The 1,153,433-nt window shown below is 45.0% G+C and overlaps 2 protein-coding genes across 6 annotated transcripts in view; both read left to right on the top strand.

The window, feature by feature from the left end:
* Window positions 1-129,403, top strand: part of chchd3a (coiled-coil-helix-coiled-coil-helix domain containing 3a) — a 331,631-nt gene extending 202,228 nt beyond the window's left edge. The window contains exons 5-8 of the mRNA XM_078553053.1: window positions 60,858-60,941; window positions 94,265-94,335; window positions 125,255-125,390; window positions 129,018-129,403. Coding sequence (XP_078409179.1) covers window positions 60,858-60,941; window positions 94,265-94,335; window positions 125,255-125,390; window positions 129,018-129,041 — 315 coding nt within the window. The 3' untranslated portion in view covers window positions 129,042-129,403. The remainder of the gene's footprint in view (window positions 1-60,857; window positions 60,942-94,264; window positions 94,336-125,254; window positions 125,391-129,017) is intronic.
* An 87,542-nt stretch (window positions 129,404-216,945) lies between these two features.
* Window positions 216,946-891,970, top strand: plxna4 (plexin A4). Of its 5 annotated transcripts, none has more exons than XM_078553048.1 (32): window positions 216,946-217,553; window positions 227,073-228,406; window positions 244,265-244,447; window positions 502,714-502,845; window positions 553,405-553,505; window positions 680,634-680,757; window positions 685,237-685,390; window positions 713,393-713,492; window positions 718,888-719,002; window positions 744,753-744,953; window positions 754,745-754,841; window positions 756,692-756,882; window positions 769,889-770,040; window positions 772,882-772,999; window positions 777,655-777,791; window positions 778,432-778,596; window positions 782,840-782,933; window positions 795,006-795,245; window positions 796,126-796,272; window positions 798,177-798,411; window positions 801,996-802,138; window positions 819,572-819,840; window positions 831,429-831,495; window positions 835,235-835,381; window positions 849,265-849,424; window positions 852,253-852,356; window positions 855,745-855,844; window positions 857,216-857,406; window positions 871,388-871,557; window positions 883,128-883,340; window positions 887,333-887,483; window positions 890,942-891,970. In XM_078553048.1, the coding sequence occupies exons 2-32, from the start codon at window positions 227,228-227,230 to the stop codon at window positions 891,035-891,037; spliced, it is 5,676 nt and encodes a 1,891-aa protein (XP_078409174.1). In that variant the 5' UTR covers window positions 216,946-217,553; window positions 227,073-227,227; the 3' UTR covers window positions 891,038-891,970. The 5 variants fall into 5 exon arrangements, with proteins under 5 accessions (XP_078409174.1, XP_078409173.1, XP_078409172.1 ...); XM_078553047.1 differs by lacking the exon at window positions 216,946-217,553 and adding an exon at window positions 219,021-219,130; XM_078553046.1 differs by lacking the exon at window positions 216,946-217,553 and adding an exon at window positions 220,808-221,069.
* Window positions 891,971-1,153,433: the final 261,463 nt, after the last annotated feature.

Genomic DNA, 1,153,433 nt, shown 5'->3' with positions numbered 1-1,153,433 from the left:
TTATGTCTCTATTTATGAAGGCAGCATTGCACATGCCTTTTTAACAGCCTTGTCAACTTCCTGCTGCCACCTTCAAAGGCCAGTGTCCCTACATCCCAAGGTCTCTCTACCTGCACCCCCTTCAAAATTGGACCATTTGGCCATGTTGCCTATCCTCGTGCTTCTGACTAAAATTAACCACCTCATAGTTCTCTACATTAAATTTCATCTGCCTTATGCCTTCCCATTTCACTGGCTTATGTTAAGTGTCATTTAATAACTTCTGAATTGTGTCAACTGCAAATTTTTTTTAATTATACACTGTACATCCAAATCCAGGTCATGAATTTGCCTCAAAGAGCAGTGGTCATAACACCTCGCCTTGATGGAACAGTACTGCGCACTTGTCTCCAATCTAAAAAAAACAACCATTCGCCACTATTCACCCGTTTTTTACCCCTTAGCCAATTTCGTATCTATGGCCCCTTTATTCCATGGGCTTCAATTTTGCTAACAAGTCACTTCATCAAAGATCTCAATTAAGTTAGTCAAGGATGATTTGCCTTTAGCAAATCATACTGGCTTTCATTTATTGACCCATACTTTTTCAAGCGCCAACTAATTTTGTCTTGGATTATTGTCTCAAAGTTTCCACCTCCATACGGCTGACTGGTCCACCATTGCCAGATTTATCCCTCTGTCCTTTTTTGAGCAGGAGTATAACATTTACATTCTTCTGGCCTCTGACAACACTCCTATATCTAAGGAGAATTGAAAGATTGTGTCCATCCCATACGGCCAGGTGATTTCTTTTGTTTGAGCACTGACAACCTTTTAAGTTCCTCCTCTTAGCTACTTTTATGCTATGTCATTTCCCTCCCAGCCCCTCCATTACTGTGACGTGCAGCATTCTATTCTTCAGTGACCTCAACTGAGTTCTCTGCCTGCACAAGAAGATCTCTTCTTTTGTTCCCTAATTAGCCTCAGCCTTCCTTTGACTACCTTTACACTACTTATAATTTTGAGTCGCCTTGTATGTTACCCTCTAATCTGTTCTTATCCACTCGCTTTTCCCCGCATTTCCTTTTCCCGTTCTCCTCTGTGCTTTTTTTGTTCACCTTGGTCACCTACTCAATTATAAGCCTGATATTTATCATAAGCCTCGTTTTTCTGTTTCATTTCAATCTCTATATCTTCAGCCATTCAGAGATCTCAAGTTTTAGATGCTCTTCCTTTTTCCCCCTTATGGAAATATGGCCACTCTGTGCCCAAAGCCGTTTGCTCTTTGAAGGCCTCCTATTGCTCGTTTGCTGCTTTATCTTCCAGCCTTTAATTCCAATCCGCCTGGATCCAGGTTCCTTTTCAGGTCTCTCATCGCCCTTTTCCGTAACTACTCTAAATTTAATGATACTGTTTCCCAAATGTTCCCCAATTGGAATGTGCTCTGCTTGCCACACTGGATTCCCTAGAACTAGCTCAAGCACTGCTTTCCTTGTTGGGCTGGAAGCAGCTTGGTACACATGGCAAGAATTCTTCCCCCTCTCTGCCCTTCGCCACTATTCGTTTCCGAGTCTACATTAGGATGACTTGAGTACGCCATTATTGTTGCAATTTCCCTAAAACTTTGCTCCTGTGCCGCCTCCTCACTATTTGGTGGCGTATCTGTCAAATTCACATCCAGGAGCCTAAAACATTCCAATTGGAGTTCCAACGAATTTGGAATTGGCTCCAGTCATTTTTGAGCAAATCCTTGCTTAAGGCAAGTTATGGACGATTGGATCCAAATATTTTTTTGCGTTAAGGCTTAAATGCCAAGAAGGTCTTTTATGAGGCCTAAATCAACCTTTAATTTCGTATGAATTTGAAGTAAAAAGATTGTGTACCAGACCATTTATTCAGTTGACTCAAAGAATCAGACTGTGTTTATGAATTGAAGCCACTGCAGTTGCTATGGGAACCCTGTCTTTGCGACATTCTAACATTTCCTCATTTCTTGTGCACTCTTCCTTTTCTCACGTACTGATTTCTCGACAAGACGTATCATCGCTTTTCATTCATAAGTGGAAGTGTTTATGTCAAACATAAATATTTACATAACATCCAATTTTGTTTTTGATGTCATTCCAATTTAAGCAAAACTGAGCAGCAGACTAGGTCCTATTCTGCAAATATCTAACATTGACTGTTGTACATTACAGTGTTAACAAAATATACGGGGTCTTTAAACATCACTTCAATTGCTGCATCTCCAAACAAAAACATTTTTTAATGCGTAGATCTTCTGTGGTACTACTCATAGTTAGTCAAAGGGGATATTTATGCCATGTTGGGGATAGCATCAGGCCAACTGATTTACAGTGAATTAAATAAGATTAATTCAATTTTTATTAAATGTCATTGTGGGATTCTTATGGATGCTTTGGAATTAAATTCCGCAGCACTTTTGTTCAGAACCATTTCTGGTATATTACTGTTTGCTTTGGAACTCTAAATTGATGGAAGCAAGTGGAGGTGTGATTTTTGGAAGAGATTAATGCCTCTGTTTCCTGATGGTATCTGGGGCTGTAGACTACTTCAGTTAGGAAATTAAAATTTGAAGTGAAGAGACTTTTCCATGGATTGCTGGGGCAGTCCAGTTTTTGTTACGATGATGGACAGGAGAGAAAAGAGCAAAAAATTGCATTTCCTCTCATCAACTATTTTGAATTTTCATTGATCTGTTTTGCAAGGAATACACTTGGAGCTGTTTTTCTTCTTGTGCATGAAGGCTGTTTAAGCAAGTAAAATTCTCCAGAGTATTTATGGATGGGACTCCTGTATTTTAGCTGTGTCCTGTCGAAATGTAATTCTAAGCAGTGACCATGAGGCAGCACTGTGGCCTGACATACTGAGCAAAGTCATCTAACTTAGTTGCCATTTTGTTTTTGTCTTTGTCTCCACTCTCCCTGCTGGTTACAAAATAAAAATTTTAATAAGGTTCCTCAGTTGGCTTTCAGCCCCAGTGATTCAGTTCCACCATCGGACATTCAACATCTGCCCCACCTTGGTGGCTCTGCATTACGCAAGGCTTCGCATGCACCTGCTGCCATTATCCTCTTGGGTGCCAGAGATCGCAGTTTGCAATGTGCTTTTGAAGGCGTTGCTGCAATACATCTTGTAAATGGTACACACTATGCCACTGTGCGCTAGTGATAGAGGGAGTGAATGTTTAAGGTGGTGGATGGAGTATTTGTCCTGGATGGTGCTGAGTTTTTATGAGTGTCCCTGAGGCTGCATTTATTCAGGCAAGTAGAGTGTATTCCATCACAATGCTGCCTTGTGCTTTGTAGATGGTGGACAGGTTTTGGGGAGTCGAGAGGTGCATTACTCACTGCAGAATTCCTAGCCTCTGATGGAGAAGTGAGCCTGCAAGACTTAACCAAGGAGTTTCATTACTCTCTAAGGTCCTCACCCTGTACTTGGGTATTAACAAGACAAAACAAACTATGGGTACAATTTCCACTTTATGCAGAAAACCTTTATTAACCCACTAAGCAATAGTATATACTTAGGTCTCCAGTTGCTTAGTAAGACCCGCATGCAGGAGCTCGTCTCTGGGTGGTCGGTCCACTGAACGGAATTTTTCCACACGACTTCCAGTGATAGCCCAAATCACACTTGCTGGTTGCAGCCCCAATACCCTTGAGAGCTGTGGCTTTATACCCATTTCTGACCCTGGTCTCGTGGCATATAAGGTAATGCCTTAAACTGAGTCATCCAATTGGATTATCAACCCCATCCTGGCCTTGCAAAGAATACCTGCATGTGGTCATTTCCTGCTCTCAGAAGGGGGTGTCTCCAGGTACCTGCCAGCAATGAATGTGATTTCCATATCTTGGTAAGGCAGGCAGAAAGCCATTCACACACATCCGAGAGGCCATTGTCTAGGTCAGTTTCAGTAATCAGGGTGTCCGGTGGTTAGCCATCGCCCCAGTGGCATGTCCTGACGTGTGTGTCTTTTTTTTTAAAGCTCCATATAAGCTTCAGTGTTGATATCATTGGTTAGAAATTTTCATCCGATGTCCTCTGCACTCCACGTTCCTACCACCCGGCTCGAAGCTCAAGACGTTGATCCACCTCACAGCTGGTTACATTTTGACACAAGTATAAAGATGATACATCACAAAAAGAAACAAAGGAGGATCTTAGGACATCACAGAAATACACAAAATATCAAAATGCATTACAGCCATACATAAAGCAACAGCAAAGCAAAACACAGATTGTGCAGCAGTTAACCACAAACTTGAGAAGGATGTAGGCAAGCAATGGCAGCCATAAACCAAATTGGAAAGTGAGGGGTTTGGGAGAAGCCAAAAGCATTATGTACACAAAGGGAGCATGGGATGTGAGCAATCCGGACAGGTGAGTGATGCAAAATAGCTATTGAGCACTACAGGCTGCATTTTCTTCATACCCTCTGTCATGAAGAGATATTAATGTCTATAATGTTGTTGGAAATTATTTTTTAAAATAGAGTTCTAGTGGGATCTGTGTCTATGTGTGGATCTTAATTGGATTAAAGCCGGCTAGCCTGGGTGCTTTGATGTGTAGTGGTTTTGAGATGTTAATTAGGTTAGCGTAAGAAGGTTAGAAGGTAAAGTGTAAATTTGCAGTTGTTAAAATAAGCCGTTCAAGACTGTGGGTGAAATCTTACATCCTGGCTAGAAGACGCCAAGCAATGTGTTTATTTGTTTCAGCTTACTAATAAAATTGGTTGGATGAAAGGATGTTATTGTTAGAAGAGGGAAAGTTAAAAGCCTAGTGGTACAATGGAAAATTTACGTTCAAAGAGCAAGATATGTATAAAGGGGAAAGGATATTGTATGTAAGGTAAAAGCATTTTTAAGATCCAACAAATGTGAGAAGCCTCCGGACTGTAAGCCCAGAGCTGCTGTTTGCAAGGACCCAGAGCTGAAAGAAACTCATTTTGAATGCGACTGTCCAGGGTGTGCTTTGCCAGGTGTCTCTTTAAATCCATGAGATTTACTGTTGCCTTAACAGGGGTGTAACTAGAGTCAGATTAATTAGGGGATTTTTGTAGTTATTATAGTAATAATTTTGTAGATGTGTTTCTGTGTTTACAATCTTTCTTGCATTAATAAATGTTTAGTTTAGTTTTATAAAAAACCCCTTGGGACTCGGTCTTACTACTACTGAATTCAAAGCCTGCATCTAGAAACATACAAATTGCAAAAATGGGCTATGACAGTTGTTTCACGTTTTCCTCTGGGATTTGAACAACTCCGCCTTTACCATCAGCTGTGTCTTAATACCCACCAACAGAAATGATGGACTTCAGCCATCGGTTCCTTTCCATGTCATGCTGCTCCACCGTCTGCCTCAAAGAAAAGAAGCAAAAGACACGCTAACAAGTGGAAGGAACCTGGAGTGCAAACAAAACAAGAAGTTGGGGAAAGGGAACCACAATAATAAAGCAACAAAGGTAGAAGTGGAACTACAGGGGAAGGCGAAAATAAAAATGCCACATCTTCTGACATAGCATCTGTAGCAATATGGGAGATTCAAAAATTTGCTTTACAATGGTGCCTCCAAGGTACACAACAATGTGACATTTCATACAGTTAAATGCACTCCATTGACTAGATGACCGTAAAGCAGGACCCATCAGGAGTGCTAAGTGCGGCATCATTTATTAGCTAAAGGTCACTGGCAGACTCAGCAGCGAGCTCTTAAAAAAGAAAAACATTGCCCCCAGCCCAGTTCTGTTTGTGCAAACTATGCTGCATTCAGGGGCTCTGCGGGAATTAATGTTTTGTTACACTTGGTAAAGAACTTGTCACAAAAACAATAATAATGAAAAGAAGTTTTTTTTAAAAAATCAATAGACCTCAGAGGTGGAGAGCAGGATAATGCAATAATAGTGTCTGCCACTAGTTTGCTACAGCCTAAATTTCAAATTGTTATCAGAGAGCAAAAAAGAAAGACCAGTTACCACATCTTGTATGTTAATGTTCTATGTACTCTGTAGCAGGAATGTCTGACCTATAGGAATGTGTGTCAAGAATGAGTGGCCAAATATTGTACAAAATATATTACAAGACTTTACAAGCTGAACAGTTTGAGTCTGCAGGTAGCAAAGATGTGTCTGAGTGTTTCAGCAATCATGTGGATAAGGTATTGGCAAATAAGCAACAAGAGAAATAGACAGTCTTGGTGGTGGATAGGATGTGAGTTTGAAATTAAACTAATGTAGCGTACTAAGATAAAAGCAAAATACAGCAGATGCTGGAAACCTGAAATAAAAACAGTAAGTGCTGAAAAAACTCAGGAGGTCTGGCAGCATCTGTGGAGAGAGGAACAGAGTTAACATTTCGAGTCCGTATGACTCAGAGCTCTGAAGAAGAGTCATACGGACTTGAAACGTTATCTCTCTTTCTCTCTCCACAGATGCTGCCAGACCTCCTGAGTTTTTCCAGCATTTTCTGTTCTTTACATTATATATTATTGATGTCGCATACTTATGTGTTCAGTCTGAATGGGAGCTACTCTTATAAACCGATGGGCAAACATATCACCTTTAATTACCCTAAGCTATGCATTCACATATGGAAGGTCCCAGGTTTGCTTGATGCTTTCCCTTATTGGCTGACCTTAGCAGGGACAGCATTTGAGAGTACAATTAACTTCACTGTCTCTGGGCTAGGGGGAGGGAATAAAATCAGCCATATTTCTTGCACGTGACTGTCATTCAGTGCCCCCTGCTGGTAAACGTATGTATTTGATTTCAGGTGGGTATGGGTTGTAATTTGGTTTTGATGTTCCTCATAATCACAAGCTTACCAGTGTTTGTTGTGCATGCTCGCATGTGAAGAATGGCCATTTGAGGAAGGTACTCTAGAGCTGCCAATGAAACACTTGAACAAACCCAAGTGCCTTCTGCAGAGGAGCAGAAAAAAATTAAAAGGTTGGAATGGGACCTGTATTCTTCAGCATCTAGAAATTAGTATTGATTACATTATATACTGGCTGTCTTCATTTGAATTTCCTGTGCAGAAGTATTCTCCTCTAATAATAAAAAGAAAACACTTGGGAGCTCAGAGTTTAAATGTGTAGGTATATCATGGTTCGTTCAGGATCCCGCCAATGCACACCATGGACTGGATTTTCACTGAGTTGCGAAGACTTGGTGGGCCTTTAAAAATGGTGGCAGGACTCGGATGCAGAAATCTCACCCATTTCCAACAGATGTAGTTTTTGCAGGTGGGTGAAAGGGGGCAGGACATAATTCACAAAGACAGGAAACCCCAAAATCAGCAGGAACATTTGAACTCAGTGCTCAGTTCAAAGGAACCTAATTTTGGCTGCTGCAAGGGCCTTAACTGATAGTGTGAGACACACAAATTTATGCAGTAGGTGTAAACGGTCTTGAAAGGTGGAAAAGGCCTATATAACTGTTATGATCTGAAGTTTTTAAAATCCCTGTTCTTTAAACTTAAAAAGGCTGCAGCTGTCACTGACAATTTTTTAAAAAGCCTCTGCTTAACTGCTTTGATTGGCAGGCCATCTACCGCAGGGTTAGAAAAGACAGTAGCATCTGGTTGTGCAGTTTCAGTGGAGCTTTTTGCTGACATTTCCCTAAGAGCTATCATTATGTCATTATGAATGTTTGGCTAAGTTTCAAAAGCTACAATTATGTCAGCCAGGGTTCCAAGTTCACAATCTGACAGTTTAGGAGGCTATTATATATTATATTTATATTATATCTGATTAAATGTCTTTGATGTGGGGTCTGAACAGAAGCTTTTGTTTTTGAGAGGTTAACTACTTGAGATTTAAAAGCTTTGAATGGGTCTTATTAATGGGAGTTTTTTTCACAGTCAAGTGTGTAGGAGTGAAAGCTGTTTAGATTGTTTGTTTGAAGTTGATTTTTCATCTCTACATGGCTCTTGAGGTCCACCCATGGTGGATACTGGGTAAGTAGTTATGGAGGTGGCATAGAGGGTAAGAGGGGCAATGGAGGACAGTGGGTGGGGAGCATGAGCTGTTATTGAATTGGCACAGTGTGTGTGAAGGACCATACGGAGTCGGGCTTGTGGAAAGGGGGTGTGAGCTAGATGGCCTAAAAACTTCTAAAACAACTGGGACAAAGTCCTGGACAACCGAGGTGAGTCTTCTAACCAGCCCACCCTGGCACTTGGCACCCCACCTCCACCACCACGGCTGCCGCTACTCTGCTTCGATACTTCCAGGGTTGCGGGCCCAACCCCTGTCCCCTCCCCTTTTACCTCCCCAGCTTGCAGAGTAACAATCACATATTTTGGGGTACTTTTCAACCAAGGCAGGTCCACTGAATCAGGAAATTCCCTGACTCAAGCTACCTGCCAAAATCATGAGTCAAAAATGAATTAAAATAGTTTGCTTAACATAGTTACACATCGTGTATAGGCTCAAGGCTAATGGCATTTCTGCATGGACCCTTGGATTGCTGTACATTGCACCAAATTTTAATTCAACTTGGATTTGAAAATGATAGGGTTCAGACCTTTGAAAGAATCAATGTGTTCTATTCCTTCAGTAATAACTCTGGTGCCCACTGCAGAAGGCCTCTTTGATCTGTCAGGGAAAGAAAATTAACATAATGGGACTGCATCTTGTCAGTTGTCAGTCACTTTCCTTGAGATTGCTTTATATGCCCACTGCTTAGCATCAGCACTGCAACCTAAAAGCCTAAGCTACATCAGTAGGAAGGTCCAGGTGGTCCTGTAATTGCCTGATACTAAATGTAACAGCTAAGGTTTGGTTTCTAGATGCTCTAATTGGCACAGCAGAAGGCCAAGTTGCTGTGAAAAGTTGAGGAACTGATTGATGAGCTGACCCTGTTTTTAACACTGTGGGGTTAGCACATTCAGTTGACGAATATACTTGCAGATTTCAGGTTGGTGACAGTGTGTTGCTGCTTTTCTTTAATGATTGTCAAAAAAACCAAACCAGTATTAAGAACTGTAGGTAATCTTCATTTTAAATGAAAAAATTGAGCTGTTTTTTATTTTGAGCCATCATTGCAGGACACACATTTAAAATAGTCTGATAACACACTATGCCCAAGGTTGAATAATTTGCATTGTTTTGAAAATGTAGATTTCAGAACTATGCAAGTTACCATTTTTACCCTCCATCCTTTTTTTTTTGTACTAATGTTTTCACTCCCCTTTATTGATTTAAGGCATTGACTCCCTGAAGAGGTTTGGTTTCACGGGGATTGGCATCCTTCGTCCTCACTTGCGTGGCAGATCTTCACATGCAAGCCTAAAATGCCAGTTTCAGCTGGTTTCCAATCACAGCCAAACAAGATTCTATCAGCAGGGGTCAGTGGATAGTGAGCGCAGGAGTCCTGAAGCCGGTTGTTGTGCTGTCCCTATTGATACCTGAAAAGACAGCAGAGAGAGGCGATTAAAATCTGGATTTGCCTGGCTCGAATGACTCAGTTACCGACTGCCTTCATCAGCTAAACTGTTGGGCAGCCCAAAGCTTGGTCTTTGCATTTTTATGGGCTTTAGTATAATTAAATTAATGCCTCACTGCACCATTCCTCCCCTTTTTCCCACCATCACCATTTGATACTTGGCTGTTTGTCAAATCTAAAATGTGCCTTTTGGCCCACTTTGTTGTAATATCACATGCACTCCCACACAAGATTAATTAACTCTCAGTTTTACCTGTATTGACAATGCTATCAATGGAACATAAAAAATTAATGACAATCCAGTAAATCAGAGGTAGCATTATTGGGAGTGAGATACTCCTTGCCTTGATGGAACATTGCTTGAAGTTTGTGTGGATCATTCAGTGCTCATTAGTTTTGAAAACAAAGCAATTATTGGTGTATTCTGCTACTTAGCTTCCTGAGGCAAAAGCTATCCTACTATCCATGGCTGTTGCGACCTTCCTATTTAAGCAGTATTCCTAAATCAGGTGTTAAGGACTGCTATGCACTATTTAAATTTCATTCTGCCATTATAAAAATATAAGAATGATACAAAGTGCAGTCACTTCAGATAAGTAAATATGACAAAGTTTATGCATAGCAAAACCCCACAAACGGAATGATGTGAATAATTAATTTATTTAATAGGGGTTGAAGCAGGAATGATGACCATAGTTCTGAGAGAAGTCACTGATCTTCAAATCTTAATTCTTAATCTTAAAATTTTCTTAATCTTCAGTTTCTACCTAAACCACTGGAATAGGCAAATAGGATCTTGATTTAAGATATGATCCAAAGGATTGCATCTCCTGAAATGGAATTTAAATCAACGACTTTCCCACTAGGCTGAGAGTGCAACTAATTGAGACAAGCTGATATCATTGATGAATGCCCTTTTGCAGCATATCAGGTGAGATGCCAATTTGGATGATGAGCTTTTTCAAAGATAACAAACCCTTAAATGGTTGTCAGCTGTGGCTCAGTTCATAGCACCCTCGCCTTTGAATCAGAGGGTTGTGGGTTCATGTCCCACTCCCGGAAAACCAAGAACTGTGATTGTACTCGAAAGAGTTGCAATCTGTGACTGTTGATAACTCGAAAGAGTTTCCTTGCTCTTTGGAAGAGGTGTCAGCTGTGGCTCAGTTCATAGCACCCTCGCCTTTGAATCAGAGGGTTGTGGGTTCATGTCCCACTCCCGGAAAAACCAAGAACTGTGATTGTACTCGAAAGAGTTGCAATCTGTGACTGTTGATAACTCGAAAGAGTTTCCCAAAACTCACACTGAGTGCCCTTCAGGATATTGCATTTGGCACCATTTTTCCTTGGCTTTGGTGGCCTGGTAAATATCATTATAAGCAGTAATTTTTTTTCTTGATGGCACCAACTTTAGGAGGTAGTTAAATCATGATTTGAAACACAAGTGACAACCAAACCACTTCATGCACACATGTACAAATAGAAAATGGTGAACAAACGAAAACCTCTTGTTACTGAAAAGATCAAATCTGCAACAGTCACCAAAAAAAGATTGACGGTGATGTTGCTGACTGTAGTATGGAACTGTTCTGAAAAGCCCCTCAGTATTGGTAAGGCTCAAGTCAAGAGTGTGATGAAATATGTAACACTTGCCTGGATAGTTTAAGCTGCAGCAACAATTAAAAGCTCAACATCACCCTAGATTGAGGAGTCCACTTCATCAAAGCCCCTGCTTTAAACTTAAATTAAACCCCCTTCACTCTGGCTGCAGCATGTTTTAGCTATAGGACGAATTGCAGTAACTCACCAAGGGTACTTCGACAGCAGCATCTAACTTGGCAAAAAAGGATATATGGAATAAGTATAGGGCAGCACCATCATCTCCAAGTCATATGCCAACATGATGTGGGCATATATCACTTTACTTCATTCTTTGGTTAAAATCCTCAAAATCCCTACCCAATACCATTTCCAGATCACCATCAATAAAAGCCCTACCACCACCTTCTCAAAGGCAATGAGGGATGCGTAATAAAATGTGTCCTCATCAAAGTTGTTTATATCCTGAGATCACAATTAGAATTAGTTACACATTTTCACCTTGGTGATCATGTCTGATCTCAACTGGGACATGTAACTGGATGAGATGGAAAAGATATGGTATCCCAGTCCAATTGAGAAAAAGAAAAGCAGAATAATCAGAACCTAAAATTCTGAGCATCCACAACTTTAGTCTTCGCCCAAGTCAATTGCCTCCAAATGATGATACCTTGCTCACGAAGTTAGTCTAATCCAGTTTGTATGAAGGAGGAGTGTGCTTCATTCCATTGAACAGGACTGTACTGAGGTGCTATGTTTAATCATGAACGTGGTCAGACATCTGCAGAGCACCCAGCGGCAAGAAGATTTGGGTATTTAACATTTTTCCCATAAAGATATTTAAAATAGATTATTTTTAAAGTACATTTTGCACTGATGGAGGAATTATCATGGACTTAGCCAACCCAAAGCCATCTAGAGCTGTGAACTCCATATTTTAACTTGTTTTCTTTAATTTGTTTTCTTCAACTGCAACAGGCCATTGTATTTGATGGAATATTATTCAACCATAACCCCATCTGTGCTGTTTAAAACCATTTGTAATGTCATATTTATGTGAAATCCAAAGCAGGGCAGACCTTTGTCATCCTTCATATCTATCCATTAAAAATGTCTGCAAACTGTAAGGTAGATTCTGACCAGACTTAAAATCTGAAGTTTAAAATAATCTTGTCCTATTTTGCCAAATTGTCTGCCTCACTCAGTAGAAAAGTGTGTTTTGAATTGTCTAAGTGATGAAATTTTGCCGGTATCATGAGCAGAGAATTCTCCACTCAATCACCTGTGAATTTAACTGAAGTGAAGGAGTACGGTCATAGAGTTGAAGATTTGTGCAGGTGAATGCATGTCATGAAAATATAATAATTCTCATATTATTGTGATTTATTGTGAAGATAGGTTGATAATGGGGTTTGGATAGTTTCTCTGTATGTGTGTAGGGATAGGATTTAATTGAATTGGAGACAGCTGATCTGGAGGCTTTGAGTTATCAAAAAGAAACTAGGTTTGAAATGCTAAATACATAAACATGACTGAAGTTTTAGAATGTGAGCTGTGAGGAAAATTTGCAATTTCAGATAAATTAGGTTAGTTTAAATTTCAAAGAAATGCTAGGATGTTACACCTAAGCCAAACAGTGTGTTTATTTTTCCCAAAGGTTACTGATTATACAAATCTTTTCATAGTACTAATTTTACGTGAGTTAAAGTTTCAAAGACATATCGGAACAATGGAATTTGCATTAAAAAGGGAAAACATGTATAAAAGGAGAGAGGGCTGTGTGTCAGAGGAGAAGGCATTCCAAGATAGAACACATGTGGAAAGCCTCCAGCATCTGTGCTGTCTACAGGAACCGAAGCTGAGAAAAAAATTGTTTTGAATATCACTGTCCAGGGTATCGTGTTGTTTTGCCTGGGCCTGTTTAAATCTATTTGTTTTTCTACTGTTGCCTTAATGGAGGTGTAACTGGGAGCCAGATTAGTTAGGGGCTTTAGGAGTTATTATAGTAGTAATTTGTAGACCTATGTATGTGCTTAAAATCTTTTCTTTTGATAATAAATGTTTAATTTAGTTTTCTAAAAGCCTATGAAGTCGTGGTCGTCTTATTACTTCTGAATTCAGGGCACGCACCTCGAAAAAAAATACAAATTGCAAAACAGTTGTGACCACGTGATCAAGTTTCCCTCATGGAAACATCATCTGCCATGTCATAACAATGCACTGCATTGAAAACGTCAACCAATTGTGGCGGGTTTTTTTTACAAATTCCGTTTTTATGTATTTCTGTTAATGTGAAAGTAAAATCTTCCAACCAAAGTTTTTTGCTGATATTCTTCAAAATGAACTTTGTTGTTTGTAACTTTCTGCCATGTATTTTGGAGGGCACACTGAAACATTCAGTGCCCAAAAGTTGAAGGATTCCTTTGCCCCTTATTACCTAGGTTTAATCCACTTTCGGTGAGTGAAAGGAAAACTCAGAGAAGCTAGTTGGATGAGGCAAAAGTTTGTATTTTTCATTACCAGGCTTGCTTTATTCTCAGTTAGCTCCATACGTTGGCTGCTGTAATTCAAACCAGAAAAGGTGAAACATAGCTGCCACTTCCATCCATTATAAATGATTTTCATTTGAACACGTCAAATTGCTTTTCTGTTACAATGAAGATCAAAGGCCACTTTCGCCACCGCCGCACACAGAGTATTTCAGTTTCTCCCTTTTAAATAATAGGAACAGGATTAATTTACTACAGTTGTGTATCTCTCTTAGATCTCTGTCATTGCATGTGGCATTTGGATGACTGTTTGTTGCAAGCTGAGTGGATTTCTGACAAGAGATGTTTGCTTATTTAAGGCAGGCAGGTGTTTCAGATATTTTACAGATTATAAGATTCTAGCCTTTCCAAATCTTAAGTGTCATTGCTTTCTGCTGATGTGGTTCACATTGTGTAAGGGGGCACACAGGAACTGCATCACTTATAATACCTATGGTAAAATTTGTAGCACTGCATTATCATGACTTTGTGTTGATCCACATCAGAACCAGTTAATTTCCTGATAATCTGTTGAAAATTGCACCTTTTTTTTTAGAAGTTAGGATTTTCTTTAAAAGCCAATTTAAAATTTATATATGAAGAAAGTGTGAAGTAACAATGATTTCCAGATCGTCAAGTATGTCCAATACAGAGAGACAATTCAAAGGGCACAAATTACCCATTTTCTCCCATTATGTAGAAGCCCTGAGTTAATTATTCCATTACTTGGAAAGTAAAATGTGTTCATCAGGTTTTTAACCACATCATGTTCCTCAGATCATATATTGTAAGGAAGTTTGCTGTAATGATCCAATTTTTATTGGTTGGACTCCAATAATGTTCCAGTCGCTTTTTCAGTTTGGTGTGAAAATGCTTGCTGTGGGACTTTTTCTTTGCTTTTTATTTGAATCCTTAAAAGTTATCATTAACTTTCAAGATTTCCTGGTTTTATCAGAATATTATTTCACAGACATATTATTTTATCACAGTCTGTCCAGATTTCTACTTTGCTGCTTGTTTTGGATTTTTCTTTGAATACCATATGTGAAAGGCTGAGTCCCACTTTGCAGGATAACACCAAGGCTGAAAAGCACAGGAATCGAGATGAAATAAAGAACTTGGTGATGCCAGGCATGTGTTTTAAAAGCCTGTAGATCACTGGAAGAAGGGAAGACTGACAGAAATATCAAGTTGCATTGCTTTGAGATCATGTGAGGGAATGAGTGGCAAGCTTTGGCTCCATGGGGGCTACTCAGCTCCAGAATTCATTTACAGTTTTGGTCTGTTACGAAAGTATAATAATTTTCATAATATTATTTTCATTTATTGAAAGGTAGGTTTATGGATGTGAGTGTAGATGGTTTGGTCCATGTGATTTAGTTACCTTGGAGTCAGGTAGACTGCAAGCTTGAAATTATCAAAAGAAGTTATGTACAAAAATGTACTTCAAATGCTAATGAGTAAACATGGATGGGGTCTTAGCATAAAAAGTGTAAAGGAAATTTGCATTTTAAATAAGGGAAGGAGTTGTTTGGATTTCAAAGGGATGTTAGGATGTTTACAACACGCCAGATAAGCAAGGCTAAGCAGTGTGTTTATTTTTCCCAAACGTTACTGACAATATTGGCAACATTTTTATATTGTGGGTGATAAAGTTCCAAAGACATATGGAACAATGGAATTTACATATTAAAGAGAGATAAACATATCTAAAGGAAGATGAAAGGCTATGTTAGGGGGGCAAGGCAATATTCAACCAAGTGTGGTACCAAAGAGCCATCATAAAACTGAAGTCAATGCCCACTTGTAGCAAGACCAGCTTTGGGCTGACAAGTGGCAAGTGACATTCGCCAGACAATGACAATCTTCAACAAGAGAGCGCCTCACCACCTTCATTTGACATTCAATGGTATCAACATCACCACATACTCCTCCACCATCCTGGGGTCACCATTGACCAGAAACTGACTAGAGTAGATGAAAGGCACTGAGTATTCTGCAGTGAATTACTCCCCTCCGAACTCTCCTACAAGGCACATCAAAAGTGTGATGGGATACTTTGCACTTGCTACAACAGTTAAGCTCAACATCATCCAGAACAAAACAGTCTGCAGGATCAGCACCTTATCCACTATCTTTAATGGTGGCTGCAGTGTGTACCACAAGATGCACTGCAGCAACTTAACAAGGCATTTTCAACAATATCTTCAACACCTCTGACCTCCACCAGCTGGAAGTCCCTAGCTCTACCCAATAATATTGTCAGTGTCTTCACCACACAGACAGACTTCACCACACAGTAGTTGAGGAAGAACGATCACCATTGCTTTCTCAGCACAACTAAGGGTATGATCAGTGGCATCTGCACCCTGAGAAATTTTTAAAAGTGAGCAAACCAGAAACCTTGCCTAACAATTTTGAGGTATGCTGGTGGACGGTTTTGAAATTCGTGTACTTTTCCCACCCATTATATAACGGCAAACAATGACAAAAATATCCTACAAGAAAGGTGGATTAGAAATTTACTGTTACATTACAGCCCTGGTAAGGCCTATAATTTGGAAGCTCTCATGTGGATGAATCTTTACTGATATCAATTTTGAAAGTGCTTGCTCCATATTATGCTGTAATTCTGTAGTGAATATTGGAATTAGTTAGATGTCCTCTTGAAGGTGCCAGTGCTAGCAAGAGTGTGTCCACCAAGTACTGCTGTGTATCAATAATGTTTCTCAACCCGCTGCTGATGGTGAGTTCTCAACAGAGCCACACCTCTGGTAGACATCAACAGAATAACTCTTTCTCATGAGCAGAGATCTGAAATGATAGTTTTGTTAGGGGCTGATCAACTGAGATCAAATTTAGAATACCTACCAAATAGGTGAATTTAAAACCAAATTTTTAGTACTTCACTGGAAAGAGTACTTCATATTGAAGGCATTTCCTTTTCCAATGAACATTTGCATAACTTGCTGAGAACCCCTGCCCTGACTGTACCCCTCAAATAACAACAGCAGCTACACACAACGTCCTTGAGCAACTTGTATTGGTTCAGTAGGGCTGTTCTTCCATGCCATATGAGTTTTTTGCTGCTGGTCCTGGAACAAAGAGCAAGAGCTGTATTTCAATGTCTGTCAATTGACAGATAGGAAGCTACAGATTTATGTGTGCACATATCCAAAAAGATTTAGCCTATATTATGTAAAGTATATCAAGTTAATTTGTGACAGGCTTTAGCTGTTTCTTTAGTCATGATCAATATTTGGTGATTGTGTAGAGCATAAAAATACAATGGAAATACCCTATTCAAAGTAGCCCTGTAGGCATCAGAGATTAAACTGTGCAACGATGAAAAGATTTATCCTGGTACTTTAGTTTTCAGTGCAAAATCCATCAAGCAACCATTAATTTTTTTATCTTCTCACAATGGTGGTGTTAGAATTCTGGGCCCTTCTGGGTGTAGAATCATTTAGTTCACAATGAGTGCTATGCTATTGAGATTTCATAGTAGTACAAATTGCCAATTTTTAATTGTGGCACAAGTTCACAGAATCAAAGAATTGTTACAGTACGGAAGGGGGCCATTTGGCCCATTGTGTTTGCACCAGCTCCCTAAATGAGCAATTCACCTAGCGCCATTCCCTGCCTTCTTCCCTAACCCTGAATATTAGAGAACTAAATAATGCTTTATCATCTTCATTCCAGAAAGCTGTGCATTGATGTTGACAACTCTTTGCAAGTGGAACTGCTGTTAGTATTTGTCAGATAGTTTTGTTAAGGAGGGGAAATCTGTCATCCATTATTTTTGACAAGTAGCGCAGTGGCTCATTGACAGCAAAGAAAGGGTGATTGTTGATGAATTTTTTTTTGTGACTGGAGGGCTGTTTCTAGCGGGGTTCCACAGGGCTCAGTACAGATAATACAAAGATTGGCTGCGCGGTTCATTGCAGGAGGATTGCTGTAAACTGCAGGAAGATAACATTGGACTGGTCAGGATGGCAGAAGAGTGGAAAATGGAATTTGACCCAGAGAAGTGTGAGGCGATACATTAAAGGAGGTCAAACAAGGCAAAGGATTACACAATAAATGGGAGGATACTGAGTGATGTAGAGGAAGTGAAGGACCTTGGAGTAAATGTCCACAGATCCCTGAAAGTAGCAGAACAGGTTGATAAGGTGGTTAAGAAGGCATATGGAATCCTTTCATTTATTTGCCAAGGCAAAGAATAAAAGAGCAGGGAGGTTTTGCTGGAACTACATAAAACCTTAATAAAGATACACCTTGAGCACTGTGTGCAGTTCTGGTCACCTTATTGCAAAAAGGATGTAATTGCATTGGAGAGGGTACAGGATTGAAAAATTGCAGCTATGAGGAAAGATTGGATAGACTGGGGTTGTCCTTCTTGGAACAGGAGAGGCTGGGGTTTGATTGAGCTGTACAAAATTATGAAGGGCTTGGGTATAGTGGATGGGAAGGGCCTATTTACTTGAGCAAAGAGGTCACTGACCAGGGGGCATAGATTTAAAGTGATTGGTAGAACCCCCAGAGGGTTGTGGGGGTCTGGAAATCACTGCCTGAGTAGAGGCAGAAGCTCATACCTCATTTAAAAGGTGCCTGGAGATGAGCTCTGGTGCTGTAACCTGCAGGGCTACAGACCAAATATTGGAAAGGCTGGGTGGCTCGTTTCTCGGCTGGTGCAGACACTGGTCAAGTAGCCTCTTTCTGTGCCATAAACTTTCTATGATTGTATGGTCTGTTTTAGTATGTAGCATGTCCTTGCATTGTTCCTAAACAAAAAAAATGCAGTCAATAGTATGTCACTGGCTGTGAAACATTTTGGGATGTCCTGAGGTCAGGAGTAATGTTATGTACTTTATTTTATTTTCTTTCTTTCTCGCACTCTCTTGCTTTCTTTCTTTTATGTATGTAAATGCACATGTATTTACCTGTGTTTGCAAAGCTACTAATCCTCGAGTAGAATTGAAAGACACATGGAGCAAAATTTTTAATATTTTCAAAGTTCAGTTGAATTTTTCCCTGTTCACTTCTTTCTTCCACACAACCCATTGAACATCAAATGTTTCCAAGTCTCGAGTTGTAGACCCAGAGGCAGAAAGTTTCTCTCTGCCTATCTCTCAGAGTTCATAATCATTAGTTCCTTGAAGATGCTATCCTTTTGATTGTGCATTGATCTTTCAGAATCGGTAGAAGCTGTCATGGAGCCCCTGACATAGGCAGCAACGAACATGATCTCTCTCAAATGTAAAATCTTACCTCACAGATTGATTTTTTTTTTCTTTGCCTCAGATGTTATCTCAGATCTTCCTCTTTCCTCAATTACAGCTGCCTTGCATTGTCCCTATCTATGCAGCAATAGAACCAGTGAACATTTTCATTAAAGGATACAAATGCTTGTGTCAAAAATTTATTTAAGCTAGGCTTTATTAACTTGAAACTGCAGAAGCTTTCCCACTTGCAGGTTTTCAGACTTGGCTCAGTTGATTTTATCTGTTTCTTTAGCTCTAACTTTTTTAAAATTTCCTCATTAGCCATTTTGTTTTCTTGTTATCTTTCTGTTCCAGTTGTTTGCCTGTTATCATACACCCAATTTATAGCCACTTATGCACTCTTGACATGCTTTCCCTATTAGATCTTTCACACTAAGCTTATGCATATATTTAGCATTCTTTGTCTTCATTTTCCTCTTAAGCTGAAGCTAAAGATGAAGACACCTGTCAGTTGAGTTTCTGTAAAAATGGCTCTGTAAGCTTCTCTACAGACAACAATTGTGATGTGGGAATAGGTGAGCTCTTTGTAAAGGGGAAAAAAAGAATATTTGATTTATGTACTAATTATCATATCAATGCATCTCACAGTGTTTCACATTTGCATTACTTTTGCAATGAATGTAATAATGTAGACCCAAATGACAGACATTCTATACCAACACTGCCCCATGAATGGTACTGAGCTGAATAAGCAGGTAATCCTTTACTGGTTAAGGAAGGAAAGTCAGCCAGAACATGTATTCTTTTGGCTATTGCCATGGGATTTTCTTTTTACTTTAGGAGGAGAATGAGAAAAGGAGTGCATCAGGTAGTAGTGAAAATGGTAGAGTGAAGAGAGTGGATTGGAAACATAAACAGAAAATGCTGGCAATATTCAGTAGATCAGGCAGCATCTGTGGATAGAGAAACAGTTAATGTTTCAGGTTCAGTGACCTTGATCAATCTTCAGTATCATACCTGTCAATGTAGCTCCCAGTTACGACTGTGTGATTATGCACAATTGCTAGTGTGGGCCTCAAACCTTCTGTACAGATAAGCCAAAAGCCAGACTCAGCACTAAGAGCTACTTCTCCACAAAGAAAATACGTAGTGGAGTAAAACTGTTATTTTTGATTAACTTGTATCGTAAAATACATTTCGAAACTATTCTGATGTATTTTGAGATCGTAAAAGGAGAGTGTTGATGAGTGTTGTGCAGTTAATATTGAGTATACAGACTTTCAAAAGGTATTTAACAAAGTACAATGTATTTAGAAAATTTAAAGCCAATATGATTAAAGGGACAGTGGCAGCCTGGACCCACAATTAAGTTAAGGGACAGAAAGCAGGTTATCGTGGTGAATGGTTATTTCTCTGACTGGAAGGAAGTATACAGTTGTGTTCTCCAGGGTTCGTATGAGGACCACTGTTCTTTATGATATACTATTAACTTGGACTTGGCTAGATGGGATATAATTTCAAACTTTGCAAATGGTACAGAACTAGGAAATACAGTGAACAATGAGGTAGATGGTAACAGACTTCAGAAGGACATAGACCGATTAATGGGCAGACACATGGCAGAGGACAGAGTTTGCTGGAAGAAATGGGGAGAGACCATATGATCGAGATGACACAGTTTTAAAGGGAGTGCAAGAATAGAGACACCTGGAGGTGCATGAGTACAGATCTTTGAAGGTGAGAGAACAAGATAAGATTGTTTTTAAAAATTACATGGGATCCTGGGCTGTATTAATAGAGGCATAAAGCACAAAATACATGAAGTAATGCTAGACCCTTATAAATCACTGATTAGGCCTTAGGGTATTGTGTTTAATTTTGGGACCACACTTTCAGAAGTATGTCAAGGCCTTGGAGAAGATTGCAGAAGAAATGTACTAGATTGATACATGGAAAGAGGAATTTAGGTTACCCGGAGAAGCTGGGGCTGTTGCCCTCTGAGCGGAGATGATTAAGGATAGATTGGATGGAGGTATTCAAAATCATCAATGTTTTTGATAGAGTATGACGAGACATGCCTGGATGCACTATGGGATTACCCAGGCTTGGCCAAGTTGCGGATATAAGTTTTAAAAGTGTTTGCAGGAAAGAAAACTAGAATGAGTATGACTTTCTGGCGAGGCCAGGAAGTTGATGAATGGCTTATGAGATATACTGTAATAAACTGATAGCTTCGGGCTCAAGATATGCAGAATGCTAAGCCCTGCAGTGAAACGCCAGGATAAATAAGCAAAGTACATGTTTTGGAACATCGTTTGTGCCGACAATCGGGTCGTTCCATGATTGTTTTACAAATTCCTCCGGAACAGCAGAGGTGGTGAGCAGGCCATTCTGTGCTTATATTGTAAAATGTATTTGTAATTAAGGATGTAACAATTAGATATATGAGATAACATGGTGAGTTACCCCAAAAGATGGTATTTTTAACCGACAGACTTCAAATTGCCTTTTAGAGCATTCTGAAAGGACATTTCCCAGGTGTGCAAACTTGTATTAAATAAAGACCTGCTGCTGAATCTACCTACAGTCGACTCTGTGCCGAGTGTCTTTTAGAAACTCCACAACAATTGACGCTGCAAGCAGAGTCTCCACCAGCAACTGCAGAACCGATTGATTGGACGCACCAGGCGGCTGAATACTTCTACTTTACCACCCATGGTTAGGGTATAAGTTCAGCGATCGTGTGACACAATTCACAGAGATCCAAACCTGAGAGTTGGCTGAAGGTGAGGAAACAGGAGCTGCGCAGTTAGCTGCAAGCCGCCAGCCAGTGGGCCAGAACCGTCTCTAGGTGACAGGCCTGGAAGAGCCGCACCAGGAGACAGGGATGTCGGAACCATTCCTTGGCGATGGGCCAGCTACAGCCGCACCAGGAGACAGGCAGATCAGGACTGCCATAATGCAGGCCAGAGGCAAGGTACCATGTAACATGTCTGGACTGGATGAGAATGAGTGGGGACGAATATCCTAATAGAGAAAATGAAAAAGAAAGGATGGGATCCAGAGGTACCCCCTGGCTAAGCAGAAGGGGTGGTTGGATGCTAAGGACAAGGAAGAGAAAGATATGGTTATCGTTATCAGTAGCTACTTAGGACTCAGTAAACATGTAAAAAATGAGATTGAGAAAAAACAAACAAATGTGATACAGGCGCCAGGACCGAGACTTAGATCCCCAGGCAACACTGACGACATTGACTGAGAAAACAGGCTGCAGAATGTGACAGCCAAGACGATGACTGGAAGCAGCCACTGGAGTAAATGTCGTGGCTGCAGCTCCACCTGAGACAGGAGACCAAAGGGCCAGTGGCCATAGACCCCATTGTACACTAGCAACAGCGAGTCATTCAGGGGAACACCCAAACAACTGTGAAATATATCCCTTTCACCCTGGCTAAGAGACAAATGCTGACTAGGAACCTACCTACCCCGAGACAAAACCATGCAAATACTGATTTGTGGAGCAAGTTGGAGGAAATAATCGATATCCACTCACCCCACCCAGAGGACATACAAGTCCGAGTAAGATCTAAAGTGCCCTGCCAGATTTGACTACAGATGAAAAATTTGGTTACTAGCGAGAGATGGATGAACACCCGGGGTCTAACGGAGGCAGGTGGATATAATCGATTCAACAGACTGGTGAGGAAGGATTGGGAAATGCCCGATGCAACTGGTCAGCGGTCGTAGGCATGACACAAAACAAAGGTGAAAGTGCCTATGTACATGCCGAAAGAAAATACAATGTGTATAAGATAAAAATTTTAGAAACAAATGATGTTAATTTAAACTGCTGTGAGTTTCTGTTTAAAAAGAATTCAAACTGTACTAGCGTAGAACTGTGAAGGCCAGTTTGTTCTCAAAATTTAAAGTTAAAACTGGAGTCTTGAAGAAGTTTGGCAGCAATTCAATTTGAACTTTACAAAACAGATCAAAATTTTTAAATAAATCTCCACAAAGCAATCCCTGTCATTACTGGAATGCCCCAGCGTGTAACCGCAATCGAATGTACTACCTGGTCTGTAAAGGTTAGTGAGTTGTGATGACCGGAGAGGTAGATTAAAGACCATCTCAGACAGCTGGAGAGCTACATGGGAAGCATAGAGTTCACTGGACCATTGCTCCCAGCCAAGGTAAGATGTACTGCTTAGTTGTAATAGACCAGTTCACCCGGTGGTTAGAAGCATTCACGATGAGAGATTATTCTGCTAATAACTGTCGCGAGAATTTTCGCTGAAGAGATTATACCTCTGCAGATTGTCTCAGATCAGGGAACACATTTTACAGGTCAAATTAATAAACAGGCATGTACCTAGTAAGTTCAATATACCATACCACCCACACCCTACATCCTTGGATGTAGTGGAAAGGATGAGTAGAACCCTCATAGCATTAGTCTCCAAGGCCATTGCCGAAACCAGCAAGGGCTGGGCCGATCTGCCCAGTATCCTGATGAGACTGCGGACGACTCCTAACCAAATGACTGGACTACAGTCATTGGAACTAATGACTAGACGAGCCAAGAGGCTGCCCAAGGGCACTTGTACAGGCAGTGAGGATGTAAGGCCAGCTCGGGAAAGGGTTAAACGATTCATCAAATAGTCATGTAAGCAATTGTATGACCTGAAAAATAGAAAAGAGGTGAAATATAAGCTGGTTTAAGGGAGCGTGGGACAGGTAGAGCTGGATAGAGGGCCAGTGATAGGTGGAGATTGCCAGTCCTTGGCCTGCTGCAATGTTCCAGTGAAGCTCAACTCAAGCTGGAGGAACAGCACCTCATCTTCCGACTAGGCACTTTACAGCCTTCCGGACTGAATATTGAGTTCAACAACTTTAGATCATAAACTCTCTCCTCCATCCCCACCCCCTTTCTGATCCCCCCTTTTCCAATAATTTAGATATATTTTTTTTTTCCCACCTATTTCCATTATTTTTAAATGTATTTCCATCCATTGTTTTATCTCTACTTTTAGCCTATTTCGACCCCTTCCCCCCCACCCCACCCCCACTAGGGCTATCTGTACCTTGCTCATCCTGCCTTCTACCCTTAATGTCACCATTAGCACATTTCTTAGCTAATATCACCACCGTGAACACCTCTTTGAAGAGTCATACGGACTCGAAACGTTAACTATGCTCCTCTCCGCAGATGCTGTCAGACCTGCTGAGTTTTTCCAGGTATTTTTGCTTTTGTCTTAACTATTCTAATCCCATTTTCCAGCACTAGGCCCATAGCCTTGTATGCCATGGCATCGCAAGTGCACATCCAAATACTTCTTAAATGTTATGAGGGCTTCTACCTCTACCACCCTTCCAGGCAAAGAGTTCCAGATTCCCACCACCCTCTGAGTGAAAAAATGCTTCCTCACATCCTCTCTAAACCTCCTTCCCCTTACCTTAAATCGGTGTGTCCCCGAAATGGTGCAAGGGAGTTTTGGAGGGAGTATGGCAGGTGAAGGGTGTGCCTGAGAGATCCTCCCACAATTACAACTACTCACATGACCCCAGTAACATCAACCTTTAGGACTGTAATTTCAACCACCAGGGAGCCTTGAAAGTGCCCACAAGTGTGCGCTGGACCCCAGAGTTGACTTATGGTGCGGAACTCCGGAGCAAATCTTTTTTAGGGCATAGGTCATGAGATAGTTTTGGTTGCACTTACTAAGTCAGATGGAACTACCAGAGTGGAGCGAGGCATAGACAAGGTCTTTCTATCAATGACTCCTCTATGACAGTCCGATGCCTTCTGAGCATCCAGGGTGCGCGCATGATGGAATGAGCCCAGCCATAAACGATGCCTAATTAATGACGCGGCCACTTTGTATGGCACAGGGATGTCCACTATTAGCTCCCCGGACATAGCGGGGATAGATGACAAAGTTAATCACCTGACCCCCATATTGGCTCTTAACTTAAGTTCCCTCAACGAATTAGAAAGACAGCAGAGGCAGACGGGAGAAAGCCTGGCCGGAACCTTATTAGGATCAGTGCAGTTTCTAGAAGACCATGCCCACACCATTAACTAGCTGTCAATATCCCTACATCGGGCCCCCATACGCTGGCAGGGACTGTGCATGTGCAACCTAAGGCACATGGTTGGTGGCAGAAGTCTGACCCAATCTGGCCCAACTCCACAGTGGATATGTGCCGGACTGGATCATGGAGAACACATTAGAGACCTGGGCACCCAAAGGTGGAAATTGCTCCTTTTGCATCCTGAGAGGACTGATAAGAGCATACCTTAAAGCCAAACACTGTGTCTCCACATGCTTGCGACTAGTAGGAATGTTCCTGGCCATGCCTAATTTATAGGAAGAGGGATCCAGACCTCTCCATGAGGTAGAAAATATTGGATCATAAGAGATGGCAATTGGCTAAAGTACTAACCCCATATCTAAATATGCAACCCAGAGAAGAGCGCTCTTTGCAGGAATCTTGCTGGTTGGGTGTAGGGACAAAGGAAATAATGTTGTCTGCCCACAACCCATACGGATGGGGACAAGAGCTACATGTGTTTTTAACACCACCCTAAACTGTACCCTTGAAACCTTTAGTGCCTGCCACGAACCAACGCAGGTGGGGAGGGGGAATACTGCGCAACCACCAATGAGCCTCAAACCAGTACAGTAATGTGTACTGCCCAGTGATCAACTCAAGTTTCTGTTTCCACCCCAGGCCCCAGCAACAATCGGACAATTGGCAATAACCCACCTCTGACCTTCTAACAAGGAGTGGGTGAATATAACCGATTATTTAAATGAGGACTTACTGAGATACCTGCTTCCCAATTGAAAGGGAATCCCGAAGCTGCCAGAACATTTACTAGAGTTGCAGAAAGAGGTCCAGGCAGCAATGAAGTAGTATCACAGGATCCAACAAGACGTCGAGCAACTGGAAAAGGATGTGAAAACCAAACTGGAGCACATATTGTGGTGGCAGGCGATTTGGGGCTCAGATATTAGGGTGGATATTTATCCTTGGATCAGAATTAACTCTCTCATACTGCTGGTGGTACAACTACTAATTGCTCTCAGACTTATCGAATGTGGTACGTGGTGCCGGAACCAAGCCATTGCTAAAGTCGTAACCAAAGCACTGCACAAACCTGGGGAGAAAGAGTATACTAGATGTAGTTTAGAAAATATGACCATGTGAATCCATCCACTTGCCTGGCCAGCTGTGATGGGGCAAGGAGCACGGGATAGTTAAGCCTTAGTTGGCCATCTTGGGGGTTAGTAGCCAAGGGCCAAAAGGGGGGACTGAAGAGGCATATCAGGATGCATCATGGGATGAGGCGTGGCCAAGTTGCTGGTATAAGTTTTAAAAACGTTTGCAGGAAAAAAAAACTAGAATAAATATGACCTCTGGCTCGGCCAGGAAGTTGATGAATGGTCTGAGAGTTATACTGTAATAAACTGATAGCTTGACCTCAGACTCAAGATATGCAGAATGCTCAGCACTGCAGTGAAACACCAGGATAGATAAGCAAAGTACATGTTTTGGAGCATCATTTGTGCTGATGGTCAGGTCTTTCCATGAATGTTTTACAAATTCCTCCGGAACTGTGGAGGTGGTGAACAGGTCATTCTGTGTTTATGTTGTAAATTCATTTGTAATTAAGGATGTAACAATTATACAGACAAGATGAGAAGATCGTGAGTTAATGATGAGTTACCCAAAAGATCGTATATATAACCGACAGAAACTGTAACTTTGAATTGCCTTTTAGAGCATTATGAAAGAGCATTTCCCAGGTGTGCACACTTGTACTAAATAAAGAATTGCTGCTGAATCTACCTACAGTCGACTCTGTGTCAAGTGTCTTTTAGATAGTCCACAACAGAGCATTTATTACCAGTGGCAGAAAGGTTGGTCACTTGAGAATACAGATTTAAGGTGACAGACATAAGAATCAGAAGCTTCATCAAGAAACCCATTTTTGCACAAATGAATGTGACCTGGAATGCATTACCCGAACAGTTGGTGGAAATAGATTCACTAGTTCAGTTCAAAATAGAATTGGATAAATACTCCCTCCTTCTCCAGATACCATGCCCTAAGAGGGCACTGGCGACTTCCATTGGATTAGTCCTTGATTATGATTGGCAAAGTACTTCAGTGGTTTGCGGTTGCCTTCTACAGTATGGCTAACCAGGAAACCCTCCTACTCTTACTGTCTATGATCAGGCATACTGGAAGGATTTACAAGGCTGATGATCAACCTGTTTGGCCACATTATGAATACAGCTTCAGTGGCCATCAAATCCTGGTGTGCGACTTGTACCCTGAGATTCTGGCCCAGAGATAGGGTCACTACCCTCTGTGCCATAAAACCCTTGGATAAATACTTGAAGGACAAAAATTTGCAGGGCTTATGGGGAAACAGCAGGGGACTGGGATCAGTTGGATAATTCAACGAAAGAGCCAGCACAGGCATAATGGGCCTGCTCTTGTGTCATTTTCTATGTTGCAGGGCAATTTTGGGAATCTCAATATTTTGAATTCTTAAAGACCATTCTGGTCCCACCCCCATGTTCAATCACTCCGTCATCTGTACGCACTCAACAGTCAAAACCAAGCTGTCCCATCTAATGCATCTTTTCAATTACTTTTCTTCCCATTGTTCAAGAAACAGATCAAGTGTTGATTTGGAGTCTTAGCAAGTAAATCTCTTATGTAAGCAACCCAATGGACCGTTTCAGTAAGCTGTGCTGCATGTTGTAGAATGATTGTTGGTCTAATACATTGTTGCTAAGAACAATCAACAAACTTTGTTATAATTACATTTTACTTCAAATACAGAGGTAATATACTGAGAAATCATCAGGGAATGTTTTTAATATAGAAATGATCAATCACAGGTTTCTGGCAGAATTTATTCATACTCTATTTCCTATTCTTGGTGCCAGAGTAAATTACTTCTCATTAGTTGATCTCTAAGGAAGAATTTTACTATCAAGCAATAAGAAATGCTTTTATTGTACCTGTTCAAAGGCATAATGTGAGTTTCTATATTGGCAGCCTGATGGCTTGGTAGAAAGATCCATTACATGGTATATTACTGGTACTGAGCAAAACAGAGAAAGAAAGACCAAATTTTATTCTAGTTTTTGGCAATATTAATGTGGACGGCACTTCAGAAGCTACAATTGGCCTTAGCAGCCTTGGATAATGAAGGACAAATATCAGCCAGGTTTCTTCCTCTTGATCCACTGTCTGGCAACCCTTTTTGGAATGTACACTCCTGTGAAAATTAGTTGAGGATAGAATCTGCTTTGGCTGTGTTGCTAAGATGATGATTAGATGTTTATTTTTGTATTGCATTTGAAGTTTGAAATGAAGTTTAAAGAGGCATGGAGGCAAAAGACAGGGAGTTGGGATTTGAGTCGATAGCTCCAGGTGAAGGACACAAACTAGCGCCAATGTAAGCAAAATGCATTGAGATATCAATGCATCATTGAGAAGCAGTCATGACCAGATGTTACAAAGATAACAAAAAGACAAAACTGAAGGCTCTCTATCTGAATGCACATAGCATTCATCATAAAGTAAATCAATTGATGGCCCACATTTAAGTAAATAAATATGATCTGATAGCAATTACAGAGACATGGCTGCAGGATGACAAAGATTGGGCCTTTAATTTTCAGGGGTTCATGACATTCAAGAAAAATAGGAAGCTAGGTAAATGTGGAGGGGTGGCACTGTTAATTAAAGAGGGCATTGGTACAATAGCTAGGGATGACCTTGGTTCAGGAGATCAGGATATAGAATGGGTTTGGGTGGAGATGAGGAATAGTAGGGGAAATAAGTCATTAATGGGAGTGGTCTGCAGGCCTTCTAACAGTAGCCACAGTATAGGAAAAAGTATTCAAGAGAAAATATTGTGTGCTTGTGATAAAGGGACGGCAGTAATCATGGGTGATCTTAATCTGCACACAAACTGGAAAAATCAGATTGGCAGTAGTAGCCTGGATGAGTTCTCAGAATGCTTTCAAGGTAGTTTCTTACAGCAGCATGTTATGGAACCAACCAGAGAGAAGGTTATATTAGACTTGGCATTGTGCAGCGTGAAAGGATTAATTAATGACTTTAGAGTAAAGGCAGCAGCGACCACAATATGATTGAATTTTACATCCAATTTGAAAGGGAGGAGAGCGGGTCTAAGACTAGTATCTTAAACTTAAATAAGGGCAACTATGTGGGGATGAAAGCTGAGCTAGCTGAAGTGAACTGGGAAACTAGGCTAGAGGATAGGTCAATAGAGAAGTAGTGGCAGACATTTAAGAGGATATTTGAGTATTCAGAATAAGTACATTCCTACTATAAAGAAAAACTCTAAGGGGAGGACCCACCATCCGCGATTAACTAAACAAGTTAAGGAAAGCATCAAACGTGGAAAAAAGCCTACAACTCCGCAAAGATGAGTGGCAGGACAGATGATTGGACAAAATATAAAGAACGGCAGAGAATGACTAAAAGGTTAATCAGGAGAAAGAAATTAGAGAGTGAGAGGAAGCTGGCTAGAAATGTAATAACAGATAGCAAGAGTTTCCACAGGTATTTAAAACGGAAAAGAGTAAGTAAAGTGAGTGTTAGTCTTCTAGAGAGTGACGTGGGGAGTTAATAGTAGATAATAAGGAAATGGCGGAAGAAATTAACAAATATTTTGTTTCTGTGTTCACTATAGAGGATACAAAAAACATTCCAGTAATAGCTGCAAATCAGGAGGTGAACAGGGTAAAGGAACTTGGTGAAATTGAAATCACTAGGGAAATGGTACTGAGCAAATGGATGGAGCCAGAGGCTGGCAAGTCTTCAGGTCCCGACGGACTAAGTCGTAGGGTCTTAAAAGAGGTGGCTAATGAGGTACTCGATGTGCTGGTGTAAATTCTCCAAAATTCGCTAGGTTCTGGAAAGGTTCCATCAGATTGAAAAGTAGCAAATATAACCCTAGCAAGTGTCGAAAATATATTCAAGAAGGGAGGGAGGCAGAAAACAGGAAACTATAGGCCAGTTAGCTTGACGTCTGTCATGAGGAATTTATTAGAATTGATCATTAAGGAGGTTATAGCTGGGCACTTAGAAGAGCTCAAGGCAATCGGGAAGAGTCAGCATGGTTTTGTGAAAGGAAAATCATATTTAATCAATTTATTGGAGTTTTTTAAGGAAGTAACATGCGCAGTGGATAAAAGGGAGCCTGTAGATATACTGTACTTAGATTTCCAGAAGGCATTTGATAAGGTGCCACATCAAAGATTATTATAGAAAATAAAAACTCATGGTGTAGGGGGTAACATATTAGCATGGATAGAAGATTGACTGGTTGGCAGAAAACAGAGTATGCATAAATGGGTCTTTTTCTTATTGGCAGGATGTGACGAGTGGAGTTCCACAAAGGTCTGTACTGGGGCCTCAATTTTTAACGATTTACATCAATGACTTAGATGAGGAAAGTGAAGACATGGTAGCTAAATTTGCAGATGGCATAAAGATAGGTAGGAAAGTATGTTGTGAAGAGGACATGAGGTTGCAGATGGTTATAGACAGGTTGAGTGAGTGGGCAAAGATCTGGCAAATGGAGTTAAATGTGGGAAAATGAGAAGTTGTTCACTTTGGCAGGAAGTGCAAAAAAGCAGAGTATTACTTAAATGGAGAACGGCTGGATAATTCTGAGGTGCAGCGGGATCTAGGTGTTCTAGCACATGAATCACAAAACGTTAATATGCAGGTACGGCAAGTAATTAAGAAGGCTAATGGAATGCTATCGTTTATTACGAGAGGGATTGAACATAAAAGTAAGAATGTTATGCTTCAGTTATACAGGGCATTGGTGAGACCGCACCTCAAATACTGTGTGCAGTTTTGGTCTCCTTATTTAAGGAAGGATATAAATGCATTGGAGGCAGTTCAAAGGAGATTTACTAGATTGATACCTGAAATGAGTGGGTTGTCTTATGAGGAAAGGTTAGACAGACTGGGCTTGTTTTTACTGGAGTTTAGAAAAGTGAGGGATGATTAGATTGAAATATGCAAGATCCTGAACGGCCTTGACAAGGTAGACATTGAAAGGATGTTTCCTCTTGTGAGTGAGTCCAGAACTAGGGGGCGCTGTTTTTAAAATTAGGGGTCGCTCTTCTCGAACAGAGATGAGGAGAAATTTTTTCTCTGAGGGTTGTGCAACTTTGGAATTCTCTGCCTCAGAAGGTGGTGGAGGCGGGGTCATTGAATATTTTTAAGGCAGAGGCAGATAGATTCTTGTTAGGCAAGGGAATCAAAGGTTATCGGGGTTAGATGGGAATGTGGAAATGGAAACACAAGAAGCTTAGCCATGATCTTACTGAATGGCGGAGCAGGCTCAAGGGCCCGCATGATCTACTCCTGTTCCTATTTCTTATGTTCTTATGACCTTATATTTTATCTCACCAAAAGAAACAGAAATGGGATCGCTGTGACACAGAATATCAAACTAACCAACAACAGGAATCTGATTAACAGCTATAACCAGAACCAACAACAGAAAAATGTCAAATAATGCATCTCAAAGAAGACCAAACAGCATGGCTTAACAATCATAGGCTTTGATTCAGGAAGAACCTTAGGCAGTATGATTAGATTTCCTACCAATTTTGCTGCAGCTGAAAGGTGCAAGATACCAGGTCTAAATTTTTAAATTGGGAATGCAACAACTTGGTACTGTAAGTAGGAGGACACAACACTTGAAATTCTGAAAATGAATGCAACAACATCATATCAGAGGGGTTAAAATTTATCATGCTTAGTTTTTGCATGTAATTTTAGCTGAAGAAATGTAAGGTATGTTAATGTGCTGACATGGGGATGCTAAAGACAATGACCTTCATCCATTGCAGTTTTCAACTCTGGTGGTAGAAATGGGACAAGAAAACAGGAGGTCAGGATCACTATGTAGCGCTTCCATCATTAGTTATTTAAGGAGATGTTAACCAGAATGGACAACTTTCATGGGTTTTCATAGAATAGTGTGATGGTAAATCAAAATGATAGTCAGCACTGACGAGAAGTAAAAGAGCCTTATAAAACTGATAAAAAAATCTCATCATCTATTAGCTGAACAAAGGAAGTGGCTAAAAAGAATGCCAGAAAAAGTGGTGAGCCTGAGGATTAGGAGCAATTTAGAAGCCAGCAAAGGAGGACCAAGAAACTGATTAAGGAAGGGAAAAGAAAATATGAATGCAAACCAGCGAGGAATATGAAGGCGGACTGTAAAACCTTCTTTAGGTATGTGAAAAGGAAGAGATTAGCTGGGACAAATGTGGGCCCATTACAGGTGGAGACAGGAGAATTTATGGTGGAGAACAGGGAATTGGAAGAGAAACAGAAGTGCCAAATGGATGATCCATCTCGGTCTCCTCCGGAGGTCCCCAGCATCATGGATGCCAGTCTTTAGCCAATTCGATTCACTCCATGTGATATCAAGAAATGGCTGAAGGCACTGGATACTGCAAAGGCAACGGGCCCTGACAAAATTCTGCCAAAAGTACTGAAGACGTGTGCTCCAGAACTTGCTGCGCCCCTAGCCAAGCTGTTCAAGTACAACTACAACACCAGCGTCTACCTGGCAATGTGGAAAATTGCCCAGGTATGTCTTGTACACAAAAAGCAGGACAAATCCAACCCAGCCAATTACCGCCCCATCAGTCCACTCTTGATCATCAGTAAAGTGATGGAGGAGGTCATTAAGCGGCACTTGCTTAGCAATAATCTGCTCACTGATGCTCAGTTTGGGTTCCGCCAGGGTCACTAAGCTCCTGACTTCATTACAGCCTTAGTTCAAACATGGACAAAAGAGCTGAATTTCAAGTTGGGGTGAGAGTAACTACCCTTGACATCAAGGCAGCATTTGACTGAAGGTGGCATCAAGGAGCCCCAGCAGAACTGGAGCCAATGGGAATCCGGTTGTTTGGGGGGTGGAGGGAGGGAGCTCTCTGCTGTTTGGAGTTGTACCTAGCACGAAGGAAGATGGTTGTAGTTGTTGGAGGTCAATCATCTCAGTTCCAGGACATCACTGGAGGAGTTCCTCAGGCTAGTGTCCTCAGCCCAACCATCTTCAGCTGCTTCCAACATAAGGTCAGAAGTGGGGATATTCGGTGATAATTGCACACTGTTCAGCACCATTCGCAACTCCTCAGATACTGAAGCAGTCCATGTTCAAATGCAGCAAGAACTGGACAGTATCGAGGCTTGGGCTAACAAGTGGCACGCAACATTCATGCCACACAAGTGCCAGGGAATGATCATCTCCAACAACAGAGAATCCAACCACCACCTTTTGACATTCAATGGCGTTACGATCGCTGAATCCCCCACTATCATCATCCTGGGGGTTACGATTGACCAGAAACTGAACTGGACTAGCTATATAAATACTGTGACTACAATAGCGGGTCAGAGACTAGGAATCCTGTAGTGAGTAGCTCACCTCTTGACTCCCCAAATCCTGTCCACCATCTACAAGGCACAAGCCAGGAGTGTGATGGAATACTCCCACTTGCCTGGATGAGGGCAGCTCCAACAACACTTGAGAAGCTTGACACCATCCAGGACAAAGCCCGTTTGATTGGCACCCCATCCACAAACATCCACTCCCTCCACTACCGATGCACAGTGGCAGCAGTGCATACTGTCTACAAGATGCACCACAGGAACTCACCGAGGCTTCTTAGGCAGCACCTTCCAAACCCATGAATTACCACCTAGAAGGACAAGGACAGCAGATGCATTGGAACACCTCCACCTGGAAGTTGCCCTCCAAGCCACACACCATCTTTACTTGGAAATATATTCCCGTTCCTTCACAGTTGCAGGGTCAAAATCCTGGAACTCCCTCCTAACAGCACTGTGGGCGTACCTATGTCACATGGACTGCAGCAGTTCAAGAAGGCAGTTCTCCACCACCTTCTGAAGGGCATTTAGGGATGGGCAATAATAAATGTTGGCCTAGCTTGCGATGCCCACATCCTCTGAGTGAATAAAAACAAAACTAAACAGTTACTCTACATCTGTCTTCACAGAAGAAGATACAGAAAATCTCCCAGAGATACAAGGCAACCAAAGGACTTGTGAAACTGAGGAACTAAAAGAAATTAGTCTTTGCAAAGAGGTAGCACTTGAAAGGATAACTGGATTGAAGACTGATAAATCCCCTTGTCCAGATGAGCTTCATCCCAAAGCGTTGAAGGAGGTGGTTAGAAAGATAGCGGATGCATTGGTGGTTATCTTTAAAAATTCTATGGATTCTGGAAACTTAGAAACATGGAAAATAGGAGCAGGAGTAAGTCATTCGGCCCTTTGAGCTTGCTTCGCCATTCAATATGATCATGGCTCATCCCCTATCCCAATGCCGTACTCGTGCACTCTCCCCATTCCCCTTGACGCCTTTAGAATCCAGAAATCTATCTATTTCCTCATTAAATATATTCAGTGACTTAGCCTCCACAGCCTTCTGTGGTAGAGAATTCCATAGGTTCACCACCCTGAGTGAAGAAGTTTCTCCTCATCTCAGGTCTTAAATGGCCTACCCCATATCCTAAGACTGTGACCCTTTGTTCTAACCCCCCCACCCAAACCCCAGCCAGAGGAAATATCATCTCTGCATCCATGGGAATTGGGGGTAATATATTGACGTGGATTGAGAATTGGTCAGAAGGGAATAAATGGGTCTTGTCCATTCCTGTCAGAATTTTATGTTTCAATGAGATCTCCTCTCATTCTTCTAAACTCCAGTAAATACAGACCTTAGTCAGCCTAATCTTGACTCATACGACAATCCTGCCATCCCAGGACTCAGTCTGGTGAACCTTCGCTGCACTCCCTCTATGGCAAGTATATCCTTTCTTGGGTAAGGAGACCACAACTGCACACACTACTCCAGGTGTGGTCTCAGCAAGGCCCTGTATAGCTGCAGTAAGACATCCTCGGTCCTGTACTCAAATCCTCTCGCAATGAAGGCTAACATACCATTTGCCTTCTTAACTGCTGCTGCACCTGCGTGCTTGCTTTCAGTGATTGGTGTACAAGGGCACACAGGTCCCTTTGTACATCAACATTTCCCAATCTATCACCATTTACATAATACTCTGCCATTTTGTTTTTCCGACCAAAGTGGATAACTTCACACTTATCCATGTTGTACTGCATCTGCCATGTACTTGCTCACTTACTCAACCTGTCTAAATTACCTTGAAGCCTCTAAACATCCTCCTCATTGCTCACAATCCCACCAAGTTTTGTGTCATCAGCAAACTTGGAAATATTACATTTGGTTCCCTTATGTAAATCATTGATATATATTGTGTATAGCTGGGGCCTAAGCAATGATCCCTGCGGTACCCCACTAGTCACTGCCTGCCGTTCTGAAAAAAACCCATTTATTTCTTCTCTGTTTCCTGTTCTGCTAACCAATTCTCAATCCAAGTCAATATATTACCCCCAATCCCATGTGCTTTAATTTTACACACGACCCTCTTATGTGGGACTTCATCAAAAGCTTTCTGAAAATCCAAATACACCACATCCACTGGTTCTCCCTCATCTATTCTGCTAGTTATGTCCTCAAAGAACTCCAGTAGATTTGTCAAACATGATTTCCTTTTCATAAATCCATGTTGACTTTGTCTAATCCCGTTGATATTTTCTAAGTGTCTTCTTATCGCATCATTTATAATAGACTCTATAGCATTTTCCTGATTACTGGTGTTAGGCTAATCGGTCTGTAATTCACTGTTTTCTCCCTCCTTTTTTTAAATAGTGGGATTACATTTGCTACCCTCCAACCTACCGGGACTGTTCCAGAATCTACAGAATTTTGGAAGATGACAACCAATGCATCCACTATTTCCATGGTCACCTCCTTTAGTCCCCTGGGGTGTAGATTATCGGACCCTGGGCATTTATCGACTTTCAGTCCCATTAATTTCTCCAGCACTATTGTTTTAGTAATACTAATTTCCTTCAATCCCTCCTCCTCGATAGACCCATGGTTTCCTAGTATTTCTGGGACGTTATTTGTGTCTTCCTCCGTGAAGACAAAACTAAAATAGTTGTTTAATTGCTCTGCTATTTCCTTTGTTTTCCCTTATAAATTCTCCCATTTCAGACTGAAAGGTTCCTACATTTGTCTTCACTAATCCTTTTCTTTTTACAAACTTATAAAAGCTTTTGCAATCTGCCCTTATGTTCCATGCAAGTTTACTGTCATGCTCTATTTTTCCCCTCTTTATCAACCTCTTGGTACTCCTTTGCTGAATTCTAAACTGCTCCCAAACCTCAGGCTTGATACTTTTTCTAGCAATTTAATATTATCCTTAATTTCTTTTGTTAGCCATGGTTAGGCCACTTTTCGTGTTGTATTTTTGCACTAGAAAGGAACGTATGACTGTTACAATGCCTACGTTCATTCCTTAAATATTGTCATTGCCATCCACCACCATGCCTTTTAATGAAGTTCCCCAATCTTTCTTAGCCAACTGACTCCTCATACCTTTGTAGTTTCCTTGAAGATTTAGGACCCTAGTTTCCGATTGGACTACTTCACTTTCCAACCTAATGAAGAATTCTGTCATATTATGGTCACTGTTCCCTAAAGGAGCCCGTACAAGAAGATTATTAATTAAACCCTTCTCATTGCACAATACCAAATCACGGATAACATGTTCCCCAGTCAATTCCTCGACATACTAGCCTAAAAAACTATCGCGTATGCACTCCAGGAATTCATTCGTCACAGTATTATTGCTAATTTGGTTTGCCCAGTCTAGATGTAGAATAAAGTCAGCCATGATTACTGTAGCACCCTTGTTAAACACATCTCTAATTTCCTGTTTAATGCCAGCCCTTATCTTATCACTACTGTTTGGAAGCCTATAGACAACCCCCACTAATGTTTTCTGCCCTTTGTTGCTTCTTAGCTCCACCCAGACTGATGCTACATCTAAATTTTTTGAGCCAATATCCCCTCTCACTATCACACTGATTTCATAATGCCATGCCACCTCCTTTTCCTTTTTGCCTGTCTGTCCTAAATATCAAGTACCTTTGGATATTCAGTTCCCAGCCTTGGTCACCCTGCAGCCATGTCTCCGTAATCGCAATCATATTGTACCCGTTTACATCTGTTTGCACTGTTAATTCATCTACCTTACTGTAAATGCTCCATACATTCAGATACAATGCCTTTAGACTTGTTTTTTTAACATTGTAACGCATCTTTCTTTGTACTATGGCCCTATTTGCTGCTAGCCCTTGTTTCCTCTGCCTTCCGCTTTTGCTTTCTTCTTTTCTGTCTTTCATTCCTATCTTTATTTCCCTGTCCTGTGTCTTCCCGCTCAGGTTCCCATCCCCCTCCCAATCTAGTTTATACACTCCCCCACAGTACTAGTGAATATCCCTGTGAGGATATTGGTCCCAATCCTACTGGGGTGCAACCCACACAGCTTGTACAGGTCCCATCTTCACTAGAATTGGTCCCGATACCTCAGGAATCTAAATCCCTCCCTTCTACACCATCTCTCCAGCCACACATTCATCTGGTCTATTCTCCTATTCCTGATCTCGCTAGCATGTGACACTGGGAATAATCCTGAGATTACAAGCTTTGAGGTCCTGCTTTTTAATTTATTTCCTAGGTCCCTTCATTCTGCTTTCAGGACCTCGCCTCATTTTTTACCTATGTCATTGGTACTGATATGGACCATGACCTCTGGCTGTTCACCCTCCCCCATCAGACTATCCTGCAGCCATTCAGTGACATCCTTGACCCTTGCACCAGGGAGGCAACATACCATCCTGGTGTCATGCCTGCGGCCGCAGAAACGTCTATCTGTTCCCCTTACGATAGAATCCCCTATCACTATTGCTTTCCCACTCTTCTTTCCCCCCTTCTGTGCAGCTGAGCCACTCGTGGTGCCACTCTTGCTGCATTCCCCTGAGAAACCACCTACCCCAGCAGTATCCAAAACAGAAAATCTTTTGGAGAGGGAGATGGACCCAGGGGACTCCTGCTCTACCTGCCTTTACTCTGTCTGGTGGTCACCCATTCCCTTTCTGCCTGTGCACTGTTTACTTGTGGTGTGGCTACCTCACCGTAAGCGCTATCCATGAAGATCTCATCTTTGCAGGTGCTCCACAGTGACTCCAGGCGCAGCTCTAGCTCCGAAACACGGATTTAGAGTAGCTGCAGCTGAAGACACTTGCTTCACACATGGCCGCCCTGGACACTGGAAGTGTCCCTGACTTCCCACATCGCACAGGAGGAGATTCCATTTGGCCGAGCTGCCCTGTCATGACTTACCCTTAAATTACTGGGTTTACTTTTACTTCCTCGAGTTTGGAGAATATTAAGCACAGAAGAAATATTTACCAGGTCCTCCTTACCAAGGCCACCGTTCTTCTTACTGAGGAAAGATAGAAAATGAAAGGATCCCTTCCTCCGTCTGTCCAAACTTCCATACAGGAGGTTAGTTAATAAAATTAGAGCTTATGGGATTGGGGGAAATATAGTAGAATGGATTGAGATTTGGTTAACGGACAGAAAACAGAGTAGGGATAAACGGATCATTCTCAGGGCGGCAGGCTGTTACTCGTGGGTAATACAAGGATCAGTGCTTGGTACACCACCAAATCAAGGGCAATTAGGATTGGCAATAAATGCTGGCCTACCTAATGAAGTCCACATCCCTTGAATGAATTTAAAAAATCAGCTGTTCACAATCTATGCAAATAATTTTTTTCCCTTCATTCATGGCCTTCGCTTGGTGAAGGCTTGGTGAATTCCTGCAGTGCATCTTGTAGATGGTACACACTGCTGCTACTGTGTGTCGTTGGTGGAGAGAGAGAATGTTTGTAGATGTGGTGCCAATCAAGTGGGCTGCTTTGCCCTGGACGGGGTCAAGTTTCTTGAGTGTCATTGGAGCTACACTCATCCAAGCAAGTGTAGAGTATTCCATCACACTCCTGACTTGTGCCTTGTAGATGGTAGACAAGCTTTGGGGAGTCAGACAGTGATTTACTCGTTGCAGGATTCCTAACCTCTTGTAGCCACAGTGGCTAGTCCAGTTCAGTTTCTGGTCAATGGTAACCCTCAGGATGTTGATGGTGGGGGATTCAGTGATGGTGATGCCATCGAATGTCATGGGGTGATGGTTATATTCTCTCTTGTTAGAGATGTTCATTTCCTGGCATTTGTGTGGCATGACTGTTATTTTCAACAGATCTTGCAACATTTAGACTGCTTCAGAGATGTTTCCCCTGGCTGATGAGCCTAAAAACAGGGGACATCATGTAAGTTTAAGGGGTAGCCCATTTAAGACAGGGATGAGGAGGAATTTCTTTGCTCAGACAGCAGTGATTCTTTGGAATTCTATACCCAAGAGGGCTATGGAAGTTCATTCATTGAGCATGTTCAAAACAGAAATCGATAGATTTCTGGAGACTAATGGCATCAAAGGATATGGAGATAAGAGTGGGAAAATGGCATTGAGGTCGATGTCAAGAAGGTAAAATAATGTTGTTGGAATTTATTGTAAAAAAAGTGGTATCTCTGTCTATGTGTGTGTATGAGACTTAATTGAATTAAAGGCAGCTGGTCTGAAGGCTTTGATGTGTTACAAGATAAACTAGGCTTGATATGTTAAGTAGATAAACATGGGTGTCAAGGGAACATTTGCATTTTTAAATAAACTAGATTGGATTGTTTTCAAAGGAGGGGTGCAATATGTCACTTTGCCCGGTGAAGTTCGAAACACTGTGTTTATTTTTCCAAAAGGTTACTGGCAAAATTAGCACTGAGACATTTTTATTACAAGAAATGTAAAGTCCAAAGACAGAGTGAAACAATGGGAATTTGCAATCAAAGGGTAAAATATGTATAAAGGAGCGAAGGCTGTGTGTAAGGGTAGGCATTTTAGGATCTAACAAGTGTGAAAAGCCTTCAGCATCTATGCCTCAAGCTGCTGTCTACAACGAACAGAACTTAAGGAAGGCACTTTGAATTGGATTGTTCAAGATATCATGTTTCTTTGCCTGGGTCTTTTAAAATATATGTGTCTTACTGTTGCCTTAACGAAAGTGTAACTGGGGGTTAGATTAGGGGATTTATGGTAGTAATTTGTAGAAATATGTATGTGCTAAAAAACCATTCTTCTTGTTAACAAGCGTTGAACCTAGTTTTGTAATAACCTCGAAGACTTGGTGGCCTTATTACTACTGAATTCAAGGCACGTGTCTTGAAATTTATACAAATTGCAAAACAAGTTGGGGCAGTTGTTTCAAGTTTGCCTTTGGGATTTGAATAGCTTAGCATTTACCATTGGCTGTGCCATAACATCAGCCATGATCTAATTGAATGGTGAAGCAGGTTCGATGGGCTGACTCCTGTTCCTATTTCCCTATATCTTCAATTTCTATTACACACAATGAAGCGGATATAAAAAAGGAGCAAGAAACCTGTATAACACCTCTTAATTGTGGATGCTTGAAATTTTAAAGTTCCATGTCTATTATATAGTCACCACCTAAACCTCCATCTCCAACACAAAGAAGAACAAGAGCAACAGATGCACTGGAACATAATCACCTGCAAGCCCTCCAAGTGCTACAATAGTGACCACACTTAAAACAACAACAACTTGTGTTTATGTAGTGCCTTTAACATAAATGGTCTCAAGACACTTCCCAGGAGCATTATTAAATAAAATTAGATAGTGAGCCACATGAGGAGATATTAGGACGGATGTCCAAAAGTTTGGTTGAAGGGGTTTTAGGAGTATCTGAAAAGAGCTGGGGGTGCCAAAAGGTTTCATGAAGTAATTTCAGAGTTTTGGACCAAGGTAGCTGAAGGTACGGCTAGCAATGGTGGAACAATTGTGACTCATCACAATCTTCTGAAGTGCCATTAGGGATGGGCAACAAATGATGGCCTTGCCTGTGACTCTCAGATTCCATGAAAGAATTAAAAAAAAAAGTTTATGTTACGGATACTTAGAGGCCAGAATTAGATGGGTGCACATATCTCGGGGCTTTGAGGGAATGAAGGCGATTATGAAGGTAGGGAAAGGCAACGCCCTGGAAGGACTTAAAGCAGGGATGAGAATTTTTAAATCCAAGTGTTGCTTGACTGGGAGCCAGTGTCGGTCAGCAAGCACAGGGTTGATACATGAACTGTATTTGATGTAAGGACAGGTGCAGCAGAGTTTTGAATGACTTGAAGCCTACAGAGTATAGAATTTGAATTACTTCATTGGCTGTATCATTTTAGGACGTTCTGAGGTTGTGAAAGGCACAATATTGAAACAATTTGTCTTTTCTTCCCTTCCCATTCACATACCACCCTGACTTGGACATTTATTGCTCTTTCTTCTTTGTCACTGGGTCAAATTCCTGGAACTCCCTACCTAATAACATTGTGAGGAGCACCTTCATCACATGGAATGCAGCTTTTCAAGAAGGTGACCTTACACTGCCTTCTCAAGGTGAACTAACAATGAACAAATGCTGGCCTTGCTAGTTGCATCCATATCCTGATGATGACCAAGAATGGTCCAGTTGCTTTTTATGGTTACCAAGGGCAGGTTGTGTGTGTAAGAGACATGCAAGAAGAGAGCCAAGTGGTAGTTAACTAAGGGGCAAGAGAGCAAGTTAAAGCCGTGCCTCAAACACCCCATTCAAGACTTTATCAAGAACTGGGAAGGATAATCCAACAAGCTAAATATGTTCACCATGACAGTAAGGTTGTCTTTCCAGTAGTGTTTAAAGGACTCTCCTCAGTTCAATTCAGTTGTTACCCTTGAAGGTAGTTTTCCATCCCCCATGACAACAATCCTGCCCTTTGGTTCCCTCATCTTTGCTATTATGCAAATTGGACTTCATCTTTTGTCTTCATAATGGCTAAAGAGTAAGATAATGAAATTTAAGTTGATCCAGTGTTAAGCCAGTACTGGCAGACACAACAGGCTGAAAGATTTCCTTCTGTGTTGAAATTGCTGTGATCATCAAGAGGATAATCCTGTTGAATTTCTAAGAAGTTGCAAATGGTAGTGTTGACTTTATAAATGTAAAACAATGAATATAAAATTGTGCTGAAGATAGATTGCAGTAGAAATAAACGAAAATCTCATGAGAAGGTGCCACCAGTTCACAAACCACAGCGTCCTCTCATAACTTTTTTAAGAAAATGGATTTGTGGCAGCATTAAGAAGTCCCTAAAATGAACAGTTTGAAAATCACTGGTCTAATGAGTGTGAAACATGGAAGCTTTTGCTTTCATATTTGATCATATTGTTCAGCTAGTAGAATATCAAAAGGAAAACCAAAGTGCAGTGAAATTGAATCTCAGAGCTCAACCTTTAGCTTTAGAGTGTGGTGAAATAAACCATATCTTCAATATCTTTTTATTATTACTTTTGCTTTGGAGCACTTCTCATTCCTAATAGGAATTTCACTCTATTCCCTTTTACTCTGGCTCATTGGTAGCATTGTTCTTCCTGAGTCAGGCGGTTGTGCAGGTGATGGGTGCAATTTCTAGGCTAGGCTAACATTCTTTGTTTACGGTCAGAGGCTCCATCCTTCAGATGAGACATGAAACCAAGGCCTTGCCTTATCTATTCTGCTGGTACAGATGGACAGGACACAATTCAAAGAATAATGAGTTTGCCCAATCAATGAGTGTCATGCACATTTTGCCTACAGACTACAAATTGTGCTCCAGTTTAGACCTTCTAATTGAGAGTTATGTCTATGTAGACTTGGAGAATTTATCTTGTGGTTATAGACACGCACTTAAGGTGATCATTTCAGAATTTCTACTGCATGTATATTTTTTAATACATGGTTATTCCATATGAAGAATATCTGGATCATCAGATATCTTTGCTGTATGTTCACTGGTTACTGGGCCTTAATTAGAACCTTAAGTGTCTTCGCACTGAGCACAACATAGTCTAATATGTTCAATATAAAACAGAAAATATTGGAAACGCTCAGTCGGCCGGGCAGCATTTGTGGAGAGAGTAACAGAGTTAATGTTTCAGGTTGATGAACTTTCATCAGACAGTTTTCCTTTCTGTTTTAATTTGATTTCCAGCATCTGCAGTATTTTCCTTTAAAGTTAGCCAGTTGTTGCATCCACTGTGAGATGTTCCTTTTTGTAAGCAGTTTTTGTAAACAGGTGTTCTGTTTCTGAAGTGGAACACATCAGCACACAGCATGATGTCACAGCCTTTTAGGTGCCACGTCCTCCCATTTGCCACAGGGGATAATAACATTACCCAAGGTTGTTCACCACCATATCTTCACAGCTGATCCTGCCCGCTACAGGAGTTTACACAGCATGAACCTCAAGCCAGGCGGCTTGAGAAGCGCAGAATAATAGATAATATAATATAATAATATCAATGACCATCGGATATACAGTACTTTTTTGCTTAGTTTTGCAATGGTCACATGTCCTACCAATATGTACACGAACCATCTGTTGTAATAACTGAGTACTTGAACATTTTGTGTAATTGGAGAATTAAGTTATATATTTAATATTGAGGAAAAAGAAATATATAGGTGCCTTTCGCAATCATTTACAAACGCCTCCATGTATGGCTCTTATCTACGTGGGTAGTTCCTTTTTATTGTAGCATGAGGGTTGCCACTACCAAGTGCGCAATAAATAGTAATTTTCTACAACTCAAATACAGTTGACATTCTATTGTTGCTATTATTACTGCATGCCAAAATATCTGGGACTGGATTTTACAGGGAGCCACAGTCCCTGTACCACCCCCTCTCTGCCCCACCCCCACGATCCCAACAGTGCCCTCCAAAAATTTAATTGCTTCAAGACAAGACTTTCACTTTCTTAGGAAGAAGTCCTGCCTTGGAGAGCTGCTATCCAATCAGATTTGCCGGCAGCCCTGTAGCCCCAGCAGCGCCAACCAGGAGTGGTGGCCACAGCTAGAACAACAGGCAGTCCCACCATGTCGAGGACCCCAGTTAATCGGGTCAGGGGTCTCAGCAAGAACGAGTGGGGCCCGAGTTCAAGGGGCTTGGGGGGAGGCTTAGAGGGGGGATGACCTTGAGGGTTGGTGTCGGGGGGAAGGGGGGTGCTGTGGGGCAGGTGCCTCCGATGGGTGGGGTTGCCTCCTCCCCATCCAGCTAAAGCTGCCAGGCTTCCTCCATGGCAGTGGGCCTCCCAAACGTCCACCCACCCTACCTCCCCTCCCGCCCCCCCACCAAAATAAACTGTAGCGGGAGTGGAATGAGGCCCTAAAATGTCCATTAATTGGCCACTTAAGAGCCTCAGTAGGACCAAGGGCCCCCCCCACTTCCAACATCCCAGCTAGGGAGCATAAAATCCAGCTGTTCTTAGACTACCTGCGTGTTAAGTCAAAAAGGCAGCAAATTTATATGAATATAATTTGCAGAAGATACAGGTGTTTAATGTGAATTTTGCTGTTGCAAATGCTTTTATAGCATGAGAATAAACAAAACTTTTCTTTTAATCAGATTTGGGGGGCAGCTTCATAGGACATTGAAGGCAACATGTCAGGTGAATAAGCTTTGACGAAAAAAGCTAATGGAATTCGAGGGTTTATCATGAAGAATAAAATATGAAACTCAAGCAGTAATCATCAGCCTTAATTGTTTAAAAAAATCATAAAACAACCGCATGTTATCTGCCTATAAATATCCTACATCTTTTAATAATAAATGCCCTGAGTCCTCTGTGTTTTGAATGTTTATACAGTTAATGAGAATTTGAGTTTCATTTGTTAATGTTCTGTGCTTTTTATGGAATGTTGTGGAGCTATCTGTGATCCCTTCCACCCCATAAAAAGAGAGATAACAATGAATGAGCTAAGAGTGCCCCACATGCTTTGGCATATAAGAGGAGACGATGGCGTAGTGGTATTGTCGCTGGACTAGTAATCCAGAGACCCAGGGTAATGCTCTGGGGACCCAGGTTCAGAACCCGTCACGGCAGATGGTGGAATTTGAATTCAATAAATATCTGGAATTAAAAGTCTTAACGATGACCATGAAACCATTATCGACTGTTGTAAAAAGACATCTGGTTCACTAATGGTTCACTGTTCACATGGCTAACTGGCCTACATGTGGTTGACTCTTAAATGCCCCCTGACCAAGGGCAATTAGGGGTGAGCAATAAATGCTGGCCTAGCCAGCGATGCCCACACCCAATGAATAATAAAAAAGAAATCTAAGAACTTGGGAGTTCTAAATATAGATGGAGAATGTGAAGGTTGTCTCTGGACAATTACTGTTGATTTTTAGGTATATACTGCGAAGTGAATGGTATACCGAAATGAACTTAAACATGTGGCTGGCTATGCACCATGATGATTTTTGTTATGCAATTTGTGCTTTAAGAAAGTTGCAATAGAGTACGCCAATGTAACTGCTCACCTGGTGAGAGGAAAAATCCAGGAGACTTAAGATGAAAAAAAGTAAATAAATCTTTGCAATTTCTTGTAGAAGTACACTTTTGCAAACGCACAGAAAAATGTAATACAGCGAAGCAGCTTACGGGAGGAGTAGTTTTCAGTGTGAAGTGTGTTCCCCACTAGTTGGATAAAAAAAAAACTCTAAATTACTTTGCCCCTTGGAGAGATTCAGATAACGCAGTTCTGATGTTTGAATTCATTTGTCTGTAATTTCTCTTGGATATTTTAGTAACAATGTCAACCTGTTCAATTAAAATCAACAGAGAGCAAACTGGCTTAAAAATAATAAATGGTGAGAAGGGAGAAAATGTAGACCATGAGTTAAAAGCGGTTTTCGACTAGTCGAAGTGGATAGTGGTGTCCCACAGGGTTCAATTTTGGGACCACTTCTGTTCACTGTTTCAATATTGATCTCAAGGGAGTGGTGCCAAAGTTTGCAGATGATACCAAAATAAGAGGCGTAGTTTTTTTTTTCAAAGACTAAAGGCAGCCACAAAGTGTTATTGATGAGGTAGCAGGAGATGGGCTTAAAAAGTGACAGATGGAAGCCACTATTAGTGAGTGCGAGGTGATACATTTTCATAAGAGAAACAGTCGTTATATCCAGGTGCTGTGTAGGGGCTGAAAGATTTGGGGGACAGTTCACAGGACATTGGAAGCAGCATGTTAGGTTGAGGTTGGAAAAAATAGCTAATGGAATTCTAGGATTTATCATGAAGAATAGAATATGAAAGCCAAGCAGCAATAATAGGTCTATACAAAACATTAATAAGACCTCATTTCAAGTACTGTGTGTAGTATTGGTCAGCACACTATAGGAAGGATATTGAGGCCGCTTAGAAGTTACAGCACAAGAATACTGCCTGATTTAAGGAAATTAAAATATGATGAGAGACCTGAAAAAATTGGGTATTTTTTTCATTAGAGCAATGCAGATTACAGGGTGATATGAGAGAACGGCTTAAAATTATGATAAGATTGGTTAAGGTCAATAGAAGTAGAATATTTCCAGTACTTGAGAAGTCTGAAATGATGGGTCGTAGATGTAAGATTCATGTATGAGATTAAAAAACAGAAAGCAAGAGAAACTTCTTGATGCAGAAAGTAGGGAGACCGTGGGATTCACTTCTAGGATTGGCGGATGAGGCAAAAACTGTCAACATGCGAAATTGCTTTTGACAAGTAGATGAAGTAAAAGGAGGTGAAGAATTCAGGGAAAAGAGCAGATAAGTATGATTGGAACTGTTTGATCACGAGGAGGTTAAATGCTGGCTAGTTGGGCCGAATATCTTGTCTCCACCTGTAATTTCTTTGTATTTCATATATTAGCATCGCGTGTTATAATATCATGCCACGAGTAATCATCATTATTCTCAGAATCTCTAAGAAAATAAAATCATAAATGCCAAACCAATAGGAAAAGACAAGAAAAAAAGTGAGAAATTGAAGTTGTATTCCCAGCTACATCGCAATGATCGTTTGAGGCATTGAATGAAAACAATGGGCGCTTCTCTGTATTCAGCCAGTCAGTCTTCTACAGGTGACTTCTCCTGCTCGTGAGCAGAGCCACATTAAGTATTTGTGGGTCCCTGGGCCACACTATCTGATCAAAATGCATCAAGAATTTACACACTGAATTAATTATAAAACAGGTGATATAACAATATACTCTGCAAAAATTAAATTTAAGTACAGAGTATTGTGATACGATTTAAGTTTAACATATTTGCAAAGGGTCCTTGAGGCCATTCATTTAAAAAACTGTCATAATTGTGCTTTCAAGGTTCAAAGTAAGTGTATTTTTCAATAAATTATGGGGATGCAATAAATAATATATGCATTATCTATTGGAGATGTAATCTTGTGAAGTCCCAAGTATGCAAAAAAACAATTGGAAGGACTTTCCTGTCAGTTAACTGATCAAATCTTCAATCACCCAATTTACAAGTGGGCACTAGGGCATGGATAATCCATCAACTACTGAACTGTACTGTTCCCTAATTTAAAATAAAAGCAAAATACTGCGGATGCTGGAAATCTAGAACAAAAACAAAAATACCTGGAAAAACTCAGCAGGTCTGACAGCATCTGCGGAGAGGAACACAGTTAACGTTTCGAGTCCGTATGACTCTTCATCAGTTCCCTAATTTGACTGAAACAGAATTTTAAATTTGCAACATTTGTAATGCAGTGAAAAAGTAAGGATTATTTAATTTCTGAAGAAGAGTCAAATGGACTCGGAACATTAACTCTGTTTTTCTCTCCACAGAGGCTGTTAGACATGCTGAGTTTTTCCAGCGCTTTCTGTTTTTGTTTCAGATTTCCAGCATCCACAGTATTTTGCTTTTATTTAATTTCTCATCTACAGATGCTCTTTTTTTGCTGGAGTTTATTTTCATTGGTTCCAGCAACTTTCTAGGTACCTTTCCTGGAGACCACTCTTCATTTGTGATCCCAGTTAGTGAATGTCAAAGAGCCACACAGCTATATCCAATCTTATTTTTACCCAACATCTAATTTCCCACGAGAATCGGTGGATAATGATAAGGAGCAGGACCCTGGAAGATCTTTTTTGTTCTCTCCCAAGTTCAGGCAAGCCAATTATACTTTTTACTGCTCCACCTTAGGCTGACATTAGTGAACTCAGCACAGGCTGGGAATTGGAGTCCAGCATCTTGTCTGTACAGCTCAGTGTTAATAAAAAAAGATTTCATTTTTGAACAATTGGAGTTCCAAAAAGGAACCAGTGACAGATAAACTGGTGCGAGAATTATTTAGCCAAATAACCATCCCTGAATGTATGCATAGGAGGTAAATGCAGATCAATGGAGTTGTCTCCTATCATTGCAGCCTGAATTTGTTGCTGCTTAATCTATATGGCCTGAATTTTTAGCTCATTGGGCAAGCGCAATTGGCAGGTCCGGAAGCGGATGTGAAATCTGCTCCCACCCACGATTGGCACCCGAGAGCAACCACACGCTGGCTGGCTAATTAACAGCAAACCAGAGCAAAACTCGCATGGAGAGAAGGCCAGCGCTGGTGGGGTGGGTGGTGGTGGGGGGTGGTGGGGGAGAGAGATGTGGGGGGTAGGGGTGTGCGCAGGATGAGGGCAGGTGCCCGAATCTGTTCAGCTGCAGGTGGGGGGTTTAAAAATGGATGTTTGAGGTCATGTATCTGAGGAGGAACTGTGGGAGAGAGTGGTGTGCAATTTTTAGGAGTCAGTTTAAATGGAAATCGGAAAGTGTGCCCAGAAGATACGCGATTCCTGCCTGCCTGCTTCGCCCATGCACCAAGCGTAAAAATGAACAGGCCATTCAAAATTGGAGTCAGTTGGCCCTTTAATTGCCCTAATGGGCCCTTTAATTGACGCCAGGTGTGCTTCTGACATTCGCACCACCCGCCTAGCATAACCTCGCAATGCAGGGTGATGACGTCGGGAAACCATCCCGCCGTCACAACACTACGTTGGGACTGCCGGGCGCTTGCACAGGCCACAAGAAGTTCTGGCCTGTGTACCAGATATCGAAATTGGATTAGTGTAGCAGCATGTGGAGCCTGGAAGTGCTGGAATATTGGGGTCACAGCTACAATCCTCCACTCATCTCAGTAACATTGCTGTGAGGCAAGCAATGTGCAGGTAAAGAGGGGAGAAGCCAAAAGGACATGTGTGACGTGCACACCTCCAAGTCCCTAACTCAGCAACAGGCCATGGTCTCGGCTACAGTTCATGCATAGCCTGTGAAATCTGGATATTGGAGGGAAGAATAAAGGCTAGATTTTAAAAAAATAGAATTAGGTTGCACCTTGCGATTTAAGTGTCATTTTATAAGTGCAAAATCTACAGCTTTACATCATAAACCTGGTTAGTGGACTAAGCAGAATTGATTGCTAAATGAAAGTCTTCCAGCAGAATCCAGCTAGGAAGATTTTTTTTTAACCCTTTGAGTATTCAGTCTATGTTTGTTTCGAGGATTTCAATAAAGCGTGCATGTGAAATATTCCTGCAGCAACACTGCCGCCACATTTTTACCAGGATTTCAGTGAAGTGTAATGTTTGGTGTGTGTTGAACTGTGGGCAGCTCACTGCAGTCCATTATAGACTCTGTCCTTTCAAACGTGAATTTTGTTCGGAGAGAACATTTTGAGGTGCATAAATCAAAGATAAAGTGCTGCTGTTTACAGATCTGTCACGGATGGTTGTTGCAATGGGAGCAAATTCAGATGGTGAATTAGGGCTAGGTTCCAAGCAAAGTCTTGCACAACATTAAAGCATATTGATTTGGCTTAAGTGGGATTTTTTTTTTCCGAATTGTACATTGCTTCCAGTACATAAATATTCTTGGTGATAATACAACCAATGTTTTGTGGACTTGGACAGAGTAGAAATAAAACGGAAAATGGTGGAACTACTCAGCAGGTCTGGCAGCATCTGTAGAAAGAAAAACAAAGTTAACATTTCAGGTTGTGATCTTTCATCTGATGTTGCCAGACCAGCTGAGTACTTCCAGTTTTTCGGTTTTTATTTCCGGTTTCTAGCATCCGTAGTATTTTGCTTTTGCAGAAAAGAAATCCAGATCATATATTGTAACTAAAATGAAAAAAATGACTAGCGAGTACTGCAGAAAGGCAAAGGCAAGATCCTTGCAAAGTCCTACTCCTGTGGTCATCCATCACTGCTGTGGCTAAATGAAGTAAAATATGTCACTTTACCTGACTTCCATATTTCTCAAAGCCATTGCGTTCCAAATCAGCATGTGTTTCAGTCCCATTAGTGTACAGCTGTTACATGGTCTATCAGTGACAAGAATGACATTTGTGAAATGAAGTTAGTTAAAGTTTAGTCAAAGCAATAATTTTTATGGGCTTGCATTTACGGTGCTGTCACTCAACAGTTGTTATGTTATCCATGCCAACGGAATATTTCAATTTTGTCTCTTGCTGAAAATTCAGGAATCCAGCAATGTCGTAATGAACACTGAGCTCAGGCTTTTACTGACCATTACCATGCATACTTGGAAAGCGAACCTGCTTCATACTTGAACATTGGCAGTGGGTACAAGAGATCTTCAACGGTCAACTGAATTAATTTGCTCCTGTAGCACTTGACTCCTGGGCCTGAAGCAATTCTGAGATATCTGTGTCCCTTATTGTACTTCCAACTGTGAAACATGCTTTCCTCAAAGTGAGAATAAAAATTGTGGAAAGCTATGTTCCTCTGTATAAGACTGGCAGGTACAACCTCTGGAAAGACTAAATACTTTTTCAAACGTTCATGCTTGTACTTGTTTGGGACGGGTAAAGCTTTTTTCCAAATTGCATGTGTAGTTTCCTGTCTGTGCTCACAGAAATAGGGGGGGAGAAGCCATTTGGCACATCAAATTCATTCTTTTTAATGAAATGTATCCCCTTCACCCTGCCCAACTAACAGAAGCCAACATCTGGAGTGATCTGAGTTTTTACAAAAATACAACTGATATCGCGTCTTTAATGCAATGAAGGATCCCAAGGGTGTTAGAGAACCATGTATTAAACCGAGCCATGTAAGGAGATATTAGTCAGATGACCAAAAGCTGAGTCAGTGATCGGCTTTAAGAGGGTCTTAAAGGAGGATAGAGAGGTGGTGAGGCACCAAGACTTAGGGAAGGAGTTCCAGAATTTAGGCCATAGGCAGTTGAAGGCACAGCCACCAATGGTGGTGTGATTAAAAATCAGGGAAGCACAACAGGCCAGAATAGAAAAACGCAGATATTTCGAAGGGTTGGAGAGCTAGGAGACTTTACAGAGATGAGGAAGAGGCGAAGCCATGAAGGGATTTCTAAGCAAGGATGAGAATTTTAAAATCAAAATATTGCTTGACCGGGAGCCAATGTAGGTTAGCGAGCAAAAGAGTGATAAGAGAACGGGACTTGCTGTGAGGTAAGGCATGGCAGCAGAGTTTTGGATGACCTCAAGTTTACAGAGGGTAGAATGTGGGAGACCTGCCAGGAGTGCCTTGGAGTTGTCGAGTCTAGAGGTAACAAAGGCATGAATAAGGGTTTCAGCAACAGATGAGCTGACACGAGCAAAGTTGGCCGATGTTATGGGGGTGATCTTAGTGATGGCACAAATATGAGGTTGGAAGCTCATCTTAGGATCAAATGTGATACCAAGTTGTGCACAGACTGGCTTATTCTCAGGCTGTTGCCAAGAAGAGGGATGGTGTCAGTAGTGAGAGAACTGAGTTTGGAATGGGGACCAAAACAATGGCTTCAGTCTTTCCAATATTTAATTGGAGGAAATTTCTGCTCATCCAGTACTGAATATCGGAGAGGAAGCCTGGTAATTTATCAAAAGTGGAGGAGTTGAGAGAGGTGATGGTGAGGGAGAGCTGGGTGTTGGCGGCGTACATGTGAAAATGAATGCTGTACTTTCGGGTGATGTCGCCAAGGGGCCGCATGTCAATATGAAAGAAGAAGAGGCCAAGGATAGAATCTTGGGAGATACCAGAGATGTTTTAGCACCAGTTCTGAAGACCATTTCAAGCTATAGAATTTGGAAATTGCTGATTACCTTGGAGGACCTAGTCATCATGTCCTAATTTGATCATTGTGCTTGAGCAATATTTCATCTATCAACAATTTTCAGCTGTAAGTAGTCATGAGATTGTTGCTTTGTGGCTAAATGAAGTATTATCAGAGTGTAGTTTCCACAAGACCAAATCTGGATAACAATCAAAAGGACATTCACTGTAAAGTGCACTGAGACGTCCTGTGGTCACAAATAGTGCTATCTAAATGCGAGCCTTTTTTGATATTAGATAATGTCCCTTGTGAAAAATTAAGATGAACGTCTTAATTTTTCTGCGCCTTGTTAATTTTATTTTACATATATTTTGTTTTAACAATGAATGCTGTTGGAAACAACTATGCAATGGTTTTGAATTTTCAAGGTAGGGTTCAGTGCTGCTACATGATAGCGCTCATAAAGAGGAGGGAAAAAAATCAATAAATGAGAGCGATCCCTACTGTTTCTAATTCATAATGACTGCTTGCAGACTGCAATTAAGAGACCTCTTGGAATGAAGTCATCAATTCTCCTTAGTCAGGGAATTCCTGCACATTACTGGGACATTAAGAGGTGGAAAGGAGAAAAAAACCAAAATGAACTTTCTCCCTAAATGGGAAAAAGTCAATTCACAATCGGGCAACAGCAGCTTGCCTTTAATGTACGTGAACAAGCCAAGGCCTTCACACAGACAGAAGGAAGAAAAAATATCAGAACAATGTCAATCGATTTGTTAGGTGCATTAATTTAAACAGAGCTTTGAATTAAGTTAAATCCTTACCACAAATAAAATACTCAACATATACAAACAGTCCTTCCTAACAGTTCACTGTTTTTCAAGGTTCACCACCACTGTCTCTAGAAGGCAACTAGCAATGGGCAACAAATGCTGACCTTGCCAGTAATGCTATATGCCAAAAAATAAATTTTAAAAATCATATGTTGCCTCACATTTACTGCATAGACCTGTTATACTGCACGCATGATGTATAAATGGAACAGTTCTTTCCCAGATTCAGCCGGAGGTCCACATCAACTACATTTCCCAGGATGAATAGTACTTGCTTCAGCCCAGTGTCGTACACAAGTAGCTGAGCAATCCTGCTGTAAAATTACAAAATGAAGATATTACATGGTATTATCTTTATGATAAAACTTTTTTCTTTTAGTGTTTCAAATTAATTTATTTCCCAACACGTAGCAAAGCAAAACATTCCTGTTTAATAGTGTAATTTAGGCCATTTCGTTGCTTTGAGACACAATCACCCTGTAAATGGGAGGGCAGATTGCAAGCCTTGCTATGCTTTCACCATGCTTGTTCAATCACATCACAAAAGGTAATGTAAATTTTTTTTTTGAATTATGATTGGTTCTTCCTGTAGTATTTAAACCTTACTGCAAGTTTCATGCTCACAATTGAAGTGCCAGACTCAGATCATTCAACTGTCAGCATTAGCTAATTATTTTCTTAAGTAATATTCAAATTCAGGGAAAATGTGATCAAACTAGAATTTTTCATCAAATTGACAATTTTAAGAGCGACGTTTTGTGTTAAATGTATGGTGAAGCAAAACCAACTGCAAATTTTTATTTTTAATAAGTTTAGTATATTTTATCTTCAATCTTAGACAGAAACTTGGATTTTGCTGAGTAGATTCACCTATGATGCTGAGCTGTTCAGTACAGAGGTCCAAGTTTTGCTCCCTGCTGAGTTAGCCAGCACAGTCTTAGGAAATACCTCATTGGGCTTCCTGCCACTGGGCTAGAGAGGGGAATAGTCAGGGTTCCCATTTCTGCTCAGTAACTAATGACTGATGCTGGGAAACGTGCTTATATGCGTCTGTCAGGTGGGAACAGGATCAGGTTCATCTGATTTCTGCCGCACTGTACAGTTGATTAGTCTGTCACATGCACTCTCGAGGCTCACAAATGAAGTAGAGCCATTTGAGTGAAGTGGTTCCAAACTGGAAAATTTAATCAACAATGCTCCTAATTACCATCTTTCCTATGCCTTCATATGGTCCATCTCCAACTCTTCCCTTCAAAAATAAACAAGCCTCAGAATTGGTGCTTTCAGGGGAGAAAAACAACAGATACAAGGGGAACAAAATATGTTTTTGCTTCTTGCTTATATCCGTCTGCTACTGTTTGGATTATCATTGTTCCAGAATTGGATTTAAAGTGATGGGTCTTGGAAACACTTTTTGAAATACTTTTTGAAATATATAGTTTACAACCAGTTTCAAACTTTGAATGTTTTTTATGACCTTTCAGAAAATAATGTAAAGGTGATTGTTCCTTCTTTTCATGCATCAGGATGTTGAAACCAAGGTGAGACTTTAGTACATTATCAATTCCTTTCTTGTGTTTCATTCTGGATTTATGCAATGGTTCAATAAATAGCAAGATTTAAATAGCTGTAGTGTCACCCAGGCAGATCTCATGTTTGTTGTTAAGACAGTTACATTGGTTGAAATGGAATTGCCTGTTAGTGGAGTGAATGGGTCTATTTAAATAGCTTACACCTGTGCCAGTCTCTAGTAAAGTTTGGTCCAGAAACAAATGACATGTGCCAGTCTCTTCACAAGGATTTCAGTGTAATGGAGTTTAAATTAAATGTTATTTCTGCCCAGACAGAAAAATGTTAATTCTATTGCCTCTGCTCCACTTTCCATAAACTCTGATGCGCTTATTATGGCAAGATTGTTCCCTGCAGCAAGTCTTTCCCAATTTAATTCAGCTTTATGCTGCTGTCCCAAAGGTCATGAATTTTACTGCCTTTGCTTTTCAGAACTTTTTACTTACAGAAAGCCCTGCTTCAATGACATTAAACTGGAAACACGAATAATAATTCTAATAAAACCAAAATTTGAAATGGGTTATAAAAGACTTGTCACTGTGCCTTATCACATCTCTATATTCTCACTCATATCTCTATACTCTCTCATATCTTGGTATATCCTGAAGGAAACCTGTTGTCCTTACCTCGTCTGGGTCTATATGTGTCAGCCATGTGGTTGACTCTTAACTGCCCTCTGAAATGGCTCAGCAAGCCACTCGCTTCAAGGGCAATCAGAGATGGGCAACAAATGCTGGCCTTGCCAGCAATGCCAACATTCCATGTAAGAACTAAAAAAAGGAAGGAAAAAAGTATAAAAGCAAAATGCTGCAGCTGCTGTAAATCTGATATAAAAACTAAAAATACTCAACAGGTCTGGCAGTATCTTTGATGAAAGAAACAATTAACATTTCAATTTGGAGTCCTCCTGCAAGAAAAAGAGGAATGCAATGCTGGTGTTGAATACCTCATGAGTGTCACAACAAACTGTTACTGACTGTGGCTAAAACAACCTGTAAATGGACTGAGCGTAGATAAGATTTCAGTCAATATATATAGATGTATGTATATTAGCCACATCAAGGAAGTCTGTCCAAAATAAGCCTGAAATAATTTTAAAATGTAAGCCATTTGAACTGAGCTGGGGAATTCTTTGCCCAGTCTTTCACCTTCCTTAAATTCTGCAACTGAAGACTAGTCAATTCCAATGGAAACTTTATACCTATTTATGCTATTATAAAAATAACAATTTTCGTTTATATAACTCCTTTAACATAGTAAAATGTCCCAAGGCACTTCTCAGGGGTGCAATCAAACAAATTTGACGCGAAGGCACAGGGGAGATACTAGGGAACAAAAACTTGGTCAATATATATGTTTTAAGGAGCAACCTGAAGAGAAAAGTAAGGTAGAGAGGAGGAGAGGTTTAGGGAGGGAATTCCAGAGCTTGAGTCCTTGGCAACTAAACCAACAGTAGTGGAGCGATTAAAATCGGGATGCTCGAGATCAGAATTCAAGAAATGTAGATATTTCAAAGGCTTGTAGGGGTGGAAGAGATGAGACATAGGATGAGACGAAGCCCTGGAGGGACTTAAAAACAAGAATGAGAATTTTAAAAGCAAGGCATTGCTTAACTGGGAGCCATTGCAAGTCAGTGAGCACAGGCCTTGGTTAGACAATAGAAATCGGCAGTTGATTGACATGCAACTTACTGCCGTTGAAAGGCCCAACCCAAATCTTCAACCACATTTAAAGTGGCGCCCAGAATTAATAAGCACGAGCTAATGCCGATCCCCATTCTGAGAGGGTTGAGTTTGGGATTCACAGATTATCCAAAAGGGGGGTTGAGCTCATGAGTGATTTTAAAGTAATTTATTAAGAAGCAATAATTTAAACATAATGCATGTATTAAGTAGAGAAGAAATGCCACCTGTGAAATGAGAGTGGTTTACCTATCACGAAGGACGAACAGACAGGTAATGCAGAGCAAGTGTTGGTTTCTGTAACTGATGGCTGGTGGTCACAGCCCCTTCTGCTTCTTAACTAAAGTGTTTGGAAGTTGTTCTCCAGTCGTCTTCCATCAAAAAAGGCTTCCCAGCATGGATCACTTTGAACAACTCTTTCCTGGTCGAAGTGTTTTCTTTCCTCACTCGAGAGCCTGTTATTAACCTTTTCTCAGACAGATGGCTTATCTGTGTCATGAGATCCAATCTCATCAGAAATGTCTGTGCTAGAGACAAGTTCTTGGCAGAGATAACAGGTGTGTGTTTATCAACCAGCAAGCTGCTGTGCAGGAGCTTTTTTCTTAAGATTTCTATAATATTCAATTTTTTTTAAGGTTTTGCAAAGCAATTTCTTACAGTTTCAACCTGACCAAAGCTAAAGAATCCTGTGCTGACCCTTTTTGTTTGATGTGGATTTTGAATGACCCAGCAAATTATTCAGCCTGATGGAAGCTAATTCAACTTGAACATGAGAGTTTCGTTAAAATGTGTTTGGGTCCTGACGAGAAGTTGCAGCACAGCATTTGAAAAGCACTCTGTATCCCCAGCCCCTGTGATGGATTATCACAATGCGGATGGTATAAGTGTAGATAATTGGGCTCTACTGTATACACATTGGAATTTACTTGAGATTTTTGAGAGTGTTTCTGACAGATTGTTGTATTTATTTCAAATGTTATGTGTTTAAAAGGTTTCATTCTCAATTAGTTCCTAGTGTGCATCTTACCTTTTATTCATTTTAATGCTTTCCAGACTATTCTGGGCTTACATCTGTGTTCCTTTCTCCATTTCCAGTTTTTCTCATCTGCTTCTGGTTTGTGTGCTCCATTTTCAACCCCATTATCCTCTGCACATTCCTGACAAGTATTAACACCTTGTTCCATTCCCAGTGTATCTCTGTCCCTTAGCTATTCGATTTGTTATTCATTGTTCCTGACTGTAGGCCTTCGCTTTTATCATCACTCCATTTTAATGTAATTCAACTTTGCTAAGGTTGCTGTTTCTCAGCAACAATTCCTGCCAACTTAACTTTCTTATCAATCTAGCTGCCTTTCAATGACTTTGCTTTTCATTACTTCCTTCCTTCAGTTTCTTTTTCTGTGTCAGCATCATCCAGTTTTAATTCTGTTGGGTTTAAAACGAGAGGAAAAGGCACCAGTAAGAGCAACTCCACAGGTGTCTTTGCAAAAGAATGGGGGAATAAATTGCACAGACAGTGCTTAGGGTTTAGTGAATCCCCAGTTACTTTCATCTGCTAATGCCAGATCTCTACAAGAAAATTTAAGGGATTAATTGGCGTCCAGTGAGCAGGAATATCCTCCCTAGGATAGCATTGGAACCAGGCAACTAGGACAAATTGTTCAGTGATTCAGATAGAGGCCCAAGTGATTTTGAAGGATTTTCAACGTGAAGTGTTGTAGTTATTCTTTAAGTATTTGCATTGGATGAAATGTGTATAGTTTGTAATGTTATAAAATGAATAAGTATTAGATAATTAATATGAATTCTTTAGTGTTGTTGGTTTTGACTTCATTTCTTTGCAACATTCAATTTTTGGATCTCACTTGGGCCCAAATCAAGCAAGCATGTCAGCCTCTCGAAAACATTACTCATGTAAAAGTCGGCCCCATAACTTGTGGCCTAAAAATTGGTGTCTCAAATTTAGCTTTACAGGTGTATATCCAGTAAATTTGATACACCTTGGCATGTCAACTACTGTGTAGAAACGGCTTCTATTGATGGTTTAAGGGCCTTTAGAGAAGTGGCCTTTCTAGTTTCAGTGGAGTTCCAAGTGGACGGAGGTGCACAGTGCAAGATTGGCTGCAAACATGTTTATGCTGTTTACAGGGCAAATTGATGTGAGCATTTCAAATGATTCTGCATTTTTGGAGATTGTTGTTTTGCAATTTTGAATAATCTAAAATCATAAATATGCCAAAGAGAAAGCTTTATGGAATGGATGAGTACACAGTCTCCCGCAATAGCAAAAGCATTGGGCTAGATTTCTCTGCCTGTACACATTGCTTTGGAGTGCTTATAGTAAAATGCAATTAAGCAAAACAAGCACATGTACCCTGCTAAAAATCAATTGGTTGAGGCAGTTGTTCAATTCTACACTAGTTGGGCACTGTTAATAAATTTACAATAAAACTAATTCAGCAAGCTTTTGTATGAAGGCTTTTGGTCTGTGTTTCACCCCTCCATGACACTTCCTTTCTCTGGCCCTTCCTTATGGACCTCTCCCAGTGCTGCTATAAACTGGCTTCCAGGAGGTGTTCAAGAGCTTTTTGGGCTTCTCCTATTTTTCCCTGCTTACCTGTGTAGAATCACATGACCTCTGTGCTCAGCTCCTAAATTGATTTAGCCTTGGTGCTAAATCATCCTACTCTCTGTTATTAAACAGGAATTGATTGCATTCCCTCCAGCCTTTTCTGACCCACTGGGTGATCAATATTGATAACTTTTATGGTCACGCATAGTGTAATAAAGCTGCACATACAGTCAGAATATAAAAAACATGGTTGTAAATGTACAGCATACTTTTAACAGGCATGATATCACAAAGGTCTATGTTGGCGCTCAATGCGCACATCAAATCATGGAGAATTAGCCATCCTTCCAATTTAAACTGCTCCTTCCCACCCCTTGGTGACTTGCAACTAGAATGGAAGCTCCATTATCCACATAATTAGCAAGACATTGCCAGTAGATAATGTGCATTGGCAGATAATAGGTCCATAAAATTTTGTCTTGTACATCTAATGCAATAATACCCTTTTCATGGGAATTAAGACAAGTGCAATATAAATAACCAAAGAAACGTCGTATAGTTTCAATATCAACTGTCCAGTCTTCTGGCAGATAGTCAGGAAGGCCAGTAATTAGTGTGGTATTAATGAGATTCTGTCAGGCTGATGTGCAGAACTTTGCTGTACTTCCACTGTCCTGTGTCACAAATAAGCAACTAAGAGGAAAATGACTTGGGCTTACATAATCATAGATGGCAGTTTCCAGCATCATGCGATAAAGTGGAAGCTTTTCGGTCATAATGCTTTATTGCATTGTGACCAGGACAGGCTTGATAAACCTAATTATTTCTTATGTTCAGCTACAGGAATAGTCGTTTTATTTTTTTAGTGTCTCTGAGAACAATCGCTCGACTTAAGATAAATAAAAACTTCGTCCGTTGGCAATTTTTCATGTGTGAGACTACACAGTGTGCATTGGATGACTGTACGATTATAGGGAAATGCTATCATAGTTGAGCTGATAGTATGCAATCCACAAACATGCAGGTGTCAATTGGTTGAGGTCATGCACGTAAATAGTGGAATTTCTTTCTTCCTCTATATCCTGCAAACAAGGCGAGTTAAAATCTTGGGTGATTGGGGTATGTGAAATTAAATTACGTGGATTTTCATTCTTTGAAATGACAAACTAGTGAAACAAAAATCAGCATTTATTATCTTCAAGCACACAAAACATGAAACAAAAGCAGATGGAGTTAAAAAATCATAATACAGGTTTGCATAAGAACACCCTTCCCCCTCCCCACCAAGGCTGGTCAAAATCACTGAGAGCTTAAATATCTCTGAAAACAAGAAGACTAGAGTAAATGAGGGAGATAATTCTACCTCTAGTTTTCCTTTGTCATTTTCTGCACAAAAATCTGTGTGTCAGGATTGTTCAATATAGAAGGCATTACTTCAGAACGTTACCAGGGTATCTATATTCTGTGCAACAGCCACTTCATAAAGGATTCATCAAAAGATACTCAGGCTCTTGCCAAAGTCATTAAAGCGCCTTGAAGGACGATGGAAGCAAAAGTACGGAACAATACAATTTCAGGATATTTTGCCACAAGCATCTTATTTGTAAAATAAAAATAAAATAGTTGCTTACAAAACATTGAGGGATATATTTTCCTCCATTTTTGGTTTTGGAATATTTTTGTCAAAAAATGCATGTAAGCATTTAGCGAAATTAGCTGGCAGGCGTTACTGTGCTCAACAATATTTAAAGCAGCTGAATTAACAAGCACACTATTGAAATAAAATTATCACTGAAGTTATCCAGATTAATGGCTGTATATATACTGATGTTAACTCACCTGTGTTGCATTGTCAGGCTCAGTCATTCCTCCAATTCAATTTCTCCAATTGTGTTGTAGGCACTTGATGCTGAACAAAGAGATTTTTTAAAATCTGACAATTGAACGTAAATGTTTCTCTTTTGTGATTCTTTTGTACATGATTTTAATGGGTTTTGACTGTACAATTCTTTCTTTTGATGCTGCAGTTCCCCTGTAGGTGCTGTCTGGCACTTGTGCCAGTGCAAGCATTACAGCATTAAGTTAACATTTCCTGCTCTCTTCTCAGTGGTTTCTGACTGTCAGTGAAATCCTAATCTTACAAAAGAGCTTCTTTTCTGACACAAGCAATTTCAGGGTGGTCAGACCAACAAGCTGTGAAACTTTGCAGTATAGCAGATAGCTATGTGTATCTGCACCATAAGCAAATACATGTAAGCTATATCTTAATTTTAAAAATACAAGTTTTTCGCCATACAATGTAGTGATGACATTATTTACTGTCTAAATTACACATGTCTTGCTTCTTTCCACTTTCAGACCAAACAGTTGGAAGAAAAAGAGAAAGAGCTGCAGAAACTCAATGCCTATTACAAGGAGCAGGTGACCAGACTGGAAGATAGGGTAAGAAAGGCTTTTTAAAAAGATGCTTGTTTCATTGAAATTATAAGGAAAGAAAAAATAAACACAGTAAATGGTAAAAGAAATAAACTGCGCCTAAGCATATTATAACGTTCTGTCATTTTCAGTAAATTGCCTATGTTTCATGAAATTGCCTAAAACCTAATCGAAAATAAACTTTCTAATCTTCTCACTTCCACTGATTGAAGTGAGAAGAGGTGAATAACTTTAGCAATTTTAAAAAGTAGCATTGACCAAACTTCACTGAATGTCCTCTTGATCAGATCTCTGTTTCTTCGGATGTAATTTCCTTCTCTCCTCTGCGTTCCTACCAAAATGACACGCTCTGCATGATACATGCATAAGACATTATTCGTAATCCCCTTCTAGTCAAGCACTAGCTTATTGTTTGAGAAAAACCTGGCTCTCAGATCTCGCATTATCAGGGTTGCACTGTGCAAGGTTAGCATATAAGCATTTCACTTGTTTTCATTAAATTACATTGTCTGATAATTAAGCAAACTGTTAACCCTTAAACAAGTTCTTGTTAAAGATTGGATAAAGTCATTTGATCTTGCACATCTCACTGCAGTTCTGCTGTGGTTATTATGTTGCTTTGAAGCATAAAGCACCTTGCAGCGTTCCAAGTTGCACAATGTAACTGCACGGTAAGCAGTTCAGAGATGAATATTTACACTGTATAATTTCTAGGACTTAAATTATTTGTTGCTAGGCAGCCTAAAATCTCTGCTGTTTGCATTTTCTGTACCAACTTGAGACTTCAGGAAGTTAGACATTATTTTAGCCAAACTTTTCATTGATTTCCCTTCACCAGACATTAGAGGGGCAATCCTCCGCTGTCAGTGGGGAGAAGCACTTGCAGGGAACATATCCCTGAACCACAGGCAGCATTTCTGATCTTTTCTGATAGAGCCAGATTGCAGTCACCTCTTCAATTTGTTCTTAAAAATAGTAACAATAGTTCCTGAAATACGGATGTGAGAAAAGAGGAGAAGAGTAGGCAATTGGCCCTTCAAAGCTGCTTCACCATTCATTAATATATTGGTTGATCTTCCATTTCAACTTCACCTTCCCACACTATCCCCACGCCCCTTGATTCCATTTCTATTTGAACATCTACTGATCTCAGCCTTTAAAATACTTAACAACTGAACATTCAATGGCCCTCTGGAGTAGAGAGTTCCAAAACTTTGCAACCCTTTGAGTGAAGAAATTTCTCCTCACCTGAGTCCTAAATGACCAACCCCCTTGCTCTGAGACGAGAACCCATAGATCTAGACTTCACAAGCCAGACGAAACATCTTCCTAGCATTTATTCTGTCAAGCCCCTTAAGAATTTCATATGTTTCAATGAGATGACCTCTTATTCCTCTAAATTCTGGGGAATATAGGCCTAGTTTGCTCAATATTTTCTTATAGGCCAACCTCCCCAATCCTGAGAATCAGCCCAGTGAACCCTCTTTGCATTCCCTGTAAGGCAAATATTTCCTTCTTTAGGTAAGGAGACCAGAACTGTACACTGTTCTCCAGGAGTTATCTCCGCAAGACCCTATATAATTGCAGTAGGACTTCTTGGAATAAAAGCTAACATGCCATTTGTTTTCCAAGTTACTTTCTGAACCTGCATTTTAACTTGTGATTTGTGTACCAGGACACCGTGTCTCACCATTTGAAAAAAATACCTTTCATAGATAATGGATATATACAATAAAATATTGGCAATTGTTTAATGCTTATTGCAATTGGATGACTCAAAGTGTTCAAATATATGACATGGCTAGGATATCCTGATCCCAAAAAACAGGTTAAAGTGACATGGTTTGCTGTGTTTACTTTCCTCCCTTGAAGTTTTGGCTGCTTTGTTAATGATATAGTCAGCCCTAACTTTCACGGGGCGGGGAGCATTGAGCAGTGCTCATAAACTCATGTAAGTGCATCCTCCAGGAAGAACCATGATTTGATTTCCATCCACAATGTTGTCATTGTCAACTGTATACTGAAGGTCATTCTGTAACCACTAGTTTAAGCTGTACCAATTTGCATGGTTCAGAGAAAAGGCCATAAAATGTTTTTAAATGCCATGCTACATTGCAGAGCCTCTATTTCCAGCTCACTTTCTTTGCCCCTCCCCTCCCACACCCAGAGGAATCATGCTTGGAGAGTTATGCTGGAGGGGCTCTCATCCAGCATAGAGAGGCATTTGGAGTTTCGATCAAAACATTGATTCCTGGAGCAGCACGATGTGCTGTGATTTTTAGGTCGGTCTTTGGAGACATGGCCTCCAAGTGTTGCACAAAAGACCTGCATAGCTTTTCAAATTACACAACTTAGATGTAAATATTTTAAAACAAAGGTTCCAGAAGATTTGCAGAAGTGCCTCAATTGACTGTCCCTCAAACCCCATTTCAGCCTTTTCTCTAGAACCGGAGAAATATGTGTATTGTTTCCACACACTGCCTTTTTTAGCACCATGTAATGTTCATGTTTGTCAAGGTTTTTAACAATTACTATACAAACTTGAATGTACCTCATGCACACCCTATTTGTGAGGGATCATAATACTGTGTACTCAGGGACAGCTTAATTACCTGTACTATCAGTGATGCCTCAAGTATTGTCAAGCAGAGGCTATGCTGTTAAGGAATAAAGATAATGTGAAGTTGTACATGTTTGTTGCTGAAGAGTGATATTAGTTAAAAGACAAGGGTGGAGACAACACTAAGTTTGTGCCGTGCAGAAAAACAAGTTTTGCTTTCATGCTTGCACAATAGTACTGCCTGTAACAAAAGAAAAGTTACATTTTGAGCATCTTCTTACATCTCAAAGCTCTTCATCTATGATGTGCAACAGCATCTTCAACCTTTGTCAGGTATGAACAAAAAAAGGAATCCAGATGGCCATTGACAACTTGCGTTTCGCTAATGATTGCACACTATTCAACTACAGTCTTGAGGATATTCAGCTGCTATAATTAACTTACTGAAATAATGGACCAGCCCATACCTGGTCATCCAGTCACATCCCTTTGTGCTTAAGATCAGCAATGTAGCACTTCAGATTACAGGCAAGGAAAGCTGGGGCAGGAACAGTGGGTGAATCTGCCAGCAGAAGTTACTACAAAGCAAGCAGTTGTCCTTCACCATCATGTGGACTGGAGATGTGGATCTGCCACCAATGTCACAAGAAATTACATAACCATTTCCAGTTGCTCTGTGTACAACATGCTGCTCACACCAAGAGACAGAGGGTGCCTGATGCTGATTATCTCAAACACTAATATAACTGGAATTTAGACCACCATCAAAAAGGGATGGTGTGTTGGTCTGAACATGTTGTTCAAATGCTTGATTATAAATATCCTCAAGCCATTTTCCACAGCTGCAGTCCAGATATGGTAACAGAGGTGGGCAGACAAAACATAAGGCAGTGCACAAAAGATTACCTTCAAATTTTGCAATATTAATCCCACATAGACACTGACTGCAATGGCAGCATGTCTGCCAAGTTGGTTTGAATTAATTTGTGGCTGGAAGATTGCAGACACTGGCTGGCATGTCAGGCAACTTATCCATCTGGCTCTCCATGCATTGTGCATGAAGATCAAGCTCTTCTATTAGTTCACTTTTAACAACCGAGTGTCGATTCAATAGGAAACTCCATGGAGGGATCTATTATATAGGCAAATGTACAAACATTCAAAAATGGCAGAGAGGAAAAGAAAAGTTAGTCCATCCAGCCTGTCCCCACCACAATGGCTGAGCCATCAAGGCTGCACACTCTCCTCTCTCTCTCTCTCTCTCTCTCTCCCCCCCCCCAGCAACCATGTAATCTCTTGGGAGAAGCAAACAGAACAGGCCAATAAGAGAAAAGAGAAAAAGCACTCTGCCTTTTTGAGTAGGAGAGGAATTTTACAATTAGAACCAGTCCAGGAGATAACATAGATCAGGTATGATCTATGAAGACATTTACATTCTATATGAAGTGATCTCTACCCCAGTCCAGAACCAGCCCAGCTCTCTCTAAAAGATATGCAGAGAATCCGCACCCATCACACCAGCTGACAAATGTCATCCAGAGGCTTACAATTCTCTATTAAAAAGAATCACCCCAATACCTAGTCTGTTCCCAACCTTAATAGTTAAAACTAATGTCCCTTGTTCCTCTCCAAAACTAAGCACTCTAGATGCATTCTGACCAGTGACCTGTACAAGATCAAAATCGTGTTCTTTGATTTCAACTGAATGATTCTATCCCTACAACCCAATAACTTCTGAGCTTTGGCTACAGTTTCTCTATATTGGGCATGAGCCTTCAGTGATTTGTACACAATAACACCAAGATTATTTTCTCTCTCTTCACTGTTGTTCCATTCATATGATATGTATATTCTGTGTTGGCTCTGCCATTTATTCTTGTGTGTCCTACTCCCTAAACTCCTCTAAATCTTTTTGGGTTTATCACACTGATAATGCATGATGACTGATGCATCACACTGATGCATTGGTCATCTGCCCCACATTATTTACCACATTTGTAATACAGCTGTCAAAGTCATTAATGAAGAGCATGAAGACTAATGGCTAGGATTAATAACCGGGCAACACCACTTGTACCATTTCTCCAAGCTGAATCACATCTGTTAAGTACAACATTTTGGCAGCGAGATGGGAGCCAATTCCCAATCCGGCTTTTCCAATTTTAACTGATGCCACAGGATCCAAGCTATGAAGTAACACAGCGTAAGGTATTTTATCAAAGGCTTTCTGAAACTCCAGGTTGTGATGGAATCCAAAGTTTTAAAACTTGTACTTTTAGAGACAGATCCTAATTGAAAAGGGAAACTGAGAAAGAAACTGACCCTTCAAGATTCTAAGGAAACTAAGACTGAAACTAAGGGCAGAATGTTGTGCTCTTGCTGGTGGCAATCTTTGAGCTGGGAGAGGCATATACTTAGGCGGGGTGAACCCCGCCACCTTTATTCCTCCATCAGAATTAAATTCTGGGTGGGAATGCCCATGGTCAACCTTCCCGCCCTGCTGCCTACTGAGGCCCTTGAGTGGCCAGTTAATGACCACTACAGGGCCTTAACATGCTGCTGCTGGGATGCACCCAGCAGCAAGCAGGCCTACCGCCAGCCCTGACAGGTGAACCTGTGTGGGCCTGTCGTCACCTCTGAGGGTTTCAATCAAAGACACTCAGTGCCTGATTGAGAGATTGGACATCGTGAAGGGGGAGCCCACTGAGAACACTCTCTGCCCTTGCTTCCGACCTCCCTGACAAGCTGGCACACAACAAAAGAAAGAGGTCACAGACTGCTGGAGGAATGCCCGACATCAAGGTCCTCTCAGACTTTGAAAATAGAGCCATCAAGCTGGCTGGCGACGAGCTGGACCGTTCCTGTACTGATTGTGAGGTTGGCAGTGCTCAACCAAGTGAGGATCCAGCAGTGCAACATCCATCAGACAACAGTGCTGTGAGTGAGTTCCCCTGTTCCGCAGTACCCTGTCATGCACTAATTATCTCTCATACTTCCAAAGGCATATCTGGGAAGCCACCAAGGGGGCCCATGAGCCAAGTCCTCGAATCAAGCCCCAGGGACACCTCGGAAGAAAAATCTGCAGAAAATAAAATGAAAGCTCATGGCAAAGGGGGTATTGGCATGGAAAGAAGATTGGCTAGCTAACAGGAATCAGAGTTGGCATAAATGGGTCTTTTTCTGGTTGGCAAGATGCGACGAGAGGTGTGCCACAGGGATCAGTGCTGGGCCCTCAACTTTATACAATATATATAAATGACTTGGATGAAGGGACCGAATGAATGGTTGCTAACTTTGTTGATGACACAAAGATATTGTGAAGAGGACGTAAGGAGGCTACAAAAAGATATAGGTTAAGTGAGTGGGAAAAGATCTGGCAAATGGAGTAGAATGTGGGCAAATGAAAAACCGTTCATTTTGGCAGGAAAAGTAAAAAAGAAGCTTATTATCTAAGTGGTGAGAGATTGCCGAGCTCTGAGACTCAGAGAATCTGGATGCCTAGTGCATGAATCACAAAAGGTGATACCGGGAATGGGCAGGTTGTCTTACGAGGAAAGGCTGGACAGGTTAGGCTTGTATCCAGTGGAATTTAGGAAAGTAAGAGGCAACTTAATTGAAACCTTTAAGATTCTGAGGGTTCTTGACAGGGTGGATGGGGAGAGGATGTTTCCTCTTGTGGCAGAAATCTAGAACTAGGGGTCACTGTTTAAAAGTAAGGGGTTGCTCATTTAAGACAGAAACTAGGAGAAATTCTTTCTGAGAGTTGAGAGTCTTTGGAACCCTCTTCCTCAAAAGGCGGTGGAAACAGTCTTTGAATATTTTTAAGGCAGAGCTAGATAGATCCTTGATTAACAAGGGGGTGAAAGGTTGTCAGGGGTAGGCAGGAATGTGGGGTCAAGGTTACATTCAGATCAGCCATGATCTTTTTGAATGGTGGAGCAGACTGAAGAAGATGGAGGTTGGACCCAGAAGCTGAGAATAGGAAAACATTCAGTTGCTGCAGCTATTTCTATTACTTGACGATAACATTGATGAACCTATGCCATCCAGACTTTCATAAGCAGAGTTGAGGAGATTCTGCAGATCTGTGTTATATTTGGTGAAGACCATGCTCATGGTACTCTGGTTGTGCGCTGTTGTTGGCTGGGGATCAGGCTAAATCCTATAAGAGGAGGAGCTGAAATTCCTTTTCAGGAAGACAAGGATTTTGAAGGCAAAAACAAAAATACCTGGAAACACTCAGCAGGTCTGGCAGCATCTGTGGAGAGGAGCACAGTTAACGTTTCGAGTCCGAATGACCCAACTTATATTTCACCTCTTTTCTATATTTATTTAGTTCTGTTGAAGAGTCATTCGGACTCGAAATGTTTACTGTGCTCCTCTCCACAGATGCTGCCAGACCTGCTGAGTGTTTCCAGGTATTTTTGTTTTTGTTTTGGATTTCCAGCATCCGCAGTTTTTTCTTTTATCTAAGGGTTTTGAAGGACTTTGTGACTGAGATTGACATATGTGTTGACAGGACTGCCAAGCCAATTTGTAAGATATGTCTTAGTTGTGTCTGCCATTTAATATGTAATTTATAGTTTATAATCGATCGTAATTTGCCTGTTGAATTATGTTGATTCTGGATTTTGGAGTGTAGGTAGTTACCCAAGATAGGATTTAGTGTTTGCTTTCTTTGACTTTTGTATAGTAAAAAAGTTATTTTGCTTTAAATGGTTGACTTTTTCGGCTTCATTCTTTCGGTAAATAACTATGATTTTGGATTTCTTTTTTTTAAAAGTTACTGCTCTTGACTGAGATCATAACAAGGCAGACAATGTCGATCAGATTTTCCTGATCCACTGCCTTAGTGAAAAAATTAAATTTAATTTGTTCGTTGTAACCTATCTTTCCAAAATCTTGTGAATTTCTGATATCCGCTTCCCTGCCCCATTGTTTTTAAGGGCATCTCATATGATCCCTTCTAGCAACTTCTCAGTAATAATGTCAGATCGAGAGGCCTGTTCTGTTTTGTCTCTTTTTTTAAAATAGAGACGACATGAGCTAACTTCCAGGTGAAGGAACGATCCCTGATTCTATTGAACTATTTTTAAAAATTCATTCGTGGGATGTGGGCTTCGCTGGCTGGGCCAGCATTTATTGCCCATCCTTAGTTGGCCTTGAAGGTGGTGGTGAGCAGCCTTCTTGAACCGCTGCAGTCCATGTGGTGTCCACCCACAGTGCTGTTAGGAAGGGAGTTTCAGGATTTTGACCCAGCGACAGTGAAAGAACAGTGATATATTTCCAAGTCAGGATTGGAGGTGAGTGACTTGGAGGGGAACTTCCAGGTGGTGATGTTCCCATCTATCTGCTGCCCTAGTCCTTCCAGATGGTAGTGGTTGTGGGTTTGGAAGGTGCTGTGGAAGGAGCCTTGGTGAATTCCTGCAGTGCATCTTGTAGATGGTACACACTGCTGCTACTATGCGTTGGTGGTGGAGGGAGTTAATGTTTGTGCATGTGGTGCCAATCAAGCGGGCTGCTTTATCCTGAGCGGTGTCAAGCTTCTTGAAGGCCGATGGAGCTGCACTCATCCAGGCAAATGAGGAGTATTCCGTCACACTCCTGATTTGTATATGGTGGATAGGCTTTGGGGAGTCAGGAGGTGAGTTACTCGTCTCAGGATTCCTAGCTTCTGAACTGCCCTTGTAGCCACAGTACTTATATGTAAGTTCAGTTTCTGGTCAATGGTAATCCCCAGGCTGTTGATAGTGGCGGATTCAGTGATAGTCATGCTATTGAACATCAAGGGGTGATGGTTAGATTCTCTCTTGTTGGAGATGGTCATTGCCTGACACTTGTGTGGCGCGAATGTTACTTGCCACTTGTCAGCCCAAGCCTGGATATTGTTTAGGTCTTGCTGCATTTAGGCATGGGCTGCTTCAGTATCTGAGGAGTCGCGAATGGTGTTAAACATTATGCAATTATCAGCGAACACCCCCACTGCTGACCTTATGATAGAAGGAAGGTCATTGATGAAGCGGCTGAAGATGATTGGGCCGAGGACACTACCCTGGGGAACTCCTGCAGTGATGCCCTGGAGCAGAGATGACTGACCTCCAACCACCACATGCATTTTCCTTTGTGCTAGGTATGACCCCGAGGTATGTGTTGAAGGTACAGGTATGGGGATCATGGAGAACCTGTCCCATCTCTTTTATGATCCTTAAATGGATGTTTTTGGCCCTGCTGCTCTTCTAATTTTGTGCTTCCCTAAATTATCCAAGATGATATGACAATCTATTTTGATGATAATGCTATTCTATACTGAGCACACTCATCTGGAACATAAGCAGCATTTACAGGTATTATTGACTGACATGAAATAATAGCTCAGCAGCTCTGCCAAAACCCAAGAGTCAGTTTGAATCTGCCCTGCAGTGCCTTTGGCTCCATATGATTCTTCTTAGTCTTTTGCTTTCTGATATAACTTTAAAAACAAAAGTTAACTGATTACACAGTGGCCATTTTGAACACACAAAATCCCTCAGATGGCAATGAACCGAAAGACCAGATAATCTGTATTTGGGGATGTTGAATGAAGCAGGATTATTGGCCAGGAAACTGGAACATGTCCTTGTCCGCCTTCAAATATTGCTGTTAAGGAGCCTTGGTGAATTCCTGCAGTGCATCTTGTAGATGGTACACACTGCTGCTACTGTGCATTGGCAGTGGAGGGAGTGAATGTTTGTGGATGTGCGATCTTAACTGTTCACCTGAACCACTCAAATACAGACTACTACTAATTTGAAGTTTTATTTACACTGAAAATGACTTACCCAATAATCTGAATTAAGACACATAAGGAACATAGGAAGATTACATACAAACATAGGAATTAGGAGCAGGAGTAGGCCGTTTAGCTCCTCGAGCCTGCTCTGCCATTTGATAAGATCATGGCTGATCTGATTGTGACGTCAACTCCACTTTCCTGTCTATTCAGTATACCCTTTTGACTCCCTTGTTAGTCAAGAATCTATTTGATGACCCTGGGGAAGATAATTCCATAGGCTCACGACCCCTCATCTCCATTTAAATAGGAGACCCGTTATTTTTAAGGTGTGTCCCTTAGGTCTAGTCTCTCCCACAAGGGGAAACATCCTTTCATCATCCACCCTGTCAAGTCCCCTCAGGATCTTATATGTTTCAGTAAGATCACTTCTCGTTCTTCTAAACTCCAATGGATACAGGCCCAACCTGTCCAACCTTTTCTCATAAGACAACCCCCTCATCCCAGGAATCAATCAAGTGAACCTTCTCTGAACTGCTTCTAATGTAATTATGTCCTCCTTTAAATAAGGAGACCAAAACTGTACACAGTACAAATTGAAACTTAGTGTTTAAAAAATTGAATTGTCAGATCATGTGAATTAATTGCATTTGAATAACCAGTAGATGGAGGTAGATTAAGCATTGGCTTAATGTTGCATCCCAAGAATGACTCCTTTGGTAATGCACTAATCTCTTCGCACTTCACAGAAGTCTCAACCCATAGTGTGTGCTCAAATACTGCTCTGGGACTTGAACCTGATAACCCAAATGTGAGAATACTATCAACTAAGCCAAACAAACACAATGGAGATGATGGATCAAAACAAGACAGATTACAGGCTAGGATTTCCACACTCATTACCAGCACTTAGTTGACTAACACAGAAAATACAAATTCTACTACATGTTTTGTGCTGAATGTTGAACCTTATTCTCTTTACAGATATTATTAAGTAACACAGATATCTCAAACATTTAATTATCTTTGGATCTCCTGTTCTGAGTTGAATCGCATAGAAATAAGAACAAGCATTGAATATTTTTGGATTTGTTGAATGAGCCGTGAAAATTTTCTGGTGCAAAATTTACATTCTCATCTGCAGGTTTAAGGCTACTTTAATTTCAGTAAATGCTGGGTGGTGTGACTGCGCAGACAAACAAGTGACAGTTGCAATACCTCTTCAGCTGAGAGAACTTATTTCAGTCAAAACATAGGAGGGGGTGGTGTATTTGATCCTGGCATTTAATGGAAAAAAATTAATCAAAGTTACTACTTGTGAATGATATCCAGCAACCCCTGCGAGCAGTGTGGATGTTTGGTTAGGCCCTTGGTTATGATCAGGCAAGTGATTTGAAGTGCGCCAATACTATCTAGGCTGCATTATGAAACTAAATCATTGACTGTCAGGCTTCAAACATTAATGTTTGTCATATCACAAAGTATCCAATAATATGGCAAGAAGCCCAAGATGATCTCCCACATGTGCACCAATAACACATTTGCAAACCCACCACTGATAGTATAGGTGTGGTAGTACTATCTGGCTGCCCCTCCTACACGAAGTCCTGGATGAGCTGAAACTTCCACCTTGCTGATGCTGAACAGTTGAAAGTTACTTAACCATTGCCTGTCTTCTCTAGCATATTACCCACAAACTCCCTACTTTGCCCTCACTGCTGCTAAGACTCCTATCTCCTCCTTTTACATTTCAATCTGTGAATTACCTGCCTTGCTGCTCTCCCTATTTACACTCAATACAAACTTCAACTAATTTAGAGGTCTCCAAGTTCTGTACTGCATGTCTATCATCCCAAATTCCCCATGCAACAGTGAATTAATCTTCTTGTTCTCTCTTTTTTCAAATCTATCATAGCCTCACTTCACCCTGTCTGGAAAATTGCCTTCAACACTGCATCCCTGTTCACATCCCCTTGGTCCACTGTCTCTGAATTACTCCTTCCCACTCCTTAAGGCTCCACCATCAGAACCTGATCTTTCAGGCATTACACCCCTGCCCTCTTTTTTAAAAAAATCCTTGCGTAACAGCTTCTACATGTTGTTGCTCTCTGTGCCTTTCAAAATTCTCAATAATATTTCCTTGATCGTGGCATGAATCTCTCTTTCCTTCCTCCTTCATTTCTTGCTAATGACCCACCCTCTGCCCTTGTGACATGCTCTGAGGCATTCATGTTCATTGGGAATGATATAAGTGTAATTTGCTACTGGTATATATGGATGTCAATAGATGACACCCTTTTATTCATAAAATCGATTCTTATTTTGGGAATATTTTCTATTTTCCCTTGATAATAATCCCAAGATTATTTAAACCTGAAGACTTTCAAGGGAAGAGACAAATTGATTAACTATGTTTCAGTCCGGTAGGAGACAAGAGCCTGTGGCTTTGATTGATTGGCTTTGTAATCTGCGATTTATGTGAAGTATTCTATTAGTTTTAGAACATGAGGTACACTATTCTGCAGTTCATCATTGATAAGCAAGATGTTCTTTCCATAAAGATACATTTTGTATTCTAATCCATCACAGCCACTCATCAGAACATTGGCTGACAAGATTGTGCAAAGTGGTTCAATTGCAAGCTAAAAAGCAGCAAAGATACAACACAGCCATGTGTAATCTCCCAGCCCAAGCTGAAGCAAGTCTGATGCAAAACCAGTTCAGGCGAAGTCAGTCTTTCACTTGAAACATGAAAGTGAATCATTGTCTAAAACTAAACAATGATGACGTTTGTAGTCATCCCACTACTCTTTGGCAATAATTTTTGGAGCATTTTTGACTAAAATAGCGACTGCAATTTGAGATCCGTCTCATGTTGAAATAAAACGTTACCAAAAAAATGTCCTTAATAAGTAGGCCTTCCCAGTAGTCCATATGGTAAGGGCCCTGTCAAGTGTAGCAGTATGCTGGGGTGTCCCAAGTTTCTCTTTTTGTTTTTGTGATACATGTAGCTGCATACTGATGCCCCCTCTAATTTCCTTTTCATTGCGCACAACCTCATCGTTTCAGTGTATAATAACCTTTAAAATTTTTTTGCCTGGCTATGCACATGTGGTATCTTCAAGGGGATAGCTTGTTAGTGACCTTCAAGGTTACTTCCTGGTTGTTGCACAACCATGCGCATGCACTACTTAACAGGGCACTTGTGCATCTTTTGGACCCCCCACCCTATTGTAGGACTTAAATACCTATTCCAGTCAGACAATTAAGTATGATACCAAGGAAATGCAGTATTTTAAATGTGATGTTAAACTAAAGCCCTACATGACCAGATGTGCAGTGAAAGTTGTATATCGCTATTCAACCTCAAGCATGGAGTCCTACTAATGTCTTGGCCAATACAGTATGTATCTCTCAACCAATGCCACGAAAACACGTTTAATCGTCATTTAAATCATTGTTGTTTGTGGGACCTTTCTGTGTGCAAATTGGTTGCTGGGTTTTCTTAATTAACAGCAGCAAATACACTTTAAATGTATCTCATTGGTTCTGAAGAGCTTTGTGAGGCCCTGAAGATGTGAAAGATGCAATATAAATATAAGCAAGGTCTATGGATAAAGCCCTAAATCCATGTTCCCACTAATTTGCATTGATCTCAAGCTGCTGAGATTAGTGAGTTTGGATGTTCTGATTTAGAAAATATCTACCAATAAATCAGCCACACCAGAAGAAGCCATTTCAAGCCGGTAGGTTAGTGGAATGCCCACAGTTCTAAGTAGCAAATAAGAAATATAGGCGCAAATAGGTTTGGGTTAATTTCCATACAATACTTCAAACCATAAAATAAGTTACTGTTCAAAACTTAACTGCATTAATTTGTAGTGTGGGCACCCTATTGCATTGTAAACTTGAGGCCAGAAACCCAGGCTTTCGGAGTTGGATGTGACTTTAGTTTGACTTTACCAACAATAAGTCATAGGAGCCGGAAAGTTCTCAGATTATCATTAAAAGCAATTTTTGTATCAATTTTGTATCATGACTTATTTTTCACATCATCTTGTCATTTATCAGAATTGGTCATTCCACTATGGAATGGGACAGTCTTACAGCCAAAACATGGCTAAATTATGGTAAATTTTTGTTTTTAATTGGGCTGAAATTCTAGCTTGGCTCAATGTTGGTGGTCCATTCCCAGTTTGTCTGAGCTTTGTCGTCGACAGTGTTATCAAGTGGCACTTAGTCAGAGATAAACTGCTCACTGACACTCAGTTTGGGTTCCGCCATGGTCACTCAGTTTCTGACCTCATTACAGCCTTAATCGAAACAAGGACAAAAGAGCTGAACTCCAGAGGTGAGGTGAGAGTGACTGTCCCTGACCTCAAGGCAACATTTGACCAAGTGTGGTATCGAGGAGCCCTAGCAAAACTGATATCATTGAGAATCAGGGGGGATACTCTCCAAACTGGTTGGAATCATAACTAGCGCAAAAGAAGATGATTGTGGTTGTTGAAGGTCAGTCATCTCGGTCCCGGGATCTAGCAGCAGGAGTTCCTCAGGGTAGCCTCCTGGGCCCAATCATCTTCAGCTGCTTCAGCAATGACCTTCGCTCCATCATAAGGTCAGAAGTAGGGATGTTCGCTGATGATTGCACAATGTTCAGCACCATTCACGGCTCCTCAGATACTGAAGCAGTCCGTGTCCAAATGCAGCAAGACCTGGACAACATTTGGGCTTGGGCTGATTGTCAAGAAGATATAATAATTCTCATAATGTTATTGGAATTTATTGTAGAATAGAGTAATAATGAGACGTGTCTATATGTGTGTGTGTGTGTGATTTAATTGAGTTAGAGGGAGCTAATCTGGGTGCTTTGATCTAAGAACAGAGGCTAGGTTTGAAATGTTAATTAGATAAACATGGGGAAGTTTAGAAATGTAGGTGTCAAGGAAACATTTGCATTTTGAAATAAACCAGACTGGATTGTTTTCAAAGGAGGGGTGAAATGTATCACCTAGCCATGTGAAGTTTAGAAACGGTGTGTTTATTTTTCTCAAAGATTACTGTTAAAACTTAGTGTTATGAGAGAGTTTTATTATCAGGGAGGTAAAGTCCAAAGACATAGTGAAACAAGGGATATTTTCATTCAAAGAGGAAGATATGTATAAAGAAGGAGCAAGGGTGGGGTGTTAGCAAAGGCATTTTTAAGATCTTACAAGTATGAAAAGCCTTCAGCACTTATGCCTCAAGCTGCTGTTTTCAAAGGACTGAAGTGAAGAAAACTCACTTGAAAAGCCACTTGTTCAGGGTATCATGTTTCTTTGCCGGGGTCTTTTGAAATCTATGTGTCTTACTGTTGCCTTAACAAAAGTGTAACTGGGAATTAGATTGATTAGGGGATTTAGAAATTATCATAGCAACTTGTAGATATATGTATGTATTTAAAGTCATTTCTTCTATTAATAAATGTTTAATCTAGTTTTATAAAAACCCTATAAGACTTGGTGGTGTTATTACTACTGAATTGAGGGCACGCAGCTCACAATTTCTACAAATTGCGAAACAAGTTGTGACAGTTGTTTCAAGTTTCCCTTTGGGATTTGAACAACTCAGCATTTACCATCGGCTGTGCCATAACACTGATAAGTGGCAAGTAACATTTGTGCCACACAAGTGCTAGGCAATGACCATCTCCAAAGAGACAAAATCTAATCATCTCCCCTTGATATTCAATAGCATTACCCTCACTGAATTGCCCTCTAGCAACATCCTGGGGGTTACCATTGACCAGAAACTGAACTGGACAGCCATATACTGTGGCTACAAGAGCAAGTCGGAGGCTGAGAATTCTGTGGCAAGTAACTTACCACCTGACTCCCCAAAAACTCAAGTCAGGAGTGTGATGGAATACTCTCCACCTGTCCAGATGAGAGCGGCACCAACAACATTCGAAGCTTGACACCGTCCAGGAAAAAGCAGCCCACTTGACTAGTACCCCATCCACCACCTTAAACATTCACTCCCTCCACCACCAACACACGGTGGCAGCAGTGTGTACCATCTACAAGATGTACTTCAACTCACCAAGGCTCCTTCAACAAGACCTACCAAACCCATGACCTCTACAACCTTGAAGGATATGGGCAGCATGGGATATAAGATACATGGGAACACCACCACCTGCAAGTTCCCTTCCAAGCTGCTAAACATTCTGACTTAGAACTATATCGGTGTTCCTTCACTGTCGCTGGGTCAGAATCCTGGAACACCCTTCTCAACAGTACTATTGGTGTTCCTACAACATACGGACTGCAGCGGTTCAAGAAGGTGGCTCACCACACCACCTTCTCAAGGGCAATTCGAGAAAGGCAATAAATTCTGGCCTAGCTAGCAAAGCCCACATCCCATGAAAGAATAAATTTTAAAAAAACCTCCTTGAAATATCTCAAAGATCAATAATTATACTGTTTACAAATTAATTAGTTTAGGCTGATATTTAACACACACACACACAAGATTCAGTTAAATGGTTCCATACAGCATGTTTCTGTTACTGAGATTGGCCAATAAGGTCACTGTTTTTTTCTCTTGGTTGTAATTTATGTAATATGTAAGAGGACCAAAAAATTCACGATCATTCATTGTAGCTGAGCATCCTGACTGATGAGGTGGTGTATAGAAAAATTCATTAATGTATTCAGTTTTAAATCTTGGGAACTCTATTCTCATCTTCAGTGCAGATTACAACATTAAGCCAGCTCAATCTTTTACAGTTGCCACCCCAACAAATCCTGACCTGTCTCTGTATTCATGAAAGCTAGCTTTTGTCCTGTGCAATGCAAATTTAGGACAGAGCGTCATCAAAAAGTTCACTTTGTAATTCAAATTGATCTTTTTATAGAATTTGCTGATGACCAGCACATTTTACAGGAGAATCTTTTGAAAGTCCGATACAGAGTTTTGAAAGCATCTTCCACTGGAATTGTGAGATCCCGTGGAACAAAATGAGTTTTTTCCCCTGGACTAATTTGCTTTTTCTTCATTCAGTCAAAGGATGGGGATTCTGTCAAAGCCAGCATTAATTGCCCTTCAGGAGGTGGTGATGAGCTGCAGCCTAAGGTACACCCTTAGTGCTCTCGGGGAGGGAGTTCCAGCATTCTTCGATCCAGCGATGATTATTGAACAGCAAAATATTTCAAGTCAGGATGTGACTTGGGGAAGTTGGAGGTGGTGGTGTTCCCCTGTGTCTGCTTGCCTTGTCCCTCTAGGTGATAGAGGTTGCAGGTTTGGGCTTGAAAAAAAGAAGGCTGAGGGGGGACATAATAGAGGTCTTTAAAATAATGAAAGGTTTTGATAGGGTGCATACAGAGAGAATGCTTTCTCTTCTGGGAAAGAGTATAGCTAGAGACCATCAACATAAGCTAGTCACCAAGAAATCCAATAGGAAATTGAAAAGAAATTTCTCTACCCAAAGACTGGTGAGAATGTGGAACTTGTTACCACACAGTAGTTGAACTAAATAGTATTGATGCATTTATGGAAAGGGTCGATAACCTTTTGAGGGAGAAGGGAGTAGAAGGTTACAGTGGTACATTTAGATGTAGAAAGATAGGAGGAAGCTCGAGTGGGGCATAAACACTGGCATTGACTGGACCTTTTTCTGTGACATATATCCTGTGTAATCCTATGTTTGGGAGGCGCTGTTCAAGAATCCTTGATGAGTTGCTGCAGTGCATCTTGTAAATGGAACACACAACATCAATATGTAGGTGGTGGAGTGAGTGAATGTTTAAGATGGTGGATGGGTTGCCAGTCAAGCATATTGTTTTGTCCTGGAAGATACAAACTTCTTGAGTGTTGTTGGAGCTGCGCTCATCCAGGAAAGTATTCCATCACAGTCGTGACTTGTGCTTTTTGGATGATGGAAAGTCTTTGATGATAAATTGTTGATGATTTTATTCGTCCTGTCTAAAAATTTCCATCAACTTAAGTTTGTACATGACTTTTATCTTGACCACAGTTGAGGTTTGGGGGCGGGTTTGCAGTGGATATGCAGGAACAAGCTAATGAAAATCATTAAAGAAGGTCTAGCTGCATTCAATTTTGGCTACCGCCACATGGTAAGCTGGTGACGTAATGGTAATGTCACAGGACTGGTAATCCAGAGGTCCAGGCTAATGCCCTTGGGGGATGGGTTCAAATGGGTTTAAATTCAAATAATAAAATCTGGAATTGAAAGTTAGTCTCAGAAATGGTGCCCTGAAACCACCATCGATTGTTGTAAAAACCCATCCAGTTCACTAATGCCCTTTAGGGAAGGAAATCTGCCGCCCTTACCTGATCTGGCCTATATGTGACTCCAGACCCACAGCAAAGTGATTGACTCTTAACTGACCTCTGAAGTGGCCTAGTAAGTTACTCAGTAGTTCAAGGGAAATTCGGGATGGGCAACAAATGCTGGCCTTGCCAGTGATGCCCACATCCCATCAAAGAATATATATAGAATGTCATTCTGATAATGGAGTTGTTAGGCAATCGGCAATCATGAATATCCTTAGCGAAAAATGAAAACAAAAACGTTGCAAGTTCTCAATTGTAGTGAAGCCACGGTGAGGTATGGAACAGTAGCTCTGCACTTTCGCATAATTATTTTGATTAGTGAATTTGGAATGAGTCAACTCGGACTGTCCTTGGTTTATTTCAGTTACAGGTTAACACGACCACAGGCAAGCTTAAGGGGGTGTTTTGAGGGGGGAGCTGGGGATGGGGGGCAGGTCAATGATCTGTTCTTGTATTTGTTTGCCAAAGAATGTTTTTACAACACTGCAGAAGTTCAATATTGACTGTTAGCATAACTAGTTGAAACACTTCAAGACATTATTAAGCCTTTAGGTAAAGGAGCCACTTTTCCCAACATATAAAGATGTACAAGAAATCCCAGAAAGACAGGAGAGAGGGCCCAGTGTTTGGTCTACTAATCTGGAAATGAAGTAACAGATCATGCTTCTCTTGGAAAATACTAATGCTTTGACAGGTCAGAATAATAGATACAAAGAATTACATCAATGATAAATAAATGTGATATCCTACAAATCAGAAGTATTAAAATTAGATAAAGGGGAAAAGCCACAAATGCAGGAAATCTATAATAAAAATACAAATTCCTAGGAATACAATGCAGGTCTGTCAACAATTACAAAGATATGTTCATGTTTAGACTGAAACCTTTAATCAGAACTGAAATCTGGGAGATTTACAAGCCCTTTAATAGGGCTGAACCGAATAAAGAGAGGAAAGGAGGACAACGGGTAAAAGTCAGGATTTAGAAATGCCAATTAGTGTCAGAAACAATAGGTTTAATTGCCTGTGAGTAATTTCTTTTAAAAAGCTGGACAGAAATGAAACATAATATTTGATCATATTGAAAACAAGTTCACCTGACTAAAATGATAAATTCTACGCCATTTGAAACTAAATCTTTTCATGAGGTGGATGTTGACGCTTTCATCCCTGTTCCAGCATACAGAAGGCCAGGGAATCTATATCAGTGAGCACAGTTCATAAAAGTATCCCATTGAGCTTAATATTGAATCACACTCGAGTTTTCAGGGTCTTGTCATGATTGGAATCTTTTTGTAAACCACTGCTCATCAGCGTGTATTCTATTGCTGATGATATATACAAGACATTCAATATCGCAAGAACAAGCACAACAAAAAAAACCCTTGTCTCATTCTCACATGATGGATGTCTCACTGTGATCGGTTGTATAATAGTTGCAGTAGAGGCAAGCCTGAACAGAAAACCATTTCTGCAGTGGCAACCAATCCAAACCCAAATAGCAGGTGACATTTTAATGTTGGCAAATTTCTGTCTGCTCCTGGAGTCTCTTGACACTTGTAGGGTAAAGGTTTTCAGTTACCAGAAGCCCTGTGGTATCTCACATGAATGACCATGCTCTTGTCTAAAATTTGTGTAACCATCAAGGGCATTGTGCGTGCCCTCAGTCCTGTCCTCTTTTGACATGCATGTTTGCAGCCCACGTGTAGCGTTGCTGAGATCATCGTAGCACCTAACTGCTGTCCCACCTTAGATGAGTCGCTCAGCACAAACTGGGAACTGAGCAAGGGCTTGGTGTCCAGTGAGTGATCCCTTTACGCATTGTGTTGCATAAATTCTGAACATTGTCTTATGTAAGCAGTGTATTACAAGGTGGTATCGAAAACTTAAGTGTAAATTTTATAGACTTTTCTTTGCGCTTGAGCCTTCTGGCACACTCCAGGTGGTTCACAGTGTTTGGTATGTTAACAGAAAAACATTCTCTGTATTTAATAATCCACTTAAAATGCACGCACACACATACAAAGCTCCATTTCATGTTGCCTTTATGTATAAAATGCCTCAAAATTGTACAAGACAGAAGGTTTTGCATTTCAATGAATACTATCTTGCTTAGAAACCCACATAAATATCTTTTGTGTGACCTATCTCTCGCTATAATAGGCTTTTAGTTTAACTCTCAATGACATTATAGAGATGTTGTTTACTGCATCAATGATATAGAATATTCAATAAACGTGCCAACACGATTAGAGCCCTATGTCGCACAAAGCAGGATTTAATCTTTTTAGGAACCGATCTGAAGGTTTATTTGGAGGAATCCCAATTAAAAGTCAAAATGTACACTGTTCCCAATAAATTTTCTAACTTTTGTTAATTTAAAAAAAAACTGTAATAGAAGAATGTCAATCTTTAAACACCATTGGATTAAATGCATCTTATTGGCGTCATCTATTTAATTTGCAAATTTCATGGGACTAACACAATGTTCCCAAAACAGAACTGAAATATCACAGGATCACAGAATTGTTACGGTGCAGAAGGAGGCCATTCGGCCCATCGTGTCTGCACCAGCTCTCCGAATGAGCGTAATGACTCCATGCCATTCTCCTGCCTTTTCCCTGTAACCCTGCACATTGTTCCTATTTAAATAATCATCTATTGCCCCCTTGAATGCCTCAATTGAACCTGCCTCCACTCTTCCAGGCAGTGCATTCCAGACCCGAACCACTCACTGTGTGAAAAAGTTTTTTTTCACATCGCATTTGCTTCTTTTGCAATCACTTTAAATCTGTGCTCTCTCGCTCTTGATCCGCTTACGAGTGAGAACAGTTTCTCCCTATCTATTCTGTCCAGCCCCCTCATGATTTTGAACACCTCTATCAAATCTCCTCTTAGCCTTCTCCTCTCCAAGGAGAACAGTCCCAACTTCTCCAATCTATCTTCATAACTCAAGTTTCTCATCCCTGGAACCATTTTTGTAAACCTCTTCTGTACTCTCTCCAATGCGTTCAGATCCTTCCTAAAGCATGGCACCCAGAACTGTACACAGTACTCAAGCTGAGGTCTAAACAGTGTCTTATACAAGTTCAGCATAACCAACTTGTACTCTTATGTCCCTATTAATAAACCTAGGATATGGTATGCTTTATTAACTGCTCTCTCCAACTGTCCCGCCACTTTTAATGATTTATGCACTCTTCTGCTCCTGCACACCCGTTAAGGTTGTACCCCTTATTTTATATTGCCTCTCCATGTTCTACCTACCAAAATGAGTCACCTCACACTTCTCTGCATTGAACTTCATCTGCCAGCTATCTGCCCACTTCACAAACTTGTCTATGTCCCTTTGAAGTTTTACACTGTCCTCCTCCCAGTTTACAATGCTTCCAAGTTTTGTATCATCCGCAAACTTTGAAATTTTCCCCTGCACACCAAGATCTAGATCATTAATAAGGAAAAGCAAGGGTCCCAATACTGGGGAACTCCACTACAAACTTTCCTCCAGCCTAAAAATATTCATTAACCATTACTCACTGTTTCCTGTTACTCAGCCAATTTTGTATCCACGTTGCTACTGTCCCTTTTATTCCATGAGCTATAACTTTTCTCACAAGTCTGTTGTGTGACACTGTATGGAATGCCTTTTGAAAGTTCATAAACACCACAGCAACAGCATTACCCTCATCAACCTTCTCTGTTACCTCCTCAAAAAACTCCAAGTTAGTTGAACACAATTTTCGCTTAAGAAATCCATACTGGCTCTTCCTAATTGATCCACATTTTTCCATGTGACTATTAGCTTTATCCCGAAGAATTGTTTCTAGAAGCTTCCCCACCACCAAAGTTAAATTGACTGATCTGTAATTGCTGGGCTTATCTTTACAACCATTTTTGAACAAGGGTGTGATGTTTGCAATTCTCCAGTCCTCTGGCACCTCCCACGAGTCTAAGGATGACTGAAAGGTTATGGCCAGTGCCCCTGCAATTTCTACTCTCACTTCCTTGAATATCCATAGATGCATTTCATCTGGTCCCAGTACCTTGTCAACTTTAAGTACCAACAGTTTATCTAATATCTTTTTCTTATCAATTTTTTGAACCCTTCCATTGACAGAGTTTCCTCCTGTGTCACTGTGGCCTGGGTAGCATCTGCTAGTATTCATTTGACACTACAGCCATGCCAGCCACCTGTAGCACATCATAAGAAAATTGTATGCAAGTAATTTGATCTCAGTAGTTTGTGATGCTGTCTAAACCCTCGATTTAGTTCTTGCTTTGTGCCCTACCACTAGCTATCTGTTGTCCCAGAAGTTACCAAACTACAACCTGTGAATCCTACAAATCTTTCCCATAAGCTCTGGCAAATTACTTCTATTTTCACTTCAATTTCTTACTCACTCTCCAATTTGGCTCCTGTGAACCTCGAAGCTTTAGCACCATTGTCTCATTGATGAATAAGTCCTGAGTTTTAACACCAAAACCAACCATTTTAATGAGGCCCAATAGTCTCCACGATCTCCCTTGGACAACCTTGTACCATCCTATGAATAATATATGTGGCAGATTACTGAGAAGCAACTTACTTGCTATTTCAAAGGCAATTTGTAATGTTATCGCTCCATACGTCTTCAGATTCTATAGACCTATCTTACTTATAACACCTTGCCACCCCTAAAATGCTTGGCATGTAGCATAATGAGTAAAGAGTGTTAATTTTCTTAAAAAAATACCATAAAGCAAATAGCTGACAGATTAGAGGGGCTTTGGCAGGTGTCTATAAAGAAATTGTCCCATCAGCCACAGTTTGTGTTTGGTTTAGAGAGAATAGGATGAAAAAAACACTTTTTTAAATACTAAATGTATCTCACTTAGCAAAAGCAAACTGCATATATATTAATGTAAGCAAAATAGAGGTTGATCTCAAAGAACTTAGCGTCTAAATGACCTGTTAACTAGCCATATTCATATACTGACTGAACTGAATGAATTAATGCTAATTTCACATTTTGAAAGAGACTCCACACTAGTTATAATTAAGGATTATAAAAGCGATCGCACACTTCTGTATGTATTTGGTGCTAAGATTTATCTAAATAGACTCCAGAAACACACGCTCTTTTTTTAAAAAAAAGTGATTTACAGTCAGTTAAATAGCAGCTGATCCTGGCCAATTTTCCCCATGCCGTTTAAAACAGAAGGCAACATTCTTGAAGCTGGACTAAGTATAACATTTTTGACTTAGTTGAATTTAAAATAGATAATGAATGTGGGCAACGGAGTTGAGCATCAGATAGCAGCCTGAATTTTCACAATGATGGAGAGCCTCTCCATCGTTGCAGAAATGGCAGAAGAAGCTAAAATCTGGAAGCCCTACCCCCAAACACGGCATCTACTATTTTGGCGGGGACAGGGCCGGGTCAGGATTTGCACGTGCACATTTCATGGAGGCAGCTGCCACCAGTCATGTTTGATTTATGTTGGCCAGGCATGGGAAATACTACTGGTGCAGATTATACCTGGTAGGAGCAGGTCTAAACTTTGCAGAGTCATTCAAAGAGGTAGGGTATCCCTTTGGATATGGTCGGGACACCTTTGGGAGCGCTAAGGTGCCCTTTGGGGAGTGGTAAGCTGCCCTTGGGGATTGTTAAAAGTGGACATTAATGTGTGTAAAAAGTACATAAACTCATTCGAACTATCAAGAGGAACTGTCAAGTATCAAGTGTCATAAACAGCTGTCAAGAGGAACTGTCAAAAGCAGCTGTCAAGGCATTTATAAGTCCTGCCCTTTAAATCTTTGAGGAAAAAAAAGTGAAGTTTAAAAAAAATCATTACTTGTTATTTCACTCTGTCTGACATAAGACTAGGGGCTATCATCACTGGAATGATGCTGCTTGACTAATTTCACAACCTTCCATTATCACAGTGGGGTACCTTCCGTGTCTGTTTGATTGACAGCTCCAATTGGTTATAGACCCTTTGAAGTGGGGCTATAAATTGCGATGTTTGCTTTTGTAAGAAATTAAGCACTTGAATGAAATGTTTGTCCTTATATGGGATTATGCAGTTGAAGGAATGTAAATGTAGTGAATGGGTATTTATGAATGACAATTTTTTAAAAATAAAGTCTGCAAATGACATTCAGAACTTTGTTTTATTTTATCTCAGCATGACTCCCGATCTGCACATGGCGGATACTGGATGAGTTGGCATGATAGGTGGGGGGCATGAGTTAACATTAAGTTGGCAAAGTGGCTGTAGAGGGGCACAGGTTGGCACAGAGGGTATGAAGGGGCATATGGGTGGGTAGCACATAGCTTGTCGTGGAGGACATGAGGGGCCATGGGGGTGGGTAGAGGGCATGGGATGACATGCATGGGCATGGATGGGACATGGGCGGTGTGTAGTGGTGTGAGGGCTGTTTTTTGTTTCTTGTTTTTACAGAGTGCCAGTGCACCAAGGCAGACCTTCCACCCAGCCAGGCTCTGTATCCAGCAGCCTCCAGACTTGTTCGGGGTCACCCGGCCCAACTACCAGAAAACCCCACTACCCAAAACAAAAATCCCAACTTCCGGGGCACTTTCTCCTGGATGCAGTTTGCAGAGCTAGGAAATGTCCCGACTCCTCCTCAGGCCAACATGCAAGAGTGGGTTTCTCGTCCTATTGACCATAATTTCACAAGATCAGAAAATCACACACAAGGTTTGGTGCAAAAGACCAACTGCACCATCTTGCGCTTACAGCATCGAACTGCTTCTTAAATTAATCTTGTGTCCTGGAGTTAATTATACTTCCTAGCATACCGTTCCAGCTGTTGAGCATAGTTTATGCAAACTGAGCACCTGTCCTAGAGCATCTGTCCTAAACTCTCACTTCACAACCCTGAACCTATACCTTCTTTGGCCGTTTGAGTATCTCTGAAAATGTTGTTCAAATTTGCTTGTTTCGTTCCTTGAAATTTGTACAGTACCAAAATCAATGTTCCTTCTGAGATGTCTCTCTCCAAAGCTGGTTTATCAAGTTGTTCCTCATCACTGATCCTCTGACACGAGTGATGAGGAACTAGATGCAGTCCACTGCACAGCTTTTAGGACCTGAACTGCCCACACTGTCAGCAATCTATCAGTACTCAGGGCATTATTGGATTTGCACATCATTATGCTCTGCAAATACAGCATATGCCTATTCCCTGAGCTTTGCCAAATACTGTTATGTTATGGACTTGCGTGATTAGAAGTTGGGCCAAGCCATGCTTATCATAGCTCTTAAGATCACTGACAAGGCCAACATTTATTGCCCATCCCTAATTGCTCTCACAAAGTTAGTGGAGAGCTGCCTTCTTGAATTGCTTCAGTCCATGTTGTGAATGTACTCCCACAGTGCTATTAGATAAGAAGTGTGTCATGCACGTTAAAATGCCACAGCAGATTTACTGAGCAAAAATCTGATTTATTACTGGGAAATCTTTAGTCAGGCCTGCATTTTGTGATATTAGTAATCTTTCAACTTGAGTTTGTCAGCTTAGTTCAGTTGGCAGCATGCTCACGTCTGCATCAGAACATTGTGGCTTCAAACCCCCATTCTAGTACTTGAGCACATAACACTAACATGATACTTCAGTGCAGTGCTGAGGTAGTGTTGCATTGTTGAAGGTGGGACCATTCAGATGAGATGTTAAAACAAGGCCTTGTCTTCCTTTTGATGGGTGTGGTAGATCCAATGATATGTTTTAAAGAAGAGCACGGAGTCTTCTGCTGCCCTTGTCAACATTTAACCTTCAGATTTAGTGATCATAAAGCTGCTCTTCCCACTCTCTTCTACATAAAAAATCTGTTACGCTGTTAGCAGTTGAATGAATTTTGTTTTCTCATTTTTTTGAACTCATTCAGTTTCAAACTGGTCCCCTCAGTTCTGCCAGGTGGTGGAGAAGAAACTATTAAGTGGCATGCAATGAATTTTTTTTGATAATTTATTGAGTAACCCAAGCATATGCACTACTTTACAACAAAAGAAATTGACGCATAGTAAAAACAAAGTGTGATTGTGCAATTTTTTAGTGAGATAAAGTTCCTATCTTAAAGACCTGCAAAAGCAGTGAGGGAGTTCATAATAAATATTATCTCTTCTCACCATGTTTTGGTTTCCTGTTATTCCGAATTAGCTTAACAATGATGGACAGTAAAACTCATAAATGGGAATTGTTGATTTAAAGGAATTTATCAAATGCATCATAGTAGAAGTGTCACATAAATTGTGAACCTGTCTAAATTAAATGATTATTTGCTATTGTCACCATTAATAGGTGACACTTTTTCCCTTCCCACGTCTTCCAAGATCTTGGTCGTGCTGGCCTTCATCTGTGTGATTAATTGGCTTCCTGATTGTTTCAGTATCTACTGTGTTAGGACTTTCATTTTCTGCTCTGTCTTTTGGTGATCGAGTAAACACACAAATCAACTTTGTGTTAAGGTCATTGACTCATGGGATTAGTGGCAGCTCAATATGCTCTTTATGAAGAAAGATTATTACAAACATCTCCTGTCAGATGATATTTTAATAATTTAATGCACAGACTGCAGTTTTTTTTTACCCATCCATGTCTCTCCACTCCCACGAGGGGGAGAGCCAAGATTGCAAGGTACAGGCATGATTCTGTAGCACAGACAACAAGCGAACCTTTTAGAATGCAATGCCATTCTATTCAACCTTCCTGCTGTGGAAAACTGGATTTTAGCATTACTGTATGTTAGGGTTTAACAGAAATCCAATTTGCCAGAAATTAAATTCTGTCTGAACTATGGAGAAGCAACATGGAGTAAACCTGCTTCAGTCCTAATCGCATTGGGCAATTTTTTTTGGACTAGTCCAGCTGTGGAGAAATAGTTTAATAGATTTTTGTCATTTCCATTTTCCTTTTTACCTCTCGCCCCCCCCCACCCCCACCCACCTCGCCCCCATTTTTCCCTTTCTTTTGCACCTTGAATAGATTACAATGTTATGGAGTGATAGCCCAGGCTCTCTAAGAGGAATTAACATTCTATTCAGCTTTGCACTTGTATCTTTGATGCACAAAGGTGTTACAGTGTCACCACAGCAGCTCCTGTTATGGAAGATTTTAACATTTAAAATTCCACTGATTTCAATCCAGAATTTTGTTGTTTATACCTATGAAAAGTGCATTGAAATATTACCACTACATTCTGAGAGACTAGACACACATGCACATGATACTATCGAGATATATATTATGAAAATTAGTTCATCGCCAGTTAGTTTTTAAACATAAGTTATAAATAAACTGCATATTATACCACTGCTTGTAATTCTTGTCCTCGGGGAAATCGTGCAAGAGGTCTGACCCAATGCCACTGCGGTTTATCAAGAGGATAGTTCATGCTATCGCTGCTTTAATGAGAAACCACTGGCATTTGATTCAAGACTACCGTATCTCAGGGAGGAGCTCACTTGACACTTGACACTGGCTCCCTCCACAGTTACTTACTCGGGCTGATCAGAACTTGGGAAAACTTGATATCCTGTTCAACGCAGAACTGTGGTTCTAATTCCAAAACACATCCGCTGCCAAAGTCTGCCAGCTTCCATTTCTGCAGCATCTGTCTGCACCTCACTTCCTGCTGCATTGAAGATCTTATCCACGTTTTCATTGCCTTGATTTAATTTCTTCAGTGCCCTTTTTGCCAGTCTCCCAAACTGCGCCTCATATAAACAACCTGTCCAAAAATCAGCTGCCCATTTCCTGCTCTGCACAAAGGCCCATTCATCACTGATCTACACTTCCTCCCAGTTCCCCAATGCACTAAACTTAAAATCAGTTTCCTCATCTTCAAATCTTTTATGATTTTACCTCATATGAACTGTGCACCTTCCTGCAACTGTCCATCCCCTCCTGCACTCTCCGTTTCCCTGACTTTTGCCCAATTATTGGTGGTTGACCCTTTAGGCACTTTAGCATTACTCTATGGCACTATTCTCCTGAACTCATTTGCTCTTCACTTTCTCTTTCTGCCTCCAAAAGCCTTTTTTGAAGCCCACCTTTTTAACAAAGTTTCCTGTCACCTCCCCTATTCTCTGCCAAAATGTTCCATCAGTCAATTCCTTTTTCACCCCTGTAAAGAACCTTAGGATTTTTGTTCCACCTCAAAGATACTATATAAACTGCAAGTTATAAGGAACAATGACATACTTGTTATGTTATTGGACTAATATTCCAGAGGCCTACGTTTATCATCCAGAGACAGGAATTCAAATCCCACAACTGCACCTGGGATATTTAGATTCAGTTAATTAAATTAACCTGGAATAAAACTCTATAATCAGGAATGGTGACCCTAAAACTACCCAATTGTCATTAAAACCCATCGGGTTCACTAATTTCCTTCAGGAAAATAAATCTGCTGCCCTTACCCAGTCTGGCCAAAAATGACTCCAGACCCACAACAGTGTGGTTGACTCTTAACTCCCCTCTGAAATGGTCTAGTTAAGGGCAGTTAGGGATGGTCAATAAATACTGGCCTTGCCAGAGATGCAAACATCCTGACAATGAACCAAAAAACCGTTGTTCACGTTCTTCACTGAGCTTAAACCACCAGAGCCGGTTTTCTTTTAGAAAGACGCGGTGGATTTTGTCAGCTGGGGACTAAATTGTGACAGATGCACTTCATTTCATTTATGATCCAGAAATATCACTGGACCAGAGAAACGTTAGAGGTGGATGTATTTGATAAATTACATAAGATGAGGATTGCTACCTTATTAAATTGAAGGGACCTTTAGACCTCTGGGCTAGTTGATAATTTTGCACACAAAAATAAGAAGCAGCGTTGAGTTCTTTATCAGCAGTATTTCAAGATAGTGAAACAGTGCAGTTGTGCTGATAATTTGATGCAAAATCCATGTTTGTGTGTGTGTGGAGGTTGTATTGGGGGTGGTGGTAATGAGGGGGTGGTATACAATCAGCGACATGATCCATTACTACTTATGGGATGCAAATTATTTCTACTGTAAATCCATTAAACACTAGAATTAGGTTTGCCATCTCCTGCACTGGTGGGAGTTTCATGCAGGAGATCGCCGTTTCCCACCCTTCTATCAAGAATACCATGCTGGTGATTCCTGGTATTTCTCTGGCTGTAATAAGATTGCTACTAAGGATGCCTACCTAAAAAGTGTGCAGATCGAGGTGAGGAGAAGATCAACCTTGGCTTTGTACCCCACACTCTGTTCATCTGCCACCACTCATGGTCCATATTAGCATTTGAGGAATGACCATGTGGACAAGGTACTTAAGGGTTCCTAACCCCTGTACAGTTGTACTCCAGCAGAATCAGTGACCTCAGAAGCTTTGATTTGTTTAAGGTATTTAACCTTAATATTCGATTTATTTCGATATAATAAATTAAGAGAAACTGTTTCTAATGATTGAAGAGTTGATAACCAGGGAGCACAGATTTAAGGTGATGGGTAAAGGATCCAGAGACAACATGTAGTAAAGCTTTTTTCACTCAACAAGCGATTAGGATTTGAACTGAGAAGATGGCGAATACAAATTCAGTAGTAGCCTTCAAAAGGGAATTCGATGAATTCTTGAAGGAGAGAAGATTGCAGGTTTATGGGGAAAGAGCTAGAGAATGGGACCAACTGGATTGCTCTTAGAAAGGAGGGCTCAGACACGATGGGTTGAATGGCCTCCATCAGTGCTGTACTGTTCTATAATTCTATAAGAGGGAAGAAATAGTGACAGCGAGGAAACTGAAATGAGTGAAGAAGAAAAAAAATGATATGCTGAATGAACAACAAGTGTTCAAAGGTGCAGCATCAGTAAAAAAAAACTTGCAGCTGTAAGCTTCTAAGAGGCATGTTTCTAATTTCACGCTTGTAGCTGTTTCACTGGCTAAACCTTAGTGGTTGATTATCTCACATGACTTCTGTTTGGACCTACTCATTTTTTTTCTTGGAGAATGCTCCTTCACAAATAAGTATTTTCTGGCAGGCTGTTTGCTTGTGAAAAATGTGCCATACTGATGAGCATAGGGCCTGCTGCAGTATACAGGCTGCACCACAAACTTGAGCCTTTATAGAGGAGAAGGATGCCCATAATCGACACAGGCTACACCTTCACCTCAAGTAGATTTTGTTGCCTTTTAGATCACTTTAGTTTTTAAAATGTGCATCACTATGATATTTCACCCCGACCCTTCCATTGTAGCAACTCTGAAATATCCAAGTGAGTTCAGTTCAAAACCATATTGCATGTGACATTTGATGCATAAATCTTCTAAAATGTTTACTTCAGCAATCTGCTGCAGAACTTCTTTTGCTTGTGCTTAAAGTAAAAAAAACTTGATTCTGGAGGAAACATTTGGAAAGTACCATTTGCTGAGATTTCTGAGTGGAGACCACAAACAAATCTGTGCAGGTCTGCAACTTTGGACTGATCGGAGAGACTGTGATTGGGTTCCTGATGTGTGTCACTGAGTCCAAGATTCCACGTGCCTGCCATTTGTTTTTTGGAGGGAAGGGAATCCAAGCCAGCAGAAAGGATTCAAATTTTTTTCTCTCTTCATGGTCATTTACTCATTATACAGCAAGCCCTAATGTTTGAAACTATTTGCTATCCATTTTTATTGTGACGGAACGGAGAAATACAGAATGTATGTTTAATACCACCTGCCTTTATAAAGAGTATGCAACTGGGCAACAGAATTTAATAGCAGGAGCTAGCTTCTTCGGAAAGTAATAACTAATGATGGGCCTTTCATGATCTTCTCTCAGCACTTGTTTTTCATAAAGCCTCAATGTTGGCATAACAGGAGGCTACTTCGGACATTGTGTCCGCTTTCTGATGGGATAACTCCAATATGTAGCAATTGAAGCACTTTTTGATTTGTCCCATGTGATAATGAAATAGATTTCAGCCAATGCAGCAGCTAAAATTTGGTGGTCTTCCTCCTCGGAGTCATTAACGGCACAGAAGGAAGCCATTCAGCCCATTGAGACCATGCCAGCTCTCTGTAGCGCTAACCAATCAGTTCCATTCCCCCGCACCATCCCCATAGCTGTACAAGTTTATTTCCTTCGCGTCCATCCAATTTTCTTTTGAAATCATTGATCATCTCTGCTTCCACCACCTTCATGGGCAGCAAGTTTCAGATCATTTTCACTCACTACGTAATAAAGTTCTTCCTCACATCCCCACTGCATCTCTTGCCAAAAACTTATATCTGTGTCCCCTGGTCCTTGTACCATCAGGTAATGAGAACAGTTATTCCTTGTCTACCTTACCAAAACTGTCATAATCTTGTACATCTTTATCAAATCTCCCTGCAATCTCCTTTGATCTAAGGAGAACAACCCCAGTTCATCCAACCTAACCTTGTAACTAAAATCCCCCATCACTGGAGCCATTCTGGTAAATCTCCTCTACACCTTCTCAAGGACGCCTACATCTTTCCTAAAACGTGGTGATCAAAACGAGATGCAATGCCCTTGTGTATTATGACACAGCCGATTATAAAGGCTGAGTTGTTCAAATCCCAGAGGAAAACTTAAAACAACTGTCATAACCCATTTTTGCAATTGGTAATTTCGAGATGCAGACTTTCAATTCTTATTTGAATAAGACCACTGAGTCTCATGGTTTTTATATAAACCTAAATTAAACATTAATTAATTTAACAAAAAATGAAACATATACACATGGCTACAAATTACTACTATAATAACTTTTTAACAAATCCCCAAATTAATCGCTACCAGGTAAATCTCCACTGAGGCAACAGTAACCCATAGACTTTAAATAGACACCAGGCAAAGCACATTTGACCTTACGAATTCCAAATGAGGTGCCTTTGCAAGTTGGTTAGAGGTGTACAGGCTGGTTAGGTCTTAAATGCCTTGACCTTACACACACACACTCCTTTTTATACCTAGTTTTCCCTTTGAATGTAAATTTTCCATTGTATCACTAGGTCTTGTGAACTTCAGCTCTTCTAACAATAAAACCCCTTTCATAGCACCAATTTTATTAGTAAGCTGAAAAGATAAACACATTGTTTGGCTTCTGGCTAGGTGCAAGATTTTACCCGCAGTCTTGAATGGTTTATTCGAGAAATGCAAATGAACAATTTACCTTGCTGTTCTCCTTACTGTTCACCCAATTAACATCTCAAAACCACAATAAATCAAAGCACCCAGACTAGCTGATTTTAATCCAATTAAAATACGTGTATACATACACACACACACACACACACAAGAATTCTATTTTAAAGAATAATTTACAATAACATTATACACATTAATATCTCTTCATGACATGGCCTAATCGGAGCTTATCCATCACCCTAATTTCCTGTAGTTATCTCCCTGTCTTTCCCCTTCCCATGTACCCACATGAGTAACTCCATTCGGCAGCTGTCGTTCATTGCCGTTTGTTTGTTGATTGATCCACACATGAGAGAGTGTACATTAAAGGAAATGAAGATTTTCATTTATATAATTTATTTCTCCTCAATGTCACAAAACAATTCAAAGGCAGCAAATTACTATGAAATACAAAATGATGTACCGTGTGGGCAAATGTGGCAGCCATTTTGCAGACAACAGGATCCCACAAACTTCATTTGGTGAATAATCAGATCATTTTGTATTGGTTGGGGCACAGCACTTCTCTACAGATAACTTTTGTAACAATGTTAAGATTCAACCTCTGGGGAAACAGAGTTAGCATTTGTACATTTTTACAAGGTTGCTTTGTCTTTTAACCCAAATTCTGAATGACGGTTTTTATCCTGTGCAAATATGTTTGTGAAATTATGCTGCGAAACTAGGCCTCATTGGTAATAAAGCTTAGCTTGCAAAAAAAAAAATCAGCATGATGCATTCACTTCTGAAATGATTGTTTGAGCTGAACTGTGCCCAGTATGACGGATTTGGAACACTGTCGCTTGCTCTTTTGAAGCAGATAAATTACGCAGGAGCACGCCTGCCTGAGGGACTCCGTGTCTAGTTCTGTATTTCCCCTTTCTATCACAATAAAAGCAGGTGGTAATAAATGTCTTCAAACATCAGGGCTGGGAGTATAATGAGTAAATGATGGTGGAAGAGGAATACAAGAAACAAATGATGAATCCTATCTCTGCTGACAAATGACTTTTTGATAAGTTGGCCTGCAATCAAATTAGAAAAGCCTTTCTTTATATTGAAACCCCAACTGAGCCGTTGAACAGCAATCAAAACAGCAAATAAACTACTCAAACTATCGTGCCTAAACAAAAATGAGCCTTCAAGCTGAAACAATCAAAAATTGCTATTGATTTTTACAGCTGTTGTGTTCATCTTTATTGATCCAGTAAAGAAAGGTAAATCTGGTCCCAAATGAGATTACTGTACGTCAGTGCGTCAGACAACGAGACCGATTTTGAGCCATTCATCACCACGCGCAATGACCCATGCACTCAAACCAGTTGTGCTCCTGTCTAATCACATTGCCATCGATTTGTATCTAATACAACAGACCTGGTGTCTGAAAATCATTTGCATCCTCAAACTGCTCACTGCTGTGATGTTGGAGGGGGTGGGGGAGCTGACATGCACCTTGATGTAATTTTTATCTTCTTTATTTCCCCCCCCCCTCCCCCCCAGAGTGCCCAATTCTACAAACTGACCACTGAACAATACCAGAAGGCTGTTGGTGAAGTGGAGTCCAAGTTCAAGTAAGATCTAATATTACAGCTCATGTTCTTTTGAAAACTCTCTTTAAAAAAAACAAAAGAAATCTAATGGTGCCTTTAAATGTTATCTGTACACTTCAGTTCATCCAGCAATCATCAAGATACTTGCATCATTTCTCATTATATTGATCATTTTCATTTGAAATGAAGCAGCTCAGTTCGCAGCATGGGAGTGTGTACTGCTGCTGAAACTCGCTGCTCATGCTGTAGAGCTACGCGGAGGTAATGAGGTAGAACTTGCCCAGCACCCGATCATTTTATTTCCTTTTCCAAATGATGATTCGGAAAAAACAATCCTTAAAGTTCTGAGGGTAAACAGAAAATGCTGGAAACACGCATCAGATCAGTCAGCACCTGAAACAGAAAAATTCTAATAGAACTCTTCATCGGTGTGAGGGACTTGTTCCCAGTCATTAGGAATGAGCCCTGGTGGATGGTTCCAAACAAGATATCGAACTGTCTTTTTCTTTTCTGTCCTGGCTGACATGCTGTGTATTTCCAGCAATTTCTGCTTTGATTTCAGACATCCAGCATTCACTTCTGCTCTTAAAATTTTGCACCAGTTTACCCAAGTAAACAAGCATCATAGTTCAGCTGTGATGCTGTTAATGTAACAATATTCTTAGTTAAAGCCAAAATTAATTCGATTAAAACGGACTGATGTCTGTGTTCCTTCTCAGAGAACTGAAATTCCATTGATAGTTTATACATTGTCTACTGTGATTGGCTTTTCTGTACAATTTAAATCTTTCATATGCTATAGAATTACATGGAATCTACAGCATAGAAACTGGCCATTCAGCCGAAATAGCTCATGCTAGTGTTTATGCTCCACATGAGCCACCTCCCATTCTTCTTTTCGTCCAATCAATTTCTATTCCCTCGTGTGTATCCAGCTTCTCCTTAAATACATCGCACAGATGGAAAAATGAAGCAACTCCTGTTCACCTCTTTGTTCTTAATATCTGCAGCAAGGGAGAAAAATGAACACGCGGATTAAACATGTCTGTGGACACAGTAAATGTGGGTTGGGAATGGTACAGGCCAGTAATTCAATCAAATAGTTCTAATGATGCGCTGATTTGTGAGAGCAAAACTGAAGCCATCTGCGAACATCAGCATGATCCCAAGATTAAGCTATTGATTTACAAACTACCTGGCACTGAGTTTATTTGTTAAAATGTTAAGTCTATTATTTATATACATATATGTGAAGAATCAAGGCCCATAGTGCAGGACGCGTCCAAGATTGAAAAATGTAGGAGAGACGATGAGTTAAATCAAGTAGCAGTTTGGGTTTTAAAAGCTTGTGGATTGGAAGAGGAAGGAGAGACTGAAGAAGGTGCGGAGCTCCACATCTTTGAGGTTCTAGGAAAGAGTGAGTTAGAGACAGTGCAATGGATCTTGATTTTAACACAATGAGCATATGGGAGGACAAAGAACATGTCGGGTGGTGTATTTGAAGCTTAGGAGAAGCCAGAGAGGAAAGAAAATTTCCCAAAATACACAACTGGTAACACTGTTCTCATGCGCCATGAATGTGGTGCTACTGTCTTTTTCCTCCACTGAAATGAATAATTTTGTGCAATATCTTGTATGTTCATGCCATATTTGTATAAAAAGAAAGGTTGTATCATGTATCCAGAGAGCTAGACTTAATCATTAAACACAATCTACACTGACAGGATTTGATGTAATGTAAATCATAGCTGGGAAGAATGTGCATGTTAATCTCATAGTCAGACCTCCAGAAACAAGTGGGTCATTCTTGTGCACATAAAAACATTTCCATCATATAAAGGGTCAATTAGCTGTCTGGACCATCTGTCTGAACCTGACTCCTTAATGTAAATCCATCTTATTTAGTACCATTCAGGCTTCTGCTTTATGAGATAATATGTACAGTTGTAATTCTTTGAATAATAAAAGCACCATTAGGAATTTTGATATTTGTTATTCATCAGGGTTTCCTCAGATGTTCCTGAGGCAATCCTAGTCATTTTCATAGAAATAGCAATACGTGAAGAGCAATCTTTGTCCATTGTAGCATTGGATGATAGCTCTACAAAATAAACAGTGTACAGAAGAGAACTGTATAAATTAAAAGTTACATTAAACAAGGCAGCTATTTAGAATGAACCCAAATATACTGAATATCTGTTGATTCTCTTTCAAATGTTATTGTAAATTTCTAGAGTATTTTGTGAAATTTAATTGTGAAAATTGTATATATTGCATTTTTATATTGATTGTACTGTGCCATGCACTGTTAGGTACAGTTTTCCATTTATGCCAAATCCCTACTTCTATTGCAGAAATTGCAGAGTAAAGGTTGGGTAATTAGAGGGAAAGGGAGAGTCAGACATGCACACAACAATCTTAAACATGTGCATTGCTTGAGATAGACACTGAATCCTGATGTCGAAGAACCAGTAGAGCGAGAAAAGATCATTGAAGAGCCCAGACTGCTCTCTCCACAGACACTACATGATCTGCTCAGTGTTCCCAGCATTTTCTATTTCAGACATCCAGCATCTGCAGGATTTTTAAATTTTTTTTTTTTGTAATTATTTTTACGTGAGCCACAAAACCTTTTCATATATTATTTTCTTTACAGATTGTGTTTTGTTTTAGATATGGCTATTACAAACCCTCAAAATAAAAGGTTGGTTCAGAAGGTAGAATGTGTGGGTTAGGCAGTTGATTTTGAAGGTATTTCCCGAACAGCTATACATATCAGGAAATTCCCCAGAAGCATTGGCCTGCAAAACAGATGTGTCTACCAGATACATTAACAAGTAGCAGTTTGTCTGGAAATGAGCGAACATTCATATATGTTCGGATGACAACAAAGGTTTTGATCTGCTGTTTGCTTATGCGTGTGGCAGATTACGCTGAAGAATTAAATATTTTTCTTCATTTTATCTTATTTGATTCCAGCACCATTGGGGTATACGGAGAGAATGATCCCAGAATGATTCCTGATGTTCACAATCTTGTATTTTTTCCTTTGTTTAATCTTCTCTTTTGAAATGCTTTCTAAAAACAAAAAGAAACGCGTTGATAAATTTCTTAATTTCCATGAATTTTTGTCTTCAAAGAGTAGCGGAATATACAGTGGATGGCCAATTGCCCCTTGTGTAAAACTGGCAACATGCTTCTACCCATATGAAAATCTTTGTGTCCGTAGGAGTACAGCATTCCCACTTATTCTCTTAGCATGGTATTACCAATCAGATGCAAGAATAATATCCACAACAAATACCATTATAGTCCATACCAAAAGCTGATATTGGAAGTTTGAATACATTAAACCACTTGAATACATCTAACTTCCTATGTGCTAATGATTTATGTAACTTAAAATAATTATACTCATTTCAAAATGGAAGTTCCAAGTAAAATTTTAACTCATTTAACATTAAGTCAAATTAGGGAGTCAAATTATGAGCAAATCCGGTCAGAGGCATCAACCACCGCGGCTTATTCAATTCTATTTTATAAATAATGTTGTCTCGAAGCAATGTCAAGAGGTCAGCTAAATGTTTATAAGTTAAGAGTGCACTTTTTCCCCTAATTTTCTATTTTTTCCCTGTTTTCCCAATACAATACAGACATTGAAAATTCAAATTATTATTTGAACTCAGCATTTAAATATTGTGAATAATGACAGGAAAATATTTTAAAAGGTGTTGGATTAGTATGTTGCCTTCAATTTCCTAAACAATTCATTGTTTAATTATCATCATCCAATTCCTTTTTTAAAAAAAAATCAAGTGGTAAGAAAATGATTATGTATGCAGTTCAAATATCCAGCTTAATCCTGGTATTCTTTGAGCTAGGGTTCTGCATGCTAAAAATGCTGTACCTCTGAAGTCAAATGACTGAAAAGCATTAGCTTGACATTAAAATCTGATTTTCTTTTTTCCTTTTTTAACAATTCTTGGTCTGGTTTATGCAATAAAGATTGAAGAAATTATCTGAAGTATTAGGCTTTCAGATGGTTATTAAGGCAATTTTAGGGACTAAATTTTCATCAGGGGCTTGCTGTGTATTGCCTTCAATACATTCAATCTGTAACAAGCAAAGTGGATTTCTCAGTAGTTTGATTTGGAATTTCTCATGTATGGTGATGACATTCTGCGCATGTCAAATTCACAACTAACTGAAAATAAATGGCTCCAACTTAGAAACACTGCTAAACCAATGCCTCTGATAACAGCACACTATTTTAATAACAGTCAAAATAAATTTAAACAGTCAGAATAAAAGGATAATTTTTTTGTAGCTTTTCAATTTTTTTTTTGTAAAAGGCTTCAGATGAGTCTACCTGAAAAGCAAAGTGTATTCTACGACCATTTATTAGAGTCCTTTATTAAAATTTGATGCATGCATGAGATTCTGGGCTATTTAAAAATGAACTGAAATCGATAGAAAATCTGGATAGGTTTTTAAAAATGACCCCGTGCAGTACGGCAGTGAAAATCCCCAGCTTTCAGCAGGAAGCTTAATGAAGAAGAAAGCCCATCAAATCTGAGAGTAGATGCAAAGTGTGCTGGATCCCGGCATTCGAATCCTGAGAGAGCTGTTATTGCGCACAGGCCATTGTGATTTCATTTCCTGCACTTTATTGCTCTATTTTATAGGGGAATAAAATAGTCAAGTGTGATGTGTTTCAAATGCTGTGAATGATGGAGTGCCAAGGTGTATTATAATTAGCAGCATTGCCCAAACTGCAGCAGCATTAAGCAATAGATAAAGAATAATGCATACCTGGGACTCATTGTGAGGCAATGAATTACGCCGCAAACTGCAAAAAGTAACTGGAGCTCCTCATAATAAAAATCTTCCCAATGATGTTACATTACAGGCTTGGAAGCACTCTCTGGTATCCATGCATATTTTACTGACTTTTTCAATGTAATTTTATTTTTGTTTTCATCCAAGCTCGTACATTTTTTAATTTACTTCAGCTTTCGGAGGCAGGTTCAATCGAGCCATTTCAAAAGGGAACTAGACTATCATCTGAAAAGGAAGAATGTGCAGGGTTACGGGGAGAAGGTAGGGAAATGGCACGAGGTGAATTGCTCATTCGGAGAGCCAGTGCAGCCACAGTGGCCTCCTACGCCATAACGATTCTGTGAGGTAAAGCATGGATGTGATTTTTTTTTTTTTTTTGTAAAAATATACTTTATTCATAAAAAATCTTCAATCACATTCAAAACCATTTCAAAAACAACATTACAAGGGTACAATCCAGGTTAAACTTTTACAAAATGTATCACCAGGTGCATCAGTACAAACAATATTACAATCATTTACAGCCTTTCATTTTGATCTGTACAGCCCAAGGGGCTCTAAACAGTTCCCAGTCTCTCGGTGCGCTGTGGTAGAAAGGTCTTAGACAGCGACCCTTCCCCATTGCGCCTTTGCGGCAGCTGCCCCAAGCTTTAGTGCGTCCCTCAGCACGTAGTCCTGGACTTTGGATTGTGCCAGTCCGCAACAATCGGTCGGGGACAACTCTTTGTGCTGGAAGACCAACAAGTTTCGGGCAGACCAAAGCGCGTCTTTCACCGAGTTGATGATCCTCCAGCTGCAGTCGATGTTTGTCTCGGTGTGTGTCCCTGGGAACAGCCCGTAGAGCACAGAGTCCTGTGTCACAGAACTGCTCGGGATGAACCTCGACAGCAACCACTGCATCTCTCTCCAGACTTTCTTTGCAAAGGCACAATCCACAAGGAGGTGAACAACGGTCTCTTCCCCACCACAGCCACCTCGAGGGCAACGTGCAGAGGGGGTGAGACTCCTGGCGTGTAGGAAGGATCTGACGGGGAGGGCCTTTCTCACCACCAGCCAAGCTACGTCTTGGTGCTTGTTGGAAAGTTCTGGCGATGAGGCATTCTGCCAAATGACTTTGACAGTCTGCTCGGGGAACCATCCCACAGGGTCCACCCTCTCCTTTTCCCTCAGGGCCTCTAGGACGTTACGTGCTGACCACTGCCTGATGGACTTGTGGTCAAAGGTGTTTTTCTGCATAAATTTTTCCACCAGGGACAGGTGGTACGGCACGGTCCAACTACTTGGAGCGTTCCGCGGCAGCGTGGCCAGACCCATCCTTCGCAACACCGGGGACAGGTAGAACCTCAGCACGTAGTGACACTTGGTGTTTGCGTACTGAGGGTCTACGCACCGCTTGATGCAGCCACACACAAAGGTGGCCATCAGTATGAGGGCGATGTTGGGCACGTTTTTTCCCCCTTTATCTAGAGGCTTGTACATCGCGTCCCTGCAGACACGATCCATTTTCGACCTCCAGACAAAGCGGAAGATGGCTCGAGTGATCGCCATCGCGCAGGAGTGTGGAATGGGCCAGACCTGCGCCACGTACAGCAACAGCGAGAGTACCTCACACCTGATGACCAGGTTCTTACCCGCAATGGAGAGGGAGCGTCGCTCCCACATGCCCAGTTTCCTTTTCACCATAGCCACTCGCTCCTTCCAGTTTCTAACGCATGCCCCGGTCCCTCCGAACCATATCCCCAGCACCTTCAGGCCGTCAGCCCTGACAGTGAAGGGGACAAAGGATCGGTCAGCCCAGTTCCCAAAGAACATGGCCTCGCTCTTCCCACGATTTACCTTGGCTCCCGAGGCATGGATGTGATACTGCAGTAAAAGACTAGGTATTAAGTGATTGAGTAAATTTTTGAATTCTGTGCTGTGGTAGCCTGAAAGTTGTTTTGCATATTTAAGTCAAGGTGTTTAAGGTTTAAAAAATAAATATTCTGATGACAAATTGTGGGACAAGCACTTTTTGCTCAACTCATCTCCTGAAGGCACTGGCAACCTCACAGTGCCCCAAGTAAGTTGCTATTCTTCTTTTGAGAGTTGAGGCACTGAATGTCAACAGGTTATTCAACCATGTGGCAGCACCGCAATTGTGCCTGTTCCTGTCCTCAGCCAATTTTGCTTTCCAGTGATCGCTGCGAGATGCAGTAATCAGAAGCAGAAATCCTATCCAATTGTACCATCCTGCCGCAGTGTTTATCGAGATCTGCATGGCTCAGCTCATCACTTCTTTATCCAACTGGCCAATTGATCGAATCCCAACTAGGTTGTTTCTGAGAATAACTGCAGTACGCACACATTCTACTTTGTTGTCAGCCTTTTCAAACAATTTGTTAATACTTGTCTGTCTTTAAAAAAAAACACGCTTCTTTTACTCCTGCTACATTTGCGCCTTGCTTTTCTTCTTCTCTTCGACAGGCCCTCTTTGCTGCTTGTGCATGACCCCTTGCAGCCATGGGGCAAGGAAGGCCATCTGCTTTGAGGCTTTTGACAGTGGCATTGGTAGAAAGCACCAGAAGGCAGTTACAAGTTTCCCTGTTCCTGAACCTCTGATTAGCGCTTCCTGAGATTGATAATTCAGCATAAGGAGAGTGAATGAGGCATTCCACCATGTGTGACTGCTCCACTGTATAATCTATGCATTTTCCGTTTTTTAAAGAGTTCATTGGTTTCAGCCAATATATGGTAAACTAACAGGTTCTGTTTTTTTTCTCTCTGAACGTAAACATTATTATGATATTATTTTGACACGCTACAGCAGCAATGCACAGATTAGATTCCCCATAGTTAGATTAAGAGCAGAAACGTTTGATTGAAATAGTCACATTTCCTAAATGGATCCAAAAGTCTGCACAGAATGCTTGATAAAACGTGATAGTGCAGAAGAATGGCCAGCCTGGGTGCCGGTTTCAGCTTTTAGTGATTGATTAGATTCAAGGTTCTTGACCTCTTTTCCTTGTGTAATTGGTGAAATGGCTACTACAAGAAAGGAAGGCTGATTTAGAGGTTTTGTCACACCCTAGACCTTAGCAACATCCTGATAATTGCATTTCAGACAGAACCTGTTTAATGCAATTAAGCTTCTGATGCCTTTTTTTTAAAGTTCCTACTGCCAATCAAATTATAGACGTTACAACAAGCTTTGTTTAACTGTAGTTTCCATCAGGGGACGAATATGATTTCTGAGGGATGCCAATTGTGTTCAAATGATGAAATAATTTAGTCTGAGATTTTTTTTCTATTTTTTACTCAGACTTTTCGTGGGTATGTACTCTTCCAATAACTATGCCTTAGTAGCTACTTAATCCAATTTAATCCAAAAAAAATTAACAGATTTGTATTTATGGACAGGCTGTAATTCTAAATGAAAAAAATAAAAATATTACTCTCCATATTTTAAGTGGTTGAGAAACCGTTTCTCTTGGATGGGGTGAGCACACAATTTCACAGCTGCCTCTGATCCTGCAAACAGGGGCACAGTTTCCAGTAAGAACCATTGGATCATGAGTGAGGAGTACCTGTAATTTTTAAAAATAGAGCCCAGGAACATTGAAGCCACTCATTGTGTCCTAGCTACTATCAGAGTACAGAATGAAACTGAAACCATCCTGATCTTTTTGGGTAATTAATAACAGCTTGTTTGAGCACAATGTCTTCATGAAGCTTTCCGTGGAACTGTGATACATCTGCACACTTGTAAAACAGGAATTGGAGACAAAGCTACAAAATCTCTGCATGATTCTTACTGCATGGTGCCTTGATATCTTGGAGGGAGATATTCTTTTATTTTAGTATTCCAATCCTTTTGAACCTAGTCTGCATGACAAGAACAGTATGGTAAAATATTGATTGGTGCTATCCACTGCATTCTTGAGATGTTCACTGCTGGAGTTGAAGTTGCCCCGACCTCTCAGTAGCACGGTAATGAACGCATTCCACTCACAAAATCATCAGCCCCCCAACCCCTGTCTCGTCCCACACAAGCTGCAGTTCTACCCCAAGATAAAATTGGGGATGTAGATTGTAAATAAATACTAAACTTTTAATGAACTGAAGTAAAATTGATGCACCAAGTACTTTCATTAAATTAAAGGCAAAATACTGCAGATGCTGGAAATGTGAAACAAAAACAAAAAACGCTGGAAAAACTCAGCAGGTCTGACAGCATCTGTGGAGAGAAAAACAGAGTCAACGTTTCGAGTCCATATGACTGTTCTTCGGATCCTACTTTCATTAAATGCTGGGTTCATTTTGAAAATTGTCACTGAGCTATAAAAATAAAAACACAGCGCTGCTTCTGTCGATCAGCAGCTGCAGGGGAAGAAACACAAGTTAACAGCTCATGCGGAGTCTTCATCAGAACATACCCAAACCTCTCAATATTGCATAGAATTCACAACACAGGAACAGAGCATTCAGCTCAACTGATCAATGCCGATGGTCCAGATCAGCCTCCTCCCACCCCATGTCATGTAACCAAATTCTTCTATTCCATGCGCCTTGTGTTTATCTAGCGTCCCTTCAAATGCATCTTTGCTATTCACCTCAGCGACTCCTGTTAGCAAGTTCCACGTTCTAAACACACTATAGGTAAAGAAGTTTCTCTTGAATTCCTTACTGGATCATGAACCTTAATTTTCTCTTCTCAGATGATGATGGATGTGTTGTGTACTACCAACATTTTCTGTTCTAACTTCATCTTCCAGCATTTTTTGTTTTTTTTCTTTTTATTATTAGGGGTACAGCAATAAATCTTCCATGCAAGAGAAATAAAACTGATAACAGTGATGATAGCAGTAAAGTATGAATGCTAAAAATGTGATATAGGAAAAACAGGTGTTGTAAATACGCACAGCAGCATCACTGCATCTGAAATGTACAAGACAGGTGAATATTTTTTCCCCACAGATTTAGCTAAAAACATTAGCTGTGTTTTCTTTGCTGTGCTTTTCTTATTTTTTTTTCTAAATTGGTAAGTCAGGTCCTGCATATGATTCAGTGCACCTTCAGGCAATACATTGTGAAGTTGGTGAAACCCTTTGTCACACACATGTCTGCCTTCAAAATCAACAGCACGTGTATTCATTGAGTACCTTTAACATAATAAGGTGTCCCAAGCCGCTTCGTGAGAATATTATACCACAAGACTTGACATCAGTCCACCTTAAGGAGATATTAGAGTAAATGCCTTTAATGCCTCTTTAAGACCTACCACTTTGACAAAGCTTTTAGCCAAAGAGGCATTAAAGGAGGCAAGAGATTAAGAAAGCTGGAGAGGTTTGGGGCAGAATTCCAGATTTCATGGCAACTGAAGGCACAGTTGTCACTGGTGGACCAGCTAAAATCGGCATTGCTAAAGACGTAAGAGGCCATGGAGGGATTTTAAAACAAGGATGAGAATTTTAACATTGAGGTATTGCTTCAACTGGAAACCAGTTTAGGTCAGGGAACATGGTGGTGATGGGTGAGTGGGATGTGGTGTGAGTTAGGACAGGGCAGCAGAGTGTTGGATGACTTCAAATTTACGGACAATAGAATGTGGGTGGTTGTTTAGGAATCTGTCAAAGTGGTCAGGTTTAGAGTTAACAGAGACATGGATGAGGATTTTAGCAGCAGATTATCTGAGGCAAGGGCAGATTGGATGATGTTATGGAGGTGGAAATAGGCAGTTTGAGAGAGGCCATGGCTATATGGTCAGATGCTCATCTTGGCGGTTAAGTGCACAAAGGTTGTGAAAACTCGGCTTCAGCCTCGGATGGTTGCAGGGAGAGAGGTGGAGTTGGTGGCTAGGGAACAGAATTTGCGGCAGGAACCAAAGACAATAGCATTAGTTCTCTCAATATTTAGTTAGAGAAAATTTCTGCTCACCCAGTACTGGGTGTTGGGCCAGCAGTCTGAATTTAGAGGCAGTGCAGAGGCCAAAAGAGGCAATGGCGAGACAGAACTGGATGTCGTCAGCATACATTTTCTGGATGATTTCGCTGAGGGGCAGCATGTTGATGAGAAATCTGAGGTGGCCAATATAGATCTTGTAGGGACACCAGAGGTAATGATGCAGGAAGAGAAGTCATCACAGTTTAATCCCTCCACATTGTCACGACCCACTGCGGATAGTGCGCTGTAATATCAAGCCCCACCGGGGATGGTGCGCTGTAATATCAAGCCCCACTGCACCCCAAGCCATGACAAATGTGAAAAAGTTTGATCAAAACACCAGACTGCCCCAATTCTACCTAACTGTTTAATTTAGGTTAACAGAATACGAGCACCAGGTTTGTAAACTTAATAAGTAAATAACTGTTTATTGAACAAACTGCTGCTAACCAGTGGCAAAATAAATGTGAACTGCTAATTTCTAATTCTATGACCTAAACTCTACCCCTTCTTAAATCCCTATACACACACATACAAGATGCACAAAAACATGGATTTTAAGGGTGGGATAAAACAGTTCAATAGCACCAATTCCAGAGTACAGGATTTGATGGGTTGTTTTTGTTCGATGTCTTCCAAATTCCTTTCGGTTTTTGTTGATTACACGAGGTGGTCTTCCAGCATTTTCAGTATTTAGTTCACTGATTGAGCACTTGCCTTTCAATGTCTCTAACAGTGATTTTCCCCTTTGCCTCTTTACAGGGGTTTTCACAGAGAGAGTAGGTTATAGAGATACGAGGAGTGAAAAACAGTTAGCTATTATTGTGGAATCACTGGAATCTTACACAGGAAAGAGGCTTTAGGTCTTTTTCCTTTCAGGCTATGAGCTATTCTGCACTGCTCTCACACAAAACCTGGTCATGAGCCAATTACAACGTCGTTGCCATGCAGCTCCCTTGGTCCAGGACTCCTTTCTGGCACCATCCTGTCTTTCATGGCACGCCTCTGTTCCAAGACTGCAACATTGTATATATTGCTCATCCTATTCCAGTGGACATGTCTTTCAAGCTGCAGCCATTGTAATTTTAATCCACAGTCCAACAGAAATAAAAGATATGTTCCTTACAATGTCAAAGAAAAGGACAGTTGCAACCATCAGGGATAAATACTATTTGAAAGGTTAAGTTCATTATTTTGCATTGACTGTGCGTGTGCCATGCATTTTACCCGTCACACTGAGACAAGAGTTAATGAACCAAGGTGGATAGATGGAGTCAAGACACAGATCAGCCATGACCCAATTGAATGCTTGGATATGTTTGAGGAGCTCAGGGGTCTATTAACTGCAAATAAAATAAGCTTAGTCAATATACAGATGTTTGAAAATACCACTGCTACAGATGCAAAAGACATTTTTTTGAAAGGAAAAACTATTAGTCAATTCTGGATATTTATGATTTAGAGCCTGAAACTAATGCCCTTTTTCCTTTTCTCACAGCTCCTTCTTCAAACAATTGAACTCTGAATGAACTGAGACTCTGTTAATTTATCAATTAAGATTGTGGCCTTAATTGAAAATAGTTGCACCTCAGCATTAGCAGCATGCATTGTGCATAACATCCTGGCTTCATAATGAATCCTATCAGTTGGTTTACAGTAAGCATTGCCTCAGGAGGTTTACTAGTGAATTATAAATGATCTGCTTTATGGAGGGGGGGTTGTAGCAAGTGTGTGTAGTAATAATAAGTGTATTAAGTGTGTAGCAAGTTTCAGTTGCACTCAGTACTCAATGGAAATAGCCGAACTGCTAGTAGGTGATGCTCAGATTACAAGGTTTCAATTGGTGGACTAGGAGATCTCCTTTGTCATTGCTAACAAGGAGCAGAGGCAATAGGATACTATAGCAATGTCATCATGAGTGTCCATGTGTGGAAAGTTGTTGAAGAGCGCCATCAGATTGGAAAAGTTGACATGCTTGTGAAGTGAAATGGGCATCTTGGAACTGACGATAACTAGAGCCCATCATCTGGAATAGTGGAAGGCAACAGTGAGGGCCGTATATACAGAAGGGGATGCTCAATGGGGACAGAGAGACTCAAAAGGGAGAGGATAAAGTTATCGTAGGGTCACAAGTCTAGTGTAGCATTGAACGCCGAGAAGAATAGGGGCTCCAGGAACAGAGGCAAGAAAGAGGAGGCGTATAGGGACACGGGTTAGTGAATGGGTGATTGTTGGATCCTGGTCATTAGTTTAGTTGGACTAATGGATCTGGGTTGCTCGCTTGTTTTGGGATGGCCGAGTTGGTACCAAAGGCAGAGTAGATCAGCAGACAGTTCTTATGTAGAATATATTCTATTTATTTACAAAGGAACTCAGCAGCTACACTCGTGTGCTTACAACTCAAACCCTGTCTCTACATTACAGACCCTAACTCTGGACTACTCACTACTGACTACTCAGGTAGCCCGTGCTACTCTGCTATTGGATACTAAGATCATGTGATCTTCCATTGTAACATTCTTCTTAAAGATATATTACACATCAGATTACCAGAGTGGTAAAATATAATGAATAGCTGTATTATTCAGTTTGTATTTGTTTTCCAGAATTAACTGTGTGAGTTTATTCTGTGGGAGCAGTTTTGGAGGGTGACGAAACAATATGGCTGCCTGTAACACCTCTTCCTGTCTGTATTGATCAAAATCATATGGTTTTATGAACCGAGCAGATAAGTGACCGTTCTTTTCTGTGCTGCAGCCACATTGAAACATCAGCATAATATGAACCATATTAACTTACTTTGTGTCTCAGTACAAATGTTGCCATGTGAGAGGTCTCATGAAGATTGTTATTGAGTTGATCACCCTGCAGCTATACACGACAAGGCTCCAATGGCTACGCATTTCTTGTACTATGGCATAGTCCTATTCGCTACTGGCTCTCAACCACTGTTGCAGCATCCCAACCTGACCCTGATACCACCAGACAACATAGCCACCACATTGTCACTGCAGCGAAGTAGGGGCCAGTGAGTGCACAGCAGCTATGCTTTCCTCAGGCAAATGGGTAAATGTTGGGGCCAATTTATTTTCACTTGTAAGGCGTGTAAGATTAATCAAACTTGGGGGTTTCAATTAGTGCATATGGTCGGGAATACGGTACTTTTTTTTTAACCTAACAACATCAAACATGTTGTTAGAACCATTATAGCAAGAGAATTCCCTGATGGCTTTTCAACAGGCTCGAAAGCACCATGTTCATCTTTTAAGTCCATGATTGCAGTCATTAATTCCTAAACACCTTAATTGACAGTAGGTGCATCATGGCCTGCAAAGGTGCTGGGGAATACTAAAACCAAAGTACGTAGGAAGCAAGTACTACACCACTATCACCAGTGGGAGGGGTATAATTATAATGTGACAAGTTTAAGAGGAATCCAATGGAAAAAAGTTGAAGCAAAAAATCTGATAAATTAACTGGTACCAACAGGTAAAGCACATGGGCATAAGATTTTCAGTGGGTTATAAGTATGAAGATTGATAGCAATCAATTGTTCTGTTGCTAAAACTTAACCATTTAATAAGAACATAAGAAATAGGAGTTGGTCCCCCCGAACCAGTAAGGTCATGGCTCATCTGATTTTGTTTTTTAATGTCTGTTTTTGAAATTGAATTTCACAGAACGTGGACGTAGGTTTAACACAGATTTATTACTGGAAATGTCAATGGAGAGGCACAAATTTCTCCTGGCCTGGCAATCCTGGTGCTTTATTATTCAGAACACCAGATAACGGGTGCCAGAACTGCCTGGAAGGTTTGCTGAAGTCAATAAAAGTAACACGAGCAAGAGAATATTTGCTGTTGATATTTTGAGCTGCCTTTTAAAAGGTCAGGACGCAGGTAAACCAATTTACACGGTGTCATTTAAACCCCTAAATTGGGGTTTGTTAAATTCACAAAGTGGCAAATAACACTTGCACCAAGCTGTGACCATCTCCAACAAGAGAGAATTCAACCATCACCCCTTGACATTCAATGGCATTACCATCATTGAATCCACCCCCCACCACTCCACTATCAATATCCTGGGGGTTACTATTGAACAGAAACTGAACTGGACCAGCCATATAAATACTGTGGCTACAAGAGCAGGTCAGAGGCTAGGAATCCTGTGGCGAGACTTGCCTCCTGACTCCCCAAAGCCTGTTGACCATCTACAAGACATAAGTCAAGAGTGTGATGAGATACTGTCTACTTACCTGGATGAATGCAGCTCCAACAACACTCAAGAAGCTTGACACCATCCAGGGCAAAGCAGCCCGCTTGATTAACACCCCATCTACAAACATCCACTCCCTCTACCACCAGCGCACTGGTAGCGGTATGTACCATCTGCGAGATGCACCGCAGGAACTCACCAAGGCTCCTTAGGCAGCACCTTCCAAACCCATGACCGCTACCATCTAGAAGGACAAGGGCAGCAGACACATGGGAACACCATAACCTGGAAGTTCGCCTCCAAGCCACTCACCATCCTGACTTAGAAATATATCGCCGTTCCCTCACTGTCAATGGGTCAAAATCTTGGAACTCCCTTCCTAACAACACTGTGGGTGTACCTACACCACATGGACTGCAGCGGTTCAAGAAGGCAGCTCACCACCACCTACTCAAGGGCAATTAGGAATGGCCAATAAATGCTTGCCAGCGACACCTACATCCCATGAATGAATATTAAAAAAATTCACTTACAAGTAACCATTAGCTATATCTGCTGGGAACCATACTTGCCTGTTTATGCTCATGTTGGAAACCACTGGCAAGCTTGAGGGGCATAAAGCTAAAAGCCATCTCGTTTCCACCTTTGAGGAGGTGTTTGTGAAGTACATTTCCGTTTCTTCATCGCAGAACTCTGGTTTAAGTCTCTAACCCTGTGTTTTTGTGCGATTGCTGCATACAATTCCTGACAGGGGTAGGTTTGTTTTGTTGAACAGAGATGTACACAACATAAGGTCATCTTTCATTTTCTCAATCTTAATAAGGTGAAGTTGTCCCTTAATAGTTTTTGCAATGTAATCCTTTGAGAGCTAGAAACACAGCCTGAACAAGGTGCCATTCTGTGCAAATTTGAAGTATATAGCATTACTCTTTTTTCTCGTATCCAGCAAAGTGTAGAGTGTTTCTTTCTGGCTATAACCAATGAACTTGTCAGGGAAACATCAGATTCAATACATTTGCAAGCCAGCATTGTGACAAAAAATAAAAAAAATCCTGCATAAATCAGCTCTCACTGATTCTCCCCCGAGGACTTTCAAGACATGGTAAATGGGCAGTACAAAAGGAAAAGGGGCCTTTATCGTGATAACAGACTTGACCTCACTCTGTGAGATGCATCACAAAATAGCGGAGCCAAACACTAAGTATCTTAATAGTTGGTGTCGAAACATTAGCAAATCCTTTGGGAGAAGGTCATTCCACCAGCCCCAGGTTTTCCCAGCAGACTACTATAGATGATGAAACGATCAAAGCAGGATGCCAGTACATCATCAGAACCTCATTACACACCATTGTGCATACACAGCTGCTGCAGCAGCATTAGAAAACTTGGATTTAAATTCGTCAGGGCTCCCATTTGACTTTCCTTTCTTTTCGGCCTCCTCCTCATTGCTGAAAGAATGCTAGCGCACGCAGCCCTGTTTCCAGCCATCCCCTCCTCCCTCTGCTGGTTATAATGCCATCCATTTAACAGACCATTTGAAAAGCCTCATCAAGCCACCAGGGTCAGTCCTTTGGTGTGCATTAGGGGCTGACATGCTGTAATGTTGAGCTAGTTGTGATTTCATGGACATGTTTATGAAGATTGATACAGCTAAGGTTCAGTGTTAACTTTTTACTGTCACTGTCTGCATTAGAATGCTTGTGTATTGGTTTTAGCATTGATTTACGAAATGGCTGCTCCATGGCAGAATTATCATACCAGCCCTGTTGCTGCTTTCTGCAGAAATTATACAACAGCCATAAGAGTATCAAGCAATAACTATAATCATGTTCCTAATCATCCTCTTCCTGGGCTCCCCATTGATTTGCTGTGTCTTCAGAAATTGCAAGAAAATACTTGCGACAATGAGCCTCTCCGGCGATTTTTCATTGAAGGCAATTGGTCAGAGGGTTGCCACTAATACTAATAATGTTTGTCACACATTCATACTGCATTCCTCAGCCAGATACCGAGAATTCTGAAGCTCTATTAAATTGTAGATGAAGTGATTTGGAATTGAGAACGAGTGAGACAAGCAGTGAGCAAGCTGAGAAATATATATATACAACTGGCTGATACTTGAATTTTGAATAGGATCTCTCTCTCTCTCCCCCTCCCCCCCCCCCCCCCACCCCCTGCACTCCACCTACCCACTTTACGGCTGTTGAAATGGTAACTTAATTCTGTGAGTGTTATTGATGTTTTCGCAGCCCAAAGAAATGATGGCTAATGATAGAGAAAATAAAAATCATGCCTGTGTGTTATTGCTTGGTGCCCATTGGCGCATGGTATATTTTTAAAGAACCCTCCTGTATTAGATGGAACATCACCACCCAAATTTTAGCCAGCCATGAAAATAACTTATTAATCACTTTTAATTTTTTTTTGGACGTGATGCATGGTATCTTGCGAATTCAATTCGTAATATTACAGCCATTGCTGCTGTGATGTTTGTCTATTGAGTAAAGAGTTCAAGTGCACCTGCTTTTAGGGCCACTCATACCCCTCCCCATTCATTAAAATGACATTATGATTGCCACTAGAATTTAACTCCTGTACTCTACAGGTCCCACTAAAATGTTCTGATTTCACTTTTGCTCCTACCTTTTTTAATTGTTCTCTCTGCTCAATATTTACTTATTTGGATGAAGTGATGTCCTGCTGCTTGCTTCGGGATGTTAATTGTCCATTAATTGTGTTTAATTCTAAGTAGGTGGTGGCCATTAACTTGTGATTTACTTGTGTCCCTATAAATGTGCACAGGAGGTGTCAGCTGTGGCTCAGTTCATAGCACCCTCGCCTTTGAATCAGAAGGTTGTGGGTTCATGTCCCACTCCCGGAAACCAAGAACTGTGAATGTACTCGAAAGAGTTACATGCGATCTGTTGATAACTCAAAAGAGTTAAATGTGCACAGACTGCAACTGTGGTTGTTGGATTTGCAGGTACTTGCTTGTAATCTGTAACTGTGTCAATAAACACTGATAAAAGTGTTTTACTCAATTTCACTCCATTTATTTGCTTCACCAGCTGGCTTTCTGGAGTATAGCATGGGAGCAGAGGACGGTTGTACAAAGGTGAAGGTTGGAAGCTAACAAAAAAATTTTCAGACAGAAAGCTACTTATCCTCGTAGCCATTGTGGAAAATAGCAGAAAGCAAGTGTAAATTGTCAGGGTATGATTACCTTCCAGTGTTCTCGGAGTCAGACTCATATGATCAGTGTAAGAATTAAAACAATATGTGGACGTGGGTTATGTCCCCACCAAAGGGAAAACAAGGTTTGGCCTTGGTGTTGCCGCTTCCAACAAGGCGTAAAATCAGAAGTATTTTGTGAACTGAATGCCAGTCAGTAGGATAGTGGTGAGGATTTTGACCTACTATTATGAGGCATGGCCAGAATTTGAGAGATTTTGGAAAACAGATGGTCATTCCATGGAGGAATATATCATGGACTTGAACAGATTGTGTAATTCAATTTGGGGATTCACCTATGCCCCTATAAATGTGCACAGACTGGCCTTTGTATTGCTGGATTGTGTTGCTATGTCTCATATGTTATACTTGTTTTAACTAGTGTTTGGTTCTCAAGATGGAGATCCTGTTGGATCAGATGTCTGCTGCCTTGAAAAAATTCCTGGGGAAAGTAATTTCCTTCAGCTATTGTGGAACAAATGGGACATTCTGCAGTAAAATAAAGAATAGAGAACTCGATGTCTTATGCCCAACTATCTTCAGCTGCTTCATCAATAACTGTACCTCCATCATAAGACCAGAAGTGGGGAGATTGATAGATGACTTGCAGAGTGTTCAGTACCATTCCCAACTCCCCAGATACTGAAGCAGTCCATGCCCACATGCAGCAAGACGTGGACAACATTCAGTCTTGGGCTGATACGTGGCAAGTAACATTCATGCCATTTGAGTGCCAGGCAATGACTAAGTGAAATTTTAGCCATCTCCTTTTGACATTCAGCAGCATTACCATCACTGAATCTCCCAACAAACAACATCCTGTGAATTACCATTGACCAGAAACTTAACTGGGCTAGCCATATAAATACTGTGGCTACAAGAGCAGGTTTCAGAGACTTAACTCACCTCTGGACTCTCCAAAGCCTGTCCACTACCCACATGGCACAAGTCAGAAGCGTGATGGAATACTCTCCACTTAACTGGATGAATGGAGCTACAACAACACTCAAGAAACTCAACGCCACTCAGGACAAAGCAGCATGTTTGATTGGCATCCCATCCACCAACTTAAACAGTCATGTACTCCACCATCAATATACAGTGGCAGCAGAGTGTACCATATACAAGATGCACTGCAGCAACTTGTCAAGCCTCCTTCAACAGCACTTTCCAAACCCATGAAGGATAAGGGCAGCAGGCACATGGGAACACTGCAACCTGCAGGTTTCCTTCTGAGCCACGTAATATCCTGATTTGGAACTATATCACCATTCCTTCAGTGTATCTGAGACAGTTCCTGGAAATCCGTTCCCAACAACACTGTGGGTCTGCCTATACGACGTGGACTGTCGTGCTTAATGAAAGCAACTATCAACCACTTTCTCGAGCATGGGCAAAAAATGTTGGTTTTGCCAGAGATGGCTAAAATTTCACTTGGTCATTGCCTGGCACTCAAATGGCATGAATGTTACTTGCCACGTATCAGCCCAAGACTGAATGCTGTTCATATCCCATGGATGAATAAAAGAAAAGATTGCCAGATTTCAAAAGTGGTCCAGATGCTAGATGCAGGTGTCAATACAATGGAAGGATTAAAGAATGGCAGAATGAGGATGAAAGCACCTTTAGCAGACCTGGCTATTAAAGCAGAATTGAAACAGCAGTGATACACAAATGAATCCCAAGAACACCATAGAAACAGTTAATGGATGCGTCAAGCATGATTCAAATTATCATTATTTGGAAAACAGCCCAAGGACAAGAGGCAAGGACTTTGAAATGACAAATGAAGAAGAAAATTTTGAGGAAGAGGGTGAAGATAATGATGAATCTGAATGAATTGTATTGGTCACAAGGATTGCATTCCTGTGGTGATTGTGTTGGTTGTAGACTCCTTTAACTATGCAGTTCTGAATAGTGCTTCTGCTTCCAGAGTTTGTGGACAGATGGGCTAAAATGTTATCTTGATTCACTTAAGTATTGGGGATTGATGCAAGGTTAGGGAATATAAAAGTACTACTTTCTTTATGTTTGGTGATGCCAACATATTGAGATCACTAAAGAGAATTGTAATTCCACATAAAATAGCTGGTGCAAACCATTTTATAAGTTCTGATATAGTCTCTAGCGACATCTATGCTGCTGAGTAAATCTATGAAATGGCACAAATGAAACTTGACATGGGGCATAAGGGTTAGATGATAGCGTATCCCTAGTTTTCCCAGAACCCAGAATTTATGCATTGCATTAAAGGTCCTGTCAATAGCACAGGGTCTTGGAATATTAGGTCCACTACCTTGTGGTTTGTTATAAAATTCCATTGATGCTTCTAACTCACCCAAGCGAGTATTTTTATTGTGTGTGCTTTGGGTACTGAATTATTGTAGTCTATGCAATCATGCAAAAGCATCAGAGCTGAGGCCAATCCCAACCAGTGAACAGCCAAATACAAGCATGTTCTAGCAGTTGATATCGGTGATGAGAGGAAGAACCCTGGTTTGACTATTTAATTCCCAAACCCAGGGGGAAGGAGGCCATTGTTGAGCTACTGCTAATGCCCAGCTCAAATCACCCAACTTGTCATGTATCCCGGATCAGCCTGTGACTTTCTTGATCCAAGTAGCTCCATGCAACACCAAGCAGTATTTTTATCCGCAAGCCATCCAAAAAGCTGTAATAATTTTGATTTGATTTTTAAACATTTTCTTCCTGCTAAGGAAGTGAAACTGTGTCTGCACCACTGACATGCAACCAGCCAGCATCTGCAGTGAACTTGTGCATCACAGCATTAATAACTACATACAGCATTACATTTTAAATGCAACACTTAGTGCTGTTCTGCAAATCCCACTAATCTTATTAAGAAACTAGCAGGACAAATGGTTTTCGGGGGCTTTTTGTAAACAATCCATTTTCGTTCTGTATGACTTAATTTATTTAACATTATAAATACTAATACCAGAGTCACGCAGATTAGATTTCCTGTTTTCTTTCCTGAACTGCTGCTGTATGTAATTTATGTTAACTCATGAGAAATGTTGTTAGGAACTGGCACTCTTATTTTTTTGGTGTGGTGGTTCACAATACCTCCTGGACCTTGAGAAAGATGCAGGAAAAAACTGCCCAGTATTCGGCAGTAGCCAGGGATTACCTCCTTAGAATGTGCATCCAAGAGGACAGAACTTCTCAAAATAACCTGATTTGTACTCTGATCGTTTCACCAAATAGTTTACTTTCTCTTTTCCCCCACCACCACCTGCCCCCTCAAATTTTCCCCCTCCTCTCCTTCGAGGGCTGACTCATGCTGAAATGTAGTTCCACAAGCGTCCATCACCTGCGTTTATTACATTGCGCTACATAACATTTACAGCACAGAAATGTGCCATTTGGCCCAACTGGTCCTTGCTGTGTTGATGCTCCATACAAGCCTGCACTCATCCTCCTTTGTCTAATCCAATCAACTTCTATCCCTTCGTCCCTCACGTATTTATCTTGATTCTCTTACAAGCAGCTATGACTCCATGCAACTGCAAATTCCACATTCTAACCATTCTCGGCAAAAGGTTTCTCTTGAATACTTTATTGGATTTATTCCTGGCTATCTTGTATTTATAGCACCTAGCGTTGGGTTCTCCCACAAAGGAAAAATATCTCCTGTATGTCGACCCGACCAAACCACTTCATAACTTTGAAGGCCTCAATTAGGTCACTCCTCAGTGTCTTTTTTTCTAAAAAAAAAACAGAGCCCAGCTTGTCCAGTCTTTCCTGATAGTTATAACCCCTCAGTCCTGGTATTATCCTTGGAAATCTTTTTTGTATCTTTTTTAGTGACTCAGTATTCTCTTTTATAATATGCAGATCAGAACTATGCAAAGTCTAAGTTTGGTCTAGCCAAGGTTCACTACATGCTTTTCAATTCTATTCCTCTAGTAATGAACCCCTCTAATTAAGGAGCTTGGCTTTTTGGTCTCAAGAAGAATCGGGGAGAGACTGGGCATTTTTGCAAAGTAGATGACAGCTGAGCAGCAGCCTTTCTAGAGGTTTGGGAGCAGATCAAAAGACTACATTTTCAGAACTGCGGAGCACCTAACAGGGTAACTGACAGGTAACTTAGGGTTTTGATCACAGTTCACTAACCTAATTTTACTTTTTAAGGTTAAGTATTGTCTGTGGCAACCCAAGAAATTGCATTTAACCTGTACATTTGAAAGGTCAATTGCAGTTTGGTAAATAGTTTGTAAATGTTAGACGTTGGGGAAAAAGTACCTGGCTATCCAATTCTATTTTCTTGAAGCTTGTTTTGCATCAGTGATTAAAGTTTGATGTCCAGAGTGTGATTCATGCACAGTAAATGCAAGACTTCTTTCGAGGCAAGACACTGCGAGAGAGGCAGGAGCTAAAATAATACACAGAACCAAGGTAGACTGGGATTGAGACTGAAAAGAGGTGCCATTCTGCACATATTTTCAATTCATACTGCTGTGACAGCCATAATGTTCTACTTTTGTAAATCTGTGCTGCCAAAGAGGTCCAGAGCTATTGATCATTGCAAATCCTGTACAAGATGCATCATTTCTTTATAATTTTGTTTTAAAACTAAAAAGTAATTTTGAGAACTAAATTCTGCTGTGAATCATGTAACAATTATTATGTAGATACAATAATAATAATTACAATAATACAATCACTACTGTGCTTAGATATTAAACTGCTAAGTCCTAGACCTGAAAGCATATTGAACTAACTTTTAAGCTTATAGGGAGTATATTGTTTTATTTTTATTTCTTCCCCCCCCAACCACCCCACCACCCCCCTGCTCCTCTGATCTAAGCACTGACCCTTGCTATGCTCCTGTTCCTTGGGCTCCACTCCAGTATCTTGCCCAAATGAGTGTCGTTCGCACATGAGCCCTGATACTATGTGTAAGCAATGCCATTCAACCACAAAAGGCATCAGAGCTGAGCCTGATTCTGTCCACCCCCAACAATCGCGCACTTACTTCCTAGTGAGGATTCATTGTTCAGGAGTAACTAATTATTTCTTCACCTCCTTACGAGCATAGCAATCCACTTTGTTTTTCCTTTAAATCACAGATGCTCCTCAGTGAGCACAAGGGCTGTAATTCAATCTCTGGATTCAGATGATGCTGTAATCAACTACTGCCTTATTCATGCCATTTTTGACATGTGAATTTCCCAATTAAATTACAGCCTTGTTACATGCTTCTAAACCATCAATTATATCCTTGCAAATCTTTCAGCATTTGAAGTGTTCGTTGATATGTTTGAAATGAAAGGATTAATCTCAGTGATCAACAAGCAAGCCAAGCTATATTGTCCACATTCTATTATTTTTGTTAAAATTTAATTTGTTGCGAATTTATCTGCACCTCATATAAATAAAAGTAACTTAACTTTGAGTCACAGAACTTTAAAGGCTGCCTGTTGATGTGTGCTGCAGCATCTGAAACGATCCTGGGTCCCACATTGCTGTTTTGTATTCTGGTTCTTTTCCTTTGACTTTTGTTGATACTGAAGTAAAGGTTAATGCCTTTCAAATGGTGTACAGTGTATGCTGTATCGCGAGTGCCAATGCAATCAGATCTGATCTTGTCTAATGATTCATACAAACAAAAACATTGGAGTTGCTTTGCATGGAATTGCTGCATGCCTTTTTCTGTTTGCAAAAGAAAACCAAGGGTAAGAACATGCCGCTTGTTTATTGAAATGGGCGTCTTAGCAGAAATACCCTCTTTCATTTTCCTGCGAGTAAGCCTGTGCATTATGACTTGGATAGCAAGTGGATGAGATCAATACCTTCTGCACTCCTTGTACAGTTCTTCTGAATAATGGAGGAGTTTGCTGGAAGGAGGTGTAGAATGAGCAATTTTCATGACTGTTTTACCAATGATTGGTTTGAGTTTGAATGTGGGATGTGGTTATGGACTCTTAGTATTAAGTGGTTAAATCATGTCCAATGGGAATGCACGAATCATTAAATGGCTCCTGGTTTCTGGAAGCCACTTTTCACAGCACTGAGTTCTGGTTAATGTCCGGTTTCAATAAGCTTTTAATTTTCTAGGAATGTTTAACTGATTTGGAAGGATTCAGCGAGTGCAAGCTGGTGATGTGTTCTTTGTTCATCAAGTGCAGCTGTAAAACATGGTTGACTGTGAATGTGAGAAACAGTCCTACTTCAAGCCTAAATGTATGGATAACTTGTCCTGGAGTCATTTAGTTTAAACATCCTTGATGTTTGTTTGTTTGAAGAAAATTAACTGATATTAGCAATTAGCTTTCTACCAACTACTGCTGTTCATGCCTCTTTTGCAAATATAAAAATCAAACTATCACAAAGAGTTATACAATAAAGTAGAAAAACACAAGCATTGTGTGAGCTAAACCACTTCCCTGTTGACTCAACCCACCGCTTAGGTTTGATTACTGTTCATTCAGCACCTTCTGGCTCAGTCCTAGTCCGTTCTCTGATTGTGCTTTCAGCGCTTGATGTTTAAAACAATCAGTATTTCAATATTTTCCTTCTCCTACCATCTATATGCTTCATTCAGAACCAAACTTGATGTCATTTAACGACCACTTCTTCTTGAATTACCTAAAATCCATTCAACTTCGGGGTCCTGCGCAATGCACCATTTACCTTCACCCAGGATTCACCAATGAAAACAAAGACCCCTCCTTGCCCCCCTCCCCAGAAGCCCTGGCAAGTTACCTAAGAACTAGCTGAGCCTAACAGACCAGCAAGATCCCACCTGCAATCCTTAGTCAGTGCTGATTTCTTCCTGGGTGCCAGTTGAGGAGGTGCAAAACTGGCCAAGTTTCCCGCTCCTGATCACTGATTCAGCAAAGCCCACTGGAAGTGCCCTTGTGTGGGCATCTGATGAGGTCAGGATTCATCTCAGTTGTGAAGACCCCAGCAACAAAGTAGCCTGCTGATGTCCATTTCCTGGGCTCATGGGTGAAGACTAGGTTATTAGGAGAGAACCCCTGAGAGCAACTGACAGAAGTGGAACGAGAAAAAGAATATTTAAAATGAAGGGAGATAGCAGATAACGAACAATGTTTATGATCAACCTTTTTAGCTCATTTTGAAAGTGTGCTGGCAAGCACTTTGCTGGCAATAGATAAAATATTTATTAACTGGGCAATTAACTCCTATATAGAGCTATGACACTGACATTTACTTAATGATTTAGAATTCTGCCCAATTACGTCTTATCCAAAGAACAGAATAAATCTAACCTACCCAAGGAATGGAAGGAGTCATCAGTTGTACTATCAATTGATACTTAGTACTGGTAAGAAAACAATTGCTCAGTTCAGCTATCGCCAAAAACATTTGGCTCCAAACCTCATCACAGCCTCGATCCAGAGATGGGTGCAGAAGCAGAACGCCAGAGGAGAGGTGTCAGTGGCTGCCCTTGCCATCAGGGTGACAGTTGACAGTCTGACACTGAGGGGTGCTGGAAAACTCAGAAAATGTGGGTCAAAGGGAAAATCTTCAGTGGCTAGAGTCAAATCATCCTTTACACAAAAGAAGGTGGCTGTGGTTGGTAGTGCCTCAGGATGGCGCTACAGAGTTCCTAAGGAAGGTATTGTTGGCCCAATATTTTCAATTCCTTCATCATCATTCCCTCAGTCATATGGTCAGGAGTTGGGTCTGTACACTGATAATTTCATAGTGTTCATCTCCATTCACTGCTTCAGATAATGAAACAATCCATTCCAGCCTACCACACAATGTGAATGAAATTATGGTAAGTGGCAGGTATCTTGGGCACCTTATAAATGCCAGGTAATGTTGATATCGAGCTGTAGATGGTCCTCAGATCATCACCCCCAACCTTCAATGGCACCACCATAGCCTATCGGCCCACCATTGACCAGAAGCTGAACTGGATCGACTATATCAACACTGGCTACAACAGCAGGACAGGTGCCAAATACCCAGTGATGAGCTGACCTTGACCTGTCAAAGCCTCCCTACCATCTACAAGGCTGGAATTGGAATTGTTATAAAGAACCTCACTCCTTGCCTGGATGCGTGCAGCCACAATAACACTTCAGCTCAGCACCATCCACAACAAAGCAGTTTACTTGATTCGCCCCTCTGCCACTGTCTGAATATCCAATCCCTCCACCGCTAGCAGAGCATGGCTTCAAGATGTACAATCACAGAATGAGGTGCAACAACTCTCTGAGATTACTTCAACAGTTACTCCCACCCCTACAATACAAAGAAGGACAAGGAATAGTAATGTAATGAGAGTGCAATCACCTCCACGTTTCCCTCACTTTGCACACCACTCTGACTTGGATATCTATATATCGATACCCTGTATACTTTATAGCTGTTTCATGGTACAGAACTTCAGTATTGCTGAAAAAAGACATTTTGTCAAAGCTTTTCATCTTGCACAGAAGACAATTCACAAGAATACCAATGTAAGGGAAAACAACAAATTTATACTGCATTAGTGTGCTGATTAGTTGGCAAGTTGACTGGCAGAGGCATTGCCATAGAGAATGTACCAGTTGATGGTGACTGACTGTTACCTGCCAAACATTGTTGCAATTTAAACCAGGCAGCTTGACTCTGATTGGTCAAGGCATTGCCCTGAGGAATGAACCAACGAATGGTTGTCACTTATTTTGTTTAGCTGAAACAGGCACAATGTGTTCTTTCTGTCCTCAAAGAATAGGACCCTGTGTGTTAACATATGTAGCTTCCAGTACACGCAAAAGCGCCACACTGCGAGCCCAACTTACCATGTTAAATTGGTTGTCAGCGTAATTCTCAGCACACTGAGGATTATTTAGCACATGTCCAATTGCAGAATCACATCTAATGTTGGACACTGTGTTTTGAGTTTTACAAGCACGGGCTGGTTGGGTAGACTCTGTACCTTGCCATTGTGAACAGTCGAAGGGACATGCTATCCGCCAGTCTTTGGGACGTATGGTCTATATTTGCGTGATAGGCTGAATGATGTGGTGTATGAATTCCAGTGCCAGTGTGATGCTAGGTATGTAGGCTGTCCAAATTCCATTTGGAATAATGGCCAACATTAGATGTGAATCTGCGATTGGACAATGTTTGCTAAATAAACCTCAATGTGTTAAGAATTACACTGACATCTGTCATGGGGAAATGTTAGAAGCTATTATTAAGAAGCTATGGCAGGGAACTTGGATAAGTTCAAAGTAACCAGGGAATCAACATGGTTTTGTGAAATGGAAATTATGTTTATCCAACTTATTGGAGTTCTTTGAGGAAGCACCAGGTGCTGTGGATAAAGGGGAACCGGTGGATGTACTGTCCTTAGATTTCCAGAAGGCACTTGATAAGGTGCCACATCAAAGGTTATTGCGGAAAATAAAATCTCATGGTGTAGGGGGTAACATATTGACAAGGATAGAAGATTGGCTGGCTAATTGGAAGCAGAGAGTAGGCATAAATGGGTCTTTTTCAGGTTGGCAAGGTGTAATGAGTGTGTGCCACATGGATCAGTGCTGGGACCTCAACTGTTTACAATTTATATAAATGACTTGGATGAAGGGATGGATGGGATGTTTGCCAAATTTGCTGATGACACAAAGATAGGTAGAAAAGTAAGTTGTGAAGAGGACAAAAGGAGGCTACAAAAAGATATAGATAGGTTCAGTAAGCGAGCAAAGATCTGGAAAATGGACTATTATGTAGGAAAATGTGAAATTGTCCCATTTTGACAGGAAGAATAAAAGAGAAGCATAGTATCTGAATGGTGAGAGATTGCAGAGCTCAGATGCTTGAGGGATCTGGGTGTCTTAGTGCATGAATCACAAAAGGCTAGTATGCAGGTACAACAAGTAATTAGGAAAGCTAATAGAATGTTATCATTTATTGCAAGGGGAATTGAATACAAAAGTAGGAAGATTATGCTTCAGTTGTACAGGACATTCGTGAGACCACATTTGCAGTACTGTGTACAGTATTGGCCACATTATTTAAGGAAGGATGTAAACATGTTGGAAGCAGTTCAAAGAAGGTTTACCATCTAATACATGGAATGGGTGGGTTGCCTTATGAGGAAAGATTGAAAGGCTAGGCTTGTATCCTCTGGAGTTTAGAAGAGTAACATATAAGATCCTGAGGGGGCTTGACAGGGGATGTGGAGAGGATGTTTCCTCTTATAGGAAAATCTAGAACGAGGGGTCACTGTTTAAAAATAAGGAGTCGCCCATTTAAAACAGATGAGTTGAAATTTTTTCCTCAGTGTTGAGAGTCTTTGGAACTCTCTTCCTGAAAAAGCGGTGGAAGCAGAGTCTTTGAATATATTTAAGGCAGAGGTGGATAGATTCTTGGTAAGCAAGGGGGTGATAGGTTATCGGGGGGTAGGCAGGATGAAGATTTGAGGTTAATATCAGATCAGCCATGATCCTATTAAATGGTTGGGCAGGCTCGAGGAGCTGAATGGCCTTCTCCTGCTCCTTGTTCCTGTGTTCAACCACTTCACTGCCTGGCTCGGCCATGCTGTATTGGAAGCCGTGAGTGGGAGTTCGATATTTCCCGACAAGTGATTGGGGGAGTAGGGGGCTGAGGCGTATTGTAGAATAAGCAAATGAATTGCAACAGATTCCTTGCTGTGCCTTTGGCTGCAATTAACACTTGACATTCCGGGCCAAGTAACAGGCAGAGGAAAAGGTATCTGCTTTCACCTTAGTGCTAAATGGGAATTGAAATTCAGTCCACCCTAAATACCATCAATGTTGTTATCAGCAGCAGCCTCTTTACATTGCTGATCTTTCAAGCTAATTGTTCATCCAGACCTTTTTTTCTTTGTTTCCTTCCAATGCTGCCAAAACTGTTCACACTATGCGAACACATGGCTTTCAGATGGTCATTATCTAAACCTTCAAGTTGCTCAGGGATTTTCCTGGCCGCCGCCCTCCTGAGCAAGGACCCACATTTCTCAAATTAATTTTGGTTCTTGCCATGTCTTTTGCTTTCAATCTCCTCGCCTTGCATCCCCTCCTGGGCCTTTTCCAGAGCGTGCAGGACCTGCAATATAAGACAGCCCCCACTACCTAGATTGTCGAGCAGCTCAGAATAAATTTTCACCTTTCCCTCTCCAAATATGTATCCCGCTTCCCTTTTTAAATGTAATGTGGATTCTGCTTTTGATGGAGCATTCAATCTCCTTAACATAAAATTAATCTTCCTAATCTTTCTCCCTTCCCCATTCAACTCGTAATTTCAAATGAGCTTTCAGCGGTTGTCAGTAGCTGAAAAAATTAAATCTGTAACACGCATTGTTTAAATTTTTCAAGGACACCAACTGAATAGAAATTAAAAAGGATTATGATGTAACAGTTTTAAGGATGCTGATGATCACTCTCCTTAATGGTATTTTTTTAGAATGGGAATTATAGAAATATAGTTTTTCAAAGTGCCTCTGAAGTGCTGTGTCCCAGCAGCAGTTTATTAACATGAGTAAAAATTGACTGGGTCCATTTGCTTGTTGCTTTGTTACTTCCGAATATTGGAAAACAGCTGATAACTATAAGTGGCTCGTGCATGCGTGTAGTTCACGTCCGCCTGGGATTGAACTGACTCCATCTCTGGTGCTCCTGGACGTTTGCTCTGATTGCTGGATTGAACTGGTTTCCATGTGTGGACAAACAGATGGAACTATTTATCATTAAGCGTCACAGTGGGAATTCAGGCGTCTTGTGCCTAATACCCCGTTTAAACTGGAGCTGTAAATTCACATTTGTGCTGAAATTGCAGCTTAATGGCAATAACTAGGGAAGTATGAAGAGTGGGAGAGCCATGCTCCCTGCCTGGGTTAAAATCTCCAACCTTTTTTTTTCTTCCCTGGGGCCCCACAGCAGGCAATTGGCATTGGACTGATATAATTAGCTTTGCCTGGTAGAGCACCCAATTCTAATCTGCAGATACCAACTATAAATGAAAAAAATAGGTCTTTGTAGGTTGCTTATACTTAAGTAAAGGATACTTGAGAGTGATTACAAAGTGGTAACTTGTCCGATGGGTTCAAATGATTTTATGTACAAATGAATTGAAATCCAGGTGATGAAATCATAGAAACAAATAATGAGGCTTCAGCATTTTGTAGCCGACTTGTGTATTCCTCAGTGAGATTACTGATCTATAATCGCTTGGATATCAGATCACATTACATGCGCGTGTGCATGCTTTACTTCTTGAAATCCTGAGCATGAGCAATGATTAATTTTCCCTTCCCTGCCCTCCTCTCCCTGACTAGCCCTGCCTTAAGCTAATTGCTTCACCACAGCTGAGGTCAACAAGCTTAGAACAGGCTAGTGATCAAACTTGGTACTTTCAAAATGCTGTCACATGGTAATTACTTGTTGCGGCCTGGACAATCAGAGAATCGGTACATATTTAGTTTTAAGATTTTGACTTCATGAGCTGACTTGGTGCAACACTTCAGATCAGTATGGCCTCAGCAGATCATGTTTTCACGGCATTGAGTTTGTAAATGGCACTAGTTATTTACTGAATGCCCAAATGCAATGTTTGGTGTGTGCGCACTGCATTGGTACTGGCCTCTGTTTAGGGAATGTCATGTCTTTACGTGAAAGGTGTTAGCTTGTATGAAACCTTTGTATGATCTAATATTCCATCACTTGTGCTAATTCTTTTGTTCACTCTAATCTAATCTTTCTTGCACTCCATTTCTTTTCCCCAGGAGGTACGAGTCACAACCCATCTGTGCTGAGCTGCAAGAGGATGTCCTCCGTTGCTACCAGAAGAACCAAGATCAGACTCTCAGCTGCTCTGCTTTGGCCAAGCAGTACATTCACTGCATTAACTATGCCAAACAGGTGAGCACAATATTGTCGGTCACAAAGCTGGACATGGGCAGGGAGGAATTGGGCCAGAGGAGAGGAGGGACTGGTACTTGTGGACCTTAATGAACTGAGCTTCTGCTCTGAGCCCTTTTTATAACCAGTTACCTGTAAAACTGGAGACCTTTTTAGCTTTATCACTTCCCCATCAAAACACACTTTTTCTTTTTAGCTTTTTATATGCCTAAACTCGCAAAAAAGGTCAACATGTAATCTTTCCCTGATGACTCACTTTATAAATTGACAGGATAAGATCTGGTGTGGCTGTACTGCCTTCCATGGTGAGAAAAGGCTTTGCTAATACTCACTTTCGAATTTCACCATGAAGGATGGCCATTTGGACAGAGTACCAAAGGACTGTCTTTTCTATTGGAGCTGTACAACAGTAAGAATCAAGTCAGTGCCTTCCTGACAGGGGATGACTCAAGAAAGTGTTTTTATATAGAATTTACAGGATAGCAACAGACCATTTGGGCCAAATGGTCTGGGCTGGTGATTGTGCTCTACACAAGTCTCCTCGCATCTTATTTCACCTAACCCAAGCAACATCCTGCTCTTCCTTTCTCCTGGTACAACCCCGTCCTCTCCCAGTGCTGGTGCCAGTATATTTAATATCTATCTCAGTGAAAACGTGGTCCTTCAAGTGATAGTAGAGCTCTGCTTCTTGTAAACGCTTGCAGGACAAAGATTTTCAATTACTGTATTAAACTAATTTTCAGCAGTGTTATTTTAGCACTACTCAATGTCTCTCGTTGCACTGAGTACGATGGAGTTGAAATGATCTAAGTGAGGGAAGCATAGAACTGATTGTGACCTAAGTAACTGAATGTGTCATCATGTAATTACTGTGGGGAACTGGAAGAAGCAGTTTACTGAGAAATAAAGTCATGCATTACTTGAATAAAAGAAGAGAGTCAGAAAATGTATAGCACATTTGTCTTCATTTGTAAAGAATGTGTACCTTTTATCAGTCAGAGACACTTTTTTTCCTCCTGGACAAGTGTCCAATATATTTTTCAAAACAGAAGGGGAAGAAAAACAAATGTGTGGTTAAGTATCTTATTGGCCAGCATCTTGCAGTAAAAATAACGGTGAGGTTGATTCGGACTTTGTGTCTCTCAGGAAGGACTCCTCAATCTCATTGGTTAAGGAGATGCAGCATTACGTGCCTCGTTCCTACAGGTCCAGGAACCCATGTAGAGGGACCATGATGTTTTGAAATTCAAATAACGACAAAAGCTGTTATAAGTGCAAAAGCCCACAGAAAGTTTGTGAAAGTGTAATGAACATAAGAGCGCCATTTATTCATTGCTGATCACAAGATCCAGTCGGTTATTGAATTTTGGCTTTGTCCCAGCCTGTATCCCAGCCCTGGTAGGAAAATAGGAAATGATTCAAAACAGGGTAATCTGTTGAATATCTGACTGCTTACAAGTAGACTTAAATGCAGCAGTACTTCAGCAAATGTTCATTGTGTATTGGCATTGATTATTGGAAAAAGAACTCTTTCATAAGAGTAAATAGAATTAGCAAATTGTTACTGAAAGAAACAATGATTCTTACATGGGAACTGATGTATTTTTGACTATTTGGTACATCAGATCTGCTCTACCATTTTCTTGCCATGGCACCTCATTTTATATCAGTCCTCCTTATTTTCTCTTCTCTACACCTCTTACAACTTTTACTTTCAGATAAGATTGTAGTCCGAGGTCTCACCTGTCTGCTCAGTTCCATGCCAATTTCCCATTCAAGTTCGAGAAGGAAATCTCCTGGTGTTGTGTTCAACTTTCCTCCCTCAAACCGACACCGCCAAACATAACCGCTCATTGAGTCATTTATTTCCTGTTTGTGGTATCTTTACTAGCTGTCTCAGTTGCCTGTTTTACAGCAGTGAACACTTCAAAAGTAATTCATTTGCTTAAAGCAGTTTGGGCAGTCATAAGTAAGAGAAAGTGACCGTATAAATCAAAGTTATTTCCTTACTGCCTAAGTGCTTACCTATTTTTTTAAGTATCTCAATTGATAAATGTGCTATGTTGGTGTGTTCACGTCTGTGCAACCATTTGTGTTTGTTTTTTTGATTCGTTTATGGGATGCAGGTATCGCTGGCAGGGTCAGCATTTATTGCCCATCCCTAATTGCCTTTGAAAAGATGGTGCAGTCTTTGTGGTGTAGGTATACCAATGGTGCTCTTAGGAAGGGAGTTCCAGGATTTTCACCAGCACTGGTGAAGAAACAGCAATATAATGCCAACCTGGGATCATGTGACTTGAAGTGAAACTTGCAGTTGATGGAGTTCCCGTGCACCTACTGCCCTTGTCCTTCTAGGTGGTAGAGGTCGCAGGTTTCGACGGTGCTGTCAAAGAAGCCTTGGCGACTTGCTGCAATGCATCTCGTAGATGGTGTACACAGTTGCCACTGTGTGTCAGTGGTGCAGGGAGTGAATGTTTAAGATAGTGGGTGGGATGCCAATCAAGTGGGCCCTTTAGATGGTCTCAAACTTCTTGAGTGTTGTTGGAGCTATGACCTTTCAAGCAAGTGTGTGAAGTAATTTCTGAAAATTCTTTTAACCAACTTAACCCCTTGTTCAGGATTCCTTAACTAGAGAGGAGAGTTGCTCCTAATGTACCTTTCAATCCCTCTTGTTTTAAACATCTCAGTCAATTAACCTCTTAACCTCCTCATTACAAGGAAATATTACTCGAATTTACCAAGTTCTTATCACTACATTACTGATGATATACTGGTGAATCATCACCAGATTTTGTTCAAAGCCAGGAAGCCTTTCCCAAAAGAAAACATAATATTCCACAATTTTTGTTTAATATTTCTGCTATTTTAGGGCAAATGATTTGGCACAGCATGATGACAAATGGCTTGCCCTTGTTAGTTTTTATTTCCTGCTCATTTTTTTTTTCAGTTTACTTGCATAATACACCATTCCCTACATAAAGTATAAAAAAACAGAAGAAAACATGAAATGAGAAAAAAAACCATTCCACCCGACAAGCCTGCAGCTTGCACAGACCAATTGCAATCTACCCTTCCTCCAACAGCTACAGACATTCAGACTAAGAGAATTGGCAGGCAAACTGTGGCTAATAATGCTCTGTAACGAGCAGCAGCATCATATACCAGGGTGATAGGTGGCTTCCATTTGTCCCCCACCTCTGCTTTGATCATGTAGCAAACGCAAGACAAGTTGGGGATAAGAAGTGATCGGTTGGCCCAATCTGGGTCACCCCCCTTTTAAAACATCATCTCTACCATCATAGTACGCAAATTAATTTTACATTTACTTTGCACCATATTCCACTTATGTTCTCCTTTTCATTCTAAAGCACAAAAGCAAGTCTTTTTTTTTTCCTGCAGCAGGATGTATACATTGCCAATCGGCTTAATGAGAACTATAAAAGGTTTATTAGGTGAATGTATTACATTTATTAAGATCGATTATCTTAATGGAAACAGGGAGAGTGCAATAGGCTGCAAGAGAGTACATTCCTGAAAAATCAAACAATTGGTTGAAAACGACATGGAAACCTTTGATAGTCTATTCTTTTGCTCTTTTTATAATCCTGTTTTCCTTCCTCACTTTAGAGCCTACTGGGTAAAGGAGGTTAAAACAACCTGCCACCACATCAAAAAGCCCTCATCGTCCATTTCAACAACGGAATATCTTTCAGGAGCAGCCAAAGAAGCTCAGCTAAGCATCAGGACAATATGGGAAAGAGGAAACAAAAGGCCATTGTCACCACGGCAACAGCAAGCACCCTAATTTAATCAGTGGGGATATGTTCAGCCAGGTTGTAAATGCCTTAACAACCTGTCAGGCTTATAGTCCTACCAGAAAAATGTTCAGCTTTTCTGTAATTGTTCTGTCCTATGACATTAAATTGAATATTTTTGTTTTGTTTCGTATGAGGCCTTTGAAACATTCTAACAATAAAATGCAATTAAATCTGTCTTTCAAAGAACAAAATGCAGCATGCTTGTCCTAAGCTTTGTGGTTCTGGTAATGGTGTCTGGGTATTTGATATACAAAATGCCTTCAGTTATTTTGTGTGTACATAATTTCACAGTCTAGTTCAATAGATTTTTGTTTCTAAAGCCTTTTGGTGATCAGCATAGCAGACAGTGTTTGGACATTGTGATTTTGTTGAACTGAACTAGCATAACTCCATTATATCTCGAGCCACATCTGAGCTGCTAAAATCACAATTCAAATCAAGAATACCCTTTGCTGTGTATGGGCCTGGATCTTGTGAAAAGAAGTAACCAACTAACCTGGTCCAGAATCACCACCAGTAGTCTATTGATCATCCTAATGGTGAATACAAATTTAACATCTATAAAAAGTTGCTTTGGCCTCAGTCTGACATTAAATTTGTGGATAGTAAATTGGGAATTATGGCCCAAGCTGACTGCAAAGAGAAATGGAAAAACTCGGCTTCCTCCAGGGAACCTTGCCTTGCTCTGGTGGCACATTGAAGACTGAAAATAGGTCGAGGAGGATGATGAGTGGCATTTTACCACAATTGCAATATCACAGGTTATTATTGTATCTTTGCTAACCTTCTGACTCAGATCTACTCCCAACAGAGCCACAGCTGACACTGTATGGTGCTTAACAGATTTGGAAAATGTGGAGGGACCTGTAAAACTGGGTCTCTACCCCTAACGTGCATGATATTGGTTTCCCAGGGACGAGTGATGAAAGTTCCTGCCTGGAACATTCTAATATGCAAACAATACAGGTGAGGCATTATAGCACATTCTCCATTTCTATCTGACCTTTTTGCCCGGCTCACGTTATTCTGAAAAGATGCCCATCTAAGTGGGTGAATAGAGTTGCTAGATGCTAAGCAGTGGAGAGTCATTGAAGAGTCGTTTGTGATCGCTTGTCTTTTTTCTGCTGCCGTCTAAGTTCTCACAAGCCTTTGGACCCATAGTCTTCATTTGTTTGCATTTTTTTTGCACCAGTGCCAGGAATGTTGTTTTTGGGGGCGGGGGGGTGAAGGGGGGGTGGGTTTCCTCTTGGAGATCCCCATATCTGACATACTTAAAAAATGTGAAGACGGATGACAGGCAGGTCAAGCTGCACGTGATCTGCCTTGTGTGCACCTACTTTCACCAGACCAGTGAACATGATTGCTGCATACTCTGGTGGTACATGCAGGCCCCTTGGCCCATAGACATAACTAATTACTATGCTGAATGGCTCTTCAGCAGCACCCCAATCCCAGCATGATACTGCATGAAAGAAGGCATGCAGGGGTGATCATCAGGCAGCGAAGCCTAATTAACTGCATTCCCCTCCACTATTGCCTATCTTTTCAAACATTGTCACAGCTACCTGGCAACAGATAATGGAAGGTCGCTTGGTCACGTTCACCATGGAGTTTGCAAGGTAGTCACTATACCAAGTCAACTACAGATTCAAGTGTGTTCCTAATCCTTTCCACGCATGTTGCAATACACATTTATGGGACTGGTGCTTTGGAATGCCACAGGATGGAATCTTCTTTGTAACCTCCGAATGCTACACCACCAAACAGGTGATTCGATGCTGGGCTACTCAAAGTCGCCTACAGTCTTGGGGGTTTCCTTTACATTTATTGTTGTTAATCATTTCTTAAGGCCCAGGCCTTTTTGCCTTGCCAAAGACCACTAACGAGTTGAGAGATGCATTTCTGTACCTTCCCGAAGGGTTTCATTGTTCCTGTCACCCTATTGTCACACTTGATTTTAATTGCCCGCTTTACTTCAAAACTTTCGCTTACAGTTGCGCTCAGGTTTCTGCTCTCACCTACCTTCGCAAACTTACAAATAATTATACAAATGGACTGACCCAGGAAATTTAATTACTATTCGCACTTCATCATTCCGACAGACCAGCCCCAGTTTGTAACAATCTAGACTTATTTACACTTGTAAACAAACATCGGGCCCATTTATTCTCTGCCGTTTGTACTCTATGATTATGGGTGGATTCCTTGACCTGCGCTCTTGGCACCTCTTACAACTTTCTCTTTATAAAAAGTTGTTAACGTATCTGTACTCTTGCCCTCTATCTGTTGTCTGCTGCTGACCCACTTTATAGTTTGTCCGTTCAGTCCTTCAAGCCTGTTAAGGACAATGCAGTTCATTCATCGCTGATCTGGATCTTAACTGCCATTTCCCCACTTTGGATTTATGTCGCTTAATACCCATCCCAACAAAAAAAAACATCAGTCTGAGTTTTGAAATGTTTATTTGACCTGGCTTCTACAGATTTTACGGTGCTATGAAGGAAACTGGCCTATCTATATATTTTTATCAGTTCTGGCGAAGAGTCTAATACAAAACAATGGTCTGTGATTATTCAGTTTGGATCTGTGCACCAGCTTTGCCAAAACCGGTTTCCTTAACCTAAAATCGGGGAACCCCAAAAATATGGGTGCACAATTCTACCACTGGAATAAGAAAAGCTTAATGACTATAGGTAAGCCCAACTGTACATTTTCTGTGTTTTCTATCAGAATTTCAGGTTTGCACTCTTTTATCTCAGTTCTCATTTCCGATGTGAACAGCAAAAAGTTATTCTCACGGCTAACGACGAAATACAAGCACACTGAAATAAAGCGTTAAAAAATGGGGGTGAAATCAATTAATCCCAATCGTCTACCACCACTGCTCGCAACACTCCTGACCTAAAACGTGTTAAAATGTTAGAGTTTGGGTGTGGCCGCACAGTTTTCCATAGAACCGGAAAATCATAAATCACAGCTTTTGATGGATTGGGAAGTTTTACAGATCATTGTTACTTTTCCCAATTCAAAGAGGTCATTTGAGAAGTGTTTGGCCAGTGTGGGGGTGAGGGAGAGAATAAAAAGAGGATGGCAGGAGTGGAGGGGCTATTGAAGCCAGCCAGGCTATTGAAGTAACCAAGGACGTTATGCCGGCCAGAGCCTCTGTCTTTGTTTCCTCATGGTTTGATCTACAGCACCTATACAATCACTTTGGGCTAAACCTATGTATTCATTACAAATCATGTTAATTTCTTAGACTTAACGCTGCAGTTAATTTAAAAAGCACTACTTTTTTGATATGAATTCGTGACCAGACTACCATGTTGGCGCCCATTCAAGATGTTAATTTGATAAACCTTGATCAAGTTCCTGAATGGAAGCTGTTGTCATGGTCAAAAACACATCACACATGGGATTTTAATGTGCTTTAAAATTACAGTGTCACAAATAAGCATTCTAAGTGCAGTATCACATTCAAACACCCTATTGCGAATAGAAATTAGATTCAACCTCGATAAACCAGCACATTTAAAATCACTACCCTTTTAGGCTAAAACGTAAGTTTTCAGCCTGAGGACATTGTGGTTTTGATATATTTTTGGATAAGGATTCAATTTTTTTTCCCTATCTGGTTGGCTTCAATAGCCCCTCCACTCCTGCCATCCTCTTTTTTTTTCTCCCCCTCACCCCCACACTGGCCAAACACTTCTCAAATTACCTCTTTGAATTGGGAAAAATAACAATGATCCGTAAAACTTCCCAAAAATAAAAGCAAAAAACTGCGGAAGCTGGAAATCCAAAATAAAAAGAAAAATACCTGGAGAAACTCAGCAGGTCTGACAGCATCTGCGGAGAGGAACACAGTTAACGTCTCGAGTCCGTATGACTCTTCAACAGAACTAAGGAAAAATAGAAGAGAGGTGAAATATAAGCTGGTTTGGGGGGGGGGGGGGGGGGGGGTGTCGGTGGTGGGACAGGTAGAGTTGGATAGAGGGCCTGTGATAGGTGGAGATAACCAAAAGATGTCGTAGACAAAACGACAAAGAGGTGTTGAAGGTGGTGATTATCTAACGAATGTGATAATAGGTGACATTAAGGGTAGAAAGCAGGACGAGCAAGGTACAGATAGCCCTAGTGGGGGTGGGGTGGGGTGTAAAACTTCCCAATCCATCAAAAGCTGCATGATTTTCCAGTTCAATGGAAAACCGCGTGGCCACACCCAAACTCTAACATTTTAACACGTTTTAGGTCAGGAGCTTTGTCCTGCTAAGCATTACCAGCCTTTTCTAATTTTCTTTCAGATTTCTAGCTTTTTATCTAACTTTCTGGTTAGCTAGAGTCATCTTTATTTCTATTGCATGAGTGTCAGCCATGGCTCAGTTGATAGCACTCCGTCACAAGGTTCTGGCTTCAAGCCTCACTCGAGGGCTTAAGTACAAAAACTAAAGCTGACCGTCTGGTGCGGCATGGTCAGAGGTGCTGTCTTTTGGGTGAGACGTTAAACCAAGGCCCCATTTGCCCGCTTGAGTGGATGTAAGAGGTCCGATGGCACTATTTTGAAGAAGACCAGGGGTGGTGCTACTGGTACCCTGGCCAATAATTATCCCTTCGATCAACATCACAAAAAAAACTAAATATGGTCATTATTCCATTGCTATTCATGGGGGTTTGCTGTGTACATATTGGCTGCTGTGTTTCCTGCATTACATACATGCACTTCAAAAAGTACTTCATTGGCTGTAAAGCACTTTGAGCCATCTGGTGGCCGTGAGAAGTGCTATATAAATCCAAGTCTTTCTTTCTGTAACCAGTTGCTGGTTCGTGGACAGCCTAACCTCAATCCCAGCCAATTACTGGATCTCGGCAGGATAAAGCAAAGTCAACTTTAACTGAAATTAAATGTGTTTCTTTTTAAGGGTAGAAGCTCAATACTCATTTCCATTCACCACCCAGTGTTGTGTCATCAGCCGTCGCTCGATTCGAGAATGACGCCCACTCAGGATCACAAGCTCTGCCACGGGCCTTCATGTAACTGAACAGGCCGATTCTCGACCCGCAGATCTTTCAGTACATGGAGCAGGATGCCCCACGAGATAGTGGGATCCGGAGTGCAGGATTTGCTTCCTTTCATTTCCATCTCTGCCACTGCTCCGCCTCACCATTTAGGCTCAAGACATGATGCAGCTCGAAAGACAAGTTGCTGCCATTTTGAACGATTGGTGGCAAACTCCTCCCAGTTAATTAATGTCAATGCCACTCCACTTCAAGGGGAGCTTCAAAATGGCTTTGTAGCATTTTCTTTGTCCTCTCCGGAACACTGGCCATTTAAGAGTTGAGAACGCAGGACCTGACGGGGATGATACCTCTCAGCCATCTGGAAACGGTGTCCAGTCCAGCGTAGGTGAATTTGCAGGAGTTTTGCCTGAATGCTTGTGGACCTAGTTTCTATAAGGACACTCACATTTGTTCAACGGTCCTCCTGTTGAGTCTGGAGGATGTGGCGAGGACATTGCTGATGGAATTTCTCTAGCACATTTGCACAGTCCAGGTCTCGCTGCAGTGCAGGAGTGTGGTAACGGCAACTACTCTGTATGCCAGGAATTTTGTGGACTTGCAGAAGGCTTTGTTGTCAAACCTCGTTGACATAGTTTGTAGAAAGTTGAGCTGGCGCAACTGATCCGGTTTTGGATCTCCATCAGTGGTGGCCTTTTGAGAGAGATGGCTGCCAAGGTGTGGGAACTGCACGGCGTGTTCCAGAGTGTCTCCAACATAAATGGGAGGTGGAATATTTGACTGACCAGGTCTCAGTTGATTTGAGTTTTGCTTTGGCAACATTCAAGGACAGGCTGAGTCTCTCACATGCATAATTGAAGAGATCGAGAGTGGCTTGCAAATCTGGCGCAGAGTGGGCAACGACACTGCAGTCATACGCAAACTATAAATCTTGTATGTCTACGGTGGTCAATTTAGTTTTGGCACGGAGGCGACTGAGATTGAAGCATTTTCCATCTAGGCGATATTTAATACTGACACCAGAGGGCAGTTGATCTTTGAGGTAAATTACCACTGTCAGATTGTAAATTGTATGGGGGTTTTCACACAGCCTTGCTTGACCCTGGTTTGGATTTTGAAGTCATCTGTTTCAGATCTCCTAATCAATCCAGCTGTAGTCATATCACCATGAATCAGTTGCAGGATTGTGATAGTTTTTTGGACACCCAAATCTCTGGAGCACAATACACAGAGCCTCATGATTTACTGAGTCAAATTAGCAATGCATACATAATACAGCCCTCCATGGATTGCCGCCTTGACATGGTGGAGAGGCTTGTGTACTCTGATGATCCTTTGAGTGTTGCTGTAGGGAGCTCCTTGCTCCTGATAGGGGCACCCATGGCGGAAAGATCAGGAAGAGGTGCCTGACAAAATGCAGTCCAAAAAGTCCTAAACGACAGAACAGGTGAAGGAAGACTGTGCATCCCACAGGCTGCAGCGGTGAAGTGGGCCTGGTTTTTTGTGGTTCAACACATCACCAAAATCTGATCACCAACCTGTAAAGATCATGTGAACAATGGCGGCTCCCCAAGATCCCCACGTTAAACAAAGTCACGTGCAGGCTCCCACCAGGGTTCATTTGCCAAGTCCTGTGGCAATGAAGAATTGGTGACAGGGACAGGGCTTTGAACCTGGAAGACTCTAATGAAGAATCTGCACACAGATTCTGACAAATGCATAAAGGTTGTTGGACACCTGTATTGGAACAGAGGTGTCTTTGGGCAGCAGCATCTGTGACTGAGCAGCCATCTTTAGCATACCATCTGTTCACCCCAAATAGGGAAGGAGCTAGAAAAGGTGCCCTAAAATAGGCTGTCCCATGTTCTCCTGGCTGGGGAACCACACCCTGCAGGATCACCATTTTTGTGGTCAAAGAAAGAAAACTCTCAATTTTGCAATTTGGAATGTTAGACCATTCATGGATAATCTCAAGAGTGACCGTCCAGAAAAATGACTGCAATCGTATCATGTGAGCTATCAAGACCGCAAATTGACATCGCTGCCCTCAGTGAGATCCGCTCTCCTGGGGAGGGGCAGCTCAAAAAAATAAGCGGGGGATACATCTTCTACTAGAAAGGAAAGGCTGACAGAGTTTGTTTTGCCATCTGGAATAGGATCTTGAATGCACCGTCAAAACTCCCCAACTGTAGAAATGAAAGGCTCATGACACTTCACCCACAGCTCAGCCATAATCAATAGGCCACCGTCATCACTTATGCCCTGACCGTTGACTCTGATGAAGATGTTAAGGAAAGGTTCTACTCTGACCTTGATGAAGTCCTCACTGCCATCCCAAAAGAAGAAAAGACCATCCTTCTGGGGGATTTTAATGCCAGAGTTGGCCTTGACTCTGATGTCTGGAGAGGAGCAGTTGGGAAAAACAGTGTAGGAAAAGCCAATGTAAATGGTGCCATCCTGCTGACAAAGTGTGCTCAGCAAGGCCTCATTATAACACCTTCTGACAGAAGGACAAATACGAAACCTCAAAGCGTTGGCACCTCCTGAATTGTGTCATTGTTCGGGTCAAAGATATAAGTGATGTCTGTATCACTCGGCTGGGGGACTGATGCTTGCTGGACAGACCATCAACTTGTTTGATCGGTGATGAACTTCCACCAATGCAAGATATCACAAGAACCAAAGGTCAAAGAGAAGAAGATTAACGTCTCAGCCCTAAAACAGTTCAACCGAATACAGGAATTCACAATCGACGTGGAAAATCTTCACACATCCAACTTAGTTTTGGAAAGTCAACTGTACTAGACTCCTGTATCCAGACCATTGGGTTCAAGCATTGTTGTCAATGGGGCTGGTTCGAGGGAAACTATGCAGAAATACGTGGCTTCCCGGAACAAAAACGAACAGCCTTCATTGCCTGGCCGAACAACCTAAGGTCACAAGTCAGGAAGGCAGCATTCCAACAGCTCAAGGCTGACACCCAAACACAAATCCAGAAGATAAAAGACAAGCAGTGGGAAGAGAAAACCCAAGTGATCCAACAATATGCTGACCGTCATGATATGCAAAGCCTTTTTGAAGCCACCAGGGCCATCTATAGACCAGGATCAAATGGACAATGAGGATGCCACGCCATTCGTCAGTGCTGGGAAGAACATTTCCAACAACTGTGAATTCACAGTGGCAGCTGATACTCTCCAGGCTACACCCCAGTACCTTGTGATAGAATCCATGGGTGAAGCACAATCGATGGGAGAGGTGCAATAAGCAATCCAGCGGATGATAAACAACAAAGCCTGTGACCCTGATGGTATTCCAGCTGAGGTCTTCAAAGCTGGGTGGACTGTAGCTCACATCCTAGACTCCATGCACTCATCCTTTCGGATTTGGGAGGAAAAAGAATTACCCCCCACCCCTAATTCCAACTTCATCAATGTGACAATTGTATCTTCAAAAGGGAGATAAATCAGGCTGTGGAAGCTATATAAGTATTCCCCTCTTGTCCACAGCAGGGAAAATCCTGACACGCATTCTCCTGCATCGCCTACTTCCTGTGGCTGAGGAAATCCTCCCAGAGACACAGTGTGGCTTTAGGCCTTCCAGAGGAACCTCTGACATGGTCTTTGTGCCAGGCAATTTCAAGAAAAACGTCAAGAACAGCAGAGTCACATATGCATTGCTAATTTGAAATAACTGTACTTAAATTCACTTGTCAGTCTGTTTTCACTAAAAAATATTTGACACTGAAACATTGGAGGAAGCTGGAGGACTAATCCCTTGGTGTCAGATGTCTGAACAATGATGAAAGACTGAAGAAACTTGGACTTCTCAGGTTTGAAGGATTTCTATATAAGTAGATTTGAGGGTCCTATATAAGTATAAAAGTTCGTCAATTCTATGGATAGTATAAGTCCAGACAATTGCATTAACTTAAATTATGAGACTAGGCAAAGAAACATGGGCTCAAACAAATGAAATTTAGGGCTGACACCAGTAAGACCTATTTGCACAAAAACAAAGAATAGACTTCCTGAATAGAGCCGTGAAGATTAAAACTTTGAAATCTTCTGGGAACCATTAGATGCAGTATTAATAATTTCAGGGTCATTCTAGGTGGATGAATTAAGATGGGACGAATAGTCTCCCTCATCCATAACTGACTTCTGACTTGTTTATGAATCATGGTGCTATGTTGTCCCTGAACCATTCCAAGTACATACACTTTATAAGAATGCCATTGATTTGGGGTACACTTAAACCGCAGAATTATAGATAGCCATTCACAGAATGTGCTTTATGAGAGGTGTTCCTCCTTTGCAATTATCTAATGAACTGTCTACTTGCTCCAATAGTTCAGTGCTGTGTGCCAGGAAGGTACAATCCCTGCTCTGTTTTGAGTTGACCAGACTAGACAAAGTATCAGCACCGTTGCTACCACCGATCTCTAACCAGACCCTCTCCCACACTTCATAGTATGTATATGTGGTTGCCATGTGATTGCAGATCTGACTCAGCAATTACTTAACTTGCCCCCTGCCTGCCCCCACACACATTTGCAAAGGCATACTAACACACATTAGCAAAAGTAACTGGAAAAACTCAGCAGGTCTGACAGCATCTGCGGAGAGGAACACAGTAGACGTTTCAAGTCCGTATGACTCTTCATCAGAACTGATGAAGAGTCATACGGACTCGAAATGTCTACTGTGTTCCTCTCCACAGATGCTGTCAGACCTGCTGAGTTTTTCCAGCTATTTTTGTTTTTGTTTCAGATTTCCAGCGTCTGCAGTATTTTGCTTTTATCTAACACACATTAGGTTAATGCAAGATGAATAACCACTTGGGAGTGGTATTGGGAGGCTACTGAAGGCAATTTTACATTTGAACATTGCAAACAGCCCTGACTTGTTTCAGCTGCAGTAGGATCAGCTTTTTCATGGTCTCCAGCTGCTTCTGCCTAGCAACTAATGGAAAACAGCGCTGGGTGTAAACACAAGTAAGATGAAATCCACAGGTTGCAAACTCTTTCCTGCAATAGCTTTGGAATTCAAAGCCGATATTTTTTGAGACAGTCCCTAACTGAAAAATATACCAAAACTTCAGCTTTCTGTGTAAGAGTGGGTGTAACCCAGGAGTCCTGGCTGTGACACCAGATTTCTGGGATATCAGCCTGTGACCTTAGTTTGTTAGGGAAACGGAAGCTGATTGAAAGCCTTGTGTCTGTTTTTTTCCCTTCGAAATCAGATTTCAGCAGGGGTCAGAGCAGAAGAGACTGGTGTGAAGATCTGTATGAGTGAGGCAGCTAAAATAGAATGAAAAATGAAGTTTGGCAGCAGGAATAGTGAAATAAAGTTACTGCCGCTGCTTCAGTTTTTACCAAAGTGGGCCATACTGGGATGTTATTGAGTGGTTGGATGAAGGTGAATCTGGGGAGTCTCTGCCATATGGACTGTTGTGAACCGAGCTGAGGAGGTTCTGCAGAAGCAATCCCTTTTTGGCGATAATCATATCTGAGGAACTCAGATGGAGTAAAGCTATTGTCGTAAACAACTTGAGGAGCAAATCCTGAGTGATAAAAAAAGAGTTGAACTCCACCAGAGGAAGATAGAGTTGTGAAGGACTTTGGGACTGCATGTGGTGCCACTTGTGTGCTAAGAGGACTGCCCCCCATAAATCCGTGAAATGTATCATTGTTGTATCAGCTATTTACAGTGTAATTTGTAGCTTCTATTGCATACAATTTGCTCGTTAATTTATGTTTCATTCTTGTTGATTTTGGTTTACTTGTTATTAAAGTAAATGTTATAAAAGTGAAATCTTGTCCTTTGGTTTCTTCCGGTGGGGTCATATGCTAAGTTTGGTGCTATTGGTCTCCACAGGGACCATAATGCAAGTGAAGAGCGTTGTTCTCCTGAGCTAACGGTGCTGTACAAGAACAAGGTAATTCCATCCCATGGAATTGTGCTCCAGCATGAGTCACTGCTTTTCAGAGCAGGAGGAGGCAAAATTGGCAATTTAAAAGAAAACAAAAGATACCTGCTTTTTATGTAAAAAAAAAGACCCCTCCATTCGAAAGTTGGGAGATTTGCTCTTAATTTTTTTGCTGGTTTGTCCTTGTGAAAGCAATTCAAGGTTTCTCACCTTGTGTTGGCTGGCATGAATGGTGGCTGGAAGGCTGATGAAGAAACAATTACATTTGGATCCTTCCTCCATTTCAAAGTGTCTGTCAGGAATCCAAATCAGGATCTCAATATAGTGAAATGTTTGTGCAATAAATCTACTATGGTGCAACATGACTCTTTTGGGCAGTACTCTTGAAGCTTTGTGTTGTCAGACCATTTTAAAGGGAGATGGTGGTGCAGTGATAATCAAAAGGCCCAGACTAATGCTCTGGAAACATGGGTTCAGGATTCACCATGGCAGCCGGTGGAATTTAAATCCAATTGATCAGTAAATCTGGAATAGTCTCAGTAATCGTGACCACGGAGCTATCATCGATCGTTGTAAAAACCCATTTGGTTCACTAACGTCCTCTGGGAAAGAAAGCTGCCGTCCTTACCTGGTCTGGCCTACATGTGACTTCAGAACCACAGCAAAGTGGTTGACTCTTAACTGTCCTTTGAAATGGCCCAGCACGGTTCAGTTCAAGGGCAATTAAGGATGGCAACAACCGTTGACCTTGTCAGCGACGCCCACATCCCATGAAAGAATCATTTTTGAGCCTCTGTCTTCAATCTGCAACATAACTGAACTAAATGCCATAGAAAAGAAATAAACTTCAACACCATTGCCGATCAGCTATTGTTATACCACATGTACCAGTTTGGGCTTGGTACCTCCCTGGAGTGGCAGCATAGCAGGCATGATCGATTGTTGTAACTCCTGCATCTGCCCTGGACCAAGGAAAATTGCAGCTCACACATGTGCAAATGTCACTCACTAATTGGTTAAACGTTTCAAGTTAACAAAGACAACCGAGACTTTGCTAAATTTGAAAAGAAAAAAAGTTAAGTTTGATCTTGCATCAATTGTCTCTGTTTTATTTGGAAAACTTTCACATCTAGTTATATTATTACAGCCTGTGTCAAAATTGCTTCGTGTCAACAGGAAACAAGTGATCCAATATGAACACAGGGATAGTGAATAGACACTCCCAGACTTCCTCCACTGATCCCCAATGATAAGTCAGGTAATTTGCTGTGTTGTGAAGACCATCATATAACATGAAATAATTCAGCTGCTAAAACAAAGCTGTGATCTTTTAGTGACACGAAGTCTAATTAACACTAAGTAAACATTAGGCATTGTGAGGGTGTAATTGTTTTTCAGGTTTTCAGTTCACAACCTTTTTTTTTAAACTGTTTTAGCAAGGTCACTCAGTAGCTACAGATAATCTGATTCCTCTGTCAAATTACGACCTGTGGTTCTTAAAACTTCTCTTTTTGAAGTGTGACTGAAATTTGAACGTGCCACTTGCAAAATGACAATCAGAAAGTGCGTTTTTATATTGTATATCAAATGTATAAAGCATGTTTTATTGCATTGAAAATTGTATACTATGAGTTGAATATAGTATTGAGTTGACTCAGCTGCTAAAACCTTAACTCTTGCTCCACAGGCTGTGGGATCAAGGCCCACACCAGGAATTGAGCACATAGTCTAGGCTGATATTCCAGTCCAGGACTGACACAGGTGCTGTCCTTCAGATATAAAACTGATGTCCCGGTCAGATGGAGCTAAAAAGACATGTTATGTAATGTAATGTGTTATGAAAATATATCTGGGTTGATATACTAGAAAGACTGAGATATTAATAGGCCAAAGCACCTTCTTCATTTGAACATACCTTCTGATCTCAGTTTTGTCATCAATGCTGTGTGGGTGAGGGAAATATTTTTAAATTGTATGCACTTGTGTAGTTTGAATGTGGACCCATTAGAAAGTGGATTGATGATGCCCAACTTGCACCTCACTTAAGACCCTTGCAGCTGACGTGATGAAGAAACTTCCAACCCATCAGTGTAGGCTGGATTCAAATCCAAATTCCAGAGTTTAAAATACCACATGCAAATTTATCATGCCACTCAAACCTTTAATGTTTGACATTTCTATTGCTAGCGTGCCAAACATTTTTAAGAGCTAATACTTTAGAACTCTAAATGCCTTCATAATTACTGTACATGATGCACACAGCTTTAATCTGCAGAATTTTAATCACCTAAATTAAGAATTGTAATTAACAGCTCCAACACTCCCCTGGAAAAGAGCCATGGTGCAAGTTCCACAACATCTAAATATATTAACTACTGAGTTCCTCATTAATTACTGTATGTAAATTATGAGTTCTCCATTTTCATGGTTTGTCTGTCATGACATCTGTGCTACAAATATAACTTTGTACCTTTTAAGGTAGGAAAACATCCCAAGTCACTTCACAGGAACATAATAAGTTCACACCAAGTCAAAGAAGGAGATGTTAGGATAGGTGACCACAGTGTTAAGTTTTACGAAAAGTCTTAAATGAGGAGAAATGGATGAAGAGAGATGGAAAGGTTTTGGGAGGAAATTTGGAAATTTGTAGCCTTGACGGCAAATGATTGCCAATGATAAGTTGAAGGAAGTGGGGACGCACAGGATAAAGAGATGGAGGAACGCAGAATTTTTGGAGGGTTGCAGGATAGGAGGAGAGATAGGGAAGGGTGAGGCCATGTAAGATTTTAAACACAAGGATAAGAATTTTAAAATTGAAGTGTTGGAGGACCAGGAACAAGTATAGATCAGCAAACACCGGTGAGACAGGTGATCAGGACTTAGAATATGGGCAACATAGTTTTGGAATAGCACAGGTTTATGTAGGGAGGGAGATGGGAGGGTATCCAGGAGAACATCATCAACAGGATTCATATCTGGAGGCAACTAAATCATGGACGAGGTTTTCAGTAATAGATAAGCTGAGGCAGGGGCAGAGATGAGCGATGTACGGAGGTGAAAGTAGTCGATCTTTGTGATTCAGAGGATATGGGATTGGAAGCTCAGCTCAGGGTCAGAGAGGATGACAAGGTTGTGAATAGTCAAGTTCAACCTAAGACAATGGCCAAAGAAGGGTTGGAATCAGTGCAAGGGAACAGAATTTGTGGCAGGGGCTGAAGATAACGACTTTGGTCTTGCCAATGTTTAATTGGAGTAAATTACAGCTCAACCAGAATGGGATGTTGGACAAGTAATCTTATAAAACAGAGGCAGTAGAGGCTTCGAGAGAGATGGTTGTGAAGTAGAACTGGGTGTCATCAGTGCACATGTGAAACCTAATGTCATGACTTCAAAGATATTGCCGAAGGGCAGCATGTCAGTGAGGAACAGGAGCAGGATAAAAATAGATCCTTTCAGGAGTCCAGGTGAAGCAGTGCAGGACAGTAAGAGGAGCCATTTCAGGAGATTCTCTGGCTATGACTGGATAATTAAGAGTGGAATGAAGCAAAGGCAGTCCCACTCAATGGGACAATGGAGGAGAGGCTTTGGAAGTGGATAGTGTGGTCAACCAAATCAAATGCCGCAGAGAGTTCAGAAATATGCACCCTGGTTGCAGTCACAGAGGAAGTCATTTGTGACTTTGATTAGAGTAATTTTCAGTACTGTAGCAGGGGCAAAAACCTGATAATTGAAGAGATAATTGATAATTCCTGTGGGAAGGATGGGCTCAGATTTTGGAGGCAACACAGTCAAGGACCTTTGGAAAAGGAGACTAGAGATGGGAGAGTAGGGTGCAAGGAGAGAGGGGGTCCAGGGTAGGCCTTTGAGGAGGGGGTTGTTGATGGAAAATTTTGAAGTGAGGGGGGACAGCTCCTGAGGAGAGGGAAGAATTCCAAATCAGCTATCATAGGTCCCAGGAAAGGATGTTGGATGCGAAGGATTTTGAACTTTTTGAACACAGACTTTTTGGTGCCTGTCCATAAGGAGGACTAAGTAAGGCTTATGGGCCAGTGACTGTCAGAGTTATAGGGAACAATTCTTCCTTCCAGCAGAGAAATCCAGTGTACAGGGATATAATAAAATTAGGAAGTGACTCCAGGAATAATTATTACACGTTAAGAATAGTGAGGATGTGGCATGCACGTAAGGCCATAGATTCAGAATCAACTGAGGTGTTTAAAAGTACAGATAGATACTTGAAAATAAGGGAGTTAAAAGCTTGAAGAAAAGATAGAAAATTGGGTCTAAGTAGCTAAAATGGATAAAGCTTTAAAAAAAATTAGCAGGGACAGTTTGCCGGATAAATGACCTATACCTGTTCCTATATGAGTTAGTTGATTAATTTCTTACCTTATTGTCAAGCCTCTTGGAACATCGCATACTGCAATTTGCATGATTATAGGATTGGTCTCTGAGGTGCAAAAACTCACTGATAATCTCCCAGTGGACTTGGCATTAATTTGAGAAAAGCAAATAGATGGCATTGTGCACTCTGTAAAGCTATCGCAGCAGAATATACAGGATTCAATGTGGGCAAGGTCCAACAAAAACATCCTTCCAACAGTGAAGTGAAGAACAAACCACCCTTCCAAAACTCGCTTGTAGCAAGTCACCTAATGGTTGAAAAAACATATTGAAGGGAGATTATAGGTCAGAATTTTTTAAGATGGAGGAATTTGATGCAGGGATGAAAATGTTCAAATTGAGGCATTGTTAATCAAAGCAACCAATGTAGGTCAGTGAGCATATTGGAGTGAGGGAGGGTGGGGGTGGGTGGAGACAGGGCAATGATGGGTGAAAGTGACTTGGTGCAATTTAGGGTACAGGCGACAGAAATTTAGAAGAGCTCAAGTTTGTGCAGGGTGGAAGTTTGGAGGCTGACCAGGAGAGCATTGGATTTGTCAAGTCCAGAGGTAACAAAAGTATGGATGAGCACCAGATAAGATGTTGTAGGGGGCAGAGTTATACAAAGTTATAGAGGTGGAAGCCGGCTTTCTTGCTGATAGAGTGGATATGTAGTCAGAAGTTTATCTTGGTGTCAAATACAATACCAACATTATGAACTGTTCTCAGAGAGTCATCAAGGAGAGTGTTAGATCCAATAGCTAGGGCACAGAGTTTGTGGCAGAGACTGAAGAAAATGGCTTCAGTCTTCCCAATACTTAGTTGGAGGAAACCTCTGCTCATCCAGTACCGGATGTCAGATAAGCAGTCTGACAAAACAGTGGAGGAGTCGAGAGATGGTGATGAGGTAGAACTGGGTGTTGTCAGCATACACGAAGCTGACATGTTTTTAGATGATGTTGTCAAGGGGCTGTATGTAGATAAGAAATAGGAGGGTGTCAATAATAGTTTCTTGGGGATTTCAGAGGTAGCTGTGCTTGAGCAGGAAGAGAAACCATTGTGTGTGGTTCTCTGGTTATGGCTGGATAGATAAACATGGATCCAGCTAAGTGCATTCCCACTCAACTGGATGACACAGGAAAGGCATTGGAGGAGGATAGTGTGGTCCACTCAGCTCGGAGAAGGCAGGAAAGCAGCAAAGGCAGCTGAATAGATGCCCTCAGTCTCATTAACAAGTTCTCAGTAATAAAGAAGTCCATGAACTCCACGCACTTGTTGGAAGTGAGTTTGGAGGAGGTGGGGGAGTGGAGTTATTAATGGAGAAGAGAAGCCCAAAGTCATCTTTGTATTCCAGAATGACCCTGGAACAGTGAACAGTTTTGGCAGAGGATATCAGGATCTGATTGTGCTTTATGTGGTTCAGCCAGATCTGCACTGAATGGCAAAACCAGTGGTCAACACTCATGTCTGCATCCCTTGAATTTAAGGAAGTAGAGATGAGGGCCACACCAGGCTAATGACTAGGGCGGGAGAGTATAATGGCTTTAATAAGGACAAGGGCATCAAAGGCAAAAGTGAAGATGTGATTGAGCAGATTGGTAACTGGAGAAATGGTCACAATGATTGGAGAGACAAAAGCTAGACACAGCTTATTTTAAAGTGCAGTTGTAAATCACTTGGGGAAGAGTTTGTCCCCTGGACAGACACAGAAGGAAGTAGGAGGGGGTTGTGAGGGGGTTGTCAGCTAATCATTCATGTTAAAAAAAATCATAAATAAGGGAGGTTATAGATCGTGAGTTTTTAAAAGTGGGACATTACACAAGTGTTTGCAAATTGACTGTGTGTGAGGAAACCCAGGTTTTCTAACCACTGTCTAACCTCCAAGGAAGGTCACAATTTGTAGGCCTCGACTGAACATCTCATCTGAAAGATGGCAGCTTCCCTCAGAAATATGTTTTGGGAACTACTTTATCCTTCTTACTCAAGATATTTTCATTTCATATTTTAGTCTGCTCTCATAGATGAGTCCTAGTCCCTAGTGGCATAAAGAATTTCTGCACTGGCTTTGATATCTACATAAGTTTTGATAGCATGTCTGCGGTAATGAGCAGAAAACCTTTCTTCAGATTTTGTTGGCTAGTGGACTTGTCCTGTGCCTCCATTAGATGTGTCTCATATCATCTGAGAAACAGTAAAATTTCCCAACAACAGTCCAACTTTAGCTGACAAATAAATGTAATAGAAATGAGGTTACAGGTAAATAAATAGCAGCAATATAATATTTATAATAGAATATGTTAACTCTTCAAAATAAGGAAGATAATAAATGGTTTTTAACTTTGTATCAAACAATATTTCATCATTACTATTTTATTTGGGTAGTTTTTTTTTAATATTCCTAACATCTGTTGAAGCTAACTGGATTAGTTGCTTTGAAAGTTGAGAGTAAAGAAACTGATTATCTGGTCATTATCGCATTGCTGTTTATGGGAACTTGCTGTTTACAAATTGGCTGCTGTGTTTTCTACATTACAACAGTGACTACACCTGAAATCAAGAGCTGTGGGACACACTGAGGTTATAAAAGGTGCTATATGAATTCATTAACCATTCTGACTAGTTTCTTTGAAATTTGCACACTGATCCAACCTGTTGAACAGTTACTGGGGACATGGGTTTGAATATCTGTCCACTAAATTCTGTTACGGCTGGGATGGGAGGAGTGCGCAGCTTATTTAGCCCTACTACGCCACAGAATTAGTTTAAATGGTTAATTCACTCACCAAAATGGCCAATTAATTATCTTCACTACTGTTAGACCCAGAATAAATGAAACTTTAAGCAGGCTTCTTTCAATAAACTCAGAATGATTGATTTATTATAAAACAAAGCTTCTTTTTTTGAAACAGGTTGCAAGAACTGGTTAACACACAATTTGTAACCCGTAAGTGTAACCATCCATCCCTCTTAAAATTCCCTAGCGCACGCACGCATGCACACACACACACACACACACACACAAAGAGACAAACAAATAGGATCTCTGCAGAGATGGCAGTTGAAGAAAAAACTTTATAAAAAGGATGAAGTTCGTGATGGTTTGATGCTGTCGATCTGGTGCTCCCTCATGTGACAATGGGTCACTAGGCCCTGTAGATGCCTGGAAGCTCTCACCAATGGAGCTTCAGCATGGTGGAGAGTAGGGCCGGATCAGTCCTTCTTGCCTCAGCCTCTCAGGTTTCCAAATACAGACTAGTTCCCCTGAGATTAGGATACCTAGCTGGATACTGATACCCACAGAGATAAAAACAAAAAACTACTGCGGATGTTGGAAATCCAAAACAAAAATAGAATTACCTGGAAAAACTCAGCAGGTCTGGCAGCATCGGTGGAGAAGAAAAGAGTTGACGTTTTGAGTCCTCATGACCCTTCCGCAGAACTTCCAGCTCTGCGGAAGAGTCATGAGGACTCAAAATGTCAACTCTTTTCTTCTCCACCGATGCTGCCAGACCTGCTGAGTTTTTCCAGGTAATTCTATTTTTGTTTTGTACTGATACCCACACTATTTCAAGCAAGGCAAGGAGAGTGTGAGTTGGGCAGCTTTCCCCCTTTTTAGTTCATTCCCAACGGAGTTCAAAACAACAAGTTCAAAACATAAATCTCCTCTATCTGGTGATTTCCAGTAAATCACCAGGCCTTTGCCCTTAAAACGTTTTTTTTTCCCATTAATTAAAGTGATTGCAGTTCAAATAAACAAATAGCTCTCCTCCACAATTGCCAGGCATGCTTGGTCCATTCCAAGATGAATTTATGACCTTTTTTTTAAGAAAAATCCAAGTCAGCTCCCAAGTCCAAATAATGTAATGTTCTTCCAAATTTTAAAAGAAAATATAGTTCTTGCAGATATGGTTCTCACAATTCAAATAGGAGCTGCTACTCGTGCACATAATTGAACAAATCTCACAATATGTTTAGTTTTTATTTTTAATTGAATGTGCTTCTTTCTCAGAAAAAAAGAACCCAAAGCAAACTGCACTCACACCTTCGGTATAATTTTAGGTCAGGAACATGATAATAAACATAGCTGAGTTTTAACTTCCTATTCATTGTCACTTTTACTCTTCATCTAGTTTCAGCTTGGCAGTGGCTTCACTTTTGTCTCTGTAACCTTTTCAGGAACTGTGCATCTTGTTGCAAAGTTTTCACTATAATCACACACAGCCTGTGATTTTCTCAGTAATGCCAGGTCACACATGACAGCTAGTAGTAAGAGATCTGTTCAAATGGATAGGGTGTAATTACTTATGAGAGACTACTTTTCAAGATTTGTTGAAACTGTAAAGTCATCACCTAGAGACTGCAACTGTTTTGCTAGCTTTGATTGTATGGTGTAGTGGTTTATCGGTGGGTGTCGCCTGTTCAGTTGATGTGAGAAGCCTAATGTAGCACCCGAGGCAGTAATTTCCTTGTGTGAATGTGTGCTATCAGTTGGGGAGGTTGAGGGTGGTCTCTGGTAATTGCCTGGTTTCTTCTACTTCCCCGCTCTCTCCATTTTGAATGTGGGAAAATTATTTTAATATGAAATAAAAGACGCAAGACTTGCATTTGTATGGTGCCTTTCGTGATTCCAGGACATCCCAAGGCACGTTTTTTAAAAGTTATTCTTGCATGGAATGTAGGCAGGGCCAGCAATTATTGCCCATCTCTAATTGCCCTTGAGAAGGTGGTGGTGAGTTGCCTACTTGAACCACTTCAGTCCATGTAGTGTAGGTACACCCACAGTGCAATTAGGGAGGCAGTTCCAGGATTTTGACCCAGTGACGGTGAAGGAATGATGATGTAGTTCCAAGTCAGGATAGTGTGTGACTAAGGGGGGAACTTCCAGGCGATGGCATTCCCATGCATCTGCTGCCCTCATCCTTCTAGATGGTAGACATCACGGGATTTGGAGGTGCTGCCAAGGAGCCTTAGCAAGTTGCAGTGCATCTTGTAGATTGTACACACTGCTGCAATTGTGCGTCGGTGGTGGAGGGGGGCGAATGTTTAAGGTGGTGGATGGGGTGCTAATCATGGAGGCTGCTTTGTCCTGGATGATGTCGAGCTTCTCGAGTGTTTTTGGAGCTGCACTCATCCAGGCAAGTGGAGAGTATTCCATCACACTCCTGACTTGTGCCTTGTAGATGGTGGACGGGCTTTGGGGGGATCCAGAGGTGAGTTACTTGCAGAATTCCCAGCCTCTGACCTGCTCTTGTAGCCACAGTATTTATATGGCTAGTCCAGTTCAGTTTCTGGTCAATGGTAACTCCCAGGATGTTGATAGTGATACTTCACGGACAATGAAGTATTTCTAAAGTATAGTTGCTATTGCTACCTAGGAAATGTCACTGCCAATTTTCCCTTGAACAGTAATGTGATAATCTTTTCTTTAGTAATATTGATTGAAGGATAACATTGGCCAGGACACCCCTCTTCTTCTTCTTCAAGATAATGCTGTGGAGCTTTTTACATCTAAAAGGCAGAGCCCTCTCCATATACTGGAGAATTCAACCTAGATTTTTGTGCTCAATTATCTGGAATAGGACTTGAACCCACAACCTTCTAACTTAGAGACAAGAGTGCAACCAACTCAGCCACAGCTAGTGGCAGTTTTGGACCTGAAGAAATGCATAGGTTTTGAAGCCGAGGAAAAGACCTGAAGCCTGACAGCTCCCAAAGGAGGAAATTAGTCAACAGTGCTTGAAGGTACACATTATAAATGTAATAGCTCCATCCTTAGCATCATAGTAGTTTATTACAGTAGCATTGATATCATTGCACAAGCTGAAGTGACAAACTAAGGTGCACTGAATTATGTGTAGCTGCTGGCACTATAAGAGTTAACATTTTGTTATGCATCCTCTGCCAGAGTACGACAACGATAGGAAGCCGGACTGCCACTGAGACAAATGATTAAAATATAGTGTTCCCACAGCATAAGCAGGGGATTTTCTGGGGACTGGAGTAGGATATTAGCTCCCAGCTCCTGGTCCTGAATAAATCATGCAAACAAGAAGCTGTTCAATAGCAGGAAGGAATGCAATGGTCTCTGTCTTCACGCAAATGGAATAAATGATAAATGTTTCTACTGGTGGGACTGGCCATGTGTCATTCACAGCTTTGTCAGTGCGCACTCATCAGGTCGGACTCACTGTGGAGATATTTATCAAGTGTCACAAATGTCCTTGACATTCATTCATTCATTCATTCATTCATTCATTCATAAATTCATCAATTTTGTTGACTCATTCTTTCTCACTCTCTGTGTCTATGTGTATTTGTAGATGTAAATTTGTCCCCACTGAAAGTCATACATTTTTTCCTTATTTCTACATAACCCTTTGGCTACATAACTATAAATTATAATTAAAAATAAATCTATGGCAATTTGGGACCAGAGTGGTAGAGTTGGTTGCAGCAGAGAAATCTGCAGTACAGGCTGAGGAGGTGGGAGCTGCCACACTGGAGTACTAAAGTGCCACCACTGGCGGGAGGGTGTAAGTGCGGTGTGACAAGTTTACATTTGGAAATTTCTATTATAAATGTGCATATTAGAATTTCTATTGAAAAAGATGATGATAGGAAGCGTGTGCAGATGTAGAATTGTTCATACGTTATGGGTATGAACTGTTTGTCCACAGATCTGTGGCAGTGCCTATTGTAAGTCAGAAGAAATACTTTTTTTTAATAGCAACGGGCGTGTAATGAACAAACTGTGATGGAAAATGGTAGTGAGGAAGTGTTATTGTTAACACATAAGATATTTACAGAATGCATGTTTCCTACATTGCAACAGTGACTATACTACAGAAGTACTTCATTGCTGTAAGCATTTTAGGATGTAATGTGATCTTGAAAATACCATGTAAATGTTATATAATTTCTTATTTATATCTAGATCTATATAAATATATATTGCCTATGCACAGAGCTAGATTTTTTCAAATTTAATTCAGTGTGTATTTTGTATCCATAAAGCAGCAGTACCTTATTATTATAAGTTAGGTACTTCCAATCTCATGCATTTTGAGCGTCGTAGACTCCTAGGTCAGGTAATGCACAGGTAGCTACAGTGCTCACATTTATTTTATGGGTTTAGAGTTGTGGATTATATATTCAGAGTTCCAATTAGAAGTTTCAACTGCAGCAAAAATGTTGTTGCCTGAATGGAATCCTTTTTCTTAATTCTTGTTATTAATGTCCCTTTTCTTAAAGGAATCAGTAATCTGGGAGACTGCAGTGGCACACAGAATTAGGGTAGCCTATGCTCAGTCGATCAGGAATGTATGAATTTTGGAAGAGAAGCACAGATTAACCAAATCATGTTCTATCCTTAGTTTTTGGATTTTTCTGCAATGGCGATTGGGTCACTAACTCTGGTTGGATGTATTCCTGGAGGTTTCATAACACAAATTCCTTGTCTTTAACCCGCTCTGCCCCCACCATTGGTCTCCCAACATAACCAACACCCTTCCATGTCAACTGGATGGCAAACTGGCTCTCACTCAACAGGTTTGGGTTATCCTTGACTGTCAGTCAAACTGCCTCTTTAACGCATCTGCAATATTTTTACAACTAAGAAACGAAAGTGTTCAAAGAAAATTAAATTAGATTTTTTTTTTAATGTCCCTATGTTCAGCATCTTTAATTCTTGGGGATTCCAGGACAGCCCTGGAGAGTTAGCAAATGGGGACCCTTGCAAATATTCACACATTCCCAGGAAGGGGCCTTTATCGTAGATAGTGAAAGGCAAGGCTAATTAACTAAGGGACTTTGTCACTGTGACAGAAACCATTTATTTTTTTGTGTACAGCAATAGAAATAAGTCAACAAATATAGAAATCTGAGTACTTTGTAGATCTACTGGCATCTGGGAGTATAAAAACATATGCCTTACTACAATAGGAGCCCTGATGAAAGGGCATCGACTTGAAACATTAACTCTTGTTTCTCTCTTCACAGATGCTGCCTGGCCTGCTGGAGATCTCCAGCATTTTCTGATTTTATTTCAGTTTTCAGCATTTTGCTTTTGGGTTAATTTGGATTGCCCGGAGTCTCCAGGAATTCAAGACGCTGCTGCGAGCAGCCCAGGAAAGAATTATACAGGCAACAATCATTTTTTATTTCCTCTGAGCCGTCCTGTCTATTTGTTATAAAGATAGCAGGTATGGAGTGCAGGGCTGCTTGACCGACAGTCTAGAATCATCCAATCAGGTAAGAAAGAGTCCAACTCACTTTCCAATTGGAGTAAGGGACCATGAGGTTTGACATGTTAGGTAAGCAATGATGGGAACGCTGGGGGAGGGCCAATCAATTAATGGCACCTCCAGGATTATGTCCAGCCAGAATTGGTACCTTACAATGATAGTAATTAATATTATATCATGTCTAAATCATTTTAATACATGCAAACTATACCATGTACAAAGAATGGCTCAAAAAAAGCAAAATTTTGGCAGATTTGTCAGAACATTCCAGAAAGTGAATTTGCAGGACGCAACTGGCAGGACCATTTCCTCAACTTTTATAAATTTCAATTTCAATTAGTAACTTGCTTGCCAGTATCTGCAAAATGCATGAGAACTTAGAAGTGGTTGTGGCAATCCATCCATGGGTCGCATAACTGGAGAACGCAAATACGCAAGAGGTTAAGGACACAAAATTGAAACCTTGTTGAACGAGTTGTTCATTCAAATAGAAAACCATAGCTGGCTGCTAATTTGCACATTTGTAAACATATATAGACATGTTTATATCTACTACATTTATCTACTACCTCTTGCAGGAAGCTAGAAATACACTCACACACGTTAAGTATTTAGCTTGTAAGGAGATAAGCGTAAAAATTACTGTGAACATTGTTATCTCTCAGCACTTATGTGATTGTATTAAATTCCTCTTTGCCTATTTTAAATGAGTTAATGTACCCTCTAAAAGCAGACAGAGAAATTTAATATGAGTGCTCCAAGCGTTCATGTACTTAGATCACTCACTGTAATTTTCAGACTCCAACCAACAATGCCTTCGTTAAAAAGTAGAGTGCAGTTTGTTTGTGGTATTGGGTCAAATAGATCATAAAATCCACATTTGATCCACAGAGTGCCTCAGAAGGAGCACCACAATTGGCCTCAGCACCCCTGAGGTATGGAGGTCAAACTAAAATCATTCAGGGTCCCCCCTCATGATCACTGTGGAAGGGCCGTACATTTGTAGAACTTTCTCCCAGCAAGAGTCAGCATTAGTAGGAGAGTCAAATTGGGAAAAAACATGAAAATAGTTACTCTGCTCTCTAAGCACTAAAATAACATTTGAATGTTGGAATTACAACAGTGCTAGTCAAGACTTGATAGAAGTTTATGAAAGATTCATTGGTTCATCATCATAAAACATGCATCGCTTTTATGCAAATATTGTTAAAATTGCTTAAATTGACCACAAAAACCATTGTGAGACTTGGGAGCAAGCAATACATTTAACAGGGGTGACAGAAAGTGCTTTGAGATGGTCATTGTAAGTCGCTGTATTTCCTGAATCCAAGGCCTGAGTGCCAATGTCAAGAATGTTACACAAGGGAAAATACACCAGGATGGGGATGGAGAAGAATAAGCATATTGTACACTATCTGTGAAGATAGACGGGCTTTCTCTTGATCTCACCTTGTCAGGCTTGGCCTGTAATAATGACTAGTCAATAATTGCTTTATCACATAGTGCTTTTCATTTTGTTCAAATTCTTCTTGAATAATTTTGTTTCATTGTCATTTTTATTTTCTGATGGCAAGTGGGTCAATAATCAGAGGTCATTGATGTAAAACAATTGGCAAATGATCTAGAGGGGAGATGAGAAGGAATGTTTCCACTCGGAGAGTTGTCGAGGTCTGGAAGGCTCTACCTGAAAAGGTGGTGGAAGCTGATTCCATAACTAATTTTAAAAGGGAGTTGGGCAGGTACTTGAGGGCGAGGAACTTACAGAGTTACGGACGTAAAGCAGGGACGTGGGACTAATCATGACTATTCTTTCAAAGAGCCAGCACGGTCATGACAGACCAAATGGCCTCCTTCTGTGTGGTAAGTTTCTACAATTCTATATTAGAGAAGGGAATGTGCAGCCTCTGTGAAGAGGTGTGAATGCTTACATCCAGGAAATGTAGAAATAAATCATCTTTTTCATGAAATAAAATTTGAGCAATGCTGTGGCACAAGTCTATTTATTTTTAACATTTGCTTCCTCTCGTTTAAGCACCTCCATAAAACCCATTTCTTTTACCTTTACCTCATGTCTCTGTGAAGCCAATTGAAATGTTTTTTCTACGTTATAGGCATTATATAAATGCAGGCTGTTAAACAGTGGTCAGAGGAAATATGAACATATTAAAGTTCTGTCCTCAAATACTACCTGCAGTAATTTGTGTTTTTAATTCTTTCAATTTCTTTGTAACATACTTCCCGGATAGCTACATTGTAGATTGATGAGTTATGTTGGCTGGGTCACGAATTTAAAAGTATCCTAGGAAGAGATAAAGTTTGCCAGTCCCAACACAGCTGTCCTTTTTCATAGATCAACCCCACCAACTGCGTGAACAAATAATGTGGAAATTGATCACAATCTTGATTTGTGGAGACAGTTGTGATGAACTTGTTTAATGCATCAATCATTTCCTGATCCTCTTTAATATTTTCCCCAACTTATCCTTTAAGTGGCCCATCTGGTCTTTAGCACCCGGTCTATCGCTCATTTAGCTAACAGAGCAGCTCCTTGGATCGCTTTTGCTGCTGACTGCAAGTGACGTTGATACTAGCCTCTTAACCTCTCTTTTTATTGACATATCTATGATGCCCAGTGCTCGACTTTTTGTTTCTTCTTACCTTTTAAACCTTTGCATTTTGGGCTTCAGGTTCGTTTTGGCTATTGCTCCTAGTTCTGCTGTCTTTCTCTATTTTTACTGAAGCCAAATGTATTTTCTTTGCATGTCCCTAAGGAAATGAAAGTAGGCAGGAAAGCGTTTTTTGGTCACTCTCAAACACTGGTTCAAGAGTGAAAATGGCGGAGACCTCACAGCAGAGGACATGCCTGCTTCCCTGAGCAGAAGATGGCACACGACATTTGGGGAAGTGAAATTAACAGGGAAAAAAACTGAAGAAAGTACTTTTGAAATGGGGAGTGGAGTAGGGGGAACAGTGTAAGGAACAGATGGTTGCAAACATTCCTGGCTGCTAAGCTGTCATGGATAAATGGTAGAGCCAACATTAGTGACCAGATGGTGAGACAAAAGCAACATGGAAGGTGTCTGGGTAGTTGCGGTTTTGAAGGAAATCTCACGTCAATGCCAAAAATGTACAAGAGGAAAATCTCGCCTTTGAAAAAGAAATCTAGAATATATGGATTCTTGATGAAGCGTTTGTCAGATGAATTTTAAAGAAAAGACTCTGCTCTTTGTAGGGGCATGTGAATGGATCCAGCATCTGTCACCCGTTACAATGGGAGATACCAAATCCTTTGCCTTCTTGGATTTTAAAACCTACCTCTTTGACTAAGCTTTTGGTCATCTGTCCTCATTGTCCACAGTGTGGCTCATTGTCAACTTTTGTTTGATAATTGCTCCTGTTAAGTGTCCAGGAGCATTTTACTAAGGTAAAGGTGCTATATAAATGCAGGTTGTTATTGGGTTGAAATGTTGGTATTGGTCCGATTCACGGTATTGTACATAGGCAGATCTTGGTTAGCTCGGATGGCTGGTTTGTGATGCAGAGTGATACCAACAGCGTGGGTTCAATTCCCGTACTGGCTGAAGCCATCTATGAAGGCCCCGCATTCTCAGTCTCACCCCTCGCCTGTGGTGTGGTGAACCCCAGGTTAAACTCACCACCAGTCGTCTGCCTCTCTAATGAGAGAGCAGCCTATGGCCCTCTGGGACTAGGGTGACTTTCAGGCAGATCTACAAGCTCTCTCTGAAATTGGATGATGGTAAACTTACCAGTGGAGGTGGATGCAGATCATTGTGTCCATGAACTCTGTCTTCAGTGTTGCCCTCACAAGGTCAGAGCATTAACATACTTCCAGTCAGGCACCTTGGTCAGATGGTCACCTTGGCTCAGGTGGAGAGGGCTTACCAAATGCAGGGGGTGGATATCCATCAAAACAACAGCTTTTACATGAAGGGGACTCCATTGATTATCAACAATGTCTGTGTGACTCGTTCTAACAGTGTCGACCGCCAATGCAGATCCATTCATTTCAGGATCTGCAGAAGTTAGTATTGGGTAAATTAAAGAGCATGGGCAGAATTTTATGGCACCGGGACCAACGGAGGTTCAGGGTGATACAGGGACTAAATGGCCATGGTACCAAATCAAGTTCTCCTTTTAGTTGGTAAGCATAGGGATTGGAACCTTGTGGCAACAGCATAAAAATGAAGTCTGATATCCATGTATCACAGTTTTACATAGTCATTGAGACTGTGCCACACACCCCGCAGAGTGGCAGGCAAAACAGGCATTTTCTTTAAAGAGAGAGCATCATTCAGAGAGAAAGGGGGTGAAAGTGGTCGATGCCAACAGAGCGAAATGAGCTGTTAGCGAGTCGACAGCCAATTTGTCGCTGTGCACAATCTTCCTTCCACTGAAGTTCACAAATGATAATTCAGACGCTTTTTGGAGACTCATTTCCATATCTCTCAATCACTTCCACTTGGTCTGAAGTTGGAAACCTTGGCAATATTTTCCAAGTCAATTGAAAATTAAAACTGATGTGGTGAAAAATCTTTTCCAGATTTGATATGAGCCAATTTCGCATTGCTGGGGTGGACCAGCTTCACCACTAGACAGTCACCATGGCTCCTTGACAGAGGCCCAGGAGCAGTTCCCTATTTTTTTATTTCAGTCAGTGCATGACCCAAAGAGGCACAAATGAGCAAGAAGTGAACTCATTTTTGAGTTTTGATGTAGAGGACAACCGAAAACAATAAGCTGCCTTTCTCTTTCATACATTGACTGACCTGCTGTGCATCTCCATCACTTTCTCTTCAGTTGTAAGGGTGGCCGAGTTGCTACTATTAATGCAAGAGTTGATCTGCAGCCACTTCTTGGGTGGAAACAGCAAGTTTATTTACAATATACTCAGCAGCAACTACACGTGCACTTTCAACTCCAAATCCATCTCTACACTGACTGTTGAGTTAGCCCACGTTACTGACCTATTGGTTACTACCAATCATGTGATCTTTCCTTACATCTATTACTCTTAAAGGTACATTACCACTAAATAAAACCATAATTATGACATTCCTCCCCCTTTAACTCGGCTATACATACTATATTTACGAGTACATATTTTTCAAGACAACATAATATTTACACTGGGTAAGGAATTTACAAGTTCAATCTTTCAGGTGGTTTCCTGGTACATGTGGAACTCCACAACTTCAGATTCTTTGTCAGGTACCCCCTTTTCCGGAGTTGCCTGAACATCAGGTGCTTCGGTGGGCAATTACAGCTCTGTATCCTCAACTCTTACAGGAACATCAAACATGTCAGTCCTGGGTTGAGTATCCTCAGCAGGAAATATAGACCCGGTCATGATCACTGGTGGAAACAAATCTTGGTGATTTGACTCTCCCTTCCTTAAATGGTCCATATGTTTCCAGATGATCCGGCCTTCCACCTCCACGTGGTAAGATAGAGGTTCAGTCACCGCACTTATTTCACCCGGTAACCGCTTGGGTCAATCCCTGAAGTTCTTTACATATATCATCTCCCACACAGTAAGATTCCTCTTGTGACTATGCCAGTCATGTCATTTCCTAGCTTCCCTGACTCTTTTCCACCTTCCCCTCTAAATTCGGCATTATTAAAGGCAATTTCGTCCTGAGATGGTGTTTCAACAATAACTCGGCAGGTGTGACACCTGTTGTTGTGTGAGGGGTAGTCCTGTAATGAAAAAGAAAGCATGCTTACTTGGTTGCCAAGGAATCACCAGTTAGCTTTTTCATGCCTGTCTTGAATGTTTGAACCGCCCTTTTGGCCAGTCCGCTTGAGGAAGGGTGATATGGTACAGTTTTCACATGAGTGATATCATTGAGGCTGAAACTCAGCACTCATAAATGCTGTGCTGTTATCGGAAACGACTACTCCTGGTAGTCTGTGAAACTCTGACGTAGTTTCTCAATTGTAGCGGCCAAAGTTGGTGACTTCACCTCATATAACTCCAACCGTTTTGAATGGGCATTGATAATAAGCAGAAACATTGTTCCCAGGAAAGGCCCAATGTAGTCAATGTGAAACCGCACCCAGGGTCTACCTGGCTACTCCCGTTGGTGTAATGGAGCCATCACTGACAACTTTTTCGGTTGCTGACATAACATGCAGTTCTTTACTAAACTCTCTATTTCACCATCCATCCCAGGTTACAATAGATAGCTGCGTGCTATGGCCTCCATTCGGGAAATTCCTGGATGGGCACTGTGCAGTTCAATTAAAAGTGGCTCCCTTCCATTTGGAGGAGTTATCACTCATGCTCCCCACAATAAGATGCCATCCTGGCTGGTTATTTCATGTATTCTGTTGAAGTACGGTTTCATTTCGTCAGTTACAGGCTCCTGTGACCAACCATGCAACACTTATTCTCATACTTGAGGTAGGACTGGGTCCCGACTTGTGTAGTCACTGATCTGTTGATCACATACAGGCGAGTAATCTAAGAAATTTAACAGTAAAACAGGTTCCTGTGGAACTGGGACATGCTCATCATTTTCCTGTAAAGGCAAACGACTAAGGGCATCGGTGTTTGCAATTTGATTGCCTGGGCCATGTACGAAGGTGTATTTATATGCTGCCAGAGTTAAAGCCCATTGTGGTATTCTTGCTGAGGCTATGGTTGGTATAGACTTGTCCTCAATAAACAATCCTAGCAATGGTTTGTGGTCTGAAGCGATTGTAAAATGGCAGCCATGTACGTACTGGTGAAATTTCTTGACACCAAAGATGATGAATAGGCTGCCTTTTTCTATCTGTGAATATCCCTTTTCCACTGTGCTGAGTGTTCTTGATATGTAACCTATTGGCCGTTCCGTGCCATCATCCATCTGATGAGAGAGCACTGCTCCCGCTCCTTAGGGAGGTGCGTCACATGTTAGCACCAATTTTTTCGTCTGGTCATAATGCAGTAATAGATTGGATGAGTGCAACAATTGCTTCACCTTTATGAAAGCTTCTTTCTGGGGTGCCTCCCAAGACCAACGTTGGTTCTTTTGGAGTAGAGAATGCAGGGGACCAGCACTGTAGACAAACTGGGTAAGAACCGCCCATAATAATTGATAATTCCTAGGAATGATTTGAGCTCTGAGGTGTTCTTTGGCGCAGGTGCCTCTCTTATGCCTCTCACTTTCTCCTCAACTAGGTGGAGGCCCTGTCATTCTACCCAGTGACCCAAAAAGATTATCTCCCTCGCTTGGAACGTGCACTTTTCTTTTTTTAAACGCACTCCAGCTTGCAAGAAACATTTTAAGACTTCTTCTAAGTTTGCCAAATGCTCTTTTTCAGTGAATCCTGTCACCAATACATCGTCTAAATAGACTACAACCTGGGCAGTCCATGCTGTAAGCTTTCCAATGTTCTCTGAAAGATGGCACAAGTGGAGGACACACCAAAAGGCAATTGTGTATATTGGCACAATCCTTTGTGGGTATGAATTGTGACAAATTCCTGGGAGGTATTATCCAACTCTAGTTGTTGATAAGCATGACTAATATCAAGCTTTGTGTACGTTGTCCCTCCTGGCAGCTTGCTATACAGCTCTTTGATTTTTGGAATGGGGTGCCTGTCTAGCTTAGCTACTTAATTAAGCATCAGTTTGTAGTCTCCACAAATCCAGACGCTTTGGTCGGATTTAAGGATAGGGACTGTGGGTGCTACCCATTCTGAGAACTGAACAGGTTGTATAATGCTCAGTTTCTCTAGTCTGTTCAGTGCAATGTTGACTTTTCCTCACAGGGCATATGGCACCGGTCTTGCCTTCATGAAGCGAGGGGTTGCTTTTGGATCCACATGAACCTTGGCCTGCAGGCCTTGGATTTTCCCCAGCTCATCCTTAAAGACAGTGACATACTTTCTAAGTAGCTCTGGTAGCCCACTTGCTCTCAACTGGAAAATTTCAGCCCATTCTAACTTAATTTCCTTTAAACAATTTCACCCCAGGAGGCTTGGCCCTTCACCTGCTACCATCATCAAGGGTAGCTTTTCCGATTGGCTTCCATAATGGACAGTTACTCTGCTCATGCCTTTACTTGAATGTATTCAAGTACCCATATATGTTTTTAGGTTGGCAGTTGTTTCTTCTAAACTTAACTGATGTTCACCATTATTCAAATGCCTGAAGGTATGTTCCCCAGTTACTGTAGTGGAAGTTGCTGTGTCCACTTCCATTCTAACAGGTTTGCCAATTACCTTCACTGTGACAAATATTGGTTCTGTCTTTCCAACTTTCAGATTAAACAATGAGTAAATATCTGAATTTATTGTTTGAGGCTCTTCTACATTGTAGATTTCATTGGGCTTCTTCTTTTATTTACAAGCTTGCTTGAATCTTTCCTTGCATTGCCTCATCATATGCCCATTTCTGTGACAATAATAGCATTCAATTTTTTTAAACTGCCAATCGCTAAAAGACTGCTTGTTTCCACCTCTATTAAAATTATTCTTCGATTTCACTGCTAAGTTATTTTTCTTTATTCTTCAGCTAGCGGGGGCTGTTTCTTGTTTTTCGGCAATGTCTTGCATTTTTCACACCCTTTTTGGCTGGGGTTTCCCGCCCGATGTGGAGGACAGCACCATTTTGCGCACCCTGTATTGCTTGTGAATCTCTTACTGTGCTTTCCATGGCCAGCGCTATCTCTAGCGCCTTCTTGAAATCCAGATTCACTTTGGACAATTATCTTTTCTGAATAGTGTCTTCTTTCACACCACACACTAAACGATCTCTGGCATGTCGCTTAGAGTCGTAACGAACTCACAATGCCCTGTCAGCTGCTTCAAATTTGCCACATAGCATGCAATTGTCTCACTCAGAGCCCTATTTCGCAAATTAAACCTAAGCCTCTGCACCGTGATTGAGGGCTTTGTTTGAAAATGACCCTTCAAGAGGTCCACCAATTCTTCACAATTTTTCGAATCTGGGGCACTGGGTGCCATCAAACTTTGAATCATACTGTAGGTTTTGCTCCCACAAGCACTCAAGAGGATTGCTCTCCTCTTCATTTCCCCCATAACCTCGCTCGCTTAAAAAAAGCACATGAGGTGTTCTATATAATGAGACCAATCGTCTTTGGCTGGCTCAAAAGGATCAATTCTCCAAAATTGTGGAATTTTGAGAGACAATAACTTCTTCAATTCTAATGGCGATTGCTACTTACAATCGCTGCGCAAGGTACAGTGCCGATTTTTTTCTAACTTGATTTCTTCTGTTCAATCCTGTTTTATCCTCCTCGCCAGTTTGTTGTAAGGGTAGCCGAGTTGCTACTATTAATGATAGAGTTGATCTGTGGACACTTCTTGGGTGGAAACATTAAGTTTATTTACAATATACTCAGCAGCAACTACACATGTGCTTTCAACTCCAACTGTATCTCTACACTGGCTACTGAGGTAACCCGCGCTGCTCTCCTATTGGTTGCTACAGATCATGTGATCTTTCCATACAAATATTATTCTTAAAGATTCATTACACACGAAATAAAACCATAATTACTATATCTTCTTATTTTGAAATTTCATCATTTCTGGTTTTCCTTTTATCTGCACATTTTACACTGTTTGATTAGTGGGACTGAGAAGATGAAGAGAACAGTTGGGCAAAGGATATGAGTGTTGCCATTAACAGGAAAAGTTATTCTACTGTAATATCTATTTATGTATTTAAAGCTGTCAGACAAATCAAGTTTCCAGAGGGATTTTGAGTCATAAGAGATCAATCTTTACCGAATGAACCCCACTCCATCCCAAGGCAGTACCGCATATTGATTCTACTTACTGTGTTATTGCCCGCTATATCATTGACACTCTGTGTGGCTCTACCTGCAGGCTGTTTCTCAGGCTTTATATGATTTCTTTGACATGACCTCATTCGTTTTTGTTTCTAACATTGAGTTTGTGGCATTTTGGAAGCAAGGAATATGTTGTTGATGAGATTATGTTCAGGGAAGAAACTTTTGAAGGATGCTGAAGGTGATGGAACAGTGCAAGAAAGTGGCACTGTGGTGCTCAATGCATCAATTGGTGTCTATAGCATTGAATTTGCAGGGTTGATGGCATTACCATATTAGGGAAGAGTGATGGTACTGCTGTGTAATACGGGAGTGATTGCATTACCATAATATACACAAGTGATGGCACTGCTGTGATATACCAGACTGATGGTACTGCCGTTTTGAAAAAGAGTATTGGCTCTAGCATATGGTATAGGAGTGATGCTTCCAGCTTATTTTATAGGAGTGTTGAATCCACCCTATTGTGACAGAGTGGATGGAGAAAGAACTGGTGGGGAAGAACATAACTGGAGGCCATCTATATAAGATAGTTACCAAGAAATCCAATAGGGAATTTGGAAGAAACTTCATTACTCAAACAATGGTGGGAATATGGAAGTTGCTGCTGAAGGGAGAGGCTGAAGCAAATAGTATAGATGCATTTAAGGGGAAGCTAGTCAAGCATATAAGAGAGAAGGGAATAGAGGGTTACACAATAGATTTAGGTGTGGATAGATGAGAGGAACCTAGAGTGGAGCATAAACACTGGCATAGACTAGCTGGGGCCAAATGGCCTGTTTCTGTGCCACTTATCCTATGTATGTAATCCTATGCATAGGAGTGATGTTAGCATCATATGATTAATGCTATTATCATATAGTACAAGAGTAATCACACTGCAATGTTGCTTTTGCTTTAGTTAACCTCTGACTTAGTTCTTCTTGGGGAGGAGGAGGAATTTCTTCCCTTAGATGGTGGCAAACCTTTGGAATTCTCTACCCCAGAGGGCTGTGGAGGGTCAGTTGTTGAGTACATTCAAGGCAGAGATCAATAGATTTCTAGATATTAAAGATATCAAGGAATATGTGGGGAAAATGGCATTGAAGTAGAAGATCAGCTATGATCTAGTTGAATGGCGGACCAGGTTTGATGGGCCAAATGGCCTACTCCTGTTCCTATTTCCTATCTTCCCTATGTTCAAAAAGAGAAAATAACATATCAGGTTGCCTCCCCTACTTATCCCTGTCTCCAAATGATCTTGCCAGAGGTAACTGGTGGTGTTGGGAAAACCACCACCTGTAAGTTCCCCTCCAAGCCACTCACCATCCCGACTTGGAAATATATCGCCGTTCCTTCACTGTCACTGGGTCAAAATCCTGGAACTCCCTTCCTAACAGCACTGTGGGTGTACCTAGACCGCATGGTCTGCAGTGGTTCGAGAAGGCAGCACACCACCACCTTCTCAAGGGCAACTCGGGATGAGCAATAAATGCTGACCTAAACAGCAATACCCACTTCCCATGAATGAATAAAACAAAGGTCAAACTGGGACAAGTTATCTGCCTGGCAGTAGTGGGTAATCACTTAGGATCATTGCATCCACGTGTGCAAATTGGGATTGTCCTGTCCTCCTGGGGCTGCTGGCTGACTGTGGTGCCAGAAAGGTATGGCAATAATCAGAGGAGATTTTAATCTATGTAGAGACTGGGAGAATCAGATGGGCAAAGGTAACCTAGATGAGGAGTTCATAGAATGTTTTTGGAATAGTCTCTTAGAACAGCATGTTCTGGAGCCAACCAGAGAGCAGGCTATACTAGATCTGGTATTGTGCAATGAAATAGGATTAATTGATAACCTGATAGTGAAGGCACCCCTAAGTAGCAGAAATCATAATATGATTGAATTTTACATTCAGTTTGAGGGGACAAAGAGTGGATCCAAGACTAGTATTTTAAACTTAAATAAGGGCAATTATGTGTGAATGAAAACAGAGCCAGGTAAAGTGAACTGGCAAATGGGGTTAAGGGATAGGTCAATAGAGATGCAGTGGTTGACATTTAAAGGGATATTTCAGAAAACAGAATAGGTTCCAACAGGAAAGAAAAATTCCAAGGGGAGGACCCTCCATCTGTGGTTAACTAAAAAAGTTAAAGATAGTGCCAAACTTAAAGAAAAAGCACATAATTGTGCAAAGATGGGTGGCACATCAGAAGATTGGACAGAATATAAAGAACAGCAAAGAAAACCCAAAAGGTTACTAAGGAGGGGAAAATTAGAATACAAGAGAAAGCTAGCTAGAAATATAAAGATGGATAGTAAGTTTCTATAGATACTTAAATAAGAAAAGAGTTAACAAAATGAGCATTGGTCCTATAGAAAGTGAGTCTGGGGAATTAATAATGGAAAATAAAGAGATGGCAGATGAATTGAACAGGTGTTTTGCATCGGGCTTCATTATCGAGGATACAAGTAACATCCCAGAAATAGCTGTAAATCAGGAAGTGGAAGGGAGGGAGGAACTCAGGAAAATTACAGTCACCAAGGAAGTGGTACTTAGCAAATTGTTGGAGCTGTGAGCTTACAAGTCCCTGGGTCCTGATGGACTTCATCCTAGGGTCTTGAAAAAAGTGGCTACTGAAATAGTTGGTGTGTTGTTTTCATTTTTAAAAAATTCCCTGGATTCAGGGAAGGTGCCAGTAAATTGGAAAATAGCAAATGTAACTCCTTTATTCAAAAAGGGAGGGAAACAGAAAGCAGAAGCTATAGGCCAGTTAGCTTAACATCTGTCAGAGGGAAAATGTTGGAAGCGATTATTAAAGATGTAATGGCAGGGCACTTGGAAAAATTCAAAGCAATCAGGTAGAGTCAACATGGTTTTGTGAAAGGGAAATCATGTTTAACCAATATATTGGAGTTCTTTGAAGGAATCACATGTGCTGTGGATAAAGGGGAACCAGTGGATGTACTGTACTTAGATTTCCGGAAGGCATTTGATAAGGTGCCGGATCAAAAGTTATTGCAGAAAATAAAAGCTCATGGTGTAGGGGGTAACACATTGGCATGGATAGAAGATTGGCTAGCTAACAGGAAGCAGAAGATAGCCATAAATGGGTCCTTTTCTGGTTAGCGGGATGTAATGAATGGTGTGCCACAAGGACCAGTATTGGAGCCTCAACCTTTTTCAATTTATATAAATGACTTGGATGAAGGGACAAAGGTATGGTTGCTAAATTTGCTGATGATACAAAGATAGGAAAGTTAGCTGCGAAGAGAACCTAAGGAGGCTACAAGGGGACATAGATAGGTTAAGCGAGTGGGCAAAGATTTGGCAAATGGAGTATAATGTGGGAAAATGTGAAATTGCCCATTTTGGCAGGATGAATGAAAAAGAAGCATATTATTTAAATGGTGAGAGATTGCAGAGCTCTGAGATGCAGAGGGATCTGGGTGTCCTAGTGTATGAATCGAAAGGCTAGTATGCAGGTATAGCAAGTAATTAGGAAAGCTAATAGAATGTTATTGTTTATTATGAGGGGAATTGAATACAAAATTAGGGAGGTTGTGCTTCAGTTGTACGGGACACTGGTGAGACCACATCTGGAGTACTGTGTACAGTATTGGTCTCCTTATTTAAGGAAAGATGGAAATACATTAGAAGCAGTTCAGAGAAGGTTTACTAAACTAAAAGCAGGAATGGGCGGGTTGTCTTATGAAGAAAGATTGGACAGGCTAGGCTTGTATCCACTGGAGCTTAGAAGAGGAAGAGGCGACTTGATTGAAACCTTTAAGAACCTGAGGGGTCTTGACAAGGTGGATGTGGAAAGAATGTTTCCTCTTGTGGAAGAATCTAGAACTAGGGGTCACTGTTTAAAAATAGGAGGTCATCCATTTAAGAGGTTAGTGAGCCTTTGGAACTCCTTTCCTTAAATGGCAGTGGAAACAGAGTCTTTGAATGTTTTCAAGGCAGAGCTAGGTAGATTCTTGATAAAAAAGGGGGGTGAAGCGTTATCAGGGCTAGGTGGGAGGTTATAGTCAGATCAGCCATGATCTTATTGAATGGCAGAGCAGGCTCGAAGGGCCGAGTGACCTACTCCTGCTCCTAACTCACATGTTCATATGTATGTGTGGCCCTATGTTCTCAACTGGACAGTGAACTTAGAAGTGGGCAATTCAGGAGGCTGCCTCCTGGCAGGTTTCACCAGCAAGTGCCCTGATGAGATGAATGGGCTCAGGGCCCCCATAACATCCTCACACTGGGGTCCTGAAACCCCCTCCTGGAAAATTCGGCCCTACCAGTACAGTTCAGATGTAGATTAAAGCTCTATCTCAAAAATGGCTCTTCACCCTGCTCTCAGACCTACTCCAATAGACCATTGCAACATTTTCCAATTCCCACACCAGACCTGCAGGCCTCTGATTTAGATCCTGATTAAGTGCCAATCAGGCAGTATTACACTTTCAACCTGTTGAAAAGCCAAGGGCAGCTTCCAGTTCACAAAGAGGATTCTACAATGAAACAAACAATGCCCAGCTTCATAGCCATGAGTTTACGTGTCTGCTTGACTCAGTTGATTGTACCAGGGCTTGAAGGCATAATGATGCTGACACTATCGTGCAGTACTGAGGGAATGCTTGGATGAGACCGTACAAGGGAGCATTCACCCCTCTGGTAGTTTATGTGGATTTTATGCACCTTGTTGCACTATTCAAAGTTCAAGGGAGTTCTTTCAGGCTCCTGCAGCATCCCTGAACCCTGCTACCACTAAAAATGGAGAGTAAACAGTTATTCATCTCATTGTGAGAGTTTGCTGTGGGCCACACAAATACTGTGGCTACGAGAGCAGATCAGAGGCTGGGAATTCTGCATCGAGTAATTCAGCTCCTGACTCCCCAAAGCCTGTCCACAAGGCACATGTCAGGAGTGTGATGGAATACTCTCCACTTGAGGAGTGCAGCTCCAACAATACTCAAGAAGCTTGACACCATCCAGGACAAAGCAGCCCTTTTGATTGGCACCATATCCACAAACACTCACTCCGTCCACCACTGATGCACAGCAGCAGCACTGTGTACCATCTACAAGATGCACTGCAGGAATTCACCAAGGCTCCTTAGATAGCACCTTCCAAACCCACGACCACTACCATCTAGAAGGACAAGGGCAGCACATAGATGGGAGCACCACCACCTGGAAATTTCCCTCCAAGTCACTCACCATCCTAACTTGGAAATATATCGTTCCTTCACTGTCACTGGGTCAAAATCCTGGAACTCCCTTCCTAACAGCACTGTGGGTGTAGCTACACCACATGGACTGCAACGGTTCAAGAAGGCAGCTCACCACCACCTTCTCAAGGGCAATTCGGGATGGGCAATAAATGCTGACCCAGCCAGCGAAGCCCACATCCCGTAAATGAATAAAAGAAGCCCTGTGTTTCCCGCTGTAATGTAGACAGGGAATTTTCGTGGAGCTGTTCCCGTTGCTCCACCGTAACTTGGTCGTAAACGTGGCTGAAAAGTGTGTAAAGAGGGTTTCTGGTGAAGTTACGGGGACAGAGCGGGAGGGGCTCTGAGGAAATTCCTGGTCACCATCGCTGCTTTCTAAAAGTACTTCATTGTGGGAAGCGGTTTGACCTGAATGCAATAAAGTGTGACACAGTTGCAAATGTTATTGAATGGATTTTCATAAGATTATAATTTCATTGGATTGCCTCTGACATAAACACAACCGTGTTCAAGCATAGTATTGCCTGGCATTTTCCAGGGTCCAGATACTGCAATATTGAGGAATGCAAACAGCTGGTGTAGTAGCAGATGAATTAAAAAGATTATTGTGTAGACTGATCTGATGACACTCTCCATTGAACTCATCCCTTTGCACAAAACAGCTCAGCTTTGATCTTGAAACATTCCTCAGGCATAAACATCAATACAGACTCATTGATACAATAATTGATATCCTGCACATTTCTTCCAGCTGGGTGCTGAAGGTGACTCTACAGTAACAGTGTGAATGGAAATAAGACGTTCAATTCCTCCCTTCATCTCTTTGATGTTGGTTGTAATTGCTCTTCAGAGCGATGCTGGATGGACAAAATGGATTGGTTACAAACGGCTGCTTATCAACACTTACAGAATGGGAAGGGAAGATTGATCAAACAGCTCAATGTGAGCCCCGGATCAGAAGCCAAGATCCATGGGATCAAAGACAAAAATGGGACACTTTTATTAAAAGATTTGTCACATAACCATGTTACAAGAAAAAAGAAAGACTGGCCTTCATATATAACCAAATACTACCAGTGATACGGCAGTTCACACGTAACTTATCATCAGAATGGTAAAAGCACTATATAAATGCCATTTATTTTCTTTAATTATTGAACACTGCATTTATTTAGCAGTTATGCAACTCGCCACATATTTTTTAGACAAATACCTCAATTTTCTACCTATCTCTGTTGAAAGTGTAGGCTTGTGCCAGGGTACGCTTTCAGAGGTGTCTACCAGTAGGTAACTCACCTGAGTGAGGTTACTTCATATCTGGATCAGGACAACGAGGCATTGAATGTAGATGAGCTATTCAACCATAGATTTCATCATAGCCTCGCCTGATCCTGTCTTGGAGATCAGGAATCCTAATTGATTATTCTCATCCACCACCAATGTTGCCTCCAATTTCTCTTTGCTATGCCCAGTTGGCCTGTTGCACTGCACAGACCCTTGAACACTGAGGTACAGCCACGTATGTGCGCATTTAAAGGAGTTGCTGCTTGTGCGCGACCTGTTTCCTCCATGTGGCACATTCCCATTGGCTGCGTGGCTGTGCACCCGTGCAGCTTAGAGGGACAACTGCCTCATGCACCATTCCCTAGCCCAGATCACACTGAATCATAGGGCAGTCTTTAATGTCACCCTGGTGGGAGGTTTGGAGGAGGGAGTACTTTTAATTAGGTGGGAGGGTGTGTGGTGGGAACTCCACCTCCTACTCACCTTCCCACCTCCATTTGATTAAGTCCAGGGCAAGAAGACTTGTGGATATTAATTGAGGCCCTTAAGTGGTGTAATAAACTTAGAATGAACGATAGGTTCCTTGTAAGAAACAGTAAACTTTATTTACAGAGCTCCTAATGACACCAAATGCTGGAACCAAGACCAAGGCTAGAATGCTCCGCCCCTAAGATTACCCAGTTTAGGGCTGATTCTTCTGTACAGTCACATGATTCCTATAACAGCATGAAAGGTTTAACTTATAATTACTACATTTCTCCCCCTTTAAATTTTTTTTTACCATTCTTATTTACAAAGATATCTTAACCCTTATCATTTACAAATATATACAGTTCATGCAATTATAGATTGTCTTTGAGGTGGTTTTCTGATTCGGGTAGAGCGGCACAACTCTACGACTTGAGTTTCTTCCATTGGATCGACTTGATCAGGAACTGCGGCATCGGGAACACCCTTAGACAATGGCAGTTCAGAATGATTTACTTCAACAGAGACATCAGGTATGTCTATTCTTTGTTGACCTGGCACCTCAGGGATCAAAGGCTCGACTTCAATTTCAGTTGCAGTAACTGGTTGTTGGAGTGTGTCTCGATTTCTGATTTGATCCACATGTTTCCTAACAATCCTATTTTCCACTTCCACTTGATATGACAAAGGTCCTGTTACAGAGACTATTATACCAGGAACCTACCTCGGTCCAGTTGCAAAATTCTGCACTAAAACTGTCTCTCCCACAGTAAACTTTCGGTCTTTACTGCGAACATCATGATTCACTTTCTGACTACTCGGGTTCTTCTCAACCTTCCCCTCTAAATTAGGGAATACTAGACTCAATCTGGTACGAAGGCGGCATTTCATTAGCAATTCCGATGGTGTTGAACCTGTGGTTATATGAGGAACCGTGCGATAGTTGAAAATAAATCTTGAAATTCATATTTCTAACATTCCTTCGGATGGTTTCTTCATGCCTGTTTTAAAGGTTTGTACTGCTTTTTCTACTAGCCCATTGGATGAGGGATGATGCAGTGCTGTTCTGACATAGTAATCTCATTTATGTTCATGAATCTCTGAATTCCATACTAGTGAAAGCAGCACCATTATCTGACACAATAACTTCTGGTAGGCCATGTAGACTAAAACATTGGCACAGCTTTTCAATAGTTGCACACGATGTAGGTGCTCTCACTTCACACACATCCATCCACTTTGAATGTGTGTCGCTGATCATTAAAAACATGGTACCTAGAAGTGGACTAAAAGCTTCTTGAATTTTATGAAGGCTTCCTTTTTGCTGTGCCTTCCAAGACCATCTGTGGTTCTTCTTCAATAAGTTTAAAGGGGTTAACACTGTAGATAGATTAGGCAACAAGCGACCGTAACAATTTATCATGCCCAAAAATGACTTGAGCTCCGTGACGTTGACAGGAGAGGGTGCTTCCTTGATTGCCCTGACTTCCTCCTCTAATGGATGCAATCTTTGGGCATCCACTCGATGACCCAAACATGTGACTTGAGTTGCTTGGAAAGTACACTTCTCTTTCTTTAACATTCGACAGCCTCCAAAAATCTCTTCAGAACCTCTTCTAGGTTGGCCAAGTGTTCTGCTCCCATTGACCCTGTAATCAGGACATCGTCCAGGTACACTATAACTCGGGGAAGTCCTTGTAATAGGCTTTCCATGGTTCTTTGGAAAATCACACAGGCAGATGACACACCAAAGGGTAGGCATGTATATTGGTACAGGCTCTTGTCTGTGTTTCTGGTGACATACCCTCTTGATGTGTTGTTCAGCTCTAGCTGTTGGTATGCATGGCTCATGTCCAGCTTAGTGTAGGATCTTCCTCCTGCAAGTTTAGTGTACAGATCTCCAATCTTTGGGATTGGATATTTGTCTAATTTAGCAGCCTTGTTTACAGTTAATTTGCACTCTCTGCAGATGCAGATAGTTTGATCTGGTTTCATCACAGGCGCTGCCCATTCTGAAAATTGGACTGGCTGGATTATTCCAAAAGGCACAATTCCGCATCCACTTTCTCCTTTAAGGCATAAGGCACAGGTCTGGCCTTAAAGAACTGGGGTGTTGCTTCAAAATCCACGTATATTTTAGTTTGTAGACCTTTTATTTTTCCCAACTCATCTTGGAATACGCTGTCATATGTTTTTTTAAATGACTCAGGAATTCCTCTTGTTCTGACTTGAAAAATTTCTGACCACTTAAATTTAATTTCTTTCAACTAATCACAGCCCAGAAGGCTAGGTCCGTCACTTGTTACAACAATCACTGGCAGCTGGGCTGTCTGTTGCCTGTAGGATACAGGCACAGAGGCAGTGCCTTTCACCTATATTGCCTCTCCAGTGTATGTTCTTAGCTGGGCCGTGGTTTGGTCCAAACTTCAATGGCTGGGAACCTTCTCTGAGGTACTTTAAGATGTGTTCTCCCACCACTGTGGGCAATGCTCCTGTGTCATCCTCCATGACTAGAGGCTTTTCATTTACTCGAAGGATAATGGTGATTGGTTCCATTTTTCTGTCCTTAAGATTGTATAGAGAATAGATTTCAGCATCAGCATGGTTCATCTATATTGTGCACTTCATTCATCTTGGCCTCCTGTCCAAATTGCTGTCTTGATATAGCCCTGCACGGTTTTACAACATGCCCCTTTTTGTGACAGTAGTGGCATTCTGCCTCTTTAAATCTGCAGGTTTCCGGTACACCCACATCGGTAACACTTTAACTTCTGAATTACTGGTGCGGTGCTTCCACTATTTCTTATTGTTTTCAAAATGGTGGGGACTGTGCCCCGCTTCACCGTTGCCTCCCTGGTCTTCGTGCCACAACCGGTGATGGGTTCCCGCCCTAACTGCAGAATGGCACCACGTTGCACACTCAGCAAAGCCTGCGAGTCCCTCTCAGCACTCTCCATTGCTAGTGCTATCTTCATGGCGTGCTTCAGGTCTATATTAACTTCTGCAAACAAACGGCTCTGAATGGCATCTTCGTGTATGCCACAAACAAAACGATCTCGCAACATGCTGTTTAAAGTTGCAGCGCTCCGTTAACCCTTTTTACTTTGCGATGTGCATTGCGATCGACTCACTGGGGGCCCTTACTCTAGAGTTGAACTTGAACCTTGACATGATCACCGATGGTTTAGGATGAAAACGTGCCTTCATGAGGCCTATTAGCTCGGTGAAGGATCAGGAATTTGGCACGTTCGGAGCTGTCAGACTATGGATTAGGTTATACATTTTGCTCCTGCAGACACTGAGGAGAATTGCCTTCTGTTCCTCCTCCACCATTATTTCATTCTCCACTAGGTAGAAACCTAGGCGCTCTATGTACTGATTCCAGTCATCGATGGATGAGTTGTACAGGTCAATTCTGCCAAAGAGTGGCATTGATGGTGAGTATACTTTTCTTTCTTCCCTTAAGAATCGAAATACTCACATTCATGAGGTGAGGTGCAGCGTTGGAACTATTTATCCTTGTCTCCAACTGCAATAAACTTGGAGTACAGGGCAGGTTTCTTGTAAGAAACAGTAAACTTTACTTACAGAGCTCCTGTTGAAGCTACATGCTTGTGCCGAGACCAAGACTGGAAAGCTCCACTCCTTAGATTACCTGCGCTTAGGGCTGATTTGTCTGTATGGTCACGTGATCCCCATAACACTGTGATAGATTTAACTTACAATTACTATGCGGATAATTAATGCCCACTTAAGGGCCTCGCTCTGCTGCCGTTGGTATTCAACCAGCGGCAGGCAGGCGGGGGAGTCGCCACTCAGGGAGCCTGAAAAGCAAAACTCTGTTGGGTTTTCTTGCAGACTCCCTGGGAGGGGGTGGGGGTGGGTGGGGGGGGTGGGGGGGGGGGGGGGTGGTGAGTGACCCTAGTTCAGAGGCATTCGGTGCCTGCTCAAGGGATCAGACATCGGGAACTGCTAAGAGGCACCCCTTGCCCTTGCTTTCGACAGCCCCCTGTACCCCCAACAACCCACGGCCCCGATTAAGATTTTCTTTTCCTTAGGCACCGCATGACGTTTGAGGCCCCTATGTTCCACCTGAAGTGGCCATTAAAATATAACATTTCAAATGTTGTCATTGTTCAATTTTTATGTAAGCACTCAGGAGAGGGGGTGAAAAATAAGCATTGGAAATCCTCTGCCATTGCTTCAGTTCTGAAGGGGAGAGCTTATCAAAAGGGCTTTAACCTGACATACTGGGTATCACAATTGACAGAAATATTTGAAATATGGGCCCAGGTCGGGATCGGAAACCCTATTTCTGACCCTGACCAGACAAAAAAAAAATGTACATTTACCTTCCTCTTGACTGAGAATGCAGGAGCACAGAATCAATCATAAAGGCTCTTTAACCTGATTTGTTCTCCTGTTCTCCTGGGTAACAGTGAAATTCGGGAATGTCAGAATGTCTGTTAAAATATCCTCCAGATTTGGGAAGAATTTCATAATATTGTCCCATAACCTTGTTATACTTTTGCTTATTGTGATTATATGTAACTGAGAGATGATTTATTTCCATCATGGACTTCTTAGTAATACTGGTGCAAGGGATGAGATTGAGTTTCTGGTGCGCAATGTATCTAAAGGCCTTGAGGGTTGGACCAATTTTATTCTTGGAAACCAATGATTTTTAAAACTTTTATGCCTCCCTTCTATTGCCAAAAGGGACAAGAACGGCAGTAAAAAAAGAAAACCATTTCTTCCAAATTCCCCTCCAAGTCACAAACCATCCTGACTTGACCAGATATCAACATTCCTTCATTATCGCTGGCTTAATATTCTGGAATTTACTACCAATCTCCATCATGGGCGTATCATCAGCAGAAGGAATTTTTAAAAATTATTCATTCAGGGGCTGTGGGATTCGCTGGCAGGGTCAGCGTTTATTGCACATCCCTAGTTGCCCTTGAGAAGGTGGTTGTGAGCTGCCTTCTTGAACTGCTGCAGTCCATGTGGTGTAGCTACACCCACAGTAATATTAGGAAGGGAGTTCCAGGATTTTGACCCAGTGACAGTAAAGGAACGGCGATATATTTCCAAGTCAGGGTGGTGAGTGACTTGGAGGGGAACTTCCAGGTGGTGGTGTTCCCATCTATGTGCTGCCCTTGTCCTTCTAGGTGGTAGTGGTCGTGGGTTTGGAAGGTGATGTCTAAGCAGCCTTGGTGAATTCCTGCAGTGCATCTTGTAGATGGTACACACTGCTGCTACAGTGCATCGGTGGTGGAGGGAGTGAATGTTTGTGGCTGGGGTGCCAATCAAGTGGGCTGCTTTGTCCTGGATGATGTCAAGCTTCTTGAGTGTTGTAGGAGCTGCACTCATCCAGGCAAGTGGGAAGTATTTCATCACACTCCTGACCTGTGCCTCGTAGATGCTGGACAGGCTTTGGGGAGTCAGAAGGTGAATTACTCATCGCAGGATTCCTAGCCTCTGACCTGCTCTTGTAGCCACAGTATTTATATGGCTAGTCTATTCTGGTCAATGGTAACCCACAGGACGTTGGTAATGGGGGATTCAGTGATGATAATGCCTTTCAACTCACGGGGTGATGGTTGGATTTTCTCTTGTTGGAGATGGTCATTGCCTGACACTTGTGTAGCACGAATGTTACTTGCCACTTGTCAGCCCAAGCCTGGATATTGTCCAGGTCTTGTTGCATTTGGACATGGACTGCTTCAGTATCGGAGGAGTTGCAAATGGTGCTCAACATCATGTAATAATCAGCAAACACCCCCACTTCTGACCCTATGATGGAAGGAAGGTCATTAATGAAGCAGCTGAAGATGGTTGGACTGAGGACACTACCCTGAGGAACTCCTGCAGTGATGTCCTGGAGCTGAGATGACTGACCTCCAAAAACCACAACCATCTTCCTTTGTGCTAGGTATGACTCCAACCAGCAGAGAGTTTTCCCCCTGATTCCCATATACTCCAGTTTTGCTAGGGCTCCTTGATGCCACACTCAGTCAAATGCGGCCTTGAATGCAGTGGTTCCTACCATTAGCGCTTCAGGGCAACTAAATGTGGCCTTGCCAGCATCAACACGTTTTGAAAATAATTTTTAAAAAAATTCCCTGGATCATTGGGGCCCACTTTACTTCAGCAGTTCCCCATCCTGACCTGGTCATGTGTCCGGGGAATGGCTTCTATATCCATAAATGGCTTCTATATCCACCCCAAATATTTAATTAGGATGATTACGTGAGGTGGCTCAGGATTAGAGACACAGCCAATGGTCAGCATGAAATCCCACCAATGGAGGAGCTGTTGCATTTACAATGGACAGAAAATTCAGGGCCTCATTATCCAAAGGCCTGGCCAGGTTCATGAACAAATATTTTGTGAGTCCTGTTGCCTACTTTCAGCAAGTCTGGTATTGCCTGACTTTCATAATGATCCTAGTTTTCCTGCACAGACTGAACAAAGTCAAGAATGCAGTTGTACAATTTGACAACACTCCCAATGTCAAACTTCACCTTCTGTAAAATAATTGAATCTTTTCACCTGTGTCCCAATTACATCAGGTTCCAACTTCTCTCTTTCAAGGAAAGTATTTTTTAGTTACCTAGATTTGCTGCAACTCATGTCAAAGGGCCTTGGCAGCATCTTCTTGAGCTGACCAATGAGTTGCTGACAAATTCCTTACCGTCAAACCTCTAGCTTTAGCCCCATCAAAACCATTATCACCTCTCCAGATGCACTGTCAGAATCTCTCAAGGATATGTCAATTTCAGAAGAATGCTATAGAACAAATTGAAAGAAGCATTGTGCAGCAAGAGTGATGCACAGAGCATACCCACAGCAACCACATCCTCTTCTATTAAAAAAATCAAAATGATGAACCTTTGTTGCAAATATGCCGTCAATACTATTTTTGTTACTGCGTTAAACACAATTGTCTCTATATCTGATAATATCCCAGAAATTTTATGTTATTCTTATCACAATTTTTAACCCATGCTTTTATTCTCAACATCAGAAGCCGACATTTATGATGGGAATTTCATACCTAGCAACAATGAGCTGTTGTGATTCAGGCCTCCATCCAGAAGATGGCACCTGCTCTGTTCATCTCCAACCATCTTGGGATGCAGCAACACCTGTAAATTTGCTCTCTCCCATTGCAGCCTTTCCCTCAGAAGATTAGGAATATTGTCAATCTTTAAAACATGTTTCATACTTCTTGTGAATTATTTTTAACATTATACATAAAATATACATATATTCATTTGTGTCCTTCATCTCCACGTTCATTTTCACGTGGGGCTTGGGTCTCTACTCCTTCGCTGCAGTGGCAATTCCACAAGAAATTTCCGACAATGTACCAAACACCTAACAGTGTGTAAGTGCCACGCCCACTTTCAGTGACACTTTCACCATCACCCTTTCTCACCACACCTTATTCATGACAGCCCTATTGTTATAAAATAGCATAGGCCTAACTCATTGAACAATGCTATTGAGACGACTGGTACCTATCTATACCTGTGATATATTAAAATCCTGGCCTAGAAATTCAGACTGTGTTCCTTTTTCCAGACACCAACCAGGCCCAAGCCGCCAAAATGGTGGGCTGGAAATGTGCCATCCATTATATTGGTGAAGAAGAAAAAGTAGGCATCCAGGGTCCAGGCTAATCCCTTTGCATGTACAAAATCGAGGCCTAAAACTTGAGGCCCTCATTGGTTTTCTCTGAGGTCGCCCGCACCTATTGCACTCAGTAAAACAGACCACGTGCTACTGAAAAGGTGAGTTTTTGATATTTACTTACCTGAATGTGGAGCCAGGAGGAGCAGCGGGACTTTTCCTGACCCCACATTTAAAGAATGTGGGGTCTCCCATTCTTACAGATCACTGGCATTTCCATCCTGAGATGGCCTCTGACCTACCCTGTGGCCTGATATCTCCCCCATGCCTAGGCCTTCGATTCAGTTACTCGCCCAAACCCTGCAGCTTCTTATTTCTCATCAACGCAACCCCCCCCCACCCACCCCCCCACCTTCTCACTTACCCAAGAGTCCAGTCTTGGTTTTACTCTTCACTGGTTGGCTCCATTGTGATGAGGCCCTGTTGGCTTCTGATATAGGGTGATCAACCTGACACGTCAACTCTCCTCCCTCCACAAATGCTGCCTGACCAGCTGGGTGGGGTTTTATGGCCCCATCGCAGCAGGGGCGAGGTTGTATAGTGCGGCGAGCCATTCAAAAGTCCATTGACTTCGCCAGGACCAGTAAAATTCCACTGACGTAAAATTCGGCCCGCTGAGTATTTCTGTTTTTACTCGTCAGCCTCTACATGTGCCAATGAGCCAGGGAGAAGAAAAAAATTAAAAATCAGTCCGGGTCCTGCTCCTGAAGCCTATTCAGTGATTCTTTACTGGAAAGTGTGAGCATTGGGCATAGTAACACTGACAGTCCAGGCTCATCCATACTATAGGCACCAGGGGGGCTGCTGGTGCCTGTGCACCTCTCTGTCTGCACTCTCAAGGGGAGAGGTACGTAGGAAAAGGAAGGAAACTGAAACAAAAAGGAAATGTAATGCGGCAAAATCTGATGCTTTGAATCCACACTCTTTTAATATATAAAGGACCATCGCTTCCAGACTCCACACTTTCGTCCAGAGGGAGTCACTAAACAAACAAGAGATGTTTTGGATCACTGTGTTAAACCCTGAACCGCAATTGCTTAGAACACGATGCCTGAAAATCTTCATGTCAAACTGAGACAACAAATTTGAATGCCAGCGTTTCAGCCTCTGCGTAAAATTAGCAGAGCTAAAATGCCTCTGTACCTAATTAAATACCTAAAACAGCTAAGTGTCCTTATTAATTTTTAGGTTGATTAATGATATCTGACTCTTGCTAAGTGAATCATATGCAGTGTCTGTAATATAATTAATTAATTGTCCTCCCTGTTTAAATTGCTCTATAAATAGAGAATGCTACCCTCTGGGCATTTGGGACAAGGGTATAACCTGCCTTTAAAATTATACGTTGGGATTCGAGTAAGAACTTAAGGGACGGTGCCTAAACAGGACACCTCCCGTTTTTCCCTGCTCTGTATTTGCAGCCTGTCAATCTCTGTATTTACAATGTGTAAATACAGGAACGATGTTCCACAAATGCATATTTCTATTTCCGCCTTGTTGACATGGTGGGAAAACTTTGTAAGGTGGCATGTCATTTTCTCAGAGATGCTAATTGGCAGCCATTTTACCGCAATGCTTTAATTTTGGATCAAACATGAAAGGGATGCAGCAAGTGAGATTAAAATTGAAGTAATGGCAAGGAATGAAAGGAAAAATACAGAAAAAATGCAGAGAGGAGTGAGGGGGAAAAGATGAGTGAAATTAAAAAGATAGGGTTGCCAGGTATAACGCAATGCAAGTGCGCAGGCTGAACTGATAACTCCAGTTCCTGTTTTCCTGAGGGCAGGGAGGAGAGTGACGAAGACAGAATAAGTTAACTCTTTTGGTATTATTCATTCATGGGATGCGAACATCTCTGGTAAGGCCAACATTTATTGCTCATCGCTAACTGTCCTCAAGGAGGTGGTGGTGAGTCACCTTCTTGAACCTCTGCGGTCCATGTAGTATAGAATGCCTACAGCTCTGTTGGGAAGGGAGTTCCAGGATTTTGATCCAGTGGCAGCGAAGAAACAGTGATTTGCTCTAAGGCGGGTTGATGTGTGACTTAGCTCTTTGTAAAACAGCAATCTATCCAAGACTTGAACACTGGCAGGTTGCTTTTCCCAACACCTCTCTCATACTTCTCGACAAAATACAAGGAAGAGCTGGTCACCTGACTGGTAAGCCAAAGAAAAAATATTTCAAATACTCTAAATCTGAAATAAAGATTAAAAAAAATGCTGGAAATACTCAGCAGATCTGGCTGCGTTTGCGGAGAGAGAGAGTTAACGTTTCAGCTTCGTGACTTTTCATCAAGGAAACGTAGGTCACCCCAATCCCAGCTCCAAAGCTTGAGGATTGTAGGAGATAAAGAATAGCTCAGATCAGTGGAAAAGTTTTTGATTCTCCATAGACTGCCTTCATGGTGACATTACTTCCTAGCATCATACAGTCCAAGTTGGCTTGGCACAGTTACTTGAGCAGGTTGGCTCTGTCATCTATCATCTGCTGATTACACTAGTCAGCCACCTGCCACCCTCTGCACAACTCAAATATCTTGCCAATCAAACCTTCCTAAAGTCTTCTGGAGCCAGCGTGACATTGTTATTGAGAAAACCATCATGGCTGCTCTCCTCTCGAAAAATTCCAAAGAAAATCATTGCAATGAAGATTCCTTCTGAAGACCAACTTCAAATAGTGCTTTACATTTTCTACCAGTGGAGATGATAGTAACCACAGACCTTTTATTTCTGTTTGTAAAAATATAAATATTATTTACTTAGCTTTTTGGAGAAGTAAAAAAAAAACACAGTACTTTTATTTGTGTCTGTGTCCAAGCCTTTTACCCTGAAAGAAAAGGAAGCACATGACAGAGGAGAAGCTATGAAGAGGTTCCTTACCCCTCACTTTTATATTTTGTAATGTCCGAGCAGGCTTTACCCTCATTTCCTTACCAATGAAGAAAGTGGCCTATCTTTTAGATGGCAACATGAAAATAATCGGGCATGTTGGCCCTGGGTTTGGGAAATGGTGAAACTGTGTTGGGGTTAGGTGGCTAACAAAAAACGGTTGGGTTTAACCTGTTCACCTGCGTTACCTAACCAGTAATTACAGGCAATTAGGGATGGGCAATAAATGCTGATCTTGCCAGCAATGCTCACAACCCAGGAGGGAATAATCAGCTCACCATTGCATCAAGAGTATCATTAATGCTCACCCCATGAGGACTGAACAGTTTTTTTCCTCTCCAATGGAGGCAGGGAAGGAGTGAGAGAGAACTGTCCAGTCAATTGCCTAGCTGGCATTCCACAGCTGCAGATAGCAATTGATGGAACTCATGCCACTCACAGCCCCCAGTGAAGGCCCTGTCCGTTTCATGAACAGAAAGGGCTTCCATCAGTGTGAAAAGCTCATCACCTGATCCTAAAAACATGCATTTTCATGTGACAACACATCATTGGAAGCCTCCAGGCCATTTATCAAGGTGATTTATTGGAGACCAGGGCTACCCCTCCTCCATACATGGTTGATGACTTTAGTGAGTTTTTCACAGGTGGTTGGAAAAAACTGACAAAACGAGGCCCATGAAACCATAAGAAGTGTCAAAGAACCCACCACAAGCAGTGTGTCACCTTGTTTTATCTGATAAACCTAGTAGAGATCCACGGTATTGTCCATTTGAGGTTTCGAGGATATTCGTAGCACTGTTGAGTACTTCACAACATTGCCACCAAGAAAAACGTAGCTTCTGGAACCTGAAGACAAGGACGATGATGATTATGGTGAGGGGCAGGAAGCACTGACAGCATGAACGGAGGATGCAGGTCAGAGAGGAAGTGGACCAGGAGAGCCAGCAATTAGAGCTGGGAACCGAGAGCCCAATTCCTAAAAAAAAACACAGACTGATTCACCAAATACATTCCCTTCATTGGTCCTCTCTTCTCCCTTTTCCCCACATCCAGATACCCATTCTCACTAAGGCTCAGGGTTTCACCTGATGACAACTCTTCAGCTCACTAAATGACACCTCGTGAATGGGTGCATCTATGCTGGCACTTGTGCAGGTAAGATACCATGATAGAGGAGGTGATAGGAATGGCAGATCTGAGAGTGGCAGTGGCTGTCTCTCTATAGGTGCTACTCTGGTTGTTGTCAGAGGGGAGATGTACTGAATCTCTTACCTTTGCACCTTTGTGAAGTCTTTAAACATTTTTTGGCATTTTGTGGCTGTTCTCAGAGGAGATGGAGTTGGCACTGACTGTCTCTGCCAGTTCCTTCCTATGGCATCCTCTTTTAGAGCTTTCCTCCCTTAATGCCCATAATATTCTGTAGATTCTGGACTGTGTCTGCATTCTATAGGTCCCAGACTCTCTGCCTATATTCTGTCGATCCCCTTTACCCTGACTCCTGCCAAATGAACTTAATTTACTTTACTTTTTTTGTTATAGCCAATATGGAGACCAGAGCCCTTTGCTCCATTAGCTTAGGCTGGATTACACTCACACTCAGAGATGAAAGTAGAGCATTTAGCACATCGCATGCCTGCAAGAAGCAAGAAAGACTCAGTAAGTCTGGATATTCTGTGGTGAGCAATTTACCTCCCGACTCCCCAAAGCTTGTCCACCATCTACAAGGCACAAGTCAGGATGAGTGCAGCTCCAACAACACTCATGGAGCTCAACACCATCCAGGACAAAGTAACACGCTTGATCAGCACCCCATATACCACCTTCAACATTCATTCCTCCCACTACCGGCATACAGTGGCAATAGTGTGTACCATGTTCAAGATGCACTGCACCAACTCACCAGGGTTTATTTGACAGCACCTCTTAAACCCGTGATTTCTAACACCTAGAAGATCAAGGGCAGCAGATGCAGAGGAACACTACCATCCACAAGTTCCCCTCTGTATTAAATATCATCCTGATTTGGAACTATGTCACCGTTCCTTCACTGTTGCTGGATCAAAATCCTGGAACTCCCTCCCTAACACTGTGGTTGTACCTACACCACATGGACTGCAACGGTTTGAGAGGATGGCTCACCACCACCTTCTCAAGGGCAATTAGGAATGGGCTATAAATACTGGCCTTGCCAGGATGCCCACATCCCGTGGATGAGTAAAAAAATGAAGCTTTTCCAAATCTATTAAAATTAATAAGTGCCACACTAGCCATATTGGAGAGAGTGTGGGTTGTATTCGACATCTGGCGTCTCAGTCACTGAAATCCGTGGGACATGACTTTAACTTCTGCAGGAGGTTTCATGGTCATAAACAAGAATGGGACAATTATGAGAAGGCAATCTGGAACAATGAGCCTTTTGTGGATTTTAAATAACCATAACCTGTGAAGGAGCCAGGGATGTTTTTACGTGTGAAAGAGAAATGTTTGCCTTGAGCAAGAAGCAGGAGATATCATCCTAACCAATGCCTGAGCTCATCCATCCAAACAGTGTGTTATCTGTCCCTTTATACTTTTACAGTCAATTTACCCAGGATATCTCCAGACAATCTTCTACCTCAGACGTAACCAAGTGAGGGGCTTCATGCTGGAATCATCCTTTACGATGTGATTAGAATGGCATTGTGCACCTTGCCAACAACTAGAATGAGCCAAAATCAGGGCAGGATAATGTCCAAATGAACAACAGGGACTTTCTCTTCCCTCTTTCACCTTGTGCTTCAATTTCCTTTATTCCAAGAGACTGCACTCCCTTACAGTGTTCTATTTGTCAATTTCAGACCTGGATCATAAATTTAGATTCAATCACACAGCTGTCTTCATCCTGGGGGCTAAGGTTGCAGACAGGCCTGGTCAGTGAATACTAACTATACTGACCAGAATACAATGAAGCAAGTTATACAACAAAGGAAAGTTGTATATTTTTGATTTTGTTTAGATGGAAGAGAGAGGAATGGAGATTTTTGTTTCCATTCATTTACAGGATGTGGGCTTCGCTGGCTGGGCCAGCATTTATTGCCCATCCCTAGTTGCCCTTGAGAAGGTGGTGGTGAGCTGCCTTCTCAATGATAATTAGCAAATGGGTCAATGAATATGATGTGTAAATCTTCATGTTAATCAGATGCTGTCGTTAGGAAGTGAGGATTTAAAAGCGCATATGACACAGAGAAGAGAGGCTTGGTGATGCAGTCCAATCGTGTTCAACCCAGAGACCTGGTTGAGATCCAGTTGGTTAAACCTTAAGTGAGCTACTACTCCAGCTTTGCTTGAGTAAAGGAGTTGGAGGGGTGATCTGTCTGAGGTGTTTAAAACAATGAAAGAATGTGGTCCGGTGGGGCAAGAGAAACTATTTCCTCTGATGGGGAAATACAAAGCAAGAGGACATAATCTTAAAATTAGAGCCAAGCCTTTCAGCAGTGAAATCAGGATGCGCTTCTCCACACAATGCTTAATGGAAATCTGGATGTCGATTTTAACTCTCTAAGAATTAAGTGAGCTAAACCGCCTCCCCCTCCCCCGGGTTTACTCTCTCAAAAGGCTCTGGGTGCTGGGTCAATTGAAATTTTCAAGACTGGCATTAAAAGGTTTTGTTAAGGGACATGGAGTTAAGGCTAATGGGGTTGAGATCCAGATCAGCCATGGCCTAATTGAATAGCACTGCAGGTTTGAGGGGGCTGAATGCCCTCCTCCTGTCACGATGGTCCAAGCAATTCATCCTTACGAAGATTTAACCAGACGCCAGTGGGAAAGATTTCCCCTGGTCACTATTGCTTGGACATTTCCTCTGGGCTTCCGCTGAAGTCATGTCAGCAGAACGGGAAAAGACCCAAGGCGATTCCAGATGTGCTGACTGTATCTTCACGGGAAGCTTTCCCATCACTGCTATTTCTACTTAAATGGCCAATTCAATCTTTTAGATTGTTTTTCTGGCTTTGCCATGAATAGTGGCCAAAGTAAATGCAAGACTTCGGCAGACCTGGTGAAGCACCCGTCAGGGAATTAGGACGAGGGTACAGTAACCCCATCTCCAACCTGTGCTTCCTTCCAGTACAGAAGATCCCTTCCTTCCAAAAGTTTATTTTCGAAAAAGAAATTCTATTTACTTCTACTTTCTGTGTTTCATGACATGGAACATTTAATTATTAAGACTATTAAATGTTATGATGCACTTTTATCAGCAATAAAGAAAATGGCTGGAAGCTATGATTTCATAACCTGTCCTGCCCCCTCAGGTTTTGCAATTGATACGGTGTCATTTCATCCAGGGAATCTCTTTGGAAGTCCGATGCAAACCGCTGGAACAAAAGTCACCTTGTTGTGCCAGTTTTGCAGCTCTGGGAGTGCGTGAGTTTTAAATTTATCCTCTGCCACTATTTTTAATCCACACTTACGGGCAATGTCAACCCAGTTCTGAATGGTTGTGGACGCATCGCACAGCAGTGTTCCTACCTGGGAATCTCACTTGTTTGGGAAGTGTCATACTGCTGTGCAAGGGCACAGTTATCCAGGATGGGACTGAAGTGCAATCCTGGGACAAGGTTGAAGGACCTTTGCTTCACACCTGATTTGAGCTAAATCTGACCCAGAAACAATGGCTGTTGATACTGGCTCCAAAAATAACAAACATTTTCATGTATGTCGCACTCTTAAGGTTGGGAAATATCTCAAGACGTTTCACAGGAGTATAATCAGACCAAAAAAAAAATGACCCTGAACCAAGGGCAGTTTAAAGAGGTAGGTTTTCAAGATTTTTTGAAAGGACAGAGAGGGTCAGAGGGGCTTAGAGAGGAAATTTGGAGCTTAGGGATGAGGCAGCTGAAGGCACAGCCGCCCATGATGTGGTGAAGGAAATTGGGGTTGCCCAAGAGACCTAAATTTGAGGAATGCAGAGATCTTGGGGAGTTGTAGGGCTGGAGGAGATTACAGAGTTAGGGAGGGGTGCGGCTCTGGAGGGATTTGAAAACAAGGGTGAGAATTTTAATATCGAAGTGTCCAGGGACCAGGAACCAATGAAGGTCAATGAGCAAGTCTTCCATGCCCGAGGGCTAACAACATTTGCCTTAATGACTGGAGGAAAATGAACCCCTGCTTCTAACATGAGACACAGGGCTGAATTTTGCTGTCGGTGAGATGGGGGCTGGGTCCGCTTGCTGATGCGCAAAATGACGCGGGATGATGTCGGAGGGAACCCCCGACGTCATCCCGCCCCATTTAAATCTTGAGGGAGGCGGGGGCACAGCCAAGTCAGCTGTCTGCCCGCCGACCTGTCAATGGCCAATTGAGGCCATTGACAGAATAATTAAAACAATTAAAGGACCTGCCCGTCCAACCTTAAGTCTGGCGGGCAGGCCAGGAGCCCCGGCGGGCTTCTGAAAAAACATGAAACCTCATCCACCCATCTAGGGTTTAAAAAAGTTTATTGAAGTTTCAATGAAATTTATTAACATGTCCCATCTCGTGTGACATTGTCACATGAGGGGGACATGTTAAGGATTTTTAAATTTTTCTATTTTTGAAGTTTATACAAGTGTAAGCGACCTCCCTGAGGCAGCACTTAGCCTCAGGAAGATGTGCGCACGCGCGAAAAAGCGAACTCTCGCATTTGGGGAATCCCCCCCCCCCACCCCAGCCCTCACAGTAAGCGCATAGCGCTTCCCGCCGGGCGTCACGTTTGGGCTGGCCTTAATTGGCCCGCCCAGTTAAAATGGTGGCGGGGCCCGCTTCTCCGATGGGGATCGGCTCCCTGCCTGCCGGAGATTGGGTTGGGCCCGCCCACCCGACAGGCAGAAAGTTCTGCCCACAGTGTGTGCCTGATTTCAGCCGGGCTGTCTGAGGGAGTTACTCCAGCTTAGCAGTTCCTCACACGCAGGAGCAGCAAGAAGAACAGACTGGGGTTGACTTTGAGTCTGAGATGACACTTCTGAGGGACAGCATCACCCAGTCACCAAGCACCCGTTGTCAAGAGATTTTGAGACACTGGCATCATTCCACTCTAGGCTGACGAGCTGGCAAGACACCAGACGAGGATCCTGATGCAACTCTCTGGATTAACGCTGGCCTGTTCTGTGTCGGTCTGGTCACCATAACGTAGAAATAATATAAAGGCAGGGACAGGGTGCAAAAGAAGGTTTACAAGGGTGATATCAGAACTGGAAGGTTATACCGAACACGACAGGATGAACAGGCTGGGTCTCTTTTCTCTCGAAAAGAGAAGATCGAGGGATGACCTAACAGAGGCCCTTAAAATTCTGAATGCTTTTGATAGAGTGGGCCCAGACAGGATGTTTCCATTTGTGAGGGAGAGTAAAACTAGAGGGCATCAATATAAAATAGCCACCAGGAAATTTAAGCAAGAATTCAGAAGAAATTACTCAGAAAGTAGTGATAAAATAGAACTCACTACCAGGTGTAGCTGAGGTGAATAAGATACTTGAATTCAAGGGGAAGATACAAATGCACATGAGGAAGACAGGGAAGCAAAATTTATGCCGATAGAGTTAAATGACGAAGGATGGGAGGAGGCTCAAGTGGAGCCTAAACCAGCTGGCATGGACTGGTTGGGCCAAATGGCCTATTTCTGTGCTGTATATTCAACGTTATATTAAGCCCCCATCAAGGAATACGGTAGGGGTACAATCATTGTGTGTTGGGCGGCTGCGGTTCAGATTATTTTTGTAGGGCTTAGAGCATCAGACCTGCTTCTTCAGATCCCACAAAGGTAATATTGAACTTATCGTGGTTGGGCCTCTTGGGCTCTGCCACCTGTGAAGATGCATGGAGTGTGTATGGTGCAGGCTCTGACCACTTCCAACCTGTTATAGTCCTTAGGGCCTGATTCACATTAGGGCCTCCTGCCTAAAATATTCTGAACCATGGTCATGTGCAGCCTCATGGGTCAGATACACCGGAGCAAAGATAACCTGGAGAACAAGCAGATACCTGACCTGCTGTGTACTTGTTCAGATTTCCAGCACTTTTTTTTTCCCTTTTTACCACTGCCATATTGCCTGTCCTGAATGTTTTGCCCTGTGCCCACCATAAGCTCTTGTGTCCTGGCCTTCATCATTTTAAATCTTCCAAAAGAAGTGGCAGATGAAGTCAGCAGCACAACGAACATTATATCGCATCATGTCACTGACCAAATCTTCTGCTCCAAATCCCATAAAATTCACAACAAAACAGGTTACCACAGATATAGCTGCACTCTTTTAAATTGTCCAATTAATGGAAACAGTCCGAATCACAGTTGTCAGCTTTCAGCTTTTCTAATTGTGCACTTTTGAGATTCAATTACTTCAAGTCATTTTCTATCAATTGATCTTTATCTATCTGTCTGTCTAATCTTGCTTTAGACATGCACATTATATCCATCTGGTCTCAAACTATTTTATCAAGATCTCTTTATCTACCTACAACAAATTTCTGCCTCTTGCTTCAAAGGGAATTTATTCAATTAATCTCCTTATATGTAAAATTCTGAATCTCACACTTCTTTAAATTTGGATTAATTAATTTCTTAGCTTAAATCTGTCCTAATTTTTGTGAGGAATTCTCCCAGGTTCATTTGACTCACTTCCTCAACTCTTCGTTGGTTTTCAGTAAATCCCCTGGTTCAGGCTCCACTGATGGCCTATAGGGCCTAGACTTAATGGATGATAGCATTGATATTAGGCCAAGCCAAAGGCAGAAGATCTTAGCTACATGCACCTTTGTCCACGCTGAGTTAGATGATCTGAACTGGGGCCGCAGTTGGGATACTACAATCGACTATAGTATTTTGCAACTTGAATATGGGAAATAAAAACAGAAAATGCTGCAAACACTCAGCAGGTCAGGACGTTGGCTTGTCGTCAGAACAGTTCTGATGAATGGTCATCGACCTGAAACGTTGGCCAGGGTTTTCCATGCCTGCTGGGCATGTTCGGTGGCGTGAGCGGACAATATGGCCCGATCGGTTTCGCGATGGCGTGAAACCAGTTTGCGATCGTCCGCTCAGCCCGCCAATGGTGGGCCGCATTTCCCGCCATCGGACGTCGGGACCCTCATGGTGATACATCTGCGTATCATTATTAGGCCAGCCTGCCGGAATTGACCCCCCCAATGCTGGATCATCCGCCCACGTCGGTGGGAAAACATACTGACGTGTTTCACAGCAACGGGCATCTGACAGGCTGCACGTCGCTCGTACCCTCAAGGTTTGTTTGCCTAACTTGCTTCGGGCAGCACTCGCCAGTCATCAGTGCCAGGCTTCACAGACAGCACCACATCACTTTTAGGGGGGCTCAGAGCAGGTCTCTGCCTACCAGATCAGCCATATGTAGGTGGCTTTTCAATGGCTGCGGAGCTAGGGCTTGCTTGGCAAAGGGGAAGAAGTGGCCTCAGGCAAAGGAAGAGGCTGCAGGGTGAGGGCTGTACTGGAGAAGGAGGGTATCCCAGGGTGTGTGTGGGGGCACATGTTGATCTGTGCAAGTGGCCTCAAGATGGTGAGGGCTGAGGAGGCAGTCTCCAGAGGAGATGAGGCCAGATGGACATGTAAGGTTTGAGTGTGAGAATAGATGGTGATGCCCCTTGAGCTGGCAGTGAGTGAAGTGCCAGTGAATGTGTGATGAGCTTGAGCGTGAGTTTAGAGTGCTGAGATGGTTGCCATACCCTGGCAGCATGGATGAGATCATTCATCCTCTTTCTGCATTGGATGGCCAACCTCTTCTGTGCAGCATTGGCACTGATCACCATTGCCACCACCTCCCAAGCCTGGTTGGTCACACTGCTGCCCATCCTGTGGCCAGAGTGGGGCTAGAGGACATCACAGCAGGCCTCCGCGGCATCCAAAAAGTGTTCCAGTGATGCATCATTAAACCTGGGGGCTGCAGTCTTTTTGCCTTTTGTAGACATCTTCCCTGCAGTAGTCCTGGCCTGGAAGCACTGAGATACGTGCGCGCGGGGCTGGGCTTTATATATGGTGCCTGGCCGTGATGAAGCGGTGAGGTTATGGCTTTGCGGGCGAATGAGAGCCCACCCACCATCGAAACGGTGTGTTTCCCGGGAATGCATAACTAACGTGGTGGGTTTGGGGGCGATACGGCGTGGAAACCCACCATTGCGGCCAGCGGATAAAACATAGTTGTGCCTGCCCGCTCCTACACTTAGTGCAAATCCGGGATGATTCCGCCCATTAACTCTGTTTCTCTCCTCACACATGCTGCCTGACCTGCCGAGTATCACCAATATTCTGTGTTTTTATTTCAGATTTCCAGCACCTGCAGTATTTAGCTTTTGTGTCAGGAATATAGGAGCCTGATTGATAATGCTGGAAATGGTTTGGGCTCAGTAATGGATGCCTTTGGTGTCCAGGTCAACATTGATCCCTCAACCAATATTATTGAAAATGATTATCAAAAAAAAGGGCTTGCAGTTATATAGTGTCCCTGCCTCTGAGCCAGGAGCTCCAGGTTCGAATCCCACTCCAGGACTTGATGGCCAAGGAAGGTGCATTCATAACATGGACAAACAGGTCGAGTGTCAACTTGTCAATCCTTCCAGCATTCGCCAATGGCAGGTGGGTAAGAGTGGGAGAGATTCCTGGTCAGCCATGTGATGGAAAGGAAATTCAAGCCTCAACCATCACTATCCATAGCTCCAGGCTACAACATGCATGTATGTTGTCACAGCAACTTAAACACCTTTTGGGGCTGGTTGGCTAGACGGCCAGTGTGGATCAGATTGGTTCCAATGGCACGGGGTCCAATTCCTATTCTGGCTGGGTTGGATTGGGGACCAGCCTCCTTGCCCTACCCGTGGTGGAGGTCGCAGCACTGTGGGTCGGACCTGCCTTTGGGCAGAGAACTGAAGAAGGTTTATATAGCGCCTTTCACAACCACAGGACATCCCAAAGCATTCTACAGTCAATGAAGTATTTTTGAAATGTAAGGAAGGAAACAAAGAACCCCATTTGTGCACAGCAACCTCCCACAAACAGCAATGTGACAATGACCAGATAATCTGTCTTAGTGATGTTGATTGAGGGATAAATATTGGTCAGGGCACAAGGCCCAACTGCCCTGCTTTTCTTCAAAATAGTGCCACAGGATTTTTTACATCCAGACAGAGCCTTGGATAAATATCTCACCTGAAAGACATATGAACATAAGAACAAGGAGCAGGAGTCGGCCATTTGGCCCCTTGAGCCTGCTCCACCATTTAATAAGATCATAATAGTAACCTCAAATCTGCATCCCGCCTACCCCTGATAACCTACCATCTCTTTGCTTACCAAGAATCTATCCACCTCTGCCTTAAATATATTCAAAGACTTTGCTTCCACCGCCTTTTCAGGAAGAGTTCCAAAGGCACACTGACCCTCTGAGAGAAACAATTTCGCCTCATCTCCGTTTTAAATGCGTGACCCTTTATTTTTAAACAGTGACCCCTTCTTCTAGATTTTCTCACAGGAGGAAACATCCTCTCCACATCCACCCTGTCAAGACCCCTAAGGGTCTTACATGTTTCAATCAAGTCACCTCTTACTCTTCTAAACTCCAGCGGATACAAGCCTAGCCTGTCCAACCTTTCCAACTTGCCCATTCCAGGTATTAGTCTGGTAAACCGTCTCCGAACTGGTTCCAATGCACTTACGTCCTACCTTAAATAAGGTGACCAATACTGTACACTATACTCCAGTTGTAGTCTCACCAGTGCTCTGTATAATTGAAGCATAACCTCCCTACTTTTGTATTCAATTCCCTTCACAATAAATGATAACATTCTATTAGTTTTCCTAATTACTTGCTATGCCTGCATACTAACCTTTTACGATTCACTAAGGCACCCAGATCCCTCTGTATCTCAGAGCCATGCAATCTCTCACCATTTAGATAATATGTCTCTCTTTTATTCTTCTTACTAAAATGGACAATTTCACATTTTCCCACATTATACTTGTTAGGAAATAAAGATAGTTTAAGCAAGTTATATTGGTATTTGTGGGTGTTAGGAAGGCGTTTTGGCTTTGAAGTTTAAGTTTGATTTGTAGTTCTGTCTGTGTATTAAGAAAGGTCAAATGGAATTTTAGTTTCACTTTAAAAAGGGGGCTTTCTAATGGGGAGTTTTATGACCTCTAAGAGGAAGTTAAACAAACACAACAGTAGAAAACTGGCTGTTGCCTACCAACAGGGGGCCAGAGAGGCAGGTCCCTCCCACAGACACACGCACACAGAAGAAGAGAAGTTTTGGAAGCTGTTTGAGTGCAGTTGGTTCTGAAAGTTACTGCAGGAGAGACTGGAGCAAAGACAGTCAGTCTCAAGCTAAAGAAAAACCCCAAAAAATCCAGGGGAGTGGAAGAGGGGAAAGTCCAAAGAAGACCTTCTAGTCAAAGGAAGGACAGGAACCTGGAAAGTGAAGTTAAGAGTGAGGGGCAGAGAGAGAGGCTCCAAGCTTCAGATTTAAAGAGACAAAAGCTGCAGAAAGCAGATTTAAAGAGAAAACAGTTTGCAAGAGGCAAGAAAGTCCAAAGAGACAACTGAAGCTCTGTAACACATTGCGATGGGCATGTGAAGCAGTGATGTACTGTTGACAGCTGAGTCAGAGAGAGCGTGTATGGAAGACAGCTTGAATACATGTGGTGATCCAGGGAAGAGGAACATCAGGAGAGTTTGAAACCCTGGAGGTGAACCCTGATGGAAGACATCTGCGAGAAAGCATTGATTTGGGAGAAGATTCCAAGGCGAGGTCTTGGAGAGTGGAGATTGGAAACCCTCATGTGAAGGAGGGAATTCAGTGAGACTGGTTGGCTCACGATGTGACAAGTGTCTGGGGGTAGTTAAGGAGAGATCCAAAGCATCCGTTTGATGTTGCATCTGTCACTTGGTTTCAGAGTGTGCTGTGTCTGACCACAGGGTGCCATTGGTTTACATGGACTGTGTACTTACTGTGTACATTAGAGTATAAGGTAGCTTTTGTAACTTGTGTTATCCTTACAAATCTGTATACATCTGTAAAGGTATAGTTGTGGATGAAGGAGTATTGTAATATAGTTCATCTTTTCTTGTTGAATAAATGTTTTATTCTTTTGTTAAAAGTTCATCAGCTGACTCCTGTGACACTGTTCAGTAGCTACTCTCCACGTCTCTAAACAAACAAATAAAAATTAGGATCTTTCAAGTTGGGTTGCACTCTGGGATCAGGATTGTCCAGGGGTAACCTCAACTGGGGATCATAACATACTCCATTTGCCAGATCTTTGCCCACTCACTTAGCCTATCGATATCTTTTTGCAGCCTCCTTACGTCCTCTTCACAAATTACTTTTCTATCTATCTTTGCGTCATCTGCAAATTTGGCAACCATCCATTCAATCCCTTCATCCAATTTATTTATATAAATTGTAAACAGCTGAGGTCCCAGCATTGATCCCTGTGGCACACCTCTCGTTGCACATCTTGCCAACCTGAAAAAGATCCATTTGTGCCTACTCTCTGCTTCCTGCTAGCCAGCCAATATTTTATCCATGTCAATATATTAAACCCTACATGAACTTTTATTTTCTGCAATAACCTTTGATGAGACTCTTTATCAAATGCCTTCTGGAAACCTAAGTACTGTACATCCACCGGTTCCCCTTTATCCACAGCACGGTACATTCTCAAAGAACTCCAACAAGTTGGCTAAACATGATTTCCCTTTCACAAAACCATGTTGACTCTGCCTAATTACCTTGAACTTATCCAAGTGCCCTGGTATAGCATCTTTAATAATAGCTTCTAACTTATTCTGTATGGCAGATGTTAAGCTAACTGGCTTATAGTTTCCCTCTTTCTGTCTCCTTCCCTTTTTGTATAATGGAGTTACATTTGTTATCTTCCAATCTAATGGAGCCTTTCCCAAATATAAGGAGTTTCAGAAAATTAAAACCAATGCATCAACCATCTCATTAGCCGCACCTTTTAATACCTTAGGATGAAGTCCATAAGGACCTGGACACTTGTCAGCCCACAGCTCCAACAATTTACTCAGTACCACTTCAATGATGATTATAATTTTCCTGAGTTCCTCCCTCTCTTCCATTTCCAGATTCATAGCTACTTCTGGGATGTTACTTGTATACTCTATAGTGAAGACTGAAGTAAAATACCTGTTCAATTCATTTGCCATTTCCTTGTTTTCCATTATCAATTTTCCAGACTCACTTTCTATAGGGCTCACTTTGTTAATTTGTTTCTTTTTAAAATATTTATGGACACTCTTATTATCTGTTTTTATATTTCTGTCTAGCTTTCTCTTGCACTCTAATTTTTCCCTCCTTATTAAACTTTAGTAGTCATCCTTTGCTGTTCCTTATATTCTGTCCAATCCTCTGGCCTTCCACCTATCTTTGCACAATGATATGCTTTTTCTTTAAGTTTGATACTATCATTAACCTTTCTAGTTAACCATAGGTAGTGTGTCCGTCCCTTGGGCTTTTTCTTACTCGTTGGAATGTATCTATTCTGTGTATTCTGAAATATCCCCTTAAATGTTTGCCACTGCATCTCTATTGACCTATCCCTTAACCTAATTTGTCAATTCACTTTAGCCAGCTCCGCTTTCATGGCCTCATAATTGCCCTTATTAAAGTTTAAAAACATAGTATCGGACCCACTCCTCTCCCCCTCAAACTGAATGTAAAATTCAAACATATTATGGTCACTGCTATCTAGGGGTGCCTTCACTATGAGGTCATTAATTAATCCCATCTCATTGCACAATATCAAGTCTAGTATAGCCTGCTGTCTGGTTGGCTCCAGCACATGCTAAGAAACTATTCCGGAACCATTCTATGATCTCGTCATTTAGGCTACTTTGCCCACCTGATTATTGTCGTGCCTTTTTTACAAGCTCCCTATGTTTCTTCCTTTATGCTACATTCAATCATGTGGTTACTGTTAGGGGGCCTGTACAGGACTCCCACAAGTGACTTCTCGCCTTTACCATTTCTCATCTCTACCCAAACCGTTTCCACATCCTGGGTTCCTGAGCTTAGGTCATCCCTCTTTATTGTGCTAATACCATCATTAACTAATAGGGCTACCCCTCCACCTTTTCCTCGCTTCTTGTCCTTCCTAAATGTCCTGTACCCTTTAATATTCAGATCACAATCCATGTCTTCCTGCAGCCATGTCTCTGTAATGGCTATCAAATCATACTTATTTATTTCTATGTGCACTCTCAGTTCATCTGTTTTGTTTCAAATGCTTCATGGATTCAGATACAGAGCCTTTAGTTTTATTATTTTATTCTTTTTATAACCTCTAGCCTGATCTGTTGATTTACTGTTAGATTTGTACTCTCTATTCCTTTCTGTCATGGCCTGTTTTTCATTTCCCATAATAATACCTTTCTCTTTTGCCTTGTCTCTACTCTTTGATTTACCACATCTTCACAAATTTGTGCCCTTGCCCTCACTACTTCCCTAGTTATGCGGCTTGCAAGAACTCCGATCCCAGCACAGTTCAGGTGTAGACTGTCCCTACGGTACAGATCCCACTTTCCCCAGTATTGGTGCCAGTGCCCCATGAACTGGAACCCACTTCTCCCACACCAGGTGTTAAGCCACACATTCATCTCCCTTATCTGATTTGTCCTATGCCAATTTGCACGTGGCTTAGGTAATAATCTAGAGATTATGACCTTTGAGGTTCGGTTTCTTAATTTGGTGCCAAGTTCCTCATACTGACTATGCAGAACATCATTCTTTGTCCTGCCTATGTCATTGGGACACCACGACTGGGTCCTCCTCCTCCCAGTGTAAGTTCCTCTCCAGCCTTGAGCAGATGTCATGAACTCTGGCCCCGGGCAGGCAACATCCGTCTGGACTCAAGCTCTTTGCTGCAGAGAACAGTGTCAATCCCTCTGACTATACTGTCCTCTACTACCACTACATTCCTTGTAACTCCCTCCCTCTTGAGTGCCATGGCCAGTCAGCTCATCCACCCTGCAGCCCCCATTCTCATCCAAACAAGCTGAATGAACCTCAAACCTATTGGACAATTGCAAGGGCTGAGGATCCTGCACTCCTGCCCTCTGGGTTCCCCCACCTGCCTCACTTACAGTCACGCCCTCCTGTGCCTGACCACTGAACAAATCAGAAGACTCCATCTGAAGTGGTGTGACCACCTCCTGGAATAAAGTGTCCAGGTATCTTTCCCCTCCTTGATATGCCGCAGTGTCTGCAGCTCGGCCTCCTGCAGGTTACCCTGGGAGCTCTCATGATGCTTATACCCTGAGACACTCCCAGGTGCTGAGGCTCTTCAGTGCTCCAGCTCGGCTGGATGAATGGCTGCTGGGTGAGAAGGGCTATCCGTTGAAAAGGTGGCTTATGACGCTTTTCTGCCACTCAGAGGCAGAGCAGCGTTACAATACAAGTCATGCCTCCATAAGGGTGGTGATAAAGAGGACCATTGGTCTTCTCAAGATGCCTTTCCAATGCCTGGACCATTCAGGGGGCGCACTCCAATACCCCCCAGAGTGAATGTTACTGATAGTGGTCGCACACTGCACTCTCCACAATCTGGTACTGGCAAGGGGGACCCACTGGAGGAAGAGGATCCTGATGCAGCTCCACAGGCCACAGATGATGAATCCAATAGTGAGTCAGAAGAAGAGTACAGTGAGGAGAATGCTGAGGGCATGGAGCCAGACCTCAGTAACCTCCAGGGAGGGAGGGGCAACAGGGACGCCTTGATCGAATGCTCCTTCAGCTAGGCTACCAAGGATCAGCTTCAACTTCACGCCAGGGCTGCTTCCTCCATCCCGGATGTCTGAAATGACCCTTTCATTTGCACCCAAAGTCCACTCAATGCCTGTGCAATAAAGTATCCAGCCACTCATGTCCAGCATTACATACTGGTATACCCTGCACCAGAAAGAAAAAATGTGAAGCATACTCAGGCCATCAGAACCAAAGCAAATTTAATGTTTTTGTCACATTGAAATCATTATAACATTACATTTACTGGTGTTCATGTCCACACCAGCAGACATATAAACCAAACATAAATGAACAGAAAATCACCCGTGAACTGTCCCTCTCGAGCTTGTGGTACCTTAAACTTATGTTTTGCGAGTGCTGCATCTTGGTGCCCCCCCAGCCCCCTCGCTGGCACCGGCATTGGAGCCAGCCCGCTGACTCTGCTGTCCTGTTGGCCTTGATGACCTTGGCTGTCGTCCTCTGGCCAGTGGAGCCTGTGCTGGATCCGCCTGGGAGGGAGTGGCTAGTGCCATGGCTGGCATCTCCCCAGTCGCCGCAGCCTCATCAGATGCCACTGTCACTGGCAGAGGGACAGAGGAGCTGCTCCCAACATCCAGAGCGCCCTGAGAGGAGCCACAGAGACAGCTCGTGCACCAACGTGAGGTCGCTGTGGACCTCCCTGCTCACCATTGGTGGACGGGCACATAGCTGGGATACTGGGTGCCTCATCCATCTCCCACACTGGCACTGACCACTTGAGGTCATTGCCTGTGTGAGGACTTGCAGGTCCGAGCGCAATCCCAGGAACCCTTCATTCTGTTCCTGGAGCTGCCTCTCCATGAGAGTTGCCACTCTCTCAATGGAGGAGGCAGTGCACTCGGCCGTGAGGGGCAACGCAGTGCTCACGCTCCGCATGGACTCTTCCACAACCGAGACCATGGCACGCATACCCTCCTGGATCTCCACCAGATCCTCCCGCACATCCTGCTGGACGTCCAGCATCTGCTGCCTAATGGACGACTCCATAGGCTCATCATCTGCCTTTGACTGAGCATTGCCATGGTCTCCAGCAGTCCTCAGACTGCTGGCGCCCTGGGTGCTCTCTGCTTCTGCCTGCACCTCAAACAAGTTTGAAGTGCCCTCTTCATGCCCAGTTGCACGTGGAGTGTGCCAGCTCTTGAGCGCTAGGGTGTCCTGCTCAAACCTGCTGAGCAGCAGCAGGTTGGACAGGCCTCTCTGCTTGGTCATGGCTTGTCTTCTCCTGAAAGGACAGGGGAGCATTGATTAGTCCACTCTCTATCTGCAGCACCATTGCAGCCTGGCCAACCCCAGCTGAGGAACGCCTCGCAGGGCATATCTGAGTCGTGGACCTTGAGCCACTAGACACTCAGTCCAAGCAGCCAGGCCTCACCCCCTTGGCCAGCTCCGGCGTCATTGACAATTTGCACTCAGACTCTAGCAACCTGAGTTCCACAGGGGGACGGCCACAGCTTAACACTTCTGCACACTGACCCATGCCAACACGACACTCACTCTTCCTGAGCGCAGCAGGTCATTGTACCTCCTCTGGCAATGCACCCATGTGCGCTGCACCTTTTCATGGCTGCTCACCAGTGTTGCCACCTCCTTCCATGCCCTTTTTCTGAGGTATGGTAGCCCCCTCCCTCCTGGCAGCCACCTCCTCCAGCAGGACCGCGAGGCACTCATCCAAAAAGCGGGGGGTTGAGTGCCCACCCAACCTACCCTCCTGCCTGGCGTCTCAAGCCACACTCAACTCCATCAAGACAACACAGAACAGACGTCCTTCTTGGCAGGCTATCTAGGGCTGCCTGAGCCGTTTTTAGACCAGCCGCCCGGTCCCCATTGGACCCGGCAGCCAACAGGCCCCTGCCTCTGCTCAGCCCTTCCCGACCAGTGAAGAGCCGCGTTTCATGCTGGGCGGGCCTTAACTAGTCCGCCAGCATGAAATCGCGGTCAGGGGCCAATCGCGGGCTGCAGGCCATTTCCCAGCTGCTCCCAGTCCCACCCACCACGCCTGCCCACCGACCCCAAAATTCAGCCCATGAGGTTGTGAAAGGAGCTCTACAAGTACATGAGGCTTTCTACCTTACTTTCTGCTGACACCCATGGTTTCAGTGTACACAAGAATAAAGAACATTTGGGTCAGGTAATGGAGAGAGGACTCACAGCAAGTGCTGGAAGAGGAAGGGGGGAAAAGTGAGTACATTATGTCATCCTAATTGACTTCCATTTTCCAACAATGATTTTGCATCACAAAGTGTTCATTTCGGAAGCAAATCATTGAACAGCATGAGGCTTCTGCTGAGCTGGGAACTGGCTGTACTGCTGGTGGTCCTTACACCAGCTGAGTACCCATCGGGAAATTGGAGCATCTGTGCCTGTTTTAACACCAAGTTATGTTCTGCAATTTGTGTTTAGCACAGTGTTTCTGTTGGTGAGAGGAAAACAGCAAGCCAGCCAATTATTAGTGGGTTGGATCCAATCAGCTCAAGTCTGGAGCTCATTGTGGATTATTACCAAGAAAAAAACTCTTTGCGGAAAAACTGCAGCTAGGACCAACTCTTGAAAGCACAATGAAGGTGGATTATAGATCCCTGCTCAAAAACACCGCCAAGATGGCGGAATGGCCGTTCCACCCATCCAAAGCTAGTTAATTGTATTTTAAAAGAGTGCCTGGGTGAGGGTTGTCAGTTATGTGGGGAAGCTATGGAATCTGGAGCTTATTCTCCTCAGAGGAGAGTAGGTTAATGGGGAAATTAATAGAGGTGTTCAGAATCATGAAGGATTTTGATGCGGTAAATAAGGAGGTATTTTATGCTCTCCCCCATGGAGTTTGGAGGCAGGAGAGTGGTGGGTGGGGACAGAGACACCTTCCCACCTCCAGCCCAATTAAGCCTAGGGCGGGAAGACCCATGGACGGCCTTCACGCCTTGCCGCCAATCGAGGCCCTTAAGTGGGGATTTATTGCTCACTTAAGGGAGAAATTAGTTCCCACCTAAGGGCCTCATTTTGCTGTCACTGCTATTGACCCAGCAGCAGGCGGGCCTGTCACCATGCCGGAACCATGACAACCAAACCTGTGTGGTCTCCTGGTGGGGGGGGTCCCTCGTTCAAAGCCACCCAGTGCCTGATCGAGTGACATGGCATCAGGAAGGAGAGGGGCTGCTGAGAGCCACACTCATGCCCTTGCTGCCGACCCTGTAAACTCCTTCCCCTGCGACCCCCCCACACAGCCACTGCCTCCCCAGTGGCACTGCTGAGCAAAAGGGCTGCCAGCCTCTGATTGGCCGGCAGCTCTCAGCAGGTGGGATTTTCCACCTGGAGCTGGAGAATCCAGATCCTGTGGAGGATCCGCGGGTGGCCTGTTAATTGCCTGACTGGCTGGTATTTCCCCCAAAGGAGGCAACATGTGTCCCTCACTGGCTCTTCAGCCAGTGACCGAGAACCCTGTTGCCTCCATAAAATTCCCCCCCACTGTTTCCAGTGGCACAATGGTTGGGAACCAGAGGGCACAGATTTAAGCTAATTGGTAAAAGAAGCAGAGAGGAGATTGGGAGAATTTCCTTTTACAGCCAATGGTTATGATCTGGGATGCACTGTCTAAAAGGGTGGCAGAAGGATATTCAAAATAACTTTCAAAAGAGAATTGGATGAATACTCGAAGGGCAACAATTTTCAGGGCTGTGGAGAGAATGCAGGTGAATGGGGCTAATTGGATAACTATTTTAAAGAACAGCATAGACATGGTATGCCAAATTTGACCTTCCGTTCTGTATCATTTTATGATTAGATAACTGGAGATCCAAACAATTTCTGGCTTGGGCCTTATATGCCAGCCACTGGTGAAATTTGGATACCAAGCAGATGCACCCCACTGTGGTTAACCAGTTGTGGGACGGCAAGAAAACCAGCTGGGGAAAGCTCAAAGACGACAGAAAAGGGCAATTGGGACTCCAAAGTTGAATTGTTAAAAGTAGCAACGCTCTTAACCCAATCTATAACAATCAGCAATGGGGCTAACTTTTCTTTTATTCGTTCAAAGGATATGAGCATCGCTAGAAAGGTTAGTATTTATTGCCCAAGCTTAATTGCCCTGAGAAGATGGTGGTGATTTGCCTTCTGGAACCACTGCAGACCATTTGGTGAAGGTAAGCCCACAGTGCTGTCCGGGGGCGTTCCAGGATTTTGAACCAGTAACAATGAAGGAACAGCGATGTAGTTCCAAATCAGGATGGTGTGTGGCCAGGAGGGGAACTTGCCGGTGGTGGTATTCCCATGTGTCTGCTGCCTTTGTCCATTCTAGGTGGTGGAGGTCCTGAATTTGGGAAGTGCTGTCGAAGGAGCCTTGGTGAATTGCTGGTACACACTGCTGCCACTGTGCGTCAATGGTGGCAGAGTTAACATTTAAGGTGGTGGATGGGATGTCAATTAAGCCACTTTTTCCTGGGTGGTGTCGAGCTTCTTGAGTGGTGTTGGAGCTGCACCCATCCAGCCATCCAGTATTCCATCACACTTCCGACTTATGCCTTGTAAATGGTGGACAGGCTTTGGGAAGTCAGGAGGTGAGTTACTCGTTGCAGAATTCCCAGCCTTTGATTTGCTCTTGTAGCCACAGTGGCTGGTTCAGTTATATTTCTGATCAACATTCACTATTGAATGTCAAGGGAGATGGTTAGACTCTCTTTTCTTGGAAATCATTATTGCCTTGGACCTACGTGGTGCGAATGTTATTTGACCTGTTATTCAGGTCTTGCTGCATGTGGGCAGGGGCTTTTCAGAATCTGAGGTGTTGTTAATGACATTGGACAATGTGCACTTCTCAGCGAACATCCCCACTTCTGACCTTATGTTGGAGGGAAGGTCATTGATGAAGCAGCTTAAGATGGTTGAGCCTAGGACACTACCCTGAGAAACTCCTGCAGTGATTGGTCTCCAACAACCACAACCATCTTCCTTTGTGATAGGTATGGCACCAACCAGTTGAGAGTCTTCTCACTGATTTCCATTGCCTTGAATTTTACTGAGGTTCCTTGGTGCCATACATGGTCAATCCTGCCCTGATGTCAAGGGCAGTCATTCTCACCTCACCTCTTGAATTTAGCTCTTTTGTCCAGGCTTGGACCAAGGAGGTCAGGAGCTGAGTGGTCCTGGTGGGACCCAAATTGAGCATCGGTGAGTGGCTCTTTGTTGAGTAAGTGCTGCTTGATAAAACGGTCGATGACACCTTCCATCGCTCCGCTGATGATTGAGACCTGGCTGATGGGCCAGTAATTGACTAGATTGTATTTTTCCTGCTTTTTGCAGACAGGACATACCTGGGAAATTTTCCAAATTGTAGGGTAGGTTCCAGTGTTGTAGTTCTGACAGAATAGCTTGTCTCGAGGCCAGTTCTGGAGCACAATTCTACAAAATGGCAGCCGTGATGTCGTCGAGATCTATAGCATTTGCTGTATCCGGTGCACTCAGCTGTTTCTTGATGCCTCATGGTTTGAATCGAATTGGCTCAAGACTGGCATCTGTGATGTTAACGACCTCAGGAGGAGGCCGAGATGGATCATCCTTTTGGCACTTCTGGCTGATGACACTTGCAAATGCCTCAGCCTTGTCTTTAGTTTGTCTTTCTAGTCAAGTCATCGGCCAACACACGGTCAAATGTAAATAGTGCGTCCATCATTGAGGCTGGCATAACGCCCTTGATACAGGCAGGTGATCTTCAGATATCTCAATGTACTCATTCTTCCATCTTTATGGTGCAGACCAGCTTGAAGACATAAAGGAATGATAGATGCCCAAAGTAATCAGAAGGCAATAATGTCACTTGAGTGTGGATGATCACCATAAACTAGGAGTCTGAAGCTATATATACTGTAGAGTTGGTGGACAGTTTTATCTTGTTTTCACCTCTTTTTAGTGGTTCAGTCATAAAAGTAGGACTTGATACACAGTTACTTGATTGAACTACTCCAGACAATAAATTACATACATAGGATAACACACACAGCATGGACTGTGTTTCAATCTAATAGCACATTCAAGGCTTGAGAGAAGGTCATAAACAACTAGGACCAAACTTGAGTTGTTCATCATCTTCATTCCAGCTCTGAAATGTGCTGCTTGGAGCATTCTCAAGTGCACATATTGATTGTTTCTGGTGTTTGCAAAGCGCTGCATTCTTTCCCCTTTCTGAATCTGGTGCATTGATTGGGGGGTGTGGCGTGCAGTTTGAAATGTGTGGCCTTTGGTAAATCTCCCTTAAACCTTTCTACCTCTCTTTCCTCCCACACAACGCTGCTTAAAACCTACCCCTTTGACCTGCTCTAATATCTCTTTATGAAGCACGGTGTTCAATTTTATCTGATAACTCTCCTGCGAAGTGCCTTGGGTCATTTGACTCTGTTAAAGGTGCTATATAAAAGCAAGATATTGTTGTCGTTGCTGTGAAACAGTCAACCTTTATAGAAGCAAAATACTGCGGATCTGGAAATATGAAATTAAGACAGAAAATGCTGGAAAAACTCAGCAAGTCTGACAGCATCTGTGGAGAGAGAGAAACGAGAGTTAACGTTTCGAGTCCTTATGACTGAAGAAGAAGCTCTGAAGAAGAGTCATATGCCCTCGAAATGTTAACTCTGTTTCTCTCTCTACAGATGCTGTCAGACCTGTTGAGTTTTTCCAGCATTTTCTTTTTTTATAAGACCATAAGACATAGGAGTAGAAGTAGGCCATTCGGCCCATTGAGTCTACTCTGCCATTCACTGAGATCATGGCTGATCTGATAATCCTCAACTCCACTTTCCTGCCTTTTCTCCATAACCCTTGATTGCCTTACTGATTAAAAATCAGTCTATCTCAGCATTGAATATACTTAACAACCCTGCCTCTGCAGCTCTCTGTTGTAAAGAACTCCACAGATTGACTACTCTCTGAGAGAAGAAATTCCTCCTCATCTCTGTTTTAAGTGGGCTCCTCCTTACCCTGAGATTAAGTCCTCTGGTCCTAGACACTCCCACAAGTGGAAAGAACATCTCAGCATCTACTCTGTCAAACTCCGTAAGAATCTTATATGTTTCAATAAGGTTGCCTATCATTCTTCTAACCTCTAATGAGTACAGGCCGACTCAACCTCTCCTCATAAGAAAATCCCTCCACCCCTGGGATCAACCTAGTGAACCTTCTCTAGACTGTGTCCAATGCCAGTATATCTTTCCTTAGATAAGGAGACCAAAACTGTTCACAGTATATTAGGTGTGGTCTAACTAGTACCTTGTATAGTTTTAGCATGACTTCCCTATTTTTATACTCCTTTCCCTTTGAAATAAAGGCCAAAATTCCATTTGCCTTACCTATTCCTGCTGAACTTGTATGCTGGCTTTTTGGGATTCATGCACGACGACCCCCAAATCCCTCAGTACTGCAGCTTTCTGCAGTCTTTCTCCATTTAACTAATATTCAGCTCCTCTATTCTTCCTGCCAAAGTGCATAACCTCACACTTTGCCACATTATATTCCATCTGCCATGTTTTTGCCCACTCACTTAATCTGTCTATATCCCTCTGTAGACTCTTTGTGTCATCCTCACTACTTGCCTGCCCACCTATTTTTGTGTCATCTACAAACTTAGCGATAGTACATTCATTTCCCTCATCCAACATTTATATAGAATCTGCTCGATTTTCATTTCCATTGTAGCTGCTGTATCCATTGATCCACAACACCGGTTTTATACCCTGCCAGAGAATTGAGTCATCCCACTGAGTTTCATTCTGCTTTGCGTTTTTCTTAAATTTATGATTGTACTAACTAGTCAAAAATATTTATTTGAAGTTTGTTTTCTGGCTTTTTACTTAAGCCCAAGCTTCGGGAGAAGTTAAATCACTTTGCGATACTGCTTATGGGAGAAGAAGAGCAGGAACGCTCCCCGCCACCCCCCCTTTAACCGCTTGCTTTTGATCAAACCCCCATTCCCCCACCTCCACATCAGACAATCCCCAACAAAAAGACTTCCCAGGAACGGGAAGCAGACCCCGGGGGGTTGGGGGATCAGATCCCACCGGGAGTCAGGGATCTAACCCCATCCAAAGTCAGGGATTGGACATCACCACCACCAGCCTGTCCTAGAGTTCTCCCTGCCTGACTGGGAAGCAAAGTCCGTCAATCAAGTTGACTTAGGTTTTCCAAATGGGGATCCTGTGAAAAGTAAAGTTGCACGCTACAAAGTTAAAACTCTACAGCAAGCGGGGAAAACTGGATCTCTCAGTTTCCCAGCTGAAAACCTCACCCTGCCCTTATGCCTCTGTCAATATCAGAGCCCATATGTCTGCCCCCCTACACTTCCTCTATAAATTAGGTGATCAACAGTCGTTGATAAAGGTAGGGTTGTGTACTTCCGTAACCAGGAAGCAAGGCGGACCTTTACCGATTTAGCGCTTTAGCACATCTCAAACAGTTCACGTACAAGGAATCCTTTTGAAGTGCAGTGGCAATTCTTACGCAGGCAAATGTGTGTGCATCGAAAATGATTCTGCAAACAGGGACAAGGTGAAGTGAAAGCTTGAGAGAGAAAGAGATGCCTCGAGATGTTTAACCCCAACCCAGTGTAAGTCAGGGTCTCAGTCATCTCAAGGACAGCATCCACAAGAGGCATTATTCAGTACTACAATGCCACATCAGCCTAGAATTTGCAGTAAAGTTCTGCAGTGAGGTATGAAGCCGCATTCTTGGGACCTGGAGGAAAAGCATGTTACTAACCTGACACAATAACAGGCTAGAATATGCTGCAGCAAAACATCTCATGGCATCCCCTATGAGTTGGAATATTTTCCTCACAGTTCAGCTCAAACATTTTCTGTGCCACAAATTGCTAAAAACATGAGCTGGTAACACTGCAGCGAGGCGCCTGGGATGTTAGTTAATGACACAATCAACAGTCCATCTCCTTCACCAATTACATTTAAGGATAGAAATAGCGAACAACAGAGAAGGAAATACACTGAATTAAAACCAAATCAGATACAAAAGTGAATAAAGAGATGGAGAGTAAGGTTACGTCAAGTAATAAAAAAGACAGGAAGGAAAAATTAAAACAAACATTAAAATTTAAAAAAAAACTTCTAGGAACAATTTATTGCCCGCAATAATGAGACTCGAAAGTTTCAATTGTTCCCTTTCTGCGCCTCCGGGAGTCAGTAGCATCGCAGGAACATAAATCTCATTATTAACAGGGTTCTTCCACGGTGAAATACCAGCCCTAACTTTCTGCGGTGAGTTTAACTTTTATTGATAGCGCAAATCCAACAATTTGTTGAAATTTATGGAGAGGCTGATGTGGGCTCCCATTTCTATGAGGCTCACAACAAAATGGCACAGACGGGTAATTGTCCAGCATTTTGTGGCGATTAGCAACTCATTGCAAATTATTTCTTGCATGCCACCAATTATTGGGACTTTGCGCAGATATACTGGTCTGTGCCTTTAACTTGCTGTTGCTCAGCCAACACATTCTGGCCCAATATTAGTACCATGGGTGAAAATACATATAAGGAAATTCAGTGTATTAGGATCTCTGTGGAAACAAATAACTTTTAGAAAGAGATGGATTTCCCAATGACTGATGGGGAAAAAAACAAAGAACACAACAAGATTTCACTTTTTAAGACTTTTACTGAAACAACAAACTAAAATCAACATTGATCAAACATCAATTAACAGGCGACTCACAGGTCAAACTCACAAAAAAGGTAGCTTTCACGTTAGCAAACACAACTGAAATATGCCTTATGAAACCGTTTTACTGGGCACCACATTTCTGGCAGATATGTAGCATTAAAGGAGCAGTCCCACAGTCACTCCCAGCTCTCCAGCGGAGGTTTACTTCTCCCCACCACTCCAGGTCAAAACTTCCTGTATCCTTTGACAATTGTTCCACCCCCCCAAGTTTTCCTGGGTATGACTATCACCAGCAAAGCACAACTTGACAACTTCCCATCCCTTAAATCTTCAACAACTCCATCTGTTCTGTTCCCTTTCTTTTGAACAGAAATGGAACTCTCAAAAGCATTCGGCTTGGTCACTAACACCATAACAGTTTTCCCTGACTTTGTACAGCAGGAGTTTTGTTTCCTTCCAACTCAATCAGCAGTTATTCTTTATTCACTGAGACAATGTGAAAGTTGTTAGAACTGCCACCCCACCTCAAAGGGTTTCTATTTCAGTTCCTCTCCCCATGGGAGTATGGGCATTTTTTCAAACTGATGTGTTTAGCGGGAATTCACCCTTCCCCTTTTCAGAACGTTCTGTTATACCTTAATTTAAAGGGGATATTTTCAAACATAACTATCTTGTCAAATTCAGCGCTTATAACAAGTATGATTTCCCTTTAAGTAAATATCAGCCTTTTTTTCTTGATTTTCATTGAGAGCCATTTCAAAATTACCCAACGATATTTCTGCATAGGACACCTCCTCGCACTCTCCAAGCTCTCAGCGAAAAGAGAAACAGATATAAAAATATCAATGTAATCCTGTCATAAAATGTAGTTAAAAGTCCCAAGGTAAATATTTTGAAAATACTTTCTTCAAAGCAGCTTAGTTTTGCAGTGTAACCATCATGAGTGCAACTTGATAATGCCCAATTATATCCGTGGGGCTGGATCTGAACAAAATATAATAGGTTTAATCTGCAAATTTCCATTATTCTGTTGGCTAAACAAAAATTACTTAGATGTGTTACTAATGCACAGAACAATTGAATTTAAAATGACTGTGTTTGCAGTCATTATACATTCTGCAGATCTTCCATACTATTGTAAAAAAGTGTTGATTTGATTGTTGAGAGTAAAAAAATGATTTAGGCTCAGGGTGTGGTCCATGTGCTAGTTATTGATAATTATTTTTTTCCCTGATGAAGGGGTTAGCATATATGCAAATACATATGGTATTAAACAATGGAAATATATACAGTAATGACAGAGCAAAATATATTTTGGATTATGCCTGCTTCATATGAAAAGAAGGTTAGGAAGAAATTTAATAGAGACGTTCAAAATTGTGAGGTGTTTTGATAATTAGCTAGAGAACATTGTTTCCACTGGCAGAGGCACTGGTAACCCAAGGACACAGGTTTAAGATAATTGTCAAAGCTAGATGAAGGTGACTTTAAAAAATAATTACACAGTGAGGTGTTATGATCTGGAATGTGCTGTCTGAAAGGGCGGTGGAAGTAGATTTAATAGTAACTTTCAAAAAGGAATTGAAAAAATATAGTAATTGAAAAGGAAAAATTGCAGGGCTGTGGGACATGGCACTAATTGGGTAACTCTTTGAAAGAGCTGGCACAGGCACAATTGGCCAAATGGCCTTCTTCTGTGTTGTATCATTCTATGATATAGCACCTTCTATGACGTCAGGATGGCCCAAAGCATGTTTTACTTTATGTAGAGCGCAAGAAGAAATGTTTCCATTCATAGAACCTCACGGTATGCACACAGTGCACGACAGCTTGGCGTGACTTGTCATTGGTAAGCCTCTATGTAACCAGTATTTTGTTTCACTTTAAATTAGTGGTCTGTGGCACTATGCTTGGCCTATCTCAGATCATTAGAAGCACTTACTCTTGTCCATTAGCTGCAAGAAACCAATTTTACAAAGCAGCCATTGTCATGTGGGGTCTGTGAAAAGGAGCAAGTATTTACTTAGTCCAGTCACAACTTCTCCTTAAAGCCTATTTTCTTTCCACCCAATTCAGCTGTGCTCAAATTTAGGTTATTATGAAAGGGGAGTTGAAATGGATTTAGTGCCACATACAAATAGGATAAGTGATTTTTTTGCTCATCCCCACCCAAAAAGGAGCAAATCTCTAATTAGCAAGAAGAGAGAAGTTAGGATTCTTTAAAACCCAGTGCTTTACCTCTGTCATGATGGAGTTTAATTATATTTGGAATAATGCATTTTTTTTACCTCTATTATTAATACATCACAGAATTATGATACAGAATTAATCTGTTCAGTATTGTATGACTGGCTCAGTATAGTATCACTTGTAGTATAATCCTCTGTCAGACTCTATCACAAACTTAATATGAACTTCAGCATAGAATTATACTGTCTCTGAAATAACTCCATCTCTGTAGTATTACTTTGCCAATGATACAGTGTTAGCTTTGTTCTGTCAGTATAGTGTGGATTAATCTGTAATGGAGTCTAATATTGCATGGCAAGATGATTTTCACATTAAGGTGAATATCACTCAACAGAACTCTCCTTGTGGACATTTTGTTCAATTCGTTCTTCAATTCTGCATACAAGGAACTTGACCTATTCTTGAATGTTGCCAAAACAAAACACATATATCAACCCACAACTGGTTAGCCAAATATTCCACCTCCCACACATGTTGAAGGAGGGGCCCGGGAATATGTTGAGCACATCCCACACCTTGGCAGCCACCTCTCTCAAAAGGCCATTGACGAGGAGATTCAACAACGCATCAGCTGCGTCAGCTCAGCCTTCTTCAAAGAATAATATTGAGTGTGTGACAACAAAGGCCTCTGCAAGTCAACAGAAGTCCTAGGGCTGGATTGTCAGCTCGGCGTGCGGGTGTGCGCCCGACACGCACGAGTCTGAAATAGCGCGTGATGACGTCGGGCGGTTGTCCCGGTGTCACCGCGCACTTGCCTGATATTTTGGTCGGCGGGCGTGCGTGGTAGTCGGCAGTGCTCCCGCTGACAATTAAGAGGGCTGTTAAGCTATTCATAAATTAATTAAAGTGAATGTTTCCCTGCCCGTCCAACCTTACAGTTGGTGGGCGGGCAAAAAGGCCAAGCGGCCTTTGGATTTTTGAGGAAACCTCATCCGTGGGCAGGATGTGGTTTCCGATGTTAATTAAAAATAAAATAAAAATGTTTAAACCTCATTTTTAACACGTCCCTGCTCATGTGACAGAGTCGCATGAGGGGCATGTTTACCTTAATTTTAAAATCTTTATTCTTAATGTTAGAAATCTTCAGCTCCCTGAGGCAGCTCTGTGCCTTCAGGGAGATTTCACTGAGTACACCCGCGTGCATGTGCTGACTGCCACGCTCGCCCTCCTCCCCCCGTCCCCCCCCCAGGCAGCGCTGAGCATTTCAACGTGTGATTCACGCTGGCTGGCCGTTAGTTTGCCAGCCAGTGTGAAATCGCAGCTGGGGCACGATCACAGCTGGGGTGGACTGTTGCGCGGCCGCTCCCGAGCCTGCCTGCCACACCTACCCAACAAAAGGAAAATCCTCCCCCTGGTGTACAGAGCAGCTGTTGTCACCACACTCCTATACTGCAGTGAGACCTGGACTGTGTATCAACGACACAGAAGAGCGCCAGAGAACTCCCATCAGCAATGTTTCTGCTTCATCTTCTGCATTCAATCAGGGGTCTGTTGAATAAATGCTAGTGTCCTTCCTGAAGCCAACCCCACAAATGTTCAGGCAAAACTCCTGAAAATTAACGTTGATGGACTGGACTCTGTGTTTGGATGGTCGAAAAGAGTCTTCCCTGCCAGATCCTGCTTTCGCAGCTTTCAAATGGCCAACATTCCAGTGCAGGTCAAAAAACACAATTTAAAAACACTCTGAAGCTCCCCTTGAAACATGGCAGCATTGACACTAATGACAGTGAGGAGCTTGCTACTTGTCGATCAAGCTGCATCTCACTTTGAGTCACAATGTCTTCATGGTGAGGCAAAATGGCGCAGAAGAGTAAAAGGAAAGGAAGAAAATCCTGGATTCTGGATCCCAGTGCCTCGTGGGACATCCTGCCCCATGTGGGTTGGATTTGGCCTGTTCAGTCACATGAAGACCCATGGCAGAAACTCACAATCCTGAGTAGATGTCATCATCGAATTGAGGGACGGCCAATGACAATGGTACACTATAGCATAACTCTATGGGGGGTAGTATTGTACTCCTTTTGAATCATGCCTCTTTGGGTTCTTCAAAATACCTATCTTGTGTGCAAACTGTTTGGTAACAGTTTCTCCTACAACCTGAATATGTGCCCTCATGTCTGCACATTAAGTTTCACAGTATATTACAGGACAACTATTTCAGTATAACCCATTGAATATACATACAATAACTCTCACTATTTTTCATAAAACATCAGTATAATTCTCTTCATACAGTACATCACAGCATTATTCTTTCCAATTGACACGATTGTTCTCATTATTGCTCTTCCAGTTATCCTTTTAGCAATATTCTCTCTGTATAATACGGTTTTATTCCCAATATCATACCGTAACATTCTCAGTTTAACTTATCCTCTCGATATTACAATGTTTTCTCTTAATATAGCAGGAGATTATTCTCTCTTCAATTCTGTAAATTTAATACATTGCTCATGCAGTTAGTAATAGTATTCCTCAGAGTGATATTTTACCCGTCGGCTTTGTACTACAAGCCTCATACTATGCCACCAATATCATGAGAAGTTAAGTAATACTACTGTATGAGAAAATGATAGAGATACTAATATCATGATATACAGGTATTGAATGATTACTATTGTACTATATGATAAAGATTAATGCTATGATATACAGAGTGTATGAGTGAATGTTGTACTGTTTGAAAGAGTAACATAAAGATAGTAATAATATTAGAGGAATAATGTAAGCTATGATTCATACAGCAATATTGCTACCGTGAATACTGGGATATTGTACAGAATGAGTCATATTAATACATTAATACTTCTGTATATAGATAGAATAGCATAGTGAACAGTGAATCAATTGAAATTTTCAAGATTGAGGTCAATAAAATTTAGTCGGTAGTGGTACAAAGATGAATAAATAAGTTGAGATGTGATCAGTCATGGTCTCATGGAATGGCAAAATAATCATGAGAAGTTGGATGGCCTACTCCTGTTTCCATGTATTGTACAGTGATAGTTGGTTTGTGTAAATGAAAGGCTAATGCTGTATACTGATGGATTACATAGAAATTACAACATAGAAATAGGCCATTCAGCCCAACCAGCCTATACTGGTGATTATCCTCCTCACAAGTAACAATCCCAGTCCCATGTGCACATTCTTCTTCCATATCCCCCCTTTCCTTTGGCCACCTAACGTTGGTCTGGAGGTGTGGGGTGTGAAGGCCAGGTGGGTAACTAACAACTTCAGCAGTGCCAGAAAGCTGGCAATTTTGGAAGATGACCTGTTATACATCCCACTCTATTATCCTTTCCACTGACTTCAGTGGAAATAAAAATTGGGCCGAAAATGTAACGGGCAATTGGCCCAATAACAATGGTTTGAATCCATTCAAGTGAATCCCCGATGATCTCTGTTTCAATCACTAACTCCTGTAACACAGTCTCACAAACCTGTGAACAAAAAGGTTTCTCTTGTTCTCAATCCTAAATCTCTTACGTTTTAACTTATAACTATGGTTTCTCATTCTACCCCCCTCAAGCACTGGAAACAATCTGTTTTTATCTAACATGTCCATTTTCTTTATCATTATGAACGCCAAGTCACCCAGTGAGTTCCTATGTGTTCTATTCCAGAAAGCCAGTAGGTGAAGGGTAAAACTGGAGCCAATCTTTCCACACTTTTATAGTTATTTACAGAGTTACACATTACAAGGTTACACCTCCTAATCCATCAACAACACTTTTAATAGGCTTCTATTTATGGGCTCAAGTGAATCTCCAATTAATGCCCATTATCTGCATACAATTAAACAATTAATTAACAGTTAACATTGTTCCAATGAAAATGTTGCCAATTTCAAATTTTTCTATGTATTTGTATTTCCTCATACTTGACAATGCCCTAGTCAACCTGTGCTCCAAGTTCTTGATTATCTCAACATCTTTCCTATTGTGCGGAACAAAAACTGATCTCCAGTGATGGTCTACCTAAGGTTTAATGCAGATTCACTATTACATCTTGACTTTTATAGTCCATATCTCCCCATAAAATCCTACATTCCATTAACTGTTCATTCATGGTATTATCTACTTGAGGGGTTACTTTTAAGAGTTTAAGAACATAAGGAACAGGAGCAGGAGTAAGCCATTTGCACCCTCAAGCCTGTTCCACCAGTCAATAAGATCATGAGTGATCCAATTGTGGTCTTAACTCCACTTTTTTTCCTGCCCCCCCCATAACCTTTGACTCACTCGTAGACCAAAAATTTAACTCAGTTTTGAATATATTCATTGACTCAGCCTCCGCTGCTCTCTGTGGAAGAGAATTCCAAAGACAAATGATCCCCTGAGATAAGAAATTCCTCCTCATCTCGGTCTTAAATGGGAGGCTGCTTACTTTAAACTGTGCCCTGTGGTTCTAGGTTTCCATATGAGGAGAAACATCATCTCAGCATTTACCCTATCTAATCCCTCTCAGGATCTTATCTGTTTCAATAAATCTCTAATTCTTCTAAACTCTAATGCATAAAGGCCCAACCTGCTCAAACTTTTGTCATGAGACAACTCCTTTATCCCAGGAATCAGCCTTGTGAGCCTTCTCTGAACCGTTTTCAATGCAAGTATATCCCTTCTTAAGTAAGGAGACCAAAACTACATTGGTCTGACCAATGCCCTGTACAGCTGTAGCAAGACTTGCCTAATTTTATACTCCATCCTTTTTGCAATAAAGGCCAACACTCCACGTTCCTTCCTAATTACTTGTACCCACATGCTAAATTTTTGTGATTCATGTACCAGGACATCCAGGTCCCTCTGTACTGTAGCATTCTGCAGTCTCTCTCCATTTAAATAATATTCAGCTTTTCTATTCTTCTTGCCAAAGTAGACAACCTCACATTTTCCCACATTATATTCCATTTGTCAATTTTTTGCCCACTCACTTAACTTATTATGTCTCTTGCTTTCCTACTTATTTTTGTATCATCAGAAAATTTGCCCACAATTCTGTCACTCACTTCATGTAAGTCATTACTGTGGATCTTAAATAGTTGAGGCCACAGCACTGATCCCTGTGGTGTTAATTTGATCCCTAGCAAGTTGAAGTACAAAACTAGACACTAATTTTCTTGATAATAGGTTTATTTACAGAATGCAGCATTACATATGTCTGCTTCCTACCTACTAACCCCAGTGCCCCAGCAGTCTCTCTTTATAAGTGTTCTAGGTACTTAATTAAACAAAACCTGTGTGTCTTAACAATGTAACTAACATATCATTAACATGTGATACTCCAATAGTCACATGTTTGCCAAGTTGCCAAGTTTTAATGTCTTATTAAAATAATCCCATTCTCCACTCCAACAAACACCTCTGGTCTTCCACATTACTCAACCTCTCCCTATTCAAAATATCATTACTGGGTTACTCTTACTTTTTAACTAAAAGTTGCCACCAAGCATTTACTGATGTTGACATCCATTTACCACTTTCTTTAATCATTTCACCATTTTATCAATCGTTCCTTGTCGCTGCCCATTCTGCCTCCCAATGTTATTAACAAATGGAAATTTGGACACCACTCCCCCTGGTCCTATATCCATGGGATTATTTACCCACAATGAACACAGAAGTAGTTCCAAGACTAAGTCCTGCGAGACACTGCTACCCACTTCCAACCACTCATGAAAACCTCTCTTAATTCCTACTCTCTGTTCCTTTCTTCTGCCCAGCCTTAAATCCAAATTTGCTACCATACCCCTGAACCTATTAAAGGTTTCTGAGAGTCCATGTACAAATCATCCACATATTTCCCCATCCACCATATCAGATACCTTTTCAAAAATCTCGAAGGATTACTATTGCACTGCATGAGAGTAATATTACAGTGTGAGAAAGTATTGCAGCTGTCCAGTGTGCCATTCATGTATCAATTGGTAATTCTCTTGCCTTTGACCCAGAAGGTTTTGAGTTGAAGTCCGACTCCAGAACTGGAGCACCAAAATCATTCCAGTGTTCCACTTACAGCTGCACCGTCGTTGGTACTGCTGCTTGAATAAGATGTTAAGCAGAGGTTTTCCCTACCTTCTCAAGTGAATGTAAAGAAATCCCCTATTCTTCTGAAGAAGAGCAGGGGAGTTACAATATTTCCAGTGTTTTGGCCAATATTTATCCCTCAAACAACATCATTATCACATTGCTGTCTGTGGGAGCTTGCTGTCTGCAAATTGGCTGCTGCTGCATTTCCTACAACAGTGACCACACTTCATTGGCTGAAAAGAGCTTTGGGACATCGGATGGGCATGAAAGGCGTTATATAAATGCAAGTCTTTTCGACACGAATACTGCACTTGACAAAGGGAGCAATGGTTGTAAGAATAATAGTGTGCATTGAGAGAAACACTGTGATAGAAAGATACTAAATATCAATTATACTAAGAAAGTTGCCATTGGGAATAATATTGAAAGAATAACCCTGTCATCTATAAAGCAAATTAAGAGTGGAGGAACATTATTGCTGCATCATGCTGAGTTAAACACTCAAGTCTGTCATAGGTCCATTTTGTCAGCGGCACTATCTCAGAGAGTATAATAGTCACACAGACTCTAAACGTTAACTCTGTCTTTCTCTCCACAGATGCTGTCAGACCTGCTGAGTTTTTCCAGCAATTTTTGCTTTTTCTTTCAGACTGCCAGCATCCCCAGTATTTTGCTTTTATTATAATATAATAAAATTAGTTTAATTCTGTGGGGCCGCAGAGATGAAACGAACTGTGAGCGATGAAAGTCTGAATTATAAACAAAAAAAAAATGCTGGAAATGTACAGGCGCCTGTCAGCTGGAAATCCAAAAGACAAATTAACATCTCAACATCCCTTCCCTACCTCCTTACCCTACCCCTCAAACCCATCTCTCTCTCTCTCTCGAAACGCTTCCCCCTCTTTTCAATGAGGCGCACACATCAAACACCCCAAATGAAACCGAAGCAAGTTATCAAATCAATCCATTATCAAATTAATCCGTGTCCACTGTGCCCTCCAGTGAAGAACACGTTTGTCTCCTTAATCCTATCACATTCCACTTCAATTGCCCCCCACCTCGGTAACTTATCCCCCAAAAACTCCCATCTCCTTTGGGTGAGCAAATTCTCTTTCTAATTCCCAACCTGTGTCCCGGGGGGGGCATTTGAATTCGTGACCAAATATCCGGGGTACGTGGTTAGGAGTCTGGCTGATTCAAACTCCAGAACTGCAATTCCATTTATTTCGGGGATGCATTTGAACGGCCAAACTGTCTGTGCCGCTACTGTGAGACAAAATGCAGTCCAGTTATACCGCGATATCTCTCTGCGCCTATCACTCGGCCTCGGGTTGCGAAATATTTCTCGTTCGGTTCCAGGAACCCTTATGGACCTCTGCTGGGGAGAGGGTGGGTGGGGAGAGTGGTGGGAGCCTGATCCCAGGCTCTGTGGTGTTGTTGTGTTTTGTGTTGTTGCATCGCTGGTAAAAGTGTCATCTTCCTCAAGATTGTATAGGTGGACCTATAATGCACAGATGTAATTTACACATGTTTTAACACACATTGAGTGGAGATGGAATATCGCCCCTATATGTTAAATGTGCGCCTTTAACACTGGGGAACCGCGCCTGTGGCATTACGCTGCGCTTTGAACTGGGTTAACCCTGGTGGTCATTTTCCTGTCTGAGGCGGTGCAGGGTATCAGAAAGACCACAGAAGGGGTGGGGGAGGGTGGGGAGAAACAGCCCGCTGTCCTTGATAGCCAGTAGTCAAAGCCTAAAACGCAGGGGGTGCACAGCGTTGGAGCTTGTGTCGGGAGGACCACCTCTGGGCCAGCCAGCCCTCCCAGTGGGCAGCCGGCCGTTCTAATTCTAGTTCTGAACCTGAAGCCTGAGAGAATGACCGAAGTGGGGGGGTACCCGGTGGCATTTCTGCTGAGTTCGCGAGCTGTGTCTCACCTGTAGGTGTCGTTGCAATGCAGGGATTCAGCCTCCTCCCCCTATAACACACACTCAATGTGGACCCTTCTCCAGGGCACCGCCACCCCAACGCTACATTCTCCCGCGTGCAATTGTTGCATTTATTTATGTGTATTTTTAAAATGCATTTTCGCCTCCGGGGGACCTCCTTAAAATGTGCTCGCAGGGAGCCACCGTGCGTTTTATTAATAGCAGGGACGGCATTTAAAAGTTGAGGAAGGACGTTTAGGACCGTTAGAATGTACCAAAGTTGTTGCAAGTGTCCAGGAACCTTCTCTCAGGCTATGGGTTTGGGTTCAATTGGGAGCTCAACAGGCTGCAAGTGCTTACTTTAACTATATTTTCCCTGAAAGTAGTGGCATGGCTGCTGGCTGTGTAAGGGGAGCAGAACCCGCAGTGTAGGAGCACAGCACTGAATCGCCCCAACTCACCCCCGAGTCTTGTAGCTCCTCAAAAAGGACTGTGTCCATCTTTTGGTGTCTTGAAGTGGCACCAATCTAACGTTCGCACATATTGGAGAAGATAGGTTGTGGTTTACTCAAAAAAAAAGAAACCACACTCACAGATACACAAATCAGGAATTTAGCTCAAATTGAAAATAGTTGAAGGGGATTTATTTTTGCAAGAAAAGGGCAGGACTCCTTCAAAGAGCCAGCACAGGCAACTATGGGCCGAGTGGCCTTCCACTGCCCTGTATCAGTCTGTGCTTCTATTACAGCTTAACTTCCCATCAAACCGAAAGTTAATTTTAGACCTTGAAAATCTCATTGTTTACTCTTTAAAAATATAGAGTGATTATAATGTGAGGAACGGACGAGGGAGTGGCCAAGAACGTTTTTTTATATATATATAAACCAAGGAAACTAAATATTGGAATTCGGCAATCTTAATCCCAGAGTCTTTCCCTCTTTTCCCCTCGTTCAAAGGTTGCTGGAATTGCAAGGAATTTGATTTGGGAATGCAAGGCACGGGATCATTAATAATTGTAGATACTATTTCTGATCATCACAGTTGTATTTGTCCGCTGTGAAATAGAACTGGAAATAGCAAAATTAACACAATAACTGGTGGTAACTGTACGTCACTGTAGTGTAACAGCGGTACCGGACTGTGTAGAATTGGACCGTTACTCACTTCCTCGTTTCGCCTTGGCAATGGTTAAATGCAAATGGGCTCCACACTTGTACACTCGGCTTTACATATTCAAGACAAAGTTGGCGTCTGCATTTTTTTTCCCCATTCTTCGGGGCACCAGTGTGATCCTGCGACAGGAGCCCAGAGGAATATTTTCGCTCTGTCCCTGTCCCTCTAAAATGTGAAGCGGCCGCCGCAGCCGCCACCGACACCACCGCCGCTGCTGCTGCTGGTTTTACCGATCGAAAAGGCTGAAGAGCAGGGGGAAGAGAGAGAGAGAGAGAGGGGGCAGAGGAGAGGGGAAACGGGGCTTGAAGGAGGGAAGAGCTACCTGGCAAGAGACGATCAGGAAGCCTTGACTACACTCATTCACCACCACCTCCCCCCCCCCAACCGCCTTTACACCCACACCCCCCCCCTCAAAATGCACTGAAGTGTACGAGTGTTTTAATGGCACTGCCGAGCGAAGCACCGGGATCATAGAGGGAGCAATAGGAGCTGATGGTATTCTACCTTCGCTTATTCTCGTCATTTCGGTCTGCTTTAAGTAGATGAAGATCAAAAAAGGTTTCTCTCTATGCTTTTTGTTTGGGGGGTGGGGGGGGAGTGGGAGGGAGGAGGTGGGGGTGGGTGTGCGGGAGATATTCCTGAAGTGTTGCCCATGCAGGAATCAGTTGCGATACCTCTCTCTGTCTTTGCAGTATGTGTGTGTGTGTGTGTGTGTGTCAATGCGGCGGTGTACTGATGCAAACCAGGCGGCAACCGGGGTAAGTGAACCGTTGCAGGCCGGTAAGGGGGGAGTACGAATGCACCAGTAGTGTCAGTTTCAAGCTCATGTGAAATACTAACATTAACAACCCACCCCCCCATTAAAAAAAAATTGGCACTGAAATGTAAACGCTGTCGGATTCACCAAGACTTTGGCAATCTAGACGGGTCGACCTGTTTTATCGTGGATAGCTGGTAAGGTGTATTTTGCAGCACCCCCCACCTCCTCCCCACCACCATTAAAAAAATCTTGCCGTTCCAGTGGTAGTCGATCTGAGGATAGAGATTCTGTGAAGCGTTTGTTGCCAGTACCTTGCTGCAGGTGGCAATGTAGATTCGGTGTGTTTTAACCTCGCTCCCTCATCCATAAACCCACTCTCGGCTTCCCACTCAAGGGGAGACTTCCCTGTTTATTAACTGTCACTACTTCCCGGGATATTTCTGTCCCGCGGGGGTTATTTAAAAAAAAAATAGAATAAAGCTGAAAGGAGCCGCGACGCGATGTTGTCAGTGTGATAATGTGTCGGTGTGTGTGTGTGTGTGTGTGTTTATAGATGTGTGTCTCTCGTGCAAATGACTACACCAGTATCCCTGGATATATAGTCTGCGAGTATTGTGGCTGTGTAGACATGAGTGCAGTATATGTGTCCGTATACCTCCGTGTACCTGTTTGATCTCGCTGTGTTCCTTGCTGTCTGCCAGACGTGGGATTTCCGTCTTGGTTACAGGGTCAAGCGCCGTACCCTGCCACCCAGACAGGGGGAGAGAGTTCTCCGCAGCCTCCTAAAGCCCGCCGAATTCTTTTTTTTTTATATAGGGGGGACCATAATTTAGGAGATAAAATGGGGAGGGGAAGATTTCGTTCCCCCACCAGAACGAAACTGAATCTCCCGATGAGCAAGTCTGGGGGCAGGGACCTGATGCGAAAAACGGAACTGTACATTGTAGATGTTCACGTTTCCTTCCTGGGCTATAATATTCCTCGCTGATTCAATCAGTTTACAGCCTGAACTCTCAAACCCAGGTGAAGGCGGAGTTGTTCCCTTTCCCACCGACCTGTCTATTCGCTCAGCTGTCATACACGCTGTCCGCAAGCTAGCGACACTCTTGTGTCGTTCGGCTCTGGGTGTCCCTGTTCAGTCAGCGAACGATCGGACTTTAATGGTACAGCCCGGCTAGTGACTCCCCAATGCAGCTCTAATTCATTCGAACGGGTGCAGCACTTTGGACTGTGGTACGCGCTACCCAAGTCCCTGGCCACACACTCTTCGCGATGATATTTGTTGTTGTCAGTCACATGGCGACTGTAAACAAGGTGGGAAGCGGGTGAAACGACATGTAAAGGAAAGGTGCGTTGGATCACGCGAGTGAGGCAGGTAAGTGTATTGTGTCGTTAAATGGGAAAAAGGGCAGTGAGGAAGGGCTGGTGAAAGTCTTAATCTGTAAAGAAGGAACCCTCGCTATCAATAACGTGAAGAACAGTGGATTCACTTAAGGGTGAAGGGGGGGGAAAAAAGGAGCAATGCCTCACCAATTATTGGCGCAATGTGTCCATGAGTAGATTTAATTTAGTGATGGCCATTGATATGTGTGTATGTGCGTATGTATGAGTGAGAGAGAGAGAGAGAGAGAGAGAGAAATGATCAGGTAGATCTGTGATTTCCCGGTCAGACCAGTGTCTGAAGTCATTCAGAAGGAGTGGGACATTAACAGACCCTCTTCGTTCCTCATTAAAGCACGTTCACCTGGAATAATTTCATTCCCTTCACTCTCCCGGCGATAAAGGTTAACGTTTCATCGCCGTCTGTAGGAAACCTGTAACAGTTTTACATGCAGTGGATTACTTTGGAATTGCAGTGCTTTTTTTTTTACACCAAGTAACAGAAACTCTAACTCGTTTCTGGGAGATGACAGTATGGACAGCACCCTCTTTATTCACGTGGTCTCTTCATGACAGCAGTAAAATAAACCAATTTCTTTACTTGGCCAACCGCGGCGGAGCGAGAGGGAAAATGCCGATAAACAAGTCTCGGTAATGAAATTAAAGGCCAATTTTCCATATTAATGTGATTAGGACGATTAATGATAATGAGGAAAATATATACTCCAGTCCTATCTTAGTTTAATAGATCATTAGCTTTGCAACTTTAATTGACTTTTAATAATATTTTCGGATAAGGAGGGCAGATTTCGCTTTATGATCTCTCAGGTTGACTGAAGCGGTTCTGTTTATTGGTACCAATAGGCACGGGGCCCTTGACATAGGGACTCGTTCCATATTCGGATGGAAACAACCACTTCACCGCTGGCTACAGGAGTAGAGGGCCGAGGAGTGGATGGCAACTTTAGCGTCTAATTTCCTATGTGTTTTTTTTAGCACGTTCTTCTGAGAGAGGAAGTACTTTTAATGAAGTGTTTCCACTGATGACACTTGGGCAATCCAGTGTCTCTTTAAGTGTTGACATGACTGGAAGCAGCAGCCAAAGGGGCTGATAATCGGTGTAATCAGGTTGGGTGGGCGGCACTCAGATAGACTGCATGTGTGAGAATGAGAGGGAGGGTGATCACAGCCGCGGAGCCTTTGTGATTTGGGGGGTGGGGGGGGGGGTCTTCCTACACAATTGACGCTTGTGGTCTTGTTGGATGACCCTACAGTTCCTCAGTGCAGTGTGAGGAAGTGGCGTTAACCTTTCAGTATCAACCCTAACCCTAACCCTGGCCACGATCCCAGATTGGCTGCACGGGGCTGTGAAGTGGCTGGCCCCCCTTCACTTCAACTATCACCTCCGACAAAGTCCGACGTGGCTGGGAGGTCTGGAGAGGTTTACGTAACGATGATGGATTGTGAAGGGCACGGCTCGTTTTAGTATTTCGAAATGGCATTGGATCGCGGTGCGTCGGGTACGAGAGTTCTACCATTTTGTATTTAAGATTTCGACATGGAAGGGATGAGTACAATTTCATCACGTCGCGTGCTCTGCCAACTAAAAAAATTCATTCAGTATTTGGAATGAATGATCTATTGGGATCGGCGCTAGGACCCCGAGGCGTTCTTTTCCCCCCCGGCCCTGCCGCAGCACGAAGCAGTCTCCCAGTCTGTGTGCTTTCTCTGCCAATTGAACTTGTTACATTTGGATGTGGCTGCAGAAATGCTCCGCCTTGGCCAGGGTACCAGTGAATGGCGGCGCTGACAGGCTCTGGGTTTCCCCCAATCCCCCCATCGTGGGAGTCCTGCCTGAGTGCAGTGGGCGCTGCCGGATCACTTTAGCAGCAGCAGCAGCAACAACAGCAACAGCAGCACTTTAAGCAGATTTGGTGAGTTCCAAGTCCCCTTAATCTTCCCTGCGCCGAGTGTGCCTTCTGCTGGGTCTTAGTGTCCTGGCATCAGGATGCGCGAAACCGGAGGCGGGTTTAATTTTCTGGCAAGTTCCGTTGATAAACGGCGAAATTTGAAAACAAAGCAGTTTTTTTTAGACAGTCTGTCCAAAGTCAAGAGTTCCCACCTGAAGTTGCTAAACGGGCCACTGTGTCAACGTTGGCAAAATAAATCCTTCAACAGTTGAAGTAATTTTTTTTTATTATTATTCAGTGGGGTTTGGTCAAAACTTTTACTGGTTTTGGAACCGTTCCTCTAATTGGCAGGTAACTGAAGGTGACTAGGCTGCTGACAACAAGTTGAAACTACTTCAGCTGCGATGGCTGGAGCCAGGAGACGAACCCTCTCTAAAAGATGCTGTTAGTCGCGGGCCTCATTATTTAAGAGGTGCAGCAGTTTTGAAGCTTGATGTTCACAACTAAACAATATACATCGCCGACATTAGTCACTGCCCAGAAGGACCTGTGTCCTGATACCTGGAGCCCTTTTCCCCCCATCTCGCTTCCTCTTTTTAAGCCTGCCTCCTTGACCAGTCCTTTGGTCACCTGAAGTAACATCGCCTGTGGCTCCTTGTCATCTGCTGTTTGATGACACTCCTGCGACACGAAAGGCGCTATATAAATATAAGTTGACACGTTGAAAATCGAGGCGATGTTTCATTGCAATTCTCTCATACTGTAAGTTATAGATGGCAATTGTAATAACATTTAAGGAGCGTGCTATTGATCTAGATTTGATCCATTCTGGAATTTCACTGGGAGATGGAGAAAGAAACTGGTCCGTTTTGAATCTTCCCTTCCTTCCTCATGCAATTGATCCTGGCGTTCACGGTCTGCAAAAAAAAAAGAGCAAAATGCTTGTCCTATCATCCCCTTAATGTGCAGGTTACTTTTTATTTTTGAAATTTATTTTCCGCGTGGTGACTTCTATAGACAACAGGAAAGAAGGAAATCTTTCGCGAATAAGAGACAGACAAATGGGACCGTTTGCGTGGCTTTTTGACAGTACGCCTTTAATGTCCAGATCCTCACTTAAAATTTGTCACAACTCTTGGCTCTTGTTTCAAAAATGATTTCAATTGATTTGAGAAAGCGGGAGAAAGTGCTTGGATTGATTTAGAATGGGAAGATGGGTAACTAACATCCAATTTGTTTAATTACTTAATCGGCAATTAAAGTACCTCCAACTCAATTAGTTGAAATTCCAATTATAAGCAACTCTTTCCCCGTGAGATAAAGAGCCGACAGCGCCAATAGAGAGACAGCCAGTCTATAAGAAGCAAAGTCTAAAAAAGCCTGTCTCCCCCCCCAACCCCCTTAAACCAGCTTATATTTTACCTCTTTTCTATTTTTCCTTAGTTCTGTTGAAGAGGTCACACGGACTCGAAACGTTAACTGTGTCCCTCTCCGCAGATGCTGTCAGACCTGCTGAGTTTTTCCAGCTATTTTTGTTTTTGTTTTGGATTTCCAGCATCCGCAGTTTTTTCCTTTTATCTATAGAAGCAAAATACTGCCGATGCTGCAAATCTGAAATAAAAACAGAAAATGCTGGGGGGGGGGAAACTCAGCAGATCTGACAACATCTATGGAGAGAGAGAGAAAGAGTTAACGTTTCGAGTCCGTATATGACTCTTCAGAGATATAGCCAGTAACTGGTGATCCTTCAGGGGGTGGAGAGTTCATTATTGTTGCTTTTATGTGCCTTGGTGTGGTACGACCCAAGGTATATGGTAATATTTAGTCAGTAATTAACCGTCCACAAAGCGCATCTCTATTAGAGAGGTAATTAGTTATAAATAGCTTGAGGGATACCCCTACCCACTAAAGTGGATAGAGCGGATTCATGGGTGCATACACAATGCTCTGCACAACTCTATATTGGACAGAGCTTGGCAAAGGGACTCAGCTGAAGCGCCGAGGAGTGTTTGGGTCAGTTGAAGCACTGGGGTTTTGGGTGGGAGGGAGGGTATTGGGCAGGTTGCGCGGCGCGACGGTGCATCGATGGGCGAGCACTGTGTTCTGGTCGCCTGTGCGCTGATGGCGGGACAGTTGTGTCGGGAAGTGAATCAAGTGGGGCTTTACCAGATTTTATCCTGCAATGTTGTTTTTTTTTAAAATTTGGATCTGTATTGGCCACCGGGGTGTGACAGGGATCCTGGCAGAAACCCCCAACAGAGCTAACCGAATCACGGGTGATCCAAGCTGGTTGTGGCGGGGCGTTCCAACTTGGGTTTAAGGAGACTCTTACCCGCCTCAGTCATCGATTTTTTTTTCCAAGTATGACTCTTAATTTTAATGGGAATCGTCCATTTAAAGAGCTCCGTCTTCTACGATGACTGGAGTCTCTGAAACGCCTTACTGCCGACTTTGCTTCACCTCGCGGTAAAACCCATCGGATTATAGGAAGCCCTCCTTTTAAATAAAAACAGAACATGCTGAAAAAAAACAGCAGGTCGGGCAGCAGGTATGGAGAGAAACAGAGTTAATGTTGGGAGTCCATATGACTCTCTTCAGAGCTAGAGTAGAAATGTAATGGGTTTTACATTGTGTAAAGAGAGGGGGGTGGAGCAAAAATAGGTCAGCGATAGGTGGGAGCTCAGGAGAGATTGACAAAGATGTCATGGACACAAGACCAAGGGAGTGTGAATGGTGGGTGGCGTTAAAGGTGCTGAAAGCGGCGTAAGGGTAAGATGGCAGAATGTATTAATAGCAGAACAAGGGTCAGCACTCTGTGAAAGAACATAGAAATAAGTGACCGATGGCCCTGTGGGGGCTGAGGGGGAAAAGGATAGAAAGAGAAATAAATAGAAATACCTTCTCTCTCTCCCCCCCGCCTAAAGGAAGCCCTCTTTTCCCCCATTGTGTAGTTTTTGGGCAAGGAGGTGACAATTCGTCCCTGAAGACGATGAAGATATATCTTCTGTCCAATAGGTTTTTTGTTGGTTAATATTGAGAAACAGCGAGTTCTAAACTCGGTAGGAGTGTTGAATGTCTAAACATATTCGGATTGATTCAGTTGAAGGACAAGCCCCAATTTAACAGCACAAATGTAGGCTGCATCTCGCGTTTATAATTACTCCTCCCAATGAGAGTGACCAGCTCGCCGCTAAATGCCGGTGCGATGCGAGAGGGGGGAACGAGTTTTGATATAAATCGAAGCAAGTTCTCACGTCAGAATGCGAAGGGGAGTGAAATGGAGGGGAAAAGCCGGCAATATTCAGCAGGTCGGGTAGGAGCTGCGAGGAGGTGGATCAAGTGATCCTCAGACGCTGGCTGACCTGTGTATTTCCAGCGTTTTCTGTTTTTGATCTCGGATTTACAGCGTCGGCGATATTTTTCTTCTGTAAGGAGTGTGACAAAGCTCAAAGGGGCCGCGAAGCCAATGGTTTCTTTTCCCAGAGAGATGTTGATAAAGGGCCACAAATATCTTCGGTAGTTCGATCTCAGTGAGGTGGGGATGGTGTCCTCAACAAACCGGTCACTAAAGAGTCTTTTCTGGCTGACGGGGTGGGTGGGGGAGTTTTATGACGTTTGGTTTCAGGTCTCCCCTTATCAATGGCTGGGGGAGGGAGGGGAGGGGGGAGCAGACATTGTGGGTCAGATCTATTCCTACTTTGCCTTCCTGAACTTCAGACAAACGGAACAGACAGGAGGCAGGAGTTAGCCTCCGACTGGCTGACCGCCCTCCCTGGGGAGGGAGGTGGACTTGGCCAGTCACTGTGACGCTAAAAATACCGAGCCCCGGGTCCAAGTGTATTCTTTCATCCAAAGGATCAGTGTGGCTCCCAACAATCTGTCAGCGCAGCCCAGAGTGTTCGAGAAGCTCTCAAGTGACCTTCAGATGCTGCCGCTTGAAACTGGCTCAAAAGTCCAGAGGCGCTTGGATACCTCCAATTGGAATCCAGTTTTCCAACCACCTAAAATGCCAGTCACTGTGCATCGAATCGAAACACTCAGCAGTACAGAAATACAATAGGCATTGCCAAGGTTTTCATGAAACGATATAATTAACGCCACTTTAAATCTGAAATGAAATATCGCGCGTCCCGCTGAGAAGTTATGGGTTCGGTTCTTTCAGAGATAATGAAAAGTTTTTTTTTTAATATGTTTGACGGTTGCGCAGTAAAAACCCTCTTCACCTCGACTTCAGGGAGCGAGCTTGGCTTATCCAACCACCCTGTGTAGGGAGAAGGGGGTGGCCAAGGGGTGGGGGTGTGGGTGGGGTGGCTTAGGGGAGGGGGCTGGGGGTGGGGTGGCCTGGGGTTGGGGGGGGGGAGGTGGGTGGGGGGAGGGAGTGCCCCCTCACTTTGGGCCAAGTTAAAGAGGGAGTTCTCATCTAGGATCCTGCTGACAGTTAGCATAGCTTCAGCAGTTCTCTGTTCACTGATTTCGGGGGGTGGGTGGGGGGGGTGCGGGGGTGACCCCATGCACCGCGAATCATCCTCACAAGGGAGCGGGACTCCGATGAGAGCGGCTGTTGGTGAAATATTCAACCCCGTGCTTTCTCGCAGTTGTCCCCGGTTTAGCCCCGGACCCGATCCACAGCGGATGGGTCCAGAAGGCGCCCGTTGTTTGAAATGGGATTAGCAAGGGGGTTGTCTCCCCGGGGAAGATAAGAGACGGTTGGTCTAAGTGTGAGTGGGGACACTTTGAGAGAGTCGCGCCTCTGAATCATGAACCAGGACAGTGAATCTGAGCAGCAGCGATATACAGCAGTGAGATTATATTCTCAGCATCCTCTTGTTATCAATTAAATGGAGGTGTTTTCAGATTGCACTTGCTGCATCAAAGTTTCCTGTGCTTTTATAGAAAGGCCCTCTAGATCGAAATAAGTCTTAATAGCCTCTCTGCGGTAAACGGTGTAATTTTAGTTTATTGAAGTACTGATTGGAAATATTGAGCTGCAACATTGATACATCGCTCTGTCAATTGGGAGTGACGGATTGTTTGATGAAACCCTGAATTGAACCGCTAATCTGCTCCTTGCCCCTTTTTAAAAACTAGAAGGCTCTGTTTGAGGAGCCGAGCCCCATATTCTGATGGGTATTACGGGCGACCAACGAGCGCTGAGATTGGGGTTAACTCCCCGCCCCCTCCTAATAAGGCGATCAGCAAATCAGAGCTCGGTGTGGGCGGTGACCTCAGCCTAGCGACCGAGTTCTTAAAGCGAACGCTCCGGCGGAGTGACATTGAGGAAGGGTGTGGAGCAGAGTCTGTCACTTACAGGTGTTTGTGCAGAAGGACACTGCACCCCAGGTTGGCCCTGACCCAGGCAGATTTCAGGCGGTTACTTGGCTTTTTTCTTTCTAAAAAAAAATAAGATCTTTTTAAATGGGTTAAAATCTAAATAAGCACCTGAGTTTGCTCTGTGTTTTTATCTCTGAGTTTGAACACACTGTCCTAATTAGTATTCAGTGTTTTTAGTAATTTTACAGTTTACTCCAGTATTGTTTAAACATGGGTTTGAAAAATATGCAAGGCCCCTAAACGAGATTTTCTATTTAATGTGTGAAGCGCCATGTAATGAATTGCTGACATTTTAATTCATTTACTACTCGAGCTGACACAGGGCGGGGGGCTCTCTGCTCTTGGACAAGTTGCCCGTTGACGTTAGGCTGCCGGGCTCCTCATGGTCACCTGTGGAGTGAAGCAGCAGCTAGAAACGGACAAGAAGACTTGGTTGAAGGGAGTGACTCGGGAGTGAATGAACATATCGGGGAGGGAGGTCACAGTAGATGGGCAGGGCAGGGAGGGAGACACAGGCTTGAGGGCAGGGCAGTGAGGGAGACACAGGCTGGAGGGCAGGGCAGGGAGCTAAGAAGCCTCCTCTCAGCCCCCGAATCAGCCCAGCTGGCTGGGCAAGCAGTGAGGGACTCTGTCTAAGAATCAACTTGGATATTCACTGTCTCTCTCTCTGTCTCTCTCTCTCTTGTTTCCCTTCAGGTTTACGATGCTGAGGATCGGATGTGTGGACGTGGGTCCATTTTAGGCGAATTAATTGGGATTTAAAAAGAGAGAGCAGCCAGCCAGAATCAAGACCAACAACTGGCAACCCCCACCAACCACCAACACCCCCCACCCCCCCCAAAATAAAAACAATGGCGACAATCAGGTGGAACCGGAGTTGTCTCATCTTCCATTTGCTCCTGATCTCCTCCCCCTCCTCCTCCTCCTCCGGACGGGTGCTGATTAACCAGGAGTATAACACTTTCAAATCTGACCACCCAGACTGGGTCTTCAACCACTTGGTGGTGGACCAGAGGACGGGCAGCGTGTACCTGGGGGCGGTGAACAGGATCTACAAGTTGTCCAGCGACCTGCAGCCCCTGGTCACCCACCAGACTGGGCCGGACGAGGATAACCCGGACTGTTACCCTCCCCGCATGGTGCAGCCCTGCAACGAGCCGCTGCGGCTGACCGACAACGTCAACAAGATGCTGCTGATCGACCAGGGGGAGCGGCGCCTGATCGCCTGCGGCAGCCTGTACCAGGGCATCTGCAAGCTGCTCCGGCTGGACGACCTCTTCAAGCTGGGCGAGCCCTTCCACAAGAAGGAGCACTACCTGTCCAGGGTCAACGACAGCGGCTCCGTCTTCGGGGTCATCGTCTCGGACCAGGGCTCGGACGCCAAGCTCTTCGTGGCCACGGCGGTGGATGGGAAGCCGGAGTATTTCCCCACCATCTCCAGCCGCCTGCTGGCCAGCAACCCCGAGGCGGACGAGATGTTCTCCTTTGTCTTCCAGGACGAGTTCCTGGCCTCCCTCATCAAGATCCCGTCCGACACCTTCACCGTCATCCCCGACTTTGACATCTACTACATCTACGGCTTCAGCAGCTCGGCTTTCGTCTACTTCCTCACCTTGCAGCCCGAGCTGGTCAACGCTGGACCCGGCTCCAGCCGCCAGCAGGTTTACACCTCCAAACTGGTCCGCCTGTGCCAGGCTGACACCACCTTCAACTCCTACGTGGAGATGCCTATCGGCTGCCTCAAAGACGGCGTGGAGTACCGCTTGCTGCAAGCCGCTCACCTGTCCAAAGCCGGCCCGGTCCTGGCCAGGTCCCTGGGGATCCACCCTGACCAGGACGACGTGCTGTTCGCCGTCTTCTCCAAGGGGCAGAAGAGGCGCAGCAAAGCCCCCGACGAGTCCGTCCTCTGCATGTTCGTGCTGAGCTCCATCAACGAGCGCATCAAGGACCGGCTGCAGTCCTGCTACAGGGGAGAGGGCTTCCTGGACCTCGCCTGGCTTAAAGTGAAGGACATCCCGTGTGTTCCCGCGGTAAGGCTCTGGGTGTTTGCAGAGAGAGAGAGAGAGAGAGAGTGTGTGCTCCCAGCTCCCCTAACCGTTTCACATGAATATACATCATCTACTCCAGGCAGGGAAAGGTGTCAAGTGTGTGTGTGTGTGTGTGTGTGCGGCTATTGTGTGGTGTGTGTAGTCAGAGCTTGGTGTATTGTGCAGACGCTGAGTAGATTTCAAACTCTTCCCGGTACGAATCACCTGTAAATATTCAGATCATTCCAGTAATCCCTTGTATTCGAAGAAGCCACTCGGATCAGAGGTGTATATTAAATGAGTGCCCCAGTGTACAGTAACAGCGAAATACACTTCAAAATCAACAAGTGGAGAAAAGCTTAGAGATCTGATCAGCCTGTGTGTACTCCCTCTTGAACCAAGTGTAGATTAGGGTCCAGGGCAAAAACAGAATTACCTGGAAAAACTCAGCAGGTCTGGCAGCATCGGTGGAGAAGAAAAGGTAATTCTTAAAAGGTAATTTCCAGGTAATTCTGTTTTTGTTTTGGATTTCCAGCATCCGCAGTAGCTTTTAGCTTTTTGTTTTTATCTATTAGGGTCCAGGGACCCAGTTTGGATTTAACCTAAGAATCAGTTATTCCCTTTGGGTTTGGGAGTGATGGATAAATATCTGTAATTACAATCGCTGGAATACATTGTTTAGTGGCTTTTAGCATGTGTTTTGCCTTTGCTAAACCAGTGATAAATTGGGAAATGGTAAATGCCAGTATAAACTGCACAGTGCTGCAGGGCTTTGGAACTCTCTGCGTGAGTAGGAAAACTGCAATACCTTAAATTGCACATCAGGAAACTGCAAAATGTTTGTGACTTGTGTCAACTTCCCTTGTGGTTTAACCTTGCAGAATGGGTCAAAATCCTGGAACTCCTTGGTCACAGCACTGTGGGCGTGCCTATACCACCATGGATGGCAGCGGTTCAAGAAGGCAGCTCACCACCACCTTCTCAACGGCAATTATGGATAGGCAACAAATGCTGGCCTAGCCAGCAATACCCACATGCCATGAGGCTTTATACAGATGAGGGGAAACTACTTCACTCAGAGGGTGGTGAACCTGTGGAATTCTCTACCACAGAGGGCTGTGGAGGCCAAGTCACTGAATATATTTAAGGAGGAAATCGATAGGTTTCTAGACTCTAAAGGTGTCAAGGGGTATGGGGAGAGAGTGGGAATACGGTGTTGAGATAGAGGATCAGCCATGATATTGAATGGTGGAGCAGGTTCGAAGGGTCGATTGACCTACTCCTATTTTCTATGTTTCTATGTAACAGTGTGAACAGGGTTGAAACTATCTGATGCCTTATTCAGTAGGTTACAGATTCAGACTGTTCAGTACATTGGTGGTTCAGCTTGGATTGAATAACAGTTCATCTGGAAGTTGCCACTCAGCAACCCCCCTCCCCCTCAGCCATGAGTCTCAGCTCATTGTCACATTGGAGATGTTGCATAATATGGAGTAATTATGGTTGGGTCACAAAGAATAGCAGGAAACACAAGAGGAATAGAGAGGGAGCAAGAAGCAGGCATAGGAAGAGAAATGTTCCAACAGTGGCACATGACCTCCATACCCCACTGCCCAGTGACCCTCGCACATGGGAGATCAATTATACAAGTGTGGCAGGCTTCCACAACAAGTACTCCAAACATTTCCAAGGAAGACAAGGGGTCTTGTTGGCACACAGCCTGGTGGTGCAGTATCTGTTCTAACTCCACCTTGTCGTGGAGAGTTAAAGCATAGGCTACTCATTGTGTGCTCAGATTTTGTCAAGTTCCTGATGCCAGCAGTTGCATTGTAAGCGGTGCCAAGAGTATGGCTTGGAACTTACCCTTTGTGAGGGGAAAGGGTTAGAGGTCCCTCAACTCAACGCCCCTTTTTTTTTCCTTTGAAGTGAACTAAATTCCAAACTTGACAGGTGAACCCCAGCCTTCTATTCATTGCCAAATCAAATCTCGACTCTAACGTGGTCTAGATAATCCATTCAATTGTCATTCTTGTTTCCAAATTCTTCCATGGCTGCTCCCTTCCCTATCTTTGTAACCACTCGCAGCTGTACAGAATTCTATGATCTCTTTGCCCTGGTCTCTTGCATAGGCACAATTTTAATTGTTCCAGTATTGGTGGCTGTGCTTTCAGCTGACTAGGCTCTAAACTGTGGAATATTCTCTCTCAACTCTTTGTTTCACCACCAGTCTTACATCCTTTTAGGATGCTTCTAAAAGCCCTCCTCTTTGACCAAGTTTTTAGTCATCTCTCCTCATCTATCCTAATACTTCCTTATGGAGCTTGGTGTCAAATTTTAATGCCATTAACACTCCTGTTTTATTACATTAAAGGTGCTACATACACAAGGTGCTATATGCACAAGTTGCTATAACTATGTGCAGTTGCTGGAGTAATTAAAGTGCTACGTCCAAAAATGCTGTGGGAAGGGAGAGAAATATAAAAATCAGAAGCTAATCTTTCAACCTCCTTCCTGCCCACCCTGTTCCCCAACCTGGCACTTTGGGAGTGTAGCGTGGAACTTAGCATACGGGACTGAGTTGGCCACTCTCTTTTGCAATCTGGGCACTTGAATCTTTCCAGCCACGTTTCCCTCTTCTGACCGCCAATGTAATGAGCCCTTTTTGTAGGTGTCCATGAGACTGAGGATCGCGTCAGACAATTGCAGAGTCTACCAACATTTGCTTTCTAGGAATGTGCATGAAGGACATTCATTTGGATGAAGCATTGGATCATTGGTGCTTGTGAAACTGAACACACAGCTTCAATCCTTGGAGAGAAATTGAAAGCTCTTAAAACAAAAATGCAACTCCTACCTAAGTTAATTAACATATTTACTTAGGACACCCTCTTGTGCAATGAGTTTCTTTTTGTTTGCTTGAAGCATATTTGATGCTTTTTCATTGCTTAAAATCAATCCTTTTCCACCCATCACCAGCAATACATGAATGACCAGTTAGCCTATGTTTGGTGTGTGTTAAGAGAGAGAGAGAGGCATATTGGCCAGGAAGACTCCCTGCTCCTCTTCTTCAAATAGTTCTTTTCAGGCGGCAGATGGGGCAATGGTTTAACACTTCATTCAAAGGGTTTTTACAAAGAATTGTAAATAAATTATAGCAGGGCCTTCAGACCCAATTTGGTCCATTCCAGTGTTTATGTTCCATGAGCATCCCCTCACCCTACCCTCTTTCAGCCTACCAACATATCCTTTTTATTCCTTTTGGTCCGCATGCACTTATCTAGTTTTCCCCTTAAATACATCATTGGGAAGTAGTGGATTAGTACTTCACTGATGTGTTGACTTCGGTTAACTCCTCACTTGAGGCTTGAACCCACAAGCTTCTGAGGCCAGCTGGCTGTGAAGAGTGTGCAGTAAATTCTTCATATGATGGCCAAGTGCTCATTTGCAGTGATGTGACCTAATTTGTGCAGCGACAAAACAGTACAGCTATCTTTTAATAGCCACTTGGTATTTACTAATTCATTTTTCTGGTTTGTGAGGAAATCAGAAACGTTATTAATTTTATCATGTTTGAAACTTGAGTGGGAGAAATCGCCTGTGAATTAAGTGTTCTTTTTAAAATCTCTACCTGCGAGGCTGAAGGTGATTCATTTCGTGACTTTAGGGCCTTTGAGTTATACTCTTGGTATCAGGTGTGGAAATTAAACTGGGATGCTGGGATGGCTCGAGTTTTGTGGGGTGTGGGGAATGGTAAATGAACCCAGTGGTGGAAAGTTTGAGTCAATAGATCTGGAAGAGTGACTGCAAATCTCTTGTCTTGAGCTAAGTTAGCACACCCGCCTAGTTTTATTTGATTACTTCCAATTAACTCTGCTCCCATTTTGTTTAATGCTCTAACTACTCTATTTCATTGTCTTCGCAAAGATGTGTATTGGTTACCACACTAGGCCTAAGGGCATGTGTCTTTCTATTTGTCTCGGTCTTATTTGGCGTACTTGCCTTCCCCTCCTCACTCTAACTGCACCATGCACTTGCTAATGTTCCACATTGTGGCATTACTCCACCAATTGAAATCTATCCTGCCATCACCCTTGGTGTTCAACTTAAAGATAGTCTCTTTCTTTGTCCCATCCTGTCTGCTATCCATCACGTTCACTCTGATAATGCTGTTAACGTTGAGCTGCTTTGCGCTCCTTTCCTGGCACCCAGTTGACTCACCCAATTGTCTTCCTTACACTTTTCATGCTCTCCGCTCCTTCAGATTCTGAATGGTGGATCAATGCTACTGCTTCACCAAAGCCATCTTTGTGCCTAAGCCAGATATCACGGAATCTCAGAATTTTAACAGCACAGAAGGAGGCCATTTGGCTCATCATGTTTGCACTGGCTCTCCAAATGAGCATTATGACCTAGTGGCATTGCCCTGCCTTTTCCCCATACTCCTTCACATTGTTTCGATTCAAATAATTATGTAATGCCCTCTTGAATGCCTCGATTGAACCTGCCTCCACCACATTTCCAGGCAGTACATTCCAGACTCGAACCACTCTTTGTGTGTGAAAATTTTTTCTCACGTCACATTTGATTCGTCTGTAAATCACTTTAAATCTGTGCCCTTTCATTCTTGACTCCTTTACGAATGGGAACAGCTTCTCCCTATCTACCCTGTCCAGCCCCCTCTTAACTTTGAGCATCTCCATCAAATCTCCCCTCAGCCACCTTCTCTCCAAAGGAGAATAGTCCCAACCTCTCCTCATAGCTGAAGTTTCTCATCCCTGGAACCATTCTTGTAAACCTCTTCTGCACTCTCTCCAATGTATTCACATCCATCCTATAATGTGGCACCCAGAACTGTGTACAATACTCCAGCTAAGGTCTAATGAGTGTCTTCCGTAAATTCAGCAAAACCTCCCTGCACTTGAACTCTATGCCCCTATTAATAAAGCCCAGGATACTGTATGCTTTAATAACTGCTCTCTCCACCTGTCCTGCCACCTTCAATGATCTATGCACATATACACCCAGGTCTTTTTGCTCCTGCACCCCCTTCACCCCTTATTTTATATTGTCTGTTCATGTTCTCCCTACCAAAATGCATCACCTTACACTTCTCCACATTGAACTTCATCTGCCACCTATCTGCCCACTCCACCAATTTGTCTCCGTCCTCTTGAAGTTCCACATCATCCCCTCACAGTTCACAGCATTCCGAAGCTTCATATCATCTGTAAACTTTGAAATTGTCCTGTGCACACTAAGATCTAGATCGTTAATATATATCAGGAAAAACAAGGGTCCCAATACAGACCCCTGGGGAACTCCACTACAAACTTTCCTCCAGCCTGAAAAATATCCATTGACCATTACTATCTGCTTCCTAATTTTCAGCCAATTTTGTATCCATGTTGCTACTGTCCCTTCTATTCCATGAGTAATAACTTCTCTTACAAAGGTTTGTTTTGTGGCACTGTATCAAATGCCTTTTGGAAGTCCACATACACCACATCAACAGCATTACGCTCATCGACCTTTTCTGTTATCGCTACAAAAAAATTCCAAGTTAGTTAAACTTGATTTCCTCTTAAGAAAGAGCCAGCATGGATTTCTAATCAGCCCATGTGACTACTTCTATCCCGAATAATTGTTTCTAGAATTTTGCCCACCACTGATGTCAAACTGACTGGTCTATAATTGCTAGGCTTATCCTTAAAACCTTTTTTTTTGAACAAGGGTGTAATGTTTGGAATTCTCCAGTCCTCTGGCAGCACCCCTGAATCTAGAGAAGACTGAAAGATTATGGCTAGTGCCCCTGCATTTTCTACTGCCTCTTCGTTCAATATCCTTGGATGCATCTCGTCTGGTGCCAGTGCCTTGTCAACTTTAAGTACCGACAGTCTATTCAACACTTCCTCCTTATCAGTCTTGAACCCTTTTAGTGTCAGAATTTCTTCATTTGTCGCCATGGCCTGGGCAGCATCTACCTCCTTGGTAAGGATGATGCAAAGTATTCATTTAACACCTCAGCCATGGCCCCTTCGTCCATGTGAAAATCCCCTTTTAGGTCTCTAATCGGCCCTAATCTTCCTTTTACCACCCTTTTACTATTTATGTCTACAGAAGACTTAGGGATTCCCCTTTATGTTGGCTGCCAGTCTTTTCTCATAAACCTTCTTTGCTTCTCTAATATGCTTTTTCACATCTTCTCTGAACCTTCTGTATTTCTCTTGGTTCTCAATTGTATTTTCTACCTGACACCTGTCATTAGTGCACTTTCTTCTTTACCTTAATTTCTATCTCATTTTTCATCCAGGGAGCTCTGGATTTGTTTGCCCTACCTTTCCCTTTTGATGGAATATACCTTGACTGTGCCCGAACCAATTCTTTTTTGAAGTTAGCTCATTATTCAACTATTGCAGGTTTCCCCACCAATCTTTCATTCCAGTCTATCTGGACCAGCTCCGCTCTTGCCCCATCGAAGTCAGCTCTCGTCCAATTAATTTTTCTTACTCTGGATTGCCTATCAGCCTTTCTTATCATCATCCTAAAACATACAATACAATGATCACTGTCTCCTAAATGTTCCCCACTGACACTTGATCTACCTGGTCCACCTCATTTCCAAGAACCAGGTTGGATTGGGCACATACTGCTGTAGAAAATTCTCCTGAACACAATCGAGGAACTTTTGCCCCTCTTCGCCTTTACACTACCACTGTCCCAGTCTACATTCGGGTAATTATCCGCCCTTTGCACTACCACTGTCCCAGTCTACATTCGGGTAATTAAAGTCCCCCATTATAAATATTCTAATATGCCTGCATCTCTCTGTAATTTCCCAGCAGATTTGTTCCTCTACCTCCTTCCCACTAGTTGGCGGTCCATAGACTATACCGAGCAATGTAATTGCACCCTTTTTGTTCCTTAGCTCTAGCCAAATTGATTCTGTCCTTGAACCCTCTGGAGTATCCTCTTTCACCAGCACTGCAATGCTCTCCTTAACCAATACCACCACCCCTTCTCCTTTCCTTTCTTTCCTATCTCTTCTGAACACCTTGTACCCGGGAATATTTAACACCCAGTTCTGCCCTTCCTTGAGCCAGGTCTCTGTTATCACCGCAACATCATATTTCCACATGGCAATCTGCAGCTGTAACTCCCCAATCTTAGTTACTCTTGTGCATTGACATACATGCATAGTAACCCTGATTTAGATTTTGTTACTTTCTCCCTTACCCTGACTTTACCTATTAACTTACTATTCTCTATACTAATGCTATCTGCCCCTCCCAGTATTTTGTGCAGTGTGGTATTCCTCTCTAATATTTTCTCTTGGTTCCCACACCCCTGTCGAGTTAGTTTAAAGCCCTCCCAACAGCACTTGCAAAACACCCCACAAGGAACCCAGTCCCACTTCTGTTCAGGTGCAACCCGCCTGGCTTGTACAGGTGCCATCTCCCCCAGAGCCTGTCCCAGCGTCCCAGGAATCTAAAGCCCTACCTCCTGCATCATCTTTCCAGCCACACATTCATCTGCTTTATCCTCCTGTTTCTGTACTCACTGGCACATGGCACTGGGAGTAATCCAGAAATTGCTACATTTGAGCTCCTGCTTGCTAATTTTTGAGCTAGCTCCCTAAATTCTGATTGCAGGACTGCATCCCTCTTCCTACCTAAGTCATTGGTACCAATATGGACCACGACCTCTGGCTGTTCACCTTCTCCCAGAAGAACAGCCGCTCTGTGACATCCTTGACACTGGCACCAAGGAGGTAATATACCATCCTGGACTCATGTCTACAGCCACAAACGCCTGTCTGTTCCCCTAACCAATGAATCCCCAATCACAATTGCTCGCTCTTTTTTACTTCCTCCCCTCCTGTACAGCTGAGCTACTCATGGTGCCACAAACTTGGCTCTGGCTGCGCACCTCTGAAGAACCAGCGCCCTCACCAGCTTCCAAAACGGAAAACCGATTTGTGAGCAGGGTCTGAGGGGACTCCTGCTCTACCTGCCTACTCCTCCTGTGCTGTCAGGTGGTCACCCATTCTCTCTCTGTCTCCAGGCCCTTAAGCTGCGGCATGACCGCCTCTCTGAACATGCTATCCATGTAGCTCTCAGCCTCATGGATGCGCCACAGTGACTCCAACTGCCGCTCGAGCTCTGAAACCCAGAGCTCAAGGGCAGAATTTTGCCCTTGATGGGTGGGTGGGCAGCCGATCGCTACTGCCGAAACGGGCCCCGCCGCCATTTTAAGTGGCCGGGCCGCCCGCTTCCTGTGCGGGCGGGGGGATTCTCAACTGCCAGAGTGTGCTCTTTTGTGCATACGTGCAAAAGAGCGCACATCTCCCTGAGGCTAAGTGCTGCCTCAGGGAGATCGCTGAAAGTTTTTGAAAGTGTAAAATTAGAAAAATAAAAAAATCATTAATATGTCCCCCTCATGTCACAATGTCACATGAGACGGGACATGTTAATAAATATCACAGAAACTTTATTAAAGATTTTTAAAACCGACATGAAATCTCATCCCTCAATTGGCCATTGACAGGTCGGTGGGCGGACAGCTGATCGCGCTGTGCCCCCCCCCCGCCTTCCTGAATATTTAAATGGGGCGCGGTGACATCGGGGGTTCCGCCCGACGTTATCCCGCGTCATTTTCGCGTCGGCGAGCGGGCCCCGCCCCCAGCTCGCTGACGGAAAAATTCTGCCCCAAGTTTCTGCAGCTGGCTGCACTTCCTGCACGTGTGGTCGTCTGGGACACTGGTAGCGTCCATGACTTTGAACATATTACAGGACATGCATTCCACTCAACTGAGCTGCCCTGCCATGCCTGAACTCTACTTCCCTCACGTTAACTCCATTTCACTTTGGATTATTTATATTACTTTATTATACTGGCCTTAAATCTCCCTTATTCCTGGTGCTTCTCAGTCAAATCCAAGCATCGCTACTTGTTTTAAAATATTACACTTTTCTAATTGGCTCACCAAGGCCACTGATCTTCTTTCTGAAGAAAGGTAGGAAAGGAAAGGAGCACCTCCTCCCTCCTGACCGAACTCCCTCAGTCACCTCTACTTTGCCAGCTCCTTTTGAACTCTTGGCCCCCTTTGTGCTCCTTTTCAACTCAATTGGACTTGTATGTGGTGCGCAGGTGGCCTAGTTTGACTACTTCAACCAGATGTGTGTCTTGTTTTCCATGGCAACATCTGGTTCTACTGAAGGACAAGGACAGTCACAGATTTCTCTTTGTCATGCTTTCACTCTTCCTTTCTCGTTGATGATTTTACATAACAGTAGCTCATGGAATTCTTTATTTTCCAAATCAAGGCCATCAACTTGGGTGTCTCTGCTTCCTTCAGTTTCCTTGCTAAGCTGCCTGCCTCCACTTTTCAAGGTGTTGGAGGTAGTATATTAACATGGATACAGGATTGGCTAACTAATAGAAGACGGAGTTGGGTTAAGGGGGGTATTTTCAGGATGACAACCTGTAACTAGTGGAGTGCCACAGGGATCAGTGCTGGGGCCACAATTATTTACAATATATATTAATGACTTGGATAAGGGAAATGAATGTACTATTGCCTAGTTTGAGGATGACACAAAAGTAGATGGGAAGGCAAGTGGTGATGATGATAGCCTACAGAGGTGTATAGACAGGTTAAGTAAGTGGGCAACAACTTGGCAGATGGAATATAATGTGGGAAAATGTGAGGTTATGCACTTTGGCAGGAAGAATAGAGGAGCTGGATAATATTTAAATGGAGAAAGATTGCAGAAAGCTGCAGCACAAAGGGATTTGGGGGTCCTCATGCGTGAATCCCAAAAAGCTAGCAACAAGTTGAACAGGAAATAGGGAAGGCTTGCTAAAACTATACAAGGGACTAGTTAGACCATGCCTAGAATACTGTGAACAGTTTTGGTCCCCTTATCTAAGGAAATATATACTGGCATTGGAGGCAGTCCAGAGAAGGTTCACTAGGTTGATCCCAGGTTTGGAGGGATTTTCTTATGAGGAGAGGTCGAGTAGGTTGGACCTGTACTCATTGGAGTTTAGAAGAATGAAAGGGACCCTTATTGAAACATATAAGATTCTTAGGGGGCTTGACAAGGTAGATGCTGAGAGGTTGTTTCCCATTGTGGGAGAGTCTAGGACCAGGAGGCATAATTGCAGAGTAAGGGGCACCATTTAAGACAGAGATGAGGAGGAATTTCTTCTCTCAGAGGGTAGTTAATCTGTGGAATTCTTTGCCACAGTGGGCTGTAGAGGCTGGGTCATTTAGTATATTCAAGGCTGAGGTGGACAGATCTATAATCAGTATGGGAATCAAGGGTCATGGGGAAAAGGCAGGAAAGTGGAGTTGAGGATCATCATATCAGCCATGATCTCATTGAATGATGGAGCAGACTCGATGAACAGAATGGCCTATCTCTGCTCCTATGTCTTATGGTCTGAAAACTCTACCAAACCCATGACTTTGCAGCCTGTATGCACCCCACACCTAATATTCTTGACAGTACCCTTCACTTTCTAAAAATTCATTTACGGGATGTAGTCATCACTGGCTAGGACAGCATTTATTGCCCTTGAGAAGGTGGTGGCAAGCTGCCTTCTTGAACCTCTGCAGTCCATGTGGTTTAGATACACCCACAGTGCTGTTAGGGAGGGAGTTCCAGGATTTTGACTCAATGACAGTGAAGGAACTGAGATATATTTCCAAGTCAGGATGGTGAGTGGCTTGGATGGGAGCTTCCAGGTGGTGCTGCTCCCATCTGTCTGCTGTCCTTGACCTTCTAGATGGTGTTATGGCACAGCTGATGGTAAATGCTGAGTTGCTCAAATCCCAGAGGGAAACTTAAAACAACTGCCACAAGTTGTTTTGCAATTTGTATACATTTTGAGATGTGTGCCCTAAATTCAGTCGTAATAAGACCACCAAGTCTTATAGGTTTTAACAAAACTAGATTAAACATTTATTAATAGAAGAAATGACTTTAAATACATACATAGATCTTCAAATTACTGCTATGATAATTTCTAAATTCCCTAATCAATCTAACTCCACTTTCATTCAGTCAACAGTAGGACACATAGATTTTAAAAGTCCCAGGCAAAGAAGCATGATACCCTGAACAAGTTGACTTCCAAGTGAGTTTTCTTAACTTCAGTCCTGGGAAGACAACAGCCTGAGGCACGAATGCTGAAGGCTTTTTCTCACACTTGTAAAATCTTAAAAATGCTTTCCTTTACACACAGCCCTTTTTCCTTTTATACATATTTTTCCCTTTGAATGCAAATGCCCATTATTTCACTGTGCCTTTGGACTTTATCTCCCTGATAATAAAACCCTTTCATAGCACTAAGTTTTACCAGTAATCTTTGGGAAAAATAAACACACCCTTTCTAAACTTCACCTGGCTAGGTGACACATTTCACCCCTCCTTTGAAAACAATCTAGTCGGTTTATTTCAAAATGCAGATGTTCCCTTGACACCTACATTTCTAAACTTCCCCATGTTTATCTACTTAACATATCAAACCTAAGCTCTCTTCTTAGATCAAAACATTCAGACTAGCTGCCTCTAATTCAACTAAATTGCTCTCTCTCCCTCTCTCTCTCACACATATCCCACTATTACTTCATTTTGCAATAAATCCCAATAACATTGAGAACTATTATATCATCTTAACAATGGTAGTGGTTGTGGGTTTGGAAGGTGCTGCCAAAGGAGCCATGGTGAGTTTCTGTGTTGCATCTTGTAGATGGTATACACTGCTGTCAATGTTTATTGGTGTTGGAGGGATGAATGTTTGTGGAAGGGGTGCTAATCAAGCAGGCTGCTTTGTCCTGGATGGTGTCAAGCTTCTAGAGTGTTGTGGGAGCTTCACTCACCCAGGCAAGTAGGGAGTGTTGCATCACACTCCTGACTTGTGCCTTGTAGATGGTGGACAAGCTTTGGGGATTCAGGAGGTGAGTTACTCACCAGAGGATTCCTAGTGATGGTTAGATTCTCTGTTGTTGGAGATGGTCATTGCCCAACACTTGTGTGGTGTGAATGATACTTGCCACTCATCAGCCCAAGTTGGCTATTGTCCAGGTCTTGCTGCATTTGGACATGGACTGCTTCAGTATCTGAGGAGTCGCGAATGGTGCCGAACATTGTGCAATCATCAGCGAACATTCCCATTTCTGACCTTTATGATGGAAGGAAGGTCATTGATGAAGCAGCTGAAGTTGGTTGGGCCTTGGACACTACCCTGAGGAACTCCTGCAGTGATGTACTGGAACTGAGATGATTGACCTCCAACGACCACAACCCATCTTCCTTTGTACTGTGTATGACTCCAACAAGTGGAGAGTTTTCCCCCTGATTCCCATTGACCCCAGTTTTGCTAGGGCTCCTTGATGCCACACGCGGTCAATGGATTGACTTCAATGCCTGTGTCCTGATTTTCAAGTCCTGCACAGTCTCACGTATCTCTTTTTGGGTAATTGCTTGTTGTTGTATGTCACAGGTGTATTCCTGTCATGCTGAGAGTTATAATTTATTTGTTTGTGCTTTTTTTATCACTATTCCTGTTCAGTTGCAGACTTATTTCCCCCGTGAAGTACTCAGACTTTTTTTTAGGTCAGAATGATGCATAAATATAAGTTGTTATGGCCGATAGCGGCTGGGACACTAAATTAGCTTCAGTATCTGGGTTTGGAGAGGAACTATAAAGGAGTGTCCTGCAGTTGATCATGAACCAGCGCCACTGGTGTGTGTGTGCATGGCAAATGTTGCATTAGGACTGGACTTGGGTTAGTTTTGATCTTCACATAATGAAATAGTTTGCCAACACTTGTCTGCTCATCCCAGAGAGAATGCAAGGGGGCTTCTGGTGGCCATGAAATCATAAACTCCATTGAATTTTAGGGAAGAAAATTGTTTGAACAGAAGCAAAATTTCGCAGTGCATCAACGAACTTCTACTGAAGCTTCAGGGTGAAGCTTTCTTATTTCTAATATAGCATTGGCCTGAGGTGGAGGTTAAATTTATAATCTGCCAACACCTCAAACTCGTAAGAGCTCTTGAAGAGAAAATGTAAATGTTTCCATTTCTCCTCAGGCATTCTGATGGCCTCAGTTGTCCAATGGGTTTGTCCGCACCTGGTGGGGTTAAGTTTGTCCATATCAATGCTGTCTAGGAACCTAGACAACATTCCGCCCCAGTTGGATTTAAACTTGGTTATCTGAGGTGATGTGTGTGTGTGTGCCAACCACTCCTATCTCAGTGAGATCTGTCACTGCTTCTTTTATTGGTGTGAATTATAGGAAGCCTAATTTGTTCTGTTCGCACTTGGCGTTCTTTGAGAGATTGACCTTGAAGGGAAAAGAAAACTTTGGCAACTATCATTTGATTTTCCTTTTTTATCAATTTTATTTTCGTTCTTTCCCAGGATATTTCTGACATTTAAGACATTCTATAAATGTAAGTTGTTTTGTTTTCATTTTTGTCAGGAAAAACAATAGAGCTTCTACTAGTTGCTAACCTTGTTGTGCCCTTCGTCGGTATTAGTCTGGCCCTGTGTGCATTCATCGCAGTCTAAATAAAGGCAGTACAGACATAAATGGAAGTGAAAAAATCAATCACTGTGGGCAGCAGGTGTTGGGCAGTGCCTTTCAATTGGCCGATGAGCAGCACATAGTTCAATTAAGATTTAGAATCATACCAGTGTTCCTCTTTGGGGATAAAATAGTTCTTAAGCTGTGAAAAGAATCCTGTTTTTTGTTCCAGTGGGATCATGGTGCTCTTCAATCGAGCTGCTCCATGCTTTGTAATTGCCAAGTGCTGTATTTTGGAAGGGAAACTTGACCATTCCTCACCCAGCACAGATAACAACGACCATGGCAATGGAAAGGATCCAGACCCAATTTTTTTTCTTCTTTGGGGAGTTGTCTGGTAGAAACCAGCTAGTTTAGCATTGGCTACGATGTAAAAAAAAAGTTTACCTTGGGACAACGCAAAGCACCTTGGAGCCAATGAAGTGCTTTTGAAATGCAGTCACTGTTTGTAATGTAGGGAACATGGCAGTCATTTTGCAAATGACAAGACTCCCCAGAAAGCAATATGACAATGACCAAATAATCTGGTTTTGACATGTTGGTTGAGGGGTGAATATTGGTTAGAGCTCACCTGCTCTTCATAATAGTGCCATAATATTTAATGCCTACCTGAGGGTAAACTGGGCATCATTTTGATGGCACCTCTGATAGTGCAGCACTCCCTCAGTACCGCACCGGTCTGTCGACCTAGATTTTTTTTTGTGCTCCAGTCTCTGGAGTGCAACTTGATTCCACCACTGAACCACAGCTAGAGGAGGGTTATTGTCTAAAATGATGCCAGGTTTCAAATGTTGTCTCATACTCCTTTTTCCCTCTAGTTATCTGACATTAGGATAGAATACTTTTTTTTAAAGAGAGAGATCTTCCTATTGCATGGTGGTGATGTCACACCTCAAGCACACTGAAACAGATAAGCCTATTAGAGCTATTGATTAGTATTGTAAATTAAAATTGAAGGCCCTTCCCTAAATACACATGGTTTCAAATTGCAGTATGAGCCAATAATCTATTTATAACCTCCAATACTTTAGTTTTGGAACCACTACAGCTTAGGCGCTGCTGAAAAAAATATGTTTGGAAGGTTGACACTTCAGTACAGTATTGAGAGAGTGCTGCACTGTCAGAGGTGCCATCTTTCATCTAAGACATTAAACTGAGCCCCCATATGCACTCTGGTGAACCCCATGATCCCAGAGCACTATTTCAGAGTTTGGGGAGTTCTTCCTAATGTACTGGTCAATATTTATCCCTCAATCAACATCGCTTTTAAAAAAACAACCCAAGATAATTGTAACCAGCACAAGGGCTGGTGTAAAGCTGCTTTGACCTCTGGACGGTATACCCTGGAGTGCATTGTGCTGTCATACTTTGAATTCCAAGGGGAAAGTTCAAGCGTGTCTGAGGGGAAAAATAACCAAGTCCCAGTATCAATGGTTTTTGGCTGCACCAAAACAGAATTCTGACTACTTCATACCAAATGGTAATAGATTTGAGGGGTAGAATGAAGGGACTTATTGCGCGGTGGGGTAGAATGAGGGGATTTATCGTGTGGCTGGGTGGAATGAAGGTATTTATCGTGCGGCGGGGTGGAATGAAGGGACTTATCGTGCGGCGGGGTGGAATGAAGGGACTTATCGTGCGGTGGGGTGGAATGAAGGGACTTATCGTGCGGTGGGTGGAATGAAGGGACTTATCGTGCGGTGGGGTGGAATGAAGGGACTTATCGTGCGGTGGGTGGAATGAAGGGACTTATCGTGCGGCGGGGTGGAATGAAGGGACTTATCGTGCGGCGGGGTGGAATGAAGGGACTTATCGTGCGGCGGGGTGGAATGAGGGGATTTATCATGCGGCGGGGTAGAATGAGGGGATTTATTGTGTGGCGGGGTGGAATGAAGGGATTTATTGTGCGGCGGGGTGGAATGAAGGGACTTATCGCGCGGCGGGGTAGAATGAGGGGATTTATCATGCGGCGGGGTAGAATGAGGGGATTTATCATGTGCACACAATGCTCATTGCCCAACAGGGCAAAAAAAATTCATGGCTCATCTATAATTTCTTTTTTTTTGGTTGAGCCCTGCTTGGATTTATATCAGTGGAGCAAAATTCCCTCTGGAAGCAGATTTTGTTCCAGCACTGGTCTCCATGAGATGGGGTCAAATCATCATCCAATCCATTTTCATGACTGATAATAAACAGACATTAATGCGTTTGATTGTTACTGAGTAACCTTTAACCACTGTCCCTCCTTATCTTCCTTGCAGCCTGTTCCCATAGACGACAGCTTTTGTGGACTGGACATTAATGCTCCATTAGGTGGCTCCACTCTCATGCAAGGCATCCCGCTGTTCTCCGAGGACCGAGACCGAATGAGCTCAGTGATTTCATACGTTTACAACGACCATTCCCTGGTGTTTGTGGGAACTAAGAGCGGAAAGCTTAAAAAGGTAGGGAGAGCTGGTTTTCCTCAGGTTGGGGTTGTTGATGTGTGAAGTGGCGTTTGCAACGCCTCGCGTTTGGTGCTGGAAGTCTAGTTGTTAAAGTGCATTGAGTACTGAGTGTGGATACGCTTTCAGGCTGTATTCCATGGCATAAACATCATCTTCTGGGACCAACAACTGTGCCTAGAATTTACGTCAACGTCAGTGCTGCGGGACTGGGGAAGGGATTTCACTCTCTGTTGAAATGAAAACAAACCTTGAGGCAGGATTCAGATTCTTGGGTTTGTGCAGTTCTGCATTTATGTCCTTTTTGGGGGTGCAGGGAGTTAGTGACCAAGGGCTCGAGCGTAAACTTATCAGTGATGCTTCTTGTTAAAATTTAACTTCTTGGAAAAGTTTCCCTTCCAACAAAGAAGATGGAAGGAAGCCCAGCTGAATGGACAATTCCTTGGGTGGATTTGTTTGACCGTGCCAGCTTGTTTTGGCTAAAGTTGGCACCACAGCTTGCTAATTGCTAGACTGGGAAAGGGATTTCTCTCGCTGTTGAAATGAAAGCATATTGTTGAGGCAAGATTCAGACTCTTAGGTCTATGTAGTTCTAAACGAACTAAACAGCAAGATTGGTGGGCATGCTCATGCCTGGCTGCTGACAGTTGCATTTGCAAACAGGTTGCTGAGATATGTTGAGTCTGTGGTCCAAGGTTTCAAACGACCAAATCCCAAGGACTGCTGCCACTCAGCGCTCTCACCTGGCCCCACTCCACAAATGCTAACTTAGACTGCGATTATATGTATTTTGCAGAGTAACACGTGCTGTGTACAGTGATACCTTTATAGATGTAAAGCAATTTGATTCTTTCACCAAGGCCATATGTGGTCCCTGGTACATGTACATGTATCTTGGTGAGCAGGTAACCCGGACTCCAAGGACAAAGGATTAGCGTGTCCCAGTTTGAATGACTGTTGATACATGGTGTGGAAGAGGCAATAAGGACTGATGAACCTGTCTATATCTTGGAGAAATGAAATCTCTACTGCGTTTGGGATTTTAAATGTTTTTATGCTGCAGTCCAGTTAATGTATGACCCTGTTCTGCTTTCAGATAGTTGCACATGTGAAAAGCATCCTTGAGATAAGACCCTGGGTTAGAGTGCTCAAAATGTAATTTCTCAATATTGTGTGCGTGGAAAACTCAGAGGCACAAAACCAATACTGTAATAAGACAAGTTGTGGTTATCAGCATAACCGGTAACCAAGCATGGTTTAGATAGAACTGCAAACAGATACCCAAGTGAGCAGATCACTGCTAAAGTCAGCGTTTTGCATTTTTCTCGTACAATTTTTCTTTTAGTGATTTTTTTTCTTTGAAAAAGAGGACTTTTCCTCCTTGTCTCTCTTGAGCGGCCAGGGGATGTGCAAGACCCAAACCCTTCCCCCGAGAGGCTGGAAACTGGCAGACAGTGGGATTGCACCTCTGCCCCATGATTGGATGGTGATGCCTGTTTGCATCATGGCAGGCTGCACCCTCACAGTGAGGGAACTTCGTGCCAATCTGCAGCAGCCGCCAGAGATCTCGCCAGTTAATCATTATGTCCTGGGATGTTTCATTACATCAAAGGCACTATATAAATAGAAGTTATTTTGTACCGCTTCAGTGGTCCGGTTTCATTGTAACGATTCAATAATAACCATTCACAAAAAAAAATTCCACAATCCTTTTTGCAAGGTAAGAGTGCAGAAAGTCAATCAGCCTGGATCCAATATGGAACTTCGTTTAGCGAGCAATAATTTTCAGAATAATTTAAAAAAAATTTTGGAACAGTTTTAATTAGAAATTGCTGAAAATAATTGTCACTGAAATTGCATCATTTGACATTATCCTAGATTCTCAGAGCAGCATGTGTAATTGGGAGTTAACAACTGATGATTCAGAAGGTTGAGGTAGATTGTACATCCTCGATGCTGCTTCCAGTTTTTTGTGCTGCCCCACCACAGCCTATCCCTCCTGGTTTGAGAGCCCACCTATGCCTGAAGCCACAGTTGCTGCAGAAGTTTGCTCAATACCAGCATTAGGTTATGAGATTTCCGGAAAGCAAAATTAACATGCAATTTTAATGTGGAGAATTGGATTAATCTTCAGGAGATCGGAACCATATTTGACTTGACTGCAAAGAGGGGATGTTATTCTAAAAGGTTTATATGCTTAATAATTGGAACACAATGGTAAATTAATCCCTCCATTTTATTCCCTCTTTGATTACTGAGTGATATCTAGATTCTGCTTCTCAAGTCAAGTAACAAATATTTAATTCTGAGCTAATTTTAATGACTCTCGAGTGTCAGGATTAATTGTGTTTTGAGATTTTGATGACAGTTTCTCTCTCTCTTTTTGTGGTGATTAATGTCTGGAGATTTCTATTATTTGATTTACATATTAAATAGAGGCTCATAAAACAGGATTGCGAGAGCAGCACGTGTACTCTTCAGCTCTGAGATTGGCCATTTTGGCTTCAGCTGGAAGGAGTTCTCTCTCTGTTGAGGCCTTTTGGTTTGAGAAAAGGATGGCACGAAGTTAGAGGAATCATTGTGGAGTGTACCACAACGTTGATGGTGTGGTGAGATTTAACTTCACAAAATATATGTGGGAGAAAGCCACCTCTGCTCTGCAGAGCATCTCCACCTCCCTGCCTTGTACTCTGAGGATTATCTTCATAAATGTTTTCCTTGACCCTTGCGAGTGAACACGTGGACCACACAGATGTAAGTGGGGCATAGTTGTGCTAAGGCAAAAATTGCAGGGCTTTAGGAAAAGAGTAGTGGAAGGGGGAAAATTAAATACCTCTTTAAAAGAGTTCACATGGACACAATGTGCCAAATGGCCTTTTTCTGTTTACATGATTCTACCAAAGGCACAGGCGCACGTACTCCTCTGTTCACCCTCTAACCCCATTCCTGGGAACTACCATCACTCCTCCACAACATAACTTGCAGGCTGCTCCAAACATAACACTGTAGTTTTTAAATGCACTTCCCATATCTCCCTCAACATTTCAGTAACTCCTTTAGATGCTGCTAATCGGAGCTAGTGATTAGCATGGTTTGTAAATTTAAAAATAATGTTTTGTGGGAGTGCAATAAAACCTTCCTGAAAATAATACAACAGGAACACCGCTCAGTTTTGCACGTGGTGTTTCAGTAAATAAGCCATCCATGGTAACTGTTTACATGGTACATATCACAAGCCTGACAGTGTATGCTGGTTGATTTCAAAATTAATCGAGTATTTGTACAGGTGCTTGATTTGATAAGTTTAACTCTGCTTTCAAGACTTGTAACTGCCCCGAATGGAACAAATAGAAATTCAAACACCTTTTTCAAATATTTATATTAACAGGCCAGCTATCAGTTTTACAACAAATTTCAAATGGGCTTTGTTTCTTTGCCTTCACTTCCCCTTCTCGCCTGATGGCTTCTCTCTTGGTGACAGCTTTTGAGTCTTGTAGGGGGGGTTCAGTTTGGGGCATGAGGGATCCATCTCTCTTCTCTCTGCCTCGATGGCTGACTCTCCACATTGCACTTCTGGTGCCAAGTACTCACGTCATTGTGGTTGGCTTTGAAAGCAGCTCATGGTGTCAAGCTGAAACCTGCAAGTTCTAGCTGGCTGTTGTTCCAGAGTTCTCTGGTAGCCTTTTAACCAGAGATTCTTCATGCCTCTGTTTAGTTCATGAGACTAGTTAACAGGCGGGTTTGGGGCGGGTGTAGTTGAGCCTCATTGTGTTAGCCCTCCTCTTCTCCCAGCAGCAGTTCGTCAGTGATTTTTGGGCCTGTCCTGACTGATGTCTGCTAACCTGGGACCTTTATATCATAGTACCAAACTGAGTCTGGTTTTACTAAAAGCAAAATACTGTGGTTTTCTGAAATAAAAACAAAGTGCTGGAAAATCTCAGGCCTGGCAGCATCTGTGGAGGGGGAAATAGAGTTCATGCTTTGAGTCCAACATACCTCTTCAGAGTCTTGCCTTATGTTGCTGCTTGGAGTCCCTTGCTGGAAAGGCTAAGTTCCATATTTTGGGTGAGAATGGGGGTCAAATAGCTTGTTGGCACTTGAGGTTTGAGCTCCCACTTAAAGAATGCACAACACAATGTATTTATCTTTTGAAGGCTAACAAACAAATAGAATGCAATGGTTCGGTTGGTGAGTCTGGTGCACTTGGCTTAGCAAGTGAATAAAATGACCAGTTCACTTTGGGAGGGTGGGAATGAGAAGCGCTGCTGATGGCTGCTTGTTTTCGGGAATGGACATTTTGTTTTCTCGATGCAAAACCGCTATTGCCCTTCCCTGGATGGAACTCATGGGGCTCTTGAAGCAGGAAGGAGGAGCAGATTAACTGTCGATGTTTACTTGGGCACAAAAAAAACTCGATATCTGGACTTCCTAATTTTGAAAAGAGGTGACCTTAAGCGGCACACAAGGTAATAAACTTGATAGAAAAGGAAGGGTCTGGAGCAGTGTTCAAATTGACAGTAAGTCTGGGGGTTGCAGGAACAAGCTACAAAATGTTCACCACCATGTTCTAGTGGACAATTGGAGAGAGGCAACAAATGCTGGCCTTGCTGGCAATGCCAAAACCCATGATAGAATATACTTTTAAAAGATTGAAGAGGTTTTTTCAGTGTTACATTCTGTAGTTAACCGCATTATGAAATTACATGTACTGTTAACAAGCTCTGAAAGTCACAATGATAGCATATTCATTTTTTTAAATGCTTGGTATTGAACAGTTGTTGAACAACATGATTGCAATTTGATTAAAGGACAATGGTAGTGGGAGTGTGTTTATGGGTTGCCATTAACCTCCCTTCGTATAAAACAAAGCAAAAATAGCCTGGAACTGATCGCATTTTCCTGATTCCTAACAAGATCATCTATGCAAACCTATGTGCTCACAAGATGGGCAGGGCTGTTATTTGTATGTTAATTATATTGTTAAGATACACATGTGAAGGGCACTGTTTGAGTACTTGGAGTACTTGTAAACAGAGCCTGCTGGGACACGGGTTAGTAGGTAGGAAGCAGGCATATGTTATACTGCATGCTGTAAATAAACCTATTATCAAGAAAAGTATTAATGTCTAGTTTCATACTCAACTGGATTGGGATCAAATTAACAAGGACTGCCCCATCTATCTAACCTCCTGCACCTAGAAAGAACATATGGTCTTTCCATTACAGGATGTTTATTAACTTTCTTAAAGATTTCTGTCTCTGTGACCCTATCTGAAGCTCTGCCCCAGTGTTTATCACTCGTTTTGTGTAAACAAGTGCTTCCTGAGAGCTTATGGCAAACTTGGGCTGATTGAACTTGCCCTTTCTTTTAATAGTTTAAAGTGTCAGTTCCACAGACACATACCAGCAGAGCCTCCCTTGCCAAACTCCCACTGACTCGAATTATGCTGGGAGCTGGCAAAGCCCGAGAGAAGAGTCAGTCTGTGTGTCAATGGTCCATTCAATAAGTAGAACCACTAATGTCCCAGGTTTAGTTTTTGCCATGCTGTTTGGCAACTTATCTCCTGACCCCCCCCACCTCTTTCAAGGTCAGAAAAGCCAATTTTTTCCCCCCACCCTCATGATTTCAAGGGACACTAGGAATCATGTTCAGCACCTCCTCCAATGGTGAAGAACCTGTTGTTCTGATCATAGTACTCTCTGTACTCTTCTGCATTTGTGTCGGTTCCTCAAGTTTTATTTTATTGCTGAGAAACCTCAGGGCAAGGCCAGAATTCCAGGTTGGAACCTTGAGAACTAAAAATAAAACAAGGTGAGAGTGATTCAGGCACTGTAGTGGGAGAACACCCGTATTCCCTGATGCTTGCTTTAGGAGTTTGAGGCCCCATGATGGGGGCATGTGCTAGAAATTGGCCTTTATAGGTGTGAGGCACAATACTACTTAAATCCAATATTTAATAATGGTAGACGTCATGGCTTTGGAGGCCTTCAACAGGAGAAGGTTGAGTTGGGGGTATGTTCTAGACTTGCTTGCAAATCTCGTGTGGTTCCCCCCACCCCTCCACCCCACTGCCCCCTTCCCCCTGCCCCAACCATCCAGCCAAGTTTTCCAAACTTAGCCTCACTGACAGTCTTGTGCACATCAGAGCACCTAGCCTTGAACAGTGCCTGTGGATGTTCTTGATGACCAGGTTCACTGCCAATTACTGTACCTGGTCATACACAGCAGCAAGGCCTGAGGCTTGATCTATATCTTCTACTATGTTAACTGTTCTAATTTGGGTCATAATTGATGCATTCCCATTGGCCCAGGGAGGGAGGAATTGAATACAAGAGTAGGGAGGTTATGCTTCAGTTGTACAGGGCATTGGTCAGACCGCATCTGGGGTACTGTGTACAATATTGGTCTCCTTATTTAAAGGAAGATGTAAATGTGTTAGAAGCGGTTCAGAGAAGGTTGACTAGGCTAATACCAGAAATGGGGGGCTTGCCTTATGAGCAAAGGTTGGACTGGTCAGGCTTGTATCCGCCGGAGTTGTAAAAAGCGACTTGATTGAAGCATATAAGATCCTGAGCGGTCTTGACAGAGTGGATGTGGAGAGGATGTTTCCACTTGTGGGAGAGTCTAGAACTAGGAGTCATGGTTTAAAAATAAGGGGGTCGCTCATTTCAGATGAGAGTTTTTTTCTCTGAGGGTCAATCTTTTGGAACTCTCTTCCTGAAAAGGTGGTGGAAGCAGAGTATTTGAACGTTTTTAAGGCAGAGCGAGGTAGATTCTTGATAAACAAGGGGTGAAAGGATATTGGGACGTGGTGGGGGAGGTGTTATGATCAGATCAACCATGATCTTATTGAGTGGCGGAACAGGCTTGAGGGGCCGAGTGGCCTAATCCTGCTCCATGTCCTTATAAGTGATCCAGCCTTGCCCATTTCACTTACTTGAACCATAATTGTATATGCCTGAACTGGTTGTTATAATCCTCCTTACGATTTGAATGGACTATTGGTACTTTGGGTGATCTTCCTCTGAGGATTTGCCAGCTTCTGGCACAATCTGTGAGGGTAAGAGTGGTGAGTAGGTGCTATCCTGCTGGAATTCACCATGGGAACTGACAGAAGGCATATAATATGCTCAAAATGCCAACAGCTAGCATTCTCAATCCCCTTTAATCTAAGCTGATAAAACACTCTAAGGCTCTTCAGAGTACCAATTATCAAACCATATTTGATACCGAACATTAGGACAGGTGACCAATAATAAATTTGACCAAAGAGGTCCATTTTAAGAAGCATCTTTAAGGTGGAGAGAGATGTAGAGAGGCAGCACTCCTAGCCTAGTTAAAAGATCTTTTTCTATTTTATCAAACAGAGAAATAAAGAAGAACTTGGGTTTATATTGTGCCTTTCATGACCTCAGTAAATTGACAGTGAAGTGCTATTGAAGTCCAGTCACTGTTGGAATATGGACAGACATTAGGGATGAATTTTCATCCTTGGGGCGGGTAGTGGGAGTTGGGAAAATTCTCGGCTTGACCTGCCACCTCAAGAGAAAGTGCTCACAAGGACGGGATTTTCATTGTGGGGTGTGGACTGCAGTAGGGCCAGCCGACCTGGCAAAAGGACCCCTTAGGGGCTGCCAGGTGTGGAGGTGGGCTGTTTAAAAGGCCTGTCTTGGTGCTGCCGGACTTCATCCCAGTTATCATAAAAACAAGCCCTCCAGCCCTCGCCCCTCATGACCGACACACTCCCTTGGCAAGCTTTACCCCTCAAACAATCTCTATGGTCCTCAATGCCCCCCCACCATCCCCCCCTCCCCACACCCCCCATGCAAAGGTATGCCTCCCCACCCACTCCTATGGCCCCTTGTATCCTCCATGTTAAGCTATGGCATTTCCATGCCCATTCAGCCACTATATACTGTATAGAAACAATGAACCCTATAGTGACAGTAGGATGTGAAGAAAAAAATGCTTTGAAAAGATAGTCATTCATAACTTTCTAAAAAATAACTCCTTTTTACCAGCCCAATAAAAATGGCAATCATCCAGACATATCAGAGTATCAATAGCTGAAACTGTCTTGATAAACATTGTGAAATTGACAGCATAGATCAGAGAGCCAGAGGCATCAGTCAAGCTCCCTGGGGCTCAGGTGTTTCAACAGGTTAATGCATGTTTGGGCTCTCAGCCAAGCCTTGTAGATAGCGGACAGGTTTTGGGGAGTCACGAAATGAGTTATTCGCCACAGAATTCCCAGCGTCTGACCTGCTCTTGTAGTCATAATATTTATATGGCTCATGCAGTTCATATTCCGATCAATGGTAACCCCCAGGATGTTGATAGTGGAGGATTTAGCATTAGTAATGCCATTGAATGTCAAGAGGGGATGGTTGGATTCTCTCTTGTTGGAGATGGTCACTGCCTGGCACTTGTGTGGTACAAATTGGGAATGTGGGTTGAGGAGCATAACTTGGCATGGGGAGAACCTTTTGAACCTTTCAAGAGGTTCCCTCATGTAGACTATAGTTCACAACCCTTCTGAGGTGCCGTGAGCCATGACTCTTTGAAAAGCTGGTTCAACTCCCATAAAAGCTGCGGAGGACCAGGATGTGCCTATCCCTGCAATGCAGCTGACCAGGCTGGAAGTGCAGGGCACAGGCTCACAACCCAAACCAGCCCGCACCCTTGAAAGGCACTCTCAAAATAAAATCAGAAACCCTGGGCATGGGGTTAGGAATCCTGGAATTGGGACCTGCCTACCACTTTTAAAGGGCTCCTGAGCCATCCTGACTTGATTAAAGTCCAGCCCAAATGGAGGCAATTCCAGAACTTGGGACCTGGGAAATCAGTGGTCTAGATTCCCACGTAAGGACTGGCCAGTTGGATGAGGTACCAGAGAGTGGGTAGCCACCCTGGAACCATACATAAGAATGGAATCCATGTCTTCAGGAGAAAAGGTGGAGAGGGTTCATGTGAGGAAACATCTTTCACTCTAATGGGCTGTGGATGCTCTGGGTGAATTGAAATTTTCGAGATCGCGGCTGATAGATTTTTACGTTTGGGCATCAAGGAGATAAAGACGGGTGAGTAAAACTGAATCTAATTGAATGGCAGGCAGGCTTGAGGGGCCGAAGGGCCAATTCCTGTTATGTTCTTGGCTGTTGTGGTCACATTGTTTAGGGTGGTGATGAGCCCAGAGTGGAGGGTTTTCATACTCTCTTTAAAAAAAAACATGATAATTGATATACCTGAAGCAGTGATGGAGAGTGTAATAGTGGACAGTAAAGTTATGACAATATATTCCTGACTTCAGACTTTGAGACTTGGCTTGTAGCTTTGATGGTAAGCGTACAGAACAATTTTTAGCAGAGTTCACCAGAATAGTTCCAATTTAAACAGCCTGATCACCAGTTATAACCCAGAGTAGAAAGTGGGAAAACAGCATTCGGACAAGGGGCCTAATAAATTATTTAAGTGCAGCAACAGGAACAATTTTTTTCTAAGGCTTTGCAGCATAGATAAGCAAGAAGAAAGTCTTTTCTAGTTGTGGGGTTGACCTGACTGCCCAAATTTAGAGAAATGTTGGATTTCCTAAAGCCAAATTCATCAAGATTGGTTTGGGAGAGCCTTGGTTCCCTGCTGAGAGGGAAGTGCAGAAGTACAGGTCTGCCTGGACAGGTAGTCATTATCTCATCTCCATAAACTTCCACATTCACAGCAACGAATAGGTTTGTGGGCAGGCTGTAGAAAAATGTTGATCCTTCAGCACTTGAGAGGTGATCTTGTACTAAGGGGATTAGGGCAAGTAAAACCTGAGCCTATTTTCCAAATTGAGCTTTGACTTCTAAACTAAAAGATATAGATGCTGATTGATGAAAGGCATGCTACTTGCTGGCATTGCTTGGACAGAGAGGATGGTGGCTTTAGCTTGAGCCATTCAGTAGGATGGTACCAGAATTGAGCGAATATCCTTGTCAGGAAAATCAGAACAAAGTGGGGCTCTCTTTCTTCTAGATAAGAGAGGACTGTGACATGTTCTAGTAAAGGTTTTTGGGATAATTGAAGTATTTGATAGAGCATGCTTCCACTTGTGGATGAGACCAGAACTAGGGCCCAAAATATAAGATGGTAGCTAATAAATCCAATAGGGGATTCAGGAGAATAATGTCGGGTAAGTTAGTAGAGGCTGGAATGGGTCACGATTAGCCTGCTAAGGAAGTGTGGGTGAGATGGGTTGAATGGTTTTCCTTAACTCTACTAACCTTGAAGGGCAATGACACAGCATGAATTTTGCTAATCAAAAGATGCTATTGGAAAATGTCTACCTTTTTGAATGTTAGATCAATATTGGGTCAGGCGTGGCCCTGATGTAGTGTGCTATTGAATGGCAGATTTCCTGTTCCTGATTGATGTCTTTTGATTTTGGGTGAAAACTGTACTAACCCTCAGTTAGCTTGTTTTCTCAGGGTGAGCCAACTGCTTATCCGCCCTGGAACTGCCAGCCTGGGAGGACATTATTTGGATAATACCAACTACTCTGGTATTAGCTCTTGAGCTCCAGCTGTGTGCTGAAATCCTATTTCTGTATTCTTTTCCAACGTCTTTTTTTTTTACATTGTTTGCTTTCAAATTCTTTTTCAGTTCTCTTTCAAATGATTTTTAATCTCTGCCTCAGTAGTCACTTCTGCTGAAGCTTCATGTCCTGGCAGCCCTCTGTATGTGAAATTTACGTGCAACTTTCCCCTTAATATCAACTAATAGAAACTACCTTCTACCTACTTATTTTCTCAAGATTCCTCTTGACATCTAGGCATCAGGTGCTAATAAACCAAAGATTTCCCATCAGAGTGAGATACCAGAGGGTGACTAGTGCCCTGTGGATTTAAACAAAAGAGAGAGCTTGTATCTGGTTGGTAACCAGAGGATGCAGATCTAAGGTGATTGGCAAAGGGAGCAGAGAAGAGATGAGAATTTTCTTTTTTGATAGTGAGTCATGTTCCAAAAGGGTGGTGGAAGCAAATTCAAGAATCATCAAAGGGGAATTGAGTGTAGACTTGAAATGAAAAATTTGCATGGCTATTGGGGAAAAAAGAAGTGGGACGAATTGCATAGCTCATTCAAAGTGCCAGCATAAGCATGATGGGCTGAATCACCTCCTGTTCTGTAAGATTCTCTGAAGAATGTTTTATCAATATTACAGTTCATTTTCTACTTAAAAATGGTATTTTAAGAAAAATTGCAAAGACTGGGGATTGCCATTGACCTTTCAATCTAGCACCTCGGTCCAACCTCGGGTTGATCGGATGAAACTCTTTATCCTTTGGTTGTAAGGATTCGGTCTAATCCTTAGTGTTTCCAGGGCCCACAGGGGTTGGTCATTTAGCCCCTCAAGTCTGTTCCGCCATTCAATTAAATCGTGATTGATCTGCAACCTAACTGCACGTATGCTCCATCTTTGCCCCATATCCCTTAATACCCGAGGTTATTAAAATCTATCTATCTCTGAAATTAACAATCGGCTCAGTGTCGGTTGTTGCTTGTGGAAGAGAGATTTGAACTTCTACCTTTTGTATGTATAAGTGTTTCCTGGCTTCACTCTGGTAAGGACTGGCTTTATTGTTTTTAGATTATATGGCCCCTTGTCCTAGATTTCCCAACCAGTGCAAACAGTTTCCCTCTATCCTATCTGTTCCCCATAAAATTGTAAAATCTTTGACCAAATCACCCCTTAATCTAAATTTCAGGGAATGCCACCCTAGTTTGTCTAATCTCTCTTCATAATTTAACCCTTGGAGTCCAACACCCATATATCCTACCTAAGTGTGCCTAGAACTGCTCAGTGTACTTCAGGTCTGATTTTAACCATGGCTTTGTACAGCTGTAGGAAAATTTCTACCTCCTAGATATGAAGGTCAGTATTCCATTAGCCTTTCTGATCATTTTTGGACCTGTTCATGACATTTTAATGATTTATGCACCTGGGCCTTTTCACCATTTAGAAAGTACTCTGACCAATGCTTTTGAGGTCCAAAGTGGCCCTTATATTTGACCATATTGAAATCCATTTGCCACAGTTTTGCACATTTGCTTAATTTATTAAAAATTCTTTGTAATCTTAAGCTTCTATCTACTCTGCATTGGAAAACTTGCTTATGTGGTTTTCTGGCATCGGTCTTCGGAATTGTTAATAAATGCAATGAATAGTTAAAGCCCCAACACAGATCTCTGCAGGACACCACTAGTCACATCCTGCCAATTAGCATACCTGCCCATTCTACCTACTCTCTGTCCTTGCCCACTCAATTTCCTAACCGAACCAGTCTCTTATGAGGGACTTTATCAAATGCCATCTGAAAGTGCATATAAATAATATTCCCTTATCCACTACTTTAGTCACCTTTTTAAAAAAAAATTCAATCAGGTTTGTCAGGCACGACTTACCCATTTGTTACAAATCTGCTGGCTTCCTCTGATCAGTGGAAAATTTTCAATGTGTTCAGTCATTCAATCCTTAATTATAGACTCCGGTAATTTCCTGACAGGAGATGTTACGCTATCTGTCTATAATTCCCTGGTTTCCCACACCCCCACCCCTCCCTTGGCTTTCTGAAATAGTGGAGTGAAGTGCAATTCTTTAATCTAAAAGCAGTTCCTGAATCGAAAGAACTCTGGAACATTATATAGTTGGAGAATCTGCAATATTGTCCGCGCCTTCCTTTAAAATTCTGGGATGGAAACCATCTGGTCTTGGGGACCTGTCACCCTTTAGTGGCATTATTTTGCTTACATTAATTTTGGTGAGTTTCTGTCCCTGGTTTTTAGTTTCTTTGGGATGCCTGGCACACCATCTCCTTCGTCTAATGTGAATATTGATGCAAAGAAATTATTTAACATGTCAACCATTTCCCTATTTTCATTTACAATATCGCTATTGTCTGCTTTCAGGGGGCACATATTACTCCTCAGCACCCTCCTTCTTCCCCATATGCTACATTTTTCATTCAGATTTTGATGCCTTTCAAGTGTCTTTTCTTGCTCTCTTTGTAACTCTTGCTATCTGTTTGGTCACCTTTATGCTGTTGTATCTCTGTCACCAGGATCTGTTAGTTTCATATTTTTGTATGCTTTTATTTTGTCCCTTCGTGTGTTTAGTTGCCCATGGCTTTTTCTTCAGCAAGTAGAGCAGTTGTCTCTTAAGAACATAAACTGGTTCTGTATCAGAAGTTGTTTTGCAAACACCTCTGGCCATTAGGTAAATGTTCACACACTCTGTTGGGCTGTTAGCTGAATCTGGCTCGTTAGTGTGCCTGATGTGGCCTTTCTTGGCCATATGGTTGCAGAAAACTATCCTGCACACAGACAAAAAGTTCAATGCATGAGATTATCCCAAACTACATGAAAGTTAAAATCCCCCATTAAAATCACTCTGCTTTTGCTTCATGTTTGTCTAATCTCTGCACTTACATTCTACCACTTCACAGCTGCCTTATAGGGAGCTTCTACGCAACTCTCCTTACAGTCTTGAATTCTTTTCTATTTCTTAATTCTACTCACGAAGGCTCCATTGCTTGCTTACCTCGCGTTATGTCATCTATAATGCTCTGTTGGACTGGAAATACCTTCTCAGGTAAACCTGGTACATAGATTAGTGATGGGAGAAATGCAAAAAACACACTGTGGGATTCTGAAGAGCAAGTCTATGAAATTTTTTTTTGTTGCTGTTGTACAGGCCCTTAGTTAGACTGCATCTGGAATCCTGTGCACAGTTTTGATCTCCTTACTTTAGGAAAGGATATAATTACATTAGAAGCAATTCAGAGAAAGTTCATTTGACTGATTCCTGGGATGAAGGAATTATCTTATGAGGAAAGGTTGGGCCTATACCCATTGGAATTTAGAAGAATGAGAGGTGACCTTATTGAAACATAGAGGGCGGAATTTTATGCCGTTGGGATTTATGGTTTTCCACCCGCCCCTGGCCCCCACCCCACCCCGCAACCAAGTTAATGGACCTTTGAACGGCCTCACCCCTGCCATGGTGGGTTGTAAAATTCCATCTGTAAGATCCTGAGAGGACTTGACCGGGTGGAGGCTGAGAGGATGCCCCCCCCCCCCCCAGCTTATGGGGGTGTCTAATAACTAGGGGGCACAGTTCAAAACTTAGGGGTCTCGCATTTAAGACTCAGATGAGGAGAAACTTTTCCTAAAGGTCATTAGTGTGTGGAATTCTCTACCCCAGAGAGCAGTGGGAGGCTGGGTCATTGAATATATTCAAGGCTGAGTTAGATTTTTGATAGGCAAGGGAGTAAAGGGTTATGGGAGAATGGGCCGGGAAATGGAGTTGAGGCCACAATCAGATCTTATTGAATGGTGGAGCAGGTTCGAGGGGCCGAATAGCCTACTCCTGCTCCTAATTCTTGTGTTCTTCCGGCAATGTGAAGGAAAATTTTGCTACGTTCGCTGTACCACACTTTGGACCCAGGAGAATTGAATGTTGACAAAAAGGTGGTAGGGAGAGGGGATGAAATTCTGTTCTCTCACATGGACGACCCTTACCTTAATGACCACGAGAGCCACCCCCCTGTCTCCAAAACAGAAAATGAAAAATTGGAATTGAAATCTCTTTTTAAGTTGGCAGATTATTGCTGTAGATGCCAGTACAACCTTATGCCTTGGGGGACCTGCAATGTTCCCCCGTGTTTACTGTTTAAGGCAGGAACATTGAGGTTATGAAACTGAATGCATGATGACATTACCCTTTTAAAACACAATTTTTCTTTATTAATCAACTTCAAAGTGTAGACTGTTGTAGAAACCCCTGCTGACAGACTAGCTTCTGTTCCGTCGCATGTTTTCAATTTTTTTTTGTACAGATGCCCTGGCTTTCATTTAAATCCACAGTTCTGGGAGTTAACCCTTTCTCTCCCAGTGGATGGAATCCTTCCTTCCATCTCCCTTCCCAGTGAACTGGCCACATTGCCTCTTGCTCCGTCACTGCAGTATCCAAGGTAGCAAGCAAAGCTCTAAGTGGATAAAAAAATGCTTGCTGCTTCTCAGAGGTTTAAATGTTTGACCTCAACCCTTGACCCCATCCTTAAGGCAATTCTGACTTCCTGCCATGTGCGATGGACAATAGAGAATTTTGAGTCTCGGGGGCAAACAGCAAAGTCACTCGTACTGCATCTTGTGGTGAGTTATTGTAGTCTTTGACTAGTTGAGTAATGTAAACCGAGTGTGAAATGGAGCAGGAGTAGGCCATTCGGCCCCTCAAACTGGCTCCGTCACTCAATAAGATCATGGCTGATCTGACTGTGGCCTCAACTCCATTCTCCGGCAGCAAATAGGACACCGCTTCAGAGTGTCACACCAAAGCTTGATCTCTTTGCAACCTTCCAAAAATTCAGGTCAACTCGTTAAAGTGATCAAAAGATCAACTGGCCCGATTGGCGCTTTGTTGCTGCTGGGCATCAGCTGTGGCTCAGTGTGAAGCACCTCTGAGTCAGAAAGTTCTGGGTTCAGGTCCCACTCCAGCCATTTGAGCACATAATCCGGGCTGAAACTCCAGTGTAGCACTGAGGGAATACTGCACTGCCAGAAGTGCTGTCCTTCAGATGAGATATTCAACCAGTGTCCTGGCTGTCTTCTCAGTAATTCCCACTGTCCTGGCCAATATTTATAACTGACATAATTCAAAGAAGCCTCACTGATTATATGGTCATTATCTCGTCGCTATTTGTGATGCATTGCTATGTACAAATTGGTTGCTGCATTTTTCAAAATTAGCGCGGTGTTAATTTTTAGTGTTGCTCTGTTGACTGGGAGACCTGTAAGGGGTGTTCCATCGTCATTTCAATGACATTAGTTATGGATTTGAGAGTTCAAGAATCCACTTGACAGGGTGGTCCGTAACTCTGGTCTTTGTGACAGCTGAGTCCAGTTTCTCCCCCAGTATGGGCTTCAAGTCATCACCCCAAACTCATTGACACACAGCTCCACTCAGTAATGAAGATAATCTCTGGAACTCCTGAGATCAACTCCTGTTCAGTGATTGGCAGCCCTCTCAAATATCGCCCCTCCCTGCTATTCGACAGCACGCAGAGAAATAACTCATAGCAGCAAGCTGGACCTCCCCGCCCCTAGAGACCTTCAGGACCTCTCCAACTCACCACATGGCCCTACGAAACCCCAACCGAACTTCTCCAGCTGCATAATACTGAAACCTGGAGGAAAGCTTGGGCAGAAACCACCCTTCCAAATAAAAACATTGTGTCTGACCCAACATCTCAACAACCAGGCTTCAATCTCCCCTGGAGCACGTGGACAACCCTCAGTCGATTACAGACTGGACATGTCCGATGGAGCCACCTGATGTACAAGTGGCACCTCTAAACCTTGCCTGGCTACCACTGTGGAAACTCCAACCTAACCATGGAGAACATAATAACATCTTTCCACCCCCCACCACCGCCTCCCCCCCCCTCCCCCCCCCTCCCCCCACCCTCCCCCCCCCTCCCCCCACCCCTCCCCCCACCCCTCCCCCCACCCTCCCCCACCCCTCCCCCACCCCTCCCCCCACCCCTCCCCCCACCCCTCCCCCCACCCCTCCCCCCCCTCCCCCCCCTCCCCCCACCCCTCCCTCCCCCCTCCCCCCACCACCGCCTCCCCCCCTCCCCCCCCTCCCCCCCCTCCCCCCCCCTCCCCCCACCCCTCCCCCCACCCCTCCCCCCACCCCTCCCCCCACCCCTCCCCCCACCCCTCCCCCCCCCTCCCCCCACCCCTCCCCCCACCCCTCCCCCCACCCCTCCCCCCACCCCTCCCCCCCTCCCCCCCCCTCCCCCCACCCCTCCCCCCACCCCGACGACTCAATTTGAGGGCGACATCCTGGAGTTACACTTGCTCTCCAGCAGGGCATTGGACCGGTTAGCGAACTTGACATTAAAACTGTGACGACAGCTCCTGCTCCTAATGCCATACAAAAGAAAGTAAGTGTCCATCAGTTGCTGTAAAGCACTTGGGGACATCCTGAGGTTCTGGAAGGCACTATAGGAATGCAAGTCTCCCAGAGTAATAATGGAAAGGGCAAGAAAAAGTTACTGAAGAGTTTACAAGATTTACATCTACCTTATCAAATCCTCTTCTTAATTTTTAAAGACTGCTATAGGTCACCCCCTCGGCATTCTCTCTTGCATGGAAAGGAGTTCCACCCTGTTAAACCTTTCCTGATAATTATATCCTTTCAGACTTGGTATCATTCTTTCTTGCACTTTCCACAGTACCTCTATACTTCTTACAGCATCTCCTCTTAAGTATGGTTGATACAAGGTTAACATGACTTCTCTATTTAAAAAATAAAAGTCGATCTTTTTATTCTTCTTGTGTGCTTGGTGTATTTTTTTTATGGTCTTAATCGGTGTTGCTACCTTTAAGTGAATTGTGTATCAGCTTTTCCTGATAACCTCTCAGTTCTGATATCTTCCTTGTAAAGGTAGTAGCTATTACTGGGATTACATTCCTTGCAGATCACTGTGATGTGATTGTGTCCTCTTTCTATGGGTTGTCTGTCGGTCCTCTTGTGATGTGTGCACAGTTTTGTGGCGTGACTAAAATGAGAGGCCCTGCTCAGGATGCGATGGGACCCTGGCACTGAATGGACCACTGTTGAAACACATGGCTTCAGTGATGCAATTAAAAACTGTAACTGTAACAAAAACTTTTTTGTGATCTTGTGAGCTGAGGCTCCCCGGAGGCCTAAATACTTTGTCAGTGACATCGCGGAGGGAGAGAGTTTGGGGTCAGTGGAGGGATCAGGCCTGACACGGGCCAAAGGTCAAGGGGCATTTTGGGACAGGATCAGCATGATGTCATCCAGGCTGTTGGCACGTTTGAAACCAAGGACAGCTGGTGGGTCCCAAACGGTGGTTAATAGCATAAATGCTGTTCAAGGGGTCCATTGTGAGGTTAATGATTATCCATTACCTCGAGTGCTTGATCTCTTATTGACTTCCTTCCACTCCCAAACCTCCCTCAGGTCTCATTTCTTGTGTCCTATGAAGTATGGCACAGAACGTGTCTGCCTAAATATCAAAAATTTGATCCCCTGCTCCCAGCCTACTCTGCCATTTGTATTAGCAAGATGAGTTGAGTGGGGGCAGGGGAGGGTGATGATCTCCCTCTTGCTGAAGCTTTTGGGTTTGAATCATTTCTCTTCCATCTGTGAAGTCTGCAAGAAACTGTAAGACTTTGGGATTTCTCTAAGGAAATGAAGGATTCAAGGGAAAAAGGTTTTGCTTTCTCCCCCTCTTTCTCTCCTGATGCTGCTGATTCATGCTGAGGCACCACTTCTTTGGCCAAGCAGTCACTCTATGCACTCGCCCACCCCTCTCCTCTGCATCTCACCAAGTGGGCATTTTTGTTTTGTACGTGATAGGAGATGGTGAGTCTAGACAAGCCGCATGTTCATGGGGTGGGGTGGTGGGGGAGTCTGAGGGGAGATGGACAACCTACCCATTCCCATTTGGTGTCTCTGGGGAGAGAATAGGCAGGACTTTGATATCTCCTGTGGAGGAATAGCCCTCTGCCATCCATGAACAGTGATTATTTGGGTGATGGAACAGCACCTTGGTAGGAAAGGAGCTATGTATCAGGGAGGGTGGTAGTGATAAACTATCAAAGCGGGGGTATTGGGGTGGGGTGAAGTTGAGTGCATTTTCTTAAAAAAAGAATTTCATGTGACATGGGTATTGCTGGCTAGGCCAGCATCTTTATTGACCATCCCTAGTTGCCCTTGAGAAGACATCTTCTTGAACTGCAGCAGTCCATGTGGTGTAAGCACTGTTAGAATGATATCTCTCAAGACTGTAATTTTTTTACAAAATGGAAGGACCTGGCATGATTTGGACATGTGGATGCTAATCTGGGATTTTATCTTTCAGGAAGGTCATAAATTCACCTTGGAATTGTGAACAAGCAGGCCTCTTCCAAGAGATCACTTGACCTATATGGTACTTGAGTTGTTTTTGTGCTGAACTGCAAAGCACTTTAACGAAAAGGTGGGAGACAAAAGGAAGCCACAGGGCAGAGGGGGGAAAAAAATCTTTTGTGCACCTGCTAGTTTGGAAGGCAGCCTTGTTAGAGAAAAAGCTGAGGAAAGAAGACTACCTTGACGGGCTCCCTCCTCTCTACCTTGCCTAAAATTATGTGGGGCTATCAACCTGTAGCCAGAGAATCCTCATCTGAGTGTAACTGGTCTGCATTTGGACCTGCAAAGCTGAGAGTTGGTGAGACCTTTCAGTCATCCACCAGGACGAGCATCGAAATCCTGCGGACTTTATCCTCTATTTTATAATGCCCATGCTCCAGAGCCCATCTCTGCAGAGAGACTCTACCTGTTTGTCCTCTGTTTGTCTGTGTATGTGTCTGTCTGTGTGCTGGGGGGAATTCTTTAGGAAGAGATAGTTATACTTCCTGATTACAATTGTGTGTTAACCAGTACTTGCAATTTGTTAAAAGAAATTTATCTCAATTTAAGATAAATTAATTATTCTGAGTTTTTTGAAATAAACCTGGTTAGAGTCCCTCTTCTGGGTACTAGAAGTATAGGTACACAATTGGCCATTTCGGTGAGAAAATTAAACATTTAAGTGAATGGTACAGCCTGCAGAGTAGTAGGGCTTGAAAATTCACGCACTCCTCCCATCCCAGTCATTAGAGTAGACCCACAGTGCTGTTAGGGAGGGAGTTCCAGGATTTTGACCTAGCGACAGTGAAGGAATGACAACATTAGTTCCAAGTCAGGATGGTGTGTGGCTTGGAGGGGAGCTTCCAGGTTGTGGTGTTCCTGTGCATCTGCTGCCCTTGGTATAGGTCGTGGGTTTGGAAGGTGCTGTCAAAGGAGCCTTGGCGAGTTGCTGCAGTGCATCTTGTAGATGGTACACGCTGCTGCCACTGTGCATTGGTGGTGGAGGGAGTAGATGTTGAAGGTGGTGGATGGGGTGCCAATCAAGTGGGCTGCTTTGCCCTGGATGGTGTCGAACTTCTTAAGTGTTGTTGGAGCTGCACTCATCCAGGCAAGTAGAGAGTATTCCATCACATTCCTGACCTGTGCCTTCTAGATGATGGACAGGCTTTGGGGAGAGTCAGGGGGTGAGTTACACTCCACACAATTCCTAGCCTCTGACCTGCTTTTGTGGCCGCAGCATTTATATGGCTGGGCCAGTTCAGTTTCTGGTCAATGGTAAACCCCAGGATGTTGGTAGTGGCAATTCAGTTATGGTAATGCCATTGAATGTCAAGGGGAGATGGTCAGATTCTCCCTTGTTGGAGATAGTCATTGCTTGGCACTTGTATGGCGCAAATATTGCTTGCTACTTGTCAGCCCAAGTCTGAAAGTTGTCCAGGCCTTGATGCATATGAGCGCGGACTGCTTCAGTATCTGAGGAGTCGCAAAAGGTGTTGAACATTGCGTGATCGCTAATGAACATTTCCACTTCTGACCTTATGATGGAAGGAAGGTCATTGATGAAGCAGCTGAAGATGGTTGGGCCTAAGACACTACCCTGAGGAACTCCCACAGTGATGTCCTAGAACTGAGTTGATTGACCTCCATAGACCACAACCATCTTCCTTTGTGCTAGGTATGATTCTAACCAGTGGAGAGTTTTCCCCCTAATTCCCATTGACTCCAGTTTTGCTAGGGCTCCTTGATGCCACACCTGGTCAAATACTGCCTTGCTGTCAAGGGCAGTTACTCTCACCTTGCTTCAGAAGTTCAGTTCCATTGTCCATGTTTGGACTAGGACTGTAATGAGGTCAGAAACTTAGTGGCCCTGGTGGAACCCAAACAGAGTGTCAGTGAGCAGGTTATTGCAGAGTAAATGGTGAGTAAGAGCTTGATAGCACTGCCTCTAATTCCTCCAGCACTTTGCTAATGACCGAGAGTAAACTGGTGGTGTGGTAATTAGCTGGGTTGGATTTGTCCTGCTTTTTGTGGACAGGATATACCTGTGCAGTTTTCCACATTACCAGCTAGCTGCCAGTGTTGTAACTCTTTCTGGTCACAAACAAATAAACTAAATTAGCAAAATGAGGGACAAAGTGAAAGGCAGCCCCTCCAAAAGACAAAATTTAAAGGAAACTTACAACCCATTAAACCAAATGTGATTAAAGGGGTCGATAAAACACCTCAGTCCCTGCGGTGCCCACCAAGCACAGAAGGCCTCAATGGCGCTGGCGGACACCGTGTGCTCCCTCTCCAGGGACACCCAGCCGCAAACATAGCCGCGGAAGAGGGGCAGACCCCCTCAGTCGCCTGCTGCCTGGACCTGTTAATGGTCAACTTGGCCAGGCCCAGGAGTAGGTTCATGAGGAGGTCCTCCTCCCTCCCTGCCCCTCTCTGCACTGTAGATCAAGAGCGTGGGAGCCAGTGTTGTAGCTGTACTGGAGCAGCTTGGCTAAGGGCACAGCTAGTTCTGGAGCACAAGTTCTTCAGTATTATTGCTGGAATATTGTCAGGGAAAATAGCCTTTGCTGTATCCAGTGCCTTCAGCCATTTCTTGATATCACGCGGAATGAATCGAATTGGCTGAAGACTGGCATCTGTGATGCTGGGGACCCCTGGAGGAGGCTGATATGGATCATCCACTTGGCAATTCTGGCTGAAGATTGTTGCAAATGCTTCAGCCTTATCTTTTGCACCAATATGCTGGGCTCCCCATCATTTGAGGATGGGGATATTTGTGGTGCCTCCTCCATCATGAGTTGTTTAATTGTCCACCATTCATGACTAGATGTTGGCAGGACTCCAGAGCTTAGTTCTGATCCATTGGCTGTGGGGTCGCTTAGCTCTGCCTATTGCATGCTGCCTCTGTTGTTTGGCACGTGAGTAGCTCTGTGTTGTAGCTTCACCAGGTTGACACCTCATTTTTAGGTATACCTGGTTGTTGCTCCTGGCTTGCCCTCCTGCACTCTTCTTTGAGCCAGGATTGATCCCCTGTTTTGGTGATAATGGTAGAGTGGGGGATATAACAGGCCATGAGGTGACAGATTGTGTAAAGTAACAGAAATTAAGTAGTTGAATCTATGAAGTACTTTGTGCAGTTGATGTTCTGGAATTTTCATTACTAGCAGAATAAACCTATTGGGAATAAATTATTACAGGAAATAAGAAACTTCTTACAATTCTCCACACCAGAAAGAACCCACCCACAGAACAAGTTTATTTTATTAAAAACTTAACTCAGCATTTAGTCCGACATTTTTTCCGTTCATCAAGTTGAGAAGTTCGTTCATTGCCCCCAGCTTATTCCTTTTGTAATCTTTGCCTGTGACTGAAGTGAATGTGCACATTAATGAGGTTTAACATTGGCTTGCTTCATGCAAGAAGGGTCAAAGAGCAACAGGCGTTAAAAAAGGCTGCAGGTAGTACTTATGTGGTGATGGGAAACATTTTACAATGGTGCACTGAAACTCAGCAAATCAGCACCCAGTCGAACAAGGCACTGCAGAAATAGATTGGCAGCTAAATAACTACTTTAATGTCGAATGTGGCCAGTGCAGTTATATCATCCAATGCTAATGTTGTTTTTGCTTAACAACCTAAGGTCAGTATGTTTGCTCTCAGAAGTATATTGCAATCAACTGGCTAGCATTGGCGGATTGCAGTACGGCCTCATTAATGCTTCCCATTTTTTCATTGTCACATAAACTAGCTGCGTCCTTAGCCAACCTCTTCCAGTACACCTTCAGCCCATTGAATCCATGTGGGCTCTGCATTGAGCAATCCAATCAGTCCCATTTCCCCGTTCGAATCCCCATAACCCTGCAAGCTTATTTCCCTCAAATCCCCATCCAATTTTCTTTTGAAATCACTGTCTCCCGTCCAGCACCCTTGCAGGCGGAGAGTCCCAAGTCTTTCTAAAGTGCTCAGGCCTTTTCCTTCCCCGAACATAACCAGTCACACTTGGTTATGGAGAGACTGCCTGGATTCTGAGTGCTTTTAGAGGTGTTATTTGTACAGTCCTTGATGGTGCAAGTTAGGATACTGCTGAAATTCACCAATCCCCCTACACCCATCACCCCCATGCTCATTGCACTGCGTTGGCTTCTGGTCTGGCAATGCCTCGACTTTTAAAATTCTCGGCCTTGTGTTCAGATCCCTCAAGGGCCTTACCCATCCTTGCCTTCCTCCAGCTTTACAACCTCCTGAGATCTCTGCACTTCTCCAATTCTGGCCTCTTTCGTATCCCTGTTTTACTTGCATTGCTCCACCATTGGTGCCTTCAGCTACCAAAGCCCTAAACTTTGCAATTCCCTCCCTAATCCTCTGTCTCTCTCACTCTCCCTCCTCCTCTTAAGACGTTTCATCTTAAAACCTACCCCTTTGACTAAGCTTTCAGTCAATTTCCAAATATCTCCTTATATGGTGTCAAATTTTATTTGATGCACTCTTGTGCAATATTGTGGACCATTTTACCATGTTAAAGACACTATACACAAATGCAAGTTGTTGCCTTTGGGGCATCCATAAGCTGCCTTGAGATCAGGAGTCTGGCACTTTGAATGCACTCACAAAATGAACTGGATTTTTTTAAACTTTCTGAAGAGAAGTATTGTTTATCCCTTAGGCTGGCTTGTGCCTGTGTGAGACAGGATAAGCTCAGATGAATCTGAATAAATGTGCAGCCCTTTTGCAAACTGGATTTGACGCTGAAATCAGGACCTTTTGATTGGTGCTTATTTTTCTAAAAAAAATATTTTGGAGCATCGGTATCGTGTTAAGTAACTAATGACAGATTGGTAAAATCTGGGGAGGCAGTGGCGAATTGGTAAAAGTAATCCAGAGGCCCAGGCTGTTGCTGTGGACACAGGGGTTCAAATCCCATCATGGCAGCTGGTGGAAATTCAATTAATAAATTCAATTAAAATCTCAGTAAAGGTGACCATGAAACTATCATCAATTGTTGTAAAAACCCATCTGGTTCACTAATGCCCTTTAGGGGATGAAATCTGCTGTCCTTACCCAGTCTGGCCTACATGTGACTTCAGACCCACAGCAATATGGTTGATTCTTAACTGCCCTCTGAAATGGCCATTCACTTCAAGGACAATTAGGGATGGGGGCAACAAATGCTGGCCTTGCCACCACTGCCCACATCCTGTGAAAGAACAAAGAAAACCATGACTTTGAGTGCAGAAGACAGTTGAGCAGAGTAGGAGAGATCAAATTAATCAAGAAGTAGTGATGATCTGAGCACTTTAAAAGCCTGCAGCATGTAGATTGAGAACAGGAATTGCACTTAAGATGAGTTCTGTGAAACTGCCGAGCATTACCTAGTTCCTTCGCTGCTGAAACCCTTATTCCTATTAGTTCTAGACTTGACTATTCCAACACCCACCCAGCCACACGCTAAACGTCCACCTTGCATGAACTGGAATCATCCAAAATTCTGCCACCGGATCCCAACTTGCACCAAGTTCTGCTCACCCATCACCCCTGTGCTCCCCGATCTACAGAGACTCTTGCTTCACTTTGTAAAAGTAAAATCCTCTTTTGGGTTTGCTGGCATTTTATTATTGTTGGGGATCTTCAAATCTCTCGCTGAGAGCTCTAATTTTTTTTTGATTTTTTTTTTCTCTTGACTCCCTTGTTGGTGTAGTTGGCTGGAAAGAAGGTCACCATCTCAGCAATGATTACTGCACTGTCAGAGATTCTATCAGTAACTGGATTAATCACAGCCCTCTGGGCAGCTGGCAGTTTCTGGAGGCCACTGCACTCATCTTGTGACTGTGTTTCGTGTGCACCTTGCTGATCGAATTAGAAATTACTCACAGGCTCCGCTTAAATGGGACCCATTCAGTACCAGGATTGACGCTGTCAGCTCGAATGCGAAAGGGGAGCCTAACGCTTAGTGATGAATGTCGAAGACGTATATGTGCCAAGATTGGTGTATTTCCTGATACAAGATCAAGTCGATTAGTAAACTGATCATGCCATGGTGGGAACTTGTATTGTTGGCCTCTGAATTGCAGTGAGATCACGTTTACTCCTTTATCTTCAAGAATATAAACAAAATTGGGTTGTCATCTCACAGTCTCACCCAGCTAGTTTGAGTAACAATGGAATCCCATCCTTGCTGCCCTCCACTGACCTCCAATTTTACTATCCCCTTGACAGATAATGAAATCAGCTGGGATGTAAAAATAGCATTGGCCCAATCCTACCAGTCTTCCGACCGGCAGGGTAAGTTAAAATTTACCCCCTGAATCTAATTGTGTAAACAGCAGAAACTGGCTTATGCACTTCAGCCTCCCATATTTGGAATTAAAACCCTGGCATTGTAAAAGTGACTGTTTTCCAAAGAATACCAGATTGATTCCCGAGATGAGAGCGTTGTCCTGCGTGGAAAGATTGAGTAGAGTGGGCCGATGTTCTTTGGAGTTTAGGATCGTGAGAGGTGATCTCGCTGAAATTACTAAAATTATTAGAGGGCTTGCCAGGGTAAATGCTGCAAAAAAAAAAGGTTTGTCCAGGTTGGTGAATTTAGAATTAGAGGTCACAGTCTCAGGATAAGGGGTTGGCCATTTAGGACTGAGATGAGGAGAAATTTCTTCCTTCAAACAGTTGTGAATCTTTGGAATTCCCTATCCCAGGGAGCTGTGGATGCTCCATTGTTGAATATATTCAAGACAGAGGTTGATTGATTTTTGGAAGGGAATTGAGCGATTTGGGGATTTGACACTAACGGAATTGAACGATTTGGGGGTCGGGAAGGAAAGTAGTTGTGAAAGTTCAGCCATGATCTTAAATGGTGGAGCAAGCTTTTGAAGGTCATGCTTTACAGTTAAACCTATGAAAGACTTTGATCGTAGAGGAAGGGTGTGTGCTGCTGCTCTTGCCCTCCATTGCTGCTATTTACATGATCCCAGAGGCAAGGAAGATCCAAGATGTCTAGAGAAGAACAGGGAGACTGAGGCAGGTGAAGATCTCTGTAGTCTTCGTTTGGGTTCAAGCCTCCTGCTGATGCTGGCTGATCCCAACCTTGAAGGGACTTCGGAGGTGATTCTGTGACTCAGCTACTCTGAGATATTGCCAGGCAGTGCTGCTTGTGAAACTGTGGACCTATGGTTCTGAGAGATGGGGATGTGCACCTACAGTTTGCTGAGATTCTTCCGGCAAGCACCAGTCCCCACTGGGAGTGCTGGATCACGGTATCGTTCCTTTTCGTTTAATTTTACTTGGTCTATCAGTGATATAATTGCCTCATTCCACCATTGGTGGCTGTGCGTTCAGTTGGCCAGAGCCTAAACTTTGACATTCCCTCCCAGAACCTCTAAATCTCTCTATTTTCCTCCTCTTCCTTGAATCCCACCTTTTTTGTTGACCAAGCTTTTGGTCACCCTAAATGTCTCAATGTGGTTGGTGTAAATCAGGCAAAATCTGACTTACCTGCCTGTGAAATGCCTTGGGAGGTCTTGCTTTGTTTAAAGGTGCTATATAAATTCAAGTTGTTGTAAGACGTTGATTGGTGATCGATGCAAATGAAAATCTTTTTTTTGCCAATTCATATTCATTCATTCAGTCTGCATGCTGTTTTTCTTTTTAAATGATTCCAGGTATCCTTTTTTTTTGTGTGAACAAAAATCAACTAAGGGGTGTGGGGCTTGGCTGAAGATCGGCTGGGGTCTCCATGAATGGCAGAACAGGCTTGAGGAGCTAAGTGGCTGCCTTCTGTTCCAATACTTCCTGGCTGTTCGGAGTTGAAACTGCTTGATATCTTCTCAAAGGGATGAGGATGTGACGTTAGCTTCTACAGGGAGAAGCTAATTTGGCCAAGTGGAAGAGTGACCCTAGTTTTGCACACACCCCCCACCCCCGCAACTTCCAATTAAATGGCATGCATCGCTGCTGAAATACCCCATGCGCCAAACACCAAATCGGCTATTTAATACAAAAACTGAACAGCTTGAAAGGAAAATCAAAGCTGTACTGCTCCATTTATTGACTTTGAGCAACAACACACTAGTGTTGAGATCGTAGAACGTAAATTAAATCTGGAGGCTTGCTACTGAATTTCAGTCTAGACTTGTGCTGCTGCACATCTGTGTGAGCCCGAACAGTAATGGCTAAACCCAATGAGGTAATAAAAGATCATAACGTCTGCATTTTAACCTTGTGCCCTCGATGTATCTAAAATGATCTGTTCAGTATGAAGGGAAGACAGTTTTAAGCTGAATTGTCCCTTTGTCTTTTGCATGATGTACTTTGATGACTGTAGATGTAGCGTGTTTATCATTTTAACTTTTTTTCTATTTGTATATAACCATCAAAGTTTTGTGTGTCTATGCCCCCTGGCTTTGGTCTCCTCTAAATCCACCCTATTGAATCCTTTCATAATTTTGAAGACTCCTATCAGGCCGCCCTCAGTCTTTCTGTCCTAAAAATATTTACTTATTTTGTGTACTGCATGTGGTGTGTGCGTGCATTACACATATTCCACATAGGCCTGTCCATTGTACTCCCTGAACGGAAGCGCACAACTGATTCTGTTCCGTCTGTGTAGTATTAAATAAGTTGATGGATTTGATAAAAGCATTTCTTAACAGTATGCCCTGATTTCAATGCAGGGAGGTGATGGCAGGGTATAGGACAGTGCTTAGCAGAAGCTAGTCACGTGATATTTAAAAACCGGTATCTGAGTTACTGAAGAATGAAGAAGGTTTCATTGCTGGTGGTGATTGTGGTACTAGAGGGGTTGTGTCCTTTTTCGTCTTGTGCTTTGAGACAGGCTGGACCAGCCACTTTCAGAAATACTTCAAGTTGGCCTGGAGGGGAATATTGGTGCTGCACCAGCTGTGTTGGACCCAGTTTGGACTCTACACAGTGATGCTGGCTTTTGTTTCCCTTTTTTATGTCTTGAGTCTATGAGTTCACTAGTCGAGTAAGCTCGAATTGCACGCCTTCATATACATTTGCTAGTTGGCGCTCGCTATCAATAATGGAGAGAGACTGACATAAGGACAAGCTGTGATTGTTTATTGCAACAGAAGGCAGAGTACTAAATCCTTGCATGCTCCCACAACCATCTCCAGTTCTAGACTTCCAGTTAACCAGTACCCAGTGCTGTACGGTGATTGGTCAGTGCTGTCACATGGTTAGCCCACTTGCATTCTCTTAAAGGTACTCCACTTTACCACACCCTCTTTCCCTTCTCTTCCATTGTCCCTATTCCCAGGTGATGTAGACTTGATGCTGATGAGTCAGGGTTCACCATGTTTAGACACGTTGTCATGGTGGTTCCACCATTTCAAAGTCTTTTAAAAATGCTGCTTACGATTTAAAAAAATAAAGTCACAAGTTGATTTGATCTGCCTGCCATGGCTGCATCAACAGTCAAGACACACAGCGGTAACTCGAAGGGTATGGGCAGCGGAGTTGAAATTCATGGCCTCTTGCGGTGCTGTTGCTGTGGAAGAGGGGAGAGATACCTCCATCTTGTTGCTGTGCCCTTTTCAGCTCTGTTTGATTCGTGGGACTGCCAACCCTCCAGAACTGCCCTAGAGTCTCCAGAAATTAAAGATTAATCAACGAGGTGCTGCTGCAAACAACCCAGTGTCAAGATGCATTCCCTTAAACATGAACTGCCGTAGAAGCCCATTGTTAAAAACGGGCATTTGGCAACCTTTTACACCCACTCAGCCCTGTTTCCCCCTTCCCAAGGGAGTCTATATTATTTCACGTAATGCCAAGCTGAGTGCTGTTCAAGCATGGCTCAGGCCTCCATCACTGTGAAATGCTTTCAAAATAATGGACCGCCCCCTCATCTAATTGAGTTGCGGTTGCAGGGTCCCTGAGCTGAAAAGGTCAAGATTCATACTGTGGGATAAAACCAAGCCAGGGGAACCTAGGAACAGAGGAGATGAATTTAAAAAGTAGGGTTGTGGAAAACATAGGCTAGTAAAGGCCGCATTTAATGCACAACTTGAGTGTCCCTGAGAAAATGCTGGTCGGTCTCTTTGAGCCATTGCAATCCTTGTGCTGATGGTGCTCTGACAATGGTGAATGCAGGAGAGTTTGTGTCTACTCCTTACAGCCTGGACTCTTGAACATAGAATGGTCATTTGGTTCTGACAGATACTATAATCATGGTGAAAGCACCTGGACTTTAGGACAGCAGGAGTTTTTAGAACAGATTCAGAACCAGAAGCATAATAGCTGCTTAAAAAATTCAGCAAATCCAGTTAAGATTTGGGTTTTAGACTCTCTTATATTTGCAGCTCCAAATCAGTGCTTTGGAAATCCGTGTTTAGATTCTGGGGTCATCTATCTTTTTTTCGACTTCCGTAAGCAAGTTATCATCCATTGTATTAACACTCGTCTTCTGTGACTTCCTGGAATCTTCTAATCGCACCTTGTGCAGCTGTAGTTTATACACCCCAGAAGTTGCAGGTTACTGACCGTGCTGAAAAGCCTCTCAGTCTTGCCCTCTCCAAATTTCTCCTCCTCCTTAAAACCTACCACCTTGGCAAAGCTTTTGGTCACCTGTTCTAATATCTCCTTACTCAGATGTTGCTCCTGTTAAGCACCTTGGAACATCTTGCTGCATTAAAAGTGATGTATACATGTATGTTGTTGGTGTTTGCAGGGCTACTTGAGGAACTGTGGGTTTGAGCTTGCACATTTGTAATTTCAATAGAAAGATCCCGTGTACAGCTGATTTGATCTTCTGTTTGCGATGCGGGCTTGCTAATCCTACCAGCAACCCCCTGCCACTCTGAAGTGAGACCACTGAGTGTCTGAGTGCTGTTGTGGGATAGTTCCCTGTCCTTTCGCTGAGACCCTGTTCTGTAATTAGCGCAGGCTGATGGGATGGCAGTGTGTCTTTGTGGATAAGGTTGTATGTGGAACAAATTTGGACCAACCAACCCAGAAGATGGGAGTCCACAGCATGTCATTCAGCAGCAATTGGCTCTCAGTCCTAGAATTATTGACTGGTGTGGTATAAACCATGTTTCTATGAGTGTGTTGGGATCTTCCCAAACTAATTTGAGATTAAAGCACAATGCTGGTGTAATGCGGAGGGAACTTCATCAGTTCTGACAGAAGCCAAGTGTAAGATAGATTCTTGGTGTTGACAGATTGTGTTACATTCTCTCTCCTCCTCTGAAGTGAGAGATGGGAGTCATTCTTTTAATATTGGAAACTACCACTGGCCCTCCAATTGGTTAAGGACCTAGACCAGGATCTTGCAACTTTGACCCCTGCTTTCTGTTTCTCAGTTTGCTGCACCACAGGCGTGTATTGGGGCAAGGAAGGCGTACTGAAATACACAAACATCAGTAACTCCGCTTTAGCTGGGAGATTCATTCCAGAGCATAGTCCTCTGGGAATAATTGGTCTGGCTTTGCTTTCTTTGTTCCTATTGCCCTTGACCCGATTTCCTCTTCCTTCTGGTCTACGTGCCGGCAGCCCAGATATCCATTCTGTGTGAGCCAGGCAGTGGGTTACACCGCGGATGGCACAAGACCCAATTCTTTTGTGTTTGTAGCTTAGGGGTCTCACACCCCCCCGCACACATTTTAATTGTGGAAGCCCTATTTAATATTATTCTTCCCCTGTAGATACTGGTTTTGACGTGGCAGGATGCCTCCCCAGCTGAGACCAGCTAATGTAAACCGTGACTGGGCATCAGACATGGCTGCATTCTTAGTTGGTACAGGTACGTGCCACAGCAGCTGGTCAACTCGGCCACTGAGCCATTGCTGGGTGGTTTTCGCCATGACCTTTTCACCCTACCTCCAGCCTCTTCCACTGTTATAAGAGACCGAGAAGATAATTACATGCTGCATATGACTTGAACATAAGCATATTAAAGAGATATATCAGCTTGGTACTTTGCATAACTCTATTAAATGAGACAAAGATTAGTTGTTCTAACAGTTGTCACTGTTTCTTGCACATGTCAGAAGCCAAAGCCATCCACAAATTAAGCTGTTTGAGTTCCAGTAAAAATGTTATTACAGAGAAAGTATCAGCTGACTGATGGGAGGGAATTTAATTAAAGAACATTGGAGGAATTTACCCGAGACACACTTAGGGAGGCTGAAATGTTTGAACAGACCTCAGAGTAAAATCAATTTGTCACAGTGTTGTGATTTTTATCGATGGGTAGTTTCTCCTCCTCTTCCCAAGAGGGTTCGGAGTGGTGCGAGTGTTTCCTTTAAATAAGTTATTAGAAATTAGGAACTGAAACCCAATCTGTTTACATGACTGATTTACCTGGAGCTGTGGGTCTTGATTCCAATATCCAATGCCCTGGTCCATCCCCAGTGACATTAGCAGGTCACTTACACTTGTTCTGTATAAGTTGTGTTGGAACCGTGTTTTGACATTGCATTGAGTGGGGAAATAGTTCAACCACCGCATGAACAATCTAACATGGATGAACGTCCTGCATTCTCCTCTTCCTCATTCTGTTGTTTTGCAGCCTTTGTCACCTGCTTGTTGCTTTCTCCCTCCTCAATGTCTCAATCAACTCCTTTAGTCTTTGCATTCCCTCCCTTTTTGACCGTACGCAGGCTGTTAAACTCCTAGCTTCTTGTTATCTATTGACGACTGCACTCTCCCCACGACTTGCCAATAAATGGGCTGCATCATGTGTTTGTAAGCCATGCGGACCAAGATGATTCCTTGTTTGAGCTCTGGTACGTATAATTAACTGATCTCTGCCAGGGAACTGGTCTAATCTGGAACTCTTCAAGGAAAGGGGTGGGATTTGAGCCATGGTTGTGGGGAGGATGGAAATAGCTACGGGGCTAATTACCAAAAGCTGAAGTCTCATCAGGTTTTACGTCAGTGGGTGCTAAGGTGAATAAATTGGTATGGGCTTTGTGTAAAATGTTGGTGAGACCATTTGGGAGTACTGTGCCATTTTACATGCAGTACCAATGAATGTTTCGAGAGGTGATGGAAAGGGTTAAAATAAAAGGCAACAAGGACTTAATCGACCCATCGGTGGTTGATATGAGAAAAGCTGAACTTGTTCCCAATGTTGGCGGGTGGGGAGAATATAAACTGGAATAGAAGTTCCTACTCAAGCTATTTAAATCACTTCCATAGATGACAGCAAAGTTCTTGCGTAGAACCTAGTGAGATTTTAAGGATTGCGATTATCAGCTCAGGAAATTTTCTTATCATCTTAAAGGAGCATTATCACCAAAGTGAAAGAGTGCTTTTCAAGACCTATGTTTGTGCAATGATGTAACAGCTAAGATGTTAACTTAGCCTGGCCTGACCACACTTTGGATATTATGTCTAATTCTGGTCACCGTGCCACCTAAAGTTTAGATGAGCATTGGAGAGGAGCAAGAATGATCCCATGTTTAAAGAACGAAGGCAGTCCCTGGCACAACATTGCAGCTAGGAGGAGGTTAAAGGGAAACTTCACTTGAGATGCATTTCCTTCAGGGCACTGTGATCATCAGATGTAATGTGCCCTGCATTGTGTATCGAGCACAATTCCCAAGGCAACACAGTACCATATGATTTCAGTGTGGTCTCACATGTGCTGGAGTTGGTTTTAATAAAAGCTTCAGATATATCATTCACTCTGATCATTGCAATCTCCAAGTTACTAATTTACGGAACAGGCTGGCTCCTAGAGGGGTGACTGTGGATGCATTCAAAAGAAAAATGGGCAATGCTCCTTTTAGATCCTAAGGAAATTGTAAGTCTGTAATGTTTGAAGCTTTTTTTTTGGCTCCATCAACTTGGACACTTGCGAGATCACAATGGAATCACAGGGTACAGTGTAGCCTTGGGAATTGTGCTCAATACAAGCTCACTGTGCAATGTGAGGCACATTACATCTGATGATCACAATAGCCTGAAGGAAATACTGCCATTTAGAGAAGGAAAACTAAAATTATCAATTACTATGTCTAAGGGATTATGCACAGATTAACAATGCACCGACAATCTTTCGGACAAAAATTTAGTTCCGTTTAGGCTAATAATTAATGTTTCATTGCAGAGATTGTTCCTGATTGCTGTTTGAAAGCTTTGTTAGGCATCTGAATGTTGATTACTGCATCTAGAAGATGGTAATCTGTACACAATGTAGAGCTGAGCATTGAGGCGTAGCACAGTTTAAAAGAGAAGTGATGGAGCGGCATTAGGGGGAAGAAGGCCTAGCTAGAATTTGGGGGTGTCAATCAGATGAAATTGGGGTGGCGGAATTGGGCAGGGAATCCAGCTGGAATTGGGGAAGAGTTGAGGATTGCCTTCAGTTGGAATTGGGGGAAAGTTAGGTGAGATGGAAGAGGCACATGTTGAGGCTTTTGAAGCTGGGGCGAAAAAGAAAACAAAAGACTTGTGTTTGTAAACTCATCGTGGCCGCCGGATATCCTCAAAGCACTTCACAGCTGATGAAGCACTTTCAAAGTGTAGTCATTGTTATAATGTAGGAAACACAGCAACCAATTTGCACCCAGCAAACTCCATGAACTGCAATGTGCTAATGACTGGATAATTTTGTTTTTTTTTGTGTGATGCTAAGTGAGGGATAATTATTGGCCAGGACACTAGGCAGAACTCCCCAGCTCTTCTTCGAAATTGGTGCTAAATCCTGGCCACGTCCAAGGCCAGCACATGCCACGGTCATCACAAAGCTCTTGTTTAAACTGAATTTCAAGGTGGTTCCCCTGGTATTTGACTTGAGTGTTTACTGTATATGAAAAATGAAGAGTAGTGAGCATAAAATCAGCTACAATGTCTAATGAGAGTGCTGCTTTTTATTTTCATATTATGTATGAGAGCCCAACTCACCTGTAAAATCAAGCAGATGTCATGTTTCTCACTAGAGAGGTAATGTTAAGAGCATATGGGGGTTGCTATTGGCAGTGAAATAGAAGGATCACCTGGCGATCAATCATCAGCAGAGACACAAGGTGTCAGCCATGATTCAGTTGATAACTGAGTTCTCATCTCCGAATAGGTTGAGCCATCAAGTCCAACTCCAGAGATTTAAGTACATAATCCAGCCCAGCACTCCAAGGCAGTACTGAAGGAGTGCTGTGCTGTGAGGAGGTGCTGTCTGTCAGAAAAGACGTTAAACCGAGGCCCTCTTGCGTGGATGTAAATGATCCCATGGCACTATTTTGAGGAAGAGCAGGGGAGTTATCCCTGGTCGTCTTGCCCAATAGCTATTCCTCAACCAACATCACCAAAATCAGATTAACTGGTCATTATCATATTGCTGTTTGCGGGAGCTTGCTGTGTGCAAATTGGCTGAGGCATTTCCTACCTTACAGCAGTGGCTAAATTTTAAAAGTGGTTCATTGGCTGTAAAGCACTTTGGGATGCCCTAAGGCTGTGAAAGGTATTATATGGAGGAAGTTCCAAGCAGATGCCAGGTTTCTCTCCCAAGTGGTGAAGTTAAGAATGCCAACATGGGGACGGCTATCATACCCATCACTTTGCAATCGTTGTACTATTGGCCAAGACCTGGGAACGGGTTGTCCAATTGCTGCCTTCAGCTGGGACATCTTTGAAATGTCTCAAAGTGCTTTGCACAGTGAATTATGTTCTGGAGCCCTCAATGTAAGCAATTGTTGAAACTCAAGGTTAAATTTTCAATCGTCTTTATTTTTCATATACAGTAAACACTTGAGTCAAATCCAAGGAGAACGACCTTGAAATTTGGTTTAAATAGAGCTTTGTGATAACTGTGGATCTCTCTCTCGGTACAGTGTCTTGTCCTTGAGAAAGACGGGGTGGTTTGCCTTGATAGAGGTTGGGATTTAGAACTGGAAAAAGTCCGTTATCAATTTCTGCTTGCGTGATATAGTCCGCCATGTCATCAATGCAGTTGAACATTTTTTTTAGCGTCTTTGTGCTTGTAGCGCAAAGTCCTGGAGCATCTCCAAGGCCTTTGCAGCATAGGCCTAGGAGACAGGCAAGCGGGTGGGTGGCCTTAACTTTCTCTCAGGTTTCACCATTCTTGTATACTTTGCACGTCACTTCACAGAGGAATCTTGATGTGAGATGATAGCTTGTCCAGTGCCCACTTAGGTCTAATCACTCTGCTCTGGTTGGCACAGTAACATGACCATTGGCAGAAGAGGCCAACTTGCTTGTGCCATGGAAGCATCTTTTTGCATATATGAACATAAGAAATAGGAGCATGAGTAGGCCATTCGGCCCCTTGAGCCTGCTCCAACATTCAGTAAGATCATGGCTTATCCGTTTGTTTTGAATTCCATATTCCCATCTACTGCCGATAACCTTAGATTCTTGTTAGGCAAGGGAGTCAAATATTCAATGACCCCACATCCACTGCCTTCAGAGGCAGAGAGTTCCAAAGTTGCACAACCCGCACAAAAAAAAATTCTCCTCATCTCTGCCCTAAAAGGGCAACCTCTAATTTTAAAACAGTGCCCCTTAGTTCTGGACTCACCCACAAGAGGCAACATCCTTTCCATGTCCACCTTGTCAATACCGTTCACGATCTTCTACCTCAATCAAGTCACCCCTCACTCTTCTAAACTCCAGTGGAAATGAGCCCAGTCTGTCTAACCCACTCATTCCAGGTATCGAAGTAAACCAACGCTGAACTGCCTCCAAAGCATTTACATCCTCCCTTAATTAAGGAGCTCAAAACTGCACACATTATTCGAGATGTGGTCTCACCAATGCTCTGTATAACTGAAGCAGAATATCCTTACTTTTATGTTCAATTCCTCTCGTAATAAAGGATAGCATTCCATTAGCCTTCTTAATTACTTGCTGTACCTGCATACTAACTTTTTGTGACTCATGCACTAGAACATCTAGATCTCGCTGCACCTTGGAATTCTGCAGCCATTCTCCATTTAAGTAATAGGTTGCTTTTTTATTCCTCCTGCCAAAGTGAACAGCTTCACACTTTCCCACATTATGCTCCATCTTCCAGATTTTTGCCCACTCACTCAACCTACCTAAATCTGTCTGCAACCTGCTTATGTCCTCTTCACAATATACTTTCCTACCTGTCTTTGCGTCGTCTGCAAACTTAGCTATCATGCCTTCACTCCTCTCATTCTAAGTCATTGATATAAATTGTAAAAAGTTGAGGCCCCAGCACAGAGCCCTGCAGGACTCCACTCCTCACATCCTGCCAGTCAGACAAAGACCATTTATGCATACTTCCTGTTTTCTGCCAGCCAGCTGATCTTCTATCCACGCTGGTATGTTACCCCCTATACCATGAGCTTTTATTTTCCCCAATAAGCTTTGATGTGGCACCTTATGCAATGATTTCTGGAAATCCAAGGACAGCACGTCTACAGGCTCCCCTTTATCCACAGCGCACGTTACTCCTTTACTCCTTCAAAGAGCTCCATGATTTCCGTTTCACAAACCCCTTTACCTCGAGTTCCTTTAAGTGCCCAGCCATAACCACCTTAATGATCAATTCTAACACCTTCCCCACGATGCAACTGAGGTCAGTCACTGCACAGTTGTGACCGTAACTCGCCAAAGAAGGGGCACCAACCCTGGGGACATTCCAAGTCTTGGCGTCTCAGCCACTCGACCCAGGTAGCCTTCACAATGTTTAACTACCCTCGCCCGCTCACTGAAGCCACCCTTCCAGCTGCCGTTAGATTCACCGGCACAGACCAACAATCTGCAGCAATTATGCCCAATCTTCTGCGAAACTAAGGTTGGCTTGTTGATTTGAAAATAGCAACTGGCAGACAAAGTCCTGGGTAGCACTCCCAAAGGGTCTTTGACAAGCTAACTGGCCTATAGATTCCTATTTTCTGCCTCCCTTTGTGGTGCGAAGGGTTTTGGCGTTAATTTTCTTGCCGGTGCCAAACGGTAATTCAGCTAAACCGATTGACCACTGTGGAATTCCTGCTGACCCTTGGCATTGTTCTGTGACTTTTCCTATTCTGCTGGTGGGAATGTTTGATGATGTCGACACGAGCGGAGCTTTGTGTCATCTGAGTTTGACTGATGGAGATTTCACTGCATTACATGTTGAGACTCTAATGGAGAAACTTGCACAATATGACTGAGGAGGCTGGTAGTCATTAATCTAAGTAGATTCTCTCTTCCAGCCTGGACTGGAACAGAAATAATCAATTTTGAACGTAATCAAGTAAATATAAATTGATTTGTTCCACTGCTGTTTTGGGCACAAAAAAGAAATCAAATCGGAACCTTGAAATTGTTCTCCAGTATTACATTACGTTTATCAAAAAGACCCTTTGGGACTGCTACCCAGGAGTTTGCCTGCCAGTTGCTATTTTCAAATCAACAAGCCAACCTTATTTTCGCAGAAGATTGGGCCTAATTGCTGCAGATTGTTGGCCTGTGCCGGTGAATCTAACAGCAGCTGAAAGGGTGGCTTCAGTGAGCGGGCGAGGGTAGTTAAACATTGTGAAGGCTACCTGGGTCGTGTGGCCGAGACGTCAAGGCTTGGAATGTCCCCCAGGGTTGGTGCCCCTTCTTTGGCGAGTTACGGTCACAATTGCGCAGTGACTGACCTCAGTGCATCAGCGGCTCAGGCCGGTGAAGGTTTGGCTGGAGATCTAGTGCCTCCATCTTCCAGCCCTCCCTGTGGAGGAATGGCACGAGAGTGGATATTGAGTCCTTTGGTGAGTTTATCCTGAGCCTGCACTGACACAGTACTTTTCAAAGCCTGGCTGTCCCAAAGCACTTCACGGTCAATGGAATATACATTTTTTTTTTGAAGTTTAGTCACTGTTGGGATGTAGGGACACGGCAACTGATTTTTTTTTTTCTCTCTGTACACATGAGCTCTCAAAAAGCAGCATTGTGATGAATGACCAGATCATCTGCTTTTAATGACAAGGGATAAATGTTGGCCAGGACACCAGACAGCACGCTGCCCGTCTCATGGTGTGACGCTCGACGTGAATAATGGGCTACGTGGATGAGGCGCTGGTGGGGTCCATAGGTCAGGAATGTGTCAGCTTCTGCAGGCGAAGCAAGGGAAGAGGGATGGAAAGTACAGATGTTCAAAAAAAAAAATCTCCCTGCGGAAAGGGCGCTGGGTTAACGTAAATGAAGAAGCTTCACTAATTTGTATTCAACTATATATTTGTTGCTGCCGAATAGCTGAGAAAGAGGTTATGGTTTTATGCTCTAGTTTAAAGGGGAAGAATGTTGCTGTACCTGTTTGGGCCATGCTTTGAGATTCCTTGCCTGTGCTGTGTAGTCCGGGTTTGGGAGTCACTGAAGTTGATCTTTTTCCCCCCAACTTCCCAGCTACAGACTGGCTGCAGTTGCGCGCGGCCCCCGCTTACCAATGAGATTAGGGTCCTTCAGTCATGCTAAGACCCCGATTTGCAGGGCCCCTGCCTGATTTAGGCCGATATCGTGCCTGCCTGCAGGTTAACGTGGGAGGAATGGCGGGAAAGGATCAATTTTGGAGCGGGAAAGCGGCCCTCTTGTTTTTAAACTGCCCGCCCGCCCGTTTTCTGCCAAGTGAGCCAGGATGGAGATCCATTGAACGGTTAAGATTTATCTAAAAATAAAAATGTTTAACCAAGCTCGGCTGTTGCTTATTGTTCATAATTTCAGGCTCCTTCCTTTTGGCAAGTGGTGTGAAATAGTGGGATGGATTCATTGTCTGATTTAACAGATCCAGCAGCCACAACGTGAATACTCTTTCCTTGGCCCTACCCACCTGTATAGCAGTCAATAGGAGCTTAGTCCTATACAGAGGCTGGGTTGTAGGGAGGGGGGGTTTTTAGAGCACATTTCCATCCACTAGATGAGTGTCCCACTGGACGCCAACCCAGAATTCAGAACCATTACTCAGGATTTCTTGAGGTACAGGTTCGAACCCAGTACTTTCTGACTCTGAAAGAGGGAATGCAGGCACCATCACTAACAACAACTTTCATTTATCTAGCACCATTTTAACGTAGTAAAGCCTCCCCAGGCACTCCACAGGAGTGTGGTCAGGAAAAAAAAAAATCTCACACCGAGCCACGTAGAGGCTTGGTCAAAGAGGCCGTTTTTAAGGAGCCTCTTCTAGGAGGAGAGGGAGGTGGAAAGGCTTAAGGAGCTCGGGTAGCTGAAAGCACAGTACTAATGGTGGACCAAAAGAAATTGGTGATGCCCAGGGGGTCAGAATTGGAGACTTTTACAGAGATCTGGGAGGGCTGGAGACAGTGAAAGATCTGGGGAGTAAACCACCGTGGTTGCTGTTGCAATGAGAGACACTATCTGACATCTCTGTTCCGGTAAAAAGAGCCCGAATATAGATCACTCGTTTCAAAAGAAGCATAGCTGCAATCTGGCCTATTTGGCTGAAGTTACATTTTAGAATGAGGGGTACCTTTCATATACCCCTTCCCCCCTGCGGCTGGTATGAGGAGATGGGATGTATCACCTGGGGTGTACCCTCCCCATTCCTGGTATAGCATTAATTCCAAACTGATCCATTTATCCTGTCTGCTGCTCAATATTCCTGGGATCTGAACCTTGCCTTGCTCACTGCCTCTCAGCTGAGGCACATGAGGGGCATGGTGACATCTCGCTCCAACACCCCCCACCAGCCCAGGGAACAGTGCAGCACCAAGCTTCTCAAAGCATGAACAGGCCTCTTGCCATCAAACGCTGATTGTTTTCCTGTGTTTCAGCTTGCTGCAGATGGTGACTTTTTGGTTTTTGCTAAGCTGAGCTTGATTGATGGATAATCACCATTAATGCAGAGACAGACCATTGCTACATATTTAATTGGACAGTGTCAATGAGCTGCCCATGTTAAACTAACCAGTTATTAGAGATGTTAATTTTCAGTTAACTATAACGCTGGCTTTGACATGGCAATTAGTCAACATTTAACGCAATGGGAATGCTATTAACTTTTTTTAAAGCATTGTCTTGCCTTTCCTCCTCTTTTTTATTTTAAAAACGAGATAACAATTAGAAAAGCTTTTTGCTTTCCATTAGAATTTACTAACTGGTTGTACTGATTAAAGCAGCTAACAGAGTTTTCTGTCACTCAGGGTGCTGCTTTTTTTTATAAACATGAGGATTGTTTCAAACGAAAGACTTGCATCTATGTAGTGCCTTACCTGATTTCAACACGTCTTTACAGCCAATGAGCACGCCTCACATATACTTCAATGTTGTGATGTAGAAACACACTGGGATGAGTCAAAAGCAAAAATACTGTGGATGCTGGAAATCTGAAACGAAAACCGAAAATATGGGCCAGGCAGCATCTGTGGGGTGAAACAGAGTTAGCTTTTCAGGTCTGTGGCCTCTATCGGAGAATGAATGCTCTTTCCAAGTACTGATGTGGTTGGACCACATGGTCATGCCCAGCAAACTGCCACAGACTGGGGTGGGGAGGTTCTGTTGCAGAGCGGATAACTGGGGATCTAGGAAAGGAGATTGGGCTATGATGACTTTGGAGCATTCATCATCTTTGGGAACTTAAAGTTTTATCTAACTTTATGAATTCACCCAACGTGCCCAGATAAAACCTGGTCTATGAACCATGCAGTTTGGATCCATTGAGCTTGCCTGCATTGCATATGGCTTTTGCATCAATGGAAGGGCTGGAGAACGTTCATTTGTGAAATGGGGCATTTGTTTTGGATTGCCCTTCCACCCTGCGTGTATCTCTCTTCCCGCCAAATTGTACGTCTCTGCCTCCCCCATCTGAAGATGGTGAATCGCCAAGGACCATGGTTACATTGTGAACTTGTATGCCTTGTCTAAGCAACTATTCTTCACGTGTGAAGCCTGGGAAAATTTTAATGCGTTATTTGACAGTGGGAGGCAACGCACAAGTCCAAACCTGTTCTTGCCTGATGTCTGTATGGATTGCTTCAATGCCGGGTTTGAAATTTAGCATTTGTGCCTGGCTTTTCGGTGTGTAATCCCTCTCGTTCTTTCTTTGTGTGATTGCATGTAGCGGGAACATTGGTGCACTTGTTATTTGTGCTCTCACTCGCATTTTATCTTTCTCGTTACTTTTTTTCTGTTTTTTTTTCTCTTCCTCCTTGCTCTTTCTCTCCTTCTACCTATTTTTCCTCTTTCATTTTCTTTCTCTGGTTACTTTTTTCCCCTCTTTTTTTTCTCTAACACTTTTTTTTTTCTCTTTGCGTATGTTTTCCTTGTCTCTCTCTCTCTAACAAGCTACGTTGTACCCAATCCTGTCCCTGACATCTAGCTCAACATGGAACAGGGATCCGAGCTCGCGCTTAATTGCTTCATGTAAGATGTATTTACTCAACTGAGCCACTGGGGGAGCCTCAACACTGAGTGTTGAAGCTATCAGCTTCCGTCCTGTAGGCCATTCTGCTGAGAGGTCTGAAGCCCTTTAGAACCTGCTGTTAGTAACCAGAAGGGCATTATTGGTCAGTGCAGTGTGGTGGGGCTGGGGTAGTGGGCCAGGGAGGTCCATTATAAGCCTCCTGATGGGAGAGGCTCAGAACAATAAATGCCCCAGGAATGCACAGCTTGAAAACTCTTGTCTACTTTTAAAAATGGGAAAAATTGGGGTAAAACAGTTTGAAACCACTCAAAGCATGTCTTTCCTCGGGTTATAACATCATTTTCCAAATGATTTCAAAAGAGGGGGAGAGTATGTATGATTTTTTTTTTAAACCTGCTCTTTATAATGTTTCATTCTAAAGGGGAAAAAAATATTTACAGCCCTTCCAAACTTGCACTGAGGAGAATGAAAGGTTTGCCATATTTCTTCGTCCTTTTTTTTAGTTTCAATAAGATTTAACTGCCCCGAACCTCTTGCTGTTCTTGGTGTTACTGTGAGTCATCTGTGTTATTCATATTCCAATCTTATTGATTACCCGTGAATGTCTAACGTGTTGCAATCTGTACACTGAGACCCTGGGTACAATGAAAATAGGAAGTGCACATGTGCTTTTTTTTTATAAACAAAAGCTTATTACACGGTGTTCCATATCTCCGAACCACAGAAAGATGCAGCACAGTAGAAGGTCATTCAGCCCATTGTGCTTGTGCGGGCTCCTTGAAAGAGCTATTCAATTAGTCCCCCCCCACCCGCCCGCTGATCTTTCCCCATAGCCCTGCACATTTCTCCCACTCAAGAACTTACCTAATTCCCTTTTTAGAAATTACCATTGAATCTCTTTCTCCCCCACCCTTTTCAGGCAGAGCATTCCCGATCATGACATGAACACAAGAACATAGAAGCAGGAGTAGACCGTACAGCCCATCGAGCCTGCTCTGCCATTCAATATGATCATGCCTGGTCTTTGGCTTCAGCTCCACTTTCCTGCCCACTCCCCACATGACTCTTATTTTTTTTAAAAAAAAAGCAAAACTCCTCATTTCTCCTCTGGCCCTTTTTCCCAATGACCTTAGATATGCAGAGCAGGTCTAAAATGAAGAGAGAAGCTGTTGTTCTAATGCTGCGTCACTCGAAATCAATATTTTACGAAAAAAACAACAACTGAACTCTGGTTAGTCTAAAACCTGTTTGCTTAATGATTAGATTTTGTGGCCTTGAGACAGAGGCAGAAATTTAGTCTCGACTGCAACTTTATTAAACCCTGTAACATTTTCAAGAATGCAGAGCAATTATACTGTATAGCCTTAAAGGCACCTGCAAATCCACTTGAGCAGCTGAATAATACTTCTTTGCATTACATGATAGAATTTTCCTGCCCCTGCAAAACAGCACTTGTAAAAAAAAATATTACTGGGCAATTTAGCCAAAAGCATGAAAGTGAACAAATTTAGTCTTTCACAACACGGTTCCTGTGTCATTCATTTTGATTGGTTTAGGTTTCATATTATTGAAACGTCAGCTAACTGAGCCATGAAGTAAATGAATCAACAGTGAGAAGAGAGCTCGTACACAATAGATCAGTCGGGCAAAAAAAACTACAATCCATCCCGGCTGACTGAAATATCTAATTGTCAAATTACATATTTCACAATTGTATGATCAAATCTAGCTATGGAATTCTCAGGTTAACTTTATTTAGAGACTGTCCTTATGCCAATTTTTTTTTTTCCTTCTCAGTTTCAAGCCAATAACCACAGTCGCTTGTATTGGGTATAGGCCTGTGGCCACCAGCTAACTTCCCTTCATTTGTGAGTAAATACAGCCTGTGTCAGCCAGCTATTCGGCCGCATGCACGATCACAGCAGAACCAACTTGTGTCATGTTTAACTGGCCACCGACATGGGCTGCTGGAAGGAGTCACCAGAGACATCTTTGTTCCGTCTCCCTAGTCCAGAGAGACTGAGGTTCCCATGTCAGTCGCCCAGCTGAGATCAGACAGACTGGTGAATGAGTTCACGTGACCTCATTCGTGACTGAATGGGCACGCGGAGACTGATGGCGGAGACTGGATATTTCCCTGGTTTATAGGTGTAGCTACTATTTAAGCCATTGTGGGGAATTCTGGCTTTTTGGCTTCTCACACCACCATTACTGTACCTCACTAAGTGTCAGCCACAGTTCTTGTATCAAATTTCCTGTGGCTCTTGAATTGGACCTTTCTCATAACAGTTTCATGTGTGAAGAAGAGTGAAGTTTGTCAGATTGCATTGCCCCCTTAGATACATGCAGTAAGTCGACAGGAAGAATGAATTTGCATTTATATAGCATCTTTCATGACCACTGGATGTCCCAAAGCATTTCACTTCCAATGGAGTACTTTTGAAGCACATTCACCGCTGTAATGTTGGGAAATGTTACTGCTAATTTGTGTACAGCAAGTTCCCACAAACAACAATGATTTTTTTTAAACAAAAACAGATATAGCTGGAAAAGCTCAGCAGGTCTGACAGCATCTGCGAGGAGGAACACAGTTAACGTTTCGAGCCTGCATCATCAGAACTAAGGGAAAATAGAAATGAGGTGAAATATAAATTCATATACTCAACGTTAACTGTGCTCCTCTCCGCAGACGCTGTCAGACCTGCTGAGTTTTTCCACCTATTTTTGTTTTAGATTTCCAGCGTCCGCAGTATTTTGCGGATCTTAATGATTTTTTTAAAATTTTGATTGAGGGATAAATTTTGGTCAGGACATTCTTCTTCAAAGTAGTGCTATGGGATCTTTTATGCCCACATGAGGAGGCCAACAGGACCTCAACTGAAAGGCTGCACATCTGACACTGCAGCAACCTCTCAGTGCTGCACTGAATTGTCAGCCTCGATATTTTTGTCCTTGGGCCTCTGGAGTGGGACTACGAACCGATGAACTCCTGACTCAGAGGCGAGAGTGTTAGCCGCTGGGTCACAGTTGATTAATGAAGTTGTGTCATGCCTGTCCAGTATTTAGCTGCTGATGGGAGGAGCTGGTGGCTGCAAGCCCACTTGGCCTACTCTTGTGACAGTTTGCTACTACCTCACTCACTTAATTAATTTAATGGATTCGGTTAGTCTAGGGCAAGTAATTGATGTTGTTCATTGTGTGCTCCCCAAAATGCTGTCAGAGTGCAGCATTTAATTGATAATTTCACCTCAACGATTTTTTTTGTTTCTTTAAAGAAAAGCTGTCATTCTAAATGTGCCTCTAATTTATTTATGAGTGAGGTTCACAAACATTAATGGGTAGGCATGAGTCGATGCCATTTTCTTAAACTGCCTTGCCTCGCCAGCTGTCTTTGTTTAGACCAGTTCATTGTTGCGGAAATGATGTGCCTGTTGTCCCTGATTAGGAGCGCGCCAGGTACTAAAATCTTAGCCTTGAATTCCAAATTTTCTTTCCGAGGCAGTGGAATAATTCTGTGAAGTGGCAACCAGGGTTGGCCGAGCATCAAAGGTTTTGTTGTTGTGGTTGTTCCCAGTTTTGTGCCCGTCGACGGTTGGGATAGTTTGACGACACTCCGCGTGCGCTCTCGCTTGCTCGTGCCCTCGTTCGCCCTCGCCCTCTTGCGCTCACCTGCAATTGCAGCAGGGCTGGGGATAGTGAGGGGAGGGGGGGGCTGCCTTGGTAGAGAGGGACCTTGCGGTTGTTGGGTGGTTTGCTTTGTGGAGCTTTAGGAGGGGTTTGTTTGCTAGCTGTGGATTTGACCCACCACTCTTGACACTAAATCTAATCCTACCTGTGCCCGATGTCCGCCTGTCACCCTCTCACTGCCTCACCCCATAAACTCAAACCTCCCTGACAAACAGTTGGAGTAACAACTGAGGTTGAGAGTTCAAATCACAGCACTTTTTTTACTATCTCAATATGACCTAAAGCACTTCGCAGCCAATGAAGTATAGTCACTGCTGTATGTAACAAACCTGACAGCCAAACGAGGACAACAAGCTCCGATTAGTTTTATAATAAATCAACCATTCTGAGTTTCTTGAAAGAGGCCTGGTTAAAATCTCTTTTTATCCTGGGTCTGATAGTGGTGAAGGGAAAACAATTGGCCATTTTGGTAAGCGAATTAAAAATTTACACTAGGAATGAAACCGGACGGACCACCCGGCATCGACCTAGGTACCGGAAGCGACAATGGCAAACCCAGCTCTGTCGACCCTGCAAAGTCCTCCTGACGAACATCTGAGGGCTTGTGCCGCGATTGGGAGAGCTGTCTCATGGACTGCAGTGGTGGAGAAGGCAGCTCGCCACCAGCACCTCAAGGGCAACTAGGGGAGTCCTGGCCGTCACCCCGTGAAATGAATTTTAAAAAACTAATGGTACGACCTGTGAAATAGTGGGGTCAGATAAACTGCGCACTCCTCCTACCCTGGCCGTAACATTAGATTTTGCACTCTACTTTCTGGGAGGAACTAGAGCCTGCAACCTCCTAACTCTGAGATGTGACCGGTGAGCCAAGGCTGACAGATCCCAGCATAACAAATTACCAAATTTAATTCAGTGAATCTGGTGACCTCTGGGCTGGCACCAGAAAATGAAAGCCGCTGGAATGTCATAAAAACCCCATTTGTCCATTTGTGCCTGTCTTGGAATGGACCTCTTGCTCCCACCTAATCTGGTCTCTCTCCCCGTGTCTCGAAACGTAGTTGATTTTTAATTCCCTCAGTTATGTAGAATGGGCAATAAATACCGGCTTGCCAGTCTTGCCCATATCTCCGGAATAAAGATGTTTTAGAAGAATAACCCATATCAATTTGACTTGTTGGAGGCGGAGAACTTGTTAATACGACTTCCTGACTCTCCGCTAAGGCCAGCAGGAGTGCTTTCCACTTGGCTGCTTTTTTGTGAATGGATTAAAAATTCAGAAGGCAACGATGAGCTTGCTCATGATTTTAATGTTTTGGAAATACCAGATTTCGGAATCCCTCTGCAAAATGGAATTCCCCATCTGTGCTAGATTGGAGAGTGCACCAATAAAGCCTGAGGCACCTTCCAGATTCATTCTGGAACTCGATTGTATGGCCTGTTGAGAAGGTTTGCCTGTTTCAATGTTGCTCTTCATTATCGATGGGGAAATTTGAAAGTTTCATCCTTGCAGGTAAATGGAAGAGGTGGGGTGCATGAGCTTGCACTTAGCCCTGGCTAGTGTCACTCTAACCAGCTGCCAGTTATCAAACCCGAACCTGGTGCCCAGTACACCTCACACCAGCTCCCACTGTGACATCCGTCCTCATGGGGACATGACTTTGGTGATTTGGGTTCTGTTGTCATTGACCATGATTGCAGAAGGTTGTTGGAACGCAGTGTCCTGTTGATCCCTATTGACCCGTGATCCAGGGTGTTTTTGTTGGATCTAAATATAAAATGATAATTTAGAGTGTTAATTCCAAGAGCACTTGCATTTCAGAATCATTCCACTTCCAGTCCTGTTTTGTAAGGTGTCGCACAAAGATTTATAGATTAGCACCTTTTGCAGATGTTGTGATGAAAGCTCTTATCTTTTGAAAAGTGTGAAGGGCATTCATTACTCAGAGGACTCCTTGCTACTGCTCTGTATCTATAGCAACCATCTCTTACTTTCTTCTGGTTTCTCATCCCACTCTAGTCATCTGACATAACTCTTTCAGTGCCAAGGGCCTCGGCCACACATTATCCTCTCTCTCTCTCTCTCTCTCTCTCTCTCATGCTCCCTCTTTCTTTTTCTCATGCTCTCTCTCCTCTCTCTCTTTCTTGTTCTCTCTCTCTCATTCTCTCTCCTCTCTCTCTCGTTCTCTCTCTCTCATCTCTCTCTCGCTCTCTCTCTCTCCTCTCTCGTTCTCTCCCTCTCTCCTCTCTCTCCCTCGTTCTCTCTCTCTCCTCTCTCTCTCTCCTCTCTCTCTCTCATTCTCTCTCTCTCGTTCTCTTGTTCTCTCTCTCTCATTTTCTCGTTCTCTCTCTCGTTCTCTCTCTCTCATTCTCTCGTTCTCTCTCTCATTCTCTCGTTCTCTCTCTCTCTCGTGCTCTTCTTCTCTCTCTCTCTCTCTTTCTCTCTTGTGCTCTCTCACTCCTCTCTCCCCTCTCGTTCATGCTCGCACTCCCCCATCTCGCTCTCTCCACCACTGTCTCAAGGGCAATTAGGGATGGGCAATAAACGCTGGCCCAGCCAGTGAAGCCCACATCCTGTGAATGAATAATAAAAAAAATCAGCTAACATTTTACTGCGCAGGCTGTTCCACTAATGGGCAGGAGGGAGGGAGGTATAGGGTTCACAGGTCCGGCTGGTGAGGGAAGAGATAATCAACTGATGTGGTAAGTCTCAAGCTGAGCCTTAGGACCTATGTGAGCTAGGCTGTCAAGTTACTCGCTGTCCCTTCCATCCTCAGTGTTTGAGTGTAGATCCTTTCCAATGGACCACAGGTGAGATGCCATCTTTTGGGCAACACTTACTTTAAGTAGGCAAGTGATACCTTGTTGGCATTGGCACAAAGCAATCTTGGCTTTGCACTGAGCAAACCATGAAGTGCAAGGTCAGTTGGGAGTTGAAATTGAGCGCTGTGAGGAAACTGGTGTGAGGACTGGTCCAGGAGTTGGCCATCTGTGCACCAGCTCTGCTGGCAATAGGGTGGAATTAATGGCACAATGATAATCTGACTTGAGTGTAGCTCAATATAGACAGGTTCCAACCCTGAACCAATAGTGCAACACCACTATTATGGGGACAATAGCATAACTATTGGTTGTGGAATAGAGATTGGCATCAAATGAGCCACTTAAAAGGAGAATTTGGTCTGAAGACTACCGTCGTTTGACTAGGTTGGTCCTTGTTGGAGAAGGTCCCATGTTCAATTAATTTGCATGTGCAAACTACCTGTTGATCTGTTTGTCATACTGCTTGTGTATGTGTGTTTGTGTGCATTAGATATGACTGAATGGAAATCTTTTAAAATAATGGAAGTTTTTGATAGAGTGGTGAAAGTGCATTTCTACTTGAGGTAAAACGCAACAGGAGGCCACCGATATAAGATAGTCAGCACAAAATCTAATTGGAAATTCAGAAAAAGTTTCTTCAAACAGAGAGTGATGAAAATTTTGAACTCGCTACCACCACAGCGAGTGGTCAAAGTGAACAGTATCATCTTTAGACCTAAACGGAGTTGGTTATTTGGTGATGGCTTTGGTGCCTTCGGAGACGGTGTGTTTGGCTAGTTCCCCTGGCAGCATGAGGTGGACGGCGCTTTGGATCTCCCTGGCCAAGATGGTGCGGCGCTTGTTGTAGCTAATGAGGTACGAAGCCTTGGAGGTGATGCGCTCGAAAATGTGGACAGCGAAGGAATTCATAACTCTTATGGCCTTGGATGAGATCCTGGTGGAAGCAGGTCAGTACCCTGTAAGCGGAATAGCTCAGCTTGTGAGATTTCCTTCGCTTCTTGATTACTTTAGTCAGCGACCGCTTCGATGCCTTGCGTCCCTCACCACCCTTAGCCACTGCCACCACCTCGGGCATTCCACTCGACTTGGCCCAACTCAAGTCAAGTGGAGGATGGCTAATCATGAGCGGGAAAGGAGTCACAGGTTATGCTGGTAGATGAGGAAGAATGGGATGAAGTCCCAGTGGAGCATTAATGCCGGTATGGGCTGGTTAGGCTGAGTTGCCTGTTTCTATGCTGTAAATCCAATGTATAAAACACATCCCTGTTTTCCACTGTATTTTTACACTGATTTTAAATAGTGGATTTATTAAACTTTCATTAGGGAATGATTCCAGGATTTGAAGGGCTCTGACGCCCATTGGTATCATCTCCCTGACCCTGCAGGTGTCATTCTTAATGATCACATAATGTAACTTGCAGAGCTGATGCACACAACTGGTATTTTAATAGCCTGTCACTTCAGATTGACTTGCACGTTAACTAAATGAGCTGCTGCTTGAATGCGGCAATTATCATTATTTGGAGGCAGAGACTTGAATCCTGCTTCGATTGGCATTTTTCTCTCGAGGTGCGATTCCTGAGAGGGAGCAGAGGGGGGCACACACTCTGGGTGAACCCATAACTTGTTACCTTGTCCTTATTTGGGTTATTCCAACTTTGCGTGCTCCAGGATGTCGACCTCAAAGGTCCCTAACTTCTAATTTCCTTCGTGGCCTCGGCTCACCTTTACACCCAGGAGATTCAAGGTCACACAGGAACCTTCTCCTGCTCCAGGGTTATCCTTCATCTTGGTCAAATATCAATGAATTATATAGGACTACAAAGGATACAAGGTACAGAAACAGGCCATTCAGCCCAACCAGGTCATGTTGATGTTTCTGCTCCACTTGAGCATTGTCCCATTTTTTTTCCTCATCTAAATTTACCTTCATAACCCCCTCCTCCTCCCTCCATATACCTGTCTAGCTTCCCTTTAAATGCATCTATACTATTTGCCTCAACCACTACTCTGTGGTAGTGAGTTCCACATTCTTGTCACTCTCTCTGGGTAAAGGTGTTTCTTCTGAATTCCCAGTTGGATTTCTTGGTGACCATCTTATGCTGATGGCCTCTAGCTATGCTCTTCCCCACAAGGGGAAGCATTCTCTCTGTATCCACTCCATCAAAACCTTTCATAATTTTGCAGACCTCTTCAGTCACTCCTCAGCCTTTTTTCTCCCCAAGAGAAGAGATCCAGCCTGCCTGCCTTTCCTTGATATGTGTGTACACACATTTCTGCAATCTTCCTTGTAATCCTTCTTTACAACCCCTGCAGTGCCTCTATATTCTTTTTATAATGATGAACAGAACTGCATGTAGTACTCTTCAGTGTGGCCTAATCAAGGTTTGATTTACATTTAGCAAAACTTCCCTACTTAAGGAGCCTCCTCCGGACCCATTCCCTGCTCTCCTGGAGTGTGCTCCTTGCACATCTCAACCTCGCCAACTCGCACTGCAGTTGCCAGCTTTGGTTGGATGTCTTCCTGGAGGTTTCTTCATGTGACATCGGACCTCTGACAGCCCTGCCCTACACCCCGCCCCCATCCTCGCCATTGGGAGTCAATACATCCAACATTGTTGCACATTGCCATTCTGAGCAAATTGTAAATGGACAGGTTCTTCTTCACCCAGCTTGTCGATTCTAAACTTTTAGTTGAACAGCCTTTACTCACCATCTCCCTTCCTAACAGCACTGTGGGTGTACATACACCACACAGACTGCAGTGGTTCAAGGAGGTGACTCACCACCACCTTCTCAAGGGCAGTTAGGGATGGGCAACAAATGCTGACCTTGTCAGTGATACCAACATTCTCTGAAAGAATAAATAAACTCTATTTTTATAACTGATTAATGAAAGTATTCTAAATTCCTGGAGACTCCAGAACAGTTCTGCAGGGTTAGCAATCATAACTCAGTCCAGTTTTTAAAAGCCATCTTTTTTTCAGCTCCCCTGCTTCCTTATCCTCCATATTTTAATTTTTACCCCTTTACTCTCTCCTCAGCAACTACAACTTTTGTTGCCTAAAGTACTGAGATGTACCTTTTGACAAGATGACCCCTGCAATGGAAGTTCTTGAACGCAAGGTTTCAGAAAGATCCCCACAGTCTCTCTGGCTAACGCCTAAAGATTCCCACCTCCAATATTTTTTTGTATTTATCTTAGCTACCTCTATCTGACCACCTCTCTATCCCCTCCTGATGAACCTCTCCATAGTGGCTGTTGGGCACACAGTGGCCTATGGTGTTTGGCTGGTCTGAAGCTGAGGAGAAGATGGTTTTGTGGTGGAGGGGGTACGCGGGTAGGTTGTCATTACGGGTGGTGGAGTTGTGGGGGAGCGTCTGGTGTCATGTGATTTAAGGATTGGGTGTACAGAGTCTGAGTTTGGTGTGGGTCACTTGTACTATATGCACTTTGCTGAATTCAGGGAACTGGTGGAATCTGCAATATGATCTAAACTGTTTCTGAACCTTATCACAATCCTGACCATTTGGAATTGGACGTGCCACATGCATGAACACAATATCTTGACAATGCCATATATTCTTTGATAGTTGTGGTGTGCTATTTCTGTTACAGCAGATCAATTAAAAATAGCCTGCAATGTTGTAGAAGAGCTCTTGAATTTAATGCTTTCATTAAACCTTTAGTTTAGGTCGTAGCTTTAGAGCCCAATCGATTGGTTTAAATTGTTTTCCTGTCAAGAATTTTTGCCTGTTGGGAACCAGATATCAGGACATCACACCCGTTCCACCAATTTCCCATCGGGGCCACAAGAGTCGCATAGAAACGCCACGACCTGCAAGTTCCCCTCCAAGCCACACAGTATCCTGACCAAGAGAAATATCTCAGTTCCTTTCCTGTCACCGGGTCAAAATCCTGGAACACCCTCCCTAACAGCACTGTGGGTGTGCCTATACCCGTGGACCTCAGCGGTTCAAGAAGGCAGCTCACCACCACCTCCTCAAGGGCAATTACGGATGGGCAATAAATGTTAGCCTTGACAGTGATGCTTACATCCCACAAATGAACGTTTAAAAAAACAAAGACAAAAGTCCACAGCAGGCAGGCAGGCACCATGATGCAGTGGCTCACCTTGGGGAATTAGAAGCAGTTGGCAAGAGTAGAATAAGAAGTGGAAAGAAAGAGGGTTATTTTTCCCAGGACTGTCATCTCTCCTATTAATAAGTGTGCACACAGACAAAAAAGAACAGGTTTTATTCACTCAGCTGAAATGTGCTCATCAGCTATTCTCTCAGTCAATCGACTGTTTGGTGTAACAAACCCAGGGGCTCTCTGCTTCTGTTTGTAAAAATAGGAATGGCAGCTATTATTGGGCTCTGTGGACTCTCTGGTGTTGCTTGGATTTTAAAAAAAAAAAATTGATGTTCAGACACAATGGCTGGTCAGGTGCAAGTCAGCCTCGGGCACCTTAGCCAGTTTTCTCTATTCCACCATCCCCAGGGTTACCAACACTTCAGAACTGTCCCAGAGTCCCAAGGAATTAAAGATTAATCTCCAGGACATTGCTGCGAACAAAACCATGGTGGAGTTGTGCTTTTTTTCCCCCATTTTGAGCGTCAGCCATGGCCCCAGTTGGTCGCACACTCGCCTTTTTGAGTCACAAGGTTCCAGATTCATGTCCCTTCTCCTCTTTTCCCCACCTAACCACTCCTCCTGGGGTAGTGCACAGAGACATCAAGTGCCCCCCCGCCGCCACTATTGGTGAGTCTCCGATCTACTGATGGCTCTTGATTGCCTTTTCCAAGCTTGGGTTCAAGTGAAGAACAAAAGGTCAAATTTCTTTGGTTGAAGAGTGTTAAATTATGGGGGCTGGTGGTATAGTCTTGACTTGGATCCCTTTGAATGTAGGAGTTTGAGGAGTGATCTGATCAAGTCATTTAAAATGTTTGAAGGATTTGTTAGGGTAGTTGTGGAGATAGTATCCCCTCTAGTGGGGGAATCAAGACCAAGGGGATGTAACCTTTAAATTGGAGATACGCTGTTTGGGAGCTCAATGAGGAGTCAATTTTTTTTACATAAAGCGTAGTGAAAATCTGAACAAAGGCAAAACACTGCAGATCCTGAAAATCTGAAATAAAAAGATAAAATGCTGGAACGCTCAGCAGGTCAGGCAGCAACTGTGGAGAGAGAAACAGAGTTAATGTTTCAGGTCTGTGGCCTTTCAGCAGGACTCTGACCTGAAATGTTAACTCTGTTTCTCCGTCCACAGATGCTGCCAGACCTGCCCAGTCTCTCCAGAATTTTCTGTTTTTATTATAGCAGTAATCTGGAACGCTCTCTACTACTTCCACACTCCAGGCTGTGAGTGCTGCAAAAAGTTGAAACTTCCAAGACTGGGATTGCTAGATTTTTAATTGATAATGTGATGAAGTGACGGCGGGAAAATGGAGTGAAGGTGAAGATCGGACGTGATCTAATTGAATGGCGAAGTAGGCCCCAGGGCCTGAATCTCCTGTCCCTAATGCACCTGGGGTTCTAATCCCCGTCACGGATGTACCCTTGTAGTTTGTCATTCCCTGCCCCAGCACAGTCAGGCATCCAGTTTTTGTCAACATTTCAGCTTCATGCATTTTCCTTCAGAAATGTTTGGATTGAAATGGAGCAACAGTGGTGCAGTCGTGGTAATCCATTGAGAGTGGAGCATCAGGGCAGACTTGAATTGATTGACCGTCTGGTTTTTCAATGTGGCTTTAGAGTGGGAGATTTTGCTTGACCAGTCTGCTAGAGTTCTTTGAAGATTTAACCTAGCTATGGGGGACTCAGTAGACTTAATATACTTACACTTCAGCAAAGCCTCTCTGAGAAGATCACATTGGAGATTGCAAGTAGAAGGGTATAGAATAGAGGCAAGCCTCAAAATGGGATAACCTGTTGGTTGAGTCAGGATATTTAGAGACTGGCATCATTGTGAAAAGATTGAAATAAGAGTAGGACATCAAGCTCCTTGAGCCTGTTCCATCATTCAGTTAGATCATGGCTGACCTGTAACTTAACTTCCTCTACTTTAATACCCACGTCAGCAAAAACCTGTTCCTTTCTGTTTTGAAATCCCAAGCCTTGACAGATTTCTGGGGAGAGAGTTCCAGGTTTCCAATACCCATTGTGTGAAGAAGTGTTTCCTGGCATCATTCCTGAATATTCAAATTTCCAAGTCGTGCCCCCTTGTTCTAGACGCGCCACACCAGAGTTGCTCTCTCTGCCTTGTCAAATCATCGTAAATACCTAGGTTACTCCTTAGTCCCTATCCTTAAGGGAATAGAAGCCTAACCTATGCGACCTGTCCTCATAATTTTAAACCTTTCAGCATCAATATCATTCCAGTGATCCTGCGCTGCACCCATTCATCACCCCACCCCACCCCACCCTGACCCCTACAGCAGCCCTCAACAGAAGCCAATATATTCTTCCTGAGGTGCTATGACCAGAATTAAATGCAGTGCTCTAAAAGGGTTTTAACCATGTGGCATACCACAGGGATTGGGGCTAATTTTTAAAATATATTTGTTCATGGGACTTGGGTGTCACTGGCTAGGCCCTTTAAGAGTCATCCACATTGCTGTGGGTCTGGAGTCACATGTAGGCCAGACCAGGTAAGGACAGCAGATTTCCTCCCCTAAAGTACATTAGTGAACCGGATAGTTTTTTTTTAATGACAATTGGCAATGGTTTCATGGTCATCATCAGACTTTATTGAATTCAAATATCACCATCTGCCATTAATGCTCTGGGGACCAGGGATTCAAACCCCAGTCCCCGGAGTATTAACTGGGTCTCTGGAATACTAGTCCAGTAACAATACTGCATGTCACCACCCCCTGTTACTGATGTGTGTTAATGATTTGGAAGAAGGGATGGTTATAAATTCGAAGAAGAGGTTCACCAATTATACCAAATTGGGAGGAGGACATAAGCAGTCAAAGGAATGAATAGCTTGCTGGACAATTTGAAATCAGTGGGACAAGGTTGGATGGGCACCTGATCCATTCTGTCCCATGAACACTTGGCCAGCGAAGGTGGAAATGACTCCGCCCCCACCCCACCCCCCGAAAACAATGGTTTCTTGGAGTTTGTCTGATTAATTAAGAAAGTTGGAAAGAATTTCCTGAAATTGACTGCATGTATTTTTCCTTGTGAGGTTTTGGAAACATGGCTGGGGAAGGAGGAACAAGGAAGAGGATGGGGGCATGGAAAGGAGTAATTATCTAATGTAACAACACTTTGCATTTGTGAAGTTGAGGTAGAAGAAAAATTACAAAGTGCTTCAGAATGGTATGTTGTGAGGTGGGGGCAGTGGACAGAGAACCAAAGAGGGAGTGTAGACCAATGACTAAATACTTGGTTAAAGAGATGGATTTTAAGGACACCATCCATGACAAGATCCTGAATTAACATAGTGCCTTTAATGTAAGAAAATGGCTTTCCACATTCTCCACCCCAACTGTCACTCTCCCTCGTCCTCACTTTCCCCTCACTCTGCCCCCATCGGTCTAGCTGCCCTTCTATCTTTTTTTGTATTCATTGCCCATCCCTAATTACCCCTGTCCAGAAGCCTTTTTTTTAAAAGCATTAACCACATTGCGCTGGGTCTGGAGTCACATGTAGGCCAGACCAGGTAAAGACATCAGATTTCCTTCCCTAAAGGACATTAGTGAACCAGATGGGTTTTTTTTTTATGATAATTGACAATGGTTTCATGGTTATCATCAGACTTTTAATCCCAGATTTTTATTGGATTCAAATTTCACCATTTGGGATTTGAACCCAGGTCCCCAGAGACTTACCCTGGGTCTCTGGAATACTAGTCCAGTGATAATATCACTACGCCATCACCTCCCCCTATCTTTCTCTAACCAGCTGAACAATTGTATAAAATGAGCTTACATCAGCTCAGCTGGAAAGACATTTTATGAATGAAACCAAGCCGAAAGTGGGCCAATAGCTAAAGTGGCCAATTATGGGAAAAGTCTGACAGGCAAAGGAATTGAGCAGCTCAGGTAGAGGCTGAGGTACCCTTGCACGTGCCACATCATCATATAACTGACCTACAAACTGAGTGCGGAAAAGGCAGTGTGTGCTGAGCTTGGAGATTGGCAGCTCCTGGTCTCTGCTGTGTTGCTGTGGAGGCAGCAGTGGCGAGCAGCCATGTACTGCCCTTGCTTGGAGGCTTGGACAGTGTTCTCGCATCACTTCCTGTGATTGTGAAATAAAGATTTGATTGAACCACTGTTTAGTAGTTAAAGAAGTTTACTATAACAAACGGTACAAAAGTAGAGGATATTAACTCCCTCATACGCTTGCCCTGCATTGTCTCGGCAACCTCCTCCAGCCTTGCAACTCTCTTGAATCACTGTTTTTCAAATTCAGGCCTCTTGCTTATCCCTGATTTTAATTGCCCCACCATGAAGGCTGTACCTTCAGTTGCCTAGTTCATACCTAAACCCCTCCAGCTTGCTACTCTCTCTCTCTCTCCCTTTTTGATTAAGCCTTTGATAACCTGTCTTTGTCTCACCTTTGGTGGCTGTGTGTTCAATTTAGTTTGATAATGCTCCTATGAAGCATCTTGGGGGGTGGGTGTGTGGTTTACTCTGTTAACGAAGCACCATAAATGCGAGTTATTGTGTAAGCTCCATCACTAAATAAGGCACTTAACAATCCATGCAGTTTGCACATTTCTCAGGGAAGGCATCTCGGGTTTCACCCAGACCGACACAAGTTCACAAGGAAGTTGTGTTTGTTGTTGAGGTGGCAGCTAACAGTGCGAGCTTGGTTGTTAATGGTCCCTATACCAGATTAGCAAAGTCAGAGGTTGTTAGTTTGAATTTCAACGTGGCGAGACCTCAGAACTGACTTCAATCAATCTGCTCATGTGTGGGCTGCTATCTGGAAACGGATGGACTGTGAAAGCTGTCGGATTGCAGGGAAACACCTCCCTGGAAGGGAAGAGAATTTAGTCGCTTTATGCTCTGTCTGAACTGCGTTGCTTAGTTGACCCTCGGTTCTGTCAGAAATAACTAATCAAACCAGTCACTTGTTTAAAAACATTTGCTGCATTTGGGAGCCCTCACCCATCCCCCCACCCGTCCACCCACCCATCCACCCATTCCCCCACCCATCCCCCTCACCCATCCACCCACCGACACGGCTCTCAAGATCGTCAATAAATGCAGCCTCTCCAGACACACCTGAGAACATACACAAAATAAAACCTGCTCTTAGGCTGAGGTTATTACAAGACCAATAGAACATTGACTCATAGAAAGAGGCTATTTGGCCCATCAGGCCTATGCTGGTTCTTTAAAAGTCCTATTTCCCCGCTCTTTCCCATCGCCTGTGAAGAAGCAGATTTAAAACAACAAAATTCAGAAGCCGAGGAGGAATCTCATGATGTCCCAATCCTGCACGCCTCCCCGTTCACCCATCTTCATAGCCGTGTCACTTTGTACCTGTGAAATCTCTGAGCAGAATCGGCTCCCTGGATAGATCATGTACAATTATACAAGATAAAAGCAAAGTACCGTGGATGCTGATACCGAAATCTGAAACAAAAACAGAAAATGCTGGCAAAACTCAGCGGGTCTGGCAGCGTCTGTGGAGAGAGAAACAGATTTAGCGATTCAAGTCCGTATGACTTTTCTTCAGAGCTGAAGAGAAGTGGAAATGTAATGAAATTTATACTGTTTAAGCGGGGTGGGGCAGGTGGAGCTGGATACAAGGTCAGCTACCAACTACTTAACACTGCCAACTATCAGCACCTTTTTTAGCCCTTAGCGCTACCATTAACACTCCCTTTGTCCTTTAGTTCATGACATCTTTGTCAATGTCTCCTTTGCCCCCACCTATCGCTGGCCTTCTATTCGGCTCCCCTAAAACAGTATAAATGGATGGACTGCAACAGTATAAACTTAATCACATTTCCACCTCTCTACAGCTGTGAAGAAGGATCATACGGACTCAACGTTAACTCTGTTTCTCTCCGCAGATGCTGCCAGACCTGCTGAGTTTTTCCCAGCATTTTCTGTTTTTGCTTCACGTACGTACGTCATGTGCGGTGGTGCTAAGGTCAAGTCTGACGAGGAGGTACCAGATTCCGATCCTAGGCTGTGCCCCACTGCTTCAGCGCGCAATTTGTCTAGGCTAGGAAGGAGGGGAGGGGGGTGCGGTGTTGGCGTGGTGAGGGTTTGAATTGTCCTGGGGTTACTGTTCCTAATAATGATCCAGTTCCCTTTTCCCACTGCCAAGCAGGAAACTGGCAGCATGTGGATGTCAGATGATGACAATATTGGTGATGCCCTCCCTGGTTTGGCAGCCAGGATAAGAAAGCGTTGATTTCATTTCTCCAGACTGCATCTGCACAAAGTAAAACCATTAAGGGTATTAATATTCTGTCGGTGTGTGCTGAGAGTTGTTTGTGAGCTTGACAGCAAAGACTTGCTGAGTAGTTACTTAATATGAGTGTAATATGAAATGTGTAATTTGCAGCCTGTTAATGGTGATCCGCGACAGACCAATGAACTGTGATTGATTAGGCAGCTTCCTCCTGAGGAAAGGAAAGGCTCACATCATTAGACCTGACCTGCCGAAAGGAAGCAGTATCAACTCGCTTTAATAACTTCTGCATATACATGCAAAAAAAAAAAGCAGTTTATTACCCACTTGTCATTAAAGGATGTGAGCAGTGCATAATTTTTATTTGACAAATAATTTATGAAGGAGCACATTTGGATCATGGTTGCTATCTGCTCCTGGCGGAACTGATGAGTGTTTGGTCACAGTCTCTAGAAGTTGGTCAGAACTTAAGAGCCAGTGTCTAGTCCAATGCTCATCATTGGAAAGTGCAGCCACTTTTTGTAATGTCAGAAATGCAGCAGCAGCCAACTTGTGCACAGCAAGGTCCCACAAACAGCGATGAGGTAATTGATGAGATCAATCGCTCTATGAGGTTGGTTGATGAATAAGTATTGGTCCTGATACTGAGGGGAGTTCCTCTGCTCTTCCTGGATTGTACCATGGATATCCAGACTCGGTTTAACCTCCTTTATATTAAGACTGCTTCTCCAACAGTGCAGAACTCCCTCTGTACTGACGCTGGGAGTGTCAGCCTAGATTCTGTGCTTAAGTCTCTGGAGTGGGGCTTGAAACTGTGACCTTCTGACTCAGCGGCGAGAGCGCTTGAACCATAGCTAATGGCCTAGTGCCGCAGGCTGCTTGCCACAAGTGGAAGGGGATTGAGAGTGGCTCGGGCGGAGAGCTGGCAGCCCGCCAGTACAAGCAGGATCTGAGTGTCAAGTGCTAATTGAGCCGTCATTCTAATGAGCGCTTGGTGTAAACAAGGCATCGCAGTTCTCCTGTGCACCTCTGTCACTTCTTTCTTCTGGATTGTTTACATAGAAATATGACGTTCTTGGGCAGCCTCGGGCTAAACTCATCTAGCGACTGGTTTAACAGACAGTGGCAGAGCAGTTGGGCATTTGATGCAACCTGGGTATGATGGCAACTGTTGCCTGCCTGTGTGATGCAGTGAAGTAATGAGTACTGTAGCGAGGAAAGACTGAGAGGGTGGGGGGGGGCTCTGTCTGCCTTGCATCACAATGAACTCTCAGCAAGAACTGGAGGGTATGAGGGGAAAGCAGAGATTCCCAGCATCAAGCTGTTTGGTTGTGTGAAAGCCAATTTGAGACGGCGTTGGGCTTTGGAGCAGAGCAAAGTATTGGGAATGAATGTTTAATAGCTGTGGCGGCTGGAGCCAAATACCATTTAAACCTGCAAACTCCAAGCGTCCCCCTGCAGCAGAGAGGAGAGAGGGGGCGGGGGGGATTATTAAGAGTTGTCAAGATTGTAAGAGAAGGATTATTCCAGCAGGGTTAAATCTCAATTTAAATAAAAATTGACAAATGATGCTCAGTAAATCAGTGATTCCTAGGCATGTTTCTTTTTTTTATTTGTTTTAACACTACAGTTGGAATTGAATTTTCTACCACCCACTTCATTTTGGAGAAAATTGATAAAAAATGTAGTATTCCTGGATAATGTGTTGCGAAGGTGAATTGCAAAGTTAAAGCAATTATGAACTAACTTGGATATAGCCTCTTGGAACAGAGCCATCTAGTGTACAGGCTGAACAATTAAGTGTGTGCGTCTGTGTGTATGAATGTGTGTCTGCCTGAGTGTGTGTGGGGTGCCTGCTTCTCTGCTCTCTCAATATGTGCACGTAGAACCCAGCCTGCCTTTTACTATGGTCAATGACTAATGTGCTTATTTACAATTCAGCTTTGAGCAGTGTGGGCCTGGTAGCTCAGGGGCAGGTGGGCTGGGTGAGAATGAAGATTCATCCACAGGCCAATCTCCTACAACCTTTGGGGATGGTTGCAATGCAGTCTACATCAATGCAAATTTATCTTTCAGTGGAGCAAGCAGCTTGCCTGTTGTCTGTCAGCAATGGCATGTGGATCAGGGAGAGCCAATTCGCCACTGGGAGTAGAAAGGGATGGTTTGTGCCCCAAAGTGCTTCACCTACAAGAATTGTAATCACTGTTAATATCAGAAAATGTGACAGCCATTTTGTGCACAGCAGGATCTCAAAAGCATTAAATAATATCAGTGACTGGTTAATCTGATTTTTTTTTCTAAAAGAACATTGCCTGGGACATTAGGAAAACTCTCTAATCTGACAGAGGGAAATAGAACATCTCAACTTTCATTGCAATAGGGAATGAGGAACCCTGGTTAACATCTCATCCAAAAGGCAGCACCTCTGACAATGTGGCACTCAGGAGTGTGGGTTGGGCCTCTGAACCTTCAGACTGATTGAGGGTTCGATGTTAGCAGTTGAGACACTGTAGAAGTGAACAGAAAAAAATATTTTTGTTGAAAAAAGGGCTGTTGCTCTTTCCAATAATTTAGGTGGAATAAAAGCAAAGGCATACGTTGAAAAATTCGAATCCTGTGAATATTACAGTGGTCGCAGATGGTCCCCATGGTTACTTCACAAAATGGGAGCTGTGGAGTTTTCATCTTCGGGGACACTGATCTGCCATGTTGTCTGTGTGCTTGGCAGTGGCTTTGAAGTGTGAATCTTTTGAATTTATCCCTGAGCCAATGAAGGGCTGCATTCAATCTCTAGATCAAGTGGAAAAAATAATCACATTTTTAACTCGGGCTTGCTTTCAATTCTGCTGAGGAGGAAGATGGTGGTGGTAACTCCTCGCACCCCCATCTTCACGCCCTGATGCGCACCGTTCAAAGAACTAATTAGAGAAGTTGAAGAGGCTGTGTGGTGATGAGACAGATTCCTGTCTTAGTCATTACACAAACAGCAGCGGCAGTGACCCTGGTTGATCCCCTCTCCCCACCTACATTAGGTAGGGGTGCTGAGGCTAAGGCTCCCTTGCCTGGATCACAACATGCGCACAGGACTGAACTTGCAAACTTTCCTGCTCCATATTCATTTGTTGTTCATTTTATAAGCTTGTGGAGGGGGTGGAATCTGACTTACAATTTTGGGAATTTTGAGGCAAGTGTTTGGTGGGGGAGGTAATGGGAAGAGGAGAATGAAGAGGAATGCAACTTCGTGTTTACATCTGCACCCAGACTTTCAACAGCTGCAAATTGGGGTAGAATGAGAGTTGCCACTCACTCTAGCCAGTGAATGGGCTCCATGTCATACTGTGTTCTTTTTTTCATTCTGTCATGGGGATGTAGGTGTTGTGGCAAGGCTGGCATTTGTTACCCATCCGAATTGCCCTTGGGAAGGTTGTGGTGGGCCACAGCCTTGAACCACTGCAGCCCATCTTATGTAGGTGCACCACAGTGCTGTTCGGGAGGGAATTCCAGGATTTTGACGCAGTGACAGTGAAGGAACGGTGATACAGATCCAAGTCAGGATGGTGTGCGGCTTGGAGGGGAACTTGCAGGTGCTGGTGTTCTCATCTATCAGCTGCCCTTGTTCTTCTAGAGGGTAGAGGTCATGGGTTTGGAAGGTGCTATTGAAGGAGCCTTGGTGAGTTCCTATAGTGCATCTTGTAGATGATACACACTGCTGCCAAGATGCGTCGGTGGTGGAGGGAGCGAATGTTGAAGGTGGTGGACGGGGTGCCAATCAAGCGGGCTGCTTTGTCCTGGGTTGTGTCAAGCTTCTTGAGTGTTATTGGAGCTCCACACATCCAGGTAAGTGGGGAGAGCATTCCATCACAATCCTGACTTGTACCTTGCAGATGGTGGACAAGCTTTGGGGAGTCAGGAGGTGAGTTACTTGCCTCAGTCTTCCCAGTTTCTGACCTTGTCTTGTAGCCAAAGTATTTATATGACTGTGTTCCAGTTCAGTTTCTGGTCAATGGCAACACCTACGATGTTGATAGAGTAATACCATTGAATGTTGAGGAAAGATAGTTAGACTGTCTTTTGTTGGCGATGGTCACTGCCTGGCACTTGTGTGGCCCAAGTTTTACTTGACACTTAACCCAAGCCTGAATGTTGTCCAGTCTTGCTGCATATGGGCACAGACTTCTTCAGTATCTGAAGAGTCTCAAATGGTGCTGAACATTGTGCGATCATCAGTAAAACTATCTATTTCTGACCATATGATGGAGGGAAAGTCATTGAAGCAGCTGAAGATAGTTTGATCTAGGACACTACCCTGAGGAACTCCTGCAGCAATGACCTGGGACTGAGATGACTGGCCTCCGACAACCACAACCATCTTCCTTTGTGCTAGGTATAACTCCAACCAGTGATGAGTACCCCTCCCCACCGCCATCGCCCCACCCATTCCCAATGACTTCAATTTTGCTAGGGCTCATTGACGCCACACTCTGTCAAATGCTGTCTTGATGTCAAGGGCAGTCACTGTCACCTCACCTCTGGAGTTTAGCTCTTTTATCCATGCTTGAACCAAGGCTATAATGAGGTCAAGAGATGAGTGGCCCTGGCAGAGCCCAAACTGAGCATTAATGAGCAGGTTATTGATGTTCGCTGAGGAGTTGGGTGCCCAACCTTCCAGGGTTGCAGTAGAACTTCAGGAATTCAAGTTTAATCTCCAGAATATTGCTGCATGCAACCCTAAAGAAGAAAAATGCAGCAAAAGTAGGAAATGTGTTTTTAAAATAAATCTTCCAATACTTTGATTATTAGTGATAAACATTTCTGAAATGGCATCCAAAAGGCTGCTTGACCAATGATCAAAAAAAATCATGCAATTGAGTAATGGGCCTTTCTGGCTGGGAGCTGCCAGTAGGGACGTGTTGGGCAACCAATGGCGGGAGCTTGGGGGAGGGGCAATTGGAGACAGGTGGTCATGTGATATCTCCAGGAATATGCCCAACCAAAGTTGGCAACCTTACTGGGAGATGATGTTTTATTTTTCACTGGGGAAACTGTCTTTGCAGTTGCAATAGGAACCTCAGCACTCATACAGAATAAGCATGAATTAATGCTTTGGGTGCAGGCACCTTTTTCAGGATGGAATTTGCTTTTACCTTGGAGTCCAGCACGCTTTTAATGTCCCACTATCAGAGCCTGGGAAATAATACCGAAGTATTGAATTAAATTGCGGGCTACGTTATAGATTCATAGTTCATTTTGAGCCTCCCTATGTGATAGATCAATTAGAATTACATCCACACCTTCCATCTGCCCACTATCCTCAGCTTTGAGAGCTTTTGATAAATAGGGGCGTGTTTTTCTTTTCAGCCTTTAACTGACTGAAAAGCCAACACAAGGCATTGAAGTGTGAAATCTTAGTGGCATTTGACCTAAACAATCCCTAACAACAGCCCCAGTGTGAAATCATGGCATTTTAAAAAATAATGCTGGATTGGAGTGTTTGCCCACAAGGTCCCCTGACTGGTCATTATGACATGATTTTGCAGGAGCCTCAAATATCACTGGTATTTTTGTTTCCCATTGACAAGTGCATCTAAGACCCAAAGAGACCTTATTAGAGGTGATTGGCCCTGAAAGGATTTATTTGAGCTTCTGGGATTTGTTTTTTTTTGCTGTCATGGTGTGGATATACAATGCTGCCTGCCCATCACTTCAGCTCATCACTTTATTAAACGTGGCTCTGATCAGCTCAGCAACATCCTCTTCCCACTGTCTTTAGCAGGACCTTTAAACCTTCAAGTAATGAATTTCCTGACGTTTGACTCGCTGGAGAGAATTCTCTTTTGGCTTCCTCTCATCATGGAACAGTTCTGGATGCTTTTATGTGGCTGGTTTCTACGTACATGGTGTTTCTACGTATGTGGTGTATGTTTTCCACCATCACCCATCTCCTGCCTCACTTTTTTTTTCACAATCCTCTCCCGATTTTAAGCTGGAGCTGGGGCTGGGTCTGTACATTTTGAGAGCCTTTTGATAGCTCCCCAAGTGGCCAATTATCAGACACGGTCTAGCCAGTGAGTTGTCAACTGGGAACATGGGCTTGATCTAGACTCGTTCCGTTTCCATGCTCGTTCACTCTTGCATGCTCCTTTCTTACTTGTTTACGCCCACACTCTCTCTTGCGCTCACTCACATGTGCGCTCTCTCTTTTGCATTTGTATTTTCTCTTGTGTGCTCTCTCTCTCTCTTTCTTTCTGTTACTCACTCACTCACATGCTCTCTTTCTCTTAACAATTTCCAGCAGAGAGGCAGCTGAGTTACAGTTTTGCTGAAGTCCTTATGGGATGTTTTGCAGTTTCTGGTGCATGGGTCTGGAGGTTCTGGGAATCTAGTACCCTACAGCTCGAGAAACCAGCATGCTGCAGTGGGCAGTTCTTGATATTCTTTCCTCAGCCTAGCATGCTTAAGAGTGAGGTGAGGAACATTTATTTGTTTTGATTTTAATTTTGCCCTTTGGGACTCTGAGTTGAGATGAACTGTCTGAATGAGTGTGCTGTCAAGATTCCGAAACAGTTCCATTGCCCAACATCCTAGCTGTGATCTTATTGAACAACAATGCAGCATTATTTCAAGTAATGTTTGACGGGCACACTTCCCTCATTTGCCGGCGGCCAAATTCAGGAGCAATAAAAACAAGGCCGTACTTTATTTTGAGTTTATTTATAGATAACTGTCACATTCAGCTACATTATTATCCCTCCTCCCAACCTGTTAGTCCTCCTGTATTATGCATTCAAACTAACGCAGGAGGACAAGAACAGGATTAGACCATGCTGCATTGTCAAAGGTGCCATCCTTCAAATAGTAAGTTAAACTTGTCGTATTTGTAAGGGTTAGTGTACAGAACTGTGTAAATAGCACCTCCTATAATGATGAGGTAAGAGAACACATGACTAGGAGAGGAGAATGTTCATGGCTTCAGCAGTGTAACTTCTGGTCATGGATAGCTGTACATAGTTCAAGTTGTGTAGAATAAACCAGTTATTGTTTGGACATTACCTATGTCCCAAAGTAGGGTGGTCTGCTGCAGATGAATAGTAAGGATCTTGCAGCACCAAAGAGAAGAAATAAGCTTTCCTCAGTCTTGGTCAATATTCCTCTCCCAAACAATGCACCCAAAGCTGAAATAAAAACAGGAACTTATTAGAAATATCTGCGGAGAGAGGAACAGAGTTAACGTTTCAGATTGATGACCTTGCATCAGAACTTCATCCAATGCTACCAATTCCTCTCATGATGCGTTTTTAAAAAAAAAGATGTTTCCAGGAGAGAGAGCGCGGTGAAAATTCTTTTGACAGTGTTTGCTTTGTTGTTGCGGTCTGCTTAAACTTTATTTTTTTTAAAAGCAAAGCGATTGAGAAGATTTCATTTTTAATCATCTGTGGGAGGCTCGTGGAAGTCGTTCCACTTGACCACTCACCAAGGACAAGAGGTACAGTTAGAAGAACTGGGCTTTCAGGGGCTGTTCCAGGCCCTCAAAGCTTCTAGTTGTTTAAAAAAATAATTTGTTTGTTCTTGAAAGGAACAGCCGGTCCTTCAACATTTAGGGCCATAGGAACACGAGGGGGTCCAGTCTCTCGAGTCTGACGTTCGGCTATATTATGACTGATCTGTCCTCCAAGGCTCTGTAAATCTTAACATCCTTGCCTAACAAAAATCTAAATAAGCTGCTTTGAAATTTTCATTGACTGCCCCCATCCCCCAAAGCTCTTTGTGGGTGGAGAATGTTCCACCCTTTATGTGAAGAAGTGCTTCCTGACATCATCCCAGAATAGCCTAGCATTAATTTCTGTAAGTGAAAAATTGAGGTCTAAACACCCTCCCTGTCAAATGTTATAATGATATGAAGGCACCAATCACTCAAGGGATTGTGCAGACATGTTGTGGGTTCATTTAATTAAACTAGGCACATGAGAACAGATATACATGGATAGAAAGCTTGAAGATATCAGCAGCAGAGCTGCGTGCGCTGTGTTCTGTTCACAGACCAAAGTGAGACTGAGACTGGATCACATGACACACTTCTAGTGCTGTCATGCTGCTTTCCCTTAGAGGCATATTACAACACTACCTTCCCCTCTCTGCACTCTCCACCTCCCCCTCAAGTTTGCTTCCTACCCTCCACTTGCTCCCTCCTTACCCCACTCACCACCTCCTCACTCCTGCTGTCTTCCCCCTCACTCGCCCTCCCTCGCTCATCTGTCTTTTTCTCCCCCTTGCTCTTTTTTTTTCCTTTCACTCTCTTGCTTTCTCTCCTCCCTCACTCACGGTGGGTTTAGCCCGTCAGCCTCTCTCTGTCTCATACGTTTTCCCTGGTAAGGAGGGGAGAGAGAGAGAGAGAGTTTTGACACGAGACAGCCAATAACCCAGAGGGAGGGAGGTTGAGCTTTTAGTGCGCTGTTGACGTGTATCGAGCCCTTTTTGTACCCAATGATGATAATGTGAGAAGTGACACCTAGTTAGCCTTGTAAGGTCTTCACCTCTACCTAAGCGATTGCATGCAAAGGAGGAGAGTGACAGACAGCAAGGTCAGACTCCAATGCTTTCCTGCCCTCTCGCTCCTCTTCCTGCTTGTTTACCAGTTCAGCAGGTCTTCTGAGCATTGGGCAGACACCAGGGGAGTTATCTCAATTTCCATATCCACCTTTAACAACATGCATGGGCAAGAGGAGCTTTCTCACACATCCTATCAGGAGGAAAAGCCCCAGCTAGACTGGAAATTTAAGAATGCAATTTATTCTTGTTACTTGCATCAACGTATAGATAGCCAAGGCAATCTCTTTTTTTAAAAAAAACGATATTCTGTCTGTCTTCATTGTTGTGAATCTGTGGTGTGATTTTACCCTGTGCAACATGGTACAACTGTACAGACTAGTTTAACTTTTCGTAAGCAACAATCAGATGTTAGTTTGATTTTCACTAAAAGCCCTTTGCTATATTCCCCCTTTCCTCACTTGCTGTGCCTTTAGCTGCCTAGGCTTTAACCTCTGGGATTCCCTCTTCAACCTCTCTCCCCTTTTAAGATGCTATTTAAAAACGACCTCTTTTTTTTTGGCCATCTGTTCTAATGTCTCCTTTTGTGGCTTGGAGTAATATTTTGTTTTATAACTTTTTTCATTAATTTATGGGATGTGGGCTTTGCTGGCTAGGCCAGCATTTATTGCCCATCCCTAATTGCCCATGAGAAGGTGGCGGTGAGCTGCCTTCTTGAACTGCTGTAGTCCATGTGGTGTAGGTACAACCACAGAACTGTTAGGGAGGGAATTCCAGGATTTTGACCCAGTGATAGTGAAGGAACGGCCGATATATTTCCAAGTCAGGATGGTGAGTGGCTTGGAGGGGAACTTCCAGGTGGTGGTGTTCCCATGTATCTGCTGCCCTTGTCCTTCTAGATGGTAGCGGTCATGGGTTTGGAAGGTGCTGCCAAAGGAATCTTGGTGAATTCTTGCAGTGCATCTTGTAGATGGTACACACTGCTGCTGCTGTTTGTCGGTGGTGGAGGGAGTGAATGTTTGTGGATGTGGTGTCAATCAAGTGGGCTGCTTTCTCCTGGATGGTGTCAAGCTTCTTGAGTGTTGTGGGAGCTACACTCATCCAGGCAGGTGGAGAGTATTCCATCACACTCTTGACTTGTGTCTTGTAGATGGTGGACAAGCTTTGCGGGGTCAGGAGGTGAGTTACTCGCTGCAGGATTCCCAGCCTCTGACCTGCTCTTGTATTATTTATATGGCTGGTCCAGTTCAGTTTCTGAGGTGCCTTGGGATTTTTTATTTTGCTAAAGGTGTTATATAAATACAAATTGTTGATGTTCCTTCTGCCTCTTGTATATATCACCTTTTTTTTTTAAAAAAAGCCCAAACTAAGGACCTCATGTCTTTCAATGTTTAAGGTATTGTGCGGGAATCTGCCACCTTTGAGCTCTACCTTAATAACTGGAACGTCAGAAGTCCCATCTCGGGGGAATCATAAGCCGCCCCAGAAAAGGTAGAGCCTGTTTCCGAAAGGGTAGGACATCTGGTGGTAACTGTGTTGTGTGTGTGTTGTGTGTGTGTTGTGTGTGTGTGTGTGTGCGTGTGTGTGCGTGTGTGTGCGTGTTGTGTGTGTGTGTTCATGCGAGATATTACTTCCCACTGCCTCCAATTGAGCTTCTGTTTAATTGCCTTTCTCTTGTGTCTCCAAGGGGACATGGCTGCCATTGCTTCATTAACTACAGTTTACCTTGCCATCTTTCCCACTCTTTTTGATCTCAGTGGTGCACTGACACCAGGGGGTTGCTCAAACAAGATGTACAGAGAAGTAAATGCAGGCGGTGAAGGGCTAATACATTGAACAGAAAAAAAACACTTTTAAACCAGCACCATTTTCCATAAAGTGACTCCTGAATAGAGGAAAATAGAATGGTGTGATACGGTCAGAAGGAAGAAGTGAGGAAGACCATTTGACCCATCCAGAAAGATTTTAATTACCAAACATTTTTTTGGATGTGGATGTTTCTGTCAAGGCCAGCATTTATTGCACTTCCCTAATTGCCCTTGAGAAGGCGGTGGTGTGCTGCCCTCTTGAACAGTCTGTGCCATGCAGGTACACCCATAGTGCTGTTAGGAAGGGACGTCCAGATTTTTGACCCAGCGACGATGAAGAAACGGTGATATATTTCCAAGTCTGAATGGTGTGTGACTTGGAGGGGATGGTGTTCCCAGGCACCTCCTGTCTGTTGTCTGCCTGTTAGTCCAGGGTTTTTACCTCCTTTAGCAACTCCTGATAATCCATTTCATGTGTCAATCACTCCTTGTGTGCAAAAATGATCAGACTCGTCTTAAATTTGCCTTTTACTAGTTTGAACCCTTGTTTTCCTTTTACAATCCAGCTTGAAATAATGTTCCACATTTACCCTTTCCTGTTTGCTGCATTTGGGTGATTACCTCTCTTGCCTCCTTTCCTCCTTTCAAGGTTGAAAAGCACTTTGAGAAAGCAGATGATGCTGCCTGCACTGTCAAAACATGAATAATTCAGACTCAACAGTCTACACATACCCAGTGCTTCCAGGCAGGTGGAGTGTGAGGCACAGCCCATAATATAATTAGCTGTGTTTTGCTTTTTATAGGTTCTCGTCTCTGAGCTGTAGCGGGGTATAACTACAGCCTAAAAGGTAGCGTAGAGGGTGTTGCCATTATAGGTACCATCTCATGGCTATTATCCCACCTAATGTAATATAAAGATCATTAAAGAAATGCAAATAATAAACTACTGTACCCAAGCACCAAGTATGTTATTATCTATTGTATTAGTACATTTTTGTAATGGTCTGCATTTGAAAACTCGTTGAGTCAAGATGAGCAACACCCTTCGTGAGCAGAACATAATATTTAGTACATGGGTGGATTTCAGGCCAAAAAAATCCACTGTTGTTAATTGTGGCACTTCACTCTTTGGTAGTGGCAACTCCAGTGCTGCAATGTCACTGTTGGCTATGAATAAAGGATTTCCTTGAAGCCCAGAGAGATGCCAAGCCTTGCCTCCCTTCTTGGCACCTATGGTGACCACATGCAACCCAATGACCAAGAAACCTTTGAGGAGCCATTGCTGCCCATTCCCAGACCAAACTCTGGGTGCACACCGACACTGCCAATCAGTAATTCCATTCAATTATACAGCTACGTGGCATCTTTGCTGTGTCAGCTATGGCTCAGCTGGTAGCACACTCGCCTCCTGAGTTAAGAGGGCTGTAGGTTCAAGTCCCAGTCTAGAGATTTGATCACAAAATCTAACCTGACACTCCAATGCAGCACTGAGGGAGGGCTGCAACGTTGTGCATAGTCCTTAGGAACTCCAATATATATCAACCTGCCAGGGTATCTATCCTTGGGTGCCTTGTAGCTTGGCAATGAAAATAGGATTGGCATTATGCCTGGTAGATGCCTACATCTAACATCTCTCTCTCACACACTCCCTCTCTCTCTCACATTGTTGAAGGACTGGCACTTTGTATCTTTAAGTGTTGATTATTAACATTAAACAGCCTAGATATTATTGGCGATCCCAGTGTTGGAACAATATTGGAAGCTGAAACCTCACATGCAAATGACCACAATCACTTCAATGATGATCAATTAAGAGTGTGGGCACTGGCCCTTGATATCCAATTCACTGAATCCTGACTATTTCAGCTGTTTTCAGTCCCTGCAGCTATGATCAATCATGCATTGAAGCATGATTATCCCTTTCCTCGCTGTCTACTTGTCGCTTTTGGTTCAATTTCGTCAATTCACCAACTATTCAGTAATCTCTTTGTGCTGATGTAGACTGTGAAAATCATTGTTAAATGCATCATGATACCATATGGGAATTTAAAGCTGCATCATTCACAGTTGCCTTGAAGCCACATTTTTCTTTTTAAAAAAAAATTAACCCCAAAACAGTTCAAGTCTATTCAAATCTTGAATCCTGCTCCAAAATCTTGGGGTTCTAGCCCTTTTGTCTCAGGCCTGGACAGGACAGAACAAAATTCTTCTCATTTGTTGAGTCTCAAATACAGCTACAAATCCTTCACCGTCCATCACCGGCCTTTTGTTTTTGGCCTTTATCTTACTGTTCCTTTTGAACTTCCATCTCTTGTTCCTTCTAATCCAAAATACACTGTCCTACATACACTCCCTCCCCACTTGACTGTTTGACCTGGCTACTGTTAACTAGCTGAGCACTGATGAAGAGTAAAACCTGAAACCTCCCAACATAAACTTGAGTTGTTGGAGAATCTCCTGTGACCATTTTTATTTCAATTTTGATGTAATATAGCTGCTTGATTTCAACCCTCTGATGACCTCTGTCCTTCCACACTGAAGGTTTAATGATTATCACGTAACCACTTGCACCCTCCGTAATGAGCTTATTCAAAACTCTACTGCCTGTACCCTAACTTTGCACCAGGTCTGGTTCACCTGTCACCCCTGTGTTACGTTGGGCCCTGGCCCAACAAAGCCTTTGTTTTTAACATTCTCATCCTTGTGTTGAAATCCTTTCCCTGCCTTCACACCCTCCTCTGCAACCTCCTCCAGCCCTGCAACCCTCCCAGATCTTTGTGAGTAGTTAGGGTAAAGCTGGCAGGAGGATTGATGACCAGCAATTGCAGATTTATAAGATGCTTGTCAAATGAACCAGGGGGGAGATGGGAAGGTGACAGATGTGTGGAGACCAAATGAGAAAATGTCAAGAGAAACCGCAACAATGAGACTTGATAGACCAGGCAGACCCCAGGTTTAGATGGTAGTCTATATAGGCTGGCGTGCACAGAGTTGACGTGGATTTGATGGGCAGAATGGTACTTCTGTGCCATAATGTCTCCAAACTGTTGATCTCAGTCAGGATTGTGGTGGACACTGAAATTGACACTGAAACCTACGAACAGAATAATTTAAAAACAAACTAGGACATACCACAATCCAAAAATCACCTTCTGTAATAACACACAGACTGCAGCCCCTCAACAAGGAAGAAAATAAAATCAAGTTACTGAAGGCTACACAAACTCTATCCAGCAAAGGTGCAGGTATTGTGCAAGGACAAGATCAAATTTGGCAGTTGTAATTATTGTCCATCGGCTCGCTCAACCATATTCTTGTTCACTTGTTAATGGATGGCCATTGATGTGAGAGAGCACAAAGTGGAAAGTGTTCATAGACCCCCCGCACGCTCCATCATCAACACCTCTGGGAGAAAAAGAAGATAGAAAAGGTGAGCATGTTTATAAGAAGAGGGAATGCAATCATTTCTCCTGCAAAAGAAAGTCACTCGATGCAGCAAAATTGCAAAACTCTTTCCTTTCAAATGCCTCTTGCAGCCATCCTATAATTCCTGCACTTACTTCATTATCACTGATTCCAATCATCCTGACAAGAATGATAATTTAATGTTGAAGCATTATAGACTCTGTGCCTTCTCAATTAACAGATGGGGCACCAACCAACTATCGGAGATGAACTAGCAAGTGGAATTGTGACCAGCTTAATTGTACGTTCTTTTTTTTTAATAACCTTGGAATTATACTTCATGTTTGCATCAGCTAATTAGGAAAGCAGTATTTTCATATGCTGATACACAGACACATAAATAGACGAGTACACGTACTCAAATGTGTGCAAAATCATATTTTAATTGCAGCCTTTTCCCAATAGGAAATAATGAGGGATGTCAGCTGTTGCTCAGTTGGTAACACTCTTGCTTCTGAATCAGTAGGTTGTGGGTTCAAGTCCCCTCTCCAGCACTTGAGTGCAAAGTGAAGGCTGACACTTGGGTGCAGCACTGATTGGAGATGCTGCCTTTCTGATGAAATATTAAATTGAGGCTCCATCTGCCCTCTCTGGTGGATGCAAAAGATCCTGTGGCATTCTTTGGCCAGAAGAGCAGGGGAGTTACTCCTGTTGTCCTAGCCTATAATTATCACGTTGTTTGTGGGAGCTTGCTGTGCACAAATTGGCTGCCACGTTTCCTGCATTACCACAGTGACTACACTTCAAGTACTCCATAAGGGTTGCCAACTGTGATTAAATGTATTCCTGAAGATTTCATCACATGAATTGCCCCCACAATCCAGCCATTAGTTGGCCAACACATCCATCCTTGTGATGCACTGCCTTCCTATGCCAATTGGAAAGTGAAAAGACTCATTGCTCAATTGGATGATGCTTGACTGTCAGCCAAACAACCTTTTTTCTCCCTGTTTTCACTATTTTGGAATATTGATAAAGAGAGCATTGGAATATTGGTAAAGAGAAATGTTCAAAGAAAATGACAAATAAATCTTTCTCCTGTTCTGATGATTTTTCTCCAGGATTGCATTGCCCACAGCAGTGTCCTGCAGATTGATCTTCAATTCCTGGATACTCCAGGCCAATCCTGGAGGGATGGCAACCCTGTACTTCATTAGCTGTGAAGGACTTTGGGGTGTGCTGAGGTAGACACCACACAATTGCAAACTTTTTTTTTTCAAAAGAGAACTTTTCTTTGGCATGGCCCGATTTAAAAGAAAATTATATTTGTATCTGTGGGCGACAGATGTATTGCCCATCCTTGGCTGGGCTGATGGACTAAGGATGAGCCACACCCTGTGGGACTGGAGCCACATGTAGGCCGGGTGGTGTATCGGTGGTAGTTTGCGAAGGAAGTTGCTGGCTATGTAGACTTTTTTTTAAGTGACTGTCCAGCAGTGTTTTTTCCACAATCGTTTTCCTGGTGCCAGCCCACAAGCTGCCAGGCTTGATTGTGTTCCATTTAGCAATTTGGCCCTCATGGGATTTGACCTTGTGGCTCCTGGGTTACCAGTGAAGTCCCATAACTGTGAGGCTGCTGGACTCTGATGCGGAGACTATCCCCAGCTATTGACAGCTAGGACAGGTACTCTGGTCAGTCGGTTGAGAAAGGTGCTTCAATTGTCTCCCAGGTCCAAACTGCAGCAGGTTAAATGATCAGATCTAGCTCTATTTGATATAATTATGGAATTAAGCAAAACAAAGTGAAGACAGTTTCAACCCAATTCTTAGTGCAAACTAACCCAAAATTGTCCATAATTTAGCGTGGTACTGAGGGGGACAGAGGCCGAGAAAGGCCTACCTTTCCTGACAAATACCATTGAAAAAAACCCTTGTGCATAAAAGAAGCCCAGGTATTTCCATTTATGTATTTTATCCAAAGGTTAAGGGCACAAAAGTACAGCGGTTCAAGAGAATGTTAAAATTGGGAGAATTAGGTGCCTTGAGGGGTATGATGATGAGATGGATAGGTAATTGTTTGGGATTGATTTTAAAAAGTGGACCTCCCTGATGAGCCTGGTGGCCATTTTTTTGCCATTGTACATTATTCTAGCACTGTTCAAGGCCACGAGTTCCCTTAGCCTGAGAGGACGAAGTTATATAGAATTAGGTAGAACGTAAGGCACAGAAACAACTGCTCTACGCTCCGTATGAGCATCTCACCACCTCTTCATCTAACCTTATCAGCATAATCTTCAATTCCTTTCTCCCTCGTGAGTTTATCCAGCTTCCCCTTAAATGTAGCTATGCCATCCATTTCAAATGCTCCTTTTATTGTGGCCGTGGGTGACACATCCCCACCACTCTTTAGGTAAAGAAGTTGGATAAAGAATTCCCTATTTGATTTTAAAGTGACCATCTTAAATTTATGGCCCCTTAGTTTTGGACTTACCCCCCACCACCCCCCACAAGTGGAAACACCGCCGCTACCCTATCGAACCCTTTCATCATCTTAAAGACCTGTCTCTGGTCATGCCTCGGCCTTCTCCTTTCTGGAGAGAAGAGCCCCAGCCCGCTCAGCCTCCCGTGATGGGTTTTAAACCCAGCCACATTAAAGCTCTTTTTAGATCGGCTCTCTGGTTCTGGTCACGGTTTTTTAAAAAAAAATTGAATTTAGAACCGTAGAAAAGTTACAGCGCAGGAAGAGGCCGATTGGTCCATCGTATCTGCGCCGGCCGTAAAAAGAGGGAGAAGAAGCCCTAGGCACAGGCGAGTAAAGTAAGATTGGGTGAAGTGTCTCTTTAAGACCACAGGTTGTTTCTTGGACCTTTGGCTGAGCTTTTGCAGAGGCCGCGTCACTCCAGTGGCAGGAAGCTCAGTTGCTGCCAGTTTGCTTTGCTTGGAGGGTAATTCATGGGACTGTTTTGGTTAAGCAGGGCCAGTATAAATATAGATTGTTTGTCAGTGTTTTGGCAGCTCCTGATTCCTTCCACTTGTGAGGTGCAGTTATTGATTGCATTCACACTGCTCTAATGCAGCCTGGGGAATTGAGTGTGGAATCATGAGGGCGGGAGGGGGAAGACTGATTACTTCAGTCACGCTAAGGAATAGAGAGGGCCGGAACGTGAGAATTCTGAGGAATATGTTCCAGGAGAAAGCTTTTGGTTCGTCATAACTCAAGATAACAGACTAGTCCGTAAAAGCTGCAGCGGTTACAACACTTCCTTATCAAGCAAACAATGCTTAAATGGTGCAGGAATAAAGACCCGTGGACGTAGGGAATCTGCAAAGGGAAGAAAAATGCCATGAATGCACATCCCATTGATCATCATCCAGAAGATTAACGTCTGCGATCCTCCAATTCTGGCCCTTAATGCACCCCTGACTTCCTTTGCTCCACCATTGGCAACCGATGTGCATTCCACTGCCTAGATCTGAAGCTCTGGAATTCCTTCCCTAAACCTTTTCTCCTCCCTAACCCTCTCCTCCTCCCTCACCCCCTCTCCTCAAAGGCACTCCTTAAAATCTATCTCTTTGACCAAGCTTTTTTTCACCTGTCCAAATATCTCCTTATGTGGTTCAGTGTCGGATTTTGTCTGTGTTGAGTCTTGGGATGTTTTACTATACAGCAAGGGTTATATAAACATTGCTTAAAACTTATGAAGGGATGGGACAAAATAGACAGAAACAGTGGTCCCAGTGATTGAGGCGTCTCGAATCAGGGGATACACAATGAAAGTTCGGAAATTTAGGAACGTGAACAGGAATAGGATTTTTTTTTACACAGACTGTTATGAGACTGGGGAATGCAGGGGAATGTTGACTTAAAGAAGCAATAAAAAGGTGGATGATGTACAAAGGGAATTAAGTATATGGAGAAGGGGTGGGAATGAGATTCGGGCGGCTGTCATGTGCATCCCTGTTTCCCTGTTGTAATCTGGCTGTAAATTTATGTGTAATAGACATAACTCTGCACCTCTCCACAGAAAGGAAGAATGGGCCCTTTGAGTTAACAGTTGAGCAGATAGAGGAAATGACCCTGGTTGGTTGATGAAATCTAACCTTGCTGCCACTGCCAGCCACTTTGATGCAAGTCAGCTCATTATTTGAATAGTCTGGGTAGATAAACATGTCATAAAGGGAGGAGTTTGCTGAGCTCCTGTTGAGGTTCCATTAGAAGCCAAACCTGTGGGTGCCAGGGTTAAGGTTGGGCAAATTTTGGCAGCCCTGTGGAAACAACCATGTGAAAAACACCTCTTTGGTGGGGAGAGATGAGCCAGGTATTTTGGTCATAAAACCAGAAAATGCTGGGAGTACTTGGCCTTTCTGGCAGCATCTGTGGGTAGGGAAACAAGAGTTCACGTTTCAGGCCTGTGAATCCTTTGGCTGAAGTTTCTGCCTCCTTATTGGAGTGTAGTTACATGGCTGACCTTCATAGCCACTGAGACACTAGTGAGTAAGAACTTATATAGTGCCTGTCACAACCTCCAGACTTCCTAACGTGCTTTACAGCCAATGAAATACTAATGTAGGGAATGTGGCAGTCGAATTGTGCATAGCAAGGTTCCATAAACCCTAGTATAACCTCAAGTAACCTGTTTTAGTGAAATTGGTTGAGAAATAAACATTGGCCAGGATACCAGAGAAGACACCAGAGAGAATCCCAGAGAGAGCTCCTCAAAATAGTGCCATGAAATCTTCTACCTAAGAGAGCAAACAGGGCCTTGGTTTAACTTAGCATCCAAAATGCAACATCTCGGACAGTGCAGCACTCCACTAGACAGTCGGGCTAGACTTTGTGTTCTAGTCTCTGGGTTTTGGAACTCTCAACCTCCTGAAAGAGGAGAGTGTTGCCTATTGAACCACAGCTGGCACCTCGTCATGTGACTGGACATCATGTCCAACTGGGAAAGGTTTAGCTTTCCCCCATCAAAGGTTAGCACCTGTCAGAGAGGAGGAGAGTTCTAAGGGAGATAAAGAGAAAGATACATTTGCCTCTGTGCAGATGTTCTTCTGACTGTTAATGTCTAAAATGTTACAGATGTTAAACATCTGGTTCTGTGTTTCTCAGGAGCATCTGCAAATGCTTTCTGACATTTGATTGCAAGAAGTGGAAATGGCAACAGTGTGTTGGATCTGGAAGGTTCCAGTAGTGCTTGGTTGATCACTGGTGAGAGAAGTAATCACTCCTGGTCCTCATTTTCCAGCTCAGCATGCTGCCTGAAAGCCAGTGTAGGTTTTGGACCAATGAAGCACTATTAACGACGCTTGTTAGTTCAGGTTCCCTTTGTCTCTGGTTACAAGGCTGGACTCTGTCAAGCGAGATTCATTTTCTGTCCTGTGCTGGGGTGTCTAGTTTCTCATGTTCACCTTTTGTGAGTGGCTTTTAACCTTTTGGTGTCAAGGCAATTGGCATTGTTTAAAGGTGAGCGTGTTGTGTGTGTGTGTGTGTGTGTGTGAGGTCAGGACCTTGTTGCCCACATTCCTAATGGTGCTTTTGAAAAGCTGAAGTTAATTCTGCTGTTAAAATCTTTCTATTCTTTTCTCTTCACACAAAAGCTATCTCTTCACACAGGCTGGTGGAATAGTCTGGAAAACATTGCTCCAAAATGTTGTGGAGGATGAGGGTTGATTGAAAGTTTCAAAACTGAGATTGATGGATTTTTATCAGGCAAGCTGATTAAGGGTTACAGAACCAAGGTGGGTATGATGGAGTTGAAATACAGATCAATCATGATCTAATTGAATGGTGGTATAGGCTCAAAGGACTCAAAGGATGGGTCTCCTCCCATCCCTATGTGTCACTCTCCCTATACCAAAAATGCATCTTTTTATTGTCTTTTTGTGCCCTTTACTCTTCACATCCAGGCAATGTTTTCTGGTTTAAATACCCATCAGACACTAACGATCTCCAACATCTTCACCAATGTGATTTTAGTGATAACGTGGAAGTGATGAAATTAGCCAGCACTCAGTGCATGAGGAGAAGCTCCATGACTTTGCTCCATGTTGGTCTCCAAGAACATACAATCTGTCAGCAAAAGTCAGAAAACCTTTTACTAACCTACTTTCCAAAAGCAGATTAAATTTGGGGGGGAAAAAAAAATCATTTGTAGCCTCTTGTGGCATTTTCCTTATAATCCCTGCAAGCCCTTCTGCACACTGACTCCTTCATGAAGCTCTTAGTAACTAACCAAACTCAGAATTGTTCTAGCACAGGGAGAGGCCATTTGGCCCATTGCATCTGAACCGCTCTCCGAATGAGCAACCCACCCAGTTCCATTCTCCAACCTTCTCCCTGTAACCCTGCACATTCTTTCTTTGCAAATGAGAGTCTAATTCGCTTTACAATACTTCAATTGAATCTGCCTCCACAATCTTGGATCATTCCAGACCCAAATTGCTCACTGCATGAAAAACATATTTCCTCAAATCACTATTGCTTCCTTGACTAATTACTTTAAATCTGTGCCCTCTCGTTCTCAATTCTTTCACGAGTGGGAACGGTTTCTCCCTATCTACTCTGTCCAGACCCCTCAAGACTATGAATACCTCTATCAAATCTCCCCTGGGCCTCCTTTTCTCTAAGGAAAACAGCCCTAAGTTCTCCAGTCTATTTACATAACTGAAGTTTCTCATCCCTGGAACCATTCTCATTAATCTTTTCTGTACTCTTCCCAATGCCTTCACATCCGTCCTAAAGTGTGGTCCCCAGAACTGGGCGCAATACTCCAGCTGAGGCTGAAATAGTGACTTATACAAGTTCAACATAACGTCCTTGCTCTAATATTCTGTGGCCCTACTAATAAAGCCCAGAATACTGTACATTTTATTAACCGCTCTCTCAACCTGTCCTGCCACCTTAGTGGCTTATGCACATATACACTGTCTCTCTATGTTCTTTCTACCAAAATGAATCACTTCAGGTTTCTTTGCATTGAACTTCATTGAACTCCCTAAGATAAAAGCAAAATACTGCGGATGCTGGAAATCCCTACGATAGGAAGGAGACTCTGAAGAAGAGTCATAAGGACTCGAAATGTTAGCTCTTTTCTCTCTCTCCACAGATGCTGTTAGACCTGCTGAGCTTTTCCAGCATTTACTGTTTTTGTTTCATTGAACTCCTGGCTGTTTTCGAACCCTCTCTCCCACCAGCTTGGTTCTCCTCTTCCTCTCATTGTCAACCTGCCCAAAATTTGCAACTCAAATGAGTATGACATAGAATCTACAGTACAGAAGCTGGGCATTTGACCAAACTGGTGCACTGGTGTTTATGTGCCACATGAGACTCCTCTACTCTAATTCATCAAACCTGATCAACAGGGCTTTCTAATCCTTTCTCCCTCATGTACTTTTCTAGCTCCCCCTTAAATGCAGCTATGCTACACCCCTCAACTAATTAATGTGGTAATGCGTTTCACAGTTCAACCACATTTTGGGCCAGGAAATTCCTCCTGAATTTCCTATTGTTTGTTTTATATTCATGGCCCTGAGCACCGGTCTCCCTGCAGGTATAAACATCTTCCACATGTCTATCCTTTCAAACCCTGTCATAATTTAAACAACCTCTATTAGGTTTCTCCACGGCCTTCTCTCTTCCAGTGAAAAGGGCCCCAGCCTGCGCAGCTCTTCCTGATAAAAGTACTTGTACTGCAATCCTTGATTCAAATCATGCTGCTGGAGTGGGGCAGTACCTTTGGACGCTTATTGCAAAGGTTGTCCTCCATATATCATCTGAACCATCTCTAATCGGATTTACAGACCTGGCACCCACTCCATAATGACAAGCTCTGGAGAGAAAAGGGTTTCCACGATATGCTGAGTAAGTAGGTGGGTGTTAAGGGAATGACTTACTTTCATGATGTATCATATCACATCTCTGAAAGTGCTTCACTGAGAATCAATTACTTTGAATCAATTACTTCATGTGCAACTGAGTATAGAAATAGGAGGATAAAGCAGATAAATGCATGGCTGGAAAAGTGGTGCAGGAGGGAGGGTTTTAGATTCTTGTGTCACGGACGCTTTAAAAGGTGTTTCCCCAAGGTCATGTGTGTGTGTGTGTCTGTGTGTGTGTGTGTGTGTGTCTGTGTGTGCGTGTGTGTGTATCTGTGCGTGTCTGAGCTGCGCAGTGAGAAATTCAATTTAAAATAACACAGTAGCAAACCTTTACTTTCAGGAAAAAGGTGAGTTTACTTTGCACTGTTTCTTAAGAAAAGATTGTTATTAACACACACACACACACACACACATTAGTTACAGATGAAGATAAAATGATGCTTATAAATGTGAATTGAGTTTGGTCTGTGTTGTTTGGTGCAGTCCTGATATGTTTTGAAGTCAATGTTGCATTGCCTGTGAAGTGAAGGTTTTGAGTTTGTAGAATTGTCTCTGCAGCTGTGATGGCTTCCACAGTTGAGCTTCTGGAGGTTGTTTTAACAGGTAAGCTTGGTAGCTTAGTATGATAGGGAGGAGAGTAGGCTCCTTACTTCTGTTCTGCAGGCAAGGCACTTTTGGCTGCCTAGTTACTTTACAGCAGACTTAAGTAGCTGTTTTTAGATGCCTTTCCTTGTTTCTCCTTGTGTTGAAGCGTTTTCAAGATGGTTCTTTGTGGATCTGCCACTTGCTGCTATTTTCAGTGCTTTTTTTTGACAGATAAGGCAGGATGGCCACCATTATCTTGTGACCTGTACCAGAATGCTGAGTCACTTTCCAAGTAAGGCAAGTGGTAATTCCATTGCAGTTCTGTTGAAGGGTCATGAGGACTCGAAACGTCAACTTTATTCTTCTCTTATTCTTCTCTGCCGATGCTGCCAGACCTGCTGAGTTTTTCCAGGTAATTCTGTTTTTGTTTTATAGTTATCAGAGGTCTGCTTACCCCCTGCACTGATGAAAAGGTTCAAGGTTGTTCACACCTTAGAGTCGCTTATCAGTTAGTACCTTTGCATTTGGAGGAAAAGCTATCAAGTCAATGAGTTTCTGCTTATTCTTTTGGAATACTCATTGAATTTTCAATGTATATATCTGAGATGGTACCTCTACAGGCCGGATGGGTTGTACCAAAATAGAGCCGGGACTGAGTTTCTTGTGGGATGTTTTGCTGGTGCTATTGGGGAGGGCTTAAACAAACTTAAAATAAAAAATACCTGGAAAAACTCAGCAGGTCTGGCAGCATCGACGGAGAAGAGTACAGTTGACGTTTCGAGTCCTCATGACCCTTCAACAGAACTAAGTAAAAATAGGAGAGGGGTGAAATATAAGCTGGTTTAAGGGGGGGGCGGGGAGAGAGAGAGAGAGAAGTGGGGAAGTGGGGGGTGGCTGTTGGGACAAGCAAGCAGTGATAGAAGGAGGTAACCAAAAGATGCCACAGACAAAAGAACGAAGAGGTGTTGAAGGTGGTGATATTATCTAAAAGAATGTGCTAATTAAGAATGGATAGCAGGACAAGCAAGGTACCTATCCATTCTTAATTAGCACATTCTTTTAGATAATATCACCACCTTCAACACCTCTTTGTTCTTTTGTCTGTGACATCTTTTGGTTATCTCCTTCCATCACTGCTTGCTTGTCCCAACAACCACCCCCCACTTCTCTCTCTTCCCCCCTCTGCCCCCACCCCTTAAACCAGCTTATATTTCACCCCTCTCCTATTTTTACTTAGTTCTGTTGAAGGGTCATGAGGACTCAAAACGTCAACTGTACTCTTCTCCGCCGATGCTGCCAGACCTGCTGAGTTTTTCCAGGTATTTTTTATTTTTTGTTTCGGATTTCCAGCATCTGCAGTTTTTTTGTTTTTAAACAAACTTGGCAGGGATGTGGGATCCAGGAGATGATATCAGAGAGGAATGCCAAGGCGCACAGAATACGGGCAGTGATAGATAGCCCTAGATTAGGGAATAGTAAATTAATAAGTGGGGTGAGAGTAAGGAAGAAAGTCATAAAGTCTAAATCAGGATTACTGTGTATGTATGTGAATGCATGGAGTGTGGCAAATAAGATTAGTGAGTTACAGGCACCGATTGTCATGTGGAAATACAATGTTGTAGGGATGACAGAGACCTGGCTCAAAGAAGGGAGCAGGACTAGATGTTAAATATCCCTGAAAACCATGAAAGGAAGATAAGTGGGAAGTGTGGCGGCATTGATTAAGGATGGAATTTGGAGAAAGAGGATATCCCAGAGGGGTCGAGGACAGAATCTATTTGGCTAGAGCTAAGGAACCAGAAAGGCGCAATTACATTGCTTGGTGTAGTCTATAGGCCATCAACTAGTGGGAAGGATGTAGAGGAACAAGGAAATTACAGAGAAGTACAAGAATTATACATTAGCTATAATTGGGCATTTTAATTATCCAAATATATTGGCTGGGATAGTAGTAGTGTAAGGAACAGAAAGGGGCAAGAGTTCTGAGAGTGTGCTCAGGAATATCTTCTACAGCAGTATGTTTCCAGTCCAATGAGAAGGGAGTCTCTGCAGGACCTTGGGACAAGTGTTAGTAGGAGAACATTAAGGGGACAGTGGTCATTGTATGACAAGGTTCAGGTTGGCTATGGAAAAGGACAAAGAAAAATCCAAGGTAAGAGTAATTAACTGGGGGAAAGCCAACTTCAATGGCGTAAGAACAGATCTGGGCCAAATAAATTGGAATCAAAGGTTGGCAGAAAAAAATGGTAGATGAGCAATGGGCTACTTCAAAGAAAAGAGAGTTAGGGCACAGTCAGGGAATATTCCCTCAAAGGGAAAAAGTAGATCAAACAAATCCAAAGCTCCCTGGATGAGAAAAGAGAGAGAAGTTAAGATAAAGAAGAAAAAGTGTACTTGACAGATGGCAGGTAAAAAAATACGACTGAAAACCAGGTTGAATATACAAGGTTCACAGGGGAGGTGAAAAAGCGAATAAGAAAAACAAAGAGGGAACATGAATAGAGACTGGCAGCCAACATAAAATGGAATCCCAAAGTCTTCTATAGGCATATCAATAGTAAAAGGGTGGTAAGAGGAGGAGTAGGGCTGAATAGGTACCAAAAGGGGTCTGTACTCATGGAGGAAGAGGGCATAGCTGAGGTATTAAATGAATACTTTGCATCTGTCTTTACCAAGGAAGAATATGCTACCCAGGCCATTTTATGAAAGAGGAGGTAATTTGGACGCTAAGATTATTAAGGCAGGGGGATTGGATGGGCTGCCTGTAAATGTGAATAGGCACCAGGATTGGATGAGATGCATCCAAGGATACTGAGGGAAGTGGAAATTGCAGAGGAACTGGCCATAATTTTTCAGTCATCTTTGGACGTGGTGTGGTTCCAGAGGGCTGGAGAATTGCAAACGTTGCATCCTTGTCGAAAAAAAGATGTGAAGATAAATCCAGCAACTACAGACTGGTCAGTTTAACTTCGGTAGTGGGGAAACTTCTAGGAACAATAATTCGGGACAAAATTAATAGTCACATGGACAAATGCAGGTTAATTAAGGAAAGCCAGCATGGATTTTCTGAGGGAAAATAATGTTTAACTAACTTGATTGAATTTTTTGATGAAGAAACCGAGAGGGAGCAATGCTGTTCATGTGGTTTACATGGACTTCTAAAAGGCATTTGATACAGTACTGCACAACAGACTAGTGAACAAAGTCAGAGCTCATGGAATAAGAAGGATGGTGGCAACATGGATACAAATTTGGCTGAGGGACAGGAGACAGAGTTGTGGTTAATGGATGTTTTTCGGCCTAGAGGAAGATTTGTAGTGGAGTTCCCTAAGGGTCACCGTTGGGACCTTTGTGTTTCCTGATATATATTAATGACCTAGACCTTGGTGTACAGGGCACAATTTCAAAGTTTGCAGATGATACAAACCTTGGAAGCGTTGTGAACTGAGGTGGATAGTGTAGAACTTCAAAAGGACATGGACGAGTTGGTAGATCACTATGGAAAAATGTGAGGTGATTTATTTCTGTAGAAAGGACATGGAGAGACAATATGAAATAATGGGTACAATTCCAAAGGGGGCGCAGGAGCAGAGGGACCTGGGTATATATAGGCATAGTCATTAAAGGCGGCAGGGCAGTTTGAGAGAACAGTTAATAAAGCCTCGGATACTGTATGCTTTATTAATAGGGACATAGAGTACAAGGAGGTTATGTTGAACTTGTATGAGACACCGGTTTAGCTTCAGTTGGAATATTGCATCCAGATTTGGGCAGCACACTTCAGTGTCAATGTATCAGTAATTACATTGTCGAGGTCCAATCTGACCTTCTTCTTGCTGACTATAATTACATTATATAACAATTCCATTGTTACGGCAACTGCTTGTTAAAACAGGCGATGGGCATTGGTTCACCTATAAATGGGTAGAGCTGTAACACTGCAGTGCGGAAGGGATTGGGAGAGTCTACTACACTGTAGAGAATGTACTTGAAAGAGTTACTACACTGTAGAACTGTCTTGCGAATAAACCTGCTTGAGGTAAAAGACTAGCTTTGGACTCATTCTTCCACAGCAAGCAGTTATTGTGAGTAACATTTAGGAAGGATGTGAAGGCATTGGAGAGAGTGCAGAAAAGATTCATGACAATGGTTCCAGGGATGAGGAACTAAGACTGTTTTCCTTGGAGAAAAGAAGGCTGAGAGGAGATTTGATAGAGATGTTCAAAATCATGAGGGCCTGGACAGAGTAGATGGGGAGAAACTGCTCCCACTCATGGATCAAGAAGGATTGGGAACAAAAGGACGCAGGTTTAAAGTAATTGCCAAAAATGATATGAGAAAAAACATTCCAAACCCTAACACAGTGAGTGGTTAGGGTTTGGAATGCACTGCCTGTGTATGTGTTGGAGGCAGGTTCAACTGAAATGTTCATAAGGGAATTAGACTGTTATCTGAAAAGGAAGAATGCATGAGGTTACGGAAAGAAAGCAGGAGAATGGTATTAAGTGAAATCACTCATTCGCAAGCTGGTGCAGACTTGAGGGGCTGAATGGCCTCCTTTGTGCTGTAACAATTCTGAAATTGAGTGCAGTAACTATATATAGGGAAATGGCCAAGACAGTTGAAGAAGGAACTTTTGCCAGGAGAGCTCCTTTTGCGCTCTCCCTCTCCCTCTCCCTCTCTCTCTCTCCCTCCCTCCCTCTCTCCCTCTCTCTCTTGCTCTCTCTCGCTCTGTCTCGCTCTCCTTTAAATAGTGCTACGGAATCGTTGATATCTACCTAAACAGGTTGATGCTTTAAAGCCTTGTGAAGCATGGGATCCTGTTATTTCAATGAAGATGTTAAAAACAGCAGCCTGCATTTATATAACATCTTTAACATTGAAGTATGAACCAAGGCACTTAATAGAAGCTGAAGAGAAGTGGATATCGAGTCATGGAAGAAGAGATTGGAGAGACCATATCATGTTGAAAGATGTGGGTTTTAAGAAGGTTTTAAAGCTGGAGAAGGGAGATGAGAAAACAAACTCTAGAGAGTAGGATCTAGACAGCTGAAAGCATGGCTGCTAATGTTATTGGGGGTTGGTGATGGATCGAGCAAGGGAAGTCCATCAGAGACTAGAGTCAGAGCAATGAAGGGTTTGGGAGGGTTGTACGACTGGAAGAGATGACCGAGCTGGGAAAAATTTGAAGACTAGGATGACTAATTGTATATTTGAGACATTGGCAGGGCATGGGCAGGGGAAAGTAAGTGCCATTGTGGGTCTGTGAATGGCAGCCAAGGAGGTGGTGGAGTCAGATAAAATATAAAGTGGCAGCAGAGCTTTGGAGAAGGGAAGAAGTGAGGCTAGATAACAGAGAACTTTGGAATAATGGAGTGGGAAGGTGGCGAAAGCATGAATAAGGGTTTTAGCGGAAAAGGGAATGAGGTAAGGACAGAGGGAGGGGCCATTGTTAAAGAGGCAAGCCTGGGTTATATATTTAACACCTGACTTGTCCTTGAACAAATGCCTTTTTGACTTGGAGGCAAGGGTCCCACCAGTGGGGCAAACTTCACACTTGAAAACAAGAGACAGACTTGTTGGCCTAATGGCCTTTTCACAGCACTTTATAAAGTCTTGTGTTCTAAATATATTACTTTGTTTTGGGAAACTCTCAGTTTTCGTTGCCACAGGAGGTTATATTTCCCAATAATCTTGTGTTTCTATGTAACAGAAAGCGAAGGACTGCACCCAGAGGGATTCAGGACCAGCAATAAACAAAACTCTGCAGTTGATTTGAATTATTAAAAATAATCCCACTTTCCATACAGTAGCAAATTAGATCTAGATCAGTGAGGCGGAAACTAAACACAGCAGGTTTATGTAAAGTGTTAATTAGAAATGGTCCCTGCTAATTACATTGGCAGTGCCTTCTCCTCCCTTCATTGACTGTTTTGCGATAAAACAGACCTGAGGCTTTACCCATTTTATACATACATCAACATTTTTTTGAATTATTGACAGTCTAAAGAGAACACAGTCATGTGGAGTTGATATTCCTGTGTGGGATTAAATGTCCCATACACATAGTTAATCTAAATCCCTTTGATTAAGATGACTAAAATAGTTGATAGGGTAGATGGAGAGAAACTATTTCCTTTGATTGGTGAGCCCAGAACAAAGGGTAATAAACTTCAAGTTAAAGCTAGGCTGTTCAGGGGTGATGTCAGGAAGCACTTCACCATACACCGGATTGTGGAAATCTGGAGCTCTCATCCCCAAAGATCTGTTGAGATGATGGGTGAATTGAAAGTATCTAAGCTGATATTGATAGATTTTTGTTAGGTAAGAGTATTAAGGGATATGGAACCAAGATGAGTCGATGGAATTAAGATACAGAACAGCCATGATCTAACTGAATGGCAGAACAGGTTCAAGGGGCTGAATGGCCTCCTCTGGTTCCTATGCAGTTGTTATCCATATGTAGATCTAGGTGAGAGTTTATGTTACTGTGCTTTGTAAATCAGGTGGCAGTGCTTTCTCTGGAAGCTCTGAAGCCCACCTTGTGTTTTGTTGTCCCTAGCATCTTAGAAGAGCAAACGGTTCTCTCAGTGATCTGAGGAAGAGTTATACGGGCTCGAAACATTATCTCTCTCTCGCTCTCTCCACAGATGCTGTCAGACCTGCTGAGTTTTTCCAGCATTTTTTGTTTTCGGTTCTCCCAGTGCCCTGGCCAACCATTCCGGCCTCAACCAGCACCACCAAAAACTGATTATCTGGTCTTTCATCTCACGGCTATGCACCCATTGGCAGTCACATTTGCCTGTCAGTGCCCAGGAAGTATTTCAAGCCATTTAAGGGGAAGCTGGATATTCGTGAGTGAGGGACTAATGGAAGGTTACACTGTTGGGGTGGGGTGAGGTGAGATGAAGAGAGGTATGAGGAGGCTGATGCAAAGCACAAAGCACCAGCATAGAGCAGTATAGTTGAATGGCCTGTTTCTGTGCTGTGCATTCTATATCATTTCTAAGAGATACAGTGTGCTGCACAAGTGGACATTATATGTTTTCCATCCCTAGATCAATCTAGGTTTAGAACCGAACTTGGACAGCTTGGTGTTGCAACATGAACCATCTCAATGGGTCATTTTGGATGGTAGCTCTTGATGACATTGATGAATGGCGAAGGTACACAGCAGGATAGGGAGAGGAAAAGATGAGTCTTGTGGTTTTTCTATAATTAGAAGTGTAAATAATTACTGATTTTAAAATTACTTCCAGTGCTAAAGTAATCACCAATTGTAAAAATTAGAATGATTATGTTGGACTTTAATCATTTCTATTTTTTGTCCAACTGCCAACTTGGCACAAATCCCAACATTTATGTTATGTTGTAATCTCTGGAGTTTGTATTAAAACATTGACTGACAGCTGGAGGTAGTTGAATAGTGTTGCGGGCATTGAAAAAAAGATAGCAGATCCTGAAACAATAGCTGGATGACTTTGTGAGCTAGATGGGCTGAATGGCCATTTCTAATTCCTGAGTTTTTTGCAGTATTGATTGAAATTTATTTTTTAATTTCATTTATCTATCTGTTTACTACAATGTTAGGTTTCTGGACCCAACTGTTTTAATGTGGTGCCTTCGGCCATGCTTAACATGTTGATGGTCAGTAATTACTGGTCTATAAAGTGTTATGAGCTGCCTTTAAGGTTACGATAAAATGCTCAGCAAGAAATCTTATTTTGTCTCATGTTTTAATGGGATGACTGATGTAAGTCTATGATTGACTGCCATGGGCACTTTGAGAGGCCAAAGGTCACGCCTTCCAATTTTCCCTCTTGCCACTCCTGGCCACAGGGCGTGTAACTGCTGCAGTGAGGCAGTCTGTGAAAAGAGCCGATCACATTGAAAGGTTAGGCAGCATCTGTAGAGACAGAAACAGAGTTTCAGGTGGTTGACTTTTTGTCAGAAATTTCGCCTACTTGGATCTTTGCCTGGAAAGCACCGCTGACGCAGTTTGACAAAACATCCGTAGTCAAAAAAATTATGGTCGGTTCATACAATGAATAGCCTATTGAGCCTTAGCTCAGACCTGTGAGTCAGAAGGCCATGGGTTCAATTTTGCTTCGGGAAATGAATGATAGATTGGACACTTGTGAACTACCCACTGAGCGTGCACATGGAAATAAATAAGTACGATTTGATAGCCATTACAGAGACATGGCTGCGGGAGGGCATGGACTGGGACCTGAATATTAAAGGGCTTAGGACATTTTAGGAAGGACAGGAAGTGAGGGAAAGGTGGAGGGGTGGCTCTGTTAATTAATGATGGTATCGGCACAATAGAGAGGGATGACCTAAGTTCAGGAGCCCAGGATGTTGGAATGGTTTGGGTAGAGTTGAGAAATGCTGAAGGCAAGAAGTCACTTGTGGGAGTAGTGTACAGGCACCGAATAGTAACCACATGGTAGGATGGAAGAAATAATGGGAGTTTGTCAGGCACAGCGATGATCATGGGAGATTTAATCTGCATATAGACTGGAAAAGTCAGATGGACAAAGGTAGTCTAGATAAGGAGTTCTTAGAATATTCCGGGATAGTTTCTTAGAACAGCATGTTCTGGAGCCAACCAGAGAACAGACTATACTCGACCTGGTATTATGTAACAAAATGGGATTAATTAATGATCTCATAGTGAAGGCGCCCCTAGGTAGCAGCGACCATAATATGATTGAATTTTGCATTCAGTTTGAGGGAGAGAGGAGTGGGTCTGAGACTATGTTTTTAAACTTAAACAAGGGCAATTATGAGGGCATGAAAGCAGAGCTGGCCAAAGTGAATTGGCAAGTTAGGTTAAGGGATAAGTCAACAGAGATGCAATGGCAAACATTTAAGGGGATACTTCAGAATACATAGAATAGATACACACTAATGAGTAAGAAAAAGTCCAAGGGATGGACTACCTGTGGTTAACTAGAAAGGCTAAAGATAGTATCAAACTTAAAGAAAAGGTATATCATTGTGCAAAGGTAGGTGGAAGGCCAGAAGATTGGACAGAATATAAGGAACAGCAAAGGATGACTAAGAGATAAATAAGGAGGGAAAAATTAGAGAATGAGAGAAAGCTATCCAGAAATATAAAGATAGATAGTAAGAAACGAGTTAACAAAGTGGATGTTGGTCCTATAGAAAGTGAGTCTGGAGAATTAGTAATGGAAAACAAAGAAATGGCAGATGAATTGAACAGGTATTTTGCTTCAGTCTTCACTATACAGCATACAAGTAACATCCCAGAAGCAGCTATAAATCAGGAAATGGAAGGGAGGGAGGAACTCAGGAGAATTACAATCACCCAAGAAGTGGTACTGAGTAAATTGTTGGACCTGTGGGCTGACCAAGTGCCCGGGTCCTGATGGACTTCATCCTAGGGTCTTTAAAGAAGTGGCTAGTGAGATGGTTGATACATTGGTTTTAATTTTCCGAAACTCCCTAGATTCGGGAAAGGTTCCATTTGATTGGAAGATAGTAAATGTAATTCCATTATTTAAAAATGGAGGGAGACAGAAAGCGGGAAACTGCAGGTCAGTTAGCTTGACATCTACATAGGGAAAATGTTAGAAGCTGTTATTAAAGAAGCTATAGCAGGGCACTTGGATAAATACAAGGTATTTTGCAGAGTCAACATGGTTTTGTGAAAGGGAAAATATGTTTAACCCACTTATTGGAGTCCTTTGAGGAAGTAATATGTGCTGTGGATAAAGGGGAGCCTGTAGGCGTACTGTACTTGGGTTTCCAGAAGGCATTTGATAATGTGCCACATCAAAGGTTATTGCGGAAAATAAAAGCTCATGATATAGGGGGTAGAAGATTGGCTGGCTAACAGGAAGCAGAGAGTAGGCATAAATGGATCTACTTCAGGTTGGCAAGGTGTAATGAATGGTGTGCCACGGATTAGTGCTGGGACCTTGACTGTTTACAATTTGTATAAGTGACTTAGATGAAGGGATGGATGGGATGGTTGTCAAACTTGCTGATGATCAAAAGATAGGTAGGAATGTAATTTGTGAATAGGAAGCATGGAGGCTACAAAAAGATATAGAAAGCTTAAGTGAGTGGGCAAAGATCTGGCAAATGGAGTATAATGTGGGAAAATGTGAAATTGTCCATTTTGGCATGAAGAATAAAAGAGAAGCATATTATCTAAACGGTGAGAGATTGCGGAGCTCTGAGGTGCAGAGGGATTTGGGTGTCCTAGTGCATGAATCGCAAAAGGCTAATAGAGTAAGTAATTAGGAAAGTTAATAGAGTGTTATCATTTATTGCAAGGGGAATTGAATACAAAAGTAGGGAGGTTATGCTTCAGTTATACTGAGCACTAGTGAGACCACATCTGGAGTACAGTGGACAGTATTACTCACCTTATTTAAGGAAGGATATAAATGTGTTGGAAGCAGTTCAGAGAAGGTTTATCAGACTAATACCTGGGATGGGTGGGTTGTCTTATGAGGAAAGGTTGGACAGACTAGGCTTGTATCCGTTGGAGCTTAGAAAAGTAAGGGGTGATATGATTGAAACATACATGATCCTGAGGTGTCTTGACATGGTGGATGTGGAGACGATGTTTCCTCTGGTGGGAGAATCTAGAACTCGGGGTCACTGTTTAAAAATAAAGGGTTGCCCATTTAAAATGGAGATGAGCTGAAATTTTTTTCAGAGGGTTGTGAGTCTTTGGAACTCTCTTCCTGAAAATATGGTGGAAGCAGAATCTTTGAATATTTTTAAGGCAGAGGTGGATAGATTCTTGGTAAGCAAGGGGGTGGTAGGTTATCAGGGTAGGCAGGATGCAGATTTGAGGTTGCTATCAGATCAGCCATGACCATAGAAGAGCAGGCTTGAGGGGCCGAATAGCCTACTCCTGCTCCTTATTCGTATGTCCATATGTTCGTATGCCCTGCAAGGGAATTTGACTTCTTCCTCAAAGAACAGTGTCTATAATGATGCAGCCCACTCTCAGTCCTCAACACGGAGTCAGCCCTGGTTATGTGCTCAAGTCAGGGTTCCAATACACAACCTTCCCCCACCCCGCCCCCCGACTCAACTGAGCCAAACTAACAGCTGCTCTTATTGCTGAGGTGAAGGTAAGCCCCATGTAGTGGAACGCTTTGAGAACCATCGATCCTAAGTCACCTGCTCCTCCCAATCGCGTTGCACTTACCACATATCAGTCTCACATTACTCAAATATTATATCTCAAAATATAATTTTCTGAAAGAGATCTATCTCATTTGCATTTGAATCAATCAATAGTAACTGTTTCCACCATCTCCCTGGGGAGCCACACTCACCCGCTGGAATATTGTTTCCGCAGGTTAATTTGAATCTACCCTCGCTCTGAGCACAGGCTGTTGTTTTGGTTCTGCTGCTCTGAGTATGTTGAAATAGCTTGTCATTGTCTATATTATCTAGCCCATTCGAATCTGAAAGCAGCAATCCTGACACCTCTCAACCTTCTTTGTTCCAGCGACAGCATGCATGCCCAGTTTAGACTTGGAGAAATTATCCTGGCCACTGCCAGAGGAGAGAGTTCTCAAAGAGTGGAAAATGCTTCAACTCTGGCTCAGAAAGGTCAACTCTCTATTTAAATTGCTTTGCACAGGTGACAAAGCAATCCATAGGCAGGGAAATTCTATATATTCTGGAAAGGTTCCTGCAGATTGGAAAGTAGCAAATGTATTTAAGAAGGGAGGAAAGAGGGGGAATGGAGAACTGCAGACCTGTTAGTTTGATGTCAGTCGTCAGGAAAATGTTAGAATCTATTCTCAAGTATGCGACAGCTGGACATTTAGAAAAGAGTGGTGAAATTGGGCAGAGTCAACATGGATTTATAAAAGGGAAATCATGTTTGAAAAAACTCCAACAAGTTTGTCAGGATATTACTTGTAGCACAGATAAAGGAGAACCAGTGGGTGTGGTGTATTTGGATTTTCAAAAGGCTTTTGATAAGGTCCCACACAGGAGGTTAGTAAATACAATTAGAGCGCACGGGATTGGGGGATATATACTAGTATGGATTGAGAATTGGTTAACAGGCAGAAAGCAGAGAGTAAGAATAAATGGATCCTTCTCAGGATGGCAGGCTGTTACTAGTGGGGTACTGCAAGGATCAGTGCTAGGTCCAGGTCTTTTCACAATCTATATAAATGATTTGGATGTGGAGACCAATTGCAATATTTCCATATTTGCTGATGATACCAAACTGGGTGGGAATGTAAGGTGTGAGGAGGATGCAAGGAATCTTCAATAGGACATGGACAGGCTAAATGAATGGGCTAGAACGTGGCAGATGGAATATAATTGAATAAGTGTGAAGTTATTCACTTCTGTAGAAAAAACAGCCAGAATATTTCTTAAATGGTGAGAGGTTGGGAAGTGCGGGTGACCAAAGGGACCTGGGTGTCCTTGTTCATGAGTCACTAAAAGTTAGCAGGCAGGTGCAGCATGCAATTAGGAAGGCGAATGATATGTTGGCCTTCATCAGGAGGGGATTTGAGTGCAGGAGTAAAGATGTCTTGCCGCAGTTGTATAGACCCTTGGTGAGACCTCACCTGGAGGACTGTGTACAGTTTTGGTCCCCTTACCTAAGGAGGATATACTTGCCATCGAGGGAGTGCAACAGAGGTTCACCAGAGATGGTGGGATTGTCTTATGAGGAGAGATTGAGGAGACTGGGTCTGTATTCCAATGAGTTTTGAAGAACGAAGGGTGACCTAATTGAAACTTAGAAAATTCTTACAGGGCGTGACGGGGTGGATATAGAGAAGATGTTTCCCCTGGCTGGTGGGTCTAAAGCCAGGGGACATAACTCGGGATAAGGGGTGTGCCATTTAAGACAGATAAGGAATTTCTTCACTGAAGGTGGTGAATCTTTGGAGTTCTCTACCCCAGGGGGCTGTGGACGCTCGATCATTCAGCACGTTCAAAACAAAAAACAATAGGTTTCTGCAGATCAATGACATCAAGGGATATGGAAATCATGCAGGAAAGTGGTATTGAGGTAGATGATCAGCCATGATCTAATAGAATGGCAGAGCAGGCTCGATGGGCTGCATGGCCTACTCCTGTTCCTACGTCTCCTCTACCCACCAATAGCATTGTGATCCAGAAGCGGCAACAAGCCAATTAGAGATAAAAATATCTGGAAAAATTCCTCTCTAATATCCTGAGGTGATCAGAACAAATCCAAGTCTGACGATGCTTATATTACTTGGTCTTTCTTAAATGTGATCTCTACCACAGCTAGGAATTGGTGCAGCATTATTTTGGCCTGCAGAGTTAGCACTTTCCTTAGCTGCCTTAGGTCTACTACACTCTGCGGGAAGACTGGCCTAACATCTAACCTAGCCCCTCATCCCAGCGTAACATATACACCGCATCTCTAGTCTTCCTCTAATCAATTAGTAGGAGCACAGTCTAGCCCTTTAACTGTTTTCTATACTGCTATCAAATCAGCCCAAGGTGGGGGTGTGAGAAACCAAAAAAATAAATCAACAAATTTGAGAACTTCCAAATCTTCATTCAAAGTTCATTGAACAGGACCACAGGTAAACTCAACAGATCAAACCCTCAAATGAAGCCCAAAACCTGCAGACACTGGCAGTCTGAAACAAGAACAGAAAAAAGTGCTGGTGACATGCAGTAAGGTAATCAGTATCTGTGGGCTGAGTGGGCAAGTTAAGGTTTTGGACATACGCTCGTCCTCATCCAGACTGAAAAAGTGGAGGAAAAGCTTCCAGTAGGGGATTTAGGAACTATATTGCCATGTAGATGTATACATGTGTATCCACTACTGTGCTACAGTCAGCACACCAAAACCACGATGTGTCATTCCGCAGCAGATATTGAGATCTGAAAAACTAGGCTCAATGAAAATCTCTAGCATCTCTGGGAATCTCAGGCTATATTGGGAGCAAAAGCAGAGCAATGGGGGTGGGGAAGGGGGATGCGTGGGTCGAGAGGAACAAAACACTGGGGAGCGATTGGCGCACCAACCTGGTTCTGCTTAAAAGTAGAAGAAAAAAGGCAATGCCACATATCCCAGGAAAGTAGAAGACTAGATTTGTGGAGTTAATTGATCTGTGATATATCTGTAAGATATTTTATTGCGCAAAGTTTAAACAGCACATCGCTCATGCAGTAGAAGAAGCAGAAGGTTAATTATTTAAGTGGGTGCCGACTTAATTAAGTTGATAAAGTTGGTCAATTGCCCTCATTTCTGGTTCGCAGTAATGGACACGTGCACCCATTAAACTACATTAGTTCCTCCTTTCCCTAATGCAGAAAGGTGTCACCTCTCTTAATGCCATTTGCTGCAGTTAGGACCTGAACCGTCTTATTCCTTGCAACTGAAGTCTGTCCAATTGATTCAATATGTAATTCCTGCCCCTTCACGAATATTACTCACAGGCAACTGTGCTGTACTTTGGATGGCAGACAGCAGTAATGATACTGTGATTATTATTAACTGTTCTGCCAATTAAAAGCCTTAGAATGGTGGGTATAATTCAAGAATTTCAGGCTTATTTTATACATACTGATTTATAGTAATTACTTTGACTTGCTAATCCTACTTTTGTGTCATCCTTGAAAATATGCCACATTGTGAATGTGTGGGTAAATTAAGCTTGTAAATTCAGCTGGCAGATTCAAACCTCTACTCGCTCGTGGCAAAATGTGGCACGATTGCTTAATCACTGTGGTTTTTAACTCGTGTCTCCCCTCTCCCGAGGGCATTAAATTTTCTTGGGGTGTTGGCAGGTTTCCAATTTCTCAGCCGCCCTTCGTGTTTGAGCCTTAGGTGGTGGTTACTGATGAGCTATTCAACTATGGGCGTTGCAAGCATGCACTTTCTCGTTTTAGATGTTTTACTTTTATATTTTCTGAGGCCCAAGTTTGGTGGCAGCTTTCCTGGATCAGTTTCCTCAATCTCAAACAGATTTCCCCAGAACTTGGATGGAAAGCCACCTTTAAAAGCGTGCAGATTATACTGACTCTCTAACCTGAGGAATAGGACTGCATCCCCATTCCTCTGTGTTTACAGTGGGTTTATATTCCAACCGTGGCAATTTATAGAGGAGGGAAGGATAGGGTACACCTGTAATCTAATGGCTTATTGGTCATTGTTGGATTTGTGTGCGTGTCATGAAGAGGGAAGGGGAGATTTGGGGCAGATTTCCCCTTTTCTGTACCTGGGCTTAAAGGATTGGCTGGACGTGCCACTGAGGGGAATCTCTTGAAGGAGGATCAGATGCCAATATGGAAGCCTGCCCAATTTTATATCCATTTATTTAAATGGATGGAAAATCGAACAAAGCTCCATTTCTCGCAAATCAACCTGTCTGTCTCTGATTTTTCCTCCCATCTCTGACTCGAATTCATTCTTTCCCTGAGAGTCAAGTGAGGGAATTCCCTACCTGTCTCTGTCTGCCCTTCCACCTGTTCCTGCAGGTTTTAAAGCTTGCTATTACCTTCTCTTTCCCACTTGGTGAGTGAGGCCTGTTTTCCATGGGCCTTGGAGAGATTTTTGAGGCCCCTGCCTCTCCCTTCATATGTTTGGTGTCGCTGGAGTCAATACCCAAAGGAACTAATGACATTTATCTTGAGTATAGTTACCTTTTATCCCACCCAGTCGCTATCCTTGGCCAGTGCTGAGTTAACTGATATCAGCTGATATGTCTGGGCCCTGTCCAGCCTGTGCCAAGTTGCACTTCAAATTCATTGCTGGATTTTGTGTGTTGTGTAACTTGTTTCCTATGTTAAAAGCAGTGACTGTACTTCAAAGTAATGCATAGACTCTAAGTTGGTTTGGGGCATCCTGAGGATGTGAAAGGCCCCAGTGAGAGATTGATTGATTAATCAACAGCTGAGGCAGAACGTTATGGGTTCAAGTCCCACTCCAGAGACTTGAACACAAAAATCTAGGCTGCTGCGTCGGAGGTGAGACGTTAAACGGATGCTCTGCCTGCTTTCCCAGTTGGATGTAAAATATCCCATGGCACTATTTGGAAGAGGAGCAGGGGAGTCATCCCTGGTGTCCCGGCCCTTATTGATGCCCCAATCTGCTTCACCATCACACATCTGTTCATTATAACATTGCTGCTTTTGGATCTTGCTATGCACAAATTGGCTCCACCTTTGCTGTGTGGCAGCAGCAACTACACTTTTAAAAAGTATAATAATTAAGCACTTCAGGGCATCCTGAGGCCATGAAAGGTGCTATGTAAATGCAAAGTCTTTTTCCAAAGAATCTAATTGAATTTGCCGTGGGGGTACTTGGATGAGCAAAGAGGAGCAGTGTGATGGATGACACTTGAGGTTAATCAGTTGTATGGGGAGGGGCGGAGGAATGAAGATTTAGTTCCGTGCGTGTTGAGTTTGAGACTTGGGTGTGATCATCCATTTAAACGCTGTCAACTTAGGAGCTGCCTGAACATTATTCGGAAATGTGCTGTACAAAACTGCATGAATAAATGGCGCATATAAATCATCATAAACAACATGAACTTTTTGTTGTGATTATTGAATTATGCTGATTTCACACCACACTCTATCTCACAGTGTGACATGGATCAAGGCCCCATTGATTTCACCCAGAATGTGAGTGAGAAAGAGAGATTAGAAAGCCTGGAAATCAGGAATAATGCTGTCCGTAAACAGATTTTGATTGGACTTGAAGCATGTTGCAAATAACTCCAAACTCCTGCTCTGCTTCCCATTCATTGACTCCTGCAGGAATACGTGTGTCCACTTCAGCTTCGTGGTTGAATATCCATCCACGGCTCATTGTCCTTACTGTCGGAGATCGCTTCCTTTCGTTTTTCCTGACCTAAGAAAGAGAGCCTCGCAATCATGTAGCACCTTCCACGACCTCACAATATCCCCAAGTGCTTTACAAGCAACGTGTGAGGTGTTGTCACATCATAATGTAGGGAATCCAGCAGCCAGTTTGCGCACAGCAAGCTCCCACAAACAGCAGTATGACCGGTGACCAGATTATCTGGTTCAGATGCAAATTTTGGCCAGGACACGATGGAACCCCCCCAGCTCCTCTTTGAATGGTGCTTTGGGATGTTTCATATTGAACTTGAGAGGGCAGGCAAGGCTTTGTTTGGACGTCTCATCTGAAAGGCTGCACTACCTCAGTCCTGTATTCAAGTGCCAGGCTATATTATGTGCCCTCTGGACCTGCCTATTGCTCACACAGTAACACTGCTTTGATTGGAACCTCAGCCATGAACCTAGCCCCATTGTTCCTGTCGTGTGCGAGTTTGACTAATATTGTAGTGGATACCATTGTTTCATATTACCTAACCCTCTTTCACAGCGTTGTGTGGCCAGTTACAGACTGGCACTGGCCAAGACTTGGGAGCAGGTTGTTGGGCCACCCTTTATTTCCACCCCCCCCACCCCCTTTGATCTTGCTACGTCACCCATTGGTTCACTCTCTGGACCAAACCGAGTGGGTTTGCGGAGATCCACAGCATGAAGAGAGGGCAAAATGTAAATACAGAGCTTCCTCGGGTCACCATTAACCAGGAACTGAACCTGACCCAGCCACATAAATGCTTGGCTACTGGTTCAGGTCAGCAGCTGGGTATTCTGCAGTGTGTTGACTTTCCTTAAGACTCACTAAAGCCCAAGGAAGGATAGTGGTAGGATATTCTGTACTTGCCTGGATGTGTGCAGCTGTAACAACGCTCAAGATGCGTGACACCATCTCTGCACAAAGCAGTCTGCTTGGTCAGCAGTCCAAACACCACCTTAAATGCCCACTGGTGCACCATAGCCAAAGTTGCACTGTAGCAGCTCACCATAGCTTCTTCAACAGCATTTCCTAAACTGTCAAACTCCTCCACTACCACCTTGAATGTCAAGAGCAGTAGGAGCATGAGACCACGAGTGGCTCCAAGTTCCCTTCCATGACACAATCCACCCTGAATTGGACATGTATTGAACATTCCTTTATTGTCACTGGATCAAGTTTCTAGAACTCCCTGCTTTACAGGACATGGCCTTCACCACTTGGGCATTCAAGCAGAAGGTCCATCACCACCTTTCTGAGAGCAACCAGGGATTGGCAATAAATGCCAGCCTTGCCAATGATGCCCATATCCCAAAAATGAGAAATGAAATGAACTTTGGAACAAAATCCCCAGATGAGAAAGGAAAGGATCAGAGCTATATTTTCTGGGTTCAGTGATCTTAGAGGCAGACAAGAGTCATATTTTGCAAACAAAGTGCTGCATTGTGTGTTCCCATTCTTCAAGCAATTTTTAATTCCCCCCCTGCCTCAAAAGAAAATCCATTCAGGTGTCGTTATTATTGATCTTGTTGTGTTCAGTCATGCAGGTGGTCTCTGGGCCTTTTGATATTCAATGAGTGAAGCTAATTATGTTCACCCAGATAGTTTAATCAGTGCATATTCAGGCACAACACATTACAGCCCATTGATCTGCTGAAATAGCAAAGCACACATTGAATTATAATTAAGAAAGCTTGCAAATAATATTCAGTGAAGCTTCCTCCATAAAGAAATGAAATTCAGTTCAGTTCTTGCATCTGCTTCACTGTCTTGTACCCCCTGCAACTTGGATTTACTTTCATACGCTGTCTTCCATCTCCCTGTATCCTCATTCTCTTAAGACCCATCGCACCATCTCCTGCTCAAATTCATTCTTTCACATAACTACAAATCTATGGAACTTTTGAGCTCCTTCAGGCTTCTCTTCCTTCTACAATGAACCTTGATGAATTCATCTTGTCTCAGCTGTGGCTCAGCCGGTAGCACTCCTGCCTCTTGAGTCACAAAGTTTTTTTTATTTATTCACGGGGTGTGGGCTCCGCTGGCTGGGCCAGCATTTATTGCCCATCCTAAGTTGCCCTTGAGAAGGTGGTGGTGAGCTGCCACCTTAAACCACTGCAGTCCATATGGTTTAGGTACACCCACAGTGCTGTTAGGAAGGGTGTTCCAGGATTTTGACCCAATGACAGTGAAGGAATGGTGATATATTTCCAAGTCAGGATGGTGAGTGACCTGGAGGGGAACTTCCAGGTAGTGGTGTGCACATCTATCTGCTGCCCTTGTCCTTGTGAATGGTAGCGGTCGTGGGTTTGGAAGGTGGTGTCTAAGGAGCCTTGGTGAATTCTAAGTTTTGGGTTCAAGTCCCAGGGCATGAGCACAAAAATGAAGGCTGATGCTCCAGTGCAGTTTGGGGGAGTGCTGCAATGTTGGAGGTGCTGTGTTTTGCATGAGATGTTAAACCAAGATCCCATCTGCCTGTTTGGGTGGATGTAAATGATTCCACGGGACTATTTTGAAGAAGAGCAGGGAAGTTATCCTGGTGTCCTGGGCAATATATATCCCTCAATCAACATCACAATAATAGATTATTTGGTCATTATCAAACTGCTGTTTACCGGAGGTTGCTGTGTGCAAATTGGTTTTTGCATTTCCTACATTGCAACAGTGACTATATTGGCTGCAAAGTGTTTTGAGACGCGCCCCTGGTTGTCAAAGGCACTATCTCTTTCCTTTTCTATTGCTCTTTTCAATCCGTTGTGCTCAATTGTGGCACTGACTCTCACTCTGTTTTATACTTTCCACTAGCTGTTAATCCAGTAAAGAACTTTGATTACCCGGTGCCTCACACCCTTAGGATGGTCCTTCACTGTCAATTGATTACTTTCAGGAGCGCAGTCGCTTATGGTATATAGACAAATGTGGCAGCCAATTTATGCACAGCAAGGCCCCACTAAAAGCAAATGAGATGCATGACGAGTTTGTTGATATTAGGGGATGTTGGTTGAGGGATACGTATTGGTCATCATCTGGGGAGAGCACCCATCCTCCTCTTCAAATAGCGCTGAGTGATTTTTGCATCCACCTGAAGGGGAAATGGGGCCTTGAGTAACACCTTATTTGAAAGGCACCACCTCCGGCCATCGTTCCTGCCCAGCTGAGCCACGATGGAGCTGACTGGAAGATACCGCACGTGGCTCGGTGATATATAACACAATTGCGTACCTGTGCGGAAAAAATTTAAAGGGGCCATTGCGTCCGGCAGCGCTCCCTCACTTATGGCATTGAGTTGTCAGCCTGGATTATGTGCTCAAATTCCTGGAAAGAGACTTGAACTTCCTGACTTGGTGTGCTACCAACTGAGCCAAGGCTGAAGCTTTTAAGAGTTGTAATAAAAAAAGAATTGCTCATGACTGGGACTCGACTGCAATTTTGTTACATATAAAATATATGGAGCACGTTCCAGTGCAACTTAAAATAAGCTTTTTTAAAAAAAATAGGGGTGTGCTGCATCTTTAATCCAACATATATCTCGGAATGTGTGAGTGCGAATGTTTTGGGGTATCCATACTCTCACTGCAGCTGCAAGGAAAATGAATAATTCTAGCACTTAAGGTAGTTGCTAATATCTGGCATATTTTTAGCAGTGATCCAATTAAAACAGTGCAGTATACATATTTATCACTGAAGCTGTAAGCTTCCATTAATCATTCAGACATGCTAAATCATCGTTCCTGTTTTTCCTCTCTCTCTCTCTCTCTCTCTCTCACACTCGCTTTACCCCTTCCTTTGTCTTCAGCTGGCTCCTGCCTGACTGGATGCCGACAGTTGTGGTAAAATATGTGATACTTCGTTTAATTGAAAAGCACTGTTTCAACCCAGGGGCTGCCAGCATAATTAAACAGTAAATAACACTACCAGGCCCGAGGCCAGGGGTCAAGTTTCCGCAGGTTGTCTACTGCTCCGCTGGTTAGGCGGTGACCCCTGCAGTGTCTGGGTCACTTGTGATCTGTTGATCCTTCAGCCTGTCACTGTAGGAGTGATACCAGAGCTGAGAGGTGGTGCTTATCTGGAATGACATTCGGGCCTGCAGGTTCATTTCTCCAGGAAAGAGAAGGTTGCGAAATGAGAGGTCTTTAAAATGATGAAGGGTCAAGATAAAGAAGAACTTTTTCACTTCTGGGGGGAGTCCAAATCTCGGGGTCATTAACGTAGGGTAGTCAGTAATAAATCCAATAAGGAATTTAAGCAAAAGCCCTTTCCCTTCGGGTGATTAGAATATGGAGCGTGTTACCTTAAGGAGTACATGAGGTGAATAACAGAAATGCATTTAAAGGGAACCTGGATAATTACATGAGGGAGAAAGAAATAAAAGGATATTCTAATAGGTTTAGGTGCAGTGGATGGGAGGAGGCTCATGTGGAAGGTAAACATCAGCACAGACTAGTTGGGTTGAATGGCATGTTTCTGCGCTGTTTATTCGCTGTTTAATTCTGTGTGGCTGGTTGACCATTATAAAGGGAGGGGGAATCTCTGAATCTGTGTTTGAGTGGCTTGCTCTGTTTGATTATTGGAATAATGGATATCTCTGATATTGCCACTAACACAAGGTTGTTTAACCGCTGTAGTAGGTTGTTACTGCAGTCATAAAGCTGCTTAATATTGAAAGCTCTACTTCTGTATCACAATGTCCTGTTATGAGCCTTAAAAATGATAGACTGTCAAAGGCGGACAAGAGAGCAAAGGAAGAAGAAAGATATAAAATGACTCAGAGATAAATTTTTTTTTCAAAAAAGAGACGTGTGAATGAGATGGGTACAGTCACAGAGTAAGAGAGATGTAACAAACTGGAGGAAGCAGTGAGAGAGATGGATCTCGTGACAAGGGAATGAAAAGGAGAAATTGAAAAACTGATTGTGAACATTTGTGTGGAGGGTGGCGAGATCAAGGGAAATAAGCTTAATGAAATTGGAAATTTATGTAACTGTCTCGGTTGCTAGGCAAAACCAAGGTGCTGCTCGATTGGGAGGGCCAGAATGTGGGAAATAGCATGACCCCCATCTCACACCTCTGACTTCAGTGCCTTGGGTCAGGATCACCTTTTTTTTTAATTCTTTCGTGGCACATGGGTGTCACTGGCAAGGCCAGCATTTGTTGCCCACCCCTAAATGCCCTTGAACCGAATGGCTTGCCACACCATTTCAGAAGGCAGTTAAGAGTCAACCACATTGCTGCTACTGTGGGTCCAGGTTTCAACCCCAATTGGACATTTTTCTAGGAAGCCAAACTGTCAATCCTAGTCTCTTTTTTAAACCAGTACTTGTATTGCAATTTGCCTTGTCTTTCAGTTTGATCAGATCACAGAAGAATTCGACCCCTTAAGGGTGGTTATCCAAAGGTGGTTGCAGGTTTGATCCCCAGTCTGTTTTGACGTTGGCTGGAGTATCCATAGAAGGCACTATGTATTTGGCTACATTGATCTTGTGGTGGGGAGTTGGAGGTAAATATCGGACAGCATTCCCACTCCTGGTTGCCAGCTAGTGTCCTCTGGCTTTAAAGAAGACGTTTCCCTGGGATGAGGATAGAATGGGCTTGTTTCAATTAGCTCCATTGTCAGGTGCAGTAGCATGTTGTTATGTTCTAGCATTGCACGTTAAGTATGGTCATGTGGTGAGTGTGTTTTAAATGTCATTTCTTTCTTGGAACCATTGAAAGTTGCCTCATTTGACTCATGACGTCTGTGCTGATGTTTTTGTCCACATGGGCACCTACCCTGATCCCACTCTTCTATTCGCTCCCCATACCCTTTAATGTTTATGTTTTCAAAGCAGCTATCTAATTCCCTTTCAGAATAATTTATGGGCTCTGCTTCAGTATGTGTCTGTGGTGGAGGATTCCACAGTCTCTAACCAATTTCTATATGAATACTTTTTTTATTTGCACCTTCACTTTTATTCTTTCTCTGAGTTAACGCTCATCTCGCTTGACTGGTGGACAATCCAGCACTATTTATTACATCATAACCGTCTTTAAAACCACGAAGGTTATCATGTTAGCTCTTGTCTTTCTCTGCCCCGGGGTTGTGAATCTATGCTGCACGTTTACAGATTGGCAGCGTTTCCAGTTTTCGTCTTTTTGCTTTTGATTCGGGGCTTTTAACTGTTTTTGAGGGTCGAGTTCTCCATTTAGATTCATTTCCCCACCTAATTCATAGTCCAATGGTGTTGCCTGTCTTCCCAACGAACAAACAAAAAATTGGCATTTACATAGCCTCTTTAAAAACCTCGGGATGTTTCAAAGCGCTTCACAGCCAGTGACATATCTTTTAGTATTGTTACTGTTTAAAAAGTAGGGGAAACATGGCAGTCAGTCTGTGCAAGCTAGTTTCCGCAAACAGCGACGAGATAAATGACCAATTTAAACCAGCTTCACCTGTTGCTGATTTGAGGGCTAGCTGCTGGCTCTGGGAGATCCCAGCTTGCTAAGCTTTGGTGTATCAAATCATTTCTGCATAAACTGATTGCAGCCCTTTCACCTTGAGCACAGGTGTAGAAGCTAGATGTGGAATTGGGAATGTGCTCTTCCACATACTGCCTGCACTACCATCCAGCAATTGCTGGAAGCTCATTTACTGAGGACGATTGAAGCTGGGGGAGGGGGAAGATATGATGCGAGGTTGTATTTTCTGATCCATTGACAGGGTATTGCTCTAGGTGCCTGATGCCACAGCTGGGAAAAACTAAACCAAAATGATTCCGATCTCATTTAGCAAAAGAGCATGACATTAACACCAAGGCAGTCAGCCATGACTGTGCGAGGCACTGAATGCAACAAATGGGTGGTCCCGTGACTACCTTAAAAAAAAACTAGGAGTTATAAATATAAGATGCTCAATAATAAATACAATAAAGAATTGAGGAGAAATCCCTTTAACCAGAGTACAGGTTAGATTATGAAACCTGCTACCAAAAGGCGTTGCTGTGGCAAATAGTATAGATGCGTTTTAAGGAAAGATGAATGAAGAGGCAAGGGAGGAAAGAATAGGAAAGGATATACACATAGGTTTAGAATGAGGAAGGCTGGGAGGAAATGTAAACACTGTGACAGACCAGTTGGCCAAAATGGAGTCTCTTCCTTCTCCCTTTGCTGCTCTTTTGCACTCCCACTGCCCCAGCTACTCCTGCTGTGGGGTAAGCTGAGCTTGAAAGACTGGGATCCATAGAGATGTATTTGGCTGGATGAGGCAGAGCTGTTAAGTAGAAACTATACATGAACTTTTCCCTATATAAATGTGTGTGGAAATTGCTGAATCTGCCAAGTAGAACTGATCCAGAAAGTGGCTGATAAATTTAATGCTTGCCATGATTAATGGAGCAGTATATTTTTATGAGCCTGTGTCCAACGTTTTTACAATCCATTAACACCATTTTCCATAAACTTTTTTAAAAAGTACAGATTTGGCAAAATCCAACAGCAAGCATTCATATATCCTCATTTGTGCCATTCAATTGGGATTTTTGACGAGTTGTTCATGACTTGCATTCAAAAGGATCACTTTGGTTACAATGGGAATTTCCTGAAGTCTTAGCAAACAGAATATGTTATTCATTGAGAGATTTGCTTCAAGGATCTTTAATTTTTGCTCCTATTTTGTGGTGCGCTTCTGTGTGTGCTTGAGACTGGATTGTGTCCCGAGGTGATGGGTTACTTATTCAGCAGGCATGAGGTCTAAGGCTCGGGCCGCTCCTCTCCCAGTGTCAGATGCAGTTTGTGAGGCACCAGAGCTTATTTAATGGTTCCTCAAGGAGAGTCGAGCGAGCATGTGCTAAGGGTCCAAGGCTGGTGAATGCCAGTTGGACAGAGCAAGGCCATACAGGATGTTTTGGAGATGAAGATGAGGGTTTTTGAAATGGTCACACTGAAGGAAGTGACTTTGTCCTGGACGGTGTCAAGCTTCTTGAGTGTTGCTGGACCTGCACTCATCCAGGCAAGTGGAGGGTGTTCCATCACACTCCTTACTTGTGCCTTGTAGATGGTGGGCAGGCTTTGGGGAGGCAGGAGGTGAGTTATTCACTGCAGGATTCCTAGCCTTTGACCTGCCCTTGTAGCCACAGTATTTATATGACTAGCCCAGTTCAGTTTCTGGACAAAATGGTAACCTCCAGGATGTTGATAGTGGGGGACTCAGTGATGGTAATGCCATGGGGCAATGGTTAGATTCTCTCTTGTTGGAAATGGTCATTGCCTGGCCCTTGTGTGATGTGAATGTTACTTGCCACCCTTCAGCCCAAGCCTGGATATTGTTCAGGACTTGCTGCATTTGGACATGGACTGCTTCAGTATCTGAGTTGTCGTGAATGGTGCTGAACATTGCTGGAGGCCAACAACCCGGGGTGATTGGAATGCAGGATCCCATATGGGGTAGGCCCCAGAGTTCTGGATGAGTTTTTAGTGAGGCAGCAAACCCCCTTTCACTTCACAAACCTACATTTTCTTGAATTGAGTGAGTCGCCTGAAATAAATTAGAATAAAATAAGCAGCAAACCGTGAAGTAAATTCCTCGGGAGGAGGGCATGGAGGCAGGAGCGGGTGTGGTAGGGGGCGGTTGGCAGTGCCTGGGGGAAGAGAACAAGATCAGCAGCGGCCGCACAGAGTCAGGAAAATGTAATCCTCGTCTGAACCCATGGATTTTTATTTATTTAATAAGACCTCTGAAACTGTTGTGAACCCAGAAGAAATTACAGAGGAACTGAATCAATGAACATTCAACTTTCATCTAATAATAGAAAATGGATTGATGGGCTGTTCTAGTAAAGTCATCTTGGCAGTTAATTTTGTTGTTGCAAAAAAAAACATCAATACTACTCTCTGCTGATCAGTAGACATAGCATTTGTACGGACATTAGGTGCAAGCGATCCCATTAGTGAGGCCTGTGATGGAGAAGGTGGATACTGAAAGCAGACTTACTGAAGATGCAGTGGAGACGATGGAAAGCTGCTTAAACCCTGACATGTAGAATGCAGCTACTCCTAATTGTGCTCTTAGTCGCAAACAAATGAACCTCTCCGAAAGAAAGGAGGAGAGAGGCATTTTCACAAACACAGGACATCTCCAAGCACTTCGCAGCCAAATATATTCACTGTTGTAATGTCAAAAACACAGTAGCCAATTTGTGCCCAGCAAGGTCCAATGAACAGCATTATCACAATGATCAGGTAATCTGTTTTAGTGGTGTTTGTTGAGGGATAAATATTAGGGCAAGCTCCCCTGTACTTCTGTGAAATAGTGTCGAGATCTCTTACATCTACCTGAGAGTCCTCGGTTTAATGTCTCACCTGAAAGATGGCACCATCGACAGTGCAGTGCTCTGTCAGCCTGGATTTCTCAAATCTCCGGAATGGGGCTTGAAACTCACCTTCTAACTCCCGTGACAGGGCTACAGACCAGTGAGTCACAGCTGACAAATCAAACTGTGCCACTGTTGACCTGCTTGCTCATTAAAACACGGGAGGGAGAGGACATATTTCATACCTGTAAGCTTTATTTATTTTCGTCTGTTTTGGCATGACGGTGCTTTATATTTTTTAATTCATTCAGGGGATGTGGGCGTCGCTGGCTAGGCCAGAATTTATTGCCCATCCCTAGTTGCCCTTGAGAAGGTGGTGGTGAGCTGCCTTCTTGAACCGCTGCAGTCCATGTGGTGTAGGGTGAGGACACTACCCTGAGGAACTCCTGCAGTGATGTCCTGGAGCTGAGATGATTGACTTCCAACAACCACAACCATCTTCCTTTGTGCTGGGTATGAGTCCAATCAGCAGAGTGGTCCCCCCCTGATTCCCATTGAATCCTGTTTTGTTCGGGGTCCTTGATGCCACACTCAGTCAAATGCTACCTTGACGACAAGAGTCGTCATTCTCACCTCACCTTGGGAGTTCAGCTCTTTTGTCCATGTTTGAACCAAGGCTGGAATGAGGTTAGGAGCTGAGTGACTTTGGCGGATCCCAAACTAAGCGAGCGTCAGTGAGAAGGTTATTGCTAAGCAAGTGCTGCTTGATAGCACTGTGGATGACCCCTTCCATCACTTTGCTGATGATTGAGGGTGGACAAATTGTGTGGTAATTGGCTGGATTGGATTTGTCCTGCTTTTTTGTGTGCAATTTTCCACATTACTGGGTAGGTGTCAGTGTTTCAGTTGTCCTGGAACAGTTGACTAGGGGCGCGGCAAGTTCTGGAGCCCAAGTCTTCTGCACTATAACTAGAATATAGTCAGGGCCCATAGCTTTTGCTATATCCAGTGCCTTTAGCTGTACGGTGGTCACTCCTACTGATACTGTCGTGGACAGATGCATCTGTAGCAGACAGGTTGGTGAGGATGAGGTCAAGTATGTTTTTCCCTCTTGTTGGTTCCCTCACCACCTGCCGCAGACCCAATCTAGCAGCTATGTCCTTTAGTATTCGGCTAGCTCAGTCTGTTGTGGTGCAACTACAGCCCTCTTAGTGGTGAAGTCCCCCACCCAGAGTACATTCTGTGCCCTTGCTACCCTCAGTGCTTCCTCCAAGTGGCGTTCAACATGGAGGAGCACTGATTCATCAGCTGAGTGGGGCGGAGTGGGGGGTGTTGTGTAGTAATCAGCAGGAGGTTTCCTTGCCCGTGTTTGATCTGATGCCATGAGACTTCTTTGGGTCCGGAGTTGACGTTGAGGACTCCCAAGGCAACTCCCTCCCGACTGTATACCACTGTGCCGCCACCTCTGCTGTCCCTGTCCTGTCGGAGGGATACCCATACCCAGGGATGCTGATACTGGTGTCTGGGACATTATATGTAAGGTATGGTTCCATGAATATGACCATGTCAAGCTGTTGCTTGTGAGACAGCTCCCAGGTGTTAATCAGGAGGACGTTGCAGGGTTGATAGGGCTGAGTTTGTCATTGACGTTCCTTGTGCCTAGATTGATGCCGGGTGGTCTGTCTGGTTTCATTCCGTATCCAATTTTCTGTGGCGGTTTAATATAACTGAGTGTCTTGCTTGGGCATTTAAGAGCATCACCCTGGGTCTTGGGATCACTAGTCCAGTGACAATACCACAACGCCACAACCTCTCCAATAAGGTCAAGGTAAGGTTTCACCCAATAATCTGCAGCATTTTATGACCCAAGCTTGAGGTGCATGACACTATTTATTTTACCTTCTCTCTTTCTCTTTGTTGTTATAGAATGATAGTGAAGAAGGTGGCCATTATGCCCATCATGTCTTTGCCAGCTCTTTGGAGGAACTTTCTAATTAAACGCACTTCTCTGCTCTTTCCCTTTAGCCCTGCAAAATGTTCCCCTTCAGGTATTCATCCAATTCCTTTCTTTGAAAGTTGTTGAATCTGTTTCCACTATCCTCTTAGGCAATGCATTCCAGGTCCTAACAACTTAGCTGCATTAAAAAATGCTCCTCATCTCCTCTCTGGTTCTTTTGCCAGTTATCTTAAGTCTCTGGTTATTGACCCTCCTCCCAACGGAAGCCATTTATTCTTCTTTACGCTATCAAAACACGAGTGTTCTGCACTGTGGGTCTCATTTCCTGAATTCTTATGGAGTTGAGGCAGTGAATGATTGCTCATGCACCATTCATAACATGGAGCATGGTGAGGGAGGCACTGAATGAAGACATCAGTTTACACGTCGGCCTCTCATTATGGAGACCTAAGTTCAAAACCTTCCTGTACTGATAGAACGCAAGTTCTCCTTTGTCTCCTTGCTATCGTGCTTCTGAGTATTGAGTATAGTCCGGTTCCTGCTTATTATTGGTACAGAACTTTTTCCAACTTGTAACTGTTTCATTTCCTTGGTTAAACCAGTGAATATAAAATCTTTCCTTTACCCTTGCAATCTAGGAAGATCTTGAATGAAGTGCAGGGGGTTGTGCCATTGAGTAACAAATGTTTTGAATTCAGTACCTTCTTCCCAGAAAGAGAAAAACAGTAAATACTGGGAATACTGCTCCGAACTCTTTTTTTCCCTTCTGGGTTAGAATGAGGGGACTGGTGGCAGGCTGAAGTTCTATTGTTGGCTCTGCATTACTCGATGACAAGGGGAAATGGAACATTGCTCATTTGTGGCATCGAGCATGCCCAGAGCTCCTGTCACCGGCATCTGAGTACTGGTTAAATTTTAATGGTAACAAAAAGCTTGACTGTCTTGTTAACACTGAAGATTCAAAATGAAGATTTAATGGAATGCCTGTGAACTTGATACCAGTCACACTTATGCTGCTGTGCATGTGAAGCCAAAGAAATGTGAGACCAGCTCTTGGTCCTGTTACACTTCAAGCAATTTACATAGAATTACACAGAATGATGGTTGGTACAGAGTGAGGCCATTCAGTCCAACTGATTCGTGATGGTGTTTATACTTCACACCAGTTTCCTCCTACCCCTCTTCATCTAGCCCTATCAACATAACTTTCCATTTATTTCTCCCTTCTGTGTTTATCTAACTTCCCCATAGATGTATCTGCTATTTGCCTTAACTGCTCAATGTGGTATCGAGTTCCACATTGTAACTACTCTGGGTAAAGATGTTCCCCCTGAATTCGTTATTGAATTTATTATTGACTACCTTTGTTGGATCCTGTTTGCATGCTTGTTGTAAGGGGTGGCTGATTTGGTACTAATTATGTTGAGTTGAGTAGCAGACTCTTCAATAAGTAGAAACTCTGTTTATTTACAAACGTACTCAGCAGCAACTAAACACGCGCTAACACTTCAAACTCTATCTCTACACTACTCAACTACCAACTGCTGACTACAGACTACTAACCACAGGGGTAGCCTGCGCTACTCTGTTGTTAGATACTAAGATCACGTGATCTTCCATTATAACATTCTTCTTAAAGGTATATTACACATCAGATTACCACAATCTTGTAGTTCTGGTCCTGGTTTTAGATTCTTTCTTCAAGTGGAAACATCTGATCTACTCAGTCACCGCTTTCATAATTTAAAAAAATATCTATCAGGTCACCCCTCAGCCTTCTCTTTTTCAGAACAAAGAGCCCCAGATTGTTCAGTTGTTCCTTCTAGGTATAACCTCCCAGTTCTGGGATTATCCTGGTAAACCTTCCTTGCATCTTCTCCGGTGCCTCTTTGGGGCTAAATAAGGTTCTAGCTTGGGCAGAAGACGATCAAAAACTGTCAAGTAGAACTGGCCTGCATGAATGTCAACAATTTAACATCCTTAGGTGATTTTCTTCTTGATCTGGAGAGACCAGAGATGGGATTGTTCTCTTCAGAGCAGAGATTAAGGGGAGGTAATTAATTAATTAAGATTCATGGAGGTGCTCAGAATTATGAGGTGCTTGGCGAGAGTAAATGGGGAGAAACTGTTTCCACTGGTTGGAGGGCCAGTGGCCAGAGCACACCTATTTAAGGCATTGGGTATAAGAATTAGAGAGGGGGTGAGAAATATTTTTAACAGCGAGTTATGATGATCTGGGATGCATTGCTTGAAAAGGAGGTAGAAGCAGATTCATTAATTTTCGAAAGGGCATTGGATATACATACACCAGGGACAGAAAAATTTATCTGGCTGTGGTGAAAGAGTTGGGGGCTGGGACTAAGTAGGTCACTCAAAGAGCCAGTACAGGACATGATGGTCTGAATCACCAATTCCTGTGCGGTATGACTATTATTCAATTCCTCCTCCTCCACCTATCTTTGACCCTGGGTCATGAATTAAAGTCCTTTAAAGTACCTCTGTCCTTCAAAGAGGAAGTTGTTACGATCAGTTTGAGACCCCCACCCTCTTTCTATCAGCCTTTTCTACCTGACTGAACTGGGAACCATTTCACTTGAGATTGAGGTTGGTCTGAAGGAATAATGGTAAATTCTGCCCAGAGCACTAAACATGAGGCATTTTCATTCCAACTTGGGTTCCAGCTCTTAATTGTATATCAATTGTGTTTAATTATATGCAGGTGGAGGGCATTAATTGCGGTTTCTCTTGAGTACATAAGAAGATACACTTAGTGAAACTGTGGTGTGGTTGAGTTAGGAGGTGTATGCTTGTAATGCTTCACTCTGTAAACAAATGTTAGATTGAGTGAAGATTGGCTCCAGTGTCATCCTTCACCAACAGACTTTCCAGAATATAACATCAGCCCTGCTTGCCAACCCTCCATAATTGCCCTGGAGTCTTCACAAAATTCAAGATTAATCTCCCAGACAATGCAATGAGCAACCCGGGAGAAAAATCATCGAGACATTAAGAAAAGCATTAAGATATATTGTTTTTAATTTTCTCTGAAGACCTTTGTTTATTAGTTATAAACATATTGGAGTTGGCAGGCGAAAACAAACTGATTGACTGGGGTGTGTGATCATCTGATGAAACCTCCAGGAAAACATCTAATCAGAGTTGGCAACCCAACCTGTTGCACAGGGGGAGATGCATGGAATTGGGAGCCTCCAAAGGAAGCTGCAAGTATTTTGCTGAATCAGCTGTTTACCATCTTTTTCTATTTATTTCCAAGACCATTAATCACCCCAGGAGAAGTAATGGGCTCCAACACTCCTATTTTCTAGCAATGAGTTCTTCATTCCTTCTGGTCAGAAGTAAGTCAGAAGGCAAAATCCCATTTCAGCTCTTACACGTTTAATAGACATACCAAGAATGTATGGAATTCTGCAACTTTGCACCTGATTTACTGTTTGCTATTTATTAAAAGGGCTTTGGTTTGATTCATGTTACTCATGTGAGAATCAGAAGTGTTGCAAATCACCCTCAGTGCCCAATTACCTGATAGGGCTCCTGTCAAGTAAAACCTCTGTGTGATGTGCTTGCCCTTGGAAAATTGAACCTATATGGTGCCAGCCATAGGCTAGTGGGTAAGACTCTCTGCTCCGAGGGTTCAATTCCCATTTTGAATCCTTGAGGAGTGTCAGAGTTGTTGTCTTTCAGATGAGGCATTAAACTGTGGCCATCTGTGCTTTCAGGAGGATGTAAAAGATCTCACAGCATTAGTCAAAGAAGAGTAGGGGAGTTCTCTTTCGATCCTCTCTAATATTTGTCCCTCAACTAGCAGCTGAATGAGATGATCTGGTCTTTATCATGTTGCTGTTTGTGGGACCTTGTTGTGTGCAAATTGGCTGCTGAATTTCCCCACATGGCAACAGGGAAAATCTCTCTCTCTTCAGGTACCATACCCTAAGAGCACATTGGTGACCACAGTTTTGGTTTGTGTTGCTCCCTGATTATGCTTGGCGAGGTACTGCAGTGGTTTGCCATTGCCTCCTGTAGTATGGCCAACAAGGAAACTCTCCTCTTACTGCCTGCCATCAGGTGTATTGGAAGGATTTGCAGGTTGATAATCAACCTGTTTGGCCATGTTGTGAACACACCTGTGGCCATCAAGTACTGGAGTGGGACTTGAACCTGGAGTGGCTCAGAGGCAGGGATGCTACTGACAGCACCACAAGACCTCCTGGTGGGGAATTCACTTCAAAATTGCTCAGTTGGATGTAATGAGCATTGGGATGTCCTGAGGTTGTGGAATGTAAATGCGGCCTTCCTTTCTTTACATTGGCTTTGACTTTGAAAAAGAAATTGGTTTAGCAAATTGTCAATATTAATAACTTTAATTCAGGAGGTCCCTAGCTCAGATCCTGCTCTGTGCCAAGACAGCTGTGGCTAACAGCTGCATCATGAAATGAAATGTCTTGCTTTTTTCATTTAGGTGAACTTTGAACATTGCAGGGCACCATCAAAGGAAGATTTAGGACTTCTCCTGGCCAACACTCCTCCCCCCAACCATGAGCTGGCACAAAAAGAAAGCCAGACTCCCATTTCTTTCACGATCTCAAGATGCTGTTAAATGCTTTACAGCCAATGAAGTACATTTGAAGTCTAGTCACTATTGCAATGCAGGGAAATGAGACAACCAATTTATGCACAGCGATGACCCACAAACAGCTGCGTGGAAATGACCAGATAATCTGTTTGAGTGATAAATATTGGCCGGATACCAAAGAAAGCTCACTTGTCCCTCTCTAAATAAAAACAAAGATATTCAATGAGGCACTAACTGTGAGAGGGAAAATCAGCTGGCCTTAGCAGGCCTGATTGCAAAATGGGGCACGTGGGATAAGAAGAGAACAGGACTTGACTATGATGCACTGCAAACAGAACCCCCATACCCAACTACTATTGAATAGCCTTCGATGTTATACTCCCGATCGCCATTTGGTGAAGAATGAAGCAGGAGCCAACCTTTACTCATTTTACATTTATTCACAGAGTGAAACATTACAAGTATATAGCTCCGAACTCAACCCTACCACAGAATCACTAAGTGCCTCTTTATAGGTACTCAAATAACAATCCAATCAATGGCCTTCACCTATAGATAGTTAACCACAATTGATGTACAATTAGCATCTGACGGGTGGTACCCGGTTATAATTAACAAATGATCTCTTGGGCAACTCCTGCTGCCCATGGAATTGTACCCGAGTAAGAGTTAATGTCTTCAGGAGTAATATGGTGCAAGAACAGTCTTCCTGTTCTCGCCAGGACATGTTTAGTAATCGGTTTCCTTTTGTTTTCCATGCTGCTGTTGAATCCTGATAACCTCGTAATTGAGTTTGACAAGACATTTTCAAGATTTTTATAAACTGCAGATAAAAATGATCAATTGGCAAATCCTTACAGTGCAGCCCATTTAATCATCCGTTTTCAATGCTTTCAGTCTGAGCACAAACACCATAAAACACAAAAGCATATTTTGCAAAGCACTGATTAGACTTTGAAAATGTGCTGCTCTCTGAATGGCGTGGGATAGATTGCAGTCAATGTGCTGAGCATTCAAAAGGCACATAATTGGGAAATATTTTTCATTTTGGATTTAGGCACTGAATACAATGGGAGTTGAAGAGGAGAAGGGGGTTTAGTCTGCTGATTGCACACAGTGGAAGTGAAGGATAAGGGACTTGGTGTGTTGGGATTCTGTTTAACAGAAGCAGATAGAGTGTGTTTTGGTCCATTGTGACTCCATGCAGTAGGAGTGAATGGGAACTGATTTGCAATTGTATATTACATGAGGGAATGGGAATGCACTAGATGCCTTGTAATTCCATGCAAGGGTTGAATGGGTAAGTGTTTGGTTCATAGCAATTCAATATGATGGGAATGTGTGGGGTTTGATCTATTGAAATCAGATCCGCAGTTATCTGGGGTTGACTACTGTGTCTTAGGAAATTAATTGAAGATTGAGGGGATTTGAACTTATTTGAAATGAATCTTTGTGCTGTAAGTGAGCACTGCTTCTCAAGACAGGAGCAATAACAGTGGATGGAATAAAATTGGCAAGGGGTAAAAACAGGCGGGGGGCGTGCAACTTACTTTTGCTTTGCAATTTGTTTCACCATCCTTTTCTCAAACTGCAGAAACCATGCTGCAAACACCTCGAGATGTGACAGCTATCGCACTGCCAGCATCAAACATGTTGCTTTTAGATGTAGTCTGGAGGTTATGTCCACGAACTTGTGCTATGATGAAAGCAAAAAGCCATGCCTTTGAACATCCGTGATGGGAGGTTGACATTTGAAGTATGTTGTAGTTGGAAGCTAACATGGTGGCACACTGGGAGCCACCTGCTTTCATGTTAATTGTAAAGAAATATTAGACAAGGGCTACTTTTGATCTTTGGTTTGAGTGTGGGCATTTGGGAGTGTTTCTGCGACTGTGCTTCGAATAATGTGGCTTTATTGATTGCGGTGAGGAAAATGGATAAACTTGGGATGTAAAATTGATTTCAAAATAAATTTCCTTCCTGATCAATGAGCTATTAGCAGAATTGTGGGAAAACGTTGCTTTAAGGAGGGGGACCTATGAGAAGGCGATTCTGTCGGTGCCTATTTCGTTACACCTAGGCAATCTCTCGCTTATTCTGCTAGGGAATTTTACCCCTCTGTTGTTTTTGGTCTCTTGTGAATGTTCTGGAACTATGTTATTCAAGATGCTTTGTATCAATTTTCCAGGTAAAGGTCTAGCCATGGTGAGGGACTGTTTCGAGCACTTTGGGGCATTTGTGCAATTCAGCTCCAAGCATCTCAATTGCATCCCATAATGGCTAACCTCAGTCACATCGCTAAGGTTGCCAACTTGGTTGGACATACTTCCTGGAGGATGATCTCCAATATCCAATTACTCCACCCAATCAAAACATCCTTTTATAGCCATTTAAAAAATAACACAAACAGCAGTGTTCAAAGATAATGGAAAAACATATGTAATTCTTTTAGAGATACTAAATGAGTACTTCTCATCAGCATTCACCAAAGAGAAGGACTTAGCGGTCGATTTGTCTAGGGAAGAGTGTGTAGATTGCCTGGATCATGTTGAGATCAAAAAAGAGGAGGTGTTAGGCGTCTTGAAGAATATTAAGGTGGATAAGTCCCCAGGGCCAGATGGGATCTACCCAGAGTACTGAGGGAGGCAAGGGAGGAGATTGCTGGGGCCTTGACAGAAATCTTTGTATCCTCACTGGCTACGGGTGAGGTCCCAGAGGACTGGAGAATGGCCAATGTTGTTCCATTGTTTAAGAAGGGTAGCAGGGATAATCCAGGAAATTACAGGCCGGTGAGCCTTACGTCAGTGGTAGGGAAATTATTGGAGAAGATTCTTCGTGACAGGATTTACTACCATTTGTAAGCAAATGGGCGTATTAGTGAGAGGCAGCATGGTTTTGTGAAGGGGAGGTCGTGTCTCACTAACTTGATCAAGTTTTTCGAGGAAGTGACAAAGATGATTGACGATGGAAGGGCAGTGGATGTTATCTACATGGATTTCAGTAAGGCCTTTGACAAGGTCCCTCATGGCAGACTAGTACAGAAGGTAAAGTCGCATGGGATCAGAGGTGAGCTGGCAAGATGGATACAGAATTGGCTTGGTCATAGAAGACAGAGGGTAGCAGTGGAAGGGTGCTTTTCTGAATGGAGAGCTGTGACTAGTGGTGTTCTGCAGGGATCAGTGCTGGGACCTTTGCTGTTTGTAGTATATGTAAATGATTTGGAGGAAAATGTAACTGGGCTAATTAGTTAGTTTGCAGAAGACACTAAGATTGGAGGAGTTGCTGATAGTGAAGAGGGTTGTCAAAAGATACAACGGGATATAGATCGGTTGGAGACTTGGGCGGAGAAATGGCAGATGGAGTTTAATCCAGACAAATGCGAGGTAAAGCATTTTGAAAGGTCTAATACAGGTAGGAATTATATAGTAAATGGCAGAACCCTTAAGTGCATCGACGGGCAGAGGGATCTGGGTGTACAGGTCCACAGGTCACTGAAAGTGGCAATGCAGGTGGATAAGGTAGTCAGGAAGGCATATGGCATGTTTGCCTTCATTGGCAGGGGTATTGAGTATAAAAGCTGGGAAGTCATGCTGCAGCTGTATAGAACCTTGGTTAGGCCACACTTGGAATATTGCGTGCAATTCTGGTCGCCACATTACCAGAAGGATATGGAGGCGTTGGAGGTTGGGTGCAGAGGAGGTTTACCAGGATGCTGCCTGGTCTGGAGGATTTAGCTATGAGGAGAGGTTGGAGAAACTCGGATTGTTCTCACTAGAGCGACAGAGATTGAGGGGCGACTTGATAGACATTTACAAGATTATGAGTGGCATGGACAGAGTAGATAGTCAGAAGCTTTTTCCCAGGGTGGAAGAGTCAATTACTAGGGGACATAGATTAAAGGTGACAGGAGAAAACTTTAAAGGAGATGTGCGGGGCAAGTTTTTTATGCAGAGGGTAGTGAGTGTCTGGAATTCGCTGCCAGAAGAGGTGGTGGAAGCAAGTACGACAGTGGTGTTTAAGAGGCAGCTTGACAAATACATGAAAAGGATGGGAATAGAGGGATTCGGACCCTGGAAGTGCAAAATGTTTTAGTTTGACAGGCAATATGATCGGCGCAGGCTTGGAGGGCCGAAGGGTCTGTTCCTGTGCTGTACTTTTCTTTGTTCTTTGTATTTGTTGAAATCCAGTGATGTTCCTAATTGGCTGCTTGCAGCAATGTCCATGAGATTAATCATTGATTCTTGGAAACCCTAGGACAGTCCTGGAAGCTTAGTAACCTTACACTGTGTCGATGGAGACTAGGCAGAGCTTGTGGCTCAGTCCCAGCAAGGACTTTGTCTTCCTGGATTTTTAGGGGCCCAGTGTTTCCACTCTGACCCTGCATTGCCATTATATCGGGATGCCTACAGAATCTTATAAGAGAAGACATCCGACACATTGCTTTCAAAGTTAGTGTTTCACCGATACGATAGGCAAAAGCTGCTTGCATCTTATCTTTTATTGATACTCCAAATGATCATACAGGGATTGACACCAGCGAATGGAAAAGAACTGGTTATACGGAGAGAAGCTGTAATAAGTAGAATATTATTTCAATAGTGAGAGACTGCAGAATGCTCTGGTACAGAGGGATCTAGGCGTCCTCGTACATAAATCACAAGAAGTTAGTATGCAGATGCAGCAAGTATTTAGGAAGGCAAATGGAACGTTAGCCTTTATTGCAAAGGGGATGGAGTATAAATGTAAGGAAGTTTTGAGCATTGGTGAGACCACACCTGGAGGATTATGTACAGGTTTGGTTAACCAACTTAAGGAGGTATATGCTTGCATTGAAAGCAGTTCAGAGAAGGTTCACTAGGTTGATCCTTGGGGTGAAGGGGTTGTCTTATGAGGAAAGGTAGAGTCAGTTGGGCCTTTCTGCAATGGAGTTTGGAAGGATGAGAGGTGATCTTATTGAAACGTAAGGTTCGGAGGGGGCTTGACAAGCTGGCTGTTGAGAGGATGTTCCCGCTCATGGAGGTATCTAGAACTGGGGACACAATTTCAGAATAAGGGGTCCCTCATTTAAGAGAGAAATGAGGTGGAATTTCTTCTCTTGGAGAGTTGTTAATCTTTGGAGTTCTCTACCACAATGAACAGTGGCAGCTAGGTCATTGGAAGTATTCAAGTTGAGTTAGACAGATTTTTGATCTACAAGTGCATCAAGGTTTACTGGGCAGGGTGCAGGTAGGAAAGTGGAGTTAAGGCCACAATCAGATCAACCATCATCTTATTGATTGGGGAGCAGGCCCGAGAGGCCAAATTACCTACACTCCTGTTCCTATTTCTTACGTTCTGATAAAAATTGTTTCTGGGATTATATCTTTTGGAGGATAAAGCCCCGGATCCCCCGGCTTCCAGTTATCTATAACCATCTGCTCAGGATGCTTTTTTCCACACCTGCTGGTGATTCATCACTGAACAGAGAAGGGACAGTTCCAGCACCAGCTCCTCGCTCCTCAGCTAGCTCCCGATCTCAATAACTATAAATAAACATTCCATTGCAGAAGTTTCTGTACTCATTCAAAAAGCCTTTTCCTGGGATAATCTTGGACAGCATCATCATTCCTTGGCAGAGTGAAATATTCTTAACTCGGTGGGATGTCTAAGACCAGCAGCTGGATCTGTCAGTGAATGAGTGATAATGTTGGGTCGGGAGTGTTCTTTTAAAACGCATTCTCAGGATGTGTTTAGCACTGGCAAGGCCGGAATTTATTGCCCTCGAAGGTGACGATGGACTGCCTTCTTGGGTGGCAGCAGTTAGGCACAAGATCCAGGACAATGACCCAGCAAATTATAATGGAACACTGACGTGTGTCCAAGTTGGGATCATGTGTGACTTGGAAAGGAGTCCTGGGGTGATGTTGTCCTCATGCACCTGCGGCCCTTGTCCTTTTTCAATGGTGGAGTCCCAGGTTCGGCAGGTGTTGTCAAAGGAGTCGTCTTGGTGTTGTGGCGTATCCATAGTATGTACTGCAGCCGTGATGCAGGGTAGTGAATGTTTAATGGGTGAGGTGCTGGTCTGTTGAATGAAGGATAACCATGAGCAGTGTTACAATATGAGAAAGTTGCAAGAATGACTTTGTATGGGGTAAGCGGGGAGGGTTACATATAGTTCATATAAAATGTTGCATCTATGATGGTGGATAGCCAGGGTTCTTAGATACGCAGCATTCAGTGGAAACCTCAGACTTACACGATTGCTGTAGAATCCAGACCTCTCACATGCACGCATTGAGGCCACCATCTAGGCATTGGTCTTGGATTCTGTTACTTGTGAGTGAGAGAAGGTAAGAGACTGTCAATAAAGTGGGGATTATCCCAGCATCTGAGTGACAGTAAAGGGCCTCTTCTAAAATAAAATAGGCCGTGTGGTTTTAATAGAGATTTTGCTGCTGCATTGGATGCATAGCACAGCTATGGTAGAAAAGTAACAGCACAGATAAATAGAGACTTTGAATCATGCTGTTATGATTTATTCATATTCTTGAAAAACAATTCTGTGCAAAAATGTAAGAAACTGGTCCTCATTTTCCAGAGATAGATGGGAACAGCAAAGTCTAATTTTACACAGCTGCAACCTTTCCCTGAGGATGCCTGAAGTATACGCAACATTGGCTTTGGGTTATGTTCAGGGGTCCTGGGCAGCCACAGGCACTAGTCTCCTTGAATATGTTAATTGGAGCCTAGCATCTGTTCTAAGGCCTTTCAGTGAAATTGATTGGCGCTGAGCAGAGCAGGTAATGGGTTCGTTTGGAGCCGAGGTTATGGAGGAGGGCACGGGGTGGGGGCAGTCAGGATGGGGAACAGGAGTGCTCCTCCCGTTTCCACATTATTCCTGAGCACCCCTGCCATCTGCAATTGTACCAATCCCCCCACACCAAATTCCAGGACCTACCTGATCATTGCTGCCAGGGAGATAAGTCCAACTTCAACCTCGTAGAACCTGTGAGGCCTGAGGCCCAATTTTGGGTGAGCATCTGGCACAAGCTCCCAGCATACTGCCTGTTTCAGGCCTGAAAATGGGCCTGGCTGAGTTAGTGTGAGTTAAAAGCTTGGGGACATTTTATTATATTAAAGTCATTGCATAAAATACAAGTTACTGTTGTTGTTGAATCCACATTCTTCAGCATTGCTTTAATGCAATGACTGTCAAACTGGGTAGCTCGTGGATTGGATCCTGACCCATGCAAAGGTGTTTGGCATTATCTAGAGTGGCAGCAGGATCACTACAATTAGCCTCAAGGTCTTTGGACCACGGAGCAGTGGGGGGAGTCTGTGTTTCTCAGGCTGATCACTTGACTATCGACTACCATTGAAAAGTGCGTGTGTACATGACCTGGCTCACCTGACTTGTCGCACTCCCTTGTTGATCAAATAGGCAGCTCATGTTGACTTTCTTGGCACAAGCATGAAGTACGACAGACTTTTAAGAAACAGTGAAAGAAAATCCTTGCATTTATACGGTGCCTCAGGAGGTGCCAAAGCATTTTGCAGCTAATGGAATAGTCCTGGAGTGTAGATACTGATGTAATGGAGGACGCAAGACAGCCAATTTGTGCACAGCAAGCTCCCAGCAACAGCAACGAAATAAGTGACCGGGTGATCTATTGTAGTCATGTTGGATGAGGGAAGAGTATTGGCCAAGACACTGGGGAAACCTCCCTGCTTTTCTTTGAACAGTATCATAGGATCTTTTCCAGCTGAGTGGACTGCCAGCGCCTTGACTTAACATTGTGTGTGAAAGATGGCACCTCTGACATTACAGCACTTCCTCAGTAATAATAATGCCAGCCCAAACTTCTGCACTCGGGCCTCTGGGATGGGGCTTGAACCCGCACCCTCAGGCTGGAGGTGGCCAGAAATAATGAGACCCGAGCTGGGCATCTGTAGAATAATGTTCCAGCAAGAGTCAGCGTCTTTAGGGACAAGAAACTTGCAGTGAGCACAGCGCAAGGATGATGTGAGTTATGAGACTGCGAACAAGGAGAATCAGGTTGTCGGTCTTGTCTCCTGGGACATTTATCCTTTCGGTGTAACTGTAACAGCAAATGAAGTAGCTAAAGCAATGCCAGTGTTGGGACGTGGCACCCGCCCCTGAAAGGAGACACAATACAACAGGGAGGATAATTGCGGTGGTGGGGCTGGGTATTCTGTCAGGGCAGCTGAAATCTAATCTCTGCGTTCACGGAAGCACCGTCAGACACAGGGAAGGCTCATTGGCACACCTCTTAGGAACCAGAGCCGCCAAGTGAGCTTCCAATCAGGGCTGTCATCTGCAGGCTGCCTGCGTGGTAAAAGTTGTATCGTTTCTGGACACAGTGACTGAGGCCCCGAGTCAGGGTGTGGCAGGGTGGTTCAGCTCCTTTCACAGGGCACTTGTGACCAATGTGCCGTGAAATTGTCTGCACTCATCGGCGGATGTAGACTTCCCAGGAATTTGCGTTGGAATCTCATATTGCCCGGCGGTGACTTGTGTTAGGGAGGCGAATCTCGCAGTTTTATGTGCTGTAATAATTGAAACAGGAAAGCGTTCCCAGGGTGCAGGTTGCGAGCGTGTCCCCCAGGTGGCCGGGTTAGTCAACAGACCCCATACCTGCTGTGGCTACAGGAATGGACTAAAAGGAATAGCAGGGCTCAGAGGACAGCACTCTATGGTGTGTGTGTGTGTGAGAGGGGGGTGGTGGTGGGTGTTGGGAGCTCAGCACGTGGTGTGTGTGTGTGTGTGTGTGTGAACAGCATAGGACTATGCGCTCATGTGCGTGCGTGTACAGCAAAACAGAACACACAAGCCAGAAGCAATAAAGCTCGACAGTGAGGCACAATATAGGACTTTGTCGTTCAACAATGTATAAATTACTCTACACAGCGTTGTGTTAAAGAAACAACAAAGCGCTAGAAATACTCAGCAGGTCTGGCAGCACCCGTGAAGAGAGGAACAGAGTTAACGTTTCAAGTTGGGTATGACTCGTCTTCAGAACTCTGTTAGATAACTCCTACTAACATGGTGGCATAGAATGATGTGTGACTGTACAGCGAAGCAAGTGTTATAACAGCACAAAACTGCTCACAGTTCAGTGCCAGCTGGAGTCCATTCCTGCGGGCCCTGACAGTATGATGGATGTGGTTGACTCGGTATTGACACGTGCTTCTCTTTGCTTGCCCTGCTGAAACAGCACTTGCTCATTAATTAGTTTTTGTCTGCCTGCCCTTGGCAATGCAGCTTCCTTAGAGTTCCGTTAGGTTTAAAAGCAGTAGGAGCAGAGTGAAAATTGCACTTGAGGTGCTGAGTAATTAGGAGCCCCAGCCTTGATTGTGGCAATGGATTGAGTTTTAATGAGACTGCTCCCTGCAATGCTGGCCCATTGTGTGCCCACCTTAGCTGCTGCACTCTGTTGGAAATACATTCTCTCCACTCCAGGACTTGAGTATACCTTTACCGATTCTCTCGCTCTTTCTACAACACTGTCCCATGGCCACCTTCTCCCTATGGAATTTTTCTTTGTGTTATCCATGTGGAATTCTTTTCTTTTCCTCCTCCTAATTTATGCCAAAGCCTTTGCTACGTCAGCCATGCCAATAAGATGTTGCTGTGGCTCAGTGGGTAGCACCTTCATACCTTGAGTCAGAAGATTGTTGGTTTACAACCCACTCCAGAGACTTGAGCCCAAAATTTTGGCTGACACTTCCAGTGCAGTACTGAGGGAGTGCTGCACTGCCTGAGGTGCCATCTTTTTGACGTGACATTAAACGAAGGCCCCATCTTACCTCTCGGGTGACTGTAAAGCTCAAACTATTTTGAAGACTGGGGGAGTTCTGTACAGTGCCCTGGTCAATGTTGTGAGGGAATGTATATTTTTTCAATTTAATTTGTATGTTACCTCAAAGTAGAAACTGAATGGATAAAGAAACTGAAAGGGAAGCAGATAAGGGAAACACAGAAATGAAACTGGACTTTTCAGTTTCTAAGGGAACCAAAAAACAAACCAAGGTTGGGAAATAGAAACTGAAACCTTGTTGAAAGATATAAAAGGACACCGATCAGTCCAAACTCAGTAGTAGCAGTTATTGAGACTACTGGAGCAGAATGGACTAGCTGAAGAAGGCTCCAGAAGAAGAGGCTGGGTCCAGATCATGAGAATAAGCAACAAAAAAAAAAAATTGCTACAGCAGTTTCTGTTGCTCGAAGATGCTACGAACATACGAACAAGGAGCAGGTGTAGGCCATTCAGCCTCTCGAGTCTGCCCCGCCATTTAATAAGATCATGGCTGATCTGATAGTAACCTCAAATCTGCATCTCACCTACCCCCAATAACCTATCACCCCCTTGCTTACCAAGAATCTATCCACCTCTGCCTTAAAAGTATTCAAACACTCTGCTTCAGCCACCGTTTCAGGAAGAGAGTTCCAAAGACTCTCAAAGCCTCGAGAGAAAAAATGTTGCCTCATCTCTGTTTTAAATGGGCGACCCCTTATTTTTAAACAGTGACCCGTGGTTTTCGATTCTTCCGCAAGAGGAAACATCCTCTCCACATCCACCCCGTCAAGACCCCTCAGGATCTTGTGTGTTTCAATCAGGTCGCCTCTTAGTCTTCTAAACTCCAGCGGACACAAGCCTAGTCTGTCCAAAACTGGTGGATCTTTGTCACCCAGAATGAGTTGAGGAGATTCTGCAGACATGTGTGATTTGTGGTGAAGGCTGTGCTGGTGGAACTGTGTGCTGGAGATCAGACTAGCTCCTAGAAGGCAGAGCTGAAATTTCTCATGAGGAAAACACAGTTTGAAGGACTTTGTGACTGAGTACATTCACTACAATCTGAATGGACTGCTGATCCAACTCGCAAGACCTGCCTTTGTTGTATCTGCCATTTCTTCTTCTTGAGTTTTCTGCCCAAAAGCAGGTCTGACCCACAGTGCCATGATCTCCAAGGGGCAGGTCCCAAATCCACCCCAGTCAGAACGGGGATCAAACTTATGCTATTGACACCAATGTGATCCACACCGGCCGCCTAGACAACTGAGCCAATCAGTCTCCGCAAGGAGCCTGAATTGCTGTGGAACATACACTTTTACATGCATGTTGTAGCCTGGAACCATGGATAGTGATGGTAGAGGCTCCAATTTTCTTTCCATCGCATGGCTGACCAGGAATCTCTCCTGCTCTTACTGCCTGCCATTGGTGTATGTTGGAAAGGTTTACAAGTTGATACTGAACCTACTTGTCCACATTATCCCATCAAGTCCTGGGGTGGGATTTGAATCTGGAGCTTCTGGCTGAGAGGCAGAGGCACTAACACTATCCCACAAGACCTCCCTATTTGCCATTTACTGTGCAATTTGTTGTTTATGTTCCACCACAATTTGCCTGTTAATTCATGCTTACCTTATGTTAATTCCCGAAGTTAGATAATAGGATAGATAGTATTTGCTTTGTTGACTCTTGTATAATAAAAATCCTTCTGTTTTAAACTGTGTAATCTTGTGGCTTTATTTTCTCAGTAAATAACTGGAATTTCAAATTTTATTTGCTTTTAAAAAAGTTGTCATTCTCTACCAAGGTTTATCCCTAACCCAACATCACAGAAACAGATGATCTGGCCACTATCTCATTGCTGTTTGTGGGAGCCTCCTGTGCATAAATTGGCTGTCATAACCCCTACATTACACTTGGGTGTAAAGTGCCATGAGATTTTCTGAGGAGCAATTCACCTACTTCCCTTCCTGGCCTCCTCGCCCCCATAGCCCTGCACATCCTTCCTTTTCAGATAATAATCCAATTCCCTCTTAAATGCTTTGATTAGATCTACCTTCACAACACTGTTAGGCAGTGCATTCCGGATCCCAGCCACTCACTGGTTTTTTTTCCTCCTGTTTCCATTGTTCCTATAGCCAATTACCTGAAATCTGTGCCCTCTTGTTGTTGATCCTTCTACCACTGGGAGCAGTTTTTGCCTATCTGCTCTGATGAGACACCTCAGGATTTTGTATACCTCTATTAAATCTATAGAGCGAAAATAAAATATTGTCCCTATGATTTTTCTCCCAGTATTTGCTCAAGACAGTGTCCAAGAGATTATAAATTCAGGAGGATTGGCAACAGTGTGGCCTTAAGCAGCTCCACTGGTTCCAATGTGCACTGGGAACTGATCCACCCAAATTCCAGGAAAAAGTTTCCTCTTGGCTGTCGATCACCGTCAACTGAACAATACTCCCGGTGAATCGATCTTGGAGAAGGAAGCTGAATCTTGACCCTGTTCCCTTTCCCATGGCCCCACCACCTCAACACACTGATCCCATGAGGCTCTTCTGAATGAGTAAAGCATCTTTCTCAAATCAGGACAGAAATAACATTTTTTTTTACACAATTCCATATGGACATATTGACATATTAGCAGTGAAGATCAATGGCTGCATTGGTTACTTCTGTACACTCACAGCAGAGGCCTTTAGCTCTTCTGTAAACTTACAAGATTGACCTCTAATACAGAGGGGCAAGTGATCAATTCTGTAAGTATACAATGTGCACTCACTAAAATGACCTTTGCCCTTCTTTAGACTCACAGTATACTCTGTATTTTACTTAGTTCACAACTAGAGCTTGGGTCAAAGAGCAGAGATCAGTGGCACAAAATGTACAAACTGACCCCTAAAATACTGGGTGGGTTTTGTCTGGTTTAAATTGCCTCTAGTCTGTACATTTGCTGGCGGCCTACCCCATTCTTTTATCCTGGGATATTCATCAGAACCCCTGAATTCCACCTTTTCGATTTAGTGCTGATGGCATTCTTGAAATGTGGAATGGGGCCAATAAACTTTTATGGAACAATCCCTCTCCCCACAGCAACCACCTCCCCCCACCCCCACCCCCCACCGACCCACATCAGAAACTGGCAATGGCACAATCTTAAACTGTCTATTGATGGTGATTTTTATTCATTTTTACAATGTGGGCATTGTTGGCAAAGCCAGCATTTGTTGCACCTCCCCAATTTGTCTGAATAGCTGGCAAGAACAGGTCAGAGGCAGTTTGAGAGTCAATCACATTGGTGTGGGATTAGAGTGGCATATCGGCCAGACCGGGTAATGATGGCAGATTTCCTTCCCTGCAAGATGTGAGTGATGACAATCCAACAACTTCATGGTCTCCTCACTGTCGCCAGCTTTTTATTTCCAGGTTTTTTTTTAAACTGAATTTGAATTTGCAAACTGCCTCAATGAGATTTGAACCTTGCGGGGTGTTTACATAGAAACTAGGAGCTGGAGTAGGTCATTTGGCCCTTCGAGCCTGCTCTGTCATTCAATATGATCATGACTGATCCTCTATCTCAACACCATATTCCCGCTTTCTCTCCATACCCCTTGATGCCCCTAATGTCCAAAAAATTATCGATTTCTTTCTTGAATGTACTCAGTGACCCGGTCTCCACAGCCTCTGTGATAGAGAATTCCACAGGTTGACCACCCTCTGAGTGAAGAAATTTTTCCTCATCTCAGTCACAAATGGTCTGCCCGGTATCCTGAGACTCTGGCCTCTGGCTCTAGACTCCCCAGCCATGGGAAACATCCTCCCTGCATCTTGTCTGTCTGGTCCTGTTAGAATTTTATACGTTTCAATCAGACCTCCTCTCATTCTTCTAAACGCTAGTGAATACAAGACCAGTCAAACCAATCTCTCCTAATACAACAGTCCTGCCATCCTCAGTATCAGCCTATTGAACATTAGCTGCACTCCCTCTATGGCAAGTATATCCTTTCTTAGGTAGAGAGACCAAAACTGCACGTAATATTCCAGGTGTGGTCTCACCAAGGCCCTGTATAACTGCAGTAAGACATCCCTACTTCTGAACTCAAATCGTCTTGCAATGAAGGCCAACATACCATTTGCCTTTCTAATTGCTTGCTGCATCTGCCTATTTACTTTGATTGACTGGTGTACAACGACACCCAGATCCCTTTTGTACATTCACATTTCCCAATATATCATTATTTAAATAATACTCTGCCTTTCTGTTTTTCACACCGAAGCGTATAACTTCACATTTATCCACGTTGTACTGCATCTGCCATGTGTTTGCCCACACACACACAACTTGTCTAAATCACCCTGAAGCCTCCTTGTATCCTTCTCACAATTCACAACCCCGCCTAGTTTTGTGTCATCAGCAAACTTGGAAATATTGCATTTGGTTTCCTCATCCAAGTCATTTATATAAATGGACATATATCCAGACTCCTGCAAATCAGTAAGATTAATACCCCAATGATGGCTCACTGGGGTATATGCACCTTTCGGCGGAGACACAGCAGTCAGCAAGATCCCATGCTTAATCTTGAATTTGTATCAAGTTTGCTGATCACAGCTGCATAAGCGAGGGACGAGGAAAAGAAACTGTAGCAGCCACGGTTCCTGCTCCTAATGGTTGTCCTGTGACTATTGCATTGGGAAGTGTGGATCCCCAGGGGGAGGTGTTAGATTCCTCTAACACTGAGTCTTTGGGAAAAAGATGTAGTGCAAATATAGACTGGCAATTCCCATGTTGACCTTTCCTTTATAATTACCAAAGGAAATATTTCAACGGCTGGGAAAGGAGGGAAGTGGGATGTCAACCCTCATTGAGCTCTCGTGAGGAGGAGGGGAGGTAGGGCGAATAAAGAGAATTTGCATTGATATAATGACCTCACGAAGTCCCAAAGCACTTTATAACCAATTGACAATACTTTTGAAGTTGTCATGGAGACGATGTGGCAGTGAATCTGCACACAGCAAGATCCCACATATAGTAATGTGTTAATGACTGGCTGGTCCGTTTTACAAATGTTGGTTGATGAATAAATATTGGCCAGGACACTGGGGAGCCCTTTACTTCTGTCGTTTGAAATAGTGCCATTGGATCTTGTACTTCCACTTGAGAGGGGGGGGTGGGGCCTCGGATTAACCTCTCATCTGAAAGAAGTCACATCTGACAGTGCAGCACTCCCTCGACCCCGCATCAGAGTATTAGTCTAGGTTTTGTCTTTGGCATGGGATTTGAACCTGACTCTAGAGGCGAGATTGCATCTCTCTGTGTTATCTCTGTCGAGATGAAAACCAACTGCAGCTGCCAATGAAGGAATATGTGACCAGGAATGTCAAAAAAAAACCCTAAAAATTTTTTTAAAATGTTTGTGATTTTAATTGTGATGTATGATCTGAAAAATTAATGAGGAAAATTTGGTGCATTGAACTTTTTAAATGCTGGTTTCCTGTTGTATGTGTGATGGATTGCACTGATTTATCATATCTGATGATACACCTAGCAGAACAGATTTCTGCTAAACAGTGACCTTCCCTCAGTCCTCATGTGAGCCCTGTGCAGGTGCAATCAGTCTGTTGTTACTGCATTTCAGGTGAAGTGCACATCTGTAACAAGCAGACTCGAATTCCTCGAGTGCAGTGCAGGGATCTGTAGAACATCAATCAGCACCTGTCAGTTATGCGACTAATGGAACTGGGGAGGAGGGGGCGGAGGTGGGTGAGTGTGCACAGAAAGCATCGACTAATCTGGGTCAGCTTCAACCAGCAATGAAACATTTATTTTTGGGCTTAACTGTTTGGCGGGTACTTTGCCAGGGGAGACATTCGAATGCCTTTTCTCCCCCTTTCCGATTTTCTTCCTCCTTTCTCTCAGTTCAGGCTGGGGTGAACTTTGCGGTTATCCACTGCTTTCTCCAACCTTATCTGAGCTCTAAACGGACTAGAGTGGAGTCCACTACTAACTATGCACTTTGAACAGGTCGGCAGTATGTCGCAAATCCATGACAACCACCACCACCTAGAAGAATAAGGCCAGCAGCTGTGTGGGGACACAAGGACCTCTCCAGGTTACACACCATCCTGACTTGGAAATATATTGCTGTTCCTTCACTGTTGCCAGGCCACTATCCTGGAACTCCCTCCCCAACAGCACTGAGGAGGACTGTCATCACATGGACTGCAGCCACTTGATAAGGTGGCTCACCACCAATCCTTGAGGGCAACTAGGGATGGGCAATAAATGTTGGCCTTGCTAGTGAAGACCATATCCCGTGACTGAATATAAAATACCTCCCCACTCTCCTTGCTCCTTGTCAATCGAACTAATAACAGTTTTTTGTAAAAAAGTGTCTGTGTTTTGACAATTTCAAATTTTGCGGATGATATGAAGCTTGGGAGTGTTGTGAACTGCGAGGAGGATGGTGTGGAACTTCAAAAAGACGTAGACAAGTTGGTGGAGTGGGCAGATAGGTGGCAGATGAAGCTCATTCTGGAGAAGTGTGAGGTGATGCATTTTGGTGGGAAAAACATGGACAGACAATATAAAATAAGGGGTGAAATTTTGAAAGGGGTACAGGAGCAGAAAGACCTGGGTGTATATGTGCATAGATCATTAAAGGTGGCAGGACAGGTGGAGAGAGCAGTTAATAAAGCATACAGTATCCTGGGCTTTATTAATAGGGGCATAGAGTTCAAGTGCAGGGAGGTTATGCTGAATTTATATAAGACATTCGTTAGACCTCAGCTGGAGTATTGTGTACAGCTCTGGGCGCCATATTATAGGAAGAATGTGAACACGTTGCAGAAGAGGTTTATAAGAATGATTTCAGGGGTGAGAAACTTCAGCTATGAGGATAGGTTGGAGAGGTTGGGACTGTTCTCCTTGGAGAGAAGAAGGCTAAGAGGAGATTTGATCGAGATGTTCAAAATCATGAGGGGGCTGGACAGAGTAGATAGGGAGAAACTGTTCCCGCTTGTGAAAGGATCAAGAACGAGAGGGCACAGATCTAAAGTGATTTGCAAAAGAAGCAAACGTGATGTGAGGAAAAACATTTTCACGTAATAGGTGGTTCGGGTCTGGAATGCACTGCCTGGGAGTGTGCTGGAGGCAGGTTCAATCGAGGCATTCAAGAGGGCATGAGATGATTATTTGAATATAAACAATGGGCAGGGGTACGGGGAAAAGGCAGGGCAATGGCACTAAGGTCATGTACGCACACGTACCCACACACACCAGGTGTACATGTACAGACGTACACACAGTTACACATACTACTGGATGCAGTCAACATGACAAGGCTCGCAAATGTTTTGGATGTGAAGGGTTTGAGGGAAGCAAAAATACTGCCTGAAGGAAACACCTGGTGCTGACATTGCATGAACACTTACCTCCGAGCATTAATGTGTTTCAGTGAGGCTGGGATGAGACTCTCTCTCTCTCTCTCTTGGCTGCTTGCATTGTTTTCTCAGAGATTGAGCCCAACAATCTGTCTGCTTTTGTTTTTATTTTAAGTTCTTTAGTCGCTGGGTACTGCCAATTTTGCCGCAACACCACTCTTCTTCCGTTGAGTTGAACGTTGTAATTTTTTGGACTGAGCTCCTGTTTGTTTCTGATGACCTCAAACGTAAAATGAAAAGGTTAAGATTTCAGACATGTGGAGGTGTGCGTCTGCACGTCAGTTTATTCAGCAGTGCCTGCGCATTTTCTGTGTGAAAAATCAGGGAAACCTTATTTCCTGAAAAAGTCAGGAATCATTATGTTACAGGGGGGTCAGTTAGCTCAGTTGGCTGGATGGCCGGTTTGTGATGCAGAGTGACACCAACAGCGCGGGGTCAATTCCCGAACCGGCTGAGGTCATCCATGAAGGCCCCGCCTTCTCAACCTCACCCCTCGCCTGAGGTGTGGTGACCCTCAGGCTAAACTCACCACCAGTCGTCTCTCTCTGATGAGAGAGCAGCCTATGAACCTCTGGGACTGTGGCGACTTTCATTTTCATTCATGATATGTGACTTGCAATGCTTTCTAATTTTTTTGCCTTCAGCATTTCCAGGTCCCCTGGTGTGGCACTGGTTATGTCCACAGGACAAAACTCTCTCTATCCAACAAGCTGCCTGAAGCCCCATCTTTGAATTAATCTGCGAGACACTCACTTCACACCAACCAACTTCCTGTGCGGCACATCAGAGTAGATTATACTGAGTTAGCACTAAATGTGCTGAGTTATGGCTGGACTGAAATTGCTAAACCACCTTCCATGTTGCGGACTTATTGGAACTCCACGAACCCAATCCTGTTCTCAGTCACTGTCCAAATATGCACCCCCATCAGTGGTCATGGCTGTCAATAGGTCAGCGGTCAATAGGAACCCTTTGTCCTACCCACTGCCCTCCCACCCCCCCACCGCCACCCTTCCCCTTGCCTGGGTGCACTGAGACTGATTTTAATACCCATTTTGTGTCTGGTTTGATCGGCTAAACAGTGTGTACCAGGTATTGAGTGTACTTAGTTTTGTGAAACATCACATCAGTTCGATATAGAACTGATGGAGACAATCCACCTGATGGGGAACAGAACAACCTGGGGAAAGCAATTAGCAAAACCCAAATGAGGGCCAAGCACTCTTAGATATTTTTAATGTTTAAGGATGGGCTTTAATGTGCACAAAAGCCAGCTGCACACCAATAGCAAGAGAGGGGATAGGGTTCTGATTTAAGTGTTGTCAATGGCCGGGTTCATTAATGTTCCTCAGCCTCCTCAAATGCTGACTCATAGTTTGATTACCGGGCCTGGCGCTCATTAGCAGTCTCCAGCTCCCAGAACCAGGTGCTGCCAGCCAGCCAGATGTTAGGGAGTCTTTGGGGTTTGCAGGATGTGACGTCACTGCCCAGGTGAGAGCAGCCAAGCAGGTCCTGTCAGGTTAAGGTTGCAGATGTTCGAGTGCTGGCCCTTGTCACTGCTGACTGGCTCCTACTTGCTGCCGAGCAGCCCTTGTAGGCAAAATCAAACCTTTTCAGGAGGGAGTTGCGGTTAAATGTTGTTGATATTCAGGAATTAAGGAATGATCATGTTTTCTGTTGCCAGGGTTACTGATGGTGCGGCTGAGCCTGCTTGTAGAATCGTGGTGTGAATAATGACACACTAGGGGGGTTGCATTCATTGCGACTTGACTTATCAGTTGGAATTTTAAAAATACATAAATACGTGACAGCAGAGGTTAAGACACTCGTGTTGTTCTGTACTATTACCTTATCTGTCTCTTACTGCTGAGGTAAGCAAGTATTAAGCAATTTATTCAGACCAGGCAGCACCTTCTGTGATGTATTTAACCTCAGTGCATGAATACAGGTTGTGCTGGGGGCTGATGTATGGCTTCCCCTTTTATTTGGTACAAGATGTTGATGTATTGCTTTCTTTACGTGTCCTGTAAGATCCAAACAGATATACAGCAATGAAGAACATGAGCTGCAGTACACACAAATGTAGCCAGGCTGCTCCCTGTTGGTGCTTGTAGGATTAAACTCGTCGCTAACATAGCATGTGCAGCCATTCAGCCCATCTGGTCCTGCTGCTGTTCATGGTCCACATGATGACCTTCCCAACTATCGTTCATTTATGGGGTATGGTGCTAACCGTTTATTTCAAGTACCATTGTCACCATCTATTAGCTAGCCAAACGAATACTCGTTTATGAGTCTTAATTGCGATTCAAGGAGGGCATCACAGCAGAAGTGGCAACGTAGTCTTGCGGGGAGTCACTGGACAGTGATCAGAGATGACTATTTTCCTGTCTGGAGTATATTGTTGTGATAGTCTAGCGGCTACGGTACTGGACTTACAACCCAAAGGCTGTGAGTTCATATCGCAATTCATGTTGTGAAATTGAATTGAATAAATCTAGTTATTTGTTGTCCAACCGCATTCAATAAGCATTTGAACTTCCAGATGATGGTTTTCAAAATAAGGGTTCACTTTTGTCCTTCAGGGAAGGAACCCGCCAATCCGAGATATTGGCCCTGCATGTAACTCCAGCCCTGGGTTATGTGCTTGATGTTTAATGGCCTCTGAAGTGACCAAGCCAGCTACCCAGCTGTAAAATATTCATCACCATGGATGTGTCAGTGCTCCCTCGTTTTTAGCAGCACCTTCAGGAAGCACTAGGGGAAATGAGATCTCAGAATCTAATAACTGGGGGATGTCAATGCCCACCACCAAGAGTGGCTTGGCAGTGCCACCACTAGCTCAACAGCCTGAATCCTGAAGGACATGGCTGTCAGACTGGGCCTGAATCAAGAGATGAGTCATGAGGCGGTAACTCCCTTGACCTTATCCTCACCAACCTATCTGTCACACAAGTCTGTGCATAATACGTTGACAGAAGTGACTGCGACACAGTCCTTGTGAAAGCAGCATCATGTCTCGACTATGAGGCCATCCTCCATCTTGCCGTGTGCCACTACTACTCTGCCAAGTGGGACAGACTAAGGGCTTCCAGATCTGTCCAGATCTGGCAGTGGGGCATCAGAAGCAGAATTGTATACTACCACGTGCTGGGCCATGAGTTTACAGATCGTCTGTCACTCCTTCATCACCAGCAAATATCGGGGAGATGAACTCTGGTTCAATGTAGTGTGCAGAAGGGTGTGCTTGGAAAAGCACCAGGCATACCTTAGAATGATGCATGAACCTAGCGAAGCTAATAGACAGGGCAACCTGCATACTGAGCACATGGTGCAATAGTTTTTTCAAGTACACTGACTATTATTATGCAACATTTTTACATCAGCAATATCCCGTGAGACAAATGACAACTTGATCTTTTTTTGGCTGAAAGAAAGAAATAGACTTGAATTTACAAAGTACCTTACAAACATTTCGAACCGCTTGTGTCAGCTGTAGCATAGTTGGTAACACTCTCACCTCTGAGTCAGAAGGTTGAGTCAGAAAGTTCTGCTCCAGGACTATAGCCAACAATCTAGCTTGACACTCCAGTGCAGTACCGAGGGAGGACTGTACTGCCAGAGGTGCCGGATAAGCCATTAAATCAAGATCCCACAGCACTACTTCAAAGAAGAGCAGGGAGGTTCTCCCTGGTGTACTGGCCAATATTTATCCTTCAAGGAACGTCGCAATACCAGATTATCTGGCCATTTTCACATTGCTGTTTGTGGGAACTTGAATTGGTGGCTGTGTTTCCTCCATTACAACAGTGAGTACAATTTTGAAAGTACTTAATTGTCTGTACAGCGCTTTGTGATGCCTGGTGGTTGTGAAAGGCACTATATAAATGAAAATCTTTCATTCTTCATATTCAAGGATATACTTTGAAGCAAAGTAACTGGTATGTAAGCAGTCAGTTTGCACAATGTAGGTCTGCATAATGTCAGTGTGATGAAACGAAGGTTAATTAGTTTGCTGGTTTTGAATATGAGGGTAATGTTGGCTAGGCTATTGGGATAACTCCCTCTGCTTTTATAAACAGTGCTGTAGGATCATCAATACCAACCTGAGCAGGCAAATAGGGGGCTTGGTTTAGTTTTTCAGTGGAAGGACGTTCAGACAATGTAGTTCTCCATCAGAACTGAACTGGAGTTATCAAGCTAGTTTTGCTCACCTTGAATAAAGCACTGGGTACATCGCAGCTGGAGTGTTGAGTTCAATTGCTGGCCTCTCACTTTGGAAAAGATGATAAGAACAGAGGGTGCAGAGAAGGTTTCCCAGGATGGTACAAGGGATGAGGGGCTTTTGTAACCTGGAGAGCCCAGAGAAGCTAGAATTGTCCTCCTCAAAGTAGCAAAGATATAACAGAAGTAAGAAGGCATATGGGATATTTGCCTTTATTAGCCGAGGCATAGAATATAAGAGCAGGAAGGTTATGCTGGAACTGTATGAAACGCTGGTTAGGCCACAGCTAGAGTATTGCGTGCAGTTCTGCATTATAGGAAGGATGTGATTGTACTAGGGAGAGTGCAGAGGAGATTTACCAGGATGTTGCCTGGGCTGGAGAGTTTTAGTTTTGAGGAGATATTGGATAAACTGGGGTTATTTTCCCTGGAGCAGAGGAGAATGAGGGGGAACATGATTGAGGTGTATAAAATTGTGAGGGACATAGATAGGGTAGACAGGAAGGAACTTTTCCCCTGGGTGGAGGGATCAATAACCAGGGGGCATAGATTTAAGGTAAGGGGCAGGAGGTTTAGAGGGGATGTGAGAAAGAATTTTTTCACCCAGAGGGTGGTGTGAAACTGGAACTAACTGCCTGCAAGGGTGGTAGAGGCAGAAACCCTCATAACATTTAATAAGTATTTGGATGTGCACTTGCAATGCCATGGCATACAAGGCTATGGGCCTAGTGCTGGAAAATGGGATTAGAATAGTTAGGTACTTGGTTGACCAGCACAAACTCGATGGGCCAAATGGCCTTTTTCTGTGCTGTAGGCCTCTGTGACTCTAAGTGTTCAAAACTAGGAGGGATTTCACAGAATAAATAAGGAAAAATTGTTTCTACTGGCAGGAGGATTGACAACCAGAGAACACAGATTTAGACAATTGGCAAAAAAAAGCTGGATGTTGGGTGGGGAGATTGTTTCTTTTAAATGCAGTGAGTTATGATCTGGAACGAGCTGTCTGAATGGGTGTTGGAAGCAGATTGAATAGTAACTTTCAAAAGGGAATTGGATATAAACTTGAAAAGGAAACATTTTCAGGCCTATTGAGAAAGAGAAGGGAGTGAGACTAATTGGAAGAGCTGGTACAGGCACAATAGGCTGAATGGCCTCTGTAATGACTCAATAAGGTGGATAGGTTTCAACAAGAAACAGAAACTTTATTACAGAGAGCTTTTAAGGTGCTACATGCTTGATCAGGACTCCTGTCAGGAAGCCCCACCCCCCTGGATTGCCCATGCTCAGGGCTCATTGGTCAGAGCCTCCCGGAACATCACGTGACTCCTGATAGACAGCTGGAGAAGCTATACCCTCAGTTACTACATTTCCTCCCCCTTTAGTTTTTTTACAATTTCTATTTACAGGGAAACATTTGAATATCCAACAACATATACATATGTACAACTTCAGATGATTGAAGATCAGGGCTCTGAGGTGTTCTCCTAATACAGCTAGAGCGGTGTAGTTCTACCACTTGAGGTTCCTCAACAGGGTCGACAGGATCTGGAACCGTAGCATCATCATTAGAAAGTGGCAGTGCTAGGTTTGGCAACTCTACAGAGACATCGGGCGTGTCTATTCTAGGTAGATCTGTCACCTCAGGAATTGACGGTTCGATGTTAATCACAGCTGGAATAGATGGTTGTTGGAAGGAGTCTCTAGCACGAATATGATCTATGTGCTTACGAACGATTCTATCTTTCACTTGTACTTGGAAAGATAACGGACCAGTCTCTGAGACAATGGTTCCAGGAACCCAACGAGGTCCGAAGTTCTGAAATTTCGCACGAGTACTATGTCACCTACACTGTGAATATCATGGTTAAACACCTCCATTATTAGTGGCTTCTCATTAACATGGACTATGACAGTGTTGGTTCAGTTTTTACAGCGATGATGTTATACAGGGATAAATGTCGGTATCAGCAGCTTCAGGTGCTGCTGTATTTTTAAACTCAGTCATGTTGGTTTGCTGCTTTACGGGCTGTTTCAACTTTGCCCTGCATTGCCTTACTACGTGACCTTTCTTATGGCAGTAATAGCCTCTTTGAATTTACAGGTGTCCGGTCTGCGGTCACCTCCACATCTATAACAACTTAATCTTGGGAGTCGCTGCTGAAGTGTTTCTACTCAGCCTTCCCACATTTTCTCACAGCAGACATTACATCGCGCTTCGATGCTGTGGGTCTGGTTTTCGCGCCATGCTTGGCGATAGGCTCCCGCCCCACATGAAGACCGGCGCCCTGCTGTATGCGTTGCAAAGCCTGCGAGTCTCTCGCAGCACTTTCCACGGCAAGGGGGATTTCTAGGGTGCACTTAAAGTCGAGGTCGGTGAGTAAACGGCGCTGTGTGGCATCGTCCTGAACCCCACAAACTAATCAGCCCCGTGGCAAATCATTTAATGTGTCCCCGGAGTCGCAGTGTTCTGTCAACTGCTTAAGGTGCGCTATGTAGGTTGCAGCGGACTCTCCCAGGGCCCTAACTCTGGAATTAAATTTAAAGTGCTGCATTATTACGGATGGCTTCGGCTGGAAGTGAGCTTTCACTCGGGTTTAAAATTGGGCATGCTCGGGGCTGTCAGGTTACCTATGAGATTGTACGTCTCAAAAGGATGGCTTTCCCTTTTCCCTTTCCCTCCGCGGTAATATTGTTTGCGACGAAATAAAAACCCTACATACTGGCTCCAGTCCTCCATAGTCACGTCATAAAGACCGAATCTGCCAAAGAGTGGCAGCATGGCTGGTTAGTCGTCTTTCCCTTTTTTTTAAGATTTGATGTACCCGTGGTACAGCGTCAGAGCGATCCCGTCCTTGTCACCAAATGTAATGACTTGGCGGAGCGGACAGGTTTCAACAAGAAACAGGTAAACTTTATTACAGAGAGCTATTCAGGTACCATATGCTCGATCAGGCCTCTTGTCAGGAAACCACCCTGCACCTCCCACCCCCCACCAGATTTCCCGCGCTCAAGGCTCACTGTTCGGAGCCTTGTGGAACATCAGCTGACCCCGATACAGGGCAGACGAGGCTATACCCTCAGTTACTACAGCCTCCTTCTACTTGACTCAGTAACTGCTGGACCCCACAACCTATTGACTCAGGGATCAGAGATGGCTATCAGGTGATCTGAACTGCTGAGCTCGCAATGTTGCTACTGCTTCCCCTCCTTGTCTTAATTTTGGTTTCAATCTCCAGAAATGGGAATCGACGCAGAGCTGACTGTTGCATAGCTGTGGTTTTGATTCTGGTTACTAAGTGGATTAGACCCAAGTCTGTTTGATTGAGAAGCACCTCCGAGAACAGTTAGAGATGTCAAAGTGGAGAGCTGGAAGTTTGGACTGTTCAGGGGGGGAGATTTATTTTCAGACGCAGCAAAAGTGAACTTGGCCCTTTGCTGGACCTGCTGTCATCAACTCCTGCATTTATAATGCTACCAGCTCACTGTTGCCAAGACCTGGGGGACATGATCGCTCATGGAGAAATCTTCCAGGCAGAACCTTGTATATTAATGAGGCACGGAGCTGAGGACAATAGTTTGACTGCTGATTTTACTACCTTGGTATGTTCTCTACGCCGCACAGCAGAAGAATGCTTCTGTTTAACAAAATCTCGCTTTTGTCCCTCCTCCCTATTATTATAGAAAAAAACTTAATAAGCAAGAATCAGCACTCCCGCCCAGCCCCTGTTCATTAAGCAAAGAGCAATTAATATTTCTGACATTGCAGTTGCAAATGTGCACTCTAACAGTGAGTGCATCCACTGTTTAAATGTTCATAGACTACATTCCTTTTTAGTTTAAGGTACCCTCATCAGAACGGGACAGTGAGAAAGGGAAACTTTTCTGGGTGAAGGGGGAGGGACACAGAGAGAGAGAGTAGGCTGGAAGAAGTAGGGGGAGCCCAGGCAGGGTTATGATGTTGGGATCAGAAAGGTCCAACCCAGAAGGGAAAAAAAACCCAGTTCAGACCCAGTACTCATATTTCCCAGTTTTTACTGTTTTTTTCCCTTCTGGGAATTAAACTGAGGGAAAAGCACGAGTCTGGCTTGTGGTGCAGGGACAGGCAGAAGTAAAGTGGGTCAGTTTTGTAATGGGAGAAAGAGCAGCCATTTGTATCAGCAACATTCGGTACCAGATGGCAAGATACCCATTAGTGAAGCATGTGACAATGGCACCCCAACTTGGCATATTGCAATGTGTGTGGATGATAGTGATGGTAAAGAAAGAAATCTTTTGTTTATATAGCACCTTCCATGACCTCAGTGTCTCAAAGTGCTTTATAGACTATGTAGTCACTGTTGTAATGTTAGGAAACGTGGCAGCAATTAGTGCACAGCAAGCTTCTGCAAACAGTAATGTGTTAATCACCATATAATCTATGTTTGGGTGCTGGTGAGGGATAAATACTTGCCGGGATTCTGTGGAGCGCTCCCACAGTACTGTACTGGGAGTATCAGCCTTGATTTCAACTCCCTGGAGTGGCAATGGTAGGAGCCATTTAATGAACCTAACATTATAACTAACAGCCTGGACTTGGTCAAGTGTGTCCAGATCAGGTGAGCACACTAAATCCTAACCCTATCTCACTTTTACTTGTTACCTCCCTGATATGGTTTCCTTTCCTATCATGTGTGGGATTCGATACAAGCCCAAGACCTGCCAACTTTATTCCCATCAACATTGCGATCTCCCTGATGAATTAAATCTGCTTGCGTTTGTCTCTGCTAGATATTGCCTGCCAATGAAACCCACCACAGGACTGATATTGTGTTTTAGGTTTTTTTTTTTTTGGCCTGGTTTTGGTCCATTGATGCCCATGTCACTTGACTTGCCCTTTCTTCCCAGCTGGACTATTGAGAAGGCAGCCTGTGAGTTATTGTTGAGCTGGAATGCTTCCTCTCAAAAGTCCTGTATTTTGCACCTCCTTTGTCTGGTTCCTTTCCTTGTGTGTAGATGTTGACACCAATTTAATGAGCAGCCAAGGAAGGAGTTTGCACAGAGCTCAGCTGTGAATGAGCTGGCATTGATTTGAAATGATAAAGAAGGCATTCAACAACACAGGCCTATTCACTATGCTGATCCAGGGCACTGCATCTGAGACTAAAGATACTGTTTTTAAAAACCAATAAGATCAGATGTGGGGACTCAAGAAACATTTTGGACTTTGCCACCTTCTGGTGTGGATTACGTATTGTGCCTGGTCTTACCAGATTTAATTTTTTTTCATATTTGTTCTTGGGATGTGAGCATCGCTGGCAAGGCTAGAATTTATTACTCATCCCTAATTGTCCTTGAGCAGGCGGTGGTGAGCCGCCTACAACTGAGTGGCTTGCTCAGCCATTTCAGAGGGGAGTAAAGAGTCAGCCACAGTGCTGTGGGTCTGGAGTCATGTACAGGCCACACTGGGTAAGGACGGCAGATCCCCTCCCCTGAAGGGCATGAGATGTGTTTTCATGACAATCCGGTAGGTTCATGATCATTATTAATGAGACTAGCAATTTATTCCAGATTTATTAATGAATTGAATTGAAGTTGATCAGCTGCCTTGGTAGGATTTGAACCGGTGTCTCCAGAGTATTCGTTCAAGCTAGTGCAGTAACATTAGGTTATCATCCCCCTAAATGATGCCTAAAAACAACTGGATATTTAGCTTGTGTCATGGAAGGTTCCCCAAAGATTGACTTAATGAGACATTATGATGATGGCAACCAACTGGCAGGACTTTGAACTGCTAAAAATCTGCTCATTTGCCATTTTTACATTATGGAAACATTAGTTGCTGAAGGTTGGACAGGCAGCCATCATTAAACTTACTTTGAAACTTGTAGTTTTGCATTTAAAGGTGTTATGTTTTAAGTTGTTTTGTTCCTTTCTGGTGAGTATTTTACTTTCAAGCAATAAGCTCAGGACATCTTAAAGTGCTTTGTGTTGTATGTTGTCTCATGACGAGGTCTAGAGGGTTGTATGATTGAGCAATAACCATTTATTGCTAACACAAAACTATATACAGGATACATTCCTAAGTCCCATCTTCATGCCTACTTCTACCAGACTCCCCACTGGACTCCACTGCTCCCATGTGACATGCTACATCATAATGTTTCCCCAGTTCCACATTAGGCCTTAGGGTCCCGAACAGCTGAATGCAACACTTTACAGGCAGTTAAGTACTTTTGCAGTGCAGACACTGCTGTAGTATAGGAAACATGGCAGCCAATTTGCGCACAGTAAAGGCTATTGACCAGATAATGTTGGCTCAGGGATTAACGTTGGCTGAAACTCAAAATAGCACAATGAGAACTTTTACATCAGGCAGGCTCTAGGTTTAACATCTCACCTGGAAAGGTAGCGTTATTAGTCATGCCTGGAAGTATCAGTGTAGGTTATTTGCTCATGTCTCTGGAGTGGGATTTGAACCAATGGATTTTCTGAAACAGGATGAGAATGTTACTCCCTGAGCCAAAGCTGTGACATTCTAAGCAGCTGTGCTATTGGGGCTGCTGGTTGACCTGCGATCTCTCCTATAATTTCCCTCGTGTGCTGCCAGTCCTCTGGTGGACAGGAAATAGTAGTCACACTTGTTTTTCTATGCCCATGACCTTTTGCTTGTGAACTACAAGAACGATCGGGTTGTTGGCATATTTTTGCCCGAATTTTCTTGGTGTTTCTCCCGATTTTTTTTTTAAAACCTTTATGCTTCAAGGATGTGGACATCACTGACTAGACCAGCATTCGCTGCCCATCCCTAATTGCTCTTGAGGAGGCGGTGATGAGCCATATTCTTGAACCACTGCAGTGCACCTGGTGTAGATACACCCATAGTGCTGCTAGGGAGGGATTTCCAGGAACTTGTCCCGGTGAAAGTGAAGGAACAGCGATATATTTCCAAGTCAGGATGGTGTGCATACCATAACTTTGGTGGAAACCCCCTTTAGAAGAGGATAGCAAGGATTTGCATTTACATAGCGCCTTTCATGACCTCAAGACATTCCAAAGCACTTTACAGCTAATGAAATGCTGTTGTAATGTAGGAAACGTGGCAGCCAACTTGTGCACAGCAAAGTCCCAGAACAGCAAAGTCCAGGTGAATAAGCGGGCTGTTATTGTTGTGACTTCAGCAGAGTGGAGGAAGCCTTGATGGAATTCACTTACCTAAATTTTGTTGCGAGAGTACAAGTGGAGTTCGTCTGACTCGATTAGTCGCACTGAGTTAGCAGGTTATCGGTCCTTGACGGTAAAGTCTAAGCTGACATTTGAGTGCAGTATATCCAGGTGAGGTTTTCAAGGTGTTTGCCTGAACCATCCCATGACTGTATCATTTGAATAGGAGAGTCCTCTCCTGGTGTCTTGGCCAACATTCACCCTTCAACCAATAGCCTAGGAACCGATTAGCTGGCTCTTTAATTCAGCAAATGTTGGAATTATGGGGCAGGAGGAGAAAAAAGCCCTTCCTGTCATCAGAAGTGATGACTACAGGAATTTGAGGAGACATTCATGTGTGCGTATGTAATAAATATTTGTCTCCAATTATCAGCACTCGATATAGAAGTGATGGGATCTCCGTTTCCAATCGGGGAAATGTGTGAAGCCTCAGTGTGCAAAGCTAATAATTTATTATTGGCTGCCGAATTTAAATGACTGAATATATTTAAATTAAAAGCTATTAAACTAACAGGCCATTCTTTGCTACAGATACTTGGTACCATTTCAGTAAAGCTTGTAGCATTTTGGATTGGGGGAAGTGTTTCGGTGAAGAAACTGTTACGTGCTCTCTCCAGCTTAAAATGTTTTCTGAAATTACAGATGTGTGTCAGAGCAACATGTCCTGAATGTATCACTTCAGTGGCAAGTGGAGCCGTTTCTTCACCATGGTAATTACGGGCAGGAGAGAGAGAGAGACAAACTGAACTTCTTTACCCTTTCACCATCTGCCCATGAGCAGGGGTGTTTTTAATTATTTTAAAGCTAGGCTGTGGCGGGTTTTCCCAAACCCTCAGTTTGTGTGGTCCAATTTAATAAGTAACTTGCAACAAACTCTCTTTATCATGAACGCAGGGGGCTAGTTTATTCAACATTCACATCTGCCGGGCTTGGGGAAATGATCATACTCTCTCGCACTCGCTCTCTCATGCTCGCTTGCTCACTCGTTTGCACTCGCTCACTCCCTCACACTCATTCGCTCGCACTCATTGGCTTGCACTCATTCGCTCGCTCGGCATGCACTCATTCGCTCGCTCACACTCATTCGCTCGTCCGCACTCACTCATTCGCTCGCTTGCAGGTGAATTCTGTCAAAAGGTTACAAGTTAGTGGTTCAAGGGAAAGGGATAAATGGTGGAGTACTTGAAATGACGTCCAGGTTACATGGTTGGTTTCTCAGCACTGGTCTGGGAAACAATTGATGACTCTTGCAACAGACAGACTTTGAGGAAAACTTGCAGTCAGTCTATTTCAGAATGTACAGTGACTTTGGAGCAACTTTCATTCACTTTTTGCTTTGGACTGGGTCTGGAGCTTCAGGAGCTGTTGTCGTCTTTACCCAGGCAATTGAACCTCCTTGCTTCCCTCAAAGCAAAAATGGCTGCCGGCTTTTAAACACAGTTTTCCAAAGCGTGTTTCCAAAGCCCATAAACCACCATGTGACCCTTTTGTAAACAGTCCACCGGGGTCAGGAAGTTTCCAGCTTTTTAAAACTGCTTAATTACCTTTTCTTGTGACATGCTGTTTTTTCCAGGAACAGCAGCAACCAGAGTCCTTGCATTAACCCTTCAAGGGACAGCGTCTTTAAAAAACACACATTCTTCCAGAATGTTCTTAGCCCATGAAGGTGTACCATTTCCTGTGATTATAGCAGTTAGGGCAACATAGGCTGCACGGCAGGCAATGGTCAGATGCTTTTAAGATAAAGCAGACTTCGAGGGTTTGAGAGATGGTGTTGCTGGTTGCTTGGTCAGCCTGGAACCCTGCTGCTGTCCCTTTCATGTGGGAGGTTATCAGAGGAACTGCTTGTTTCTCAGTTCTCAACTGAACACAGAGATTTCAAAATGCACCCGCCGCCCCCTGTCGTGTCCACAATGATTTCAAAAGGGATGTTTATCTGGTGTCTTGGCCTGTCTTTTGTTATCTGGTTTATAATATCCCAGTCACTAGCCTCTGAAAAAGTCACCATCCATGCTGAGGATCTTGTTTTGGGGGGAACCGCTGTCTGGGCAAACCATGTGACTCCGCTAGAGGGGTAAGCTCATCAAGGTGCAAATGACATCCATCTTCCTCTCAATGGTCCCCTTTTGAAATGGACCCGCACAATCCCAGGAGTGAGAGCTATTAATACCTCTTCAGGAAGAGCGAGTTTCGATCTCTGCGAGTCCCCTAGTTTTGTGATTATGACGTTCTTACAATGGGGTGTGAGATTCCACAAGGATGAGAGGGGAACTCTTTTTTTTTGTTCTTGTAACTCCAGTTGGAAGCTTCCAGGACAGCTGGCCAATCCTGAGGTGCGTGTGCTTCCAATTAATCCAGGCCTGATTCAAGCCTTCCGTTCCACTTGATGGCGGTAACCCTGTCAGGTTGAGGCTGATGGAGTTCAAGGCCCAGGGCTGTGTGCTGGGGGGGGGGGAGGTGCACAAGCCACCCACAGAGGCTCAGTGGGGGCAGGCCACTGCCTAAGGCCTTTAAGCCGTAGCACACAAGAGGGACTGGAAACTGTGTAGAACTCCTCAGGGCTGTGTGCCCGACATGGAATGTATGTTGTAAATATCAAGAGCGTTGAAATTGTATTGAGGCACCTCAGAGTGGAAGATGCTGCATGGAGAAAAGTTAAGTTTCTCTAATGCTCAGTTTGAAATGTTTTGGAATGTACCTTTACAAATTTTATGAATGAGGTATATTCTTGGAAGGAGAAAGCTCAGCCAAACCAGTGCAAAATACTGCAGGTAGCTGGAATCTGAATTAAAAATGGAAGATGCTGGAAAACACTCAGCAGTTCAGGTAGCAGCTGTGGAGGGAGAAACAAAGTTGACGTTTCAGGTTTATGGCCTTTCGTTGGAACTTTTTAGACCCTTTCCATACTCGAAGGGTTAATCATTGCAGCGGAAGACAAATCTACTTGGGAAAGACATCATCACCGAGAAGAATAAAATCCCTTATCGGTGTGGGAAGAAACTGCAGATAGGGAGTTTGTCAGTTTAACAAATACTACTTATTAAAAGTGTGGCGTGAGGGGAAAGAAAATAATAATGTGGCTGGGTGGAAACTATTCATTCCACTGCACTTCCAATCAGAAAGATGATATCGTTCTGAAGATGAATAGTTGATGTTTCGCTCTGCCTTTTGTACTCTGAAGCTTCTTGAAGAATTTTGACGATAAGGGATTGAATATCATAATAATTTCCCTTCCTATCCCCTCATTTTACAAAAAAATGTATTTTGATTAGTTCAGAATGTCAGCTAGGTGAGTGGTGTCGGGTCTCTTAAGGGGTATCCAGACCTCCTGCCTTTCTAGCCATATGGGTGCATAGCGGGTAACCAGAGGGTATAATACTTAAATCCCACATTCCTGTTAATTTACATAATTAGTTACCCATGAGGCAGCAGGTGCGGCAAGAGATCTTTTTTCAAGCCTCCAATCCCACAATAATCAAACAACAAATATAAACAATTATGAGAGCAAATATATATGAGTTGTTTCAAGAGCCAGATTGTCAAAGCTGGGTTGTTAGGGCTGAATTCTGACCTGGGAGTTTGCAGAGTCGATGCCCCTGAGCTAGATTGTACTTTTCTTCCCATTGCTCTGGTAGAAGCTCTCAAAATTCATCAGAGGTTTTGCTGAAGCGAGTAGAGAAAAGAAATATGTTCACTGGTTAGTGAGTTGACAACTAAATTGAAGGTTCTACTAACCGAACAAAATGATGGTCAGCACTCCAGCCACCTGCTTTAGAACATCTGACTTGGCATTAAAAATGCGATTGTATCTTGCAGTACCACATTGTTGAATCCCAGCTATTCCGATGATCTTTCTTCGTGTTGTGAGACTAACTTTTGTATTTTGAAGTATACACACGCGATTACAACAATCACTGTTAGTTTTCCTGTGTGTCGCTGGAAGGAACAGTTGAATGCAATAGAACCTCACATCCTTCTCCCAGGGGAGTGTGTACAAGGAATGTTTTACAAAAATGTACTAACAACCTGAAGAGTCCCTAAGTCTCTTTCCTTCTTCAAGATGCTCATTAAAACCAAACATAATCTCCTCCTTTGGCTCAGAGTCAATTTTTTGTCTGATTATGCTTCTATGAAACTCCTACATTACAAGCTCTATATAAATGCAAGTTGCTGAATACTAGAAGTAGGCTTTTCTAGGTAGTTGGTCCACAATCAGTCGAATGGCTTTCTCATCCAAATTCATCTTATTACTGGAGAGGTTCAATTGAATGTCTTTAATAAATGTCTAAACCCTTGCGCATGGTCGACATTGACCTACATACAGAATTAATGATTCCACCATTAGTTTAAGATGGTGTAGTGACGTTGCCATTGATGAATCACTGCAATCCAGCCTTAATTTCCTTCTGTAGTATTTCTTTTGTGGTCTGTTACTGTGAGCCAGCCACTCTTTCCGGTGAACCCAGGTGCAGATATTTGGTGAGCAGAGGACTGGCTTTGCTTGTCTTACACAAACCCACCCCACTACTCAAGTCGAGCAGGGTGTGCTGACGAGTCGGTGTTAAAGTAGTTGCACAACTGAGGTACATAAAGGTCAGCCAAATCCCCATGGAACCCCTTCCCCAAGGCAAGCTGCGCAGGAATATTGTGAGTGTCCGAGCATGAAACTGAGCCTTTGGTGTCTAGTTTCACCTGGGTGTCTTCAGTACCTCTACCAGAGAGATGACAGATGGTTGAGCATTGTTAGTGAAAAAAAGAACTTCCATTGATGTCACGCCTTTCATGACCTCAGGATTGGTACTAGGGAGAAAAATACAAAATGGAGGACTTAGTTCATGGTCTGAAGTTGTTGAACTCGATGTTAAGTCCAGAAGGCTGTAAAATGCCTTATCAGAAGATGAGGTGCTATTCCTTGCTTTTTCCCCTAGTGCCAATCTGTACCTTGTTCTCATGTTTTACTTTCAGACTTTTATCTGCTATTAACACATTCTGCTATTTTGTTTCCAGACAGTGCTGACCTTTATTATACCATTAACACCTACTCTGGACCAATGCTTTGTTCCTTTACTACTGCCATTCCCACTACATTTTTGTAATTTAATCTCCCCCACCCTTTAATCTATCCCTGACCTTCTCTTTTGTTCCAGTTGCTGGTCCTGCTCCTCCTCCTTTCCCAATAGCATAAAAAACAATCACATTTCTGCCTCTCTTCAGTCCTGAAGACGAGTCATAGGGACTCAAAGTGTTATCTCTGTTTCTCTCTCCATAGATGCTACCAGACCTGTGCAGAGTTTTTTCCAGCACTTTCTCTTTTTATTTCCTATCTCCAGCATCTGCAGTATTTTGCTTTTATTTGTGGAAAATTAAAAGATGCATCAACCATAGAGTCATAGAAGTTTACAGCACAGAGAAAGGCCCTTCGGCCCACCGAGTCTGCGCTGGTCAAACAAGTACCTAATTATTCTAATCCCATTTTCCAGCACTAGGCCCATAGCCTTGTATGCCAGGGCATCGCAAGTGCACATCCAGATATTTCTTAAATGTTATGAGGGTTTCTGCCTCTACCACCCTTCCAGGCAGTGAGTTCCAGGTGACTCAGTCTTCCTGCCCAAGGGGAATGTTTGTTGGGTAGTTGGTGATTTGTAATTTCTGCATTAAGGATACAGTCCTAGAATGCAATGCGTTTGTCATGAGAATTTTATTTTCCCCTTGAAGCTGATAAACAGGAAGTGCACTCATGAAAGGACAGCAATGAACAACCTTACTTTGCCGAATTGATTCTCTTCTCCTCTGATGGTTTAATTAACAAATTTGCATGGCTGGTTGTGATCAATGATTGCCATCTTACAATCTTGTTAAAGGTTTTTCTGCCCCCTGCCCCCAACAATTGTCCAATGCGTTTTTATAAAAACATCTTCACACCAACCACAGGCCCAAATTAATTATTAGTCAACGCATCAAATAATTCTTCATATTAAGGCTATCCCATAGAATTCACAGGCCCCCCCTTCACTTTCCCCTCTCACATTGACTTGGGATGAGGAATGGTTCCATGCTAACTAGTCGAACTCCAATAGCCATTTAGTGGTGTGAATTTTAGGAAGTAAATGCTTGCAGGATATTCGACTATGTAAGGAACCTCAGCAGAACTCAGTCTTGTTCTTGACCCTACACATACACGCATACTCACACTCTCACTCTCTGTCTCTCTCTCTCTCTCTGTCACTCTCTCTCTCTCTGTCACTCTCTCTGTCTCTGTCACTCTCTCTTGCTGTCTCTCTCACGCTGTATCTCTCACGCTGTATCTCTCTCGCTGTCTGCCTCGCTGCCTCTCTGTCTTGCTGTCTCGCTGTCCCTCTCTCTCTCTCTGTCCCTCTCTCTCTCTCTCTCTCTCTGTCCCTCTCTCTCTCTCTCTCTCTGTCCCTCTCTCTCTCTCTGTCCCTCTCTCTCTCTCTCTCTCTCTCTCTCTGTCCCTCTCTCTCTCTCTCTCTCTCTCTTACAGTCATCATCCACAGTAAGATTTCTTGGCTGAGTTACCAGAAATTTGTATGTAAATGCCCAGGTGACAACCTTTTGCTAGTTTTTTACGTGATAACAAATCATTTGCACAGCTAACAGGAAATTGGCATTAATGTTGTCTTAATTAATCATGCAGGGGATAGGCAATAAAGCACTCTATTCAAGTGCAAGATTGAAGGTCATAAGGATGATAATTGATTCATAATAATCAGATAGTCCTGGGCTGTGGTGAGTCATCTATTGAACATGGATGTTCAGAAGTTGCCAGTGGGGGTTATAAGGTTGGGTTCATATGAGGCAAACTCTATTGCTGCACCTTTGAAAGTGAGGGATGAATTTAATCCAATGTCTCTTGCAGATTCACTTGTTTCTTCCTCCAGGACTGGATTCCTTCAGGTCACTAACTCAAATAGGTCAAGGACAAATTAAGGACCTGACATCAGGAAATTCATAATCGCAGAAAGAGACAGAAACATAGAATAGTTAAAGCTGGTTGCTGTGATTTGTGGCATCAATTGCCTTTTAATCAGCCTGTAGGTGATGGCGTAATGGTATTGTTGCTGGGCTAGTAATCCAGAGACCCAGGGTAATGCTCTGGGGATTTGGGTTCAAATCCCACCACGCCAGATGGTGGAATTTGAATTCAATAAAAAACCTGCAATTAAGAGTCTAATGATGACCATGAAACCATTGTTGTAAAAACCCACCTGGTTCACTGAAATCTGCTGCCCTTACCTGGTCTGGCCTAGGTGTGACTCTTAACTGCCCTCTGAACAAGGGCAATTAGGGATGGGTAATAAATGCTGGCCCACATCCATGGAAATGAGTAAAAAAAAAATTCAGACTCCTGAAGGATGAAAAGATAGAAGTGACTCCCCAACAAGATCACCTTCTGTGCAATCTCCCCATTGGCCTCTGACTGTAATGTGGTTTTAAAAAAGTAACATTGTACAAATTCAATGGCTTGATGCTATTCTTGATCAATACGCTCAATAATTCCCCCTTGTAAGGATATGTAGTACCTTGTGTGAAAATGCAGCAGCCTTGCACAATCTTGGCCCAGGACGCTGGGGAGAATTCCCCTATTCTTTTTCAAATGAATGCCATAGGCAGTGGTGGATTTACAGTGGGTGGGGCCCTGCGCTCAGCTTCAGTTTTGGGGCACCCAACCCTCCCGGTCCCCCAGATACTACCCAAAACTACGGCGCATTATTATTTCACTGGCCTTTTCACAGTTGGGTAACTATTTCTGCACACTATCATATAACCTCAGTTCTTGCCACTCAATCGAAAAACTTAGTGCCTCTAACGAGATGATACAACTTCAAACGTGTATGCAAATGAGCGCTGCTTTGCTCTGGCGCTGCAGTTGGTTAGCACGTGGTACGCTAATGGCAGGATTGAGGCGTCTGCAATGCCGAGGTTGTGAGTTCAAGCCATACCCAGGGGAACCTCTGTTGAGCAGCTCCTGTTGCGAAAACCATGAGCTTCCGGCCAGCTGCGGAACGGGACACAGTGCATTCACGAGCTATAAAATAATTTAATGGGGAGGGACCAATTTCTGTAGATTGAGGACAGATCTGTACCGGTTAGATGTCTCAAGCATCCACATAAATGCTGCAAACACTCAGCAGGTGAAGCAGCTTCTGTGGAGAGAGAAACAAGGGCGATGATTCTGCTGATAAAAGCAAAATGCTGCGGATGCTACCAGGTCTCTTCAGCCCTGAAGAAGGGTCATGCAGACTCGAAATGTTAACTCTGTTTCTCTCTCCACAGATGCTGCCAGACCCGCTGAGTTTTTCCAGCATTTCCTGTTTTTGTTGCGATGACCCTTCTGATATTGCTGCCCCTTCCATGTGTGTTTCATGTCGGTATTGACTCCTTAGCCCGTTTCATGTTGTTCAATTTGTTGCCAATTTCTCGGTCGCCAAAGGTTGCAGCGATGATTACTATAATCTAAACCATCCGATGTTTGTCGGTAATATAAGATGTTATGAATAGGTTAAACATTCAGGGTGGAGATTAAAGTCCGTGGTTAAGCTGAATCTTATAAAACAGTTGACTTATACCCAAACTCACCTCACAGCTTAGTTATTGCCCTTGAAAATGTATCAGTATATGAAGTAGGCAATAGAATTCTCGAAGAACGTTATGTGGTGTGGGCGGGAGGGGGACTCATCAGGACTAGCGGTCTCCAGGTTAATGTAACCTGTGACGCTCTTCGATCTCTCTCCCCATCTTTACGCTGGAGTTTTTAAAAGAAAGACTGTAATGGAATAACGGTGGTCGTGAACAATGACAAGACAGCTAATGAAGTACTGTTGAGTTGCAGTCAACTGTTGCACACAGGAAGCTCCCACAAACAACATGTGACCTTTACTGGTTAACCTGCTTTTGTGATGCTGGCTGTTGGATAACTGATGGGAAAATTCCCCTGCCCTTCTGGAAAAAAAACAGTGCCTGCAGATTTTCTGTTTACAGCCGAGCAGACAGTTTAATGTCTCAGCTGAAAGACGGCCCTCACAACAGCTCGGCACGCACTCATCATTTTGGGGCACTCCTGCTTTTTGGGGGCCCCGTGTCACGGCACGAGGTGTTCCATTGTAAACCTGCCCTTGGCCAAGAGGATGCCTGAGAGGCTGGATGGGATCTCAGCCTTAACCTCTGATTCAAAAGGCAGAACCTCTGACAATGCAGCACTCCCTCATTACTGCACTGGGCCAAGCTCTCAGTCAGCACTGGCACTGAAGTGTTGGCCCTGGCGACGTGCTCAAGCATCTGAAGTGGGAGTTCGAACCGACAGCCTCCTGACCCAGAAGTGAGTGCGCTACAGCTGAGCCAAGCCTATAGGGATTGAACCTGCAACGCGACACTGCGTTCCTCTACCACGGTGCCAGCCGTCCTGCTTTCTGATCTTCACAATTATTAGCAATGATTGGATTTTTCTGTTGGGGGTGAAGAGAGTTATCTGCCATGGCTTGGCAATAGCACACTGGCCTCTTGAGTTGAAAGGCTATGGGTTGAAGTCTCACTCCAGACTGTTTCGGATGGCCCTTGAGCGTTGCACTGTTGGAGGAGTTGTCTTTTGTATGAACGTTAAGCCAAGGCCCTGCCTACCGCAAATATCCCACAGCCACTATTATGAAGAGCAGGGGAGTTCCCCCCGGTATCCTAATGTATATTTATCCCTCGACCAATATCACTTTTTAAAAAAAAAAAAGAATATTCGGTCATTATCACACTGCTGTGTGTCAGGCCTTGATCTCCGCAAATTATCCATTGTATTTCTGAGTGAAGCCTACTTCACGAGTACCTCATTGGCTGTTCAGTGTTTTGGGACATTCTGAGATCTTGACAGTGTTATACAAGTGCAAGCGTTGCCTTTCTTAAACTAGATGATTTAGAAACATGCAACTTTACAAAGTACTGACAGGGTTAAGGTTTAAGGAACGCATTGCCAGCTTCTCAAATCTTTAGTTATTTCACTCATATCGTTTTTAGTGAATCGTGGAAAAGACTCAGTAATATAACCACCTCATCCATCTCTCTGGAGCAGAGATTGATAACAGTTAGCAATATGTCACCCAAACGGATGAAATCTGGCCGAGTATGAAAGTATGGTAGAAGCAATTCAGTATTAAAAGCATTGCAGCATCGACATGGGGAGCTTCACATTAGTACAAGTTCTGGGCTGTTAACCATCAGCTGCCACACTTTGGGGACAGATCTGAAGTGAGTGGCCTGTTGGAGTTGACACGAGCCCTGTGGACTGAGACGTACAGAAACCATCACTCCAGCCTTGCTATCCAGCTTCTCGGGATTGTACCCATTGGTTGACATACACATGACAACTGATCGAACCCAAATTCTGGATTGGCGAGACGGGGGTGGGGAAGGAGGTGTTTGAAAAGCAATCGAGGGTCATTGTGAGAGGTATTAAAAGGTGAAACACTGCAATAGTCAGATTATAGACTGTAACAAGAAGAATTAAATGAATTACCTTTCAGTTAGCAGTGGTGATGGAATGATACAGTTACCACTCAGCCCAGCGTGCCTATACCAGATCTTTGGAAGAGCTATCCAATTAGTCCCACCCCTCACTGCTCTTCTATTAGGACTGATGATGAAAATAGAAAATGCTCAAAATACTCAGCAGGTCAGACTGCACCTATGGAAAGAGAAACAAGAGTTAATATTTTAGGCTGATGACCTTTTGCCACTAATGGTGAGTGACTCCCACTGCCTTAACATGCTGGAGTATCAGGCTAACATGCCAACCTTTCCGTGCATCCCTGGCCAATTGTATTTCGTGGAAGGCACAGTCCCAGTATCACAGGAGCCAATGTGCACCATGATGCCTTTGAGCACTGCCTATTTTTATCCTTCATTATGAGCCAGTGTGTGGATTAGTTTTCCCTTCTATATTTCTTTATCTTCCTATACAGCAGAAATTGAAGTGTCATGAACGCTATTGGGCTACTGGTCACATCATGACCAGGATATAAGGTAACCATATATTGCCCAGTGGGCAATCCTGTTCTTGTTTCAAGTCTCAACTCCTCTCACTCACCATCTTTTTGGACTTGGCCTATGTTAACATGATGGCCATAACTCTTGACCTTCTGAACTGTGAACTTCTGAACTGTAACCCTTGAACTGCCCTCTCCTGCTCCTAAACTCCAAAGATGCTACATTTCCCACATTTTTTGCACTGAGATCTAGGCTTATCTCTCCTAATATTTAACTCATTCTTTCCCAGAAGTTCTAAGCAGTGGAAATCCTCACCTCCCTCCCAACCACCCAACAGCGAGCCACAAAATCCCACATTACCACCCACTGGAACACCATTTCCTGATTTTGCATACATACGTACAAACACAAGAATTAGGAGCAGGAATAGGCCACTTGGCCCCTCAAGCCTGTTCTGCCATTTAATAAAATCACGGCTGACCCAATTGTAACCTGCACTCCACATCCCTGCCTACCCCGACAATCTTTCACCCTCTTGTTTATCAAGAATCTATCTAGCTCTGCCTTAAAAATATTCAAAGACTCTGCTTCCACCGCCTTTTGAGGAAACGAGTTCCAAAGGCTCACAACCCTCAGAGAGAAATTTTCTCCTCACCTCTGTCTTAAATGAGTGACCCCCTTATTTTTAAACCATGACCCCTGGTCCTAGATTCTCCCACAAGAGGAAACATCCTCTCCACATCCACTCTGTCAAGACCCCTCAGGATCTTATATGCTTCAATCAAGTCACCCTTTACTCTTCTAAACTCCAGTAAATACAAGCCTAACCTGTCCAACCTTTCCTCATTAGGCAACCTGCCCATTCCTGGTATTCGCCTCGTAAACCTTCTCTGAACTACTGCTAACGCCTTTACATCCTTCCTTAGATAAGGAGACCAATACTGTACACTGTGCTCCAGATGTGGTTTCACCAATGCCCTGTACCACTGAAGCATAACCTCCCTACTTTTGTAATCAATTCCCCTCACAATAAACGATAGCATTCTATTAGCTTTCCTAATTATTTGCTGTACCTACCTTTTATGATTCATGCACTAGGATACCCAGATCCCTCTGAACCTGAGAACTCTTCAAGATTTTGCCATTTAGATAATATGTTCCTCATCTTTCTAAGGGGACCCCTTCACCTTTTTAAGTCTGATGGTGCCCTGTATTGTGATCCTTGGGCATCTGCCAATTAAAGGGAAAGATAAAGTCCAGAGGCATCTGAACAGCGAAACTTTACCCATTCCTTTCAATTAGTCTCCCATTAAAAAAAACAAGTTCACACACGTTGTACCATCCTCGGGAATAGAACAAAACCATTGTTTGCCCGTTCGAGAATGAAACCTCACTGCTAATGATGGGGATTTTTTTTTTGTTGCATGTGTGAGGGTTAATGGAGGAAGGACTTTCCTCCACCTCCCCTAGTTAGAAATGCAGGCCCTGTGGAAAGCTGCAGGGTTCTGAAAGGTATCCCAGGGATTTCAGTCCCCCTGCCAAATAATTCTGGCTGTTGCCCAGATTTAACCTTTTCTGAGGCATATTGACTGATTACTGCTCTGCTCATGCTATTAGACACAGAGGCCTGGTTAAATGTGGCAATCAAAAGCTGACAGCCATAAGATTTATACCAACAATAGTTTAAAATTATTTGAGGCTTTTAATAGACTCTGGTTTTATTGTGCCCCCACCAGCCACTGTTTTTCTGTTGCTATTCTTTGTTCCTTCCAAATTGTGCTGTGTTTTTGGCTCTGCTTTTCCACCAGACTGGGTGCTATCCGATGACGGCTAGGATTTTGCAATCAGCCGCAAATGCTCACTGTTCATCATGCTTACCGTTGCCCACAGGGGTTTTGAGCAACAACTTGTGGCATTTAGGGATTGTTGCCCATGCAGCACCTTGTCTCGGAGATCTGTGGAGTTTGTGAGCAGGGCAAGCAACAGTCAGATTGAAGAATCCTCACTGAGACATGCCAGAGTCTAAACCAGGGATATAAATTAGAACATTTAATTCGTAAAAGCATGTACTGAAAGAGGAATAGAAGGACGGAAAGGTGGGATTTAAAAAGTCAAAGAATTACTTTAATACAAAAGCAAGATACTGTGGATGCTGGAAATCTGACATCATAGTAGGAAATGCTGGAAAAACCCAGAGGGGCAGGCAACATATGTGGGGAGAAACAGATTTAACCTTTCAAGGCAATGATGTTTCATCACTTTTGGTGAAAAGCTAACTCTGCTTCTTTCCACAGATGCAGCCTGAGCTGCTGAGGTTTTCCAGCATTTTGTGTTCTTATAACAAAGAGTTTACTTTTAAAGAAAATCTCCAAAATTACATTTTGAAGGAATGAGAGTCCACACTTGTAAAACTTAATTTTCAGGGCCAGGGAGGCTGTTTTGGCAGCAATTAAGACCTATCTCTCAAATATTCACTTCCACTTGAATACATCAGCTCTAACTTTTTATGGAGTGTTCAATGGGTAAGTGCTGCAAATTCATGTCCTTCATGCGTTTTAATGCTGAATCTCTCAGTGAGGTACCAATGTTACAAAGCTGGGAGGGCAGGACAAATCGGACAGCAAATTCCTGGTTTCCACCTTTAACTGCATATATGTGGCTGCCAGGCATTGTGGTCCAATTTACATCCTAACAGTGAGACCTGATAGGCTCAATATTTTTCCTATTGCTTAATCAGGCCATTAGATGTAGGTTTTAGGGAATTGAGGAACATTGCAGCACTGGAGCACTAGTCATGTGTGCAACTGAGTTTCAATGAAATTGAAGAGAAGCCATTCTTAGTAAGATGTGTTCTCAAATTATTGATCTCTACATCTCGCCAGGACACTTAGCAAATGAAATAATAACCTCCAGCTCTTGGTCTGCTCTGCTGGATGCAAATACAACGACACCATGACTCCGATTACACTAAAATATTCTACAACGTCTGGTAAGTTTCGATGTGTGGTAGTTTTAATGAACTGATAACCAGATTTGCAAGCAATGCCTCTGTGAATTCATTAAAGCTCGCTACCATGCTTCCAGGTCCTTTCACCCTTTTCACACAGAATTTGGAGGGAAAAAAACAGTTTGAAATGTTGCATTTTTAAAAAACTGAATGTATTCACACAAGTTTAATAAAGGCACTGAGACAATGAATGGCTAAAATATTAATGAGCCAAGATTTAATACTCTTTCTTGATGGGCTGTAAATAATAAGCAATTCCTCAACCTGTCTTGGCAATCGATAAATACCTCGAGCCTCTGGACCTTTCTGGCTGGGAGATGCTAAACAGAGATGTAGTCAGTTTGGTCTATAGCAGTAAGTTGTGTGGACGGGCTCAAGGAGAATCCAGGGGCCTGTTTAAGTCAAATATGACAACCCAGTGAAGTGAGAAATTGTAACATATCTATTATTTTATATTATTTGATGAGGACAAGTCGTAATGATGGAACTAAGTGCGCCTTATTCTAATGTGTTCTTTTGGGTACTCGTTGGCTGCAATAATAGAACAGCTCAATGGTTCCTCTCTGTCTTAGCCTTAGGAAATACTTGCTCAGTCAGTCTTCTGAAAAATCGAGCAACCCCACTCGATTTTACTCCCCATTGACTTCAATTGATCCACGCTTCAAGAAAATTGAGTGGAATGGCCTGATATTCTCTGGAGTTTAAAAGAATGAGAGGCGATCTCGTGAAACATAAAAAGAAATTCTCAGACGTCTTGACAGGGTGGCCTTTTGGAGAGGTGGTTTCCCCCTGGCTGGAGGGTCTAGAACTTTGGAATGCAGCCTTGGTATAAGGGGTCAGCCTTTTAGGATTGAGATGAGGAGAAATTTCTTCATTTAGTGGGCTTGTGGATCTTTGGAATTCTCTATTCCAGAGGCCTGTGGATGCTGAGGCATTGAGAATTTACACAACTGAGATCAATAGATTTTTGGATACTAAGGGAATGGAGGAATATGGGGATTGGGTGGGAAAAAGGAGTTGCGGTGAAGATCAACCATGACCTTATTGAAGTGTGGATTCAGCTCGAAGGGCTGAATGGTCCACTCCTACTTATATTTCTTCTGTCTCTATGCAATCCCATAGAACAGATTGGTTGACATTTTAATGAGACAGAGGGGAGCAGATTAATGTCATTACAGAACACTTCCGAGCAGGCATAGCCCAACAGGAGGAATGGCTAAAGAGAGGAGGAGGTGGAGAGGAGGGATGGGTGGGAAGGAAGAGAGGAGAATGCTAGGTCAAGCTTGAATCTGAGTTTTAAACTGTCCGGAAGTATAATTGAAAGTTGCAACCCTGAATCTGACCTGAATCAAGTTTCAAGCCATAAAAATGGAAAAAGCTATGGGTTGTTATTGCGTAAATGTTGATTCACTTTGGAACACATGGGCAAGATGGGAGATTCAATCAAGTTGAAATGTAAGACTAGTGAATCCGTGTCACTGAAATGCATGCAGCACTTACTACAAAGTGATAATAGCAATCTTGGGAAATGTTCTGAGAGTTTCTGAGGGTGCACTCACACTGTGCACAGTGATCAATCAGTCACTTGCTGCAGGTTTAGAGCACTGATTTACAATGACCCTTCCAAATGCAATCTATCTTCCTGCACCTGAAATTCCCTTCCAGGCTTTGTGATGTTCTGATCTAGTCATCCCTCAAGACTGCCACAAGGAGACTTTAGAACTCAAACTGCTGAAGACGATGATTATTCTGCAGCCAGGGACCTGTAGCCTGGCTCTGAATCTCTCAGCTGCTGAGGGTTTTGCTTTAGCCAGTTCTAGATGTGACAGGGAATTGGATTCTGTATTTGACTTGGTGTTAATGTTCCAACTTGAGTGCCATCGTTAGACTGAAGCTGTTTAGTCACAAAAGCTAAAGTTGGTGTTGAAAGAACAGATACACTTGTGGGGTATATGAGGAATTTGTTAAGTATTGTGTGCTTGGGAAGAACAGGGTGACTTTGGATCCAAGACTCTCCACAAGTGGACTTTTCCTCATGTCGGTAACAACACCAATAAATTTGCATGTTTGTGCAATGCTGCTCTCTCAGCAAAGTTCGCATGGAAGCGGAGATGAAAGGAAGAGAGGGGACTTGCATTTATACGGCAGCTCTCGTGACATCAGGACGTCCCAGTGCACAGCAAGACCCCACGGACAGCAATATGATGATGGCCACATAAATCTGTTTTTAGTGATGCTGGTTGAGGGATAAATATTGGTCAGAACATGCGGGAAACTCCCTTACTCTTCTTTGAAATATTGAATTGGGGTCTTTTTTCTTCCACCTGAGAGGGTAGCAGGGCCACGGTTTAACGTCTCAACTGAAAGGGGGGATGATTTTGTATGGGGTTGGGGGAGGGGCGCAGCTGGGCGGGATATTAGAGGTCAAAAGCAAACCGGATTGCATAAAGGAATCTTTCTCCTTGTCCCTGTTTGGAAGAGGTGATCCCACCATTAGAAATAAAACAGATTAGTGTTTTTATCTAAATTAAATATTTTCTTTTAATTGAGAAATTTGTAAAGGCCCATGAGGGAGGAAAAACGGATGTAGATTTTCTGTGTCTCCAGCAAAAATCAGCAGGTTTGAGCACTGGAGTAGAAAAACCATTTCTTCAAATGAAACAGCTGTGAGGGTGAGATTAAAAGCACTAAGTACAGATAAAGGTAGGAGCTTAAAGTAAGAATTTGTTTCAATCCTGCCATTTATTTCGAAGACCTGAACTTGTGTAATTTTCTTGCTGTTGGCTATATTTTTTGCTGGTTTTGAATGAGAGCCTGTTCTCCTGACTGTTCGATGTTGTATGTATAACAGTTGTCACAGTGAGCTCTACTGGGAATGTGGGGAAGCAGTGAGGGGTGGGGCAGGGGGGGTGGTGGTGGGCATTGCTTCAGTAAACTCGTGAACTGCAAGAGTTGACTTGTGAGTACCTCTCCACGCTGACGGGCATTGGCTGGATTTCACCCAATATTTGGCCCAACCCATGATGACTTCAGTCCAGGGTTGCCAACTTTGGGTCCTGGAGCTTTCATCGCATGACCTCCTCCAAGCATTCCTCTTGCTTAGACTGCCTTTATTTCCCATCTCCCAGTGGTTTGGTCACCACAGTGTCCAGTATATTAATTTTTAATTCTTGGCAATTCCAGGGCGATCCTTGAGGGTTGACAACCCAACTGAAGCCACCAACCTCAACACCTCTGAACCAGGATTCCTTCTACCCCATGACTGGAAACACCTGTTGTGTGTCTTCTTTTGGTTAACTCAAAGCATCAAAGCCAGTTGGTGATGCTGTTCTTACCTGCTGATGCCACCATTGGCCATTGGGAGGTGCATTGAGTGGTGCTCAGAGTCTCTCTGGATTTTCTCCATCAGCCCTATATGCCATTTCCCCATTATTTAGAGGTGCATGTGTAGTGTATCTATTGTATGTAAGCTATCAGTAATTGGCCACCGGGTGGCTTACCTATCTGTGGTTGAACTCTCCTCCTCAGCTACACATAGCTGTCTGGTTTATAGACATAACTCTTGACAGCAGTAAACCGCCACTGAGAGGGCCAATTTTTTTTCTGTTTTGTTGTGTTTTTTCTTCCCTCTCCTCACTGGGACTGAAAAGAATTTTATTGTTTTGTGTTTCTAGAGAGACAGGAGTTTCAAAGCAAATGGCTTCATTAATGGACAGTTAGAGCTTTCTTAATTAATCACCGTGTCTCTCCCTCTGTGTGCACTGTGCTAAGCCTTGAATGTGTCTGTACTCGACCGCGGACAAAAGAAGCATCATCTCAAGCTAATTTGAATGGAAAGTTATTTGAAAACACACAGATGCCTTTTTTTTAAATTGAGAAATGGAGCTGATGGGTCAAATCTTGCCAGCAAGCTTAGATTTAAAAGCTTGTAGATTGGAGGAGGAACCCGGGAAGTATTTAGCATAGAATCAGATACCATTTTTGAAGGACCTTTAAAGTGACATGGGTTGGGTGGCCCTCTGAATTATCATTTCATTGTGATGATAATTATGAGCATGAGCCCTGGTGAATGTCTTCCTTCCCAGGTGTGGATGCGCTGGTCTGGGATTCACTCTGGGATCTTCTGTCCTGAAAGGCTAGCAGATCATTTATCCGCTAAGCCATCAGGGGTACTGGGCATTCATAGAAATCACTGAACGACTATCACACGGAAGGAAGCCATTCACGCTGTTGTGTCCGTGCTAGCTGTCTGCAAAAGCAATTTAGCTCGTCTCACTCCCCAGCCCTTCCCCCGTTGCCTTGAAAATTCTTGTCTCTTCAGGTTATTGCCCAATTCTCTATTGGAAGCTGCAATTGAATCTAACTCCACCACACTCTCTGGCGGTGCATTCCAGATCCTAACCACTCCCTGTGTAAATAAAAAAAAAACTTTTCCTCATATCACCTTTGGTTCCTTTGCCAATCACTGTGCCCTCTGGTTCTTGACCCTTCTGACAATGGGAATAATTTATTTCGATCTACTCTGTCTAGATTCCTCATGATTTTGAATACCTCCATCGAATCTTTCAGCCTTCCCTGAGGTGAACAACCCCAACTTCTCTAATCCATTCACATAACTGAAGTCCCCCATCCTTGGAACTATTCTTGTAAATCTATTCTGCGTCCTTTCTAAAGTCTTCACCTCTGTCCTAAAGTGTGATGCCCACAATTGGTCACAATACTCCAGTTGAGGCTGAATCATACTTTTATAAAGGTTTCATCAAAACCTCCTTGCTCTTGTACTCTATGCCTATAGACTCCAGGATTTTTTTTTTGACCACATTCTCAACCTGCTCTACAACCTTCAACAATTTGGGCATATATGTCGCCAGATCCCTCTCTTCTTTCGCCCCTTTGAAACTTTATTGCCTCCCCTAATTCTTCCTACCAAAACATATCACTTCACAATTCTCTGCATCAAATTTGATCTGCCACTTGCCTGCCCATTCCACTAGCCAGTTTATGTTAGAATGGCTCCCTTTCCACACTCATCTCAAGAAAAAGGAAGGCCCATTTACTCCTTTCTTGCAACAATGCCTTGCCAGTTGATGTAAGAATATGAATGAATATTTCAGGACTTGCCAGTTGACCATCTTAGTGTCACTTCTTTCTTCCATTTTCAGATCAACTCATAACCACCCTTACTTCAGAAAGAATTAAAACCTTGTGATTGTTTTAAAAAGAAGTGATTTCTTGATGCCTACAAACATTGATCAAGGACCAAAAACAAAAATACCTAGAAAAACTCAGCAGGTCTGGACAGCATCTGCGGAGAGGAATACAGTTAACGTTTTGAGTCCGAATGACTCTTCATCATTGATCAAGAACCCATCACTTTAGAATGGCAGCCATTTTGAGAATTAGCTTCTTTTTTCCCCCCACCCCCATCTTCTCTTTGGTGCCGGGTAGGCATGAGGTAGCCCAATTGTTTCCATGTCGAGGTCTCCTCTTTTTTGTATTTGGACGTTCCCGCTAGCCTGACTCTCAGCCTACCTGGAGAACAGGCTGGATTGTGTGGGGAAGAACCCCCATGCCACTCCCACTGGATGTGAGCACCTCACAGGGTGCCAACCCAATGTGCCAACGAGGGACCTGCACCCAGTTTGCTACAAGCTGAAATTACGGTTGGACCTTGTTTTTACTTTTTGTTGTATGTGCCTCGGGCTGTAGAGCGTTTTGACGGTGGCTCTCTTCCAGCTTGTGTGGCAATACATCTGCCTTTACAGCGAGGAAACATTCGCCCTCACCCAAACCAGGGTCTCGAAGCAAGGGGCAAGGATGGCAACACTAATTTTCTACTTGGGGGATAAAAAAAAGCACAGCAGAACTTTGCACACAGTTAAGTGGTCAGAACACTGGCCAGTTTTGGTTGTTCTTTTCTCCCCTGCACCGTGAAGGATTTTTGAAATGGTTTTTAAAAGATTAAAAACGTGACGAGGAAAGCTCTGTGGCCCTTGTGCAATCCGTTTGCCTGTCTCGCTGTGCCGAAGGTCTGGAAGAGCTGAAGTTGCAGAAACTGCTGAAACGTCAAGTTCTCACCTGAACGGTAAATATTGTCTCGGCTGGAAGAGGGAATAGAAAATATAATGAAAAAACCATGCAGCATTGCTGAATATAGGGGTTTTGTCACCAGCCTCCTGAAGAGTGATAGGGGGCTGTGGACAAGCTGTGGATTGAAATCACTGAGAATATATTACGCGTTGGAAAAATGTGATTTAAAATGGGCCTATATTGATTTTATTCATATTTTGAAATGTCAGTGGTTTGTTTGGGGAAGCGGCATGGTTGATTTTCAAGGTTCTAGGAATATGCATTTCAAAGCTTTTGGAGCTTATATTTTTTATAAAAGCCCAAATACTTTACAAAAAAAAAATCCTTTCAATTATTCTTTTTGAACAGTGGAGCTGATATTCATTTTCATGTGTGTGTGTGTGTGTGTGTGTAGTGTAGATATATTTGGGAGGGAGTAGGATTGCCAATTCTGGCTGGGTGTAGTCCTAGAGGTTAAATGACATGACCTCCCACCTTGACCCATTCCCTTCACATCATTGGTCCATTCTCCGGTTGTGCTACCTTTCCACAGCCAATTGGAAAGGGAGCAGAATCTTTCTTAACCAATTGAATTACTAATGACAGTACGCCTTTTCCCTTTGTCGCCAATAGTTTTCTCCCCCAAAAAAATGAAAGTGTTTAAAGAACATGAAAATTGCGCTATTTATTTTATTCTTTCATGGGATGTGGGTGTCACTGGCAGGGCCAAGCATGTGTTGCCTATCCCTATTGCCCTTGGACTGAGTGGGTTGCTGGGCCATTTTGTCAACCACATTGCTGTGGAACTGGAGTCATGTGTAAGCCAGACCGGGTGAGGGTGGCAGATTTCCTACCTTATAGGATATTAGATTTGAACCCATGTCTCCAGGGCATTAGCCTGGAATACTAGTCCAGTGACATTCCTGCTATGCCGCCATCTCCTGATGTTAATGCTTCTCTGATAGTTCTTCTGGATGCTGCTTGAACCAACGTCCATTACCCTTTAATTCCTGGAGACCACAGGATCAGCCTGGAGAGTTGGCAACCCTATGAGGAAGGGAGATCAGAAAGAAACCTATTAGCTTTTGAATATGGTGCTGTACCTATTCATGCTGGCACACTTATCAACCAGTGCTCTTCAAATTAATCATTTCTCCCTAGTCTTTAACAGCACCTGCAGCATTTTGGTTTGAGCAGACATAGAAGGCGATCAGCCCTGTTTACACTGACCATTGAGTCCTGGTTTACCAAAACCTTGATTTTTAAAAATTCTCCTTGTTTTCATTTCCTTCCATGTCCTCATCCCTCCCTTTCGCTGCAACGTCCTCCAGCCCTACTCCAGCCTGAGATCTCTGAGCTTCTCCAGTACTAGCCTCTTGTGTTTCCCAGTTTTCTTTGGTTTCCCATTGGCTGAACGCTGAAATTGCCCCTTCAAACCTCTCTGCCTCTGCACCTCACTCTCACCCTTTAAGACGCTCCTTAAAACCAAGCTTCCGAGTATCTCCTTATAGAGCTTGGTGTCAATTTTCTTTTTCTTTTTGCTAATGCTCTTACAAAATGCCTCAGGATGTTTTACTGTGTCACGGTGTTATATAAATGCAAGCTGGTCTGATTGACGATGACCTCGACCTGGGGCTCCTTCAGCACTCTGACCTGGCCAGGGTTGTAAAATTGTGGATAAATTTCATTCGTCATCTGAATGAGGAGTGATTCAGAGCATCACTTGTTTATTTGGCATTTTATCTAGAGGATTGCTCGTGACACAAGCAGCAGGGCAGACTGTGACAAATGGTGAAGTTGAGAAACTGATTAAGTTTGTACAAAGATCTTATCGCAAATCCATATTTTAAAAGCCAGTTTAAAATTCATGGGGTGTTAGAGGATTTTCCACAAATGCCTGTGTTTAATGATGAGAAATTAGGGTTCGACTCCAACACAACAGAACTACAAGGAAATTTCACTCTACCAACTTCCAGAATATCATTCACGTTGCATAATTCCAATGGAGAAGGCCATTCAGCCCCTCAAGCCAGTTTTGCTGCCATTCAGTGAGATGATAGGAGTAAATGAGCACAGTGGTGTCACCAGACCTGTATTCCAGAAACCTGGACTAATAATTCAGAGTCGTGTGTTCAAATCTCATCCTGGCAGCCGGGGAATTTAAATTCAATTAATTAAATAGAACTTGGAATTAAAAGCTAGCATCGGTAATGGTGACCATGTGACTACTTGATTGTAAAATCAGCAAATAGCTTACTAATGTCCTATCTGAAATAAATCTGCCACCCTTACCCTTTCTGCTCTGTATGTGACTCCAGACCCACATGTGGCTGACTCTTAACTCCCCTCTGAAATGGCCAAGTTATTAAGTTGTATTCAAATAGGCGGCTCACCACTGCTTTCTCAAGGGCGGTGAGGATGGGCTCTAAATGCAGGCCTTGCCAGCAACACCCACATCCCGTGAATGAATGAAAAAGAAAGGTGCTCTGTGATCTAACTCTATATGCCTTTCATTCCTTTATATCCCTTAACATCTTCGGTTAATAGAAATCAAATCTTATGTTACCAATTAATCCAGAATCAGCTGTTCATTGTGGGAGAGAGTTCCAAACGTCTGCCATGTAGAAATATTTCCCAGCTTCACTCAATACCCCCTAGTCCTAGACTCCTCAATGAGCAGAAATATTCTCTCTGACAACAGAAATAGTTTCTCTCTCTTTAACCAGTTAGTTCCCCTTGATACCTTGAAAACTTTTGATCAAACTCTAAATTCCAGGGAATGCAACATTACTTTCTGTCACCTCTCCTCATAGTTTAATATTTGGAACCCAGGTACCATTTTAGTAAATCTATGTTGTCCAGCCTCCAAGCCAGCTCATCATTCCATGGAAGGAAACAAAAACGGAGAATTTGAAAAATCGAAGTTTTGGTAAACCAGGAGCTAATCTCTATCGGTGCACACAGGGCTGATGGGCTTTTATATCTCCAAGACCTCATTGCATTATATCCCGGCCTAGCTTACTTCAGTTAAACAAATGCCACAGGGCTGTTAAAGGCTGGAGAGAAATGACTAGAATTTGAAAAACACTGGTTGTTAAATATTCCAGCACGGACAGGTACAATATCTCATTCAACAGCCAATAGATTTAATTGTCTGGTAGCGACGTTGTAAATATACCTTCCATATGTTTACCATGGTGCTGCACCTAACAACCAGAGGAAGTTTTTCATTCCCCCATACCCCCTGCTCACCACCCCACCAGATTCTAATATTGACCTTGGCTCTGCCTTAACATGCAACAGTTATAAAATCAATTCTCTTCACACGTAGTGACTGAGAGGTGACCTGGCAGAGGCCAGTAAGATATTAGTTAGTGTGGAAAAGGGGGATCCTGAAGATTGTTTCCTATTAAAACCATGATAGTAAGGAATCGAAGTTTTGGAGATTATGAAGGCGTTTGATGGGATAAACTTGGCGAAGATAGGAGGCGGTGGGAGTTCAAAACTCGGAGACATAGATAAAGGATAGTCACTAATAAATTCGATAGGATTTGGGGGGAAAGTTCTTCACGTGGACTGTCTATAATGTGAAGCTTACAACTGCATGGAGTGGTTGAAATGAATAGCATAGTAACATTTAAAAGGAAGCTAGACTAACAAATGAGGGAGAAAGGAATAAAAGGTTACGCTGATGGGGTTAGCTGAAGAAGGGTGGAAAGATGTTCATGTGGAACATAAACACCAGCATAGGCCAATTGGAGAGACAATGTAAAATAAAGGATACAGCTCTACATGGGGTGCAAAAGCAGAGGGACCTGGGTGTGTATGTGCATATGTCATTGAAGGTGATAGGATAGGTTGAGAGAGCGGCTAATAAAGCATAAAGTATCCTACGCTTTGTAAATAGGGGCATAGAGTACAAGAGCAAGGAGGTTATGTTGAAGTAGTATAGGACATTGGTTTGATCTCAGCTGGAATATTGCACCCAGTCCTGGGCACTGCACTTTAGGAAGGATGTGAAGGCATTTGAGAGAGTGCCGAAAAGATTCCAGGGATGAGGATCTTCAGGTACGAAGATAGATTGAAGAAGTTAGGACTGTTTTACCTGGAGACGAGAAGGCTGAGAGCAGATTTGATAGAGATATTCAAAATCATGAGGGGTCTTAGGTAGGGAGAAGTGGTTCCCACTCGTCAAAGGATTGAGGGCGTGAGGGCACAAATTGTAAGTAATTTTCAAAAAAAGATGAGAAAAATAATTTTCATGCAGTGAGTGGTTAAGATCTGGAATGCAGTGCCTGAGACTGTGGTGGAGGCAGGCTCAATTGAGTTTTTAAAAGAGAAATAGACAGTTATCATAAAAGGAAGAATGTGCAGGGCTATGGGGAGAAGGCGGGGGAGTGGCACTAAGTGAATTACTCATTTGGAGACCAGGTGAAGACACGAGGGGCCGAATGATGACCTCGTGCGCTGTAACAATTCTGAAATCCTGTGAATTGGATCGAAGGACCTGCTTCTATGCTGGATATTCTATTTTAGAGGCATTAGCTTGAAAATACAAGTTTAGTACTTTTAATCATGCAATCATGGAAAATAGTAGAGGAGGAATCGCTAAAGGGACAATGGGATACTGTGGTGGGGGCAGTAGAGTCTCTGAATGGATGACCCAAGTTAACCAGTATGGCTTTCCTCAAGGTTACCTATTGTGCGATCTACTATAAATTTATAGATTGACTGGTGATTAAATAATTTGAAATTTTGATTATGACATACAACTTCTTTATGGAATATAGAAGCAGAAAAGGTTAATTTTATTGAACAGTCAACACTGCACCAACAGCCAAGCACAGAACCGACAATTCTGCCAAAATGTAAATTTATGACCAACCTTGTATTCAGTTATTGCTCCCACTCTGTGAAATAAATGGCACATGTTTTATTACAGTGCATAAAGGAGTCTTGCTCGAGACACTTTGTATATAATAAAGAAGGATCAGTTTCACCTTGTAGTACCCACTGGTCTGTTTGTCAAGCACTTACAGTATTCATTACCTTACTCATTGTACTGCCATTGCAACTTGTATTAAATTGTTAGTTGCTGCTGGAATGTTGAGATTATTCAGCACTTGAGTATATATACAGCAGGAAATGAGCAGATTGGAGCATGGATGTACAGAAGAGATTGCTTGCTTGATCAGTTGGCTTTGCTGAAACTGTGCTAAGGCTGCAACATTATGGGTTTCTGCCACATACCATTAGTGTTACAGTGTCATGTGAGAAGAGGACTCAAGTTTGGTAGTAACAGCTTGCATTTGTATGGCACCTGTAATGTAGTAAAGGGGCTTCACTGAAATGTTATCAAGTAAGGTTTGACACCAAGCCGCCTGTAATGTTAAAACGGGTGAAGATCAAAGAGGTCGGTTTTAAGGGGCATCTTAAAGGAGGAGAGTGAGATAGAGAGGTGGAGAGGTTTAGGGAGAAGGGAATTCAGAGAGCTTAGGGCCATGACAGCTGAAAGCTTGGCTGTCAGTGCTGTGACAATGAAAAATAGTGACACGCAAGAGGCAGAATTGAAGGAGCACAGAGATCTCTGAGGGCTCACATTGCAGTCACTTGGAGTTAGAAAATCCATCCAATTCATTTTTACCATTGACTTCCTCCAATACCATCATTACTACCAGTTCATCCCCCTACTTTAAGGAACACTAGGTCGTGTCCGCTTACTCCCCAAAAAAGAGCACCGTGCTCTTATTATCCCTATAACCCTTTACCCCTTCAATGTATAGCAGTAGCTCCCTTTTAAAGATCTTAATTAATTTCAAATCAACCCACTTTATCATGCTGGGCTTTAATCATAATCATTTCACCTTTGGAACCTGAATTTGAGTCTAATCTAGATTTAGGAAACAGAAGTTCCTTGCCAAATCAAACAGGTATCTCCAAGACCTTGGACAGGAGCCTTCAAATATCAGACTTCATCCATTGGAAGTAATTCAGTGATAGGTCATGAGAAGTTGAAGTAATAGGGATGCTGCCTTGAATTGGGTTAATGCTACTTATTCAGGTTTGGAAACAGTGCCTCTGAACTCCAGCTAACAGTAATCCTCGTTATAAGTGATGAGAGAGACAGGATTGTCTCCTGTTGATGCTGTCTACCAAGCAGGATACTTCCTCCGTCATCTATCACTTTGGCTCATTTTAGGTTTCATCAGATCAGACGCGTAAATACCTGGAGCAAACCTGTTCACCCTCGACCAATCTCTTGTGTTAACTTATTTAACACAGCAGCAATGCAGAAACTCAGTATGAAAAAGAAAGGCTTGCATTTAAATAGTGACTTACGTGATCTCAGGATGTCCCAAAGTGCTTTGCAAGCAATGAAGTACTTTTGCAGTGCAGTCACTGCTGCAACTTAGGAAACATGGTAGCCAGTTTGTGCACAGCAAGCTATCGCATTCAACAATGACCAAGTTATCTGTTTTCAAAATTTAGGATTATATGTTGACCATGGCATTGAGGGGACTCCTCTATGCTCTTGAAATGCCTTTGTTTAACATTTCGTTTGAAAGATGGCACCTCTGATAGTTCAGTGCCCCCTTCAACCTGCATGGGAAGTGCCAACCTAGATTTTGTGCTCAATGTTCTGGAATGGGACTTGAACTCACAACCTATGGAGTCAGAGGCAAGAGTGCTACCTACTGAGTTGTAGCAGTATTACCCTAGACTACCAACTTGGTACAAATGCCCAGCCCAGTTAATAGTCAGACTACTGTACCATGGGGGCAAGGGTTGCCAGATCCCAACTGAATGGCTTGATTTGTGTTACTTTGGTATCTGCTTCAAGAAAACTGAATAATTGGCACCACCAGGCCACTCACCCAGAAGTTAAGTCACAAAAAGGCATTGATGGCATTGTGGAGATGGAGGCAGTTTGACTGTCACCACCTAGCCGCTAGCTTGTTTCCCCTGTCTTGGATGCAGCCGCGCTTAATTCATTACAAGTCCGGAGAAGACCAAGCCCTGCACAATCCAACTCTTTCCCCGGCCAAGTCTGAGAAGCTAGCAGGGGGCAGAGATTGAGGGGGAGATGGAAAGCTGAGACGAAGGCGGGAGCAGGGGTATGCGTCCAACGCTTGCACATTTTCCGCCTGCAATAACTGGGATAATTTCACGGCTCAGGCTCACTCTAACTTATCTGGTTCACATCCAATCAGTGAAGTGGAACACACCAGAGAGACATGCTTAATGCTGCAATTACTATAGCATTATGCCAATGCGGAGGCAATGAATATTCAATTTGCAAGTCCTTTACACGGCGCTAATGTGTGAAGGGCATTGTGGCAAGTACTTTTTTTTTACACTTTAAGGAAAATAGATACACTTTTTTCTTACAATTCATAGGTTGTGGCTGACCCCTGATTTGGTGACATTCCCAGGAGTTGCTAACCTGTAAACCATTATAGGAGGCGAGGGGTTAACAGCCTGGTGCCCTTGTTTCTGGGGGGGATTAAAATTATTCCACATCATAACTAACCTTAAATGCCACATGACTTCAAGTCATTCCAGAATCTTGCCCAATCCCATTTGTGAAATTGTTATTATATTTAGATAATACGCTTAATTATGCACAGCGGTGCAGAATGATAAGTTCAAGATCTCAAGGTTCTTGTGCATGTATGTCTCCCTAACCATCATTGTGCAGTCAAATTAAAAAAAAAAATCATTAATTCGGTACAAATATTTCCTCACTGAGCATGTGCATTATACCTATATATATATATATGGAAAACGTCATGGAATAGAGGTTTGTTGCAGCATTATTGTTCCCAGTGTGGCATTAAAGAGAACAGGAGACCTGGGCAGGAACCTGGCAGGCCCCCCCTCTCTCTATTCAAGAGGATTCCGCTAAACCAACAAAAAAAAACCTCAGGGAATTAGCAGTGGTGGGCATTTTAATTGGGATGTAATGTGGCCATTTTCCTTTCAACCAAATTAAAGGTTTGCATTATGTCTGCTATAATTTGTCAAATTTAATATACATTAATAAGGTCATGGATTGCACCACTGGTGAGCTGTTTCATTTCCCCTTTTTCCTGCATGAATGCATTAAGCTGCGGCTCAGCTGGTACCGGGCTGGCCTCTGAGTCAGAGATTACGGGTTCAAGCCTACCTCAGAGACTTGAGCGCAATGGCTCCAGTGTAGTATTGTCGGAGGTGCCGTCTTTGAGACGAGACGTGAAACCAAAACCCCCATCCGCTCTCTCGGGTGGATGTGAATGATCCCATGGCACTATTTCAATGAAGAATAGGGAATGTCTCCCCCAGTATCAAGCTGGCCGCTAAATGAGGTTCACCCAAGTGCAACTTTGTGATTTTCAAGCAGGGTAACTGGGTCTGCCTCCATTTGAAGTATAACATTCACACCACACAAGTGCCAGGCAGTGACCATCTTCAGCAAAAGAGATGAAGAGAATCTAACCATATCCCCTTGACATTATCATCACTGAATCCCCACCATCAACATCCTGGGAAGTTGCCATTGGTCAGAAATTCTGTAAGTACTATTGGCTACAAGAGCAGGTCAGAGGCTGGGAGTTGTGCAGTGAGTAACTCACTTCCTGTCTGCTCAATATCTGTCCACCGTCTATAAGGCACAAGTCAAGAGTGTGATGGAATATTCGCCACTTGCCTGAATGAATGCGGCTCCACCAACACGCGACACCATCCAGATCAAAGTTGCCCCTATGACCGGCGCCCCAACCATCACCTTTCTCCAACACCAATGCACAGTACCATTTAAGTTACATTGCAGCAACTTGTCAAGCCTCTTTAACAGCACCTTTCAAATCCACGACCTCTACCATCTGGAAGGACAAGGGCAGCACACGTATAGGAACACTAACGCCTGCAATTTCCCCACTAAGCCTCTCGGCATCCTAACTTGGAACTAAATCGCTGTTCATTCACTGCCTCTGGATCAAAATCCTGGAACTCCCTTTCTAACAGCACTGTGGGTACCTAGACCACATGGACTGCAGCGGTTCAAGAAGGCAGCTCACCACTGTTATGCTCTTCTTCTGTTTGACCTAAACGTATCAATCATGCACAAGGATTGGTGAAACGATAACGTGGTTTCTTTATTTGAAGATAAGACTATTTGCAGCTAACATCCACTGGGAGACTGTGAGGCACGTGCCTGACCTTGACCTCTGCTGCTTTCAGACTGACTACAAGTCATGGGGCTAATACATCACATCCTGTCGAAGTAATAGCGATTGACGGTAGCTTAAGATATATGTCGTTTAAGATAAATAAAAAGGTGCATGTCATCATATCATAACAACCACCACCTTCTCAAGGGCAATTAGGGATGGGCAACAAATGCTGAGTTTGCCAACGAAGCCCATATCTCATGAAAGAATTAAAAAAAAATCTAAAAGGGGATCTAATTGAGGTGTTTACCTTAATGGATCGTTTTATCATTTTAGATACAGCAAGACTATTTTCTGTGGTGGGGGGGGGCGGATTCCAGAACAAGGATGCCTAATGTTAAAATTCGAGCTTGGCCATTCAGGAGGGAAATCAGGAAGCATCTTTTCCCACAATAGGCTGTGGAAATCTGGCATTCTATCTCCCGGAAAGGCTGTGGATGCTGGGGGGATTTTCAGGACCGAGATCAAAAGATTTTTGCTAGGATATCAAGGAACGAAAGCAGCTAAACAGAGGTGACGCACAGACCCAGCCATGAACCAGCTGATGACAGCGGGGCTCCGAGGGCTGAAGGGTCTCCGTTTCTACACCAAGCATTTCAAACAGTTTTAACTGATTCCCATGTAAAAGCTCCTAACAAAAGTCACATATCACGGCGATACAACCGTAGGAGGTGGATGCTGTCGTGTACCTAGGCAGATCCAATTTTCAATCAAGCACATACCTTACACTGTCCCTTCTGTTCAGCAGCCATTTTCTCTGTAACATGCCTATCCAGCGCCCCCTTGAATCCTGTGACACCATCTGCCTTCCCTTCTCCCCAAGCAGTCTGTCCCACGCCTTCCATATTAGCCAGCTAACTCCTGGCACTCTTCAACTCCTTTGAGTCTGCAGCGCTCAGTCAGCTCATCATACTCAATAATATTATGGCCTGTCCGGAATGTGAAGTGTCTTTGTGTCACTTTCCAATGGAATCTAAACTCCATTCTTTGCTCCTTTTGCCCAATGCCCTGACCAGGGTGGCACTAAACCTGTTGGGTACCCAAGTAACTGAAATAGCTATTTATCCTTGCTGAACAATGAAGGTTTCCAACCATCCAGGGTTATCCTGGAGTCTCCGGGAATTAAAGGCTGATCTCCAACACGGTTACTAGCACCCCAGAAGAAAAATCATAGGGGCATTAAAAAAAATTGTGCATTTGGTTCACGTTTTCTTTGGACATTTATTAGCTATAAAGCATTGGAGATGGGATAGAAAGGCAATTTGACTGACAGTCAAGCATCACCCAAGCAGGTCAGGAACGAGACACTTGCTTTCGAATAGGTGTTGGAAGGCTGGGCACTGCCAGAGTAGACATGTTGAGTGACCAATGACGTGGCGATGGGACGCTTGGAGGCAGGAGGTCATGTGATGAAACCTCCAGGAATGTGGTCAATCGGAGTGGCAAACCCTCCGAACAACAGAAAACTAGTATAATAAAAACAGAAGGTGCTGGAACTATTCAGCAGCATCTATGGAGAGAGAAACAGAGCTAACGTTTTGAGTCAATTTTTAATTTTATTTATTCGCTCATGGGATGAGAGCGTCACTGGCTCAGCCAGCGTTTATCGCCCATCCCTAATTACCCTTGTTCAGAGGGCATTTAATTCAACCACATTGCTGTGGGCCTGGAGTCACATATAGGCTAGACCAGGCAGATTTCCTTCCCTAAAGGGGCATTAGCGAACCAGATGGTTTTTCACAACAATCGATTCATGATCATCATTAGACTTTCAATTCTAGTTTTTTTTTATTGAATTCTAATTCCACCATCTGCATTGGTGGGATTTCTACCTGGGTCCTCAGAGCATTACCCTGGGTCTCTGGATTACCAGGCCAGTGACCATACCACTACTCTACCACCTCCCCAACTCTTATGATTCTTCTTCTAGTATGTGGCATACTCTTGTGAAGTCATTTTCCGCATGTGTTTAACAGTAACTTGTCAAGAGCCTTAAGCTATTTTCAGTTATTATGAAGGAAATCCATGGTTGATGAACCTTCTTTGTCCAGAGTAGGATTGTTAAGTGTGAGGTGGTTTACCTGCATGTCTTTGTTCTTTCCGTGCTGTAGGTCCACTGAGGGAATAGACTGCAACAAAAAATGGGTTGATTTATTGATCACAGTTGGGAAGAGTGATTGAAGATTTTGAAAATAACATTGCTTATTTTGGGAATGGAACTCGAGATCAGTGGATAGTGGGGGAATGGTTAGTAATCCATGACCCAGTGGGCTTGATGGGCCGAACAGCCCTATTGACACTGAAGACTTTTTGGTTCTTATCTTCCTGTCTTTTGCTGCTGTTAGTCTACGACAAAGGCAAGCGAATAAGTTCAAGAGTTCAGTCAGATAATTTAAGGACAAAAAGTCAGTGTGTGGGTGCAGTTTCTTTTGTTATTAGTCCTGCAGGCTCAGTCTTTGTATAGTGTCAGCGGAAGGAACTATCCCACGAGTGCACGCCGGCCAACTTTGGGTTGCATTAGGAGTAAGGTTGCCAACTTCGGTCAAGACCACAATGAGATGCAGATGGGAGAGCGGTAGAACAGGGTGGAACCACTGCTGGAATTCCCAGCTTTGCTGATGACAAAAATCCATTCAGCTGGGCAGAGTTAAAATGGACTATGTTTTAAAGAAAAATGTTTGGTAGTCTGGTTGATATCTTGGAAATTCTCGACCATTTCAACCCCAAAATCAAATGGATGCCCAATCTGATTTTAAGCTGTGGTGTGGGACAGCCATAACTTGAACCAGGGAATTGTGCAATGTTTGTTGTCTGAATGTTTAGCCGCTACTAAGCCGGACTCGGCCCTTTTGGACCCATTTTCCCTGTTCCCTTTCCACTCTGATGATGCTGGCCTATGAAGTGCAGTTCCGGGGAGGTGGAGGGTGGTCAAGTTCCTTACCCAAGTGACTTGAGTGTCAAGGGGCAGTCCTTGACAGGGGATGAGCCCTATCCTATCATTCCCTAACATGCACTGGAGCCTTGACTGATGTCCCTGTGCCCCAACTTTTAAGGCACTGATGTTGATTTGAGCACCTCTGTGGTTTAGGGTTGCCAACTCTGGTTAGCCATGTTCCTGGAGGTTTCATCACATGACCTCCCGCCTAGAATTGCCCAGTTCTGTCTTAGTCATTCACCCAATATTTCCATCCTGGCGATGCACCTCCTCGTTACAGCAGTCTGAAAGCAAGCGGACCCTTGACCACTCAATTGGATGGTTCACGACAGTCCATCAAACAACACCTGTCCCCATGTCTGATACGTTTATAACTCAAACCATTGTGTTCAAAGGAATACTTTAATAGATAGCAATTTTTTTATTGCCCCTCAAAGTTTTTTTCTTGAGTTGCTCACAGCAGTGGCCTGGAGATTAATCTTTAATTCCTAGAGACTCCAGGCCAATTCTGGAGGTTTGGCAACCCTCATAGGGCCAGTTAATTCAGCATGGATTAGAGGAGTTCAACCTGGAACCTTCCTGCCCTGTGCGCTCTTGTCTCTCACTGATAAACTCCGAGATTGTTGAACAAGCTCCTCTAAATCAACTAAACTGGCTCAGATTAGGTTGCGCAATATTGAATTTGACTATATTTGATTCCTGTCGGCATTGGACCGAATCAAAGTAACCTACCGTTACTTGCAATCCTTTTACTTCAGACCTATCCAGTACGCTTATGGCTTTTTACAGTGTGGTTGCACATTCAAATCCACCCAGTTGTTAATGTGTTAAATGGAGTTTGTTTACAGATTGGAAAGCACACCATTTGATCCTTTGAATATTTACTCTCATTCACCGGGAAGCTGCTCCTTATAAAATTGATTGTTACGCTTTCTTAAACATCTGCTTTGGATGCTTTTCATGTGGCATCAATGATAATTTTTACCAGGCCACCCCAATTTTCTTTTCTTAAAAGGACCTCTTGATTTGAAAGGTTTCTTGAGCAGTAAGTGGAGCTCGTTGCATGGAGACTGCATTTGTTCATCTATTCTATTAAAGCTTGGGGCACAGTGTGGTAAAGCTTACCAGATGCTTTTCCCTTTGTCACATTAATTGTTTTCCCATGTTCATAAGAGTAGGACAAGCAGATGGAGAGGGAAGGCAATCAAACTATTGGCCAGAAGTTTACTGTATCGGTGGACAAATGCCTGGTTTGCCTGCATCTGTCCACTGCTTTACAGGGTGGTTAAACTTATAATCAAAAGAAAGGACTTGCTCTTATTTATATCCTGGAACCTCAGGCTGTCCCCAACAGCTTTATTTTTGAAACGCAATTGCTGTTGTCAAGTAGGAATCACGGCAGCCAGTTTGCACACATGATAAGGACTAGACAACCTGTTAGTGATTAAAATGCTGGATAAACACAGCAGGTCTGGCAGCATCTGTGGAGAAAGGAACAGACTTAACGTTTTGGAGTTTTTCTGAGCTTTTCCAGCATTTCTTGTTTTTATCTTGGATTTCCAGCATCCGCAGTATTTTGCTTTTATTAACCTGTTAGTGATGTTGGTCGTGTGTTAAGTGTTGACTACAACACCAGAGAGAACTTCTCTACTCTTTTTTGAAATATTGCTTTTACGTTCATCCGAGAGTTTAGACAGACAGTTCTTGGGTTTAACAAAGGATGGCACCTCTGACAGTGCAGCACTCCCTCAGTACTGCACTGAAGTGCCAGCCTTGATTTTATGCTCAAGTCTCTTGGACCCATGAGCTTCTGACTCAGCTGAGTGCTACCGCTGTGCCAATAGGCCTAATGAAAGTGGCCAAAAGAATCTGACATTATAAAAATTCTTTTCATGGGATGTGGGTTTCGCTTTCAAGGCCAGCATTTGTTGCTCATCTCTAATTGCCCTTGAACTGAGTGGCTTGCTTGGCTATTTTAGATGGGCAGTTCAGAGTCAACCACATTGCTGTGGATCTGGTGTCACATGTAGGCCAGACCAGGTAAGGACAGCAGATTTCCTTCCCTTAAGGACTTTAGTGAACCTGATGGGTTTTAATGACAATCAATGATAGTTTCGTGACACCATTACTGAGACTAGCTTCCAATTCCAGATTGTATTAATTATTTGCATCTAAATTCCACCAGCTGCCATTGTGGGAATTTAAAACATGTCCCAAGATTATTAGCCTGGGGCTCTGGCTTACTAGTCCAGTGACATTATTACTACGTGACTATCTACTGCATGAGCCCATTCTGAGTTTACCCTTTGTAAATAGTTCTGGCATTTGGATGGGAGATTACTTCACTACAGAAAGAACCTATTCCTTCCACATCAGGTTTAGAGGATTGCATTTCATATGTGCCTGTCATGGGTATAATTTTTTTTTTAAATCAGCGCAATCACTGAAGCGTTCAGTGAAAAGAGATCTGACCTCATTCCACCCCCCCCTCAGTCTTTTGATTGAAAATGTAGGAGTCAATGGCCAGTGAGATTGGAAAACTGCTGTGCTCCCAAAATAAGAACATCTGATGGGCTGGAGTTGGCTCTCCAGTGGTGTAAATGTGGACATTTGTCTCTGTCGCCCTGGGTATATTGTTCAGCGTAGCAGAGAAGAGTGGACTTTGACGCTCAGATTGTTTGGCGTTCGGTTCCAATTATATCAGGCTTTCGAAAACTGATTATGCATCACTCCTTTGTGATGAAGGATTCACATACGGCAAAGCAGCATTGTCATAGATTCATGAAATGACACATCATTCTGTCCATCGTAGCCAGTGGCTGCTTTTTAAAAGAGAGATCCAATTAGTCCCACATCCCTGCTCTTTCTCCATAACCCTGCAGATTTTTCCACTTCAAGTATTTGTCCAATACCCTTTTGAATGCTATTTTTGAACCTGCCTTTCAGGCAGTACGTTCTTGATCACAACAACTCACTGCATTAAAAGAATTCTCATCTTGCCTCTGGCTCCTTTACCTTAAATCTGTATCCTCTGGTTCCTGACCTTTCTGCCACTTGAAACAGATTCTTCTTGTTTTTGGTATTAAAACTCTTCACGATTTTGAACATCTTTATTCAATCTCCCCTTAACTTTCTCTTCTTTAAAACCATTTGAACCCTATCAGTGTTACATGAAACCAGATGAACATATTGCTACTGGCCATTTTTTCATTTCAAGCCTATTCTGTAGGCTTCAGGTTTTGACTTTTTACAATGCAAGGATAGCCCCAGTTTCTCCTGTGTCTCCACGTAACTGAAGTCTTGTACCCCTGGTACCATTCTAGTAAAATTCCTCTGTACCATCTCCAAGGCCTTGATGCCCTTTCTGAAGAGTTGATCGCAATACTTCTGTTGGGGCCTAACCAATGCTTTCTAAGGGCATAGCATAACATTTTTGCTTTTGTACTTTGTGCCTCTATTTGCAAAGCCAAGGATCCCAGTCGCCTTTAAAACAGGCCTGTCAACTTGTCCTGCCACCTTCAAAGAAGTGGGTACATACAGCTCCAGGTTTCTCTGTTCCTGCCCTTCCACTATAATTGTACCCCTTAGCTTATATTGTCTCTCTTCAATTTTCCTCCCAAAATGCTCAGCTTCACACTTTTCTGCATTAAATTGCATCTGCCACCTGTCTGCCTATTTCACCAGTCTATTTGTCATCCTGAAGTCTGTTACTACCTTACTGTACCTCACTGTTACTATCTTACAGTGTACCTCACTATTGCCTTTTATGAGTTTCATGTCATCTGCTAACATTGAAATAATGCCCTGTATTCCAAGTCCAGGAAATTAGTAGATATTAAAGGAAGCGATGGTCCTAAGAATAACCTCTGGAGAGCATAATTGTATATTTTTCTCCAGTTTGAAAAACAACCATTCACCACTACTCTTTGCTTTCTATCCCTGAGCCAATTTCACATCCACACTGTCACTGTTGCTTTAATCTCATGTACTTCAATTTTTCTAACAAGTATACATGTGGTATTTGATCAAACTCCCAAGTCCATATACATAACATCAACTGCACTACCCTTATCATCCCTCCCTGCTACTTCATCAATGGGGGTGCTCCCAGTTTTTAGTTTGCTGTATGTGCAACTTTGAGAGTTATATGTGGTGCATCTGTGTGTTATAATGCAAAGCCAATAATAGCTGTCTTCATTCTCCTCGCCCTCAGGGGATAATTGAAGTTGCTCGATGATCGCATTTTGCTCTCGAGTGTCTGATACAGCAAACTCCTAAGGCATGGGCAGGAGGTCAAGCAAGATACCGGTGACATGAGCTAAGCTTAACCTTTCTTGAGGTTTGAAGTTGATTTATACAGCAGAGATTAGCTTTGTGGGCTGTGCAATGAGGTGCCTTACACAAGTTTTGATAGATAATCAGAAAGGTAGGTTGTGGGATACTGGAGGTTTCAGAACATATTTATGTGCATGTAGATATGTTTGTATTTATTTATTTTGGATTCCCTCTCTTTCTTCCTGCCTTTTCAAGGAATTGACTTGTGTTCTAACACAGCTCCCTTTGGTATTTTCATTCCCAGGGTTTGGACATCGCTGGCAAGGCCAGTATTTGTTGCTCGTCTCTAGAGACCCTTGAGAATGTGGTGGCAAATGGACTATCTTCTTGAACTGCTGCAGTCTGTGTTTTGAAGGCGCTCTCGCAGTGCTGTTAGGGAGGGAGTTCCAGGATTTTGGCCCAACAACAATGACAAAATGTTAAATGTACCTGTCAAGTTGGGATGGTGTGTGCATGTGGAGGGGAACTTGGAAGTGATAGCCTTCCCAGCGTAGCTGCCGTCCTTGCCCTTTGAGCTGGTGGACGTGGCAGGTTTCGGGGGGTTTTGCCAGTGTGTAGCTGAGATTGTCTCCCGAGGATGATTCACTGAGAGGTCGATGTGAAATTGGGCAGGCTAACACATGTAAATGGAAGGAAATACACAGAATGACACTAGAATCTTTCCATTCGGTGACCTCTGCTGCCCATCCCATAGCTGCTTGTTGCTTACAGTCACTCAAATCCGCAAAAGGACTTTTCATAAGGAACTAAAATGGAAGTGTTGCAGCAGCTCTATTTAATACATTTCCTGACGTGCTTCGGCCTTGTCTGTAATGATGCCATCAATGTTTGCCTACCGCAGATTCATGCCTCTCAATGCTTTCTGCCATATTTCAGCCCACAGAATCTTTGTAATTGTTTATTTATAGTACAAATAAACTACTTGGAGATTAATGAGGTTTTTCTTTTGAACTAAAAGCATTCGGTCTCCTTGTGTCAAAGCATGGCTCTGAGTTAAAAGCACACAGCCTGTTGGGGAAAAACAGGGTGGGTTTGAATCCCTGTCACTTGAATGTTTGGGAACTTGCAGCAATTAATCCTGCGCTTCACTTTGATTCGAAGTTAGAAAGCCAGACGCCGAAGGATAGGACACTGGAGCCTAGGCTTCAATTGCTTCCAAGCTTTTATTTGTAGAAGCACGTGTTGCATATTGTGCATCTCCCACCAACCCTCTTTTAGCCAGCCCCTTTATATATGAACACAGGTGACTCCCCAGTTCATAGTCACCACTTGAATATAATTAGCATTCAACTGATCCATACAATGAATAACTTCTTCTGACTCATCGGCCCTGTGTCTAACTGGAATTAAAATTCACTTCACAAAAAAAACCTCGAAAGATTTTGCTGGATTTGCTCGCAAGAATGTGCAGAAGGTTTACCCATTCAATATTTAGAGCTCTTTTTGAATGAAAGGAAGCAATAAATTGAAAGTATAGTTGAAGAGAATTGTATATTTGAGATACATTTTGCTTCAGGAGTTTTAAAAAAAAAAATCACTTCTGTTCTTGCAATGGAGTTGCCAACTCTGGTTGGACATATTTCTGGAGGTTGCACCATGACTGCCTGACTCCAACGCCCCCACCCCCACCTCCACACTCCTGCTATTGGTTGTCCATCCCCAAGATGCCCTACCTTCAATTAAAAAGCTGAGAGAGTCTGCATCACCCAACTTTTTTTTAATTCATTCATGGGATGTGGGCTTCGCTGGCTAGGCCAGCATTTATTGCCCATCCCTAATTGCCCTTGAGAAGGTGGTGGTGAGCTGCCTTCTTGAACTATTGCAGACCATGTGGTGTAGGTACAACCACAGTGCTGTTAAAGAGGGAGTTCCAAGATTTTGACCCAGTGACAGTGAAGGAATGGTGATATATTTCCAAGTCAGGATGGTAAATAACTTGGAGGGGAACTTCCAGGCAGTGGCATTCCCATGTATCTGCTGTCCATGGTAGTGGTTGCGGGTTTGGAAGGTGCTGACTAAGGAGCCTTGGTGAATTCCTGCAGTGCATCTTGTAGATGGTACACACTGTGCGTCAGTTGTGGAGGGAGTGAATGTTTGTGGCTGGGGTGCCAATCAAGCGGGCTGCTTTGTCCTGGAACTCACTGACTCTTGACTGTCAGTTGAACTGTCAAATATGTTTTATTACTATTAGACAGGGCTTTCAAAGACCCACTTTGTAACGCTTCTATGTTTCTACTCCTGGGGTGTGCTTGCAGTAGTGTTCTGGAGATTAGCCCCTGGGGGCTGCAGGGCAATCCTAGAAGGTTGGCAACCCTTCTTCCCCGCTCCTCCTGAAAATACTCGCTCTTGTTGAGGTAGGGGGGCTTTGGCCCTGTCCAGTATTGCATTCAAACCATTGTAATCCTTCAACAGTATAGCAGAGTTTAATTCCATGCTCTGCTTGTAGCCCACACCCATAGTGGTTATGGTACTGGAGTATTCCCGACAACGTGAGTTTTAAAAATTTTATACATGAAAGGTGGGCATTGCTGACGAGGGGGGCTTTCATTGCCCATCCCTGATTGCCCTGGAGAAAGTGGTGCTGAGCGCCTACCTGAATACAGCCAAGTGGCTTGGCTCAGCCATTTCAGAGGGCATTTAAGAGTCAACCATATTGCTGTGGACCGGGAGTCACATAAAGGCCAGATTGGGTAAGGACAGCAGAGTTACCTCCCTAAGAGACATGAGTGAATCAGGCGGATTTTTACAGCAATCTGGTAGTTTCATGGTCATCGTTACCAATACTAGGTTTTTTATTCCAGATTTATTGATTAACTGGGTTTAGTTTCCCATTTGCTATGGTGGAAACTCATGCCTCTGGAACATTGGCCCAGGCCTCTGCAATGACTAGTCGAGTAATGTAGCTACTATAATACTTAAAATAAAGTGGAAACTTCAATTAAATGTGACTTCCTTCAGACTCAGGTGATTCCAGGAGCCCGTGTTGCCTCTGATTGGCCCAGGGGACCCATAGGAGGCACTGCAGGGGGCCCGACACCTGTCCGCACAGCTAAGGCTCCTGAGCTTTCAGCATGGCATGGACCACCTCTCCCCCCGCCCCACATCCTGCCGCAGGTAAAACACTGCTGATGGCAGAATGAGGCCCTTAAGCAGCCATTAATTGGCTGCCCAAGGCTCTTCTGCACCCATTCCCACTGCCCCCCCACCACTGTAAAATTTCAGACAGGTCAGGGGCAACCCAACTGACCAGTGGGTGTAACAACCAGCTCCAAGTGTCACAGTTTGTTTCAGAAATAAGCAATCTTAAAATTGAAACTAAGTAGTGATCTGAAGATTGAAATGTTCAGGCAGTTTACCAATTTGAAATGGTCTGGAGTTACAAGGAGAACTTGACCATTAAGTTCCCTGACAGGTTTGATCAGAAAGCAGATACTATAACTGCTCAACACCCTTGAACACCCATGAGCAATCACCAAGGAGGGTCCTTGGTATGTTTGATGAAAAGATAGCCTTTGGATGGAGGAGCATTTTGCTTTGGTAAAAAATGCCCATTAACCGTTTTTCTTCTGAATGGGGGAGTGATATTTGCTGAAAGGATCACTTAATCTATTTGTCATGCACACAAAGGATGTAATGGCACCTTTCACAGGAACAGGACTAGGCTATTCAGCTCCCTGAGCCTGCCCTGCTATTCAACTGAGTAATGGCTGGTCTGTACCTCAACTCCATTCATCCACCTTTGACCACTACCTCTTGGATGGCCTTACCGAACCAAAGCATCTATCAACCTTAATCTCTCAAATTTCAAACTGATCCAGCCTTTTAGGGGAGAGGTTTCCATGACCCTTGCTGGGGAAATGAAGAGCTTCCTGAGTTCATCCCTGAACAGCCGAGCTCTAGTTTAAGATAATATCCACACACTCTAGATTTCCCCCATCAGAGGTAAGAGCTTCTCTTTATCTGCTCTATTATATCCCTTAATTACTATGATTAGGTCACCTTCCCAGACTTTTGCACTCAGTGGGTTACAAATTTGTACAACCTTTTCCTCACAATTGAACCCTCTAAGTGCGACTTTTGTACAATTTATGGATTTATGGTGCAGAGCTGACTTGTTGGCTGCATGGGAGGCACTCATGCCTTTGGGGCTCAAATTCCATCCCTGACGCTTGAGCAACTAGGCTGACGCTCATAGTAAAGCATGCAAGGGGTGCTGCACTGTCAGATGTGCCATCTCTCAGGTGAGACATTAAAACTGAGGCCCTGTCCTCCCAGGTGCATGTAAAAGATCCCACGGCACTATTTCGAAGAAGAGGGTGGTTATACCTGGTGTCCTGGCTAATATTTACCCATCGTCACTATTTGGTCGTCATCACGTTGCTGTTTGTAGGAGTTTGCCGTGCGCACATTGGCTGCCACGTTTCCAAATTACAGCAGCTGGAAAATGGCTGTGAAGCGCTTTGGGATGTCCTGATGTTGTGAAAGGTTCCATTTCATGCAAATCTTTAATTAAAGATGAAAATCAGCTCATCTGTCCCTTTCGATCTTCAACTGTTTTTTTAAAAAACTTGTATTTACATGTCAAAAAGAATTGTAAGCAAACAGTTCAGACCAAGTCCAAACTGCAGCTTTAGATGGTTTCTCAATGCAGTAGGCACTTGGTGGCCTGCCCAGCTTGGGGCCCAGCCCAGTTGGTCTGGGTTATTTATCTCAATCAGATCTGGCTGGTGTCCACACTCCTCTGTTATCTTGTGAAGCTCTGGTCTTTGTCAGTGCAGGCGTTTTTTTTTGCTGCTCATTTGAGAGAATGTACATGTGGATTTAAAGGTACAAAAAATTCGGCTTCTTGACGATCGCCCGATCAGTTAAACAAGACAGCAGTGTCCGTCCATAATATTCAGTTCAAGAAATGTTGAAACCCTTATCGGGGGTGGGGTGTGAGAACAACGGTAACTGTGAGACAAGTGCTTCCATAAATCTGTAACTTCCCTTCTCCCCTTAAAGAACTGACTCATGTTGGGCTATGGCTGCTGCTTGTACCTAACCCAAATTGTCATTTGGCATGTCTGAAACTGGAGGATAGCTGCTTGGAGTCTGTTTCACCATGAGGTACCTTAATGAATCCTGTCCTGTCCTTTCTGGGATTGTGGATATGAACCCACACGCGTGCACATGTTCTGTTGGTTTGATTTTGATATCTTGGAAAAGAACCTGTGTCAGCTATCCGTCTGGAATCTACAACCATCATTACGGCCTGTAAGAAAACATCTTGTGCTGAAGAATATTTATAGCATTTCTGTAGCACCTTCAGTATGGTAAAATGATCCAGTGGGGCAGGAAACTGAATGTTAATTGACCTGTTGCATGACCTTAGGGCATCCCACAGCACCCATGAAGTACCCCTGAAGTGTAGTCAGTATTCTAATGCAGGAAACATGGCAGTAAATTTGCACACAGTAAGCTCCCACAAACAGCCATATGATAATGACGAGATAACCTGTGTTTTGTTTATGCTGGTTGCAGGACCAGGACACATTTCTCAGGATGCCAGAGATAACTTACTTGCCCTTCTTCAAAATAGTGCTGCATGTGGTGGGGTGGGGACAAAGCTTCAGTTTAACACCCTATCCAAAAACTGCACCTCTGATGATGTAGCACTGGAAGTGCCAGCCTGGATTCTGTACGTGTGCTGGACCCCTTATCTGGTGTCCCAAAATCCAGAGGGACCCGAAAACTGGCTACAGTCAAAGCTGGCACCCTGGGTAGCAATTTGAGTAAAAACCCTTTTATCCTTCATTTTTCTTACTTTATTTTGCACATTATAAGCACATGCTAGGTCCAGGACCCAAAATCTGTAAAACCCCCAAATCTGGCACAGGCCCGGTCCTGAGCTACCTGGATATGGGGTCTGGTACCTGTACTCGGATCCCTGGAATTGTATTTGAACCCATGACCTACTGACTCAGGCAAGAGAGTTACCACTAAGCCGCAACTGACACCTAAATAACAGAACAGCGAACATGCCAAGAGATGGTGAGGGCCCGACATTTGGCTGTTAGTGTTTCTGCACCAGCACATAAAGAGTTTCTGTATTCACTCTGACCAGGAGAATGGTCTAGTGTCTAGCCGTGTAACTACAGTATGTGATTTAAAGAGAGTCCGCACTATTAATAGAGGGAGCGCTCTTTTCGAGCAGCATCAAACGTTTCCCTTCATTGGCAATCAGGTCAGTTGCGAGCCTTATATCTCTGCAAAGCTTACGGGTGACAGACTCAAGTCGACGTCCTGAGCCAGAAATGGATGTCGGCAAAGGGTAAATTGGAACCAGAGCCCCTGAAGATTTTTTAACAATTAAAAGACTGAGCAATCATAATTGCATAAATGGGATTAACCAGCAATGTGTGAGCGCATCCTCTTTTTTTTTTCCAATTCCCTCATTCTCTCCTAAGGTAGAAACCTCTTGAATAAACATGATCCTTTTGGACTTATTAAAGCAGACACGGTTCTGCATTTCCTTTTTTAGAAGATCTGTATGGGAGCACACTTATTAAAATGTTAAGCTCCTGTTCCCTGTCTGCCCGCCAGGCATGTTGACGCTTGCCTTAATGAATATTCGTGTTTTAATTTATTACCGGAATATAATGGAGCATCTGAGCTGCAGTTTTGTCTGTTGCTTTTCGCTTTTGTGGGTGAAACCACACCCGGTTAAGTCACGGACACCAGAGAGGCAAAGCATCACCATTATGTTGTAGTTAGAAGGTTTGAAGTGCTTTTATTTCCTAATTTCTGGCTTTCTATATTCTCCTCAACATTTCAGTACACGGACAGTAATCTGTCTGTTATTTCATGGAAAAATGCTCCATGGTTTTCAATTAGTGCAACTTTAATTACCCGGAATCCATTGGGAAATGTCTTGTAATTATTCAAAAGAATATTTATAGCAAGAAGACAACTTGCATTTCTGTAGCACCGTTCATCATTGTAAACCATCCCCAAGGCATTTTGCGGGAGTATTATGGAACAGAAATTTGACTCTGAGCTGCAGAAAGAGACGGTGGTCAAAGAGGTAGGTTTTAAGAGGAGGTTTTCAGGAGCAGAGAGAGGTGGAGACCTTTAGGGAGGGAATTCCAGAGCTTGGAGCCTAGACAGCTGAAAGCTTGGCCACCAGTGGTGGAGCGATGAAATTCAGGTCTACGCGAGAGGCCCGAACAACTGTTCCCTCTAGACCTCAATCTGCTGACTAACAATATAGCAGATAAAATATAGAGTCTCCAATGTCCGTTTACCCAATTGTCCATCAGAATCTTGATGAGATGTCAGGTCCTTGCCCAACCAGCTAACACTGACATAAATCATCCCAGCTGAAGTGGGATTAAGTTATTTCTATCATGCTGGAGTTAATGTTGTGTTAACAATAACTCGCATTTATATAGGCATTTGAGTAAAAACATCCCAAGGGTTTCATGGAAAGGTATTTGAGAAAATGAGTGCTGAACCAAATGAGATGCTAATAAGGAAGAGAGTATCTGCATTTATCTCGCATACTCCATGATCCCAACTGGCCCCAAAGTGCTTCCCAGCTAACCAGATACTTTGGAATGGTGGGTGACCAAAAATTTGGTCAAAGTTGTGGGTTTTAAGGGGGAGAGGGAGATGCAAAGGTGGAGGAGTTTAGAGAGACGATTAGAGTGTGAGGCACAGGCAGCTGAAGACATGGCTGCCAATGGTTGGGGGGAGGGAAAGAGAAAGCACAGGAGGGCACAGTCAGCAGAACTGAGAGGCAGTGGAGGAAGGGGTTGTGGGGCTGTTATAAACCTGACTTGGGGTGGCGTGGTGGTGTTTGGTGTGGGGAAAGATCTTCTTTCACTGCTCTTCTGCTTTTTTTTTTACAACAAAATTGTAAATGTGATTTTGGATGGCTTTTTGCTGGGAATAGCAGCCAGTGAAATGCTGCTTGCCATGTTTGTCACGTTGCCCACGCATGGCAACCGGGGGCGGGGGGGGGGGGGGGAGCGGGAAATCCTCCCCGACCGACCGCACCCAACCCCATCTGATCTTGCACAACACTCTCAGCAGCCAGTGTTAAAACACACCAGCCAGCCCCGAACAGCAGGTTTGTTATTGGCCCCATCCATCAAGCTGGAGCTCTGTAGACCTACAGCCTACAGGTAGGCCTGTTACTCAGAGATAGGCTGTGAATCACTGGCTGGGAAGTAATGAGCACTGTCCCCCTCCTCTCTCCTCACCCTCCCCGAAGACCCGAGTCAACGGCTCTGCCATCTTCATTCTCCTCATTTAAAAAAAAATATATAAATTGGTGCCAGCGAAATGCCAGTGAATCAGCTGAACTGAGCTTCATTTCCCTGGGACCCTGACATTCCATCTGTGTGGATATAAGGACCTCTCAATCACAACACAAGGAATGGGTAACAAAATGCAACACACTCAATGAAACAAGACAGCTGATATTTGTTGAGGGCTTTTTTTAAAATACAATTTTTCATTAAATTAAACTCTGACCGTTTAGTTCAATTAATTAATAAGGTTTCCACTGCATAGAAATACTGAAAACGAAGGCGTTTCCTGAGTAGACAGGCTGCAAGCATTGTGAGGCCATGAACAGAGGAATACCGTGGCTCCTCGCAGGGCAGACCAGTTTTTTTTTCATTGCTTGATTGCCGGACCTCCACTGAGTTCCTGACTTTCACCTGTGGTTGAAGGGAGGGAGTATTGGAAGCAGAGTTGCTGCTGTTCACTTCTTGGTGGCTCATTTAAGATTAGCAATAGCCGGGAACACGGCTGCCCATCTGTCGTGATAGCTACAACCTCTTCGCCCCACTACCTTTCTTTCCTTTAAGTTGCTCCTTAAAAAGTATAGAGTCTTTTTTATAAACAGTATAGTGGAGGCCATTCAGCCCATTGAGGCCATGCTGGTTCCTCGCAGAGCAATCCAGTCAGTCCCACTCCCCCTGTTCAATCCCAGTTTATTTCCTTCAAGTTCCCGTCCACTTTCCTTTTGAAATCATTGATTGTTTCGACTTCAACCATACTCATGGATAGTGAGATCCAAGTCATTGCCGCTCGCTGCATAAAAAAGTTATTCCTCACATTCCTCCCTTAGCCAAAATCTGAAATCTGTGTCCCCTAGACCTTGTGCCATCGGCCAATTGGAAGAGATTTTCCTACTCTACCTTTTCTAAGCCTGTTATAATCTTGTACCAAATTTCCCCTCAATCTCATTTGCTCCAAGGAGAACAACCCCAGCTTGTATCTAAACCTTGTAACTAAAACTCCGTCATCCCGAGAATCATTCTGGTAGATCTCCTCTGCAGCCTGTCGAAAATCTTCACACCTTTCCTAAAATGTGGTGACCAGATCTGGATACGATACTCTATTTGGGGCCTAACCAGAGTTTTACAAAGGCTCAGCATAACTCCCCTGCTTTTGTACTCAGTGCCTCTATTTCAGTTTACAGGGGAAAGGTTGGGCCAAGCTGAGATGACATAGTTGGATGCCCATGTGGAGAATTTGTTGAGCAAAGCAGAAAGCACAAAGCCATGGAAAATGAAGTGCATTCTGAGGAGCGGGCGATTGCGAGGGCAGTGCAGATCGGTTACGTGCAACAAAGGGATTTCCTATTTTAAAAAAATTGTCAGGTCACTCATGCTTCACAACAGCTCGATGGATGGAGTCACTGCCAAACTGTAGATGGGGAGAGGACAAAAGAGAATAAAGCGAGCGGTGTATTGGATTGTTTTGCAGTCCATGGGAAGCAGCATGACACTGACTGTCCATCGGATGAGACATTTAAGATCTCACAACGCTGTTCTGAAGAACAGTAGAGGAGGTCTCTTGGCTAATATTTAATCCTCACACAACATCACACAATTTAAAATAAAAACAGATGATCTGGCTGCTATCACATTGGTGCTTATGCTGTGCATAAGTTGCCGGCTGCATTTCCGGCAATACAAAAGAAGCACTTCATTGGCTGTAAAGCGCTTTGGAATGTCCCATGGTCGTGAAAGGCACTATATTAAATGCAAGTCTTTCTTTTTAGAATTGAACGGTTACCAGTATTAGACTGACTGGGTAGCGAGCGTTGGTTGTGGTTCATACACAGGGGAACAACACGACTCGTTGTTTGATTCTTTCTCTGTTGTACAGTCTGTGATTTTTTTTTTTAAGCTAGCTGCCAAAGGAGGATTCTCACAGCACAATGCTGCCAATGTTTCAGCTGGCATTGGGGGTGTAGGGAACATGGAGTCAATGTCTGACACTTGGAGTGTATAAATTTACTGAATCATCTCAAAGAGATCGGGTTGGCTTCTTAAAAAAAAAACAATCTGGGTGACATTTTTTTTTTAAAACCTCTTCTGTTCCATCCAGTCTGATTTTTTTTTTTTGCTTTTGTCCTTCATTTCAAAAGTGCTTTTGGCCGGAGGCGGGGTGATGATCTTGGCGACGTTGACCCCCTCAGTATTTTAAAGACCGGTGGTGTGAGGGAGTGAAATCATTGTTCACAGATGATGTCGAATCAATCTGCAGCTCCTGACTCAAACCTGCAACAAGACCTTTAATCCTGTCAACGCGTGAATGCTGTAAACCCAATGATGAGAAGTTTGGAGTGAAATGTTCAACACAGAAGGAGGCCTTTCAGCCCTTCACTCCTGTGTTGACTCTTAGGAAAAGTGACCCAATTAGTCCCCAGTCCTCTGTTGCTTTTCCCCCATAGCCCAGCCCAGCACATATTTCTTTTTCGAGTCTTTATCCAATTGCCTTTTGGAAGTCACAATTGAATCTGCTTTCACCACACTTTCAGGCCTTTAATACATGTTGGGATAGTTAAACTAACACTCAGAGACGCAGCAACATTTGCGATTTTGTAGTGTCCTGTTGGTTTGGAGCTGTTTTGTGAAGCTTTTACTTCACTTCTGAAATGCAGTGATTTTTTTTCTTTTCCCCTCTTCCAGCTTTTTATTATCATTTTCAGGATGTGGGTGTCACTGGCATGGTCAACATTTAGGATTGCCGGAACGGAGTAATGCATTCAGCCCCTTCAGCCTGTTTCACCATTCAGTTAGATTACGGGTCATCTGCATCACAGCTCCATCTACCTGCCTTGTTTCCACGTCCCTTAATATTGTTGTCTCACAAAAGTCTATTGATAAAAGCAAAATACCGCGGATGCTGGGAATCTGAAACAAAAACAAAAATACCTGGAAAAACTCAGCAGGTCTGAGAGCATCTGCGGAGAGGAACACAGTTGACGTTTCGAGTCCGTATGACTCTTCATCAGAACTAAGGAAATAGAGAAATTAGGTAAAATATAGGCTGGTAGAGGGGGGTGGGACAGGTAGAGCTGGATAGGGGGCCAGTGATAGGTGGAGGCAAAGAAGAGATTGCCAAAGATGTCATAGACAAAAGGACAAAGGGCAAAGGGGTGTTGACAGTGGTGATATTATCTAAGGAATGTGCTAATGGGGACATTAAGGGTAGCAAGCAGGACAAGCTAGTGGCAGATGGCCCTAGTGGGGGTGGGGTAGGGGGAAGTGATATAAATGGGCTAAATGGTGGAGATAAAATAATAGATTGAAATAAATTTAAAAATACGTGGGAAAAGAAAAATATATTTTTTCAAAAATTATTAAATTAATTAAAAAACTACGGAAGAAAAAGCTACCTCGACTACAGCTCCTCACACCCTGCTACCTGTAAGGACTTCATCCCATTCTCTCAGTTCCTTCGCCTCCGTCGCATCTGTTCTGATGATGCCACTTTACAAAACAGTTCCTCTGACATGTCCTCCTTCTTCCTTAACCGAGGTTTTCCACCCACGGTGGTTGACAGGGCCCTCAACCGTGTCCAGCCCATCTCCCGCGCATCCGCCCTCACACCTTCCTCTCCCTCCCAGAACCATGATAGGATCCCCCTTGTCCTCACTTATCATCCCACCAGCCTCTGCGTTCAAAGGATCATCCTCCACCATTTCCGCCAACTCCAGCATGATGCCACCACCAAACACATCTTACTTTCACCCCCACTGGCGGCATTCCGCAGGGATCGTTCCCTCCGGGACACCCTGGTCTACTCCTCCATCACCCCCTACACCTCAACCCCCTCCCACGGCACCTTCCCATGCAACCGCAGAAGGTGCAACGCCTGCCCCTTTACTTACCCCCTCCTCACCGTCCAAGGGCCCAAACACTCCTTTCAAGTGAAGCAGCATTTCACTTGCACTTCCCTCAATTTAGTCTACTGCATTCGCTACTCCCAATGCGGTTTCCTCTACATTGGAGAGACCAAACGCAGACTGGGTGATCGCTTTGTGGAACACCTTCGGTCTGTCCACAAGCATGTCCCAGATCTCCCTGTCGCTTGCCATTTCAACACTCCGCCCTGCTCTCATGCCCACATGTCCGTCCTTGGCCTGCTGCATTATTCCAGTGAAGCTCAACGCAAACTGGAGGAACAGCACCTCATCTTCTGACTAGGCACTTTGCAGCCTTCCGGACTTAATATTGAGTTCAACAATTTCAGATCGTGAACTCTCTCCTCCCACCCCATCCCGATCCCCCTTTTTCCAATAATTTATAATTTAAAAAATATATATATTTTTCTTTTCCCACCTATTTTTAAATTTATTTCAATCTTTTGTTTTATCTTCACCTTTTAGCCCATTTCAATCCCTTCCCCCCACCCCACCCCCACTAGGGCCATCTGCCACTAGCTTGTCCTGCTTGCTAACCTTAATGTTCCCATTAGCACATTCCTTAGATAATATCACCACCGTCAACACCCCTTTGTCCTTTTGTCTATGACATGTTTGGCAATCTCTGCCTCCACCTATCACTGGCCCTCTATCCAGCTCTACCTGTCCCACCCCCCTCAACCAGCTTATATTTCACCTCATTTCTATATTTCCTTAGTTCTGATGAAGAGTCATACGGACTCGAAACGTTAACTGTGTTCCTCTCCGCAGATGCTGTCAGACCTGCTGAGTTTTTCCAGGTATTTTTGTTTTTGCTTCAAAAGTCTATTGATCTCAACTTTGAAATTTTCAATTGACCCCCAGTCTCATCAGCGTTTTGTAGGAAAGCGTTCCAGATCCCAGTGTCCTTTGTGTGAAGAAACGCTTCCTGATGAATGGCCTGGCTCTGATTCTGGACTCCATCACCAAAAAAGCGAAGGAATCTATTAAATACTTCAAACATAACCTCGTCAATGAGGTCATGCCTTAATCTTCTATATCCAGGGGAATACCAGCTTAGTCTATGCAATCTGTCTTCATAATTTAACACTTTTTGTTGTCTATCCCTTACTGCTCTTGAGAAGGTGATGGTGAGCTGCCTTCTTGAACCACTGCAGTCAGCATGGTGAAGGTACCCTCACAGTACTGTTGGTGAGGGAGTTCCAGAATTCTGACTCAGGGACGCTGAAGCAATTATGAGCCTTGCAGACTACACGCAAATGTTGTGAAACATGTGACTCAATTGATTGCGGGACATGCCGCTATAAATTCCTGCACTTAATTTAACTAACCACTCCCCCAACGTTACCGTTGTGATGCTGATAAACAAATGAAAGAATGGTTATTGCTGAAGAAAGACACAGAGTGTTGAAGCTCTTTGTCTTGCACTCATCAGGACAATTCGCAAGGATACCAAATATGAAGGGAACAACAATTTATACTTCATGAGAGGAGAGTGCTGATTGGTTGGAAAAGTATAAATTTTTGTTCCCTTTCCATTTGGTATTCTCGTGAATTGTCCTGATCAGTGCAAGATGAAAAGCTTCAACAATGTGTGTCTTCCTTCAGCAATACTCAAGTTCTGCGCTACCACATGACTAAAGGAATGTTTGTACTGATCATAATCTTTTGTAACCTTTCCCAATTTAAAGTAGGACTGGGTGTTAACGAAGCCTGTTTAGTTAACTTTTAGTTAGTTCTAGGCATCTGAATCAAATACTTGGCTTTCCAGATGTGAACTATTGTATAATTGGTGGGGGGGAGGGGGGGTTACAAACATTTTGTGTGAGGGGAGTTTAGTGCATTTGGTACTTGCATGTGACAAATTGAATATTGCACATGGCGCACTGCATCGCTTACAACAGCTGATGTAGACCATCTCTGGAGAAGCTACACCTGTTCCAGAATCTTCTGTGAACTACCCATTTACTAATTTGGCAGGTGGGGGTAAAAAGGTGGCTAAATTGGGGGAAGAATGGCTGCTGACTGTCCAGTGGTCCTGTTGGTTTATCTTGACCATTTCCGTGGGCAGGTTTGATTAGCGTAAGGACCTTGTGCTAGTTTATGTAGTGAACACAACGTTTTCTTGTTGTAAGATTTCCCCAATTGTTGTCCCTTTTCTCCTTTCTCAAAGGTGGTCCCTCGTGTGGGGGGTTCACCGCTCTACAGGTGTCAGCTCCAGTTGCCTTTCTCCGGGTGTGAGCTGCTGCTGAGAGTGACAGCGGGGATATCCATCCTACTTAATTAGGGAAACCACAAGTTAAAGTGCAGTGGAGACAGGACCAGGGAGTTGATAAAGTGACAGTTCCGTCTTGTTAAGCTTGTTTTTTAAAAAAAAAGAAACTTGTGTGTCGCAGGAGAAAGGGAAGAGAGAGAATCAAAGTAAGAAACAATCTTGGTGAAGCTTTAAGGTGATGAGCAAGAGGGTAGAACTCTAACCTGTTGATTGGATCATGAGAGATGGTGGGGGGGTGGTAGAGTTGGCAGGCAACTGCTCAGCACTGTTGCTGTATTAAGTAAAATGTACATACAATATCACTGCATTAAACTGCTCAAGGAGCTAAGATACTCCTGTGGCCTTTACTTTCCATTTGACATTTATCCTCTCTGTGCAGACATATACACTTTGTAAATAGGGCTTTATGTATTATTCAGACAAGTGGTATATATCAAAGAGCACTGAATTTCTCTGGGCGCACCTGAGCTTTATGAAGTGTGCACCACCAATTCTCCTCCTTAAACCACTTCACATTTAGTCCCTGCATAGATCCAGTTGCCCGGCACCCACCAGCCACTCATTGACTAAGATGATTTACAGGAAGGAGCAGTGTTGACATTTCAGAGAATTAAACAGTCGAGAAATATCACAATGCTCTTTATCAAATGGCTTGGTTACAGCAGTCCTGGGTTTATCTTGTGTGGGAGCTGGAGATGTGAAACATTTTGGCTCTCACTTTTGCTGGAATGAGGCACCTCACAGTGTGGTCCATTAATTGAACTTATCGGCGCAAGTTTAGGTTTTAAAAAGGTTTTAGTCAGCGTTGCTGGGAGTGTGAGCTGAGCATGGCAGGGCGAAGGGACCTGGGGAACAAAGGGACCAACAATCTATTCCTTAGCCAATAAGATTTAACGATAGGGAAAGAAACAGAGGAAGGACTGAGAAGTGTTCAACATCAAGTCAGGTGCAGAAAGAGAAACTACTTGAAGGAATGAGACTGTTAAATGGATCCCAAGCCAGATGGTGAAGTATAAATCTAGACACACGTCCTTTTCTTGATTGTTGGTTTATTTACAGAATGCAGCATTACATATCTCTGTCTCCTACCCACCCACCAACCCAGTGTCCCAGCAGTCCCTTTTTATACTCTTTTGAGCAATCAAATAAAACAAACTAATCAGTAAATTAACAGCTCCTTAAAGGGCATTGTAAATAGTACCGTGGGATCTTGTACCTCCAACAGAGCAGACAGATGGGGCCTCAGTTTTAAAGTCCAATCTGAAAGATGGCACCTCCGATAGTGCAGCACTGTGTCAGTACTGCGCTGGAATCTCAGCTTGAATCTTTGTGCTCAGGTCCTGCAGTGGGAGTTGGACCTGGAGCTTTGGGACTCGGAGGCAGGAGTGCTAGCAACTGAGCCATGGACGACACACAGTAAAAGGCACTGTAGTCAGAATCCACCTGCTTGTCTGCCCCAGGTGCTTTTTACAACAGCTGGGACAATGAGCACCTTGGTTCCACCAAAATTTAAACTCGGATTTGTGAATTCAAAGTTCGGAGTGCTCACCATTACACCATATGCTCTTTCACTGATTTATGGTTTCATTTTAAGATGAACTAATAGAAGGGGTGTCAGCCCTTGATGGGGCAAGTCTCTTTTTATGGCCTCTTGCGAATAAAGCAAATGATCAATAAATCAAACTAATAAAAAAAGGCGGGGGTTGGGGGTTATGCAGCCCCTGATGGCGTACTGTAACTAAAATAAAGCCTCTTTTTATATGTGATCAGGATACTTAATCACCTGTTTATCCTTAACCTTAACAATACAATCAACACAACATTAACACAGACTCCATACCTTCATTCACTTACTGCGTCAGAGACGCTGCACGACAGTCATTAACAATGATCATGCCATTCATTAGAAGAGTACTTATACTGTTAATTACTAGACTTGACTTTCTGTGGCCACTTTGATATGCAAATGCAGCAATATCATGACAATTACGGGTTGCCAGTTTCGGGGAGCTAGCAGCAGTTTGGCTGAATGGACCAACAACTTGTAGCTATTTGTAATCCAAAGGGCATTTCCTTCCTCGCTGCAAGTTTCTGGTCGGTTTCAACATTATTATTTTTCAATCTGGCCCACTGTGTTAACATTTTGTAGCAGGTTCAGTAGCCAGAGGACGCAGGTTTTAAGACGATTGGCTAAAGAACCAGAGGGGAGGGGACATAAAACTCTTTTTGTAACCCAGCGAGTTACTGTGAGCTGGAATGCGCTCCTGAAAGGGACGACAGAAGCAGATTCAGTGGTAACATTTGAAAGGAAATTAGATATTGACTGAAAAGAGAAAAAAGAACGTCCGAGCTGTGGGAAAGGACCAGATTGGGACTGTTTGGATGGCTCTTCCAAAAAGCCAGCATGATGGGCCGAATGGCCTCTTTCTGTGCTGAAAGAATCTATGATTCTAACCGGCGGGTTGTGTTTTGGCTTCTGGCTAAGGGGATTAGATGAAATGCTGTAGTGTGTACGAGGTGGGCTTTGGAATTGAAGTCGTCGGTTTGCGGGAGGTAAGGAAAACCCGAGGAAGGAAGGTTTTACTCAAATTTTGGGGCGCTTGGTCCAGTTAGGGTCAGGAGCAATGGAGAAAAGCTAGCAAGAACTCGGTAACAAAAGGAGGAAACAAAAGGCCTACTGCCTTATCACACCTCTCAAATGTCCCAAAGTGCTCCAAGCAACATGTGCTACTTTGACGTGCAGTTATTGTTGGGTGAGTAATGTGGCAGCCATTTTGCGCACAGCAAAGTACAACGAACCTTGAAAGATGAATAACCAGTTAATGCGTTTTTTTTTCTGGGGTGCTTGAGGGAGGGATGTTGCCCGTGACGAGGAATATGGTAGCAAAGAAGCTATGTTACTAAACTACCAATCCAGAGGGCCGGACTAATGCTCTGGAGACACAAGTTCAAATCCCATCAAGGCAGCTGAGGGATTTAAATTCAATGAATTAAGTAAATCTGGAATAAAAAGCTAGTCTCAGTAATGATGACTTTCAAACTACTGAATTGTGGTAAGTGTCCTTTAGGGAAGGAAATGCTGTCTGGTTTGACCTACATGTGACTCCAGATGCACAGCAATGTGGTGATTCTTAACAGCTGTCTGAAATGGCCTAGCAAGCCACTCAGTTGTATTCACAAAGACAACTCATCACCACTTTCTTGAGGGCAATTAGGGATAAGCATTATATGCTGAGTCAGCAATGCCCAAATCCCTTGAATGAATCAACAAAAAAAACAATCAGTCATCTTGGGCAGGGTGTTGACTGTACAAAGGAACCTGTTTATTGGTGTGCTACTTATAGTCCATAATTGCTGAAAGATGACTTGCCTTAGTGGGTAATAACACTGGGCCATACAGACCAGCAAGGCCCTGGGTATTATCTTTGGAGGCTGTGGTTTGGATACAACAACTGGCTTCAACCACGAAGAACCATTGGGAGGAGATAAAATCAGCCAGGAAGTTTGATCTTAGTGGTGATTCGTTGGATCGTTCCCCAACATCAACCTGGACAGAGGTGGGATCAGACTTGGTGGCGAGGTCTTCCACAGTTGAATAGACAGCCTGGGCTCATGCCAAAATAGCAAGTTGGGATAACTGAGTGCAGCCAGTGCCCTTGGAGCTATAATCCAGCATCTTCAGGGTGGGGGACGGAGAAAACCAGAGAGCCATGGACTGAATCTTTTGGATGGTGAGGGTTGGTGGGGATCACATTCCCACTGATTCAGAGAGCTCCACAGCCATTTCACGCTCGAATGAGCGTCAATTAGCTGCAGGAGGAACTCCCGCCCCTCATTAGGGAGCAAGTCCCGCCTTAGAGTGTTGCCAGCCAATCTGATTGGCTGGCGGCTCTCTCGTCCCTGCAGAGACCGGAGCTGAAGTGGACAGAAGAGGAACTTCAGGAAGATGCCTGAGCCTAAGTCCCGGGACTGGAGGACAAGGCCAGTTAAAGGGGTCCCAGGGCAGGGAGGGTAGGGAAGGCCTGACAGGGGAGATGGGGGAGATGCCGGGGTGGGGAGGGAGGTCCAGCACCTACTGGACCTTAAGGAAGGTCTTTTTACAGAGGCGCTGTCCCACCCCCACGCCCCCCACTGCCCCAACATCCCGCTGGAGATCTAGTTCTTTTTCAGGCTGTCCCCATTACCAGGTAAATCCTCCTGCCAGCCTAAAAATTGAGGCCCCTTAAAGGCTTTAATTGGGCCTTGTCCGCCCCAGCGTAAAATTGCTGCAAGGTCGGGGCAGGCGGGAATCCCGTTCCTTCAATTTCACGCTCCCTCTGCCTAAAAACCCGCTGGTGGGGGAGCGTGAAATTCAGGCCAATGGCTATCAAGTTGCCTCCTCACACAGATTAACATCCCCATGTGTGCTGACTGAGCAGCTGGCATTGTGTCTGGTTGGTTTAATTTCCTTACAATCAGCATTGAATGTTGCACCAGTTTTGGGATGACAGGGAATTGGCTAATCCACTGGGAGGCGCACTAGCTGAGGGTAAGGGGATGGCTGGCTATCAAGTGGCTTGACTCAACATGCCAAGCACTCACCCTCAATGGCATGGAGAGTAGATCTAATTTACATTAGACACAGTAGGGGGTGACCTTAACTACTTCAGCTGGGCAATACTCGAGCAGAAGACATCACTCGCTCTTAATGGGTTTGTGCCGTTTTCATTCCATTGCTATCAATGGGGTAAGAATTAGACAGATTCTGCATAGGGCCAGTGATCTGTGCCCTCAGCTTACTGTCTGAACAGCAGATTTGAAATTGTCCTCTAATATGCCTGAGCTTGTTGCCCATCTGAGTTTGTCTTGTTCACACTGGGGAGGTGAATCTGAAATTTGTGATGACACCAAACACTTGCCACTCAGCCTGGAAATGCAAACACAGAAAGGGCAGCTCTCCCAGTTTTACACATTTGTTGTGTGACATTGGCTGCCTTCACAGTGCTACAATTTAGAGGGGGGGGGGTGGTGGCAGCAGCTACGACAGAGCAGGGAACTATAATCTGGTGGTGTTTGGGTACCTAGTGTGACTGAGTGACTTGATTCAATTCACTCAATTTACATTATCCCTATTCATATGGGAAAAACTATTCCAATCGATACAGTGAGTCCCACTCTGAGTGCACATCCTCATCCATACATCAAACTCCTGTGAAAAGTACTTATAGAAAAGGGCACAAATGAGGTCAGGAACTCAGCTGACTTGCATCTGAGGGATTGTAGCCTTTTCCCTGAACACATGCAACACTAATACTGAGACTGTGTTTTATGGTAAATCTAATCTAAGTACGCTTGTTGATTTGGGTGTAAAAGGATTCAGAGGTGTTTGAAGTCCGCTGTTCTGTGTTTGCTGCCTGTGTAATGTGCAACTGGTACCATACTCAGAGCCCCTTCTGACCTTGTTGGGTTGCGTCTTCATTTATCTCTTCCCCATCTTACTGTGTAATGCAATATGGTGACGTGCCTGGTTTTGTTCTGTGCCTCTATGTTGTGCCAGAAGCCCTGAATAGACTTCATGACAGAGGAAGTCAGAGGGACACAGTGTGGAATCAGATCCAAATATATATAAAACCCTGCCGTCAGATCTGAGCTCATTCTTTGCCTTCTGTTTTCTATTATTAGTTTTGAGAAGTGTTTGTCAGACTGCGAAATCCATCTGTATTCTTTCTATTTCTCTGCAATTCATTCTAATCCAAAATAGCAATCCCTCTGGTTCCTTCTGACCTCATTGGGGTCATTGTTGACTGGTTCTGGGGAGGGGAAAGAGAAGAAGGGGAGCGAATTTACCAGCTGGGGTGGGTGCGCGAGTGTGAAGAGACTTGTGGATGAGAAGAAGAAAGATTGACAGGGAAGAGAAGACAGGCTGACTGGGAACTCGAGTAATGAGAGGGAAAGACAATGAGGGAGGGAAAGAGGGCAATGTGGAGGGGAGGGCAAAAGGGAACTGTGCTGAGGGTGCATGGGAAGGCGAGGAGAGCAGAGATCTGAGAAAGAAGCAAGGTGGAAGACAGAAGGTAAAAGATATAACGAGGAAAAGGAGAAAGGAAGAGGAACAGAAAATGGGAACAAGATGAGGAAGGGCTGTCTGGAACTCTTGAGGTGAATTAAAAGCCATTGACTATCGCTGGAAATAAAATCTAGACTGGGTTACCTCATTATTGCATTCTGTCATATTGGTTGAAGATTTGGCAGCCTGTCTCCTCCACTTTTGGGATCATATATTGATGTCAGTTATATATTACCAGGAAAAACCTACTTAAATAAGGCATTTTGTTCTTGCAATAAACCAATTGGCCAGAGGGAGATAGATGAGGCATTTAGTTATCCTGTTACCACCTGACTATCTAAATGGCTTTGATTATGAGGCTTAGTTCCAATGTGTAGTCCTGAAAATGGAAAAGGTGCAGTTTGAAGAAATGCCTCGGTATATTTAAATTATTGGCGCCTCACTACAAATCACCAGGCCTTGTGGCGCAGTGGATAGTGACCCTGCCTCTGAGCCAAAGCCTGCAGGATCAAGTCCTACCCCAGGGCTCGATGGCTGTGGAAGTTGCATTCTTAACATGGTCAAACAGTGTGGTTATCAACCTGTGCACCCTTCCAACAAATACCGATGGTAGGTGGTAAGAGTGGGAGAGATTTCTGGGCAGCCATGTGATGGAAAGAAAGTTGGACCCTCTACTTGTGTGGTTGGGGTCTATTCTCCAAAAGTGTGCTGCTTGAGTCTATCATTTCTCAAAACCATTGCTCTTTATTTACACATCTGGATCTCTATACAAAGCTAGAGCTTCTCTTTCCAGGTCTCTCTTGCTTCTCAGTAATGTGATCTGACATCATTATTATATCAACATCATGTATGCTTCTGATGTTATCCCTTTACTCTGCCATCACTATCCATATCTCCAGACTATAATGTGCATTTAAAAGTGCATATTGCCATAGCAATTCGGGCTCCCTAAGTGGACTGTGACACACCACCACATCACTGAGAATTGTCCATGTGCTGTGATTATGGTGATAACTTTAGTTCTTTCACAGTTTTAGAAGTGACACCTGGAGGGTACATTTTCCCAACCCCAGCTGGTTGAAGTACCTGGGTGCATATAGGAGAGCATGCAGGCAGCTTTTGTCCAATCGCTTCCTGGACACTGGGTGGTGTCCCACTCTATGGGCATTGGATGAGGGGTTTCATTCGGTGGGCACTGAGTGAGATATCTCTCTCCCTGGGCACTGGGTGATGTGTCTCACTCTGTGGGCGCTGGGTAGGGTCTCTCACTCTGTTGAGTGGGGTCTTTCACTGCTCTGGCACTGGGTGGGCCACCCATTTCCCTGGGCACTCGATAGAGTCTCTCGCTGCTGGCCCAGGCCCAGGGAAAATTTTGGCTGAGGATTTCATTGTTGAATGTTCTTGTTATGCAGTTAAACTGAAAATTGTAGCTAGTTTGAAGTTTGTTGGATAATATGATTTGAAAAAATTTGACTGTGCCATGAAGTGTTGCCTCTATAGTTAAATTGAATTGCTATGTCAGTCTGCATGAAGGTGCACTGATGTCTGTGAACCTTAACCCAGCAACAATCAGCTCCTTCTAATGAGAATTGGCCAAACAGAACACAATAAATTGAAACCATTTGTGGGAATTTCTGCAAAATGAGTATTGGTAAAATTGAGGATAGAAGACAGTGTATTGTGAGCTGAATCTCTTCAAATTACCTTGAATTTGGCAGCTCATGTCTTAAAATATCGTTCACAGATTTCAATAATAATGAAAATATGTTGCCCCGTGTTGCAATGGGATTTTGTGCTGACCTCCTCGATGATGTGAGCCTGTCCAAACTGGAAGCACACATGTGTAGTCTCCCGAGCCAAAAGATGGTTATAATCATGGTGGACAGGCCGGGGGGAGGTGGGGGGGCAGGGGTGGGGGGATAGTCTGTGGGAATGCCTGGCAATGATGACCAGTTGCTTGATGATTGTTTGAGCGAAAACTCACCCTACCATGGAGCAAAGCCACATCTGGTGAAATGGCTATTGTCAACCCCGGCTGTGGGGTGAAGGCAAAGACATCACTTTGAAGAAAGTGAGGAAATTGGGCAGGATCTGATCCTCGTTTCTGGCCACATTACGCATTGGCCTACAATGAGCCTTAACTAGTCCGTCAAGCTCAGGATGGTGTCAGGTACAGAGGAGGAGGGACGACAGAGGGAGAGGAGGAGAGACGACAGAGGGAGAGGAGGAGGGACGACAGAGGGAGAGGAGGAGGGACGACAGAGGGAGAGGAGGAGGGACGACAGAGGGAGAGGAGGAGGGACGACAGAGGGAGAGGAGGAGGGACGACAGAGGGAGAGGAGGAGGGACGACAGAGGGAGAGGAGGAGGGACGACAGAGGGAGAGGAGGAGGGACGACAGAGGGAGAGGAGGAGGGATGACAGAGGGAGAGGAGTAGCTGAGGTGAATAACATTAATGCCTTTATGGGGAAGCTAGATAAACACATGATTGAGAAAGAAGTAGAAGGATATGCTGCTGGGGCGAGATGAGGAGGGGTGGGAGATGGTTTGCGTGGAGCATAAACGGTCTGTTTTCATGCTGGAGGTTCCATATAAAAGGACTTGTGACATGGAATGTATTGTCATAAAGGCTGGTGGAAGCAGATTTAATCATAACTTTTAAAAGGGAACACAAAAGGAAAATAATTGCAAGGCTAGGGGAAGAGAATAGAAGGGGAGAATGGGCGTGGTGTGGGACTAATTGAATAGCAGTTTCAAAAGTCGACGCAGGCACCATGAGCTGATTGGCCGCCTCCTGTATTGTAAGATTTTATCATTCTGAGTTCAGGTTTTAAAAGGGAATTTGATAGCCACATCCTAACTCATCAATCCAAAGTTGTCTCAATTCTCTATTATAGAGATAAGAAACCGTGAAACAATAGAAAAGTTACAGCACAGAAGGAGGCCATTCGGCCCATCTTGTCCATGCCAGCCCGAGGACACCCAGGTGCCCTTTCTAAACCCACCTTCCTGCACCCGGTCCATAGCCCTGCAGCTTACAGCACCTAAGGTGCAGATCCAGGTACTTTATAAAAGAGTTTAGCGTTTCTGCCTCTACCACCAACTTGGGCAGCGAATTCCAGACACCCACTACCCTCTGCGTAAAAAAGTTCTTCCTCATGTCCCCCCTACACCTTCTGCCACTTATCTTGAATCTGTGTCCCCTGGTTCTAGAATTCTCCACCAAGGGAAACAATTTTATCCTGTCCACTCTATCTATTCCCCTCATAATTTTGTACACCTCAATCAAGTCACCTCACAGCCTTCTTTGTTCTAAGGAAAATAACCCCAACCTATCCAATCTCTCCTCGTAGCTACACTTTTCTAACCCAGGCAACATTCTTGTAAACTTCCTCTGCACTCTCTCCAGAGCTATTATGCCCTTCCTGTAATGTGGTGACCAGAACTGCACACAGTACTCCAGTTGTGGCCTCACCAGTGTTTTATAGAATTCCAACATTATATCCTTACTTTTATATTCTGTACCTCTGCCAATGAAGGAGAGCATTCCATATGCCTTCTTTACAACCTTGTCTACTTGAACTGCTGCCTTCAGGGACCTGTGTACTTGTATGCCAAGATCTCTCACTTCATCTACCCCTCTTAGTATATTCCCATTTATTGTGTAATCCCTGTAACTGTTTGACCTCCCTAAATGTATGACTTCACACTTCTCTATGTTAAGATCCATCTGCCACTTTACCGCCCACTCCACCAACCCATCTATATCGTTTTGGAGATTATGGCTATCCTCTACACTATCCACTACTAGGCCAATCTTTGTGTCATCTGCAAATTTCCCAATCGTGCCCCCCACGTTCACGTCCAAATCGTTAATATATAACACAAACAGCAAGGGTCCCAACACTGAGCCCTGTGGAACACACTTGAGACAGCTTTCCATTTGCAAGGGCATCCATCAACCATTACCCTTTGTTTCCTGTTACAAAGCCAACCTTTTATCCAGTTTGCCACATTACCCTGAATCCCATGGGCTTTTGCTTTCCTGACCAATCTGCCATGTGGGACCTTGTCAAATGCCTTGCTAAAATCCATGTACACAACATCCACTGCACTACCTTCATCAACCCTTCTTGCCACTTCCTCAAAGAATTCAACCGAATTTGTGAGGCAAGACCTTCCTTTAACAAATCCATGCTGACCATCCCTGACTAGTCCATGCCTTTCCACATGACAGTTAATCCTATCTCTCAGGATTGATTCTACTAATTTGCTCACCACCGATGTAAGACTAACTGGCCTACAATTGTTTGGCATTTCCTTTGATCCTTTTTAAACAATGGAACTACGTTTGCATTTCTCCAGTCCTCCGGTACCTCCCCTGTATCTAGTGAAGATTGGAAAATCATCCTCAGAGCATCTGCTATCTCCTCCTTGACTTCCTTCAGCAGCCTCGGAAACAATCCATCCGGCCCTGGTGACTTATCAACCTTCAAGGATTTCAACCCTTCGAGTACTTCCTCTCTCTTTATGACTATCCCATCCAATATCTCGCAGTGTTCCTCCTGGACTGCTATATCTACATCCTCTCTTGATTTTGTAAACATGGAGACAAAATATTCATTCAAAATCCTTCCCACAGCCTCTGCATCTACACACAAGTTTCCATCTTCCTCTCTGATAGGTCCCGCTTTTTCCTCAACTAACCTTTTAGCATTAATGTATTGGTAAAACATCTTTGGGTTATCTTTAACTTTACTTGCTAATCTTTTCTCATGCCCTCTCTTTGATTTCCTTATTTCCTTTTTATACTTCGTCCCTGCACTTCCTGTATTCGTCTAGGCTATCTGCAGTGCTTAGTTCTTTGTGCTTATACCTCTTTTCCTGTGTAAATACAGAACCAGGAACTCTACAGGCTCTCGGCGCAAAAATCACAATATAAAGTGGTTATTGACTTCTGTAAAGCTTGGTTGTCGGATCATTTGTCACTTATTAAGTGTACAATATCGTGCTTGTTGATATAAGTGAAAGCTCCAATAGGGTCAAGACTACCCCTGGGCTTCATGACATGTCTGATGAGGCTCCTTCATTACTTGAGCAGAATGTGGCTTGATGTTGCTTGAGTTGGCTATTGGGCCAATAGCAATGGTCATGGTGAAGTGGCAGGAGTTCATAAGCAGCGAGTTGAATTGAGTTTTGAGTAGGGAACCCATGCTACTTCACTCACCAGCTAAATGGTTAAAAGTAGATAGTGAGGGACCAAATGAAGTCATCTCCACCCCTAATCTTGAGTATAAAGAGAGAAAGATCTACCCCAGAACCAACAAATTCAAAGAGCGGGGAGAATGTAGGAGATTCTTTTGTTCACCAGCATTCTTTGTGAAGGATAATCTTGAACCTGCGCTTGCATTTAGAAAGAGGCGGGGAGAGCTGTGGACAATGCAAATGATATCCAAAGTGGTGTACATTATATCAAACAGTATTAACAGAGCAGCTGTTGCAACTTACAGGCTGGGAAATCTGAAACGCAGCTAACCAGCTCTTCTAAATATACACCCTGACATCACTTTCACCGATATCACTGTGGTTGTCACAGATCAATGTCGCTGCCATCTGACCCAATTGGTTCCTTGCAAACCAGACGTGGGAATCAGCCTCTTAAGTCCTGCAGCAACTGGATAGGAAGATTCACAGAAGTGCCATGGTCTCTTGCTTTACATTTTCAGCCTTTTGGTTCAGCTGCTTCCCTTCATCTGCATTAATCTTTAAACTAATTCAAGTCCATCTTTGAAGCCACGGGGTGGATTGGAGTATTCTTTCCAGTTACTTTCAGTTGGATGAGTTGTACATAGGAATGCAGCTAAGGTTGCCAAATTATATAAGTTGACTACTTGGCAATCCAGCTTCATGCAACTGTCTCCCCAGCAGTACTGGCCGGTACCCCACAGCAATACTACTGAGAGGAATGTCTAGAGTCTATTAGTAAATTTAGAGTGGTATCAGGATAGACAGCTCATTTTAAGATCGTGCCAAAACTGAAGCCAGGATATGTTCGGAGTGCAGTCATAAGGTCCATTAAGTTGTGATCCATCCCAACTATGTTGAATGTCCATTGTGACTGTTCTGTAACTGAAGGTCGATAGAAATGTTGTCGCCAACGCTCTTTCACGTATAACAACGAATAAGTTAAACAAAGATAGTTTGAGAATGTAATTTTGTACAGTTGCCTTTCATATTTAGGCCCAACTTCAAATCCAAAGCAGACTGGGTGTAAAAGTCTTTTTTATAAATAAATTATTTTCGTTTATACAGTGCTTTTCACAACCTCAGGACAGCCCAAAGCATTTTGCAGCCAATGAAATACTTTTGTTGTGTAGTGTATTGAGTGTTTGAAGTGTAGTTAGAATGTGGAACCATGGCAGCCAATTTGTGCACAGCAAGCTCCCACAAACAGGAATATGCTTAATCACAGATGTCAGGGCGTATATTTAGAAGAATAAAGTTGGAACTGGTTAGCTGCGTTTCAGATTTCCCAGCCTGTAAGTAGTAACAGGTGCTCTGTTAATACTGTTTGAGTCCACAGAGGACCACAGGCATCTCTGTCTATTAGGGAGAGATAATCGGTTATATAGCTTGAGAGGCACCACTCTGCAAGTGTGGGGCTAGGTGAGGTGGCAACCTCCATGAACTACCGGCTTATAATCTGTTTTCTCGGTAATGTTGTTTGAGGGATAAATATTGGTCAGGACACTGGGGAGATTTTAACTGCTCTTTTTTTTGAATAGTGCCAGGGGATCAATTACATCCACCTTAGGAGGCCTTGGTTTAACATCTGCTCCAAAAGATGGCATCTCTGTTGGGCAGCACTCCCTCAGTACTGCACTGGAATTTCAGCCTACATTTTCTGGACTGGGGCATGAACCCACAACCTTCTGACTTGGGGGGCAAGCACACTAACCATTGAGCCACAACCAGTGTCCAGTTTTAGGCCTGTTTTAGGCCATGTCCTTGTGAGCCTAGAGCACCAAACTATCTACAGTTGGACAGACATACCCTCTAAATTGGCACTCACTGTTGGACAAGGGTGGCTAAGTGGAAAATGGAAATGTCACACTGATCTCTTCACTACTTAACCTCATAACCTTAACCCCTGATTTTTTAAGTGCCTAGGGTGTACACACTGAAGAGTCAGTGTACACAGCATGGGTACATGACTGACATTTCTGGGACTGGCTGGTTCAGTGAAGAGGAGGTTATTTCAAGTTTGTTTTAAATTGCAGAGTGAAAGTCATTCCTTTAGAGGAAGTGGCTTGCTCAGTCTGCTGAAATGTGTTTCTGAAATCTCTTGTGAACAGGTGAGATTCCCAAGGGAGCCACTCACACCAAAACATAGTTTATTGTGCATATTATGTATGTGTGTATGTGGGTGTGTCTGTCCATGTATATGTATATGTATATGGTGGATCTCTTGAAAACAAACACACCAATTGAGGAACTCCACCAATGCTAAGTGGTTCTATTATGATTGTAGAATATTATGGGAGACCCATATTATTAGCTGAAGTCGGAATGGCTGTGAGATCTACCTACATCACACGGCTGGAATGCCACTGAACTTTTGACCCTGCGTCTGCCCGCTGTCTCTCCTGCAAGATGCTCAGAGGTATAATGTTTCCCCTGGGCTGGTTGACTGGTAGTTGAAAGCGGTTGGTGGAGAGGAGGAGGGAAGGGTGAGTTACACTGAAATGCCTGTGATGTTGTTACAGAGATCAATAGATGAAGGGGATGACATTACACCTGGTGAGGGAAGGCCAGAACAATGCAAAGCTTTCAGTGTTCGCTAATTGGCTGACCTGTCTGGACCAGCCTGCACTGTTTAACTTGCCAGGTTCACTGCTTTGGGTTTCCTCGCTGTGGCTCAGTTCATAGCACCCTCGCCTTTGAATCAGAGGGTTGTGGGTTCATGTCCCACTCCCGGAAAAACCAAAGAACTGTGATTGTACTCGAAAGAAGTTGCAATCTGTGACTGTTGATAACTCGAAAGAGTTTCCTCTGCTCTAAATCAACAGAATATTTTTATTATTGAACTCACGCCACCCTCTTCACCCCTCGGACAGGTTGTATCGAGCAGATTATATTTCTTACTTTTACATGCATATTTGGTGTCATTCCCAATATTCTGCCTGCTGTATGAACTGCTGGCTTTGACATCTTGTCCCATCAGTATGATGTTTCCATGCGGAGAACAGTGGAGGGGAACATAAAACCAGTTCGATTGACTGATTGTCGTGCTGGGCTGGAGTCCTGGGACTCAGACTGTAGCGTGGTAATCAGATCTGTCTGTAATATGCCTGTGCTCCCAAAAAAAAAACAACAGAATTGATCCAATTTTCATTGTTTTATTGCTTAACCCTCAGATGAGTGAGGAGAATTGACATAATTTTGCCAAGGAAGCTCTAAGCAATTTACAAAGGCTGTTTTCACCAAATCTAGTGTGTTTTTATATTTAAAAAAAAATGTCTGGTTACACAATCTGTTTATAAATTGCATAATTTTATTGCATAATGTGAGCCTAATGCTATACTGATAGAGTTACATCAGGCTCACATTATGCAATAAAATTATGCAATTTATAAATGCGGAACATCAGCACCAGCACGGACAAGATGGGCTGAATGGCCTGTTTCTGTCATGTAATTATCATAGAATCTTACAGCACAGAAGGAGGCCACTTCGTCCATCCTGCCTGCACCCGCTCTTTGAAAGGGTTAACCAATCAGTCCCACTTCCCTGTTCTGGCCCCACAGTCCTGAAGACTTTTTCCCCCATTGTATTCATCCAGTTCTCTTTTGAAAGTCACTGCTGAATCTGCTTCCATTATCCTTTCAGGCAATGAATTCCAGATCGTAACAACATTCTGTGTTTAAAAGAAAAGACAACTCGCCAGCCCTCCAGCCCCTCCCACCACCCCCCCACACCACTTCCCGGCTATTTTGCCAATTACTCAATTACCACCTGGAAGGAGAAGAGGAGCAGACACATGGGAATGCTACCAACTGCAAGTTCCCCTCCAAACCCACACGCCATCTGACTTGGCACTTTACCATTCCTTCACTGTTGCTGAATCAAAACTCCCTTATAACAGCGCTGAGGGTGTAGCCACACCACGTGGACTGTAGCAGTTTACGAAGGCAGCTCACCACCATCTTCTCGAGGGCAATTAGGGATGTGCAATAAATGTCAGCCCTGCCAACGACACCCACATCACAAGAACAAATAAAAAAGATTCTATTGGATTATGTTTCAGGTTCGATAATAATAAAGGGGCTGCAGTTAATCTCTGCCCCCAATAATTTTGTACAGCTGGACGGAGAGAGGCACAATGAAATAAGGCAATGATGAGCACAGAACACGGCCATCTCATGATGGCTTTGGCCAACATAAAAGAGCCTTGCACCTGTGTAACAAGGGACTCCTGCTGCCTGGTGCATGTAGAGATTGGCTGAGTTTCCAATTGACTCTGATATCCTCCTATCCCTTTCTCTAACTTGTTTGAATAAGGCAGCAATCACTGTCTAGGTTTGAGCTCAAAAACTGACACTTGGGGGCGGGATAATGCACAAGGGGGCAGTCACAGCTAGCATGGATCAGGGCCACGGGTGGAAGTTGCGAGAAGAGAAATGTGGGAAATCTGAGGGAGGGGATTAAATTTTAAAAAAATTGAGTTTGAATTATGCAGGTGAGTTTCTCCCCACTTGGGCTTCTTAATTTTGGCGGAAACCTTGTTTGCATTGGTTATGTGACCAAGCAGGACTAGGCCTGAGGATGTTCACTCCTGAATTTGGGAACAGTGGCACTTAGATGCTTAATATGTTTGCCTAAGATTCCCCTTTCCATCATTTTAACTTGAATCTATTTACTTAAAAACAATTTAACACTGCCACTAAAATAATGGACAGGAACATTTCGAAAAACATTTGTGCATTATTAGCCACAGTTACTTGGAAGGCCCATTGCTTTTCAAATCAGCAGGGGCTCTTTGCTTAAGAGAAGCCTGAGGGGGGTGACCTAATAGATGTGTTTAAAATGAGGAAGGGGTTAGAAAGGGTAGACGCACAGAAAATGTCACCACCTTTGGGGGAATCCAAAATGAAGGGCCATAAACATCATTGTCACCAATAATCCAATAGGGAGTTCAAGAGAAAGGCCTTTGCCCAGAGAGTGGTTAGAATGTGGAACTCGCTGCCACATGGAGTAATCGAGGTGAATCACATAGATGCATTTAAAGAGAAGCTAGATAAGTATGTGAGGGGAGTAGAATAGTAGGTTATGTTACAGGGGGCAAAGGAAGTAGGAATCTCGTGTGGAGCATACAGCACCAACATTGACCAGTTGGGCTGAATGGCCTGTATCTTTGCTGTCAATGCTATGTAGATTCAATAAACCGTATCCATAATCCCTAATCTCAAAATGATGGAATGAATGATATGAAATGGATTCCTACTAGCTCAGTTACATTTAGGGTGTGCTAGATTTGTCAATTAACTAGCAGCAAAATTACCACCTCATATAGCAACAATTCATCATTGACTTTCACGTGGCACTGATAAGGGACTCTTATCCCATCCCCACCCCCTCCAGCCCCCAGCACTCCCCCAATCAAGCCTCACTTGGCCAACTTTTTTCTGTCACGATGACGCTGCTCCACACACACACACACACACGCACACACATCAATGATCTGTATTCCTCACTGGCCCCTGGGATGAGTCTGCTGAAAATGAAGAATTGTAATGCTTCATTGATGCATTTCTCTGGAATTTTCAACCAATTTTCAAAAGAAAAGTGGCTGTTTATTTATTTAAAAACCCTGGCAAGTTGAAATGGCTGAAAAGAAAATAACGATTGAAACTCATGGTTTCGAAGGAAACGTGTTTTGTTGGATTGCTTAGTACTTCCACATTCATTGCTATTCGTTGAAACAAATTAGTGCATTTTACCTTATTATGTATTTCCAGCTGTTTCTTTTTTTTTCCCTGAAGAATTGTTTTGTCGCCACATATTGGACACACCAATATCTCCCATGTACAATATGTACATTAGATTGGGATAATGGACTCTCTGATGCATTCCACATGTGGTATGTTGACTAGACTGAGATAAAGCACTCATCGAATCTATCTACATCTCTCGTTATATAAAATTTCTATTTCATGTTAATTTATTTGACCGAGGGATAAGGCAATTCTACAGGTAATGCCTCTCTGAGCCTTCACGCTTTCCTTGTGTAATATTGGACAGTCATTTTTCTGAAGGATAAATCGAGATTAGAGTTGCTGCAGAAACACACAACTGTGAAGTTTATCTGATATTCGCGTCCTGAGAGGTCACCTCTACAGAATGGCTTTGAGAGGGTCCCAGTGGCAGGATTTGTGGTATTTGAATCACGTTAACCTTTGAAAACAGCAACCCTCCACACTGTTCCTTATCCTCTGGGTCCTGTGATACATGTCTGTGAGTCTGCCCTTCACACCAAAATTACCCCAGGAGGATCCTAGGAAGCTGAGCTAATTAGACAAATCCCTGGCGTTGATATCCATTGCATCACATTATAAGCCATCAGTTTCTGTAAGAAGAGACGGGGAAGAAACAATTTAACCCATTGTTTGTTGGTGAACTTTTATTGTAAGCCTATATTTTCACTTTTTTGCAAGGTATTGGTGGTCCTCATTACACTGATCATGTTTTAATGAAGTTGAGTTTACCACATCAGCTTTAAAATATAAATATTTTTAAAGTTATTGAAAAGGAATAATGTAATAAAAGTTTATATTACTTCAAATAATTATTGTCTGGTTTATATTACAAGTCTTGCCACTACATATCCGCTTTCAGTCGACAGTACAGTTTTGGCAATCTTACTATCTCACTGAATAAATTCATATTTGAATAAATTAGTTAATTGTTTTTAATTAAACAAAAAATTTATTGAATTAGCTCATGCTGAGGGATGTGGACACACATACATACACACTGTGCAGCCAACACACATTAAAACACACACACTCGCCCTCTGCTTCACAGACATTCAGACAATACATACTCCCCTCTCTGTTACGCACTGCCTACTCTCTCTTTTGCTGTAGGTAATGGCTCCTTGCTGTGGTGCTGTCTCATGGCTACTCAATGTCCCGCCACACCTCATCTGAGTAAATCTTCTACATATGCAAGCCTGGACAGTAAAGGCCGGATTTCTAAAGAGTCAGGAAGACTCTGTGACCTTTTCAAAATAGCAGGAGAGACCTGAATGCAGAAGTCCCGGCTCCATGTCTTACAAATCCAATTCTTGTATTGGAAAAAGGACGGGGTGTGATTCATACAGGAGGGAGATTAAAACTCAGCAGGGCAACTAGTGCTGCGTGCAAACAGACCCCACTTTGGCTGTTGCAAGGTCCTTAACCAGCAGTGTGTGAGTCTGAACTGATGGAATAGATATAAATGCTCTTGAAGGGTGGATAAGGTCTGTATAACTGTCCATGACCTGAAGTTTTTTAAATCCTCTGCTCTTTAAACTTACAAAAGGCTGCAGATGCCACTGAGAATTAAAAAAAAAACCTCTGCTGGACTGCATTGATTGACAGGCCATCTGGTGTAGGTTAAAAAAAATCAGTAGCACCTGGTTATACAGTTTCAATCGAGTTCTTTGTTGACATTTTCATAACCGCTATTATTATGTCACAATGATGCTTGCCTGAGTTCCAAAAGCTCCAATTATCGCATCGAGAGATCCTGAGTTTACAGTTTGACAGTTTAAAGAAACTATCAAAGAACTAACTGTCTTTGTGGGGTCTGAATAGAAGTTTTTGTTTTTATAAGAGATTAACCACTTGAGATTTAAACCCTTTGAGTGAATTCTATGAAAGGGAGTTTTATTTTCACTATCAAGTATATATAAGTGAGAGCATATTAGATTGTTCAAAGTTTAATTTTTTCACATCTCCACATGGCTCCTGAGATCTGCCCATGGTGGATATTGGGCACGTGGTTATGGAGATGGCATGGATGATATGGAGGGCCATTGAGGTGGGAGGGGGCATGAGTTGGCATGTAAGGTTTGAATAGCCATGGGGAAGGTCTGGGGGGGTGGTGAGAAGATGTTATGGGTGAGGGCTAGAAGGCCTAACAGCTTCTGAAACAACTGGGACCAAGTTTTGGGATGTTTTACCATGTTTAAAGGTGCTGTATAAATGCAGGTTGTCATTGTTGTCAATTTATTTAATTCTTTTTCTCCTTAAAGTTAGAATCAAGGCTCATCGCCACACCACCTCCTCTTGGAATTCACCCCTTCCCAGAATCTCAAAGCTGTTAAATTCCTTGCCTTCCTCAGTACTCCCTTCCATCTTACAATCTGCAGGTTTTTGAAACCCAAACTTGGTGTTGGCTCATCGGTACTTACTGATGTACCTAGGCTGGGATTTTCCGGTCCTGCCGCAAGCAGGACGGAACATTTGGCAAACCAACAAGAAGTCCATTGACACTCGGTGGGAATTTCCAGTCCCACATCTCGGCCCTAGTCTTATCTCCAACTTTGTGTCTGCAGTGACCTTTCACCCAGGTTTCAAAACATCTTGCGTACAATGGTTTAAGCAAATGTTGTTTTCCCTCTTTCTACTTCAGTGCCCTTCCCATTTATGTAACTTGCACTCCTGATTTGATTGGTATCTCCAAGGCATTTTTAAAAATTTATTCACGGGATGTGGGCTTCACTGGCTGGGCCAGCATTTATTGCCCATCCCTAGTTGCCCTTGAGAAGGTGGTGGTGAGCTGCCTTCTTGAACCGCTGCAGCCCATGTGGTGTAGGTACACCCACAGTGCTGTTAGGGAGGGAGTTCCAGGATTTTGACCCAGTGACAGTGAAGGAATGGCGATATATTTCCAAGTTTCTGTCAACCATTCTGCATATATCCATAAGGCCCTGCATTCTGCAGTTGGAACCTCGACCCCCACGTCAGTTTTCTCACCCATCTACCAGCCACTCAGCTTGCTGGTACTTGGTGCAGCACAGGTCCAGCCCAGACACTTGTGTGAGAAGAGGGTAGGGTGATGGAGTGGCAGCATGAATATAATCCCCTACCCCAATACCATAGCCCAATTCATGCAATAATGTGTGTTTACACAATGCCCTTGCATAGTAAAACATCCCCGAGGAGCTTCACGGGGAGGGGAGGGTGGGGCTGTCAAACAAAATTTGACATCAACCCACATGCGCTGCTCGGAAAGGTGATCAACAGCTTTCTCAAAGAGGTAGGTTTGATGGAGAAGAGCAAAGTGGCAAGGTTTTGGGACAGATTGTTAGAGCTTATGGTCTTTGTAGGTGAAGTCGTGGCCACCAATGATAGAGCAATGAAAATCAGGGATATGCGAGAGGCTAGAATTAGAGGAGTGTAGAGGTCTCGGAGGACTGTAGGCCTGGAGGAGGTTATAGTGATAGGGCTTGTGCTGCCTCTCATGTATTACAACTTGTTTGCTCCCCTTTGTGTTCAATTCCACTTTATATTCTGCATCTTTAGTGCTGTAAATGAAATTAACTCATACTGAACATTTTTGAGTGATAACAACATTGCAGCAGAAAACCCAGGCGTAATTAACCATAACAAGGCATACTACTGACTGACACACAGTGAATAACAACAACAACTTACATTTACATGGCATCTGTAAGGTGTCATCAGGCAAAAGTCAAGTCCGAGCTGAGAAGGTGACAGCAAATGTTCAAGAGCCAGAGGACACTGATTTAAGCTGAATGGCAAAAAGGCGACATGAGGAAAGGCTTTTTTTTTAACCACTGTAAGTGGTTAGGATCTGTAATACACTGCTGGAGATTGTGGTGGAGGCAGATTTAATTGTTGGCTTTTGAAAAAGTGTGGAATAAGAACCCGAAGGATAAAAGCTTTGCAGGGATATGGGAAAAGGGCGGGGGCACAGGCTAGATGGGCCGAATGACTGCCTCCTGTGCTGTAACTATCCTATGATTCTAAGATAATAGGATTCAAAAATATTCATTGGCTTTCATAAGATTTAAGCATGCAAAGATGATCAACAGTAATGATGGCCGCACAAATACTCAGGGTCATACTTGTGAATTCTTCGCTACCTTGAATCGCAAGTTTGGAACTCGAAGGTTTAATGGCTACCCATGCCTTGTCAAATTCTGACATTCTCTCTTTTATATATTTGTCAAAGGATTTATTATCTGAAAAGGAAGAATGTGCAGGGCTACAGGGAGAAGGTTGGGGAGTGGCAGTAGGTGAATTGCTCCTTTGGAGAGCCAGCACAGAGACAGCAGGCCAAATGGCCTCCTTCGGTGCTCTAACAATTCTGAGGCCACGGCTGAGAATGTTAAAATTGAGGTGTTGCCTAACTGGGGGGCCAATGCAGGTCAGTGAGCCACTATTAACGTTGTTGGTTCCTTGGTCATTGGCATTAATAAAGCTTCACTGTGCATCATGTCAGATTTAACAGCACAATGACAGGTGGCTGTTGTCCTTTACAGAAAGACCAAATAGTCTGGACAGACCTGATTAAATTCAGGAACGGTCGCACAATTGCAACTAGGGTCAGTCCAAATAAAAAAGGCCTCTCACCTTCTTATCAGCCCCCTGTGCTATTACACAGTTGAACAGTATCAGGCAGTTCCATTGGTCTCCATTTGAAAGGTTGAGTCACGTTGAGGTAAATATCAGAAGATAACAGGGGAAATGGATATACGGAGAAGGGAGATGCACAGTAGAGTTCTAGCAAGGTCACTGCAGAGGGCCACTTGCCTCACGTGTCAGAACGCTTTAAAATATTTCGGGTCATTCAACCTGAGCACATGCAAGCGTTGCCTCATTTCTCTCTGCCGCTCCTGTGGGGGAAGAGTGGGGGAAGTTGCTGGTAACTGAGGCACCAGCCAGATTGGTGAATGCTTGCAGTCCGCAGTCCACCCCTTGTCTTAAATGATTAATCTGCAACCCTCTCCTGGCAGTCAAGTCTGTGCGAGTAAATTAGGAGGTGACAGGGGAAAGCAAACACTGGAGGCCCAACCTATTCCCCCTGCTCTTTGTGGAGATGCTCCAGCTCAAAATTCAACCTTGTAAACAACGCAAATCAATTTGCCCTGATTTCCCACCTACCTCCCGAACAGGGAAAGAAATCATCTTAATGATTTTTTTTTTTTTTTGCTGTTTTATTGATCTGCATTGGGGAAAAACTAATCCTGTGTGAAGCCCAGGCAGCAACAGACAACCCTGGGCTGACTGTCACTTAAGCTTTGTTATGCTGTCAGTTTAGACAAACATAGACCAGGCATGTCACGAGTTCACGCTCACCAGCAGGACAGTTTTATAAAGGAGAGCGAGTGACAGACCGATGGCAACTGCTGCATTCATTCGACATGAAATTGCCTTTTTTTTTTTAGTGCGCATGTTTCAGGATGAGGGATGACAGGCTGGAGAATGGAAATGTTTTTCTGCCTTTTTGCACCCAATATTTTTTCTACTCCTATTGCCTGGTGTTCGTGGCCTCAAAATTGGGACAGGAGTCGACGTCGACCCCAGTGTGACTAAGACCTACCTCGGGGCCATGTGGGTGCTGGAATGTCTGACAGGCTAACTCCCAATCCCAGTAATAAGCATTCACTACAGCGCCAGCATAACTGTTCCGTTTCCTGCACCAATCATTCTGTGGTTTCTCCAAGGGAAATTGGCAATTTACAGCCAACTACTGCGGAATTTGAGAGTTTTGGATCCATTAGGAACTGGATGGACTTAGTCAACAACAGTGACTTGCATTTATATAGTGCCTTTAACATCATAAGGCTTTCCGAGGCCCTTTCACAGGAACGTTATCAAATAAAATTTGACACCCAGCCACATAAGGAAGTATTAGGTCCCGTGACCAAAAGCTTTGGCCAGAGAATTGGATTTTGCAGAGTGTCTTAAAGGAGCAGAGAGAGGTCTATGGAGGAAGTCGAGGCCTTAGAACTGAGCAACTGAAAGTACACCCTTCAATGGTGGAGTTATTAAAATCGAGGCTGCACAAGAGACCAGAATTGGAGCAGCGCACAGATCCTCCCTAGCTATGTTCCCAGCTACAGACTCCATGCCTCTCCCTGGCAGCAGCCTGAGATTAAGTCGGTCTGTTCGTAACCTTGGTGCCACATGTGAACCTGAGATGAGCTTCCGATCTCATATTCCTGCCATCATTAAGACCGCTCGTAACATCGCCTGGATTTGCCCTTGTCTCCGCTGCTGAAACCTTCATTCATGCCTTTGTTACCGCCAGACTTGAACTCTTGGCTCACCTTCCATATTCTTCCCTCCATAAACTTGAGGGTCATTCAAAACTCTGCTGCTCATGTCTTTACTCGCAGCGATTTCCTTCCCCTATCGTCCCTGTGTTTGCTGACCCACATTGGCTGCCTGTCAAGAATGCATTGATTTCAGAATTCTCGTCCATGGTTTAAAATCCCTCCATGGTTTCGTCCCTCCCCATCGCTGTAATCTCCTGCAGCTCCACAATCCTCTCAGACATTCAGGCCTCTTGTGTATCCCTGATTTTAATCACTGCACCATTGGTGGCTATGCTTTCCGATGCCCAGACCATAAGCTCTGGAATTCCTTCTTTACGCCTCTCTGCCTCTCTTTTCCTCCTTTAAGACACTCGTTAAAACCTACTTCTTTGACAAAGTTTTTTTTGTCATCTGACCTAATATCTCCTTATGTGCCTTGGTGTTATATTTTGTTTGAAAACCCACCTGTGAAGCGTCTTGCGATGTTTTATTATATTAAAGCTGCTGCATGAATAGAAGTTGTTGCTGTCAGCCAAGGTGAGCTTGTAGAGATGAGGGGAGCCATAGGGGGATGTCAACACGCGGGCGAAAATTAATTCCATATCGGACTTTAGAGCCTTTGGACAGGTGACACCTCTGTCCGTCAGTCTAAGTTAGATTCGAAGAAGGGGTTCTGAAGAAGAGTCATGTTGGACTTGAAATGTTAACCCTGTTCCTATCTCCACAGATGTTGCCAGACCTGCTGAGTTTTTCCAGCATTTTCTGTTTTTATTTGAGTTAAATTTGAACTTGAGTTGCAGAGCTGAAAGGACAATGTTCCGATTCATACCACCAGCCAGTGCTCCCCAAGGAATGAACTGTGAACTAGTTTAGATATCGGGGTTTCGTTTCATGGACAATTCCTTTGCATGGGCATTGAACATGTTCAAGTGTGTCAAAATAGCACAGTAAGAAATTTTACCCAGCCCCTAGACCATTGTGTGGCCAGAGGACAATTAACTTTGTCATAATATGCCTTTAAGGGATAGCAACATGACATCACTAGAAGGGAAGTGTGTCATGTGATCCAGTCTTAGTTTCACTTTTGATTTGAGCAGAGCTCACACACAGCTCTGATAGCTTCAAGCTTCATACCTATGTGTAACTGGTCTCATGTGCCTAGTCTCAATAAATAAACCCACAACGTGTTTACCAAATCCCTTATAAACAATTAGGTATTATATCAAAGAACATGACAAATTTCATAAAGTCAAGTTTATTTTTAAGAGTGAAAGGCTTCTTTTAACAAGAACATGCAGTACTCCACATCAGAGCTACTTACCAATCAAGGCTTGAGATTGACCTGACAGTACTTAGACCTGTCACTAGGGGTGCAAATTGCTTAGTCTCTGGCACCATCAGCACCCTTGAACAAATTAATGTCGATGAAATTGTGGCTTTGGTTTATCAATGAATCTCAAAGCCTTGGAAGGAGCAATATGCATATGTTTAAAAAAAAAAATTCCCTTGCTTAGTTTGAAGTGTCGGACCATTAACAAATGCTGATTATGAGTTATGTCAAGTAACATATAGATGTGCCTCTTGCTTTCCATGCAGAAGATAAGTAGTTATAGCTATGGATCCTGAAAGGAGCATAAACATTGGAGACCCTTGCAAGCTGTGGGGAATTTGGCTTGTCTGCTGTATTACTGGTTATGCATACACAAACAATGCAATAGTCCAGGCAAATCGTCTGGTGTCAGTAATAAATGTATTATGAGCCTAAGGGTGCAGAATAAGCAGTAATCCAGAAACATTGTGGATTTCTACAGGGGAGGAGAAAGAAACATTTAAAATAAAGAAGTTAAATGTTTGCCTGTTAAGCTGAATGCCAAGCTAATGAACTTTCAATTCGACACTTGCTCCACGCTCCTGTCAAGCGTCTTGCGATGTTTTATTATATTAAAGAATCTCCTCTCCTCTGAACATTTCCCCTTTGTTCATTTTAAGCTCCGGATATCTTATCCTACGGGCTCTCCACCTATCCCAACTATCCCAGCTATGTTAAAATAAACAACAACTTGCATTTGTGCAGCGCCTTTAAACATAATATGACGTTTCACAAAAACGTTATCAGTATAAAACTTGACACCGAGCTATCTAATCAGGCCTTAGGACCGATGACCTAAACCTATGTCAAAGAGGCAGGTTTTGCGGAGCAGTTAAAACAAGGACAAAGAGAGGTGGAGAGATTTAGGGAGGAAATTCCAGAGCTTAGGTCCTGAACAGTTGAAGACACGGCCACCAAAGGAAGGGTGAAAGAATTTGGGGATGCCTGGAGTTGGTGCAATGCCGAGCTTTGAGGAAGGGGCAAGGCCACAGATGGATTTACTCATAGGTATGAAAGTTTTATATCTGAGGCATCGCTGGACCAGGGGCCAATGTAGGTTGTGGAGCACAGGGGCGGTGCGTGAACAAAGAGACTCACTGTACCATCGCTTGTGGCTGTGCTATGATTTGAAGGGAGGGAAGAGGAGATAAAATAGGAGTGCATAGCTTAGGTCTTAAAATCTGTGTAAGATGAAGTGAAGATTGATGAGCTCCATCTCTCTGACACCCTGAGAGAGTTTGAATTAGTATGGCAGATGGAACAATGTATCTTGATTTTAACACATTTGGCGATGTAGAGGAAGGTGGTGGAGCAGCTTGGTTAACCTATTTGGAAGTTTGAAAGGAAGCAGAGAGAAATGTTTAGAGGACCACTGTGCATTGTAGTATGGATGGGATCAAAGGACAGAAGGATTGTCAATCTGCTCGAGGCTAGAGGTGATGGACACCATGTTTGTTATATCTTAAATAAAACAGGCGAGCAGGATGAGTCTGTGGGTATTGGCCGGGTTATTGAACATGAGCTCCGCTAAATTGCATACTCTTATGACAGACCATTGGTAAATGCTACCCAATTGCATCCGACGCAATGCGAGCTCTGCTTTTGAGCTGAAGTTTGTGTGAAATCGACCACAGAAATAGCACATCTGCTTATCATAGGGAATATTTGACTGATCAAAAAAGGGTCCCGAGTGAATAACTGAATGTGTGTAAAAGTTAAGAGTAGCCTATTAAGGGGAGGATATGATTCTTGCTTAGGCAGAGGGCTGAGTGAGGAGAGTTGGATTAGCCCATTCCTTTAAGGGCATTTAGATTTAAGTGCTATTCAGCTTGTTTGTTACTGTTTTCCTGAGGCGGGCTGCCTCCAATGCCAGTGCCAGCAAGGCGGAACAATAAGACACAGCACTCACAAACATAAGCTTAAGGCACTGTGAACACATAGGGACTGTTCATGGGTGATCTCCTGATCTACCATGTTTTGTTAATGTATTTATCTTTGTGACCATTAACGTCATATATTGTTATGTCCATTTGACGTGAGTGCCAACATGATACAAATTTTGCTTCTGTCTTAATGGCCTGAGTATGTTTCACTTGCTTTGTAGATGCAGGGCCGCTAGTATCCCATGCTGGACATCAGTGGCTCTAAACTTTATTGCATAGGCACTGAGTGGACTTTGGGTTCAAAGGAAAGGGTCATTTCAGACATCCTGGATGGAGGCGGCAGCCCTGACATGAGGCGGAAGCAGATCTTTGGCAGCCTAACTGAAGGAGCGTTGGATCAAGTTGTCCCTGCCTCCCTGAAGGATCCAGAAGTCTGCCTCCACGCCCTCACTTGGCTCCTCTTCTGACTCCCTCCTGGATTCATCCTCTGTGGCCTGTGGAGCTGTCTCAAGATCCTCTTCCTCCAGTGGGTCCCCCCTTGCCAGAGCCAGATTGTGGAGAGTGCAGCATGCAACCACTATGGGAGGTATTGTAGTGCACCCCCTGAATGGCCCAGGCATTGGAAGCACATCTTCTGTCATCGCCCTTGTGGAGGCATGACTCCTATTATAACGCTGCTCTGCCTCTGTTCCTGGGTGGCGGAGAGTCGTCATAAGCTACCTTTTCAACAGATAGCCCTTGTCACCCAGCGGCTATCCATCCAGCTGAGCTGGAGCAGTGAACAGCCTTGGCACCTGTGAGTGTCTGAGGATGTACGCTGCCAGGGTACCTTGCACAGACTTGCAGAGTCTGCGTCTTGTGGTCACAAACTATCTGGATGTTCATCAAGTGGAAGCTTTTCCTGTTGGCAAAGGTACCTGGCTGACCCTCTGGCTCCTTGATGGCCACGTGTACAGTCGATTGCGCCCTGAATGCGGGAGAACCCAACAATCGCTGCAAAGCCTCTGCCTTGCTCAGCCCGGCTGGCCTCGTCCGTATGGAAATGAATAAATGTCATTACTCGCCTGAACAGAGCATCAGTCACCAGCTTGACGCAACTGTGGACAGCTGATTGGGACACTCCACAAAGATCCCTCACTAACCCCTGGAAAGAGATGGAGGCATAGACATTGAGGGCCACTGTGACCTTCGGAGCTACTGGCATGGGGTGTCCACCCACACAGTTGGGGGTGATCTCAGGCCCAATCATCTGACAAATGGAAGTCAGTCTCCCTGGAGAGGTGGAGCCTCCTTTGGCATTGCACCTCGGACATGTTGAGGTAGCTGAATCGCTGCCTGTAAACCCTGGCAGCAGGATAGTGGCCTCTTCTGCGGTCTCTTCTACCTTGGGCTACCTGCTGGCCCTGCACCCCTTGTGCCTGCAGCTCTCCTCCCACAGGTTGCTCCCCTGGAAGATGCATTGGGATACCTGGCCTCCTCTCCCTTCTGCCCCTATCTTCCTCCCCAAAGGAGGTGCCACCAGCGGAGAACACAATCCCCATTACCAGGGTAACGGAAGGTTGTCTGGTGCCAGGAAGGGTCCACATGGCCAAAATCCTCCAGGGGCCTTGGGGACACCAATGAGTCCTGAAATGAAGCCTGTAAATACTAAGACTGAAGCTCAGAACAGAGATGAAGCTGTCAAGTACAAATAAGCAGCCAGCTGCAAACTATCTCCTAAACTCCACACTGGCAATGCTGCTGACCCTTTTTATCCTGCCCTTGGATGAGTTTTCGTTAAAAATGGGCTGCCCGTTTTACCTGTGCGACGTGCACGAAATCGCATGGGCGACATAATAAAATCAGGATCGGTTGCTTTTTTTGATGGCTTTAAGTGGCCCTTTAATTGTTGGCGGGTGCGGCTCCGACACCTCTGCACGCTCCCCGCCCTGAAGATTGCTGGCGTGCGGGATGACGTCGGGATGCTCGCCCGATGTCATCCTGCGCTACCTCACGTCCGTTAGGGGCGCCCGCGAGACGTAAAATTCTGGCCGCGGGGCGGGATTTTCCGGTCCCGCTGAAGTCAATGGACTTCTGAATGGATCGCTGCATTTTATGGCCCTACCCCCACGATGGGGCCGTATAACTCCACCCGTGGAGATGGAAACAGGCAGACACGCACTGTGACAGAGACCAGACAGATGGACACAGAGACGGACACACACACAGACATGGAACAGTGAGTGACAGACGCAGGAACACTCTGTTCTGGCGAACTTTATCTTATATAACTACACTTTTACTTAACTTTTACAATGTTGAAAGAGATGCACAAAGTGAACCAACATAATCTAATGAATCATTTGAGAAATAATGTGGGAAAGCCCCAGGCAGGTGTTGGTCTCACTGGTCTAGCTGGCTGATTTTTAGAGGATTTTGGATGAGCACCAGTAGCGGTATTTTTGTGGGTGATTGATGTAAACGTTTATTTTTTCACCCTTGCTTGTTTCCATCATATCTAGACATCCTAGACTAATGACATTGGCTTTAGTGACAGGCCAACATCTGTTTCATTCCTCAAACTTTTCTCTCTTCTCTATAAGATGGTTTAAGCTGACTGGCTTCCTTTTGGTCTGGAGTACAGGTTTTGTGTTTGCCTGTGTAGCCCTGGTTGGCAAAGCACGCTTTCCTGCTATATATGCTTTTCATTCTAAAACTGAATGTACATTGTTAATACAACAAGCACCGTAATACGATACCGAATTATCTCTCTGCAATATTGATGTTCCCTCGGAAGGTGGTTGCCAAAAGAAAAAGCTGTTTGATATGGAGCAGATTGGGTGTCACGGCAACAAATGCTTTGGTTTATTGAGTTGAATGGTTCACAGTTCCCAAGATAATCATTTCTTCCCCCTCCCTCTCTTTGACCATCAGATTATTATTGGTTTCCTGTGCAATTAAGGGTGACACCAAGTCAATAGGGCACTTCCCTTGGCCTTCAGTTGAGTTAAATACAATAGAGAAGGTTATCTTTTGAGAGGTGGACACGTGCCTTGTCTTGATAGCACAGGCAGGCAGGCCTTTCCACTGCTTGAATACTTCATGCGTTGATGACAAGACTTTGTGGTTGTGATGGAAATGGTAGGCCTTTGGCACTCCTCTATTGTCCTCAGTTATTGCACGAGCTGTCACGTCCTGTACATGTGAGGCGTTATACAAATGCAAGTCTTTTCTCTTCCTCTAACAACCCCCCGACTCTCAACTCCCTTCCTTGTGTGTCTCGTGTCAGAACTGCCTCCACTGGCCTCTGGACCACCGTTCACATACTATAGACTGAGATGTTAACGGGAATTTGGATTTGTTGGTGCTTGTTCTTGTTTGGGTGTCAACGTTGTCACAACTCTGGTGTAGCAGATCAAGAGGTCCTGTTAAAAAAAGAAATATTCAATTGGTCCACTGGCCATATTAGTTTTCATTCATTGCCATTTTCTCTTCTTGAGAGAAATTGTTTGGTCTGCATTTGGCAACTGCCCAAAGTGGAATTATTGAAATCAGGAGCACAATATTAATTACCTAGTATTTGCAGAACAGAAACAAGCCATTCTGCCCGTGAGCTCTTTGTTGGTGTTATCTTTCAGATATGCTTCCTCCTGCCCAACTTCATCAAGGCTATCAGTTATCCGTCTATTCCTTTCTCACTCATATACTATCCAGCTTCCCCTTAAATGCATCTATGCTATTCATCTCAACTACTCCAGTGTGTTTGCTGGTGACAATTTCATATTTATGGCCTCTAGTTTTGTTCCTCCCCCACAAGTGGAAACATCTGTGTCTGCGGTATCGAACCCCTTCGTAATTTTAAAGACCTTTGTCAGGCCACCCACCAACCTTCTGTTTTTTTATGACAAAAGACCCTCAGTCTGTCCAACCTGTCAGGCATAAAAACCTCATGCACAGACAGTGTGTAATTACTTAGTGCTGTACTAAACATAAGAACATAAGGAAAATAGGAGCAGGAGTAGACCATTCGGCCCCTCAAGCTGTTCCACCATTCAATAAGATCATGACTGATCTTCTTTTGTTTCGATTTCCACGTTCCCATCTAACCCCGATAACCTTTGATTCCCTTGCTTAACAAGAATCTATCTACCTCTACCTTAAAAATATTCAATGGCCCCCCTGCCTCCACCACCTTCTGAGGCAGAAAGTTCCAAAGTCGCACAACCCTCTGAGAGAAAAAATTTCTCCTCATCTCTGTCCTAAAAGGGCGACCCCTAATTTTAAAACCGTGCTCCCTAGTTCTGGACTTACCCACAAGAGGAAACACCCTTTTGACGTCCACCTTGTCAAGGCCGTTCAGGATCTTGTATACTTCAATCAAATCACCCCTCACTCTTCTAAACCCTAGTGGAAACAAACCCAGTCTGTCTAACCTTTCCTCATAAGACAGCCCACTCATTCCAGGTATCCTCTAGTAAACCTCCTCTGAACTGCCTCCAATGCATTTACATCCTTCCTTAAATAAGGAGACCAAAACTGCACACATTATTCGAGGTGCGGTCTCACCAATGCCCTGTATAACTGAAGCATAACATCCTTACTTTTATGTTCAATACCTCTTGTAATAAAGGATAGAATTCCATTAGCCTTCTTAATTATTTGCTGTACCTGCATGTTAACGTTTTGTGACTCATGTACTAGAACACCTAGATCCCTCTGCACCTCAGAATTATGCAGCCGTTGTTCATTTAAGTAATACTCTGCTTTTTTGTTCTTCCTGCCAAATTGAACAACTTCACATTTTCCCACATTAAACCCCATTTTCCAGATCTTTGCCCACTCACTCAACCTGTCTATATCCATCTGCAACCTCTTCATGTCCTCTTCACAACATACTTTCCTACCTATCTTTGTGTCATCTGCAAATTTAGCTGCTATGTCTTCACTCCCCTCATCTAAGTAATTGATGTAAATCATAAAACGCTGAGGCCCCAGTACAGACTCCTGTGGGATGCCACTCGTCACATCCTGCCAATAAAAAAAGACCCATTTATGCATACTCTCTGCTTTCTGCCAGCCAGCCAATCTTCTATCCGTGTTAATATGTTACCCCCTACACCATGCGCTTTTATTTTCTGTAATAATCTTTGATGTGGCACCTCATCAAATGCCTTTTGGAATTCCAAGTACAGTATGTCTACAGACTACCCTTTATCCACTGCACATGTTACTCCTTCAAAAAACTCCAATGAATTGGTTAAACATGATTTCCCTTTCACAAAACCATGCTGACTCTTCCTGATTGCTTTGAGCTCTTCTAAGTGCCCAGCTATAACCTCCTTAATGATCGATTCTAATGACTTCCCCACAACACACGTCAAGCTAACTGGCCAATAGTTTCCAGTTTTCTACCTCCCTCCCTTCTTGAATAGAGGGGTTATATTTGCTACTTTCCAATCTGATGGAATCTTTCCAGAATCTAGTGAATTTTGGAAAATTAACATCAGCGCATTGACTGCCTCATTAACCACCTCTTTTAAGACCCGAGGATGTAGTCCATTGTGACCCAGAGGCTTGCCAGTCCGCAGCTCCATCAATTTGCTCAGTACCATTTCCCTAGTGATTTCAATTTCACCAAGTTCCTTTCTCCCGATCACCTCCTGATTTGCAGCTATTACTGGATTGTTTTTTGTATTCTCTATAGTGCTATAGTGAACACAGAAGCAAAATATTTGTTCATTTCTTCCACCATTTCCTTATTATCCATTATTAACTCCCCACTGTCACTCTCTAGAGGACCAACACTCACTCACTTGTAGAAGCTCTTGCTATCCGTTTTTATATTTCTAGCTAGCTTCCTCTCATACTCTAATTTCTTTTTCCTGATTAACCTTTTAGCTATTCTCTGCCGTTCTTTATATTCTGTCCAGTCATCTGTCCTGCCACTCATCTTTGTGGAGTTGTATGCTTTTTCCTTAAGTTTGATGCTTTCCTTAACTTCTTTAGCTAACCATGAATGGTGGGTCCTCCCCTTAGAATTTTTCTTTATAGTAGGAATGTACTCATTCTAAACAGTCTGAAACATCCCCTTAAATGTCTGCCACTGTTTCTCTATTGATCTATCCTCTAGCCTAGTTTCTCAGTTCACTTCAACTAGCTCAGCTTTCATCCCCACATAGTTGCCCTTATTTAAGTTTAAGATACTAGTCTTAGACCCACTTTTCTCCCTTTCAAACTGGATGTAAAATTCAATCATATTGTGGTTGCTGCTACTTAATGGTGCCTTTGCTCTAAGGTCATTAATTAATCTGTCACATTACACAATACCAAGTCTAATATAACCTTCTCTCTGGTTGGTTCCAGAACATGCTGCTCTAAGAAACTCTCTCAAAAGCATTCTAAGAGCTCCTCATCCAGGCTACTACTACCAATCTGACTTTTCCAGTTTATGTGTAGATTAAAATCACCCATGATTTTTGCCATCCCTTTATCACAAGCGCACAATGTTTACTCTTGAATATTTTATCCTACACTGTGGCTACTGTTAGGGGACTTGTAGACCACTCCCACTAATGACGGTTTTTCCCCTACTATCCCCCATCTCCACCCAAACTGATTCTACATCCTGATCTCCTGAACCAAGGTCATCTCTAACTATTGCACCAATGCCCTCTTTGATTAACAGTGCTACCCCTCCACCTTTACCTAGCTTGATATTCTTCTTGAATGTCATGTACCCCTCAATATTTAAGGACCCTATATTTGTCATCCTCCAACTACATCTCTGAATTGCTATCAGATCATATTTATTTACTTCAATATGGGCTATTAATTAATTTACTTTATGAAAGCTACGTGCGTTCAGATAGAGAGCCTTCAGTTTTGTCTTTTTGTTACCTTTGTAACATTTCGTCTCGACTGTTAATGTATTCTTAGGTTTTTTTCTCTCTGTCCCTTGCTGCCATTCTCTGACCTTCATTTCTCATATTAGTATTTTGTTCTCCTGTCTTGACTCTAGACTTTGAATTGCTACCTCTCCCCAAAGCTTGACTCCTCACCCCTCTTGTTTAGTTTAAAGCCTTCTCTGCTTCCCTAGTTATGCGATTTGCGAAGACACTCGTCCCTGCACGGTTCAGGTGTAAACCGCCCCACGGTACAGCCCCACTTTCCCCTGCACCGTGTTGTAACATGACAGAGTGTGGTGCTCAGCAAATACACTTTGGGATTGTGCCTGTTTATAACAAGTGAGAAACACAATTCATTCCCAGAATTGAGATATCACACTTGGAGGACAGAAATAACAGGAAGTTAAACAGCTCTCAGATTGATTCTCCGGATTGCTCCCTGAACCAGATTCGAGGTTACAGAAAGTCATCACATTCCTGCCCTGCTATAATCAGATTACTAGTATTTGTAAACTTTTTTTTTGAAAAAATGTTGCTGTATAGTAGGTTATGGATAACATTTTCTCTGAAGAAAACATTGTATTTTGATGTGTTTGTGGGGGTTTGAGGGGCAGGGGTCGGGTGTAGTAGAGGCTAACACTGATTTTCTGAATTCATGTTAAAGACCCCCCCAGCAGTGTGGAGGTTTTTGTGGGGTAGGGGGTCCCAGGAGTTGGTCAATATGAGCGGGGGCTTTCTGGGAGTGTGCCATGTTTATAGAGTAATGATCTCTGGGAGTGTGTCAGTGTTTGCAGAGGGTCTCTGGGAGTGTGTCAGGCCCAGATTTTTACCATGATGGACAGCCTCCCCATCTTGCGAAAATGGCAGAAGTGCCCAACAATCCTAAGTGTCGCCCCGAACATGGCATTTCCCATTTTAGCGGGGGTGGGAATGGGAACAGTTTATGTTTCACACACAGGCGATTCACAGAGGCAGCTGGCCATTTAAATCATCAGTTGCACTACTGGTGTGGGATTTTGGTAGGCCAGGAGTGTGAAACCCGAAATGTGTGGCTTAGACCAAGTAAGAGGATGTCTAAATTTTGTGGATTCGTTTGGATAGCCAGGAGATAAGGTTCCCCTTTGGATCTGGAGTTTGGAGATAAGGTTCCCCTTTGGATCTGGTCACAGCACAGCTTTGGTGGAGTTCAGGTGCCCTTTGGTGCAGGTCACATGCCCTTTGGGGAAGTTAAGGTGTCCTTTGGTGCAGGTCACGTGCCCTTTGGGGAAGTTAAGGTGTCCTTTGGTGCAGGTCACGTGCCCTTTGGGAGAGTGCCTTTTAGAAGTGTTAAAGGCATGCATAACTGTGCATAAACTCATTACTGTCGAGTTCATTGGAACTGTCAACAGACCTGTCAAAATCAACTGTCAAAACTATCAGAAGCACCTGTCAACAGGACCAGTCAATAAAGTCAAGAGGACTTGTCAAAAGCACTTGTCAAATGGAGCTGTCAAGCTTTCAACCCATTTAGAAGTCCTGCCCTTTAAATCTTTGAAAAAAATTTCTTGAGTATTAAAAAAGATATTGCTTGCTATTTCACTCTGTCGGTTGACCTAAACCATTACTGGATTGCTGCTGCATGGCTGATTTCAAACCATCATTATCATAGTAGGGTGTCTATCATTTCGCAGTTTGATTGAAACTACAAGTGGTTATAGACTCTTTGATGAGGCATTATGAATTGCAACGCTTGTTGTTTTAAGGGATTGTATACTTGAATTAAATGTTTATTATCATAAGGCTTTATTTAGTTGAAGGGATGCAAATATAGTAAATGGGTTTTTATGAATGAGTGATTTTTTTTCAATGTAGTGAAGTCTGCAATAGACACTGGGAACTTTTTTAAAAAAACTATATTTATCTAATCTCTGCATGGGCCCTGAGGTCTGTCCATGGTGGATACTCCATTAGCTGGCATGGTCAGTGTAATGGAAAAGGATGGGGGGTGCAGAGCATGTGTTGGCATGAATTGGCACTAAGTTCGCATAGGTGCTATAAATAACCATGGGGGATATGTACAGGGGCATAGTGGCTATAGGGAACCATGGGGGGTGGGTACAGGGTCATAGCTTATCATGAAGGGGATGAGGGGTCATAGGAGGTGGTGACCAGAACATAGGTTAGCATGGATGGTATGAGGGGTCATTCTAGAGGGGGAGGGGAGCGGTGGGGGTTGGGTACCAGGGGAATATGTTGGCATGGAAGGTATGAGGGGTTATGGGGTTGGTTATGGGGCTTGAGGTGACGTGGGGTGTCATGGATGGGCTTGCAGAGTATGTGCAGGGTTGGTGGGAGGTGGGAGGGGGGTGAGGGCTGCATGGATATTTCATATTTTATGTTTTATTTATAAATTTTGGACACAGTGCTGGATCCCCAAGGCAAACCTTCCACCCAAACCACCCCCACAACTGGCATCCTCCGCAATTCATCCTGGATCATCCGCCCCCAACTTCTATTCCAACCTGCACCACCCTCCACCCCCGGACCGAAAATCTGTGTCTGGGCAGCCATTTCTCCAGGTCGAGTTTGCAGGGCCGGGAATTCTTCCGACTCTGTGCACCCGACCCGTGGACGAAAAATCAGGCTTTAGTGTTTGCAGGTCAATTTTTGCCAGCAATTCGAGAAGCACTGCTTTCAAATCTATACTTCAAGGGCTGCTTTATTGTGATCTGCCCCAGATACCCTTCAGGCAGATGAATCTACAGTTAACACTGAGCAAGTGGCTCTCAGAGTCTGTCTGCCCTAAAGCGACATAGAAACGTAGAAAATTGGAGCAGGAGTAGGTCATTCGGCCCTTCGAGCCTGCTCCGCCATTCAATATGATCATGGCTGATCCTCTACCTCAACGCCGTACTCCAGCGCTCTCCCCATACCCTTTGATGCCTAGAATGGTAGGTCTCCAAATCCTGGAGAATGAGCAACATTTATGTACAATATCATTTTTTAAAATGACATATTTTTAAACATTTGTAGCTCTCTTTTAAAGACGTGAAGAGTGGCTTGAATGGAAATCCTTAGCATTTTGCAAACCAACGTGGGTTTATTTATTTGCTCCCTCCATTAACCTTGGTTATCTTTTTTAAATAAATAAATAAAAATATATATATTCTATATATATATGAGGTATTTAGAGGCCAAAGTGCAATAGGTTTTGATGACAACAATGTCGATTTAACAAGTAAATTAGGACTATTGGTACCTACTCTCCACTGATCACCCTCTGCAAAGGGCAATACTTTGAGGGAATTCCCATTTCCACAGATTTCAATCTGGCCTATTGAACAGCCAACATATTTGTATATAAAGCCAAAACTCTCTGATGTGTAAAAGAAAGAACTTGCTTTGATATAGCGCCTTTCACAGTCACAGGATGATCCAAAGTGCTTGACAGCCAATCAAGTGCTTTTGAAATGTAGTCACTGTTGAGAATTGCCCTGTTTGTATTCCTGAGAGAGAAAGGGCAGACAGGGCCTCAGTTTAATGCCTCATTGAAAAGTTGCATCTAAAGTGGATTAAAATAAAGAATTGTAAAATAATCTCAGACCAAGTGAATATTCACTCTCTATCAAAATGACTTGGACAAAAGTGACTAGGGTAATCCCTAGGGGGGATTGTAGGGCTGGAGGAGGTTACAGAGATAAATGGGGGTGGGGGGAGGTGTAGGACCTTGAGGAGGAGAATTTTAAGTTTGATGTGTTGGGGTCTGGGAGCCAATTTAGGTCATCAAGGACAAGGCAATGGATGAGCCCGTTGGGCACCAGAATTTGGGATGAGTTGAAGTTTATAGCGCATGGAAGATGGAATGCTGGCTCTGGAATTCTCTCCCTAAATCTCTCTACCTGGCTTTTTCATCTTTTAAGATGCTTCTTAGAACCTAGGTCTTTGATCAAGCTTCTGGTCACATGTCCTGATATGTCCTATGAATTTGTGTCAAATTTTGAATGATAACGCTCTTGAGATGTTTTGCTACATTAAAGGCACTATATAAATGCCAGTACATATTGCTGTTGATTCACCAGCTGCAAGTCGGCTGTCCCAACGTTTCACTTCCCTTTTGCTCTAACAGTACAGTATGTTGAGCCTTCTGCTGTGGGTGCAGGAACTATCAGTATTTTGTAATTTGTTTTGTTTTCTTGTTGCATAGATTCTATACCTTGCTGAATGTTTTTGGAATAATTAATAACCTCTAGGTTGACAATCCCTCAGAGCAGACCGAGTAGGATGTTGTCTAATGATGCGTCACTAATCCCTTTGTGTTTACAAGAAAGACCTTCTGAGTTAGTGCTTCACATTGAAGAGACAACACTGGCAACACTTCGCCACTGTATTATCACACGGGCTTGAGAGCATAAGGATACTTTTAATATTTGAATACTGCTGGTGTCCCTGTTAAATAATGCCATTGATGGATGGATGTGGCAATGCCATGTGATGGTGTTCCACCATCCCCTATGTTTTGTTCTGTATTAAGCACTTACAAATCATGCACAGCAGAGGTTAGATGCTAGGCATAGCTCCCTTAACTCTACATCCAAAATTGTGCCTTAGCATGAAACTCATTAAGGACTGTTTCCAATTCCCACACCATTCACCTTTTAAGTTGGGCTGTCAGTTTTTGGTGCCTATTCATAACAAATCATGTCCACAGGCCTTATCTTCTAGATTTGTACCTATTGGGAACAATATAAGACTCAACTTAAGGATCCCTTATAATTAACAGGGATAGCAAACTTGTCAACCTATTAGCCTAGGCGTGGTGCAAAGCTAGGACCCAGAGGTAAATGGGCTGTCTGCCTCCCTGCTTGTGCTGCTGATAAAGAGCAGATGCATTGTCATATTGGCCCCTTGCACTTGCATTGTCCCCATGGATCTATTACTGTGTCTGCCATGCTAAGTGGGCAAGTTAAGAAGCACTGTGTGAAAAATATGCAGCAAAGTTTTCAAAATTAATTTGTTTTTTAAAATTAATTTGGAGAGGGAGAATGACCAGAGAGATCAGGAAGTATTTTATGACAATGGCACCCTGTACATGTGAGGGAGAATGATGGGGTTCATGTTGATGTGTTGTGTAGTTGTCAGTTAAGTACAAGCTCCCTATCTCTATAATACCCTCCAGGCCCACAACCCTCCGAGATCTCTGTGCTCCTCCAAATCTAGTCTCTTACACATCCCTGATTTTCATAGCATTGCGGGATAAGCCTTCAGTTGACTAGGTGGAATTGCTTCCCTACCTCGCTTTACTCCTTAAAACCTCTCTCTTGGAAGCACCTTGGAATGTTTTGCTACATCAAAAATGCTTTAGAGATACAAGTTGTTGTTTAGTAAAAGGCCCTTTTTTCACGATGGTTGCCTTTTAAAAAGAAAACATAACTAAAATTCATGTTTATAACATTTCAGGTGTGGGCCTGTGCTATTACTTTTATAGACCCTCAGATTCATGTCGATTTTGTTAAAGCAATCCTGGAACTTTAAGGGCTTCCCTGAGATCCGAGGGCTTGAGGCCAGATTTAGGTATTAGCCCTGGCTCAGTTAGTAGGACTCTTGCCCTAGTAAGAGTCAAATGGTTTCAGGTTCAAGTCTCACTCCAGAGACCTAAATGTGGAATCCAGGCTGACACTGCAGTACTGAGGCATTGTGGCACCATCAGAGGGGCCAATCTTTGGGCGCGACGTTCAACTCTGTATGCCCTCTCAGGTGGGTGTAAAAATTCACTGAGCACTATTTTGGAGAAGAGCATGGTGTCCTGACCAATAGTTATCCCTCAATCAACATCACTTTCTAAAAAAAGATGCATTGCCCTTTATGGGTCCTTGCCATGTGCAAATCAGTTGCTGCGTTTTCAATATTATAACAGTGACTATGCTTCAAAAAGTACCTGATTGGCTGTAAAGTACGATGGGACATCTTGAGGTTGTGAAAGGCGTTTTAGAAATGCAAATCTTTCTTTCTGAGGGCAGGTGGCCGATGAGAAGACTGACTAATTCATACTGACTGAGTAACTCATCTTTTTCTCAGCGCAATCTTGTGCTGTTAACAGTGTCTTGGCATTTGTATTTGCAATTTTGCCTATGTTTTTTTGTCATCATCTGAGTCGTCAAAACTTTGATAATGCTTCTGTGGAGTGTTTTACTATGCTATTGGCGCTATATAAATGCATGTTGAAGTCGTTGACACATTAACCTGCTTGCACAAACCCTCCCGGAATACGGAGTCATAATGAAAAAAAATCATTGGAGATGGGGAAATGAACAGCCTCTGTTGGTGAAGGTTGTTCGGTTTCTTCCTGCAGCGGTGCTCATAGATTTAAGTGAGGAACATCAGAAACAGCTGACATTAAATGTCTGCTGTTTGGGATTAGGTTAAAACCTGCCTCTTATCCTTTCCTGACGATGGGGTGCTCACTGCATGTTGTTGAATGCAATTCTGTCAATAATTAATATTTAATTACAAAGACAAGCTTAATTGCGACTTGAAAACCAAGGGCACACTTTTATCTATTTTCCGCCATAGTACCACATTTGTAACTTGAAAGGAATACAAAATACTTACAGATATCCATTCAGGTAAATGTCAAGCCCAGTTTTTGCATTGTGCTGTGTTTGTCTGCTGGTCGCTATTTCCTGAACTGTCGCGCCAAATTTTATTTTGATCATTTAAAAAGGTCACTGACTATGGAGTAAGCTGAGTTTGCAAGCTGCGGCATTGTTGTGTGCCCAACTTGAAGAGTTGTAAAGGTTTGCAAGCCAGAAATTTGCTGATGGAAGTGAAATATTTTTTCGTGCAGTGTCTTATAATTTGTACTGTCCTGACATTTCACTCGGAGAGCTGCATGGAGCACTACAGAATGATTAGAAGGCTGTAATCTGTTTCAGGGGTCCTGACAACACCATAAACTGAGGGAAGACTTTCCAATCTTGAAATCTATCCAAGAAAAATATTTATTTCATAACATCCTCTTTTCATGCTTGGTTTTATTCAGCTTTGATACCAATTATAAATGCCTTCTGCGTTCCTGATGCACATTGATGTTTGACAACACTGTAAGCTCATTGAGGCACAGTTCCTGGCTGATAACTGCATATTTATGTGGCCAGTGTATATGTGCCTGTGCTGTAGATAGGACTTATTTCTAAAGTCCCCCTGCTACAGCCTAATGGCGGAATTTTCTGCTTCCATTGGCGACGGGCGTGTTTGGCAGCATGAGCGGACAATATGGTGAGAAGGCCAAAAATCGGTTTAAGGCCGTTGTGAAACCAGCTTGCAATCGTCCACTCCGCCCACCAATGGTGGGCCTTGTTTCCCGCCACTGTACATTGGGAACCTAATTGCATTACTTTTAGCATCTCATTATAAGCCCTGCTCGCTGGAATAATCCCCCCCCACGTTGGATAATCCGGGCACATCAGCGTTTCACAACTGTACATAAGCGACGTACACCTGGTGAGCTGCAATTCGCTCAGAACTTCCAGTTTTGTTTGCCTATCTTGCATTGGGAAGCATTCGTGGTCATCAGCGCCAGGCTTCACAGGCAGCACCACATCACTTTCAGGGGGGGCTCACGGACAGGTCTCTATCTACCAGGCCTGTAAGGCAGGGGTGGTTTTTCAATGGCTGCAGGGTTAGGGCTCGCTTGGGGAAGGGGGAGAAGTGGCCTCGGGCGAGGGAAGAAGCTGCAGGGCGAGGGCTGTACTGGGGAAGGGGGGTATCCCAGGGTGTGTGTGGGGGCTCATGTTGATATGTGAAAGTGGCCTCAAGATGGCGAGGGCTGAGGAGGCAGTCTCCAGAGGAGATGAGGCCAGATGGAGATGTAGGAGTGTATATATGAGACAGTGAGTGGTGATGTCCCCTGAGCTGGCAGTGATTGAGATGCCAGTGAATGTGTGATGGGCTGGTGAGTGTGTGAGTTTAGAGTGATGAGATGGCTGCCTTATTCTGGTGGCACGGATGAGATCACTCATCAGCTTTCTGCACTGGATGGCCAACCTCTCCTGTGCAGCATTGGCATTGACCACCACTGCCACTGCCCACCAATCCAGAGTGGTGAGATTGCTGGACCTCCTGCAGCCAGGGTGGGGATAGAGGACATCAGGGCGGGCCTCCAAAAGGCATCCCAGTGATGGGTCACTGAACCCGTCTTGGCTTTCAGGGCGCTGGCTTCACTGGAGCAGTCCTGGGCTGCGAGCATTGAGAGCTGTGTGCACGGCTGCAGCTTAGATATGTTATCCAGTGTGAGGAAACGGTGAGGTAATGGCGTGGTAGGCGATTCAGGGGCTGCCTGTCAGCGAGATGGCATATTTCCTGTGGCTGCATAATGAATGAGGTGGGAAGCGGACGATATGGTGTGAAAACCCACCAATGCAGCCAGCGGGCAAAACTTATTTCTTCATGCCCACTACTGCACTTAGAGCAATCTGGGATGATTCCGCCCTAAGGGTGTAAATGTTTGTCAAATATTTTGTAATACAGTGTAATAGTGCAGCTTGTAATTTATCTTATATTCATGAATATGCATCTAAAAGAAAGACTTGCATTTGGATAATGTTTTTCACAACCTCAAGACATTCTATCAAAGACAGTGAAGCACTTTTGACTTGTAGTCACTGTTGTAATGTAGGAAAGAATGATAAAAAAAACAAAAGGAGGCCGTTCAGCCCCTTGTGCTGGCTACTTGAAAGAGCTATTCAATTAAACCAGCTCCCCTGTTCTTCCCCCATAGCCCTGTACATTTTTCACTTCAAATATTTATCCAATTCATTTTTGAAAGAAATGATTAAATCTGTGTTTTCCATCCTTTCAGGCAGTGCATTCCAGGCCCCAACAAGTCACTGCGTAATGTTTGTTGTCTCATGGTATATCTGGTTCTTTTGCCAATTATCTTAAATCTGTGCCCATTGGTTATTGAACCCCCCCCCCCGCCCTCCACCCCCCCCACCCCTCACCCCCCTGCCACCAGTGGAAACAATTTCACTTTATTTAGTCTATCGAAACCCTTCGTGATTTTGAACGCCTTTGCCAAATCTCCACTTAACCATCTTTGCTCTAAGGAGAGCAATCTCAGTTTCTCCACATAACTCTCTCCAGCATGGACTTGATGGGCCGAATGGCCCCCTTCCGTGCTGCAAAGACTTCATGTATAACTGAGCGATTCCATCAGCTAGAACTGTTTTTGCCAGTTCATGGCAAGATCTTTCATGAGGCAACTAATAACAGGCCAGTTATCAGTCATCCGCCTGGCTGAAGATTGAAGGCTGGTGGGCAGGCTGTTTATTTATATTGTGTATACTTCACGAGGGACACTTAAATGCCCCACAGGGGAAAGCTGGAAATGGTGGACAGATGACATCTCCTCTCTGTTGTCACTTTTGGTGCCAGTGGGCGTCTTGTGTTGTGCAGTCACACCGATAGGAGTTGGTTTGAGGCTAAGCTCACTTCAATTTGCGCCAGATAGTAGGCGGAGAGAGGAAACTTTCATCCCATCACTTTGCCTTGTATTTCAATGCATTTGGGAACACTCTTGCCTCCGAGTCCTAACTCAGAGACTTGAGCGCATAATCTAGGTTGATACTCCAGTGCAGTACTGAGGGAGTTACCGTTGGAGATACTGTCTTTTGGATGAAGCATCAAATCGAGGCTCCATCTGCCCACTTGGGTGAACATATAAGATCCCATGACTCCACATTCAAAGAAGAGTAGGGAAATTCTTCCAGTGTCCGGGACAACATTTATCCCTCAACTGACATCTAAAGTAGATGACCTGGTAATTTATTTGTGTGCAAATTGGTTGCCATGTTTTTCACATTACTGCAAGGTCTGCACTTCTGAACTAATTCATTGTTTGTGAAATCTTTTAAACATTCGAAAGCCATGAAAGTTGCTGTATAAATGCAAGTCTGTCTTTTTTTTTCACATCTCAGAAAAAAGCACTGCATACCAACCTGATTCCCCACCAGTTACTCTGCTGATGTCCTGAAACAATTAAATCTACAGCAACTGAATCCTTGCTGACAACTATTACCTTGGGACGAGACATATTGGACTTTTGAGTATCTTAATTGTGTTTGGTGGAAAGGAACATTGAATATTTATTGCAGTAGATCATCGGCCTCTGCATTTAACAATGAGAAGTAGCTATTATCTTAGAAGACAGAGAAACGAACTGTGCGTTGCACTAAAAATCAATCAAACTACATAATGCAACTAAAAGGCCTGGACTTGTACAACCATTGGAACTTCCTGACATCATATATTAGCCACTACATACATCAGTGGATGTCTATTATAACTAGTGGTCCTGGGTTTTATTGGTAACAGGATCAGTGGTTATTACGCGATGCAACATGTGCACTTTCAAGTGTTGGGAAGGGTGGGATGGTGCAGGAGAGGCAGCAGGGGTAAATGTTTTGTCACGCAGCACATGGTTTGTGCATGGCACTCCTTCATCAAGGGTGGCATAATTGGAGGTGAACCACAGCAGCTCAATCTTGCTCGCCACTAAATAGTCAACCCAAGCAACATTTATCAATTTATGCTCAGGCTATAGGTGAGAGCGGCCAAGAAGTCAATTATTGTGACGACACTTCCAAACTACTTCATTGGCTGTCAAGTGCTTAGGGGTGTCCTGAGGAAGTGAAAGGTGCTATATAAGTGAAAAAGTGTCCTTCTTTATTAATGCCTAACTCTAGTTGACCTCACAGCTAAGTGGCTGGCTATAAATTACCTTAGAGCATTAGCAGCCAACCCTGCCGCCCTTTCTTGGTTGTTATTGGCCTGGTTGTAAGCTTGTGGAAAAAAAAAAGTCACTTTTTCTGGTGCCAGACCACATATGACTGGATCTAGTGGATTCTCGCTTGCCATTATGGGATCTGAGCTCACGATCTCTCCATTGATACGGCAGCTGACGACAACTGCCACACTCGATAGCGATGGTCCAGGAGCAGGTTTATTGGCCAAAGCGTGATGTGTGGCTAGGGAGACCTCGGGAGTGAATTTCCTTCAGGGCTTCTCCTGTTCCCTGCTGTAACATCAGCGGAAACCCCGTGGACATGCCTAAATGGGGTTTGTCCCTAAGTTGGGATGAAGGAAGTGCAAGAAGCTCAAAGGAAATCTGGACCCTTGAGGTAATGAGACAGAATAGAAAACGTTTAAAAAAAAAAGGGAGAAATAACCACCATTGACAATGTATGTCTCAAGGGTATGCAATGTCAGAGTCAGTTAATTAATAGATCAAAACGATCACACATTTCTCTCACACACGCAGACACACACGCACACACATTTCTCGCACACACACACAAACAGATCAATTGATTAAGATTGATATAGGTAACAGTAATGGTAAGAATAATACATGGATAGTTTGCAAATCCTTAACATTCACGGAAATATGATAGATGTTTCATCACTTACCATCAATATTTAAAATGACATGAATTAAAATTCATAAATATACGACATTGATTAGTTTGATCCCTGAGTAGGAAAGTTGTTAGTTCAAGTCCTGTTCCAGGACTAGGCTGATAGTGCAGTGTTGGTAGGAATACTGCATAGCTGTAAATACATCTACTGTACAAAATGTTAAATAGGATAGTAGTCTGTCCTAGGGGTTCTGATGGATGTTAAAGATTGCATGGCACTACCCCATTCCCCCCTCACCTATTCCCACCAAAACCAGACTGACTGGCTGTTTGTCTTTTTTGTGTGTGACCTTGACAGGTGCAAATGAACTGCCATGGAAGCCTACACAACAACCGTGACTGCTTTCACCAACGATTGGTATTGTACCTTTAGCGTAGTAAAGCATTCCAAGGTGCATCACAGGGTGTTAACCAAATGGAATTTGACACCGGGCCACATGAGGTGATGTCCGAACAAATGACCAAAAGGTTGGACAAAGCTGTAGATATTAAGGAGTAGGAAGAAGTAGCGAGATAGAGAGGCTTAGGGCCACAGGGAGCTGAAGACATGGCTACTGATGGTGGAACATTGAAAGCCGGGGATCCAGAATTGAAGGAGCGCGGAGATCTCGGGTGTTGAAAGGGCTGGAGGAGGCTACGGAGACAGAAAGGGGAGGATTTGGAGGGATTTGAAAATGAGCATGGGAATTTTAAAAATAATTCTGAATGCTGTGGCAGTGCACAAAGTGTTAATTAGGAACTTTCCAGTTGTAAAAATGTATTAGTTAGTATCAGCTCCATGGTTATGCAGTACCAGGTCAGTGTTGTGGCTGCTGCATTGAAGAGGCACCAACAGGCCACGTGTAAGTAAAAACCCATGGAGAATAGATTGAAGGAGATCATGTATTAATGCCACCCTTGCTGCAAATTTTTCACACACCACGGAACCTTTTCTTGGTTGCTAAAGGGGTTTTCTGTTACTGAGATTCCCTCCAATTGTATGAATGGATCCTGCACTTCACCAATAAGTCATGGTTCCTACGGTCAGGATTCACTATCTCCTCATAATATTTTAACACACAGCTTTTCATGGCTTTCCACTAAGCTGCAAAAAATGTACTGAGCTAAGAGGGAAGGATGTATGAAGTGTGACACATGCATTAAGCTCCTTTGTTGCTTTCAGAGGATGAAAGGGCAAGATAGAGCAAAGCGAACTGACAGACTGTAGCAGCTAGCCTGGATACTGAGCCATCTATAAAAACTACTTGTATTTATATAGCACCTTCAGCATAGTAAAATGCTGCAGGGCACTTCACAGGTGCTCAATCAAATGAGATTTGGCACTGAGCCAGATATTAGGATGGCAAAGAGCTAAGCTCTCAGGAGAAACTTAAAAGGAGAAAAGAGAGTTGGTGAGGGTTTAGGGACAAAATTGCAGAGCTTAGGGTCTCAGTAGGGGAAGGCACAGCCATTAATGATGAAGTGTTTAAATTCGAGATGTGAGGAGGCCAGAATTGGAGGGGCACTGAGATCTTAGAGGTTTGTAGGACAGGAAGAGATAACAGAGCGAGGGAGGAGTGAGGCCATGGAGACATGTATGAGAATTTTAACATCCAGGTGTAGACTGGTCTGGCAACACGATGCAAGTCAGTGGGCACAGGGGTGATGGGCTACTGACTGCAGAGTTTTAGATGGGGCTCAAACAGGGCGGAAGGTAGCAGACCAGGCAGGAGTGCATTAGAAAGGAAATAGGTACCAAAAGCATGGATGAGTGTTTCAGCAGCGGATGAGGGGAGGCAGGGGGTAGAGATGGCTGGTGTTATGGAGGTAGAAGTACAGGCTCAGGAATCACCTCTACATATATGAAGATAGGAACAGATTTAGGCAACTCCAGTCCCTTGAGCCTGCTGCGCCCTTCAGTTAAATTGTGGCTGACCTACACCATAACCCCATTTACCCCACCTTAGCTCATATCCCTTGACCGTCTCGCCTAACAAAAATCTATCAATCTCTATCGTGAAAATGCCAATTGTATCCCAACACACGCTGCCTTCTGGGGCTGAGAATTCCAGGTTACCGCAATTTTTTGTGTGCGAAAGCACTTCCTGATTTCCCTCCAACCCTACAAACCTCTCCGATCTCTCTGCTTCTCCGGATCTGTCGTCTTGCACATCCCTGATGCTAAAAGCTCTACCAGTGGCTGTGCCTTCAGCGGCCTGGGCTCCAGGCTCTGGAGTTCCCTATGTAAACCTCTCTAGCTCTCTCTCTCCTCCTTTAAGACACTCATCAAAACCTACCTCCTTGACCAAGCCCCTGGTCACACCCCAGTACCTTTTTTCATGTGGCTTTTATGAGAGAGAGGTTTAACAACAATTTGTTACTACAGAGCAGCATTAACATTGGAAAACGCCCCAAAGAGCTTTACAGAGATGGAAAGGTTTGGGGATACTGGAAGGGAGGCAGTAGGCACACTGAGTGATTCCTTACACTGTTCCTTGGTTGTTTCTAAGTTGAGCTGGTTAAGACAAGTGGAAAGTTTGGAGCTACTGCAATTAAGACAAAAATATCAATTCCTGTCTTTCTAGGGCTTGCATTGGGATAGGGAACTCTTTAAGGGTGGTAGGGCTGTTAAGTTAAAAAGCAGGGGAAGCTACCGCAATGAATAATTCAAAATCTAAGGTGGATGGATATTTTCTTAGCCAAGGTTATTAAGGTATGTGGAGCCAAGGTGGGTGGATGAAATTAGAAGACAGGTCAGCCAAGTATCTCACTGAATGGCAGAACAGGCTCGAGGGGCTGAATGTTCTACTCCTGTTCCTAAATAACTGCTTAAGAAAGCATTTCCGGGTTAATGCACTCAAAGGGTTGCAGATTAACGTACTAATTACTCATTTAGGTAGAGATTGCAGGGCTCGAGCTGGCCAAGGCACTTAGCAAGAGCATCTGTTTATTGCTGGGAGGGTTGTTTGTTGTGTTAGATTGAAATGAATACAGATAAAGAGGCAGAACTGTGATAATGTGTGTATCAACAGCTGGCCGAGATGTCCCCCGATAACCAACCTTTTGTGAGCCATTGCAGTGATGTTTCAATGCAAAACTCTGTAATCATAAAAGACTATTGGCTTCCGCTGGAAGGAGTTATTGGTTATAATCCCCTCGCCTGATATTTTGCGGGTATGATTTAATGAATCATTACTTTGTCGCCCTGATCCCTGGAATGAACCTACCAGCCTTTATCACTGGACAAATGTACTTCTGTGACTTATTTAAACATATTAAAGTGTTCAGATTTTTAAAAATAAAACAATATGAGGCGTGCAAGAATTTGGGACAATCTCCCAGCCCGGCCTGCCACAACAGATGCTGCTCACCATCTGAGGGAATTGCAAGTGAGGAAAACAAATAAAACTGAGATAGAAAGAATGAGAGGCTCTGAACCGCACAGACAGAAACATCTACACAGGCAGAGTCAGAGATAGACGCACAGACAGAAACATCTACACAGGCAGAATCAGAGATAGACGCACAGACAGAAACATCTACACAGGCAGAGTCAGAGATAGACGCACAGACAGAAACATCTACACAGGCAGAGTCAGAGATAGACGCACAGACAGAAACATCTACACAGGCAGAGACAGAGATAGACACACAGACAGAAACATCTACACAGGCAGAGTCAGAGATAGACGCACAGACAGAAACATCTACACAGGCAGAGTCAGAGATAGACGCACAGACAGAAACATCTACACAGGCAGAATCAGAGATAGACGCACAGACAGAAACATCTACACAGGCAGAGACAGAGATAGACGCACAGACAGAAACATCTACACAGGCAGAGACAGAGATAGACACACAGACAGAAACATCTACACAGGCAGAGTCAGAGATAGACACACAGACAGAAACATCTACACAGGCAGAGTCAGAGATAGACACACAGACAGAAACATCTACACAGGCAGAGTCAGAGATAGACACACAGACAGAAACATCTACACAGGCAGAGTCAGAGATAGACACACAGACAGAAACATCTACACAGGCAGAGTCAGAGATAGACACACAGACAGAAACATCTACACAGGCAGAGTCAGAGATAGACACACAGACAGAAACATCTACACAGGCAGAGTCAGAGATAGACGCACAGACAGAAACATCTACACAGGCAGAGACAGAGATAGACGCACAGACAGAAACATCTACACAGGCAGAGTCAGAGATAGACGCACAGACAGAAACATCTACACAGGCAGAGTCAGAGGTAGACGCACAGACAGAAACATCTATGCAGGCAGTGTCAGAGATAGATGCACAGACAGAAGCAGCTAAACAGACAGACAGTGATACAGAGACAGACACAGAGACAGTGATACAGAGGCAGATGCAGAGACAGTGATACAGAGGCAGGCGCACAGACATTGATACAGAGACAGACACAGAGACAGTGATACAGAGGCAGACGCACAGGCAGTGATACAGAGACAGGTGCACAGGCAGTGATACAGAGACAGACGCATAGACAGTGATACAGAGACAGGTACATGCAGACTCGGGACAGCCACAGACACAACCACACAGATACAGAGCTAGGCACAGACACATTCCTTTCAAATACACATGGGCACATGCACACATTCTTCATTAACACACACACTCTTCACAAACACACTCTTTGCAATTAAACACACACACACATTTCTCGTGCACACATTTCTCTATCACACACACACACACACATTTCTCTCTCTCTCTCATACAAGCACACACACATATATTTCTCTCAAACACGCACCCATTTCTCCACACATGCAGAGACACACACACTTCTCTTTCTCACACACACACACTTCTCACGCACACACACTTGTCTCTCTCACACATGCACACACACACTTCTCTCTCACACATGCAGACACACTCCACAGAAATAGAGTGGGCGGAGAGAAAACAAAGAAACAAACCAAGAGGAAAAAGGTGAAGATGTGCAGGAAATAATAAGCGGGAAGAAGATTAATAATGGGAGAAAGTAAAAATAAAATAGGATGAGGGGAAAGTGATGATAGATAGAAAAGTAGACTAAGAGTGCAAAGAGCAAGAAGAGGAAGAAGCAAAATAGCACGGCAGCTAGTGAGAGTGTAAAGGAATCCAGCAAGAGGAGTAATAGGCAAAATAGAAGTAGCAAAAAACTCTCAGAAGAGAAATCCAATGATAGCAAACAATAAATTCAAAATCTGAATATAAAATCTGAGCTGAGTAATCTTCCTGAGTGTAGATGAAGTACAGAAAGAAGGTTTGATTCTTCTCCTCTTGACTGTGTCTGCGCAGCAACAGGAAGTATGCCTTCAGATAGTGAACTCTGTTTCTTGTCGTGAAGCTAATAATTATTCAACCTGCATATTCGGCCCTTGGATTTTTTAATTAAAACTGAAGCATTCTTTTTCCCTTCCTCTGTGTGTGACTAACAAAGGTTTTCCTGAGATCTCTCTGATGAATTAGAAAGGGTACCGTGTGCGAGGGCACAGATTACAGTGTACGCATTGGCAAAGTGGTGGTTATCGCAATGAAGTTATCCGCACCCATCCTGCAGCGTTTGTGTCTCAGTTGAGAGAACTTGACCTCAAACCCTGTTCTCCGGTGAGATTTCTAGTTGAATGTTCCTGATTTTGGTGTGGATATAGTCAGGCCCTAAGCTGTGGCATTCCCTCCCCCAATCTCTCCTCTTTTAATATGCTCCTTTCGGAACCTACCACCTTGACAAAGCTTTTGGTCACCTGCCCTAATATGCCCTTATGTAGCTCATTTTGTATAATTAAGCTCCAGTCAAACCTTAGGACAGTTTCCCATGTTAAAGATGATATATAAATGCAAGTTTTAAAACATTCTTTCAAGGGATGTGGGCATCGCTGGCAAGGCCAACATTTGTTGCCCATCCCCAATTGCCCTCGAGAAGGTGGTGATGAGCCGCCGCCTTAAACCGCTGCAGTCCATGTGGTGTCGGTATGTCCACAGTGTACCAATCACACTAAATAATACCCCACTGGAAGTGGTTCGCAAATTCTGCTACCTCGGGTCCACGGGTGACGACCAATTTACTCCTTGATGCGGAACTTGATGCACGCATAGGGAAAGCAGCTACCACCTCTGGCCAACTTGGGAAACATGAAGATCAAACTGATCCTTAAGACCAAGCTGATAAGGCTTATAAGGCCTGCGTTCTCAGCACGTTGTATGGCTGTGAAACAAGCTCAGCAGTTTCCACCTTTGCTGTCCGCGGTGTGTTGTCTGTACGCTGGCGGGTCAAAATTATGAAGGCAGCCATCCTTTCAGAGCAGATCTCAACAGGTTTGTCAGCACTCCTCAAACTGAGGCGCCCGCAGGATGGAAGATGGTTGTATACCCAGGGGTTTTCTGTATGGTGAGGTAGCCAGAGCCAGACAACCTGTAGGATGCCCAAAGATCCATTTCAAGGACGCTTGCAAGTGTTGACTTGAAGGGTCGAGACATCAATTATCGCTCTTGGGAGTCACCAGCTGATGACAGAGGAAACGGCGACACCTTCGGTGTGCAGGTGTGCACCACCATGAACACCATTGGCTACAGTAGTTCAATAGTTAGCATGAACACCAAAAACAGCAATCCACAATGACACTCGGTAGCTTCATGTGTGGCACTTGTGGCAGAACCTGACTCGCAAGGATTGGCCCCTTCAGTCATCAGCAAAGATTCATCACATTCAGACACCCCATCTGAAATGGGGCTGTTTGCTGCACGTTCTTAATCTTTCGTAGATGGAAGGATGCTGACGATATTGCTTAACCATGGTGGTCCTTGAGGGAGCAAAATCCCGTTAGCATTCGAGCAATTCTTGTTGGTGAGCTGATCAAGAGATGGAGCCCATGTTGACCAGCTGGATTGTCCTAATTTCTGGAGGATTGTGCAAATCAGCTGCAGCTCATTGGGTAGAACTCTTGACTCTGAGTCAGAAGGTTATGGGTTCAAGCCCCACTTGAATCTGGAGGACAAAATCTAGGCTGAGACTCCAGTGCAGTCCTGAGTGAGTGCTGTTCTGTGGCAAGAAACACCTTTCAGATGTGACTCTAAACTGAGCCTCTTTGTTCCCTCTCAGGTGGATGTAAAAAAAATAGTGACACTATTTCAGACAGGGAGTCTATGAGCAGGGGAGCCCTTCCTGGTTCAATATTTAACCCCCAATCAACATCACTAAAAAGAGATAGTCATTAATGTTTGAGAGATCTTGTTCTGCACAAACTGGCTGCTGTATTTCCCTGCATTGCGCCAGTGACTACATTTCAAAAGTGCTTAATTAGATGTAACATGCTTTGGGACATTGTGCTGTTGGATGCAAGGTTTTTTTTCTTCAGTCATGGAGAGGTTAATGCTGGGAAGCTGATAACTGAAAGTTACTCCCAAAGAGTTAACTTTTTTGGGGATGGGGGAGTCAAAGGGAATGCAGTAAAGTGCGGGTTGAATCCTTCAGATTGAATTAAATCAACATCGCTAGGCATAATGTTCAATGGTTTCTTACAGATTTCAACCGAGGCCCGTGAATGTCAGAGAAAATAAGAGTAGTGCAGGTTAAAATGGAAATCGTTTGAGAGACATTCGATTTACACTTTGATCTCAGTATCAAAAATCAGGTCTGTCTTACAAGGATTTAAACTTTGTTCTATGAATAAGCTGTATGATTAAGGTTCAGTGGAAGGAGGGGTAGCAATGAAAGAGTTGAGGGTGTCTCACTCACATGCTATGTATGATGTGCCTGGTTTGCTAATTAACACACAGGCAGTCATGAATACTGATTCACAAACACTGAGTGTCTCCTGTGGTACAGAATAGGCCCATGGGGATGTCTTGGGGAGGACGGAACTATTTTGACCCATGATTTCCTGAATTGCTGCCCAGCCTCTGTCCTTGTGCATGTGCCCTCCATGTGTGTCACCCTCCTTTTGATTCAGAGCATGCTTCACACTGTTCACTTGCCCAGTGACACTGGCAAAGAGAAGCAAACATTTTGCATTGAGCCCTTTAACTTAGCCCGCAGTGTTTTCTGAAGGATTCAAAGGACGTTTACAGGGAGATGCTACTTTGCCAAAAAGGACAGCAGCAAACTCAAAAACAAATGCAAAGCAATCGAGGGCAATGACCGAGGTACTGAAAACCAGACCAAGCCATGGTTTTAGATTTCAAGGACCTTTAGCTTGTTAGAGGAGAGGGAAGAGAGGAGAAAGTATGAAGGTCCACAGAATGTGGGAGGGCAAGAAGGATCTAATGCAACCGAGTGGATTTCAGCACCAAATACAGATGTGGGCAGCTAGAAGAGCATGTGGAATAGCCTAGCTGACACTTGGGAGGATTAAGATCCATTGTAGCAATGGTAAAGACAGGAAGGTTTGCAATGGAGAGGCTGAGAGATAGAAGGGCTTGGAGCTTTCAGATGAAACCATCCCCTCTTGCATTTATAAGTGAGAAGTTTCCAGCTGCTTTGTCAGAGTTGTGCTTTGCTGATCAGTAACTTTGCGGCTGGAATGTCAAGCAACATAAGGGCAAAGAACAATGCAACACAGGAGGAGGTCATTTGACTCATCAGGCCCACGCCAGCTCTTTGAAAGCGCTATCTAATTAATCCCACCCCCCTCCTCTGCTCTTTCCTTTTCAAGTCTTTATCCAACTCCCTTTTGAAAGTTACCATTGAATCTGCTCCCAGCTCCCTTTCAGGCAGTGAATCCCAAATCACAACTTGCTGCATAAAAAGAAAAATTCCCCCTCATCTCCTCTCTGGTTTTTTTTGGCAAATGGGCTCAGGAGAAAATTTATTAATAACGCGCATTGGATGTCCACGTGACATGCCATCCAAGTAGCTCAGCAGAATCTCGCGTTGAAAAGACATAGATAGGTTGTGGTTCCGTCCCCTCGGTCAATTGGTGGACAGTCCAACACTGGTTAGAAGGGATGGGTAAAGGCAGGTACATGGAGTTAGGTTGCAGCTCAGCCATGATGTAGGAAATGTGGCAGCCAATTTACGCACAGCAAGATCCCACAAACCGCAATGTGATAATCACCAGATAATCTGTTTTTAGTGGTGCCTACTCCTATTCCTTTCAAAAGGGAGTTGGATAAAGACTTGAAAAGGAAAGAGCAGAGGAGGGGGGTGGGATTAATTAGATAGCACTTTCAAAGAGCTGGCGTGGGTCTGATGAGTCAAATGACCTCCTCCTGTGTTGCATTGTTCTTTGCCCTTATGTTGCTTGACATTCCAGCCGCAAAGTTACTGATCAGCAACGACAACTCTGACAAAGCAGCTGGAAACTTCTCACTTATTACAATTTCTTATGTTACTGTGTCACTTGAGGGATAAATATTAACCAGAACACCAGGGATAACAATCCTGCTCATCTTCAAAATAGTGGCCATGGGATCTTTTACATTTGAGCAACCTAGAAGCAAGGTTTTTGGAAACAATTGCACTGCCTGCTGACTCAGAGCCAGGAGATCACTTCAACAGAATTGACACTTAACCCCAACTGACCTCACATGAGAGCTGGTTGGTAATCAGCATGGGGACTCAACCGGGAGAAGCATCACAGAAGGTCCTAATCCTGCCCTCACTGGACATTGATACAAACTCACTCTCCAGAAAGGTTAACTGATCTCAGAAACAATCATCCCACTCAGATGAGGATTATATGGCTACAGGTTGAGAACCACACACGGTTTCACAAAGCAGAGAGGGAGAGAGAGAAAGAGAGAAAGAGCTCGTCAGGGTAGCCTTCTGTCCTCAGCCTTTCTGCAACAAGACTGAAAACAAAACCACAGATTCAAACTTAAGGTTTGCTTCTGCCATATGATTACCTTTAAGCTTTTCATTAATTAAGATTCTTTGCAGTTCAAGACAAACAAACAACCCCCTCTCAAGAACCATGCAACGTGATTTCTTGGATGAGGCCTGCTTGTTGACAGCTCCAAGGTGAACTTATGACCCTTCTTTAAAAAAAATAAATAAATTCTCGGCAGCCTCCAAATGTTCAAGCACTGCCATGTCCTTTCATATTTTAAAAAGTAAAACCCAATCTAAAGAGTGACGATTCTCACAAGACAGCAGCGTTTCCTCATCTGACGCCTAAGCACTCTGGGAAAAGGAGGTGTCTTTTGGGCAGGATTTACTGATTTGTGTTGATAAAGTGTTTGAAGTTCATCTCCTGCGTTTAATTGAATCTGGTTGCACAGTGACAGGTAAATCAGAATGATGTGCAGTGATCGAAATTCTCAGCAACTCCTCCTCATCTGGTTAACAGGAATAACCAGCGCTGATGGGGAGTGAGGTGTGCACTCTACATCAGTTGTCAACGGGATCAGGTTTGCATTCCCTCGAGTATGGACGATTAATAGATGATCAAATTGAGGTGTTCAAAACGAGTTAAAAGATTTGATAGGGCAGCTGGGGAGAAACTGTTTCCGCTGGTGGGAAAGTCTGGAACAAGGGGGCATTAAAGGGGGCTGGGCCAGTCAGGGGTGATGTCAGGAAGCACCTCATCATGCAAAAACCAGGAACACCCCCAACATTATAAAGGAGAATGGACGGGTGAGAGCCCTTTCTTGGGTTCATTTGGATGAGTGGCTTGCAACAAGTTGCATTCATACAGGTATCTCCTGATTAGAACACATTCAAATAACGCGCTTTCATTTTACAGCAGTTTCCTTATAAGGGAACCTTTTTGAACAGTGCTACCAGCTGGTTCTCAGGATGTCAGTTGTTAGAGTGGGTCTAAGGCACCAGACTTAAAGGATGTGATTCCTTTCCTTGCAGTGGCTTGGTGAATTCTGGTCCCTTTCTAGGGGCGTGGGCTCAAACCCCACTCCTGACATTCCCTTGGGGGCAGGTGGGTGGCATAGTGGCATTGTTACTGGACGAGTAGTCCTGAGGTCCAGGGTAATGTTCTGGGTAACCTGAGTTCGAATCCCACCATGGCAGATGATGAAATTTGAACTCAATAAGATTCTTTATTGACCATGAAAACATTGCCAATGGTCATTAAAAACCCATTCATTAATGTCCTTCAGGGAAAGAAATCTGCCCTCCTTACCTGGTCTGGCCTACATGTGACTCCAGACCCACAGCAATGTGGCTAATTCTTAAATTCCCTCTAAACAAGGGCAATTTGGGATGGGCAATAAATGCCAACCTAGCCAGCGACACCTACATCCCATGAACGAATCTAAAAAAAATAGCGGCAACCTCAATTTTTGATTTGGCGTGGTTGGTAAGTTATGAATGATCAATATTTTCAAACCCGTTTCTCGGTATAATGTGTATTTTTTTCATATAAACTCTCTACCAAAGTGCATACTGTGCGCTACAGGACATTAATGTTTAAGATAGAGCTATACAATACTGTACAGCACAGTATTGAACGATATAGTGTGCTGTATGTATATTACAGTTTGCCATTACAAAAAGGTAAAATGTTTATAAAATACCTTCTCACATCAGTACGTTATTCATATAAATTTTGTCAAACTGCATTTCATAAGAAGGAATTTTACATTATTGCGCATGGGTAAAGAAACACGCCAATATCGAACTTGCTTCTCAGTTAGTTAGTGAGCCAGATGGCGAGGAATCTCCTACAGACTCACTTGACTAATCTTCAATCTCCACCACGCTTTAAATTCCAGTTTCAGTAAGCAAGAGTCTTCCCATTTCATAGGTGAGTCGATAAAACAATTTTCATAACATTTTGTAACTTATTCATGTGTTTCTGTGTTTAATTAATATGTAAAAATAGGTTTTTAATCTAATAATTACAGGTCAGGAACATTACATGCCCTTATTACAAGTTTTCTTAGGGGAAAATTATTTTCGTTTAGCACATTTTCATTTAGCACGTCGTTTTTCAGGAACACATTAGGTGCGCTAAACGAAAGATAGCTGCCTAGCACTTTTAATGTCAGAGAACACTGTTGAGACGCTTCACAGGAACATTATAAAACAAAATCTGAGACTCAACCACTTAAAGCGATATAGGGCAAATGGCCAAAAGCTTGGTCAAAGGGGTCAGTTTTAAGGAGTATCTTAAAGGAGGAAAGAGGGGTAGGGAGACAGCTGAAAGCACGGCTGTCAATGGTGGAGTGACGAAAATGGGGGAAGCACAGGAGACGAGTACTGAGGAACCCAGAGATCACAAAGAGAAGCTGCCTAGGCGCTAAGCTCTGGAATTCCATCCCTAAACTTCCCTGCCCCTCAAGCTGCAGTCATCGCTTTTCTTTGGTGCTTCCAATAGCTGCGTTACTGTCACTTCTGGACAGATCCCAGTCATGCACCGGGGCAGGAGGAATCTGAGGGAGTGCGCCACCTTTGTTGTGCGCGGTGCTGTGAAGCGAACTGACCTAATGAAATACAGAATATGGAGTTGCTGGTACTCAATATCACTGTACAATGGGACAGTAAATGGGCCATTAGGCTGGCTTCCCAGAGGCTGTTCCTTTTAAAAGCAACTCGAGGACATTTCTAAGGCGTGTAGAACAGCTGCACATTGTATTATTACTTGCTTTGGATTCTTCGAGTGAGAGCTGCTTGCATGAGCCCGTCTGTAGCTTTCATTACTGACTCAGCTACTGAATACTGCGCTCTAAGTTGTATCATTGTCTAATTCACTCATGGCTTTGTCCCATGGATCAATAAAGGATGTAAACATACTTCTTCAGTTGTAAGAGGAAGCGTTGCTTTATTTTTTTGCATGGGGTTGTACATTTGGGTGAATTATTTAAATGCAAGCTATTAACTTTCTGGAAGCCACTGCTGAGTTTCTGAAATCGGAATTTTGATGATTTTCGTGTTCATGTTTGAATTTTTGCTTCTCCCAGGAGAGTGCATGGGGGTAGTGGGGGGGTTGGGTTGGTGGCTGGTGAGAGGGAAGAAATGTCTAGTTATGATGCATTAGCTACCATGGAGTGTGCAGCGGGACTAATGGATCGGCCTATAAAAATATTTTTAAAAAGAAAACTGCATTTATATAGCACCATTCATGACCTCAGGACTTTCCAAAGTGCCAATGAAGTACTTTTGAAGTTTTGTCACTGTTATAATCTAAGAAACATGGCAGAAAATTTGTGCACAGCAAGCTCCCAGAAACAGCAATGTGATAATGACTAGATAATCTCTTTTAGTGATGTTGCTTAAGGGATGACGGTGGCTATAATACCCTTGTTCTTCAAAATTGGCCCACTGGACTTTTTTATGTCCACCTGAAGGGTCAGACAGAGCCTTGATTTATTGTCTCGTCCAAAAGACAGCACTCCCTCGGTATTGCACTGGAGTGTTAGTCTAGATTTGCTTGCTAAAGTCTCTGGGACTTAAGTCCGTGACCTTCCGATTCATGGACCAGGCTGGCACCCGTTAATCATAGATCTTAGTCTGAATGATGTGACGGCTGGGTAGAGCTCAGTGTGTGATGATTTGGGTTTCCCCTGACAAGTGAGTTTGTAATCACAGCCCTGCTGTTACTGATGTGTCCTGACAGGAGGAGAGAGGAGGGATTTGGGACAAGATTCGGAGCATGTGGAGCCTTGAAAGACTTATCCCACCTCTTTTCTGGCTTTGTATATGGCATGTGGCCTAGGTAGCTCAAACAAAGGTTACCGAAGGAAAGAAATTAGAGAAAATAATTGGCGGCAGCAATTATGTGAAGGTAATCTCACAGAGAGGATCAGGAAGGTATAATCCTTAACACTTTCTAACAGCTCTCATTCACTTTGTAACAGGAAACCTGATGACTCTGGACAATATTTATCCTGAATCAACACCTTGAAAAATACAGATCACCTGATCATTGCTATTTACTCTGTGCAAATTGACTGGCATATTGGCAAATGATTTGCAGGACAGCATGATGAGATTGTCCCCAAATGTTTCTGTTGGTTAAGAGGTTGAGCAGCTGAGACAAAGTGACCAAGAAGGCCTTGAGTTTCATTCCAGGTCTGTGTTGAGTTTGCTGATCTCAGACCTGGGAGCAGGGTGAACTGTAGGATTAGCATCGCAAAGGAAGATTAGATGGAGTCCCTGGTTCGGTTCACTAATCAGCGACACATGCAGTACGTGCGGACTTTGGATAGGATTGGGCTCGGCTGTGATGGGGTTTCCCACTTTGATGATCTATGGGGGTGAGGTGTGAGTGCTGAGCAACTGAAACTTTACCCTAGCAAAAAGTCAACCCGTCCATGGTGTTGGCTGTGGCTCAGTGGACTGTACTCTCACCTCCTGAGTCAGGCGGTTGGGTTCAAGTCCCACTCCAGAGACCTGAGCACAAAATTCAGGCTGACACTCCAGTGCAGTACTGAGGGAGCGATGCACTGTTGTAGGTGCTGTTTTTCAGGTGAAAAGTTAAACCTGCCATTTCTGGTGAATGTAACAGATTCCATGGTGCTATAATGAAGAAGAGTAAGGCAGTTGTCCTCAGTGTCCTGGACAATATTTATCCTTAACCAACACTTTTATCTCAGTGCTGTGCCCAGATTGGCTCCATCCCCTGTTCGTCACTTCAAAAGCACCTGATCACTGTAGAACCCACTGGGCCATGAAAAGCAGCCTATAATACCCAAGTTCTTTCTGTTCAGCAAGAAAAAGAGGAAAGTAGATAATAAAAAAAAAGCAGTAAAAAGATTCTCCTCCTGACCTATCCTCTAAATTGTATAGGGCAGAAATAAGATGCTTTGCTGCCAATCTGAGCCCTGCTAGGTGAAAGCACAGGTTTAGAATCTGTGCTCCCCACCACCCACCCCCATGCTCACGGCTGGTAAAAGTCTGTGCCGATGACAAACCTCAAGATTCCTGCTGTAAGATGGTTATTTGTGTGTGTGGCAGTAATGGTCCCTGTGATTCTGTATCCATCTCGGCTTTTGCAGCTGACATTTAATGTTTGGGTCCTGGTTAGCAAGTACAACTTCTTTTGTTCACCTTGCAAGAAAGATGAGACTTGTGTTTGTTTTGAGAAAGGTCTTTGGGTGCCCAAGGGGTGTTAGAGGCACTTTGTGTTTCCACTGCTCATCTCTACCCTATCTTTCCCCATGTCACCGTCCCCTCCTCCCTAGCCTGAGGTAACTCTGCTGCGGAACATCGATGAATAGGTCAAACAGGGAAGGTTAACATCATTTCTCCAAGCTCTACAGCTCTCCCTTGTACCTTCTTGTGTTCCTATGTGATCTCTCTTCTGTATTCTCTTGTTCAGTTTTGACCTCTCTGAACTTTTTGTATTTGTTTGCTGTCATCTACCTTCCAGTGCACTCACTTCCCAGGCACTCTTTCCCACATTCTGTGCTTCTTTTTATTGTTTGTCCTCTGGCATTCCTTTGTGCTGCTGGGGGTTAAGCCAACCTGATGTACAGAGTATTCTGAATAATATTCAGGCAGTAGAGCCTGAGGCACTATTGACTGTGAGGGATTGGGTAATGCAATAGCATTGATGGAGGTGTAGCTTAGACATCTTAATTCTTTCATGTGATGTGGGCATTGCTGGTAAAGCTAGCATTTGTTGCCCATCCCTAATTGAGGACACTTAAGAGTCAACCACATTGCTCAGAGTTTGGAGTCACATGTAGGCCAGACTGGGTAAGGAGAGCAGATTTCCTTCCCTAAAGGCATTGGTATGGGTTTTTACAACAATTGATGATAATTTCATGGCCATCATGACTGAGACTAGCTTTCAATTCCAGATTTATTGATTGAATTTAAATTCCACCAGCTGCCGTGGTGGGATTTGAACCCATGTTCCCAGAGCATTAGGCTGAGCCTCTTGATAACAACTCCCGTGACATTACCACTGCGCCACCATCTCCCCCAAATTTGACTATGAAGGACAGGAAGCTGCGCACACTTGCTTAGAAAATATTCAGGAAGAATTGGGTAGGAAACAAAAATTGTGGGATTCGTCATACATTTCATCGCTAGAATGTGAGAATGATAATTGATGGAAAGCTGAACCTGTTTGGTTAGAGTTACAGAATGAGAGGGGATTGGCTACCCTATTGAACGATTATTGAACAGATGAAAAGGTAAAGAGCAGAGTTGTTTAGAAGCGAGAAAGGGAATCTTATTGCAGATGAATGGTTCTGGTGATGAACCTGTTTTCATAATGTTAGTGAAGAATAAATATTGGCCAGGACACCATTGAGAACTCCCCCGCTCTTTCCCACATACAACCATGGGATCTTTTGCATCCATCTGAGAGGGCTGGCAGGATGTTGATTTTTTTCTCCTCCTAGGCAGTCCCTCAGGATTGAAGATGACTTGGTTCCACCCCGGTTCAATGGGTTCTGAGATGGCTGATTAGTCCAATGCGCAATCTGTAGACTCTGCCACATTCAGGGCAGGTGGTGCTTGAAGGGTTGGGTAGATGGGTTGTTTGGAGGTTTGTGCGCTCCCTCCAATGTCTCGAATTTGCCTCTGCATGTTCCCAAAGAAGCCTCTCAATGTGTTCGATGCCTTCCTGAATAGACCTCTTCCATTTTGGTTGGTCACAGGCCAAGGACTCGTATGAGTCAGTGGGGATGTTTGACTTCATCAGGGATACTTTGGAGACACGCCTAAAGTGTTTCCTCTGTCCTCCTGGGAGTCTCCTGCCATGACCACGTTCCACATAGAGTTGCTTTGGGAGTCTGGTGTCAGGCATGCAAACGATATGCCCTGCCCAGCGGAGCAGGTTTTGAGTAATTAGCACCTCAATGACTTGGGAGTGGATGCTGCTGTTGGACTGCCTTTCTTGCTACTGGATTTGGAGGATCTTGCAAAGACATCGCGGGTGGCACTTCTCCTATGTTTTGATATACCTGCTTTGGGTTGCCCAAGCCTCTGAACCAGATAAGAAGTGCGAGGATCACTGCTGCGTAATAAATCATGATCTTAGTCTTGGGTTTGAGATCCCGATCCTCAAATACTCTTTTCCTCAGTTGGCTGAAGGCTGAGCTGGCACATTGGAGGCAACGATGAATTTCGTCATCTATAATCTATCCTCATTGAGTGTAGACTCCCAAGACATGGTAAATGGTTCATATTTTCCAGGATCTCTCCATTGATGGGGAAGGGGGTTGAAAGTTTCATTCAAAGGATGGCATCTTCAACAGTGCAGCACTCCTTCAGTGCTGCACTGGAGTGTTGGCCTTGCACAGTTGAGGCTTCTGGAGTGGACCATCAACTCATGACCTTCTGACTCGCGAGTGAAGGTACTACCCAATGAGCCATGTCTAATCGCCATGCTTGGTTAAAACCTAGGATGTTTCCTAAGCCATCAAAACACTGAGGAAACAATTCATTAGCACTGCAGCAGCTATTTGGTCCATTGGGACTTTGCACAGAGAGTGAGAAGGAAGATTTTGCTCCAGTGGGACTTTGAGCAAAAGATGTGAATGGGAAGAGGGTTAATCCATTGGGATTCCATCTAATGGAAATGGGAGAGAGTTTGGCTCATTGAGATTCTTTATAATGAGTGTGAATGGCAAGAGTATTTGAACTATTTAGATTCTATATAATCGGGATGAAAAGGAAATGGTTTTGTTCAGTTGGTACTCTGTACAATGGGAGTGGCATTATGTGTGGGGCTCTGAGAAGAATTCATTGTCTTTCAGTGATATGTTTGTGAATATTTAGTTGCCTCCAGACAATGGGAATACAATACCAAAAATACTTCAGCACAGTTTAACAAGGAAAGTAGAGAAAGTAGAGGCATTTATAGCATGTTTTTAAACCTCCTCCGGATGTCCCAAAGCACTTCAACAACCAATGGATTACTCGTGAAGCGCCCTGGTTGGTGTACTGGAGGCAAACACAGCGGCCAATGTGCGCATAGCAAGATCCCACCACCAGCATTATGAAAAAAAAAATAACTGCTGATTTATTTTTGGTGGTGTTGGTTGAGGGGCAAAGGCTGCCCAGGACACTCCAGGAAATAAATTAAAACTCTATTTCTGAGAGAAATGGATATTTCACACGCAAGAGTTCTTACCAACTGCTGTGACCTGTCAATCAACAGTAACTCCTGGCTCCACAGTCTGGAGCAAGTGGCATTAGGGAAGATTGTGGTCACAGTGGGGTGTACGCAGGCAGATGAAAAACGTGCCAAGTGCAATTGGTAACTGATTCCTTTAATTCTCACCTCTCAGTAGGAAACAGTCACAGACCTGGGGAAGAGAGACAGTGAATACAGTAATTTCCTGCCTCACTAATTACCTGGCGTTCAGTTAAACATTTTGGATTGTGAAACGTTTCATTTTCATCTTAAGTACACAAACCTACCCCTGTTGGTACATAACAGCCATCATTAGCATGAGATATCTCCCTGTAAACCCTGTAAATGTGATCATTGTAGTTTACATAACTCAAATAAATAGCTTGCATTCTGTACAGAAGGAATAGGAGCATTACCTAGGGCGAGTGAAAGCTCGTGGGTTGTTATATTGCTTGTGGCTCTTTAAACCTGGAGAAAGGCTTTTCGAACGTTAGGGGGTAACATTTCCCGACATCATGCTGCCCCCGGTTAGAGAATCTTGTACGGCGCATGTCTGACCTTCTGATGAGAGCTGCCATGAGTCGAGGTTCTGAGCTGGAACGAAAGAAAAGAAAGAACGTGTATTTCTGCAGCGCTGTTCACGACCTCATGACGTTCCAGATGTTTTACAACCAATCACGTGCCTTTTGAAGTGTAGTCATTGTTGTAATGTAGGGAGCACGACAGCCAATGTGCACACAGCGGGATTGCATCAGCGACAATGTGATAATGTCTAGATAGTCTGTTTGTTGCTAGTGATACTGGTTGAGGGATAAACATTGGCCAAGACACTAGGAAAACCTCCCTGCTCTCCTTTGAAATAGTGTCGCAGAATCTTTCATGTTCACCTGTGGGGATTGGCTGGGCCTTCATTTGATGTCTCAGTGAAAAGATGGCATCTCCAACAGCCTAAATTTTATGTTCAAGCCAGTGCAGTGGTATCTGAAACCTCAAACTACTGACTCGGAGGTGAGGCTGTTGCCAACCGAACCAATCTGTACGAAGTATGAAATTGGAACATTGCCCTTACTCTCTAATCCCAATGTTGGTCCACCATCATGGAATATTTTGCATAGATTTCTTTCACTCCTTTTCCTCACCAAGGCAACCACCTCAGAAGGTCCTATTACCTGGTGCGGTTCAGTTCCATAGCCGCCAGCCATCCCCTGATATTTACAAATGGAGTCACTATTGTTATCAATGAAAAAGAGTAAGTATTAATAGAATGAATATTGGACTAACCATGGATAGAGGAAATCAGCTGTGGTGGTGGACTGACTATGAATGTATTAATATCCTGTGATGTTAGATTGACCAACAATGTAGTTATGGCCCTTTCATGCTAGAGAAGCAACAGGTGTAGTTCATGGCCCTACAATGGAAGTAGGAGATGTTGTGTGATTTTGAACCTACCTTGGAGTGCGAGATGTTGTATTGGCTATGAATCATAAAAACTGGACTGTAATAGTGGGTTTCCATTTGCTATAGGAAATGTACTGTAATGCTAGATTTCTGTTTAATGCAGGAGATGAGCTGTAATATAGGACTGATCACTGGTCTAAGCAATGGCCTGTAACCTGACAACATAATGTCATGGAATATTTTATGAATGGAATGATCCCAATTTCATTGCAAGAAAGTTATAAATTTCATGTGAAAATACTATTTAGAGTTTGTATGTTCTCAAATGTTATTCCCCACTGTTGTATGATGATCTGATATTCCTTCATGTCCGGTAGGAGGCATGCGAGACTAAGCATTGGTGCCTCAATGTCTGGTCTTCCCTCAATCTGTAGGCTGCCTTTGGCTTCTACTCAATGCTCTTCCTAGTGAATTTGCTGTGATCAGTAACTCTTATTGAGATACCCCATCCTTCCTCATGTTTGGGGCAGGTTGACAATTTTGAATACCTTGCAGCACTCGCAGCTGGTTAAAGGCTTTCCATATTATAGGTGCTTTTCAATAAGAAGGCTATGAATTACTTAACTAAAAGTGTTTACAGAAGGAATAGTGGTTTAGTGCTGCCTCTGCATGTGTTATGAGTCAAGAAGATTCTGGGTTGGATCCCTAGTTCATGTTGAGTTAAATGGTCTCAACTGGGGATCAACTTGGCCTCAGCATCATCACCATTTGTCATTAACTGAAAGTGCACAGTAGGAAAACTTGCCCAACACTTAGCGTCAAATTTACATTCGAGTTCCAACCAGTTAGGTGAGGGGGCCAGAAAGTGCCCAACATCCTGGATGTATGCCGGTGATAGGTGAGTACAGTTGAGTGTGGGATAGATTGTGGGTGGAATCGTCCTCAACAAGTTGGAACTATATGCCATCAAGGCGGCTTTCTTTTCCATTGAGGAAGGGAAAAAATTGGGAGATACCGGGGAAATAAAATGTGCTGCTAAGCCCTGGAGACGTTCTACTTGTGATCACATAAATGACTAATAAGTACAAGCTTCAGGAAATGTTAGTGATGAATAATATAGAAGTTTTTAAAAACTGAAAGATGTTCAGTAAGTGATATCTCTCTCTCTCTCTCGTTCACAGATCCGTGTAGATGGGCCTTCCCATGGTGCCCTGCAGTATGAGACTATTCAGGTCGTGGAGAGTGGTGCCATTCTGCGAGACATGTCGTTGTCCATGGATCATCAATACCTCTATGTCATGTCAGAAAAGCAGGTAAGGCCCTTGCAATGTTTACAGGCCGGTTACATGGCACAGTTGTGTGGGTTATAGAGATGGAATTGGAAGTTACCAAGATTTGAATTCCAGCAAGCACTTTGGGCCCATTTCCAATAGACATTTAAAGCTCAATTTGGTGTCACATGAGGCACTGAATTTGTGAATGGCCTGGTAATGGCTGGGGAGGGTGTGAGATGGGTAAATGGAAGGGTGAGAGATCACAGATTGGAGGTGTAAAGGATAAAGATTTTCAAGTCAATTGAGGAGCTGAAGAATGAAGCAATGGTGAACAGTAGGGATGCTGGTGATAGCTGAGCACATTTGAGTATAGGATTGAATATGGGGGGCATAGTTCTTAAGTTGGAACTCAACAGTGAGTCAAGAGAGCATGGAAACTGGTATGTACTCTCAAAATGCCTTGTTGCAATGCCAAATTATTTTTTTTATTCATTCATGGGATATGGGCGTTGCTGGCTAGGTCAACATTTATTGCCTGTCCCTAACTTCCCTTGAAAAGGTGGTGGTGAGCTGCCTTCTTGAAACAATGCAGTCCATGTGGTGTAGGTACACCCACAGTGCTGTTAGGGAGGGAGTTCCAGGAAATTTGACCCTGTGACAGTGAAGGTGATATTTCTCCAAATCAGGATGGTGAGTAAGTTGGAGGGGAACTTCCAGATGGTGGTGTTCCCATGAATTTACTACCCTTATCCATCCAGATGGTAGTGGGTTTGGAAGGTGCTGTCTAAGGAGACTTGGTGAGTTCCTGCAGTGCATCTTGTAGATGGTATAAACTGCTGCTACTGTGCATCAGTGGTGGAGAGAGTGAATGTTTGTGGATGGGGTGCCAATCAAGCGGGCTGCTTTGTCCTTGATGGTGTCAAGCTTCTTGAGCGTTGTTGGAAATGTATTCATGTGTATTCGATCACACTCCTGACTTGCACCTTGTAGATGGTGGACAGGCTTTGGGGAGTCAGGAGGTGAGTTACTCGCCACAAAATTCCCAGCCTTTGGTCTGCTCTTGTAGCCACAGTATTTATATGACTAGTCCAGTTCAGTTTCTGGTCAATGGTAACCTCCAGGATGTTGATAATGGGGGTTTCAGCAATGGTAATGCCATTGAATGTCAAGGGGTTATGGTTAGATTCTCTCTTGTTGGAGATGGTCATTGCCTGGTACCTTGCCTGGCACCATTTAGCCCAAGCCTGGATATTGTCCAGATCTTGTTGCATTTGGACATGGACAGTACCTGAGGAGTCACTAATGATGCTGAACATCATGCAATCATCAGTGAGCATCCCCACTTCTGACCTTATGATGGAAGGGAGGTCATTGATGAAGTAGCTGAAGATGGTTGGGTCTGGGACACTACCCTGAGGAACTCCTGCAGTGATGTTCTACAACTGAGATGTTTGATCGCTAACAATCACAACCATCTTCCTTTGTGCTAGGTTTGACTCCAAGCAGTAGAGAGTTTTCCCCCTGATTCCCATTGACTCCAGTTTTACTAGGGCTCCTTGATGCCGCTCTTGGTCAAATGCTGCCTTGATGTCAAGGGCAGTCATTCTCACCTTGCCGCTGAAGTTCAGGTGTTTTATCCATGTTTGAACCAAGGCTGTGATGAGGTCAGGAGTTGAGTGACCCTGGCAGAACCCAAACTGCATGTCAGTGAGCAGGTTACTGCTAAGCAACTGCTGCTTAATAGCACTGTTGATGACCCCTTCCATCACTTTATTGATGATTGACAGTAGGCTGATGGGGCAGTAATTGGCTGGGTTGGACTTGTCCTGCTTTTTGTGTGCAGGACATACCTGGGCAATTTTCCACATTGCTAGGCAGATGCCCGTGTTGTAGCTGTACTGGAATAGCTTGGCTAGGGGCGTGGCAAGATCTGCAGCGCAAGTCTTATTTCTGTTCTTTTGCTGTGTGAAACAATGATCTTGTAACAGCATGTCTTTTGCTTGCCATACCCAGGCAGTTCCGATGTGGAATCTCTGCATTTGGAAGGTTAGCCTTTCCATTCAGGGTCTCTAGATTGCAGTGTCCTTAACCCAGGGGTAGAACAGCTAGATGCAGTCGGAGCTGTCATGCTTTGAACAGTGCTGAGTCATCAAGTATAGTGTGGCCTTTTCTCTGACAGATCACCACTGACATCTTGCGCTCTTGTCATGCTGAAAGGAATTACTAGTTGGCTCCTTTCAGGGCTGGTGATGAGGGCAGTCACCAGTCCTGCTGAATAGGCCTGGATTTCCGGGTCACTTTTAACAGTACTTTTAACCAGTTCACCTTTGGTACAGTGCTTAGCTTTGATAACACAGTGTGTAATGTCGGAGTGGTTTTGTCAGCCTGTGGCAGTTGTAAATATCAAGACATAAAACAGAATGAGTCAGTGGAGCTTTATGCTCAGTGTATGTCAGGGTTCTGGGAAGGTACAAACACTTAATGAATCTCATAAGATCTCAATGGATCAGCAGCACCATAGTGACCCAATCCCTCAATTCATACATAATTATACCTGATGTAACTGAAGGTAAATCTGTTGAGGGCAGGTAGACATGGGTTCTAATTAATCCCAAGCCCATTAAAATGGAGAGAGGGAACCACACAAGTGCATTTTATTAAAGGGGGAAAATAACATCAAAATCATCGCAATAGGGAGGAAGGAGAAACAAGCAGTGTAATGATAGGAAGAAATATTACAGCAATCGGCTAAGGCTTCTTTAGCAGCTACCCCCTGACCTGCGACCTCTACCAACTAGAAAGAAGAGGGCAGCAGGCACATGGAAACACCATGAACTGCAATGTGTCCTCCAATTCACCCACTATCCTGACTTGGAACTATATCACCCTTCCTTCACTGTCTCTGCATCAAAACCCTGGAACTCCCTCCCTAACAGCACTGTGGTCGTACCTACACCATGTAGACTGCGGCAGTTCAAGAAAGCGACTCACCACCACCTTCTCGAGGGCAATTAGGGATGGGCAATAAACGCTGGCCTAGCCAGCGATGCCCATATCCTGTGATTAAACAATTAAACAAAACCCAGTAACTGTTAATGACTTAGAGCACCAGATGGCATGTTAGAGATCAAAAAGAACCACATTAAACGTTTACAGTGTAATCTGACTTTAACATAATTCTGTATTATTTTATTTTCCATCCGTGGAAAAAAAATGGGGAAAAGAATCTCACATCGCATCTTATTTCAGGTATTACTGACTGAACATACAAACGCATGCCCTTTCTCGCCTCATCCTGTAAAGCCTAGCATTAGAAGGGAAAGTAGGCTTATGTAAAAAAAAAACGGAGCATTTCTGCTAAAATCCTGAGTTCTGGCTGAACGGATGAATACAGGCTTTCCTCAGTCAGCTCACAAGACCACATGCCTCATGTGGTTTGACTTTTCTTGCGTCTGAGCAGGACAGCCCCGATCAATCAAACCCCTGAATAAAATGCCGTGGCATTTTATGATTTTTGGTTTTACTGTGTCTTCGCAAACTGGACTGAATGTCGTCCATCCAGGAGCTCATTACCTTAAAGAATGCACCAAAAAGTAAAGGGTGCGCTGCTTTTGCCGTGGCATTGTCATAATGTCTCCCAGCGTAATCAATCCTGCGTGGGTCATTGAGGAAAAGACAATCGCATTTTGTTATGGTTGAAAACAACTGTAAGCAAAGCAAACATTCCGTAGCTGACTGCTGCTGGCTTACAAATTCAATCTCGTAGACTCGCCTCGCTAGCCTGAATCAGACTGGTTGCTTAATTGAGATGAGACATGCCCAGGTCCCATGGCATAAGAGGCGCAGGAAATTCACACTCTCACGCCGTGACCTGGCCAACACTCTTCCTTCGGCTGATATTACCAAACAGCAGGCAGACTAACCGTACATCCCGGTGCTCTTTGTGGGGTGATCCTGTTGCAAAATGGCCAGCGCACATGTCTACGTCACAGCAATCCGTGTACTTGGAGAACAATTAGCTGCGCAAAAGTGTAGAGACATCGTTTAATGGGAAAGGCACTCTGGAAACATCAGGGTTTACACATAAAATATACAGAGGTTGCAGATTATGCCAGTGAGGGGTGGGGGCGGGGCAGGGAGCTGCAATTTTCTATATGCATGCTGGTAGGGTTGCCAACTCAGGATGTGTTCCTGGAGGTTTCGTCATGTGACTTCCCGGCTGCAATGGCCCAGCCCAATCGAGAAACCCTTTCTCCCCCACCTTCAATATTCTTTATAATGAGGAAGCAAAAACTTCAAAGAAAATGGAAAAAGATACACCCCATATTTTTAATGCCCCTATGGTTTTACTCCTCGTTTCGCTCACAGTGTTGTCCTGGAGATTAATCTCTAATTCCCGGAGATGAGAGGCAACATAGAACCTTGTTCACTGTTAGCAGATATCAGGAAAGAGCACCCGCGGATTTCCAGGATTTTGACCCAGGGACAGTGAAGTAATTGTGATCTAGTTCCATGTCAGGATGGTGAGTGGCTTGGAGGGGAACTTGCAGGTTGTGGGGTTCCCATGAATCTGCTGCCCTTGTCCTTCCAGGTGATAGAGGTTGTGGATTTGGAAGGTGCTGTCAAAGGAGCCTTGGTGAGTTCCTGCAGTGCATCTTGTAGATGGTACACACTGCTGCCACTGTACGTCGTTGGTGGAGGGAGTGAATGTTTAAGGTGGTGGATGGGGTGCCAATCAAGTAGCTGTTTTGTCCTGCATGGTTTCAAGCTTCTTGAGTGTTGTGGGAGCTGCGCTCATCCAGGCAAGTGGGAAGAATTCCATCACACTCCTGACTTGTGCCTTGTAGATGGTGGACAGGCTTTGGAGAGACAGGAGGTGAGTTACTCTCCACAAAATTCCCAGCCTCTGACCTGCTCTTGTAGCCACAGTATTTACATGGCTCATTTAGTTAAATTCCTGGCAGTTAGTAACCATCAGGATGTTGAAGTTTAGTCAAAGAAGGCTTGGCGAGTTGCTGCAGTTTATCTTCTTAGAGATGATGCACCATGTTGCCACTGTGTATTGATAGTGGAAAGGTTGAATGTTTAAGATGTTGAATGCAGTGCTGTTCAAGTGGGCTTCTTTGTCCTGGATGTTGTCAAGCTTCTTGAGTGTTGTTGGAGCTGCATTCGTCCAGGCGAATGGGGAGTATTCCAACACTCTCCTGACTTGTGCCTTGTAGATGCTAGACAGGCTTTGGGGAGTCAGGAGGTGAGATACTTGTCACAGAATATCAACTTTTTGCTGAGAGATTGGTGTAATGTCAAACCAACTAAGTGGGATGGCTGGAATAGTTTTTAAGATCTTCAAGCTGTGGGCGGTGGGGAGGGAGGTGAGAAAAAACAGCCAGGTGTTTTGCTCCTGACCTGGTAACCCCTGCTGAAAAGTGCATGTTCTTGGATCAGAATGAGGATCTCACAGTCCACTAATGGTCATTATTGAGGTTCAATTGTTCAAGACTGTGGTTACATAAGTGGTGGTTGGGACGACAGTGTTGGAGATTCTAGTTAAGAGACATATCCCTAGAGAGTTATGCTCCAGTGCGAGTCAGTGTCTTCGGAAAGAAAAAACAGAGACAATTGGAAAAATTAGACCTTGCGAGTAGTGAGTTCTGACTGACCACTGATGTAGCGAGGGAAGACCTGAGAATTAGTCCCCAGTGCCCTTTCGTAGATCAGATATGTGAGTCAATGATAAACCAATTTTCTTCTGCCCTCAAGTATGTGATTCCAAGAGGAATATTTAAGATCGCCTATTATTTCGAGGCTCGGGGAAGGTTAAGAGGGGTCTCTGTTTGCTGTAAAAAGGCTGAAAGGAACTTTACAGCTTTGTGACTCTATGTAACTGCTGAGATGCGACAGGCACAGGATCATTGACGGCCAGTTTAAACATGCTTGTACTTACGACCTTTCACGTTAAGGTTCCATGTTGCCATGGGGATTCAAGTCAATTACTTTCCAAAGAATGTTGAAGCCGGTTCGGAAGATATTAAAGGGACAGGAAGAATCTGAGTGATGAGGTTGCAAAGCAACTTATGAAGAACATTAAAAAGTTCTTGCAGTAGAGATCGGTACAGTAGCAGAGGATCTGAAGAATATAAAATAGCTAAAAATAGTAAGTGTATATTTTCTATATATATTCACCACTGAGGAAGACACTAGCTGCACCAAGCATTCTAGACGTTGGCGAAGTAAAGCATTTGACAAGCCAGAAAGACTAGGGACCAACAAATCTCTTTGCTCAAGTTGGCGTGTATTGTGGTGAGGCCAGTGGGAAATCTTGCAGCGCGCTGGCTGTGATTGCGAATGAATCCTTGGTCACTGGGGCCATAGAACTAAAAGCAACTAAAGTGGTTTAAAATGGGTGATGTATCTGAATCGGCAACCACAGGCCCAATTGGCTTAGCTCATCGGGAAATAAAATAACGGATGCTATATCAAGGGATAGGCTGAAGGATGTGGCAACGACTTAATAAGAAATGGGAATTTTGAAGGGAAACATCTGGCCTTTTCTCAGTTTCTTTGAACAATGTTACAGATAAAGAGATATTGCTACTCTAGTATAGATTATCAGGGTGTTCAGAAGGCTTTTACAAGTCACACATGAAAGACTGCTAATGCAATTAAAAGTCAGAGGAAGTTAAGGTAAAATGTAGAATTGGATGAGAAATTGGTCACTAAATAGGAACTCTTAAGTAGTAAACGCTAAATACTAAATAGAAGAGAAAGAACCTGTGAGAGGAGCAATGTTTGAAAGGTGAGAGGAATAAATTGGTATCCCACATGAATCCTTGTTATTTTTAGTTTACTTCCACATACCCCATCCTAATTTCGCCATACCCTGCCTGAGACTTGTTATCTTAGTACAGTCCAGAGATTAAAGCTGTGCCTGGGTTTTTCCTGCTATCTGTACATATAAGTTTATGGCTCAGTGCCATACCATCTGGTCTATTGACTGAGCCATTGTGGAGCAATCCAATTTTATGTTCTCATTAAACAGAATTGTTGTGTTTGGGACAGGTTTATAGGCGGGATTTTTCTTGCTAGTGAGGAAGTAATCTTTTGACAGCACAGTAAGTTGTTTCTATGCGCAAGTCGCACTTGGCAGCTCAGTAAATGAAGGTCAGCTTGATCTCCTTGGGAACTATGCTGAGAAGGTGCAGGTATTTCACTACTGTGAGATTGGTTAGCTTCTGGTATGCTCAGAGACACCATTGTGTCGGAGCTTGCCTTACAGGTCGGAGGGACAAAGAGGAAAAAAGCCCTGTTGTACTGTTGTGAGCAGCTGAACATGAAGACCCGGCTTTGTGCTGGGCCCTGCCATCCTCCCGGTGCTGACCCCAAAATGAAGATACTCTGTCAAAGCCTCACTGAAAAATGATGGTCAGTAAACTATGAACAACACTCTCTCTGTGCCTTCATTCTTCCCCAGCAAACACAGAGAGTTTCCTTGACAAGCGACAGGCTAATAAACTGCATTCTGGAATGCAGAGTAGCCAGGTGGTGACCACTTTGGTCTAAATAAGGATCCCACCCTTTCTTTGCAACTAAAATGTTGCTTAATTTAGCAGAAGTAAATAAGGAGCAGGTAAAAGAGCGGCTGATGTAGGCGGTTGTTTACTGTGGGCATGTGCACTCGCATGTAGTGGAGCTTGGGTTGGCTGAGCCCTGTTCTGGCTTTTAAACGACTTCCTACCGGGTCTTGATTGCCTCTCCACATCTGTGCATCACACTAGCGAGATCTCATGCGCCCCTCTCGTTGTGCCAGTGGTGGTGGGGGGCTAGATTGTTTGCACACCACAAAAGCCCGTGGATTAGATGAGATCAGAAGGAGAGTTCTGTCTTTGTGGCCTGGGCAATGTACAGGCATAGCTGATTTCCGCACTTACTGAAGAACCCCATCCCTCCCCATGCTTCATTCCGTTGAACTGAATTGAATGATAAGCTAGACCAGTTCGATAATGGGTGGGCCATCTGCTTGGTTAGATCACCGCCCAGTCTGTCAAGATGAAAAACCACCCTCGGACTTCCATTTTAAAACCCAAATCAGGCTAAAAGATCAATAAAGGTGATAAAAGCCATTTGGCTTTATGTCAGGATTGATGTCAGGAAGTTTTTTTGTTTAAGCATCATCCATGCAGTCACATGTATACTCAGTTCCTGGTTGCCACCTTAAGATGATGGTGTTCTGCCTCGTTGGATTTTGTCGCACTCATTTTACCACTGAATGGTCCACTTCACAAGGCATTTAGAATCAACCATATAATGTGAACTAGAATCTCATGGAGGCCAGACAAAATCCTTTCCCTTAAGGGTGTTAGTGAATTGGTCAGATTTTCAAAGACAACCTAGCAACTTCAATAATAATTTGTGGGTTCCTATCAGAAAAGAACTTATCGGATGTATTGAATTTACTTGTTCAAACTTACCATGATGAGATTTGAACTCGTGGCCTCTCAGTTGTTAGGCCAGGAGTAGAGTCACCCTCAGTGCACGGAGCAGTGTTTTTGGTAGGGTAGGGAAATGGAAATTGTGGAATCAATGGAGAAATTGTTGGATGCTGTAATGGAGAGTGTGGGGAGCTTCTAGGTTCTTTCTGAATTGATGGGCCTCAGGTGCGCTGGAAGGCCCTGCTTTACCACCTGAAAGGATGGTGGGAGGACATTCAGTTGTGAGAGAACACCACCACCTGGAAATTCCCCTCCAAGCCACACACCATCCTGACTTGGAAATATATCGGCCGTTCCTTCGCTGTCGCTGGGTCAAAATCCTGGAACTCCCTCCCTAACAGCACTGTGGGTGTACCTACACCACATGGGCTGCAGCAGTTCAAGGAAGCAGCTCACCACCACCTTCTCAAGGGCAATTAGGGATGGGCAATAAATACTGGCCCAGCCAGCGATGCCCACATCCCATGAATGAGTAAAAAAAGTAACTTTCGAAAGGGCATGAGGAGCGTTCTTGAAGAGATGAACACAATCTACAGGATTTTGGGGAAAGGGTAGGTGCCTGGGGCTCCTTGGACGGCCTCAAAGAGCTAGCACATGAACGGTGAAGCCAAATGGCCTCCTCTGCCGAGACTGATTCTGCAATAGCGCCACTCGTGTGAAATCTCTCCGATCACCTGACGATTGGAGCAGTTGAGAGGCAGATGCTTGATTTTATAACATCACCAAGCAGACTCCAACCTCAGAGCACATGTTACAATATTGGATCTTGCTCAAGCAAACGCTAAGGACAGTAAGGTTAGGCAGCAGGTCAGTGAGGGACTGTGGCACGGCAAAATTAATAAGATTTCTTCAGTCCAACTCCTGTGTATTGTCGCTGCCCTTATCTGCTGGGATTATGTGCTTTAGCGAGCCTTAGTTTTAGTCTTAAATCCGTTCTTTTTCTGGAAAGAGAAAAGTAAGATCCATACAGCCGGGAGATTCCTGTGCAATCCAACTGTGCGGCTTAACCTTTTAATTCAATAGGCCACAGGAAGCTTGCATCATTGTTGTTCAAACTCTGCATCAGAAGCAAAGAGCTTTGAGGAAAGGTCGGACTGGACTACCTGGTATTCACCAGTGAGGATGGGCTGTGTGTGTGGGGAGGGGGGTGGGTGGATATTGTGGATAGTAGGGTGATCGGAGAGGCACCACGTGTTGGATTGCCTTAATTGAAAATGAGATATGGAGACCTGTTTAGAAATGGTTAGTTCTTAAAAGCTTATGATTTAAAATTGTACCATCCGGTCTATTGATTATTACAGTTGATTAGTCAGTTCATTGAATAACAGGGAGTGTAAGATATAATTACAAGAAGGTTCAGTGGAGGAGCTGTATACTTTCAGCTGTGATATCATTGGTGGTGGGGGCAGGGGGTGGGTGGGTACGTGTGTAGGCGGGGGTCGTGTGTGTGGGGAGGGGTGGGGGGTGTTTGTGTGTGTGGGGAGGGGGGGTGGGTATGCGTGTGTGTGGGGAGGGGTGGGGGGGGTGTGTGTGTGTGTGGGGAGGGGTGTGTGTGTGTGTGGGCAGGGATGGGGGTGTTTGTGTGTGTGTGAGGAGGGTGTGTGTGTGTGTGGGGAGGGATGGGGGGTGTGTGTGTGTGTGGGGGAGGGATGGGGGTGTTTGTGTGTGTGTGGAGGGAGGGGTGTGTGTGTGTGGGGAGGGATGGGGGTGTTTGTGTGTGTGTGGGGGTGGGGTGTGTGTGTGTGTGTGTGTGGGTGGGCATGTGTGTGTGGGGAGGGGGGTTGGGTATGTGTGTGTGTGTGGGGAGGGGGGTTGGGTATGTGTGTGTGTGTGGGGAGGGGGGTTGGGTATGTGTGTGTGTGTGGGGAGGGGGGTTGGGTATGTGAGTGTGTGTGGGGGGAGGGGTGGGGTGTGTGTGTGGGGAGGGGTGGGGGGTGTTTGTGTGTGTGTGGGGAATGGTGGGTATGTGTGTGTGGGGAGGGGGGTTGGGTATGTGTGTGTGTGTGGGGAGGGGGGTTGGGTATGTGAGTGTGTGTGGGGGGAGGGGTGGGGTGTGTGTGTGTGGGGAGGGGTGGGGGGTGTTTGTGTGTGTGTGGGGAATGGTGGGTATGTGTGTGTGGGGAGGGGGGTGGGTATGTGTGTGTGGGGAGGGGGGTGGGTATGTGTGTGTGTGGGGAGGGGTGGGGGTGTTTGTGTGTGTGTGGGGGGTTGGTGGGTATGTGTGTGTGGGGAGGGGGGTGGGTGTGTGTGTGGGGAGGGGGTGGGGGGTGTTTGTGTGGGGGGGGTTGGTGGTGTTTGTGTGTGTGGGGGGGTGGTGGGTATGTGTGTGTGGGGGGGGGGGGTGGGTATGTGTGTGTGTGGGGAGGGGGGTGGGTTATGTGTGTGTGTGGGGAGGGGGGTGGGTGTGTGTGTGTGGGGGGGGGGTGGGGTATGTGTGTGTGTGTGGGGAGGGGTGGGGGGGTGTTTGTGTGTGTGGGGAGGGGTGGGGGGTGTTTGTGTGTGTGGGGGGGGTGGGGGTGGGTGGTGGGGGGGGGGGGTGGGTGTTTGTGTGTGTGTGTGGGGGGGGGTGGGGGTGTGTGTGTGGGGAAGGGGGTGGGGTGTGTGTGTGTGTGGGGGTGGGGTGTGGTTGGTGTGTGTGTGTGTGGGGGTGTGTGTGGTGGGGGGTGGGGGGTTTGTGTGTGTGTGGTGGGTGTGGGTGTGTGTGGGGGGGGTGGGGGTGTTTGTGTGTGTGTGTGGGGAGGGGTGGGGGTGTTGTGTGTGTGAGTGTGGTGTGTGTGGGTATGTATGTGTGTGTGTGGCGGGGGTGGGGGATGTTGTGTGTGTGTGTGGGGAGGGGTGGGGGTTGTTTGTGGTGTGTGTGTGGGTGTGGGGTGTGTGTGGGGGGTGGGTGGGGGGTGTTTGTGTGTGTGTGTGGGGAGGGGTGGGGTGTTTGTGTGTGTGAGTGTGTGTGTGTGTGGGTATGTGTGTGTGTGGCGGGCGGGGTGGGGGATGTTTGTGTGTGTGTGTGGGGAGGGTGGGGGGTGTTTGTGTGTGTGTGTGTGTGTGTGGGTATGTGTGTGTGTGGCGGGGGGGTGGGGGATGTTTGTGTGTGTGTGTGGGGAGGGTGGGGGGTATGTGTGTGTGTGTGTGGGGAGGGGTGGGGGATGTTTGTGTGTGTGTGTGTTCTGCACTTACATTTCACATTAGCATTTGACAAGTCACATTTGTAGAGAGAGGGGATGATAAACACTGGAATGAACCAGCTATTCCCCAAGTGATCAACACAATGGAATTGTGAAGTCCGCTGTCGCTACTGGCACACGAACTGTGTACACTTCAGCTCATACAGACAGATCATTTTAAATTTCCTCCCATGTTCTTCCTTTCCCCCCTCGTACCCTGACTCCCAGCTCAGTAACATTCTGTCTCCGAGCCAGAATTCTGGGTCCAGGTCTCACTGTAAGTTTGGGAACATCCTTTCGGGTGACATGTCAATATTTTCCTGAGGATATGCTGCACTGTCTTCTTGAACTGTTCAGGAGAAGCCATGTTTGCCCGTCTGCCCTTTCAAGTGGTTTTAAATAGATTTTGATTTAAAGACGAACGGTGGAGTTCTCCCGTAAGAGAGCCAACATTTTTCACAAACGCACCCGTCAAGAAGTTATCTGATCATTCATTCACTTCCTGTTTGTGGGAGCTTACTGTGCACAAATGGTGGCTGTCTTTGCCCAAGTAACAGCAATGACTATACTTCAAAGCACTGGCTGTAAAGTGTTTTCAGAGATCCTGAGAGCACCATAAGGCACTATATAAATACAAGTTCCCTTCTCATTGGCATATGGTGTTGGCAACCCTCTAGTACCTCAGCCAAGGGAACTATTCGTCATGTGTGACTATTGTCAGGCTATTAGACTGTGACATAATGGGATCAAAGAGATGGAGGATAGGGTGGGAAAGTGGACTTGATGTAGAAGGTCAACTATGACCTTATCGAATGGCAGACCAGGCTTGAATGACCGTATGACCTACTCCTCCTGTTTCTTCTGAGTGAAGGCATCAGAACTACACTTGGTCTTATTCTTAACCTATGTCTGCACATGCCTATTTCCAGTCGGTGGGGTTGGCAGTTGGGGGAGCCGAGAAGGGTATCACACCACATTGGTCATTAAGCCATTGCTATGTGTGAGCTGTGGCTCAGTTGGTAGCACTCTTGCCTATGAGCTACAAAGTTTCTGGTTCAAGTCCCACTTCAAGGTTTGAGGACTAAAACCAAGGCTGACACTTCAGTGCTGTGTTGAGGGGGTACTGCACTGTCAGAGGTGACATCTTTCAGATGAGACATTAAAGCACTGTGGGTGTACATGGACTGCAGCAGTTCAAGAAGGCAGCTCACCACCACCTCCTCAAGGGCATCTAGGGTTGGGCAATAAAAACTGGCCCAGCCAGTGAAGCCCACATCTTATTAATTAATTAAAAGAACAAAGGCCTGTCTGCCTGCTGGGGTGGATGTAAAAGACCCTGTGGCACTATTTTGAAGAAGAACAGAGAAAGTCTTCCCTTGTCCTGGCCAATATTTATCCCTCCATCATCATCATAAAATATAGATTGTCTGGTCTTCATAACATGTGTGGCAGTTCATTGCGCCCAAAATGGTTTCTGTGTTTCCTACATTGTAACAGTGACTACCCTGGAAATGTACTCCATTGGCTGTGAAGCACTTTGGGGCATCTGATGGTCATGAAAATCACTATATGAATATAAGCCTATGTGAGCTTTACATCTTCTTATTGAAAAGTTAGAACTCTGCCTGATTTTTCCTTCTCCTGCCCAAAGTATTGAAACCAGCCATAGTGACCAAAGAGCTGTCTTGCCGATAAGAAACAAACTCAGGGCAGAAAGGAGATTGACCCTGGGACCCATCCAGTCCATATCGGAACACTGACGCTCGGAATGTATATTTCCTGACTAGATCTCTCTGAGTCGCCGTATCATTGATTTTAAGATTATAAAAAAAATTAGCCTTAAAACAAGTGATTGTGAAAGGCTTTTCCATGTATCATTTATATGCAACACTTTGATCCGATTTCATTATCTTTCTGTGCAAGCAGATTTACTGTCAACTAGTTTTGCCATTTGACTGGGTTGTGTGATGCACAGCTGGAGGATGTTTAATTGTGACTTAATCATCACGATCAGGGAATGTGTCATCAAAATGTGGAAAAGCAGTCAATAAAACGTGACCAGCTTATAGCTGCTTGTGATTACACAGTGCTGACAGATCAAGGAAACCATTGGGTGGAATCTTGAGGAGACAATGGGGGGTCTTGGCTGCCCACTGGAGAGTCCCGTGTTTGCCTCTTTTCCAGAAGGTCTGGCGCATTGTCTTCCAATCAGGCACCTGACAGGTCAGTGGCGGGGCTTACCCTGGGACCAAGCACCCATGGGGGTGGAAGTTCCGCCCACTGAGAGCTGCTGGCCAGTCAGAAGCCTAAGTGGCCCACTTGAGGGCCTCAATTGGTGGCAAGGCTGCTCATGGGTGGAGACAGGAAGGCGGGCAGGGTCCCCACCTGCTACCTTCATCACCCGATTAAATGTCCCCCGGCACCAAAAATCACCGCAGGGAAGGGCACAAGGTTCCGCCCATTATCTGAACAATAGGTTACATTTGTGGAGATTTTCTGTTGGACTTTCTTCATTCAATAATTCCAGAAATGTCATGACTTGGTGACATTAAAACATAAATTTAAGTATTTTCTCTACCTCTCTCTCGCTTTCTCCTCCTTTTAAGGCCCTCCTTAAATCTACCTGTTTGATCAGGGTTTCAATCAGCCTTCCTGGGCTTGGTGTTAATCTTTTTTGTTTGATTATGCTCCTGTGAAGAATCTTGGGACATTTTCCAGTGTTAAAGTGGGAATTTTACAGTGCACGAAGTACTACAGGAATTCACCAAGGCTCCTTAGACAGCACCTTCCAAACCCACAACTGCTACCATCCAGAGGGTCAAGGGCAGCAGATAGATGGGAACACCACCACCTGGAAGATCCCCCCCCACCCAAGTCACTCACCATCCTGACTTGGAAATATATCACCGTTCCTTCACTGTTGCTGGGTCAAAATCCTGGAACTCCCTCCCTAACAGCACTGTGGCTGTACCTACACCACATGGACTGCAGCGGTTCAAGAAGGCAGCTCGCCACCACCTTCTCAAGGGTAACTAGGGATGGGCAATAAATGCTGGCATAGCCAGCGACACCCTCCTCCGATGAGTGAACATTAAAAAAAGATGCATAGCTGCAAATGATAAGAAGGCTCGTTGGCAATTCGGACACCAAGATCTTGAGGGCTGCAAATTGAGCATGTGTGTGTGTGTGTATGTGTGTGTGTTGGGGGGGGGGTTGGTGGTGGGTGTGTAAAATGCTCAAAATTCTACGTTTGGAGCTCTACATGTCATAACCAGCCATGGCTCAGTGATAGCATCCTCAGCCCATTAGTCAGAAGGTTGTGGGTTTAAGTCCGACTCGAGAGACTTGAGCAGATAATCAATGATGATGCTCTCAGTGCAGTAGTGAGGGAGTGTTACATTGTTGGAAGTGCCGTCTCTTAGACAAGGCATTAAACCAAGGCCTTATCTACCCTCTCAGCTGGATCTAAAAACATCCTATGGCACTAATTTCCCTGGTGCCCTGGCCAATATTTGTCCTTCAACCTTTGGATCATGGTCACATTACTCTTTGTGGGGAACTTGCTAAGTGCCAATTGGCTACCACATTTACCACATTACAACAGTGACTACTTTTCAATATTACTCCATTGGCTGGAAAACGGTTTGTGATGTCATGAGAGGCGTTATAGAAACGCAAATCTTTGCTTTTTTTGGACAGTAAAATTTACCCCTAATTATCAATAATATGAATGGTCCAAAATTATTATCTTCCTGATTCATGTTCTCAACCTTTCACTTGTTTTCTATTTTGATGGTTTGACTATCATCATTGCTTCTCTCGGCTTTCCTTTCCCCTTTCTCCAAATATGCCTTCAATATGCTCTTCCTCGTTCTTATATTCTGAGTCTGTTGAAAGCGAGACTTACTGTGCTGTGGTCTTCTCTAACTTGATCTTTCCTAGGACTTCAAAACTGTGGAACTCCTTGCCTCCATCAGTCTTCACCCTTAGCTTCAGGCTTTTAAATCCCAATCTTGATGCCCTCATCTTCGTTCACCTCATTGTCTGCTTTTTTTTTAAACCTTGGAGAATCCTGCAGAATGAGCTTTGCAGTTTCATCTAGATTTCCCAGTAAAAAAAATAAGGTTAAATTCAACGTCGCAGATACAGAAATCGGTATTTTTGCCTTCGTGTTGCTTGAGTAGGACAGTGCAATTGGAGATTCGAAAAGCTCAAAGTTGCATAGCTCTGTGAAACAAAGCCCTCAGTTCAGAGTTTTGTATTTTTGGATCACTAATATTTTTATGAATGACAGGCAAATAAATTTGGTCACCTCACATTGTAGATATTTGTCCTTGGTGTCTGGTCCCCTCCCTCCTCATTTGGTGTGTTGCAGTTGTTGTTACTGTTCCAGTTTGTAGGAAGCCCATGTGCTACCGTCCAATGTACAGAGTTATCAAAGCATGCTGATCGATAGTTTGGGAAGAGCTGCACTGACCATAGAAATTATTACCTGGGGTCTTTCGGAGCATCCCAAATTCTATTGCACCCTTGGTTATAACATGCTTCATCCACACCCAAATTCTCTCACCCTTTCCCAAACTCACTACCATTTGCCATTCTATTTTACCTAGTTCTATCTTCACCATCATTTCCCTCCCTACCACCTGCATCTCATCCCCTTCCTCCTTTAACCTTGTCCGCCTTCTGTACCGTTTCCCATTCCCTGCCCGTCTCAGCAGTGCTCTCTGCTGCCTTCACTCTCCCACACCCCAAACTTACATATGCTTACCAACCTTTCCACACTCCCCCACCCTCTTTTGACTTGCACCACCTCCCAAGGTGGGTCCCACATTGCACCATCCCCAGCCACCATTCTCCTGCTGCCTTGGGCAAAAACCACACTGCTGAATGCTGTAAGGATGGATGACAGTGACCACTTCTCAACTGCCCTTGAGCCTTTAAAGGGTTAACAGCGAGTTCCAATTTCTCTTCCATTAGAATTTCAATCTACATTGCATCAATAATATTGCAGCAGAAAAATGGGTTTACTGCTTCTGCAAAGAAACATTTGTGTTTTGAAAGGGCCGGGAGGCTTGATAAAACATGTTCTTGAATTAGTTTTGATCTGTTTGTGTGCCTTCCAACATAACAGCAGAGTAGAAGCAAATCCAGTTAAAAGAGGGGATGAGTTCACGCGATGGATGTAATTGCATTTGCTTGATAGCCTCAGGCCCTAAGTAGACTGCAGTCTCTGCCATGTATCTTGTTGAATTGGTGTAAAATTCAGTTAAAGTATCTGTCCAGGCCTGAAACAGGAGCATAAATTGTATAGAGTTTTCCTTGCGGAATCTGTTATCCATTTTATGGTCGAAGGGAACGAAGTTAGTCATATTTCATGCGAGTTCTCTTTAGGCGCCTCTAGCCTCAGCCTGAATGTAGCAACAGACAATGAATCCCTTTTGGCTTGGTTTTCATAAGCCTCATGCACAACAAGAACTAACATTTATATCCTGTCTTTAACATGACCTCCCCTTGCGCATCCCTGATTTCCACTGCATCGCCATTGTCCACCCTGCTTTCAGCAGCCTGAACCCTAAGCTCTGAAATTCCCTTCCTAAACCTCTCCAAATATCTCTCCTCCTTTAATTTGCTCCTTAAGGCTTACCTCTTTTGTTCATCTCTCCTAGTACCTCCTCATTGGGTTCAATGTGAAACTTTTTGTCTGATAATGCTCCTGGGACCCACCTTGGGATATTTTTACTGCACTTAAAAGTGCGGCGTAAATGTTGGTCGATGTCCCAAGGTAAAAATGGACACAGAAAAAGGTATGGTTACCAAAGTAGGTTTTGAGCAGCATGCATCATTCCATTATGCTTTTGCCTATCGCTGTCTTGAAGGGCTCTGCTACCTGGTTGGGTTCTGAATACTCTGGAATCTGTCCATTTACAATGTGAATGGGGTTGCCAAAGCTCCAGGGTTACCCTGGAGCCTTCGGGAAGTAAAAGTTAATCTCCAGGCTATGAGTGACCCTCAGAAGAAAAAATTATGGGAGCATTAGAAAAACCCTGTGTGTTTCTTTTTTAAACACTCCCATTTATTGGTTATAAAATTATTGGGAAATGGGTAACAAAGGCTGTTTGATGGTTACACATCATCCATTCGGGAGGCTGAAGAGTCTTTACTTTCTTGTTGCCATGTGGACCAGGTGGGCCCATGGATGTGTCGGACAACCGATGTCGAGAGTGTGAGGTGGGAACTCATACAATTAAACCTCCTGAATATGAGGCAGGCATCACAACATTGTCTGAAAGGATTTTTGCCCTGGGTTTGTTATAGCGTTCAATAAATCTATACAAATCACCAGCTTAGCCCCAGCTAGGCTATTGTGACCAATTCTGGACACCATGCTTCAGGAAGAATTTCAAGGCTTTTGAGAGAATGCAGAGGAGATTTACTAGGATGGTACCAGTGGTTGAGGGACTTCAGGTATCTGGTGAGATCAGAGGAGCTGAGATCGTTCTCCTTTGAGAAATAGGGTGGCCAACTGTGATTTAAATGTGTTCCTGGAAGTTTCATCACATACCTTGGCCCCACGCTCCAGCCATTAGTCGACCAACACATCCATCCTTGTGACATACTCCCTTCCTACACCAATTGGAAAGCGAAAAGACTTTCTACTCAATTGGATGAAGCTTGAATGTCAGCCAAACAGCCTTTATCACCCCCTACCCCATTTTAAATATTTTTATATCTGGTAAAGAGACATGCTCAAAGAAAATGACAAAATAAAACAATCTTTGTTAATGTCCAGATGGTTTTTCTCCATGGCTGTACAGAGCTTCGACCTGGAGATTGGTCTTCATTTCCTGGATCCTGGAGAGCTTTTAAAAATCCATTCACGGGATGTGGGCTTTGCTGGTCATATTGCCCATCCTGAACTGCCCTCGGGAAGGCAGTGGTGAGCTGCCTTCTTTGAACCGCTGCAGTCCATGTGGTGTAGGTACACCCACAGCGCTGTTAGGAAGGGAGTTCCAGGATTTTGACCCAGCGACAGTGAAGGAACGGCGATATATTTCCAAGTCAGGATGGTGAGTGACTTGGAGGGGAACTCCCAGGTGGTGGTGTTCCCGTCTATCTGCTGCCCTTGTACTTCTAGCTGCTAGTGGTTGTGGGTTTGGAAGGTGCTGTCTAAGGAGCCTTGGTGAATTCCTGCAGTGCATCTTGTAGATGGTACACACTGCTGCTACTGTGCGTCGGTGGTGCAGGGAGTGAATGTTTGTAGATGGGTTGCCCAATCAAGCGGGCTGCTTTGTCCTGGGTAGTGTCAAGCTTCTGAGGGTTGTGGGAGCTGCACTCATCCAGGCAAGTGGGGAGCATTCCATCACACTCCTGACTTGTGCCTTGTAGGTGGTGGACAGGCTTTGGGGAGTCAGGAGGTGGGCTACTCATCGCACGATTCCTAGCCTCTGACCTGTTCTTGTAACCATGTTGATGTTGGCAACCCTATTGAGCAACAAAGGAGAGAGTTAACGGAGAGGTTCAAAATTCTGAGGGACTTAGATAGAGTAATTGGGGCAAGACTGCTTCCACTGGCAGAGGGATCGATAACCAGAGCAACACAGATTTAAGGTAACTGGAAAAAGAACCAGAGAGGAAATGAAACATTTTTCTACACAGCAAGTTGTTGTGATCTGAAATCCAATGCCTGAAAGGGTGGTGGGAGCAGCTTCAGCAGTAACTTCCAAGGGATTTGGAGAAATACTTGAAGGAAGGAGAGTGGGACTAATTGGATAGCTCTTCCAAAGTGCCAGCACAGGTAGGATGGACTGAATGGCCCCCCTACTGTGCTGTATGGTTCTACATTTCTCAAGCTGACCAGCCAGAGATTCTTAAAAGTTTGCCATAGCTCCCTTGTTTGTTAAATCTATCCCTCTGTTTATAAAGCCCAGGATCCCATATAATTTTTTTAAACAACTTGTCCTTCAAATTTTGTGTGCCCCTCCCATTTCTCCTGGCTGCACAATGATACTGAGCCAGCAGTTTAACTTGGGTCTTTCAGCCTCTGAGTAGGAGCTTTGCAATTCCTGGTGTGTACTGTATAACTACACCCTTTGGCTTTTTGTTTCAATTCTCCAGTCACACTTATTATTTTCCATTCTTCCACCTTGAAACTTAAGGCAAACCATGTTTCTTTTATTGTTTGGAGGAAGACTTTGCTCTATAGGAGAATAACAAATTCAAAATTCAAAATCTTGCAACTTTCAAAGAAGTGATTGGTGCTAATTGGTATTCTTACTGTGAGAGCTCCCAGAAGTGGAGTGTGTGAGAGATGGAAAGGTTAAGCAGAGCAGCAGGGATGTTTCTCTGAAGCTCATCATCAAGGCAACATGAAGGCGTCTTGTGCCCAGCTTGTGCTAGCCTGAGCGGGAACACTTGACAACCTTGCTCATTGCAAAGTGGGAAAGGGGTCTGCCATGCAGTGTGATTCCTCACTGAAGTACACGTGTAGAGATAAAAGTTGCGCCAGATTCTCCGCTAATTTGGTTGAACTCCTTCAAATCCTGCCGGAGGGTGTACAAGGAACTTGTAGACGGAATAATTTTCAATGCGTGGAAAGATGTGAGCAATTATTCTGAATGGTAAACTCTGTAAAATTCAAAGAGAATCTCCACAAAAGGAACAATGTTTTACTGCTTTACTCCTGGTGTTACTGTGTTTATATTCTTTGTAGATCAGCCTTGTATATATCCTTTTGCCTTGCCCCTTGTATGTCGGTATTTTTCAGTGTTGAGTTGGTTCTGAGATGACATGCCTGTGATAGAGGTGGAATCTAGCCAATGCTTTGTGGTGGACTCTGCGATCAGATGCTTGAGCCAGGCGACCCTGCAATGTTCCCATGCAGTTTTGATTGTTGACCTACTTGCCTGATTCATTGATGTGCCCTGTTGCTGGATTAGGGTTCTTGTTGCTTGAGAAAAGTCCGTCAGATGTCACAGCATCAGGGAGCGTACCCCTAACCAGACTGGCAATAGGAAGACTACTAGTATTCTCTGCTGATCATCACTAGTTAGCTACATACATGGAGGAATCCTGGTCCTTGGTTCTTGTTAACCTACTCCCTAAGCCACCTGGACTTAACCTAGTGCTGTTCCAAAGAGACAGCACATGCTCGATATCAGGCAAACAGACACCATACCTATATGGATTTCTCAGTAGTTTGGTTTGGAGACCTTTATTTGAAACATGATGATGTGCAAGCCAGGCAATCTGGTCTTTCTACTTACAGGATCATTGGCGATCTCAGCTCCACATTGGGAAGGCCAGAGATCCAGCCATTTTGCTGACATTTATATCAATTGGCTATCTGTTAATGAAGAGCTCTTCCAGATTGACTAACCTGGCTGTGACTGGAAAGCATGCGTGGAGGTTTACTACATGCAATCTCAATTCTGGAAATAATTAGAAAATTATTCTTGGATCAATTCAGTCAGTCCAAATAATACCACTGAACCATTCGTAATAAGAATGAATGAACCATGGTTTAAAGTTACTACCTTTTTTCTTGTCATAACTGAGCAGGACTAACATAGGGGTTGAAATTACACCTTGACTTATGAGATTTGCTTTGTTGCTGGGAAGGGAATGATTTATCTATACGGAATCTAGATCTACCACTCCAGTACATCCCTCAGCCCTTCTGCGACCTTTGTCCTGTCAGTTCTGAAGATAAGAGGAAAGGCTGAACAGGCTCAGGTTCTTTCCCCTAGAAAAGAGAGGCCTGAAGGATGACTTGATCAATGTCTACAAGATTAGGAAAAGGTTTGATAGTGTAGATGTAGAGAGGATGTTCCTAGGGGCCGTAAGCTAGGGATCATAAAGAGAAGACGGTCACTAATAAATCCAACGGGGAATTCAGGAGAAACTTGCAACTTGCTGAGAATGTGAAACTCCCTACCACTTGGAGTGATTAAGGTGAATGCATTCAAGGGGAAACTTGCAACTTGCTGAGAATGTGAAACTCCCTACCACTTGGAGTGATTAAGGTGAATGCATTCAAGGGGAAACTAGATAAGTATATGAGGGGGACAGGAATGAAAGGTTATGTTGATGGGCTTAGATGAGACAGGGTGGGAGGAAACTAATATGGAGCATAAACAGCAGCTGAATGGTCAGTTCCTGTGATATAAATTCTATGTAAGTTGAGAATGAACGAAAATCTTTTCAATTTGAAGTTGAAGATCAAAGGCCTTTCCCTTGTCACTGATTGCACCTCCATCATTAGCCTCTTGCTTAGGCTGAATTGGATTGTGCACAACCAGGACATCTCACTTGACCTAAAAGCTCAACTCCAAACCCCCATAAGCCCCTCCCTCTCAGGCATGACAGCGGCTAATAATGGATTTACGTTGTAACTTAAGACAGCCAGTTTGGTTGATGGATCTACCTGTTGTTTCAAGTCTTGATTAGCCGGTGCCTGTTTGGAAGACCATAGTTACTCAGAAATATGTGCAGAAACTGGTTAATAAGCATCACTGGAGGCTGAAAGATTTCACACGATCCAATAACTTGCAAATTATTTTGCAGCTTTGATGAGCCTAAAGAGCAAATTCCTCACCAGCCTTTGGATTAAATTAGTTAGTGTCTACCTCCATTTCTGACCTTTTTTTTTTGATTCTGTTACCATGCCAGATGTCCCTTATGACTTGTTGAGACTGCATATTGCTTTCCACCCATGGCTGAGTTTTGTTCTGTTTTGGAAGTAATTTATTTTGGTTCGTGCTCCACTCTCTGCTCTGGCTTCAAACCTCCTTTGTCCAAAACATGGACCTGCTCCAGGAACCCCCAATCCTTAGAAAAACAAAGGCATACTTGGATTCCAGTTTGGAATTCCCCAGAGATGTGACCTCCTGTGGAGGTGCTCAGAGCTAAGCTGATATCATTTCATTTCAGGCACTAATAGGTTGCGCTTCACCTGTTCATGAATCTTGCCAGTGAAACGATAAGGTCAGACGGTGTTTTTATTCTGTGGAAACGAGAGTGTGAGGGGCTTCCAGTCTTTATAGAGCAACAGTCAGTGTGGGCTTTGCTTTCATTGACACGCCATGTTGGGGACTTTCAAAATGGTAGAAAGAAGAGTTCAAAAAGAGTTCAAAGAGTTCAAAAGAAGTGAAGCACTTTATTTGTACTCCCAGAGCTATTTTCTGATCGGATGTTGACTTTGTAATGGGGTAACCGGACTGCAATTCGGTTGAGGCAATGGCGTAGTGGTATTGTTGCTGGACTTAGTAACCCAGAGACACAGGGTAACGCTCTGGGGACCTGGGTTTGAATCCCAACACGGCAGATGGTGGAATTTGAGTTCAATAAAATCCTGGAATTAAAAGTCCAATGATGACCATGAAACCATTGTCAATTGTTGTAAAAACCCATCCACTTCACTAATGTTCTTTAGGGAAGGAAATCTGCTGTCCTTACCTGGTCTGGCCTACATGTGACTGCAGACCCACAGCAATGTGGTTGACTCTTAAACGAACAAGGGCAATTCAAGATGGGCAATAACTGTTGGGCCTAGCCAGCAACACCCACATCCCATGAATGAATAAAAAAAAAATCACAGCTATGAAACCCTGATAAGAAAACTGAGTTTGTTTTTTAGTGGCCTCATGTGGCTAGGTGTCAATTTTTTTTGATATCGTTCCTGTGAACCCACCTTCAGTTTCTACTGAAGTTTCTATAGCACTTGTCAAAATGCCGATCTGTGCGTAGGTGAGCAGAAGGTTTACCTCAGCCTTTGCAGCTTCTTGTGTGGATAAAATGATTTCTCTTGGGTGGTCATGAGAAAATTAAGCATCTTAAGATGTTTGGGAACCTTTTGTTCATCCATTTCTGTCACAAATGTCAGACAATGCAGGGGGGGGGTCTCAACAAACATCACAGGTCTGTAAGAGGATGCAGTTTAAGTTCCGCATTTAGCAGTTACATATGTAAAGGAGCATTCAAGCTTCTTTGACTCAAAGTAGAAAGATCCTGGCACACAATAGGAAATGGGTTTTCAGGGTGGCAGAGTGTGAGATTATTTCAACTTGCAGCAAAAAAATACGAAGAATTTGATGTTTGCTCTGAAGAAAATTGCACAGTTTAAAGTCTGAATTTAATGCTTTTGAAGTCATGGCCAAGACTGAAAATTTTAGTCACACTGGAGGAACCGCATTTGCGCAACTTGCTTACTCTGGAGTTGTTGATTCTCTCCAGTGGGTGACCTTATTGGGAAGATTGTATGCAGGCTTTGGATCCAGCTGTTTACACATTGTTATTTATGAGGAAATGTAAATGTTTATCAGCCAGAGAGTTATCGCTGTTGTACTCCTGATTCAAAGCTCCTTCTATTTAAATTTTATTTTTATTGAGCTTAGTTGAAAAGCCAAGTTCCAAATGTGCTGGACCTCAAAGTTAGAAACGGTAAATGAACAAAATCAAGGCATATTGTCTCAATGATTCCATGTTTGGATTTTTAAAAGCCTCAACATTATCTTTCCCCATGAAGCATATTTTTTGTTTCAATTGAAGCCTGACTGTCCTCAATCCTTCCATCTCCTCACCTGCCACCCTCAGAAGCTTTACCAATCTGTAACTTTTGCGTTCTCTCTCATTTCCTCATTTTCTCCGCTGACATCTCCTTTTCTGAAGATGCTGACTCCTTGTGCTCAAATGCACGTGGTTCCATGGAAACTAAAGTCCCATATTGATGGGGAGTTCTAGACAAACTATTCAACCAGCAGAGCTGAATCTTGCCCTTGCTTAACACCCACACCTGAGTTTCCAAGATTGTATTTCCGATTGTGAACCAATTCCCTTCCACTGCACCATCACGTTAGCCTGGAGACACAGAGGCCAGAGATCAGCGGCAGCTTGAATTTATATATCGCCTTTCAATGTAATGAAACATTCCAAGGTGCGTTCACAGGAATGACATCAAAAAAAAATTGACACCTAGCCACATAAGAAAATATTAGGACAGGTGACCAAAAGCTTGGTCGAAGAAGTAGGTTTTAAGGAACCTTCTTAAAGGAGGAGAGAGAGGCAGAGGTGGAGAGCTTTAGGGCGCAGATTTCAGAACCTAGGGCTGAGGCAAATGGAGGCATCACTGCCAATGGTAGAGTGATTAAAACCAGGGATGCACAAAAGGCTAGAATTGGAGGAGCACAGATATCTTGGAGAGTTGCAGGGCTGAAGGAGGGTTGCAGAGAGGGGAGGAAGCTGCAAGACTGTGGAGGCGTCTGAAAACAAGGATGGCATTTTTAAAACGTAGGCGTTGCCGGACAAGGGCTTAGCACAGACCTGGGATTGCACGATCTCTGTGGACTTAATCTGTTGGCAGTAACTTCATCGGGTTTAGAAAATTCAGCATGTCAAGTGGTTTGAGACAGGCTTGTGTATTTTTATCTGTCCCGCAAGACTGCCTAAAAGAACAAGTACACATGAAGTCCCTGGAGTGAGTGACAATCTGGTTTATCTGCTGCTTCAAGGGTTTGCTGCCTTTGTTCCAAATATCTCTCAAGGCTCGAATGGAGAACTGGAATGAAATAACTGGAGGCCAAAACAAACAACATCTGTAATTATTGTTGTGGGCCATATTGTACCTGGTCATGTGACACACGAAGGCCTGAGCAAATTTGATCTCCTATTTAATAGATGCTGTCTGATGTCTGCAGCAATTGTGTTTCTTATTTTGCTTTAAAACGGAGAAAAGCAGATTCTACATAAACTGTGGATCACAGATCAATAGATTAGACACAAGAGGCAAGATAAACAGCAAAGACAAAAATACACCCAGCTCCTCGGGGAGTGCTGTCATCAGTAATAATAGGTAGTCCTGTTTGAATTGGATATTTTGGGTTCACCTTTTCTTCTCCTTTTCTAATTTCCTCACCTCCTGATGTTGAGTCACAAAGACAGTGGCTTCCACAGGTGTTAACAACCCTTGGGTTACCTCATCTGTGCGTATTTGTATCTGAGCTTTGATATTGCCTATTGGAATATGGAAAGAAAAAAAAGTTTCTATTTATGTAATGCCTTCCACAACCTCAGCAAGGTGCAGAGTGCTGAACAGCCAATGAAGTACCTTTTGGAGTGTTTTCACTCTTTGTAATGTAGGAAATGCAGCAGCCAATTTGCACATAGCAAGCTCTCTCAAACAGCAATGCAATAATGATCAGATTATCTGTTTTTGGTGATGTTGCTTGAAGGATAAACATCAGTCAGGACACTGGCGAATACGCTCCCATTCTTCTTCAAAGTAGCGCCAATGGGTCTTGCACCTGAGAGTGCAGATGGGGTCCTAATGCCTTATCTAAAAGACAACACCTTTTTTTTAATGTTGGTTCATTGGATGTGGGCATCACTGGCTATCCCAGCATTTATTGTTCATTCCCAATTGCCCTTGAGAAGGTGATATTGAGCTGCCTTTTTGAACTACCGCAGACTATGTATTATAGGAACACCCATAGTTCTGATGGCGAGGGAGTTCCAGGATTTTGACTCAGTGACAGTGAAGGAACGGCCGATATATTTCCAAGTCAGGATGGTGAGTGGCTTGGAGGGGAACTTCCAGGTGGTGGTGTTCCCATGCACCTGCTGCCCTTGTCCTTCTAAATGGTCGAGGTCGTGAGCTTGGAAGGTGCTGACCTCCGACAGTGCAGCACTTCCTCAGCCTAGATTATGTGCTCAAGCCCCCGGAGTGAGGTTTGAACTCATAGTCTCCTGCCCCAGTGGCGAATGTGCGAGCAATGAGTCACAGCTGGCACTCGACCATCAGATGAAGTGGTTAAACACTCTGCTAGCAAATAAATTTCAGGACGTGAGGTCACGGAATGAAGAGTGCATTCCCCCTAAAACCTGTGTTGTTCGATGTTCAGTTTTGGGTAGTTTTATTTTTGCATAATGTCCCAGTATTTTGCTGAATCTGTTCTGTGAATTGGTAATGCCAGGAGTAATCACTGTCTCCTATTCAATGTATTCTCCGTAAACCGTACAGAAAATTTACATTTTCATCCCACTGCAATATTTAATCCATTGTATTTTTGCGCCTGTTTTCAAGATCAATATGCCATGCTCTTGGATGCACAACATGCCCCCTGGAAACTCAAGTTCATCAGTCTGAGTCATGTAGTGTACCTTGGAGTTCAGTTCTGCCCTGTGTGGGTGGCAGGTGCAAAAGGGCACTGGGAAACCTGTTCAGACAGTGATTGGATGGCTCATTAGGCTTGAGTGCCGTGCAAATTAGGTAGTGCAATTCGAGACCCTTGCGCAGGTCTCCAGACTGACCGTGCCAGATGTGGAACAGATGTCGTGGAGGGGCTAGCATAACAATTTCAACATCAAAAAATTGGGCATCTCGGCCCATGTGCCCTTCACCTGTCAATGTGAGTGACGTGCCCACCATTACCTGGGCAGCCTGCCATATGTCCGTCTGCACCCTCCCAGTTCCATCAATTTGAGACGTAGCCAGTTTAAGGAAGGGGAAATCTGAACTTGGGAACAATTGTAGCCTGATGTTGTCCTGCAAGGAATATAATATTGGCGAGATCAAAATCTGGGGTTCCAAATACAAGATGGTCACTGATAAGTCCAATAAAGAATTCAGGAGAAAGATTCAGAGAATGGTGAAAACGTGGAACTCACGACCACGTGGAGTAGTTGAAGTGAATGGCATGGATGAATTTAAGGGGAAGTTAGGGAAGTACATGAGGGAGAAAGGGATAGAAAATGTTGGTTGGGTGAGACGAAGTAAGGTGGGACAAGGCTCATGTGGAGTATGAATGCTAGCATAGACCTATGTTGGGCTGAATGGCCTGTTTCTGTGCTGTGAATTCCATTATTTCTACACAGTATAAGGATTTTGATAAGCCACTGAATTGTATCGGACATGTGCCTCGTGTGAGCTTAAAATTTGGCAATCTGTAAGGTGGAGAATAATTGAATGTGACAGCATCATCTGATATTCCTGCTGCACCTCAAAGTCCCTTTCCAACTCCTGTCTGCTTTGACCAACGTTGGTAATTGAGATTGAGGTCATTTTGCCGACCCCCATTTGATAATCAGGTTTTCGCAAAATGATTTCCCTTCCCCACCGACACTCCACAGTGGTTAAGATTGTCACGAAAATTTACAGACTCTTTTTCCCGCATTCTTTAACGGGAGGCAACCAAGGGAAGAAGATTTTGGAAATTTACATTTTTTTCGGGGTCAATGTAGCTGGGGAAAATGCAAAGGTGGCATTTTCATTGCAGTGGTCATGGTAAACTATTTGTCCAGTAATTGTTTATGAAAGAATAAAAAAAAAACACTTTATGTTTTTCCCCCAAAATGATTAACGTTCACCTTTGATGATGTGACAAGCTGTGATTCTTGGTAAAGTCACTTGTCAGACAGTGCAAATCATCTAACCATATTCCTTCAGTGATCTCTGAGCTCGGGGATTTCTTCCCTATACCTCTTCGTATGCCGTGCTTTCATCCTTTATAACGCTCCTTAAAATCTACCTCTTTGACCAAGCTTTTGGTCACCTGACCCAATATCTCCTTATGTGGCTCAGTGTCATTTGATAACGTTTCTATGAAGCACCGTGGGACGTTTTATTACATTAAAGGTGCTATACAAATATAAATTGTCATTATTTGTTGTTTATATCTGTGATCGTGAATCAAAGCACAGGGAGCAAAGCTTAGCCGGTTGTATCTTTCTCTCTGATGCCATATGACAAATACAAAATTATAACCTTCCTCTATCAAGTAAACGCTTTGAATAACCCAATAACTCATGGCATTGTGTATTTTGATATGACTTACACTGTTCGATTGTGTGTACTTGGACCAACAGAGTGAACATTTTTCAAGCACTTTCTTGAAAACATGCGCTCTCCCCTCCCCCCCCAATCCTGTCAAAAAGTGGGCAAGATCTCTTCAATCTTTGCCTATTCTGTGATAGGGAACAAAACTCAAGAGTGGGTAAAAATGAGAGTTTGGCTGATTCATGGCCCATCTTCTATGAACAGCAGGTAGAATTGCTGAGTTTTTAAAGCATGTTCATTTTTGGTTTCAATGAATGTTAAAGATTAAGAGCATTAAATGAGCTTGGTAACATTCTCAGGCTATCACCTGCCCGTTGCAGCATTGTTATCGTTAAAGTAATCATTTTTTTTCCTGCAAATAAAATTTGTCAATGGCCGCATTTTTCTGGAAAGTATTTGTACAACACTTCCACAGCCTTAGGATGTCCGAAAGCGCTTTACAGTGAATTAAATACTTTTTGAAGTGTAGCCACTGTTGGAACGTAGGAGATGTGGCGACTAATTTCCACACAGCAAGGTCCCACAAACAGCAAGGAGATAATGACCAGATCATCTGCTTTTAGTGACGTTGGTTAACAGAGAATACAGGCCCAGACAAGAGCTCCCTTGCTCTTCAGTTAGCACCATGGGATCTTTCAGGTCCATCAGAGAGGGCAGATGGGGTCCTCAGGTTAATGTCTTTTTCAGAAGATGGCACCTTGGACAGTGTGGCCCTCTTCAGTGCTGCACTGCATGCGTCTTCCTAGATTATGTACTCAAGTCTTTGGGGTGGGGCTTGACCTCACAAGCTTCAGACCCAGTGAGCTGCAACGCATCCTGTTCTGGGTGATTGGTGGTTCACAGCCCAGTGCAATTTTGTTTTGCTTGGGAAATATGTTTGAAGAACCAAACACCAACCAGTGTCGCAGTGAGTTGAAGGGTAGGAAGTGAGCACTCACAAAGCAGTTCCAAGAGCAATAATCCCACATATTGAATTCCTACATTTAATATCTTGCACAGGTTCTATTGTTCAGTCTTTTCCTTTGTCTACTCTTGCACCAGTTCCAAGTGAATAACAATAAAATGCGCAGGGTAGAGACGGAACTCAAAATTAATTTTATATTAAAAAGTAATGAAAAGTGGAGCTGCTTCATAAGTAGATTAAATGAAAATCAGAAAAGTACACGATTATAACCTCCTTTCATCAAGTAAGCACTTAGGATGAGCTCTCAATAATCCAAACAATTTAATTCCATTTTAATATATATCAGTGTCATTTAATCCAATTTGACGATGAATTTTAAGACAATTAGATTCTTATCCTCCAACAGGCTCCAACAGTCTTTAGTCTGATTACCTACTTTAAAGTGCTTTGAGGTAGTTAAATGCGCGGTGAACTAACTGGTTTTAGGTAGAAATCCTCTTTTAAGTTCTCCCAATCTTCCAATTGGATAAATTTAAAATGACTTCACCCTTTCCTCCCCAGAAAATCTTTAACTAACCTTCACTTTCTCCAGAAATGAGGCTGTCATCTTCAATCAAAGTGGTGCTAGTGGTTTAGCGGTGATGCTACTCGACAAGTAATGCGGAGACTTGAACTAATGATTCGGGGGCATGAATTCAAATCCCACGAAGCTGGGGAATTTACATTCAGTTAAATAAATAAGTCTGGAATAAAAAGCTAGTGTCAGTAATAGTGATCATGAAACTACCAGGTGCATCTGGTTCACTAACGTCCTTAAGGGAAGGAAACCTACCGTCCTTACCCAGTCTGGTCTGTGTCTGACGCCAGACTCTCAGCATTGTCCATTCCTCTTGGTGAGGATCCAATGTTGGCTTTACTTGGTGCCCTTTTTAGGTACAGGCAGACCCAAAACTAATAGGACAGCAGCTCCTGTTCAGGTATGTGCACACCCTGCCCATGTGGCTTCACTTGGGTGGAGGGGGCAGTGCGGGGGTAGTTGTATGAACTGTCAACCTGAACAGGGTTGTCTGAAAGATTGGTTCTCGTACTTGTTCAGCCTGGGCCTCCAATCTTGGACCTGGGGCTGAGCTGCCATGCTTTCTTCCACTTAATTGGCTGCTGGTATTTCACCCTTGAGTCCTGGCAGTGCAAGACACTGGAGGAGGCAGTGAGGGCAGAACATATGAGAGAGAGAGATGAATTAAATCATCTTCGATGCGATTGATGGAACTAAGCCAGAGGTTAGGGGCATTAGTGTGCTAATTTATTCCTCAGGCTAATGATGGGATAATTTCCTCTGAGTGGAATGAGAAGCCCAGGTATGTCTAATTGCTGTATGCTGGTGAGCCAGGGCTAATGTGTTATTAAATGAACAGGGCGTGAGATTCTTATGAAGGCAGTCGTTGGAGATGCGCTTGACTTTATGCTGTTGTAGCACATTTATATTCAGTACTTTCCACTGGCTATGGATTGCCAACCCTGGAGGCTCTAGTGATGAAAGATTAATCTCCCAGACATCGCTACAAGCAACATAGGAGACAAATCATAGGGGCATTTAAAATAAAAAGGAGGAACAGCTGAATTGTGACCAAGGACTTCTGATTTCATGGAATAAAAGGATGGAGCCACAGAATGTGATCCCAGAAACACTGTTAGGGATCTAGGAATTCTTTGCAATTTGATTATTCTGTCCCTATATCCACTGAAAGAAATGCCTGCATTTGGGTAGCATCCTGTTCTCTCAAACAGCGCCTTTGCCTGCAGTAAATTACTTGGAAGGGTGATGCCTGCTTTATTTGGGCAGATATGGAAGTCATTTGGCACACAGAGCAAGGTTCCACAAGCAGCAATCATAAAATGGTTTACAGCACATGAAGTCCTTGGCTTTATTAAGTGAGCTAGCAGCAGGAGCCAAGACCATTCCCTCTTAGCTCCACACGAGTCTACTCCCACAGGCTGTATAGACGTCAGTGAAGGAGAGCCTATAGAGAGTTCTATTCTATTCAAGTAATTTTTTCAGTGATTACTGGAGGGAAAATATGAGAAGAAATGTGTTGTGCTACTTTAATGTTTATTAAAAGAAAAAGCTGCATTGCTTGGCTGAAAAGAAACCTGCCATTTTGTGCCGTTTTCCTTCAGGAACTGCAGAGATGCCTCTTGGAGCGAGATTGCTTGTGATTTAGAATGCCTTCCATTGTTTTAACAGCAGGGAGGACTGGCCTGTGACATGGACGTCTCAGACCGCAGGAAGTAACATCACCGGGCTTGCTACAACGCATACTTTGCGCTATCCTATTACTCTGATATCAGACTGTTTTCAATGGTGAACAAGTCAGGCAGCACCTGCAGAGTGATCTGTTTTGACTAAAGGTCACAAACTTGAAACGTTAACTCTTGTTCTTCTCTCTCTACAATCGCTGCCTGACCTGCTGAGCATTTGCAGCATTTTCTGTTTTTGTTTCAGATTTCCAGCATCTGTGGTATTTTGCTTTTGCTCTTCATTGTCTCTTTGTCTGATCCGTCGCATTGGGGCCTTCACTGAAAATGAACAGGCGATGGAAGCAATTCACCAATGAGGTGAAAGAAGTGGTACTGACTTTGTCGCAGGGAGCAACGGTTGATTTTTCTCAAAGATAAGACATCTTTCAAGATGATGAGAGGTTTTGAGGTGGAGAAACTTACATCAGATGGCAAAAAGAAAAAAAACTTGCATTTATATATTGTTGGTAATATGCCCTTAAGGCATAGCAGCAGGCCATCACAAGAAAGGAAGTGTGTCATGTAATCCAGTCTCATTTTCACTTTGGCCTGTGAACAGAACACACCACGTGCAGCCCTGCTTCTTCAAGATTCCAACCTTTGTATATATGTTCTCACGTGCCTAGTTTAAATAAATGAATCCACAACGTGTTATCCAATCCCTTATGAGTGATTGGTGCCTTTACACCATTATAAAAACGCAACATGGTGTCCAGCAGTGGCCAAACAGCCTGACAGCAAGATTAAGCACAGGTACGACATAGTGAACAGCTTTAGATCATGCTACATGGCGTGAGATGACCCTTGAGGCTTTGGTCAGACCACAATGAGTTTGCGGCATCGGAGAATGTTGGAACTGTGCAGAAAAGTTTGAAGACACAGCGCTGAGATAGAGCTGGTAAGCAGACAGATCCCTCTTGGTGAGTGGGACAGCGCATTGAGAGGAGCAGCATCGGGTTAGCTCAGCTGGGAAAGGCGATTGACCCGGGTGTGGGCCAGATCGATAGCAAGCAAGGGAGAGTCAAACAAAAAAAACACACAAAACTTTCACAATTGGGCCAGCCAAGGTTACAATTAATAATGGGCGGAGCTTCAGGGAAGTGGCTACAGTGACATTCATCGCAGGTACTATAGGAAAAGGAAGGTCAAAGGGACATTTCTAAAGTGTCCACAAAATTCCCCAGTTTAAATTAGGCTGCAGCTGACTGACTATCCCAATTCAAAATGTTTAAACAGCGTACAGAGCTATGGTTACTTGATTCAGGTGTGTTTGGACCAGACAAGCAAGCCATAAAAGTTCATCTAGCAATTGGGAATGAAGGTCTACACAGGCTGAACACACCTGGATTAACAGCAGAAGAGCTAGAGGATCCCCACGAGATATGGACCACATTGGAAGACCAGTTCAGAATCAGGTTAAACTTCCATACTCATTGACTAGAGTTCATGTCATTTTGACAACAGCTGACAGAATCCATAGACCACTTCACCAGCAGATGCAGAGAAATACTTTGATCTTCAGACGCAGAGATAACAGACAGAATTGTTGAGCTGATGATCATATTCACTCCAATAGAAGCATTCCAGAAAGATCTGCTAGAAAAGCCTGAAACGTATAGCATCGAAGAGCTAGCCAAGCATGGATGTTAGTGTGAAGCAATCCTCGCAGGTCGATGAAACTCACAGGTCTTAAGCACAACCCCAATTGTTGATGCACACCCGGAACACCTAAACCTAGAAAAACACATGGAAGGTGTGACCTTCTGCTTGCACCTAGGAAATGCCCAGCTTTCCACCAATTCTGCATGGCATGTGGCAGAAAGCGCCATTGACAGTGGCAGTGCACGAGAGCAAACTGATGTAGCTACAAAGAGCCGTGCACTGACCCAAACAGACTGTACAGAACGGGTAACTTCAAGCAATAAGAATGACTGTCTGGGATCCCGTCAGAAACACATACATGAGGTGATTGACAAACCAGAAAATGACAATGATGTGCACGACGAGATGAAGAGCAGTGAACACATGTTTCACACTGTCAATCTCATCGAAAACATAGACGCTGTCACACCATCCGAAGTGCTGGCCAAGATTCAAATTATCTGCCTTAAGAAAGCTGGTAACTATTCGTTATTGGCCAGGGCAAGTGCCAACATCCTACCTTTGCTGTTTCTAAAAGACATGTATCCACAAACATGGAAGGCCATGGCGAAACCTACTACTGTGCAACTTTCAGTGTACAACAGTTCACATATTCCAGTTGCAGGATCCATATTCCTGGAGTGCAAGTACAATCAATCCTCCTGGGTGTCACAGGTGTTCTACATCGTGCAGACTAAAGGCCCAGCGATTGTAAGTCTTCCAGTATGCCTTGACCTTGGACTAGTGACAATCTGTGGAATTAGTCAGACATCATACAGCGGGTCAACCTCAGAAACTACTCCTGTCACCTCAACTCACAACCCGATATCGAAATATCCAGAATGTTTCGACAAAGTTGGCAATTTCATGGGAGCTGCAACATTACACTTGCAAGAGAACGCAAGTCCATCAATTGATCTAGTACATTTTGCGTTGTGCAAATGTCAGCATCTTCATGAAGAAATGGCAAAAATATTTTCACTGCAAAATCTGTGGAAAACCATCATTGAAAGATGGCCTGATTCAAATCAGCATGTCCATGAACATGTGAGACCATTTTGGCCTTGCTGGGATGAGCTAGACATCTCCTGGGAAGTCATTTTTAAAGGCAGCCAGGCCATCATATGGGAATCTTTGCAACCTGATATTCTTCAACAACTTCATCACTCACACATGGGCATAGGTTGGATGAGAAAACTCACAAGAGAGACAATCTATTGGCTGGGTAGGAACAATGACACTGAAGTCATCATCAAGAAGTGTGAGGCATGTCAATAGCATATGCCAGTCAGCACAAAGAACCATTGATTCTGCATGAAGTTCCTACCCATCCTTGGTCCAAAGTCGTATCTGGCCTCTTTCATATCCATGGCACTGACTTCATTGTCATTGTCGACAATTTTACCAAGTACCCCATTATTCAACAATTGCACAATACGTCAAACACAACTGTCATGCACACTTTAAGTGCTATTTTCAGTTTATTTGGCATGCTTCAAGAGATCATTACGGATAATAGCTGGCAATTTATTGGTAAACTATTTCAGGATATGTGTGAAAAGTGGAATATCAATCACACTATATCTTCTCCTCATTACCCTAGATCTAACAGCCTAGCTGAATGAATGATTCACACGGTGAAATCCCTAATTCTTAAATGTAGACAGACCAACCAATGTCTGTTGCAATGTTGCATCTGAGAGCGATACCTTTAAGTGCAACTATTCCATCACCGACAGAGTTCATTTCTGGCATACCAGAGTGTACCAATTTACCTCCTCTTACTCATTCTACTCTCTCAGAAACTAGAGAGCAACTTTTAAAACGCAAGAGAAGATGACCAACGTGCACAATAAAAATGCAGGTACAGAATTGCCAAGTTTATCATTGGGAGAACATGTTCACATCCAGGATCCCACCGAAGGTACGTGGCAACCAGCTGAGGTGACAAGTATTTGTTCAGAACCAAGGTCCTACGAGGTCATTACACACAAAAGTGCAATGGTGAGGCATAACCGAGGACAAAGCAGATCCATTCCAGCTCCTCAACCACCGTGCAGTCCTATTGCATCTAGGATAAGATCCCAAATGCAGCCAGGAACAACAGCCAAGAATGACAATCTCACAGATCACAGTGAGCAATTAAAGAAACTTGCAGACAAGATCAGGCATACCAGCAGATTACCTCTACGTTTTAAAGACTCAGATTCCTCGGTTCCATTCATTTATGTAATGGTAACTAAACATGAACATGTATTGTAAATAGTTCTACTTCTTTGCAAGGAGGGAAAGTATCTTTAAAAGGAAAGGGGGATGTTGTTATACGTCCTTTAATTAAGCATTAGTGATTAAGCCATCACTAGAAGGGAAGTTTGTTATGTGATCCAATCTGTTTCACTTTGGCCTGTGAGCAGAGCACAGCACACACAGCTCTGCTGCTGATGTCTTCAAGCTTTCTATCCATGTATATATGTTTTCATGTGCCTGGTCTAAATAAACAAACCCACAACATGTTTACACAATCCCACATGAGTGATTGGTCCCTATATATTATCATAAAAACATGACATGTGTTACCTTAACATTGCCCTCACGAGCTCCCAAATGACTTCATATTCAGTGATTCATTTGGAAACACAGTGATTGTTGTTCAATAGCAAATTGCAGCCACCAATTTTTGCACAGTGTGAAATGACAAAATGAAATAAGTGGCTAGTTAATCTCTTTCATTATGGTGGTGTTGTTTGAGGGAGGAACACCAGCCTGGACACTAGGGGATCTTCCTGCCCATTTTGGAATAGTACCATGGACTCAGTTATTCCCATCCTGGTGAGAGGAAGGTGCTATGATGTCTCATCTGAAATACAGCGCCTCTGACAATGCAGCAGTTCCTCAGTACAGCACTGAAGCACTCATCTAGAGTCCTTGCTGGAGTTTGAACCTGTGACCTTCTGATTGAAATACGAGAGTACTGCCAATGGAGCCAAGTTCATGGAAGGAAAATGCTTCACACAAAGGATGACGCAAGTTTGGGCACAAATCTTCTGCGCTGTTCGAAACAGCTGGTTGCAAAGTTGGAAAGAGGATTAGAATGCCAAAGAGATGAGCTTCATGAGTATTTTCTTGTCCTTTGCTCTCTGAATATTCCAATATTGATCAGAGAATGGTATGCTCCCTCTATAATACAATCCCTTTGTAATATTTGCTGTTTCCTCTATTTCTCTGCTGTCCTCCTTTGGGAGTATTGGATGTAGCTGGGATATGATTCCACAGGCAGTGCCCACCATCTGAACCTCCCCCCGAGACTTGGCCTCAATGATCCTCGAAGATTAACTAGCGCTTCTGCACCTTGCTGCAATCCAGTCAAAGTCATTTGGCTCTTGGAGTCTATTCCACCATTCGGTTAGGTCATGGTACATCTTCACTCCATCTACCTGCCTTGGTTTCCTAATCCTTAATAACTGTCAGACCCTCTACAAGGTCTAAAGGTTCTTATGTCTTTACTCTGGATATCACTGACGCAACAACTTGGGTGAAGTTTCACCAAAGGTGATTCACCCTTAGTAAACCACTAAACAATAGTATATACTCACAATAACACCAGTTGCTTCGCTTCCCTGCGGGCCAGAGTCTGTCTTGGTGGTCAGTCCGACGATGAATTCCGTGCCTGTCTCCCGAGCAACTGACCGAATTGCTCTGACCCACTGCAGTCGAGGTGGTTCTGTGGACTCTTTCTTTATATCTTTCTTTGCTCTGACCCTGCCCCATATAAGGTAAAGCTTGCTCTTAGTCCAATAATTTGTTTTTAATTACATCTCCAGATATTCCCTGGTTAGACCCCCCCTTGCAGGTCACATTTGAGGTACAATTGCCAGCCTGACTCCGCTTTGTTATCTCCAACAAGGTTATCAATCTCCAGAGCTGGGAGAAGGCGGCACATTTATTACCCCTTCACAAAACTCAGTCTGTTTATCGTCCCTGGTGCGAGCCCTCCTTCAAGTTGTTTTGCAGTGCTTGCTGATTCTAGCAAGGCTTTCACTTGACCAAATTACCCATCATGCTTTGTATTTTGATCCCACAATGCAGTTCAGTTGAGTTCTTTGCATATCTTCGATCTAGGTTCTTCTTTCACCTCAATGTTCCTTGTTACCACTATGAGGCAGACTCCACACACACAGGGTTACACCACCACCAGTCTACATGAATTAATATCAAAGAAATAAAGAAACAGTTACATAGTTAAAAAGTTATTGTACATTAAAATGGTAAATAATACGTTGACTTACGTAACCTTACCTCGGAAAAACCTATCTATCAATCAACACCGCTTTTTGAAAAAAGAACAGATTATTTGATTGCTGCCATGTTGCTGTTTGTGGGAGCTTGCTGTGTGCAAATTGGCTGCCGCGTTTCCTGTACCAGAACATGACTATGATTCAAAAGTACTTCATTACCTGTAAAGTGCTCGGGGCATCCTGTGGTTGTGAAATGTGCTTTATAAATGCAAGGTTTTTTTTCAGCTAAGTGGTCATTTTCACGTGCTCTACCATCCAAAATGAGTGTGGTCACTCTCATCCAAAAAGATGTTGAGGCTATTTAGTAACTGCAAAACTGAGATCAGTAGATATTTGTTGGACAAAAGTATCAAGATAGGTGGATGGTATTAAGGTGCAGATCAGCCATGATCTAATTGAATGGTGGAACAGCTTAGAGGGGCTGAATGGCTACTCTGGGGGACAAGGAGTATCTCATAACAAAAACAGAAAATGCTGGAAAACCTAAGTGGGACCAACCTTTCACACAGGAGTCCAGTTAACTTCCAATCCCTGCTGGACTTCATTCAGCAGCTGGCCATTAGTCTGCTATTTATTAATAGACTAATAGAATATTAATAATTCACTGAAGCAATGTTTGGCAGTGAGGGAATTTGTGTTAATGTGTTTAAAAAAAAACATCCTAGCCAGTGGAACACTAGCCTTCGAATGTCACAGTGACAACAAAACAACAAAAATCCATTAAAATCCAACAACTAAAAACTAATTTTTAAAGGCTTCATGTGAAATGACAGGGAGAAGACAGATTATAGTCTCACTGTGATGACCTCAATGACCAAGTCCCTTTGGAACAATAAAATCCGACCCATCTAAACACATTACTCACACGCACGCACACACACATATATATATATATATAATATATATGTATATATACAATATACATGTGTGTGTGGACATATGTATGTATAAATATGTATGTGTGTATGAAGATAATTGTGTATGTATATAAACACATTGGGTTTGTTATTATTCACAAGAAACAGCCGCCGCTCTTTTGCAATACATGATCATTTCTGACACGTTCCACATGAAGTAATTATCCTATCTAATGCTTTCTCTATTTCAGTTGGTGTTCTTTCAAAGAACCATTTCACCCCCTGTAGCCTGAGCTCTAATCTTCCTTGCTGTGGCGTGTATAAACATTGCAACAAAAGCAAAATAGTTTAAAAATAATATAATTTCTTTATTAAGCTGTGCCCTGAATTCAGAGGATTTATCTACAGTAAGTACAAAGTGTAGAAGGCAAATCCTCATTGGTATACCACATGCAGGAAGGCACATCTGCTCCCGAAGCATTACACAACACACCCATTGATACAGATAAGTGAAGAACATTTCACGGCCAGCAGATTATTTCCATTGTTGGAATATGTAGCCTTATCTCTTCGAGGAAGTTCCCTGTGTGCGTATTGGGTACAAGAGCCTGAAATATTTAACTCCGCAGGGCAGAGGACATCTAAAAGGGGAAAAAAAAACATTCACGCTAATTGAATCTGGGAATCGGAGTTGACCACTCAGCCCCTCAAGCCTGCTCCACCATGTAATTAGATCATGGGTTGATTCTTAACTCCTGGTTGCACCTAATTGCATTTTTAAAAAGCTTCATGGGCTCCATAGCTCTTCCTCATGTAAAGAGGGCATTTCAGGGGCCCATCTTAATCATGAAAAATTTACAACAAGTTGTTGTCAAGCAGGGACCTGTCAGCCAGGTGACTACTGAAGAAGGATTTACTGTAATAATTTTACAGTTCAATGGTGTGAAATGGACTTCAGTAAATAAGGCCCAGTATAAATCTGCCAAACCTGTGCTGGGTGATAATCTGACCTAAACCAAGCAGCGTTCTCTGTTACCATGGAGAGATATGCATTCTTCTTACATGGCATTACAGGCTGTTTACATAGAATTTCACAGCACAGGAACCAGGCCATTCCACCCAATAGGTCTCTGCCAGTATTTATCCTGCACACGAGCCTCCTTACACTCCTTTTTATCGAACGTTATCTGCATATCCTTCTATTCCTTTTCCCTGCATCTACTTATCTAGCTTTCTTTTAAATGCAGCTAAACAATTCACGAGAACTACTTTTGGTAGTGAGTTCCACACTCTCACCTTTCTGAGTAAAGAAGTTTCTCCTGAATTCCTTATTGGATTTATAAGTGACTCTCTTATGTTTATGACCCCTGTTTGTGGATGCCACAAACTAGAAATATGCTCTCTACATCTACCCTATCCAACTCCTTAATACTTTTAATGACCTTCATCAGGTCACATCGCAGCCTTCTCTTTCCTAAAGTAGAGCATCCCAGCCTGTCTAGTCTTTCCTGTTAGGTTTAAGCCCTTAGTCCTGGTATTATCCTCGTAAATCCGTTTTGCATTTTCTCCAGTGCTTAGCGATTCTTCTTGTAACGTGGAGACCAGAACTGTGTGCAGTACTCCAAGTGTGATCTTAGCATAACCTGTGGAGATGCTGTCTGTATACAAGGAGCCCAGTTATTCTTGTCAGTTGGTTCTATTGAGTGACGCTAGTTGGTTTATAAGGAGCAATGGCTTATGTGACACAGGGGCCTTGTACATGGGGTCTTCTTAAAGGCCAGTGTTTTCCCTGTAAAGCAGAAACGGCTTCCAATAATTGACTGTATTTAAGTCAATTCCTGTCGGCTGTGAATTGGGTGTGTGGATCTCTGGCACAGATCCGTGATGTGTGCACCCAATATGCAAAGCACTATACTAAGAGCACTGATAATATTTACTCCCTGCTTGGTCCTTAACAGGTCCTTAACTGCCTGGGAGGCAGTTCCCATGAATTGCAGGGGGAACGCTTTTTAATATCAAACCTCATTGAGCATTGACACTTGCTCTGCCCCACCCAAAAATAAATTGGGCCTGTTTCCCTATTCCCACTCCTCAACATTCACATTCATGCTGGGGCCCTGGCAACCTTGCTCAAGTGACCTGTCATAACGTGTGAGCCCAGGCAGTGAGTGTTGCAGGTTATTCACCCAGGGGAGGCATTGTCACCTAGCATGATCCTGTCCCTGTCCTGACAAATGCTGGCACGTCCCTCCCAGCTTAAGCCCACCCAATCATGAGAGGGGGCTCTGGCGACCCAGCGCTTCCTGATGTATGTACATGTGCATGACAATCGGGCAAAGGGCAGGATCAAACCTACTTGCTACCTAGGCTGACTCGTGTGAGGTACAAGAGGGTGCCTTAAAGAATGGGACAGTACCCCCAAGATGAACCAACGTCTTCAGAGGAGGGGCGCGGAGGAGGTAGAAAAAGTAGAAATTGCAAAGACATTTCTCGACCTTTAAATGGTGTTTTTTTTTGGAAACAAAAGCTGTAGCGAATGAAGAGACCTGCATAAAGTAGGAAGAATAAGGGGAAAAATAGGGGCAATTATGTTGTCAAAGAATTAGACTTTAGTATTGATATAAACTGCAAGAAAAGTGACAATTCCATTCTGTCAGGCACATCTTCACAGACTTTTACTGTCATTAAAGGTGGTGATTTTTCCTTTTTGACAGCTCCATATAAAGGTCAGACGTCAGCACCATTCAGGTGGCTGCTGCTGTCAATAACCCAGGAGAGATGAAGGGTCACAGCAGCTGAGTCGCTGACACTGCTCAGCACTGCGCAAGCTGAGGTGCACACAGTGTAATTAGTTAGGAATGGAAACCGGCTTTACATCACTCTCACTCTCACTCTCTCTCTCTCTCTCTCTCTTGAGCTTTCTGATTGTACATCACTTTCCAGAGAGGCCCATGCAGAATCTCAGTCAATGTGGCTACTTCATATAAAACCCAAAAATGTGTATGGATGTTGTATATGTATTTTACCTATATATGGTATGTATAGATTTGTATATGTTATAGAGTTGTACATATATTAACCTGTATTAGAACAAAACTCAAGGTCTGGCCTTTCAGTGAATGAGATCCCAGTGTTCGTGTCAACAGAGACTTTATAGAAAAAAATTATTTTAAATCAAAGACATAATTTTTTCCTTCTTTTCTGGAGGAGCTGTTCTGTGCCCTGGTCCCATGCCTGATTGTTTTGGTAGGCGAGTTCAAACAGTCTGTATCGATAGATGGTGATTAGAACATGGAGCTCGCTACCACAGGAAAAGTTGCGATGAATGGTATAGAAGCATTTAAGGGGAAGCTGGGTAGACACGTGAGGGAGAAGGTTTATGTTGCTGTGGTTAGATGAAGAGGATGCTTGTCTGGGCAGAAGCACCAGCCTGGATCAGTTGGGCCAAATGACTTGTTTCCGTTTTGTAAATATGACCTGAGCCTATGTGAAATCCAATCCTACTGAAACCCGATGTGGCTGTGTGTGTGCGCGAGTCTCTGTGTGTGTGTGTCTGTATATATAGTGCATATATGGTCTAACTTCCTGTGCATCAGCTCAGCAGCAACAATGGGGCTGGACGAATTCACTCCATTTCTGCTGGTTCTGTACTAGGCTGGTCATCTCCGCACACGCATTTATATGCTTCAGGGTGTGAGAGGAATCACCCGCTATCAGTCAGTGAGTGACAGGCAAGGCAAGATCATAAAGGACTTACTTACAATGTCACTACAAACGTCAAGCAAAAGAGCCATCTTTCTCCTGGCCAATTTCCTTCCCTGACCGCTTTGCCCATCATTTCCCTACAGCTCAAAGAGTGCTGAAGACAATACCCTTGCTGAGGAAATTTCATTTAACACAAAATGGGGAAGGAGCCAAAGCCAATGCTGGCCTGATTGGTGCAGTCCCTCCTTCAGTCATTCACAGAGGTAGGACCTGACCTATCCGATGATGCCCCATTGCACTACGAGGGAGGTGCTGCACTGTTGGAAGTGCCATCTTTCAGATGAGACATTAAACCGAGGCCCCATTGGTCCTCTTGGGTGGCACTATTTTGTTGGAGGCATTCTACTGATGTCCTCAGCTGACACTTCATGCTGATCTGGCCATTTATTTAATTGCCGTTTGTGGGGCCATTTTGTTTGCAAATTGGGTACAACATTTCCTTCATGACAATAGTGGCTGCATTTCAAAAGCACTTCCTCAGCAGTAGTGCTTTGGGACATCCTGAGATTGTGAAATGAGCTATATGCACCCCAAGTACTTACAAATCTGCAAACATTCAAGTCTTTCTCTTCTCTTTAGCTTTTGCTTGTAAGAGCTTTCTAAGTTTTGCCAGGGAGTTGGAATGGGTGAGCTAGATTATAGGGATAATTTTTATGGGTTAATTCTGGCAGGGAAGAGCTTCACAAGTGAGGTGTGTATATTGGGAGATTGGCCAGGGAGTTTGACTGTTTTATGGCACCCATGGTTTTCAATCCTTCATATCAAAAGATGATAATTCCTGTCGGCTGTGAATTGGGTGTGTGGATCTCTGGCACAGATCCGTGATGTGTGCACCCAATATGCAAAGCACTAAACTAAGAGCACTGATAATATTTAATCCCTGCTTGTCGAAGGCCATAAAGCAAACTTTTAAGAGCGTTCAAACTCAGAATATAGGGGTCATGCAAAAGGCTGGCATTTATTCCCTATTGTCAGTTGCCTTTAAGAGGGTAGCGGGGCATTTGCTTCTCAAACTACTGCAGTCTGTGCAGTGAAGATGCTCTCTCAGTACTGTTAGATGGGGAGTCCCAGGATTTTGACTCAACGCTGATGATTAAATGGCCAATATTAAGTGACCAAGTCGGGATGGCGTATAATTTGATGCTGTTCCCATGCGCCTGCTGCCCTTCTCACTCTGGGTGCGTTGGAGAGCTCCTGTGGAAGAAGCCGCGACATGTTGCTGGATCTTGTAAATGCTACACACTGTAGTCGCGGTGCGCAGGTGATTGGAAGGAGTGAATGTTTAAGTTAGTTGCATCTGGATCAGCGCAAGAAAGAATCCTTAGGAGATCAGGACTTGGGTGTGAAAACTATCGTCAATCTGCAGGGAAGGACAAAACAAACCTTCCACTTTGCACAGCGAATCAGAGTTTGGATTTTCTGCCGCTCCCAGGTAATTTCTTTGATTCAGACTTTTTTTCCTTTATTTGTGGGCATCGCTGGCAAGGCCAGCATCTGTTACTCATCCTTAATTGACCCTGAACTCACTGGCTTGCTAAGCCATTTCAGAGGGCAGTTAAGAGTCAACCACATTGCTGTGGGTCTGGAGCCACACGCAGGCCAGACCAGGTAAGCGTGGCAAATTTCCTGCCTTAAAGGGGAGCAGTGAACTGTTTTTACGAGAATTGGTGAAAGTTTCATGGTCACCATTACTGAGACTGGCTTTATGTTCCAGATTAATTAATTAAATCTGCCAGCGGCCATGGTGGGATTTGAACCCAGAGCATTAACCTGGGCCTCTGGATTACCAGGCCAGTGACATTACCACCACCATCATCTCCCCTCTGATGTGTGTAGGCTTCAATTGCATGTGGATTGATGGGGGACAGCTTGGGTAGCCCAGTGCAGTTCTAAACCCTGGGCCTGGCCACCATTTGTGGGATATCATGGTGGAGATAGCCTCATCTGTAGTTCAGCCGAACTTGCCTGGTAGTGAAGTCACTAGCGCCTCCTGTTGACCTGCCGTGGATTTTATAGAGAAACATCTCGTGGCTGCGTTCAACTTAGCACCGTTGAGTTTGAACCTTGTAGTTCAGTCTCCAAGAAGCTTGAGGCAGGGCTGGTAAGGGAGCTAAGCGGGGATTGAGAGGGGAACGGAGTAAGATTTGGTTTTGGCTACGCCTGTCTGGTTATCCAGCTGGACAAGGAAAATCCAGATTGTTTGTTGTAACTAAGACACCAAGGTGTTCAGCCAAGCCCCACAGCCAAGGCTGCAACGATAGAGAACATAGTGTATTCCAATCCTGTACGTTCGATTAGCCTGGCTGGCCTCAATTTCAAAACAGAATGCACAATTCATTACCTCGATCCCTCGATGGATGTTTCTTGCCTTACCCCTGGTAAACCCCCGTCTGTTATCGGTCCTTGTTGTAACCTAGGGCCGACCATTCCACACAATCACCCTTCTCTTCCATGTCCATTTACCGTCACTCTTAAACATCAGGCCGAGGCCTGGTTTAAAATCAAAATACTGCGGATGCTGGACATCTGAAACAAAAACAGAAAATGCTGGAAAAACTCAGCAGGTCTAACAGCATCTGTGGGGAGAAGATAACAGAGTTAACGTTTCGAGTCCTTATGACTCTTCTTCAGAGCAGGCTTCAGAGGCCTAGTTTGTTTGCTGAGGATGGTGTTAAAGATGATCTGGATATTTGAAGATGGACAGGCTGGTTCTCTCAGCCCTTGGCCCAAACATTTGTCCCTCATCACCACAACCAAAAGTGGACGTTCAGGTCTTTTGTCTCATATGTTGCTTGTGGAATCTTGCTGTGCATACGTTGGCTGCCAAGGCTTTCCTATATTACAGCGCACTTCACATATACTTCATTGACTGTGATGTGCCTCGGGAGCATCCTGAGCAGGTGAAAGGTGTTATATAAACGCAAGTTCTTTATTTTGTTCTGAGCCTGTCCGCTCTGCATTGTTTTCAACTTACCCCTTCCCCCAAGAACCCCTCCAAGCTTAGTTATCGTAGCAAACCTTTGGCTCGGCATTCCTGCACTCAGTAGCGGTCTCGTGGGAAGGTGAGGCAAATAAAAATGCAATGATGAGATGAAGAGTTTAATAGATGGTAGTCAGTAGGATGAAGGGAAGACTGAGTGAGGGGACCCATACCATGGTATTGTGGCCTGACAATGTAATGATTTGGAGAAGGAGATAGGGTTTCATGAGTCTTGGCTTCAGCCAGTGACACTAATGCTGAAACTCGAAGTTTTCACCCCAGGGACCCTGGGCAATATTTCAGTTGTCGGCACCACCCCCGGGGCTCCGGAGCAAATACAGGCCCAACCCCGGGGCTCGTCAGGAGACGTGTTGCCGCCGTCAGTGTCTTTGAAGCTGAGGGCTAGGTTGCCTTGCGTTGTAATGGATTTTTGATAGCTGTAATTATTGAAACATGCCACACAGATGTGGCAAAGCAGTTTGACAATACTTCAGGGTGGGTAATAACTGCTTAATGCAGGATCGCTAGTTTAGCCATCACCTTTAAAGGGGGAGGATTTTACTTATTTTTTTTTTGGTCCAGGGGTGATGGTCCTGCCCTGTTAATTTTAACTACATGCCAGCTGCATTTAAAAGCTGCATGCCAGCAATAGTAACCCTATTAAAACAGAAAGCAAATCAAATAGTTACTAAACAAAAACAGAAACAGAAATACCTGGAAAAACTCAGCATCGGCGGAGAAGAGCAAAGTTGACGTTTCGAGTCCTCATGACCCTTCAAGTTCTGTTGAAGGGTCATGAGGACTTAAAACGTCAACTGTGCTCTTCTCCGCCGATGCTGAGTTTTTCCAGGTATTTCTGTTTCTGTTTTTGTTTTGGATTTCCAGCATCCGCAGTTTTTTGTTTTTATCAAATAGTTACTAATTAGATTTGAATGGCTTCTTGTTCCTTTTCTGCATTTTTACATTATTTTCTTGTTGGGGTTTTATGGTTTGTACATCTCACTTTTCATTTACTTAGCAGTTAGCCTTGGCTCAGTGTTAGCACTCTCCTCCGATTCAGAAGCTCATGGGTTCAAGGCCTACTCTAGAAACTTGAGCACATAATCTAGGCTGACACTGCAGTGCAGTATTGAGGGAGCGCTGCACTGTTGGAGGTACTTTCCTGTCCACTCACTCAGGAAGTGCGAGATTTTGCGGCCCTATTTTGAAGAAGATCAGGGAGCTTGTCTCAGTGTCTGGGCCAATGATTATCCTTCAAAACCACCAAAAAACAGGTTAATTTGTCATTTGTCTCTTTACTGATTGTGGGAGTTTGCCCACATGTTCACTGCCTGCATTACAACAGTAACTACACCTCAAAGCATACTTCACTGGTTGTGACCTGGGGTGTCCTGAATTCGCAGAGCGCTTTGTATTTTATATATTCTTATCAATTTTATATATTTTAAATGTTGTGCTGAAGAGCTTGAAGGTAAAGAAATGGGAGGAAATCACCAGCATGGACCATTGAGGTGGGAGAAATATGAACATTGACAAACAGAAAAAGACCCTTTTGTCCATCCAGCCTGTCCTGTGCAATTGTGATATTTTCTGGGACCCCTGCTGAATTGAAGTGTTTTGGTTTGCCTGATAGCACCATAACTCCAGTGGAAGACCCTATAGTGCAGGAGGGATAAAGGGAACAGTGTTCTGAATAATGGCATCACGGAAGGTGGTTCCATTGTGAAAGCCAAAGTTTCCTTGAACGATTTTTTTTTTTCATTTCTGGATTTTATTCCTGAAGCTTTTCTTTCGCTGTTTTCCTTGTGTCTGTCAATTATAAAACCTGCAGCTCCATCCTTTCCCAGAGCTGTTGACTCCTTGTTTGGGTGAAGTCCCAGGGGGATTGATAATCCTTTAAGAACTCGCCCAAGTGGTTATCCTTTGTGCGCTTGCCGACGGGGAATGTCACAACCAAACTGCATCCAGCCTTCACTTGACTTCAAAACGTGCACTTTTTAGGAAATAAAGTGAACGTTGGATTTATATAATACCTTTAGCAGCCTCGAGGTGTCCTGAAACACTTTCCAACCAATTGCAATGGTTTTAAAAGCAATTATTTCAATGGTCTCATCCTTTAGGTTTTGTGAGTGGCTTCTTGCTTAATTGTCAAGCCGCCAAGTTTGCCTTGGAGTGTCCTGGAATTAAAGATCGATCTTGATATTGCAGCGAGCGACTTGGGAGAAGACCATAAGACCATAAGACATAGGAGCAGAAATTAGGCCATTCGGCCCATCGAGTCTGCTCCGCCATTCAAAATGAAAAATCACGTCTGCTTTTTCAATTTTTTTTTGTATGCTTTTTATCCGTTAGTTACAACAATATTGGAGAGTGGAAAACTGGCTGTCTGACCAACAGTGAAGGATCATCCAATTGGATAATGAAGAATCTGCTCGCTTGTCAATTGGCAGAGGCAGTTGGAGCGTCGAGGATGCACCATTGGCAGAAGAGTAGGGGTTGGGCGGGCAGGGGAGATGGGCAGTTAGGCCATTGAAACCCCCAGGAACATCCAACCAGAGTTGACAAACCCTTACTGTTAATTGGTCAGCGCAGTGGGAGTTAAAGGCAGCCTCAATCCTAAACATATTGGAACAATGTTCCTGTCAGGTGAATGGCTGTATTCAGTTGAAAGTGTTTCTCGCTTGCTGGTTTTATCTGTGGTAATCATTGCTGTAAAGCAACAAACCTCGGTGCTTACTGTGGAACGGATTCCCTGTGGGAAATGCTGTGACTGAGATTTTTCATGCATCTGTTCTCAGAATTGATTTTTGTTTCTCTCTCGGCTTCTAAAATGAGAAGCTGTTGTCCGCTGTAGATGACAAGAGGGAAGAGTGGTTCCATCCAACCCTTCCAGAACATTCCGAGCGATAGATGCTGTGCACCCAGTGATGTCTGTGCCATGATTTTGCTGACGTCTTCAATAATGAATGTTGTCTGTGACTAAAAACACAGAGAGGCTGAATAAAACAATCGTCTTGCACAGTATTGAGTATTGATCCTCATTTTTATTATAAAAGATTGTTTTTTTTTCTGATTTATGTTCATCCTCCCTGCAGGTATGTGCAGACTGTTAAAATTATTTTCAGGTTAAATTCACATTGCAAGCTTTCCTCTCTCTTCCCCCCCGGATCCCCTCCACCACCAACCCCCACATCATTTTTTTTTTTAACATGTCCTTAGAACATCCCAATATGTTTTACAGGCAATGAAATACTCACCAACTGTTGTTATCTAGGTGCAGCAATGCTGCACAAAGCAGGATCCCGCAAATAGCAAATGAGATTAATAAGCAGTTAACCAATTTTCTTGTGGTGATGTTGGTTAAGGGTTGAATGTTGACCCAGGGCACCATGTGAACTCCCTTACTCTTCTTTGACTAGTGCCATGGGATCTTCGACATCCACTAGAACAACGCTTAATGGCTCATCCAGATGATAGCATCTTTGACAGTGTAGCACTTCTTCAGTATTGCATTGAGGTCAGCCTGGAGCTGGGCTGGAAATGGATTCAGCTGCCTCCACATTGAATCTTTAAGAACGTATTTATAGTAACGTACAAGGTACAAAATATAACCAACAATCAGAGGTAGCTAGGAATAAACTTTAGATGCTTCAGAGAAGAATAATGAAGGACCTATGAGGGACCTGGGAGCTGGCAGATTGTCACCGTGTGCCTCAAGCCATGAGAGCAATGCCGTTTATTAAAGGAGGATGGGCTGCATGACACATCAAAAACAACTTGTATTTATGTAGCATCTTTAATGTGGTAAAATGTTCCAAGATACATGATAGGAATTTTAACCAAACAAAATTTGGCACTGAGGCACATCAGGAGATATTAGGTCAGATGCCCCAAAGCTTGTACTGTCGGCTGTAAAGGAGTCTCTTGAAAGAGGAAAGAGAGGTAGAAAGGAGGAATGATTTGGAGAGAAAATTCTGGAGCTTGGGGCTTAGGCAGCTGAAAGCACAGCCACCAATGGTGGAGCAATTCAATTGGGGATGCCCGAGAGGCCAGAATTAAATGAGCTGAAATACCCCAGGGAGTTGCAGGGCTGGAGGAAGTTACAGAGATAGGGAGGGGTGATGCTAGGGAGGGGTTTGAAAACAAGAGTTAGAATTTTAACATCCAACTTGTGCTGTACCTGAATTGAGACGGTTGCTGTGGACATTGGTTGATGGAATAAAAATATGTTCCAGTTACTCCTTGCTTAATTAAAAGGGGAAAAAAGGACACTCAAAAAAGTGATGCAAGTTATAAGAATCATAGCTACATATAGAACTCACACATTGTAATATGTGGCTTCTGATGTGGTGTTTGGTTTGTGCAATATGATTTGCAATGTGATATAAGATATGCAATATGGTGATGACAAGTGGGATCATGGTTTGAATCCAACAGATAGTGATGGGACATGATTCTGTTGTGACTGCAAGAGGCGGGTATGAAGTGAAACTGAACAGTTTGACACATGTTGCTTGTGGTTCCACTCTAAAAAAAAAGCACTCTCTATTTTAATTTAAGTTAGCCCAGTCACTCAGGGAAGTGCCAAGGATGGCAGGTGTGAAAAATGCAGGAGAGTTTCGGGTGTGGGCACCTCACTGGGGCAAGGAGGAGTTTGACCTGCATCTGACTCATGCTGCTCTTGACTTGGGAATGCTTGGCACTTGATGAAGTGGGAAAGTGCTTCATTCATCCCCTGAGCTTGTTAATGAAAAAAAAACTCACTTAAGAAGCTATGAAAGTTGCAAGTATCATAGCCCACATAGATTGCAGGCATAATAAAACCCGACTAGAGATAGAGATTAGTGATCAGGTAGTCACAGTAAGGGCCAGAGGTGCAGTAAGCTTGAAATAATGAAGAAAGACAAATTGTTAATGCTGGAAATGTGCAATAAGCGCTGGGATTGCTCAGCACCTAAAAGAGAGGTTTACATTTCTGGTAGAGATCTTTCACTGAATTACTTTGCAGTTCTAAGGAAGGGTTATACCTGAAGCATCAACCTGTCTTTTCTTAGCTGCAGATTTCCAGCATCTTCCTGTCTTTTGTGTTGAATACTGTTTATCCAACATATCACAAGCCAAATATCAAAAATCATTTCCATACATCACAAACCATATGCTAGAAATTGAGCATCATAAATCATATCTCACAATCACAAACCAAATACCATATATCACTGGTCACATATCGTTAATCATATATTACAAATCACGTTTACACTGTAACTCAGCTTGACCTTCTGTACCACGGGCCTCTGGCCTACGATTCCTCAATTTACAAGAGCTTGATGGACCCGATGGCCCTGCACTAAATTCTACCTTTTTTCTGTGCTTCCAGCTGACCAGAGTGCCTGTGGAGACTTGTGGACAGTACCAGACGTGCGCTGAATGTCTGGGTTCTGGAGACCCTCACTGTGGCTGGTGTGTGCTTCATAACACGTAAGTACAGATCCAAACCCCCTTTGTGCCTTTCTCTGTTGCTGTGGAACCCAGCTGTTTTTTAATGAATGGAAAGATCTTTTGCAGCATTTTCAGCCAGTGTTTGGTGTCTAAGGAATATTCTTCTTGTGCTTGGTATGAAGCAACTAGAGGTATTGAAACAGCCCAATGCATCTCCTGAGGAAGGGGAACTGACTGATATTTAGTTTAGTCAGTTTAATTTTGGAGACAATCATTTTGAATTTGGGCAGTAATGAAGCAGAGCGATTCTCCCATTTGTTAGAAACCCTATATGGTCTTCATCTGATTGATATCAGTTGGATAACTTCTACTGGGCCCAGGGAACCCATCCCATGTCCTGGGAGGAGACAAACCTTCTTTTTCCACAGGTGGAGGGATGGATAAACCAGAAAATGAGCCACTCAGTGGGTACTCTCCCACCATCTCCAAAGAGCAGGAGACCAGGAACAGGCCACTTAATTGGATGTCCTAGGAGCAGCATACAGGTGATAGCAGAGACCTAAAGACACAGCCAAGAGATAGACTAGATGTCTGTATGTAAAATTATTTCAAAAATTCTGTAAAAGCAATTCCAAGTGAACCAATTGAATGATACATGGGCAGTTTCTCAGTTGCATGATATCAGTTGGATATGGACCAACAACCCAAAATCTTGTAATCCTGTTAATCAAACAGCCTGATGAAAGGCCACACTATTTGTAAGCAGTTGATGCTATGTCCATAAATATCTTCTGCCTGGTTGCGACAGGATTAAGATCTTAAGTTCAGCAAGGGGGATGATCAAATGTGGAACACGATGTTCCCTGAATTGATAGGATGATGTCCAGGATAAACATTAGAGGGTGTAAGGTCAGGTAAGTAGCCTGAGGTTCTCCTTGATTTACCTGCGGAGACGAGATGAAGTGGAGGGAATGGAAACTGTCCTCTGGAGATTGATGGTCTGATTTGTGGAAGGGACGAGTTGGATGGAACGAATGGTCTTTTGCTTTCTATTTCCTTATATTATTGTGTTATAAACCAAAGGCAGGCCTGTGGAATCACTGCAGGAACCACTGTGCTGTCAGTGCTGATCCCCTGTCATTTTGCTGCTCCCTCTCACCCTCTCTCTTTTCAATGTTTATATCAGTTATTATTTCACTTGTTTTTGCCAGAAGATAATGGTTTAAGTTCACTTTTCTTGTTGATCTGATTACAACCCTGATTTTGAAGGTGTGCATGTTTTTGAGGAGTTTTGCCATATCCGCGAATCTTTTAGTTATCAATTTGCAGCAGTGAAGCTCTCTAACTTGGTTCAACAGCCTGCAGCACTAGGCAACGACTTACATCACTAGTCATGAACGTCTCTGACGTTTTTAGCAAAGGTCGTGGAGAGGAGGTGGGACAGTGAGCTGGATACAGAAGAACAGACTTAAAAGGTTGGACAGGAGGAGCGAGGAATACAATCATGGTCTCAGAGGGAGGTCTTTGAAGAGGCTTTTTGAACAAAGGAAAAGATAGAAAAATGGTTTAGGGCAAATAATGTCTCAGGGGGCTGGTGGGGGGGGGGGTTGGTGGTGGGGTGGTTGTGTGGGATAAAGCAGATGTAAGGCTAGCCTTTAGTAGTGTAGAATGAGGAGTGGTCAGGATATCCAGTTAGAAGATGGCTCAATAAGGATGGGACAAGACTGTTGAGGGTTCCGAAAAGGACAAGGGCGCTGAAAACGATGCACTGGGGCAGAAAGAATTGGTGAAGTTTGACGAGGAAAGGGAGGAAACCTAATCATTTGCAAACTTTGGGGCAAAGTTTTGGCTGGGTGTGGAGAAACGCTTTGTTGCGCAAATGGCCACACTTAGTTTCTTTTGAGGAAATCTGGTTTTCCTCTGCATTCTTGACCCTGTGCTATTTTCCTCCGGTCTTTTCTGTGGGTCAGGATTGCCTAGTGTGCAAAACGCGCATCCCGCCACCACCCCCCATCCCCCAGCCGCCCTGGCTGAGGTCAGGCTCCTCATTTTAAATAAAGAACGCAAATCGGATTTCCTCCCGTACCATTTTGATCTGGTGGTGTGGGGTTGAGGAAGCCCGTTACAAACACATCAGGTTTGAGAGTTTGTGAAGGAAATAGCCTGCTGAGGAGCCTGGAACGTTCTGAAAGATAAGTGCAAAGTGTTTTCACACCTTCAAATGTCATTAGTAGGTGCTATATTGTAACTTAGATGTATTTTTAATGCAGCGATTCATCATAGGGATCTGTCCTTTAAAGGTAAGTTGACCCTTGCATTGATCAGCCTTGCGTATTTGTACACATGCATTACAGTGCTTGAGAAAGCACCATAACGCAGTGAAAAATGTAACAAAGTGTCTTATTAGCCTGTGGTGTCATATTTTCTACTGTGATTTAAATGGCTCTGGCTGATTTAAAAAAGAAACTGGTTTTGACACCTGAAAAAGATCTCCACTTGAAAAAAATCTAACCACCTGCTCCCTTACATTGATCGATGGGCTGTTTTGAAATTGAAAAGAGTAACTCCTATTCTTTCGTTCCCGGAGAGTAGCCTATTGTTTGGATAGCTGTAGCATGGGGGATCTGAGGGGGCGTAGGCTGGCAGGGGGTGGGTGGGAGTGAAGGAGGTGAGGGGTGAGATTTAGAGGGGTCTTCAAACACTGGGACACTGTGTTAGAGAACCAAGGCGGGCCTTCTAACAGGCCGTCTCTATACCCACACCCCTTACGCACTCCAGCGAGGCCTGCACCAGCACTGTGAACCTGACTCAGGTGTGAAAAGAAACAAATGGTGTGTGAAGTCACACGTGGTTCAGGTGTGCGGTTTGTAAGCTGTGAACGTGCACATATTGGGTTTTCCCGAGCACAGGGGCAGATTTGCCCCTTTGTGTCAGAGAAAACGTTGCTTACCGTTGTCTTGCAAGAAAGAAGCCAGACTTGTCAGAAGAAGGGTGTTTAACTGTGGGTAAAGGCAGCAAGTTACAAAGAGCCAGGCTTGATCCAGTGCTACGGTTAGATTGTGGTGTTAGGTTCTCTGTGTCGGGCGTAGTGCCAAGGCCTGAGGATGGATTTCACGAGGTCCCTGTCCTAGTTTCTGCAGCTGGATACTTGACTCCAGCAGCCGAGCTGTAGAGAGCATCGATTGGGTTGTGTGCCAGGGAGCTCAGGCAGGCTGAGGAAGCTCAGGTTGCCACCTCATCCCTTGGTCCAGGCTGCTGTCTGTACAGAGAGGAGGGCTCTTGCGGCCTGATAAATCATTCAGGCGGTGTAAACTGAAAACATAGCTCTCTGCTACTCAGCCTCCAGGGTCAGAGAGGCCTGGTGAGAAAGCAGAGAACCCACTCTGAGTGAAATGTGGTGACCAGATCTAAGTTGGCTGCTCGTGCTTTCTGAGGTCAACCTAGAGGTCACTGGCTTCAGCAGTTTGAGCAAATAAGAGATTTGAACAAGGAAGAAAAATGGATGTGGGATTTGGAAACGTCGTGTTTTTCTGTTCTCACAGGTGAATGCTTGCTCTGATTTTACTGCATCTGTAAGGAGTAACTCGATAGTCTGTGCACCATGGGAATTCCTCTCCCCACCCCCTCAGCCCTTTGCTCTTCAGAGGCCTCAATAAAAATCAGTTTCACTGACTATATAAATGAAATAATTCGATTTATTTGAACACGAAATGAGGGGCGCAAGATAATGATACTTGAATTATAGTTATTAGGAGACACATTTCTGGTCGAGAAAGTGTGATTGAGGGTGAATTTGCCAGGGAGCTGAAATTTCCCCTATGCGCAGTGATTTCCCCCCTACGCAGTCCTTTCCCATTCCCTTTGGTTCTTCTCCGATATGCAGCAACTTTCAAACTCTATGGCATCTATCGGTTTTGTGTTTTTATCTCTCTGTTTATCCATCTGTCTTGTCTGTTTACCCATTTATCTGTGTGCCTTTTGCCATCTGCCTGTCTATCTAATGTACAACGAAAATTCAGGGTCCGTTGCATTCCAGATGTTGCATTCCAGATGTTGGGTTGCAGATGTCACAACACAGTGCCGCGCTTTATAAATAATCAAAGCAATCTTAGGAAAAAGGTACCAAAAAAGAAAGAAAGCCAGCCATTTCCCATTGCTGTCAATTTAGGGCAACTGTTCACTTCAAGATGTGCCTATCCAGAAAAAAACACAACTTAGTATTTACCTTGGTGGCTTCAATATTTTAAAAACCACCCTGAGCAACATCGTAGATGGTCTGCTCATGGGCGAAGTATAAATAGGAAAATGACAATGCTGGATATCTGAAATAAAAACCCAGGGTTGTGGAATTGCACAGCTGGTCAGTCTGAACAAAAGAGAAAAGGACAAATGTTTCAGGTTGGGAACCCAAGTGCCTACTTCAGGAAAAGATCAGAGGAGCAATACTGAGACCTTCTAGAGATCAGATCCCCTCGTGAGCCATGGACCTCAAATCCTGTGCTCTCACTATGTGTTAGCTGAACTATTAAGGCAGAGCTCCCCCTCTGAATTGGGAAAGTACAGCCCGAGTTACTGGATCATTACCTTACGTATCAAATTTCAGTGTTACTCCAAGTTGAGTTAATGGTTTGTGGCCAGGAGAAGTGTTAGTTCAACTCCAGCTCTTACTCAGCAGGTAGGCAACACAAGTTCTGATTTCACTTTCAGTGACCAATAGTGACGCTTTTTAACAATTGGTTCATTGGCTCCCTCAGCCTTGGACAGGGCACATGCAAATGGGAGCAACAGGCAAGGTGTGAAGTTAAAAGTGGCCTTAGCTACTGTTACTTCTCACCAGGATAGCGAGGAGAACGCCACTGTTGATTTTGCAATAATGGCAGGGATATTTTATATATGCTTGGGAAGGCAAAAAAAAAAAAAAAAAAAAAAATATGCTTGGGAAGGCATACAAAGGCCCTGGCTTTTTGCCCCATCTGAGAGTTGGCATTGCTTGACAGTGCAGCACTCCCTCAGTCCTCCATAGGAGGGCCAGCCAAGATTCTCCAGTAAATGATATAAGACTGGTACGCCCTCATGTGAAAATAACTCTCCTTTGGAGTTAAGCTGACCTTCAACTTTAAACTGAACATTGACATGAATAAGATCACAGTGTTTCTCCCTTCTGATTTAATTTCTGTTGGGTGTCCTGCCTGTGCAACCCCACCATTTTCCCTCCCAGGACTGGCTCTTCATTCCATAAAACGTTGCTTTGAAGCCGTTATAATTTGCTTTGTGGGGCCTGTGAATTTTGGGTGTTGAGGCTGGCCTCAACTGGTCTTTGACCCCAGCCCTCCTAGAGTGGTCAAGGGACCAACGCAGTTCGTGCACTGGCTAGTACAGCCACAAAGATGTCTTCCTGTAATCTGAGGTTAGTTCCCATGATAACAGCCTTGGGAAGCAAGCTGAGGTCCATGTGCACCTGGCATCTCAACCACTTCGCTGTCGTCGGTATGATGAGACTCCAGAAAGTTTCTTGTTTTATTAGTTGGACACATGTGGGGAGATGATTCTGGTAAGCGGGACCCAAGGGTCCATGTAAAAGTTCCTGACAGATCTAGTGATTCACAGAAGGCAATCCAAACCTTTTTCATCATGATGCCAATCCATTATATGAATCAACTGCCATTTCTGAGTAATGAATCACTATTTATAATCAATCCCTTTTGTGATAGTGTTGCTTTAAAAACCACTGCAGCCATCGACTTCACCATCTATTCCCTTTATCTCTCAAAGAGCCAACTGTTTTTCATATATCATATATAAAAAAGATTTTGTCATGTGGCTTTAACTTTTAATAATTTCAGAGAGAAAGGAAGATATTAAATGACAGAGATTTTATTCCATGGAAAGAGCTGTATGTGTGAGAGAGGAAGAATCGGGTTTTGACTGCTGCATGGCTGCCTGCCCAGGTCTGGGAATAGCTGTCAGGTCTCGAGGCAGAACATGATACAGGCAAGTCTCGGTCTAATTGATTCGCTGAAAAACTTATTTGCTTGGAGTTGTGAGAAGAAGTGGGTTCACGGCCTGATGTGTGGCAATCGCATTCCCAACGCAAATCGTGACAATTACATGTCTCAACAACAACTTGCATTGCTATAGCGCCTTGAATGTGGCAGAAGCATCCCACGGTGCTTCTTTCACAGGCACAGTGGGCTTGATCTTTTCACTGATTGTTCCCATTCCTCCACCTCCCCTGAAGATGTTGACTCATTCTAGGGTGAAGCTCCACCATTGCCTCCAGCCCGTTCCTCAGACGTGAGAACAGTCAAAAAGCCAGCAATCCATTTGCAACTCAGCCAACTTGTCATCCCCCTGCCATCTGCACAGGTACACTTCCCTCTGGGGAGGAACCAGTAGTAGGAATCTGGCAGACAATCTCCTCTTTCTACTGCATGGCTGCCAAATCTAGTTGGAGACCACCAGCTGCTGAACCTGTCTGAACTCAGGTAACCTGGATTAAACCTAATAAAAAAAACCCAGATATAAAAAAAACAAAATGCCTATCTTGCATTCCCAATTTTAACCGTGATGCACTAAGGAGCGTAGTAGGGGAGCATGCCAGTAGTAGCACCAGGCTTACCTAAAAATGAGGTGCCAACTTGGTGAAAGCACAACACTGGGCAACAATCATGCTTAACAGCAGAAACAGCATGCTACAGGCAGAGCTTAATAACCCCACAACCAACGGAGCTGATCAAAGCTCAGCAGTCCTGCCACATCCAGTCATGAATGGTGGTGGGCAATTAAGGAGCTAGTGGGAGGAGGCTCTGTGAACATTCCCAATCCTCAAAGTTGGGGGAACCCATTATGCCAGTGGAAAAGACAATGCTGAAGTGTCTGCAAAAATCTTCAGCCAGAAGTGCCAATTGAATGGTCCATCTCAGCCTCCTCCTGTAGTTCCTAGCATGACAGTGTTCACCCAATTTGATTCACTCCGCATGATATCAAAAAGTGCTGAAGGCACTGGATATTAAAGCTATCGGCGTCAACAACATCCCAACTATAGTGATGAAGACGTGTGCTCCAGAATTAACAGCACCCCAGCCAAGCTTTGCAACACTGTCATCTATTCAGTAAAGTGGAAAATTGCCCAGGCCCTGTCTGATTATGTTTCTGTGAAGTGCATTTGGATGGTTTACATATAAATAGATATATAGATGGTTTACATATAAATAAATATATAAATAGAAGCTGTTGTTGGAATACTGTAATACTTATGCAGCAGACCCGTCCACCTTCCCTCTTTGGCACAGCAGCACATAACCTTCTGTCTGGCTAATGGGACGCATTGATGTAGAGTAGGACTTCAGTTTGAAGCCACTGGAAATAAAATTGGGTGGGTGTAAAAAAAAGCTGGCCCATTTTAGCCTCCCTTCTTCTGATCACCTCAGAATCCTGCCAGCAGATTAGATTAAAATTATCCTTCGAGTTGTTCTTCAGGAGAACAAATGGATTGAGTTGATTTTGTAATCAAGCAAAACATAGTCGGTCTGTGGAAGGCGTGGGTTCAGTTGGCTTTTGACTTTTTAACCTTTCCACTTACTCTTTGTTGTTGCCCACCTGGATGAGATTTCTCACAACAGGCCCTCTGTTATTGGAGCGAATCATGTTGGACAGTGAAGAGTCCACAGACTTTGTCTGATGCAGTTATGCTCTTGGCACAGGAATGAAGATGGGTACAATACAAATAATTAGGCACACTGGTTGCTTTTGATGCCACACCGAAGTGTCTGGTGCTGTGAGAATTCTGACAGAGGATAAGGAAGGTGGATAAAGGAAGTTCCGCTTTATGCCCCAAGATACCTTGGGCCCTGTTGTCACCAATGCAGCCAACAGTGAGGAAATTCCTAGAGTAGGATTAAGTTTTTGTTTGGTTAGTGTCTGACAGAAACCCACCACCAAATCCAGCCCAGTAGAGTTTCTGTATCCACAATATGGAGTTCACACCTGTGGGAATGCACCCTATTTTCCCAAGGCTAAAGAGGCTGGCACGGAAGTCTCTCTGGAATTTAACCAGCTAAAACTGCATATTCTACCAGCAGGGCATTCGTAAGCTCCTTGTTCTTTGCCCAGTTAGGACCACCATACTACTTGAGCCTTGGCTTGCTGGGTTCATAGAATCATGCAGCACAGAAGGAGGCCATTTATCCCATCATGCTGTTTGCAAGAGCTATTCAATTAGTCCCATTTTCTTTATGTTCCCCTGTAACCCTGTGCATTTTCTCTTTTTCAAATATGTAAGGGTGGGGGTGGTGGGGCGTGGGCTTTCTTGGGATCTGAGCATTACTGGTGATGCCAGCATTTGTTGCCCATCTCTAATTGCCCTTCTACTGAGTGGCTTGCTTGGCCACTTCAGAAGGCAGCTAAGAGTCAACCACATTGCTGTGGGTCTGGAATTGTATGTACGGCACACCAGATAAGACCATTAAAGTACATTAGTGAACCTGATTGGTTTTTACAGCAATCTGGTAATTTCATGATTATTATTAGAGAGTAGCATTTAATTCCATATTTTATTACAGTATCACAGTATTACTGTATCTTTACAGTGCACAGGGAGTCCGTTCAGCACATGGAGTCTGTACTGGCACTCTGAAAGAGCATTCCATCTAGTTCTACTCCCCTGTCTTATACCCCTAACCTTGCACATTCTCTCTTTTCAGGTAGTAATCCAATTACCTTTTGAATACCTCGATCGAACCTGCCTCCATCACCCTTTCAGGGAGTTTGTTCCAGCTTCCAACCATCCTCTGGGTGAAAATTTTTTCCTCATATCACATTTACTCCTCTTGCCAATTATTTTGAATCTGAGTCCTCTAGTTCTTGATGTTCTCTTGAGTGGGAACAGTTTCTCACTACTTACTCTATCCATACCCCTCAGGATCTTGAACATCTCTATCAAGTCTCCTCTCAGCCTTCTTTTCTCCAAGAAAAACGGTCCGAACCTCTCCAATCTACCCTCATAGCTACAGTTCTTCATCCTGGGAATCATTCTTGTGAATCTCCGCTGTACTCTCTCCAGTGCCTTCACATCCTTCCACAAGTATGGCACCCAGAACTGGATGCAGCACTCTGGATGAGGTCTAACTACTGTCTTATACAACTTCAACATGATTTCCTTACCCTTGTACTCAATGCCCCTATTAATAATGCCGAAGATACTATATGCTTTATTAACTGCTCTTGAGTGGGAACAGGGAGGCAGTGGTGTGGTGGTATTGTCGCTAGATTAGTATTCCAGAGACCCAAGGTAATGCTCTGGGGACCCAGGTTCAAATCCCACCACAGCTGATGGTGAAATTTGAATTCAATAAAAATCTGGAATTAAAAGTCTAATGATGACCATGAAACTATTGCTGACTGATGTAAAAACTCATCTGGTTCACTAATACCCTTTAGGGAAAGAAATCTGCCCTCCTTATCCAGTCTGGCCTACATGTGATTCCAGACCCCCAGCGATGTGGTTGACTCTTAAATGCCCTCTGTACAAGGGCAATTAGGGGTGGGCAATAAATGCTGGCCCAGCCAGCGATGGCCTTATCCCATGAACAAATTTTAAAAAAACATGCCCTGCCATCTTCAATGACCTATGTACGTATACACCGAGGTCCCTCTGTTCCTGCACCTCCTTAAGAGGCTCTCCCTTTATTTTATATTTGTCACCAAAATGAATCACCTCACATTTCCCAGCATTGAACTTCATCTGCCACTGGTCTGCTCAATCCATCAACATGTCTATGTCCTTTTGAAGTTCAAGACTATCCTGATCACAGTTGACAACATTTCCAATCTTTGTATCATCTGCAAATTTTGAAATCATGCCCTGCACATCAAAGTCTAAGTCGTTAACATATATCAGGAAGAGCAAGGGTCCCAACACGGACCCCATGAAGAACTCCACTACAAACCTTCCTTCAATCTGAAAAACAACCATTTATCACTACTCTGTTTCCTTTCTCTCAACGAATTTCTTCTCCAAATGCCTACTTTCCCTTTTATTCCATGACCCAGAATTTTGCTCACAAGTCTGTTGTGTGGCACTGTATCAAATGCCTTTTGAAAATTCATATACACCACATCAACAGTGTTTCTTTTATCAACCTTCTCTGTTACCTCCTCAAAAACCTCCAGCAAGCTAGTTAAACATAATTTTCCCTTGACCCATGCTGGCTTCCCTTAATTATCCTGCACTTGTCTTGATTTTTTTCCTGTACTATAGTTTCCAGAGGTTTCCCTACCACTGAGGTCAAACTGACTGGCCTGTAGTTGCCAGTTGTATCCTTGCGCCCCATTTTGAACAAGGATGTAACATTCACAATTCTCCAGTCCTCTAGCACCTCCCCTGTGTCTAAGGAAGACTGCAAGATTATCACTAGTGCCTCTGCAATTTCCATTCTCACTTCCCTCAGTACCTTGGATGCATTTCATCAGTCCACGTACCTTACCTATTTTAAGTAAAGATAGCCTTTTCAACACTCCCTTCCTCTTCTAGTGTACCAGTTACCTCCTCTCTCACCTCAGCCTGGGTAACAAGTTCTTCCTTTGTAAAGACAGATACAAAGTAGTCATTCAACACCTGAGCTATTTCTCCATCCTCCATATGCAAGCCTCCTTTTTTGTCCCTAATCGGCACTACTCTTCCTTTTACCGCCCTTTTATTATTTACATGCTTACACAAGACCTTAGGGTTCCCTTTTATGTTTGCTGCCAGACTCTTTTCATGCTCTCTCCTTGCTCTTCTTATTAGTTTCTTCACTTCCCCTCTGGCCCTTCTATATTCAGCCTGATCCTCTATTGTATTTTCTACCTGACATCTGTCGTACGCGCACTTCTCCCTTTTCATCTTCACCTCTATTTCTCTCGTCATCCAGTGTGCTCTGGATTTGTTTGTCCCACCTTTTCCCTTCATGGGAATATTCCTTGACATTGCCTGCAATACTTTTTCTTTGAAGGTGGCCCATTGTTCAGCCACTGTCTTTCCTGCCAACATTTGATTCCAACTCACTCGACTCAGATGCATTCTCGCCCCATCGAAGTTGGCTTTCCCCCAATTAATTATCCCCGCTTTGGATTGTTCTCTGTCCTTTTTCCCATGATTAACCTAAACTTTATGGTCACTGTCCCCTAGAGGCTCTCCCGCTGATATTTGATCCACTTGGGCCAACTCATTCCCTAGAACAAGGTCCAAAAGTGCATGTTCTCTCGTTGGACTGGAAACATACTGCCGTAGAAAACTATCTTGAACACATTCCAGGGACTCTTGCCCCTCTGTACTATCCCAGTCTATATTTGGATAATTGAATTTAAATTCCCCAGCTGCTGTGGTGGGATTGGAACTCATGTCTCCGGAACATCACTCTGGACCTTTGTATAACTAGCCCAGTAACATTACCACTTTGCTACCGTCCCTCTAACGTGGGGGTGGCAATCCATGCAATATAAGAAATCCACTCCATGTTATACTGAGGATCCAGCACACCTGGCGTTGAAGGTGGGGTGAAAGTGCTTCAGCGACACACAGGTTTGCCCTCACTAGACAGGAGGGAACTGAGAAATAGAAGAAAATGGGCCTTTACTGTATTGCCAGGGCTGTGTGACAGCAGGGCATAGAAAGAGTCAGTTAAAATTGTAATCTTTGATGGCACTTGGTTTGGTGGAAATTGCTGGTGGGTGAGTTTAGAGGGAAGTTCTATCAAATAAATAGCCAGTTTCAGAGGTGGTTTAGTTTTTAGTCAGCATTTCCTTATTGCCATCCTAGTGAAATCTGTTCACGTAAGTGTATAATAAGAGACATTCTTTCTTAAGTGCACAGTTCTACAGTCAATACACTTACTTGTACAGTTAATTGCCCCAATTCTCCTCATTGTTCATTTAACCCTATTAGTATAAGAGTACATTATTCTCTAATTACCTGTGCCTAGCTGGTGTAATTGTCTTTAAACTGTCATAAATGAATTACTTTTTTGTGCTCTACAATGCGCTTGGAAGGACTCTTATTAGCTGTGTGTATCCCAGATAAATCCATAAATGGCACAGAGATCACTTAGTGCCTTAATGAGGTCTCCTGCCCTTCTCTGGTGTGTGTATGCAGGTGTGGAAGAGAGTGGGCTCCCTCTTTTAGGTCTCAGTGTAGCTTGGTGAAAGATGCTTTTAATAGGCCAGTCAGAGTGCCAGTGAGTTTAAGAGAGAGGAAGCCTTTCACACTGCAGAACTACCCATTCCGGTACAGGCTTTTGTTTTCTGTGCAAGTTTAAAAGAAGTGTTGATTCTTCTCTTTCTCCCTCCCTCCCTTTATCCAAGCACCTAAAGACTATAGAATGCACTTGGCTGACGGTAATGTTAATGGAAAGAAAGATTTGCATTTATACCACGCCATTCACCACCTCATATGCCCCAAAGTGCCTCATAGCCAATGAAATACTTTGAAATGCAGTCACACGTGTAGGAAATGTAGCAGCTAATTTGTGCGCAGCAAGATTCCACAAACAGGAGTGTGATGTTTCCATGTGCTGGTTGAGGGATAAATTTTGGGCAGGGCCAATTCACTATTCAGTGCGTGTGTGTGTGTGTCTGAGGGTAATAAGGATAGGGCTGGGCATCACCAACCCCTCTGCCATTATTCGTGGGTGTACACGCTAACAAGAGGATTTGAAAGACGCTGGACAGATGCCATTGTCTATGGTAACACACCCCATCATCGAGTCGTAACTTTAGAAGATGAAGTGGGGTGCAGGATGGATGGAGGTAGAATTAAGCATCGAGACCTTTGGCTGTCGATAGTACCACAGTGCTGAGATGCAGATTGGAATCCAAGAGAAGCAGCAGAGCTGCGAAACTTTGACTGCTGTGAGCTCAGTGCCTGCAGGGTAGCGGGGCTATGGTTTCTGCAAAGATCAAACAGAATCCCTTTTGTCAAGGCCTTTGAATCATTCCAAGCCCACACTCATTATTGATTAAAATGTAAAATAAAAGCTTGCAAAGCTTCTCTGACTAGTCATTATAAAACAATTCAGACTTGATGCAGTGACTCACATAATATATGTACAGTTATTCAATATTTGAGTGTTACATTAATACCATATTGAATTTTGTCATATTATTGAGACTACAGTAAACAGCACTTTTTTTTTTGAAACCCACTAGGACCAACTAGTTTTGCTTCCCAGACAGCGGTGACTCATGTCGGAATGACCTGGCATATGATACGCTTAACTCTCTCTTAGCCCACGTTATCCAAAGGCCGGTCCCACTTTCCCTCGATCTTCCTGCCTTTCAGGCTTTCTGCAGTCAGATGAAAGACAGAAGAAAGGTTTGTATTTATATGAGGCTTTTCACCATGTTCCAAACTGCTTTACAGCCAGTGATGTAGATTTAGTCACTGTTGTAATCTGAAGAAGCAGCGCAGCAAGTTCCCCCACAAACAGCAGAATTATAATGACCAGATCATCTGTTTTTTTAGTCATATTTTGTTTGAGGGATAAATATTGACCAGAAGCCGCGGAGAACTTATCAAAAAAGAATGATTTATTCTTTCACAGGACGTGGACTTTGCTGGCTAGACCAGCATTTATTGCCCACCCCTAATTGTCCTTGAGAAGGTGGTAGTGAGCCACCATCTTGAACTTTGTAGGTACACCCACAGTGCTGTTAGGAAGGGAGTTCCATGATTTTGACTCAGTGATAGTGAAGGAACGGCGACATAGTGTAAGTTGGTGGGGAGTTTGCAGGCGGTGATGTTCCTAATCATCTGTTGCCCTTGTCTTCTAGGTGGCAGAGGTTATGGGTTTAGAAGGCACTGTCAAAGGAGCCCTGATGAGTTGCTGCAGTGCCTTTTGTAGATGGTATGCACTGCTGCCACTGTGCATCAGTGGTGGAGGGAGTGAATGCTTAAGGTGGTAGATGGGGTAGCAGTCAAGCGGGCTGCTTTGCCCTGGATGGTGTCAAGCTTCTTGAATGTTGTTGGAGCTGCACTCATCCAGGCAAGTGGAGAGTATTCCATCACACTCTTGACTTGTGCCTTGTATATGGTGGACAGACTTTGGGGAGTAAGGAGGTGAGTTACTCACACAGAATTCCTAGCTTCTGACCTGCTTTTGTAGCCACAGTATTTATGTGGCTAATCCAGTTCATTTTCTGGTCAATGGTAACCTCCAGGATGTTGGTAGTGGGGGATTCAGTGATGATAATGCCATTGAATATCATGAAGATATGGCTAGATTCTCTTGTGTTGGAGATTGTTATTACCTGACACTGGTGTAGTGTGAATGTTACTTGCCACTTATTAGCCCAAGCCTGAATATTGTCCAGGTCTTGCTGCATATGGACACTGACTGTTTCAATATCTGGGGAATCGCAAATGGTGCTGAAATGTGCAATCATCAGTGAACATCCCCACTTCTGTATGGTTGTCAGGCTTGGATGTTGTCCCTGGTTGCATTTGTAATCTGGTCCTCAATGCAATTGGACTGTACGGTGATTGAGGAGCTGGAATGGATCTGATTTGTCCTTGGTTATGCCTCACTGTTGCGCCTTTGTGTGTAATGACCTCATAGGACCTCGGTTCTGAATAAATCCTTGTCACATCGGCTGGTTGCCACATACCTTCTGTGGGATCCTGGATGCGAACTTGTTGTCCCAACTGTAAACTTGACAATTCTGTCCTTGCATTTCTGTCATGCATGTTGGTCATCTTCTCTTGCAGTTTTTAAAGTTGCTCTCTAGTTTCTGAGAGAGTAGAATGAGTAAGAGTAGGTAAATTGGTACACTCTGGTCTGCCAGACATGAACTCTGTCGGTGATGGAATAGTTGACCTTAAAGGTGCCGCACTGAGATATAACATTGCAATGTGTAGACCTTGGTTGGTCTTTCTACATTTGAGAATTTGGGAGTTCAGCATGTGAATAATTCATTCAGCAAGGCCATTAGATTGAGAGTAGTCAGGAGAAGTAGTGTGATCGATATTCCACTTCTCACACATACTCTGAAATGGCTTACCAATAAATTGCGGACAGCTATATGTAATTATCTCCCTAGGCACACTAAATAAACTCGGAAGAGCACTTAGAGTGTGCACGACAGTTGTGCTTGACATATTGTGCAATTGTCAAATAATGGGTTCTTGGTAAAGTAGTCGATGATGATGATGAAGTCAGTGCCATTGACATGAAAGAGGTCGGATGTTGTTTTGAACCAAGGATAGATAGGAACTTCATGTGGAATCAATGGCACTTTGCGCTAACTTGGCATATGCCCTTAACATGCCTCATACTTCTTGATGACGACTTCGGTGTCATTGTTCATACCCAGCCAGTAGACTGTCTTCCTTGTGAGTCTTCTTGTCTGCTTTATGCCCATAAATGATTCAGATGGAGGGACAGATGGTATGGTTGCTAAACTTGCTGACGACACAAGATAGGTAGGAAAGTAAGTTCTGAGGAGGACCTAAGGAGGCAACAAAGTGACATAGATGGATTAAGTGGGTAGGCAAAGACTTGGCAAATGGAATATAATGTGGGCAAATATGAAATTGTCCATTTTGGCAGGATGAATAAAACAGAGGCATATTATATAAATGGTGAGAGATTCTGAGATTCAGAGAGATCTGAGTGTCCTAGTGCATGAATCTAAAAAGGCTAGTATGCAGGTACAGCAAGTAATTAGGAAAGCTAATAGAATGTTATCATTTACTGTGAGGGGATTTGATTACAAAAGTAAGGATGTTGTGTTTCAGTTGTACAGGGCACTGGTGAGACCACATTTGGAGTATTGTGTACAGTATTGGTCTTATTTGAGGAAGGATATAAATGCGTTAGAAGCAGTTCAGAAAAGGTTCACTAGGCTAGTACCAGGAATGGGCAGGTTGTCTTTAAAAATAAGGGGTCACTCATTTAAGGCAGAGACGAGGAGAGCTCTCTTCTTCAAAAAACAGTGGAAGCAGAGTCTTTGAATTTTTTAAGGCAGTTTCTTGATTAACAAGGGGGCAAAAGGTTATTGGGGGTAGGCAAGAGGTTATAATCAGATCACATGACCTTATCAAATGGTGGAGCAGGCTTGAAGGGGCAAGTGACCTACTCCTGCTCCTAGGTCGTATGTTCGTGTGACTGATGAAGTTGTTGAAGACTATCAGGTTGCAAAAGTTCTGGTATAATGACCTACCTGCCTTTAAAAATGGCTCCCCGGGAGATTTCTAGCATGTCTTGGTAAGGCCAAAATGGTCTCGCATGTTTGTGGACATGCTGAATTGAACCAGGCCATCCTTCGATGACGGTTTTCCACAGTGTCTGTGGTGTAGAATCTTTTTGCCATTTCTTCTTGTAGCTGCTGGCTTTTGTATTGTGCAAAATGTATGAGATCAATTTGGAGAACATCTTCAAGTTCAGTGTCAATGAAGTTAACATGTAGATCCAAGGATACATTTTCCTTTTTTGCTGGGTTGGGTAATCTGCTAAGTGTACCTGATGTGACCATCAAGTTACCCGGCTTGTCCCTGATCTCACTGTCATAACCCTGAATCTTTATCAAGAGACGTTGCAATCTTGGCAGTGCACTGGTCAATGGTTTTCATCAAATCATCTCCAGTGGCTTGTGGTTAGTCTCTACCACAGATCTTTTTCCAAATAGATAGGTTTGAAAATGGAAGATTCCAAACACTAAAGCTAATGTTTCCGGCTCAATGTTGGAGCAGTTGGATTAAGTTACAGACAGAGATTTTGAATCAAATCTTGGCAAAATCTTCAGATGGTGAGAGGTATCTGTGTTTTCCATGAGATTGACTGTATGAAACATGTGTTCACCTCTCTTTGTGTCAACATGCACATTATCGTCATTTTCTGTTTTGTCAATCAGCTCATGTATGTGTTCCTGACAGGATACTGGTTGGTCATTCTTATTGCTTGAAGGTGGCCATCGTGTACAGTCTGTTTGGATCAGTGCATGGCTCTTTGTAGCTGCATTAGCCTTTGCTCTAGTGCACTGCCACTGCCAATGGCCCTTTCTGCCACATGCCTTGCAGTATTGATGGAAAACTGGGCATTTCCTTGGTGCATGCAGAAAGCCACACCTTCCACATGTCTTGCTAGATGTTGGTATTCTAGTAATTGTGTCAACAATTAGGGCTGTGCTTAGGACCTGCAAGCTGCGTCAACCTGCGAGGATCGCTTCGTGCTTATGTCCATCCTTGAGTAGCTCCTCGATGCTATACATTTTGGGCTTGTTTAGCAGATCTTTCTGGAACGCTTCCATAGAAGTGGATGCGACCACCAATTCAGTACTCTGTCTGGTAGCTGTGTGTCTGAAAGATTACAGCATGTACCCTTTTCTCTGCATCTGCTGATGAAGTGGTCTATGGACTCTGTAAGCTGTTGTTGAAATGACATGAACTCTAGTCAATGAATATGGAAGTTCAACCTGATTCTGAACCAGACTTCAAATGTAGTCCATATCTTTTGGGGATCCTCTAGCTCTTTTGCTATTAATCCAGATGTGTTCAGCCTGTGTAGACCTTCGTTCCCAATTGCTAGGTGAACTTTTATGGCTTGCTTGTCTGGCTCAGACACACCTGAATCAAGAAACCATAGCTCTGTACGCTGTTTATGCATTCTGAATTTGGATGGCAAGTCAGCTGCATCCCAATTTAAACCGGGGAATTTTGTGGACGTTCTGCCAATATCCCTTTGACCTGTGTTCTCTTATTGTACCTGTGATGAGTGTCGCTGTAGCTGCTTTCCTGCACTTTTCCATAACTCCACATGTTATAATTGCAAGCTTCTCAGGCCCAATTTTTACGTTTCTTTTTTGTTTCACTCTCCCTTGCTCGCTATCGATCCGGCCCACACCCTGGTCACTTGCCTTTCCCGACTCAGCTAACCCGATGCTGGTGCTCTCGATGCACAGTCCCACTCACTGAACTGGCAGGCTATGCACTGCAATCTCAGCATGAGGGATCCATCTGCTTACCAGCTCTTTATTTGAGCACAATCTTGGCACTGTCCCTCCAAGGCTTTTCTGTGCAGTCACCACACTGCAATTTCAACACTCTCTGATGCTTCGAATTTGTTGTGGTCTGACGAGAACTTTGAGGGTCGTCTCAGACCATGTAACACGTTGTAAAGCTGTTCACCATGTTGTACCTGTACTTAATCTTGGTGTCATGTTGTTTGACCACCACTGAGCACCATGTTGTGTTGTTATAATGATATAAAGGCACCAATCACTCATAAGGGATTGGATAAACATGTGGTAGGTACATTTATTTGGACCAGATACATGGGAACATCTGTACAAAGATAAAAAGCTTGAAGACATCAGAGCTGTGCTGTGATCTGCTCACAGGCAAAATGTGAAACTAGGCTTGGATTGCAAGATTTAATTCCCTTCTAGTGATGTCATGCTTCTATCCCTTAAAGGCATATTACAACACTTCTGACCTTATGATGGAGGGAAGGTCATTGATGAAACAGCTGAAGATAGTTGGGCCTAGGACACTACCCTGAGGAACACCTGCAGCAATGTTCTGAGACTGAGATGATTGACCTACCCTGCCCTTCGTCAAAATAGCACCATGAGATGTTTTATGCACACCTGAGAGGTCAAACGGTTTAACAACTCATCTATAAAGACAGCACCTCCATGGAACAGCAGTCCCTAGCACTTCAGTGTAGTGACAGCCTAGGTTATGCCCTCAAGTCACTGGGTTGGTATTGAAACTCATAACCTCCTGACTTTGCTCCCACTGGGTCACTATAGTGAAGAATTTTTATCAGTTCCCTCCATAATCAATTAGATCACCTCAAAGTCTGCTCTTTCCCAAAAGAACAAGCCCAACAAAAATCGAATTCCTGGAATAATTTCTGCGCCCTCTGAAGAGCAGTAAAGTTTGTCCTGTGATTAATTGATCAGTGCCATATTAGTCTTTTCAAGAATTAATTCTTGGGATTTGGGCATTGCAGACATTTATTGCCCATCTCTCGTGGCCCTGCGAAAATGTTGGTGGGATTTTTCTTGAAGGGTTGGAGGGGGTTCCAGAGATTGGGGTGGGGGGGGTGGTGGTGGGGGAAGGTGGGCGGGATTTGAACACGAGGATGACAATTTAAAATTTGAGGCATTGGGAGCCAATGTGGGACAGTGGGCTCAGGGGTGGGGGATAATGGGTGAAGTGGGACCGTTGACCGATCTAGGATTCAGGCAGCAAAGTTTGGGGACAACAACCTTTCGCATCATTACCAAAGAAAGTCATCACACTGTTCTTCACAGAAATGATGCTGCGTCATTGTGAGGAGACGTGACTGGGGAGTGCAGTCAATACTCGAACTAGTTGTAGGAATCTTTGTGTGACTGGAATACTAGTTAGCACTAAGTGGATTTTGGGCACCCTAAGATTGGGCCTGAGACTATTTCAATCCAGACACTTGAGGGAAATTTTCAATGAATAGAATAGTGGATGCAGCCCAGTCATGGAGATGGATTTTTTAATGTTAATTTCACGACAACATTTGGTTTTCACTTCTGATAGGTTTAATCAGCTGATTCATGGCACTGTTTGGGTGGATGATTATTATAAGGAATTTCGCATGAAAATATATCTTACAGCCCACATTACACTGACTAATGAGATACCCATCTGAATCCTGCCAACGTGCTTATTGAATCACTTATTGTGTATTGCCTTCAAGCGTGATCTTTAAATGTCAGATTTTCTTTCGTGCATATGACTCCTTAATGGATTTTTAAATTTAATTCTGTGATGTGTAAATTATCAATACTTTTGGGTCTCCCACTATTGGCAGACCATAGTTTGGGGTCTCTGGCCAAGGAGGAGAGTGAGAGATGCTTCACTTGTCATGATATTGGATTTGCCGGTCTTGGTTCTAAGGCTGGGAGAAGCGCAGTGATTGGCAAATGGGACAAGGGGGGAAGGAGCAATGCAGGTGTGTGTACTTGTTCCTGCACCAAGTTCACCTCCTTGCTGGACAAACGGGCAAGTGACATGGGTGACTTCTTATTATTTTCTCTGTGGCCTTCTCCCTTTAAAGAATTCCCTGGTTGCTGCTTCTAGGGGATTGTACATTGCCCCTGTCCTGAGGTGGTGAAAGGGAGATCTTGGAGGGAGAAAGGTTCTGCTTCCAGAGTGCTGCCAATGTTTCTCGGCTGCCCACAAGACATACCGAGCTACCAGACAACAGCTTGCGAATCACCTGGTACCTCAGAATAACACAGGCCAACTGGGCTAGAGGGACGTGCGTGACAGTGAGGGTGGTTCATTTTCCAAATGACAAGGGATTAATGATCCCAACATCGGTATTTGGAGGTCAGTAATTAGGAAGAGCTTTGGATTTTCCCACTTGACAGCATGAAGTGGGGTAGAGGAATCTGTACAGCAGCAGCAGTTATAAAATTAAAAAAAAATGAAGGCAACATTGGCAACCCTGATCTCCATGGCAGCAACCAATGACAAGGCAGCTGGAAAGGGCCTGAGCGGCTCCTACTACCAGCACTTCATACTGGGGCTAAGGGAGGTTTAATGGTTCAACTGCTTGTGCTTGTAAAGGAGCATGTCTGAACTGTGGAATTACAAGGCCCCGTCATTTCATTAGTGTGGCTCCCAAGTTGACTCTGATCTGGAAATTTCCATTTGAGTGTTTTGGAGTGAGTAAAGAAAATCAATTCATGAAAATTGGAATCCAAAAAGACCAGAAGTTGGTTGCTACCTTTGCGGGAGGTTTCACACAGACACACGTGATTGCAGCTGTAGTCTGTGCTGAGCATGGCTCTGCATTCTTATTGCGAAACTTGCTCTGTCCCTGAACTGTCAGACTTTAATGAGCACTCTCAAAGAAAGCCTCCGTCTTGCGATTGCAGTGTTTATCAAGGCATCCGAGCAAAGAATTTTCCAAGAAAGAATCTTCAGGATTTTTCTGATATGTTTTTTTGCTCTGGCCCTGCTGCTGAAGCTGACTGGGGGGAAGGGGCTGTTCTGTAGACACAGGCCACTTTCTCATACAACGCCTGAATTGCCAATGTACAGTACAAAATGTTAGAATTTAAAAAAAAATTCATTCTCAGGGTATTGGCAGTGCCAGCAAGGCCAGCATTCATTGCTCATCTTTACATAACCGATTGGAAGGAAGTTAAGAATCAATCACGTTATTGTGCATCAGGAGTCACATAAACCAGACCAGTTTAGATTGGCAGATTACTTTCCCTGAAGGCTATTAGCGAATCAGATAGGCTTTTACCACAATCTGGTAGTTTCAGGGCCACCATTACTGACACTAGTTTTATTAAATTAACTGAATTTAAATTTTCCAACTGCTGTGATGTGATTTGAACTCATGTTGCCAGATCATTAGTGCAGGTCTCTGGATTATGAACCCAGCAGCATAACCACCAGGCTACCGAAATGCTGAGTGTGAGGAAGGCTGGCAGCTGTTTGAAACTAGCAATCTAGAAGTGAAAACTTTAACAATGGTGTTAAAAAACACAGAGGATGAATTAACCGCACCTTCCAAACCCACGAGCTCGACCACCCAGGACGATGAGGACAGCAGACGCATCACCACCTGCAAGTTCCCCACCAAGCCACAAACCACTCCGATTTGGAACTGTATCATCATTCCTTTATTATCGATGTGTCAAATCCGGGTACTCCCTTCCCAGCAGCACTCTGGGTGTACCTGCCCCAGATAGGGAGCCGCAGTCCAAGAAGGTGGCTTCCCACCACCATCTCAAGGGCAGTTAGGGATGAGCAACCGATGGTGGTCTTGCCAATGACGCCCATACCTCATGAAAGAATAAAAAAAAATTAACTTTGATTAACTTACTGTGCTCAAGGCAGTTTTTGATGTTTTTGTTGGGATTGAAGCCTTATATTAGGCATTAAATATTTCACACACACAAGAAGGAAGAGGAATATTTTTCAAAGTGTATTTTTAAGAATGACTTGGTTGATTCAGCTCTTTGCAGAGCTTATCTAGCTAGGGCGCTAGGTCACCTAGTTCAGGGTTTGGTGTTTTAATAAATGTTTAAGAGGCAGCTCAGAGAAGGCTCTCTGGGCTGATGCCTGATGTCTTATGAGGAAAGGTTGTACAGGTTGGGCCTATGCTCATTGGAGTTTAAAGGAATGAAAGATGATTGAAATGTATAGGATTCAGAGGGGGCTTGACAGGGTAGATGCTGAGAGGATGTTTCTCCTCGTGGGGCAATCTAGAACCAGGGGGCACAGTTTCAAGATAAGGGATCTCCTATTGAAGATGGACATTGGGAAGAATTTCTTCTCTCAGTGGGTTTTTGTCTTTGGAATTCACTACACCAGAGAGCAGTGGAGGCTGCATCATCGAATATATTCAAGGCTGAATTAGACATGTCTTTGATCAATGAGGGAGTTAAAGATTATGGGGGCAGGCAGGAAATTGGAGTTAAAATCACAATCAGATCAACCATGATCTTACTAAATGACAGCAGGTTTGAGGAGCCAAATGATCTACTCCTGCTCCTATTTCTTAGGTTCCCCTGTTGGCCGGTTTCAAGCCATTTGTACGCTCCATACTTCAATTCTGACCTGTTGTACTTTGAGCCAAACAATTGTTCGTACTGGGAGGTGGGGGCAGGTTCTTACAGGGAGAGCAGGCCATACGCCAAGTTTTCAGCCCACTCTTGTGTTTTAGGTAGCTACCTCTGTCATGGGGTGTCACATACAGTTGAAGGTGCAAAACAGTCTTAAGTAAAGAAAATAACTGGGAGGACCAGAAAGTCAATCATTTCTTACTGGTTTTTCTGATCTTGATAACCGGACTCTGCCCTAAGAATGGAGGTGGTAGGATGTACGTTTTTATTAATAGCTCCCACTTGCCTTAGGAGTTGGCCCCTTCTGACATCTGTACTGGGCAATTTCCCCGAGGGTCAGGTTTAACACATCTGCACTGATGTTTCACACTATCAGACAGGCCAATTCTACAAACCTTCCTGAGCATTCTTTTATTCAGTTCTGGGGCAGCAGTGGCTCTCAGTGAGACTGTGTCAATGGAAACCCATCAGTTCTCTAGCTGATTGACTGGAGCAAGGTCCGGTTAAGGGCCAACTTGTTCTGCTAGTCGCAGTCTCATATCTTTAATGTTGCAGTTCCCAAACTGTGGGTCATGACTCCCAATGGGGTCGAGAGCCCCCCATCTCCCCCTCCCCCATCCCCCCCACCCCCCTCCCTTCCCCGCCCCCCATCCCCCACCTCTTCTTAGGCAGCAAATGGTGACTGTTAGTCCTGGGATAGCCCTGGACCCACTAGATCACTGATGCCAAAATAGCAAAGGAGTGGACTGTGAGGTCAAAGCTCCCTTTAACCTTAAGAATAACTTCTAATGGTGAATGCTGTGCCTGCACAGGATGTCTGTGCAGTGACTTGACACAGGCAGAGGCAAGCAAGTGTAACTCAGTCACTGACTGAGCGTGGGGAAAACCAGGCAATCATGCAGCTGAGCCAGGAAAGTGAGTGGCTTCTTTGAACTTTCCTGTTTGCCTGTTCTACAAGCTCCTAACCTCTGGATGGTGACTGCTTTACAGGCATCAGCAATTAGACCAATAGAAGGGGCAGCAGCAGAGTGGGGATGGTGGAATAGGGGCTGATTACTGCGCTGGGCGGGGGGCAGGGGGGATCTGATTATGGTCTGTGTTGGGAGGGTGGTGGTGGTGAAGGGGCTGATTAATGTGTGTGTGGAGGGGATATGAGGGGAGAAGGGCTGATTACAATATGGGGAATTGGGAGGAAGAGGGGCTTCTCTTGAGTCTTCTGTCACGGGGGAATATGGAGAGCTTGGTTGAAACCTACAGGAGTGCATAAAATAACATTTTTTACAAAGTACTTTAAAAGCACAGATTTTCAGATTTATATAATGTAACATGTGTTGACCTATAATACGCAAACTTCAGTGATTATGTACTGAATGTTACTGTGCTGCTTTATTGTTTGTTTTTCCTGGTGTCTGGGGTCACGTTAACTTTCAAGTGTTAAAATGAGATCATGTTGGAAAATAGTTTGGGAAGCGCTGCTGTAAGAGATGAGTAGAGACAGCCCCATTCAGGGATTGATGCCAATGGTGCTACTACTGGCAGGTTTAATAAGCAATGTTCTCTGAATGATTATTGGCAACTTCCCTGCCGGTATTCATTCAGCTTTTCACTCTGTAATCTATTTCTCTGCGTTTGTTTTGTCTTGGGATATATACCTTATGCCTGCCTCCATCTCTTACTCTCTCTCATTCATTCTCTCTGTTTCTTTCATCTCCCACCCTCGCCCTCTGTTTCTCCGTGAATTGCCACCTTGATGCCAGATTGAGTGCTCTGATGATCCCTTGGGTGATGCTGCCAGGGGCTCCTTGCTCCTGGTAGGGCCACCCATGGCAATGGGGCCAAGGCAAGGTGCCAGTCAAAGTGCAGTCCAAAAAATCCCCAATGGCAGAACAGGTGAGGGAAGACTATGCATCTCACCAGCTGTGAAGGCGAAGGAAAGCTGCGCCAGCGAGGTGGTCCCAGTCATCATGGTTTGACACGTCTCCAAAACCCGACCACCAAACTGTCAAAATCGTGCGGACAATTACGGTGCTCCCAAGGTCCCCACATTAAACAAAATCATATTCAGACAACACCAAGGTCTGTTTGCCAAGCCCTGTGGTGATGGAGAATTGGCTAGGTCCTATTTTCTCAACGCAAATGGCCAACGTTCCAGTGGACGACAAAGAAAACACTTCAAAGACACTTTGAACTTCCCCTTGAAACTCAGCAGCATTGGTTAGAATGACTGGGAGGAGTTGGCTGCAAATTGTTCAGAATGGTGACAACTTGCCCATCAAGCTGCATCACGCTTTGATGATGAGGCAGAGCGGTGCCAGAGAGGGAAAGAAAGGGAAGCAAATCCGCACCCTGGATCCCGCGACCTCGTGGGACATCCTGCCCCATGTTCCCAAACACCTGCCCATCGAGAATCGACCTGTTCAGTCACATGAAGACCCACGGCAGGAACTCCCCGACCCTGGGTGGACATCGGCCACGAATCGAGGGACAGCCATTAATGACTCCTTCTTGCTCGTTTCTGTCTCCTTCACCTTCCCTTTTCTCCCCCTTTCTCTCTTTTAACACCTCCCCCCTTTTACCTCTCTCCCTCTCTCTCTCTGCTGATTTTATCCATATCCCCCATCTCTTCCTTGGCTTCTCCCTTCCTCAAACAACAGCAGGATAATAAAGTCTATAGCTCATTGCCCATTCCTCTCAGCCATCTTCCCCTATATGGATGCTTCTTTATAACTTTGAGTCTAGAGCCTCTCCAGTAAACACTGATTTTTTTTGTTCAATAACTAGAAATATATTTCGGCACTGAATGGTTTCCCACCTACCCAGCCTGCCTGCCGCGAGCCTCAGAACTCTCAGCACTAGATCCTGACAGCAGCACAGCAGAGCTCTGAGCCAAGCTTAATGCCTCCCATTAGCAGCAACTGGATCCCACTGCTCACTTCCACTGTAATTCAAAACTGGTTGTATTTAACAAGAGAGTTTTAAAAAATCTAATCTGCACAATGCAGACATTTTGGATAATACCCAAGTAACAAAATATATCACAAAATACTCCTGTTCAATAACTTAATAGCATTCAAGTAATTGAAAGCATTGTACAGTAATTCACTTCAACCCGTTGTGTGTGTGTGTGTGTGCTGATGCTTTTGTGACTCTCGTTTTGCTCCTTCTCCCAGTATTTTCAGTTTATTTTTTTTTCCCCCACCTTACTTCACTCTGGGATCATTCAACAGTGGTCTACATGCTGACTATTCCACCACAGAGGCCATCACAGCTGAGCCTAATCCTGTCCCTCCCTTCCTGTAAACGCGGCACTTTCTGCATCACCCTTCCATCACTCCTCACCACAGTCACACCTTTTCTCAATCCGTCCAATTTAATTCTTAGCCAAGGTAACTTTACTACACAAATCTGGTCTCCGGCGTTCAATTGGGAAATTCTCCCCAGGCATTTGGCCCTCAGTTCCTATCTCCACTTACTGGTACGTTTTTAAAAAAAATTTGTTCCTGGGATGTGAGCATTGCTGGCGAGACCAGCATTTATTGCCCACCCCTAATTGTTGTGCTGAGCCGCCGCTGCGGTCCATGTGCTGTAGCGTATTTCCTATTGTGGCTTGATACAACTGAGTGGCTTGCCAGGCCATTTCAGAGGGCACGAGTCAACCATATTGCTGTGAGTCTGGAGTCGCACGTAGGCCAGGCCAGGTAAGGAGACCAGATTTCACCCCCTGAAGAACATCAGTGAACTAGGTGCTTTTTTTTAAAACAAAAATCCAGTGGTTTCCTGATTAATGAGACTAACATTTTAATTGAATACAAATTCCCCCAGCGGGATTTGAGCTCATAGCTCTGGACGAGGCCTCTATATTAGTAGTCTGCAACATTACCACTATGCTACCAGTTCCGTAGGGCAGCGTGGGAGGCAGCACCAGAGACCCAACCTCAGTCGGCTGTCTCTCTGTGTGTTGCCAGCAGCAACAGTAAAATGGCGGCTGCTGGATGACTGGGTTTACTCTGGCTGCTCGCTAGGCCAAGCCCTGGGCCCACTTGTACAGGTAAGTGGTCAGCATTTTGTTTTTTTACCTTTGCTGCTAGTCTGATCTCATTGGTTCTCTGCGGCTAGAGGATTTGGATCTGGGCTTTTACCAACAACTTGTGCGACAAAGATGTGCATGGGTTCTCAGCGGCCTGCTGCAGACTGCAGTGACACGTTGAATAGAAGCAGTTCTACAATGCGAATGCAATATCAGTACCTGTGTGGGTTGGAGGAGCTAGAGGATACATTGTGAAGAACCAGGACTGTTAAAAGTGTCCCAGGTGTCTCATGGTGACAGGCTACATCATTGTACAAGAGGTTTATATTATTTATGTGGGGATATGTAGAATGCCCATGTATAGGCATACTGTATTTACACAGGAGACATTGTGTCTACAGAGGAAAGCTACACTGTTTAGATTGGACATGTGTGCCATTTATACAGATACATTTAATGGGAATGTTTTGTAGAGAAAAGTTGCATTGCTTAGGTAGGATGTGTAAAGTCATTTGTTCATTTATCAATTAAATTGGAAAGGTACAATGCTTTTGTATTTATGTCTAGCTGAGTTGCCAGGCGACTCAATAATGACTTTGCCTGCTCTACAATATCAGCTCCTCTCTACCTGCTTATCGCATTCACATATGGGGGTAGAAGCTGAGCGACAGCACGCAATGAGACTGAATACCTATTGTGTACCCAGTGTGCACTCAGTGCACAAAAGGATCTACACTTATCTCACGTGACTGAATTGCCCACTGTTACCCAGTGTGTACGGCCACTACAGGAGAAAAGGAAACAACACCCAGGGCCACGGGCCTGGATTGTCCACTGTTACATTCTCACTGAGGAAGAACTGCACTTCCAGAGGTGCTGCCCCTCAGACAAGATGTAAAATCAATCTGGCTGGCTTCTCAGGGGAAGTGAAAGGTCCCATGGCACTATTTGGAAAAATGGCAGGGGAGCTCTGCCCAGTGTTCTGGTCAACTGTTATCATTCAACCAACATCACTACAATCCACATTATCTGGCTATTAGCATGTTGCTGATAGTGGGAGCTTGCTCTGCACAAATTGGCTGCTGAGTCTTCTGCATTGCAGCCATCACTATATTTCAAAAAGAGCATCATTGGCTCCAGAGGTTGTCCTGAGGTTGTATAAATTGTTTCCTTCCTTGTCAGTCTGGACTTGGACGTACACTCAGGTCCCAGAGATGAAAGGCCAGGGTCAAAAAGGGGAACCTGACTTGCTGCCTTTGACCTGATGTGCACAGAGTTCATTTGTCGTGAGCAGCCCTCCGACATTGGGAAGGAACGGATTGTCGACTTGCCGCACTCTCTGTTGTATCGCAGTGTGCAGGATCTGGGCAGTTTAAAGACTTCAGTTCGGATTTCCCAAGGCATTGAACCAAATTTCATGCTGCTGTGATCAACATCGCTCCTCTCAGATTAGAAAAGATCACATTACCACAAGGTAGCAGTGAGGCTGTAGGAGAACATTGTGTTTTGATATTGATCTGTTTGGTTGAGGGTTCGATTTCTGACAAGGAAATCATCTGACAATGGCCTTTATGGATGAGGGGGAACAGCAACTTGCATTCGTAAAGTGCCTTTAACACCATAAAATGTCCCAAGATGCTTCACAGGAGCATTATCAAACAAAGTTTTGGTAACCGAGCAGCAATGGAGATAGTAGGACAGGTGACCCAGCACTTGGTCAAAGAGGTAGGTTTTAAAGGTGGGCAGAGCAAGGCAGAGAAGTTTACAACAACAGTAACAACATTATGAAGCAAAATATGACATAGAGCTACATGAGGAGATTCAGGGCAGATGACCAAAAGCTTGGTCAAAGAGATAGGTTTTAAGGAGCATCTTAAAGGAGGAAGGAGAGGTGTGGAGATTTAGGGAGGGAATTCGAGAGCTTAAGGCCTTGGTAGATGAATGCGGATCAGCAATGGTAGGGAGATCAAAATCAGGGATAACCTCGGGACCAGAATTAGAGGAGTGCAGATTTTTCGGAGGAGACAACAGAGATAGGGAGGAGTGAGCCCATGCAAGGACTTGAAAACAAGGATGCAAATTTTAAAATCAAGACGTTGCTTGACCTGGAGTCAGTGTAGATCAGTGTGGACATGGGGTGATCAGTGTGGACCTGGGTGATCAGTGTGGACATGGGTGATCAGTATGGACATGGGGTGATCAGTGTGGACATGGGTGATCAGTGTGGACATGGGTGATCAGTGTGGACATGGGGTGATCAGTGTGGACATGGGATGATCAGTGTGGACATGGGTGATCAGTATGGACATGGGGTGATCAGTGTGGACATGGGGTGATCAGTGTGGACATGGGTGATCAGTGTGGACATGGGTGATCAGTATGGACATGGGGTGATCAGTGTGGACATGGGGTGATCAGTGTGGACATGGGTGATCAGTGTGGACATGGGTGATCAGTATGGACATGGGGTGATCAGTGTGGACATGGGGTGATCAGTGTGGACATGGGTGATCAGTGTGGACATGGGTGATCAGTATGGACATGGGGTGATCAGTGTGGACATGGGTGATCAGTGTGGACATGGGTGATCAGTATGGACATGGGGTGATCAGTGTGGACATGGGGTGATCAGTGTGGACATGGGTGATCAGTGTGGACATGGGTGATCAGTGTGGACATGGGTGATCAGTGTGGACATGGGTGATCAGTATGGACATGGGGTGATCAGTTTGGACATGGGTGATCAGTGTGGACATGGGTGATGGATGAAATTTGGTACAAGTTAAGACATTGGGCAGCAGGGTTTTGGATGATCTCAGTTTTGCAGACGGTAGAATGTGGAAGGCCGGACAGGGGTGTGTCGGAATAGTCAAGTCTAGAGGTAACAAAAGCATGTATGATCGTTTCAGCAGCAGATGAGCTGAGGTACAAACAGAGTCAGGTGATGATGCAGAAGTAGACATAGGCAGTCATAATTATGGCACAGGTACGTCGTCGGAAACTCATTTTGGAGTCAAATTTGAGCAATTTCAGACAGTTGCCAGGGAAAGGGGTGAAATGGCCAGGGAGCGGAGTTTGTCACGGGGATCATAGACAATGACTTCAGTCTTCCCAGCAATTAATGGGAGAAAATTCCATCTAATCCAGAACTTGCAGTTTGAGTCGATAGTTAGGAAGGCAAATGCAATGTTGGCATTAATTTCGAGAGGTCTAGAATATAAAAGCAGGGATGTGCTGCTGAGGCTTTATAAGGCTCTGGTCAGACCACATTTAGAATATTGTGAGCAATTTTGGGCCCCGTACCTCAGGAAGGATGTGCTGGCCCTGGAGAGGGTCCAGAGGAGGTTCACGAGAATGATCCCAGGAATGAAAGGCTTAACATACGAGGAACATTTGAGGACTCTGGGTCTATACTCGATGGAGTTTAGAAGGATGAGGGGGGATCTGATTGAAACCTACAGAATACTGAAAGGCCTGGATAGAGTGGACGTGGGGAAGATGTTTCCATTAGTAGGAGAGACTAGGACCCGAGGGCACAGTCTCAGAGTAAAGGGAAGACCTTTTAGAACAGAGATGAGGAGAAACTTCTTTAGCCATAGAGTGGTGAATCTATGGAATTCATTGCCACAGAAGGCTGTGGAGGCCAGGCCATTGAGTGTATTTAAGACGGAGATAGATAGGTTCTTGACTGGTAAGGGGATCAAAGGTTATGGGGAGAAGGCGGGAGAATGGGGTTGAGAAACTTATCAGCTATGATTGAATGGCGGGGCAGACTCGATGGGCCGAATGGCCTAATTTCTGCTCCTATGTCTCATGGTCTTATGGTCTTATGGAAATCAGATAAACATACTGACAATTTTGAGATAGTGGAGCAGGTGGCGGTGAGATAGAGCTGGGTGTCACCAGTGCACATGTGAAAAATGACACAGCATTTTGGGATGATGTCACCGAGGGGCAACGTGTAGATGAGAAATAGGAGGTTGTCAAGGGTAGGACCTTGGGGGACACCAGAGGTAATGACACAGGAGCGGAAAGAGTACTGCCCTCATTCAATAACCACACCTACGTCTTCCTAGGGATCGCTGGTTGGCGAAAAGGTGGACAAATCCCAGGGATCAGGTTCCTTGCAACCCTTCCCCCCACCCCTCCCGAGGCTGCGAGGGTGATACTAGCCACAGTGAATTCTTATTCAGAGGCAGCCCAAGATACAAGGGTGCGACAGACCCTCCCATCCACCGTGTTGCTGCCCTTTGTTTCCTCTGCCCACCACCTGCTTGGGAGCGCGCACTCACCTCCTGTGACTCGCTCAACATTGGCTTCCATGGGTGGGCCCCGGGCTGGCTGGCTTTTCAGAGCCTCGGCGCGAAGATCACCAATGTGAAGATTGTACAATATCCACCCTATTACAGAACGGTTCCGATTGAGTAAACTGCTGGAGCTGAGTATGCCCCGAGCACTGTGTAATGGAAATTTATTCTCTTCCCCTGATGGGGTTCAGCAGCTCGACTGCCCGTGTAATTATAATGCACCATGTACTTATTGTACAAGGAATGCAGTTGGGAGAGCAGGAGTGATAGTCATTTGTTTGCCGTGCCGGAGTAGCTAGCTGCAGCGAAAGGGCCCGGTTCCCTTGCTGTTTGAAATCTGGGATGAGAGTTCACTGTTAAATTAATTGCCTCGTAATCTGGAGGGCAGGGTTCGTCACCCAGGGAGCATGAGTTCAAATCCCAGAATGGCAGGGTAAGAAATGAGGAAATAAAAAGCTGGTCTCAGTATCAGTGGCCATGAACCTGTAGATTTTTTATTCCCTCAATCATGGGATGTGAGCTTCGCTGGCTAGGCCAGTGTTTATTACCCATCCCTAATTGCTCTTGAGAAGGTGGTGAGTGAGCCGCTTGAACCGCTGCAGGCTCTGTGATACAGGTAGCCCCACAGTGCTGTCAGGGAGGGAGTTCAGGGTTTTGACCCAGCGACAGTGAAGGGACACTGACACAGTACCAAGCCAAGAAGATGTGTGAACTGGATGGGGAGTTGCAGGTTGCATCATAAAAATCCAACTGGATCATTGACATAACGTCTGTGGGACCACGACATGGCTTACCACTTCCAGTATTAGGGAGGATATAAAAGATAATGAACGGTGGTGGTGGGGGTGGGGAGGGCGCTAATGGATCTTGCAGCCAATGCTTTTTTGGAGAAATGTTACATAGAATTATTACCACAGAAACTGGCCATTCGGCCCAGCTGATCAATACAGGTGTTTATGCTTCCCATGAGCCTCCTCCCACCCCTCTACATCTAACCCTACCTGCATATCCTTCTATCCCTTTCTCCCTCATGTGTTCATCCACCTTCCCCTGAAAGGCATCTCTGCTATTTGCCTCAACCCCTCCAGCTGGTAGTGCATTCCACATTCTAACCACTCTCTGGGTAAAAAAGTTTCTCCTATATCCCCTCTTGGATTTATTATTGACAAGGGGCAGTTAGGGATGGGCAATAAATGCTGGCCTAGCCAGCGATGCCCACATTCCATGAATGAATAAAAAAAGCAGCATTCTAACTGGTGTCCTAACCAGCCCTCTTTGTTGTATTGTCCTGATTGTCCGCTTGAATTCCACAATGTATCTCCGGACTCCCAGTTACTAATGGTTAATTTGAAAGCTGGAAGCTGCAGTGTTTTGTGTCACTGCACCGTTCATGTGAATATTAAAGCTCAGCTCCATCACTTGATTGGGATGACCTCTCCAACGTGTGATAATTACGCAGTGCTCAATGAACAGTGATGGTCAGGCCCTGTTGCTGGCAGTTAGCAGATGCTTTTGCAACTGGATGCACAAGCAATAGCCAACATGGGGATAGATCATCAGCGGGAGATTTGTTAACCAGACTTCTCACTCACTGGACAAAGTGATACATGTGGTGACATGCTGCATTGTGACCGGGAGTGACTCAATTGCCGTTAATCCACTTGTTTCTCTCAGCCATGGAGAAAGGTTTTAACCCAGTTTGTCGCAGTGTCCTGACCCCCCTGGCCAAGCTTTCTGAGTCCATTTTGGCGAATTGGTGTCACTGACCAAGTTAATAGTTGAAGTACTATCCGTACCTACCTACCTAAAAGGGCTGATTTAATTACCAGGACTCTGGAGGGAGGGACTGCATCTGAGGAGGAGCTTGACTGAGAGCAGGGTGAAAGGAGCTAGTCGCAGGGGAAGTTTGAATGGGAACTTTTAATTCTTCAATGTATTGTGTTGATAGCGGTTTGAAGTTTGTTCACCATACCTGCTGACACCTGTATGCTCTTTGCTTTGCCCCAGCCTGTGGCTCAAGCACAGATACTAACTCTGCAGGTGTCTTTGCTCGAGCCTCAGGAATGTGTGACGGGGAAGGGAAAATTCTATGTGACTTTTCTGTCCTCCAGGCAAAATTTAATCAACGTGTGAAGTTCCTGATCTCTCCAGACCCTGATGTGATGACATCACCAAATCAGTGCCCAGCTGCATGTATTTTGCTTTGCCTTATTGTTTGTGGCCATTTGCCAAGGGTATAAATCTGGTCCGATGTTCACAGTGTCTCTTGTTTCCTATATAGAGGGCAATGGGAAGCTCTGAGTCAAAAATACTGCAGCCAATAGATCAAGGGACTTGGATTATGTTTGAAACTGAAAGTGTGAAGAGTATTAAGAATATCACCCCAACTCCCTCTCCAGCTCCAAAGCCTCAATGGGGAGTTAAATGCCTTTACATACAAATGGCAAATGAAGGCAGGAATGAGTTTGGTCTGATGGTTAAATGCCGTCTTTGGTTAACAAGTAATGATTGGCGACCGGGGTGAGATACTGAAGGGCTGGTGGAAGCCTTCTGCCCTGCCCCCCTGGCACGCCAGTGTGTGCCAGCATCCTTAAGGGAGGACAGAATAAAATGAGAGTTGGAGGGTTTGCCGTGCTTGTGTTTTTCAAATGTCATCCTGGCGCAGTTTTGTGTCAGAAACTTGTGGGTTCCAACACATTTCTACACAATCCAGGCTGATGCTGAGGCAGTGCTGCACTGTCAGAGGTGACATCGTTCAACTGAAACATTAAACTGAGGTCTTATCTGCCTGTTCAGATGGGCACGTAGGATGGATCCCATGGCATTATCTTGAAGTGCGGCGGCTAGGGGGGGATACCTGACAAGGATTTATCCCTCGACTAACAACACCAAAAATAGATTAACTGGGCATTAATCTCACTGCGGTCTGTGGAATCTTACTGTAGACACATTGGCTGTCGGGTTTGCCTACATAACCATGGTGACTGTACTTTAAAAGTACTTAATCGTCGGGGACGCACTTGGAATGTGCAGAGTCATGGAAAGTGCAAGTCTTCCTTTGCTTTCCATGGTCAAGATATCAACCGCGGGATGTGGTATCTTGTTGCTAAAGTGGAGTTGTGCTTTAGGTGGCTGGTCCCTTTAAGGGGACAAAGTCTAATTGCTGTACATGGGCATACCATGAAGTCACTCAGAGTTTAATTACTCTTGGGTGAGGGAAGCACATGAATTGGCAGATGCTCATAAATTCGCTGGCAGCATACCAGGAGAAACCAGAACCAAACGACTAGCTCCTTTTTTTTTGTAGCTCTGTCAATTTTTAAGTCGGCAGTGTGACAGGCTAGGCAGAAGGATTTTACACGCGGGGGTAGATGAGCTTGACTGTACTGTTGTATAGTGAGCCTACCCCAACTTGAAACAACATAGGCCTTCTCTATATTGATTACTCAGGATCCATTAACTATAAATTAAAGCCAGTTTTTAAAGCACATTTTCCTTGGCCCGTAAGCGGCTACTAACTGCAGATGTAATGCAATAAAGCCTCTACCCTGAGAATTCCTTTGAAACACTTTAGGCAGTGGGCCATTTTAGCCTGTCTCCTCTCTCTTTCACAACCTTGCTGGTGTCCTGCACAATGGGTCTTGGCCCTTCGCCTGGATTTCTCAATAATTACAACAACAAAAAAAACCCTGACTGTTATCGCCACTTATTAAAAGCTGACAGCCTGGAACATCTCCCAGCGGCCTGAAAGGCATCCTGTGGGCATCAGGAGAGACCGACTGAAGACAGCTAGAGTTGTTGCTGTAACTCCTGATCTCTTGAGGTAGGGAAAAAGGAAGGCTTCAATCAGGGGGCCTGACATAGGCCACAGCATTTCTTTGATTGATTTTTTTCCCCAAGTCCTGGCAGGTTAATGCTTGTTTTGCAAGATTATAAATGGTGAGAAGAAAGCCCCAAATTAAAGCATTTCAGCACACCTTCGGAGGGATTGTTTGGGCTGAACTGAGGTTTTCCCTTTGAGTAGAAGGAGCTGCTGAAGAACTTGCTCCACATGTTCCAGCCGTCACATTCTCTCCCTAAGCAACTTTATAGATTGAAAGTATTTTGAAAATCAAAACTTAGGTTACCATGGTGATGGATGATGGATAGCTTAGCTCTTTGGAGGCCTGGTTTCAAAATGGCAGGCCTGCCAATGCTCGGGGCAAATCAGGTCAATAAGATGGATTTTGTTTTTCAGAAAGAAGCGCTGTATTTTTTTTTTAACACACTTTTTAAAATTCATATCAGTTACTTCCTTATGTCATACCAGCCTCTTAAGGTGTTTGGCAAACTCTTTTTCTCTCCCAAGTTGGTTCGCATTGTTAGTCTCTTGTGTCTGTTTGCAACAAGTGTCGCACATGAAGGAGTATTCCCAGTCCAACTCCTAGTGTGCATGGGACTGACGCACAACCCCAGTACCCTCAGTTCAGTACTAATTGTCAGTCTGACTCAAGAGACGCTCCAAGATGGCAAGAGTGGAGATTGGAAAATGCCACATTGCTCTGGAAAGAGGTACACTTTTGACATTGGGGCTGCATCTCATTTTTGGGGCTGAATGTACAATTACCAATCTTCCCAGATTGTTTTGGAGTCTCTGGGAAACTCTCTCAGACATTTCTGCTAACAGTTTGGAGTAAGAGTTAGAGGGACTTTACCTTCTCCTGGTTTGCTCTGGCTGGATTCTCCATGAGGGCTACAAAACATCTGGATTGAATGGGGCCCTGGCACAATCTCCCTCCGGTAAAACCACACATTGAATAGCGCTGCCTCTAGAGCTTGGAGGATTGTGGGTATTGTGACCATCATTGCTAGCCAATTGCCACAAGGGTGAACTTGTCAGATGGTCCATGGTGGAAATATTGTGGGAGGGGCAGGCAGCTGAAGTTGGGCGGTCAAGTGGTGAAAACCATCCAACAAGAATCGGCAACCTTAACTGAGTGCTGGGACCATTACTTGACCAAAGCAAAGCTGGAATTGCTTGTTGCTGTAACACTGGGCACCTCAGAGTGTATCCAGCAGTAACGTGATGTACCTAGGTCAGAACAGGTAGGTTACAAAACAATAGTCTTTGTGTTAAATGAACCTTCACTGCAATATACATGTTGCATCATCATTCTGAAAGTGGTACACGGTTCCTTGCTAATCTTATGCCCAAGCTGTAAAGACTTTGCCCATTTTGGTGAATAACGAAAGAAAATGTTTAATATATATTTACTGCAGCAACTTTCGTGACCTCAGTGCATCTGAAAATACTTTACTGTCAATGAGGTACTTTTGAATTGTAGTTACTGTTGTAATGTAGGCAATGTGACAGCCAATTTGCACTCAGTAAGGTCCCACCAGGAGATAAACGACTAGATCATTATTTCGATAAATGTTGTTTGAGGGATAAATCTTAGCCAGAAAACCAGGGAGACCACCATTACTCTTCTTTGAAACAGTGCCATTGTTACAATGATAGGGTTTATAAGATTGTTAGGTTTTGGGACTGATTCCTGGAGAATTGAACGTGAAAGGACAGTAAAGTATACCTGTAAAGTGTGTTTTCTCAGTTGTGCTAGAAGTAAAAAGGGAACAGTTCTGTTCTGTGGTTTAAAGTATAAGTTGCCCACAAAAACAATATTTAGTCTGAAGTGCTTTTAGTTTTGTATCACAGTAAATGTCTTAAAATGTGAAATCTTGTCGTGTTATCCTTCCAATTATCAACTGGAAGCTCAAATTTCTTTTTACAAGTGATCAGTCTCTTCAGAGATCAAAACATCATGGGATCTTTTGCGTCCATCTGAGGCCTTGTTCTGAAGGCAGAATTTCCAACAGTGCAGCACTCCCTCAGTACTGCACTGAAGAGTCAGTCTAGGTTACGTGCTCAAGTCCCTGTCATGGCTTGAACCCACGATCTCTGACACCAAGACAAGAGGGTTACCCTTTTGAGCCATGGCTGACAATTGCTGATCGCAGCCTGGGTGGTGGGGGGCAGGATGCTGCAATTGGCCTCCTAGGCTACAGGATAAATGAGATAGGTTTAAAAGTCTATGTGCCTCATTGCTATCCAGTGACTCCAGCTTGAACATGTCTGTGTGTGGGCTTTAGTTTGGGACAGGGTCTTCGATGACCCCACCACTCCCAATTCCATGGTCAAATAGCTTGCTTACCCCCTTTGGTGCACTAGTGAAGAAGTGAGATAGCGGAGCTTTACTAGTGACCATGTAACCATGGTTTCAACATGAGGCAAGACCTTCAGGAAGGGAAGGAAGGAGAGAGCAGACTGATTGCTCTACCGTGCACTGTCAATATCGCTTTAAATCAATCCCTTCAGCATGGTTACCACGAGTGAAGGGATTAATAAACACAAATAATCAGCTTTACAACAGATACTGCAGCACGATCCTTAACAAATTCCAATATAAGATTCTTTATAAGTCAGATTTGGTTGGAGATGAATTTGCAAATCATTTTGCTCCTCTATTTACAAATCATTACCATTTTAAATCTTGGAGCTTTAAACCCTGGTACATTTAATCAGTATTCACAAAGTCACTTATTAAATCAGATCCTTTTTAAGTTCAGAACCTCCATCTCATCAGCTGCATTGCGCAAATCCCCAATTGTGATTCATCCTTTCCTCCCGGTTGTCGACATTAACTGAAGGCGTCAGCTGCCTGTTCCAGTGGTTCTGGTGGATGGTACAACTCTGGGCACCACTTGGGAAATGGGGAATTGTCCTGGTGCCCTGAGCAACATTCCTTGCTCTGTCAATCAACATCCCAAAAAAGCTCGACTGGCCAATCACTTCATTTCTATTTGCCTATGTAGCGACAATGGCTGCACTTCAAAGTAATGATGCAAATTCATTTAAATTAGGTACAAGGAGTGCTTGGGAGGTCTCTGGGAGACGCGATGATGATGAGTTGCTAACTTGCTTAGCTAGTTAAGATTGGGATGAACCCTTGGTTTCGCGCCGCATTCCCTCCTCGGAGTCAGAAGGCAAAGCAGGAGTCAAACCCCCAACTAGTGGAGACTGGAATTCTGGCTCCTGATTGATACTCCGGTCCTGTGGGTATGGCTCGGGCCACTCAAACCCTCCTGCTGCACAGGACCACCCCAGCCTATCAGCTCGGATACAGATGGTTAGGGCCACGGACGGAGCATTCAAAGTTCATGGTGTTAATCGGTTTGCTAATCCTGCCCAGACTTCACACTTATTCTCCGAGTGAAAAGCATGAAGATAGAAAAAGAACATCTGTTTAAGATTAGAAATATATGTACATGCACATATATATGAGAACGCAGAGTAATGCTGACATTAATATTCATTTGGTAAATTTTATTACAGTTTTGCCTAAACTGTTTGTAATATTCACTTTCTTTGAGCTCTGACTGTTGATTATATTCAGTAATTCCTGATTTATATCTTACCTTTGTTAGGTTTCCAGGTTAATAAATTGAGTTTATTCTCATTTTTTTATGAAACACAGACTTTAATTTTGAAGTTTAGCTAATTGTCTCCTTGAACGTTTAATTAAATCTTCGTAACAGATGGAAATTGTTTTGACGCTGGCATTTCTTGTCTGAACCTCCGCGTCGTTTTCTCTCTGTATCTCCCCTTCCTTCTTTGCCTCTGATTCTATCTCTCTCGCTACCTGTTTCACTGCTGTTTTTGTTCTCTCTCTTCATATGTCTCTATATCTTTCTCTTGAGGTTTCTCCCTCTTACGCATTTTCTCTATTTAACTCTTGGTCTGTGTGTAAACTTCAAAATTGAAGTCCATATTTCCTCGATATGTCCCTTTCTCAATCCCAAGCTTTCTTCTGCTCCCTCTCTTTATGTCATGTTCTCTCACTCTCTTTTTTCAAAGTCTCTGTTTTAGAGTGCGCATCGCGCTTAGCCTCTGTCTCACTGGTTCTCTACTTTGTAGTGTCTCACGCTCTGTCTCCCTGCCGCTCTTGTGATCTCTGACCGTCTAATTTGGAAATTGTGTTGACTAAGATTAGTGGTTGAACGTTTGAGGCGTTTGTGTAGCATTTCTCTGCTCGCTGCAGGTATTAACAAGAACGTTGCAGCTCCTGCCGCTGACAGGAAAGGCGTCAGGATCAGTTGTGCATGAGCACTCGGTCTGCACTGCGGCCACTGGCGCAGGTACAAATCCTCCTGCCAAGATGGTGAGTGCTCCCAGGCCAGCTTACCACTGCAAAATGGCCAGTTTAACGGCAACTTTATCCACTAAGCGACATTTTTATTTGTAAATAAATAAGATATACTGTATTTGAACAAGCGATCATGTTGGAACAGCTTTATGCAGGTAGTTCCTACACAGTCCAGCTAGCTCAGTTGGTAGGTAATGGGACTCTTAATCTCCGGATCATGGTTTTGAGCCCCATATTGGGTGATGATTCTTTTTTCTTAAATTTTTAATTTTATTTTTTTTATCAGTGGTGAAACTCCACAGTTAAGTGCACGAATTGATTGCTGGGCAAACGAAATATCTACCTGTCGGTCCCAGGCACCTCGAATCCCCTACTTGAATGACTATTTGAACGAGCATTAAGACGGTTCTTCTCTAAGTAGTTGCAATTTTTTTTTTAATCATTAACTGATTTTGTTGTAAAGGAGACAATTATAAAACATCAGCTTGCAAAAAAAAAGCATAATTCAGTGACAGAAAGCAGAGCTGCGCTTAAAAGCAACTCTCACTTTAAACAGTGACAGGCTGTGACACTGATGCTGCATCTGCACACGTGCAGGAAATGCACCCACTCATGTTGCAGCACAAATAAACAGAGCCTCATAAGAAATGGTTGACACCTGCATTGAAGTAATGGGCAGAGGAATGCCATGTGACTATGTTAACCATTCAGTAATCCTGGCCACAGTAAGTTCTTGAGCTATGTCAACTTTTCTTATTCCCTCTCTTCCCCCTTTCCCAGACTTCTTACAGCTATTGACAACGGGTACCTTCAGAGCAGCTACTTGTTCTGTGGCAGCTTTGCCTTAAAGTGAGTAAATGGTGTTTTCACCGCACCTCTGCCCAAGTTACAACAGGAGCAGCTCGGAGGAAATTCCTATCCACTGTTTTGTCCTTCGTTAACAGGCCCCTATAAGTTCACAAAGAGGTCACGGGTTTGGAAAGTGCTGTCAAAGGAGGCTTGGTGAGTTGCTGCAGTGCATCTTGTAGATGGTACACGCACTGCTGTCGCTGTGCATTGGTGGTGGAGGGCGTCAGTGTTTAAGGTGGTGGGTGGGATGCTAATCAAGCGAGCTACTTTGTCCTGAATGGCGCCGCACTTCTTGAGTGTTGTTGGAGCTGCACTCAAACAGGCAAGTGGGGAATATTCCATCACATTGCTGGCTTGTGCCATGTAGATGGTGGTCAGGCTTTGGGGAGAGTCAGGAGGTGAGTTACTTGTTGTAGAATTCCATTTATGGCTGGTCCAGTTAAGTTTCTGGTCAATGGTAACTGCCAGGATGGTGGGGGACTTGGCGATGCTAATGCTGTTGAAGGTCGAAGGGAGATGGTTGGATTATGTCTTTTTGCAGGTGGTCATTATCTGGCACTTCTGTGATGAAAATGTTACGAGCTACTTATCAGCCCAAGCCTGAATGTTGTCCCAGTCTTGTTGCATGCAGGCACAGGCTGATTCCTCCTGATCGGTGTCACGTTAATAGAGTGAGAATTGTGTATCTGTGGTCAGAGACCTGTAGAGCTGAATTAAGGCATGAAAAGTCACTGAATCAACATTAACGACAGAACTTCCCAAACTGCGAGCTTTAATTTGAAGGCTTTTCTTTCTGAAGATCTAATACATTCAGCACCGACTACAAACACAATCTATTCAGACTTAAAAGAGAACAGGTGCTCAGTGGGAGAGATTTGATCTAACAAAGTGAGATTATGCAAGGAATGATTGAACTGTGAGACTTAGAGATTTAATACTCTGGATTTGTAAATAGGTCAGTAAATAAAGAAAGGATTTGCTCAATTGAATCTAATAAAATCTGATTTAGAAAACAATCGTCTTCATGAAGGGATTAGGAAATCTTCATCTTTTAAGAAATAGATTGGAATAAGTATTATTACGCCTGGCATCTCATAGTTGGTAACCTGGGTGCAGTGAAACTATGGAAACTGATGACTCACTGGGTGACAGTGCTGCTGTCTGTGGTACTGAGGTAAGTACATCAGCGAGGCCCAGGCTGTCAGCAGAGAGAGAGAAAGCATGGGAGGGAGAGCGAGAGACCAAGGGGGCTGGGTGGCAGAGAAAGAGAGAGAGAGATTGGAGGAGAGATAAAGAGAGGTTGGTGGGGAGATGGAGATAGAAAGAGACCAAGGGAGCGAGACCATGGGGGAGAGAAAGATCATGTATAAGGGACACTACCGGAGGAAGAGAGAGAGAGAGCACAGGAGAGAAAAGATAGAGATAATTTGGATCAATACCAAGTATACTGTGGCTTGCCATTTTACACACCACATGAAATAGAGACCAAGGGTGAGTGTGTATGAGAGAGAGAGAGAGAGAGAGAGAGACACCACAATAATTACTGAAATGTCCCTCATGAACTAAGATCATGGAACTATCCCACAGCGGAATCCCTATCCTATGATCCCTATCACTTTGATGCATGAGCTGATACGACCATTCTGTACAGAGCTGATGTTACGGTGCTGTATGGAGCTGATGTGATGGTGCTGTCTGGAGCTGATGTGATGGTGCTGTATGGAGCTGATGTGATGGTGCTGTATGGAGCTGATGTGATGGTGCTGTACAGAGCTGATGTGATGGTGCTGTATGGATCTGATGTGATGGTGCTGTATGGCGCTGATGTGAATGGTGCTGTACAGAGCTGATGTGACGGTGCTGTATGGTGTTGATGTGATGGTGCTGTACGGAGCTGATGTGATGGTGCTGTATGGAGCTGATGTGATGGTGCTGTATGGAGCTGATCTGACGGTGCTGTACAGAGCTGATGTGATGGTGCTGTATGGATCTGATGTGATGGTGCTGTATGGAGCTGATGTGATGGTGCTGTATGGAGCTGATGTGATGGTGCTGCACAGAGCTGATGTGATGGTGCTGTACAGAGCGATGTGATGGTGCTGTATGGAGCTGATGTGATGGTGCTGTACGGAGCTGATGTGATGGTGCTGTATGGAGCTGATGTGATGGTGCTGTACGGAGCTGATGTGACGGTGCTGAATGGAGCTGATGTGATGGTGGTGTATGGAGCTGATGTGATGGTGCTGTATGGAGTGGATGTGATGGTGCTGTACAGAGCTGATGTGATGGTGCTGAATGGAGCTGATGTGATGGTGCTGTACAGAGCTGATGTGATGGTGCTGTACAGAGCTGATATGATGGTGCTGTACAGAGCATATGTGACGGTGCTGTGTGGAGCTGATGTGATGGTGCTGTATGGAGCGGATGTGATGGTGCTGTATGGAGCTGATGTGATGGTGCTGTACAGAGCTGATATGATGGTGCTGTACAGAGCTGATGTGACGGTGCTGTATGGAGCTGATGTGATGGTGCTCTATATAGCAGATGTGATGGTACTGTATGGAGCTGATGTGATGGTGCTGTACAGAGCTGATGTGATGGTGCTGTACAGAGCTGATATGATGCTGCTGTACAGAGCTGATGTGATGGTGCTGTATGGAGCTGATGTGATGGTGCTGTATGGAGCTGATGTGACGGTGCTGTACGGAGCTGATGTGACGGTGCTGTACAGAGCTGATGTGATGGTGCTGTACGGAGCTGATGTGATGGTGCTGTACGGAGCTGATGTGATGGTGCTGTATGGAGCTGATGTGATGGTGCTATATGGAGCTGATGTGATGGTGCTGTATGGAGCTGATGAGATGGTGCTGTAAGGAGCTGATGTGATGGTGCTGTATGCAGCTGATGTGATTTTGCTGTATGGAGCTGATGTGACGGTGCTGTACAGAGCTGATGAGATGGTGCTGTAAGGAGCTGATGTGATGGTGCTGTATGGAGCTGATGTGATGGTGCTGTATGGAGTTGATGTGATGGTGCTGTATGTAGCTGATGTGATTGTGCTGTATGGAGCTGATGTGATGGTGCTGTATGGAGCTGGTGTGATGGTGCTGTATGGAGCTGGTGTGATGGTGCTGTATGGAGCTGGTGTGATGGTGCTGTATGGAGCTGATGTGATGGTGCTGTACAGAGCTGATGTGATGATGCTGTATGGAGCTGATGTGATGGTGCTGTATGGAGCTGATGTGATGGTGCTGTACATAACTAATGTGATGGTGATGTATGGAGCTGATATGATGGTGCTTTACAGAGCTGATGTGATAGTGCTGTAAGGAGCTGATGTGATGGTGTTGTACAGAGCTGATGTGATGTTGCTGTATGGAGCTGATGTGAAGGTTCTGCATGGTGCTGATGTGATGGTGCTGTATGGAGCTGATGTGATGGTGATGTATGGAGCTGATGTGATGTTTCTGTACAGAGCTGATGTGATTGTGCTGTATGGAGCTGATGGGATGGTGCTGTATGGAGCTGATGAGATGATGCTGTATGGAGCTGATGCGATTGTGCTGTATGGAGATGATGTGATGGTGCTGTATGGAGCTGATGTGATGGTGCTATATGGAGCTGATGTGATGGTGCTGTACAGAGCTGATGTGATGGTGCTGTATGGAGCTGATGTGATGGTGCTGTATGGAGCTGATGTGATGGTGCTGTATGGAGCTGATGTGATGGTGCTGTACAGAGCTGATGTGATGGTGCTGTATGGAGCTGATTTGATGGTGCTGTACAGAGCTGATGTGATGTTGCTGTACAGAGCGATGCGGTGGTGCTGTATGGAGCTGATGTGATGGTGCTCTATGGAGCTGATGTGATGGTGCTGTATGGAGCAGATGTGACGGTGCTGCATGGAGCCGATGAGATGGTGCTGTACTGAGCTGATGTGATGGTGCAGTATGGAGCTGATGCGATGGTGCTGTATGGAGCTGATGAGATGGTGCTGTACGGAGCTGATGTGATGATGCTGTATGGAGCTGATGTGATGGTGATGTATGGAGCTGATGTGATTGTGCTGTACAGAACTGATGTGACAGTGCTGTGTGCAGCTGATGTGATGGTGCTGTACAGAGCTGATGTGCTGGTGCCTTATGGAGCTGATGTGATGGTGCTGTATGGAGCTGATGTGATTGTGCTGTACAGAACTGATGTGACAGTGCTGTGTGGAGCTGATGTGATGGTGCTGTACAGAGCTGATGTGTTTGTGCTGTATGGAGCTGATGTGATGTTGCTGTATGGAGCTGATGTGATGGTGCTGTATAGAGCAGATGTGATGGTGCAGTACGGAGCTGATGTGATGCTGCTGTATGGACTGATGTGACGGTGCTGTATGGTGCTGATGTGATGGTGCTGTACAGAGCGATGTGGTGGTGCTGTATGGAGCTGATGTTATGATGCTGTACGGTGCTGATGTGATGGTGCTGTATGGAGCTGATGTGATGGTGCTGTATGGAGCTGATGTGACGATGCTGTACAGATCTGATGTGATGGTGCTCTATGTAGATGATGTGATGTTGCTGTACAGAGCTGATGCGATGGTGCTGTACATAGCTGATGTGATGGTGATGTATGGTGCTGTTATGATGGTGATGTATGGAGCAGATGTGACGGTGCTGTACAGAGCTGATGTGATGTTGCTGCATGGAGCTGATGGGATGGTGCTGTATGGAGCAGATGTGATGGTGATGTATGGAGCTTATGTTAAGCTTCTGTACAGAGCTGATGTGATGGTGCTGTATGTAGCTGATGGAATGTGGCTGTATGGAGCTGATGAGATCGTGCTGTATGGAGCTGAGGTGATGGGAATGTATGGAGCTGATGTGATGTTGCTGTATGGAGCTGATGTGATGTTGCTGTATGGAGCTGATGTGATGTTGCTGTATGGAGCTGATGTGATGGTGCTGTATGGAGCTGATGTGATGGTGCTGTATGGATCTGATTTAATGGTGCTGTATGCTGCTGATGTGATGGTGCTGTATGGAGCTGCTGTGATGGATCTGTACAGAGCTGATGTGATGGTGCTGTACAGAGCTGATGTGATGGTGCTGTACCGAGCTGATGTGATGGTGCTGTATGGTGCTGCTGTGATGGTTCTGTACAGAGCTGCTGTTATTGTTCTGTACAGAGCTGATGTGATGGTGCTGTACAGAGCTGATGTGATGGTGCTGTACAGAGCTGATGTGGTGGTGCTGTATGGAGCTGCTGTGACTCTGCTATATGGAGCTGATGTGATGGTGCTGTACAGAGCTGATGTGACTCTGCTATATGGAGCTGATGTGATGGTGCTGTACAGAGCTGATGTGATGGTGCTGTACATACCTGATGTGATGGTGATGTATGGAGCTGATATGATGGTGCTTTACAGAGCTGATGTGATGGTGCTGTACAGAGCTGATGTGATGGTGCTGTATGGAGCTGATGTGATGGTGATGTACAGAGCTGATGTGATGTTGCTGTATGGAGCTGATGTGATGGTACTGTTTGGAGCTGATGTGATGGATCTCTATGGAGCTGAGGTGATGGTGCTGCATGGTGCTGATGTGATGGTGATGTATGGAGCTGATGTGATGTTTCTGTACAGAGCTGATGAGATGGTGCTGTATGGAGCTGATGTGATGGTGCTGTATGGAGCTGATGTGATGGTGCTGTATGGAACTGATGTGATGGTGCTGTATGGTGCTGATGTGATGGTGCTGTATGGAGCTGATGTAATGGTGCTGTACAGAGCTGATGTGATGGTGCTGTACAGAGCTCATGTGATGGTGTTATATGGAGCTGATGTGATGGTGCTGTATGGAGCTGATGTGATGGTGCTGTATGGAGCTGATGTGATGGTGCTGTATGGAGCTGATGTGATTGTGCTGTACAGAGCTGATGTGATGATGCTGTATGGAGCTGATGTGATGGTGCTGTATGGAGCTGATGTGATGGTGCTGTGCAGAGTGATGTGATGGTGCTGTATGGAGCTGTTGGGATGGTACTGTTTGGAGTTGAAGTGATGGTGCTCTATGGAGCTGATGTGATGGTGCTGTATGGAGCTGATGTGATGGTGCTGTATGGAGGTGAAGTGATGGCGCTGTATGGAGCTGATGAGATGGTGCTGTATGGAGCTGATGTGCTGGTGCTGTACAGAGCTGAAGTGACGGTGCTCTTTGGAGCTGATGTGATGGTGCTGTGTGGAGCTGATGTGACGGTGCTGTATGGAGCTGATGTGATGGTGCTGTATGGAGCTGATGTGATGGTGCTGCACAGAGCTGATGTGACGGTGCTATATGTAGCTGATGTGATGGTGATGTATGGAGCTGATATGATGGTGCTGTACAGAGCTGATGTGATGGTGCTGTACAGAGCTGATGTGATGTTGCTGTATGGAGCTGATGGGATGGTACTGTTTGGAGCTCATGTGATGGTGCTCTATAGAGCTGATGTGATGGTGCTGTATGGAGCTGATGTGATGGTGATGTATGGAGCTGATGTGATGGTTCTGTACAGAGCTGATGTGATGGTGCTGTATGGAGCTGATGTGATGATGCTGTATGGAGCTGATGGGGTGGTGCTGTATGGAGCTGATGTGATGATGCTGTATGGAGCTGATGGGATGGTGACGTATGGAGCTGATGTGTTTGTTCTGTACAGAGCTGATGTGATGTTGCTGCACAGAGCGATGTGATGGTGCTGTATGGAGCTGTTGGGATGGTACTGTTTGGAGCTGAAGTGATGGTGCTCTATGGAGCTGATGTGATGGTGCTGTTTGGAGCTGATGTGATGGTGAAGTATGGAGCTGATGTGATGGTTCTGTACAGAGCTGATGTGATGGTGCTGTATGGAGCTGATGTGATGGTGCTGTACAGAGCTGATGTGATGGTCCTGTAAGGAGCAGATGTTACGGTGCTGTATGGTGCTGATGAGATGGTGCTGTACAGAGCTGATATGATGGTGCTGTATGGAGCTGATGTGATGGTGCTGTATGGAGCTGATGAGATGGTTCTTTACAGAGCTGATGTGATGGTGCTGTATGGAGCTGTTGTGTTGGTGCTGTATGGAGCTGATGTGATGGTGCTGTATGGAGCTGATGTGATGGTGCTGTATGGAGCTGATGTGATGGTGCTGTTTGGAGCAGATGTGATGGTGAAGTATGGAGCTGATGTGATGGTTCTGTACAGAGCTGATGTGATGGTGCTGTATGGAGCAGATGTTACGGTGCTGTATGGAGCTGATGAGATGGTGCTGTGCAGAGCGATGTGATGGTGCTGTATGGAGCTGTTGGGATGGTACTGTTTGGTGCTGAAGTGATGGTGCTCTATGGACCTGATGTGACGGTGCTGTATGGAGCTGATGTGATGGTGCTGTATGGAGGTGAAGTGATGGCGCTGTATGGAGCTGATGAGATGGTGCTGTACGGAGCTGAGGTGATGGTGCTGCATGGAGCTGATGTGATGGTGCTGTATGGAGCTGATGTGATGGTGCTGTACAGAGCTGAAGTGACGGTGCTCTTTGGAGCTGATGTGCTGGTGCTGTGAGGAGCTGATGTGACGGTGCTGTACTGGAGCTGATGTGATGGTGCTGTATGGAGCTGAAGTGATGGTGCTGTATGGTGCTGATGTGATGGTGCTGTACGGAGCTGATGTGATGGTGCTGCACAGAGCTGAAGTGACGGTGCTCATTGGAGCTGATGTGATGGTGCTGTACAGAGCTGATGTGACGGTGCTATATGTAGCTGATGTGATGGTGCTGTACAGAGCTGATGTGATGGTGCTGTACAGAGCTGATGTGATGTTGCTGTATGGAGCTGATGGGATGGTACTGTTTGGAGCTCATGTGATGGTGCTCTATAGAGCTGATGTGATGGTGCTGTATGGAGCTGATGTGATGGTGATGTATGGAGCTGATGTGATGGTTCTGTACAGAGCTGATGTGATGGTGCTGTATGGAGATGATGTGATGATGCTGTATGTTGCTGATGGGGTGGTTATGTATGGAGCTGATGTGATGATGCTGTGTGGAGCTGATGGGATGGTGACGTATGGAGCTGATGTGTTTGTTCTGTACAGAACTGATGTGATGGTGCTGTACAGAGCTGATGTGAAGGTGCTGTATGGAGCTGATGTGATGGTGCTGTATGGAGCTGATGTGATGGTGCTGTATGGATCTGAGGTGATGGTGCTGTATGGAGCTGATGTGATGGTGCTGTATGGAGCTGATGTGATGGTGCTGTATGGAGCTGATGTGAAGGTGCTGTATGGAGCTGATGTGATTGTGCTGTACAGAGCTGATGTGATGTTGCTGCACAGAGCGATGTGATGGTGCTGTATGGAGCTGTTGGGATGGTACTGTTTGGAGCTGAAGTGATGGTGCTCTATGGAGCTGATGTGATGGTGCTGTTTGGAGCTGATGTGATGGTGAAGTATGGAGCTGATGTGATGGTTCTGTACAGAGCTGATGTGATGGTGCTGTATGGAGCTGATGTGATGGTGCTGTACAGAGCTGATGTGATGGTCCTGTATGGAGCAGATGTTACGGTGCTGTATGGTGCTGATGAGATGGTGCTGTACAGAGCTGATGTGATGGTGCTGTATGGAGCTGATGTGATGGTGCTGTATGGAGCTGATGAGATGGTTCTTTACAGAGCTGATGTGATGGTGCTGTGTGGAGCTGTTGTGTTGGTGCTGTATGGAGCTGATGTGATGGTGCTGTATGGAGCTGATGTGATGGTGATGTATGGAGCTGATGTGATGGTGCTGTATGGAGCAGATGTGATGGTGAAGTATGGAGCTGATGTGATGGTTCTGTACAGAGCTGATGTGATGGTGCTGTATGGAGTAGATGTTATGGTGCTTTATGGAGCTGATGTGATGGTGCTGTATGGAGCTGATGAGATGGTTCTGTACAGAGCTGATGTGATGGTGCTGTATGGAGCTGTTGTGATGGTGCCGTATGGAGCTGATGTGATGGTGCTGTAAAGAGCTGATCTGATGGTGCTGTATGGAGCTGATGTGTTTGTGCTGTATTTGGCTGATGTGATGGTGCTGTATGGAGCTGATGTGATGGTGATGTATGGAGCAGATGTGATGGTTCTGTACAGAGCTGATGTGATGGTGCTGTATGGAGCTGATGGGATGGTGCTGTATGGAGCTGATGTGATGGTGCTGTATGGAACTGATGTGATGGTGCTGTATGGAGCAGATGTGATGGTGCTGTATGTAGCTGATGTAATGGTGCTATATGCTGCTGATGTGATGGTGCTGTACAGAGCTGATGTGATGGGGCTGTACAGAGCTGATGTGATGGGGCTGTACAGAGCTGATGTGATGGTGCTGAATGGAGCTGATGTGATGGTGCTGTATGGAGCTGATGTGATGTTGCTGTACAGAGCTGATGTGATGGTGCTGTATGGAGCTGATGGGATGGTGCTGTATGGAGCTGATGTGATGTTGCTGTACAGAGCTGATGTGATGGTGCTGTATGGAGCTGTTGTGATGGTGCTGTACAGAGCTGATGTGATGGTGTTGTACAGAGCTGATGTGATGGTGCTGTATGCAACTGATGGAATGGCGCTGTATGGAGCTGATGAGACCGTGCTGTATGGAGCTGATGTGACGGTGCTGTATGGAGCTGATGTGATGTTGCTGTATGGAGCTGATGTGATGTTGCTGTATGGAGCTGATGTGATGGTGCTGTATGGAGCTGATGAGATGGTGCTGTATGGAGCTGATGAGATGGTGCTGTATGGAGCTTATGTGATGGTGCTGTATGGAGCTGATGAGATGGTGCTGTATGGTGCTGATGAGATGGTGCTGTATGGAGCTGATGAGATGGTGCTGTATGCAGCTGATGAGATGGTGCTGTATGGAGCTGATGTGATGGTGCTGTACAGAGCTGATGTGATGTTTCTGTATGGAGCTGATGGGATGGTACTGTTTGGAGCTGATGTGATGGTGCTCTATGCAGCTGATGTGATGGTGCTGTATGGAGCTGATGCGATGTTGATGTATGGAGCAGGTGTGATGGGTCTGTACAGAGCTGATGTGATGGTGCCGTATGGTGCTGATGTGATGGTGCTGTATGGAGCTGATGTGATGGTGCTGTATGGAGCAGATGTGATGGTGCTGTATGGAGCTGATGTAATGGTGCTATATGCTGCTGATGTGATGGTGCTGTACAGAGCTGATGTGATGGTGCTGTATGGAGCTGATGTGATTGTGCTGTATGGAGCTGTGTGATGGTGCTGTACGGAGCTGAGGTGATGGTGCTGTCTGGAGCTGATGTGATGGTGCTGTACAGAGCTGATGTGATGTTGCTGTACAGAGCGATGTAATGGTGCTTTATGGAGCTGTTGGGATTGTACTGTTTGGAGCTGAAGTGATGGTGCTCTATGGAGCTGATGTGATGGTGCTGTACGGAGCTGATGAGATGGTGCTGTATGGAACTTTTGTGACGGTGCTGTATGGTGCTGATGTGATGGTGCTGTATGGAGCTGATGTGATGGTGCTGTACAGAGCTCATGTGATGGTGCTGTACAGAGCTGATGAGATGGTCCTTTACAGAGCTGATGTGGTGGTGCTGTATGGTGCTGTTGTGATGGTGCTGTGTGGAGCTGATGTGATGGTGCTGTATGGAGCTGATGTGATGGTGCTGTATGGAGCTGATGTGATTGTGCTGTACAGAACTGATGTGATGGTCCTGTGTGGAGCTGATGTGATGGTGCTGTAAGGAGCTGATGTGATGGTGCTGTATGAAGCTGATGTGATGGTGCTGTATGGAGCTGATGTGATGGTGCTGTATGGAGCAGATGTTACGGTGCTGTATGGAGCTGATGAGATGGTGCTGTACAGAGCTGATGTGATGGTGCTTTATGGAGCTGATGTGATGGTGCTGTATGGAGCTGATGAGATGGTTCTGTACAGAGCTGATGTGATGGTGCTGTATGGAGCTGTTGTGATCGTGCTGTATGGAGCTGATGTGATGGTGCTGTAAGGAGCTGATCTGATGCTGCTGTATGGAGCTGATGTGTTTGTGCTGTATTTGGCTGTTGTGATGGTGCTGTATGGAGCTGATGTGATGGTGATGTATGGAGCAGATGCGATGGTTCTGTACAGAGCTGATGTGATGGTGCTGTATGGAGCTGATGGAATGGTGCTGTATGGAGCTGATGTGATGGTGCTGTATGGAACTGATGTGATGGTGCTGTATGGTGCAGATGTGATGGTGCTGTAAGGAGCTGATGTAATGGTGCTATATGCTGCTGATGTGATGGTGCTGTACAGAGCTGATGTGATGGGGCTGTACATAGCTGACGTGATGGTGCTGAATGGAGCTGATGTGATGGTGCTGTATGGAGCTGATGTGATGGCGCTGTATGGAGCTGATGTGATGGTGCTGTATGGAGCTGAGGTGACGGTGCTGTATGGAGCTGATGTGATGTTGCTGTATGGAGCTGATGGGATGGTACTGTATGGAGCAGATGTGATGGTGCTCTTTGGAGCTGATGTGATGGTGCTGTATGGAGCTGATGTGATGGTGATGTATGGAGCTGATGTTATGTTTCTGTACAGAGCTGATGTGATGGTGCTGTATGCAACTGATGGAATGGCGCTGTATGGAGCTGATGAGACCGTGCTGTATGCAGCTGATGTGATTGTGCTGTACAGAACTGACTTGACGGTGCTGTGTGGAGCTGATGTGATGGTGCTGTAAGGATCTGATGTGATGGAGCTGTATAGAGCTGATGTGTTTGTGCTGTATGGAGCTCATGTGATGGTGCTGTATGGAGCTGATGTGATGGTGCTGTATGGAGCTGATGTGATGGTGTTGTATGGAGCTGATGTGATGGTGCTGTATGGAGCTGATGTGATGGTGCTGTACAGAGCTGATGTGATGGTGCTGTATTCAGCTGATGTGATTCTGCTGTATGGACTGATGTGACGGTGCTGTATGGAGCTGATGTGATGGTGCTGTATGGAGCTGATGTGATGGTGCTTTATTTAGCTGATGTGATGGTGCTGTATGGAGCAGATGTGATGGTGCTGTATGGAGCTGATGTGATGGTGCTTTATTTAGCTGATGTGATGGTGCTGTATGGAGCTGATGTGATGGTGCTTTATTTAGCTGATGTGATGGTGCTGTATGGAGCAGATGTGATGGTGCTGTACATAGCTGATGTGATGGTGCTGTACAGAGCTCATGTGATGGTGCTGTACAGAGCTGATGAGATGGTCCTTTACAGAGCTGATGTGGTGGTGCTGTATGGTGCTGTTGTGATGGTGCTGTGTGGAGCTGATGTGATGGTGCTGTATGGAGCTGATGTGATGGTGCTGTATGGAGCTGATGTGATTGTGCTGTACAGAACTGATGTGATGGTCCTGTGTGGAGCTGATGTGATGGTGCTGTAAGGAGCTGATGTGATGGTGCTGTATGAAGCTGATGTGATGGTGCTGTATGGAGCTGATGTGATGGTGCTGTATGGAGCAGATGTTACGGTGCTGTATGGAGCTGATGAGATGGTGCTGTACAGAGCTGATGTGATGGTGCTTTATGGAGCTGATGTGATGGTGCTGTATGGAGCTGATGAGATGGTTCTGTACAGAGCTGATGTGATGGTGCTGTATGGAGCTGTTGTGATCGTGCTGTATGGAGCTGATGTGATGGTGCTGTAAGGAGCTGATCTGATGCTGCTGTATGGAGCTGATGTGTTTGTGCTGTATTTGGCTGTTGTGATGGTGCTGTATGGAGCTGATGTGATGGTGATGTATGGAGCAGATGCGATGGTTCTGTACAGAGCTGATGTGATGGTGCTGTATGGAGCTGATGGAATGGTGCTGTATGGAGCTGATGTGATGGTGCTGTATGGAACTGATGTGATGGTGCTGTATGGTGCAGATGTGATGGTGCTGTAAGGAGCTGATGTAATGGTGCTATATGCTGCTGATGTGATGGTGCTGTACAGAGCTGATGTGATGGGGCTGTACATAGCTGACGTGATGGTGCTGAATGGAGCTGATGTGATGGTGTTGTATGGAGCTGATGTGATGGCGCTGTATGGAGCTGATGTGATGGTGCTGTATGGAGCTGAGGTGACGGTGCTGTATGGAGCTGATGTGATGTTGCTGTATGGAGCTGATGGGATGGTACTGTATGGAGCAGATGTGATGGTGCTCTTTGGAGCTGATGTGATGGTGCTGTATGGAGCTGATGTGATGGTGATGTATGGAGCTGATGTTATGTTTCTGTACAGAGCTGATGTGATGGTGCTGTATGCAACTGATGGAATGGCGCTGTATGGAGCTGATGAGACCGTGCTGTATGCAGCTGATGTGATTGTGCTGTACAGAACTGACTTGACGGTGCTGTGTGGAGCTGATGTGATGGTGCTGTAAGGATCTGATGTGATGGAGCTGTATAGAGCTGATGTGTTTGTGCTGTATGGAGCTCATGTGATGGTGCTGTATGGAGCTGATGTGATGGTGCTGTATGGAGCTGATGTGATGGTGTTGTATGGAGCTGATGTGATGGTGCTGTATGGAGCTGATGTGATGGTGCTGTATTCAGCTGATGTGATTCTGCTGTATGGACTGATGTGATGGTGCTGTATGGAGCTGATGTGATGGTGCTGTATTCAGCTGATGTGATTCTGCTGTATGGACTGATGTGATGGTGCTGTACGGAGCTGACGTGATGCTGCTGTATGGAGCTGATGTGATGGTGCTGTACAGAGCTGATGTGATGGTGCTGTATTCAGCTGATGTGATTCTGCTGTATGGACTGATGTGACGGTGCTGTATGGAGCAGATGTGATGGTGCTGTATGGAGCTGATGTGATGGTGCTTTATTTAGCTGATGTGATGGTGCTGTATGGAGCTGATGTGATGGTGCTTTATTTAGCTGATGTGATGGTGCTGTATGGAGCAGATGTGATGGTGCTGTACATAGCTGATGTGATGGTGCTTTACAGAGCGATATGATGGTGCTGTACAGAGCTGATGTGATGGTGCTGTACAGAGCGATGTGATGGTGCTGTACGGAGCTGATGTGATGGTGCTGTATGGAGTTGATGTGATGGTGCTGTATGGAGCTGATATTACGGTGCTGTACAGAGCGGATGTGATGGTGCTGTATGGAGCTGATTTGATGGTTCTGTATGGAGCTGATGTGATGGTGCTGTATGGAGCAGATGTGATGATGCTGTATGGAACGGATGTGATGGTGATGTATGGAGCTGATTTGATGGTGCTGGACAGAGCTTATGTGATGGTGCTCTATGGAGCAGATGTGACGGTGCTGTACAGAGCTGATGTGATGTTGCTGTATGGAGCTGATGGGATGGTACTGTATGGAGCAGATGTGATGGTGCTCTATGGAGCTGGTGTATTGGTGCTGTATGCAGCTGATGTGATGGTGATGTATGGAGCTGATGTTATGGTTCTGTACAGAGCTGACGTGATGGTGCTGTATGGAGCTGATGGAATGGCGCTGTATGGAGCTGATGAGATGGTGCGGTATGGAGCTGAGGTGATGGTGCTGTATGGAGCTGATTTAATGGTGCTGTATGGAGCTGATGTGATGGTGCTGCATGGAGCTGATGTGATGGTGCTGTATGGAGCTGATGTGATGGTGCTGTCTGGAGCTGATGTGATGGTGCTGTATGGAGCTGATGTGATTGTGATGTATGGAGCTGATTTAATGGTGCTTTATGGTGCTGAAGTGATGGTGCTGTACAGAGCTGATGTGATGTTGCTGTATGGAGCTGATGGGATGGTGCTGTATATAGCTGATGTGATGGTGCTGTATGGAGCTGATGTGATGGTGATGTATGGAGCTGATTTAATGGTGCTGTATGGTGCTGAAGTGATGGTGCTGTACGGAGCTGATTGGATGGTGCTGTATGTAGCTGATGGGATGGTACTGTATGGAGCAGATGTGATGGAGCTCTATGGAGCTGGTGTGATGGTGCTGTATGGAGCTGATGTTATGGTTCTGTACAGAGCTGACGTGATGGTGCTGTATGGAGCTGATGGAATGGCGCTGTCTGGAGCTGATGAGATGGTGCTGTATGGAGCTGAGGTGATGGTGCTGCATGGAGCTGATGTGATGGTGCTGTATGGAGCTGATGTGATGGTGCTGTATGGAGCTGATGTGGTGGTGCTGTATGGAGCTGAAGTGATGGTGCTGTACAGAGCTGATGTGATGGTGCTGTAAGGAGTTGATGTGATGGTGCTGCAAGGAGATGATGTGATGGTGCTGTACAGAGCTGATGTGATGGTGCTGTATTCAACTGATGTGATTCTGCTATATGGACTGATGTGATGGTGCTGTATGGAGCTGAAGTGATGGTACTGTATGGAGCTGATGTGATGGTGCTGCACAGAGCTGAAGTGACGGTGCTCTTTGGAGCTGATGTGATGGTACTGTACAGAGCTGATGTGATGTTGTTGTATGTAGCTGATGTGATGGTGCTGTACAGAGCTGATGTGATGGTGCTGTATTCAACTGATGTGATTCTGCTGTATGGACTGATGTGATGGTGCTGTATGGAGCTGAAGTGATGGTGCTGTATGGAGCAGATGTGATGGTGAAGTATGGAGCTGATGTGATGGTTCTGTACAGAGCTGATGTGATGGTGCTGTACAGAGCTGATGTGATGGTGCTGTATGGAGTAGATGTTACGGTGCTGTATGGAGCTGATGAGATGGTGCTGTACAGAGCTGATGTGATGGTGCTTTATGGAGCTGATGTGATGGTGCTGTATGGAGCTGATGAGATGGTTCTGTACAGAGCTGATGTGATGGTGCTGTATGGAGCTGTTGTGATGGTGCCGTATGGAGCTGATGTGATGGTGCTGTAAAGAGCTGATCTGATGGTGCTGTATGGAGCTGATGTGTTTGTGCTGTATTTGGCTGATGTGATGGTGCTGTATGGAGCTGATGTGATGGTGATGTATGGAGCAGATGTGATGGTTCTTTACAGAGCTGATGTGATGGTGCTGTATGGAGCTGATGGGATGGTGCTGTATGGAGCTGATATGATGGTGCTGTATGGTACTGATGTGATGGTGCTGTATGGAGCAGATGTGATGGTGCTGTATGTAGCTGATGTAATGGTGCTATATGCTGCTGATGTGATGGTGCTGTACAGAGCTGATGTGATGGGGCTGTACAGAGCTGATGTGATGGGGCTGTACAGAGCTGATGTGATGGTGCTGAATGGAGCTGATGTGATGGTGCTGTATGGAGCTGATGTGATGTTGCTGTACAGAGCTGATGTGATGGTGCTGTATGGAGCTGTTGTGATGGTGCTGTATGGAGCTGATGTGATGGTGCTGTACAGAGCTGATGTGATGGTGCTGTATGCAACTGATGGAATGGCGCTGTATGGAGCTGATGAGACCGTGCTGTATGGAGCTGATGTGACGGTGCTGTATGGAGCTGATGTGATGTTGCTGTATGGAGCTGATGTGATGTTGCTGTATGGAGCTGATGTGATGGTGCTGTATGGAGCTGATGAGATGGTGCTGTATGGAGCTGATGAGATGGTGCTGTATGGAGCTTTTGTGATGGTGCTGTATGGAGCTGATGAGATGGTGCTGTATGGAGCTGATGAGATGGTGCTGTATGCAGCTGATGAGATGGTGCTGTATGGAGCTGATGTGATGGTGCTGTACAGAGCTGATGTGATGTTTCTGTATGGAGCTGATGGGATGGTACTGTTTGGAGCTGATGTGATGGTGCTCTATGCAGCTGATGTGATGGTGCTGTATGGAGCTGATGCGATTTTGATGTATGGAGCAGGTGTGATGGGTCTGTACAGAGCTGATGTGTTGGTGCCGTATGGTGCTGATGTGATGGTGCTGTATGGAGCTGATGTGATGGTGCTGTATGGAGCAGATGTGATGGTGCTGTATGGAGCTGATGTAATGGTGCTATATGCTGCTGATGTGATGGTGCTGTACAGAGCTGATGTGATGGTGCTGTATGGAGCTGATGTGATTGTGCTGTATGGAGCTGTGTGATGGTGCTGTACGGAGCTGAGGTGATGGTGCTGTCTGGAGCTGATGTGATGGTGCTGTACAGAGCTGATGTGATGTTGCTGTACAGAGCGATGTAATGGTGCTTTATGGAGCTGTTGGGATTGTACTGTTTGGAGCTGAAGTGATGGTGCTCTATGGAGCTGATGTGATGGTGCTGTACGGAGCTGATGAGATGGTGCTGTATGGAACTGATGTGACGGTGCTGTATGGTGCTGATGTGATGGTGCTGTATGGAGCTGATGTGATGGTGCTGTACAGAGCTCATGTGATGGTGCTGTACAGAGCTGATGAGATGGTCCTTTACAGAGCTGATGTGGTGGTGCTGTATGGTGCTGTTGTGATGGTGCTGTGTGGAGCTGATGTGATGGTGCTGTATGGAGCTGATTTGATGGTGCTGTATGGAGCTGATGTGATTGTGCTGTACAGAACTGATGTGATGGTCCTGTGTGGAGCTGATGTGATGGTGCTGTAAGGAGCTGATGTGATGGTGCTGTATGAAGCTGATGTGATGGTGCTGTATGGAGCTGATGTGATGGTGCTGTATGGAGCAGATGTTACGGTGCTGTATGGAGCTGATGAGATGGTGCTGTACAGAGCTGATGTGATGGTGCTTTATGGAGCTGATGTGATGGTGCTGTATGGAGCTGTTGAGATGGTTCTGTACAGAGCTGATGTGATGGTGCTGTATGGAGCTGTTGTGATGGTGCTGTATGGAGCTGATGTGATGGTGCTGTAAGGAGCTGATCTGATGCTGCTGTATGGAGCTGATGTATTTGTGCTGTATTTGGCTGATGTGATGGTGCTGTATGGAGCTGATGTGATGGTGATGCATGGAGCAGATGCGATGGTTCTGTACAGAGGTGATGTGATGGTGCTGTATGGAGCTGATGGAATGGTGCTGTATGGAGCTGATGTGATGGTGCTGTATGGAACTGATGTGATGGTGCTGTATGGAGCAGATGTGATGGTGCTGTAAGGAGCTGATGTAATGGTGCTATATGCTGCTGATGTGATGGTGCTGTACAGAGCTGATGTGATGGGGCTGTACATAGCTGATGTGATGGTGCTGAATGGAGCTGATGTGATGGTGCTGTATGGAGCTGATGTGATGGCGCTGTATGGAGCTGATGTGATGGTGCTGTATGGAGCTGAGGTGACGGTGCTGTATGGAGCTGATGTGATGTTGCTGTATGGAGCTGATGGGATGGTACTGTATGGAGCAGATGTGATGGTGCTCTTTGGAGCTGATGTGATGGTGCTGTATGGAGCTGATGTGATGGTGATGTATGGAGCTGATGTTATGTTTCTGTACAGAGCTGATGTGATGGTGCTGTATGCAACTGATGGAATGGCGCTGTATGGAGCTGATGAGACCGTGCTGTATGCAGCTGATGTGATTGTGCTGTACAGAACTGACTTGACGGTGCTGTGTGGAGCTGATGTGATGGTGCTGTAAGGATCTGATGTGATGGAGCTGTATAGAGCTGATGTGTTTGTGCTGTATGGAGCTCATGTGATGGTGCTGTATGGAGCTGATGTGATGGTGCTGTATGGAGCTGATGTGATGGTGTTGTATGGAGCTGATGTGATGGTGCTGTATGGAGCTGATGTGATGGTGCTGTATGGAGCTGATGTGATGGTGCTGTACGGAGCTGACGTGATGCTGCTGTATGGAGCTGATGTGATGGTGCTGTACAGAGCTGATGTGATGGTGCTGTATTCAGCTGATGTGATTCTGCTGTATGGACTGATGTGACGGTGCTGTATGGAGCTGATGTGATGGTGCTGTACAGAGCGATGTGATGGTGCTGTACAGAGCGATGTGATGGTGCTGTACAGTGCGATGTGATGGTGCTGTATGGAGCTGATGTGATGGTGCTTTATTTAGCTGATGTGATGGTGCTGTATGGAGCAGATGTGATGGTGCTGTACATAGCTGATGTGATGGTGCTTTACAGAGCGATATGATGGTGCTGTACAGAGCGATGTGATGGTGCTGTACGGAGCTGATGTGATGGTGCTGTATGGAGTTGATGTGATGGTGCTGTATGGAGCTGATATTACGGTGCTGTACAGAGCGGATGTGATGGTGCTGTATGGAGCTGATTTGATGGTTCTGTATGGAGCTGATGTGATGGTGCTGTATGGAGCAGATGTGATGATGCTGTATGGAACGGATGTGATGGTGATGTATGGAGCTGATTTGATGGTGCTGGACAGAGCTTATGTGATGGTGCTCTATGGAGCAGATGTGACGGTGCTGTACAGAGCTGATGTGATGTTGCTGTATGGAGCTGATGGGATGGTACTGTATGGAGCAGATGTGATGGTGCTCTATGGAGCTGGTGTATTGGTGCTGTATGCAGCTGATGTGATGGTGATGTATGGAGCTGATGTTATGGTTCTGTACAGAGCTGACGTGATGGTGCTGTATGGAGCTGATGGAATGGCGCTGTATGGAGCTGATGAGATGGTGCGGTATGGAGCTGAGGTGATGGTGCTGTATGGAGCTGATTTAATGGTGCTGTATGGAGCTGATGTGATGGTGCTGCATGGAGCTGATGTGATGGTGCTGTATGGAGCTGATGTGATGGTGCTGTACATAGCTGATGTGATGGTGCTTTACAGAGCGATATGATGGTGCTGTACAGAGCTGATGTGATGGTGCTGTACAGAGCGATGTGATGGTGCTGTACGGAGCTGATGTGACGGTGCTGTATGGAGCTGATGTGATGGTGCTGTATGGAGCTGATGTGGTGGTGCTGTATGGAGCTGAAGTGATGGTGCTGTACAGAGCTGATGTGATGGTGCTGTATGGAGCAGATGTGATGGTGCTGTTTGGAGCTGATGTGATGGTGCTGTATGGAGTTGATGTGATGGTGCTGTATGGAGCTGATATTACGGTGCTGTACAGAGCGGATGTGATGGTGCTGTATGGAGCTGATTTGATGGTTCTGTATGGAGCTGATGTGATGGTGCTGTATGGAGCAGATGTGATGATGCTGTATGGAACGGATGTGATGGTGATGTATGGAGCCGATTTGATGGTGCTGGACAGAGCTTATGTGATGGTGCTCTATGGAGCAGATGTGACGGTGCTGTACAGAGCTGATGTGATGTTGCTTTATGGAGCTGATGGGATGGTACTGTATGGAGCAGATGTGATGGAGCTCTATGGAGCTGGTGTGATGGTGATGTATGGAGCTGATGTTATGGTTCTGTACAGAGCTGACGTGATGGTGCTGTATGGAGCTGATGGAATGGCGCTATCTGGAGCTGATGAGATGGTGCTGTATGGAGCTGAGGTGATGGTGCTGCATGGAGCTGATGTGATGGTGCTGTATGGAGCTGATGTGATGGTGATGTATGGAGCTGATTTAATGGTGCTGTATGGAGCTGAGGTGATGGTGCTGCATGGAGCTGATGTGATGGTGCTGTATGGAGCTGATGTGATGGTGCTGTATGGAGCTGATGTGGTGGTGCTGTATGGAGCTGAAGTGATGGTGCTGTACAGAGCTGATGTGATGGTGCTGTAAGGAGTTGATGTGATGGTGCTGCAAGGAGATGATGTGATGGTGCTGTACAGAGCTGATGTGATGGTGCTGTATTCAACTGATGTGATTCTGCTATATGGACTGATGTGATGGTGCTGTATGGAGCTGAAGTGATGGTGCCTTATGGAGCTGATGTGATGGTGCTGCACAGAGCTGAAGTGACGGTGCTCTTTGGAGCTGATGTGATGGTACTGTACAGAGCTGATGTGATGTTGCTGTATGTAGCTGATGTGATGGTGCTGTACAGAGCTGATGTGATGGTGCTGTATTCAACTGATGTGATTCTGCTGTATGGACTGATGTGATGGTGCTGTATGGAGCTGAAGTGATGGTGCTGTATGGAGCTGATGTGATGGTGCTGCACAGAGCTGATGTGATGGTGCTGTATTCAACTGATGTGATTCTGCTCTATGGACTGATGTGATGGTGCTGTATGGAGCTGAAGTGATGGTGCTGTATGGAGCTGATGTGCTGGTGCTGCACAGAGCTGAAGTGACGGTGCTCTTTGGAGCTGATGTGATGGTGCTGTACAGAGCTGATGTGATTCTGCTGTATGGACTGATGTGATGGTGCTCTATGGAGCTGAAGTGATGGTGCTGTATGGAGCTGATGTGATGGTGCTGTACAGAGCTGATGTGATTCTGCTGTATGGACTGATGTGATGGTGCTGTATGGAGCTGAAGTGATGGTGCTGTATGGAGCTGATGTGATGGTGCTGTATGGAGCTGAAGTGATGGTGCTGTATGGAGCTGAATTGATGGTGCTGTATGGAGCTGATGTGATGGGGCTGCACAGAGCTGAAGTGACGGTGCTGTACATACCTGATGTGATGGTGCTGTATGGAGCTGATTTGATGGTGCTGTACGGAGCTGATGTGATGGTGCTGTACAGAGCTGATGTGATGTTGCTGTATGGAGCTGATGGGATGGTACTGTTTGGAGCTCATGTGTTGGTGCTCTATAGAGCTGATGTGATGGTGCTGTATGGAGCTGATGTGATGGTGTTGTATGTAGCTGATTTGATGGTTCTGTACAGAGCTGATGTGATGGTGCTGTATGGAGCTGATGGGGTGCTGTCTGGAGCTGATGTGATGATGCTGTTTGGAGCTGAAGGGTTGGTGACGTATGGAGCTGATGTGTTGGTTCTGTACAGAGCTGATGTGATGGTGCTGTATGGAGCTGATGTGATGGTGCTGCATGGAGCTGATGTGATGGTGCTGTATGGAGCTGATGTGATGGTGATGTATGGAGATGATTTAATGGTGCTGTATGGAGCTGAGGTGATGGTGCTGCATGGAGCTGATGTGATGGTGCTGTATGGAGCTGATGTAATGGTGCTGTATGGAGCTGATGTAATGGTGCTGTATGGAGCAGATGTGATGATGCTGTATGGAACGGATGTGATGGTGATGTATGGAGCTGATTTGATGGTGCTGGACAGAGCTTATGTGATGGTGCTCTATGGAGCAGATGTGACGGTGCTGTACAGAGCTGATGTGATGTTGCTGTATGGAGCTGATGGGATGGTACTGTATGGAGCAGATGTGATGGTGCTCTATGGAGCTGGTGTATTGGTGCTGTATGCAGCTGATGTGATGGTGATGTATGGAGCTGATGTTATGGTTCTGTACAGAGCTGACGTGATGGTGCTGTATGGAGCTGATGGAATGGCGCTGTATGGAGCTGATGAGATGGTGCGGTATGGAGCTGAGGTGATGGTGCTGTATGGAGCTGATTTAATGGTGCTGTATGGAGCTGATGTGATGGTGCTGCATGGAGCTGATGTGATGGTGCTGTATGGAGCTGATGTGATGGTGCTGTATGGAGCTGATGTGATGGTGCTGTATGGAGCTGATGTGATTGTGATGTATGGAGCTGATTTAATGGTGCTGTATGGTGCTGAAGTGATGGTGCTGTACAGAGCTGATGTGATGTTGCTGTATGGAGCTGATGGGATGGTGCTGTATATAGCTGATGTGATGGTGCTGTATGGAGCTGATGTGATGGTGATGTATGGAGCTGATTTAATGGTGCTGTATGGTGCTGAAGTGATGGTGCTGTACGGAGCTGATTGGATGGTGCTGTATGTAGCTGATGTGATGGTGCTCTATGGAGCTGATGTGATGGTGCTCTATGGAGCTGATGTGATGGTGCTGTATGGAGCTGATGTGGTGGTGCTTTATTTAGCTGATGTGATGGTGCTGTATGGAGCAGATGTGATGGTGCTGTACATAGCTGATGTGATGGTGCTTTACAGAGCGATATGATGGTGCTGTACAGAGCTGATGTGATGGTGCTGTACAGAGCGATGTGATGGTGCTCTATGGAGCTGATGTGACGGTGCTGTATGGAGCGGATGTGATGGTGCTGTATGGAGCTGATGTGATGGTGCTGTATGGAGCAGATGTGATGGTGCTGTTTGGAGCTGATGTGATGGTGCTGTATGGAGTTGATGTGATGGTGCTGTATGGAGCTGATATTACGGTGCTGTACAGAGCGGATGTGATGGTGCTGTATGGAGCTGATTTGATGGTTCTGTATGGAGCTGATGTGATGGTGCTGTATGGAGCAGATGTGATGATGCTGTATGGAACGGATGTGATGGTGATGTATGGAGCCGATTTGATGGTGCTGGACAGAGCTTATGTGATGGTGCTCTATGGAGCAGATGTGACGGTGCTGTACAGAGCTGATGTGATGTTGCTTTATGGAGCTGATGGGATGGTACTGTATGGAGCAGATGTGATGGAGCTCTATGGAGCTGGTGTGATGGTGCTGTATGGAGCTGATGTTATGGTTCTGTACAGAGCTGACGTGATGGTGCTGTATGGAGCTGATGGAATGGCGCTGTCTGGAGCTGATGAGATGGTGCTGTATGGAGCTGAGGTGATGGTGCTGCATGGAGCTGATGTGATGGTGCTGTATGGAGCTGATGTGATGGTGATGTATGGAGCTGATTTAATGGTGCTGTATGGAGCTGAGGTGATGGTGCTGCATGGATCTGAGGTGATGGTGCTGTATGGAGCTGATGTGATGGTGCTGTATGGAGCTGATGTGGTGGTGCTGTATGGAGCTGAAGTGATGGTGCTGTACAGAGCTGATGTGATGGTGCTGTAAGGAGTTGATGTGATGGTGCTGCAAGGAGATGATGTGATGGTGCTGTACAGAGCTGATGTGATGGTGCTGTATTCAACTGATGTGATTCTGCTATATGGACTGATGTGATGGTGCTGTATGGAGCTGAAGTGATGGTACTGTATGGAGCTGATGTGATGGTGCTGCACAGAGCTGAAGTGACGGTGCTCTTTGGAGCTGATGTGATGGTACTGTACAGAGCTGATGTGATGTTGTTGTATGTAGCTGATGTGATGGTGCTGTACAGAGCTGATGTGATGGTGCTGTATTCAACTGATGTGATTCTGCTGTATGGACTGATGTGATGGTGCTGTATGGAGCTGAAGTGATGGTGCTGTATGGAGCTGATGTGATGGTGCTGCACAGAGCTGATGTGATGGTGCTGTATTCAACTGATGTGATTCTGCTGTATGGAGCTGATGTGATGGTGCTGTATGGAGCTGAAGTGATGGTGCTGTATGGAGCAGATGTGATGGTGAAGTATGGAGCTGATGTGATGGTTCTGTACAGAGCTGATGTGATTGTGCTGTACAGAGCTGATGTGATGGTGCTGTATGGAGTAGATGTTACGGTGCTGTATGGAGCTGATGAGATGGCGCTGTACAGAGCTGATGTGATGGTGCTTTATGGAGCTGATGTGATGGTGCTGTATGGAGCTGATGAGATGGTTCTGTACAGAGCTGATGTGATGGTGCTGTATGGAGCTGTTGTGATGGTGCCGTATGGAGCTGATGTGATGGTGCTGTAAAGAGCTGATCTGATGGTGCTGTATGGAGCTGATGTGTTTGTGCTGTATTTGGCTGATGTGATGGTGCTGTATGGAGCTGATGTGATGGTGATGTATGGAGCAGATGTGATGGTTCTTTACAGAGCTGATGTGATGGTGCTGTATGGAGCTGATGGGATGGTGCTGTATGGAGCTGATGTGATGGTGCTGTATGGTACTGATGTGATGGTGCTGTATGGAGCAGATGTGATGGTGCTGTATGTAGCTGATGTAATGGTGCTATATGCTGCTGATGTGATGGTGCTGTACAGAGCTGATGTGATGGGGCTGTACAGAGCTGATGTGATGGGGCTGTACAGAGCTGATGTGATGGTGCTGAATGGAGCTGATGTGATGGTGCTGTATGGAGCTGATGTGATGTTGCTGTACAGAGCTGATGTGATGGTGCTGAATGGAGCTGATGTAATGGTGCTGTATGGAGCTGATGTGATTCTGCTGTATGGACTGATGTGATGGTGCTGTATGGAGCTGAAGTGATGGTGCTGTACAGAGCTGATGTGATTCTGCTGTATGGACTGATGTGATGGTGCTGTATGGAGCTGAAGTGATGGTGCTGTATGGAGCTGATGTGATGGTGCTGTACAGAGCTGATGTGATTCTGCTGTATTGACTGATGTGATGGTGCTGTATGGAGCTGAAGTGATGGTGCTGTATGGAGCTGATGTGATGGTGCTGTATGGAGCTGAAGTGATGGTGCTGTATGGAGCTGAATTGATGGTGCTTTATGGAGCTGATGTGATGGGGCTGCACAGAGCTGAAGTGACGGTGCTGTACATACCTGATGTGATGGTGCTGTATGGAGCTGATTTGATGGTGCTGTATGGAGCTGATGTGATGGTGCTGTACTGAGCTGATGTGATGTTGCTGTATGGAGCTGATGGGATGGCACTGTTTGGAGCTCATGAGATGGTGCTCTATAGAGCTGATGTGATGGTGCTGTATGGAGCTGATGTGATGGTGTTGTATGTAGCTGATTTGATGGTTCTGTACAGAGCTGATGTGATGGTGCTGTATGGAGCTGATGGGGTGCTGTATGGAGCTGATGTGATGATGCTGTATGGAGCTGAAGGGTTGGTGACGTATGGAGCTGATGTGTTGGTTCTGTACAGAGCTGATGTGATGGTGCTGTATGGAGCTGATGTGATGGTGCTGTATGGAGCTGATGTGATGGTGCTGTTTGGAGCTGATGGGATGGTGCTGTATGGAGCTGATGTGATGGCGCTGTATGCAGCTGACGTGATGGTGCTGTATGGAGCTGATGTGATGGTGCGGTATGGTGCTGATGTGATGGTGCTGTACAGAGCTGATGTGATGGTGCTGTATGGAGCTGATGCGATGGTGCTGTATGGAGCTGATGTGATGGTGCTGTATGGAGCTGATGTGATGGTGCTGTATGGAGCTGAGGTGATGGTGTTGTATGGAGCTGATGTGATTGTGCTGTACAGAGCTGATGTGATGTTGCTGTACAGAGCGATGTGATGGTGCTGTATGGAGCTGTTGGGATGGTACTGTTTGGAGCTGAAGTGATGGTGCTCTATGGAGCAGATGCGATGGTGCTGTTTGGAGCTGATGTGATGGTGCTGTATGGAGCTGAAGTGATGGAGCTGTATGGTGCTGATGTGATGGTTGTGTACGGAGCTGATGTGATGGTGCTGCACAGAGCTGAAGTGACGTTGCTCTTTGGAGCTGATGTGATGGTGCTGTACAGAGCTGTTGTGACGGTGCTATATGTAGCTGATGTGATGGTGCTGTACAGAGCTGATGTGATGGTGCTGTACATACCTGATGTGATGGTGATGTATGGAGCTGATATGATGCTGCTGTACAGAGCTGATTTGATGGTACTGTATGGAGCTGATGTGATGGTGCTGTACAGAGCTGATGTGATTTTGCTGTATGGAGCTGATGGGATGGTACTGTTTGGTGCTCATGTGATGGTGCTCTATAGAGCTGATGTGATGGTGCTGTATGGAGCTGATGTGATGGTGATGTATGGAGCTGATGTGATGGTTCTGTACAGAGCTGATGTGATGGTGCTATATGGAGCTGATGGGGTGGTGCTGTATTGAGCTGATGTGATGATGCTGTATGGAGCTGATGGGATGGTGACGTAAGGAGCTGATGTGTTGGTTCTGAACAGAGCTGATGTGATGGTGCTGTATGCAGATGATGTGATGGTGCTGTATGGAGCTGATGTGATGGTGCTGTTTGGAGCTGATGGGATGGTGCTGTATGGAGCTGATGTGATGGTGCTGTATGGAGCTGATGTGATGGTGCTGTACAGAGCTGATGTGATGGTGCTGTATGGAGCTGATGTGATGGTGCTGTATGGAGCTGATGTGATGGTGCTGTATGGAGCTGAGGTGATGGGTCTGTATGGAGCTGATGTGATTGTGCTGTACAGAGCTGATGTGATGTTGCTGTACAGAACGATGGGATGGTGCTGTACGGAGCTGTTGGGATGGTACTGTTTGGAGCTGATGTGATGGTGCTCTATGGAGCTGATGTGATGGTGCTGTATGGAGCTGATGTGATGGTGAAGTATGGAGCTGATGTGATAGTTCTGTACAGAGCTGATGTGATGGTGCTGTATGGAGCTGATGTGATGGTGCTGTACAGAGCTGATGTGATGGTCCTGTATGGAGCAGATGTTACGGTGCTGTATGGTGCTGATGAGATGGTGCTGTACAGAGCTGATGTGATGGTGCTGTATGGAGCTGATGTGATGGTGCTGTATGGAGCTGATGAGATGGTTCTTTACAGAGCTGATGTGATGGTGCTGTATGGAGCTGTTGTGTTGGTGCTGTATGGAGCTGATGTGATGGTGCTGTATGGAGCTGATGTGATGGTGCTGTATGGAGCTGATGTGATGGTACTGTATGGAGCAGATGTGATGGTGAAGTTTGGAGCTGATGTGATGGTTCTGTACAGAGCTGATGTGATTGTGCTGTACAGAGCTGATGTGATGGTGCTGTATGGAGCTGATGAGATGGTGCTGTACAGATCTGATGTGATGGTGCTTTATAGATCTGATGTGGTGGTGCTGTATGGAGCTGATGAGATGGTTCTGTACAGACCTGATGTGATGGTGCTGTATGGAGCTGTTGTGATGGTGCTGTATTTGGCTGATGTGATGGTGCTGTATGGAGCTGGTGTGATGGTGATGTATGGAGCAGATGTGATGGTTCTGTACAGAGCTGATGTGATGGTGCTGTATGGAGCTGATGTAATGGTGCTATATGCTGCTGATGTGATGGTGCTGTATGGAGCTGATGTAATGGTGCTATATGCTGCTGATGTGATGGTGCTGTACAGAGCTGATGTGATGGGGCTGTACAGAGGTGATGTGATGGTGCTGTACAGAGCTGATGTGATGGTGCTGTATGCAACTGATGGAATGGCGCTGTATGGAGCTGATGAGACCGTGCTGTATGGAGCTGAGGTGATGGTGCTGTATGGATCTGATGTGATGTTGCTGTATGGAGCTGATGTGATGGTGCTGTATGGAGCTGATGTGATGGTGCTGTATGGAGATGATGTGATGGTGCTGTATGGAGCTGATGTGATGGTACTGTATGGAGCTGATGTGATGGTGCTGTATGGAGCTGATATGTTGGTGCTGTACAGAGCTGATGTGATGTTGCTGTATGGAGCTGATGGGATGGTACTGTACAGAGCTGATGTGATGTTGCTGTATGGAGCTGATGTGATGGTACTGTTTGGAGCTGATGTGATGGTGCTCTAAGGAACTGATGTTATGGTGCTGTATGTAGCTGATGTGATGTTGATGTACGGTGCTGATGTGATGTTTCTGTATGGAGCTGATGGGATGGTACTGTTTGGAAATGATGTGATGGTGCTCTATGCAGCTGATGTGATGGTGCTGTATGGAGCTGATGTGATGGTGATGTATGGAGCAGATGTGATGGTTCTGTACAGAGCTGATGTGATGGTGCTGTATGGAGCTGTTGGGATGGTGTTGTATGGAGCTGATGTGATGGTGCCGTATGGTGCTGATGTGATGGTGCTGTATGGAGCTGATGTGATGGTGCTGTATGGAGCAGATGTGATGGTGCTGTATGGAGCTGATGTAATGGTGCTATATGCTGCTGTTGTGATGGTGCTGTACAGAGCTGATGTGATGCTGCTGTATGGAGCTGATGTGATGGTGCTGTATGGAGCTGATGTGATGGTGCTGTATGGAGCTGTGTGATGGTGCTTTACGGAGCTGAGGTGATGGTGCTGTCTGGAGCTGATGTGATGGTGCTGTACAGAGCTGATGTGATGTTGCTGTACAGAGCGATGTGATGGTGCTGTATGGATCTGTTGGGATCGTACTGTTTGGAGCTGAAGTGATGGTGCTCTATGGAGCTGATGTGATGGTGCTGTATGGAGCTGATGAGATGGTGCTGTATGGAACTGATGTGACGGTGCTGTATGGAGCTGATGTGATGGTGCTGTATGGAGCTGTTGTGATGGTGCTGTATGGAGATGATGTGATGGTGCCTTACAGAGCTCATGTGATGGTGCTGTATGGAGTTGATGTGATGGTGCTGTATGGAGATGATGAGATGGTGCTGTACAGAGCTGATGTGATGGTGCTGTATGGAGCTGTTGTGATGGTGCTGTATGGAGCTGATGTGATGGTGCTGTATGGAGCTGATGAGATGGTCCTTTACAGAGCTGATGTGATGGTGCTGTATGGAGCTGTTGTGACGGTGCTGTGTGGAGCTGATGTGATGGTGCTGTATGGAGCTGATGTGATGGTGCTGTATGGAGCTGATGTGATTGTGCTGTACAGAACTGATGTGATGGTCCTGTGTGGAGCTGATGTGATGGTGCTGTAAGGAGCTGATGTGATGGTGCTGTATGGAGCTGATGTGATGGTGCTGTATGGAGCTGATGTGATGGTGCTGTATGGAGCTGATGTGATGGTGCTGTATGGAGCTGATGAGATGGTGCTGTTCAGAGCTGATATGATGGTGCTTTATGGAGCTGATGTGATGGTGCTGTATGGAGCTGATGAGATGGTTCTGTACAGAGCAGATGTGATGGTGCTGTATGGAGCTGTTGTGATGGTGATGTATGGAGCTGATGTGATGGTGCTGTAAGGAGCTGATCTGATGGTGCTGTATGGAGCTGATGTGTTTGTGCTGTATTTGGCTGATGTGATGGTGCTGTATGGAGCTGATGTGATGGTGCTGTATGGAGCAGATGTGATGGTTCTGTATGGAACTGATGTGATAGTGCTGTATGGAGCAGATGTGATGGTACTGTATGGAGCTGATGTAATGGTGCTATATGCTGCTGATGTGATTGTGCTGTACAGAGCTGATGTGATGGGGCTGTACAGAGCTGATGGGATGATGCTGTATGGAGCTGATGAGATGGTGCTGTATGTAGCTGATGTGATGGTGCTGTATGGAGCTGATGGGATGGTGACGTATGGAGCTGATGTGTTGGTTCTGAACAGAGCTGATGTGATGGTGCTGTATGCAGATGATGTGATGGTGCTGTATGGAGCTGATGTGATGGTGCTGTTTGGAGCTGATGGGATGGTGCTGTATGGAGCTGATGTGATGGTGCTGTATGGAGCTGATGTGATGGTGCTGTACAGAGCTGATGTGATGGTGCTGTATGGAGCTGATGTGATGGTGCTGTATGGAGCTGATCTGATGGTGCTGTATGGAGCTGAGGTGATGGGTCTGTATGGAGCTGATGTGATTGTGCTGTACAGAGCTGATGTGATGTTGCTGTACAGAACGATGGGATGGTGCTGTACGGAGCTGTTGGGATGGTACTGTTTGGAGCTGAAGTGATGGTGCTCTATGGAGCTGATGTGATGGTGCTGTATGGAGCTGATGTGATGGTGAAGTATGGAGCTAATGTGATAGTTCTGTACAGAGCTGATGTGATGGTGCTGTATGGAGCTGATGTGATGGTGCTGTACAGAGCTGATGTGATGGTCCTGTATGGAGCAGATGTTACGGTGCTGTATGGTGCTGATGAGATGGTGCTGTACAGAGCTGATGTGATGGTGCTGTATGGAGCTGATGTGATGGTGCTGTATGGAGCTGATGAGATGGTTCTTTACAGAGCTGATGTGATGGTGCTGTATGGAGCTGTTGTGTTGGTGCTGTATGGAGCTGATGTGATGGTGCTGTATGGAGCTGATGTGATGGTGCTGTATGGAGCTGATGTGATGGTGCTGCATGGAGCAGATGTGATGGTGAAGTTTGGAGCTGATGTGATGGTTCTGTACAGAGCTGATGTGATTGTGCTGTACAGAGCTGATGTGATGGTGCTGTATGGAGCAGATGTTACGGTGCTGTATGGAGCTGATGAGATGGTGCTGTACAGATCTGATGTGATGGTGCTTTATGGATCTGATGTGGTGGTGCTGTATGGAGCTGATGAGATGGTTCTGTACAGAGCTGATGTGATGGTGCTGTATGGAGCTGTTGTGATGGTGCTGTATGGAGCTGATGTGATGGTGCTGTAAGGAGCTGATCTGATGGTGCTGTATGGAGCTGATGTGTTTGTGCTGTATTTGGCTGATGTGATGGTGCTGTATGGAGCTGGTGTGATGGTGATGTATGGAGCAGATGTGATGGTTCTGTACAGAGCTGATGTGATGGTGCTGTATGGAGCTGATGTAATGGTGCTATATGCTGCTGATGTGATGGTGCTGTATGGAGCTGATGTAATGGTGCTATATGCTGCTGATGTGATGGTGCTGTACAGAGCTGATGTGATGGGGCTGTACAGAGCTGATGTCATGGTGCTGTACAGAGCTGATGTGATGGTGCTGTATGGAGCTGATGTGATGGTGCAGTACAGTACAGAGCTGATGTGATGATGCTGTATGGAGCTGATGGGATGGTACTGTATGGAGCAGATGTGATGGTGCTCTATGGAGCTGATGTGATGGTGCTGTATGGAGCTGATGTGATGGTGCTGTACAGAGCTGATGTGATGGTGCTGTATGCAACTGATGGAATGGCGCTGTATGGAGCTGATGAGACCGTGCTGTATGGAGCTGATGTGATGGTGCTGTATGGATCTGATGTGATGTTGCTGTATGGAGCTGATGTGATGGTGCTGTATGGAGCTGATGTGATGGTGCTGTATGGAGATGATGTGATGGTGCTGTATGGAGCTGATGTGATGGTACTGTATGGAGCTGATGTGATGGTGCTGTATGGAGCTGATATGTTGGTGCTGTACAGAGCTGATGTGATGTTGCTGTATGGAGCTGATGGGATGGTACTGTACAGAGCTGATGTGATGTTGCTGTATGGAGCTGATGTGATGGTACTGTTTGGAGCTGATGTGATGGTGCTCTAAGGAACTGATGTGATGGTGCTGTATGTAGCTGATGTGATGTTGATGTACGGTGCTGATGTGATGTTTCTGTATGGAGCTGATGGGATGGTACTGTTTGGAGCTGATGTGATGGTGCTCTATGCAGCTGATGTGATGGTGCTGTATGGAGCTGATGTGATGGTGATGTATGGAGCAGATGTGACGGTTCTGTACAGAGCTGATGTGATGGTGCTGTATGGAGCTGTTGGGATGGTGCTGTATGGAGCTGATGTGATGGTGCCGTATGGTGCTGATGTGATGGTGCTGTATGGAGCTGATGTGATGGTGCTGTATGGAGCAGATGTGATGGTGCTGTATGGAGCTGATGTAATGGTGCTATATGCTGCTGTTGTGATGGTGCTGTACAGAGCTGATGTGATGCTGCTGTATGGAGCTGATGTGATGGTGCTGTATGGAGCTGATGTGATGGTGCTGTATGGAGCTGTGTGATGGTGCTTTACGGAGCTGAGGTGATGGTGCTGTCTGGAGCTGATGTGATGGTGCTGTGCAGAGCTGATGTGATGTTGCTGTACAGAGCGATGTGATGGTGCTGTATGGATCTGTTGGGATGGTACTGTTTGGAGCTGAAGTGATGGTGCTCTATGGAGCTGATGTGATGGTGCTGTATGGAGCTGATGAGATGGTGCTGTATGGAACTGATGTGACGGTGCTGTATGGAGCTGATGTGATGGTGCTGTATGGAGCTGTTGTGATGGTGCTGTTTGGAGATGATGTGATGGTGCCTTACAGAGCTCATGTGATGGTGCTGTATGGAGTTGATGTGATGGTGCTGTATGGAGATGATGAGATGGTGCTGTACAGAGCTGATGTGATGGTGCTGTATGGAGCTGTTGTGATGGTGCTGTATGGAGCTGATGTGATGGTGCTGTATGGAGCTGATGAGATGGTCCTTTACAGAGCTGATGTGATGGTGCTGTATGGAGCTGTTGTGACGGTGCTGTGTGGAGCTGATGTGATGGTGCTGTATGGAGCTGATGTGATGGTGCTGTAGGGAGCTGATGTGATTGTGCTGTACAGAACTGATGTGATGGTCCTGTGTGGAGCTGATGTGATGGTGCTGTAAGGAGCTGATGTGATGGTGCTGTATGGAGCTGATGTGATGTTGCTGTATGGAGCTGATGTGATGGTGCTGTATGGAGCCGATATGATGGTGCTGTACAGAGCTGATGTGATGCTGCTGTATGGAGCAGATGTTACGGTGCTGTATGGAGCTGATGAGATGGTGCTGTATGGAGCTGATGTGATGGTGCTGTATGGAGCCGATATGATGGTGCTGTACAGAGCTGATGTGATGGTGCTGTATGGAGTAGATGTTACGGTGCTGTATGGAGCTGATGAGATGGTGCTGTTCAGAGCTGATATGATGGTGCTTTATGGAGCTGATGTGATGGTGCTGTATGGAGCTGATGAGATGGTTCTGTACAGAGCAGATGTGATGGTGCTGTATGGAACTGTTGTGATGGTGATGTATGGAGCTGATGTGATGGTGCTGTAAGGAGCTGATCTGATGGTGCTGTATGGAGCTGATGTGTTTGTGCTGTATTTGGCTGATGTGATGGTGCTGTATGGAGCTGATGTGATGGTGCTGTATGGAGCAGATGTGATGGTTCTGTATGGAACTGATGTGATGGTGCTGTATGGAGCAGATGTGATGGTACTGTATGGAGCTGATGTAATGGTGCTATATGCTGCTGATGTGATTGTGCTGTACAGAGCTGATGTGATGGGGCTGTACAGAGCTGATGTGATGGTGCTGAATGGAGCTGATGTGATGGTGCTGTATGTAGCTGATGTGATGGTGCTGTATGGAGCTGATGTGATGGTGCTGTATGGAGCTGATGTGAAGGTGCTGAATGGAGCTGATGTGATGGTGCTGTATGGAGCTGATGTGATGGTGCTGTATGGAGCTGATGTGATGGTGCTGTACAGAGCTGATGTGATGGTGCTGAATGGAGCTGATGTGATGGTGCTGTTTGGAGCTGATGTGATGGTGCTGAATGGAGCTGATGTGATGGTGCTGTATGGAGCTGATGTGATGTTGCTGTACAGAGCTGATGGGATGATGCTGTATGGAGCTGATGAGATGGTGCTGTATGGAGCTGATGTGATGGTGCTGTATGGAGCTGATGTGATGGTGCTGTATGGAGCTGATGTGATGGTGCTGTATGGAGCTGATGAGATGGTGCTGTACGGAGCTGATGAGATGGTGCTGTATGGAAATGATGTGATGGTGCTGTATGGAGCTGATGTGATGGTGCTGTATGGAGCTGATGAGATGGTGCTGTACGGAGCTGATGAGATGGTGCTGTATGGAAATGATGTGATGGTGCTGTATGGACCTGATAAGATGGTGCTGTATGGAGCTGATGAGATGGTGCTGTATGGAAATGATGTGATGGTGCTGTATGGAGCTGATGAGATGGTGCTGTATGGAAATGATGTGATGGTGCTGCATGGAGCCGATGTGATGGTGCTGTATGGAAATGATGTGATGGTGCTGTATGGAGCCGATGTGATGGTGCTGTATGGAGCTGATGTGATGGTGCTGCAAGGAGCTGATGTGATTGTGCTGTATGGAGCTGATGTGATGTTGCTGCAAGGAGCTGATGTGATGGTGCTGTACAGAGCTGATGTGATGGTGCTGTATGGAGCTGATGTGATTGTTTTGTATGGAGCTGATGTGATGGTGCTGTATGGAGCTGATGTGATGGTGCTGTACAGAGCTGATGTGATGGTGCTGTATGGAGCTGATGTGATGGTGCTGTATGGAAATGATGTGATGGTGCTGTACAGAGCTGATGTGATGCTGCTGTACGGAGCTGATGTGATGGTGCTGCAAGGAGCTGATGTGATGGTGCTGTACAGACCTGATGTGATGGTGTTGTATGGAGCTGATGTGATTGTGCTGTATGGACTGATGTGACGGTGCTGTATGGAGCTGAAGTGATGGAGCTGTATGGTGCTGATGTGATGGTGCTGTACGGAGCTGATGTGATGTTGCTGCACAGAGCTGAAGTGACAGTGCTCCTTGGAGCTGATGTGATGGTGCTGTACAGAGCTGATGTGACGGTGCTATATGTAGCAGATGTGATGGTGCTGTACAGAGCTGATGTGGTTGTGCTGTACATACCTGATGTGATGGTGATGTATGGAGCTGATGAGAAGGTTCTGTACAGAGCTGATGTGATGGTGCTGTATGGAGCTGTTGTGATGGTGCTGTATGCAGCTGATGTGATGGTGCTGTAAGGAGCTGATCTGATGGTGCTGTATGGAGCTGATGTGTTTGTGCTGTATTTGGCTGATGTGATGGTGCTGTATGGAGCTGGTGTGATGGTGATGTATGGAGCAGATGTGATGGTTCTGTACAGAGCTGATGTGATGGTGCTGTATGGAGCTGATGTGATGGTGCTGTCTGGAGCTGATGTGATGGTGCTGTACAGAGCTGATGTGATGTTGCTGTACAGAGCGATGTGATGGTGCTGTATGGATCTGTTGGGATCGTACTGTTTGGAGCTGAAGTGATGGTGCTCTATGGAGCTGATGTGATGGTGCTGTATGGAGCTGATGAGATGGTGCTGTATGGAACTGATGTGACGGTGCTGTATGGAGCTGATGTGATGGTGCTGTATGGAGCTGTTGTGATGGTGCTGTTTGGAGATGATGTGATGGTGCCTTACAGAGCTCATGTGATGGTGCTGTATGGAGTTGATGTGATGGTGCTGTATGGAGATGATGAGATGGTGCTGTACAGAGCTGATGTGATGGTGCTGTATGGAGCTGTTGTGATGGTGCTGTATGGAGCTGATGTGATGGTGCTGTATGGAGCTGATGAGATGGTCCTTTACAGAGCTGATGTGATGGTGCTGTATGGAGCTGTTGTGACGGTGCTGTGTGGAGCTGATGTGATGGTGCTGTATGGAGCTGATGTGATGGTGCTGTAGGGAGCTGATGTGATTGTGCTGTACAGAACTGATGTGATGGTCCTGTGTGGAGCTGATGTGATGGTGCTGTAAGGAGCTGATGTGATGGTGCTGTATGGAGCTGATGTGATGTTGCTGTATGGAGCTGATGTGATGGTGCTGTATGGAGCCGATATGATGGTGCTGTACAGAGCTGATGTGATGCTGCTGTATGGAGCAGATGTTACGGTGCTGTATGGAGCTGATGAGATGGTGCTGTATGGAGCTGATGTGATGGTGCTGTATGGAGCCGATATGATGGTGCTGTACAGAGCTGATGTGATGGTGCTGTATGGAGTAGATGTTACGGTGCTGTATGGAGCTGATGAGATGGTGCTGTTCAGAGCTGATATGATGGTGCTTTATGGAGCTGATGTGATGGTGCTGTATGGAGCTGATGAGATGGTTCTGTACAGAGCAGATGTGATGGTGCTGTATGGAGCTGTTGTGATGGTGATGTATGGAGCTGATGTGATGGTGCTGTAAGGAGCTGATCTGATGGTGCTGTATGGAGCTGATGTGTTTGTGCTGTATTTGGCTGATGTGATGGTGCTGTATGGAGCTGATGTGATGGTGCTGTATGGAGCAGATGTGATGGTTCTGTATGGAACTGATGTGATGGTGCTGTATGGAGCTGATGTGATGGTGCTGTATGGAGCAGATGTGATGGTTCTGTATGGAACTGATGTGATGGTGCTGTATGGAGCAGATGTGATGGTACTGTATGGAGCTGATGTAATGGTGCTATATGCTGCTGATGTGATTGTGCTGTACAGAGCTGATGTGATGGGGCTGTACAGAGCTGATGTGATGGTGCTGAATGGAGCTGATGTGATGGTGCTGTATGTAGCTGATGTGATGGTGCTGTATGGAGCTGATGTGATGGTGCTGTATGGAGCTGATGTGAAGGTGCTGAATGGAGCTGATGTGATGGTGCTGTATGGAGCTGATGTGATGGTGCTGTATGGAGCTGATGTGATGGTGCTGTACAGAGCTGATGTGATGGTGCTGAATGGAGCTGATGTGATGGTGCTGTTTGGAGCTGATGTGATGGTGCTGAATGGAGCTGATGTGATGGTGCTGTATGGAGCTGATGTGATGTTGCTGTACAGAGCTGATGGGATGATGCTGTATGGAGCTGATGAGATGGTGCTGTATGGAGCTGATGTGATGGTGCTGTATGGAGCTGATGAGATGGTGCTGTACGGAGCTGATGAGATGGTGCTGTATGGAAATGATGTGATGGTGCTGTATGGACCTGATAAGATGGTGCTGTATGGAGCTGATGAGATGGTGCTGTATGGAAATGATGTGATGGTGCTGTATGGAGCTGATGAGATGGTGCTGTATGGAAATGATGTGATGGTGCTGCATGGAGCCGATGTGATGGTGCTGTATGGAAATGATGTGATGGTGCTGTATGGAGCCGATGTGATGGTGCTGTATGGAGCTGATGTGATGGTGCTGCAAGGAGCTGATGTGATTGTGCTGTATGGAGCTGATGTGATGTTGCTGCAAGGAGCTGATGTGATGGTGCTGTACAGAGCTGATGTGATGGTGCTGTATGGAGCTGATGTGATTGTTTTGTATGGAGCTGATGTGATGGTGCTGTATGGAGCTGATGTGATGGTGCTGTACAGAGCTGATGTGATGGTGCTGTATGGAGCTGATGTGATGGTGCTGTATGGAAATGATGTGATGGTGCTGTACAGAGCTGATGTGATGCTGCTGTACGGAGCTGATGTGATGGTGCTGCAAGGAGCTGATGTGATGGTGCTGTACAGACCTGATGTGATGGTGTTGTATGGAGCTGATGTGATTGTGCTGTATGGACTGATGTGACGGTGCTGTATGGAGCTGAAGTGATGGAGCTGTATGGTGCTGATGTGATGGTGCTGTACGGAGCTGATGTGATGTTGCTGCACAGAGCTGAAGTGACAGTGCTCCTTGGAGCTGATGTGATGGTGCTGTACAGAGCTGATGTGACGGTGCTATATGTAGCTGATGTGATGGTGCTGTACAGAGCTGATGTGGTTGTGCTGTACATACCTGATGTGATGGTGATGTATGGAGCTGATGAGAAGGTTCTGTACAGAGCTGATGTGATGGTGCTGTATGGAGCTGTTGTGATGGTGCTGTATGCAGCTGATGTGATGGTGCTGTAAGGAGCTGATCTGATGGTGCTGTATGGAGCTGATGTGTTTGTGCTGTATTTGGCTGATGTGATGGTGCTGTATGGAGCTGGTGTGATGGTGATGTATGGAGCAGATGTGATGGTTCTGTACAGAGCTGATGTGATGGTGCTGTATGGAGCTGATGTGATGGTGCTGTACAGAGCTGATGTGATTTTGCTGTATGGAGCTGATGGGATGGTACTGTTTGGTGCTCATGTGATGGTGCTCTATAGAGCTGATGTGATGGTGCTGTATGGAGCTGATGTGATGGTTCTGTACAGAGCTGATGTGATGGTGCTGTATGGAGCTGATGGGGTGGTGCTGTATGGAGCTGATGTGATGATGCTGTATGGAGCTGATGGGATGGTGACGTATGGAGCTGATGTGTTGGTTCTGAACAGAGCTGATGTGATGGTGCTGTATGCAGCTGTTGTGATGGTGCTGTATGGAGCTGATGTGATGGTGCTGCAAGGAGATGATGTGATGGTGCTGTACAGAGCTGATGTGATGGTGCTGTATTCAACTGATGTGATTCTGCTATATGGACTGATGTGATGGTGCTGTATGGAGCTGAAGTGATGGTACTGTATGGAGCTGATGTGATGGTGCTGCACAGAGCTGAAGTGACGGTGCTCTTTGGAGCTGATGTGATGGTACTGTACAGAGCTGATGTGATGTTGTTGTATGTAGCTGATGTGATGGTGCTGTACAGAGCTGATGTGATGGTGCTGTATTCAACTGATGTGATTCTGCTGTATGGACTGATGTGATGGTGCTGTATGGAGCTGAAGTGATGGTGCTGTATGGAGCTGATGTGATGGTGCTGTTTGGAGCTGATGTGATGGTGCTGTATTCAACTGATGTGATTCTGCTGTATGGAGCTGATGTGATGGTGCTGTATGGAGCTGAAGTGATGGTGCTGTATGGAGCAGATGTGATGGTGAAGTATGGAGCTGATGTGATGGTTCTGTACAGAGCTGATGTGATGGTGCTGTACACGCTGATGTGATGGTGCTGTATGGAGTAGATGTTACGGTGCTGTATGGAGCTGATGAGATGGCGCTGTACAGAGCTGATGTGATGGTGCTTTATGGAGCTGATGTGATGGTGCTGTATGGAGCTGATGAGATGGTTCTGTACAGAGCTGATGTGATGGTGCTGTATGGAGCTGTTGTGATGGTGCCGTATGGAGCTGATGTGATGGTGCTGTAAAGAGCTGATCTGATGGTGCTGTATGGAGCTGATGTGTTTGTGCTGTATTTGGCTGATGTGATGGTGCTGTATGGAGCTGATGTGATGGTGATGTATGGAGCAGATGTGATGGTTCTTTACAGAGCTGATGTGATGGTGCTGTATGGAGCTGATGGGATGGTGCTGTATGGAGCTGATGTGATGGTGCTGTATGGTACTGATGTGATGGTGCTGTATGGAGCAGATGTGATGGTGCTGTATGTAGCTGATGTAATGGTGCTATATGCTGCTGATGTGATGGTGCTGTACAGAGCTGATGTGATGGGGCTGTACAGAGCTGATGTGATGGGGCTGTACAGAGCTGATGTGATGGTGCTGAATGGAGCTGATGTGATGGTGCTGTATGGAGCTGATGTGATGTTGCTGTACAGAGCTGATGTGATGGTGCTGAATGGAGCTGATGTAATGGTGCTGTATGGAGCTGATGTGATTCTGCTGTATGGACTGATGTGATGGTGCTGTATGGAGCTGAAGTGATGGTGCTGTACAGAGCTGATGTGATTCTGCTGTATGGACTGATGTGATGGTGCTGTATGGAGCTGAAGTGATGGTGCTGTATGGAGCTGATGTGATGGTGCTGTACAGAGCTGATGTAATTCTGCTGTATTGACTGATGTGATGGTGCTGTATGGAGCTGAAGTGATGGTGCTGTATGGAGCTGATGTGATGGTGCTGTATGGAGCTGAAGTGATGGTGCTGTATGGAGCTGAATTGATGGTGCTTTATGGAGCTGATGTGATGGGGCTGCACAGAGCTGAAGTGACGGTGCTGTACATACCTGATGTGATGGTGCTGTATGGAGCTGATTTGATGGTGCTGTATGGAGCTGATGTGATGGTGCTGTACTGAGCTGATGTGATGTTGCTGTATGGAGCTGATGGGATGGCACTGTTTGGAGCTCATGAGATGGTGCTCTATAGAGCTGATGTGATGGTGCTGTATGGAGCTGATGTGATGGTGTTGTATGTAGCTGATTTGATGGTTCTGTACAGAGCTGATGTGATGGTGCTGTATGGAGCTGATGGGGTGCTGTATGGAGCTGATGTGATGATGCTGTATGGAGCTGAAGGGTTGGTGACGTATGGAGCTGATGTGTTGGTTCTGTACAGAGCTGATGTGATGGTGCTGTATGGAGCTGATGTGATGGTGCTGTATGGAGCTGATGTGATGGTGCTGTTTGGAGCTGATGGGATGGTGCTGTATGGAGCTGATGTGATGGCGCTGTATGCAGCTGACGTGATGGTGCTGTATGGAGCTGATGTGATGGTGCGGTATGGTGCTGATGTGATGGTGCTGTACAGAGCTGATGTGATGGTGCTGTATGGAGCTGATGCGATGGTGCTGTATGGAGCTGATGTGATGTTGCTGTACAGAGCTGATGTGATGGTGCTGAATGGAGCTGATGTAATGGTGCTGTATGGAGCTGATGTGATTCTGCTGTATGGACTGATGTGATGGTGCTGTATGGAGCTGAAGTGATGGTGCTGTACAGAGCTGATGTGATTCTGCTGTATGGACTGATGTGATGGTGCTGTATGGAGCTGAAGTGATGGTGCTGTATGGAGCTGATGTGATGGTGCTGTACAGAGCTGATGTGATTCTGCTGTATTGACTGATGTGATGGTGCTGTATGGAGCTGAAGTGATGGTGCTGTATGGAGCTGATGTGATGGTGCTGTATGGAGCTGAAGTGATGGTGCTGTATGGAGCTGAATTGATGGTGCTTTATGGAGCTGATGTGATGGGGCTGCACAGAGCTGAAGTGACGGTGCTGTACATACCTGATGTGATGGTGCTGTATGGAGCTGATTTGATGGTGCTGTATGGAGCTGATGTGATGGTGCTGTACTGAGCTGATGTGATGTTGCTGTATGGAGCTGATGGGATGGCACTGTTTGGAGCTCATGAGATGGTGCTCTATAGAGCTGATGTGATGGTGCTGTATGGAGCTGATGTGATGGTGTTGTATGTAGCTGATTTGATGGTTCTGTACAGAGCTGATGTGATGGTGCTGTATGGAGCTGATGGGGTGCTGTATGGAGCTGATGTGATGATGCTGTATGGAGCTGAAGGGTTGGTGACGTATGGAGCTGATGTGTTGGTTCTGTACAGAGCTGATGTGATGGTGCTGTATGGAGCTGATGTGATGGTGCTGTATGGAGCTGATGTGATGGTGCTGTTTGGAGCTGATGGGATGGTGCTGTATGGAGCTGATGTGATGGCGCTGTATGCAGCTGACGTGATGGTGCTGTATGGAGCTGATGTGATGGTGCGGTATGGTGCTGATGTGATGGTGCTGTACAGAGCTGATGTGATGGTGCTGTATGGAGCTGATGCGATGGTGCTGTATGGAGCTGATGTGATGGTGCTGTATGGAGCTGATGTGATGGTGCTGTATGGAGCTGAGGTGATGGTGTTGTATGGAGCTGATGTGATTGTGCTGTACAGAGCTGATGTGATGTTGCTGTACAGAGCGATGTGATGGTGCTGTATGGAGCTGTTGGGATGGTACTGTTTGGAGCTGAAGTGATGGTGCTCTATGGAGCAGATGCGATGGTGCTGTTTGGAGCTGATGTGATGGTGCTGTATGGAGCTGAAGTGATGGAGCTGTATGGTGCTGATGTGATGGTTGTGTACGGAGCTGATGTGATGGTGCTGCACAGAGCTGAAGTGACGTTGCTCTTTGGAGCTGATGTGATGGTGCTGTACAGAGCTGTTGTGACGGTGCTACATGTAGCTGATGTGATGGTGCTGTACAGAGCTGATGTGATGGTGCAGTACATACCTGATGTGATGGTGATGTATGGAGCTGATATGATGCTGCTGTACAGAGCTGATTTGATGGTACTGTATGGAGCTGATGTGATGGTGCTGTACAGAGCTGATGTGATTTTGCTGTATGGAGCTGATGGGATGGTACTGTTTGGTGCTCATGTGATGGTGCTCTATAGAGCTGATGTGATGGTGCTGTATGGAGCTGATGTGATGGTGATGTATGGAGCTGATGTGATGGTTCTGTACAGAGCTGATGTGATGGTGCTATATGGAGCTGATGGGGTGGTGCTGTATTGAGCTGATGTGATGATGCTGTATGGAGCTGATGGGATGGTGACGTAAGGAGCTGATGTGTTGGTTCTGAACAGAGCTGATGTGATGGTGCTGTATGCAGATGATGTGATGGTGCTGTATGGAGCTGATGTGATGGTGCTGTTTGGAGCTGATGGGATGGTGCTGTATGGAGCTGATGTGATGGTGCTGTATGGAGCTGATGTGATGGTGCTGTACAGAGCTGATGTGATGGTGCTGTATGGAGCTGATGTGATGGTGCTGTATGGAGCTGATGTGATGGTGCTGTATGGAGCTGAGGTGATGGGTCTGTATGGAGCTGATGTGATTGTGCTGTACAGAGCTGATGTGATGTTGCTGTACAGAACGATGGGATGGTGCTGTACGGAGCTGTTGGGATGGTACTGTTTGGAGCTGATGTGATGGTGCTCTATGGAGCTGATGTGATGGTGCTGTATGGAGCTGATGTGATGGTGAAGTATGGAGCTGATGTGATAGTTCTGTACAGAGCTGATGTGATGGTGCTGTATGGAGCTGATGTGATGGTGCTGTACAGAGCTGATGTGATGGTCCTGTATGGAGCAGATGTTACGGTGCTGTATGGTGCTGATGAGATGGTGCTGTACAGAGCTGATGTGATGGTGCTGTATGGAGCTGATGTGATGGTGCTGTATGGAGCTGATGAGATGGTTCTTTACAGAGCTGATGTGATGGTGCTGTATGGAGCTGTTGTGTTGGTGCTGTATGGAGCTGATGTGATGGTGCTGTATGGAGCTGATGTGATGGTGCTGTATGGAGCTGATGTGATGGTGCTGTATGGAGCAGATGTGATGGTGAAGTTTGGAGCTGATGTGATGGTTCTGTACAGAGCTGATGTGATTGTGCTGTACAGAGCTGATGTGATGGTGCTGTATGGAGCTGATGAGATGGTGCTGTACAGATCTGATGTGATGGTGCTTTATGGATCTGATGTGGTGGTGCTGTATGGAGCTGATGAGATGGTTCTGTACAGACCTGATGTGATGGTGCTGTATGGAGCTGTTGTGATGGTGCTGTATTTGGCTGATGTGATGGTGCTGTATGGAGCTGGTGTGATGGTGATGTATGGAGCAGATGTGATGGTTCTGTACAGAGCTGATGTGATGGTGCTGTATGGAGCTGATGTAATGGTGCTATATGCTGCTGATGTGATGGTGCTGTATGGAGCTGATGTAATGGTGCTATATGCTGCTGATGTGATGGTGCTGTACAGAGCTGATGTGATGGGGCTGTACAGAGGTGATGTGATGGTGCTGTACAGAGCTGATGTGATGGTGCTGTATGCAACTGATGGAATGGCGCTGTATGGAGCTGATGAGACCGTGCTGTATGGAGCTGAGGTGATGGTGCTGTATGGATCTGATGTGATGTTGCTGTATGGAGCTGATGTGATGGTGCTGTATGGAGCTGATGTGATGGTGCTGTATGGAGATGATGTGATGGTGCTGTATGGAGCTGATGTGATGGTACTGTATGGAGCTGATGTGATGGTGCTGTATGGAGCTGATATGTTGGTGCTGTACAGAGCTGATGTGATGTTGCTGTATGGAGCTGATGGGATGGTACTGTACAGAGCTGATGTGATGTTGCTGTATGGAGCTGATGTGATGGTACTGTTTGGAGCTGATGTGATGGTGCTCTAAGGAACTGATGTTATGGTGCTGTATGTAGCTGATGTGATGTTGATGTACGGTGCTGATGTGATGTTTCTGTATGGAGCTGATGGGATGGTACTGTTTGGAAATGATGTGATGGTGCTCTATGCAGCTGATGTGATGGTGCTGTATGGAGCTGATGTGATGGTGAAGTATGGAGCAGATGTGATGGTGCTGTATGGAGCTGATGTAATGGTGCTATATGCTGCTGTTGTGATGGTGCTGTACAGAGCTGATGTGATGTTTCTGTATGGAGCTGATGGGATGGTACTGTTTGGAAATGATGTGATGGTGCTCTATGCAGCTGATGTGATGGTGCTGTATGGAGCTGATGTGATGGTGCTGTATGGAGCAGATGTGATGGTGCTGTATGGAGCTGATGTAATGGTGCTATATGCTGCTGTTGTGATGGTGCTGTACAGAGCTGATGTGATGCTGCTGTATGGAGCTGATGTGATGGTGCTGTATGGAGCTGATGTGATGGTGCTGTATGGAGCTGTGTGATGGTGCTTTACGGAGCTGAGGTGATGGTGCTGTCTGGAGCTGATGTGATGGTGCTGTACAGAGCTGATGTGATGTTGCTGTACAGAGCGATGTGATGGTGCTGTATGGATCTGTTGGGATCGTACTGTTTGGAGCTGAAGTGATGGTGCTCTATGGAGCTGATGTGATGGTGCTGTATGGAGCTGATGAGATGGTGCTGTATGGAACTGATGTGACGGTGCTGTATGGAGCTGATGTGATGGTGCTGTATGGAGCTGTTGTGATGGTGCTGTATGGAGATGATGTGATGGTGCCTTACAGAGCTCATGTGATGGTGCTGTATGGAGTTGATGTGATGGTGCTGTATGGAGATGATGAGATGGTGCTGTACAGAGCTGATGTGATGGTGCTGTATGGAGCTGTTGTGATGGTGCTGTATGGAGCTGATGTGATGGTGCTGTATGGAGCTGATGAGATGGTCCTTTACAGAGCTGATGTGATGGTGCTGTATGGAGCTGTTGTGACGGTGCTGTGTGGAGCTGATGTGATGGTGCTGTATGGAGCTGATGTGATGGTGCTGTATGGAGCTGATGTGATTGTGCTGTACAGAACTGATGTGATGGTCCTGTGTGGAGCTGATGTGATGGTGCTGTAAGGAGCTGATGTGATGGTGCTGTATGGAGCTGATGTGATGGTGCTGTATGGAGCCGATATGATGGTGCTGTACAGAGCTGATGTGATGCTGCTGTATGGAGCAGATGTTACGGTGCTGTATGGAGCTGATGAGATGGTGCTGTTCAGAGCTGATATGATGGTGCTTTATGGAGCTGATGTGATGGTGCTGTATGGAGCTGATGAGATGGTTCTGTACAGAGCAGATGTGATGGTGCTGTATGCTGCTGATGTGATGGTGCTGTACAGAGCTGATGTGATGGTGCTGTATGGAGCTGATGTGATGGTGCTGTACAGAGCTGATGTGATGGTCCTGTATGGAGCAGATGTTACGGTGCTGTATGGTGCTGATGAGATGGTGCTGTACAGAGCTGATGTGATGGTGCTGTATGGAGCTGATGTGATGGTGCTGTATGGAGCTGATGAGATGGTTCTTTACAGAGCTGATGTGATGGTGCTGTATGGAGCTGTTGTGTTGGTGCTGTATGGAGCTGATGTGATGGTGCTGTATGGAGCTGATGTGATGGTGCTGTATGGAGCTGATGTGATGGTGCTGTATGGAGCAGATGTGATGGTGAAGTTTGGAGCTGATGTGATGGTTCTGTACAGAGCTGATGTGATTGTGCTGTACAGAGCTGATGTGATGGTGCTGTATGGAGCTGATGAGATGGTGCTGTACAGATCTGATGTGATGGTGCTTTATGGATCTGATGTGGTGGTGCTGTATGGAGCTGATGAGATGGTTCTGTACAGACCTGATGTGATGGTGCTGTATGGAGCTGTTGTGATGGTGCTGTATTTGGCTGATGTGATGGTGCTGTATGGAGCTGGTGTGATGGTGATGTATGGAGCAGATGTGATGGTTCTGTACAGAGCTGATGTGATGGTGCTGTATGGAGCTGATGTAATGGTGCTATATGCTGCTGATGTGATGGTGCTGTATGGAGCTGATGTAATGGTGCTATATGCTGCTGATGTGATGGTGCTGTACAGAGCTGATGTGATGGGGCTGTACAGAGGTGATGTGATGGTGCTGTACAGAGCTGATGTGATGGTGCTGTATGCAACTGATGGAATGGCGCTGTATGGAGCTGATGAGACCGTGCTGTATGGAGCTGAGGTGATGGTGCTGTATGGATCTGATGTGATGTTGCTGTATGGAGCTGATGTGATGGTGCTGTATGGAGCTGATGTGATGGTGCTGTATGGAGATGATGTGATGGTGCTGTATGGAGCTGATGTGATGGTACTGTATGGAGCTGATGTGATGGTGCTGTATGGAGCTGATATGTTGGTGCTGTACAGAGCTGATGTGATGTTGCTGTATGGAGCTGATGGGATGGTACTGTACAGAGCTGATGTGATGTTGCTGTATGGAGCTGATGTGATGGTACTGTTTGGAGCTGATGTGATGGTGCTCTAAGGAACTGATGTTATGGTGCTGTATGTAGCTGATGTGATGTTGATGTACGGTGCTGATGTGATGTTTCTGTATGGAGCTGATGGGATGGTACTGTTTGGAAATGATGTGATGGTGCTCTATGCAGCTGATGTGATGGTGCTGTATGGAGCTGATGTGATGGTGATGTATGGAGCAGATGTGATGGTTCTGTACAGAGCTGATGTGATGGTGCTGTATGGAGCTGTTGGGATGGTGTTGTATGGAGCTGATGTGATGGTGCCGTATGGTGCTGATGTGATGGTGCTGTATGGAGCTGATGTGATGGTGCTGTATGGAGCAGATGTGATGGTGCTGTATGGAGCTGATGTAATGGTGCTATATGCTGCTGTTGTGATGGTGCTGTACAGAGCTGATGTGATGCTGCTGTATGGAGCTGATGTGATGGTGCTGTATGGAGCTGATGTGATGGTGCTGTATGGAGCTGTGTGATGGTGCTTTACGGAGCTGAGGTGATGGTGCTGTCTGGAGCTGATGTGATGGTGCTGTACAGAGCTGATGTGATGTTGCTGTACAGAGCGATGTGATGGTGCTGTATGGATCTGTTGGGATCGTACTGTTTGGAGCTGAAGTGATGGTGCTCTATGGAGCTGATGTGATGGTGCTGTATGGAGCTGATGAGATGGTGCTGTATGGAACTGATGTGACGGTGCTGTATGGAGCTGATGTGATGGTGCTGTATGGAGCTGTTGTGATGGTGCTGTATGGAGATGATGTGATGGTGCCTTACAGAGCTCATGTGATGGTGCTGTATGGAGTTGATGTGATGGTGCTGTATGGAGATGATGAGATGGTGCTGTACAGAGCTGATGTGATGGTGCTGTATGGAGCTGTTGTGATGGTGCTGTATGGAGCTGATGTGATGGTGCTGTATGGAGCTGATGAGATGGTCCTTTACAGAGCTGATGTGATGGTGCTGTATGGAGCTGTTGTGACGGTGCTGTGTGGAGCTGATGTGATGGTGCTGTATGGAGCTGATGTGATGGTGCTGTATGGAGCTGATGTGATTGTGCTGTACAGAACTGATGTGATGGTCCTGTGTGGAGCTGATGTGATGGTGCTGTAAGGAGCTGATGTGATGGTGCTGTATGGAGCTGATGTGATGGTGCTGTATGGAGCCGATATGATGGTGCTGTACAGAGCTGATGTGATGCTGCTGTATGGAGCAGATGTTACGGTGCTGTATGGAGCTGATGAGATGGTGCTGTTCAGAGCTGATATGATGGTGCTTTATGGAGCTGATGTGATGGTGCTGTATGGAGCTGATGAGATGGTTCTGTACAGAGCAGATGTGATGGTGCTGTATGCTGCTGATGTGATGGTGCTGTACAGAGCTGATGTGATGGGGCTGTACAGAGCTGATGTGATGGTGCTGTACAGAGCTGATGTGATGGTGCTGTATGGAGCTGATGTGATGGTGCAGTACAATACAGAGCTGATGTGATGTTGCTGTGTGGAGCTGATGGGATGGTACTGTATGGAGCAGATGTGATGGTGCTGTATGGAGCTGCGGTGATGGTGCTGTATGGAGCTGATGTGATGTTGCTGTATGGAGCTGATGTGATGGTGCTGTATGGAGCTGATGTGATGGTGCTCTATGGAGCTGATGTGATGGTGCTGTATGGAGCTGATGTGATGCTGCTGTATGGAGCTGATGTGATGTTGCTGTATGGAGCTGATGGGATGGTACTGTTTGGAGCTGATGTGATGGTGCTCTAAGGAACTGATGTGATGGTGCTGTATGGTGCTGATGTGATGTTGATGTACGGAGCTGATGTGATGTTTCTGTATGGAGCTGATGGGATGGTACTGTTTGGAGCTGATGTGATGGTGCTCTATGCAGCTGATGTGATGGTGCTGTATGGAGCTGATGTGATGGTGATGTATGGAGCAGATATGATGGTTCTGTACAGAGCTGATGTGATGGTGCTGTATGGAGCTGATGGGATGGTGCTGTATGGAGCTGATGTGATGGTGCCGTATGGTGCTGATGTGACGGTGCTGTTTGGAGCTGAAGTGATGGTGCTGTATGGAACTGATGTGACGGTGCTGTATGGAGCTGATGTGATGGTGCTGTATGGAGCTGATGTGATGGTGCCTTACAGAGCTCATGTGATGGTGCTGTATGGAGCTCGTGTGATGGTGATGTATGGAGCTGATGTGATGGTGCCGTATGGTGCTGATGTGTTGGTGCTGTATGGAGCTGATGTGATGGTGCTGTATGGAGCAGATGTGATGGTGCTGTATGGAGCTGTGTGATGGTGCTGTACGGAGCTGAGGTGATGGTGCTGTCTGGAGCTGATGTGATGGTGCTGTACATTGCTGATGTGATGTTGCTGTACAGAGCGATGTGATGTTGCTGTATGGAGCTGTTGGGATCGTACTGTTTGGAGCTGAAGTGATGGTGCTCTATGGAGCTGATGTGATGGTGCTGTATGGAGCTGATGTGATGGTGCTGTATGGAGCTGATGTGATGGTGCCTTACAGAGCTCATGTGATGGTGCTGTATGGAGCTGATGTGATGGTGCTGTATGGAGCTGATGAGATGGTGCTGTACAGAGCTGATGTGATGGTGCTGTATGGAGCTGTTGTGATTGTGCTGTATGGAGCTGATGGGATGATACTGTATGGAGCTGATGAGATGGTCCTTTACAGAGCTGATGTGATGGTGCTGTATGGAGCTGTTGTGACGGTGCTGTGTGGAGCTGATGTGATGGTGCTGTATGGAGCGAATGTGATTGTGCTGTATGGAGCTGATGTGATTGTGCTGTACAGAACTGATGTGATGGTCCTGTGTGGAGCTGATGTGATGGTGCTGTAAGGCGCTGATGTGATGGTGCTGTATGGAGCTGATCTGATGGTGCTGTATGGAGCTGATGTGATGGTGCTGTATGGAGCTGATGAGACGGTGCTGTACAGAGCTGATGTGATGGTGCTTTATGGAGCTGATGTGATGGTGCTGTATGGAGCAGATGTTACGGTGCTGTATGGAGCTGATGAGATGGTGCTGTATGGAGCAGATGTTACGGTGCTGTATGGAGCTGATGTGATGGTGCTGTATGGAGCTGATGTGTTTGTGCTGTATTTGGATGATGTGATGGTGCTGTATGGAGCTGATGTGATGGTGATGTATGGAGCAGATGTGATGGTTCTGTAGAGACCTGATGTGATGGTGCTGTATGGAGCTGTTGGGATGGTGCTGTATGGAGCTGATGTGATGTTGCTGTATGTAGCTGATGTGATGGTGCTGTACGGAGCTGATGTGCTGGTGCTGTACAGAGCTGAAGTGATGGTGCTCTTTGGAGCTGATGTGATAGTGCTGTCCAGAGCTGATGTGACTGTGCTATATGGAGCAGATGTGATGGTGCTGTACAGAGCTGATGTGATGGTGCTGTACATACCTGATGTGATGGTGATGTATGGAGCTGATATGATGGTGCTGTACAGAGCTGATGTGATGGTGCTGTATGGAGATGATATTACAGTGCTGTACAGAGCTGATGTGATGGTGCTGTACGGAGCTGATGTGACGGTGCTATATGGAGCTGATGTGATGGTGCTGTATGGAGCTTATGTGATGGTGCTGTATGGAGCTAATGTGATGGTGATGTATGGAGCTGATGTGATGGCTCTGTACCGAGCTGATGTGATGGTGCTGTATGGAGTTGGTTGGATGGTGCTGTATGGAGCTGATGTGATGATGCTCTATGTAGCTGATGTGATGGTGCTGTATGGAGCTGATGTGATGGTGATGTATGGAGCTGATGTGATGGTTCTGTACAGAGCTGATGTGATGGTGCTGTATGGAGCTGATTGGATGGTGCTGTATGGAGCTGATGTGACGGTGCTGTACATAGCTGATGTGATGGTGCTGTATGGAACTGATGTGATGGTGATGTATGGAGCTGATGTGATGCTGCTGTATGGAGCGGATGTGATGGTGATGTATGGAGCTGATGTGACGATGCTGTACAAATCTTATGTGATGGTGCTGTATGGAGCTGATGTGATGTTGCTGTACAGAGCTGATGTGATGGTGCTGTACATAGCTGATGTGATGGTGATGTAAGGAGCTGATATAATGGTGCTGTACAGAGCTGATGTGATGGTGCTGTACAGAGCTGATGTGATGGTGATGTGTGGAGCTGATGTGATGGTGCTGTCCAGAGCTGATGTGATGTTGCTGTATGGTGCTGATGGGATGGTACTCTATGGAGCAGATGTGATGGTGCTCTATGTAGCTGATGTGTTGGTGCTCTATGGATCTGATGTGATGGTGCTGTATGGAGATGATGTGATGGCGCTGCCAGGAGCTGATGTGTTGGTGCTGTACAGACCTTATGTGTTGGTGCTGTATGGAGCTGATGTGATGGTGCTGTATGGACTGATGTGACGGTGCTGTATGGAACTGATGTGATGGTGCTGTATGGTGCTGATGTGATGGTGCTGTATGGAGCTGATGTGATGGTGCTGTATGGAGCTGATGTGACGATGCTGTACAGATCTGATGTGATGGTGCTGTATGGAGCAGAAGTTACGGTGCTGTATGCAGCTGATGAGATGGTGCTGTACAGAGCTGATGTGATGGTGCTGTATGGAACTGATGTGATGGTGCTGTATGGAGCTGATGAGATGCTTCTGTACAGAGCTGATGTGATGGTGCTGTATGGAGATGTTGTGAAGGTGCTGTATGGAGCTGATGTGATGGTGCTGTATGGAGCTGATGTGATGGTGGTGTATGCAGCTGATGTGATGGTGCTGTATGGAGCAGATGTGATGGTGAAGTATGGAGCTGATGTGATGGTTATGTACAGAGCTGATGTGATGGTGCTGTACAGAGCTGATGTGATGGTGCTGTATGGAGCAGATGTTACGGTGCTGTATGGAGCTGATGAGATGGTGCTGTACAGAGCTGATGTGATGGTGCTGTATGGAGCTGATGTGATGGTGCTGTAAGGAGCTGATGAGATGGTTCTGTACAGAGCTGATGTGATGGAGCTGTATGGAGCCGTTGTGATGGTGCTGTATGGAGCTGATGTGATGGTGCTGTATGGTGCTGATGTGATGGTGCTGTATGGAGCTGATGTGATTGTGCTGTATGGAGCTGATGTGATTGTGCTGTGCAGAACTGATGTGACGGTGCCGTGTGGAGCTGATGTGATGGTGCTGTAAGGAGCTGATGTGATGGTGCTGTACAGAGCTGATGTGTTTGTGCTGTATTTAGCTGATGTGATGGTGCTGTATGGAGATGATGTGATGGTGATGTATGGAGCAGGTGTGATGGTGCTGTACAGAGCTGATGTGATGGTGCTGTATGGAGCTGATGGGATGGTGCTGTATGGAGCTGATGTGATGGTGCTGTATGGAACTGATGTGATGGTGCTGTATGGAGCAGATGTGATGGTGCTGTATGGAGCTGATGTAATGTTGCTATATGCTGCTGATGTGATGGTGCTGTACAGAGCTGATGTGATGGGGCTGTACAGAGCTGATGTGATGGTGCTGAATGGAGCTGATGTGATGGTGCTGTATGGAGCTGATGTGATGGTGCTGTACGGAGCTGAGGTGATGGTGCTGTACAGAGCTGATGTGATGTTGCTGTATGGAGCTGATGTGATGGTGCTGTATGGAACTGATGTGATGGTGAGGTATGGAGCTGATGTGATGCTGCTGTATGTTGCTGATGTGATGGTGATGTATGGAGCTGATGTGACGATGCTGTATGGAACTGATGTGATGGTGCTGTCTGGAGCTGAGGTGATGGTGCTGTATGGAGCTGATGTGATGGTGCTGTATGGAGCTGATGTGATGGTGCTGTATGGAGCTGATGTGATGGTGCTGTATGGAGCTGATGTGATGGTGCTGTATGGAGCTGATATGTTGGTGCTGTACAGAGCTGATGTGATGTTGCTGTATGGAGCTGATGGGATGTTACTTTTTGGAGCTGATGTGATGGTGCTCTATGGAGCTGATGTGATGGTGCTCTATGGAGCTGATGTGATGTTGATGTACAGAGCTGATGTGATGTTTCTGTATGGAGCTGATGGGATGGTACTGTTTGGAGCTGATGTGATGGTGCTCTATGCAGATAATGTGATGGTGCTGTATGGAGCTGATGTGATGGTGATGTATGGAGCAGATGTGATGGTTCTGTACAGAGCTGATGTGATGGTGCTGTATGGAGCTGATGGGATGGTGCTGTATGGAGCTGATGTGATGGTGCTGTATGGTGCTGATGTGATGGTGCTGTATGGAGATGATGTGATGGTGCTGTATGGAGCAGATGTGATGGTTCTGTATGCAGCTGATGTAATGGTGCTATATGCTGCTGATGTGATGGTGCTGTACAGAGCTGATGTGATGGTGCTGTATGGAGCTGATGTGATGGTGCTGTATGGAGCTGATGTGATGGTGCTGTATGGAGCTGATGTGATGGTGCTGTACGGAGCTGAGGTGATGGTGCTGTATGGAGCTGATGTGATGGTGCTGTATGGAGCAGTTGTGATGTTGCTGTACAGAGCGATGAGATGGTGCTGTATGGAGCTGTTGGGATGGTCCTGTTTGGAGCTGAAGGGATGGTGCTCTATGGAGCTGATGTAATGGTGCTGTATGGAGCTGATGTGACGGTGCTGTATGGAGCTGATGTGATGGTGCTGTAGGTAGCTGATGTGATTGTGCTGTACAGAACTGATGTGACGGTGCTGTGTGGAGCTGATGTGATTGTGCTGTAAGGAGCTGATGTGATGGTGCTGTATGTAGCTGATGTGATTGTGCTGTACAGAACTGATGTGACGGTGCTGTGTGGAGCTGATGTGATTGTGCTGTAAGGAGCTGATGTGATGGTGCTCTATGGAGCTGATGTGATGGTGCTGTATGGAGCTGATGTGATGGTGCTGTATGGAGCTGATGTGATGGTGCTGTATGGAGCTGATGTGATGGTGCTGTATGGAGCTGATGTGACGATGCTGTGCCGATCAGATGTGATGGTGCTGTATGGAGCTGATGTGATGTTGCTGTACAGAGCTGATGTGATGGTGCTGTATGGAGCTGATGTGACGATGCTGTGCAGATCAGATGTGATGGTGCTGTATGGAGCTGATGTGATGGTGCTGTACATAGCTGATGTGATGGTGCTTTACAGAGCGACATGATGGTGCTGTACAGAGCTGATATGATGGTGCTGTACAGAGCGATGTGATGGTGCTGCACGGAGCTGATGTGACGGTGCTGTATGGAGCTGATGTGATGGTGCTGTATGGAGCGGATGTGATGGTGCTGTATGGAGCTGATGTGATGGTGCTTTATGGAGCAGATGTGATGGTGCTGTATGGTGCTTATAATACGGTGCTGTACAGATCGGATGTGATGGTGCTGTATGGAGCTGATTGATGGTTCTGTATGGAGCAGATGTGATGGCGCTGTATGGAGCTGATGTGATGGTGCTGTATGGATCTGATGTGACGATGCTGTACAGAGCTGATGTGACGGTGCTGTATGGAGCTGATGTGATGGCGCTGAATGGAGCTGATGTGGTGATGCTATATGGAGCTGATGTGATGGTGCTGTATGGAGCTGATGTGATGGTGCTGTACAGAGCGATGTGATGGTGCTGTATGGAGCTGATGTGATGGTGCTGTATGGAGCTGATGTGATGGTGCTGTACAGAGCTGATCTGATGGTGCTGTACAGAGCGATGTGATGGTACTGTATGGAGCTGATGTGATGGTGCTGTAAAGAGCGATGTGATGGTGTTGTATGAAGCTGATGTGATGGTGCTGTATTGAGCTGATATGATGGTTCTGTTTGTAGCTGATGTGATGGTACTGTATTGAGCCGATGTGATGGCGCTGTACAGAGCTGATGTGATGGTGCTGTATGGAGCTGATGTGCTGGTGCTGCAAGCAGCTGATGTGATGGTGCTGTACAGAGCTGATGTGATGTTGCTGTATGGAGCTGATGGGATGGTACTGTTTGGAGCTGATGTGATGGTGCTCTATGGAGCTGATGTGATGGTGCTGTATGGAGCTGATGTGATGGTGATGTATGGAGCTGATGTGATGGTTCTGTACAGAGCTGATATGATGGTGCTGTTTGGAGCTGATGGGATGGTGCTATATTGAGCTGATGTGATGGCGCTGTATGGAGCTGATGTAATGGTGCTATATGCTGCTGATGTGATGGTGCTGTACAGAGCTGATGTGATGGTGCTGTATGGAGCTGATGTGATGGTGCTGTATGGAGCGGATGTGATGGTGCTGTATGGAGCTGTTGTGATGGTGCTGTATGGAGCTGAGGTGATGGTGCTGTACAGAGCTGATGTGATGTTGCTGTGCAGAGCGATGTGATGGTGCTGTATGGAGCTGTTGGGATGGTACAGGTTGGAGCTGAAGTGATGGTGCTCTATGGAGCTGATGTGATGGTGCTGAATGGAGCTGATGTGATGGTGAAGTATGGAGCTGATGTGATGGTTCTGTACAGAGCTGATATGATGGTGCTGTATGGAGCTGATGTGATGGTGCTGTACAGAGCTGATGTGATGGTGCTGTATGGAGCAGATGTTACGGTGCTGTATGTAGCTGATGAGATGGTGCTGTACAGAGCTGATGTGATGGTGCTGTATGGAGCTGATGTGATGGTGCTGTATGGAGCAGATGTGATGGTGCTGCATGGAGCTGATGATATGGTTCTGTACAGAGCTGATGTGATGGTGCTGTATGGAGCTGTTGTGATGGTGCTGTATGGAGCTGATGTGATGGTGCTGTATGGAGCTGATCTGATGGTGCTGTATCGAGCTGTTGTGATTGTGCTGTACGGAACTGATATTACGGTGCTGTGTGGAGCTGATGTGATGGTGCTGTAAGGAGCTGATGTGATGGTGCTGTACAGAGCTGATGTGTTTGTGCTGTATTTGGCTGATGTGATGCTGCTGTATGGAGCTGATGTGATGGTGCTGTATTGAGCCGATGTGATGGTGATGTATGGAGCTGATGTGATGGTGCTGTACAGAGCTGATGTGATGGTGCTGTATGGAGCTGATGTGATGGTGCTGTATGGAGCTGATGTGATGGTGCTGTATGGACCGTATGTGTTGGTGCTGTATGGAGCTGATGTGATGATGCTGTATGGAGCTGATGTGATGGTGCTGTATGGACCTTATGTGATGGTGCTGTATGGAGCTGATGTGATGATGCTGTATGGAGCTGATGTGATGGTGCTGTATGGACCTTATGTGATGGTGCTGTATGGAGCTGATGTGATGGTGCTGTACAGAGCTGATGTGATGTTGCTGTATGGAGCTGATGTGATGGTGCTGTATGGAGCAGATGTGATGGTGCTGTATGGAGCTGATGTGATGGTGATGTATGGAGCTGATGTGATGGTGCTGTATGGAGCTGATGTGATGGTGCTGTATGGAGCTGATATGATGGTGCTGTACGGAGCTGATGTGATGGCGCTGCAAGGAGCTGATGTGATGGTGCTGTACAGAGCTGATGTGATGGTGCTGTATGGAGCTGATGTGATGGCGCTGCAAGGAGCTGATGTGATGGTGCTGTATGGAACTGATGGGATGGTGCTGTATGGAGCTGATGTGACGATGCTGTACAGATCTGATGTGATGGTGCTGTATGGAGCTGATGTGATGTTGCTGTACAGAGCTGATGTGATGGTGCTGTACATAGCTGTTGTGACGGTGATGTATGGAACTGATCTGATGGTGCTGTACAGAGCTGATGTGATGGTGCTGTATGGAGCTGATGTGATGGTGCTGTACCGAGCTGATGTGATGTTGCTGTATGGATCTGATGGGATGGTTCTGTATGGAGCAGATGTGATGGTGCTGTATGGAGCTGATGTGATGGTGATGTATGGAGCTGATGTGATGGTGCTGTATGGAGCTGATATGATGGTGCTGTACAGATCTAATGTGATGGAGCGGTATGGAGCAGATGTGATGGTGCTGTATGGAGCTGATGTGACGGTGCTGTATGGAGCTGATGTGATGGTGCTCTATGGAGCTGATGTGATGGTGCTGTATGGAGCTGATGTGATGGTGCTGTACGGAGCTGATGTGATGGTGCTGTACAGAGCTGAAGTGACGTTGCTCTTTGGAGCTGCTGTGATAGTGCTTTACAGAGCTGATGTGACTGTGCTATATGGAGCAGATGTGATGGTGCTGTACAGAGCTGATGTGATGGTGCTGTACATACCTGATGTGATGGTGATGTATGGAGCTGATATGATGGTGCTGTACAGAGCTGATGTGATGGTGCTGTATGGAGATGATATTACAGTGCTGTACAGAGCAGATGTGATGGTGCTGTACGGAGCTGATGTGACGGTGCTATATGGAGCTGATGTGATGGTGCTGTATGGAGCTTATGTGATGGTGCTGTATGGAGCTAATGTGATGGTGATGTATGGAGCTGATGTGATGGCTCTGTACCGAGCTGATGTGATGGTGCTCTATGGAGTTGATTGGATGGTGCTGTATGGAGCTGATGTGATGATGCTCTATGTAGCTGATGTGATGGTGCTGTATGGAGCTGATGTGATGGTGATGTATGGAGCTGATGTGATGGTTCTGTACAGAGCTGATGTGATGGTGCTGTATGGAGCTGATTGGATGGTGCTGTATGGAGCTGATGTGACGGTGCTGTACATAGCTGATGTGATGGTGCTGTATGGAGCTGATGTGATGGTGCTGTACAGAGCTGATGTGACGGTGCTGTATGGAGCTGATGTGATGGTGCTGTATGGAACTGATGTGATGGTGATGTATGGAGCTGATGTGATGCTGCTGTATGTTGCTGATGTGATGGTGATGTATGGAGCTGATGTGACGATGCTGTACAAATCTTGTGTGATGGTGCTGTATGGAGCTGATGTGATGTTGCTGTACAGAGCTGATGTGATGGTGCTGTACAGAGCTGATGTGATGGTGATGTATGGAGCTGATGTGATGGTGCTTTCCAGAGCTGATGTGATGTTGCTGTATGGTGCTGATGGGATGGTACTCTATGGAGCAGATGTGATGGTGCTCTATGTAGCTTATGTGTTGGTGCTGTATGGAGCTGATGTGATGGTGATGTATGGAGCTGATGGAATGGCGCTGTATTGAGCTGATGAGATGGTGCTGTATGTAGCTGAGGTGATGGTGCTGCATGGAGCTGATGTTTATGGTGCTGTATGGAGCTGATGTGATGGTGCTGTATGGAGCTGATGTGATGGTGCTGTATGGAGCTGATGTAATGGTGCTGTATGGTGCTGATGTGATGGTGCTGTACAGAGCTGATGTGATGGTGCTCTATGTTGCTGACGTGAAGGTGCTGTATGGAGCTGATGTGATGTTGCTGTATGGAGTTGATGTGATGTTGCTGTATGGTTTTGATGTGATGGTGGTGTATGGAGCTGATGTGATGGTGCTGTACAGAGCTGATGTGATGGTGCTGTACAGAGCTGATGTGATGTTGCTGTATGGAGCTGTTGTGATGGTGCTGTATGGAGCTGATGTGATGGTGCTGTATGGAGCTGATCTGATGGTGCTGTATCGAGCTGTTGTGATTGTGCTGTACGGAACTGATATTACGGTGCTGTGCGGAGCTGATGTGATGGTGCTGTAAGGAGCTGATGTGATGGTGCTGTACAGAGCTGATGTGTTTGTGCTGTATTTGGCTGATGTGATGGTGCTGTATGGAGCTGATGTGATGGTGCTGTATGGAGTTGATGTGATGGTGCTGTATGGAGCTGATGTGATGGTGCTGTATTGAGCCGATGTGATGGTGCTGTATGGAGCTGATGTGATGGTGCTGTATTGAGCCAATGTGATGGTGCTGTATGTAGCTGATGTGATGGTGCTGTATGGAGCTGATGTGATGGCGTTGTACAGAGCGGATGTGATGGTGCTGTACGGAGTTGATGTGATGGTGCTGTATGGACTGATGTGACGATGCTGTGCAGATCAGATGTGATGGTGCTGTATGGAGCTGATGTGATGGTGCTGTAAATAGCTGATGTGATGGTGCTTTACAGAGCGACGTGATGGTGCTGTACAGAGCTGATATGATGGTGCTGTACAGAGCGATGTGATGGTGCTTCACGGAGCTGATATGACGGTGCTGTATGGAGCTGATGTGATGGTGCTGTATGGTGCTGATATTACGGTGCTGTACAGATCGGATGTGATGGTACTGTTTGGAGCTGATTGATGGTTCTGTACTGAGCTGATGTGATGGTGCTGTACGGAGCTGATGTGATGATGCTGTATGGACCTTATGTGTTAGTGCTGTATTTAGCTGATGTGATGGTGCTGTACAGAGCTGATGTGATGGTGCTGTATGGAGCTGATGTGATGGTGCTGTATGGACCGTATGTGTTGGTGCTTTATGGAGCTGATGTGATGATGCTGTATGGAGCTGATGTGATGGTGCTGTATGGAGCAGATGTGATGGTGCTGTATGGAGCTGATATGATGGTGCTGTATGGAGCTGATGTGATGGCGCTGCAAGGAGCTGATGTGATGGTGCTGTATGGAACTGATGGGATAGTGCTGTATGGAGCTGATGTGACGATGCTGTACAGATCTGATGTGATGGTGCTGTATGGAGCTGATGTGATGTTGCTGTACAGAGCTGATGTGATGGTGCTGTACATAGCTGATGTGACGGTGATGTATGGAACTGATCTGATGGTGCTGTACAGAGCTGATGTGATGGTGCTGTAAGGAGCTGATGTGATGGTGCTGTACCCAGCTGATGTGATGCTGCTGTATGGAGCAGATGTGATGGTGCTGTATGGAGCTGATGTGATGGTGCTGTATGGAGCTGATGTGATGGGGCTGTACGGAGCTGATGTGATGGTGCTGTACAGATCTAATGTGAAGGAGCGTTATGGAGCAGATGTGATGGTGCTGTATGGAGCTGATGTGACGGTGCTGTATGGAGCTGATGTGATGGTGCTGTATGGAGCTGATGTGATGGGGCTGTACGGAGCTGATGTGATGGTGCTGTACAGAGCTGAAGTGACGTTGCTCTTTGGAGCTGATGTGATAGTGCTGTACAGAGCTGATGTGACTGTGCTATATGGAGCAGATGTGATGGTGCTGTACAGAGCTGATGTGATGGTGCAGTACATACCTGATGTGATGGTGCTGTACATACCTGATGTGATGGTGATGTATGGAGCTGATATGATGGTGCTGTACAGAGCTGATGTGATGGTGCTGTATGGAGATGATATTACAGTGCTGTACAGAGCTGATGTGATGGTGCAGTACGGAGCTGATGTGACGGTGCTATATGGAGCTGATGTGATGGTGCTGTATGGAGCTTATGTGATGGTGCTGTACGGAGCTAATGTGATGGTGATGTATGGAGCTGATGTGATGGCTCTGTACCGAGCTGATGTGATGGTGCTGTATGGAGTTGATTGGATGGTGCTGTGTGGAGCTGATGTGATGATGCTCTGTGGAGCTGATGTAATGGTGCTGTATGGAGCTGATGTGATGGTGATGTATGGAGCTGATGTGATGGTTCTGTACAGAGCTGATGTGATGGTGCTGTATGGAGCTGATTGGAAGGTGCTGTATGGAGCTGATGTGACGGTGCTGTACATAGCTGATGTGATGGTGCTGTATGGAGCTGATGTGATGGTGCTGTACAGAGCTGATGTGACGGTGCTGTATGGAGCTGATGTGATGGTGCTGTATGGAACTGATGTGATGGTGATGTATGGAGCTGATGTGATGCTGCTGTATGTTGCTGATGTGATGGTGATGTATGGAGCTGATGTGACGATGCTGTACAAATCTTGTGTGATGGTGCTGTATGGAGCTGATGTGATGTTGCTGTACAGAGCTGATGTGATGGTGCTGTACAGAGCTGATGTGATGGTGATGTATGGAGCTGATGTGATGGTCCTTTCCAGAGCTGATGTGATGTTGCTCTATGGTGCTGATGGGATGGTACTCTATGGAGCAGATGTGATGGTGCTCTATGTAGCTGATGTGTTGGTGCTGTATGGAGCTGATGTGATGGTGATGTATGGAGCTGATGGAATGGCGCTGTATTGAGCTGATGAGATGGTGCTGTATGTAGCTGAGGTGATGGTGCTGTATGGAGCTGATGTTTATGGTGCTGTATGGAGCTGATTTGATGGTGCTGTATGGAGCTGATGTGATGGTGCTGTATGGAGCTGATGTAATGGTGCTGTATGGTGCTGATGTGATGGTGCTGTACAGAGCTGATGTGATGGTGCACTATGGTGCTGACGTGAAGGTGCTGTATGGAGCTGATGTGATGTTGCTGTATGGAGTTGATGTGATGTTGCTGTATGGTTTTGATGTGATGGTGGTGTATGGAGCTGATGTGATGGTGCTGTACAGAGCTGATGTGATGTTGCTGTATGGAGCTGATGTGATGGTGCTCTATGGATCCGATGTGATGGTGCTGTATTGAGCTTATGTGATGGTGATGTATGGAGCTGATGTGATGGTTCTGTACAGAGCTGATATGATGGTGCTGTATGGAGCTGATTGGATGGTGCTGTTTGGAGCTGATGTGATGGTGCTCTATGGAGCTGATGTGATGGTTCTGTATTGAGCTGATGTGATGTTGCTGTATGGAGCTGATGTGATGGTGCTGTATGGAGCTGATGTGATGGTGCTGTACAGAGCTGATGTGATGGTGCTGTATGGAGCTGATATGATGGTGCTGTATGGTGCTGATGTGATGGTGCTGTATGGAGCTGATGTGATGGTGCTGTATGGAGCTGATGTGACGATGCTGTACAGATCTGATGTGATGGTGCTGTATGGAGCTGATGTGATGTTGCTGTACAGAGCTGATGTGATGGTGCTGTACATAGCTGATGTGACGGTGATGTGTGGAGCTGATATGATGGTGCTGTACAGAGCTGATGTGATGGTGCAGTAAGGAGCAGATGTGACGGTGCTGTAGAGAGCTGATGTGATGTTGCTGTATGGATCTGATGGGATGGTACTGTATGGAGCAGATGTGATGGTGCTGTATGGAGCTGATGTGATGGTGATGTATGGAGATGATGTGATGGTGCTGTATGGAGCTGATATGATGGTGCTGTACAGATCTAATGTGAAGGAGCTGTATGGAGCAGATGTGATGGTGCTGTATGGAGCTGATGTGACGGTGCTGTATGGAGCTGATGTGATGGTGCTGTATGGAGCTGATGTGATGGTGCTGTATGGAGCTGATGTGATGGTGCTGTACGGAACTGATGTGATGGTGCTGTACAGAGCTGTAGTGACGGTGCTCTTTGGAGCTGATGTTATAGTGCTGTACAGAGCTGATGTGACGGTGCTATATGGAGCTGATGTGATGGTGCTGTACAGAGCGGATGTGATGGTGCTGTACATACCTGATGTGATGGTGATATATGGAGCTGATATGATGGTGCTGTACAGAGCTGATGTGATGGTGCTGTATGGAGCTGATGTGATGGTGCTGTACTGAGCTGATGTGATGTTGCTGTATGGAGCTGATGGGATGGTACTGTTTGGAGCTGATGTGATGGGGCTCTATCGAGCTGATATGATGGTGCTGTATGAAGCTGATGTGATGGTGATGTACAGAGCTGATGTGATGTTGCTGTATGGAGCTGATGGGATGGTACTGTTTGGAGCTGATGTGATGGTGTTCTATGGAGCTGATGTGATGGTGCTGTATGGAGCTGATGTGATGTTTCTGTACAGAGCTGATGTGATGGTGCTGTATAGAGCTGATGTGATGGTGATGTACAGAGCTGATGTGATGTTGCTGTATGGAGCTGATGAGATGGTACTGTTTGGAGCTGATGTGTTGGTGCTCTATGGAGCTGATGTGATGGTGCTGTATGTAGCTGATGTAATGGTTCTGTACAGAGCTGATGTCATGTTGCTGTATGGAGCTGATGGGATGGTGCTGTATGGAGCTGATGTGACGGTGCTGTATGTAGATGATGAGATCGTGCTATATGGAGCTGATGTGATGGTGCTGTATGGAGCTGATGTGATGGTGCTGTATGGAGCTGATGTAATGGTGCTGTATGGTGCTGATGTGATGGTGCTGTACAGAGCTGATGTATTGTTGCTGTATGTAGCTGATTTGATGGTGCTGTATGGAGTTGATGTGATGTTGCTGTATGGATTTGATGTAATGGTGCTGTATGGAGCTGATGTGATGGTGCTGTACAGAGCCGATGTGATGTTGCTGTATGGAGCTGGTGTGATGGTGCTGTACAGAGCTGATGTGATGGTGCTGTATGGAGCTGATTGAATGGTGCCGTATGGAGCTGTTGTGATGGTGCTCTATGGAGCTGATGTGATGGTTCTGTATGGAAATGATGTGATTGTGCTGTATGGAGCTGATGTGATGGTGCTGTATGGAGCCGATGTGATGGTTCTGTACGGAGCTGATGTGATGGTGCTGTATGGATCAGATGTGATGGTGCTGTATGGAGCTGATGTGATGGTGCTGTATGGAGCTGATGTGATGGTTCTGTACGGAGCTGATGTGATGGTGCTGTATGGATCAGATGTGATGGTGCTGTATGGAGCTGATGTGATGGTGCTGTATGGAGCTGATGTGACGGTGCTGTATGGATCAGATGTGACGGTGATGTATGGAGCTGATATGATGGTGCTGTACAGAGCTGATGTGATGGTGCTGTATGGAGCTGATATTACAGTGCTGTACAGAGCTGATGTGATGGTGCTATATGGAGCTGATGTGACGGTGCTGTATGGAGATGATGTGATTGTGCTGTACGGAGCTGATGTGACGGTGCTATATTGAGCTGATGTGATGGTGCTGTATGGAGATGATGTGATTGTGCTGTATGGAGCTGATGTGATGGTGATGTATGGAGCTGATGCGATGGTTATGTACAGAGCTGATGTGATGGTGCTGTTTGGAGCTGATTGGATGGTGCTGTATGGAGCAGATGTGATGGTGCTGTATGGAGCTGATTGGATGGTGATGTATGGAGCTGTTGTGACGGGGCTGTACATAGCTGATGTGATGGTGCTGTATGGAGCTGATGTGATGGTCCTGTACAGAGCTGATGTGATGGTGCTGTATGGAACTGATGTGATGGTGCTGTATGGAGCTGATGTGATGGTGCTGTATGGTGCTGATGTGATGGTGCTGTATGGAGCTGATGTGATGGTGCTGTATGGAGCTGAAGTGACGATGCTGTACAGATCTGATGTGATGGTGCTGTATGGAGCTGATGTGATGATGCTGTACAGAGCTGATGTGATGGTGCTGTACATAGCTGATGTGACGGTGATGTGTGGAGCTGATATGATGGTGCTGTACAGAGCTGATGTGATGGTGCAGTAAGGAGCAGATGTGACGGTGCTGTAGAGAGCTGATGTGATGTTGCTGTATGGATCTGATGGGATGGTACTGTATGGAGCAGATGTGATGGTGCTGTATGGAGCTGATGTGATGGTGATGTATGGAGATGATGTGATGGTGCTGTATGGAGCTGATATGATGGTGCTGTACAGATCTAATGTGAAGGAGCTGTATGGAGCAGATGTGATGGTGCTGTATGGAGCTGATGTGATGGTGCTGTATGGAGCTGATGTGACGGTGCTGTATGGAGCTGATGTGATGGTGCTGTATGGAGCTGATGTGATGGTGCTGTATGGAGCTGATGTGACGATGCTGTACAGAGCTGATGTGACGGTGCTGTATGGAGCTGATGTGATGGCGCTGAATGGAGCTGATGTGGTGATGCTATATGGAGCTGATGTGATGGTGCTGTATGGAGCTGATGTGATGGTGCTGTACAGAGCGATGTGATGGTGCTGTATGGAGCTGATGTGATGGTGCTGTATGGAGCTGATGTGATGGTGCTGTACAGAGCTGATCTGATGGTGCTGTACAGAGCGATGTGATGGTACTGTATGGAGCTGATGTGATGGTGCTGTATGGAGCTGATGTGATGGTGCTGTATGGAGCTGATGTGATGGTGCTGTCTGGAGCAGATGTGATTGTGCTGTATGGTGCTTATATTACGGTGCTGTACAGATCGGATGTGATGGTGCTGTATGGAGCTGATGTGATGGTGCTGTACAGAGCTGATGTGACGGTGCTGTATGGAGCTGATGTGATGGTGCTGTATGGAGCTGAGGTGACGATGCTGTACAGAGCTGATGTGACGGTGCTGTATGGAGCTGATGTGATGGCGCTGAATGGAGCTGATGTGGTGATGCTATATGGAGCTGATGTGATGGTGCTGTATGGAGCTGATGTGATGGTGCTGTACAGAGCGATGTGATGGTGCTGTATGGAGCTGATGTGATGGTGCTGTATGGAGCTGATGTGATGGTGCTGTTCAGAGCTGATGTGATGGTGCTGTACAGAGCGATGTGATGGTACTGTATGGAGCTGATGTGATGGTGCTGTACAGAGCGATGTGATGTTGTTGTATGAAGCTGATGTGATGGTGCTGTATTGAGCTGATATGATGGTTCTGTATGTAGCTGATGTGATGGTACTGTATTGAGCCGATGTGATGGCGCTGTACAGAGCTGATGTGATGGTGCTGTATGGAGCTGATGTGCTGGTGCTGCAAGCAGCTGATGTGATGGTGCTGTACAGAGCTGATGTGATGTTGCTGTATGGAGCTGATGGGATGGTACTGTTTGGAGCTGATGTGATGGTGCTCTATGGAGCTGATGTGATGGTGCTGTATGGAGCTGATGTGATGGTGATGTATGGAGCTGATGTGATGGTTCTGTACAGAGCTGATATGATGGTGCTGTTTGGAGCTGATGGGATGGTGCTATATGGAGCTGATGTGATGGCGCTGTATGGAGCTGATGTAATGGTGCTATATGCTGCTGATGTGATGGTGCTGTACAGAGCTGATGTGATGGTGCTGTATGGAGCTGATGTGATGGTGCTGTATGGAGCTGATGTGATGGTGCTGTATGGAGCTGTTGTGATGGTGCTGTATGGAGCTGAGGTGATGGTGCTGTACAGAGCTGATGTGATGTTGCTGTACAGAGCGATGTGATGGTGCTGTATGGAGCCGTTGGGATGGTTCTGGCTGGAGCTGAAGTGATGGTGCTCTATGGAGCTGATGTGATGGTGCTGAATGGAGCTGATGTGATGGTGAAGTATGGAGCTGATGTGATGGTTCTGTACAGAGCTGATATGATGGTGCTGTATGGAGCTGATGTGATGGTGCTGTACAGAGCTGATGTGATGGTGCTGTACAGAGCTGATGTGATGGTGCTGTATGGAGCTGATGTGATGGTGCTGTATGGAGCAGATGTGATGGTGCTGCATGGAGCTGATGATATGGTTCTGTACAGAGCTGATGTGATGGTGCTGTATGGAGCTGTTGTGATGGTGCTGTATGGAGCTGATGTGATGGTGCTGTATGGAGCTGATCTGATGGTGCTGTATCGAGCTGTTGTGATTGTGCTGTACGGAACTGATATTACGGTGCTGTGTGGAGCTGATGTGATGGTGCTGTAAGGAGCTGATGTGATGGTGCTGTACAGAGCTGATGTGTTTGTGCTGTATTTGGCTGATGTGATGGTGCTGTATGGAGCTGATGTGATCGTGCTGTATGGAGTTGATGTGATGGTGCTGTATGGAGCTGATGTGATGGTGCTGTATTGAGCCGATGTGATGGTGCTGTATGGAGCTGATGTGATGGTGCTGTATGGAGCTGATGTGATGGTGCTGTATGGAGCTGATGTGATGCTGCTGTATGGAGCTGATGTGATGGTGCTGTATTGAGCCGATGTGATGGCGTTGTACAGAGCGGATGTGATGGTGCTGTACGGAGTTGATGTGATGGTGCTGTATGGACTGATGTGACGATGCTGTGCAGATCAGATGTGATGGTGCTGTATGGAGCTGATGTGATGGTGCTGTAAATAGCTGATGTGATGGTGCTTTACAGAGCGACGTGATGGTGCTGTACAGAGCTGATATGATGGTGCTGTACAGAGCGATGTGATGGTGCTTCACGGAGCTGATGTGACGATGCTGTATGGAGCTGATGTGATGGTGCTGTATGGTGCTGATATTACGGTGCTGTACAGATCGGATGTGATGGTACTGTTTGGAGCTGATTGATGGTTCTGTACTGAGCTGATGTGATGGTGCTGTACGGAGCTGATGTGATGATGCTGTATGGACCTTATGTGTTGGTGCTGTATGGAGCTGATGTGATGGTGCTGTACAGAGCTGATGTGATGGTGCTGTATGGAGCTGATGTGATGGTGCTGTATGGACCGTATGTGTTGGTGCTTTATGGAGCTGATGTGATGATGTTGTATGGAGCTGATGTGATGGTGCTGTATGGACCTTATGTGATGGTGCTGTATGGAGCTGATGTGATGTTGCTGTATGGAGCTGATGTGATGGTGCTGTATGGAGCAGATGTGATGGTGCTGTATGGAGCTGATGTGATGGTGATGTACGGAGCTGATGTGATGGTGCTGTATGGAGCTGATGTGATGGTGCTGTATGGAGCTGATGTAATGCTGCTGTATGGAGCTGATATGATGGTGCTGTATGGAGCTGATGTGATGGCGCTGCAAGGAGCTGATGTGATGGTGCTGTACAGAGCTGATGTGATGGTGCTGTATGGAGCTGATGTGATGGCGCTGCAAGGAGCTGATGTGATGGTGCTGTATGGAACTGATGGGATGGTGCTGTATGGAGCTGATGTGACGATGCTGTACAGATCTGATGTGATGGTGCTGTATGGAGCTGATGTGATGTTGCTGTACAGAGCTGATGTGATGGTGCTGTACATAGCTGATGTGACGGTGATGTATGGAACTGATCTGATGGTGCTGTACAGAGCTGATGTGATGGTGCTGTAAGGAGCTGATGTGATGGTGCTGTATGGATCTGATGGGATGGTTCTGTATGGAGCAGATGTGATGGTGCTGTATGGAGCTGATGTGATGGTGATGTATGGAGCTGATGTGATGGTGCTGTATGGAGCTGATATGATGGTGCTGTACAGATCTAATGTGAAGGAGCGGTATGGAGCAGATGTGATGGTGCTGTATGGAGCTGATGTGACGGTGCTGTATGGAGCTGATGTGATGGTGCTCTATGGAGCTGATGTGATGGTGCTGTATGGAGCTGATGTGATGGTGCTGTACGGAGCTGATGTGATGGTGCTGTACAGAGCTGAAGTGACGTTGCTCTTTGGAGCTGATGTGATGGTGCTGTACAGAGCTGATGTGATGGTGATGTATGGAGCTGATGTGATGGTGCTGTATGGAGCTGATGGGATGGTTCTGTATGGAGCAGATGTGATGGTGCTGTATGGAGCTGATGTGATGGTGATGTATGGAGCTGATGTGATGGTGCTGTATGGAGCTGATATGATGGTGCTGTACAGATCTAATGTGAAGGAGCGGTATGGAGCAGATGTGATGGTGCTGTACAGATCTAATGTGAAGGAGCGGTATGGAGCAGATGTGATGGTGCTGTATGGAGCTGATGTGACGGTGCTGTATGGAGCTGATGTGACTGTGCTATATGGAGCAGATGTGATGGTGCTGTACAGAGCTGATGTGATGGTGCTGTACATACCTGATGTGATGGTGATGTATGGAGCTGATATGATGGTGCTGTACAGAGCTGATGTGATGGTGCTGTATGGAGATGATATTACAGTGCTGTACAGAGCTGATGTGATGGTGCTGTACGGAGCTGATGTGACGGTGCTCTATGGAGCTGATGTGATGGTGCTGTATGGAGCTTATGTGATGGTGCTGTATGGAGCTAATGTGATGGTGATGTATGGAGCTGATGTGATGGCTCTGTACCGAGCTGATGTGATGGTGCTCTATGGAGTTGATTGGATGGTGCTGTATGGAGCTGATGTGATGATGCTCTATGGAGCTGATGTGATGGTGCTGTATGGAGCTGATGTGTTGGTGATGTATGGAGCTGATGTGATGGTTCTGTACAGAGCTGATGTGACGGTGCTGTACATAGCTGATGTGATGGTGCTGTATGGAGCTGATGTGACGGTGCTGTACATAGCTGATGTGATGGTGCTGTATGGAGCTGATGTGATGGTGCTGTACAGAGCTGATGTGACGGTGCTGTATGGAGCTGATGTGATGGTGCTGTATGGAACTGATGTGATGGTGATGTATGGAGCTGATGTGATGCTGCTGTATGTTGCTGATGTGATGGTGATGTATGGAGCTGATGTGACGATGCTGTACAAATCTTGTGTGATGGTGCTGTATGGAGCTGATGTGATGTTGCTGTACAGAGCTGATGTGATGGTGCTGTACAGAGCTGATGTGATGGTGATGTATGGAGCTGATGGGATGGTGCTTTCCAGAGCTGATGTGATGTTGCTGTATGGTGCTGAAGGGATTGTGCTCTATGGAGCAGATGTGATGGTGCTCTATGTAGCTGATGTGTTGGTGCTGTATGGAGCTGATGTGATGGTGCTGTATGGAGCTGATGTGATGGTGCTGTATGGAGCTGATGTAATGGTGCTGTATGGTGCTGATGTGATGGTGCTGTACAGAGCTGATGTGATGGTGCTCTATGGTGCTGACGTGAAGGTGCTGTATGGAGCTGATGTGATGTTGCTGTATGGAGTTGATGTGATGTTGCTGTATGGTTTTGATGTGATGGTGGTGTATGGAGCTGATGTGATGGTGCTGTACAGAGCTGATGTGATGTTGCTGTATGGAGCTGATGTGATGGTGCTCTATGGATCCGATGTGATGGTGCTGTATTGAGCTTATGTGATGGTGATGTATGGAGCTGATGTGATGGTTCTGTACAGAGCTGATATGATGGTGCTGTATGGAGCTGATTGGATGGTGCTGTATGGAGCTGATGTGATGGTGCTCTATGGAGCTGATGTGATGGTTCTGTATTGAGCTGATGTGATGGTGCTGTATGGAGCTGATGTGATGATGCTGTATGGAGCTGATGTGATGGTGCTGTACAGAGCTGATGTGATGGTGCTGTATGGAGCTGATGTGATGGTGCTGTATGGTGCTGATGTGATGGTGCTGTATGGAGCTGATGTGATGGTGCTGTGTGGAGCTGATGTGACGATGCTGTACAGATCTGATGTGATGGTGCTGTATGGAGCTGATGTGATGTTGCTGTACAGAGCTGATGTGATGGTGCTGTACATAGCTGATGTGACGGTGATGTGTGGAGCTGATATGATGGTGCTGTACAGAGCTGATGTGATGGTGCAGTAAGGAGCAGATGTGACGGTGCTGTAGAGTGCTGATGTGATGTTGCTGTATGGATCTGATGGGATGGTACTGTATGGAGCAGATGTGATGGTGCTGTATGGAGCTGATGTGATGGTGATGTATGGAGATGATGTGATGGTGCTGTATGGAGCTGATATGATGGTGCTGTACAGATCTAATGTGAAGGAGCTGTATGGAGCAGATGTGATGGTGCTGTATGGAGCTGATGTGACAGTGCTGTATGGAGCTGATGTGATGGTGCTGTATGCAGCTGATGTGATGGTGCTGTATGGAGCTGATGTGATGGTGCTGTACGGAGCTGATGTGATGGTGCTGTACAGAGCTGAAATGACGGTGCTCTTTGGAGCTGATGTTATAGTGCTGTACAGAGCTGATGTGACGGTGCTATATGGAGCTGATGTGATGGTGCTGTACAGAGCGGATGTGATGGTGCTGTTCATACCTGATGTGATGGTGATATATGGAGCTGATATAATGGTGCTGTACAGAGCTGATGTGATGGTGCTGTATGGAGCTGATGTGATGGTGCTGTACAGAGCTGATGTGATGTTGCTGTATGGAGCTGATGGGATGGTACTGTTTGGAGCTGATGTGATGGGGCTCTATCGAGCTGATATGATGGTGCTGTATGAAGCTGATGTGATGGTGATGTACAGAGCTGATGTGATGTTGCTGTATGGAGCTGATGGGATGGTACTGTTTGGAGCTGATGTGATGGTGTTCTATGGAGCTGATGTGATGGTGCTGTATGGAGCTGATGTGATGTTTCTGTACAGAGCTGATGTGATGGTGCTGTATGGAGCTGATGTGATGGTGATGTACAGAGCTGATGTGATGTTGCTGTATGGAGCTGATGAGATGGTACTGTTTGGAGCTGATGTGATGGTGCTCTATGGAGCTGATGTGATGGGGCTGTATGTAGCTGATGTAATGGTTCTGTACAGAGCTGATGTCATGTTGCTGTATGGAGCTGATGGGATGGTGCTGTATGGAGCTGATGTGACGGTGCTGTATGTAGATGATGAGATCGTGCTATATGGAGCTGATGTGATGGTGCTGTATGGAGCTGATGTGATGGTGCTGTATGGAGCTGATGTAATGGTGCTGTATGGTGCTGATGTGATGGTGCTGTACAGAGCTGATGTGTTGTTGCTGTATGTAGCTGATTTGATGGTGCTGTATGGAGTTGATGTGATGTTGCTGTATGGATTTGATGTAATGGTGCTGTATGGAGCTGATGTGATGGTGCTGTACAGAGCCGATGTGATGTTGCTGTATGGAGCTGATGTGATGGTGCTGTACTGAGCTGATGTGATGGTGCTGTATGGAGCTGATGTGATGGTGCTGTATGGAGCTGATGTGATGATGCTGTATGGAGCTGATGTGATGGTGCTGTACAGAGCTGATGTGATGGTGCTGTATGGAGATGATGTGATGGTTCTGTACGGAGCTGATGTGATGGTGCTGTATGGAGCCGATGTGATGGTTCTGTACGGAGCTGATGTGATTGTGCTGTATGGAGATGATGTGATGGTGCTGTATGGAGCTGTTGTGATGGTGATGTATGGAGCTGATGTGATGCTGCTGTATGGTACTGATGTGATGGTGATGTATGGAGCTGATGTGACGATCCTGTACAGATCTTATGTGATGGTGCTGTATGGAGCTGATGTGATGTTGCTGTTCAGAGCTGATGTGATGGTGCTGTACAGAGCTGATGTGATGGTGATGTAAGGAGCTGATATGATGGTGCTGTACAGAGCTGATGCGATGGTGCTGTACAGAGCTGATGTGATGGTGATGTATGGAGCTGATGTAATGGTGCTGTACAGAGCTGATGTGATGTTGCTGTATGGAGCAGATGTGATGGTGATGTATGGAGCTGATGTAATGGTGCTGTACAGAGCTGATGTGATGTTGCTGTATGGAGCAGATGTGATGGTGATGTATGGAGCTGATGGAATTGCGCTGTATTGAGCTAATGAGATGGTGCTGTATGGAGCTGAGGTGATGGTGCTGTATAGAGCTGATGTGATGGTGCTGTATGGAGCTGATGTGATGGCGCTGTATTGAGCTGATGTGAAGGTGCTGTATGGAGCTGATGTAATGGTGCTGTATGGTGCTGATGTGATGGTGCTGTACAGAGCTGATGTGATGGTGCTGTATGGAGCTGATGTGATGTTGCTGTATGGTTTTGATGTGATGGTGCTATATGGAGCTGATGTGATGGTGCTGTACAGAGCAGAGGTGATGTTGCTGTATGGAGCTGATGTGATGGTGCTGTATTGAGCTTATGTGATGGTGATTTATGGAGCTGATGTGATGGTTCTGTGCAGAGCTGATGTGATGGTGCTGTATGGAGCTGATTGGATGGTGCTGTACAGAGCTGATGTGATGGTGATGTATGGAGCTGATGTGATGGTGCTGTACAGAGCTGATGTGATGTTGCCGTATGGAGCAGATGTGATGGTGCTCTATGGAGCTGATGTGATGGTGCTGTATGGAGCTGAGGTGATGGTGCTGTATGGAGCTGATGTGATGGTGCTGTATGGAGCTGATGTGATGGCGCTGTATGGAGCTGATGTGATGGTGCTGTATGGAGCAGATGTAATGGTGCTGTATGGTGCTGATGTGATGGTGCTGTACAGAGCTGATGTGATGGTGCTGTATGGAGTTGATGTGATGTTGCTGTATGGATTTGATGTGATGGTGCTGTATGGAGCTGATGTGATGGTGTTGTACAGAGCAGATGTGATGTTGCTGTATGGAGCTGATGTGATGTTGCTGTATGGAGCTGATGTGATCGTGCTGTATTGAGCTTATGTAATGGTGATGTATGGAGCTGATGTGATGGTTCTGTACAGAGCTGATGTTATGGTGCTATATGGAGCTGATTGGATGGTGCTGTATGGAGCTGATGTGATGGTTCTGTATGGAGCTGATGTGATGTTTCTGTATGGAGCTGATGTGATGTTGCTGTACGGAGCTGATGTGATGGTGCTCTGTGGAGCTGATGTGATGGTGCTGTATGGAGCTGATGTTATGGTGCTGCCAGGAGCTGATCTGATGGTGCTGTACAGAGCTGATGTGATGGTGCTGTATGGAGCTGATGTGATGGTGCTGTATGGACAGATGAGACGGTGCTGTATGGAACTGATGTGATGGTGCTGTACAGAGCGATGTGATGGTGCTGTATTGAGCTGATGTGATGGTGCTGTATGGTGCTGATGTGTTGGTGCTCTATGGAGCTGTTGTGATCGTGCTGTATGGAGCTGATGTGACGATGCTGTACAGATCTGATGTGATGGTGCTGTATGGAGCTGATGTGATGTTGCTGTGCAGAGCAGATGTGATGGTGCTGTACATAGCTGATGTGACGGTGATGTATGGAGCTGATATGATGGTGCTGTACAGAGCTGATGTGATGTTGCTGTATGGAGCTGATGGGATGGTACTGTATGGAGCAGATGTGATGGTGCTGTACAGATCTAATGTGAAGGAGCTGTATGGAGCAGATGTGATGGTGCTGTATGGAGCTGATGTGATGGCGCTGTATTGAGCTGATGTGAAGGTGCTGTATGGAGCTGATGTAATGGTGCTGTATGGTGCTGATGTGATGGTGCTGTACAGAGCTGATGTGATGGTGCTGTATGGAGCTGATGTGATGTTGCTGTATGGTTTTGATGTGATGGTGCTATATGGAGCTGATGTGATGGTGCTGTACAGAGCAGAGGTGATGTTGCTGTATGGAGCTGATGTGATGGTGCTGTACGGAGCTGATGTGATGGTGCTGTATTGAGCTTATGTGATGGTGATTTATGGAGCTGATGTGATGGTTCTGTGCAGAGCTGATGTGATGGTGCTGTATGGAGCTGATTGGATGGTGCTGTACAGAGCTGATGTGATGGTGATGTATGGAGCTGATGTGATGGTGCTGTACAGAGCTGATGTGATGTTGCCGTATGGAGCAGATGTGATGGTGCTCTATGGAGCTGATGTGATGGTGCTGTATGGAGCTGAGGTGATGGTGCTGTATGGAGCTGATGTGATGGTGCTGTATGGAGCTGATGTGATGGCGCTGTATGGAGCTGATGTGAAGGTGCTGTATGGAGCAGATGTAATGGTGCTGTATGGTGCTGATGTGATGGTGCTGTACAGAGCTGATGTGATGGTGCTGTATGGAGTTGATGTGATGTTGCTGTATGGATTTGATGTGATGGTGCTGTATGGAGCTGATGTGATGGTGTTGTACAGAGCAGATGTGATGTTGCTGTATGGAGCTGATGTGATCGTGCTGTATTGAGCTTATGTAATGGTGATGTATGGAGCTGATGTGATGGTTCTGTACAGAGCTGATGTTATGGTGCTGTATGGAGCTGATTGGATGGTGCTGTATGGAGCTGATGTGATGGTGCTCTATGGAGCTGATGTGATGGTTCTGTATGGAGCTGATGTGATGTTTCTGTATGGAGCTGATGTGATGTTGCTGTACGGAGCTGATGTGATGGTGCTCTGTGGAGCTGATGTGATGGTGCTGTATGGAGCTGATTTGATGCTGCCGTTTGGAGCTGATATGATGGTGCTGTATGGAGCTGATGTTATGGTGCTGCCAGGAGCTGATGTGATGGTGCTGTATGGAGCTGATGTGATGGTGCTGTATGGACAGATGAGACGGTGCTGTATGGAACTGATGTGATGGTGCTGTACAGAGCGATGTGATGGTGCTGTACGGTGCTGATGTGTTGGTGCTCTATGGAGCTGTTGTGATCGTGCTGTATGGAGCTGATGTGACGATGCTGTACAGATCTGATGTGATGGTGCTGTATGGAGCTGATGTGATGTTGCTGTGCAGAGCAGATGTGATGGTGCTGTACAGAGCTGATGTGATGTTGCTGTATGGAGCTGATGGGATGGTACTGTATGGAGCAGATGTGATGGTGCTGTATGGAGCTGATGTGATGGTGATGTATGGAGCTGATGTGATGGTGCTGTATGGAGCTGATATGATGGTGCTGTACAGATCTAATGTGAAGGAGCTGTATGTAGCAGATGTGATGGTGCTGTATGGAGCTGATGTGAAGGTGCTGTATGGAGCTGATGTGATGGTGCTGTATGGAGCTGATGTGATGGTGCTCTATGGAGCTGATGTGATTTTGCTGTATGGTGCTGATGTGATGGTGCTGTACAGAGCTGAAGTGACGGTGCTCTTTGGAGCTGATGTGATAGTGCTGTACAGAGCTGATGTGACGGTGCTATATGGAGCTGATGTGATGGTGCTGTATGGAGCTGATGTGATGGTGCTGTACAGAGCTGATGTGATGTTGCTGTATGGAGCTGATGGGATGGTACTGTTTGGAGCTGATGAGATGCTGCTCTATGGAGCTGATGTGATGGTGCTGTATGGAGCTGATGTGATGGTGATGTACAGAGCTGATGTGATGTTGCTGTATGGAGCTGATGGGATGTTTCTGTTTGGAGCTGATGTGATGGTGTTCTATGGTGCTGATGTGATGGTGCTGTATGGAGCTGATGTGATGGTTCTGTACAGAGCTGATGTGATGGTGCTGTATGGAGCTGATGTGATGGTGATGTACAGAGATGATGTGATGTTGCTGTATGGAGCTGATGAGATGGTACTGTTTGGAGCTGATGTAATGGTGCTCTATGGAGCTGATGTGATGGTGCTGTATGTAGATGACGTGATGGTTCTGTACAGAGCTGATGTGATGGTGCTGTATGGAGCTGATGGGATGGTGCTGTATGGAGCTGATGAGATGGTGCTGTATGGAGCTGATGTGATGGTGCTGTATGCAGCTGATGTAATGGTGCTCTATGGAGCTGATGTGATGGTGCTGTATGGAGCTGTTGGGATGGTACTGTTTGGAGCTGAAGTGATGGTGCTCTATGGAGCTGATGTGATGGTGCTGTATGGAGCTGATGTGATGGTGATGTATGGAGCTGAAGTGATGGTTCTGCACAGAACTGACGTGACGGTGCTGTATGTAGCTGATGTGATGGTGCTGTATGGAGCTGTCGGGATGGTACTGTTTGGAGCTGATGGGATGGTGATGTATGGAGCTGATGTGATGGTTGTGTACAGAGCTGATGTGACGGTGCTGTATGGAGCTGATGTTATGGTGCTGTATGTAGCTGATGTGATGGTGCTGTATGGAGCAGATGTGATGGTGCTGTATGGAGCAGATATGACAGTGCTGTACAGAGCTGATGTGATGGTGCTGTATGGAGCTGATGTGATGGTGCTGTATGGAGCTGATGAGATCGTGCTGTACAGAGCTGATGTGATGGTGCTGTATGGAGCTGATGTGATGGTGCTGTATGGAGCTGATGTGATGGTGCTGTATGGAGCTGATGTAATGGTGCTGTATGGAGCTGATGAGATGGTGCTGTACAGAGCTGATGTGATGGTGCTGTATGGAGCTGATGTGACGGTGCTGTATGGACTGATGTGACGGTGCTGTATGGAACTGATGTGATGGTGCTGTATGGAGCTGATGAGATGCTGCTGTATGGAGCTGATGTGATGCTGCTGTATGGAGCTGATGTGATGGTGCTGTATGGAGCTGATGTGATGGTGCTGTATGGAGCTGATGTGATGGTGCTGTATGGAGCTGATGTGATGGTGCTGTACAGAGCGATGTGATGGTGCTGTATGGAGCTTTTGGGATGGTACTGTTTGGAGCGGAAGTGATGGTGCTCTATGGAGCTGATGTGATGGTGCTGTATGGAGCTGTCGGGATGGTACTGTTTGAAGCTGAAGTGATGGTGCTCTATGGAGCTGAAGTGATGGTGCTCTATGGAGCTGATGTGACGGTGCTGTATGGAGCTGATGGGATGGTGATGTATGGAGCTGATGTGACCGTGCTGTATGGAGCTGATGTGATGGTGCTGTTTGTAGCTGAGGTGATGGTGCTGTATGGAGCAGATGTGATGGTGCTGTATGGAGCTGATGTGATGGTGCTGTATGGAGCAGATGAGATCGTGCTGTACAGAGCTGATGTGATGGTGCTGTATGGAGCTGATGTGTTGGTGCTGTATGGAGCTGATGTGATGGTGCTGTACGGAGCTGATGTGATGGTGCTGTATGGAGCTGATGTGAAGGTGCTGTATGGAGCTGATGAGATGGTGCTGTACAGAGCTGATGTGATGGTGCTGTACGGAGCTGATGTGATGGTGCTGTATGGAGCTGATGTGATGGTGCTGTACAGAGCTGATGTGACGGTTCTGTACAGAGCTGATGTGACGGTGCTTTATGGAGCTGATGTGATGGTGCTGTATGTAGCTGAGGTGATGGTGCTGTATGGAGCAGATGTGATGGTGCTGTACAGAGCTGATGTGATGGTGCTGTACAGAGCTGAAGTGACGGTGCTGTATTGGGCTGATGTGATGGTTCTGTACGGAGCTGATGTGATGGTGCTGTACAGAGCTGATGTGATGGTGCTGTATGGATCACATGTGATGGTGCTGTGCAGAGCTGATGTGATGGTGCTGTACATAGCTGATGTGATGGTGATGTATGGAGCTGATATGATGGTGCTGTATGGAGCTGATGTGATGGTGCTGCATGGAGCTGATGTGATGGTGCTGCAAGGAGCTGATGTGATGGTGCTGTATAAAGCTGATGTGATGGTGCTGTATGGAGCTGATGTGAAGGTGCTGTATGGAGCTCATGTGATGGTGCTGTACAGAGCGATGTGATGGTGCTGTATGGAGCTTTTGGGATGGTACTGTTTGGAGCGGAAGTGATGGTGCTCTATGGAGCTGATGTGATGGTGCTGTATGGAGCTGATGTGATGGTGATGTATGGAGCTGATGTGATGGTTCTGTACAGAACTGACGTGACGGTGCTGTATGGAGCTGATGTGATGGTGCTGTATGGAGCTGTCGGGATGGTACTGTTTGAAGCTGAAGTGATGGTGCTCTATGGAGCTGATGTGACGGTGCTGTATGGAGCTGATGGGATGGTGATGTATGGAGCTGATGTGACCGTGCTGTATGGAGCTGATGTGATGGTGCTGTTTGTAGCTGAGGTGATGGTGCTGTATGGAGCAGATGTGATGGTGCTGTATGGAGCTGATGTGATGGTGCTGTATGGAGCAGATGAGATCGTGCTGTACAGAGCTGATGTGATGGTGCTGTATGGAGCTGATGTGTTGGTGCTGTATGGAGCTGATGTGATGGTGCTGTACGGAGCTGATGTGATGGTGCTGTATGGAGCTGATGTGAAGGTGCTGTATGGAGCTGATGAGATGGTGCTGTACAGAGCTGATGTGATGGTGCTGTATGGAGCTGATGTGATGGTGCTGTATGGAGCTGATGTGATGGTGCTGTACAGAGCTGATGTGACGGTTCTGTACAGAGCTGATGTGACGGTGCTTTATGGAGCTGATGTGATGGTGCTGTATGTAGCTGAGGTGATGGTGCTGTATGGAGCAGATGTGATGGTGCTGTACAGAGCTGATGTGATGGTGCTGTACAGAGCTGAAGTGACGGTGCTGTATTGGGCTGATGTGATGGTTCTGTACGGAGCTGATGTGATGGTGCTGTACAGAGCTGATGTGATGGTGCTGTATGGATCACATGTGATGGTGCTGTGCAGAGCTGATGTGATGGTGCTGTACATAGCTGATGTGATGGTGATGTATGGAGCTGATATGATGGTGCTGTACAGAGCTGATGTGATGGTGCTTTATGGAGCTGATATTACAGTGCTGTACAGAGCTGATGTGATGGTGCTGTACGGAGCTGATGTGATGGTGATGTATGGAGCTGATGCGATGGTGCTGTATGGAGCTGATGTGATGGTGCTGTATGGAGATGATGTGATTGTGCTGTATGGAGCTAATGTGATGGTGATGTATCGAGCTGATGTGATGGTTATGTACAGAGCTGATGTGATGGTGCTGTATGGAGCTGATTGGATGGTGCTGTATGGAGCTGATGTGATGGTGCTCTATGGAGCAGGTGTGATGGTGCTGTATGGAGCTGATGTGATGGTGATGTATGGAGCTGATGTGATGGTTCTCTACAGAGCTGATGTGATGGTGCTGTATGGAGCTGATAGGATGGTGCTGTATGGAGCTGATGTGACGGGGCTATACATAGCTGATGTGATGGTGCTGTATGGAGCTGATGTGATGGTCCTGTACAGAGCTGATGTGACGGAGCTGTATGGAGCTGATGTGATGGTGCTGTATGGAGCTTTTGTGATGGTGATGTATGGAGCTGATGTGATGCTGCTGTATGGTACTGATGTGATGGTGATGTATGGAGCTGATGTGATGGTGCTGTACAGATCTTATGTGATGGTGCTGTATGGAGCTGATGTGATGTTGCTGTTCAGAGCTGATGTGATGGTGCTGTACATAGCTGATGTGATGGTGATGTAAGGAGCTGATATGATGGTGCTGTACAGAGCTGATGTGATGGTGCTGTACAGAGCTGATGTGATGGTGATGTATGGAGCTGATGTGATGGTGCTGTACAGAGCTGATGTGATGTTGCTCTATGGAGCTGATGTGATGGTGCTGTATGGAGCGGATGTGATGGTGATGTATGGAGCTGATGGAATTTCGCTGTATTGAGCTGATGAGATGGTGCTGTATGGAGCTGAGGTGATGGTGCTGTATGGAGCTGATGTGATGGTGCTGTACGGAGCTGATGTGATGGTGCTGTACAGAGCTGATGTGATGGTGCTGTACGGAGCTGATGTGATGGTGCTGTACAGAGCTGATGTGACGGTGATGTATGGAGCTGATGTGATGGTGCTGTATGGAGCTGTTGAGATGCTGCTGTATGGAGCTGATGTGATGGTGCTGTATTGAGCTGATGTGATGGTGCTGTATTGAGCTGATGTGATGGTGCTGTTTGGAGCTGATGTGACAGTGCTGTATGGAGCTGATGTGACGGTGGTGTACAGAGCGATGTGACGGTGCTGTACAGAGCGATGTGACGGTGCTGTACAGAGTGATGTGACGGTGCTGTACAGAGCTGATATGACTGTGCTATACAGAGCGATGTGACGGTGCTGTACTGAGCTGATATGATGGACAGTACAGACCTGACACGGTGCTGTATGGGGCTGCACGACAGCTAACAAATAATGCTCAGGCCCCTGGGAAAGGGGTGTGCCTCAGGTTTGATTGGGCTGTGACAGGAAACCATTTATGGTCAAATTGATTTCACACTAATCTAACCTGCTAATAAATAATGGCTCTCATTCACTTCCATCACTGTCTATTGATCAGTTAATGGGCACATCCACTGAGACCTAGCGACCTCCCATTATTTGCAAAATTTCATCAGTGTTTGATATCCTTTTTCTTCAAAGTACCAAGTTCCTGGTGGGAACATATTGGACTCCTTTGATTCACATCTTCAGGCAAAACAAAATCTATCTGACCCTCCCAGTTAGAGTACGGAGGGAGTGCTGCACAGTTGGAGGTGTCAGTTTTTGAAGGAGACATTAAACCATGGCTCCTCTGCCCTCAGGTTAATGTAACAGATCCCATGACATTACTTCAAAGAAGAGCTGGACATTAGCCCCCGTGTTCTGGCCAATACTTAACCCTCAACCATCATGACTAAAATAGATTATCTGATTATTAGCACTCTGCTGTTTGAACTTGCTGTGCTCAAAATGACTCTCGCATTACTTGCATGACCATTGACCAGAAACTGAACTGGACTAGTCATATAAATACTGTGGCTATAAGAACACGTCAGAAGCTAGGAATCCTGCGGAGAGTAACGCACCTCCTGACTCCCTAAAGTCTGTCCACCGTCTACAAGGCACAAGTCAGGAGTGAGATGGAATACTCTCCACTTGCCTAGATGAGTGCAGCGCCAACAATGCTCAAGGAGCTTGACACCATCCAGGACAAAACAGCCCGCTTGATTGGCACCCCATCCACAAACATTCACTCCCTCCACCACGGATGAACAGTAGCAGCAGTGTGTACCATCTACAAGATGCACTGCAGAAATTTACCAAGGCTCCTTAGGCAGTACCCTCCAAACCCACTTCCGCTACTGTCTGGAAGGACAAGGGCAGGAAATACATGGGAACACTACCACCTGGAAGTTCCCCTCCAATCCACTTACCATCCTGACGTGGACATATATCGCCGTTCCCTCGCTGTCGCTGGGTCAAAGTCCTGGAACTCCCTCTCTAACAGCACTGTGGGTGTACCTACTCCACAGTAGGGCTGCAGCGGTTCAAGAAGGCAGCTCACCACCACCTTCTGAAGGGCAACTCGGGATGGGCAATAAATGCTGGTCCAGCCAGTGAAGCCCACACCCTGTAAATGAATTTTTAAAAAAATATAATAGTGTCTACACTTCCAAACGTTTTTCATTTTTCAAGTGTTTTGGAGTATGTTGAGGCTATGAAAGGTGCTATATAAATGCATGCCTTACGCATCTATCTACAAGTCGGCCGACACTGGTTGCTGTAGCAGCTTCTGCCACATATCTCCCGTTTATCGTGTTATTTCTACAGTGTAAAACTCAGGTCTTTCTCAAACCCCGTTGATTTGGCACATTGCATGCAGGAAAGGTACCCTCAGGAGGCAGCCTAGTGATACTGGAGGTTACTGAATTGTTAAGGGTAGCTGCAGAGGAGACAGATGATTGAGCTGCTCAATGATATTTAATGAAAATTTGTACGACTGGCTGACTGATGGATGGGTTCATTCCGCAGGATGAGCAGGGACCTGTATCTCTGTTTAGTCAGGGCCTGGAAAAACGCTCAATGCTGAAGTTAACTTTCTTGCCCCAATCTCCGGATTTTTCTTTATGAGAGTGATCGGGGTGGAAGTGCTGGCAGAAGACAAGAGGGGCCTCTCAAGAGGAGCTGGTGAAATTGTTCCTCTGCCTCTTTCGCCACGGCACAAGTACGCAAAACAGGCATCATATCATAGCAGGCTCAGCACAGGGAGGGCCAGATAGATTTTGCTTTGCTTGAAGATGTGAATTGAATTCAGCAGGAGTCCAATATGTTCCCACCAAGAACTTGGTACTTTGAAGAAAAAGGATATCAAACGTTGATGAAATTTTGCCAATAATGGCAAGTCACTAGGTCTCAGTGGATGTGCCCGTTAACTGATGTATAAACAGTGATGGAAGTGATTGAGAGCTGTTATTTATTGACAGGTTAGATTAGTGTGAAATTCGGCCATTGCGCATGTGACAGCTCTTTGAAAGAACTATCTAATTAGAGACATTTGCAGCACAGAGGAGACCATTTGGCCCATTAAGCCCATGCTAGAAAAATATGGTCAGTCTAAGTTGCTTATATTCCATGGGATCGTGTGAAAGAGGATGTTTAGAGTTTTGATTTAAAAACAGCACCTGAACAAGGACTTAAACTCTGGACCCTGACATCAAAAGTCTGATGCTTTACCAACTGAGTCGTCCTGCCCAACAGATTTGAGATGCTGTCTATGCTCTACGTGACCCTCCTCCCATCCTACATCATTGCACCTGACCCTTCTATTCCTTTCCCCCTCGTTTGTTTATCGATCTTCCTGTTAAATGTATCTATGCTCTTTGCCTCAACCACTCTGTGTGGCAGCGAGTTTCAGCATTTTAGCCACTCTCTGGGAAATGTTACGGCTCAAATAAAACATAAATTCCAGTTCATTACAATTCCTTTTTTTTCTTAAACTCTTCATTTTCTTCTTCTGGATTTTATGCCAATTAACTAAAATCCGTGTCCTCTGGTTACCAATCCTCTGGCACTGGAAACAGTTTCTCCCTAGGTACTCTATCAAAACCCCTCAGTTTTGAAAGCTTTAAGGTCTCTCCTTAACCTCCTTATTCTGAGGAGAATGACCCCAGTTTTTCCACATGATTGAAGACCTTCAAACCTGGTACCATTCTGGCAAATTCCAAAGTGCACAAACAGTCATCAGGAAAATGTTTTAAAGCTTCATCAATCTCTTTCTCACTCTTCCTCCTCCTTGCTTTCTCTCTTTCTGTCTGCCCCCCTATCTGATTTTTCACATTTTTACTCTTTTCCTCCCTTTGTCGTCTTATCTCTTGCTTTCCCTCTTGCCCGGCCCTTTTGAACAACCTGTAATCGGGGAGACAGGTTGCTGTGTTAATATTGTTGTGCTGAATCAGGTGATTTCACCTGCAGCTCTCAATGCTAATTCTGCCATGCCAACGTAAATTTATGGAAATTTATGGTAATAGGCATTATTAATATTCACTTATTAATGTGACCCTCCACCCAGCAGCGGTGGACAGAACTGTATTTTTGGTGACAAGGTAACTTGGACCAGTGTGGATCCCAAAGATTATAAGCAAGATATGGATCTTATATAGTTAAAAGGCGTTCTATCTTCAGAAATTAATGGCTTGCAAACTGGATGAAACCAGGAGTTGACATTTGACACCTGCTCCACCGTTTATGACTTCATGGCTGATCTGTTGCTCAACTCCATTTATCCACCTGGCTTTCATATCCATTGGTACTGTAACAAAAATTTCACCACTCTCAGTCTGGTTGTGTTTCCCTACCAAACAGCACTTTTAAAGGTATTTCATTAGCTGGAAAGCACTTTTCGGCGCTCTGAGGTGGTGAAAGGTGCTATCTAAATGTAATTTCGTTTGTTCTTTCTTATGAGGGACTGCCTCTTGGCCGAGGGATCAGAGTGCTCATGGAACTGTCTTCCCGGAGCTCAATTCGGCATTGTCAAAGGGAGGGAGAAAGGGGTATAAAAGGCCTCACTGGTCTTGTGTAAGGGTTAGAATGGCTTTCCCCTGAACAGGATGGCAGTGTCCCCTCAGCCTGGGTCCAACACCTTGGCAGATGCAACCGAAAGCAATGAGGTGGATCTGATAGGCAGTGTGGAGAATAAAAGGCTCATGCACAGTACACGAGCACTGCGTTCAATCAAGATTAGATTCCCTCATGCAGTGATTATGGGAAAGTAGTTTCACTTAAAAAGGTTTTTTTGTCTCCCTGCTTATATTGTGGAGATGGGCTAATGGTGGTACAAATGTACTTTTTACTGCACTCGGGAGAATTCTCAGCCTCGGAATCCTTTTCTTCAGATGCTGACTCTTGTGCGATGGGTCCCTCTGGCTTTTGAGCACTTCTGCCTCTGGAACTGGAGAAATATTTTGTATTTCCTCCCTCCTTCTCCAGTCAGTTTCCCCTCTCTTCTTCAAAGGGTCCGCACTCGTGTAGCGCTGCATGCTCAAAGATGCCTGCCACACAGTGACTAAAAGGTGTGCTGGTAGATTGTGTAGTGATCATAGTGTTCGTCGACAAGCGTCACTGGAGGTGGTCAGAACATAAGACCAGTAGTGGGCTGTTTATCCCCTTGAGCCTGTTGTGCCATTCAGTGAGAACCTGGCTGATTGGCGACCTAATTCCATATACCCGCCTTTGCTCCATATCCCTTAATACCTTGGGTTAATGAAGATGTATCGATCTCAGATTTAAAATTAACAATTGACAGAGCACCGATTGCCATTTGTGGAAGAGAGTTCCAAACCTCTACCACCCTTTATATGGGAATGGGAACGCCAGTCAACTTTTCCCTTCCTCATCCCTGGATATTGAGGTTTGCTGCAGCACCAGAGTGCCTGAGATCAACTACACTGGCGTTGAGTTTGTTATTTTCCTGATCGACGTTGGTTGAGTTTCAAGGGAGTTATAAGGCTGGTAGATGGAGCTGACATACAGACCAGTCATAGATGTGCCTATTTCTGCTCCTATATTCCTTTAGTTAAGCCAATGTGGTTTGGGGGTTGAATTTGGAATCTTCCAGGCTAGTATTGCAGAGTCACTTCTATAAAAACGAAACATTGTGGATGCTGGAAACCCGAAATATAAACAGGATATGTTGGAAACACTTGGCTGGTCGCACAGCATCAGTGGAGAGGGAAACCAAGTTGACGGGCGGGATTTTCCAGCCCCGTCTGCTGTAGGAATGGAAATTCCCCGCCCAGAGTCAATGGACCCTCGCAACGATCCCCGCGGTGGGTGGGACCAGAAAGTCCCGGCCAACATTTCAGTTTAACGACTGAAGGCCACAGACCTGAAACGTTAACTCTGTTTCCCTCTCCACAGATGCTGCCTAATCGGCAGACTGATTCCAGCATTCTTTATTTTCACTGTGCAATGTCTTATTGAAATCTGGAGGTGTTTCGACCATTTTTGTTTCAAGGAAGGAAGAATTTCTGAACACACGAGTATTTGTTGGGCTCATTGTCTTGTGGCCAATTTTTATGTTTCGATAGTTTGCCCTCAATTCCTGTTTTTCACAACCTCTGGATATCCCAAAGCACATCACAGCCAATGATGAATTTTTGAAATGTACTCACTCATGCAATTTAGGAAATGCATCAATCAGTTTGTGCACAGCAAGCTCCCACAAACAACAATGAGGTAAGGGCCACATAGTTATATTAGTCAGGTTAATTGAGGGATAAACATTGGCCTCAGCCACTGGGAGAACACCCCCTGCTCTTCATCCAATACGATCCATTATGTCCACCCGAGAGGGCAGACGGGGCCTCAGTTTAATGACTCAGCTGAAAGATGACACCTGTGGCAATGCAGCACTCCATCAGTACTGTACTAGAAATGTCAGTATAGATTTTGTGCTCTGTTCCCGTGAGCGAGACTTGAACCCACTATCTTTTGACTTGGAGAGCATGACCCAACTGAGCAAGGACTGACACTGCAGCTTAAGAGGGCTGCGTCTAGCCCTTGCCGACGAAGGCTGCTGCTTGCAAGTCCTTGCAGCCATTCAGACGGCAATGGATAAGGGTTATGCTCGAGTTCCCAAGGCCAGGCCAACAGTAACGCTGTTGAAAACAGAAAGCGCTTGTGTTTATTTGTTGGACTTGTTTGTGGCTCTTTACGCAGCATTGCCTCAAGGCTAGGAAACCTCATGGTTTTATCAAAGTGGTGGTGGTGGTGGGCCCGGATCGCAAAAGGGGCCTGCGAAGAAGACTTCCCCATCTTCCACCCGCCACCAACACCACCCCACCCCCCACCCCGACGTCCCCGCCCAAGATCCAAGCAGGCTATCCTGCCAGGCTTCCTCCCCCATCCCCAACCTCCACCCGCAGGCTGGAAAATTGCGGCCACGAGCAGGAAGTGGCTCTGAAATGGCCATTAATTGACCAAGTAAAATTGCGGTGAGGTTGTGGTGTGGGGTGGGGTGTTGGTGTAGAGGGGGAGTGGAAGTGATGTTTATCCTTGGGTATGGGGTCTAGATGGGGTTTCTTTAGGGTTTGCCTGTTACCCTGAGAACGCTACCATTGACTGTTATTCATAAAAACCATTCTTGTTTTATTTACAGATCGATGTACATCTTACCACTCGACACGAGCTTCCCACCAGATCTCAGTTACTTAGTCATGAGACATTGCATCATACTTACATCAATAGTTTCACAGCATCAGGTGCTTCTGATGTTAACCCTTTACTCTACAACTCCCCAAAGTTTATATCTCAACGATACACATGCTCCTATGGGAGTGGGGGCCTGGCTGGTGCAGGAAAGTCGCCCGCAGAATCTGACAGCTCCCCACAAAGTTCTCCTCCTTTTTCAAATCTCTCAGCCTCCTCCAGGTATACAAACCTCCAACGGTCTGCGCATCTCCGATTCTGACCTCCCTGCACGTTCCCTGTTTTAATCGCTGCACTGTGTTGGTGGACCTGCTTGCCGCTGCCTGGACTCAAAGCTCTGAGTTTCCCTCCCTAAACCTCTACCCCTCTCTTCCCCTCTTCCCTCCTATAAGCCGCTTCTTAAAACCTACCTCTGACCAAGCGTTTGGATACCTGTTTTTAATCCCTGCTGCCTGTGGTGGCGTCAAAAATTGACTGTTCGATAACCGTCCTGTGAGACCAGGGGGTGTTTTCCTATGTTAAGGATGTGATATAAATGTATATTGCTGTTGTTATTGAGGGATTTGATAGAAGTGTACTGTAAGGCAAGAACTCCCTTTCTTCATGCAAACAAGTCCAATGAACCATTTTCCACAGGTTGGCTCTCAAGTAAAGGGGTTTTGGTTTTGGGGATGGGTGTCACTTTATCAGGTTTGGAACTCTACCTTAAAGGTTTTCCTCTCTGCCTAACACGGGCACTTGAGGCTGGCTGTGGACACCCACCTCAGGATCGATGTGGGCTCAGGCCCAGGACCTGCTCCCTTCCCCGACTCAGTCCCCTGTATCTCACTCACCTGGGCTTCTTTCTCTTTCAGGTGCACGAGGAAAGATAAGTGCAAGCGTTCCACTGAGCACCGGAGGTTTGCGTCCGACATCAAGCAGTGCGTCAGCCTCACTGTGAACCCGAGCAACATCTCTGTGTCACAGTATCGCGTCCCGGTGAGTTCCCCACTCCCTCTGCCAGTCATGAGGAAATAGCAACGTGTTCCTCTCTTTAACATTCTGCCTTCCCTGCATTCCTTGGAAAAATGTTTCTTAAAAGTATGCTGGGGTTGAAGTGATGGGTTTGTTGGGCGGAGGGGGGGTGGGTGTGCGGGGATGGACTTTGCTATTTTAAGAACAGGAGTGATGTTGAAGTTTTCGAGTGGTTCCAATGCAGATTCAGTAAGATGCTGCCTGGCATTAGGAAACACAAATACAAAGAAAGACTTTCAGTTTAAATGTCAGCATTGAAAACTTCAGGGTGTCCCAAAGTGCTTGATGACCTCCTGTGAAGTGTAACTCACTGTGGGGGGTAATGTGGGGAATATGGCAGCAAATTTGCACACAGCAAGCTTCCAAAACAGCAACGTGATAGTGACCCGATAATCTGTTCAGGTGTTGGTTAAGGAATAAATGTTGACCTCCCCCTCCTCCTCCTCCTCCTCCCCACCCCTCCTCCCACTCACCTTCCTTCCCCTCCCCTCCTCCCCTTCTCCCTGCCTCCTCCCTCCCTCCTCCCTCCCTCCTCCCCTACCCCTTCTCCTACTCACCCTCCTTCCCCACCTCTCCCTGCTCCCCCTGTTCCCCTCCCCTCACCCCTTTCTATCCTCCCCTCCCCCCTCCTCCCCTCCCCTCCACCCCCTCCTCCTCTCTCCTCCTCCTGCCCCCTCCCCAATCCTCCTCCTCCTCTTCCCTCCCCACCTCCCTCCTTCCCCCTTCCCCACCTCCTCCTCCACCCCTCTTCCTCCCCTCCTTCTCCTCTCCTTCTCCCTCCTCCCCTCCTCCCCTTCCCTCCCTCCCTCTCCTTCTCCCTCCTTCTCCCTCCCTCTCTGCCTCACTCCCTCTCCCCTCCTCTGCTTCTCCCCCCTCCTCCGCCCCTCCCCCTTCTCTCCACCTCCCCCTTCTCTCCGCCTCCCCCTTCTCTCCACCTCCCCCACCCCCTTTGTCCCTCCACCCCACCACCTCCTCCTCCAGCTGCACCATCGCCTGATGAACTGGTTCCCCTGCCAGTTTATTAGGGCTCCTCACTGACCCACTGCGGCACCCAGTCCAGTAACAAGTAATCTTATCCCTGTCAGTTGATAACGACCTTTTCCAGAACCCAGCACAGCCCTGGCCCGGTTTGAACTTGTCTGCTGCAGCATGTCAAATTACCCTTGTTGAAAGCAAACCAATTATCCCCGTGTTTCAGTTGTAACACTGCATATGTTTAAATAACTGCGTGGTAACATTTGACACTCGGCGTTCGGAGGCTCCATTCCTTTTGCTGTTATCCCATTTGCCCACTTGAGAGAAATCCTGCTCTCTCATTATTTCCAACGCTGCCCTTCAGACTGAATTAGACGAGATTTATTACAGGTGGTCGCATGCATGTGGCATCCTCTCTGTTTGAAACTCCGGAGCCTTGGGGGGTGGTGGGGAGGTGGTTGGTTGGGGGGGTTGGGGTGTGGGGGAAGGAAGGGGGTGTGGGGGGGTTTGGTGGGTACTGAGGTTGGGATGCGGATATTGCGGAACGAGACAGAAAGCGAGAGGCCCATTGTGCGGCCTGTGTAATTCACCGGACCTATTATCGAGCTATGTGTAATTTCAGCAGGAAATAGAAAGAGAGAAAGTGTATTATTTTAAAACATAGGTTATGAAATTACACCTTGCCAACTTCCATTTGCTGATAAGAAATGACAGGTTTTATATTCCAACAGCAAATTATTTTTCAGCTCAACCTGCCAACATCACTTGCTCTGAAATGTAATTTGGGGCCTAGGAAAGAAAAAAAAAAAGAAGCTCCAATTTGTGGTGGAAATTGTAAGCGACAGGTTATTATTTTGTGGCCTTGAATTCAAGCCACACCTTCTGATTTTTTTTTTTTAAAAAAAAACCCGTCAGGACACACAGGGGTATGTAGGGAGGTCGGGAAGAGAGAAGGAAAAAAATATAGCTTTGCACCTGAGTGTGCCTCTCGAGAAAATTAGCCTGAAGTTTGGTGCGTGCCTAAGTCTTTTACCCTTCACATGTAACGTGATGGAATGCATAAAATCAGTCCAAAAATGGGAAGGGGCTTCGTTGGTGCTGCTCCAGGGCAAGATAACCTGAGAAAAGAGCATCTCCGCGAATGTGTTGTGACAGCGGGAATGTTCCGGAACAAACCCTTGAAAGCTTCTGGAGGAGCAAGTTGTAAAATTGCCGCCATTCACATAAGATACATGCACCTTCCCTGTCATTAAGTGACGACTGCTATTTGGCAAGAGGCTTGGCATCGTAGTTGAGATGAGGGTCGACTGGATCAACAGCATAATATCCTCCCTTGTACCCTTGACCATTCCTGCCTTAAGAGGTTTAGCTTTTCGAAGAAGGTGAGCAATTAGGTGTCAGAGTGGGTTAAGAACGCTGGTTTTTCATGCCTGGGACCTGGATTATCAACCCAGATTGATGGGATGTAAGTCTCTGTCTGTTGACTGTAAGGGTCTTTACATGATGTGAGTCTGGGCTATCTCAATCTAATTTTTTTGGTGGCTTTTGGCAACCTTCAGCTGCCTTGACCCTAAACTCTGGAGCTCCCTCTCTAAGCCTCTCTGCCTCTCTCCCCTCCTTTTAAAGACACTCTTTGACCAAGCTGTTTGTAACCTGTCCTAATATCCCCAATAGTGGCTTATTGCCCAATTTTATTTGCTAACGCCCCTTTGGAAGCACCTTAACTACGTTAGAGACACTATATAAATGCAAGTTAAAAGCAAAATACTGCAGGTGCTGGAAACCTGAAACACAAACAGAAAATGCTGGAAAAACTCAGCAGGCCTAACAGCATCCGTGAAAAGAAAAAAAAACAGAGTTAACATTTTGAGTCTGTGTCAGAGCTCAGAAGAAGAGTCACACGGACGCGAAATGTTAGTTCTGTTTTTCTCTCCACAGATGCTGTTAGATCTGCTGAGTTTTTCCAGTGTTTACTGTTTCTGTTTGACATAATTTGACATTTGTTTGCTTGTGCTGTAGGAACTACAACAACACCATCCCTGATTGCCAGTAATTGATCATCTTATTCACAGGCTGCAGCATGCAAGGTGTGGGAAATTGGGGAAAAAATACCAGATCTATTACAGAGTAGGGGGTGTTCTTCTGAGGTTGGAGCTGAGGGTCATCACTGAACAAAGCAGAGGGAGATCTGGGCTGCATCTGGCTGTACTGCAGCTGGTCTGGGAAGGTGCCGGAATGGGAAACGTTGTCTTCCTCAGCACCAACACTCCTCACCGGATGAGCTTTTCAAAAACAAAAAGGGAAAGAGTTAAAAGTGAGATTTCAATCATCTATGTCAAAGGGAGGAATAGGGTGTCCATGGTGACCAGGATTGTCATGTCTCTGCCAAAAACTGTTTGCATGCCAGAGCTTTCTCCATGATCAAGGCTATCACTTTAAACCTCTGAACTGAGGTGTTTCTATGGTTACCCAGTATCCTGCTGCCGGCCGTAACTGGAACGAGGAAACATTTGCTTCTGTTCTCAATTCAACACTCAAATTCTCGCTGTTCCCACTTCCACACTTGCAGTGTCGACATGTTTAATTCATGTTTGTGTATCTTTCCACGCTAACCGCGCCCCCTGCAGACCTTGGCTCAGTGCAGGGGGGGTAACACTCTCATCTCTGGCTCAGTCCCACTCCAGGGGCTTGGAGTAAAAGATCCCACGGCACGATTTGAAGATGAGCAGGGGAGCTCTCCTCAGTGTACAGGACAAAACCTGTCCCTCAGTCAACACTGTAAACATGTTGTACACTCATTTTTTTTCATTTCTGTTTCTGGGACCTTGCTGTGCCAAAGGGAATGGCAGCATAGTGGTAATGTTACTAGACAGTTAATCCAGAGACTTGGACTAATGCTCTGGAGACATGAGTTCAAATCTCACCATGGCAGGTGTGGGAATTTATTCATTTTTTAATCTAAAAATAAAATGCTGGGGCAGGAAATCTGCCAACCTTACCCAGTCTGGCCTACATGTCACTCCAGACTCTTCCTGCCCTCTGAAGTGGCCTGGCAAGCTACTCAATTGTATCAAACCGCTACAGAAATAAGTAGTGTGGGTGCACCTTCACCACAGGGACTGCAGCAGTTCAAGAAGGCAGCTCACCGCCACCTTCTCAAGGTCAGTCAGGGATGGGCAATAGATGCTTGCTCACATCCCAAGAACGAATAAAAAGTAAATTCACAACCCTCTGAGCTTCTCCTCATCTTCACCCTCAATGGCCCGACCCATATCAGGTCAAATTATGTTATCCTGGAAGTGAAGGTTAGGACGTGGGGTGGGCTGATTGGGGAGAAATAGAAATGTGACACAGCTGGAAACTGTGAGGGATTTGTTTGCATTGCATGTCGGTGTCTATTCCGACCGAAACCTGCTGGAATTACTTTGTGACATTTGCTTTTTTTTTTATTCTCACATCCTTTCCCAGCTGGTGTTGGAAGCTCACAATGTACCTGAGCTCTCCGCAGGTGTCAACTGTACATTTGAAGACTTTGCAGAGATGGATGGGCTGGTGATAGGGAACGTGATCCAGTGCATTTCACCAGCGGAGAAGGAGGTGCCTCGAATCCTGACAGACAAAGGTAAGAAAGAGGCAGAGCCTCAAGGGCGCAGTGTGATCGTTCAGACACCAGAGGGGGAGGGGGACTGGGAGTTGGAACAAAGTCTCTTGCGGCGAGCGAGTTGCTGCAAGGGAAGACCGTTTGTAGAGACAAAGCAGTCGACCAGCTGCAACCGAAACGTTACAAATTTAACGTGACTCATGCTCACTGTTCAGCTCCTGAAACTGGACACGGTTTCTCGTAGAACCTTCCGGCACAGAAAGAGCCCATCATGCCTGTGCCCGCCTCTCTGATTAGTGCACTGACCAGTTCAGTGAAATTTCGCTGGTTCCGAGCTTTCGAGTAAAACTAAATGTTATTAGTTTCTTTTATTTCATCAGTTCCCCCATTGATCCGGTGTCACCTTGGGAATATCAGGATAAAACAAATTTCTCCAAATGCATCAGTGATGCTGAGGGTTTAGCTGTGAGGATCTGCAGCTTCTGGAGGATGTGAAGTTCTGCCTGGTAGAAGCCCTGCAAATTTCCTCCCGTTCCTTAGCTGCGGTTTGAGCGCCAATCTTGCCGCGGTGAACATTTTCCCTTTTAAATTCCCTATGACCACATTGATATTGGAAGCTGAATAAACATAGCCTGGAATTACAGTCTCTTCCAGCGGAAGGTTTGCTGCGCCACGGTGGTGAGAGAGTGTAATTGCAACGTGACAAGTTTACATAGGAAATGACCATTCTAAATGTGGGCATGCAAATTTTTATTGGGAAGGTAGAAGTAGGGGCCGAGTGATTGATTGAATTTACGATGGTCTGAATTATGTGTGTGTGCCAAGTATCCCTCGATTCCTAACACTGAGTTCACTGGGTTTTGACTGTCCGTGCGCTGTGCAGTGCAGTGCAGTGGTCAATCGGCCAGTGATGTAATATTACGTGGAGAATTACGCCTTTGGAAGGTGCTATCCTGTGACACACAGCCATACCTGCAGCTGCACACTTCTACCACCAGATAGAGCTTTGCGTCCTCCAGAAGTCACAGATCCTCATAGCTATACCCATAACATCATTATATACTACGAGGAATTCCCTGACATTCTCTGCTGAAGCCATGGTCTCTGAAAGGAAGTAAAAAGAAAAATCAGTTTCACTTTTACAAACTCTCCACTTTCTACCGAGTATATTACCATAAGACCATAAGACATAGGAGCAGAAATTAGGCCATTCGGCCCATCAAGTCTGCGCCGCCATTCAATCATGGCTGATAAGTTTCTCAACCCCATTCTCCCACCTTCTCCCCGTAACCTTTGATCCCCTTACCAATCAAGAACCTATCTATCTCCGTCTTAAATACACTCAATGACCTGGCCTCCACAGCCTTCTGTGGTAATGAATTCCATAGATTCACCACTCTCTGGCTAAAGAAGTTTCTCCTCATCTCTGTTCTAAAAGGTCTTCCCTTTACTCTGAGGCTGTGCCCTTGGGTCCTGGTCTCTCCTACTAATGGAAACACCTTCCCCACGTCCACTCTATCCAGGCCTTTCAGTATTCTGTAAGTTTCAATCAGATCCCCCCCTCATTCTTCTAAACTCCATCGAGTACAGATCCAGAGTCCTCAAACGTTCCTCGTATGTTAAGCCTTTCATTCCTGGGATCACATGTCCTTTTTCAGTCACTTGGTCCCTATGGGAGACATGTTACCACGTAGACGATGACCTTTCACCTGAGTTTCTCAGTGCTATGTGCTGCGCTGGGTTTCTGACTGGACTCCAGTTGTTACTGTCAGGCACCGCAGCCCTCGAGCTCGAAGCCTCTTGATTTTCACTGAGGAGTGATTACCAGTTGAATGGTTTGTTGAGAGTACAGCTGCAAACTGAAATTTTTACAAGCAAATTGCACTTAAAACAAATTGCACCCATTAAAATAAATGGGGAGAAAACTGGAACTGTAGATGCCGTCTCATCAGACGCAAGAGATGTTTGGAGGAGTAGCCTGCATTAAACCTAATAGGAAAATCAATTGCTGCTGAAACTATGTTTGACAGTTCAAGTGTACACTGATGTGGCTGAGTACTGCACTGATCAATAAAATGCCAACTTTGCAATAGTTAAGATTATTTTTGTTTGGTGGGTCTCTGTTGGAATCCCTTTGCGCCTTTCCAGCTTCGGGGACAGTGAGGTCTGAACTGGGGGCCGTGCCTGGATTATTCAAACTCATACCCTGACCCTGGCACATGACAGACTGACTATTAACCCATCCACCGGACATATGACTGTGCCTCAGGCCTGCCTTTTTAAGCAGTTCAGGGAAATTTCTACCTCCCTAAACTGACTGGATTTATTTGTTTTCTCGATTCTATTTTTGCCTCACCCTTGCAAATTCTGGACAATCTTTGGTTGCCGACTCTTTCTGTTGCCATGCTTCTGGCCTCTGATATCTATTCCTGACTCCCTCCGCCGTGCCTCCTCACTCCCTGAATCCCTCCGCCGTGCCACCTCACTCCCTGAATCCCTCCGCCATGCCACCTCACTCCCTGAATCCCTCCGCCGTGCCTCCTCACTCCCTGAATACCTCCGTCGTGCCTCCTCACTCCCTGAATCCTTCCACCATGCCACCTCACTCCCTGAATCCCTCCGCCATGCCTCCTCACTCCCTGAATCCCTCCGCTGTGCCACCTCACTCCCTGAATCCCTCCGCCGTGCTTCCTCACTCCCTGAATCCCTTCGCCGTGCCTCCTCACTCCCTGAATCCCTCCACCATGCTTCCTCACTCCCTGAATCCCTTTGCCGTGCCCCCTCACTCCCTGAATCCCTCCGCCGTGCTTCCTCACTCCCTGAATCCCTTCGCCGTGCCTCCTCACTCCCTGAATCCCTCCGCCGTGCTTCCTCACTCCCTGAATCCCTTCGCCGTGCTTCCTCACTCCCTGAATCCCTCCACTATGCCTCCTCACTCCCTGAATCCCTCGGCAGTGCCTCCTCATCCCTGAACCCCTCCGCCGTGCCTCCTCACTCTCTGAATCCCTCCGCCATGCCTCCTCACTCCCTGAATCCCTCCGCCGTGCCTCCCCACTCCCTGAATCCCTCCGCCATGCCTCCTCACTCCCTGAATCCCTCCGCCGTGCCTCCTCACTCCCTGACTCCCTCCGCCGTGCCTCCTCACTCCCTGACTCCCTCCGCCGTGCCTCCTCACACGCTGACTCCCTCCGCCGTGCCTCCTCACTCCCTGAATCCCTCTGCCGTACCTCCTCGCTCCCTGACTCCCTCCGCCATGCCTCCTCACTCCCTAAATCCCTCCGCCGTGCCTCCTCACTCCCTGACTCCCTCCGCCGTGCCTCCTCACTCCCTGAATCCCTCCGTCGTGCCTCCTCACTCCGTGAAACCCTCCGCTGTGCCTCCTCACTCCCTGAATCCCTCCGCCGTGCCACCTCACTCCCTAAATCCCTCCGCCGTGCCTCCTCACTCCCTGAATCCCTCCGTCGTGCCTCCTCACTCCCTGAATCCCTCCGTCGTGCCTCCTCACTCCATGAATCCCTCCGCTGTGCCTCCTCACTCCCTGAATCCCTCCGCCGTGCCACCTCACTCCCTGAATCCCTCCGCCGTGCCTCCTCACTCCCTGAATCCCTCCACCATGCCACCTCACTCCCTGATTCCCTCCACCGTGCCACCTCACTCCCTGAATCCCTCCGCCATGCCACCTCACTCCCTTATTCCCTTCGCCGTGCCTCCTCACTCCCTGAATCCCTCCGCTGTGCTTCCTCACTCCCTGAATCCCTTCGCCGTGCCTCCTCACTCCCTGAATCCCTCCGCCGTGCTTCCTCACTCCCTGAATCCCTCCACTATGCCTCCTCACTCCCTGAATCCCTCCGCCATGCCTCCTCACTCCCTGAATCCCTCCGCCGTGCCTCCTCACTCCCTGACTCCCTCCGCCGTGCCTCCTCACACCCTGACTCCCTCCACCGTGCCTCCTCGCTCGCTGACTCCCTCCGCCATGCCTCCTCGCTCCCTGACTCCCTCCGCCGTGCCTCCTCACTCCCTGAATCCCTCCGTCGTGCCTCCTCACTCCCTGAATCCCTCCGTCGTGCCTCCTCACTCCGTGAATCCCTCCGCCGTGCCTCCTCACTCCCTGAATCCCTCCACCATGCCACCTCACTCCCTGAATCCCTCCGCCGTGCCACCTCACTCCCTGAATCCCTCCGCCGTGCCACCTCACTCCCTGACTCCCTCTGCTGTGCCACCTCACTCCCTGAATCCCTCCGCCATGCCACCTCACTCCCTGAATCCCTCCGCCATGCCACCTCACTCCCTTATTCCCTCCGCCGTGCTTCCTCACTCCTTGAATCCCTCCGCCGTGCTTCCTCACTCCCTGAATCCCTTTGCCGTGCTTCCTCACTCCCTGAATCCCTCCACTATGCCTCCTCACTCCCTGAATCCCTCCGCGGTGCCTCCTCACTCCCTGAATCCCTCCGCCGTGCTTCCTCACTCCCTGAATCCCTCCACTATGCCTCCTCACTCCCTGAATCCCTCGGCAGTGCCTCCTCATCCCTGAACCCCTCCGCCGTGCCTCCTCACTCCCTGAATCCCTCCGCCATGCCTCCTCACTCCCTGACTCCCTCCGCCGTGCCTCCCCACTCCCTGAATCCCTCCGCCGTGCCTCCCCTGCCTTTGAGTAATGGTATTGAGGCACATCGTATCAATATCTGGCCTGAAAGCTCTATTTGACTCATAACCTTTTGCGGGAGTGAGTTCTCGATTTCCGCCACCCGTTGTGGATGAAAATGCTCTTCCTGATCTTACCCCTGAAAGGCTTGGCTCTAATTTTAAGCTGATGCCCCATTTGTTCTGGATTCTACCGCTAAAGAAAAGAGTTCCCCTGTAATGACCCTTGCACCAGGTATCCCTGTCAGCAGTGTACCTTTGTGTAATAGATGCCCAAGGGACAGAGACAAGTATTGTGCTGCAGTTGGAATGTACGAGGCATTAAACTGCCCTAGTGACTGAGGTCAGCTGCTTTATAACCAGGTACCATTTAGCTGTTAAAAGAGGGGCTTAAGAGACAGAAACTGGTTGGTACCTAAATATCGAGGCTACCCTGTAGAAGCACCAAGGGAGATCTGTAGCTGTGGGCACCTGCGCGGTAGAGTTTTCGCTTTGGGCGCAATCGGGATTTGGGTGAAAATCGCGCCAGCCCTGAGAAGTTTTTCTCTCTGAAGTCCTTGCTCAAACTTATTTGCATGTTGCTGAGTGCAAAACCTGCTCAGCCTGGCAGCATTTTAAACCATTGGTTCAAAAAAAAAAAAATTTGCTTTAAAAATGATTCCCTGACGTATTTAAGCGCGGTAACTGGTGCAGTTTGATTAATGCGACTGGAAATGGGTTATCGAGAAAAATAACTTTTAACTACGCAGTCAGTCCACCAGCGGGCGAGTAACTGGTTTTTAAATGAGTTTGTAAAAGCCTCTTGGAGCCACTTGCCACTTATTTTGGCTTCTGCCGGCGTATTTCTCAGCCAAATTAAAAATCGGTAACACTCGAAAGCTTTTTAGATTGTGCCTGTTCGTGTCCTTTTGTCCAGAAGAACCAGTTTAATGCTCAGAGCCCCTTCGAAGGTCCATAAATACACTACAGTGACTGATTCAACCTGGGGGGGGGGGCGTGGCCAGTTTTGTGGGCGTGGCCAGTTTTTGATGCTGTGATTTTTTAAAAAAATAGCTCGACAGGTCGCAGGAACTCGATTGTCATTGAGCACAACTTGCGCATAGAATCCACCGATTGTTTTATCCGCTTAGACCGATTTTGGGCAAACTGCACCGAATGAACCAACACCACCAAACACAAACCCTGCCCGAGCTCTCCTGCTCTCTTGTTACACTTGGAATTGCTAAAGTCAGATTAATTCGCATTGATGTGGTTTCTCAATGTCGTTTACCACTTCGCCACCATTAATGGGAAGAATAATATTAATTTTCAGGCCTCCCTATCTGTCAATATTTTAATTACATTTTAAATTAAGTGACTGGTTTGGCTCTCGAACTAGCTGATGTGCACTGAATACAGGTCAGAGTTAAATTAAAAACGTGGAGAGGCGCAAATAAATATTCAAGTAATTAAATAGAAAAAAATGCGTATTGGTGGACGGGCACACTAAATGGGGAAATGTCTTAGTGTCCATTAAACAATGCATTTTCAACAAATTTATGATTAAATTAACAAAAAATTTGCTGTCCGGCTTTTCACTGAAAAATCAATGTTCAGCAGCGAAATATTGTTCAGTCCAAGCGGAGAATTTCCTTGGATCATTCCTGTTCCTTCCCACTATTCCCTTCTAAATCCGTGACCTTCACCACCTAGAAGGACAAGGGCAGCAGACACATGGGAACACAACCACCTGCAAATACCCCCCCAGCCACTCACCGTCCTGACTTGGAAAAATATCGCCGTTCCTTCACTGTTGCTGGGTCAAAATCCTGGAACTCCCTTCCTAACAGCACTGTGGGTGTACCTGCACCACATGTGCTGCAATGGTTCAAGAAGGCAGCTCACCACCACCTTCTCAAGGGCAACTAGGGATGGGTAAAAAATGCTGGCCCAGCCAGCGAAGCCCACATCCCAGCAACAAATAAAAGGAACAATTCCTAGGTATCAGCCATAAATCAGTGTCAGTGCTTTCACCTCTGAGTCAGAAGGTTGTGGGTTCAAGTCCCACATCAGCAGAAAATCTAAGCCTCCACTTGAGTGCCCTACTGAGGGAGTGCTACATGATCCGAGATGCAGACTTTCAGGTGTGATATTGAGCTGTCTGCCCCCTCATGTGGCTGTAAAAATTTTCGTGGCATTGTTTGAGGGCAAGAGGAGTTATCCCCGTTGTTTATCCCCGAGTAGCATCACTAAAACTGATTGTCTGGTCATTATCTCCTCGCTGTTGTGGAACCAGCTGTAAGGAACTTTGAGAAATCTTCGGGCTTTGTCATCCAGACGTCTTAATAAACCAAACAGTTCCTTTTCATAGCAGTCAAATAAATGTTAGAATTTATAGAGATCCTTATAACAACCAAACCACTTCTCTCACACAATAAATATGAAACACAGCGACTGTTATACTAAGACAAATACAGCAGCCGTTTTTCACACAGCAAGATTCGGTAATCTGCAAACCCCGGCTAATTTACATCTGATTTGTGGTGAAGGGTGAATGTTGGCCAGGGCACTGGGAGAACTCTTTGCTTTCCTTTCTGTGTCATGATACCTTCAAGATGCGGATGGGGCATCTCGTTTTAAAGGATGGCAGCTTTGTTGGTGCAGCCCTCCCTCTATGTTGCAATGTGATGCCAGCCTAGACGCAAATCCCCGGCATGGGGCTTCTGACGGAGAGACGAGAGTGATTAAGGTCACTACTGACACGTGAGAAACACAAGAGTGGCCCAAAGGTCCATCAGGACTTTGAAGAAGATGAGATAATGAGAAGTGAATGTAGGATGGAGTAGATTGACACCGAGCTTGTGTTAGAAGCGTCTGTAGATTGGAAGAGGAAGGGAAGACTTTGAGTTGACCAAGTTCACAATTTCAAGGTCTTGGGAAACAATGAATGGAAGTCATGCATTACACTGTGCAATTCAGGGCTAAATATATCCCATCCAGCCTAGGCATGTGGAATGAACTTTCCCTGGCATGCGCTGAGTTGGCATTGGGTCGCTGAACCACAGGAGGGAAGAAAATCAATCTTCAGTGCTGTCAATGCAGGTGTTGGTTGAGGATCAGGTTCAGTTGTAATGTTTCCTCCTAAGAACATAGGAACAGGAGCAGGTCATTCAGCCCCTTGAGCCTGTTCTATCATTCAAGTAAATCATGCCTGACCCGCATCTTAACCCCATCGCCCAGACTTGGTTTTGATCCTTCAATACCCTTGTCTAACAAAAATCTGGCAATCCTCATTCAAATTTTAAGGAATTTATTTTTACAGTTAGTCTCGGCGTTTGAGCTGTTTTATGACTGTGGTGTTAGTGTTTGTTTCTGCAACGCTCTGTGTTCACTGAAAACTCCCTGGCCCAGAAGAATCAGAAATATGCAGGGCCTGTTGGAAGTCTCCAGTTAAAGTAGTTCAAACTATAATTGTCCAAGAGAGCACAGTAGAAATGCGTTATTATTGTTTGTCATGGACTATCCCCATCATGGGCATCTGGTGGCAATGTTGGCACTCTTTGTGTTTGGTGGAGAAGACGAGGAAAAAATCTGATGTAATATTAATTGCACTGGACACTTAAAGGAGCTCCCTCTGTTGAACCATGCTTGGATTTTTTTTTTTTGGATGTAAAAGCGGTAGCAAATGGGTCATGGCTTTGTGTGTAGCACTGAAGAGTTGTAATAGTCATTTTCCTTCTTCAAAATAAACGATAGTGCCTCTTCAATGCCTGCATACCTGCATAATTCCACTTCAGAAACAAATACAACCATCTTTCGGACTTAGAGGCACAAGCCATATACCGAACTTGCTCATGGGGCTGAATGTGTTCCGGGGTGGAGGTCATTTTCGGATATAGCTGATGGACAGCAGCTCCCCATAGCTGTCCCTGCCTCGTGGCTGACAGCTGTGGTCTGAAAGCAGCCCCTTCCCAAATACGCTTACCCTCCCCGATTTTCAAACCTGGTGTTCTGCACAGGGCCTGATGCACAGTTACAGTCAATCTGAAGGAATAATCTCCCTTGCCGTGCTGACATCAAGAGGCCTAGCACTGGGTGTTGTTCAGTCGACCATTAAAATGAAGTACTTAACAAGCCTGTCAAAACAATCAAGAGCAGATGGTTAACAATGAGCAGTGCTAACGGGAAATATATTATGTAAAATTTAGATAGATTAATTGTCAGTCATGATTTGCCTGGATTGATTTATCTCTCTTTCTGCTGCCGGGGAGGCAGCTCGGCTCAGTAGAAAGGATGGGAGATGGGTTATGTGCCAGCGCTCTGGGTGTGGAGCCTCACCCACTGGGAGGGCACTTTTGGCCAGCTTGGTGAGGAGCTGGGCCTGCCTGGTGTACAGGCCTCCTGATTTTCCACTAATTCATTTTAATAAAATGTGAGAGCCCTGCTTTGCGACGTTTACCCCGAGGGGGGCAACTTCTATGGTCCGAGGCAGCGAATGCCTCTGCCAAACTCTGGAGAGGCCGTTCCCACCAGAAGTGGCCCTGTGTGGTTGTGGCCCCTTCCTGGTCACACCAAACAGAAGAAAATTTGGGAACAGATGGAAGGATTGTGACACCAAATTTGTGAGGAACTTCCCACTTTGACCTTCTCTGAACTCCGAGGGAGAGGCCTGTTGGCCGACAATGGTGATGATGGGCACAATCTAGATGGCAGAGTTACCGTTGCTGAGTGATTTCTCTTTACCTTGGCATTGTTGGCAGTTTGCCACGGAGAGCAGCCAGCATGGGCATTCACTGCCTCCAACAGTGCTGGAGCAGGAGCGTTTGTCGCCACTGATAACGCTCGTACTGTCAGTCCTGCGAAGTAGGTGCAGTGCACCACCTACAACTTCAACTCCAGCTGCCGTAAAAGCTGGCCTAGGTTAGCCCTTCTCCCATCCATTCCAGTCAATGAGATTCACTGTGGAAATCCAATTCCACGGTTCATATCTCCTGTATAAAGCTAGCAAATGGCACAATCAATGCGGTAAAGGACGATAATTACATAGTCGATGAGGTAAGAGACAGTAATTGCATAATCAATAAGACAGGAGGAAAAACACAATACCAAGGTAGGTCAAAGTAAGTAAATGACTTAAGTCATCAGTTAGGGAATAATAATTGAAAGCTTAGGTGTAAGCATTGCTTTTCATACAATAGATAAATGCTCTGGACTGAACAGCAGTGATCTTAAATAACAGTAGTACCACTAAGTCCGGCCACTCAATGCCAGCTGTAGCTCAGTCAGTCGGAAGGTTCCGGGTTCAAGTCCCACTCTAGACACTTGAGCACAAAAATTTAGGCTGATACTCCAGCGGAGCTCTGCACTGCCAGAGGTGCTGTCTTTTGGATGAGACATTAAACTGAGACCGCTCTTAGGTGGTGGTAATTGGGGGGAACACAGGTATGTTGTGGGGCTGGAGGAGGTCACAGAGATAGGGAGGGCTGATCAAGCCATAAGGAATTTTCAATAAAGGTGAGAATTTGAGCAGCTTAGAGAGCACAGGGGTGATAGGCAAAAATACTTGGAATCATATGGGCAGGTTGTGGCATAGTGGTATTGCCACTGGACTGGCAACCCAAGGCAATGCTCTGGGGACCTGGGTTTGAGTCCCACCATGGTAGTGACCCTGACAGGCTTTGAGGCCCTCCCTGACATCCCCTCCACACTGGTGGCCTGAGTTTAAAAGCTCAGAGCTCCCTCCTCCTCAGAGGGGCTCCTCTCTCAATCTTTCCAGAAAGGCCAAGCTGCTGCTCCTACTGAGCTGGATAAAGAACCCACAGTCCTATTGGCCAATTTGGAAAATCACTGCTGGTTGGCTGTTTCCCGCACAGTGTATGGCTGGGGCCCCAATTTGACCCCAATGACAGGGTCCTGACCCCAAAGTCCAAACTTCTGCCTCTTGAGTCAGCTGTCTATGAGTGGCTAATCAGACATTCTGTCCTGTACAACCAATGGCTTCCAGTTCAAATACAAGAAAGTCATTTTATCCAATTACTTTAGCATTAAGGGCGGCCATTTTGCTTTTCAGACTTTGTTGTAATTGCCTTGAATTCAAATAAATCTCCTGGCAAAGTCTCAGATGTCATTTCACAGAATTACCATGTGAGCAGCCGCAAAGGAGGCAACGATTAATGATTAGTCAATTGGCAATTACACCTGTAATATTTACAGACCGTTTCATTAATTAATATTCATTAGCAAATTTTGATTGTTCCAAAAAACAGTTTGATTAAAGAAAATTCAGCCAAGTACCCTGTGATTAATTATTCATGCTTGCTTCGCAAAGAATGACTGGCTATTGCTTTTTCTTTGCAAACGTTACATTATTTAAATACAAACATCCGTCTTGGGGGGAGGTGGAGTAAACACAGTGTATTATGAAAAGCTGATTATAAAGTTTCAATTGTAAAATATTCATTAAAAGCAATTCTTTTACTGTTCTTATTGAACATGATGCAACTATGGGATTTTAAAATTAAACATCAATTTTGAAGGGTTCCTCCATTAAAGGTTCCCTCAAAGCGCTCCACCATACTTACGGTAAAATGGATGCCCCTCTATATTTCTGCATGCAGGAAAGCACATCACAAGAGAGGGTTGTTTGCAAAACAGGCGGGTGAGAATAGCCATTGAGGTCATCCCATCCATTCTGAAAGGACCCGTAGACCTCCCATCACAGCACCTAGCAGGTTCTTAAATGATTCCAAATATTTTTGCCTTCACTATCCTACCTGTAGATCTGCTTCATCTGTTGGTTAACCCATGAAGAACTTCCATTGGTCTGAAACTTGCTTTTCATTATTTTGAACCCTGCCATTCCCTTGCCCTTTGCCAAAAGTGTTGCTTAGTGCTCCCTTTTCTACACCACTTATTATTTTATTCACCTTTGTAGCGTCACCTTTTGGAAAACCTTCTTCCTTCAAGATGGGAAAAACTCAAAGTCCCTGCAGTAGTTGAAGTTATCTTCAGCTTCAAGTGTCTCCCTGCTATCACAGAGATTAGATTCCACCATCTACCATGGTGGGATTTGAACCTGGGTCCCCAGAGCATTATCCTGGTTTTCTGGATTACTAGTGACAATACCACTACACCATCACCTCCCCAATGAGTTCTACCCTAACGTAAACTTGACTCCAATGCATTTGATCCCCTGAAGGTCAACATTGTATAAGTGCTCCCTGATCACCCAATGTTAATGAGCAGAACTTCAGAGTTTTTATCCATTGTCATTGGATGGTAGCCCTCACCCAGACAACTCCACCCCAAGTACACTGCCAAAATGCTGTCCCATGGATGCAGCACACCACCCGTCCTTGTGAACTGCTTGGCAGTGGGATCAGAAGTTATTTCATTGATCCCTTTTTGAAAAGATTAACTTCACTGCTGTCCTGACTGCTTTTCCTCTGCTAATCTGTGGGGAAACAGGTTTTGCCCAATTTCTGTCCTCGCTTGCTAAATTTTAACACTGGCACTCCGGTTCAGGAATCACAGCCTAAATCTAACATAGTCTAACTCTAATAGCCTGTTTATATCGACATACTCTGAGCTTCTCGGCTGTGCTGGCAGGAGTTACTTTGTGAATAATTTGTATGTGATGTCAATTAGCAATGATCTCCCTGAGCTAGGTTGAAGCGGCTGCTCTGGTTCCTTCCCCGGTGTAAACAGTGCTGTTTTATCAAGATTGCCTTTTTCTTCACCACCCCTCCCCCCTCACGCCCCCCTGCCTTGCCTTTACCCTGCGCACACATTGAAAATAAGGCAAATTATCTGCAGAGCCAGTCACTGCGACCTGAGTGCAATGCTGGCCAGTAAATGCCAATCAATCAAGTTGGATGTCTTGATATAATCCCTGTCACGCTTTAATGTGGTCCAGTGTGTACCTCACAAATAGTGCAAGATCCCATCTCCACTTGATGAAAATTGACTGACTGATGGTAAAAGCGAGATGCATTTCAAGGTACAGAATTCATTTTAATTCTGATTGAACTTATTTTGCGAAGTAATACACAGGCAGAAGACTGACTCACTAAATGCAGGATTAGACGGCAGCCACACTCTGTCCCTCCAGACTGCTCCGCCATTGAATTAGATCGTGTCTGATCTGTACCTCGTCTCCGCTTACCTGCCTTTTCTCTCCGTCTGTTAATATATTTATTAGAGGGGGAAAAAAATCGCTCCATCTCTGTTTTGAAATTTTCAATTGATCTCCAGCCTCAGCAGCTTTTTGCAGAGAAGAAAGTTCCAGATTGCCACTTCCCCTTTGTGTCAAGAGGTGCTTCCTGACATCACCCATGCACAGCCCAGCACTGAGTTTAAGGTTATGCCCCCTTTGTTTCAAACTCCCTCCAAACAGAGAAAATAGTTTCTCTTTATCGACGCTTTCAACATGCTTTAATTGTCTAAAACAATTTAGTTAAATCACCCCTTAAACTTGTATGTTAGAGGGAATACAGACCTAGCCTGTACAACAATAAGAGATAGTCTGTGCGACTGAGGCTGACGCAATCCTGGGGCTTATCAGGCACTGGCTGTGCTCGAGTGCAAAAGCGATGAACCCCTGCCTTAGTACGAAGACAGCTCATTTAAAGATTGCTCCTGCTGGTAATGCGCTGGGAACATGCTAGGTTTGTGGGGATGGGAGTTTGGACACCAGCAGCATGGGAGCTTCAGATGACCCCCTAAATAGAAGCAAGTGCATTGTGGAGGTTGGGAGCTGAGGTGAGGATTACTGTATTGGAGAAGCTTTAACATTTTGAGGCACAACACTGACAGAGTGGGAAGGCTGGCTGGCCTCAAATATAAATGGAGACCCCTAAGGAAATTGTTTTGTTGCAGTGCCTTATATTCTCATGAATGCTGAATGAGGCACTGCTCAGGTGCTCTGGCTTCATCATGGGGTACCTCCGTCCAATTTGAATAGTATTTATTGAATTTGTGGAGTTTTGATGAATCTTGTCTATGCTCAGGATCCCTATCTCTACAACCGCCTCCAGCCCCACAATCTCAGAGATATCTGTGCTCCTCTAATTCTCGCCTCTTGAGCACCCTAATTTTCATCGCTCCACCATTGGTGGCCGCGTTTTCAACGGCCAAGCTCCGAAGCTCTGGAATTTTCTCCCTACACCTTTCCACCTCTCGACCTCTCTTTCCTCCTTTGAGATATTCCATGAAACCGTCCTCTTTAACCAAGCATTTGGATATCTGCCCTAATATCTCCTTATGTGGCTCGGTGTCAAATTCTGCTTTATAACACTCCTATGAAGCACATTGGAACATTTTATTGCACGAAAGACACAACATAAATACAAGTTGCTGTTACATACACTATGCAAATTCTCCTAGCATTCTGTGCACTGATTGGCCATATTTTGGGGTGCTGAGTGTTGCATTCAATAGTGCACTGGATCAGTGTTCGATTGCGTGTGTCTGTCGATTGCTCACCATGTGCTTTGCGGTTGTCCATTCCCATTGTGCATCTTTCTGCAGTAGATTTCAAAGAGGCTTCATGTTCTTTGTGTACTTAGGAAAAAAGTTGTGATAAAAGTTGTTAGTACCAAGGAACAATGCCAACTCTTTCACATTAGACAGGATGGGAAGTGTATGAATAGCTTTGATGTTGTATTTTTTTTATTCATTCATGGGATGTGGGCTTCACTGCCTGGGCCAGCATTTATTGCTCATCCCTAATTGCCCTTGAGAAGGTGGTGGTGAGCTGTCTTCTTGAGCTGCTGCAGTCCATGTGGTGTAGGTACACACACAGTGCTGATAGGAAGGGAGCTCCAGGATTTTTGACCCAGCGACAGTGAAGGAACAGCGATATATTTCCAAGTCAGGATGGTGAATGACTTGGAAGGGAACTTCCAGGTGGAACTTCCATCTATCAGCTGTCCTTGTCCTTCTAGATGGTCGTGGTTGTGGGTTTGGAAGGTGCTGTCGAAGGAGCCTTGGTGATTTCCTGCAGTGCCTCTTGTAGCTGGTACACACTGCTGCTACTGTGCGTTGGTGGTGGAGGGAATGAATCTTTGTGGATGGGGTGCCAATCAAGCGGGGCTGTTTTGTCCTGGACAGTGTCAAGCTTCTTAAGGGTTGTGGGAGCTGCACTCATCCAGGCAAGTGGGGAGTATTCCATCACACTCCTGACTTGTGCCTCGTAGATGGTGGACAGGCGTTGGGGGGTCAGGAGGTGAGTTACTCATCAGAAGATTCCTAGCCCCTGACCTGTTCTTGTAGCCACAGTATTAAATGGCTAGACCAGTTCAGTTTCTGGTCAATGGTAACCCCCAGGGTGTTGATAGTGGGGGATTCAGTGATGACAATGCCATTGAACATCAAAGGGCGATGGTTGGATTCTCTCTTGTTGGAGATGGTCAAAGCCTGACACTTGTGTGGCGTGAATGTTACTTGCCACTTGTCAGCCCAAGTCTGGATATTGTCCGGGTCTTGCTGCATTTGGACATGGACTGCTTCAGCATCTGAGGAGTCATGAATGATGCTGAACATCGTGCAATCATCACCTAACATCCTCACTTCTGACCATATGATAGAAGGAAGGCCATTGATGAAGCTGCTGAAGATGGTTGGGCCAAAGGACACTACCCTGAGGAACTCCTGCAGTGATATCCTGGAACTGAGATGACTGACCTTCAGCAACCACAACCATCTTCCTTTGTGCTGGGTATGACACCAATCAGCGGGGAGTTTTCTCCCTGATTCCCATTGACTCAGCTTTGCAAGGGCTCCTTGATGCCACACCCTGTCAAATGCTGCCTTGATGTCAAGGGCAGTCACTCTCACCTCAGCTCTTTTGTCCATGTTTGAACCAAGGCTGTAATGAGGTCAGGAGCTGAGTGGCCCTGGCGGAACCCAAACTGGGCATCAGTGAGCAGCTGTTTGATAGCACTGTTGATGACCCCTTCCATTACTTTACTGATGATGGAGAGTAGACTGATGGGGCAGTAATTGGCTGGGTTGGATTTGTCCTGCTTTTTGTGTACAGGACATACCTGGGCAATTTTCCACATAGCCGGGTAGATGCCAGTGTTGTAGCTGTATTGGAACAGCTTGGCTAGGGGTGCGGCAAGTTGCGAAGCACTAGTCTTCAGTACTATTGCCAGAATATTGTCAGGGTCCATGTCTTTGCTGTATCCAGTGCCTTCAGCCATTTCTTGATATCAGGTGGAGTGAATTGAATTGGCTGAAGACTGGCATTTGTGATGCTGGGGGCCTCCAGAGGAGGCCTAGGTGGATCATCCATTCGGCACTTCTGGCTGAAGATTGTAGCAAATACTTCAGCCTTATCTTTTGCACTGATGTCCTGGGCTCCTCCATCATGGGGGATGATGATATTTGCAGAGCCTCCTCCTCCAGTCAGTTGTTTAATTGTCCAACACCATCATGACTGGATGTGGAAGGACTGCAGAGCTTAGATCTGATCCGTTGGTTGTGGGATCGCTTAGCCATGTCTATCACTTGCTGCTTATGCTGTTTGGCATGCAAATAATCCTGTGTTATAGCTTCACCAGGTTGAAACCTCATTTTCAGGTATGCCTGGTGATACTCTTGGCGTGCCCTCCTGCACATTTCTGCGGCAGGCAGGTTGGTGAGGATGAGGTCAAGAATGTTTTTCCCTCTTGTTGGTTCCCTCACCACCTACCGCAGACCCAGTCTAGCAGCTATGTCATTTAAGACTCAGCCAGTAGTGGTGCTACTGAGCCACTCTTGGTAATGGACATTGAAGTCCCCCACCCAGAGTACATTCTGCGATCTTGCTCCATGCTCCCTCCAAGTGGTGTTCAACATGGAGGAGCATTGATTCATCAGCTGAGGGAGGGCAGTTTGACCTGATGCCATGAGTCAATATTGAAGACTACCAGAGCAACTCCATCCCAACAGTGTACCACTGTGCTGCCACCTCTGCTGGGCCTGGACATACCCAGGGATGGAGGGACAGTGATGGTGGAGTCTGGGACACTATCTGTAAGGTATGATTCCGTGAGGATGACTATGTCAGGCTGTTGCTTGACTAGCCTGTGAGACAGCTCCCCCAATTTTGGCACAAGCCCCCAGATGTTAGTAAGGAGGATTTTGCTGTTGTCATTTCTGGTGCCTAAGCCGATGCCAGGTGGTTCGTCTTCATTCCTTTTTTTGGTGACTTTGTAGTGGTTTATTTCAAGAGTCAACCACATTGCTGTGGGGGCCAGGTAAGGACAACAGATTTCCTTCCATAAAGGGCATTATTCCACAAGATGGGTTTTTACAACAATTGACAATGGTTTCATGGTCATCAGACTTTTAATTACGGATTTTCATTGAATTCAAATTCCACCATCTGCCGTGGTGGGATTCAAACCCGAGTCCCCAGAGCATTACCCTGGTCCCTGGATTACCAGTCCAGCGACAATATCACTACGCCATCGCCTCCCCTGTGTGTGCTTTACTCCAGCTGCTGTCACTCTGTACCCTAGAAACTCAACCTCAGACGATGTAAATGTGCATTTGTCTTTGTTGAGTGTCAAATTGTGTTGTGTGAGTCGAGTGAAGCATCTCTGAAATATTGCAGGCCTCAAGTCTCCCAGCCCAACTGAGATCAGAGTGTCCGGTAATATATTATTGACCTCGGTATCATACCCAATGTTTTAATTCCAGCTCTGCATCTTTGAACAATTCAGCTGCACTTCTGAAGTCTAATCTGCCTGAATTAGATAATTATAAATATATTTATTTACAATCAATCACTTGCAAACAATTACGATTCTGAGTTATCTCCCATGAGTGAAATTAAGCTGCCAATGGAGCAATTTGTTTTGTACATTGATAAATTTGTCATGTTAAAAAAAATGTTAGTTTGCTGCTTGATTGCTCAAGTACCCTTGGAGCTTTCAGAACAAGAGGTTATTTTCCATTTTACGTAAAACTTGCCCAATTGATTTAGCTTCTTCCGAAGTGTGAACAGCTTGCTTCTTGGTGTGATGAGCATTGGGTTAATGAAAAAACCCATGGGTTGTTTGTGTTGTACCACAATCATTGCACAACCTCATGAGCACACAATTGGAATTTTTTGGCGCTTGCCATTAAACTGAATAAAGAACTTGCTTGACTGAGAAGCACCTCACGGTTTCTAAGAATTTATTATATTATGAATAAATAGCGAATGACACAGACCAATCTTCTTTCCATCTGGAACAGCCTATAATCCTTAGCAAATGGATAAAAAGTCTTGCAGTTACGTAGCACTTTTCATAATCATCAGATGTCTCGAAGTGTTTTACAGCCAAGCAAGTACTTTTGAAGTGTAGTCACCATTGTAATGTAGAAATGCAACAACCAATTTGCACACAGCCAGCTCTCACAAGCAGCATGTGATAATCAGATAATCTGTTCTTTTGTGATGTTGATTGAGGGATAAAATATTGGCCAGGGCACTGAAGGTAACTTCCCTGCTGCTCTTCAAAATAATGGTTTGGGATCTTTGACATCCACCCCAGTAGGGAGATGGGGCCTCAGTTTAACATCTCAGCTGAAAGATGGCACCTCCAGCAGTGCAGTACTCCCTCAGTACTGCACTGGAGTGCCGCTCTTGATTTTTGTGCTCAAGCCCTGGGGTGGGACTTGAATTAGCAACATTTTGACACAGAGGTGAGAGTTGAGGCACAGAAGCAAGGAATGTGTTTATACTTCTTTAGTAATTTTAATCAGGATACTGTCAAATGCTACAGGACCGTCACCATTTTTCTTGCAGCTCATAATCTATTGATTAACTTGCGCAGTGAGAAGTTTGGTAAATATCTGGTGGGAGGGCTGACTGGTCCCAAATATAATGCTGGAGACTCCCAGGGAAATTGTTTTGTTGCAGTGGCTTACATTCTTCATGAATGCTGAATGAGGCACTGCTCAGGTGCTCTGGCTTCATCATGGGGTACTTCCGTCTAAATTGAATAGTATTTATTGAATATGTGGAGTTTTGATGAGTCTTGTCTATGCTCAGGATCCCTATCTCTACAATCGCCTCCGATCTCAGAGATATCTGTGCTCCTCTAATTCTCGCCTCTTGAGCACCCTAATTTTCATCGCTCCACCATTGGTGGCCGCGTTTTCAACGGCCAAGCTCCGAAGCTCTGGAATTTCATCCCTACGCCTTTCCACCTCTCTACCTCTCTTTCCTCCTTTGAGATATTCCTTAAAACCTTCCTCTTTAACCAAGCATTTGGACATCTGCCCTAATATCTCCTTATGTGGCTCGGTGGCAAATTCTGCTTTATAACACTCCTTTGAAGAGCTTTGAAATGTTTCATTGCATTAAAGGCACTACATAAATACAAATTGCTGTTGTATACACTATGCAAATTCTCCCAGCATACTGTGCACTGATTGGCCATATTTTGAGATGCTGAGTGTTGTATTCAACAGTTCATTTGTTTAGTGTTCGATTGTGTGTGTTTACCGACTGCTCACCGTGTGCTGTGCGATTGTCCATTGCCATTGTGCATCTTTGTGCAGTAGCTTTTGAAGAGGTTTCACGATCTCCGCATACTTAGGAACAAATTGGTGATAAAAGTTGGTACTGGAGACTGTAAAGATTGGTATTGGTTACAGAGACATGAACTGATGACAACATCATGTTTATTTGAATTCATAAATTTACATTAAGTCTTCAACGTAGATAATATCCCACGCTGCTTTACAGAAAGGAGAGGAAACAAATTGAATCCACAGCCACGAGGAGGGGTTAAGAGAGTTGATTGAAAGTTTGGTCGAAAAGATGAGTTTTAAGGATGTTTGTTCCTAAAGGTGGAGAGGTGAAGGGTTTGGGGGAGAGTTCAGGGATTAGGACCAAGTTGGCTGAAAGTTTTGCAACTGACAGTGGATCTAAGGAAAAGTGAGAGAGTTGGAAGGCTGGGGAAGGCTAGATGGAGGAAGAAATGTTTGCTTTGCATTGGAGTTAGAAAGAAATGCAGCACATGCAGTAAATGTGTGATTGAGCATTGAGATGGCAAGTCCACGATTGACATGGTCATGGGCTATGGAAGGGGCAGGGTTGAAGGGTCAAACGGCATATTTCCAGAATAAGCTTTCTTGAAGTATAAATGGAAATCCTCATATGTTTCTTGATGCATGCTGGTTTCTTCACGGCTGGGATTCAAAGGGGACAGTAATGCTTATGGAGGGCAGTAGTAGATAGGGTTTGGATAACACAGATGTCAGTGTTAGTCTTATGGAGTTTTCCCTGGCTACCCTTCAGGGTCAGGGGCTGTTTATGCTGAATTTGCTTTCGATGTTTTTGAGTGGGTGGTGTCCATGGTGAGTTCAATGCTCGTGTGAAGGGTGGAACCTTGGTGATTCCTAGTGGTTGTTTCTCAGCTCCTACTTCCCCGTGTCCTTCGATTCAGTTCAATCATAAGTTGCTGTTTAATTGCTGAGACCCCATCAGATAGACTCTTCAAGCTGTAGTGAAGAATGTTTTATATGAAGCACGTTAAATAATGAACAAATAGTGTGGGGGTGGAGGGGAGAAAAAAGAGCTTAATCCTGAGTTAATAATCTGGAATCAAATATGTGATAAAATAAGAGTAATTGTCATGTCCTTTACAGCTAAGTGCACTTAAGGGCTTTCATCACTTTAATATTAAGTGTCATGTTAATGGGGCTGTCAATCATAGTCTATTGCAAAGACACTTAGATCAGCTGCTGAGGTATTGTAACGATCATTAGCTATTGTGTTAGCATTGGGCTGTATAACTGTCTGTCCTTTCAAAATAGGTGGGAGAGACGTCCAAATCTGAGGCCCATTTTCAGATTGCTGGATAATTGCTGACAATCGCTTTCCCATTACCAGTTGAATAGTTTCGCTTGTCACTGCCTTTTTAGTCAGTTGGCTCTCAATTATCAAATCTGGTAAAGAAAAGACTTGCACTTACATAGCACCATTCACAACCTCAGGGCACCCCGAAACGCTTTGCAGCAAATCAGGTACTTTCCGAAGTGATGTCACTGCTGTGATGTGGGAAATGGAAGATGCTCCTTAGCGAACAAGGGAGCGGTGATCTGATTGAGGGGGACCAATCACACGAGCAGCTTGTTGATGTTATGAATGGAAGCTTCAGGCTTCCAGTTGGCGTCGGAAATTGGTCATCTTCAATAATGGCAACCCCATACCCCACAACTGACACTGCGATAAAGGAAGCAGATATAGAACTGGTTTGAAAAGTCCATCGCCTTAGTCTGCACGAACTCGCAATAACTCACCGCTCTGACTGAATCCTGAATCTTGCCCATGGCCTTGTGGTCCCAGCTCTAGAACCTCGTCCAGCCTCTCAATTCAGCAAGCAGTCCTCTCTGCTGAGTCTGGACGTGCATATGCACTGCCTCACCTTTTCACCGCTCCATCATTGGTTGGCACTGTGTCATTCTTTAAAATGTGTTCTCTGGGTCTCAGTCACGCCCGGAGATCGCTTTGCTTTGCTATCTATCTCTCTCTCTATACTGTCAAACGCCCCCACAAAGCTACCATTTTTAAGCAGGCTTCCCCATGCCTATCGCCAGCGCCAGCAACGTGCCTGTTATTCCCTAGGCCAGGATTTTCCATACGTTGGGCGGCTCCGCACAGCTATTTCACGTGGGTGGGCCAATTAAGGCCCGCCCTGTGTGGATCGCGAGCGGTAGTGCTGAGCGCAACCTGTGCGGGCGGAGGGAGGAGGGAGAGTCGGGTCCAGTGCTTTTTCGTGCGCATGTATTCAAAAGAGTGCTTCAAGCTCCCTGAGCCACAGAGCTGCCTTAGGGAAATAGAAGCGCTTTTTAAAAAAAATATATAAGGACGTTAAAAATTTAGTGAAACATGTCCCCCATGTGTCTGTGACACACGAGATGGGACATGTTTTTATTTTCAAGATAAAGTTTTCATTTCATCAGCATTAGCTTTAGGAAATCTCATCCCGCTCGTGGATGAGGGTTCCTAAAAAACGTAAAGGCCGCTTGGCCTTTTCGCCTGCCCGCCCACCGTAAGGTTGGACGGGCAGTGTGAAGTTCAACTTAATTACCTGGTTAATGGCCTTTATAGGTCTTTCAATTATCAGTAGGCGTGCAGCCGACTCCAGAGCGCACCTGCTGAACGAAATATCGCACGAGTCCGCGATGACGTCGGGACGCTCGCCTGATGTCATCGCGCATCGTTTTACATTCCGGCCTGTCAGGCAAGCACCCGCATGCCGAATGTAAAATTCTGCCCCTATTCAGGGCGCTGAATACGTTGTTGTTGATGGAAAAGGGTTTGTTTTAATTTTCTTTTCCTCTGGCATTCTCCCCTCCTGCGAAATTCTTTTCCCTCCTAATATTTTCTCTTGCCCCAGCGTTCTCTTCTCCTCCTCTGGCGTTTTCCATCCCACCCCAACATATTCTCTATCTTCGATAATCTCCACTTCTGCACCCCTCGCCTACCTCCTCCCAAATTACTATTCTCCCCACCTCTCCTGAAGAGGGTCAGGTATGATTCTACGCTTTGCAAATGCCCTCTAGCATCTGTCAAATCTCCCTTGGTGATCTTTCCTCTTGTGTGAACCTAGACATGAATGACGGGAGCATTCTACATGAGAGAGAGTTTTTATTTTAAGTGGAGCTTTCTCAATATCCTCTGAAGTGAAAGCAGTGTTTTGTTATATAAGATAAAGTACTTTTACCAATCTTGCTGAATGTGAATCACATAGAAGCTGAAACATTACTATACCAGGGAGAAGAATCTACAAAATTCCCTCATTGATATTTGGGTGCTAGTTGGGAAATCGCACTGCCTTGTATATCGAATCGTGGAATGATACAATACAGAAGGCCATTCGGCCCATCATACCTTGTGTCAGCAATTTGAAAGAGCTATCCAATTAGCCCCACTGCTCCTGCTCTTTCTCCACAAGTCCGGCAATTTTGTTTCCAATTCAAGTATTTATCCAATTCTCTTAAGCCACGATTGAATCTGCCTCGACCACCTTTTCCGGCAGTGAGTATCGGATCATAATAAGTTTACTGCACAAAAAAAAAATGTTTTCCTCATGTTGCCAATACATTCTCAATGAAGTTTGAAAATCATCATTCCTCAGACCAATGGGCATTCCATGGGGGCTGTTACTCAAACCGCGATGAGCAGCGTAGCAACTGTGAGTAACCAGTGGGAATTGTTGTGCTGTTTGTCCTGGCTGCTGTTGCCCAAGTTGTGTGTGGAAGGGCACAGCTGAGAAATGGAGTTACAGCTAATTCCTGGCATCAGTGAGGTTTGATGGACTCCTCCAAAACCATAACAAAAACAGAATTACCTGGAAAAACTCAGCAGGTCTGGCAGCATCGGCGGAGAAGAAAAGAGTTGACGTTTCGAGTCCTCACGACCCTTCAACAGAACGGAGCAATATCAAGAGAGGGGTGAAATATAAGCTGGTTTAAGGTGGGGGGGGGCGGGGGGAGAGAGGTTGGGGGGGGTGGTTGTAGGGACAAGCAAGCAGTGATAGGAGCAGATAATCAAAAGATGTCACAGATAGAGGAACAAAGAGGTGTTGAAGGTGGTGATATTATCAAAGAGAATGTGCTAATTAAGAATGGATGGCAGGACACTCAAGGTACAGCTCTAGTGGGGGTGGGGTGGAAAGACTGACAGGGCATTACAGGTATAGATTTAAAAATAATGGAAATAGGTGGGAAATAGGCATCATTTTTGGCAGAAGTCAGAACAGATCAAAACATTCTAACGTACACAACTTACAACATTAAATATCACCAGTCGTGAACTACATTTTGTAAAATGTATAATCTTGCCGCCTCTCCTTTGTTTTCTCTCCTCCTTTCCTGAAACCTCTGTCTCATTCTGGGTCACGGTTCCAAATGTACCAGCCTCCCTCATGTGCTCAGCCAAGCGGCCACTCTTCACGTGTGGAACCGAACTCCCTCTTCTAGGGCCGTCCCTCGGGACGGAGGGTGACTCTGGTTCGATGTGTTTTGAGATGGCTGATGAATCCAATGCCTGAGCGCAGACCCAGCCACAAGCAGGGCAGGTGGTGCTTGAAGGGCTGGGCAGATGAGCTGTTTGGAGGTGTGTGCACTCCTTCCGATGCCTCGAATTCACCTCTTCACCCTCCTGACAGAGTTTCTCGGTGTGTTCCTGAATGAACCTTCGCCATTTTGATTGGTCACAGGCCAGGGGCTCCCGTGAGTCGGTGAGGATGTTTGACCTCTTCAGGGGCGGTTTGAGGAATCCCTATAGCCTTTCTGTGGGAGTTCCGTGACTGAGCTCCGAGTAGAACAGTTACTTCAGGAGTCTGGTATCAGGCATACGAATGACATACCCTGCCCAATGGAACCGGTTTTGGGTGGTTAGCACTCTGACGCTGAGCAAGTTGGTTTGGGCGAGGACCCTGCTGTTGGACCGCCTTTCTTGCCACCGGATCGGGAGCACCTTGTGAAGGCACCACTGGTGGTACATCTCCAATGAGACGACCTACAGTAGGTGCCTCAAAGCACTGGAACCAAACAATGAGCAGTTTGAACCATAGGTGGACCAATTCCAATTGTATCCTTCCCCAACATCCATACAGGCCTGTTCTTAAAACGGGACCTACTGAGTGGCAATCAAGTTGATTTTCTCCCCCCGTACCAGTGCCCCTCCATATTCTAGGGGCATCAGAGTCAATTATAGCGCCATCTGCTCATCATACTTAGTGAACTCTGGGCAGTATGCGGATATAGAACCTGCACTATTCCTGTTCCTATTGGCTCAGGAGGGCAGGGGGATGATTTTAAAGGGCTGGTATAAAATCAGGACTCAAAACCTAAAGGCAGCATCATAGGTATAAACAGGGCAGAGCTAATACTGAATGACTAGCTTGCATTTAGAATCAGTTGCAGGTTTTCGTTTATGAGTGAAAGAGGGACGCCCAACAAAGAGGGGCGGTTTAATTAATGTGCGATGAGAGGGGAAAAAAAATAAATAAATGGAAGCTCCAGAATAACATTTGGCAGCACAAAATCTTCAGTAATTGCCCCCAACTGACACTTTGACAAATGAGGCAGTCAGAGAGCTGGAGAGTTGTGGCTGGATTCCGAGGAGCAGCAGTCTGTTCTCGACAAGTGGGATAGTGCCTGATTCCTGAGTCCCCACCAGTCATTCCAGTCGCTGCGTCATCCCAGGAGCCGAGAACAGCCTGCTCTTCCTGGATGGCTGCCATGGTGCTGCTGTAGTCCTCTGCATCTCGAGCAGACTGCTTTTCGCACAGTTTCCTGGGGCGCCCATGCTCAGCTGAGTGCTCGCTGGGTGCTAGGCTGGCGGCAGGCATCGTGACGTGGATTTGGAATAATTGGGCCCCTGCTTGTCCTTGGCATGGCCTCGCATTGACACCAGCAGGCTTAACGTCATGTGAGCCCTCCATGGGAAGAACTCTGAGAACTCAGCTCTCCTGCTCTCTCGCACACTCGTGCGGTGAGTGCAAGCTGATAACTTGGACAGGGTGAGGGAGAAAGGGGATGAGTGTTGTTCCAGCCAGATGCGGAACTAAGACAAAGGTCACAAAACACTCAACCTTCCAGGCCTCCAACCAGGAGCGCCAGTTGGATCTGAGACCAAACTCACTTTGGACAAGTTGGTGAACAGACACCACATCCATGGTCCTACTTCATCCACATAGATAATGGCACAACGAGACAGAACAGCTACATACAGCTGCTATGTAGGAGCAACCTCCTATACAGTCGAAGCAGTCATCTACCAATCCAGATAGACTGGCGATGCTGCATTCATCTACCAACCCAGATGACCATCAGGTCGTTGAACCTGATTCATCTGTTAATTTTCCTCTGCCCAGCAGAGTCTGGGAAATTACCTGCAGGACCAAAATCCCAATATTGTCAAAGGAGCTGAGCACCCGTCCGGGTAGACTCGTCAAGCCGCCACAGCGGTTGCCTCTATAAAAAAACAAATGCAAGTCAGAGACTCAGGAGAGAGGTAGTATAATGGGGGAGAATCAGGGGCTTGTGTGGGAGATGGGGTTAACTCTAACTGTGCGATATGCTAATGAAACGCAAGCCGGGATTTTCTATTCCCCTTCGCGGCGGGCACCACAACAGGTGGGAGCGGAAAATATCGGGAGATCGCAAAAATCGGCTTCATGTCGTCGTAAAACCAACCCGCTCCGCCCGTCAATGGAGGGGGCCGAGTTTCCTGCTGCTGCGTGTTGGGAAGCTAATTTCAATACATTAGAATGTCATTATAAGCCCTGCTCGCCGGAATCATCCCCCCCACATGCCGGATCATGAGCTCATGTCAGTGTGATTGCACGCCAACGTGTTTCACGCCTGTACGTAAGCGACTTGCACCTGGTGAGTTGCACCTTGCTCAAGGTTTGTTTGCCTACCTTGCTTCAGGCAGCATTCGTGGTCATTAGCACCAAGGCTTCACAGGCAGCACCACATCATTTTTCGGAGGGTTCACGGCTGTAGGGCTAGGGCTCGCTTGGGGAAGGGGGAGAAGTAGCCACGGGCAAGGGAAGAGGCTGCAGGGCGAGGGCTGTACTAGGGAAGAGGGCTATCCTAGGGTGTGTGTGGCGACGCAGGTCGATCTGTGTAAGTGGTCTCAAGATGGTGAGGGCTGAGGAGGCAGTCTCCAGAGGAGGTGAGGCCAGATGGAGATGTGAGGGTTTGTGTGAAAGAGAGAGTGGTGATGTCCCTTGAGCTGGCAGTGAGCGAGCTGCCAGTGAACTTTTGGTGGCCTTGTGAATGTGAGTTTAGAGCGATGAGATGGTTGCCTTACCCTGACAGCACGGATGAGATCATTCATCTTCTTTCTGCACTGGATGGCCGACCTCTTCTGTGCATTGTTGGCATTGATCACCACTGCCACCGCCTCCCAAGCCGGAGTGGTGAGATTGCTGGACCGTCTCCGGCCAGAGCGGAGGTAGAGGACATCACGGCGGACCTCCAAAAGGCATTCCCCTGACAGATCACTGAACTCTCCTTGGCCTTCGGGGCCATGTCTTCACTGGAGCAGTCCCAGGCTACATGCATTGAGAACTGTGTGAGCAGCTGCAGTTTAGGTATAGCACCTGGAGTGAGGAAATGGTGAGCCAACGGCATTGCTGGTGATTCAGAGGCCGTCCGAGGCGTGTTTCCTGTGGCTGCATAATTAATGAGGCAGGAAGTGGATGACACAGTGCAAAAACCCACCCTTGTGGCTGACAGGAAAATCATCTTTTCTCTTGCCTGCCACTGCACTTAGTGCAATTCAGGGAAAATTCCGGCCACAGTGTACATCATCACAAGACATGATGCACTGTCTCCTGGTCTTGTTCTCTCTTGTACAACCTTGTGGTTCAGATGTAGTCACCATTCGAGATTTTCCAATAAAGTTAACGTTTTCCTTACATAGGAACATAGGACTCAGGAGCATGAGTAGGCCATTCGAGCCTGCTCCGCCATTCAATAAGATCATGGCTGATCTGGGTGTGTTAAAACTCCACTTTGCCATCATCCGCCCATAACCCTTGATTCCCTTGTCTACCAAAAATCTGCCTTGAATAAATTCACTGACCCAGCCTCCACTGCTTTCTGGGGAAGAGAACTTCACATATTAACCACCCTTTGAGAGAAAAAAACAATTCTCATCTCTGCCTTAAACTGTAGAACCCTAATTCTTCAACTGTGTCCCCTGGTTCTAGTTTCTCCCACAAGAGAATCCACCCAATCAAGTCCCCTCAGGATCTTATATGTTTCAATAGGATCACCTCTCATTCTTCTAAACTCCAATGGGTACAGGCCCAACCTGTCCAACCTTTCTACATAAGATAAGCCCCTCATCCCAGAAATGAGTTCAGTGAACTTTCTCTGAACTGCTTCTAACGCAATTATATCTTTTTTCAAATAAGGAGACCAAAACTGTACACAGTATTCCAGATGTAGTCTCACCAAGGCCCTTACCTCAATAAACTCTGTGAATATTCTGTGTTAGCACAATGAGACCAAGAGTATTATGGCTAACACCCGGTGAAGCAACTTTGAGACATTTTACTACATTAAAGGAGCTTATAGAAATGCAAATTGTCTCAATTGTTTGTAATCTGTTGATGAACTTGTGGTAATGCAATCCTTTGAAATATTTGATTCTTGAGAATGTGATTTTGTTAATGGGTTTTGAGTTAGGGAGAAAACTAGGCATTCTCGTGTCTTTCTTTAAAAGAGGAATTTGAACCCCTCAATGCATAATCAGTGCCTACCTTGATTGAAAATGGTGAGTGCTCTTGTTAATGACGGGGAACAGATGGGAGCTGTTACTGAAGCGACTGCCTTTGCTGAGCATTGGTTGGTTGGACTGTCTTGCTCAAGATTGTGTTTTCTTTATGACAGGAGATCATCAAGTTGTGCAGCTTCACCTGAAGTCCAAGGAGACTGGCATGACCTTTGCTAGCACCAGCTTCGTGTTCTACAACTGCAGTGTCCACCATTCGTAAGTTTGCTTGCTCAAGGAGGAACAATTAGAAGCAATAGTCCTTTAATTCAATGGACCATTGGTGCACTTTCCTTAGAACGTTTGATTTACCTGTGGGTTCATTCTGACTGACCTAATGAAAATAAAAGAAAGACTTGCATTTAAATCTGCTCTTAACCTTCTGTGCTGTAAGGAATAGCCATCCTCTCAGCTGGTATAAGGATAGTTATGGTCATGGAAGGAGAGTTTGTGATTAATCAGTCTGTGAGTCTTTCCTCTACTTCACACTATTTCCCAAGGGAAGAGTGCAAAGATAGGAGGCGTAAGTCAGGACTGTGATGGAATACTCTCCACTTTCCTGGATGAGTACAGCTCCAACAACACTCAAGAAGCTCAACATCGTCCGAGAAAAAGCAACCTGCTTGATTGGCACCCCATCCACCACCTTAAACATTCACTCCGTCCACCACCGGTACACAGACGCAGCAGTGTGTATCATCTACACGATGCACTGCAGCAACTCACCAAGGCTCCTTTGACAGTGCCTTCCAAACCTGCGACCTCTACCACCTAGAAGGACAAGGGCAGCAGATGCACGAAAACACCACCACCTGGGAGTTCCCCTCCAAGCCACTCACCATCCTGACTTGGAAAGATATCACCGTTCCTTCACTATTGCTGGGTAAAAATGTGGAACTCCCTCCCTAACAGCACGGTGGGTGTACCTACACCACATGGACCACAGCGGTTCAAGAAGGTGGCTCATCAGCATCTTCTCAAGAGCAATTAGGGATGAGCAATAATTGCTGGCCTAGCCAGCAACGCCCACAGTCGATAAATGAATATATAATAAGAGGAAAAACAAATCTGACTAAACCTAGGCAGTGCTGCAATCTCAGGTTCAATTGAGCTTAAACTTAATTGACATCAGGTATCTTGAGGTACTTTGTCTACTGATGGAAGCTCAAAGGCTACTGGTTGCAGGAGAGGCCACAACTGAGATCAGGAATCAACAAAATCTTCATATAGATTTTGAGGTTGATTCAGCAGCAAGAAAATCAGTTCCCAAATTTGACTTTGTTTTTCTTTTCCTTAATTTAAGAAATCAGACCTAGAAGAAAAAAACAACAGAAAATATTGTAATAAAATATTTATTGCATGAAAATTAATTTTGCCCTCTTACAGCAGTTGATCGTTAAGATGAACATTGCTGTAAATGATTAATTGTTTTATTACTGTGCCTGTAATGCAGCAATTTTTACATGATCAAGTTGGTCTACAAAACGTTGAATAAAAGATCAAATAAATAGACTGCAATTAGTGATGTCAATTTAGCAAAACAGGCAGAGCCTGAAATTCTGCTGATTTCTCCCCCTCCATCCCTCCCACCCCAACGATGGAGACTGATTGATTGATTTCTTGTGGAATTTCCCAGATTAACTGTTGATGCGTGTGGTTTAAGTGGACTGACCATAGAATGTAGAATGGGTTACGACACAGAAGGTGCCCATTGGACCCATTGTGTCCCTGCGAGCTCTTGCAACTCCCTTCGTCCCACTTCCCCACCCTTGCCCCATGGCCCTGCATTTTTTTTTTCTATTCAGACAATTATCCAATTTCTTCTTGAAAGCCATGTTTGAATTTGCCTCCACCGCGCTCTCCGGCAGTGCGTTCCAGATCCTAACCACTTGGTGCTTAAAAAGGATTTTCCTCATGTCACCGTTGCTTTTTTTTTGCCAATTACTTTAAATTGGTGTCCTTTCATTCTTGGCCCTTCTGTCAATGGGAACAGCTTCTCCCTACCTACTCTGTCCAGAACCTTCATGATTTTCAAAACCTCTTATCAAATCTCCTCTCAACCTTGACTCCTCTCAGGAGAACAGCCCCAACTTCTCCAAACTATCCACCCTAGATGAAATCTCATATTCCTGGAACCATTCTCGAATCTTTTTTGCACTCTCAGATCCTTCCTAATGTATGGCACCCAGAATTGGACACAACACTCCAATTGAGGCCAAACCAGTGTTTTATAAAGGTTCACCATAACTTGCTTACTTTTGTATTCTGTTCTTGTTTATGAAGCCCGGGATCCCAAATGCCTTTTAAACCACTCTTCCAAACTGCCCAGCCCAATAAATTAATCCGATAATTAATTGGATATATATCAATGATTTGTTCACAAATCTGCAGGTCTCTCTGCTGCTGCACTCTCTAGACCGGAAATATGGATATGAATGGACGGACTCTAAACATGTCCATGCAACATTGCCCTGTCAGCCATTTTGACAGAAATGTTAATCCCACTTAGAAGTCACGGGTTTATGACTTTTATTTAAAATGGCAGCCATAAAGAATAGTGAGTGAATGCTTAAAGCTTCCATATCCTGCCCCACACCATCTGAGATCTTTACACTCCTCTAATTCTGGCCTCTTATCCATTCACAATTGTAATTGCTCCACCATTGGCAGTTCTGCCTTCAGTCCTCTAGGTCCTAAGCACTGGAATACCTTCCCTAAATCTTTCCACCCCTCCACCTCTCTGCCCTCCTTCTAAGATACTCCTAAAATCCTCTTTGATCAAGCTTTTGCTTGCCTATCCTAATATTTTGCTATGCAGCTCAGCGACAAATTTAGTTAAGTGCTCCCCTGAAGCACCTTGGAATGTTTTACTGCATTAAGAGGTGCTGTATAAATACAAGTTGTTGTCCTCTGTTGAAATGAGCTCTGGTTTCTAAGCTACCATCTTTTTTTTCCAAAAAAACATGGTCCCTTTCCCATTTTCTTCTCTTGGGGGTATTTTTCTGGACACACAGTCATCCTTCACTACCGTCCTGAAATGGATAACCCTCAAGCTTGGCAAACTATTTGGCAATGGGATGAATCTGGATCTTATCCTTACTCTGAGCTCTGCATGCAGGTATACCCACACACATTGTCTACAGGATGCACTGCAGGTGGTTGCCTAGGCTTCTTCTCAGCATCTCCCTAATCCATGACATCCCCCACTTAGAAAGGTGAGGGCAGCAGGTCCATGGGGATGCCATCACCTCCGAGTCACACTCCTTCCTCACTTTGAACTATATCACCCTTCCCTCACTGCCACTGGATCAAAATCCTGGAAATCCCTTCCTAACAGCACTGTGGATGTACCTAGGCCGTATGGACTGCAGCAGTTCAAGAAGCCACACCACCTTCTCAAGGGCAATCAGGGATGGGCAATAAATTTTGGCCTCGCCAGCCACACCCGCATCCCGTGAAGGAAGAAAAAAAATTGTATTCCTCCAAACAGTTCCCTGGGTGAGATCGACTGATTCAGTAAAAGTCACTGTATTTATCCATGTGAATGGTGGTAATGGTGGGCTCCAGGGCAGTTTTGTTTGATGCGAGAGGCAGCTCTCTCCTATCTAGAGACCAGCAGGTATCCATCACTATAATTTAATCTGCGTAGAACCAAGTGAATCACAGTTCGTAAGAATAGTACAGCACAGGAGGCCATTCAGCCCACCATGCCTGTGCCAGCACATTTGAAGAGCAGTTCAATTAACCCCACTCCCCTGCTCTCTTCCCATTTCCATCCAGTTTGTTTTTCCTTTAAATATTTATCCACTTCCATTTTAAAAGCTACTATTGAAAACCCGTTTCGACCACAGGCAGGGCGTTCCAGATCCGGTCCACTTATCCCGTTAAAAAAGAACTTTTTCCTCATGTCGCCTCTGGTCCTTTTGCCAATCCCCTTAAATCTGTGCGCTCTCATTACTAACCCTTCATCCGTTTGAAGCAGTTTCTCCACATTTGGTTTATCTAAACCCGTCATGATTTTAAACACCTCGGTCAAATCACCCCTTAGCCTTCTCTGCTCTACAGAGAACACCCCCGCTTCTCCAGTGTGGACCTCTTATCTAAAATGACCTGGTCCTTTAAGACCATTACCTGTAATTAGAAATGTGAAACTCTTGAGACAGAAACAGTTATATATTCAGTCAGAGACATATAGGACGGAATTTGGCTGTCGGCGAGCAGGGGGTGGGGGCCGCTCGCCGACGAGTAAAATGACGTGGGTTGACGTTGGGCGGAACCCCCGACATCATCCCGCCCCATTTAGATCTTCAGGAAGGCGGGGGCACAGCAAAATCAGCTGCGGGCTCGCCGACCTGTCAATGGCCAACTGAGGCCATTGACAGGATCATTAAAACAATTAAAGGACCTGCCCGTCCAACCTTAAGGTTGGCGGGCAGGCCAGGAGCCCCAGCGGGCAATAGAAAAAACATGAAACTTCATCCACCAGTGGGACGAGGTTTCACGTAGGGATTTTAAAAGTTTAATAAAGTTTTAGTGTAAATTATGAACATCTCCATGAGGGGGACATGTTAAGGATTTATTTTTTCTATTTTTAACGTTTTTAAAAGTGTCAGCGATATCCCTGAGGCAGCACTTAGCCTCAGGGAGATGTGGGCTCTTTCGTGCGCATGCGCAAAAGAGCGCACTCTCGCTTTTAGGGAATCCCCCCAGCCCGCACAGGAAGTGCATAGCGCTTCCCGGCGGATGTCAGGCTGGGCAGGCCTTAATTGGCCCGCCCACGTAAAATGGTGGCGGGGCCCGCTTCTCCGGCAGAGATCGGCTCCCCGCCTGCCAGAGATTGGGTCGGGCCTGCCCGCCCAGCAGGCAGAAAATTCTGCCCATACAGTCGGAACTGCACGAACTGTTACATATTGATCCTTTATTATCTCTTCCTAGCAGACTCCCTCTACTGTTACATGTGTGTATAGTAACCTCAAGTGGACAAAATGCACAATGCAATTTTCAATACACTACAAGAATCATAGAAAATTTCAGCACAGAAGGAGACCATTTATTCAGCCCAGCTGGCTCTTTGAAAGAGCAGTTATGCTTATCCCCACAACCCCTTTTTTTTTCACCTGTATCCTCATAAATTCCTCGTCCTCGAGTACCTGTCCGACCGCCTTTTAAAATTACTAACGGAGTCAGCTTCCACCAGCCTTTCAGGCAGAATGTTCCAGATCCCGGCTACTCTCTGAGTGAAAAACACTTTCCTCATTTTCCTTCTAGATCTTACGCTGGTGATTTTAAATTCATGACCTCTGGTGATTGACCCACTTGCCGGAGGGAATAGTTTTTCTGTGTGTCGTTATCAAAACCGCCTCATTGTTTGAGGGAGCAATGGAGGATTAATCAGAGTTTAATTACCGTTATACTCGTAAATCTCTGTTTCTAGGTCAGAAGAGACTAGTTTGAATAACTGGCTTGTTTTTTTGACCTCTGAAAGTATGATGACTCAAAATTCCCTGATGGTGTAGCTGGGTTCTAATTAGCTAGAAGTGGCCTGACTTTTAACATTTGTAGAGTGTGCAATGCCCTCTGAAGATTCATTTGATTGTCTATTTTGTCTAACCAGGTGCCTGTCGTGTGTGAACAGTCCCTATCAGTGCCACTGGTGTAAATATCGACACATGTGCACACATGACCCACGGACATGCTCCTTCCAGGAGGGTTGGGTCAATGTTTCAGAGGTAAGGGAATTTTCCATTTTTCTTCCCTCCCCTCCCCACGCAGCTGTCTGAACCAGCTAAAGTTTTACCAGCCGAAAAGTCACAAGTACACGAGAATGTGTGATTGAGGTGGGGGCATCTGAGCCCTTCCAGTTTATCCTGGAACTCTTTTCCGCAAATTGCTTTTTGAGGCTTGGTCTGTCGAAATTTTCAAGACGGACAACGATGGATTTTTAAAACAAGAACAGAATTGCCTGGAAAAACTCAGCAGGTCTGGCAGCATCGGCGGAGAAGAAAAGAGTCGACGTTTCGAGTCCTCACGACCCTTCAACAGAACTGAGTATAGTTAGGAGAGGGGTGAAATATACATTTCACATTATATATATATTATATATTTCACCCCTCTCCTAACTATACTCAGTTCTGTTGAAGGGTCGTGAGGACTCGAAATGTCGACTCTTTTCTTCTCCACCGATGCTGCCAGACCTGCTGAGTTTTTCCAGGTAATTCTGTTCTTGTTTTGGATTTCCAGCATCCGCAGTAGTTTTTTGTTTTTATTGATGGATTTTTATTTGGTCAGGTGACCATGGGGGTAAACAGAGTTGAGATCCAGATCAGCCATGATCTAATTGAATGGCAGAACAGGCTCAAGGGGCTGAATGGCCTCCTTCTGTTACAATGCTCCTTACCTTTCGGGGCAAATTCAGGGCCTGCATGGACCATTTTCACCTCCTCTTTCTGCCTTCTTCCGCCCCGCTCCCCCTCTCTGGGCCTGTAGCACTTCACAATGATAAATCATCAATGGTTGGAGACTTTGATAGCCCTAAACTGGGATGGTCCGTTGTTCTCCAATTTGCAACAGAAGTTGTGTAACACCTGCCTGAACCAGTGCAGTAAGGCTCGGTGAGGCAGCACCACTGACAATGCAGCACCCCTGAAGTGCCAGCCTGGATTACGTGTTCAAGTTTTTGTAGTTGGAGCTGAACCATAAAAAAAAATGCAAAAGTGGTTCCATTCTGTTACCCTGAAGGAAGGCACTTAGGGAATATTGTCAACCTAACCCACAGGACTGGTAGGGGGTCCGGACATCCATTTTATAGCTCGCCCGATTTTACCCCATTGATTGCAGTGTGTAAAATGGGCAGCTGCATGTATTTCCCGTTGGGGTGGGGCTGAGTGGCTGAGGGGTTTCAGTTAAAGTGAAATCCTAGTGCTTTATGCTTGATACTGTCCAAATTTATTTCACAAGTTATCCCAACATCCAGTAGAAAGTTCCATGCCATAAATTGGGCCAGATTGAAGCCTAAGCCCTGGAGGTTAACATGCTTAACCTACTGCCACACTCAGTCTTGTAGCATTCTTTGTTTTGTTAAGTTCTTTGCCTGTGGTTTGCAATCATCCAAGCTTCTTTGCTTGAGGCACATTAGCAAGGGAGAATGATGCTGTGCTTGTAGGATTGGCTAGCTCACCAGCATAACTCCATTAAACCAAGGCTGTAAACAGACAGGGATCTCATTCGGCAAAAGTAACAAGAACTAAATGTTATCCCAGCTACTATGGTTTAAAATTCAGAAGGATTTACTCCCTGGTCCTCCCTGTCTTGTAAATTATCTATTGAGACTGGCAAGATGGAAACCCAATGAGTCCTCCTCCGGGTTGGACCCACATGTGAGTGCAGATTAAGTCAAGGCTACAACACTCCTTCTGTTCTTGTCTTCTATTCTGTTATGACGTGACAGGTGATGTGTGCCAGGTGGACCAAATCCACCAGGGAACCTTGGCCACGCTACCACGACGGTTTTGCAATTTGTATTTATTATGAGAACATTGGTGCACTGACTTCAGAACCAATGGATCCACTAACACCCTTTAGAGATTTTAAAAATTAAATTAAAATGTTTATTAACAAAAGAAAATATTCCAAGCACATACATAAGATTACAGTTACATAATGTTATAACAAATCCTAAAATCCTTAATTAACCTGACTCCTAACTACACACCCCCTTTAAGGCAACAGTCCAAAATAGATTTTAAATTTAAAAAGCAAGCCAGCAAATTAGCACAGCCCCTACTCGACAGTGGAAATCCAAAAGCTTTTCTCTAACTTTAGTTACTGGACACAGCAGACTTTTGCAAAAATGGCTGGAGGCTTCTTCAAGGCTGTTTCACACACTCCTGTTAGATCTTACATGGCCCCTTAATATGGCCTTTCATTCCCCTTTTGTATGTTTCTCTCTCTTCAAACTGTAAATTCCATCGTTCCATATGCCTTTGCAAATTTACTTTTCCCAAAATATAAAAACCTTTCATGTTGCCAATATAACCTCTTTCCTTTTGAGAAAAATAAACACACTTCTGGGCCTTGCTTATCTTTCCAGTTGTAAACATCCTATCATTCCTTTGAAATCCAAACAACTCCTTCACTTATCTAAAAATGCAAATTTCCTTCACACCTTATATGCTAAGACCCCATCCACGTTTACTCATTAGCATTTAAAGTGCCCTTCTACACCTAACTCCTTTTGATAGTTTCAAGCTTGCAGTCTAGCTGACTCCAACTCAATTAAATCACACACAGACAGAATCGTCCATACTCAGCCCAATAAACTACTTTATAATAACCCACAATAATGTTATGAAAATTGTTATAGTTTCGTAACAATTCATAAATGCCTGGAGTAACTGGATACAAATCTGTTCTTCTTCACTGGCCCATGGAGCATAGGAACAGGAGTAGGCCATTCAGCAACATGAGCCTGTTGCGCTAGGCAATTAGCTGATCTGGATTGTAACTCCACCTTGGTTCCGTAACCCTTAATCGCTGTACCTAACAAAAATCTATCAATCTCAGTTTTTAATTTTTCAATTGACTCCCAGCCTTAGCAGCTTTTTGGACAGTGAGTTCCAGGTGTCCACTGCCCTTTGCATGAAGAAGCCTTTCCTGAAATCACTCCAGAATTGCCTACCAGTATGTAAGTCAACCTTTGAAGCCTCGAAAAATCCCTCCAAAAATCTTGTATGCCGAGTATAAAAGTGAGCTGCCATGTAGATTTGGATGGTCACCATCTTTGTCGGTTACCATGTGACATCTGCTCTGTGTGGGCGTGTCTAAAACATCTGTGCACCTTTGCAACACAGTTCGTACCACCTGCTTGATCCCTTGCACCCGGTTATAAGGTGCTGGTAAGTAAAACACCCATCTATGGGGTGAAAAATTGAGGCTGAATACTAATACGAGTGCAGCATGTTGTGGCTGAAAAGCTGGGTCGACTTATGTGCCGAGTATATCAAAAAACATGATTTTTGGGGCTTGAAAAATGGAGTTGTCTTATACGTTGGGTTAACTTGTGCATTGTGAGCTATAGTAGCTCTAATTTTAAGGTTATGACCCCGGGCACAAGGTCAATGGAAAGCTAGCAAGAACAAGGGTGATTATTGTGCTGGGCTCAGTGCAAAATAGGATGCAAATAGCGAAATTTTGGCCAAGTTGGTGTTTGTATACGGTGAAGGTCAGGACTGTTGCAGAAGTTGAGTGGCTGGTAACAAAGGAATGGATGAGATTTTAAGTGGAGGTCAGGTAATGATAATTCACCGTTCACCTTGTCGACTGCTGCCCCGCAGGCAGCCTTGTCAATGGATATTTTAACTAATTTGCACCTTAATCAGCATGGTGCCTGCCGCAGGAGATCTGTGTGAGCAGATCAAGCAACAGCAAGGCTCTTCAAACAATTGTATGGGAGTATCCTCACTGAGACAGAGTCCAAACCAGGAATTATAAAGCAGGAAACATAAATCAGATTTAAATAATGTAGAGCAAAAGAAATAAAGATGGGGAAATACTGATGAGATTAGGGAGAGAGATCAAAGACATAAACAGAAGAAGGAAAAAAAAAATTGAAAAAAATCGACATTAATTTTCTTCAGAGGGAATGAGATGGCACACTTGTAAAGTTATTTTTTTAAGGGGCAGAATGGTCAGGCTGCAGTATTTATCACTTATTAAACTTTTAAAAGTACACTTCTGTTATGCACCAGCCCTAACATTTTCAGCCACCTTTAGTGAGGAACTAGTGAGTAAATGCTCCAACTTCATCCGACGGCAGTGATTTCAGTGCTGACCCTGTAGTCGAGGTCTGCAATAGCGCACCCTGTGGGGAAATCAGGTATTTCTTACAGCAACTTCTGGATTTATCTGCGTACGTGTGGATACCAGAAGTTGCCGTCAGATCTACTGTGTAATAACGGGAGCACTGATAGCCTCATGGTTATTATAATAGCAAATTCTGAGCCAATCTGTTTGGGGCTATTAAGGTTGATGAAGATGAAAGATGGCCTTGGGGATATGACAATACTTGCAAGGGTCTCTCGCACTGAAGATATTAATATCTATTAATCTAGGCTGTTTCTTAGTGGCTGGTAGGAAGCCTCAGCCCCTGTTGAATAAAATTCAGGACCCAACTCTAATTTTATAATAATTTTAGCTTATCTTTGATTCCCCCATCAGAAGAAATAGTTTCACTGCACCTACCCTATTGAATCTCTTGAACATTGGAATGGATCACCGCTCAATCTTCCACAGTCAAGAGAATACAAACCAAGTTTATGCGACCTTCCCCTGAAATTTAACCTTCTCAGCTCAGGTGTCATTCTAGTGAATCTGCACTGCACCCCCTCCAAAGCCAAGATATCCTTCCTGAGGTACAGTGCTCAGAACTGAATGTAGTCCTCAAAGTGGAGTCTGACCAAGGCTTCTTAGAACTGCAACATAACTTCCTCCCCTTTATAGTCCAACCTCCATGAGATATGAAAGCAAGCATTACTTTAGCCTTTTTGAATCCTTTTGGGACCTGTTCAATAGCTCAAAATAATCTGCAGACTTGTAAAATTTTGCACCATCCAAAGGATGGCTATTGATTTTTTTTTTTGAGGGAGGTGAAGTTATTTGGGATCATGAAATGTTCTTGTTCTTGCAAGAAAACGTGAAACTCATTTTTGCTTTGTGGATCTGGTAAAGGAGGAGGTTTGGAACCTTGTCTGAACTGGGGTGCGTTTAAACTGCAGTTGTTTCTTTGCTCGATGAGGTAGTTTTGGTTTTGGATCGAGTTGTGTAAATCCAGACTCTGGGTGGAACCTGACTCTGGAGGAAAGTGAAGCAAATTTCCCAATGGACTCACTGTTGCTGTGCACCAGGTTGGCACCATGTGGAGTGTGAACCAAATGCAGTATCAAACCAGGTATTAACCTGAGTTGAACGAACCCCCAGGATTATCCTGGGGTCCCTGGCAATTAAAAAATTAATCGGGTAAAATAATTGTATGATTATTTCATTTTCTGCTTTCATTTCTTAGTAATAAAAATATTGGAGATGGCTTAAAAAGACCGACTGACAGCCAAGCATTGCTCAGTTAAGAGCTTCCTTGCTTTCTGATTGGCCTGAGTAGGGTCTGTGCTGCAAGGGTTGACATTTTTTATAATTTATTCATTCATGGGATGTGGGCGTCGTTGGCAAAGCCTAATGTACCCTAATAGCCCTTGAACTGAGTAACATCTAATCTTGGTTATTGGTGCATCCTTGGGTTTTATCTCTCTGTCCCTTCTTGCTATTCTATGACCCTCATTTCCCCTATTACTATTATGGTGCACTGCCTTGAATCTACCCCTTGATTTGCCACATCTGCCCAAGCTTGATCCCAGCCCCCCACCCCTTGTTTAGCTTACAGCACTCTCTACTTCCCTGGTTGTGCGATTCGCAAGAACACATGTCCCAGCATGGTTCAGGTGTAGACTGTCCCAACGGTACAGCCACCACTTTCCCCAGTACTGGTGCCAGTGTCCCACAAACTGGAACCCACTTCTCCCACACCAGCCTTTGAGCCACGCATTCATCTCTCTAATCTTATTTGCCCTATGCCAATTTGCACGTGGCTCAGATAATAATCCAGAGATTATTACCTTTGAGGCTCTGCTTAATTTGGTGCCTAGCTTCTCATACTGATTATGCAGAATCTCCTTCCTTGTCCTGCCTATGTCATTAGTACCTACATGGACCACAATGACTGGATCCTACCCCTCCCACTGAAGGGTCCTCTCCAGCTCTGAGCAAATGCCCTGAACCCTGGTACCAGGCAGGCAACACAGCCATCTGGATGCTCTCACTCATTGCTGCAGAGAACAGTGTCAATCCCCCTCACTATACTGTCCCCTACTACCTCTACATTCCTGTTTACTCCCCCTGTTTGAACGGCTTTCTGTACCATGGTGCCATGTGAGCCTCCTCATCCACCCTGCAGACCTGGCTTTCATCCACACAGGTTGTGAGCACCTCAGATCTGTTTGACAATTGCAAAGTCTGAGGCTCCTCCACTGCTCTCTGCTCTGTTCCATTACCTGCCTCACTGACGGTCACATCTTCCTGTCCCACACTGCTGAACAAAGCAGACAATCCTATTCTAAGAGGCATGACTGTCTTCTGGAACAAAGTGTCCAGGTATTTCTCCCCCTCCCTTATGTTGTGCAGTTTCTGCAGTTTGGCTTCCAGATCAATAATCCTCTAGCTGCCTACACTTCCTGCAAACGTGTTTGTCATGGATCGCCTTGTCATCTAAAAGATCCCACATTCCATAGCTGCAACATAACACCTGTCCTGCCATTGTTACTTATGTTATTTAGTTAATTTAATTTAATGACTCACTTACTTAACTTAGAATAATTCCTATGTATACTACACCTCTTTCCCCCGTGCACCAAATTTCCACATGAATCTAATTCACTACTCAGTCTCCCTCTGATGTAGTTGTCTGTCTCATCACATGCCCCTTGCAGTTAAGAGTTAACTGCACTGTTATGGGTCTAGAGTCACATGCAGACCAGACCAGGTAAGCATGGCAGATATCCTTCCCTAAAGGGGCATTTGTGAACCAGATTGGTTTTTACATGGTCATCATTACCAGATTTTATTTTTATTAACTGAATTTAAATTCCACCAGCTGCTGTGGTGAGATTTGAACCCATATCCTCAAAGCATGAACCTGGGCCTCTGGCTTGCTAGTCCAGTGAAATTACCACTACGCCACCATCTCCCCCAAATGTTTGGTAAATCTTGGGCAACCAATCTTGGTGGTCAGTCTGTTGGATGCTGAAGTTTGTGTGAAGAAACCTTCAGACATATGCCCAACCAGAGTTCACACCCAGGTATTAATTTAACAAGCAGGCTGTGGAGAGGCCACAATCTACCTGCAATTAATTTTGAATAGATTTAAGAAAAGGAATAGTGCCATATGTGGCTGAGTTTTTTATTCATTCATGGGATGCAGGCATTTATTGCCCATCCATAAATGCCCTTGAGAAGATGGTGGTGAGCTGCTTTCTTGAACCACTGCAGTCCCTGTGGCGTAGGTACACCCACAGTGCTGTTAGGGAGGGAATTCCAGGATTTTGACCCAGAGACAGTGAAGGAACAGCGATATATTTCCAAGTCAGGATGGTAAGTGGCCTGGAGGGGAACTTCCAGGTGGTGGTGTTCCCATGTGTCTGCTTCCCTTGTCCTTCTCAATGGTAGAGGTTGTGGGTTTGGAAGGTGCTGTCTAAGGACCCTTGGTGAGTTCCTGCAGTGCATCTTGTAGATGGTACACACTGCTGCCACTGTGTGTCGGTGGTGCAGGGAGTGAATGTTTGTGGATGGGGGGCCAATCAAGCCAGCTGGTTTGTCCTGGATGGTGTCAAGCTTCTTGAGTGTTGTTGGAGCTGCACTCACCCAAGCAGGTGGAGAGTATTCCATCACACCCCTGACTTGTGCCTTGTAGATAGTGGACAGGCTTTGGGGAGTCAGGAAGTGAGTTACTCGTCACAGGATTCCTAGCCTCTGACCTGCTCTTGTAGCCACAGTATTTATATGGCTGGTCCAGTTCAGTTTCCGGTCAATGGTAACCCCCAAAATGTTGATAGTGGGGCATTCAGCGATGGTAATGCTATCGAATGTCAAGGGGTGATGGTTGGATTCTCTCTTGTTGGAGATGGTCATTGCTTGGCACTTGTGTGGCACTTGTCAGCCCAAGCCTGAATATTGTCCAGATATTGTTGCATTTGGCCATGGACTGCTTTGGTATCTGAGGAGTCGCAAATGGTGCTGAACATTGTGCAATCAGCAGCGAACATCCCCACTTCTGACCTTATGATGGAAGGGAGGTCACTGGTGAGGCAGATGAGGCTGGGTGGGCCTAGGACACTACCCTGAGGAACTCCTGCAGTGATGTCCTGGAGCTGAGATGATTGTCCTCCAGCAACCACGATTATCTCCCTTTGTGCTCGATATGACAGTGGAGAGGTTTCCTCCTGATTCCCATTGACTCCAGTTTTGCCAGGGCTCCTTGATTCCACACTTGGTCAAATGCTGCCTGTGGCTGGGGGTGGAGATTTCCATATGAATGCCAGCAAACACGTGTGTGAGGACACATTCATTGACCTCTCACCAATCCCACTCTCCATATTCCAGCAAATCTTTCCCCTTCAAGTGCTTATCCAATTCCCTGTTGAAAGTTACAATGGAATCTGCTTCCATCGCCCTTTCAGAAAACACATTCTACGTCACAACTCAGTGCATAATAAAAATTCCCATCTCCCCTCTGGTTTGTTTGCTGATCACCTTAAATTTGTGGCATTTAGTTACCAATCCTCATGCCTTTGGTCTCAGGCCAGTGGTCAATATCTAAATATGCTCATTTTCTTCTCCTTTTGACTTGACTATTCCAACACTCTACTGACTGACTTCCCACATTCTACCCCATAAACTTGAGATCATCCAAAACTCTGCTGCTCATGTCTTAGCCTGTACCAAGTCCCTTCCCCTATCACTCCTGTGCTCGTTGACCTACGTTGGCTCCCATTCAAGCAACGCCTTGACTTTCAAATTCTCATCCTTGTTTTCAAATCACTCCATGGCCTCACCCCTCCCTATCTCTGTAATCTCCTCCAGCCCTGCAACTCTCCAATATGTCTGTGCTCCTCTAATTCTGGCCTCTTGAGAATCCCTGATTTTAGTTGCTTGGTGGCCATGCCTCCAGTTGCCAAGGTCCTGGGTTCTGGAATATAAGATACATATGGCATAGAAACAGGCCATTCGGCCCAACCATACCATGCCGGTGTTTATGCTCCATTTGAGCCTCCTACTATCTTTCCTCCTCTAATCCTATTATAGTAACCCTCTATTCCCTTCTCCCTCATGTGATCATCTAGCTTCCCCTTAAATGCATCTATACTATTTGCTTCAACCACTCCCTGTGGTAGTGAGTTCCACATTCATAACACACTTTGGGTAAAGAAGTTTCTTATGAATCCCTCACTGAATTACTTTGGTGACTATCTTATATTAATGGCTCTTCGTTATGCTCTTCCCCACAAGAGGAAACATTCTCTGTATCCACGCCATAAAAATATTTCATATATTTAAATACCTCTATTAGGTCACCCTAATTAATACTAATTAATAATAAATCAAAATACCATTAATAGGAATATCTCTTTGCCTCTCTGCTTCACTTTCCTCCTTTAAGACACTCTTAAAATCTACCTCTTTGACAAAGCTTTTGTCCATCTGACCTATTATCTCCTAAATAAAAACAAAAAGCTAAAAGCTACTGCGGATGCTGGAAATCCAAAACAAAAACAGAATTACCTGGAAAAACTCAGCAGGTCTGGCAGCATTTGTGGAGAAGAAATCAGTTAACGTTTCGAGTCTTCATGACCCTTCGGCAGAACTGAGTACAGTTAGGAGAAAGATGAAATATAAGCTGGTCTAAGGTGAGGGGGCGGGGGGGGGAGAGAAGTTGAGGGTGGGATGATTGTGGAGATAAGCAAGCAGTGATAGGAGCAGATAATCAAAAGATGTCACAGACAAAAGGATCAAAGAGGTGTTGAAGGTTAACTGATTTCTTCTCCACCGATGCTGCCAGACCTGCTGAGTTTTTCCAGGTAATTCTGTTTTTGCTATTATCTCCTAATGTGGCTTCATGCATACTTGGTTGTATCATGCTCCTGTGAAATGCTTGGGACATTTTATGACATTAAAGATGCTATGTAAATATAAGTTGTTCTTGTCTCTATTAATGGGCTGGGAAAAAAAAACAAGAAGCTGGTAAGTTAATGAGGTCACCATTCTGGGCGTTGTGTCTGGGAATCTTTGCCTTCTAACCATTGGCATAAATAAACACTCGTTCACAGGAAACGTGGACTTCCTGTGACAGGGCAATGACTGGATGGAGACTGATTTTTAGGCTCTAACTTCAAAGATGACAAGAAGCTGTGTTTGGAAATGGAGCATTTTTGTTAAAAGAAAATCCGTAATTATATTTTTCCTTGGCAGTGACAGGGGTGTGATAAAAGGGCTTTGCTTGTACAGACTCACGAGGACAAGTAATGTCTTGCTACTTATTGATGGACCATTCTTTGAGCAGTTTATTCACTAGTTATTAGTGGAAAATTCTGGAAGAATTCTTCCAACAGAATTCGGAAAGCCAGCTGAGTGGAATGTTAGAAAAAACCCACAAGCAACTCCCACGCTTGCTTGGCCAGCAAGCTGAGTGTGGGGAACTGAGTCCAAACAGGTCGGGAAGAGTCCAGGTCTGATCCTGGCTTCAATCTGATCTCAGCCAGGCTTTATAGTGATTCATTCTTGGCATGTAACTAAGATTAGCAAGGCTGGCATTGATTGCCTATCCCTAGCTACCCTTGAGAACATATTGGGGACCTTTCTTCTTGAACCGCTGCAGTCTGTATGGTGAAGGTGCTGTTAGTGAGAGCGTTCCAGAGTTGTGACTCAGCAATGATGAAGGAACAGCCAATATATTTCCAGGTCAGGATGGTGTGTGAGCTGGACGTGGTGGTGTACCCATCTGCCCTCTGCCATTGTCCTTCGAAGTGCTTAAGGTCACGGGTTTGGGGGAGGAGGGGTAACATTGGAGGCACTGAGTTGGCTTCAGCATCTCAGGGTAAGGTGGGGGTGTAGTTCGGCAGAGCAGGGACAGGGTGATCGACATCAAACCACGTTCTTACTCCTGATTAATAATCACTGGTTCTGAATGGAAAGTGCATATGGGTACATTTGTTGATGAAACAGCTGAACCTGCTCTGCCAGGACCCCAAATCCAAATAGCCCACTAACGTGAGGGCAAATTCAGCAAGTTTGTACTCCTGATAGGGGTTGTGTGTTGGTGACAAAGCTATAACACTATAGCCCAGAGGCTCTGGCCCAAGTTTTGGCTGAATGAGGCTCCTTGCTTAGAACACAGCCTTGCTGAATTGTTTTTGTGGGTGAAGTATCAGTAACAGATTGCATTTATCATGTGTCTTTAAGATAGGAAGATGCCAAGAACCAGCAAAAAGAACTTTAGAGAGTTGACACCTAAGATCAGGGCAGCATATTTCAGCCAGGAAGATAATAAAATCCATGATCAGCTGCTCCTACGATGACTGTTTTGCAGGAGCTTTCCATCAGTGAGTTGTAATGATTGACAAACCTAATTAACACACATGGGTTTTGTATCTGAGTTGGAGAAAGAAATAAGGTTATTGTTAATTCAAAGATGTTACTGCAGCCTGACTATTCAATAGCTTCAGATCTGCTTTCTGCTGTTTTGGGAATCTGCCCATGCTCAAGTGGAGGTTGGAATATGAAACAAGTAAAATTCAACTGCAGACTCGCAGCAGGTGGTGTAATGTGTATCAGTGATTCTCCTTGAAAGCCTTCATTTATCCCAGGACCTGATCAAAAGCTGATGTTCTGTTGTAACTGTAGTATAAGGGTCTGGCACATACAGGGTTAATGTGGGACTGAGTACAGTACTGCCCACACGGTGATGTAAGAAGGCACATGGCCAAGACCCAGAGTCAGTATGGTGTTGAGCAGAGACTGGTTAAGACCTAAGCACGGAGGCAGCTTCTAGTCTGTACCCTTTACTGTACATGTGTAAAGAGTCCTAAAGACTTACAGTTAAACTGCTGAAGACTACGAAGGCTTCATTAAGAGACACTGTTTTGTAATGAACACAGTCCCTACCCCGCCCACAACAGTAACTATACCAAGAAAATTAGAAGTGGTTTGGTCTTATGATAAAGTGTGCATTTGAGATTATCTGGTTAAAGTTGGGGATCTTACAGTGGTAAGATGTTGGCATTACTGTTGCATTTTAGAATTCTGGCCAATAGTCAGAGTGATATAACAGGGTCTTTTTCTTTCTCATATAGTTCCCCAGTAAGGTTGCAGTCTTTCTTTCCAGTTGTTTGCCCTCATTGGTCCTCACTAGGGGCATTGGCACACAAACTCTGCATTTATATATTAACTTTAGTATTATGGCATTGCAAACATTGGGGAGTAGATTTGGCATCTGGACTCATCACAACTCACGAAAGGAGTGAGTGAAAGTTCCTGCAGCAGCGACTTAGGAACAGGAGGCGTCCATTCAGCCACACAGTTAGATAGTAGCTGATCTGCATCATAACTCCACCTACCTGCCTTGGTCCCATTACCCTTAATACCCTTCCCGAATAAAATTCTTATCGATCTCAATTTTGAAATTTTCCATTGACCCCCCAGCTTTGTTGTTTTGGTGGTGGTGGGTGGGGGGGTGCGGGCAGACAGAGGGGTGTTGTGCAGCGGAGAGGTGGAAAAAGTTCCAAATTTCTACTGCACTTTGTGTGAAAAAGGATAGTGGAAATCAGGGGAAAGTCTTAACACCACTTATGTTTAGGAGGGTAACTCCAGTGTTGTGTCAAAACAGGTTAAAAAGTATCCGGATCACTCTTGGATCTCACATAGTTGGCACTTTGTGGGCTAATTTGTTACCAAGCCAGCACCCAGATTGATGTACAAATCCAATTGGTTCAGAAACATCCTTCACGAAACCTCTCCCTTCTGACCTGTGACCTCACCATGTGGATGGCTCTCTGAAGTGGCACAGCTAGCTTGTTACTTGTACATAGAATGACACGGAGTGTGCTACCTTGTCAGAGCAGCTAAGGATGGGAAATAAATGTAACCTTGCCAGTGTCACCCACATCCAAAGTAATATAATATAAATGTCTTGTTTGCAGGGTTTTGTTTTAATTCTTGTGATAGCCAAGGTCAGGGATAACCGTCCAGTAGCTCCAGATAGTTGTGTTTGGCAAACATCTGTGCCACCCGCTCTTTGAGAAGCAGGTGCATACATTCAATAACCAACACTCTCTTTGTGTGATGTTCACTGTCTTATCTCACAGTGTTAATGCTCAGAAAACCTTGAGTCTGAGGAGTGAATGGGATAGATATGAAAAGCCTTGAAATTGTGTGCATTCTTTTCCCCAACTTTCTTCGATAGGCCCAGTGTGATAGTAGGAGTGTCTCCCTTTCAGAGGTTTGTCTTTCTTGTGCTCTCTGGTTGGTCTTTGGTCCTAACGTCTGCTTAACAATAACATTGAAGCTTTTGGCTCAGCCTCATATCAAAAGAGAGAGGTCACTGGCCTCCTTGAGCTTCCTCTGCACAGATGCTTCTGATATTTTAAGCTGTAAACTTTGCAAGAAACATGAATATGGCTGGCGTGTCAAGCAGGAACCTTTGCCTGTCCATGGTCTCCATTCACTGGGCCTAGTACCATATGTTCCAGAGTCACCCCATTATTATTTAAGCTCACCAGTAACTTAAGGCAGAGACCATGGACTCAAACTCCACTCCTGAGATTTGAGCACAGAATCTATTGCTGTATAGAGGAAACCCTGCATTGTCGGAGGAGAGAACTTTTAGGTTAGATGTTAAACAGGGCCTTACCTGCTTTGTCAGGTGAATGTTAGAGATACTGTGGAATCTTTTGAAGAACAGGGGAGTGCTTCAGGTGTCCTGACCAATATTTATCCTTCAACCAACTCTTAACTCTAATGATCCGATCATTTGTTTCATTACTGTTTGAGAGAGCTTGCTCTGTGCAAATTGGCTGCCATGTTTCCTGCATTACAACAGTGACTGCCCTTCAAAAATACTTCATTGACTATAAAGCACTTTGGGATGTACTAAGGATCTATCCCAAAGCAATTCTTTTATTTTTAAGCTACCATAAATGATTTTTAAGATCTGGAAATAATTGCACTACGTTAGCACTTCATCTGCAGCCTCATTCCAAAAGAGGGGCACCTCCGACAGTGCAGCACTTATGGGGAGATGGTGGCATGGTGATAATATCACAGGACTAGTATCACAGAGACCCAGACTAACACTTTGGAGACATGGATTCAAATACCACCATGGCAGCTGGTGGAGTTTAAATTCAATTGATAGATTTTTAAAAAGCTGGAGTTGAGAGCTCATCTCAGTTTTATGGCCTGAGACCATTACTATCATTGGTTGTCATAAAAGCCCATCTGGTTCACTAGTCTTCTTTAGGGAAGGAAATTTGCCATCCTCAACTGGCCTGTGACTCCAGACCCACACAATGTGCTTGACTCTTAACTGCCCTTTGAAATGGCCTAAAGCCCACTCGGTTAAAGGGCAATTAGGGATGGGCAACAAATGCCGGCGTGCCAGTGACACCCGCATCCCATGAAAGAATTTTTTTAAAAACTTCCTCAAACTTCATTGGGGTACCAACCAAGACTTTGTGCTTGAGTTTCTGGAGTGAGATTTCCCACAACCTTCTCACTTGCTGGCAAGAGTGCTACCCATTGAGTCAATGATGAAAGGCAAGTGCAGTTGTCATTTACATACAGCCATATGGATTAAGAGCAGGAGCAGGCCATGTTCCAGCCATGTTCCTGCTGTCATACAAAAAGGTTCAATGTCCAGTCACGAGCTAGCTAAGTACAGAGTAGGGCCACTATGAAGGAGGCTTCAGAAAATTAGGGAAAGAAGTAACTGATATTGGATGTGTGGCTACATGGAGATCTTGTCCTGCAGGTTTAGCTGTGATAATCCTGATGACTGGATAGCCTGTAGGGATTGTCCAGAATCATACCGAGTCCCAGTGGTCATCATTATCCAGGTGTCAGAAGAGAATCAGCATACTTAGGGTGATGCATCAGTGAGGGAATCAACATCTTCAGTGGGGGAAGGGGAAAATTGTCAGGAGAAAATGAAATTTCTTTTCCCTCCTCCCCCTGACACTAATATTAAATTCTGCCAGTGTCTGAGAACCAGAAGGATGAATTTTAACCCCCAAAAAATGAGTGAATTGGGGTCGGCTGAGTTTTAAATAATCTCAAACCCAACTTCGAACTGTTGACTGCTTGGTTTGACTAGGGTGTCCAAGCACCTGGTTTTATACCAGATAGTCTGGTTTTCAGCCAGTCTGCCCACTGCCCAATACCGGATGCTTTAATGTCTGGTACACTCATAAACACAGGCGGTTGATGGTGTGTGATGATGTTGTCTTGGTGCGCAGTGATATCATTTCCCCTGCACCACAGTGCTGTTAGCCTAAGAATATAAGGACACAAGAGGTAGGAGCAGGAGTAGGCCATTCAGCCCTTCAAGCCTGTTCCACTAGTCAGTAAGATCATGGCGGATCTGATGTGACCTTAACTCCACTTTCCTGCCTGTTCCCTATAACCCTTGGCTCCTTTGTCTGCCAGGTCTGGTGTCCAGTATCTTTTGGCCTCTGGCAATGACCACCCTAGATTTGACAGAGATGGGACGAGGCGTAGGGGTCAGCCTGCCCCCAGGATTTGGGTTGTCTATTTAAATATGGGACTTGGAGCCTGGCGTTTAACTTCCCCTACAGGCTTAACACCAGCCAGCTGAGATTCTCTGAGGCCTTTGGAAATCCAGGAAGTTCAGGGTAAATGAGGACAGCCTCAGGAAGAAAATAGGGCCATTACATCACTGCTTATGGACCAGAAAGAGCAGGAGTACTTCTTCCCTCTGGCTGACCAAGTTACCTTCTTCCCTGCCATTAGACTATACTGCCTCCTAACAGACACCCCACTTTCCAGGACTGGGACTACTCCTCCACAACACTCCCACGAGGCAGCTGCAGGCTCCTTACCTTGGGCTGCTCTGGTGTGAACCCCTGCCTGACTGGAAGCCAAAGCTGACGATCAGGCTGATTTCTGGAGCCCGAGTGGCTCTAAGCCAGAGAGCAGCCGGTTCAAGTCCCACTCCAGAACTTGTTGGCCACTGAAGGTGTGTTCACACAGTTCACAGTAGGTTCTTAATCAGGCTGCAAAATCCTTCTAGCACTCCACCCCATTCTCCAAGGGCAAGAGAGTGCAGACATGCACAACAACGTGCTGACTTCCTGCTGGGGGTCCTGTTTTTAAAAAGAAATACGGACACCTCCACAGTTTACCTGTCTGTCTGAAACCCCAGCCTCCCGCCTCCCCCCACCCCCCCCACCAGGAAAACCCACCCTGTTAACATCTGGGCCAGAGGGTTTCCTGTCTGATATAAGGGTTGCAGATGAGTGAAGGGCATCTTGAGTAAAGTCCCATCATTAAATCTAACAAAACAACTCCCTGGAAATCAGTCTCGGCCGACACTGCAATAAAACAAGCTAGTGCTCAATTATTCTGCAATTTAGTCTCCTCTCAGGGTCTGTAAGTCTAAATCCTCCTGGAATCCATCAACATGTAACTGACCCACTGCCCATAAAATGGAATGAGTATTGCAGTAAGCTTGGGCACTAAAGGGACAGCAATCAGTGCTTAGACATAATATTGATATGCCTTTTAAACTAATGATCCAAATAAGGTAAGTGAAGTCAGAGCACGGGTAAACACAGCAGATATTATCACCAGAGTCCATTGCTGAAGTGGTTTGTTGGTGATGAATAATTACACTGAAGTTTATTCAGCTTCCATCTTGTCATTTCTCCCGCTTCATTCTGAATCCCGAATGTAAGGGGATTTTCCTCATTGAGTTTTATTGCCCCTCGAGGCGATAGGGGAACCATGGCCTCCTTGACCTTAGTAAAAGCAAGATACTCCAGATGCTGTAGATCTGAAATAAAAACTGAAAGTGCAGGGAAACTGAAGTTTTGAAATGGGGTTGAGGGGAGGAATGCAGTTTTCAGGCATTGTTTTGTTTTTTGGATTCCTCTCAGGCACAGATGCTGCCGAGTTTCTCCGGCAACTTTGTCTCTGTTTCCCTGACCTTGTTTGATTGCCTTGTGGAATTGGAGACGAATTTCCGAGAGGTTTTTGCTCCCCCTTGAAATTGGCCACGGGCCTTTCTTCCTTCTGATCTTTCCTCCTCACGAGCAATCTTCATCTGTGATTTGGGAGCTTGGGCCTGGTGGCCTGTCCCTTCTTTCTCTCGCATGTTTACCTTTTCGTACTGGGAAATTCAGCCCTCCCCACTTAGTGCATTGGTTGGCAGCATTGTGCACTCCCAGGTCAGCTTATCATTCGTCATGGCGGTGATACCTGTGTGCTTATCTACCTCTGATTCCTGTTGCCTTATTTGGACCATTGATTTAAATGGCATATCAATATCATCCCTAAACACTGATTACCACTCCTTTTAGTGCCTGAGGTGTGGAGAAAATAAAGACAAGCAATTACACAGTGCCTTTCATGGCCTCAGGACATCCCAAAGTGTCAGACGGCCGTTGAAGTACTCCTGAAGTGCAGTGGTGGAGGCAATGCCGGAAACACGGCAGCTTTAACCTGCTCCCACCACTCTGATTCATCATTGTTCCTCAACAACAACGACAACTGGCATCTAGATAGCACCTTAAAATGTCCCAAGGTGCTTTACAGGACTGTTGTGGAAGAAAATGTGACACCGAACCATGATAGAAAATATGAGGCCAGATGACCAAAGGCTTGGTTAAAGAGGTCAGCTTTAAGAAAAAGGATGAGATAGGATAGTTTGCTCTTGTCACAGTCAACAAGGGTGTTATCTGTGACATCCATACATACAACGCAAACGTGACCTGCACTCTATTGAAGTTTCAAAGTGGTGGTGAGGGGAGGAATGGCAATAGCAGGCATTGTCTTTTTTTTATTCCTGTCAGGCATTTGGCAGGAATTGAAGCAATAAACTGGGAGCTTTCCTGTGCCGTGGTGGTAATTATTACCTTGCAACGGAGCACCTCCTGTAAAAAGAGCACCTCAGAGCGATCAACCAGGTGAATGCCAAGTAGAGAAAGAAAAAAGGATTTGGAAGTGAGATGTGGTGAACTGAAGACACAAATGGGGTTTGTAAGATGGCTTTCAAAAGCAAGGGTGAGGGGTGGTGTGGTAAAGTGGGGTACCATGCACTTTTAAGAGAATGCAAGAGGACTAACCATGTGACAGTACTGACCAATCAATGTACAGCGCAGGCTTTGGGGCTAACTGTAAGTCTAGAGCTGGAGGTGGTTGTGGGAGCACACAAGGATTTAATCTTCTGCCTTCTGTTATAATAAACAAGCACAGTTTGTTCTTATGTCAGTCTCTCTCTGTTACTGATAGCGAGCGTCAACTAACAAATGTATATGAAGGCGTGCAATTCGAGTTTACTCAACTAGTGAACTCGTAGACTCAAGGCATAAAAGGTGGAATGAAACAAATTGCTGAGGAGTGGAGCCTTCAGGAGTGGAGTCAAGGGTGTGATGAACAAGCAGCATTCCTCTATGGAGAGAAACTCTCCCCCGAGCATTTAAACTGGTATTCACGATCGTATAAATGGAGACCTCTGAGGGTCAAAAGGTAAATGGAATGCTGTGGCTGCAAGGTGTTTAGCTTATTACAGGCATTACATAATATAGGTGTCATTATTTTAAATGATACCAGCTTGGAAACAAAGCAGAAAAGCAACCTAACCCCAGCTGTTCCTGTTGTGTTCAGAACAGGACCACACTAAATAGGACAGGGTAGGAGGCAAGTCTACCCAATACAACAATAGGTTGATCAAAACTATGTGTATTAAAGTGCAAACAAAAGTTATGTCAAATATTTCAATGGGACAAACTTTTATCTTACTTTGTAACCTGAAACTCACAAAATTATAGAATGTTTGCAGCGCAGAGGGAGGCCATTCATCCCGTTGTGTCCATGCCAACCCTCTGCAAGAGCATCTCCCTTGTCCCGCACCTCTGCCTTTTCCCAGAAGCCCTGCAATTTCTTTCTCCTCAGATAATTATCCAATTCTCTTTTGAAAGCCACGATTGAATCCACCTTTGTTGCTCTGTCAGGCAGTGCACTCCAGATCCGGACCACCTATGCTCATTGAGTTTAAAAAAAAAAGCTTTTCCTCATGTCACCATCGCTTCTTTTGCCAATCACTTTAAATCAGTGTCCTCTGGCTCTCCATCTGGCTGCCAGTGGGAACAGTTTCTCCCTATCTACTCCGCCCAGGCCCCTCATGGTTTTGAATGCCTCTATCAAATTTCCCAACCTTCCTTTCTCGAAAGAAAACGACCCCTAGTTCACCCATCTATCCACGTAACTGAGAAAATATATGAGAAACTATTTCCTCTGGTGAAGGAGTGCAGAACAAGGGGGCTTGACCTTAAAAATTAAGAGCCAGGCCATTCGGGGTGATGTCAGGAAGCATTTCTTCACACAAAGGGTAGTGGAAATCCAGAACACTCTGCCCCAAAAGGCTATTGAAGGTGAATACGGAATTTCAAAACTGAAATTGATAGATTATTCTTCGGTAAGGATAATAAGGGTTATAGAAACCAAAGCTGAAAGATGGAGTGCAGCTATAGATCTGCCGCGATCTAATTCAATGGAGGAACAGGCTTGAGGGGCTGAGTGGCCTGCTCCTGGTCTTATGCCCAACCCAATTCACGTTTGTGTCAGGCTTTGCAATCACATGGTATATGGGTCTGTCTGTATCAGCTCCCTTCGCACTAGGCACCTGATAGAAATGGATGAGGTAATCCATCCCACTCATCCCGAAAGACCTGACAGACCCCGTGCCAAAGCATCCAGCTGCATCTGAAGTGATTCCATTATTTTTGCTTTCTCCACTCCTCTGTCCTGGTTGACCATTCCAGGTACCGATGATATAGCGCAGTTTAATTTGTTTTAATTTGAAGGAATATTCTAGATTTACTGTTTACAATCCTGTACCTCTGTGAGGGCCAGTTTCATGTGCCTTCTTTCGAAGATTAAGTCTCCCAAAATACCCTGACAATAAAGCTGCTGCAAAATCATCATCTTTCCACTAAATTCGCTGATGACAAAGCAGTACTATTTTCTTTCTCAGTTTTGGCTGGTTGGAGATTCAACAGCAACAATTTGCATTGATATAGCACCACTAATGTAGTAAAAACGTCCCAAGGTGCATCCCAGGAAAGTTATCAGACAAAACCTCGACACTGAGCTGATATAGGCGGGTCAGATGACCCAAAGCTTGGTCAAGCTGGTTGGTTTCGAGGAGCGTCTTAAGCGGGGAGAGAGAGGCAGAGCGCTTTAAAGACAGATTTGCAGAGCTTAGGGCCTGCAGCTGATAGCAAAACCACCAGTGGTGGCGTGATTAAAATCGGGGATGTGCAAAAGGCTGGAGTCGGTGGAGCGCAGGGATCTCGGAGAGTTGCAGGGCTGAAGGAGGTTACAGCAGACGGGAAAGGTCCTGCACTGCCATTGGTCATCAATGCCGTGATATGCATTAGTCCGTGGCCCATTTCATTATGTCTGAAAATAAAAATTTGCAAAAAATACTTTTCTGTGAAGGTATTGTACCTTTAAGCCCCTCAAGCAGAGTTTTTCACTGCAATAGCCTGAACAGATGATTCTTTAATGTAGATAAATGTATACTGATTCATACTGGAACAGAGAGCAGCAGATGTGTGTACATGATGAAAGGGCATCCATTAGCAGCGGAAGGGAAGGGAGAACATTGGGGTATGATTATTGATCATTCACTTAGAGTGCCAGTCGATGCAAACTTGTTGTCAGCAAAGCTAAATAAATACAAGGCTTCATCTCAAGGGCATCTGACTGCATGGAGAAGGGAGATATACTGGGCTATATGGATTATTGGTGAAACAACATTTAGAATACCACAAGAAAGTCAATGGTATGTTGGCCCCTATTACAAGAGGATTTGATGACTATATACATGTAAAGATGCCTTACTGCAATTATATAGAGCCTTGGTGAGACCACACCTGGCGTATTGTGTGCAATTTTGGTCTCCTTACCTAAGGAAAGGTACACTTGCCATAGAGGGAGTGCAATGAAGGTTTGCTAAATAAATTCCTGGGATGGAAGGATTGTCCGGTGAGGAACGATGAAATAGACTGGGCCTTTATTCTCTGGACCTCATAAGAATGAGAGGTGATCTCATTCAAACATACAAAATTCTTATGGGGCTCGACTGGGTAGATGCCGGAAGGATGCCCCCCTGGCCGGGGGTTCTAGAACCAGGGGACACCGTCTCAGAATAAGGGGCAGGTCGTTTAGGACTCAGATGAGGAGGGATTTCTTCACTCAGGGGGCAGTGAATCTTTGGAATTCTTTGCCCCAGAGGGCTGGGGAAGCTCTCAAGAGAGAGATGGTTAGATTTCTACATATTATAAGCATCAAGGGATATGGAGATAAAGCAGGAACATGGTGTTGAAGTAGGAGACCAGCCATGATATCATTAAATGGCAGGCTTAAAGGACTGAATGGCCTGCTCCTGCTCCTGTTTCTTATGTCCTTATATGCACCTCCAAGTTGTTCACTGTCCTTGACCAGAATGTATTACCATTCCTTCATTGTTGCTCATCTCTTGGATTTCCCAACCTAACTCCTCCATTGTGGGTGCACCATTATCACAAGGACCTCAGAGATTCCATAATCATTGCCAACATCTCAGGATAACTAGGGATGGGCAACGAATGTAACCTTGCTAGTGTTGCTCACTTCCTAAGAATTTTCAAAAACATTTTTAAAATGTATTTTTTCGGGTGACCTGGGTGCTTTATATGGGGGGGGTCTGAGAAATACTCAAAGTTGTAAAGAGAGGCCGACGGATTGAAATTTGCTTTGACCGAGAAAAGGAAGCTTGAAGGAGGATGTGATTCAGGTCTTGGAAAATGCTGAGTAGAATTGACAATGTTATTTGATGTGGAATTTTATGTGTTTTTCAGCTGAGTCTCTCTCTCTCTCTCTCTCCCCCCAACTTCCTCTCTCCCTCTCTCTCCCCCTCTCTTCATGTAGTATCCTTGTTGACTGAGGGTTAGTATTCAGGGCTTAATGTTGCCATGGTAGCAATGGCAGCAATAGTAACAATGGGGCAGCATTGACTCCAAGAACTTACCTTGGCCAGTATGGGGATTAAACCCTTGCCATTGGTGTTATTAAGAACCACGCTCTAACCACCTGAGCTAACTGGCCCTACTTTTCCGTTAAGTGGAAGATACAAACTGATGTAATCAGATTCTTTATGGGATATGGAGCCCTGTTTGCTATTGAGGTTCGGAGGGGTGGTGTTGGGGGGGTTGGGAGGGAAAGGAGAGGAGCAGAGGGGTTAGTGTCATTTGTAGATTCCAGAGACTAAGATTGAACACCAGATATGTGGGATTGAATAAATCCGTTGGGAGGTTTGCTTAGTTTCTTTGTGGATCAGGGATTATTGATAAAAAGCTTCATCACTGGAGATGAAATATAGAAGCAGGGTCCATTATAGGGTAGTTTGAAAATGATGTATGTGAGGATTGGGCTTAAGGAGATAAATTGAGGAGCTCTGTACTTTCTATATTAGCTTGATCCAATTTCCTCTTAACTCAGCATGAGCACTGTCTGCCCTGTGTCGGAAGGCTGTGCGTTCAGGTCACACTCAAGTGCAAGAGCGTATATTCTTCAGTGACACCTCAGTATTGAGGGAGTGCTGCAGTGTTGGGGGTGCTGTCTTTTGGATGGTACATTAAACTAAAGAACTGCCTGCCCTCTCCAGTGCACGTGAACGATCCAGTGGCACTATTTTGAAGAAGGGTAGGAGAGCTCTCCCTGATATTTTTGCTTCCTCTCCTCTTCAAATAATGCCATGAAATCATTTACAACTTTGGTGAGGCAACAGTACCAACAACAACAGCAACTTGCATTTATATAGCATCCTTAATGCAGTAAACCATCACAAGCCGTTTTGCAGGTGTGTAGTCAGCCAAATATTGACACTAAGCCAAAGAAGACATGAGAGCAAATGAGCAAAAGCTTGATTGAAGAGGCAGGTTTTAAGGAAGATCTGAAAAGAGGTCTCTGAATGGTGGGGTGGTGCGGGGGGAGCTTGATCCCAGAGATTTCTGGTTCAGGGGTGAGAGCGTTACCACCAAGCCTTACATATTAAATGCTGGAAATCTGAAACGGAAAATGCTGGAACTATGCAGCACCTAATGTAAGCCAAGGTGATGGTAAAATGTTTCAGACGTAGAGCTTTCATCAAAAATTGAACTTCAGACTTCCCACCACCATTTCACAGTGATTTCTTACACAGACAACAGAGGCGACCTCCTCTGGGTAGATTAAAACCCAGATTCTGGAATGAAAGGCGAATGTGCTAATCGCTTCACCACCCAGTCCCCTCTAAATACTAGCTTCACTGGTGCAAAATGTCTCCTTCGGGGACTGTGAAAACAGTGGCTGTGCCTGCAGAATAATAATAAAATAATGTGCTTTATCTCACTCTCTTGTAAAGTGTTTTATTGCCACAACATTTCCCTCGCTGCCTTTGTGCTCACACAATCGGGAGAGAAGAAAATGAAACAAATTTTAATGAAAGAGAATTAAAGAACAGAAATAAAATCCGATGGATTTACAGATACGTTCAGTAGTTGCAATGTGTGCTAAATAGCCTGACCTTTGAAAGAACCTTGATCTATATATAAAATATATATGGAGATAAAAATGGTCTTTGCAGATTTCCTTTTTCATCCTTCTTACCAGATCTGTGTGTGGATCCAATGGAAGGAATAAAGTCTCATTAAATTTCAATTACTTAAAATGACAGCCATGTGAAGCTGATAAAACCCAATGTTGTGTATAGTTGTCAGTTCCTCGTTTGGGCTCTTCAGACCTATCTGTAATGGTCTTTTTTTTCTCTGTTCTTAGCCTTTTCATATGCAAAGTGGGCCCCATCTTTAGGAAAGTGAAGAATTTAGTGAAGTTAATGAACTTCAAGTCATGTCTTATCGTGACATTTTTTTTTTAAAAAACATGCTTCACCAGAAGTAGCCACGAGATAATATGCATTCAAGCATTTTATTTTTGAGAAGTGTCCTTTTGTATCACAGCTGCTCTTTTTTTTTTCCTGTTTTGTCATATGTTGCGGTCCGTCCCTGTCAGCTACAAAAGTGGGTGGCAGGTTGGGATTGTCCGACCAGGGGTCGTCCCTCAAGCAGGGACATGTCCAATGGAAAGGATTTAGCAGCCCCCTTCCTTAAATTCAGTTTCATGATGAAGGTATTATTCTGGACAATCTAAAAAATCTCACAGTTCCCCAATAATAATGGGAAGATTGGAGTAGCCACTTTATTTAATGACTGGAAACTAAAGGCACGGGTGAACTACTGAGGGTTTTTTTTCACCATGGCAACGGCCCTGCTAGCTGACTGCTGGTTTTAATGAGGTGTTGTTTTCAAAGTGATAAGTTAAAAGATTTGTTCATTTATGCTTTCTCTTCCCTCCAGGTTTACCTCTTGTTTGTTTCTACCCCCACCTCCTCCCCTCATCCCACACTCAGTGAGGATATACATCCTGCCACTGACAATGCTGTGGTGCACAGTTTCCATTATCGATGTATTAATGCCACCGCTGGTGGGAGGGTATAATTACAGTGCCACAATGTAGCAGAAGTAATGCCTGTTATAAAGGTGAACATAGGAATTTTTCATGCCAAGATCTGTCATTCCAGTGCCGCCGCTGGCAGAAAAATATAACTATTGCATGACAAGTCCAAATGGGACAGTTTGCATTATAACAACAACTTCTTGTATTTATATAGCTCCAAAGGGCTTCACAGGGGTCAGACAGAGTTTGACACTGAGCCACACAAAGTGATGTTTAGGACAGATGACCGCAGGTTTGGCCAAACAGGCAGGTTTTAGAGGGCACCTTTAAAGGGAAGAGTCAGGTAGAGATGGGAGGGGGCACGGGGTGGGAGATTAGGAAGGGAATTTCAGAGCTTTGGCAGCTGAGGTTGCAGCCACCCATGGCGGAGCGATCAGGGATGCTCAAGAGGCCAGAATTAGTAGGGCACAGAGATCTCAGAGGGTTGTAGAACTGGAGGCGATCACAGGGGGAGGGAGGGCCGAGGCCACTGTGGAACTTGAGAACAAGGATGAGAATTTTTAAACCAAGGTGTTGCTTGACCAGGAGCCAATTCTTCACCTTGTTGCTCTCTTTTTCCTCTGCCCTTCCCTGACTCCATGATCCTTTTTCTCCCGTATCACTCCCTTTCTCCCTAATCTTCTCTTGATCCCCTATCTTTCACTTCCTACCTTACTATTCCGCATGTGCTGCTTTGCGTCTTCTCTGTGCAGATCCTTCAGTCGCTCTCTATTTCATTTTCCTTCAAGTTTCATTCATTTCCAATCACTTCAGCTTCCTCCATACCCACTCTATCCCAGTGACTTTCTCTTCCCCAGAACGCGCATACTTGTCCTCTTGCCATTCCCTCATTCTTTCACTCTTTTCCCGAAACCTGGCCCTCACCACTGTCGCCAAAGGAAAATGGCAGAGGGAGCCATTAGGAATGAGGTATCCCTTGCTCCCAAAGTTGCCTCATCATCTCTTTTACTCGGTGGTGTATTGTACTCTGGGCTTTGACCCGACTCAATAGGAAGACATTTATCATGCGAACGGTGTTAGCTTGAAGTTCCACTTGTCTTTTCTCTCCAGGACTGTCCACAGCTGCTTGCTGCTGAGAAGGTTCTGGTGCCTGTTGGAGTAGTGAAGCCCATCACCCTGAAGTCGAAAAATCTTCCACAGCCACAATCTGGTCAGCGAGGGTACGAGTGTATCCTGATAATCCACGGAGTGGAGCAGCGAGTTCCGGCCTTGCGATTCAACAGCTCCAGTGTCCAGTGTCAGAACACATCAGTAAGTAGTGCTTGTGGTAATTCCAATCGTTGAGCGCCAGTTGTGGCTCTGAGGCAATACGCTCGCCTCTGAGTCAAAAGGTCCAAGCCCGAGTGCAGAGACCTCAGCACAAAATCTCGGCCGATCTTAGTGGTATTAAGGGAATGCCATCTTTTGGGTGAAATGTTAAACCGAGGCTCCATCTGCCCTCCCAGCTAGGTGGACATAAAAGATCTGCAAACTTCCCTCACCATCGGCAATTAACTGTAAATCGATTTAAGAATGGGCCATTGATAGTTAGTCTTTGTTTTCTTAAAGGGACAGGCCAGCTGGGGCATTGCTGTATGCTGGCAGGAGATTAATGCATTGCGTGTTTAATGACTCCTCTGGTTATAAAGCAATGTGATCTCCTACGCACCATAGGAAATGCCAAGTGAGCTCTCACTGTTAAATATTGTTAAAAAGAGTTTTGAATTGCCTTGAAGTCTAATGTAAAAAGGATTATGCACAAGTCACCTAACCCAGTAACATTTTGACTTGATTCCTTTTTTGTTCCCATCTAAAAACAAGAACAGAAATATTCTGAAAGCGAAAGGATTGTTTTGGAGCCCATTTGCTGTCTACAGAATATTCAAAAGGCTCAAATATCAAATATAACAAAGTGCATTTTTGTTTTTAAATTCTGAACGGCCTGCTAATTACTGCAATTCCAGCTGCCTCTGACATACAGAACACTTAATACAACCTGATTTAAATGCACAATAGAGCTATTCAGGCACAACACAGATGCAGCATTGTACAACAGCACTGTATCACTTTACAAACAAATATTTCCATAGGTAACTCTTAAAGATGCACCGTCTCTGAAAGAGGGGATCCAGTTTTGTCAAAAAGGAATAAAAATACTTACATTTATATAGCGCCACATTTTGTCTCACAAGTTCTTCCCGCAGTTAGTTAGTTACTTGCAACACAGTGACTGTTGATGTGTAGGCAATTTTTGGCAACTGTTATGCATCAGGAACATCCAGAAACAACACCTAGATAAATGAGCACTTAACCACGTTAGCCAGGACTCCTGTTCTTCATTGAATAGTGTTTCCATAAGATGTAGGAGCAGAAGCAGGCCATTCAGCCCATTGAGTCTGCTCCACCATTCAATGAGACCATGGCTAATCTGATAATCCTCAGCTCCACTTTCCTGTCTTTTTCCCATAACCCTTGTGTTGTGACTTGTGAGTCATACTTGCATGCTTGTTCGCGATGACTGAGTTGCTAATTTAGATGGAGTAGTTTTGCAGACACTTCTTAGGTGGAACACATTCTGTTTATTTACAAGATACTCAGCAGATACACCTGTGTTTCTACACCAAGCTCTATCTACATATTTCTGCTGCTCACTTGCAGACTACTGACTTCCAACTAACCACTAGCTAACTACACATTTAGCCTGCGCTACTCCACTATTGGTTACAATAGATCATGTGATCTTCCTTATAACATTCTTCTTAAAGGTATACTACACATTAGATAAAACCATAGTTACCACATCCCTCCCCCTTTACTCAGAAACATATTTTTACATTTACAATTACAATCTTTACAAAATAGGAAATTGTTTACAATGGTAAGTAATTTACAAATTCAGTCTTTCAGGGGTTTCCTTTGGCATGTAAAATGTCTCAGCTCTACCACTTCAGATGCTTTGTTAGGAACCTCATTGTCTTGAGTTGCCTGAACATCAGGTTCCTTGGCAGGCACCGGCAACTCGGTTTCCTCAACTCTTTTAGATACACCAGGCACTTCAGACACATCTGTACTAGGTTGAGTTCTCTCAACAGGAAACATTGACTCGGTCGTGAACACTCGTGGAATCATTTCTTGATGATTTGTCTCTCTCTTCCTCAAATGCTCCACATGTCTCCATATGTCCCAGCCTTCCTTGATTCCTTTCCGCCTTCTCCCGCTAAGTTCGGCATTATTAAGCTCAATCTCATCCTGAGACAGTGTTTTATTAATATTACCGCAGGTGTGACACCTGTTGTTGTGTGAGGGGTGGTCCTATAATGAAAAAGAAAGCGTGCTAGCTTAGTTGCTAAGGAATCTCCAGTTAATTTTTTCATGCCAGACTTGAACGTTTGAACCGCTCTTTCAGCCAGTCCATTTGAGGAAGGGTGGTACGGTGAAGTTTTCACATGAGTGATATTGTTGAGGCTGATAAACTGTTGGAACTCAGCACTCATAAATGCCGTGCCATTTAAAGTGGATACGACCACTTCTGTTAGACCATTCATTCCAAAACTTTGACATAGCTTCTCAATTGTAGCAGAAGACGTTGGTTACTTCACCTCATTTATGTCCATCCATTTTGAGTGAGCATCTACAATGAGCAGAGACATTGTTCCCATGAAAGGTCCCTCATAGCCAATGTATAATCATACCCATAGTCTTCCTGGTCACTCCCAAGGGTATAACGAAGCTGTTGAAAGTAGCTTTTACAATTGCTGACACTGCACACAATTCTTCACTATGCTCTCTATTTCTCCATCCATTCCAGACCACCACAGATAGCTGCAAGCTATAGTCTTCATACGGGATATTCCTGGGTGTGCACTATGTAGTTCAATTAACAATGGCTTTCTTCCCTTTGGAAGAACTATCACTCATGTTCCCCATGACATAATACCATCCTGGCTGGTTATTTCATGTCTTCTGTTAAAGTATGGTTTCATTTTGTCAGATACAGGTTCTTGTGACCAACCAAGGAGCATTTGTTCTTGTAATTGAGATAGGACTGGGTGCCTATTTGTCCAGCCTCTGACCTGTGCAGCACACACCGGTGATGAATCTAAGAAATTTAACAATGACATGAGTTCTTGTGGAACTGGGACATCTTCATAATTTTCTTTTAAAGGCAAATGACTCAGTGCATTGACGTTTGCTACCTGATTTCCAGGCCTATGTACAAAATCATACTCCTATACTGCCAGGATCAGGGCCATATTTGCGTTTCTGTGTCTTCCTTCAAGGGACCTTCTTCTTCTTAACACTGACTTTAATCTTGGCCTTCTTTTTGACTTCCATATTCCATCTACTCTCAGACGCATGCGCGACTTGAATGGTTGAGTCTCCCAGGATTTCAACATCTGTCTGCTTCTTAGAAAATTCTGTGACTTTTACCTTCAAAGCCTCTTTGGCTTCATGTAGCTGATTCTTCAGCCCTTCCATCTCTTTTTTCTATTTGTTTGCTGCCTCCTGGAAAATTGAGCTTTGTTGTGTCTTCTCTGCCAACTCGGCCTTCAGTTTATTCAGAGAAGCGCCGAATTCTTTCTGTTTCACTTCGTATTTTTCCAGAGGTACAAACTTTGACCTGAGGGAATCTTGTTTTGTGTGAAGGTCTTTCAGCAGGTTCTCTTTTTCATTTCAGAGGTTGCTCATCTCGTCTCATCTGCATGGTCACTTCGAGTTCCTTTTGCTGTTCTGCCATGTTCTGACTTAAAATAGCCTGCTTCCCATCAGCTTGTTACACACTCTTTTTCCAAAACAGGAATGTTTTCAGCTTCCTTTTGGAATCTCTGTGACAAATCAAGGTTGATTTCCCTCGGCCAGTTTCGTCCTAGGAAGTTTGGTCCTCTGCCTCTCAATGCCAATACTGGTAGTTTTATCAATTGGCTCCTGTAATGGACAGTAGTTCTACTCATGCCTTTGACTTGGATGTCTTCACCGTGTAAGTTTTAATTTGGCATCAGTTTTTTTCCAAATTTAATTTATGTTCACCATAATTCAGGTATTTGAAGGTGTGTCCACCAGTTACTGTAATGGAAGCTCCTGTGTCCGCTTCTATCTGAATAGGTCTGCCAGTCACTTTTACTGTTACATAAATTGGTCCTATTTTCCCTGCCTTCAAATTAAATAATGAATAAATATCTGAATTTGTTGCTTCAGGCTCTTCTACGCTGTAAATCTCACGGGGTTTTCTCTTTTGCTTGAAAGTCTGCCTGATTCTTTCCTTGCCCTGCCTCATTATGTGTCCGTTTCAATGATAATAAAAACATTTGATTTTTTTAAACTACCAATCGTTACTAGTCTGCTTGTTTCCACCTCTGTTGCCATTATTCCTTGTTTTTGCTGCTGAGTCAATTCATGTTATTTTTCTGCTAGCGGTGGCTGATTCCTGCTTCTCGGCAGAGTCTTGCATTTTCACCCTCTTTTTGGCTGGGGCTTCTACCCACCCACTGTGGAGGATGGCATCATTTTGCGCTCCCTGTATGGCTTTTGAATCCCTTACTGCGCTTCCCATGGCCAGTGCTACCTCTAGTGCCTTCTTAAGATCCAAATTTGTTTCGGACAGCAATCTCTTCTGAACAGTATCCTCGTTCACACTGCACACTAAACGATCGCTGAGCCTATCGTTTAAAGATGTACCAAACTTACAATGTTCTGTCAACTGTTTCAAACTCGCCACATAACAAGGAATTGTCTCCCCCGGGGCTCTGTTCCTTGAATTAAATTTGAAAAGTTGCATCGTTACCGAGGGCTTTGGCTGGTAATGACCCTTCACGAGGTCCACCAATTCATCAAAATTTTTCGAATCTGGGGCACTAAGTGCCATCAAACTTCGAATTAAGCTGTAGGCTTTATTCCCACACGTAGATAAGAGGATCGCCCGCCTCTTCTCTCTTCCCCGGTAATGTCGTTCAGCTTGGAACTTCAGTATAGTGAGACCAATTGTCCGTGGCTGGATCGAAAGGATCAATTCTTATGAATTGCAGCATTCTGTGAGGGGATTACTTTGGCGATTTGGAAATTCTACTTACAGTTGCTCTGTGAGGTACAGCCTGATTTCGCTTCTTTTGATTTCCTCTGTGATTTTACCCTCGACGCTAGTGCGTTGTATCTTTCTTCTTTCCTCGCTTCTTCCTTGTTTCGCCTTGTCACCAGTTTGTTGTGTCTATGCCGCAAGTTTGTTGGCTCTCCGCTGTATCCTCGTCGCCATTTTGTTGTGACTTGTGAGTCATACTTGCACATTTGTTCGGGATGGCCGAGTTGCTACTTTAGATAGAGTAGTTCTGCAGACACCTCTTAGCTGGAACACATTCTGATAATTTACAAGGTACTCAGCGGCCACACCTGTGTGTTTCTACACCAAACTCTATCTACATACTTCTGCTGCTCACTTGCAGACTACTGACTTCCAACTAACTATTAACTAAATACAGAGTTAGCCCACGCCACTCCACTATTGGTTACACAAGATCACGTGATCTTCCTTATAACATTCTTCTTAAAGGTATACTACACATTAGGTAAAACCATAGTTACCACACCTTGATCCCTTACTGATTAAAATCTGTTTATCTCAGCCTTGAATATACTTAACAACCCACCTTCTACAGCCCTCTGCAGTAAAGAATTCCACAGATTCACTACCCCCTAAGAGAAGAAACTCCTCCTTATCTCTGTCTTAAATGGGCGACTCCATAGTCTGAGATTATGGCCTGTGGTCCTAGACTCTCCCACAGGAGGAAACAACCTGTCAAGCCCCTTAAGAATCTTATATGTTTCAATAAGGTCGCCTCTCATTCTTCTAAAGTTCAATAAGTACAAGCCAAACCTACTCAAGCTCTCCTCATAAGAAAATCCTCTATCAACCTAGTGAACCTTCTCTGAGATGCCTCCAATGCTAGTATATTTTTCCTTAGATACAGGGACCAAAACTGTTACCCAGACTGAGTATCATCACCTGAATAGCTGCCCTGCAATGCTGCCATATCCTTTTGCTTTGTAAGCCTATGTATCCCCTCTCCAGAACCCTGCCACCCCCGCCCCGCCTATTTAGTTTAAAGCCCTCTCTACAGCCCTAGTTATTCAATTCACCAGGACACTGGTCCCAGCACAGTTCAGGTGAGGCCCATCCCACTGGAACAGCTCTCTTCTACCCCAGCACTGGTGCCAGTGTCCCATGAACTAAAACCCATTCCTTCCACACCAATCTCTTAGCCATGCAGTTAACTCCTTGACTTTATTTACTCCATGCCAGTTTGCCCGTGACTGAGGTAGTAATCCCGAGATTATTACCTTGGAGGTTCTGCTTTTTAATTTAGCTCCCAACTGTTCAAATTATGTCAGCAGAACCTCCTTTCTAGTCCGATCAACGGTGTTGGTACCAAAGTGGACAACGACAACTGGATCCCTCCCCTCCCACTCCAACTTCCTCTCCAGCCCTGAGGAGATGTCCTTAACCCTGGCACCAGGCAGACAACACAGCCTTTGGGGCTCTCACTCACGGCTGCAGAGAACAGTATCTGCCCTCTAATTATACTGTCCCCTACCACTACTACATTCCTACTTCCTCCACCTACTTGATAGGCTCCCTGTACCATGGTGCGGTGGTCAGTTCGCTGACCCTCCCTGCAGTCCTCGCACTCGTCCACACAGCTTATAAAAACCTCGTAACTGTTGGACAATTGCAGAGGCTCCTTGAATGCTATCAGCTGGGTCCTCATACCTGCCTCACTTGCAGCCACACACTCCCTGCCCCTGATCACAGACCACTTAAATTACCTAACCTGAGAGGTGTGATGGCCTCCAGGAGCAGAGTGTCCAGGTAACTTTCCCACTCCCTGATGTGGCACAATGTCTGCAGCTCGGACTCCAGCTCCTCAACTCAGATTCGGAGTTCCTTGAACTGCAAACACTTAGTACAGATGTGCTCACTCTGGATCACCTTGATGTCCAGAATCGCCCACAAGCTGCAGCAGCAACACATCACCCGTCCTGCCATCACTATCGGATTTAATTTAATTTACTAATTAATTACTCTAGTGTCCATGCTCTTTACACTTTATTGTAATTAATTTTTTAATCCAGTATCAATCTTATACTTAACAAGCTATTTTTAAGAAAAAAGAGTGAAAAAAGGACTAGAGACCTAAACACAAACTAAAGACATTACTTTTACTTTTGCTTTAAAGACTAGAAATACTCACCAATCAGCTGCTTTCCCTGCACTTGCGTCACATTGTGGTTTGTGACGTCACTCCGCCGCTGGCCTCACTGCGGGGAGGCCTCTCGGTCCACACCTTTTATCCTCTCCCGCTCACCTCCCAAATAGGATAAACCTTAATCACTTACCAGATACTCGCCATGTTGTGGGACCTTTTCTGTCCAGCTGAGCAGGCAAAGCGACCTCAGCTTAACATCTCACCCTGAGAATGGAATCTTTAACAATCCGGCGCTCTTAGCACGTAGTCCAGGCTGAAAATGCTATGCACTGGGACCCACAGCCTTCTGACTTGAAGGCATAAGTGCTCCCAACGGGCTGACCTAACACCTAATAACAATAAACATGACGTTTCTGTGTGAAGTTTGATAGTGCATCAGTGATAGACAGAGCAACTTTTTTGAACAAGTGGAAACAGGTCGTCATCCATAGAACCATAGAACCATAGAACACTACAGCACAGAAAACAGGCCATTCGGCCCTTCTAGTCTGCCGAAATATTATTCCGCTAGTCCCATTGACCTGCACCTAGTCCATAACCCTCCAGACCTCTCCCATCCAAGTATCTATCTAATTTATTCTTAAAACTTAAGAGTGAGCCCACATTTACCACGTCAGATGGTAGCTCGTTCCACACTCTCACCACTCTCTGAGTGAAGAAGTTCCCCCTAATGTTCCCCCTAAACCTTTCCCCTTTCACCATTTTTCAAATGAAGAGAATGCCTGTTTCGAACATTGTGAAGTTCTTAGGACAGAAACAGTTATATATTCAACCAGAGACATTTAGAATTGGAACTCCATGAGCTGATAAACATGGATCCTTTGCTATCTCTTCTTAGCAAGCTCACTCTGCCGGTACATGTGTGTACGGTAGCGTCAAGTGGAAAAACACAATAACGTTTTCAATGCCCTACAAACAACATTGGCCAATAGGTTGTTCACATGTGGCCAATTGAAAATCCAGATGTGGAAATATTCATGAATGGAATATTTCTGTCTCTAACTTGGATAGATCAGGGGAGAGGAGATTCGGAAGGGTATTAGGCACAATCAATGAGAAAGGCCTTTAGGTGGATTTTTAGAAGTGGGGAGGGAGATCACATGGTTGAAATGCTAAGACAGAGAGTTTCAAAGGTTGGGGGCAAGGTGACGGGAAGAGTGGCCATCAATGATAGAGTGAAGTAGGCTGTCATGGGGAGCAGGAGAGGGGGCACATAGGGGCACGCAGCTGGAGGAGATTGCAGAGATTGGGGCAGTTAAGGCCAGAGAAAATTTGTAAGTGAGCTTGAGGATCTTAAAGCCAATTTTCTGGGACATGGGGAGCCAGTGGGAGCTTGGGTGAGCGGTGGGCCTTAATGTGGGTGAGAACATGGGCAAGAGCATTCTGTATGATTTGTGGCTTCTGGAGGGCTGAGGTTAGGAGGCTGGAAAGTCCACCCTGTGATGATAAGCTTGTGGCAGCAGAAGAGATGTAGATTTGAATGATGTGAAAGGAAGGTTGGTTAATTTCTGCGTCAGTCTCTTTCTCACAGTTTATGAGGATATAAGCAAACATTGAAGAAAAAGAAGTTGGCCAATCAATCCCACACTTCCACAGGTCACATTTCACCATTTAATTTTGAGTTAAAATTGTCCTAGAAAATTTCAATTTCTAAAGGAAACAATGGAAGGTTCCAGATTCAATAGAACATCACATTGTCATCATTGAGGCCTGGTTTGCTGTCCTCCACAGCATGCTAAACACCCAGCACAGGGACTAATAAGTCCCAAGGAGTATTCAATTATCTCAGTCTACACCTACCACTCATAAAGCCACCCATCTTGTTCCCAATCAGTTATTTACCCAATCCTTTTTGTTAGTCTCCTCTGAAATCAGTAGGAGTGATGTCTCAAAATAATTTCTAGCAATGTTTTATTGTCAGTTTTGTTGGTGCAAAGTTAGCAATTCTAGTCATTCACAGAATGCTTGGTACAGGCAGCGCAAAGCTCAGCACTTTGGCTGTTTCATCTTGAGCATACCGCACCCTTGGTACCACAACAAGCTGTAGACTCCACACATTAACATCGGCAGCACTGAGGAGAGACATGAAGTTCACGGCCTGACACAGCCCAGAAGGAGGTCACGCAACCTTTGTGCCTGTGATGTCAATTAGTCTCCCTCCCTTGGCTCTTTGTCCATAGCCCTGCAAATCTTTCCCTTTCAACTATGTATCCAATTCCTTTTTGAATGTTAATATCGAATCTGCTTCCACTGCCCTTTTAAGCAGTGTATTCCTGATCATAGCAACTCGCTGCATAAAAAAACAATTCTCCCCATCTCCCCTTTGGCTTTTTATGACAAATTATTTGAAATCTGTGATCTCTGATTAATGACGCTCCTGCTAGTGGAAACAGTTTCTCCATATGTACTGTGGGAGTGGAATTAATTGGATTGATTTTCAAAAGGCCTGGTGGGTTGAATGGCCTCCTTCTGTACTGCATTATTCTACAATTCTATAATACTCCATCAAAATCATAAGTTTGAACACTCTATTAAATATCCCCTTAACGCTCTCTGCTCTAAGGACGACAATTTATGCTTCTCGAAATATTTTCCACATGATTTAAGTCCTTCGTTCCCTGTACAATTGGAGTAAGTTGCCTCTGCAACCTCTCCAAGGCCTTGACACCTTCCTGCTCCAGTGTATTGGATTAACTTTGCGATGAGGAACAAAGGTGGTGTTCTGAGCCACCCCGGTGGTGGACAGTTTATGAAACACCGTATGTTTCAATAGGTTGCTATATGTTGCCTGTAACATTCTCGTTTCAGTACTCCTACGAGGGGACAACAATCAACAATCTTCCAGTGGACCTCTCTGTGGTCTGGAATGGGGACTTCAGCATTGACAACCCAGCGCACAACCAAGGTAAGCTAATAGCAGTGCCGACAGTGTTACTTGACCAGCGCTAAGCACAGATCCAGACAGTTTAACCACTGGGGAGGGGGCAAGAGGGCCCAGCATTGTAACAGCCCAGCCTGGGTCCAGTCTCCCTGAGGCTTACAGATGTACGATTCTGCAAGATACCAGCCCAGCTTCCTTCACTTCATCCCCTACCCACTGGACATTCTATTTCAGCCCTAGGATTACCAACTCTGACTGACATATTCCTGGAGGTTTTCTCACGTGACCTTCTGCCCCACCGAATCAAACGACCTCCTGCCCCGTCCACCTCCGATATTTTTCAAGCCGTAAATAAATATGCTCAAAGAAGATGGAAAGAAAATGCATCCTTATTTTTCTACTGCCCCGTTCATTTTCCTTCCGGGTGTTTCCTCCAGCAGGTTAATCTTTAATGCCTGGACACTTCAGACCAATCCCAGAGGGCTGACAACCCAAGGAATGTGCAGGCACCACAGCCAATCCTGATCCAGCCTTTTCCTGAATTGGAGGGGGGCCAAGGTGGGATACGGGCTGCACAAGAGCCAGCTGACAGTGCCTCGGCTAACTGGCCATTCCTCATGTGAGCCTCAGCACCGAGTGGCTATTCAACCATGGGATCATCAGAGCTGAGCTTGACCATGCCCTTGCCCATAGTTTGTCTAGATTGCCCAACACTGGATCAGTTGTGTTTTTTTTTCTCTCCCTCCTCCTGGCTTCATTCACTTGTAGTCTGCCTACGACCCCACAAGTTTCAATCCCTTTCTGCATTCCTGTCTCTTCTGCCCCATCCCCGTTGAGATCAATTAACACAGCACAGCTTGAAACTGGGGACATCCCTATGCTCTCTCTGGCTTAGTATGTCGCCAGGGTGGGGGGAATGTACCCACTGAGACATGGGGGGAGTGCTGAGTTAATATTGCCAGAATAGGGTACACTAAGTGTGCAAAGGGTATGCCAAATGGGCATGGTTTTGGACTGTGTATTTGAAATTGTCCTGACTTATTGCTTGCTGGTAGAGAGAGAAGATTTTTCTCATTGCTTCATTCTGGACTGGATTGGGATCCAAATTCCAGGTGAAGGACAGGGCAGAACATTACTCTCCACCTCAGTGCCCAGTTTCTCCTAAATCAGTCAACAATATCAGTTTATCACTGACATCTTTGAGAACTGTGCGCAGTTTTGGTCCCCTTACCTTAAGAAGGATATTATTGCCATAGAGGGAGTGCAGTGAAGGTTCACCAGACTTGTTTCCAGGATGGCGGGACTGTCCTATGAAGAGAGATTGGGGGAACTGGGCCTGGATTCTCTAGAATTTCGAAAATTGAGAGGTCATCTCAATGAAACCTACAGAATACTTAAAGGGATAGACAGGGTCGTTGCAGGTAAGATGGTTCCCCTGGTTGAGGAGTCTAGAGCCAGGGGACACAGTTCCAAAATAAGGGGGAAGGGGGAATAGGACTGAGATGAGGAGAATTTTTTTACTCAGAGGGTTGTGAATCTTTGGAATTCTCTACCTCAGAGGGCTGAGGTAGTCCTCAGTCATTGAGTATGTTAAAAGTAGAGGTTGACAGATTTCTAAATACCCGTGATATGAAGGGATAATGGGGACAGTGTGGGGAAAAAGGCATTGAAGTGGATGATCAGCCATGATCATATTGAACGGTGGAGCAGGCTCGATGGGCTGAATGGCCTTCTCCTGTTCCTATGTTGCTACCAACGACTGAAATCAGTGGATTCTACTTGAAATGAGTTGCAATTCAATCTCGTCTTGTTTTTCCTCCTGAGTTCATCCCTTCTCCCTTTTGTCTTCCCTGCCCATTCTGCTCCTCTGGCAGTTCACCTGTACAAGTGTGGCGTGATGCGGGAGAGCTGCGGCCTGTGCCTGAAGGCGGACCCTGACTTCGAATGCGGCTGGTGCAGGGGTGATGGGCGGTGCACGCTCAGGCAGGACTGTCCCGCCTCAGGAGAGCAGTGGCTGGAGCCATCAGGAACAAACAGGAAATGTACCAACCCTCGAATCACTGAGGTAACGGCATGTGTGGCGGGGGGAAGGGTTGGCCAGGGAGAGTGTGATGGGCCAGGGGTGGTGGGGAGTGCGATTATCAGACACGCGGCTTTCTATTCCCCATTTAATGAGTGAGTTAACAAGCTCTGGAAGGATTCAGGGCAGGCATGAATCCCCTAAGGAAAGCCTGCGGGCCCAGTGGATTGACATGTTGTCATGACTTATTGACGTCACTCTTCACTCCTTTCAGTTAAAATATTAATCTGAGGCCCTGCCTGGGTGTTTCAGTGAATATAAAAGATCCCCCATAACACTAATCAAAACTCTGCTACTTGCCTCCTAACTCGCACCAAGTCCCTTTTACACGTGACCCTCTGTTGCTCACTGACCTATATTAGCCCCTGATCCAGTCATATCTCAGTTTTAAAACTCTCGCCTGTGTTTTCAAATTCCTCCACGGACTCACCCCACCCCCTACCCCCCTCCCCATCTCTGTAATCTCCTCCAGTCTTACAACCCTCTGAGATATCTACACTCCTCCAATTCTGGTCTCGTGTGCCAAATCCCAATTTTGATCACTCCACCACTGGTGGCCGTCCCATTGGCTGCCTCAGTCTCAGGCTCTGTGATTATTGCCTTAAACGTCTCTGCCTCTCTATCTCTCCCTCCTCCTCTAAGGCACTCCTTAAGATCCACCTCTTTAGTCAAACTTCTGGTCACGTATCCTATCATATCTCCTTATCTGACTTGGTGTCACATTTTGCTCGATCACACTCCTGTGAAGTGCCTCGGGACAGTTTACTGCATTAAAGGTGCTATATAAATGCAAACTGTTATTATTCAGGCTGGCTCAATCCCTTTTTCAAGTGAAAAAGAGGCTTGAAGGTGACATGATTTAAGAGAGAACCAGCCTAATTAATCTTTCCTCGTGACTTAGGCCGGAATCGTCCCAGATTTGCGTAAAGTGCGGTAGCGGGTGGGAGAAAGGACATTTTACCTACTGGCCACAATGCCGGGTCTTCACGCTGTATCATCCCGTTCCCGGCATGTCCCACCTAATTAATAATGCATTCACGGGAAACAGTCCGGATAACTGGTGGGGCAGCCTCTGATTCGCCCACCCTACCGTCACCTCAGGTCTTCAGTGATCCAGGCGCCATATTTAAAGAGCGTCCCTGCACAGAGCTAGCATTCTCTAAGGGATCGGAAACTGCTGCAAAGTTATAGCTGCCAAAGGGAGGAAACATGCCGCTCCTAAATTTAGCGGCACCTCCCTTGGACACCTACCGGACGCAGTGGAGGCCCACCGCGAAGTCCCCTACCCCCAGCTCTGGGCGAAGACCAGCAAGCAAGGTCACCAAATCCAACGGTGGTCACCGTCAACTCCCAGCAAAATGGGACAGCCAGCCAGTGCCGAAAGAGGATGTTTGATCTCCTCTGTTCTGTCAGGGTAAGTCACTCTTCTCATCACTCTGAACCCACAAACTCACAAACCCATCACACATCCACAGGGATCTCTCTCATTGCCAGTTCAAGGGACATCACTGTTCACTCTCTCTCTCTCACACCTTCATCTGCCCTGTGGATCGTGTCCTCATCCTGTCCATGGCACCACTCACCACCCACACATGCCAGGCATCCTTATCATCTGGCCTGGCAGGCGTCCTGCTTATTCTCTCCATCTGTCTTCATGCAGGACAAGCTGGCACACAACGAAAGGGAGAGGTCACAGACTGGTGAAGGAATGCCTGACATCAAGGTCCTCACAGATTTTGCAAATAGAGCCATCCAGCTGGCCAGCGATGGTCTGGACCGTTCCTGTGCTGACGGTGAGGTCGACTGTGCTCAACCGAGTGAGAATCTAGCTGTGCAACATCCATCAGACAAACATGCTGTGAGTGAGCTCCCCTGTTCCGCAGTCCCCTGCCACGCACTGACTATCTCTCCTTGCAGGCATATCTGGGAAGCAGCCGAGGGGATCCATGACCCGGGTCCTGGACTCAAGCCCCGAAGAAACCTCGGAAGAAGACACTGCCATTGAAGACCCGTCACAGCGCTCACCCACACCCTCCACCAGCATAGAGGCACACACCTTGGTGGGACTTGGTTCTAGAGTAGGTTCAGTGTCACAATCTGGTGAGCACATGACACTGTCTGATCTACAGCAGGCGGAGGCAGGGACTTCCCAGGTTTCTGGCACTCAGAGGACTCCTGGAGGCCAGAAATCTGCTGAGTTCAAATCAAATGAGGAGCCTCTGGACTCAGTTGCTGGAGCTGCAAAGGTAAGCTCGGGAACATCAAGAAGGGATGTCCACTGCACTCCTCAGATTGTAAGGCACGATGGAGGAGTCTGTCCGCCCTCGGTCTGAGGTGATAGCGCCAGCATGCCAATGCACCGAGGTCAACACTGCAGGATGGTGGCTGCCATGGAGACCTTGGTCCAGGACATTGGTTCTGTACTGCTGCAAGAGCTGCATTCCATTGCTGACGCCATAGTTGGCCTTCAACAGTGTCGACGTGAGAGGGGTGCAGGGCAGCTCGATCTCACTCCAGCTTCCCCTTCTCCTTAAGGAGTCAGCCAGGGGCCTTTGGGCACCCATAGGGAGGGGCATCAGCAGGCGCACACTCTGGGGCCATCCACCCAGGTGACTCTGGAGTGTCCGGCCATCCGAAGCCCCCTCTTCCTGTGACCCCAGTAGCTCCAGAAACACAGGCCGAGGAGGGTGCCACTGCCACACAGCAGGACCCCGAAAACAGGCTGGTGCCCTCCAGGTCTCAGCCCTCCAGAGGACACCTACCAAGGTCATCACAGACAGAGTGTAGCAGTTAGCAGGCTGCCTCCACCTCCACTGTGGATGTCCGGAGAGCACCAAGGCATGGCGGCAGGGTTAGGAAGGTTAAGATGTAGTTGCACAGCCTGGGCATGGGTGTTAATCACTTGTACATAATATTCACTATTGTAAATAAATTCCCAAGAATGTCTCTCTTCCTATGGCTCCTTGTTATGATGAGCAGTGTTTGTGTCACTCAGATGTGAAACCTTGGTTCCTGCACAAGATAAAGGCAGGTGTCACAGTCCAGGGCCTCTTCCCTGCTCAGTGTGTAACCTTCCAGCTTCACACTCACTGGTCACATTAGTGATGCCTGAACCTCGATGGTGCTTGTCATTGCTGCCAGAATGTCGTTGGCAGGTGTCACCGAGTTCCGTCATTCTCTCTGTGCTCTCAGCACCTTTGAGCAGGGGCTGGCCCCCCATCTCTTCAGCATCTGTGTCTGGTGACGCTGTGTTCCTGAAGGGGGTCAGGTGCTGAAGGCTGACAAAGGAGCAGCTGTATTTAAAGTTTCACTGCTGTGTCTCCATGATATGACCCTGATCACAGAGCACAAGTGAGCGGCCCTCAGTCAGACACAAGTCAGACGTTCTCAGAGCTAACGTGAAGATCTATGGAGTGTCTTCACTGTATGTCGTCATCATCCTCCTGGAATCTAGTGACTATTGGGACCTCTGCTATGTCTCCATGACATGAGCCTGAGCACTGAGGGTATGTGAGCTGCCATCAGCCACACAGGAGTCCAATGTTCACATATGCAAGGTGTGGATGTCAGGACTGTCCTCACTGCATCTCATCATCATTCTCCACGAATCTTCCGGCTATGAGGGTCTGCCTTGTCTGGCCAGTGCGATGGCCTCATTGCTGGCTTCCTCGCCTTCGAGGACCTCATCATCATCATCCCCTTCGACAACCTCCTGTTTGGAGGATATGTGCAGCTCCTCCATCTCCTCCTCAGCCAAGTCCTCCTCCCGTTGCACCGCCAGGTTGTGTAGCACACAGTAAGTGATGATGATGCGCGACACCCTCTGGAGACTGTATTGCAGGCTCCACCGGACCTGTCGAGGCAGCAGAGCCTCATTTTCAAAATGCAGATTGTTTGCTCCAACAAAGTCCGGGTTGTGGGATGAGCCTCGTTGTACCATCGCTCTGCTGCAGTCTGAGGCCGCTGCACGGGGGTCATTAGCCACGGCCTTTGTGGGTAGCCCTTGACCCCGAGGAGCCATCCCCGCAGCCTCTGTGGACCCTGGAAGATGTCAGGGATCTGAGACCTGCTGAGGATGTAGGAGTTGTGGACGCTCCCTGGGAACTGTGCGCAGACCTGTAGGATGCATTGGTGGTGGTCACACACCAGCTGAACATTCAGCGAGTGGAAGCCCTTGCAGTTAATGTAGTTGACTGCTTGTTTCCACGGGGATCTAAGCGCCACGTGAGTGCAGTCGATGGCACCATGCACCTGTGGGAAGCCTGAGATCTGGGCAAATCCCAGCACTCTTGCTTCCTGGCTTTCCTGATCCCAGGCAAAATGTACAAAGCTCTGAGCCTTCGTGAGGATGGCGTCCATGACCTTCTGGATACATTTGTTTGTGGAGGCTTGTGAAATCCTGCATAGTCACCTGAGGAGCCTTGGAAGGAGCCACTGGTGTAAAAATTGAGTGCAGCGGTCACTTTCACAGCCACTGGCAGTGGATGCCCTCCATGTTCCTGTGGTGCCAAATCCTGCAGCAGGCAGCATATATGACCAATCAGTTCCCTAGACGTGTGCCGTCTGCAGTGACACTGCTTCCCAGTCATCTGCAGGAATGACAGACGGCATCTATAGACCCTGGGTCTATCGAGGCGCCTATGAGCGACGGCTCTCTGTGGATCTTCAGCTGCGTGCGCAGCAGGGCCTGCTGCCCCTTCATCAAGAGGGAGGTGCTCCTCCCTTTGCCAAGCCAGGCTCCTCCGCCGCACTCCTCTTCTTATTCTCTGCTCCCTATAAGCCATGAGGTACATCGCTAAATCACCAGGCTCCATGATCCTGGTGTTCTCCTACAGGATCAAAGAAAGAGACTTGTGGGCTAGCATGTATGTCCTATGAACCTCATTTGGTTAAGTCTGAAGGCCCCTTCAAACATGCAGGAGACTGCTGGCCACCACTTGGCTGGCCAGTGTGTATTGCGCTCATTGGCTGTCTGATAACCCAGTCACCTCTGCCCCACTGCACTTGACCGATTGGCGACAGCTTCAGCCACTGGACTGCAGGCTGTGCTCTCAGCTCAGGCACAGGCATTCTCCTAACCCGCACTGCAAGGCTGCTCTGTTAACTTGAACCCTGAGGGATACTGGTCCAAACCTTAATAAAGACATTACAAGAGGCTGTGAGCCCCTGCACCAGTGACTGCGCCATGGTCACCTTTTGCAAGGGGATTCTACAACTTGCCCAGTCGGCAAACTGTTCTGCTGCCCCCTAAAACACACATTAATTTCCAGTCTGCGCCCGAGACGGTGAAAAGTTCTGGAGCTTTTGGTGACAATTCATGCTTTTGTGTTGCTTGAGTGGGCAGTAAATCTTCAGAGGCTCTGACTCCAAACATATCAATGGAGCTTCAGCTGAGCAGCCTCAGCTGCAGAACAAAACTCACCTTTGACAAAATTTCCCAAGTGCGTGGCCTCTTCTCTCACCCCCACCTCCCTCCACCCCCCACCAAGTGCGGCACGTGCTTGAGTATTTCCTTCAGTCTGTCTGTGCTGTCTTGCCCCCCCCCCACCGCAACCCCCACACACCCCCTCTCCCCCACCAGCTGGGAAAAAGCGACTTGCCTGTGCCCCACCCCCGTGAATGTGCAGCGCTTCTTCCTTGATGTCCTACAGGCGATGGTCATGAGCGCTGCGCAAGGTTGTGTGCGCTCACCTCCGAGTTCCCCTCAGAGTTCAGGTCGCCAGGCGCACGCCTTTTAAAGGCAGTCATAAAGCGCACTGTTCTGAAGTTACGCCGACCTGGGCGGTAAATTTGACATTGGGATGATTCCAGCGAGCAGGGCTTATAATTGGATGCAAATGCATTAAAACGATGTTCCTGACCTGCGGCTGTGGAAAATGCAGCCTGCCATTGATAGGTGGAGCGGACGATTGCAAACTGGTTTCACAAGGGCATAGAAGCAAGTTTTGGCCTTCCTGCCACACTGTTCCACCACCACCACCCCCCCTCCCCCCGATCCCCCAGGCTGGCCATGATACCCGATGCCAATGGAGCCGGAAAATTCTGGCCTTTGATCCTTGAAACCTGTGTCCTTATTGTTTCCCAGTAACTCAGAATCCCTCAGCTTTCTCTTTTACCTAAACCTTTAAACTGAAGCTTGGGGTCACCTAATCACTACTTTCCCATCTTTTCTTATCTTCTATTCTGCTCTGTTCATCCTTGATGCCTTGACCTTTTATTTTGGATGTCATTCTTGGTTCAGTTGGTCGTGGGGAGATTGGTGGTGGAGTGATAATGTCACTGGACCAGTAATCCAGAGGCCCAGGCCAACATTTTGTTGACATGGGTTCAAATCCCACCACAGCAGCTGGTGGAATAAGATTCATTTCATAAATCTGAAATTTAAAGTACTTTTAAGATAAAACATCGCACGGGCACTATTTGAAGAGAAGTAGTGCACCAGACAAGATTTATCCTTTGCTCGACACCACTAAGATAGGTTATCCGGTCATTCACCTCATCCCTGTGTGTGGGATCTTGCTGTGGGCAAATTAGAGCCATATTTCCCGTAATTGCGGCAGTTGCGAAAGGTGCTATATCAATGCAAGTTTTTCTTTGTTTTTAACTGGTACGATTGAGAAGTGGAGATTTTTTGGTTCCCCTGGTTCTAACCTGATGTGATGGAAATAATCTGACCAGCCCGACAATTCCCAATATTCCTGCCGGCCAGCCTTGCTGCTGGCTCCGTGCACGGTTAAGCTGGTTGGAGCTGAAGGAGTTGCTTTCCAACCTGGTTGCTGTATCGCTGCAGTGTCTGGACACAGCGTAACCGAAGCATTTGTTTATGCTGAGAATGCATATCCTTCAACCAGCTAAAAGTTTAAAATCTGTTACAAATTTGAGCAATTTTGTTCTGTGAAATATTCTAATGTATTATTCATTGATATTTTCCTGAAAAGCTCTTTTCGCTACCATTAGCGCTGAGGAATCCCTCCATGGTTTATGTATAATGCAACATCAAAATCCCTCGCTGGCAGCGTTCCAAAGGAACCATCAGACAACTGATCCACTTGGAATAATCCGATACTATTGTCTGTTGTCTGTCCTGGCAAGGTAGCAGTTTTCTGGGCACTGTAAGGAAAGCCAATTCAACTGGGATTAAAAATGGACAAGTTGCAATGCTGGAATTGCACTAGAAGATAGAAGAAAGAGAGATTATTGCAATTATATAGCACCTTTCATGACCTCAGGAAGTCCAAATGCACTTTACAGCCAATTATGTCTTTTTTGGATGTATAGTCACAGTTGTAATGTAGGAAACGTGACAGCCAATTTGCTTGCAGCAAGATTCCACAAACAGCAACATGCTAACGACTAGCTCATGTGTTTTAGTGCATGTTGGTTGATAGATAAAAATTGCCCAGGGTTTTGGGGGAGAACTCCCCTGTTCTGCAAAATAGTGTCATGGGATCGTTTACATCTCACTGAGCGGGAAGGATGGTCCTCGGTTCAATGTTTTATCTGCACCTCCGACAGTGCAGCATTCTCGTGGTACTCCACTGGAATTGTCAACCTAGGTTATTAGCAGAATTATATGGTCCTTCACCAGCAGGTTTGCAGGCAGTGGGGAGGCCCATAAAATTCCCCAGGTGGCCTTCGCACCAGTTTCCTGTCCGCAATTTTATGTGGGGCCAGTGTGGCATAGTGCAGCCCTCCCACCCTTGTCCAACTGAGGCCCTTAAGTGACCAATTTGGGAATGAGCTGTGGACCAGCACAGGGTCAGCTTGGTGAATGATTTGCTGTATTGGACCACCCAATTGGTGCTTACCCTGACCAACCACTGCCAGCCTCTCTCCCTCACCCCTTCTTGTCTCCATTGAGAACTCCTCGGGTATTTAGCACAGGGACAATTCCAGTATCACTGAGGGACGGAGCTTTGGCATGCAAAGACAGAACTCCTCAAATATTTTTTGCAGCCAGAAGGAACATGTACACACATTGTGCCTGTTTCAGCTAAACAAAATAAGTGACAGCCATCCGCTGGTTCATTCCTCAGGGCAATATCTTGACCAATCAGAGTCAAGTTACTTGGTTTAAATTTCAAACAATGCTTGGCAGTCAACTGCCAGTCACTATCAACTGGTGCATTTTCCATGGCAGTGCCTCTACCAATCAGAGTCCACTTGCCAACCAATCAGCATTCTTTTCTCCTACAGTATAAATTGTTGCTCCCTTTACATTTAGTATTCATGTGAATTGTCCTGATGAGTGCAAGATGAAAAATGTTTTTTTTCAGCAATACTTTGCTTAAGAAGTCAGAGAAAGAATTTGTTGTCCCAGGACATTGTGAGGTAGGGGGTTTTGGGTCAGTGTTATGCATGTTTATACCAGGGCTGGAGGCAGCTGGGCTTGATGGACCTCAATGTCTTTTCCGCCCACCCCATCCCATCCCTGCTGCCCTTTTTTCATACACTTGTAACCAGGCAAATTATACACGACAGTGAAGGGTTGGAAAACCCTTTGTGTGATGCTCTCCTGAGTTTGAGATCTTTACTTGCCTTCTGATTGATACTGTACCTTGCCTGGTAGAGTTTGCTTAAAGATGTGTTCACAAAGGTGAACTGTTCCACTTTCCAATGCAAATAGACCCTCACATTGAGTGGCAAACCCCTCCCCTCTCCCAATCCAGCTGTGATTTATTTTAAAATAGGGAAAGATGCAGGTCAGTGTGAGGTGTTAATGAGTTTCCCTCATGACTGGGAAGTTCTCTCTTTTTGCATGCCAATGCTCCCTTCCTCAGTGACGCTGAAATTGTTCCTGTGCTAAATACCCAGGAGTTCTCAATGGAGACAGGAAGGGGGTGAGGGAGAGAGGCTGACAGTGGTTGGTCAGAGCTAAGCACCAACTGGGTGGTCCCATACAGCTAATCATTCACCAAGCTGCACCCTGTGCTGACCTGTGGACCCCCAGCTCATTCCTGAATTGGCTGGGGCTCCCCTTCCCATGCCAGATTAAGCAGGTCGACCACTTGGAATGCCACTACGAGAGGATCAGAGTCTTCCTCTGTGCAGAGAGGAGGTCATTGACAGTGTCTCAAGCAGCACCTGTGTGGTTTTATAATCCCCCAGAGGGGGAGAGAGCGAGACTTTATAGACATGTACTTTGCAGTGAAGTAGTAGGTTTGTAAACTTGACATTTGAGATTTGCTTTGTTCCCGGCCAGTTTAATCCTTGTTTTAAATTGCAGTCATGGACTTGACCAGTTCCTTCCGCATGAGCTAAGAAGGCAAAACCCCCACAAGGATTAGTGAACAATACAGAGCTTTCATACTGAGACACACCTGTGAGATGGTGTGCACTATCATACGGACAGAGTACAGTTATGGATTGGAAGCATAGGCTGTGGAGAGGGAAAACATTGTCATTAATATTCTTTGCAGTTATTTTTTGTGAATTTTTGGAATATTTTTGCTACATCATTCATTTATTCATTCTCTCTCATACAATTTTTCAAAATGATTCTCTGAACCTTCGTTCCGCTCTGATATTATTTCTCAGTTTCCATTTAAGTTCCCTCCTCGCCTTTTTTCTTCCTCCCTCTCTCACTTTCTCCCTCACCTTCCACTTTCTAATACCTTTCACTTCTCTCTCCCCTTCTCTCTTTCTCCCTTTCCTGCTTTCTTCCTCCCATTCTCCCTACCCTTTCTTCCTCTCTCTCCCCTTCTTCCCTCTCTCTCTCTCTCTCTCTCTCTGTCTCCCTCCCTCTTTCTGCTTTAGTTGTGTCACCATCATGGATGAATATCCATATTCCACCAACAGGCTTATGGGTAGCATGAGCTAAACCAGGCAAGACCTGCTGAGATGGTAGTCCTGATGATGATGATGATGGGAAACTAGGCTAGAGGATAGATCAGTAGAGAAGCAGTGGCAGACATTTAAGGGGATATTTGAGAGTATTCAGAATGAGTACGTTCCTACTATAAAGGAAAATTCTAAGGGGAAGACCCATTATCCATGGTTAACTGAAGAAGTTAAGGCAAGCATCAAACTTAAGGAAAAAGCATACAACTCCGCTAAGATGAGTGACAGGGCAGATGATTGGACAGAATATAAAGAATTGCAGAGAATGGCTATAAGGTTAATCAGAAAAAAGAAATTAGAGTATGAGAGGAAGCTAGCTAGAAATGTAAAAACAGATAGCAAGAGTTTCTACAGGTACTTAAAAAGGAAAGAGTAAGCAAAGTGAGTGTTGGTCCCCTAGAGAGTGACAGTGGGAGTTAATAGTAGATAATAAGGAAATGGCGGAAGAAATGAACAAATATTTTACTTATCTGTTCACTATAGAGGATACAAAAAACATTCCAGTAATAGCTGCAAATCAGGAGGTGAATGAGAGAAAGGAACTGGGTAAAATTGAAATCACTAGGGAAATGGTACTGAGCAAATTGATGGAGCTATGGGCAGACACGTCTCTGGGTCCCAATGGACTACATCCTAGAGTCTTAAAAGAAGTGGCTAATGAGGTAGTCGATGCACTGGTGTTAATTTTCCAAAATTCACTAGATTCTGGAAAGGTGCCATCAGATTGGAAAGTAGCAAATATAACCCTTCTATTCAAGAAGGGAAGGAGGCAGAAAACAGGAAACTATAGGCCAGTTAGCTTGACGTGTGTCGTGGGGAAGTTATTAGAATCGATTATTAGGAAGGTTATAGCTGGGCACTTAGAAGAGCTCAAGGCAATCGGGAAGAGTCAGCATGGTTTTGTGAAAGGAAAATCATTTTTAACCAATTCATTGGAGTTTTTTGTAGGAGTAACATGTGCAGTGGATAAAGGGTAGTCTGTAGACATACTGTACTTGGATTTCTAGAAGGCATTTGATAAGGTGCCACATCAAAGATTATTACGGAAAATAAAAGCGCACGGTGTAGGGGGTAACATATTAACACTGGCTGGCAGAGAGTATGCATAAATGGGTCATTTTCGGATTGGCAGGATGTGACGAGTGGCATCCCACAGGGGTCTGTATTGGGGCCTCAACTTTTTATAATTTACATCAATGACTTAGATGAGGGGAGTGAAGACATGGTAGCTAAATTTGCAGATGACACAAAGATAGGTTGGAAAATATTTTGTGAAGAGGACATGTTGCAGATGGATATAGATAGGCTGAGTGAGTGGGCAAAGATCTGGCAAATGGAGTTTAATGTAGGAAAATGTGAAGTTGTTCACTTTGGCAGGAAGAACCAAAAAAGCAGAGTATTACTTAAATGGAGAAATGCTGCATAATTCTGAGGGAATTCTGCAGAGGGATCTAGGTGTTCTAATACATGAGTCACAAAAAGTTAGTGTGCAGATTCAGCAAATAATTAAGAAGGTTAATGGAATTCTATCCTTTATTACAAGAAGGATTGAACATAAAAGTAAGGATGTTATACTTCAGTTATAGAGGGCCATTGGTGAGACTGCACCTCTGATACTGTGTGCAGTTTTGGTCTCCCTATTTAAGGAAGGATGGAAATGAATTGGAGGTGGTTCAAAGGAGGTTTACTAGATTGATACCTGGAATGAGTGGGTTGTCTTATGAGGAAAGGTTGGACAGACTGGGCTTGTTTTTGCTGGAGTTTAGAAGAGTGAGGGGTGATTCGATTGAAGTATACAAGATCCTGAACGGCCTTGACAAGGTGGATGTCGAAAGGGTGTTTCCTCTTGTGAGTGAGTCCAGAACTAGGGGGCACTGTTTTAAAATTAGGGGTCGCCCTTTTAGGACAGAGATGAGAATTTTTTCTCAGAGGGTTGTGCAACTTTGGGACTCTCTGCCTCAGAAGGTGGTGGAGGTGGGGTCATTGAATATTTTTAAAGCAGAGGTAGATAGATTCTTGTTAGGCAAGGGAATCACAGGTTATCGGGGTTAGATAGGAATGTGGAAATCGAAACACAAGATTAGCTATGATCTTACTGAATGGTGGAGCAGGCTCGAGGGGCCCCAATGGCCTACTCCTGTTCCTACTTCTTATGTTCTTATGAAAACTTTTAAATGGCAATAATCTAAAGGTGGGCCTTGAAGATTTCCAGTGATGGAGCTGTGACTCTTTCCTTTGGAAGCTTGTTCCATTGTGGATTGTCCTTGGGAAGAGAAGGGATAAACAAATGGTCTTTGTAGTTTGTGTGGATGGCTAACTCATGGTTTGTCATTGCCAGAGGGCGCCAGGTACTGCCCCCTTCCCCTTCTACCTCTTCTTTTTCTTTCCCACCCCGCTTTTACAATCCTGGCAGGGACTTGGAGAGTGCCTGAGTTGGAGATCAGACTGTAACACTGAATCCCTGGGTGAGATTTTAACTCGTCCGAAATCTGCCCATTTACACAGAGTTAAAATAGGGCCCAAATCTGTCACATGTTCATTTCCAGTGCATGATGAGTGAATTCAGAGACTACCTAACGTTCGGAGTCCTTCGCGTCGACCAGTTCTTCCACAAGCCATGCCGATCATGAACTTGACTCCAGTCATTCAATCTCTGTTTGATAATTCAAGCATGAACTCTACCCTACATGTGCATATGTGTACACGCACCCACATCTGTACATATATACACACAGGATTGTAGAAATAGACAACGATGAATACCGACACCTTTATGTCCCAAGGTGCTTCACCAGAGTGTCATCAAATGAAATTTGACACTGAGCCACATAAGGAGATGTTGGGACAGACGACCAAAAGCTTAGTCAAAGAGGTAGGTTTTAAGGGAATTCTTAAAGGAAGCTAGAGAGAAAGGCAGAGAGGTTTAAGGAAAGAATTACATATAGGCACATACAAATGGCTATATATATATATATAATATATAGATATATACACACATACTCAAACACACAGATTTAGATGAGACCTGCTTCTGAACGTTCTGATTAACAGTTAATGCTGTGAAATATAATTCCCTGTTTACGAAGGATGTACATTGAAGTGAAATTTCTGAAATGTTCCATTGAGACAGCAGCTCTTTCTATGTTCACAGATAACACCAATACGAGGGCCCAGGGAAGGTGGAACAAAAGTGACGATCTACGGGGAGAACCTGGGTCTGAGTTTCTGGGAGATTGAAAGTTTTGTGCGTGTGGCTGGAGTTGATTGTATCCCATTGCCAGATGGATACATTCCAGCGGAACAGTAAGCCACATTTAAACATCATCTCTTTAAGGGGCTGGCGGGTTGAATCTTTGGCAGGGTATCTAGGCAGTAGCGTTCGAGCTAAAGAGCTGTGTGGTATCCAATTATTTCTTATTCCCCCCACCCCCACTTCTCACCAAGACCTCATGTCCTGCCTGCCGCCCCCAACACTCCCCCTCCCCCCACTCACCACCCCCACCCCCACTCCCGGGGCAGCCTATCATGTTTGCAACAATTCCAGGGTCAGCTGCAAGGATGCTCCTGCAAAATACTGTTCTAGAAACAGATTAAAATGTAATGTTGTACCTTTAATGGGAAAATTGTTGCTGGTAAAAACCATCATATTAATGAGTGTGTCACAAGCAACAATTACCTGGAATTTACAGCACAGAAATGAGCAGTCACTATGTTTATTGCCAGTGTTTATGCTCCTGTGAACCTCCTCCCATTATATTTACTGCATCTACCAATGTGCCCTCCTATTTCTCGCTCCCTCATGGGCGGGATTTTCGGAGTAGCAGGCAGTCAAGGCGGGCGAGTCCGGGAAACTGTCTGGCGCCCGCGATTGGCCCCCCCCCCGACTGTGGTTTCACGCTGGCTGGCGAAAGGCACGCTGAGAAGCTCAGTGTTGCTGGGGTTGGGGGGGAGGGAGGAGCGCAAGTCTGTGCGGGGGGGTGCGCGCGCTCTGAAAGCTCCCTGGAGGCGGAGAGCTGCCTCAGGGAGCTGAAGAATCTTAAAGTCAGAAATAAAGCTTTTGAAAATGGGAAATAAATGTTCCTGCGTAGGACTCACTCGTGCGAACGTAAACATAATAAAAATTATGCCAAAATTTCTTAAAAATTAATGTCGGTTACCTCATCCCGCCCGTGGATGAGGTTTCCTAGAAAATCCAAAGGCCGCCTGGATGGTTGGGCAGCGGAAAGTGGAAGTTAATTGATACTTTAACGGCATTAATAGGCCTCTTAATTGTGGGTGGGCGCGCTGCTGATTCTTGCGCATGCCCGCCGACCAAAATCTCGCATGAGGGGGCGATGATATCGGGACGCTCGCCCGACGCCATCGCTTGCTCTTTTACGCCCGATCGGGTCTGGCACCCGCCCGCGGGATGTCAAATCTTGCCCCAAGTGTTTACACAGCTTCTCCTTAAATACATTGATGTTAATTACCTCAACCAATCCTTGTGGTAGCGAGTTCCACATTAGAACCTCTCTCTTGACAAAGAAGTTTCTCTTGAATTCTCCATTGGGTTAACCGGTGACTATCCTGTATTTATGGCCCCTGGTTTTGGTCTTCTCTACCAGTGAAAACACCTTTTCTATGTTTCCCTATCGAACACCTTCATAACTTTGAAGACCAGTTGAAGAATAGTTCAAATATTGTCAGATCTCCAAGTGTTGTTAGGCAGCCTCTGATGATAGCCAGTGAGTACTTCTCTAACCCTCTGGGTCAGAAGATTATGGATCCAAGTCCCACTCCGGAGGCTTGAGCAGGTGATCCAGACTGACATTCCTATGCAGGACCGAGGGAGTGCGGCACTGTCAGATCCGCCTTCTTTCAGATGAGACGTTAAAATGAGTCCCTGCCTCAGAGGTGGACATAAAAGATCCCATGGTACTATTTTGGAGAATAAGGGAGTCGTCCCAGCCAATAATTTTTCCTCAAACTATGTCTCTAAAATAGATTATCTGAGTATAAATTGGCTGCTGCATTTCCTACACTACACAGAGTGACTATACTTCAGAAAGTAATTAATTTGCTGTAATGTGCTTTGGGAATGAAGTGCCGAGGAGAAGTTAGACTTTTTTTCTTTTCGTGCTAAATCTTTTTAGGGGAGCTTCCTTATGAATACGTTTTTTTAGTGTTTAGTTTAAAAGACTACACCATCAGATAAGGACATCCACCGTCTCTGTTCCCTGCTTCCACACCACCCCCCGCTCCACCCCCACCAACCTCCCAGTTCCTGTGTTTGAAAGGGCAGGGTAGATTTTCTGTTCTGATGCTGCGTCCACCAGGGCACCTGGACTACCACTGGGGATGGTGTGTGAAGATCCCCAGATCAACACTTTGCATCCCCCTTTTCTCTTGTCCTTGTTGGGCGAATGTGCAGCCTCCATTCAAGACCATTCGCCGCCAGGCGAGACCTTGGAAACTGGAGGGCTAACCCTGAGAACATTGCCACCTAGTGAACGGGCTGAATAATTAACAATATGTTCGCATTGGTATACAGCACCAGCCAGTGCGAGAGCTGAGGAAACAGTGGGCCAACATATAACAATGATGAAGCGAGGAATAAAACTTAATGGATTCTGAAATACAGGCTGAAACCTGACCTGCCTTAGCGACTTAAAGAGCTAAGGACATGAAACAAGTGGAGCAGAGGAATGAATCCATTTTCCTGCCACACACCTCAGGAGCTACCGTGGTTGAACTCCACTGTAAAGCACCCTCTGTACCACTTTAGGATAAATAAGTCCTTGAGGGAAAAGCTTAAAGGCTGGTGTATTTGCCAGCATATCAAAAAACAAATGCCAATTAATTATCCCAGAAGCAAGATATTGTGGCTGCTGGAAATCTGGAATAAAAACAGAAAGTGCTGATATACTCAGCACGTCAGGCAGCATCTGTGGAGAGAGAAACAGAGTTAACGTTTCAGGTCGATGACCTTTCATGAAATAAGTATCTCCAGCCTTTATTTGAAATGAATTGTTGCCAAACTCATGATTATTTATGTTCTTCCCATTATCACTAATGCGGCCTTTGAGTATTGCGCCATATATTGATGCATTGGGGCAAGCCAGTGATGGAAAGGGCGGCATTAATTCAGCCTTTGTTTCTTCAAAGGATCATGTGTGAGATGGGGGTGGCCCCTCGCAGTCAGTTTGCTGGCTTTGTGGAGGTCTGTGTGGAAGAATGTAAGCAGGAGTTCATGGCAAAGTCAACACAGCTCTACAGCTTTGTGGTAAGTGCATTTGCGAATAGAAGTGGAGTGTTCTCTAGGGGAGGTGATGGTGTAGTGGTATTGTTGCTGGACTAGTAATCCAAGACGCAGGGTAATGTTTTGGGGACTTGGGTTTGAATCCTGTCATGGCAGATGTGGAATTTGAACTCAATATAAATCTGGAATTAAAAGTCTAATGATGACCACGAAACTATTGTCGATTGTTGTTAAAAACTCACCTGATTCACTAATGCCCTTTAGGGAAGGAAATCTGCTGTCCTTATCTGGTCTGGCCTACATGTGGCTCTTGAATGGCCTAACAAGCCACTCAGTTGTATCGAACCACTACAAAATCTCAAAAAAGGAATGAAACTAGACGGACCACCAGGCATCGACCTAGGCACTGGAAACGACAACGGCAAACTCAGCCCTGTCAACCCTGCAAAGTCCTCCTTACTAACATCTGGGGGCTCGTGCCAAAATTGGGAGAGCTGTCTCACAGACTAACCAAGAAACAGCCTGACATAGTCATTCTCATGGAATCATACCTTACAGGTAACGTCCCAGACACCACCATCACCATCCCTGAGAGAAGTGGCGGCACAGCGGTATACAGTCGGGAGGGAGACGCCCTGGGAGCCCTCAACATTGATTCCGGGTCTCATGACATCAGGTCAAACATGGGCAAAGAAACCTCCTGTTGATTACCATGTACCGCCCTCCCTCAGCTGATGATTCAGTGCTCCTCCATGTTGAACACCACTTGGAGGAAGCATTGAGGGTGGCAAGGGTGCAGAATATACTCTGGCTGGGGGACTTCAATGTCCATCACCAAGAGAGGCTTGGTAGCACCACTACTGACCGAGCTGCATCCTAACAGTAGGAATGACCACTACACTGTCGTTGTGGAGACAAAGTCCCACCTTCACGATGAGGATTTGCTGCATGTTGTGTGGCACTACCATTGTGTTAAATGGGAAAGATTTCAAACACACCTAGCAGCCCAAGACTGGGCATCCATGAGGCGCTGTGGGCCATCAGCAGCAGCAGAATTGTACTCGAACACAATCTGTAACCTCATAGCCCGGCATATCCCCACTCTACCATTACCATCAAGCCAGGGGATTAACCCTGGTTCAATGAAGAGTGCAGGAGGACATGCCAGGAGCAGCACCAAGCATACCTGAAAATGATCCATCTTGGCCTCCTCTGGAGGTCCCCAACGTCACAGTCTTCAGCTAATTCGATTCACTCCAGCTGACGTAAAGAAACGGCTGAAGGCACTATATAGTGCAAACGCTTCGGGCCCTGACAATGTTCTGTCAATAGAACTGAAGACTTGTGCTTCAGAACTTGCCGCGCCCCTAGCCAAGCTGTTCCAGTACAGCTACAACATGGCATCTACCCGACTATGTGGAAAATTGCCTGTACACAAAAAGCTGGACAAATTCAACCCAGCCAATTACCGCCCCATCAGTCTACTCTCCATCATCAGAAAAGTAATGGAAGAGGTCATCAACAGTGTTATCAAGTAGCACTTGCTTAGCAATAACCTGCTCACTGATGTCCAGTTTGGGTTCCGCCAGGGCCACTCAGCCCCTGACCTCATTACAACCTTGGTTCAAACATGGACAAAAGAGCTGAACTCCCGAGGTGAGGTGAGAGTGACTGCCCTTGACATCAAGGCCGCATTTGATAGAGTGTGGCATCAAGGAGCCCTAGCAAAACTGGAGTCAATGGGAATCAGGGGGAAAAGTCTCCACTGGTTGGAGTCATACCTAGCACAAGGGAAGATGGTTGTGGTTGTTGGAGGTCAATCATCTCAGCTCCAGGACATCACTGCAGGAGTTCCTCAGGGTAGTGTCCTAGGCCCAACCATCTTAATCAATGACCTTCCTTCCATCATAAGGTCAGAAGTGGGGATGTTTGCTGATGATTGCACAATGTTCAGCATCATTTGTGACTCCTCCGATACTGAAGCAGTCCATGTACAAATGCAGCAAGACCAGGACAATATCCAGGCTTGGGCTGCCAAGTGGCAAGTACCATTCACGTCACACAAGTGCCAGGAAATGACCATCCCCAACAAGAGAGAATCTGACTATTGCCCGTTGACATTCAATGTCATTACCATCAATTAATCCCCCACTATCAACATCCTGGGGTTACCATTGACCAGAAACTGAACTGGACTAGCCATATAAATACTGTGGCCAGAAAAGCAGGTCAGCGGCTAGGAATCCTGTGACAGGTAATTCACCTCCTGTCTCTCCAAAGCCTGTCCACCATCCACAAGGCACAACTCAGGAGTGTGATGGAATATTCCCCACTTTCCTGGGTGAGTGCAGCTCCCACAACACTCAAGAAGCTTGACACTGTCCAGGGCAAAGCAGCCCACTTGATTGCTACACCATCCACAAATATTCACTCTGTCCACCACTGACGCACAGTAACAGCAGTGAGTACCATCTACCAGATGCACTGCAGGAATTCATCAAAGCTCCTTCGACAGCACCTTCCAAACCCATGACCACTAGCATCTAGGAGGACAAGGGCAGCATATAAATGGGAACACCACCACCTGGAAGATCTCCCTCCCAGTCACTCACCATCTTGACTTGGAAATATATCGCTGTTGCTTCACTGTCACTGGGTCAAAATCCTGGAATTCCCTTCCTAACAGCACTGTGGGTATACCTACACCATATGAACTGCAGCGGTTCAAGAAGGCAGCTCACCACCACCTTCTCAAGGGCAACTAGGGATGGGCAATAAATGCTGGCCCAGCCAGGGAGGCCCACATCCTGTGAATGAATAAAAAAAATGCTGTGCTTCTACACTGAATGTGTTATGTGGTCTAACTGGTTGGAGGCACAAGTACTTGACAGTGAAGCCTGATACTGCATGCTGGGCTTCCACCCTGCTCATTATCTAACTCCATTTCCATTCTAAGGAGACAGGGAATCAATATGACACTTTACACCCGTTGGGTGTTGGTTGTGGATCAATGGATAGCACTCTCAATTCTGAGTCAGAAGGTCCTGGGCTCAAGTCTCACTCCAGGGGCCTGAGCACAAAATCAAGGCTGACCACTCCAGTGCATTGCTGAGGGGCTGCTGCACTAACGGGGGTACATCTTTCCACTGAGGCATTAAACTGAGGCCGCATCTGCCCTCTCAGATTGTTGTATAAGATCCCATGATGCTATTTTGAAAAAAATCAGGGCAGTTCTCCCTCAGTGTCCACCCAATATTTATCCCTTAATCAACGTCACTAAAAACAGATAATCTGCTCATTATCCCTTTGCTGCTTACGGGATATTGCTATGTGTAAATTGGCTGCCATATTTTCTTCATGAGTGACTACGCTTCAAAAGTACTTCATGGGCTGTAAATTGCTTTGGGATGTGCTGAGGTTGCGGAAGAGGCTCTATCAATGTCAGTCAGTCTTTTCTTTATCTCTTCCAGCAGGCTTTATGTGAGATCTCAGTGTTCCTGAGCTATCAGCAGAGATTTCTTTTCTTTTGAGATTTGTTGCCTTCTAGCTTTGCCTCTGTTTTTCACCTGCTGGTCTCGCTGAGCCCCGCACACCCTGTGGCCATGAGAGCAGGTGGGCACTCGAATTCTAGGCCTTGGACCCAGTTGCTGGAGATGACACTCTTACCCATTGGGAAACTGAGTGTCATCCATTTGCCAGCTCTCCACAGGTGAACTGTTGTGGGAACCAGGGCCTAATCCGATGTGACTCTACGTGGGTTAATGATTGCATTAAAATCCAGCACAAAAAAATCTTTCTGAAGTGCATTGAGGAATGTACTAAAGAAAATTCCATATATGGCAGCACTGATCCTCTGTACTTGTATTATACATAAACTCAGTCATTAACAAAGGGATTGATAAACCTGAAAAATCTAATCCTCTAATTTATCAGTTCTATTGGAGCAATGTGCAGCTATTACAATTCCATCACAGTGACACACAGGTGGTACCCTACCATACCATAGGATGCAAGACGTTGTGCCTTGGAAATCAGGGGTGGAATTTAATGCAATTTTCATGGGTTTTAGCCAACTGATTGGAAAACTGTGCCACTCAAATGTAATCCCTCCGCTACCACTAAATTCCAGTGGCCTCATGAATAATTGGTGTCAGTTGGCTCAATAGTGAGCCTAATAGACAGTCCCCCCACCCGTGGGTGAGTTTCCCCCATGGGCCCATTCCCACCTCCACCATAATCGTGGGAAGTTTTCCCGTTGCCAGGAAATTGATGCAGAGCCTCTCCCTCGATTAGATGGGCCCAGCCTCCATGTTTCCTGCATTAAATCCGGCCCAAGATTTCATCTCAATTGACCTTTGCTGGTGAATATCAAAGAGAAATGTTCCTCTTTTGAAATTAGGGAAAATCTAATGGCAAAAAATATTACTTAGAGAAGAAACAATAAAAAATATAATGTCAGAATTCAGCCCTCAATTGATTTGACAATGAGAATAGGAGTTACCCTGCTTACTGTGATTGAAGCTTATTCTCCCTTCCAGCTGTTCCTGTCTCTCTTGCTCACTCTGCCCATTACATTTAGTGTTTGAAGCAGCATTTACCTTAGTGTCTCAGCTCATGAGCACATTTTTACATAAGTTTGTCGATTGTATTGGCATAATTTTGATTTTAATTCATTTCAGCTCCCAACTCTAAAAGACCTGACACCGAACAAAGGCCCATTGTCAGGGGGAACAATGGTCACCATTCGGGGCAGAAACCTGGATGCCGGAAGCAATGTCTCAGTTATGTTTGGAGAACAGCCTTGTGTGTTTGACAGGTACAGGCTGGCTGTGAAAATCAAGAACTAGTCAGTCCTAAAGTTGTCGTTAAATTAAAGTGTTATTAATTTTTGATATTATTGATATAGGCAAACGTTGCTAAATTTGGTTAAAATGGTGTGTGTGTGTGTGTGGTGTTTGTGTGCGTGTGCGCTAAAGGCAGTGATTAGGGCTTTCATAGTAATTTTAAGCATTCCAATTTTAATATTCTCATCCTTGTTTTCAAATCCCTCCATGAGCTCAACCCTGCCTACTGCTGTAACTTCTTCCAGTCCTACAACTCTTACAGATCTCTGCATTCCTCCAATTCTGGCCTCGTGCCTTCCCCAATTTTAATTGTCCCATTATTGGTGGCCATACCTTCAGCTACCAAGGCCTGAAGTTCTGGAATTCCCTTCCTAAAATTCTCAGCCTCTCTACCTCACTCTCCTCCTTTAAGGTGCTCCTTGAACACTTGGTCTTTGATCAAGCTTTTGGCCATCTGTCTTATAATCTCCTTATATGGCTAGATTTTGTTCAATTTTGTTTGTTAATAAAGCTTCTGTGAAGCGCCTTGGGTCATTTTACCATGTTAAAAGTGCTATAAAAATACAAGTCATGGTTGTCATTTAATTATTTTCTTGTTTCTCTGCTTGTCAGGAGGTTTGCTGGGGGAATTATTTGTAATTCCACCTCTGCACAAGAAAAGGGTAACGTCAGTGTGGTGGTGGGAGTAGACAAGGCGAGGATTGAGAAGGAACTGTGGTTTGTATATGTGGACGATCCCACTGTCGTTAAGATTGAACCAGAATGGAGCATAGTCAGGTAAATGAAGCCCACCAATGCAGTGAGCCCACAGTGTGTGCCTACTGAGAAAATTCCTGCAAATGCTAGACATCTGAAATAGAAACAGAAAACACAGGCAGTCAGCATCTGTAAAGAGGAATGATGGTTTAATGTTTTGTTTATATCCTTTGTCAGAATGGTTGACTGAAAGATAAACAAGTATTGTAATAAATAGTTCTCAGTTTGCCTCTTTTAGTCCCCTTTGTTTCTCTCCCTCCTTACCTCCCTCCCTCCATCTCAATTCCCTCCTCTCCTCCTCGCTCCCCCTCACCTCCACATCCCTCTACCCCCATGTTCCCCTACATTGTCCCCCCTCTCTCTTTCTCACCCCGTCCCTCCCTTCCTCTCTCTCTCTCTCGGTGTCTGTCTACCTCTGGCCAACTCACTCTCAATCTTCCTTTCTCTCCACTTTCCTTGTCTCTTGATCTTTTTTCTCTTGTTACATCTCTTTTATTTTCTCCCAATATCTTTCTCGTGTAATGTTACCCTTCTTGTTTCCTTTCTGTTCTTCAACCTGATTTTCTGCTGTTCTCTCTTTCCCCTTTCTCCCCATCTCACTCTGTCAAAATATTTCAGATTTTTACCTCCTGACACTTTTGCATGCATTCCTTAAATTAGTCACACGCTGCCTGTCCTTTACCTTCTCAAATTGAAATTCCATCCTAATTATGTCCAAATGTGTAATCTCACCAAGTCTTGATAACTACTTGTTCAGGCTTCTAGCACCAACCTTTCAACCGTTCCTCTGTTTAAATTGCTTTCTCTGGAGAGGATGGGCTATCACACAATGTGAAAGCCTTTACTTGCACCACTGAACTGCAGTGATGCAGGATGATCAACGTCCCAGTGAATGGTGGCTTCATTTGTCCAATAAGGCTTTGTAACTTGAGACCCAAAGTCGCAACTGTCAAAGGAAAGATCACCACTGTCGATGGGTCTGCGTGGTCTACCTCCAATGTCAATGAGATTTGATGATATGATAGGAAAGCACTCTACTGCTTCCCTAGATTATTATGTCAGATAATCTCCACCTTCACTAGGCTGATGTTATATTGTACCACCCTTGGTTTATGAAGGTTTGGAAGTGGTTCTGTTTTTAGGACTCAGTGGATAAGTGCTCTGTGTCATTTGGGCAGGATAGATCACCGTCCAAAGCTTGTTGTTTGCTGATCTCTGCTACCGTGGACTTCAATGTTCTCAGGCTGCCCCCTATTGTTCTCCCATTGTTCCATGTTATGAACCAAAATCGAGGCATCAGACATCATCTCCATGAAGATGTGGTGCTCTAGTTGGAATTCTTCCTTCATCACCAAGAGTTTCTTAACCCTTCTAAAATTTAAGCTCTTGTCAATAATCCTCATCAATATTAACGTCTTTTTAAAATAAAAGCAAAAAACTGCGGATGCTGGAAATCCAAAACAAAAACAAAAGTACCTGGAAAAGCTCAGCAGGTCTGACAGCATCTGCGGAGAGGAAGACAGTTAACGTTTCGAGTCCGAATGACTCTTCAACAGAACTAAGGAAAAATAGAAGAGAGGTGAAATATAAGCTGGTTTAAGGGGAGTGGGTGGGACAAGTAGAGCTGGATAGAGGGCCAGTGATAGGTGGAGATTGCCAAAAGATGTCATAGACAAAAGGACAAAGGTGTTGACGGTGGTGATATTAGCTAAGAAATGTGCTAATAGGTGACATTAAGGGTAGAAAGCAGGACAAGCAAGGTACAGATAGCCCTAGTGGGGGTGGGGTGGGGGGAAGGGATCGAAATACGCTAAAAGGTAGAGATAAAACAATGGATGGAAATACATTTAAAAATAATGGAAATAGGTGGGAAAAGAAAAATCTATATAAATTATTGGAAAAAAGGGGGATCGGAAAGCAGGTGGGGATGGAGGAGAGAGTTCATGATCTAAAGTTGTTGAACTCAATATTCAGTCCGGAAGGCTGTAAAGTGCCTAGTCGGAAGATGAGGTGCTGTTCCTCCAGTTTGCGTTGAGCTTCACTGGAACATTGCAGCAGGCCAAGGACGGACATGTGGGCATGAGAGCAGGGTGCTGTGTTGAAATGGCAAGCGACAGGGAGGTCTGGCCCATGCTTGCGGACAGACCGAAGGTGTTCCGCAAAGCGGTCACCCAGTCTGCGTTTGGTCTCTCCAATGTAGAGGAAACCGCATTGGGAGCAGCGAATGCAGTAGACTAAATTGAGGGAAGTGCAGGTGAAATGCTGCTTCACTTGAAAGGAGTGTTTGGGCCCTTGGACGGTGAAGAGAGGGGAAGTAAAGGGGCAGGTGTTGCACCTTCTGAGGTTGCATGGGAAAGTGCCGTGGGAGGGGGTTGAGGTGTAGGGGGTGATGGAGGAGTGGACCAGGGTCCCCCGGAAGGAACGATCCCTGGGGAATTCTGCCGGGGGGGTGAAGGGAAGATGTGTTTGGTGGTGGCATCATGCTGGAGTTGGTGGAAATGGCGGATGATGATCCTTTGAATGCGGAGGCTGGTGGGGTGATAAGTGAGGACAAGGGGGACCCTATCATGGTTCTGGGATGGAGAGGAAGGTGTGAGGGCGGATGCGCAGGAGATGGGCCGGACATGGTTGAGGGCCCTGTCAACCACCGTAGGTGGAAAACCTCGGTTAAGGAAGAAGGAAGACATGTCAGAAGAACTGTTTTTGAAAGTGGCATCATCAGAACAGATGCGACGGAGGCAAAGGAACTGAGAGAATGGGATGGAGTCCTTACAGGAGGCGGGGTGTGAGGAGCTGTAGTCGAGGTAGCTGTGGGAGTTGGTAGGCTTGTAATGAATATTGGTTGACAGTCTATCACCAGAAATTGAGACAGAGAGGTCAAGGAAGGGAAGGGAAGTGTCAGAGATGGACCATGTGAAAATGATGGAGGGGTGGAAATTGGAAGCAAAATTAATAAATTTTTCCAGGTCCAGACGAGAGCATGAAGCAGCACCGAAGCAATCATCGATGTACATATGATAGGAGAACGTTCTCCTGCTCCCCTTGATTAGTTCAATAGTAACATTAAGCATGGAGAGAAAAAATATCCATTCCTTAGCCCAGAAAATGTGCAGCAAACAGCAAACTTTTGTGACAGCTGCTTGGTCCTGAGGGTGAGACTACCTCTTTAGCTGACACGGCAGATCCTCCACAAAGATTGCTGCTGGGACCCCGGTTCACAATATAGATTTATGATTTAGACTTAAGAATTAGTAACTCAAAATCGAAATTTGCAGATGGTACCAAACTGGGGGATGTGGCTAAGATTGAAGAGCAATGCAACTTAACACAACAAAACACCAGAAAACTTGCAGACTGGGCAGTTAAGTGGCAAATGAGCTGTAACTGACAAGTGTGAGGTGATGCACTTTGATCGGAAAAACAGAGGACAGGAGTGGCGGCTAACCCAGCCCACAGCCATTCTGGAACAGGAGCAGTGTAGGGTGACTCTCTCCCTCTGACTTTGTGATCCCATTCCTTTGAATCAGTTGCCGTGAGTGGCAGGGGTCACACAGATGGCAAACCCAACATGGCGGTTATCCCAGCGTCTGCCACTCTTTCTTTGGCAGCACCTTCCCAAACTCTCACCCTCCACCACCTAGGAGGACTGGGACAGCAGCTACATGGGAATATAATCACCTCCAGTTTCTCCTCCAAGTCATACAGTATTCTGATTTGGATGTTCAATTCGTTGTCACTGGGTCAAAGTCACGGATCTCCCTTCATAACAGCACTGTATAAGCCCCTTCACCACATGGCAGGGTGACTAACTATTTTAAGGGATTGTCCCTTATTTTGACTGTCATGGTGCCTTTTGTCTCTTGTTTCTAAGACAGCCGGGGGCGGGGGGTGGGGGGAGAGACTGAGCTTGTAGGTCCCCTCTTGCCGTTGCCTCTTTGTTTATTTTGTGGGTATTCCCCCACTCTCCCACCCCATTTTTATGGTCACCAGCAACTGACCACCCCCACCCCCCCACATCCCACCCCCTCCCCCTGGTCCCATGGTCAAAGTGTCCTTTATTTTATTTCATAAAAGTTGGTCACCCTGACACATGGACTGAAGCAGTGTAAAAAGGTCGCTCACATTGCCTCCTCAAGCGTATCTAGGGATGGGCAATAAAAGCTGGCATTGCTAGTGATGGTCATATCCTGAGAATGAATATAAAGATGACCTGTTTGTGTTTTAATGTTGATTTTAAGCAGTTTTCTTTCCCTTCCTTTCTCAGTGGGAGCACACCCGTTATGGTATGGGGAACAAACCTGGACATCATCCAGAATCCTAAAATCCGGGCCAAGCAGAATGGCTTGGAAACAATCAATGTACGTATTCACCTTGTCTCAGGTGGTTACTCGCCATCTAGTCATCAAATACACGTGTCAACCTTGGCTCAGTGCAGAGCATTCTCGTCTCTGAGCCAGAAGGTATTGAGTTCAAGTCCCATTTCAGTGATTTGAGCCACAACATCTACTGAGGGCATACTGCGCTGTCTTTTGGATGAGATGTTAATCAAGTGAACATAAAAGATCCTGTGGTACTCTTTGAAGATGAACAGGGCAGTTCTCCTGGGTGTCCTGGCCAATGTTTATCTCTCAACCCAACATCATGGTTTAAAAAAAAACAGATTACCCAGTCATTATCGCATTGCTGTTTGTGGGAGCTTGCTGTGCACAAATTGGCTGATGCGTTTCCTACATTACAACAGTGGCTACACTTCATTGGTTGCAAAGCCTTTTGGAACATCCTAATGTTGTGAAAGGCACAATATAAATGCAAGTCTTTCTTTTTAATTGCTAAATTTAGTTTTCCACACTCTTTGACACATACTTCACCAGTTAGAACCTGAACCAGTGTTCAGGCTGTATTTCATGAGGGAACAAAGAATCCATGGCTAAAAGTTCCAAAGGGGGCAAATTGATAGTGAGTACCAGTGAAATAAATGTAGTGGTAAATTTTAATGATTTAAATGTGGAGAATTGTTCAGCTTTTTTGGAGTGAACAGCGAATTAGTCACAGAATCGCATGGTGTTAGCTCAAGGGTTCAAGCCATCAGATCCATCAACTCTGGCCAGTGTTTCTCTCTATAACTCACCTGGTCTAATTCCACTCTCCCAGTTCCTCCCGCTTCCTTTATTTATTCCCATTTCTCAAGCAATTACCTAATCTTCTTTCTGAAAATTGTAGACGCTCCACTATAGCAAAGGTTTCTGAGAGAAATCATCACACAAGATGGTGTAGTCCACTCCACAACAAATCTGCTTAATCCCAGGAATAATATATTGGCCAAATCTTCCTTCTTTAGACTAGCGTCTGTCCGAGGCTGAAGCAGGCCTTGAATCACAGAATGTCTCTCTCGATGGAAGGATTATAATGTCAATATTATTGACTGCAACACTCAAATGTGAGGACAAATCCCTTGGGCATTTGACAGCCAGTCAAAAGTAATTTTTCCCAACACCTGTGATTCAGTCAGATGCTTCAGCTCAGTTAGTATTGAGGGCTTTTTCTGTCACTACGGCCATCTTACACAAGGCTTGTTCACCCATCACTCTCTGCGCTCCTCCAATTCTGGCCTCTTGCACATCCCTGATTTCATTCACTTCCACCAATGCTGCGCCTTCAGGTGCCTAAGCTCCTAAACTCTGGAATTCCCTCCCTAAATCGCTCTGCCTTTCTCTCCTCCTTTAAGATCTTCCTTAAAACTGACATCCTTGACCAAACTTTTGATTCCTGTTCTATATATCTCCTTTATGTGGTTGATTCTTAAATGCCCTCTGAACAAGGGCAATTAGGGATGGGCAATAAATGCTGGCCTAGCCAGCGACGCCCACATCCCATGAATGAATATTTAAAAAATGTAGTTTGTTGTCAAGATTTTGATTGGTGACACTCCTGTGTGCTTTGGGACTTTGTTTTTAACCATGTTAAAGGCTCCATATAAATGCAAACTGTTCTAATTTTGACCCTATCTGCAAGACAGTGTCCAGTTTTAATCATTTCAGCTAGCAGGGGACATTGAGTCTTGGGCAAAGGTCCAGATACCAAAGCTTTGGGCTCCTACCATCAACTATTGGGGCATTTTTATTGAAGCTGTGGTGATATTGAGATGATATGTTTGAAGTTTCAGAAAGTATGAAGAGAGGAGAGTTAATCAGCTGGACAGTTTATTAGAGTTAGATAACAATTGACCAACATGAGAATGGAATACAAAAACAAATCAGGGAATTTTAACTCCCTCAGTTAGTGGAAACCATGTTGGGTGGGCAGTTAAAATGGAGCCACTGACCTCTCCCACTATGTGTCCCCTTGGCTACAGGGGGTGGAGAGAGGAAGGGAGCATTCAGTGTTCCCAATCCCAAGTGCCATTGGATAAGCCCCTGCCGGAAAGAAGGAACCTGTGGGCAATGTGGAACATCCTGAACTGTGATGCTGTCATTGGCCAAATAGCCTGTCCCTGCTATCTTTGCTCACATGCGAAGAGTAGCCCATGAGCAGGGTTTCAGGTAGGACTGAAATCCTCCCACCATCATCCACAACCAGGAGAGGAAACAAAAACTTACATTTATATAGTGCCTTGTACAACCACAGGACGTCCCCAGGCACTTTGCAGCCAATGAGGTCCTTTTGAGGTGTAGTCATTATCGTAATGTAAGAAACATGACTACCGTTTTGCGCACAGCAATCACCCACAAACAGCAATATGATAATGAGATTTTGTGTTGGAATGGGGAAAGAGCCGGAGTTGTGGGGGAGGTTGGGGTGGGGGGGGGTGGGGTGGGGGTTGCTGGGGTGGTGGTGGGGCCGTGTGTGGGACTAATGGGTTAGCTCTTTCAAAGACCCGAAGCAGGCATGATGGGTCAAATGGCCTCCTCCTGTGCAGGGCTGTTGCCCTGCGAAGCCCACCAGTTCCTGAGGGGCGAACAAGAGCCCAGTGCACACAAAGAGATCAGTAGCTGCAAGCAATGCTGTAAGGGTATGGAGCAGTTGAAGATGACCATCTATACAATTTCCTAAATTGGTTGTAAATAGCCTGCAAGATTATAGAGCGGTATTAAATTTGACACAATTGAAAGACACAGTTCCTCCCAGTTGGCTTTCCCCAATGGAACTCCCTGCAGCAGCCGGGACACAGAAGCCGAGGACTGTAATTGGCCCTGAATCGGAACCAATGACAAATTGACTATTATTAAGTACAGAACATTTTATCTGAGAAAATGACAGACGCATGATAAAGAAAGAGAAAAAGAAACCAGCGACTGCCTTTATTTACAGAAACTGTTTTTGTAAAATCATCCCTGCTGAATTATAATTTTTAAAAAGCCTCCAAATTGGGGAAGACGCCCTTCATTTTCAGTTTACAATCAGAATTTTTGTGGCAATTTTCTTCTGTGGTTGCTGGTGCCGGAAATGAGGGCACTTCCTCATGATCCTGCTATCAGGGGCGAGCAGCCTCTAGGTCAGGTACAGAGAGTAAAACCTTCCTCAGCCCCAATCTCAGGAGAGCTTCCCTTGCTTGACCAATATCAGTGCAGCCCTCTTCACACCAGACATCCCATTGCCTGGCTGAGCAGGAGACGCTGTTATTCTTTAGATTGTCAATGGGTGCCAAATTAAGAGTGTCTTTCCGTTGTGAATTTGTGTCCAGTGGGAATGGGGTTGAGACTGTCAACCTCATCTGATTGGATAGTGATTATTTTACTGGACTCAAAATCCAGTGTTTTCAAATCCTACCGTGTGGGCAATTGGAGAATTTTGAATTCAGATTTAGTTTCTATTACAGATCTGGATTTAAAAAGCTAGTGTCCGTAAAAGTATCCATGATGCTATTGTCTAAACATTCAACTGGTTCATTCATGTCCTTGAGGGAAAGCGGCCTGATCTCCCTACCTGGTCTGGCCGAAATGTGACTGCAGACCCACAATCAATGAGGTTGACTCTTAACTGCCCCCTGAAGTGGCTGCGCCAGCCACTCTAGGGCAATTCTGGATGGGCAATAAATGCTTGTCATGCCGTGTCCCAAGAATGAAGATGCTTCTTTTAAATTCTTGCAAGAATTTAAAACACCTTGGGTATTTTGCTATGTTAAAGAAGCTATATAAATGCAAATTATTGTTGTTAGCAAGTGTGCCAGCAACCTGCCGGTACCTGGACCAAATTGCTGTTCTGCATCCACGCACCCGGAGAGGGTGAACGTTGGCTTGTCTGAGGACGGCCATTACACCTGAACTCAACCCAGCTGTCGCCTGACTTCGACAAGCCTGCAGGAGTCACCAGCTGGTGATTGGGAGTGGGAAAACTCCCCTTTCCCCTGATGTCCCCACCTTAACCACAAGCTCCTTGAGAGCATCGATGGTTACCCTGTGAATGGATGGGTTGAGACTGGGTACCCTCGTCACAGACCCTGCCTGGGACCCTCCAGGGTCAGCAGAGCGCAGTTCTGCATTGAGCCACTGGAGGCAGGATTTGTTTTGGTTGAAGGCATAAAAATATAGAAAAGATACACCGTAGAGGAGGCCATTCAGATTGTCGTCTCTGTGTTGGATCTTCGAAAAAGCAGTGGTGCTTAGTCCACAGCCCCTTGCTTTTGATCCGTAACTCTAAGCTCCTCGTCCTCAAATTCCTGCCCAACTTCCTTTTAAAATAATTTATTGAGTCAGCTCTCTCCACCTTTTCAGGTACTTGTACCTTTTCTGGTAGAGTGTTCCAGATCCCAACGATTCTCTGAGCCTGAAGTGTGATTATGTTCTGTTGAAATCAGCACTATCCATTTTCAAATAAACATGCTGCCACTGCCCAGCTGTCTTGTTGTATTAAGTAGATTTCATTAGTTCTATGTTTGTGCTGATGGATGCAGTTTGATGTAAGCTCTGGCATCTAGTATCTGTGTAGAGTGTGTCCCAGGCATTTATGGATTGGTCCAAGTTCATCACTGATGCAGTGCCTGGACATGATTGTGTTTCCATATATTCCAAACTTTACATCCCCTATATTGCTGCAGTATGTGTTAACCTGTTCTGTTCACCCCACTGTAACCTCTGCCGAGAGAGGCAGGCTTTATTTCAAGTGCAATTGCATTGATACCCCTGAAGCTGCTACATAACAGGAAGCAAATGGCATGGGTACCTCCTGGCTGCCTTTGCATTGAAACCAATTCCTTGCTCATTTGTCCCACATTATAACTCACTTCTGTTCCATCATTATCAATATTGCTGGAATCCATTTATAATCTAAACTCCCATCTAGAGGCAGGCGAGCTGGCAATGTCCTAATTCACTCACCGTAGAGATGAAGGAAATGATGCTTCTATTACTGTGTGATTACTGTTTCTTAATGGTGAAGATTTCTGCACTCATTCCCCATTGTTTAGTCCATTAGGAGCAGTATAGTGCACCTCACGGCTCAATGGAAACTGGCAGAGCAAGTCACAAATCACTTCCGTAGCCAGCTGTGGATCGACTGAATCTCTACTTGTCCTTGGTGTTCAAATGATTACTTTCAGACAAAAGCCTCTCTGTATCACAATGTGTTCCACTCGCTGTTGTCCCGAAGTCCTGACTTAGGCTTGTGGTACCATGGGTGCTGCCCACTCTGAGCATACCTCGAGCTTATTGGCCATTCTTAACCTCTAAATGGCCCCTCGGGGCCAGGGAGAGAAGTCATGGGCCCTGGTGCTTGTCCTGTTTCTGGGCCCCTTATTCCCTCTCCCCTTTAACCCTCCCCCTCAGTCATGCATGTTATTTTTTCCCCCTTTCACAATTCACCAAACAATCACAGAAACGCCCTCGTGAAATGATAATGCCCATTGTTGGCATCTGGGTACAAATGTCACATATGCAGCATGGGTCATTAATATTAAGAGCAGCAACGATATAATGCAATGTTAGTTTATATGTGCCCTAAAGGTGATCTCACCACGACTATTAGTCAAAACAGCATCGTGCAATATTGTTATTTTGTCAGGAAAATATCCCATTAGTTATTTATAACACTGTGCAGATGATAACTGATTTTGGTGACTGCCTCATTAACATGTTCTGCACATTGCACCATATGTACATGTTGACCATAAATTCATAGTTGGGAGAAAGATTCTATACTTGCAACCAAGATTGCAAGAAAACTTTTCCACTTTTGTTTTACATATTTTGACTTCCTGTTCTGTGTAGAAAAGAAAGACCATCTCCATACTGCAGTTCGCATTGTTTCATTGCTGGAGAGCTGTAGAAAGGAGAGAGGGAGGGGAGGGGGGAGGAGAGGCGATGGTCCCATTCGTTTGCTGCTGCTTAAGCTCCCTCTTCCCTCCCCAACCACACTGACACAGCACTCACTCACCCCGCTCAAGATAGCTCCACATCACTGGGAGCAAAGTTCCAGTTCCCTTGGAGTGGCTTGTGCTGCGGATGTGGACAACAGCCGGGGTCTGGCCTGGTGCAAGTCTGAGTGACAGCTCCCCTGGCCTGCTCTAGCCTTGTTACTGGCAGAGACTCCCTCCTGTTCTTTCATTTCTGTCCCTTCTCTTTGGCCCCCTGGAAGATGTCATCACGAATCGTTCAGTGCAGCTGAAAGACTCCTGCGTGGTAGCAGAGTGGGAACAGCCAGAATAACTGCTCCAGTTCCTCCAATCGCAGGTTCCCTCTCTGCCACCTTTGCTGCTCCTCCAATCAAAGATTCTGTTTCTGGAGAAGCATCAAGAGCAGGAGGGAGGGAACCTGTGATTGGAGAAGCTGGAGCAATGACTAACTTGAGCATTGAATGCACAGTCTTGTCTTGTCTTGTTAGTTTCCACAATAGATTGTATTCAAGGGAAGCAACTTCAAGGGAAGATAACATGAGAGTTGAAAACAAAGCCATCAGCAGTATACTCACACCTGCAGATCTGTTCATACATTATAATTTATTCATTTCTTTTTCATACATAAAATGAAATGCATTGCTAGATGACCTTTATAGACCAATCAGCGTGAGGGAGAGAGGAACAGACAGCACCACGCGTAGCCGCTGGAAAACCAGCTTGGCAAGCAAATCACCAGAATTCAAAGAATGAAAGGAAGAACTTGCATTTATCTAGCGTGGTAGAGACAGAATCTGAGATTGGAGGAGCAGCTCTGTCTTTCCTGTGCCTACTGTTCCCTCAATCATTGTTCTGCTGTCAGTTCCTGCTCTCAGCAGCTGATAATGATTTTTTTTTTAAAAAAGAAAACCTGTTAGTTGTTGAGAGTGGGAAGGACCTTTGTGCAGTTTCTTGGTTAAGCGGCTTTATATAAAAAAAAATCAGAGCTTTGCTGCGAACAGGCACAACTGCTACCTTTGGGCAGCATTGTGGTTTTCAGGCGGGTTTTAAAAAAAAATCGGAATCATGAAACTGCCCGAAAGTTGGAAGCAACAGTTCCAACTCGCAGCAACTGTTGGCGCAACTGACAGTGCCCCTTTTTTTTAAAAGTTGGACTTTCAGGCCTAAAGCACAATATGAACTCCATTTATGACAATGAGCCTAGGCCTCCTTTAGCCCAGATGACTCATCATTCAAAAAATCTGGTACCAGGGAGCAGGAACTGAAGAGGAAAAGATGATGAGCAGGTGTGCATTCCAGATCAGAAAGGAAGAGAGTTCTAAGTCTGTTCAGGTACCCAAGTCACAGACAGGGGCCAGAACCTTTAGGATGATGGGGGCTTGGTCAATGGGGAACACATCCCCGCTGACTCCAAGAGCCCCGCTACCATTTTAAGCTCTAATGAACATTGATTGGCAGTGGACAGGACTTCCGCCCCTCACTCGGGAGGAAGCCCCACCTTGGAGAGCTGCCAGCCAATCAGATTGGCCAGCGACTCTCCAGCCCCTCCAGGAACAGAGGTGCAGTGGCCAAATGAAGCACTGCAAGGAGCTTCCTGAGCCCAAGTCCAAGAGAACCAGAGGAAAAGGTAAGTGTCAGGGTTCAGAGCAGGAAGGGTAGGGAAGGCCTGCGGGGGTCGTGAGGGGTGGGTGATCGGGGTCTTGGGGGACAGGCCGGAGAGGGAGGGGGGATCTGCAGGTCACCGGGCCTAAAAGGGAGGGTGCCCTCAGTTAGAAGGAGGCTCCTGATGGAGGCATCCCTCCCCCTCCCCGCTCACCCCCACCTTCCTGCCCAAGATCTAACTCCCTCCACATTTCCGGCCACTCCCCCCCACCGAGCTGTCATCCACCCACCAGCCCTAAATTGGGGCTGGGCGGGAAACGGCCCTTAAGCGACCATTAAGCGGTCACTTAAGCGCCTTAATTGGGGTAAGGGCGAGTTTCCCATCCGAGGCCCTGCCCACCCCAGCATGAAATTTCTCCGAGGTCGGGCAGGTGGGAACCCAGAGGGAATCCTGTCCCTGCAATTTCATGCTCCGCCCCCTCCACCCCCACCTCAGAACATGCCTGGCGGGGAACCATAAAATTCAACAGAGACGTTGCTAACAATCAAACCACAACAAACCATCATACTGGAATAAAAAATGTTCTGTTTTTTAATAGCTGATTTCTATTTAAACTAATTATGATATAATCTCTGGTCCTGGTTGGGAGGCATTACTAAGCCTGAGAATGTCTGAGAGGAGTAACATCCGTGGATCAAGGGCCAGTAAAGCTGGGTGGCAACTGGGAACATTTGAATAAATAGTTTTTGGGTTTCAGTGTAAAGAACACTCGGTGAGAAAGGAAAGATGGAGGATGGCCAACACCATTTTAATCAATGGTGAATTTGGAGAATACTCTGGGACCATGTTGATCATGGTAAATGCTTTTTGATGCATAATCGAACTTTTTTCATGAACATTCTGAGGTTTAGAAGCTGATCAGATTCATGCCTTAGTCACTGATGGTGCTGCAGTCACTCAGATGGATGTCCCTTTTGTGCTGTAAAATGAGATGTGCGCATTTTGTTGATTGTACATAGAAATATTTGAGTCCCAGAGCTTTAAGCGATAGGTAATGGGCGAATCAAAAGCAAGAAAAGCAGCTAGAAAATAATCAACAGAATCTACTAAATACTTAGGAAAAAATGGACAATCCTGAATTGCCAGTCAAGAGAACCCGCCAATAATTAAGGGAAAATAAAGATGAACTAATTGAATCGCTCAAACATTATTTGTTAGTAACTGAAATTTCTAAGGTCCAAAATAAGGTTTTGAACAATTTTTAAACAAAATTACATATTTCATGATAATATGGTTAAATCTAGTCAGTTTTTAATACCTATAGGGTCAAATTGCCACTGCTGGTAGTATAGTCCCCCTCTGAGTCAGTAGCTGATGAATTTGAGCCCCACTTCAGTGTAATACCAAGGGAGTGCCGCATTATCAGAAATGCCATATTTTGGATGAGATGTCAAACGGAGACTCTGTCTGCTCGTGTGGACATAAAATGTTCAACTATACAGTTTCTAGTGTTCTGCGTAGTATTTCTCCCTCAACCAGCACTACCAAAATCAAATCTTCTGATCAGTCATCCATTTACTATTTGTGCAGTTAATAATTGCCCACCACGTTCACCTGGAACCAGTTCAAAAGTAATGAGTTGGTTATGAAGCATTTTGATACATGTGGATAAAAGCAAAATACTGCGGATGCTGGAGACCTGAAATAAAAACAAAAAATGCTGGAAAAGCTCAGCGGGTCTGGCAGCATCTGTGGAGAGAGAAACAGAGTTAACGTTTCGAGTCCGTATGATCAGCTCTGAAGAAGAGTCTTACGGACTCGAAACGTTAACTCTGTTTCTCTCTCCGCAGATGCTGCCAGACCCGCTGAGCTTTTCCAGCATTTTCTGTTTTTTTTTTTTGCTATTGGTATATGATGACTTGCTTAAGTTATATACAAATGCAAACTATTTTAATTTTTTTCTGCTACTCTTCACCTTAAGGCTTCAGTCTCGCCCAAAGCCATAGACATTGGATTTTTTTGCCTTGAGCTGTAACTCTGCCAGTTGGAGGCAGATTTTACAGTTTGAGTAGTGCTGCTTATAATTACCCAGGATGGTTGAAAAGCAATTAGTGAGCTCAACAGATGCTTCTCTTCAGTTCCTTCGTATCTTTTTGGTTATTTTTCAAATTATTTGATGAAAATCTGTAGCTCCAATTACAAGCACTTTATTTGGGTACTGTTTGTATCAAGTTTATATTAAAAAGAAACAGGATGTTTGTGCGCGAGTGGAATCCACTTCAGACATGTTGGGCTTATACATACCAGTTGTAGCTGTTGTTTGTGTTCAAATTGTAAACAATCTATAAACCTCAAGCTAAGAGGGATAGAGGATCTGATTTGATCCTAACTTGCCCAGGAGGGGGCAGGTTTGGTTTGGATGTTTGTTTTACACCCCTGCCAAATTTACTCTCCAGTGAAGTTATTTAGCTCTGTCATTGACCCCCGTGATGTCCAGGACCAGCTCTGAGCATTTATAAGGTGTTGTTTCAAGCTGCTCCTGACCTTCAGGCAGCTTCGCGGGCTTTTAAAAACAAATCAAAACCACAGAGTTGCCCGAAACAGCAGCACAGCAACTGCCAGCAAAACTGACCCGGCAGTTCTGCTTTTTTGGTTTAAAGCTGGTCATTCAGCTCTGAAGCTCTGGCTACTCAGTCTGGACGATGGGAACTCCATTTGCGACAACGAGCCAGGGGCGCCCCCTAGCTCCCGGGCCCCGTTGTTTTACACCTTGTGCACCCGCCTCTCCCCGGCCCTGGACCCCCCCATCCCCCTCCCCCAACCCCGTCACCCATTGACATTGAGCACCAGAACCCTATTCCACCGCAAACAACGATTATATCCAAGTCCACCTCTGCCCTCGCTCAAAGCCCACACTCGGAAGCAGCAACCCTAGCTTTTCTGTTCTCTGTTATTCATGAGTTATCGATGACACTTTCATTCAGTGCACCGTGAGTCTGTGTGGTGTATATCGACACATTTCCGCCAAGCCACATCCAGGCCTGATCCCAGTCAACTTTCGTGGAATTGTGGAAAGAAAGACAGACTTGCATTTAAATAGCACCTAGTGCAATCTCAGGACAGCCTAAGACGCAGGCACTGAAGTACTTTTGCTCCATAGTCACTGATGTAATGTAGGAAACACAGCAGCCAAATGGTGCGTAGAAAACTCTGACAAACGGAAATGTGGTAATGATCAGAGTATCTTTTCTTTCAGTCATGTTTGTTGAGGGATAAATATTAGCCAGGAAATTGGGGAGAACTCTCTCGTTCTTTGAAATAGAGGCCATAGGAGCATTTAGGTGCACCAGTAATGGGTGCAGGCAGGGACCTTTAACATGTCATCCAAAAAGACGGCACCTCTGAGAGTGGAGCGAGCAGTAAGGAGGAGAGAACCTCTCCACTTACAGGGTGCCCTCTAAAGCATATGACACCGCTGCCTTAATGAGCCTCACAGGAGAATAACAAACACTTTCATAAATAACAAATCAAATATAATGAACTCTTTGGGACCGAGTTGCCACAGCTTCTAATATTTATGGATTAATGTTGTGAGCTCCCTCAGATTTCTTGAAGTATCTTATTGCAGTGAGAGAGCCCGAGTCAATTCCATGTTGTATATGGATTAATCATTGTTTTACACTGTAATCTGTCAGAATTGATATGAAGTTTAACTCGGAAAGGCAAAGTATATTTGAGGCTGTTCTCCTTATTCGCACAGTGAGAGACGTGGCAAAGATCAAGGGGTCCACAGCAAAACAGTCAGCCGTACATTGCCACAATAGCATGCAGGGATTGTCACCAAATTTGGGGCCCTTGTTGACCGTTCTTTGTGACCTGTGGGATGAGCCTTCCGTATTGTTTTTAAAATGGACGTCTTAGTAATAATGACTGGTTAAGATGTATAATGGATTGTGATGCATAATTTACGAGAAGGTCAGGTGGCAGTAGTGGTATGAGATGTCTAGCCACAGGTACTCCCACACCTGAATGTACAGTCGGAGGTGTTAATCTCAGGTCACCTTCATTAATAGGTTTGAATTGCATGCCACTTACAGCTTGTTGCTACAGCCCCTTTGAGCTGCTGCAAGCCTTTATATCCTGCAGCACACCAAAAAAACCCCACATACCGCACAAGTGGGCTCCAAATATAAGACACTTCCGTCTTGTGCTTGAAGCCTACTCGAGGTATGCAAATCATACTGGAAATTACAGTAGGATGAGTGGTCGGGGTGGGGGACCGCGAGGAGGGGTGGGGGGGTCAGGAAGTATCAACCGATCTTGCTTCCAGCAAAAAAAAAAATCACACCCTGTGGAAAATCTAGATTTTATCAAAACAAACACTCCACACCACACCACAGTCACTGAGGAGTCCTGTATCACCCTACAATGCAATACAAGGAGGGAAAAAGTTGAGGGGCAAAAGATAAGGTGTCTTTATGATTGTTTTTTTTTTGCCAGACCTGCAAGGTACACAATTCGACCACTATGATCTGTCAGGCCCCAGCCCTGGCAATCGGTCAGAACCAGCAGACAGATAACACGGAACGTCCCGATGAGTTTGGATTTATCCTGGACAATGTGCAGACGTTGCTGATTTACAACAACACAAACTTCATCTATTACCCCAATCCTGTGTTTGAACCCCTGAGTACCTCGGGAGTTTTGGAACTGAAGCCTGGGTCTCCCATTATCCTGAAGGTAAGAGAGGTCTCGTTTTAAAAAATAAATAAATAATTCTTCATGGGATGTGGGCGTCGCTGGCGGGGCCAGCTTTTATTGCCCATCCCTAATTGCTCTCGAGAAGGTGGTGGTGAATTGCCACCTTGAATGGCTGATAGTCCATCTGGCATAGGTACTCCCATGGTGCTTTTGTAATGTAGCGATTAGATACCACTGAGTGGCTCACTAGGCCGTTTCAGAGGTCAGTTAGAAGTCAACTGTGAGTCTGGAGTCACATGTAAGCCAGACCCCTACCCACCCCACTCCCCAAAGGACATTAGTGAACCAGATGGATTTTTACGACAATCCATTAGTTTCCTGATCAATATTAATAAGACTGGCATTTTTTTCCAGATTTATTTATTAATTGAATTTGAATTCTCCCCAGCTGCTATGGTGGGATTTAAACTCATAACTCTGGAGCATCAGTCTGGGCCTCTGGATTACCAGTCCAGTAACATAACCACTGTGGCGCAAAAGCTTGGTTTGGAACACCAGCGGTGTTGAATATAGAGGGACAGAAGATGAGCTTTGTGCTCTGAATCCTCACTGCAAACCAGACTCATGGCGTCCTCTTCTACATTGCTGTCCGGGCTGGGTATCCCAGCCTAGGTCTTAAAAGCTGATGGATTGTGGGAGGAAGGAAACACTGAGGAAGGTACCTAGGAAAGAAAACTGTGTGGCACAGTGTCCACGTTGTCCAATGGGCTCGGTCCAGCCAGCTGTTGAGACTTAATTTCAATGCAAGGAGGTCGCAAAGTGACAGACTGTACACCCCAGGGAGTTTGAACCTTGGCCTCAATTGTTGTTTTTGTCAAACTCTTTTTTTTTTCTGCTTTGTTTTCTTTTCAAATCACAGGGCCGGAACCTCATCCCTTCCGTTGCCGCTGGTAACATGAAGCTGAATTACACGGTGCTGATTGGAGAGAAACCATGTACCGTTACAGTGTCGGACACTCAGCTCCTTTGCGAGTCTCCAAATCTTACCGGACGGCACAGAGTACTGGTGAGTAGCGGTTTATACTGGCAGAGACTGAATTTTATGGTTTAGATGGTTATTCATGCACCATATCTTGCGATTGAGAGGTATCACCATTTTCTGGTCTGGCGTATTCTGGCCATTAGTGCCATTTCAGTTTATGCGTTTGTTATAATCTCCATTTCTGTTACTGTGCTGCCGTGAAAGCCATCAGATTGAGTAACTGAATCATACAGAGCAAGTAGCCCCCAGATCTGATTCCTCAGCAGAGTCAGGGCAGCAAAGGAACAATCCACATGGTATCAGTGTTGTAAGGCTGGGTGAGGAGCTGGATGGTGTTGGGGAAGTGGCGGGGAACGTTAGCCAGAATTCCCGGCTCCTGATTGACATCCAGAGAGATATTTGGGAATTGGTGCTGAGGTCAGGCTTGGTTGTGAAGTCTCCCAGAATGAAATAGTCTGCTCACTGAATAAGTTCCCACACGGAGAGTGGGTACCTGCGTGAAATGCCGAGGGGCTGGTCCCAGATGACGCCTTTGGTCGAAGTGATGAGAAACCTGCCAACAACATTAAAAAAAAGACCCCGTGAGTTTTTAACCCACGTACGTTCATTGCCCACAAAGTGGGTTGGTGGTGGTGTGCTGGGTGGGAAAGCGAAGGAGGGCTTCAGGCTGCTCGACTCCTGAAGCTTTCTACGCTGAAAACTGTGTGGCACAGTCTCCACATTGCCCACTGGCGGTTGTTGCTTTGTTGTTGCTGAGTGTCTGCTATGCAGCTTGTGTCTTTGTTTTAATGTGAGTTGTTCTTCGAAGCCACCTTTTCCAAATAGAGGGGAGATGCTGAGGTTGGTGTGGTGTCTGGTGAGGAGACACGGATGTGGAAATGGAGGTGGGGGACCAAAAGTTATTTTCTGCTCTGATAGGACAGATGTTGAGAAAGTGTTTCTGCTCGTGTGGCTGACCAGAACTGACCAAGAGGACAAAAATATAACATCGTCACCAATAAACCCAATGGCAAATTCAAGAGAAATTTCTTGACTCAGAGTGTGGTTAGAATATGGAACTCGCTGCCACTTTTGTCCTCCAGGGAGTGGTTGAGGTGAATAGCATTTATGCATTTAAGGGAAATTAAGGAAAAGCACATGAGGGAGAAAGGAATAGAAAGGAGGCAGTGATAGGGTGAGGTGAGATCGGGTGGGAAGAACTCCATGTAGAGCATGAACCATAGCATGGATGACTTGGGCAGAATGGCCTGCTTCTGTGCTGGAAGTTAGTACATAGACTGAAGAACAGTCAGATAGAGAGGCCCAGACAACTAATATCCACACAGACAGAAAGATCTAGGCAGTTCACCACTCTTATACTATAGAGAAATAGAGGTGGATGCAGTGATTGATGGTCAGATAAACTGCCAGAGACAAAGTGGTTAGAATTATTTTTACTGACGGACCCTGAGGTTAAATGCCATCAATTACAGGACATTAAAGGCAACGTTTTTACAGTAATATAATATGATAAATACATTCAATGCTAATTATTTATATAATGGAATAATTCAAGGAACGTTATTAGCTGCAGCAGGATTTTATGACAGTTTCACACAGTGATTGAGTGAGGCAGTAGGAGACAGAAATTTGGTTTACTGAGTGCTATGTTCCCCAAAATGATTTAACAGTGAAAAGTGCATATAACTCTCTGTTATTTGATTGTGCATCTAGTTTCTTTTTGCTTAATATATCTGTATTTCCATTATCCAGCTCTTCCCCTCTGTTTGTCTTTCCATCTCTACCTATCCATTTAGTTATTATAGAATCATTGACCATCATTTCTCTCCTTTGTTTTGCTCACTGCCCACCACAGTTATCCTCCTTGAGGTGGGTCTGTTCCTTGCTGGCCTGTGTTCAAAATAATGAACTGACTTCTTCCCTTCCAGGCGCGGGTGGGAGGCCTGGAGTATTCCCCTGGCACAGTGCACATTTTCCCAGACAGCCCACTGAGCTTCCCGGCCATAATCAGCATCGGAGCGGCAGGGGGTCTTCTCATCATCTTCATTATTGTGGTACTAATCGCCTATAAGAGGAAATCTCGGGAAAGCGATTTGACGCTTAAGAGGCTACAGATGCAGATGGATAACCTGGAGTCGCGGGTAGCCCTGGAATGTAAAGAAGGTAAATTGTGCAGTCGCCTCAACTTTAGACTCTTGCAATGTTCTCAAGAATGCAGCCAACATGGTTGTTCAGTACTCTTGGTCGAAGGCACACTCTGCCATTACGTGGCTGATTGCAAACTAACTATAACACAGCTCCTTCCAACTTTATGAAAAACTCAGGTTGAGCAAAAGGACCATTTAGTGCAAGGAAGTATCCAACAGTGTTCCCCAGGGGTTGGGATAAGGACCACTGTTCATTTTTGATATATATTAATGACCTGCATTTGAATACAAAGGGCATAATTTCAAAGTTTGCAGATACAAAGCTCAGAACTGTAATAACCAATGAGGCAAAGAGTAAAGGACCTCAGGAAGACATAGGCTGGTGAAGCGGGCAAATTCATGGCCGATTAAAGTTAACACAAGGAAGGATAAAGTGATATGCTTTGATAAGAAGAATGAGGAGAGGTAAAATACACTAAATGATGTGGTTTTGATGGGGTGCAGGAACGGACCTGGGGCTGTAAGTGCACCCTCCGAGCATTGAAGGTTAAGAAGAGATTTGACGAGAGTGTTCAGAATCCTGAACAGTTTTGATAAAGGAAATAATGATAAACTGTTTCCATAAACAGAATAATCATTGACGAAAGGACAAAGGACCCATCTCGGCCTCCTCCTGAGGTCCCGAGCATCACAGATGCCAGTCTTCAGCCAATTCAATTCACTCCATGTAATATCAAGAAATGGCTGAATGCACTGGACAGTGCTAAGCCTATGGGCCCTGACAACATCCTGGTAATAGTACTGAAGACTTGTGCTCCAGAACTAGCCATGGCCCTTAGCCAAGCTGTTCCAGTACAGCTACAACACTGGTGTCTACCTGGCAATATGGAAAATTGCCCAGGTGTGTCGAATCCGCAAAAAGCAGGACAAATCCAGCCTGGCCAATTTCTGCCCCATCAGTCTACTCTCAATCATGAGCAAAGTGATGGAAGGTGTCATCAACAGCGCTTTAAGCGGCACTTACACAACAATAACCTGCTCACTGATGCTCAGTTTGGGTTCCACCAGGGCTACACAGTTCCTGACCTCCCTTGGTCCAAACATGGACAAAAGAGTTGAACTCCAGAGAGGAGGTGAGAGTGACTGCCCCTGACATCAAGGCAGCATTTGACCGAATATGGCATCAAGGGCCCCTGGTAAAAGGGCCCCTGGCAAAATTGAAGTTAATGGGAATCAGGGGGAAATCTCTCCACTGGTTGGAGTCATACCTAGCACAAAGGAAGATGGTTGTGGTTGTTGGAGGTCAGTCATCTCAGCTTCAGGACATCACTGCAGGAGTTCCTCAGGGTTGTGCCCTGGGCCCAACCATCTTCAGCTGCTTCATCAATGACCTTCCTTCCATCATAACGTCAGAAGCGGGGATGCTCACCAATGATTGCACAATGTTCAGCATCATTCACAACTCCTCAGATACTGAAGCAATCTGTATCCATATGCAGCAAGATCTGGACAATATTCAGGCTTGGGCTGATAGGTGGAAAGTATCATTCATAGCACACAAGTGCCAGGAGAGGACCATATTCAACCATAGAGTGTAACCATTGCCCCTAAATGACATTCAATGGCATTACCATCATTGAATTCCCTACTAACAGCACCCTGGGGTTACCATTGACCAGAAACTGAACTGGACTATCCATATAAATACTGTGGCTACACCAGCAGGTTAGAGGTTGGCATTTCTGAGGCGAGTCACTTGCTTCCTAACTCCCCAAAGCCTGTCCACCATCTACAAGGCAGGAGTCAGGTGTGTGATGGAATACTCTCCACTTGCCTGGATAAGTGCGGCTCGAACAACATGCAAGAAGCTCGACATCATCCAGGAAAAAGCAGCCTGCACGATTGACACCCCATGCACCAACTTAAATATTCACTTGCTCCACCACCAATGCACAGTGGCAGCAGTGTGTACTGTATAGAAGATGCACTGCAGCAACTCTTCAAGGCTACTTAGGCAGCACCTTCCAAACCCACAACCGCAATAAATGCTGGCCCTTTCGGAGACGTCCACATCCCATGAAAGAATAAGAAAAAATACAGATTAAGGCGATTGACAAACAATCTAGAGGCAACATGAGCGAAGACATTTTGACACAGCAAGTTCTTGGAATATGCTGCCTGAAAGGGTGATGGAAGCAGATTCAGTAAAGACTTTCAAAAAGAAATTGAATAACTACTTGAAGAGCTTACAGTCATTGTGAAAGAACAGGGGAATGCGACCAATTGGATAGCTCTAACAAAGAGCTGGCACAGGCACAATGGGCTGAATGGCCTCTATCTGTGCTGTATCATTCTATGATTTTTATCAAAGATATCCCTATGTTACGCCCGCCTCTTAGTCAGAAGCTCCGGGCTCCAGTCCCACTCCAGAGGGACTTAAAACATGATCTAGACTCACTAGAGGGAGTGCTGCACTGTCGGAGCTGCTGTCTTTCGGATTTGGGCTTAGCCATAAAATTCTTGTTTTCTGCTCTATTTGTCTATCAATAAAGCCAAGGAAACCCATAGGGCCGGATTTCCCCTTGGGTGGGCGCAGCAGGCGGGCACGGGAACGGCCGCAAATCGGATTCTGATCGAGCTCCGACCATAATTTCACACTGGCTGGCCAACTAACATCCTAAGAGCCTCAGAGCTGCTGGGGTGGGGGCGGGAGGAGTGCGAGCGCTGAAGTCTGCGCATGCGCTGGAGTCGGTGGGGAGAGTGTGCACTGAAAACTCCCTGAAGGCACAGAGATGCCTCAGGGAGCTGAAGAATTTTAAAAACAAGAATGAACATTTTCCAAATGATATAAACATGTCCCCACATGTGAATCCATCACATGAAGAGGGAAATGTAAAAAATTATGTTAAAATTTTCTAATTTTTTTGTTTAGTCACCGTCAGAAACCTCATCCTGCCCACGGATGAGGTTTCATACAAAATGCAAAAGGCCGTCCGGCTATTCGCCCGCCCGCCCACCGAATGGTTGAGCGGGCAGCGAGAAACACAACTTAATTAATTGCTCAATGCCCTTCATTGGCCTCTTAATTGTCGGTGGGCACGTGCTGCTGCCTCGCGCACACGCACCCACCGACCGAAAGATCACCAGAGTGCGCGATGATGTCAGGACCCTCGGCCGATACCCTCGCGCGCTATTTCACTCCCGTCCAGGTCGGGCGCGTGCCCGCCCGTGGGACCAAAGGTTCCGTCCATATTTCTTACTGACCGGACTCATCAACTCACCCTGACACGATCGAAGATTAATGGACGCTGGGCACCAGGTCTTTCTGTTCCTGCACTCCAGTGAAAACTGTAAGAAATAGGGTAGAACCAAAAAAGCTGATGTTCATGATCTTTGGCACAGTCCTCCTCAGACTGTAAGAACCTGACGGGTTAGTCTAAAATAAAATAATAATTTCTATTTACTTTTAGTCGACAAGCCATCATTATCCTATCAGCATGTTTCATTGTGGTGTTCATTTCGTTAATGGCTGTGTAATTAATAGGGCTGCCTGTGTTTCTCGCTGAGCCCTTTTAATGCTGAAATGTTTTTCTTTGGCAGCCTTTGCAGAGCTTCAGACTGATATCAATGAGCTGACCAGCGATTTAGACGGTACAGGGATCCCCTTCCTAGATTACCGGGCCTACACCATGCGAGTTCTCTTCCCAGGAATCGAAGACCATCCCGTTCTCCGAGAGTTGGAGGTAAGGGGATACTGGGAAGCAGGAACAAGCAGAGAGTTCAGGCCCGACGGGCCTCCCTAAAAGCCTGGAATTTGGCTTAGGCCCTCTTAGCATTTATACCTGTGTTAGGCAGAGTGAGCTGGAGTGACCTCCTTCTCTGCCGCTATCTTCCACAGTTCTAAATAAGAAACGGGAGAGAGGAGGGAAGAAGGGGGTGGAGGGAAGTGCAGCGAGCAAGAGAGAGGGAGAGAAATGGGGAGATGGGAGCAAAGAGAAATGGGAGGGAGGGAAACGTGAAAGACAAAACGAGACCCAAAAGAGAGATTTGCATTTATCAACTGTCCATCACCATCTCAGGAGGTCCCCAAGGCGCTTTGCAGTCAATGGAGCACTTTTGAAGTGTAGTCACTGATATAGGAAATGAGGTAACCAGTTTGTGCATAGCAAGCTCCCATAAACAGCAAAGTGATAGTGACCAGATAATCTAGTTTTGGGTTGCTTATTGAGGGATAAATTACGCCAGGACATAGGGGAGAACTCCCCTACTCTCCATCAAATTACATTCACCTGAGAGGACAGACGCAGGCCTTGGTTTAACATCTCAAGGGAAGGATGGCATTTCTGACAGTGCTGCAGTCCTTCAGTACTGCACTGCACCGTCAGCCTAGATTTCATGCTGAAGAAGTGGGATTGGAACCTGTACCTGCTACCTTCGAATTCAGAATCAAGAGTGCTATCAATAGAGTCAAGAGTGGCTGCGGTGATGTCAGACAAGAGATGAAGGGAACAGCCACGAGGCAGAAGAAGGAGAAAAAAGGAATGCATTCTATAGATAATGGATATTTGGAATTGAATTCTTAGTCTAATTGAGGGTGTTATGTAACTGTCATGTTGTATCTTGACAGCAAAACCACAGCTCAAGGGTTTTCAAGAATAATTTTAATCTGTAATGTAGATGACAGCCTTGGGCTCGGTGTCTAGTATGGTTTAAATTAGTCACATTTAAAACATGCTGACACCCCTGGCAGGGGCTGTGACAGAAGCACATGAAACGTCTGCACAGTACCGTCGCTGACAGAAATTTCTCGCCTCCTCTGGCCTGCAGTTGTGGGATCTGGGGAGGTCAATCTTTAGTGTTGTCAGCAAACCTGGGTGTACGGCTCTCTGCTCCTTCCCCTACGCCATTTCATGCTGTATCTCCCCCAGAGAACTCAGTTGGTTAAATGCACTGAAAACCAGATCCCAGCGTTGATTCCCCCTGGGGAAGTTCTACTGTCAAACGGCTTGGATGAAAGAGCAGAGAGCCATATACCCAAGTTTGATGACAACACCACGTTAGTCGATAGATTCAGTGAGCGGGCAAAACTGGGAAGTATGAGGGCATTCGGTTTGAGCCTAAGAAAGAAACCAGGGTTTCCTAAATGCTGAGGAGCTCAGGCAGTGTGGAGGAGCAGAGAGATCTCAGTAGGGGAAAAAGCAGCCTAAATTCCCACTTGTAATTAGTGCATGGAATTAAAATTGTTGGGCTCGGCTGTGATCACTCCCATGGTCACAGAGCCCATTGAGACTTGCTGTATTGGCTCAAGCATGAAGAGTTGGGTAAGGTGCTGGAAAACTTTCTGTGTAAAAATAAAAAATTGCCCATACTGATCAGAGGCAGGAAAGAGATGAATTGGCAGGATTAAGATGGGTGCAATTCCATCTCCATGTACTCCAACAATGTGCAGCTGAAAAGAAAATTCCAACATGATATGAAAAGCATTTTTGCTGCAGCCCTAATATCTCTGAAGTTGCCCATCGTGCAATTGGCACAACAGTCATGGTCGCTGTGCCAAGTTGTGAACTGGGACTCAATAAATCAAACGTTCATAGGTGAGACCAGGAGCCTCTCACTTTGACCCTTAGCGACGCATTTGTTTTTAATATGTCTTCCTGAAGCTTTGGCTCATGATCGAGGTTGGCTAAATGACACATTACATAAAATCCTGGTATTTTACTGTTGTTTTGTCCGTCACGTTGCGTGTTTACATCTGTTTGTAATTAGGTCCTCGAACCTATGTTGACCAAACGGATCAAACTTCCTTCAGGTTAGATGCAGCTGTAACTTCCAAGCTCCAGGGTATCGTATGTGGGGGATACCCTAAAGGTGTGCCAGGGAACCCCCAACCCCCACTCCCCTAAAGCTCCCAGGCAAGGATTGCACGGCAATTGCCCAAGTGCAAGCTTCCCTTGGGCAATTGCCCTGCACTATGAACCATCCAAAAACTGCGATTTAAACCGCAAACATTGGATTGTTCTGGCTGTCTTACAGAAATTGAACAGACCCTCACCTAGCCCCCAAGGGAATCCTACCATCCCTGACTACTGCCCCCACCCTTTCCCACAGGACTTCCCCCCAGCCCCATGGGGCTCCTCCTTTCACCAGGGCCCCCCCACCCCCACTTCCCCACAGGGCTCTCCCTCCCCACGTGACTTCTCCCTCCCCACCAAACAAGACTTCCCCGCCCCCCCGCATCCCCCAACTACGCCCACACGTCCGACCCAACCCAACCCCAACCCCCAAGGACCGCTTGACCTGACCTGACCCACTCCCCTCCACCCCCACCCCCACCCCCCAACCACCTCACCCAAAAAGCCCAACCCAACCCAACTCCCACCGCACCACTCCCTCACCGCAAAACCAAGGCCCGGCATGACCGGACACCAAACCCCTCTCCCCCACAAGGTCTGATTCCCCCCTCGACCCCTCACTCCGCCCCCAAATCCTACCCACTTATCTTACACACTTGGCAAAGACCTTTAAACCTGGCTGGACCCTTAAATTTAGCTGGTTTACGGCAGCTAGTGTTGTAAAAAAGGGGGCATGGCTTACTTACCTTCAACTCTACAGCCCTCGACGCTGGACCCCAGGGACGCACTGTACTGCCCAGATCTCCCCTGCTTGAGTTGGAAGTTCGGGCGAGATAAGATTGGCTAGATTTCAAGATAAGAACCTTCGAACAGAGTGACAATCCGACTCAATTGCCACTCCATCAGAAGTTACAGTCCATGGTGTTTTAGCAGCATTTTGGAGATGAGATTCCACTATCCTATCCAATTTCTGATGGAAAATGGAAATCAGAGACTTTGTTCGCACTTTATCGGGAATGAAATCAGAAATGGCTCGAGCCTCTGGAGGGGGACTTGAATGCATAACCTTCTGACTCAGAGACATGAACGCTTCTAACTGAGCTGTGGGATGGTGGGGGAAGAGTTGATAATGGAAAAGAAACTTGTTAAATGGGTATCTTTCGGTGCGGCTGCAAGATTGTTCCAGACTGGACGGGCAGAGACTTTGAGGCAGGGTAGCCAACTATCCTTATGGCTTTTGAAGTGAAACTTGGGAGAAAATAGTATGAGGTGTGAAATATAATCATCCATGTTTTAGTGGGTTTGATAAAGAGGCTGTAAACTGTATACTACCCAAGAGAACCAATTTCCTCCTTTGCTGTCTATTTATTTCCTGTCATTTGGATGCCTCTAAGCAGCCCAGGATCACGGCTCCTGGCAGCTGAGCACATTGCCCAGCAAGCGGCAGACCCACTTACCTTGACCATTATTCATCGCTTCACAGATTGCCTTCATGTCACCCTCGTTCTATGTCCAGTCATCGTCCCCTTTCTATTTCTAGCATTAGTTAAATCAAGTAGTCTCATAAATACTAGAGACTTCATAAAATTAGCTCACTGCTTACCTTCCCATTATTTTTTGTTCTTGTTCAATATTTTGTCGGTCCGTCCAGTGAAGCACCAATTTATCGTAAAAGTGGAAGCCATGTTTCCAGTTGATAAAATTGCAGGATGATACATTGCAGAATGAGGCTATTCAGCCCCTTGGGTCTGTACTGGCTCTTTCAAAGAGCAATTCAGTTGGCCCTCCTCCCTCTGCATTTCCCATAACTGCAATTTTTTTATCCTTCAAGTTTTTGCCCGATTCCCTTTTGAAGGTTACTCTTGAAGGCAAGCTTTAATACAAAAACCAGTCTTCACATCTTGCAGAACAAGACTCTATAAGACATAATGGGGAACTCACCCTCTCCCCTCTTTATCCCTGTAAATTCCTCCAGCTCCACAACCCTCTGATATATCTGTGCTGCTTCAAATCTGGCCTCTTATGCACCAGTGATTCCCTTTGCCCCAACGATGATGGCTGTGCCTTTAGCTACTTAGGCCCTTAGCTCTAGAATTACTTCCCTAAACCTCCCCACTTCTGTAGCCTTGTCTCCTTCTTTAAGATGCTTCTTAAAACTTTGCTCAAGTTTTTAGTCACCCAATATCTCCTTACGTGACTCGTTGTCAACTTCAGTTTGATAACGTTCCTTGGAATGTTAAAGGTGCTATATAAATGCAAGTAGCTGCTGTTGCGAATTTTTTTTCCCTTTATTCTTTAAAGGGGTGTGGGCATTCTGTCCCATTTGTTGCCTATCCCTGATTGCCCTTGAATTGAATATTTCAGGGAGAAGTTAAGAGTTAGCCACATTGCTCTGGGTCTGGACTCACTTGTAGGCCAGACCAGGTAAGGACAGCAGATTTCCTCCCCTAAAGGGACATTAGTGAACCAGATGGGTCTTTACACCAATCAATGATAGTTTTATGTTCACCATTACACTAGTTTATTATTCTGGTTATATTAATTGAATTTAAATTCCACCAGCTGCCATGGTAGGATTTGAACCCACACCCACAGGCACAGGCCTTTAGCCTGAGCTTCTTGGGTTATTAGTTCAATGACATTACCACTATGCCACCATCCCCTCCTATATACCCTCCTCTATTGTCTGAGGGTATGGTTGCTCTGGTATTGTACTGAGCCATATGAGGAAGGCTTTCAGTTAAGTTACTGCTCTGGGTTGTGTTAGGCGGCCTCAGCCTGGGTCTTGGTGCTGCTCAAGATAGAAAGTGGAAGTATCGTCTTGGGTCTCCGCTCCTGATCAATGTCCAGATCCCCCTGCTGGGAAAGTGTTTGTGTGTGGATATTGAGCTGGGTCCTGATCACCCCTGCTCTGGTTGAGAAGAGGAGGCTGATAGAGGTCTTCGAAATTCTCAATGGGTTTGATAGAGTAAAGAAAGGGAAGATGTTTCGACTTGTGGGTGAGTCCAAAACTAGGGACCATAAATTTAAAATTGTCACCAATAAGGGAATTCAGGAGAAATTTCTTTACTCAGAGAGTGATTGGAACATAGAACGGGCATAAAACATAGATGCATTTAAGGGGAAGCTAGCTGCACACATGTTGGAGAAAGGGATAGAAGCTGTAGGGTTAGGCGAAGAGTGGTGTAGGCAGCTCATGTGGAGCATAGACTGAATGGCCTGTTTCTGTGCTGGAAATTTTATGTAATTCAACTAAATGGCGGCCAACACTCTCGTCCCTGGCTCACACGTTCAGATCGCAACTCAGGCTGGGACAGAATTCCAGAGGCATTGTGGCTTACCTCAGTGCCAGAGAGTTGGTGAACTCAGTGAAACCCTGTCCCTAGCACCAGCCGCCAGCTGTAGACAAGGAAAAGCAAACACCAGTAAGGGCTGTGGGGGAAGAACCATAATTGTACTGTTTTGTCCGTATAATGAGTGATAGTTATCACGAGGACCCGCTATTGAAACCTCAAGTTGCATGTACAGCACTCACTTTGTGATATAGGAAGCAGCCATATTGGTGAGATAAATGGAAGCAAAATTAGCTTCAACAGATGTCCTACACTGTCAGTCACAACTTAGTCGGTAGCCAAAGGATCCTGGTTCAAGTCTCACTTCAGAGACTTGTGTAGAAAATCTAGGCTGATGCTTCAAAGCAGTACTGAGAGAATGCTGCACTGTCAGACGGTTAGTACTGAGAGAATGCTGCACTGTCAGAGGGTTAGTACTGAGAGAATGCTGCACTGTCAGAGGGTTAGTACTGAGAGAATGCTGCACTGTCAGAGGGTTAGTACTGAGAGAATGCTGCACTGTCAGAGGGTTAGTACTGAGAGAATGCTGCACTGTCAGAGGGTTAGTACTGAGAGAATGCTGCACTGTCAGAGGGTTAGTACTGAGAGAATGCTGCACTGTCAGAGGGTTAGTACTGAGAGAATGCTGCATTGTCAGAGGGTTAGTACTGAGAGAATGCTGCACTGTCAGAGGATTAGTACTGAGAGAATGCTGCACTGTCAGAGGGTTATTACTGAGAGAATGCTGTACTGTCAGAGGATTAGTACTGAGAGAATGCTGCACTGTCAGAGGGTTAGTACTGAGAGAATGCTGCACTGTCAGAGGTTTAGTACTGAGAGAATTCTGCACTGTCAGAGGATTAGTACTGAGAGAATGCTGCACTGTCAGAGGATTAGTACTGAGAGAATGCTGCACTGTCAGAGGGTTAGTACTAAGAGAATGCTGCACTGTCAGAGGGTTAGTACTAAGAGAATGCTGCACTGTCAGAGCGTTAGTACTTAGAGAATGCTGCACTGTCAGAGCGTTAGTACTTAGAGAATGCTGCACTGTCAGAGGGTTAGTACTGAGAGAATGCTGCACTGTCAGAGGTGCTGTCTTTGGGATGAGGGGTTAAATGAGAGGCAGCTCAATTTGAGGCTTAACATCCCACAGCGCTATTTCGAAGAACAGGTGAATTCCTCCCAGTATCCTGACACCATCATTTAAAAAACAACAGGTTATCTGGACAAGGGCATAGAATTTAAAATCAGAGCCAGGCCACTTACAAGATCACTAACTCCTGCCAGCGCAAGATGGTCGCCAACAGGGCATAAAAACTCGCAAGTGTAAATCATTGTGGTCTTTTGTACCGCACTATTGTTAGGTTTATCCTTTCCCTTTGATCACACTAAAGAAATTCCCAGCAGCAGCTTCCACTTAATTTTTTTTGAGTCAGTTCATTTTTCACTGAATTATTGGTTTCTTATTGCAAAAACACTTTTCACATGATTCCAAGCTGAATGACAATTCAAATGATGGAGTAATGTAAACCACTGATATGCTTTCTGATCTTTAGGTGTTTAAGTTACTTTATCATCTGTTGTTTCTGTTGGCGTTTTTATGCCAACCATATCAATAATGCTAGGTTTGAAGGATTGAGGTTTTCATGCATATTTTGTATTGTCAAAGTTATTTTACAAACACCAGTAACTTGATACTGCCAGCGCAGTAATATTCCCAATCCCAAGGCCAGTGATCACCGCGCATGCACCCTGCCGCCCATTGCCCCCGCTGCCCATTGCCCCCTATAAAGATGGCGGCCACACATACTGACTGCACATGCAGCAAACGCAGCCTTACGAGATACGTTAGGAAACACTTCTTCGTTCAATGGGCGGTAGAGTTGTGGAACACACTCCCACTAACAGTAGCGATGCTAGCTCAATTCATAAGTTTACATCTATGATCGATAGATTTGTTTAGCCAAAGTTATTAAAGGATAAGGAGCTAAGCCAAGTGGATAGAATTAAGATATTGATCGACAATTATTTTATTGAATGGTGGGACAGACTTGAGGGCTGAATGGCCTCCTGCCCCTTTCCTATGTTCCTGTTGTCATATTGCTATTTGTAGGAGCCTGCTATGTATAAACTGGCTGCCATGTTTCCTACATTACAACAGTAACTATACTTCAAAAGAAGTACTTCATTGGCTGTAAAGAGCCTCGGGACATGCTGTGGTCATGAAAGTCATATAAATGCAAGTCTTTCCTTATATTTCAAGGCAATCTTTGTTCTGAAAGCCCGTTTATGTCTAGTTTGGGCTTGATATTTCTACTCCAAATGGTGCTGCAGGGTCCAGTTAACAATAGGACCTTTTTCTTGTCCATAATAGCATCATCACACGAAGAGAATGCAATTTTAACCTTTGACTTTCCAATGGAACAGATTCCACAATCATAAAAAGATGGCGAAAATACACAATCAGCTCATGCAGGAAGTGAAGGAGAGAGGGGGGCCTCCTCAAGGGATGTTGCACCATAAGGGGACTTATCTAACCCTGGGGGATTGGAACTTAGTTGGTCTTTGGTAATACAATTATCAATCCCCATTATCTGGTCTGCATAACACCAGGGAGCTGTTAATGGTTAAACAGACAGCAAGCAATGAAGAAGGCAAATGGTATGTTGGCCTTTATTGTAAGAGGATTTGAGTATAGGAGTAAAGATGCCTTACTGCAAACATATAGAGCCTTGGTGAGACTGCACCTGGAGTATTGTGTGCAGATTTGGTCTCCTTACCTAAGGAAAGATATATTTGCCATAGAGGGAGTACAATGAAGGTTTGCTAAATAAATTCCTGGGATGGAGGAATTGTCCAGTGAGGAACGATGAAATAGACTGGGCCTTTATTCTCTGGACCTTGTAAGAATGAGAGGTGATCTCATTCAAACATACAAAATTCTTACGGGGCTCGACTGGGTAGATGCCGGAAGGATGCCCCCCTGGCTAGGGGTTCTAGAACCAGGGGACACCGTCTCAGAATAAGGGGCAGGTCGTTTAGGACTCAGATGAGGAGGGATTTCTTCACTCAGAGGGCGGTGAATCTTTGGAATTCTCTGCTCCAGAGGGCTAGGGAGGCTCAGTCGTATGTTCAAGACAGAGATAGTTAGATTTCTACATATTAAAAACATCAAGGGATACGGGGATCATCCAGGAAAAGGGTGTTGAAGTAGAACACCAGCCATGATATCATTGAATGGTGGAACCAGCTCGAAGGGCTGAATGGCCTACTAATGCTCCTATTTCTTATGTGACAGGCTGGAGACCCTCTGGTTCATCCAGCCTATCCCATACAAGTGGGATGTTTTGTACATCAGAATGCAGGAGTTGCTTAACCCTCCTGGAAATGATCTAATCTCCGGGAAGAGGCAAAAAAAAAAGGAAACAAAATTCCAGATGGGTTAACAGCAACAACTTAGGTATATATGGCATTTTAATGTAAATAAATACCCACTCAACAGGAACATTTTAAAGCAAAATATGACACCGAGCCACAAAGGAACTATTCAGTCAAATGACCAAAAGTTTGGTCAAAGAGGTAGGTTTTAAGCAGTGTCTTAAAGGAAGAAAGTGAGGTAGAGAGGTGCAGGGAGAGAATTTCAGAGTTTAGCACCTAAGCATTTGAAGGCATGGCCTCCATTGATGGAGGGTCAGGAGGCCAGAATTGGAGGAACCCAGATATCTCGGAGGGTTATGGGGCTGGAGAAGGTCACAGAGTTAGGGAGGGACAAGGCCGGGTATGGAGGGATTTTAAAACAAAGTTGAGAAATTAAAGTCAAGTCATTGCTTGACCGGGAGCCAACGTAGGTCAACGAGCACAGGGGTGACAGGAGAACGGGACGTGGTGCAAGTTTAGACACGGGCAGCAGCTAACGGAAAAAAAGTCTGGAAAACCCCTCTCCTATCCCCTTAGAAATTCGAAACTATTCCAGGAGACCACTCTGGCCCAGATTGTCATTATATGGTACCTGTTTCTGTATGAGGTGACCTCTGCCCCAGCTAGAAACAGGGCTAGTTCTTGCTAAGAGGAATTCCACAAATCAAAGTTCAGTGCACAGGCTGGCAGCCTGTCCTACAGGTCCATTATTCCCTTGGAAAGGAACCACCTTCTATATCTAATATCATTCTGGCCTTACGTATCTTGACATTGTGACACTTAACTTCCTTAGTTGAAATGAACTGTCTACACAAACACAATCTTATCTCCTTCATAACCTTCTGAATCTCAGTCAAAACAGCCCCAAATCTACACTTCCTTAAAGTGTCCCATGTTTTTGAGCCTATCTTGGTTGGTACCTCGGATCCTTTGAACTGGGAATTGGGACCCTCATCTGCACCCTTTCCAAAACCTCAAAAGGTCAGGCCACACCTGATTGCTGTTCACAGTTCTGGTTATAATATACAAAAAAAAGGCACTGGAGAAAGTGCAAAAAATAAATCATAAGCATGATACCAGATCTGGGAGGAAATTTTATCATGAAAGGCTTAACAGTCTGGGGCTATTTTTTCCAGAAAAGTGAAGGTTGAAGGGTGACCTAATCGAGGCCTTGAAGTTATGAAGGGTTTTGATACGGTAGATGTAGAAAAGATCTTTCAATCGTGGAATTCCAGCGATGGCTGGGAGCACTCTTAGTCAGAAGGCGTGGGTTCAAGTCCCACTCCAGGAGTTGAGCACAAACTCTAGGCTGACACCCCAGTGTAACACGACACTGTCGGAGGTGCTACCTTACAGGCGAGACATTAAACCGAGGCTCTGTCTCCTCTCTCGGGTGAATGTTAAAGACCCCACGGCACCATAAAAGAGCAGGGGAGTTTTTTTTCCAGCGTCTTGGCCAGAAACAGATTATCTGGGCATTATCACATTGCTGTTTGTGGGAGCTTGCTGTGCACGTATTTCCTACATTATAACAGTGACAACACTTCAAAAATGTAATTCTGCGGCTGAAAAGCGTTTTGGGGGATCTGGTGGTTGTGAAAAACGCTATATAAATGCAAGTTCTATTTTATATTTATTAGGGAGACAACAATTATGGATCGCGAATATTAAATAGTCACTAATGAATACAATAGGGAATTTAGGGGGATATTTCTTGACCTGAAGAGTGACTAGAATGTGGAATTTGCTGTTACAAGGCATAGTTGAGATGAACAGCATGGATGCATTTAAGGGGAAGTTAGATAAACACATGAGGGAGGGAGAAAGGAATAGAAGGATGTGCTGATGGGGTGAGATGAAGAGGGGTGGGAGGAGCCTTGTGTGGGGTGTAAACACCAGCACGGACTGGTTGGGCTGATCGGCCTGTTTCTGTGCTCGAGGCTCTGTGCAATTCTGTGTAAAATCGCTCACAATGTGGGGAGACCAAAACTGGACACCGTACTCTAATTGAAGCTAATCAGCCTCACCAACTGATGAGACCTGGTGGGACAGGGCTTCTGTCTGAGGTGTCTGTGTACCTGAGGCAGGATGCTGCCACTAATCCGCTCCACGATTTTCCAGCACTTTCTGTTTTTAATCTCAGATTTACAACCTAACATTTCTGTCTCTAAATCAGCAAGCCACAACCGACTGGGGAAAACTGTCGGTTGGGATAGTTTTGAGTGACAGTCTGGTGTGTTGGGTGCTGTCACTGTAAATCAGTTTTAGCACTTCACTATTTCCGGTCTCTGAACCAAATCACCTGTACAAGTGCAGAATCAAATGAGGGCCCAGATACTGTCCATTTCTGAATTGCTTTCCTAATTGACTGCAGTCAGACAAAGATTGGCAATAAAAGTTTCTGTGATATATTTTGCCTGGGGCTTTCTATGCAGCATTCTTCCACCAAAGTAGAAAGTATGGCTTGTAATTATTTATAAACTACTTCACTTCTATAAAGATAATTCTTTGTCTTATTTACCACAGAAAATGGCTTTAAAAGTCACAAGCTGTCAGCTTGTTAATGAGGCTATAAAGTGGGGGGGGCGGGGGGGGGGGTGGGGGTGGAATTCTTGCCAAGCATTTCGAAAGGGAATCGAGCTCAATTTAAATTCCACAGCTCCAACTTGCACTGCTGCCCCAGGCATTGTAGGAAGCTCTTAATAAGGTATTATGTAGCTAATGTTAGTCTTTTTCAACTTGCCCCTCACTGAATTCCCTACTTGAACAAGTGCATAAAACTGGTACTAAGTAACTGCTTTCATTCAGCACTCTGACTCTGTAAGTAACATCAAAGGTCTTCAAAGGGTGGTTCAGGGGATTGGTCTCTGGTCTTCCTCTGGGATGTGCATTCAAATCTGACCCAGGCTGATGTGAGGAAAGTGTCTCTTCGTCTGTTGACTGTAAGGCCCCTACGTCAAACTGAGGTGGCTCAGAGAGGAAGTGACTAATGGGAGCTTCAATAGACATATCTATGACAGGAAATAGTGCAGAAACCTGGAGCATGACTGCAAATTAAGCCATGACAAGGAAGTTCAAAACCAGCAAAAGGCAAGATCTGGGCTGGTGTCAAAAAGATTCTTGCTCACACAGAATGATGGCTATTTGGAATGGCCTTTTGGACAGGTTAGGGGAGAGAAAGAAGTACAGGGCTCGTTCAAGAAACGGTTGTGATCGGGACAGGGCGCCTTCGACGGCTGAGCTAGCACGCATCGAATAGCCTTATCGATCTCGAGAAAGGAGTTTAAACACACTTGATGTGTTTCCTTATGGATATGGGCAGAGAGAGAGAGCATTGTACGAGTTTGAAGAATTTCACAATGCGCTGGGTTAGAGCTGAAATTCCGTCTTTGGAGCAGATTGCAGAGAGAGGTACTCTACTTGTAACTCATCGCAACCACTTGAGTGCTTGATGAGATCAAAAATGCACACACAAAATATTAAAAGGGTAATATCATCTTTGTCAAATTCTGAAGAGAAGTGTGTCTGTTAATATTTTGCATTGATGGTAGCTTTGCTCAGGCACTTTGAAAGAAATTGAAACTGCTTCAAAGTGGTTGTGAACTTTGTTGCAGTAGGGATTGTTCTCAAGCAACCATCACAGCTGTTTTTAGCCCAAAAGGTGCCCACACACGGGCCATGAGATGACAGTGTAGCGTTAGAAATCCATGCACATAGTGGGCGGAACATCTAGAGAAACTCTGAGATAATTCACAGAAAGAAAAATTAATTTTGACATGCAACGCGCCTTCATCATATTTTCCTTCTCGTTATTGCTGTGACTGTGGAGGATCCAGAAGAGAGATGAGAGTTTCATTTGCATCATGAGTTGTTCTGATCTGGAATGCGCTGCCTGAAAGGGTGATGGAAGCAGATTCAATAAATAACGTTCAACAGGGAATTGAAGTCTTGAAAGGGAAGAAATTGCTAGGCTATGGGGAAAGGCCAGGGGAATGAGACTTATTGCATGACTCTTTCAAAGAGCCAGCAAAGGCATGTTGGGCTGAATGGCCTCATCCTGTGGTTCTGTGGTAACTGAGTTATGAAGTAAGTTAGCAGAGAAGGCCATTGAACCAAGCAATATAAAGGCTGCTCCATAAATCATAAGCGTCCTTCAAACAAAACTCGAGCGCAAGGGTTTCACCACATGACCTTTCGTCACCTCCGATATTTTTATAACCAATAAACCATAAGCTTTCAAAAAAAGTAAAGACAATTCTTTTTAAGGCCCCAATGATTTTTCTCCTGGTTTACTCACACAGCATCCAGGAAATCGATCACTGAATACATGAGACTCTAGGGCAATGTCTTTTTCTCTTATTCATTCATGGGATGTGGGTGTTTCTGGCTGGGCCAGCAGTTATCGCCCATCCCTAACTGCCCTTGAGAAGGCGACGGTGAGCTGCCTTCTTGAACTGCTTAGGTCTGTGTGGTGGAAATACTCCTGCAGTGCTGTTACTGCAGATCTCCAGGATTTTGACCCAGAGACAATGACAGAAGGACGTTATATTTCCAATTCAGAAAGGTTTGTGACTTAAAGCCTTAGAGAGATTATGACGTGGAAGGAGGCCATTCAGCCCATCAAGTCTGTGCTGGTTCTCTGTAGAGCAAACCAGTCAGTCCCATTCCTCCACTTTGTCCCCGTAACCCTAAGTAAGTTTATTTCCCTCAAGTATCCGTCCAATTTCCTTTGGAAATCATTCATCACCTCTGCTTCCACCGCCGTTGTAAGGAGCGAGTTTCATGCAATTAACACTCGCTGCGTAAAAAGATTCATCCTCACATCCCCTCTGCATTCCCCCACCCCTCCCATTCCCCCCCACCTCCCAACATCTCTTTCCCAAAACCTAAAATCTGTGTTCCCCAGTCCTAGTGCCATCTGCTAATGGGAACAGCTTTCCTTTGTCTACCCTGCCAAAACCTGCCGTTGCCTTGTACACCTCTATCAAATCTCTCCTCAAACCCCGTTGCTCCAAAGAGAACAGCCCCAGCTTCTCCAACCTAACCTTGTAGATAAAATCCCTCACCCATTCTGGTAATTCTGAACTTCAGGACCATTCTGGACTTTGTGGGGAACCTACAGGTAGTGGTGTTCCCATGCACCTGCTGCCCTTGTTGTTCTAGGCGCTAGAGGTTGTGATGGTGGAGGGAATGAATGTTTAAGATGGTGGATGAAGTGCCGATCAAGCGGGCTGCTTTGTTCTGGACTGTGTCAAGCTTCTTGAATGTTGTTAGAGTTGCCCTCTTCCAGGCAAATGGAGAGTATTCCGTTACACTCCTGACTTGTACCTTGTAGATGGGGGACAAGCTTTGGTGAGTCAGGAGATGAGTTACTCACCACAGAATACCCAGCCTCTGACCTGCAACCTTGAAGGGTTAACAATCCCATTGACTACACCATAGATATCTGAAAACAGGTGCTTTCTGAAACTATTGGCCAGACCTTGGACAGCGTGAATCAGTGGACATGTAGTTGAAACCATCAAATATTTCTCAGAGATGGAAAGGACTGAGGGGATGTGGTGAAAAGCATCATGGAGAATTATTGGGCCTTAACAATCCGCTCCTGTCCCAACAGCTTCTTGTTTTCTTCGATACACCAACTCATTATGAAACATAGAGATAATTTTCTCAATCTTTAGGGTTGATGACACTCAACAAGTCCAATCGTTTTCTTTCTGTAAATGAATTTTCTCAGATTTTAACTCATTCTACCTTTTGCATACATTGCATCTACAGTAGCGTGTATAGATAGATAGTCTTGTCCAACCTTTTTTTGCGTGGGGCCTACGTTTCCATTTTATCCTCACTTAAAAACGTTGAGTATGAAGAAAATAAACAACTTGCTGAGAGAGAAACAAAGTAATGACAAAACAATAAACTAATAATAATAATAAAAAAGAGTAATTAATAAAAATTACCATTAGCGTGTAAGAGGGTGAATGTGGGTGTGCCGGCTCACTCCCAGTCTCAAGGGTGCTTGCTCACTCACCCTCACTCACTGTGAGAATGGGTGTGACTTTGTGTGGGTGTGTGGGTGTGTGGGGATGAGGGTGACTGAGAATCCCGAGTCTGGGAATGAGCCAGACACCCCCACACGTGCACACACACACTCTCTCAAACGCATATTCTCTACATTCTTTCACACTCTCTCACACTCTCACTCTCACTCTCACGTGTACTGTCACTCACTCTCTCCGTCTCACACATACTCTCACTCGCTCCCTCCCTCTCACACATACTCTCACTCTCTCCCTCCCTCTCACACATACTCTCACTCGCTCCCTCCCTCTCACACATACTCTCACTCGCTCTCTCCCTCTCACACATACTCTCACTCACTCTCTCCATCTCACACATACTCTCACTCGCTCCCTCCCTCTCACACATACTCTCACTCGCTCCCTCCCTCTCACACATACTCTCACTCTCTCCCTCCCTCTCACACATACTCTCACTCGCTCCCTCCCTCTCACACATACTCTCATTCTCTCCCTCCCTCTCACACTTACTCTCACTCGCTCTTTCCCTCTCACACATACTCTCACTCGCTCCCTCCCTCTCACACATACTCTCACTCGCTCTTTCCCTCTCACACATACTCTCACTCGCTCTCTCCCTCTTACACATACTCTCACTCTCTCCCTCTCACACATACTCTCAATCGCTCTGTTCCTCTCACACATACTCTCACTCGCTCCCTCCCCTCACACATACTCTCACTCACTCACTCCCTCTCACACATACTCTCACTCACTCACTCCCTCTCACACATACTCTCACTCACTCACTCCCTCTCACACATACTCTCACTCGCTCTCTCCCTCTCACACATACTCTCACTCGCTCTCTCCCCCTCACACATACTCTCACTCGCTCTCTCCCTCTCACACATACTCTCACTCGCTCTCTCCCTCTCACACATACTCTCACTCACTCTCTCCCTCTCACATATACTCTCACTCACTCTCTCCCCCTCACACATACTCTCACTCGCTCTCTCCCTCTCACACATACTCTCACTCGCTCTCTCCCTCTCACACATACTCTCACTCACTCTTTCCCTCTCACACATACTCTCACTCGCTCTCTCCCTCTCACACGTACTCTCACTCACTCTTTCCCTCTCACACATACTCTCACTCACTCTTTCCCTCTCACACATACTCTCACTCGCTCTCTCCCTCTCACACAGACTCTCACTCGCTCTCTCCCTCTCACACATACTCTCACTCACTATCTCCCTCTCACACATACTCTCACTCGCTCTCTCCCTCTCACACATACTCTCACTCACTCTTTCCCTCTCACACATGCTCTCACTCACTCTCTCCCTCTCACACATACTCTCACTCGCTCTCTCCCTCTCACACATACTCTCACTCACTCTTTCCCTCTCACACATACTCTCACTCACTCTCTCCCTCTCACACATACTCTCACTCGCTCTCTCCCTCTCACACATACTCTCACTCGCTCTCCCCCTCTTACACATACTCTCACTCGCTCCCTCCCTCTCACACATACTCTCACTCACTCCCTCCCTCTCACACATACTCTCACTCGCTCTCTCCCTCTCACACATACTCTCACTCACTCTTTCCCCCTCACACATACTCTCACTCCTCTCTCCCTCTCACACATACTCTCACTCGCACACTTGGGGAGATGGGGAGATGGTGGTGTAGTGGTGATGTTACTGGCCTGGGAATCCATTTCTAGGCTAATGCCTAGGAAACATGGGTTCAAATCTCCATGGCAGCTGGTGAAATTTAAATTCAATTAATAAAACCTGGAATTGAAGCTTGTCTCAGTAATGGTGACCATGAAACTATCATTGCTTATCATAAAAACCCATCTGGCTTGTTAATGCCCTTTAGGGAAGGAAATCTACCATCCTTACGTGGTCTGGCTTATATGTGACCCCGACCCACAGCAATGCAGTTAATTCTTAAGTGCCCTCTTAAGTGGCCTAGTAAGCTATTTCATGGGCAATTAGGGGTGAGCAACAAATCCTGGCCTTGCCAGCAAACCCCACATCCCATAAAAGAATAAAGTAAAAAAACACTCTCTCCCTTTCTCTCTCACACACTCCCCTGGTTGTGAGTCTCTTTCTCTCCAGAGCCCCCCTGGGCCCTGCAGCAACTTTGACCAATCAGAGACTGCTTCTCTCCCACATGTGCTACTGATAGGCTCACTAGTGACCCTATCCATAGCAAGCGCAGGGGAGTAGTGACCTGTGATTGGAGGAGCAGCCCCTTGCTGAATCATTTAGCTGTCTCACTGGCATCTTGAACAGTGGCTCTGTGGACCACATTGAATAGCTTCAGGGACCACAATCCGGAACATGGGTTGGCCAAGCCTGATCTAATGGTACAGCTGTATATATTGTTAGAAACAACAGTCCCCACATACCAATGTCAGGCTATTGGGCTGGCAGTGGTTGGGGAGAGGTGAGGGTGAACAAGACGAGAAGGGCTTGCTGAGCATTACTTTGTGTGCCTGATTATTGATTCGATCTTTGCCTTCCCCAAAGGTTCCCGGCTATAGACAAGAGCGGGTGGAGAAGGGCTTGACGCTGTTTGGGCAGCTCATCAACAACAAAGTGTTCTTATTGACCTTCATCCGGACACTGGAGTCCCAGCGGAGTTTCTCCATGAGGGACCGAGGAAATGTGGCTTCGCTAATCATGACCGTCCTTCAGACTAAGCTGGAGTATGCCACCGATGTCTTGAAGCAACTGCTTTCTGACCTCATTGACAAGAACCTGGAGAGCAAGAACCATCCCAAGCTTCTATTGAGGAGGTAAGATATTGCAGATTGGATCACCAGCTCCATTTTAGAATTCAGATCCCAGAATTACAGTTGGAATATTCACAAATACGGCTGATCAGTAAGAGAAAAACATTCTTATTGGGGATAAGCAGGTTAACCCATTGTTTTTTTTTATTCATTCATGGCAATGTGGGCATCACTGGCTTGGCCAGCATTTGTTACCCATCCCTAACTGCCCTTGTTCAGAGGGCATTTTTAAGAATCAGCCATATTTCTGTGGGTCTGGAGTCACATGTAGGCCAGACCAGGTAAGGGCAGCAGATTTCCTTCCCTAAAAGGACATTAGTGAACCAGATGGATTTTTTATGACAATTGTTTCATGGTCATCATTAGACTTTTAACCCGAGATATTTATTGAATTCAAATTCCACCATCTGCTGGTGGGATTTGAACCTGGGCCCCCTGAATATTACCCTGGGTTACCAATCCAGTGACAATACCACTGCCTCCCCACAAAGGTGAAGTGTTCAAACAGCAGGGGACACAAGGTTAGGAGTGAAGAGTTAAAAGGGAATGCAAGCAGAATATTTTTACTCAACAGACTGTTTATATTGCTTCTAAGAGACAATTAGAGAGAGAGAGCAATGTTGAAAAGGCAGGCAAATGAAGTTGAAAAAGGATATACTTGGACTTCAAGTCCATACCAATCTTCAGCCAATGTTTGTACTTCCTTGCACAGTATTATCTCTGAGCAGATGCCTTGCTTCCTGCCAGTAATAACTGCTATCTCTGTCAAAAAAGTGTCTCCTCTTGCTGCCATATGAGTTGCATTAAAGATCAACAGCACCAAACCTATGGGGTATGAAATTCACCTGCGCTATGGAGCCCTCGCGCCATTTCGCTCAGCGCTGCCAGCCTGTGCAGCACCAATTCTTTGAGAAGGGCACTCATAACCGGTGACCCCAGCATGCGTTGGAAGCCTGTGAAGGCTATCCTGAGATCACAGAGCCCAACCAGCTGAGGCAAGGCCAGGATCCCTCATTTGCACCTTCTCCTCCCCGGGCTCCACAGCAATTTCTGTCCACCAATCAGAGACTGCTTCTCTCCCACATGTGCTACTGATAGGCTCACTAGTGACCCTATCCACAGCAAGCACAGGGGAGTAATGACCTGTGATTGGAGGAGCAGCCCCTTACTGAATCTTCAACTTCATTTAGCTGTCTCACTGGCATTTTGAACAGAGGCCAGTAATTTCGAACAGCACCCTGGTCCAGGCCACAAATTTGTGCATCACTTTGGAAGCAATGATTGTTAAGCTGCAAGGTGGGCCTTGTACTAGAGCTACTTAAAGGGCCAAATTGAAGGTAAGATGATTTTTAAGAGCTTTGGCATTTTTGTAAAGTGCCTGGAAATCACCTGGAGTGTGTTTGGAAGTGTTGTGGTGGGTTCCTGGATTTGTCAGCGAGTACTGCTGGGCAAAGGATTTAGTGACCCTTCCACAAGAAGGCTGAAGTAGGCAGGGAGGGCAGCAGGTACAGTGCCTTGGGATCTGCAGCAAAATGGAGAGATGGAGCAGAGGCTGTGGAGAGGGCAGCCTCTCCACAATACCCTCTGTCAACTTGGTGCCGGACTCCCCCATGCTCCTTGACAGAGGCAGCAAGTTGTCTGGCAGACCAGCCAATGCACACAGCATCTCAATGTGTGTCTGCGTTCTCTTCTCTACTGACCTGTCGAGGTCCTCATCTGAGTTCTCTGCAGCAGAGCTCGTCTGCCACCTCGCCCTCTGGTGAACTGGCAAACAAACCATCCTTTCCCTTTGGCCTGGCTGCAGCCCACTCACGCCTGGCGATTCACCATGTGCTGATTCCAACTCCTCATGGTGTCCAGGGTACGTGCAATGCCAGTACCTGAGCTGGTGGCTGTGAGCGGCAGTGAGTGATGGGGCCTGCTCTGTGGTGTGGTGAGGTGCTGTGATGTGCTCTGTCTCCTCCTCTTTGGACCCCTGCTGCTGGACAGCAGGAAGTCAGAAGGAAGTGCAGAGCAGTGAGTAGGGCTCCCCTCCTGTGCCTCGCGTCCATTCCAGGGAGCAAGCCTTCATCAGATTCACAATCAATGGGAGCTGGAGAAGTGACCGGTGGGTGTATCGGTGAACGCACACATCTCCGCATTCTGCCTCACTGCTACCTGTGCTTCTAGGGGCTGGGTATTTGCTGGCTGCTGGTCAGATCTCCTTCAGGTCAGTGTCTATAATGTGCCACCCCAGCTCTTTCAGGAGTGATGCAATGAAACAGTAAATCAAGGCTCCTTGTCTGGCTTCCGAATGCTGAAAGCTTGCTCAGAGCGGCAGAGGGATCTGCCTGGGATCTGCTTCCCAGAAAACAGACGGAGAGGGCATTCATCTCGTACAAGTGTTTCTCCATGGAGTTTCAGTTGGAGTGAGTATAGCTCACAGTCTGCTCGGAGATGGGGAGGGCCTTTTATGCCCAGCTCTCATTGTTCCTTTGGAGATGTGAGCTGTGTTTTAATTGATGATCATATGTGGAAAGCTGAGGGTGTGTGGGAGGTCAGATTTGCATGTTCTTTGAAATGGACAGCTTCCCCCCCACCCCCAACCTGCCCCCCCACCCCCCACCCCTTCCCCCCTCCGCACCCCCCTCCCCACCACACACAACTCCCCGCTGGGCAGCAGTGAAGCAGAATACCCTGATGAATACTCTGACTGAACATGGGAATTGCTGTTTTGGCCTTAAGCTCCCGATGGCTCCTTCCAGAATGCCAAAGAGGCGGCCTCCTTGCCTGAGTGGCCATAATGGGACCAATCGAGCTTGAATTCAACTCCCCTGGGAGCCAGTATATCAACGCACAATCGACTGGGGTGAAAAGTGTTCTCCGAGAAACCACTAGATGGAGGAGGGACCGGGAAGGGGTGGGATTCCTCCTGTTAATTTTAGGAAAAATAGCAGCACAGGTTTCCCGTGCTCTAGCCATGTTGACTGTTGTTGTGCTAAAATTGTTGACAGGATGAATTTTACCGACGCCCCCTCCCTTTGTCTCACAACAGTCTGTGAGTCTCACTCTACACTTGCCACTTCAACGGGAATCAGAGCCGCACTATCACTGCATATTGAACCATCTGGTACAAGCTGGGGAGCCTGCTGTCTCCCAAACTGAATTAGCTTCACAATCTCTTCCCTCACTATTTGTTAGAGAAGGTGTCTTGTTAAAGTGGGGATCAATTTTCACTCTGCGCTGAACAGAGATGCAAGCTCCCCACTTGGCCTCCGGACTAGAGAGAGGAAAATTCACCCATGGCTCCTGCTCCTGGCTGCTCTGTATGGGCTTCAGCATCAGCTTACCTGCCTGTTCAGTAAACCTTAGTAACAGCTGAATCCCATCTAACAATACACAGCTAAGATTCAACGTCCTTATAAACTGGCTAAACACATCGATACGGAAAGAACAAACTTGCATTTATCGACCAGTGCCGACCATACTGCTGAGACACATCCCAAAGCACTTGAATGAGTTATTTTTTTCTTCCAGTGCCAGCAACATTATTTATGCAGGCATGTGAGGCAGCCAGTCAGTCCTTTAGCAGCACGTGAAGTGCCAGTTCATCTCTGTGATTTGCTGACATTGCTCGAGCCATTCAGAAAGCCAGTGCAGACACAATGGGCCAAATGGCCTCCTTCTGCACTGTAATGATTCTGTGAGAAATTTGGACAGGATACCAGGAGGACTACCTGCTGTTCTTTGAAATGATTACATTGGAGTTTTAACCCACATCTGAACAGAAAAGGGTCTTGGTTTTAAGCCTCACCAAAGTGGACAACGCAGAGCTCCCTCCGGACTCGAGTGCAAGTCTAGCTTATGGTGTTTGAAGTCCTGGTCTGAAGATTAAACCTTGCACATCTGACACAGTGGCAAGAGAGGTATCACTGAGCCAGGCAAAGAGGAGCTGATAACTGTGAGAAGGGTAGGCTCTCCTGGTGATAGAGGGATCAGTATTAATTAAAAGCAACACCTTCAACACACTAATCATTTCAGCAGCACGTGCATCTTCAGTTCTAATATCACACAGTTTGTGAGTGATGACTTGATGATTCTTGTACAACCATCATCTCCCATCCAGTTTAAGTTAAGTTCTGTCACCATCGAGTCTGTGTGATAACCTGCCACTCCTGATCTCTCTTCCCCCAGTCGCATCTGTCACCCATGCACTGTATCTCTGATTAAAATAACCCAGAATTTACATTACCTTCTGGTGGCATTGCCAATATCCTCTTTACAAGGTTAAAAGGTTAACGTTAGAAATGGGCTGTTAATTATATATTAATTGGGTGTTTGATTGTATTGAGGTGGAGGGTATTAACTGGGGATTCACCTGTGCTCCAATATAGACTAAAACTACGTTGTGTTGAAAGCGCACAATGTATAATGTGTGTCTCTAAATAAAAGCTTGTAAGTGTATACAGACTAGGGTCCAGTTCTAGCCTGCACTGCCTGGCTTCCTGACTTGTAACACGGGCAATGCTGGCAAGAGCAGATTTATCACTCATCACCAGTTGTCTTGATATAGTGGTGGTGGCCGCCTTCTTGAAATGCTGCAGTCATTTGGTGAACACACCAAATTTGTTGTAGTCTTCATCCAATTCTGTCAGTTAAAGTCATCTCCAAATTTACCTTCCGTTCCACAATCATTGGAGGCTGTTTAATACACACAGCCAGACAGATTTGCATTTATATAGCACCTTACCCCAACGCCGGACATCCCAAAGCACTTCACAGCCAATGCCACACTTTTGAAGTGTCGTCACTGTTGTAATGTAGGAAACGCAGTGGCCAATGCACAGCAAGCTCCCACAAACAGCTCCTCCGATTTTGACCAGATAATCTGCTTTTTGGGATGTCGATTGAAGGATAAATATTGGTCAGGGTGCCAGGAATAACTCCCCTGCTCTCCTTCGAAATCACGCCAAGGGATCTTTCACACCCACTTAAGAGGGCAGATGGGGCCTCAGTTTAATGTCTCCTCCAGAAGATGTCCACCTCCAAAGGTGCAGCACTCCAACAGTACTGCACTGAAGTGTTGGTCTTGATTATTGTGCTCAAACCCTGGAGCGGGACTTGAACCCACAGCCTCCTGAATCAGGCAAAGGGGAAGCTAGATAAGCAAAGGAGGGGGAGAAAGTGACAGACGGCTGAGTTGGTAGGGTTAGATGAAAGGGGGAGCTCGTGTGGAGAATTGACGCAAGGCATAGGCCATTTGGACTAAATGATCTCTTTCTGTGGCATGCATTCTATGTAACTCAGGTATCAGTGTTGTCCTTTGCGTGGTACATATTGTGTGTGTGTATGCTGTATTTCCCAGCTCCTGTTCCCTGGGTTGAAAGCAAAGGGCACAGGTGACTTGTCCTTTAAGAAGCAGGTTCTTTCAAGGCCGTTTAATGATTTGGCTCATTTACCACATGGACGAGTCTGAGCTGCTGCTGCTTCAAACGAAAGAAGAGCTTTTAATTTCCCACTTGACTTTCTCCCCTTCTCTCCTGACTCTCGCCTCAGATGCAGTTTCCTAAGTGCTGGCCAATTTCTGAAATCTCACCAAAGTGGCCATTTGTGTAGAAATTTGGTTAGACCATACCTGGAATGTTGTGAACAGTTCTGGTCTCCATATTTATAAAAAGGATATAGAGGCATTGGAGAAGGTGCAAAAAACAAAAGGTTTATTGGAATGATACCAGAACTGAGGAGTTAACCCTATCAGGAAAGATTGAAAAGATTGGGGCTCTCTTCACTGGAAAAGAGTCAACTGAGAGGTGACACAATAGAGGGCTTCAAGATGATGAGAAGGTTTGATAGGGAAGACATTGAGAAGATGTTCCCACTTGCGGCTGAGAACAGAACTAGGCCTATAATTATGACATATTCACTTGGAAGTCCAATAGGGAATTCAGTAGAAATTATATCATGGTTAGACTGTGGAACTTGTCACCACTAGGAGTAACTGCAGCAAATAGCATAGCTCTATTTAAGAGGAGGTTAGATAAACACGAGGGAGAAGGAATGGAATGGACATGTTGATAGGGTTAGATGAAGTGGATGGGAGGAGGCACGTGTGGAGCCTAAAAGCCAGCATGGACCAGTTGGGGCAAATGATCTCTTCCTGTGCTGCAAATATTTTGTAATTTTGTTGGGTTGGTTTAAGTGGCATGCGTCAGTAGGCTGGGGTGGGGCAGGGTGCGGAATCATAATGTGCCAGTGGAGACTGCTTGGAATGGGTTGGGTGCTCAAGCACTGTTCACGTCGCTGTGCTGGCACAAAGACACCAGACGACAGGCTGGCAAACACCTGTCCACGTTCTCCAGACAGGCAGTGCGGTGCCTGAACTGCCTTGACAGCACCTTGACCGCCTGAAATACACGGCAAGGAGCCATTTTGTGAAGCTTTGTTCTCAGTGTAGAACCTTGCCAGATCAGAGTGAGGGTAGCAGAATGCCATCACCCTATTTCCATGCACCCGTCTAGCGAGACTTCATGGTGGGATTAGAACGCCAACACTTTGTGTTTATATAGCCGCTTAAACACACTAAAGCATCCCAAGGAACATCCTAGAAGTGTTTGCAAATAAAACCCTGATGCCAGGCCACACGGGGAGATACTAGGACAGGTGATCAAAGACTTGATTAAAGAGGTAGGTTTTAAGGACTGTCTTAAGGGAGGTGAAGAGGTTTAGAGAGTGAATTTCAGAGTTTAGGACTAAGGCAGCTGAAGGTAGGGCTGCCAATGGCTGCCAAATGAAATTCAGGCATAGAATTGGAGGAGTGCAGAGATTGCCAAGTGTTGTGGAGCTGGAGGAGGTTTCAGAGATAGGGAGGGCCAGTTAAGGTCATGGATAGATTTGAAAACGAGGATAAGAATTTTAAAATTGAGGTGTTGCGGGAACGGGAGCCAGTGTATGTCAGCGAACACAGGGCAGTTGGCTTAATGGGGGCTTGGTGCAAGTTAGAATATAGGAATCAGAGCTTGGGGAGAACTCAACTTTAAGGAACCTTGCAAAATTATCCCTATATTCTCATGTAATTTCCCTGCTTGTTTCCATGACAGCTCATTGAGCTGGGGTCTGGTGCAAGACCCTCATTTGTCACATCTGTAACTGTATCTGACGCTTGGTGAGAGTAAAGCCCAAGAGAACAATCAATTCTAACCAAATCCGATCTGCATTGATCTGTGCAATCAGCCCTCAGCACCTCAGGATTAGAGAGGCTGCAAAATTAGGTAGTGCCCCTGCTCCTCCACTTTTGACTCCGAGTCTGAAGGTTCAACTCCCACTCCAGAGTCTTGAATCCAAAATCTAGACTATCAGTCCATCGCAGTACTGAGGGAGTGCTGCACTGTTCGAGGTGCAGTCTTTTGGATGTGATATGAAACCAAGGTTCTGTCTGCCCTCAAAAGTGGACATTAGAGATCCCATGGCAGTATTTCAAAGAAAAGAAAGGGAGGTCTTCCTGATGTGCAGACCATTATTTATCCCTCAACCAACATCACAAAAACAGATTGTCACAGGTCATTATCACATTGCTGTTTATGGGAGCTTGCTGTGTGAAACTCGACTGCTGCTTTTCCCACATTGCAATAGTGATTACACTTCAAAGTACTTAATTGGCTGTAAAGCGCTTTGGGACTTCCTGCATGAGGCCATGAGAGGCGCTGTATAAATGCAAACTCCTTCTTCCTTTCAGTGACACCTGCTTGGAATATGCACGCGTGAAGTGAGCAAAGGTCAAACATCCCCTCGTCAAAAAGGCTAGCAATGTCCTCTCTCTGAACTTGCAGCTGCAGATTGGGCTCTGGGAAGAGGCTGCCAAGTAACCCTTTCCTGAGAGAGCCCAGGCTAGGAGGAGAGAGGTAGCAAGAGAGGGAAGAGAAGAGGAAATAAAGCTGGAGAGAGTAAAAGGGGAAGAGTCCTCCTATTTGATTTTAATTTCTCTTTGAAAAATTAAATTTATAGCTTAATGCCTCGCGTTTGCTTAAACAAAGGCCTTTTTCATTATCAAGTGTGCTTCTGATCTGTCATGAGCGGGGAGATGATGAACAGTTAATAGCATTCACATAAGCAAGATTTAATTAATACTGTAAGGCAGGCATTTTTTGTGTGACTGCATTAAAATGCAATTCTTTCCAAATTTTAATTGGAAGTCACACTTGCTGTAGAATGACTTGCACCTACTGCTAAGGATTGTGACAGGATGTAATTGCACAGGTCAATCTTCAAAAAGCTTAAAATTATGTTGTTAGTACTTAGAGTAATTAGAAATGTTCAGGTGATGCAGCACCAGTGACATATTACGGAGATGATTGAACTTTTGAGGGGACTTTGTAGCTGTTAGAGTTAGCTTAGGGTGGTTCACAGGCGATTGGGTCAAACCTGTATCGGAGCTCGCAGCTCACTCATCATTAAGGCAAAATGGACAGTCGGCTGTGGGGGGCTGCGCACCCTCGTGATGTTCTGATTGTACACGTTAAGGGCAGAATAGTCAGGAGGTCAAGGGTCAGGTGCCCTGACCTCACTCTGCTTGCTTGGTCTGCCTTTCTTCTTAATCCATTCACAAAATGTGAGTGTTACTGTCAAAGCCAGCTTTTATTGCCCGTCCCTAATTGCCCTTGAGAAGTTGATGCTGAGCAGCCTTCTTGAATGCAACTGGGTGGCTCCTTAGGCTATTCCAGAGGACAGATAAAGTCAACCACATTGCTGGGGGTCTGGGGTCATATTCAGGCCAGACAGAACAAGGATGGCAGATTTCCTTCCCTGAAGGACATTGGTGAACCAGATGGATTTTTACTGGTAGTTCCATTGCCACAATTACTGATACTAGCTTTTTAATTCCAGATTTATATAATTAACTGAATTTAAACCCCCCTGTTGCTGTGATGGGATTTGAACTCATGCCTCCAGGTCTTTAGACTACAAGTCCAGTAATATAACTGCTATGCCATTATATCCACAAGAGGAGTTAGGGCCAATAAATGCACATATACTGGCAGAAAATATATATCTGCAATCTATCTGTCTATCTCAGTATCTCCGTATCTATCTTTATTTGCCTCTCCTGTCGAGCTGTCTGTCAATCTATCTATCTCTCTCTCACACTTGATTTCTCTCCATCACTCCCTCCCCCTCTCTCTGTCTCTGTCTCTGTCTCTCTCTCTGGCTTTCTCTCTCTCCAACTTTCTATCCATCTCTGTCTTTTCAGCCCTCTCTATCCACCTCTACCTCTCTCTCTGCCCATCTCTACATCTCTTTCTCTCTCTCTCTCTATACCTATCTATCTAACTCTCTCACTCATTCAATATCTGGGGTTGAGAGTAGCTTTAACTGTCCCACTTTAAATTGCTATGAATATTTAAAAAGTGAGAGTGAAATTCAGCCATTTCTGGCTGGGGTTTAATTATTTTTGCGGAGGGAAATTTGCATATTGACCTGGAGTGGAAATTGACGAACAGTCGAGAATCTGAAAACTTCTCTCATCCACAGTAATTAACCTGTAATTAACACGGGGACGTTTGTAGTAAAGGGAATCCATCACCTTAAAGAGATATGGCGGGTTAAACACAGCTCTGCCATAGAAGCAGAAGTATACAGTGTGGGCTGCAATGTATAACACGCCTGTCGTTATTAAACAATCTGTCGCCGGACTTGTCGTGAGAATTGCCACCAAAGATTTACCTTCAGCAATGAAACCAGGCTCCTCTCTGTGTGGTGCACTTCACCCAACGGCCACAAGAGCCTTCGGGGAGACTGGATACTTCGAGACTCCTCCAATGGACCAGTTGATGAACACACTGGCCAGGGTGGAATCAAGCCTTTCGGATCTCGAAGCCCCTGGGCTGGATTTTACATGCCCCCCTGCCAGGTGTTTTTGGTGGGGAGGGCATGTAAAATAGGGCAGGTTCCCACCCCGCCACCTTCCCTCCCACCCCTGGACTCACCCCTGTAGTACAAGGGTGTGGGCGGGTGCCGAAATTGGCAACCCGCCCGCCATATGTAAACAGATAATCAAGGGTCAATTAGGCTTGTTACCAAACCATTTGACCTCAATAAATTGCTGCCCGCACCGCAAAACAGTTGGCGTGGGCAGTCACGCAGGAGCGGGCATCCCGATTTTATTTTAAAATTCTTCAAAAGGGCGGGAGAAAGGGGGGGAAGTGGGGGCTTCTACCTTCAGGGGCTGCCCTTTGTGGATCGGGGGCAGGGAGGGGGGTGGGGGGCGATTCCTCCTCCCAAGATAGAACCCCTTTTTCTCCCTACTGCCTTAAATCCACCACCATCCCCCCACCCACCACTCACCCCCCCCACCACCCCACCATCACCATCCCCCCTTCCCTAACCTGCCCAAACCCTCCTTGCCCAAGACCCTGGACTTGTTACCAGGGGATCCATTGGGCCTCCTCCCTGCTCGTTGCAGTCCCGCCAGCGGCCACTAATGCTCCCTTGGCGCTGCCGGGACCGATGGGGCTACCGGCCAATCTGATTGGCCGGCGGCTCCCGAGGGTAAGACTGCGTCCCCGGTGAGGAGCAGAAGTCCCTTGTTTTAAGTGCATCGTGGCTGCAGGGCGGGCAGGCCTGGAACCACTTTGCTTCCGGGGGGGGTGTCAAGCCGTCCAGCCCCACCCCCACCAGAGTTTTCTGCCCCCTGACTTTCACCTCCCGGGTGTCCACATTCACCAAACTTGGCTGGGATAGTAGCGGGAGCATCCCATTTGGGGCTAGGAATGCAGGGCAAAAAGAAAAAGTCAACCAGGACCCTGACTCTTGCCCAAAAAGTGCATTTGTGCGGCAATCGGATGCGACAGGGTGAGAATTGTGACGTTCGTAGCTCATTAAGCAGCACTGGCTGCTTGTGGATTCACCCCTGAGCACTGGCCAAACACTTAGAGCTTGCCCAGGGAGCTGGACCCAGGCACGGGTGGAGAACAGGGAAGATACTTGTTTCTTCTGTAATCCTAAAAAAAAAAGCACCTACCCGGGCAATTAAAAGATAACTATTGAATCATTCATGAAACACGCTCCATTGATCTCCTTGGAAGCTGATTAAATTATTAGCAGAGGGGAAATGTCTCTTGCTGATAGTTTTAACACTTCTGTGGTTTGAAAGGCAGGTGGGCGTCTTGCCCTTGTTTCCCTTGTTGGGTGTAGGTGCTACAAGCCAACCATCTGATATTCCCCTCACCCACTTGGCACAGGACCGATTACACAGTCTCTGCTTGGTAAGAATCAATGACCACGTCAACAATGACTTACATTTATCTTGCACTTTTAATCTGAAAAAAGGCCCCCAGAAATAACTTGAGGCTGAACCACATCAGGAGGTATTAGAACGGGTGGCTAAATACTTCGACACCAGTCAGATCATGTCTGATAAAGCTCCAGTGAATTGCCTTGAGATATTTTACTACATGAGAGGTGCTATATAAATGCAAGTCGGTGTTCATCTCTTGTGGCTAATCGGCGACACTTCTAACATCATATCAATATGGAAGGTTTGATATTGTTAAGTATAAAGTTGCCCAAGATGCATTTTTAATCTCCCTTCTCTCAACTTTTGTCTCTTTTCATTTTAGGACTGAATCTGTGGCAGAAAAGATGCTCACCAACTGGTTTACGTTCCTGCTGTATAAATTCCTTAAGGTAAGATTATAAAATGGCCTCTCCTCAGTCTATTTTCCCTCATCAATTTTGATTCCTCGCAAGTTCATTCTGTGAGTTGCAGCCTGAATATGCCTCAGAGAGATGGGGGTGAATGGAAAGACATTGTTTTTTTCACAAAATCATGCATTATGCTGCTTAGAGATAAGCTAGTTTACCTGAGGAACAGCTGTTGCAATTCTTTTCTAAAATAGAGGCTACATTTTTTCACATTACTGACTTCTTTGCTTGGGATTTTACGTCCTAAGAATTTAAACCTTAAACATTCACTCCCTCTGCCACCGGTGTGCAGCGGCAGTAGTGTGTACCATCTACAGGATGCACTGCAGCATCTTGCCAAGGCTTTCCAAACCCACAAAATCACTTAGAATGACAAGGGAAGCAGGTACTTGAGAACACCAGGACCTTCCCCACGTTCCCCTCCAAGTCACACATCATCCTGACTTGTATGTACATCATCGTTAGTTCATCATCACTGGGCCAAATCCTGGAACTCCTTCCCTAACAGCACAGTGGGTGTACCGATGCCACACAGACTGCAGCGTTTCAAGAGAAGGCCCACCACCACCACCTTGAGGGCAGCTAGGCATGGGCAATAAATGCCAACCTTGCCAGTGATGCTCATATACCCAGAATGAATATCTTTTTTTTAAAAAGTTGACCTCTGGCCATAGTTTTAGGCTAAGGGGGTGGTAGATTTAAATCAGAGATGAGGGAGGAATTACTTTTCTCGAAGGGTCGTGAATCTGTGGAATTCACTACCTCAGAGTGCAGTGGATGCCGGGACGCTGAATAAATTTAAGGAGGCGATAGACAGATTTTTAATTAGTAACGGGTTGAAAGGTTATGGAGAGAGGGCGGTAAGTTGGAGTTGAGGCTGAAATGAGATCAGCCATGATTGTAATGAATGGCGGGGCAGGTTCGAGGGGCTGAATTGCCTACTCCTGCTCCTAGTTCTTATGTTCTTATGTTCTCTGACAACATAGAGTTACAGAGAAAGGGAGGTGACAATTTATACGAAGATTTATGCACTAGAAGGAGCCAAATTCATTATTTTAAGTGCTTTCTCGGTCTGTGGATGTCACCGGTCCCTCAGTTAATTAAACCGTGCCCTGTATGGATTGAGTACATGCCCCAGAAAAATCCTAAATTCGAGTCATGCAGAGTTGGCTGAACTCAGCCCAGTAAATGATCATGACAATTGACCTCAGTGCTCGTCTGTGTTAAGGAAGGCGAGTAGACCAATCAGGGTTGTGCACCTTTGTGACCAGCACTGGAAAGTATACCCGGCTACCGGACGATGGCAGAATCGGCCTCTGAAGTGGCGTCACCCAGGGGGCGACTGACCTGCTGGCACTCATGGTCCGTTCTTGCATATGAGTCGGGCAAAGTGCCCGAGGGCAGCATTAGGCACGGTACGTGAGAGAGAGCACCTCCCGGAGAGGAGGGGAGCAGCTGCAGAATGGGAGCGGTGGCCCATAAAGCTTTCACTTAAAGGTGATGAACCATCTCCAGATTAGATTAGTGGGGTTAAAGATTAATAAAAACAGCAGTAGTTTATGCATTTAACCACTTTGATTTGCAGCACTGTCAGAGGTGCTGCCCTTTGGATGAGTTCGTAAGCCAAGAGCCTTGTCCGCCCATCCAGGTGGACATAAAACCTCATGTTACTATTTGGAACACAACAAGGCAGTTCTTGCCAGTGTCCAATTCTTCACTTGCACTGTTAATGTATTGGCTCAAATCAAAAATATCTTTCTAAGTGCCAGGGTGGAAAGGGTAGAGCTGTACAACACCACTCCTCTGCTGAGGTAGTCAACAGTCACACTGAGTCAAGGCGGTTGTCAAGGAGGTCACTTTAAAGGATCATTTGCCTTTTGTGAACGGATGTTGGTGAGAAACAGACAGTAAAGTTTCCGGTCTTCGTAGAACAAAGGCAGCTAGCCAGTTATGACGCTTAAGCCTCTTTAATGGTGAATGCGGAACAATTAAGTTTGGAGAGGCGTTCGCATCTGTTCACAGCTGAGTAGAACTCATATTACACTCACATAGACCAAACCATCTTCCTCTATTCATCCAGTTTTCTATCCCAAAAGTGTTGTCTCCTCACTGGATTTTATCAAAACCTGTTTGATTACGCTCCTGTGAAGCATCTTGGGATGCTTTGAGACATTAAAGGCCGCTATATAAATGCAATTTGTTGTTAATAGGGTGCTATGAGCACCAGCTTCCTTCTAGTGGTCACTTCTGAGCCTTGGCGATAGGTGTTAATAGGCTTTAGGACAGTGTCCAGTATTGTGAACCGAGCCCTGTCCAATTTCCTCACCTACACATGTCTCCAGTGGGGGCTGCCTGGCTGCGATTAGGAGCAGAGAGCTTGTCCATTCAGTTTCCCCTCCCCAGTGCAGCGGCACTAAGTCTGTTTGTAGATTGTTCGCTCTTATCTTATTGAAACATATAAAATCCTGAGGGGACTCAACAGGATGGATGCTGAGAGGATGTTTCCCCTTGTGGGGAAGCCTAGAACTAGGGGACACATTTTAAAAATTGAGGGTCTCTCATTTAAGACTGAGGTGAGGAGAATTTTGGTTCATCAGAGGACCATTCATTTGTGTAATTCCCTTCCCCAGGGATCGGCAGAGGCTGAGTTACTGAATATATTCAGGGTTGAGTTAAACAGATTTTCGATTGACAAGGGAGTCGAAGGTAATGGGGGCGGTGCAGTCAGGTAGGTGGAGTTGAGATCACAATCTCAGATCAGCCATGATCTTACTGAATGGCGGAGCAGGCTCAAGGGGTCAGCTGGCTAACTCCTGCCCCTAATTCTTCTGTCCTCTGGCACCCCACCTGTGAGTAACCCAAATCACACCATCTGGGTTCTATGTGGGTTATTCAGTGCAGTAACCTGCAGGCAGTGCAACAGCGCTAGATAGCACTAGATGGAGAAACTGGAGAAGCCGGGATTGTCCTCCTTAGAGCAGAGAGGGCTAAGGGGAGATTTGATGGAGGTGTTCAAAACTGCTCGAGTAAGTAATGTGAAACTGTTTCCAGTGGCAGAAGGGTCAACAGTCAGAGGGAGAAGTTTAAGGTAAGTGACAAAAGAACTAGAGCTGAGATGGGGGAAGAAAACATTTACATATTGCTCTGACCCAGAATGCATTGCCTAAAGGAATGGTGGAAGAAGATTCAATAATAACTTTCAAGATAATTGAATAAATTCTTGATATGGAAGATTTTCAGGGCTATGGGGGAAAAAAGCTAAGGAATGGGATGAATTTGATAATTCTTTCAAAAAGCTGGGACAGGCTTGTCTGGGGACTTTTTTCCTATCCCTCTTTGGATGCCCACCCATTGATGCCAGCCTGATATCTGACCCTCTTCAGCCACGTATCCACATGGGGTATGGTGGCGGGTGTGGTTATATCACCAGGCTAGTAACCAGGCGGGGCTTAACTGGGTGATTCTTTCAAAGGGCCGACATAGACACGATGGGCTGAATAGCTGCCACCTGTGCTGCCTGATTCTAATTGGTGATTGTGATGGGGGGGGGTGGTGAGAGGAAGATGGGCGGGGCTGATGAGGGGGTGAGGTGGTGGTGCTGGGCTTTGTGGGGGGAAAGGGACCATTCTATGTAGAATGTCTCCGAAGCCCCGAGTAGACAATTGTCCTGAATGTGCAGCTGTCCTAATGCTGGCCTTTTTCATTTTCTCATATTGATCAGGAATGTGCAGGGGAGCCTTTGTTCATGCTTTTCTGCGCCATCAAGCAGCAGATGGAGAAGGGACCAATCGACTCAATCACAGGAGAGGCACGCTACTCACTCAGCGAAGACAAGCTCATCAGGCAGCAGATAGACTACAAGACGCTGGTAAGCTCAGAATCCAGGCATGAAATGGGGAAGGGGATGGGATGTGAGAGGGCGGGGCTTGTGGGGGGTGGGGGGAGATTAGTGTGAACGGGTCAGGAGTTAATTGGGCTAATTTGAGCAGGATATTCTTGTTGAGATGGGATGGGTTCTAATATGTCCCCGTATTAATTACCTCCAGCGACAGTCACTGTGGAGCTGTCAATGTGCCAAAACAACATGGCCCAAGAAGGGGCAATCAAGTTTTCTTCTCTCCACTGGAAACACGAGGGAAAAGGATGGGTGTGTGGTCCCTTCATTTTCATTTACATCCCTCCCCTCCTGTGGTTAATTCCTTGCTGGGTGGGGTGCGATGAGAGCATTGGTTGGCCAACAGTTCCCTACCGCATTTGGCCAAGCATGAACTGCAATGGTCAGTGTGGGCAGCTGTTGGACTGTAGAGGCTTTCCAGCTGAGGCAGATGCTGCTCTCAGCCCCAAACACCCACACCTGATGTGTACTTTCCAGCAGGAGGCGCTAGATAGAGAAACTGGAGAAGCTGGGATTGTGTGGGATTGTTCTCCTTAGAGCAGAGAGGGCTAAGGGGAGATTTGATGGAGGTGTTCAAAACTGCCCCAGTAAGTAATGTGAAACTGTTTCCAGTGGCAGAAGGGTCAACAGTCAGAGGGAACAGTTTAAGGTAAGTGGCAAAAGAACTAGAGCTGAAATAGGGGAAGAAAACTTTTTACATACTGTTGTGATCTGGAATGCACTGCCGAAAGGAATGGTGGAAGAAGATTCAATAAATTCAATGAATAACATTCAAGGGAATTGAATAAATTCATGAAAAGGAAGATTTTCAGGGCTATGGGGGAAAAAAGCAGAGGAATGGGATGAATTTGATCCCTCTTTCAAAGAGCCGGCAGGCACGAAGGGCTGAATGGGCTCCTTCTGTGCTATATCATTCTACGTTAGCAGCATAGAAACCTAAGCTTCTCGCCTTCTAACTGAGGGTCACCAAGACCAATTGTAGCCTCAGCCTGAGATGACCAATCCAGGGGCCAACACTTGAACCTTCTTGGCATATTTGGCTCATTGACTCAACTTGCTGAATCACTTGGAGGGGTGGAGGGTAGCAACCTGAGTGCTTATCTTTTGTTCTTGGCAGTTGAACACGTTCTTGAGGTAAGTCAGGTCCTCCCCATCTTCTGGAAGGCCAGATGGACCAAACTTACAAAAAACCTGCAAATGCTGCAATAAAATACAGAAAAATACTGGAAATGCCAAGTTCCAGCAAAGCTCAACGTTTGGTATATGAGGCCCATCCTTTTGTCAGAGCCTGATTAGGAATACAAACATGTCTTTTCCAACAATTTCTGTTCCTTCTTCCAAACTCAAGATGCTTGCTTTCCTGCCAAAATCCACTTTTGATTAGAACCCATTTCTCTCTGCTTCACTCTCAAGATGGCCCCAGCTCCATATAATTAGATGACTTTGCAGCCAACTGTAGATTGAAGAGAATGAGTCAGGCTGTCAAGGGAAACAAAATGAAGCTCTTCTGAAGTTGCCCTGTGTGTGTGTGTGTGGAAAGAAGAGGGAGGATGGTACTGGATGTGGTGGCTGGGGTATCCGCATCACACATGAGATCACAACTGACTAACTGCTTCCAAATATAGACTAAAAATTCATCACAACAGATGGGTAATATGGGACCCTCATTGTAATAGTTGTGTAATATTGGTCAGAGTGGGACCCTCACTGTAATGGGCATGTAACGTTGGTCAGAGTGGGACCCTTACTGTTATAGTTGTGTAATATTGGTCAGAGTGGGACCCTCACTGTAATAGTTGTGTAATATTGGTCAGAGTGGGACCCTCGCTGTAATAGTTGTGTAATATTGGTCAGAGTGGGACCCTCACTGTAATGGGTGTGTAATATTGGTCAGAATGGGTCACTTACTATAATTGGTGTGTAGTAGAATATAAATTATAATTGGTAAATTGAATGTGGCTGTTCATGAACCATTTACGGCTTTCAGGAAATGACATCGCTGTAGTAGATCATTTAACATTCAGTCAGCAAACAAGACAATTATCAAAATTCAGATCCAATCACTACAACATTGACATCTGGATACCAGAGCGGGAAAATTGCCGACGCTATAATCTTCTAAGGGGTTTAGGGATATTTTCTGTCTCCCGTTCTTTACTCAAACGCACTTAAGACTAATTGTTAAATGGGCTGAGGTCAGATAACTTTGCACAAACCCCAGGGACCGAAGCTCAGCCCTTCTATAAACCAAGGCCTCATCTGCCCTCTCAGCTAGAGGTAAAAGACCCCATGGTCACTATTAGCAAGAAGAGAAGGGGAATAATGCCCATGTGTCCTGGCCAATATTTATCTCTCAACCAACATCACTAAAAATGGATTTTCTGGTCATTATTCTCAGTGGTGTGTGTGTGCCTGTCTGTCTGCCTGTCTCTGTCTGTCTGCCTGTCTCTGTCTGTCTGCCTGTCTGTCTGTGAGAGAGATTGCTGTGCGCAAATTGGCTGCTGCTTTTCCTACATTCCAACAATGACTACACTTCAAAAGTATTTAATTAACTATTAAACATTTTGGGATTTTGCTGAGGTCATGAAGATGTTATATAGAAGGGAAGACTTGTATTTAAATGACTGTATTTTGTGGCTGATGCAGTTACCAATTGAACCACCAGTGGCACTATAGTGTTCTGATAATGACATTGATGTTTCAGGCAGGAACCATCACTAGATAAGAGTCCTGTAAATAATCCGGTAATTTATTTGTAGCCTGTATAAATAATTAAAAGTAAAGAAACATCACAGTTTAAAGGATACAGTAATCTTGAATGATCACCCTCTTGGGCTGATTATATTTCAAATCTAACAGGAAATTGGAGTGTCAGTAAATGAAGTCAAGAACACTGGCCCAGTCCAACACCACTAAGAGTCATCACTGGGCCAGGCTGATTTTGTAAGTGGAGTAATCAACTCTGATTGGATGCATTCCTGAAGGTTGACCTCTCACCTTCAGCTGACCCCCTCTCCTCCTCCCCCTTTTCGTCATTGGTCACCCAACACATCCACCCTCACAGCACTTTGCCTAGATCAATTAGAAAACAATTAGACTCTTCATCGCCTCCTTGGATGATTCTTGACCGTCAGTCAAACGGCTGTTTTTCCATCGTCAATATTTTTTTATAACTAATTGGCAAAAAGTGTTTTTAAAAAAAACTCTCTGTTTTTTGTCAATGCCTCTCTGATTGTTCTCCTGGGTTTTGTTTGTAGCAATGCCCAAACCTTTAGATCCTGAGACTCCAGGCCAGTCCACCTGGAGGCCTGTGAACAGGTCACCCATCTTTCCAAGGCCTTGATTTAAAATGGGACAGGAGATGGGAAAACAAAAACCCGGCAAAGAAGGAGAGGCAGGGGGAAGGAAAATAAGAGGAAGTGATGGACTTCCATCAATGGCTGAACCAGTAAAGTAGGAAACATGATCTCAGCAGATAGGTTCCTATAATTGCCTTCAGTGCCCTGGGGCAGTGAGGGGACAATATCAGGCCAAGGTTCCCTGGCTCTTGGTCTCCAGGTCCCCCCTTGAAAGTCTTTGTGAGTAGACATTGGTTGAAGGCAGTATAGCCCTTTGCTGAGAAGTTCTCTCCTGGTCCATTGCCCATCGCTGCTTGACTGCCTGGGATCACACGGGACATTGTGACAGGTTGTTGGGACTCGTTTAACTGCACTTGAAAATGGGTTGGCATCTTTAAGGCAGGGCAGGGGGGTGGTGGGGGGAGGGGGGCAGGGGCAGGGGGGGGGTGGGGGGAGGGGGGCGGGGGCAGGGTCGGTGGTGTGTTGTGGTGGGGTGCAGTCCCTCGAAGAAAAATCAGTTGAACCAGTTGGAAATATCAACTGATCATAACTGATTTCCATTAAAAAAATGACAAGTCACAACTAGTTTTAACTGAATGCAATTGGAATACTGGGATTATAATCGGAAATCGAAATCTTCCCCCTTTCCAGTGGGTTTTAACTGGGACCATTTGAATCTTACTGGAACTAGTTGACTTGTTTACTGAACATACGAACATATGAACATAGGGCAGGTGCAGGCCACTCGGCCCCTCAAGCCTGCTCCACCATTAAATAAGTCATGGCTGATCTGATTGTAACCTCCTGCCTATCCCTGATAACCTTTCACCCCCTCGTTAATCAAGAATCTACCTAGCTCTGCCTTTAAAATATTCACAGACTCTGCTTCCACTGCCTTTTCAGGAAGAGAGTTACAAAGACTCGTGACCCTCTGAGAGAAAAAATTTCTTCTCACCTCTGTCTTAAATGAGTGACCCCTTATTTTTAAACCGTGACCCCTACTTCTAGATCCTCCTACAAGAGGAAACATCCTCTCTGCATCCACCCTGTCAAGACCCCTCAGGATCTTAAAGGGTTTCAATCAAGTCACACCTTGCTCTTCTAAACTCCAGTGGATACAAGTCTAACCTGTCCAATCTTTCCTCATAAGACAACCCTGAATTCCTAGTATTAGACTAGTAAACCTCCTCTGAACTGCTTCTAATGCATTGACATCCTTCCTTAAATAAGGAGACCAATACTGTACACAGTACTCCGGATGTGGTCTCACCTGTGCCGGGTATGACTGAAGAATAACCTCCCTACTTTTGGTTCAACTGTGTAGCAGGGAGTGGAGTTTCCAACTCTAGTTGGCCACATTCCTGGAGGTTTCATCATGCAATGACTCACCTCAGCCAGTCAAACAGCTTTTCATCCCCACCTCTAATATTTTCATAACTAAGTGTTGAGAAACATCATTTGTTCACCTGTGTTCACTCACAGCAGATTAATCTTTAGTTTTTGGAGTGGCCAGGACAGTCCTGGAGGCTTGACAAGCCTGAGGGGGGGTGGGGGGGGGGGAGGAAGAGAGCGGAGGGGAAGAGAAGAGCGATGAATGACTTAAATTAGAATCAGCTCAACTCCCTTGCACCGTGAAGGCCAATTGTGCCTTCAAGATGCCGAATGCTTTTTTCTTGTCCTCGTAAGTAAGACAGCTGTAGGCATTGTCTGGAATTACAGATGGAAGATTGTGATAACCTGATATCAGAATTTACTGCTCCACTACACAACGCTGCTAAGGCTGAGCGAACTGCTCAGTTTAACTTGTTCTTGCAAGGCTCGAAATGGAAAAACACGCCTCCCGCAATTTGTTCAACTCAAATAACCTGGCGTCTGGATGCTTTCAAATCAGGTGAAACATAAAGACTGAAGCAACACAGAATAACAAACTCAAACTGGCTCTGGTTTGAAGAAAGGAAAATTAGGAAGTGAAGGAAGCATGAAGCAGGTGAGGCAGCAACTGAAAGAGAAAGGACAGATGAAGATTTCAGAGACAGGCTCTTCAGAACTGCACCCTGGCCCAGCGAAATATTAATCTGCTTGACTATTTCACATGCTGTTTTCTGCCAGTTTGCACCCATTTCTCTTTCCATCTCCTTTAATGATACCTCATCCAACAATTCTATTGCCTGTTCACCTGTTACCCCCCTGTGCTCGCTGATCTACCATTGGCCGCTGGTTGGACAATGCCTCAATTTTAAAATTCTCACCATTGTTTTCAATTCCCCCCATGGCCTCGCTGCTCCCTATCTCTGTATTCTCCTACAACTCTACAACCCTGCCAAGATCGCCACACTCCTCCCAATTCCACCTCTTGCACATCACTGATCTTCATCGTTTCTCCATTGGCAGCCATGCTCTCAGCCCTCAGCTCTGCAATTCAACACTAGCTCCTACCTGACAATGTGGAAAATTGCCCAGTTAGGTCTGGTCCACAAAAACCCAGCCAATTTCCACCCCATCAGCCTTCCTTTCGATCAGTAGCAAAGCGATTTGAAAGTATTGTCGACTGTGCTGTCAAGAGGTACTTCCTCAGCAATAACCTACTCACTGCTGCTCAGTTTGGCTTCTGCCAGGGCCACTCAGCTCCTGACCTGATTGTAACCTTGGTCCAAACGTAGACAAAAGAACTGAACTCCAAAGGTGAAGTGAGAGTAACTGCCCTTGACATCAAGGCAACGTTTGACCAAGTGTGGCATCAAGGAGCCCTAGCAAAACCGGAGTCAGTGGGAATCAGGGGGAAAACTCTCCGCTGGTTGGATTCATACCTAGCACAAAGGAAGATGGTTGTGGTTGTTGGAGGTCAGTCATTTCAGTTCCAGGTCATCGCTGCAGGAGTTCCTCAGGGGAATGTCCTTGGCCCAACCATCTTCACCTGCTTCATCAGTGATCTTCCTTCCATATTCAGGTCAGAAGTTGACATGTTCACTGATGATTGCACAATGTTCAGCATCATTCACGACTCCTCAGATACTGAAGCAGCTTGTGTCCACATGCAGCGAGACCTGGACAATATCCAAGACTGGGTGATAAGTGGCAAATTACATCCATCTTTGGCATTAGCATTGCAGAATCGCCCACTATCAACATCCTGGGGGTTAACATTGACCAAAAACTGAACTGGACCAGCCAAATAAATAGTGTGGCTATACAAGAGCAGGTCAGAGGCTGAGAATTCTGGGTAGAGTAACTCGTGTGCTGACTCCTAAAAGCCTGTCCGCCCACTAGAATATACAAGTCCGAAGTGTGATGGTAAACTCTCCATTGCCTTGATGAGTGCATCTCCAACAACATTCAAGAAGCTCGACACCATCCAGGACAAAACAGCCATATGATTGGCACCCCATCCACCATCTTAAACATTCACTCCCTCCACGACCAATGCACAGTGGCAGCAGCATGTGTACCATCTACAAGATGCACCACAGCAACTCATCAAAGCTCCTTTGACAGCATCTTCTAAGCCCGTGACCTCTACCACGTAGGACAAGGGCAGCAGATGCATCGGAATACTGCAACCTGCAAGTTCCCCTCCAAATAGCACACCACCATGACTTGGAACTATATCACCCTTTCCTTCATTGTCGCTGGGTCAAAATCCTAGAATTCCCTCCCTAACAGCACTGTGGGTGTACCTACGCCACATGGACTGCAGCGGTTCAAGAAGGCAGCTCACCACCACCTTCTCAGAGGCAGTTGGGAATGGGCTGTAAATGCTGGTCTAGCCAGCGACATCCACATCCCGGGAAAGAATCAAAAAAATCACTCCCTAAACCTCCCCAGTTCTCTCCCTCTTTCTCCTCTTTTAAGCCGCTCTTTAAAACCTACCTCTTTGATTAAACATTTAATCATACGAATATAGGAATATACAAACTAGGAGCAGGAGTAGGCCGCTCAGTCTTTTCAGTCTGCTCTGCCATTCAATAAGATCATGGCTGATCCGATTGTAACCTCCTGCCTACCCCCTTGCTTATCAAGAATCTATCTAGCTCTGCCTTAAAAATATTCAGCGACCCTCCTTCTACTGCCTTTTGGGGACAAGAGTTCCAAAGACTCACCGACCCTCAGAGCGAAAAATCCTCCTCATCTCTGCCTTAAATGGGCAAGCCCTTATTTTTAAACAGTGACCCTATTTCTAGATTCTACCACAAGAGGAATCATCCTCTCTACATCCACCCTGTCCAGACCCCTTAGGATCTTAAAGGTTTCAATCATGTCACCTTTTACTCTTTTAAACTCTAGCAGATTCAAGCCTAGACTGCCCAACCTTTTCTCATTAAACATCCCACCCATTCCAGGTATTAGTCTAGTAAACCTTCTCTGAGCTGCTTCCAATGCATTTACACCCTTCCTTAAATAAGGAGACCAATACTGTACACAGTACTCCAGATGTGGTCTCACCAATGCCCTGTACAACTGAAGCATAACCTCCCTACTTTTGTATTCAACTCCCCTTGCAATAAACAATTACACTCTATTAGCTTTGCTAATTACTTTCTGTACCTGCATACTAACCTTTTGCAATTCATGCACAAGGACTCCCAGATCCCTCTGCATCTCAGAGCTCTGCAACCTCTCAGCATCTGGATAACATGCTTCCTTTTTATTCTTCCAGCCAAAATGGACAATTTTGCACGTTCCCACATTATACTCCATTATACTCATCTGTCCTAATATCTCCTTTTATGACTTGGTGTCAAATTTTGCCTGATCGCGCTCCTGTGAAGCACCTTGGAACACTTTGCTCTGTTAAAGACACTATATAAATGTAAGTTGTTGTTGTTCAGTTGTTGTCGATTTGTGACTAAGGGTGTGACCTTATGCTGCGGGAAGGCAGAGGAGAAATGCTCAACGTGCTAATGCGCCAGTTCCGCCCTCTGCTGTTATGACAGAGTTGTCAGTGTGTTTGAAATGACCTGAGGGGTTTGTATGCTGGTGTCCCACTGTGTTCTCTGTGCCCATGGCTGTATTTAGATAAAATTTACAGTCACTCATAAACTAAAGAGCCAGGAAGAACCTGGGCTGCTTGCTCATGGCACTAAGAGACTTGTCCCCTTCGCATCGTAAGAGAGCAGGGATCTGTGTGATAGTGCATTCACACTGCCAAAACTGGCCCCTTCATCCCAAGGGAAATAAAGGAAGACTTCCATTTCTCTCGCGTCTTCCACAAACGTGTGGCAAACCAAAATACTTCACAACCAGTAAGAGTACTTTTGAGGTATAACCGCTATGGTAATGTAGGAAACGCGGCAGCTCATTTTCATGCAACAAGTTCCCGTAAACAGCACTGGCCCAAAAATATGATTCAGTTGCTTGAGAAATAAATATTGGCCAAGGCGCCAGGGAGAACTCTCGGCTCTTCTTTGAACATGGAATCCTTTCTTTAGCAGGCAAAAGAGGCACATAGCTTAACATTTCACCCAAAAGACCAGCAACCTCCGGCAGTGCAACATGCCCTCAGTGGACCCTTCACTGTACCGAAGTCCTTTTTTGGAGTGGATTTTGGGCTTTCAAACTGAGAGATGAGAGTGCTGCTACTGATGAAGCGACTTCCGACACTCTATTTATATGACATTCCTGGCTTGTAGGACAAGAGCTCAGGACACAGTCCATTGGGGAGGACAAGGAAGCATTTGGCACTGAACATGGGGAAAGGATGGGGGAACTTGAGACACAGTAGAAAAGGAGAGCTTTTCCAGGGAACTTTTGAAAGCTGAGTACGAAGTAGGTAGAGGTGCAGTGTCAGAGGAGTGAAGGGTTGGAAGGTCAGAGGTTGTCTCAAAATTGAAGGTGATGCAATGCAATAGAGCAATTTCAAAACCAGGATGACTGCAGAACGGTAAACCCATGGAAAACGTAACTCTGTGATTCTGCCGATAAACGGAAAAAACTTGTATTTATGTATGTATTTATGTAGGGTTCCTCACAACCTCAGGACAGCCCAAAGCACTTTGCAACCAATGAAGTACTCCTGAAGTACAGTCAATTGACAAATTAGCAGCCAATTTGCACACAAGGTCCCACAAACAGCAATGTGATCGTGGCCGGATAACCTGTCTTTTTTTTAAATTGATTTTGGTTGCAAGATAACTAGTGGTTAGGACACTGGGGAGGACTTGCCCAATTCCTCTGTATAAAAGTGCCCGGGATGTTTTATGAGAAGACTTGGTTGGGAGGCAAGACTTTTGTGCTCAAGTCTCGGGCCTCGAACTGATGACCTTCTGACTAAGTGATGAGAGTGCTTCTCACTAAAGCTGCGGCTGACAACAGGATAAGGGAGCCAGGCCTAGCATTGTAAACAAGACCCAAGAACGCAAATGCCCTGTGACCAAAAAAGGAAACGGCACCTTCAGGACTGAAGAACAATTAGAAAGGGATAAAATATAGAGTCCCCGCACTAAATCAACTACTGGGACCCTTTGTGCTGCCTCGATGATTCCTGCTCTGGAACTAAAGCTTGTTTAATTCTACTGGCCTTGCACCACAGGGTTTTGTTTGTTCTTATTATCTGTCTGTTTCCTTTGTTTCTTTTTTAAAAAAAACTCCTATAAATTTGTCAGATGAAAGCAACTAGCACACATGTAAAAGCAGCAGGCTTACAAAATGCATCTGCTCCTCAATTTACAGCCATCAGATCATTTACAAAGGAACTGGAGCATTTGCACTTTGGTTTCTGAAGAGAAGCCTGTGCTGACCTGCTGAGAGTTGCATTTTATATTTCCTTAAATCCTTTGTGATGCAGATCCGCTCCGGGTTGTGGGGGGGTGGCGCTGGAGGGAGCGGAGGGAAGGGAGATAGGGGTCCTGGATCTGCAATCTCTCAGACGCTGAAGATTGGTTCTGTGCAGTGACAATTTAATTAACACCTGACTGGATCATGCATTCTAATGACTGTAATGTTGGTTCGTATTTTATCCTTGTGAGAGTCTAGGGACTTAATGGCTATTGTTATGGCTGAGGATTGGCAGTGATGATTGAATGGCGAGTTGAAATCGTTAGGTTGAAATGCTTTCGGCAAATAACAAAGTGGCATTTGTACCAATCTGTGCAACTGAGTGTTAAATTCTTATGATATTTTGCTTTTTCATTGCTTTGCATTTGAAAAACCATATACCTGTGACTGGGGATTTGCACTTATTATTTTTACTCTTCCCCAGTCCACTGGCCTTTCTGAATCCAACTCCTAATGGGTAAGTTCCAATTTGTAAGAATCTCCCTCCAAATCTGGTATTCAGCTGGAATTTCTGATTCATTCCAAAGCTCGATATCACAATCAGTTAGAGTCAGAACAGAAAATACCAGGGATAAAAGGCCAGCATTTTAGGGAGGCTATCAAGGCCTTGGAGTGTGTGCAAAGGAGACTTGCTAGGGTGATACGGGGAATGAGGGACTTCAGTTCAAAAACAGAAACAGAAATACCTGGAAAAATCAGCAGGTCTGGCAGCATCGACGGAGAAGAGCACAGTTGACGTTTCGAGTCCTCATGACCCTTCAACAGAACTAAGTAAAAATAGGAAAGGGGTGAAATATAAGCTGGTTTAAGGGGGAGGCGGGGAGCGTTGTTGGGACAAGCAGCCAGTGATAGGAGCAGATAACCAAAAGCTGTCACAGACAAAAGGACAAAGAGGTGTTGAAGGTGGTGATATTATCTAAAGGAATGTGCTAATTAAGAGTAGAAGACAGGACAGATAAGGTACAGATAGCTCTAGTGGGGGTGGGGGAATACTAAAAGGTAGAAATAAACAATGGGTGGAAATACATTTAAAAATAATGGAAATAGGTGGGAAAAGAAAAATCTATATAAATTATTGGGAATACAACAAAAAGGAGGGGGAAGAAACGGGAAGGGGGTGGGGATGGAGGAGAGAGTTCAAGATCTAAAATAAGGGACCTCAGTTACTTGGAGAGATGACATAAACTGGGATTATTCTCTTTAGAACAGAGAATGTTAAGGAGAATTTTGACATTCAGAATTGTGATGAGTTTCGATAAGAGTAAATAGGGAGAACAAAAACAAAAATACCTGGAAAAACTCAGCAGGTCGGGCAGCTTCTGCGGAGAGGAGCACAGTTAAATAGGGAGAAGCTGTTTCCACTGGCAGACGGGTCAGTAACCAGGGGATGCAGACTTAAGATCATTGACAAAAGAGCCAGAGGTGCGGTGAGTTTTTTTTATACCTGTATGCAGTGTTGTTATGATCTGGCATTGTCTGAAAGGGTGATCAAAGCAGAATAGTAACTTTCAAAAAGGAAATTGGATAAATACTTGAAGGGGAGAAAATTGCAAGGCCTTGAGGAAAGAGCGGGCGAGTGGGTGAAGAGTCATACGGACTCGAAACGTTAACTGTGTTCCTCTCCGCAGGTGCTGTCAGACCTGCTGAGTTTTTCCAGGTATTTTTGTTTTTGTTTTGGGATTTCCAGCATCCGCAGTTTTTTATCATTGAAAGGAGCTGGAACAGAAGTGATGGGCCGAATGGCCCGCTCCTTTGCTATAAGATTTCAAGATTTGAAAAGGCAAATGTGTGCAGCTTTATGGTTTGGGTCCTGGCCTTTTGTCAATCCATCTGTATGGTGGTGTCTGGTCAGGGCCCACGTCTTTTTTTTAAACCCTTCTTTTTCGCCGTAATTCCTCCTCATAGGAAATAACGTGCACCCTGATAAATTGAGCGTTTGTGCTTCCAGTTTCCATAGCTAATAGCTGTAACTGTCCCTCCTTGTCTACAAACACTCTTTCTGTTGGTGTGACTATTCAAAATTGGGACCAGTACAGACACGCGAGGAGCATGTGTTCTTTGAATGGATAAGTGATGTCCCGCATATCTCTGAGCACATGAGGTGAGACAGGATGTATTGGCGCACACTGGCACTTCATGCTGGCATGGCCTTGGGCACAGGTTGGGGCACTGAGAAGCACTTTGTTTAAAATTGGCAGGGTGAGCTGGTAAACGAGACAGAGATCTTGGCAGCTTTGTTATTCTGCTGTCTATGTCAAACCTCCTGCCGGCCCATTCAATGTGTCTGTTGGAGGAGGAGAGTGGGGAGGTGCAGAGTTGAAATCTGTGCAGGAATTTGCTCCTGGTGGAAATGACTGTGATATGGAAAGTGAGAGAGAGATTTTATTTAATAGCAACTGTGACTGTGCACATTCCATCTTCCTTAGCACTTGCACAGTACAGGGTTAATAACTGTTACAACCACCAGTAGTAACGCGTGTGGGCCACATATCCACCAGGGCCACTCGGCTCCAGATCTTATTATACTCTTGTTCCAAACATGAACAAAGGAGCTGAATTCCAGAGGGGAAGCGAGAGTGACTGCCTAATAAGGTAGCATTTGACCAAGTGGGGCATCAAGGCATCATTAGGGATCAGGGGAAAACTCTCCATTGGTTGGAGTTATACCTAACACAAAGGAAGATGGTTGTGGCTATCGGAGATCAATCATTTCGAGCCCCAGGACAGAGCAGCAGGCACTCCTCAGGGTAGTGTCCTAGGCCCAACCGTCTTCAGCCGCTTCGTCAATGACCTTCCTTCCATCATAAGGTCAGAAGTGGGGATTTTTGCTGATAATTGCACAGTATTCAGTATCCATTTGCAACTCCTCAGATACTGACGAAGTCTGTGCCTGCATGCAGCAATATCTGAACAGCATTCTGGCTTGGGCTGACAAGTGGCAAGTCACATTCATGCCACACAAGTGCCAGACAATGACCATCTCCAACAAGAGAGAATCTCACCATCTTCCCTTGACATTCAACGGCATTACCATTACTGAATCCCCCACGATCAACATCCTGGGGGTTACGATTGATCAGAAACTTAACTGGACCAGTCATATAAACACTGTGTTATAAGACTGGTAATATTGTGGCAAGTAACTCTCCTGATTCCCCAAAGACTGTCCACCATCCACAAGGCACAAAGAAGTGTGATGAAGTACTCCCCAGTTGTCTAGATTAGTGTGGCTTCAATAACACCTAAGAAGCTCAACGCCATCCAGGGCAAAGCAGCCCGCTTGATCGGCACCCCATCCACCACCTCCAACATTGGTACCCTCCGCCACTGGCACACTGTCAGTGTAATGTACTATTTACAGGATGTACTCCGCCAAAGCTTCACGAACAGGACCTCCCAAACCTGCGACCTGCAGCAGCTAGAATGGCGAGAGCAGCAGGAAACATAATTACCCCTCCCCTAAGCTGCAGACCATCCCGACCTGAGCTTATATCAACCATTCCGTCACCATCAAAGATCTGGAATTCCCTACCGAACAGCGCTGTGGGAGTGAGGACCTTCACCACATGGTTTGCCATGGCCCAAGAAGGAGGCCCACCACCATCTTCTCAGGGGTTAGTCGGGATGGCCTATAGTTGGCCTTACAAGTGACGCCCATAACCCAAGAATGAATTTAAGTAAACATCGCTGTGTTTTCCCCTCTTGTAATTTCTCCCTTAATACTCCATTTGTTTTGTGTCTCTTCAGGTTCTATATTGTGTGAATCCGGATAACGAGAACAGCCCTGAAATTTCCACCAAGACTCTGAACTGTGATACTATCACCCAGGTCAAGGAGAAGATTCTAGACGCTATCTTCAAGAACTTACCGTGCTCTCACAGACCAAAAGCTGCCGACATGGACTTGGGTAAGGATCGCCACTGAGGACAACAGCCTTCAACACCGCCCAGTGCCCTAGCGTGCGATTGGGTGACCGCGTTTGAGTGATGTTACTGTATTAGCTGCGGCTTCAGAACAAAGCTCACCAGGAGCTGAGTCAAGATTGTCCCAGATTCGTTTCGCACTTGACTTACTATTGTTACTATCACCCCACCACCCCCTTCTATGAAATAAAAGGACAGGTCACGGAGCTGATGGCAGGCAAGATAGCATTAAGTTTGCCACAGCTCTCTTACCTGTCTGACCCATCTATATCGGTTTTCCATGTTGGGATAATTAGGCATGGACTCTCCATGGAGCAGATTTTGTGGATAATTGGTCTTTTCTAGTGCCAGATTTCTTCATTTAAAAAAAAACTCAGTTTAACAATAAAAACCCAAGTGCTTCCCACAAGATCCAATTGCTTCAAGTCCATTTGAGCAGGAAAGTGTAGTGTCCTATCAGTGCTACACTGAAGTGTCAGCCAAGATACTGTGCTCCAGTCTCTGGAGTGGAGCTTGAAGCCTCTGACTGAGAGGCAAGAGGACAACCCACTGAGCCACAGCTGGCACCATTTTCTACATGTGCTCTTGGAAACCAAATTATCAGAGCAAGGATTGGAAAAAAAAAAAATATATATTATAAAACAACAGCCCAGTTAATAAAAACACTGCAACTTTCCAGTGGATATCTAAAGAACCCGGAAAACATTATGAGCTGGAAAGTTCACAAACTTCGTTAGACACTTGAAACATGCTTTTTAATTCGAAGTATCTTAACTCGGGAGCTGCAGAAGGGCTCAGCTGACAAGCACATTGCCTAGTGTGGAGGAGTACTGTACACCCCAGCTTTGATCCTTGCTCTGATCTGCCTTGACCAGTCTCAGTGCAGGTGACAGCCTCAGTGACCCTGGGGTAGGGAGGAGACAAAGTCAGCCGGACTTCCCACTCTTTTTGTGTGTTGGTGCTGGGCGGGGATGGATTGGGCCCAGCCCTTCCGTTCAAGCAACAGGGAGCGGTTGAGATGAACGGTAAAGATGCATTTAAAGGGAAACTAGACAAGCACATGAGGGGGGGAAGGAAATAATTGGTTAAGATAGTAGATTTAGACGAGGAAAGATGGGAGGAGACTCGAGTGGAGCGTAAACACCAGCATGGATTGGCTAGGCTGAATGGCCTGTTTCTGTGCTGTACATCCAAGGTAATCCAAAGTAAACAGCTTGCATTTACATCGGCTGTTCAACATAGTAAAATATTTCAACGTGCTTCACAGGGAACGTTACCCAAACGCATGGGCCTGAATCTTAGTTTGTCGGGTGCGGGCGGTCGGCAGGCCTGGAAGCAGACGCAAAATGCGCTCCTACCTGCGATGGGCCCCTGACCACGATTTTCACGCTGGCTGGCCAGTTAACGGCCAACCAGCGCGGAAGGCGCCCGGAGGGAGCGGGATAGAGGGTGGGCGCCGACGTCACCGCGGGCACGAGTGAGCAAGCGCTTCCACCGAGCTTCCCTGAAGGCAGACGGCCGCTTCAGGGAGCTGCAGCCCTCCAAATAAATAAAAGGAAGCACAAAAAATGCTCGCAAGACATGGCCACGCAGCACAATCAAGCATCTGAAAGCAGACCTCATTAAAAAAAAACGGCCCCCCCAGATATTTCTTTTCATTTTCAATCCTGACGGAGATTTCATCCCGCCCTTGGATGAGGGTTTCATCAAAAATGTAAACCCCGCCTGGCTGATTGGCCCGTCCGCCAACCATAAGGTTGGACGGGCCACAAAAAATCGCAAACGTTTGGACCATTAATGAGCTTAGTTGCCCCCTTAATTGTCGGCGGGCGTTTCTCTGACTCCTGCGCGTGCCTGAGCTGAATATTACGTGAGTGCATGATGACGTCAGGATGCTTGCCCCACGTCATCTTGTGCAATTTTACGTCCATACGGGTTTGGGCACGTGCCCCCCCCGTGGGACATAAAATTCTGGCCCTAGAGTGATATTCGGACAGGCAAACTGAAGCTCAGTCAAAGAGTTAGGTTTCAAGGAGTGTCTCAAAGGAGGAAAGTGAGGTAGAGATCAGCAGAGGTTCAGAGAGCGAATTCCAGAGCTCAAGACCAAGACAGTTGAAGGCCACAGCCACCAGTAGGTGAAGCGATTAAAACTGGGGATGCACATGAGGCCAGAGCTAGAGGAACACAGATACTTCGGGATGTTTTAAGGCCGGAAGAAGACTACATAGGTTGTGGCTGTGGTGGGATTTGAAAACAAAGTCGAAAACATAGTCAAATAGTTTGCCAGTTGTCAAGATCTGGACTGAATTATGAAGAATGGTCATTAGGGTGAGATACTGGGTAACTGTGGATCCACGGCACAGCTTAAGTTACTGCTGGCATGGTGGTGATGAGGAGGCAGGTGGTGAAGATGGACTAAGGGAGAAAACTGAGTTAAACCTCACACCGAGAAAAAGGACTATACCAGCTGCTGGTTTTGTCTAACCTGCATGCTAGTGGAAAGAAATAATACATCTTGGATGACCTCTAAAGGAAAACACAAGAAGGTTAACCTTCTGTTCAGAGTCGATGAAAGCATTTATAGGCAGCTTTTGAGCTGAAAGAGATTTCCTCCTTATCTTTGCGTAGTTGTGACTTCCTCCTCCATTGAATAAAGTGCTTGTTTTCTTTAGATAATGAAGTCCCATTGATCAGTGATGTGAGGCAGAATAGACTTGTGATTTCATTGACTTTTTCTCTCTCTCTCTTTTTAAAAAATTTTCTCTCTGCCCTTTCTGCTCCATCCCGGCAATTGTTAACTTTCACCCAACAGAGTGGCGACAGGGAAGGATGGCCAGGGTGATTCTGCAGGATGAGGATGTCACTACGAAGATAGAGAATGACTGGAAGAGGCTGAATACACTAGCGCATTATCAGGTGAGGTGGAGGGACATGGTTCTTCTAGATCAGCTGTCAATCACCTCTTTTGAGAGCGAAAGGGAAAGGAGAATTGGATCTGTCGGGCTAGTGGCCTGTCTGGTGCGAATTGCAGATTTCTTCCTCTGATAGAAACGTCCTTTCTTCATTAATGTGCAAATAATTTGGGAGATAAGCCATCAACTGCTAAATTAGGGATTTGACTTTGGACCACAATGGTGTTAAATTAAATGTCACAGTGTTGACTGTCAGCGTGGAGGTGGGAAGGGAAAACAGATTAGAAATTGATTGGATCGGAGATGAGATAATGAAGACAGGAGTTAATTCTTTCATTGGAGAGGGCAAGTTATCCTTGACAAATCCTGTCAAAATCTCCAAGGTTGTTAGCAGTCTGGCAGTACAGTGGATTCCTATATTGAAAATGATAGATTTTAGTTCTCTATCAATGATTTTAATGCTTGTCTCTCTCTCATTCTCTCTCTCTCTCTCTCTTTCTGTCTCTCTCTCTCTCTCTCTTTCTCTCTCTCTCTCTCTCTCTCTCTATGTATATATATTATGTGTGTAATTCTTTGTGTTGCAGCAGTTCGACAAATAAAGAACGAATAGCTTGATGGCCATGTTGACGTGGCTTTCAATCAGGATATAATCAATTTAAGTAAAGAGAAGTCACTTGAATTCCGGTGTAAAAGGTTGATATGAATGATGTTGACTTACTTCTGCCAGGAGTGAGTGTATTGACCGAGCAATGTGACATGGTGGCAGGCTGAAGTCCATGTTCATGGTGACACTCTCCATTTTATTTCACCGTTTGGATCGATACATTGATTGGTGCAGTGGGCTTATCATGCAGCCCCGGTACCCCGTTTTAAAATCAGACTCGACAAATGGGAGTCATATCTTTCACTTCAGTGCGTGAAGCACTTGGGCAATGCCAACCCAGTGCTAAAACGTTCCGTGATTTGGCAGACAGGTTGTGATTCAGATGATAGGTAAAGGCATGCTGCTGCAACAGAGGACATAGAGCTTCACTTTCCATTTAGTCTGTGGAATGCTTAACATGAAAGTTCTTTGTGAAAACACTGGATGTCAAAAGTAGAACAGTAACATTCTCCAAAAGTCACGCCCTCGCCTTAATGAGTACAAATGATGAGATAAAAATGTGATCCAACCATTGAGCCAAAAGCAAGGTCATGGAAACATCATCACCTCCAAGTTTCACTTCAAACCACACACCATCCCAACTTTGGTATATTCCTTCATCACCATTGGGTTAAAATCCTGGAGATCTCTAACTCACACTGTCAGCACAAGAACTGTAATGTTTCAGGAGGAGGCACCACCATCTTCTCAGGATAACCAGGAATAGGCAATAATAATTATTATGAGAACAAATGAAAAAGGTGTAAAGTTGCCTCTTTCCATTGGGCCTATGGTCCATGTTGCCCTGTGAACAATCTGACAGAAAACCATTCGAAAAGGAAACCAGAGCTGGTGCCGTGTTACAACAATTAAATTTAACTATTAAATGACCTGTAGGAACTTATTAAAATCCTCCCTTTTGCAGGACTCAACAGGGATTAAAAATGGATCCAGAGCATGATTCCAATTTAGGTCCTGTGTCTAGGGAGAAGGAAGTGGAGGGAGGACCTCAATGAGGTGAATAAAATACTCAATATTAGTGATGCAGAAAACCCAGAAAGTTATTTCCAAGTGTCATGTCAGAGGGTGGAGATTTAAATTAGAAGAAAGTAAATTTAAAGCAGCCATTAGGAAGAGCTTCTTGACTCAATGATAAATGTTAGGAACAATCTTCGAGGCAGGTCATAGAATCAAAGAGGGGGCTGAAGATGCTGTTTGATGTGAGGCTGGGAGTTGGGGTAGCCATAACACACTAGAGTTTTGGATCACTTTATCCTGCCCTTGACTGTTCCCAGGTGTTCCTGTGAATGAGACCTGAGACCAAGCCAGTTCACTCCAGGCCTCAGGTATCCTGACAGGCAGCTTTCTATCTTACAGCCTTAGTAATCGGGGTAAAGTTCATATTTGAGGGGCAGATTGAATGTGAGCCGGCCAGCCATTGGCTTATCAATGATCAGAAATGTTATTTTGTTACAATTGCTTTGTGCTCATCAAGGAAATAAAAGTTCTTATTTTGGGAATGTGTTTATGTGGTGTTATTGAAGGCACTTTATTCTGTCTGAGGCCAAAATTTTGCTAGACGGCTATGTGGTGGCGAGCATTAATATTCAGGGTGATTTACCATGTGGTTATATAATAATGTCCAGACATAAAGATGAATGACACAATCACTGCAAGCTTATCGAGTGACAATCAGTCTTTCACTGGGAAATGGTATGATAGATATTATACTAGCTGGTCTCTTCTGACATAGCTCATGATTGATTTGGAGAACTTGCGGCTCTATGACAATAGGGGTCTTACAATAGTCACTAATAAATACAGTAAAGAATTCAGAAGGAACCTCTTTAACCAGAGTGTGGTCAGAATGTGCAACTCACTGCCGCAAGGAGTAGCTGAGGTGAATAGCGTAGATGCATTTAAGGGGGAGCTAGATGAGCACACACAGGGGAAAGTAATGGAAGGAAATTAGGGTAGGGTTAGATGAAGAGGGGTGAATGGAGGCTTGTGGAAAAATCGGCACAGACCAGTTGGGTCAAATAGCCTGTTTCTGTAAATTCTACATCAAAGTGTGATATGAGAAGCATTGTAGGAAATAACTATGACCCAGGCAGTGCACAGTATATGCAAGACTTTCAGTGTAATCCTAGCAAACCTTCCATGGTCTTTATTGATGGTTATCGTTTTAGCGATGTTTAATGTAATGAGCCAAAATGGCAGGAGGAACTGAGCAATCTATGCCAGAGCACCACCAGTGGCTGGAGGAGTGAATAGCAATAACAAGTAATAGAAGTATTCATTACCTTGAACACTTGAGGAGTTGCATTACCAATGCCACAAAAACATAACTTAATTATGGCAACAGACAATATATGTATTATATACACCTGTGTGTGTGTGTGTGTGTGGAGAGAGAGGAAGATAGTCTTTTCAGGAAGCCAAGTCAGAGCCAATGGTATGAGGCATACGTTCTTGTTGTCTCTGGTTGCCTCCTGTTGTTATGCCAACTAATGTTAAGACAGAACAAACTGCTCAAAGCCTCCTGAATCCTCAACAGTAATCCTTTCTTGAATATCCAGTCCTATCTGTACAAACTATGCGAATCCCTTGATTTGGCCACTGACTGGTAATCACTCCCAGATATGAATTATTTTCTGTGTTAATTTAAAAAAAAAACTAAGTCTTCAAGTTGCTTAATGAATTTTCCATGTTTTTCGTGTCTCTCCAAAAAAACCCAATTCTCTATCAGGTGACAGATGGCTCTGTGGTTGCCCTGGTGCCCAAACAAACAACTGCGTACAATGCTGCCAATAACTCGACTGTTTCTCGAACCTCAGCCAGTAAATACGGTGAGTTCTATTCCCCACTCTTTCTCATTCACAGGACTCTCTGAAAGGTCCCTTGCACTCCCACCATTTTCCTCTGCAATTTCATTCCATCCTTCTGTTTGCTGGTGTGGCACGTTGAAGCGGTATTCTGAGAGGATTTGGTGCCATGGTAATTCTGGAGCTGGGACAGCGGAAGTAGGCAGTAGAATGCTGATTAACGCATATAATTACACAGCATTCACAGCCCAGAAACAGGCCATTCTTTCCAACTGGTCCACATGCCAGTGTTTATGTGCTACATAAACTTCCTCCCACTCTTCACCTCACCCTATCAGCACAAACTCCTTTCTCTCTCATATACTTATCAAGCTGCCCCTTAAATGCTTTTTCACTTTCTCTCTGATATTTATTGTCTTTCCTGGAGATACACTGACTGTTGCTGAAGTAACGGTTCTATAGGCACAGGTAACCTTCCAATACCTTGCTCAAGTGTCCATGTCTGAACCTAGTGACTGTCAGCAGGAGATTTGATTATGAGAGTTTGATAGCTGTGCCCCATTCTGCTCCAGTTATAACTCTTTTCGAGTCAAAACAATAAACTAAATCTGCTCCAGTTATATGTGCACCCAAGTGAAATTTGCAGCAGGAGTAACTAATTAGTAATGTAAAGACACTGGACAGTGATCAGGAGCAGGATTCCCAGACAGTGATCAGAAGCACAGTGATCAGGAGCAGGATTCCTGGACAGTGATCAGGATCAGAAAACTGGACAGTGATCAGGATCAGGAAACTGGACAGTGATCAGGATCAGGAAACTGGACAGTGATCAGGATCAGGAAACTGGACAGCGATCAGAAGCAGGAAACTGGACAGTGATCAGGAGTCCAAATAGTGATCAGGAGCAGAATTCCCAGACAATGATTGGGAGCAGGAGTTTGGACTGGGATCAGGAGCATGCGCCCTGGATAGTGATCAGGATCAGGAGTCCTGCATAGGGATCAGGAATGGGGTTCAAATAGAGATCAGGAGCAGGATTCCTGGACTATGATCAGGATCAGGAGTTCTAGATAGTAATCAGGAGTGATTGGATTAAGCTCACCTTTCATAGGACAAGGGTGAGGCGCCCATTAGTGCTGCCCTGCCACTGACATTACTGAAGTTGACTTATTCGGCACAGAGCTGGATTAAACTTGGGAGATTCATGGTCCTGGTGGTTTGGTCCATCCACTGTGTGTAGGCCCTAAAGAAAATTGTCCTCCTCTGTCCTTCTGCACCCATTGTGATCAGTTATCCTTACTCAGAAAGAGCTCGAAGCTTTTAAAGACCTCAAACTTCCAGAGATCATGAAAGGCATTACCTAAATGCAAGTCTGTCTGTCTTTCTTTCCTACAGAAACCATGATCCGGTACACGGGCAGTCCTGACAGCCTGCGCTCGCGCACTCCAATGATCACTCCTGACCTGGAGACTGGAGTCAAGGTCTGGCACCTGGTCAAGAACCATGAACACGGAGACCAAAAGGAGGGTGACCGGGGCAGCAAGATGGTGTCGGAAATCTACCTGACCCGACTACTTGCTACAAAGGTAAGGATGAGAAAGTTGGGGAGTGGTGTGAATCAGATCCCCTGATCCATGCTTCTTGCTGTGAGCCTCACCGCACAAAATATTCCCGTTCTAGTTAGGAGGCTCTTGCTGGAAAACCGCACCTTGGGCGACTGTTAGAGGACAATAAGGCCGCTTACAAATCCCTGACTTTAATTGCTCCACCATTGCTGGGGGGCATGCCTTCTAGGCCCTAAGCTGTGGAATTCCCTCCCTAAACCTCTCCACCTCTTTACCTCTTACTCCTCCTTCAGATGCTCCATAAAACCTATCTCTTTTCGTGGCTTGGTGTCACGTTTTGTCCGATTGCGCTCCTGTGAAGTACCTTGAGACACTGAAGGCTTTATATAAATACAAGTTTTTTCAAAAATCCGTTCATGGGATGTTGGTGTCGCTGGCTAGGCCAGCACTTATTGGCCAGCCCTAATTGCCCTTGTTCAGAGGGCATTTTTAAGAGTCAACCACATTGGGTCTGGAGGCCAGACAAGGTGGGGACAGCAGATTTCCTTCCCTAAAGGGCATTAGTGAACCAGGTGGGTATTTAACAACAATCGGCAATGGTTTCATGGTCATCATTAGACTTTTAATTCCAGGTATTTATTGAATTCAAATTCCACCATCTGATGTGGATTACCCTAGGTCCCTGGATTACCAGTTGAGTGACAATACCACTGCACCACCACCTCCCCGAGTTTTGATTTTAGAAGATCTAACTCTCAGCAGAGAAGCCTGACTGACCTGGCAGCCGGTATTGAAAAAGCACAAGTGTACGCCCTGTGATTTTCTGTCCATTAAAGCCTAATTGTGAATTCCTGAGTTGCCGTTAAGTGAAACATTCCCAGTAGAAGCAAAGTTTCAAAAAGTAATCCCAATTTATAAGCAACCTGTCTCTTGGATAAGGATTCCCAGCAAAAGCTTTTGAATCTGAATTGGATTCGTTTATTCAACAAAAGAACTGGAAAATGGCCTTGTTAGGATTGTTGTTAATTGAGTTAGATGCAGACTGAGATGTTTGAGTCTTTCACAGAGCACCACAGCCCCACGGGAACATGGAGACCAGCTGGAGGAGTGGAGTGGTGGGGAGGAATGAGCATTTTCTGGAGAGGTCAATATTAATGTGGAATTTCCTGGGAGAATAAAGGGCAGATCTGCAAGTCCGCAGCATCTCTTTCAGAAGCGCCTCGATGCTCCTCACGAGGTTTTGGAGTGCGGTCACTGTTATGCAGACAAACACCTTTGTGGAGTGTTCTCAGTTCCCGGTCATTCTTTAATCTAGCCTTTCCATGAGATATCCCTGGGTTTTGTGGGCCACCCTGTGTTGTAGGCCCAATAGGATCCAATTTAACATTGAACAGACTCATTTCTCACCCAGCTTTCAACCCATCAGTATGGGTTGCAGTGATATTCAGGTGGCACAGGTGACAGGGCAGTGGGCCAACCCACTGCATAATCCACTACTTTAATAGTAAGCTTTATTAGGCAAGGCTGTGAAGGAACCACTGTGGAATTGGACATGAGTGTTGGCAAAAACTAGAACTTCCAGCTCTGACTCTTATAAGATAGCTTCCCTGTGTCTGATGATTCAGGTAGCATGGCTATTAACGAAAGGAAAATAATTTATCTGTATAATTCAAAAGTCAGCATCCCTCTGCAATCCTTCTTCTCCTCCTTTCCTTCCCTTTCTCTGTGAACTCGTTGGTCCATGCTTTGCAACAACCAATCAGATGCAGGATTTAGTAGCCATTCAATGTGGCGTCTTGCTTCCTGACTGATGCTCATCTCCTGCCATCTCAGCCCAACCTCTGGTGCCAGCCACAGATCTTCTCTAGATCTACCCGCCTTCAGTCTTACCTCCCCCATTCCCACCCACCCCCCCCTCCCCCTCCACCACCCACCCCACCATCAGCCCAACCCCTGCTCCATCCAGCATCCTGTTTGCATTCCCTCCATTTCACCTCTAAGTCTGGTCCTGGTTCCCACCCTCTCAGCCATGGTCCTTTCCATTTCAATCCCAACCCCAAGTCCTGGTCTCGCCAGTTTTAGATTTGACTGCACCTTCACAACTGACAGTGTCCCTGGCTCGGGACCTCATCACATCATCCATTGCCCCCTGACAGCAGCCTCAGATTCTGTTCCTGCTTAGGTTCTTGTCAGCCCTGGGGAGGTAAAGTTGGACTGTGATGATCTGCTCCCTCTCAGACTACCCTGTGTCCAGGCCTCTCCTCTCCCCCCACACATCCCAGACACAATTACTACAGTCCAGCCCTGTCATCTCTCCTTTCATCCTGTGCATCCATCCATCCATCCTCCCCTTATGAGGTAACCCCATCCATCCCACTTACAGTCTCCAACAAACCTTGTTTACCACAGAGAGAGAGAGAGAGGAGATAGGCAGAATATATTGGAAACAAACAGAACGACAGAGCGAGAAAAACCATTACAAGGGGAAATAAATGGTTACAATTAAATCCAGTTTTTACAAAATTAATGCGGGGATTGATAGAGAACATCTATTTGTCTGGTTGGGTAGGAAGTGAGGAGTCGTCGTCTATTTAACCTGTCACAGAAAGACAAGCTTTTCCTTTTAAATTGAAAACTGAATCAATATTTGAACGAGGGAGAGCACAAGGTTAGGGAGGGAGAGCAGGGCAGTGGGATTAGTTTTGGATCGCTCCAACAAAGAGCCAGCATGGGCACGATGGGCTGAATGTACTCCAAACCTCCGCAGCTCTAGGTACAGAAACAAATGTTCTTCCCCCTTTGTCTGTGGGCAATGTCATAGAGATCTGGCAGCAAAATCCTAAGATTAATTCCTTTCCTGTAACCTCCATCCAGCAAAAAGGGAATCTGGGAATTATATCTCTAAACAGGCATCTTCCAAAGCAAATCAAAACTACTTCTGCTGCCACATTTTAAAAGCTGCTCCTTAAACAGGTGCCAGACAGGGCACCTGATAAACTATTCCGAGCCGTACATGAACAATTTTTTTTTTTATTGGGTGAGTGGGTGGTGTCGGATGCACATTCTTCTTCTCAAAGAGAGAGCCAGGTGCGTTAAGTACCTCATGCTAAACGAGGCGTTACAATTTGAACCGGGGAGCAGGAGACCTGCCCAGTTGATTTCTGTGACGCTCAATCTATTTTACTTGCAAGTTAATGAAGAAGTGACGGCTCCTTCTGTTCACCATTTGCGACAAAATTCGAAAGGCACGGGCACGAGCAATGCACAGAGGGAATCTTCCCCTTCCAATAGGAATCTCTGCGGAATCTCTACTGGAGACTCGACTCAGCACTAGAGGAGACATGAGACTCCTAACCCAACACCCACCCACCACCGCCCCCTCCACCCCAGCCCCTGGCAGTTGGCTGAGTACTAGGCCCCTGGTTCGCCGCTGTCCGTTGCATGAGGGGGAAGGGCAGCCATCTGCCATGTGCGTTGCCGCGAGGAAGGGAGTCCACTCCAGGCGACTGCAGTCTACCTGCTGGTGCAATTGGCCAAGAATGGGCAATGGGCTCCCTGCTGGCTCTCGGGGTGAGTCGAGAGGTAATTGGTTTATTGAAAAATCGTCACGGGGGCGGGTTCCAAATTGTGCTGACGCTACAAATAAGACAAGCACTCATAATTCAGAACATACTTATTAGACAGTAATTCAAATAAAAATGAAGTATAAAATAATTTCACAATTATGAACATTTCAATATACAAGTAATGACAATACTTTGCAGAATGCAGATCTCCTTAATTTACAGAATGGATGAGACATGACCCCAAGAAAGCATGACATTTTCTCCTGAAATGCAGACTCCGCCATGGTATTGAATTTCATGCTGAAATATAGGCCTAGAACTTCCGATCTCAGCGGGTAGGGGTTGTACCCGGGAGTTACCCCAGAAGATGCGCTGGGGGAACCCCCAGGGAGTCCCCACACAAGGATTGCACGGGAATTGCCTGGGAAGTTCAAACTTCTGGTGGGAAATTACCCTGCACCTGGAATCCTCTGAAACGCCGATTTAAATCGGAGACTTTGGATGGTTCCGACTCTCCCAACCATCCTCCTCACCCCACTATTACCCTCCGACCACCAGAACTGTTTTTGTTTATTCATTAATGGGATGTGGGCATCGCTGGCTGGGCCAGCACCTATTACCCATCCCTAATTGCCCTTGAGAAGGTGGTGGTGAGCAGCCTTCTTGAACCGCTGCAGTCCATGTGGTGTAGGTGCACCCACAGTGCTGTTAGGAAGGGAGTTCCAGGATTTTGACCCAGCGACAGTGAAGGAACGGCAATATATTTCCAAGTCAGGATGGTGAGTGACTTGGAGGGGGAACTTCCAGGTGGTGGTGTTCCCATGGATCCGCTGCCCTTGTTCTTCAGGATGGTAGTGGTCGTGGGTTTGGAAGGTGCTGCCAAAGGAGCCCTGGAGCTAGTGCTGTAACAGGGAGCGTTGCTTCACTTTCCCCCGGACTGCTGCCCTGAAGGAGTCTGGAACTGCTGCGCTGCACATTTCACACCAGGCCAAATCGGAATTCCGGGCAAGAAATGTGCAGCTCTAGACTAAGGTAAGCAAAAAGGAGCAGAGTGGCAATCTGACTGTGATTGTTACTCCACAGATGTTCCGGCTAACAGTATCACAGACATAGGCCAACCTCATAGCACCTCCACATTGCTTTTCATTATATGTGAGTCCAGACAATGAATGTCTACAGACTATTCTTTCATAGGATGATCACAGCTGATATAGGCACACACATCACTCATACACTCACATTCACACTGACACCCACAAACTCTCACTCGCTCATGCACACAATCCTCCTAACATACACATAGTCTCACACTCATACACTCACACTGACATATACACATTTACACCCACAGGCTAACATGCAAACACTCACACAAGTACACGCACACACACACACACACACACACACACACACAAAGAAATTGGTTGAATAAGGGTTCAAGTAGGTAGAACAGATTTGTATTGGAAAAAGACTCGGGGCAGAATCATCCCAGATTTGGACTAAGTGCAGTAGTGGGCAGGAAAATGATGCTTTACCCACTGTATCATCCCAAACCCGCCGCATTAATTATGTTTTCCCTGGATCCACGCCATTTCGATGGCGGGTGGGCTCCGATTTGCCCTGCCACGCCATCACCTCGCCGCTTCATCATGCCAGGCACCACATTTAAAGTACAGCCACACTCAGTGCTTCCCACCCAGGACTGCAGCAAAGATGACTTGGCCCCAAAAGGCAAGGAAACTGCAGCCCTCGAGTGCCTTTTGGACACCATGGAGGTCCGCTGTGATGTCCTCTACCCCCACTCTGGCCCCAGGAGGGGCAGCAACATTACCACTCCAGCTTGGTAGGCGATGGCAGTGGTGACCAGTGACAATGCTGCACAGAAGAGGTTGACTATCCAATGCAGATAGAGGATGAATGATTTCATCTGTGCAGCCAAGGTATGGCAACCACCTCAACACTAAACTCACAGCTAAAATAACAGAAATGTGCCAAGAGTGAGAGGGAAGGATATATAGAGAGAAACAGATACAGAGAGAGAGGTGGAGATTTATACAAAGACAGAAAGACATAGACCAAGGGAGGGAGATGCAGAGAGGGACAGAAAGGAGGGGGAGAAGCAGATGGCCCAATATTTCGAGAGAAAGCTAGAGATAGAAACAGGCAAAGAATAGCAGGAAAGAAAACGCAGCCTGCATCAGTGACCACAAAAGCTCATGGACTGAGCCGCTGATGCCAGTGGGCATGGAGTTACTTGCGCTGGTGAAGCCCTCACCTGTTTTGGTGGTTTTTTGGCACTTTCAGCCATAATCCCATTCACAGTGCTGCACTGGTGCCCAAGTGCATACTGCAGCTCCGCAGCGATGCAGTGACATCTGGGCTACTTCCTGCCAACTGTTTCTGTTTTTATACTTGAGCTGTATAAAGTTTCTGATTAATCGGGCTGTGATGAAGAGATTTACAAATGGACTATTTTTTGCTGCAGAATTCTAATGCAAACAGCAACATTGGTTGCAAAACCTGCTGTCAGAATTTGTAAACTCACCTACAGGCCCTTTAGCTTTGGACGAATTACTAGATGAAATACTGTCGGTCAGTCCCAAGCACAGATGCGCCTCAGTGTTTTCATATTACGCTCGGAGGTCAATGAACAGGCATCCAATCGTGTCATCCTATTAATAGAGCTGAAGAATCCTCCCTGATTACAGCAATTATGTCTATGATTGGGACATTAGTTTAATTGCCCATATAAAGCCATTAACTTTGACCTGCCAATGTAAATCCTCTTGACCTGTGTTTGTGCCCACTGTGCTTCATCCAGCTTCCAGTACAATGCAGCTCCACGATCACAGAAGCAGTAGACTTGAAAATACAATGTCGCTATTCAGGATTCTATTATAAGAGAACAGGAGTGTGAGATTAGGTGGTGGCACAGGCAATTGTTTCTTTGTGACATTCATGTCAGTTTGGTTCAGTTGACGGCACTCGCCTCTGTAGTCACACAACTGTGGATTTGGGTTCTGTAACAGGACAGCCAACAACAAATTGCATTTGCATAGTGGCTATATTGTTGTAAAATGTTCCAAAGCACTTCGCAGGAATGCCATCAGATCAAAAATTAACCCCAGAAGGGGGCAATATTAGGACAGGTGACCAAATGTTTAGTCAAAGAGACCTTACGAACATACGAATTAGGGACAGGAGTAGACCACTCGGCCCTTCAAGCCTGCTCCAGCATTCAATAAATTCATTGCTGATCTGATTGTAACCTCAACTCCACATTCCTGCCTACCCTCAATAACCTCTCACCCCCTTGTTTATCAAGAATCTACCTCTGCCTTAAACATATCCAAAGACTCTGCTTCCACCTCCTTTTGAGGAAGAGAGTTCCAAAGGCACTCAGCCCTCTGAGGGAAAAAAAATTCTTCTCATCTCTGTCTTAAATGGATGACCCCTTATTTTTAAACAGTGGCCTCGAACACTAGATTCTCCCACAAGAGGAAACATCCTCACCACATCCACCCTGTCAAGGCCCCCTCAGGCTCTTATATGTTTCAATCAAATTGCCTCTTACTCTTCTAAACTCCAGCAGATACAAGCCTAGCCTGTTCAACTTTCCTCATAAGACAACCTGCCCAATCCAGGTTTAGTAAACCTTCTCTGAACTGCTTCAAACACATGTATATACTTCCCTAAATAAGGAGACCATTACTGCACACACTACTCCCAGATGTGGCCTCACCAATGTTCTGTATGACTGAAACATAACCTCCCCACTTTTGTATTCAATTCCTTGCAATAACTGATTACACTCTATTAGCTTTCCTAATTAGTTGCTGTACCTGCATACTTTTATGATTCATGTGCTAGGACACCCAGATCCCTCTGCATCTCAGAGCTCTACAATCTCTCACCATTTAGATAATATGCTTCTTTTTTATTTTTCCTACCAAATTGGACAATTTCACACTTTCTCCCATTATAGTCCATTTGCCAGGACTTTGCTCACTCAGTTAACCTATCTATAACCCTTTGTAATCTCCTTACGTTCTTTTCACAACTTACTGTCCTACCTATCTTTGTGTCATCAGCAAGTTTAGCAGCCATACCTACGGTCCCTTCTTCCAAGTCATTTATATAAATTGTAAAAAGTTGAGGCCCCAGCACTGTTCCTGTGGCACACCACTCGTCACATCCTGCCAGTCAGAAAAAGATCCATTTATGCCTACCCTTTGTTTCCTGTTAGCTAGTCAATCTTCTATCCATGTTAATATGTTACTCCCTACATCACGAGCTTTTATTTCTCGCAGTAACCTTCGGATGTGGCCCCTTATCAAATGCCTTCTGGAAATGTAAGTACAGCACATCCACCGGTTCCCCTTTATCCACAGCATATGTTACTTCTCCAAGGAGCTCCAATAAATTGGCTAAACATGATTTCCCTTTCACAAAACCTTGTTGACACTGCCCGATTACCTGAATTTTTTCCAAGTGTCCTGAGATAGCATCTTTACTAATAGCTTCTAACGTTGTTCCAATGAGAGATGTTAGGCTAACTGCTTTCTGTCTCCCTCCCTTTTTGAATAATGGAGATACATTCACTATTTTCCAATCTAGTGGAACCTTCCCCGAATCTAGGGAATTTTGGAAAAATAAACCAATGCATCAGCTATCTCACGCGTCACTTCTTTTAAGACCCTAGGTTGAAGTCCATCAGGATCTGGGGATTTGCCAGCCCGCAGCTCCAACAATTTGCTCAGTACCACTTCCTTGGTGATTGTAATTTTCTCCAAGTTCCTCCCTCCCTTCCACTTCCTGATTTACAGCTATTTCTGGGATGTTGCTTGTATCCTTTATAGTGAAGGCTGATGCAAAATATTAATTCAATGTATCTGCCAGCTCCCTACTTTCCATTATTAATTCCCCAGACCTCACTTTCTATAGGACCAATGATCATTTTATTAACTCCTTATTTTTTGAATAAATATTTCTTGCTAGTATTCTCTTGTACTCTAATTTTTCCTTCCTTATCAATCTTTTGGTCATTCTTTGCTGTTTTTTTAATATTCTGTCCAATCTTCTGACCAGCCACCCATCTTTGCTTAATTATATGCTTTTTCTTTACGTTTGATACCATCTTTAACTTTTTAGTTAACCACAGATGGTGGGTCACTCCTTGGAATTTTTCTTTCTTGTTCGAATGTATCTATTCTGTGTATTCTAAAATATCCCCTTAAATGTCTGCCACAGCATCTCTATTGACCTATCCCTCAACCTAATTTTACCCATTCACATTAGCTAGCTCTGCTTTCATGCCCTCATAATTGCTCTTGTTTAAGTTTAAAATACTAGCCTTGGACCCACTCTTCTCTCCCTCAAACTGAATGCAAAATTCAATCATATTATGATCGCTGCTACCTATGCTTCATTATGAGGTCATTAATTAATCCTATCTCATTACACAATACCAGGTCTAGTATAGCCTGCTCCCTGGTGCGAGAATGTGCGGTTCTAAGAAACTATCCTGAAAACATTCTATGACCTCCTTGTTTAGGCTGTCCCTGCCCATTTGATTTTTCCAGTCTATATGCAGATTAAAATCCCACATGATTATCACCTTACCTTTCTGACAAGTTCCATTATTTCTTCCTTTCTACCCCGTCCTAATGTGTGGTTACTGTTAGGGGCCTGTACACCATAAGTGACTTGTTGCCTTTATCATTTCCCATCTCTACCCAAACTATTTCTATATCCTGATTTCCTGAATTTAGGTCATCCCTCTCTAATGTGCTAATACCACCATTGATCAACAGACCTACCCCTCCACCTTTTCCTAGCTTCCTGTCCTTCCTAAATCTCATGTAACCTTCAATATTCAGGTCCCAATCTATGTCACCCCACAGACAGGATTTAACGAGTGTCTCAAAGGAGAATAGAAGGAAGTGGAAAGGTTTAGGGAGGGAATTCCAGAACTTGGAGCCTGGATGGTTAAAGGCACAGCTGTCAGTGGTGGACTGAAGGGAGTGAGGGTGCACAGGTGACCAGAATTGGTGGAAAACCAAGATCTCAGAGGTTTACAGGCAATGTTCCCTCTAATATCTGTTTGCTGTGCGCAACTGGCTTGTTGCACAGCGTGGTCCCTTTAAGATTGCTGTGAAGCCACGTGTACGCGCATCTTAAAGGGATCATTGCTGGTACGTGGCCTGTATCCTCCCTGTGTGCTACATTCTAGGTTGCTGCGTGGCCACACCTTTGTACATCTCAGAGGGTACATCGATTATTTACAGGTGGAACTGTGATTAAAAGTACTTATTTGTGTGAAACCCGTTTTCAGTTTTATTAATCAAATTTTACCAAGTTAAAATATTAAGGAATATGGTTAGCAGTTTTTTTAAAAGCGTGTTCTAGAGTGCTGCCTGATGGCATCGATTCATTTGCGTTCCATGATATGCAAATGAGCTTGAGTGGAAGCTCAGGGGGAAAAAAAATACTTTTCAAAATGGATAAAAATTTGGGCACCAATTGCACCCGAAGCAGAAACTCTGCTGTAATGTCCTTCAAGGTAAGGAGGCCATCGTCTTTATCCTCTCCGGCCTACGGGTGGCTCTACTCTGCGCTATTTGATGGCTTCTGAAGTGGGAGAGCACGCCTTTTGCTTGCGCCAACAATTGCTTTAGTTGTTATGGATGGGCACTAAGTGCAGTCTAGTCAATATCACCCACATCCCATGAAACAGGTATTTAAAAAAAAAGGCTTTGAAATACCCAGTCACTCCAAATGAAATCAAACGGGCCGTCAATATTACAAGTCCTGGAGGAAGTGTAAATTTTATTAACTAATTCTCACTGTCTTTATAGAGGAGCCGGATCAATATCTGCTGAGAAGCGGGATGTGGGGAATCACCGAGCTATCAATGCTGCTGCTTAATTTACTTTTTAGAAGTTGCCAGAAACCAAAGTTACTGCCCCTTAAAGTGAGTGATGAAAAGTGGAGCAGGGGTCAGGGAGCCCAATGACAGGTTAATTAAACATGGATTCTGGATGGAGTAGACTAGATAGGCTAAATGGTTTTTAATCGAACTTTCTTGCGTTCTTAAAAAATGTGAATATGTTTGTTGGGGGGGGAAAAGGTATATTTTATTCTCAGACTCCTGATGCAAGCTGTGAACAGCTTAAACTATTGTTCCTTTGAACTGTTGATTGCATTATTCCAAAACAATATAAACCCTTGATAGTACAGAGAAGTTCCTCTGTATCCTGCTCCTTACAAACAGTCCATAATTTATTTTCCATGGGTTCAGCCAGTTCAGGATAGGCTGTCAGGCCAGTCCTTATGGAATCCAATCATTTTTGCTGAAAAACATATTTGGACGAAAAAAGGTATTTTGCTTTACACTCATCAGGACAATCGCAAGAATACCTCTGTCAGGGGAAGCAACAACTTTATACTGTATGAGAAGAGAGTGCTGATTGGTTGGCAAGTGGAATCTGGCAGAGACATTGCCACGAAGAACGTACCAGTTAATGGCGACTGATAGTTAACTGCCAAGCATTGTTTGAAATTTAAACCAGGCAACTTTTCTCTGGTCAAGAGTCAAGCTGTATGGCTTAAATTTCAAACAATGTTTGGCAGTTAACTGTCATTCACCATTAACTGGTGCATTCTCCAGGGCGACACTTCTACCAATCAGAGTCCACTTGGAAACCAATCAGCACTCTCTTCTCATACAGTATAAGCTTCCCCGGACTTTGGTATTCTTGTGGTTGCCCTGATGAGTGCAAGACAAAAAGCTTCAACAAAATGTCTTTTTTCAGCCATATTCAAGTCTTGTACTACCAAACAGCTATAAGTTATTTTTATTTGTTCCTGGGATATGAGTGCCACGGGCAAGACCAGCATTGATTGTCCATCCCTAAATGCCCTTGAGAAGGTGATGGTGGCCTTCTTGAATTGCTGCGATTGTAGGTACACTCACAATGTTGAAAGGGAGGAAGTTGCAGGATTTTGACCCAGTGATGGTGAAGGAATGACCATATGTTTCCAAGTCAGGATGGCGTGTAACTGGAGGGCAACTTGCAGGCGGTGGTGTTCCCACCCACCTGCTGACCTTGTCCTTCTGGGTGGGAGAACTTATGGATGTGGAAGAACTTATGGATATGGAAGATGTTATTCAAGGAACTTTGGTGAGTTACGCAGTGCATCTGGAAGATAGGACTTGATGAAGGCACTGTTACCCACCTGTGAGCGAGTTGGAAAGAAAAATGCTCAACATTGTTGGGAACTTTCAAAGCTTCCTCTCAACTAGAAGGGACTATATTTCTATATTCTATAAATCATAATGTAGGTATATCGAAAGAGTATTCAAGAATACACCGCACTCTTGCGTTTCCACCTTAAGTACAAAAATTCTTATGCTAGGACAGGTCTTTGTCTAGCAGGTATATTATTAACCTTCCTTAGAACCTTTGAATTCTGAAGAAGAGTCAAATTCGACTCGAAAGGTTAACTCTGTTTCTCTCTCCACAGATGCTGCCAGACCTGCTGAGTATTTCTAGCACTTTCTGTTGTTATTTCAGATTTCCAGCATTCGCAGTATTTTGCTTTTATGTAATTTAGCGTGTTTAGCCTTTGGCTGCAGTACTAAGAGTGACTTGTTGTTTATTGTCGGTAACTTATACATTGGGCCCATCAATGCTGATTACAAGTAGCAATTTTTTACACAAAATTGATTCCTCTTGGCGTGTTTAATGTCCTGAAATTTGTTAGCAAGCATCACCTCATTTTCGTAACTAGCATAACATTTTTCTTCCAAAATAAACCTTGAGGTAACGCGATGCTTGAGGCCTATTGAACAGATGAAGCCTGTCAGAGTTTCATTAATATTGTTGCCACCCTGAGCAGCTGTTAGGTTCAGAGAATGCGTTTTATTTTGTCTCCGGCTCCCCCCCGACTCTTTTCCTGTTGTATGCCAAGATAAGCTGTCACCAGTCCCAGACAGGCTAGAAATATTATGATTGTCAGCTAACACGATTCTTCCACAGTGTCTGAGCAGAATGAGAATTTGCTGCCTTTGAGGAGCCACACTATTCATCTTTATCAGTACACCAGGCGCTCACCTCGAGCGTTAACCCCGTAGTGAACTTATGTGTCGTTAACTGGTAATTTCACTCCATGAGCACCCTTGAGGCCTACTCAGAAAGACTATTTTTTCCTCTAAAGAATTAATATTTAATTAAACTAATTTGAGGGCATAATCACGTGCTTATTAAGGTAAAGGGAACAGCTCACTTTTACATATTGGGCAGAGATCAGGCACTCCTCTTGTTACTTTTGTCACGGGCTAGATGCAGGGTAAAGCTACCGCTCGCTCCGAAAGCGCCTTTCGCAACTTTAGGATGTCCCAAAGTGCTTTACAGCTAATGTGGTATCTTAGAAGTGTAGTCATTATTGTAATGTAGGAGATGCGGCAGCCAATGCCCACAGCAAGCTCCCACAAGCAACAATGTGATGACGACCAGATCATCTCTTTTTCATGGTGTTGCTCGGACTCCTTGTGGCACTGCGGTAGCGTCCCTATCTCTAGGAGCTCCTTGTTCAAGTCCTACGCCAAGTCTCGTTGGCCATGGAAGGAGAGAATCCTTCCACCACCCCCGCCACCCACTATTCCCCAAAGGGACAAAAAGTGTGTGTTATGTGTGTGAGAATGTGTAAAAAAAAAAGGTAAGAAGCACCTTTCTGCATTTCTTTGTGATTTTTGTTAGCCAAAGGTATGAATGGATATGAAACAAAGGCAGGCTTATAGAGTTAGGTCACAGGTCAGCCATGATTTCATTGTATGATGTGGAATGGGCTTGAGGGGCTAAATGGCCTCTTCCTGTTCCAACGTTCTTATCCTTTGCATCCAAATGAGAGGGCAGATGGAGCCCTGGTTTAATGTCTCAACCAAAAGACGGCACCTCTGACAGTGCAGCACTCCCTCAGTCCTCCAGAATGAAATTTGGACCCACAACCTTCTGACTCAGAGTTGCTCCCACTGAGCCACCACTCAAACTATGGAACAGCGTTGGGAATCTCCTCGGGAGTTCTTATAGATGGAAGGAACTCCCAACCTTTACCAGGCCATGTCCATGTGTTTTGGGCAGTTGGCCTACTTTCGGTACTCTGGCATGCTCCTGACAGAGAAACAGCAGGATGGACCAAAAGGAGATGCGGACTTTTAGACTGAAATGTTCTTTTAAAACAATAAGGATTTAAAGTATAGAGAGTTTGGCAGACTTGTGTGCCAGTGTTCCAATCTTTAAGGGTTGCACTACTGGACAAACACCACGTAGACCCTGGCAGTTTCCACCATTGTCAGTGGTGAAGGCAGTGGACAATATCTCCATGATCTTGTTAATGACATGCACTTAGCTTTATTTCTCTTCATTTTTCTGCAGGGAACCCTGCAGAAGTTTGTGGATGACCTCTTTGAGACCATCTTCAGCACGGCTCACCGAGGGAGTGCGCTGCCTCTCGCCATCAAGTACATGTTCGACTTTCTGGACGAGCAGGCGGACAAGCATCAGATCCATGACCCGCACGTCAGACACACCTGGAAGAGCAACTGGTGAGTACTGAGAGTGAAGGCACTGTGCGTGGGTGGGCTGAGGGGGCCATGCCAGCATGTGTAAATGGTTGGAATTCGTGCCACTGGGAACGATGGAAGACCTGGTGGTGTTGAACGAGTTTTTCAATGTTGAGATACCCACTTGAAGAGGCCAAGATCTGTACAGTAATGGTTATCTATCGTCTTGTGAGATGATGGTTTGCGTTGTGGTGGTCAATTCTGTGTTAAGTATCGCCTGGTGTGACTCAGGAGCCCCACTCTGGCATGGCAGTCTCTTCCACATTTGCTGCAGAGAAAGATAGTGGGCTAAGAAAGTGCATGATTCACTGGACTCTGTTTGCTCTGGACCCTCTTTTCAGACAGCTGAGCTTTTCCTTTCCACTCGCCTTTTCCAATGTCCTTCCGAACAGTCAGCTTCCAGAGGTCAGCAGCTGTCTCCCAGTTGTCAGTGTCAATGTCCGCCACTTTCATATCTCGCTTGTCTGCAGACAGAAAGTCCATGTACATACATTGGGCTTGTTTCAGCTAAACAAAATAAGTGACAGCCATTCGCTGACTCATTCCTCAGGGCAATGCCTTGACCAATCAGAGTCAAGCCGCCTGGTTTAAATTCCAAATAATGGTTGGCAGTTAACTGCCAGTCACCATCAGTGGTGCATTCTCCATGGCAACGCCACTTGCCAACCAATCAGCATTCTCTCCACATAAGTATAAATAGTTATTTTCCCCCCTTATATTGGTAATCTTGCGAGTGTCCTGATGAGTGCAAGACAAAAAGCTTAGACGTGTCTCTTTTTTCAGCATTACTCAAGTTCAGTGCCGCCAAATGACTATAGGCATGGATTTATTTGAGTCGACTGGTTAGGGTACTGAATCAACTAGAAGTCCCATTGGATATCAGCAACAGCAACTTGCATTTGTATAGCGACTTCAATGTGGTAAATGTCATAAGGCACTTCACAAGAGCATTATCAGGCAACGATTGACACCAAGTCCAAGACTGGGACATTAGGACAGACACGGTAGAGACATGGTTGTGTTACTGAACCAGTCCCCCAGAACGAAAAAACAGTAAAGCTGAGAAATACAAATACTGGTCCGAACTGGTCTTGTGTACCTGAAAATGGAACACCAATAAAAGCTGGGAAATAAGAGTACTGGTCCGAGCTGTTTTTTTCCTACTGTGGGGGGAGCTAGGCTAATAATTCAGACTGCATTAATAAACAAGTGATAGAATGGTTTGATTATGCGCTGTTCATTCTATTTAGTTTACCCATTCCAAACCAAGGCAAGATATGAGCGAGGTTTGCAGAGGTCAGACTGTTTTTCTCTCTCCCTTGGTTAGAAAGATAAGAAACTCCATTCGTTTTTATTTCTCAAGCCCCTCAACAAAGTGTGTTTAAAAACGGCTGAGATAAGTCAGGCTAGACTGTAGCATCTTCCTTATCACTTCGTGCCCCTCATTGATTAAATTGCTGGAAGATTAAGTACTCATTTAAAAGTAATAAAAAATAAAGCAGATGCTTACTTTCTACAAGGCATAATGTCCTTAATTGTGTGGAAGTTGCTTCATTCATCACACGCGAGAGAGGGCAAAATATCCACAACAGCAGTCTGCTGTTTCTATGACACCAGGAGAATTGATTATTATTTTTTTTAAATGAGCAGTTTCCCTCCATACCCTGTTTTGATTCTCTCCCCCTTCTCCTGAAGGTGTCAATTCTTGCTTGGAAATGGCTTCCATGGTGCAGTCAGGACTCTGGTACCTCACCTTGGTGGTCATTTCTTTGTACAAATGAACCAGGACAGTAATCGTCGGGGATGCGGGTGCATCATTTGACAGTGAGGTGAATCACGGCGATCTTGGAAAGGAGGAAGGGTATTTAAAAGCTTGGTGAAAGAGGTAGGTTTTACAGGGGGTGTTAGAGGAGGAGAAGCAGTGGGCCATCGGCAAGCAATCTCTGCAGGTGAACCTAGGCACCTGGACCGTAAGAAGTAGAAGCAGAAGTAGGCCATTCGGCCCATCGAGTCTGCTTTGCCATTCGTGGCTGATCTGATAATCCTCAATTCCACTTTCTTGCTTTTTCCCCAAAACCTTTGATTCCCTTACTGATTAAAAATCTGTCTATCTCAGCCTTGAATATGCTTAACAACCCAGCCTCTACAGCTCACAGCAGTAAAGAATTCCGCAGATTCATTACTCTCTGAGAAAAGAAATTCCTTCTCATCTGTCTTAAATGGGCGACCCTTTACTCTGAGATTATGCCCTCTGGTCCTAGACTGTCCCACAAGGGGAAACAACCTCTCAGCATCTACCCTGTCAAGCCCACTAAGAATCTGTTGAAGGGTCATGAGGACTCGAAACGTCAACTCTTTTCTTCTCCACCGATGCTGCCAGACCTGCTGAGTTTTTCCAGGTAATTCTGTTTTTGTTTTGGATTTCCAGCATCCGCAGTAGTTTTTTGTTTTTATTTATGTAAGAATCTTATATGTTTCAATAAGATGGCCTCTCATTCTTCTAAACTCCAATGAGTACAGGCCCAGCCTACTCAACCTCTCCTCATAAGAAAATCCCTCCAAACCCAGGATCAACCGTGGTGAACCTTCTCAGGACTGCCTCCAATACCAGTACATCTCCCCTTATAAATGGGGACCAAAACTGTTCACAGTATTCTAGGTGTGGTCTAACTAGTGCCTTGTATAGTTTTAGCAAGACTTCCCTATTTTTATATTCCATTCCCTTTGGAATAAAGGCCAATATTCCATTTGCCTTCCCTATTACCCTGAACTTGTATGCTAGCTTTTTGGGATTCATGCACGAGGACCCCCAAATCCCTCTATGTTGCAGCTTTCTGCAGTCTTTCTCCATTTAAATAATATTCAGCTCCTCTATTCTTCCTGCCAAAGTGCATAACCTCACACTTTGCTACATTATATTCCATCTGCCATGTTTTTGCCCACTCACTTAACCTATCTATACACCTCTGCAGACTCTTTGTGTCATCCTCACCACTTGCCTTCCCACCTATTCTTGTGTCAGCCGCAAATAGTACATTCACTTCCCTCATCCAAGTCATTAATATATATTGTAAATAATTGTGGCCCCAGCACTGATCCCTGTGGCACTCCACTAGATACAGGTTGCCATCCTGAAAATGCCCCTCTTATCCCAGCTCCCTGTCTTCAATTAGTTAGCCAATCCTCTATCCATGCTAATATACCACCCCCGACACCATGGACTTTTATCTTATCAAGTACCTTTATGTGCAGTACCTTATTGAATGCCTTTTGAAAATCAAAATATATTACATCTACTGGTTCCCCTTTATCTATCCTGCTTGTTACCTCCTCAAGGAATTCTAATACATTTGTCAGGCATGATTTCCCCTTCATGAAGCCATGCTGCTGACTCTGATTGATTATATTGTGTATTTCTAAATGCTCTGTTATTACATCCTTTATAATAGACTCTAACATTTTCCCAATGACAGATGTTAAGCAAACTGGCCTATAGTTACCAGTTTTTATCTCCCCTTTTTGAATAAGGGTAGTACATTGGCAGTTTTCGAATTCTCTGGGACTTTTCCAGAATGTAATGATTCTTGGGAGATTACTACCAGTGCACCCACTATCTGTGTAGCTACTTCCTTTAATACCCTAGGATGCAACCTATCAGGTCCAGGGAACTAATTGGCCGTTAGCCCCATTAGTTTCCCTAGTACTTTTTCTCTAGTGATAGTTATTGTGTTTATTTCCTCCCCTCCACTTTTGGCCCTTGATTATTTAGTATTTTTGGAAATCTATTAGTGTCTTCTACCATGAAGTCTGATGCAAAGTATTTATTCAACTCCTCTGCCATTTCCTGGTTCCCCATTATTATTTCCTCAGCCTCATTCTCTAAGGGGCCTATGTTCACTTTGGCCTCTCTCTTCCTTTTTATATATTTAAAGAATCTCTTACTGTCCATTTTTATATTACTTGCTAGTTTACCTTCAAAGTTTATTTTCTCCCACTTTTTTTTTTTGGTCATTTTTTGTTGGTTTTTAAAACTTTCCCAATCCTCTGGCTTACCATTAATCTTTGCCACATTGTATGTTTTTTCTTTCAATTTGATACTATCCTTAACTTCCTTGGTTAACCATGGTTGGTTTATCTGCTTCCTAGAATCCTTCTTCCTCACTGGGATATATCTTTGTTGTGAGTCATGAACTATTTTCTTAAACATCTGCCATTGTTCATCAACTGTCTTCTTTGCTAAATTATTTTCCCAGTCCACTGTCCTCATTGCTTTGTAATTACCCTTATTTAAGTTTAACACAGTTGTTTCCGACCCAAGTTTCTCACCCTCAAACTGAATGCTAAATTCTACCATGTTATGGTCACTATTTCCTACGGGACATTTTATTCTGAAATCATCTATTAAACTTGCCTCATTAGAAATGACCAGATCCAAAGTAGCCTGATCCCTGGTTGAATTCACAACATATTGTTCTAGGAAACCGCCCTGAATATACTCTATGAATTCTTGCTTGTGACTACCTCTGCCAATTTGATTTTCCCAATCTACATGAAAATTAAAGTCACCCATGATTAATATACTGCCTTTTTTACATGCCCTCATTATCTCCTGATTTATTCTCTGTCCTACATTATAGCTACTATTAGGGGGCCTATAGACTACTCCCACCAGTGTCTTCTTCCCCTTGTTATTTCTTACCTCCACCCATATGGATTCTACATCTTCCAACCCAAGATCATTTCTTGCTATCGTACTCATTCAATCTCGTACTAACAAAGCTACCCCACCGCCCTTTCCTTCCTGCCTGTCCTTTCAAAAAGTCACATACCCCTAAATATTTAGTTCCCAGCTTTGACCTCCTTGTAAACATGTCTCTGTAATAGCTATAAGGTCATACCTATTAACCTCTATTTGTGCCGTTACTTCATTTATTTTGTTCCGAATACTACGTGCATTTAAGAGCCATTAATTTTACCTTTTGCCATTTTTTCCCCATTTGACACTATTTGCTGCTGTTTTTTTTATGTTTGTACACTCTGCCCCTTCCTGTCACACTCTGGGCATCATTACCTAAATAGCTGCCCTGCAAGGCTGCCATATCCTTTTGTTTTGTTAGCCTACGTATCCCCTCTCCAGAACTCTTCCCCCCATCTTTTTAGTTTAAAGCCCTCTCTACAGCCCTAGTTATTTGATTAGCCAGGACACTGGTCCCAGCACGGTTCAAGTGAAACCCATCCCACCAGAACATCTCCCTTCTACCCCAGCACTGGTGCCAGTGTCCCATGAACTGAAGCCCATTCCTCCCACATCAATCTTTGAGCCACACATTTAACCCTTTGACATTATTTACCCTTTGCCAATTTTCCCATGGCTCAGGTAGTAAGCCTGAGATTATTACCTTGGACATTCTGCTTTTTAATTTGGCTCCTAACTGTTCAAATTCTTTCGGCAGAACCTCCTTTCTAGTCCAATCAATGTCATTGGTACCAACGTGGACAATGATTACTGGATTCCTCCCCTCCCACTCCAAGTTCCTCTCCAGTCCTGAGGAGATGTCCTTAACCCTGGCACCAAGCAGACAACACAGCCTTTGGGACTCTTGCTCATGGCTGCAGAGAACAGTATCTGCCCCCCTAATTATACTGTCCCCTACCACTGCTACATTCATATTTCCTCCCCCCACTTGAATGGCTCCCTGTACCATGATGTCGTGGTCAGTTCACCCATCCTCCCTGCAGTCCCTGCTCATGTCCACACAGCTTGCAAGAACCTCGTAACTGTTGGACAATTGCAGGGGCTGAGGCTCCTCAGACGCTACCCCCCCCGGGTCCCCATACCTGCCTCACCTGCAGTCACACACCCTCCTGTCCCTGACCACAGACCAAATTTGAATGACCTAATCTGAGGGGTGTGACCACCTCCAGGAGCAGAGTGTCCAGGTAACTTTCCCCCTCCCTGATGCGGGGCAATGTCTGCAGCTCGGACTCCAGCTCCTCAACTCAGATTCGAAGTCCCTCGAGCTGCAAACACTTAATACAGATGTGCTCACTCTGGATCAACTTAGTGTCCAACATCTCCCACATGCTGTAGCAGCAACACATCACCCATCCTGCCATCACTATCGGATTTAATTCAATTTATTAGTTAATTACTCTAGAGTCCATGCTCTTTACACTTTATTGTTTTTTTTACACCAGTTTTGATCTTATACTTAACAAGCTATTTTTAAGAAAAAGAGAGAAAAAAGACTAGAGACCTAAACACAAACTAAAGACCTTACTTTTACTTTAAAGACTAGAAGTACTCACCAATCCTACTCACCAATCAGCTGTTTTCCCTGCACTTGTGTCACGTTGTGGTTCATGATGTCACTCCGCCGCTGGTCTCACTGCGGGTAGGCCTCCTGATCCGCACCTTTTATCCTCTCCCGCTCACCTCTCACTCAAAATATGGTACTTTAGCCTTAGGAATAGAATAAACCTTAATTGCTTACCAGATACTCACCAATTAACCAGCTTCTTCTCCTGTAGCAGAACAATAATCAGTTCCTGGAACCTGAAAACGTTTAGGCAAAAGCAACCAAACCTCTCCTTCCCTTCCTCCGCTTAGCTCCCTGAAGCGCTCAACTTCGGCACTCCATTGTAAGTCACATTCAAGTGAAGGTAAGGCAGCCAATAGTGAGGGGGAGATCCATTTTAAAAGAGCCAGAGTCGGATGAACAGAGAGCTTGGGGGCAGGGGATCAAGGAGGAAGCTCTGTAGATAAGGAGGGGATGAATCCAGGAATCCATTTAAACACGAGGTTGAGAAAGATATTTTGCAAGTTATTGGAAAGAGGTTGCAGTCACCACTGGGAGTCAATGTTGGCCCTGAATGAACAGGGGGGGAGGGGGGTGGGGAGGGACGTTGATCCACGAGCAGAATCCCTGGCCTCTCTCCACAGCTCCACCCTAAAATGAACAGGTTGAGCATCAGCCATTCAATAACCTGGGAAAGAAGATCAGGCTTGGCCAGTTCCACCTGTTGGCTGAGGGGAAACACATTCCCATTTAGACAGGACCATCCTTTGCTGCTGATAAGGATGGTAGTAATTATGTATTGAAATCTGGAGATATTAATTCAAATAATTTACAATAGTTGAACATTGCCTAGGGGTTCTGGTTTAGGGAGAGTTGGCCTATTAAGTACTGTGATACTTTCAAAGCCATTCTTTTGAGCACATTTTCTTTTTAAGCACAGATCTCTAAATCTGCACTTTACTCAAACTAGCCCTACTCATTTCCTAGGCTCCTGAGTTGACCCGCTGTTTTAGCTGAGAATGATCTGAGTTTGACCCTCGTCTTGCATCCCCTCAGAGTGCCCCACTTGCGGTTGAGTGACTGAGCTTAAGCAAGTTACAACTGCGAAAACAGTGAAATGTTGCTCTTCACCGTCCACGAAAGCAGGAGGATTGTTTAGTGATGTTACTGAAATAGCTGAACTCAGATAAGGTGCTGAAGTGATGAGAGCCTCTTCAAAGGGGCAGATATCTGCCTTCACATTGGAAATCTTGTGCTTCAAACATCAAGAGAATTAAAGTAAGTTAAAGGACAATTATCTGGGCCCCTCACGGGCCAGAATTTTGCCTTTGCTGTGCAGGCGTGTGGCGGGCACAACGCATCGTGAAATGGGGCCTGAAGTGTCGGGAGGGTTTCCAGACATCATTACACTGCTTCGCGATATTTCGGTTGACGGACACGCGCGGAAATTGGAAGCGTGCCCACCGACAATTAAAGGGCCAATTAAGGCCATTAAAGCTCCAATTCACCACGACTTTGAGTGGCCTGTGCACTTTAACGCTTGGTGTGTGGGCCAATCAGCCAGGCAGGCTTCACGCTTTTCAACCATTCTACGTCCAGGGTGGGATAAAAGGCCCAGAGGATTTTGGAGAGGTGAGGAATTAGGAGTTTTGAAGTGAGGCTCGGCCTCTCCAGGGAAACATCACCTGTCCCACCAACACCCCACCCGCCGCTCCATCCCTTCACACCTCCACCTCCCGGCAGCACTGAGCCTCTCGCCGTTAATTGGCCAGCGAGTCTGAAATCGCTGTCCGAAGCTGATCGTGGGTGGGAGCGAATTTCACATCCACTTCCGGCTCTGCTGATCGTGCTCGGCTGACAAGCCTAAAATTCAGGCCACAGTGTCAGGAACAGGCCAATAGGCTAGAAACGGCCTCTTGGCGGAGATCAGTTGACCTGGGCTCCAGACAGTCTTTCCCACCTGCTTGGCCAAAGCTGTGGACATTGTCCACTCTTTGAGGGGGCTCCCCTTCACAATGGCAAGCTGGCAGCTGTGGCCATTGGCCATGTTTTAAATTCAAAAGTTTTAGATGCTGAGAGGGTGCCTGTTGTAGGGTGGCTGAGTTGTGCTATTAATGATGGAGTTGATCTGCAGACACTTCTTGGGTGGAAGCATTAACTTCATTTACAATACACTCAGCAGCAGCTGCACGTGTGCTTTCAACTCCAACTCTATCTCTGCACTGACTGCTGAGGTCGCCCAAGCTACTCTCCTATTGGTTACTACAGATCATGTGATCTTACCTAACACGTATTATTCTTAAAGGTACATTACACACTAAATAAAGCCCCAATTACTGCCGTGCCTCAAGATGGAGGCACCCTCTCTCCCTCCTACTTGAGCAGCAGATTGCAGATCCTACCGAGCGGGAGGGCACCTTTGTGACTCGGAGTTGAGAGTGCGACCAACTGAGCCACGGCTGAGGTTCCTACGTTCTTACATTCATTAGGTTTAAAGGCCCTGGATAAAGCATCACATAATAGACTTGTCAGCAAAATTGAAGCCCCTGTGATTGAAGGGAAATAAAAAGTATTTCCAGCTTTTTCTGATTTTATTTCAGATTTCCGGCACCCCTGGCGCTTTGCATTTGATTAAAGGGCAGCGATTGCCTGGATAGAAAATTGGCGAAGGGACAGAAAGGGGAGAGCAGTGGTTATTGGCTGCTTTTGTAAATGGGGGTAGGGGGGATGCTGGGAGAAGTGTGCAGTGGTGTCCCCAGGGCCTGATGTTGGGACCACTGCTCTCTTTGATATAAATGAGTGACCTGGGCTTGGGTGAAGAGCACATCATTTCAAAGTTTGCAGATGACATAAAACTCAGAAACATAGGGTAGAATTTAATGCCCTCCCCTGAGGGTCCATTTAATCAGTGCGGCGGGGGTGGGGGAGGAAGCGCGGTGGGTGGACATCCTGCCACAATCCTGCCTCTGCCCCAATTAAGTCCAGGGTGGGAGCGCTTGTGGATGACCTCTCCAGCCCACTCCCAACTGAGGCTCTTGAACTTCCAATTAATGCCCACTTTAAGTCTTCATGCTGCCGCTCACTCAGCAGTGGGCGGACGATTTGGGGGACTTCAGGGATTTAATGGAGACCGCACGGCTTTTCCACACCCTTGGAATGTGACCCAAGAAACCCTTTTGGGTTTGCCAGTGGCTTCCATTGTGGGGGGAGAGCCCTGGTATCGCTGAAAGCTATTCCCCTGCCCTTGCCCTTGACCCCCCTGCGCCACCCTCCTATGATCCCCCCCTAACCCTGTGACTGCCATCCCACCATGACTCACCTCTGGCCTGGGATCCCCCAATGCTCCTGGGCCGCTGGTGGGTGAATTGCCACCACTCCCACTGTTGCTGGTGGCAACAAGTAGCTGCTGGCCTCTGATTGGAAAGCCGCTCTCAGTGGGCGGGACCTCTGCCGCCAGGGGCTTCAATTGAGGAGGAGGCCCAACAGTGGTGGTGGTCTCTTGGAATAATGGGTGTCAGTTGGCTCAGTATTAAGCTGAACTGACGTCCTGCCATTGACAGCCAAGAATCCCGGGACAGTCTCTCCCACCCTCCAACTTAATCAGAGGAGGTTTTCCCACTACTGGGGTGACTGATACATGGCCCCTCTCTCACAATTAAGTGGGGCCCAGCCAAATTGGTGTCCGCCGTGAGAGCCTGCATTAAATCCAGCCCCATGAAGTACAAAAGCAGGGGAGTTATGCTAAACCTTTACAAATATTGGTTAGGCCCCAGCCGGATACAATGGCCGATTCTGGGCAGCAAACTTTAGGAAGGGGGTGAAGATCTTCAAGAAGGTGCAGACAAAATGTACTAAAGTGGTGTCATCCTGGCTTGGAACTATATTGCCGTTCCTTCACTGTCACTGGGTCAAAATCTCTTAACAGCACTGTGGTTAGAGATGGTGGTTACATCTCTATGCAGATGCAAGCAGGCAGCTTGATGTTCATTCTTGATCATGCACAACTTAGAATTATCAGTAAGCAAAGCATGATTTTCTTTAAAAAATTTAAAAAAAAATAAAGTTCAGGATTGAGATCATTAGGTTTTAAGTTACAGCCCACATGGCTGTAACCACATGGAGATGTGACACCACACGGACTGCAGAAATTCAAGAGGGCGGCTCACCACCACCTTTTCAAAGGTAATTAGGGATGGGCAATAAATGCTGGCCCAGTCAGCGATGCCCACAACCCACGAATGACCATAAAAAAACTTGAGTGAAGAAAGTAAGAAAATAGGAGATTGAGATGGAGGAAATGGAGAAAGATACAAACAGCATTTTTAAGAAGCTGAAAGCATTTGAAAGCGGCTGAGTGACGGCATGTTTAATTACAGTTCCTAGCACAGGCTGAAATTCACAAATAATTGATAAGAGCTGAGATTCATCTGTGAGCTAATTTGATCTGACCACACAGCAATCATTTCATCTGTTCGAATGTACCTGCTGTTTATTACAGAGATACGGTGCAATCAGGTCCAGATTAACAATGCTGTCAGTGTTAAAATTATACTAATACCCCATTAGCTTGAGCCTCGACAAGCCCTGGATATGGAGATGCTACCTTGTCATGTGACATCTGAAAGCAAAGACACTGTCAGACGAAAATATTCAACTCGAGAGCTAGAAAACCTAATGAGCTTCATCAGCTGGAGCTGGTTGCTAGGGAGGTCAGTCGAGGCCCATGCATGGGGACTTGCTTCAGGAATGGGTAGACATTGTAATGCGAAGAGACTGAAAGGATGAGATCAAATGGTTGCTGGAGCTTCTGCATTCAAACCTACCTTGTCACTTCTGCTGTGAAGCTGAACTACAGTTGCCAACTCTGGTCGGACATATCCCTGGAGGTTGCACCCCATGAACTTCTGCCTTCAACTGCCCCACCTCCACATTCCTCCCATTGGTTACCTTACATGACCAACCTCATGGTGAACCATTTTCCTTCATCAATCGCAAAGCAGTTGGATTCTTCATTACCTCATTGGATTATTCTTGACTTTTAGTCAAACTGCCCTTTCTATATAATAAACTGAAGTGTTCAAATAACTTTTTTTATTACTCTGGTGATTTTTCTTGTGGATTGCTCCCAGCAGAGTCTCGGGGATTAGATTCTGATTCCTGGAGACCCCAGAGACTGGAGGAGTTGGCGACCATAAGCTTACCTGATGTAAGGAATCTGCTGTATTTAACCCTGTCTTTCTTTCTCCCTTGCAGCTTACCCCTGAGGTTCTGGGTGAACGTGATCAAGAATCCTCAGTTTGTCTTTGACATTCACAAAAGCAGCATCACAGACGCCTGCCTCTCGGTCGTAGCCCAGACCTTCATGGATTCCTGTTCGACATCGGAGCACAGGCTGGGCAAAGACTCACCGTCCAACAAGCTGCTTTACGCCAAGGACATTCCCAACTACAAAAGCTGGGTAGAAAGGTTAGTGCCGGGCACTGGGGCCAGGGTTCCACCACATGACCTGCTGCCTCCAATCGGCCCACCTCTACATTCACACCATTGGTTGCCTGAAATTAGGGCGCATCGCTTTTGCCCAAGGGGCAAGCAGACAGACTTTTCGATATCCAATTAGATGATTCTTCATTGTCAATCAAACATGTCCCCCCCTATCCAATATTTTTAGAACTGACAAAATATCGAAAGGAAATTTTTTAAGTGCACCATTTTTTTTAATGCCCCCACAGTTTTTCTCCTGGTTGTTTGTTCGCAACAGTGTTCTGGAGATTAATCTTTAATTCCTGGAGGCTCTACGATCCTGGAGGTTCAAGCAATCTTAACTGGGTTGCTGATGAATGGGTGGGCTATGGGGAGGGAACAATGGGTGGATGGAACATAGCGATTTCTCGATCCATGCCAACAGGGCAGAGAGTGAGCTTCAATTAAGTTGAACTGTCATGACACTCCAGTCACTGATGCTCAATGCCTGCCTGTCAGGACAGCCTAGAATGCTTGAAGGATGACTGAGATGAGCAGATGGCTTTTGTCTGATCCAACACTCCCGACTCTCCCACTGTCAATACTGGAACTGAAATGTTGATTTAAAAAAATAACACTAGCTAAGGAGGGAGAGAGACCATTAACAATCCCTTGAGGGAATATTTCCTTTATTATTTCACATTTCATAATAGCACTTTAGAGGCCTCATAAGCAGTAAATTGTCATGGACAATTACATTTCTCTATATTTCAACCAAATTAAAGTAAATTGTGGAAGTATTCGAAGTGGCACTTTTACAGAAGGGAATATTCAATATTACGCAGCATTTACAGTGCAGAAACAGACCTAATTAATTCACGGAAGTGTTTATGCTCCATCCAAGCCTCCTCCCACTCTTCTTCACTATCCCAGTCTCCATATGCTTCCAGTCCTTTCTCTTTCATGTGTTTATCTAGCTTCCCTTTAAATGCCCTTTTCTATTCACCTCAAACACACGTTGTGGCAGCGAGCTCCACATTCTCACTACTCTACGAGCAGGAACGTGTCTCTTGAATTCCCAATTGGATATATCAGTGACTACCTTGTATCTATGGCCCCTAGATGATCTGCCCACAAGTGGAAACAGCTTCTCTATGTTTCCCCCCATTAGTATTCCTGCTAGTTCATTATCAAATCTTCTGCAGGGTTTTACAGTTCAAGGAGCAGCAAGCTGTTTTGGCTTTTTACCTCCCTGTAAAATAAAGGAGGACATCGGAGGGGAGCATGTTTTCGGTAGAGATGCATCTGTCACTTGGGTTATAAGACGTCAGAAAAAATGTGCACAAGCCTCTCGAGGGATGACAATTCTACTTTTAAGCATTAAAAAAAAGGCAAATTTCTTGTTTTTCTTCCTAATTAGTGAACTGTTAATGAAATCCTGGAAAGGTGAGAATTCTAGAGGTTGCAATAATGATTCACTTCGAATTGTAGAACAGAAGGAGACCACTTGGGCTGTCACACCTTTGCTAATTGGCCTGTTGTTAATTATGGAGATCAATGGAGATTTTTCTGATTTTCACTGAGTTTTAATCCATCCCCCTCCCCCACAACCCCCTTACCAGGTTTTTTTTTTATTCATTCACGGGATGTGGGCATCACTGGCTGGGCCAGCATTTATTGCCCATCCCGAATTGCCCTTGAGAAGGTGGTGGTGAGCTGCCTTCTTGACCCGCTGCAGCCCATGTGGTGTAGGGTACACCCACGGCGCTATTAGGGAGGGGCTTCCAGGATTTTGTCCCAGTGACAGTGAAGAAACGGTGGCATAGTCCCAAGTCAGGGTTGTGTGTGACATGGAGGGGAACAGTTGTACTCTGTTGATGATTTTCTCTGTCAAATGCCCACAATCGCCCAATAGAACTAATTGCTTAAGCTAAAGCCCAATCTGCCCTCTGAAGTGGTAGTAAAAGATTCCACAGCACTATTTCAAAGAAGAACAGGGGAGTGCTGACCAATATTTATCCCTGAGTCAGTATCACGAACCAACAGAACAGATTGTCTAGTTATTTTCCAAGTCTGTGGGAGCTTGCTGTGTGTAAATTGGCTGCCACGTTCCCCTACATTACAACAGTGACTTAACTTCAAAGAACTACTTCATTGGCAGTAAAGTGCTTTGCAGCACCCTGTGGTTGTGAACTAGGAGTGTTAGTTTATGCTCAGGTTGCTGGAGTGGGACTAGAACACACGGCCTTCGGAATCAAAGGCAAGGGCCACCGCTGACTCTGACAGGCGGGTTTTTCGGAGGGAAGCTACTGCAAGATGTGCAGGTTTCTCTTGTGACGCTGCACTCTGTGGGTTAAGCTCTCTCCCAACAGGAAATGAAATTGAAAATGGGAAGTGGGAACTCACAGCTCTACGTATGGGCCAGATTGATGGAGCTAACTTCAATCATCACAATGGGGTGGGCGGGGGGGCTTTGCAACAGAGCCCCATGAGACCTGCACCTGCCTGAGAAAAATAACAAGGCAGAGAGTGATACACAGAAAGAGAGAAAGGCTTGCATTTATATAGCACCTTGGAGAACCACTGGGTGTCTGAATGTGCTTTCCAACCAATGAAATACTTTTTGAAGTGTAGTCACTGTTGGAATGCAGGAAATGCAACAGCCCATTTGCACACAGGAAGCTCCCACAAACGGCAATGACCAGGTCATCTGTTTTTGTGATAAGAAATAAACATTGGTCAGGGCACTGCAGATAACTTTCCTGCTCTTCTTCAAAATGGTGCCATCGGATCTCTTAAATTCGTCTGAGAGGGTAGCCGGGGCCTCAGTTTAACATCTAAACCAAAAGTCAACATCTCAAACAATGCAGCACTCCCTCGGTACTGCATTGGAGTTTCAGCCTTGATTTTTGCGCTCGAGTCCTGGAGTGGGATTAGAACCCAGAACCTTCTGTCTCAAGAGGTGAGCATGCTACCAACAGACCCACAGCTGACAAGGTCTCCCTAAACAACTAGGCAAAAGAAAAAGCCCCCTAAGCATAGCATAAACTGAGCCACAGGCACATGTCTGTCCCAGGAGATGAGAATCCTCAGACTCATGTCTAGTAATGTGTTAAAGCCCTGTACCAGTAGAATGGGCCCGGCTGACAATGATTGATGCTTCTGCTGCACTTCATGTCCTTTGATTAATTCCAATGCAGAGTTTGAAAGGGGGAAATGGTGCCAAGCGTGAAGAACAAATTGGAGAATTTCCCACAATGTGAATCCAACAAGAAAGCAAAAAATGCATTGCATTGATCTTAACCCTTAACATACCATTGGCAAGCTTACTCATCGAGAGGTTGATGAGCCGATTGCAGCAATTTTTAAATCTCTGTGTGGGCACCAATCTGTAAATATAGTCACACGTCTGAGGAATTTCCGTAATGTTGACATGCTCCCAAACTTTGCAACTATTGGCACACTCCAGAGGATCTCCTCTAACTCTGGCATAGACTCCGAGGGATCATCTGCAAATATTGACACACTTTCAGGAATTGTCTGAATGTAGGATCTCACTCCTGAAGACCCCTGGGAAATGTTAGCAAACTCCTGCGGATTAACTGCAAATATTGGCACATTCCCGGTTAAGAAGGCTCAATAGCTTTTCTTTCCTGTTGGAGGTTTGGCTGGGGTGATGCTACCAGTTAGCCGCCATTACAGGACAAATTTTTCCACAGAATTGTGATTTATAAAAATATCGCATATGTTTGCCTTTATGGTTTGGAATTTGGTGGAGAGTTGCGCATCATAGTTATGATGGTGTCACCCTGCCCAAAAGGGCGTTGTTAAAAGGATAGGCACCTTGGTATTCTCAATTTTTGCCTTCAGTTTTGATGAGATGTTGTTCCCGCAACCCCCACCCCCCCACCCACCCCTTTCTGATTTGAAGAGTTAGGAAGACTTTGTGAAGAAGCACATGTTGACCAATCTTGCCTATCTGTCTTTCTTCTGTACAGGTACTATGCAGACATTGGAAAAATGCCAGCCATCAGCGACCAGGACATGAATGCCTATTTAGCAGAGCAATCCCGAATGCACACGACTGAATTCAATGCAATGAGTGCCCTCAGTGAAATCTACTCTTACGTTAGCAAATACAGTGAGGAGGTAATTGCTCTGTTGACTGAGAGACTAGAGATCAGCTGACACCAAACACTAGCATTGTCTGATTTGGTTCGAACATCAGGGACCGAAGTTGGCCTTCAGGCCAGCTCGGCCATTCGATTGGATCATGGCTGATTTGTGTCTCCACTCTGTTTTGCCTCCTTTGCTTCATATCCCTTTCATATTTTTACCTGACGAAAAGCCATCTCAGTCTCGAAAGTTCCCGTGGATCCCCCAACATTGACAGCCTTTTGGGGGAGAGGGTTCCAAAGTTCTCCTCCCCTTTGTGTGACAGAGTGCTTTGTGATTTCTCTTGTGAATGGCTGGCTCTAATTTTTGTTCCATGGTGCTCAATTATCTCCTCAGAGGAAATGGTTCCTCCATGTTTACCCTACCGAATCCTTTTTAACATTTGAAATACCTTGATCAGATGACCCCCTCAATCTCCTACACGCAAGGGAATAGAAGCCATGTTTATGCAACCTGCACTCATAATTTAACCCTCAAAGCACCGATAATATTTTGGTTTGGATTTTCTATATTCCAAGGCAATGTGCAGGAGCTGTAGATTTCAATACAGAAGACATGGTTTAAATTGTCAAGGAGGATCCTTTATTTCCAAAATGGTGAAGCCTAACTGAATTTAAGAAACAGGATCAGGAGCTGTTCATTCGGTCCTTTGAGCCTGCTCCACCATTCAATAAGATCGTGGTTAATCTGACCGTGACCTCACTCCACTTTCCTGCCTGCCTCCCTTAACCCTTGATTCCCTGAAAGCTTACCGAAACCCATAGTGCAAGAGGTTTTGTCTATGTAATTGTGAATCCTTCTACTGCACAATTTCCTTCAAAAGAAGATTGTGAATATGTGAAAGCATCTACCTGATAGGGGATCCTCGTCACACCTCTCGCCTTCTCCATCCAAATGAACCTCCCTGATCCATGCCAGGGTACCACAGGGTAAGGAACATACTGTGTCCACTGGTACAGAAGAGCTTCCGTGACTGGTGGACATTGCAGGGATGGAGGGCATAGTGGACACTAGGTGTAATATTATTTAATTTTATAAGTTTCCTTTGTTTTATGGTTTAGTTGCACATCTGTTTGGTGGCACTGGGGCAACCAAGGGCCACAGGAACGCAAGAAATAGGGGCAGGAGCAGACCACAGCCCGTTGAGCCTGCACTGCCATTCAATACAATCATGTCGGAACTTGGGCTTCAACTCCATTTTCCCGTTTGCTCCCCATATCCCTTCATTCCCTGACCAAAAGCCTGTCTATCCCAAGTCTTAAAAGTATTCAGCGATGGAGCATCCACAACCCTATGTGATAGAGAATTCCAAAGATGCTCACTCCAAAGAATGAGAGGTGATTTTATTGAAACACATAAGATCCTGAAAGGGTTGGATAGGGTAAATACCGGGAGGATGTTTCCACTTGGGGGAGAGACTAGAACCAGGGGACACAGTTTAAGAGCAGGAGGTCTACTGTTTAAGACGGAGATGAGGAGAAATTTTTTCTCTCTTCCCCAGAAAGCAGCAGAGGCTAGGTCATTGAATTTATTCAAGGCAGAGGTAGACAGATTTTTGTTGGACGGGTAGTCGAAGGTTATGAGGAGCAGACGGCAAAATCAAGTTGAGACACAACCAGATCAGCCATGATCTTATTGAATGGAACAGGCTCAAAGGGCTGAATGGCCTACTCCCATTCCTAAGTCCTATGCTCTTAGAGTGAAGTAATTTTTCCTCATCTCAGCCCTAAATGATCGGCCTCTTATCCTGAGACTGTGCCCCCGTGTTTTAGGTTCCCCAGCCAGTGGAAACAATCTCTCAGCGTCCACCCTATCAAGCCTTTCATAATTTTGTGGGTTTCAATGAGACAGCCTCTCATCCTTCTAGACTCCAGAGAATACAAGCCCAATTCACTCAGCCTCTCATCATAGGACAATCCCCTCATCCCAAGGGCCAATTTAGTGAACCTTCTTTGTACCGCCTCCAATGCAAGGATATCCTTTCTTAAATATGGAGACCAAAACTGCACACACTATTCCAGATGTGGTCTCACCAAAATCCTGTACACTTGTAGCATGACTCCTTTTTCTTGTACTCCAATTTCCTTGCAATAAAGGCCTTGTTATGGGTTTTATTAGGAAAAGCATAATGCTAGACACCACCATGTTTCACCAAAGGGTAGAAGAAAGGATCAGGTAAATCAGGTTGTGCTTAATGACAACAAGGCTTGCATCCTAAAAGCCTGCAAATCGCTGGAGAAAGGAATGAATGGGAAGCTTCCAAAGTTCTCAGGTCTTAGAAGGTTAGTCATGAATTGGAAATAAATTGGCATTGGGGGAGTCGGGGTGGGAGAGTATGGGTGGTGGCATTGGAAGAGTTACATTTACTTAGCAATGTTCTATTGCTGATCCTTGTCTCTTGGACCTCAATTGATTGCCTTATGGAGTCATGGAGGGTTTTCTAAATGTTGCCTGAAACTAGCTGATTAGCTCTCCCTGTTTTTTACTTGCTTGCATTGAATGAAGAATTCCTTACACTTGGGGAAGAGGTGCTCCAGCCTAGTGGAAAAGGGAACAGTGATGGACCTGTTGGGTCTACTATCACCATTGGTTTCAAATGCCCAATGCAGTGTGATTGCAGGGTTGCAGGAGTTGGAGAGGAGCTCGAGGGAAGAACTGACTGTAGCCATATCAACAAGAGGTTAGAGATGAAGCAAGATTTCCTTAACATGTTGTTCTTGTATATGGAGGACAATATGTAGGGAGACGACTCACTGTCTGAATACATAGAATTACATAGCACATGCAGCACAAAATAGGCCATTTGGCCTAACTGATCTGTGCCGGTGTTTAGGCTCTGTACCTACTACATTTCATACCGTCAACATATCCTTCTATTCCTTTCTTGCTTGTGTGTTTATCTAGCTTCCCCTTTAATGCATCTATACCACTCACCTCAACTACTCCTTGTGATTGCCAGTCTGATAGGCTGTGACGTGAATACTTCTTCTGTTGCTGTAACCATCTTTATGCTAACCAATAGGGAATGTCTGTGTTAGTCCTACATAACGGGAGCTTTTTACAGGTTCCCACAATCTATATGATTCAACACCACCCCCATCCACTCCCGACATCAGTAACCCGCTAGATGTCCACCTAGACATCAAATGACATCCAGCTACTTGACCAACGGGAGCATCTTGCTAAGCCCAATCCTATTCTGTGAACTTTATAGCAGATGTACCTTGATAGCAAATAGGACTGAACAACTGCAAATCACGTTTTCACTCTAATAAGGTGACGTGCAGTATTCTCACCATCACTTTAGTTCTGACCAGCTACCTCGGCACAGTGGAGGAACCTGTACCCGCAAAATATTTAAGAATTTTATATTTTTGTATAACATTGTTAAACTCAATACTAACATCCCCTTTTTGTGCTCTCATCCGCAGGTAGTCAATACTCTAGAATGTGAAGATCAATCCAGGAGGCAGAGATTAGCTTACAAACTTGAACAGGTGGTTGCCCTTATGTCCATAGAGAGCTGAGTGGCTCTCCCAAGGAACGCTGGGTAAAAGAAGCCAAGCTGTGCCTGACTAAAGATGGTCGCCTTTCAAGTGCAAGTTATGATTGGTTACAAGCAAAGTCACCTTGATCATCTATCTCTCTTCATTATCTCTGTCTCTTCATCTATTATTCTCTCTCGTTCTTTCTCTCACCCATAACATTATTGGATATATCAAAAGGTCAGTGAAAGGTTAAACTACACAAATCACCTCATGGTTTTAAAAAATAAAACAAATCACTCAAGTAGAAAACAATTGGCAAGGGACTAAGGCTCACAGTGGTTTTCTCAGCCATCATCTCCAGAGGAACTTGACAGTCTTCATTCTCGCTGTCGATGTGACAGGAACCAGGAAGGACAGAAAATCTTCACATTCTGTGTGAGATTGCCAGCGATTTCCTTTGGGACAGATTGATATCTGATATGGCTTCAACCAAGCATTTGCCTTGGGATGTTTTTGTGGGGAAATCGGAGACCTTGTCACAGAAATATCTTTGATGAATATGAGATCGATGAGACAATAATATGGTTTCTTATTAGGTTGACTTCATGGCCAGAGATGGCAGACCTATGAGAAGCAAAAATGTGTGCATGAGTATTGCAATTTATCTGGTGAAGGAGTGTGTGAGAGGGGAAAGAGAGTCCCGCAAAATGGTGGAGGGCTGATCTCAACAATTGGACTTGGGGGTAAAATTTATTCCAGAGCTATGAATATGGGTCATGGCGCAGGGAGAGGTACAATCAAGACACACACAAACACATAAACAAAGAAAGGTACTCTAGATCCCAAACCTTGTGCTAGGAAGTAAGGAAAAACGTGTAGGTGATCATGCGAACCCATTTCAAACAAATGGACAGATTCAATTTTCACCAGAGTCTGGGGACATTTTGGAACTCTGGGGTACTGGAGAACAAAGAGCAAAAAAAGGACATTTGGTTTGGAAACAATGGATTATCCCAGCCAGCGAAGACCAAAGGATTTCAGTGCTGTTCGAAAATAAGTGCCACTGTGGAAAAAAAAAACAATTTATTTACAGGTGTCTACCTAATGTGTGAGGTTCATCGAGAAAAAAAATACAAAAAAAAATACGACAAGCTGGCTTCAAACAAGCATTCCTCTTTATTTGCACAGGAAGACGGACAGATTGACAAACTGTGAATTTTATTTATAGGAGAACGAGATGAAAGAAAATAATTAAATTGTGAAAGCAACAACATGATTTGCACGTGTTAGATGTAGGGGGAGCCAGAACCTTGGTGTGGAATGGTCGGAGGTGGGGTGGGGGTGGGTGGGGGGGGAGGGAGGGGGAGGGAGGGGGCAAACACAAGTCTTGCGTCATCTCACGGTCGGTACTGAAAGACCTGGAGCCTGTCTTCCCCCCAAGTGTGCGTATTGGATGGACACGAATATCATACTATTGAGAAATTTGAAGCCGCCCCTCTTACTCATTCAGCGCCAAAAAAGATTTAATGGGAATAAGACAAGAAAAAGCTTTTTTATTTGCCTTGAGCTGTGCCAGACTTGTGATGTGAATGTGATTGGTCAGTCCTGGCAAGGGCCCGGGCTACCTGGCTATTCGTTTTCTTTTTGAATTATTTTTTTCTGTTCTTTATTTAAAACGAGAAGCGCATGTAATATGATTTTGCGGCAACAAAGATCAGCAATGCCATGATTGTGGATGTGTCCGTTTTGAATTCTTTTTTAATTTTCTGTTTTGCTCGAGAATAGTGTGCCCAGCCTGAATGGACTGTTACGCGAACATCTCTCCATTTAAATCGACAACAAAGGAATAAAATATTTGTAACAACCTACCCTTAGAAACCAGTGTTAGAAAGCGTCAAGACAAAGCGACATAGGTTTTTATCCTAATCAATGACTATAATTAAATATACTACTTAAACAAAGAAATGAAATGACTTGATAAAGGCAAGCTTCAGTACTTTGTTATATCAATTGTATACCTGTGTATGTAAATATGATGCACTCCTATTTTGCAGTTCAGAACAAAAATTTACTATTTGTAATATAGAATAAAGTTTATTACAAAAAATCGTTTACAACTGTCTAATGTTTTGCAGAGGGCCTGTGATATTATTCACATAGAGTCTGTGTTGCACTGTGTAACAAGGGTCATGCATTGCATCACCCATTGTCAGGGGTACCAATGAACGCTGGCTCAGTAAATGAAACTCTGTTCAGCCAAATCAAGAGTGTGTTGGATAGTTATGTGATATTCGAAAAAATTGGGCACAATACTGATGGCTTTTACTGTTGTCTCCCTCTTGTCTGTTTCTACTGTCTTCCCAGTGCTTTCTCTGTCTCTCCCTCTGGTTCTGTCCCTCTCTTCTTCTTCTGCTTTCCTTAACTTAATTCCTCTTTTTGCTCCCCCCTTTCATTTACTTTTGATGGGGGGGGGATGATGTGAGATAGTGTGCTAAGGAAAACAGCCGTCCATGGTAAAAGGCTACTTTTGGGATGGAGTTTCTAGGGTAAATGTAACCTTTAAGACTGACTTTCCATCTCCTCTAGAGAATACTCATGCTTTGTCTACCCTTTTCCTTCCATTATGTCCCTAACCTTTCAACTTACCACACCCTGTTCCCTTTCCTGCCATGTCCTCACTCTCAATGCTACCCCTACCTCTTCCCCTTTGAACTGGCCACAACCCACTTATCCCCATCTTCCCCCTTGTTCTACTGTCACTAACCTCGCCCTTATCCCTCCACCCAATTTCATTCACTGTCCCAAAAGATAGCTGGTGAGAGATCGAAAACACCTTTGCTCTCAAAGGTCTGGATTTCATGTTCCCCCACGGAGAGTTTGAAGGTGGGGTGGGGTTGGGGGGAGGGGTGGAGGGAGTGGTGGGTGCATATAAAATCCAGCAGGTGGCCTTCTTCCAAATACCCACCCACCCCCTCCTCAACCTTTCTGAAATCTTATGGAGGGGGTGGCAGGGGAGGCCAATTAATGGTCACTTAACAGCCTCGTTCTGCTATCGCCAGCATTTTACGTGCATCTGGGGAAGGCCCACACCATGCTGGAAGCCTGGGAGCTTTAGCTGCGTGGACTTCTGTCGGGCAAGGTGGGGAGGGATCTCTTTTGGGACCGCCATGGGCCCATGAGAGGCACCAGCCGAAAAGGTCATTCCACCTCTTTAACCCTCAATTCAATTCAAATATTATTGTCCATTTGGAAGTTGATTGTTGGAAGAACATTGCACGTTCACTAAAAATCACAAAGAGTGAGAAAGGAAAGGTACGGCATCACCAGGCAAACCAAAGTCACAAGTTTCCCGATCATCTTCACGAATGGGCTGACATCACTGTCTCCCTGGCCTCTTGAACCTGGCCCTTCACTGAGACCTCTGACCCCGGACTGAACCTGGGCTCCTCCTTCGGGACTGCCTGTAGTCCCAGCAGTGGCCACCACTCCCAGCTGGCGCTGCTGGCACTACAGAGCCATCAGCCGCCCAGCTGGCCGGCAGCTCTCTAAGGTGGGATTACCTCCCAAGAAAGTCTCGCTTTGATACAATTAATGCTGTTCCCAGTATTAAATTGTTGCAGGGTAGCTGTCAGGGTCATGGGCGGGTTTGTCACTGACTTTTTTTTAGCTGGGTGGGAGAAGTAAATTTATAATGAGAGGGGAAAAGGCCTATCTCTATTTCACTCTATTTTTGCCTTGACTTCGCTCTGTTTTATAGTGGATTGAAATTTTACTCTACCTTCAAGGTGTAAGTTCTTGGTCAGATTTTGCAGTAGTAGCGACAGTAAATTGTCAGTGCTGGCTGTCAGTATCCCTCTGAAACTGGCAGCCAAACATGCACAGTTAAAGGCAGAGATCCAGAAATTGTTGTCAGTGATTCTATACTTCTTCAGAGGGTGGTGTGCCGTTGAGGTCCCCCCCAGACTGCAATCATTTGAAAATCATTGAACTGATGAGTACTTCCAATGTTATGCAAGTAGTCTCACTGGAAAAGAAACCCTTCCCAAAAAATTGCACCTTGTTGTGAATGAAGTGTGAGTGGGTTTTTTAACATTGTATTAAGTTCATAATTACTGCTGAACACCCCCACTGGGCCCAAAAGAGTAATTTTATATTTGGTGAACGTCAAATTTCTCCATTATGATAAATTACATTTGCTTTTAACGTGTTTTTTTAAAGTTTGTTTATGATGTTTTAGTTTCTACCTTAGTCCCATGTGTGAGTCACAATTATTTATTGCTATGTAAACTTTAAAATTAAATGTCAAGGGATTCAATGCTTTTTACTTCCTGGATTGCTGTCTGTGAGAATGCTTCAGTGTGATTGACCGCTTACCCTGCTTGTTGACATTACTGCTCCGGACACTTGGAGATCCCCTTGACTTGGGACCGGATTCAAACTGACTTTGGGAAAGGGGAAATCCAGAACCCAGAGATTGTTAGATTTTTGTGGGCCACTTTCTTCGAGGTCAGTGACCAGCATATTTGCTGCGCAGCTGACTGAGAAATTCAATCTATTCATGTCAGCCTTACGTTCAACAAATCTGGATGGCTTCTGAATTCAACTGGCAGTTTTTTTTTTAAATTGAACTTACATCGCAAAAAAGATGCACATTTATTTTCTGCCCCCAATTTCTTTCACTCTCTCTCTGACCCCAGTCACTCATTTCTCCTTGCCCCTGTCTCTGACCTTAGCCTTTCTCTCTTAGCACCTCTAATCCCAGTCTCCCTGTCTTTCTTACTCCCTGTCTGATTCCAGTTTCTCACTCTTCAACTTCCTAAAGCCTATAGTGCATAAAACCAACACTAAAATAGGCTTATGGGCAGGACCTCAAAAAAGCTTTCTCTTTCCTTCATTCTTGGGATGTTGGCGTCACTGGCTAGGCCAGCATTTATTGCTCACTTCTAACTGCTCTTGAGAAGATGGTGGTGAGCCGCTTTCTTGAACTCTTGCAGTGGTGTAGGTAAACCCACAGTACTGTTAGGAAGTGAGTCCTAGAATTGTGACCAGCGACAGTGATGGAATGGTGACATAGTTCCAAGTCAGGACCATGAGTGATTGGTAAGGGAATTTGCAAATGGCAATGTTCCCGTAAGTCTGCTGTCCTTGTCTATTTGGGCATTCGAGGCCACAAGTTTGGGAGGTGCTGTCGAAGAAGCTTTGGCGAGTTGCTGCATTTCATTTTGTAGATTTTTTTTATTTTATGAGATGTGGATGTTGTTAGCAAGTTGTTTGTAACCCATCCCTGCTTGAGAGGGTGGTGGTGAGCTGCCTTCTTGAACTGCTGTAGTCCATGTGGTTTGGTGCATCCACAGTGCTGTTAGGGAGGGAGTTTCAGGGTTTTGGCCCAGCGACAATGAAGGAACAGCGATATATTTCCAAGTCAAAATGGTGTGTGATTCGAGAGGAACTTGCAGATGGTACACACCGTTGCCACTGTGCCAATGATGGAAGGAGTGAATGTTTAAGGTGGTGGATGGTGTGCCAGTGAAACAGACTGTGCAATTATCAGCAAACATTTCTATTTTTGACCTTATGATGGAGGGAAGATCAGTGATGAAGCAGCTAAGATGGTTGGGCCTAGGACACTACCTGAGGATCTCCTGCAGCACCATCTGGAACCAAAATGATTGTCCTCCAACAACCACAGCCATCTTCCTTTGTGCTAGGTACAATTCCAACCAGTCGAGAGTTTTCCTCTGATTCCCATTGACTTCAAGTTTGCTAGGGCTCCTTGATGTCACACTTTGTCAAATGCTGCCTTGATGTCAAGGGCAGTCACTTTCACCTCACCTCGGGAATTCAGCTCTTTTGTCCATGGTTGGACCAAGGCTGTAATGAGATCTGGAGCTGAGTGGCTCTGGTGAAACCTAAAATAAGCATCAGTGAGCAGGTTATTTCTGTGCAAGTCCCCCTTGATAGCACTGTTGATAACACTTCCACCACTTTGCTGATAATTGAGAGGAGACTGATGGTGAGTTAGTGGCTGGTTTGGATTGGTCCTGCTTCTTGTGGACAGGGCTTACCCGGGCAGCTTTCCGCATTATTAGCCAGATGTCAATGTTGTAGCTGTACTGGAACAGCTTGGCTAGAGGCGCGTCTAGTTCCGGAGCACAAATCTTCAACACACAGCTGGGATGTGTTTGAGGTCCTTGGCCTTTGCTGTATCCATCATTGAGGGTGGGGTGTTCATGGAGCTTCCTCCTCCTGTTAGATTTTTTTTGTCCACAACCAGTCATGACTGGATGTGGCAAAACTGCAGAGCTTTGATCTGATCCATTTGTTGCCTGATCGCTAGTCTATAGCATACTGTTTCCATTGGTTAGCATGCATGTACCCCTGTGTTGTAGTTTCAAAAGGTTTGCACCTCATTTTGAGGTATGTCTGGTGCTGCCCTTGGTATGCACTTCTACACTCGTCATCGAAACAGAGTTGGCCCCCTGGCTTGATAGTAATGGTAGAGCGAGGGCCATTGAGGTTACAGATTGTGGTTGAATATAATTCTGCTGCTGCTGATGGATCAAAGTGCCTGATGGATGCTCAGCTGTGAGCTGCTAGATCTGTTGAGTTTATTCCATTTGGCATGTTGATAACACAGCACAAGGAAGGGTGTCCTCAGTGTGGAGATGCAACTTTATCTCCACAAGGACAGTACAGTGGGCATTCCTGCCAATCCAGTTGTAACTGTTTTCATTGTACCAGGTGCTGGCAGTTTTCTGGTACCTCGTAGAGTAGATAACCTACCACATCCCTCCACACCACCCATCCTCCCCCCCATGCAGTGTAGTGATTATGGAACTGAATCTGAGGAAAATGTTATTAATTCTGGGCCAGTTTCTTCCGGGCTCAAGAACCCTGATAGACACAAAGTGCTTTTATTGTGGGTCATCACTGTTAAATTCTCTGGGACAGCGGGAAAACTGGGTGTGTTGGAAGGGGGAAAAGTTGATCCAAAATCAATGGACATTTTTAGAAGGGAGTTTGACTGACATTCGTTAAGAAAGAGTTTGAGAGTGTTAGTGATGCTAAGAACAATCCTTGACATTACCTGCACCAGGAGATGGGGAAAAGAGCTTCAGATGTTGAAATTATGTTGCACAATAGCAGAGGAGACATTCAACTGAAATTGCTCTCTCCAGCAATGCAAACCCATCTATTTAGGTTAAACTGTTCAATTGAAACAGGGAGAAAAGAATGGGTTATGCATCATTTGTCAATATCTAATGACCTCATTCCAGGATGTAGCATTCCTTAAATTAGGGCACTAACAATTTGGTGCGGTGGGGGGTGGTGGTGTTGGTTGGGGGGGTGGGGGGGTGAGGTGGGGGGGTGTTGATTGAGGGGGGGGTGGGTTGTGAGTTGGTGCAGAGTTGATGAAATTCCATGATCGAAGTAACCATGCATGGGCCCTGGATAGAGTAATCCTGATGGGCCAAATGGCCTTTATAGAGTGATAGAGCACAGAGAAAAGCCTTCTGGATCATCATGCCTGCATCAATTCTGTCAAAAATCTATTCAATTAGTTCCACCTCCCCTTCGCTTACCCCACAGCTCTGCAAATTTGCTCCCCTACAAGTGTTTACCTAATTCTTGTGTCAGAATTCCTTATCTTGTTAAAATACTAGTTATGCACAGCCGGTTGGCATCTGAATATCAGACATGTCGGGGGTTGGGCTGTCTAGTGGAATATTAACCTAACCTACTCCTTCAGACATTGATGGATCTTGCTGTGCCCTTTCAGCACCTTGCGTTTCTCTTTCACCAGTACTGGGTTCCTCTCAACATCATTCGACTTAACATTATTGCTGCTAGCATTGCAGCATTTTAGAACCACTCGAATGTTTTAGATTAAGGCGTGTATTCCAGTGACACCTCTCATTGTAGCCACATCTGTTATTATAGGGTAGGACAGACTTTCATTGCTTTAAAATTGGCCTATCTTTCCTGTGCAGTGACAGGCACGCTCTAAGTCATTCTAAAGTGACACTTGATTGAATATTTCCTTTCTCCCTATCCATTTTCAGCCCATTCTCACCGAACATGCTATTTTATGCTGTGATAAAGGCTCCAGGGGTTCTGAAGACCCTCCCATGCCTTGTCCAAGTAGCAGTTCTTGACATCTTGGTCGAGTCACTACATCGGCAGCTCATGGCAGAGATCACAGCCCAGCCCCATTATTCCTCAGCGATTCGTTACACGTTAGTCCTTTTCATCGCAGACTCACGCGGGAGAGGAACAAAAATGAACCACAGCAGGCCAATTTCGGGTGAGATCCACGGTTGGGACGCATGCTGCGTTGGTGCTGCTGGTTATGCAGCAAAAATAGGCTTTAAGCAATTTTTACCTCAATATTTCTGTTTTTCTGGAGAGTGAAGAGAATGTGGTGTGCGGCTGTAACGCAAGTACGGACAAATTTACTGGAGCAACAGACCTATGTCCTGTTCCTAAAAATTCTGACGTCTTTGGTTTCTATGAAACCTTTTCTTTGGTGTTTCTCTACGTGGAATGCAAGAAGAATTGACAAGAAAAGCAACCACTCAGAAAATACAAGGGGAATGGAAGGGATTGGGACCGCAGTACAACAAGTTCTGCGTTAACAAAGATGTGACTGTCCTAAGGTCAGTGACCAGCAATAAAATCATTCATTAAGGGTCATTTTCAAGTCATCCATTGAAGTCAACACTCATTGTCAGCCAGTTCACACTATTGCACCATGTCAAAATTATCCCCATTGTGGGGGGGGGTCTCCCCTCCAAATATTCACCTTTGAAGGCTTTTATAGTTGTTGGAAGCCTAGAAGTGAAGATTTTAAAAGGGTAGTTACCGCAAGGAGTTTCCACTTGTGGGGGAGACTAGAACCAAGGGACAAAGAGGTCTACCATTTAAGATGGAGATGAGGAGAAATTTTTTTCTCTCAAAGGGTCATGAGTCTGTGGAATTCTCTTCCCCAGAAAGCAGTGGAGGCTGAGTCATCAAATTTATTAGAGGCTGAGTTGGATAGATTTTTGATTGGCAAGGGAGTCAAGGGTTATGGGGGGGAGACGGCAAAGTGGAGTTGAGACACAAGCAGGTCGGTCATTTTCTTATCGAATGATAGAGCAGGCTCAAAGGACTGAATGGTCTACTCCTGCTCCTAAGTCCTATGTCCCTATGGCCTCTTGAGCGTCCCCAATTTTAATTGCCCCACCATTGGCAGCCAACACTTCAGCTACCAAGGCCCTAAGCTCTGACTTCCCTCCCTAAACCTCTCTGCATCTCTCTCTCTCTCTTCCTTTACCATGCTCCTCACATCTTACCTCTTGCTCGCCTGCCCAGATATCAACTTATGTCACTCAATGTTAACATTGTGCATTAAAACATTCCTCAATGTTTTGTTACATTAAAGGTGCTATATAAATGCAAGTTGTTGTGGTTGTTATTGATGCTAGTTGATGAACATCTAATGGTGTTTCATGATTTTCACTGAGTGAATGTTGACGCCACTGTATCAGCTAATGAGTTGGAGATGGGACAGACCTTGTGGTCTTAATTTACTATAGTTTTGAATGGGAGGTCTTGTGGTGGAGTGGTAGTGTCCCTGCCTTTACAGCCAGAAGCTCTGGGTTCAAGTCCCACTTCAGGACTTGATCACCACAGAAGGTGTGTGCATAATGTAGCCAAACAGGTTGATTTTTAGCCTATAAATCCTTCCAATATGGCAGGTGGTGAGAGTTTCCTGGTCAGCCATACTGCAGAAGGCTTGGCAAACCACTGCAATACTTGGCCAAGCATAATCATGGACCAATCCATGGTTGCTAATGCCCTCATAGGGCATGGAACCTGCAGGAGGAAATCTCTGAACTCATGGCAAAATCTACAGCTTGTAGAGTATATCAGGTTCTTTTCTGTAGGACAAATGCAGTGAGTGGAGGATGGTAATATAATTTATGTTTTTTTTTAATTCATTGGATTTGGGCACTGCTAGCTTGGCCAGCATTTATTGCCTATCCTTAATTGCCCTTGAGAAGGGCAAATTGGTGGAAACTTTCCATTTCTGAGACTAAATGTGGTGGCGAGTGGCTTTCATGGCATGTTTCTCGCTGGGCGCCATGGCGGAACTGGTGCCCGACTTCATGCTTGGAAGCTCATCAATTACGCATTGGCGAGTTTCTCCCCGAATGACAAGGTGAGACGAGAACTGATTCGTCCAGCCCACCATTACCTAATGGGGTCAAAGGTCTGGACACCATATTTAAATGTCACCCAAACACACACGTTCCCTCACTCCAGCCCAGCTGTGCGGAGGGATCATTTCCATATGGCTGCACCCTAGAAAGAAGCTGTTTCAAGGAGCAGCAATGACTTCCTTGAGGCCCTCATCTGTGGAGTCCGCCCAGCACCGGGATGTCCTCTACCCCAGCAGGGGGTGACAAGGGTGGTCAGCTTGTTGGGCACCTGCCCAAGAAACCGCCATCCGGTGCAGGAAGAGGATGAATGATTTCATCCGCTCTGCCAGGCTAAGTCAACCTGCAGCTCACTGCAATCTCACACTCTCATAACGACATCATCCACTCAAAGGGTTAAACTGCTCGGGGATCAATATTAGCGGGTGACAGGTCAGCACTGATTGTCTCACGGACACTTTAACGTCACCAGCATCTCATGCTGCACAAACTCCATCCTCAGCCCTCACTGGGGAGGGCTCAGCACACACAGCAGATATGCATGCTCCCCAACCCCTCCTCCAACTCTCCTCATCATTTCATGCAGACCAAGCTTGCCCACAACAACAGGAAGAGATCCCAGGTCGGAGGAGGGTCAGCCAACATCCAGGAACTCTCCAGATTTGAGGAGGATGCTGCTGAGTTGGCTGGGAGGACAGAGATCACTCCTGTGGGGAAGGTGAGATCAGCCTCTCCCAGCAAACCAGTATGGATGAGCCCTCTGTGAGTTCATCACATCCTGACATTCTCAGTGAGTGACAGCAATGTTATATTCGGCCTGTTCATGAACTAAACCTACCTTCTCTCTCTTACAGGCACCAGCAGGTCCAGACAGACCAGCAGAGCTAATATAAGCCCCAGTCCCCAGGCTGCCTCAGAGGAGGATGATGAGGATCCATTTGAAGAACGCCCATCACTGTGTTCACCTGCACCCTCCACCAGCTCAGAGACACACACCCCGGTGGCTCATACGTCTAGATTAGGCTCGGGTCACTTTCTGGAGAGCACCTCACAGATACACCTCTGCAGAGGTCGGAGGCAGTGACAGCCCAGGTCTCTGGCACTCAGAGGACTGCTGGAGATCAGGCACCTGCTGAGTCTGATTCAGGTGATGAGCCTCTGGAAATGGCCGTCTCTAACATGCTGGAGCTGCAACGACAGGTGGCGGAAAATCAGGTAGAATTGCGAGAGACAGTCAGCAGATTAGAGCAAAGGATGGAGGAGTCTGTCCGTGTTCTGTCTGATGTTGTGGCTCTGACATGCGGGCGCCTCGAGGTCTCCATGGGAACGGTGATCGCTGCCTTGGAGACCTTATTCCAGCAGGTCCTGCTGGATTTGTCCTCGGACCTGCACTCAATCGCTAAAGGCTTTGGTGGGATCCGTCAATAGCTAGGTGAGAAGGGGGTGGGGCAGCTTGACCTCCCTCTAGGAGCCCCTTCTCCCCAGGGAGTCAGGCAGGGGCCCTCAGGTACCGACAGGGAAAAGGACCATCTGCTGGAGACCCCAGGGCCATCCACCCAGCTGACTGTGAGAGTCTCCAGCCGATCTCAATCCCCTCTACCTGTGACCCCATCACCCCCAGCTGTACAGGCCAAGGAGGGTGCACCTGCCCCACAGCAGGACACCCAGAGCAAGCCTGGGCCCTCCAGTTCTCAGCCCTCGAGAAGACACCTGCTAAAGTCATCGAAGACAACAGGGCTTGGCAGTCAGCAGGCTGCCTTCACCTCTGCTGTGGATGTTGGGGATACAGCAAGATATAGCGGTAGGGTTAGAAAAATTAATAAACTTTGACATCACTTCTGGGTCACAGCTGTTCCATCACGGTCTATATCATGCACCTTTGTAAATATATTTGCTCATGAGAATGGTCCTGTCATTTGAAAACATCGTGCATATGCATCTATGTGCTCTCTTATTACAAGGGTGAGCCACCCTCCCACTCGGTGATCGCCTACCTTGTGAGTCTGACATTCATGTGATGAGTAGCTGAGTCAGGATAGTTGCTGGACCCTGGTGTTACATCAGGGAGATGTGTCAAACTCTTTACTGGAAGTATCTGCAAAATCCATTAGTAACCTCTACTCCTTATAAGACAACATGGCGCGGCACGCTCAACAACCCTGGAGGGTTAGCTGTAATTGTCTCTCAGAATGATATGGCCGTCTTCATTGGTAGTGCCAAAGCACCAGACCTGCAGCCATGATGCTCTGTCCAACCATGTGCACATCTCCGTGCACGTTAAAAGTTTCTCATTAAGGCGGTGACGACTGCATCAAGTCCTTTGACGCAACGTTTGCACTGTTGTGCTGACTTTCACTTGCTAAAGCACACAGATACAGGGTTCACCACTGACCTTTTCAAAGATTAGGGCCTGGTGAACCATGAAGGTTGAAGGTGCAAGGCCAAATGTGGAACTTGCTCTCGATGTTACTGGTTGTAAAGGCCTTTCAGTGCACTGACATGGCACAAAGGGACAGAAGGAATGTGGCTGTGTTCCATTGCCGGCACCTTACTTCTCCTGGAATCTTGTGGCTATCAGAGTGGCTTGGACCTGTCTTCCACATTGTGCTTCTTCAATGGCATCCTCACAGTGGAAGCAGACCCTCATCTCCCTCTTCATCGTCCGAGGAGCTCTCAGCTTCCTCCATGTCTCCCTCTGGCAATGGGTCTCTCCCTTTGAAGTGCCAGATTGTGAAGGGCGCAACAGACCATGATTATGCGGGGCACCGTCTGTGGAGAGTACTGCAGAGCCCCACCTGAGTGGTCCAAACATCGGAAGCGCATCTTCAGGATGCCAATGGTTTGCTTGTTGATGGATCGTGTCGAGCTATGCACCACATTGTATCTCTCCTCCAAGGTACTCTGAGGGCGACACACAGGGGTCATGAGCCACTGTTTGAGTGGGTACCCCTTATCCCCAAGCATCAGCCCTGTAATCACTGAGGCCCTGTGAATGTGTGAGACACCCGGGAGTGACTCAGGATGTATGAGTCATGGGAACTCCCAGGGTACCTGGTACAAACGTACCTGATGTGCTAATGATGCTCACACACCAGCTGAACGTTCAGGGAGTGGAATCCTTTCCTGTTAATAAACATCAGGGGCTGCTGCCATGGAGCCCTCAAAGCCACATGTGTGCAACTGATTGGACCCTGTACATTAGAGAAGCCTGAGATAGCTGCAAACCCCAGAAATCTAGCAGCCTGGCTAGCTTCATCGAGTGTAAACTTTACATAATGATGAGTCTTACTGTAGAGGGCATCTGTCACGTCCTTGATGCATCTACGCGTGGTGGACTGTGAGTGCCGTGTAAGTCCCCTGTGGATCCCTGGAATGATCCGCAGGCAAAACAATTGAGCACAGCAGTGACCTTCAGTGACCTTCAGGTGATGCCCTCCCAGTCCATGGGGTGTTAGATCCTCCACAGAATGTGGCAGATATGATCCACCACATCTCTTGACAAGTGCGAAATTGCGTGGCATTCTCTGTTGCTCATTACCAGATAGGAAAGTCTTCTTCGATAGATTCTTGGTCGTGTAAGTCTCCTCCACGGGATGGGTCTTATCTCCTCATCCTCTGGTTCTTGCTGGGGCTCCCCTGGGCCATGGTCCTCAGGCCGGGCCTCCCCTCGAAGCTGGGCTAGGTGGTGTCGGGCTGTTCTCCTCCTCAATCGGATCACTGCCATCATGAAGGCAGCATTGAGTGCAGGCTCCGTAATTTATTCCTCCTTCTTCCTGTGGACTGATCGATGCAATGGATCAATGAACACTGGGCAAATTTAGTAGATCTCCAACTCGCAAACAGAAAGCTATTGTCATGCCCTAGAGCTGTGTCTGTGCTACTAGCTTTTCGCTGATACAACCTTGTAGCTGAGGCACAAACTCACAGATCCCCGGTGATCTAGATGCCAACCCTCATACTTGACATCTTAATCCCACAGAGGTTGGAAGAGGTGTGGACACGTTCATTAAATGTGCCACCTTACCAAAGGCGCTCCAACAACCTCTGACCTGGTATACTTATTAAGCTGAACCTACACTTCAGCAATGACTGGATGCCCTTTAGCCATTGATCCATGTCAACTGGAGAAAGTGGATTAGAGGCTTCTATTGATGATCTTGTACGTATGCAGCAGCTGTGCTCCCTTAACCATGACCATCCCATCTGCAGCCCAGTGCTGAGCCAAACAACCCCATCGCCACCGACTGTAAGACAATGAACACACCATGCACACCAAGCTGTGCCTTATTCCAATTGAGCACACAGGCCTTGCCCCTCCCTGGGGCATAGCCAAGCATAGCCCTGTAGCATAGCCTGAAAAGCGCCAGGACAGCCTTTAATCTCTCACCCTGACTGTCAGGTCCACAATGACTCAGGACTACCTTTAACCTCTCACCCTGAGCTCTTGGCCCCGGACCAAGGACTATGATTGACTTTCAATGAGCTCTCCTGTTTCTTCTTTACTGATGACAACATAGTCTCCCTCCCCTACCCCTTCCTGAGTCTCTGTGCAACCCATCCCTCTTGTGCCACACTAACACAACATCCCACTCCCTCGTATTCTGGCGTCTGCGTCCATCCCCTCCCATTCAGATGTTCATCCACCCCCTTATGTGTCTGCTTTCTCGTCTTCCATGTCGGGCTCCAGCTTCCTCACCCTGGGTCTTCCCTCTGTCTACCATCGTTCCCCCCACTGCCTCAACCCTACCATAGCCCATTGTCCCCCATGTCTCCATGATCCTTTCCGCCCCCCACCCCACCCAACGTCCCGGTCACAATGCTGGTCTCTGACTCACAGTGCACCCCTGCCCAAGCCCCGCAGAACACACCCTCTCACATTACAGTGGAAGTCAGTGAGCAGACCTACCCTACACCCCCACTGTTGATGGCGTCACTGTTACTGGTGAGAGCATGGAGCAGCGCAGGTTCAGGTTGACTTTGCATGTTGCACTCGCCTCGAAGTCACGAGTGAAGTGAGGACCAACGGCTGCACCCCACTCATTTCCAAACGTGGTTTGGGCCGGTCTAATTTCCGCAAGATTGGGAGGTGGAACGTGATTCCGGCAAGTAGCGCTTTTCATGAGCGTTCATGACGTGGTAACGCATGCAAATGGCGTTCCCACCATGGATCAGCGGGAAACCCGATCCACCATCAGCCCACCATGAAAGTGGTGAGAGGAAAATTCCAAACTGATTTCCCGCCAACGGGAATCCGATTTTTGGCCTCTCTCCGAATTTCCTGCTCCCGCCCACCACGAAACCCGCCGCAGGCAGGACCGGGGAACTCCGCCGGTTAAGTCCACATCTGGTAATATCTTCGGCAATAATTTCTAGTCTAAAATTATGGTTGGGGCATTTTAGTCCATTTGGTCCATCTCAAAACTTGCTGCACGGATAGAATATTCCTCCTTTTTATTGCCCTTAGATCGTGAGCAGTCTGAATCACAAAGGGCCATGTAATGCCCAAGTTCTGATAATATTTCTTTCAGGACATTCTGGAGTTGTTTCACTCTGCCCTGCTGCTTTGCCAATAAATCTACATGCTTTGCTTAAAACATGCGCTCTGCCTGAAAGATTTCAGAGAGGTGGAATAGAATTGTACAGATAAAAGGGGCTTAACAATTGTTCTCAGAGAAACGGAACCTCTTGGAGTCTCACTTCCTTCCTGTTAGATAGCTATAGCTGCCCTGCACATAAAGGTTCCTAGAACTAGTTGAAAACATATTGAGGCACATTGAGAATGAATAAAAGAAAAGACTCCAAGCCTTTTGAAAGACAGAACACCCAAGTTAAAACTCACAATTGGTACATATCTCCTTAAACTTTGGCCGCCTATTCCATGACTTCAGTCTGTTTTTTACATGAATTTCATTAAACTTGGCACCAGCTTTCTTCTCATTAAACTGAGTTCCCTTTGAAAAATCAGAATCTTCCTCGCATTCAAGGTACAGAAAAAATAACCTGCATCCTCATTAATTTAAAAACCAATTTCAGCTCGCTTCCCAACATGCCATTTTGTTCTTTGACAGTCTCTGAGTGCTTTTGGAAGTTGAGGTGATAAAGTGGGGATTATTTTTTTGTGTGTGTTTTGGATTTGTCAGCGCTCTGGGGCAGACAGCAGAGACATCACCTTCAGCTCCACCGCCCATCCACCTGTTCAGAAATATTAATGGCTCTTGAATTGTTGAAACAAATCAAAGTGGGGAAGCTGCTGCGTCGTGGAAAATACAAATCTGGCCCCACACTCTTGAAATGTGAGCCAATTGATCTTAGATGGGGTGTCAGTAAGAATAACACAAGATCTCCTCGGTGTCACTGAGCTAGGAATGGGTGAAAAACTAACCAGGGTTGTTGATCGCTTCCCAGGGCCCGTTGCAGGAGTTGTCCCTGGCGTCGCGGTAATGTCACTGGACTAGCAAACCAAAGGCCCTGCCCAATGCCTTGAAGATATGGGTTCAAATCCCCACCACAGCAGCTGGCAGGATTTAAATCTGGAATTGAAAGCTAGTCTCAGTAATGGTGACCATGAAGTGATCATCAATTGTCATAAAATCCCACCTGGTTTGGTCGGAAGGAAATCTGCCATCCTTACCCTGTCTGGTGCACATGTGACTCCAGACCCACAGCAAGGTGCTTAATTGCCCTCTGAGATGGCCTAAGCAAGCCACTCATTTCAAGGGGAACTAGGGATGGGTGATACTGGCCTTGCCAGTGATGCCCACATCCCACGAATGAATGAAAAAAAGATGTAGGGTAAGGACAGTAGTGGGTTCAGCTCCCCTCAGATCAAATAGTCTCCTGAATCTATCTAGATTCATGCAACAAGAATGATCTCCTGGGCTGCATACCAAAGGGTATTTAATGCCTGTGGAATTGTAGGGAGGAAAAGCAGAGAAACTTCTGGGGAAGTCTGAATCCCAGTTTGTGGTTCCTTTGTGAACCAAACACCTCCAGAGAGTCGAGGCCGCATTCCTTCGGGTGGGCTTTAGCAAGGCCCAGTGCCAAGTATTCGTAGCATGAATCAATATTAAGATTCCTGGCACAGTCTACATCCTTCATGAGGTCCAATTGACCAATCTATCACTGTGCTGCCTCCATTGTGTTTCACTGAGTCTGTGTGTTTCAATCAATCTCATTGTGATACTGTTATTTGCTCAGAGCCTAACACTAATCAACTCTGAATGATTGCAGCTTTGTTGGATTTATGAGTTGGTAAGTCGTATAATTACAGATAATTATTTTTCTGTGTCGCACACAACATAGGCCAGTGGTGTTTTGAAGCGATGTGGTGGCTAGTTACTCAATGTAATTGGGATAATCTGCATTTTGTGTATCACTTGGGAAGCGGCTGTGTGTTTGCAAGGAATCTGCAATGAAGTTCACATCATCTTTTTACCAGCCCCCAGCAATGAAGAGTCTTTTATTTTATTCTTTCACGGGATGTGGGCATCACTGGCTCGGCCAGCATTTATTGCCCATCCCTAATGGCCTTTGAGAAGGCGCTGGTGAGCTGCATTCTTGGGCTGCAGCGGTTCATCTGGTGTAGACACATCCCACTGTGCTGGTAGGGAGGGAGTTCCAGGATTGTGATTCAGTGACGGTGAAGGTGCTAGACTTCCAAGTCAGGATGGTGTGTGGCTTGGAGGGGAAATTGCAGGCGGGGGTGTTCCCATGCATCTGCTGCCCTTATCCTTCTAGATGGTAGAGGTCGCTGATTTGGAATGTGCTGTCGAAGAAGGCTTGGTGAGTTGCAGCAGTGCATCTTGTAGATGGTACACACTGCTGCCACTATGTGTTAGTAGTGGAGAGAGTGAATGTGTAAGGTGGTGGATGGGGTGCGAATCAAGCAAACCTCTTTGACCTGGAGTGTGTTGAACTTCTTAAGTGTTGTTGGAACTGCATTCATCCAGGCAAGTGGACAGTATTCCATCTCATTCCTGACTTGGGCCTTGTAGATGGTGGACATGCTTTGGGGTGTCAGGTGAGTTATCTGCCTCAGAATTCCCACACTCTGGCCTGCTGTCGTAGGCACAGTATTTATATGGCTGGTCCAGTTCAGATTCTGGTCAACAGTAACCCCTAGAATGTTGATAGTGGAGGATTCAGTGATGGTAAGGTCAAGGCTGAAGGCAACCAGATTTCCTTCCAGAAGTGCAGAGTGGCCTCCTCCTGTTATCGAGAGGGGGCCTGCTGAGGCGGTAATTGGCCGGATTGGATTTGTCCCGCCTTTTGTGAATTGGACAAAGCTGGGCAATTTTCCGCACTGTCGGTTCGATGCCATTGAAAGCCAAAGGGAGATGGTTGGATTCTCTCCTATTGGAGATTGCCATTGCCTGGCATTTGTATGGTGCAAAAGTTACCTGCCACTTGTCAGCCCAAGCCTGAATGTTGTCCAGGTCTTGAGTTCAGTTCTTTTGGCCATGTTTGGACCAAGGCTGTAATGATGTCAGGAGCCAAGTGGTCCTGGCGGAACTCAAACTGTAGCCAGGATTTTCCGGTCACATCCATGGTGGGTATCAATGCAGGTGGGACCAGAAAATTTGGCGAGCAGCCAAAAGTCTTTGTGCTGGTGGGACCCTGAGCATCAGTGAACAGGTTATTGCTGAGTAAGTGTCACTTGATAGCACTGTCGATGATCATCACTTTGTTGATGATCGAGAGTAAACTGATAGGGTGGTCATTGGTCAGGTAGGATTTGTCCTGCTTTTTGTGAATTGGACAAATCTGGGCAATTTTCCACATTGCCGCGTAGGTGCCAGAGTTGTAGCTGTACTGGAGCAGCTTGGCAGGGCTAATTCTGGAGTACAATTCTTCAGTGCTATTTCTGGAATGTTGTCTTTGCAGCATCCAGTGCCTTCACGGAGTGAATCGAATTGGCTGAAGACTGGCATCTGAGATGCTGGGGACCTCTGGAGGATGTTGAGATGGATCATCCATTCGGCACTTCTGGCTGAAAATTGGTGCAAATACTGGAGTCACATGTAGACCAGGCCAGGCAAGAATGACAGATTTCTTTCCCTAAAGGGACATAAGTGAACCAGATTGGGTTTTTTGTGACAATGGTTTCATGGTCATCATCAGACTTTTAATTCCAGATTGTTATTGAATTCAAATTTCACCATCTGCTGTGGTGGGATTCGAACCCAGGTCCCCAGAGCATTACCCTGGGTCTCTGGAATACTAGCCCAGTGACAATACCACTATGCCACCGCCTCTCCATATGCCAGATCACGAGGTTACAGATTGTGGTTGAATACAATTCAATGTTTGAACATTTGGATTTAGCATGCATTATTTGGGTTAACTGATGATTATGGTGATATAAACATGCAGGCGCTGAAACTGACATTGCACTGATTTGTTACAATTTCCCTGGAGCTCATCTCGCCCTCCCGACCCTCTTTCTTGCAGCAGCTGGAGCCTCATGTCCTCCTCCCATTCCTCCTGCAGACCCAGCGGGAATTCTTAGCAACATGCCGATGACCAAGAACCCTCCTTCTCCGTGTGACTCCTATAAAGTTTCCAAGAACGTAGAGCAGCACCACATTTACTCTTTTTAAATAAAGTGCTCAGAGAACTTCCAGAGTAATGTTGACAAAATGTCCCAGAGGTCTGCCAATGTGTTTCAAAAGTCCTCTTGTAGCCTTCAGAAGCAAATGAGCAGTCGAAGGTGATACAGCTTTAATTGGCACTCAAAATCCTCTCCAATGACTAGTTTACATGCAAGCAGCTGGTCGCTATTAAGAGAGGTCATTAGTTTAAGTGCTAGCCACCAAACTGCCATGCAGCCTCCTTAATTAGCACTAGGAGGAAATTTAAGAGGCAATTACTTGCTTAAGGATCCTTTGGATGGTTGTTCCTAATGCAAACTTCAACTGCGTTACCAATATGGCATCTTGTGTTAGATGTAGTCTGAACTGATGTTTCACCTTCTATTGAAACCACTGGTGGGGCAACTCTTTGAGGAATCATTGCACAATGATGTCGCTTACCTACAATGATTGAGGATATCCTCCCCTCCGGTAGGAACAAAGGAGAATTCATTGCAGCCGCACACTTTCGCCTACATTTTCCAAATCTATGATATGGGTGAGGGACTTTGCCAACTACCATTGTCAAAAAAAGCATGCTTCCTGCTATTCTATTTGCATAAGAACAAGGAGCAGGAGAAGGCCATTCAGCCTCTCGAGTCTGCTCCGCCATTTAATAAGATCATGGCTGATCTGATAGCAACCTCAAATCTGCATCCCACCGATGACCTTGCTTACCAAGAATCTATCCACCTCTGCCTTAAAAATATTCAAAGACTCTGCTTCCACCACCTTTTCAGGAAGAGAGTTCGAAACGACCCTCAGAGAAAACATTTCACCTCATCTCCATTTTAAATGGGTGATCCTTTATTTTTAAACAGCGATCCCTTGTTCTAGATTCTCCCACAAGAGGAAACATCGTCTCTACATCCACCCCATCAAGACCCCCTCAGGATCTTATTTGGATTTAAAACTGCAGGAATATGGGATGGGGATATGATTGTCCAGTAGTCTTGATTCTGGTGGTTGTGAGTTCAAACCCCACCATTGGAAGTTGTGAAGGTGAATCTGTGAGGTTGGTGCAAGGAAAGCAACCATGGAAGTAGTCAGATTGTTATAAACACTCAAATTGGTTCACCAATACTCTTCAGGGTAGGGAAGCTGCCATCCTCTGCTCTGGTCTGGCCTACATGTGACTCCAGTTAACTCCTAATGCCTTCAGACTACCAGATACTGTCCTGCTAGTCTTACTGATATCCCCAGAGCAACAATATATTTTTAAAAGACATTCTGTAGTTTTCAGGCTTGGACAATTGTCCTTTATTTCCATTTGAAATGAGGAAAAGTTGTCTTAGTGACTTTATAGATCAACTTCCCACCTTAGAGAAAGATTGTCTCTATTTCCCAGTTATAGCAAAACATAAACACACAGTTTATACTCGTGTTTATGATTTTGCTAGAGGTTAAAAATAGAGGAGTGTTAGCTGGGCTCAGACATGCTATTGGTTGGGTTGTTAGATTGGTCTCAGTGCTTTAGAAAGGGAGAAATCAATAATTAGCTAGGGTTCCCACTCCTATACACTAACAAATGACTGTGAATGAGAAATGTGTTGGTGTAGGAGGGAGCGGACAGCACTCAGCTGTGATCTCACCACTGCACCACCACACCCCCACTCGCCATTGTTGGCAACAATCCCTATCCAGGCAGGTTGGGTGCCAGAGGATGAGATACCAGAGGGTTGCTAGCACTAATGGAAAAGTACCTCAGGAAGAGAGAAGACAGAGGGTTAAACACTGAGAGATGGGAGCATTGTGTAGAATATCCTGTATCACAAATCATAATGAAAAGAATGCAAATTAAACCCCTCAGCTAAACAGCAAGTTTTAAAACACTGGGGTGATTTTCCCCAGACACTTTAGGTACTAAAGGGCCTCTGAGTTGGCCAAGGTGTGGTCTTAAGTCTTGCTGCCACCTTCATAATGATGTTGCCCCATGAGCCCAGCTCTCATAGTTAGCAAAGTAAAGGGATGGATGGTCAGTTTGACGTTCCTTGTGTCCTTACCCTAATTAAATAAACAGGTTACCACCAGGGTTATGATAGCCAATAGAGGAATGTCATATTGAGACATCAGGCATCCGCCCACTAATATCAGCCACAGTAATTACCAGGCTATAGAGATTAGGGTTAATCTTCTTCGATGCCTAGTTCTTTATGAGCAGCAAGCCCTTAAAGGTCCAGTGCTTTCGGTAATGAACTTAACATCAATAACTTATTACCTCAGTCAGCCTCACAAGATAAATGTCAGCATCGCTGGTGTCGGGGGAGGGGCAGGAGGTGAAGATGGATGCTGACTTCAAATTTCCATGTGCATCATTTGTGTCATTGTCCTTTAATTTGCATACAAATCAGTCATTAAAATCAATGGCAGGCCCCTCCATCTATAGGCACACAGCATAAAGGTAGAAGGCACCTTTCACTTGAAACCAGATAGCTTACTAGTCCTGATCTACACTTTCAGCTTTCCTCCTAAGACACTCATCCACTCAGACAAGATCCCTTTCTGTCTAGCCAAGGCGCAATCTTGTTAAGCATCATTTTGCAGTGTGCTGTATGAGCAGAGTGGCCACTTGGTCAGCCCATTACATGGTGCAGGTACTTAGGATCTCTAAACTGAATTCGAGGTGATGTTTTGAGAGCCAGAAGGTCAGTGCTCCAGAACTCCGAAGACTGGCAAAATCAATCACATTTAATTCAAGCATTCGAAGTTTCAAGGCAAACTCAACACTTGACCTGATGCTTCTTCAAGGATAGCATCAATCAAAATGTTATGCTCTCTTAGCCCTCATTCTTTATTAGGTGTCCCTCCTTCTTCACCCTGCTATTATCTTAAATGTACTTCACTCTCTATCCTTTAATGCAACCTGTGTCATTTCATGTTCTTTGTCCAATAGTCAAGATGTAATCAGATAACAAGCTTTCTTGGGGAAGACGAGGCTCATTTCATTGGTGGTCCCTCTGCTGCCTTTAGCCTGCAACTTCATCCTCTGTAAACATTCTTGTCTTTATTTTATTGCAAGTCTTTACTTCTCTGAGTGCCTCCCTTTCGTTCCTCCCAAGCTCCTACATTATCTTAAATGCTCTTCCTTTCCCCTGTATTCTTGTTAAACGTTTTGTGCCATTTCCAACCCAAACTCATTATTTCACAGGATCTTAAACATATAAAACTCCTCACCTCTTTTCCCTCTTCCCTCCCTCCCACAATCCACACATGCTAATTGGTGGGGATGGAAGGGGGAGGGGTGGTTGGGGGGAGGCGGGTGTCGGGGTGTCACCTAGTTAGTACTTCTTGATTTATCTCACCTCTTTTCAACCTTGTGGTTTTGTGCCTTTGTCCCTCACCCAGGTTCTTTAATAAAACTTGTACTTTCCACCCCACCAGCCTCCATATTCAATGGATTATCCTCTGTCATTTCTGCCACCTCCAGTGTGATGCCATCACCAAACATATCTTCTCCCCACCTCTTCTTGTAGCATGTTAAAGGGACTGTTCCCTCCATGACACACTGGTCCACTTCAAAGTCACTCCCTCCCTTTCCTACGGTACCTTTCTGTGCAAGGATTTGCAACACTTGCCTTTTTACCCCCTCCCTTTTTACCACCCAAGGCCCCAATCACTCCTTTGAAGTGAAACGGCAATTTGCATGTCCTTCTCTGAATTTAGTGTACCCTCTTAGCTGCTCATAATGTGGTTTCCTCTACACTGAGGAGACCAAATGCAGACTAGGTCGCTGCTTTGTGGAACACCTCCACTCAGTCCACAATCATGACTCCAAGCTTTCTGTTGCCTGTCATTTTAATTTTCCACCTTGCTCCCACTCTGATCTCTCTGTCCTTGGCCTGCTGCTGTGTTCCAATGAAGCTCAGTGCAAGCTCAAGGAACAACACCTCACCTTTCGACTGAGCACTTTACAGTCTTCTGGGTTCAATGTTGAGTTCAACAGTTTTAGATCTAAATCTTTGCCCCCATTTTGTTTCTTGTCTCTTTCTTGATCCCTTTACTTTGCATTTGGATGTCTGCTATCCTGCCATTCACCCCTTATCTGGGCACATCTTTTGTTTCATTACTTGTCCCATTTCCACTCCCTTTGGCTTTGAATCATGAAACCTTTTGTCATTTAATCTCTCCTGCCCTCCACTTTTCCCTTTTGCCCTTCTTTCCATCTTCCCTCTTTCACTTAAACCTAGTATATTTCTAACTTTTCCCAGTTGTGGTGAAAGATCACAGGCCTGAAATGTTAACTCTGTTTCTCTCTCTACAGATGCTGCCTGACCTGCTGAACACTTCCTGCATTTTCTGCTTTTATTTCAGATATTCTAACATCCTCAGTATTTTGCTTTTGTTCCTTAATAAGGCACCCATTGTAAAGAACTCTGCTTTTCTTGCACTTGCAATGCACTCAATGCACTCCAATCAGCCCTGCATCCCCCTCTGTGGAAAAGCGCTGACAACTTATGGACAAGGAGACATTATTCAAAACAAACAAAACTTGGTCAATTATGAGTTTCCTCACTCCTAGGTAAGAATATAATTTAGGTTGATTATCCAGTGCAGTACTGAGGAGTGCTGTATTGTCAGTGGCTCCAACTTTCTAGTGAGATGGTAAACCGAGGTCCAGGCTGCTTTCTCAGGTGGATGTGAAGGAACCCCTGGCACGATTCACAAAAGAGCAGTGAATAAGGATGTGAAGGCATTAGAAAGGGTACAGAAAAGATTCACGAGAATGGTTCCAGGGACAAGAAACTTTAGAAAGATTGTTGGGACTCTTTTCCTTGCAGAAAGGGTTGAGACGAGATTTGATAGAGGTATTCAGAATCTTGAGGGGCCTGGACATGGGAGATATGGCAAAACTGTTCCTATTGGTGGAAGGATCGAGAACCAAAAAGCACAGATAGCGCAGGCTGTGGCGACATTAGGAAAAACTTTCTCGTGCAGTGAGTGGTTAGGAGGTGGAATACACTTTCTGACAGTGTAGTGGAGGCAGGCTCAGTCAAGCTATTCAAAAGGGAAATGGATTATTATCTGAAAAGGAAGCATGTGTAGGGCTTTGGGGAGAAGGTGGGGGAATTGCACTTGGTGAATTGTTCCTTCGGGCTGAATCACCTCCTTTTGTGCTGTAACCATTCTGTGATTCTGTGTATTCGCCCAGTGACCTGAGTGACCTCAAGCAACGCCATCAAAAATAGTAAAAAAAAGTTTTGCTGTTTGTGGGATCTTGCTGTGTGCTGCTCCATTTGTTTACAGACTACATTCGCTGCCCTTCAGCCTGATTTCCTGTCAAGTGCTGAGAGATGCTAATGAGACAGGCGATAAGGCATTATAAGTAATTCATTCATGCTTTCATTCTTCCCTCTTCTCAGAAGCACAGCTTCTAAATGCCCCTATGTTCTTGAAGTCCAGGCCAGACATTTTTCCTAACCTATTCCAGGTCCATTATTCTAATCAACACAAGAGTATTTTTAAAAAATCCTCACTTTCAGTGGGAACCCCAAATTCTAAAATGTATCTCCGGCAGGTGGGGCTGCTCAAGGTAGCACAGACCCAGAATATTACTAACTCCATCGAGGTGACTACTGTGTGGAACAATGGATAGCCACATCATAATTACAACAATCACCCCTCCCTACTGTATATCAAATAGTCCCTGGTTGAACACATGATAAAAATCATTGACAAAAATTAAGGTATGGAATTGTCTTGGTTATTTTACTGAACGAATAATCTCGGGAACGCGAGTTCAAATCCCAGCGTGGCAGTTTGAGAAATTAAATACAGCTCAAAGCAAAATGAAAGGCTGATTGTGGTAAAAGCGGTCATGAAGCTGCCACATTCGTGAAAAAAACCCAAAGAGTTCACGAATTTCCTTTCAGATTGGAAACCTGTCCTCCTCGCCCTGGCCTCTCGTGTATTACTGCTTGCAACTGTGCAATAAGGCCTAAGTCATGAAAATAAATCTCTGTTACTGAACATGTTTTCCATTTCTGCCGATCTTTCGGACTGAAACCCCCATTGGGTGACATCTCGTTGGGGACTATTTTATATCGACCCAGTTACAGGCCTCCCAAAGGTGCAATATTTTAAACTCAGTGCGTTTCTCGTGCATTAAATTCTCAGCTCCACACGTCGTAAAATAAACCTAAGCCACTGACTTTTGAAAACCCACTGACTTGAACGCAGCCTCCCAACTCCCCCCTGCCTGAAGTCCTCCGACCACAGAATCCAGTGCGCACCGGTTCCTGAATGCACCACAGTGATTGTGAACCATGGATTTTCCCTTTCTGTAATCCTCGCACGTCCAGCCGCGATTGCACTCTGACTTGTAACGGTTCTGTCAAATAGGGCCCCACTTCCCCATCCGGGCAATCACATCTCACCATCACAGGTCTCACGTCTCGCTCTCTCCACATTTTGACAAAACCCCTTTGAATCTTTCCCTTGCTCTGCAAAGCTCTGAACACACCGTTCTACACGTCTTGTTTATCATTCTCTAAAATCAGGATCCACCATCTCCTAATGTAACTTACCACCTCTCAGACCTCGTAGCAGTAGAAGTCGGAACTTATTTTATGGTCCTTACAATTTATCTGCACGATCCCACAGGTTCCTGATATTGTCATTTCAACTTTGCTGGTACATGTCCTAAAATATTGGCCCAAGGCTAAGTTTCCCATTTGAAAAATATATCTGTACATTGTCAGACTCTAAAAGTGACACTAATCACCTCAGGGTACACACCAGAGACCAATAGCCTCCAATCTTTATCTCACTTACGATGCCATTTATTGTAGCTGACATAATTCTCAATGGCTTTGGTACTTAGCCTTTTTTTTTTGTAAAGAAAATATCACTCATGGTGTATCCAGCATGTATGTTGTATTTCTGTCGATGTTAACTTTTCGTACAGATTAGAGAGTGAATGCCATGATGCATTTTGACGCAGCCCTTTTACTCTGGGACTTGGGTTTCAGTCCCATCTAGACAGAATGGAACAACGATTGCCTTGGCACAGCCTCAGTGAAATGAGTCCCAGCGTTCACAATTTATATCCCAGTTGATATGAGCCTACAGAAGTGAGACATCCTTAAGTTTGATGCTAAGTGACATTAATTCTGTAATCTTTCTAAGAGATTCCATATGGACAACCACTTCGGGCAATTAAAACACAATCACAGTGCTTTGGGGGAGGGAATTCCTTGTTGCGTTTAGAGGCAGAGAGGCAAAACTGTCCTGTGCCAATTTTTTCAATTGGTGTTATTTTAATTTGGTTGCTGCCAGTATTAGGATTATACTGATTGGAACATCTAGGTGTAGAAATCTTGCCATAGTGCAAACATATTCCTTTTCCTAAAATCATTTATTCCCCTTCTCAATGACCTCTTGTACAACCGAAGACTCAAATTCTGCAATGTCTCTGCTTCAAGTGGGTGCAGTCTTTCCCTGCCATGCTCCCCATGCCATGGACTTAGTTTAAGACCATTAGCAGGTGCTTGGGAGCACCATCACTGCCAAGTTCCCTTCCAAGCCAGACAAACTCCACTCTCTAGCCACCAACTCCATACATCTCCAAGGCTTGAGGTTGGAGAAGCCTGTTCGCAACCTTGGTGTCATATTTGTCCCTGAGATGATCATCTGACCATATATCAATGTCATCACCAAGACCACCTACTTCCACCTCTGTAACATCGCCTGACTCCATCCCTGCCTCAGTTCATCTGCTGGTGAAATCCTCATCCATGCTGTTGCTACCTCTAGACTTGACCATTCCGATACATTCCATTCCTGCGCTAAAGATGTTATATAAATGTAAGCTGTTGTTAAAATCCTGGATCTCCCTATGTAACAGGACTGTGCGAATGGCTTCACCACATGGGCTGGAGAGAGAATTCAAGAAGAGTTGGCACCACCACTTTTTCAAGAGCAACTGTGGATGGCCAACAAAGTGCTAGTCTTGCCAGCATTGGCCACATCCCCAATAAGGATGGCCGCCAACCCAATCGGAGGTCTGGCAGCTCAGCAGGGCCACCAGGACTGCTGGTCCCAGCTGGGGCTGCACCATCACAGCTGCGAAAATGGGTTCTGAGGGTGTTGGGCAAGTCAGGCTTGCTGTGGTGAGGGGAGGCCGAGTCACTGATGGCAAGAGGCACCTTTGTTGAGAGAGCGGGAATTGCTCCGGGTGTGCCCCTCCATGGGCCATGGTGTGTCCAAAAAGTGGAAGCACTCACCCCTCCCCCGAGCTCAACAGGAGGCCACCAGGGTTGACCTGATGGTCTCTCCATAGGGCAAAGGATCCCTGCTGCTGGTAAAATGCCCACAGAGGCAGAAAGTGGCCCTTAATTGGCCACTTGTGGCTCAATTGGCCCCCTGGCAGATGGGAGGGGAAGAGGAGACCCTCCCAGCTTCTGATAACATGGCATGCGTGTGGGAAGATGATTGGCACACCATCTACTGCCTTTCTGCCTCCCAGCCTGTCCTCAAACGGCTGGTTAAATCTAGCCGACGATTTCTGGTGCCAATTGGTGAGACATTCATTGGCTTGTCACAGTAGGATAGCAAGTTAAAGCTTCAGTGTGCTACACTGTAGGGCAGAAACTCATTATTCTGGTTCCTCACGGTGAGTTCCAAATCTCAGCCACACTAGGATGAGCAGACACAAACCAGAGGCCAAGAAACTCCCATGAGGGGTGAGATAATGAGTAAAAATCATTTTACGCTGCAGAATTTCTTAAGGCATCTGCACCTTCAAATGGAATCAGAAAGGTTTAAGTTCCGGAAAAGGATTACATCCAGGATGTTGACGTGGCTTTTATCTTATCAAATATGGGCTTAAACACTGTAATGCGTTCAGTATTTCTTGCCTTATTTATAGTCATCATTCATGTGGAATGCCCTTTGTAGATGAGCTGTGTTTGGGTTTTGGAAATGCAGGGCTGTACTGACTAACTGGCTTGCTGTAGTCATGTGACTCTGCCATGAGGCACTCTGCCTCTATGGGCAGACATCTTAAGATCAGTTCAATAAAGACCCCTCACAAATGAACACTAAAGAAGCACGGCTTCCTTATACTTGAAACATGATGTACAGAAATGAAGGAAAAAAATAGATTTTTAAACCCTGCAATGGGATCAGAGAAGAGACTGAGAACCCAAGAACATAGAAAGGTTCAAAGCTGCAAAAAAAAAAGCTACTGAAAAGAACAAAGGAGAACAGGTAAAGGCTGCAAGTAAAAAAATATTGAGTGAGTAAACAATGGCTGCAGTAAATTTTCCAATCCCATCTCCAGTGCCATTGAAAAATAATGCACGGCAAAACTGACAGTTTTTCCACTCACGACGACAAAGCTATGAGATTGCAACAGACTTAATGAACGAGCCTGAACTGATAAGAGTAGCCACACTGTTAACACTGCTGGGGAAGGATTGCTACAAAATGTATACCACACTAAATCTATCAGACAAGCAAAGCAACAAGATGACAGAGATTTTGAAAACCTTGAATGCACATTTTGAACCCCGAATAAAGGTTACATATGAACGATATGTATTCAACACTAGAGTTCAGAGTGAAAACGAGACCATTGAATGATACACGACGGCAGTAATGCAGCTAGCAGAATCATGTGAATTTGAACTGCTAAAAGATGATCTGATTAAAGGTAGATTAGTCTTCGGCGTGAGAGACTCCCTCGGTGAGAGCAAGTCTACTGAAAGATGACAAACTGACACGAAAGAAAGCGATAGACGTGTGTTAAAATGTGGAAGTTGCAAATTGTCAGCTACAGCTATGTATGGCAGAGCAGATCAGGAGATACATTATGCTGAGGGACAGTCCAGAAGCCCTCGCTCGCAAAGGGCATGATGCGAATGCTGTGGAAGACAGCATGCACAGGAGAAGAATTGCCCAGTATAGGGAAAGCAGTGTTTGAACTGCAAGAAGCAAAATCATTTTGCCCACAAGTGCTTGGCCAGAAAAAAGGAAAACAAGCTGATACAGATGGCCACTGCCGAGATATCAGCAGGCGAGTCTGATGAAGCACTACACACAATACAACAGGCTGGTTCCCTCACGTCTATAGGAGACAAACGGCTTGTGACTATTACAATGATGACCACAGAGGGAGAGTATCAAGCAAACAAGAAGTGTCAGATAGACAGTGTTGCGTCATGCAACATAATGATCTTCAGAGACCTGCGTGAAGTAGCTCAACATAGCGGTTTGAAAATTAAGCCTTTGAAAGTAAGATTGAGGCTATATGATGGCATGATACTCATTATGAGAGGGTGAATTAGTCTGACAGCCCAATGCAATGGCAAGAAGGCAGCTCCCTGCCTTCAGGGAGCTTTCTGTCAGCGCTGGCATGCGTCTGCATTGACGTCATTGCCGCCCCCAGCCCAGTAGTGCTGAACTTTTCAGCATGCAATTCATGTTGGCTAGCCATTAATTGGCCAGCCAGTGTGAAATCGCGGTCAGAGGATGATCATGGTCGGCGGTCTGTTTCCCGGCCAGTCCTGGGCCCGCCGATCGCGCCCGCCCGCCGAGCTGAAAATTCAGGCTGATGTGTGTGTTGTTCAATTGTTCTGTGTGTGATTATGTGAGTCTGGTCTATGCTCACTGTGTTTGATTGGTTTAGCCTGGGTGTGGACACAGAGCAGAGTAAACAGACGTTGGAGCAGCTACTTGAATCTGAGCTGTAAGCGTGAGTGAAAATATTCTGTGATTGCAGAGATGTTTTAAAACGCCTGTCAATAAACCTGTTGTGAACTTAGAAACTAGTGTTATTTTTGTAATGCTCTGAGATTATATAGAATATGGAATGATGTGGCTACTCATTGTATTTATGTAACATCTTTAATGTAGAGAAAAATCCCAAGGTGCTTCACTGAAGGGTAGTCAGACAAAAATGGATGATGAGCCAAGGAAATGTGGTGACGAAATGCTTGGTCAAATTATTATGCATCAAGAAGAATTGTAATGGGGAAGAACCAGTGGAATTTAGGGAATGGATTCCAGAATATGGAGCCTTAATGGCTGAAAGCATAGCTGCCAATGTTGGGTGAAGGGAGATGGGGATGACCAAGATGCTGCAAAATGTTGGACGGAGAATGCTAGAGGGCATGTTGTAAGGCTGGTGAGGGTCACGCAGCTAGGGAGGACTGAGGCAAATGAAAAAATAAAATAAAAACAGAAAATGTTGGAAAAACTCAGCAGGCCTGACAGCATCTGCGGAGAGAAAGGCAGAGTTAACGTTTCGAGTCCGTATGACTCTTCTTCAAATCTGTTCCGTTCTGCATTTTCTGTTTTTGCGTCAGATTTCCGCAATATTTTGCTTTTATCTTAGTGAAAAAATAAAATAGATGGGGTTGGATTTTCAAACGGAGGCAGGACAAAGGAATTAGCTGGCTCCATTCCCGCCCCTAGTCATTTTCATGAGGGCGGGGGAGGGAGCAGACCCTGAAGTCCACCTACTCCTATGAAGGATGGAATTGACAATGTATGGGCTCCAGGAGGGCCTATCCCAGGTTAGATTCATAATATTCATGGAGGAAACCAGATTTTAGCAGTTGTCATGTTTTACACCAGATGCAGGGAGGCATGAACCATGGATTGGAGGTGGGAAGAGTTTAAAAGGTAAGTGAAATAGTTTTGCCTCCTTTAGAGTTCATCATGAAATGCTGTAGCATGAGTTGTATCTGTGTTCAGTGAAATGAGTTACGACAGGGTTCTGATTGTAAGATGTAACTTCCCAGTTTTCCAAATTGCTACTTGTACCAACTGGCAAGCTGTTAAGTAAAAGATCAACATTGTAAATATTGAAAATACTTTGGATGTGTTAAAGAAGTTCTTCTAATGGATAAAAAGTTAGAGTCCATTTCACACTATTGAAAGGATAGCTTATTATGATAACCAAGTGTAAATGTTCGATATTTTCTCATTGCTTTTAAATATTCAATCTAGACATCTGTTGAGAGAGAAGCTTTGAAGTCTGTTTGTTTACTCCCGGGGTTTTATGGGCTCTTGGCTGCAATCCAACTGCCTAATCGTTTTACAAGTGGTTCACATTGCTTATACAGCTGCTCTGAAGAGTCTGTTTGTTTACTCAGGGAGTTTTATTGGCTATTAAATGGCTTCCAACTGTTATAATAGTGCTTGTGAGTTTTGTTCATAAAGTGAATAATGGGTGAAGAGGTGAGGGGGTAAGAATGATGGAGTGAGGTTGAGTGGGTTAAAGTAGTCAGAATGCTCAACTGTGTGTTTGGTTGAGTGGCTGATTGCCTTGGAAGCAAAAACAAAAATACCTGGAAAAACTCGGCAGGTCTGGCAGCATCGGTGGAGAGAAGCACAGTTGACGTTTGGAGTCCTCATGACCCTTCAACAGAACTGTTGGAAGCACTCGGTCAAGGCATTTTTGGAAAGGAGGTGGGCCTTTTAATCTGCTTGCTCTGGACTCCATTCACCTTCGCACCCGCCTGAGGCCTGCTGCTGAACTCAGCAGGCCTGCTTATGGGCCGCTTGGGGCCCGGACCCCGAGAGATCCCAGTTCCATCCAGTTCTTATGTACCGCCTCCCTTCACACATGTCCACATACACCATACAGTGAGTTATAGATAAATACATAAATAATAAATTTTCATTTTGGTCCCATTTTCTTACCTATACTGAACGAAGTGATTGAAGCTAAGATATTGGCGGGATCACATTTGACTTCAACATCCCATGGAAACAGAGGAATAAAATTAGCCAGGGGTTCAGCCTCTGCTACCCATTCAGTGATTCTAGAGAGTATAATCTTGGACTGTGGGTGAGGGCAGGGTCGGGCTTTTCTGTTTTACTGCCTATTGTGGGAAGGTTCCCCTCATGCTCAAACAGTGATCCTCTGGGCGAGGCTTTGGAGGTGTATTAATATCCATCCATCAAGCTGTACCTCAATGAGAATCTCTGGTAATAGGAAGAAGCTGGAGAAAAAAAGAATTTGTTTTTGGAGACAACACTAAGGCCAGTGATTTGTTGGCGCTCAGATCTGTTCAGACATCAGCTGCCTCCAGGACACTTATGAAGAATTGCAGTACTCAGGCGGTGAATTGTGCAGCATTAGAATGCCGAGTGCTAAATGACGTTCCCAAATAAAAATTAATCCCACGCTCAGGGGCTTTCCACAATTGTTGACCAGACGGGCTTAGAGTGAAGTCAGAGGCAACTGAAGCAATATAGTAAGAAATATTTAATAAATGGTCTCCTCTCCCTGAGGCTGGTAATATTCCTGGTTAAAGCAAAGTCAGGCAGAATACAAATTATTATTTGTATATCCTGACTTTATGAAGGGAATGCATCAGAGTGAAAAACCCAATCGTAAAAACAAAACTGTATATCCTGCAAGACTGAAATAAAAGGCTGGAAATAAAGAGCAGATCTTTCAGCACCTGGCAAGAGAAAGGAAGTTAATGTTTCAATGTACAATCTTCGTCTGACCGAATAGGTTGACGCTCCAGTTGTTATGATCTTCAAACTTTTTAAAAAGAGATTCAAGCTTGCCGTTGCTAGCTGAAAGAATGACACAATTAGATTTCATATTTTAACTGTAACAAATGATTAAGAGCACTATTGACTAAATGCCATTTTCTTTTTGTAGGCAGCTTATACTTTAGACGATACTTATCGCACATCGTGCACTCCATGGCATTATAATCCTTATTGCAAACAGTCTACAGTTGCTCCCAGCTTCCAAAGGGTTCGCATTTTCTCAAGTAGCAATGTTGAGTGACTGCCTCCAGTCACTTTGCTTTTTTATTATTCGTTCATGGTATGTGGGTGTTGCATTTATTGCCCATCCCTAATTGTTCAGAGGGCAGTTAAGAGTCAACCACATTGCTGTGGGTCTGGAGTCACATGTGGGTAAGGGCAGCAGTTTTCCTTCCCTAAAGGGCATTAGGAAACGAGATGGGTATTTATAACAATCAAGAATGGTTTCATGGTCATCATCAGACTTGTTTTAAATTCCAGATTTTTTTGTTGAATTCAAATTTCACCATCTGCTGTTGTGGGTTTTGAACCCCGTTCCCCAGAGCATTACCCTGTGTCTCTGGAATACCAGTCCAGTGACATACCACAATGCCACCGCCTCCCCTTGGTTTTCAGAGAGTTTCCTAAATCCACTGCTGGCAGTAAAGCCTCCCCCCATGATTCTTCCCCTCTGGCTATGCCAGATTGAATCTCCTGGAATCCTTAGATGGTTTCAGGTTGCGGCTCTTTGACTGGTACCACTTCCCTCCTGTATCTGGCTGTGGCAGTTCACAAAGCCATGTTGCCTCTTCTCTCGCTTGATCAAGCAAAACTGCTGCCTGTATGTGATATTCTGGGAAGCCTGTAACCTGATCTCAAAAATAGCTTCTTCTGCTCTCTTCTCCATGGCAATATGAAACACATTTGCCTTGCATCCAGGTAGAAATGCTAATTAGCTATTCTTGGTTCCAACTCTCTTTCATCTTTAGAAGTAAATGGATAGCTTGCAGCACAACTATTTACAACCCAATATTTTCAACGCCTTTCTGGGACTTTGGGAGACTCAGAGTCTACCCACTGTGAAGTCAGAGACTGCTGCCATTGTCTCCAACCATGAATACCTCACACCAATTGCCCCGGTAACATACCTGGGTCTCGCTTTGATTAACCACCCCAGGCCTGTTGTCAAGCAAACTTCAGAACAGGTTACGTGACCCCTTCCATTTTTACCTTAAGTTCAAGACACAGTTTAAAAACATAACAATCTTATAAACCTCTTAACCATAACACAGTGCAGTACTGAGTGAGTGCTTCACTGTCAGAAGCGCTGTCTTTTGGATGAGACATTAAACTGAGGGTCTGCCTGTCCTCTCAGATGAATGTAAAATATCCCATGACACTACTATCAAAGAAGAGATGGAAGTTATCTTCCGTGTCCTGGCCAATATTTACCCTCCGACCAACATGAATACAACTATCACGTTGCTGTTTGTGGGACCTTACTGTGCATAAATTGGCCACTATATTATCTGATGGACACTAAATACTGACTACACTTCAGAAAAATACTTATTGGCTGCATAATGGTTTGGGACTTTTTGAAGTTATATAGGGCACTGTAGAAATGCAAATATTTCTTTCTTTAAAGGATCTACGCCAGAGCCATTAACCTGTCTTTTCTTTACAAATGTTGATGGATTTCAAGCAATTTTGCCTTTATTACATTGAAATTTGCAGTTCATTTAACTCCTGGGGGAGCCTTTTCATACTTAGTAGTGACTTTCTAATTCACCTGTCACTATTCTCCACTCCTGGGATAAACCGGCAATGTTACCTGCCATGCATCCTCTGTGCATTTCAAAAAGGACGTGAATAGTCCTTTACTAAATATTCAGTTTTATTCCACTCGCTGGGCAGCTTCTCAAATTATTGCCGGCTTTGCACGCGTGGTGACATAAAACATTCATGTTTGAGTGTCGGACCCCTGATTCCAGGACCTCCTCTTACACTGCGGGCGGGCGCTTTGGTCCTTGGAATTTCTTGTTCTTGGTCGGGAAATATTCCTGGTAAAGAAATTGTTACCAGCGCCGGGAAAATTCAAAGACTTGGCGAACAGTAGCTGCTCTTGAGGCTGATATGACTTTGCTGCTGACTTTCTGGGGAAATTATCATATATCTAGCCATTTGGTCATACAGAACTTGAGAATTGCTGAAAAAAGAGACATGTCAAAGCTTTTCACCTTTGCACTCATCAGGACATTTTATACCAATATAAGAGGAAAACAACAATTTACACTGTATGAGAAGAGAGTGCTGATTGGTTGGCAATTGGACTCTGGCAGAGGTGTTGCCATGGAGAAAGCACCAGTGATGGTGACTGACAGTTAACTGCCAAGCATTGTTTGAAATTATTGTTTTCTCCTTATGTTGGTATTATTGTGAGATGTCCTGATGAGTGCAAGACAAAAAAGCTTTGATGTATCCCTTTTTTCAGCAATATCATATTTCTTTCAGCTCCCCAGAGCCTGTCGAACTATTTACCAGTTCTGATGAAATGTCATCTTGCCCTGAAACATTAACTCTGATTCTCTCCGGAGATGCTGCCTCACCTGCTGAGCATTTCCAGCATTTTTTTGTTTTTATTTTTCTTTCTGGTTGGCTGTCTATATCACTGTCTATAAGTCTGTTTATCTGTCCCATCATCTCTGTAGGCCTTGTTATCTATCTTACTGTCTAGTTATCGTGCTCATTGTCTGCCTATCTCATTATCTACCTTGGTGCCCATTTATCATGGTCTGTCTACCTATCTAGTTATCTATCTACATATCTGTCTCTAAGAAACTTGTTGTTTGCCTTTCTATCTAATTGTCATCTATCTCACTGTCTATTTTTCTATTTCATTGTCTATTATTTTGTTGCCTGTCTCTCTATCTGAGTATCCTAATGTCTGCATCAGTCTCTTATTTGTCTATTTGATCTCAGTTCTGTCCATCTTTCTATGGGTTTTACATTTGTCTACCCACCTACCTATCAATCTGGGTAACATATTCAATTCCTCTAAGGTAAATTAGGCATGAATTAAATCAATGAAAAATAACTGTAACTTTGATCTTAGGAAAATTAACTTTATACAGGGTGGTGAGTGAAGAGTTTGAAATAACCTACTAGGTCAAGTAGTGGCAAAAAAAGACTTTGGAGGAATTCAAGACACTGCTGGTAGGGTCATTTGGGATAATAGAGTGATGAGCTTCATGGTTGAATGCCTCTTCAAACCCATTTCTTTTTCTTACATTCATTCCTGCAGGTAAATAGGGGAAATTTGAAGGTAAATTCCCAATGTTCCATACTTTAACATTTAGCCAAAGACCTCCTTTGGCATCAAATGTAAAATGTGCAAAGATAAAACGAATTTTACAGTCCTAAAGTTCAAAAAATACCATTGTGTTTTGTGCCTCTCTTTATTCCACTCGTTGACTGTCCACTCAACATTCTGTAAAGTTTGGCTGAGACATCGGAACCTGCTAGAAGTTACTGTTGTTACTGCTCCGTTCATAGCTTCTTTCAGCAAAGAGCCACCCAGCTCTATTTTGACACTGGGTGATACTGTCTGCCTCCAGTGTGTCCCTGGGCTGTAAGTTCCATGTATTCATCACCCCCTGTGTAACTGGGCCTATTCACTCCTCTGAGTCCCTTGGTTGTAGAGTTTGTGGTTATGTCAGAGGTTTGAGGACAGGATGTCCATCCATTTATCCTCTCTTTCCCACTATATGAATCCCCCAGTGAGCAGAGCAAACAATGTTGATGGAAGTTTCCATTTGGGCATTAAATGGCTGAGGTACTGAATTAATTTCTTCCTGCATGGATGGAATTTAAACCTACCCCATTCTTCGTGAAATAGGCTGATTGGAGTCTCAGCCTCAACATCACTTGAGTGTCTCAGAGATTGGAGTTAGAAACAAATAAAAAAATCATTAGGATGAAACAAAAATAATCTTAGTTAAAGCCTGTCAGATTCAAGTCCTCTATTTACCCATATAAGCAGAATGGAAGATTCCTACCCTGAGATCATATCAGGATAATGGGCCTCTAAGGATCAACAGTCAAAGGGCTATTATGGTGTTGCAGTAAAGTCTAGTGCTTTTTGTGATTCATTACACCATAATTGTTTCTTGACCTTTGATCCTTGAAGGACATTCTTATTTCCTGTCAAAGACCTATTATGTGCTGACACTCTCCAGCGCTACACTCAAGACTGGGGATGTAGATGCTTTGTTTCCTATTCTGAGACACGAGACAACTGTATCTGATAAACTTGTGGCTTGACCTTCATTGTGCCTGTGTAAGCAGGATACTAAAGAGAGTGGGACAGCCTCCCAAGTGCTACTTTCCCTATTATGAAATCAAGGGCAGTGCATGATACCTTTGCATGCCAGATATCAGGAACTCAGAAGCATCCAAAGGTTTTGGACCACTTGTGGTAATCTGAAAAGACCACAAGATGTTTTAGACTCAGGAACAGTCTACCAGGCTAAACATGTCTCACTCTTATTGATAGATTAATCTTTCCTGAGGTCTTCCAGTGCAGTGTCCCTGCCTCTGAGCCAGACGTTCTGGGTTCAAGTCCCACTCCAGGACTCGATGGCCAAGGAAGGCGTGTTCAAAATGTGGACAAATAAGTCGAGTATCAACATGTAAATGCTACCAACACATGTCCATGTGAAGGCAAGAAAATTGAAGTCATTGCCATCACTATTCATGGCTCTGGACTACAACATGCACGTAAAAGTGCATGTTGCCACTCTGATTCCTGTAGGGGTCAGTTGGCTGGACAGCCAGGGTGGATCAGATTGGTGCCATGGGATTCGATCCCTCTTCCAGCCAGAATGGATTCGGGACCTGCCTCCTTGTCCTACAATTGGTGGCAGTCACAGTGCTGGGCCTTCAGGTAGAGAACTGAAGAAGAAGTGGTCTCCCCTTCTCAACATGACATTACATTCCTTGATCCTTTCTCTTTCCAGTGACTCACTTAACATTGATAATTTATTCCACAACCTGAATACGCTTTGTATAAAAATGGTTCACTTGACCTTCCCATTTTGCTCATGCTAATTTTTATAACATGTCACCTGAATCACAGAAAACAATTTGCCTGGATTAAATTTGGAAATCACCTTCAGTGAGGTCACCTTGAAGACTCTTCTCTGAGGAAAAAATACCCGAATATCTTAACTTTTTGTCATTATTTTAAATTCTTGATGATCTCCAAGTTTGTGCTTTCACAAGGGCGTAGGCAAAGCATTGTGGTGAGTAATGCAGCGGCCTCGAAAGGAAGCACTACTCGTAAGTGTAGCTTGCAATTGTCTTTCACAAAATCTCAATGAAGCACTCCTGAAGCTTGGTCAGTGTTGCAATGTAGGAAACACAGCAGTCAATTTGCACACAGCAAGATCCCACAAACAGAAATGTGAAAGTGTCCAGACAACCTGTTTTAGTGATGTTGGTTGAAGGTTAAACATGGACAAGGACACCAGGGAGAACTCCACAACTCTTCTTTGGTAACAATGCCCTGGGATGAGAGGACAGATGTGCAGCCTCAGTTTAATGTCTCATCCAAAAGATGGGCCTCTGAAAGTCTAGCAATCCCGCAGTAATGCACTGCAGCACCAGCCTGGATTTTGTGTTCAAGTTGCTAGAGTGGAGTTTAAACCAAAATCTTCATGGTTCAGAGGCAAGAACTGCTACCAACTGAGCCACAGCTGACGTTATAGGGCTGATAGTCCCCTGTTATTCTACATGTATCAAATTAAAAACCAAGGAATACAATGGACTCATAACCTAGTGAGAGGATTTTGACCCTATACATACAGAACAGAAACCAGTGGGCTGTTTCATCATCCTCGAGGCAGTTAGTGGGAGTTGGGAAAATTCCTGGCTCAGCCTGCCTGCCTCAGGAGAAAGTGGCAGGAAAGATGGGATCATCATTGCCATGGGGAACGGATGCGGGATGCACTCGGGCCAGCCGACCTGGGAAAGAGGTCAGAAGCGGCCACAGGGACTGCTGGGTGCCAAGGTGAGCAGTTTAAATGGCCTTAGTGCTTTTGGACATCATTGCAGTTATAATGAAAAAGGCAAGGCCCTGCAGCCTTCCACCCCTCACCTCCCACACACTCACCATGGCCCCTCATGCCCTCCTGCCAAAGTATACCCTCACCCAGCCTATGGTCCCTTATGCCTTCCTGCCAAGGTATGCCCCTCCCTGACTCCATGAAAATCCAGCCCAGTGTTTGAAAGGACTGTCAAGTGTACAGGCCATGTCCAGAGGCAAACCAATCTGGGAAAGGTCCCTCAGCAGTTAATTATGATTGGTTAATGCACGTTTGCAGCATCAGTCCCAAATTGTTGTTTATTAATAACTTGAGATGGTTTGGTAAGAGATTTGATCACAAGAATACCTGCTATCCAATATTTGCACATCATCTCTGCTTGTAGTCTAATTATTTTTGTCCACCTCCGCCGAGTGTTCAGCCAGTTGGGGAATACACAGCTGTAACTCTCAGTCAAGAGCCACGTTATTTTAAAAGCTGTTAATAATTGATGCCTATGACAGTTGTCTGCCTGTTAGAAAATTTATTATCCGAGTTTTGTATGGTAATGACAGAAAAGTTTTTTTTTGAAAAAGAACAGTGCTGTGTTGTCGCTCGCCACCTGATATTAGAAGTGGGACTTTGGAACTCAGAGTTACTTGGGGAATAAGTAATAAAAGAGGAAAAAGGACATTACAAAGCTGAATGAGACAGATGGTGACCCACTTAGATGTGATTTAATGCCTTTTGCACAAAGAAAATCTGCTCCCTAACCTCATCCGTTTAGAAAAACTTCCATTCAGGATAATCAAGACATTTAGTTTATTTTCTCTCTCTTTCCTGTGTGTTCTTGCTCATGCTGGGCTGTGGTTCCGTGGGCAATGGCTAGTCTCTGGTACCTGACCCCAACGCCTATTTCTCACCTGTGAATCTTGACATGCACGTCATTGGGACCAGGCAACCGTGGGGATTCAACAATGTCCAAACTTGATATTGCACAAACATAGACACGTACAAACACGTTTCACTGGATAGCGTTCAGGAGTGGGAATCTGGGCTGATGTTATGCTATTCCCTCAGTCATTGCGGCCAAGTGCAGAACCTCAGTGGACTCTCTACCCTCGATCAGTTAATTTAACATGGACTGGGGATTGAAGCTGGAACTTACTTGTCCTGTAGTGCCTTAGTAACACACCAATTGGTAAATGTACATACGACTCGTTCATAATCCTGTAAAATGTTTCCCTGTAGACAATAGAAACAGTGAGAGGTTGAAGGCGGTATCCTGACTTATGGGGTAGACCTTGGTCTTCATCTGCTGGGTTTTGATCAGAAGGGTAAGCTGGTAATCATACACCCTTTACAGAAACCGTCTGAGTCTTATCTGATTGAAGTTGAGAATCTACTGTGTTTGATACGGTGGGGGAGATGCACGAATGCTGGGGAACAGCCTCATTATACACAACATTTACCCATCATGCCAGTTCAAGCAGCCTATTGGCTCTTTCCTTTATATTATTTCACAGGGGGCCTGAATTTCACACTCCCCTGCCGGCAGGTTTTTAGGCAGAAGGGGAGCATAAATTTGAAGGAACGGGATTCCCCCTGGGTTCCCGCCCACCCTGACCTCGCAGCAGTTTTACGCTGGGGCGGGCAAGGCCTCAGACCAGTCGCCCGCCCTTGCCCCAATTGGGGCTCTTAAGTGGCAAATTATTAGCCACTTAAGGGCCGTTTTCACCTCAATTTTTAGGCTGCCGGCAGGATTTACCTAGTGTGAGGGAAGCCTGAAAATGAATGGGCTTAGGCTTTGGGCAGAAATGGTGTTGGGGGTGGGTGCTCAATTAGCAACCCCCTTCTGACTTCTGGTGCCCTCCCCACCCCCTCTGCACCTTTAAAGTCCGGTGGCTGCTGGATGACCCTCACCCCTCCCCACGCCTCTCCCCCAACACCCCAATCACCAAAATTCCATGCCCGCCAACCCCCACCACCCCCCCATCCCCCTAAAGCCTTCCCAACCCTCCTCGCCCTTGGACCCCCAAAACATACCTTGCTGTCCAGTCCTGGGACTTAGGCTCTGGATGCACTTCCCCTTCTGCCCACTGCAGCTCCTGTTGCTGTAGCAACTAGAGAGCTGCTGGCCAATCAGATTGGCCGACATCTCTCTAAGGCGGGACTTCCTCCCGAGTGAGGGGACGGAGGTCCTGCCTGCAGCCAATCGGCGCTCATTCGAGCACGCAATGGCTGTGGGGCAGCCAGAACTGGGTTATGACCCTTTGGATGATGGGAAGGGAAACCCCGCCACCCGAAACATTCAGGCCAGGATGGGGGCATCGCTGGCTGGGCCAGCATTTATTGCCCATCCCTAATTGCCCTTGAGAAGGTGGTGGTAAACTGCCTTCTTGAACCTCTCCAGTCCATGTGTAGGTACACCCACAGTGGTGTCAAACCTACTTTCCTATTAGCTGAAATCACTGTCTCCACTGCATCTCCTTGATGTTTTCCCATGAAGTTCTAAGTTAACAGCTGGAACCAGTGTGTTTCCCTCTGGCAGGTTTTGCTCCTCTGTTCCACTAGCAAACTGAAGATTACACTTGGAATTTGGTCTGGAATTGGGAGCCAACAATTGAGCTGTCGCAAAAAGTCTAATTAACTGGGGAATACAGGGGCCTAACCGCAATAACTTACATTTATACATCGCTGTTAGCGTTATCAAATTTCGCAGGAGTTGTGACAAATAAAATTTGACACCAAACCACATAAAGAAATATCAGGACAAATGACCAAAAGTGAGTGCAAAGGAAGGAGAGAGAACGAGAGAGGCGGAGGTGTTTAGGGAGGAAATTCTAGAGCTTAGGGCCTACGTAGCCTCCAATGGTGGGACAATGGGAATAGGGACTGCACAAGAGGCCAGAATTGGAGCAGTGCGGCCAGCTGGAGGGCTGTAGGTCTGAAGGACCTTACAGAGCTGGGGAGGGGCAAGGCTACACAGGGATTTGACAACTGTTTAAACAAGTTTCTTTGAGACAGCGCTCCACAGCAGTTCAAATAGATGTTTCAGTGCCCCGCAGTCAGGAACTTTTCCCTAATCAATTCGTCCTGTAGATCTGAACAGATGTCTCAGTTTGTAAGGGTTCAATAAAAGAATCACATGAACTTCATCCAGTAGCAAACAGACCATCCCCCCCCCAGTGTAGAGAAAGTAATTTTAAAGTTGAAATCTTATTGTCAACAACAGCTTTCCTTCGTGATCGAAGCAGCTTTAATGTAGACGCTTCACAGGAACCCAATGAAACAGAGTTTTACCACCAAAGCAAAGAAGGAGCCACTAGAGGGGGTGACTAAATGCTTGGTCAAAGTGATAGCTTTTAAAGAGGATCTTAAAGGAGGAGAGAGGGATGGAGAGGTTTTAGGGTGAGAATTCCAGACCTTAGGGCCTAGTTATGATTCCAGGGACCAGGAGCTGAATTTTGCTGTTAATGGCGGAGTCACCCACCCGGGTCAAAAGTGGGAAGCAACCCCGTTTTGGCCAGCAGTGGGACCCAGGATAGCATATTGCCGGTGACGGCCAATTAAGAGGTTGCTGCTGGGACCGCCATCCAATTGAGGACAGTGGTCCACCTCCAAGAGCTGCCGACCCAATCAGGCGGCTGACAGCTCGGCAGCCTCTGCCCTGCTCCAGGGAGAGGGCGCCTCAATGACTGGACATCTTTCAAGACAGGTGAGCTGGGTTGGAGGATGCTGGGACCAGGCAAGCAAGTCCTGGTGATCGGAAGGGGGCAGGTTGTTAAGTGCCAGCAGTGCCGTCGCTTGCAGGGGCAGCCATTGCCGCCAGGGCGGGCCCTCTGTGAGCCATGGAGTGCCTAAATAGGAGGCCACCCCACCCACCAAACCCCCAAATGCACTGGGAGGCCGCCAGGTTTAAAACCTACCCCCAAAAGCGGGAAGTGGCCCTTAATTGTCCACTTAATGAAGTGGCTCAATTGGCTTCCTGGTGGGTGTCCAAGCCGCTAATTTTCCTGCCGCTGGTAATATCTCATGGTGGCAGGAAGATATTGAGCTCCCCTCCCAATACCCCACCCCCCCCATCATTTTGCCAGCACTCCTGCTTCCCCGTCTCTCTGCAAATAGCCTGGAAAATTCAACCCTAAGTGTGGCTTGGCGCAGTATTGACCAATCTTCCTTATTTTGTTCTTCTCTTTGTCATTTTTGCAGCCAAGACTCACTTCAGGAAGCCCATGAGAGTGTCTGTTTGCCCATAGCACAGTCGGGGGTGGGATGGGTTTAGGGTTTGGGAATTTCCCTGGGAATTGTCCCACTGGTCCATCGGAACTTTGGAAGCAGATCTGTGGAAACTCAACAAAGCATTGAAGGTGCGGGGGTGGGGGTGACAGTGCAAAAGATGGAGTGGTGGGCAGAGGGGTGTCGCTTTTTGGGATTCTAAGGCTATCCAACCACATTTGCGAGCCGGGAGAATCCTTGTAGAAAAGGGCCAGGATTCTACAGCCCTGCCGTGGTGTGTCTCCACCCCCCCCACCCCCGGTGGATACAGCGAGCCATTCAAATCTCCACTCAGTTCGGCAGGACCGCAGTATCCCACCGGGCGGGAGGAGCCGTAAAATCCTGGCCCTGCTCTTGCAACACCGCCATGCGAAACTCTCCTCATGGTTTACCCGGCCTTACCTTGTGTGTGTGTGTGTGTGTGTCTGAAAAAAATAGACAGAGCAAGAGGCTTGTGTCTCAACAGGAACGTTACTGCAGCTGACTAACGGCCTGCTTTATAAATAAATAAATTGAGTGATGTTGGGCCTAATAAGTCAGAAGTGCCACAGGCAAAAATTGCCGCACAATTGACTTTTGAGTTGAATGTCACAAGCAGTGTAAATCATCGTGGAGCTGCAGCAGTGAAGAACAGGACCCTTGGCGTGAACGTCTGAGGAAATATGAAAATATCACACAGGACACATGCGGCGGCATTTTAAAGGCTTCCTGAACTTAAGGACGCTCAGCCGTTTGACATCATCAAGCCTGTGACCCCTGAACTCCCCCGAAGGTACATGTTTCGGTGCGGTTTGTTAAGTGCTGCCTTTGACGTCTTGTCCTTGTTCAACTGTGTAACTAATTATCACAAGACACGTGTTAACAGGGTTATACATTAGCTGCAATCATTCCCCGCTGCTAGCATGCAACAGTAATGAAAATATGACCAACGTCGGACCCTGAAAATCAAACCTCCCAAATCGTGCCAAATGATACATTTTTTTTTTTTGCCTGCAAGTCATGCTTTGGAGGGAGTATTCCAGAAGCGCAAATCATCATTTACCCCTGTTGGTGCTGTCAGAATATCGATGCTTGCCATAAAATGCAAAATTACAGCAAGGAAACGCAAGGCAATATTTACCTTGTACGTCACATATCATCCAAAGTTAGCGCTAACATTTGCTGTTTGATATAATCTATTTAGAGTAATATAAGCCCCATTCTACATGTCACAAATCATAATGTGGCCCTGCTCATGACACGTTGGCTGATATATGTGCCTGATTGCTGAGGTCCAAGCAGGAACTCATAGTGCTCACACACTGCAGGATGATTCGCTATCCTGGAGGTGCCATTGCGGCCTATTGCTCACAGGCTGCGCAGGCCAGGAAATCCTGGGCCCTCATCCGAAATTTCCCCCAAATCCGTGGTCTGAGGAGGGACGGATTAGGGGACGTCCCTTTTAAATTCTCCCTGCCTAATATTTGAGGTAGGTGTACTGCGGATGGGCTGACACGCTGCTCAGGGAGATTTTAGCGTAACCAAAATGCAATTCGAGGGCTTGGCCGGCCCCAGTGGAAAACGTACCCCAGTTTTTCAAAGCGCAGTCACAGGGAAGCTAGGGGGCAATTTTTATCCACGTTTGACGAAGGGGTGGTGGCGGAATAGGGCAGTGGTCGGACATGGGAAATTGGGGTGTGTGTGGTGTGCACAGCCTCCTGCTGCATAGCTGCTGATGAATGGGCCACCTTGAAATTCGAGGCCCAGATTCCCTCTGGAAACAGGAAAACATAACATAAGCAATAGGTGCAGGAGTAGGCCATGGTGCCCCTCAAAACCTGCTCTTCTACCTCAAATCCCCTTTCACATCCCATCACCATACCCCTTAATTCCCTTCATGCCTAAAAATCTATCCATCTCTGTCATGAGTATACAACCCTTTGAGTGAAGAAATGTCTAAATGGCTGACTCCTTCTCCTTTTTATTCATTCATGCGATGTGAGCATCGCTGGCTATGCCAGCATTTATTGCCCGGCCCTAAGTGCCCTCGACAAAGTGATGGTGAGCTGCCTTCTTGAACTGCTCTAGTCCATGTGGTGTAGGTACACCCCACTGCTATTGGGGAGGGGTTCCAGGATTTTGACCCAGTGACAGTAAAGGAACGGCGATATATTTGCAAGTCAGGATGGTGAGTGGCTTGGAGGCAATAATCCTGAGATTATGATCCCTTGTTCTGGACTCTCAAGCCAGGGCAAACAGCACTTACTCTGTTAAACCCTCTAAGAATTTTATCTGTTTCAAGGTGGTTACCTCTCATTCCTCAGAGAATGTAGGCCCAATCTACTCAATCTCTCCTCATAGGAAAACCTTCACACCTCACAGGAGTCAATCTGGTGAACCTTCGTTGCACCCTCTAGACAAGGTGTATACTTCCTTAGGTAAGGAGACAAAATGAGGCAAAAGCCTCATTATACCTGGCAAGTCAGGTTACTGTGATGTCAATACACCAAAGAACTTGAACATTGCTGGAAAGAAAGACATGCTGCCAAAGCTTTTTGTCTTTCACTCATCAGAACAAATGCAAGAATGGCAAATTTCAAATGCTCATAATTTAGACTGCAGGAGAAAAGGGTGCTGATTGGTTGGCAAGTCGACTCTGATTGGCCGAGACATTGCCATGGAGAAAGCAATGGGGGACTATAGGCTCCCCAAGCTCCCGGGGTAATTCAAGAAGGTGCACAGTTTGATCATATTCCTTTTGTTTGCAGAACGGGTCCTTGTGTACAAATGCATGTCGCTTACCGTAAGCTACCAAAGAGGCTGTGACAACAGAAAGGCAAGTGGTGCAAACAGGGAATGGAAGATTTTTAATGTATTATGGATAGGAGCAAGGATTTGGTGGATATCATTCAGTGGGTAAATGTATTGGCTAGAGCATTAGGCCACATTGACTGGAAGATTCAAACCTCAGTCTATGCTGAATCAAGTTATCTTAGCCACGGTGTTGGCATGGGCACTAAAATTAGCCTAAGGAGGTGAAGGAAATCAGTGCACCCCTTCCCAATCGTCATTACGTGACTTCCCAGCTGGAAGGTATGTGCGTGGATGTCAGCTAAGCGCAGAAATTAGGTTAGCTTTCCCGTGCCCCATCCCGGCCATTGTCCAATAGCCAACATTGCACATCAAACAGAAACTTGGGGGTGAGGTACCAGGAAGCTTCTCTATCCCTGTGGGGCTGTACTCCGACAGTGCCTTTTGGAGCAGGGGGCCAGAAACGAGTACAAAACTAATGTTGGGGAGGGAAGAAGCTGGGGAGTAGTAAATCTGTAACAGGTATCATTATTAAAGAGTTCCACTTGAGAATTCTGTTTACGCAGGTATTACCAAAGCAAATCATGATCTGTCTTTGGCAGGTTTCCTGTAGTTAGCCCAAGGTAGCCATAGTTCTTACCGGCAGAGCGTGAAAACTGAATATAGAATACGTTTCCCAGCCCTATGTTTATTTTTATTTGGAATTTACAGAAACAGGCCATTCAGCCCATCTGATCAATGCTGGGCTGTTTCTGCTCCACATGAGTCTGCTCATCCTATCAGCCTAACCTTTTTGTCTCTTTCTAGCTCCTCCTCTAACCAGCAGAGAATACTATTCTCACTGGCTGTGAATACCTTACTCTTCAAACTCAAACTCCTCATCCTTCCCTCCATCTGATCTGGATTCTCCCAGTATTTCTTCCCAGTTGGAGTCTGCAGGTGGAAATACGTAGAAGAGACGTCTGAATGAGATCGATCCATCAATTCTCTGGGACCGTTACAAACTTAAGCACCTCATAAACCAACTCCCTGAGACTTGCAGAGAAATGGGTATCTCAGATGACTCCATAATGGACATGGCTGCCTCAAAAACATAACTAGACTTATTACTTTCTCCCTCATGAGCTTATCTAGCCTCCCTGTGACTAGGTCTACACTATTTGTCTCAAACATTCCTTGTGGTAGCAAGTTCCACATTCTAACCATTCTCTGGGTAAAGGGGTTTCTCCTGAGTTCCCTGTTGGGTTTATTATTTAAATTAAATGTCAGTCTCCATATTGAGCATCCTGTCAATAACTGCTGGCATGTGAAACAATGGCAGCGGTCAGGGACCAACCCTGGACAAGACAGAGAGCCTGGCTCATTGGGAGCTGATTGTGCACTCCACATGACACATGCTCCCTGTGGGTGAGTTACTTCACACTGGGAGTTACACATTGGTAAAAACATATGCTCACATTTGCGAAGTTGGGAGAAAAGTTGATCATGGTCACAAAAACCAGTCAATGCAGTCATGTGGCTCACCTACTGGGAGAGAATTGGAGATAGGGATGGGAGGGATCATATGCAATGACAGGTAAAGAAAGGGCAAGTGCAAGACTCACATAGGAATATCGCAACAGAAGTAGGCCATTCAGCCCCTCAAGTTTGTTCCACCAGTCAATGAGTTCATGGCTGATCTATATCTTAACTCCCTGCCTTGGCTCCATGTCCTTTTGTGTGCTTGTTGAGCAAGAACAGAAGAACAGATTTCAAATTATTAATTGAGTCATAGACTCAGAGGACATGATTTTTTTTTGGATGGTGGGGTTCCTGTCATCTGAACAGTCGGTGGGGAACGCAGTCCCACAGCCATTTACCTCAGTCCCATTCCCTCGCTCGGTCCCCGTAGCCCTGCAAATTTATTTCCTTCAAGTGCTCTTCCAATTTCCTTTTGAAATCATTGATTGTTTCCACTTCGTGGGCAGTGAGTTCCAGGTCATCATTTCTCACTGCATAAAAAAGTTCTTCCTCACTTTCCCCCTGCGTCCCTTACCCAAAATCTGAAATCTGTATCCCCTAGTCCTTCTACCATCAGCTAATGGGAAGAGTTTTTCCTGTTCAACTTATCTAAGTCTGTAACAATCTTGCATGCCTCTATCAAATTTCCCCTCAAACTCCTTTGCTCCATGGAGAACAACCCAATCCTTTCCGATTAAACCTTGTAACTAAACCACCACCACTGCCACCGCGCCCCCCCAACACCCCCTCTCAATACCTGGAACCATTCTGGTAAATCTAATCCACACCCTCTCAAGGACCTTCACATGTTTCCTAAAGTGTGGTGACCGGAACTAGACACAATACTCTAGTTGGGGTTTACCGGAGCTTTATAAAGGATCAGCATAACTTCCTTGTTTTTGTACTCAATGCCTCTATTTATGAAGTCTGTTATGACCGATGCAGTTGGTAAAGGGGAGTTATTTAAAAATCCAAGAGGAAAACTTTAAACAACTGTCATAACCTATAATTTTAAGTGTTACGTTTGAGATGTGACTCTAAATTCAGGAATCAGACCATCAGTTCGTGAGGTTTTACATTAAACTAATTGAAACATTTTATTAATTTACACAGGTTAAAAATATATATCCACATGGCTACAAATTACGACTATCATAACTTTAAAAAAGTTCCCAAACTAATCTCCATTAAGGCAACAGCAACCCATAGACATAACCAGACACCAGGCAAAGCATTTTCACCGTACAAATTCAGAATGAGGTTCCTTTCGCTGTGGAGCCAGTTGGAGGCTTACAGCTGCCTTTTGATCTTACATTGCCTCTGCTCTGCACCCCCGAAAACTACTGAAGTTATACCTACCACCTCTGATTGAATTCAAATTCTCATTGTCTCACCACCCTCTTTGAACTTTACCTTTTAACAATGAAACCCCATTCATTGTATCAAATTTTATTAGTAATATAAACATATTGCTGGGTAGCTGCAAGAAAGGTGTCAAGTTTTCACCCCACTCCTTGGATGCTCTATTCAAAAAATGCAAATGCACTCTACCTCTCTGTTTACATCTCCAACTAATACATATCTAAGCACCCAGACTAGCTGGCTTTAATCTAATTAAGATACACCCACAGACTAAACCTCTATTTTAAAAGAAAACTATTTTCCAAAATAGTACATACATTAATAGCATCATGACAAGTCCGAGTTCCCATACGCATTGCTAACCACTCTCTCAAAATGCCCTGCTACCTTCAAAGATCTATGCGCATGCACCCCTACCTCCCTATTTTCCTGCACACGCTTAAAGATTGTGCTATTAAGTCTATGTTGCCTCTCCCTTCTGTCAAAATGCATCATCCTCACACCTCATTTATGAAATTACATCTGCCACTTGTCTGCTTATGCTGCTAGTCTATCCATGACCTGTTTCAGGCAATTCCTATCATCCTCACTGTTTGGCATTCTTCCAAGTTTGGTACCATCAGTAAGTTCTGAAATTTTACTCCGTATTCCAGGATCCAAGTCATTTATATACAGCAAAAAAAAAGCAATGGTCCTATCAATAAACCTTGGGGAACACCACTGTCTACCACCCTCCAAGTCGTAAAAACAGCCATCTACCACGACTCACTCCTTTTTGTCCTTAAGGCAATCTTTCATCTAATTGGACACCCCTATTCCATAAGCCTCAACTTTGGTAATCAGCCTTTTATGTATTATCTTGTCAAACACTTTCTTAATATCCATTGAGGCAACACCCACCACTTTCCCTACACCAACCTTCTCTGTTACTTTGTGGATTAATTACCTTAGAAGTGCACAAATTTTATTTGTTAATCCCAGGTCACGAGTTGGAGTTTGTCCACACAGTTTGCGTAGCCAGTTTTCTAAAGTAGCTTGCATCTACTGCGTTCTGTGAGAGCTCCACACTTCTACCACCCATTCAGTGAAGAAGTAATTCCCAATTTCTCTCTTGTAATGGCCTGGATCTGATTTTAATGTTATGGGTGGGATTTTCCGTGAAATTGGCAAAGTCTGAAAGCGGGCAGGGAAATAGGCGTTTGACCTGCTGACAGTAATGGCGGCTTTTTCTGTCGTATTGTATGCCACTTTGTTGAAAAGATTGAGAGGCACAGGTTTCATGTCGGATCGCTGATGGGGCAGCCTCTGATTCACCCGCCCCGCCGTCACCTCAGGCCTTCAGTAATCCAGGCGCCATATTTAAAAGTCACCCCTGCACAGAGCTAGCATCCTCTAAGGGAACGGAAGATGGTGGAAAGTCATGGCTTCCAAAGGGAGGAAACATGCTGCCCCCAGATTCTGTGACGACTCTTTCAAGCGCCTACTGGACGCAGTGAATTCCTGCCGCGAGGTTCCCTACCCCCCCCGGGTCTGTGCGAAGAACCTCTTCCAAGATGACAAATCCAGCATGGGAGGCGGTGGTGAGCACCAATGCCCTACAAAAGTGGACTGCCACCCAGTGCAGGAAGACGATGGATGATCTCTTATGTTCTGCCAGGGCAAGTCACCCTTCTAATCACTGCCAACTTGCTCACACACAAACCCACCACACATCCACAGGGACCTGACTCACTGTCAGCTCAAGGGACATCGCCACTCACTCTCTCATGCACATCATCGTCTCGTCTGTGCATCGTGTCCATGCAACTACTCACCACCCACGCATGCCAGGCATCCTCCTCACCTGGCCTGGCAGGCGTCCTGCTTACACTCTCTCCTATCTGTCTTCAAGCAGGACAATCTGGCTCATTAAAAAAAGGGCCCAGGCCGGTGGAGGGGGAGGTGGAACTGCCTCAACTGAAGGTCTTGACCGACTTTGAGAATAGAGCCATCCCCCTGGCTGTCATTCTTGAACCATTCCTGTGCTGATGGTGAGGTCGGCAGTGCTCAGCCAAGTGAGGATCCTGCACTGCAACCCTCATCAGGCAACCATACTGTGAGTGAAGTCTCCTGTTCCACAGTCCCCTGCCACGCACTAATGATCTCTCCTTTCTTTTGCAGGCATATCTGGGCAACATCTGAGGGCATCCATGAGCCAGGCCCTCAACTCAGACCCCGAAGACACCTCGGAAGAGGAATCTGATAACACTTTAATTGAAGACCTGTCTCAGCGCTCACCCATACCCTCCACCAGTGCAGAGACACAGCTTGGTGGGACCTAGTTCTCGAGTAGCCTCGAGGTCACAATCTGGTGAGCACAGCGCACTGTTTGAATCACAACAGGCGGAGGCAGTGACATCCCAGGGTGCTGGCACTCAGAGGACAGCTGGAGGCCAGAAATCTGCAGAGCCCGAGTCAAATGACGGGTCTCTAGACTCGGTTCTACCTCAATTGCTGAAGCTGCAAAGGCAAGGTCGGGAACATTGGGAAGGGATGTCTGCTGCACTCAGAGATTACAAAGCACGATGGAGGAATCTGTCCACCTTCAGATCAAGGTGATAGCATCAGCATGCCAATGCAACGCTGGTAGGGTGGCAGCTGGCATGGAGACCTTGGTCCAGGACATCGGTCCTGCACTGCTGCAAGAACTGCACTCCATCGCTGAGGCACTTGCTGGCATCCATCAGTGTCAACGTGAGAGGGGGGTGGGGAGGGCATCTCGAGCTCATTCCAGCTGCCCCTGCCTTCAAGGACCGGCCCTCGGGACCCCATAGGGAGGAGATCAACAGGCGCACACCCTGGGGCCATCCTCCCAGGTGACTCTGGGAGCGTCCAGCCTCTTCCCTTGACCCCAGCAGCTCCAGCTCCACAGACCGAGGAGGGTGCCACTGTCACACAGCAGGACCCCGAAAGCAGGCCGGGGTCCTCCAGGTTTTGACCCTTCAGAGGATGCCCACCAAGGTCATTACAGACAACAGGGCGTGCCAGTCAACAGTCTGCTGTTGGTGTCAGGGATGCACCAAGATGTAGTGGCAAGGTTAGGAAAGTCAAAAAGTAGTAGTTGCACAGCCTGGGCACTGATGTTAATCACTTGTATATAATGTTCACCAATGTAAATACACTCGTAATCATGTCTCTTTGTCTATGGCTCCTTGTTATGATGAGGTGTGTTCATGTCATTCAGAAATGAAACCTTGGTCCCAGCACAAAACTCATAGTCACAGTCTAGGGCCTCTCCTCTGTGCAGGGATTGCCCTGTCTCAGTCACAGCCCAACTCAGTGATGCCTGCACCTTGTTGTTGATTGTGTTTACTGCAATAATATCGTGCCTTTGTGTTGTTGGGTCGTGTGATGTTATGTGTACTCTGAGCATCTTGGAGGTGGGGTTGTCCACCCCCCCCCTCCTTGTCTACACTCTGGGCAGATGAAGGTGCAATGCCGAAGGGGACAGGTGATTATACATGCCAAAGGATCAAGTACTTTTGAAGTCCATGTTGCCGCTGTATTCCAGCAAAGTCTGCATGAGATGAGACTCTGCACAGAGCGTGAGTGTGATGACCTCTGTCAGACTGGTGCCAGGCGCTCCCAGTGCTCTCCGGAGAGTCCTCACTGCATCTCGTCATCATCTTCGTGGAATCTTGCGACTATTAGGGTCACACGAGCACGCCTGCCTCGTCTGGCCAGAGAAATGGCCTTATTGCCTGCGTCCTGGGCTTCCAGGACCTCATCACCTTCATCCACTTCCACTTCCTCCTCATCAGAGGAGACGTGCAGCTCCTCCATCTCCTCATCATCCAAGACCTCCCCTCTTTGCATCGCCAGGCTGTGCAGTGCAGAATAAGCCACGATGGTGCGTGACACCCTCTGGGGGTTGTACTGCAGTGCCCTGCCAGATCTATCGAGGCACCAGAGCCTCATTTTTAGTATCCCAGTGGTCTGTTTCACCACAGTCCAGGTTGCGGCACGAGCCTTGTCGTACCTTCTCTCAGCTAAAGTCTGAGGCCTCCGCATGGGCAGCATCAGCCGCCTCCTCTGTGGGTGGCCCTTGTCCCCGTGGAGCCAACCCTGCAGCGTCTCTGGACCCTGCAAGATGTCAGAGGTCTGACACCTGCTGAGGATGTAGGAATCTTGGACGATCCTTGAGTATCCTGTGCAGACCTGCAGGGTCCATTTGTTATGGTCGCAGACCGGCTGCACATTGAGCGAGTGGAAGCCCTTGTGGTTCACATACTGGACTACTTGTTGCCATGGAGATCTTAGAGCCACATGAATGCAGTCAATGTCATCCCGCACCTGTGGGAAACTGTAAATCTCAGCGAATCCCAGCGCTCTTGCTTCCTGGCTCACCTGATCTCGGTCAAAATTGACAAGTTGACCTCCTGGATACATCTGTGGGCGGAGGTTTGAGAGATCCCGCACAGGTCACCAGTGGAGGTCTGGAAGGAGCCACTGCTGTGGAAATTGAGCGTGGTGGTCACTTTCAATGACACTGGCAGTGGATGCCCTCCAAGTCCCCGAGGTGCCAAACCCTACAGCAGGTGGCATATGTGAGTAACCAGTTCCCTTGACAATCACAATTTGGTGACACTGGTTCTCACTCACCTACAGGTAGTACAAGCACCATCTCTACACTCTTGGCATGGTGGGGTGCCTATGAATGACAGCTCTCTATGGATCCTCCTCTACGTGCAGAGGAGGCACTGCTGCCCTTGAACTTGAGGGTCGTGGCCCTCCCTTGGCCAAGCCAGGCATCTCCGTCTCCTTCTCTCCAGCCTATAAGCCATGAGGTAACAACAAGATCACCAGGCTCCATGATTCTGATGGTCTCTTCACTTCAGTATCAAAGAGAGAGACACAAGGGTCATCATATGTCTCCTAAGGACCTCTCTGGGTTATGTCTCCAGCTCCGGCTGTGTATCAAGGCCCCTTCACGCATGCTGCAGAGTCCTGGCCACCACTTGGGTGGTCAGTCCTTAGTTCGCTTGATGCCTGACAGAAACCCCATCCACCTTTGTCCCACACCACATGACCAAGTGGCGACAGCTTCCGCCACTCGACTGCATCCTGTGTTCTCAGCCCAGGCACAGGTATTATCCTAACCTGCACTCCAAGGCTGCGCGGTTAGCTTGGACCATGAGGGTTACTGACCAAGTACAAAGCAAGGGGTTCTGAGCACCTCCCTCAGTGACTGTTCCATTGCCCACCTCTCGCAAGGGGATCCTCTAACTTGCCCAGTCACCCAATTGTTCTGCAGCCCCACAAAACTCAGATTATTTTGCAGTCTGCGTCTGGGGGGTTAAAAGTTCAGGAGCAATCGGTGGCACTGTCAGGAATTTGTGTTGCTTGAGTGGGTCTAATTGTTTCAGAAGCCAGACTCCAAGCATCTCAATGGAGCTGATGCTGTACGATCTCAGCTGCAGAGGGATGCTCAATCTTGAAATGCTTTTCCTAGTGCCTGGCCGATTTCTTTCCCCCCCGACCCCCCAGCCCCTTCCGGCATGTGTTTGTGTATTTCCTTCAGTCTGCGCCCCCTCCACTGGCCCTTCCCCCGCACTGGATCCCTTGTCCCAGCACTGCACTGAAAGCCAGCCAGGAAGAAGGTGCTTTGGAGACTTGCCTGTGACACCGCGCCCCAAATCCACAGCACCACTTCCTTGAATTCCCACGGGGGGTTCCTCACGAGCTGTGTGCACTCACTTCCGAGTTCCCCTCAAAGTTCAGGTCACCAGGTGCACGCCTTTTAAAGGCAGTTGTGAAATCACGCTGATGTGGCATTTATCTTTGGCATGGGGGTGTGGGGGGGGAGGTGGGGGGGTCGGGGTTGGGTGTGGGGGGGTAGGTGGTGGGGGTGGGGTTGTGTGTGGGGGGGTAGGTGGGGGGCGGGGTTGGGTGTTGGGGGGTAGGTGGGGGGGGGCGGTGTTGGGTGTGGAGGGGAGGTGGGGGGTTGGGGTTGGGTGTGGGGGGATAGGTGGCGGGGGCGGTGTTGGGTGTGGAGGGGAGGTGGGGTGTCGGGGGGGATGATTCCGGCATGTGACCACAATAGTGAGATGTAAATTTATGAAGATTAAGTTCCCGGCATTCGATGGTGAGAAACATGGCCCGCCATTGACGGGAGGAGGGGGCAATTGCGTCCTGGATTTATATCATCAGGAGATGCGACTAGGGCCTTCTTGTGAGATTTTCCGATCTTGCCACCAAACATGCCCGCCCCAATCGGGCGCAGAAAATCCCGGCCTCTGTGCCTTTCTGGACTTCACCCCACCAGGGAAAAGAATAATTTCTTTCTGTCTGCCCTATCAATTTGTTTCAAAATCCTGAAAACTTCACCTCTTAACCTTCTACGTCCCAGGGAATACAAAACCTGCTTTGTGTTTACTGGATACCGAGTTATTTATCAAAATTGTTCATGATATTAAACCCCTCTATCAAACCTCCGCTTCATCTTCTCTCTTCTAAGGAGAGTTAACCCCAGCTGCTCTGATCTCTCCCCCTAGCTGAAATCCTTCATCTATTCTAGTCAATCTAATTCGCATTTTCTCCAACAGCTTGACACCGTTCCTGAAGTGTGATGGCCAGAGTCCAGAGGTAGCTATGGAAACCACTAGGCTGGGCACCTCACGGATCATTGATAACTGCACACTGTTATATTCCGTTCGCTTTGAATAGGTCATGTTCACCCTCTGTAACTGGGAGCTACCTTTAGGGTCCTTAGTCAAGCCAGGGGGAGGGAAGAGGATTTTCAGAGAAGACAGCTCAAGAGAGCTCAATAATATATGTGTTGAGATAGAAGCCTGGAAATGTTTATTATGTACATTAACCAAGCTTGCTCTTCTAGAATGGAAGTACCCCCTAATTATGGCACACCCTCTCTGTTGGGATTATTGTGTTGTTATGTTCATCCTTACAAAGGCAATGAGCATGAATCTACAAGGTCCCTCTACCTTGCCATTTTGAGATTTATATCCCTCACAGCCATGTCCCACCTCTTGTGTTTGAGCTAGCCGATGCTCCGTGCTTTATATGGACAGAATTCTCTATCAGTTTTAATTCATTTTCCACTCATTTCCATGTCACCCACCCTCCCCCTGCCTTAACTACAGTTGCAACCTCACCAACCTTGCAATGTTAGCATGTTTTTCCAGTGCTGGAGACTGAACACCCTAGTCTAGCCCTTCCAGAGTTAGCAGACTTAACCCATAATAAAAGCATAAAATGCTGAAAATACTCAGTAGGCAAACAATGGCATCATCCTAATGATTAACAACCTGATGTCAAATTTTCTGCCATTTTTAAGGAGTTGTTAACCCATTTATTTTAAACAGTTAACACTGTTATATAGCACCTTTAACATTGCAAAATGTCCAAAGGCCCCTCAGAGGAGTGATTATCAGATAAACTTTGACACCAAAGCCACTTAAGGAGCTTTTGGGACTGATGGCCAAAAGCTTGGTCAAATAGTTGAGTTTTAATGAGTGACTTAAGAAAGAGAATGGTAGAGAGACTTGTTCTCTGGATGGCCGGACTGTCCTATGAAGAGAAATTGGGGAAACTAGGCCTGTATTCTCTAGAGTTTCGTAGAATGAGAGGTGATCTCGTTGAAACCTACAAAATACTTAAGGGGATGGATGGATAGATGCAGGGAAGATAGTTCCCCTGGTTGGGGAGTCTAGAACTAAAGGACACCATTTCAAAATAAGGGGGAAGCTATAGAGAACGGAGATGAGGAGAAATTTTTTATTCAGAGGGTGGTGAATCATTGGAATTCTCTACCCCAGAGGTCTGTGGAAGCTCAGACATTGAACATGTTTAAAGTACAGATTGACAGATTTCTAAATATCAATGACATAAAGGGATATGGGGATAGCGTGGGAAAAAGGCATTGAAGTGGATGATCAGCCATAATCATATTGAATGGCGGAGCAGGCTCGATGGGCTGAATGGCCGACTGCTCCTATGTTCCTATGTTTTAGAGGCTGAGAGGTTTAAGAAGTGAATCCCAGAGTTTAGCACCCAGGCAACTGAAAGCATCTGGCTGCCAAAGGTAGAGCAAAGGAAATCAGGGATACACAAGGCTCCAGAATTGGAGGAACACAGAGATCTCGGAAGGTTGTAGGGCTAGAGGAGGTCACAGAGCTAGGAAATAGCAAAGCTTTGGAGGGATGTGAACACAGAGATGAGAATGGTAAAAGTGGAGGAGTGAAGAATTTCAAACTAATTTATCGAAAGGTATGTCAAAAATTATCCTACGTCTCTGTAGCTAGCTATTAAATTTTAAGATGAGGATTGACAATGAACATGCACAAAGAGACAGTCAACTTTTAAGGTTATCTTGACCAGCACTAAGTCAAAGAGGTATTTGGGAGGAGAGTTGGGGAGAGGTGTGTGTTGACTAAAATTATAGGATTGTAAGATTTAAGATTCGTTTTGACATTGTGACATACCACTTGATATCAATAATAATCTATTAAAATAAATCACTGAAATGATTTTTGCTCTCTCTTTGTTGGAGCTCTCTTACAAAAGCCATCAATTGCCTGGGTCTCAGCTGTTTGTCTGACAGGATAAATGTCCCCTCATATTCACTGGGCTATAACTCAATCACAATTTCATCACTTGATCCAATCAGTCTCACAATTGAAGGTATTTTTCTTACCTCACACCTGATATCTCCTCTTTGCCTGCAAGAATCAATAACATTGATTTGGAATCCACTTGTCGTTTTAAACCTTTATCTCCCAGTTTTGTTCGTCCTCCTCCTGAAGGTTCAGACTCTGTTAGAATGAAGTTCCAGAAATTCCAGCCACTTTCCTCTCACTCGCTGAAGTTGTCTTTTCTCACTAGCCCAGACCGAGAGTGTCAGGGTGCTAGTCCAATGTGGTGGGGAGGGGGGGGGGGGTGGGGCGGGGCTGCACTATTTTGTCCAAATCCAACCCTGTCCTCGCTCGCACTTCCCAGCGAGTGAGGGAACTTGTTGGTGAGGAGGGCCAGCAGCCCTGACTGATTATCCTGAGCTCAGATCGTTTCCCGCATCCCGATCATCACCCTGGAGTTGAATCAGGAACATTCCTGGTGTCCGCTACACCGGATGATGCAGCTTCCGACTGAGCTACAGTGGAGGAATTCCTGCAAATGTTTTCACTGGTAAATAAGTATGTTTTAAGCTTTTAGTATAACAGATTTATCTCATTTAGGGAAAGCGCCTAGCGTGTTTGTAGAGATATATTGTGAAAAGCCCTGTGCCACCAGCAGAACCTGATATACAGATGGTGCGTGGGTGCATAACTTTTCACCATGCGCTGTCCACCTGCAAGGCTTCATTGGTGGCACAGGGCCTTACAAAACCTACTCTATACTGAGAGGAAATGTATTCATTTCAGGCCTGCTAAGTACTTTTAAAGTAAATAATTGAATCATTCTTTTTCTTGAGATACATAATTTCAGTGCATTTTCGTAATTAACTTGATAAACTTTAGAAGGCATTTTTCAGATATTTAGAGATTATATTTCAATGGTGATTCCCCAGGAAGATCCATATTTCATCATTAATGCATGAGTATTGATGGGGTATAATGTGTACTTACTGGAACCCATGTCTGGTGCAGTCTACTGTTGCTTTCACCATCCTGAGAGCTAAGAACTAAAACTAGAATCGGGGGACACAGTTTAAAATTAAGAGGTCTCCCCTTTAAGACAGAGATGAGGAGAATTTGTTTCTCTCAGAGGGTCATTATTCTCTAGAATTCTCTTCCCCAGAAAGTAGTGGAGGCTTGAATTTATTCAAGGCTGAGTTAGATAGATTTTTGATAGACAGGAAAGTGGAGTTGAGACCACAATCATCTCAGCCAGGATCTTATTAAATGGTGGAACAGGCTCAAAGGGCTGAATGGCCTACTCCTGTTCCTAAGTACCAAGTTCCTATCAAGTTTCTTCAGTTTCACTAAAGTTACTTCAGGATTCCTATCTTAGGGGGAGTTTGCAAGATCACCAAAATTAATGAGAGACTCTTATCATTTGGACCACTTTGTAAAATCAACTTGTTCCTCTGGCACATATCAAGGCAATCGCATTAAGTGACATCAAATACTTTAAAAAGACCACCCTACTCCTAAACCAGTTAACCCCAATTGCAAGAGAAAGAGCCTCCTTGGTACAAATATAACCTGACTTCAAGGGTCAAATCCTGATGCAAAGTGGAATTTTGCAACACACTGGAGTGTCTATTGGCTAGGTTGGAGGATTGAGGCCCAGGTATTAGACTCATTTAGGAAACAGCTTTTATAGGAAGAGAGAAAGTTGGCATTGTGGTAAGGTGAGCTTAAAGGCTTTCTTCATCCAGGCCTGTTTTATTATAAAGTTGCAAAGCATGCATAGCACAGGAACAGCCCAACTGGGCATGTTAGTATTTATGTTCCACACAAGCTTCCTCCCACCCTTTTTCATTTATCTCCATCAACATATCCTTTTATTCCCCATGTTTGATGTTCTACTTCAACTCCACTTTCCCACCCTTGATTCCCCTCAAAAAATCTATTCATCTTGCTCTTGAATGTACTCAATTACTGAGCACCCATGGCTCCCAGGGTTAGAGAATTCCAAAGATTCCTAACCCTCGGAGTGAAGACATTTCTCCTCATCTCAGTCCTAAATGGCTGACCCCTTATCCTGATTCTGTAACTCCTAGTTCTAGACTCATCAGCCAGGAGGAACAACCTCCCAGCATCGTCCTTGTCAACTTCTCTGAGAGTTCTATACAGTTCAATAAGATCATCTGTCATTCTTCTAAACTCCAGAAAATATAGGCCCTTTCTACTCAATCACTCCTCATAGATCAACTCTCTCACCCCAGGAATCAATCATTGATGGCCTGATGAGCTAAGATATGAATAGGGTTGACATAGCACATGTTGACTGAGCATATACACCATTTACTACCAATATACAGCATTGTTGAATAAAATAATTACAGGGTTAGAAAATGTTGGGATAAGAAGTTGTCACATCTGGCTGACTAAATTACCATGTAGAATGAGATAGCCAAAAGATATGAAGGGAGGGTTCAAGCCATTTAGTAGAATAGTTCTCGGTTTGGTTGGGAGTCCATAGCATACAGGGGCCAAGCCTGATCACCTTGGATCCACAGGGAAACCGCATTGTATTTAGTTCTTCCTATATAACCATAATGCAGTTGGTACTGTACATTAAATGTATGTTCAACATGTGGTGAGAATATGGAACTTGCTACCACAGTCATTAGTTGAGGTGAATGGCATAGGTACATTGAAGGGTAAACTAGATACACATGAGGGAGAGGAATAGAAGATTATGTTAATAGGGTTAGATGAAGAGGAGGGGGAGGAGGCTCATGTGGAGCATAAACACAGGCATGGATCCAACGGGCCGAATAATCGATTTCTGTATTGTAAATAGTGTGTAACACACTCGAACCTGAATTATGAGGAATCATTTGTCTAAAGTCATAGATTTTTCTCAGGAACAACAGTTGAAATTTTTTCCCCTCTCTCTCTCTCAGTAACAGCACTTCACAGAAGCTGAGTCATTCACATTGGAAACAAATTCACCAGTGGAGCTATCAGAGATCCAGAGCACAGCTCTGATCTTCTTAATTGGAAATAGGCTTCTCTGCACAAGAACTTATAGATTCAGTAATCCCCAGGAAGTTACCAGCAATTCTTAAAACATGGTCTGTGTTTCCTTTTTTTCCCCAAATCTCATGTCAATATCAAAAAAAAGTCATTAGTTCTTGCTCTCTATCAGTCATATCTGGGTAATGCTGTCTTCTAGATTTAGATCAATAAAGCCAAATTTAGGTGTTAATTAATTATTACACTAATAATCTATTAAATATTAATGCTTAGCAGCATCTACTTTTCACAGAAATGCAAATTAGGGTAAAAATATCCTATAATTATTGTATCTTATAAATATTACATTTTACATTATAATTGTCTGTTATGGCCAGTAGTAACTGTTTTGTTCTAATTAAATTGCTCTATGAAAGATATTTCTAGCAGGGCTCGAGTGGCTAAATTTCAAATCCCCTCAATCTGGGTTCAAGGTTGAGACTTGGACTGCATGATCTACTGGCTAGCACACTGTCCTACCATCTAGTCTATATTAATGAGAATCAAGGTTTACTTCCTTTGTTGGCTATAAGGGTGGAACTTGAAAGGGAAGAGAGCTGGTTGGGATTAGAGTAGAGAGTTCCAGTTGAAGGGTCAGCACTGGCTGGTGATGGGCTCAATGGCCAGCTCCTGCTTCATAATTTCTACAAAATGAGTTTGGACAGGCTTACCTTAATTACTATGTCACTGCACAAAACTGGAACGAATTGGAAAGGTCTTGAGGATAATTGGTAAGGGAAATTGAATAATTCACACAGGGCATGTTCTCTTGGAGCTACATTGTTAGCGCAGAGTAGAGGAAGCTTTGCATTATGGCTAGTTGCATTATAGCAGGCTGTGTGAGTGCTTCATATCCAGACTAGTGAAGCCACCTTTTGTCTTGTGGGTCACAGGAACAGACACAGGAAAGCACAAAGAAGCATTCACATCAGCCTGCCAATTGTGAGCATATTGCCATGGTACACCTAGAGATACAGATACCTTCAAACTTATACCTTTCCAACAAAAATCCATGTCTCTGCATGCATACAACAAAATTGGCAAGACTGCCTACTTGCACCTCCCAGGGCACCATCAGGGTGTGGGCATATCATTTTAGCCCCACTGCTCAGGGCCCATATCTGTCAGGAAATTTGGACACACATTTCACCTAGTTGCTAATAAGAACGATTATAGGCCTGGGCTTTCCTCCTGGGTAGTATGATTGCTGGTATTAGGTCGGAGTATGATTGCTGGTATTAGGTCGGGGCATGATTTCTGCATGCCAGCCTGAACCTACCATGACCCCCAACCCACTTTCCTGGGCCTATTGCAGATGTAGTGCCAGTTTACCAATGGGACTCTGAGGGAGCCCATCATTGCAGCAGCTTGGAGCATTTACTGGACCCTGGAAAATGGGTGTGGCCAGTGGTCAAGGAGCTAGACACCCCTTGAGTGTGTCTAGCTCCTTGGGTAACATGGCTCCAAACAAATCCATCTTCAATGAAGGCTGCAATTGGAAAGCAAAGCTGAAGGAAGGAAGGTGGTCAAATTGAGGTGGTCTCCTTCCTCCCAGGGATTCCCACCTGCCTCCTGGTGCTAGTGTCCTTTTACCACTTCCTTCTGACACATCTCACTCTCCAATAGTTGTAGTCCGGTGAGAATCCATCTGACTTTCAAAGTCCTTCCCCTCACTGCAACATAGGCGTGGCAACTGGGTAACTGGAGGGAGAAGGGGAATTATTATGTCATTGAATCAGGCTCATTTCAGGGAGAGAACTTAGCATTAGGCCTTCCTGCCCCATCCCTTTTGCAACAACACTCTAGGACAGTTCAAAAACGGGAGGATTCTGAAGAAAATCCAGGACACAAAATCCTACCTCATTAATGAAATGGAGGCACAGCACTGCTGGTGGGGGTGGGGAGGGGTTGCACTACAGGCCATGGTCTCAGATCTGGAAACAGGGAAGCTCCCCCAGTGTCACAGTCAACATTTATCCTTCAGCCAGCACCTGATAATAATAATTCACAACTGCATCTCATTTCTTCGCTTCTTTTCCCTTCATTTTGCTGGTCAGTTCTGCTCCCTCTTCAACATTGACTAAAAGGCCGCCAATGATTTAAAATGACCCCTGAACATTTCCAAAGGTTTTAATCCCCCACTTCCCGACACATCCCTTTAAATTTCCCACTCCCACTCACAGCAACTCTGTATCTGAAGCTGTGCACAATCATGGATGATGTGCTGCGCATCCACCTATCCCCACTGTCCTCCCAACCTCACCGCCAACTCGGAGTTGACATTTCTGCAGGCATTCCCCACACTACCTCCGGCGTTTCCACTGATAATCTCCCACCGTTAGGGCTGAAAATCGGCCCTAACTTACTATCTCCCAGGAGAGGAACAAACATACTGAAAATTCAGGAGAAACTTGGAAATTCCTCTTTGGCTGCCAAAGGCAATCAAGTCAGAAGCAGAGAACTGATAGTAGGGGTGTGCGACCATATTTGTAGGGGACAGTGAAGTGCACTGGTCTAATCATATGGTTTGAAGCCTTGCTTTCTGTACGCTAAGTTATCAAACTTAGCCTTGCCACTATGAAGAAGCTTATCCACAGAGCCATCAAGAGGTCCTGAGTCATTCTCTCAACTATTACCATAAGACAGGTTTAAATGAAGAAAGCATTCTACCTCCATACTGAATGCCAACTCTATCGTGACCCCCATTATATCCCAACGAGCTATTTCTTAAATTAGTTCAATATCTTGGTTTTGACCACCATTGACAAAATAAGGGTAGAAAATCAATCACCAAACCAAAGACCACAATTACGATATTAAGAAAAGGTCTTTAAGATAACAAGAGGGTTTGGATAGGGTAGACATTGAGAAGATGTTTCTATTTGTGGGAGAGACCACAATTATGGACCATAAATATAAAATAGTCACCAATAAATCCAATCAGGAAATTAGGAGAAACTTATTTACTCAGAGAGTGGTCAGAGTGTGGAACTTGCTGTCTCAGGCAGTAGTTAAGACAAATAGCATAGGTGCACTTTACAGCAAACTAGGTAAGCACATGAGGGAGAAAGAGATAGAAGTATATGCTGATAGGGTTAGATGAAGCTGGTTTGAAGGGGTTTGTGTGAAGCATAAATCCCAGCATGGACTAGTTGGGCCGAATGATCTGTTTCTATGTTGTATGCTCAACATAGCAATGCAATTATAAAAATTAGAAGAAAATGACTTTTAACACAGGCAGTACAAACTTCACAATTCGCCAGGTCTGGAATTACTATCAAACAGGAGAGTTAGCACAGTAAGTTGATTGGCAGAAAATCTATCTGCTGAATGTAATACAAGCACAAATTGTGAAACCTAATCAACTTAAGTCAAACCTGTGCCAATTAGTTCCCCTAAACAATCCTTCCCTGCTGGCGCAATGCAATTCTAAAATCGAGTGAGCATCTATCTGCTTCACACACTCATCCTGGGATACTGACAGTAATATTGTAGGGTTTAGGAAGGAAGTAAGTACCAAGTAAATCCCAATGGAAAATTGATGGTGGTGGAGTGGTGCAGTGGGGGGGCTGCTGTCAGAGGTACCTTAATGTCAAACAACCCCTGTTGAGAAAAATGCCTCCGATATGTAATTGCAGTCGGCTGTTAGTGGGAGAGGATCCTGTAGAAAAATGTTGTCTCCTGCTGAGCTGAACTTCTCATCACAGAGACATGGGATGCAACCAACTGAAGGTTCTGTTACAAAAAAAGAAAGACTGCCCTTTCTACAGCACTTTCCACAGCCTCAGGACACCCGAAATGCATTTTACAGCTAATGAAGTACTTTTTTGAAATATAGTCACCGTTGTAATTTAGGGAGCACCAGCAGCTAATTTGCTCCCAGCAAGATCCCACAAATAATGATGTAATAGTGACTGGAGAATCTGTCTGAGTGATATTGGTTCGGAGATAAGTATTGGCAAAAACACTTCCTTGAAATAATGCCACATGGAATCTTTTCCGTCCATCTGGGGTGCAGATGACGTCAGAATCTAGGAATGTACCTGAAAGGTGGCACCTGCAACATTGCAGCACTCCCTCAGCCCTGCATTCGAGTGTCAGCCTGCATTATGTGCTCAAGACTCTGGACTGCGATTTAAATCCACAACACAGTGACGCAGAGGCAATAGTGCAAACAACTAGGCTGAAGCTGATGCCAAGCTACAATTTTAAAAATACATTTTTTTTTAATATTTGTTAATTGGATGTGAGCATCTCTGGCAAGGCCAGCATTTATTTCTCTTGAGTCAGTGGTGGTGAGCTGCTTTTTTGAACTGCTGTGGCCCACATGTGGTGTAGCTACACCCACAGTGCTGTTTAATAAGGGAGCTCCAAGATTGTGATTCAGTGACAGTGAAGGAATGGTGATGTGGTTCCAAGTCAGGATGACGTGTGGCTTGCAGGGGAACTTGCAGGTGGTGGTGTTCCCAGGTGCCTGCTGCCCTTGTCCTTTGAGGTGGTAGAGGTTGCAGAGTTGTGAGGTGCTGTCGATGGAGATTGGTGAGTTGCTCCAGTGCATCTTGTAGATGGTACACACTGCTGCCATTGTGCTTTGGTGGTGGAGGGAGTGAATGTTGAGGGTGGCGGATGTTGTCAAGCTTCTTGAGTGTTGTTGAAGCTGCACTCAACCAGGTAAATGGGGAGTATCCCATCACATTCCTGACTTGTGCCCTGTAGATAGTGGGCAGGCTTTGGGGGTCAGGAGGTGAGTTACTCGCCACAGGGTTCCCAAATTCTGACGTGCTCTTGTAGTCAAGTATTCATACAGCTGATCCAGATAAGTTTCTGGTCAATGTTACCCTCCCAGGGTGTTGATGTGGGGGATTCAATGATAATAATGGCACTGAACATCAAGCAGTGATAGATTCTCTCTTGTTGGAAACGGTCATTACCTGGCACTTGTGTGATGCAATTGTTACTTGCCACTTATCAGGCCAAGCCTGAATGTTGTCCAAGTCTTGCTACCTGCAGGCACAAACTAATTCAGAATCTGAGGAGCTGTGAATGGTACTGAACGCTGTGCAATCATCCATGAACATCCCCACTTCTGACCTTACGATGAAGGAAAGGCCATTGATGAAGCAACTGTAGATGGTAGGACACTTTAACGGGGTCATCGGTTAGTGCTGAAATGGCCTGATCTACAAATAGTATTCAAAATAACAGGGGGCGGGGGGCACACTATTCTGCGTTTGCGTTGTCGGTGAGGATCCTTGCTTGTTGAAACTATTTATTTCTTATTGGGAAATTGTGGGTGCGCTTCCTTCGAACATCTGACATGTGCTGGTAGCCGGATACGTTCTCACTGCCCCAGCATGTCCTCAGAAAGTTATGCCTGTCGATGAAAGTTAAATATATGGTGGATTGAAAATCTTAGGCCTGCACACGTTTCCTGTCAACTCTTCCCATTATAAATTCCAATGACCATAATTATAATGGAAACCTCCAATTTAAACATGTCATGGTGTAATTAGATGTTTCCCCCCTGTAGTGGTGCTGTGATATACCAGCTGCAAGGGCAGTGGGCAGGCGCGTGCCCGGCCCGATTGGGAGTAAAATAGCGCGTGATGGTGTGGGGTGAGCATCCCAACGTCATCGTGCATTCGCGGGATATTTCGCTTGGCGTGCGCAAGTGCTGGAGCAGCGTCCGCCATTAATTGAGCAGTCACTTAAGGCCCTTAACAGTCCAATTGACTGTGATTTTTTTCCTTGCCTGTGTGGTTTTCCGCTTGTCGCACAGGCAAAATGGGCAGGCGGGCAGCCGACATTTTCACATACCTCACCCAAGGGCGGGATTAAAAAGGGTCAGCGGCATTGCCAGTGTGAGTAGTGAGGAGTTTTGGAGATAGTTTGCAGCTGGTTTCTTATTGGTACTTGGCAACTTCATCTCTGTTCGGGGCTTCATTCTTAACATTTCCAGGCTTCATTTCAGGACTCATTGCTGTCTGCCAGGCCCCCCGAGGATTCGGACCGTGTGGACCCTTCCAGGTATCAGACAGCCTTCCCTTACCCTGGGAATGGGGATTGTGGTCTCCGCTGGAGGCACCTCCTCTGAGGAGGAAGAGAGGGCCAGAAGGGACAGGAGGTCACTTGTCCCTATGCGGTTACCAGGGGACAAACCTGTGGGAGGAGAGGCACAGGCACAAGGGGCGCAGGGCCAGCAGGTAGTCCAAGGCGGAAGGGGCCACAGGAGACGCCACTATCCTGCTGCCAGGGTTTACAGGCAGTGATGCAGCTACCTCAATATGTCCGAGGTGCAATGCTGAAGGAGGCTCCGCCTCTCAAGGGAGACCGTGATCTCCATTTGTCAGTTGATCGGCCCTGAGATCAGTTCTGACTGTGTGGGTGGACACCCCAATCCAGTGGCTCTGAAGGTCACAGTGGACCTCAACTTCTATGCCTCTGGCTCTCTCCAGGGCTCAGCGGGGGATCTGTGTGGAGTCTCCCAATCAGCTGCCCACAGTTGTGTCAAGCTGGTGACAGAAGCTCTGTTCAGGTGGGAACTGACCTTTATTCTTTACCGTAGGGATAAGCCCAGCCAGGCTGAGTGAGCCAAAGGATTCACAGCGATTGCTGGGTTCCCCCACATCCAGGGTGTAATCGACTGCACACATGTGCCCATCGAGGCGCCAGTGGGTGAGCCCGGTGCCTTCGTCAACAGGAAGGGATTCCACTTGATGAACGTAGTCTACGCAAGGTACCCTGGGAGCTTCCATTTTGCTTACATCCTGAGACACTCCCAGGTGTTGAGGCTCTTCAGTGCTCCAGCCCGACTGGATGGATGGCTGCTGGATGACAAGGGCTATCTGTTGAAGAAGTGGCTTATGATGCCTCTCTGCCACCCAAGAACAGAGGCAGAGCGGCGTTACAATACAAGTCATGCCCACAAGTGCAGTGGTAGAGAGGACCATAGGTCTTCTCGAGATGTGCTTCCGATGCTTGGGTCCCTCAGAGGGAAGACTACAATACCCCCCAGAGCGGGTGTCACTGACCGTGGTTGCATGCTGCCCTCTCCACAATCTGACACTGGCAAGGGGGAGACCCACTGGAGGAAGAGGATCTTGACGCAGCTGCACAGGCCACAGGTGATGAGTCTGAAGATGAGCACGGTGAGGAGAATACTGAGGGTGTGGAGCCAGACCTCGGTAACCTTTAGGGAGGCAGGGACACCATAGACGCCTTGATGAAATGCTCCTTCAGCTAGGCTGCCAAAGATCAGCTTCAAACACTTGCCAGGGCTGCCTCCTCCATCCCGGATGTCTGAAAGGACCCTTTCATTTGAACACAAAGGACACTCAGTACCTGTGCAATAAAGTTCAGAGCCACCTGAATCCAGCATTACATACTGGCATTCCCCACACCAATGAAATGAAAAGGTGAAGCATACTCAAACACAATTTATGTCATTCTGACAATTCAATAATCTTAACAGAAACGTTTCTGGTATTCAACATTAGACCGGTATACATAAAGTTAACAAAAATGAACATAAAATCGCCCGTGACCTGTTCCTCATGGTGCCTTTAACTTACATTTGTGCGTGCTATGTCTAGGTTCCCCCCACCTCGCTGGCAGTGGCATTGGAGCCAGCCCGCTGACTCTGCTGTCCTGTTGGCCTTGATGAACTTGGCGGGCATCCTCTGGCCAGTGGAGCCTGTGCTGGTCCCGCCTGGGAGGGAGTGGCTAATGCCACGGCTGGCATCACCCCAGTCACCGCAGCCTTGTCAGATGCGATGGTCACTGGCGGAGGGACAGAGGTGCTGCTGCTGTCATCCAGAGCACCCTGAGAGGAGCTCACGGAGACGACAGTCAGCTTGTGCACCAACGTGAAGTCACTGTGGACCTCCTTACACACCATTGATGGACAGGCACCTAGCTGGGATATTGGGTGCCTCATCCATCTCTTCCACACTGGTCCTGACCAGCTGAGGTCATTGCCTGTGTGAGGGCTGCAGGTCCAAGCGCAGCCCCAGGAACCCCTCATCCTGTCCCTTGTGCTGCCTCTCCATGAGAGTCGCCACTCTCTCAATAGAGGAGGCAGTGCATTCACCCATGATGGTCAACACAGTGTTTGTGCTCCACATGGACTCCTCCACCACAGAGACCATGGCACTCAGATTCTCATGGATCTCTGCCAGATCCTCCTGCATATCTTGCTGGACATCCAGCATCTGCTGTCTAATGGACGACTCCAGAGGCTCATCATCAGCCTTTGACTGAGCATTGCCCTGGTCTCCACTAGTCCTCCAATTGCTGGCACCCTGGGCACTCTCTGTCTCTGCCTGCACCTCAAGTGAGAGTGAAGTGCCCTCACCAATGTGCACCGAGATACTAGATGGTGATCTAATGCTCACTGAGGTGCTGGTGTCTGCACTGGTACCTGCTTCAGAAAGCGGGTGTGACGCAGGTGCAAATGACACTCGGTAATCCTCCGGTGTCAGGGGTGGCCCTTTGGGGTCCGGAGATCGAACACCTGCTGGTGAACCTAAAAGGGAGAAGAAGGAAATGTCATGAGTTAAAGTCATCTCACTGTCACTGTGCATGCCAGGCACCCTGGTGAGATAGCAGATGCATCATGGTGCCCTCGTCTTCTAATGAACAATGGGGACTCCAGGTTCGAGCTCACATCAATGAAGGGGCTGCACTGGAACGGTTGCAGAAGCCGAAATTCTTACCTCTGTGCACTGCACTCTCACCTTCACCTGGTACCCCCGCCTCTCAATGCCCGGTTGCACAGGGACCGTGTTGGCTCTCCATCTCCAGGGCACCTTGTTCATACCTCGAAAGGATTGGGAGGCTAGCAGGGCCTCCGCTGGTCCACGGCCTTTCTATATTGTTGTGGGCTAGCTTCTCCTGAAAGGACAGAGGAGCATTGATTAGTCCACTCTCTACCTGCAGTGCCATTGCAGCCTGGCCAAGCCCAGGTGAGGGGCACCTTGCAGTGCACATGCGAGTCATGGCCCTCGAGCCACAAGGCACTCAGTCCAAGCAGCCAGGGCTTGCCCCCTTGGCCAGTTCTGGCATGATTGGCACTCATACTCTAGCACCCCTGAGGTCCATGGGGGGTTGGCCACACCGTAATATGTCTGCGTACTGACCCATGCCAACACGGTACTCACCCTTCACCTGCGCAGCAGGTCATTGAAGCGCTTCCAACACTGCACCCAGGAACGCCGCACCACGTCACGTCTGCTGACCAGCGCTGTCACCTCCTCCCATGCCCTTTTGGTGAGGTGTGGTGGCCTCCTCCTCCCATCCCTGGGGGCAAGGGTGTCCCTCCTGGCAGCCACCTCCTCCGGGAGGATGGCGAGGCATCCTTCAGAGAGGTAGGGGGCCAAGTGCCCACCCAACCTGTCTGCCATTGCCTAGCTGCACTCAGGTCCATTGTGCTAGCTCAGGGAACGTCCTCCGTGGGAGCCTGGTTTGCATTTAATACGGCCACCGGGATGCCACTGGATCCGATGGCTGACAGGCCTCCACGCTGCCCTTTCTGGTCAATGCGGAGTTGAGTTTCATGCTGGGCAGGCCTTAATTGACCCACCAGCGTGAAATTGCAGTCGGGTCGGGACCCGATCATGGGTGACGGTCCATCTTAGTGGCCGTTCCTGGGCCCACCCACCCCACCTGCCCAAAGAAGGGGGAATCTTGCCCCAAATTTTTTTTTCATTCGATAATGGGATGTGGGCATCACTGGCTAAGCCAGCATTTATTGCCCGTCCCTAATTGCCCTGCTCAGAGGGCAATTAAGAGTCAACCACACATTGCTGTGGGTCTGGAGTCACATAAGGGCAGCTGATCACCTTCCCTATAGGATATTAGTGAACCAGATGGGTTTTTACGACAATGGTTTCGTGGTTATCATCAGACTTTTAATTCCAGATTTTTATTGAATTCAAATTTCACAACTGCCGTGGTGGGATTCGAACCCCGATCCCCCAGACAATTACCTTGGCTCTTCTGGTATACTCACCCAGTGATGATACCACTTTGCCACTACCTCCCCCTTGTGGAGTTATTTGCCAGTGAGACAAACAAATGGCAGGACTCCCCTAATCAGGTTTATCCAGTGATATGAATCAGGAAAGGGACAAGTTCATTTACTTGTTCGTGCTGAATTAGCAGTTACTAGACCCATAACAATTGGTTTTGGAGCCCCTGAGATAGAGAAGGGACAATGAGAAAAAGCTCCCATTCCTGAATGCTGTCCTGGAAGAGCCTGTTTGAAAAGGACATATTGGATAGAATAGGATTTGACTCAAGAGGTATGCTCTAACCCCAAAAAGCAGACTTACAGTGAAGAGCACTCACCAGGAAGAGGTATTGGAGGGTGACCAGCACAGTAGACTTGTACCTCATCAGTGGTTCAATTCCTACAGTTAAATGGATAAGCAAGGAGCAGCTCTCAATCAACAAATGTCTAATAGCTTGGCAGCAACCAAATGATCCTGCACATGGGAAAGCGCAGGACTAGAAAAAACTCCCTGTTCTGTCTAACTGATCCCAAAATCTAAAATATCTCAACCACCCACTCCCCCAAATATAAATCCAACTCTCCCTTTATTTCTTTCCACACTCTTTGCCTGAATCGCAGTTCATTCCGCACGTCAACGCCTTCTGTGTAAAGCAGTTCAGTCTAAATCGTCTTCCCTCTTCTAAATTTGAGCCAGTGTCCGGGATTTTGGAGCTTCTGTCAATTTTGCTGGTGAGATGTAAAAATTAGGCCCCGTCTGTCTCTCTGGAGGACATAAAATAGCCATGACACTGCTTTGAAGAAGAGCTGGAAGTGATTCCTGATGTCCTGGTCAAATATATATCACTCAATCAACATCAATAAAACAGATGATCATCTTGCTATTTGTGGGATCTTGCTGTGCATAAATTGACTCATGTTTCCTATAACGGTGACTGGATTTCTAAGGTACTTCATTGGCTATAAAGCACTTTGTGACATCCTGAGATCGCGAAAGGCTTTATATAAACGCAAATCTTTCTTTATTTTCAACATATTATCTGGACCCGGCTCCACTAATCCCTTAAGAATCTTGCCTGATAGCTGATAACCTTCTTTCCCAAATTAAAGTGTCCCAAGTGTTATGTTATGGCAGGTGGTGTTTGCCAGGCTGACCAAATCCCAAAGAGAAATTTGGCCAAGCTATCGCAGTGATTTTGCAATTTGTATTTATCACAAGAAGGTATGTGTATTGAAGTCAGAAGTGAAGATTCCACTAGCACTTTTTAAGATTTTAAATATTAATTTAAAATATTTATTAACAAAGGAGAAGAAAACATAAACAAGCAAGATTACAGTTACACAGTTAAATTTAATCGTTTAACATTTTCCAAAAGATTTCTACTTAGCTAGACTCACAAATAAACACCCTTTACCAGGCAACAGTTCTTCTAGATTATTAATCAATAAAACATCCAGTAATATTACTGAAAGGCACCTGCTGTTGCTGTAAGGGGTGTATTTCACAAGCTACTCTATCCCTCTCACTCGACAATGGGAATCCAAAGCTTGTTTTCTATAACAGTGACTGGATTTCTAAGGTATCCTTGCTTTCTGGAACAACCAGACACGTCTCTGGGGTGGCTAGAAGCTGCTTCTTTCACAGGACTGTACTCTCACAGCACAGTCTTCAAGATCACATGGCCACACACCTCATACAGCTTTCAATCTTTCCTTAAATATGTTTTTCCCCTTTCACCTTTAAACCCATTGTTCCTAATTCTCTTTTTAAAGTTACCTTTTCCAGAATCTAAAAATTTTTCATGTTGTCTTTATGGCCACCACATTCGGGAAAAATAAACGCAATAACTTTGCTTTATTTATTTATGATCTTTGCACATTGTAAAACTTCCTTTTTCTCTTTTTGAAATCCAATAGCTAAAAAAATCACCCCTCATTTATCTCCTAATGCAAATTCCTACTCATGCCGTATCTCCTGGTATCCAATCTTAGCTCACTCATCACCACTTCAAAAATGCCTGATTTACACCTAACCCTTGGATGATTTAAACCTTGCAGTCTGACCGTCTTCAGTCTAACTAAATTATTCACAAACACACACAACATACGCACAGCCCCCACAAGCCTGCTTCACAGTATCCCACAGTAATATTGGAAAAATTTATATTTCCTTTACACAAGACCCAACATGAAATATCGGCCAGTTTTGGGCACTGGCCCCTCCCCTTTGTTGGCGTGGATTAAGACATGTCCTGATTCGATATTTGCTGGGATGGCGGAAGAACATGGTGTCGGAGGCTAAACCTCACACTCTATGGGTGGAATTGTCCACTCCCGTTGGTGACGGGTGTCATGGTAGACGTGAGCAGACAATATGGTGTGAACACCAAAGATAAGTTTCACGGCATCGTGAAACACTGCTCCACCCGTCAATGGCGGGCCACATTTCCCAGGAACTTCATTGTAATATAACTGCATATCATTATAAGCCCAGCTCACTGGAATCATCCCCCTACGTTGGATCATCTGAGCATTCCTTCACTCTCAGTGTTTCACAACTGTACATGACCGATGTGCACCTGGTGAGCTGCACTTCACCCAGGACTTCGAGGCTTGTTTGCCCATCTTGCTTCGGGCAGCACTCGTGGTCATCAGCGCCAGGCTTCGCAGACAGCACCACATCACTTTTAGGTGGGGGGCTCACAGGCAGGTCTCTTCCTACCAGACCGCCTATAAGGCGGGGGTTCCTTTTCAATGGCTGCAGGGCTATGGCTTGCTTGGGGAAGGAGGAAGAGAAGTGGCCTGAGGCTAGGGATGAGGTTGCCGGGCGAGGGCTGTGCTGAGGAAGGGGGTGGTATCCCCGGACGTGTGTGGGGGTACAAGGTGATCTGTGCAAGTGCCCTCAAGCTGGTGAGGACTGAGGGGGCAGTCTCCAGCGGAGGTGAGACCAGATGGAGATGTGAGGGTGTGTGTGAGAGTGTGAATGATGGTGTCCCTGGTGCTGGCAGTGAGGGGGATGCCAGTGAACGTGTGATGGGCTTGAGTGTGTGAGTTTAGAGTGATGAGATGGTTGCCTTCCCCGGGCGGCATGGATGAGGTCATTCACCCTCTTCCGGCATTTGATGGCCGACCTCCTCTGTGTAGCATTGGCACAGATCATCACTGCCATCACCTACCAAGCCGGAGTGGTGAGATTGCTGACCTTCTGTGGCCAGGAGGCGGTAGAGGTCATCACAGAGGGCCTCCATGGTGTCCAAAAGGTGTTCCAGGGGCGCATCAATGATTCAGGAGCCTGCTGTCCTCTTGCCTTTCAGGGCCATGTCTTCTTTGTAGCAGTCCTGGGCTGGAAGGTGTCCGCACAGCTGCACTTTAAATATGGTGCCCAACGTGAGGAAGCGGTGAACTGACGGTGTGGTGGGCAAGTGAGAGACCGCCCACCATTGAAACAGTGTATTCCCCAGGAATATGTGACTAATGAGATGGGATTGAGGTGAAACGGCGTGAAAAGCCACCATTGCAGCCAACGGGTAAAACGTTCTTTTCCCCGCCTGCTACCGCACTTAGTGCAAATCTGGGAAAATCATGCCCTATATTTTTTATAGATCCTCACGGTTAACTTCTAAAATGTCAAAAACTGGACAATAACTTTTTAAAATGGCGGAAGCAATGTCTGTCTGAGGTCTTGAACAAAAGGGGCTATTTTTGGCAGTATCAAAGAAACTTGCATCTCGTTATCTCTGAAGTGGCCCCTAACAAACCCCTGTGGACTGCAGAGACCAAATTCAAAGGGAACAATACAAAGGCCATCTACATTTCATAAATCAGGCCGAGCCAACCGGAGCCAATTCATCTGCTAGGGCAACACCCCTTTAATTGTTAGAACATTAACCATTTCAGGGACGCAGACAAATGGATACACACCCTTTGTCAAAGCTAAAGTGGAGAGGTGGGAGACATGTAACATGACCTCCCAGCTGGTTGAACCAGCAATATTGCCATGTGGAGCTGCAAAGCCCAGTCTGCCATATTTCCATCTACCTAGCAACAACACAGGAAATGGTCTCTTTCCAGGTTTGAATGCCTGGCCCCATGTACACTAATTCTACTGGAACTTCTGTACCATTGCCTGAATCTCTGGTTCATCTCTGTGTGCCTATCTCATCATGGAATTCGGCTCTACTGGAAAGGTAAATTATTTAGCATCAGTTCAGCCAGCCAACCGATGTGAAGAAATGCACCATTGGACTTTGATTCTAGAGTTTGGGCACATGTGAAACAATAATTATTTTCTCTCTGGTCTTTCCCTGTAAATCTTTCTTTCTCTGTGCCTCTTTTATTGTATGAGCGAAGAGGAGGCAATGTTGCTACCATCTACCCACGTTTGAGTGTTGCAAACAAACTAACCCTCTGAGCTCATCCTACCTTGAGTTTGCTGTGGGGTTATAAATAGAAATTGGATCTCACCAAAACTGAGGGCTTGGGAAATACACCATTGCTTATAAAGGGAGAAATCAAAATCAAAGCACCTTTTTGTTTATTGACTGGTGGTGAGAGGAGAACTCAGGGCTGTTTAAATTAAAGACCCTCCTGTCCATAACAATAGGAACATAGGACTTGAGGGCAGGAGTAGGCTATTCACCGTTTCTCTGCCATTCAATAAGATCATGGTAGATCTGGTTGTGGTCTCAACTCCACTTTCCTGTCTGCCCCACATAACCCTTCACACCCAGAGTGGGCCAAACTAAGTCCAGCAGAGTGGCCAAACAAGTTGGCCATGACTGGAAATTGTCATGGTTACAGGGATACTGCATGGGTCTGGGGTAGGGATCCCCTGAGGGAGGGGAGGGAGCAAAAGAAAGGGATTCCCTGAGGTGGGGATCGGAGGGAGATCATGTGGAGCATAAATGTTATATATTGCTGTATTTTCTGTAAATATCTATAAATAGCTAGGAACTGCTTAGCTAATGACTAATGTGTTATGTGTAAGTGTTCCAGAGGGCCACATTTTACAGCTGCACTAGAGACTGAAATGATATGGACATAGGCATTTCAATTCAGTTTCTCTTTTGATCCAACAGCATGGAAAAATTAAACATAAAGAGCTTCTGACCTTTACAAACTGAAAGTATGATTATTACTAATATCTGGGAATTAAAGGGGAGTGGTGCAGTGGTAATGTCGCTAGACTAGTAATCTCGAGACCCAGGCTAATGCTCTGAGTCAGCTGGTGGAATTTGAATTCAGTTAATAAATTTGGAATATAAAGCTAGCCTCTCTGACAGTGATTTTGAAGCTATCATTGGTTGCCTCAAAAACCCATCTGGTTCCCTAATGCCCTTTAGGGAAGGAAATCTGCTGTCTTTACCTGTTCTGGCCTACACGTGACTCCAGACCCACAGCAATCTGGTTGACTCTTAATTGCCCTTGAACTGACCTTGCTAGGTTTTACCAGTTAGGGATGGGCAACAAATGCTGGCCTTGCCAACGACGTCCATATCCCCTGAAAGAATAAGAGAAACAAGAACCCATAGCAATAAATGTTGACAAAGATCAGTTGGGCCAAATTCCTACTTTCTCTGCTGTAGGTGTGATGTAACTCAATATGACCTGGTCATCTGCCAAAGGACTAAGATAAGGCCTCTCCTTACACTTACCCACTGCTTGTGGCTAATTCACTTAAATGACCGATTATCACTCCCTTGGTTTGTCTCCCATGTGCTTGAAACTTACTGCTTCTAGTTTTCACTCCAGCTCTGTGTTCTGAGGCAGGAATTGCTTTAATTTTACCAAAGCCAAAGAAATCGATAATGTAATATATGACCAACTTTTCCCTGTGCCTTCGGACCTTGCCGTCAGGGTCAAATGCAGTCAGTCGCCCACGTTTGTATGGGAAACAGTCACACAATGTGGGTTTTCCTGGAGCTGCCAATCAATGGCCAGTGGGTGGTCTCGCTGTCCAATGAAGGACTGAGGGTGGGCTCTTGGAGCTGGAGGGCCAATCAGAGGCCACCCTGCCAGAAAGGAGCAGCAGAATGTCATGGAAGGTAAGTGATGGATAGGATGCCCAAAAATGGAGGCACCCTCTCTCTAGCTTGTTTAAAAATTTAAAAGATGGCTTTTGCTGTCAGGCCACTACTGTGCAGGGTGGGATGTGGTGGAAGTGGGGTGGTGGTTGGGAGAGGAGGCCCCTCTGCAGGGTGGCTTGCTGCACCCAGGCTGGGAGGGCCTCTGGGATAAACTGGCTCCCGCTGCCTGCAAGAAGTTGGAGGCTGACTGGAAAATCCCAGTTGGCCTCCTTCAATTGGCTTTATGTGACCCTTAGTGAGCTTAATGGGCTATGTGCCGCATGTGGGTGGGTCCCCCTTCTGCTCCTCCCATCTCACCTCCAGGAAAATGGCCCAGGGGCTGGATGGATGGAGCCAGAGAACCGGCACACAGGCACCATTTTTAGCACCCGTCCACCTCCATCCTTGATCCCAGCAAGGCCTAAAAATCAGGCCTCAAGTGTGGGTTTTATTGAGCGATGCCCTTTGAAACCCAGCAGGGAGTCAGATTCCTCTGATCTGCTTTTTAGCACAAAGACAATTATTGTTAACGGGTCAGGCAATCTCAGATACACGAGTGGGTTTGGCAATTGACGAATATGTTAAATTAGAGAAGGCGTAGAGGCAGCAATGGAAAAGTAAGCTGCAGGCATTTTATATGATAGAGCTCAACACAGGCGAGATGGAGGATGATGGAGAGGACCCATAATGAGGACAGATAGATTTGAAGGGACATGGCTTGCTTGGAGCGTATGAGTTTTCAGACTTTGCCTGACAGACTGAAAGGCACTGAAAGGTGACTAATCGCGCGAGGAAAAGTAGCTGTAAGACAGCAGTGAGTTGCCGTTATGCTGACTGGAAGAGAGAAACAACCTCAGAAGGAAATGAGTGAGTGGAAACATTAACTCGAAGAAGGACAAATGTTGTATAGGCCCACCAAGCAAGGGCATGCGGAAATCCGTGACTCACCAGCACCTTCTCAAGGGCAGTTAGGAATGGGCGATAAGAGCTAGCTGGCCTCAGCCGCATTTTGTGAACAAATAAAATAAGTGCCAAAGCAGCCATATAAATTTGAGCTCTTACTGCAAAAGGGAGGTGGGTTGTAATCTGCCAAGAAGAGGAATTATGGGCTACTTGATTCCTTTTCCAAGTGAGCTGAAACAATGTATTTAAAATATACTTGGGAATGGAGGTTGAGGGGAACAATGGCCATGATGGAATAATCATACGTACACCCTCGGCAGAGTGGGCCTGATGGGATGGGTGAGCCTAGCTCTGGGTTTCTGTCTGCTTGACCATCTTCTAATGAATATGCTCAAAGGTGCTCCATGCTCGAGGGGCACTCTATCCATTTTATCATGGGTCAGAATTGTGTGGAGCACGCTAGGAACTTATCTGCAGCAGCCCAACCCCAGGAACAGCTCAAAGCACAGTTCAGCCAGTAGCATAGCTGCAGAAAGAGACCATTCAGCCCCTTGAGTAAGTCCCACCGTTCAATTCGTTCATGGCTGAACTGTACTTTAACTCCATCTACTCACCTTGGTTGCATACAACTTAATACCCTCACCAAACAAAAGCCTGGCAATCTCAGTTTTGACACTTTCAACTGCTGTAGAAAACAACACAGAAGGAGGCCATTCAGCCCATTGAGTCTGCACCATCTCTTTTAAAGTGCAATCCAGATAATTCTACTCCCTGTGCTCATTCCCAATATCTTTGCAATCTTTTCTCTTTGAAGCATTTATCTTCTTGCCTTTTGAAAGCTACTGTTGAATCCATTTCCAACATCCTATCGGTCAGGGTGTTCCAAATCTTAACCGCCTATGGGATAAAAAAAAAACGATTTCCTGAAATCACCTCTATTTTTTTGCCAATGCTTTCCGGTTGTATTCCTATCCTGGGGGTGCTTTCAGTCTGTCCCAGATTGCCTTCCAAAGTCATTTCCAAAGCTCCGATCTTTGTTAAAGGTACAAGGAGCCAAGCCAGGCACTGTATCCTCACCTCTAAGTTAACCCACAAGGGCCCAGGGGAAAGCAAACCCAACACAAAAACAGACAATGCTGGGAAAAACTCAGCAGGTCTTACAGCATCTGTGGAGAGAAAGACAGAGTTAAGGTTTCGAGTCCGTACGACTCTTCATCAGAGCAAATCCAAGATGGCAGAACAGGAAATTGGAATTTGTGTCTGAAAATAGAAAATTACTTTTACAGTTCCTTCGCATGATTAACGTGCGTGTCAGACTCAAAGCCCACATCAGTGCACTTGACTCTTAACTGCCCCTGGAGCGAGGTGGCAAGTCGCTCCATTGTGCCACCACCTTCTTACGGATGGGGATCAAATGCCAGCCTTGCCAGCATCACTCACATTCTGAAAAACACACGTGTACTTTGGACAACAAAATGTCCGCTTTTATTTCCCTTCTGCTCTTAGGGGGTCTCTCAACAGCAATCCCGTTTCATCATCCCAACCTACCTGGGCTGGATTTGAACCTGGGTCCCTGCGGTTCTAACACATTCGTCTCTGAACAAATCACAGTAACACTCCCTGACGAGGCAATCTTGTATATCCAAAGCAAATAATCAATAATATTTTTGTCCTTTTTAACTTTCTTCTGAATAACCCCCCCACCCCACCCAACACCCTAAAATTGGATTGGTGCACCATGAGCACAACAAAAGGGAAATAATTTAAACTTAACATGTTGCCGAATGGAAAAATTGTGAGGATTTAAATGTTACCTGATAATGTTCTCCCCTTGAGATACAGCCAAGTTCTGTAGCGTTTCAGCAGATAAATAACGCAGTTCAAAAACAACATGTTTAATGAGGGGTATTAGGCCAAATAATTAAGTTTCCATGGCACAAGGTGTATAAATCACATGAACGTCATGCAATGCGCTTGAATAATTTATACATCTCATCCTTGATTGTAAATATTAGCTGGAAATGGGGCTTGGACGTGCTCTGAGTCTGACAGCAATCAATCATTTATGGGAATGCTGCGAGCAGCATTTAATGGCCACGTAGCTGGGGGTAATGGCCTGAAACTGCTCTGCCATTCTTATCCACTTCAGCATGCAGATGAAGCTGTTAATATCCCATCACTTCCGTGCAGACAAAGGTGTGTGGTCCATTAGACGAGGCAGGAAACAGGAATTCTGCATAGCTCATAAGGGACCAGAGCACTGGAGGATGCTACATATTCCTTGGGCCTCTCTCTGCTAAGCCAGAAGGCTGAGGGTTCAAGACCCACTCTAGAGATGTGTGCATATGATCTAGGCTGGCGCTCCCAGCACAGTACTGAGGGAGTACTGCACTGTCAGAGGTGCCATCTCTCACGGATGAGATAGGTTGGCCCTCTCATACAGATGCAAAAGATTTTGTGACATTAACTTACAGAAGAGCTGGGGCTTGCTCTGGGCCGATACTTATCCCTCAACTAATATCCAAAAAAGGTTGTCTGCTTATTTTCATATTCCATATTGTGGGAGCATGCTGTGTATAAAGTACCTGCCAAATTAACTGCACTTCATAAGGACTTCATTTCCCATAAAGTGCTTTGGGATATCCTGAGGTTGTAAAGGATGCTATATAAATGCAGCAGATACCATTGCTTAGTCATTGGAAAGGGCATTCCCTGGTATAAACTTCAGCGCGTGTCGGGTAGAAAAGTCAGCAACTGGGCCTTCTTGATGCTCTTTGGTCAAAGGCAGTGATTGGTTCTCCTTAAAGCAGAGAAATTTAAGGGGAGATTTAAGGAGGTACCCTCAGGAGAGAAAGTGAGCAGAAAGGAAAGCTAACATTGGGAAAACAAATTGTTTGTGCTTGGGGTCGGAAAAATGTACCCCAAGAAATGTAGCGCAGCCGGATGCAGGTAAATTCCCTCCCATTCATCCCCAACAATGTGCTTTGAATCTCAACCTCACATTTCTAATGATAACTGCACCGGAATGAATGTCCATCACTACCAAGACATGGCTTGTATTCCCTTGAGTATAGAAGATTAAGGGGAAACCTAATAATTTAATTGAGCTGCTTTAAGATAATTAAAGGTTTTGAAAAGGTGACTATGCTCCAGAATTCATTCCTTTTAACTCTCCACTTCCCTTTCCTTAAAAATACATATTTTGACCGATTTTCTTTTTGGTCAATGTTCTGTATTTCATATCTTGGATCTATGCAGAGATGACACAATTTTCTATGTGTGTAACAGCTTTTACTCACAGTGCTTTAAAATGTCTACTCCATGCTTCAGCTCTCTCTACAGTTTGTTTACTTTTCCCTGGGTCCAAACCCAGGCTTAACCAATCAAGCACAGTGAGAAACAATAGTAAACAGACTCACATAATCAAACACAGAACAACTGAACGCTACAGTCGACACCCCTCCCCCTTCAACTTAATGGCCAGGATATTGAATTCAGCGAGTGGGGGTGCGGGGCCCACTCGCCGACATGTAAAATGATGCGGGATGGTGTTGGGCGGAACTCCCGACGTCACCCCGTGTCATTTCAATTCTCAGGTCGGCGGGGGCGCAGCCGAATCAGCTGTGCGCCCACCGACCTGTCAATGGCCAATTGAGGCCACTTAAAAAGTAATTCAAGTAGTTAATGGACCTGCCCGTCCAACCTTAAGGTTGGCGGACAGGCCGGGAGCCCTGGTGAGCTTCAGAAAAAGCATGTGACCTCATCCACGGGCGGGATGAGGTTTGAGGTTTCATGTAGGTTTTAAAAAATTTAATAAAAGTTTAATTAAAAGTGATGGACATGTCCCAAATCATGTGACAGTGTCACATGAGGGGACATGTCAGGGAAATTTTATTTCTCTAGATTTACTATTTTTAAATTTGGCGCCGAAATCCCTGAGACAGCACTTAGCCTCAGCTAAGGGAATCCCCCCCTCCCCGCCCGCACAGGGAGCGCATAGCACTTCCCGGCGGATGTCACGCTGGGTGGGCCTTAATTGGCCAGCCCACGTAAAATGGCGGAGCGGCCCCAATCGGGGGCACTGATCGGAGACACACCTCCTCCTGAACTTCCCCACCCACCAACAAGGGGGGTGGGGGGAGTATTCTGCCCAATATCTCCGTAAATGGCTCGGTAATCATGCTTGGTTTGATTACTCTCTGAATATTATGGTTTCTGTGAGGCACCTTGAGACATTTTTCTAGCTAAAGGCATTATATAAACGCAAGTTATTGTCGCTGGTGCTTGTTGTTTGGGTTAGAGGGTGAGGGATGGATGGGGGGGTAGGTAGGCCTGATTTCCCAAACAACTGGCCATGACATGTGCCAGCACTCCCAGTACCTCCAGCAGTGATGTGAACCGATAGCTGTGCAATGGGGAAATGTCAGAATTATGTCTGCATTCACACTGAAACATAGTTATAAAGTTCTCTGCACTGGCCTCTGAATACCAATAAAACTGCTACTGAACAATGTTGGTAGATAAACCAGACTGACCATTCACAAATTGAACAGCAACCCTGAAACACAGTTCTGTTGAACTATAATTCCCTCGAGTTGATAATTTTAGCATCTGATTAATATATTTATCCCAAGGTGCTGCCTTTGCTATTTTCGCACTCTTATTAACCTGTTTATTTTAAGCGATATATTGGCCACATTAGAATAGAGCTGTGGAAACCAGCGTGTTAAAAGTGGAGGAAATTAAACCCGGCAACTTCCGACACCAGTGCCAACATCGAGCAATCTTAGCTCAGGTACAGCATGGGTTAGATGTCAAATAATGCTCCATCTACTCTGCTCAAATCTGCCAACTTCAGCAGGTCACCTTCCACTGCACCACTTGCATAATTTCATTCCTACACCATCTCAAGACCCTTTCTGTTAAAATGCTATTTCCCTGACCAGCGCCTGGCAGTCCTCTGTCACAGCCTTCTGCTTGCGAGGAACTAGGTTGAGACCCTGCAGCTGTGAGAGGGATAATTCATGAACCTCCCGCTCGCAAGGAGTCCATAACAAGAGGAGGGAAAAGGCTTACATTTGTGTAGCACCTTGCATTATTTTAGGATGCTACAAAATGCTGTACAGCCAATGAAGAACTGTTGAAGTATGGTCACTGTTGTAATGTAGGAAATATGGTAGCTCATTTGCACACAACAATGAGATAACAGCCAGATAATCTATTTGGCTGAGGGATAAATATTGGCCTAGCACATCAGGGAGAGTTCAACCCTGTCCGGCCCATCTCCCGCGCATCCACCCTCAAACCTTCCTCTCCATCCCAGAAACATGATAGGGTCCCCCTTGTCCTCACTTATCACCCCACCAGCCTCCGCATTCAAAGGATCATCCTCCGTCATTTCCGCCAACTCCAGCATGATGCCACCACCAAACACATCTTCCCTTCACCCCACCGGCGGCATTCCGCAGGGATCGTTCCTCCGGGACACCCTGGTCTACTCCTCCATCACCCCCTAAACCTCAACCTCCTCCCAAGGCACCTTCCCATGCAACCACAGAAGGTGCAACACCTGCCCCTTTACTTCCCCTCTCCTCACCGTCCAAGGGCCCAAACACTCCTTTCAAGTGAAGCAACATTTCACTTGCACTTCCCTCAATTTAGTCTACTGCATTCGTTGCTCCCAATGCAGTTTCCCCTACATTGGAGAGACCAAACGCAAACTGGGCGACCGCTTTGCAGAACACCTTCGGTCTGTCCGCAAGAAAGACCCAAACCTCCCTGTTGCTTGCCATTTTAACACTCCACCCTGCTCTCATGCCCACATGTCCGTCCTTGGCCTGCTGCATTATTCCAGTGAAGCCCAACGCAAACTGGAGGAACAGCACCTCATCTTCCGACTAGGCACTTTACAGCCTTCCGGACTGAATTTTGAATTCAACAATTTTAGATCATAAACTCTCTCCTCCATCCCCACCCCCTTTCCGATCCCCCCCCCCCCCCTTTTTTTCCAATAATTTATATAGATTTTTCTTTTCCCACCTATTTCCATTATTTTTAAATGTATTTCCATCCATTGTTTTATCTCTACCTTTTAGCCTATTTCGATTCCTTCCCCCCACCCCACCCCACCCCACCCCCACTAGGGCTATCTGTACCTTGCTCGTCCTGCTTTCTACCCTTAATTAGCACATTCCTTAGATAATATCACCATCTTCAACACCTCTTTGACCTTTTGTCTATGACATCTTTTGGCAATCTCCACCTATCACTGGCCCTCTATCCAGCTGTACCCTGCCCCTCCCTTAAACCAGCTTATATTTCACCTCTTTTCTATTTTTACTTAGTTCTGTTGAAGAGTCATACGGACTCAATACGTTAACTGTGCTCCTCTCCGCCGATGCTGTCAGACCTGCTGAGTTTTTCCAGGTATTTTTATTTTTGTTTAGGGAGAGTTTCCCTGCTCTTCTTCCAATAGTGTCACTGGAACTTTTACATCACCCGAGAGGGCAAACAGGATCTCAGCTTATCAATTCATCCACCAGACAGCGCCTCCACAGTGCAGCACTCCCTCAGTACAGCACTGGAGGGTCAGTCTGGATTCTGCACTAAAGTTTATGGAATGTGGTTTGAACCTGCAACCTTCCAACCCGGGGGCAAGTATGTGACCCACTGTGCTGCGGCTAATCAAACGAGTCCACCAGTGACAGCACACCACAGTCGACAGGCGGTAGCCACACTGTTATGGCCCACATGATGACCCAGCAGTTCATTGGTGTGCAGCCAGATTCAATGATGGGAGAAACTTTGGATTCCAAGGCACTGTGATCACAAAAGGTGAGAGAAGTGTTGGCCTAGCCGATAAGCTTTATCTTGCATCCTGTTCAGGAATATGGAGGAGGAACATAAGGACAAGAACAGGCCATTCAGCTCCCCGAGCCTGTTCCGCCATTTAATTAGATCACGATTAAACCTCAGCTCAATTTTCCCACCCTTGCTCTATTATCCCATGATGCCTTTGTCTAACAAAAATCTATCACTCAGCCTTGAAAGCTCCAATTAGCCCCCCCCCCGCCCCCTTACAGAGGAGATGTGCGTCAACACTACCAAGTCCATTCCACATTTTAAACACCCTTCAATCTTCTATGCTCAACGGGAAGCAAGCCAAATCCGGAAAACCTCTCTCCTCATCATTTAACTTTCTAAAGCTCCAGTATCATTCAGGAGGAATTTTGAGGAGCCTCCATGGAGAATCCGATCTCTCAAATGATCATCCGTGTTTACAATTAAAGAATGGAGATTGCGAAAAAAAAAACAGCTCATACTAACTCATTTTCAATTGCCCTTTCTTGGTCATCAAAAATCAAATTGTGTATGGGAAAGGTCTATTCATGTGACATGATTAACTTGGATGCCCATGTACCACAACTGAGTTCACATCTAATCCAAACATAAGTCTGATTAAAGCGATGAATTCTAATGTTATAAAATACATCCCATTCACTGCCAATATACACTGTTCCAGAGAGTTTCAAAATGCTTACAATAAATACAAAAATCCAAGCGTAAAATACTTCCTACTTAGCCATTTTAATGCTCTTCCCACTAAATACAATCAGTCTACTGTCAGTGATTTACCTAGAGGCAGCAGTAGGTTTTCAATGTCTAATCACTTCACTGTAAAATGTGCTTGTGCTCTGGGTTTCATTTCCCCATATTCGATTGCTGCATGGGTGATTAACTAAGCTGAGGTAAACACAGTTTTGCTGAATTTTATTATTAACTCCATGTTCAATAATGCCGCACCGAAGCAGAATTCCAGTTCAAGCAGAAGGCATCTTGCAGAACCAATCAAGATACAGCCATGTAAGATATTGCATTGAGTCATGTTGTGATGTGTGCATGTGGAATATTAATCTTTCATTTCATCGGCTGGTCAGACATATGTATTGAACTTCTTTGAAAGGGCTTCTGCCAATCAAAAGGCACTGACTTTAAAGTGGCTGCAGAAGTCACCTGACCTACAATTGGCCAAGTCCGGATACTTCTGAATGTGGATTTGCCAGGAGATATAGCTGTAGGCAGTTCCCCTGAGGGACTTCACGCCTGCTATTGTCTACAATCTCGACAAAGCACAAGGACAATGGGCCACTAGGCTTTCCGATTATAGAAGCTATCAGGAACAATGGAGGACTAACAAAGTTATTTATGCAAGGAGGGCGCTAAGGACCCCTATCAGTTTCGATGACATTATGATGGCCATGTCAATGGGAGATAAAAGCTCATCTCATTAACATGGATCACCCTCCATTGTGTACCAATAGCACCTGTCACATGACCGAAACCCCATTGTGAAAAGCTATGATTACAAACTTGTCTGCAAATGGACAAGTAGCACCATTTCTCTCCCTGCTGTCTCAAGTTCAAAGCCCTATCTCTGTTACATTTTAGAATTCATCACAGGGATAGAGAATTTCAGTCAAAAGGAACTCTGCCTCCTTATCTCACACTTGGAGCAACAGACAGACAATCTCTGAAGGATACTTCAAAATCCCAAACAGCATTTCCATGGGAAAAAAAACAAGGACCACAAAGAACTGCCTCAACCACAAACAATGGCAAAGGGTTCATAAACAGTGAACTCTATATTTTTGCCTTTTCCCATTGAATCTTTCTTTGGCCAAAAGTTAGCCTCCTCTATTGCATAACATGTATGTGTGTGTGTGTGTGAGAGTGCATGTGTTGTGAAGGTCAGGGCATGTGTTTACCTTTTTAAAACATTTTTTATATCTTTATTTAGGTGAGTTCTTAGCTCAATAAAAACTAACACCTTTGTGTTTGAACTCAAGAAAGCCTGTTGGACTGAGTTCTTTGCAATCAGCATGAAAGCTGTTAAGAACAGACACTGAATTAACACCTTTACCCTTACAAATTTTGAAACACCCTGTTAAGATTAATCGAGGAGTGGGAAAGAAAGGCCAAGTCCTGGCACGTGTCCTCACTTGGCCATAAGATATTTGGGGCTAACAACTGGGATTGAACCCACAGACAGTAGGAGGGATTGGAAGTGGGAACCAAATTAATCCCTAGACATAAATATAAAATCTCCAGTCCTGGATTGCTTGTGTACCGTGCTATAGTACTCACATGTCCACTTTCAAAGCCAGTACCTTCCTAGACCAGAGTGAAATAACTTAGGATAGTTTAAGGGCTCTGTCCCTTGAAGGACTAAAAAGTGTAGCTAGGTAGTTGGAGTTAGAGTTCCACCCTAAAGCCAGGAAACCTGAAATTCTCAACCTGATGGCCAGAGAATTGGATTCTGAACCTGAAGGAACAGAAACAGTCAAACTGGATTTAGAGAAATCACAGCTAGAACAGAAAAGACTAGAGCTAGAATTCCAAGTTAAAGGAAGAGAGCCAGCGATCTCATTAGCAGCCACCTTCATGTCAGATTTAAATGGGGACCAGGGAAGTTCCCAGATTGGCCAAGTGAAAGTGAGGGTGAAGACCCACTTGGTTGCAGAGTCACAGGGGAGCACAGCAGGGGCTTAAAATCCAGTTGGGGACAGTAGTGTTTCAGGGGACATGGAACAAGTTAAGGGAAAGCCCATTCTCAGATCAGAAGAGAAAGGGAAGGGAACACTTGCCCCTTATGTTTAAAACAAAATGTCTCACTCACTTGTCTCATCCACACTATGACACACACAAAGATTAGGTATAGAGGAAGATAAAACATTACAGTTACAATTTCGAATTGTCTCAGCATCTTTTGTGACAGGCCTGGAGTTTCTTGATTGAAATTGAAGCTTTGGTTGAAGTGTAGGCCTAGTAAAGCAGGCCTCAGTAAGCTGAGTCTTCTTGTAGTCAGCTTTGCAGGAGGTTGGTTCTCAGGTGAACTCGAGGTTGGAACAGGTTGGAGGGAGTCCTTTTCCCACTTTCAATGTATCTTACAAATGATGTCCCAGGCACCACCATCACCATCCCTGGATATGTCCTGTCCCACCAGCAGGACAGGCCCAGCAGAGTGGGGGTAGCACAGTGGTATGAAGTCGGGAGGGAGTTGCCCTGGGAGTCCTCAACATCGACTCCGGACCTCATGAGGTCTCGTGGCATCAGGTCAAACATGAGCAAGGAAACCTCCTGCTGATTACCACATACCGTCCTCCCTCAGCTGATGAATCAGTGCTCCTCCATGTTGAACACCACTTGGAGGATGCACTGAGGGTGGCAAGGGCACAGAATGTATTCTGGGTGGGGGACTTCAATGTCCAAAACCATGAGTAGCTCGGTAGCACCACTACTGACCAAGCTGGTTGCATCCTAAAGGACATAGCTGCTAGATTGGGTCTGCAGGAGGTGGTGAGGGGACCAACAAGAAGGAAAAAACATACTTGCCCTCATCCTCACCAACCTGCCTGCCGCAGATGCATCAGCCCATGACAATATCTGAGTGACCACTTCACAGTCATTGAGATTAAGTCTCGTCTTCACATTGAGGATACCCTCCATCGTGTTATGTGGCACTATCACTGTGCTAAGTGGGATAGATTTTTAGGAACAGTTCTAGCAACCCAAGACTGGGTGACCATGAGGCACTCTGGGCCATCAGCAGCAGCAGAATTGAACACAACCACAACCTGTAACCACATGGCCCGGCACATCCCCCACTCTACCATTACCACCAAGGCAGGTGATCAACCCTGGTTCAATGACGAGTGCAGGAGGGCATGCCAGGAGCAGCACCAGGCATACATAAAAATGGTGAAGGTACAACACAGGACTACCATCATGCCAAACAGTGTAAGCAGCAAGTGATAGTCAGGTCTAAGTGATTCCACAATCAACGGATCAGATCTAAGCTCTGTAGTCCTGCCACATCCAGTCGTGAATAGTGGTGGACAATTAAATAATTCACTGGAGGAGGAGGCTCCACAAACAGCCCCATCCTCGGTGATGGGAGAGGCCAGCACATTTGTGCAAAAGATAAGGCTGAAACATTTGCAACAATCTTCAGCAAGAAGTGCTGTGTGGATGTTCCATCTTGGCCTCCTCTGGAGGTCCCCAGCATCACAGATGCCAGTCTTCAGCCAATTCGATTCACTCCACATTTATTTTTTAATTAATTTATTGGATGTCGGTGTCACTGGCTAGGTCAGCATCTATTGCCCACCCTTAATTGCCCTTGAGAAGGTGGTGGTGAGCTGCCTTCTTGAACTGCTGCAGCCCCTGTGGTGTAGGTAGACCCACAGTGCTGTTAATATCAAGAAACAGTTGAAGGCACTGGATACTGCAAAGGCTATGGGCCCTGAAAATATTCCGGCAATAGTACTGAAGACTTGTGCTCTAGAACTTGCTGCGCCCCTAGCCAAGCTGCTCCACTACAACTGCAACACTGGCATCTACCCGGCAATGTGGAAAATTGTCCAAGTATGTTCTGTACACAAAAAACAGAACAAATCCAACCCGGCTAATTACCGCCCAATGAGTTTACTCTCGATCATCAACAGTGCTATCAAGCGGCACTTGCTTATAACCTGGTCACTGATGCCCAGTTTGGGTTCCGCCAGGGCCACTCAGCTCCTGACCTCATTACAGCTTTGGCTAAATCATGGACAAAAGAGCTGAACTCCCAAGGTGAGGTTAGAGTGACTGCCCTTGACATCAAGACAGCATTTGACCGAGTGTATCATCAAGGAGCCCGAGCAAAATGGGAATCAATAGGAATCAGAGGGAAAACTCTCTGCTGGTTGGAGTCATACCTACCACAAAGCAAGATGGTTGTGGTTGTTGGAGGTCAATCATCTATGTTCCAGGACATCAATGCAGGAGTTTCTTCTAGTTGTCTCCTAGGCCCAACCATCTTCAGCTGCTTCATCAATGACCTTCCTTTCATCATAAGGTCAGAAGTGGGGATGTTCGTTGATGATTGCACAATGTTCAGCACCATTCGTGACTCCTCACACACTGAAGCAGTTCATGCCTAAATGCAGCAAGACCTGGACAGTATCCAGCTTGGGCTGACAAGTGGCAAGTAACATCACACCACACAATAACCACCTCCAACAAGAGAGAATCTAACCATCATCCCTTGACATTTAATGGCATTACCATCGCTGAATCCCCCAATATCAATATACTGGGGGTGACCATTGACCAGAAACTGAACTGGACCAGCTGTATAAATCCTGTGGCTACAAGAGAAGGTCAGAGGCTAGGAATCCTGCGGTGAATAACTCACCTCCTGACTCCTCAAAGCTACAAGTCACAAGTCAGGAGTGTGATGGAATACTCTCCACTTGCCTGGATGGGTGCAACTCCCACAACACTCAAGAAGCTAGAAACCATCCAGGGCAAAGCAGCCCGCTTGATTGGCACCTCATCCACAAACATTCACTCCCTCCACCACTGACGCAGAGTGGTATCAGTGCGTGCCATCTACAAGATTCACTCTAGGAGCTCACCAAGGCTCCTTAGACAGCACCTTCCAATCCCTCAACCTCTACCATCTAGAAGGATAAGGGCAGCAGACACATGGGAACACCACCACCTGGAAGTTTCCCTCCAAGCCACTCACCATCCTGGCTTGGAAATATATCGCCGTTCCTTCACTGTCGCTGGGTCAAAATCCTGGAAGTTCTTCTCTAACAGCACTGTGGGTGTACCTACAGCACATGGACTGCAGCGGTTCAAGAAGGCAGCTCACCACCACCTGTCAAGGGCAACTAGGAATGGGCAAAAAATGCTGGCCCAGCCAGCAAATCCCACATCCTGTAAATGAATGAAAAAATGATGCATCCTGTGATGTGGATTTCACATGATGAGAGTTTGAAACAGTCAGTGTCTTTGTGCTTGAATGACCCATTCATTTTGAAATTACATTTTTGAATTAGTTTCAGGAAAAGGCATTGACACCACATCAGTCTGGAAGGTTCCCTTTGTTCCTTCTTGAGACAGGAGACTGATTACAATCCAAAAGATGACCCTTGGGCAGCCATCCTTTTGCAGCCCTTTGTAGTTTAAAAAAAATAGTTTGAAGTTCAGAATATACTCAGACATGACCAAGGCAGCTTTTACTTTCCTGGCAAAAAGTTTTATTCCCTCGGGCAGAATTTTCTGCCTGTCGGGCGGGTGGAGCAGGAGTGGGTGCAGGCGGTCACAGACCCGCTCGCCGAGCCGAAGATTCAGCCCCTTGCGTTTATTTATCATGGGGATGGTAGCATTGTGGTAATGTTACTGGGTGAGTAATTTAGAGGCTTCAGTTAATGCTCGAGAGGCATGGGTTCAAATCCCACCATGGCAGTTGGGGAATTTGGGGCATGGTTGAGGTATTAAATGGGTGCTTTGCTTCTGTCTTTACCAAGGAAGAAGATGCTGCTCAGCTCATGGAGAAAGACCAGGTCTTTCAGGCTCTTGAAAGGTTTAAAATTGATAAGGCAGAGGCTAGCTTCCTCTTTCTCTTTCTGCACCCTAACTTTCCTAAGGGCCTATGGTTCCATGGTATTGGGTAGGCTGCCTGTACTTAAAGTTGATAAGACATCAGGATTAGGTGAGATGCATCCAAGGGCACTGAGGGTAGTGAGTGCGGAAATTGCAGAGGCAGAGTTTTCCAATCTACCTTAGACTCAGGGGTGGTGCCAGAGGACTGGAGAACTGCAAACACTACACCCTTGTTCAAAAAAGGGTATAAAGATAAGCCCAGCAATGACAGGCCAGTCAGTTTACCCGGGGTGCTGGTCAAATGTGGGTTAAGTAAGGAAAGCCAGCATGCATTTGTTAAGGGAAAATCAGGTTTAACTAATTTGGTTGAATTTTTAAAATAATGTAGCAGTGAGTTGATGAGGGCAATGCTATTGTTGTGGCGTACATGGGTTTCTGATAGGTATTGGATAAGTGCCACAGAACACACTTGTGAACAAAGTTAGAGCTCATGGATTAAAAGGGATATGAAATTGGCTGAGTGACAGGAAACAAGCAGATGTGGTGAATTGGTTGTTTTTCAGACTCGAAGAAGGTTTATAGTGGAGTTCCCCAGGGGTCAGTGTTAGGACCCCTGCTCTTCCTGATATATATTAATGGCCTAGACCTTGGTGTACAGGGCACAATTTCAAAATTTGCAGATGATACAAGATTTGGAAGCACTGTGAACTGTGAGGAGGCTTGTGTAGAACTTTAAAGGGTCATCGACAGATTGGTGGAATTTACAAAAAAATGGCAGATGAAATTTAATGCAGAGAAATGTGAAATGATCCATTTTGGGAGGAAGAACATGGAGAGATAATATAAATTAATGGATACAATTCTAAAGGGGATGCAGGAGCAGAGAGACATGGGTATGTATATGTGTAAACCATTGAAAGTGGCAAGACAGGTTGAGGGATCATTCAGTAAAGCATATGGCATCCAGGCTTTTATCATTAAGGGCATACAGTACAAAAGCAAGGTAGCTATTTTAAACCTGTGTGAAACACTGGATTGGCCTCAACTGGAGTATTGTGTCCAGTTCTGTGCACCTGACTTTAAGAAGGATGTGAAGACATTAAAGAGGTTGTAGAAAGGTTCACGAGAATGGTTCCCGGGATGAGGAACTTCAGTTATGTAGCATGCAGTGCCCAAATCCTAATCAGGCATTAGATCCCCTCCTGGTTGTGGCTTCTTGGCTCTGCACCGGCCTGACGTTCCAATCCACTTTGCCAACTTGTTGTCAGTGGCAACTATTGGATGTCACAGCTCCCAGCCCGATGGTAATGAGGCCCAAGGTGCACCATTATTGGGTCTTCATTCTCACCATTCAGGCAAAGGGAGCATCCAAATTTCTAAGCTGAGATTTCCAAATGGGCTTTTTATTTATAATAACGTCACTCATGGGCCATTCACTGCTCCCTATAGTCGACAGCCAAACTTTTGATGCCACACATATACATATAGGCCAGAATCTTCTGTTCGGCGTAAGGGGGCAGGCCCCGCATACCAATACGTAAAATGATGTACAGTGACTGTGGGGCGTGCGTCCCAACGTCACCGCACCTCATTCTGATCTTTTGTTTGGCGGGCGCGCACCGGAGTCAGCGCTCGCCGAACTGTCTAAGGCCTGTTAAGGCCATTAATCAACTAATTAACGTCATTGTCAGGGCCGCCGGTCCAACCTTAAGGTTGGCAGGGGGCAGGCGAAGAGCCCAGGCGGTCTTCACATTTTTCATGAAACCGCATCCACGGGCGGGACGAGGTTTCAGGAGGGTTTTAATAATTAAATAAAAAAATTTTATAGCACAATTCATAAACATGTCCTGGCTCATGTGACACTGTCACATGTGAGGACATGTCTGAATATTTTCCTTTTTTCTTTTTTTCACAACTTTACAGCTGCTTTTAATCTCCATGAGGCACGGAGCTGCCTCAAGGAGATTTCTGCGCTCTTCGCAGGACCCAGCTCACGCTCTTCTCCACCCCGCCCCTACAGGCAGCGCTGAGCACTACCGGGCACGCGACACGCTGGGCGGGCCTTAATTGGCCCACCCACGTAAAATGGCGGCACGCAGCCGATTGTGGGCGGCAATCAGGTCAGCGCGCCGCCCGCTCCCGACCGGCCCGCTCAATGGAGAGAAAATTCTCCCCATAAAAGCACAGCTTAGCCTGTGCTCTAGATGACCCTGCACTCCGGGTGCAATACTCACTGCTTCAGCCAACCATTTCACTGGAGTCATCTGCAGGCCCAAACCAACTTCCTATCAGCTCCGCTGCTCTGAGGAGGGAGATGGTGCCACAATGGGAATGTCACTGCTGGTAATTCAGAAACCCAGGCTAATTCTCTAGGGGCGTGGGTTCAAATCCCACCATGGCAGCTGGTGGAATTTGAGTTCAATTGATAAAATTGTGGAATTGAAAGCTAGTATTAGTAATCATGATCATGGAGCTGTCAATAATTGTTCAATAAATCTACCATCCTTACCAGTCTGGCCTACACGTGACTCCAGACCCACAGCAATGTGGTTGACTCTTAACTGCCCTCCGAAATGGCCAACAAATGGGTGGCCTGGCCAGTGACGCCCACATCCCCTGGAAGAATAAATAAGGAAAACTTCATTCAGAAGAGTTGAAGTTTGAAAGACCCCCTGAGTTGAGCTTCCAGTATCGGATCCACATGTAAAGGTGCGTATTGTCTTTCAGCTTCACCTTTGGAGGTGAGCTGTGTAAAGTTTATTGGGCTGCCCTTCTGATGTGTTGAAGGGAGGCAACATTTGCTTAGGGCAGGTCTCTCATTGAATGCTCCTGTTAACTGGCAGTGTTGCTGTGGGGCATTTGGCGATGGCAAGAAGTATCTCAGGCCCTATGATGCAGCTGTAGGGTCGCCAACCCTCCAGGTTTGATCTGGAGTTTTCAGGAATCGAACATAATCCCTCGGACACTGCTCTGAGGGAAACTCAGGAAGGGAAAATCATAGGGAGGCATTAAAAAAATTATAACACTTGTGTTTATCAGTTCAAATCCTGGGGACGGGGGAAACAAAGGCGTTTCAATTAATGATCAACGTCACCCAATTGGGTAATGAGCCTTTTCACTTTGCAGTGGGTGTTGCCGTGCGTTGGATGAACAATGGCTGGCCTGTGGGGGCGGGTCAGGTGATGAATCCTCCAGGAGTATATTCGATCGGGGTTGGTAACCCTAAATTGCAGTCTGTGCTGTGGTGAAGAGGGTGAGTGGGCCCCTTGGCCCCAATTTTAAAGGGGCGCATGGTGGTGTGGCTCAGGTGCACATGAGCGATCCCCCGAAGCTGACAGTGAACCTGGGGCCCGAGCTGCTTTTAACTGAACGATGTCAAGTCCGGTGGGGGTCGATGTCAAGGCTGGCAGCTTTGAGCAGGTTTGAGCATTGGGGACCTAAGGGAAAAGGCCCCGATGTAGGATAAGTACTGGGGTTGTTGTTGGAGGTTCCCAAACAGATGCCATTGTGCAAAGGAGGGTGGTGGGTGGGGGGGGGAATGGGGCCATTAGACACCTGAGGAATTCTTCCCGCTCCTCCTGCCTCTCAAGGATTCTGACTGCCCAATAAGAAATCCTAGCTCAGGCAGCATCTGGCCACTCCGCTGGGATTCTCTCTGGGGGTGGGGGGGGGGGGGTTTGAAAATGGGCAGACCCCCCCCCATCGGCTGAGTCTTAAGATTACGTTGCCTACTGGTGATGTCATCAGGTCATCTTGACGTTTAAATCAGGCCCTCGTTGGCCTGCACCTGGAGACTGGGCCGACTTTAAAGTTGGCGAAGGAATTAAAGATGGCACCAGGGGAGGGTAACCTCAGGCCAGTAAGTGGATTGTGCCCATTCCTAAACCCCCTGCCACAACCCTTCACCCCCAACCCCACACCCCCCCCTCCACCCCCAAATTTCACTTTCACCATTTTCACTGAGGTGATTAAAGTCTTTTTTTCCCCGTGAGTGGAATTTTTTAGGTCGGTGGGCGGGCCCGATCGGCGGGTCCGGGAGCAGCCGGGGACTGGACCGCTGACCACGATCGACTGCCGGCCGTGATTTCACGCTGGCTGGCCAATTAACGGCCGGCCGACATGAAACGCGCGCTGAATTGCTCAGCGCTGCCAGGGTGGGGTCGGGAGGAGGGTGGGCACTGACGTAAGCGCGGGGGCGCGTGGGCAAGGACACGGGCAAGCGCGGGGTGAAAGCTCCCCTGAAGGCTCAGAGCTGCCTCAGGGAGCTGAAGACTTCAAAAGCATTAAATAAAGGTTTTAAAATCAGAACATAAACGTCCAAGCATCACAAACAGTCACCTGAACGTATACATGATAAAAATGTTGCCTGTATGTTTTTAACTTGAATAATGGAAACCTCATCCCGCCCTTGGATGAGGCCTCATGAAAGATGAGCCGATTCGCCCGTCCGTCCGCCAATCGTGAGGCTGGACGGACCACGAAAAAAATCAGGGACAATTACAACTTTGAGGGGCTTAATTTCCTTCTTAACTTTTGGCGGGGTGGGGGGTGGGGGGGGTGCTTCTGATTTTTGCACCCGCCACCGACGGAAATACTGCACAAGTGCGGGATGACGTTGGGACGCTGGCCCTGATGTCATCGCGCGCCATTTCACGCCCGAGCGGGTCGGGTGCCCGCCCACCCGCCAACCTGGAAATTCCGCCCTAGTGGAACCTCTGCCAGTTGCTTCTAAAGCTCTCCCTCCACCTTCAGATTTTCAGGGCCAAATACTCGCAAATACTCTGACCTTTCCAAATACTCATCCTGAGTCATTAGTCAGCTCGCTGATGGGCCTGATTTCTCCCCCCTCCCTCCCCTGCTCTCCGCCACTGAGCTCGATCTGAATCCTGACAATGGTTCACTTCCGGCGATCTAATTAGCAATTCTAACGCTGGCCCAATTTAAAATTAAACCTGCACAGAGTGAGAAGATTAAGTGCTCCAGAAGGGAAAATCTCTTTTGGAGCTGATTCATATAAATTGCTTTGGACCATAATTCAAGGATTATGTACTGTGTGACTTGAATGACCAATTCCTCGTGGTAAAGGACGTCATTGACCAGCCGCAAATAGAAGTCCTTCCCTGACTTTTTATGTATTTACTTCAGGCAATATTAAACTTCTGTTTTACAGACAGGACTCTTTGTTTATATCCCTTGGCTTGTGGCCATAGAAATTAGAAGATTAACGGTTGAATGATCGAGATGTTTAAAATTTTAATCAAATTCGAAAGGGTAGGTTTGAAGAAAAGCTATTCCTTCTAGTGCGGACTCAAAAATGAGGGGATATAGTATTAAAATTAGAGCCTAACCCACTCATGAAGCATTTTTATGGACAAATGGCCACTAAAATCTGGAATTCTCTCCTGTAAAAATTGTGAATGCTGAGGACTATTGGAGCTTCAAGACTGAGGTCATTTTATTTTTGTTAGGTAAGGATAGGACGGTATTTTTGCAGCAGCAATGGAGGCCGCCTCCATGACACTTCACCAAGGTGCTGTTAGCCCAGGCTCATTCTCAGCGCTCTTGCCTCTGAGTCAAGTCCTATTTCACAGACCAGAACGTGAGATCATGGCTGGCACTGCCAGTGCAGTACCGAGGGGCCTGAATTTTTCAGTCGGCCTGCAGGGGGGCAGGCCCGACACGCTGGCACGTCAAGTGACGCGCGGGCGTGCGTCCCGATGTCATCACGCTGTCTTACGATGTTTCGTTTGGCCGGCCCGCTCCAGAGTCAGCTGCACGCCCACCAATAACTGATAGGCCTATGAAAGCCATTAATAAATTAATGAGTGTCATTGTTTACACTACCCGTCCAACCTTAAGGTTGGCATGCAGGCTAAAAGGCCAAGCGGCCTTCACATTTTTTTAAGAAACCTCATCCACGAGCGGGATGAGGTTTCCTGAAGCTTTTACCACTTAAATAAAAAAGATTTCTGAAATATAAAAACATGCCCCATCTCTTGTGGCACAGTCACATGAGGGGACACGTTTAGTTACATTTTCAAACCATTTCTTTATTTATTTCAAAAGCGCCTCAATCCCCCTGAGGCAGCTCCGAGCCTCAGGGAGATTTCTGTGCTCTTTCGCACACTATGCCTGAAAGAGCGCTGGCCCCGACTCTCCCTCCTCCCCCACCATCTGCACAGGTAGCGCTGAGCGCTATGGCTCACGTCTAATGCTGGGCGGGCCTTAATTGAACTGCCCGCGTAAAATGGCAGAGCGCGGAACCCATCGAGAGTGGCGGTCAGCTCAGTGACCGCCCCTGTTCACTCCCGCCGCGCCTGCCCGCCGACTAGAAAACTCAGGCCAGGGAATTCTGCACTGCCGGAGGCGCTGTCTGTCGGATCAGACGTTAAACCCAGACCATATTTGCTTTCTTGTGTGATGTGTAAGATCCTACAGTGCCCTTCTTGTTGCCCTTGGTGAAATCGTGGTGAACATATCTCCCTCGACAAGTTCATTCATCCTTTGAAAGTGTGGGGAAGCAGCCCTTTAACAACTGCTCTCCCCAGCTGGCTGTCCTGCCCATTGACACTGACCCCACCACACCCCACCCCGCGAGTTCTCTGTACGTCTGCCAGGCAGAGCATTGCTGTAACCTTTCAAATGAGCTGGCCTTTTAAATGACATGGGGATAAGCTTAATCTTCGACCGTGCGATCAGTGCAGTGATCCAGTGGTAGTGATCTTGTGTCTATGATCTGTGTCGGTGATCCATCCATAGCCCTTCGGGAAAGGGGGAAGAAAGAGCAGCACAATTACCTTTTAATGTATTCACTTGATGAGTCAGCCATCACATGCACCCTTGCTATATTAATATTAATTAAATAAACGCTCATAACATTTATAAGTAATTAATTAAAATATATAGAGGGGAGACATTTCAGCATTACAAATTACAAGAGGACCCTGAACTATGGTCATCACTATATTGCCTGTCTTACACAAAACAGTCAGGGCTCTGCATGTGAAGTTGATAAACCAATTTATTTTTTACTGTCAAATCCCTGGATTGAAATACAGAGGCGGTGACTCCAATCAGTTATTTCAGCACGATTAAACACAACGCAAGAGCCTTCCTGATTTCCAGTCAGCTGGACCTGATGGACAGTTTCAGTAGAGTGTTGCCATTTCCATGTTGTGAAATGAATTCAATTCTCTGCCCACACTTCATTGTGCTGCTCTGGTTTTTCTCCCTGCCCCATTTTTGAAAGCACTAACGTCCTGCTGGGAAATAGCCTCTGATTCTTCATCCTCCCTGGACATTCTTCCGGTGTAGCCTGGCTCTGGGGATGACCCCGAGCAGAAATCAAGCCAATAATGGGGTTGATCGCCCTGAGTGCCCACGGTTAACAAGGAGCAGTTCAGCTCCCGGTTCTATTGCCTGACGCAGCGGTGTTCCAAGTGGCCTCCTGTGCTCTCCCAAAGGACGATGTGGGACAAGTAAGCTGAATTGCTTCAAGGTCAAATTGGACCCATGTCTTGAAGAAAAACACATCATAAGTTACAAATACAACTGCTGGAACAGCAGGAAGCAAACCCCTAGGAAGGCAAACAGCAAGGAAGGCAAACCAACTGGCAGGAAGGCAAACTTGCTAGGCCTATGGGTCTGGAGAGCCTGCAAATTCACCCCAGTGTGCTGACAATCGGGGATGGGCAGGCTTGGACGACTTGTCCCTGGACGGTTCTCCGTCATGTCTCACCATTCCAATTTCCCTGGTTCCCAGTTTCCAAGTCTGACTGGCAGATTGTACATCAAAGTGCAAATGAGGGAAGGATATCCTGTGACGCACTTCCAATGATTGCATCCTTTGAATGGCAGGTGCACAGAACCAATGTTAAGTCCAGGTATCCACCATTCAAAAGATGGCATAAGGTTCAAGATTTTTTTTTTTCACAAGCTTCACAGAGTGTGACCATGCAAAGGTCAAAGAACTTTGACCTTTAAATAGATGGCAGATTTTGATGAAGTTTGCAGCTATGTTGGAATCATATCTCTCAAGACTGAATTTTTCTTTTACAAACTGAAGGACTTTGGTTTGCATATCCATAGATCCCTGAAGGTAGCAGGGCAGGTAGGTAAAGTGGTTAAGAAGGCACATAGGATACTTGCTTTTATTAGCCGAAGCATAGAATACAAGAGCAGGGAGGTTATGCTGGAACTGTATAAAACACTGGTTAGGCCACAGGTGGAGTGCTGCTTACAGTTCTGGTCACCACATTATAGGAAGGATGTGATTGCACTGGAGAAGGTGCAGAGAAGATTTACCAGGATGCTGCCTGGGCTGGGGGCTCTGAGCTACGAGGAAAGATTGGATAGGCCGAGGTTGTTTTCCTTGGAGCAGCAAAGTTTGAGAGGGGACCTGATAGAGGTGTATAAGATTATGAGGGGCATAGATAGGATAGCTAGGGAGGCACTTTTTCCTTTAGTAGAGAGGTCAATAACCAGGGAGCATAGAACTGGCTCCATGAACCATGAACTGGCTCCCAGAGGGTGGTGGGAGTCTGGAACTCACTGCCTGAAAGGGTGGTTGAGTCAGCAACTCTCGTAACATTTAAGAAGTATTTATATATTCACGTGCGTTGCCATAGCCTCCAGGGCTAGGGGCCAAGTGTTGGAAAATGAGATTAGTGTAGTCAGATCTTTGCTGACCGGCGCGGACACGATGGGCCAAATGGCCTCCAGCCTGTACATTTGGATGCTAACCTGGGATTTTTTTATAAAAAGGTCATAAGTTCATCTTGGAACTGTCAGCAAGCAGGCCTCTTCCAAGGAAATCACCTGACTTTTACAGTACTTGAGGGAGATCTGGTTATTTGATTTGAACTGCAAACACTTTAATTGATGGGAAGAAAAAAACTGAAGAAAAACAAAGGCCAGTAACTTGCTGAAAATCACACGGCAGAGAGAAAAAAAAAACTTAAGTTGCGAACCTGCTTATTTTGAAGACGGTCTTGTTGTGGAACAAGCTGAGGGAGAAAGGCAACTCTAACTGGTTCCTTCTCTCTACCTTGTCTGAAATTGTGTGTGGCTATCAGCCTCTGGCCAAAGAATCCTCATCTGAGCGTAACTGGTCTGTATTTTGACCTGCACAGCTGAGACCAGTTGCTGAGAACTCCCAGACGTCCACCGGGACCAGCAGCCCATCTTCACACGAGGGGACCCCAGGTCGACAGCGTCAAGACCCCGTGAATTTTATCCATTATTTTATAACGCCCATCCTCTAAAGCCCACCTCTGCAGAGAGACTCTATCTGCTTGTCCTCTGTTTGTCTGTCTGTGTGTGTGCTGGGGAAATTCTTTAGGAAGAGATAGATAGTTATACTTCCCGACTACAATTGTGTTAACCAGTACTTGCAACTTGTTAAAAAAAGTTTTGTTTTATAATAAACTATCGTTCTGAGATTATTGAAGGAAGTCTGGTTCTACTCTGTCTCTTCTATTCTGGTGAGAAAATTAAACTTTTGAATTAATGGTCCAGCCTGCAGAGTAGTGGGGCTGGATCATCTGCCCACTCTTCCCATCCTGGTCGTAACACTTAGGCGACGCAGAGTTTATGTCCTTACGCTGCGGCAAATTTCTAAGAGCTTCTATTTGCTGTGACTCCTTGGTGGGAACCAGCGAAATAGTAAAATCTAAATGAAAAACATACCTTCTCTCATTGTCTACAATCCACCTGGATCTCCAATCAGAGGCCTCCTGGAGGTGGGCCTGGTGACTGCTCTCTACAGGAGCTGGGCACTCATCCAGCTTAAGCCCAGGAAAATAAGAAGGAAGAACTTGCATTTTGATAGAGCCTTTCATAACTCAGGTCATCCAGAGAGTCATACAGCCAACAAAATGCGACTGAAGCGCAGTGACTGTTGCAACACGGGGAATGCAACAACCAATTTGCACACGGCAATGTCCCGCAAACAGTGATCTGATAACCTGTATTTTAAGTGATGTTGGTTGAGGGATAAATGTTGGTCAGGGCACCAGGGGAGATCCCTTCTCAAAATAGTGCCAAGGGGCCGGATTCTTGGGTTGTCAGGCGGGCGGGCCCGGGAGCGGCTGGGAAAGGGTCCCCCACCCGCGATCAGCCCTCGACTGCGATTTCACGCTGGCTGAACCACGAACGGCCCAGCCAGCATGAGACACGCGCTGAGAATCTCAGCGCTGCTGGGGCGGGGGACGGGGGGAGGAATGCGAGAGCAGCCGTCTGCGCATGCGCCGGCGGGGAGCCCGCACTGGGAAAAAAAAACCTCCCGACACGGGACTCGCTCACTGTAATGTCAGCTGGATAAAAATCCTGCCCGAAAGATTCCTATTTATTCTTTATTTAATTGTAGAAGCCTCATCCCGCCCGTGGATGAGGTAAACTAAAAAAATCAAATGGCCGCCTGGCTGATTCACCCGCGAAAACTAGGTTTTAATTAATTGATTAGTGGCCTTAATAGGCCATTTAACTGTTGGCGGGCGCGCGTCCGATCTCGGGACGCTCGCCCGACGTTAGCGGGCACTATTTTACGCCCGATTGTGTCGGGCACGTGCCCGCCCGTGGGGCGTAATATCCTGCCCCCGTGGAATCTTTTACGGCCATGTGATTGGGTCGGCTGTACTTAACTTTTCACCCACATGACGGAACCTCCAACAGCGCGGCACTCCCTCAGTGCTGCATTGGAGTGCCGTGTGGATTTTGAGCTCAAGTCCCCACCGCGTGGGCTTAAACCAACCCCCCCCCAACACCGTTCTGACTCCGAGCTGAGGAGCGACACTCTCTGAGACATGGCTGGCACGGACAGCACAGCCTGTTTGATGCTGTCAGCTCGACATGCACAGGATTCACTGTGAGTTAAATTATCACTTCCACATTCTTCTCAGTTTTATGAGAAATAGCTTTTTCCTCTCACTGGTGTTTCACATTGGATGTTCCCTAAGTGGGAATTAAAAGTGAAAAATGAAAGAAAGAAGGGAGAAATATTCCTGATAACTTGATATTTTAATAATGTGACACGCGGCAAGTTTACACTTCGGGTTCCCTGGCCCATTGAGAGCCGAGAAATCCAGCAATAAAACGACATGATTTAAGTACTGTATATGTAAGTGTTAGAAAAGAAAACAGCAGAATTTCATTGAATTACACAGTTACAAATGCAAAGGAGCTCTGTGGGAAATGACTAAGGGATTGACCAAGGTGGTTGGAGGGACTGAATAGATTGGAGAAGCATAGACTCGGCAACAGATTAAATGCAACAAAATGGCAACTGGTGAATGACACATATTTTGTCAGAGAGCTTTACTCCACAACTCACACTCGCAGGCGTGCACGTGTGTGCACACATGCATACGCACACACACATGCAACCACAAATTGCACACGGGCACATAGGTGCACATTAACACACATACACAAGTAAAGCCGTGTATATATACACATGTTGAGGCCCAGAGACACATGCAGAAACATATGTGCGCACATCAGATGACACACATGCAAATAAACACACAGCCAAAGTAGGTCAGCAAGCGCAGGATAACAGAATTGTTGCGGTGTAGAAGGAGGCCATTCGGCCCATCGTGCCTGCACTGGCTTTCGGAGCATTTTATCTTAGTGTCACTATCCTGCTTTTTCCTCATGACCCTGCACATTGTTTCTATCCAAATAATCATCCAACGCCCTCTTGAATGCCCCAGTTGAACCTGTCTCCACCACACTTCCGAAGGAGTGATGGGTGAACGGAATTTGGTTTGAGCTAAGGTATGACAAGTAGATTTTTGGATGAGCTCAATCTTACGGAGGGTAGAAACTAGCAAGGAGAGCATTGGAATACTCAAAAAACTGTGGGTACTGGAAATCAAAAATAAAATCAGAAAATGCTGGAAATGTTCCGCAGGTTTGGCAGCATCCATGGTGAGAGAAATGGAGTTGACATTTCATCAGAAAGATCACAGACCTGAAACGTTCGCTCTGTGTCTCTCTCCACAGATGCTTTATATTATATTGGAACAGTCAAGTCTGGAGGTAACAAAATCGCAGAGATACATTTACGTGATGGGAGATGCGAGTTTACACGATGAGTGTCTCACATTGACTTCACTCAAATAGACATGAAAGCATTTATAACTTGTGCGTTCTGCATGTTTGATTAGAAAGTATCGAGCGGCAATAATTGAATCTGCTCACCAAACAATTAATATAATAGCCAAAGAAGCAAAACCATCTTCGTGAGAAAATTTGCAAAACTGCTCCGAATCCCAGAAAGGCTTTTTCTGCCTGGGACTAAATACGGGCACTAAGATGATCTTCAGGTGGAAAACCCCCCACTTTAGTCTTTTGAGGTTCCTCATCCCATCATGTTGGGAGCGGGAATGAATAACTATCAGGATAGACTGCTCAGCCTCGCACTCTTTCTCCTGGAAATGAGAAGGCAGAGGTGTGACCTAATAGAGGTCTTTAAAATTAGGAAGGAGTTTAATACGGTAGACATTGGGAAAACAGGATTGAGGCGATTGGCCAAAAGAACTAGAGGCAACATGAGGAAAAATTGTTTTGTAGAGCGAGTGGTTAGGATCTGGATTGCACTGCCTGAGAGTGCGGTGGGGGCAGATTCAATCTACACATTCAAAAAGCTATTAGGTTTGCAAGATTACGGGGAATGGGTGGGTGTGTGGGGCGAGTTGAGTTGCTCTTACAGAGAGCTAACATGGACGTGATGGGCCTGATGGCCTCCTTCTGAGCTCAAACAATTCCACGGCCAGAATTTTCTCTCGCAGGGGCGGCCCCCACATGTAAAATGGCGCGTGGTGGCGATGGGCGAGTGTGCCGATGTCACCGCGCGCCATGGCGATATTTAGGTGGACGGGCGCACGGTCATTTCCGATGCGCGCCCGCCATTAATTAACGAGCCACTTAAGGCTCTTGAGGCAGCAATTGTCGGGGATTTTTCGGGACCCGTGTGATCTTCAGGTTGTCGCATGGGCGCAACGGGCAGGCGGGCAGGACGCATTTATATAAACCTCATCCACGGGCGGGATAAGAGGGGTCAGTGGGGTCGCGAGTGTTATTTGTCAGACATTTAATGCTTACAGTTACTGCTACTTGCCTGTGTGGACAGGACAACTTCAAATCTCTTCACAGCTGCTTGGACAGGAGTAACAGGCTTCAGGTCAGGACTCTGAATCAACATCATTCTTGGGGCCTTGCTGGTTTCAGGAGGCCTTCCCTTAGCCTGGGAATGGGAGTTGTGCTCTCCACTGGGGGGGCACCTCCTCTGAGGAGGAAGGGAGGGCCAGAAGTGGGAGGAGGCCAGGAGTCCACATTCAGCCTCCAGGGGACACACCCTTTGGGTGCAGGGCCAACAGGAAGTCCAAGGCGGAAGGGGCAGCAGAAGGCGCCACTATCCTGCTGCCAGGGTTTACAGGCGGCAAAGCAGCTACCTCAATATGTCTGAGGTGCAGTGCCGAAGGTGGTTCCGACTGTCAAGGGAGACAGTGACCTCCATCTGTCAGATGATTGGTCCTGAGATCTGTGCCAAATGTGTGGGTGGACACCCCATGCCAGTGGCCCTGAAGGTCGTGGCTGCCCTCAACTTCTATGCCTCCGGCTCTTTCCAGGGGTCGGTGGGTGATCTTTGCGGTGTCTCCCAATCAGCTGTCCACAGTTGTGTCAAGCAGATGATAGACGCTCTGTTCAGGCGTGCATTGACTTTCATCCACTTCCGCTGGGACAATGCCAGCCAGACACAGTGAGGCAGAGGCTTTGCGGCCATTGCTGGCTTCCCCCATGTCCAGGGTGCTATAGACTGTACACATGTGGCCATCAAGGCGCTAGCAGGTGAGCCCGGTGCCTTCGTCAACAGGAAGGGCTTCCACTCCATGAACGTGCAGATAGTGTGTGATCACAGGATGCTGATTCTGCAAGTCTGTGCAAGGTACCCAGGCAGCTCCCATGACGCCTACATCCTCAGACACTCCCAGCTGTCGGAGCTCTTCAGTGCTCCGGCTCGGCTGGATGGTTGGCTGCTGGGTGATAAGGGCTATCCCCTCAAAAGGTGGCTCACGACGCCTCTCCGCCATCCAAGAACAGAAGCTGAGCAGCGGTACAATAGAAGCCACGGCTCCACAAGGCCTGTGGTGGAGAGAGCCATCGATCTTCTCAAGATGCGCTTCCGATGCCTGGACCATTCAGGGGCCGCACTCCAATACCCCCCAGATCGTGTCTCACTGATAGTGGTTGCATGCTGCCCTCTCCACAACCTGGCACTGGAAAGGGAGGATGCAGTGGACGAAGAAGATGTAGATGCAGTTGCTCCGGCTGCACACGATGAGTCCAGCAGTGAGTCCGAGAATGATCACACACAGGAGAACGATGAGGGGATAGACGCTGACCCAGGCATACTCCTGGGAGGCAGGGACACCTGGGAGGCTTTAATCCAACAAACCTTCAGCTAGCCCACCACAGATGGACCTTCAACACACGCCAGGGCTGCAGGCTCCACACTCGATACCTGAGTGCAAAATCTGCCTGGGTAGGAACATTAACTAAGGGCCTTGTCAATAAAGCTCAATGTCAAACAAGTCACTCATAACATCATGGATTCCCGTCCACCTGCAGAGTAAGGAATCTCCCTGAGCCATGCTCGCATATCAAAATTTAATGATTTAACAAAATGAAGTACAAAAAAAATAATTACAAAGGTGTTATGCTTCACACTGAGTGGTCATGAGCTAATAGCAGGGCAACATAAAACCACCAGTGAGAAACCCGTGGTGTGCCTAAGGTGCTTTAAGTTTATGTTTGTGGGTGCTATGTCTAGGTGCTCCCCCCTCGCTGGTACTGGCATCCCCTGCTCACTGTGTTGTCCTGTTGGCCTCGTTGACCTTGGCGGCCATCCTCTGGCCTGTGGAGCCTTTGATGGCCCCATCTGGGAGGGAGCGGCCAGTTCCACAGCTGGTATCTTCCCAATCGCCACAGCCTCATTGGATCCCACGGGTCACTGGCAGAGGGGCGGAGGAGTTGCTGCCCTTATCCGGAGTGCCTTGAGAGGAGCTCACAGGGACGACAGGCAGTTGCTGCGCCGACATGAGGTCGCTTCGGGCCTCCCTGCTCACTGTTGATGGATGGGCACCGAGCTGGGATACTTGGTGCCCAATCCACCTCCCACGCTGACAGTTACCACCTGAGGACTCTGCCGCTGTGAGGGCTTGCTGGTCAGAGCGCATCCCCAGGAGACCCTGATTGTTCTCCTGGAGGTGCCTCTCCATGACAGTCACCACTCTCTCCATGGTAGAAGCATGGAGCTCGGACATGAGACTCATTGCATCGGTGATGCTCCGCGTGGACTCCTCCAGCATGGGCACTATGCCACACATAGCCTCATATATCTCCGCCAGATCCTCCTGCATACCCTGCTGCACATCCAGCGTCTGCTGCCTCACGGACAACTCGAGAGGCACATCATCAGCCATCGACCGAACATGTGCCTGGTCCCCTGCAGTCCTCTGACTGCCGACGCCACGGGCACTCTCTGTCTCCGCCTGCACCTCAAGTGAGTGTGAAGTGCCCTCACCGCTGTGCCCCGGGACACTAGCCGATGATCTAATCCCCACCGAGGTGCTAGTATCTGCGCTGGTGCCTGCCTGGCAGAGATGGTGTGACGCTGGTGAGTCCAATTATTCAGGGCCCTCAGGTGTCAGAGATGGCCCCTCTGCGTCCTCCTCCCGGCCCTGCTCCAGTGATGCTGAAAGGAAGAACAAGGACATTTGATTAGTTAAAGTGGAGACAATGTCAAGATGCATCCCTGTCCCCCGGATCAGTATGTGCTCATCCTTCCATAATCTATGGTCAACCCATGTTGCAAATTTCAATCACTGAGCATTCAGCAGTGCCATGGCTGCTGGGACACACACGGTGATCTCAGTGCTCGGCAATCTTACCTCCCCATGGCACCCCAGCCTCACCGCCACCAGTGGACCTGGGCACATGGCGACTCTCCAGCTCCATCGCCTCCTGCTCGTATCTGGTCATGATGGCCAACTGGGCCTGGCCTCCACCAATCCGCATCCACTCAGCGGGATTGTGTGCAGTCTTCTCCTGAAAAGGAGAGAGGAGCATTGATTAGTCCACCCTGGACCTGGATTCCCATCCCATTCCTGCCAACCCAACCAGAGTGGGACATTGCAGGGCTCCTGTACTTCATCACCCAGCAGCTGCCGCACACTCACACCAAGAAGCCAGGGCTGACTCCCGCCTTGCCCACATGCTGTCTCCATCATATTGGCCACCACATGGTCTAACGTTGCAAAGCAAGGAGGCACAAGCATGTGGAAGCCAAGGGCAGCAGATGGATTGGTGCCCCGCCACCTGGAAGCTCCCCTCTCAGTATGTCAGCAGCCTGACTTTGACATTTTGCAATTCCAGCACTGCACCGAGGTGCAGATCCTTGGGGTTGCCCCCAAAACAGCTCTCTGGGTGTCAGTGTCACACGTGCTGTGGGTGCAGAACCCATCTCAGCACAGCCCTCTCAGGGTGAACTAGGCATGGGCAATACCTGCTGGTCCACCCAGCGAGGGACACATGCCATGAAGGATTCAATGCTGTAACTGCACTCAGAGTTGGGGGGTGTGGGGGTCTTGGGGAGAAAGGCTACCAGCTGTATTAAGTGACCTCTGCCAACGTGGTACTCACCCTTCCCGAGCACAAGAGGAATCGCTTGCGGTACTGGACCCATGTGCGTCGCACCATGTCATGGGGGCTGACTATCTCTGCCACCTCCTCCTAGGCACGTTTGGTCAGGTGGGGGTGACTCTGCCTCCCGTCCCTCGGAATGAGGACCTCCCGCCACCTCCTCCAGGAGGGCAGCTAGGCACTCATCGGAAAACCGAGGGGCACAGTGCCCCGCTGACCTACCCTCCTGCCTGGCCTGCTCTCCAGCAGCGCTCTGGGGAATCCTTCTGTTGGCCATGATGAACAGCCTTTGCAAGGCTGCCAGCGCTGTATTTGAACAGGCCGCCGGGTCGCCATTGGACCCGGCAGTCACTGCACTTCCGGCCACTCCCGCTATTCTCAGGAGCTGCGCTTCACACTGGGCAGGTCTTAATTGGCCCGCCCGCATAAAATGGCAACTCGGAGCCGATCGCAGGTGGCGATTGGCTCTGCACCCGCCCGCGTCCGCTCCCAAATGGCCCGCTGACGGGGAGAAACTTCTCCCTTATGATTCTATCTGCAGGATTTAACCATGTCAACATGCTATTCAACCAATACTAGGACAATTCAACAAGGACCATGCAAACCTGCTTGTCAGACTGGAGCCCTGGGTTCCCAGTCCACCTGCAGCCTGTTTGGTCCAGTTACATAGAATTTCAAGCACAGAAACAGGCTGTTTGCCCAACCAGTCTTTGCTGGTGTGTAAGGTGAGAACAGCATTGGGCAGGTTGCGATAGCCCTCTTGGTTGAAGAGCCTGTTTATATGGTTGAATCTTGCAGGTGAATGGCTGTTAGGATAATAGACTGGAAGATGTCCAGCATTTGTGGGACCATATTCCAGATTCAAGCGGTGTATTATGCAGAAGCTTAGTTTTATGTTTTTGGTTACCAGATTTGCTTTATTTGGCGAACACTAGCTGCACCCTTGATATTCACTCATTAGTTGGTGCCTGAAACAATATAGGCAGAGAGACCGATTAACTGAACAAACACTGGTGGTTTATTGGAACTAAGAACAGTGCACTAACACCACGTGTGCTTCTTCAACCACCTCCAGCTTTAGACTTCCAGTTACCCAAGAGGTCCACGCTGTGTAGCAATTGGTCAGTACAGTCACATGGCCAACTCTAACTACATTCTCTTAAAGATACATAGCATTCCACTTTCCCACAACCCTCCCGCTTTACTTGAAAGTACCATTGACAAGCATCACAACATCCCAATTATTTGCATGAATAACTATTTACAAGTCAAATCCTTCAGGAGGCTTCCTTGGACATGTTGAGTGTCGTAGCTCAATGGTCTTGGCTGGTTTTTCCGAGACCCCCCCCCCTTCTCAGGGGTCAACTGACCACCAGGGTCTTTGGTGGAAGTGAGCAAGTTTGTATCTTTGACCCTCTCGGGTCCAACAGGCCCCAACAGTACTTCCAAATCATTTGAGGCGCAGACTCAAACGCAAGTGATGATGGAATTCCTTCTTGTGGGACTGTCTCTCTTCTCCGGAGCTGATCCACGTGTTGCCTAATTATTCAGCTGTTTACTGACACACTATAGGAGAGGGGTCCTGTCACAGCACTCACTTCGCCTAATAGCCAATTGGGCCCCTCTCCAAAGTTCTTCACGAGAACTGTGTCTCCCACCATGAAACTTCTTTCATGATTATGGCCGTCATGTCTGGCCTTCTGGGCCTCTGGCTTCTCTCCACCCTCCCCCCTAAATTCAGCCTGATAAGAGTTAGACGGGTGCGGAGACATCGCTTCATTAGTAATTCAGCGGGGGTAATACCGGTGGTCGTGTGTGGCGTCGCACGGTATGCTGTGACATTGTGACAATCTGGTGCTGATGGAATCCCCGTCCAGCTTTTTCATCCCGGACTTAAAAGTTTGGACTGTCCGCTCAGCCAAACCATTAGAGGCGGGGTGGGTAAGGCGAGGTTTTGATATGAGTTATTCCGTTGGGGGTTATGAAGCTGTGGAACTCCCCGCTGGTAAATGCGGTCCTGTTGTCTGACACGAGCATCTCCGGTAACCCGTGCACTGCAAACCTCTGTCACAAATGGTCTATGGCGGCAGCAGACGTGGATGACTGGACTTCATAGGCATTGATCCACTTGGAGTGGGCGTCTATTAGTAAAGGGAACATTGTGGCCAAGAAAGGCCCCACGTAGTCGACATGGAGACGCACCCCTGGCCACCCCGGCCATTCCCGGGGGTGCAATGGAGCTAAGCAGGGTAGCTTTTGTAGCTGCTGGCATTGAGACAACGTTTGACCAGGGTTTCGATGTCCGCGTCCATCCCTGACCACCACAAGTAGCTGCACGCGAGCATCTTCATCCTGCTAATGCCAAGGTGAGCGCTATGTCATCCGGCCAGTAATGGCCTTTGCGCTCTTGGGGACACAATAACCCTCGCTCCCCAGAGCAATATGCCATCCTGGCAGGTGAGCTCATATCTGCGACTGAAATAAGGCTTCATGTCATCAGACTGTGGCTCGCCTGACCATCCATTCAAGACCTGCGCCCGGATGTGAGATAAAAGCGAATCTCGGCTCGTCCACTCATGGATTTGTTTGGCTTAGACAGGGGAGGAATCCAAAGATTTTCGTACTAAGACAAGTTCCCGGGGAATTGGAACATTCACGTTGTTATTTGGCAGGGGGAGGCGGCTCAGGGTGTCAGCATGTGTGATCTGGTTTCCTGATTGGTGAATAAAAGAGTGTTCGTAAGCAGCCAATATCAGTGCCCACCTCCGGATGCGAGCAGGTGTGATGGGAGGTATCACCTTATCCTCTCCAAATAATCCCAGCAGAAGCTTGTGGTCGGATATAATGTGAAAATGGCGACCGTGGAGGTATTGATGGAATTTCCAAACACCAAACCTAACAGACAAACCCTCCTTCTCAATTTGAGAATATCGTCGCTCTGCAGCACTGAGTGTGCGAGATGTATAACCAATGGGTCGTTCAGAGCCATTCACCATCCGATGTGAAAGTACAGCCCCTACTCCATAAGGGGAAGGGTCACAAGTTAAAATCAACCCTTTCTTTGGGTCAAAGTGGACCAGTAGGGTCGATGATCTTAGCAATTGCTTTCCCTTCAGAAACGCATCCCGGTGCGGAACTTGCCTAATCTATTTATGGTTTATTTTAAGCAATGTGTATGATGGAGCCAGTACGGTTGATAGATTTGGGAGAAATCGCCCATAGTAGTTTATCATACCTAAGAAGGTCTTTAGTTCTGTAGTGTTTCTCGGTGCAGGTGCCTCGAGAATAGCCCTGACATTTTCTTCCATGGGATGTAGGCCCTGAGCGTCGACCTTATGGCCCAAGTAAACTACCTCTTTGGCTTGGAAAAGACATTTTTCTCACTTCAAGTGCACCCCTGCTTGTGAGAAGCGTTTCAGCACCTCCTCCAAATTAGCTAAGTGTTCTTCGTCAGTTCGTCCAGTGATGAAGACATCATCCAGATAAACAATGACCTGGGGCAGTCCCTGGAGCAGATTTTCCTTGGTACTCTGGAAAACAGCACACGCCAATGAGACTCCAAAGGCCAGTCAAGAATAATGATACAATCCTCGATGTGGATCCCTAGAGCCTTCTTCCAACTCTACCCGCTGGTAGGCGTGGCTCATGTCGAGTTTTGAATATGTGATGCCCACTGCCAATTTCGAATATAATTCATCAATCTTCGGTATCGGGTGCCTATTAAGTTTGGTCACATTGTTTACAGTTAACTCATAGTCACCACATAAGCGAACACTTTGGTCTGGCTTCAGTACGGGTACTATGGGTCCGCCCACTTGGGAAAATACACCCTTTGTAAGATACTCAACTTTTCCAGCCTGTTTATCTCGGTCTCCACCTTGTAGAGCATAAGGGACTCATCTGGCTCTGATAAACCTGGGGGTTGCGTTAGGGCCTACATGGATTTTGGCTTGTAGCCCACGAATCCTTCCTAGCTCATCACTGAAAATGGAAGTGTACTTTTGTAACAATTCCTGCAAGTTTCTCGTTCTGATTTGAAAAATCTCGGCCCATTGCAATTTAATCTTTTTGAGCCAGTTGTGACCAATTAAACTGGGGCCTGCCCCAGCTACTACTATAAGGGGTAAATTTGCAGACTGATCCCCATGCTGCACCAAGACCTGACATATCCCTTTCACTTATATTTCTTCATCCGTATATGTTTTCAATTTAATGTCCGATTCTTCCAAACTTATAGAGTGAACTCCTTCATTCAAGTGTCTGAACGTATGTTCTCCTATGACAGACATCGATGCCCCAGTATCGACCTCCATTTTGATGGGTTGTTCATTGACTCTAATGACGACCTGGATTGGCTCAGATCCATCCACTTCCAGGTTGTATAATGAATCGGTGTCAGATTCTGCATCCTCTGGTTCTTCAACGAGACAGATTTCGCGCTTTCTACCTTTGTTTTTAAAATGCTGTCTCAGCCGATCTTGTCAGTGCCACATTATGTGAGCATTGCGGTGGCAGAGAAAGCATTTGATATTTCTGAACTGTCGATCGCCTGCAGGCTGCCTGGATACATTTCTCTCATTAATGTTGTGGGTTTTCACTGCAGTACTGTTGTTCTTCAATGATCTGTACATAGTGGGTGTTCCCCGCCTTTTGTTATCGGCCCTTCCCGCCCTACAAGATGGACGGCGCCATTTTGTGTATTTTTTATTGCCTCCGAGCCTCTAACAGCTGTTGCCAATTCTAATGCCTTACTGATTAGTTTCAGATAGCAATCGCTTTTGAATAGCATAGTTCCTGATTCTGCATATCAGTCGGTTTCTCAACATGTCATTAATTGAAGGTCTGGACTCTCAATATTCTGTTAATCCCTTTAAAGCAGCTACATTGCCAGTGATTATCTCTCCTGGGAGCCTATTCCTTGAATTGAATTTAAAACGCTGCATAGTGACTGAGGGCTTTGGTTTCAGGTGGTTTTTTACAATGTTTATTAGCTCGTTGAAAGAATTCGAGTCAGGGGTGTTAGGTGACGTGAGCTATGGATCAGTCTGTATGTTTTGCTCCCGCATGTGGACAAAAGAATCGCCCTCTTCTTGTCCTCCCCCGCGATGTCGTTAGCTGTAAAGCAGATCACTAGGTGTTCGACGTAATGAGACCAGTCATCGGAAACAGGGTCGGATGGTTCAAGATGCCCAAACCGCAGCTTTCTCGATGACTATGGAGACTGCGCTTTCCAACAGCTTTCAAGGTCGTGGTGAAGTAATGTAGCTGGCTTACCGCAGCTTTCTTGATTGCCCTCAATTGTTCGGGTTTATCCTCATCGCCAGTTTTATGTTTTTGTTTTATCAGGTTCGCTTTGTCCGGTGAATGCTAGCTGTGCCCTTGATATTAACATTAGCTGGTGCTTGAACCAATATAGGCAGAGAGACCCATTAACTGAAGAAACATTGGTAGTTTATTGGAACAGTGCACTGACACCATGTGTGCTTCTTCAATCACCTCCAGCTCTAGACTTCCAGTCACCCAAGAAGCCCCGCGCTGTGTAGCGATTGGTCAATACAGTCACATGGTCAACTAACTACATTCTCTTAAAGGGACCTAGCAATCCGCTTTACCACACGTAGAAAATGAGAGGACAAAATACAGCTGTCCTGCGAGGTTCTTCATCATCTCGCTGCTCCCTTGGTGGCCTCCCGCCTTGCACTGGCTGTAAACTTGTACCCATTCAACACCTGGCTGCCTAAATCTTAACTTGTGCCAACTCCCGTTCATCCATCACTCCTGCGCTCACAGGATTTGCTCCTGTCTGGCGACACCTCAATTTTAAAATTCTTTTGTCTAATGCGGGGTTGGGGAGGAGGTCAAGCGGCCAAGTGCGTGCGAGTGAGCGTTTGAGAATCTCCCTGAGGCACACAGCTGCCTCAGGGAGATGAAGAGTTTTCAAAAAAAATAATAAAGATTTGAAAAATGTTATAAAACACGACCCCTCTGTCACATGAGGAGGGGGGGACATGATATAAATGAAACTTCAAAAAATGCATTTTATTTTTATTTGACGTTGGAAACCTCATCCCGCCCGGGGGTGAGGTTTCCAAAACAATCCAAAGGCCACTTGGCTGCCCGCCAGTGAAAAATTTAAGCTAATTGATACTTTAATGGCCTGAACAGGCCTTTTAATTGGTGGCGGGCAGGCCATCCGCTCCGGTGCACACCATCCGTCCGTCCGTCCGAACTATCGCGCCACTTCGCGTTGACGAGGGGACGCTTGCCTGAAGTCAACGCCCATCATTTCATGCTTGAGCGGGTCGGGGCATGTGCCCATCTGCCGAGGTGAAAATTCTGCCCATTGTATCTTTTCTGTGTATATAGTACCAACTGTGTGTCCCAGTTTGTGGAGCTGAGCTCATTTTGAATTCGCCAGTTCTTTGCTTCTTTGGGTCAGAAATCGTTAAAAACCACAAGAGACCATCAATACTGGAGGGAAATAGATCGTACTTGTTCTGAACTGGGCATTAACTTGTGTAGGGGGCTTGAGACTTTGGGAACTCGTGGAAACATCTGTACACTTTATACAAAAGTTAGCAATTAAGCAATAAAAATTATGTTAAACTTCTGAAGACCTGTACCACACTTAGAGTACAGGACACAGGATCACAGAATTGTTACAGTGAAAGAAGGAGGCCATTCAGTGCATCATGTCTGCACCGACTGTCTGAGCATTTTAACTTAGTGCCAATCTCATGCCTTTTCCTTGTAGCCCTGCACATTGTTTCTATTTAAATAATCATCCAATGCCTTCTTGAATGCTTCAATTGAGCCTGCCTCCACCACACTTCCCGGCAGTCCATTCCAAACCCTATCTACTCGCTGTGTGAAGAAGTTTTTCTCACCTCGCATTTGCTTCTTTTGCAAAACTCTTTAAGTCTGTGCCCTCTGGTTCTTGATCCGTTTACGAGCAGGAACAGTTTCTCCCTATCTACTCTGTCTAGACCCCTCATGATTTTGAAAACTTCTATCAAGTCTCCTCCTAGCCTTCCCCTCGCCAAGTAAAACAGTCCCAACTTCTCCAATCTTTCCTCATAACTGAAGTGTTTCATCCCTGGAACCATTCTCGTAAACCTCTTCTGCACTCTCTCCAATGTGTTCACATCCTTCCTATAATGTGGCACCCAGAACTGTACACAATAGTCCAGCTGAGGTCTAACCAGTGTCCTATATAAGTTCACCATAACCTCAGCTATAACTGAGATAACATAATGTAATATAATAATATAACATAACATAACCCAGACATTATTCTGGCCTCCATATTATAAAAAGGATGCCGAGGTACTGCAGAAGGTGCTGTCATGAAGATGTGCTTTACGGAATTAATTTGATGCCTCACTCCCTGGTTTCACATATTAAACTTTTAAAAAAGTGACATTTCACTGGAACACATAGACACTGAGTTAAAATGGCTGGCAATTTGCATCTGGAGGAGCTGTGCCAGACACGAGCTGATCAACTTCCTTTTAGAATATACAACCAACATGAAAAGAGGTCACGTGATACAACCTTTTGTGTGGATCTTGAATTTGGGATTTGACAGAGATATTCTAGCTGCTGGAGGGAATGGCTGTCTTTTGCCCCCCCTCCCCCGCCTCTTTCTACAGTATTCCATCTAAGCTTTGAACCCTGTTTTGCTGGGTTAAGAGTGTGTCTACATTCCTACAGCAGACAGAGACTCTCTACATTGGATTTCTACAACAGTGTTTCATGGAGAAAAGGGACATAGCCAATCAGGACTTTAAACCAAAGGCCTCAGCTGAGGAACTAATGCCTCCGGATACAATCAGTGATTCTTTATTCATTTTCCCTTTTTTTAATCCACACTTTATAACTTGGCGAAGTTTAACATCTGATACTCTGTAAAGTTGTATTTCTTCCTGGATGCTTGGGGTTTGAGTGTGTGTTTTCGTGTGTTAGTGGGAAGTAGTATGGATTTGTACATTTTTAATATTTTCACCTGGATAGGTTTTAGTACAATAAAATTTACCCCTAATATGTTTAACTCAAGAATCCCTGTCTGGCTTACTTCTTACAAACTGTACGCAGTCAACTCCACACTGAATTGGCAATCCAGCATCCTTTAAAATTCAAATCCTGGTTGTAATAGTGCTAAAATTATTTATAAGGGTGATACCAGAACTAAGCGGTTATAACAATTAGGAAAGACAGGACAATCCGGGCCTCTTTATTCTTGAAAAGAGAAGGCTGAGGAGTGACCTGATAGGGGCCTTTAAATGATGAAGGTCTTTGTTAGTGTAGAGAAGATGTTTCCACTTGTGGGGGTGTCCAAGCTAGGAATCGTAAATATAAAATAGCCATTAATAGATGCGATAAGGAATTGAGGAGAGCTTATTTATCCACACAATGGGTAGAATGTGAAATCTGCTACCGCGATGTTGTAGATGGGATGAATAGCATAGCTGCATTTGAGGAGAAGCTAGATAAACACGTGTGAGAGAAAGGGATAGAAAGATATGGGTGAGAAGAAATAGAGTTGGGAAGAGGCCTGGGTACAGCATAAACACCAACATGGACCAGTTGGGCTGAATGGCCTATTTCTGTGCTGTAAGACTCAATGGGTAGAATTTTATGTCTCGTGGGCGGGCGCGCGCCCAACCCAATTGGGCGTAAAATAGCCCAAGAAGACGTCGGGCGAGTGTCCTGATGCCATCTGGCACGCGCGCAATCTTCAGGTCGGCAGGTGCTTGTGGGTGTCGGAGCTGCACCTGCCATCAATTAAAAGGCCACTTAAGGTCTTTAGAAACCCAATTGATCGCAATTTTACATTGCAATTTCGCTCTCCTCGCACAGGCAAAACGAACAGGCGGGCAGCCTATATTTTGCAAAACCTCACCCAAGGGCGGGAAAAAAAGGGTCAGGAGCATTGCCAGTGTGAGTAGTGAAGAGTTTAGGAGATAGTTTGCTGCTGGTTGCTTATTTGAACTTGACAGCTTCATCTCTGCTCAAGGCTTCATTCTTAGCATTTCCAGGCTTCATTTAAGGACTGGTTGGTGTCTCCGAGGCCCCTGGAGGATTTTGACTGTGTGGACCCTTCCAGGTATCAGACAGCCTTCTGTTACCCTGGTAATGGGGGTTGTGGTCTCCGCTGGTGGCACCTCTTCTGAGGAGGGAGGGGCAGAAAGGAGATGAGGCCAGGTGTCCCAATGTAGCTTCCAGGGGAGCGACCGGTGGGAGGAGAGGCGCAGGCACAAGGGGCGCAGGGCAGCAGGAAATCCAAGGTGGAAGGGGCCACAGAAGACGTCACTATCCTGCTGCCAGGGTTTACAGGCGGCGATGCAGCAACCTCAATATGTCCGAGGTGCAATGTTGAAGGAGGCTTCGCCTCTCCAGGGAGACCGTGACCTCCATTTATCAGAGGATCAGGCCTGAGATCACCTCCGACTGTGTGGGTGGACACCCCATGCCAGTGGCTCTGAAGGTCACAATGGCTCTGAAGGTCACAGTGGCTCTGAAGGTCACAGTAGCTCTCAACTTCTATGCCTCCGGCTCTCTCCAGGGGTCAGTGGGGGATCTGTGTGGAGTCTCCCAATCAGCTGTCCACAGTTGTGTCAAGCTGGTGACAGACACTCTGTTCAGGCGGGTATTGACATTCATTCACTACCGCACGGACAAGGCCAGCCAGGCACAGCGAGCCAGAGAGTTTGCAGCAATTGCTGGGTTCCCCCGCGTCCAGGACACAACCAGCTGCACACATGTGGCCGCCAAGGTTCCAGCGGGTCAGCCGGGTGCCTTCATCAACAGGAAGGGGTTCCACTCCATGATCATCCAGATAGTGTGTGACCACAGGACGCAGACTCTGCAAGTCTGTGCAAGGATAGCTGGGATACTGTGTGCCTCATCCATCTCCCACACTGGCACTGACCACCTGAGGTCATTGACTGTTTGGGTGTTTGCAGGTCCGAGCCCAACCCCAGGAACCCCTAATTCTGTTCTTGGAACTGCCTCTCCATGAGAGTCACCACACTCTCAATGGAGGAGGCAGTGAATTGGCCAAACAATGCTTATACTCCGCATGGACTCCTCCACTTCAGGGCCCATGGCCTCATGGATCTCCGCCAGATACTCCCACACATCACGAGGACATCCAGTATCTGCCTTCTAATGGAGACTCCAGAGACTCATCATCTGCGTTCGACTCAGCATCATCCTGGTCTCTAGCAGTCCTCCGACTGCCGGTGCCCTGGGCTCTCTCTGCCTCTGCCTGCACCTCAAGTGAGTGTGAAGTGACCTCACTGCTGTGTTCCGAAATTCTAGCCGAACATTTAACACCCACCAAGGTGCTGGTATCTGTGCTGGTGCCTGGTTCAGAGAGGGGGTGCATGTGAAGACTGGTGGTCCTCTGGCGTCAGGGGTGGCTCTTCGGGGCCCTGTGATTGAGTGCATGCTGGCGAATCTAAGGGAGAACAACATGTCATTAGTTTAAGCCATCACACTGTCACTGTGCATGCCAGGCACCCTGGTGAGACAATGGAGATCTGCATCATGGTGCCATCGTCTTTAATGATCAATGGGGAATCCAGTTTTGAGGCTCCCATCAATGAAGAGAATACACAGGAATATTTGCACCACCTGAAACTCTCACCTCTGTGCACTGCACTCTTACCTTTGTCTGACACCCCAGCCTCTCCAGCTCCAAGGCGCCCTGCTCAAATCTAAATGGGATCAGGAGGTCTGGGGGCCTGCGCCTGTCCGTGACCTCGCAATGTTGTTATGGGCCACCTTCTTCTGAAAGGACAGAGGAGCATGGATTAGTCCACTCTCTTACCTGCAGCGCCATTGCAGCCTGGCCAACCCCACCCGAGGAACACCTCGCAGGGCACACCTGAGTTGTGGACCTCGAGCCGCAAAGCACTCAGTCCAAGCAGCCAGGGCTCACCCCCTTGCCCAGCTCCGGCGTCATTGACAGTTGGCACTCAGACTCTAACCCCCCTGAGCTCCACGGTGAGATGGCCAGCCCTTAACACTTTACCACACTGATCCATACCAATATGGTACTCACCCTTCCCGAGCACAGCAGGTCGTTGAACCTTTTGTGGCACTGCACCCATGTGCGCCACATGTTGTCAGGGCTGCTGACCTTCGCTGCCACCTCCTCTCAGGCTCTTTTTGTCAGGGGTGGCAGTCTATTCTTTCCATCTCTGGGGGACAAGGGTGTTCCTCCTGGCAGCCACCTCCTCCAGGAGGACCGCGAGGCACTCGTCCGAAAACTGGGGTGGGGGGTGGTGGAGGCCAAGTGCCCACCTGACCTGCCCTCCCGCCTGGCATCTCCAGCTGGAGTATTGAGACCATAGCTTCAGTCTTCAACACGCAGAAGGAATGTTCTTCACTGGCAGCACTCAAGTAGCCGCCTGTGCCATTTTTAAACCGCCTGCCACATTGGCATTGGACCCGGTACCCAACAGGCCCCTGTGCCCACCAGGCCCTTCCTGACCATTGGGTTTCACACTGGGCGGGCCTTAATTGGCCAGCCAGCATGAAACTGCGGTCGGGGGTGGGAGTCGATCGTGGGCAGGGGCCTGTTTCCCAGGCCCGCCGAGTGGACCCGGCCCCCAAGGGTAACATTCAGGCAACGCGATTCTATGCAATTTCACCCCCAAAGTCCTTACAAGACAGTAGCCCATCAGCCTGGCCATTAACAGGGGTGGAAGAAAGCCCCAGCTAGTTATCACCATGTCCACTGTTTGACTGTGACAGCTCCCGGCAGCTAATGAGCACCCTGTTAATGTGAGCATATTGTTGTTGAGGGAGTGGGAGTGTTGAGGCTGTGTTCAGCTGTTGGTTTTATTGAAACTGACCCTTAGTTGATGAGATCAGCTTAGACTGGGAGCCGCCGTGTATCAGCCTAATCCAAGCTCATCCTAACTGCTGCACAACTGTTTAATTTGGTTTGGAATAATCTCCCACAGCTACCATAGGGAGGGAGCTGAGTGGAACAGTTTCACAACTTCTTTGCCACCTGATGCATGGGTTAAACTTCAAGGCAGTGACTAAACTCATTATTAGTCCATGAAAACCATCGCTTTTCAACTTTAGCTCCCTGTTTTCCTGAAGCTGGTGACTCGTGCCAGGGAGACCGTGTCTAGTCGCTCTTTGGGCTGCATTTTAGTGGGGGGGGCGGGCGGGGTGAAGGGGGGCAGAATTTTTGCCCCCTCCCCCCACCCCTCCGGAAGGAAATTTGGCTGGAAGTTGACGCACGGTGAGGAATCCTGTCCCACGACACTCGCATGCTGCGGGTGGGCTAAATTACTGGACGGTGGGACTTCAGCCCCTCAGTGGAATGAAGGCCCATCCTCGGGAGCTGCCGACCTTACTGATCAGCTGACAGCACCGGCAGTCCCGGCAACACCAGATTTCGGTGGTGTGTGCTGCCAGGACTGCCGGAAGGAGCCCGCCGGAGGACCATGACTGTCCAGGATTGGTAAGTCCTGGGGTTTAGGGTTGGAGGGTGGGGGGGGGGAATGGATCCTAGAGCCCAGGAGAGCGGGAAAGGAGGGCGGGTTGCTGGGTTTTGTAGCGCAGGAGGCGCAGGAGGATTGTGAGCTGACGTTTGGGGGGAGGGCGGGGTGAGGGTCCACAAATGGGCACAGGACACACCCTGAATGAGGGGGGGCCCCCCTTCCTTCCCATCTTTTCTCATGTCGGCCTTAAAAAACGGCTTCCCCACTCCTGCCCGGCCCTCCATGCTGTATTTATTATTCAGTTAAATAGGCTTGCTAACAAGCCTAACTAACCTTAAATTATTCAATTAAATATGGTGGGCGGGCTGCCAATTTCAGCATGTTATGGGGACCTAGACAGGACTGGGCAGGAAGGTGGTTGCCGAGCCAGTTGACCTACTTTATGTGCCCCCCACTCCCATGCCAAAAACATGCCTGGTGGGGGGGCACATATCTGCAGAACCTGCATTATGTGCATAACCCTAGACAGTAGGCATCAGGCTGGCCGGAGGAGGAGTGAAACAAAGTTAATGTGGAACAAAAGCAAACATTGCTGGAAAAACTCAGCAGGTCTGACAGCATCTGTGGAGAGAAAGACAGAGTTAACGTTTCGAGTCCGTATGACCCTTCTTCAAAAAGTTAATGTGGGCCTGATCATTACTCTCTGCAAGTCAGTGGCTTTGGAGTAAGTTAAAATCTCACCCAATGGCCGGAATTTTCCATGCCCATTGGCGTTGGGCGTCATGGCAGGTGTGAGTGGACAATATGGCGGGAAATCCAGAAATTGGTTTCACAATGTCCTGAAACCAGTTTGTGATCATCCGCTCCTCCCCTCAATGGCGGGTCACCTCCCCTGTTACTGGATGTCGGGATCTTCATTTTAATACATCTGCACATCATTATAAGCCCAGCTCGCCAGAATCACCCCCCAACGCTGGGTCATTCGGGCATGTCAAAGTGTTTCACAACTGAACATAAACGACGCGCACCAGGTGAGCTGCACTTCACTCGGGACTTCGAGGTTTGTTTGCCCACCTTGCTTCGGGCAGCACTCGCAGTCATCAGCGCCAGGCTTCACAGGCAGCACCACATCACTTTTAGGGGGGCTCACAGGCAGGTCTCTACCTACCAGGCCAGCCATAAGGCGGGGGTGGCTTTTCAATGGCTGCAGGGTTAGGGCTCACTTGGGGAGGGGAGAGAAGTGGCCTCAGGCAGTGGAAGAGGCTGCAGGGCGAGGGCTGTACTGGGGAAGGGGGTTATCCCAGGGTGTGTGTGGGGACACATGTTGACCTGTGCAAGTGGCCTCAAGAGGGTGAGGGCTGAGGAGGCAGTCTCCAGAGGAGATAGGGCCAGATGGAGATGTGAGGGTGTGGGTAAGAAAGTGAGGGATGGTGTCCCTTGAGCTGGCAGTGAGTGAGATGCCAGTGAATGTGTGGTGGGCTTGTGAATGTGTGAGTTTAGTGTGATGAGATGGTTGCCTTACCCTGGCAGCACGGATGAGATCTTTCATCTTTTTGTGCACTGGATGGCCAACTTCCTCTGTGCAGTGTTGGCACTGACCCCCACTGCCACCGCCTCCCAAGCTGCAGTGGTGAGACTGATGGGCCTCCTGTGGCCAGTGCAGGGGTTGAGGACATGGCAGTGGGCTCCAGTGGTGTCCAGAAATCTTCCCAGGGATGCGTCACTGAAATGGGTCGGGGAGGGTGCTGTGGTCTTCTTGCCTTTCGGGGCCGTGTCATCTGTGCAGCAGTCCTGGGCTGGAAGCACTGAGAGGGGTGCGAGAGTCTGCACTTTAAAGATGGCGTCTGGTGAAAGGAAGCGGTGAGGTGACAGCATGGCGGGCGAATCAAAGGCCGCCTGCCAGCAACACGGCGTGTTTCCCGGAATGCGTGATTAATGAGGCGGGATGGGGACGATACGGAGCGAAAACCAGCCATTGCTGCCGGTGGGTAAAACATCCCTTTCCCCGCCCACTACCGCACTTAGTGCTCATCTGGGATGATTCCATCCAATGTTTCAGGTCAATGACCTTCCGTCAGACCTTTCTGATGAAGGGTCATTGCCCTGAAACATTAGCTCTGTTTCTCTCTCCACTTACCTGCTCAGTATTGAAATGTTTCCTGATTTTATTTCATATTTCTAGTATTTTGCTTTTGAATATAGAGAGAACATTATCACAGCTTGGCCCGAACTTGCTACAATCTTCAGCCAGGCGTGCCAAGTGGATGATCCGTCTCGGCCTCCTCCGGAGGTCCCCAGCATCACAGGTGCCAGTCTTCAGCCAATTCGATTCACTCCACATGATATCAAGAAACGGCTGAAGGCACTGGATACTGCAATAGCTATGGGCCCTGACAACATTCCGGCAATGGTACTGAAGACTTGTGCTCCAGAACTTGCCGTGCCCCTAGCCAAGCTGTTCCAGTACAGCTACAACACTGGCATCTACCGGGCAATGTGGAAAATTGCCCAGGTATGTCCTGTACACAAAAAACAGGACAAATCCAACCCGGCCAATTACCGCCCCATCAGCCTACTCTCGATCATCAGCAAGGTAATGGGAGGGGTCATCATCAGTGCTATCAAGTGACAATAACTGACTCATTAATGCTTAGTTTTGGCTCCGCCAGGGCACACAGCTCCTGACCTCTTTACAGCATTGGTCCAAACATGGACAAAAGAGCTGAACTCCAGAGGTGAGGTGAGAGTGACTGCCCTTGACATCAAGGCAGCATTTGTCTGAGTGTTAGAGGTCAATTGTCTCAATCCTGGAACATTGCAGCAGGAGTTCCTCAGGGTAGTGTCCTCGGCCTAACCATCTTCAGCTGCTCTATCAATGATCTTCCCTCCATCATAAGGTCAGAAGTGAGATGTTCGCTGATGATTACACAATGTTCAATGCCATTCACAACATCGAAGCAGTTCATGTCCATATGCAGCAAGACCTGAACAACATTTAGGCTTGGGCTGATAAGTCACAAGTAACATTTGTGACACACAAGTGCCAGGCAATGGCCACCTCCAAAAAGAGAGAGTCTAATAATCTACCCTTGATATTCAATGGCATTACCATCGCTGAATCCCCCACTATCAACATCATGGGGGTTGCCATTGACCAGAAACTGAACTGGACTAGCCATATAAATACTGTGATGACAAGAGCAGGTCAGAAGTTGGGAATTTTGCAGTGGATAACTCACCTCCTGGCTCCCCAAAGCCTGTGCACCATATACAAGACACAAGTCAAGGGTGTGATGGAATACTCTCCTCTTCACTGGATGTGTGCAGCTTCAACAACACTCAAAAAACTCAACACCATCCAGGACAAAGCAGCCCACTTGAATGGCACCCCATCCACCACTTTCAACATTCACTCCCTCCACCCCTGATGCACAGTGACAGCAGTGTATACTATCTACAAGATAAACTGCAGCAGCTCACTAAGCTCCTTCAACAACACCTCCCAACCCTGCGACCTCCACTGCATAGAAGGGCAAGGGCAGCAGACACATGGGAACACCACCACCTGCAAGTAAGTTTCCCTCCAAGCCACACACCATCCTGACTTGGAAATATATCGCCGTTCCTTCACTGTCGCCGGGTCAAAATCCTGGAACTCCCTTCCTAACAGCACTGTGGGTGCACTAGGCTAGATGCCCTGCAGTGGTTCAAGAAGGTGGCTCACCACCACCACCTTCTCAGGGGCAATTAGGCATGGGCAATAAATGTTGGCCTAGTCAATGACGTCTACATCCCATGAATGAGTAAATTAAAAAAATCTGTGTCCACACACAAGTTCCAGCAAGAAACCCTGAACAATGATCAGGAGCAGGACCTTGAGTTGATTAAATAATGTGGCACACAAGAGACGCATTATAAAACTAAGGACATATGAGGTTGATTTTTACGGGCCACCCATGAGCAGGGAAACCAATGGGCGGCCCATAAATTAGGGCACCATGCCATCGGTGTCATACCCGCCGCTGGTCCACCCAGCCCCGCCCCCACCACCATTTTACAGGCATCGGGGAGTGCGTTGGGTGGTTTGCCAGCCCGTGGCCCATTTGAGGCCCTTAAGTGGGTAATTGATGCCCTATTAAGGGCCTCATGCCGCTTCCACTCCGATATAATGGGCAGCAGGAGAGGCCTGCGCCCAACGTATAGACCAGCAAGTTTAACCCTGTGGGCTGCTGGTCATTGAAGGCGGTGGGGTCTCCTTCCCATGCCCCCTGTGTCAAACAGGGATCCCATCCCCCCCACCACAGTTTTGCCTCCCAATGCCCACCCTCCCCCTGTCCAACATGCCCCCAATCCCCTATGCCCCCAATCCCCTCTGGCTGGGGCCTGGTGGCCTGGTCCCAGCGAGATCTCGGACTTACCTGAATGCCGGGGTCCATCACTGAACGCCACCCCCTTGGCCCACCTGCAGTACTGGCAGTGGCCACCAGTGGTGCCGGTGTACAGAGCTCCTGGCCTCCGAGTGGCCAGCAGCTCTATGAGGTGGGGCATCCTCCTGAAGATGGTCAGAAGTCCTGCCTCATACTAATTAAAGCAGCATCACCTGAAAAATTAAAGCAGGGCAAGCCAGCCAAACGGGGGTGATCTCATCCCAAAATTTAAACTGGGGCACAGGGAACCCCACCTCAATGTAAAATCCAGCCAATGCAATTAAAGGGAAGGTGGGCGTACGCTGTTCTAGGAGCCAATAGGGGCTAAATAAATATACTGAATGGAAAATAAGATCAGGTGGGGTGTAAAAGGGGTCAATCCTGTCACGTGTTCGATGGGTCAGTGGGTAACACTCTCATGTCTCAATCAGATAATTGCAGGTTCAAATCCCAATCGATATTTATCCCTCTACCAACATCTGAGCCAAATTATCTGATCATTTATCCCATTGCTTTTTGGGGGACCTACTGAGTGAAAATTGACTGCCATGTTTTGTTACGTCACTACAGTGAGTATACTTCAAGAGAAAATGTTCTTCATTCTTCATTGAAGTGCTTTGGGATGTTCTGACACTGTGAAAGGTGTTGCACTTTAAATGCAAGTTTTATTTCCTTTCCACATAGTGAACAATTGTTTCTACTGCTTGACAAATCAGCGGCTGGAGGACAGTCACTCAAAGAACGAAAAAGAGAAAGGTAAGCAACAACAACTTATATTTATACAGCACGTTTAATGTTAACATCCCAGAGCACTTCACGGGAGCATTACAAAACAAAGCATGACACCGAGCCACGTAAGGAGACAGGTCAGATGACCAAAAGCTTGGTCAAAGAGGTAGGTTTTAAGAAGTGTCCGAAAGGAGGAAAGTGAGGTAGGGAGGGAATTCCAGAGCTTGGTGCCTAGTCAATTGAAGGCACAGCCACCAGTGGTAGAGCAATTAGAATTGGGAATGTACAAGAGGCCAGAATTAGAGTAGTGCAGATCAGGTCATAGGATTGTCGGAGAAATAGGAGGGTCCAGGCCATGGAAGGATTTGAAAATAAGGAGGAGAATGTTAAAATCAAGATGTTGCTTGACCAGGATTCAGTGTAGGTCAACGAACACAGAAATGTTTTCACAAAAAGAGATGGAAAAAAAGTGTGGAAATGGGAATACAGTGGACCTCTTCCATTGAAAAACTAACTGTGTCCAAGACATATTGAGATGAATCATACAACCATAGAATGGTAACAGCACAGAAGGATGCCATTTGGCCTATTGTGTCTGCCTCTCTGGAAGAGTACCTCAGCTAGTTCCACTCCTCTCCCCCTCCCTGTGGACCTACAAATCTTTTCTCTTCAAAGGATTATCCAATTCCCTTTTGAAAGCTAAGATGAGTCTACCCCCACCATAATCGCAGGCAGCGCATTCCAGATTCTAACTGCATGCTGTGTGAAAGAATTGTTTCTCATGTCACTGTTGGTGCCTTTGCCATTCACCTGAGATCAGTGCCTACTGCTTCTCGACCCTTCTACCAATGGAAACAGTTTCTCCCTATTGCTATAAATGCAAGGTTTTATAAGGCGATTATCTTTTGGACTGTCTCTTTAATTCAAGGTAGAATGGACTATTGAAGGGCGTCATGTGATATGTTATGAATTCTGCCCAACAACAAGCCTGGGTGGCTTGGTTGCCATTGGGGCGAGGGGCCCCAGCTGAGAGCAAGGTGCGACATGTTCACAGCTGAAACTAAGGGCAAGAGCAGCTGGGTTGGCTGTGGACAGACTTTACTCTCCGTACGTTTTTGGATGGAAAGAGAGAGAGGTGAATGCTTCTCCTGCACTTTTAACCGAGTGGTTAATTGTTCCTCTGCCTGCCCCAAGGGCGATGACACAATTGCTCAGGATAAAAGCAGCTATCTCAGTGCAGGCTGTGAACCTGGTACAAACACGGGTTAATGGCTTTAGTACTTGGGCACTTACTGTGCTCATTATTGCCAAAATTATTGCCAATCAGGATCAGTGTACACACTTTAGTGCTGTTTGCTTCCTGGCAATGATTGATCGGCTAAAGGGAATCTGTTGCCTTTTATAGTGATGTCCCTTTTAAAGCCCATTCCTCTCTCTAAAGGCTCCTGTATCCTGTTGGATCCCCAATTAAAAGACAGATGCAGGATTGATTTCACAGAACTGGCTCCTGTAATTTTATTTTCAGGGGGAACCAAGGTGAAAGGTCATGATCCATAGTACAGGTCAAAAACAAGACTGGACCCTGGAGGGAATGAGCCAGGGTAGGATGTGGACAATGATTTCAACACAGCGAGGGGGGAGTGAAAACAGCTTAATAGCACGAGGGAAGGGAGGAGTGTAGACCATAGTAGCATTAATAAAATAGGAGGAGAGAACATAGATTGTAATCGAGAGAGCAAGACTGCAGGTTGGAGGGTCGGGCAATGCACATATTTACATTAGCCTTTTTCCTCTTGTACCCTGTCCTGGAGCATAAGAGAGATGTTGGAAATTCCTGCCCGATATTGAACAGTATTCATCTCATGTATAATTTTACAGCATAGATGCTGGCCATCCATCCCTTCTTTTCTAATCCAGTGTTTGTGATGCACAGGAGCCTCCCACCCTTCCTTATCCAATCAGCAAACCTTTTTGTTTCTTTCTCCCTTATGTAATTATTTAGCTTCCCCGTAAAGGCAGCTATGCTATTTGTGACAGCCAAGCCTTGTGGGAGTGAGTTCCACATTCATCACTCTTTGGGTAAAAATTCCTTATTGGATTTATTACTGACTATCTTATATTTACAGCCCCTAGTTCAATCTGTACCCAACCCCACCCCCACCACCCCCTCACCCACCTCCAACCGTGCTGACAAAGTGGAAACACCTTCACTACATCTTCTCTACCAAACCCTTCATAATTTTAAAGACTTGTATGAGGTGACCCCCTCAGCCATCTCGTTTCTAGAGAAAGGAGTTCCAGCCTGTACGATCTTTTTTGACCTTTTAGTTCTGGTGTTATCCTTGTAAAGGAGCTTTTGCACCTTTTCCAGTATCTCTAGACTCTTTTTGTAACATGGAGACCAAGTGATGGTGGCGGCTGTTGGTGGCGTGTGTTGGGGGAGAATCGACTGTTACCAAAACATAGCTGCCATGGGATCTCCTAGTTCCATCTGAGCAAGCAGGTTCACTTATCATAGGAAAGTGAGCACCTGCAGCACTGTAGCACACCCTCAGCATCGCCAGCCTGGAGTGTTTGCCTCAGTCTCTTGTGGAGTTTGCCCTTACTGGGAGTGAAGTTGCTCTTGGATGTTGATGTCTAGGAAGGCCATTTCACACCCATCCTGATTTCCTGATCGCTTATTTCGACTGAAAATAAACTCAGGAAGAGCGGAATGGGCTGCTGATCGACAGTCGCCCCTTTTGCACTAACATGTGTGATCAATTGCACCTCAATGATCTTCTGCTAGGTCCTGCTTCAGCTGAAGAAAGATTTGCATTTCTATAGCACCTTTCACCACTTCTGGATGTCTCAAAGTGCTTTACAGCCAGTGAAGTACATTTGTAATGTATTCACTGATGTAATGTAGAAAACCACAAGGAATTTGTGCGTAGCAAGACCCCACTAACAAAAGTGAGATAAATGACAAAGTAATCTGTTTTAATGGTGGTGGCTGAAGACACTGGGGAGAAGCCCCTCTCCCACGGCTATGTATTATCAGATATTTCACATTAGCTGAAATTGCAGACTCTGCTTAATGTCACATTTAAAAGATATCACCTCCAAAAGTGCAACATATCCTCAGTCCTGGCAGCCTTCCACCTTGTGAACCATTAGTTTGCACCTTGGTGGTCATCTTTATGTTAAACATTGCCTGGGATAGCTCAGGAGCCACATTCTGCTCTGGCAGCCTCTGCCACGCTTCTTATTTGTTCCCCCCCACCCCCACCAAAACAACATCAAATTATCCGTCTAGATTATGTGATCAAAGTCTCTGGATTGGGACATGAACCCACAACCTTCCTGGTTTAAAGGCAAGCATGCTATCCACTGAACCGCAACCTCTCTTGCAGCATCAAGCTGCCGATAATAAAAGTCACTCCCGATGTTTGAGTGACTTTATCACTGTCACATCAGCCCTCCTTCACTACCGCAGCTGCTCAGCCAGTGACAAGCAGAAAACCAGGCAGCTACAAGTAATTCCCCTGAGCCACGCAGGCAACTTAAGGGTTAAAATGAAAAAGATTCAAATGTAATCAGTGAGGAAACAGCCAGCGGAGAAATCAAAGAGAGACAAATGTAACAAGATTCTCTTGAAACTGTTTTGATTTTTGAAAAAGGTTCCTCGGTGCTGACATTTGCTGCCTTTCATTTCATCTGGTAAGAGGGGATGTAATTTATGCATCAGGTACTTACTGCAGAAGTACGTTGGCTGCTGCACGGAAATAGACAGACATTGTAAAGAGGTTAGGCTGACTGTCTCATTCATTCAAAGATGCCGTGTATCATTCAAAGAAAGGAAAGCAGGGGGCACCTTTTTAGAAGAAATTTATTTACTCCAAGCGAGATGTTTTGGCGGCCAGGAATATTTTATTTTTTATGAAAATGCAGGACAACAGAAATCCATTAGAGATGGTTCTCCTCGGAATGAGCAGCCAGCCTCAGTGACTCTTTTCCCTTGAGAGAGGTCACGCGAGAGACAATTAAGTTCCCTCGAGTGCTGCGGCACCGTATCAGTAACACTGCTTGTCATTACAGTGCAACACTGTGCTATAGTCAAGCGGCTGTAGAAAAGCAAGAGGAACACAAGTCTCCAGGCTCTGGGCTGGGGAATGACTACTGCTTGTCACATTCCCCTTCTCTTTGATGAAGGTTCCCTAAAGTAACTGTGCAATGGTGAGAGCTCCTAATTTAGTCCCCATCAAAACACCGACATATTCCCTAATTGACAACACTGTGGGCCTCATATTGAAAATTAATAATGCATTACCAATCTATTCATCAAACCCAGTACTGTACAACACAGAGAAAGTTTAAGGAATAGAGTTCATTACTAACTAACTGTAATGTAACTTCCTGATGCGTAGCAAACTGCAGTACACAATGACACACCTCCTCGAGATACACTTCTGGTAGCTTATCTCTCTATTTTTTAATATATCCTATTTCTCCACCATTCTCTATGCAAAGCATCACTTCCCTGACTGTCCAGGTGTCTGCTGCGCACACACAGGCACACAAAACTCATTCCCAGATCCACGAATCTCCATATAAACTATTGGGAAATCCAAACACAGGTTGGGTGGATTTTGACCTTGGCCACTCAACAGAAACCGATCGGTGGGCATTTATAGAGTGCCTTTAGTGGTCGGGGGTGTCCCGAAGCACAGCCAATAAAACCCTTTTGAAGTGTTGTCATTTCTGTAAATTAGGAAACATGGCAGCCAATTTGTGCACAGCAAGATCACACAGAATGCAATGTGATTTTTTTTTTCATTCACAGGATGTCACATCACTGGCCAGGCCTGCTTTTATTGCACATCCCCAATTGCCCTTTAAAAGATAGTGGTGAGCCACCTTCTTGAACACAAGTGAGTGACTTCTAGGTCATTTCAGAGGACAATTGAGAGTCAAACGCATTGCTGTAGTTCTGGAGTGACATATAGGCCAGACTGGGTAAGGATAGCAGATTTCCATCCCAAAAAGACATTAATGAACTGGACAGATTTTTTTTAGAACAACCAGAGATTTCATGGTCACCATTACTGATAGTAACTTTTATTTCCGATTTATTTAATTAGTAGTCCCCTAATGTTGTAGAGGGATTTGAACTCATGTCTTCAGATCATCAAACCAGCCCTCTGGATTAGTAGTCCAATTGTATAACCATTATTTGCTAAATACTCATGTAAACAAATAAGTTATTTTAATGTTTTAAAGGAATAAATATTGACCAGGACACTGGAGAGAATTCCCCAACCCTTTGAAATAGTGCCATGGAACCTGAGTAGGCAGATGGAGCCTCAGCTCAACATCTCAGTCGAAACTCCACACCCCCAGCACTGCAGCACAGCCTCAGTGCTGCACAGGGGGTGTCAGCCTGCACCACGTGTTCAAAGCCTTGGAATGGGACTTGAAACCACCCGACTCAAAGGCGATTGTGCAACCCACTGAGCCGGAAGTGATCAGGTTTCACACCTGCTCAAATCCTGACCATTTCTAACATTGACCCACAGGGTCCTACAGGCACATGAGACGTCTGCCTAAACCTTGAGGTGGGATACCTCATGAACTTGTGCAAACCAGGCGCCTACTTCATCGGGGGCCAAGATTCAGTTTGAAGCAAGGTCAGTGTGGGGAATCTGCCATGACTTTCCCACCGGGCAGAAGCTGGTCTGAAAAGAGGCAGCACTTCCGATAAGACGAATATGTCCCTTCATGGGGCCGAGTGCAGGATCACCCCTGAGGGTCCCACATAACTATAACGTAATCTCTTGTATTCCTACAGCCACCCCAAGTCAAAGCTTCCTGATGTACACCGCACAAAGGGTTACTTCTTTTTATGATGCACCATCACTGCCCATGTAGGCAAACTCAACAGCCGTTTTTGACCAGCAATGACCCCCTTGCAACACTCACATGACTCACCGGCAATCTGTCCGGCAGTGCTGAGGGAGGACTTCTGGCTCTCTCCATTGTGGGAGAGGAGTTGAATAAACACCACCATACAAATGGAGGGACAACTGGACATGAGCAATTGTATGTTCCCTGAAGGAAGGGAAGTATTCAGCTAGGCTTTTTGCTGCTATTTGCAATATACAAGTTTCAACATGCTCTCCTTGACTGAAGATGCCAACTTATCAACTTTGCAATTCTCTAAGCTGGTCATTGAGGATCTCAGTTTACACTTGTTTGACACCTCACAGCTGCCTTGCTGTGGTTTCACCCCTTATGTACGCAAGAACCTATTTGAAAATGGCCCCGAGGGAGGAGAAGTGCAGGAAATAAAGTAGTGCCCAAGAGAAAAAAAGCCTTGACAGTAAACTGGCAAGAAGAGTGTGCTGGATAGGATTTGGACCCTTATGTGGCCAGGAGGTTTGATAATTGTAAGAGTTATATTTGTGAAGACTGTAGGGAATCTGCCAGTGAAGCTTGTCTTGCTAAAATCGGTGAGGCTGCATTGATGTAACTTTTTCAATCTTGTATAGGTGAGAAACTTGAGATAGTGGTGGAGTTTTCATGGCTCACATTTGTGAATGTTTTGATGGTGATTTGAGGGTCGTACTGGTGAATAATGTGAGGATAGTGTTAGTGAAGATTTGAGTTTTTATTGATGAGTACGGTGTACGTAGTATTGGTAAACCGTGTGAGAGTAATGTTGATGAAGATTTAAGGGTTGTTTTGGATTGGGAGTTTATTGCTCATTGGAAGATCCGAGAGGCTTTTCGAACATAAATTCCCCACCTATTTCACATTCTTTCACTTCCTTGACATGGCCCTATGTGCTTTTCAGTCAGATTGGCTGGTCATATTCAGTCATAACACCGCAGTCACAAATACCATCAACAAAGCAAATTGGTGATCAATAGAGACATGGGGCAGAATTTTGTGCCTGTCGGGCGGGTGGGCCCGACCCAATCTCCGGCGGGCGGGCAGGGAGCCGATCTCCGCCGGAGAAGCGGGCCCCGCCGCCATTTAATGTGGGCGGGCCAATTATGGCCCGCCCAGCGTGACGTCCGGTGGGAAGCGCTATGCGTTCCCTGTGCGGGTGGGAGGAGTGGGGGATTCCCTAACAGCGAGAGTGCGCTCTTACGCGTGTGCGCACGATAGAGCACACATCTCCCTGAGGCTAAGTGCAGTCTCAGGGAGATCGCTGACACTTCTAAAAATATTAAAAATAGAAATTTTAAAAAACCCTTAATATATCCCCCTCAAGTGACAATGTCACATGAGATGGGACATGTTCATAAATTACAGTAAAACTTTATTAAACGTTTTAAAACCCTGCATGAAACCTCCTCCCACCACTGGATGAAGTTTCATGTTTTCTCTGTTTGCCACCGGGGCTCCTGGCCGACCCACCAACCTTAAAGTTGGACGGGCAGGTCCTTTAATTGTTTAATTGATCTGTCAATGGCCTCAATTGGCCACTGACAGGTCGGCGGGCGCACAGCTGATTTCGCTGCACCCCCGCCTTCTTGAAAATTTAAATGGGGCGGGGTGACTTCGGGCGTTCCGCCCCACGTCACCCCGCATCATTTTACACGTCGGCGAGTGGGCCCCGCCCCCCTGCTCACCAATGGCAAAATTCTGCCCATTGTGTTTCCAGAAATATTAACACTATCTTGTTCCTTATATATTAAGGGGGATGTGGATTAAGATGGTCAATTGATGGGAGGTGCGGGGTGGAGGTTCTACGATAAAACAATTATACGTGGAGTCTGGATGGAATGATCTTGGTGGATCAAGTGACATCTCCTTCCTCTGGGTTGTATTTTATTTTGTAATGGTTGCATGGGTGATTCAGTGATTTATATCTACCAGCACCACCTCCCACAAAATCTCATTCCATTTAGCTAGAACTGGCTACATGTCGAGTCTTCTCTCACAAGAGACGGTGAGTTTTTTCTGCTCTCTCAGTTTATCCACCGAACAGCTGAAAGGAATATCCTGCCCAGGAAATTTCCCTTCACTTCAGGAACCCCTTCGACTAAAACATGGCAAATAATGGCTAACTGATCGGGGCCTTAACCTCGCCATTTAAAGGGCCTTCATGCTTTGTGTAAACAGAGAGGTAACAGCACTACCACCACAACATTTTGCATATACATATATAAAATGCCTTTGATGTAGAAAAACATCATGGTGCCTCACAGGCATGATTATCAAACAAAGATCTGGCACAGAGCTACGTGAGGAGATATTAGGACTGAAGACCCGGGTGACCTCTTGGGGAAAAGTATCAGGGACGCTTTGGCACATGGGCCGTATAACTGAGGCCAGTGCTGGTGGATCGGTGAGAGTGGGGGCAGCGGGGTGGGGGTAGGGGTGAGGGTGTATCAGTGAGAGTGGGGGCAGCGGGGTGGGGGTAGGGGTGAGGGTGTATCAGTGAGAGTGGGGGCAGCGGGGTGGGGGTAGGGGTGAGGGTGTATCAGTGAGAGTGGGAGCAGTGGGGTGAGGTGCTGGTGAATCGGTGAGACTGGGGGCAGTGGGGTGGGGTTGCTGGCGAATCAGTGAGAGTGGGGGCAGTGGGGTGGGGGTGGGGGTGAATCGGTGAGAGTGGGGGCAGTGGGGTGGAGGTGCTGGTGAATCGGTGAGAGTGGGGGCAGTGGGGTGGAGGTGCTGGTGAATCGGTGAGAGTGGGGGCAGTGGGGTGGAGGTGCTGGTGAATCGGTGAGAGTGGGGGCAGTGGGGTGGAGGTGCTGGTGAATCGGTGAGAATGGGGGCAGTGGGGTGAGGGTGCTGGTGAATCGGTGAGAGTGGGGGCAGTGGGGTGGAGGTGCTGGTGAATCGGTGAGAGTGGGGGCAGTGGGGTAGGGGTGCTGGTGAATCAGTGAGAGTGGGGGCAGTGGGGTGGGGGTGTTGGTGAATTGGTGAGAGTGGGGGCAGTGGGGTGGAGGTGCTGGTGAATCGGTGAGAGTGGGGGCAGTGGGGTGGGGGTGTTGGTGAATTGGTGAGAGTGGGGGCAGTGGGGTGGAGGTGCTGGTGAATCGGTGAGAGTGGGGTCAGTGGGGTGAGGGTGCTGGTGAATCAGTGAGAGTGGGGGCAGTGGGGTGGGGGTGTTGGTGAATCGGTGAGAGTGGGGGCAGTGGGGTGGGGGTGTTGGTGAATTGGTGAGAGTGGGGGCAGTGGGGTGGAGGTGCTGGTGAATCGGTGAGAGTGGGGGCAGTGGGGTGGGGGTGCTGGTGAATCGGTGAGAGTGGGGGCAGTGGGGTGGGGGTGCTGGTGAATCAGTGAGAGTGGGGGCAGTGGGGTGGGGGTCCTGGTGAATCGGTGAGAGTGGGGGCAGTGGGGTGGGGATGCTGGTGAATCGGTGAGAGTGGGGTCAGTGGGGTGGGGGTGCTGGTGAATCGGTGAGAGTGGGGGCAGTGGGGTGGGGGTGGGGGTGAATCGGTGAGAGTGGGGGCAGTGGGGTGGAGGTGTTGGTGAATCGGTGAGAGTGGGGGCAGTGGGGTGGGGGTGGGGGTGAATCGGTGAGAGTGGGGGCAGTGGGGTGGAGGTGTTGGTGAATCGGTGAGAGTGGGGGCAGTGGGGTGGGGGTGGGGGTGAATCGGTGAGAGTGGGGGCAGTGGGGTGGGGGTCCTGGTGAATCGGTGAGAGTGGGGGCAGTGGTGTGGGGGTCCTGGTGAATCAGTGAGAGTAATCACCAGAAGAGCACAGTGCATTTGCACAAGTGTGTACTGCGCACGAAATAAAATCATGAATCAAATGTATGGGACGAACAGCATTCCTGCAGCAAACAACCTGGAACATGGGATAAACTGCATGTACCTCAAAAATGGAATGGTCCCTGTAAAATCCAGGACTGTTGGCCTTGCTGTTGATGTTGAAAAGCTCGATTGAAGGGGCAGTCTTTATGGACCATCTTAAGGAGGAAAAAAGATAGAGAGGCAAAGAGGTTCAGGAAGGGAATTGCTGAGCTTAGGGCCCAGGCAGCTGAAGCCATGACAAGAGGCCATAACTGGAAGATTAGATCTTTTTTATATTCAAGCAGTGGATGTGGGGGTTGCTGGCCAGGACACCATTTATTGCCCATCCCTAGTTGCCCTTGAGGTGGTGGTGGGGAGCTGCCTTCTTGAACCGCTGCAGTCCATGTGGTGTAGGTACACCCACAGTGCTGTTAGGAAGGGAGTTCCAGGATTTTGACCCAGCGACAGTGAAGGAACGGCAATATATTTCCAAGTCAGGGTGGTAAGTGACTTGGAGGGGAACTTCCAGGTGGTGGTGTTCCCATCCATCTGCTGTCCATGTCCTTCTAGGTGGTAGTGGTCGTGGGTTTGGAAGGTGCTGTCTGAGGAATCTTGGTGAATTACTGCAGTGCATCTTGTAGATGGTACACACTGCTGCTACTGTGCGTCGGTGGTGGAGGGAGTGAATGTTTGTGGGTAGGACGCAAGCGGCTGCTTTGTCCTGGATAGCGTCAAGCTTCTTGGGTGTTGTGGGAGCTGCACTCATCCAGACAAGTGGGGAGTATATTCCATCACACTCCTGACTTGTGTCTTGCAGATAGTGAACAGGCTTTGTGGGGGGGTGGCGGTCAGGAGGTGAGTTATTCACCGCTGGTTTCCCAGCCTCTGACCTGCTCTTGTAGCCACAGTATTTAGATTGCAGCCTTAAAGTCTCTCCCAGGAATCTGCTCTTCATTATATTCTGTTTACATTTTCAGTGATAGTGGGAGACTGGTTTCCATTAGTTATTTGTGTTGACAGCTGCTGTCAGCATGGATAACAATTCCAAACGTGTTCCACGCCCTTAATTCATCAAGGAATGCACACAAAGAAATTAAGGAGTAATGCTACAGTCTGGTTAAGTGGTTACATGTCCAGGACCTTTACTGTGGAGCAGGACAAGTCGCTCTGGCTCCTAAGTGCAGTTCCACCCAGGGAGTGGAAATCTTCTCAGTCTTTCCGAAATCGGGTGAGATCCTTGTGGAGAATGAAGGGAAAAACTGAACCCTTCCTCACAATACCGCTCTATGCCCAGCACCTCCGCCCCAACCCCCCTCCCCCCAATCAGGATTTCCCTCACTACACACCCGCTGAGATCATCCCTAGCCATTCCTCCCCTTCCCACTGTATGAAAAGGTGGGGTAGTGGGATGGGGAGGGTTCATTTCCCTTTTGTCTACTCCACTTACCTATCCTTTGTCATGAGGATGATGGTGGATGTGCTGCCTACTGACCAGTCCTTAGGAGAAGCGGAGGGGAAACATCCATATTCACCCAGTGAAGAAGAAGGCAAAATTCTCTCCCCACCCAACTTGCCAAGCATCTTTTGACAGTGCCTTTTAAACCCATGACCTCTACCACCTAGAAAGGCAAAGGCAGGAGACGTATGGGAACATCACCACCTGGAAGTTCCCTTCCAAACCATACACCATCCTGACTTGGAATATACTATCATTCCTTCACTGTGGCTGGGTCAAAACCCTGAAACTTCCTTCCGAACAGCACTGTGGGTGTACCTACACCACATGGACTGCAGTGGTTCAAGAAGGCGGCTCACCACCACCTTCTCAAGGGCAACTGGAGATGGGCAATAAATGCTGGCCTAGCCAACAAGGTTCACAATCCCCATGAAAGAATTAAAAATAATGGTGGCACCATTTCCTAGGGAACCCTGTCACTCTCACCGTGGAGTTATGATTGAGGGATGAGGAAGGTGTAGCATGCAAAGAATGACAGAACTGTGAGGTATAACAATCAGGAAAGACTGAACAGGGTGGGGCTCTTTACTCCAGAAAAGAGAAGGCCCAGAGGGTGACCAGATAAAGATTATGAAAAGGTCTGACGGGATAGGCACAGGGAATTCATTTCCACTTTAAGGTTTACCAGATCTAGAAGCAAAGGTATAAAGTAGTCACTAATAAATTCAACCAGCTTCTCATAAAAAAACATCTTACTGAGACAGTGACTAGAATGTGGAACTTACTCGCACAAGGAGTGGATGAGACAGCCAGCACAGATGTATTTAAGGGAAAACTAGACAAGCAGATGAGCAGAAAAGGACAGGTGGATACATTGATGAGGTGAGATGAAGTAGGGTGGGAAAAGGTTTATGTGGAGAATAAACACTGGCATAGATGAGTTGTACCAAGCCAGTTTCTATGCTGGACATTCTGTGTTATTCTACGCACATGGGTAAGTGTATAATTTTTGAGCATCTGCCCTGCACCTACTGTCTCCCTTCTGCTGTTGGTTCATATTTCTGACCAACATATTGTGCAGGGGACTAACAGGAGGCTCTTTATTGTCCACTGCATGTTATACCTCTTTAACTGATATGCTTGCTCGCTGTGCATTTTCGCAAGTTTAATGGGCGTTAAACAGTGTTAAAGATGACAAAGAAGATGCTATCAGGTATGTGACTAAGTGAGCCTGAATGTGCATTAATGCGGTGTCTGCCCACAAATCATTGCCTGGAGCACGTGTTTTCCCATTGGCTGAAGGCTACATTAAAATGCCAAAAAGGTTATCTGTAAATAGGAAGTCAATTGCTTTAGAGGAAGGAGAAGCAGAACTTAGCTCATGATGATCAGAGGCATCTGTAGCCAGACACGTATTCGATTTACTACAGTGCAATAGATCATATTTTCTCAGGCAAAATATTTAGACACCTCAGCAGCCATTTTGCAATGTGCAGCTGCGCTCTCGTGACAATAAGAATACAAAACGGCACACGATGGATTCCCTGTTCTGAAAATGTTTATAATCATTTTATATATACATACAGCATTTATGTCCCTTTAACCAAACCTCTCAATAGTTATGTAAATTGAGTTAATTCCATAAAAGTAAATCCAATATTTTCGGATTGAAGTGACAGTTGGCTGTGAGAGGCTGCAGTATGGAGCAATAATTAGATTAGCATGGAATTAGTATCAGCATGGGCACTGCCTGTTACAGTGCTACTCTCAAGTTGTAATAGCGGCATTGAGACGCTTTGCAATTATTCTCTGTGAAAATGAGCTTAAAGCGTTTTGTACGGGATTCCTTTGCCGGCTATTTCAGCCCTGGTATTAACTCAGACTTCAAACATGGGTTAAGACGGCCATTAAAATAAGAAAGGAACTTAACACCCACGTGCGATAATTTGCATAGACACTATAATAACCATACCCCCGGTGATTTCAAGGCCAAGATGTTATATTTGTTTCCTGAGATATAATTTGCAGTTAGATTTATCTGCTGCTCACATCATTAGCTCCCACCAGAACCAGAAGGAGATACTGTATTTGGAAGATTGTCTTGTTCCGTGGTAGTTCAGAAAGTTTGAAATATTTGCTTTGAATTTTTTTTAACCCAACAGGGATACGAGACACGGGAACATCAGGAACAGGAAAAAGCCATCTGGCCCCTGGGGGAGGCTGTTCAATCAATCAATTAGATCAACACTGATTTTCATGTCAATTCCATTTATATGGCTTTGCTTCCTATAGGCCTTCAAACCATATGACCCAAGAAATATCTATTGATCTCAGTGTTAAAAGCTCTAGTTGTCTCCCAACATTTTGCACCTTACTATCTCTGTTATCTCCGCCAGCCCTTCAACCCTCCGAGATCTCTATGCTCATCCAATTCTGGGCCTGGGCTTTATGTGTCCCCCTGGGTGAGTTCACAGAGGAGGGCACGTGGGGGGGAGGGGCACGTAAGATATGGCAAGTGCCCAGCCCACCACCATCCCACCTATCCCCCGAACTCACCCCATAACACAGTGGGTGGGCGGACATCGAAATCAGCAGCGCCCCCACCATATTTAAACAAATAATTAGGGGTCAACTGAGCTTGTTAAAAAGTCAATTGACGCTGATAATATGCTGCCCACGCCATACTGGGCAGGAGAGCGCAGGTTGGTTTTGTTCAAATGTTTTTAAAAGGGCGGGAAGGAAGTGGGGGGGCTACTATCTTTGGGAGGGTGGGTGTGCCCTTTTCACATCTGGGGACAACGCCTCCTAACCCCCCCCCTCCCCTTTCTCCTACCAGCCTGCCCTCCGAAACTAGGGCTGCCAACTCTCCTGGAATGGCCTGGAGTCCCCTGGAATCGGCCTCAATCTCCTGGAGGCCAAGCAAAGCATTCTGGGAGCACGTAATCTCCCAGCAATGGCGGCCAGGGCTGTCCACCAGCCAATCATAGCCTGGGCTCCGGTACCACCAGACTGTCCCCCCTCCCCCCAAAGGTGTCCTGGACCAGTCGTCAGCCAATCACAGCCTGCATTCAGATACCTGCTGACCTTCCATGCCAGGAACCTACTCCCCCACCCCCGGGAAGGCCCGAATCAGCACTGGTGGAGGCCATTTGACAGAAGTATCCGAACGGCCTACAGACCACATGATCAGTGCTCCAAACAGTTGGGGCGATGCCCACTCGAGCTGCAGAGCTGGAGGAAAGAGCACAGATTATGAGCCAAGCTCGGCTGAGAATGGCCGGATGCTGGTCTGGTAATTAATGAATGTTGTTAATGTTATTAGTTAGTGCTGGGTTGAATTGGTGGTGACCGGATGGACTGTGGTGTGCTGCGGGAAGGGATTGTTCAGATTCGGTAGTGGAATTTAGCGGAGACAGGTTCATTCCCTCTTACTCCGTGTCACAGGGAGCCCGCTCATGCCACACTGCTGGTTTCCCGTGACGCCACTTTAGCCAATGCCTCCCATAATATGCCCAGCCAGAGTTGGCAGCCCCATCTGAAACCCACCACTCCCACCTGTCTGTCCCCTCCATAAACTGGCCAAACCCTCCCTACCCAACATCCTGGACATACCTTAATCCAGGATCCATTAGGCCTTCTTCTTGGGAATGGTTGCAGACACGGTAATGTGCCCAATAATGAGGCCTTGGTGCTGTGGCAACTGCTGAAGCTGCTGGACAATCCAATTGGCCGATGTAGGATAAAGGGTTAACAGATGGGATACGCTAATATATGACGTAGATGATGATGTACCACTGACACTAGTCAGTCAGTTAGACCCTCAAGAAAGAGGTAGGAATCAGGCCTGGGAGCTACGTGCCTACTCTGTAACCTATTTAGATGCAGTACAAATAAACAAGTGTTAAGCAGATACCAGAGTAAGACTACAGTCTGTCTAAGAACCAGGTCCTATGCCTAGAGTCTAAGGCAGAAAGATCCAATCTCAAAACATTGTGGCAGCAGTGGAGACATCGATGTAAAAGACACATTGGTGTTATTGAAGAAACGACAGAGTGAAGAAACATTTGAAAGCAGCTTGAAGAGATGTTGGCAGTACCAGGAGGCACACTAGAGGAGGTAATGATGACTGTACCTAGAGAACAGTCCCTGCCATTGCCTCCCCCATTGGACTGCCTCGAGGGCCCACAGAGAGGCCAGCAGTGAGAGTTGTGGAAATGTCATTTTCTCCGGTACTGAGCGTCAGGTCTTCATGATAAAGAGCCCAAGCTTCAAATCAGTTCCTTTCTTTATGTAATACATCCAGTAGCAGATGACGTCCTCCTAAAGCAGGATGTGCAGGAGTCCGCTGTGGATTTTGACTGCATTATTAAAGCCTTGGACACCTATTTAAGCCTGAAGCAAAATTTAGTAATTAAACAAGCAAGTTTTAACAAGTGCTCACAACGACCTGGGAAATTGTTTGAATTATTCCCAACTGACTTATATCGCCTAGCTAGTTCTAGCGGATGTGGGGCGCTGGAGGATGAGCTAATCCGTAATCATATAGTTGTGGGTGTTTGAGATGAAAAACTCTCTGACTTCCCACAGACCGAAGATGATCTCACGTTGGATCAAGCGGTCCAGTATACGAGGCAGGCCGAGCTTAGAGCGCTTAGTCAGGCTATAATCCGCGGTGACACTGAGGCTTCACGTGACTCCATGGATTGGATAGGCCCACAGGCAGCCCCACCCCTATGAAAGCCAGCCAAACAAACCGATAGGGCGGGAAACTCCGGGTCGGCAGCCATTCTGAGATGCTTGCGTTGTGGTGCGAAAAGCCAGCATAGGTATCAAGACTGCCCAGCAGGGGGCATGGAATGCATCCAGTGTGGAAAAACTGGACATTTCAAGCGTTTCTGTAAATCCAGCAATTTTAATCAAAATCGCAGACCAGCAAGTATTTATGAAACACGTCCCTTCCAAGGAATGTAAATTCCATAAATCAGCGATCCGACAGCGTTCTGAGGGGAAGTTGATAGTCTTATTCCAGACTACTGGTCAGTTACAGTACAAGTTCAAGGATTTGATACCTTTAAAATTGATACCGGAGTGGCTGTTAACATATTAGCAGATGACCTCAACTGGCTTCAGCCGATGACCCTTTACCTATCAGACATCAAGTTCCAAGGTCCAGGATGCACAGAACCTTCCGATTAAAGGCAGGATTATTACTTCTTTCAGTTACAAGGGGGCACAGATCGTTGATTCTCTCTATGATCTTCACAATCAACATTCATCCTCGTTGAGTGGCGATGTTGGCGTACTTCCACGAATCCTAGAAAAACCAGATGACGTTCCTCATTTGACCGACTCACTGATTTTCATGCAACAATCTTCACCGTTTTATTTCGAAGCAGTGGAAATTCATGTTTCCAGAAGCTGAGGAAGTTTACACACTCAGCTGTAAGTTCCTTTCTCTCACAGAGACACCATCCACTAGACCCAGGGCAGACATGGAAGTTATCAATCTTCGTTCTTCACAAAGTAAGGCCAGAGGTGGCAGATACAGAAGGCACTGCAACTGACAGTGACCACCCCCATGATGACCTAATGACTCTTCCTAGAGAGTGAGGAAGAATCCCTTGCAGTACTGAGTGATTTCTTGCTGTGGTCCCAGAGAATCATTTACCTTTCCCATTGTTGGATGCACATCATGATGTCTCTGTTATCTTTTTAGAAGAATCAGCATTCAGATCTTAGTTCCAATGAATCTACAGATGTATTGCCTAGACTATCTCCTGTAGTTCATGAAGAGTCTCCCAGAGAGGATGCCTTGCCTGAGTCCAGGTTAGACTCTATAGGGGATCACGCTGCTTAAGAGCTGGTAACTTCCCAGGGTGAAAGTCAATTTCCACCCAAACTTCAGTCCCAGATGAAAGTGTTCTTCTCTTCAGAGCTGGAGGTCCACACAGAGGCTGCGGCAGAATCCTTAGCACTCCTGAAGCTGCAGAACCCTGTACAGCAGCCTTGTCCCAGAGTTAACTGTCTGCAGGAAATTTCTCTTATTTTAGAAGATGAGGTTGTCTTGTCTCCATATTCTCAGCCGTTGTTCCCCCTCCCATTGTGCAGCATCCTCGTACTGAGAATTGTGGCTCTCTTCCCAATGCCTACAGAAAGTAGACGGTCCTCCAGAAATGTCACCGGGAAATCATCTCTTCTTCTTTTCCTGACAGTCTTACAGGAATTTGGTCATTTTTTCCTCTGTCGTCTAAGTTCACTGCAACCTCAGATCCTCAATGCCTTTCCAGTCTTTGATGCAGCAGTGGATGACACAGCTGTGGCAATCCTTCCTGGGGTTGAAAATCACTCCTTTTCTGAAGCTTCTCCCCAGAGTCACTTCGAGGGAGCAACAAGTTCCTCAGAGTATACTGAGTTCTTCCCTTCTAGTCCCAGAGGATCCAAAGGCCGATTCTCTTCCAGCTTCTCTTTTGGATCAGTGTTTCAGTGAAAAGTCTTTGTTGTCCTTGCAACGTAGTCATTCGGAAACCTACACTCAGCTCCCCAGCTATGCTGACAGCGATGATGATAAAGTGTTGTCCCATTCTGCAGATGATGATGTCCTAGCAGATGCAGAAGAAAGCTCTCATGTCTCCAAGGCATCTTCCCTAACGGCCAAGAATACATATGGAGATTGGATCCCCCAGCACTGTGGCTTGGGGAGGGGAAGAGTACGAGCTGGAGTTGGCAAGAATCTGCAGTTGTCAAAAGGGAATTATAGAAACGCAATGTAAATAGTTAAAGACGTGGGCCGGGATTTTCTGCGCCCGAATGGGGCGGGTGTGTTCGGTGGCGAGATCAGAGGATCTCATGAGAAGACCCTAGTCGCGTTTCCTGATGACGTAAATCGAGGATGCGATTGTCCGTCGATGGTGGGGTGTGTTTCCTGCTGTTGAACATCGGGAACTTATTTGTAATAAATTTCTGTATATGGCCACGTACTGGAATCATCTGCCCATGTCAAACTTAAATCCCACGTCGGTGTAATTTCACGACAGTGTGATTTATAACTGCCTTTAAAAGGAGTAAACCTGGTGGCCTCAACCTAAAGGAGAACTTGGAGACGCGAACGCACAACTTTGCGCTTGTGATAATCCCAGTGGCTCTGTGGAGTTGGGCGGGCACGGGCAAGTCTCCACGGCGGCTTTTTCATGGCTGGTTTGTGATGCTGGGGCAAGAGCAACAGTGTAAATGGGAAAGGGTGAGAAGACAACCTCGGGGAAAGGGTGACAGTGCTGGGGTGGGGTGGGATGATCATGGCAGTACTGACTGACATTTGAGCACAAACACAGGGATGGGGGAGGGGGGGAGATGGGGAGAGGGGATCAAAACAACTGGCTAATGGCAAAATCTGTCAAAGACGAGCACTTCACCGCAGCTGAGAGCGTTTAGCTTGAGCACAATTGACATGCTTGGAGTCAGCCTAGTCAAGCAAGTGTGCAAACTCAAGCAGCACTAATTCCTGCCAGTGCCAATGATCGCCCCTCTACTGTTAACCCCTCGCGCACACACTTCAAACTCCAGTGATTGCCATGGTGCTACAGAACCATTGTGCAACTGGGGAAGCCTGAGGATCCTGTTGGGAAAGGTGGCCATCGAACACTGACGGAGGGGTGAGCTCCTAGTCCCTTGCATTATGTTCAAGTTAACATTGAAACGTCACCCTCATGGTACAAGCAAACTGCGAAGCCTTGGAGTGCAGGTTAGGAAAATGCCAGTGCCTGAGATGAGAGTTCAGGATGCAGTTGAGCGGCTGAAGGTGCCGTCACTTGGTCATGTGGTGTGGGGCGGTGCTGGGTGTGGGCGTGGTGAACCATCATGTATAATAAACATCGGGCATCCATGTGGTGGCCTGGAATCTCCGGCATGCTTTAAGGGGCCTTGAGAGGCAGCTGCAGGCAATGACTTGACCAAGAGCAGATCTTAGGAGACAGTTGCTGACCCTTGCATCTCTCTCTTTGATACTGCAGTGAGGAGAGCATCAGGAAGATGGAGCCTGGAGATCTCGCTGTCTGCCTCATTGCTTATGGGCAGGAGAGAAGAAAGTGAAGAATGCGATGGAGATGCCTGGGTCGGTAAAAGGAGGAGCAGAACCCTGAAAACCAAGGGGCAGCTTTGCCTCCTCCGCACACAGAGGATGAGCCCCACAGAGCTGTCATTCGTAGGCACATCGCTAGACCCAGGGTCTATAGACAGCGCATGTCCTAACTGCAGGTGAGCGAGAACCAGTGTCACCGATGCCTGCGCATGTCAATGGAACTGGTCATGTACACATGCCACCTTCCGCAGGGTTTGGCACCACGAGGATTTGGAGGGCATACACTGCCAGTGGCAGTTAAAGTTATCGCCGCGCTCAGTGTCTGCATTGGCTCCTTCCAGGGTTCCACTGGGGCCCTTTGCAGGATCTCACAAGCCTCCACCCACAAATGTATCCAGGAGGTCACAGACGGTGTTTTTGCCAAGGCACACAACTTTGTCACTTTTGACAGGATCAGGCAAGTCAGGAAGCAAGAGAGCTGGGATTTGCTGAGATTTCCGGATTCCCACACGTGCAGGGTGCCATTGGCTGCACTCACATGGCTCTTAAATCTCCTGGCAAAAAGCAGCCCAGTATGTGAACCGCAAAGGCTTTCACCCTCTCAATGTTCAGCTGGTCTCTGACCATAACACACGGATCATGCAGGTGTGTGCAAGATACCCCAGACGTGTCCACAACTCGTACATCCTCAGCAGGTCTCAGATCCCTGACATCTTCCAGGGACCAGGCAGGATGCAGGGGGACAAGGGCTACCCACAAAGGATGTGGCTGATGACACCCGTGGGGTAGCCTCAGGCTCCTGGTGAGAGAAGAGACAACGAGGTTCAGGCCGCAACCCGGAGTTTGTTTGAGCACACAATTGGCATCCTGGAAATGAGTTTCCGGTGCCTGGACAGATCTGGTGGAGCACTGCAGTACACTGCCCAGAGGGCGTCACATATCGTAGTGGCTTGTTACGTGTTAGAGAACCTGGCGATTCAAAGGACCTGGATGATGAGGAGATGCAAGAGCTGCATGTCTCCTCTGATGAGAAGAAGCCGAAGGGGATGAGGGTGATGAGGTCCTGGAAGGTGAGGGTGCAGTGATGAGGCCATTGCTCTGACCAGACGAGGCAGGCATGGTCGTGATGCCCTCATTGCCACAAGATTCCAGGAGGATGATGACGAGATGCAGTGAGGTCACTCCTGAGATCTTCACATTGTATCTGGGAATGTCTGACACCCGTCTGGCTGGGGCAGTGCAGATACGCTCTGTGAAGAGGCTCATACCATGGAGATGCCGCTGAGGTACTGCGGGCACATGGGCTTTAAGACAACTTGATCCTTTGGCAGGCTTCATCACCTGACCCCCTCAGCACCACACCTTCACCTGTCAGGAATGGTGTCAAGACGGGGTGAGGGAGTAGCCCTGCCTCAAAGGTGCTGAGAGTGAACAGAGAACATCACAGAGCCCAGTGACGCTTGGGTACCAGATTCCTGCAGCAAACACAAGCCACATGGAGGTGCACACGTCACTAATCTGGACAGTGACATTGAAACCGGACAATCACTGTGCTCGAAAGGTTACACCCTGCACAGGGGAGCGGCCCTGGACTGCGACAGTATCCTTCACTTTATGCAGGAAACAAGGTTTCACATCTGATTGACACGAACACTAGCTCAACATAACAAGGAGCCACAGACACGGAGACATTCTTGGGAGTGTATTTATAATGATCAACATTAAATATGAGTGACTAACACCTGTGCCCATGATGTGCAACTAAATCTTCTTGAATTTTCTAACCCTGCTGCTATATCTTAGTGCTCCCCAACATTCACAGCGGAGGTGGAGGCAGCCTGCTGACTGCTACGCCCTGTCTGTGATGACCTTGGTAGGCGTCCTCTGGAGGGCTGAGACCTGGAGGGCCCTGGCCTGCTTTCAGGGTCCTGCTTGTGTGGCAGTGGCACCCTCCTCAGCCTGTGTTTCTGGAGCTACTGGGGTCACAGGAAGAGGGGATTCGGATGGGCTGGACACTCCCAGAGTCACCTGGGTGGATGGCCCTAGGGTGTGCACCTGCTGACCCTCCTCCCTATGGGTGCCCAAGGAGCCCTGGCTGACTCTTTGAGAGGAAGGTTCAGCTGGAATGAACTCAAGATGCCCCACCCCCCTCTCTATGTTGACACTGATGGGTGCCAGCAAGTGCCTCAGCGTTGGAGTGTAGCTCCTGCAGCAGTGCAGCACCAATGTCCTGCACCAAGGTCTCTATGATGGCCACCATCCTGCCAGTGTTGACCTCGGTGCGTTGACATGCCAGCGCTATCACCTCAGACTGAAGGCGGACAGATTCCTCTGTCGTGCCTTCCAATCTGTGAGATGCAGCGGACATCCCTTCCTGATGTCCCTGAGCTTGCCTTTACAGTTCCAGCAACTGGGGTATGACCGAGTCTAGAGGCTCCTTATCTGATTTGGACTCAGCAGATTTCTGGCCTCCAGCAGTCCTTCGAGTGCCGGAAACCTGGGAAGTCCCTGCCTCCGCCTGCTGTGGATCAGACAGTGTCATGTGCTCACCAGATTGTGACCTCCGAAGCTACTCTAGAATTAGATCCCACCCAGGTGGGTACCTCGGCACTGGCAGAGGGTGTGGGTGAGCGCTGTGACAGGTCTTCACTGTTGGTGTCTGCAAATTCCTCTTCCACGGTGTCCTCACTGGAGTTGAGTCGTGGACTCCCTCAGCTGCTTCCCAGATGTGCCTGCGAAAAGCAAGAAGAGATAACTACAGCAGTGACCACACTTCAAAAATATTTCATTGGCCGGGATGCCCCAAGGTTGTGAAAGATGCGATATAAATGCAAGGCTTTCTTGGCACCACTTGTTAACACCTCACAGCTTGGGTCAGCCAACAGCACCACACCAGAAATCAAACCTCTGACCTTTTTAGCCTATTGCTCGGTAACCTGCAGGGCACAGTACCCATTGACCCGTCCAGAGCTCTGCATTCTTTGCTGCTTAATCTGGATTTTGGAGGTGCAGTAGGATGTTTTAAACTTTCATTCTATTCACGGCATGGAATCATAGAACAATACAGAAGGAGTCCATTCGGCCCATCCTGCTTGTGCCGGCTCTTTAAATTACTCCCACTTCCCTCCTTTTCCCTATAGTCCTGCAAACTTTCTCCCTTCAAGTATTTATCCAATTCCCTTCTAAAAGACACTACTGACCCTGCTACCACCACAATTTCAGGCCAAGCATTCCAGGTCCCAATAACTCATCGCGTAAAAAGAATTCTCACCTCTCTTCTGGTTCTTCTGCCAATTACCTTAAATCTGCGTCCTTTGGTTATCGAACCTCCTGCAAATTTATCACTATGCACCCTAATGAATGCCCTCAATAATTTTGAACACCCCTCTTTAACCTCCCCCTAAGCCTTCTCTGCGATCAGGGGAACAACCCCAGCTTCTCTAAGTCTCTCCTTCCTTTTTTTGAAAGATATACTTTATTCATAAAATATCTGGAAGAACATTACAAAACATTTCAAAATCACCATCACAAAAAGTACAATTAGATTCAACTTTTACACATGGGTCAGGAGGTGTCTCAATACAATCAGTGAATATTACAGTCATTTCAATATGGTCATTACAGACAGTCAGGCAGTGCAATGGGATTGGAGTTATCGACATACATCATGTTGCACTCTGAGAGTCTTCAATACGATTATAGTGCAATTAGTATTCAATGCAGACATTCATTGTGAGCCCGTACAGCCCGAGGGGTCTATACCTTTCCCAGCCCCTCGGTGCACTCTTAGACAGCGACCTTTCCGCATCTTAGTCTCTCTGCATAACCGGCGTCCCTCCTGCCTGGTAGCAGCCTAGTAATTCCCTTCCGCACCCTCTCCCGAGCCCTTGACATCCTCCTTAAAGTGTGGGGCCCAGAATACCATTGCCTCCTTGTGCAGCAGATTTGGAAAGCTCCTGCAACATCCCCCCCCACCCCCCCTCCCACCCCCCCGAGTTCTTGGTAGTTCCCGCTGTTTTGCTAACACGTCTCAGTTTATGTTTCTTTACCAATCCTGCTTTTTGCTCTGGGGTTTTGCATCTTTGATTCTCATCGTCTGAGGTTTGCAGCCTTGGCTTGGCTGAGCATGAGGCTGGCAACAGTGCCCCCTATGGGAGGTGGCATCATGTATCAGTTAAAGCCCATCGAACATTTCTCCATGGCAGCTTTGGTCAAATTACTCGCTGCCTGTGAGGTTAACTTTGCAAATATTAACGCTGCGAGATACTTTGATTTTTTTTTTTAACAAAAGCGCATGGAGCCAGTATTTAAGGCCCCGCAGGGGTTGTTGGAACATCTTGCCCTGAAACAGTAAAAGAAAAATGCAAAACCTGAAGTTTGCCCAAAGACGTTTTCTCCTGGATTAAAACCAACTGCTTTCATTTAAGGTAATTGGAGGCGTTTGAGTTGTGGTGACACTAACATGTGTTGAAATGAGTGGGAGAACAGCACGTCACCAGAGAGGGTCCTTAAAGCTGAGCAAGAAGAATAGGGGCCTGATGAGCTGATTATGATGAGAGAAGGACACTCAGGGATGATAAGAAAGGCTGTTGGGTTACGGTCTGGAACAGTTGATGGCAACAGATCACGAGGCAGACAAGCAACAGGACGCGAGGATGTTCTGTACGTGTGGAGTTGAATGCTGACACAATCCCCCTGTAAATGGGCCAAGAGGGTGTGGAGGGCACTGGGCAGTGGTCTCCAGAGTGGACGAGGCCCTTTCCTGTCTGTGTATTCCCGATGGAGAGACCCACCTGCCTGCCCTCCTACCAGGAATTCAGAGACATTCTGCACGTATCTAAACTGCTCTACTTTCTGCGAGAGCTTCTCCTGCCAGCAACACATCACCCTTCAACAAAAGGAGGGCGAGGGTTCGTGAGAGAGAGAGGAGGGGGACAGAGAGATGGCGGGGGTCAGAGAAATGGAGTGAATGACAGAGGGTAGGATTTAATGCCCTCCCCTTAGGCGCGTTTGGAGGCAGCAGAGTATTGAATTGGGCTGGAGGGTGGTGGGTGGGGACACTGCCACCTTCCTGCCCCTGCCCTGATTAGGTCTGGAGCAGGAAGGTCTTCCTGCCCACCGTCAATTGAGGTCCTAAAGTGGGTAATTAATGCCCACTTAAGGGCCCCATCCCACCCAGTGTCAGGTGGGGCACTCGCCACATGGGGAGACCTCCTGGAAAAACCCTGTGGAGTTTGTTCATGGGCACCCATGGGGCTGGAGTGGGTTTGTGTGGGGGGGGAGGGGGGGGGTCCCACGTTGTCAGGCACTCAGCTCCTGATCGAGGGACCCAGCATTGGGAAGCAGGGGGCCACCCCCTGCCCTTTCTTCAGAATCCCTTCCCCCGCCCCGTCCTGAGCCAGCGACTGCTGCCCTGCAACATCTATCCCACCCTCGACTCACCTGTGGCCTGGGCCCCTCCTCCATGATCCAGGGCCTCTGGTGGTGGGTGCACTGCTGGCAGCTCCCACCGCTCCGGGTGGCACCGCCTCAGTGGAGAGCTGCCGGCCTCTGATTGGCTCGCAGCACTTGGGCAGGGGGATTTCTGCCTGATTGGCACTTAACACGACAGGGCCTTCCCCAAAGGAGGTGATGTGGGGCTCTTGCTGGCTCTCCAGCTGACGGTCAAGACCCATATCGCCTGGATTAATTCCGCCCGGAGAGCGAGAGAGGGAGTTAGTGAAAGGGTGGGGAGTGGACAGAGAGATAGAGAGAAAGAGAGAGAAGAGAGAAAGAGAGAATGATAGAGTGTGACAGAGAACGGGATATGGAAATAGTTAAAGAGAGTGGGGGATAGGAAGATAAGAGAGAAAGATAGATAAAAAGAGTGACAGAGACTGACAGAGAGAGATAGTTAAAGAGAGGGGACAGAGACATAGGCCGGAATTTACCACTCCGGGCCTAAGTCCTGTGGGGGGGGTGGGAAACGAGATTGCTGGCTGCCGCAGAGCCCAGTGGGAAATCGCGGTGAATCACGGGATGCCGGGCTTATTAATTATGCAGCCGAGAGTTTCCCAGCACTGCTCGTGGCTGGGTGAGAAGGAAGTCGCAGTCCCCGCTGCCATACCTGGCGGGATTTTGAAAAGGCGCCCAGACAGATACAGCTTTATCGCGCCCTTAACACCGGACCAGGACATGGGACTTCGAACCCGAGGAGCGCCAGCACCCAGATCCAGCAACACTTCACTGGAAGCACTGCTGCATGCAGCAGAGGAGAGGAGGGGCGTCCTCCACCCGAGGGATGGAAGGAGGAGGCCCACTCCCCGCCAACCCTGCATGGGAGGCAGTCACCAGGGTGGTGAGTGCCAAGGGAATCCACCAGAGTGCAGTGCAGAGGAAGGATGAATGACCTCATCTATGTGGCCAGGGTAAGTGCCCTCGAGGGCCCGATGCTCACCTCACTGGATGGGAACTGGGACATGGGTCTCAGTGGCAAGGTCACCATGTGCTGCCCATGCATAAAAGCGAGTCTCAACCTGTGGTCCATGCAGTCTGCGGGTAGAGAGGCGACTGTGGGTCTTTGACCCTGCCACACAGAGAGCTCATAGTGTGGGGGTGGGTTGGTTGGCGTAGAGAGCAGCAGCATTCACTGCTGATGCCAAGCCTCTGTCGGTCTTATCCTTCTATCGTCATGAGCTCACCACTCCGGAGTGTGCTGCCAAAGAACACTTGTGGACTAACTGCAGTGCATCTTTCACATGGCACACAGTAGCCAGTGGGTTGTCGGTGAAGACTGGCAGCATGCGAACGCCACCTGCATCCTAACTGCTCTCAAACCATCTGCTCTCCTTGCGTAGGACAAGTTAATGCACAACAAGCCTGAGGGAGAGAGAGAGAGAGAGAGAGAGAGAGAACAGGAGGGAGCATGGATGAACTCCGGCACCTCACACCATTCAGAGAGCGGGCTGCTGAGCTGGCAGGGTAGGGGTGGCGAGGTCACCATTCAGGCGCCTTCCAGTAAGGAGCCATGCTTAATGTCTAGAAACCTGAGGGTCATGCTTGGAGCCGTGTTGGAGGCAGCCCAAGTGATCACTCACTCTCCCACTCTATCAATTACAGGTACCGGATGCCAGAAGAAGAGGATGAGGCTTGCTGCTGAACCCGAGTACAGCACCCGCTCCAGCCCACACAGGAGCGTGGAGGGTGAGGACAATGAAGATATTGCACCTGTAGAGGCATCGCGGCAGTCACCTGCATCCTCCACCAGCCCAACCACACACGCCTCGGTGGGGTATTAGATCTGGTTCAGGCAGGGTCTCACAGACACAGACACGGGTCCACAGCAGGAGATGCCAGAGACAGCCAAGGTCACCAGCTCTCAGGGGACTGCTGGGGAAGGGGCTTCAGCTAAGTCTGAGTCAGATGATGAGGTTCTGGGAAAGGCCCTAGACAAGATGCTGGAGGTGAAATGAGAGGCGGGGGAATAGCAGGGAGAGGATTCAGAGGCCCTCAACAGAGTGCCCCGTGAGGTGCATGAGTCCTTCTGCCTGCTCTCTGATGAAGTGGTACTAACAGGTATCGAGGTGTCCATGGACAGGATGGCGGATGCCATGGAGACCCTGGCCCAGCTTAATGCCCAGTTTCTGCCAGGGATGCACTCAGACCTGCTCTCCACCACTATAGCCAAGAGAGGGATGGGGCACCTCGACTCCATCAAGGTGCCCCTTTCCTTCAAGGGGTCAGACAGGGGCCCTCGGGCACCCAAAGGGAGGAGGAGCATCAGGCGGACACCCCTGGGACCTTCACTCAGGACTCTCAGTGGGGGGGTGTATGGCCCTTTGGATTCCCCCTTGTCTGTGACCCCATCAGCTCGGGGCCTCTGGGACCTCAGAGGGTTTGCCTGCCCCTGAGCAGGAGACCCAAACTAAGCTGGGGCCCTCCAGGCCTCGAGGACACCCGCCAATGTCATCAAAGACAACAGGGGGAATTGGTGAGCATGCTGCCTCCACCCCTGCTGAGGGTTGTTGGGGGAGAACCTAAACGCAGTGGCAGGAAATGTAAAATTAAGAAGTGCCAGTCTCACTCTGGTGGCACGGCTGTACGATCATCGCTGATTGCTGATGCATGGTAATATACATACAGTTGCACTTTAGGGAGCTCTGCTGCCCTTTCATTGCATCTGGTCACGTTAATGCCTGTGCACCACCCCATATCTTCAAGAGGACAAGCTTGCCTGGGTCTACATCCCCCTGGAATCAGGCGTGCGCAGGGGGGGGGCATTGATCTTTGCCATGGCCCTTGTGAGTGGTGTGCGAGAAGCCTTCTGTGCACTCTGCTCCTTTTCCCTTCACAGCCTTTTCAATCCAATCGCTTTTGCCTAGTCAGAACAACATGTTGGGGGTCTCCATTAGTTGTCCCGTTGAGCTGACCTGTAGCTCTGCACAACCGATGACCCTCCTCCCATCCAGCATTTCCATATCTAGACTTCCAGGCCCTGGGTAGGTCTGGAGCAGCTATGGCGCGCGTGTCCTTTGGGCCACGCTCAAATACCTTTTACCCACACCCTCGCTATCCGCATCACCATTGATCCCCTGGTGTCACAGTCAACCTCCCCACGGTCACCCTGGAAACCCCGGCATCACCTTCAGCCCGTTACAGTGAATGTCTACGGCCCCTCCCTCCCCGATGACCCACCCCAGTCACCCTGTTGTCCTTCCCACCCCGAAGATCTGCATCTCATTTTGTCTCCCCTCCATCAGCTCTATCTGCCCCTTCACCCGTCATCACAGGAACCTCACCCTCCCACCCTACGGCACACCATTACCCCCTTTAACAGTCACTATTCCATCATACCACCAATTCCCTTGCTTTGCCCCCCAGGATTCTTTAGTTGATATCGCAGCACCCTCCCCCTGAACTTCACCCCCCCACTCACAATCCCCTTGCCCACCTGCACCCGCCCACTGCCCTTCCTTCGCTCCCGCTCTATTCCTCCACCGTGCCCATCCAAAATCCCCGCAAGACATCCATTTGCGATCCCCCCCCTCAACATTTTGGTATCCAAACCTTCCACACCACTTTGTGCCTCTCCCCCCCCATTCCTCCCCCGCCCCCACATAGGCCTTTGTCACACACCAGCCGTACACCCGCTGCTGGTGCTCTGCTTGGTCGAGGCTCCACTGGCTGCGCAATGTTCAACCTGCAGCTCCTGACCCCACATCGAGAGGCTCCACCTGGAGCTCCTGACCCCACATCGAGAGGCTCCACCTGGAGCTCCTGACCCCACATCGAGAGACTCCACCTGGAGCTCCTGACCCCACATCGAGAGACTCCACCTGGAGCTCCTGACCCCACATCGAGAGACTCCACCTGGAGCTCCTGACCCCACATCGACTCCAGGCCTCACCTGGAGCTCCTGACTCCACATCGAGAGACTCCACCTGGAGCTCCTGACCCCACATCGACTCCCGGCTCCACCTGGAGCTCCTGACCCCACATCGAGAGGCTCCACCTGGAGCTCCTGACCCCACATCGAGAGACTCCACCTGGAGCTCCTGACCCCACATCGAGAGGCTCCACCTGGAGCTCCTGACCCCACATCGAGAGGCTCCACCTGGAGCTCCTGACCCCACATCGACTCCAGGCTCCACCTGGAGCTCCTGATTCCCACATCGACTCCAGGCTCCACCTGGAGCTCCAGGCATTCACCCAGGTATGTCCCAACTTGTGCACCCCACGTTGGGCCGGACCTGTTCTGGACTGTTGTGAAATCCCGCTGGCGGGACAGTCGATTGGAGGGTGGGTGGGGGTGTGTAAGGGGGGATTTCCAGTCAGGTATTCATTCGAATTCTGACTCTGAGATGCAAAATGGCTTCCTGACGGCCTTTGCGTGAATGGTGACCCACCATGAAGGTCGGGACTGCCAAGTTCCCCCTGTCATTTCCCACTGTCCGGAAACCGATGTTTCAGCTCCCAAGGTGTTATCCATCCCCACCCGCCATGAACCCCACCTCTGGCGGGAGGGGCCGGTTCTGGCCATAGGGAAAGATCCAGGGACAGAGCGAGACAGGGACAGAGAGCAAGAGAGAGATGCAGAAAAAGACATACAGAGACAGAAGGTAGAATTAGGGACAGAAACAGAGAGAAGGAGCAAGAAAGGGACAACAGAAATAGAGAGAAAGAAACAGCCGTAAATAGATAAAGCAAGAAACCCCAATTTTCACCCTGACCTGCCTGGCTGAACAGAGTTAGCTCAAGTCATACGTCTGTTGCACAGAAGTCAATGGAGAATTAAATGGGGTGGGGTATAAAGTCAGTGTCTTACTCAAAGCCTCCTGGTTTCTGCTGTATGCATGGTGAGCCAAAACTTCCTTCAAAATATAACGGCAGTTTTTGGCAAATAAACAGTTACTGACCTAGATCCAGACCTTAATGACCTGAATAATATAAAATAACACATTCTCCTACATAACAGCCTACATAACACTTGAGAAATAATTTATTGGATGTGATTCAATTCAGTCTTAATGACATGAGGTATTACATGGATGTATTTTGTTACACTATTGCCCACGTGTACACACACACACATATTAATGTCTATGAGTAAAATGTCTGATCTTGACTGACACTCTGATCACTGTGATGGTGCCAGGTCTGCTACATGGGGAAACAGCGCAAGTGCCAAACAATTGTTTCCAAGTTGTGGGGTAAATGCATTTCCTGGTGTGGCACACAGCTCAGAGAAGGGAAGAGGGTGCAGGGTGAGGAGGGGCAATACAGGGGAGATGAAGCATTAGGGTTCTCATCCCAATAGATATCTGGTGTCTCTTACTGTATTGTACAATCTGATGGATGAATCTGGGGCCAGGATTGGATTTGGCAGTGATGCTTTATGGTGGAATAGCCTGCTGACCCTCCCTCCTGAGAGAGGAACGAGCCAATTAGCTGAAGTACCAGAGACCCAGAGACTATGAAGCAGAGAGGAGGTCAGCACATTAGAGACAAGGGAAGAGAAAGCGGGGAGTGTGTGTGTGTGTGTGTGTGTGTCTCTGTTTGAGCTGTGGGGCGGGAGTGGGGGGGTGGGTGGGGGGTGGGGGTTGCGGTGTGGCCGGCCTCAGGATGTCAACTTACGTGACAGGGAGCATTGCTTTCAAAGCTGGAACACTAAGTAAAGCTGTTAATGTCACACCTTATCTCCAGCCAGGACTCTCTGGGAAAGATGCAGGCAAACACTGTGCTGTCCAACTCTGTCAGCCTTCCTCGCTAATGAAGCTCAGAGACAGAAGAAAGCTAAAATAAAAAGGGAACGGCAGATATTAGCAGATTGCTGATTGAACACGAGGTGCTCAACCCAGCTCAGACACATCCTGACTCTCCTGCGAATGTTTCAGACAGGCTGCATGAATATCATTTTCAAACAAATGATCTCATTCCATTTCCTCTCTCAGCAGGTTAACTCACTGTTTCCTGCAAACTGCCCGGCTCCAGGAGTTCACTCAGTTGGTTGTAACCTTTTGCTTTTAAGCCCTGTTGATACAAACCTGCCTCCAGGACTTGAACACATTGATCCAGGTTTGGCACTTTGATGCACGACTGAAGGAGTTGTGATTCTTGGGATCAGTTCCATACTGAGGCCCCCCCCGCCCCGTTTATTACAGATTCCCATGGCACAATGCAAAAGAAAAGCAGAGGGCTCTCTCTGGGTCAACACCAAGGGAAACGAAAGAACGTGCTTTGCATCTCATTGCTGTTTGTGGGATCTTGCTGTGCGGATGTTACATTTTCTACATAGCTAGCGTGCGTGCACTCTGAAACACGATAGAGTCCTTAGAATGCTGCACTCTCTGAATGGCAGCTGATCTGGACACAGCAGGGGGCTGAATGTCCTGTTAATTGGATTCGATCGTACTGGGTGAAGGGTAAAGTAGTCGTTTGGTAGCACAGAACCTGAGTATTGCTGAAAATAGGGACTTGTTGTTTTCCAATTGTTGTTTCCCCCTTATATCGGTAATCTTGTGAGGTGTCCTGATGAGTGCAAGACAAAAAGCTTCGACACGTCTCTTTTTTCAGTGATGGTGAAGGGTGAAGTGTTGTTTCAGTAAATTCCCCACATTCTTCAAACCAAAATAAAATAAGCACACGGTTCCTGGACATTCATCTGTACGACAGTTGTCTGGAAAATGCAAAGGCATTCTCTGGTGGGAGTTGAGTGAAACACTCTCGGAGAGCCAGTGTGAATGGCTGTACATCTTCTTCAAGGACTGAATATTGAATTCAACAACTTTAGATCTTGAACTCCCTCCTCCATCCTCACCCCCTTTCCGTTTCTTCCCCCCCCCTTTTGTTTTTTCCAATAATTTATATAGATTTCTCTTTTCCCACCTATTTCCATTATTTTTAAATCTATACCTGTAATGCCCTGTTAGTCTTTCCACCCCACCCCCACTAGAGCTGTACCTTGAGTGTCCTGCCATCCATTCTTAATTAGCACATTCGTTTAGATAATATCACCACCTTCAACACCTCTTTGTTCCTTTGTCTGTGACATCTTTTGATTATCTGCTCCTATCACTGCTTGCTTGTCCCTACAATCACCCCCGCCCCCCCCAACTTCTCTCCCCCCACCCCCCCCCCACCTTAAACCAGCTTATATTTCACCCCTCTCCTAATATTACTCAGTTCTGTTGAAGGGTCATGAGGACTCGAAACGTCAACTCTTTTCTTCTCCGCCGATGCTGCCAGACCTGCTGAGTTTTTCCAGGTAATTCTGTTCTTGTTCTCTTCAAGGGCTTCCCCACGGAGGTGACAGTGGGAGCACCCTGTGAAAATCCTCTCAGTGTCTCCAACAGCAACAACAACCTGTATTTATATTACACCTTTAACATATTAAAACATCCCAAGGTGCTTAACAGGAGTGCTTTCAAACAAAATTTGACACCAAATCATGTAAGGAGATGTTAGGGCAGATGACCAAGATCTTGGTGGAAGGTAGAGAGGGAGAGGGGTTTCAGAAGGGAATTCCAGAACTTTGAACTTATGCAGCTGAAGGCAATCTGCTAACGGTGGATTGATTATAATCAGGGATGGACAAGAGACCAGAATTCGAGCAGTGCAAATATCTGAGCATTGCAGGGCTGGAAGTGGTGTCCAGAAAAGGGTGGGGTGGGGGGGATGAGACCATGGAGGGGTTTGGAAACAAGAATGCAAATTTTAAAATTGAGGAGTTGTTTAACTGGGAGTACTTATATCCAAGTGCTTCTTAGCTCTGATTGGAAATTTTTAATTTGGCAAGCATCACAGAATCACCAGAATCACACAGAATCACAGTGCAGAAGAGGCCCTTCGGCCCATCGAGTCTGCACCGACACATGAGAAACACCTGACCTACCTACCTAATCCCATTTACCAGCACTTGGCCCATAGCCTTGAATGTTATGACGTGCCAAGTGCTCATCCAGGTACTTTTTAAAGGATGTGAGGCAACCCGCCTCCACCACCCTCCCAGGCAGCGCATTCCAGACCGTCACCACCCTCTGGGTAAAAAAGTTTTTCCTCACATCCCCCCTAAACCTCCTGCCCCTCACCTTGAACTTATGCCCCATTGTGACTGACCCTTCAACTAAGGGGAACAGCTGCTCCCTATCCACCCTGTCCATGCCCCTCATAATCTTGTACACCTCAATCAGGTCGCCCTTCAGTTTTCTCTGCTCCAACGAAAACAACCCAAGTCTATCCAACCTCTCTTCATAACCTAAATTTTTCATCCCAGGCAACATTCTGGTGAATCTCCTCTGCACCCCCTCCAGTGCAATCACATCCTTCCTATAATGTGGCAACCAGAACTGCACACAGTACTCCAGCTGTGGCCTCACCAAGGTTCTATACAACTCCAACATGACCTCCCTACTTTTGTAATTGATGCCTCAATTGATAAAGGCAAGTGTCCCATATGCCTTTTTTAACACCCCACTAATTTGCCCCTCTGCCTTCAGAGATCTATGGACACACATGCCATGGTCCCTTTGTTCCTCAGAACTTCCTAGTGCCATGCCGTTCATTGAATACTTCCTTGTCAAATGGGACATGATGGGTGAATGGGATTTGTTGCGAGTTATGATATGAGTAGCAGAGTGTTGGCAACCTGTAGCATCCTCCATAGTGTTCAAGTCCTGCTGACAAGCCTGGAACCCAGAATCGCTACACCACACTTGGAGTACTGTCAATAATACTGGTCTCCATATTATAAAAAGGATAAAGAGGCAATGGAGAAAGTGCAAAATAGATTCAGGAGAATGATACCGGAATGGAGAGTTATAACTAGCAAGAAAGATTAAACACTCCATTGTTCTTCTCCAGGAGAAACAGAACTGAGGGGTGACGTTTCTAGGTCTTCAAGATTATGAAATAGTTTGATACAGTAGCCATGGAGAGAAGGTGAGACCAGAACTAGGGACCATAAATATAAGATTAGTCACCAATAAATCCAACAGGGAATTAAGGAGAAATTTCTTCAGCCAGACAGCAGTGAGAATGGAGAATTCACTACCACTAAGGATTGTCGAGGTGAAGATGCATTTAAGGGGAAGCAAGATAAACACATGAGGGGGAGAGGAATAGAAGGATATGTTGATGGGGTTAGATCAAGAAGGGTTGGAGGGGGCTTGTGTGGAGCATAAATACTGACATAGGCCTGTTGTGCCAAATGGATTGTTTTTGCGTTGTAAATACTACTAATACTAAACAATCTGGCTTGGATGTGACAGCTGAGCCCAGTTGACATTGTGACGGTGAAAATCTGTCCTTCCAAACACTATTCTAATACTTAATGCTTTACCTGGCATCAGCAATGGAAACCACATGAGCTTTGTTCATCTGAATAATTGCTGAAGATTCTGAGTAAAAAGCCCACAAATGATTACTTACAGAGAGCCTCATGTACAAAATCGGAAACTTTGGTACGCACACCCAACGATCTCAGCTTCAAACGAATCTCCATCATTTCTTTTCATATCCAGCTTCTGCGGCTTTTTGAGAATAAACGTTTTGTTGTTCTCTTTGCCCTGCTCCACTATGACTAACAGCATAGCGACAAAGATAAAATAAATGGTTACCTCAGCTTATGGCTAAAGACTGTTTATAAGGACTGTTTGACAGGCAAATGAATCACTTGATGTGGTGCTGAGTTGCAGGGATTAACAAGGCCCAGCTCGCATTTTGTTCCGGCTTAATTGATCCTAACCCGATAGCGGGGGGGAGAGTGAGGGGGGGTAATGAGGTCGGAGGGAGTAAAATATGGTCAAGGGAGAAGGAACATCAGCCGGGGTCCCTGCTGTGGATTCATATCCATCGACCACCCCGCACCCTCCACTGGAAAGCGAATACGTGGATGGCCAGAGTTTAGATTCAGGCTTGATTCTGGTATCCTCCGTGATCTAATTGGCTGCTGACACAATTTGTCTAGACTTGAATGCCACCTGGGTGGTGGTCTATTGTGCGCCAGTGAAAGTAACAATTGTCAGAGGGGCGGAGGAGAAAATTGGAGGAAGAAGCTATTTTCAGATATTTGGTTGTAACTCCCCTCTCCGATTTTGTATTCCCCCCCACCCTCCCCACCGCCACCCTCTTCTATTTCCCATGCCCCTCCCCACCTCCCCACACCCCTGGCCCCTGTCCTGCTCACTAATCACCGGGAGAGAGAATGCATGAGGTGCTGTCTCCCAGATGCCACTTTAAGCAGCAGTTAAGCTCCAGAAGCCGCTTCAGAGAATCTTGACATTCATGAAGTCTGAACCATTTTACTTAAGATTACGGAGGGGAAGAATGGTGAGATTGGAGATGCTGTTTGGAACCTGGATGTTGCTGGCACTACAGAACTATCCCTTCCAGGAAGGCAAGTGACCTCAGATACATCATGTATGATGCAAGGTTAAAACAATATTCTGAAGTTTCACATTTACGGGACAAAGTTAAAGCATTTGTATGATCTCATCGCAGGACTGTAATGTAGGCCAGAAAGTCTGAAATAATGATGTAACTGATTAATTTTCAGCTGCATATTATGACTATAGTCATGCCTGTGATGCTGTCAGAATGTACACAAGGCATAATATATGAGGTCAAATAGGCCACTGCTGGCTTGATCTCTGTGGGGAGCACATGGTTTAAGTGAGTGGAAAACAGGCATGGTCAATTCACCTGTGCATACAAGCACTTAATCAGAATTTAGTATGAAGTGCCTTGTGCCCTGTGTGTGCTGCATTCTTTAGGCAAGATATAGGCAATAAAAAGACCAAAAGCCTGTAATTATAAGAGGTCAGGAAGCATGCCAATGGTACAAATGCTTATGATTATCAAGGCACTGATGGGATGAACATCATTGAGGGAATTTTGAGACTTCTGATTCCATGGTTATCATTGCAATATGGAGAGTGGGGACCCTTAAAACAATGTGAAGATGTGTACACCTGGGTGATGCTTATCAACACTGTGGGAAGCTAGACCTCTTTAGGTACAGTCAAAAGGGGCATTTTGAAACAATCCATAAGGACTCTGTCCATGAGGGACGATATCACATTTGACCACTCACAGAGCTGACTATGCAGGGAGTAACCAATCTCTGATCGCCATGGGTTTTGAACGCAGGTACAAAGAGAGGTATAAGAAAGGTGTACCTTTCCTTTGTTCTTTGGTGTACAGCCAGACCTTGGTTAACGCCTCAAAAGTTACATCTTTTCCCCTGGGTGTCAGATCAGTGCCCCAGGTGTGAACAGGGACTCAAAGGGACCAGCTAGGCTGGGTATTGTGAATATCATTCTGGGAACGTGTAACCCTTTAGTCTCATGGCTGAGTTAAAGTTGAGAACTGGAGGGGAAGCGCCAGTTGTTTCTGTCGATTCGAGATTGAAGGGCAAGGCCAGGCACTGTGTGGAAGATTCAGCTTTGTGGGTATCATCCAAACAACCGGATAAGTTCTCTGAAGGCAGAGGGGCACGTTAGTGGGGTGGTGAAAAAGGCATATGGGACACTTGCCTTTATCAATCGAGGCATCGATTACAAAAGTAGGGAGGTCATGTTGGAGTTGTATAGAACCTTGGTGAGGCCACAGCTGGAGTACTGTGTGCAGTTCTGGTCGCCACATTATAGGAAGGATGTGATTGCACTGGAGGGGGTGCAGAGGAGATTCACCAGGATGTTGCCTGGAATGAAACATTTAAGTTATGAAGAGAGGTTGGATAGACTTGGGTTGTTTTCGTTGGAACAGAGAAGACTGAGGGGCGACCTGATCGAGGTGTACAAGATTATGAGGGGCATGGACAGGGTGGATAGGGAGCAGCTGTTCCCCTTAGTTGAAGGGTCAGTCACGAGGGGACATAAATTCAGGGTGAGGGGCAGGAGGTTTAGGGGGGATGTGAGGAAAAACTTTTTTTACACGTCATAACATTCAAGGCTATGGGCCAAGCGCTGGTAAATGGTATTAGGTAGGTAGGTCAGGTGTTTCTCACATGTCAGTGCAGACTCGATGGGCTGAAGGGCCTCTTCTGTACTGTGTGATTCTGTGATTCTATGATAAGTAAGCCTCTGATCCCATAGTCTAATGTAAGGCCAGGAACTGGACGAAAGAGGCTAATTGTCCTGTCGTTTAAAAGATAAAACACCAACTAGATTGGGAGGATTCAGCTTCTGTGAAGTAGCTATAAAATGAGAACACAATTGAATTGAAAGAGATCAGCTGGTAAGTTTTGTTTTCCATTGATAGGTCCTGCACTATGTTATTCACTTGCTCATCAGCAATCAGTGTGTTATCCATATCCTTGTGATTTTTAAACTAAGGTCAATAAAGTTAGTTCGTGAATATTATAATCTTATACCTTTGCCAGCATCATTATTCATTCTGTTCATGTCTGAATCCTCATAACTGTTGAAGTGTTACAGGATAGTCTCGGGAAGGAACTGGCTGGATGGACTGATTGGCCTTTCGTTCATTCCATATCTTCTGATGTTCTTATGGATCTGAATCTTACATAAAATGGAATGACTATCAGCATTGGGAAAACAACTCTGTGAGGCAATTGTTAATTGAATCCAATGAGCACCCAACTGGATGGTTGTCAAGTGTAGACAAGATCTTGGTCCTTCCAGAATCGAGTGGTGTTGATACTATGAAGAATGAGACAATTTGGACTTGGCTAAGGTACCAGTGGCAGCCAATAGTATCAGAGCCCCATTATTACTCACATTCTTTATATGCGACTCCCACGTACTACAACAACAGCTACTTGCATTTAAATAGCAACAGTTAATGCTGTGAAACATCCCAAGATGCTTCACAAGTGTTCTCAAACCAAATTTGACATCAATGACAACAACAACTTACATTTAGATGGTGTCCTTTACATTACAGGCCAAGGCACTTCACAGGAGTGTTATTAAACAAGGTTTGACACTGAGTCACTGAAGGAGATATTTGTGAAGGTGACTAATAGGTAAAGAGGTAGTTTTAAAGGAGCGTCTCAACAGGGGAGAGAGATGCAGGAAGCAAAGAGGTTTAAGGAGAGAATTTCAGAGCTTAGTGCTCAGGCAGCTGAAGGCACAGTCGCCAATGGTGCAGTGATTAAAATTGGAGATGCGCAAGAGACCGGAATTGGAGGAGCGCAGATATCTGAGGGTTGTAGGGACACGGGGTTACAGAGATAGGGAGGAGTGAGATCAGAGAGGGATTTGCACAAGGTTGAGAATTAAACCACATATGGAGATATTAGGACAGGTGTCCAAAAGCTTGGTCAAAGAAGGCTTTAAGAAATGTCTTAAAGGAGAGAGAGAGTAGAAGCTCAAAGGTTTCTGTCTACATCCTCCAGTAGGGAATCTATGGATGGGGATCAGCAGTAGGAACCCAGACTGGGTTCATATTTATTTATTCAGTAAGGTTGCTTGTAATGCTCAGAAGTCATCTCAATTTAGACTGGTTAACCACAATGCAGGGCAGGAATTGAATCTAGAAAAACGGAAATTAATTCGTGCCTTATTGGTCAAAATGCCTTGCCCAGTCCTGCGAATCTTCAGCTCCAAGTTGCTTTTTAATTGATGCATATATAATGCCATTACATTAGTGACATTCACGTTATGAGAGAGTCTTGCATATCATCAACAGATTCATTGTAATTAAAGTGCCTAGCTGCCGTTCAGATGTGTGTACCTTATAATGCTGTCAAAACATTTCATTTGCAAAAACAACTTTATAAAGGGTAATGTATTGTACAGGAATTATGAAGCTGCAACTAATTAATAAAACATCTCATTATGCTTCTGCAAGACAGTGCAAAGTACTGAAGCCACTTTGAAAACCCACATCAAGGCAGGAAACTGCCAATTTTACTTGTTGCACTAAGGTCTGCCTCCTAATAATTTGTGTTTTACTTCCTTCAATTTACCCTTACTGAGATGAGACAAAAAGGTCTATTTGCATTTATATAGCACTTTTTCTGATCTAAGAATGTCCCAAATGCTTTACAGCCAATTAAGTATTTTTTGAAGCCTGGTCACTGTTGCAAAGTAGAAAACATGGCAGCCAATTTGAGCTCCTACAAACAGCATGTCTGATAATAACCAGATACTCTGCTCTTATGTGTTGGTTCAGGTTTAATTATTGGTCAAGACAACAGGGAGAACTTCCCTGTTCTTCTCTGAAATCAGATCTTTTACATCCACCCGAGAGGACAGTTTAATGTCTCATCCGGAAAACTGCACCACTGACAGTGCAGCACTCCCTCGTCCTGTGCCGGAGTTTCAGTCTAGATTTGGGGTTCAGGTTTCAGGAGTGTGTGTGTACTAAACCCCAAACTTTCCAACTCCAAGGCAAGAATGTTATTGTTATCCATTGAAGCAAGCCTGACCCCAGTAGCAAAAGTCTCCATCAGTGACAACTTACCAAAGGCAGCAGAATTTAGAAGAGTAAGAGGTGACTTGATTAAAACCTTTATGATCTGTGGGGTCTTGACAGGGTGGATGTGGAGAGGATGTTTCCTTTTGTGTGAGAAACTAGAACTAGGAGTCGCTGTTTAAAAATAAGGGTTTGCTCATTTAAGACAGAGATGAGGAGAATTTTTTTCTCAGAGGGTCGGTGAGTCTTTGGAACTCTCTTCCTAGAAAGGCGGTGGAAGCAGAATCTTTGAATATTTTTAAGGCAGAGCTAGATAGATTCTTGATTAACAAGGGGGTGTAAGGTTATCGGGGGTAGGCAGGAATGTGGGGTTGAAGTTACATTCAGATCAGCCATGATCTTATTGAGTGGCCTACTCCTGCTCCTAATTTGCATGTTTGTATGTAACCATAATTATATAGCAATAGGTTGAGGGGGAGATGGTGGTGTAGTGGGCATGTCACTGGGCTAGTAATCCAGAGACCCAAGCTAATTTTCTGGAGGACATGGGTTCAAATCCCACCATGGCAGTTTAATAAATCTGGAATATAAAGCTAGTCTCAGTAATGGTGACCATGACAGCTATCACTGATTGTCATAAAAACCCATCTGGCTCACTAATGCCCTTTAGGGAAGGAAATCTGCCTGATCTTCTTCTAATAACCTGGCCTGGTCTGGCCTACATGTGATCTGTCCCCTGAAACGGCCTAGCAAGCTATCTCAGATAAAAGCAAAATACTGCAGTTGCTGGAAATTTGGAGCAAAAACAGAAAATGCTGGAAAAACTCAGCAGGTCTGGCAGCGTCGGTGGATCTGCATCTCTCCACAGATGCTGCCAGACCTGCTGAGTTTTTCCAGCATTTTCTGTTTCTGTTGTTGCAAGCCTCTCACTTCAGGGCACTTATGAATGGGTAACAATTGCTGGTCTTCCCAGGGATGTCCACATCCTGTGACCTGACTGCACAAAGGCAGATTCTGACTCCAATGGGATCACCTGGCGGAAGGCAAAGAGACTCCTTGAGGGCAGACCTGGGATTTCAGGGACACTCTGGGACAAAATGAGGATTGTCGAGGATCTCAGAAACAAGGAGAATAATATTCAAATAATTTATCTCTCAACTGAATCCCAAGATCTGATTTCTACCCTCTATACCTTTTACATTAGGAGATAGGAGTGCTTTTGGAGTACTGTTGTGCATATTTGTGTATGCTTGTACATCCACACAGTGCCTCAGTGCCATGTGTCACAATACAACTTGAAGATGCCATTCTATAACACTTGACTTCACATTCTATACGCCATCCGACATCATGCACCCCTGATTCCCCTTGCGCTGCTATTGGTGGTGGTGTCTTCAGCACCTTACGTTCTACGTTCTGGAATTCCCTCCCTAACTCTCAGCCCCTCTCTCCCCTCCTTTAAATCTTCTTTTAAGTCTTCTTCTTTGTTCAAACTTTTGGCCATTTGTCTTAATAAACCTTTATGCGGCTTGGTGTCCAATTCCGTTTGATAACACTCCTGTGAAATGCCTTTGGATGTTTTTACTACATTAAAGGCTTTATATATATATATATATATATATGTATAATATATATATACAAAATGTTGTTCTTCTTACTACTGGGAACTGGAGAAATATATACCAGTATAGTGGAAAGAGGGCTTGTTATGACCCAGCAGTTGGTAAAGCTGAGTTCTTTAAAAATCCCAGAGGGAAACTTTAAACAACTGTCATAACCTATATTTTTAAGTGTTATGTTTGAGATGCAACTCTAAATTCAGGAATCAGGCCACCAGTTCTCGAGAGGTTTTATATTAAACTAAATGAAGCATTTTATTAAATTACGTATGTTAAGTATATACACATGGCTACAAATTACTACTATCATAACTTTTAACAAATTCCCAAACTAATCTCCATTAAGGCAACAGCAACCCATAGAATTAATCAGACACCAGGCAAAGCATTTTCACCGTACAAATTCGAAACGAGCTTCTTTTCACTTTGGTTGCTGTGGAGAAAGTAGGAGGCTTACAGCTGCTTTGATCTTACATTGCCTCTGCCCCGCACACACAAAACTGCTATTGGTTGTATCACTAGCATCTTTGAACTCCACCTCTTCTAACAATAAAACACCTTTCATAGTACCAATTTTATTAGTAATATAAACATATTGATTTGTCTCAACTAGCCAGGGTAATGGGTGCCAGATTTCACCCCACTTCTTGAATGCTCTTTTCAAAAAAATGCAAATGCGCTTTACCTCTCTAACATCTCAAAACTACTACACATCAAAGCACCCAGACTAGCTGGCTTTAATCCAATTAAGACACACCCACAGACTAAACCTCTATTTTGAAAGAAAAATATTTTCCAATAATATTATACACATTCATAGCTTCATGACAGGGCTGCATAGAGAATGTGCACAGGTCCGTGTGACACAGGAAAGTTGTGAAGGTACAACAGTATGATCGGCGCAGGCTTGGAGGGCCAAAGGGCCTGTTCCTGTGCTGTACTTTTCTTTGTTCTTTATAATATCTGATTCATCCCTCCACTTTTCTCTCCTTGTCTTCTGAAGATGCTGATCTTCACCTGAGTGGCCATTCTTCAGGGGTGAATCCACGTAAGGAAGTAGGGAATGTCAGCATGCCATATGACCATGGGCAAGAAGAGCTCAATGCTGCTCTCAACCTCACATCCATGCCGGTGCAATTCCCAATATTGAAGAATAAACCCAAGCTCCTGTTTGAAAATAATTGAATTTCAGAAAACAACTCCCTGGGAGAGTTACCATAATTTTTATCCTAATGGGGAGTGCATGATGAAAATGTATTTCATTGGAGGCCACACTATAACAGAGACTATTGGGACCAGGTTATATTGAGTGTTTTTATGGGGATTATGTGTATTAGTGAGCAGCAATAAAGAAAATGTTTTCTCCTGGATGTCAGTGTATTAAAGAAGGTTGTAGATCGTGACTACTGCAATTGGAAATTAAGAAAGGACTCCAGTGAGTACTTTATTAAAGGTGTGACCTGGAAGAGGCCGCCTTGATAATGCGACATAGAACAAACAAAAACAAAGCAGAAACAAACACAGAAAATGCTGGAAAAACTCAGCAGGTCTGACAGCATCCATGGAGAGAGGAACAGAGTTGACGTTTTGAGTCCATATGACCCTTCTTCCTTGTTCCTTAGCACTTGAAAGGAAGAGAAAAAGTTTCTTGTTAAGGCGCCGGATGAGATGAAGAATAAAATGAAACTAGGGACAAGGGCTGCTTTGAGATAGGATGAGTCGGTGCTGCAGGAGGGAGAGGTCGAGTGTGTTCACACGGCGGCGCATGGCACTGAGTGTGGATCTCAGGATGCGATGAGAACAGCAGTCCGAGGAGCGTTGTATGTCCCAGAGATACCTGTAATCCTGGGAGGATTCGAAACATGAGGGATGGAGCTTCAGTTGGAATCCACATGGGGTAAATCAGAGACAGAGACAGTCACTGAGGAAGGAAATATGGCTGTGAAAGTGAGTTTTAGTAAACACCTTGTCAAACACCAGGAGAGAAATGGAAAGCAATGAAGGTGAACAGGGCAAAAGAGACAAACGGAAATCCTGTCGGAGAGAAGAGCAATACTTCTTCAAGGTAAGCATTCCTGGAAGAGAATTGGCAGTGAATTAAACACTAGGATAAAAGCAAAATACTGCGGATGCTGGAAATCTGAAACAAACACAGACAATGCTGGAAAAACAAATCAGAGCCAGACTTGATTGCTCTTTCATTATCGTTGACATGCAAATTCCAACAAATAAAAATGCATTGAACTATTGCCCTTTTCCAATTATGCTGCAGAGTGGGCTCAACGCAATCTTTCTCCATCCCATTTCCATCCTTATCTCGTAGCTGCCATCTGCTGCAAAGAATGGTGCATTGAGTGATTTTCATTTGCTTTTTTCCAGCAAAAGTTATCCTGTGCTCTTGGGTCTACTTCAGGCTGAGCACAATCACGCAATATCAAGCATTATAGGGGTGGTGGGCAAGACACTGGTTAGACTGTGCCCAATGCCCAAGGTGCCATATGTTTCAACAATTGCACTTATGCTGAAGTTGGATAACTGTTTCCTGAATAATTGTCGCCATAAAATGAAGTTCAGTGCCTGAAGCCTGCTAAAGAAGTTACAGAATATAAACAAAGATTACCCAAATTGTCTATACATCTCGCTTGAAGGTGCAGATCACAATTTACTCTTTGTGTTCCTGATAGAAGGTGCTAAAAGTTCATGACTTTCAGTGTGATCTCCTGGACAATCTCCTACACAATATAATCTCTTTGAAGGGGTCAGAGAAGAACTGCCAGGTCTTTTCCTCCTTATTCCTTTGCCTCTCTCAGGAAATTACCTGGGGCAGAGGCAGAGGTTGACTGGGGAGTGGGTGAGGTGGGGTGGTGTCATGTCGTGAAATGTCTAATTATTCCACGCATCATGAACGTATGGCAGGCTTGATGGACCAACTTGTATTGCCTGCTTGCCATTTTTACAGTTTAGCATTGGAACAAATGATCTGGCTCTGTGAGAGAATGTAAATAGGCTAGAAACCAAATTTCAAACATTAACTTCTTAAGAGGTCATCTTTCATTTCTACACCACACGCTTCCATGTCGGAGGAAGGGAGAATGGAAGCAGGGATGGGAACATCTAGGCGATCACTTTTTTAGGTGTTTAGGGCTTCATTGAGAGGTGGAGAGTTAAGGCGTCAGTGGTGGTTGAATGAAACCCATTTCTCATGAAGGTGTGAACCTAGGGCTAGGATGGAAGGGTCGAGAATTGTTTGGGATATTGAGTGAGCCTAACTCCGAAGCAGAGAGATATTGGGCTTCTGCAGCATGAAGAAAAGGTAAGTGATTAACACCTAATGTGAACCTTTGTTTTTCAATTTGTTTTCGGCACGTGGGCAATACTGGCACGGAAATATTTATTACCATCCCCAGTTGCTAGAGAAGCTGGTGAATTTGAATTGCTGGAATCAATATGGTGTGATTCTTGTGATGGACAGGGGATTCCGGGATTTTAACCCAGAATCGACTGACCACTGGTGACATATGTTCTAATCAGGATGTTTTATGACTTAGAGGGGAACTATTCCCACGGCTCTTGTTCTTCTTAGTGGTAGAGATCACAGGGCTGTGCAGTGCTGTCGAAGTAATCTTGGTTATTACATTGCATCTGGCAGATAGTACACACTGCAGCCACAGTGCATATGGTGTTGGAGGGGGCGAATATAGAGTCCAGTGGCAGAGGGAACCAATCAAGCAGGCTGCTCTGCCCCTGAATAGTTTTGAGAACCTGTATGTGTGCAGGAGATATCTGAATGTGCTGCACTGGAAGTACTATCAGATACTACGTTAATGTAAGGAACTTTGCCAGAAGTTAAGGAGAATGCAATGGGTTAATCTGGCACAGTTCACCCAACTGAAACCCATTCCCAGATGAAAAGCCACTGAGATGGTGAAATTTCCAATCTGTTCCTCAGTGCCTGTCAATATTTACGGCAGAATGGATCTCAGTGCATTGAAGAGAATCTCGAGCTTTTCTACATCAGTGAAGGCAAGGACGATTTTGAACAAGTTGAAAGAAATGCCTAGTAAATGGTTCATGAAGGACAATTTACAAAAAGGCTGAATTAGTTCCATGCTCAGGACTATTGAAATTCACAAGCAGAATAAAACAAACCATTCATTTTAAGGTGAATTTCATTTCACCCCTACTTGTGATCATTTTGGCAATTTGTTCAATGAACCACGCGCCACCCACCCACCCCCAGCTCCGCTCTGAGCTTTGAATCACCGAAACCATTCGGTTGGAGTTGGCCCTTCATTGTGACCACTGCTATCTGCACACCACCTCAGGTTGCCAACGCTCCAGGATTGTCCAGGAATTAGAGGTATTGCTGTGAGTGATCCAGGGGAAAATTGTAGGGGTAATAAAATTTTGGCCTGAATTTCACACTCCCCACCGTCAGTGGGTTTTTAGGCAGGGAGTGAGTGTGAAGTAGCATGAATGGGCTTCCTGCTAGGTCCCCGCCCGCCCTGGCCTCTCAGTGATTTTACACTGGGGCGGGAGAAGCCTCGGACGGGCCCCGCACCTTTGCCCCAATTGAGGCTCTTTAGTGGCCAATGAGGGACCGCTCAAGGCCCGCTTCCCACCCAGCCTCAATATTTAGGCTGGCGGGAGGAGTTCCCAGGTAAGGGGAAAGCTTAAAAATAACTGGGTTTAGGCCTCAGGTGGGAAGGTGGCGAGAGCACCTCCATCAGAAGCCCCCCTCAAACTTTGGGAGCCACCACTCCTCCCCCCCCCCATAAGGTCCGGTGGTCGCAGGACCTCCTCCTCTCCCCCAACACCCCAATCCCCCACTTGCCACCCCTTCCCTACTCTCCCGGCCCTGAGACCCTGAAAACTTACCTTTGCCTGCACTACTGGGACTTAGGCTTCATGGACTGCATGAAGTTCCACTTCTGTCCACCGCAGCTTCTGGCGCTACAGAGACTAGAGAGCTGCCGACCAATCAGGTTGGCCAGCAACTCTCCAAGACGGGACTTCCTCCTGATTGAGGGGCCGAAGTCCCGCCTGTAGCCAATAAATGCTCACTGGGGCAGGCAGTGTCGATGGGTGTGTGTTCCCCGCTGACTCTTCGGATGGCAGGAAGAAAAACCCTGCCATCTGAAAATTCTTGGCCATTGTGTTACCTTTTGAAATTTTCTTTTGTTTATTGGTTCTAAACATATCGAACATGGGAATAAAGGCAGTTGACAAATACTCAAGAATCATCCAATCAGGCAATATTCTTTGTCTTCTTCGCTTTCTGATTGATGTAGGAAGGTGGTGCACCGTGAGAATGGACATGTTGATTGGCCAATGGTGGAAGTGTGTGGGCGGAGCAATTGGAAGTGGTTGGCCATGTGATGAAACCTCTAGAACTATGCCCAAGCAGAGTTGGTAACCCTAACATCACCCCTTCTCCCTTTTACACACATATACTATCTATTTATAATACCAATATTCCACAACTTTTCTCCCACATAATGATATTTTTACCTGTTGGCTGCCTGATTGGTTTATGCTGAATGGTATGCTCACAGGTTTCTTTTCTCAAGCTGAGGGCGGTGTGAAGGCCTAAGTCCCATGGTGCAGAACAGCAAGTTTGAAAAGATTAAGAGAGGTGAGTGAAATCAGGAAGTAATATTTGATGACACAAACTTTGGGATTTAAAATGCTCAAGTCTGAAAGAAGAAGGAAAGAATTAGGGCTGGAAATTTGCCTCTGTAGCGCCCAGGTTTTTGGTGCCACTGGTGCAGTCTTGTGTCCAAAATGGTGTCCATGCAATGTGCATACGATCCTAGTGAGGATCCCATTTTGGTAAGGGCCAAACAAGAGGCATCCTTTAACTATGCCAGAATTGAGCACCAGGCCATTAATATGTTCAAATAAAGGGGCTACCACCTGCTTTTGCTTCCTCTTGGAACTTTGGCTTGAAATTGAGGCAGCCAGCATCAGTGCCAATTGCCTCTGGGAAAACCAGCATGGACAAAAGAAACAAAAACAAAAATAGCTGGAAAAACTCAGCAGGTCTGACAGCATCTGTGGAGAGGGACACAGTTAATGTTTCGAGTCCGTATGATTCTTCAACAGAGCTAAAGAAAAATAGAAATGAGGTGAAATATAAGCTGGTTGAGGGAGGTGGGGACAGGTAGAGCTGGATAGAGGGCCAGTGATAGGTGGAGGCAAAGAAGAGGTTGCCAAAGATGTCATAGACAAAAGGACAAAGGGGTGTCGACGGTGGTGATAATAGCTAAGGAATGTGCTAATGGTGACATTAAGGGTAGAAAGCAGGATGAGCAAGTGACAGATGGCCCTAGTGGGGGTGGGGTGGAGGGAAGGGATCAAAATGGGCTAAAAGGTGGAGAATCTCTTCTTTGCCTCCACCTATCACTGGCCCTCTATCCAGCTCTACCTGTCCCCACCCCCCTCAATCAGCTTTTATTTCACCTCTTTTCTATTTTTCCTTAGTTCTGTTGAAGAGTCATACGGACTCGAAACGTTAACTGTGTTCCTCTCCGCAGATGCTGCCAGACCCTGCTGAGTTTTTCCAGCTATTTTTGTTTTTGTTTCAGATTTCCAGCATCCGCAGTATTTTGCTTTTATGCTAGGAAAAGAAAGGTTGAGGCAGTTTCTTAAATGGTGATCCTGGTTTTCTTTTCCCTGGAAAGACTGCATTGGTATTTTGAAGTGTCCTTCAGAATTTCTCTGTCTGTTGACCCCAGTATTATAAAACGGCAGAGTTACTTTTGATTGAAATTCTCTTTCTTTGTGATGTATTGAAAAATGTAACAGAGATAGGGCTCTGAACTTGAGACAGCAAGGAGACAGATGGTGTTACTGGTCCATTTGCAGACTTCATCTTCGAGATTCGCTGATTTTAGCAGCTTATGCGGCCTTTTCCTACAGTTGGCAGTAAATATGGCTGCTGTCATGTGATTGGCTTTCAAACTGCACAGTCATTACCTCTTCTAGCAGTAGGATTCTCTCTCACCTATTGTTAGAAGCTCTACAGATCAATAGTGGCCTCCAGCAAGTCAGATTTTGCATCCTGTTCTTTGTATCCTGTTAGCCATTGTAATAGCCAAAGATGATTGAATATTAATGTCTCAGCTATTAACTCCTCGATTAATCCATTCTCCCCTTGATAATGTAGCAAGGTGGTTTTTACATCTCCAAGGATATGCCATTGTCTGTCGGAGGGTTCTGCAGGCTTGTTGACTCCATGATGGGGAATGTGGCTTTTACAAATACAAATTAGCAGCTATTTTAAATCAGTGTCTTTGCTTGCTTTAAAAGTCTTTTTAAAGAAGTTCAATATATATTTGACCAGCCCATTAATGATTAATATTCCACATGCACATGTCATATCATCATGACATCAGGTCCTCTTCTAGATTCCCCCAGCTTCTCAGTTTCTGATTCTATACAAGGTGTTCCTTCAGTTGGAGGTACACCAGCATTACAATCAGCCTGGACTATAGCCATTTCAACAATGATTGCTGGTTGTTTTTAAATGTAATGGGATCATTTTGGAACATATTGAACTTATGACTTAGCAGCAGGAGAAAGCCATTCGGCCCATCGACCCTGCTCCACCATTCAGTATGATCCTGCCTGATCTGCTTGTGGTCTCATCTCCGCTTTCCTGCCTGCCCCCCATAACCCTCGACTCCCGTGTCAAACAAAAATCTGTCCAACTGAGCCTTCAATAAATTTAAAGTCCCAGCCGCTACTGCCTTCTGGGGAAGAGAATTCCACACTCTTAACGACCCTATGAGAGAATAACTCTCTCCTCATCTCTGTCTTAAAAGGGAGACCTCTTACTCTTAAACAATGGCCCGAGTTCCTATTCCCCCCGACCAGAGGAAACATCTTCCTGCTATTCAGCCTATTTAGTCCCCTCAAGATCTTATACGTTTCAATAAGATCACCTCTTATTCTTCTAAACCCCAATGGGTATGGGCCCAACCTGTTCAACCTTTCTTCATAGCATAAGCCCTTCATCCCAGGACTGAGTTGAGTGAACCCTCCACAACTGCTTCTAATGCAACTATATCTTTTTTCAAATAAGGAGAACAAAACTGCACATGATATTCCAGATGTGGTCTCACCAGCACCCTGTACAGCTGTAGTAAAACTTCCCCACTATTATATTCCATTCCTCTTGCAACCAATACCAACATTACATTTGCCCTCCTAATCGCTTTCTGCAATTCATGAGCCAGGTCACCCCGATCCCTCTTTATCACCAAGTCCTGTAATTTCTTCTCCATTTAAATAGTATACTGCTTTTCAATTCTTCCTGCCAAAATGAACAAGTTCACATTTACCCAAGGTACTCCATCTGCCAAGTTTTTTGCCCACTCACTTAACCTGCCTATATCCCTTTGTAAACCCTCTATCTCCTCCTGGCAACTTACTTTCCTGTCTATCTCGGTGTCATCAGCAAATTTATCCGCCATACATTCGCTCCCTTCGTCCAAGTCATTGATATAGATATTGATATGTATTTTACTACATTGACACAGCCTACCTACAGGTTACATGTGTTGTAAACTACTGTACCCTGATGACATATTTGGCATAATCACAATTGTACATTAGAGAGCACGGGCTCAGCTCAAAGGAGGAAAGTTGAGCAGTTTGGATTAACCTCCTTTACACAGAGGGTGATGACTGTCGGAGCTAACTACCCAGGGATATTGTATTCATATGGACATTGAATACAAGGGGAACTGGACGGACATTCTGTAAAGGAAAAAGGGTTGAAGGAATTCGAAATGGAGTAGAGGTTTGTACTTTTGGAATTTGGTCTCTCTTTCGGTCTCACGTGTTTCTCTCTGCTGATTCACATGCACTTTTCCCCCATCGCCACTGACAGTCTCTGATGGTTGAGCACTCACATCCCACTTGACTGAGCATGTAATCTAGTCTGACACTCCAGTGGAGTACTGAGTGAGTGCTGCACTGTCAGAGATGCCATCTTTCTCATGCAACGTGGTAAAGTGAGGCCCCACCTTCCCTCTCAGGTAGAACTAGAAGACCCCTCGTAGAACTATTTGAAGAAGAGCAGGAGAGTTCTCCCCCATGGGCCGGGGCAATACTTATCCATCAACCAACACCTGAAACAGATTATCCATTCGGTTACCTCAGTTGTTTGTGGGACCTTGCTGTGCATAAATTTCAATCGTGATGACACTTCAAAAGGTACCTTATTGGCTGTGAAACGCTTTGGGGAAAAAACAGAAATACCTGGAAAAACTCAGCCGGTCTGGCAGCATCGGCGAAGAAGAGCAAAGTTGACTTTTCGAGTCCTCATGGTCTTTCAACAGAACTAAGTAGAAATAGGAAAGGGGTGAAACCCTGAGCTGTTGAGAGACACTATCTACATGCAAGTTCTTTCTTTCTCTTGCGGTTAGTGGCGAACTCGTTAAATTAACATAAGCAAACCTCAACAGACGAGGCTGACATGGATGGCATTGCGGCTGTTGCAAAGTGAATTCAGCATCGAAGCCTTCGTCCTGAGCTTCGTGCCACAGTTGGAGCAGTTGGCATGAAACAGGTATCGTCACCCTGCCGGCCCCTCACAGTTCCCACAAGTTCACAAACGACACCGAACCTCTGTGGCTCTCCCATAACTAAACCTTGTGCAGCCCTGCTATTTATGCATGGATTGGACTGTAACAAGAGTTGCCTGTTGTCAAGGCTGTGCAAAGTGGAGAAAGGACCCTCACAAAGCCTCTGCAGTACAAGCCGTGTTTTACATAATAGTCACCAGCTAGAAGTTGAAAATCGAGAAGCTGGGAATTTGAGGATTCTGTTATATACTAGTCTATGGTTACAGGGCATGAGTATTTCTCACATTAATAGCCAAGGTTGCAAACCCAATGGGTTCATTTTTAGTATCAGTACCAACTTGGTGATAGCAACTAACGTGTCCTACTCCAGGCTCTGACCATTTAGTTGATACTACAAAAATATTTTTTAAAAATTGGCATTTAGACAGCACCGTTCTGGCTTGCTGCTTTGGGAAAGCATTAGAGATATCACCCAAAAGTGGCACTTGTGCACACATATCCTTTTGTAATAAGGCATTTTCTCAATAGCCCCACAAATGTCAGGATCGGTATTCCATGAATCTTGCAGGCCTGGGGTCCTTTACATCTGCCTAAACAGAAAGACAGCCACTGGTTTAATGTTTGCACACCTTGAACAATGCCGCACTCCCTCAGTACTGCACTGAAGTGTCAGTCTAGATTATCTGCTCAACTCCCAAAGCTGCAACCTTTTGAGCCTGCAGTGAGATCATCGGCAAGGCTGACACTATCACCGAGCCACATTGGATTTTCAATTAGTACGGCTTTGAATGAATGTCTTTATGCTGGTCTCTTCACCATGCTAAAATCAGTATCTCATCGCACAATCTCTCAAACAACTCATTCCTTCTCCAGAGTGGAATATGGTAGAACTGTAAACCCAAACCCCCTTCAGTGTAATCTTCCCCCACAACCTGCAGGTTTTTAAAATCCCATACTAGGCCTGAAATAGTGGAGAGATTCATTAACAGCAAACTCAGTAAAACAAAGCTTTCCATCCCCTTATTATTGACTAATCAGCATATTCGCAACAGCTTCCAACAACAGGCTAATAAACTTCCATGTGCCTGATTGATGAAACAGCCTCTCATGATCAACAATCAGGCTGTATCCCTCTCGCGCTGTGAGACATGGTGTGTTAATAAACAGTGCAAAATGATGAAATAATCAGAATGAAACAAGACTACTAACCAAACACTGAGTATTGATGAGATTCATATCTGTATCTAAAGCGTTCCAGCCAACTGGATTCAACTTAATTACCTGATGAATAATTAATAAATCTGCAGAGCTGGTAAATGTACGTTTTCATGCTGCAATATATACAACCAGGGCAGCACAACCCTGCAACGTGAAATAAGAACGGAATGGGGGGAAATAAAATTGCTTGTTGCCATGCAGGATGAGTGGCAGTGCCATAATCACACCAGGCTGGCAGTGTCCATTCTACCTGGGCCAAGAACAAAGACAGGTTGTGGCAAAGCACGGGTTACTGTGCTTATCCACAGGTAAAGAGGGGAATATTTCAGAAGCAGCATGAATGTAGCTCAAGAGCAGTATAAAACATGATAATAGGGAAATACACTTTATAAATTTTTTTTATTCATTCATGGGATGTGGGCGTCACTGGCTGGGCCAGCATTTATTGCCCATCCCTAATTGCCTTTGAGAAGGTGGTGGTGAGCTGCCTTCTTGAACTGCTGCAGTCCCTGTGGTGTAGGCACACCCACAGTGCTGTTAGGGAGGGAGTTCCAGGGTTTTGACCCAGCGACAGTGAAGGAACAGTGATATATTTTCAAGTCAGGATAGTGAGTGGTTTGGAAGGGAACTTCCACGTGGTGGTGTTCCCATGTATCTGCTGCCATTATCCTTCCCGGTGTTAGTGGTTGTGGTTTTGGAAGGTGCCGCCTAAGAAGGTAACTGTAAAAATGAAAGATTACATTTATATAGCACCTTTCATGACCTCAGGATGATCCAAAGTGCTTGACAGTCAATGAAATACTTTCAAAGTCTAGTCACTGCTGTACTATAGGAAATGTAGCAGCCAAGCCAAGGTCCTACAAGCAGATGATTTACTTTTAATGATGTTATTTGAGAGAGATATATATTATTCTGGATATTGTGAATAACTTCCTTGCTCTTATTCAAAATATTGCCTTGGGGTCTTTTACTCTGATTGGCTGGCAGCTCTGTGTGGGTGGAACTTCCCAGCCACTGAGGTCTTGATCACATGGAAGACCTACCAATGACCTCTCATCTGCCTGACTGGCACGCAATGTCGGCGGGCATTCTACAGAGGAGACAGTGTGGGTCTGCCCTGGCCCCAAAGCATTGAGAACATTTACTGTCCCAATGTGTTACTCAGAATAATAGTGATACAGCACAAAAGAGTCATACGGACTCGAAACGTTAACTGTATTCCTCTCCGCAGATGCTGTCAGACCTGCTGAGTTTGTCCAGCTATTTTTGTTTCTGTAACCTATTCAGCCCATTGTACCAGTGCCTGCTCTGAGCTATCCAAATAGTCCCATTCCCCTACTCTTTCCCCATAGACATGCAAATTATTTCCCTTCATGTATCTATCCAATTCCCTTTTTCAAACCTTTTCACTGCTAGCCAATTTCCAATGGTAGGGTCTATATATGTCAAATCTAAGTTGGGTGGTGGAAATCTAGAGCCCTCTCCCAAAACAACCTTTGTGGGGAGGCTATGGTGTAGTGGTATTGTTGCTGGACTAGTATTTCAGAGACCCAGGGTAATGAAAATCTTGAATTAAAAGTCCAATGATGACCATGAAACCATTGTCGATTTTTGTAAAAACTCATCTGGTTCACTAATCTCCTTTAGGGAAGGAAATCTGTTGTCCTTACCTGGTCTGGCCTACATGTGACTCCAGACCCACAGCAATGTGGTTGATCCTTAAATGCCCTCTGAACTGGCTGAGCAAGCCACTCAGTTGTCCGCTACAAAGACACAAAATAGGAATGAAACTGGACGGACCACCCGGCATCAACCTAGGCACAGGAAACGACAACGGCAATCGCAGCCCTGTCGACCCTGCAAAGTCCTCCTTACTAATATCTGGGGGCTAGTGCCAAAATTGGGAAAGCTATTGCACAGACTAGTCACGCAACAGCCTGACATAGTCATCCTCATAGAATCATACCTTACAGATAATGTCCCAGACTCCACCATCACCATCCCTGGGTATCCCACCGGCAGGACAGACCCAGCAGAGGTGGTGGCACAGTGATACACAGTCACGAGGGCGTTGTCCTGGGAGTCCTCAACATCGACTCCAGAACCCCATGAAGTCTCATGGCATCAGGTCAAACATGGGCAAGGAAACCTCCTGCTGATTACCATGTACCATCCTCCCTCAGCTGATGAATCAGTGCTCCTCCATGTTGAACACTACTTGGAGGAAGCACTGAGGGTGGCAGGGGTGCAGAATGTACTCTGGGTGGGGGACTTCAATGTCCATCACCAAGAGTGGCCCGGTAGCACCACTGCTGGCCGACTCCTAAAAGACATAGCTGCTAGACTGGGTCTGCGGCAGGTGGCGAGAGAAAAACACACTTGACCTCATCCTCACCAACCTGCCTGCCGCAGATGCATCTGCCCATGACAATATCCGAGTGACCACAGTCCAGTCATTGTGGAGACAAAGTCCCGCCATCACATTGAGGATACCCTCCATCGTGTTGTGTGGCACTACCACCATGCTAAATGGGATAGATTTCGAACAGATCTAGCAACTCAAGACTGGGCATCCATGAGGCGCTGTGGGCCATCAGCAGCAGCAGAATTGTACTCAAACACAATCTGAAACCTCATGGCCTGGCATAACCCCCACTCTACCATTACCAGCAAGCCAGAGGATCAACCTTGTTTCAATTAAGAGTGTAGGAGGGTATGCCAGGAGCAGCACCAGACATACCTAAAAATGAGGTGTCAACCTGGTGAAGCTATAACACGGGACTACTTGTGTGCCAAACAGCATAAGCAGCGAGTGATAGACAGGGCTAAGCGATCCCACAGCCAACAGACCAGATCTAAGCTCCGCAGTCCGGCCACACCCGTTCGTGAATGGTGGTGGACAATTAAACAACTGGAGGAGGTGGCTCCACAAATATCCCCATCCTCAATGATGGGGGAGCCCAGCACATCAGTGCAAAAGATAAGGCTGAAGCATTCGCAACAATCTTCAGCCAGAAGTGCCGAATGGATGATCCATCTCGGCCTCCTCCGGAGGTCCCAAGCATCACAATTGCCAGTATTCAGCCAATTCGATTCACTCCACGTGATATCAAGAAATGGCTGAAGGCACTGGACACTGCAAAGGCTATGGACCCTGACAATGTTCCGGCAAAAGTACTAAAGACTTGTGCTCCAGAACTTGCCGTGCCCCTAGCCAAGCTGTTCCAGTACAGCTACAACACTGGCATTTACCCGGCTATGAGGAAAATTGCCCAGATATGTCCTGTACACAAAAAGCAGGACAATTCCAACCTAGCCAATTACTGTCCCATCAGTCTACTCTCCATTGTCAGTAAAGTAATGGAAGGGGTCATCAACAGTGCTATCAAGCAGCACTTGCTTAGCAATAACCTGCTCACTGATGCCCAGTTTGGGTTCCACCAGGGCCACTCAGCTCCTGACCTCATTACAGTCTTGGTTCAAACATGGACAAAAGAGCTGAACTCCCGAGGTGAGGTGAGAGTGACTGCCCTCGACATCAAGGCAGCATTTGACTGAGTGTGGCATCAAGGAGCCTGAGCAAAACAGGAGTCAATGGGAATCAGGGGGAAAACTCTGCTGGTTGGAGTCATACCTAGCACAAAGGAAGATGGTTGTGGTTGTTGGAGGTCAGTCATCTCAGCTCTAGGACATCACTGCAGGAGTTCCTCAGGGTAGTGTCCTCGGCTTCAGCAATGACCTTCCTTCCATCATAAGGTCAGAAGTGGGGATGTTCACTGATGATTGCACAATGTTCAGCACCATTCGTGGCACCTCAGATGCTGAAGCAGTCCATGTCCAAATGCAGCAAGACCTGGACAATATCCAGGCTTGGGCTGACAAGTGGCAAATAACATTTGTGCCACACAAGTGTCAGGCAATGACCATGTCCAACAAGAGAGAACCCAACCATCACCCCTTGATGCTCAATGGCATTACCATCACGAATCCCCCAGTATCAACATCCTAGGGGTTACCATTGATCAGAAACTGAACTGGACTAGCCATATAAATACTGTGGCTACAAGAGCAGGTCAGAGGCTAGGAATTGTGTGATGAATAACTCTCCTCCTGACTCCCCAAAGCCTGTCCACCATCTACAAGACACAAGTCAGGAGCGTGATGGGACACTCCACACTTGCCTGGGTGAGCGCAGCTCCTGCAACACTGAAGAAGCTTGACATCATCCAGGACAAAGCAGTCCGCTTGATTGGCACCACATCCACAAACATTCACTCCCTCCACCACCAACGCAAAGTAGCAGCAGTGTGTACCATCTACAAGATGCACTGCAGGAATTCACCAAGGTTCCTTAGACAGCACCTTCCAAACCCACGACCACTACCATCTAGAAGGACAAGGGCAGCAAATAGATGGGAACACCACCACCTGGAAGCTCCCCCCCAAGTCACTCACCATCCTGACTTAGAAATATATCGCTGTCCCTTCACTGTCGCTGGGTCAATATCCTGGAACTCCCTCCCTAACAGCGCTGTGGCTGTACCTACACCACATGGACTGCAGTGGTTCAAGATGGCAGCTCACCACCGCCTTCTCAAGGGCAAATAGGGATGGGCAATAAATGCTGGCCCAGCCAGTGAAGCCCACATTCCATGAGTGAATTTTTAAAAAACCTATCGAGGTCGGGGATCAGTTGAAAATTTCAAAACTGAGATTGACTGATAGATTTTTGTTAGGCAAACTGAGTCTAGATTAGGGAACCAACTCGAGTAGATAGAGTTAATATACAGATTAGCTGTGAACGTTGAATGGTGGAACAGTCTTGAGGGGCTGAGTGTTCTATTTGTTCCTATGTTTCTTCCTTTGCTCCTCCCCCTGCTTTATAACGCCAGAAGTATTATAGCCTGTAAGGCGTAATGTGGTATTTCACTGCTAACATGGAACAACGTTTAAACCGGACTGTCTTTTGAAAGCCACATAATCCGTAACCAAAATATCTCATTACTCTACAGCTGCGAAAAATAACTTCAAAATTTAAAACTATAGCTGGAAACTTTCTGAAGATAAAGGTTTATTTCGCTCATTCCTTCCTGAAAATTTGCATTTGTTCAATCATTGAACAGCGTCACGAGTGATCCCTACCTACAGCTCATGCTGGGTATTAACCACTTTTACTCTGAACAAGATGCTTCCTCACATCTGTCCTGAACTTGCCTATTACCAGTTTGTATCTGCTGTTGAGCTGCTGTGGTTTACGTTGTAATAGTGCTTTGGATTAACATCTGCTGTTGTCTTATTGTTCTATAATGCTCTGTACACTTTCTTCTTACTCTCTAACTCCCAAGGTTAGAGTTTTGAGAGTGTTTCTAGCCTTTGTTCTGAATTCTCGATACCAGGGATGTACCGCAATGTCCATTTCTGCACCTTTTCCAGGATTTGGATACTTTAAAACAGAAATGTGGAATTTCCACAGGGAGGGCGTGGTAGCGGTTCATCCAATTTCCCACGGGAACTTTGACAGAAATCCCAGAGAACTGGTGTAAACAACAACAACAGCAACAATTAGCGGCTTTAACGTAGTAAGACATCCCAAGGTGCACTGCAGGAGAATTATCCAACAAAATTTGACACTGAGCCACATTAAGGAGGTATTAGGGACAGGTGACCAAAAGCTTGGTCAACAGTTAAGTTTTAAGGAAGGAAAACAGAAAATGCTAGAAAAACTCAACAGGTCTAACAGCATCCATGGAGAGAAAAAAAAGAGTTAGTGTTTTGAGTCCTTATGACTCTTCTCCCCTGAAGAAGACTCGAAACGTTAACTCTTTTTTTCTCTCTACAGGTACTGTTAGACCTGCTGAGTTTTTCCCAGCATTTTCTGTTTTTGTTTCAGATTTCCAGCATCCGCAGTATTTTGCTTTTACATTAAGTTTTAAGGAGCGTCTTAAAGGAGGAGGAGAGAGGCCGAGGGCTTCAGGGAGGGAGTTCCACAGTTTAGGACCTAGGCTGCTATTTACACCACCGGGTTTTGACACAGGCAGTATAAGTTGACTCTGGAATTTCAAGGGATTTAGTTTGATGGACACGAAAGTGCTCAACATTAACAACTATTGAGCACAAGTAATGACTGTAAATGTCATGTACGTCGGTAATGGATTTAGCCCTTGTCAAGAAAGATTTACAAATAGTAAAAGCTCTGGCTGTCTTTGGTTTTACTGTCAACTGGGACCGAACTGTGAAACCTTGTGTTGTGGATTATGCCTGCCTGATCAAATTTCAGAATTTGGAATGAATCGCTGGCCTGCAAAACAGCTTTGTTTTAAATTGAGGTCAGCCAAGTCACGTGCTCCAGAAAGATCATAAATCGATCATGTTAAAATGTGTCGCACTTGGTGGAAAGGTCCCTGTGCTGCACTTTTGGGTAACATTTTCCTTGTCACACTGTGTTGGTGACACTTCAGTTGTTTGGAAACAGAGAGGTGAATTTTCATCGCTCCCTCACAGGTGGTGATCTGGCAGAGCAGAAACCCTGCTGAGGATTCATCCCGACACGGTCCAGCCATGCAGTCAAGATGGAACGTTTTCCCAGCCCGCCCTTAAGCTAACCATGAGCAATGCCAAGGAAAGGCTGTTGTCAATTCGGAGTAGGAGTCTTCCATCCGCCATGTAGTTATCATACTCCAAACATCATAAAGATACAAAACAATCTCAAGAGAAAAGGAAAGGAAGCCGGTCATTGATCTACGGCCTGAAACTTACGAGGAACTGACTAAGTAATTGACTTCTGGCACTGAGTCACAGAATTTTAACGGGCACAGGAGGAGGCCATTCGGCCCATCGTGTCTGCACCGGCTCTCCAAATGAACATTATGACCTAGTGCCATTGCCCTGCCTTTTCCCCGTGTCCCTGCACGTTATTTCTCTTCAAATAATCATCTCATGCCCTCCTGAACGCCTCGATTGAACCTGCCTCCCCCACATTCCCAGGCAGTGCGTTCCGGACCCGAACCACTCCTTGTGTGAAAAGTTTTTTTCTCACGTCACACTTGCTTCTTTTGCAAATCATATGAGATGATTTGATAGAGGCGTTTAAAATGTTGATGGGACAGGCATTGGGTTGCATTGGGGATAGGAGGGTGCCATAAATAGAGGCTATACTGATCGAAGAAGAGGAGTGGGAGGATGTTTTTGTGGAGTATAAACACCAGCCACAGACCAGATGGGCCAAAAGGCTTTTTTCTGCTGCAGGCTTGATGTTACTATTAGCTAAGGTCTTCTGAGGATAGGCTAAGTCAGCAGATATTCATGGAAACCATGTGTCAGACTATGACCAATGGCATGAAAGATACAATAATGTTAATGAAAAGCAGATTCGGAGGCTTATCAGTTCTAAAAATTATTACTTCTACTTCATATATTTTTATTACACCTTACTTACAGTAAAGCAGCAAATTCTCTATGTCAAATAAATGTTGCTCTAATCATTTGTTTTGATATTTCTCTCAAATTTAAGTGGGTTTTCCACTGACGCCTTTACTGCAAATGTCTCTCAGAATAATTAATTTTACCTGGAAGTGCTGGCAGCCTCGGGCTGGGAAAATATTTTTTTTGTGCTAATGTTTTATGAGTTGTGGTATATTCTCTCATCATTTATTTTAATTACTTTCCCAATTACACCTATAATTAGTAACATCTATCCATTTACTGCTGTCTTCATTCACCTGGCTTCCATTTTGGATTTGAAACCTGTATCAATGAAAGTCTTTCCCTGATTGGACCAGCTTACAGCCAATGCAGATGTTTTTTGTTCAAGAGTGTTTGATGTGGCTGTAGTATGTATTGCACTGAGGGTATCTGTAGAGTGAATGGGCCAGTTTAAATAAGATATGCATGAGATGATTTGATAGAGATGTTTAAAATGTTGAAGGGACAGGCCAGAGTAGATAGAGACACTCTGTTTGCAGTTATTGAGGGGTATAGAATGAGGGGGACATAGAAATAAAGATGAAATATAAGAAATTAGGACATAGAGCAGGAGAAACTTGGTTAACACAGAGGCTGTGAAGCTGTGGAATGTACCAACAGTGCTGGTGATAGCAATGGAGACCACGGTAACATTTAAGAATAGGTTAGACAGGTGGCTAAAGGAAAAGGGAATCCAGGGCTAACAGGAATAGGACAGACATATGGGTCTGTATTTTACATTTTTTAGGGGCGGTGAGAGAGGTGGAGTGGGAAGTCTGTAAAGGGCTCACAAAGAGAAAAATGACTATGCTGGAGTAAGATGGAGGCTGAGTGAGGATCGAATTAGGTTCACGTGGTAAGTTCTGGTAAGTCCTTTCCAGGTTTTAACTATAGATTCAGAATCAAGACACGACATGGTAATAACCTTCAGGCAAGATAGGTTATCTTGTTAAACAGAGAACTGTCTGGAGTGGCAGTTATCTGTCAATCACCTGAAAACAGTTGGTTCAAGTGCTGTTACTCACTGTAGCAGGAAGCTAAACCAGTTAGTGACTCATCAGAGGGTCCATAAAAGAGACAGGCTTTACAAATAGTTAATAAGGGATTTGCGAGGAGACAGGCGACTACATTGGAGTGAAATGGAGACTGAGTGAGAAGCGAATTAGGTACACTTGGGAATTCAGTGCGCAGGGGAAAGAGGTACAGCATACAGAGGAATTATTCTCAGTTAATTAAATGAGTAATTAAATTAAGTTAAAAATAACATAAGTAACAGTTGCAGGACAGGTGTTATGTTGCAGCTGTGGAACGTGGGAGCTTCTGAACGCCAAGGCGATCCATATCAAACTTGCCTGCAGGAAGTGTAAGCAGCTAGAGGAATTCGGATCAGGGTTAGTGATCTGGAAGCCGGACTGCAGACACTGCACAACATAAGGGAGGAGGAGAAATACCTGGACACTTGTTCCAGCAGACGGCCATGCCTCTTAGAATAGGGTTGTCTGTTTTGGTCAGCAGTGAGGGACAGGGGATGTGACTGTCAGTAAAGCAGATAATGGGACCGAGCAGACAGTAGTGGAGGAGCCTCAGACTTTGCAATAATCAAATAGGTTTGAGGTGCTCACAACCTGTGTGGATGAAAGTGAGGTCTGCAAGGTGAATGAGCAGGCTGGCCATGGCACCAATGTACGTGAAGCCGTTCAAGGGGAAGTAGCAAACAGGAATAGTATTAACAGACAGCATAGTGAAGGGAATTGACCCTGTTCTCTGCAGAAAAGAGCGAGAGTCCAGAAGGCTGTGTTGCCTGCCTGGTGCCGGGGTTCGGGACATCTGCTCCGGGCTGGAGAGGAACTTGCAGTGGGAGGAGGAGGATCCAGTCATCGTGGTCCATGTAGGTACCAATGGCATAGGCAGGACAAGGAAAGAGGTTCTGCATAGTCAGTATGAGAAACTAGATACCAAATTAAGAAGCACAGCCTCAAAGATAATAATCTCTAGATTATTACCTGAGCCATGTGCAAATTGGCATGGGGCAAATAAAATTAGAGAGATGAATGTGTGGCTCAAAGGCTGGTGAGGGAGAAATGGGTTCCAATTCATGGGACACTGGCACCAGTACTGGGGAAAGTGGGATCTGTACCATTGGGACAGTTTACACTTGAACCATGCTGGGACTTGTGTTCTTGTGAATCGCTAACTGGGGAAACAGAGAGGACTTTAAGCTAAACAAGGGGGGTGAGGGATCAAGCTTGGGTGGATGTGGCAAATCAAGGGGTAGATTCAAGGCAGGACACCATAATAGTAATATGGGAAATGGGTGTCATAGAATAGCAGGAAGGGACAGAGAGATAAAATCAAAGAATACACCAATAGTTAAGACTAGATATTATAAAGATAACAAAAAGACAAAACTAAAGGTCCAGTATCTGAATACACATGGAATAAATTAAGTGAATTGATAGCACACATTGAAATAAATAAATATGATCTACCAGCCATTGTGGAGATGTGGCTGCAGGATGAGTAGGTTTGGGCCCTGAACATTAAGGGGTATATGATATTCAAGAAGAATAGGAAGCCAGGTAACAGTGGAGGGGTAGCACTGTAGATCAAGTATGGAATTGGTGTAATAGCTAGAGATGACCTTGGTTCAGGAGATCAGGATGTAGAATCGGTTTGGGTAGAGATGAGGAATAGTAGAGGAAAGAAGTCACTAGTGGGAGTGGTCTACAGGCCCCCTAACAATAACCACAATGTGGGACAAAGTATACAAGGGGAAATATTGGGTGCTTGTGATAGAGGAACAGTAATAACCATGGGTGATTTTAATCTACGTATAGGGCAGGATTTTTGGGTTTTTGGTGTGCGCGGTGGGTGGGTCTGGGAGCGGCCGGGAATCGGGCCACCTCCCGTGAGCGGCCCCTGGCCGCGATTTCACGCTGGCTGGCGAATTAACGGCCGGCCAGCGTGAAACGCGCACTGAAGGGCTCAACGCTGCCAGGGGGATCGGCGAACGCTGAAGTCTGTGCATGCGGTGGGGGGTGCACTCACTGAGAGCTCCCTGAATGGGCGCGAGCTGCCTTGTGGGGGGAGGGAGGGTGGGTGAAGAATTTTAAACCATGAAATGAAGATTTGGAAACACTGGAAAAACTGTCCACACATCAGACTCCCTCACGTCAACATAGAGATTATAAAAATTCTATCAGAACGTTTTTATTTTTAAAAATTAATATCAGAAAGCTCGTCCCGCCCGTGGATGAGGTTTCCTCAAAAAATCCAAAGGCCGCCCGGCCGATTCGCCTGCCCGCTCGCCAACATTGGACGGGCAGCGAGAAATCGCATTTAGTTAATACGTTAATGGCCTAAATAGGTCTCTTAATTGTCGGCCGGGCACGCAGCCGACCAAAACATTGCGCCAGTGCGCGATCAGGTCGGGCACACACCCGCCTGTGGGGCGTCAAATTCTGCCCATAAACTGGAAAAATCAGACTGGCAGTAATAACCTGGATGAAGAGTTCATAGAATGCTTTTGAGATAGTGTTTTTTAGAGCAGCACGTTCTGGAACCAACCAGGCAGCAGGTTATATTACACTTGGTATTGTGCAATGTGACAGGATTAATTAATGACCTCAGAGTGAAGGCGGCCCAAGGTAGCAGCGACCACAATATGATGGAATTTTACATCCTCCTGCACAAACGCTAACCCCCTAAAGGACCACCGGACTCAACATGGCCGAGTGGGCCGGGGAGGTCACAAGAAACAGAAGGGTCACAGCAACTGCACCCGCCTGGGACAGCTCAGGTCCCAGACAGAGCTGGATGACGAAGCGCATCTCTTCAAAGCATCCAGAATAGCTCCTCAAATAAGGTGTCCAAACCTCCTGGGATGGTTGGGGAGCGAGTGACTCTGTGTGAATGTGTGAGTGAGTGACTCTGTGTGAGTGTGTGAGTGAGTGAGTCTGTGTGAATGTGTGTGAGTGACTCTGTGTGAATGTGTGAGTGAGTGAGTCTGTGTGAATGTGTGAGTTAGTGAGTCTGTGTGAATGTGAGTGAGTGAGTCTGTGTGAATGTGTGTGTGAGTGAGTCTGTGTGAGTGTGTGTGAGTGAGTCTGTGTGAATGTGTGAGTGAGTGAGTCTGTGTGAGTGTGTGAGTGAGTGAGTCTGTGTGAATGTGTGAGTTAGTGAGTCTGTGTGAATGTGAGTGAGTGAGTCTGTGTGAATGTGTAAGTGAGTGAGTCTGTGTGATTGTGTGTGTGAGTCTGTGTGAATGTGTGTGTGAGTGAGTCTGTGTGAATGTGAGTGAGTGAGTTTGTGTGAATGTGTAAGTGAGTGAGTCTGTGTGATTGTGTGTGTGAGTCTGTGTGAATGTGTGTGTGAGTGAGTCTGTGTGAGTGTGTGAGTGTGTGAGTGAGTGAGTCTGTGTGAATGTGTGTGTGAGTGAGTCTGTGTGAATGTGTGTGTGAGTGAGTCTGTGTGAATGTGTGTGTGAGTGAGTCTGTGTGAGTGTGTGAGTGAGTGAGTCTGTGTGATTGTGTGATTGTGTGTGTGAGTCTGTGTGAATGTGTGAGTGAGTGAGTCTGTGTGAATGTGTGAGTGAGTGAGTCTGTGTGAATGTGTGAGTGAGTGAGTCTGTGTGAATGTGTGAGTGAGTGAGTCTGTGTGAGTGAGTGAGTCTGTGTGAATGTGTGAGTGAGTGAGTCTGTGTGAGTGTGTGAGTGAGTGAGTCTGTGTGAGTGTGTGAGTGAGTGAGTCTGTGTGAATGTGTGAGTGAGTGAGTGTGTGAATGTGTGAGTGAGTGAGTCTGTGAGTGAGTCTGTGTGAATGTGAGTGAGTCTGTGTGAATGTGTGAGTGAGTGAGTCTGTGTGAATGTGTGAGTGAGTGAGTCTGTGTGAATGTGTGAGTGAGTGAGTCTGTGTGAATGTGTGAGTGAGTGAGTCTGTGTGAATGTGTGAGTGAGTGAGTCTGTGTGAATGTGTGTGAGTGAGTGAGTCTGTGTGAGTGAGTCTGTGTGAATGTGTGAGTGTGTGAGTGAGTGAGTCTGTGTGAATGTGTGAGTTAGTGAGTCTGTGTGAATGTGAGTGAGTGAGTCTGTGTGAATGTGTAAGTGAGTGAGTCTGTGTGATTGTGTGTGTGAGTCTGTGTGAATGTGTGTGTGAGTGAGTCTGTGTGAATGTGAGTGAGTGAGTTTGTGTGAATGTGTAAGTGAGTGAGTCTGTGTGATTGTGTGTGTGAGTCTGTGTGAATGTGTGTGTGAGTGAGTCTGTGTGAGTGTGTGAGTGTGTGAGTGAGTGAGTCTGTGTGAATGTGTGTGTGAGTGAGTCTGTGTGAATGTGTGTGTGAGTGAGTCTGTGTGAATGTGTGTGTGAGTGAGTCTGTGTGAGTGTGTGAGTGAGTGAGTCTGTGTGAATGTGTGTGTGAGTGAGTCTGTGTGAGTGTGTGAGTGAGTGAGTCTGTGTGATTGTGTGATTGTGTGTGTGAGTCTGTGTGAATGTGTGAGTGAGTGAGTCTGTGTGAATGTGTGAGTGAGTGAGTCTGTGTGAATGTGTGAGTGAGTGAGTCTGTGTGAATGTGTGAGTGAGTGAGTCTGTGTGAGTGAGTGAGTCTGTGTGAATGTGTGAGTGAGTGAGTCTGTGTGAGTGTGTGAGTGAGTGAGTCTGTGTGAGTGTGTGAGTGAGTGAGTCTGTGTGAATGTGTGAGTGAGTGAGTGTGTGAATGTGTGAGTGAGTGAGTCTGTGAGTGAGTCTGTGTGAATGTGAGTGAGTCTGTGTGAATGTGTGAGTGAGTGAGTCTGTGTGAATGTGTGAGTGAGTGAGTCTGTGTGAATGTGTGAGTGAGTGAGTCTGTGTGAATGTATGTGTGAGTCTGTGTGAATGTGTGTGTGAGTCTGTGTGAATGTGTGAGTGAGTGAGTCTGTGTGAATGTGAGTGAGTCTGTGTGAACGTGTGAGTGAGTGAGTCTGTGTGAATGTGAGTGAGTGAGTCTGTGTGAATGTGAGTGAGTGAGTCTGTGTGAATGTGTGAGAGTGAGTCTGTGTGAATGTGTGAGTGAGTGAGTCTGTGTGAGTGTGTGAGTGAGTTAGTCTGTGTGAATGTGTGAGTGAGTCTGTGTGAGTGTGTGAGTGAGTGAGTCTGTGTGAATGTGTGTGTGTGAGTCTGTGTGAATGTGTGAGTGAGTGAGTCTGTGTGAGTGAGTGAGTCTATGTGAGTGAGTGAGTCTGTGTGAGTGTGTGAGTTAGTGAGTCTGTGTGAGTGTGTGAGTGAGTGAGTCTGTGTGAATGTGTGTGTGTGAGTCTGTGTGAGTCTGTGTGAGTGAGTGAGTCTGTGTGAATGTGTGAGTGAGTGAGTCTGTGTGAATGTGTGAGTGTGTGAGTTAGTGAGTCTGTGTGAGTGTGTGAGTGAGTCTGTGTGAATGTGTGAGTGAGTGAGTCTGTGTGAATGTGAGTGAGTGAGTCTGTGTGAATGTGTGAGTGAGTGAGTCTGTGTGAATGTGTGAGTGAGTGAGTCTGTGTGAGTGTGTGTGAGTGAGTCTGTGTGAATGTGTGAGTGAGTGAGTCTGTGTGAGTGTGTGAGTGAGTGAGTCTGTGTGAATGTGTGAGTTAGTGAGTCTGTGTGAATGTGAGTGAGTGAGTCTGTGTGAATGTGTAAGTGAGTGAGTCTGTGTGATTGTGTGTGTGAGTCTGTGTGAATGTGTGTGTGAGTGAGTCTGTGTGAGTGTGTGAGTGAGTGAGTCTGTGTGAATGTGTGTGTGAGTGAGTCTGTGTGAGTCTGTGTGAGTGAGTGAGTCTGTGTGAGTGTGTGAGTGAGTGAGTCTGTGTGAATGTGTGAGTGAGTGAGTCTGTGTGAGTGTGTGAGTGAGTGAGTCTGTGTGAATGTGTGAGTGAGTCTGTGTGAATGTGTGTGAGTGAGTCTGTGTGAATGTGTGTGAGTGAGTCTGTGTGAATGTGTGAGTGAGTGAGTCTGTGTGAATGTGTGTGAGTGAGTCTGTGTGAGTGTGTGAGTGAGTGAGTCTGTGTGATTGTGTGTGTGAGTCTGTGTGAATGTGTGTGAGTGAGTCTGTGTGAATGTGTGAGTGAGTGAGTCTGTGTGAATGTGTGAGTGAGTGAGTCTGTGTGAATGTGTGTGTGAGTGAGTCTGTGTGAGTGTGTGAGTGAGTGAGTCTGTGTGAATGTGTGAGTGAGTGAGTCTGTGTGAGTGTGTGAGTGAGTGAGTCTGTGTGAGTGTGAGTGAGTGAGTCTGTGTGAGTGTGTGAGTGAGTGAGTCTGTGTGAATGTGTGAGTGAGTGAGTCTGTGTGAATGTGTGAGTGAGTGAGTCTGTGAGTGAGTCTGTGTGAATGTGTGAGTGAGTCTGTGTGAATGTGTGAGTGAGTGAGTCTGTGTGAATGTGTGAGTGAGTGAGTCTGTGTGAATGTGTGAGTGAGTGAGTCTGTGTGAATGTGTGAGTGAGTGAGTCTGTGTGAATGTGTGAGTGAGTGAGTCTGTGTGAATGTGTGTGAGTGAGTGAGTCTGTGTGAGTGAGTCTGTGTGAATGTGTGAGTGTGTGAGTGAGTGAGTCTGTGTGAATGTGTGAGTGCGTGAGTCTGTGTGAGTGTGTGAGTGAGTGAGTCTGTGTGAATGTGTGAGTGAGTGAGTATGTGTGAATGTATGTGTGAGTCTGTGTGAATGTGTGTGAGTGAGTCTGTGTGAATGTGTGAGTGAGTGAGTCTGTGTGAATGTGTGAGTGAGTGAATCTGTGTGAGTGTGTGTGAGTGAGTCTGTGTGAATGTGTGAGTGAGTGAGTCTGTGTGAATGTGAGTGAGTGAGTCTGTGTGAATGTGAGTGAGTGAGTCTGTGTGAATGTGTGAGAGTGAGTCTGTGTGAATGTGTGAGTGAGTGAGTCTGTGTGAGTGTGTGAGTGAGTTAGTCTGTGTGAATGTGTGAGTGAGTCTGTGTGAGTGTGTGAGTGAGTGAGTCTGTGTGAATGTGTGTGTGTGAGTCTGTGTGAATGTGTGAGTGAGTGAGTCTGTGTGAGTGAGTGAGTCTGTGTGAGTGTGTGAGTGAGTGAGTCTGTGTGAGTGTGTGAGTTAGTGAGTCTGTGTGAGTGTGTGAGTGAGTGAGTCTGTGTGAATGTGTGTGTGTGAGTCTGTGTGAGTCTGTGTGAGTGAGTGAGTCTGTGTGAATGTGTGAGTGAGTGAGTCTGTGTGAATGTGTGAGTGTGTGAGTTAGTGAGTCTGTGTGAGTGTGTGAGTGAGTCTGTGTGAATGTGTGAGTGAGTGAGTCTGTGTGAATGTGAGTGAGTGAGTCTGTGTGAACGTGTGAGTGAGTGAGTCTGTGTGAATGTGTGAGTGAGTGAGTCTGTGTGAATGTGTGAGTGAGTGAGTCTGTGTGAATGTGTGTGTGTGAGTCTGTGTGAATCTGTGTGAGTGTGTGAGTGAGTGAGTCTGTGTGAGTGTGTGAGTTAGTGACTCTGTGTGAATGTGTGTGTGTGAGTCTGTGTGTGTGTGTGAGTGAGTGAGTCTGTGTGAATGTGTGAGTTAGTGAGTCTGTGTGAATGTGTGTGTGAGTGAGTCTGTGTGAATGTGTGAGTGAGTGAGTTTGTGTGAATGTGTGAGTGAGTGAGTCTGTGTGAATGTGTGAGTGAGTGAGTCTATGTGAATGTGTGAGTGATTGAGTCTGTGTGAATGTGTGTGTGAGTGAGTCTGTGTGAATGTGTGTGTGTGAGTCTGTGTGAGTCCGTGTGAGTGAGTGAGTCTGTGTGAATGTGTGAGTGAGTGAGTCTGTGTGAATGTGTGAGTGAGTGAGTCTGTGTGAGTGTGTGAGTGAGTGAGTCTGTGTGAATGTGTGAGTGAGTGAGTCTGTGTGAGTGAGTCTGTGTGAGTGAGTGAGTCTGTGTGAGTGTGTGAGTTAGTGAGTCTGTGTGAGTGTGTGAGTGAGTGAATCTGTGTGAATGTGTGTGTGTGAGTCTGTGTGAATGTGTGAGTGAGTGAGTCTGTGTGAATGTGTGAGTGTGTGAGTTAGTGAGTCTGTGTGAGTGTGTGAGTGAGTCTGTGTGAATGTGTGAGTGAGTGAGTCTGTGTGAATGTGAGTGAGTGAGTCTGTGTGAATGTGTGAGTGAGTGAGTCTGTGTGAGTGTGTGAGTGAGTGAGTCTGTGTGAATGTGTGAGTGAGTGAGTCTGTGTGAATGTGTGTGAGTGAGTGAGTCTGTGTGAATCTGTGTGAGTGTGTGAGTGAGTGAGTCTGTGTGTGTGTGAGTGAGTGAGTCTGTGTGAATGTGTGAGTGAGTGAGTCTGTGTGAATGTGTGTGAGTGAGTGAGTCTGTGTGAATCTGTGTGAGTGTGTGAGTGAGTGAGTCTGTGTGTGTGTGAGTGAGTGAGTCTGTGTGAATGTGTGAGTTAGTGAGTCTGTGTGAATGTGTGTGTGAGTGAGTCTGTGTGAATGTGTGAGTGAGTGAGTCTGTGTGAGTGTGTGAGTGAGTGAGTCTGTGTGAATGTGTGAGTGAGTGAGTCTGTGTGAATGTGTGAGTGAGTGAGTCTGTGTGAATGTGTGAGTGAGTGAGTCTGTGTGAATGTGTGAGTGAGTGAGTCTGTGTGAATGTGTGTGTGTCTGTGTGAATGTGTGAGTGAGTGAGTCTGTGTGAATGTGTGAGTGAGTGAGTCTGTGTGAGTGTGTGAGTGAGTGAGTCTGTGTGAATGTGTGAGTGAGTGAGTCTGTGTGAATGTGTGAGTGAGTGAGTCTGTGTGAATGTGTGAGTGAGTGAGTCTGTGTGAATGTGTGTGTGTCTGTGTGAATGTGTGAGTGAGTGAGTCTGTGTGAATGTGTGAGTGAGTGAGTCTGTGTGAATGTGTGAGTGAGTGAGTCTAAGTGAATGTGTGAGTGAGTGAGTCTGTGTGAGTGTGTGAGTGAGTGAGAGTAAGAGCCTTGAGATTGGGAGTCAGCCCTGCCCTCATCCTCCTCCCTCCCTCCCTCCCTTCCCACATCCTATTCAGAAAGCAGGCCAGGAGAGGAGGGAAACCCAGGCTGAAAGGCAACGCGTTTCCATCCTGTGCTTTTGTACAAATTCAACCCAGGCCAGCACAGAGCGTGTGGATATCAGGATGTGATCGCAAGGACAGTGTTCTTTATATGGCCCTGGTCCCCCCATCCCTTCTCTGGTCAACAGGACTTGGGACCCAGTCTGTCTCTCTAGCTCTGCTTCTTAAGCAAAAAGACATAACGATTTTATTGGTTAACTCTGCGGCTTGGCACTTTTTCACAGTCAATTTTATTAATTACTCTTTTTTTAAAAAATCATTTATTGCTTTGACATTGATATTTTTTAAATTGATGTTTAATGTTGTGCCAACCATTATCTTGCTGAAATTTGCTTGCGTGAGAAAAATACTGAAATGCGGCCTCTCAAGCGAAATAGTTGGACAATCCTGTTCTACCCTTTCCAAATTGAGGTAATCCAAAACTCTGCTGCCCCTGTCCTCACTCGCACCAAATCCCATTGATCCATCACACCCCTGCGCTCACTGGTCAACACCGGTTCCTGGTTGTAAGCAATGCCTTGATTTTCAAATTCTCTTCCTTCTTTTCAAGTCCCTCGGTGACCTCACCCCTCTCTACCTCTGTAACTTCCTGCAGCCCCAAAACCCTCCGAGATACCTGTGCTCCTCTAATTCGGGTCTCCTGAGCATCCCTGATTTCAATCACTCTGCCATTGAAGGTGGAGCTTTTACCTGTCTCAACCCTAAACTCTGGAATAACCTAAACCTCTCTACCTTTCTCTCTCAGACTTTCTACCTCTCTCTCTCAACCTTTCTACCTCTCTCTCTCAGACTTTCTACCTCTCTCTCTCAGCCTTTCTACCTCTCTCTCTCAGCCTTTCTACCTCTCTCTCATCTGCTTTGGAATTCTCCTTAAGACATACGTCTTTTGTCATCTTCCTTTGCGGTTCAGTGTAAACATTTTGCATCTATGAAGCACCCTGAAATGTTTAACGGTGTTAAAGGTACAAGTTGTTGTTGTTACAGACAATCTGTAACTGCAAGTTTTTGCTGTTGGGTCCTGACATACAAAATTAACCTGACCTCCAAGCAATGGGGTAGGGCCGCGAATTTGCCCCTAACCACACCCACCCCACCCCCGCCCGCACACTTACCTCCAATGGCTCTGTTCATTGGTCCCGTCTCACATGTACTGTGCTTTGTGTCTCTGTTTCTAACGTTGCTGAGCTAATGAGGTCGAATCATTTTCCGTTTTCCAAAGGGGGCGGGATTAATCGTATCCCTTCTGGCTTCAGAGAATCGGAGTGATTTCTCCCAATGATTATCTGCCTGTCTACTATGTCAATCTGCAGGTTTGGAGTACTTGTTCAGACCATTATCTCCAAAAAGCACATGTTCACTGCAGAAAGAGGAGTTGCTTTATCTGACACTTTCTTTGTAAATACTATTCTGTGTCGGTGTAACTTTAGCTCCAGGTTACAAGCGGCTCCTGTGTGAGGATTACAAGCTCTTCACCACACATTGCAATCTGATATCTGATAATGGGAACGCCATGTGCACAGACAGATTTACCTCTGAAATCTCAACCCCCAACTGATTAGTCAAAAAAAGCAATTAAATGATCATCTTTGAAGAATACCTCACTCTGCCTCCTGGCTATATTGACTGCCCTCCATGCACCCTTACCCTTTGCACCCCTACTGATTCAACCCCAAACTCCATTTCATTAGCAAAACAGAATGCAGCCATGTGTCTATTACGGGTTAAAGGGACACTCAAGTTAAAACAATTTTCAGGGAAATGTTATTTGCGTGAGAAGTTGGGGAAGCAGGTTTTCGATTTGGTTATGGTCGTGTTACCCGGATGGAAAGCAGCAGTCAGTCTGTGGGTCAGTTCTTTTGCCACTAGAGTCGGTTGGCTTCAAGTCCCACTTCAGAGACTGGAGCACAAAATCTAGGCTGACACCTCGGTGCAGTCCTGAGGGAGCGCTAGACAGATGAGATGTCTTTCAGATGAGATGTTAAATCGAGGCCCCGACAACCTCCTCACGTGGATGTAAAAGACCCCATGGCACGATTTGGACAAAGAGCATTGCCCCCAGTCTCCTGGCAAAATCCTCAGCCAACACTTAAAACAAATTATCTGGTCGTTATCACATTGTTGGGGGGCCTTGTTATGCACAAATTGCCGGCCGCATTTCCTACATTACAATAGTGGCTCCGCTTTAAAATTACTTGATTGGCTGTAAAGCGCTTTGGAATGTCCTGAAGCCATGAAAGGTGCTATATAAATACAAGTTTAAAGAGGCAACAACAGGCTGCCCAATACCTTCCCCTGAATGTGGTTCCCCTTTAAAATTTGCTCTGTGGTAAAACATCTTTGTCAGCTCCTATTTCTCCCTCAACAACAACAACAACTTGTATTTATATAGTGCCTTTTACTGTGGTACAACAGCCCTAGGTGCTTCACCAGGACCAGTATCAGACACTAAAGGCGGGATTTTCCAGCTCCGACACTGGCTGGCACTGTCGCAGGTGAGACGGGAACATTTGGAGAGCCACTGACATTTGACAGCTCTGCAAATTTTCCTGTCCCACCTGTGATGATGCCGCTGGTGTCAGGGCTGGAAAATCCCAGCCTAAGCCACATGAGGTTAAAGAGACTGGTTTTAAACTAGGTAACAGAGGAAGGGGAGGCAGAAAGGTTTAGGGAGAGGATTCCAGAGCATCGGGCCCTGCTGGCCATTGGTGGCTTGATTACAATCGGAGATATCCAAGAGGTCAGAGTGGGAGGTGCTCCGATACCTCAGCAGGTTGCGGGGCAAGAGGAGATTAGAGAGATAGGAAGGGGGCAAGGGATTTGAAAACGAGGATGAGAATGTTAAAACCAAGGCACTGTTGGTCCAAGAGCCAATGTAGTTCAGCAAGCACAGTGCTGATGACGGAGGCCAGCAATGACTCCTTGCAGCTGTTTCCTTTCAGTACTTCACCTAAAGGCCATATGACATAGGCACAACTTCAGAAACCGAGTGTCAAGCAGGTTACTTAAACATTTACTGCCCCATCATTGAAACAGGCTGCTGGAATCCCTCCCCCTGGAACCCCTTTATCATGCCATCCTTAGACAGCTTTCTGAAAGGCCTCCTGATTAACTGTATTAATAAAAATATAATTGACCTACAGCAGACATGAAGAGTCTGCTCGGATTGCGCTTCTGTTATCTATTGCATGTCTATCAGTCTCAAGGCTTCATCTCAAATCTTTCTCACTGTCCATCTTGAAGTTTTTTCCTCTGTCACACTGTGGTTGTCTCTGGCTATTTTTATGAATATATGAATTAGGAGCTGGAGTAGGCCACTAGGCCCCTCGAGCCTGCTCCCCCATTCAATAAGATCATGGCTGACATAATTGTAACCTCAACCCCACACCCCTGCCCACCCCCGATAACTTTTCACCCCCTTGTTAATCAAGAATCTATCTAGCTCCGCCTTAAAAACATTCAAAGACTCTGCTTCCACCGGCTTTTCAGGAAGAAAGTTCCAAAAACTCACTACCCTCTGAGAAAAAATTTCACCTCATCTCTGTCTTAAATGAGAAGACGCTTATTTTTAAACAGTGACCCCTGGTTCTAGATTCTCCCACAAGAGGAAACATCCTCTCCACATCCACCCTGTCAAGACCCCACAGGATCTTTAAGATTTCAATTAAGTCGCCTCTTACTCTTCTGAATTCCAGTGGATACATTCTAACCTGTCCAGCCTTTCCTCATAAAGATAACCCATCCATCCCTGGTATTAGTCTAGTGAACCTTCTCTGAACTGCTTCTAATGTACTTATATCATTCTTAGAATACGGAGACCAGTACTGTACATAATACTCCAGATGTGGTCTCACCAATGCCCTTTACAACTGAAGCATAACCTCCTTACTTTTGTAATCAATTCCTCTCACAATAAATGATAGCTTTCTAATCACCTGCTGTACCTACATGCTAACCTTTCGTGATTCCTGCACCAGGACGCCCAGATCCCTCAATCTCAGAGCTCTGCAATCTCTCACCATTTAGATAATACGCTTCTTTTTTATTCTTCCTGCCAAAATGAATGATTTCACATTTGCCCGCATTATACCCACTTTGCCCACTCACATAGCCTATCTATGTCACTCTGTAGCCTCCTCATGTCCTCTTTGCAATTTACTTTCCTACCTATCTTTGTATCATCAGCAAATTTAGCCACCATTCCTTCAGTCCCTTCATCAAAGTCATTTATGTAAATTGTAAAAAAGTGAGGCTCCAGCACTATTCCCTGTGGCACACCATTCATCATGTCTTGCCAACCAGAAAAAGGCCCATTTATGCCAACTCTCTCCTTCCTGTTAGCTGACCAATCTTCTATCCAAGCCAATATATTACCCCCTACACTATGAGCTTTTATTTTCTGTAATAACCTTTGATGTGGCACTTTATCAAATGCCTTCTGGAAATCTAAGTACACTACATCCACCAATTCCCCTTTATCCACAGCATACGTGACTCCTTCAAAGAACTCCAATAAATTGGTTAAACATGATTTCCCTTTTACAAAACCATGGCGGGGATTTTCTGTGCCTGCCGGCATTGGGCGTGTTCGGTGGCGTGAGTGGACAATATGGCACAATCGGTTTCACGACAGCGTGAAACCAGTTTGCGATTATCCGCTCAGGCCGCCAATGGCAGGCCACGTTTCCTGCCATTGGATGTCAGGAACCTCGTTGTAATACATCTACATATCAGTATTAGGCCTGCCCACCGGAAACGCCCCCACCTGCCCCCGGTGCCAGTGGTTGTGAAAGTGGCTGCGGTGCTCAATTTCTACATCAGTGCCTTCTTTCAGGGCTCCACAGGTGACCTCTGTGGGATATCACAAGCCTCCACCCACAAATGCACCCATGAGGTCACGGATGCCATCTTTACGAGGGCACACAACTTTGTGCATTTTGCCCTGGACCAGGAAAGCCAGGATGCAAGAGCGATTGGATTTGTCCAGATCTCGGGTTTCCCACAGGTGCAGGATGCCATTGACTGCACTCATGTGGTGCTCAGGTCTCTGTCGCAACACACGGTCAGCTAGATCAACCACAAGGGATTCCACTCACTGAATGTGCAGCTGGTGTGTGACCACCAGAAACGAATCCTGCAGGTGTGCTCATGGTTTCCAGGGAGTGGGCACAACTCCTACATTCTCAGTTGGTTACAGATCCCTGACGTTTTCCAGGGTCCATAGAGGCTGCGGGGTTGGTTCCTCAGGGACAAGGGCTATCCACAGAGGACATGGCCGATGACATCCGTGCAGGGGCCTCAGACTGCAGCAGAGTGACGCTATAATGAGGCTCATGCTGCAGCTCACAACTTGGTGGAGCAAACAATTGGAATGCTGAAGATGAGGTTCCAGTGCCTGGACCAGTCTGGTGGAGCCCTGCAATACAGTCCACAGAGGGTGTCACACTGCAACGAGGAGAGGAGCTGGCTGAGGAGGAGATGGTGAAGCTGGAGGTCTCCTTGGATGAGGAGGCTGCCGACGGGAACGAGGGTGAGGAGGTCCTCGAAGGTGGCGATGACGGGGATGAGGCCCTCGCACTGGCCAGACGAGGCAGGCATGCTTGGGAGGCCCTCATAGCTGCTAGATTTGTGGAGGATGATGATAACATGCAGTGAGGAGACCCATAAATCTTCACATTGCATCTGTGAACATCTGATTTCAGTCTGGCTTATGGCAGCGTGAATACCCTCTGTGATAATGCTTCTGTCGCGGAGATGCAGTGGAGGCCCTAATAGTTGCTCGATTGCAGGAGGATGACGACAACATGCAGTGAGGAGACTCCATAGATCTTCACATAGTTTCTGAGGATGTCTGACTCCTGTCTGGCCAAAGGCAGCTCACCTGCGCTCTGTGACCAGGGTCATATCATAGAGACACTGTCGTGAAATTTCCGAAAAGCATCTGATCCTTTGTCTGCCTTCCACACCTGAGCCCTTCAGGAGCACAGTATCATTGGTCACTGAAGAGATGGGGGCCAGCCCCTCCGTAAAGGAGCTGAGAGCACACAGAGAGAATGATGGAACTCTTGTGAGACCTGCCCACAATATCCTGGCAGCAATGACAAGCACCATTGAGGTGCAGGCATCAGTAATGTGTCCAGTGAGTGTGAGGCCGGACCATCACTTTGGTCAGAAGGCTGCACAAAGCACAGGGAAGAGGCCCTGGACTGAGACAGCTGCCTTTATCTTGTGCAGTAAGGTTTCACATCTGAGTGACAAGAACACTGCTCATCAGAACAAGGAGCCATTGGCAGGGAGACATTCTTGGAAGTTCATTGACAATAGTGAACAGTATGTACAAGTGGTTAGCACCCATGTCCAGGCTGTGCAATTACATCTTCTTAACTTCCCTCACCCTGCTGTCACATTCTGGTGCCTCGTGGACATCCACAGCGGAGGTGGAGTTAGCTTGCTGACTGCTATGTCCTGTCTGTGATGACCTTGGCAGGCGTCGTCTGGAGGGTCCCGGCCTGCTTTCCGGGTCCTGCTGTGTGGCAGCGGCACCCTCCTTGTCCTGCGGAGCTGTAGCTGCTGAGGCCACAGGAAGTGGGGATTCAGATGGGCCGGACACTCCTGGAGTCACCTGGGTGGATGGCCCCGGTGGGGGGACACCTGCTGATCCTTCTCCCAATGAGTGCCCGAGGGCCCCCGGCTGACTCCGTGAGTGGAAGGGGTAGCTGGAGTGAGATTGAGCTGCCCCACACTCCTCTCACGTACATACTTCCGGAGGCCAACTATGGCATCAGCAATGGAGTTAAGCCCACGCAGCAGTGACGTCCTAGACCAAGGTCTCCTACCAGTGTTGACCTCGGTGTGTTGGCATCTGAGGCTTTCACCTCAGATTGAAGGCGGACGGACTCCTCCATCGTGCCTTGCAACCTGAGGAGTGCAGCGGACATCCCTTCCTGATATTCCCGAGCTTGCCTTTGCAGCTCCAGCAACTGTGACACGACCGAGTCCAGAGGCTCATCACCTGACACAGACTCAGCAAATTTCTGGACTCCAGCAGTCCTCCGAGTGCCAGGGACCTGGGAAATCCCTGCCACAGCCTGTTGCGGGTCAGAAAGTGCGATGTTCTCACCAGATTGTGATCCTGAGGCTACTCTAAAGCTAGGTCCCACCGAGGTGTGTGTCTCTGCATTGGTGGAGGGTGTGGGTGAGCATTCTGACTGGTCTTCAGGGAGGGTGCCTCCAGATTCCTCTTCAGAGGTTTCCTCGAGGCTCGTTTGGAGGCTCTGGGTCATGGGCTCTGTCGGCTGTTTCCCAGATGTGCCTGCGGAAGCAAGGGGAGATAATTAGTGCATGGCAGTGGCCTGTGAAACAGGACACATCACTCACAGCATGGTTGTCTGATGGATGTTGCACTGCTGGATCCTCACTTGATAGAGCAGCGCCGACCTCACCGTCAGCACAGGACCGGTCCAGATCCTCGCCGGCCAGCTGGATGGCTGTTTTCAAAGCATTCCTCCACCGGTCTGTGACCTCTCCCTCTTGTTGTGTACCAGCTTGTCCTGCAATGGATAGAGATGGAGACAGTGTGCGCAGGACGCCTGCCAGGCCTGGTGTAAAGGATGAGTGGTTCCATGGACGGGATGAAGACAATGAAGGTGAGTGTGAGAGAGTGACTGGTGATGTCCCTTGAATTGACAGTGAGTGAGGGCCCTGTGGATGTGTGATGGGGTTGTGAGTGAGTGAGTTGAGAGTGATGAGAAGAGTGACTTACCCTGACGGAATGGAAGAGATCATTCATCCTCTGGTGGCATTGGGTGGCTGTCCCCTTTTGAAGGGCATTGGCACTGACCACCGCTGCCACCAACTTACAAGCCTATTTTTTTGTTTTATTCGTTCATGGGATGTGGGCATCGCTGGCTAGGCCAGCATTTATTGCCCATCCCTAATTGCCCTTGCCCAGAGGACATTTAATAGTCAACCACATTGCTGTGGGTCTGGAGTCACATGTAGGCCAGACCAGGTAAGGGCAGCAGATTTCCTCCCCTAAAGGACATTAATGAACCAGGTGGGTTTTTACGACAATCGACAGTGGTTTCACGGTCATCAATAGACTCCTTAATTCCGGGTTTTTATTGAATTCAAATTCCAGCACCTGCTGTCGAACCCGGGTCCCCAGAGCATTACCCTGGGTCTCTGGATTGCTAGTCCAGTGACGATACCACTACACCATCGCCTCCCACTTGCCCATCCTGTGGCCAAAGTGTGGGTAGAGGACATCGCGGTGGCCTCCACGGGCATCCAAAAGGCGTTCCAGTGCTGCGTTGCCAAACCTGGGGGCTGCAGCCTTTTTGCCTTTCGTGGACATCTCTCCTGCAGCAGTGGTTGGCTGGAACCACTGAGATGTGTGGGCGCGGCTGGACTTTAAATATGGTGCCCGGTGTGATGAAACTGCGAGGAGATGGCGTGATGAGATCCCACCATGACAACAGCGAGTTTCCCAGGAATGCATAAATAATGTGGTGGGTTTGGGATGATACGATGTGAAAACCCCCCATTGCAGCCAGCGGGTAAAACGTCGTTTTACCCGCCCGCTACCGCATTAGCAAATCCGGGATGATTGTGCCCCATGTCAACTCTGCCTGATTGCCTTGAATTTTTCTAAGTGCCCTGCTATAACATCTTTAATAATTGATCCTAACATTTTCCCTCTGACAGATGTTAGGCTAACTGGCCTATAGTTTCCTGCTTTCTATCTCCCTCCCTTTTTGAATAAAGGAGTTATATTTGCTATTTTCCAATCTAATGGAACTTTCCTTGAATCTAAGTTTTGGAAAATTAAAACCAGTGCATCAACTATCTCACTAGCCTCTTCTTGCAAGACCTTCGTGTGAAGTCCATCTGTACCTGGGGATTTGTCAGCCCCACAGCCCCAACAACTTGCTCAATACCACTTCCCTGGTGATTGTAATTTTCCCAAGTTCCTCCCTCCCTTCCATTTCCTGATTTACAGCTATTTCCTGGGTGTCACTTGTGTCCTCTATAGTGAAGACCAAAGCAAAATACCTGTTTAATTCATCCACCATCTCCCTACTTTCCATTATCAATTTCCCAGGTGCACTTTCTAAAGGACCAACGCTCACTTTGTTAACTCTTTTCTTATTTAGAACATAAGAAATAGAAACAGGAGTAGACCATTTGACCCCTCGAGCCTGCTCCGCCATTCGATAAGATCATGGCTGATCTTCTTGTATTTTGATTTCCATATTGCCATCTAATCCTGACAATCTTTGATTCCCTTGCCTAACAAGTATCTATCTCGGCCTTAAAAACGTTCAATGACCCTGCCTCCACCACCTTCTGAGGCAGAGACTTCCAAAGTCACACAAGAGACCTGAGAGAAACATTTCTCCTCGTTTCTATCTTAAAAGGCCAACCCCTAATTTTAAATAAGTGCCCCCTTGTTCTGGAATCACCCAAAAGAGGAAACACCCTTTTGACATCCACCTTGTTAAGGCTATTCAGGATCTTGTATACTTCAATCAAATCACCCCTCACTCTTCTAAACTCCAGTAAAAACAAGCCCAGTCTGTCTAACCTTTCCCCATAAGTCAACCCATTCATTCCAGGTATCAATCTAGTAAACCTCCTTTGAACCGCCTCCAATGCATTTACATCCTTCCTTAAATAAGGAGACCAAAACTGTACACAGTATTTGAGGTGCGGTCTCACCAATGCCCTGTATAACTGAAGCATAACATCCTTACTTTTATTTTCAATTCCTCTCATAATAAAGGATAGCATTCCATTAGCCTTCTTAATTACTTGCTGTACCTGCATACTAACTTTTTGTGACTCATATCTTAGAACACCCAGATCCCTCTGCACTTCAGAATTATGCAGCCGTTCTCCATTTAAGTAATACTCTGCTTTTTTATTCTTCCTGCCAAAGTGAACAACTTCATATTTTCCTACATTAAACTCCATTTGCAAGATCTTTGCCCATTCATTCAACCTGTCTATATCCATCTGCAACGTTCTCATGTCCTCTTCACAACATACTTCCCTACCTATCTTTGTGTCATCTGCAAATTTAGCTCCCATGTCTTCACTCCCTTCATCTAAGTCATTAATGTAAATCGTAAAAAGTTGAGGCCCCAGCACAGACACCTGTGGGACTTCACTCGTGACATCCTGCCAATCTGAATAAGACCCATTTATGCATACTCTCTATCTATAGAAACTCTTACTATCTGTCTTTATATTTCTAGCTAGCTTTCTCTCATACTCTTAATTTTTCCCTCCTTACTAATCTTTTTGTCATTCTTTGCTGTTCTTTATATTCTTTCCAATCTTCTGACCTGCTGCCCATCTTTACATAATTATATGCTTTTTCTTTAAGTTTGATACTGCCTTTAACTATTTTAGTTAACTATGGATGGTGGGTCCTCCCCTTGGAATTTTTCTTTCTCATTGGAATGTATATATTCTGTGTATTCTGAAATATCCCTTTAAATGTCTGCCACTGAACTTCTATTGACCTATCCCTTAATCTTATTTGCCAGTTCACTTTAGCTAGCTCTGCTGTCATGCCCTCATAATTGCCCTTATTTAAGTATAAAATATAGTCTTGGACAGACTCATTTCTCCCTCAAAATGAATGTAAAATTCAATCATATTATGATCGCTGCTAGGGGTGCCTTCACTAGGAAGTTATTAATTAATCCTATCTCATTGCTCAATACCAGGTCTAGTATAGCCTGCTCTCTGGTTGGCTCCAGAATGAGTTGTCCTAAGAAACTATCTCTAAAACAATATATGAACTTTTCATCCACACTACCTTTTCCCATCTAATTTTTCCAGTCTATGTGCAGATTAAATCCCCCATGATTATTGCTGCACCTTTCTGGCAAGCTCCCAATATCTCTTCTTTTATACTCTGTCCTACAATTAGGGGGCCTGTACATCGCTCCCAGAAGTGACTTCTTGCCTTTATCATTCCTCATCTCAACCCAAACTGCTTCCACATTCTGGTTTCCTGAACTTAGGTTATCTCTCTCTAATGTGCTAATACCATCATTAATTAACAGAGCCACCCTTGCACCTTTTCCTAACTTCCTGTCCTTCCTAAATGTCACATACCCTTCAATATTCAGGTCCCAATCTGTATCATCCTGTAGCCATGTCTCTGTAATGGCTATCAGATTGTACTTATTTATTTCTATTTGCGCTATCAGTTCATCTGTTTTGTTTCGAATGCCACGTGCGTTTAGATACAGAGCCTTTAGTTTTGTCCTTTTATTATTTTTGTTGTGTCTAATCTTATCTGCTGATTTACTCTTAGGTTTGTACTCTCTGTCTCTTCCTGTCACGGTCTGTTTATCATTTCCCATATTAGTACCCGACTCTCTTGCCTTGTCTCTATTCTTTGGTTTACCACATCTTCCCAAATTTGATCCCTTGTCCTCACTATTCAGTTTAAAACCCTCTCTACTTCCCTAGTTAGGTGGCTCACGAGGACACCAGCCCCAGCATTGTTCAGGTGTAGACCGCCCCAATGGTACAGATCCCACTTTTCCCAATACTGGTGCCAGTGCCCCACAAACCGGAACCCACTTCTCCCACACCAGTCTTTGAGCCACAGATTCATTTCTCTAATCTTATTTGTCCTCTGCCAATTTGCATGTGGCTCAGGTAATAAACCAGAAATTATTACCTTTGGGGTTCTGCTTCTTAATTTGGTGCCTAGCTTGTCAAACTGACTATGCAGAGCCTCCTTCCTCATCCTGCCTATGTTGTTGGTACCTACATAGGCCACGATCACTGGATCCTCCCGCTCCCACTGCAAGTTCCCCTCCAGCCCTGATCAGATGTCCTGAACTCTGGCACCGTCCAGGCAACAAAACCACCTGGACTCTTGCTCTTTGCGACAGCGAACAGTGTCAAACCCCCTTACTATTCTGTCCCCCACTACCACTATATTCCTTTTTTGCTCCCCCCCACTTGGATGGCTCCCTGTACCACGGTACCATGGTCAGTCAGCTCATCCTGCGTCTTTATCGCAGTGTACATGGTTTTAATTTATGGTTTATATCCTGAGGGCACGTCTTAGCTTATGTGAGTTGGTCCAGTGTTGCTTTTATGTGACAGCCAGGCATGCCATCAATACAAAGGACCAATATGGCGGCAACCGTGCTGGTGGAGCTTGGCGTGACAACTCCCACAGAAAATAATACAGGTTTACACACAAAAGGCAGGCAAAATGCTCTTCAATTTCTATCCACAATGTTGAAATTGTAAATGGAGCTTACATTGTTTTATCAGAGAATTATACATGAGGGAACAGATTACTGAAAGGCAGAGAAATCTCTCTATCCCTCAATGTTACATTGACATTATTTTCATTCTGCTTTACTTCTTTCTGCACGTAACCTCTTTTGTCTATTGGGCTCCTTACAAAAAGAAACACCAAAACACTTTGCCTCTCTCTCTCTCTCTCTCTCGTGCCCCATGGACCGAACACCCATTCTGGAGATGACAGCAATCTCCAAGTAAATTAACCTCAGTCAGCTGGAATAGTGGAACAAAGAATGAAAGAGAGACAGAGAAGGAGACACACAGAGAGAGCAAAAGGGACAGAGAGATGGACAGAAAGAGAGAGACAAAGAGAGATGAAGAGAGAAACAGAATGAGTGAGAGACAGACAGAGAAAGAGAGAGTGAGACAAAGAGAAACAGAGAGACACAGAAAGAGAGACAGAAAGATTGAGACAAAGGGAAAGAGACAGACAGCAGCAAGGAGAGAGACAATGAAAGATAGAAACAGAGGGAAAATGAGAGAGAGATCAGAGAGAGAGAGATTGGGCAGAATATTGAGCTTGGCACGCGGGCACATGCCCAACTTGGCCAAGCGAAGAATGACACGTGATGATGTCGGGCGGGCGTCCCGATGTCATTGCGTGGTCCCGCGATATTTCATTTGGTGGGTGCATGCCAGAGTCGGAAGTGCGCCCGCCGACAATTAAAAGGTCTATTAAGGACATTAAAAAGGTAATTGAATTGAAATTTACGCTGCCTGTCCAACCTTACGGTTGGCGGGGCAGGCGAAAACACCAAGCAGCCTTTGCACTTTTTAGGAAACCTCATCCACGGGCGGGACGAGGTTTCCTAAAGCCAATAAAAGTAAAGTAAAAATTTTACACTTGAATTAAAAAGTTTCCCTGCTCATGTAACAGAGTCACAGGAGGGGACATGTTTTATGACATTTTTATTTTGGCCGTTATATTTTGTAAACAGTTCCGTGCCTCAGGAAGACTGTAGCCCTCTTTCCTGTGCATGCACAAAGCTCGCGCTAGGCCCGCTCGCACTCCTCACCCTGCCCGTACAGGCAGCGCTGCCGCTCGCATTCCTCACCCTGCCCGTACAGGCATCACTAGGCCCGCTCGCACTCCTCACCCTGCCCGTACAGGCAGCACCGCCGCTCACACTCCTCACCCTGCCCGTACAGGTAGTGCTAGACCCGCTCACACTCCTCACCCTGCCCGTACAGGCATCACTAGGCCCAGTCGCACTCCTCACCCTGCCCGTACAGGCAGTGCTAGACCCGCTCGCACTCCTCACCCTGCCCGTACAGGCAGTGCTAGACCCGCTCACACTCCTCACCCTGCCCGTACAGGCATCACTAGGCCCGCTCACACTCCTCACCCTGCCCGTACAGGCATCACTAGGCCCGCTCACACTCCTTACCCTGCCCGTACAGGCATCACTAGGCCCAGTCGCACTCCTCACCCTGCCCGTACAGGCAGTGCTAGACCCACTCACACTCCTCACCCTGCCCGTACAGGCATCACTAGGCCCAGTCGCACTCCTCACCCTGCCCGTACAGGCAGCACCGCCGCTCGCGCTCCTCACCCTGCCCGTACAGGCAGCGCTGCCACTCGCACTCCTCACCCTGCCCGTACAGGCAGCGCTAGACCCGCTTGCACCCCTCACCCTGCCCGTACAGGCAGCGCTAGACCCGCTTGCACTCCTCACCCTGCCCGTACAGGCAGCGCTGCCGCTTGCGCTCCTCACCCTGCCCGTACAGGCAGCGCTAGACCCGCTCGCGCTCCTCACCCTGCCCGTACAGGCAGCGCTGCCGCTCGCACTCCTCACCCTGCCCATACAGGCATCACTAGGCCCACTCGCACTCCTGACCCTGCCCGTACAGGCAGCACTAGGCCTGCTCGCGCTCCTCACCCTGCCCGTACAGGCAGCGCTGCCGCTTGCGCTCCTCACCCTGCCCGTACAGGCAGCGCTAGACCCGCTCGCGCTCCTCACCCTGCCCGTACAGGCAGCGCTGCCGCTCGCACTCCTCACCCTGCCCATACAGGCATCACTAGGCCCACTCGCACTCCTGACCCTGCCCGTACAGGCAGCACTAGGCCTGCTCGCGCTCCTCACCCTGCCCGTACAGGCAGCGCTAGACCCGCTCGCACTCCTCACCCTGCCCGTACAGGCAGCGCTAGACCCGCTCGCGCTCCTCACCCTGCCCGTACAGGCAGCGCTAGGCCTACTTGCACTCCTCACCCTGCCCGTACAGGCAGCGCTGCCGCTCGCACTCCTCACCCTGCCCGTACAGGCATCACTAGGCCCACTCGCACTCCTCACCCTGCCCGTACAGGCAGCGCTGCCGCTCGCACTCCTCACCCTGCCCGTACAGGCATCACTAGGCCCACTCGCGCTCCTCACCCTGCCCGTACAGGCAGCGCTAGACCCGCTCGCGCTCCTCACCCTGCCCGTACAGGCAGCGCTAGACCCGCTCGCGCTCCTCACCCTGCCCGTACAGGCAGCGCTAGGCCTACTTGCACTCCTCACCCTGCCCGTACAGGCAGCGCTGCCGCTCGCACTCCTCACCCTGCCCGTACAGGCATCACTAGGCCCAGTCGCACTCCTCACCCTGCCCATACAGGCATCACTAGGCCCACTCGCACTCCTCACCCTGCCCGTACAGACAGCACCGCCGCTCGCGCTCCTCACTCTGCCTGTACAGGCAGCGCTAGACCCGCTCGTGCTCCTCACTCTGCCCGTACAGGCAGCGCTGCCGCTCGCACTCCTCACCCTGCCCGTACAGGCAGCGCTGCCGCTCGCACTCCTCACCCTGCCCGTACAGGCAGCGCTAGACCCGCTCGTGCTCCTCACCCTGCCCGTACAGGCAGCGCTAGGCCTACTTGCACTCCTCACCCTGCCCGTACAGGCAGCGCTAGGCCTACTTGCACTCCTCACCCTGTCTGTACAGGCAGCGCTGCCGCTCGCACTCCTCACCCTGCCCGTACAGGCATCACTAGGCCCAGTCGCACTCCTCACCCTGCCTGTACAGGCATCACTAGGCCCAGTCGCACTCCTCACCCTGCCCGTACAGGCAGCGCTAGACCTGCTTGCACTCCTCACCCTGCCCGTACAGGCAGCGCTAGGCCTACTTGCACTCCTCACCCTGCCCGTACAGGCAGCGCTGCCGCTCGCACTCCTCACCCTGCCCGTACAGGCAGCGCTAGACCCGCTTGCACTCCTCACCCTGCCTGTACAGGCAGCACTAGGCCTACTTGCACTCCTCACCCTGCCTGTACAGGCAGCACTAGGCCCACTCGCACTCCTCACCCTGCCCGTACAGGCAGCACTAGACCCACTCGCACTCCTCACCCTGTCTGTACAGGCAGCGCTAGACCCGCTCGCGCTCCTCACCCTGCCCGTACAGGCAGCGCTAGACCCACTCGCACTCCTCACCCTGTCTGTACAGGCAGCGCTAGACCCGCTCGCACTCCTCACCCTGCCCGTACAGGCAGCGCTAGACCCACTCGCACTCCTCACCCTGCCCGTACAGGCAGCGCTAGACCCACTCGCACTCCTCACCCTGTCTGTACAGGCAGTGCTAGACCCGCTCGCACTCCTCACCCTGCCCGTACAGGCAGTGCTAGACCCGCTCGCACTCCTCACCCTGCCCGTACAGGCAGCGCTGCCACTCGCGTTTCACGCTGTGCAGGCCCCTTAATTGGCCGACCCGCGTAAAATTGCGGTGCGGTGCCGATCGCTGGCGGCGATTGGCTTCCCGGCCGCCTCCCGCCCCCGAGCACACCTGCCAAGGGAAAAATCCCGCCCATTGTCCCTGCAGCAAACCAAATGACGATTGTCTTTGCAGCAACTAAATCCCACATGTGTGAAAAAAGGAAAGGGGTTTTACACATCAAACCGGGGCTGCCAATGACCAGGCAAGTTATTTTTTAGCCAACGTCCTTTAGATTCGATAACTTGTTGGCAAAGCAGTGCAAGTTAAATTAACCCATTGCAATCATGACTCCTTCTCGTCAAACCCTCAAGTACGGATTTTCCAAACGCGTTGCCTGGGGGAGCGTTCCTGCCTGCCAGGAGCCCCTATTGGCTAATTGCTGGAACAGAGATCAAGATAAATTAAACTCTTGCGGCGTAATTAAAAGTTGCCAGCTCTGACACGCTCTCCTACCATCGGCCCTCGTCATTCTCTTAGTTGTGCCTCAGTGCTCTGGTTCCTGAATGAGGAGGTTGGAGGTTCCTATCCCGTTCCAGAGAATTGAGCGCAAAATCTAGGTTGACAGTCCCAGTGCAATCTGGTACAGTCGGGGGGGGGGGGCCTTGTCTTTTTGGATGGGGCGTCAGACCAAGGCCCTCCACGTCCTCTCAGTTGGACGTATTAGATCTCAGGACATTTATTCAAAGAAGGGCAGGGCCTGAGTTTTTCAGTCGGTGTGCGGGGGTGGGCCCAGCACGCCAGCGCATAAAACGACAGGCGGTGACGTCGGGCGTGCACCCAGGCGTCATCGCGCTGTCTTGCGATGATGTTTCGTTCAGCGGATATACACCAGAGTCGGCTGCGCACCCGCCAATAACTGACAGGCCTATTAAGGCCATTAACGAATTAATTAGTGCCATTGTTTACACTACCCGTCCAACCTTACGGTGGGTGGACAGGCTAAAAGGCCAAGCGGCCTTCACGTTTTTTTTAGGAAACCTCATCCACGAGCGGGATGAGGATTCCTGAAGCTTTTGCCGCTGAAATAAAAATGTTTTCTGAAATATAAAAACATGTTCCATCTCTTGTGGCACAGTCTTAATTTCGTTTTCAAACCATTTATTTATTGATGTCAAAAGCGCCTCAATCCCCCTGAGGCAGCTCCGTGCCTGAAGGAGATTGAAGTGCTCTTTCGTGCGCTATGGCTCGTGTTTTACGTTGGGCGGGCCTTAATTGGCCAGCCTGCGTAAAGTGGCGGCGTGAAGCCGATCGCAGGCGGCGGGCGGCTTGGTGATTGCCCCTCCCCCGCTCGCCCGCCAACTGGAAAATTCTGGCCCAGGTATCAGACTCTCCCCAGGTGTCCAGGCCAATATTTATCCTTCAATCAACAATCAATAAAACAGATAATCTGGTAATTAATCATTGCTGTTTGTGGGAGCTTGCTGTGCACAATTGGCTGCTGTGATTCCTACATTACGAAAGTGACGACGCGTCAAAAAGTACTTCATTGGCTGTAAAGTGTTTTGGGATGTCATGAGAGGCAGCTATATAAATGCAAGTCCTTCTCTGTTCCTTTTGGGTTTTTAAGAGCCTGGCGACTGTTGGAGGATGAGACAACTGTGAGGGGGTAAGGAGTCACAAAGGACACTGCACTGCCTGTCACTCGGCAGGCTGTTAGTGAACGATAAAGACAGGAGTTCCTGTAGTATCTGGCAGACTGACTATCTCTGGACATGAGTGCCGACCTCTGCACTTCTCCGGATCAGGTCCGGGTGGAATTCCGGCCCCAGATGGGCACAAATTGAACATCTTGTTAAGCCACAAGGAGAAGCAAGATCTCCCCTTGGTGCAGAATGCGAGGCAGAATCTCGTCACCAATCATCAAGTCACCACATGCTGAGCACATCATCTCACTAATAGGTTCTGCATGCACCACTGCATCAGCCTGTACTTTGGTAAATGTGCTTCAACATATTACATCTAGATGTATCTATTCTACTCTCATTGCTTTTCGTGTTTGTACTGTAAGGAGATTATTAACATAACTTCCACTTGCCCGGAATTATAATTAACCCTGGCTCTTCCAGATCCTTTAGGGATTAACGCGTATCTATTCAGCAATGTTTGTGGCTGATGTGTCATATTCCTACTATCAATAGCACTCTTCAATATAGGTGTTCTCTCCTCTGAGGGAATGGCCCGGTTCTTGTAGTCCCAATATGGGTGAATGCTGAGACCTTGGCCGCTGTTGAGGGCCACAATGGTGTCACAACTTCCGGGGAGTTCACTCACGCTCGAGACCGGAATTTGTGGTTTTTCGGGGAAGCCTGTGTTGATGGTCCCACTGGGGCCTGTCAGGGTGTAAAATTTGTGCTGATAACCGGGTACTTATCTCAATATTTACACTGATTTCTTGATGGCTGCACCGAGCAGGTGCACCGCCTGCTCAGAAGCGTAGACCTTTAAATCAACAGGAGTGTCAAAACGCTCCTGCCTCTCTGGCGCCTGCCCCAACCCCCAGAACCATCCCAGCTCCGCAAACCCCACACACACCGCCCCCTAGCTATCCCGGCTCCTCTCATCACCACCACCCACTCCCCACCATCCTCAGCACCTGCACCTCCAGCTCCTTAGTCCCACTGGTGTCGGAGAACAGCCAGGTTTGGGAGCGGTGTAGATGTTGGTGCAGAGCTGGAATTAAAAGTCAATCAAAGAAAACATAAAATCATCACAATCAACACTTGCCTGTCATTGAGCTGAAGGCAACGTCAGGGGGCATGTCTTCAGCTTGTGACATCAGAGGAGGGGTAGCTTCACTAGGATTCCTCCTCACCACTAGGCCTCTCCGTTCACCTGGCCAATGGATCCACACTGCAGCTGGGAGAGCAAGTTCTCCCTGCGAGAAGAGTAGGAACATAGTATCTAATGCAATCAGCAACGTAGGCCTCCACTTTGACGCTAATAGTCTGGGTCTGGGCTAATAGACGGTCTGGGCCGTAAGCATGAAAATTGATCACCATCTTCTCAGGGCAATTAGAGATGGGCCTCTCCAGCCTCATCCAAATCTCAAAATAAGACAATGTATGAAAGAAGGAAAGAAAAAAAGTGTACTTAATAATGGTAATAAAGACATACTTGCATTTATACAGTATCTTTCATGACCTCAGGACATCCCAAATGATGTAACCAATGAAACACTTCTGAGGAGCATTTACTGGTGTAATGTAGGAAATGGGCCAGCTAATTTATGCACAGTAATTTATGCACAGTAATTTATGCACAGTAAGCTCCCTCAAGAGCAATGAGATAGTGGCCAGATTATCTGTTTTAAGGTGTTCATTGAGGGATAAATATTGGCCTGGACGCCAGGGAGAACTCCGTGCCCCTTCTCAAGTATTGTCATTGGGACTCTCATATCTACTACGCAGGGCAGGTGGGGCCTCACCTCATCTGAAAGATGGCACTTTCCACAGTGCAGCACTCCCTCAATCCTGCATTGGATTGCCTAGGCTGGATTTTGTGCTCAAGTCTTGGGTTTGGGTCTTGGACTCCTGATCTTTAACGGTGTTAATAATGGTGAACAACTGTCAAACGGCACGTGCAATGTTCCTTTCACCCTTATTTTAATGCGGTGCCATTTGAGATGAGCAAGTTAGTGCCTCCATTAAACTAGAGGCTCAAACTAATTTATACAAATGCATTCGGTATTTGCATGCTAATATTTGCACAGCATAACATCATGGTTATGATTTTCTTGTGCTCCTGTTGTTTTCGGTGAGTACACAGTAATAGACATGAAGAGATGAATGGCTGGATTCATTCAAATGTCAGACGTGCTTCAGATTCTCCGAAACGGATATCTGCATATTTACCAGAGCTACAATGCGTCAGTGGGATAAGTCTCCTGAATCACTAGAGACACAGTGCCATAGATTGATGGAGCTCCAGAGAGATGGGGTAACATGGATGACTAACCATCTCTAGACCACAAGAGAAGCAAAACCAAAGGCCCCCAAGGGACATACACAAATGTCACTGCTTCCCCATGCAAATTAAATGACAGACAAGGCACACAAAATGAAAAAAAAAAGTTGTATTTTTCTTTCAAAAGATTCGCCTACTTATCAGTCACTCCTTCCCAAGAGCCACTGGCTGAAGTTCACAATGTGACATAATTGTTACAGTGCAGAAGGAGACCATTTGGCCCATCGTGTCTGCACTGGCCCTACGGATGAGAATTTCACTTAGTGCCATTACCATAGAACCATAGAAAAGTTACAGCACAGAAGGAGGCCATTCGGCCCATCTTGTCCATGCCAGCCCAAGGACACCCAGGTGCCCTTTCTAATCCCACCTTCCTGCACTCAGCCCATTCTCGCCGTAACCCTGCACGCTCTCCCTTTTCAAGTAAGAGCCTAATGCCTCGATTGAACCTGCCTCCACCACACTCTCAGGCAGTGCACTCCAAACTTGCTTTTGCCTCTTTTATAAACCCGCTCAAATTATGAAGAGAGTGGTAGGCTTGAAGCGAATTACTTTAAGGAAAAGGGCCTAGCAGGCCAAACACTTGTGTGATTACAGTAAAGATTGGTTAAACTCTAAGGTCTGCTTCCAACACATCTGTTCCAATTGGATACTGTTACTCCGTGTGGGACTGAGTTTGGTTAATGCTGAAGAGGGATTCCTCCTTTACAAGATCAGTGCTTTCTTTATTCAGCAACCATGTCCTTACTCGTTGATGCTCCACATGGTAACTGTGTAACCTCCAGACATGGCTCCCTCCGCTGGATATAGATACGTAATTATTTTACATGGTTTAAAATACAACAGATGCAGAGAGGAACCATCGAGTCTTTGTTAATAGCGGCATTGGTGAGTTTAGCGTCCAATTTATTTAATCTTAATAGCCACGGTGTGAGCTTCAAAGCACTCGATCTTTGAAGAAGAACTGAGTAACAAGGGAACCTGATTCCTCTGTCACTTCTTCCCCCGAGCAAAGACTTGCCCATTTATCATCACTTTGGTGCCTTTCATTTGCAAGTCAAGTCACAACCTAACTGCCTACTTTCCCACTAATTCCTTGAGCCTGAATCTTCCTTAAAAATCTCAGTGGCAAAACTGTGCCGATAATCCTAGCCCGGTACAGTTGCTGCTGAGAGCTCTCCCTTTAATGTAGTTCCCTCCTCCACGTGTGTCAGTCGATCTGTGAGGGACCACCGACAGAGCACAGAATCACAGAACTGTTACCGTGTAGAAGGAGGCCATTCGGCCCATCGTGTCTGGACTGGCTCTCTGTGAGCCTTTTAACCTAGTGCCAATCTCCTGCCTTTTCCCTGTAACCCTGCACGTTGCTTCCATTTAAATAATCACCCAATGCCCTCTTGAATGCCTCAATCGAACCTGCCTCCACCACACTTCCAGGCAGTGCATTCCAAACTCTGACTACTCGCTGTGTGAAAAAGATCCTACTCGCTCAGTCTTCATTCATTCAAACACCCAGGATTTTGTGCATGTCCTGCAGGAAACATGAACCTGTAGAAAGCGTTTGAATCTCCTGGAAGAAGTGCAAAGACTTAATAAACTTCCAAAAATTGTGGGAGTTGCAGATCAGTTACTGCCAACACTGGACTAATGCCTTACAAAAAGAAATTAAATTATATAGAGACTTTCACAAACTCAAGATGCCACAAAGCACTTTACAATGAATTACTTTTGAAGATTAGCCACTTGTATAATGTAAGAAATGCAGCAGCCAATTTGTGCACAGTAAGGTCCCAAAAAGAGCAATGAGATAAATGACCAGATAATCTGTTTTAGTGACGTTGGTTGAGGGATAAGTGTTGACCAGGGAGGACTCCCTGCTCTTTTTCGAAATAATACCACAGGATATTGTGCATCCATCTCAGAGGGCACACAGGGCCTCAGCTAGCGCCTCATTTGAAAACAGCACTGCCGACAATGCAGCACTCCCTTAGGCACTGTACTGGAGTGTCAGCCCCGAATTTGTGTTCAAGTCCTTGGAGTGGGACTTCAACACGCAACCTTCTGATTTAGAGGTGAGAATTAACACTTGGCCAGAGCTAATGCAATGCCCTTTTCCCCTTGGCCAGGATTTTCCGGACTCGGTGGAGTCAATGGACTGGCTCATCGCATCCCCCCGCGGCAGGACTCATCGCGATGGGGCCGGAAAACCCCGACTCTTGTGTTTTTTATACAAAGGCTTGCCATAGGGGCGGTAGGATGACATTAACTGACGTTTCTCTTTGCCATGTTCAAGATAGATTGCCGAGGACTGGAAATGTGCACAGATTGAACTCTTTCCATACTGCGGACAGGGTTTATTCATCAGGAAAGTGCACTCCTACATTTTTCACAGGGTCAATTAGTGAACCAATTTGTTCGGTCCACTCTCAAATAGTTGCCTTGCAGATCTTCATGGAACTGTTGGAGGATATTTCCTCACCCAGGGGAACCAAATTAAAAATACAGAGAGTTATCCGAGCGTGGTTAGGAAATGTTAAATTCCATATTCCTACACCACCCCAATCCCCACACCTCCATGGCAATATGCAGTTAGAAATTATGTCCCTTCCAAATAGTCCTTCAGGAATCTATATTCAAGGTTTTTGAAAGATGAATGAAATACCCTTTGTCTATCTCGGACGGTGATGGGCAACCTAAGCTAGTGAGCGGGCGACATGGGTGTCTCTGCTTCATCTCCGTGGGCCGTGAGATTGAAATCGGGCACGTGCACTAACCATGACCCCATGGATAAGAATTTGCGGGGCGTGCCGATTGAACCGTAGCAGTGTTTTGATTGGACGCAGAGGGAGCGCACGGCTCTCACAGTCGATGTTGTGTGCAATCAGCACATGCCTCACTTCACAGTGCCCCTGCTTTGTGTGCGTACGGCTTTAGTAATACCGGGAAGGAAAAAACTACATGAACGGAGGAGACCAGTGGAATCTGGCAGCCCTACGTGTGGGCAACGGTCAACCACATGTCTTGCGGGCCACACTCAGAACGCTGATGGGTCGCTTGCAACCCATGGAGCGCAGGTTGCCTGCCGCCGGTCTTTGATCATTTTGGTGGTGGACGATTCTGTCAAAGAGTGTCCAAGTTGCTGATCCTTGGGCATTTCATTTTACCTGGCAATGGGGTTTCATTTGGGCTTGCCAGTGTTCTTACCTGGGAGGTGTTTACTTTGGCACACTCACTCATCATCATGAATCATAATGGAGGTGCAGCTTTATGGTCTCCGTGTGCTGGTGGGGTTTGTTGTAATATGCCTTTAAGGGATAGCAGCATGCCTTCGTTAAAAGGGAAATGTTTGATGTGATCCAGACCCTGTCTCACTTTGGTCTGTGAACAGAACACTGCACTGCTGCTGATGTCCTCAAGCTTTCTATTCATGTATATCTGTTCTCATGTGCCTAGTTTAAATAAATGAATCTACAACGTGTTTACCCAATGCATTATGAGTGATTGATGCTTTTATATTGTTATAACAACACAGCGGATCTGCTCAGTTCAAGTGGTTGGTATTGGAAACATTTCTGCACATAATTAAGAGATCATAGCTCCAGATCATCTGGTTGCTTCTTAAAACATTGACGAAGTGAACTATAAATCGTATGAAGTTACAAAATAAGGGGTGTTCATCGATATTAAATTTTTGCATATATATCAGAGCATTACTGCAGTGATCGAAAATATAGCTTTTCCCACTGCCTATTAGGGGTCAACTTGATTGTTATTGAGCCCTAAGCACAGGTAATTCAGGGGGTTGGAACTTTCTAGCTGAGGACCTGATTCAAGCATGTAGCTTCTAAAAGAGCCCTGTATTAAAAATGATCTGTTTCAAGTAGAAACCTGTCCGGTGCATCAAGTCATTACATTTAGCAACGAGGGTGAAGTAACTCCGACACTGCAGCTCACCTTGTGAACGGGAGTACATCAGTTCTTAAAAAAAAAAGTATACTCGCTATTCATGCCACTCTTCAGCAGAATCGACTCTTATGATGCATCCATGGAAGATTGGAGCCAGTATGCACAGTGCCTAGGTTTTCATCTTGTGGCGAATGAAATAACCACAGAGGAGAAACGGAAAGCAATTCCTTTGAGTGTCTGTGGTAGCAAGACATATAACCTCATCCGCAGTCTGATGGCCCCAAACACGCCCAGCTCTAAACCTTTTAGGGAACTGTAGACCTCGTGAAGATGCATTTTCAGCCGCATCGGTAATAATGCAGAGGTTCAAGTTTAACTCCAGAGTAAGGGCCCCAGGAGAGGAGCTTACATAGCAAAGTTGAAGCAGTTGGACGAGCACTGAGACTTCGGAGACACACTCAATGATCTATTGCGGGACTGGTTAGTTTGTGGCTTTCACGGTGACATCATTCCAGCACCATTTACTCTCAGAAGTTAACATCGATTTGAAGCACGCCATGGAAATAGCACTAGCAATGGAGAGTGCTGTGAGAGACTCGCAGGCTTTACAGAGCGTGCAACATTGCACCATTCTTCAGTTGGGAAGGGAACCTAACGCCGGACGTGGTGCAAAAACCAGAGAGACAGCAGCGAAGCGAGAGACAGTCTCTGCTGCTCGAAAAACATAAAGGCCTAGTGGAAGCATCTCAGCAGCAACTCCAAAGTTAATCCATGGCAGGTGTGGGGGTAACCATGTACTGATAACCTGCAAATTCAAGGAGGCAGAATGCCATTACTGCCACAAAAAAAGGGCACATAATAAAGCAATATAGGATGAAATCGAGACAGCCCATTAGGCAGCAGACCAAAATGATTGAAGTGAACAATATAAACAGAACTTGAAGCTGCCGATACAGCTATCTATTCCCTGAACAATGTCAAAACAGTAAAAACTGAACCCATAACTGTCACCATTCAAGCGAATGGGAAGCCTCTAGTAATGGAGTTGGATAAGGGAGCCTCAACCACAGTGGTGGGAGAACATGCATTTAAATACCTAAATGAAGGTACCCAGGGAGCAAACTCTGGCTCAATTGAAGACATACGCTGGAGAATCCATACAGGCAAAGAGTATCGCCACAGTACCTGTGTCCTATAGGCAACAGACAACCCAGTTTCCAGTGATTAGAGTGACAGGTGAATGACCTAGTCTTCTGGGCCGAGACTGGTTACAAAAAGTTAAGCTCAACTGGTCTGAAATATTTCAAGTGAGAACAGGAGAATTTCCTGAGTTGCTAAGGGAATATGACAGTGTATCTTGGGAATGAGTTAGGATAATCAAAGGACCTTCACAGGACGCAAGGATCCCTCAGGTCGGAGTTAGTTCCACTGGAAAATCATGAAGAGAAACAAAATGAATTTAGTGCCACTCTGAACAAACTGAGCAAACAGCTGGCAATGAAGGCTCAACAATGTTCAATCTTCCAGGAGGAAGCCAAGAGATACAAGGAGGAGACTGAAGAGCTGAAGAATCAGCTGAATGAAACTAAAGAGGCATTAGAAGGAAAAGTCATGGAACTTTACAAGGTGTGAGTGGATAATGAAGCCTCGGCTAGCTCAACTACTGAATGGAACCAAGTTAAGATTTCACCAACTGTGAAATCAAAATGAAGGGCAAGACAAAACTCGGCAGCAAACAGAAAAAGAAAAGACAGAAATCGGTTCGGAAAGGCTAATTGGCCAGAACCCTCTCTGCAGCCGAGAAGGGTTATTCACAGCTTGAAAAGGAAGGTTTATCAGTAATATTTGGAGTGAAGGAAATCCACCAGTATCTGCATGGACCAACATTTCACCACTGTGTTGGACCGTAAATCATTAATGGGTTTATTCAGTGAGGATCAGGCCACTCCACCAATGGCCTCAGCAAGAATACAATGTTTGGCTTTGATATTATCTGCATATGGGTATACCATTATGCACTGCCCTGGTTTGCATGTTGCAATACAGACACACTCAGTTGTCTCCCATCACCAGAAAGCATTACACATGGTCCAGTGCCACAAGAAGTTGTGCTTGTGCTGAATTTCTTGGACTCTTCACTTGTGTGTTCAATGCAAATAAAGAATTGGACAAACAGGGGTCAATTTTGTCAAAGGTCCTAGACCTTGTATTGCAAAGGTGGTCGAATTCACCAGTGTCTGAAGAGATAAGACCATTTCATGGCTGTAAAACAGAGTTAAGTTGTCAAGATGGAATCTTGTTGTGAGGATGAAGCATCATTGTCCCTTTACAAGGAAGAGAACCACTCTTGACAGAGCTTCACAGTGCGCATCCAGGCATACCAAAGGTTGAGATGCTTGCGCAAAGTTACATCTGGTGGTCAGGCATTGACAGTGACACTGAAAGCATGATCAAGTATAGTCCCCAGTGTCAGCAACAACAGAAGTTGCCTGTTTCAGCTCCACTGCATCACTGGAAGTGGCCTGGTCGACCCTGGGTTAGACTACATGTTTATTATGTAGGTCAATTTTTAGGTACCATGTTTTTATTGATCGTCGATGCACATTCTAAGTGGATGGATGTGTATGAAGTTAGGTCAGCAACATCGAATGCAATTATTGAAAAGCTGTACCAATGTTTTAGTGTCCATGGCCTACTGGAAGTCATTGTTTCAGATAATCGCCAGAATTTTCCATTTGACGGGCGGGCGGGCAGCCGATTGCCGCCGAAACGAGCCACGCTGCCATTTTCCGCGGGCGGGCCAATTAAGGCCCGTCCAGCTGGTTAGCGTCTCCCGTGGAGAACGGGAAAGTAGTCACGGGGGTGGGCGGCCTCAGACTGCCGGTTCCAATGGGGAACTGCAGTCTGTATAAAGAGTGGCCAGGCAGCCTGCTCGAGGCAGTTCACCAGGGTCACTCGGGGAGAGAGACAGGCAGCTACAGGACAGGAGCATGAGCAGGAGGGGGGGGGGCAAGGCTGCAGGAGAGGCCAGTCTGCCCCTCGCTTCTCTGATGCCTGCCTTGCTGTCCTCCTGCAAGAGGTGTCCAGCCGTCGGGATATATTGTATCCGGAGGATGGGATGAGGAGGGCCCCCCCATGTCACCAGCCGGTCGAGGGAGGAGGTGGGTGAGGCTGTAAGCGCCCATGATGATGTGCGACGCACTGGCACCCAGTACAGGAAACGATTCAATGATTTGCTGCGCTCTGGAAGGGTGAGCACCATGTCAGCCTTGGCCATTTGACCCAGAAGGTAGCTTTAGCCTTTGACCGCGCCCCCCTCTCCCCCATGTCTTGCTCTTGTTACTGCATAAGGCATCTGTCGCACGCTGGGTGGGCAAACGGGTACTGACCATGCTTACACCAGCCTGAGTGGTTGAGGAGAAGATGGGTTCTCCCTGCAGCATATGTTGGTGTTTGTGGCATTTGAGTAGTCTGGGGGCAACCTGCAGGGGAGGCAGCTAGACACATACTCAGAACTCCAACACGTGTCATATTGATGACAATGAGATGGTGCAAGGGGAGCCTCAAGGTGTTTTGGCCAAATGCCATCTGCTGGCCTCAGTGCCGCACCTAGCTGCCCCTCCTTGCCATGGGCGCAAAGACCCTTGTGCTATTCAAAGTGATGGACGCCGAATGTGTCCAAGATATCCGTTGGGGGAGGGGGTTGGGACCAGCCGTACTATCTTCTGGGGACTGATCACCAGTAGTGTGGACAGGACCCACTGGAGGCCTCAGATGGGCCACTGTGGTTGGGGTGTGGTGTGCGCATGCAGAGTACATGAGGGATCAGCCCCCATAAACCCTCTTCTCTGTTCTACAGGCAAAAACTGAACACTATCAGTGGGAGCGCCAGAGGACTGGAGGTGGGCGCACCCTCCTCCAGCGCCTCACACCCTTCAAGGAGCAGGCCATGGAGCTGGGCAGGAGGCCAGGGCAGCCGGGGGTGGCGAGACTGGGGTGCAGCAGCCGGGTATTTGAGGCCCACAGTCCCATCCACTCTGTCTCCCCACCATCCAAACCACTGATGGTTGCTGTAATCGTTAATGCTGAAACACTGCTCATTCACAGACTGAGACACTCTGACGTGTGGATCATACACAAAGGTCCCTCGTCCACTTGAGGAATCGCGTCTCCACCACCTTCCAAAGTCACCTTATCCCATTTGTGACCACTATCCCCATGGCCTAACATGCCATGGCATCGCTGCTGCACAGCCAAAGTCTTATTGCATCTTAGGGGGGTTGGAACCTCCAGCACTCTTTCAGCCAGTGCGCCCCACATTACTCTGTCCAAACAGTCCTCAGCACCTCAGCTGTGAACCTCGTGGCACTCAACTTAAATAAATGCCATCACGTTACTCATCCCTGCGCCAAGGGGAAATGTTGCCTTCTGCCCACCCGGTCTATGCCCCTGCTAACAGTATGAAGGTCAATAATGTGACCTGTCAATCTCCTGTGATCCACGGCAAACATCGTAAGTGTTTACGATGTTTCCTCAGCATTGCAACTATCCAGGCCAGCATGCATCCAGGTCAGGTACCTCTGCACTCTCCCCACTCCGATGGTACATAACATTCCATGTGGCATTCCTGAGGCCATCTGACCAGCCTGTCTGTCTGCGCGTCTAATGTTTGGGCCTCCTCTTGACTCTTTTCCACCCCACCAATGTTCGTCTCCTTAGGGTCTTGAAGAGTGAGCGATTTATGAGGCGGGGGGGAAAGGGATGAAAGGTTGAACTGACTGTACACTAACTGATGCACTGTCCTTGTTAATTTCAGCATCACCACCACATGGCCGTGCCCAGAGACACCGCAGCCCCCCCTCTACACCTGAGGGCCAAGACATGCAACTTGCAGCACGTCATTTCAGCCAGCCAGGCACCAGCGCAGACACATACACCTCAGTGGGGAATTTACCGTCAGCTAGTGTCCCGGGTCACAGTGGAGAGGGCACTTCACAATCGCTGGAGGAGATGGTAGGGACAGAGAGTGCCGATGGCGCCAGCAGCCAGAGGGCTGCAGGGGACGAGGCACATGCTGAGTCCAGCACTAATGACCGATGCCTCTGGAGTTGTCACCAATGCAGCAGCTGCAGGACAAGCGGCAGGAATTGCGTTTGCATCTGGCAGGGCTGCATGAGGGTATGCTTCAGTTGGTCTCTGTGACGGAGGAGTCCAGGCAGAGTGCACGTGAAGGCATGAACCTCAGGGCAGAGCATCAGGCTTCCTCCACTGAGAGATTGGCGACTCTCATGGAGAGGGGGTTCGATCGGATGGAGAATCTTCTGATTGGGTTACGCTCTGACCTGCAAGCCCTCACAGCCATACTGGCCACGGGTGGTCATTCCCACTGTGGGAGATGTTGTGGGCACCAAGCATCAGCGCAGCAGCTGCCTGTCATCGCTGCAAGCTCCTCTCATGGTGCTCCGGATGAGGGCAGCAGCTCCTCCGCCCCTCTGCCAGTCAACGTTACTTCCGTTGAGGCTGCGACAACTGGGGAGGTGCCAGTTCTGGAACTGGCCACTCCCTCCCAGGCGGGGCCATCACAGGCTTCACGGGCTAGAGGACGCCCGCCAAGGGCATCAAGGCCAATAGGACAGCAGAGTCAGCAGGCTGTCTCTCAAGCCACTCTGACCAATGGGGCAGCACCTAGACGTAGCACCTGAAAACGTAAGCATAAAGCACGTTAGGCACTCCACAGGTATGTCACTGGTGATTTTGTGTTGGCCTTAGAATAGGGAACAAAATACTTATGTTTGCAATGGAGAAGTCTCTGTTATATTTTGGACATAATAAAGTCCACTTTTGTTACCATGGCTGAGGGTGTTTGGTTTGTGCTGCATTTTTCTTTTTCACAGACATATCATGAGTGTTTGAGTGGACATTGATGTTTCTGTACTAAGCCCTTAGTTGCAGCTGATAAAGTGGAAGATGTAGCACCTAAGTGCCACGTGTGGAAATTCCAGGCAATGCTGTTCCTGCTGATCCATGTGTGTGGAGCTAGCTGAAGGTTCGTTGGATGAAATTATCCCGGGTGTCCCTGCCTCCTTGGTGTAGTAGCAGGTCAGCGTGCTGCCCCTCATCACCACCCTGTGCTTCCTCGTTCTCTGTGGCACTGCTGGATTCATCATGTGCAGCCTCATCCAGGGCGTCAAGGTCTTCATCGTCAACTGCATCCCCGCTTTCCAGCGCAAGATTGTGCAGGGCGCAGCAAACTACCACTATCAGAGAGACACGATCTGGGGGGTACTGGAGTGTGCCCCCTGAACGGTCCAGGCAATGGAAGCTCATCTTGAGAAGACCGATGGTTCTCTCCACCACAGCCCTTGTGGTGCCCTGGCTCCTATTGTACCGCTGCTCAGCTTCTGTTCTTGGATGGCAGAGAGGTGTCATGAGCCACCTTCGCAGGGGATAGCCCTTGTCACCCAGCAGCCATCCATCTAGCCGGGCTGGAGCACTGAAGAGCCCCGGAACCTGGGAGTGTCTGAGGATGTAGGTGTCGTGGGAGCTGCCTGGGTACCTTGCACAGACTTGAAGAATCAGCATCCTGTGATCACACACTATCTGCACGTTCATGGAGTGGAAACCCTTCCTGTTGATGAAGGCACCGGGCTCACCTGCTGGCGCCTTGGTAGCCACATGTGTACAGTTTATAGCACCCTGGACACGGGGGAAGCCAGTAATGACCGCGAAGCCTCTGGTTCACTGTGCCTGACTTGCCTGGTCGCAGCGGAAGTGGATGAAGGTCAATGCACACCTGAACAGAGCGTCTGTAACCTGCTTGACAGAAGTGTGGACAGCTGATTGGGAGACACCATAAACATCACCCACCGAGCCCTGGAAGGAGCCGGAGGCATAGAAGTTGAGGGCAACTATGAGCTTCAGAGCCACTGGCATAGGGTGTCCACCCACACAGTTAGCAGAGATCTCAGGGCCAATCATCTGACAGATATAGTTGACTGTCTCCCTTGAGAGTCGGAGCCTCCTTCAGCACTGCACCTCAGTTATATTGAGGTAGCTGCTTCGCCGCCTGTAAACCCTGGCAGCAGGATAGTGGCGTCTTCTGCGGCCCCTTGCACTTTGGACAACCTCTTGGCCCTGCGCCGCTTGTGCCTGCGCCTGACCTCCCAAAGGTGGCTCCCCTGGAGGCTGATTGTCCAGTCCTGGCCTCCTCCTTATTCTATCCCTCCCTTCCTCCTCAGGGGAGCTGCCTCCAGTGGAGATGTCTAAAAGAGCTCTGTAATAAAGTTATCGGTTTCAAGTAGATACCTGTCCAGTATGTCATGGCATTACAATTCTACATAGTTTGTTTTGACATTACAGAACAGAGTTTCTGATCTGTGAAGCTCAGTGAGCACTGAACGTGCCCGGTACCCTTGGAAAGCAGGTTAAAGCAGGTTGTGGAATCAGAAAGGCCTGTGGAGTTCCGAAACAGGAAGAGTAGCCTGTGGAATGAGGGAACGTCAAGCCTGGCAGCATCCTTGCTGCATTTGGAGAAAGGTAATCTCTGCTTTTAACAGATCAACCACTAATCTTATCCAGGCAATCTGTTTGGCACCACAATTTGTAAACAAGAGCCGATCCAAAACTCTGCTGTCCCTGTCCCAATATGCATCAAGCCCTCTTCACCCATTACCCATCTCCACAATCACTGATCTGGATTGGCACCCAGTCTGGCAACATCCCAATTTTAAAAATTTGCACCCTTGTGTGCAAATTCCCTCATGTTCTCCCTCCTCCCTGTCTCTGTAACCTCCTTCAGCCCCATGTCCCTCAGAGACCTCTGTTCTCCTCCACTTCCGCCTTCTCAAGCATTTTCAATTTTTATTGCTCTACTATTAGCAGCTGTGCTTTTCGCAGCCTGAGCCCTCTGCTCTGGAATTTTCTCCCTAAACCTCTCGGCCACTCTACCTCTCCTTCCTCCTTCAAGATACTTCTTAAAACCTATCACTTAGACCAAGCTTTTTGGTTACCTGTTATGTGGCTCAGTGTCAAACTATGTTTGATAATCTTCCTTTGAAGCATCTTCACTGCATTAAAGATCCTACATAAATACACATTCTCGTTTTTCTATTTGTGTGAATGTTTGACATACTACAAAAATAAACTGCTCTCAAGGAGATAAACGCTTGATGCTGTGAAAGTTAAATATTAGCAGTATTAATGTATCCCCAGATATGCAGCCTTACTTCAGTGGCACCTAGATGAGGTCCTATTGACAGCCCTGACAGGATCTCCGTGACCAATATCTGACCTCTCCCATTGTCTTGAGGCCCATTTGGAGCTGAGATTGGCAAGGATGTACTCGATGCTTTCACACTTCAATGGCTGTGATCTGAAATCAGAATTAGTTCTTATAATTAACACTCAGCACAATTTCTCTATGCTCTTTTGGCAAGAGTCCATTACAATCCCGAAACAGGTGATAAAAAGGAAGACTGACAGTTCTTAACAAACCGGAATACATTAGTCTAATGAGCTTCACATTACAAAAGCACACACACATACACACACACACACACACAAAAAGCCAGAAGCCTCTTTAACAACTTCAAAAAGGATTTTGTCTGACAAGATGACACAAATGACTCTGCAGGAGAAAGAAGGGTTTTTTTTTTAGGCTTGTCAATTTAGAATCGTATTTAGTTGGGAGCTGTGCTGAATCTGGCAATGATTCTCATCAAAGGTGAAACTGCAATGTAATGGTAACATCATGATCATGACAACAGCACCTTGTATCCCCGAAGCTTCTGCTTCCCATTTACAAGTCAACCTTCATAGGGTTCTTTGATTTGCCACAACCTCTGATATAACAAGGACTATTTACTCGACCTTGATACACACCAGTGTTTTGTCTATGCTCTTCAAGCACTGAGCACATTTCAGGATCACTGAAGCCTGTTAGAAAATTCTTGCAATGGCTCTGTTTGTAAATGTAGTGGACAGCCAGTTAACTAGTCTTTAAAGAGGAGGAAAGTGCCCAGGCTCCATTCCTGGGGTGTGGTGAATTAGTTAACTGAAATGGTTGTGCAGTGGTTATTATACTTCACTAGCAATCCAGAAGTTATGAGTGCATCATTCAAATCATCAAGTGCAGGCCCAAAGAAAGACTTGCGTTTCTACAGAACCTCTCAGGACTTCACAAAACTGCTTTACGGCAAGCTACCTTTGAAGTCTAGTCATTGTTGTAACATAGGGAAGCATGCAGCCATTTTGCATGCAGTAAGCTCCCACAAACAGCAATAAGATAAAAGACAAAAACAAAAATAGCTGGAAAAACTCAGCAGGTCCGGCAGCATCTGTAATAAGATAAAAGACTTGGTAATTGAATAATTCTGGTTGAGAGATAAATGTTGTCCAGGATATCTCTCCTGGCCTTCTTCAAATAGTGCCATCCTCTTCAGAGTGGCCTTAGTTTAACATTTCACCTGAGCTGCATCTCTTACAGTATGCACCTCCCAGTACTGAAAACAGAAGTACCAGCCTCAATTTTGTGCTAGGCCTCTGGACTGGAGCTTGGACTCACAACCTTCTGACTCAGAGATGAGATTGAGCCAGTGTTGATTGGTTCACTAATGTCCTAGAGTTAAGGAAAGGGAAGGGAAAACCTACAAGCTCCCGATGCTACCTGGTCTGGTCTACATATAACTCCGTTTTGGCTCTTACTCTTAGTGCTCTTCAACACCCTTCTCAGAGCCTTGCGAACTGAGGATAAATTAACAAAATCTATACAATTGGCTTCAGAACCCCAGCCTCCAATGAGGCATCTGATCACCATATAGCCACTCTCTACTGAAAAGTAGACTATGGAGAGCCAGTACAGACACAGTGGGCCGAATGGCCTTCTTCAGTGCTATAATGATTCTGTGATTCTGGCAGAATGAGGTTTGTGCTGACCCAGTGCTGCAGTAACATGCTACCACACAATGGCCCACGGCCATCCCATGTAGGGTTGCCAACTCTTCACGATTGGCATGGAGCCTCCAGAAATTAACAACGAATCTCCTGGACACCGGAGTCAGCAACTCTGGGAGAAAGATCATAGGGCTATTAAAAAAAAGTCTGATGTTTACATTTTCTTTGAAGACTTTCATTTATTTGTTGTAGTAACGTTGGAGATGGGAAAATTGGCAGTTGGGCTGACAGTCTAGAATTATACAATCAGGTAACATTAGAGACAATTTACTCTCCATTTGGCGTGGGAAGGTGGTGCGAGGATGAACATGTCGGTCGACCAATGGCAGGAGGGTGGAGCGGGCGGGGCAGCTGGAGGCAAGAGATCGTGGGTTGAATTTTATGTCCCGCGGGCGGGCGGGCGGGCGACCTGATTGGGTGTAAAATCGCGTGAGAAGGCGTTGGGCGAGCGTCCCGACGTCATTGCACACTTGCGCGTTATTTCGCTCGGCGGGGCACACGCAAAAGTTGGAAGCCCGTCCGCTGTCTATGAAGAGAGCGATTAAGCCCATTAACGGCGCAATTGTCTCTGATTTCCCCGTCGCCCATCCAACCCTATGGTTGGCGAACGGGCAAATCGGCCTTTACATTTTTCATCCAACCTCATCCAAGGGCGGGATGAGATTTCCGCTACGAATTAAAATTAAAATTAAAATCTGTGGACAGCCTTTTTAATCAGCTATATTTTCAGGTCCCTTACTGTGACGCACGGACATTTTTTTTTTGTGCAGCATTTTAAAAACTTAATGTTAATATTTTCAGGGCCTGCAGCACACCCTGAGGCAGCGGCCTGCCTTCAGGGGGCTTTCTCGCAGTGAGGTCGTCACCCACCCTCTTCCCGCCCCCGCCCCGGCGGCGCTGAGCTTTTCAGTGCGTGTTTCACACTGGCTTGCCTTTAATTGGCCAGCCAGCGTGAAATTGCAGTCGGGGGGGCCAATCGCGGTCGACTGTCCATTTCCCGACCGCTCCCAGGCCCACCAGCCAAAAGGTAAAACTCAGGCATTATGGGATCAAACCTCCAGGAATACATCCAACCAGAGTTGGCTGTCCAACCTCCATGGTGAAATGGCCCGGTGACAATCAGATACGTATGACAAATGGACAATGCGCTGAAAATTCAACTGGGCCACCAAGGAGCTGGAAGGGGGGGAAAAAAACCAGCAGTGATAGCAAAAAGGAAGCATCAATTTTACTGAACCACAAGATGGGGGTGGCCTGCTGCTGCGAAAGCATTTTAGCCCTTGCTTCTATTTGTCTTCAGTTTCTCCAAAAGGGAAAGGGATAAGTAGCTCTTCAAATTTTACCAGCAGGGAAGTTCTCCATGCAGTACCCTGACCGTGCCTGAAGATTTTAACACCAATTTGCTTCTCAGCTGCCATGGCAACTCCTTTGCTACACAATGCTTCCCTGCCAACCCAAAAGGGTTGTGGTTGCTCAGTAATGCCAGTGCAGGAGATGAATTGGATGAACTGATTTATTGAAAGTGGCAACATTTACATCGATATCTCACGATGGCTGATAAACAGCGCTAGAATTTTGGAGTCTCCTTTTTAACACGTGCAACTGTGTTTTTTTATTAGTGAGAGGCAACTTTATAATGAGGGAGAATGTCTACCGCATCTTAACTCTGAAGAGTCCCAAGGAATTCCAATCTCCCCGGGCTGAGCCCTTTGGCAAGTTTCTGTGTAAAAAGTAGAATTAATATGAAGGAATCATAGATCCATAGAGCACAGACGGAGGCCATTCAGTCCATTGTGCCTCTTTGAGAGAGTTATCCAATTAGTCCCATTCCTCTGCCCTTCCAACATAGTTCTGCAAATAATTCCTTTTCATGTATATTTCCACTTACCTTTGGAAAGTTACTGCTTCCACTATCCTTTCAGATGCTACATTTCACATCGTAACAAATTGCCGAGCTAAAAAAAAAAATCTCCTCATCTCCACTCTGGCTTTTGTGCCAATTATCTTACATCTGTGTCCTCCACCGACCCTTGCGCCAGTGGAGAAACGTTTATAAGTTATGTCAATTAATGGCCCCTTGGTGGCTTTGACTGGCCTAAGGGTGGCCGGGCCACTCAACATCGGCCAAATAATGGCCTCTTGCTGCCACCGCTGGTGTTTTACCAGCAGTGGGATCGCTCGCGCCACGTGGTGCGTGTGTGGGGGCTCAGGGTGGGGGTCCTTCCTGATCCAGCAGCCCGTGATCCTCAGAGGGCCCCACAGCAGCAAGGGCCACTCCCACTGAAAGAACTGCCCCGCACCATCCCCCGCACCATCCCCCCCCGCACCATCCCCCCCCTCCCCCACCCCCGCACCACCTTCAGATGCTGCCAGGTCTGCTGAGCATTTCCAGAATTTTCATCAGAGAATAAATTGTTTTGTTTACCCGTTCTAACAGCCTCGGACTGGGACTGGCTGTTTGGCTGTTGGTCAGGAATCATCCATACAGGCAACGAAGATGGTTCGCTTTCCAATTGGCTGCTGGAAGACAGTGCGGAGATGAACATGTCAGGCGATCGATGGTGGGAGTATGGGGAGGGCGGGTGGTGGTGGGACAGCCAGAGGCAGGAGGTTACATGATGCAACCTCCAGGAATACGTCCAGGCAGAGTTGACGATGCTTGGTAGGCATTTTTTTAACTGAAGAAGAGGTGATCTTATGCAAGCCTATCAGATTCTGAGCGGGGGTTGACAGGGTAGGCGCTCAGAATATGATTCCCCTCGGGGAATTCAAAATGAAGGAGTTTCCCATTTAAAATGGAGATGAGGAGGAATTTTTCTTCCCTCGAGGGGTCGTTAGTGTTTTGGATTCTCTTCCCCAGTGAGCATTGGAGACTGGGTCATTGAATATATTTGATACTGAGTTAGATAGAGTTTTGATTGGCAAGGGAGTCAAGGGTTATGGGAACTGGTTGGAAAAGGCCACAATCAGCACAGCCACGATCTTATTGAATGGTGAATCAGGTTTGAAGGGCTAAATGGCCTACTCCAGCTCCTATTTCGTATGTTCTTATGAGTTTTATTGGTTTAAGTTGCTCTCAGTGATATAACGAACGGCTCACTACCAGGGAACGAACGCAAACCTCTCAATGGGGGTGCAGAGCTTGCCCTACATGCGATAAAGAGTTGATGACTCATCATAAATGAGTTACAAAGAATTTTCTCACGCAGGATATCAATTCCGCGTTCCGCGATTCCCTGCTGAGGCATCTGTTGATACATGTGTTTCATGTAATAAGGCAATAAAGTGAAATATTGAATGCATTATGCAAACGAGGGAACCCGTGATAACAATTTTGTTGTCGTTTGTGAGATCAAAGGAAAATGTTGACACATTTCACATGTTGTGTGAAACCTGGCATTTCTCTGAGCAGTTCAGGATCTCCATGCTTTTTAAAATAAGATAGCATCTGAGGAGATCGCTTAACAAATAAATCAGTGCAGGCTGTACACAAAGAATTCTACTTTAAAATGCTGCTGTCTGGAGGAGTTCTCCCTCTCGATTGCACTGCAGTTAGTGTTGCAAAGTTGGATTAGCCGGTTAATTTAGCTGTTAGCTGGGCTCTGTTGGTAGCACTCTCGCCTCTGGTTTCAAACCTCAGTATAGATTTAAGCGCATAATCTAACCTGACACTTCACTCCGGTCCCGAGGGGCTACTGCGTTGTCATCTTTCGGATGAGATTGTAACCGAGGATGAGATGTTGAACGGAAGCTTCGCCTGCCTGTTCAGGCAGATGAAAAAGATCCCATGGCATTGTCTGAAGAGGCAGCGGAGATCCAGTTTGGCTGATTTTATCGGGCACTCCCAGATTGGTTGAACTTCACTTGTGGTGACCTCACTTCTGAGTGATGAATTTTCAAGAACCTTGCATTTATATAGCGCCTTTCATAACCTCAAGACATCCCAACGTGCCTCACAGTCAGTGAGCCAAGTCATAGTTATGCTGTAGGCAGCCAATTTGCGCGCAGCAAGGTCCCCACACACGGCAATGTGATAAAGACCAGATAACCTCCTTTTGTCACGTTGATTGAGGGATAAATACTGGACAGGGCGCCAGGGATAGCTCCTCGATAAAGCACCATGGGATCTTTTACATCTACCCTAGGGCCTGCAGTTTAACATCTACATCCAAAAGATAGCACCTCCAATAGTGCAACACTCCCTCGGTATTGCACTTGTGTGGCAGCCTTGATTTTTATGCTTGAGTTTCTGGAACAGGATTTAAACCCACAATCTTTTGACTCAGGGATGAGAGTATTACTAGCTGAACCACTCCTGACACGACCTACCTTGAATAATACTAACGCATGTACAATTTAACAAAAAGCTTTTTGTCCAACATTAACCTACTCCTTAACAAAAACAGAATTACCTGGAAAAACTCAGCAGGTCTGGCAGCATTGGCGGAGAAGAAAAGAGTTGACGTTTCGAGTCCTCATGACCTTTCAACAGAACTGAGTAATATTAGGAGAGGGGTGAAATATAAGCTGGTTTAAGGTGGGGGGTGAGGGGAGAGAAGTTGGGTGGGGGGGTGGTGGTTGTAGGGACAAGCAAGCAGTGATAGGAGCAGATAATCAAAAGATGTCACAGGCAAAGGAACAAAGAGGTGTTGAAGGTGGTGATATTATCTAAACAAATGTGCTAATTAAGAATGGATGGCAGGACATTCAAGGTACAGCTCTAGTGGGGGTGGGGTGGAAAGACTAACAGGGCATTAAAGGTATAGATTTAAAAATAATGGAAATAGGTGGGAAAAGAAAAATCTATATAAATTATTGGAAAAAACAAAAGGCAGGGGGAAGAAATGGAAAGGGGGTGGGGATGGAAGAGGGAGTTCAAGATCTAAAGTTGTTGAATTCAATATTCAGTCCGGAAGGCTGTAAAGTGCCTAGTCGGAAGATGAGGTGCTGTTCCTCCAGTTTGCGTTGGGCTTCACTGGAACAATGCAGCAAGCCAAGGACAGACATGTGGGCAAGAGAGCAGGGTGGAGTGTTAAAATGGCAAGCGACAGGGAGGTTTGGGTCTTTCTTGCGGACAGACCGCAGGTGTTCTGCAAAGCGGTCGCCCAGTTTACGTTTGGTCTCTCCAATGTAGAGGAGACCGCATTGGGAACAACGAATGCAGTAGACTAAGTTAGGGGAAATGCAAGTGAAATGCTGCTTCACTTGAAAGGAGTGTTTGGGCCCTTGAATGGTGAGGAGAGAGGAAGTGAAAGGGCAGGTGTTGCATCTTCTGCGTGGGCATGGGGAGGTGCCATAGGTGGGGGTTGAGGAGTAGAGGGTGATGGAGGAGTGGACCAGGGTGTCCCAGAAGGAACGATCCCTGTGGAATGCTGCCAGGGGGGGTGAAGGGAAGATGTGTCTGGTGGTGGCATCATGCTGGAGTTGGCGGAAATGGCGGAGGATGATCCTTTGAATGCGAAGGCTGGTGGGGTGATAAGTGTGGACAAGGGGGACCCTATCATGTTTCTGGGAGGGAGGAGAAAGCGTGAGGGCGATGTGCGGGAGATGGGCCGGACATGGTTGAGGGCCCTGTCAACGACCATGGGTGGAAAACCTCGGTTAAGGAAGAAGGAGAACATGTCAGAGGAACTGTTTTTGAAGGTAGCATCATCAGAACAGATGCGACGGAGGCGAAGGAACTGAGAGAATGGGATGGAGTCCTTACAGGAAGTGGGGTGTGAGGAGCTGTAGTCGAGGTAGCTGTGGGAGTCGGTAGGCTTGTAATCGATATTGGTGGACAGTCTATCACTAGAAATTGAGACAGAGAGATCAAGGAAGGGAAAAGAAGTGTCAGAGATGGACCATGTGAAAATGATGGAGGGGTGGAGATTGGAAGCAAAATTAATAAATTTTTCCAGGTCCCGACGAGAGCATGAAGCAGCACTGAAGTAATCATCGATGTACCGGAGAAAGAGTTGTGGGAGGGGGCCGGAGTAGGACTGGAACAAGGAATGTTCCACATACCCCATAAAGAGACCGGCATAGCTGGGGCCCATGCGGGTACCCATAGCCACACCTTTTATTTGGAGGAAGTGAGAGGAGTTAAAGGAGAAATTGTTCAGTGTGAGAACAAGTTCAGCCAGACGGAGGAGAGTAGTGGTGGATGGGGATTGTTCAGGCCTCTTTTCAAGGAAGAAACTAAGGGCCCTCAGACCATCCTGGTGGGGGATGGAGGTGTAGAGGGATTGGACGTCCATGGTGAAGAGGAAGCAGTTGAGGCCAGGGAACTGGAAATTGTTGATGTGACGTAAGGTGTCAGAGGAATCACGGATGTAGGTGGGAAGGGACTGGACAAGGGGAGAGAGAAGGGAGTCAAGATAACGAGAAATGAGTTCCATGGGGCAGGAACAGGCTGACACGATCGGTCTGCTGGGACAGTTCTGTTTGTGGATTTTGGGTAGGAGGTAGAAGCGGGCCATCCGAGGTTGGGCGACTATCAGGTTGGAAGCTGTGGGAGGAAGATCTCCAGAGGAGATGAGGTCAGTGACAGTCCTGGAAACAATGGCTTGATGTTCAGTGGTGGAGTCATGGTCCAGGGAGAGATAGGAGGAAGTGTCTTTTTATTGACCTACTCCTTGCTTGTTATTCCAGGAGAGGCGATCACTCATTCATCAACTATGTAACCCCACTCTCGAACTCTTTCCTCCAACACCTTCACTCTGTCGCCACTCTCCCTGAATTCAAAAGCTTCCTTAAGATTCTTTTCTTCAACTGGGTTCTTGCCCTGTCTTCTTTTTCTCTTTCTCATGCCTACTCGGTATCTACTGTATGTCCACCATCCTGAAATAGCTGCTGTATGCCCAACTGTAAGGCAGAATCTTTCTCTACACTACATACATGCATAGTACTACATAGTGTTTACAGCACAGAAACAGGCCATTAGGCCCAACAGGTCCATGCTAGTGTTTATGCTCCACATGTGCCTCCTCCCACCCTTCTACATCTAGCTTTATCAGTATATCCTTCCATTCCTTTCTCCCTCATGTGTTCATCTAACTTCCTGTTAAATGCATCAGTGTCATTCACCCAGGGTTGCCAGCTGTGATTAAATGTATTCCTGGAGGTTTCATCACATGACTTGCCCCCACAGCTCCAGCCATTAGTTGCCCTACTCATATACCCCGGTGACGCACTACCATCCTACGCCAGTTGGGAAGCAAAAAGACTCTCGGGTAAAAAGGCAAGAGAATCTTCTTCATGCAGAGTGGGTTTTTTTAAATGTCCCAATGATTTTTCTCCAGGTTGAACACAACAGTGTCCTGGTGATTGATCCTCAATTCCTGGAGACTCCAGACCAATCCTGTAAGGTTGGCAACCTTACATTCACCTCAACTTCTGCTGGTGGTAGTGTGTTTCACATTCGAACCACTAAAGAAGATTCTTTTGAATTCCCTAAGAGATAATGAATGATTATCTCATTTTTATAGACCCCCAATTCTGGTTTTCCTCAAGTACAAAAATTTTCACCTCTCCCCTAATCAAACCCTTTCATAACCTTAATGACCAGCCCCAAGTCTTCTCATCATAAACTTCCTTTTTTTTTGCATATCCCCCTGTGCTGCTATATTGATGCTCCCAAGCTCAGAGAGTAAAGTCAGGTCTGACCCGATAGATATTATTGCTCACTGCACAAGCCGCCCCTCATTGCTGCATAACTAACCATCAAGTCATTGCCCAAGGCTGGCTTTTAACAAGCATTAAACAGTTTTCCCCACCGATCTTTTCACTAAGGTTCATGGATCTGTGTTTGTTTTGGGGGGGGTTAGGAATCGACAGGAAAACACCAATCACGGTTCAATAGTGTTTGAGCACTTCATCCTCAGGCACCAGCACTTCTCCTCGCAACTAAAATCCACAGATTCAGGAACTCGGAAACCCCCAGGTACATGTAACGGTGGTTGGTTTAAGTAAAGCAGTTTTATTCTTGCTGTAATGTATGAGCCCTTGGTATTTTGGCTGCACTTAATTGAAGTTTTGAAAGCTAAATGCCAGGAGGGTATGTTGGTCCTCATTGAGTGGGGAATTCGTCATGTTAACTCCGCTGGATGGATGCACTGCCTGAACTCCCTTGAGAGCGACAATGATTGAAGATTCAGTAGTGATAATAAGGAAGGTGGATGAGGCGCCAGAGGGGGAGGAGAGGACTTTTAATTTCAATCAGCAATCCCCTGTTATTGAATGCAGACATCTTTAACTGGCAGGTACGCTTGGAATAGAAAGAAATGCTTTTAAGTGCCATGGTGGAAATACAATGTGGCAGGGGTTTTGTAACTGACCTGCACTGAATCGTGAATCAATGTGAAAATCCTAGCCGCAGCCTTCAAAAACTTTTATATACTTCTGAGAGTTTTGCCAGTCCTGAAAGAAGAAGAAGAAGAAAGATAGAACTTGCATTTAAATGCAGCCACAGAGTCTCAAAACTGCCATCTTCCAGGACCGAGGCCGTGCTGGATTTCGGTTCGGGCCATGGGTGGTTCGGGTCAAGCTGGATGAGGTTGGGTGGGGTAGGGGGGTCAAGCGTCACTTGGAGCTTGGAAATAGACTAGCGCGCCAGCGACCAAGGGGTTAACTAGTCCGGCTCCACACTGCACCAGGTAAGGTCCCAGGTAAGAATTGTCCAGGTAAGGTTTTTTTTTAATTTAACCCGATTAAAATTGGCACATTCTTAAAATATCTGGATTTCGGACAACTCTGGCTTTTAGACTAAAATAAAAACAAAAAAATGCTGGGAGAAACTCAGGGGGTCTGGCAGCACCTGTGTAGAGGGAAACGGATTCAGTGTTTCGAGTCTGTATGACTTTACCTTCAGAGCTCTGAAGAAGAGTCATGTGGACTCGAAACGTTAGCTCTGTTTCTCTCTCCACAGATGCTGCCAGACCTGCTGAGCTTTTCCAGCATTTTCTGTTTTAAGTTCAGATTTCCAGCATCTGCAGTATTTTGCTTGTATCTGGTTTTTAGACACCGTACTATATATAGTGCCTTTCATTACCTCAGGACATCCCAAAGAAATTCACCGCCAACAGGTACTTTTGAAATGTAGTCACTGTTGTAAGCAGTGTTTTGGTCATCCAACTCTAACCTTTAAATGACCTTTCTCCTTCCACTCAACCATTCAGATAGCATACTCCGTACACTGGAATCCCCTTCCTAAATCTCACCACCTCCTCGTCACCATCTTCACTTGCAAAGCATCCCCAAAGCGTTTCCCTCTGATTATACCTTCAGCCATCTCCCCTAATTTCTTTTTCATTTGTTGCTTTGTCCGCCTAAGTTTTGTAGGCCCAGAGGTTTGCAGGTGGCTGTTCTTAATCCTGTGATCTCATTGGTGGGTAAATTCTAAGCCAGGGCACCAAGATTTATTTGTATCAGAAAATTAACATATGCAAATTAACGGAGGCGGGGATTTGAACTTTCTACTCTGCCCCAATGTTCCATTGTAACACAAAAACAAAAGGTTGTCCAGCGACAAAAAGGAAATGGCGATGGTTGTTGAGAATTTGGAGTGCAGGTCACCAAGGACGAAGTGAAGACTATCATTATTCAGACCTGGAACTTAGAATATGAGCCATTGAAACAATCTGAAATTAAGGTGCTTTCCATTCAGTTAAACTTTGCATGTGCTGTGACTAAATTAAACTGTACAGGTTGCAAATTTAGCAAAAGCTTGCATTGAAACAACTCCTCTAATATAGTAAAACATCTCAAGGCACTTTGCAGGAGCATTATCAGGCAAAATTTGAACTAAGCCACAAAAAGGGATATCAGCACAGGTGGTCAAAGTGGCAGATTTTAAGAAGCCACTTAAAGGAGGGGAAAGCGGTAAGAGAGGTGGAGAGGTTAGCAAGGAATTCATTTAATATGAACTGTTCTTCTCTTTGCAGTTGGATGGCTGATTATATCAGAACTCACTGAGGTCAAACAGGCAGTGAGACACCACAAGTGAACAACATTCCCTTCAGGAAGACCTTTATTTTTGGAAGTCTAAGGTCATGCAGCTGCAGTTCCATTACATATTAGAGTCAAGACAGTCTCTGGCAGTCCCAGTGAGAAAGATTTGATCTGAACACTTAATATTCTCAAGGTGGAGAGGGGAGTGGATGGATGGATAAAGGATGGAGAAATGGAGAGATGGGTAGAGGAATAAAAGGATAAAAAAAGGATGAAGGGATGGAAAGACGGTGAAATGAAGGATTGAGAGATGTTCAATGAAATATTCCCTCATTTGGACATTAAATGTATGATATGTAGACTTTGCATATAAGTGAATCAATCCAATAATGCCAACTACAGGTGTTATTAGACTATTAGTATAATCCTTCAAATCTATGGCTCCTCTGACACAAGTATAACCATTCAGAAGCATTAAGATGTAGGAGGGTGTTGTTTTTTATATTCAGTTATGATTATTGATTGCATCGTCTTTTAGTTTGAATTTCAGATCTTAATGAGATGTGAGAGCTTTATGTTCCCTGAGAGACCACACCCCGCTTACAAAAATTGTGAACATTTTCCTCTGATATTTTTTAACAGGGAAGCTTTCTGAAGAAACAGCTGAACAGCTGGACATAGATCTTAATTAATACATGGCGGGAGACCCACAAAAATAATTAATGCCCTCTCAATGCACTAGCCTTTTAAAATGACATCGTTCCCTTTGGTTGAAGCTTGTTAGTGTATATTTGAAAGTGATGCATTTATCTTCATTTGTGGAACAAAATAGTCTCTTGCTGGGAGTGGGCACTTCAAGTTGTTCTGCCCACTATGTGTGTAACAGCACTGTAAGTGGGTTTGGGAACAAATCCTCTACTTGGAGTTTCTGGGGAAATGATAAATGTGCTTCCTTAAGATCATATTTAAGAAAGTAGCAAGCAGTCAAAATCTTTATTAGGACTCTGAAGATGTTCCCCTACGCAATTTTTCATACAGATTGTTCGAAAGCATTATTATTCACAAAAAGATGCTTTGACAGTGTAACAGTGACTATTAGTAAAATAGTGTTATGAATTCCTGCATTGCACAAGCAAATTATTTTATTTGTTATCTTTGGGAAATCTATATTACCATCAGGTTTATTAGCTTAACCCACTTTCTACCCATCATCAACTCCACTTCTATCTTATCATCTACCTTCATCCTTACCCAAGCCCCATTCTTGCTAAAGCCCTTGTACATCCTTTGTCACTTTGACGAGTCTAAGACTCCAGCACTAGAATCCCATCCTCCATCCCTACATAACATCCTCACCTTCTACCCCCCCAGCAACCCTGACCATCTTTGCATCCCTGTCCATCTGCACCACCGTCAGTCATACAATCTTCAACTATTTTGTCCCCACATTTTTCCCTAATGCTCTTCCTCTTCCTCCACTTTTCAAGACCTCTTCAAAATGTATTTCTTTGACTTCACTCCCTGTCCTTTCCTCTAACTCTTCTACACCTGATCAACAGCTGTTTTTGGTTCTGTAAAGTGTCTTTAAATGTTTACTGCATTAAAAGTGCCATAAAATGCAAGTTATACGTCAAATATCTTTCAGAAAAGACCTCTGTAGAGAATACACTTCATCACACTTACTTCCTGTGAGTTTCCAAACATAGTTTCCCAATTACATAATGAGAACCTCTCCATTGCTATAATCAGGGAGCCTCCCACTTCCCATGAGCAACTCCACAGGAAGACTGTTAGTGACCTCTGACTCAACATGCCTGATGTACGAAAGTTGCAGGGGATTAGATACAATTTCACAGCAAACAATGAAAGACAGTTAATAATCATTATCTGTCATAAAAGTTGCACCCTCCGATTCTAAAGCAGCCCATGCTCGCATGCAGCAAGACCTGGAAAACATTCAGGCTTGGGCTGTTAAGTGGCAATTGACATTCGTGCCACATAAGTGCAAGGCAATGGCCATCTCCAACAAGACACAAGAACGCAAGAGATAGGAGCAGACCATAAGGCCCATCGAACCTGCTCCACCATTTAATACAATCATGACTGATCCTGGGCTCCAACTCCACTTTCCTGCCTGTGCCCCATCTCCCTTGATTCCCTGAGACAGCAAAAATCTGTCTATCCCAGCCTTAAATATAGTCCATGATGCAGTACCCACAACCCTCTGGCGTAGAGAATTCCAAAGGTTCACAGCTCTTTGAGTGAAGAAATGTCCCCTCATCTCAGTGCTAAATGATTGGCCCGTTATCCTGAAACTGTGCCCCTGTGTTCTAGGTTTCCCAGTGGGGTGGGGGGGAACAATCTCTCAGCATCTACCCTATCAAGCTCCTTCAGAATCTTGTATGTTTCAACGAAGCCCAGGGAAAATAGCCTCAATTTACTCAGCCATTCAACATAGGACAACAATCTCATCCCAGCGACCAACCTGGTAAACCTTTGCTGTACCGTCTTCAACTCAAGTATATCCTTCCTTAAATATGGAGACCAAAACTGCACACAGTACTCCAAGTGTAGTCTCACCAAAGCCCTGTACAATTGCAGCAAGACTCCCTTAATCCTGTACTTCAAACTCCTTGCAATAAAGGCCAACATACCATTTGCCTTCCCCCTTGCCCAGCAGCAGCCCACCAAGTAAAAGCTGCTCGGTTACCCACCCGCCTTGGGTAAAATAGCGATCGGGGCAAGATAATAGGCCCAAGGATGGGTGGCTGCCCAATGCCTCCACAGCCAGCCCCCCACCCCCCCCGCCGCCCCAAGCATAAAATGGGAGACAGGTCAGAGTGGGTGGGTAGGTGGCAGGTAGGCCACATAATGCATTTTAACAGCTCCCCCGCCGACCCCCCCGACACGGCCACTTCAAACTCGCTGGCAGGGGACCAGCAAATTCCACCCAGCAGGTCAGACAGCATCTGTCGGGAGAGAAACAGAGTCAATGGCCGGGGTTTTTCGTGCCCGCCAGCATCGGGCGTGTTCCTTGGCGTGAGCGGACAATACGCCGCGATCAGTTTCACGACAGCGTGAAAACAGATTATGATCACAGGCCACGTTCCCCACCTCGTTGTAATACATCAGCATATCATCATTAGGCCTGCCCGCTGGAATAGTCCTCCCTGCTGGATCGTCTGTCCAGGAAAACACACCGACGCATTTCACAACAGCACAAAAGTGATGTGCACCTGGTGGGCTGCACATTGCTCGGGGCTTCGAGGTTTGTTTGTGTAGCAACTAAGGTTTTATTTAGTGTGAAATGTGCCTTTAAGAATAATACTTGTTGAGGAAGATCACATGATCTGTAGTAACCAATAGGAGAGTAGCCCAGGCTACTCAGCAGTCAGTGTAGAGATAGAGTTAGAGCTGAAAGCAAATATGTAGTTGCAGTTGAGTATATTGTAAATAAACCTAATCTTTTCACCCAAGAAGTACCTGCAGATCAACTCTATCACTAATAGTACAACTTGAACACCCTACAATAAACTGATGATGAGGATAAAACAGGACTGAACAGAAGAAATCAAGTTAGAAAGAAATCAGCACTGTACCTCGTCCAGTGATTGTAAGTAGCAAGCTCTGTTAGAATTGAAGAAGTTATCCCCACTCAAAATGCCACAATTTGGGAGAATTGATCCTTTTGAACCAGCCACAGACGATAGGCCTCAATACATAGAACGCCTCACGATCTTTTTTCAAGCGAACGAGATTACGAGAGAAGGGAAGAGGCAAGTGATCCTCTTGAGTGCTTGTGGGAGCAAAATCTACAGTCTGATTCAAAGTTTGATGGCACCCAGTGCCCCAGATTTGAAGGATTTTGATGAATTGGTGGACCTCGTGAAGGGTCACTTTCAACCCAAGCCCTCAGTCATAATGCAGAGGTTCAGATTTAATTTGCGAAATAGAGCCTCGGGTGAGACAATTGCATGCTACATGGCAAATTTGAAACAGCTAATGGAACATTGTGAGTTCGGTACGACTCTGAACAACATGCTCAGAGATTGTTTAGTGTGTGGTGTGAAAGAGGACACTATTCAGAAAAGATTATTGTCTGAAGTGAATCTGGATTTCAAGAAGGCGCTAGAGATAGCGCTGGCCATGGAAAGCACAGTAAAAGATTCACAAGCAGTACAGAGTGCACAAAATGGCACCGTCCAACACATCAGGCAGGAAACCTCAGCCGAAAGGCGCGAAAAAGCGAGACTCTGCCGAGAAGCGGGAAACAGCCCCCGCTAGCTGAAGAATAAAGAGAAATAACTTAGCAGTGAAATTGAAGAATCATTGTAATAAAGGTGGAAACAATCAGTCTTTTAGCGATTGGCAGTTATTGTCACAGAAATGGACATATAATGAGGCAATGCAAGGAAAGATTCAAGCAGGCTTGTAAATAAAAGAAGCCCAATGAAATCTATAACGTAGAAGAGCCTCAAACAATAAATTCAGATATTTATTCATTGTTTAATCTGAAAGTTGGAAAGACAGAACCAATATTTGTCACAGTGAAAGTAAATGGCAAACCTGTTAGAATGGAAGTGGACACAGCAACTTCCACTACAGTAACTGGGGAACATACCTTCAGGCATTTGAATAATGGTGCACATCAATTAAGTTTAGAAGAAACAGATGCCAAGTTAAAACATATACGGGTGAAGACATTCAAGTAAAAGGCATAAGCAAAGTAACTTTCCATTATGGAAGCCAATCAGCAAAGCTACCCTTGATGATGGTAGCAGGTGAAGGGCCAAGCCTCCTGGGGTGAAATTGGTTAAAGGAGATTAAGTTAGAATGGGCTGAAATTTTCCCATTGAGAGCAAGTGGGCTACCAGAGCTATTTAGTAAGTACGCCACTGTCTTTAAGGATGAACTGGAGAAAATCCAGAGCCTGCAGGCCAAGGTTCATGTGGATCCAGAAGCAACCCCTCGCTTCATGAAGGCAAGACCGGTGCCATATGCCCTGTGAGGAAAAGTCAACATTGCACTGAACAGACTTGAGAAACTGGGCGTTATACAACCTGTTCAGTTATCAGAAAGGGCAGCACCCCTAACCCCCATCCTTAAACCCGACCAAAGCATCCGAATTTGTGGAGACTACAAACTGACGCTTAATTAAGTAGCTAAGCTAGACAGGCACCCAATTCCAAAAATCAAAGAGCTGTATACCAAGCTGGCAGGAGGGACAACGTACACAAAGCCTGACATGAGTCATGCTTATCAACAACTAGAGTTGGATAATGTCTTCTAGGAATTTGTCACAATTAATACCCACAAAGAGTTGTGCCAATATACATTTCCTTTTGGTAGCTTCTCCGCTTGTGCCATCTTTCAGAGAACATTGGAAAGCTTACAGCACGGACTGCCCAGGTTGTAGTCTATTTAGACAATGTATTGGTGACAGGATTCACTGAAAAAGAGCATTTGGCAAACTTAGAAAAAGTCTTAAAATGTTTCTTGCAAGCTGGAGTGCGTTTAAAAAATAAAAGTGCACGTTCCAAGCGAGGGAGATAATCTATTTGGGTCACCGGGTAGATTGACAGGGCCTCCACCTGGTTGAGGAGAAAGTGTGAGCCATAAGAGAGGCACCTGCGCCAAAGAACGCCTCGGAGTTCAAGTCATTCCTAGGAATGATCAGCTATTATGGGCAGTTCTTACCCAGTTTGTCTACAGTGCTGGCCCCCTGCATTCTCTACTCCAAAAGAACCAACGTTGGTCTTGGGAGGCGCCCCAGAAAGAACCTTTCATAAAGGTGAAGCAATTGTTGCACTCGTCCAATCTATTACTGCATTATGACCAGACGATAGAGTTGGTGCTGACATGTGACGCACCTCCCTAAGGAGCGGGAGCAGTGCTCTCTCATCAGATGGACAACAGCACGGAACGGCCAATAGGTTACTCAGCACAGCCGAAAAGGGATACTCGCAGATAGAGAAAGAAGGCCTGCGAATCATCTTTGGTGTCAAAACCTTTCACCAATACGTACATGGCCATCATTTTACAATCGTTTCAGGCCACAAACCATTGCTAGGATTGTTTATTGAGGACAAGGCTATACCACCCATAGCCTCAGCAAGAATACAACGATGGACTTTAACTCTGGCAGCATATGAAAACACCTTCGTACATGGGCCAGGCAATCAAATTGCAAACCCCGATGTCCTTAGTCGTTTACCTTTACAAGAAAATGATAAGCACATCCCAGTTCCACAGGAACTTGTTTTACTGTTAAATTTCTTAGATTCCTCACTGGTATGTGCTGAACAGATCAGTGACTGAGTGACTGGACAAGTCGGGACTCAGTCCTACCTCAAGTATGAGAACAAGTGCTACATGGTTGGTCACAGGAGCCTGTAACTGATGAAATGAAACCGTACTTCAACAGAAGACATGAAATAACCAGCCAGGATGGCATCTTATTGTGGGGAGCAAGAGTGGTAGTTCCTCTAAAGGCAAAGGAGCCACTTTTAATTGAACCACACAGTGCCCATCTAGGAATTTCCCGAATGAAGACCATAGCACGCAGCCATCTATGGTGGCCTGGGATGGATGGCGAAATAGAGAGTTTAGTAAAGTACTGTGTGCAATAGCAGCAACTGCAAAGGTTGCCAGTGACAGCTCCATTACACACATGGGAGTGGCCAGGTAGACCCTGGGTGTGGTTACACATTGACTACATTGGACCTTTCCTGGGAACAATGCTTCTGCTCATTGTTGATGTCCATTCAAAATGGTTGGACGTATGTGAAGTGAAGTCAGCAACGTTGGCAATTGAGAAACTACTTCAGAGTTTTGCCATTCACAGACTACCAGAAGTAGTTGTTTCCAATAACAGCACGGCATTTACAAGTGCTGAGTTTCAACGGTTTATCAGCCTCAATGGTATCACTCATGTGAAAACTGCACTGTACCACCCTTCCTCAAATGGACTGGCCGAAAGGGCAGTTCTAACATTCAAGACAGGCATGAAAAAGCTAACTGGCGATTCTTTGACAACCAAGCTAGCTCGCTTTCTTTTTCATTACAGGACTACCCCTCACACAGCAGCAGGTGTCACACCTGTCGAGTTATTGTTGAAACGCCATCTCAGGACGAGATTGAGTTTAATAATGCCGAATTTAAAGGGGAAGGTGGAAAGGAGCCATGGAAGCCAGAAAACTAGCGCGACTGGCATATTTGTGAGAGGAAATTTACTGTGGGAGAGCCCGTATACATAAAGAACTTCAAAGAAGGTCCAAAGTGGTTACTGGGTTAAATAAGTGCGGTGATTGGACCCCTATCTTACCACATAGAGGTGGAAGGCTGGATCATCCATAAACATGTGGACCATTTAAGGAAGAGAGAGACAAATCACCAAGATTTGGTTTCACCAGTGATCATGACCAGGTCAGTGTTTCCTGTTGAAGATACTCAACCCTGGACTGACATGTCTGATGTTCCTGTAAGAGTTGAGGATACAGAACTACAAGTGCCCACCAAAGCACCTGATGTTCAGGCAACTCCGGAAAAGGAGGTTCCTGACAAAGAATCTGAAGTTGTGGAGCTGCAACATTCCACACGTACCAGGAAACCACCTGAAAGACTGAACTTGTAAATTCCTTACCCAGTGTAAATATTATGTTGTCTTGAAAAATATATACTTGTAAATATAATATGTATATCCAAGTTAAAGGGGAGGAATGTAGTAAATATGGTTTTATTTAGTGTGTAATGCACCTTTTAAAATAATACTTGTTAAGGAAGATCACATGATCTGTAGTAACCAATAGGAGAGTAGCGTGGGCTACCTCAGGAGTCAGTGTAGAGTTGGAGTTGAAAACACACATGTGGTTGCTGCTGTGTATATTGTAAATAAACTTAATGTTTCCATCCAAAAAGTATCTGCAGATCAACTCTATCATTAATAGTACAACATGGCCACCTCTCCAACAGTTTGCCTATCTTGCTTCGGGCAGCATTCACAGTCATCAGTGCCAGGCTTCACAGGCAGCACCATATCACTTTTGTGGGAGGGGGAGGGTCACAGCAGGTCTCTACCTACCAGATCAGCCATATGTGGGTGGCTTTTCAAAGGCTGCAGGGCTAGGGCTTGCTTGACGAAGATGGGGGGAAGTGGCCTCAGGCAAGGGTAGAGGCTGCAGGACAAGGGCTGTACTGATGAAGGAGGGTATCCCAGGGTGTGTGTGGGGCACTTGTTGACCTGGTGAGGGCTGAAGAGGCAGTCTCCAGAGGAGATGAGGGATGTGAGGGTGTGTGTGAGAGAGTGAGTGGTGAGGTCCCTTGAGATGCCAGTGAACGTGTGATGGGCTTGAGTGTGTGAGTTTAGAGTGATGAGATGGTTGCCATACCCTGGCTGCACAGATGAGATCATTCATCCTCGATCTGCATTGGATGGCCAACCTCTGCTGTGCAGCATTAGCACTGAGCACCACTGCCACCACCTCTGAAGTCTGGTTGGTCACACCGCTGCCCATCCTGCGGCCAGAGTGGGCGTACAGGATATCACAGCAGGCCTCCATGGTGTCCAAAAGGCACTCCAGAGGCGCGTCATTAAACCTGGGGGCTACAGCCTTTTTGCCTTTCGTGGACATCTTCCCTGCAGTAGTCATGGGATGGAAGCACTGAGAGGTGTGCTGAACCTTAAACATGGCGCCCGGTGTGATGAAGCGGCGAGGTGATGGCGTGGCGGGCAATGAGAGCCCACCCACCATGGAAACAGTGCGGATCCCGGGAATGCATAACTGGTGTGGTGTGGGTTTGGGATGATAACGGTGGGAAGACCCGCCATTGCGGCCTCTTAGCGCAAATCTGGGACGATTCCGCCCAACATTTCCGGTCGACGACCTGTCGGTGGGACAGGAAAGAAGCTAGAGAAGGTAACGGGTTTTAAACAAGTGCTGAGGCATGGAAAGGCTGAAGTGGGAGAAAACCAAAAGGAATGGCCTGTGATAGGGTAGAAGGGAAGAGTTCCATTCAAAGCCACCCCTATTCGTGTGTGATTGGAGCAAATATAGGCCAGCGTAGACAAAGACAGCAGATTTCCTTCCCAAAAGGACATCAATGAGTGAGTTAATTTTTTCAAACAATTTGACAGCTTCATGCTCATTTTTACTGATATTAGCTTTTTATTTCCAGCTTCCTTTTCAAGTATATTTGAATGACTATTGTGGGTGTTGAGCCCATGTTCTCTGGATTATTAGTACTACTGCATCCTATCAGGATTACACGTACGACATCTGGAGTAAGGCTCAATCTCCTAACCCAGCGTCATGAGTTCTACTAACTGACAGATATTTGAGTAACTTCTGTTTCTTGAACCATCTTCAAAATCTACTAGGAAAACAATCACGAGCATCTCCTGTCATAATTCAATCTCTGGAGAGAAGGAGAAAAAGCCTATTTGAATGACATTTCTGGGTGTCTATGATGCTTCACTTGGGATTCACTGACAAATGTTAAGAAGAATGGAGTTAATTAAGGCTTGTACAATTGTATTTCATGTGCAGTCGAGAAATCTCAGACTGGATTCGCTTCATCAGAAGCAAGAGGTAAGAGCCGCACTATAGGGGAAAGTACTGCAAAGTTAAAGCAAATGGCTTAGAATGGAATTTTTCAACAGCAACTTACATATTCCTTTCGCGATCTTGTCCCAGAGTACTTTACAGTCCATGAAGTACTTTTTGAAGTTTAGTCACTGCATTTATATAAAAATCCTGGCTCAATGAGGTCCCACAAACAACAATGTGATAACAATCCGTTTTAGTGAGTGTTAATCCGTTTTAGTGAGCGTTAATCTGTTTTAGTGCTGTTAATTGAGGGATAAATGTTGGCAGGAGTAACCCCCCCGCTCTTATTCAAATATTGCCATGTGACCTATCTTGGAGCTGGCAGGACCCTCTGGTTCACGTTTTGATCTGAGTGACAGCACATTTGACATCGTCAGTCTAAACTTTGAGCTCAGCCTTTGGAGTGGATCTGGAACCCGCAAACTTCTGGCTCGGTCAGCAAGCGTGTTACTGACCGAGCCACGGCCTTGTCACCGGATGTCCTATAGCCAGGTGCGAGTCGGACTGAAATCCTCTACACTGGGTTACCAGGTATCCTAGCCATTTCAATCCCAAAATTCTGGGCTTTGCAGCCTAAAAAGTTCCAGGATTTCAGGATTCTGGACAAAAGCCCTGATTGCAACTCGGCTGGTGGGGGGGAGAAACAACGACTTCCAGTGATGGGGATGTAGTGTAAATCCTTGAGTTTATTGTACATGCAGTGGGGATTCGGGAATGATCCTGTCACACCCCAATTTCAGTGGTTCACAGCCCCTGTTTATAAAATGGCAGAATGCCAATTGGATCACAGTCCCTATCACTTACGCCATCCACACTTATCACAGGCAGCCACCTATATTAGACAAATAATGCTAACCATTTGTCATTACCATAAGAGCCCAGTGCAAAGGTGCCACTTATAACCTATTAAGCGCATTAATTATTGAAAACAGTTACTTCACACATTGTTAACCCTTGTACAATATTAACTGACGGGCAAAGTTCAGTATTTATCCCAGTGTAGATTCCAGGAAGCACCACTGCTGCTATGTGCATCTCCCACGATCCTCTTCACCGAAAGATTCTTATATTCTCTCGGTCAGGGCAAGAGCTGAATGGAAATGTATCCTGTGCTAATTGGTAACTTAGTGACTGGTAAGGCCCGCAGGGGTTTCAGCAGCTTATAGTGGATAGATCATGGCAAGACCAACTGACACACTATAGGCAGGGGGGGAGCTGTATTTCTGACATATATAATAGGAGTAAGCTAATTGTTGCTAAGGTTACCATCTATAATGAGCATTCTCTATTGGTATTCGTGGCCATGGTCATAACTCCTTGAGGGAACAGCACTCAGAAAATAACTTGGATTTATATTGTACCTTTAACATAGTAAAATCTTCCAAATGTCTCTCAGGAGTGTTATCAGGCAAAATGCCATATTGAACACCTATAGAGATATTAGAGCAGATGACCAAAATCTTGGTCAAAAAGGTAGGTTTTAAGGACTGTCTTGAAAGCGAAGAGAAGGAGGTGTAGGGGGAATGGGGGGATTTTCAGAGCATAGAGCCTTAGCAGCTCTGACGGTGCATCGCTCCCTCAGTACTGACCCTCTGACAGCGCATCGCTCCCTCAGTACTGACCCTCCGACAGTGCGGCACTCCCTCAGTACTGACCCTCCGACAGTGCGGCACTCCCTCAGTACTGACCCTCCGACAGTGCGGCACTCCCTCAGTACTGACCCTCCGACAGTGCGGCACTCCCTCAGTACTGACCCTCCGACAGTGCGGCACTCCCTCAGCACTGACCCTCCGACAGTGCGGCACTCCCTCAGCACTGACCCTCCGACAGTGCGGCACTCCCTCAGTACTGACCCTCCGACAGTGCGGCACTCCCTCAGTACTGACCCTCCGACAGTGCGGCACTCCCTCAGTACTGACCCTCCGACAGTGCGGCACTCCCTCAGTACTGACCCTCTGACAGGACCTTCTGGAGTTATTAAAATTGGGATGTGCAAGAGGCCAGAATTGGAGGAGTGCAGAGATTTCAAAGAGCTGTAGGGCTATAGGAGGTGGCAGAGATAGGGAGGAGTGAGCCCATGCAGGAATCTGAAAACAAGGAGGAAAATTTTAAAACTGAGGCATTCACAGGCTGGGAGTCAATAGAAGTCAGTGAGCACAGGGGATGATGGATATGAGTTAGGATACAGAGAGCAGTGTTTTGGATGAGCTCAAGTTTATAGAGTGCAGCCAAGAGTGCATTGGAATAGTCAAGGCTAGAGGAAACAAAGATGTGGATGAGGGTTTCAGCCACAGATGACGTGATGTGGGGAGAGTCAGATGATGTTACAGACGTGCAAATAAGCAGTCTTGGTACATGGTGCGGATATGAGCTTCGAAGGTCATCTCAGGGTCAAGTATGACTGCCAAATTCTAATTCTAGTTCAGCCTTAGACAATTGCCATGGAGAGGGATGAAGTTGGTGCCTAGGAAACAGAGGTTGTGGTGGGCACAGAAGACAGTGGTTTCATTTTTCCCAATATCTGGATGCAGAGAATTTCTGCTGATCTCGTACTGGGTGCTAAACATGTAGCATGACGAGTTAGAGATGGTGAAGCGGTGGTGGTGAGATAGAGCTGGGTATCATTCGTGCCCATGTGGAAACTGATGTGACTTTGGATGGTGTTGTCAAGGGGCAACATGTAGATGAAAAATGGGCAGGAGGGGTGGGTGCAAGGACAGATCCTTGGAGGGCTCCAGAGGTAACAGTGCAGGAGCAGGAAGAGAAACTGCTGCAGGTGACTTGCTGGCTCTGACAGGATAGATAAAAATGGAAGCAGGTAGCTGCAATCGCACCCAGCTGAGAGATGGAGGGAAGGTGTAGCTTTTGGTTTCCTTTTAATTAACAAATCACCCGTGCAAATTGCATACCTGATCTTGGACTAGGATTGGAATGGTAATCTCTATCTGATTGAGATTGGGCAAAAAACTTTCTTGCCCACTTCCTTCAGGACCCTGTCAGCTTGTAAATGCCAGCAGCAATGCTGGTGATGTAAATCCTGCCCCCTGCCTCAACCTCAAAACCACGCCCCCCCCACCTGATCCTGCTGAAAACAACGTCAAAAGAAGGGTCATGAGGACTCGAAACGTCAACTCTTTTCTTCTCCGCCGATGCTGCCAGACCTGCTGAGTTTTTCCAGGTAATTCTGTTTTTGTTTTGTTATCAAAACAATGTTAGTGAGTTGACGTGTACTATGGTTTGAGGAGGTCACACAGAACCATGCTATTAATTCCCATTGAAACATATAATATTCTTAGGGGGCTTGTCAGGGTAGATGCTGAGAGGTTGTTTCCCTTTGTGGGAGAATCTAGGACCAGAAGGCATAATCTCAGAGTAAGGGGTCGCCCCCTTTTAAGATAGAGATGAGGAGGAATTTCTTCTCTCAAAGGGTAGTGAACTTGTGGAAGTCTTTACCGCAGAGGGCTGTAGAAGCTGAGTCATTTAGTATATTCAAGGCTGAGATAGGCAGATTTTTAATCAGTGAGGGAATCAAGGGCTATGGGGAGAAGGCAGGAAAGTGGAGTTGAAGATTACCAGATCTGCCATGATCTCATTGAATGGTGGAGCAGATGCGATGTGCTGAATGGCCTACTTCCGTTTCTATGTCTTATGGTCTTATGCCAACCCTCCTTCTGAGTCCGCCTGTACCAGTTAATATTTGAGATAGTTCAATTAAGTTCTTACTTCACTGCTCTCTTCCCAAACTAGCTCCCACCAGGAGCCTGAAGTAGACAACTTGGAGAAAGTGCCTTTTTGCAGAAGTGATTGCTGTAGAGTAAAGGGTTAACCTCAGAAGCATACATGGTCGTTATGTAATAATGATGTCAAATCACATGACTGAAAAGTAAGAGAGTTCTGGAAGGAAGAGAAACTCCAACCTCATGTAGAGGTCCAAAGATGTAAATACTTGCTGTAATCAAAGAGTAATGGTTTTCAGAAACTACAGCCTCCAGCAGCACACTTTGGGAGAATAGGCAATCCCCAAACCCCTCCCATCTAGATCTTGGTCACACAATGAAACATGGTGGCAATGAATAAAAGACCCAGTGAACCTTAAAAAGAAGATCCAGAGCTGGAAAGAAAAAAAAAACCCTCAAAGGAAGGACAAAAGAAGAAAAAAATTAAGAGACACCAAGGTGTCAAAACATTGCGGGAGCAACAGATGCAAGCTGAGATATAAATCCAGAGACCAGATAATGGTGAGCACAGGCCCGAAGCAGCAATCGGCAGCACAGAAGAAGGAACAATTCCAAGACTCAGCAGAAGCATGGAATCCACACAACTGCTCCCAGAACCATTTCAGAGTGCAGAAGGCTCACAACGGGCTGATCACTGGGATAATTGGAGAACAAGGTTCACAAGGTACAGAACTGCTTCAAGATTACACAAAAAAGATCAAAAAGGCCAGGTCAGTACATTACTTTATACAGTAGGATCTATCGTTGATGACATGATCACAAGGCAAGAGTTGATGAGACTTCAACTTCTTATAAAGAAGTCCTGCGAACTGTCAACTCTTATTTCAGCATCTGTCAGAATTTAATAGTAGAGAGGGCTAAATATAATTTAAAAAAACAAAGACCAGGTGAAAGCACGGATTTGTTCATCAATGATCTCTAAAGGCTGGCAGGGAATTGTGATAATGGAATCTTAAAAGATGAGCTGATTCACAACACAATCATAGTCGGGGCCCTAGATGAAGCAATATTAGATCTCTTATGAACAAGAGAGGACTTAACACTAGTAAAAGCAGTGTAGATTGCAAAGCAAATGGAACTCAGGAAATAGAATCTGGCGTTTGTTCGCAGGGACAGAGAGGTCCCGTGGAGAAGATCGAGTGAAACCATGCAGTTTGTAGGCCATATGTGAGAGAGCACGCCAAAGCCTAAACCCACCAAATCGGAGAAAAGCACGCCAACGGCCATTGTGCGGTGTCTTCGGTGTGGCGGGAACAAAGCGCACAAGTGAGAACAATGAACACCCATGGGTGCAGAGTGCCACAACTGTGGAAAAATAGGCCACTTCAAAACCGTTTGTCACTCAAAAACGCTGACAACCTGTAAAAAGAGGGAGGAAATTTTAACACAGATCCACATACACAAAGTGAAAGAACCACCAGCAACGGAACTAACCTTCCTGGGGGAGGTAAATGATACTGAAAACAAGTATTAGAGTATTAAACATGAAGTGAATGGACACCCCTCAGAGTTTAAACTAGACAAAGGGGCAGGCTTATCTGTTTTATCAGATGAAGCCAAATGGCTCAAACTGATTACATTGCAGCCCTCATCTATCAAATTACCAGGTTCTAATGGGGCGACATTAAAAGTTAAAGGCCAACTCATGGCCAAGCTGAAATATAAAGACCGAGAAATCCTCAAGTCCCTTGATGCTATTCAAAATCAAGAATGCTCTCTACTAAGCAGAAAGGCAGGCCTGCAACTGAAACTAATCTCTAAAGTGGACGAAGTTGTCGATGAGAACTACAGCAGTATGTGTCACAATGAATTTACAAAATTGTTTACAGGCCTAGGGGAGTTAAAGACCGAGTACCACATCGCCCTACGATCTGATGCTAAACCCAATTCACCTCTTTACACTGAGGAAAGTTCCTCACCCATTCTTGGTCAAAATCAAGGGTGAAATTCAAAAGAAGCAGCAGCAAGGGTGATGTGGATCTCACCAGTCACCATGTCAACAAAATGGTGTTCACGAATAGTTATGGTTAAGCCAGACGGCTCTATAAGAATCTCCGTGGATTGAACTCAACCAAACAACGTGAGATCCACCTGATGGCCTCTGTGAATGAGAGCCTTGCCAAACCACTGAACAGCACTTTATTTACCAAATTGGATGCGAGCAGTGAATTTTGGCAGTTGCCTCTGGACAAAGAATCCAAACTGCTGACCACATTTATAATGCCATTCAGTCATTATTGTTTCAATAACTTGCCCTTTGGAATGGCGCCCACTCCAGAAGGTTTGCAGAGAACAATGTCTCACACTCTAGAGACATGGAAGGAGTAATATTCCATATGGCTATGCATGGTTCCATGGGAGAAGAGCAAGATCGTAGAGTCAGAGCAGTCCTGAGACTCTTACAGGATGCAGGCCTAATATCGAATGAAAAATGTGAGTTCGCCAAATCTACGGTCAAGTTTCCAGGTACAAGCCACTGGAACCACAGCTGATCCACAAAAAAACACAAATAAATCAGAGAATTTCCACAGCCAGGGAACTGAGCTTCAAAGATTCCTTGGGATGGTCAACCAAGTAGACAGGTTCCTAGCAAATTTTTATTCTATTTCTTCTTGGGATGTGGGCATCACTGGCTAGGCCAGAATTTATTGCCCATCCCTAGTTACCCATTCAGAGGGCATTTTTAAGAGTCGACCACATTGATGTGGGTCACATGTAGGCCAGACTAAGTGAGGGACAACAGATTTCCTTCCCTAAAGGGCATTCACAACAATCAACAATGGTTTCATGGTCATCGTCAGACTTTTAATTCAAATTTCACCATCTGCTGTGGTGGGATTTGAGTTCAGGTCGCCAGAGCATTATGCTAAATCCCTGGATTACCAGTCCAGTGACAGTACCACTGTCTCCACTGTAGGTCAATGAGCCCTTGAGACAGCTGTTGAGAGAGGGTCAACAGTGGTGCTGGAACATGGACCAGCAAGATGCTTTCAAAAGGATCAAATAACTTTTAATCTCTTCTAACATGTTGTCACATTACAACCCAGGATTACCGACTACGATAGCAGCAGATGGATTGTCTACAAATCTGGGGGCAGTTTTAATTAAAGCGCAGAGAGATGGCAAGCGTAGACCAGCCTACTCTGCCTCGAGGTCACGAACAGAAACAGAACCATGATAGGCCACAATAAAAAAAAGTGTTGGCAGCAATGAGGTTGTGAAAAACATTTTCAGGCTGTTATGGGGTTACATTTCAAAATCGAAATAGATCATAAGCCACTAGTCACCCTTCTGAGCATGAAAGAAATCGCAAAGAAGCTGCCCAGAATCCAACAGTTCAGATTAAGATTGATTGGTTTTCTGAGATGACATGGTGGTTGGGGTTGGGGCGGGAGGGGGGAGGAGATTGTTGAAGTTGAGGGAGGGAGTTAGCACATAGAAGAACCCTCTGTCTAGAGTTGCCAAGCCCCCCAGAGTCATGAATTAAAGATTAATATGCATGGCACTCTACGAGCAATCCAGGGGGAAAAATCATAGAGGCATAAAAAAAAATTGTGTTTTTGTCATTGAACACGTTCATTCATTAGTTATTAGAATATCAGAGTAGGAAAGAAAGCTGTCAAGTATGTGAAGGCATTGTAGAGGGTGCAGAAAAGATTTGCAACAATTTATTCTGGGAATGAGCGACTTCAGTGATGTGGATAGATTGGAGAAGCTGGAGCTGTTCTCCCTAGAGAAGGCAAGGCTGACAGAGATGTTCTAAATCATGAGGTATCTGGACAGAGCAGATGGGGTCAAATTGTCCCCATGGAGGAATGGTCAAGAGCAGAAGGATTTATGGAGATTGGCAAAAAAAAAAACCAGAGGCGACATGAGGAAAAACCTTTTTACACAGTGAGTGGTTAGGATTGCACTGCCTGAGAGTGTGGAAGAGGCAGGTTCAATCATGGCTTTCAAAAGAAAATTGGATAATTATCCAATAATTAAGGGCAGGTGAGTGGGAGTAGCTGAGTGCTCTTGCAGCGAGCTAGCATAGACACAACGAGCCGAATGGCCTCCTTCTGTGCTGCAACCATTCAATGTCCTATGACTGGTGGAAAAGAATCATCCACCAGGTAACAAGCGGTTTGTTCACTTTCCAATTGGTGTGGGGAGATGGCATGACACGGGGGTGGACCTATTAGTGACCGGTGGCCAGAGTGTGATGTTGGGGCAGTTAGAGGCAGAAGATCATGTGATAAAACTCCAGAAATGGGTATAAATAGAGATGACAAACCCTACCCTCTGGCATCAGCTGATTTAAAAAAAACTGTGAAACATTTTGTCTAGAGAAGGTAAAGGTTGTTGTCAGTTTAAGAGAAAATGCTTTGGGAGACTCACAGGGGTTGGATGGAGGGGTTGGGGATTTGTCGGGGAGGGGCAATTTTCACCCACGTTTTCAAGAAGAAACCAGGTAGTATTGGGATGAAGGTTGTGGTAACTAGTGACCACCCATTCCTGGCTCATCATGATTTTCGAAGGGATTGAGGAACGAGTGATGAACATTCCTGCCCGAATCAGGACAAGCCTATTTATTGGGCGCAATGCAATTTTGCTGTTCCATTTTACATAGGATTACATAGAGCTTTACAGAAACAGGCCATTCAGCACAAATGGTCAATGCTGGTGTTTATGCTCCACGTGAGCCGTAGATGGTTTAGCAGCCCCGAAGAAGGGTCATAAGGACTCAAAAGGTCAACTCTGTTTCTCTCTTCACAGATGCTGTCAGTCCTGTTTCTGTTTCAGGTTTCCAGCACCCGCAGTATTTTGCTTTTATCTTAGGACACATCTGGGTCCGTCCTGACAGGCAGGGGCTGAATTTTGCAAGTTGTCAGGTTGATTTTACATTTCTTTGTGTGGAGCTGTCAGCTCGTCCAATGTTTTGCCACAGCGAGTGGCTGAGGTGAAAACCGTAGCGTCTTTTAAAGGAACTGCAGTTAAATATTTGAAGCAGAGGGAGATATGGCGTGAAAGCAGAACAAAAGAATTTGTTTAGGGTTGCTCTAGCAAAGGGCAGGCAAAAGGAAAGACTAGCGTTTATATAGCGCCTTTCATGAACACAGGGCATTCCAAAGTGATGAAGAAGCCAATTTGCAGAAAACCAGCTCCTACGGGCAATCAGCAATGTAACAATGATCAGATAATCTGTTTTAGTGATGTTGATTAAGGGATAAGTATTGGTCAAGGCATCAGGGATAGTGCCCCTGTTCTTCGTAAGAGAGGATTGATAGGGCCTCAGTTTAACACCTCAGCTGAAAGCCAACATCTCCCACAGGGCAGCACTCCCTCAATACAGCGCTGCAGTGCCAGCTGTAATTTTTATACTCATGTGGGACTTGAACCCATAACATTCCTGAAGTAGAGGTAGGATTGCTATTCACTGTGCCACAGCAGACACTTAACACAATGGACCAAATGGCATCCTTCTGGGCTACACATTCCTTTGAATGTACTTGGTTGTGATCAAGAACAGTAATTCTGCCCGAGTTTAAACCTCACCTCCTGTACCCCACCTCCATCCTTCCCAGTCTTGAGGATTGCAGCAGTCATCATTACTGGGATAGTGGCAGCTTAGACTGAATATTGAACCTGAGGCTGTGTGGCTTAGGCACTGCACATTAGTAGTGAATCAATGGGGGAGTCTGGCGTTGGGTGGTGGAGGGGGAGCAAAGAAAGGGACGACCACTGAATGGAGTGGATTAGATAACACTTACACGGAAATGGTAATTATATCCCTTGGGTAGAAGCAGATAGTAAGAGCAACAAACACACCTGTCTGTTATTCCGGCTCGAATATCACAAAAACTGCTAATTATATTGTCACATTAAACTTCCCACTAATCAGAAACACATCCCCCAGACCTTGGATAAACACAACAAAGAGACCGTCGCTCAGTTACAATGAGCCTGAAATCAAATTGGGCTCCCTACAGCTCCGAGCTAATTCAGTCTCTGAAACCCTGCCACCAATTCCTGCTTTGAAAGCGGCTTACAGTAGACGGAGCCACGAATAATGTTTGACACTTGGAAGGAATGCGGCGTATCCAAAGATATTTTGATCTTGGTACGAATGACAGGATTCATGCGCAGGGGCAGTAACTGAGAAGCCAACACACACAGGGAGGGCAGAGGCTGAGAATGGAGGCACAACAGCAAGGCGCCTCACAAGGGCATTAACAGAATTTGACTCCAAGCCATATAATGAGATATTAGGACAGGCAACCGGAAGCTTGGTCAAAGACGTAGGGTTTAAGGAGCTTCTTAAAAGAGGGAAGAGAGGTAGAGAGATGAAGAGGTTTAGGGAGAGAATGCCACAGTTCAGGACAGGCCCCAATGATGGAGCAATTGAATTCAGGAACGTGCAAGAGGCCGGAAAAGGGGGAGAACCAAGGTCTCAGAACATTGTAGGGTTGAAGAAGGTGATAGAGATAGGGCGGGGCAAGAAAATGGAGGGAATTGAAAACCAGGATGAGGATTTTAAGATCAAGGCATTGCTGAAGCGACTATAAATCAGCGAGGGCACAGGTAATAGGCGATCGGGATCCTGTGCAGGTTAGGAAACAGGCAGCAGAGTTTTGCATGAGTTCAAGTTTAGGGGGGTTGGAAGATTGAAAGCTGGCCAGGCGAACATTGGAATAGTTGAGTCTGGAGGTAATAAAGGCATTAATGAGGGTTTAGAGGGTTAAAATATGAGAACAAGTTGTATAAACTTGGCTTGCATTCCCTTGAAAGGTGATTTGAGTGTGTTGCTTAGTGTTAGCCATGGTTCACATCACCTCTGAGTCACAAGATTCTACTCTAGGGCTTGGGCACAAAAATCAAGGCTGAAATCAGTGCAGTACTGAGAGAGTGCTGAGGTGTCTGCCCTAGGGCTTAGGTGATACCACTTTAGCAAGAAGAATAGAAAAGCAGTATACTATTTAAATGGAGAGAGATTGCAGAACCCAGTGGCGCAGAGGGATCTGGGTGCCCTGGTACATGAATCACAAAAAGTTGGTATGCCGCTACAGCGAGTGATTAGGACGGCAAATAGAATGTCGTGTCTATTGCAAGGGGAGTGGAATATAAAAGTAGAAAAATCTTACGGCAGCTGCAGGGCCTTGGTGAGACCACATCTGGAGTTCTGTGTACAGTTTTGATGCCTTTATTTGAAAAAAAGGACATATTAGCCTTAGAAGCAGTTCAGAGGAAGTTAACTCAACTCATTCCTGGCATGAGGGGTTTATCTTATGAAGAAAGGTCGAACAGGTTGGGCCTAAACCCATTGGAGTTCAGATGAATGAGAAATGATCTTGTTGAAACATATGGATCCTGAGGGGAGTTGACAGGATAGATACCGGGAGGAATGTGCCCTCTTGTGGGAGAGGCTGAAACTAGGGGACACAGTTTAATAACTTAAGATGGAGATGAGAAGAATTTTTTTCTTTCAGAGGGTGCTCAGTCTGTGGAACTTTCTTCCCTAGAAAGCAGTGGAGGCTGAGTCATCGAACTCGTCCACGGCTGAGTTAGATAGGTTTTTGACTGACAAGGGAGTGAAGGGTTATGGTGGGGTGGGGGGGGCGGGGCAGACAGGAATGTGGAGTTCAGGCCACAACCAGATCAGTTATGATCTTATTGAAAGGTGGTGCAGGCTTGAAGGGCTGAATGGCCTAACCCTGCTCCTAAGCCCTATGTTTCTATGATTTGATCAGGTTGCAGTTTCAGTACTCCATGTTCTTCCTGAGGTACTGTTCCAACAATGAAGAATGAGCGGACACTATCTTAAAATTTCAATATCACAATTCCCAGACTATGCACAAGTGGGAGCATCGGAAAGAAGGCCAGGCTATCACTCAGTGGTAGAATTAACCACTCCCCTCCCGCCATTGAATATCCTATCACCATCCACAATGACTCCCTTTAGTGAAGTACCAGGGTGTGGGTGGACAATACCCCTGGAAGTGTCCGCTTGCAGGAATCAGCTATGGGAATGGATACAGGAGAAGGTTTAACTATTATCCTGAAATGAGAGCAGCACTGAACAGAAGGATCTGTTAACTTGGTCATAACTATTCTTCCTGTCAGCCTATCCCAGCTGTGTGGTCACCTGTGCTGTGACAGCTTTCTCTACCCTTGGGCACGAGCTTATTGTTAACAAGTTTGAGTCCAATTGAGATAGCCAGCAAAAGTAGCCCTATAAATAAATTCCCCACTGATCATAACAGGATGCTAATTGGCTCTTCATTTTGCTGCACAGCTTCTTTGCCTTTTGTGAAGGCCTCATCATACTGCAGACATTTTTTACCATAATGTCTGCTGCTGATATGCAGGCCTCACATAGTCAACTTCTGCCTGCTAGGGGCCATTAGCTCTCCAGATTACCCTGGAGTCTTCAGCAATTGAAGATTAATCTCCAGGGCAATGCTGCAAGCAACACTCAGGAGAAAAATCATTGGTACATTAAGCAAAATGTTTTTTCTTCATTCTCCTTGAATGCTTTTGTTTGTTTTGAATATATTGCAAATGGGGGGAAGAAAGACTGCTTCACCATGTCAGTCAAGATCAATCCGATTGGATAACAAAGCTTCTGTTCCCTTTCCAATTGGCCTTGGGAAGTCAGCAGACCCAGAGGATGGACCAATGGTGGGAGTGCGTAGGGGTGGGACGGTTCGAGTTGGGGAAGGTCACTATACCCACCCAGAATTGGCAACCCGACTCCCTGTGGATCATCAGCAGACTCTGAGTCAATGCCCAGACTCTGAGTCAATGCCTAGCCTCCAGGCAGAGCACGCAGCAATGAATGAATGAACTCGTTGTAGGTAAAGGTCACAGATCTCCCATGAACTATCAGCTGCATGATTTCCATGGGAATTGCCTTGTCCCGCATGACATGAACAAATCTGCTTTGCTAATTGTCCTGACACAGTCACATTGCAATATCAAAATTGCATCACAAACTGAGCACATGAAATATCACTGGGCCAGCACAGCATCAGTTTCTAGGCCCCTGAATCCGATTTTTTTTTTAAAATTGGAAATCATTTATTTTTTTCCTTTACCTCATGCGGAAACCCATGCCAACCAATGGACGGAACCTCCAACAATGTGTCACTCCCTCAGTGCTGCACTCGATTCTGTGTTCAAGCTTTGCAGTTGAGACATTAACCCAAGGCCCATTCTGCCCTTTCAGGAGGAAGTAAAAAGTCCCATTTGAAGAAAAGAGAGTTCTTCCCCCCCCAATGCTCTGAACAATATTTATCACTCAATCAACACCCACTGTTTGTGGAAACTTGCTATGGTCAAATTGTCTGCCATGTTTCCTGTGTTACAACAGTGACTACACTTCAAAAAAGTACTCAATTCGCTGTAAAACACTTCGTGACATTCCTAAGATTGTGCCCATATGCAGCAAGACCTGGACAACATTCAGGCTTGGGCTGTTAAGTGGCAAGTAACGTTTGCACCACACAAGTGCCAGGCAATGACCATCTCCAACAAGAAAGAATCCAACCATTGCCCCTTGACATTCAATGTCATTATCATCACTGAATCCCCCACTATCAAAATCCTGGGGGTTTACCATTGACCAGAAACTGTACTGATCCAGCAGTATAAATACTGTGGCTACAAGAGCAGGTCAGAGGCTGGGAATTCTGCAGAGAGCAACTCACCTCCAGACTTCCCAAAGCCTGTCCATCATCTACAAGGCACAAGTAGTCAGGAGTGTGATGGAATACTCTCCACTTACCTGGATGAGTGCAGGTCCATCAACACTCAAGAAACTCGACACCATCCAAGACAATGCAGCCAGCTTGATTGGCACCCCATCCACCACCTTCAACATTCACTCCCCCCACCACCAATGCACAGTGGCAGCAGTGTGTACCATCTACAAGATGCACTGCAGTAATTCACCAAGGCTCCTTCGACAGCATCTTTCAAATCTGCAAACTATACCACCTAGAAGGACAAGGGCAGCAGTTGCATGGGAACACCAACACCTGCAAGTTCCTGTCCAGCCACACACCATCCTGAATGGAACTATATGGCCGTTCCTTCGCTGTTGTCATTACCACGAATCATAGCCCCGAATTACTAATGGACATATTGAACTTTTAATTAAGACGTGTTTTTTTAAAAAAAGACATACAAGCAAAAGTTGGATGAGACTGTAAAGTAACCACTTGCTGGAAAATTCCTATGTGGATTACACTTGACCAACTAGTCCAGAGAACGGAATGTCACACCTAAAAAGGTGTCAAGCCCTACTTCAGGTAGAGACACTTCAAAGGACAAGATGCGATGCAAAAACTGAACTGTAACCTCCTGTGGTTGCGGAGATAATGAAGGCTGATTACCATCTAAGCAGAAACCATCTCCTGTGAGTTATATCCCAGACCGTGGACATGATGTGAGTTGAAAATAAAGCAGATCTGGGCAAAAGACATGTTTGTTTTTCCCTTCCAGGAATACACAAGAAAAGGGGTTAAAAAGCCAACCGTGACCCTAGTTTTGTGTGCTAGTTTTGATGT

The sequence above is a fragment of the Cetorhinus maximus genome, chromosome 12 (assembly GCF_964194155.1).
Source record: "Cetorhinus maximus chromosome 12, sCetMax3.hap1.1, whole genome shotgun sequence".
Lineage (NCBI taxonomy): Eukaryota > Metazoa > Chordata > Chondrichthyes > Lamniformes > Cetorhinidae > Cetorhinus > Cetorhinus maximus.
The sequence above is the reverse complement of the archived record's forward strand: the minus strand, read 5'-3'. Positions and strand labels throughout refer to the sequence as shown.

Bases quoted from the DNA above. Each gene is read 5' to 3' on its own strand.
- plxna4 (XM_078553048.1), top strand. From the start codon at position 227,228: ATGGCGACAATCAGGTGGAACCGGAGTTGTCTCATCTTCCATTTGCTC. The intron at 713,493-718,887 runs GTAAGTTTGCTT...TTGTCTAACCAG, and splicing joins AACTGCAGTGTCCACCATTC to GTGCCTGTCGTGTGTGAACA. The intron at 883,341-887,332 runs GTTAGTGCCGGG...TCTTCTGTACAG, and splicing joins TACAAAAGCTGGGTAGAAAG to GTACTATGCAGACATTGGAA.